Genomic DNA, 1,153,433 nt, shown 5'->3' with positions numbered 1-1,153,433 from the left:
TGGCAAGAGAGAGCCCCAGATGCCCACACCAATAACCTGCTCATTAATGAATCCTACATTGGCTTTCTTCTCTTCCCTGTCACTTTACTTCCCTGATAACTTACTAGTATTTCCTGGGATCATCGTTGACAAAAACTACTTGTCTTAGGATCTGTTTCTTCTCCCTTGGAGATTCACAACACACGCTAGCAATATTAAAGGTTATGTGAGGCCTTCGTTTTCTTTCAGGAAACAAATTCATTTTTAGAAACTTCATTTAATAAGTTTCTCAAACTTATTTGGCCACGGGAACCTTTTTAAGGGTCAGAGCTTTGACCACCCTATGAAACCAGTGTTCCTCTGATACACTTCGGGAAATGCTAAACTAAACATTAAAGACTGACAAATTAAAGTATCACCCCTCTCAGAGATATTAGTATCTTAACAGCTTCTTCTGCAGATCAGTACCTTCTGACTCCAAGAACTGGGTCTCTTAAGGTGAGAACTTCAGACCCTATGATAGGGATGATAGAAAATAATTTTGGAGAGATGTGTCTTGTCATACCCTTCAAATCAAATCATGTCTACTCTGCTATCAAAAAGCTAAAAGGAAATGATGGGTGGGTTTCATGGTTAAGGAGTACAGTTATGTGATTTGGAAGATGGTGTAGGAGATGTGTGGGAGGAAGACAGTTATTTCCTGAAATTGCCTTGGAGAAAAGAATTGCCTTTAGGAAGAAGGAGACCACCTTTCAGCGGTCTCAGACAAAAAACAGCAGATGTCTGGGACTGCAATATCCCTTACAGTATTTGAGGAATGATGGTCAATACTAACCAGAATTTTTAATACTTAAGCTTTGAACTACCCTGTGAAATAAAAGATTTTAGAAAACAGTAAAAACTTGGGTTCCATGATAGAGAATTTAGATTGGGAATATTTTAGGAAGCATTCTTGCTCTGCTTTTAACACAATCATTGGCAATAGCCATGTACTCTACTGTCCAACCTGGACCCCACTGGAAGGAAGTAGTAAGAAGTCTTGTAAATGGGCAGCACCTGGGAGGTAAGTGAGGGGGCATCTCCAGGACTTGACTTTTGCCACTTACAATTCTCTTCCCAGCTCTGAAGTTTACACTCCTCTCCCTTTGTGACCTCAGTTACACTATCCGTTCTCACATCAGTTTTTCAGATGTTGAGGTATTAAATAATTTTAAATGAATTGCCATGAATCGATGTTAAAAGATTCTACTTTTTTGTTAACATTGCTATTTTGAAAATCTTTGTCACTTGTAAAATATTAATAAATCAGATACAAATCCATAAAGAGAATTTTTAAATAACCTTAATTCTTTTGGGGGTCTATTCTCTGAATTAAAAACATCAAGAATAGGGACTTCCCTGGTGGTGCAGTGGTTAAGAATCTGCCTGCCAATGCAGGTGACACGGGTTCAAGCCATGGTCCAGGAAGATCCCACATGCCGCGGAGGAACTAAGCCCGTGCGCCACAACTACTGAGCCTGTGCTCTAGAGCCCGCAAGCCACAACTACTGAGGCCTCGTGCCACAACTACTGAAGCCTGAGTGCCTAGAGCCTATGCTCTGCAACAAAGAGAAGCCATTGCAATGAGAAGCCCACGCACCGCAACGAAGAGTAGCCCCCGCTCGCTGTAACTAGAGAAAGCCCGCGTGCAGCAAGGAAGACCCAAAGCAGCCAAAAAATAAATAAATAAGTAAATAAATGTATAAAAAAGAAAAATAATAAAAATGAAAATAAAAACATCAAGAATAGAAAACTACTAAGGAATGAGAAAATGTGAAAGAAGAGTACCGCGAATCAAACATGGCCATGAATTGGAGGTACCTGACATTTCCATCTTCATCAAGGGGGATTCTGTCAAGTAGCAACTCAAACTCTTCATCAGTAATCTCCACACCAAACGTGAAACAAATAGCAGTTAGCATCAGTCACCCCCAAGTTCACATTTGGGTCACCCATAACCACAATACCCTAAGCATATGGTTGCCATTAACGCTTTGTGACTGCTGCAGTCCTCAAGATCAAGAGCACCACGTGAATATCAGAGGTTAATCAGGGTTTTGATCGCTTCAGCTTTCTCAAAGAATGAGAGTCTACCACAGAATCCCTGCATTGGTGGTGCACAGAAATAGAAATACCGGCATGCTGAATTGTGTGTGATTGTCTTCTATAAAAAGTTATTCATTACACTAAAACACTGGTATTGCTTAAACAACTCTGAAAGGCCTTTCAACTGGACTGCTTAGCATGAAAGAAAAGGTAGGAAAAAAAAGTGCCTTTCGAAAAACAGCTTCCTAATGCTTTTGCAAAGCATTTCATAATGGCTTTAAAGACATTCTGCATACAAATATTTTAAAAGTGGCAGTGTTTATTCATCAGCAAGAAAGTGTTTTCATCTCTCAAGAACAATCAAAACATAATCCTTGAATTACTAGCATAAATAAGAATGACCTAAGCAATAATAATGAACAAGGCATTCATTCATCATTTTGCAAAGCTGATAAGACCCAGCTGACTTTTGGAAAAGAGAAGAATATATTTTCTTTCGGCAGAAACATGAAAAAGTTTTTTTTCCACTTTCCTTATTAATTCCTCAATAATTATAAAACAAAGCATATGTGTCATCAAGAATAATGCAACAAGCAAAAATGACTTTCTCATAGGCTGCAAAGAATTAAGTTATCACATATTTGTATTTCACAAGTATGTGAATTTGAACAGCATCTCAGGGACTTTGCAATTGGGTGTCCTTTTTTCACTCTCATAAAATTAGAAAAAAAGGATAGAATCAAGTATTTAATGATACATATAACACTTCTTATCTTAGTCTCTGTTATTCTCTTCTTTTTCGTTTCTTAACAGTGAAGTTACCAGTACTAATGAATAAACGTTTGGCACTTTGCCTGAGAAATTAAAATTAATTCTCAGGTTTTATTTGGACTTAAACTCAGTACTTAAACTCTTAAATTCAGTACTTAAAAAAGAAAATAAGTTTTTCATAGACATACTGGAAAAAATACCAGACTAAAAGTCAAGAGAACTGAATCTAGTCTATATCCACCATTACAGAGCTGTGTAATCATGGCAAAATCACTTAACTTTCGTATTTCAGTTTTCTCAACTCTCAAATGGTCTACAAGTTCTCTTTATCTTAATTAGTAGTGGTCACAGGATAATGAGATAATGAAAATAAAAGTGCCTTGAAAAAACAGCAAGTATCACATGAACATTATGTATTGTGCATTTTTATTATTGATATAGAGTACGGGTTTTTTTAAATCCTCAAAAAAATATTAGGATAGATTGCTTAAACCTAACAGTGACACAAGGAGCCCTTTTCCTCAAGAGGCCTTCTTTTTGGGTGGTAGTATGATGTGATGGAGACAGCATGGGTTTCAGATTAACTGGGCCAGCAGCTGAATCCCAGGTCTGCTACTTAGCAGCTATATGTGGCTTCAGTGGTTTACTTAATTCCCTGAACCTCGGTTTCTGTATCTATAAAAAGAAAGGTTACTTTTAAAATTGAACAAGCGAATATACATATATATAATATGCACATACTCTCTTTAATGGGAAATGTATTTTCTTAACAGTTAAACTACCTTCATTTTATTGATAGATTAAATGAGGCTTTCCCTAACCCTAAACTTCAATCCCACCTCTGTGTCCTAGTCACTGCCATATCACACTGTTTTTATTATTACTTTCTTTATCACTGCCTGAAATTATCGTATTGGTTTACTGACTACTTGGTTACTGACTGTCTTTTGTTTCCACTTCTCACATAAGCTACATGAAAAGAGGTACCTTATTTGTCTTGCTCACCACTGTATCCCTAGAACCTATAACAATGACTGGAAGGTGTTCAATAAATATTTAATAAATGAACAAATGAATAGCTCATGTCTCCTATAAGGGTATATGTACTTCTAAAAAGAGGAACTTTTTAAAGCTACCATTCTATTACCCAGTCTAACAAAAGGTATCTGGATGACCCATAACAGTGAAAAAAATTAAAGTCAGATAGGTTTGATTTGGAATACATTTTACACTTCTAATTAAGTATGGATATCTTATATTCACAAATTTAACCAGACTTCTAATAAAATAATAAAACCATATTTATTCATTCTTCTAGCTATTCAACAAATATTTGGGGACCACCTACTATATGTTAGACACATATTAAATGCTTGGAATACAGAGATAAGACACCTTACTCTGTAGCAAGGAAGACAGACAATAAACAAGAAACCCTTATTTAAGGAATGAACAGAGAACGAGGTGCTGGCAAGAGAATCTAAGAAGTAGTAGAATGAATGACAGAAAGGAAGCAAAGAGAAATGGTAATGGAAGCCAAGAACACAGAGGGAGTCTTTTTTTTTTTCCCCTTTAGATGAGTAGTACAAGCCCTGTTAAACTGTTAAATGTTGACAGGGGCAGTATCAAGGCAGAAGTTAAAAACAGAGAAGAAAGACAGGGAATTATTGATGGATTGGTGAAAGAAAGATCAGGAACACAGGGAGACAGAGGAAATGAAGAAACAATAGGTCTGTAATCTTTTAAATATCAGCTTCCCTTTTTACTGTGAAGATGCAAGGTTATTTACTGAGAGTGAGGCAGGGAAAGAAGGTAAGTGAGAGGGTATGTGTTTTGAAGAAATTGAAAAAGGTCTGAAATAAGCACGGTGGAGAATGGGATATAGAGCTGACTAAGAGAACACAGTAGGGAGGGACAGAAAATGTTGAGAGCACAGGTGAGGTTGGTGACACTGAATTTATAGTGATATAAATCTACCCCTCAGTAGTGTGATTTTCCCCAGCAACCTGAACACAGGTGATGATAAGATGGACAGTTGGGCTCATCTAGGTCTGGGAATCTGCCAGATAGATGTCAATGAAAGACAACAAAGCAAGAGAGTCTGTAATATTGACAAGAAAATGAATAACATGTGGGAGAATAAAATCTAAGTGGTGTTCCAGCTTAGAGAGGGAAGTGGGAACAGGTGCATAGTGACAGACTCGGGGAAAAGCAGAGGGGTCAAAGGCCTAGAACGGATAGAAGATATTAGCCAGGAATAGGCTGCAAGTATGATTCCATAGTTGTAGTTATTTTGGATGATGACACTCTGTTGGGAGAGGCAAACAGACATAAGAATAAAAACTAATATTTACTTAGAATTTAATATGTTCTTGGCACTGTGCTAAGCATTTTGCATGCACTGTCCCCATATAATCCCTACAACTATCAATTAAGTACTATTATTGTCCCCAACATTGTCCTGGTAGTGTCAGTGAGATCTGAGGTGCCTAAAGAGGTCTGGAATTGGCACTGAGGGGTGAGGGCAATGAGCAGCTTGCTACTGGAAGTCTTCTGGGGACCAGCTTTCGGTTAAACTAGACTATAACACTTACAAGAGGTTGAGGATGTAGCAAAGTTTATTCCTCGTGCACTGGGTGTTCTGACAGGCACAGTGGGAGGATTTTAGAAGGAAGGGAGGAGTCAGAGTTTGGAAGCGGGAACAAGAAGCGCAGATGATGGGATAGGATAGGAGAACACTGAGAGGGTATATAGGTAGGACAAGTGAGGGCGTTACATCACGGGTAGTGTGATAAGGAAAATGGGTGTATGGCCACATGGATTTAGACTTTAGAAGAAACCTTCAAACAGAACCATCCAGCCCCTATTTTTAGCTCATATCTCATTCTGTCTCTACAGGCAACACTTTAAATAAGTAACTTAAATTCTCAGACTGTAATAATAGCCAATATTTATTGACTGTTTACTACATGTCAAACACATTACATGTATTAATTTATTTAATCCATACAACACCACTATGAGGTATGTACTGTTATCATCTCCACTGTACAGTGAAATCTTAAATAGCTAGTATCTGGTAGAGCTTGAACTAGAGCCCTGCTCACTGACTCTGGAGCCCTAAAGCTTACCATGTTGTTATTCTTACTACTTGATCAGGGCTGTCATTTCTCTCCCTACAATTGTCTTTCCTATATTGTACACTCCCTCTAGCAGAAGAAGGTCTTTCCATACAGTAACATTTAAAAGAAACTTAATGACAGATTATGACAATATCAGTACATCTGAAACTAACCTTTAACAATATACTCTATAAGTGGATTTTGAAAAAAGGACGGTCATCTTGGACTTTATCCAAGAGAGCTTACATTCTTCAGTACCCAAAGATATCCCTTACTTAGAAGATAGTCTTAAGGCATATGGCCCAAACATAGTATTTTAGCACAGATCTAGTGTGTTTAAAAAAATCATCTGTAAAAAAAAAATAATAATAAATCATCTGTCACACAATAACTTTATTCTGTCCTCAGGGTGGAAACTAGCCTCTGCTACTTCTTGCTGAGGACAAAAAATAAGTTACTGTCAGGCTTGACATTTTAAATTCTGTAACAGACGATGTCTTGGGTTGTTGTTGTTTTTAGCTCCACACATTTTTATGTTTATAACAAAAAACACTATCAAAGTAGCTTTCATACTTATAAAATGAGCAGAAAACCCATTGTAGAAATCCCTCTTTTCTGTTAGTTAGCAGTTTTAAAATATCAAAGCACAGTAGTTTCCCCTTATCCAAGGGGGATATGTTCCAAGACCCCCAGTGGATGCCTGAAACCACAGAACCCTATATATGCTGTTTTTTCCTATCATACATACCTATGATAAAGTATAATTTATAAATTAGGCAGAATGAGAGATTAACAATAACTAATAATAAATAGAACAATTATAACAATATTCTGTAATAAAAGCTATGTGAATGTGATCTCTCTCTGAAAATACCTCATTGTACAAATTTAATACCTTTTCCATCTTAACTAAGCACTAATTGTGCTTTGTGGCTGTAACTTCTGCAGTCTGAGGTGCGCCTGCAAAACTAGCACAAATTTCTTTTTTCTTCTTCACAATTTCATGGATACAAGTTTCATTCTTACCGTAGATCTTAGCAACCTCAGCATACAATGTCTTTTCTTTCCTTATTAAGTCGAAAATTTTCACCTTTTCATTTAAAGGAAGCTCTTTACGGCTTCTCTTAGGCATATCAGAATTGCCAGCATCACTACTCTTCGTGCTTTGGGGTCATTATTAAGTAAAATAAGGGTTACTTAATAACACAAGCACTGTGATACCTTGACAGTCGACCTGATAACCAAGACAGCTACTAAGTGACTAATAAATGGATTACACTGGACAAAGGGGTGATTCACGTCTGCGCAGGACAGAGAAGGATGGCAAGAGATGCCATCACACCATTCAGAACTGAGCAACTTAAAATTTATTAATTGTTTATTTCTGAAATTTTCCATTTAATATGTTCAGACTGAGGTTGACTTCTGGTAACTGAAACTATGGAAAATGAAACTGTGGATAACGGGGGACTACAGTTGTCTGTGTATAGAATGCAAGAAGTAATAAAAAGTAGAGATTCAGAACTTCCCTGGAGGCGCAGTGGTTAAGAATCCACCTGCCAACGCAGGGGACACGGGCTCGAGCCCTGGTCCGGGAAGATCCCACATGCCACGGAGCAACTTACCCGTGGCACCACAACTACTGAAGCCTGTGCGCCTAGAGCCTGTGCTCCACAACAAGAGAAGCCACCGCAATGAGAAGCCCACACACCGCAACAAAGAGTAGCCCCTGCTCGCCACAACTAGAGAAAGCCTGTGCGCAGCAACAAAGACCCAACACAGCCATAAATTAATTAATTAATTAATTTAAAAAAGACGTTAATTAAAAAGTAGAGATTCAGCAAAGAAACAAACTGCATTTGGATTCTAACTATCTTAATGTTGATTTAGCAATCAGACTTTGCTTTAAGTGGGTGGCATTTCCAAGGAAACTAAAGGACTTAAATAGAAATGTGGTGTGAGGCTTCACACTTCATGAAGATCTTTTATTTACTCCAACAGGTTACTACAATAGGAAAGCTTAAAATTGAAGTATTTATATACCAATTACTTTTAAGCTCTTCAGTAAGGACTGTAATTTTTACTAAAAGACCTTCTTCAGAAACACAAAAGAGTAGAATCTGTATTAGCTAAATATATTTTGGAGTAGAGATAATATTATGTCTGCTATCATAAATTTAGGTTTGTTTCATTGTATTTTAGCATTTATTCTTCAACCAAATACCTGGGGATGGAACCATATATTTTCCTGATTAATCTAACTTTAACTGGATACTTAAATTATTTTAGTGTGATTAAATCACATTCAGTATTCAAAAAGTACTTAAGAATGATACTCTTTTCTTTAAAGCAGTATTTCTTTAAAGCAGTATACAACTTTAACTTCTTACATCAAGCTTTTTTCCAAATAGACCACTTTATCTTTAAAATACAGACAAGGATATACAGTGCAGGAAAAAAAGTGTTCTTCATCATCCCTGTTCCCTTCATTATTGTCAAAATCCTTAATACCATGTTCTCTCGGAAAACATCTGTGTACTATTATAAAATAAATTCTCTTAAGCCTTTACTTCAAAATGGAGAAATAATCTACGGTAATGTTCCAGGAATATATTTTGCCCACATTATTAGATGTTAAAAGCACAATATCAAAAAACACTGATCAAACCTAGGGTGACGGAAAACCCATTAACCCAGACCAAGTATGCCAAATCTCCTGGCACATGACATACCCGCCACCTGTACTGAGTAATATGTATTGTCTTTTCTCCATCCTGTATTCCAAAGTCAAGCTGAACTACCCTAGGAGATCCATGGGATTGAGCTTGAAGGGGTTGGGGGACCAGGCAGAACTGAGCCTAAGATGTGTGAATCACTACTGTGATGCTTGTATTATCAACCACAAGTGATCAGAGCCATTCCAAATCCCCAGAGGACCTTCCAGGTGCTTTTTGAGCCATATCACATAGACAGATAGATAGGCAGACAGATAGGCAGACAGATAGGCAGACAGACGGAGGTAAGAGATGTATATGTATCTGGGGGGGGGGGTTGCTGTTTTTATTTTTTTTTTACATCAGACTACCCTCAAAAAGAAAAAGATATTTGATATTGTAGGGTCGTCTTTTACTGATGTTAACCAAAATGAACACCAGTGAAGCACTTTGAATAATGGCTTTTTTTCTTTTAAGGAATTTCAGCATGGGTAGTAAAGTGGGAAGTCCTGGGTTTCAGTCCTCGGTTCTGCCACTTACTAGATGTGCGACTTTAGCAAGTCTCAATCTCTGACAGATTGCTTCTTCATTTGTGAAATGCGCAAGATAATCACACTTAACCTACCCACCTACAGGATTATTTCTAGGGTCAAACTGGTTAATAAACATGTAAAACTACTCTATAATTCCTAAAGCAGTGTCTTGATGTCCGACATTCATAATCTTAACAGTACCATTGGGTAAAGTCCGCATCCACTTCAACACTATAACTGAAAGTGCGTGACTAGTTTCCTCACACTCCCTTTGTATTCCCTGTTCCTCCACACAAAGTAAAACCTGGTTCCTGAAGAATATGATTTAATTTGAGTTACTGGGAAACAAAGCAATTAGACAATGAATAATAGCCCAGACAAGATACAGCTGAGGATCTGTGCAGAAGAATGAGGAGCTGTTTGATCCTGAGCAGGTGTTCTCCCTAGACTGTCTAACCTGAAGATGATTTAATTTGGAAAATAGGGCTTGTTCCCGGGTGGGTAAGCCTTGGGGCCTTGTCTTTTCGGGACTGGGACCGTCACAGGAAATCCTGTGGGAGGGGGTCAGGGAGATTTTCCAAGTATTAAGGGCCTGGGTGGAAATCCTACCTTGAAGAAGTCTTGTTACCACACACAAGCCCTTTTCCTGAAGTAGCGGCAGCAGGAAAACTCCAGTCTGCTGGACCTGCTCAGAGACTGCTGTGGAGAGACGCCCTTAAGCCCCTGAGAGAGAGTCTGCTGCAGCGGGACACGCGGGGAAGACGCGAGGAATGCCGGGAAGGTGCAGGGCATGACGGGAAGGTGCGGGGCCTACTGGGAAAGTTATGGGGCCTCCTGGGAAGTCGCCGTGCTGACCCTGAGGGAGGAAGAATGGAATGCAGGGCCCTGGGACCTTTACGGGACAGAGATGGCCCTGGAGCAGCATGTAAAAAAAAAGAAGCAGCATTTATCTCAGAAGTAAAATTGGCCTAGTAGTGTCCATTTTAGAGCTGTTCTCACAAGACAAGACAGCTTGGATTGTTTCCAACTAGCATCTCTTCTCCAAAGATGTCTCCCCCTTTGGGTTTCCCTAGTACCTCAGCTTGGTCCAGATGGCCCAAAGGGGACTGTTTCCTGTGGCCTCTTCCCACTGTTACGAATGTTAACGATCCCCACCCGTACTTACTTCCTCATCCTGGCTCGTTAAGCCTTCTCTACCTGGGCTCTAAGTTTTTACAACACTGTGGGGAGAAATGTCTCTGAAGTTTTACTTTTCCACCTGAAATGGATAGTCCAAGCCCTCAAAACTTTCCAAAATCATACTTTAAATCCCAGTGTAAGTTTTTTCATTTTAGAAAATTTCATTTTACACTTGCGTTAATTTGGGACAGAGCCCCAGCCCTATGTGAGTGGATTATAGATGAAATCCTATTAAATAGAACTCTATTGGACCTGACTGCAATATGAAAACAAATTGGAACACAGCTTCTGGGTCATTTTGAACACAACAAAGGATAAAGGATTTACACTTTTTCCTCTCTCTCCTACTTGCTCTCCCAGCATTTTTTTTTTTTTTTCTCTTTTTCTATATGACTGTGCCTGAGATTGACAATGCACTGGATAGATTCTTGGTCTGATTTCACACTGGAGGTTTTCCTAAGTAAGTGAAAGAATATCCTAACTCCCAGGTGGAATTATCGTCATTACTCTCTTTTTTATATGTAACCTATAAAATATAGGAAGAATAAAATATAGCAGAAGAGTTGAAGGAAATAATCCAAGTTAATCAGAAGAAAATATTCAATCATTGGGCTTCCCTGGTGGCGCAGTGGTTGAGAGTCCGCCTGCCGATGCAGGGGACACGGATTCGTGTCCCGGTCCGGGAGGATCCCACATGCCGCGGAGCGGCTGGGCCCGTGAGCCATGACCGCTGAGCCTGCGTGTCCGGAGCCTGTGCTCCGCAACGGGAGAGGCCATAGCAGTGAGAGGCCCGCGTATCGCAAAAAAAAAAAAAAAATCAATCATTGACAAAGTATTAAGTACATCAATAGGTAAGTTATGGATTATGTCTAATATTCTATTTTAGAGTGAATACAGTATAATACAGAACACATTTATAATCATCATCATCATCTATTAAAAGTCTATCACTTGTGTCATTTTAAACTAAAAAACAATTTTAAATGCAGTTAAAACTTTTACTTTGGGATCACCATTTCATGGATAAAAATACAGATGTGAGTATAGATATAGACACACCTCTGTATAAATTACTTCAATGTTAAGTTTTACTGCAATATATCTCTTCAACTTTACATGTACTGTTTCTTCTTTGCAATGTAACTTATTTCTATACTTGTTATTGATTTTTTTCCTAATATACAATGGAAATTATATGAATTTTATAAAAACTGTCTGGAAAAGCACAAAAATGTGTAATGTAAAACATAACACCCTTCCACAATAAAGGTTCCCTTCCTCACCCAGAAATAAGTATTGATACCTTTGGTTGCTTGATGCTTCATCCTCCAGACTTTTTAACATATATATACTAACATATATTATTATTTTAAAATCAAATTATACTTGACAAATTATTCTGTCATTTTATTTTTCCACTAATCAGTCTCCAGATACCTGTGTTAATATTTGTATACTTAATTCTCTTTAAAAGCCTATATAGTATTCCTTGTGTGGATGTACCATAATTTACAAAACCAACCCCTTTCTAATGTATATACTGGTTGTGTCTTTCTCCTTACATTTCATCCTCTTGAGCTGTGTCTTTTTTCCTTTCCATTGCAAATCACCACCACCCCAAATTTTGTGTTTTCTAGTGACCAGGACCACTTCATTCCTTTTTCATTTAGCCTGTTTTCTGAAATGTTTTTCTGACTTTCAGGTCTTGTCCTTTCGTTTTGAATCTTCTCTTTTTATTCTCCTATTTTTTTCCCCATTAAGTACAAAAAACCTCTTATAAAAAATCTCTCCTCTTTATTACCTGTGTCCTCTCTTCACACTCTTCCCAACCCCAGCAGTGAAGAAAAAGAGGTGCTTAATATCAGGTTTCTGATAAGAAACAAGGGGCTGCTACCAGCAGGGAGCCTTGTCAAGATCTCCCTCATTCTGAGCACTCCATTCCCACGTGAACCACAATGGATGGAGATTCCATCCACCCACCCCACATTGTTCAAGTTGTCCTTTGCCCTTTCTGTCAAATCTTGGCACCCAGGAGACAGCAGAACATGTTCTGAATTCAACCCTGGGGAGCTACCAATCAATATCACTTGACTCTTCTTACCCGTTAGTTCTCTTTCTATGCCTGATGTGGAGAGACGCCTATGCTATTCTTTGTCATGGCCCCTTCTCAGTTGGCCCAGCTAACCCCTATGGGGTAGGATGGCTCTGTCCATCCCCTAGGCAGAGTGCCACAGGCAGAGAGTAGAACAAGGGCAAAGTACAAGGCTGAGTCTTAGGACATAGGTTCTCTTACTGCTTCAGCTGCAGGCTCAGAGTCTGTGCAGAAAGTTAGTATATTTTATCTTTTCGTGATCTTAGTTATCAAATACCAGTTAAGAATATTACCTGTCCACTTAACTCACAGAACACTATAAGAATGGAAATCTATAAAACACTTTGAAAATAAAATTCCAAAGAAACAGTTTCTTATTTTATATGTCTCTTCTTTTTTGTACATATATTTTAACTGACTTCCTTTGTTTATATCTGCAACTCATTTCTGGTTTTTCCTGCTATACATACCTATTCCTTCCCATGAATTAGTTCTTATTTATGAAACACAACAGTATATTTATATTTATTTCCAATGAGACCTTCTGCCAATGAGACCAGCAGAGGTTTTGGTGGCTTTTTGTTGTTGTTGTTTGTTTTTGAGGGGAGAGGGGTGGATTCAGAGAGGGAGAAAGACACGGCTGTTGTCATTTTTTTTAATCTAAAATTTTTTTATGTTCCTCAAATTTCTTTTATACCTGAAACATTCTCTGGAATTTTTATATGATTATTAAGGCCTTAGTTTCAAGTGGCAACATTCAAATAAGCAAAAAAACTTTATAGGGAGACTAAACTCCTGTCTGATAGTAAGTTAGGTACTTAGAAGAAAATTTGAGTAATTCTTTTTTTTTTTTTGCAGCACGCGGGCCTCTCACTGCTGTGGCCTCTCCCGTTGCGGAGCACAGGCTCCAGAAGCGCAGGCTCAGCGGCCACGGCTCACGGGCCCAGCCGCTCCGCGGCATGTGGGATCTTCCCAGACCGGGGCATGAACCCGTGTTCTCTGCATCGTCAGGCGGACTCTCAACCACTGTGCCACCAGGGAAGCCCTAGAGTAATTCTTCTAAGCCATAGATAAGTTGGTCAAGAAAAACCAAAACCCTAAACCAACTAGGTGTTTGATTGACTCTGGGCCAACGTCTTAATCTCTCTGTATTTGAACCTTCCAACTTTTTTCTTTTTTTTTTTTTTGGCTGCATCGGGTCTTCGTTGTGGCATGTGGGATCTTCATTATGGCATGTGGGATCTTTGTTGCAGTACGGCAGGCTGTTCATTGCAGCGTGTGGGCTTCTCTCTAGTTGTGGCCTGCTGGTTTTCTCTCTCTAGTTGTGGCGTGCGGGCTCCAGGGTGTGTGGGGTCTGTAGTTTGCGCCACATGGGCTCTGTAGTTGAGGCGCGTGGGCTCAGTAGTTGTGGCATGCGGGCTTAGTTGCACTGCGGCATGCGGAATCTTAGTTCCCCGACCAGGGACTGAACCTGCGTCTCCTGCTTTGGAAGGCAGATTCTTTACCACTGGACCACCAGGGAATTCCCTGAACCTTCCAACTTTAACACTGGTGGAACTTTGATACCAAATGCCAATTGCCTTCTAATAATCAAATGACAGATTGTGGGATGGTTAGAACAAATCTAAATGACACTGAACTCCTTAGGAAAAAGGTGTTTTAATGCTTTTCAGGTTTAAAATAAAGAAACATTTTAGGAATTTAAAAGGGATAAAATTTCAGAAAGTTGCAGCTCTCATGGTAAAAGAAAAGGATGAGAAATTCTGTTTTAACTGTCATTAAATTTGTTTTTCAATTATAAAAAAGAGCCTTGGCTATGTGTAAGTGTTCTTTTTCTTTCCTTAGTTGAAAACAGCCCATTTCTAAGCATCCATTAGTATCACTTACTTTCTAATTTAGTTCTTCCTTCCCCAGTGATTTTTTTTTTTTTTTTCCGGTATGCAGGCCTCTCACTGTTGTGGCCTCTCCCGTTGCAGAGCGCAGGCTCCGGACGCGCAGGCTCAGCGGCCATGGCTCACGGGCCCAGCTGCTTCGCGGCATGTGGGATCTTCCCAGACCAGGGCACGAACCCGTGTCCCCTGCATCGGCGGGCAGACTCTCAACCACTGCGCCACCAGGGAAGCCCCCCAGTGAATTTTAATACCATATCAATAAATTCCAACAATACACTATTGTTTTGGCCTTTGATTCTTAAGGAAGGGGGAAAATGCAAATTTTTCTTTTATTAATAAGTGCATAACTTCTAATAGATTATACACAATCTCATAACTCATCTCAGTCTGAATAATCAACATCATTTGAATTTTCAAAGGTAACACTTCACTGTCATGAAAGAAAGCCCAGTGACTCAGCATTCAGTAGAACTATACAATAGTGGATATCATATTGCTGATTAAAGTGATTAAATTTAATGATCCCACCAAGCATTTCTTCTTTGCTGTGCAAACTACAGAGACTCAGGCCATCAAGTAGAAGGAAGGGCCTTAATAGAATTTGTGACAAGTAACATGAGACTGCCAATGGCCCAAACTTACAGCTCCAGTAAACCATAGAAACTTCATATCTGCCAAATTGGAAAACATTAGTGTATTAAAGACTTCAGAAGGGAGTTGAGCGTAAATAGTGTTAATCACTAGGATAAGTTTCCAAATAACTACATGGCTTTAATGAGGAGATCTGAAATAAGCGGTACCAACGAAAGAGTTGACTACAAGAGTTGATTACATGTAAGATTATAAATCAGGCCCTCACATAATAAAGGGTTGAGGCAGTCACTGCAGAATATTCTTTAACAAAAGGAAGACCTTATGAAGTGTTGGCAGAGGATGCGGTAAGCCAAATGGCCTGCTAACTGGTTAGATTAGCTGAGGCAGATATGCTCCTGGATTTGTATTTATATTGGTCTAATTTGGGTTAGTTACCCTGGACTCTCCGTGAAGTTACCCAGGCTATCTAGGGGATTAGGAACTGGAAGCATGAACAGCTCCCACCAAAATAAGTCCTGGACCTAATCTCTCTCCTCCCCTCCCCTCCCCCCAGCCCCTGCTTTCTCCACAACCTGCCAAAATCTATATTCAATGTATCTGAAATCAAATGAGTCCAGAACATGAACAGAGCATCCACGACGAGCGTGAGTTTGGGAGTTAGACAAACCTCCCTTGGGATCCCAGCTCAGCCACCTACTAGTTGTGGGATCTCAGTCAAGATATTTAATTTCTCTGAACCTCATTTTCCTCATCTGAATAAGGAGGACAAAAATATCTATCAATACTTCACAGAGTCACCATAAGGAGTATTTATTTTAGCCCAGTGCCTGGAATGTAGCAGCCAGAAGAATGTACCAGTAGTATTATTGTTAAGCTGCCTGATTGGTCTTTATATGTCTTCTCTCTCTCTCCCCACCCCATGCACACACACAAATAGAATAGAAGATAGAATTAATACCTAATTCCCAGAAAGTACTCACCCTTCCCACCAAAGAAGGACTTTGCTGATAATAACGTATGAGATACTGTGTAATTTTACTATTAACACCACCTTACTTCATCCCAAAAAAAGGCTTTGTAAGTAGATATGTCCTCATAATACATCAGTTGGATAACATTTGTAGAAGTTTTGGATGGCAGCAAAATAGCCTTAAAATAGTTGGAGTTCACAGCACTATTTTAAAACGTGTTCTTCTGTCTCATTAAAATTAACACTTCTACTCTTCAAAAGATATCATTAAGAAATGGAAAAAGCAAGCCACAAACATATGTTTGAAAAAGGACTTACATTAAAAAATAAATATATAAAGAGAAAACTGGACAGCTACATGTAAAAGAATGAAATTAGAACATTTTCTAACATCATATACAGAAACAAACTCAAAATGAATTAAAGACCTAAATGTAAGACAGGAAACCATAAAACTGCTAGAAGAAAACATAGGCAGAACACTTGACATAAATTGTAGCAACATTTTTTTTTGGATTTCCTAAGGCAAAGGAAACAAAAGCAAAAATAAACAAATGGGACCTAATTAAACTTAAAGGCTTTTGTACAGCAAAGGAAACCATTAACAATACGAAAAGGCAACCTACTGAATGGGAGAAAATATTTGCTAATGTATGACCAATAAGGCGTTAATCCAAAATATATAAACAGCTCATAAAACAAAACATCAAAGAAACAAATAACCTGATTACAAAATGGGCAGAAGAATTGAATAGACATTTTTGCAAGGAAGACACACAGATGACCACAGGCATATGAAAAGATGCTCAACAAAGTTAATTGTCAGGGAAATGCAAATCAAAACCACAATGAGCTATCACCTCACACTTGTCAGAATGTCTATCATCAAAAAGCCCACAAATAACAAGTGTTGGTGAGGATATGGAGAAAAGGGAACCCTTGTGCACTGCGAGAATGTAAATTGCTGCAGCCACTTGTAGGAAACAGTATGGAGTTTCCTTAAAAATGAAAAATAGAACTACAATATGATTCAGCAATTCCACTCTTGGGTATATACCCAAAGAAAAGGAAAACACTAATTCAAAAAGATATATGCACCCCAGTGTTCATAGCAGCATTATTTACAACAGACAAGATATGGAAGCAACTTGTGTTCACCAACAGATGAATGGATAAAGAAGATGTGAGATATACACACACACACACACACACACACACACAATGGAATACTACTCAGCCATAAAAAGAATGGAATTTGCAACAACATGGATGGACTTGGAGAGAATTATGCTTAGTAAATTAGTCAGACAGAGAAAGACAAATACTGTAAGATATCACCTATTTGTGGAATCTAAAAAATAAAACAAACTAGTGAATACAACAAAAAAAAAGGAACAGACTCACAGATATAGAGAACAAACTAGTGGTTTCCAGTGGGGAGAGCGAAGGGAGGGGGGGAGGTAGGTGTAGGGGATTAAAAGGTACAAACTACTATGTATAAAATAAAATAAATAAGCTACAAGGAAATATTGTACAGCCAGCAAATATAGCCAATATTTTATAATAACTAGAGATGGAGTATAACCTTTAAAAATGTGAATCACTGTATTGTACACCTGAAACTTACATAATATTGTAAATCAACTACACCTCAATAAAAAAAGAAGAAAATATAACGAACTTATAACTCAGTAATAAGAAGATAGACAATCCAATTAAAAATGGGCAAAAGATTTGACCGGATTCACAAAAGGAGATACATGAATGGCCAATAAACTCATGAGAAGATGCACAACATCCTAGTCATGAAGAAAACGCAAACTAAAACCACAATGAGTAACTACCCTATACAGCCATTTAAATGGCTAAAATTAGAAGGACTGACAATATCAAGTGTTGGAGGAACTGGATTCTCAAACATCGTTGTGGCAACATAAAGTATCACAATATTACATTTGGGAAAACTGTTTGGCCGTGTCTTATAAAGTAAACCAATGCTTATCATCCAACCCAACAATTCTACTCCTAAGTATTTACCCGAAGGAAAGTAAAATATATGTCTACACAGAGACCAGCAGCTTTGTCCGTAACGGCCTAAAACTGGAAACAACCCAAATGTTCAACAGATGAATGGATAGACAAATTGTTGCACATACAGGGAGTGGAATACTACCCAGCACCAACAAATTACTGCCGAACGATGGATGAATTTCAAAAACATGCTGAGTGGAAGAAGACAGACATCAAATAAAACATACTGTGATTCTCTCTCAGATAGGTACATAGATATAAATTTTAAAATATATGTCATAGGGGACTTCCCTGGTGGTCCAGTGGTTAAGACCCCATGCTTCCACTGCAAGGGGTGCCACGCTGCATGGCCAAATAAATAAAACACCTTTAAAAATAAATGAAATATATGTTATATATAAACACATATATATATATTTATATATATGATTTTTGCTGGGTCATCTTTGCCCTTTATTGGCCATAGTCCCTCCAGCCTTCAGTCTCATCAGCACACAAGTGGGGTGAGGGGTGCATGGGGCATGGGCAGGCTGCCCCTCACTGGGCGGGGCAGTGAGGAGAAGTGGCAGCCCCTCTGCCTGGATCCTTCCTGTCCCCTAGGCCTGGCTCCTTGCCTCCTTTCAGCTCTCTCATATATGTATGTACACACACACATACACACACACACACTTGCCACACAGGCAACCAGTCATGCCAGTGTAATGGAACTTGAGTAAGAACTCTGAACCACAAGGCTCAGGCAGGCTTCCCTAGTGGCAGTATTCCATGTGTTACACACACGTACCAGGAAAATAATGCATACAAGACTCCACGGAGAGAGGACCATGGGAGCTCTGTATTTAGTACTTTTCCTGGACTCTGCCCTGTGCTCTTCTTCCTTGGCTGATTTTAATCTGCATCTTTTCCCCAAAATAAGCTATAACTGTGAGTTTAAGAGCTTTCAGTTTGTTTTTTTGAGTCCTGCTAGCAAATTATCGAACCTGAGGGTAGTTTAGGGAATGCTCCCACTCCGCACGTGCAATTAGTGTCGGAAGTGAGAGTGGTCTATGGAGAACTGTATTCCCGTTAATTCTGCAGTTTCCAAAACTCCCAAAGAGTTAGCTCTAAATTTTAGCAATATCATAAAGGTGATTGTTTTTTAAAAGTGGTCGTTTTCCCTCATCTACTATGTATGCATGTGTGTGTATGCGTTTGCGCATCTGTGCATGTAATCAAGTATACACACGCACACCCACAATGGAACACTGTGCTTTTAATGCTGGGAAAGAGAGAATCTCTTAAAAAGGCAATTTTGGAAGCATCTCAATATTTTGTACTTCAAATTTTAAAGGTACAAGTAGATCTTTATAAACTTAGAAGAAATATGAATGAATGAGCAGCAACTAATTAACAGAAGGAATCTAGACAAAGTAGGGAGAGAGAAGATAACAGGGGTTGCCATATACTGTTCTCTAAAAATATCTAAGTGGTATGATTAAGGGCCATTTTTGTGTTCTTATGTTTTTCAGAATTTTTCAAATTAATGAAAGAATAAATGTATCCTGGACAAATTTAGAAATACATATATGTGTATATTAGAAATATATATTAGAAATTTAGAAATATAAGAATTTCACACATTATTTTATGGTCACAGGAAATATAAAACAATTTATTTTGTTTATACACATAAATGTTGTTCTCTTCTTGTTGCAGAGAAGAAAAATAGGGTGGTCAAATCTTTTAAGCATAAAACATTTTCTATTAATATAAAATTCTGTGAAGGAAATACAGTGAAAAATAAGATGCCAAGAAGAAAAAGGAGTGAAAAGACAAGCTCATTTTGGAATTTTTTAAAATAGATGATGATGGCTATCAAACCTCTACAATATTTTGTATTCAATTAGATTTATTTAAAGGAATGCCATAAATTTTATTTTTAAATTTCAGTATTTACAGTTTGCCAGAAGTTACCTCTCTTTAGTTATTTAACCTTTTGTTGAATACTTTTATACATAAACTTAAAATGTGTGGAGGGTGTATATGATTTAAAAAATATTTTAGGCATACATGAGTGAAAGATTTGTAGGCCACTCACGTTAGCTCTAAACTACACTTGGCGATCAGCGGAAAAATGCAATACTGTTTAATCTAAGCCAAGGATACTCTGCCACCTGGTGGCTTAGAAATTTTCATGGTCACTAGACATGAATAAAAACCTCTCCTCAGACCAGGCATGATGATGAACTGATTCATAGTATACAGAATCAGGGAGATGAATTCCTTGATTACAAAATGTATGGATACAGAGAAGGAAGCAAAATGATTGATTCTGAATATTATCACTGCAAATCCAGGGAAGTATCATTGGTAGTTTTTTACAGGGTAGGAAAATATCTAAAATCTCTCACCTAAGATCAACTAATTTCAGAAATGCTTAAAATGATAGTTAATACAATTTTATTCTGTGAACTTGAGTAAAAGCAAATTTCTGTCATTTTATTGTGGAGAAACAGAAAAAAAAGTTTTGATCCATTTCTGTGCACTGTAGAAAATTGAAATTACCAAAGGTTCCATACTTTATTGAAAAAGTATATATGTAAATTCTTACTACCTGCATTTTTTTTTTTTTTGGTTCCTTGCTTTACCTTGGTTAATTTTTCCATGGTTCAGATTTCATAATGAAAACAAGAACTCTCTTCTAGAAGTTGGTGGGGGATTTTTGGTTATTTATTTTGGGTTTTGCTTGTATTATGGATGATCCTTAAAAGAAAAAGCCCAATTTATTTAAACATATTATGTTAATAAAATAATATATTAATATATGTGTATATAGTGTTATATAGTGTGTGTGTGAATATAAACAAGTTTTGAAGGTATAGCTCAGCACTAAATGGGGCTAACATTACAAAAATACATCTGCAAAAATAACTGAGCAAGTTTTAAGGAAGAGTAGTGAAGATGACCAGCCCTACCAGATAGTAAAACATAAAGTTACTGTAATTAAGATGGTCATACTACACGTGACTAGACACCTTAGCATAGTAGAAAAGGACTGGAGTACATGTGGAAGTGAGTACATGATAATGCTGGCATTTCTGAGTGAAAACAGAGCGCAAAAAAATGTATCGGCACATATCCATTTGTGTATGTGTAGCCGTATAAAGGGAATAATATTTTAAAATTATTAGTGGACTCTCCTCTTTGTCTTTCTGAGTACAGGCCTAGGACACTTAAGGTATCTACCTGCCCAGGAGAAAGTCTGGCATCTGCTTCCTGTGGTAGATGCTATTGTGACTTAGCCAATTACACTTTATCTTCCCCTTCTTCCATGGGGACAGATAGTCCCACAATAGATCCTGTGGAAATGCCTGACATTTTCTTCCCCAGTCTTCCTTTCAGCTGTGGGTATCCATGTGACATGGTTATGGATAATATGAAATACAGAGAAGTCTTCTTCTCTGGAAGAAGACTGGAACTGCTTCTGGAAAGATTTTTCACCATGATAAAAAGTAGAGAGACATGGGGAGATGTTTCTCCACTATGAAAGCCCCCTTTCTCTTGCCTTTGAATGAGGCTGTCTGAAGTGATGTCCAGAGCAGCTGCAGCCATCCTGCGACCTTGAGGTGATAAACCTGAAGATGAGATATCAGCACGCTGAGGATGGCAGAGCACAAAGTCTGGGCCCTGAATGGCATTGTGGATTTGACAAACCAACTCTGGAAGCCCTTAACCCTCAGAGTTTTCGTTTTGTAAGATTATTAAATGTCTTCACAGTTTAAGCCACATTTAGTTGATGTCTTCATTGTTTAAGCCACATTTAGTTGGATATTGTCACTTGTAGCCAAAATCATTCTAACTTCTACATTACAGAGGAATGTCTAAAGACTGACAGAGGTAATGTGCCATTACTGATATATAAAAACAGAAATTTACCGAGAAAAGAATGTTCAAACTCCCTTATCTGTCCCTTGAGAATATCAGCATCCAAGGTCAGAAGACCCATGTTCACTCGGTTCCCCACATGGTGAAGAAGTTAGCACCTCTGTCAGGGACAATCAGACCATGTGTTTGTCTTTTAGTAAATGACCTCTGGTGCGGGGGGAGGTTAGACAAGCACGGGTGACAGTGAGGGCAGTGGGGGAAGCTGCACCCGCTCCACAATCCTCTGTCTGACTCTGGGAGGCGCCACCTCACGGGGTGTCCCATTCCAACCTGGTGCGGCCACAGCAGGACAAACATCATCGTGCCTGTGGTCAGGTGGAAGGTCTAACGCCAGGGTTAGCTTTGCTGAGCTGCCCTTGGGTCTCACGTGCTGACAGGCCCCAGAAGTAACTGAGAACCTGGCTGGGCCGCTGAGCCGAGGCAGCTGCCAGGCGAGAGCAAAATGCTGTGGGGAAGGCTGCAGAAGGGGGCATGTCAGCCCAACCCAGGAGGGCCACAGGGCCATCAGAAGCCAGGCTGCACTCAACTCAGCCCAGCGCAGCCACCAGGAGTGGTGCGCCAACAGCAGGCCACTGACCCTCCTCAAAGGTCTGCAGGGTAGCCCTGACCAGAGGGATAAAGCTCATGGCCCAGGGGCGGGAGCCAGAGGCCAGCGGACATACACCCAGTGGACTTGAGAATATTGGCTGCAGGTCACATAAGCTGCCCCACTCCCCCTGCCCCCCACCCCCGCCGCCTTCCTGAAAGGTGCAGGGTGAAAGACAGGCTATTGAGAGACTGACATTTTGCATCCAAGTAAGGCTGAACACCTCTCCTAAAGGAGCGGCTTAAACTATCAGGTAGACTAGGGTTTAAACGAAACTGGACACTGGGTTAGTTTTTCTGCCGTTAGCCCATGAGTAGGGGTGGTGGAATGGTGGAGCAAGGGCGGGAGCAGAAGCAAAGCCAGGTTCATTACAGGCAAAAATAAAGAGCAGGGCTTCCCTGGTAGCACAGTGGTTGGGAGTCCGCCTGCCGATGCAGGGGACACGGGTTCGTGCCCCGGTCCGGGAAGATCCCACACGCCGCGGAGCAGATGGACCCGTGAGCCATGGCCGCTGAGCCTGCACGTCCGGAGCCTGTGCTCCGCAACGGGAGAGGCCACAGCAGTGAGAGGCCCGCGTACCGCAAAATAAATAAATAAATAAAATAAAGACCATACATTTTATCAACACATCTAAATTGTAACGTGAGCTAAATGTATAACCTTGCTACACACTATATTTCATAAAAAAGACCTAGGAAAGTGACAGCAGTTGGCCCTGGGGGAGGGGCCGGGGAGGCTGGGGGTCTGGAAGAGGAGGCTTACTTTCCCCTGAACACTTTGTGCAGTCTGAATATCTTTCTGTGTATATATTACTTTTTCAATTAAAAAACAAAAGAGTACTTAGTAAAAACCAGTGAAAGTAAACGGTATGGCACTTCCCTGGCAGTCCAGTGGTTAAGACTCCACACTTGACTGCAGGGGGCACAGGTTTGATCCCAGGTTGGGGAACTAAGATCCCATGTGCCATGTGGTACGGCCAAAAAAAAAAAAAAAAAGTAAATGGTATGAAAATGGTAAATAAATAGAAAATAGATAACTAATCATTCTTTTTCATAGAAACATTGTTTTAAAAGCTAGGGGTAAGACAGGAATAAAGACACAGACCTACTAGAGAATGGACTTGAGGACACGGGGAGGGGGAAGGGTAAGCTGGGACAAAGTTAGAGAGTGGCATGGACATGTATACACTACCAAACGTAAAATAGATGGCTAGTGGGAATCAGCCGCATAGCACAGGGAGATCAGCTCGGTGCTTTGTGACCACCTAGAGGGGTGGGATAGGGAGGGTGGGAGGGAGGGAGACGCAAGAGGGAAGAAATATGGGGACATATGTATACGTAGAGCTGATTCACTTTGTTATAAAGCAGAAACTAACACACCATTGTAAAGCAATTATACTCCAATAAAGATGTTAAAAAAAAAAAAGCCATACTGGATCAGCCTAGAAATTATATAACTTGAAAACCACATCTAGCAAGTAAAACTAAACAGTGGTGAAGGAGGGCAGCACAAACGCTCATGGAGTCACCAGGGCACAGGGAAAGACTCTTGCCTGCCACACACTAAGGTGAATAGTCCCTAGCGGGAGTGAGTATGTCTAACTGCACAGGCCGTGTGGGGAGAGGCAGTGGGCCAGGTGGCTGCACCGATGGACTTAGACACCAGTCTCCTTTGGTTTGATCTGGGCTGCCACTTACTAGCTGATTACTCTGGGCGAGTTACTTAACCTCTCTTGCCTCAATTTCCTCATATGTCAATTGAGAATAATATTAATATAGTCATCATAGGGTTGCTTAAGGATTCAATGTAAAGCACTCAAAATTGTTCTTGGCACCATAGTAAGCACTCAGCTATCACAGCCATTTCTGGAATTGACTGAGGGGGGGAAAGGTGCTGAGTCTTCCACCTCCTAAGCTCAGAGAAGCGTCATGTCTTGGGGTCAGTCATCACCCCAAAGGGGCCAGTCAACAGAACTGGCGTCAACACCCTCCCCATCTCCTCAATCCAGCCCCGTCAATATGGCAGAGGACTTGGGTTAAGGAGAAAGCACAGTGTCCATCAAGAGAGGATAGCCCCATCACCTCATCTCACCTGCCCAAGGAGACGGGGCAGTTTTGTGCATGGGTGGCCAAGGAAATAGCATGTAGAACTGTGGAGGCCCAGGAGCAGGGGAATCCTGACATCTCATTTCCTGGCGAGGCTGCGGCTTGGCCATGGGACTTACAAGAGAAGGGAGGAGATGGCATGGTGTGAGAAGGGGGCAGTGAGTGCACCTGCTGGCTCTGAGAAGTGGAAGACGGATCCTGCTCCTGTCTCCAGGCCCCTGGAGCTATAGAAGGCAAGTAAAATTGGGGGCATAATCATCCTGTGCTCTAGATAAATATGCTCAATTAATTGGAAAAATTAAAGTAAAATTTGTAAATCCAATATAAATAGACCAAGCCAAAAATGAATTCAGTCTTTAAGGAGTTTGCAATTTAGACACAGTTATAATAGAGTATGTAATGAGTTTTATGAGAGAGTTACAGGAACATGGAGCAGGGTGTCTAAATCAGATGGAAGGATCCAAGAAGTCTTCCTGGAGGAGGTGACATTTAAACTGAATTTAAAGGATGAGAATGAGCTAACTAGAAAAAAGGGGAGGGAAGGGAGAGTATTTCAAGAACAGCACATGGAGAGAAGTGGAGGTAAGAAATCACACACTACATTTTAGAACTTACATCTGGTTTGGAGTGGCTAAGAGGGAGGGTGGATGTGGGAGTGAAAGGAGATGAGGCTAGCGAGGAACGTATATCCAGATAATGCAAGACCTGGCATGCTAAACCAAAAGGTTTTTAATTTCTTCTTAAATCAGTGGGGAGTGATTGATTTTGAACAGGGAAGCAACACGATTACATATGCAGTTTAGAAGCATCATACATCCAGCAGTGTGGAGGCCTCCAGGCTGAGGCAGGAAGGCCAGCTAGGAGGCTACTGCTGCCATCGAGGCAAGACGACACAGTGACAACACGGCGCCTGAGTGAAGGCAGAGATGAGGGAGACGATCAGGAAGCAGACTCTATCCTTGGTGACTTTAAATGTGAGATGAGGAAGAATGGGGAGTCTAGGATGCTTTCTAGTTACATGACTTGGACAGATGCCCAGAGAGGAAAAGCAGAAGGTGGAGCATGGTATTTTTTTCTTTTTCTTTTTTTTTTTTTGCGGTACGCGGGCCTCTCACTGCTGTGACCTCTCCCGTTGCGGAGCACAGGCTCCGGACGCGCAGGCTCAGCGGCCACGGCCTACGGACCCAGCCGCTCCGCGGCATGTGGGATCCTCCCGGACCGGGGCACGAACCTGCGTCCCCTGCATCGGCAGGCGGACTCTCAACAACTGCGCCACCAGGAAAGCCCTTCTTTTTAATTTATTTATTCATTTATTTATTTTTGGCTGCGTTGGGTCTTCGTTGCTGCGCGCGGGCTTTCTCTAGTTGCGGCGAGCGGGGGCTACTCTTCGTTGCAGTGCGTGGGCTTCTCTTCTTGCAGAGCACAGGCTCCAGGCGCGTGGGCTCAGTAGTTGTGGCGTATGGGCTTACTTGCTCCGTGGCATGTGGGATCTTCCCAGACCAGGGCTTGAAACCCGTGTCCCCTGCATTGGCAGGCGGATTCTTAGCCACTGTGCCACCAGGGAAGCCCGGTTTGGGGTACTTTTTGTCCAAAGAATATTATTTCGACTTTTGGAACTCTACAGAACAAGGTATTATAATGACATATTTTTTTCCTACATTTCTGAGAATTACGATAGTTTATTTGTACATATATCCACTAAGTTTCATATCAGTAGTATATACTTACAAAGTCGTAAAGTAGTACAAAGTCTGAAGCAGTCTTTACCAAAAAAATTCCTGAAGTCATTTTCACCGTGCTTTAGAGGATGCTGTGGGAGAATCACAGTAAAACATTGCAGAGGCTCCTCTCCCTCAAATCCTAACAGGTAAAATGTTGTGTTTCTGTTAGAAAGATTGCCAGAATGTACTGTAACCTCACACTTAGAGAAGAACTCCTACCTTCCAGTCATAAACAAAACTGAAAGCACCAAGCCAAAGGCCCCTCTCAGAGCCGATTTTAGTCATCCTTTGACATCAACCAAAGGACATGCATAATACCTCACAGGGCCCAGTCTCAGGTGAGGTTTGGAAGTTCCTTTCCTGGTTCTCTCTATTGGAGAGCAGAAAAAATAATCCCTCAGGGTTGGAACACACTGTCAAGCTTGACATCACTTGGGGCTGGAAATCTCCAGAGTTTTCTGCTCACGATTCAAAACCAGGGCAGGTATTAAGACTGAAAATCATGCTGACAAGTAAATTAGGGGGGAAAAAAGAGCAAACTGTTCATAAGAAGACAAGCTGAGTGAGATTCTCCGTGTTCCTCTTGAAACAAAGCCCACATATGATCCGGGATTGTATGACATCCTTCTTGGAGGTGCTGTGCTTGGGAGCACTGCCCAGAACCCCGGCCAGCAAGTCAGAAGCAGGCCTCTCAGTTCTAGAACATTACTAACTAGCTGTTTGACTCTGAGTCCCTCTCTGGGCTTCAGTTTCCCATAAATAAAACGTCAAAAAATTGACTATGTGATTGCTAACAGCCCTTAACCCTTAGCTCTAAAAATCACGGATTCTTTTTTTTTTTAATCATCTCAGGAAATATGTGTATTAAAGTGTCTCTAAATGACAATAGGGCACATGGTAAACTCATAATACGTGTTCCTTGAACTAATTAACTCATTTGGGCACCAAGAGCAAGAGGCTCTTCTGTGGCAATTATTTGATAAATTGTAACTACGGACATTTTTCTCTTTCAGAGGAGGAAGAGAGAATGCTACATAACAGCAAGCAGCTGAACTAAGATATCTCTGGTACTCTGCTGCTGACTCCACCCTGTTAGATTTGCGTGGCCCAGGAGTCAAATTCCCCCGTTAACCTAAAAAAGCCCGTTCATCCCGCCAACAGGAGTCCCATGCCCAGAATGGAACGTCTTGACCATGCGTGGAATGCGTTTTACAAACAAAACTGAAGAAGCACAATCCCTAACAAAGTGCTGGGTACTTTCTGAACAAAGAAATAACCTGGGCAGATGATTCTGTTTCAAAGATGAAATGGAATATTAGAAGACACAATTGTTTTTAAACAGCTAAATACAGAGTAGAAAATAAAAGCATTGAAAGGGCTGTAAATTGCGTGAAAGGACTAAACATTTACCTCTGTTATTTATTTTTATATTTGTTGGGCTCACTTTTGCCGTTATCTAACGTTTAACGTTGAACGAGTTACTTTTCTATTTCTGGGTCTCTTGTCTAGAAAAAGTAAAGTTAGGGGTTGGGGAAATTGGTCTAGATAAGTTCTAGAGTTATTCTAGCTTCTATGATTCTATGCAAAACTTCTTTTCTGGTTACAGAGGTAATAGAATTCATATCAAAAATTTGATTTACCATGGATGAACCTCGAGGACATTATGCTAAGCAAAATAAGACAATCGCAAAAGGACAAATACCATATGATTCCTCTCATATGAAGTTATCTAAAGCAGCCAAAATCATAGAAACTGAAAGTAGAAAAGTGCTGGCAGAAGAGGAGAGGAGGAATCAGCGTTCAGTGGGTATGGAGTTTCAGTTTTGTGAGATGAAGAAGTTCTAGAGATCTGTTGCACAACAGTGTGAATATAATTAACACTACTGAAACGTACACTTAAAAATGGCTGAGATGGTAAAATCAATATTATGTTTTTACCTCAATAAAAATTTTTGTTTTAGTATAAGAAGAAAGAGGAAATGTTAAACCATCCAATATTCAATCACTCAGCGAAAACTTCTATTAACCACGTGATACTTATCTGCCAGATATGGTCACGGTCTATTTTTCACCACTTAATGAGTGCCTACACTCTGGTACAGAACAAAATAGTGGACATGACAGACATAGACCCAGCTCTCATGGGTAAGGAAATCAGTAATTACACTAAAAAGCAATACGTTCTACCATAAGGGGGCATACAGAAGGCAGTGGAAGCACGGAGAAGGAGCTTTCCCAGGGAAATCTTTTTTTTTTTTTAATTAATTTATTTATTTTTGGCTGTGTTGGGTCTTCGCTGCTGTGCGTGGGCTTTCTCTAGTTGCGACGAGCGGGACCTACTCTTCCTTGTGGTGCGTATGCTTCTCATTGCGGTGGCTTCTCTTGTTGCGGAGCACGGGCTCTAGGCGTGTGGGCTTCAGCAGTTGTGGCATACGAGCTCAAAGTTGTAGCTCGCGGGCTCTAGACGCAGGCTCAGTAGTTGTGGCGCATGGGTTTAGTTGCTCCGCGTCATGTGGCATCTTCCCGGACCAGGGTTCGAACCCGTGCCCCTGGAATTGGCAGGTGGATTCTTAACCACTGCGCCACCAGGGAAGCCCAGGAAATAATTTTTAAAGGCTGCATGGTAGCTCATTGTATGGATATTCCATGATTTATTTAACTACTCTTCTATTTTTGAAGGGAAAAGCTTCTAAGTTTTTGTTATTCTAAAACAAGTGGGAAGCAGCCACATAGCACAGGGAGATCAGCTCGGTGCTTTGTGACCACCTAGAGGGTGGGATGGGGAGGGTGGGAGGGAGATGCAAGAGGGAGGGGATATGGGGATATATGTATACGTAGCGATGATTCACTTTGTTATACAGCAGAAACTAATACAACATTGTAAAGCAATTATACTCCAATAAAGATGTTAAAAAATAAAATAAAATAAACAAGTGGGATGCATATTTTTGTATAAGAGCCTTATCCACATTTTAAAAATATTTTCATGAATGTTAAGATTATACTAATCTCTTGCAGCAGATGGCAGAAGAGATGTAAAAGAAAAAACATTGTCTTACCAGACACGCAAGGCAATGTTTTTTGTTTTTTTTAAACTTTTTTGCCCCCCCACCCCTGCACCTCATGGCATGTAGGATCTTAGTTCCCCAACCAGGGATCAAACCCATGCCCCCTGCAGTGGAAGCGCACAGTCTTAACTACTGGACCACCAGGGAAGTCCCTAGACATGCAAGGCAATGTTACCATAGAGGTGTGCGTGCATGAGTATCTGTGTGTGTGTGAATATAAACCAATTTGCTTTGTCCTAAAAGACCATTCTGGATTGCAGAACTTCCAAAGAAGGCATATCTAACACATACATGCCCTACATTGCATGGGACAGGGAGGGTTATGGGTTTGAGCTCCACAGTACATTGCTCTATCCAGGCAAAAGGTCAAGTGCTGCAGAAGACCAAAGCTAAAAATAAAGTGTGGTGTCGGGAATATTACGGAGTGAGTCAGACCAGATTAGCACTTCTGTATCCTCCCATGCACTGTGGTAACCTCCTCAGCTAGCGAAGGCAGACTGATTCTTCCATGAAAGTCATTGTTATAACATTACTAATAATTTTAGTAACAACGCAGAGTAGTTTCATGTTAACACCTTTGTTCCTAAAAGCCAACTTCTCGTGGACCATCTATGGACCAGACTGCCACTTGTCCACAATTCAAGGTCTCCAGGAAGACATAGCACCACAAAGGTGAGGAACCTAAGGAGCTGAGTCTCCTTGAAAGTTTATCAATAGTCTGGTAGGACTTAGTGGATTAGAAGAAAGGAAATAACAATATGGAGCGTGTGGATGGGCTCAGGGAGGATTTTGTGTGTGATCCCTTCCTTCACCATTGTGATCCTGCACATTTCTCAGAAGATCCAAATAATTAATGCCATTGGGACTATTTACAAGGTCGTATCTCTACAGGAAATCGTCAGAATATTCCTCCTGCAGATGTAAGTCAAACTTTTTCAGGACTGAAATCTTTCTTTCCAACCTCCGAGAGAATGAGAGAGAGAGAGAGAGAGAGAGAGAGAGAGAGAGAGAGAACCACACACTGCTTCTTACAGAGTTGCCACATAAATCATAGGTCTGGGTTTTTAAATTTTTTCTTCCTGTTAAGAGTCATGGAGAGGATGGTGGGGAACAATTTGGGGACTGCATTTAGCATATTTTTTTTAGAGTATCTACTGTGTACGTATAAGACACAATAGGGCTGTAAAGTCATAGTGACTATCTTCTTGGGGTTTATATTACAACTGGAGAATTAAAACTCCATGTTAATAGTCATTTATACAAGATAACAACTACATATAAGGTGCTACAACAGTCCAGGGAGGGAGAGCTCATTCCCTGCTAAAACATCCAGAAATAGGAAGGCAGCTGCGAAATTTTTTAGTGAAAGGTTATGTCTTTCTAATTAGAACCTGTATATTTCAGACTAACTTAATTTAAAATTTTATAAAATTATGTCATTCATAAAATGATGAAAGAATATATACAAACAAATGCTCAACACTTAGATCAAGTATCTTTTCCAATTGATAACTTAATCTCTAGGTTCATTCTCAATCTTCATTTAACTCAACTGCTTCATACCTTTGGCAGAACTAAAAACCAAAGCAAATTAGGTTGACTTCGCATTTTGTTTACTGTGTCCCCACCTTGCCTAGACTTCTTGAGATTTCTAAAAATCAGGGAAATGCTTTTCAGAGACTCACAGTAAAAGAAGAAGAAAGCAGAGCTCCTTGATAAGATGCAAACTGGATAATCAAAATGGGGAATTATTTACATGAATGACAACTATGTACCTTATGAATCTTGAAATTAAAAAAAAAAACTTAAAAGAATTTAATAGAATTTTAAGAAATTAATAAAAACAACCTAGAAGAAAATAAGAATTCTAACCAGGCTAAGCCTGCAGAGCCTACTAGCTTCTTTGTCTTCAAGTTGATTTAAAAATGTAATTCAAATGGTAAGTATTTACTAAATGCCAAATTATGTGTTGCCCAGTGGGGTCACAAAGATCAGTAAGACAAAGGCCCTAGCTTCAAGAACTACTGTCTAGTATGGAAAATAGACATGTCAATGCAGGTTAAATGACACAATACCATTTACAACCATTAAACTGACTTTAGAAACTACTGAGATTGATAGAACCAACTATTGCAAGTGTTAGGGACTGAATTGTGTCCTTCCAAAATTCATATGATGATGTTGATGTTCTAGCCCTCAGTACCTCAGAATGTGTCTATTTGGAGATAGCATCTTCAAAGAGGTAATTTAGGTAAAATGAGGTTGTTAGGTTGGGCCCTAATCCAATAGGACTGGTGTCCTTAGAAGAAGAAATTAGGACACAGACTCTCACAGAAGGAAGACCAAATGACATCACAGGGAGGAGACAGCTATCTGCAAGCCAAGGAGAGAGGCCACAGAAGAAACCAACCTGAAGACACTTTGATCTTTGACTTCCAGCCTCCAGAATTAGGAGAAAATAAATATCTGTTGTTTAAGCTACCCAGACTGTGGTATTTTATTATGTCAGCCCTAGCAAACCAACACAGCAAGGATATAGTCAAAGCAGAAAATTTTATACATTGCTGTTGACTAAATTGCACAACGATTTTGGACAATGATTCCATTTGAGGTGTCTACTCTGGAGAAAGTCTTGAAAATGTGCTCAAGAAAATGTATAGAAAGCTGTTCAGTGTAGCATTACCTCTAATGTGAAGAAATTGAAACTAACCTTTCCTTATGAGAACATTGATACAAATAAGTAGAAATCAAAACACTGCAAATAGGGCTTCCCTGGTGGCGCAGTGGTTGAGGGTCCGCCTGCCGATGCGGGGGACGCGGGTTCGTGCCCTGGTGCGGGAGGATCCCACATGCCGCGGAGCGGCTGGGCCCGTGAGCCATGGCCACTGGGCCTGCGTGTCCGGAGCCTGTGCTCCACGGCGGGAGAGGCCACAGCAGTGAGAGGCCCGCGTACCGCAAAAAAAACCCCAAAAACACTGCAAATAACCTATAAGATAAACCATTATCTTTAAAATCTCTAATAAATAATACCCATGTGAATATGTCTTAAAGAAATAGGAAATGATTCGTTCACACCACAGAATACTACACAGTAGCCAAAATGACTGAACTAATGTATCTGCACGTATCCACTTATATAAATCTCAAAAACAATGTTCAGCGAAAAAAATTCAAAAATATTTGTACAATATGATATGTATGTATAATTTTAAAATAAAGTTGTATATATTATTTATGGATATATACATAGGTATAAAGTACAAATACATACATGGGCATGAGAAGCATATAAGACAAGACTAGTTAAGAGCATGGACTGCGGAGCTTCCTTACCAGTTACATAATCTTTGATAACGAACAAAAAAATCTGTGTCTCAGTTTCCTCATCTGTAAAATGGGATTAATAATAGTGCCTTCATTACTGGATTGTTGGGAAGACTGCATGAAAAAATGTACATAAAATGCTTAGTTCAGTGTCTGGCTAATTGTAAATGTTCAATAAACATTAGTTTACTAGATAAAATATTAACTTAGAAAAAAAAATGTGTTCAACTATACAGGTAATCAAATGTAAGCAAAGTAAAATAAAATTGAGTTGTTAGCTTTGGCAAAGCTTTATCAAAATGAAAATACCGTGATAGTCTCCAGATCTTGGTGTGCATGCCCTTGTATAATGCCCTCCCCTTGAACGTGGGCTGGAGTCAGTGACTTGCTGTAACAAACAGAATATGGCAACATCATGGAACATTACTTCCAAAATGAGGTTATAAGAAGACTGAGCCTTCGTTCTTGGGTACTTGCTCTGTCTTGCTTGCTTGTTCTGAGGGAGGCCAGCGGCTGTGTTGTGAGCTGCCCTGTGGAGTGGCCTACATCACAAGGAATGAATGTGTCTGGTTAATGGCCAGTGCCTGAACTTGGAAGTGGATCCTCCCTGGATTGAGGCTTCATTCAGCAGCTCTGGCTGACAGCTGAACTGTGTCTCATGAGAGCCTCTGAGCCAGAGACACCCAGCCCAGCTTCCTGACCAATTGAAACTCAGAGATAACAAATGCTTACTGTTTTCAGCTGACAAATTAGGGTGGGAGGGTTACTTGTTATACAGCAATAGATAACTAATACACCCAATGTAGGCCAGGGAAGCTAATGCTGGTGTGTGTATATAGTGTTAGTAAGAATGTGAATTGGAATTTCTAAAGAGCAATTTTGGCAATATTCCTAAAGATATTCACAATTTTTTTGTCCTAAAGAAATAAATACACAAAAATGGATGCATATTCATTGAACTATTAAATATAATAAATATAATAGTGAATAACTGGTAATAACTTACATGCCCAACACTAGTTGGAGAATTGTGATGTGATATAATAAGAAACACATATTTTGTCTTTATCCCTGGTTCCTGGCCAGAGCTCCCACAGTCTTTGTAATTTCCTAAGTGATAAAACTGCTAGGAGCATCTTTTGTTCTAATATATGGTCTTTGACCCCAGTTCCTGACCCAGAGCCCCTGATGAACCTAATCTTTGGAATGTCCTAAGTGATACGAATGTCTTCTGTTCTAATGAGGTAACTCTTGCTGGGCTCCTAGATGGGGGCTGGTCTCCAGAAAGACCAAGCCATGATTAGAAGCTTGGGCTGCTCAGCCCTGCCCCACCCCATCTTCGGTGGAGCGGGGGCTGGAGATTGAGTTAATAATCCATTATGCCCATGTGATGAAGCCTCCATAAAAATCCCTAAAGCACAGGGTTTGGAGAGCTTGTGGGCTGATGAACACATGGAGGTGCTGAGAGGGTGGCATACCCAGAGGGGCATGGAAGCTCCGAACCCCTACCCCATACATTATCTTCTGCATTTCTTCCATCTGCCTATTCCTGAGTTGTAGCCTTTTACAATAAAGTAGTAATCTAGTAAGTAACCTGTTTTTCTGAGGTCTGTTAGCCATTCTACCAAATTCTTGAACCTGAGGAGGGGTCATGGGAACCTCTGATTCATGACCAGTTTGTCCGAATCACAGGTGACAACCTGGACTTTGCACTTGGTGTCTGGAGTGGGGAAAGGCATTCTTGTGAGACTAAGCCTGTAACTCGAGAGCTCTGATGCTATCTCCAGGTAGCAGAATTGATTTAAATCATAGGACACCCAGTTGGTGACACCCACAGAGAACTGGAGAATTGGTTGGTGTGGAAAAAACCCACACACATTTGGTGACAAGAAGTGGAATATTGGAGTGTAGAGTGTTGAGAGTAAAGTAGAAAAAAGTAGGGTTTTTTATGGTCATTTGATAAAATCTTGAGCAGACTTTAAAATTCATGTGAAAATTCTAGTTAATGGTTTGTTGAAATGTTCACAATATAATAGTAACTATGTTCACAAATAAAAGTAATTGGGGCTGACCCTAATTTTTGTTTTATTTATTTGTTTACTTTTTAAAGGACTTGATAGAAATATACCAACATGGGGACTTCCCTGGTGGGGCAGTGGTTAAGAATCCGCCTGCCAATGCTGGGGACACGGGTTCGAGCCCTGGTCTGGGAAGAGCCCACATGCTGCAGAGCGACTGAGCCCGTGTGCCACAACTACTGAGCCCGCGTGCCACAACTACTGAAGCCCATGTGCCTAGAGCCCGTGCTCTGCAACAAGAGAAGCCACGGCAATGAGAAGCCTATGCACCGCAACGAAGAGTAGTCCCCGCTCGCCGCAATGAGAGAAAGCCCGCGTGCAGCAACGAAGACCCAACGCAGCCAAAAATAAATAAATAAATAAATAAATAAATTTTTTTTTTAAAAAAGAAAGAAATATACCAATATGATAATGGTGATGGTCACCAAGTAATGGAATTATTAGGTGATGTATATTTTCTTGGTCGTACTTTCCTGTAGGTTCTAATTTTTCCACAGTGAATATGTATTATTTTTAATCTGAACTATTCTTAAGTACAAAATAATTAAATGTGGACCTAGTATGATTCTTAAAACACATTTACCTTACCTATTTTTTCTGGGTCATATTTTTCAAATTCTTCTCTCAAGTTTCTGAATCCTTCCAGCCACTTCTCAGCATCAAGTAAATCTTCTTATTTTTCCTCTATTCTTGATATTTTCCAACATGGTCTCTAGATATGACTGAAAAGGAAAAACACCAAAGTAAATCTTGATTTTAAATTATATAAAATCTAGGGGTGCCCCGGTGGTCCAGTGGTTAGGACTCTGCACTTCCACTGTAGTGGGCGTGGGTTCAATCCCTGGCTGGGGAACTAAGATCCCACATGCCACGTGGCCAAAAATAAATAAATAAATAAAATAAAATAATATAAAATCTCAAAAAGGTAATTGGATTTGACCCTTTGCATAAAGTATGATTTTACTTCAGGAAATAAAGATTTAAATAAGTTTACATAAAAATCCAAAATGTATTTATATAAGTCCGGATTTCTTAACCCAGGCTCCATGAACATCTGGGGGTTCACAAGTGGGTTTCAGGTAGTTCATGAAACTTTACACAAAATATCAAGTGTTTTCGCCTCTTCCTTGGAAGAGAGTTCATAGTTTAAGTAGGTTCTCAGTCGGGGCTGTAATCAGAGTGACAGCTGTCCTGGTTCGATCAGCACTGTTGCTTTTAGGACAGAAAGTCCTGAGTTTAGGAACCTCTCAGTCCTAGGTAAACCAGGATGTTGGTTACTCTATCTGAAATCCAAGAAAGACCGATGAAAAATAACACAAAGATTTAATTAAACTCAATTGAATGTACAAGTAAAAATTAGAAGACTCCTTCTTAAATCAGAATACTGCCATTTCTTCTTATTTAACCTATGTCCTGAGAATTATTTTGTATATAAACCAAAGCTCCTGGTATCTTTCCTACTTAGTTTCTAGACTAACTGCAATTTGCAAATGACCCCCGCCTTGTTACTGTGAACTTTTACCTTTTGTCTTGTGTATTTGGCGGCTCCTGCATTACTAGGTTAAGGTAGGACTGCCCTGGCATGATCACCCCCAGAGTCAGTCCCGAAGGGAAATGCATGTCATCACATAAGAATCCAGATCTGTGGCAGGATGGGGAACTCAGGTGATCTCCGTTGGGTTAGGTGTCGGGGCACTCCCAAATGGTGTATATTAAGCTAATTTCTGCCCTCATTGGGGGTAGGCTAGAAATCAGTAGAAAGGACCCAGGAGAGGCCTTTCCATTTCTGCAGAATTCCATGTAAGGAAGGATGGGGTCCATGACCTCCGGAGATAAGCTCTCTCTGATTAGGAGTACTCAAATTATGGTATATCTTTTTATGGTAAAAAGATATATCTTTTTATGGTATAAAAAGAGATATGGTATATCTCTTTTGTAATCCATCGACCTTTGGTAAAGTCTTTTTGAACCATCAGCTATGTGTCAGCTGTGCCTCAGAGATAGGGGGACTTTAGGCCACAGCTGGGGAGAGCAGTTCTTATGGAGGGCACAGTGGCAGCAGCAGGAATTAATGAGACTTCGATGCAAAAGTGCATCTCAGGAACAGAGTCTCTGACTCAATCAAGGAGATTCTCTTTCCACTCTTCACCTTGGAAGTTCTCATTTTGTTCTACTAAGAAAAGTGACTTTTGGACTTCCCTGGTGGCACAGTGGTTAAGAATCCACTTGCCAATGCAGGGAACACAGGTTTGAGCCCTGGTCCAGGAAGATCCCACATGCTGCAGAGCAACTAAGCCCGTGTGCCACAACTACTGAGCCTGCTCTCTAGAGCCCACGAGCCACAACTACTGAGCCCACGTACTGCAACTACTGAAGCCCGTGCACCTAGAGCCCATGCTCAAGAGAAGCCACCGCCATGAGAAGCCTGCGCACCACAATGAAGAGTAGCCACCGCTCACTGCAACTAGAGAAAGCCCACGCACAGTAACGAAAACCCAATGCAGCCAAAAATAAATAAATTAAATAAATTTAAAACAAAAGAAAGGTGACTTTATTATATACTTTACAGTGTCAAAAAATCAACATAGGTAGTTTTCTTCCTCTGCTTAGTTTTTATACCGGAAACACTGGTGTTTTTGAATGATACATTGTGATCTTCAATCCCCATTTTTTTTGAGTTCCATCTCTTTTTTTTTTTTTTTTTGCGGTACGTGGGCCTCTCACCGTTGTGGCCTCTCCCGTTGCGGAGCACAGGTTCCGGACGCGCAGGCTCAGCGGCCATGGCTCACAGGCCCAGCTGCTCCACGGCATGTGGGATCTTCCCGGACCGGGGCACGAACTCATGTCCCCTGCATCGGCAGGCGGACTCTCAACCACTCCGCCACCAGGGAAGCCCCGAGGTCCATCTCTTTTGAGAACACCTATTCTGTTCTCATCATACCTGCCTGAGTAGAAATGATACATGTGATGTAACATATAAGCTTTATAAAACTGACAAGTACATGATCTTGAGATGGCAAATGTGAGCCATGTGGGCCACAGATTTCGCCTCCTGGGCCCAAACCAGCAACTCTATTAATCACAGTATTATTTCTGTTAAACCCAGACTCAACCTCAGAAATTTTCACAAGTCCTACCAGACACTTATTTATTTCTGTGTTCATGAAATATATTTATTTCTGTGTATATGTATATACATATATGCATACACACATATACATATACATAATGGATTCATCTATTCTTTCCATGTAAAAAATGAATAATTCTTTAAAAATTCTTTGGCAGGGATTTCCCTGGTAGCACAGTGGTTAAGACTCCACGCTTCCAATGCAGCAGGCCCGGGTTTGATCCCTGGTCGGGAACTAGATCCCACATGCATGCCACAACTAAGAGTTCACATGCCCGGGAGATTTTTCAGCAGAGGACTGAAGCTTCGGCCCTAGAGTTCTCACCTGCCCTTCCTGCCAGCCTGCACTACAGATTTCAGACTCTGTGAGAGCTCCTACATTCCTAGAAAGAGTCTACATTCAGGAGGAAGTAGTCCCAGAAAACGAAGAACAGGCAGATCAAGATGTGTAGCTCTGTGGCCGCCAAGTTGTGGTTTTTGACAGATCGTTGAATCAGGGAAGACTACCCTCAAAAAGAGATCTTACGAGCGTTCAAGGCCAAATGTTGTGAGGAGGAACTGGACTTTAGGGCTGTGGTGATGGATGAGGTGGTGCTGACAGCTGAGCAAGGAAACCTGGGTCTTCGTATCAAAGGAGAACTAATTACTGCTTACCCTCAGGTGGTGGTAGTGAGAGTACCAACCCCTTGGGTGCAAAGTGATAGTGACATCACTGTTTTGCGCCATCTAGAGAAGATGGGATGCAGGTGGATGAACCGACCTCAAGCCATCCTGAACTGTGGTAATAAGTTCCGGACGTTTCAAGAGTTGGCAGGTCATGGTATTCCTCTGCCAGATACCTTCTCTTATGGTGGTCATGAAAATTTTGCTAACATGATTGATGAAGCTGAAGTACTGGAGTTCCCAATGGTGGTGAGGAATACACGGGGCCATAGAGGCAAAGCAGTTTTCTTGGCTCGTGATAAGCACCATTTGGCTGATCTAAGCCATCTTATTCGCCATGAAGCTCCATACCTGTTTCAGAAGTGTGTTAAAGAGTCTCACGGAAGGGATGTACGTGTCATTGTTGTGGGAGGCCGTGCGGTTGGCACCATGTTACGCTGTTCAACAGATGGGAGGATGCAAAGCAACTGCTCACTGGGTGGTGTACGGATGATGTGCTCATTGAGTGAACACGGGAAACAGCTAGCTATCCAGGTGTCTAACATCCTGGGAATGAATGTGTGTGGCATTGACCTGTTGATGAAAGACAACGGCTCCTTCTGTGTCTGCGAGGCCAGTGCAAATGTAGGTTTGATAAGGCTTGTAATCTGGATGTAGCTGGTATCACAGCAGACTATGTCACCTCCCTTCTGCCCTCTGGCAGGCTCACCTGGCGTATGTCCCTGCTTTCCGCGGTGTCCATGGCCAGTGAGACTAGTGAGCCGGAGCTGGGCCCCCCAGCCAACACTGCTGTCGACAACCTGAGCAAAGTTCCAGCTCTGTTGACAGCGACCCCGAAACCACAGAGCGAGAGCTGCTCACCAAGCTCGCAGGGGGCCTATTCAACGGAAACCAACTGCTAGCCAATGAAATCAAACTCCTGGTGGAGTGATTCCATCAGTAAATAATTAACCAACAAAACCCTTGTAAAACTTCCTTTTTCCCTTTTTTTTTTTTAAACAAACTTGCAATGCTGTTCATGGAAAATGCTCAGGAAGATGAGAGGAAATTTGAGTAGGATTAGTTACGAGGGAAGGAGGGGGAGATAGACGAGACCTTTGCTACTAAGATGTTACTGACTTTGATTTACAAATCCTACAGACAGAGAGGCAGAAGAGGTGAGATACAGAAAAATGTCAGGCTCTCATAGTTACCCTTTTAAATTACTCAAAAATGTGTGGGCTCTCAGGCCACGAAGAACATAATTTTTCCATGGTCTCTTGCTTTTGTTTTTGTACAGTTGGTACAAATTTCAGAGTAGTGTAACTTCACATTGTGTTGTAATCCATGAGGAAGACATCTACCTAAATTATAATTTTTTTAATACAAATCTGAAAATTCAGCCTATACACTATTATCTAGGAGCTTTATGTTCATAGTTATGAAATCTTGAGGGGCTCTTTTATTGACTTTTTCCCCCTTAATTTGGGTAGGAGGGCAACATGGATGTGACCCAATAAAGGTTTTTTTAATGATAAAGTTGGCATGTTTGCACGATAAAAGGGAAATGAACAGTATTGCAATGTCTGGCACACAAAATAACATTTACTCCATTGTACATACAATTGCACTAGTTAAAAATATGTGCATTGACTTGTATTTGTTAGTGTTTTAGCCTTTTTTGAAAGATATATGCTATGTTTATGTTGCTTTTTTAAAAATACATGCTAGTCTTAACATTCCCTGATCTATGCCTGCATCTTTAACAATGCAAAGTGAAGAAAATGCTACCATTTTTGTTAACAAGGCACTGACTTGAAACAGATGCATTTAAAGCCTTTTATTTTTTTCCTTTTTTCTTTTGGTGGTTGGGCATTTAAAGAATAAGGACAAGGAAAAATATTTTGGGGGGCGAATCAAGGGTCTATAAGTTCCTAAGTATAAAGCTGAAGTGATTTCTAATACCAGAGTTATATATCTGCATTTTTCACATTTTAGGGGGGTGTGTGTGCGCGCGTGCGTGTGTGCGTGCGCGTGCACGCTTGCATGTTTATGTGCTTTGCTTTTTGTTTACACCAACCAACCAAAAAGATTCTAGAAAATGGAGCAGGATGGGAAACAGTTTTTTACTTTAAAAAGAAAAAACAACCGAGTTGTTTTCATAACTATAATCTACTGGGTAGAGGTACTCACCTAAAGACATGAGGGGAATAGCTGCTTCTTAGGCTTTTGTGTATATGTATGTTGTTTGCTTTTTTTCCTTTGGTTCTAGACTGTTCAGTGTGTGATTTATTCCACGCTACATGCTTTTCCTCTGCTTCTTGCTGTGCATTTTCTCCTATTACACATAGGTTTTGGGGTGGGGTGGACTGAACATTTTTTTTGGGGGACTTATTTAGCAGTATTGAGTCTTTTATAGCCCTACTCTGAATCCTTCAATATTCTACTCTTTATATTACTTTACTTCTGAATTTATAAAAGCCCCCAAACTGCATATAATATGAGCCTTTAACCATGGGTAAAACTATCCCAGTGAATGGTTTGGAAGGCGTGTTAAGAAATGGAGATGCTCCAGAGCTCAACGTAAGCAGCAAGTTCCATCTCCCTACAATCCTCTGAAGCTTTTTACCCGAGTCCTTTCTTGTCTCTCCAGCGCTTTTTTCCTTCAGATGGACCTTAAACATAATTTCTTGGACACTACTAGAGAGACTTCGAGGCAATAAGATCAGTATTAACCAGCTCTAACAGACGTTTGATCATGCTTACTTGCACAGTTTTCCCCCCATTTTAAAAAAGGAATGCAATAAAACTTGTTTTTTCCATAGAATTAAATAATATTAAAATGGAGTGAAAGGTTGATTGTTGACAAACAGAATAGCACCTCTGATCTGTGCAGTGTCTCATTTCACCTTAGAAAAAGATACATAAGAGGAGTTTCTAATTTATTTTAGGATATTCTCATCTCATCTAAAGAATTTGAGTTGTACAGGGTTATTGTGTGACATGTTGTGGAATATATAAGTACCTCTGGCTCACTTGGTACTTCTTTTACTAAATGACCATACTTTGGAAGATGCACACTATTTGGGATAGAGAAATAAACAAGGGAGAAGGCACCGCTTAATTAAATCATCATTCATATGTGTGTAGAGACCATCTGGTTGCCACATAGATGATGATACATATACTTTGAATAGTTACATATCACATGTATATAGATTAGTGAATTTTAAAACACAAATAGAACACCCTCTCTATTCGATGAAAAACTCAAGGTTTCTGTTGGGTGGGATAAGGCACCAGGAAAAATGTAGGTAGCCTTTTAAAAAAATTATCAAATTAACCAAGTACATTAGAAGAAATATCTGAGGTTATTTCACTGTTAGTTTTACTCACTATCCATCTTTTGTGCAGACACACTATGTTAAAACATAGCCTTACCAACTATTTCTGGATCGTCCACTGAATGGACAAGAATGGACATCTTAGAGTTTAAAAACATGAATATCCTCTTGAATTCCCTCAAAAAGTAAGGCAAAGAATATGAGCAAACCATACTGGAAGAACCCAAACAGCCCAGCTATTAAGTGAAAGTTAAATATATTTTCATATTGTTTAGTAACTTTCTTAAAATCTTTGCTATTATGAGAGGTAAAAATGTATATTTATCAAATATGCATAGTTATTTTACCATGCAAAAATCTGAATTATTGTAAAACTATTGTACATTGTTAAAATTGTAATTCTGAATTGTATTTAAAAGTAATTCTTTCTGCTACTGTTTTTATGTCACCCACGATGAAAAGCGGACTATGTATATACACAAACACCCTAATACGAACTATTCCATTTAAAATTTTTAATAGTTATTTTCTTTTGATTGGTCATTTCTGCTGGCTTTAACTCCACTGAACTTTGAAGTATTTCTGTATATGCTATCAAGTAAGAAAATACCCTGGAACATTAGAAAAATCCATCAAGAGACTTGCTTTCGTCAAGCGCTTTATCAGACTTTTGAAAAGGCATCGAAGGCGTTGAAAGAAGTAATTGACTTTCAAGATCATCCCCTCTTTTTCTCAAGAAGAAAACAAAGGAAAAAGAAATTCTCTTCATTCAGTGAGTCCCCAGTTTGGGGTCTGGGGCGCTTAGAGACATTGTGAAATCAAATCTCGCGCTACATTTTTCTCCTGGCTCACTCTTTTTTGAGAAGGTTTATGGGCTATATGACTGGTGAGACACCATCCCCTCCTAAGAAAATGTAGGTGCTCAGACAGGTAACCTCTGCTGCTACTGTTTTTATTTGTTTGTTTGTTTCATTTCTTTTATAATTTGTTTTTGTTGTACTAGGATATTTTTAAATGTAATATATTGCAGGATTTATAACCAGGTTCACTGCTTTCTTTCCTTTTTTTTCTTAACAAAAAAAATTTTATTTAAGATACATTTAGGTGCCTTTGAAGCTTGGATTTTGGAATGTTTCAGTAGTGGACAGAAATCTGCTGTTGGAATCTTCTAGTCTTCCAGGTTTAATTTGAAATGTTTTTAGTTTTGTTTTGGATTTTTGTGTAGTATTTTATTTCCTTTATACCAATGCCCTTTTGCCATGCTGTTTTGGGGTGGCTGCCTAACTCTAGTGAAAATTCTTTCTATATTAACGAAAATGTGGTGTTTTAAATTCCTTAATGTTTTGCATTTTTAAAATTGTTTTTAAAGAAATATTCTAACTTATTAAAAAAAAAAAGGAGTTTGCATGCCACAACTAAGGAGACTGACTGCTGCAACTAAAGAGTCCGCCTGCTGCAATTAAGGCCTGGTGCAACCAAATGAATGAATAAATAAATAAATAAATATTAAAAAAAAATTCTTTGGCAGATCATGTGTCCTGATTTGGGGCTTGAAAAAAACATATTATCATTGTATGCGGGACCACATATACTTTTACATACATAATTATGGAGAAGTACAACTAACTGTTCCTGCCTTGCCCTTAGAGGGTGACTAATAAACCTTTGGCTTGTTAGTGGGTTCATTCTGCCCTTCCTGATATCCAAAGTATATATATATATGTGAATCATTTTTGGCTTGAAGTCATGATCAGAAATGCAACATATGAAGACTCAGTACCAACACAGTGGTTGAATAGCACAAGCCCTGGAGTTTGACAATGACTAGGTTCTGAATCTCTGTCCTGACTCTGCAGTTTGTAACTTCTAATTCTCTCTCTCTGCGTCTCAGTCTCTTCACTTATGAAACGGAAGAAATAACACTCACCTCACAGGGTTGTTAAGAAGTAAACAGTATATTGTATAAAGAGCCTAGGACAGAGTGTGGCAATTAATAGGCCCTCAGCGAATGGCCTTCATGAACACTATGTTGGAACTAGACTAGAGCTGACCAGAGCTCGAAGCCGAATGTAACACAGGAGCAAAAGCTGAGAGAAAATTACAAAGTAAGGCTAGGATTCATCCGTTCAACCAGCATTCACTGAGGGTCCACCATATGCCAGGTACCACGCTGGGCGCTGGGGTCAGAAAAGAGAAGGGAGGAGTAAGAGCAGAGGGCAGAAGGCTCCCTACCCCTGACCCTCCCTGTTATTACCTATCTGGATGGGTATGTTCACACTCAAGTCACCTGCTCGGATTCCTTGTGACAATGACAGGGACCTGGACAGCCAAGGAACTGACAAGGAAGATAAAATTAGGAGCCAAGACCTCACTAGTGAATGCAGCGTGGATGAGAAAACGCGGACTTTAAAATCAGACAGACACAATTGTTTGCTTTTTAACAGTTTATCTGCTTACAGAAAAAATGTTAAATTTTTGGTAAAAATTCATTTTAATAAAACTAATTTTAATAAACGATTAAAATAAGAAAAGTAATAAATGTAATTTCATTGCCCAGAGATAACTGATGGTAACATTTTGGTGTTTAGCATTCCTGTTCTTTTTCTGTGCATATGTTTTAATGGTTGAGATTATTATGTATATTATCATAATTAATTATTAATAACTATCAATTCATTATTATAATTAATATAATAGATAAAAATATATCCTAACATCTTGTTCTTTTCACCTAACCTTATTACATGAACATTTTCTCACAGTTTTACAAACTTTGGGGGAAGGATTATTTTACCAGCTGTGTAATATTCCATCCCATAGAAGCTCCACAGTTTACTGTTTCCTTAGCCATTTCCCCAGTATTGGTTACTAGGTTCATTTCACATTCTACCTGTTATGAATAACTCTCTAATGAAGAATTTTATTCAATAAGCTGTTCTCTATATTTCAAACTATTTTCTTAGGATAACTTTACATTAGTAGAATAACTGAGTCAGAGAGACTGAATATTTAAGCCTCTTGATAACATTTCCTTCCAAAAATCTATAAATTGGTACTTTCTCCAACAATGTCTAGGAGTGCCAGGATATGAGTTTGAATCTAATTCTACTTCTTATTGACTGAATGATTTGAGGCAAGTTATTTACCTTCTCTGAGCCTCAGTTTTGTCATCTGTAAAATGGAGATGCCTACCTAACAGATTTATAAAATTTAAAAGATGTGACATGTGTAACTTGGCACAAGTTCTGGTACACAGTCTAAGTTCTCAACCGAAATATTAGCTCCCTTCTCACTTTCCCCTATTGATTTTTCCACTGTTGAGTAAAAAGGAAATACTAAACTTCACGTTTGTTCTATTTCCTATTAGCCAGTCATTTAGAACATAGTTGAAACTTCTTAACCACAAGGCATCTGAAGTAGTTAACTGTACAAATATAGGCACATTGTTTGTATCTGGTTTACAGAACCCACTAGATGCTGTGTCACTGAACTAGAAATAAATATTTGGTGCATCTGTTACTGTTACTGCATTTCTGAACAAGATTAGTGTTTTATATGTTTTTCTTTTTTTATTCTTATGCAAATTATTTACCATCTCTGTTCCCAGTTTCCCCATCGGAAAAATAAAGATAATACCTGTCCTATCTTATTTGTGTAATAAAAGCACTTCTTACTGACCACTGAGGTTTTCTCTCACAGATGGACTATATGCACACTGAGTAAGATATGGGTGGGATTCGCCACACATGTCAGAGAGACGTGGAAGGGAAGAGGAAGAAAGGAGCTGACCTTTAACCAGAGCCTGCATTTCACACACATTCAACACACACACACACACACACACACACACACACACACACACACCCCAATCATGACAGGTGCATCAGTTTCTCAAATGTTACAGGTAAAGAAACTGAAATGCAGCAAATTTAAGTAATTTCTTCAAGGTCCCAACCTACCATGAGGTGCAGACACAATTCAAATACTAAACTGTATCCTGAGAAGCAGAAGGGCATTCTTACGCTTTAGCAGCTAAGTCATTATTAACACCATTGTGGGACTGAATGAGAAAATCGTTTTTTTTAACTTCCACTTCATTGCTTAGAGAGAAAAACACAACAAGGTAAATTCACCTGCAAAATTAATTTTGTTAGCTCTGAATATAAAATATGTAAACAAACTCCATCTGGGAGACAGTTCTATTACTGTAGAAAGTACTGAGTATGACCTCTGTGAGGGCATCACGTGCCTGTGACCATGTGTAACCAACATGAGCTTCCTGCTAGGATGACAGTCATATGCAGCTCTTGGAAAGGAGAGGCACAGAAGGAAAAGGATTCTTATAGTACCCAGGGCTCCCGTCCCACACCCCAAAAGGAAGAAAGATGCAGGCCCAAACTGGCCAAGACTGTAAAATAAAATAACTAATATCACAGTAAGTTAAGCCATATGAAATTATGGTTTTGTAGGGCAAAATCAGTCAAATACCATCATTTTCATATGGTTCAACATATACATATGACATTGTTCCAGAAATCGAGAAAGGATTGTTTCTGGAACTGACTTCAAAAGTGACACTTGGTAGTTAGATTTTGATGAGCTATTCCCTCTAAATTATATCCATCGCTTTTATAATGGAACCATGAAATATTTTGATGGATATTTCAAACCACACAAAAGGAAAATAACTTCATTACAACAAAATCTCTTGTTTTCTAAGTCCTAAACTTCTTTAACTTCTGCACCTGAAAAAATTGCATGTATAACAGGTGGAATAGTATTTGTGTACATTGTGATGGCTGAAATGTGTGATACTTTATAGGAATGTCTATATTACTGCAGATATGGGGGCGGCATTAAATAAGGAACCAACTGCCTTATAGGTGTGTGACCTTGGGCAAAGCTGCTGACCCTCTCTGGGCTTCAGTTTACATCCATGTAAAACAAAGATAATCACCTGCTTCATGGAGCAACTTGTGATTATGACATGAACTGTAATAAAGTAAGGGAGAGGGGACTTCCCTGGCATTCCAGCGGTGAAGACTCTGAGCTTCCACTGCAGAGGGGTGCCCGCTGGATCCCTGGTTGGGGAACTAAGATCCCACATGCTGAGCTGTGGCCAAAAAAAAAAAAAAAAGAAAAGTAAGGGAGAGATCTTTACAATGATAAAGTGTTATTAAAAGTTGGTTATTATATGTCAATAAAGTGTAATGCTGTAGATGACTGATGCATTATATCTCTGGTTTGAAAGGAGCTTAAATAGATTGTTTCCAGTCCCCTCTTGCAGGGTAAGGAGAGAGCTACCTACAAAGACAGGCTTCTGCTAGATCCCAATTGCTGAATTGAACGAAATTCACCCTGAGGATGAATGGCGGGGCTTTTAACAGCTGCACTCTTGTGGAGGCTGAGACCAGGCCACGGCTGGAGGTGCTTCACATTTTTGCCCTGGCCTGGAGAGGTCATACAAGGCTAGGGCCTCTTCCCAGATTCGAGCACCTTAGTCTCAAAACAGAGGTAGCACCGCCTACCTGGGTTTGCTGAAAGAATTAAACGCGATGATGGATTAAGAGCCAAGTACGGTGCGGAGCACGAAGTCATCGGTGTCCTGCAGGGCGGTAGACTCGAAAACCGAATAAACGAACCTCTGGGGACGGGTGAGGGGCCGGTAGGGAGCTGGATTTAGAGAGTTCGTCATGCCGTTCGTGATGTGTCAGTGTCTCACGGATGCAGGACGACCCGCCCCGGAGGGACCGCGGAAGCTCGGCGGCGTTGACCCCGGGATGTCTCACGCCCGCACCTGTGGGCCGGGGCCACTGGGGGTCAGCCCGCGGAGGGCTGGGGCCACTGCGGGGCTCTCCGGGCAGCGTCTCTCCAGGTCGGTTACTGCGCAGGGTCCGGGCCGGGCGTCGCGGCGGGACTATGGGGGCGGGAGGGGACGCGCGCATCCCCGGCCCGCGTTCCAGGTTGACCCGGGCTCCCCCAGCGGCCGAGAGGCGCCGCCGAGAGTCCAGGCGCGCTGGGCTGCTTGGGCTGAAAACCAGGCACCGAGAACGCAGGGGGGGCTGGTCCCACCCGGCTTCCAGCCTCTCTTCGGCCCCCGTCGTGCCCCTAGTCCACACCCTGGCCGCGTCCCCGCAGCCGCGCGGCTCGGCTGCTTGCTCCCAGGAGTCCGCTCTCCTGTTCCTGAGGAGCCGAGAGGCGCTGGGCTTGGCGCCCTGGGCTCTGCTAGCCGCCGGGTACGGGTTGCCACGGCAACGGGCCCAGCCCCCAGCCCCCTCTTCCGCATCACTTCTCTAGAAGCCCGCGGCAGAGCCCTGGGGCTGAGAGGAGGGATGAACGCAGGAGGCCGACCCACCGCACCCAGGGCTGTGTGTCCGCCGCCCCCAGGCCCGACTTCCCCCCGGAGGCACCGGGGAGCGGACAGCAGAGCGGGCGCCAGCCTGGCCCTCCGCGACCTCATGGTCGCGCCCCTGCGCCTCGGGGTTGGTGGCCCGGGTTGGGGGACAGCGCTTGAGGCGCCTCCAAACGCAGGGATAGCGGGGTTGCCCGAACTCCAGAAAAAGGCCTAGCAAGAGAGGGTAACTGCAAGAAAGGGGTTAATCTAAACGTAGCTCCGTTCTTTCTACATTAAGCAAATAACCCCGCTGCTCTCTGGGTAAATCAGCCAACGTGGACCGAGTACTGTACCAGGTGCTGCTCGGAAACGCTAACGCCATCCTAGCCGTCTCTGCTTTCTCAAAACAAATTCTGGGGACTTACTGTGTCCCTCTCTACCCAGCTTTTCGGACGAAGAGGTTAGAATAGTTAAACAGATCTACTCTTTACCAGGCCATTCTATTAGCATTTCCCTGCGACGTTTTTTGTATTTTGTTTTGTTTCTCAGCGGAATGGTGGTCGGTGGAGTTAGCGCATACGTAGCGTTAGCGGGTACGATCAATTATTTTTCCAAAGTGGCTGTGTCGTTTTACATTTCCACAAGCAGTGTATGAGGATTCCAGTTGTTCTGCATTCCTGCTAACGTTTGGCAGTCTGTCTTTTTAAATTTTAGCCTTCTGAGATGTGTGGTGGCATCTCACTGTGGAGTTTTCTTTAGGTTGAACCATATGAAATTGCTGAAAATTGACTTACAGAAATGGCAATGTTATACAATTGAACCAAATTTGCATTTCCCTGGTGAGTAATGACGTCAAACGCCTTTTCATGTGCTTATTAAACTATGAATATAATCCCTTTAGCGAAGTCTATGTTTCTGTTCAAGTCTTCATCTATTTTTAAATTGGGCAAAGTCTTATTTTCTCTCTGATTTGTGGTTTGTCTTTTCACTCTTATTGGTGTCTTATGGACTGAACTGTATTCTTCCAAAATTCGTATGTTGAAGCCCTAACTCCCAGTACCTCAGATTGTGATCCTATTTGGAGATAGAGCCTTCAAAGAGGAAATTAAGTTAGAATAGGGTCATTGTGGTAGGCCCTAATCCAATATGACTGGTGTCCTTATATGAAGAGGAGATTGGAACACAGATACACATAAGAACAACCCCATCACAGAGGAGCGATGTGACCAGGACACAGGCAGCCATCTGCAAGCCAAAGAGAGAGGCCTCGGAAGAAACCAAACCTGCTGACATATTGATTTCGGACTTCTAACCTATAGAACTGTGAGAAAATTAATTTATTGTTTAAACCACCCAGTCTGTGGTATTGATACTCTGTTATGGCATCTTTCACAAACTGATACATGGTATAATAGCTACGTGTGATCCCCCCCTAGTGGCCACATTGAATAATATTATGAAATTCAAGCAATTCTTCCAGAGAGCATCTTATGCACAGCAAGCTGCACATATTTGACCACTGTGTCAGTTCCGAATTAATTTGACATCAGTGTTTTCTGCAGCAGCAAATAAATTGGCATCACAGTCCAGAGAGATACTCAGTGCCTAAATAGACCAAGAGAGAAAACTTGGCATTCTCAGAACCTGGCAAAACAGTAGCCACCTAAAATAATTAATAACCATTATAGTGTTATTAGCACCTTAATATGTAAGTCAGAAACATATATAATGGTTGACATAGGATATTCATGGTAGATAAATAATGTAAATGGTAACTTTCAAGGACATGAACAAGGAGGACAAATAGAAATTATAAAATAAAATGGCACAAGTAAAAATTTAAAATATGTGTAGTGATTCCCTGGCAACTTCCTGTGAATCTATAATTATTTAAAAATAAAAATTTTAAAATACCAATGGTCACAACAAATGGAAATGGGTCCAAACTCTCCAGCTAAAAGAATAAGAGTATCAACTTAGACTTTTTTAAAAAGGGGAAAAGAAAATATAAAAGTTTATGGAAAATATACCTCAAATATACAGAATGGTTGAGAGTAAAGGAGTAGAAAAAGATAAACTAGGCAAATACAAACCAAAGAAAAGCAGGTATTTCTCTGTTCATTTAGGGCGTTAAGAATTTAGGGCACAAATATCACTACAGATAAAGAGGACTAAAACTTAATGATAAAAGTTAAATTCACCAAGAAGGTATAACAATTCAAATTTTCTTCGCCTTTAAGAACAAAGCCTTAAAACATATAAAGGAACATTTGTCACAACTACAGGAGAAATTGACAAATCCACCACTGAAGTGGCTATGATTTTACATGGCGGGCACACATTAGAGACAATCATATTTCTGCTAGTATATTTACCTACTTTATATGATGAAATCCTATGTACCCACATTTCATAGTGCTACACCAAAGTTAAGGTGGGTTCCAGGTGCTCCATTATTGAAAAATTTAAGAACTAGCACACCAGACAGAAAGAGAAAGACAAATACCATATGATATCACTTATATGTGGAATCTAAAATAAGACACAAATGAACTCATCTACAAAACAGAAACAGACTCACAGACATAGAGAACAGACTTGTGGTTGCCAAGAGGGAGGGGAGATGGGGGAGGGATGGTTTGAGAGTTTGGGGTTAGGGTATGCAAACTATTGTATATAGAATGGATAAACAACCAGGTACTACTGTGTAGGACAGGGAACTATATTCAATATCCTGAGATAAACCATAATGGAATATAAAAAAGAATATATATATATATATCTGAATCACTTTGCTGTACAGCAGAAATTAACACAACATTGTAAATCAACTATACTTCAATAAAAATAAATAAATAAAACATCATATAGGTTCACTGTAAAAATAAAACTAGTGCACTAGAAATTGAAGCTTGATATTTCCCTACTCATTTAAAAAACATTTATTGAACAACTATTGTGTTTAATACATCATGGAGCTTGTAAACGAGTCAGTTACTGTGCCTATTTAGTTTAGCCATTTAATAGAAATGCAAAAGTTGGAGTCTCACAGAGATTTATAGAGTAAACTGCCCTGACGGCCCTCCCTCTCAACACTCCCTCCCTCTGTCTCTCCCTCTCAATTAAGTCTGCATCTCCTTCTTAAAGAAATGTGCTTGACTGACAGAATGAGCAACGGTGGTTTCCGAAACTGTGATATGCCTTTAGTATATTGGTTTTTTTAATTAAGAAAATACTACAGCAAGTACAAATACTGCCCCACAAACTCAACTGTGCAAAGCAATTTAATTTCTATGAAGAGGCTCCCTTTTGCCAAGTGGTAGAAACAGTTTGGGTCCCCTTTTTCTCTCCACTGCTTTCCGGTGGATTCCATCTACATTCCAGGGATGTCTGTAGCACTAAGTCTGGGGAGGAAGGGCACGTGGTCTGGATCACCTGCCAGGTCCTCCCTTATTCCCTTCTGGTCTTCAGTCATTGCCACGCCAAGGTCACGCCTGACACTTGCCTCATTTCCAGCCACAGGGCTCTTCAGGTCGGTTTTGCCCTCGGCTGACTTTGGTGTCCTTGGTTACAGAATGGTATTCTGGTGCTCTCACGCCACACAGGGGCAGGAGGAATGTAATGGGTTTTTCTAGGGTCCTTCACCTGAGCAGGCAGGTGCCTGGGATTTGTTCTGTTCCCTTTCATGCTGGATGAACTCTGCAAGGCTGTCTCTGACTGTGTCCTAAACCACCACCCAGCCATGTCTCCCTGGCTTCTCACAGCCTCCCTGGGCTTGGGAGAGTACAGGGCCCCGTCTCCTGAAGACCCAAACGAACATATCACTCCTTGCTTTCTCTCTAACTCTCTTCCTTTCACCGCAGGTTTGGGAAAACTTGAGGTAATCTTTGAAAGCGTGGGCTGGGCAGGAAGTTCTGCTTTCCCTCAGGTATTCTACCAAATCTCCTGTGTAGATGTGAATTCTTTCTCTTCCTTTGGAAATTCGAATGCCAAGAATAGACTGTTTATTTTCTTTGCTTTCTGAATGTTTTCTTTTTCTGAGGCCATGACACAGAATGTCTAGCTGACTGAAAAAGGAAGGGTCATGGGGTAAAAGCAAGCATACGGGGGAAAAGACTTCCTATATTAAAATAGCAACATATTGTTATTTAACAGTACAGATGAGCAAAAATGGACTCTTGGATAACATTTATTAAACACTGATTTAAATAATAACAGGAATAAAGCAAGTATTTAAAAAAAGCAATTCTAGGATAAAGAAACACTAAATACTGGGGAAGCCAGTTCGAAATGTACAACACTTACCAGTCAGGACAACTCCAGGTGAGTATTGGTTTTATTCATAGAGGCTGTAGTTCAGTGAAATCAGAAGCCCGTAAATCATGAAGGGTGGACGGTTATGATCAGAAGACATTATTACACATCCATAAAAATGAGCTTGACTGTATTACAGAAGACTGAAAATGCTTACTGGGGTCGTGGATGAAGTAAAGAGCAGGTACTAAGATTGGGTGGGAGAGAAGAGGTTATGGGTCTCTTTAGGAAGGGGGTGTCCAACTCTGTGAGTGGGGGACAGGCTGCAGAGGCTGAAAGCTTGCAGGCTCCTCCCACCAGCAACTGCTGAGCCCACTTCTCCAGGGAGGAGGGACTTCTGGGAGAAGAAATCCCTCTGACCATCTTTTTGATGATTCAGGGGCTCCTCTGCCCCAGAAATCACCTCCTTTAAATAATAATGCCTAAGATCCTTCTAACAAAACTTTTGTGTCCTAAGCGTTCCTAAAATAAAAATACAAGTTCTGACTCAGGTAGCACATTGAAAGTCACTCACCTGGAAGTACAACCACAGGCCTACTTGGACCCTTGTCGCACCACCTTGGAACACCCTTATAGACAGCACAAGTATGTCTGTTCCTGCCATGTGAGCTTCTCTAGGGCAGCACTCTTACCTTTCTGATTTTTGTATCACCAGTGCCCAACAGTGTTTGGTGTCTAGAGTAGGCATGCAATAATGCTTGTTGAAAGATGAAAAGGAAATGAATGAATGAATGGTGAGTGAATGGTTCAGATCATTTCTATTTTGATGGATAAAGGAAGGAGGAGAGTGGATACCCAAGGAGTTGATCACTAAAGGGTAAGCAGTTTCTACAATGAATAAATAGGTTAAAAAGAAGACAGATTTTGTAGTTGCATAATTTTCTTGGCATGAGCTAAGTAGGAGCTGGTAGTTGGAGTGTTTTGCATGAATACACATGATTTCTGAAGGCATGTGATGTGTGTGTGCCCTTTAAAAAGGACTTTACTATTAAGACACTTTCTTATAAAGAATTTGTTAATTAAGGTATCGTTCTAATTAATTAAGCTGCCCCAAGCGAGAACTGTGGAGAAATATAGCATTTGTTTTGTTTGGTCTTTTGGAAACGATGCATCAATGCATGAAAATGAATGCGTCTACTTCAATCTTTGACTGAAATTCAGCAATTCATGTATGGTCTTATATGATGAAAAAATAAATTTTCAGAATTCATTCCTCTTTGTTTAAGGCCGGAGTTTACCACATGAACAAATAGTAATAGTGTGTTCTACTTCGTTGCAGTTTTAGAGGTACACCTACACGCAGGCAGTGCATTAGCCCCACCATCACCAAGTCCTTAAGTGTTTTTTGTTTTTTGTTTAAATTTCTTGTGCCTTTTTCTCTTTAGCAGCTCCCGTTCTCTAGTCCCAATTTGGTAAAAAGAGACTAATTCTTTAAAAGCTGCCACTAAAATCCCAAAACCCACTCAATACACTACTCTCATTTCTACATAGCCCTCCCCCCATCCCACCCCAGTCTCCAGGACACCATGCCACATTTGAAAGCAGAGTTTTCTCTCTTATCTCAGATGCCTTGTCCATCCTCAGGCTGGCAGAAAGCCACCAAGTACTGGGATTGGCAGGCAGGCGCATGTTCTACTGAGCGCCATTTTCACCCCTGCCTGTGTAAGTGATACCCAGATCTTGTGATCACAGACAGCCCATGCTCCTGGGGGCATCTGAGGCCTCTCCTTTCTGAGAAAGCCCATGGGGGGAGAGGACAGTGTGCAGATGTCCACGGAAAACCTCTTGTCAAGGATTCCAGCTACAGCTCCTCTGACGTGACAGGATAATTGGACAGGAGCCAAGGAGAGATATGATATCTCCCACTTAGGAAATACTAAAAATTCTGATTGGCAAAATTAAGTGTAACAAAGATGATAAAACTTCCTGAATTAATATAAGTTAATATTTAACTTAAATGTCTGTTTAAAAAAACTTGTGATGTTTAAATAACTGAACAGCTCGACAGTAAAAATAAATCCAGGCATATAGGCAGACAAAACTTTTGTTTGTTTGTTTGGCCACATCTCACAGCTTGTGGGATCTTAGTTCCCCAACCAGGGATTGAACCTGGGCCCCAGCAGTGAAAGCACGGAGTCCTAACCACTGGACCACCAGGGAATTCCCAATTTTTTGAGTTTTAAGAGGTTGTGGACTTTTCTGTTTATGCTGAATCCTTGACCTTCTGCCTGCTCTGACCTCTCACCTGGATTTCTGGACTCTAGTCTTCTCCAACCTCAGATAAACGCGTACCCTTTGTGGTCCTGGCACCCAACTACGTGACCTCAGCTCTACTGAAGCCTCCAAACCCAGAGTGACACAAAGCTGCAGCTCACTCAATGCCTAACGTGATATCTGTCTGCACTCAACAGCAAGCTTGTGAAAAAAGTGAATAAACTTTGTCCAGTGTACAAACGAACATTAACAAACATGGCAAGAGAATTGGATAGTGTGAAGAGTTTAGAGCAATCATTCTAGGGGAAGGAACAGCTGTATTTGAAAACCTGTATGATCATATGAACTGTCTAGAAAAAATGTTAAGGAAAATCAAAGCTCATAGTAATATATTTTCTTAAAAAATACTCCACACATTAATTGCAATCCATTCCTAGGACTAGATAGCATATATCTCCCCCACCCCAGGTGTCTATTAAGAAGAGGCAAATACAGTCAAGGATTCGACCTTCTCTTACTTGACATCCCGGTCACCCAGCTACTCCAATGGGAAGGGTAACAGCACTGACCCTCAGAAAGCCGCCAGCTGCCTGAGAACATTCCGCCCAGAATATGTGCTGAGATTCCATTGAGAGCAGGGTGGAACATCAAGCCCTTAAGGGATTTAAAAAAAACAAAAAACAAAAAACAAAAAAACGTATCCTGTATCCTATAAGGTCCTTGGGGGTATGTATCATGGGGTTACAGGCTGACCCAATAGAAAAACAGCACACACACACACAACTTGCTAAAATATTGCTTAAAGTATTCACCTAGTGGCCCCCTGCACTCGGCCTGTCCTGGTGGCGCAGAGCCCCCGGCACAGAAACATTTGAGAGCAGAATGAAGGACTGAACGATTGAATGGTGAGAAGAGGGGAATCAGCGGGTTGCCAAATTAGATGAAGCAACCATAGCATCAAGTGACGTTAGTGTATTTATTTTGGCGGATCTTATCTGTGAACGCACACAACTCTTTAGAGGCCCACATCCAGGCAGGGAGCTCTGGTGAGGGACACAGTTACAAGGAAGAAGAAGAAAAAGTAGCATTTCAGGCCTTGGCCAGGGGCGGGTCGCGGGCAGGCCCGAGGCTAAAGCGAGTTGGGCTGGAGGCTGCAGGTCCTGTGTCTGAGTCCAGGTAAGGCCCGGGACTAAGCCTCCTTGTGCTATAAATACAGCGGCCCACATGCTGCACAGACACGGTGTTCCCTCTGCTCGTGGGACAGATAACATGAATTCGCCCTTTAAACGTCCCAAGTAAAGGCACAGTACCCGGCCCACCCCTGCCTCCCGGAAGCGCCTTCGCCCCCTTTGCCCTCTGCAGAGGAGGGGGCTGGCAGGGGTGGGGTGGGGTTCCGCGCACCTGTCCAGCCAATGCGCGGGGCGCGCACGGCCCCGGGGTCCCTACTCCTCTCGCGAGAGGCTGGGCGGGGCATATAAGGCCGGCTGCGGGGGGGCGGGGGCACGATCGGCCCCTTCGCGTCGCGCAGGGACAGAGCCGGGGACTCTGTGCCTGGCTAGGCGAAGAGAGCGAGAGAGCGGCTCCCGGAGGCGGTGTGCGCCCGGCTGTCACCATGAGCGACCAGGCTTTGAGCTTCTTGAAGGACTTCTTGGCTGGCGGCGTCGCCGCTGCCATCTCCAAGACCGCGGTTGCCCCCATCGAGAGGGTCAAACTGCTGCTGCAGGTGGAGACCGAGCGGGCGCGAGCGCGGCGAGCTGGGCGCGGGGCGGGGCGCGCGGAGCCCGGGCGAGCTGCGGGGCGAGGGGAAGCGGGGCGCCGCCGAAAATCCGCTGTAGGCCTGGGCCCGGCGCGCGGCCTGCGAGAAGGGGAAGGTGCCCTCTGCTCAGAGTCAGGTCCAGCGTCAGTCAGTAGCGGGTTCCCGGTGTCGGGTGGCGCCCCGCGTGCGGGTGTCTATATATGGAAACCCACCCGGAGTAGGTTGCAGCCAGCCAGATCCTGCTCGGGGACAGCGCGGACACTCAGGCTTCTTGGGTCGGCCTCACCTCTTGATTTTCAAAGCCCCTTGCATCCTCTTACCTGCATCCACCTTTTACAATAAAAACATCAAAATAATAATTATTACTCGAGATTATTACGATGTCCCATGCGCTGTGCTGTAGGCTGACATATCTATTATTCATTCATCTTTGTATGACCTCTGTAAGGTAGGTATTATTTTTCCCCATTTTGCACATAAAGAGATTTTGAGAGACTAAGAAACAATTTTCAGAATAAACTTAGATCGCTTTACTCATCCTTTCCCCAAATCCTTTCCTCCCCAGCCTGGTCTCTGAATGGTTTGTTCTCATCATCCCATGTATCCTTTTTTTTTTTCACTTGCCCAAAAGGCAAGGGTCCCTCCCATGAGGAATTGGGCGTTTTCAATTTGGGAGTCAAAATGATCAGTAACAAGAAAAACCCCAACAAATTGCCCACGGCAACAAACCCCTCAATAATTAATTACTTGGATAATCCTCTTGAAAAATTTCAGGCTTGAATGCCTAGTGGATTCCTTCTCCTGCTGTTAGAACATCTACTACTCAGAGATCCTGGTCTCCGGGGAGACTAGAGAGAGACTGAGGAATTCTCATCTCCTGCCGATCATGTCTGTCAAATCAGAGCAGGTGTCCTTTGGGGCAAGGATCTTTAATCATTTCTATCTCCCAGTAAGCCCCTAGTATAGTTCTGGCACCTACGGAAAAATGCAACAAATAAATGACTCCCTTTATGTAATCAAATCGTCCTTTCTGTTTATTTGGAGCAGAAACTTTTCTCCCAAATGCCCTGATAATTGAGGCAAAATTGGGTTTGGGGGGCGCATTATCCAAGTAGCTAACACATTTACTCAGTATTCATTTGATTTCCCCATACTTTTTAAACAAGGAAATCCAGGAAGTGCAAACCTTGTTCTCCTGTCGTCTTTCCTTCTCTTTGCCCTGCCTGTCCTCCACCACCCTCCTCCCCTCCACAGGTCCAGCATGCCAGCCAACAGATCAGTGCTGAGAAGCAATACAAAGGGATCATTGATTGCGTGGTGAGAATCCCCAAGGAGCAGGGCGTTCTCTCCTTCTGGAGGGGTAACCTGGCCAACGTGATCCGTTACTTCCCCACCCAAGCTCTCAACTTCGCCTTCAAGGACAAGTACAAGCAGATCTTCCTGGGGGGCGTGGACCGGCATAAGCAGTTCTGGCGCTACTTTGCCGGTAACCTGGCTTCCGGTGGGGCAGCTGGAGCCACCTCTCTCTGCTTTGTCTACCCGCTGGACTTTGCTAGGACCAGATTGGCCGCCGACGTGGGCAAGGGTGCTGCCCAGCGTGAGTTCACTGGTCTGGGCAACTGTCTCACCAAGATCTTCAAGTCTGATGGCCTGAGGGGTCTCTACCAGGGTTTCAATGTCTCTGTCCAGGGCATCATTATCTACAGAGCCGCCTACTTTGGAGTCTATGACACGGCCAAGGGTGAGAGAAGGGCATCAGGGGGTGCAGAGCGGGGAGGAGGGTGTGTGCAGAGAGGATCCTGAGAGATCTCTGATAAAGGACTTTGTATTTGTTAATCTTGTTTGTCCCTTGCCCTGGCCTAAACTGAGGCTTCTCAGTGAGGAGGTGTTGAGGCGTGGATCAATAGCTGGGGGATTCTCCTTGTCCTCTGCTGAAACAAACTGGCCTTGAGTTATTCGGCGGGGACGTATGAAGGGGGAGCCCAGCTCCCTCTATCAGTTGCCAAGTTTAACTTGGAGCCACTTCAACATGCCCTGTGCACTACTGCGCACAGCTCTGGCTTTGAGGATCCAGGGAGTGTGCCACCAACTTTTGTTGGCTGCCTGGTTACTCATGAGGCACCCCACGAAGGGCAGACTCTTCTGGAAGGGTAGGGCATGGAGTTGGAGGTGTGGTGGCCTGTTCTCCATCCCCACCTGCTTTTTGCTCAGCTGCTCAGAGGAATCATGTCATGGTCATTTGGTTTCTTGGCTCTTCCCACAGGGATGTTGCCTGACCCCAAGAATGTGCACATTATCGTGAGCTGGATGATTGCCCAGACTGTGACGGCAGTCGCAGGGCTGGTGTCCTACCCTTTTGACACTGTCCGCCGTAGGATGATGATGCAGTCTGGTCGGAAAGGGGGTAAGCCTGAGACCTATCAGAATCTTATTTTTCTGCTCAAGGAGAATACTAGTCAGTGCTCGTTTCAGCCTTCACTATTCTAAGTTGTTAAAATTGTGCTAAGAATTTAGGAAAGAAAGATGATAATGAATCCTCCCCAACATTCTCAACTATTCCTTTAAAAAAAGATTTTTTATTTTTATCAAAGAAATGATAACACCAAAAACGGGATATTTAGAAGTGAACTTAACTAGGTATCTAGCATCATAGAGGCCTTAGGCCCTTTTCCCTTAGAGCCTGGGTGCAGAAACAAGGGAAAGAATTGAAGTAGTCAGCTAATTTATTTAAAAATACTTCTTCTCTTATCTAGTTATTACAAGTATTATTGGGGAGGGTGATTTAACTGGGGGAGAGATGGCCTGAAGCAGTTTGTTGCGATAGGAAACGTTTTGGCTTCCATAGGTTGAAACATATGAAATTGCCATGTTTACAGTAAAAAAACATCGAATGTTGGCCGTTTCTTATGGTTCAACCTAATAATTGCATCTCTTATTTTAACCTTAGGCAGTACAATCTGAGATTAGGCCTCAGTTTTCTCATCCATAACAAAGGGGACCACCCAGCTTAATACTTCCGCTTCGCCCAGCTCCCTTCCTGTTTCTCTGTTTGACTTCTGTGAATTAGCTGGTTCATCACCCCAGTTCTTCAGTTGATCTTGAGTTGAGCTGAAGTAGGAATCACCAGAGACCCTCCCTCAGCAGTTATGCAGGGGGAGGGGACGTCCCGTTGAATGTGCATAGAGCTGGGCGGAAGGCTCAAAGTGACCTTTATAACACTGATGACTATGTGGGCAGATGTCTTTTGGAGGAAAAGTCTCTTTCCCCCAGACTTATGGAGCCCTTACCAACATTTGTTTCCACAGCGGATATTATGTACTCTGGGACAGTGGACTGCTGGAGGAAGATTGCAAAAGACGAAGGACCCAAGGCTTTCTTCAAAGGCGCCTGGTCCAATGTGTTGAGAGGCATGGGCGGTGCTTTTGTATTGGTATTGTATGATGAGATCAAAAAATATGTCTGATGTAATTAAAACTCAAGTTCATTGGTTCCAGATCCATTGTGTGGTTTAATAGACTCTTCCTAGGGGAAGTAAAAAGAAAGATCTGGGATGAAACCAGATTGAAAGGAATACCTCAGGAAAAAGAAAAAAAGGCTTCATTGAGTATTCATTAAACCACAAATGTATTTTGTATTTATTTTACATTTAAATTCCCACAGCAAATAGAAAAGAACTTATCATACTTATATAATTAACTGAAGACACAATAATGAATAACTGAAGGTGAAATGTCAGTAAAGACCACTTAATGCACGATATTTTACTGAATTCTTAACTGCCAAATGGATTAAAATCATAAGACCATCCATCTTATTTTCTAGCATGACTCATTTATAACTCCGTGGCCAAGCTTCTAAATGTCAGATATTATACTGTGTATCATGTGAGCACCTACAGGGCTTAAAGTTCTGGTTTTCAAACTGAAATAGGTTATGCCGTCTCTCTTCACCTTACCTCCTACGATGCTGCTGTAGACTCCTAGTGGTAACACGGATCGTAGCTTCTATAATCTTACCTTACTTTATGCACTTTCATACTGTCTTCAGGAACTCTGAGGTTCCACTAAAAGCTTTAAATCACAGTTTCAAGAGCTTTGCATAATTAGGAAGTGCTCTGTATTTGTGCCTTTAGAGAATTGTGATGCTTGGAATTTTATGACTGGTAGACAGTATTCACTGAAAATCAGTTAGCAAGCTGGTATTTAATGCCTGTTAGGTCCTGTGGAAGATACAAAAAGGCAGGAGCCTATTCTGAAAAAAGCTTAAGTGGGGTTAGGAGAGAGGAGTGACATGGCATTGTTCGATAATGTAATGTTCAATACAGTGAATCCTGGCTGAGTAGGGACTAGAAGCCGGGAGATGAACTGGTGGGGCGGGGGGGGGGGGGGTGGTGGTAGAAGGTGGACCTTGAAAGAAAATAACTAGATTTAAATACGTGAGTATAGAAAGTATATGCCAGCACTTCTTTTCAGCAACAATTTATCAAGACCTAGAGGAAAAGGCAGTTTTGGATTTGGCTCTCATAAACCTGTTTGCGAGAGGAAAGGAAGCATTACTGGTGCAGAAGAGCACGCGGTTCATATGGCCCTTGCTTGCTGGGAGTGACCTGGAGGAAACAAGTCCCTACCTGCTGGCGAAGCCTGGAGGGCAGGCACGTGTCTTTTGTGGTTCTCCTGACAGGTGGTTGAAGGGCATCTCGGTACCCTCTGTGTTTTTGTTTTTGGCTGCAGGACCTTAGTTCCCCGACAAGGGATTGAACCCAGGCCATGGCAGTGAAAGCGCAGCGTCCTGACCACTGGACCGCCAGGGAAGTCCCGGTACCCTCTGTTCTTTACCCTTCTTCCCAATCTCTTCTCCTTACTCCCGCCGTCCCCGGTAAAAAATCGGCTGCCTCATTTCACTGTAGTAACTAAGGTCTGTGTTTGGCCACCTCCAAGGTTACATCCTTCCTAATCTAGCAGTTGTCTCTGCCACTGGAAAAGGCCAGAGAGCTAAAAAGAAAGTCTCTTAAGGCCATCTCGAGGCCAGGCCACAAACGCTGGCTGTTAGGCGCCTTCTGGATACCTTGTCCTCATTGGCTTTCCAATGCTAAGGATGAAAGAAACGGCCCAAGTTCTGTTGCTGATGGAGAGAAAAGAAAAGCAGGGCAGGCTAGGAGGACAAATACTTTTGTGAAGTATATCTCAAAGTAAGGCCAGCCCTTTGAGTATTTTCAAGCCTAAGAGTTAGCCGGGGGTGCGGGATGTGGGGTATGAGAAGCAGGTGGGCCGTGTGAGCAGTGAGTGAACAGCGGGCCCTCCCTGGCAGGAGCGGAAGTGGAGAAGGGGACTGAACCTTTATTAGTGTCACTATCCCCCTTCTGCACGTGACCCAGACGTTGGCCTCCTCCATCCCTGTGAGTGTTATCCCTGAGGCATCGGGAGCGGAGATTTGTGTAAGGAGCCTGTGGAATCCGTCCTCAGCCCAGCTCCTGAGCACACCCAGAACCCCCAGACCCCTCAGCCTCTGACAGGCAGTATCTCTGCTTACTGTCCTAGCTCTGCAGTCTTCTCACCGTGCAGAGCTGTCAGGCTTGAAGGTCTGGAGGGTTGGGAAGTGTTTAAAGTAACAGCTGGGAATGGAGTGTCCCGCCCCCAGGGATTCCTGACTAGCCCTCTTTCCTGCAGAGCTCTCTCCCTAAATGCACCCCTTCTCTTACTAGCACCCCCAATAAGCCCTTTTCATTTTTTATGGATATTCTTCCTAAAAGCCTCACTTATGGGTTTCTTCTGTCTTTTTAGCCACCTTATTTTGTATTTTGAGTGTATGGGAAAAAGTATGGAGGCTGACAGAGAAGAAGGCAGCTCATAAGGGTAACTTTGACAGAAAGCTCGCCTCCATGGTTTGTGTTTAAACCTCAATTAACTGAATAATGGCTTCCATTCTGTTTTACTTTGTGTAGAATATGGACCATAAACTGTGCTGAGGCAAAATTTAAAAACACCTACAGCGTGCAACGCAAACTCAGGACAGTAATCATCTTTTTCACTGCCTTGTGCCTGGGACATGGGTGGTGTTTGATACGTATTTGTTGAATGCAAGAATGAATGAGGAAAAGGTGCATCTGAAAAAAACATAGAGAACCTGGGGAGTATTTGGGGAAAGTCGAGTCCTCCAGTTGGGTGGGATCTTTTTTTTTTTTTTTTTTTTTTGCGGTATGTGGGCCTCTCACTGTTGTGGCCTCTCCCATTGCGGAGCACAGGCTCCGGATGCGCAGGCTCAGCGGCCATGGCTCACAGGCCCAGCCGCTCCGTGGCATGTGGGATCTTCCCGGACCGGTCACGAACCCGCGTCTCCTGCATCGGCAGGCGGACTCTCAACCACTGTGCCACCAGGGAAGCCCCCAGTTGGGTGGGATCTTGAACACACAGAGGGTAGTAAGTGGACAACCACGTTGGGGTCATGTATTGACCCCAATATAATGTTATGGATGAAAATTTATGGCTGCCTTAAATTCAAATTTCAAGTCCTTAAATACAATTTTACAAAATCTATCATGCCATAAATTCCTTTCATTTTTCTGCTTCTCTTGAATATCAGTTTTTATCAGTGCATGAAAAAGTACACTTGTTCCTCATTTGCAGACTCCATATTTGCAAATTAGACTCCTCTCTAAAATTTATTTCTAACCCCTGTGTGTTCATTCTTGGACATGAACAGAGCAATGAAAAACTTGCCTGACACGTGTCTTCCCAGCTGAGGTCAAACTAGTCCATGACCTGCCTTCGTGATTCCGCTCTGCTCCCACTCCAAAAACGGGGCCTTTCGTGACCTATTCAGTGCCATGTTTTTCACCCTTTTTGTGCTTTCTGTTGGTGATTTCATTGTTTCAAATGGCCCCAAAGCGTAGTGATGAAGTGATGTCCAGGGTTTCTAAGTGCTGGAAGGCTGTGCTGTGCCTTATGGAGGAGATATGTGTGTTAGGTGAGCTTCCTTCAGGCCTGAGTGCTGTTGGCCATGAGTTTAATGTTAATGGATCAACCATATATATTAAGTATGTGGCTTTAAACACAAACACACGTAAAACAAGGTTATGTATTGGTTGGTTGACAAAAATGTGACCAGAAGCTCAAAGGAACCTAACCTGTATTTCCTTTAGGAGCAGTGAACCAGTATTTGCTAATTCAGTGTTCCTGCTAACACTGTAGGACATGATTACCACAAATAATGAGAATCTACTGTTTTATAATTGTTAAGGTACAGTGTATGTATTAAGGTTACCTATGTCTCATAAGACATTTTGTAGAATATAATTTTTCTGTATTCTATTCATTTTTAATTCTTGTAGCCCTTTACTAGAGCATCTTTAAACCTTTTATTGTAGCTCAGTTTCCCTATTTCTTGCAGTTTCTTGCAAATATGGATGAGCCAAACATTACTGAGTGACACTCTATGGTCTCACACGTGCCTGGATGCTGTGGCAGATCCAAAAGCATGATGGGGTTTCTGCCCTCAAGGATTGTCTTTTGCTTTATTTGGGATGTAAAACACGGACTAAAGTCAATACCTGAGACCATATGACTTAAGTACCAAACCACATGATATATAATCTAAAGTCAGTGCTTCCTAAGCTTTCTCTAAAGCCTATTTTAGTAATCCAAATACGATGTGATAAAGGTGTGGATTAGAGTGATGGCAGTGAAAATGAGGAATATGTTATATTTTGAAGAATGACAGGACATAATTCAGACACTGAAGAAAAATGTTAATAAGAATGCTGAGCTTTAATGTTTGAGAAAAAAATGACACTACCCTGATGGCAACAGAAGTTAGGAGGCAGCACTTGGGAAGGTCAGTGACTTCAGTTTTGGATATAAGGATTCTGAAGTAACTGAAAACATCTAAAAGGGACCCTAAAAGTAAAGGACTATGTAAAAGTAAAGGAAAGAAGACTAGATAGAAATTTGGAAACTATCTTAAATGTAGCATTTTTTTGTAAACAGTCCTTAAGAATCAATAAAATGAGTAAGTATAAAAACAACAGAGAAGGGACTTCCCTGCTGGCACAGTGGTTAAGAATCCGCCTGCCAATGCAGGGGACATGGGTTCGATCCCTGGTCCGGGAATATCCCACATGCCGCAGAGCAACTAAGCCCGTGTGCCACAAATACTGAGCCTGCACTCTACAGCCCGTGAGCCGCAACTACTGAGCCCGCGTGCTGCAACTACTGAAGTCTGCGTGCCTAGAGCTCGTGCTCCGCAACAAGGGAAACCACAGCAATAAGACCACGCACCACAATGAAGAGTGGCCCCCGCTCGCCGCAACTAGAGAAAGCCCGCACGCAGCAACAAAGACCCAACGCAGCCAAAAATCAATCAATAAAATTAAAAACAAAAAACAACAACAGAGAAGATGCCCGAGATGGCCTTAAAGAAGAGTCACCGCCATTAGGGGTTGGAGAGACAGGTGCTAGAACAAGTCATCAGGCAAAACCCAGGGAAAGAATTGAGGTAACCCATGTGGCATCAAAGTAAAGTAGAGGATTATTTCAAAGAGGGCCAATAATAGCCAGTGCCCCAGAGTGGTCAGAAAAGAAGGAGGTAGAGAGAAAGGTCTTGGGATTTGGCAAGGAGGGAGCCATCAGTGACCTGAACGGATTCAGTATGGTGCTGATGAGGTAAGACAGCCTTTTTAAGAGGTTATGGAGGGAGTGGGGAGTGGGGCAGAAGGGGGACAACACATATTCACCCCTCACACCTGAGCACACGCCAAGGCAGCAAGTCAGGCACTGGAGCCAAAGTTAATGCCAGACTGACCCAGTCCCTGTCACTGAGGAGGAGTCTTAACAGAGGAAAGAAGAATGTAAATAAGGAACTGCAGTAACTTAGAGACTCCAAGTCCCACAACAGAGGGTTGGTAAGAGAGAAAAACCAAGTGATGGGTTATTGGGTGAATGTGGCAGGCCTGCAGCGAGATGTCAGAGGATTCAGAGTACACACCCTTGGGCTTCTGGAACCCAGTGGACCAGGGGAGACAGGTGGCAGCCAAGGTGGAAGGACCCCTGTGTACAAAGAAAGAATTCTCACACAGCATTCTCAATTTAGTACAAAGAAATAAAAACAGGGTAGTAGCCAGAGGCTCGGTTAGACAAAGGGAATTTTTGCCCCCAAATCTGGAAGATGGGCTCATTTGAAGCCCAATGACTAAGAGGACAGAGAACGGTAAGAATAAAGGGAATGGTAAGCATGGACACAATTGTTTTAGCTTAACCACCAGTCCTTTCATACCAGCATGTGAATACCTACACTGTGCTAGAGCCAGAGAACATACAATTCCAGTAAAACGTGATGTCTGCCCTTAGGGAATTTATAGTCTGGGGGGAGGCTGAGCTTAAGGAAGGCTGAAAGGGTCTGTGGGCGTGATGAGAAGTGAGGCTAAATAATGAAGCGCTTAGTGGGCTCTTCTGAAGAACTTCCATTTTTCTACAACAGTCTCTCGAGAGCCGTTGAACTTTTAAAGCAAGGAAGTGACGTGATCAAGTTTCCGCTTCAGCACTTTGGCAGCAGCGTGGAGAAGGGATTGGGGGCAAGGAGACAGCAGTGGAGGTGAGAAACGATTACCTGGAATCAAAGCGATAACAGCAGGATGACGTGAGGACCTGCAGTGGGTTTACAAGGGGTAGAGAGTGAGCACGGGGGAAGAGGCTGGGGTTATTCCCGGGACTCAGTCACTGGTGGGAACCAGACGAATGGGGATCACGGCCACCACCACCCTCAACCCTGGGGGGGCTAAGGGGGGGATGAGAAAACGGGGCTGCTTCATCTGACAGCTGCCCAGACCCCTCCAGGCTCAAGACTAACGCGACTCATTGGGCAGTTTCACTGTAACATCGAAGAATCCTCTCTCAAAGGACAGTGTATTTATGATTCGTAAAGGATTTCCATACTGGCAGACCAGGTAATGCCAACCAGTGGTCTCTCTGCAAACGACTAGAAAAAGGGTTCAAACTATTTAAAAGAAAAATTTGCTTGAAGGCAGCGGGGAGCTAACAGGGCATGGGAAATTGGGGCCAAGATTTTGGGGAAGACATCCTGAGAAAAGAGTCTGGTGTTCGGGGTCCATTTCCCCAGGAGGTGGGAGGTGTCTGAAAGTCGTGGAAATATGGCTGGAAGGCTGAGAACTAGAAAGTGATTCTGAGAGCCTCTCAGGGAGGGAAGCGGGGCCTGCCCAGGGAGGGAAGCCCTGGGAGCCCTCCTGCAGCAGGAAGAGGGAACCGGAGACCCGCTGGCCCTGCAGTCGCTGATGCCGGCCTTCAGTCCATCTCGTCCCTTTAGCTGGATTAGGGAGGTTTGGGATTGTGAGCACCCCTGCTCCCTGCCAGAAGCAAAAGTAAATGTCGTCTGCAAGAAAATATCATCCAGAGCAAAGGGTCAACAAATGTTTTCTCTGAAGGACAAGGTAGTAAATATTTCAGGCTGTGGTGGTCAGATGGTCTTTGACACAGCACAGTTCTGCCCTATTGCAAAAGCAGCCCTGGGTAAGACAAATGAACCCAGTGTGGCTGGTCCATAAAACTTCATGTACAGACACTGAAATGTGAATTCCATATAATATTCACACATCACAAAATATTCTTTTGACTTAAAAAACCATTTAAAAAGGTAAAAGCCACAAACATGGGCTCTGGGCTGCTGAATTTGGCTAATGTGCTGTAAGTCGCTGAACCCTGATCTAGATAGAGCTTCTAGTTTTTCCTACAATTTTTCATATGAACTAAACCAAAACCACAAATATAACTTTAAAACATCCTATAAAAATATATTCTAAAGGGCCATGGTGTAAAAAGTGGAAATCAGAAGGGCAACTCAAAAATATTTTGAACTTGAAAATAAAAATACCATGTTATCAAAACTTGTGGGAAACAGCTAAAGCTATGCTAAGAAGAAATTTATAGCCTTTGATGCATCTATTGGAAAAGAAGGGCTGAAAATCAATGAACTATACATCCATTCCAAGAAGTTTAAAAAATAACAGCAAATTAAACCCAAAGAATAAAGCTGGAAGTAAATAACTAAAGTAATAGAATTAATGAAAAAAGAGACAATCAACAGTGCCAGGTGAACTGCATATTTAAGTGTGAAAGGCAAAACTTTTAGAAGATAACTGAGCAGCATTTTTTCATGTCCTCGGGTAAATGAAAATGTATAAAGCCCAACATTTTAAAAAGTACTAATCATGCAAGAAAAGACTGACAAACTGGACTAAACTAAAATTAAGAATTTCTGTTCAGAGACACGATTTATAGTGAAAAGGCAAGCCAGACTGGGAGAAATTTTTTGTAACATGACTCCACTGGGACTGATCATATCCAGAACACATAACTGCTCCTGTAACAAGAAAAAGACATCCAACCAACAGAAAAACAGGCCAAAAGCTTGAAAAGGTACCTTACAAAAGATATCCCAGGGCTTCCCTGGTGGCGCAGTGGTTGAGAGTCCGCCTGCCGATGCAGGGGACACGGGTTCGTGCCCCGGTTCAGGAAGATCCCACATGCCGTGGAGCGGCTGGGCCCGTGAGCCATGGCTGCTGAGCCTGCGCATCCGGAGCCTGTGCTCCGCAACAGGAGAGGCCATGGCAGTGAGAGGCCCGCGTACTGCAAAAAAAAAAAAAAACAAACATATCCCAGTGGCCAATGTTCAATCTTATTAGCCAGAGTAATGCAGTTAAAAAAAAAAAAAAAAAAAAAAATCACAAGATAGGGACTTCCCCAGCAGTCCAGTGGTTGACCCTGCCTTCCAATGCAGGGGGTGCGGGTTTGATCCCTGGTTGGGGAACTCAGATCCCACATGCCGAGGGGTGTGGCCAAAAATTAAAAAAAAAAAATTTACAAGATACCATTACATACACACCTAAATGGTTAAACCTTAAAAACAACCAACACTAAATATGAGTGAGGATATGGAACTACAGGAACTAATACACTTCTGCAAGAGCGTAAGCTGGTACATTCACTCTGGGAAACTCTGGCACTATCTATCGAATATGTAGACTGCACAGCAACTCCACTCCTAAGCATGGGCCCCACCAAAATGCACGCGCAGGTCAAGGCACATCTACCGAAATCTTTGTACTGGCATTACTTATAATAGTCAAAACCTGGAAACCACTTGAAATGTCCATCAGCCACAGGCTGGATAAATGGATCGTGGTATAGTCATACATTAGAATACTACACAGAAATGAGCACCGACGAATTACAGCCACAGGCGACGACGTGGAAGAATCTCACAAATGTAAGTACATTCAGCAAAAGCACTGAGACACAAAAGAATATAATTCCATTCGTATGACATTCAAAAACAGGCAAAACCACACAATGGTGTTAAAAGTTAAGCCGGTGGTTACCTTCTGGCAGGCAGAGAGGATTGTAACAGGGAGGGATCCCCACGGGATCTCATGAGTTCGCCCCACAGGCCCACTGAATTCGGGAGAAGGTGGTGAAAATCACAGCCCAAGAGGTGCAGACAAATGACTCGAGAAAAGTGGTCAATAAATTGATTCCAGACAGCACTGGACAAGACACAGAGAGGCTTGCCAGCCTATTTATCTGCTCCATGAAGACTTGTTAGAAAAGTAAAAATGCTGAAAAAGCCCACGTTTGAACTGGGAAAACTCATGGAGCTTCAAGGTGAAGGGAGCAATTCTGGACAAGCTTGGGGATGAGGGAGGTGAAAGAGCTGGTGGAGATGAACCACCAGTCCAAGAATCTGTTTAAAACTCAGATTCTGGGGCTTCCCTGGTGGCGCAGTGGTTGAGAATCTGCCTGCCAATGCAGGGGACACGGGTTCGAGCCCTGGTCTGGGAAGATCCCACATGCCGCGGAGCAACTGGGCCCGTGAGCCACAGCTACTGAACCTGCACGTCTGGAGCCTGTGCTCCGCAACAAGAGAGGCCGCGACAGTGAGTGGCCCCCGCTCTCCGCAACTAGAGAAAGCCCTCGCACAGAAATTAAGACCCAAGACAGCCAGCATAAATAAATAAGTAAATAAATAAATTTATTAAAAAAAAAACTCAGACTCTGAATGATGACAAATAAAAAATCTCATTTGTGAAAAAGAAGTCGGGGGGGCAGATCTTGTGAGTTCTTGGCAATATTCTAACTCTTGATCTGGTTAGTGGTGACCCAGCAGTTTGCTCTGTGACATGAGTTGTACATTTGTTTTGTGCCCCTTTCTGTATTTCTGTAATACTTAAACAGCTATCAACAAAATCTATGGAATGTCATTTTCTTGTGGATATTCACCTCAAAGACCACATTCCTCTCTCATTCCCCGAAATATAATTTAAAATGAAATCTTCTCAAATTAACAGTAGAATTAGGTTTTTCTAGTTTGTATACCTAACTACATGGGAAGCAGATATGTTTGCTTAATTCGGGATATTTTCTTCATGAAACATAAAGATTCTCATAATGAAATAAAGAAACCAAAGCATACTCAAAACTTGGAGATCAGCTATAATCCCCAAATATATGAAATAAATGTAACGTGATTTTTGGTGAAGACTATCTTTGTAACATACATACTCTAAGAATTTCAAACCTTAATTTTTAATCATTTTTTTCGTGACTAGCCAAATTCTTTTACTATAATGGTGGATACAAAATTAGGTTCATAGGAAAAAACCCCGTGTCTCATTAAATTATAGTAAAATAATGACATGTTACCTTGTAAATTTTACTTTGTAGAGCAGTAAAACCTTAAAAATATCTAGAACAAACAGTGCAATTTACCTGAACTTACAAACTGGATTCTGAAATAGAGACACAGAACATTAAGACTGTATTATGGTGGCTCCGGAAATATCTCTAAGTGGACTAAAAAACAGTCACCAGAATTTTAGAACCGAACAAAATTTTCTGCTGTAATGTAATCTTATTTGCTATAAGCATCCTTTAACTTCCTAGTTGAGAGCTCAAATACACTACAGCAGAACTACTCAGTGATTTACTCCAAAGGCATTGTTATTTAACCCTCATCAAAAAAATTCCTGTTTTAGCAGCAACTTTTAAAAAGAGTATTTCTTATCATTCATAATACATATATTACATATGAAATGTTGATGTGAACTTTTTAAAAAACACTGCTTCAAGCTATAAAAGAGTGTTGTAGCATCATAACAATTTTACAGGACAAATTAGATGATGTGGTTTGATGAGATGAGGATCAAGAATGTAATTTCTTTTTTAAAATTTATTTTATTTTTGGCTGCGTTGGGTCTTCGTTACTGTGCGTGGGCTTTCTCTAGCTGATGTAAGCGGGGGCTACTCTTCGTTGTGGTGCGCGGGCTTCTCATTGCGGTGGCTTCTCTCGTTGCGGAGCATGGGCTCTAGGCACGTGGGCTTCAGTAGTTGTGGCATGTGGGCTCAGCAGTTGTGGCTCACGGGCTCTAGAGCACAGGCTCAGTAGTTGTGGCACACGGGCTTAGCTGCTCTGCAGCATGTGGGATATTCCCGCACCAGGGCTCAAACCCGTGTCTCCTGCACTGGCAGGTGGATTTGTAACCACTGCACCACCAGGAAAGCCCAAGAATGTAATTTTAAGTAAACACTTTGCCACATAAATGTCATAGTTTCAAAGATATAAATATTAATATCCTCTTTCCAATTTCATTCTCGCTAATTCTTAGTCATGTAAGGCACATAAAAGTTATTCTGATTTTTAAAATGGAAATAAGAGAGTGCATTTGAGAGACAGACATAGGATCAAAACTCAGTTATCTTTCATTCTTTTGTTTCTTCACTGTGCCAAGCTAGTTCTTCATCCCTAAAACACATTACAGTGGACTGGAAAATTAAAAAAGGATGTTGATTTTTAATTTTCTTACTATCTTTATTCATAGAAATAAAGTATTCATGAGCATTAAGCACATTTTCTAGGATGGTTTACAATCATTTATAGGTTTAGACTTTGGCATTTAAGATATTAAACATTTTATGAATTTAATTATTAAAACAGAATAACTTAAACTTGTGTCTCCAACTTTATACTGGTCATAATCCTTTTCACACTGTGCAGTACTTGAATTTGAAGATGAGAAGTACACAGTCATGTCCATCCCAATGACCTCTTTTTAAAGTTATCTAGGTATCCATTTTGGCATTTGGGTTAACAAGCTGAAAACAACTGCATTACACTACGTTTATAAGCAAACAAGAAAAATTTTATTCGGAGTAGTAGCTAAGAAAGCAGCTTTTTATGGAGATTGAAAAAAGGAAGTAGGGGAAGTATGAGGTAATTGCTATCCCTTAGAAAATAACTTTAATAGTTCAAAATCTTTCATAGGTCTTCCCTGGTAGCGCAGTGGTTGAGAGTCCGCCTGCCGATGCAGGGGACACGGGTTCGTGCCCTGGTCCGGGAGGATCCCACATGCCGCGGAGCGGCTGGGCCCGTGAGCCATGGCCGCTGAGCCTGCACGTCTGGAGCCTGTGCTCTGCAATAGGAGAGGCTACAACAGTGGGAGGCCCGCGTACTGCAAAAAAAACAAAAAAACAAAAAAAACTTTCATAGAATCTTATTAAAAAGGATGTAACATCAGTTTAACATTAGAAAGATATGAAAATAACTCTCAATAAGAACCTTGCCTAGTAATTGTAGACCTTGGATTAGTATAATTTCTAGTTGCACGTGTAAATCTTCAAAATATATATCTTAGGTACAAGTGAACCAAATGTAAAGCAGTGCTAGAGGATCCTTCACTTTTTTTATCTTCTTGAAAATGAAAATAATATACTTATGATTCCTTCATAAAAACACCCCTTAAACTATGACATCTTAGAAGTACCTTGACTTATATCAGAAATATCACATTTTTCAACTCCTGTCCCTCTATTTATACTTAGCATATAAATGAATCATGACAACAGAATTGTAAATTCCACTTTGAAAAGATGAATATTGTTGCTCTTCCTGATTTTTACTTCAAGTTGAACCCCTGTTATCAGAAATACTTAGATGAACCTCCCCTTTAACGTAGTAAAAACTAAAGGCATTATATTAGTATCTAAAATCAAAATACAAAGAAAAAAAATTTAATGATCAAAAATAAAAGTACAGCCTTATCTATAAAATTATAATTGTATCCTGACATAGGGTAGCAAAGACCATACAAAATGTATTCAGAGACTAATGCTATTACATAAAAGGTTTCATACCTTTTTTTCTCTAACAACTTAAAAATCAATTTAAAAAAATTGGCTAACTCACTATTGAGCAGATATTCAAATGCTGAATTTTAAATTCAACATTATCATATCGCTCCTTAAAGATAGGTTGTTATACAAACATTAAAAGTGCAATACGTTAAAAAACAAAACAAAAACCGTGGTTTAGTATAGCTAAAATTTATATATAAAGCAGAGCACTAAGTGATGGAAAAATCTGTTCACCAGAACAGAATATCAAATAACAGCGAAGGAACATTATAAGCTCAAAGGAAGCAGCAGAAAAATCTCACAATCAGGTTGTGTTCACACAAATTTTTTAACCCCATTCTTCCCACGTTTCACAGGCCCTATCCGAAACAAAATCTATCAATACAAACTAAGACCAAGAAATTCTGAATTGATGTTCAGTAAAATGCAGTTTGGCTTACTGCCAAAGGTATTAAGAAAAGTAAGTTCGGCATGCACGCTACAGAGCTTGAGTTAACCCAGAAAAACAAAAAACAAATCTTACTGTGGTTACAGATAAAAAATCCACACTAAGAAAAAGAAAGATTTAGCATTTAATATAGAAACTTTCCAATACATTTTAAGGTATACAGAAAAGGCCAGTAATGAAAACAGTGATAATTAGGACAGCAGAAGCAACATGACCTAGATATACTTCGTTGTATAATATAAGAGCCTTTAGATTGACAGAAAAATATTCTAATTTTAAAAGTCAACTATATTACACCCTACTCGCCATTACTAATTCTGTTTAAGATTATTAGGACTTTAAAAGTGGGACTGATAAAAATGATACTTCCAGGATTCAACACAAATGCCCAAACCAAAACAAAGCAAGAAAGTTAGCTGACATTTAAAGTAGCCTCAACAAACGTGATTTTTTTCCCCTTTATCATCCACATTTTTAGTTTTCTTTTTCAGCCCTTAAAAACACTAGCTGGAATTTCTATAGCTGCGAGACAATGCATTTCTTTCTTTTCTTCTCACTTAAAACAATAAACTCTAAGGATAACACAACTCATTAACAGCATCACTTAAAACACTGTCCTGACACAACTCAGGATCTGCTTCTTGGCTCTTCAAACTGGTGGTGCTATTTTGCTGATTCAATAGATACTTGCTTTTGCTTATGATGATCTGGTCCTTGGACAAACTATTCACAATGCAGTAGCTCTAAAGAAACCTAATTTCTCAGAATCATTAACTACTTTCCCTGAATATATAAAAACATGAAAGAGGAGCTTCTAAGTTGAGCTTTCTAATACTCACAGTTTGAAATGGTTCAGAATGGTTGATAACGTGTTTGAGATCTAACTCAGTTCCCTTCTACGGAAGTAGTAGGCACCTCTGGTGAATCCCAAGGATTGCCCCAGTTCAAGCTTCACTCAATCTGCTCATCAAATCTAAATCAGCTCTACCAATGAAAACAAATTTCAAGATTTGTTTCATAATAACTATCTTACAATTAAGTTATAAGTCACACTGCCCAAGTTCTGAAGCAAAGACAAAACAAAGTCAGTCAGGAGCTATGCTCATGGTATAAAGCTTACAAGAAATGAAAAAAACAACAAACAAGAACTATATAGCTAAACATCTTGGGTCCAACATTCAGCGATGCTATCACAACTGTTTTGTCAGTCTGACAGCTGAACCGATTTCTATGTTGAGAAAATACACCGGCATACTACCATTTCTCTGTAAAATACATACAAGTCTCCTATAAACTCCTCCTCACAGGAAACAGATTTTATATTAAATTGTCTTTTTCAAAACAATTTTGCATCAAATTACAATAAATTACAAGTCACTGTTGTACACCTTAAATTGCTTTAAGAAGTATTTAGATGTTTATACAGAGAATGATAGTAATATACAAAAGCACTTCAATAAGAATTTGATGATCAATGTTTAAGAGTTTTTATAACCAAGCTGTACGGACATTAGGGGGCTTAGGTCTTAGCAACAGGCCACTGGATGTGTCAAAAGCTGATTGCTCACTCTTACAACTGAGACCACTGGTAGCACTGGATGTCCTGGAAGCTCCTCCTGAAAATATATAAAGAATAAGAAATGATTTGAATTATTTCAACTAAATCATCACCTAATAAACTTCTTCTCCTATCTTGAAGCCCAGAATAAAATTGTCTTCCCTATCTCACAGGTGTTTTTAAGTCTAATGTGATTCTCAACCAGGAATGTACTTCTGAATTCCCCGTGGAACTTAAAAATATAATAACAAACATGCCCAAACGCTGTATTAGGGCATTTTGATTCAATAGATTTGGAGTGGGAATAAATCTTTTTAAAAGCTTCTCAATGGATTCAAGTGGGAAAAAAATCTCTATGTATAACCATTTATACATTTATTCAACAAATAATTTACTGCTTTCAAGGCATAATACTAAGTGTGAGTAACTGGAATAAGACCTTTTCTTAGTCATGAACTCTGCCAAGGAAATGATGCTTGAAGGATGAGTGAATGGAATTACTAGTCATTTGAGTGTTTAAGATTACAAGCGGTTCCAACTTTCTCTTAGGATTAGCTTCTACATACTTTATAGTTTTTTTTTTTTTTTTTTTTGCAGTACGCGGGCCTCTCACTGCTGTGGCCTCTCCCGTTGCGGAGCACAGGCTCCGGAAGCGCAGGCTCAGCGGCCATGGCTCACGGGCCCAGCCGCTCCGCGGCATGTGGGATCTTCCCGGACCGGGGCACGAACCAGTGTCCCCTGCATCGGCAGGCAGACTCTCAACCACTGCGCCACCAGGGAAGCCCCAGACTTTATAGTTTTGAACACGTACATGAACTAACAGCACAGACTTCTGTAAAGAAAAAAGGTCTGGCCTTTCCATGCGTCACACACCCTAGCACTCAGTGGTCACTCCCACCTGCGTTCTCCGGGACACACTACCCCGGGACACACTACCGGCCAGAAATGTAACGGATCATATATTAAGTATTAAGAGGGATTAATCTGATGACTACAGATTTGCTAATTCTTCTTTTAGTTACCAATGAGGAAGAAAAAGCACATATTAGGGCTGGAAGATACTACTAAAAATTCTTAACTGGCTAAAGAGAATGTTACAGCGACTTTAAATAGCATATCTGTTCATTTCTTCCTTAAATAAACATATTGAAAGTAAAAGTGTCTCCTCCATTATCTAAGAGATAACTGGTATTTTCAATTGCTTTTTCTCCTGGTTTCCTTCCTATGCTGCCATTATACACTGTAAATGAAACCTGAAATTAATGAAGTAACACAAATAAAACAAAGCATGCCAGTGAAAAACAACAGACAGCATTCCAGAAGTCAGCATTTTAAAACTCTATCATAAGAACCGAAGTTATATGTTTTTAAAAGGACAAAAGACACGAACAAGTACAAAATAATTTTGAGTATGCTTACTTAACGGGCTGTACTGGCCAAGAGTGGACCTCACTCGTCTGGAGGTCGGGGATGAGCTGAAATAACCCATGTTGCGGTGATAGTCTGTCAGCTGTTCTGAGCGTTTCATACCAACTGTTGGTTTCACAGCTTCAAGCCGTTTCAATAAAGCCTTCATTTAAAGACAACCCATTTAAAAGCCAACGTTAGAAAAATAGCAATAGTTTTTTAAAAAGGCGAATACTTTCTAGAACCTGAAATTCACAAAATGAAGTAGAAAAGACTTTAAGTCACTGTGAAAAAATATTTCAAATAATGTACTTTCAGGAAAATCTAAGGGTTTTCACCTAACCTATGGCTAACCAAAACCGCTATGATTTTAACAACCGACTGTAGGCACATCTCTCTTCTTTGTCGGGTTACAATCTTAGAAAAGGTGCTGTAAGCTGAAATACATTAAACCTGATTTTCTCATAGAAATGACATAATGGGAGCAATAATGCTAAGAGCCCAGTGTTCAACCCTAGAAGTGACTGTGAACATATCTAAGCTACTATTATAAGTTCTATCTATATATGCGCACAGAGCAGTGACTGTCAACCTGTTTACTTTCCAGTGGTGCCTCAGGGCTCCTAGGACGTTGAGGAAAGGCCAGTGGGCCAGCCTCTCAGGTCTCCCACTCCTAATTTCTACCGGCCCAACCATGCTTTCTGTATTGTCTGTTTTATATATTGAAGATTCTGCATAAAATTGTTTGGGAAAAAAAAGTTTTTGCTCTTAAGAAGTTTGAAATCAACTACTACAGAACGTAAAGGTTTTTAAAGATTGTATAAACCAACTAGCCAAGGCAAGACAGTATCCAGTAGCGTGGTATGTGCATTAATACGATTTTGTAACAGAGGCTAATGTGTAATGTCCCTAATTTTATTCATAATCCTTCCTTCACAAATCAGAAGGTGAAAGAGTTTCTTTTGTTTGATTTTCACAGGCTTCGGTGAGAAAGGAATGTTTAAGTAGACCAAATGGATGGGGGAATTGATCCATGGTTGTGTTTTATTATTTTCTTTATTGACTTAAACTTCCTCTGTAGCAAGTTGATCTTTATTTGAAAAGAGAATGCTGTCCTGCACTAAGATTCACATTATAAAGTTAGCCTCATGAGTTTAGTCATAGGACAAGTTTTCTCTGGACAATCTTTTTTCCTTCTCCCTCAACTTAGTTTTATCTTTGTATTGTGGTATAATCCACATAAGATTTACCATTCTAACCATTTTTAAGCCTACAGTTCACCACCACCAACTGTCTCCAGAACTTGTTCTCAACTGTTATCAGCCCCCTCCCGCCCTGCTATTCTGAGGCTCCATTATCAGTGTGTTCCTGCGCGATTCCAGAGAAGCCAGAATATTGAGGGAAGAGCTATCGAGGAAAGGAGAGCAAGGGTTGTAGAATGAAAGGAGCTTGCAGACAAACGGCAGAGGCGCAGGACACAGGAAGAAGCAGCCGGACCCACCCAGAGGACTCAGCCTACCAGCTCATCTTCCTGCATGAAATGGCCTTCTTCAGTTCTGAGCCTTCAAAAGGTAGAAAAGAGTCAACTCCTCAGTGAAGTCTTACACAAGTAGAGTAACGGTTCTCTTTGCTGAGTTCAGAGTCAGGATTTATCTGTGGTTCCACCTGACTATAAAGTCTACGGTCTTTCCATAACAACATGCTGTCTTTCTCTCTTTGTAGACAGAGAACCTGTACAATTTAGGTGCCAAGACCTACCAACTAATATAGCTCCTCCACCTGCAGTTTATAACTGAGTAAGAAACTTGCTGAGTGTCACATCATCAATGTATTTTACTGGGTAGAGAACCATTCGCTGTTTTATCTGATTATCCTATTAACTACCCATTGAGCTGTGCACGGTGGAATGGACAGCACAGAAAACTTGGTATTTTCAGTTACCTACCAATTTTGTTTTCTTGCTGGTAGAAGTCTCAATGTTTTTTAGATAAACTGCTAATTCCCTAAATTTATTCATTTGGTTGTATGTATATTTTTCTTTTACAAACTTTAAGAAAATTGCAATGCTTATTTATCAGATATAAAACATATAAAGTAATGTGATCAAAATCAATTTGGAAATAAGTTAACAATAAGGCAAAAAGTAAACCCATTCTGTAATGCTGATATGTCACTTATCAAGTTTACATGCAGAAACCTGGGGAAATAAGAGAGCAATGATTTGGTTCAGCTATCCAAGTCACACGGAACCGTGCCATGTATCTGTGTGAGATATGAACACAACAAGCTCAGCAAAAGCTAAAGGAATGATTTCAGATACAAACAGCTCTTACTTGTAGAAACAATATATTGATAAAAATATGAAGGATTACAGTAGAAACCCTAACATCAAAAGTATATACATTTCAATCTAGTCATCAATTTGCAACTCCTGAGTAAGACTTAAAAATGATAGGTCAAAATACTGTAACACTTGTAATTGAGTGATAAAAAAATATAAGTTTTCTAGTCAGAAAGACCTGGATTTAAACCTTCGCTCTGCCATTGATTGTGTGACCTTGGTCAAATGACTTAATAGTGATATTAACAATGAAATAAAACTCAAAGAGTCAGTTTAGGGTACTAAATGAGATAATGCATTTAAAATGCTCAGAACAGTGCCTGGCATATAGTAAGGACTTATTAAATATTAATTGCTATCCTTAATACTGCTTTGATTATTTTCTAGTTGTTTGACACACTCTAGTATTATCTTCATAGCTAAGTTATATATTAAATGACAGGGCAGTATTTTATATTTTTTCTTATATCCATTCCAGTTTCTTACATAGCTCATAGCAGACATTAAACAAATATCTGTTTAATGGATTGAAAAATGTAAGAATGGTTACTTATATTCCCATTTATGGTTTACAAAATCTTAGAACTGCTACTCAAATCAGATTCTAATAATGAATTCGAACAGTTTGTTCAAATATCTCTGTTCTATCTAGGAAGTATCATTCTTTTTCGAAAGAAAATTAACCCAGCCTGAATCCTGTCTTCTGAGGTGGAAAGGTTAAAACAAATGAATGGACAAACAGTGAGTTAATGATTTCTGCAGCTGCCGGCAGAGGAGAGTTGATTTATTGTTTCTAAAGTGAAAAAGCAAAGACCCCGAAGGACATTAAAGAGTAACAAGTGTCCTACAGTCTGGGACAATCACGACTGTTCTACATATTTGTCTATAGCTGGAGTTGTATTCAGTTATCGTTAGCTTGCTTTCTTCTATGGAAGGAGATAATAGACAATAAGCAGAGGAGGAAAACCAAAGCGAGTGAACTGTAAATTATTTCAAGACCTTGGAACAAAGGTACTGACTAATCCACAGATAATACTCATACTTGGTATGAGATTTGCTTTAAAACTTCATCTTTGTGACAACATATCACTCTCTAATAGTTTCCACATCTATCTAACATTACCTCCCTAAACCAGCAGACAAAGAACAGAAGAGGGAGGAAGGATTTTATTGCTCATCTAATGTTTTTAAGACTGGTTTGAATTTTATAAATTTACATTGGGTTGGCCAAAAAGTTCGTTCGGGTTTTTCTGTAAGCTGTTACAAAAGCCCGAACTAATTTTTTGGCCAACTCCATACATGCGTTACTTTTACTTTAAAAATAATATTTTAACACAGTAACTCATGAGTGGAAAGATTATGGTTTACTTTATTAAATTACTCCTCTCCCCACCCCCTTTTCACAGCTCAGGAAACTGACGGACATACATTTAAGAGCATGAAATAGCCTCATTATTTTTAGAGTAAGGTGAAACTATAAAGTATCCTCACTGACCCCTTCTCCTTCTGCTAAGGTTATTCTTGCACTCTTTCATAAAAACAGAATTCATATTATGTCCAAATGAATATAAAGAGACATGGTTTAACAAGAATATTTCAAAATTCATGAATTAAAAAATTTGTTCCCTTTTGAAATAATGAAGTTCTAATATAATTGAGTCTATATGTAGCAAGCACGCCCTCTACTGGATAGAGGGCTCTCCTTTTCTACCTCTTCTGCACAGCACTACTTTGTCTCAAGTCTAACAGCCTCTGGATTACTAAGGAACTAATTTGAGAGTACTGGAACAGAACTGCTTTAGTCATCATGCCTGTTAGCCATCTGAACTGGCCTCTATCACTGGAGATGGCAAATGAAGAATTATAAATCATGAAAATTATAAAGTAATGGACCCTGCTTGTGCAGTACACCTGACACAAAAGTGCTGTATGAGCACGTCTGTACCCATGCATGTGTGTTTTGACTACGAACAGTTTAGCAAACAGGTTAAAAAGTATATCATCTCACCCTGAGGAACTATTAGAGCCAATGTGGCTCTAAATAAGGATTTGGTAGGTGGCTGCTTATATAATAAATACACAAAAAATGATGGTTTACAAAAGTAACCAATTAGAAAATGTAATGAAAAATTTCATGGCAATAGCATAAAAATATACAGTTTTAAAAAAAACTATAAAACCTTACTAAGGTAGAGTATAAGAAGGCTTGAGTAAATGGAAAGACATACCATATTTCTAGATAGGAAGGTAGTATTTTAAGAGTGCCAAACACTCTGCAATTAAAATGTAAAGTCAACACAATTCCAACAAAAATTTAATAAAAAAACTTTTTATAAAGAAAAAAGTCAGTCAGTATGAAGAATAAATGCAAAGGAATAGCCAAGAAAAAATTTTAAAAGGTATAGAATTAGTTTTATTTTGGTATAGACGGTGAAGAGTTAAGCATAAATCTGGAAGATTATTTTTCCTTACAATAACGTAACAATATTTTATAATAAATTATGTTTATTTTCCTGTTTAGCTTTAAGCTACTTTTTCCACTTCTTATGAATTAAGCTTTTGTTTCAGAGCTGCACTGCCCAAAGCCACAAGCCGTATGTAGCTACAGAGCATTTAAAATGTGGCGAGTCCAAATTGAGATGTGCTCTAAGTATAAAATATACAACAGATTTCAAAGACTTAGTACCAAAAAAAGGTAAAATCTCAATTTTTTATATTGCTTACATGTTAAAAAGAAATATTTTTGATTTAGTCAGTTAAAATATTATAGCAGAATAATTTCACCTGTTTCTTTGAACTTTCTAACGTGGCTACTAGAAAAATTTAAATTATACATGTGGTTCACACTATATTCTACTGTCCTAGAGTATAACAAATAAGACCTTACTATGAAATGGAGAAAAATATTGCTCACATATACATATTACTAAGCATACAAAGTAAAAAGAATAAAATAGTGGTAATTTTCCACTGTTTATTAAAACAGCTGAGATGTACCACTGATATGCGGGATGATAAAAGCTGTAAACAGAAGCTGCTTAACAGTTTTCATCCTGTTCATACCAGTAAAGCCTCTAGACAGTATGGCTTCAGCTTCTCAAAAGTAAACCCAAGTTCCTCAAAAAGATAAACACAGAATTACCATATGACCCAGCAATTCCACTCTTAGGTATGCACCCAAAGGAACTGAAAGCAGGGACCTGAACAGATACTTGTAGTCAGTGTTCCCGTGCAGCATTACTCACAGTAGCCAAAATGTAGAAACAACCCAAGTGTCCACCATCAGATGAATGGGGAATCAAAATGCGGCACATACATATATGGAATATTATTCAGCCACAAAAAGGAATGAAGTTCTGATACAGGATACAACATGGATAAACCTCAAAAACATGCTAAGGGAAATAAGCCAGACACAAAATGACAAATATTCCATTATTCCACTTATATGAAATATCTAGAATAGGCAGATTTATAGACAGAAGGTAGATTAGAGGTTACCAAGGGCTGAGGAGAAGGGAGAACGGAGTGTTATTGTTTGGTACAGAGTTTCTGTATGGAGTGATCAAAAAAGTTTTGGAAATAAGTAGTAGTGATGGTTGCCCAACATTGTGAATGTAATTAATGCCACTGAACCAATCACTTAAAAACAAAATGGCAAATTTTATGTTACGTATATTTTACTACAACTTATGAATTGTACACTTTAAATGAGTATGGCATGTGAATTATATCTCAAAAAAGCTGTTAAAAAAAAGTAACCCCAAAGCTAGGTAACCGGGACATGATTCTGCCACCTGCTAGCTGTTTAACCTTGAGGAAGTCCCTGCGCCCTACTCAGTGTCTCATTTTCTCCTCCACAACAACAGTAAGTGTGTCTTCAGGTTGCTACGAGGATTAAATGACCTAAAATTGTAAAACAGTATGCACTATGCAACTGCTTGTTAAATAAAACAAGACTCCAGAGCCATGTGGGAGAGTGAAAATAAGGTAAAACCAGATGTTCGTGACACACACTAATTCCAAATTTTTTAAAATCATGAATGAATCTTGAAACTGCCAGAGTGACGTGCAGGAAGTTATCATGTAGCTCACTACCCACCAACCTCACTTCAACTCGTTTTGCTGTTACCTACTTCCTGCCACATTCAGGGTGACTCTCCTAAAGGGCCCAAGAGTACTATTTTTGTAAATATACCAACCCAGCTCGCCAACTCCTGGTGCTAGTGACGGTAACAAAGAAATTCACAGGAGTTGTTACTCTTGCAAGTTCAGGTTAAGTACATAGTCAAATAGAACTGTACTGATGACGAAACATAATGAGGGTGAATTTTGCTAATTATTCTAGTAATTTTAATAATAGCTTTACCAATTATTTTAGCTCTGAATGTATGTGCTCATTAAGGGTCTAATTTTAGTTTAAGATGCTACGTGGGTTTAAAATCTTGGCTTAGCCACTTCCTTACCAGCTCCTTGTCCATGGATTAATTATTTAACCCTTTTAGGTCTCAATTATTCCATTTGTAAGATGTGGATAAAAATAAAGTACCTACCTAAAAGAATTATTGTCAGGATTCAATAAGCTAATATTTAGAAAACACTTAGAACAACGCCCAGCATTAAAGAGCTCAATAAATATCATCAATTACTATGAACTGCATTTTATAAAGAAAATGATATGCTATGAATAAATAGGTTTTAATGTGAAGATTTTCAACAGTTTCCATATATATTCCTTAGGACATCAAAGCGTACTTATATGGTTTTTAACAATCAATGTCTTTCATACATTCAAGCAGCAGGGCAACAAATTTGACCTCTCTGAGAATGTATTTATTATTTAAAATAAATGATATTTAAATTATTTTAGCTTTCGAGGATAAAATGAAGTGAAATAGATTTAGCTCTCCAGAAGAGACATGTATCTCACCCTTGGACACCATTTCCTGTACTACTATAGTGATTCCACAGATATAGTCAAATAAATAATGGAGCTTTCAGTATTTTCATTTAATATTCCCTTAAAATATAGTTTCCTGGATAAAAAAGCATATATTGTACCTTCCAGGCTCATAGCTCATCATGTATTTCAGGCCATACGTATCTATTCCTACTTTTATATAAGTAAGTTAGAAAATTTCGCTGTATTGGGTTTCCTGAAAGTTGGACTAACAAATCAGTACAAATGCATTTTCTTTGATGACTAAAAAAATCTCAGTTACTTACCAAGTTTTCTCTTTCAATCCTTTGTTGTTCCCTCTGTCTGTTGAGAGCACTATGATATAACCTAGGTGGAGGACCAGTCGATCTTCTTGGAATCGTACTTTTGCTTCCTGGTTTTTCAGCCTGTCTCGACAGTTCTTTCAAAAGCCTCTGATTTTCCCGATCAATCTGTCTCACCTCCTCTCTTGTGAAAGAGTAGTTTTTCCTAGGTGCTACTGAAGGCTGATCAAAGTGATGTTTTTGTGGTCCCTTTTTATCTAATTGCAGAAAAGCTACAGAAGTGAGCAAAAAAAGGGAAAATGGCTAAACAAAGTAGCACAGAAATATGATGGTATATGCTTTAGCTCCTATAAATGGAAACAATTACATTAAGTCATGAAAAGGGATGTATGAAATAATGCCAGTGACATCCAGACTACAATTGGGTAGAAAAAAACTCAGAGGCAGCTTAGAGTTTTCTGCTCGTTGGGTTCTTTGGGAATAAAATGCTAATATAAAACCATGAAGATATTTTAATGAGAAATGTTCATGGCACTGGTTGTACACTGCTGGTATAATTTATGGAAAATGCCTTTGTCACATTCGTTTTATGTTCTCCTAAGGCAGTTTAAAAGTTAGAAACCTCTGGTGGAGTGTACTGACGCAATACTTAGTTGAGATGGTTCTTACTGGTTGGAGGGTATACTTCAAAAAATAAAATGTCCTCAGCAATGCAAACAATGGCCAGAAAATGGCAAAAGCAAACCCATAATATTCTGAAACCTTCAACTTAACCTGAAAGTATTTTACTACACAAGATTTATGACCTTAATATTCGCATTAAAACAAATACTTGTATAAAAGTCAAACTTTTATTCCTGACTAAACAAAAGCCAAATAAATACATTATATAAAAGGAGTTTTTAACAAAGAAAAATATTTTCCATACTATGATTATCAAATGAAGCTTTTATCAACATGCTAAATTCTTAAATTTTCATTATTATAACAATTTTCAGTAAGTCACAATTATTACTAAACATTTGTCAGAAGTTTCCAAAAATATTAAGCTGGCTCAGTGTTTCGGCTTAAGTCTGTGCTAAAAATGAATACATTATATCAGATTAACAGAATGGTACATTTGTTTTGTTTTAACAATATTTTTTTAGAGTAACCATTATTTGTTTTTATTAGAGTGTAGCTTTATGTAAACTCTTTTACTTCCTTAGTATTTTACACTGTTAAAAGCACAGTGCTGTAAGGTAAAGAGGCATTTTAAACTCCATTTAAAAAATGTGACTGGTGCAAAAAAGTTAAATCCTTTGAGCAAAGTCACAAAAACTGTAAATCTACCTCCCAAAGCTTAAACTGAACACTATCAAAGATTACAGAAACTTTAAAAAAAATGAGTAACAGTGGCTTCCTGAGGGGAAAACTTAGGAAATTAGTGGTTGGTAGTTTGTTGAAAACCATACCACACTAATGACAAAACCTGAATAGGAACCCATTTAGAAAGATATATATGGGGTTCAAGATGGCGGAGTAGAAGGATGTGCGCTCACTCCCTCTTGCGAGAGCACCAGAATCACAACTGACTGCTGAACAGTCATCGACAGGAAGACACTGGAACTCAACAAAAAAGATACCCCACATCCAAAGACAAAGGAGAAGACCTAATGAGACGGTAGAGGGGCACAATCACAATCAAATCAAATCCCATAACCGCTGGGTGGGTGACTCACAAACTGGAGAACACTTATACCACAGAAGTCCACCCACTGGCGTGAAGGTTCTGAGCCCCACGTCAGGCTTCCCAATCTGGGGGATCTGGCAATAGGAGGAGGAATTCCCAGAGAATCAGACATGGAAGGCTAGCGGTATTTGACTGCAGGACTTCAACAGGACGGGGAAACAGAGACTCCACTCTTGGAGGGCACACACAAAGTAGTGTGCACATTAGGACCCAGGAGGAAGGAGCAGTGACCCCACAGCAGACTGAGCCAGACCTACCTGCTACTGTTGGAGGGTCTCCCGCAGAGGCGGGGGGTGGCTGTGGCTCACCGTGGGGACAAGGACACTGGCAGCAGAAGCTCTGGGAAGTATTCCTTGGCGTGAGCCCTCCCAGAGTCCAACATTAGACCCACCAAAGAGCACATAGGCTCCAGTGCTGGGTCGCCTCAGGCCAAACAACCAACAGGGAGGGAACCCAGCCCCACCCATCAGCAGACAAGCAGATTAAAGTTTTACTGAGCTCTGCCCACCAGAGCAACACCCAGCTCTACCCACCACCAGTCCCTCCCATCAGGAAACTTGCACAATCCTGTAAGATAGACTCATCCACCAGAGGGCAGACAGCAGAAGCAAGAAGAACTACAATCCTGCAGCCTGTGGAACGAAAACTACTTCACAGAAAGATAGACAAGATGAAAAGGCAGAGGGCTATGTACGAGATGAAGGAACAAGAGAAAATCCCAGACAATCAACTAAATGAAGTCGCGATAGGCAACTTTCCAGAAAAAGGATTCAGAATAATGATAGTGAAGATGATCCAGGACCTCAGAAAAAGAATGGAGGCAAAGATCAAGAAGATGCAAGAAATGTTTAACAAAGACCTAGAAGAATTAAAGAACAAACACCTAGAAGAATTAAAGAACGAACAAACAGAGATGAACAATACAATAACTGAAATGAAAAATACACTAGAAAAAATCAATAGCAGAATAACTGAGGCAGAAGAACAGACAAGTGACCTGGAAGACAGAATGGTGGAAATCACTGCTGTGGAACAGAATAGAGAAAAAAGAATTAAAAGAAATGAAGACAGCCTAAGAGACCTCTGGGACAACATTAAACACACCAACATTCTCACTAGAGGGGTCCCAGAGGGAGAAGAGACAGAGAAAGGACCTGAGAAAATATTTGAAGAGATTATAGTCAAAAAAATTTCCCTAACATGGGAAAGGAAATAGCCACCCAAGTCTGGGAAGCGCAGAGAGTCCCAGGCAGGATAAACCCAAGGAGAAACATGCCGAGACACATAGTAAGCAAACTGACAAAATTAAAGACAAAGCAAAATTATTAAAAGCAACAAGGGAAAAATGACAAATAACATACAAGGGAATCCCCATAAGGTTAACAGCTGATTTCTCAGCAGAAACTCTACAAGCCAGAAGGGAGTGGCATGATATTGGGAGATTGGGATTGAAATGTATACACTGATGTGTATAAAGTGGATGACTAATAAGAACCTGCTGTATAAAAAATATATAAAATAAAAAGATATATTTGTACTATATATAATTGAAGTATCTTCTTCCAAGAAATATCCATTTTGTAGAATTTAATAAGGTTTCTTGATTAATTTAGCCATTTATGAGAGGCTTTAAAATTAAATTCTAGAGGGAATTAAAAGTAAGCTATTTTCCTAATATCATTTTTAAAAAGGTTTTAAAAATAAAAGAAGGCAATAGCTAAAAAATAAAATAAAACAAGAATTTCAGTCTAATTCATTTAAAAAGATAGCATTCTAACTCTCCTTGATGGAGAAGTATATGTTGGATGTTATTTAGTGACACCAGGTATCACTAGCACATTTTTCTAAAGTGGCTGCTGTGTGCTTCAGCACGTGGCAACCTCCAATATATAATCCATTGTCTTTCCAATTAAGATCTAAAAAAAGTTAACTTGAATAAACTTTCAGGGATACAAACATATTTATATAAATATGTACATATTTAAAGTCACACATTTAAGAAATATTGCTTTTTCCTAATTTTCTTTAATGAAACAATTTTGCTCAAACTCTTTACAGTATTTCAATATGTCCATCATAGCTAGAGCCACTTCTTGATTCATCTAACTACTGGAAGTACCAGCTTAACTTGCACCTAAGCTAATTGAGATATGACAGCATTTAAATATGTTATGTGTAATGTTATTAATGGAAAATTTATCCCAAGCCATATTAAGTCCTTATTCACATAATATTAGTTCTTAAAAAAAATCCATCCTGTAGGCATATTCATGATCCCTATTTAAAAAAATCAATGATATTTGCTTTTTAAAATGATTTTTAAAGGTTTAAAAAAAATCCAACTCTTATAATTGAGAGGTGACAATTCAAGGAATAATAACTAAGTTTACTAAGCTTCTTTGTCTTCTTTATGAACATCTTGTCAGATGAGAACTTCTGTGACATTCTTCTGGTCTCCTTCCTTTGCATCTCGGCAGGCCTGTGATGGCGTGGACCAACACAATATAGCCCAAGGCTCAGCAAAAACGGAGACAGACACAGGCCACCCCCCCACCCCTTGTTGGCTGGCCCAGGGGCCCAAGCACAAGGATTCCAGCATCCTGGAAGTATCAATGGTTTATTTTACCACAATAATAAGACAGGATAGAAAGAGATGAACTAAAAAAAGGAATGGGGGGGGCTTCCCTAATGGCGCAGTGGTTAAGAATCCTCCTGCCAATGGAGGGGACACGGGTTCGAGCCCTGGTCCAGGAAGATCCCATATGCCATGGAGCAACTAAGCCCGTGCGCCACAACTACTGAGCCCGCGCTCTAGAGCCCGCGAGCCACAACTACTGAAGCCTGCGAGCCACAACTACTGAAGCCCGCGTGCCTAGAGCCTGTGCTCTGCAACAAGAGAAGCCACCGCAATGAGAAGCCCACGCACCGCAACAAAGAGTAGCCCCCGCCCGCCGCAACTAGAGAAAGCCCGCGCATAGCAACAAAGACCCAACGCTGCCAAAAATAAATACATAAATTAATTAATTTTCAAAAATGGAATTGGTCACCTTTCAAGCAAAATTTAGACAGAATATAAGAGTCAGGACTTTTGGGATTCAAAAGTATAATTACTACTTCAGCTTCCTAGTCTCTCCCGGCAGAAGATTTTCAAAGTACTCGAGCTATAACCGAGGAACCACGCCCGAGGAGCCACAGCCGCACCTGGACTCGATTTAAACCCTGGATCTCCAGGTTGGAGGATGTATTTGGAAAGGGGGAACATTTTTGCACTGGGGAGGAATGTAAATCAGTGTATGGCCAGAGGCTGGACTGAAGAGGTTTTGAAACATGTCCATGTTATTTGACACTCCTCCCATTAAGAAGGAGCGTCTATGCCCTGGGAAGGTTTATAACCATTTAAACCAATAGAACATGGAAGAAATGATGCTATGTGACTTCCAAGGCTAGGTCATAAAAGGTGATGAGGTTTGTGCCTTGTTTCCTGGAACACTGTCCTTGGAGCCCTGAGCCAGCTGCGCTGAGGCTGCGGTATGTGAAGAAGCCAGGCCACGAGGAGAGGCCACCCGTGGGTCCTCCACTCAGCAGCCCTGGTCTTCAAGTCACCCCAAGCCCAGATATCTGACGTGTGAGTAAACCAGCACTCAGATGATTCCAGACCCCCAGCTGTCAAGTCACTCCTGCCTTTGAGTCTCTCCATACCCTAAATGTTGGGGTGATTTGCTATGTAGCAACAGAAACCGATATTTCATCACTTAAAAATTTTTTCTGTGTGATAGACAAACAAAATACCCATGGCCAAGAGCAGTCTACAAGCAGGTAGTTTATGCTTTTTTTGTTTTTTTTTTTTTGGTCTAACTGATTTGGTCTAACCAATTTGATCATCTAGTTCTGCTTTGCTTTTATTATACATTTTAAATCAATGGCTATTAAATCTTTTTAGCATATTTGGTCAGTTTATTAATGTAAAACACTCTTATTTGTCCCTTTCAGTAATTTTCACATCCTGAATGCTATTCTGTGTACTACTAAGATTGATATTTCTATTTTCTCCTTGTTACCTGTTTGGCATATCAAAGCTCATTCCTCCTATACTTTTTAAAATATCTTTGCAGGTTGGATTTGATTAAAAAATTTTAACCCCCTCTGATATTATCTTCTGATAAAACCATTTACTTATATTGTTTGATCTCTTTTCTCACAATTTTATTTCTTTAAAAAATGCTTTTTTGGTTATTTCTTCTTTTTTCCCCATTTTTCCCCCTTTTGGAAGACTATGATAAATTTTTTTTTCTCTAATTGACTACAAATGCTATATTCTAATTCCATTCTTCTGGAATAGAAGTTCTTAAACTTCTTGGTCTCAGGACCCTTTCATTACATCTAAAGATTATTGGGGACCCCAAAGAATGTTTATGTGGATTACATCTATCAATATTTATCATGTTAGAAGTTAAAAGGGAAAATTTTAAGGTATTAATTCGTCTGAAAATAACAATAAACCAGTGATATGTGAACATCACATTTTTATAAAAAAGGTTAGTGAGAAGAGTAGCAGAGTTGAACATTTCTGCAAATATTTTAATGCCTGCCTTAATAGAAGACAGCTGGATTCTCATATCTGCTTCTGCACTCACTCTGTTGTGCTGTCATTGTCATGTAGCCCCTGGAAAGCTCCACACGTGACAGGAGAGAGTGAAAAGCAAATCATGCCTTCGCTTTACGAGTGAAAATAGTTCTGTCCTTGCAGATCCTCTCTAAAATCGTTGAGCTTGCTCCTTTAACACTGTTTCAGGCATTAGGTTCTTTACACGAGCATGGTGCCTCTGTTGATTTGAGCTTTTATCAAACCTTCGGTAGTATCTGGTGGTGGGCCGAGGGTATCTGAGATTTCCTGCCTGCCTATCTGAACCCTGTCTGCTGCAGCCTGCCAGCAAAGACAAACAACGTGCTGCCAAGGGATGTGCCAGCAGCCACTAGTCCCAGTGTGGGCATCCTCTTTCTTACCGAGGGTAACGGGGGCTGTATCTTCCCCTTGAATACCATACTGTTTCATTTCCTCCTATGTTGCTATCAGTTTAGCAATAGGTCTGACAGGTTTCTCTGCTCATCAATGCTTCCTTATCCCGTTTCTTTCTCTTATATTAGTTTTCTTTCTCTTATATTAGTTTTTCTTCCCAGGATACACCCTCTAATAATGAATCTAATTATTTCCTACAGAATCTAGGTGGTAAAATCGGAAGTGGTGCATTTCTAAACCATCTCTGTTTCGCCCTCCAGATTCTTCCTAAACTGACCTCATTTTACCGTTACAAAGGATGAAAGGTACTTTAAAATCTAGTCATGTCAACTTCACTGCTCTCCAAACAGGAGCCATTCATGCCATAAGCCAATGCCTAACTTTGGTTTCCTCCACTACTCCACTTTCCAATGCCCTCTCTGCCTATTCAGGGATAAACAGCCCAAGGCCAAAGAACTAATTCCAATCATACCCTTTCGACATTTGCACAGCAAAGGAAGGCTGGGGATGGGAGTGGGAAGTCCCCCCAAAGTAAGATGTCTAATAATTCTAGTCTCCACTGACTTTCCCTTCTCACATTCTCACAGAACCCCAGAATCCTGTATTTAGAATGGACCTTAGCAACCTATATCAACTACCCCCATCTTACAAATGAAGAAACTGGGGCACAGAAAAGTTACTGCTTGTCTATGGTCATGTGGATGACACCCAGAAGCCTAAAAGTTGCTCTTTTTAAGTCTTTATTGAATTTGTTACAATATTGCTTCTGTTTTATTTATTTTTAAAATTAATTGATTTTTGACTGCGGTTGGGTCTTTGTTGCTGTGTGCGAGCTTTCTCTAGTTGCAGCGAGCAGGGGCTACTCTTCGTTGCGGTGCGTGGGCCTCTCATTGCGGTGGCTTCTCTTGTGTGGAGCACGGGCTCTAGGCGCACAGGCTCAGTAGTTGTAGCACGTGGGCTCAGTAGTTGTGGCTCGTAGGCTCTAGAGCGCAGGTTCACTAGTTGTGGCACACGGGCTTAGCTGCTCCGCGGCATGTGGGATCTTCCAGGACCAGGGCTCGAACCCGTGCCCCTGGAATTGGCAGGTGGATTCTTAAACACTGCACCACCAGGAAAGTCCCTATGTTTTGGTGTTTTTGGCCCCGAGGCATGTGGGATCTTAGCTCCCTGACCAGGGATCAAACCCACACCCCCTGCATTGGAAGGAGAAGTCTTAACCACTGGACCACCAGGGAAGCCCCAGCCTAAAAGGTTCTGATTCCGCTTTCAGAATTTTCTTCACCCCTCTGTGTGAGTATTCAAGTTCAACACTGTTTCATTATCCCATGGCCTATAATTGGGACACTTGATTTTATGTTCTTTTATTATTAACTTTTCTTTCACAGGTTTAATATTTTTTCGTTTGAACTCACAAACTTATTAACAAAACATTTTTAAACCAATAAATAATGTTAACACTGTTAGCTAATAGAGGCATCCCTATCTAAAGTCTCGCCCAATATTTGCTGTAATAGCTTGCAAAATATTTACCTCAGAATTCACTATCTGAACGAATGAAGTGTTTTACTGTAGCTGTACTTGAGCTAGTGAGAATGTTTAAACTGAGAGGCTGCAGAGCATGCTGTGTTCCTACTCAGCTGTTCTCTGATGGGATCACAGGTCCTGCTCATACTTTTTAAAATGTGTTACCATTATCACTATCATCTTCCTCTCATTAAGTGAATTTAACTTCCCAGGAAGTGGAAAAGGCTGTGAAGAAATTAGGTGAGCCAAGGAGGCCTAAAAGGCCCACAGAGTGGGGTAAATGTTGGAAGTAATAAGGCTTATTGAGATATGAGTGCAGAGGGGCATAGCTTGGCCAGGCACACATCGCATCTGACATGTCCGTGGAAACTGGACATGTGAAAACTTAATGAAAGAAATGAAGAAAACTTAATGAAAATATTCTTGGATCTGAAAAGCTTCACTGGGTAAACCGAGAATGAAAAATAATTTGAAAAATCTAAAGAAATACCTTATGCAATAGACTGATCTCCATAATTAATATTTAAAATACTTTACTACTATAAAGAATCTTTGGTGGTTTATTACTGACTCCAATAACAGATGTATCAACGGGCAAAACGCTGCTTTGTCCCTGTGCCTGTAGAAGCCCTGAATACCGCCTACTGGCAGGTCACTGCGATCAGGGCTCCCTACGGTGCAGCAGTATGAATAAAGCTTTCCTTTTACATTTTAGCTCAGTTTCCGGGTTAAACCAGTGTTTCAGTGTTTCAATTATATTTGGGAAACGGATAAGGGATTTGGGGTGGATTATCATTTTTCCAACTTAAAACTTAAAAATATATAGGCTTTCTGTATCTAAAAAGTTTCAGAAATGGACTAGCTAAGAGTTTTAATTATTTTCAATGGGACCGGGTAGTTTTTTTAATGTCTTGATACTCAGACTAGGGTCCTTGAATCAGCAGCATTGGTATCACCATCGGGCTGGCTAGAAATGTAGCTCCTTGGATTCTACTCTAGATTAACTGAACCTGAATCTGCATTTTAACAGGATCCCCAAGTGATTTGTATGTATATTGAAGTTTGAGAAGCTCTGGCCTAGTGGATAAAGCTGGCTGCCCAATTAGCATATATTCCTACTGTTGGAGTTCTGGGCAGGTCACCCCCAAACATGCCAAAGTGCCATATTGATGATTTTGAATTAAAGTTACTTAAGAAAAAGCTGGTGCAGGAATGACACTTTGACCCTCCTGTCTCTCTGAAAACAAGAACTGAATCTCTCAATGTGAAAGGTGCCCTCCCTGTACCAGGAGGGAGAGAGCCAATCTTATCACCAGTGATAGGGAACCTAGGACCAAGAAGGCTGCATAAACAAGCCTTGTTCTTCTTTGCTGATTTACTACTCCAAGCCCAATCCCTGTTAAGATTCTTCACTAATTAAAAACCCAAACCTAAGTTTCTTTGTCCTGTCAATTCCTCACAAAATTTATTGTTTGTCTATAAAGTATGAAAGCTGCCTGCCTTGCTTACTTCTTAGCTCCTATTTCTCTGAGACCTCCGTAAGTACGATTTAAATTTATTTTTTTCCACTGTTAATGTTTTGTCTCAATTTAATTTTTAGGCCAGCCAAAAGAACTCAAGAAGAAGGGGAAAATTTTCTCCTCCCTGACACTACTTTCCCCTCCTTCTTACTTATTAACACATCCTGATTTTTAATTTTTTTTAATTTTTTTTAAGACAGCTAGCTCCTCCCCATGAAGCTATGTCCTTAAGAGGAAGTTGACCTCCCTCTCCGGACTCCCAACCCTGACTCCAGAGTGAGTTTACTGGCCTGGAATAATCCCATTCCCCTTGCCAGTCACTGTTTCAGGAATGGGAGTGTAACTCAGTTCTGAGCAATGAGACATAAGTGGAAGTCAGTTCAAGGTTCCTCCACTCTAAGAGAGCCAGACGTAGAGGCAGCTTCCATTTCTCTGGACACTGTCATGTCTGCATGTGGATCGTAAAAGTTGCTGCAGACATCTCTTGGTAGCCTAAGGATGAAGCCAACACTAGGGCTGGGGGAATACAGTGACAGAACCTGGGTCCCTGAGGACATTTTTAAGCCACTGAGTCAGTCAACCCTCAAGCTGGTCTATCTCTGGACTTTTTGTTATGTGAGAAACATTGTTTCATTAGGAATTTCTGTTTCTTACATCCAAAATCACCCTAAATAATACAAAGAGATAATCATTGATGGTACTGAACAAAAAGCTCAGATATCACAGACTATTTTCCATTAGATGGTTTTTTTTAAAACCTGACAATTCCAAAAGGGTCAAATGTTTTCTCCCTAAAGCAAGATAAGATTTTTATTGGCTGTGTCCTCTCTCATTCCTAGAATGGAGTGATGCTTATAATTTGTGGAATCAAACAGTACTTATAAGAATAAAAAAATGGAACAGTGAGCCCTTAAAATGAACCTACAAGTCATATTATACATTTTCATTTATATTCTGTAACGTTTATTTTCAATATACTTACTTTTCTAATCTAAGAAAATTTTGTAAGATACTTTATAATGCCAAACGTTTGGCTGCTACTTTTAAACACATATAAATCACAGTAGAAATTATTAAGAACAATGTAGCAATAGACATTTGACACAGAAGAAACAGCAAATATATTAAGATGCATATTATTAATACAAAACATTAGGAGCAGTCTGCATTATCACATCAGATAGATTTTTATGCTTTAATTTCTTTTTTAATTTTTATTTATTTATTTTTTTGCAGCACGTGGGCCTCTCACCGTTGTGGCCTCTCCCGTCGCGGAGCACAGGCTCCAGACGCGCAGGCTCAGCGGCCATGGCTCACGGGCCCAGCCGCTCCGCGGCATGTGGGATCTTCCCAGACCGGGGCACGAACCTGTGTCCCCTGCATCAGCAGGCGGAATCTCAATCACTGCGCCACCAGGGAAGCCCCTTTATGGTTTAATTTCAACTACCTTCCAATTTTTTGCATTACAAATATGATTTTAAGAAACCTGTCACTTCAAGAAAAACAACTGACAGTATCTGTTGGCAATCATAAAATCTGAGCATTTTAGCAAAAATTAGAATTTTTGATAAACCTGAGTTTGATAGCTTCCCAAGAGCTTTCTAGTGAGATTGGTAGTGATATTAACAACTGTGATTTCTGTATGGTGTACTATGAAATATGTCAACATTTACATGCTCAGTGAACCAACATTTTCCAAATAACCTGTATATCATGTTACAAAACCATGCAAGGGCAAACAATACGTTCAAAATGTAAGACGGAGCAATAAATTCTAATGTAATGGACTACAAATTAACATCAGTTTCAAATTGTACATTGCAACTAACATTTAAGAAACTACTACTTGTGGAGTCTTGGTGTGGTATCAAAAAAATATCTAAAATTAACGGAAAAGGCTATTAAAACGCTCCATTTCCAGTTATATATCCTTGTAAAGCCAGATTTTCTTCATATACTTCAACCAAAACAATATATCACAATAGCTGTATGCAGAGGCTGACATGAGAATCCAGCTATTGCCAGGCATTAGAAACTAGCAAAAATCACTAACTTTTCTGGAACTATAGTTATGTTGTATAGAACACGTTACTTATATTAATACATAATGGGTTTACTATTACTTTTTTTTTTTTTTTTCAGTACGCAGGCCTCTCACTGTTGCGGCCTCTTCCGTTGCGGAGCACAGGCTCCGGACGCGCAGGCTCAGCGGCCATGGCTCACGGGCCCAGCCGCTCCGCGGCATGTGGGATCGTCCCGGACCGGGGCACGAACCCGTGTCCCCTGCATCAGCAGGCAGACTCTCAACCACTGCGCCACCAGGCAAGCCCCCACTATTACTATTCTTAAATGAAGTAATAAATATTTTTTAAACTTCTGATTTAATTTCTAATATGGTAAGTATTTATATAGATATAACCCACTAAACAAAAGCTTCCTGGGGTCCTCAATAATCTCTAAAAGAGTGCTTTTAGTCTTAAGGTCAAAAAGTTTGAAAACTGTTACGCTAGAGCACTGGGACTGATGCTGTAGATCCGGAAGAGATGAAGACAGAGGCAGCCCTCAACCTGACGAATTATCAACCCAATTTGTCATACACCTGATCTTACAGACTGCAAAGTGGCCATTACAATTATTTTTTAAGTGAAAATTGTTACACTGAATGGCTTGATAAAAAATTAGAGATATTGGGGCTTCCCTGGTGGTGCAGTGGTTGAGGGTCCGCCTGCCGATGCAGGGGACACGGGTTCGTGCCCTGGTCCGGGAAGATCCCACATGCCGCGGAGCGGCTGGGCCCGTAAGACATGGCCGCTGGGCCTGCGCGTCCGGAGCCTGTGCTCCGCAACAGGAGAGGCCACAACAGTGAGAGGCCTGCATACCGCAAAATAAATAAATAAATAAATAAATACTGTCTATTATGTGCCAATACTTGCTAGATTTGGGGATTCCATCAAGAAATAGGATGCTGCCCTCATGTTGCTTACACTGATTCCAGAGTCTCATGGAAGGAAATATGTTTTTGTGACAGAGAGGCAGAGGTGGGGTACGCAGCTTCTACACAGAATGTTCAGAAAGAGTATCCCTGAGAAGGTGACATAGAAACTGAGACCCTAGAAACAGACTGAAGTAGCCTCTACAAAGAGAAAGGCCAATGGCAAGTGCAAAGTGCCTCATGAATGCAAAGTATTCTGAGAACAGTAAGGAAGGAGTGTGACTGGACCAAGAGGTAATGAGAGAGAGAGAGGAAAGGAGATGTAGGCAAGTATCCATATGACGGACAGCAATGAATCATTCATCACTCTTAACTGCATATTAGACCAAGTGCATCAGAATCTCATGGCAGAGCCTAGGCATCAGTATTTAACAGTTTGTTTTGATAATTTAACAGTTCTCCAGGTGATGCTAATATACTGCCTCGGGTGAAAATCACTGATGTAAAGTCTGTTAGCCTATGATGAGGAATTTGGATTTAAACTAAGAGTAAGCCCACTGAAGAGTTAAGAAGAAAACTAATAGGATTGATTTATTTTTTAAAAGATCACTCTTGGTTGTTAGGGGAAGAAGGAGAGGGGCAAGAATAGAAAACTCAATCCTGAAAGTTTTAAGAGACTGAATGAGCATTTATCAGGAAAGATATATTGAGTAGAGTCTTAACCACTAGATGGTAATAGCCAATGCCAAGAATCTGATTTTTCAGACACACTAAACAATCAATAGGTACGATCAGAGCAAAGAAAACCTATAAAAGAAGGAACATTCACAAGTGTAAACTGCTCCAAAATACACTTTATCAATCTATGCGACTCATTTGACTAAATAGGGGATTTACTTATGCCCTTACATTGCCACCATATGTAGCTGAAGATTTATTCTTTCAAATAACATTTCAAACAAACAAAGACAGTGAGTCCTATTTACAACTTAAAAATTTTATCTCCAACTGCCTCAAAACCTAACCAGCAAGCTCAGTATTTTTACAGTTTTATATTAACTAGTCAAAGATAAAGTTCAAAGTTGCTTTTATTTCACCTGGAATATTCTGTTCCTTTCAAACTAAATAATGGGTAATAATAAATTGAGACAAATACAGCAATCAGGATTATCCTAATTCTAAAATACTTCTATCTTAAAGTAACTACAACTTGAATTATGCTATTTTATCAACTTGGTAATTACTTTCAAGTAATGCTCTTCAGCCTTTCATTTAAAATCTGAAGAGTCTCCTACAGTTTACTTTAAGTTCTCTAATTTGCCAGCATTCTTGCCACTTTCCCTGAAACAGGTCAGGTTATTTTAACCTTAGTGCTTCTGCCTTTCTCAAAGAAGAAAGTGAAACATATCTTATGCCTGTGTCTCTACCAAAGGTGGGAGAACATCTGGCTCCCCTTCTCTTGTTTACTTTATCCATCTGGTCTCTCCAGGCATTTTGAGTTTGTAAGGCACTAAACAGAATCAGTATGAAGTAGTTTCTAGTCCTAGCTGAGTAGCTTTGCAGTAATATAAACAATGATATTCCAGATATTTTTAAATGGAATATTTGGTAAAGCTATGATAATATCAATGATTCCAAACAATACAATTTTTTTAAGTGAAAAATCAAGGCAAATTCATATCATTTAATATTTAAGCTCAATATAATATTAAGTTTAATATTTAAATTCAATACACAGTTTTTAAAATTACCTTGTAAAAGATGATTCAGGTCCATTGTGTCATGTAAGACTTTTTCCTTGTATCTGTGGTCTAAACTGGAATCCAACACTGCCGACACTGAGGCAAGACTGGGCTCATGTTTTTCTTTCCCTTTTTTGTCTGATTTCAAAGACTTTGAATTATTTTTAAAATCCTCAACATTTTCATATACTTCTTGACTCACGTTCTCTTGCCTTTTAACTTTCATTTTTTGATTGTTTGATGCAGCCAGTTCAAAAGACTGAACAGGGCTGATGTCCGGAGTTGATAAAGGACTGACATCTGTCACAGTATCTTCAGATTCCTCGGTGTAGTCACCGACTTTTGGCTTAGTACCTGAAGTTTGTGCTCCTGTTGATTTTTCTCTCCGTTTATATTTCTGTTTTGGTGGCAAGTGGGTTACACCAAAGAGACGCTTCTTTAATGATGGAGATGAATCAGATAAACAGACATCAGACCCGGTATTTGAACAGTCTGTATCAGAACTTGAAGACGAGGAGGACAGAGAGGAAGAGGAATTACTTCTGGAATCCTTTTTACTTACGCTTTTCTTGAAGTTATTAGATGGTTTAGCTGACTTTGACCTGACATGATGCTTTTTCTCATCATCACTGCTTTCCTCTCCATCTGTATAGTAATCACGTTCACCTTCTTTTACAATTTTGGGAATGCTACTTGGGATGGGCAAGTGTATTTTATGTTCTACTGTAGCATCACACAATTTTGATCGTGAAGAAGTGGTCAAGAACAAAGAGTCCCTAGCTTGTATATTATCATTTTCTATGGGGTGTTCTTCTGGAGAAATTTTCTCATTTCTTTCAGTTCCCTTCTCAGTAAGATCACTTTTCCTTCTCTGTATTCCAAATTTCAAGTTTACATTTTCCGTATCTTTATCTATTCTCTCTTCAGCGTCATCATTTTGCTTGTCAAAAACTGAGTTACTTTCACATTTCTTTGCTTCTTCAAAGTCACTGTCAAAGAAAGAATGGTCCACTTCACCTTCTGATATATCTCCAAACTGATCCATGATGGCAAACATATATCTGAAAAGAGGGAAAGTGTAACCATCAGACAAAAGAGTAATTTCCAAATACTTTTCATTTTTATACAGTAATTGCAAATTTTCCAAAACTGAGAAGTTTGGGTAATAGATAAAGAGAAACATGAAAAAAACAAAACAAAAAAACACTACCAAAAACCAATAACTTGGACTTCCCTGGTGGCACAGTGGTTAAGAATCCACCTGCCAATGCAGGGGACACGGGTTCGAGCCCTGGTCCAGGAAGATTCCACATGCCGCGGAGCAACTAAGCCTGTGTGCCACAACTACTGAGCCTGCGCTCTAGAGACCGTGAGCCACAACTACTGAAGCCCGCTTGCCACAAGTACTGAGCCTGCACTCTAGAGCCCACAAGCCACAACTACTGAAGCCCGCGCGCCTAGAGCCCGTGCTCCGCAACAAGAGAAGCCACAGCATTGAGAAGCCTGCGCACCACAATGAAGACTAGCCCCCATTCGCTGCAACTAGAGAAAGCCCGTGTGCAGCAATGAAGACCCAACGCAGCCAAAAATAAATAAATTTTTAAAAACACCAATAACTCAGTGAAATGATAATGGGGCTACAGGGATAATATCAAGTAGCACCAATGATCTGAACAGTAAGTAAGTCTAATAGTTTGGTTCACAAGAAAATAATAAGAGATCGTCAGGCATATCACAAACATGGATACCTAGACTGGCCTCCAAGGAAAACCTGAATACTATAAATTAAGTACAGTTAGAGTTTAGAATAAGAAAGGATGGTGTTAAAACCTCTTCAGATCAGCCTAGCCAGCCCAAACACACATCATTCTGGTAGAAATAGTTCAATGGGGATTAACAGACTTCCCTATTTCAGAACTTGTCTTTGTCCTATTCTGCTCCTCCACTGCCCTCACTGGGGGAGCAGCAGGAGATAAATCCTATTAAAAGTAAAAGTTCCCTCTGTCCCTTCTTAAAGAGGAACAAAACCTCTAAGACACATGTATACACAGTACAGGGAGCTTGGAGGAAAAACTTCCGAATATTTAATCACATATTGTTACATAACCACAATAAAAAGGGGGAAGTATGCATGTCTCATTGTGCTAAAGGGAGTCCAGCGTAAGAGAGATTTAGTATCTACTGAGATAGTAGACAGGCTTCTAAAATGGAAAAATTAAGGCATATTATTTAGACACGTGGAGTTAAATATTAGAAATGGATTAAAAAGTTCAAAGCAATTGCTGCTAACGTGGTGCCAGGACCACTATTTTGGCTATAAATCTTAAACTATTAGTTGACCTGTAAATTTATATGTGTACTACTAAGGTAAAAAATCAAAATTGATTTTAAAGTATTTTAATACTTCATGCAATTGGGATTAAACTGGAAATGTCAGTATAAAGTCATATTTTTCTTTCTCTCCTATTACAGGGGTCTACGCAGCAGTGTCACAGTATCTGTCACTAATAATCTAGAATTCAGAGTTTGACCTCTCTAATACTATTCTCCACTAAAACCACTCCCCAAAACCAAGATCCTTTGGAAGGCAGCTGATTCCATTTCTGGAGGTAAAGACAAACAATAAGCCCAGAGTAGTGGTAATAAAACAAAGGATTCAGTTTAAAGGGGCTTCCACTGTCCAAGCTGGACAATCCTGCACTGAAGAACAAAAAAACACAAAATACACTTAAAAATAAAAAAGTAATTCTGTGGAAAGCCATTAGTTGATAATGATATTCAAAAGAGGCAAATAACATGAGCTATGTCAAGGGAAAGGTATATACAAAATTCCAATAATAATAATAATATGTAGCCAACAATCCAATTATGGGTTCACTATATTCAAATCATGATTAATTCCATTACACCACATCAAGCAATAAAAGGCTATGTAATCTGTATCCTAAATCAGCCATGATACTCTGCAGCCTTTGTTTAAGTGACCCTGCAATCTATAAAAACAAGTAGGTAGAGACATGATTTAAAAAGCAACCAAACTTATACTATTAACACTAATGTGACAGATTAATATGATAGGTTAAGGTTTCTGCCGTTAAAGTTTTGAAAAACTTAAGAGATTCTGATATATTAAACTTGCAAAAATTTAACTGTAATCAACTTTTAAACACTTAAGGGAATCTGATTAAATCAGTAAGTTTAGACTTAGGTTTACAAAAAACATCTAAGTACTTAGGTTTCCTTTGTGAGATCTATAAGTGTGTCTTGTTAGCTGTTTGAGGTACTTAAGAAAATCAAATATACTAAAATTGTAATCGTGCCATTAATTAAGCAGGTTTGCAAATGGTATAAGTATTCAGGAAAATTTAAGCTAAATGAAGATAAATTAAGAGAGGATTAAGTACAAGTGAGTTTTAAAATTCTAACACATTATTATATTTAAACTGAAATAAGATGTAAGTAGATTTTAAAGATTTCAGAGAAATTAGACTAAAACTTATAATATTTATTGTATTTAATAAATATTAAATACAAGAAATATTATTTCCCGCAGCATGGATTAATGCCCTCTTTATGTTTTAAAATTCAAATCAACAGAAGGAAGCCTCCTCCCCAAAGGATTTACATATGTTAAAAAAAAGAAAAATTCAAACAAGTACATTTTAAAGATCTAATTGGCTTTATTGAACAATTCATGAATCAGGCAGCATCCCATCCAGAGAGTAGAGGGGAGCTCCAAAGGGCTACAGAAAGGGAAAGGTTTTTAAAGGCAAGACAAGGAACTCATATATAAAAAAGACTATTTCAGGCTTAGGTAACCTACCCATGGGGGACGAAAGGGGTCTGTGTGGCAGTTTACCTCATCTCCCTTTGGGGGATGGACAGGGTCCTGTGACAGATTACCTCACTGGTGCTGACCAGAACATTTCTGACTGACCGGTTAAGACTACATTTCTGGGGGAGGTTGAAGCTTCAAGTAGGTTAGGTATGAAGCCCCAGTTTGGTGGGGCGGCCCAGCAGACGTGACTCCATCTGGAGCCTGTAGTTTTCTTTTTAACAACTCCCCCGTTTTGATCAGACTCAGCTTAAATGAGAGATGTGATTAAAATCTAAGGCATTAGCACCACTCTCAGCTACTGCTCTGAAGTTCTCAAAGTTTGCTGTTCCTTTGTGTGGCATCCAGAGGTTATGATGCTTTTGCTTAACCCATGTGATATTCACAGGTCACAGCTTCAGGCTCAATCTTTAAGTCAGTCGTTTTCTTCTTTACTTTTCTGACGTTCAGTCTTAGGGAGATCATTTCCTTGATGGTTAGTGGCTGTGACTGTGCATTACAGCATTTCTTTTAATACAGAAAAAAACTTGAATATAGGAATATTATGAATCCATTAAAATAATTATTTAAATCAGGGGTCAGCAAACTACTGTGCCTGGGCTAAATGCAGCCCACCATTTGTTTCGTAAATAATGTTTTATTGGGATACAGCCCCACTTACAGGTTTAGGAACTGTCTCTGACAGCTTTCCCACTACACCTGCAGAGTTAAGTAGCTGTGACCAATACCATAGGGCCCACAAAGCCTAAAATATTTACCAACTGATCCCTTTAATGAAAAATTTTGTGGACACCTGATTTAGGTGCTATTATCAGCATGAAAAATGCATAATACAAAATTGTTATCCATCTTGGGTTAATAATACAATTTAGACATTTAAACAAAAACTAGGGGAAAAAAGAACAAAAATGAAGAGTTGAAAAATCAACAATCCCGCTGCATTTTTAATATTTCCATTACTGTTATTGTAATAGTGTTCATGCAATAAACTAAGCAAGTAAGTGATGACAGGGAGTCTGCACAGTGAAAGAGAACAAATTGAGCCAGACACTCAGGCTCAAAACTTGGTTCTGATGTTTCCCAGTTGTGTGTTCCTGGGCACAAGTACAAGGATGTTCATCACAGCCCTGTCTGTCACAGCACTGACTTAGAAAAAACTCAATGTCTAGTAAGAGGAAAATGGATAAGCAAAATGTTGTATATGATATATTATATATCAGTCAAAAAGGATAAGCTGAGATCTACAAAAGTTATGTTTACCAAGAGAAAAGAATTAAATGAATGACAATACAATTATGAAAAACAACACACACACACAAAACAAAACTAAATTCTCAAGGGCACAAACACATAAATAAAATTCTACAGCATGGGCTGGGAGGACATACACTAAACATCTAAGAGTATGAGCCTATAAGCGGAGGGAGGAATGAGGCTGGGAAAGTGGACAAAGGAGAAAAGTTAAGAACCTGGGCAGAGGCGCAGAGGCCTGTGATTACGGGTCATCACAGACCTAAAGAGTACGACTGATCGTTATCAATCCAATTCTGCCCACCTGAGTTCAAAAAGAAAAACAACAAATCAAATCAGCTGCTGAATGATGGGCAGCTCTTATTAACATTGTCATTAAATTCTCCCCAAAGTCAGCCTTTTTTGTAAGGTAATTCACCCTTTAATCCAAAATGTCAAGGGCTGGAATAAAAGAGCTGTGGTTAATGTTTTTCCCATGGTTAAGACTGCCTTTAGGACTCAAGAATTTTTTTTACAAGGTTCTTAAAATTTTAAAAGCGAATGGTTTCATAGCACAGCCCAGAGCACAAATTTCCTAGCCAGTTTAAAAAACAAATCTTTTAAAAAGCTAATCATCCAAATCATTCCAACTTCCATCCCTCTGCAAAACTTGTTTACATTTCTATGGAAATAAAATTACTAACATAACTAAGTCTCACTTGTACTAGTGCTGTTATTCTACTACTACTAATAGCCGGAAGTATTGAGTATTTACATGTTAGCATCATTCTAAGTGCATTACAAGTATTAACTCATTGAATCTCTACAATAACTGTAAGAGATTTCATCACTCCCATTTGGCAGAGAGGAAGCTGAAGCAGACCAAGAACTTGCCCGAAGCCATAGAGCTAAGAAGCGGCACAGCCAAGATTCTAAAGCAGGCTGTCTTGAGGACCATGCTACTAACCACTGTTCTACTCTGCTTCAAAATATGGTCCTTCCAAAAGGCTAGGAACTGAGACTTCCTTTTTTGAACTTTAAAACACATTGTTGTGATATCTATTATTTATTTGATGGTAAACAGTGGGCAAGATAAGAAGACCTTCCCCTCACAGGGATTTTTAAGGGAAATGGGACTTGTTTAGCAATAGAGCTTTAGAAACAGTTCTTTGCAAAAAAGGGTGGTCTGTACAGTTAAAATTAGATACATATGTCAGTGTTTGCCACACATTTTACTAGATATATTTGCTGTGTAGCAGTTTTCCTCTAACAAAGTAATCTGGAACAAATTTCATTGCCATTGCAAATTAAATAAACCAGTCACCTTAGGTAAATTGTTAACCTAGGTAATAAGAATTCAGAACTTTGAATCAACTTGTGACTCTCTATCCCAAGCTGAGCTTGGGACCCAACCCCCTTTCCAAAGAGAGTAATGAATTCCAAAGGTATTTCTGGCAAGGAGAGTGACATTTCTGGAAGTCATTAAACCTGGAGTAGCAACATACAGTGTAGGACAACTTGCATTACATTCTGCTTGGTCAAACCACTGGGTTAGCCAAAAAGCTCATTCAGGTTTTTCCGCAACATCTTTTTGAATGAAGCACTTAGCCCTGGGTGCGCTATGGTGAAGAGTCTAGAACTGAAGTTATGATTAATTGGTTATCAGACCAAGGGCTCATAGGAATAAAAGAAATGACTAAGAGAAAGGGTGTGTTCAGATACTTGAAGGACTGTGATATGAAACAGACTTGAGAGCTATTATTTGTAGCTCCAGAGGTAGAACTTGCATCAACAGATGGAGTGCATACGAAAGCTGTTCTGAGTTTAACATTAGAATTGCTGAAAAATGGAATGGGCTGCCTTCTAAAATTAGGAGCCGTAAGTCACTAGATAATGTTGGAGCGAAGACTGGATGGCCATTTGCTGGGATGTTGCAGAGGGAATTTATAAATTTGGAGGCTATGACCTTTCCCAGCCCTAACATGAACTAGGTCTAAATCCCAAAGTCTAACCGTAAGCCAAATGATTACAGATCCTTCTTTGAAATCCCTGTTTCTCAAAGTTGTTTCCTGCCTTTCCTGTCTTACCAGACTGGGAACTCCTGGTATCTTGCTCATCTTTATATCCTAGTGCCTAAAGTAGGACCTGACAAATACTAGACATTCAAAGAATGTTTATCTGATGAAGGAGTTTGGAGTTAGGAGATTTAAGGCTGGGCCCTAGTTCTGCTCTTTGCTAGCCAGTTATGTAAGCACAACAATCACCTCTTTCACCTGAGCTAGTTTCCTACAGCTGTCCCTCATTCCCCGCCCCTCACACACAAGGGAATCAACTATCCCCTTATCTGCATTTATAAGGTTCCTGTAGTCCCCAGTAGGTGTAAGCATCTGTCTCCCTAAGGGGTCACAGTTCACGAGAGGGGTGCATAGCCCATTGCCTGGGAGACTTTTCAGGTTTAAGTTTAGGTTCATAACATCCAACAGACCGGTTATTGTAAGGACTTAAACATTCAGGTGATTTAATTAACGGAAAAATTATCCAACTGTCCCGCTAAGCAATCCTTTTGATAACATTCACTTCAAAGTGAGATTCAAATCAAATGACAGTTCATCAGGCTGCAATAACCCTGCTCGTGCTCAATGAGGACAAATACTTGCCAAAGGTGCCCGGGAATCACTTGGACACACAATTTGTACAGCCCCTGCAGAACCAGCAATAGAAATACTGATGCTTTCACGTTCCATCAGGAAAACACACAAATAGGAATCTGGCATTTTTAACTGCCATTTTGATACTATGACATTACATTTCTGTAGTTTTGACATATGATTTGGTCCAAAGAAGGTAACCGATTGGGTACACGAAAATCTCGGGCCAAAGTAAACACCTGTATTCCAGGAACTCTGGTTCTTTACACGACCCCCTCCTGATCTCGCTAGGTAGCGGATAATAACTGACATCCCCCTCCCGCCTCAGGGGTCAGGGTCAAGTCCCCGGAGGTGGGCGGCTGTGCCCTGAGCCGGGATCCCGGTCACGACCACGTCTTCAATTCACGGCCGACCCCGATCCCCAAGCCACCCGCGAACGCGCCCCAGGGCAGGCCGGGCCGTCCCACCGCGGCCGGCTGGGGTTGCGGGCCCCGTGGTCCCGCCGGCCCAGACGCCTCCGCGGTGGTTACACCCGCCGTGCGAGGGTCTGCCCGTGCCGCAGAGGAGGCGGGGCGCAGGGCTCGGGGCCCGGCCGGCCCGCCTTCCTAACCTCCCGCGCCGGCTTCCGCATACCGACCCTGCGTGCTCGCCGAGGCCTGGGCTCCGGAGACGAAAAAGTATCCTGAACGGGGGGCGGGGGCTCTGCGAGGGGAGGAAGGGTCGCCCGCGCGCCGCTCACCTGGGAACCGCGACCACCGCAGCAGCCCAGCGCCGCCCGCGGCGTTCCGGCCTCGCGCACGCGCACGCGCTCCCGCAGCCCCGGCGGCGGCTCGAGCTTCCGGAGGCGGAGAGAGCGGAACTGGAAAAGAGGTCGCAAGGGTACGCGGCGAGTCCCGTGGGAACGGGGCGGTGCCAGAGGCCCCGCGCGGCGCCGTTCCTCGCGGCGGGCGTCGCAGAGTGCGGCGGGCCGGCCCCGCTCCGGCCGGCGGGGGGCGCGAGGCCTGCCCGACGACCCTCCTCTCGAATGGCAAGGGACGCGGGAAGAGAGTGATCTCCGCGCCCTCGGCTGCCCGGTGCCCCGCCAGGGTGTTACTGCTGCTGCCTCTCGGCTGTTAACCGCAGTGCGGGTGGACCTAGTTGTTGCAGTGGCTGATGTCATGGGGAAAGCTGCTTTAATTATCTTGTACCCGAACAGCAGCAATGATAATAAATACGAAGGCGGCTGTGCCTGTGATTATTTCTATCAGCAAAGTTCAGTTCAAAGAATTAGTTAGCTTTATGGGCCAGGGGCTGGTAACACATTAGAAAGTCCTCTGACTACTGGTAAATGAGATGGGTAGTTAAAACAATCTAGGAGGGGCTCCCCTGGTGGCACAGTAGTTGAGAATCTGCCTGCCAACGCAGGGGACACGGGTTAGAGCCCTGGTCTGGGAAGATTCCACATGCCACGGAGCAACTAGGCCCGTGAGCCACAACTGCTGAGCCTGCGCGTTTGGAGCCTGTGCTCCGCAACAACAAAGGCCCGCGCACTGTGATGAAGAGTGGCCCCCGGTCTCTGCAACTAGAGAAATCCCTGGCACGGAAACGAAGACCCAACACAGCCAAAAATAAATTAATTAAAAAAAATAACAACAATCTAAGAAAAATGATTTCTGTCCAATGTATTGAAGGCAGCAATTTTTCGCTTTTGAACTTGCAGGCACATAGTAGGTACGGTAGAACAATGGTGCCCCGTAGATGTCCACCTCCTATTCCCAAACCTGTGAATATGATGCTTTACATGGCAAAAGGGACTTTGTGATTAAGGATCTTCAGATAGGAAAATCAACCTAGGTTATCCCAGGTGAGCTCAATGTAATCATAAGTGTCCTTATAAGAGGGGAGGCAAGAAATTCGGGGTCAGTAATAAAAGACATGGCACTAGAAGCAAGAGGTTGTAATACACAGCATGGTGACTATAGTTAATACCCTCTTGTATATTTGATAGTAGCTGAAAAAATAGATCTTAAAAGGTTTCATCTTAAGGAAAAGAAATTTGTATATATGTGAGGTAATCAATGTTAACAAGACTTGCAGTGATCATTTCGTAATATGTACATAAATCATTTTGTTGTACACCTTAATGTTATATGTCAATTATACCTCAATAAAACTGGGTTAAAAATTTTTTGTTTTAAAAAAGAAGCAGCAAGAGGTTGGAGTAAGGGGCCGTGAGCCAAGAGTTGAAGGCACATCTGGAAGCTGACAAAAGGAAGAAAGGGGATTCTCCCCTTGAAGCCTCCAGAAGAAATGCAGCCCAGCCCATACCTTGATTTTAGATTTTGACCTCCAGAAAGGTAAGAGAATAAATTTGTGTTGTTTTAAACCGCTAAGTTTGTAGTAATTTGTTACGGCAGCAACAGGAAATTAATACAATAGGTACCCAATATTTTTTACATGAAAGTATAGGGAAAGGAACTGGTTAACCATATCCTAGGGAGTCTCATTAAGGAATTGGCTCTATTTTTGTTCTTCATTATGCATTTTGTACTTACTGGTCGTAACTACCAACAAGCACAGAGAATCATTTCTCTGTCGTTTTAGGAGGCTAAAAGGAAGGATTTCACTTAATTTTGCTTGAAAAAACTATGCTGACACCATTTTCCAGGGATGGTTGTCCACCCTGTGGTCAGAAGTTTATTATACAAAGGAGTTGAATAGCCATTTCTCCAAAGAAGATGGCCAATAAGCACATGGAAAGGTGTTCAATAGCATTAATCATTAGGGAAATGCAAATTAAAACCATGAGATATCACCTCACACACATTGGGATGGCTATTAAAACAAAACAAACAGAAAATAACAAGGGTTGGCAAAGATGGGGAGAGATAGGAACCCTTGTGCATTGTTCCTGGGAATTTAAAATGGTGTTGCTGCTGTGGAAAACTATGGCAGTTCCTCAAAAAATTGAACACAGAATTACCATCTGACCTAGCAATTTCACTTCTGGATATATACCCAGAAGAATTGAAAGCAGAGTCTCAAACAGATATTTATACACCCATATTCAGAGCAGCATTATTCACAATAATGCTTCCAAAGGATGGAAGCAACCCAAATGTCCATCAACAGATGACTGGATAAACAAATGTCCATCAACAGATGACTGGATAAATGTGGTATATACAAGTAATGAAATATTCAGCCATAAAAAGTAACGAAATTCTGACACATGCTACAATATGGATGAACCTTGAAAACGTTACACTAAATGAAAGAAGCTAGACATGAAAGGACAAATATTGTATGATTCCACTTACATGAGGTACCTAAAATAGGCAAGTCATAGCAACAGAAATTAGGGTCGAAATTCCCAAGGGAAGAAGGGAATGGGGGAGTTATTGTTTAATGGGTACAGAGTTTCAGTACGCAATGACAAAAATATTCTGGAGATGGATAGTGGTGATGTTGTGCAACAATGTGAAAGCATTAATGCCACTGAATTATATTAAAAATGACTAAAATTGTAAATTTTGTGTATATTTTACCATGATAAAAAATAAGATTATTACATCTCAAGCTTTAATTTTGGCTCTTTTCTGTGCTATGAATTTGTAAGTTTTGCCCTTTCCCTGATTTTCTTTTCCTGAAGGAGCATCTATATTGAATGAATGAACCAATGAACTATATTGTAAATAAGCTCCTTCATGACAGAGATTTTATTTGCTTTGTTCCTCTTCATAGTTCATATGAGGTCATCAACTCATAGGTGAAAAAAGGTCTTTCCCCAAATTCACTGAATCTGGACTCTTTTGTCAGAAAAGATGTAAATATTGTCCCTCCTGTCCTTTTTAAAAATTGTTCCTCACTTATTTGTAAACCTCCCGAAACAATTAAATAGAAGAAATTCAGAAAGCAAAATGACTTAGATTCCCAGGAAAGGTAACATTTGAAATTTCCTTAACTCCCACAAAGCAGAAATAGCTCGCCTCTTGTCACCCTAGAACTCGGTAATACCTTTCTTATAATATGTATTACATTACTTTATGCCTCCCTTCCCCACCCCCTTTTTCCTCCCCCCACCCCAATTAGACTGTGAGCTCTTCAAGGACAGAGACCGTATTTTATACCACTTTCTAGCAAAGCCCCTGGCTAATATTTTTGGACTGAGTGAGAGAATGACTAGAAGTCACGTACTGCCTTCCAGAAGTTTACAATCTATTTCCCTGGCAGTCCAATGCAAGGGGTGGGGTTTGGATCCCTGGTCAGGGAACTAAGATCCCACATGCCGTGTGGTGTGGCCAGGAAAAAAGCCAAATGAATACCATTATTATTGTATTAGTTTTGTAAGGACATTTTCATGTAATGTAGAAAGCAGTTTGTTTTGTCCTTTGACATTACTTTTAACTATTGTATTTGAAGGATAGCATAATGAAGGAGAATCCTATAATTTAGGTCCTACCACCAACTAGCTATGTGATTTTGGGCAAGTCATGTAACTTCTTTGAACCTCAGTTCCCTCATCTGCAAAATGGGATTTTAATATTTAACTCTATATTCCTTTATAGAGTTGTAGTGAGAAACATATGTTTTAAAAAGGATTTCTGAAAGTTAAAGTTCCTGTTCAAATATGAAATATTTTTATTACTGTTATTTTGTCTGTTCAATTATTCTAGATATATTTTCCTAGAAGGATAACATTTATTCATTGAAAAATATGTAAATTAAGGGCCTACTCTGTGCCAACCCCTGTTCTGAACTGTGATTAATTCTCTAATACTAATTTTTACTTCCCCAAAATATGTTCTCTTTCCTATAGCAAATAAATGACAAATCAGAGACACTGGCTTCTTTTAGGTAGTGTATAAAAGCTTTATATAGGGCTTCCCTGGTGGCGCAGTGGTTGAGAGTCCGCCTGCTGATGCAGGGGACGCGGGTTCATGCCCCAGTCTGGGAAGATCCCACATGCCGCGGAGCGGCTGGGCCTGTGGGCCATGGCCACTGAGCCTGCGCGTCCGGAGCCTGTGCTCCGCAGTGGGAGAGGCCACAACAGTGAGAGGCCTGTGTACCGCAAAAAAAAAAAAAAAAAAAAAAACTTTATATAATCTTAAATGCATAGCATTAATCTTAAACTATTCAAGATCCTTTCCTAACTTATGCAAGTACGTGTAATAATTGTGCACTGCCTACTTTATATTTTATTCTACTCATGACAAATATGAAACAGCATATAAGTCAGTTCAAAGTTTTTCAGCGTGCATATATTTTGGAGAAATTAGATAAAAAGTAAACAATTTATTTTCTTTCTCTATAATCTGCTGTCCAATAATACTGGATATCCAAATCTGAATGAGCTTAGAATTTTCTTTTATGCTTTGTGTTTCATAGCTTGAAAATGTTAGGGTAAAATAAGGCTAACGGCTACATCACCAAACTTCCAGCTGACATAGTTGTACACTGCCTCCTATGTCCCTATCCTTATCCAGGCTCTTTTCTCTATCTCATAGGTAGGTGGACGCAGATTATGAACAAGAACAGGAACAAGAAATGTGAACTTTAACATGTTTGAGGGATAAGTCCTTAGATGCTACTGATTTTGGTGACCAGCTGGATGATCCAACAAAAACTGATGAGTGTATTCTGTCAAAGTAAATTGTGGTGGGTTGTTAAAGTAATGGAACCAATGAATTACACTTCCCAACGTTTAACTCCACACGTAGGCCCCCTCTCCTATTTAACTCCTGGTTGGGCCATATGATTTGCTTTGGCCAATGGGATGTAAGCAAACATAACACAAGTGAAAGCTTAAAAAGAACTTGTAGTATATATCACATCTCTGAGATTGTCATGTGAAGAAGCCCAAGCTACCTCTTGGAGGATAAGAACACAGGGAGCAGAGACAAGCCATCTCAATGGAGGCTCCGTAGTCCAAGCAGCCCCAGCTTATGCACCAGGAGATCACAGTGTTGTTAGTGACCCAGGCAAGAAGAACAGAACTAACTGCCCAAAGACCCCAGCCCAATTGCTGACCTACAAAATCATAAGCAAATAAAATGGTTTTTATTTGGTGGTAGTTTGTTATACAACAGCAGATAATTGACATACTCTATTTCCCTAAATTTCAGGTCAAAACTTAAGTAAATTGAAATTATCCTTTTTTGTGTGTGATCTACCCTCGTCAATTCTTTATCTTGATACCAGCTAATTTAGTTTACAATACTTTCCTTTGTAATTCTCTTTCTCTTTGAAGATTAATACAAAGACACTTCTGCCTGAAAGTTTCCCAATATGAATAATTTTACTTACTAATAAGGAGCCTCACTCAGCATAATTTATATATCTGTGTTCTAAAATTTTGTTCAGATTCACCTTCCTCTTCGAAATGTTGTATATGTTTCCTTTAAGCTTTAACAGTCCACTATTTTTTTAATAAATTTATTTTAGTTATTTAATTTATTTTTTTGGCTGCATTGCATCTTCGTTGCTGCTCGCGGGCTTTCTCTAGTTGCTGTGAGCGGGGGCCACTCCTTGTTGCGGTGTGTGGGCTTCTCATTGCGGTGGCGTCTCTTGTTGCAGAGCATGGGCTCCAGGCGTGCAGGCTCAGTGGTTGTGGCTCGCGGGCCCTAGAGCGCAGGCTTGGTAGTTGTGGTGCACGGGCTTAGTTGCTCTGTGGCATGTGGGATCTTCCCGGACCAGGGCTCGAACCCGTGTCCCCTGCATTGGCAGGCAGATTCTTAACCACTGCACCACCAGGGAAGCCCTACTATTTGTTTTTAAAGTATTTTATAATTTTTTCACTTTTATTTTTTGAAGTTTGACCATACTTATATCTGTATTTTCTGTAAATCACACTCTGCTTGAAAGTTACAGAAAAGAGAGGTTAACGGACCTGTTAGGGTCTTGCACTGAATCAGTAGGAGAAACTATAATGATACCTAGGTCTTTTGATTCATGTTAATACCTATTCACAATTTTATCCAAAGTGGTCAAAGGCAAATACTGTGGTTTTCTCTCTAATCCTGTGGTTACCTTCAAGGAGAGCCAGGGGGTTTAAGGAGAAATATACTAAATAGTGAAGGGGAAGATGCATCACATATTTTGACAGAGATTGGGTGTTGTCTACCTATTTACACTATCTAATATTTTAAATGTCAAATTTTCACTTAATTTGTCCTTATAATATCCCAGTGAGTTCAGACAAACACCATTCCCATCTTACATAAGAGAATAATGAAGATAGCCTGTGGAGCATTTAATTATAACCTGTCAGAATATGCTGGCCATAAGGAATATAAATAAGGCATCTCTACTTAATTTGGTCTTTAACTTAGACCTGGTAGGACTCAACACCGACTTCTGGGAGGGAACACCGGATTCTAATTTAATACCTGACTTCTCCCTCAATACCTCCTGATCCCGGGCACTCCCTTGTATATCGTACCACCTCTCAGTGTTTCTCAGACCTTGCACAGTGTAGAAACCCAACTACTACTTGTTAAGTAAATTTTTTTTTTTTTAAGTAAATGTTTGAATTGTCAATGCTGACTTAGCAAATACGACATATACTTTAAGGAAGTTTTCTGACCACGAATGTACATTTCTCCAGATCTGCATTCCTGGCAACAATATACAGGTGTGTTGGAAAGATCATGGTCTTAAGAGTTACAGACCAGGGCTCTCAATAAAAGATAGTTTCCCCTTTACTGATTGTGGTTTTACTGACTTTAGTGATTATTATAAATCACTTTGCACTTGTCAGGGGGCTGGCTAAGATATGAGCCATACTCACAAAGCAACAAAACTAAACACTTTTAAAAGCATGGAATACAGGTACTAAGCTCATGGATTTAAACCCTGTTTTTTCTCCTTTGGAATAAGGGATGACGAAACGAGATAGAGTTTTTACGCCTGCGTGTCCGGAGCCTGTGCTCCGCAGCGAGAGAGGCCACAACAGTGAGAGGCCCGCGTACCACAAAAAAACATAAAAAAACAAAAAAACAAAAAAAAACCCAATAAACTTAAAAAAATGACAAATGTGAACATATTTATTTTTATATAGGTACATAAAATAATTCATTTCTATGCTGTTTTGTTAGGGCTTAATATTAGGGATAATTTTTTTTAGACCTCCTACTTCATCTCCCACTTGAAATCCATGCCATTCCAGGAAAATTTATTACAATGATGTGAATACATGGGTGGGCTGTTTATGTCTATGGACACTGGTATTTCTTCTTTTGATTAATAACCTCTTCGATAATACTTTGTTTTAAAAGAATAAATATCCACTAAATAGTTTACTTTGTATGAATGTTATATATTTTTTCCTCTGTTGAAACGACAGATATTGCTTATAGAAAAACCCAGTATAGTCACAGTATTTGAAAATATATTTTAATGCTTACTTTTCCTAACTATGTCTCCTGGGAAGCAGGATATAACTCAATTTATTAGGAAACAATAGCGCTTTTAAACTGTTGAAATTCTTCATGACTGCTGCATGGAGAGAGTTCTGGGCTTTTGCTTTTTAATGTTTCCCGTATCCTTCTCGGCTTCTCTCATCTGTTTACCTCTCTTTCCCTTTCTTCCCCTTTCTATTGTTGATTTGCCCTCTCTATCACCCCCTTTTAAATTATCATTAACGTCTTTAGAATTCCTTTATTCATTAAAGATACATCTGCTGCTTTGCTGGCGTTCATAATTTCTAGTATTTCGCATGTTGGCATCTTCTCAGTAAGCATTATCTGTATATTAACGCTGGGACCATGATAGGAGAAGAAAATATGTACTCTCAAAATTATCTGGACTACTTTCACTTGCGTGGGTAGTAGCATTTGTACTGAATCGTCGGCGACAAAAATACAGGGACTTGGAGCCAGTGACTATGGCAGCTGTGCACACCCTCTGGCACCAGGCAGACTTTTTTGGGCCTTTCCGTAAGTAAGAATTGCAGGCTTCATCTACTGCTCCACATTTGTCTGATTCCGTTCCTGAGGCGGCTGCGTGGGAAAGGGAAGGTTGTTAGGAGAACTGTGTTAAAAGTGAGGATCAGGAACGGTTGCCTATTTAAATAGCAGGTGCAAACGGCGCAGAAATTTTGCGGGCTGTAAGCATGCGAGGAGGTTACTTGTCAGTGATGCGCGGGGAGAGGATTAAGGGATCACCTGAGCTCGAGAATTACAAACGCTTCTAACACCTGCAGCAAAAATGTCCATCAACAGACGGTATGCTGGGGGAGGGGCGGGGAGGAGCGCAGGAAGGCAGTTTTCGCCGGGATTGGTGGCGCCCCTTCCCCGCTGGGCAGCGGCGAGTCGGACCCCGCCCCCGCACCGCGGGTGGGCGGCCGGGCGGGGCGGGGCCGGGCACCTCCCAGCAGTCGCTCAGCCGGCCGCTGTGGTTCTCCGCCCCCTTCTGACACGCACTCCACGGCCGCCCCCGCCCCCGTCCCCGCCCCCACCCGGCCGGCTCGAGTCCCAGCCGGGTCCGGCTACCTGGGCACGCCCGGCCGGGCTGCTGAGGGCCCGGCGCCGCGTGGCGGCGCTGAGGGGTCGCCGAGAAGAGCTCCGCGGCGTCTGTTGGAGCCGTTCCCTCGTTGGGCCGCCGGCGAGGGCATGAGCGCGGACTCCCTCTGCCTCCAGAGCGGCGGGAGCGGCGAGGGGAGGAGGCGCCGCTTGGAGGCCACCGTCCAGGGCAGCGCCGGGGGAGAGCAGGGCGGGAGATGTGCCTGTCCTTAGCGGCCCAGGAAGCAGCATGCACCCCGAGGCCACCGACAGCAGCGGCGCCGGCCTCACGGAAGCCCCGGGCGAGCGGCGGCCGGATTCCCGGGAGGACGCGGCAGCCCCCGGGGGCCCTGGCGGCGGGAGCTGGCGGGCGCCGGTGGCCGTGGCCGCCCTCGCCGCCGTGCCCCTCTGCTTCCTGGGGCCCGGCTGCTGGGAAGCGGGAAGCGCGGGGCCGGGCACCGTCCTGCTCAGGCTCAGCCTGTACCTGGGCTGCGCTGCGGCCGCCTTCTTGCTGGGGACCTTGTTCTCTCTGGTCTGCCGGAGCCCGCGAGCTCCGCCGCCCGACTTCGCTGCCGCCTGGAGACGGCTGGCCGCGGCCGCCCGCCGCCCGCCGGAGGTGAGTACGGGTCTCCCCGCCGCAGCCGCCGCCGCCGCCGCAGCCGCCGCGCGCGCCCGCCCGCAGCCTCGCCCGGCCCGCCCGCTTCCGGCGCCCGCCGCCAGCTCCGGGAGGGCCGGGGGTCGCGGCGGGCCCGTCTTCTCGGCCCGGCTCGGCGGACGCCCGAGGGAAACGGGGCTTGGGGTGGGCCGGCCCGGCGGGGAGACGCTCGCGTCCCCTCGGCCCCCGCGCGGGGCGGGCTCCGGGCTCCGTGGGTTTGCCGAGATGCACGTTAGTAGGCGATGTAGTTGCTCGACACCATCCTCATTTCCAGCCTCGGTAGTTGAACAATCCTTCCAGACCTTCGCTGGCTCTGCAGCTAGCGAGTGGGAGCGAGGGGAGCGCGGCGGTCGCTGTACGCAGGCGCTGCTCCCTGGGCTGGTCATTACCTTGGGTTCCGATAACCGTTCCCTGTCGGGATGACTTTATGCCCTGTTACAGACGAGGAAGCTTGACGCAGAGGGGCTGACTTGGCTTAGGTCACCCACCCGGTACCTCATGCCCAAGCCTGGGTACACTTTTTACCACGCTGTCCTGTCTTCCACCATGTTAAGTATCGCAGTTTCAGTGATTAGGAAGGGGATGCCCGAAATCACTGTACTTTGCGTCAAAAGGAAGGCTATCATCAGTGAGGTGTGGCGATATAGTAAAGAACGGTGGTTATATAGGGAATATAGGGAAGGACAGTATTTTAAATGAGCTTTTCGCTTCCTTAGTGCCAAACCACTGCTTCCCCTACCTCCCAGCATCCGTCTCACCGCCCTATAAAAGAAACTTTATTCTGTCGTAGCTTGACTCTTCCTGCTTGACTGAATGATACTGTCATTAAACTGAAATTGACCAAGAACTCTGGGGTAAGGGAAATAACAGTGGCTCAACTTCCTAAGAATATTTGTTGGAAGTGTCATTACCCCCTGAGTTTTGTGTTTGCTTATGATATGACCTGCTTACTTTTTTGTGAAAATCATCACACTCTTAACCAAAAGTACCGTTTCCTCAGTGTGTCAGTTCCGAATGCAGAGCTGAGATAATGGCTGAAGGGTTGTAGGTAAAAGAGTGGGGCATCCTCACTGTGTAAACTGAGCAGCAATTCAATATAGTAAGGAACAGGAACTTCTGTTTTCATAAGTAGTCTCAAATTACGTAGTTGTGTTTATTTCTCTTAAAAACCTTCACTCAGCTGTCCATTTTTTCATATCTAATTTAGCAAGACTTGGTGAGTAGGTGTATTTTTCCTCTTGCTTCTTCTCTACAATGATAAAAAAAATAAAGATCCCAAGATTTTACTAGTTGGTTTATCGATCTGTGAATGACGTTAGAATTCTTTAGAGTATTGTAAGACGTTGTAATTCATTCAGGACGTATTTATTGAGTATTTTATGCCAGCCAGGTATTATTTTGGAAGCTGGGGTTGAATCAACAAGGCAAAAGCCCTGCTTTCTGGAGACTGTATTCTTATGGGGGAATCAGGCAATAAATAAATGGAGTTACTTTTGGGTAGTGGTAAATGCTTATGAAACCAAAAGTAACTAAGAGTCAAAGTGATTAAGAGTGCCTGATATGTGAGGGCAGGAAGTTTAGATGGTGGGGTCAGGGTCAAAGCTGTAGGATTGCAGCTCACTCTGAGGGCTTGGAAGCCTCATGTTGTGGGTTACCTCCCCTTTTCCTGGAAAATACATCCCCTCAAACCTCCCAACTCACTTGTACCTCTGGTAAAACTTGGGTTATCATCCGGGAAGGTGCTTTAGTAGAGGAAGCAGAGAAAATACTACATTAAAGGTGACAGAAAATGAAGCAGCATATGTAATCTCTCATGTATACTACCCGAAGATTTCAGGCAGTAGAAGAGGTGAAGTATGATTTAAGGAAAGTAGATTATTGGTCATTTCTTTTTGAATTCAGATTTCTACAATGTTAAATAAGAAAATAAGTACACTAGGATGTTTACTTTCTAGGTTGTGTTACTTAGAATTGAAATGCATGTTATTCACATAAAATTATATATATATATTTATAGTACCAGTCAGTTTACTCAAGCCTTTTGTTGTGCTGTATTTCCAATAATTTATGCTTAAGATTTTAAAACAATGTTCTTTATGAATGGAAGCATAAGCATGTGGTGTAGTATAAACTGTCCTTTCTGTGGTGGTAGGAGCTGGACCACACCGGTCATCTAACACAGGTGGAGGGGAGGCTGTTTTGGAGTGAACCAAATGGTGCCTCTTACAATACAGTGACTACTTCACTACAGAAGTTTTGATTCAGCATTAAGAAAAGAATCCTCATTTGTTCTTACATATTTTGGGTTCTTCTAGTGTCAGCTAGACGTGTCAGACACGGGGATCTATCCTATCTGTCCATCTTTCCTTCCTTCTCTTTCCTTTTTTTTTTTTTCCCTTCTTGGCTTCCTTCTATAGAGGAAAAAAAATACATACACTATTGAAAGCAGGCAACCAGAGAAGCCTAAACTAAAAGGGAAAAGGTGTTTTCGTGTCTAGGAGTGTTCAAATGCTCCTGCATGCTTCACAAGGTAGTTATTGGCTGTCAACTCTATGCGGTTAGGACTCATGACTGACATCTTTTGTGAGTGTTTGCTGATGATAATGAAGAAAATTATGTCAGTGTGCGGTCACTAACTCTGTGCTTTCCCCCTTAAGTTAATATAATACTTACTGGGCGTCTCTTATGTGCAAGGATTTTGATTTTACTTGGCTGGGAATCACTATTGATTAAAGTGGTAAAACTAAATTTTCATCTCGGGTAGAAATAACATCCAGTGGTATATCCAGTGATCATTAACTCTGTGCTTTCCCCCTTCAGTCAATCTAATATTTACTGGGTGTCTCTTACGTGCAAGGATTTTGTTTTTACTTGGCTGGGAATCACTATTGATTAAAGTGGTAAAACTAAATTTCCATCTTGGGTAGAAATAACATCCAGTGGTATATTCAGATGGCAAAAACTTGTGTAAGGTCAGAAAGGTTGATGGTAAAGTCTTGACAGTTGCTACCTGGGCCCCACTTTAGAAACACTTGGGCTTTTTGTAGGCCAGCCGACTGGAGCTGTGATGCCATGGGGCTGGCTTGCTCCTGGGCAGCAGCTGCTAGCCCGCCTTTGCTGAGTACGCTGCCAGAGTGTGGTGTTCCGAGTCCAAGGTCGTAGTTTGGTCTTGTGCCAGGCCAGTTAACTCATGCGGACCAAGAGCCTTAGATTCACTAGCCACAGTTACTTGACCCTAGCACATGATCTAACCAAGGCAGCACCAAGAAGAATATGGGAATAGTGAATCAGTAGTTCAGAAAACTTACTTTCATTCCTGGACCAGCAGGATCTAAGTGCATCTTCATAGAATGGAAAAAAGGGAAATAATTTCTTACATTTTGGCGATAGGAATAAGAGGGAATAACTTCTTTAAATGTCAATCATGGGCTTCCCTGGTGGCGCAGTGGTTAAGAATCCGCCTGCCAATGCAGGAGACACGGGTTCGAGCCCTGGTCTGGGAAGAGCCCACATGCCGCGGAGCAACTAAGCCCGTGCGCCACGACTACTGAGCCTGCGCTCTGGAGCCCACGTGCCACAGCTACAGAAGCCCGCGTGCCTAGAGCCTGTGCTCCACAACAAGAGAAACTACCTCAATGAGAAGCCTGTGCATCTCAACAAAGAGTAACACCTGCTCACGGCAACTAGAGAAAGCCCGTGCGCAGCAATGAAGACCCAACCCAGCCAAAAATAAATAAGATAAATAAATTTTAAAAAGTCAATCATTCACATAATAATTATGGATTTTTCTCTTTTACATTGTAGTTTATTAGATACTTCTTGATTTACATCCCATTAAGTTAAAAAATAAGCAGTTAACTAATGAGGATTGGAGGGCTGATGCAAGAAAGTCCACAAGTCAGGCGATTAGTAGCATATGGGAAACTGCGGTCCATTGCTATGTGAAGAAAACATTAAAGACTTTTCTAAGTTTAGACAGATAGCAAAGTTCAAGAAGTTCATCAAATCTCTTACATTTACTGAAGATCTGGTGCATATCTGCTTTTCTGATCTCGTGAGATCAGTTTTGGCCTAGTTAGTTGCTGAGTGTCAGTGCCAGGCACATAAGTAAGTTCTCTGTAGATGGATTTTTGTCCTGAATGAATGGATTATTGTTTGAGATGAGAACAGACTTGAGAATCCAACTGACATTTTTAGATTTGAAGTTTCAACCACAGTTCCCTAGAGAAGGGATCATAGTCTTGCAGTAGGTGTCACTAAGAGCTTCGCTAATTGCTTTCTGTTAAGTGCATGGCAGTGTTTTTAGTGTTGGGGAGGAATCAAAGGTGAACAGACTCTCCCTGTTCCCATCCTCTCAGGCTGAGTAGATTAGACTGATAGGGAAGACTGGAGGGGAGAGCAGATGTTTATAGAGACAGTAAAAACATTCACACAGCAACCCATGGTGCCACTTGGCTTGGGTAGGACTTCTAGAATCCCTAAATGAGTTCTTTTACCAATACAAAAGTGCTTTTGAGTAAAACAAACTTGATTTAGTTACTCGAGGGAAAAAGGAAAAGAAACAAGACTTAGGGAGACTATACACAGCCTCTTTGTGACTTCCCTTTATTATGCTAATGTGATAAACTAATCCTCAGTAATTTGATAGTGGATAGTGGCATAATACACTTACTGTCTTCAGAATATTTGATTGTATTTTGACTGGGGGATTTAAGTCATGGTGGCTACTGGGAAAAATGTTTTTGAGGAAGTTGGCTTTTGAGACCCCCTTAAATCTACCTAACTCTGTAGTGTAAGGTTTGTTTGCCTTAAATTCATTCAAATCATAATTTTTAAATTTAACTTTTTATGCAGGTTATACAATCACATGGCTTTAATAAAAACACATATAACAAGATATGCAGTGGAAAAAAAATCTCCCTTCCTTATAGGCAGCCATTATTAACAGTTGATTATTCTTCCAAATGTATATTATGTATATACAAGCAAATACAAATATGTACTCAAAAACGGGAGCTTTTGATACCTATAATCTCTTGATATATAAACAGTGATTACACATAAAGGAAAATTATTTTCTGTATCTTTATTATGAAGGAACTATTTCTAAGGGTTAGTAAACGTAAGTTATATATGAATAGTGATAACTTCAAAGTAGGAAGCAACAATACACGATTAAACCTGAACATAAAAAAAATGCTCATCAAAACTAGCAAATGTATTCTAAGAAATGATGTGTGTGTTTTTGAATTTAGCAAAACTGTCTGAAGGCGGCAATATATACTTTCACAATTTGTACAAAACCAAAACAAACCCAGCAAATCGTTTTAGAGACGGAGTACATGTACTTTTTGGGTTTTGAGTTGCCGGCGAGTGTATGAGATGAATCCTCAGAGGTAGGATTGCAGAGGTAGTTTGGGCCAGGCTGTGGAAGTCCTCAGCTGGGAGAGTAGGGTTGGATTATAGTCTGTAGTTGGGGCAGGTACTCACACTTTCTGAGCTCTGGAGTGTAGCATCAGAGCTGGGCTTTAGAAATGTTAAATGGAAATGTGATTGGGAGGGACTCAGGAGAAACACTGATCAGTTGCATTGATAAAAAGTGAGAGTTAATGAAGTTGTGTGAATGGAGTCTGGAGGCGAAAAGTCAAGATTGAGTGAGACGGTTCTTTCATGTTAATTATCAGTAGTTATTACAGATTGGTTCAAGAATCTTTTCTAGAGTGTCTTAACATTCCCTCTAAATAATAAATTCAAGCCCCAAACCAAAGGGTCCTACTGTTTATTCACAAATGTGAAGACCAAAGTCTCCAAGCTTGAGTGGTCTGCTTGGAGCCTAAATTCTGGTCATTCCCAGGAAGCTTATTTCTAACTCCCTTGAATCTTAAGCTGCTTTTGCTTTGGCAACATGCTACGATGTCACTTTAGTAATTGAATGTTGCCTTCTTAAAAATATCTTAGGTTTCATTTCCTAACCTTATCATTTTGGGGGTAGGAAGTGCCCTAGATTCCTTAGAATGTATGAACCCTGTGCAGTCAGAATAGTGCACACAATTGTACTTAAAAAAAGGTGACTCAGCAAGTTTGGTGCTGAGGGCTTAGGCTTTAGAAAAGGAAGTGTCTGTAGAAGGCTGTTAGTATTAAAATGATGGCATACCAACTTGCCCTTTTTTTTTTTTGCAGCTTTGCTTTTGAAAGACTTGCAAACTTGGAACTTGTATTTTTACCAACTTCACTGTTAGGTCACTTTCTAAATGAGGGTTGGTTGTTTGGGTGGAGATGACATGACAGGGGTAGATAGGCAGCCCTTCTCAGGGGCTCTGCTGGGTACCCTGGGGGGCCAGGGCTTGGGTTCAGTTACTCACTCCTACACCCTCCTTTAGTCCTGGGGTGTGTTATTTAGTTTCTCTAAGCACAGTGGAGCTTTCCAGAAAGCCCAGTGGGGTTTGGTTGCATTTTGGTGGGCTTTTCAGCTCAGATGCTGCTTTGGGAGAATGCAGTTAGGAGAGTGAGCTCTGCCAGTCTGTCCCCAGGGCTGGCCCATGCTTATCAGTGACTCTAGGCACTGGCCAGTCCTGGTACATTTGTCAGTCAGCCTGGGGTTTCCATGTATGAACGCCATGAGCTGGATGTAGAGGAAAATGAATATGGTAACTCCAAGTAAAATGCCTCCGAGGCCAAAGGGGAAACCGGAATGAATAGTACATTTTTAGAATAAGACACTGGAACTTGTTTAGGTCACTAAGATCTGTTTAGTAAGCTTTCATTTTAGTGTAGAATACACTTCTTGGAAAGTTGGATGCATTTTTAACAAATACTCATTTCTAAAGTTACCTGAATTTCTGTAGTTCTCACCCACCTTGTATGTGTGAGTGAGTTTACATTAATAGCAGTAACTCAAATTGTCTAGGGTTTGCTCCTGTCGCCTCATGCAGGACCGCATCCCGCAGCTCTCCCCTCATTTCTGCCAGCCCACAGGCAGTATTTATGTGTTTATGAATATGTTCACTTACGTTCTTCCATTCCTGGTGCCTGAAAAACATTTGAGAGAGCCTTCTTTCTGTCACCCGTGCCAGTCTGTGAAAAAGCACATTTCTTCTTGGGCTACTGCTGTCTCAGTCCCCTAAAAGTGGATATCCAGGTGTGCTTGGTCCTTCTGTTTTGTTTTTGTTTTTCTCCTGAGCCAAAGCCGCTTTATGTGCTTTTTGGAAGTTGAGAATGTAGCCTTGTTTCTTTCACTCGGGTATACATAAAATTTTTTCTTTTTTACCGTGTAATAGAAGCTGAGGAGCTTACGTCTTTGTTTGCATCTCCTGTGAAGACAGCCCCATCCCTTTTGTCTGTCTCCTTTCTGTACCTGGCTCAGAGCAGCCCCTGGGGTCAAGCTCGGGCTCTCTCTCCTAGCTCCAGAGCTTTCTCTGTCTCCAACCTTGAGCGGCTACACGCAAGGCACCTCCCAAAGGCCTCTTCCTCGTATACAAATATACTCCAACAAATATACACCTGAGGGCCATGTGCAAAGCCTGCCAACTTGTTAGGCGTGGAATTAACACCTTAAACATCCCAGAAATTGTGACGTTTTTCCTGAGTCACAGTTGTTAATCTCATATTCCTTCTGATTTTTTTTTTCCCATTTCACTAAACCTTTCTGAGATTGCAACCCCTAGATTAGCTCAGGAGGTTGCTTTGTTTTCTAGATTTGAATTTTGATCATCCTTGAGATCCCATTTTTGGAAGTATCTCACTCTTAGGCGGGCTTCCCTGGGGACCCCTGCAATAACCATCTCTACACGGAGTCGAGATTTCCTCCTCAGGCTTAGACTCACTTATTCAACTGCTTAACTTGACCTTTCCACGTGGTACCCTCAGTGGTGCCTGAAACTCAACAGGTCCAAGGCCCCATCTGTCTTGTGATCAGTGTCTCCGTCCCTCTCCCATTGCTCCTTGCGTCAGTGACTAAGCACCTCCGAAAGTCCTGCAGCCAGAAGCCCGAGTCCTTCCTGACCTCTCCTTCTCCTTCCTCCCCACCTGTAGTCCATCCTCCAGACCTGTCTCCTTACCTCTTGAGTATCTTACGTCGATCCACTTGTTTCCATCTCTCCTGCTTGGTCCCAGCTGCCATCATGTGCCTCCTAGGTGACTGCAGTAGCCCCTCAGTTCATCTCTCTGCCTCCCTGTCGGCTCCTCCAATTCCTTCTCTTAAAAATGCACACCCAGTCCAATCCCTCTTCTGCAGCAGTTTTAATTAAGAGCCGTCAGCTTCCTGTTCTTGCCAGCTCTCCAGCCTGGTCTCCTGTCATAATTACCTTCACTTCTCATGCTCTATCCTCAGCCCTCAAAGTGCCAACCTTGCTCTTTGGATGGCAACATTGAACATCGCTTGCTCTGCCTGGAGCCCCGCTGCGCCCTTACCTGGCTAACTTCTCCTCAGTGCTCAGCCATCACTTTTGCAGAGAGGCTCATATATTCTTGTGGCACCGTAGACCTTTTCTTCATTGTACTTAGCACAGTTGTGATTTTATACTTGGACGTTTCCTTGTCCGTCTTTCTCATTAACCCTTGAACTCCATGAAGGCAGAAACTCCCCGCTGTGTCTTTAACATCTAGCATGATTAAGTAGGTAAGCAATAAATATGTCTTGAGTGACTGAATCCCTGGGGATCAGTAGAGCATAGGCATAAAGAGAATGGTTCTGGAGTCAGCCAGTTATTTGAATTTGAACCTGGCTCTGCTTTAATAACCCTGTGACAGTGGGCACTTAAGATTCCTAAGCCCCAGTCTCCTTATCTGAAAAGTGGAGATAGTAAATACCTTAAGAGGTTGTTTGGAACAATGTGATAGTATTTGAAAATATAAATACTAGTATTTGTAAAAGTGCTTTGAATTAGAAGGTGTTAAATGGTAGATGTTACACTTTCACCTTTTTAAAAAAACTTTTCTATAAGAATAAAGATGCAGCTTCAGAAAAATTACACAAAATAAACATATAGTTGGATGAGTGATTATAAAGACAATACCCTTGTAACTTCCAGAGGCCCCAGAAGCCCCCCTGTATCTCCACCCCAATGGCATTCCCTTCCCTTCCACCTAAGTAACGCCATCTTGACTCTATAATAATCACGTCCTTACGTGTTGTTACAGTTTTATCAGTCAACCGTGCATCTGTGGACATTATGGTTTAGTCTTGCCCATTTGAAAAAATTAAGTCTTCCCAGTATCCTTTTCTTTTCCCTATGGGTTATCTGTTGAAGAACCTGGAGCAGTTGTCCTGTAGTGTCCTATAGTCTGGATTTTGCTGGCTGCATATGAATGATACAGCTCAGCTTGTTCCTTCCTCCTTTGTATGTCCTGCAAATTGACACTGGACCCAGAGGCCTGATCAGACTTGTGTTTGACCCCTTTGGCAGGACTGTAGGTGGTGGTGTGACCTTTCATCGGGAGGCACATAATATCTGGCTGTCTTTCATTTTGTCATGTTAGTAGCTGTTGATCCTCAATACCTGGATCTATTAATTTTTGGGGGGTGGCAAATAGGGATGTTTTAATTCTGTCATTTGTCTTATTTATTGGTTTGAATATTTTTTTAAAAGAGACATTTTTCCATCATCTACTATTTGGTTGCACAGTGGTACAGTTCCTATAGAAAAGCAGGATAAATGCTAGATTCTTTCCCATTATCAGTTTTCCAAGATAATGAGTTGGTTCCCCATCATCCTCTGAAGGTGACCAATTAGTTATGTGTTTAAAAAAATATTGTGAACTCATGGATTTGAATGTATTTGGTGGGTTTCAATTAATTGTAATTGTTATCTTTTTTGAAGCTTAGGCAGTCCCATCTCTGCCCAGTGGGAACCTTTTCAAGTTGGCTCCTGAGTCCTTTTGATATGACCCTACTAAGTCTGAGAGTTTTCTTGCTATCTGGTGTAATAAGATATTTCAGGTTCATTTTGAGCATTTTCTGCTCACACCTGGAATTAGCCATTTCTCCACAAAGAGCCCTGATTTCTTTTAAGGGAAAATAGTATTTCATGAACTCATTCTGTTTCAGTTCTAAGCAGCACAGCCAGACTCAGAGCCAACTGTTGGGACTTCACCTGCTCATTTGTTTGTAGGGTGACCAGTTGTCCTGGTTTGCTCAGAACTGTCTTGGTTTTAGCACTGAAAGCCCTGTGCCCCTGAGAGAGTGGGGGACTCATTCTAGGTGTTAGGGAGGCTCATAGCTGTTGGTTTGGTCATTGTGTCTTGGCCTTCTCTGTGGAGAGGTTGGAAGAAATATGTATGAGATCTGTCTTTTGCAGAGAATAATCACTCAGTAGTTAGATTTATATACTCTATGTCTTCTTCAAGACAGGTAACGCTTAGTTTGAACAGTGCTTTGCAATCGTCTTTGCCATTCGCTTATGATAGCCTATAAATTGACATTGTTTATGGGTTCAGGAAAATGGTTTCTATGGCCTCAGTTTGATTCATTTTACTCTAACCCATGGCTGTGAATACAGTGGACCAATAAATGCACTACAAGAGTCATAATGTGAATGTCATAAAGTGAATGCCTTAGTAATTGCTATAGCTAAACTTAATATTTATTGCATTTACTGTATGCAGGTGCATATATGCATTACCCAGTTAAATTTTTATATCTTCCACGTGAGGTAGGGACTGTTAATCTCATTTTACAGATGGGAAAACTGAGGTTTAGAGAGGCTAAATCATGTGCCTGGAGCAAGTGGAAGAACTAAAACAAACCCAGGTCTTTCTTATTTTGGAGCCTCTGTAGTTAACCATTTTATTACCATTTTAATTATTAAACATTAGTTTGGTCTAATTTAAAACCTGATTCACGTTTTAAAAAACTTGGGAATCTTTGGGCTGGTTCTAGGATCTGTTTAGGAATTAGTGTCACGTTAGAGGTCTCAGAATGATGTCACAGCTGCCCTTTCTGTGCTCATGGCAGTCATTGCTAATCAGGTAAGGCAGCTTTTTCCCCCCCCCCCCCCACCCCGAGTCTGGATGAAGCCTCAGAATCCTTTTCAACATAGCATTCCAGGCAGCCACTAAAATTTTACTAGAGTTGAGATATAATGTGAGACCCACCTGCCATTCTGAGTGAGAACCTCGTAGAACGGCAGTGAAGCCTCTGGGGTCCCATGGCACTTTTTCTGTGCTACTCTGCTGTCACTATACTGTATCGTAACAGTCAGTCATACATTCTTTTCATCTGTTCTAGGAAAAATCAGTTTTCTACGCTATGATCCATAAACACTTAATTTCAGAGATGCTTTTAGGTATACTGCAAAAACAGAAGAGGCAGGATGAGAGGCTTGCGGGGGTTGGGGGGAGTCGCATAAATTTGAGAAACCAAGTTCTTGAAGCTTTACACTGTGTATTGCTATGCTAACGTTGTGAGAAATCCTAGTAAATGAACCTGTTTAGCTGTTTTTTAACCCAGTGTTTTCTAAACATGACTTATACCTGTATCCCTACTTTTTTTTTTTTTTAAGCAACAAGGAGTTTTATTACCTTAAGAAATGATACATAACCCAGAGGTAGGGCAGGCTCCACGTGGGAATATCCAGCCTCAGCACCATCTCTGTATCTTTCTTAGCTCTGCCCTCCCCGTGGGTGCGCCTGACGCCCTGGCTAGTGGCTAGATGGCTGCAGGCATTTCAGGCACCATAGCCACACAGGATGAGATCTAGATGGGGAAAGGCCCTTTTGGAACAAGGAAAGTGTTCTTAGAAATGAAGTGGCAGTGTTCCCTTCGTGTCTCTTTGGCAAGGTTTGGGCGGGTACCCGCCTGTATGGAATTGTTGGCTGCGGGAGGGGACCATGACGCTGTGACTGGCCTAGCCAGCCCTTTAAGGAGGAAGGAAGCAGTGGAGTCCAAACAATGAATGTTTCGCTTCATAGCCAAGGTTTTCAGGATAGGAGGATGCTCTCTTTTTAGCCTTTCACACCTTCACTTACTCCTCACTTTAACCAAGCTTCTCGCTGTTCCTGAGTTTACCTTTATGGGGTGTACGTGTTGCACCATGGGCCCCTGGGAAGACCTCTGCCCCCATTTCTGCACATTCAGTTCTTGTTGTTAAAGACCTAGTTCAAGCTCTTCCATCCGGTCAACTCTACCACGCTCTTCAGTTCTGCCCAATAAACATTTGTGGAGGGAGGAGAGGGAAAAGTCAGGTGAATTCCAGGTTTCTGACTTGGGTGGCTGAATGGACATGGTCCACGTGGGCAGGTTTGGGATGGTGGAAGGTGAGGAGGTAAGTTTTGACCATGCGGATTTTGAGATGCCTGTGGTTATGTTCAGCCTGCACGTAGGCTTGCAGCTCTGCTATTAGAGGGAGAGATCGGGGGAACAAGTCTGGTGGGGGTCAGTGTGCACGTGTAGTTAAAGCTACAGGTCCATGAGACTGCCGAGGGTGGCCTGCTGTGGTTGAGAAGCAGCAAGCTGAAGGGCAGGCAGAGGAGGGAGAAGGACGGTGCATAGGAGAGAGAAACCCAGAGAAGCCAAGAGAGCAACAGGGACCCAGTGGCCAGAGGTGCTGGGTGAGGTGGGGGGAGTCCAGAAAGAGGGCAGGGAAGTGTCCTTGCATTTGGCCCTGGACACCTGTGCGGGTGGTGTCTGGGGAGGGCAGGGTGGACGTGGGGCAGATGTGGTATTTATCCTCTCAGGTGAGGGGTGGGGGACAGGTGGGGAGGCTGAGGCGGGGTGCACGGTGCCCCCTGGGAGCTTGGACGAGAAGGAGAGAGGGCGGCGTTCACAGGTGCGTGTGGTGCTTGTGCTTTGGGAATTTTTGTTGTTGAGGAGAGATTTAATCACATCTTTGGGTTAAAGAGGAAGCTTGAAAAGTAGAGAGGGAAATCCCAGAGACAGGATGCTTGCTAGAGCAGCGCCCAGGCTGACGGGACCAGAGCACTGGTGGAGGGTTTAGTCTTGAGACTAATGGGAAAGAGGTAAAAGTGGGAGCAGAGAGAGAAGCTCGCAGGCAGCCGGCAGGGAGCTGAGATGTTTCAAACTGGGTTGCCTCAACTGTCTTGGTAACTGAGAGGCAAATTAATTGCCCACAGTGAGGAGGATGGCGTGTTGAGGTAATTTTTAAGACAGGTGGAAAGAGCTTCGGTGAATCCTTTGTGACTGCCCCAATTTATGTAAAATGATTGCTCTACTCCTGTCTTAAAATAAATCTTCCAAAGAATAAAAGAACTCAGCTTTTTTCAGGGGTCATAATCTTTTGTCGTCACGACCACTTAGTGGTGTTTCTCAAGATGGGGTCTAAGGATTTACAAATAACTTAGGAATTCTTGCTAAAAAATGCTGTATGTCAAAGACACACCTTATAAACTTTCTGAATTAAGAATCTTTGTGGGGGGAGGGAGGAATAGGATCTAGAAATCTGCATTAGAACAGATTCCCCAAGTGATTCTTGAAAATGAGTTAGTGTATTTTCAGGCAGCGGATGGGGGCCTCCGGATGTCAGCAAGGGCCGAGGAGACTTGGAACCGCGTGCGGTGTCCGTGTCTGACGGACCCACACATGAGAGTCAGCGTTGCTGCATTCTCTCTGCTCAGAGGTAGAGTGGCTGCCGCACTAAGGCTTGTCTTTAATACCATGTTTCTCATGAGGGAAGGTTTTATTCTTTGAATTTGAACACATTTATTTTAGATAGAAATGGAAGAAAGAATTTTTATGATCTAGACCTAGGCTGGGGCAGATGATTTTTACTCTCCAGTTAGGAGGGATGTAAAAATCGGCCTGTTTGAATTGTATTTTTGGTTTTTTTGCAACTAGTAGTTTTATGGTAGTAATCCATCTCACGCACCTCAATATCTTGTACATGTGTGTTATCCGGGCCACTGCCCAGAGCTCAGCTTTTCGCTTCAAGGGAACTATGAAAATAGAAATCCCGCTGGAATTGGAATCAAATTACCAATGTGATATTTTTCTAACCAGGTCCTAAATGTCTTATCACCAGTTTTCATTTAAAAGCCAATCAACAGATTTAATAAGAATGGTATTACGGTATCCAGGACAGTAACACAGTTTAAAAAAAAAGTGATTGCTTTCATTACTAAAGATCTCTGTGAAAAAAAGCAGTTCTGTGTGACTCATTGAGTTGTTGGGTTACATGATAGCTTTGAAGCAGGGGCAACCACTCTTCTACATTTATGTTCAGTGGTTTCAGTGCGAACTCTTATGAAATGAGAATAATTTTTGTAACTTCAGTACGTATGACCTTCAAAATTCTCATGAAATGATCTCATGGATTGGTTGTATATTTGAGTAGCTGTTCTCCTGTGACCTGGACCGGAGTGTGGAATGTAGAGGAGATACCAGAATGGGAAGAATGTTAGAATTCCTAAGCAGAGCCTGCCCCATTGTTAGAGCTCATCAGTTACTCGATTATGAGCTTCTGTTCCATCAAGGATAGATTAAGCCCCTTGAGCACAGAGAATGTCATGTATTTACCTTTGTCTCTGGTACCCAACTAAGTGGCAGATGCACAGAGTCCTTAGTATGTGTGAGATGATTGAATGAGTTGATGGAAATGTGATTTATATCTTGGAAACCTCTGATTTCCCTTATGAGCTCAAAATTACAATGGAAGCCAGTGATAAAATGGCTACAGAATTTTTATTCCTACAGACCTTTGCAGGAATGCAAAAAGCTAATGCCAGTTTTCAGTGATCTTTCCTAAGCCAATGTGCTTTTTCTTCATTCTTCTCCCCCAGCCCTAGTCTTTGTTCTATATTTGTCAGTTTAGACAAACTGCTGCTGCCTGTATACTTTCAAGTGCATGTTATAATTTCAGTTTCCAAATCTGTGTCTGGTTTGAAATATACTTAAATTTCCCTTGTAATCAAGTGGAGTGTGTTTTCTAAGGATCTTCAGACTTGAGTCCTTGACATTAGAAATGAAGCACATATTTTCTTCCCACGAGTCTTAATTCTTCCAACTGAATGGAAAAACAATCCTTAGTATATTAGCCTATCTCAAGAAATACCTCTATTGATCAGTTAATAGAGATTTTGCATTTGCATTAATAATCATTTTTCTCTTAGAAAGCGGATTAATCACCAAGAAACATTATTAAAGGAATCTGCTTGTGATACTAGTCAAATCTGAAAGTATGATAGGTCATAATACTAATCACGTGTAATATAACTATAATCACTCTTTGATTAACATCGTAAAAAATTTGGACTAAGACTTTTGGCACCATAATAACAATCTATATTTGAATACTGTTTTGTAATGTAAAAAAACCCCTTTTACGTGCATTATCCTTCTTGAGGTGCATAATAATCCTTTAGTATAAATAGGGCAGGCATTATTTAAACTGAATCTCAGAGAAATGGACATGTTCATTATAAGCAGCAAGAAAATGGCAAAGAATCAACTATCGCCTACTTTTACCTGGGTCTCAGTTAAGTGCTCTTGCCGCTATCGTGTGATGTCATATGCTTTTGCCATAGTAATAATAATGGGGTTATGCTCCATCCTGAAGCACATTTGAGTTTCAGGTTTGTTCAGAGAAAAGATGTAGCTGATTTCGTGCCCAGTCATAGGATCTAGTCTCAGGATCTATCCTGATTATCTTTCATTGTAGAAATGGAAACAGAACCTTGATTCCTACATCCGCATGCAGGCAGGGTTGGCCTTCAGCCTGAACGCAACAATACTTCGATAACTGGAGTAATAAGCTACAGAAGCTACTGATAATCTAATCTACCATTGATCTCTTGCCAAATTCATTTAGGTAAAATCATGATAGAGATTTATGCTTCCGGAGGCCACAGTGGTTTACTTTACTGTGTAAGTATCCCTGAGGGTAGAGAAGGCCCTGACCTGCCCGTGTGGCCATCACTCATCTCCCCACCTGGAAATAAATACCCTGCAGTGTTGGGCTTTCAAGGCACGTAGGTTAGTGTTGGTTGAAGAGTCTGGAAAGGGACTTTTCCTGTTCAGCTTTGCATAGTTTGTGCTTCAGTGTCCCCTACCCCCCACGCCCTGTTGCCCTTCAGTTTCTCGTTGGCTGATAGAAGACTCTGCTTGAAGCACATCAACATTCTCGAGGCGCACAGTCCTTTGCAGTCAGAGTCCAAATCCACTGTATGGTTCACAGACACTTTTAGTATTTTTTAGAACATTTTTGGTGGTACTACACTTAGATCAATAGCATGGAAAGGAATATGTTTTTCATTTAAAATGGGAAAAAATGGTGAGGCCAAAGTAAATACGCAGTAGTTATAGTTAAATTACAGTATAAGTCAGTCAAAATAATATATTCCAAATCTTTCATTACATAAAAGATGCTCATGATATAATATTGAGCATGAAAAACCAGGTGCAGAACTGTGTGAGTACTGTGATCCTAATTTCTTCAAAAGTGTATGAAAATAAGGGCTTCCCTGGTGGCGCAGTGGTTGAGAGTCCACCTGCCGATGCAGGGGACACGGGTTCGTGCCCTGGCCCGGGAGGATCCCACATGCCGCAGAGCGGCTAGGCCCGAGAGCCATGGCCGCTGAGCCTGCGTGTTCCGAGCCTGTGCTCCGCAACGGGAGAGGCTGCAGCAGTGAGAGGCCCGCATAACGCAAAAAAAAAAAAAAAAAAAAGTGTATGAAAATAAAAAAGTACCAATAGTAATTTTTATAATTAATAATGTGTTGTCAGGCATTGTTTAAGTGCTGCATGTGTGTTAACTCAGTTAATGCTCGTATCAACCCTAAGAGGTAGGTACTGCTGTTATCTTTGTTTTACAGATGAGGACATGAGGTACAGAAAAGTACGTTGTCCAAAGTAAGTAATAGTAAGGATTGGAGTCGCTAACTAGGAGGAAATAGACCAAAATATCAATAGTGATTATCTCTGGATAATGGTGTTATCAGTTGATTTAATTTTGAATTGCATCTATAATACAGAATGTGTCTCTGCACTTGATATAATTAGAAATAGTATTTTTAAAAGAAATTGAAGCATCTTTGGAATCTAGAAAAACCATATGAGAACATTTGTAGGTTTGAATTTCAAAGAATAGCTTCTCCTAATATCTAAAACAGAAATTATTCTTAAGAGGGGTAAAAACACACGAAACCACTACTTTCTGTCAATACAGTCTCCCTAAATGATAACCTCTCAGTATATGTTTGACAAATTTCTTTTAGCGATAAGGAGAACAAGACCTTTTCTAACTCATGGTTAAACATTATATGATTTCAATTTTCTTAAATTTACCAAGGCTTGATTTGTGACCCAAGATGGGATCTATCCTGGAGAATGTTCCATGTGCACTTGAGAAGAAAGTGTAATCTGTTTTTGGATGGAACATCCTATAAATATCAATTAAATCTGTCTGGTTTGTTGTGTCATTTAAAGCTTGTGTTTCCTTATTAATTTTCTGTCTAGATGATCCGTCCATTGGTATAAGTGGGGTGTTAAAGTCCCCCACTATTTTTGTGTTGCTGTCGATTTCCTGTTTTATAGCTGTTAGCATTTGCCTTATGTATTGAGGTGCTCCTGTGTTGGGTGCATATATATTTATAATTGTTATATCTTCTTCTTGGATTGATCCCTTGATCATTATGTAGTGTCCATCCTTGTCTCTTGTAACATTCTTTATTTTAAAGTCTATTTTATCTGATATGAGTATTGCTACTCCAGCTTTCTTTTGATTTCCACTTATATGGAATATCTTTTTCCGTCCCCTCACTTTCAGTCTGTATGTGTCCCTAGGTCTGAAGTGGGTCTCTTGTAGACAGCATATATACTGGTCTTGTTTTTGTATCCATTCAGTGAGCCTGTGTCTTTTGGTTGGAGCATTTAATCCATTCACATTTAAGGTAATTAATTATCGATATGTATGTTCCTGTTACCATTTTCTGAATTGTTTCGGGTTTGTTTTTGTAGGTCCTTTTCTCCTCTTGTGTTTCCCACTTAGAGAAGTTCCTTTAGCATTTGTTGTAGAGCTGGTTTGGTGGTGCTGAATTCTCTTAGCTTTTGCTTGTCTGTAAAGCTTTTGATTTCTCCATCGAATCTGAATGAGATCCTTGCCAGGTAGAGTATTGTTGGTTGTAGTTTCTTCCCTTTCATCTCTTTAAATATATCATGTCACTCCCTTCTGGCTTGTAGAGTTTCTGCTGAGAAATCAGCTGTTAACCTTATGGGGATTCCCTTGTATGTTATTTGTCATTTTTCCCTTGTTGCTTTTAATAATTTTTCTTTGTCTTTAATTTTTGTCAGTTTGCTTACTATGTGTCTCGGCATGTTTCTCCTTGAGTTCATACTGCCTGGGACTCTCTGTGCTTCCCAGACTTGGGTGGCTATTTCCTTTCCCATGTTAGGGAAGTTTTTGACTATAATCTCTTCAAATATTTTCTCAGGCCCTTTCTCTGTCTCTTCTCCCTCTGGGACCCCTCTAGTGAGAATGTTGGTGTGTTTAATGTTGTCCCAGAGGTCTCTTAGGCTGTCTTCATTTCTTTTAATTCTTTTTTCTCTATTCTGTTCCACAGCAGTGATTTCCACCATTCTGTCTTCCAGGTCACTTATCCGTTCTTCTGCCTCAGTTATTCTGCTATTGATTCTTTCTAGTGTATTTTTCATTTCAGTTATTGTATTGTTCATCTGTTTGTTCGTTCTTTAATTCTTCTAGGTCTTTGTTAAACATTTCTTGCATCTTCTCTATCTTTGCGTCCATTCTTTTTCTGAGGTCCTGGATCATCTTCACTATCATTATTCTGAATTCTTTTTCTAGAAGGTTGCCTATCTCCACTTCATTTAGTTGTTTTTCTGGGATTTTCTCTTGTTCCTTCATCTCGTACATAGTCCTCTGCCTTTTCATTTTGTCTATCTTTCTATGAATGTGGTTTTCATTCCACAGGCTGCAGGATTGTAGTTCTTCTTGCTTCTGCTGTCTGCCCTCTGGTGGATGAGGCTATCTAAGAGGCTTGTGCAAGTTTCCTGATGGGAGGGACTGGTGGTGGGTAGAGCTGGGTGTTGCTCTGGTGGGCAGAGCTCAGTAAAACTTTAATCTGTTTGTCTGCTGATGGGTGGGGCTGGGTTCCCTCCCTGTTGGTTGTTTGGCCTGAGGCAACCCAGCACTGGAGCCTATGTGCTCTTTGGTGGGTCTAATGTTGGACTCTGGGAGGGCTCACGCCAAGGAGTACTTCCCAGAGCTTCTGCTGCCAGTGTCCTTGTCCCCACGGTGAGCCACAGCCACCCCGCGCCTCTGCGGGAGACCCTCCAACACTAGCAGGTAGGTCTGGCTCAGTCTGCTGTGGGGTCACTGCTCCTTCCTCCTGGGTCCTAATGTGCACACTACTTTGTGTGTGCCCTCCAAGAGTGGAGTCTCTGTTTCCCCCAGTCCTGTTGAAGTCCTGCAGTCAAATCCCGCTAGCCTTCCATGTCTGATTCTCTGGGAATTCCTCCTCCTATTGCCAGATCCCCCAGATTGGGAAGCCTGACGTGGGGCTCAGAACCTTCACGCCAGTGGGTGGACTTCTGTGGTATAAGTGTTTTCCAGTTTGTGAGTCACCCACCCAGTGGTTATGGGATTTGATTTGATTGTGATTGTGCCCCTCTACCATCTCATTAGGTCTTCTCCTTTGTCTTTGCATGTGGGGTATCTTTTTTGTTGAGTTCCAGTGTCTTCCTGTCAATGACTGTTCAGCAGTTGTGGTTCTGGTGCTCTCGCAAGAGGGAGTGAGCGCACGTCCTTCTACTCCGCCATCTTGAACCAATCCATGGTTAAACATTATAAAGCACAATCCAGGAAACTGATTCTGATCAAACCAGGTTTCGTTTGAATACTTAAAAACTTCACCAGTGATAGAAAGTGTAGAGGCACATACGCAATAGAACATCTCCAGGACATGGACACTTTGCTCTCTGCAAAGTACAGCCTCAAAAGCAACAATGCTTTGGGAACACTGTTCTATTATGTAGTGTCTTAATTTTGGTGACTTAAGTTTCAGCCCTTCTCTCTTGCTTTTGTTTCCACTATACCTTTACCTTCAGAAAACCAAGAAATCTGCTGTTAAACCAACCAGCTGATTAGCCTCAACTTGTCGCAAGTTGATTCCATTTTGAGCTTTATTATCACTAATAGCTGTACTTTGCTATATGTGCCAGGAATACTGCTAAATTTTTTCCGTGAGCCAGCAATTACAGACCAGATGCCCAGCGTTCCAATGTGGCTCAGGATTTGGTCCAAACAGTGTAAGCCCACAGTGTTTGGAGTAAAATGAATTACTTGGAGATATGATATAAAATTCTTGATTTCCGTTTTTTGTTGGAAACAGTTGGGACCCCGAGCAACCCCCTTAACTCGTTTATTTTCCTGCCAGGCTCTTGCTGTCTTGTTTCTTTTTTGGACCCTTGCTATTATTTCCTTTAATTCTCTGAGGTGTTATAAGCCCACTTCAGCTAGAGAGGGAGTGGCTGGGACAAGGACTTACCATTAGTAAGAAGTCCTGTTGGACTTGGGAGCCCTCATAATTCCTCACGGTGGCCACTCGGCTTCCATTCTGACATGACTGCTGTCATTCATGTCACAGCCTTTCGTCAGGGTCTTCCTATCTTCCTCAGAAGGGATATGTGTGGGTCCTTTGTTTCTTTGGTTTTGATTAAATTATTTTTTGAGGAGGAGGCAGAATATGGTTGGTTTGAAAGGAGCCATGGTTTTGAGAATAACATAGTTTAAGAATGAGAATGTTAGTCATGAGATCCCGGTAGACTGTCAGATGCTGAAAATACTTGGAAACACTCGGCCACGTGACAACTCCACGTGGATAATGATGATTGGGGGTTTGTGTTTGTTTTCCTAACATAAGTCACTCTTTCAGTAGCTTTACAGGAAATTATACCCATCACTCCTTCAATTGCTTTTCCTTTTAAAATAAACCAAAATAAATAATTTTTTTTATTATTGTTGAAGTGTATAGCAAAGGAGAGAAACACTTGTTTATTTGAGTAGCTCAGGTAATAGGCATGAAAGGAATTACCAGTCATGGACTGGCTGTTCTAGCCCCAACTCTGCTCCCACAGCAAGGAACACAGTAAGCAATGTCATCCTTGTAAACAATGGAAAATGAGGTGTATGTCTCAGCTGGATTCCAGATCATTCCTGGTTGTCTAGTTGCTAATGGTGTCAGAGTACCCAGGTCTCTCCACGTGGATTCTCTCCGAATGTTGTTCCCTCAGGAGAGGGTGTCTTTACTCTGATACAAAGACAATTTGAGTGTATCATGGCTATAGACTAACAGCTGACGTTCAGGAGTAAACAGAAAGCTGATATGTACTCAGGAAAGGGTTTGTTGATATGGCATCTATTCCTTGTTGCTGAGAATCATATATCAGAGAAGAGCTTTCAGGTTTTGCCCTGTCTTTGGAAAACGTTTTCTTTGGTTTTTATTTATTTAGTTTTTGGCTGTGTTGGGTCTTCATTGCTGTGCGCGGGCTTTCTCTAGTTGTGGCGAGCGGTGGTGCGCGGGCTTCTCTTGTTGTGGACCATGGGCTCTAGGCACGCTAGATTCAGTAGTTGTGGCTCACGGCCTCAGTAGTTATGCCTGGCGGGCTCTAGAGCTCAGGCTCAGTAGTTGTGGTGCATGGGCTTAGTTGCTCCGCGCATGTGGAATCTTCCCGGACCAGGGCTCGAGCCCATGTCCCCTGCATTGGCAGGCGGATTCTTAACCACTGCGCCACCAGGGAAGCCTGGAAAACGTTTTCAAAATGAGCAATTATATGTTGAGGCTGCTCACTTTCTCTCCCCAGGGAACTCACTGAGTGATTAAAAGTGATCTTGACAAGTTGGTTCTAAGCTAGGTTTACATCTTAAAATGAAGACAGGTTTCATTTATTTTAATTAAGTAAAAAATAAGATGTATTTTTTACATGGCAGGGGTTCTGGTTCACCAAACTCCCATCTATCTTAATATTGGGATATGGAGGCCAAACATCAGATGAGGGTGGACTGCTCAGACTGTACTCGAAGTCCTCAGTTCTGGATCGAGTAGTGAAGACTTCTGTCACTTACCCTTTGTGACAGAGGGAGAAGGATGCCCATTTTTCTCTCACCTTTCCTAAAACCAGCATTCTTAGGAAAGTGGTTGTCAGGAAGAGGCAGGCTTTCCCTGAGGGATGGGAGGGACCTGCGTAGTGCAGAGAGAGGGAGGTTAGCATTTGCTGTAACACATCTTTTGGGGAAGTCTCTGTCGTGTGGAGTTCCTTTTTTCAAACCTATAAATGGAAGGAGAATGAAGACAGGTTTTGCTCCACTGCCCTCTGGGCCACAGGAATGCACATGTGCCTCTGTTTTAGTGCCGGCCTTCTCCCTTTCCTTCCCTTCCTCCCCTTCTTTCTCTCTTTCTCCACCTCGGGATAATGATTAATTAGTGAATTCCATCTCTGTGATCTGAAAGAAAAGGAGTATGTAGTGACTAATCTACACTCATGTAGTAGTTTAGTCACGAGGAGATTCTGGCTCCATAAATATTAAATCCTTAAAAAAGGAATTTCCATGCATGGTTACCCAGTTACTTTGGGCCCGTGATGCTTTCTTTTATCTTCCTGTTCTCCTTACTTACAGACTCGCCATCAGGCTGTGAGGATGGGACAGGGCTGAAGAACTGTTTTTTCTTTCTATTAAGGGCCAGTGACCCCCTGGGGGATGGGGTGCAGGGAAATCCAAAATCAGTTTGGAAAATGAGATGGAAAAAATAATAGCGCTTTTAGGTAAAGAGCCAACATAGAAAACGTTATTCTCATCTAAGCTTTTTAAATTAAAGAGAGTAAAGGTCTAATTCAGGTGCAGTGAGTAGTGACAAACATGTTTATTGTAGGTATTACATCTAAGTATGAAGCAGAGAGAGAAAAGAAATATGCAGACAGATGACAATAATTAGTAAAGCCATAACTAGGGAGAGAAAGAAAAGATAAAAAGTAAGAAACTGTTTTGAAGGAAGTTGTAACGATAGACACAGGAGCTCACAATATGCTTAGATATGCATGTGCTGTCGTATTCACACCCGCTTCTCTCCCAGCCCTTAAAGACAGTTTCCATTTTAAGAACCCAAATTCAGGAACTTCTCAATTAAGCGTTGTTTGGCTGTGGTTTCATCATCCGGTTAGTACTGTGCCTGAAAACTGCCATACCTATATTTGGGAAGCTATAACAGACTGCCGAAGACTTGAGAAGTTGTGATTAAAGTTATTTATCAGTATAGCGCTCTAAAAGTATTAACTCAATTAAAATTTTGTCCCCAGTTCATAAGTTGTTGAAATATCTGCCTGATGTTCTGAAAAGCACTAGAATTTAAAAATTCTTATCTCTTTAACTTTTTTCTTTCACAAACTAAAATTTTTTAAATTGCAGTAAAATGTACTGACCCCTTAATTTTATAACAAGCTACTCAAGAGACTAGAAAATGGTTTTAAACGCATGAGAGTATATTTCTTTTAGGAATAAAGTGGCTTTTGTCTATAGGATTATGTATGATTAAGGTTTTTTTCTAAAAATGATTCCTTGGGAAAGTGTTGAATGTTATATGTTAATTTGTAGCATAAAGGGATTCTTGAGGCTTTTAAAAGTGTTTCAGCTAAGGAATCTCAAGACTATGGCATTTGGGACTTCCCTGGTGGCACAGTGGTTAAGAATCCGCCTGCCAGGGGACAGAAGTTGGAGCCCTGGTCCGGGAAGATCCCACATGCTGCGGAGCAACTAAGCCCCTGCGCTACAACTACTGAGCCTGCACTCTAGAGCCCCTGAACCACAACTACTGAGCCCATGTGCCACCACTACTGAAGCCCGCGTGCCTAGAGGCCGTGCTCCACAACAAGAGAAGCCACCGCAATGAGAAGCCCCCGCACTGCAACGAAGAGTAGCCCCCGCTCACTGCAACTAGAGAAAGCCCGTGCGCAGCAACGAAGACCCAATGCAGCCAAAAATAAATAAATAAGTAAATTTATTGAAAAAGACTATGGCTTTTGTTTTTTAATAACAGTGATCACAAAAATGGTTGATACTCTTGGCATTTGACCCATGGGTAGTGTGAAACTAAGCCAAGGACTAGAAGTTCTCTGCTCATGGTCGGGTGGTCCAGGGCCATGGGGTTGTTTGCAGCTGTGTTGGGGTGGTCTGCCCAAGAACAAAGGGACTTCCTCATGCTCATTTACTGGATGAAGGTGATGTTAACATGAGCCATTTAGATCTCCTGAGTGACTGTGGTGGTGCTAGTAAAGCACTTGTAATATTTCACATGCCTAAAGAAGTGCTCTACGTTCCACTACTAGTAACTTTTTTTTATTGCTCTGATACCAATAAGTGGCCCAGTTACATTATACATGCTTTTGATCACTTTGGTATGTGATCAATTAAAAGTTTTCCTCTTTAATGTCATCTTACTAGCCAGATAGTGGGATTTAAATCTGATACATTGCCTCTCTCTGTTTTTGTTTTTTGTTTTTGCCAGCTAGTATCTTTTTATAATTAAAAACTTAAAATTTACTGTTACACAGACACATGTGGAGGATAAATCCTATGCCTCTGCCTATTAAAGGAAACCACTTTTAATAGTTTAGCATGTGTGCTTCCAAGCATTTTCCATCGTGGAAAACTTTCCATGAAGGCATATGTATCCCTAATTCATTCCTTTTAAGGGTTGCGTTATATTGTAAAATATGAGCATATCATAATTTAACTCTTTGGCTATTGATATGCACTTGGGCTATTTCCAGTTTTTTGCCCTTACAATCAACACAGCAGTGAAATTCTTGGTATATATACTTTTTTGCAACGTGGAGGTATTTTATGCTGGCTAGATCCCTAGGAGTGGAATTGCTGAGTGAAGGTAGTGCATTTAAAATAACTCTTATACTTTGTGTCTTATTTTAGAGAAATCTTCTCCATCCCAGGATTCAACACAGCATCTCCCTTGTTTCCTTTAAATGCTTTTTTAGTTGAAAAAAATATTTAGCGTTTTAATCACTTTGGAGTTATTTATATATGAAGTGTGAGATAAGACTCTAATCTTTTTTGCCACATGAATATCAGATTGTCCCAACACCACTTATTGAGTCGTCTGTTTTCCTCACAGATTTCAAATTCTTTCTCATTATGTTCTTAATTCTCACATATAGATATGTATCTATATATAGGTATTTTTGTACTTTCTACCATTCTGTTGATTTGTTTATTCCTACACTGATATCATACTGTTTTGATATCTGGTAGGGAAAATCCTTCCTTAATTCTTCTTTTTCAAAAATTTCTTAACCTTAAGCATTTATTTACTTTTCCAGAAGAACTTTATAGTCTGTTAAGCAATATTTTAGTGCCTGTTTAAATGGTTTTTCATACCTTTGGTTTTATTTTTATGTATGATTTATTCATTCAGTAATATGCATTTTTTATTCTTCTTCTTCCATTTCAGAGTCCTGTGTGTGGAAACTCACACGAGTCAGTTCAGTCTAGAAGGGTAGTCATTTCTCATAACATGGACAAGGCTCTGAAAGAAGGTAAGGATTAAGTTAGGATATATAATTACCATGGGAAGCAATTCATTATGTTCTAAAAGGAAAATAATCATTCCTAGCAAATTTATCTATCCTTGTCTACATGTTGCATTTGAATTTTTTCTTCATGAATTTTTACTTGAAGACTTAATAAATACATCCATATTTTAGTTAAATGGATGGGATCTAAACATTGATTAAGTAGGAATTTGCAGGTCACATGAAACTACCCAGCTAAGTGGAGCTAGTTCCAGGATAGGAAGCAAGGATCTGCTCTCTGTTACCTAAAGTAGGTATCAGGAAACTTTGTTTCTTTTAGATATAAACTAGAGAAGGTGCGTTGGGGATGAGTACACTCAGGCTCGCTCATGGACAAACCAGTTAACCAAATTTAGGGATATCAGTCAACCTTATAAAAGAATGAAGGACATTCACGTGAAACTTGTATTAAGGATGATTGGAAAGGGGATTGTGGCGGGTACAATATTATCTGTCTAGAAATGGGGACAAGTAAGTGTAATTACAAATATTAAAGTTTAAAAGAGAATAATATATTTTGATCAAATTAAAGTTTAAAAAGATATTTTAAAAATTAAATTTCTAAAAACTGATAATTTCAGTTATATGTACAGAAAAAAATGTCTGAGGTTTTTCAGATGAAAATACATGGTGTTAAATATGAAGTTAGGAGAGAACTGGCAGCTATACCAGACACCCTTAAAAGGTTTTCTCCTGAAGTTACATTTCCTAGAAAACTGACAGAAGATAGACTTTTTTGTTTGTTTGTTTTGTTTTTGCGGTATGCGGGCCTCACTGTTGTGGCCTCTCCCATTGCGGAGCGCAGGCTCAGCGGCCATGGCTCACGGGCCCAGCCGCTCCGCGGCATGTGGGATCTTCCCAGACCGGGGCACAAACCCGTGTCCCCTGCATAGGCAGGCGGACTCTCAACCACTGCACCACCAGGGAAGCCCAGAAGATAGACTTTTAAAAATCTTTTTCACTTGCTATTAAATCTCACTAGATCCATAGCCTAATTTTCACTAGGCTCCCCTGAATTATCTCACTAATGTGGGCCAGAGAATTTAATTCAGTAATTATCGCGTACCTGCTGTTTGTTTGCTCAGTAGACCTGGACTACTCGAAGTAGACAGACTGCTTATACTGTCCAAGGATTAGATGCTGACACAGCGGAAGCAGAGCTAGTACCTCAAAGAGCATGACTTCCCCCTCCCCATAGGCTCAACTTACCTTGTTCATGACCCACTCTTCCTCCCTCCCTCCCTCCCTTCCCCCCCTTCCCCTCTCTCTTTCTTTCTTGCTGTGTTGGGTCTTCGTAGCTGCACGCGGGCTTTCTGTAGTTGCGGCGAGCAGGGGCTACTCTTCGTTGTGGTGTGTGGGCTTCTCATTGCAGTGCCTTCTCTCATTGTGGAGCACAGGCTCTAGGCGCACGGGCTCAGTAGTTGTAGCACATGGGCTCAGTAGTTGTGGCTCGCGGGCTGTAGAGCGCAGGCTCAGTAATTGTGGTGCACGGGCTTAGTTGCTCCGCGCATGTGTGATCTTTCCGGACCAGGGCTCGAACCCGTGTCCCCTGCATTGGCAGGTGGATTCTTAACCACTGCGCCACCAGGGAAGTTCCTCATTCATGACTCTTTACCTAGTGGTATGAAATATCTGTCCATTTTTGTTGAATGAATAGATCAACCAGTGACATAACCTAATAACCTCAAAATCTTCCCAGAAGATGACTTTCGTTCTGCACACAGAGAGTAATTATTAATTGCATTTTTGAAAACTTTGTACACCGTAAAGGGCCATCTATATGATCAATGAAATTGTTGTTCTTATCATTATCGTTGGGGCAGTTCCTGGTGGAATGCGGACTGTTTCTTTGTGCCAAGAGACTCAGGTCATGGACATTTACCACCTGCGGGGCTCTACCTCTTGGGCATGGAAGATTGCACCCTGAGTTATCCTGGGGAGAAGGCAGAGATGGAAAATGGCTCTCTCGGAGCTTCTCTCTCATACTGTTTACTTAGGTTGAGTCATTCCTTGTTCTGAACATTTATAGATAGAGACTTAACCTAGCATCACATTTTCTAGACTACATGGTAGCTTTTTAACTGGTCTCTTCACCTCTAATAATTCTCTACTTTGTTACCCTAAATCCTCTTTTCAGGTTAATCTAACTAAAGCTGAAAAGTTCTAATCATGTTATTTCATTCTCTCTAATCTTCAGTGATTCCCTCTTACCTACTTAATTCTTTGAGAGCCGTCCTAGAAATTAGATGTATTTGAGTGATAATAGCATCTGAATTTTTGTTGGCTGTTATGCCTTTAGAAGAAAATCTCTTTGCTTGGCAGTGAGAATAAGTGTTCTTTCACTTCTCACTGTGGTTTGTTACATTTCTTACACTTATTTCTTAATGAAAACCATAAAATGATTTTATGATCACGAAGTTCTGTCTTCTTGAATTGACCTAGAAGGTATATTTAAAAACATTTTGTTCATATGTGTACTTGTGTAGGTGAGTGTATGTAGTTAGGTAATACATACTTAGAATCATGGCTTTGTTTTGTACTTTTTATATTTGTTATATTTTTATGATACTTAGTTTGAAGAGGGTTACTGATGAGCTATTGATGGAAGATATGCCTGTGGCTAACATATATCTCTATTACTGAGTACAGATTTTTGTCAGTATTTATTTTTATCCATTTCTCACCAAAACCTATTATCAGAGGAGTATTTTAGGTGTGTAATAATTAGAGTATGCAGTGTGGTTAACAAATGTAGTGAGACATTATGTAGGTGAATATGCCCTTCACATAAATCTTTTAGCTGAAAAGATCTTATTTTTAGAGATTAAGTCTCTTATAATTGCTCTTAATTTCCTGCTTTAATTTGAAATTAAATTTTAATGAAAGGAAAAATGCTTCTATTTTTCCAAACGTTTTGGTTTGCAGATTTATTTGCCACTAGCTAAAAATTCTTTGGCATGAAAACTTTGTTTGATACAAGAGTATGAGAGAAAGAATTGCAAATGAACGAATTAGCAGTGTTTTACTGGCAAGGTGTGTGTCATCATGCTCTTGTTGCTTGGCCTCGGGGTTCCCAGAAGGAGGGTAAAAGGCTATAAAAGCCTGGAGGTCATGTAATCCAGCCCCACCGTCTCAGGAAGTAATTTTTCCATGTCATCCTTGTCCATTAGATACTCAGCTTGTTTAAAAATTTCTTATGATGGAACATTCGTCATCTAATATGGCAGCCTCTCGAATAGCTTTAATGTTTTTATTCGGTTCTTCCTTATGTTGAACAGGAAAAACAACTTCCTGGTGATTTCCACCCATTGGTCCTATTTGTACTGTCTAGAGCAATTTAGAATTAAAAAAAAAAAAAATCAGAGGGTTTGGTACCAAGATAGAATATTTAAAGATTGGGCTATCTGAGAAAATCCAGTACCTATGGCCACCACACCCCCAAAATTCTAGTTAGATGAGAATCTCTCATTTTGAAAGGCTTCAGGGAAGAGTGTGTCTTCCCTTGTTTTGTTTTCTACTCTCTTTAAATTTTAAACAGTGAGGGACTTCCCTGGCTGTCCAGCGGTTAAGACTTTGCCTTCCAGTGCAGGGGGTGTGGGTTTGATACCTGGTTGGAGAGCTAAGATCCCACATGCCTCTCGGCCAAAACACCAGAACATAAAGCAGAAGCAATATTGTAACAAATTCAATAAAGACTTAAAAAAAAAAAAGGTCCACATATTTTTTTTTTTTTTTTTTTTGCGGTATGCGGACCTCTCACTGCTGTGGCCTCTCCCATTGTGGAGCACAGGCTCCGGACGCGCAGGTTCAGCGGCCATGGCTCACGGGCCCAGCCGCTTCGCGGTATGTGGGATCTTCCCGGACCGGGGCACGAACCCGTGTCCCGTGCATCGGCAGGCAGACCCTCAACCGCTGCGCCACCAGGGAAGCCCGGTCCACATATTTTAAAGTGACTACTAAATAGCAGGTGGCCAGCTTCCAGTAGAAAAGCCGTCTCGGTGTCTGTTGCTTTCACCCAAGTTTGACGCGTTGCTCTGTCTCTTCCTGGTAGTGTTTGACTACAGTTACAGAGACTACATCCTGTCCTGGTATGGAAGCCTCAGCAGAGACGAGGGGCAGCTCTACCACCTGCTTTCCGAGGACTTCTGGGAAGTTGTCAGACGGCTGCGCCACAGGCTGAGCCGCGTGGACATGGTCAGAGTTGTCTGCAGTGATGTCGTGAGAGCTTTACTCGCTCACTTCTGTGACCTGAAGGCGGCAGACGCCAGGTAACTGTTATAATGGGAACAACCTCCCCTTCACCTTTATTCACAGTAGAATATTTTCCTTATTGAGAGGGTCGTTGAAGTCAAGACAAAACTCGGGCACATTCATCCTGTTGCTGGCACTCGGCTGGAAATATAGACATACTGGAGGGGATAATTATAATGTTCTGATAGAGTAAATTTAAAAAATTTTTAACAGAAAACCACTTTGTGGACTTGTTTGCTTTTGTAAATAACTGAAACAGTGACGTGAATTTTATGGAGCCAGCAGCACTATCATGAATGTATTTAGACCGTATTAAGGGTGCCTAGAAACAACATTTAAATATAGCGCTTTACACTCGGAAGAGTGTCAGTGAGTTTTCAGTTTTCAGAAAAGTTTAAATGAAGTTCATTTTTTGTGTGCGTGTGAGTCCTGTGTTAAGAGCTCTGTTGCGTCACAATATCCTGAAAATTGATTTTTAAAAGGAACTCAGGGTTGGAGCATGTGGGCTGTGATTGGAGAAGGTCTTCCAATGTGAAAATTGCTAATATTTAGGCTTTAGTTAGCCTTTTGCTCTGTTACACGGGAAAGGTTTGTGTCTGTGAGTTGACTCTGCCTATGGAAGAAGACTGCAACAAGGCCTTTCTGTGCTCATAACAAATTCTTATTCTCTTAGGTTTGCGGATAGGATTTTAAGTGTTTGTCTTACTCTTGTGTGAGTGACAGCATGGTGACTCATAGCACCTCTAACTGGGACATAGAAAGCAGTCTTACTGCAATAAGTAGCCTTCTGCCTGTTTGCATCTGGACTCAGTTGGAGTAGCAACAGGCTCCCTACAGCTCCTGTGGCCTCTTCTCATTGACACTGCTCTGCCTCTGCCGTCGGGGACGAGAGAAAGTATTTGCAAAATACGTAAGGGGATGAGTAAGCAGAGGCATCCTCATCGGGCAGGTGGGAACTCACATTCTTCTAAGAAGCCCTGTCTTGCGGCTCTGTCAGAAAGTACTCCCTCTCCTGCCTGTGAGGTTGCTCTGGGGCCTGGCTGCCAAGGGCACTCGGTCGTGCAGCAGCAGCCCTCTGTCCTTGGCTGTGCCGCCTCTTCCCATGAGTTGTCCCCTCTCCCCATGTCCACGCAGCTCAGGTTCACGTGGCCAGAATCCACAGGGCCGCCATATGCCTGTTCTTCTCCAGCTTGCTGACCCCGGTGTGTTTTGCAAACTTTAAAAATAAAACCAGGAATACATTTTATATTGTGATGCAGTTTCATCAAATAATGCTCAGTACCTGTGAAAACTTTGATATTTTTTGTTCTTTACCATTTAAAAAAAAATGGCATTTGAGACTAAATTTTATTTTGTTCCTTGTGGGTCACAACCCACGGTTTGAAAAAATTACTGTAGAGCTACAGTTTTCAGATTTCGTGGTCTCAGAATCCCTCTACACTCATAAAAGTTATCAAGGACCTGAAAGAGCGTCTGTTTAAGCGGGTTAGAGCCGTGGTGTCCCAGGACCGGCTTGTGCTGGGTGCGGGAGCGGACGGTGCACATCTCTCAATTCTGAGGTCAGTGGTGATCACCTTGTCGGTTTGTAATTGGCCATGGCGTGGGTATTTACTCCTTGAAATCGGCAGATGCTACAAATCGGAGCTTTTTTTCCCCCTTGGAGAGCCAGTTGAACATTTACCAGCTCACCACTCATCCTATCGGTCAATATTTACCATATTAGATATTAAACTAAGACTTTTATTTATTTATTTTTTTTCCTGGTACGCAGGCCTCTCACTGCTGTGGCCTCTCCTGTTGCAGAGCACAGGCTCTGGACGCGCAGGCTCAGCGGCCCTGGCTCACGGGCCCAGCCGCTCCGCAGCATGTGGGATCTTCCCGGACCGGGGCACAAACCCGTGTCCCCTGCATCAGCAGGTGGACTCTCAACCACTGCGCCACCAGGGAAGCCCGAGAGTATATTTTTCACTGAGACGTTTATTTACCAGCTTCTGAAATTACTGCTTTTGTGGATAATATAAAGATATTGTGATGAGTAAGCATCACAATAATAGAAACAGAGAATTGATTCCATTTTAGAAGCTCCTTTCCTGTGGAATTCCAGTTTTCTCGTGCCAAGGGTACATTTAGGCTATGCCTAGAAGCTTCTAGTTGATGATTCTTATTAAAGGAAAAAAAATCTACCATTGTTCTCTGACATTATGGATATTTGAAAAAGTGCCAGTAGGTCACTGGTGTTTTGCATATAGATGATCGTGCCCTGGAGGTGAATGCTGGGGATCTAATATCTGATTGTGCATCACTTTCTACAAATCACACAGTGAGAGTGGCAGAAACCTAGGTTCGATGGTTATCTTGGTACTTGCCTGCCCCAGGTAAACAGTGCCCTCGCCCTGGAAATCACCCTTGGTGTACAGGTTTCCACTGGCTGCAAAATGACTATGGCAGCCAGGAAGCACCCAACTGAGTTGGCCACTATCAGGCAAGAGAATAATAAATTGCATTAATAAAAGCAACGCATCCTCTGGTTGACTGTTAGGCAGTTGTGTGAGGCAGTTTTCCGGTCAGCCTGTATTCATTTCCCAGCTGACGTTCTGTTGGCTGCTTTAAGCCAATCCAGATCATACTTAATTTTTGCCTCTGCTTCCTCTTCCTTTGCCCCATCTGTCTTGTCCAGCATGTTTCAGGAAAACCTAAAGATGATTGTTTTTATGCTGTTACATCAATGGCATCTTTAATTTCACAGCCTCCTTTTTACAATCTGTGCATTTTGTTTACTGGTCAAGCACAGGCATGTTGTTTAAGGCACAAAATAATGCTTGTTTTCACATATATTTCTTCTGTATCTCTGAAATTTTTTTTCCTTTTCACTTTAACAATCTCTGATTATGGTGTAGCGTTAAAGAGTCTGGACTTGAGAGTCAGAACAGGACCTGAGAGTTATTTCTACCATTTGTTACCTCTGTGACTTTGGACCGTTCACGTGATCATTCAGATCCTTAATACTCTCATCTATAAAACGGTGATGATGATACCTGCTTCTAGATGTAGGTGGGAAGATTAAATAATACTGCACGTATGAAGTGTATGGAAGGGTAATGTCCTTTTGCTCACTCACGGCATGAGAACCCAGAGGTAAGTACTAGTAGTTGGAATAAACAAGTAGCAGATCCACACTGACAGGAGGACGCTGCCGGGAGCTGGTGACTCTGGTTTAATGCTTTGTTAGATTTTTTATTTTTTATTTGGAGAAATGAAGCTATAGATCACATTTAGGGAGAGAGCTAGGAGACTTAAAAATAATCTAGTTAAAGAGCTGCTCACCCCTTTCTAGATTGTTGCTGTGACTTGGGAGTCGTGTATGAGGGTTGATGCTACTTAAGGTTGGAAATCCCAAAAGGCCATGCATTTGCATTTTTCCAGATTAGTCTGTGGTTGAGAAAATTACTGACTGTTGATATAGTGAAAGAGTGGACATAGTTATTAAAACTGTGGCGTTGCCCATTTGAAATTTTTTTTTACCTAATGGTACATAACCAAGCTGTTTCTAGAAACGTCTTTCCTTCCCTTTCCCTCTCTTCATGTATTTATTTTTTTCAGACATGAAGAACAGCCGAGGCCCTTTGTGTTGCATGCATTCTTGAGGAACTCAGATGATGAAGTAAGATTTCTACAAACGTGTTCTCGGGTTCTGGTGTTTTGTCTCCTTCCCTCAAAGGATGTCCAGTCTCTCAGCTTACGCATAATGCTTGCAGAAATTCTCACAGCAAAAGGTAGACCTTCATAACTAATTGATATTACTAATGCGATACTTGTGCAAGCTAATGTGCTACATACGAATGTGATAACACTTTATACGACACCTATGCAGACCTTGTATACTGTGGGACATACGGGAATTAAAGTATTTTCAAAAGGTCAGGTTTAAATGTCACTCAGAGAAGGCATCACTTGGCCCTACGTGATAAACAGATGTTTCATATAACATATTACCAAATACATAGTCCACTCTGCTGTTTATAATAGGCAACCAGTCCTTATGCCCACCACAGTGTAGCATCCACCTGGGATAGATTTTGAGTCACCCAGGCCAGTTATGTGCTTTATGAAAGACTGTCTATACTCAAACTCCAGTATGCGTTTGCTTAAAATACCTTTGCTTCAGGATTCATTGGCAATGCCTATATGTGACTTAGAATAAATAGAAGAGGGACTGTACCACAAAATAATGTGGTTGTTAGAAGAAAAGTGTATCCAGGGAAATGCTTAGCTAGGATAAGGAAAAATGGAAGAAGATATCGTCTGAGAGAAACTTTTCCTATCTCAGAATCTCAAACAAATAACGTTGTGTTTGATGTGCCGTGATTTAATATCTCATTTATTATCTCTGGGTTAGCCAGCTGTACCCATTAGCTGGTATAGCTAACCACAGAGAAAAGGGGAACTTTCTAACCTAAAGTTAGTGGGATGAATCTGTCATAGTGTCATTGACTTTTTTAACAACTTCCTCCCTGACGTCTGTTTCACCAGTTGGGAGAATGTTAACTTTCATCTTTTGGCAGACAAAACATATTGAGCCTTATAAAAGAAATCAAAGGGAAAAAAATGAATGTACTTAATTTTGATAGCTTTGTTAACAACTTGGGTTCCAGATGGCTTTCTTTCATTATTCTTTTACATGTAACTCATTTGTTAAAACGGCCACTTGGTTGTAGCCATAACTAGTAGCAAACCCAGAGGGATGGGTAGCTGTGTGTGGGGGTGTGTGTGTGTCTGTGGCCCATTTGGGTAGTTTTAAAATGTTTCCCAGATGTAGTTTCAATTATATAACATGAAAGCGGTTCCTTTAAAGGAGAATACCCTTTTTAAGTGGTGCTCTCTTCTCTGTCCCACAGTCTTAAAGCCAGTAGTGGAGTTACTTAGTAATCCAGATTACATTAACCAGATGTTGCTTGTCCAGTTGGAGCACAGAGAACAGGTGAATGAACATCACAAGAGAGCCTACACCTATGCTCCCTCCTATGAAGAGTTCATCAAGCTTATTAACAGCAACTCTGATGTTGAGTTCTTGAAGCAACTAAGGTATTTGGTCTTCAATTATAGTGTGACAGTGCTACTGACTATCCTCCTCTACCTAGTTAGGTAAAAAAAAAAAAACAAAAAACTGTGGTTGTCAGGGAAGAAGAAATAAAGGAAGTCCATAAAACGTACTAATCAGTAACAGCAAAATGTATCCAACTTCTCCCTTGGCAGCGGAATTCGTTCAAAGTATCATGTTTTTCAAATAATTAGGTTATAATAGAAAGCTGTTCAGTTGTTAGAACCTGCGTAGCTGCTCAGGTGCTTACCTTGGAAAAGAAGTGGAAGGAAATAGTGTTTTGGGGGGGGGCGTTTAAAGGATAATTTTTTTTTAAAAATTTATTTATTTATTTTTGGCTGCATTGGGTCTTCGTTGCTGCGCGCAGGCTTTCTCTAGTTGAGGCGAGCAGGGGCTACTCTTCGTTGCAGTGCGCGGGCTTCTTACTGCGGTGGCTTCTCTTGTTGCGGAGCATGGGTTCTAGGTGTGCGGGCTTCAGTAGTGATGGCACATGGGCCTCCGTAGTTGTGGCTTGCTGGCTCTAGGGCGCAGGCTCAGTAGTTGTGGTGCACGGGCTTAGTTGCTCCGCAGCATGTGGGATCTTCCTGGACCAGGGCTCAAATCCATGTCCCTTGCGTTGGCAGGTGGATTCTTAACCACTGCGCCACCAGGGAAGCCCAATGCTGTGTTTTTAAAATTACAGTGCAGACCATTTGTGTTGATTTTCATTTTTCTTAGGAAATACAGAGGCCCAGGTTTGGGAATAAAGGGTTCTTGACTAATTGTTTTGAGAAAACACATTTGAAATATACCCCAGGAATCTAATTTATAGGGGAATTTAGTCTCCTTTACGGTACTTGAGGTATTTTTAGGGGTGAGTGTGTGTTTATTTTTAATTTTTAAAATACAGGTTATGCATATACAGTATGATTATATAGTATTGTGTAGTTTGTGGATTTTCTAGGCTTCTGTTTCTCTAGTTACCCTTCTGTTTTAGTGTCCCCAAGTAAACATGCATGGAAAGAAAGGAAACTCTGGCCTGTCAGTTTTGCTTCTGATAGGTAATTTTTGTAAGTCTCTGGCGGAAAAGTAAAATATTGGCTGAAATTGGGTCTTTGAACTGTTTGAGGGCTTTGGACTTGCCACATTTATTTGCCCCTGAACCAGGGTCAACATTAAAGTGAGTTATGCTGCTACATTTTCTAATCTGAATAATACACCCTCTAAGAAGCACACACTGTGGATGCCTCTGTGTTCTCGTAAACTGTGCTGTGTCTTAATCTAGGTCCCACAAATGTATAATGATGGGTTCGATTGTATGACTTTGTTTATACGTAATTTAATTCTTGTGAGATATAGTCTCTGAAGATTTTAATCATGTTTCTCTTTCCAGTCATAATCTTGAATAGGCTATATGGTACTTATTTATTATAGATTTGTGATTATTTATGTCTGAATCTAGAAATTCCTTTTTCATAATTGTGGTACTTGAGCTGATAGAGAACCCAAGAGCCAGTATTCCAAGTTTGTCACCTGAGGCTTACAGGTCACATCTACTCAAAGAACATCCTTACTGTGGCTTCCTCTGACTCCTTTTGAAGTGTCATTCCACAGAAAGTGAAAGAGCCCACAGGTCAGACACCCTTGTTGCTTCCTCGTCACCTTAAAATTCTCAACACGACAACCCACACACACCAAGCTCTGGTTCTAGAGACGCTGTTCAAACTTATACTCTAATATTCCTCTCCCTGGTGCTTTTATAATATTGTTCCCAGATGTGCTGTGTGTGGCATGACCAAGGTAATGTGATGACCACCCTCCATGGAATTACAATTTCCTCCTAAGACTGTTTATGAGCAGGTGATACCTCATGTTGATAAATTGTGGGTGCACTGAATTCCTAAGCATTTTCCTCTGCCAGACAGTCTCTCCACAGTAAGGTCAGACATGGACCATTTGAAAACTCCAAGGAAGTTTAAGATAACAATCTAGAATCTAGTATTCATTCTTCTTCCAGACTTGTGCATGAGTGTTCTATTTTCTGAACCAAACAAAAAATTCCAGCACTGCACACATGGTGACATAGTTAATGGTGTAACAAAAAGGCACCAAAAGACATTTTTTGATCAATACTAATTATTTTGAATGATCAGCTATTGGTACTCTAGCACCATCTGTCATTTTGTATCTGAGCACAGTTCCTATATTATGAGTGGATCTTGGTAAGAACTGATGGCTTACCTTCTTTAAAATGTACTAGCGAAAGTCTCCAGACTATTTGAAATACTATGAATGTCTTAATGTTGGCAGTTTGTCATCGAGTAGGTAAAGAAGTAGCTCAGCAAGAGCTGCCTTTTAGAAAAACAGAAGCATGGTATCTACTGTCCCAGGATGACTGGACAGCCTGCTTTCGTCACGGTCGGAGTGTTATGGATTGCCCTCACCGTGTGGCAGAAGATTACACTAGAAGTGCTGCATAATCATTTCCCCCTTTCCCTCTCATACGTGATGGAACAAAAACAGTATAAGCACTTAAATCTTTTTTGACATCACTTCCTCTCGATCTCATAAATAGGGCAACACTGAAGGGTATCCCACTGGGGGGTCCCAGGAAGCAGGCCCTCTGTTGAGCGCTGGGAGACTTAAGGGGCCGTAGAAAAGCTGAACTAAAGCATGGCTTTTTCAAAAATTGAGATATAAGTCACATACCATAGAATTCAACAATTTTAAAGTGGACAGTTCCGTGGTTTTTAGTGTATTCAGAGGCCGTGCAACCATACCCACTAATTCCAGACTAGTTTCATCACCCTAAAAAGGAACCTTATACCCATTGGCAGTCATATCCCATCCTTCTCCTCCCCCCAGCCCTTGGGCACCACTTGTGTGCTTTCTGTCTCAGTAGATTTGCCTATTCTGGACATTTCATGTAAATGGAATCATACGATATGTGTCCTTTTGTGTCTGGCTTCTTTCACTCAGCATAATGTTTTCGCGGTTCATCCATGTTGCAGTATATATCAGTACTCCATTTTTTTGGCTGAATACTATTCCACTGTATGAATATACCATATTCTGTTTATCCATTTATCAGTTAGTGGAAGATTTAGGTTGTTGCACTTTGAAGAATGCCTTTTGAATGATCATTGAGCATCTTCAGCAGTACTATCAGTGACTGCTGATAAATGAGACTAAAATAAAGTGTTGCAGGTTCCTAACCTCTTCCTCTCACCACCTCCCCTCACTCTAAATACCTGCCACCAACAAGGAGTGTTGGAGTACAGACACCAGGAAGGGGTGTTCGTTTAGTGCATTATTCCTTTTCCACATATTGTCTTCTCTTTTGTGTCCTCCACCTTACTGTTAGAAACACCTTACTTTAGGTTTCAATGGGGAGAACACTTGGAGGTACTTTGGTGATTAGACAATCAGACTCTTAAAGTGCCTTGTCTATTAGAAGCACAAAGAATCCATTTTCAGATTTAATTAAGTGGACGTAATGACCTATTCTTCTGACCTCCATCCCTTTGTAAGCTTTCAGTTCCTCGTGTAAATCTTGGGAAGTATGTTGATAACTTCCTTTAGACAGGCTGCAAAATTCTCTTGTAACAAAGGGCATGAACTTCTTCAGAGAGTCAGATGCGCCTGACAACATCAGCTCTGGGATCGTAATCCTGAAGAATGTATAGTCTCCTCAACAAGCCTGGCAAAGAACCTTAGGAGAAAATACTGTGACAGGCATTTTTGTCAATGATAGATACACACATCCAGAGTTGCTCTCTGTATACTTGTGTAAATAGTGCATTGTCCTGGGGCATCTTTCCTGGACCTGTGACCACGAGACAGTTCCTTGGGCATTGCTTTATTGTGACATTTTAGGTAGTTCTCTTCCATGTGGCACTGGTATATCTTTCGTCCTTGGGGTGGGTGTCCCTTTTCCTTGTACCTGAGGCACAGATCTGAGGACTAATTTTTACTCCCTGCTTCTTGCCCTAGAGAGACTACCAGGAACAACTCTGTGATGGGAGAGATTGATCTTTTTGCTCAAAGAGTAGGTGATGCTGCATAAATTATCTTGTTACTTGGCTGCTTACTGTTCACCTGGTTAAAAAAAATTGCCCTCTATTTAAGGGTCAGTTCTGCTCACTCGTATTGACAGGCAGAATTGCTTTTTATCAGACTTCCGTCTACAACCCATGTTGATGAGGCCTATCGGCCACATAGCACGAGTGGAGCTGCTTTCTTCAGCCATAGTCTCAACTCTGTGTTGTTTTTCTGGTACAGTGAGAGTCCTCTGCCCTCTGACTTTATTAGGCTTTTAGGTCATTATCTTCAAATTGCTCTCAGTAAAATTTTGGGGTAGGCTGCATAAGCCACAGAATGCGTCTCATTTAGACTGAGTGAAACCATCCACTTTTATTTTATACATATTTGGGAGTTAGATGAATGTTTTCTAAAGGAAAGAGTCATTCAGCTCTGCCAGGCTGGAGTGCATTAAAAATAAACAAACAACAACAACAACAAACCCTTAAAGGTGCTATTTGTAATTCTGCAGTAGTTTGTTGTTTTCTCTGAGCGATCATGAGATCTTTTCACAGTAGGACTATAAAGCTAGAAATGTGTCCTTCACGTATACTAAGTTAGTGGGATTTTTGTTTGTTTTAACATCTTTATTGGAGTGTAATTGCTCTACATTGCTGTGTTAGTTTGTGCTGTATAGCAAAGTGAATCAGCTATACGTATACTTATATCCCCATATCCCCTCCCTCTTGCGTCTCCCTCCCACCCTCCATATCCCACCCCTCTAGGTGGTCACAAAGCAACGAGCTGATCTCCCTGTGCTATGCGGCTGCTTCCCAATAGCTATCTATTTTACATTTGGTAGTGTACATATGTCCATGCCACTCTCTCACTTTGTCCAGTTTACCCTTCCCCCCTCCCCATGTCCTCAAGTCCATTCTCTACATCTGTGTCTTTATTCTTGTCCTGCCCCTAGGTTCTTCAGAACCTTTTTTTTTTGTTTTTTTTTTTTTTAGATTCCATATATATGTGTTAGCATACGGTATTTGTTTTTCTCTTTCTGACTTACTTCACTCTGTATGACAGATTCTAGGTCCATCCACCTCACTACAAATAACTCAATTTCGTTTCTTTTTATGGCAGGGTAACATTCCACTGTATATATGTGCCACGTCTTCTTTATCCATTTGTCTGTCGATGGGCATTTAGGTTGATTCCATGACCTGGCTATTGGAAACAGTGCTGCAATGAACATTGGGGTGCATGACTCTTTTTGAATTATGGTTTTCTCAGGGTATATGCCCAGTAGTGGGATTGCTGGGTCGTATGGTAGTTCTATTTTTATTTTTTTAAGGGACCTCCATACTGTTCTCCATAGTGGCTGTATCAATTTACATTCCCACCAACAGTGTAGGAGAGTTCCCTTTTCTGCACACCCTCTCCAGCATTTATTATTTGTAGATTTTTTTTAAAAATAAATTTATTTTATTTATTTATTTACTTAGTTTTGGCTGCGTTGGGTCTTGGTTGCTGCGCGCGGGCTTTTCTCTGCTTCCAGTGAGTGGGGGCTCCTCTTCGTTGCGGTGCATGGGCTTCTCATTGCGGTGGCTTCTCTTGTTGCGGAGCACGGGCTCTAGGCGCGCGGGCTTCAGTAGTTGTAGCATGCGGGCTCAGGAGTTGTGGCTCACAGGCTCTAGAGCGCAGGCTCAGTAGTTGTGGCACGTGGGCTTTGTTGCTGCCGCGGCACGTGGGATCTTCCCGGACTAGGGCTCGAACCCGTGTCGCCTGCATTGGCAGGCGGATTCTTAACCACTGTGCTCCCGGGGAAGCCCTGTTTGTAGATTTTTTGATGATGGCCATTCTGACTGGTATGAGATGATATTGTAGTTTTGATTTGCATTTCTCTAATGATGGATGATGTTGAGCATCCCTTCATGGGTTTGTTGGCCATCTGTATATCTTCTTTGGAGAAATGTTGATTTAGGTCTTCTGCTCATTTTTGGATAGGGTTGTTTGTTTTTTTGAAATTGAGCTGCATGAGCTGCTTGTATATTTTGGAGATTAATTCTTTGTCAGTTGCTTCGTTTGCAAATATTTCCTCGCATTCTGAGGGTTGTCTTTTCATCTTGTTTATGGTCTCCTTTGCTGTGCAAAAGCTTTTAAGTTTCATTTGGTCCCATTTGTTTATTTTTGTTTTTATTTCCATTTCTCTAGGAGGTGGGTCAAAAAGGATCTTGCTGTGATTTATGTCATACAGTGTTCTGCCTATGTTTTCCTCTAAGAGTTTTACGGTGTCTAGCCTTACATTTAGGTCTTTAATCCATTTTGAGTTTATTTTTGTGTATGGTGTTAGGGAGTGTTCTAATTTCATTCTTTTACACGTAGCTGTCCAGTTTTCCCAGCACCACTTATTGAGGAGGCTGTCTTTTCTCCACTGTATATTCTTGCCTCCTTTATCAAAGATAAGGTGACCATGTGCGTGGGTTCATCTCTGGGCTTTCTTTACTGTTCCATTGATCTATATTTCTGTTTTTATGACAGTACCATACTGTCTTGATTACTGTTGCTTTGTAGTGTAGTCTGAAGTCAGGAAGCCTGATCCCTCAGCTCCGTTTTTCTTTCTCAGGATTGCTTTAGCTATTCGGGGTCTTTTGTGTTTCCATACAAATTGTGAAATTTTTTGTTCTAGTTTTGTGAAAAATGCCAGTGGTAGTTTGATAGGGATTACACTGAATCTGAAGGTTGCTTTGGGTAGTATCGTTGTTTTCATAATGTTGATTTTTCCAATCCAAGAACATGGTATATCTCTCCGTCTGTTTGTATCATCTTTAATTTCTTTCAATCAGTGTCTTGTAGTATTCTGCATACAGGTCTTCTGTCTCCATTGGTAGGTTTATTCCTAGGTCTTTTATTCTTTTTGTGGCAGTGGTAAATGGGAGTGTTTCCTTAATTTCTCTTTCAGATTCTTCATCATTAGTGTATAGGAATGCAAGAGATTTCTGTGCATTAATTTTGTAACTTGCTACTTTACCACATTCATTGATTAGCTCTAATAGTTTTATGGTAGCACCTTTCGGATTCTCTGTATAGTATCATGTCATCTGCAAACAGTGACAGTTTTTCTTCTTCTTCTCCAATTTGGGTTCCTTTCATTTCTTTTTCTTCTCTGATTGCTGTGGCTAAAACTTCGAAAACTATGTTGAATAATAGTGGTATGAGTGGGCAACCTTGTCTTGTTCCTGATCTTAGTGGAAATGGTTTCAGTTTTTCACCATTGAGAACAATGTTGGCTGTGGGTTTGTCATATATGGCCTTTATTATGTTGACGTAAGTTCCCTGTATGCCTACTTTCTGGAGGGTGTAGGCATATCATAAATGGGTGTTGAATTTTGTCAAAAGCTTTTTCTGCATCTGTTGAGATGATCATATGGTTTTTATCCTTCAGTTAGTATGGTGTGTCACATTGATTGATTTGCATATATTGAAGAAGCCTTGCATTCCCGGGATAAACCCCAGTTGATCATAGTGTATGATCCTTTTAATGTGCTGTTGGATTCTGTTTGCTAGTATTTTGTTGAGGATGTTTGCATCTATGTTCATCAGTGATATTGGCCTGTAGTTTTCTTTTTTTGTGACATCTTTGTCTGGTTTTGGTATCAGGGTGTTGGTGGCCTTGTAGAATGAGTTTGGGAGTGTTCCTTCCTCTGCTATATTTTGGAAGAGTTTGAGAAGGATAGGTGTTAGCTCTTCTCTAAATGTTTGGTAGAATTCACCTGTGAAGCCATCTGGTCCTGGGCTTTTGTTTGTTGGAAGATTTTTAATCACAGTTTCAATTTCAGTGCTTGTGATTGGTCTGTTTATATTTTCTATTTCTTCCTGGTTCAGTCTCGGAAGGTTGTGCTTTTCTAAGAATTTGTCCATTTCTTCCAGGTTGTCCATTTTATTGGCATAGAGTTGCTTATAGTAATCTCTCACGATCTTTTGTATCTCTGCAGTGTCCGTTGTTACTTCTCCTTTTTCATTTCTAATTCTATTGATTTGAGTCTTCTTCCTTATGTTTTTGATGAGTCTGACTAATGGTTTATCAATTTTGTTTATCTTCTCAAAGAACCAACTTTTAGTTTTATTGATCTTTGCTATCGTTTCCTTCATTTCTTTTTCATTTATTTCTGATCTGATCTCTATGATTTCTTTCCTTCTGCTAACTTTGGGGTTTTTTTGTTCTTCTTTCTCTAATTGCTTTAGGTGTAAGGTTAGGTTGTTTACTTGAGATGTTTCTTGTTTCTTGAGGTTAGATTTTATTGCTGTAAACTTCCCTCTTTTGCTGCATCCCACAGGTTTTGGGTCGTTGTGTTTTCATTGTCATTTGTGTCTAGTTTGTTTTTGATTTCCTCAGTGATCTCTTGGTTATTGAGTAGTGTATTGTTTAGCCTCCATGTGTTTGTAGTTTTTACAGATTTTTTTTTCTTGTAATTGATATCTAGTCTCATAGCATTGTGGTCAGAAAAGATACTTGATACAATCTCAATTTTCTTAAATTTACCAAGACTTGTCTTTCTGGTGGGCTGGACCACGTCTGGTGGTGTGTTTTGGGGTGTCTGTGAACTTATTATGATTTTAGGCAGCCTCTCTGCTCATGGGTGGGGTTGGGTTCCTGTCTTTCTAGTTGTTTGGCTTGGGGTGTCCAGCACTGGAACTTGCTGGTCATTGAGTGGAGCTGGGCCTTAGCGTTGAGATGGAGATCTCTGGGAGAGCTCACGCCGATTTATATTACATGGAGCCAGGAGGTCTCTGCTGGTCCAAAGTCCTGAACTCGGCTTTCCCACCTCAGAGGCTCAGGCCTGATAGTTGGCCGGAGCACCAAGACCCTGTCCGGTGCATAGCTTTGGGGAAGTCTGAGATCTTCTACCAGCGTTCAGTAGGTGTTCTGTCGGAGTTGTTCCACATGTAGATGTATTTTTGATGTATTTGTGGGGAGGAAGGTGATCTCCACGTCTTACTCCTCTGCCATCTTGAAGGTCCTCTCTCTTCACACCTCCTGTTTCTAGAGGATCCACATTTTATCGGGAAAGGACATAAATCTGGCAGTCCTAGCCCTTCCACCTTTTTTCCCTTTGTGCTTAGTCTGTTTCACTTGCTCATAGCGGGCCCCATGCAGAAGCCTTGCCCCCGGCCCTTCAGACCAGAGTTCCTCAAGAAACGGCTGAACCGACACCTCAGCTCGGGACGTTTTCTGAAGCTCCTCACAGGACACTCAACTCAAGATGGCCTAAATTAGTGGTTTTTAACCCTGTCTGTATGTTAGAATCAACCAGGCTTTAAAACATTACAGTTTGATATCCTGCTGTCCCTTTGAGATACTCCCTTTTCTAGCATCCAAGATGTCAAAATGAGGATATGAGAGCTAGACTGGTTTAATATTTTGAATTTTCTGGGTCTTCTAGTAGGAGCAGTGATCAACTCTGCTAACAAAAGAGGAGCCAGAAATCTGAGTGTCATGTTGATGCAGGATTTTAAAGGGCAGATGAATAGATTCCCACCTGGTGTGGCTGGGGTAGGGGGGTGATGGCCAACATCAAGGAAGGCAGAGCAGTGTTCAGGGTCCAGGTGCATCCATTTGTGAAACTCCACGTCACAGCCATACTAGAGAAGGGACTGTGTGTTCCTTTATTTTGAAGATAAAGCAGGAGTCAAAGTGAATGTTAAGCAAAGGAGCAGTGAAAGGTTTTGCCCCAATGGAACCTCTTGTAAAGAAGTAGGCAGACCGTGGTCCAGGAATCTGCCGCATCCAGGGCTGCCTGCATTCTGTACTTCTTCAGTGCATTTGTGAAAAGTACCCTGATGGAGATTATTTGGTCCTCCATGGAAGATACAGATGCCTGGGCTTCACCCCCAGGAACTTCTATGTAACTGGTCTAGAGTGGATCTTGGGCATCAGTTCCCCAGATGATTATAAAATGCAATTAATACACCGAGAATCTCTTTTAAACATCATGTGCTTTCACATGCTGCCAGTCTGAAGTCTCGGCTAGATGTCGTGTCATGTGATTCATTATGTTCTGATTCTTTGAAAACTGTTTATTACTGTTTGAGATATCTGGTAACTCTGTTGAGGAGAATACTGACTAATCAGGACACCTCATTCTTCTGCCATGATTATTGTAATGAACAGAGGGCATTTTATCACTGACCTTCCTGAGAGATGTGTTTAACCCGAGGTTTCTCAGCCTTGGCAAAACTGACACGTGGGGCTTGATAGCCCTTTGTTGTGGGAGTTGTTCTGTTAACTGCAGAATGTAAGCGGCATCCCTAGCGCCTGTACCCACTGAATGCCAGTAGCACCCGCACTGCTGTGTCAACCAGAAATGTCTCTGGACGTAGCCACATGTCTTCTGGGGGACAAAATTGTCCTTTCTTAAGAGCCACTGGTTTAACCCCGTGAACAGTTTGGAGGTACTGTACTTATATTAGTTAGGATTAGATTCAGCTGAAAATTATAGAAAACCCACAAAATAATGATGCCTTGTCAAAGTACAGAGGGTTTTTCTTCCTCCTTGCTTAAGGGAAGTCTGCAGTACCCAGTCCAGGGCTGGTGCGGGGCCCCGCCTTCCTCAAGGACCCAGGCTCCCCCTGGCTCACTGCTCTGCCATCCTGTGTTCCGGAGTCCTCCTGGCTCAGGATGTTCTCTAGGGTGCCATCCGTCATATCCAAATGCTAGCAAGTGGGATGGAGGCAGGGAAACATGGTGGCAAAGGTTCTGTACTGCTTGTCTTTTAAGGATATTTCTGGAAGCTGCTACATGACACTTTTGTTTATATTTCATTGGTCGAAACAATTGAGAAAAAGCAAGTAGTCTCATTCTGGGCACCCTTAGGCTTCGTTAAAAGTGGTGGATTCTATTACTGAGGAAGGAAAAAGAATGGGTATGGAAGAGGCAAATAGCTGTTTTTGCTACAGTACTTCATGTTTTATAGTTATAGTGAGGCAGGATAGCACTGTTTCCCACACAGGCATTGGAGAAATGGCTGCTTCCCTGGACTGGGCATTTGCCAGGGTTAAAGAGATGCCAAGCAAATGCTCAAGAAAGGAAAACTTTCTTTGTTTTTAAGCTACCATTTGTTGAATATCCAATATGTGTCAAGCACAGTGCTAGGTTCTTTATAATCACCATCTGATTGTTATAACCACCACGTGAAGTAGGTACTGTGATTCTCATTATTTGGTTGAGGAGAGGAAAGCGACTTGCCCCAGATTACAAAGCTAACAAGTAACAGAGCTGGGATTTGAATTCAGGTCTGTCAGACTTCAAACCCCATATGTAAAGCTGGGTAACTTGCTAGCCAGGTGGGCAGAGAACAGCAGTGACACATGGCCCCAGCCTTGTGGGATTTTCTGCAAGTGTGGAGATAACTCTCTACTGTTCGTGAGCCTTTGCAGGCACTAATCCTTATGTGGGGAGCAATACCATCAGAAGTACCATCATCTTTCTCTGCCAGAGAAACAAGTAGTAAGAAAGAAAATCAGAGCAGCCTGTCACTGCCATAATCTCATTTACCACCAGCCCAAATCTTTGTTAGATTTTTCAGTTCTATATTTGTTTACTTCTGACCCTCATTTAAACAGCAATGTGGAGAATCTAAAAATAGATAGGAGGGCTTCCCTGGTGGCACAGTGGTTGAGAGTCCGCCTGCCAATGCAGGGGACAGACACGGGTTCATGCCCCGGTCCGGGAGGATCCCACATGCCGCGGAGCGGCTGGGCCCGTGAGCCATGGCCACTGAGCCTGCGCGTCCGGAGCCTGTGCTCCACAACGGGAGAGGCCACAACAGTGAGAGGCCCGCGTACCGCAAAATATATATATATATAAATAAATAAAATAAAATAAAATAAAAATAGATAGGAAATTCTAATAATGAACGAAAGGTTTAAAATTAAAGAGATTAAGGATTATTTAGTTTGGAGAAGAGAAGGGGAACCGTTTATCTAGCACGTACTGAGATTGGTATGGTGTTTTTCAGTTTTACCATACTAAAGCAAGAGGCAATGGGCATAATGAATGGATTAACTTAAGAGATCATGACTAGCAATGGGTTACTGAGGGGTTGCGTAGTATTTTTTCTTTCGATATCATAAGGGAGTGGATTTTCAACTCTGAATCAGTTTAGGTGCATTTGTACATGAGGATAATATTAAAAGTATTAAAATTCTTAAAATTGCATGCTTCTGTGTAGAAGAATTTAAATTAGTTGAATGTGCAGTGTTTTGAACAGTGATTCTGAAAATGTGAATCTTGCAGTAAAATAGGATTACATTGTAGAGGAACAAGAAAAAAGAAATCAAGCATACCTAAGACAACCTGCTGCAGCGTGTAAGAAATCACTGAGCGTGTGTGAAATGCTGAGGAAGGCTCGTGTGGGTGGACAGGGAGATGGAAATTCATAAGTGTAAAACAGAAGCCTGGCAAATTTTTATGAAAAGAATAAATGAATATAAATTTAGTTTAAAAAAACACATTATAATGTGAGGCTGCCTATGAAAAGTGTTCTGAAATATCTTTCAGCTTTATGAAAAATAAAAGTACATTGACTTTAGAATATAACTGCTGCTAGTGTCTGAGAAATAGCAGAGGGCACAGAGGGGTGGGAGTTAAACATACCCGAGAACACAAATTATTTTCATTTAGGAGGAAAGACAATTAAGTGTTGGAAGCAATGTAAAATTTGGTATGAGAAGGGGAATCTTGGTATGAAGAAGTTTATGATGTCTCTGAAATTAAAGAATACATTATGCGCTTGTGTTTGGAACAGCACTGGTGCCGTGTTAGGTGTGGGTAGAGTGTTACCTGCTTTCTGAACGACATCTAGGACCACAGGTCAGTTCATGTAAAGCACTTGGCCCAGGACCTGCATGTTCCTAATTGTTAGCTGACACTATTATTGTTACTGTTTATGATCATTAGACTAAGGATCACAAATAGATTCAGTTTCTTTGGGAAGACTGGGCGGTTCCTAATGGCCCACTGGGATGCAGTGTTTCATCTTGGGGTTTGAGGAGGCCTAATGAATAGCAGTGGTCCTCTCTCCATCCTGAAGGCTGACCCATCTTAGGGCCAAGAAATAAGGCAAATGAAGACCACAGTGTCACTCTTATTACTGGAGATCCTGGACAATGTAGTTTATATATGCAGGCAGTGCGCTCTCTAAAACTGAGTTTCACGATTAGACATTCTTTCCCACCTGTCACTGCTGGGTCGGAATCCCTCTCCTTGTCCCCGCTGCTCCCTCCTTCCGTCTCCCTGGTAGGTGCAGTCTGCTTGCTGGCTGCCCTTTGGAGGCAGAGAACACACGCCCTTAAGAGGAAGGGGAACAGAAGGGCTGTGCTTCACAGGCCCAGTTCCTCCTCTGCGATCAGATTAAAAGCTTATTCCTCTCTGGGGAGGAGAGGAGAGGAATGAGTGAGAGGTGGAGGGAGGCCAGAGATGGTGCTTCTTGGACTTAAAACATGAAGAGTTGAGGGAGGGGGGAGGTCAATAGGTACTGCTTGTTTATTTAAAAAACAAAGACAAAAATTGTGCTGAGTGCCTCCTCAACAGAAAAGAACTTTATGGTTCACAAGTAGAGAAGGCTGGAGACTTCCCTGGCGGTCCAGTGGGTAAGTTTCCGCGCTCCCAATGCAGGGGGCCTGGATTAGATCCCTGCTCGGGGAACTAGATCCCACATGCGTGCTGCAACTAAGAATTTGCATGCCTCAGCTAAGGAGCCCGCATGCCTCACCTGTGAGCCCGCATGCCGCAACTGTGAGCCTGCATGCCTCAACAAAGATCCCGTGTGCTGCAACTAAGACCTGGTGCAGCCAAAAAAAAAGGTAATGAAGGCTGATGGAAGGGCGGTAGTGAAGGGTGGAGGAATGGATGTAAATAACCTCGAACATAGGTAATAGTAAAATGAATGAAATTATTAGGAAGCGATGAGTTCTGTTTTTGTTCTTTTTTTTTGTGGTACGCGGGCCTCTCACTGTTGTGGCCTCTCCCCTTGTGGAGCACAGGTTCTGGACGCGCAGGCTCAGCGGCCATGGCTCACGGGCCCAGCCGCTCTGTGGCATGTGGGATCCTCCCGGACTGGGGCATGAACCCGTGTCCCCTGCATGGGCAGGCGGACTCTCAACCACTGTGCCACCAGGGAAGCCCAACGATGAGTTTTGAGTACTTTTACTTTTAAAAAACAGTAGGTTTGTGTAATTTAATTTTAATAATGATGGGTTTAATTGCTGAAATGCAACAGCCAGCTCTCCTGAGCCGGCATAGGCCTCGCAGGCTGACTTCAGCCCAGCACTGAGTAGCAGCAACGTGCGCTCTGTCTTGCGATTCCCCAGCACTTGACAGAAATGCAGCTCTTCTAGAGGCCGAGGAGCATTCGCAGCACAAGAGGTCAACCTGTAGTGACCGGTCCAGCACCAAGGCAGACCCTGGCCACGAACACAGGCTCAAAGGTCCGGCAGGCCTGGATTTCACAGACCTGGTTTGCACTGTGGCTTCACTGCTTGCGGAGTGCATGGTCTGAGGCAAGTCATTTACACTCTGAGCCTCAGTTTTAACTGTGAAACAGAGAAAATAGCTCCTACTTCATAGGGTTGTTGTGATAATTAAATGAGATGATGCATGTAATGTGGGACATTCAGGCTCCCAGTAAGAGCTGAAAAAAGTTCCAGCTGTCAGGAGCAGGCTAGAACACGCTCAGGCCCCGACTTGAGCGGGGTTAATGGGTGAGGCGAGATGACAATATCTTCTTTCAGAAAAACTTTGTTCAAAATGTATAAGAAGGGCTTCCCAGGTGGCGCAGTGGTTGAGAGTCCGCCTGCCGATGCAGGGGACACGGGTTCGTGCCCCGGTCTGGGAGGATCCCACATGCCGTGGAGCGGCTGGGCCCGTGAGCCATGGCCACTGAGCCTGTGCGTCCAGAGCCTGTGCTTCACAACGGGAGAGGCCACAACAGTGAGAGGCCCGCGTACCGCAAAAAAAACAAAAGAAAATGTGTAAGAAGTCATTAGGACACTTTAGATATGGAGCTTAAAACTAGGCAACTGAAGATGATATTGAGTAGCCATTCTAAATGAAAATGCTTTAGGTAAGGGCTGGGAGTGGAAGATACTGCCGTGGTGCTAAACACACATCCGTAAATACTTTGTAACTATATTAATAGCTGATGTAAAAATATGAGGAACGCAAGTAGAAACTAGATACAGACAACAGAGAGAAAACTTGGGCTTTCCTGAGGTTAGCTAAAGGGCACCAGCTGGCCTGTGGTGACAAAGCTTCGGCCGCTTCTGTAACATGTAATTTCTGTAGGCTCTGGGAACTAGAAAATGAATATATGGTAGTTATTTTAGGAAGATAAAAAGATATAAACAAGATCAAGAAAATAGAAATCACTTATTGCAGACAGATAAAAACTGTGAATACTTGGTGTATATATATTTCCAGATTATTTTCTGTATATATAACATGAATCCTGTGTGTGTGTGTGTGTGTGTGTGTGTGTGTGTGTGTGTGTGTGTGTGTGTGTGTGTGTGTGTGTGTGTGTGTGTTGCATACACTCAGGATTCCTCAGGCTGCTCTGGTGCAGAACTTTTCTAGCTGGTATAACTCAAATACAGTGCATGGGTGTTCAGAGATGACTGGTCTCTTAAGCCCACGAGGTAGCTGGGTAGGGCCTGGGATGACTGTTCACCCCAGTGTCCTGATCAGATATTGTCACTTGCTATGTGTGCCACGAATGGAAAAAGGCTGGGAAACGTGCCTTAGACTCTCTGTGAAATCGGCTGCCCTCTGCACGCTAGAAAAGTGGAAAACAGGTTTAAAAGCCCCTTTAGCGGAAAGTGCCTCTTACTCCTCTGAGCCCTAACTGAAAATGTTTCCCCTGCTTGTGTTACAGCTCCGGCCACTTCCTGTTTAATACCATTAAATGTGCCTCCTGAAAAGATAGCTCAGGACCTTGCTGTTATCCTCAGTAGTACTCAGACATAAAAGCTAAAATGATACACTTTTCTTTGTTAATAATATTGGTGAAGTTTAAAAATTTAACACCTAGTGTTATCAAGAGTGTAGGAAGATAGGCAACTTCATGTCCTGCTGGTAGGAGTAGAAATTATGGCCTTTCTGTTGCAGTTTTTATAATCTGAACAAAGGTCACAAAGTGTGCATTTTGTGATACACTCTTGTGATACAAAGTGTGCACTTTTTGATACATTCATTATTCATAAGAATTTATCTTAAGAAAATAACCATGATTACATGGAAAGATTTTTCCAAGAATGTTTCTTGTAATTTTATTTAAAATAGAGAAAAGCTCTAAATAATTAAAATGTCTAACAATAAGGGTTTGGTTTAAAAGGTTTTGGCTCATCTATACAATGGATTGCCATGTAACAATGAGGTTGCATCAGAATATTTAATAATATTGGAAGATAGTAACTATACATTTATAAATTAAAAAGGCTCTAAGCCAGTATTTATTAACATAAATCCCATCTTATAAAACAAAAAAAAATTGTGTTTGCATAGAAAAAAGTTTATAAAGATATACCAAATGTTAATAGTAGTTAACTTTGAATGTTGTGCTTTGTGTATTTTCCCATTTTCTTGGAAGAGCATACGTTACTTTAGAGAAAGTAAAAATGGGCTCGGACTGAGAAAGTAAAATCTGCCAGTCTGTTTATCAGGCTGGGATAACAGACACTAAAACCAGCTACCCAGGTAACAGGAAACAATACTTCTTCCAAATATATTCAGTGGCTGTAAAATGTCATAATGATTCTCCTCGCTTAGTGACTACTGCTTTCTTATCCACTGAGAAGCATTGCTCTCTAAATTCTATCAGAAACTTTGCTGTGTGAAATTATATCAGTGGGAATGACACATCCTCTTCTTGCCTGGAGGATTTCAGTCACTTTGACACAGAGAAGCAGTCTCATTTTAATCCAGAGGCAAAACTGCAGATAAGGGGTTTCTGGACTCAGCATCCCACATTTATCCTAACTTTGTAGTTTCCAAGGCAGTGGAACCCTATATCCATCTGAAATTGACCCCTTTACAAGCCCCGCTTTGAGCCTGTCACAATGCTGCTTCCTTTAAATTTCATCCACACCCCACCCTTCCCCAGAATCCAGTAGTAACCTTATCTTTTGCTTTGTTTGGGGAGATGTCCCATGGTTCCTCTTGCTGATGGCAGTGGGTCAGTAAACCTGAGGCTGTTGGACTACAGTGACCCTGGTGGTCTTCGATTGATCAGGCTGAGACACTATTATAGTCCGGAAAAAAAGTAAGGTTGCTTAAAATGGCTTTTATATATATTTTACAAGCATACACACATACCATCTCCCTAAATTGCACGTATCTGAAGAGTCAGCAGCAGTGTTAAGGAACAGTAATTGTTAACGGTCATTAAACTCTCACTGAGGGCAGGTGCTGTTCCGGATATTGTAAAGGTGTTCTCTCATGTAGTCTTCATAGCAACCCTAGGAGGAAAAATGCTGTTATTCCGCTTTTTGCAGATGAGGACTCTTCAGTTTTGAAAAGCTTGAATAATTTTCCCAGGGTGACACAGTAAGTGTCGAAAGCAGCATTTGAACACAGGCCATCTGGTTCCAGAATTCACATTCTTAGCTACTCTGACCCACTCCCTAAATAACCCAGCAGACCTTGTCAGTAGTGCTGTGGATGTGGGAAGCAGCTCCAGCTTAGCTAGCGGAAGTCACCATGGTTTCATTTCTTAAACACTTTAATCGAAGTCTCTTTAATGAAAACATTATCCCTAGTAGCCTAGTACAAAGTAGCCTGTGGCAACTCTGAAACATTATTTTTAAATTCCTGATTTTTTCTTAAACATTTGTGTGTATATGGTATTCTGTTCCATAATAGATCCTTGCTAATTTTGATATAAAACGATATTTTAAACCATTTACCATATGGTACACTTAGACTAGGGTTTGTCCAGCCTTTGACTCCCCTGAGACATTCCAGCATGTGCACACCCAAGACAGCTCTAAAGTAACACTTAAAAGGTGTGCCTGATGAGATGGCGAGACTAATTTTTTTGGTTTGGCTTCTAAGTAACTTGGAAATCAGTTCTAATAGCATCCCAAAGCTGTTCTGAACATTTGACAGTAGAAGGTGTTGATTTCTAAGGTGATTACTTTGAAGGACTGTGTAGCATTCAGACGAGATTAACATTGTGGGAAGAGTTCATCAAAACAGTCTTCTTCCAAGTCTGTTAATTCAGCAAAGTGTATAAAACTAAAGAGAGGCGAGGTGGCAGCTCAGAGGGACATTTGGCAGCTAGCTGTGTGTGACGTTTTCGTTATCCAGAGACAGGGGGTGCTCTGGGTAGGATCTTGCCAGAATTGGAAAAGAGCTGAATTCTTGGTCCGCTGCTTCCTCCTAAAACTTGAGTTTACAACGTCATTTTGGAAAAACGTACTAACAGTCTCTGCTTTTCTGATCAAGAGCGTGTTGACAAATAGTAGTCCTCCTGATTGTAGAGCCTCCCTTGGCACCAGCTAGGCCATGTCCGCCTCTGGAGGAGGAAGGCCAGGTGAGTGCCGGGTGCCCCCGAATACCCCCCAGGTAACTAAAAAGCCTGTGCCGTCAAGGATGGCCAGCATTTGGATGTATGTGTTGCATGGTTTCGTGGAGAATGAGAAAGTCTCTCATTTCCTGCTTTGCCTCTTGGTATCAAGTGAAAGTGAATTCTACAGGTTCAGTAATCATCTCCAGACGCCTCCTGTGTGCAAAGCACCGTGTGAGGAGGGCCTGGTATTTGAAAAGATGAATCGCTTGCGGATCTTTGGATTCTTTCCCCGCCATCAAGGTGTTCCTTGTTCAGTGTAGGAGACCCCTGTGGGTGTAAATAGCTAAATATGAAGCAAGGTAGGCCAGAAGTAGAGTGTGAACAGCTGAAGAAGTGGGTAGGAGCAAATCTTTCATCCTGTAGCCGAGAGGAATCTACGAGGCCTGGGTGTTTGGGAGTGAACAGGATTTCAGCAGGTGAGGGGGGAGGCTGTGTGTGAGAGGGAGAAGAAGGGGAGCAAAGGCTGGGAGGCAGGAAAGAGCTGCGTTGCGTTTGTGGTGTTGCACATGGTCTGCTTTGGCCAGAAAATGGTATGTATCCAAGAGGGATATGGAAGGCAGTACGACTGGAAAGATGGTCTGGGCTTGGCCATGCTGATGTGCTTTGAAGGGCCTTAGACAAGATAAACACTAACTTATGTTGAATTTTAGGGCAGCCAGAAAATGGTTAAGAAGGTGAGCTTCAGAATCAAGCCCTAGGTTGTAATTTTGGCTGTTGTACTTAAAAGCAGTGAGACCTTGTATAGATTTCTTCATACACCTGCACTCTAATCTCTTCCTCTGTAATGTGGGGTTAATTACAGCACCTTGTGAGGATTAAATGAGATACTATAAATTGTTTAATCTGGTACCTGATGAAAGGACTCTGTTAGGTGGTGTTACTTTATAATTTTATGGATTTGTTTGAACATTTTACCTCTTTCTCAGACGGCGTGTATTTTCTTCAGTACCATTGATGACTTATTTGTCGCAGAGTGTGAATCACTAAGAATATCGAAAGAACAGATGGTTCAGAATGTTACGTGTGCCTGTTAAGTGTTACAGATGTTAACACTTATTAATGTAGCTCATTAATAAGTCAGTTTGGACTGCTATCACAAATATACCATAGAATGGGAGGCTCAAACAACAGTTATTTCTCCTAGTTCTGGAGGCTGGGGAATCCAAGATCAAGGTGCTGGTAGGCAAATTGGGTTTCTGGTGAGGGCTCGCTTCCTGGTTTATAGACAGCAGTCTTCTTGCTCTGGCCTCATGCGGTGGAGAGAGCTCTCTGGCAGGGGGTCTCTTTTGTAAGGGCGCATACCACCCTCGAGACCTAATGACCTTTCAAAGGTCCCACCTCCAACTACCATCACACTGGGCATTAGGCTTCACATATGAATTTTGCAGGGGACACAAACATTCTGTCCCTAGCACTCATTAATATTTACTGCCAAGCTAGGTTCGGTTGGAGAATCCAAGACTCAATCCCTATCTTCAAGAGGCTCATGATCTAGTTGGAGAGAAAAAAAAGGTAGCATATCTTTTTTTATAGACAAAACCACAATTTTGTCTTAGGCTCAGACGTGTGACCATTTTAAAAAGAAGGGCGAGGCCCTGAACACACTGGACACACCATTTTCTTTGTTCACAACACTCTTTGTGGAAATGTGACTCTTTAAAATAACAGTATAAAATAGTAGATAAATGGGTACTATTATAGAGCAGAAGTAATTTAGGGTTTCAGCGAGGAGAAATATTAATGTGAATTAGGGGGATTGGGAATGACTTGAGGGAAGAAGTAGCATCTGTAAGATCTAATTAGGTGGACAAGAAGGGAGATGGTTTTCAGAAGGAAAGAGCATGAGCGAAAGCCTGGAAAGTGACTACAGGCTGGGGAGAGCAGTGTGGAAACGGTCGGGGCTTCAGTCCAGGCTTATATGGGAGTCGCGTGAGGGGGCCAGTGCCAAGGTGCAGAGCGAGCGGGAGGCTTGAGTGGAGGCTTCCTCCTCTGGGGGCGTCCCTGGAGGGAGTGAGCGGGGGTCGAGGAGCTGAGAGTGGGCTTTGAGGAAGGTGTTTTGACAGGGGTGCTGGGTGGGAGATAGAAAGCTTGACATCAAGGAGACAGACCGTTTAGCTAATGCAGCTGACCCACGGGTGAGAATGCCTGAAATAGGGTGGTGACAAGAGGAAGAGGAGGAGAGGAACTTATTTAAAGATTCAAAGGACTTTGAGATTCATATTTATGGGAGGGCAGATATCGAAGATGATGAGATCGCAGTGTAAAGGACAGAAGGATGATTAGGCTGGTGTAAAGAAAGCTTCCTGTGCAGGCAAGAAGGTAAGTCTGTTTGAACTGGCTGAGATAGATAAGCAGTTTGGGAACAGTTTTAAGATGACTTATAATTCTACCATTTTAATAGGGATGCCCTTCATTTTTATCTCTGTTTTGCGTTGTAGCCCTGGTTCACATACCCACATGCTTACGTATCTGCCATCATAAGCGTACATGCCATTTTGCATTTTAGAATCAGTGTGTCATTAAAATCTATTTTTATGTAGTCTTTCAAATATTATAGGCTGAGCGTTTTCCCCTTAGTCTGATATATCCCCAGAGCTTTCTGAAAGCAGATACCGTATTGGTGTTGTTCATTTCAGTGTGTCTAGAAACTGATTTAAAAAGTGTTTGTTTAGTGAAAGCATATTGCCCACATAGATTATTCTCATGCTTTTCTTCGTAGAAGTTTCTGCAACAAGCATATGTTTGGAGTTGGGTGACATGTGTTGGAGTTGAGTGAAAAGTCAGTGCTTTCTGCTTAGAGAACCTAAGTCCAAGGTTAAATTAAAGACTTGGTTAAGGAGTGTTTGACTTTGATGATTCCAGGTTTGTGTATGCTTCTTATAAGCTGTTTCCTCATCTGTTCATAACTGGCAGGAAAAATCACGTGAAAAGCTACTTTTTTTTGAAAAGCTACTTTTGTGTTTTACCATTAATGGAGGAATGAAGGCAGTTCCATGAGACAACTTTATTGATCATTAATGTCCTAGCAAGGCCTCCTTTTGGAGAACATCACCTGAGTGTGTATTCAGCCTGGAGATAACTTCTCTATGGATGGAGACTTCAGAGAGCTGTCTCTCAGTCAGACAGCATTTGGCCATGAGACGTATCGACGCACAGTTACTTAAACAAGTTAGGGATTTATTCTCCTCAATAACAAGATGTCCTGAGATGGACAGGCTGGGGCTGTTTTCATGGCTCAGTGATGTCACTGGACACCTGAACTCCTCCTGTCTTCTCCCGTTGCCACGTGGCTTTCCTCCTCATGGCTTCTGTGCTTTCATCCAGCTGCATCCTTGTTCCATGGAGGAAAATTGAGGAAGGACAAGGACAGAAGACTGAAAGGGCTTTTCCATGGAGTCTGCCCCTTTAAAAAACCTTCCTGGAATCCCCTCCCGGCAAGTTCTGCTCATATCTCACAGGCTAGAACTATATCAGATGGCTGTCCCTAACTGCTAGGGAGAAGGTTAGCGTTTTGAGCTGGGTGCATTGCTTTCCCCTATAAATGTGGTCCAGTTAGCGGGGAAAAAGGAGAGGGAAGGGTGTTGGCAACCAGCAGTCTGCCAGAGTCTCCAGGTGACCGCCGGCAGTGCCCCTGACAGCCTGTTCTCTGAGGTGGTGAGAACGGGCATCGACATTCTTACCGCACAAGTGAAGAAACAAAAAGATGTAAAGTTGTGAGGTGTCCACGAATAGCTGTGACAGATGAATTCACGTCTGTCATCTGGGTTTTAGTTGAAAAGCAAAAGAACATATCTTGTGTTCTAAAAGCCAACCAAATGTAGCATTAAATCTTAGAATGCTGCAAAGTTTGTGTTCAGATAAAGAGTTAATGTTAAATAGCTTTATTATAGGCAGATTCTTAATCAGTCAACATAATTAAGGGCTAAGAAACACTCAGGACAGATAAGTTTGGTTAGGGCAATACTTAATAATAATTAAATAGCACTTAAGAACTTGGGGTCATAACTCACCTGACTTGAATATGCTCAAAATAGCCACAATTCTAGGGTTGTACTTGGCACTAAAAATGTAAGCTTTTCTTTTTCCTCACACAGAGGTGACCTCAGTCACATGTACATCTACCTGGTGTTCTGCTCTAGTGGCTGTCAACTCTCTCTGTGCGTGGGAATGACCTGGGGAGCTTAGACACTGTTGACACCAGAGTCCCACTGCAGATGCTTTGAATCTGTTGGTCTGGAATGCTCTTCTAAGTGAGGAGTAATGCAGGAAATCACGAAGATGGTGACAGTGGGACTGGAGGGGAGAGGACAGCTTTGAGAAGTGTGTAGGACAGTACCATCCAGTGGAACTTTCCGCAGTGATGGACGTGTTCTCTTTGCACCGTCCACTGTGGTCCATGAGGTCCATGAGGTGGCTGAGCACTTGAAATGCGGCTGGTGCAACTGAGGAACTACAATTGTGGTTTAACTTAAGTAGCCCACGTGGCTCGTGGCCACTTCATTGGACAGTGCAGGCCTAGGAGGTAGGCTCTGGTTACTGGTAGGCCTAGGCTCTGGCTCTGGTAGGCTTAGGAGGTAGGCTCGATAGGCTCTGGTTACTGGTAGCGGGGAGGAGAGCAGAGGTCGGGGTGGGGGAGAGGGAGCAGCTGATCATAACCTCAAGGTTTCCCTCTTCATTGGGGGGCCAGGTGGGAGTGCATCCGTACAGGGAATGGAGTGGGGGAAGTACGTTCTGGTCTCAGAAATGAGTAGCATATGGCCCAGCACCCGGACCAACGACTTCATCCATGTTGGGTGGTTTAATGATACTTGGGCAGGATTCACAGTGTTATAGTTGATTAGTACAAATACAGTCTAAACGCATCTCTGAAAATAGTACTTTTTTCCTATTCAATCTTTTCTTGTTTTCTCTTTTTAAAACTCAGGTATCAAATTGTAGTGGAAATAATCCAAGCAACTACAATTAGCAGCTTCCCCCAGCTGAAGAGGCACAAGGGTAAGAACCAGTTTGTTTTCTTCACGTAGACATACTAAAGGTTGTAGGTCTGTCTCCAGCCTTCTCTCTCCTGTCAGAGCTTTGACAAGTATGAGCATACATTTAAATATTTCAGATTTGTTTAAATAATGGTGTAACAACATAAGAGAAAGTAAGTGTAACTTCATCCTAATAAAAATCTTTGTTTGTAGTTCTGTGTTCCCTTATACACTTTATTCATCTGTAGTCATAATTTTTAGAATATTAGTCAGTACATATTGCTTCTCTTCTGTTTTTAAACTAAACATGGTTTCATAATTTTTTCTCATATTAAAATTTAATCTTAATATTCATTGATACTTCTATATTGGAACATAATCTTGATAGTGATTTGAATGACTTTCGTGAGTTGATGTTTCATAATTTACTTAACCTTTTCCTTTATATTTTTATTAATTTAAAAAAAATACTTATTTATTTATTTGGCTGCGTTGGGTCTTAGTGGCAGCATGCGGGGTCTTTCATTGCGGCACGCGGGCTTCTCTCTACTTGTGGTGCGTGGGCTCCAGAGCGCATGAGCTTAGTTGTCCCTCGGCACGTGGGATCTTAGTTCCCTAACCAGGGATTGAACCCGTGTCCCCTGCATTGGAAGGCAGATTCTTAACCGCTGGACCGCCAGTAAAGTCCCTCCTTTAGTTAAACATTTGTATTGTGAACATCTTTCCTCCTCTACTCTTGTAGATTTAAAAATATACATAAATATGTTCTATAATTTTTTCCTTTTTATTTCTCTTCAAATAAAGAGTTGGTTATCCAGGCTTTGATACTGAGGAATAATCAAGGTCTGAAGTTGGCTCCCACCTCCCTACAGTTTGCCCAGTGCTTCATTTATGAAGTTGCAGGACATGTCACTCTGTGGAGGGCAGAGAAGGTCAGGATTCCTAGCTGACAGGCACCAACACTACTACCTTGTAGGCTTGACTTCCCACGGAAATCTCCAGGCCCCCTCAAGTTCCTGTCTGGGAGTGGAGGGTCCCGAAAGGACAAGAAGACGTGGACCAGAGACTCTAACCTGTGCCCAGGTTTCTAATCAGCACACAGAGGCAAAGGGTGCTTGGGGACTTTTACTTGTCTTTCTGAGTCTCTGACAGAAGGTAGGAGCCATATTTTAAAAAAAAAAAAAAAAAAAAAGGGTATAGACTCTGAAGAGGCACTTACTCTTAACCTCAGCCCAGTGAGGAAGATTGTGCAAATGCATTCATTAAAAAATGTTTATTGAACGCTGACTAGGTAATTAGGATCCAGCAGTGGACACGGCGAAATCTCTGCATTCACTGAGTCCCTGAACTAGGCTGGGAGGCAGTCGGACAGTCAACAAGTAAAATGCACAGCATTTCAGACGGTGAGACGTGCCTTGGGGAAAAACAAGTTCTCCCTTCTTGTTGAACTGTGGCGAGGTGGGGGCCGGTGATAAGGAATGCTGGCTCAGCCAGAAGGGGAGGATTTTGCACTTGGATAGGGTGACCTGGGGAGACCTCGCCCAGGTGGGGACCTGTGAGCAAAGCCCTAGTGGCCCGAGGGGGTCTGGAGAAGGACAGGTGCAAAAGTCTGAGGCAGAAGCATGCAGACTTGCTTGAGGGGTGGGTGGGGGGAGAGAAAGCCAGAGATCAGAGGTGGCAGGAGACCCTGTCCTGAAGGGCCTGCCTTATGCTATAGGGGCTTCAGCTTTTACTCTGAATGAGGAAGTCTTGGGAGGCTTTTGAGCAAAGGAGATGTGATCTGATTAGTTCCTCCAAGAGTACAGGCTCTGCTCCTCTCCTTTTCCTCGTTGTTCCTGCAGAGAAGATAGTTTATTTTCAGACAGTTTGACAGACATTTTAAGGAGAACACTAGAGAGGGACTTCTTGTTGCCGCCACTGTCTGGCTCTTCTCAGTGCTTCCCCCTGTTGTGTGTTTAGTCAGAGACACCTTTCTTATCTTCGTTATTGTGTTAGTTTACTAAGGCTGTGTAACAGAGTGCCACAGGGTGAGTGGTTTAAATAACAGAAACATTTTCTCATAGTTCTGGAGTCTCAGAGTCTGAGATCCAGGTGTTGGCAGCGTTGGTTTCTTTTGAGGGCAGTGATGGAAGAATATGTTTCAGGTCTTGCTTCTTGGCTCTTAGATGAGAGTCAAGCAGTACATCTTTGGCAGGACATCTGCAAAGACCTGTTTCCAGGTAAGGTCACATTCACAGGTACCAGGGTTTAGGACTTAAGCGTATCTTTTGGGGGGACACAATTCAACCCGAAACATTATAACTGGTAAGTTCAAGATAGCATTGTAGGGACTTGCCTGGTGGGGCAGTGGTTAAGAATCCACCTGCTGATGCAGGGGACATGGGTTCGAGCCCTGGTCTGGGAAGATCCCACATGCCGCGGAGCAGCTAAGCCCGTGCGCCACAACTACTGAGCCCTTGTGCCACAACCACTGAAGCCTGTGCACCTAGAGCCCATGCTCTGCAACAAGAGAAGCCACTGCAATGAGAAGCCTGCACACAGCAACGAAGAGTAGTCCTGCTCGCCGCAACTAGAGAAAGTCTGTGTGCAGCAATGAAGACCCAACGCAGCCAAAAATAAATAAATAAATTTATTTAAAAAAAAAGATAGCATTGTAGTTCCTCTTTCGTGAAAATGCTAGAAGCATTTATTTTCAGTAAGGTCTATAACCACATTAAGATTTGCTACATTACTTTTCTTTTGGGTTAATTCTGTTACCAGTAGTTAGCTTTTCCTAGATTAGTCTCTTTTAAGTCTATAATAGGGTTTAGATTAAGAAGTAAAATCTCAGAAAAAAGTTGGGCAGCCAAAACCATATAGGCAATTTCAGCTACCGTGTGTCTTCATGTCCAGAACAAAGACAGGTTCCATGGAATCAGTATTCTAGCAAACTGTGTGGGTCTGTATAAGAATGAGGGGAAGTATAAGTGACCAAAAAAAGGTAAATTGGATTTCATCTAAAGTTAACAACTTGTGTCTTCCTCAAGAAAGTAAAAAGACAACCCTCAGAATAGGAGAAGGTATTTGCAAATCATGTATATGATATAGCGCTTGTATCCAGAATACATAAAGAACTCATACAACTCAGTAATCAAAAGACAACCCAATTGGATAACGGGCAAAGGATTTGTATAGGCACTTCTCCAGAGAAGATATACAAATGGCTAATGAACACTTGAAAACATGCCCTACGTCATTAGACGTTAGGAAAATGCAAATCAAACCTAATATGAGATACCACTTCACACCCACTAGAGTGGCTAAAATAAAAGACAGAGGGTGACACAGTGTCCAGGAATGACGTATAGCAATCAGGGTGTAGATAATGGTGGTGAAAAGGAAGGGATTGATAAGGAAGGTTATAAAGGAAAGACAGCCTAGTTGGCAACTAATTGGATGTGGGGAGGGATCAGATGGGGGGACATGATGGCGCTGGTACCACCTGCTGCCTTTACAGATGAGGACATGGCTGTCCAGAGCTTACGTCTGAGGTCCCAACTCCTAGTCTGCTGCTGTTCCTGTGAGGTCCTGCTGCTTCAGGTTGGTGAGATGAGGTTTGGGTGCAGAAGAAGAAGTGCGGGAGCTGGAGTTTAGGAGGGCTTGGTTCTCTTGCCAGCTTCCCAGTGAAACCTGGGCACGTCCTTCACTTCTCTAGGCCTCAGTTTCCTCAGTCTTTGGGTTGCCTGCTCTTGGTGATCATAAAGGGTTTCTCAGTGAAGACACTCAAAGAGTCAGGAGATGTGTAGGAGTCTGGGTCAGGGGTGAGAGAGCTCACCGGTCCTGGCGTTGTGGACCTGGGATGACAAGAGGGTGGAGAAGTGCCCATCCGGCGTTTCTAAGCTGGGATTCACGCTGTGGGGAGAGAGCAACTCTGAGGAGAAGTGCTTGGAAGTGACAACAAAGAGGTAATAGTTAATCGTCTCCTATTTATGTGTATCTTTACACAGCCCATTGTTAGGAGAGAATAATGTGTTAAGAGTCTGAAGTGACTTCCCTCATAAATAATACCATCTGCTGTCTCACTCTTGAAGTTCATGTGTAGGTGGTTTCAGTCTTAAAGAATTAGGTTGTTATAATTTAAGTGCAGGTTTTTTGTTTGTTTATTTGTTTTTTTTGAGGTACATGGGCCTCTCACTGCTGTGGCCTCTCCCGCTGCGGAGCACAGGCTCCGGACGCGCAGGCCCAGCAGCCATGGCTCACGGGCCCAGTCGCTCCGTGGCATGTGGGATCCTCCCGGACCGGGGCATGAACCCACGTCCCCTGCATCGGCAGGCGGACCCTCAACCACTGTGCCACTAGGGAAGCCCATTTATTTTTTTAATAAAATGGAAGGTCAAATTGAACATTCCCCATTGTCCTTTTTCTTTTAATAAAATGTCCAGTAACATATTATTATTGGAAACAGTTCTTATTTCTCTGTGACCTTTGATGTACAGCTGTCACATAAAAAGTTACTTTATCTCATTCTTTCTCAAATTAATCTGTAATTTATTTCCAGACAGATGTTTTTTGTGTGTGTTTTTTTCCCGCCCTGTAAAAGGCACTACAGAAACTTTGATTTTTTTACCATTAAAAGGCTCACCTCAAATAGAATCGTTTTGTTGTTTTTTGAGGATAGTGCGATCTAGTGAAAATATCATCGAGCGGAGAATCTGGGGAAAGCCTCAGTCTGTGTGTTAACCTCTCGTCACCAGCTGCACCTGTCTGCACTGTTTCCTTAAACCTGGAAAATCGGGCTGTGCTCAGAGTGACCGTGTAATGATGCTGCCGGGTTGTGTGTGAGGTTTTAAGCAGTTTCGTTTCCAGTGTTGTTTTTCCTTATTTCCATGTCCTGTTTGTGAGTGGGAAACTGAAGAAGTTTAAAAAAAAGAATGACCAGGTGGAAGATACTAAGAATACTTAGGATTCAAACTAGAGATGGGAACTTTATTTATGAAAATAGTATATATATGCTAAAGTATAATTTTGTTGCTACATATAAATATGTTTCAGGCAGGTCTTTTTCAACTATAATTGTTGATGATTAAGAAATGGTATGCAATTGTGAAAATAGTTTGAGGATTCAGCGGAAAAAATGCCGTATAACAAGTGGGGAGAAATTACCTGATTGTGTTTCCTCTGAAACCTTAAGGAATTAACCAGCTGACTCTGCATTGACTTTTTTCAGGATGATAGAGTAGGGTCGGGGGGACCGCTTTACTTTGTATACACAGGAAGGTTCAAATAAGGCTTCTGAGCGTCAACAGACTCCAGCAAATTCACACAAAACTCTGTACATGTTTCAGGTTCATAAGTAGATTAGTTTATCTTAAATGCAGAGCAAGTTCCTCTCTTTAACAATGTAGAAATTTCAGTTTGATTCTTTTCTTGATGGCTTTTTTCTTACGGTATTTTGATCTTTTTAAGAAATCAGGTATCGAATGATTTTAAAAGTCTTTACAGTGCCTCAGCTAGTTTAACTGCTGATACAATTCTAGGGAAAGTAAATAATCATAAAAATAAAAGTTTTGAGACCATCTAACTCAGATCCTTGTCCTATGGGCAAGAAAATTAGGTATGGTTAGAGAAGGAGGTTCTTAGAGCAAATTCATAGATATTAAACAATTTGAAGCACTTGGTCTCAGAAGTTAAGTCTGCTCACAAAATTTTCTTGCCTCTGACCGTATTTTACCATTCATGCTGGCCAAACGTATTGGCGGAGGCCTGAATTTTACCCGCTAACCACGTCAACTTCTTGTTGGTGATGGGATTTGGGAAGTTTAGTAAGTCCAGCTAGCTAGTTTCAGTGAACATTTTTCCGTCTTCATCTTTGACTGTTCGGCAGCATCTTTGAGACATTGGTGACTACTGTCTTCCTGGGCTTTCAGCCTGCCCTGGCTAACACTCTGTCATTCTAGTTGTTTGTTTGTTTTTCTGCTTGCTTATTTGTCTCTATTCAGCTTTTAGATGTTGGAGTTCCTCAGGATTTGTTTCTAACTCTCATTATTTTATACCTGTGCTGTCCAATATAGTAACCATTAGCATATGTGGCTATTTAATTTAACTGAAAGTAAATAAAAATGTAAAATTTTGTTTCTCAGTCACATCAGTTATGTTTCAAGTGTTCAGTAACCATGTGTGGCTACCGTATTGGGTAGCGTGGAACATATCCTTCATCACCACAGTTTCCTTGGGTGGCACTGCTCTGTGTTCTTTGTCTGGTTAGTCTTTCCTTTATCTATATGCTGATGACTTTACAAATTTCTATCTACAGAACCTCTATTCTCTGCTTTTCTACTTACCTACTGTTTACTGCACATTTTTATTTGGATATCAAAAGACACCTCCAAATGAAAAGGTAACTGGCCATCTTCTGTAGTTTCTTGTCTCTGTGAATGGCATTGCCATCCGTCCGAGTAAGTCAGAAACCTAGGAGTCCTCCTTGTTCATTCCTTCTCCGTCATGCGCTATATCTAGTCCATTATCGTCCCACAGACTGACCTCTAAATATATCTCAACTCGGCTCTTTCTCTGCATCACCATTTTCCACCACCCGTCTCTCTCGAACTAAGGCAGTAGCTTCCTAACTGGTTTCCTTGTATCCACTCCTGCCCCTATTCAATTTATTTTTCATACTGAAGCCAGAGTGATTTTTTAAAAATACAGATCTTAATCATGCCACCCCCATGCTTACCTTTCATTGTCTTCCCATTGTTCTTAGAATAACAATGCTTCGAAGCGAAACCTGCAAGGCCCTGCTTGCTCTGGCCCCATCTCCATCTTCAGCCTCATCTCCCGCCAGACCACCCCCTCCCTCTGAACTCCAGCCACACTCACTTTTCTCTTTCCTCAACTCACCCCAGTTCCTCCCGCCTCATATTCTTTGCACATTCTGTTTCTTCTTCTTGGAATGCTGCCCTACACTCAGTATCACTCTGCCTAGGTAACTCCTACGTATCCTTTATATTTTATCTCGAATTTCTCTGCTTTGTTCACAACACCTTCCCCCCCCGCCCCCCGCTGATCCTGGGTAGATGAAAGACCACCTGAGTTCATAGGACCCTTCACGTCCGTAGAGAAAGGACTCTGAAGGATATCTTCCTTCAGAGAAGGAATCGCCAGAAGTAGGTCTTCAGTCACTCAGCAAACATCTTGCGAGTGCCATTGTGTATGAGGCACAGCTGTGCAATGCATGAAACGGTCCCCGACCTTCAGGAGGAGACAGGTGGATACACAAACAAAATCACAGTACAATTTGATAAATTCAGTGAGTGTTGCAGGTTCAGGATTGAGTAGTGGCACAGATGTGTGGAGTGTCAGCTCTACCTGGGCCAGAGCTCAAGAAAGGCGTTTTCTTACGGGTAGCAGAGTTGAGTCCAAAAGATTGAGTGGCTCTCATCCCCTTTGGGCTTGTCGGGTGGCTGCGGCTGGGTGCTGCCCCGTGTGCGTTTGTATGTGGGTTATGTCAGCTGAGACACTGTGCAGGTGCTTGGGATGTAATGGAGAGGTGAGCCTTGATGGGAAGACGGGGGCCGATCCTAAAGGGCCTTGGGAGCTGTCCTGAGAAGTTTGGGCTTAATCCTGGAGACCAGTCATTCTCAAACTATAGTGTGTGTCAGAATCACCTGGAGGGCTTGTTAAGATGCAGGCTTCTGGACCCCAAAGTCTGTGATTCTGTGGCTCTGAGTGGGCCCTGAAAGTTCGCATTCCTCACAGGTTCCCCAGAGATGCTGATGTTGCTTATCCAGTAACCACACCGTGAGGACCGCTGCAGTAGAGCCAGTGATCTGTTCGCGTTTGCATTTTAGTGCCCAACTCTAGCTTTTTATTTACAATTAGAACAGCCCAGGTAGTTGAGAAGTGGTCTAGTAAAATTAGCTAGCTGCTAGGGTCTCAATAATCGTGTTCCCCCAGAATCCTTTCGTTGAAATCCTAACATCCGAACTTGATGGTATTAGGAGGTGAGGCCTTTGGGAGGTGCTTAAGTCGTGACAGTGGAGCCCTCATGAATGGACTTGGTGACTTATAAAAGAGGCTGCAGAGAGATCCCCAGCCTCTCCCATCGTGTGAGGACACAGCAAGAAGGTGGCAGTCTGCCACCGACAAGAGGGCCTTCACCAGGACTCAACTGTGGTGGCACCCTAATCTTGGATTCCCAGTCTCCAGACTGTGAGAAATACATTTCTGTTGTTTATAGCCAGCCAGTCTGTGGCATTTGGTTATAGTTGCCCGAACTAAGATACTGGCCAAGTGTAGGAATTCTAGTAGTAATGGAACATGTGCTACATTTTCCCTGCAGTTGGATGTGAATGAGCCCAGTATTTCAGCTCCCTTTAAAGCTTTCCCCCACCCCACTGCTGTTCTGGATCCTGAAATGTTATCAAGAATAGTTAAAGTGGGGCTTCCCTGGTGGCGCAGTGGTTCAGAGTCCACCTGCCGATGCAGGGGACGCGGGTTCGTGCCCCGGTCCGGGAAGATCCCACATGCCGCAGAGCGGCTGGGCCCATGAGCCGTGGCCGCTGAGCCTGCGTGTCTGGAGCCTGGGCTCCTCAGCGGGAGAGGCCACAACAGTGAGAGGCCCGCGTACCGCAAATAAACAAAAAAGAATAGTTAAAGTGATAACTAATTAAGAACCTGCTGTACAGCACAGGGAACTCTACTCAATACTCTGTAATGGCCTATATGGGAAAAGAATCTAAAAAAAAAGGGTGGATATATATATACATATGACTGATTCACTTTGCTATATACCTGAAACTAACACACAACGTTGTAAATCAACTATACTCCAATAAAAATTAAAAAGCAAAACAAAACAAAACACATAAGCTGTTTCCCCGGTAGGAAATAAAGTATCGTCTATGGACAAACAGACCCTGCAAATTAACAAGACTTCTGACTAATGATACTGAAACATTAAATGAATTGTTAAAGAAAAAAAAGAATAAAGTGATTCCAGAGTAGTATTTATTCAGCTGACTGCAAGGAGGGACATAATGTTGATTTGAGTCTGGTAGAAACTGCCGTATATAAATACTGCACTCTTCGGGGTGACGTGCTCATAGTGTAGATTGGGAGGTGTTGGCAACATTGTGTGTATCTCGTTTAGAGTGTAAATAAAGAGTTTTGGAACTGAATGTGTCAAGCAGAAGTGTAGAAGAACTTCAGACTATACTGAGTATGTACATACACACAGTTACTTGTTCATAAGAACCATAATGATTTCCATTAGGAATTATTTTTTTAATAATATTTCTCATCTGATTTGGGATGTAAAGGTGTCCCTGCCTGAACGAAGGAGCTACTCTGTAGACTCTAGCAGACTTCTCAGAGTCCCTTCTAATGCTCTGTGATCTAACTTCCTAGCATTGCAGTAATTTGACACAGTTTCTAATTTATGAATGACCTAAACTTAGAAAGCACCCCAGGCCATTGCTGCAGGGCACTTGCCAGGGTTTCCCTCTGCCCAGCCCTGATGCTCTGAGTGCGGCAGCGGCCAGAGCCTGCGGTTCCTTCCCCAACATCCAACACAGCCCCATCCCTTACCTGCCTTGAGGGACCGAGGACTCAGGGCACTTCCATTACACTCTCTACAGAGAGTGTAGTTTTATATAGTTACATATAAAATTACACATATATAATTTTACATCCAACTCTGCTCCCACCTCTCTTCTCCCAGAAAACTTTAGTCATCTTCCATTCTAAGACCTGCATTTATACGAATAAAGTTCAGGTCCAGAGATGTTAAACAGGTACCTGGTTAGTCACATGCTGATCTGGAACTTGAACCCACGTCTCCTGGACTTTAGTCCTGGACTCTTCCCACCGCACTGCTCACTCACACAGGCAGATGCTACGCGAGTCATGCTCCAAACTTAGAAATCGTACGCGTCAGAACTGCGTTCTAAGTGTCTGTCTTCTGTCTGTTCAAGTCACAGTTCTAATGTGGGAGAAGGGTTCTCCCGGCAATTTGATGTGTGGATTTAACTGATAGGACGCTATTATTTAAAAAATCTACAAGCATGCTGGAGGGCCTTAAGCCAAAGGAAGTACTGGAAGTTTCAGCCCTTGAGATGTTTAAAGGAAGGAGATAAAAGGTGCGCTGTAGGCACCCTGACTCGGCCTTGCCTGGCCCGTGAGGCCCCTGTATTCTTCTCCACTATAACATGAGAGGCTCCACCATCAGCTCCTGCTATAGGATCTCTGCTTATTCCTCAAATATACTTTCTACTAAAGTGGACTGACACACTCCAGACTTTGAAATTTCAGGTGTTTGGTGTGGTAAGAGAATCCCACTTGTAAAACAGAGAACATTCCGGCCTCAAGTTGAAAAGGAAGGTAAATATTGTTTTAGTTCCTGGGCAGCTTTTGAGGTGATTTTCAGATAACTCTGAAGAAGTTTGTGACGATCAGTAACTACTGAGAATTGCCATCAGCTTCACAGTAAGAAGGAAGCACCATTTCTCCTTTGGAAACTGGACTAGTCCCTGAGTGAATCCATACCTGTTTCTTGAACCCTCTTCTCAAGGGGGTTTATTGAAACTTGTATTTCAATGTCCAAGAAAGATTCAAAGACTTGTCAGCCTGTCGGTGACGCTTTCTAGCGAGGAACCCCCTAATCCGTTCCCTTGATTGCGTGGGGGGGGTGTGAGGAGACCTGTGCATCGTGGGGGACGGAACCCAATGCTGGGGAGTCGGGGTAGTGTAGCCTTGCCTTCTGCACTCTCACAGGAGCTGTGCCTCTGTATTAATACTTCTCAGTGGGGTGGGAGGACAGGGGCATTTGACAAGGTCTGCAGACATTTTTGGCTGTCACACAGGGGGAAAGGGATGCTACTGGCATCTAGTGGTAGAGGCCAGGGATGCTGCTAAACATCCCATGATACACAGGACAGCCCCACAGCAAAGATTTATCCACCCAGAATGTCGCTGGTGCCCAGGCTGAGATATCCTGCCGTGTGTCATCCATGGAATTCCTCAATCAACCTGCCGAGGCTGTTGCAGTTAGGCTATGCCTTGGAATTTGATAGCGCACTGTAAGAAAAGAAATAATCTGTTGTTGACACTTTTGAGTACTTGAAAACTACAGCGGTGCCATTTGAACCCAGTTATACTTGTGCTACTTCTGGAGCCCTTGGTTTGCACTGTAGGTTACTTTACCCTCCTTTGCCACATTGGAAATAGTATCTAACAGTTATCCCCTGGTGTTTTTGTTTTACTGCAAGTCACTTTACTCACTTGAGGAAGAACTATGTCATGGGCAGAAGGCTTACAGCAAAAAGCAGTTCTGTGATGTTGTTCATGGGTCCACTGAAATATCCTTATAGGGTTCGCCTAAGGTCTAATCCAAATGTCTTTTTCCGCAAATGACCCCCTTTCCTTTTGCTCTGACCTCAGTAGAATCTAGACTCTATAGGAAGGAAAACAGTAGACATTTATAATTAATTGTTGTAGAAGATTATATCACTCGTGTGTTCTTCTCGGCACCCGTGCAAAGAGCCACTGTCACCCAGTGTGTCACCTGGCACTGTTTGTGGTCTCGGCCTTTTTTTTTAAGCTGGATTAAACATCGTGTGGTTAACCGGTTTTTAACAGTGTGCAGCATTGCCTAGGTCTCTGCAGAGAGACAGCTGCAGGAGTCTCGCTTGAGCTGGGCAGCGCATCTTCCACCCTCTTGCCTGCGCTTCTCTTGGCGTGAAGATTTCTTGGATGGACGGGTTCTCAGGTCACCAAGAAGCGTATTCATCTGCATCGCTGGATTTACTGGGACTTTTGCACGGCAGTCGCGTGCGCTGCTGGAGTGCCCTGTTAGTCATTTAGCCCTGAACATGGCATTGGTTTTCTGAGGCAAAAATAAACAGAATTGTCTAAGCAGCAAGTTGCCGTAGCATTTGTTAGCAACAAGCTTTGTCATCAGACAATGGCTTTGTCTTGCCCTTGACAAACAGAATGCATTCACGTGAGCAGGGGACATTCAGGCAGGACTCCAGAATGTTTTCTCAGCTCTGCAGCTGGGTTTTAGGGGAAGGTTTATTCTCTTTCTTCCTTCCCTTTGGAATTTGCCTCAGTTTTTGTCCTTTTAGAAAGATTTTTAAGCCTTCTCAGGAGAAGAATTTGGTTGTTGTTAAATGTGTGTCCGTTTCTTTCTCTATATCTTTCTTTTTATTAGTCTATTTTAACCCAAAATTAAAATTGCAGTCTAGGTTTATTCTATAAAAGGCAACTTTTGTCACCCAATTTTAAAGTAGCTTAAATGTTATGTACAAAATTTAGAGTTTAAGGATGTATGTTTAGAATGTTTAAAGTAAATATAACCAATGCAAAATAGTTCAAGGATATGTGCTTTAAATCTATTTAAAATAACTGTAAACTGCAGAATAGTGGATTATAACTGTAGGAGTTTAAGCTCCTTAGAATCTAAGTATAATGGAACTAACATGAGCTTTGGAGGTAGAAAAATAAATGAAAACTTTTCTGAAAAATTCACTAGTCCCAGCACGTATTTCTTTAGGTATACACACGAATAGTTTTAGTTTGCAATAGGCTAATTTGGGGAAAGACTGCATTTACTTTTGTCTTCCCACTAAGGGGGCTCTGAAATATGCTTTTTTCCTCTCGAGATGAGTGCTGAGTTAAGTTCTTTGGTCAGGGCCTCTCTATCAGCCAAGAATAGGATATGCTGAGAACCATCACTGAAGTCAAATGAAAATGTCTCCTCAGCTCATGTATGGAAAACATCCTGTAATACCTGACAGACCCTCTTGAGCGAGGCTGACTGTTGACTTGAAGTCTGCCTGTGACCGTTGGTGATAAATGTCAGAAAAAGCTGCTCTGAAAGACACAGTGTTTTGTGGTCCTTGCCTGAGTTTTTCCAGTTGTTCAGCCTGCCCAGGCGCTATTGTAAGCATCTGCACGATTGACTCTGTGACACGAGGGCAGTGACGACCACCCTAGAGAATTGGATGTCTCCCTAGGTGTGTAAAACTTCACTTAGACTCCGTGTCCAGGGGCACCGAGAAACACAACACCAACCCTCTTTTATTGTCGCCAGTTCCAGTCTAAGTCATGTGTGTTCTGACTCACCTCCAGAGCTGTGCTCTGACCTGCCCAGGAAGGTTTATACCCATCCAGAGGTCGCCTCGGCCCTGGACACCACCTGAAACAATCCCGCCGTGTTTCTGAAGTGAGCTTGCTTTTCCGCTTTCCACAGTGGCTTTCACACTTTGCCCACTTTCCTCAGGCCTCTGTCCCCTCCCCCTTTTTACGCACCTCCCTGAGCAGATAACCTCCCTCCCCACTTCCAGAAACCAGAACCCAGGAAGGGAACTGCTCCAGCTCCCCATTTGCTTGTGTCTGCATCCATCGCTGTGCCTTGCGTGTTACCACAGTGGAGGAGGTGGCCTTTCCCAAAGCCAGCCTCCTCAGGTGTCTACTGGGTACCCATCTGTCACCTTTTTTTCTTTTAACTGGTTCCTGCTCATCAACATTAAAACCAGCTCATTTCTTGCCCATTTAAAAAAAAAGAAAGAAAAGAAAAATGCCTTCCCTCAACCCAGCCCTTCCCTGCCTTCAGGTGTGTATGCAAAGCCAGTCAGTTGTCCACAAGGAAATGCTCAGCGCTCATCGTTTTTAAAAATTAATTTCGTGTGAGTCTTTTGCTTTTTATGTTATATAATGTCAGCTTAAGAAAACAAACCATTGTATATGTTTTTGAGGTTATTTTCTTTTTTTTAAAGAAATTTATTTATTTGTTTTTGGCTGTGTTGGGTCTTCGCTGCTGCGCATGGGCTTTCTCTAGTTGCGGCGAGCGGGGGCTACTCTTTGTTGCAGTGCACGGGCTTCTCATTGTGATGGCTTCTCTTGTTGTGGAGCACGGGCCCTAGGCATGTGGGCTTCAGTAGTTGTGGCACACGAGCTTCAGTAGTTGTGGCTCACGGGCTCTAGGGCACAGGCTCAGTAGTTGTGGCGCACGGGCTTAGTTGCTCCGCGGCATGTGGGATCTTCCCAGACCAGGGCTCGAACCCGTGTCCCCTGCTTTGGCAGGTGGATTCTTAACCATGGTGCTACCAGGGAAGCCCATTGTAAATGTTTTTAAATTAAATTTTTAAAAAGTCTCGCTAAGACCATGTAGCTCATGGTGGCAGAGCCTGAATTCTAGTCTTATTCCAGACTCTGCTGACAACTGTCTACTGCATTTGATGTGGAGGTCCACTAGTGATCTTGGCCACAGCAGATTTGATGGAGGGGAGGGCTAGACACTGTAACAGAGTAAGCTGAAGAATGGGAGGTGAGGAGACTCACCCTGGTTCTCTCCTTCACAGCCAGAGTTCTAGAAAGAGCACAATACCTGATCCACAGCAAGCACTCAGCAAAATGTTAGCTATGTTGTGTTGATCTCTCGGTAACATTTGACACAGATCATACATCCACTCAACACATTTTATGAGTCCCTCGTGTGTTGCCAGGCGCTCTCGTAGGTGCTGATGGTACAGCAGTGTGTGAACAGACAAAACGCTACCTTTATGAGGACATACAGGATAACTAAGTCGAATATGCAGTATGGCAGTTGTGCTGTAGGGCAGGGGTCCCCCAACCCCCTGTCAGGAGCCGGGCTGCCCAGCAAGAGGTGAGCACCGAGCCAGTGGGGAAGCTTCATCAGCTGCCCCCCATCGCTCGCATCACTGCCTGAACCATCACCCCCCCCACCCCCCGTCCACGGAAGAGCTGTCTTCCACGAAACCCGCCCCTGGAGCCAAAAAGGTTGGGGACCGCTGCGCTAGAGAAGGAAAGACGGGAGAAGACTGGTGTTTTAGGGTGGAGGTTGCAGGTAGAAAGAGAGTGGCCAGGGAGGTCTTCCCTGAACCCTGAACTAGGGACCTGAAGGGGGCGGGGAACTGAGCCAGGCAGATTCCTGGGGGATGAAGGGGCCAGGCTGAGAGGATGGATAGTAAAGCCTGGAGCAGGGAGCTACCCAGTGTGTCCAAGAAACTGGTCACCGTAGACCACGTAGTGTGTGACTCCATTCATACGAAGTGTCCAGGATGGGTAGTCCAGAGACAGCCCTATAACGTAGTGATTCACTATTTTTATAGATTATACCCCATATAAAGTTGTTATAAAATATTGGCTATATTTCTTGTGCTGTATGCTATATCCTTGTAACTTATTTATTTTATACCTGGTAGTTTGTACCTCTTAATCCCCTTCACCTGTGTTGGCCCTCCCCATATACTCCTTCCCTCTGGTAGCCACTGGTTTATTATCTGTATCTGTGAGTCTGTGTCTGTTTTGTTACATTCATTCGTTTGTTTTAGTTTTTTTAGATTCCACATATAAGTGAAAACATATAATATTTGTCTTTTTCTGTCTGACTTATTTCACTAAATATAATAGCCCCCAGGTCGATCCACATTGCAAATGGCAACATTTCATTCTTTTCATGGCTGAGTAATATTCCATAATATATATTGGGTGGGTCAAAAAGTGCCTTTGGTTTTTTAAGTAAAAATAAAAGACACATTTTTCATTTTCACCAAGAACTTTACTGAACAGTGTATTCATCCTTTTGTTCTACTACCTTCTGCCATTTTCCAGGCAACTTCATAATTCCACCTTCCCAAAACTTATCTTTTTGAGCAAAGAACTGTTCCAGGTGCCTTTTACAGTCTTCCAGGGAATTGAAATTTTTTCCATTAAGAGAAGTTTGTAAAGACTGAAATAAATGGAAATCTGAAGGTGCAATGTCTGGTGAATACAGCGGATGAATCAGAACTTCCCAGCCGAACTGTAACAGTTTTTGCCTGGTCATCAAAGAAACATGCAGTCTTGCATTATCCTGATGGAAGATTATGTGTTTTCTCTTGACTTATTCTGGACGCTTTTTGTCGAGTGCTACTTTCAGTTGGTCTAGTCAGGGGTAGTGCTTGTTGGAATTAATTGTTTGGTTTTCCGGAAGGAGCTCATGATAGAGGAACTCCACTCCAATCCCAACATATACACAACATCATCTTCTCTGGGTGAAGACCGGCCTTTAGTGTGGTTGGTGATGGTTCATTTCGCTTGCCCCACAATCTCTTCTGTTCCACATTATTGTACAGTATCCACTTTTCATCGCCTGTCACAATCTGTTTTAAAAACGGAACGTTTTCATTACGTTTCAGTAGAGAATCGCATGTGGAAATATGGTCAAGAAGGGTTTTTTTTGCTTAACTTACATGGAACCCAAGCATCAAAGCAATTAACATAAAACCAAGCTGGTGCGAATGATTTTCAATGCTTGGTTTGGATATTTTGAGTATGTTGGCTATCTCCCGCGTGGTATAATTGATTGTTCTCATTTTTTTTTTTTTTTTTTTTTTTTTGGTACGCGGGCCTCTCACTGCTGTGGCCTCTCCCGTTGCGGAGCACAGGCTCTGGACGCGCAGGCCCAGCGGCCACGGCTCACGGGCCTGCCACTCCGTGGCACGCGGGATCCTCCCGGACCGGGCACAAACCCGTGTCCCCCGCATCGGCAGGCGGACTCCCAACCACTGCGCCACCGGGAAGCCCTGTTCTCAATTATTGTTTCGATTTAATTGTATCAACTTCAGCTGGTCTACCTGCCCGTGGAGCATCTTCCAGCAAGAAATCTCCAGCATGAAACCTCGAAAACCACTTTTGACACGTTCGATCAGTCACAGCATCTTCTCCATATACTGCACAAATCGTTTTTTGCATTTCAGTTGTGTTTTTACCTTTCTTGAAATGATAAAGAATAATATGCCAAAAATGTTGCTTTTTTCTTCCATTTTCAATATTAAAATGGCTACATAAAAATTCACCAATCTTGATAAGTCGTTTTTTAAATGCACGCTGATGTGACAGCTGACGCATACAATCTAACGAAATTGTTTCAAATGAAGTTAAAGACAACTAAGTGCTACTAGAGCCATCTCATGGAAACAAACAAACCTTTTGGCCAACCCAACAGATATGTGTATCACATCTCTATCTAGTCATCTGTGGATGGTCACTTAGGTTGCTTCTGTATCTTGGCTATTGTAAGTAGTGCTGCTATGAACATTGGGGTGCATATATATTTTTGAATTAGTGTTTTCATTTTCTTTGGATACATACTCAGGAGTGGAATTGCTGGATCATATGGTGGTTCTATTTTTAATTTTTTGAGGAACCTTCATATTGTTTTCCATAGTGGCTGTCCTTTAGTACCCACTGCGGCTCAGAATGTACCACATCAGACATTAATTTGGCCCACAGCCGCTGTGTTCCCTCTTTTGTACCTTGTCCTCTGAATGTGTACTATCCATCTATCTCATTCAAGGTAAAGAGACTGCTGCCATGAAGGCTGATCTCCTGAGGGCCAGGAACATGAAAAGGTACATTAACCAACTGACTGTGGCAAAGAAGCAGTGTGAGAAGAGGATCAGAATCCTGGGAGGCCCTGCCTACGACCAGCAAGAGGATGGGCCCTTGGATGAGGGGGAAGGGCCTCAAAGCCAGAAGGTGGAACTTTGTAGTTTCTTGTTTTGCCATTTCATATTTGTTACGAACACGGCTTTAATCACATAGACAATCTTTTCACTTCTTGGTATTTAACCTAAGACATATATTCCAGAACATAGACTCACCTCTTGTTCTTGTAGGGCTCTCAGTCTATCTTTCCTTCTTGACTTCCATACTGTTTTTAGTTTGCTAAATTTTTTGGCCTGAATACAAATCAGGTAATTTCTTAAAGAGAGTAAATATTTTATTATAGTTAAGAAGCTGTGCTACAGAGTCAGAAAGCCTGGCTTTTAATCCCAGGTCTGCTGGGGATTGACTTTGGGCAAGTTAGTTAGCCTCTCTGTACTCTATTTATAAAGTAGGGTTAACTGTACATACCCTACAGGGCATGATAATCATTAAATTAAATAATGCACATAAAATGGTAAGTATGGTACTTGGTGTATAATGAGCACTTAATAAACATTTGTTATTACTGGCAGTAATTATTCAGGGGTATGTTTAGTGATGTTATAAATGTAAGAGGAACCCAGCTGTGGTCTCTCCTTTTGGAATAAAACATTAGTCCCAAGATCCTAATTCTCCACATTCTCATTAGTACGCCGTAGATAGTCTCGTGAGTGTATCGTAGGTATTCGGCAGCTAGAGAATCTTGGGCCTGGGTCCCTCTTGGTAACATGTTGGGAGTATTAAGAGCACATTTACTTACTCTTCTAGGCCTTGTGGTCCTTTTGAGTGCTTAGGGGGTATATTTCCTAGAGAAAAATTAACCTGCTGGTCAAGGGGTAATACACACAAAACATAAAACTAAGTTAATAGAGTATGCATCATGAAACCAGATCCAGTGGGTTTGGGAGATAGTGAAAAAGGAGTAAATAAAAATCCCTGAGGGGAATAAAGAACAATCTGCCTTCATAGGCTACCTTCCAGCCTGAAATACTTCATGGCCTTCGGCATATGTGACATCCACCAGGACAATTTTTTGTCTTCTGCCCAGAGATTATTGATTGTGGCATCAGCCCTCCCAGAATTTACCAGAAGTCTTAGGACAGAAGGAAACGTGCTGATCCAACAGAAGGAAATTAATGCAAGAGCACAGTGTTTGCTATATGGAAGCCCTTAGTAAATGTTAATTGGTATTACATTGTCTCTCTCTCTCTAGATACATATATTTTTTAATCATATATTTAGCAGTAGTGTCAACGTGGACCTACCCAGTCTTTTCTTTCCACTTCCACACAACAGGCTCAGAATTACTGAGATTAGTTCATCTTACATTAACACAATGAGATTGAGTTCATCTCACGTTAACACATTTGACCCAGAAGTGTGCAGTCTCCTTATCCTGGTGACACAGACCCACACCGTTAGTGTAGGTGTGAATCAGTGAAAGGCTTATGCAGGCTTCAAGAGAAAACAGAAAACAAATGGAGTAGAGAACTTGGTTAGTTCACCAGCTAAGATATGAGATATATCAGATGTTCAGTTAGACTTGAGTTATATTTGCTGTCATTTATTTGCATATATTTGCACTTTTAGAACTAAACATAAGAGTGTTCATAAGACACAATAAAAGAATCTAAAAGTGGCTAATTTAGAAGATGTTTTGGACTTGATTTTGCAAATATGTGGATTTGTATCTAACTTGAAATTCATTTCAATCTATGAAATTATACTGGGAAGACTTCCTTAGAATTGTTGAGAGTCTTTCCTGCTCAGCTCCTCCCCATGTTAAAAATGGATTGCTGTCTGAGTGATCTGTCATTCCCAGCCAGAGTCGACATGGGAGCCTTCAGACTTCTTTGGAGCCTGTACAGTTAGGATTTGTACCGAAAAATGCTTCGCTGGTAGGTGTACATAAAGTGAGGATACATGCTACGGTCTCCCAAAGTTAGTAAACTAAATCCTAAATATTAATGGTCTGTAGCAAGGGATCACTTTTGATTACTTAGTTATCAAAAGTTATTAGAAAAATGCCTGCCCCTTTCTGTCCACAGAACAGATTGAGGACTTACTGTCAGTGGCAGAAAGAGTTGAACATGCATTGATCATATGCACCTGATTTTAGAAAGATCTTAACTGGTAACATTTCTGAAATTTTTCCAATTGCCACAATATTAATTTTAAAAATCTTAAATGTAAGTTTTCTTTTCGTTGCAGTATACATAGACATCATTTTTATTACTAATTAATAACTAAGGATATAGGAGTTAAACTCCTTCTAAATTAATTTGAGGCATTTCTCCTAGTTGAGTCATGAATTATGATGAAGCTCATCTGCTGTCCATACTCAAGATTGATCTCACTGTGTCTTCAGATAGTGGTTTTTCTTTTCTGTAAGCATTCAAAATAGTAAACAAAGGAGTAATTGTGATACATCTCTACAATAGTTTTATGGGCCAATTAAAATGCATACAAAAGATTTTTTTAAACGAATGTGATATTATAAACAAAAAGACAAGGTATGAAATCATTTGTAGATTTCCTCAGCTATATGAAAATAGGATGGAAAGCAAAAATGCCAAATTATTAGGCTCCAGCTTCCTGGTCTTTTATATATTTCTCTTCACTTTTTCTATTATTGGCACGATTGCTTTTAGCAATACATCCCATAAGGCAGGGATTTTTGTCTGTTTCATTTCCTAGAACTGTGCCTGATACAGAGTAGATGCCAAATAAAGCTTTTGCTGAATGAATGAATGATTAATAGAAAATTGGTATTTATTGAATATGTGCATTTTGAATATTCAGTAAACTTTTTAAATTTAAAATTTAGGAAGGTGAGAGAAGTACTCTATTACATTGACTATGAACTTAGAAAATGAGACATGTTTTCCTGAATGTAGAAAGTAATCCATTGGAAGTTAAAGCAAACTGATATTTAAAATTTGATTTTTAAAAACTTTCTCTTAAATTTCCTTCATAGATTCTTCAATTCGAAGATATCTTGGCCAATGCTTCCTACCGAGAGCACTTTCGAACGTACATGGAAAGGATGGACAAGAGAGCTCTGATTAGCTTTTGGGAGTCTGTGGAATATTTAAAGAACGCTCACAAGGTAGGATATATAGGCCCAAAGGAATATTAATCACTAGCTGATGAAAACTTGTATGTTAGGCAGTATGTCTGTTTCTTAATCAAGCTGTAAGATAAGATACATTAAAAGAATACTTTAAACCAAATATATCATCGGCATTATGTTCTAGCCCATAATGGTAAATAGAATTAGATTTCATTTTTACAAAAAGTGCTTTTGAATGTGTAGTCAAGGAAAAAAGATTTACAAATATTCCCAATTATTGAATTTAGTTTCAGGTAGTTATTTTTTAACCCATTATAAAAAAGGCATATACTTATTACCCACATGGCTGTTACAATAAATTTGGTCTTATCACCTATACTTCAATCTCATAACCTTGTTATTTTTAATATCATAATGTACACATTTTACACAACTGTCCTCCTTTAATTTAAAATATGATTGTGTTAAGCAATAAATAGACAAAAAATAATTTTTGGTCACAGATGCCTATTACAGCACAAAGCCCAACAATAAGCATTGTGTTTTGCACTTGGCAAGTTCTCGACATATATTTAAGAGTTAAATTGAAGAGTGTGAAATATATGTGTGTGTGTGTGTGTGTATATATATATATATATATATATGTCTAAAAACATAACAATATGTACAACATATATAATACATGCATTTTTAGAGGCTTATTTATTTTTAACATTTTTATTAGAGTGTAATTGCTTTACAACGGTGTGTTAGTTTCTGCTTTAAAACAAAGTGAATCAGGTATACATGTATATATATATCCCCATATCTCCTCCCTCTTGCGTCTCCCTCCCACCCTCCCTATCCCACCCCTCTAGGTGGTCACAAAGCACCGAGCTGATCTCCCTGTGCTATGTGGCTGCTTCCCACTAGCTAGCTATTTTACATTTGGTAGTGTATGTATGTCCATGCCACTCTTGAGAGGCTTATTAAAGTAAGCATAAACAGCACTGTGTACATTAAATTACTCATTTGCACTTCATATGAATGTTGCTAGGGCTGAATACCAACTTAAAATACATCATAAATTACAGACTACTTTGGTTAAGAAACTAAATCCAGTCTCATAGTATTTTTAAATCTTCTTAGGAATGTCTTTCATTGTTCATTTATAAGCCACAAATTACCTCATTTTACTCAATATTATATTTGCCAACTTTATTACATATTTTATTACCAGACTTGACTACAAGCTTGACTTTTGGCTGCTCTCAGAGGAATATTGAAAAGAGCAATCTAAAAAATTGTCCTAAACTACTGAAAACAAGTTGAAAAATGTCAATGCAATAAGAGGATATAGCTTCCTCAAATAGCTGTATTTTGACCTAGCAACACTGATTTGGATGTAAAACTTCCGGATTGTTTGTTGTATTCATAATATCCGTTAAGTCGTTTGTCTTCATTTTTTGCTACCGTCGAAGACTTTTCATAACATTTCTAGAGTTAATAAGTTGTCCATAGTGGCAATGTAAAGGTTATGTTAATGAGATGTTTGCACTTCCGAATTAGGCTTAGTACACTTAGGCGGAGACCTTAAGACCAAGCTGTGTAATACAAGCTTGATTACAATGTAGTAAGTCATCATTCTGAAGAATATTTCTCTTGCTTTCTTTAATTATACAATTATTATTTTTGTGGTACGCGGGCCTCTCACTGTTGTGGCCTCTCCCGTTGCGGAGCACAGGCTCCGGACGCGCAGGCTCAGCGGCCATGGCTCACAGGCCCAGCCGCTCCGCAGCATGTGGGATCTTCCCGGACCAGGGCACGAACCCGCGTCCCCTGCATCGGCAGGCGGACTCTCAACCACTGCGCCACCAGGGAAGCCCTAATTATACAATTATTATATTGACTTTCTTCTGGAGTGAGAAGTTGGCATTTCTAATTATTTTTACTGGATGAAAAAGTCATACTGAATTTAGCTGATCGATTGTATTCCTGTGGAACTGAGATTTATGAGAAGGAATCCACTGCAAGAAGAGAACTGTTCTCATTCTTATTTTTTTCCTTCCAGCATTAAAAAGAAATTACATTTGTTAACTGTTCAACGTCAAGTGTTCCTTTTAAGGAACCAGTTGTTTTTTCAGGGTCTGACACTCACCCCTTGGCCCTGAATGTGCCCACAAAAGCCTTTGCACACTCATCCTACCTTCTACATGTCTCCCTTCCACCTTTAAAATGCAGATAATTCAGAAGAAAATAGTTTTTCTCAGAGATGGTATTACTTTCTTCATCTTCTGTCTTTTCAGAACGAAATTCCACAATTAGTTGGTGAAATTTACCAGAATTTCTTCGTGGAGAGCAAAGAAATATCTGTGGAAAAATCACTTTACAAAGAAATCCAGCAGTGTCTTGTAGGAAATAAAGGAATCGAAGTGTTCTGCAAAATCCAGGGAGACGTTTATGAGACGCTGAAGGATAGGTATTACCCTTCATTTATTGTCAGTGATCTGTATGAGAAATTGATGATAAAAGAGGAAGAAAAGCATGTCTCCCAGTTGATTTCCAGCAAGGATGAAATGGTGAGTCATGTTTAACTTTCTGCTCCCTTTTGAGTGGATAAGCTTTGAATATGATTATGTGGGTGCAGACTTTGTGAGCCAGATTTGGTGTGCACCTTTATCTTTTGGCATACAGCACTTTTTTTTTTAAACATCTTTATTGGAGTATAATTGCTTTACAATGTTGTGTTAGTTTCTGCTGTACAACAAAGTGAATCAGCTATACATATACATATATCCCCATATCCCCTCCGTCTTGCGTCTCCCTCCCACCCGTCTAGGTGGTCACAAAGCACCGAGCTGTGCTATGCGGCTGCTTCCCACTAGCTGTCTGTTTTACGTTTGGTAGTGTATACATGTCCTTGCCATTCTCTCACTTTGTCGCAGCGTACCCTTTCCCCTCCCCGTGTCCTCAAGTCCATTCTCTGCATCTTAGCATACAGCACTTTAAGTGGAACTTTAAGTTGAATTTCCTTGTTGCTTCTCGTCCTCACTTCTGTCTTTGTCCTTCTGACCAGCTGGGTACCACCAGCCGCTGCTGAGTCAGAGACCGCCCCCTGCTCTGTCTGCCTGAGACACAGCTGGGTTTGACTCCTGAAAAGTGAGGGCAGAAAATCTGTGGGGTGGGACATTTGTGACCAAGTAAGAGAATCATTAGCACAACAGTCCCGCTGGAGAACAGACAAAAAGGACGGGGAAGAAATGAGGAGAGGTAGAGGATGCAGGAGGAGTCTGCAGGAAATATTTTGGAGTTTAAAAAAAATCAGATGAAATTAAGATGTTTTGAAAGAAACCTTGTCCAGCCATACCTGAAGTCTGATTTTCTTATAGTGTCCTGGGTCATTTTGGATAGCCCCAGTTGCCGTCTCCCTTTACTACTAATGACCTATATGAGTTTGAAGGTTTTGAAGGTACAAAGGAAAAGTGTTTTAGAATCACCTTATATAGAAAGATTGTAATTTATCTTGGATTCTTTCTTTCTGTCCAGTTCACTGTATCTCAAGCCCTGAGGAATCAGGTACTTGTTCATGATGGTATTAGAAGCAGATGTCTCTGAACTGTTGGTAAATTCATTCATTCAGACTTTTGAAAAAAAGTTTTGTTACTTGGTTCTTTACATTTTCAGTGTATAAAACCACTGAACTAATTGGTCCAAAACTCGTTACTCCTTGCATTTTATTTTTAGGATAGCCCAGCTAAAACAAACCAATCTCTCTACCTCAGAAATTAAAATGGTTAATATTCAAATGTTGTGAAAAGTTTGTCCAAATCAATACCCAACAGATAAACTGAATAAGGACTTGAACTGACAGTTAATATGAAAGGTAATAAATAGTAAACAAACGTGAAAAAATGTGCATCTTCACCCAGCATTCAGAGCAGGGTGGTGTGTATCACTGATCTTTTGAAAGCTCCTACTCTTTGTTGCAGTAGTCCCACTTCTAGAAATTTATCCTATGAAAAGAACTAAAATGTAGGAAAAAAGAAGTTTATGCACAGTGGAGTTTATTTTAGGTTTTGGGAAGGCAAAAAAGCAGAATCAACCCATAGCAATAGGGGTATGCCTCAGTATATTATCAATTCATAGAATACTATGCAGCCATAGCAGTTATAACTTGGAAGACTACAATACCCTCAAATATACAGCCTTGTATATTATGCGAAAAAGGCAGAATACCCTCTTGAATGTATACAAGGAGTAGGACGATGTCATAATATATATACTCATGGACAAGGATTAGAAAGAATATACAAAAATGCTTGGTGTTCTGGGATTATTAGTACTTTATTTTTCTTTGAAAAATTTCTTTTACTGTTTGTTACAATTAATAAAAATCAGACGAAAAAAATCTGGAAGGAAGTTAAGGAGTAAATGAACCAGAAGACAGTTCTCAGCAGTTCTTTCCATGCTGTTGCTGCTCATGAATCTAATGACTAATATGCTATTTGCTGGTAATCTGTTCAGGTTTTTCCAAACTCTGTGGTCCTTTATGAATCTTAAGTCACTTTCAATGCTAACCATTTTACTTGTAAAATAATCTACCTGTTGATTAGTAAAAATAAGGACTGAGCAAAGTGTATACTGAAAATACTTTCACTAGTGGGAATTTGGGAATTCTATTTTAATGTATTCGTAGGTTCTGAAGATTAAGACACGCACATCTTTTTTTAATTTATTTATTTTTATTTATTTATTATTTTTGGCTGTGTTGGGTCTTCATTGCTGTGCACGGGCTTTCTCTAGTTGCGGCAAGTGGGGGCTACTCTTCGTTGCGGTGCGGTGGCTTCTCTTGTTGCGGAGCACAGGCCCTAGAGCACGGGGGCATCAGTAGATGCAGTGCATGGGCTCAGTAGTTGTGGCTCGTGGGCTCTAGAGCGCAGGCTCAGTAGTGCACGGGCTTATTTGCTCCGGGGCATGTGGGATCTTCCCGGACCAGGGCTCGAATCCGTGTCCCTTGCATTGACAGGCAGATTCTCAACCACTGGGCCACCAGGGAAGCCCGGAAATTCTATTTTAAAGGGACACGCGTGAATTTTTCATAATATTCTTAGGAGCCCAAAAGGAAGCCAGGTCTTAGTGTTTTTTTGTCAAAATTTAGGCACAGAACATTTGGGTTGAGCTGGGAAGATAACTCAGTTGCCTTCCTTGTTCTGTGCAGGTTCCCTTGGGTATACCAATTGGGAAATAGTGGTGTGGCCTTTCGCTAGGCTATTAAATGTTTCTTTTTTTTCACTGCAATTCCAAATACCAGTTACTTTGATTCTAAATACTGGTCCTTTGCTTTTTCACTTAGCTGAGAAAAAACAGTCTACTTCTAGGCTTTCTACCATGGATTCGTAGTGGAATCCAGTGCTTTGGAGCAGTGTATTGTAATGATCTAGAACCTATACTATAGGTAATACTTAGGGAATATTCCACCACTATAAGATATGGTGGTTCATGTGACGTTTTCCCCCAGGACCCGGGAGGTGAGGCTGGTGAGGAATCTGTGGATGACGGCACCAGTCGGATTAATGAACAAACCAGTTTTGCTGTAAACAAACTACGAGAACTAAATGAGAAACTTGACTATAAGAGGCAAGCTCTAAATTCTATTCAAAATGCACCAAAACCTGACAAGAAGGTAACTCTTCTGCTTTCAAGGTTGTCTTTAAAAGTTTCCATTTTTCTAATTTGATAAATAGTAGTTTTCAGTTTATGTTGAGAAGTGTTTCTTTAAAAAGAATTTCAACTCTAAGATCCATTGGCTTTTTTTTGTTTTTTGTTTTTGTTTTTGCTTCTAGTATAGAATTAGCAAAGCATTTGTCTTTTATCTATTATGATTTGGGGTTCTTTCCCATCCTCAGCTGTAACTCTGTGTCTTTTGTCCGACTTGCCTACAGTGCCTTTGGGGAAGGGGCTGAGCTTCCCCTTGTGCCACAGTTGTTTCTGGAAGTGAGTTAACTCTGCAAGGACAGTCTTAATTTTTTTTCTTTTGAACACTGCAAGTACAACTTAGAGCACCTCACAGAATTATGCAAGAAATACATTGTTTCGCTAGAAACCAACAGAATTTGAAAGTTTAAAAAATGTAAACAGCATCTCACTGTGGTATTCCTCACACCCAAGGGGTGGTGTGGCTTTCTGCTTTGTGTTCATGCCTCTTTGGTGGAAAAAGGAGGCTTCCCTAATGTAGGGAGGAATGGCTGGCACTCCTTGCTTCCCCAAAGTGATCTCCTCTGGCCCTTTTCGAATGTGCGTTCAGAAGCCTGAGCGATGAGTAAGTGCAGGAGGCTGTGCTGGTCACCATGAAGAATCAGTGAAACAGAGTCTAACACCTGCCCTTGGGGAGCAAATGTGCTGACTGTGGAACTGAACATTACAGCCCTTACTGATGATAAAATGCAGGATGTGCTTCCTGCAGGCTTTCTGAGGAGGGTCCTTGTGGGCTGCATGTTTAGGAGAGTTGAACATGCAGCCATGAGGCAAAGTTGAGGCAAAGCTGCTGTCCTCAAACTACAGAGTTGCATAACCTTATGGGTTTTCTCATTAAAAGAGATCCAAGGAGACGGTGAGCACAGAATTTTTTAAAAATTATTTATTTTTTAAAATTGTAGCCAAGTATACATAACATAAAATTTACCTTGTGTACAGTTCACTGGCATTAAGTATGTTCACATTGTTATATAACCAGCACCATCCATCTCCCGAATTCCTTTTCATCTTGCAAAACTGAAACTCTATACCCAGTAAACAGTAATTCCCCATCCCTTACCCCCAGTCCCTGGCAACCACCATTCTCCCTTTGCCTCTTATGAATTTAACTACTCTAAGTACCTCCTGTGAGTAGAATCATTCAGTGTTTGTCCTTTTGTGACTGGTTTGTTTCCCTTAGCATAACGTACTCAAGATTCATCCATATGGTAGCATGTGTCAGAATTTCATTCCTTTTTAAGGCTAATATTCAATTGCATGTATATACAACATTTTGTTTATTCATTTATCCATTGATGGACACTTGGTTTGCTTCCACATTTTGGCTATGGTAAGAAATGCTGCCTTGAACATGGATGTACAAATATCTCAAGACCCTGCTTTCACTTCTTTGGGGTATTGCTGGGTCATATGGTAGTTCTGTTTTAATTGTTTAGGAATCTCTGTATTGTTTTCCATAGTGACTGCACCGTTTTACCTTCTCACCAGCAGCACATAAGGGTTCCAGTTTCTCAGTATCCTTACTGGCACTTGTTACTTTCTGGGGGTTTTTTTGTTTTTTTTTTTTTGTGGTATGCGGGCCTCTCACTGTTGCGGCCTCTCCCGTTGCGGAGCACAGGCTCTGGACGCGCAGGCTGAGCCTGCGTGCTCCACAGCATGTGGGATCTTCCCGGACCATGGCATGAACCCGTGTCCCCTGCATCGGCAGGCGGACTCTCAACCACTGTGCCACCAGGGAAGCCCACTTTCTGTTTTTTGATAGCATGTTCTAATGGGTGTGAGGTGGTATCTCATTGTGGTTTTGATTTGCATTTCCCTAATGATTAGTAATGTTGAGCATCTTTTTATGTGCTTTTTGGCTATTTGTTTTCTCTGGAGAAATGTCTATTCAAGTACGTTGCCCATTTTTGAATCAGGTTGTTTTTTGTTGTTGAGTTTTAGGAATTCTCTATATATTCTGGATATCAGCCCCCTATCAAATAAGTGATTTGCAAATATTTTCTCCCATTCTGTGAGCTGCCTTTTTACTGTGTTGATAGTGTTCTTTGCACAAAAGTTTTAAAAATTTATGCAGTCCATTTGGCCTGTATTTTCTCTTGTTGCCTGTACCTTTGGTGTCATAGCCAAGAACTGATTGCCAATCCCGTGTCATGAAACTCCTCCATATTTTCTTCTGAGAATTTAATAGTTTTAGCCTTACGAGTAGGTCTTTGATCTATTTTGAGTTAACCTTTGTATATGGTATTATGTAAGGGCCCAACTCCATTGTTTTGCATGTGGTGATGATCCAGTTTTCTCAACACCATTTGTGGAAAAGACTGTCCTTTCCCACTTATGGTCTTGGCACCCTTGTTGAAAATCATTTGACCATATATGCAAAGGTTTATTTCTTGGCTGTCTATTGTATTCCATTGGTATATGTCTGTCTTTATGCCAATGGCATACTGTTTTGATTAGTGTAGCTTTGCAGTAAATTTTGAAATCAGGAAGTGTAAGTCCTTCAACTTTGTGGTTCTTCTTCAAGATTGTTTTGGCTATTCAGTTTCCCTTGAGATTCCACATGAATTTTAGGATGGATTTTTCTATTTGTGCAAAAACATCATTGGAATTTTGATAGAGATTGTGTTGAAACTGTGGATTGCTTAGGGTAGCATTGAGTCTTAGCAATATTTAGTCTTCCAGTCCATGAACATGGGATGTCTTTCCATTTACTTATGTCTCCTTTAATTTCTTTCATCAGTGTTCTGTAGTTTTCATCATAGAAGTCTTTCACCTCCTTGCTTAAGTTCATTCCTAAGTATTTTATTATTTTTATGCTATTGTAAATGGAATTGTTTTCTTAATTTCCTTTTTGAATTGTTCATTGCTGGTGTATAGAAACACAGCTGATTTTTGTGTGTTGATTTTGTATCCTGCTACTTTGCTGAATTGCATAGCATTTTAGATGGTTTCATGACTCCCAGGATGTTTTTCCTGTGGCAGATTGTTTCTAAGTTGAAGGAGGAAATAATTCTAATAGAGAAAGAACGCACAGAACTTCAGCTGCACATGGCAAGAACAGATTGGTGGTGTGAGAACCTCGGTATGTGGAAAGCCTCCATCACCAGTGGAGAGGTAGGTTTGTCTGCTTTTCTTCCCAGTTTATTAGGTATTTATTTCCAAAGTTTAAGTTTGACTTTATCAGACAAGATTTTGTTCCAAATAATTAAGGTTGGGAATAGAAAACTTATATTCATTCTTCTAGACTGCATTGGTCTTGCCTTCCTCACCCCGTATTTTCACTCTGGTTCATGACTGGGAGCTGTTACTGGGTTGCCTGGTGTAGATCTGATCTCCCTCCACTTCAGACAGAAAGTTGTCCTTGTTCATTGGAATCATAAGCAACTTTCAGATAGGAACAATTAATGTCCTTGAATTACCAATTTACTTTTCCACTGAGGGTTGAAATAAAATGGAAAGCACTGCTTGAAATTTGGAGATGAAGAATTTTAAATGTGTTTCTGATTGATCCGTCCTGCTGACTTCAGTGGCTCAAATGTCAATAGCTCTCAGATCTTTAATAATGAATATGTTTTCCCTTGAAGTAGAAAATATTTTGCTATTCTCTGAGGGATATGGGACAACAGTTTTCAGAATACACTGTATCCCTTTTCTTTTGTCTGTAAAAATAATTTCATTTAAAGGAAAGATATTTGTATGCATTTACATTGTTAGTGTTGACAACTCCTTCCTTCCCACCTGCCCGACTGTCGAAACCTGGAGATGAAGGTCAGGTCCAGAGTACCTAGAGATGATGTTACTAAGTGAAGTAAGTCAGACAGAGAAAGACAAATATCATAATGATGTCAGTCATATGTAGAATCTAATTTTAAAAAATGATATAAATTAACTTATTTACAAAAGAAACAGACTCACAGATTTCTAAAAGAAACTTATGGTTACCGAAGGGGAAACATGGCGATGGGGCAGAGATAAAATAGGAGTTTGGGATGAACACACACACACTACTATATGTAAGATACATAACCAACAAAGACCTACTGTATAGCACAGGGAACTCTACTCAATATTCTGTGATAATCTATATGGGAAAACAGTCTGAAAAAGAATGAATATAGTATATGTATAGCTTTGCTGTACATCTGAAACTAACACAACATTGTAAATCAACTCTCCTCCAATAAAATTAATTTTAAAAAAAAGAGAAAGTCCGGTCCACCGTATAGCACACAAATGACAAGATCCTGAGTAAGTCATTGTGACTGTTTGGCCCCATCATTGCCTCAAATGGTTGGTCAAATACTCAGCTCCTGAGATTTGCAAGGGCCCACCTGCCCAACTTATGTGTCCATCCCTGCTTTTCCCGTCAACTCAGTGGCCTGACGCTCTTGCCGGGGGAAGGGCTTAGAATTCACAGTCTTAAATTCCCTTCTAGTTTAGGCAGCAACACCACGCATGTTCTCCAGGAGCCAGCCTGACAGCACACGTGTTGCGTGAGAGCTTACCAAGTGCCCTTAGTGTGTCTTTGGTGCTTGTTGAGCCTCCCTTTCAGGTGAGCTGCAGGGCCAGATACCTTTCTTGAGGGGAGGGGAGGGCAGTGGGGAGGGAAGGTTGCACAGAGCCTGGAATACCGTGTACAAACGCTTGGTCACCGCAGATGGAGTTGCCTCTGGGATGGACATCTAGGAAGGGGGGAGCTCAGGGGATGTGATGTCAAAAGGTAACAGGAGGCCCTTGGAGGGCAGAGAACACACATTCTGTCACCTTCTCACCTTTGCGTAGAGCTGCCTCTGACGTTTCACAGTTTATTATAACTATCTTCCAAAGGCAAATACTGAGGGAGGGAGGAGAGGAGGAAAAACCCTCACGAGGCCCTTTGCCCTGGTGATCAGCTATCGCTCAGGGGCTTGCCGCAACCTTGGTTCCCGAAAAGATAACGGAAATGGACCCAGAGGGGTCACCTGACTGCCGAGAGTTCACGAAGCAGCCCCGTGTGCGAACCTGTGGAGGATGTGTTTGCCTCGTGCCAGCCTCCCTGGAGCTCTGAGAGGGCTGAGCCGCCGTGAGCTGTGTGCTCGCCTCCACCCCCCGTCCTCACAGGGGCACGGTGATCCTACCTGGTGGGGCTCAGCCGGTGCTAGGCAAGTTCGCTGTCTCCTTCTCTTGCCTTTCTGTTGATTCTTCGTCTCTAATTTCGGTTCATGACACTAATTCAAGCTTAGATTCAATGTATTTCCTTTTTGTTTCTTCTCTCATCCATTTACATGAAGAGCAATGGTGGCTATTCTGAATTATGACAGGGTGTGTGTGTAAGTGTTTAAGAATTACCTTAAGTTGGGAGGTAGGGGAAATTAGGTCTCCCAATGTGAAATTTCTCGAAAATGGAAATCACAGCTTGTGGAATCCTGTATTAAACTGGGGAAACCCTCATCCTTCTCTGAGAGAGGTTTTGGTCTCTCACACCTGTTCGCTTCCTGTTAATTTGCTTTTTCAAGGAAACCCAGTTAGGATGTTAAGTCTGCTATGTTAGTTTTCTTTTGCTGCACAACAAATTACCACACATTTCATGGCTCAAAACATCACCCATTTATTAGCTCACAGTTGTGTAGGTTGAAAGCCCAGCGCTGTCTGACTGTGTTCTCTGCATCGTAAGGCTGAAATCAGGTTGTTGGCCAGACTGAGTTCTTGTCTGGAGAATCTGGGGACAATCCACTTCCAGGTCCATTCAGGTCATTGGCAGGATTCAGTTCCTGGTGGTTGTGGGACTGAGGACTCTGTTCTTTTGCCGTCAGCACGATGTTGCTCTCAGTTCCTGGCAGCACTCCCAGACCCTTTCCGCATGGCCCTCTCCATCTTTACAGTGGCACATGTCAGACTTTTCTCGTGCTTCCTCTGATTCCTCTTCTGCTACTCGCCAGAGAAATCCCTCTGCTTTGAAAGGGCCCACATGGTTAGGATTAGGCCCTAGTTTAAGGTTGCTTGTCCATGTGACATGCCCTAACTGCCAGAATAGAACCCATCATTTTCAAGTCCTGGGGACTGTGTGGGGCATACACGCCAGGGAGAGGGAGATCCTGGGGGACACTTAAACGTCTTGCCTACCGTATCGCTCACTGTGCTTTTCGTTGCTGTTGTGTTCGTCTGTTTTTTCCAAGGTTACAGAAGAGAATGGTGAACAAATGCCCTGTTACTTTGTCATGGTAAGCTTACAAGAAGTTGGAGGAGTTGAAACTAAGAACTGGACAGTCCCCAGAAGGCTCAGTGAGTTTCAGAATTTACACCGGAAACTTAGTGAGGTATGAATTCTTGTGAACACAGATTTAGAATAACTGAAGAAGAGATTTAAGAGCTCATTTCAATTTTTACACACAAAGAAACGGATTCATCTTTCTCCTTTGCTGTTGATACTGGCAAAGTGGCATTTTCAGCTTGACGTTTAGAAATTTACTTGAAGATCAACCATCTAGTCTAGTCTAAATCCTTCAGGATAGATAATTGTCTGACCTCCGTTGTATCCCCCAGAACCCCAGAGCTGGAGGAGAGCTGGGGAGCATCGATGGCCATTGGTTTCAGAGCTGCCAGTTGTGACCCACTGCGGGTAGTGAGATCAGTTCTGGGTTCCAGCAATAGAAAGAGGATAGAATATATTGCATTTCATCACATAAAGGAATTGAATCAGTAGAGTGCGATGGTTGAGAGCACAGACTCTGCAGTGTAGCTCCACCGTATAGCACACAAATGACAAGTTTGGATCCAGTTTTGATCCTCGCTTTACTATTTACCAGCTCTGTGACCTGGACCTGTCACTCTATCTCTTTATACCTCTTTTAATTAATATCTGTATTCTGATATTAATAATGCCTTCCTTACCTATCTCACAGAGCTGTTGTAAGAATGAAGGGAATAAGCGTGTACAGAGCATTTAGAAGAACGTGCTGCACATAGTAAACATTATTTGTTTTTATTAGTAGTAGTTACAGTAGTAGTAGTAATGAGCACTGTTTCATGGTACTTTTGCTTCGGTTTTATGGGTGTGTATATTATAAGTATGGGTGTGTATATTGCATATATGGATGTGTATATGTCTGGGTGTGTGTATTGTATGTCTGGGTGTGTATAAGTATGGGTGTGTATATTGCATAGATGGGTGTGTATACTGCGTGTATGGGTATGTGTATTGCATGTATGGATGTGTATACTTTTGGGTGTGTGTACTGTTATGTCTAGGTGTGTGTACTATATAATATATGGATGCATGTATCTGCATGTGCATTGTGGGTTGCAATGTGGTATGTATTTCCTACTGTGGATTTTAGTTTAAAATGTTTGAAAGCTACTAATCTAGGTCAGTTCTTTTATCTGATAGATGAGGGAACGTGATCCCAGAGAGTTTAACTGACTCGTAGTAGGATGTATACATAACAGCCAAACCAGGACTAGAATCCAGGTTGTCTTAGTTTCCATTCACGATTTTCCCATTTTTCTCAGGAGTTGCATCTTCTCTAACTCTCCATCTACTGGAGCTAATTGCCCTTTACCCCAGCAATTAAAGCGTTCTTCAGTTGTTTCTACCTTCATTTAAGTCCATTTTTCTCTTGCTCAGAATGAACTGATGCTGGTAAAACCCTATGGTCACCTCTCAGACCCTTCTTTTGCAAAGGAAATATGTCTGTTTCCTTTCAGCTTTTCTTCTAGGGTGATTTTTTAAAAACACTTTTAATCAGTAATTTCTATCAAGAACAATTGCTCTGAAGCGTTAGAGGAAACAAGCCTTATAAAATTTCACGTCTGTCCTTTTGTCTCATTATATTTCTTCCTCTGTGGCCTGATTCCTGGGTTCTTCTCTCACCTTTGGCATTTCGTATTGTGTGAGTTTTTTTCTTTTCTTACTTACTTTCTTTTTTTTGGAGTTTTCATTTTTTGAAAGAACTCTTCCTGTTGACAGCTGTGATAGGTCCCTGTCGGGGCTGCTGTGACCCTGAAAACAGTAGGAGGGAAGGCCGTTGCAGGCACTCTGTGCTCACTTACTTTTCAGCACCAGTGATCTAGTCAGCATATTCCAGTGGCCCCAGTGCCTTAGTGAAGAGGCAGCGTCTGGAGCATTTGGAACCCACTGTCCTCCCGGCGTCTGAGGGGCAGGCTGCAGAGTCCTGCGGGCACTGAGGCCAGACTTGATGGCCAAATGGATGTGGGTTTCAGCCCCGATCCTCAGTTGTCCCATATGTAAAGTAGGGGTGACTCAGAGCCGTTACACACACCCAGCCTCTAGCACAGTGCCTGGCAAAATGCAGGATTTAATCCACAGAGGGAAGTTTATTATCTGTTAACATACTTTATTATTATTAATATATTTACATTCTGCAGTTTGCCCTTGAAAGGCAGTGATAAAGCTACAACCTGAGTTATTCTTTCTCTCCATGGTCTTCTTTTGTCAACCCTGATAACTTTTTACAGAGATGTTGTAAACAGAGCACATTCTAAGAGAAAAGTTCTTGCTGGGAGCCACGTGTCCGTACCCCACACACTGTGCTCCGTGCCTGTGGTGCAGACCCACCTTCCCAGCCCAGCTCCACAATTTCCAGCTTCCAGGCGTTTGTAAGTCCAGGGACAGGCGTTAGCTTTTTTCGTCACATGTCCTGTTCCTCCGGATTCCTTGAGCCTGGTTAGAACAGGGAGGTTTTCAAGGTCTTCAGTCTCAGAGGAACCTAGTATAGGAAGAGGATACTCGGTTTGTTCTTATTAAAAATCTAAAATTTTTTTAAAGATTTAAATGTAATTTCAATATACTAACATTTAATTTTTTTCCCTCACAGTGTTTCCCTTCTTTAAAAAAAGTCCAGTTGCCTTCTCTTAGCAAGCTGCCTTTCAAATCTGTAGATCAAAAGTTTATGGAAAAGTCAAAGAATCAATTAAATAAGTTTTTACAGGTAAGCAAACTTTCTGGATATGGGAGGAAAATTAGTTATTTGGGGGTTATTGGGGGTTGAACCGTCATCATTCTCAGAGTTTGCCTGTTTGCTTCCTGTTCTCACAGGTCAGGACAGATCCTCAAAATATCTTTGGTTTTGGGTTCTGGGGTTTGTTTTTTGGTGATATATGTATGTATATATGTGTATATATATGTATACTCTACAGACAGAAAATGCAGATACCATGTGTACGGCTTTCTCCAGTTTCACAAACTGGACACACCCTCATAACTAGCACCTAGTCCCAGAGACAGAGTGTCACCAGTCCCGCCAGCGTCACCACAGGTGACCGTGGTCCCAACTCACGACCACGCGCTTACAGCTGGTTTTGAACTTCACATGAGTGGAGTCACAGGGCGTGGACCCCCTTCACTCAGGATCGTGGGCCTGAGGTCCTCCCATAGGGCTATTTTAGTTGCAGACCGTTCTTTGATTTCATTTTTGTTCTCGTTTTCATTGTTGAATGGGCTTCTCCTGGCGTGAAACCCCTGCAGTCTGTTCGTGCTCTTGTTGATGGGCATTGGGAGAGTTTCCAGGTGGAGGCTATTAATAAGCTGTCAGTGCTTGTCTTTCGGTGAATAGCTGCTGGGGAATCCCTAGGCATTTGGGGTTTTCAGTTTTTGTGAGTGGTCATAGCGGTTTGTACACTCTCACCAGCGGCATGCAGGCTTCTGTTCACTCCACACTGGACGGTTTCTTTTGTGAAGTTAAAGTTGTGTCTGCTCTTCTGTCGTGTTGCCTGTCTTTTCCATATCGCTTTGCAGGAGTTTCGTGTGTGTTTTGGATGTGCATCTCTTGTCAGAGCAGATGTGCTGTGGCTATCTTCTTTCTGTGGGTTGCCTTTTCAGTCTCTTAATGAGCATAAGTTCTCAATTTTAATTTAGTCCAATTTATCCATTTTTTTTCCTTTTGTGGTGAATGCCTTTTGTGCTTGTGGAGAAATCCTTGCCTACTGCAAGGTTCTAAAGATAGTTTCCTTATTTCCTCTAAACGCATAACTGGTTTCTTTCACTCTGTCTTTAGAACATAAGACCGAACAAAGGTATACTGTCTCCAGTAGCAAACCACTATTTATTTTTTCCTTAGGTGGGGCCTCTGTATTCAGGGTCTAGTTAAGTTGCTCACACCACGGCCCCCAAAGCCCGTATAGTTCTCAGGGGGCATGGACCTTTGCCTTGTGAAACACTTTTTGCCAGTGCAGTAGTAGCTAGAAGTCCTGAGACTTAATAACGGATGTTGCCAAATTCTTAGTAAAGGTTATGTTATATTCAGTTGGACCAGGGTGTGAATCATAGTAAAAGTAGGTACATTTTAGCTAGAGTTCCCTTGCAAGTGTTCCTAACTATTTTTCTCTCATATATTCATCTCTCTCTAAATATATATGTATTTTTTATAAATATATAAATGTGTGTGTGTGTGTGTGTGTATATATATATGTGTGTGTGTATATGTATATATTTCCCTCAGGAAATAAAATAATTGTACCTTTGAAAAACTTTCCGAGTTTAATTATGGCAGAACTGGGATAGAGAATCATTAATGTTTAAATGCTATTACAGGAGAGAATTTAAAACTGAAATATTACCATCTCGTTGCTGATTCAGAACATCTAGGAAATATTAAACCCACTCAAGCATTGTACCTGATTAAATTGTTCAGATGAACTAAAGGTCTTGTTTGTGAAACGAATATGTATTATTCAAAATCCAAGCTTGTGAAGCCCCACGTGTGTAGCTCTGGGATCTTGCAGCTGATGCTTCCGTTTCCTTCCAGCCTCTGCTGTTGGGGGAGGGAGGGTCTCGGGTTGTCTGGCGCTTCCAGCCCTTCAGCTGCCTTTCCAGTTGTGCTGCAGAGACCGGGGTGCCCCCTGCACTTTTGGGCATGCAGGGAGGGGTCACTCGTGCCCCTGTTGGGTTGCTGGTGATGGAAATGGGTTAGTGATTCCTGCCCTGGTGCCAAGAGAAGCATGTGCTCTGTGCTGCCAGTAGGTGGCGTGGGTGAGGCTGGGGGCGGGGACCATCTGCCTGAAGAGGTGGAAGGGGCATCTCAAGGGGCCATTTGTCTTTTGATCAAGAGGACTGTAAGTCAGAAAGTAATGGTTTAAATTGCTTTTCATTTCCTCAAAGACTTCATGTGAAAGTGCTCACTATTTAATAACTTTAGGTAGATTACACAGCAGACTGAAGTTTCAAAATATCATCCCACCAGCTGCAGACAGGAAAAGCAAGATGCAAAAGGTTTAGTCTGAAAGGCAGATATTATTAGGTCCACAGGACCTTCCAGAAAAGAGGATTCCATTGAGTGAGTGTTTGTGTGAGTATTTATATATGACACATGGTTCCCTTCGAGGTATAGTGATAATAATCCAGCCAGTCGTCCCTCACACACGGGCAGCTTACTCTAGCCGTCCCCGCAGTAGTGCGGCGCCCACTTCTGGGTGTGCACGTGCTGTTCGCTCTTCCTGGAATGCTTTACTCTCCTCATCTCACACTGACTAGTCCTCTTAGAGACTCCACCTGCGTAGGACAACGTGCTCTAAGCCTTTGGGGGGAAGGAGTGGGAATTAGGATTATATTCTCAGCCTGAAGATGTGATAATATCCCAATTACACCTTGCCCCATAGACATAATCTTTGAGAACATTTCTAAGTTCTCATACATGTTCAATTTGGTTACTTTCCCTCATGATAGAATATAACTTAGTCCAAAGACTTGTCATCCTTAATGATTTCCTTAGTTACGTTGATTGCATTATTTGAGACTTAGCATTGGTTATCATTTGCTACTATTTGATAAAAGAGTGCTGGAGTGGAGATTAGCTAAAGGAAGTCAAGGTGGAGGGAGGCTGTCTCACTCCTAACCCACCCTCCCGTGCAGCTGAGCATCTACTGCTCTACAAAAGGAATAAAGGCTCGGGGGCCTGCCTGGGAAGGCAGTAGTGACCCCAACTGCCTGTCCCCTAAATCTCCTTCCCCACGTCTGAGGCAGAACCTCCATCTTCAGGCCAGTCTTCCGCAGGACACAGGAAGCTGACAACCACTGGAAGGCGGTGGGGGGGGGGGTGGTGCCCGGGACCCCCGTCCCCAGTGTGGCACTATTGGGCATGCTCGGAGGTGCTTTTCTAGGGAGGGTCACAGGGTTTATGAGATTTCAAGCTTCGTCTGAGCAAACATAATGTGAACGTCATGGACCAACTCCTCTGGGACCAGAATGTAGCCTGTTCTCCCAGCAGAGAGGGTTCTGCCATCAGAACCCCAGTGTTCCAGCCCCCCAGGGAGTTACATCATCCATGGGGCAGGATTTCTCATTTGTTCATTTATTCCTAAACCCTGTATCTGTGAGCACCAGACATTTACACGTTCTTGTGGTCACATTGTTAATTTTCCTGTCTTATCAGTAGCACTTGCTTCATACGTCAACTTGATGCACGTTCTCCTTTCCTTTCTCCTAAGGCCAGAGAACTTGAGCACATTTCCAGTTTATGGGCCAATAAAAACAGTTATAAAATTATGTAAACATACGCTGCCTGGGGAAGGTGGAGCACAGGGACAGAAAACTACTGGCTGCCAGGCAGTTACCACCACGTGACAACCCAAAGCTCTTTTTTCAGCTCATGTACAAAGTCTGCACGCATGTAGCCATGAAAGGGTTGGGTGGGATCCTTGTGTAGTGTGCGGAAAACACCCGTGACTTTCGAAGGCGGCAGCCCCCGGATCTGCAGGCGGTTTGCGCAGTGAGACTTCACGTCGCCCTGAGCACGAGCAGGGCGCTCCAGTTAACCCACAGAGTGCAGTTTGCCATCAAGCTCGGTGAGAACTCATCTAATATATTTTATTTCAGGAGGAAAGGGAAGTGGTTTTAGGTTCAGAATTACGATGAAAGTAAATTTCCTGGGACAGTCAACTCTGCCTTCACTCCTCGTGGCTCCCAGCTCACAGACGAACCACACAGGAGGCATTAATCCTCTTTCTCCCACAGAATCTGCTTTCAGATGAAAGACTGTGTCAGAGTGAAGCACTTTATGCCTTTTTGAGCCCTTCTCCTGACTACCTCAAGGTTATTGACGTGCAGGGGAAAAAGTCCACGTTTTCATTATCCTCATTTCTGGAAAGACTCCCTCGCGACTTCTTCTCCCATCAGGAGGTGAGCTGTCTGAAGGTTGTATGTTTTTGAAGCATATTTAAGCACACGTCTTCTGGAGGCTGTTTGATGTGGCAGGTGTTTGTGGAAGGCCTGCTACAGATGGGGAGGAAGCAAATACCTTGAGTCACCATTGCTGTCATTTGGGGACAGGGTTGATCACAAGGTAGGTGAGTGGCATGTGGATGGAGGTTCTGTGGGAGGCCCTCTGCGGAAGGTGGCCTGGCTGGCGCCCGGGACGGGGGCCGGCACCGCAGAGGGCTTGGAGCTAACGTTGAGGTTCAGGAGCAGAGGGTGCGTGTGCGGAACAGTCAGCAGGTCTTTGGGCCGAGGGGGGGCTTCGGGAGCGTGCGCTGAAGGAAATGAGGCCGAGGGTAGGAGGAGGGGCAAGGCCGCTGCGCTGAGGAGTTTAGGTTTTATCTGAGGGAATGGAAAGCCGTGTCACGTCCTGAAGCAAGATGCACCTCGCAGTGATGCGGGTGGGTGAAGGAGTGAATAGACAGGCTGCAGACATTTGCCATCTCATACCTGGCCCTCGGGCTTCCCTCCAGGGGCCCCTGACTTGGCTGAGGCCTGCAGCCCCTCGTTTGGCTCTCCAACAAGCTACACGAGAGCATCTCCGAAATGTGGCGTCTCCTTAGTTCAATGCCAGACGCCACCGCCTCTTCACCAGAATTGGTTTAACGAGCTTGGACAGAAGGAAGTAACCGTGGAAAGCAGCGTCTGCTTTGCCGCGTCCTGAGCTGGAGCAGAGCCCGCGAACCACAGGGTTCCACCTGCCTGCCTGCCTGCCTCCCTCCCTCCTGGGCACCTCCCCGCCTCTTTCCTGCATGCCACACGTGTCACGTCTGGCCGTACTTGGCCCCTCCCCTCTGTCACCTCCCATTTATCCCTGCACCTCTTGGGATTCACCCTGTGGCCCAGTCACTCCGGGAAACTGCTCTCGGAAGGAGGAAGGCCAGTGGCCGACCGGCAGCCTCCTGCAACCTCTGATGCTGCTGGACGTGCAGTGAAGCCGTGAAGCTGGGGGTGCCCCTCCGGCCGCTGACTTCTCAGCCCTCTGCTCTGCTCTGCTCGTCACGCCCCCAAGGCCCTGTTGTTGGGCCGCTGCTTGTTCCCGCAGCCTCAGCTGCCCCCTCCGCACACATCCGAGTGAACTTCCTCAGCCGTCCTTCCACTGCCTAACGTCTGCACCCCTGTTGCAGCTCTTCACCCTGCTTGGAGAAGCAGCCACGTGCATGCTGGCCACCTCCCCGCAGAGCTAAGGGCCTCTCAAAGTCGGGATCCACGTCACACTCGTTGGCACTAGCCTGGTGCCTGGCATAAATGAGTTCTCAACGGAAATTTGCTGATACGCAGATCAAGAAGTGAGACTAGCTGAAGTACAGAATAAAAGCTTGAATCAGAGCTTTAAAAATAACTAAATTACTTTAAATTATACATGTCTTTAAAAAAACAGTGAATTTAAAATATTTCAAGTTAAAAAGCCTTCCTTTTAAAACTCAAAATGGTTAGAAAGCTGTTTTGTTATCTCCGAATTCACTCCTCATTAATACAGTGACAGAGGCTTTTCAAAATTATTTTAGACCTTGAATGAGGCTTTAGGATCAAGCTATGCCCTGAGTTTAGATACACTTTGGCCTCTTTGTGAAAATGCATAGGTTTCTGCATGTAGGGAAGTTGAAGGATTGTGTGAGGTTGAACTATAAGTGCATCATTTGGAATTGACCCTGGGAGGAGAACGTATCACCTTCCTTGGATGAGTGACCTGCTTCCTGTGACTTTACTGTTCCCCCAGGAGGAGGCAGAGGAGGACAGTGACCTGTCAGATAGTGGTGATGACGTGGATGGAAGGAAAGACTCTTTGGCTGAACCATGTTTCATGCTGATTGGGGAGATTTTTGAACTTCGAGGAAGTAAGCTTCTTTATTACTATTAAGTGGTTTTGCTGGTTAAGTGGTTACACACACACACAATGAATGCTTTGAATTTCTTTTTATGTGACTTAGCATCGCCTCATTGCTTCATCACCAAAAGGTATACAAAAGTTAATTTTGCATAGCAGAGGAAGAGCCCTGTTGTTAAAGGTGAATATGTGGCCAGGGACGCAGGGACGCCCGAGCCTGCTTTCAGCCTCCTTTCCTCCCTAGAGGACTGGTCATCCGTGGAGGCGTGGGGGCATTTTGTCCACAGGGGACACTGGCATGTCTGGAAACAGTTTTGGTTGTCACAGCTCGTGGGAGGGTGCCGCTGGCATCTCGTGGGGCGGAGGCCAAGGGCGCTGCTAAAGCATCCTCCAGTGCACAGGACAGCCCCACAGCAAAGAGTTATCCTGTCCCAAACGACAGCAGTGCCAAGGTGAGGAATCCTACCCCAGTAGTTCCTGAGGGGAGACGTACTTAGAAGAAACAAGAGCAAAAGGAGAATCAGAATACTCTTTTGTTAAGACCTGAGCAAGTGCCTCTCTCCCGAAGCAGTACCGGGGTGAAAGGTCAAACAGTACTTCTTGGCTTTAGTCTTGAGTCCTGAATAGGACTGTCTACCCGCCCTCACCTTCCACAGTCCCCAACCTGTAAATGGCGACGCCAGCATACTCGGTCACACCTGGAGCCTCGAGTCCTAGCTAGAGGTGTGCCAGGTGCTTAAAGGCACAGCTGAGCGCCTAGCAGAGGAAGCGCACAAGAGGAGCAGGGTTTCGCAAGGCACAGCAGTGCTCCAACCGGGAGCACGTTGCTCGGAGAACGTCCTGGGCTCTGCCCACTTGGATGAGCATCTTTTCCCTTTGGGCAAAGAAGGTGGGCTGGGAGTTGGTCCTATGCAGGAAGCCGGCTGTGCATTGGTTCTTATTTATATATCCCTTAACATGTCGCTTAAAGAATTCTTCGCAGATGAAGAAACTTCAAGTGCTTTTACAGGCTTGGGCGCGTCTTTTATGTCTTCTAATCCTTGGTATCTTTACAACGATTGATGCATAGTAGGTGATCAATGAAAATGCTTGGATGGATGGATGGATGAATGAATGAATAGGCAAGAAAATTTTCAGTGCCGGGATTGTTTTGGTCATTGAACTTTTTCTTCCTCTAAGCCAAATCTTAAAATAATCAGCAAACACTTTGGGAGCTTATGTTTTAGATATCGCTCCATAGGGGAAACAAAAATATCTCAGAGGTAGATTCTTTCTTCGGTGAATTTACAACATAATGGTTTCAAAAATGTAATTCACATTAAGCAATAGACACAAATTCTAAACTCCAGGCAGAGATTTATAGATAAGCATGTTCATTTGAGCATAATTACGGTAAGGAAAAATTGGAACTAAGCTAAATTCAGAAATGGGTGATAGTTAAATTAAGAAATATCCACATGATGGAATATCGTCCAACTATTAAGGATCCTTGCAGATGAAAAAGCTATAGCTGGTCCGACACTTTAAGATGTGTGCTGGTGTTGAACTTGGTTCAGTACAGGCCGGAAAAAACAGTTCTCCCCCAAACCCGGAGGCTGGCTCCTCCACAGTGAAGTCTGCCCATTAAATCATGAGTCCTCCCCATGTCCCACAGAGTCGGTAAGAACGAGGAAGCACCGTCTCGGCCTTGGGTCAGCGTGTTCTCTGCGACACAAAGAGACTGAGAAGCCTGGTGGACGTGTCAGAGGCAGTCAGGGCAGGAGTAGGGCTCCAAGTCCTCTCTGTGGTGTGCATCTCCTCCCTCATGTGCACCTGCTCAGAATATTTGGTTTTGCTAGTGACTTTCCAGAGGGGAGTAAACAGAACATCATTGATAATGAGATGTGATACATTTGCCATCAGCAAAATCCTAGTGTTGCCGCAGCTGCCTCCATGGCCTCGAACGAATGAGTCCTTGGAAAGAATAAGGGGGCTATTCTGTGTTGGAGTGGGGGACTAGGGAAGGGCAGGAAGATGTCGTAGAGTCAGGGGCATCAGTGATGGGAGAGAATCTGTAGCAGAGCCGTTTTGGGTTCCTGCTCTAGTTCAGTTTATGAAAATGGACCGGAAGTGTAGCTGTTTTAAACATTTATAACCAGTCACTCGGCTGTCCGGCACTCTTCCTGGAGTTGCTCGTGTCTCCAGACCCTCTGGGTCTGAGCTACCTGTCTGCTGCCTGAGAAAGGTGGAGGGAAGTTCTCATCCCTGCCAGACACACCCCTCCCAGCCGGGTCGCCAGCCTCAGATGGGCACGCCTGCAGCGCGCTCTGAATTCCATCAACACTTAGGGCACTTCTGAGGCGTGGTCCTGACCCCAGGACTTGACACTTACTTGAAGGATTACCACCACTGCACCTGGACACTTAGATCCATTTTTAAAGTTAGAAATGACTTGAGAATGTGTTAAAGTCTAGCACCAAGTGTGTGTTAACTGTTGATTTCTGTTTGGGTGCCTTCCCTCGTACAGAGGTGTTTGTGAATTTACTCCTTTTTTTCTTTGGTGCAGGAGCCCTGAATTCTTGGCCCCATCATAGCCAAGTCATGTGTCACTAGCTAAACATTGCAGTGGATGGAAGTGAATATATAAGCGGAATATTTGGTTTCGATTCCAATTTGCAGACCAAAAATATCCTCACAGCATTTCTTTGCCTTCTTTTGGTTTATATTCATATTCTACACTTATAACAATGTGTCTCCTAATCTAATGCTAATAGTAAAAGTTTAGATATGTAGGACCCTTCACAAAACTCTTTCACACAAAGTAGTGCCATGACTCTCCAGCAAAACGAAAGTACATGCTAACACTGTCCTTTTCCAGATGAGGAAACTGAGGCTCGGAGAAGGCGATGGTGGCCGCCTGCTCCGGGCGGTGGTGCAGGAGCGATGAGTCCATGGCTCACTCGGAATCCTGGGGCTTCCCAGTCCCCCTTTCTTCCCCCACGGGCATAAAATATATTAAAATGCATGATCTACAAACTACTATTCAAAAGGGAGCAGTTAGACCTATCAATTTCTTAATATTTCAAAATATTTGTCAACATCTGACTACAGATGCTTCTCGTTCAGAGCCGTGTATTAGAACACTGGGTTCAACAAGCCAGGCACAAATCTAAAAGGAATTGCACTGTCTGCTAGTGGAAAACAGACGTCAGTAGCCCGGGGACACATGAAGTGAAGTTTTAGTTCCACTTGCTAGCTCAGCTGTTGTTAGGCATTGAAAAGCTGTAAGAAGTCTTAAGTTTCCTCTCATCAGTTGCAAAGTAGAAAATGAAAGCTTATTCATTCGAGTATTCCTGGACAGAAGTTTGCTAACCTAGACCCAAATTCTGTGGATATCAAAGCCCCTTAGTGTCCAGACTTGGATTGAGTGACGTGGTTAAGATTTATGCTTTGTGCTGCTATGAAAATGTCACGATTGTGATAGCCTGTGGTAATGCTTTTCCTCTGATTTATATTTTAGTGTTTAAATGGGTGAGAAGAACATTAATTGCTCTCGTTCAGGTCACTTTCGGAAGAACCATCAACAAGTGAGTTGCACGAAACTAATGTTTGAATTCATGCCCTAGCCTTTGCCTTAACAGTCCAATTACATCCCCAACTAAAGGTTTTTTCGTTTCTCTATTTCTGATATGATTCTAAGATTGGATAGGGAAGCAGATTTCTACAAGACTGTCTCCTCCAGAATGCACGGTGCACCAGATAACAAGCTTGGGCTGGCTCTGGCAGGCTGGTTGGCGAGGGTCAGAAGATTGTTCTGGAAAGTTCTCTGTTGACCATGATGACTGGTTTTAATATCTTGGGTACAGCGTTTTTATGTCACATGATGTGGATCAGTTTAAGGCTTAGACTCTGAGCCAAAATGAAAGTAGGATGAGCATCGCACGGCAGGTATTTATTTGAAGGGAAATGCAAACCATATATTTTTTTAGAGTTGTGGTGATATTAAAATAGTAATTCCTCATTAGTTGATAGCTAGGTATCCATGAGGGGTGTGTGTACCCTATAACACTATTATAAGCCATACGTGTATTCTGAATTGTATCACGTTACCCATATTCCTAAGGGTTATACTCTATGCCCAGTACCCAGTGCTTACGAGGCTGTAGCATTATGACGTCCCCACACAAAAACTGGGAGTCAACTGCTAAAACTAAGGGGAAAAAAAAATCTAAACTAAACAAGCCCCATATTATATTTTTATTCAGTTGCAAATAGAATATATTTTCCTTGTGGTCATAAACCAAAATTTACTTCTGTTTATTTGTAAGTTCTTTTAAAAAATGGTGGGGCTTCCCTGGTGGCGCAGTGGTTGAGGGTACGCCTGCCGATGCAGGGGACACGGGTTCGTGCCCCGGTCCGGGAAGATCCCACATGCGGCGGAGCGGCTGGGCCCGTGAGCCATGGCTGCTGAGCCTGCGCGTCCGGAGCCTGTGCTCCGCGACAGGAGAGGCCACAACAGTGAAAGGCCCATGTGCCACAGGAAAAAAAAAAAAAAATGGTGTTAGTGGCTTGTTTAGTTGACTTTTAGTATCGTGGGCTTTTAAGCGGAAAAATGCCCTGTTTAACTTACAGTTTCAGTCTGAGGCAAACCTCTTAACCTTAGTACTGACAGGCCTTGGATAAAGAAGTTTTCAAAATGGCCCTATTTTTCTCAGAACTCCAGACTCGCTAACTTATTTCTTTTTCAGTTTCAGAAAATCATGCATACATTCCCTGCTCCTATTTATGATATTGGCTCTTAATTTTAAGACGAGCAGCTGTGGTCTGAGAGTGGTGAATACATTAGGCGGGGGAGGGGCACCACGTAGGGAATTTTCAGGCTGTGGGTTTCAGTGGGCTTTTTTATCAGGTAGAGAAATTACGGAGCATCTGGCCCTGTGCTCTTTTGCCTCAGGCAGACGAGGACACATCATAAAATTAAGTAGCAGCACAATATGTGCCTCTCGCCTTGTACCAACTGTAATTTCACATCCCAGAATTGCTGCAAAAGCTTCCTCCAGTTTTGGCTAATACAAAGTCAGACCTAAATTGATAGAAAATGCTTAGGTGATGGCCTTTGGTAAGTCACTCACCTAATTTTAAGTTGCAAACTGAAATTTTCCTTCCTCATTTCTTCACGCAGTGCTGGTGAGTAACCCAAAGACTACAGGCAAAACAAGCTGTGTTTTTATGTAGATTTTACTTAGGCAGGTCAGCAGGTTCTCAAAGCCAAAGCCCCATTGAATTAATAAAATTGTTTTACTTGATCTAGATATGAATTGCACAGTTCTAAGCAGTATCGGGAAGTATCTTAGGAGACATGCAGTTACAAACAGGATTACCGTGGTTCTGACTCACAGTGGAATTTAGACTTCATTGGTGACTAGTTACTGTGTGCAAAGTGCTGGGCTTGAAACATCTATTTCAGATATTATTTCTGAAAACCTCACATTGTCCCTTTAAAAATCTGGTTGGGAAGTCAGATTCTTAAAGGGCTTTCTGATTTATTATTCGTGAATTAAGTTTGAAACTTCAGGTCTTTCTTGCACTAATAGTCCAAGGTGATTCTGCTCCCATTTTCTGCAGAGAGACTTCGCTTCCCAACCTCAGCACCGCTCCTGGCTCTGTGAGCTGTGCTGCTCTCTGCAGCAGTCCAGTGGTTGGCTGGAATTTGATGAAGTTGGGTTTATGGAAGACCTGGGTAACCAGATAAAAGCCACTTATTTATAACCGTGCAGGTCAAGATCTGCCCGATTTTCACTCCTGTGGGAAGGTGACGTGGCTGGATAGCAGTGTATCTTTTCAAAGTCCCCCCCTTTGTGGTGAAAGGGGGGTGTCTTTTCCCCCTTTGCCCCGTGAGCATGTGAGATGTTTCCGGGGTCAGACAACTCTGCCCAGCATCCTCTGCCGTGGCCGCCCCAGGGGACAACTAGTGAAGAAGCTTCGTTCTCCCCAGGACTCCCAGAGCTCAGGGAGCTCTTCACAGTCTTTTAAAACGGATTGATGCTTTCAGTTTATACCACTTCATGGAGAAATTAGTATGTTGAGTACCGTGCACAGTTAAGAGTAGTTGCAAGCTTCAAACAAATCAGTCTCCTCTCAGTTCTTGCTTTTCCAGATTGAAAGACACCGTGCGGCAAACATTTAGAGAATTCAGTACCAGTGAAAATGTGAGCTCCAGGAATGAATGGCTGTCAGTGTTACCAAAATAAAAAAAAACTTTCCGAGTCAGAGTTTAAAAATCCAATTCCTAGTTTATTCATCAAACGCTTATCTTAACCTACTCATTGATAAATGCCTTGTGAGAATAGAGAATAAGATTTTTAAAAACCTCATCCAAGAAATATTTTGCTCTTGAAAGACAACTCCGGGACGCAGTGGACTGGGCTCTCAGCGAGCAAATGGTGGTCTACTACATCGGCGCTCTCCGGGATGCTTTGTGGCCCGGTGGGAATTTGGCACCTCCGAACACAATCCCAAGTGAAGAGCAAAGCCAGGAAACAAAGCGGAGAGCACAGCAGAAGCTGCTTGAAAACATTCCAGGTGAGGCCTGGGCTCTGACCCTGAAAGTCACATGAAAAGGGAGTGTTGATGGCCCTTCTCCTTTTTCACTTACAGTTTGTATAAATGCCTTATATTGAAAAATTCTAAATTTTCTCCTTAAACATTGGAAAGAGCTGATCACTCATGTTCCTCGCGTCTCCGTGCCTTTATGTGCTGTGTGTGCATATGTCGTAGCCCCTCGCTGAAGGTCCGTGCAGGGTGCACTTTATCAATAGCAGCATGGAATATAAACTTAATTTTTCAGATATGCTTCAGAGCCTTGTTGGACAGCAAAATGCCCGTCATGGTATAATAAAAATATTCAACGCACTGCAAGAAACGAGAGCCAATAAGCATCTGTTATATGTGAGTAACTTAAAGCCTCCCAGAGGATTCAGTTTCTTCAGTTCTACGTTTCTGTTCATATACGGGGGTAGATTTTAACTCTTTATACGCTTAATCATTCTTATTGCTTGTAACTCTGAACCCATTTTCTCTGCTTCATTTTTGTTCAATTTGGTTAAAAAAAATACCCCCCTCTGGGTGCAGCATCCCCCTCCTCGCCTGCTGGCTGTTTCTCTCAACTTGTGCTGTAACGTTTCTGCCTGAGTGCTTGGCTTGCTTCTTTCAGCAAAGCAAACTGTTTCCCAGTAGTCTGATAATACTGTTGGTGGTTATAACGGACCGTGAAATAAATCAATCTGATGCTAAATGGAGTTTATAGAATACTAATTCCTTTTAACCCTTAGAGAAAAAGACATTTTTTTTTTTCTTTCTTGGTTCAGGTGCTGATGGAACTGCTGCTAATTGAATTGTGTCCTGAGCTGAGAACTCATTTAGATGAACTTAAAGCTTGTCAGGTTTGAGACTCCACAAATAAACCACCAGAGAAATGTCTGTAATAATAGACATGAAACATTTTCCTCTTTTCCACAGAGGGCTTGACTGAGAACCATACCGATCTTTTAGTTACCTCCCTCTAGTTTTATGTGAATTAAGCAGAATTGGGGGGAAAACTTGATGCTGTATATTAGGCAACAGAAAAAAACACTTGTTAATTATTTTTATTTTAATATAAATCCTTTAAAGGTCAACATACTGATTGAAATATAAGTGTTAATACGTGATAAGAACCTAGGAAATATTTTAAATATTTATTGTTTTGTTTTTAAAAAGTTTGTTTTAAATGAATTATGAACATTGTACAGTTAATTTCCTCACTGAGGATTCTGAACATTCCTATATTCGTGTGTGTTGAATATTGTTGTGCAATGCTTTGTGTGAAGTTATTGTGAAAATTTTATTGTCTTTATTTTTACCAAAGATTTCCCATAGTTTGAAGCATCTGAAGCAATAAAATATAAAAATGAATCATAGCGCTCTGATGTTTAAGATGCTTATATCTCAAAAAAAGTTGAAGCACTTAAGATAGTTCAGATACTTATCAAGTGCCTTTTCTGTAGAAAACATTGCACATGTAAGTACTTCCGTAAGGAAGTATAAAGTTTGTTGCCTTTCTCCAGACACAGAATGAATGTGAAAAATATGATTTTTGGTGTGAATGAGAAGAGCCAAAATTGGTGCTTGAAGTGCTGTTATTAGGGAGGTGGGATGGATGGGCAGGAATGAGATGGGGAAACAAAGAGGAGGGAAGTTACTTCAGGCTGTTCAGGACTTGATTGTGTCATCAAGTCTTGGGGACCAGTAGGGGCATTAGGCGAAATCCAGGGTACAGATGTTGCTTTGTTTTTAGTAGTGGGACCATGGACAAGTCACTTAATTTTCCTGGGTTTTACCATTTATTATGCAGTGATAATGAAACACTTTCCCCTTTCTAACCCCCAGGAATATTGAAAGCAAGCCAATTAAGCAGAAATTCAGTTTGAAATCCATGAAAGAAACATACTATGTATATATAAAGTGGTATTAATTATATCATTGTTAGATCATACCTGCTGAGTTCCTGATATGCCTAGTTCTTGATATGAAACATAAGTGCTGAAAGACAAATGGTTAAAAATTAGTAAAGCAAATTTTATCTTTGATATTCTTTTAGCTACAGCTCTTTGATCCTTATTTCAAACCAAGATATTTGATACTTTCGAAAAAACTCAGTTGGCTATTTATATGGATAAGAATTATCCTTCATAGGGATGTAGAAAAGACATTCAGAGAAGAGAAGCAGTGTAAAGTCACCAAGCCCCAGGAACTCATAGCAGTTACTAAAAGTGACCATCTCCTGCATAATTAAACCACGGCTGTTATGACTCCTCAATCCTTAAGAAGTCGTCTTACTTTTTCATAAGTTATCAACTGTAAGGACTCTTACAGAAGTTTTGATTTTTTTTTGAAAAAAGTTAATGACCTTGAAGCTTCACCTCACTTAAAGGGTGACTCCAATCACAGATCAAGGTGTGCACCATGTTGGGAGTAGTGGTAGTTTGCAGGGGCTCACCTGGGCCAGGTTTGCCAGCTTTATGGTAACTAGAGTAAACTGAAATTTTAAATTCTGTGTTGGGTTCACTTAGGACATTTAAGCACAGCATATTACCAAATATGACCTGTCAAATTCCTACCTTTAGGATTTCTCAAACCGTGTTTTAATGGCAGTTAAAGTGGCCTTCACTTTGGGGATGTAGAGTGAGTGAGCTATGAAAGTGCTATTACAGTCCCCACACACTGCCTTATTACATTTCTATTTTAAGATTCTTAAAGGCTTAAGGAACTGGATTGAGTGTGGAGAAGAGAATACCGTTGGAAATTTGGATCTTCAAACCACTGAAGGAATGTTCTATGGATGTTATTAAGAAAACAAGAGCAAAAGCAAGTGGGCTTGTATTGTAGAACGATTTACGTTAGGTTTTATGAAATCTTTTAATGGGCTAGAGACATGGAAATGTTGTTACTGGGGAAGAAGAGCGTCTTCAGCAGAGATTTTAAAAGCAAAGGAATGGGTTTCAGGGATTATTTAAGTTTCTACTCTAAGATTTAAAGGAGAAGTATATGGCCTATGTTTGTCTTTAGATACAGGGAAGAAATTTCAACAAAGTTCAAATAATATAGACAAACCAGAACATAAAACAAGAGCAAGTAGTTTTGTGCCATATAATACTTCTTTAGTGACAGGCACCTACATATTAATTGCATTTTCCCAGTGCTAAGACTAGATCTTGTAAATCACTTTGGAAAGGATGGTTGTGATTTTTAAAATAAAGCCATAACATTTACAAAGAAGGTGTTGTTCAGGTATCTTAAATGTTATTTTCAATATCTGTTTCACAGATGTATATTTCTTTAGAATCTTTTGCATATGCATTCTATTTTTACTGTCGGATTTTGCCTCTGTAGATGTAATTGATAAGGAAAGCCTCTTGCTAATTTAACAATTTAGTTATAGTTATATTGGTAGATGATTTGAAATTTTATCTTGTTTTGAAATACATTAAGGGTTTTTAAAATGTAGAAAAGGACCTGAAGCACAGAGAAACATCTTGTTTCAATTGATTACCAGGAACATAGCAGTTTTACTCATTAAGATGTTTAGGGGAAGATATGGAAAGGCAAGATTGTAAGCAATTTCTTAAACGCACTTATTTTGAAATTTAGATTTTTAATTTTCAATTTGGAATTTCCTGTTTTAGAAGTCTTCAATGACTGAAATAAAATTAAAAGTTATTCAAAATTCACAACACTAAGGAGTAAAGAAATTTAAAGAATTAAACTTCAGATGTTTTAAAATAAGTTTGTAGCATTTATACTTCTGAAGTTATTAAAGCTAAGATGACACTAAGTCTTTCAGGACACTATTTAAGAAAGGAAAGAAATACTTGCTTTATGGAATGGTTTTCAATATTTGACATGGTCTTGGTCAGTCTCTAGCCTAAGAGCTGGATCTTTGAAGACTCTTCCTGCAGTTCGATCCTGTAGCTACGTTTCAAGTTGCAACATTTTACAAATTCAAGAGGGGTGGGATGGCGGGGTGGGATAGGGAGGGTGGGATGGGGGGGTGGGATAGGGAGGGTGGGATGGGGGGGTGGGATAGGGAGGGTGGGATGGGGGGTGGGATAGGGAGGGTCGGAGGGAGACACAAGAGGGAGGAGATATGGGGATATATGTATACGTATAGCTGATTCACTTTGTTATACAGCAGAAACTAACACACCATTGTAAAGCAATTATATTCCAATAAAGATGTTAAAAAAAAAAGAATGAAGGTAACCTGTCATCAGTAAAATACCCAGGATAATGTAACATGGGAGAGCGAAAACAAACATAGCTATTATAAAAAATTATAAAAATACACACATTCTAAGTTGTTAGGATCGATGATCTTTGTTGAAATACACTGTAGTCTAAATTCTCTGACGAATAAGTAAAGTGTGAAGTTCATCTGCCAATGAAGGATTCAGAAGACAAGCCTTAAAAATCAAAGAAAAAGTTATTTAGACATATTTTGAATTGTTGGATCTTTTGTTTTTAAGAAATAGAGTGCAATGATTTAAGGGAATTTCATAGTTATACATTTCTATTCTGATTTCTTAATTAGGGAGATTCAAGTTAACCTATACAAAGTATTAATAGATCATAACTAAAAATAACCATGCTATTATCCTTTGGGAGAGAAAATTCTCAGTGCTAAAAATAATGGATTTACACATTGATAGTATTCTAAGTTATGAATTATCAAAATAAGTAAAATAGAAAGCATTAACATTTGGTCTCAAACCTGTTATGTGAATAGTAGCATGCATAATTTTTTAAACATATGATCTTGTTATGCCTAAATTAGCAATAAGGTGCATAATTTCATAATATGCCAGGAATTTGAAAGACAGAAGTTACCTCATCCAGACCTTACTCCATGCAGAAACTGTCCCTTTTAGTACCCATGACAGTTGGTTACCAGATATTTGCTTGCTTGCTTCTAGTGGCAAGAAGTCAGCACCTTGGCTTCTGCACACGGCCCCCCAAGCTGAGGTGTTGGCACAGCCATTTCACACTAGGTTCAAGGCCTCTACATGTGGCACCCTATGAGCTAGTCAAACTAGAATAAGCACAAAAGGAAAAAGAATGGGACTTACGCCATTGGTTCTCCTGGTTCTCAGGCCTTCAGACTCAGACTGGAACTAAACCACCAGCTTTTCTGAGTCTCCCAGCTTGCAGATGACAGTCAGTCTTTGCAGTCCCCATAATCATGTACAAATTAGTATATATAGGGGATGAGGATAACATGGCAGACTAGAAGGACCTGAGCTCACCTTATCTCACAAAAACACCAAACTCACAAGTAACTGCTGAAAAGCACTGACAAAAAAAGGACTAGAACCTACCAAAAAAGATAGTCTACTTTGAAAAACAAAGAAGCCATAACAAGACGGTAGGAGGGTTGTATTCATGATACAATCAAATCCCATATCCACTGGGTAGGTGACTGACAAACTGGAAAATAATTATATTGTGAGGTTCTCCCATAGGACTGAGAGTTCTGAGCCCCCATGTCAGGCTCCAGTGGTCTGGCATCGGGAGGAGGAGCCCCCAGAGCATTTGGCTTTGAAGGCCAGCGGGACTTGATTGCAGGAGCTCCAGAGGACTGGGGGAAACAGAAACACCACTCTTGGAGGGTGCACACAAGGTCTCATGTGCACCAGGACCCAGGGGAAAAAGGCGTGACTTAATAGAAGCCTAGGCCAGACTTACCTGCTGGTCTTGGAGGGTCTCCTGGGGGAGGTGGAGGGCAGCTGTGGCTCACCATGGGGACAAGGACACTGGTGGCAGAGGTACTGGGGAGTACTCATCAGCGTGAGGTGTCCTGGAGGCTGCCGTTGCAACGCCAAGACCTGGCCCCACGCAACAGCCCAAGGCTGCAGTGCTGGGAAGCCTCAGGCCAAACTACCAACAGGGCAGGAGCACAGCCCCACCCATCAGCAGACAGGTTGCTTAAAGTCTTCCTGAGCCCACAGCCACCTCAATACACCCCTGCCCATCAAAGGAACAAGACCCAGCTCCACCCACCACTGAGGAGACATCAGTCCCTCCCACCAGGAAGCCTGCACAAGCCTGTTAGATCAGCGTCACTCACGAGGGGGGCAGACACTACAAGCAAGAGGAGCTACAATCCTGTAGCCTGCAGGACAGCAAACACAGAAAGTTCGATAAAATGAGATGGCAGAGGAATATGTTCCAGAGGAAGGAACAAGATAAAACCCCAGAAGAACTAAGTAAAGTGGAGATAGGCAACCTACCTGAAAAAGAATTCAGAGTAATGAAGTAAAGATGATCCAAGGTCTCAGAAAAAGAATGGAGGCACAGACCAAGAAGCTATGGACAATACAATAACTGAAATGAAAAATACACTAGAAGGAATAGCAGAATAACTGAGGCAGAAGAACAGATAAGTGAGCAGGAAGACAGAGTGGTGGAAATCACTGCCCCAGAACAGAATGAAGAAAAAAGAATAAAAAGAAAGCAGGACAGTCTAAGAGACCTCTGGGACAACATTAAACACACCAACATTTGCATTACAGGGGCCACAGAAGGATAAGAGAGAGAGAAAGGGCCTGAGGAAATATTTGAAGAGATAATAGCTGAAAACTTCCCTAACATGGGAAAGGAAACAGTCACCCAAGTCCAGGAAGTGCAGAGAGTCCCATACAGGATAAACCCAAGGAGGAAAATGCTGACACACATTAATCAAACTGACAAAAGGTAAAGACAAAATATTAAAAGCAACAAGGGAAAAGCAACAAATAACATACAAGGGAATCCCTATACAGTTATCAGCTGGTTTTTTAGCAGAAACTGCAGGCCAGAAGGGAGTGGCACAATATATTTAAAGTGATGAAAGGGAAAAACCTACAACCAAGAATACCCAGCAAGGCTCTTGTTGAGCTTTACAGACAAGCAAAAGCTAAGAGAATTTAGCACCACCAAACCAGCTTTACAGCAAATACTCCAGGAGCTTCTCGAGGTGGAAAAGAAAAGCCCACGACTAGAAACAAGAAAATTACAAATGGGAAGCCTCATCAGTAAAGGCAAACATACAGTAAACATGGGAAATTATCCACACACAAATATATCGAAACCAGCAATCATGAGGACAGTACAAATGCAGGGTATTGGAAATGCATTTGAAATTAAGAGACCAGCAACTTAAAACAATCTTGTATATATATAGCCTGCTATATCAAAACCTCATGGTAACTGCAAACCAAAAATGTACAATAGATAAACATGCAAAAAGAAAAAAATCCAAACACAACACTAAAGTAGTCATCAAATCACAAGAGAAGGGAACAAAAGAGGAACGGAAGAAAAAAGACCTACAGAAACAAATCCAAAACAATTAACAAAATGGCAATAAGAACATACATATCAGTCATTACCTTAAATGTAAATGGATTCAATGCTCCAACCAAAACACACAGACTGGCTGAATGGATACAAAAGACCCATATATATGCTCTCTACAAGAGACCCATTTCATATCTAGGGACACATACAAACTGAAAGTGAGGGGATGGAAAAAGATATTCCATGCAAATGGAAAGCAAAAGAAAGCTGGAGTAGCAATTCTCATCTCAGACAAAATCGATTTTAAAATAAAGAGACAAAGAAGGACACTACATAATGATCAAGGGATCAATCCAAGAAGACATAAAAATTATATATGCCCCCAACATAGGAGCACTTCAATATGTAAGGCAACTACTAACATCCATAAAAGGAGAAATTGATGGTAACAATAATACTGGGAGACCTTAACACGCCACTTACCTCAATGGACAGATCACCCAGACAGAAAATCAGTAAGGAAACACAGGCTTTAAATGATGCATTAAACCAGATGAACTTAGTTGATATTTACAGAACAATCCATCTGAAAGCAGCAGAACCCACATTATTTTCAAGTGCACATGGGAAATTATCCAGGATAGATCACATGCTGAGCCATAAAGCGAGCCTCAGTAAATTTAATTGAAATCATATCAAGAATCTTTTCTGACCACAATGCTATGAGATTAGAAATCAACTACATGAATTAAACTGTAAAAAGCACAAACACGTGGAGGCTAAACAATATGCTACTAAACAACCAATGAATCACTGAAGAAATCAAAAAGGAAATAAAAAAATACCTAGAGACAAATGAAAACAATGATTCAACCCTATGGGACTCAGCAAAAGCAGGTCTAAGAGGGAAGTTTATAGCAATATAGTCTTACCTCAGGAAACAAGAAAAATCCCCAATAAACAACCTAACCTTACACCTAAAGCAACTAGAGAAAAAAAAACAAACAAAACCCAAAGTTAGCAGAAGGAAAGAAATCATAAAGATCAGATCAAAACTAAACGAAGTAGAAATGAACAAGAGAAAAGATCAATGAAACTGAAAGCTGGTTCTTTGAAAAGATAAACACTGATAAGCCTTTTGCCAGACTCATCAAGGAAAAAAGAGAAAGGGCTCAAATCAATAAAATTAGAAATTAAAAAGGAGAAGTTACAACTGGCACCACAGAAATACATAGGATCATAAGAAACTACTTACTACAAGCAACTTTATGCCAATAAAATGGCAACCTAGAAGAAATGAACAATTTCTTAGGAAGATACAATCTCTCAAAACTAAACCAGGAAGAAATAAAAAATATGAACAGACCAATTACAAGTACTGAAATTGAAACTGATTAAAAAACCCCCAACAAATAAAAATCCAGGACCAGATGTTTTCACAGGCAAATACTATCAAACATTTAGAGAAGTTAACACCTATCCTTCTGAAACTATTTCAAAAAATTTGAGAGGAAGGAATACTCTCAAACTCATTCTATGAGGCCACCATCACCCTGATACCAAAACCAGACAAAGATACCACAAGATGAGAAAATTACGGGCCAATATCACCAATGAACATAGATGCAAAAATCCTCAACAAAATACTAGGAAACCAAATCCAACAACACATTAAAAGGATCATACATCATAGTCAAGTGGGATTTATCCCAGGGATGCAAGGATTTTTCAATATATGCAAATCAGTGTGATACACCATGTTAATAAATTGAATAAAAACCATATGATCATTTTAATAGATGCAGAAAAAGCTTTTGACAAAATTCAACACCCATTTATGATAAAACCTGTTCAGAAAGTGGGCATAGAGGGAAACTACCTCAACATAATGAAGGCCATATATGACAAACCCACAGCTAACATCTTAGTAGTGAAAAGCTGAAAGCATTCCCTCTAAGATCAAGAACAAGACAAGGATGTCCACTCTTGCCACTATTATTCAACAGTTTTGGAAGTCCTAGCCACAGCAATCAGAGAAGAAAAAGAAATAAAAGGAATCCAAATTGGAAAAGAAGTAAAACTGTCACTGTTTGCAGATGACATGATACTATACGTAGAAAATCCTAAAGATGCTACAAAAAAACTACTAGAGCTCATCAATGAATTTGGTAAAGTTGCAGGATACAAAATTAATACAGAGAAATCTCTTGCATTCCTACACACTAACAATGAAAGATCAGAAAGAGAAATTAAGGAAACAATCCCATTTACCATTGCATCAAAAAGAATAAAATACCCAGAAATAACCTAGCTAAGGAGGCAAAAGACCTATACTCCAAAAACTGTAAGACACTGATGAAAGAAATCGGATGACACAAACAGATGGAAAGATATATCATGTTTTTGGATTGAAAGAATATTGTCAAAATGATTATACTGCCCAAGCCAATCTACAGATTCAATGCAATCCCTATCAAATTACCAATGGCATTTTTCACAGAGCTAGAACAAAAAATTTTTAAATTTTTATGGAAACCCAAAAGACTCCAAAAAGCCAAAGCAATCTTGAGAAAGAAAAACGAAGCTGGAGGAATCAGTCTCCCTGACTTCAGACTATAGTATAAAGCTGCAGTATGGTACTGGCACAAAGACGGACTTGCAGATCAGTGGAACAGGATAGAAAGCCCAGAAGTAAACCCATGCACCTATGGTCAATTAATTTACAACAAAGAAGGTAAGAATATACAATAGAGAAAAGACAGTCTCTTCAATAAGTGGTACTGGGGAAACTGGACAGCTACGTGTAAAAGAATAAAATTAGAACATTCTCTAACATCATACACAAAAATAAACTCAAAATGGATTAAGGACCTAAATGTAAGACTAGATACTATAAAAGTCATAGAGGAAAACATAGGCAGAACACTCTTTGACATAAATCACAGTATCTTTTTGGTTCCACCTCCTACAGTAATGAAAATACAAACAAAAATAAATGGAACCCTAATTAAACTTAAAAGCTTTCGCACAGCAAAGGAAACCATAAACAAAATGGAAAGACAACCCACAGAAAGAATATTTAATCCCTTGTTGGTTGCATCATTTGTAAACTCCAAAATATATTGGGTTGGCAAAAAAGTTCATTTTGGTTTTTCCATAAGATGTTATGGGAAAACCCAAATGAACTTTTTGGCCAAGCCAATGCAAAATAATTGTGCTCATGCAGCTCAATATATTTTTAAAAACCCAATCAAAAAATGGGCAGAAAATCTAAGACAGATGGCCAAAAAGCACATGAAAAGATGCTCAATGTCGCTGATTAGAGAAATGCAAGTCAAAATTACAGTGAGGTATCACCTAACATCCGTCAGAATGGCCATCATTAAAAAGTCTACAAGAGGGGCTTCCCTGGTGGTGCAGTGGTTGAGAGTCCACCTGCCAATGCAGGGGACACGGGTTCGTGCCCCGGTCCGGGAAGATCCCACATGCCGCAGAGCGGCTAGGCCCGTGAGCCCTGGGCACTGAGCCTGCGCATCTGGAGCCTGTACTCCGCAACAGGAGAGGCCACAGCAGTGAGAAGCCAGCATACCGCCAAAAAAAAAAAAAAAATCTACAAGGGGAGGATGGGGGAAGATAGCGGAAGAGTAAGATGTGGAGATCACCTTTCTCCCCACAAATACATCTACACGTGGAACAACTCCTACAGAACACCTACTGAACGCTGGCAGAAGACCTCAGACCTCCCAAAACGCAAGAAAGTCCCCACGTACCTGGGTAGGGCAGAAGTAAAAAGAAAAAACGGAGACAAAGAATAGGGACGTGACCTGCACCTCTGGGAGGTAGCTGTGAAAGAGGAAAGGTTTCCACACACTAGAAGCCCCTTTGCAGGCAGAGACTGTGGGTGGCAGAGGGAGGAAACTTCGGAGCCACGGAGGAGAGCACAGCAACAGGGGTGCGGAGGGCAAAGCGGGGAGATTCCCTCACAGAGGATTGGGGCCGACCAGCACTCACCAGCCCGAGAGGCTTGTCTGCTCACCCGCTGTGGCGGGTGGGGGCTGGGAGCTGCAGTTCAGGCTTCGGTCGGATCCCAGGGAGACGACTGGGGTTGGCGGCGTGAACACGGCCTGCAGGGGATTAGTGCACCACGGCTGGCCGGGAGGAGTCCGGGGAAAAGTCTGGACCTGCCGAAGAGGCAAGAGACTTTTTCTTCCCTCTTTGTTTCCTGGTGCGCGAGGAGAGGGGATTAAGAGCCCTGCTTAAAGGAGCTCCAGAGACGGGTGCGAGCCGGGGCTAAAAGCACGGACCCCAGAGACAGACATGAGACGCTAAGGCCGCTGCTGCCGCCACCAAGAATCCTGTGTGCGAGCACAGGTCACTATCCACACCTCCCTTCCGGGGAGCCTGTGCAGCCCGCCACTGCCAGGGTCCCGTGATCCAGGGACAACTTCTCCAGGAAAATGCACAGCGCGCCTCAGGCTGGTGCAACGTCATGCTGGCTCCTGCCGCCGCAGGCTTCCCTGCATCCGTACCCCTCCCTCCCCCCGGCCTGAGTGAGCCAGAGCCCCCGAATCAGCAGTTCCTTTAACCCCGTCCTGTCTGAGCGAAGAACAGACGCCCTCCAGCAACCTACACGCAGTTGCGGGGCCAAATCCTAAACTGAACCCCCGGGAGCTGTGCGAACAAAGAAAAGAAAGGGAAATTTCTCCCAGCAGCCTCAGGAGCAGTGGATTAAATCTCCACAATCAACACGATGTACCTGCATCTGTGGAATACCTGAATAGACATCATCCCAAATTGAGGAGGTGGACTTTGAGAGCAAGAATTATTTTTCCCCCTTTTCCTCTTTTTGTGAGTGTGTATGTGTATGCTTCTGTGTGAGATTCTGTCTGTACAGCTTTGCTTTCACCATTTGTCCTAGGGTTGTGTCCGTCTTTTTTTTTTTACTTAAAATTTTTTTTCTTAATTATTTTTTTATCTTTTAATAACTTTATTTTATCATACTTTATTTTATTTTATCCTCTTTCTTTCTTTTTACTTTTTCTCCCTTTTATTCTGAGCCATGTGAATGAAAGGCTCTTGGTGCTACAGCCAGGAGTCAGTCCTGTGCCTCTGAGGTGGGAGAGCCAACTTCAGAACACTGGTCCACAAGAGACCTCCCAGCTCCACGTAATATCAAACAGCAAGAATCTCGCAGAGATCTCCATCTCAACACCAACACCCAGCTTCACTCAATGACCAGCAAGCTACAGTGCTGGACACCCTATGACAAACAACTAGCAAGACAGGAACACAGCCCCACCCATTAGCAGAAAGGCTGCCTAAAATCATAAGGCCACAGACACCCCAAAACACACCACCTGACGTGGACCTGCCCACCAGAAAGACAAGATCCAGCCTCATCCACCAGAAAACAGGCACTAGTCCCCTCCACCAGGAAGCCTACACAACCCACTGAACCAACTTTAACCACTGGGGACAGACACCAAAAACAACGGGAACTACGAACCTGCAGCCTGCAAAAAGGAGACCCCAAACACAGTAAGATAAGCAAAACGAGAAGACAGAAAAACACACTGCAGATGAAGGAGCAAGATCAAAACCCATCAGACCTAACAAATGAAGAGGAAATAGGCAGTCTACCTGAAAAACAATTCAGAATAATGATAGTAAAGATGATCCAAAATCTTGGAAATAGAATAGAGAAAATGCAAGAAACATTTAACAAGGACCTAGAAGAACTAAAGAGGAAAGAAGAAACGATGAACACCACAATAAATGAAATTAAAAATACTCTACAAGGGTTCAATAGCAGAATAACTGAGGCAGAAGAACGGATAAGTGACCTGGAAGATAAAATAGTGGAAATAACTACTGCAGAGCAGAATAAAGAAAAAAGAATGAAAAGAACTGAGGACAGTCTCAGAGACCTCTGGGACAACATTAAACACACCAACATTCAAATTATAGGGGTCCCAGAAGAAGAAGAGAAAAAGAAAGGGACTGAGAAAATATTTGAAGAGATTATTGTTGAAAACTTCCCTAATATGGGAAAGAAAATAGTTAATCAACTCCAGGAAGCACAGAGAGTCCCATACAGGATAAATCCAGGGAGAAACACGCCAAGACACATACTAATCAAACTGTTAAAAAATTAAATACAAAGAAAATGTATTAAAAGCAGCAAGGGAAAAACAAACAAATAACACACAAGGGAATCCCCATAAGGTTAACAGCTGATCTTTCAGCAGAAACTCTGCAAGCCAGAAGGGACTGGCAGGACATATTTAAAGTGATGATGGAGAAAAACCTACAACCAAGATTACTCTACCCAGCAAGGATCTCATTCAGATTTGATGGAGAAATTAAAACCTTTACAGACAAGCAAAAGCTGAGAGAGTTCAGCACCAGCAAACCAGCTCTACAACAAATGCTAAAGGAACTTCTCTAGGCAAGAAATACAAGACAAGGAAAAGACCTACAATAACAAACCCAAAACAATTAAGAAAATAGGAATAGGAACATATATCGATAATTACTTTAAATGTAAACGGATTAAATGCTCCCACCAAAAGACACAGACTGGCTGAATGGATACAAAAACAAGACCTATATATATGCTGTCTACAAGAGACCCACTTCAGACCTAGGGACACATACAGACGGAAAGTGAAGGGATGGAAAAAGATATTCCATGCAAATGGAAACCAAAAGAAAGCTGGAGTAGCAGTTCTCATATCAGACAAAATAGACTTTAAAATACGACTATTACCAGAGACAAAGGACACTACCTAATGATCAAGGGATCGATCCAAGAAGAAGATATAACAATTGTAAATATTTATGCACCCAACATCAGAGCACCTCAATACATAAGGCAAATACTAACAGCCATAAAAGGGGAAATCGACAGTAACACATTCATAGTAGGGGACTTTAACACCCTACTTTCACCAATGGACAGATCATCCAAAATGAAAAAAAATAAGGAAACACAAGCTTTAAATGATACATTAAACAAGATGGACTTAATTGGTATTTATAGGACATTCAATCCAAAATTAACAGAATACACATTTTTCTCAAGTGCTCATGGAACATTCTCCAGGATAGATCATATTCTGGGTCACAAATCAGGCCTTGGTAAATTTAAGAAAATTGAAATTGTATCAAGTATCTTCTGCGACCACGCTATGAGACTAGATATCAATTACAGGAAAAGATCTGTAAAAAATACAAACACGTGGAGGCTAAACAATACACTACTTAATAACGAAGTGATCACTGATGAATTCAAAGAGGAAATCAAAACATACCTAGAAACAAATGACAATGGAGACACGACGATCCAAAACCTATGGGATGCAGCAAATGCAGTTCTAAGAGGGAAGTTTATAGCAATACAATCACACCTTAAGAAAGAAGAAACATCTTGAACAAACAACCTAACCTTGCACACCTAAAGCAATTAGAGAAAGAACAAAAACCCCCCAAAGTTAGCAGAAGGAAAGATCAGATCAGAAATAAATGAAAAAGAAATGAAGGAAACAATAGCAAAGATCAATAAAACTAAAAGCTGGTTCTTTGAGGAAGATAAACAAGATTGATAAACTATTAGCCAGACTCATCAAGAAAAAAAGGGAGAAGACTCAAATCAACAGAATTAGAAATGAAAAAGGAGAAGTAACAACTGACACTGCAGAAATACAAAGGATCATGAGAGATTACTACAAGCAACTCTATGCCAATAAAATGGACAACCTGGAAGAAATGGTCAAATTCTTAGAAATGCACAACCTGCCAAGACTGAATCAGGAAGAAATAGAAAATATGAACAGACCAATCACAAGCACTGAAATTGAAACTGTGATTAAAAATCCTCCAACAAACTAAAGCCCAGGACCAGATGGCTTCACAGGTGAATTCTACCAAACATTTAGAGAAGAGCTAACACCTATCCTTCTCAAACTCTTCCAAAATATAGCAGAGGGAGGAACACTCTCAAACTCATTCTACGAGGCCACCATCACCCTGATACCAAAACCAGACAAGGATATCACAAAGAAAGAAAACTACAGGCCAATATCTCTGATGAACATAGATGCAAAAATCCTCAACAAAATACTAGCAAACAGAATCCAGCAGCACATTAAAAGGATCATGCACCATGAACAAGTGGGGTTTATTCTAGGAATGCAAGGATTCTTCAATATATGCAAATCAATCAACGTGATACACCATATTAACAAATTGAAGGAGAAAAAACATATGATCATCTCAATAGATGCAGAAAAAGCTTTTGACAAAATTCAACACCCATTTATGATAAAAACCCTGCAGAAGGTAGGCACAGAGGGAACTTTCCTCAACATAATAAAGGCCATATATGACAAACCCACAGCCAACATTGTCCTCAATGGTGAAAACTGAAAGCATTTTCACTAAGATCAGGAACAAGACAAGGTTGCGAACTCTCACCACTCTTATTCAACATAGTTTTAGAAGTTTTAGCCACAGCAATCAGAGAAGAAAAGGCAATAAAAGTAATCCAAAGCAGAAAAGAAGAAGTAAATGTCATTATTCGCAGATAACATGATTCTATACATAGAGAATCCTAAAGATGCTACCAGAAAACTACTAGAGCTAATCAATGAATTTGGTAAAGTAGCAGGATACAAAATTAATGCACAGAAATCTCTGGCATTCCTATACACTAATGATAAAAAATCTGAAAGTGAAATTAACACTCCCATTTACCATTGCAAGAAAAAGAATAAAATATCTAGGAATAAACCTACCTAAGGAGACAAAAGACCTGTATGCAGAAAATTATAAGACACTGATGAAAGAAATTAAAGATGATACAAATAGATGAAGAGATATAGCATGTTATTAGATTGGAAGAATCAACATTGTGAAAATGACTCTACTACCCAAAGCAATCTACAGACTCAATGCAATCCCTATCAAACTACCACTGGCATTTTTCACAGAACTAGAACAAAAAATTTCACAATTTGTATGGAAACACAAAAGACCCCGAATAGCCAAAGCAATCTTGAGAACGAAAAACGGAGTTGGAAGAATCAGGCTCCCTGACTTCAGACTATTCTACAAAGCTACAGTAATCAAGACAGTGTGGTCCTGGCACAAAAACAGAAATATAAATCAATGGAACAGGATAGAAAGCCCAGAGATAAGCCCACGCATATATGGTCACCTTATCTTTGATAAAGGAAGCAGGGATGTACAGTGGAGAAAGGACAGCCTCTTCAATAAATGGTGCTGGGAAAACCGGACAGGTACATGTAAAAGTATGAGATTAGAACACTCCCAAACACCACACACAAAAATAAGCTCAAAATGGATTAAAGACCTAAATGTAAGGCCAGACACTATAAAACTCTTAGAGGAAAACATAGGCAGAACACTCTATGACATACATCACAGCAAGATCCTTTTTGACCCACCTCCTAGAGAAATGGAAATAAAAACAAAAATAAACAAATGGGATCTAATGAAACTTCAAAGCTTTTGCACAGCAAAGGAAACCATAAACAAGACCAAAAGACAACACTCAGAATGGGATAAAATATTTGCAAATGAAGCAACTGAGAAAGGATTAATCTCCAAAATTTACAAGCAGCTCATGTAGCTCAATAACAAAAAAACAAAGAACCCAATCCAAAAATGGGCAGAAGCCCTATATAGACATTTCTCCAATAAGATGTACAGATTGCAGGGCTTCCCTGGTGGCACAGTGGGTGAGAGTCCGCCTGCCGAGGCCACAACAGTAAGAGGCCTGCGTACCGCCAAAAAAAAAAAAAAAAAAGATATACAGATTGCCAACAAACACATGAAAGAATACTCAACATCATTAATCGTTAGAGAAATGCAAATCAAAACTACAATGAGATATCATCTTACACCAGTCAGAATGGCCGTCATCAAAAAATCTAGAAACAATAAATGCTGGAGGAGGTGTGGAGAAAAGGGAACACTCCTGCACTGCTGGTGGGAATGTGAATTGGTACAGCCACTATGGAGAACAGTATGGAGGTTCCTTAAAAACTACAAATAGAACTACCATATGACAAGCAATCCCACTAGTGGGCATATACCCTGAGAAAACCATAATTCAAAAAGAGTCATGTACCAAAATGTTCATTGCAGCTCTATTTACAATAGCCAGGAGATGGAAGCAACCTAAATGTCCATCATCGGATGAATGGGTAAAGAAGATATGGCACATATATACAATGGAATATTACTCAGCCATAAAAAGAAACGAAATTGAGTTATTTGTAGTGAAGTGGATGGACCTAGAGTCTATCATACAGAGTGAAGTAAGTCAGAAAGAGAAAGACAAATACTGTATGCTAACACATATATATCGAATCTAAGAAAAAGAAAATGTCATGAAGAACCTAGGGGTAAGACAGGAATAAAGACACAGATCTACTAGAGAATGGACTTGAGGATATGGGGAGGGGGAAGGGTAAGCTGTGACAAAGCGAGAGAGAGGCATGGACATATATACACTACCAAACCTAAAATAGATAGCTAGTGGGAAGCAGCCGCACAGCACAGGGAGATCAGCTCGGTGCTTTGTGACCACCTAGAGGGGTGAGATAGGGAGGGAGACGCAAGAGGGAAGAGATATGGGAACACATGTATATATATAACTGATTCACTTTGTTATAAAGCAGAAACTAACACACCATTGTAAAGCAATTATACTCCAATAAAGATGTAAAAAAAAATTTCTACAAGTAACAAATGCTGGAGAGCATGTGGAGAAAAGGGAACCCTCCTACAAGGTTGGGGAGAATGTAATTGGTGCAGCCACTATGGAAAACAGTATGGAGTTTCCTCAAAAAGCTAAAAATAGAGCTGCGATGTGATCCTGCAATCCCACTTCTGGGCATATTTCCGGAGAAAACCATAATTCAAAAAGAACATGCCCCCCAGTGTTCATAGCAGCACTATTCACAATAGCCAAGACATGGAAACAGCCTAAATGTCCATTGACAGATGAATGGGTAAAGAAGACGTGGTACTTTAGTTGCAGCATGCCAGGTGTTCATTGCAGCATGCAGGATGCTGCAACTAAAGATCCCACACACCGCAACGAAGATCCCACGTGCTGCAACTAAGACCTGGAATAATGGAATAATTCCATCTGCAGCAACAATGGATGGACCTAGAGATTACCATACTAAGTGAGTAAGCCAAAGAAAGACAAGTATATGATATCACTTATATGTGGAGTCTAAAAATGTGGTACAAATTAACTTACTTACAAAACAGACTCAGACTTCAGAAACAAACATGGTTACCAAAAGGGAAAAGTGGGGCAGGAGGGATAAATTCAGAGGTTGGGATTAACATATACACACAACTATATATAAAATAGATAATCAATAAGGATCTACTGTATAATACAGGGAACTCTACTCAATACTCTGTAATAACCTATATGGGAAAGGTATCTGAAAAAGAATAGATACATGGGGCTTCCCTGGTGGCGCAGTGGTTGAGAGTCCGCCTGCCAATGCAGGGGACACGGGTTCGAGCCCTGGTCCGGGAGGATCCCGCATGCCACAGAGCAACTAAGCCTGTGCACCGCAGCTCCTAAGCCTGTGCTCTAGAACCTGCGAGCCACAACTGCTGAGCCCACGTGCTGTGACTGCTGAGGCCCACGCGCCTGGAGCCCGTGCTCTGCAACAAGAGAAGCCACCACAATGAGAGGCCCGCACACTGCAACAGAGTAGCCCCCAATCGCTGCAACTAGAGAAAGCCCACACGCAGCAACGAAGACCCAACACAGCCAAAAGTAAATAAATTTAAAAAAAACAAAAGATATATGTATAACTAAATCACTTTGCTGTCCACCTGAAACCAACAACATTGTAAATCAACTATACTCCAATATAAAAAAAACTTTTTTTAAGTCACCACCTTGGGTTTTCCTGGTGGTACAGTGGTTAAGAATGTGCCTACCAATGCAGGGGACACGGGTTCAAGCCCTGGTCTGGGAAGATTCCACATGCCACGGAGCAACAAAGCCCGTGCACTGCAACTACTGAGCCCATGTGCCACAACTACTGAAGTCTGTGCACCTAGAGCCCATGCTCAAGAGAAGCCATCACAATGAGAAGCCTGCGAACTACAATGAAGAGTAGCCCCCACTTGCCACAACTAGAGAAAGCCCACATGCAGCAACAAAGACCCAATAGAGCCAAAAATAAATAAATATTTAAAAAGTCACCACCTTTAGGAAATAAAAACTAAGGTTTTACCTATAAACAGTTATTTTAGAAGATTCTTTGTATTAAGCTAAAATCCCCTATCCCCAACCCTTTAGAATCGTTGACTGTTCCTAGGAGGACATACATTGCTGGTTTCCTGGAAACTGAGAGGGAAAGGAGTGGGTAGTCACCCAGTCTGAGGGTGGCAAAGCTGAGACCAGGCCTGGGGCTCCTGACTTTCAACCCAGGGTCTCTTCATCTGCGGCCTTATCTTTTCTGTAACATACTGCCATGGGCTGTCATTCTCCCTTCCCTACAATGCCTCTTTTGTAGGACAGCCTTTCAGTCTGATGAAGACTGCTATCAGAAGCCCCTCACGTCTTTTCTCTGAGTAAAATACTCAGAGTTTGTTATTGTGCCTCATCTGACATGATTCCAGGTCCTTCACTGGCTTACTTTTAAAATGGAGAAAACTTAGAGGAAGTATCTCCCATAAAATCCAGTGGCCAAAATTGAGTAACGGGGCTGTATTATCTCCCACTATAAGGAAAATAGTTTTAAAATTGTAATTTGTTTATTATGCTTTTATTTAGGCTGAACATATACCATATTTCAGGATATTTTCCACCCAGAGCTCTCTGCTATGTTTACTTGGAAAGGGTACCAAAGATAGCATAGAATCTGAAATTGACTTGGTTTGGAAATTGGTATAATATACAGAACACTTAGATTAAACAAAGACAGCTGTTATTCATACTAATGGTGTAATGGTAAATATCTCAAAGGTCAGTTGTATTTGTTTTTTTGGCTGTGCTGGGTCTTCGTTGCTGCGCATGGGCTTAGTCTAGTTGCGTCGAGCGGGGGCTGCTCTTCTTTCCAGTATGTGGGCTTCTCACTGTGGTGGCTTCTCTTGCGGGGCTCGGGCTCTAGGCCCGCGGGCTTCAGTAGTTGTGGCTCGCGGGCTCTACAGTGCAGGCTCTAGAGTGCAGGCTCAGTTGCTCCACGGCATGTGGGATCTTCCCAGACCGGAGCTCGAAGCCATGTCCCCTGCATTGGCAGGTGGATTCTTAACCCCTGTGCCACCAGGGAAGCCCCAGGTCAGTTGTATTTTTGTACTGTGTTCCTCTATTTGTGTTGGTATGGGTTTAATACTCTGGAAATTTTAAATTTCCAACAAAATAACTTAGATTCCAAACTTGCCTACACATTGGAACCCCCTGGGGAGCTTAAACAAATCTGCTTGTGTCCCATTCTGGAAGATGGTGATTTAATTTTTCTGAAATAAGGCCTGAACTTTAGGAATTATTAAGAGATTCCCCATGTGATTTTACTACGCAAATAATTTTGAGAACCACTGCTGTAACGTGATCAGATTTAGGCAAGGGACTTAGAAAATTGTTCCTTGCCTTGTTCCCTGGCTCCAGCTTGAACAGTTTGGCATTGCATGAAATTTTATGATCTAATTCTCATTTGGACTTATGGATGTCATGGACCTAAGTTGTGCAGTTTTTTGTTTTTTAAACTTGCAGTTACTATTCATGATTCCCTTTCACACTCCCTCTGCACTTTTTTTTTTTTTTTTTTTTGGTACGCAGGCCTCTCACTGTTGTGGCCTCTCCCGTTGCGGAGCACAGGCTCCAGACGCGCAGGCTCAGCGGCCATGGCTCACGGGCCCAGCTGCTCCGCGGCATGTGGGATCTTCCCGGACCGCGGCATAAACCCGTGTCTCCTGCATCGGCAGGCGGACTCTTAACCACTGCGCCACCAAGGAAGCCCCCTCTGCACTTATTAACAGTTGATTTTAGATGTGAAATCCATTCACTATCTAAATAAATTGATCACATGGATTAAAACATGAAAAGGCTTATTTTAACTGGTTAACTCAAATTCATCAATATCCACCTAAGTGTGGTAGATGTCATGCAAAAAGAAACCTTAATGAAATGTACTCTAATGTACTAGAATGAAATAGAGATTCACACTTTTTCTGGGTGAAAGAAGGCATGCACGTTCTGGGTTTAAGGTCTTGGTGCTGGGCTTTAGGCGGCAGACAGTGAAATAGAATAATTTGCATCTAAGATAGAAATTTTAGGGCTTCCCTGGTGGCGCAGTGGTTGAGAATCTGCCTGCTGATGCAGGGGACACGGGTTCGAGCCCTGGTCTGGGAGGATCCCACATGCCACAGAGTGGCTGGGCCCGTGAGCCACAACTACTGAGCCTTCGCGTCTGGAGCCTGTGCTCCGCAATAAGAAAGGCCGCGATAGTGAGAGGCCCGCACACTGCGATGAAGAGTGCCCCCGCTTGCCACAACTAGAGAAAGCCCTCGCACAGAAACGAAGACCCAACACAGCAAAAATAAATAAATTAATAAACTGAAGGTGTCTTGTAGGCACAGACTATTAAAAAAAAATAGAAGTTTTACCATCTGTGTTTAATTATTAAAAAGAATGACAGAATTGTTTGCAAACAAGCTGCATGTCTGACATCCTCTTGGTAGACAGAGGTTATGTGCACAATAAGTAGGAATAAAAACACTGATTTAAAAAGATGTCCAAGTCTCAACTAAAAACCCAGAAATTTCTATTGAGTCAATTTATATTTGTTGTCAGGCTTACTTTAGAATAATAGTGTTTAGCTGTTGCTTCATCCTTTGTGATACCCAAGCCAAGCTGCAGACACCGTGCGTGGTAGAAAGAGGCCATGGCCATGCCTCTGCTGATGAATTCTGGGAGACAGTCCGTGACCTGGGCTATCATGGGGATGTCATGAATCTCATCGTAGTCAGCAATCCTGTTACAACATCCAGTTGTGAAATTAAAAACGGTATCAGTTATAGTTTACATTTTTATAAACATGCCCAGAAACTGTCCATGTGCCCCAAGTGGTTTCTCTATTATTTCTACCAGTTTGAGAACAAAATTGTTTGCTCTGTGGTGAAGGGTAAATAGAACAGTCAACTAACACCAGAAGAATCGGAACTAACTACAGTGGTTACTATATGGCTTCCTAGGATTATACTGGTCAGGCTTAATAACCACTAAAAAAAATTAAGTTTAAAATATTACAAGAACTTGGGCTTCCCTGGTGGCGCAGGGGTTGAAAGTCTGCCTGCCGATGAAGGGGACACGGGTTCGTGCCCCGGTCCGGGAGGATCCCACATGCCACGGAGCGGCTGGGCCCGTGAGCCATGGCCGCTGAGCCTGCACATCCGGAGCCTGTGCTCCACAACGGGAGAGGCCACAACAGTGAGAGGCCCGTGTACCGCAAAAAGAAAAAAAAAAAAAAAAAAAAAAAAAAAATATATATATATATATATATATATATATATTACAAGAACTCATCACTTTGCAGATTTAAACAATGGGAAAAAAATATTTTTCTATCTCTTTGGGTATTTAAACATCAACCTTGAATTTGGACTTCAGTCACACAGGATCAGAAAACACATTAATAAACTTACACATCTATGATAACGGGCAATAAAAAGTCCTTCTCTATAACCCAGATACAGCAATGGAGAACTACATGAAAACAAGTCAACTCCACGTCAGCCATAATACTGTGGGAAATAGGAACATGGAAAGTTTCAAAATTTTTAAAAGAACTGTTCGAAGTCTTAGTTTTAACCATATGGGCAACTAGAGGATTTGAGACATCAGAGACCACACCTTTAAGTGGCCTGCTGCCTGGAGGCCATGATGTTGGGGAGGAGAGGGTAAAAGCAATTCCTTCATCCTTCAGTGTGGATGTCTGCCTCACACTGGGCTCGGGGAGAGGGGAACCTGTGGGCTCCGTGGGAAGGGCATTATTGGGAGGGAAAGGGCAGCATGGCCTTATAGCCATTTTAGAGGACACCCAGGTCTGTTGCATTTGTACATTGTGGGTAAATGCAGGAAAGTACATGGCCTCAGAGGAGAGAAATTTCCATATAATTTATGTTAGTGTTGGAGTCTTTTAACCATTCTCATTGTGCAGTCCTCATCAAGCTATATTGTAATTGTGCAATTATAGAACCTATGGCTAAGGGTGTAGGAAAAAAAGTTTAGTATTTCTCATGTGCCAAGCTGTGTTAAACACTTTATATTCACTATATTTTTTAAATCAAGAAGAAAATACTTCTGCAGGATTGCAAAAGAACTGATGCCCCCAAAGTTAAACTTGTGTAAGATTACTTAGCTGGTATACAGAGCAAATAGCACTGAAGTTCTGCAGACTAACAGATGTACTATCCAATATGGTAGCCAGGAGCTACGTGTGGCTATTAAAATTAAAATCCAATGAAAATTACAAGTTCAATCCTCAGTTGCACTGGCCACACTGCAAGTACCAACAGCCATCATTTCCAATACTGCAGCGAGTTCTATTAAACAGACCTGGCATAGAACATCTAGTAAGAGTTTTTGTAAATACTTTTATCCAGCTTACCTTTTGGAAAATGCAGCACACTTTGTAAAAAATTTCATCTTATAGTAATACTCCACGAGATTCCCTTGAGCATAGACATTTCCACGCTCTGCTGCTTCCCTCAAGCAATGCAGGGCAGCCTCGGTATCCTGGTGGATGCCTTGTCCATAAAAGTACATGAGCCCAAGCGCACCCTGGGATTCCAGGTTTCCATTGCCACAAGCTTCTGAATGCCAATAAAACGCCTAGGAGAAAGCACAATTCCCTAGTATTCACAAGGGGGATTATAAATGGAATATCTCTATAAGATAGTACTATTAATTCATCTCTAGGACACCGTTCTAACCCCCTGAATGTATGTCAGACTAGCACCAACTTCGCATGCCTGAGAGAGGGTGCTGAGGGGAGCCCGCCCGTTGTCTGCCCACAGTATAGGCGAGGTCACTGGCTCGAGCTCAGCTGCTCAAGTTTCAGGATTTTCAGATTTTCCAGAGGAAGGACCAAAAAAGTGGGAAATAGGAACCAAGCGTCTGAAAGGCTTTGTAATGAGGCACAGCAAGGAGAGGAGAGCAGCTGATGTGAGATTGCAGCTATCTCTCAGATCCTCTTGGAGCTCCAACGGGATCAAAGAAAACCAAGGATAAAAACCTGCATGTGGTCCAAGCACGTTTGCTCAATACTCAGCTACAGTGCATCTGAGTTAGTTCAAACCGATTTCCAAGTAGCTCCTCAGTTATCTGACAAGGATCTTGGGGGTTATGTGCCTCCTACAAGTTTGCCTTTAACGCCTCATTTCCTTCTCCTTGTAAGATTTCTTGGAAAGGGTTTTCCATCATTGGTGATTAAAGAGGTAGTACTGACTCTCCCTCCTCTTTTACCTTTTATGGTAGAATATTTTGTATGTGTGCTTTTTATAGCATACAAAGTGCTCACATCCGTGGTCTCCTTTGGTAGAGGCAGGGAAGGCAGCATTCATAGTTGAGGAAAGGTGAAATGAGTTTGGAGATCCTAAAACGTAAGCTTTCTTTACATTGAAAGAAATGTAAGAGATATTCAGACTACATACTTACTCCTCACCAAATATTAATCTACACAGGATGCTAGGATTTAAACAAATAAATCACTGTTACCTTCTCTAACTCTCTGGGTTCCTTTGTTGAGTAATACAATCCTAGGATACTTTGAGCCTTCACACTAGCTTTTGGATTTCCATTGTCTGCAGCAAAAAGCCACAGTCTAGAAGAGAAGGGCAAGGCAAGTTATTCTTTGTTTAAGGCATTTGATTAAAACAAAAATCTTGTTCTCAAGTCAGATTACCTTTCAGCTTCCTCGTCTGATTGTTTAACGCCTTTTCCTTCATAATAAGCTCTTCCAAGGTTGTAAGCTGCTGCAAATTGTAAGTGTCTTGCTTTGGGACATGGAGAATCAACGATTTTCTTCATATATTCCACTCCTTTTTCCTTCCACAAAGGAAAAGAACAAAACAGAAAGTCCTAGTTTAGTTTTACCCAAGTTAAGTTTTCTCCCAATAATGCTGTAAAGCGTTCACCCTCCGACATGAGGTAGAATGTCATGAGTCTATACCTAACAGGTATGGTTGTCCTGGACTCTGCAGGGCTAGAAATAAGTCAAAGTCCATCTCCTGGGTCAGCGTTCCCAGAAGCTCTGGGATATAAAGCATTCCCTTCATTTTATAGCTTCCACATTTGCATTACCTCTCAATATGGTTTCCTTCTTCTCTCCTCATAGCCCTTATTCTGAATCGGCACAGTTCTTAGAACTTATAGTGTAAGGATAGCCAGTAACTTCCACATTTTTAATCCTTACAGGACACGTGTAAGCCCCAAACTCTGTCTTCTCTCTTCAAGCACACATTCCCTAGCTGTGCTCAGTGATAAATTTACGTCTACTACACTCATCTTCATACGACATCTGCATAGTCACAGAACACAGAGGACGTTCTAACCACCAACAAAAGGCTTTCCTCCCTCCAAAAACCCAGACACAAATTGTTTACTAGACTATGTTCCTCTTGTCCAACGCACAGCAAGCCAAAATGCTGAGCCCACGAGGTTTGCAGCAGAGGGTTTACAAGGCAGCCAAGCAGGAGATGGGAGAACAAATCTCAAATCCGCCTCCCCAAAGGCAAGGAGCTCGGGGTATTTATAGGATAAAGTAGAAAGCAGCGGGCAGTTGGAGGTGTGGGGAGCCTGGAGAAAGACGATTGGAAAAAGGTGCGGGAATCTTTGCTCTGCACAGGTGTAACTAAGCTATAGCCCTCTGCACGTTCAAAAAGTCACTAAGCAACAGATACGCATGCCCAGTTGAAGGGTCGGTGGTTCTATCCAGTCTTAACCAGCTCAGCTCAAACTAGACACAGCTGACTCCAAGTTCCTAGAAAACAACTCGGGCAAACATCTTGTTTAGGCTACATGCTGCTTGGAGCACATGAGAGTCTTAAAAAACCACCTTGATTACTGAAGGCAGGTGAAGTGGATTTGACCCATGGTTTCAGTCCCCCCTTGCTTTTCGATCATTACTCAACTCTTGAGGAAAAAGGGTGAGGACAGCTCTGGCTAATTCCTGCTGATAAGGGGCATAGGCCTAACAGGGGCTTGAGGAATCAAACTATTTAGCACTCATTTGAGAATATTCTCTTGTTCCTGGTTTCAAGTTAACATTTTGATCCCAAACAAATACCACTTATGCACCAGCTGTCAAGGCATTCATAGGCCCAAGATTGGTAATAAAAACTGTAGGCAAATAGGTACGGGGTGGGGCAAATATGTACACTGTGAGGGCATACAGAACGCCAGACGTGCGAACACTTTGACTCATTTTTAGGGATTTTACCTAGGACACTGGCGAGCCAGGGATCGGGGTCTTACTTTTTTACGAATTGGAGTGTGTTGATCATTATCACCTTTGACTGAAACAGATAGTATCGAAGGAACACAGGCTGGGAGAATTAAGTGTGGTTTCTACAATATCCTCACCAAATAGAACCCTAACGAGGGTAGGTGCCAGGGATTTTTTTGTTGTTGTTTGTTTTTTGGTTGTTTTTTATTCTGAGGACACAAGGAGACCAAATTTTGGCTTATTCAAGAAAAAAACACGACAGGACATTTTGTTGATTAGCCTAATTTGATATGTGCACACCTGAAGTCACGGTGAAGTTAGGGAATGGTCAAAAATTAACGACAGGCACAACCCAGGGGTCAGCACGATCAATTACAGAAGGTTTTAGATGACATATCCAAAAGCTAGAGAAATTACCTACTTTTGCCAAAGATTGAAAAATCCTAATCACTGAATTGTCCAAGCCTGGGAGGTTCGAAACAAAGAGAAGGCAGAACAAAAGAAAATCAATCTGGTTACTAGCAAATTATTTAAATTGCTTTCTAAATTTTACTTTTCAAAGCCACCACTGCAGCAATCCCACTCACCCTAATTTCTTTCCCGTGGCTTTTTTCTGGGGGTTCACTTGCCCACTCGGGAAAGTCAGCCTCAGGGTTGGAACCACTGCGGTATTCCTCCCGCAATGTGCTTTCTCCCTTTTTCGGTGCATTCCTCATAAGGTCCCAACCCGCGAAGATGGAGCTGGTCTTCAGGGTTTATCCTCCATGATTTCAGTCTAGATGTTCATTGTCTCCTTTAAGAGCTTCCTAAATGGGTTTTGCTATGAGTCCAAAGTTGGGGACCCAAATACGGCAGAACCCAGCCATTCCCAGAAATTCCTGCAATTATCTCTTGGTGGGAGCTGCAGCCCTAGCTAGAGCTTCCCTTCCATTAGAGGGCAAGTCTCTCTGTCCTTGTGAGAGTTCAAAACCCAAATATTTAACAGAGGGATTGAGAACTCTGTGCTTTTTCTTGGATACTTGATAGACCTGTGCAACCAAAAAGGTTGAAATCAAAACCATATTCTGAAAAAAAAAAAAAAAAAACAACCATGTTCTGGTCTGTGTCCTTTGTTTTACTGGTAACCAGCATCAACCACGTCCTGGAGCAGGGCTCCCTCATTTAGTTGAGGGTCCCTCAAATCTTTTGCCAGGATTTCTCCAAACATCGCGGGTAAAGTTTTAAATCCCTGAGGAAGTACTGTCCAGCAGTACTGTTGTTTAATTCTTAGTACCAAGATCTTCCCATTTGAAAACAAACAACTCTTGGGATTTAAAACAAGGATATGCAAGAAAAGGCATCTTTCAACTCTAATACAGTAAACCAGCAATGTCTGGACAGATTAGTGAGCAGAGAATATGGGTTAGGGACTACTGGATTAGTCTCTTTTACAATCTAACTGTTCTTAAATCGTGTACAAGCTGACCTCAGGTGGTATCCTAAGCTGTATAGGCCTAGCTCTTTGCTATTCCCAGCCTCCCGTCTGCACAGGTCTTCGGACTCCCCTTTGCAAATCTCTTCTGGAACAGTTGCAGGCTGTTCTTTTGGGGACTGGAGTAATAAAGCCTGCAATGCGCAAGCCTGCTCTGGTGGTACTTTAATGTCTGTCCACTCAGGGGCAAAGGTAACCCTGATATTTAGTTAGTAAATCTCATCTCAGAAGGGGAATGGGGCATTCAGGCATGTATACAAAGGTATGCTTCAGATGCGTTTTCCCCAACTGACAGTTTAGCAGCTGGAAAAAAAGGCATTTTCTAGGTTTCTTTGGACACCCCAGTTACTAACATAGTTTTAGAAAGAAGCTTAGAAAGCCAGGTATTTAAAACTGAGTAAATGGTCCAATATCAAGCATAATCCAAGTTAACTTCCCACGGTCATCGTCATCCAGGGCTCTGCTTAGGAAATGATGGACTTCACAAGATTTAAAGGAACCCCTAGGGCCTGGCATTCTTGGTCACTGTCATTCTCAGCTCGGGCATCCGATGTGCCAGCTATTTACCTTCAAGAGGCTTACTTAGGACGGGACCCTCTTTTCCAGTGTCCCTCCTGTTTGCAATATGCACACTGGCGGAGTCCGGCTATTGGGTGCCCGTGTGAGCGGAAGCTTTTGCCGAGTCCCTCGTGAGAGTCCTTGATTCCATCCAGCTCTTCCCGGTGTTAAGGTAGCGGCCCGCAGAGCAGCCTCTTTCATTCTCCATTGTTCCCTCTTCTCCTGAACCTGGTCTCCGCCATTAGAAACTTTAAAGGCAGTTTCAACAGGTCAAGACATAGACATTCCTAAAGGCCCTTCCATCTTTTGCAGTTTCTTCTGTATACTGGGTGCGCTCTGACCAAAACTGGTCACTCTGACGTTTATAAGTTCTCTTTGTATGTTGCCTATAAGCTTTAAAGACCCTTTCTGGAAATTCTGAAGGATCCTCATTTGGTCTGTTTTACCTCCTGTACTTTATTAAGGCTTGTTTTGGCATCCCTCTTCGCAATCCTGCAAGAACGCAATCTCAGTAAAGTTCGGGCCTGTCTCCAGCATTCACATCCCCATCAGGATCTGCTTTTGTGTAGCCCCGCACACAGCAGCCCTCACCGGGTTGCCAGGGGTTTCTGCACGAAGCAGATCTGCCTCCTCTCGAGCTTTATCCAGCACCATCCTATGCTCTTCTGAAGTGAGGAGGGTATTTAATACATTTTGAACATCTGCTCAGGTTAGTTTGTGGGTTGCAAAAAAAAAAACCAAAAATCAATGAAGGTTTTCCATTCTCGAGTCATCTCTATAAGTTGGCATATTATTCTTCCAGTTAAATAAATCCAAAGCGGACAGGGAAGTGGACCCAGATCCATCCCAGCAGCTGCCCAGCCTCGGCATTCACAGACCCCATGGGGACCTGCCTTAAGGGATATTGCCCTATCCGCACTTGGGTCGCACCCATGGCCAAGCTGCACACCCTGGCAGGTAATGAGAGGGGAGGCCATTCCTGTTTCTCAACCCTCAGAGACTGGGGTGGAGGGCACAGGGGCCCGAGAGCCTGAGGCTCAAATGCTGACAGTGAAGGAGCGGCAGCGCCACCCTGTAAGGGTGGAGGGGAGCGTCCGAGCGGCCACTCAGCCCTCAAGTCACCCTCCTTCTCATTAGAATCCAGCAAAACAGATGTCTGTGCCTTTCCTTCCTGTTGGACCATTACCTTACATCTACTCTACACAGGTTAATTCTGATTCAAGAACATAAGAGACTGTACATAAGGTATTTCATCCCGTTTTTATTCCTGTTTACAAAATAAATCTACTTGCAAAGTTTTATTGTAATTTAAGGATCCATTTTCAGGCCATTGTGCTCCAGAGTCTAGAGAATATTATGGTCACTTAGTATTACAAAAAATAACCATCTTTTATTTCTCCATGGATTCATAACAGAAAGTCTCCCAATTTTGGAGAATGTAGCCTAGACGGCTGCAAGAGGGAACTGAATTAACATTGCCCATTTTGAAGGAGCTTTGTTCCCAGGTGGGTGCAGCAACAAAATCTTAGGGTCCTTGCTACAGTCGCCAAGAAGCTCAACCCCCTGTAGCCAATTCCTAACAATTAAGACAATCAGACATAGACAGACATGGACAAACAAAACAAAAACAAAACCAAAATCCAGAGCCCTGGGCCATAAACTCAGGTACAGAGTACCTCAGCAGCAGTAACCTTTTATATTGTCTACCAAAATCCCATCAGGTGGGCCTCTGACCCATGATCCTTCAGGGTTCCAAAGACAATCTAGGCACAAGTACATTTCTTTAACGAGGTTTACCCTAAAAACATGTTCCAAATCCAAAAGCCCAAAACCCCAAAAATGTTACTGAAAGACGGGTCTAGCTGCTCACCACTCAAAAACCAATATTCAAGAGGCAAGGCTACTGGAAAGTCTGCTTTATTTCTGAGGCCGGCAACGGGGAGAATGGTGGACTTATGTTCAGAGACTGATTCCTCACTGACAAGTCAGAGGGCAAGCACATTTTTTTTTTTTTTTTTGCGGTATGCAGGCCTGTCACTGTTGTGGCCTCTCCCTTTGCAGAGCACAGGCTCCGGACGCGCAGGCTCAGCAGCCATGGCTCACGGGCCCAGCCGCTCCGCGGCATGTGGGATCCTCCCGGACCGCCAGGGGCACAAACCCGTGTCCCCTGCATCGGCAGGCGGACTCTCAACCACTGCGCCACCAGGGAAGCCCTGGGCAAGCACTTTTAAAGGGGAGTTTCAGGGGTGTTTAGGCAGAGGGAGGGGGCTACATGCAGAAACAGCCCAGTCAGCTCCGACAGTCACCTTGAAATTGGGCACGTGGTGGTCTGGTCAGCGTCATCTTCATTGTTTTAAGTACAGTTAGTCTTCAGTTCCAGGGTCGGTTTGTTCCCATTTCTTTGAAGCCAGTTCTCAGAACTGTGGCAGCTTATGTCATGGCTACACAGCCTGCTCATCATGTAGTTAATTTCTTTCACCTAGTGTGGGTTTCAGTATCTATAAAACAGCTCAAAGGAGACGGCCCAGAATATTATCTATAGCCCTATGAGAAGGGACTAATGGTCCCCGACTTCATTCAGTGACTAAACTATTATTACTTGGTCTTGTTTTCCTTTGCTTCTGCACTTTCTCACTTCTCTGAATTTATTCTTTGACTAAAGTTTTTCTACAGACAGAAGACAGGCAGAGGGCATGGAGGGGAAGCACCATAGGGTCCTGCTCCATTTCCTCTCCTTGCTACAAGATGAAACTAAGCACGGAAGGTCAGCAGTGCCTCCCTGAAAACCCAGGGTCAGTCTGGGAACGGACACGCCAGGGAGCTGCTCGGGCTGGCCCACCGGACCTCAGTGCCTGCAAGGGGCCGACGAGCCGTGGGCCAAAGGTTCGCCTGGACTCACCTCTTGGCTGGCTCACCACGTGTGTTACCAAACCAGATCTGTCTTGCCAGACGCACAGCAAGCCAAACGCGGAGACACCGAGGTTTGCAGCAAAAAGAGGCAGCCAAACCGGAAGACGGCAGAACAAATCTCAAACCAGCCTCCAGCAAGCAGGCAGCTCGGGGTATTTATGGGATAAGGAATAAAAAACAGCAGGGCGGTCCGAGGCACGGGGAGCGTGCGGGGCGTGGCGAAAGGTGATTGGGAAAAGATGTGGGAATTGGCGGGTAATCGTCTCTCTGCGCAGGTGTAACTAAGATGCAGGCCTCTGCACATTCAAAACATCATGAAGCAATGGACGCCGGTGGATGCCCAGCTGGAGAGTCGACGGTCCTATCTAGTCTTAACCAGCTCAGCTCAAACTAGATGCCACTGGCTTCAAGTTCCCAGAAAACAACTCAGGCAAACATCTTGTTTATGCAAGTGCAGCTTGGAGGACACACGAGTCTTAAAACGACTTTGATTAGTGAAGGCAGGTGAAGTGGATTTAACCCAGTTTCAAAACCTTCAAAAATCACTCCAAAGAGGAAAATAATATTTGACGGTCAAGTACATTTGTATACACTGCATTCTAACTTTTACTCCTCACTAGTCTCTCAAAGTGCTATTGCTGGCTAAACAACACAGTAATAGATGAGAAAATAAAGGTGTTTTACCGAGTCCCAGATCATGTGGATTTACTTCTGTGAGTGTGTGAGGTAGGTGTCTACCATTTTTTCCCCCAACTGGTTAGTAAGAGAGAACTTACAGTATAATGGTAGTAGAGTGAAGTGTTCGTGTAAATCCTCCCACAGATAGCAGTGATTAAATCAGGACCAAACATAAAGAACAACTTTCTAAAGGCACTGGGAGGGACTTCCCTGATGGCACAGTGGTTAAGAATACGCCTGCCAAGGCAGGGAACACGGGTTCGAGCCCTGGTCTGGGAGGATCCCACGTGCCACGGAGCAACTAAGCCCATGCGCCACAACTACTGCGCCTGTGCTCAAGAGCCTGCGAGCCACAACTACCGAAGCCCATGCGCCTAGAGCCCATGCTCCGCAACAAGAGAAGCCACCGCAGTGAGAGGCCCGGGCACTGCACCAAAGGGTAGCCCCTGCTCTCCACAACGAGAGAAAGCCTACACGCAGCAACAAAGACCCAACGCAGCCAAAAATAAATTAATTAATTTAAAAAAAGTTATTAAAGGCACTGGGAAGTTTATCAAAGCAAACACAAACTGGAAGAGGAATGACTCTTGAGAACTGCAACTGAAAGGGATCATTGAAGTTCAATGAACCCCAGACAGGATAAACAAAAACCCTCTCCTAGGCATGCATCATAGTCAAACTGCTGAAATCCATAGAAATCCTGCAAGCAGCCAGAGAAAAAGGACACGTATACAGGGAACATAAGACAATCAGAGACTGACTTCTTGTCAGAAGCTAGAAGAGTTTACAAGGGCATTGTTTTGGGGGTTTTTTTTTGCGCACGGTTCGCGGGCCTCTCACTGTTGTGGCCTCTCCCATTGCGGAGCACAGGCTCCGGACGCGCAGGCTCAGAGGCCATAGCTCACGGGCCCAGCCGCTCCGCGCCATGTGGAATCTTCCCGGACCAGGGCACGAACCCCTGTCCCCTGCATCGGCAGGCGGACTCTCAACCAGTGCGCCACTAGGGAAGCACTACAATGGCATTTTTAAAGTGAGGAAAGGAGAAACTCAACCAGCAAAACAATTCATCAAAAATGAAGGCAGAGTGAAGACATTTTCAGGTAATTATAAAATTGGAGATAACTCATTACCTGCAGACTTACAAGAAATGCTCTTTAAAGGAAATTCTTCAGGTTGAACGGAAAAGGAATATGGTGCCAGATGGCAATGCAGATTGATAGGGAGGAATGTAAAGCCTCAGAAATGGTAAATATGTACAAATATAAAAGGATACCCAGGCACATATATACATACCTGTGTATGTTTTCTTTTCAATTTCTTTCAAAAGTTATATGACTAAAGCAAACATAATACAGTTTTGTATCAATATTTTGGGGTTTATAACACGTAAATTTCAAGACATTTCAAACCTACCACACAAAGCATATTTGTTTCCACCAGACTCTGGACCAAATTAGTGTCAAGAACTCGGTAAATTAATAAAATGATAAACATTAAAAGAATTTGCTCCTTGCCCCTTTACCTTGGGTTAACTGAACAGACCTACAGAGGCCATCTTCTTTTTTGCTCCACTGGCCTCCATATGTAATTAAATTTAAGCCACTCTATTTTGGAGTTGCCATATGCCAACCCGTCGAATCTACCAATTTTCCTGGTCTTTCTACACCTTCGTGTTCTTCCCACATCAGCTTATTCTGTATCTGTCACTGTACTCATTCCTTTGTCCCTCTTTCCCTCCATGACATTCACTCATGTGGCAGATATCTTATTTCTCCAGCTACTCTGCTGTACTTAAACCACTGAACATGGCTGGAGAAAAACATAACCATGCTGACAGGTCCTTCCTACAATTTGTGACTTCAAATTTCAGAGCGAGCTCTCCCCTCACAAGCAATACTATCAGTTTGTCTCATCAATGATCTCTCCCACTTATCTGGAAGGGAAGATACTACTTCAAACCTTTTCCTTTCTCTTCAGACTTCTGCTGTCCCCTCGCTCCCTCTCCTCAGTCTCAGCTCATGGCTTCAACTTTTTAAATATTTTTATAAAAAATATGGAACAGTTCCTGGAGTTGTGTGTCATCTTTGCACAGGGGCTATGCTTATTTTCTCTGAATTGTTAGAATTTTAGGATACATGCTGCCACAGCAAACACATGGCTTGTCTTTTATTTCACTGAGAAAACAGAAAGAATTGAAAGAAACACCAAATCTATCAGTTTACCTGATTCATCATCAATTTTTTCCTCTCTACCAGATCGTGTGTCAACTTACAAATAATAATGTAATATCTTTGATCTGGGAGAAAACTCTCCCTTGATCCCATGATCCCTCCCAGTTATTGCACATATATTTGGTCTACTTTATAACAAAGCTCAGTGCTTATCTCCACTTCCTTACATCCGTATGTCTTCTCCACCCACTCCAATCTTGGTCCCTTATGACCTTGGTCCCACTGAAATGGTTTTGTCAAGATCTCCAGTGAAATTCATCTTAGTATGTCTGATAGTAAGTGCTCAGTTTTCATTCTACTCACCTCTCAGCAGAATTTGATACAGATGATCACTCCCTTCTTCTTCTTTTTTTTTTTTTTTTTTGCGTTATGCAGGCCTCTCACTGTTGTGGCCTCTCCCATTGCGGAGCACAGGCTCCGGACGCGCAGGCTCAGTGGCCATGGCTCACGGGCCCAGCCGCTCCGCGGCATGTGGGATCTTCCCGGACCAGGGCACGAACCCATGTCCCCTGCATCGGCAGGCGGACTCTCAACCACTGCGCCACCAGGGAAGCCCCACTCCCCTCTTGAAACAATTTCATCGTTTGACTTTCAGATCACCACACAGTCCTCATTTTCCTCTGTCCTCCCTGTCCTCTCCTTCTCATTTCTCCTTTGCTGGCTAGCTATTCTTTCCGTTATGACCATGAAATACTGGAGGGCTTCCAGTCCCTGGCCTTGACCTGTGGCTCTCGTCTATGATACTCACTCATTCAGCAATCTTATCCAAGCTGGTGCTGTAACTCCCACTGCTCCACAGATAGCCCCCCACTGATTTCTCTAGTCCTGATGGCACCGTTGAGCTCCAGACTCTCTACCTGACATCTCTACTTAGGTGTCTTAACAGGTACTTCAAATGAAACATTCAAACATAACTGTTTCGCTTTTCCTCCTGTACGCCAAATGTGCTTCTCCCTCAGTCACCCCATTGTTATTAAATGGCAACATCATCCACTCAAGACAAAAAGTAGGAATCATCCTTGATTCCTCCCCTTATCTCTGCCCCTCTCCCAATCCATCAGAAAGTCCTGTATCCTCTTAAGAGCACATCCTAGATCTGTCCACTTTTCTCTATTCCCACCACTATAATTTCAGTTAAAGCTGTTCTTTTATCTGCACTGGCTTCCTCACTGGACTTCCTGCTTCTACTCCTGCCTCCATTCAATCCAATCTCCACACAACAGACAAAATGATCTTTAAAAATGTTAATCATATTAATTGCACTCCCTTTTGGTGTCTTCACACTGCATTGAGAATACAATCCATTTGGCCGTAGTTTGCCAAGTTCCACGTGGTTTGGTCCCTGTTTCACTGTTTTGACTGTACTCCAGCTGTACCATCCTTCCTCAGGCCTGAACACTAGCTATTTCCTCTGCCTGGAATGTGATTCATCTAGACCTATACGTTGCTCCTTCTTGCTGCTCAGTTCTTCATTCAAGTATCAGATAAAATGGTGGAATGACACAGGGAGGAAAATGTAATCCCAGAGCCAAAGTCTTCAGGTTAACATTAGAAAATTCCCAACAACCAGGAAATTGATAGAACTAGGAAAGCAAGGAGTTGGTATGAACTTCAAAGTAGGTACACTTTGTGCCTGAGGTGGAGGAGAAATAATAGCTAGAAAGTGAGTTGGGAAATGAAAATAATACCAGCTCTACCTTTGAGCACTATGGTACTTTGGGAGGTTGTAAGGAGAGGCCTCCTCTAAAGAGGGCTGCTTGTGGGACAACCAAGTTTCTGATAAGGCAAGGAAGTGAAGGAAGTAGTCTGAGAAAAAGGCTGAGAATACAGAAGGTCTAAGAATGGCATACAGAAAAGTAGAAAGAATATTACATAAAAATTTGCATAGGGCTTCTCTGGTGGCGCAGTGGTTGAGAGTCTGCCTGCCGATGCAGGGGACACGGCTTTGTGCCCCGGTCCGGGAAGATCCCACATGCCACGGAGCGGCTGGGCCCGTGAGCCATGGCTGCTGAGCCTGCATGTCCGGAGCCTGTGCTCCGCAGCGGGAGAGGCCACAGCAGTGAGAGGCCCGCGTACCGCAAAAAAAAAAAAAAAAAAAAAAAAATTTGCATAACTACCACATAGATTGTCAGTAATAACATTTTGCTATATTTGCTTCATCTGTCTTTTTTGGTGACTTGTTTCAAGTTATATGCCGATATGAAAATATCAGGACACTTCACCCCTAAATATTTCAGTATGAATTACAAAAGAAGACATTTTTCTGCATAAGTACCATATAAGTGTCACTTCTAATAAAGTCAGTATTATGAAAAAAGGCAGGAGAGAGAGTTAATCTAGATTAAAGAAACTTGTAGATATTACAACTCAATGCATTGGGTGGTCTCTGATTGAATGCTGGCTTGAAAGACTACTTTGGGACAATTTGAGAATTTTGAATATAAACTGGGTATTAAATGGTATTAGGGAATATGTGTTAGTTTTGGTAGATGTATTCAGTATAAATTCTATTTTTGGAAAGTAAAATTTTTAAAGATTTGTTTTCACAAGTTTAAGTTGTTTCATTGCAATTTGTTCCCCAGTCTCCTCATGTTTGATTGACAAAATGTGTTTTCTTAACTTTTTGAGACTAGAGTTCAATTGTCATCTAATTTCTATTGTATTTCTTCTGGTTAGGCCCTGTCAGAAATTAAGCATTTTATTGCTTTCCGCTTTATTTTTGTGCAGCCAATATTTTTCACTGGTATTATTATTATATCTTTGGTAAACTCAAATTGTTGATTCTTTTTGTTTATGTAAATTCTTTCTGGTTAGATTGTTTAAAAGTTTTAAAAAGATATAGTGATGAATATTATCCTACCGTTATTACCATTTTCCAAGGACCTATTTCTAAATTCCATGTTAAATAATCCTATAACTTGGGTGATGGTGCAGTCATGATACCATTTAAATAGAAATAGGGGACCATTGAGTTAGAAAGCACGAATAAGTATAAAAACCAATTTTTCAAAAAAATTCGCATTCTAGAGAGAGACTTAAGAAGTTTCATAGCAAGTGTGACTGTCTAATGAACACATTCTGGTTTCAGCTTATCTTTTTTTTTTTGCATAGGGCAATACATGGAAGAATATACTCTAATAACAAAGTTCATATTTGATAGTAAAATTTGGAGTGATCTTATTTTTGCTTATTTTCTAACTTTTCTCCATGTTCATGTAGCTTTGAAGTAACTTTTAAAAACAAAGGAAAACATTTTAAAGCAAAAATGTTATTGACGGCTAATAGTAGCAAGGAGAGGGGCAAAAAGAAATTTGTTTTTCACGTAAATGTAAAAATGACTACTGCTATCCTTTAAATGCTGAAATGATAGATAATTATTTAAATATAAGTAAGAAATATATCATTAAAATATAATTTTAAATATATCAAATAATCCATAAACAATGAAATCTTAAACACTGTGAACAAAACAATAACTTACAGCGTCTGCGGTTATCCCCAGACCATCATAATACATCAGTCCTAGCTGGTAAGTTGCCTGATGATCCTTTTCCTTGATTTCTTCAAACTGTTCTAATGCTTCTTTATACCATCCCTGTAAGCTCCCAGGAAATACTGAATTATTTTCATTATTACCTTAAAGTAATCCCAAATACTTAGTTCCCACCTAACTCTAGCTAGCAGCACCAAATAAAACAAGACAGCAACAAATTTATGGAATTTGCAAGTAAGCTATTGACAACAATCAACACACTATAAAATCAATAAAATAAACCTAAATATGGCAACTGAGGGAACTGACCAGGAGGAACCTAGGTCAGACTCTCTTTGGCTTTCACTCTTACTCTTGGCTATTGCCAAACCGCTGTCTAAATGATAGCCTAGCCCTCTGCTCATTCCAGCCTGCCATATCACCCGCTACTCCTGGAGTCTGAGAAACTTCAGAGATGGGGCCAAAGACTCTGAGAAAAGATAAACATCAGCATATCTGCTACTACTAAATATCCACTATGATATGGCTCTTCCAGTTTTGCCATTTTCTAGCTAGGGAGAAGACACAGAAAAACAAACATGTGATTCTCCAAAATTATCTTTCTCCCATACTTCCTATGAAAACCTACGTGTTATATGTCATTCATTTAAGGCTCCTCAGCGTTATAGGATATAATAACAAATACGCTGAAGTGTAAGGAACAAAAATGGGGCTTGGGCTTCCCTGGTGGCACTGTGGTGGAGAGTCCACCTGCCGATGCAAGGGACACGGGCTTGTGCCCCGGTCTGGGAAGATCCCACATGCCGCGGAGCGGCTGGGCCCGTGGGCCATGGCCGCTGAGCGTGCGCGTCTGGAGCCTGTGCTCTGCAACGGGAGAGGCCACAACAGTGAGAGGCCCGCGTACCTCATTAAAAAAAAAAAAAAAATGGGGCTTATGTCTTAATCCACCATGGAAAATGCCTTACGCTAAAGAATAAATCATTTGTAACAGTGGAAAGAGAGTCTCTGAGTTGGAAGGTCATTACTAGGAAGAGCAGGCCAGAGAAAAGCAACTTTTGGAAAACACAGAAACAATTGAATTTCTCTTTTCATAAACTGTAATTAATCAACAAACTGATAAAATTAATAAAAACTGTACCAAAATGCTAACAAATATTTATCTTAAAGAACATACAACAATGAGTAAATGACTGAGTTGTAAAGATTCATTCTCCTTTCTGGCTAGTGTTTGGCCAACATATAAGAGGGCTGGAAAACTTAGAATACTCTATACAGAGGAAGAGAAAGGAAGTCCTTTTAGTTTTTCATGATTTTAAATACCAGATACATGCTGGAAAATCTCAGATATATACTTTCAACTCAGACTTCTCCTTTGAGATCTAGAGTCTTACATGTAGTTTCTACTTTGAAACATGTATACTTGGATGACTGAGGGGAATCTCAAACATAAAATGTCCAAAAACTGACCTCCTGATGGTTCCCTCAAAACTCACTCCTCCCCACTTCTCTATTTTTCAGTCCATGATGCCATTACTTGTATCTCCAAAATAAATCCAGGACCCAGCTCCACCGCTGGGTCAAGATCACCATCCTCTCTTGACCCAACTAGTATAATTTTCCCCTAAACTGGTCTTGGTTCTATGCTTCCCTTCCAATCCATTCATCACAGTCTCAAAACACTTCAATGGCTTCTCACTACATTTTAAACAAGGCTTATCTAGAGTCATTCTCTGCCTCGCTGACCATGACATTGGTCTCTTAATTCCTAGAGCTCACCAAACTCTTCCTCATCTCAGAAACGTTGCATTTGTTCTCCCTTCTACCTGGAATGCACTTCCCTGTGGCTGTTTGCATTAAATGTTTCCTTTTCTTCAAGTTTTAGTTTCAACAACAGGTATTTCCGCCCTATCCCTAAGTTATTCTCTCTCAGAGTACCCAGTTAATTGCTTTCATAGTACTTTAACTTATTTTTAATTATATATTAATTTAATTTCTTCCTCTAGACTGTAAGCTCTATGAAATGGGGCCCATTCTAACCCCCTCATTACTGTATAGCTAGTACCTAGCATAATAGTAGCAAATACTTATAAAGCACTTACTAGGTGCCAGGCCCTGTTAGTATTTTTACAATTAATATACCCTCATAATAGCTCTATGAAATACATATTATTACCCTCTTTTATAGATGAGGAAACTGAGGCACCAAGAGGTTAAGCATTTGTGCCCAAGGATACAGTTAACAAGAAATAGAACCGTATTGGAACCTATGCCCAAAGCTGAAAGATCATTCTCTGAACCATTGTGCTATGTGATCCTCACAGTGACAGGTGCGTTATGAGTCCTCAACAAATATTTTTTGCCAGAATGAATGAAGGAGCCATCAAAAGATAAGTAAGTGGGATATAGTTGAACAGCTGCCCAAACATTCAATGGATAGTGAGGGGTTGGGGACAGCTGGTCCCTTTTCACATCTTCCCTTGGGGTTCAATGAACAACTGAAGCTATATTGCTGAAGTTGGAGTGATAGTTTGCATAGGTCCTCCTAGACCTACTTTGCAAACCTCAGCATAATGTGGATAAAGAGGGAAATTCCCTCCTTACTCCATATAGGAACATATAAAGCTGCCTTTAAGTACTAGATAAGAATCAGGATTTTTCATTGTTAATAAAATGAAAATATTTTATAAATGATGTTGAATATATCGGGCAAAATATAAAAATTAGATTTTTAATTTATCATGTGAAAATGGATTTCATACCAAAATGACTCCTATAAATGACATTAATTAGAATGATTTTTATGGAGAAAGGTTGAATATTCCGTAAGCTGGGACCAATTTATCATACTTAAATCCACAACAATAATCTATGGAATTTGACAGAATTTCCCTGGTTTAACAATGTAAGGAACTCTATAGGAAATTTTGCTATGAAGATCTAACAGCAGCTTTATATGAAAACAAATCAACAAAAAATGATACCTCTTCAAAATACAGTTGACCTCGTAGGAAATATGCCAGAGTATCCCCTCTTCTTATTCTTTCCTTCAAGAGGTGCAATGCCTTTTCCACCAAACTAGCATGGCTGTAATGATCTGATTTTTTAAAAAGTAAAGAATTCCATCTTTATCCATACAATATGAATTTTCTCTCTTAAAGTAATAAATTAAATAGAATTCATCTGACACTGTACTAGTTTCCCTCCTAGTTCTCATTCCTAAAACTGACCTCCTTAGTTCAAGGAAAAAGCACTACCTTAAAAAAAGAAAGCACTATCACAATACCTGACACTGTGCCTTATATAATTAAGAAATATATTGGCTGGTTGTCAAACTAACCCTCTTTTCTACTAGGCAGGAGCTCTAGCAATGCAGTCTACGTGGAATTCTTCAGACAAAGCTGGCCTCTGGGTGAGTGAAATTCTTAATTTGAGTCTTAATTAGAACTACTCTAACTAGATGAGCTAACCATCCCCAATTTAATTTTTTTAAGTCTATAGAAAAAAATGGTAGCTTTAAATGCTAATTTCAAGTAAAGCATGGTACTGTTCTCTTTAACAGAACTGACATCTGGCTTCTCTTTTCCAGAAGGGTGTCCTAAAGTCCTGAGAGTAAAACCAGGATCAGGATCTCATTATGAAACTTCTTCACTGATGATCTGCTACCAGGTAGCTTCAAGCAATTTCACAGATTCTTACAGAAAAGCTAGAAAAGACTGTAAACTTAACCGCTTGCTTGCCAGCAATAAGACTCATATTTCTTGTTTCTTTTGCTCTGGTGTACCTAATTAACTTTTAGTGAAAATATTATCAGGATTTGTACCAGTCTTTTCCTTTCTCCATTGGAAGAGTTTTTGTTTATTAGCAGCATAGTGGGATAGAGAAGTATAAAAGGGGTTCTTGGGCAACTTTTCACTGGTCAACTTCATCCTGTCTCCACAGTAGGTATTCTGTAAATTAAAAAATTATATTAAAAAATAATATGGTAGAATCTTCCCCCAGAAAATGCAAAGAGAGACTCCACTCCAACTTGGCAGTCATTATAAAAAGCATCTTCCTCTCATCACCTAGGGATAGGGCACCAAACTACCAGCTCTGGGATGTGAACATTCCTTCTTAGGAAACCAGGACCCTCTATAGCTATGAGAAGCACAGCACTCCTCCATGTCTGTTTCCACAGCATGGGATTAATGATCAGAGCTGTTTGCAAATCCTTTCTGGCTATGAGATCACACACTCCAGTGAGTCATGTCACCCACCACAGCTGCTGCCACTAGTAGGAATTGGTGACACTGCCCATAGATACAGTTCCTGTGCACTGGTACCTTCCTGTTGCCTTGTAACTGAAGCTCATCAAACTAATCCATTTTAAATGAAAGCATTTGTCTATTTTACCTGGGAATATACTTTATTTTAGCTGTGTTGTTCAGTTTTATCTTCCTGTCTGTATTGGATTGCCATGTTATAAGGTGGATCACAGTTGAAGGGAAAATCAGAGCCTTCATATAAAATGTAGAGGCCACCTCATCTGGGATGAAGGAGTCCAGGTTGGCCTAGGCTCAGGGTAGTGAGACAGCAAACTCAGTTGTTGCTATGCTTTTTTGTTTACTCCTTGGAATTCCACTGTTACAGCAGGCTTTCACCAATCAGGAACAAGCTTCCAGTAAAGGTTCCTGATTGGTGGTGAAGAGAACTCAATAGACCTTTAGTATTATTGGAAAGCAGCATTTATACAATTTTATGATACTATTTTCGACAATAAATTGCTTCATTAATGAGAATGAAGTTGCAGAAAAGGGAGATAATTCAGTATACCAGAGAGAAAAAATCACCGAAGTATCTGTGATTTTGGAAGAGTCATATAATCTTCTTAAGAGTCAATTTCCTCATCTGTAGTTTAGACTATAAGTAGTTTGAACTAGAGGATTTCAAAACGTCTGTCCCTAGATATGTAAAATTCTTTGATTATAGGACTCTAAAAATCTATGGTTGCACTAGTAAATGTAAAAGCTTCCAATGAACTTTAGGGTGAAGCAATATTAGGTGAAGTATTTAGAAGAAAGACAATCCAAATAGGATGATGTCTATAGAACCATCAGTTTACTCAGAAACTGGTTATAGAAGTTTTTATTTCACTGAAGACTTAAGCCCATGTGCTATTGTATCCAAAAAGGCTAAGAAAAAAGTTGACACATTCAGGAAGGTCATCAGAAAAGAAACAAATCAGAAAGCAAAATCCATTTAAACTCACGTTGCCTTCTGTGGTTACAATACTCCACAGGGTTTCTGTTGCTGAAGCTTAAAAGAATATTTGGGGAGGACCTAGAAAATATAAGCAAAGATTTATTGAGCTCTTACTATAGGCCAGGATTTGTTCTTTGTTCTAAGTGCTTTACAGGTACTAACTCCTACAAAACTTTATGAAATACTGGTGGTTATGAGGCCCACTTAATGTGGGAGGAAACTGAGGCACCAGTGAAGAAGTTAAGCAACTTGCCTCAGATCACAGGGCTGGCAGGTGGGACAGCTGGGCTGCCAGAATGCCTGTGTACTTCATCATTATTCCATACTGTTCTCCAAAAAGCAGAGCTAACATGATTGTTTAAAATGGCAGGACTCCCACAAGAGGGTAAGCTAAAATTCAGTACTTTTTAATTTCAGAAAATGAGAACTAAGAGAAGATTTTAAACAGCAAGAATATATGTTTATTTCTGCCAAATCTTGGGATAAGATATAAAATTATAATTTGAAACTTGACAAGTGTTTGCATAGCATGCAGTGAATTTAGAAAATGCTATAATAGAAATTATAGACCTTAATCGATGATGTAAAATCTGAAAGAAATATATGATTTTAAAAGGAAGGGCAGGTGTAGTAGAGACTGACGGTGACCTTCCCAGACCCTCTTTACTAGTTAGTGCCCTATCTCCAGTGCTGTGAATGTTAATTGCTTAAGGTTGTGCAACCACCACCAATATCTAATTCTGGAACATTTTAATCACTTCAAAAGAAACCCTGTAGAAATTAGCAGTCACTCCCCAATCTTTTCCTCCTTTCAGCCCCTAGCAATCACTAACCTACCTTCTGTCTCTACAGATTTGTCTATTCTGCATACTCCATATAAATGGAATCATACAGTATGTGGCCTTTTGTGTCTGGCTTCTTTTACATAATGTTTACAAGGTTCGTGCATGTTGTAGCATGTATCAGTACTTCGTTCCTATTTTTGGCTGAATAATATTTCATTATACGGATATAACACATTTAAAAAAATCTGTTCATCATCTGATGAACATGTGAGTTGTTTCTAGCTTTTGGCTATCCTGAATAATGCTGGTAGTTTTCACATACTTGTTTTTGTGTAGACATAGGTTTTTAATTCTTTTGGGTATAAACCTAGGAAGGGGATTGCTGGGTCACATAGTAATTCTATGTTTAAGATTTTGAGACATTGCCAAACTGTTTTCCAAAGTGGCTTTTTGCTTTTCCACCAGCAACGTGTGAGGGTTCCACATCCTCACCGACACTGGTGATTGTTCATCTTTCTGATAATAGCCATCCTAGTGAATGTGAAGTGTTATCTTGTGGCTCTGATTTGCATTTCCATAATGAAAAATGATGTTGAGACTCTTTTCATGTGCTTATTGGCCACCTGTGTATCTTATTTGGAGCGATGTTAATCCTTTGCCAATTTTGTAGTTGGGCTGTCCTTTTATTGCTGAGTTATAAACATTCTTTATATAGTCCAGATACTGGACTCTTATCAGGTATATAATGTGCAAATATTTTCTCCTATTCTATGGGGTCTTTTCACTTTCTTGTTTCTTTTGATCCCTCGATTTTTTAAAATTTGATTAAGTCCATTTAAAATAAATATTCCCAAATCTTTTCTTGTAATTTTTTTCTTTTTTAAAAATCACTTTGAGGTGTTTCTTCCCTCTTTGTTTCCTGGTGCGTGAGGAGAGGGGATTAAGAGCGCTGCTTAAAGGAGCTCCAGAGACAGGCAAGAGCCGCGGCTAAAAGCGCGGACCCCAGAGACGGGCCTGAGACGCTAAGGCTGCTGCCGCCGCCACCAAGAAGCCTGTGTGCGAGCACAGGTCACTATCCACACCTCCCCTCCCGGGAGCCTGTGCAGCCCGCCACTGCCAGGGTCCCGCGATCCAGGGAAAACTCCCCCGGGAGAACACACGGCGCGCCTCAGGCTGGTGCAACGTCACGCTGGCCTCTGCCGCCGAAGGCTCGCCCCGCATCTGCACCCCTCCCCCCCCCCCCCCCCCCCGGCCTGAGTGAGCCAGAGCCCCTGAGTCAGCTGCTCCTTTAACCCCTGTCCTGTCTGAGCGAAGAACAGACACCCTCCTGCGACCTACACGCAGAGGCGGGGCCAAATCCTAAACTGAACCCCTGTGAGCTCTTCGAACAAAGAAGACAAAGGGAAATCTCTCCCAGCAGCCTCGGGAGCAGTGGATTAAATCTCCACAATGAACTTGATGTACCCTGCATCTGTGGAATACCTGAATAGACAACGAATCATCCCAAATTGAGGAGGTGGACTTTGAGAGCAAGATTTATGATTTTTTCCCCTTTTCCTCTTTTTGTGAGTGTGTATGTGTATGCTTCTCTGTGAGATTTTGTCTGTATAGCTTTGCTTTCACCATTTGTCCTAGGGTTCTATCCGTCTGTTTTCCTTTTTTTTTTACTTAAAAATTTTTTTTCTTAATAATTATTTTTTACCTTAATAACTTTATTTTATTTTATCTTACTTTATTTTATTTTATCCTCTTTCTTTCTTTCTACTTTTTCTCCCTTTTATTCTGAGCCATGTGGATGAAAGGCTCTTGGTGCTGCAGCCAGGAGTCAGTGCTGTGCCTCTGAGGTGGGAGAGCCAACTTCAGGACACTGGTCCACAAGAGACCTCCCAGCTCCACGTAATATCAAACAGCGAAAATCTCCCAGAGATCTCTATCTCAACACCAACACCCAGCTTCACTCAACGACCAGCAAGCTACAGTGTTGGACACCGTATGCCAAACAACTAGCAAGAAAGGAACACAACCCCACCCATTAGCAGAGAGGCTGCCCAAAATCATAATAAGTCCACAGACACCCCAAAACACACCACCAGACGTGGACCTCCCCACCAGAAAGACAAGATCCAGCCTCATCCACCAGAACACAGGCACTAGTCCCTTCCACCAGGAAGCCTACACAACGCACTGAACCAACTTTAGCCACTGGGGACAGACACCAAAAACAACGGGGACTACAAACCTGCAGCCTGCAAAAAGGAGACCCCAAACACAGTAAGATAAGCAAAATGAGAAGACAGAAAAACACACCGCAGATGAAGGAGCAAAGTAAAAACCCACCAGACCTAACAAATGAAGAGGAAATAGTCAGTCTACCTGAAAAACAATTCAGAATAATGATAGTAAAGATGATCCAAAATCTTGGAACTAGAATAGAGAAAATGCAAGAAACATTTAACAAAGACCTAGAAGAACTAAAGAGGAAACAAGCAATGATGAACAACACAATAAATGATATTAAAAATACTCTAGAAGGGTTCAATAGCAGAATAACTGAGGCAGAAGAACGGATAAGTGACCTGGAAGATAAAATAGTGGAAATAACTACTGCAGAGCAGAATAAAGAAAAAAGAATGAAAAGAACTGAGGACAGTCTCAGAGACCTCTGGGACAACATTAAACGCACCAACATTCGAATTATAGGGGTTCCAGAAGAAGAAGAGAAAAAGAAAGGGACTGAGAAAATATTTGAAGAGATTATAGTTGAAAACTTCCCTAATATGGGAAAGGAAATAGTTAATGAAGTCCAGGAAGCACAGAGAGTCCCATACAGGATAAATCCAGGGAGAAACACGCCAAGACACATACTATCAAACTGTCAAAATTTAAATACAAAGAAAACATATTAAAAGCAGCAAGGGAAAAACAAACACATAACACACAAGGGAATCCCCATAAGGTTAACAGCTGATCTTTCAGCAGAAACTCTGCAAGCCAGAAGGGACTGGCAGGACATATTTAAAGTGATGATGGAGAAAAACCTACAACCAAGATTACTCTACCCAGCAAGGATCTCATTCAGATTTGATGGAGAAATTAAATCCTTTACAGACAAGCAAAAGCTGAGAGAGTTCAGCACCACCAAACCAGCTTTACAACAAATGCTAAAGGAACTTCTCTAGGCAAGAAACACAAGGAAAAGACCTACAATAACAAACCCAAAACAATTCAGAAAATGCTAACAGGAACATACATATTGATAATTAATGACCTTAAATGTGAATGGATTTAATGCTCCCACCAAAACACAGACTGGCTGAATGGATACAAAAACAAGACCTATATATATGCTGTCTACAAGAGACCTACTTCAGACCTAGGGACACATACAGACTGAAAGTGAGGGGATGGAAAAAAGATATTCCATGCAAATGGAAACCAAAAGAAAGCTGGAGTAGCAATTCTTGTATCAGACTAAATAGACTTTAAAATAAAGACTATTACCAGAGACAAAGAAAGACACTACATAACGATGAAGGGATCAATCCAAGAAGAAGATATAACAATTGTAAATATTTATGCACCCAACATAGAAGCACCTCAATACATAAGGCAAATGCTAACAGCCATAAAAGAGGAAATCAACAGTAACACAATAATAGTAGGGGACTTTAACACCCCAATTTCACCAATGGACAGATCATCCAAAAATGAAAATAAACAAGGAAACACAAGCTTTAAATGATACATTAAACAAGATGGACTTAATTGATATTAATAGGACATTCCATCCAAAAACAAAAGAATACACATTTTTCTCAAGGGCTCATGGAACACTCTCCAGGATAGATCATATTTTGGGTCACAAATCAAGCCTTGGTAAATTTAAGAAAATTGAAATTGTATCAAGTATCTTCACTGACCACAACGCTATGAGACTAGATATCAATTACAGGAAAAGATCTGTAAAAAATACAAACACATGGAGGCTAAACAATACACTACTTAATAACAAAGTGACCACCGAAGAAATCAAAGAGGAAATCAAAAAATACCTAGAAACAAATGACAAGGGAGACACGATAACCCAAAACCTATGGGATGCAACAAGAGCAGTTCTAAGAGGGAAGTTTATAGCAATACAACCCTACCTTAAGAAACAGGAAACATCTCAAATAAACAACCTAACCTTGCACCTAAAGCAATTACAGAAAGAAGAACAAAAAAATCTCCAAAGTTAGCAGAAGGAAAGAGATCATAAAGATCAGATCAGAAATAAATGAAAAAGAAATGAAGGAAACGATAGCAAAGATCAATAAAACTAAAAGCTGGTTCTTTGAGAAGATAAACAAAACTGATAAACTATTAGCCAGACTCATCAAGAAAAAAAGGGAGAAGACTCAAATCAACAGAATTAGAAATGAAAAAGGAGAAGTAACAACTAAAACTGCAGAAATACAAAAGATCATGAGAGATTACTACAAGCAACTCTATGCCAATGAAATAGACAACCTGGAAGAAATGGACAAATTCTTAGAAAGGCACAACCTGCCAAGACTGAACCAGGAAGAAATAGAAAATATGAATAGACCAATCACAAGCACTGAAATTGAAACAGTGATTAAAAATCTTCCAACAAAAAGCCCAGGACCAGATGGCTTCACAGGCGAATTCTATCAAACATTTAGAGAAGAGCTAACACCTATCCTTCTCAAACTCTTCCAAAATATAGCAGAGGGAGGAACACTCCCAAACTCATTCTATGAGGCTACCATCACCCTGATACCAAAACCAGACACGGATATCACAAAGAAAGAAAACTACAGGCCAATATCTCTGATGAACGTAGATGCAAAAATCCTCAACAAAATACTAGCAAACAGAATCCAACAGCACATTAAAAGGATCATACACATGATCAACTGGGGTTTACCCCAGGAATGCAAGGATTCTTCAATATACACAAATCAATCAACATGATACATCATATTAACAAATTGAAGGAGAAAAACCATATGACCATCTCAATCGATGCAGAGAAAGCTTTTGACAAAATTCAACACCTATTTATGATAAAAACCCTGCAGAAAGCAGGCATAGAGGGAACTTTCCTCAACATAATAAAGGCCATATATGACAAACCCACAGTCAACATCGTCCTCAATGGTGAAAAACTGAAAGCATTTCCACTAAGATTAGGAACAAGACAAGGTTGCCTACTCTCACCACTCTTATTCAACATAGTTTTGGAAGTTTTAGCCACAGCAATCAGAGAAGAAAAGGAAATAAAAGAAATCCAAATCGGAAAAGAAGAAGTAAAGCAGTCACTGTTTGCAGATGACATGATACTATAATTAGAGAATCCTAAAGATGCTACCAGAAAACTACTAGAGCTATTCAATGAATTTGGTAAAGTAGCAGGATACAAAATTAATGCACAGAAATCTCTGGCATTCCTATACACTAATGATGAAAAATCTGAAAGTGAAATCAAAAAAACACTCCCATTTACCATTGCAACAAAAAGAATAAAACATCTAGGAATAAACCTACCTAAGGAGACAAAAGACCTGTATGCAGAAAATTATAAGACACTGATGAAAGAAATTAAAGATGATACAAATAGATGGAGAGATATACTATGTTCTTGGATTGTAAGAATCAACATTGTGAAAATGACTCTATTACCTAAAGCAATCTACAGATTCAATGCAATCCCTATCAAACTACCACTGGCATTTTTCACAGAACTAGAACAAAAAAATTCACAATTTGTATGGAAACACAAAACACCCTGAATAGCCAAAGCAATCTTGAGAACGAAAAACGGAGCTGGAGGAATCAGGCTCCCTGACTTCAGACTACACTACAAAGCTACAGTAATCAAGACAGTATGGTACTGGCACAAAAACAGAAATATAAATCAATGGAACAGTATAGACAGCCCAGAGATAAGCCCACGCACATATGGTCACCTTATCTTTGATAAAGGAGGCAGGAAAGTACAGTGGAGAAAGGACAGCCTCTTCAATAAATGGTGCTGGGAAAACTGGACAGGTACATGTAAAAGTATGAGATTAGAACACTCCCTAACACCATACACAAAAATAAGCTCAAAATGGATTAAAGACCTAAATGTAAGGCCAGAAACTATCACACTCTTAGAGGAAAACATAGGCAGAACACTCTGTGACATAAATCACAGCAAGATCCTTTTTGACCCACCTGCCAGAGAAATGGAAATAAAAACAAAAATAAACAAATGGGATCTAATGAAACTTCAAAGCTTTTGCACAGCAAAGGAATCCATAAACAAGACCAAAAGACAACCCTCAGAATGGGAGAAAATATTTGCAAATGAAGCAACTGATAAAGGATTAATCTCCAAAATTTACAAGCAGCTCATGCAGCTCAATAACAAAAAAACAAACAACCCAATCCAAAAATGGGCAGAAGAACTAAATAGACATTTCTCCAAAGAAGATATACAGATTGCCAAGAAACACACGAAAGAATGCTCAACATCATTAATCATTAGAGAAATGCAAATCAAAACTACAATGAGATATCATCTCACACCCATCAGAATGGCCATCATCAAAAAATCTAGAAACAATAAATGCTGGAGAGGGTGTGGAGAAAAGGGAACACTCTTGCACTGCTGGTGGGAATGTGAATTGGTACACCCACTATGGAGAACAGTATGGAAGTTCCTTAAAAAACTACAAATAGAACTACCATATGACTCAGCAATCCCACTAGTGGGCATATACCCTGAGAAAAGCATAATTCAAAAAGTCATGTACCAAAATGATCATTGCAGCTCTATTTACAATAGCCAGGAGATGGAAACAACCTAAGTGTCCATCATTGGATGAATGGATAAAGAAGATGTGGCACATATATACAATGGAATATTACTCGGCCATAAAAAGAAACGAAATTGAGTTATTTGTAACGAGGTGGATGGACCTAGAGTCTGTCATACAGAGTGAAGTAAGTCAGAAAGAGCAAAACAAATACCGTATGCTAACACACACATATGGAATCTAAGAAAAAAAAAATGTCATGAAGAACCTAGGGGTAAGACAGGAATAAAGACACAGACCTACTAGAGAATGGACTTGGGGATATGGGGAGGGGGAGGGGTGAGCTCTGACGGGGTGAGAGAGTGGCATGGACATGTATACACTACCAAATGTAAGGTAGATAGCTAATGGGAAGCAGCCGCATAGCGCAGGGAGATCAGCTCGGTGCTTTGTGACCACCTAGAGGGGTGGGATAGGGAGGGTGGGAGTGAGGGAGACGCAAGAGGGAAGAGATATGGGAACATATGTATAACTGATTCACTTTGTTATAAAGCAGAAACTAACATACCATTGTAAAGCAATTATACTCCAATAAAGATGTAAAAAAAATCACTTTGATGTATGATTGACATATAAAAAGCTGTATATATTTAATGTATACAACTTGATGGCGTTGGACGTAAATATATACCCATGAAACCATCACCACAATCCATGCTAAGTATATTCATCATCTCCAAAAGTTTCTTCCCACCTAATTTATTTGAACACTAAAGCATAAGAGGTACCCTCTTAGCAAAATTTTAAGTATACAACACAATATTGTTAACTGTAGGCACTGGTCTGTACAGTAGATCTCTAGTACTTGCATAACTGAAACTTTATACCCTCTGCCCACCACCTCCTCATTCCGCACCCCCCCCAAACCCCTAGTAACAACCATTCTACTCTCTGCTTCTATGAGTCTATTTTAGATCCCTCGTATAAGTAGGATCATGTTATATTTGTTCTTCTGTGTCTGGCTTATTTCAGTTTGCATAATGTCCTCCAGGTTCTAAGGCTGAATAATATTCCATTTACATAGCTACCACATTATCTTCTCATTCAGTGACAGGCATTTAGGTTGCTTCCTTGTCTTGGCTATTGTGAATAATGCCACAGTGAATGTGGAGGGAAAAACCTCTCTTTGAGATTCTAATTTCAAATTCTTTGGCTATATGCCCAGAAGTGGGGCTGCTGAATCATATGGTAGTTCTATTTTGAATACTTTGAGGAAGAGTGATAGATACTGCTTTCCATAGTGAATGAAGCAATTTACAGACCTAATTTTCAAAGTATTTTGGTTACTTAGTTCTTAAAAAACATTAAGCATGTAAGAAATTTATCAATGGCACCTGCATAAAATAATTGGATAATAAAAATGATTTATTAGATAATTTGGGAAAATGTGTCAAAAGTTTGAAACTCAGCTGTTTTACTTCAAAATTACACATTATTTAAAGTAGCTGGAAAATGTAGAATATTAGATATATGCTTTGAGTAGAACTTATCTTGACATCATATATTACTGTTATTTAGTTGTTTTAATAATTACTTGATTAGTAAAACCAATATTTTATCTATATATTTTCTCCTCTTAGGGACAAAGATTAATTTGAGTAGGATGTTAACAAATTTTGACAAATCTGAGGTACTGTAGGAAAATGAGTTTCAACTTTCTACACTAGATAAATTATATATCAAATATATCAATTAGCTATGGCCTACACAAAAAATATAATGCATGCTTTTTCTGAAGGTATTCTATATATTCAGCTACTCTCTGTTTCCTAAATGAAAGAAATAGGTTGCACAATCAATGCAGTAAGAGCCCTCTTATCTGGTATTATTGGGACTTGTAGTTTATCAATTAAACAAGAATCAAGGTGGAAATTAATGTGAGTATACAAACATATGATATACATTTTAACTTAAAATATGTAAATATATAGTTACTTTCCCACCTTTTCACTTAGGGTCAGAAGCTATTGCTTTAAATAGAGGATGAATGTGAGAGTTCAGAACTGTCTTTCTTGCATAAACCATATGCATACAAATTCCAGATTATGTTTCTTTAAAATGGAATATGAATTGAAAAATGCCTGTGGAACAATTTGAGGGCAGAACTATTTCTCCCCATCCTTTACTGTTGATTTATCCTCACCTGCTTTGAAAGCATTTTTCTTAGCTACTTGAGGAATCTGAAAGCATTCAATTTAGTCTTCTTAAAAATTATATCTCTCACTTCTTACCCATATCTCACCAGTTATATAATATTTAATTATATTATATATTATAATAATCCTTATAGTGTGGAAAAAAATTCAAACTGCTGTGATCCCAAGTAAATGAGTATTCTACAGAACAGCCTGGTAAGATCTCCCAGTGACCAGTGCAACCGGCAGTGTGTTTTACAGAGGAACTAAAGTGTATTGGTTAATCAGAATAAAAAATTAAATAGTGATCAGAATAAAAAGTAATAAAGTTGTGAGAAATTGTGAGATTTTTCGTTCCTTGTTTTATTAAAACTAGTTTCATACTGGTTTAGGTATCTTCTGTCATTACTAAATCTAGAAAATTAACTAAGTGTAACTTTTGCAGTTTGAGGTGCGACAGCAAAACTAGCATAAATTTCTTTTTCCTTCTTCACAATTTCACAAACAGAAGAGTTGTTCTTACTGTAGATCTCAACAACCTCAGTGTTTGATTTCTTATCTTTCCTTATTACATCAAGAATTTTCACCTTTTTACTTAAAGGAAGGACTTTATAACTTCTTTGGCATATCTGAATTGCCAGCATCACTACTCTTGTGCTTTGGGGCCATTATTAAGTAAATAAGGGTTACTTGAACACAGTAACCCAGTAAATCTGATAACCCAGATGGCTACTAGGTGACTAACCTGGACAAACGGATGATTCCTCTCCCAGGAGGGACGGAGATGGAGATGGAGTGAGATTTCATCATGCTACTCAGGGTGGCATGATATTTAAAATTTATGAATTGTTTATTTCTGTAATTTTCCATTTAATATTTTCAGACCATGGTTGGTCTGAAACCACAGAAATTGAAAATGTGGATAACGGGGGACTACTGTAATTTTCTCTTTCTGTTCCAGGATCCCATCCAGGTTATCATGCTACATTTAGTCATCATGTCTCCTTAGCCTCCTCTGGTCTATGACAGATTCTCAGGTTTTCCTTGTTTTTTTTTTTTTTTATAACTTTGACAGTTTTGTACTGGCCAGATATCCTGTAGAATGTTTCCCAACCTGGGTTTACCTGGTATTTTACTCATGGTTAGACTTGGGTTATGGACTTTTGGGAAGATGCAGAGATGAAGTATCCTTCTCAACACATCATATCAGGGATGCATGCTATCATCATGACTTATCACTGATAATATTAACAAATACCTGGCCAGGGTAGTATTTCACAGGTTTCTCCACTGTAAAGTTACCTTCCCCTCTTCCTATACTCTTACTCTTCAGAAGCAAGGCATTATGTGTAGTCCACACTCAAAAGAACAGTGTGGGGAGAGGATTAATCTCTGTTTCCTGGAGTGGGGAGTGTCTACGTGAAGTATTTGGAATTCTTTTGTAAAGAAGAGTTGCCTTTTCACTCCTTCTCTTCCTTCCCTTCCCTTCCCTTCCCTCCCTCCCTCCCTTCCATCTACCTATCTGTCTATCTAAATATCTATCTATCCTTTGTGCCACAATATCCTGGAGCAGCAGTTGTTTATAATAACTATATAATTTATTACCTTCTCCAAGAAGTTTGAGTAAGCAAGGCTGGAAGGGTTTATATAATAAGGCACAAGAAGAATTTATTTGTGGGAAATCTTTTGCTTTTACAATCATACAAGGATCATACATGGATTTCCTGACTGCGCATGCCAGTGAAGACAGAATTACATTTGATTAGTTCAAGCACATCTAGCAGCAAATTAAACATAAGTAGAATCAGCAATGCTTGGAAGAATGACTGTTGAATATGCATCTTAGACCATTTTCCACTTTAGAAAATTGATCCCACTTGCTACATGTTCAGTAAAATCTCCAGTTACTTGCCAGTAAGATATTGTCCCCCAAATGTATTTATTCGGTATATTTTTGTACTCTACCAGCTTTGTTCAGTTTTTAGACGGCTTTTAGGCCCATTTTTAAGACTAAACCAAATACTTACCTGAGATATAAAGAATTTTTTGGAAACATGAGCAATGGACAAGTATGCAGTGATTAATGGGATAAAAGCTTTAACAAGTACTCACAACATTCCCTTTCCTTGTGAAATTTAAATATGTCACCGGAAGTTAACAATAATTACCAGATTTAATGCATGCTGAACAGAATCTTGTTTCCAAGAGAAAGGATGTAATGTGGAAGTGCATCCATTACACAAATATCCCACTGCATGATACGTTAACTGCAAAACCTATGTTTAGAACTCTAGGAACTTCTTTGATAATACCTTGTATTAGTTAGGAAATCCTGAAAATGAACATCTGTGCAAATTTGAAGCTTTGAAAAACAGTACTTACCTAATTGAAAAATATGAGAAAAGGAAAACTGGCAATATGGACATGTGTTCTCATGTATCTCTGATATTCTTTAGCATAAAAATGTACTGTGAATAGTTTAAATATTTAAAAAAAGAACACAAGTACGATTCTATATATGTGTTTGAACATAAATACATATACACGTTTATGTTCGAGTATGCATATAAACGAAGACGTTTAAAACTACCCCTTTGCAAATAAAAGAGCAAAGAGCATTTTGCTCACCATCCAAGTCTTCAAAGATTAACCCGCTGCAGCCGCTGAACAACAGGGCACTGGATGCTTCAGATGAAGAGATTAAGGTGATAACAGGATGGGCAATCTGTGCTTCAGAGGAAATTTAAAGATGAAAACGGGAGGCTCTGTGCTTTGGACAAACAGGCCCTTAGACACATGCATTTCACGAAGAGTTTTAATGAACCCCGCTTCCCATACATAGAAAAGCCCTATAATCATTAACTTGGGATATCTGTTCTTTGTGACGGGCAGTGATCTTTTACCAAGATACATTTGACTGCACGTGTTCCCTAACAACAACAACAAAATCACATATAAAGTAGCCTCCCCCCACCTCTCTGGAGCTATCCGAATGCTGTCTCTGGGGCTACAGTCCTCAGTAAGACCCTGAATAAACCTTAACTCACACCTCTCATGTTGTGTATTTTTCTCTCAGTTGACACCTTGGATCACTGCATAAGTCTAGTAATATGAATTACTGCAAAATTATTTTATGGCTCTTATTACAAAATAAACAATAAACCGTAACCAAAATTAGAACTAAAAGACCACCTATCTTCACAGGACAATGAGCTTGTCCTCTACAAGCATTATAACAAACTATCTTTCAGTCCTGCTCTCAAAGGTATCAGCAGATAGAAGGGAATCGCTGAAGATGTTAGGGAAAACACATATATGGCTGGAGCTTTAGCTTTTAGCTAGATTAACCCGAATAAAAAAGTGCTTAGGGAAAGAGTCCAGAGATTATCTGACAGGCGGTCAATGGCTACGGTTTGAAGTCAGGATGTCTGTCTGTTCCTAAAGCTTTACAAAAACGAATGACTCAAGCTAAAGGAATGGCTCAGCATAAAGAGCTCCGGAGAGCCTTCCTCCCGCCACCCCCCAGCGGTTCAGAGCTAGTCCGCCCTGCCCACGGGGAAGAGCCCCAAGGGTCCTCAGCGTCCACGGCCCGGGCCCTTCGTTTATCCCCTAACTCTCCACATGATGAGTGGGGGGCTCCCGCCTCGGCAAGTTCAGGGCTAAAAGCTGGGGACCCTCAACACTTCCCTAGGCGGCAAGGCCAGCACTGCGCCTAACCCACCTCCAAGAGGGGTCACATTACAGTGGTTGGCTCGTTTTACATCATTCCCAGAACGGACATGGTATCATGTTAAACCCGAAAGGGTGGGGTTTGATAAACCATTTAAACCAGATGTTCAGTCCCGGGAGGGCGTGAGCTTTGACAAAGGCGAGAGGGGTGCTGGAGCTGGGGGGGGGGGGGGGCGCAGTCCCTGCGGGAAAACCCATGCCCTTAGCTCACCTTAGCCGCCCCTCCTCCTGCCCCCCCCCATCGCCCCCTCAGCTTCCGCTTTCCTCCCTAAACGTCCAGGGCCTTGAGGGACAGAGCCAAGCCTGGGGCGATTTTGAACGTGAGACAAGAAGGAATTTTCATTCCTCAGGAGCCGGAGGCTGGGACCTCGGCGCCAGCACCAAGCGTAGCAGCTTCCAAAGGTCGTGTTGCAGCCGAGCTCCTTGTAGCTCCCTGGTTTCCTGGTTACGTGCGTCCCAGCAAAAACCGAAACCTCCGCCCGCGACTTCCGCTTCCCCAAAGGGCCTAAAGAGGTGAGCACGACAGCGTGAGACGTGCCGAACTCAGCGCGCCTCATGGCGGCCGCTGAAGCCCAACCGCCCGGAATCCTGTCCCTCACGACGCACGCGCACAGGGGCTGCGGGGGGAGAGGCTCGGGGCCCCGCCCCAAGGTGGGCGGGCCTGACGCCTCACGCTGGGCCAATCAGCTGGCAGACCCGCGCTGCCTCCTCCTCCTTTCTCCCCGCCAGCGTTTCTGGGTTCCCAGTTGCACGTGTCAGTGTTTGTGTACGTGCGGCTGCAGCTGGGCGGAGAAACGCCGGCAGCCCAGGGTTGGGCTGCTGGGGCGCAGCCAGAGCTGTGGCGCGGCGGGGAGGGGCCGGCCCGCTGGCCCTGGGGATCTTTAAATTCTCCTGCTCTTGGGCGGCTTGTGCTCTCTTACCTGTTTGTCTGCAGCGAGCGCCTCACCGCTCTGCTCTCCCAAGCACTCCAGTCCTCTACTTTAGGTGGGAGATGCTGTTGCTCGATTGCAACCCCGAGGTGAGACTCAGGCTGCTTTTGCCCTGCAGGCTTAAGTCTTCTAGGGAGGGCTAGCTAGGGTGATGGCTTACTGACCACTTGGCCTTGCCAAGCCAAGCTTCTTCAGAGTTGGAAGGTTTTTGGAGTGGAGGAAGATGTTCAATCCAGGGAGGGCATGAGCCTTGACAAAGGCGAGGCGGTGCTGGAGCTGTTCTTTTCTCGCAGGTGGATAGTCTGAGGCATCTGCTGGAGACCGGGGCCTCCGTCAACGCACCCCCGGATCCCTGCGAGCAGTCGCCTGTCCACTTGGCCGCAGGTGGCGGCCTTGCTTGCTTTCTTCTCTGGCAGCTGCAGACCGGCGCTGACCTCAACCAACAGGTAACTAGGTAACTGATTGTTGCCGTGTGCAACCCTCCCCCTCCACCCCAAATCCACACAAACACTTCTTAGACGCCGAGATTCAGTCGTTTCAATTATTAGAAACATGACTGTCGCAGCGATGTCCAATAGAAATATAATGTGAGACACGTATGTTAAGATTTTCTAGTAGCCACATTAATGAAGTAAAACGAAACATGAAAATTTTAGTAACCTAACCCAATTAATCCAAAATATTATCATTTCATATGTAATCAATATAAAACATTACTGATATTTTACATTTGCTTTTCATGTGTCGTCTCCATCTGCTGTGTAGTTTACATTTACAGCACATTTCAATTCAGACTAGCCACATTTCAGGTGCTCATTAGCTGGATATATGGTTGCTGGCTACTACGTGGGACAGCATTTCCAAGGTCTGCAGTTCATTTCCAAAGGAACAATTGCTCCATTACCAAATTAAAAGTCTCAGGATAGCAATACTTGTGAGGCATGCTCACAACCAATACAATTCCTTACAGAACTTTCTTAGGGTAGTTTTCATCTTCATTGAATATTAAAGTATGGTGAATTTTAAATTGTAATTTTTTTATTCTGTAGGATTGTAGTTTGCTTTTATTCACTTAAAACTTAATGTATGTTTGTAGCTGTGGCTGCACATATTTTTATTAATGACAACTTTGTATTTAATAGGGCACCAAGTGAATTTTATTTTAAAAAAAGAATTAAAAAATTCGGTCCAGTACAATGCATTTCTAACCCCGCTTCCTCAAATAGCTTCCTCAAACAATAGACTTCACCCACCAACTTACACTAGAGTGTTTCGGGGAGAGACTAAAATGTGCTGTTTTGTCTGTAAGGATGTTTTTGGAGAAGCTCCACTACACAAGGCAGCAAAAGTTGGAAGCATGGAATGCCTCAGCCTGCTTGTAGCCAGTGACGCCCAAATTGAGTAAGTATGAAATCAGTGGCTTCAGATTTTATATTTTCTTGGATTAAACTAATCAGACTCCTACAGCTTAATTACATGATGCTTGCCGTTGATAATGTTTAAATGTTAACTTAGGCTGTTAATGACATCTAATACTATGTATTGAATTTGAATAAATAAAAAATGGATCCTAAGCAATCAGAGATACAGTTCTATTCATCTGTCATGGCAGTGTTACATCTTAGTTTTGGTTTAGAAAAGCCATTCTATAGAAGTTCTCACTGACTTCCTTTGCATACTTAACTCATTGTAGTGAACAAAGAATACTCTTTCATTCGTGCAAAAATAAAATGCCCACTCTGTGCTGTACTCTGTGCTAGCCATTGAGGATAAATAGTGAGCAAAAATGGAATTCCTCTATGCTTCCTTTACCTCTTCTATTCTGCAACCAACATTTGTATGAGCCCAAAGCGCCTTTGTTAGGAAGATATAAAAAAAGGCTAAACTACTGTCAACTTTTACTTAACTAATTTTTTGTCTCAAATTCAGTTTATGTAATAAGAATGGGCAAACAGCTGAAGATCTTGCTTGGTCATGTGGATTTCCAGAATGTGGCAAGTTTCTTACAACAATTAAATGTATGCAGACAATAAAACCAAGTGAACAATCCAATAAAGATCATTGTGTTCCAGTGCTCAGACAGAAACGAAGTTTTGGAAGTAAAGAAGATACAAATGGGAAAAGGAAGTGTTGGTAAGGAATTCATAGTTTCTTCTTTCTTCCTCCCTCAAGGATCTCTTATTTAGCACAGAATTTATTGTTTCATTTAAATATTGGCAGTCTTATTTCTAGTATAACTTTTCATTCTCATTAACACATTTTAATACTGGTTGTAGTAACTACTACTAGATTCTAGAAACCAAAAATTGTCCTGCATGGTGGAAGATTGGGAAGGAAACCTTTTTTAAAAAAGTTTTTAATGTTAATATGTTTTTTAACAACAGATGTCGTATTGGTTATGAAGAGGTGTGGAGAAGGTCTTCACTTCCTGCAGATCTACTGCTCAGCTACAAGCTATGGCTTTTGGCTCACCAAGTGTGTCTAAACACCTTCTAAGAAGGAGGAAAACTTTCTTCTAAGTGAAGATAACATTCAAGATACATGTATTTATATGCCTGTAACATTCTGGTTGTGCATGCTTTGTCTTTTAATTTATTAAAGGAGTGTCTAAAGAATAAATTCTTTTCTTTGTGTAATATTTACAACCTTTACAAAAAAATCATAGAAACCATCAAACTACACCCAGGATTCAATTTGAAATTAAATTTATTCTTTATCAACAAATTTATAAAGTACAACTTTACTACAGTCTTTGAGTCCAAGATATTTTAAATAGTATTTGGTCGCTGAGGAAGACATAAGTTATAGTAAGCATCGCTGTTCCAAAAGTCTGGACCCTTCCATCCACACCAGCCCTAGATTTGGGAGAAGGGAAAGGAAAACCTTTTACAAAGTTATAGGGCTACATGATTGAAACTGTAACATTTTACAATCCTGCTCTGTCAGCAGGGTCTTGGAATAAGGCTCTAAATACCTATATAATTCAAATATTTGAGTTCCTGTAAAGCATAGAAAAGTAGCTTATTTGGTTCCATTTCAGACAATTCTATGATATTTAATCATAGGAATCATTAAAAATGAAAAGCTTCATTATGGTACTGTTACTCAGTACCACATTTTATTGATTTTAAGATGCATAGTTTTATAATTCTGGCAGTCGATGGCATGTGATAGTTTAACTGGCATCTGTCCATAACAAGACTACAGACAGTGAAAAAGACTGAACTAGAAAGTGGGGAGCCACCAAACTGGCCACTGCCTTGATCCCGATTTCCCAGCAGTGGCATCTCAGCAGTGATGCGTGGCAGCGAGAAATCTGAGACTGCCCTTGGAGTTGCATTCTATGCCCTTCGTTTTCCTCAGGCTGTAATCATGCCACTTTGCAATTTTATGTCAGTATTAATCCTTTTCCCCAGCAGAGAAAATTGCTTTCGAACAAAATCTCATTGTGAATAGAAGTTTATCAAATTTATTCTAAGGCCATTGATTTATCAATATTTTCTTAAAGACCCAGCTCACGACTTGTCTGTGTTACATCATTCTGAAATGAAATGCTTTGTTTGCAAATACTTGTGAGGGGACTAGTGAGGATTCAAAATGCCACCATGTGAGTGACAGGTAGTAGTTTTACCCCTTACCCTACCTAACTGGGAAGCTGCTGGGCATTCTGGCAGCGACCTGAAGTCAAAGGTCATAGTTCCTACAGGAGAAGATGGTGTGTTAGTCTGTTTTTCAGTGTGGAGGTGGGAGGGTTGAGTAGAGACGCTCTTTAGGTTTTTCTTTTTTTTTTCTTTTTTTAATAAATTTACTTGTTTTATTTTGGGCTGCATTGGGTCTTCGTTGCTGCACATGGGCTTTCGCTAGTTGTGGCGAGCAGGGGCTACTCTTTGTTGTGGTGCGCGGGCTTCTCATTGCGGTGGCTTCTCTTGTTGTGGAGCATGGGCTCTAGGCACGCGGGCTTCAGTAGTTGTGGCTCGTGGGCTCTAGAGCACGGGCTCGGTAGTTGTGGTACACGGGCTTAGTTGCTCCACGGCATGTGGGATCCTCCCTGACCAGGGCTTGAACCCGTGTCCCCTGCATTGGCAGGCAGATTCTTAACTGCTGTGCCACCAGGGAAGCACTAGGTTTTTCATTTTTATTCTTCTGATTGCAGAAATAAAGATACATATAAAGTTCAAATGAGGTGAAAAGTAAAAATAAAAAAAAATCCTCCACCAGTCCTGCCCCCCCTCCACAGGTAACCACCATTAAGTTTGGTTTATTATCGTTGAGAACTGTTTCTTTACATAAACAAACTTTTTTTTTATCATCTCATTTTTTTCAGCAAAACTTTCTCTAATGAATTTCATGTCCTAAAATCTGTTTTCTTAATAATAAATAGAAACAAGGCTTATACTTTCTCTGTTTTAATCTTTCTGTGGTCTTTTCACACATGTGGGCCATCTCCAGGTAACCAGACTCAAATTGTTCCCCAGAGAGGTAGGTAGAGAGGGTACCCAAACCAGAAACTGGGGGAGTCAGTAGGGGAGGCAGACTTCTTTCCTTTGAGGTGACTGGCTTGGGAACTTCAAACAGGAAAGCTCCCCAAGTGGGTAAACAGAGGTCAGGCAGAGGTGCAAATGGCCCTCTGGCCCCTGCCATAGACTGAACGTGTCCAAGATTCATATGTTGAACCCTAATCCCCAATGTGATGGTATTTGGAGGTGACTGGGTTATGAGGGTAGAGCCCTCACAAATGGGATTAGTGCCCTCATTAAAAGAGGGCCCAGAGAGCTCCCTCATCCCTTCCACCATGTGAGGACAGTGAAAAAAACTACCATCTTTGAACTAGAAAGTGGGCCTCACCACCCACCAAATTGGCCAGCACTTTGATCCTGGATTCCCCAGCCTCCGGAACTGTGAGAAATAAATTTGTTGTTATAAGCCACCCAGTCTATGGTATTCTGTTAGAGTAGCCGGGATGGACTAGTAAGACAGTGCCTTAGATTCTTGAGTCACGTGAGAGTCAACAGCACTTCTACTGATGGCCCGGCCTTGGCCTCAAGGTTTCTTGCATGTGTGAAGAGAGCAAAGGGTTTTTGCTATTATAAAGTTCTACAGAAATATAACTAGCGAAGGAGGGCTTCTCTGGTGGTGCAGTGATTAAGAATCTGCCTGCCAAGGCAGGGGACACAGGTTCGAGCCCTGGTCTGGGAAGATCCCACATGCCGCGGAACAACTAAGCCCGTGCGCCACAACTACTGAGCCTGCGCTCTAGAGCCCATGAGCCACAACTACTGAAGCCCACACACCTAGAGCCTGTGCTCCGCAACAAGAGAAGCCACTGCAATGAGAAGCCCGCCCACCGCAATGAAGAGTAGCCCTCGCTCACTGCAACTACAGAAAGCCTGCGTGTAACAACGAAGACCCAAGGCAGCCAAAAATAAAATAATTTAAAAAAAAAAGATTATTGCTAATCACAAAAAACAGACATCTCAAGTTAATGCTTAAAAAAAAAAAAAACTAGCAAAGGAGAGTGCAGTTCTCAGAGAAGGCAAGCAGGGACAATGCCTTACTCTATCTAATCGCATCAGAAAACCCTACCTAAATAATTCCATTTAGTCCAAAGTCCGTCAAGCCAGCCAAAAAGAAGTAATTTTCTTATCTGTATTATGCCTCTCATTAAAATCCTAAGGCGTCTCACTGCCTTTAAGATAAAATCTGAATGCCTGGCTCCTCTGCCTGGCTCCCGGCACCCATCCCCGATTCACCTCCTGCCTGTCCCTCCAGCTATCAGCCACACCGCTTCACCAACTCTAATCACGTTAAAACTGCCACAGCTCCTGGAACATGCCCTGCTTTCCTTTCACTGTCTGTAAGTGATGCCTCTGCAGGAGCAGCCTTGTGAGCTCCAAGACCCAACGCAGCCAAAAAAAAAAAACAGCAGAGAAACCTTTTTATGGGTACTAATGATATTGACTTAAGTGACAACATGACAAAAATGAAGGGTAGTGGATAGGATATATTCATTGGCTTATAGCTGGAAAGGCTGTATGCATTCTTTGTAATTTTAATATATTTGGCAAAGAATATAAAACTTATTTAAAACTCAGGTTAATTATGTCTTATAACACTTCCCTCCTAAAGATTTAGTACTGAGTTTCATGAAAATTTAGTACTAATTTCTCATGAAAACTCAGTACTAAGTCTGAATTAGTTGCCTATATATTAACTTAAATTTATACCTTCTTTAGCTGGTAGTTTAAGCATCAACAAATACTCTTAAATCTGTTTCAAATATAACTCCTTCATAGAGTGAGATGAAGTTATATGTAAATAAATTAAAGGCAGTCAAGCCTCCATAGTGTCCAGCATACTGCTTAACTAATTTCTGGTTAATTCTAAAATTATAAAGGTTATATACTCCACTCTATTTCAAGGCATTGATATATCTCACTATATTTATATTTATGCAAAGCTGTAAGTCTCCAGAGGAATATATTTATGAGTTTCGCATTCTATTAAGTTTAATAACTGAGAAAGTCTTGATAAATCTAAGCTAAATTTTGTCTTTCACAATTTACTTTAGTTCCCCCTTGTCCTCTGTATCTAGAGAGAGAGTTACTCATCACAGCCTTAGAATCCCTCCTTACAGTGAGGACCCCTGCCCTCAGTTCATAATCCATCTTTCTGTTAGCTGCCAGTTTTCTATCCTTTGGTTCTGGGTTCTTTGCCTTGTATCTAAATTTGTGTTAAACAGACACTTACCTTTTCTAAAATAACTTGTAGATCTTCAGCGCCTGTATAATGCGGATCTAAAATCAGAAATTTTATCTGTCCTGTAATCTCATTCCATGCAACTCCTAGTATTGTGTGGGCCAAAACTCCTCCCCCTATTGAAAAGGAAATATGAAATGAGAGGGCATATATTAATCTCAACTTCCCATTCAATTTCAATTTAAAAAGATTATTTTGCCTATTAATTGATCTAACAGCATTAAAATCAACTGGCGTACACTGTAAATGACACAATGTCAAATATACTCTGAAAAGATAAAATTACATCTTTAAGACAGAAAAGAAACAATTGTATCTATAATCATATTAGGTTTATATTTCACTGCAATATCCATGGAATTACCTAGACTGGATTTAAAAAGGGCCACAGAGGGTCTAAACTCCACCCAACGGAGTAACAATCACTGCTGTTGGTACCCCTCTCAGCAGCTGGGCAATGCTGCCTCTGCTCTGAGTACCTCCAATGGTGCTGCCCAGCTACTCTTTCAATACTCTCTGTATTTTGCTGAAATCTGCCTACCCGCATTTCTTACACACCAGTCTTACCTTGCCTTCTGTCATCACAGGACAAGTCTTATTTCTCACAGAATCGTGAATCTTTAGATTAGCTAATCCAATCCTCTTATTTTACAAATAAAGCCCGAGAGGTTAAGCAATTTGCATAATGTCACACAGCCAGCCAAGTTACTGCTAGCCATGACTTACAATGCTCAGCTCAGTGACCACTGCCTCTTTTCCATTCTGCTCTCAACTCTTCAAGTATTTGAACACAGTTATCATTTCTCTTCTTAGCCTTTACTACTTCTGGTTATTATCTTTTTTGTAACTTTCCTCCTGGCCTTGGAAATTTTAAAATAATATCCAGAGGAAGTATGCATGATGTAAAAGCTAATTTTAATGTGTTTAAAAATGACTGATTTTATATGCCATTACGTATTTTTATTAACCATAAGTTTCACATACTCTCCACTCTACCAAAAGAACCCGAGATATCCACCTTACCAATCATTACTGGCGTTCCTTCACTCTGGAAATGATTAACCAGTTCCCGTCCCTGAGAGGCCATTTCAGAACCTTGGCTAGAAAGAAACCATTTTCTATCAGATGAACTATTTCTAAGATAGTTGGGAATATTTGAATAATGTTTTGCTGTGCCAAAACTCACTTTTTAATCACCATACGCTTCACTACTTAATCTATCACTTATTTGTTAGCACTGATTTCCACAGCCAATCCAAACTGCAATTGTGAAATCAGAGATATTAAAGTACTTGGACAATAAAAATAATAACACTATAGTTAGCAAGGTTGTTGTAATAGAAAATGTATTGAAAACATAAGCTCATAAATAAGGAGTAAGCTAGTGATGGTCATAGATATCAATCTTATATTAATACTTGCTCATATTTTAATACTAGAATTGTGATTAAAATATATTGGAAAAGATAAAATGAATGTATTATTTGGACACATTATTAATTTATTAAAATCTTAGGAAGAAAAAGAGTAGGAGATAAACAAAAAGGTCAGTCATAGATCAACATTTGATTTTTTCCTTTCAAGACGTCTCTGCCTTAAGCATTAAAAAACTAGACTTTCTGGGGACTTCCCTGGTGGTGCAGTGGTTAAGAATCTGCCTGTCAATGCACGGGACATGGGTTCGATCCCTAGTCTGGGAAGATCCCACATGCCGCGGAGCAACTAAGCCTGTGTGCCACAACTACTGAGCCTGCGCTCCCTAGAGCCCACGCACTGCAACTACTGAGCCCACGTGCTGCAACTACTGAAGCCCGTGTGCCTAGAGCCCGTGCTCCACAACAAGAGAAGCCACCGCAATGAGAAGCCCACGCACTGCAATGAAGAGTAGCCCCTGCTTACCACGACTAGAGAAAGCCCAAGCACAGCAATGAAGACCCAACACAGCCAAAAAATAAAATAAAAAACTAAATAAAAAGAAGAACAAAACAAAAAAACTAGACTTTCTGTAACTCTACTCAAAACTGACATATTTGCAAGTTTTCCTCTTTCAGACTAAGATTAGGCCTAGAGCATATAAGCAGATACCACAAAGTTCACTCATAAACTCAAATATCTTCTAAAAAATAACAAAAAAATTTAGGGCTAGAAAAATGAGATTTATAAAGCAAGGAGGCAATGTGGAGGAAGAGAAAAGAGTGACAACAAATGTGGGGGAAAATGCGCTTTTTCTTTTAATAAAAATGACAAATTCTCTTTGAAATGATTTCTCAGATTTCTTAAAGTGTCCTTACCTGACAAAAAGTATTTTTGAAGTTATACCAATCAAATGGTTCAGTACCAGCTGCACCTCGATAGATCCAATCCACTGCCGTGATCCGACAAATGTTGCTGGTTTGTCCCCAGCATCAACAAGAGCCTTTGTGTATTTAAAAATACAAAAAGATCCATACACAAGACAGCTATTAAAAATTACGTTTAGGGCATTTTCCCTGATTACCAGTATTTATACTTTTTTTCTTCAAAACAGAAATAAGTCTGCACCATGAGGTAGGAATAATTATTAATGGTATATTAAGGGTTAATGAAACATCCAACTGATTACAATTCAAAATGGCATGTTCTGTACCTGCTGAATTTCTCTGTGTGTTGGAATGGATCTCTCTGTGTATCCCTGGTGTTTGAACCAAGAGCAGATAGTCTGCAGAGACCGATAAGCACAGCCCCAGCCATTGTCATCGATCCGATCCTGCATATAATGATGGTAACCATATATGCCCTGGACCACAGAAATCTATATAAAAAGAAGAAACATAGTAAAATATTAACTTAAGATAGATGTATATATTATATTACACATACACATACCGAGTCATTTTACTATTCCTGGAGCTAGACTTACTTTATTTAGTTCCTTATAAAAAATTTTTTAAAAAAGAGGAAATACTCCCCAACTCTTTCAATGAGCCAGTATACTACTGATACAAAAGTAAAGTAAGAACAGTATGAGAAAAGAAAATTATAAGACAATATCATTCATGAACACAGATGCAACAATCTTAATAAAATATTAGCAAACTAAATCCAGCAGAGAATAAAAAATAATAATCATAACCAAACTATCATGAATGCAAATCTAATATTGTTTGGAGATTTGCGCTGGAAGTATTTAGGAGTAAATAGCATGATGCCTGTAATTTTCTTTGAAATGGCTCAAGGGGAAAAAAGGAGAAATGAAGCAAATATAGCAAATTGTTGACATTGTTGCATATATGTAACAAGAGACATGTACAGTAACGTTCATAGCAGGGTTGTCTAAATAGCAAAACAACCTGGGGGAAAAAATGATACCAAGGTATATTATCCAGCAATAAAGATAACTGAACTACAGTTATACACAATACCATGGATAAATCTTAGCTACATGATACTGAGTGAAAAAGCAAGTTGCAGAAGACTATACACAGAATGACACCATTTTGGTAAAACTCAAAATCAAGCAAGACTAAAAGCAACACTGTTGAGAGAATATATACATATATGGTGAAACTATTAAAAGAAAGCGAAGTGAATGATGAACCCAAAACTCAGTATAATAGTTCCTCCTGGGTGTCGGGGAGGCAGAGGAGTGGATAGGAAGGAGAACACAGTCAGACTGGCCACATCCTAGTTCTTAAATGGGGCAGGGAGCTCTCCAATATTGATTTCTTTACTGTGCTTTATAACTTACATGTATGTTACATGCACACATTAAGTATCATATAATAAATATTAAGAAATATATAAATGCTTCTTGCATTTTTGCAATACAGATAACCAACCCATTTCATTGTCAAAAAACAATCAGTATTTATTCAGTACCTTCTGAGTGTCCCGCGCTTAGTAAAGAACTATTAGGAATGAAAAATGAATATATGATATAATACTTACCCTAGAAGAGTTCCAAATATACTCTGAGAGAGAAAACATTTATGTAATAATCTACGGGAAAACTATCAAGAGTTATGTTGCTTGTTAGAGACTCTAAATTTTGTATTTCCTATTCTATGATTCTATGACTGTGACAGAACAAGATTTTCAATCAGGAACAGTTCTCTCAAGATTTCCTCCCATATAAGCAAAATAAGTGAAATCATTCAATGTCACTGAAATGTTGACTAAAGTCTCATTTGTATGCATGTAACGGTGAGTGCCCAGCCAGAGCTGTTCTATGCGAAGCTGGTCTGCCCACAGCTCTCGCAGGTGAAGCTGCTGTCCCAAGTGCATGCTGATGGCCAGAACCGGAAGCAGGCCCCTAACTGCCCTAGGGTCAACGTTGTATCCCGTACTCATCTTTAATTCTTAAGATTTCCTTACAAAGCACCTGGAGGCTCAGCAGGTATTGAATAAATGCCATGACAAGATGGGCCAATCAAGTTTTCTCTTATGGGAATTTGAATTGAGAGGTGCAGAGTGAATCAGGCAGTAAGTGCAAGGAATGAAGCTGAAACAATGCATGCAATGAGCAGCTCTGAGGGAGAGTAGGAAAAGTTATGTCAGGCTGAAAAAATGAGGAAACAGAAGACGAGGCTGAGAAAAGTAGAGTAAAGGGAAGGAACAGGCCAGTTAGGATCAAAAGCACCCCCAAAGAAAGCTGAGGAATGCCATCAAGGAGTGAGAGTATGCCTTGAGACCGAGGCCAGCCACAGCGCTGCTTTGTTCTAAGAGGCCCAGCTGTACGATTCCTATTCTTGGTTGCCCATGAGATCCTCTCCTACTAGCCTGCATGCATCCTTAGAGGAACCCTTCCCCCACACTCCTTTTCTGAGCTACCTTTAGTGAAAAGATCTACCCCTTACAACTAGGTATGTGTGTACAGGAAACATGTAGTGCTTTATTAGCCTTTTCCTACAGTGTGAGTTGTGTAGAAATATGCCCTTAATTAGCATGATTTCTCAGGTTCAGAATGGAAATCAAATGGGACAAGGCTTTACAGAAATTAAGGAGTGGAATTTTAGTAAGAGAAATGTGCTACACACTATCTAGTCCTAACCTTTTTAGACCACTGTGAATTACTGCTGTCTTAAGCAATGATCATTAAAAGAAAAGGGTGGCAAAGTATGTTTTAGGGACGATGATACCTGTTATGAATTGATCCTTACAACTTCCACTGGGTACAGACAAAAAACAACTAATGACACTTATGATCAATTGACTCACATAAAGAATTACTAAACTCACCATACCAGTCTCTATGTTAGGTGGATTGAGACAAGTATGTGGATTTCTAATGTAACCATCTTTGTACGGTTCATCTGGAAAGTGATAAGCATTAGACCTTTTGAAATAAGGTCTGTCATGAGGCAGATTGAAGAGATTGTGTAACTCCTAAATGAAATCAGAATCAAGAGGAAAGAAGAGAAAAAAAGTTAAATGATTTAGACTCCTAGTCAATAAATAAACTCAAACTAGATACAAAACAGAAAATTTACTATATATTGGTTATAAATGTTATCAAACTCACTTATGATTTAATTCACTAAGGTCAAAGAAAGTGAGATTTAAACTAAAACCAAAAATGATTTATTTTTGTTTATCTATGTATATGGATAGAAACTGGAAGGGAATGTAGAAAAATGATAATAATTCGTTAGAGTCAGAGAACTGAGATTATTTAAAATTACTCATTATAACACACTCTGTTAAAATACATCCAGGCTAAAGACTGGTTTTGAAACAGCCTCATAAATGAGTAAATTATAATTAACAATGATATAATTATATCAAAATATTTTTTAAAAATCATGCTTAGAGTACTTAACAAATATAAGGGGTAGTGATTAAATTATAGAGATTGGTGGCATGAAACCAACCAATACGGCATCAGAATAAAAATACACATATATGTTTAAAAGGAAATATATTCCTGAATGTTAAAAACATGTTAATAGTTACTTTGAAAAGTCTGACATCTTCTTCTGCTATTTCCTATGTATTCTAGCAGTTTGAATGGGATCACTAGCTTATGTAACTGTTGCCTCTGCAAATCAATTCATCTGGCACTTACAGAGAGGTACAGAGGGTTACATTGTTATATCTCTTTTCAGGGACAGAAGAAACTGGGAAGATAGTCCCATGGTATAATTTGATGGATGCCAGGCAAGGCCACACATCAAAAATATGTACTCCCAAACCAGTCATTTTGCCAAGAAATCTCATTTCTTTGAATGCTGATCATGTTTTCTTCAAAATGCCTCTAATAAAACCCAAATAACCCTGGGACGTGGGGGATGGAGTAATACTATAAATCCTAATTAGAAACAGCATAAATCCTAATTTCCCTTCTCAGACTCTAATCTTGTCTCTTTCACAAATCTGGAAGTAACGGAAGAGAAAAGGAATAACACTCATCAGCTGCTCCAGGCATGTAAGCATCTTTTCAGTTCTAAATTTCATTACAGAAAAATAACATATGAACTACACTGAACATATGAAATTAAAATGTTACATATGGTTTAGCAAAGTATTTTATTATTAATAATACTTTAAAAAGTTATAGAACAGAAGTTAAATAAGGTGTAAAGCTAATAGCCTGCGTCCACACTTTAAAATTAAATCACAAAACAATGTCCATTTATTAGAAACACATAATTAAACACAAAATGAATGATAGCTGTATTTTTTTTTTAAGAAAAAATGAATTGGTTTCACCTTTCTATAGGCCTGCAGCTGATCATCTGGAATTCCTGATGGATATGAAATTGTTACAAGATTTTTTTCCCCTGGTAATAAAAAGTGCAGTGGTTCAGGGACCACGATAGATGTTCCTTTCATGTATTTCAAAATGCATTTTTCCATATCAGTTAGTTGATTATGAATTGCATCAACCAGACGTTTACGAACTCTGAGGGGGGGAAAAATATACAAGTGCCTTAAGAGAAGTTATAGTAGTTTATGATACATGAAAGTGTCGAGTGACTATATTCCTAATGTATCCTCGATTGGACCAGGTTTATTAAAGGAAGTCTAAAAAATGCAAAGTTAAATGTTAAATAAACTAAATTTCCTCTGTGTAGATAAAGGGAAAACCCTACAGGTTTTGCATATTACTCTACTTCCTCCAATAAACATCTAATTACTAGATGACTCTTAGTTTAATAATAAACAAAGAGTAAATCATAGTAAAAACAACAACAACCCTGAATATGCCTATATGATAATTTAAAATGAGCTCTGATTACTTTGGGAGAGGGTCCTCATTTAAACGTGGCAGTAGTATTAGAAAATACCTACTTTCCCCACGTTTCTTCTGGAGCAACAGGTACAACTGCATCGACTGGTAAAGTCATATTAACATAGTGGTGTCCTCCGCTTTCTCTTTCAATGATGGGTGTTACAGCTGCCAGAGGGGTTGACATTTCCAGCATAAGATCTATATTTACTATTTGATGCTATAAAGATAAACAGTAAAAGTTAACTTGTAGAACATCCAACAATAATATAAAAGGTAAGTAAAAGGACTTTTTAAGGACCATATAAGCTATATTACAGTAAATTATTGAAAAGCACAAATCTTAGCTTAAAGAAAAAATCTTCCCTGCTTCAAAATAATCTGAGGAGAAGGGGAGAGTGAGTGGGAAGTAAAGGTGAAATCAGATTGATCACTACTGGTAAACGTTAAAGTTAGGTTCACCAGGCTTCATTTAACTATTTTCTCTACTTTTGTATACATTTAAAAATTTCAAAACAAAACAAAACAAATCAAATGAACAAGATACAATAACCACACACTGAAGCAATTTTTAAACATATATTATGACTATATACCTGTGGTCTAAAGACATAAAAAACTATAAAAAAATATTGAACTCTATTAGTAGGTTTGATTTTGATAGTGGTATGGGAAAACAATTCTGAAAATGATTTCTGTATATTAAACAAATTTAGCAAAGTATTAAGAGTACTGGAAGCCAGGTTTCTCACTGGGAAAAGGTCAGGAATTGTGTGAGGCTGAAGTAGAACTGGAGGTATAATATGATTTACACAGATAAATATGGATGTATGTGTTATATATGTATAGTATGTATATATACATGTGTGTGTTCCTTGGGGAAATGGCTGATTCCTGAGCTAGAACAGGGCAAGTACAAGATGTGTCTGGAACATCCTGTGGAAGAAAGTAGCAAGTACTCAAAAATATGGTGTCAAGAGGACACTGGAGCCAGCATGAAGTTTCTATTGGCCAAATCTTAGAAAATGTGAGCATCAAAATAACTAAAGACAGTAACGGTAACAGATAACTCTTTGCATAAAATAGGAATCCATGCTTCCATGCAGTTAATAAACAAACAGGGAAATGGAAAATGTCCCCCTCACAGTATAATGTCGTCTAATAAATGTAAAAGGAAATGATAGACTTAGAAAAATCACTATTTTGCAACCATCAGATTAATGCTAGATTCTGGCAAAAATTATCAATTGATGTTAGAAGTGATGGGTGAAAACTTGATGAGGAACAGGATATATATATAAACTCAAGGTATCTTCCCACAAAATACTTACTAATTTTAAGGGCAAAAAATAGTACCCTCACCGTGGAGAACACTGGCAGATACCACATTAAATGATCAAAGTTAACATCACTAATACAAGAACAAACTGAGCATATGCTTCTTTCATATGACGTGCTGAGAAGGACACACATTACTTTGTTGTATTCCTACCAACAATGAACACATGAATCTATCACGAGGAAGCCTAAAACAAACCCAAACCAAAACTGAGGAACATCCTACAAAAGAACTGACCCGTATCCCTCAAAATGTCAAGCTCCAATGACTGGTAATTCTCAAATCCTTATCCACAGCCCACAGTTTTTTTGTACACACTCCACATTTATAAATCTAACAGCTCATGTGGACTCCTCACTGCTGTCAAAAACATAATGTGACCGAAACCGACCTCATGTCTTCCCCATCTTCCATCTTTACCCAAGCAAGAAGCTGGTCATCCCACATCCAATTAGTTTCCAGATATAACCTATTCAATCCCCTAAATAGTTCTTGTATCCATTCCCTCCTCTTTATTACCGTAGCTACGTTTTGGTTTGGCTTCTCCTGAGTGGTCCCTGCCCACATCTCCAACCTCACGTCCACTCTATTTTCCTTACTAGTCTGGAAAAACACTAAAGGTATACTAACTTTGTACAACTTCCTGCCTTGAAGCAGCAGCTCCATTTTTCATCTCCAATATCTGGCAAAGTTTGTGGCACGTGGCAGGTACTCAATAGTACTGGTTCAAAAATCAACAGAACCAAAACAGTGTGAAGAAAAGTAAATCATTTATTATTTACTACCTCATATAGCATAATGCGTCACTGTCATGTTTCAGAATGACGCCTTTTTATTTGTTTTAAAATAATTTGTAAGCGGACTCAAGCTGTTTTATTTCTGTGGGAGCAAACAAGGCATCCAAAAAACCCATTTAAGATATATATTATAATGGGACAAAAGTTTAGATATGTACACCAGAGATATAACCTCTGGCAAGACATTTAATTTTTCTGGAACTGAATAATCTGATCTGTAAAAAAATTAAGAAAGTTGGGTTAAGTAATTTCTAAGATCTCACTCAACTCCAAATTCAAGGATTGAACATTTTTATCACTAAGAAGACAGGTGATTTGCTTACCATGTCTGACAACTTTTTGTCTTTCTTCCTCATGAATTTTCGTTTTGTATCTTCTTCCTGTCCAAATCTAAATTTTTAATACACAAAGATGTTTACCATACGAAATGACGTTGTGAAAACACTTCTAGCCATCTTCAAGCATACTCACTGAATAAAGCGCATTATGTTCTTACAGGTGGAACTATCAGTCAGTTCTCCTGGAATGGTGTTCATGTCACTGTTAGGCCATATGTACACTGAACTGTGGCAGATTCTGAACACAAGTGCATTTGAAGAAAGCTTGGTTGATAGGTCACTCAACATATGTTTTAGTGCTTTCTTGACAAAAATTTCTAAATTAAAAGAACATAAATAGAATAAGAAAAATTGTAAACTTTTCAACATGAATGCTTCCAAGCGTACAAAAGTACAGCACAGTAAAACTGACCCCCAAATATCCATTCCCTGTATTCAATAATATAGAAACATTTTTTTTGCCTTTTTTTAAAAAAAATTGACAAAAAATTCATAGACCATAAAATTCACTGTTTCATGTTTACATTTCAGTTGCTTTTAGTATACGACAAGGTGTAAAATCATCACTATTTAATTCCAGAACATTTCATCACCCCCAAAGAAACCCTGGCCCGACCAGAGGTCATTTCCCATTCCATTGTGCGGACATACGTTTTTAATTCTCTTAGGTGATCACCTAGGAAGAATTGCTGGGTCATACGGTAACTGTCTTTTTGAGGAATTGCCAAACTGTTTTCCAAAGAAACTGCACCATTTTATATTCCCATCAGCAATGTATAAGGATTCCAATTACTCTCAAAATACCTTAGTACTTATAGCAATAAAACTACTGAATGAAATTTAAATTTCTTTATAGTTCCATTCTTCCTTGGACTATATCCCACTAAGAGTGTACAAAGTACTGTGCTGTGAAGTCACAGTTTTTTTCTCTGTGTGCTATGTCATCAACCTGATATTTGTCTGACTTCATTTTCAGGGATTTCCTTTTTACTTTATAGAATTTTTTTAATATGAAAAACATTTTCATGATTCCAAAGTCAAAACTATAAAATAGATATATCTGAAGAAGACAATATTTAAATACTTGTCCTAGCTTTATACTCCTAAATCCTAAACCTAGTTAACCTTGTGATTAAAATACTTATTTAACTATCACACTGATATCTTCATAAATAAACACCTTGAGATTGTGGTAGAGAAAAGATTACTTGTAACAAGTCAGATCAAAAGATATCCTGATATGTTTCAGAAAGCCAAATTTAAAGATTTTTAGCTGCACTACAAAAGACAAACATAATTCCTGGATTACCTTCTGTTTATCCCTGAAGGACCATAAGGTAAAGTACCTAAATAATTGTGATGTCTTTAAGTTAAGCACCTTCTTCCCCTCAATTTCCTCATTAATGATTCCCTTCATAGAGTGTTTCAAAGAGTTTGATACAGGAGGAGGAATACTATCAAGTCAGAAGAAAAGCTCAAATACATTAATCACTAGGTAAAAAGTATCTGTAGTCCTTATTTACATTGAAATTACATCATTATATCTGGTGACTAATATATTAGTTATACTTTGTGATAAGTTCATAGCAAAATATACCTTCAATTTATATTAAGTTGTAAAATGTAAGGCTTTATCCATACCAGTAACATATTAAGGAACAACAATACTTTACTGATAAGATAGGCCTAAAAGTGAGCTTTAGTCCTTGCAAAATGATTCTCATCTTGATGGTACATTAGAGAGTCACCTGAAAAGCTTACTGATGCCCGAGTCTCTGTCCTTAGAGACTTTAATTGGTCTGGAAGTGGGGATTCGAATGTGGACCAAGATTGAGAACAAGTGTCTAATATGAAGGGATGGGTCAAAAAGAACATTCAGCTTTCACTCCCTCTTTCCAAAGGGCCAGTAAATAATCGTCAGCTGGTGATCTCCTTCAAGGAACTCTGACACTGCTTATTCCTCATCTTTCTGAACTTCTTTGTGGCTCCTGACACCACTGATCACGCTTTTCTTGAGTGATTTCATTTAGTATCAAGGTATTAACTAGCATCCTTGAGAGATATTAAGTTCTCTTCTCTCCAGTTCTGACCACTCCCCGCTAAGTTTCAGGCTCAAATGACCAAATGCCTGTTGGGAGCTGGCACTTGGCTTACTGTGGCATCGCAAATGAAACACATCTCAAACACAGCTCTTCATCTTCTTCCTCTGTTATTCGTTGCCTCCGTTCGTGGCAGTAGTCAGAAACAGGAAGACATCCTAGAATTTGGTTTATACACACACTGCTGATTTTTCTCCCACAGAGCTTGCCTACCATTCCTAAACAACATGCCATTCAAGAGGGTGGGCTCTTGAGACTCAGGGTCATGTACAGTTGTAAGTCTACAACGTACAAGTCTGGGTGCCTCTTTATGTTGTGCTCATGGGGGATATTTATATTTACCGTGACAATTTTCTTTGAGAGGGCAGTAAAGTTTCTTAAGTAAGGGGACACCTTTTCCTAATGTGCACAGAGAGCCCCATGGGCTAGAGGTGGTGGGGAAAAGTGTCTAAGGTTAAATCCAATTTATATCACTTACTAACTATATGACCTTAGACAGTTTATTCATCCTATCTCTCAGTTTCATGTGCAAAATGGTAAGAATCTCACTATATTTCATAATCAACTTTATAATAAAAAAGCAGAGTATTTGGGCAGACCTACCATTAGGAGTAGCTAGCTGAAAAGCTAGATCAAGGCCACCTCTCATTCTGAAGAGTATATCCATAGTCTCTGAAATAACTTAAGACAAATGAAACCAAAATTTCATTGTAAAACAAAAACTCATCCTCATATAAATTAGAATCAAACTGAATTTAGGTTTAGGCATTAGTTAACCTTGATTTTTCAAGCTATTTCATGAGTTAATTCCTTGTTTTATGGAGAAAAACAAAACACCCTAAATTCTAAATTAGAGGTTCCTCAACCTTTGTTCCACATTGAAATCACCTGAGAAGTTTAAAATACTGATTCCTGGGCTACACCCCTCGAGATTCTGATTAATTGGTCTGGGGAGGGTCTAGGCACAAGGATATTTAAAACGTCCTCCATGTGAATGAGTCTAATGGGAAAAGGTTGAGGACCACAGCTCTAAGAAAGTATTTCTAAATTACAGTTTTAATAGATATAGGGTTTAACAATGACATGAAAAGATAAATGGAAAATAACTAGTTTAAGAATGGGACAAAAACACTGACCCTATTATGATAAGAAGTGATGGTCAAGACAATGAGAGGAAACTAATATATCACTGACAGTGGGAATATAAACTCTTAGAATTCTTCATAGGGTGATATGGCAATAAGAATCAAAAGCCTTACATTCACGAGCAGAAGCAAGAAGAACTACAGTCCTACAGTCTATGGAACAAAAACCACATTCACAGAAAGACAGACAAGATGAAAAAGCAGAGGGCTATGTACCAGATGAACGAACAAGATAAAACCCCAGAAAAAGAACTAAATGAAGTGGAGATAGGGAACCTTCCAGAAAAAGAATTCAGAATAATGATAGTGAAGATGATCCAGGACCTCGGAAAAAGAATGGAGGCAAAGATTGAGAAGATGCAAGAAATGTTTAACAAAGACACAGAAGAATTACAGAGATGAAACAAACAGAGATGAACAATACAATAACTGAAATGAAAACTACACTAAAAGGAATCAATAGCAGAATAACTGAGGCAGAAGAACGGATAAGTGACCTGGAGGACAGAATGGTGGAATTCACTGCTACGGAACAGAATAAAGAAAAAAGAAGGAAAAGAAATGAAGACAGACTAAGAGACCTCTGGGACAACATTAAACGCAACAACATTTGCATTATAGGAGTCCCAGAAGCAGAAGAGAGAGAGAAAGGACCTGAGAAAATATTTGAAGAGATTATAGTTGAAAACTTCGCTAACATGGGAAAGGAAATAGCCACCCAAGTCCTGGAAGCCCTGAGAGTCCCATACAGGATAAACCCAAAGAGAACCACACTAAGACACACAAGAATCAAATTGGCAAAAATTAAAGACAAAGAAAAATTATTGAAAGCAGCAAGGGAAAAACGACAAATAACATACAAGGGAACTCCCGTAAGGTTAACAGCTGATTTTTCAGCAGAAACTCTACAAGCCGGAAGGGAGTGGCATGATATACTTAAAGTGATGAAAGGGAAGAAACTACAACCAAGATTACTCTACCCGGCAAGGATCTCATTCAGATTCGATGGAGAAATCAAAACCTTTACAGACAAGCAAAAGCTAAGAGAATTCAGCATCACCAAACCAGCTCCAGAACAAATGTGAAAGAACATCTTTAAGTAGGAAACACAAGAGACAAAAACAAACCCAAAACAATTAAGAAAATGGTCATAGGAACATACATATCGATAATTACCTTAAATGTGAATGGATTAAATGCTCCAACCAAAAGAAACAGGCTCGCTGAATGGATACAAAAACAAGACCCATATATATGCTGTCTACAACAGACCCACTTCAGACCTAGGTACACATACAGACTGAAAGTGAGGGGATAGAAAAAGATATTCCACGCAAATGGAAATCAAAAGAAAGCTGGAGTAACAATACTCATATCAGATAAAATAGACTTTAAAATAAAGAATGTTACAAGAGACAAGGAAGAACACTACATAATGATCAAGGGATCAATCCAAGAAGAAGATATAACAATTATAAATATATATGCACCCAACATAGGAGCACCTCAATACATAAGGCAATTGCTAACAGCTATAATAGAGGAAACCAACAGTAACACAATAATAGTGGGGGACTTTAACACCTCCCTTACACAATAGACAGATCATCCACAATGAAAATAAATAAGAAAACAGAAGCTTTAAATGACACAATAGACCAGATAGATTTAATTGATATTTATAGGACATTCCATCCAAAAACAGCAGGTTACACTTTCTTCTCAAGTGCGCACAGAACATTCTCCAGGATAGATCACATCTTGGGTCACAAATCAAGCCTCAGTAAATTTAAGAAAATTGAAATCATAACAAGCATCTTTTCTGACCACAATGCTGTGAGATTAGAAATGAATTACAGGGAAAAAAACGTAAAAAACACAAACACATGGAGGCTAAACAATACGTTACTAAATAACCAAGAGATCACTGAAGAAATCAAAGAGGAAATCAAAAAATACCTAGAGACAAATGACAATGAAATCACGACCATCCAAAACCTATGGGATGCAGCAAAAGGAATTCTAAGAGACAAGTTTATAGCTATACAAGCCTACCTCAAGAAACAAGAAAAATCCCAAATAAACAATCTAACTTTACACCTAAAGGAACTAGAGAAAGAAGAACAAACAAAACCTAAAGTTAGCAGAAGGAAAGAAATCATAAAGATCAGAGCAGAAATAAATGAAATAGAAACAAAGAAAACAATAGCAAAGATCAATAAAACTAAAAGCTGGTTCTTTGAGAAGATAAACAAAATTGATAAACCATTAGACAGACTCATCAAGAAAAAGAGGGAGAGGACTCAAATCAATAAAATTAGAAATGAAAAAGGAGAAGTTACAACAGACACTGCAGAAATACAAAGCACCCTAAGAGACTACTACAAACAACTCTATGCCAATAAAATGGACAATCTGGAAGAAATGGAAAAATTCTTAGAGAGGTATAACCTTCCAAGACTGAACGAGGAAGAAATAGAAAATATGAACAGACCAATTACAAGTAATGAAATTGAAACTGTGATTTAAAATCTTCCAACAAACAAAAGCCCAGGACCAGATGGCTTCACAGGTGAATCCTATCAAACAGTTAGAGAAGAGCTAACACCCATCCTTCTCAAACTCTTCCAAAAAATTGCAGAGGAAGAAACACTCCCAAACTCATTCTATGAGGCCACCATCACCCTGATACCAAAACCAGACAAAGATACTATAAAAAAGAAAATTACAGACCAATATCACTGATGAATATAGATGCAAAAATCCTCAACAAAATATCAGCAAACAGAATCCAACAATACATTAAAAGGATCATACACCATGATCAAGTGGGATTTATCCCAGGGATGCAAGGATTCTTCAATGTATGCAAATCAATCAATGTGATACACCATATTAACAAACTGAAGACTAAAAACCATATGATCATCTCAACAGATGCAGAAAAAGCTTTTGACAAAATTCAACACCCATTTATGATAAAAACTCTCCAGAAAGTGGGCATAGAGGGAACCTACCTCAACATAATAAAGGCAATATACGACAAACCCACAGCAAACATCATTCTCAATGGTGAAAAACTGAAAGCATTTCTTCTAAGATCAGGAACAAGACAAGGATGTCCACTCTCACCACTGTTATTCAACATAGTTTTGGAAGTCGTAGCCATGGCAATCAGACAAGAAAAAAATAAAAGGAATACAAATTGGAAAAGAAGAAGTAAAACTGTCACTGTTTGCAGATGATATGATACTATACATAGAGAATCCTAAAGATACTACCAGAAAACTACTAGAGCTAATCAATGAATTTGGTAAAGTTGCAGGATACAAAATTAATGCACAGAAATCTCTTGCATTCTTATACACTAATGATGAAAAACCTGAAAGAGAAATTAAGGAAACACTCCCATTTACCACTGCAACAAAAAGAATAAAATACCTAGGTATAAACTTACCTAGGGAGACAAAAGACCTGTATGCAGAAAACTATAAGACACTGATGAAAGAAATTAAAGATGATACAAAGATATACCATGTTCTTGGACTGAAGAATCAATATTGTGAAAATGACTATACTACCCAAAGCAATCTACAGATTGAATGCAATCCCTATCAAATTACCAATGGCATTTTTTACAGAAGTAGAACAAAAAATCTTAAAATTTGTATGGAGACACAAAAGATCCTGAATAGCCAAAGCATTCTTGCGGGAAAAAAACGGAGCTGGAGGAACCAGACTCCCTGACTTCAGACTATACTACAAAGCTACAGTAATCAAGACAATATGGTACTGGCACAAAAACAGAAACACAGATCAATGGAACAAGATAGAAAGCCCAGAGATAAACCCACACACCTATGGTCAACTAATCTATAACAAAGGAGGCATGGATAGACAATGGAGAAAAGACAGTCTCTTCAATAAGTGGTGCTGGGAAAACTGGACAGCTACATGTAAAAGAATGAAATTAGAACACTCCTTAACACCATAACAAAAATAAACTCAAAATGGATTAGAGACCTAAATGTAAGACCGGACACTATAAATCTCTTAGAGGAAAACATAGGAAGAACACTCTTTGACATAAATCACAGCAAGATCTTTTTTGATCCACCTCCTAGAGTAATGGAAATAAAAACAAAAATAAACAAATGGGACCTAATGAAACTTCAAAGCTTTTGCACAGCAAAGGAAACCATAAACAAGACAAAAAGACAACACTCAGAATGGGAGAAAATATTTGCAAACGAATCAACGGACAAAGGATTAATCTCCAAAATATATAAACAGCTCATACAACTCAATATTAAAAAAACAAACAACCCAATCCAAAAATGGGCTGAAGACCTAAACAGACATTTCTCCAAAGAAGACATACAGATGGCCAAGAAGCAAATGAAAAGCTACTCAACATCACTAATTATTAGAGAAATGCAAATCAAAACTACAATGAGGTATCACCTCACAGCAGTTAGAATGGGCATCATCAGAAAATCTACAAACAACAAATGCTGGAGAGGGTGTGGAGAAAAGGGAACACCCTTGCACTGTTGGTGGGAATGTAAATTGATACAGCCACTATGGAGAACAGTATGGAGGTTCCTTAAAAAACTAAAAATAAAATTACCATGGGCTTCCCTGGTGACGCAGTGGTTGAGAGTCTGCTTGCCGATGCAGGGGACACAGGTTCGTGCCCCGGTCTGGGAAGATCCCACATGCCACAGAGCGGCTGGACCCGTGAGCCATGGCTGCTGAGCCTGCGCGTCCGGAGCCTGTGCTCCATGACGGGAGAGGCCACAGCAGTAAGAGGCCCGCATACAGCAAAATAAAAAAAAAAAAAAAAAAATTACCATATGATCCAGCCATGCCACTACTGGGCATATACCCAGAGAAAACCATAATTCAAAAAGACACATGCACCCCAATGTTCACTGCAGCACTATTTACGATAGCCAGGTGATGGAAGCAACCTAAATGCCCATCAACAGATGAATGGATAAAGAACATGTGGTACATATATATAATGGAATATTACTCAGTCATAAAAAGGAACGAACTGGGTCATTTGTTGAGACGTAGATGGATCTAGAGACTGTCATACAGAGTGAAGTAAGTCAGAAAGAGAAAAACAAGTATTGTATATTAACGCATGTATGTGGAACCTAGAAAAATGGTACAGATGAACCGGTTTGCAAGGCAGAAATTGAGACACAGATGTAGAGAACAAACGAATGCACACCAAGGGGGGAAAGCGGCAGGGAGGTGGGGATGGTGGTGGGATGAATTGGGCGATTGGGATTGACGTGTATACACTGATGTGTATAAAACTGATGACTAAGAAGAACCTGCTGTATAAAAAAATAAATAAAACAAAATGCAAAAAATTAAAAAAAAAGCCTTATATTCACATTCTTGGCCTAGTAATTCTGCATTTAGAAATTTAATTTCTAAGGAAATTTGCAAAACATACAAAGATTAGCATATACAGATGTTAACCTGTCAACAAGAGGAGACTCATTAAATAATTATGAATATTATACAGTAATGAAAAATAATGCTTTATAAGAATATTTAATGCCATAGGAAAATGCTTGCAACTTTTAAATGGGGAAAAAAGCACTTGTAAAGTGGAATCTATTAGCAGTTCTTAATTTGGGTCCATACATTGCAGGTAGTTGACATATGACAAAGACATGTATCATTTTGCTGGGGGAGAGGAGTGGGAAGGAGGAAGGGGTTTCAAAGATTTCATCAGATACTCAAAATATGTCCCAAACAGGCTGAAGAACCATACTACACAGTAAGAACCCTATTTTGAAATAAATGAGTAAGTATTAACATTTACTGAGCCCTTAAAATGTAAAAGGCACTATGCTAAATGATTGGACATATATTTACTTTGATCCTCAGAACATTACAAAGTAGGTACCATTATTATTTTTCTCATTTACAAATCCTTGTCACATTTTTTTTTTTTTTTAGCTGTGCCACGCGGCATGCGGGTTCTTCCCCAACCAGGGATCGAACCCGTGCCCCCTGCATTGGGCGAGGAGTCTTAACCACTGGACCGCCAGGGAAGCCCCCTTGTCACATTTCTTTAAGGGTGACTGCTTTTATTTTCCATAAATTGTAACTTGTTGAAAGGCCATGCTCTTTTCCCCAATTATACTTCTTGGAATTTATCCTAAAGAAATAATCAAGAAAGTTCAGACAAATTTAGCTTGAATGTTACCCACTTATCATACTGTTATTCATCATAGCAAAAAGCAAACAAACAAACAAAAAACCCCACTTAAATAGCTATCAATAACAAGTCTGTTAAGTAAATAAGTCAGTTAAATACTATGCACCTCTTTGAATAAAAAATATTTAATGGCACTGAAAAATACTGAAGATAAGAGTTATAAAGACAGGCAAGAGCAACATTTAACTGTTACTTTCTGTGTGACCTTGTAACTAATCACTCAAGTCTGTCTTCTCTTCTGTAAAACTGGAAAAATATACAACTTCACAGGGTTGTTGTGAAAGTTCCATAAGAGATCTTATGAGAATGCACTAGAATCTCCTCACACTTGTGAATTGAGATCCTTTCTGAAGAAATAATATTTAAACTGAGATCTGAGGGGTAAGTACGTAAGAGTATGAGCAATTCCAAAGGAAAGATGGGGGTGCAGGTGGACAAGCCCATTCCAGGCAAGGGCTCGGATTGGTGAAGGCCTGCTTAAAAGACCACTTGAGACCACAGCAGATGGTTAGATCTCATGGGGCCAAAGACAAGGATAGTCAGAGATAGTGACGACTGACAGCCATTTAGAAGTAGATTCCATAGCATTTGATTAGTGAACAGATGTTCAGGAGTTGAGAAAAGGGCGATGTCAAGGATGATTTCCAGGGTTTTGGCATGAACAACAGTGGGGTGGATGGTAGCCCAATGAACTAAGATGGGGATCACTGGAGGAAGAGCAGGTGTGGGACGAGGGGAGGTGGGAATGGTGAATCAGTTTTGAACTTGCTGAGTCTGAAATACATATGAGCCATCCAAGTGGAGGTACAGTCAGTAGATATGCGGATCTGGAGCTCAGAATACATCTCTAAGCTGGAGATACAAATTTTGGAGAAAGCACAGGGTGTAAAGAAAAGTACTGAACGCCACATCTAGGATACGGATTGGAGGACCTGCTTCAGCAATTAAGAGGGAAACCAGGGGAGTGTGACATCACAGCAGCTAAGGGAATACAGTATTTGCAAAGTCACTCATACCTTTCCCAGGTCCAATCCTCCCTCGAAACCTTCAAAAATGCCTCATAATTCCCTCGTTCTCAAAATGCATGCACAAGTAGAAGGTGCAGGGAGCGCGTATCCAAAGGCGGCTGCGCTGGGGCCAGGGGTTCAAGGTGTGTGGGGCAGTTTCCCTCTGGTCCTACCGGGAGAGGCCGATGACAGGACGGCCCAGACCACGGAGTTCGCAACTACCACCGTGGGCCCCGGCAGACCCAGTTATTTCAAGGGCCATAAAGGCTCGTAGCAGCTAGTGAAGTCTGAGGGGAAACGCTGGGGTGGGGGACGAGCACGGGTACTCACCATAGCGGGTACGTGGAGCTGATACGGGTGCCGACGACCGACCAAGCACAGGACGCTGGCCCGGAACTGGCGTCATCGGGGGCGGGGCTTGGGAAGACCGACTATAATTCCCAACATGCCCTGCAACGTACGTCACGGGGCGTACCAGCACGCCACATCTCGCGGATGGATAATGGGGCGGGAAGCAGAAGTCTCTATTTCGGTAAATTCTGTTGACTGCGTCATTCGTTTCCCGCAGACACTCTTAACGTCTTTCTTGGTGCGGATTCGAACCCTCCACGTATCCTTCCGTAGGGTTAGTTCTTGGAATGGACTCTTCCGTAGCTGGGGTAACGCGCCACAATAAACCCTGAGGCGAGCGGAGCGTGCGGAGCAGCCTCGTAGCGACGTCCAGGGCGGGAAGCGCTCTTGCGGGGCTGGCTCCTGACCTTCTCAGAGGTGACTTGGTCCTCGCAGACGTCAGGTGTTGTCCTTTAGATACCTACATACTCTGAACCTCCGTTTCCCTAATGGGACATCATTTTCCTCATCACCTCAGCCAGTTTTCTGCCCCTCCTTCACACCCCATCCTCCTCCCCACCCCCCCACCCCCACCCCCACCCCCACCCCCGGCTCTTTATCCCTACCTTTCGAAGGGAACTTGCACTGTTCCACTGTGTTATATTTAATTATGTCTTGTTTACTAGAGTGTAAGCTCCCTACGGGCAGGACCTATGCCTTTTAAAATCTCAGTTTTCCTAACTTCTACCAGCGAACCCTACTCAGAGGAGGGGTTTGCAAAACGTTAAATAAATGAATGAGTGGTTCTGTAAATGCTGCTCAAGAAGAGTTAAGTAGTGGAAAAATTCAAGGCAATAACTCCTTTCCTGGTCTCCCCCTCTTCTTATCTCCCCCTCCTTTTCGTTCCCTTTCCTTTCTTCCCTCTGTGGATCACTTTGTCGTGTGCCAAACACTGGTAAGGAAGTACCAGACTAACACCACGGTTCCTGCCTTCCCGGAGTCCCCAGTTTAGTGGGGGAAAACAGCTGTTAATTAAAGGATCCCTACACGGTGAATGTAAAATAGCCCACTAGATAACCATGATGAGGGCTTGGAAAGAGAAATGCATGGCGCTATGTTAGAAGTGAGGAATGAGCTAAACAGTCAGAAGGATCGGTATTAATTGGGCAACAAAAGGGGTCAGGGCAGTGAAATACCTGCCTAAAGTGAAACAGCATGTGTTAGGGTCCTGTGGTTGGAGAGAGCTGGACTTGAGAACTGAAAGAAGACAATTAGAGCTCGGGTGCCAGGGAGGGGGCCTTCCACTGGTGACAAATGAGGGTGATAGTGGCCTTGTGAGCCATTTAAAGGATTTGAGCCCCCTGTAGCAGCACAAGAAGCCTTTGAGGTTGGGCAGTGAAGATGGAGCTTTGAAATATGAAACAAATCGAATCAGCACACTCCAGCTAACTGACTTTTAGTTTTAAAGCATACCTGATCAGAGGAAGAGGTGGGATGTGGGGGAGGGAAGGATGAGCCACAGTTTCAAATAGGCAATCCTGTTTAGTGTCGCTGAAACAGCTTGCTCTAAATTCAAGGCAAAAGTTTCTTACCTTGGATTAAAAGCTGGGAAGCATAAGCCAATGTTTGTTTTGTTCACTAATGTATGTCCAGTGCCTAGATCTAGTTGGTGCTTCAAAAATATTACAGTGAAATGGAAGCCAGTATTCTTAGCTCTTTGGTCTTACTTTTTAGAATATGTCTAATTAAAAAAAAATCCAAATAAGTAGTTGCATATTTAGAGTGATATTTCAAAAGAAAACTCATAGTTGTAGTATCTGAATTCATTGTGGATTTTTGTTTTGCTGTTCTTTGTTTTTATCTTGCCTAGACAGTTGTCCTCTCTTCCCAACCCCTTTGTGAACTAATTTCACCAGGTGGCACATTTCTTATATACAGTTAAACTTGAAAGAATTCAAGAACTATAGGGTAATACCTATGTGTGTGGTGCATTCTGAAAAAGTAAGTTATAATTTTTAATACAAGGGACAATGCAATATGTTTACATAAAATGATTTAAACTGAAAATGACTGCCTTACGTAATTAAGATCTTTGAACTTCTCAAAAGAAGGATGTTGTTTACACAGTATTTATACCACACTGTACAGTAATAATTTTATTATCTACGACAGATGAATGGCAGTGCAACAGATACACATTTCTTTGTAATTTGTGGATACTTCACCTGGACAGTCAAGGGGAGGGTTTGTGGTGATAATTTTGAATCCCCATTATTCCCCCTCAGCCCCACAAAGTAGATTCTTTCCCCACATGGTTTGAGACTGTTGTTTTATGATGTAACGATATGCATGTTAACTCTCAGACTGCAAGTAACTTGGACTGAAATTTAGTAATCACCTTTTCCCTAAACTTTTCCCCTGTATTTTTCAGTGTAGAGTAGGATTTTGCTATAGAAGAAGTAGCCCTCAGCGACCCATTGAAGTTACCTATATAGAGCACACCACCACAAGAAGCAGCCATGCCTGTGGAAGGAGGGAAAACAGATATGGAGAGGATTGGGCTCTTCAGTGAGATGGGATATGTTACTGTTGGTGATAAATATGTGCCACAATTTAATCGTAAGTATATTTGGTTTCCTTTACAGCCTAAGAGTGATGTTTTCTGTATAAAATTTTGGCTTTAACGTTTGTTAAATGATATTTTTTAATGGTCTATATTTTATGGTCTTAATTTTATAAGAGCAGGAAGCTCATTTTATTGGGCTACGCTACCTTCATATATTCTCCTCATAGGTAATTTTATTTCTTTCCAAGGTGCATGGCAGTTTTCTCCCAGAATATTTTGTTTTTAGCTTTTTTTGTTCCCTTAGATGGGACACTCTGCTATGTAGACAGCATTAACATTTGCATCTGAAAAGGCCATCCATGATCACTTTCTTGAAAAATGAAATGCTAAATGAATAGCTGAGGGATTTTTAGAAGAGTCATAAATAAAACAATAAGAAAGAATACACTGATATGAAACATCTCCAAGATACACTATTCTGTACCTTGCCTTTTTATTTAATAATGTATGTGGTATGCTAAACATTGAAAATGGAAAAGGATAAATATGAAAATATTTACTGGAACATGCCTAAACATTCTCTGGAAAACAAAATTACTATCATGGGTGCCTGTGGGAAAGGAACTGGGTGACGGAATGTGGAAGGAAAATTTATTGTAAAAATATTTATACTATTGAATTTGGAACCATGTGAATATATTATCATTTCAAAAACCTAAGTTAAAGAAAAATCAGTGATACAAATTCACATTTAGATAACCAATTGAATTAATGGTTATTTGCACTTCAAAAAATTCTTTCACATTATGGAAGGACTTTACAAGTTGAGTTCTCCTAGATGCAAATTACAAAAGAAGTTTTAAATATTCATAAAACCAGCCTTTTAAAAATTATTGGGCTACTAGTACTTCACTGTATACCACAATTTATTTATCTGTTCCCCTGTTGATGGACATTTGAGTTGTTTGTGGTTTTTTTTGTTTTTTTTGCGGTACGCAGGCCTCTCACTGTTGTGGCCTCTCCCGTTGCGGAGCACAGGCTCCGGACGCGCAGGCCCAGTGGTCATGGCTCACGGGCCCAGCCGCTCCGCGGCATGTGGGATCCTCCCGGGCTGGGGCACGAACCCGCATCCCCTGCATCGGCAGGCAGACTCAACCACTGCGCCACCAAGGAAGCCCTGTTTGTGGTTTTTGATTGTTATGAATAAAGCTGCTGTGAACATTCTTGTTTACATCTTTTAGTGGATATAGGCACTCATGTGTCTAGAGTATATACCCAGGAGGGGAATTGTTTCAGTTTGAGTATGAAATACCCTTTCCCTCCAACCTAAAAATACACACTGACACACACACACACACACACACACACACACACACACACGCTTATTGACATCTGACACAAATAGTTTCCTAGCATATTCTTACACAGTGTTCCGTAGTGTATAGATGGGGAAGCATTGGATTCAGTGACCTAAGGTGTCTTCCAGCTCTCAGATTCAGAGTTTAACAGGACCTCAATCTAATTATTAAAATGTTTTAATGGAAGCCTCTTAGTTCTTATTGTCAGTATAGCCTTTGACACAGACCTTTCAGTAAATGTTTTGAAATAGTGTTTAAGAGCTCAAAACTCACTGGTCCAAATCACATTTTGAAACTTTTCAGTCATTTTTCATGTCCTTTAATTACTAGTGAGCTCAAAATTGTGATATTCCTAATTTATTTTTAAAGGACCGTTTAATGAAGCTGCAAGCAAAAATAGACAGATGCTACCTGGAGGATCCAAAGAGATGTCAAATCTCCAGGCAGGTTATTTTGATCCCCATTTTGTAAGGATTTTTGAAGGTGAAGGCTACGTAAACCTGAATCAAGTGAGGAGACGGCATATGATGGAAGAAGCCAAAAAAAATCTAGGCAAAGCGTTCCTTCCTAGTGATGGAGATAAGAAGCCGTAAGTATTTGGGGAAAAGTCTTAAATATTGATATATCTCCTGCATATCTCTCTCTCCTCCATCCTAAATTAAGTTTTGGTTTTTCCGTAGGACTTACTTATGTATGATTCATTTTTTAAAATATGATTCTTAGGTTAAGTTTGTCTTAGATGAAGACAATTATATTGGATGATTTAGGTTGACAGGTAATTTTGATTAAGTAGATTCTCATTATCACATTAAATTTTTGGTTATCTCTGTCACTATTCTCTATCAGTTTATACTAATGAAGTCAACTAAATAATGAAAATAAGTTTAGTTGAAAACCTTGCAATAGTCAGATTAGGAAGAAAATTGCCTTGGGTCATCATGTCTGTGCCCTTGACTATTTTATCTGCTTTTTAAAACTTTAAGAAAAGTGTAAATACAAAATGTGAAATTAGGAGAAATCTTTTTTGGATAAAGAGGATAATTTATCAAAGATACGTTATTTAAAAATCATGCATGAAAATACATGTATGGGGTTTAACAATATTTAAGTTGTGAAAATTGTCAACGTGAGATTCTTTTTTTCTTTAACCTTTAAATACTTAAGATCATGTAGTCTATGTGATATCATATAATATAGCTGAGCTTTATAATATGATGTTAATTCACACTCAATAACGTTGACTCTCAATCTAGAGTTTATGACAGACGAGGATTGGTTGAAAAATAATTTGGGGCTTATTTATGGTTTTGAGATTAGTAAAGCTGCGGTCTTCAAAGTTAAATTATTACGTTTTTGTTAAGAGTGGAGAATGTCTTCTGTTATTATAGTTTATCTTTTTCCACCTTTTCACACTTTTGAGAGGTTTGAATTATTTATTTTTAAACTTACTTTATTTATTTATTTTTGGCTGTGTTAGGTCTTTGTTGCTGCGCACAGGCTTTCTCTAGTTGTGGTGAGAGGGGGCTAGTCTTCACTGCGGTGCGCGGGCTTCTCATTGCGGTGGCTTCTCATTGTGGAGCGCGTGCTCTAGGCGTGTGGGCTTCAGTAGTTGTGGCACGTGGGCTCAGTAGTTGTGGCATGTGAGCTTCAGTAGTTGTGGCACGTGGGCTTCAGTAGTTGTGGCTCGCGGGCTCTAGAGCGCAGGCTCAGTAGCTGTGGTGCACAGGCTTAGTTGCTCTGTGTCATGTGGGATCTTTCCGGACCAGGGCTTGAACCTGTGTCCCCTGCATTGGCAGGAGGATTCTTAACCACTGCGCCAGGAGGGAAGCCCCTATTTATTTTTATTATTACTACTTTTTCTTGGGTTTCTTTGTTTTCTTCTTAGATATAAATTCAGATGTGCATTTTTTGGGTCACTACTTCACTTCTTTTTCATGTAATATATGTATTTTATCCTTTAAATAACTGTTTTGTATTTTTTAGCCTCTCCCACCCTCTGGAACTTATATAATATTGTAAATCAACTATACTTAAATAAAAAATAAATAATTTAAAAAAAACAAAGATTCTGTTTGTTGTTATAGTTAACTGAATTAATGTAAACTCTTCTACTTCTAACTTCCTAGAGATTATCAAGTTTTGTTTATGTAGAGCATTTAAAATAGGCATAAAAATTAAAAATATTATCTCAAAATCTGTGACTTTGAAAAATAGGGCAAATTAGATTACAAAATAAGAAAAAAAATTTTTTTCTTACCAAAGTTAGGCAAGTCAGTTCCACTGCATATATTTTGCTCCCCTTTTAATAATATTTTATAAATTATGGTAAAATATGTATAACACAAAATTTGCTATTTTAACTTGCTCCTTTTTGTTCTTGTGGTTAAACTGTATTTAAGATGTGGATTAGGAAGTTACTATGGAACAATAGGTAGACCAGTCCCATTTTTCAGTGCACAATCAAAACCCAAAGAAAAATATGAGCCACCTGGAAAGAATTTGTACACAAACCCAGGAAAGAAAGGAACTGGATATGGGTAAGATTTTTTTAATACTTTTGCATCATTTGTTTTGAATTAAAAAGAATTTAATTTCTGAACCCTGAAGTCATCATCATTATTGTTTTCCTTCTTTAGCTATGCAAATGTTACCATAGGTAAACAGTTTTCCCACTCTGCTGATTTCTATGATGCAGCAAAACTAAATGACAAGGTAAAAGAATCTATTTTAACTTTTTCCAACCTTTCTCTTATTTAGTTGACTTAGAGAATTCACTTGTGATCTAATTAGGGTTTGTTTCATTTTATCTATTTGTATTACTTGGGCAATGGCAGATTGATGTTTATGAATTGTGATAATTTTACCTTTCTGATATTAGATTCCCAGAATGAGCTTTAACCCCTGCTATAGTTTACCACGTCTATCCTGTATCTCTCCAAACCAGCTGTGAGACTTCTGTTAAGTTGGCCTGATCAACTATGCTCTATTTTGGTTAGAAGAGTCCTAAAAGTATCCTGGTCCTTAGCCGTGTTCCCACCACACCCTAATATATTGTGCCTAAAAAAGTAGTGGTAGTGGGCTTCCCTGGTGGCGCAGTGGTTGAGAATCTGCCTGCTAATGCAGGGGACATGGGTTCGAGCCCTGGTCTGGGAGGATCCCACATGCCGCGGAGCAACTAGGCCTGTGAGCGACAACTACTGAGCCTGCGCGTCTGGAGCCTGTGCTCCGCAACAAGAGAGGCCGCGACGGTGAGAGGCCTGCGCACTGCGTTGAAGAGTGGCCCCCGCTTGCCACAACTAGAGAAAGCCCTCGCACAGAAACGAAGACCCAGCACAGCCAAAAAATAAATTAATTAATTAAAAAAAATATCCTTACAATGGAGATATTATTAAAAAAAAAAAGTAGTGGTAGTACTTTTGGGCTGATCAGGCCATTATGGTGAATGAATGGGATGGAGGAGTGATGGGGAGAAGGGAGGAAGTGGAGAGTAGAGAATGAAAACCTACAGAAGAGAAAGTGAAAGGACGGGAGAAAACGACTCACTTTATTACATGGCAGAAATAAAAACTGAGATGTACTGGCATAAGCCTCTTACACTCACTTTCTACAATATTTGACTTACAGTGAAGCATATTCACATTTGTGGATACTTTTCTCTCTTTAGAGTTTTTACTTTTAGAACTTATTATTTATAAGTCAGAAATTTTATGTCCCTGGATTTCCTAAAATAATATTGTAATATAAAAATGTTGTAATGTAGAAAGTAAGTATTCCTTATTTTTAGAAGTAAAAGCTGACATTCTTTTGAAGACCTATCATATGCCAGGTACTTTGAACCCATAATCTCATTTAATCTTTAGAAGAGCATTAAGGGTGGGGGGAATAGTATCATCATTATTTACACTTAAAGAAAATGTGACACTAAAAAAGTAATTTTCCCAGTGTCCCTGAGAAATGCTAAAAAGCAGGAAGGAGTTAGGGTTTGAACTAGAGACTGACTTTTTTTTACTGCCTTATATCACCCAGATGGTTGATATAGATTTGTTCAAGTGATAAATAAATCTCTATACATCAAATAAATTTATATCCAAAATGAACAATCATAGCTGTGCTTGTTCACAAGTAAGCATGTCTTTTGTATCATAAAAATAGAACATAACAAAGGAATGTTTCAAAAAAGTGAACCCAGCGGTATATATTAAAAAATCTACATATTTATATTAAAATTTAAAGGTATATTAACTCTACATTACTTCCAGTTTGAGTAATTTTTGCTATATAATTTCAAATTCTTTAATTTACAGAAAGAGAATGAAGAACACCATCGTTTACTTAAAGGGACACCTTTCAAATTAAATCTTTACCCAAGGGAATATTTTGATACCAATCCTTATTTGTTTGAGAAACCTTTACCACCAATTAAAAAAGCAGAGAAGAAAGAAGCACTTGCACACCCTTTTAAGCCCTCTTCTCCTGGTAAAAAGGTAAGTTAAAAATTTTAGAATGAAAAAATATTAAGCATTATAAAGAAACGTTGCCTCTTGCTGTCATTTTATTACCCATGTAAATAATAAACTTGTTTATAATCATGCCATGAATCATGAAACTCGTTTTTATGAAATTATGAAAAGTCATAAAACTGGATAGCATAGGGCTTCCCGGGTGGCGCAGTGGTTGAGAGTCCACCTGCTGACGCAGGGGACACGGGTTCGTGCCCCGGTCCGGGAGGATCCCACATGCCGCAGAGCGGCTGGGTCCGTGAGCCATGGCCGCTGAGCCTGTGTGTCCAGCGCCTGTGCTCCGTAGCATAGGAAATAATGAAGCTCTTATAATGAAATAATTATTAACCATTTCAAAAGTATTTTACTTTACAATGAATTTTCTAAGTGCCTCTCTAGATTTAGGCATAGTTTTTCTCAAAAGCATAAAAAGTCAGATCATCTTTAGTTTTTGAAGTGGTGATTAAAATGAACTGTCTCCCTTCTGCTGAGGTTTACAACAAGTGTGAATAGAAATGAAAATGCTTCTAACAGTAAACCTTAGTTTATGCTTTTGTTTACCTTCTGTGAATTGCTTGTTAATTTTCCTTGCGAATGTTCTATTAGGACATTTGTCGTTTTGATACTGATTTGTAAGATCTTTTCATATATTAAGGATATTGTTTTATCATTTGTGTTGAAAATAATTTTTCTAGTCTGGTGAATCTTTGACTTTGGTTATATTATTTTGTGCTATTCAGAAATTTAATAATTTGATGTAGTCAAATTTATCAGTCCTTTGTGCTGAGTTTATGTCATTCTCAGAATGACTTTCCTTCCCAGCAGTATTAGAAAAATATGCATTCCTGATTTCTTTTACTGAAATGTATTTTGATGTAAAGAGCAAGGTAATGATCCAGCTTTTACCTTTTTCAAAATTCAGTTTTAAGGGCAGAAGGAAGCTTTGTGGGGAGGACACGTTCTGTGCCTTGACTGTTGTTGTGGTTTCAAGCGTGTATACATCTGTCAAAGCTCATAGAATTGTAAACTTAAAATGGGTGCAGTTTATTATACTTAAATTAGATTTATGTAAAACTGATTTTGAAAAAATTCAGTTGTTCCTGATCTCACCGATAGGATAATTAGCACCCCTGCTTTGAAATGCCACCCTTATCAAATCAAAATTCCCAGTTTTTAGGTATTTTTTTTCTGAATTTTCATGTAATTTGATTGATGTTTATTTCTACCAGTACCAAACTACTTTTAATTATTTTTGCATTTTAATATTGGGTGGGTCTAGTCTCTTCTTACTCTTTAAAAAAGTTGTATGGCTGTTTTCCAATATTTATTATTTAGAACTTTGGAATTATTTTGTAAAGTGCTGTGGAAAAAAAGACCTTTGGTATTTTGCTCTAAAATTAAATCTTTAGATTTTTGCTTGTATTAGCATATTTATATTTTGAATCTTCTGATCTAGAATTAAGATACTTACAAAAACCTTTGTCTTGTAGGTTTTAATATTTTACTTCACGTAGATTTATCTATCTTATATTTATTCCTACTTATTTTAAGGTCCTGGTCAATGCTTTTTTCTCCCATCAATCCTCTTATATTATTTGTTCTTATTAAAACATCTGATTTTTTAAAATAACTGGCCACTTAATTAAAGTTTCTTATGTTCTAATGGGTATTCTGTTGATTCTCTTTGGATCTTTAGATATATGATTATATATCTGCAAATAATTTTGGTCCTTCGTTTCTAATATTTATATCTCTTATGTCATGCTCATTCCAATATTTGGATATGTAATGGAGATCGTGGGAATTCCTCCAGTGTTCATTTTTATAGATGCCAAAAATAAGAATAAATCAAGAATGTATGTAGAATTATACTGAATGTTTTGGTGTAATCTGTTTAGACCATCTTTTTTTTCTCCATTGACTTGTTATGAGTAACAGTAATAGATTTCTTGGAATGATGCCCACTTGACTGTGTTGTATTAATCTTTAAGTGTAACACTGTGTTTTATTTTGTTAATATTAAGTATTTTCACATCAAAAATTTTAAGGGTTGTGACTGTCTGTACTTTTATTTTTATATGCCTTGTTCTATTTTGGTATAAGTAGATGCTAGCATCTTAAAACAATCGGGAGATTTCCTTCTTTTTCTATGTTCTGTGAGAGTTTAATAGCACCAGAAATATCTGTTCCTTGAAAGCTTGAAAGAATTCTCATAGGAAATGTTCTGGGCTTAATTTCTTGCATGATGCCCATCTGTTTTCCATAGGTGGTCTCTCTCTTTTTGAGTCACTTTTGACAATATTTTCTTTGAAAATCATTCATTTCATTCAGATTTTCAAATTTATTAACATAGAGGTGTAGAAAAATACTATCTTACAGTTTTTGATATTCCATATATGTACAGGTTTCTTCCACCCATTTCTCAATCTTAATTATAATATAGACTTACCTATTTATTTTTTAAGTATCATCTAGTGGGTTGGTTTATTTACCATATATATTTTTACATTTTCAATTCATCTGTTTTGCTTTTACATTAATTAATTAATTAATTTTATTTTCTTAAGATTCCTTATTATTTGTTGCTCTTAAAAATAATCCATGTGTCTCTATCTGGAAAACTTGAAAAATTACAACCATATATTTCAAACGAATCAAGTTTTCATGTATATCTGACTTAGACACTGTAAGAGAAAGGATGCCTAATTAAATGGGTTATTGTGATTGTATAGAGTTTTCTTGGTGACCATATATAATATAATGATAAAAATCCTGTTAGTCAGTCAGTTTAAAAGGTCAAAGCAAATGTTTGTTTGTTTTGTGTATAGCTCAAAAAATATTTTGATTGACTTCTCTTAATAGATTACAAGAAAAGTACAGTATATGGTACAGTATCCATGGGGAATTGGTTTCAGGACTCCCCCCGCCACTCTCAGGATACCAAAATTTGAGGATGCTCAGGTCCCTTATATAAAATGGCATAGTATTTGCATGTAACCTTTGTACATCCTCCTGTATATTTTAAATCATCTTTAGATCACTTATAATATCTAATACAATGTAAATGTTATGTAAAGCACATGTCAAGTTCAAGTTTTTCTCTTTGGAACTTTCTGGAGTTCTTTTTCTTTAAATATTTTCGATCTGAGGTTGGTTGAATCTGAGGATGCAGAACTTGTGGATACGGAGGACTGACTGTGGATTACATTTTCCTCTCTCTTTTTCTATGTGCTCTTCCTTTATTTTTATCAAAAAAAGTTTTTATTTCTAGTATCTTCCCCATCATTTACTGACATTTAGTGAACTCATGTCGTGCCAGGCTCCCTGTTGGACAAACCTTACCCTTGGCCTCTTCTGGTTCTGAGGCCTAACTCCTTTCTCTATCAGAATACATGTGACCTAGGTCTCATTCCCTCAGTAATGGGCTCACCTCCTATGTAGATGATAGCCTGATCTGATAAATTCTCACTAAAATATTAACTGTTGGCAACAGTTTAGAATATTACCTTCTTATAAATATTTGCATTTTAATAGAGAACTTTTGGAATTACAGTGTCTTAACCCCATAGAATTGGTGGTAGGGAGACGCTTTGGTGATATTTGAATTAAACAGTATAGACAATTTTCTTTAAATGTAAAACCAAACTCCATGTACAGTACACAAATATGTATGAACTTCTTCAAATCTAATTTTGTTAGAAGCATTTTTACAAAACCACATTAAATTGTCTCATTTTTATTTGTAGGCTGGTGGAATGAAGGCAGGAACATTTGATTCTTACCCTTCACATTCTGCTGACCCTTACGGGGTTAAATTGACAAGCCATATTTCCAGCAAAGGTGCTAAGGTTTTCCATCCACCAGGTGGACCAAAAAGCAGACCAACTGAAAGTATAATGACTTTGAATGTCAAAAGGTAGTAATGTTACATTTAGCCCATAAACCAGACAAATTATTTTCAGCTTTTAGATTTCTTCAAAATAATATCTTTTATTTATACATACTTTAAAAAATGACAAATTTGGGTGACTTTAGAAATCTCAGCTTCTTTCTTATACCTGCCCTCCCCCGTAGAAGTTCTTTCCCATCTTCTGAAATTCCCAATTCAAAAAGCTTAATTTATCTGTACCAAACTACTCTGTTCATAACTTTTAAAGCAAATCTATATAGCACCTTATTTCGAGTCATTTGAGACTTTAGATATATAGAGTTCAGTTAGCAGTACATGTTAACATTGTCTGTTTCTCAGTCTTTTGACCCTTGTTAAATTATTATCTCTCTGTGGGCCCCAGGCTCTCAGTAATTGTGTAGAATCCTAATGACACTTATTCTGTTCTTAACTTTCAAATAGCCTATGAAAGCAGGAAATATTCCGATTAATTAAAAATGCTTCGAGGAAAAGTATATATATATTATTAATGTATCATGGAACTTCAATTTTACCTAGATTTTGAGCACTCTCAAAACTGAAAAGAAGTTCTTACAAGTTCAGAGTGTAATTTAGAATGGAACAATCCATCATTCTTTTGGTGTGTGTGCAAGATCATAAATAACTGAAGAATTCATTTGATTACCTTTCCACCTATTCATTGGAAAACTTTTAATGCCAATTTAACTAACTTACATATTTCTAACTTCAGTGTAATCATACAATGGATTAGGTAAAGGACATCAAATTCACATTCTTTCCTTTTGTAAAAACAGTAGTACATCTTGATCACTTGCGGACAGTGATTGTAATACCAACATGATTATTATATCACAAAAGACCTGCCCTTCATTATTTATGTAATTTGACTGTTGTCTGTAGGAATAATATTCTTTGCAGGCTAGTTGGTAGACAGTCGGTCTGGGAAACAAAGGTATGAAGCCTTTTTTCCATGTGTTTGGACCTTTATCCTTTGGCAAGTTACCTATCAGTACTCTGGCCAACTTTAGTTATACAATAGAACTGACAGTAAGATTGGAATTTTCCTCACAACACTGACCCTCAAATAGATGGAATTTTTTTGGTGCAGGGTGGTTTCAGGTTTTCTGGCTATCCAGAGGACAGATCCAAGAAAGCTCTATGATGCCCTAGCATATATGTTTAGAGCAGAGTAAAGAAAAAAGTCGCTGATTGTTCTTTTGGAAAATCAGCAGTTTATCTTTTGTTGAGTAATTTTGAGTTTATTCAATCCCTCTTTTTTTTACATGATCACAAATATTATCCTAAATCAAGTTTTAGCTTCTTTTATCCTAATTTAAAAACTAATAAACCTTTGGGCAATAGCATTTAAAATTGGTATCATAAACCAGTTATTCCCTCTTAAATTACATTTTAAAAGTATATCTGACATATAAAGTGAAGCTTTTTATTTGGTGAGAAAATTTGGGTTTGGATTGGTAATTTTTATTGCAAAATGTTTTTACAAGAATAAACAGATGTATTACCTGCACCTATAAAATTAAATGTGCATTTATTTTTCAATTTTAGGGCACTAAATATGAAGAACTACAAGACTGCTTCAGTACAGTCCTATTAGCATCTGGAAGACAAGTAGCCTTATAAGTCCTGACTACCAAAAATTCATTATCAAGTGCTCATCACTTGAAAAAATATAAGATATTGTGGAACAAATAGCTCAAGCATTTAAAAGCAATTTAGGGCTGTGACTCTAATACTCTTCCATCTTTTAGTACTATTACATAATAAATAGTATTTGTTAATAATTTAACATGTGCTTGCTGATCTGTGTTTAGATCTGTGTTTCTGAGGAGATGTTTAGGAATGTTTAGAAATGTTATAAAATCTTGAAGTGTAGTCTGTCATTTGAAATATTTTGCTCCTAACGTTAAAAAATTGCAGGGTTGGAGGGTAGGGGTGGAAATGGGGGCTGGAGGGGTAGAACATGCACAGTGAATTCTTAATTTGCTGTTCCTTCTTGGAGGTATTTGAAGGTTGAGTTGATAGTTATCCTAGTGTCATAGCCCGTTAAAGCATTCTTAACATCAAAGAGAAGTATTGATCCAGTCATATTGCATAGATTCATGTATACACACATTATATAGTGAGGCAGATAGCTCAATTTATGTGGTATCGTGCCTTCTATTTGTGGCCTATGTAGAGCATCAGATCAGCCAATGGCAGCCTCAGGATGAGCAGGGGGAAGGGAGAGTGGGGATGTACTTTAAGTTCAGTGTCTTACAAGAAATGGCCAGGTTTCAAAAGATAGGTGCAGTTGGTCTGTGGTGTCCTCTCACGCTCCTCGGTAGCTGCTTAGAGCTGCCTCTCTCGTACCTGCCTCTCTAGGTCTTACCCTCTCCTTTCTCTTCACTCATCCTACCACTTAAAAAATATTTGTTCTTAAAAGATATGATTTAAATACATTACTGTAATTCATAGGTCTCTCTCAATAGTCCTCATTCTGTTGGGGCGGGGTGGCGGTGGTATTTAAAAAGAGAAATTTACAGTATCTATTAATATAATGTATTGCGGGAATTATTTTTGATCCGTGTTTTTTTCTTAGTACTTGTCTCTCTGCCATTCTAGACCTGTCAGAGCTGAAAACCAGAATATATAATATATAGGGGTGGCAGTAGTCTCCTTCTGGATCCACTTTTTTTTCAGTGGGGGGAAACCATGTCAATCCAGATCCACATCTGGCTTTTAAAGGGATTGCAGATGGTACAGAGAATTTTTAATGTTGTCAAAAATCTATTTTTATTTCCATGCCTCATAACGGTTTACTTTTTTCTAAAAGAAACTATTTTTTAAAAGATTTTTAAAGAAGACTTAAAAAATTTTCTAAAATATTTAAAAATTTTGTTTCCTATCCAAAGGACAGTATGGAATGAAGATCTTGAAGACATTGTCAGGGGTATAATGAGACTCAATGGAGAATACATTTGTCTTCAGAATAGCAAAGGTTTTGCCAGGTGGACAAAACTGAATAAAAACTCATTTAGTTGCATATTGATAAATGTTACCAAACAAGCCTTATAAGTATATGCATTATTTTGAGGAAGAGGTTTATATATTCAGATTTTATTAAAATCTAAATAATTGCTCATTTTCACCTCTGCCTTTTGTTAGCTATTTATTAATGTGCCTCTCATAACAATGCACACTTCATATAATTAATTCATAGATGCAAATACTCATCTAATGCCTCCTGAAGGGTGTAAGAAGCAGTGTGACAGTTGACAGAGCTTATCTAGAGTTTACATAAATATATTGTGTCAAATAGAGAAACCAGTAATAGGAATAGTGAAGCCTATAGAAAAGTTAAGATTTTTGAAATGATCAGAAATAGAGGAACACACACATACAAATTTGATTTGAGGGGCACAAACTATTTACGATGCCCATTGTTTTCTTACAACTAGTGTCTCTCTCCTTTTAGTTTTGAAAATATAACAATACAGTACAACATTAGGTGGTTTCCTGTGAAACAACCTTTTTCCCCAGAGTCAGATGTGAAGAGTTAACATTAATGGACACCGGTGTCCTGTCTCTTGACAACTCAGGCGTGTAGTTATCTACTGCCCATTAGGATGCCTGTATGACTTGAGTGGTTTTCTGCATCCACCTTCAGAGAATAATGGAAGCAATAACATGCTTGCTTAGTAGTTGTTAATCTCTGTTATGAACCATCCAACCACACCTATTTAAGGCTCAAAGTTGAAACAAAGATTAAGGATGTTAACCTGATCATGGAAGAAATGCTTAACTTTGAGAGAGACTTAGATCAATAAGAAGCTCCAACAGGAAGTGGAGGGAATGTTAAGCAGTAGCATAGTGTATTTTTGGAAACCTTACCCTGCTTCTTCAGAGATTGCTTGCTCCTCTTGTATGTTAATATTGTGGACTGTGTATTAATAATAAGCCAGGCTCAACCTATGACTAGCTGGGTAAATTGGAGCAATTTAATTAAGCTTTAAACCATATCTCCAGCTTACAACATTATCCTGAATCAGAGTTCTATTTATAACTGCCTACAAGACATCTTTTCTCTTTTTAAAATGATCTCCTAGAGAGCTCAAATGTAATGCTTCCAAAATGAAATCTATCATTTTTACCTCTTAAATTAGCTCCTCATTAATTATTCCCTCTTGGTAAATTGTGCTTCCAAATATCATATAACTTAAAACAAATCTTGAAATTATTCAGAAATCATCTCCCTTTACCATCCAATCACTACTTCACTAAGTTAAAAACTCTTTAGTGGATTCCCATTATCCTTAAGATAAAGGCAAAATCTATATCAGGGTTAAAAGGCTCTTCGAGACTTGACTCATTTCTTTTCCTTTATTTCTTGTTACTCTTCTTTGCTCTTTTCATTCTACCTAGGGTAGATTTATTTCACTTTTTATGATGACAGACATGCTGTCCCTTGCCTGGGAGGGATTTATCTACTTTCTATAGCTTGGAATTTTTCCCACCATCCATCATCTTCTTACTTTACTAACTCCAATTTGTAGACTTTCAGATCTCTTCTAAAAATGTTTCTTCCTTAAGTAAGGCCTTCCTGATCTTTGAGATGAGGTTAGGTCCCCTTGTTAAGTATTCAAATAACACCTTCTAACTTCACATTTATAATATTTATTAGCCTGCCATCTTCTGTGATATTATAAGTACTGTAAAACCGTATCTATTTTGTTTATGATTATTAGCACCTAGCATAGCGCTTGACACTTTTTGTAGGCACTCAGTAAATATTTGTTGATTGAATGAATAAATACTATCATGGCCATATTTAATCATATTTCCCCTTCACCTTGAATTATTTGTAATTCCTTGAAAGTGACATGTTGTTTTGAGCTATTATGATGGCTCACATGCTTTTCCTTTCCTGGAATACCCTATGCCTTTCATTGTTTTGCTAACTTCCCAATTATTACTCAAAACTGAGATCAATACATAATAAAAAACCAAAGCTACATAAACAAGATGAGAAGACAACCCTCAGAATGGGAGAAAATATTTGCAAATGAAGCAACTGACAGAGGATTCATCTCCAAAATTTACAAGCAGCTCATGCAGCTCAATATCAAAAAAACAAACAACCCAATCCAAAAATGGACAGAAGACCTAAATAGACATTTCTCCAAAGAAGATATACAGATTGCCAACAAACACATGAAAGAATGCTCAACATCATTAATCATTAGAGAAATGCAAATCAAAACTACAATGAGATATCATCTCACACTGGTCAGAATGGCCATCACCAAAAAATCTACAAACAATAAATGCTGGAGAGGGTGTGGAGAAAAGGGAACCCTCTTGCACTGTTGGTGGGAATGTAAACTGATACAGCCACTATGGAGAACAGTATGGAGGTTCCTTAAAAAACTAAAAATAGAACTACATACGACCCAGCAATCCCACTACTGGGCATATACCCTGAGAAAACCATAATTCAAAATGTGTCATGTACCAAAATGTTCATTGCAGTTCTAATTACAATAGCCAGGACATGGAAGTAACCTAAGTGTCCATCAACAGATGAATGGATAAAGAAGATGTGGCACATATATACAATGGAATATTACTCAGCCATAAAAAGAAACGAAACTGAGTTATTTGCAGTGAGGTGGATGGACCTAGAGTCTGTCATACAGAGTGAAGTAAGTCAGAAAGAGAAAGACAAATACCGTATGCTAACACATATATATGGAATCTAAAAAAAAAAAAATGGTCATGAAGAACCAAGGGGCAAGACGGGAATAAAGACACAGACCTACTAGAGAATGGACTTGAGGATACGAGGAGGGGGAAGGGTAAGCTGGGACAAAGTGAGAGAGTGGCACTGACATATATACACTACCAAACCTAAAATAGATAGCTAGTGGGAAGCAGCCGCATAGCATAGGGAGATCAGCTCGGTGCTTTGTGACCACCTAGAGGGGTGGGATAGGGAGGGTGGGAGGGAGGGAGACGCAAGAGGGAAGAGATATGGGGACATATGTATATGTATAACTGATTCACTTTGTTATAAAGCAGAAAACTAACACACCATTGTAAAGCAATTATACTCCAATAAAGATGTTTAAAAAAAAAAAAAACACCAAAGGTAAAGAATTAATCAGATGGAAAATTTACAGGCTTACACGCTGATGTTAATATTTGAAAGAGATTGAAAATCAAATAATTCAAAGAGAGAAAAACAACCAATTGAGAAGCAGATCTGAAAAACTTAAAATTGGTTTTTTAAAAAGCCCACCTAGAAAAAAAAGAGAGGTGAGAGAGAATACAAACTATCCTCTGAGTAAGGAGTAGATTTAACCACAGATGTAGCAACGGTTAAAACATGTACAATTCCATGTCAAATACATTTGAAAATGAAATGTTACCAGAAGTAATTCAACAAGAACTGAAAACATGAATGGACCAATAAGGGTAGAAAAAATGGAAATAATAGTTAAACTTAGTAGCCAAAAGGTACTGTGTCTAGATTTAAGGAGCTAAATCCTATCAAATCTTCAAAACAGAGAAATCTTTTGTTATTTAAATTGTTTTGATCATAGAAAAATATGAAAGAGTTTTGATTTATTTTATGAGGATAGCATCACTGGACAAGGATAACATAAATAGGAAAATAATATTTCTAACTCATTAAAAAAATCCTAAATCAAATACAAGCCAATGGAATCCACATTTTAAATGAACATAAAATGATTTATTATTCTATGACTGCTAAAATAGCTTGACATGAGTGAATCTATTATTATAATAAAGTTCTTTAATATATTAAAATGAAAAAAATACATGTTCCCCTAATAGATGCTAAAAAGCCATTTGATAAAATTAAATACTCTTTCCACTTAAAACCTGTTAGGATGTGACAATTAGGAAGAACCTTCCTTACTTTCTAAAGGATATCTATCACAATCATAACAGACATTAAGCTTGAGCCATAAACAAGACAAACACTTCCCTGGAAAACATATTAATATAAATATATTAATGCAGGAAGACAGGAAAAAATCCCAAGAGGAAATAAATGTTAGAAAAAGACAATATTATTGCTTGCAGGTGATATATAGTTATTTACCTACAATGTAAAAAGAATCTGTTGAAAGATATTTGAACTAATAAAATTGTACAATAAACAGATGTATATAATGACCTGCAGAAAAGACAGTTTTCCCCATATGTCCATTAGGAAATGTGAAAAGTATTCTATTTACAATAGGAAAAAAACTATGGAAACTTAGGATTAAAATGAAGATATAAAAGGAGGCCGAAAAGAAACAAAAAAAAAACCAAAAAACAAACAAACAAAAAAAAAGGGCTTCCCTGGTGGCGCAGTGGTTGAGAGTCCGCCTGCCGATGCAGGGGACTTGGGTTCGTGCCCCGGTCCGGGAGGGTCCCACATGCCGCGGAGCGGCTGGGCCCGTGGGCCATGGCCGCTGGGCCTGTGTGTCCGGAGCCTGTGCTCTGCAACGGGACAGGCCACAAACAGTGAGAGGCCTGCATAACGCAAAAAAAAAAAAAAAAAAAAAAAAGGAGGCCGGAGCAATAGACCATGTTCCAGGGAGACTAAATATTGTAAAGTTGCTGTTTATCTTTAATATATCAATAAATTTAATGCAATTTAATAAAAATCCCTACAGAATAAAAACAATAAAACTTGACTAGCTAATTTAAAATTTTATTTTGAAGACAAAACATGAAACTATGTCATGAAAATTTGAAAGAGGATGTTTGTTCTAAGCCAAAATATACTAAAAAGCTATTTATACCATAATCAAAAACACTAATGTATTGGGGCTTCCAATTAAAACTGGCAGGCAGAACACACATATTTGCTGGCTCTCCTCTGACCCTAATAACACAATAGTAAAATAATGAGTCCAGAAAAATGACTCATAAGGGGATCATCAGAGAATAAGGGGTTTCAAAAAAATTCTGTAGACAAAAGAAGTAAGAATAGAGCCAAAAATGTTTAATTAAAAGTGTGTTTAGGAAAGACTTTTTCAGTCAGTTTCTTTTTTTCCTCCTACCTCCTTCCCATCCTCAGTGCTTTCCCAGTTCAGGCAACCCGGAATTTTACCCCCAGATGAAAAACTAAGCATCTTGCCTCTGAACATTCTAAAGAGCTGCCTAAGGAGAATTGGGACTACAAGAGTAAGGTTCTTGTTCTGGCATTATTACTCCAAAAAGAATAATTCTGGTTCTCTTCTGGTCAATAGCCCTGTACACACATACTCATAGTTACAGGCATCTTCTTTATAGTTGGGTGAGATCTGGTGGAAGAACATACCTACATATACCAGCTACCTAGAAGAGTCAACACTGTGTTCTGTCTGTTCATAGGACTTGATTTTCCAAACTTCCCAAACTTGACTACCCAGAAATGGCTTCTAGCCAAGATAGAGTATCAGGAACCAGATTTACACTTCTTCTGTAGGCAATTAAAAACTGTACAAAACATGCATAACAACTCTTTTTAGATACTGGACACAGACAGTGCAGGATTGTGATCCGTGAGGAAAAGGAAACAATTGAGGTGAGCCCTGCAATTGCTTTTTGTCTGGAGGCACTTTTGGACTGGAGAGGATGGAGGACTTGGAATCTCAAAGTATAGTAGCCTTGCTGAATTGAGACAGAAATTGGAACCCAAGGAATCTAAAGTGGCTCGAATTTGTGGGGTTGAGTTCTAGAGAGGAAAGATCTACACAGGAAAAGAGTTCAGAAATCTGCATAGGGATCCCCTTAACCCTGCTGACATCTAAGACAGGCATGCGTAAGGTTACATTCCATGAGGCAGAACAAAGAACAACACGGACCTGTCATGGTTCCCACAGCTCACAGAAGGCCAGGAACCATTCAAGGCTGGGACATTCTCACCTCTCTGCATTCAGTGGTGGTTCCAGAGGATCTAGAGTAGACGAGAGGCTACTCTACACCCACCCTAATAAAAGTTTAAAAAACAAGCCTCAAAAGCATCAAATTGAAGCAGAAGTAATGTAATGCCTAACACAACCAATTCCAACAATCTGTAAAGGAAACAACAACATTCGGACAATCAACAATGTAAAATTCACAAAAACCCATCTTCCAGATGGATTTTTGGCATACTAGATATGCCAGGAAGCCAGAAAATATGACCCATAACTGGGAGAAAAATCAGTCCATAGAAATAAACCCCCAGACAGTAGAGAAGATGGAATTAGCAAATAAAGACATTAAAATAGCTACTTGAACTATGTTAATGCATTTAAAGGAAAATATGAACATATTGGAAAGAAAGTTATAAACAAGAACCAAATGGAAAATCTAGAGATGAAAAATAAGATAACTGAAATGAAAAACTTCAGTAAGTGGGAATAGTAGAAAATTAGGCATGGCAAAAGAAAAAACTAGTGAACTTGAAGATATAGTAATAGAAAGTATCCAAAGTGAAACACAGAAAAAAGACTGAAAAGCAAATGAAAATAATACCAGTGAGCTCTAGGACAATATCAAACAGTCTAACATATGTGTTATTGCATCTCAGAAGGGAGCAGAGAGAAAAAGATTTAAAGAAATAATGGCTAAAAATTTCCAAGTGTGATAAAAATTATAAATCCACATCCAAGATGCCCAAAGAATCACAAGAACCCCAAATTATCAATGTCAGAAGTGAAAGATGGGACATCATAGGTCCTCTAGACATTAAAAAGATAATAAGGAATATTATAAACAACTTTATGCCAAAACACTTGAGAACTTATGTAAAATTCTTCAGAACAACAAATGATCGAACCTGATTCAAGAAGAAATAGAAAATCTGAATAGTTCTATATCTATTAATGGGGTTGATTTTGCAGTGTAAAACCTTTCCATTTAGAAAACTCCAGGCTCTCTGGTGAATTATGTATTTAGAAAGGAATAATCAATAAGACCAATTCTACACTAATCCTTTCAGAAAATAGAGGAGGAGGGAACACTTTCCTCTTGGAAAACCTGACCTTATATTTTATGAGGCCAGGATTTTCCTGACACCAAAATCAGACAAAGACATAAAAAGAAAATAATATAGATACCAATATCCTGAACATAGAAGCAGAAATCTTTAACAAAATATTGTCAAATTGAATCCAGAAGTATGTTAAAAGGATAATACGTGATATCTGATGAAGTTTATCTCAGCAACTCAAGGTTGGTGTAATGTTTCAAAATTAATCAATGTAGTCACCATATTTACAGATTAAAGGGGGAAAACACAGGATCACCTCAATAAAATGCAGAAAAAACATTTGACAAAATTCAGTAAGTTTATTTGTATAACAAGCAGTCTTGGAAGCTAGAGATAGTGTCTCTGCTGGAGCAAGGGCAGGTATTCTAACTGTCCTGTATAATAAAGGTAATGTTTCCATCTAGAGCAAAGGGCAGGCATGCTTAGTGCACTCAGAAAAGTAATGGTTCCCTTAGCTTAGAGTTTTCTCTTGTAATGCAACCACTGTGTGACCCTTTTCATGTTGCCTATAGGAACTGGGGCTTGGAGAGCCCGTACAAAAGTGCTGTTACTCTGGCTCCTGCTATTGCTGTGAGCAACAAACTGTCCTTTATCTCTGACCCAGTAGTCTTATGTCTTCCACTAGAACCCATGAAACTGTCAGGCTAACATATTAGCTTACAAGTTGGATAAAGTCTCAGAATGTTTACAGTTCTTGACAACATAAAAATATATACCTAATTCCAATATCGAATTTAAAAAAACTAGTCTAATCAATTATAAGGTAATTGTAATCCCATGTAAAAGTGAATTTAAAATTTTTTGTTGAAAAAAGTACTTGGACAAAGGATTTTGAAACACTATTTCAGAAATTTATTTACATGGTTTGGATGGAAGCAATTGATACGGTTTACTTGGAATTCCTGGAAAAAAAGAAGAATTTTTTAGAAGGTTGGACTTCTAAGTGTATTGCAGAAAAATAATAATTAAAAAAAATCCCTGTTTGCTGCCAAAGTTGCTTTGGTCATATACAATGTATAGAAGTAGTATGATAAAATAATATGAATTTTATCAAAAGAGCAAAATCTCTAAATAATTCCACTATATAATAAATTGGATACAAATCTTACAAAACTGAATTGTACTCACCTTCTTATTACTGTCCTCTGGCTAATGCCCGATAGGCTAAAAGAATCTTAAACGTATTTCTGCTAATCCACCATGATATACATACCTTTCAAATCAGGGGCTAAAGGCCTACTTTTAGGACTAGAGGTGTCTTCATAAATATCATAGATGTCAAAATGGAATTTCTCTCTTCTTGAAATGTAACCCATTTTTGATAGGTCAATATGATGATTATAGATTTTTTCACTTAGATTTAAATATTCTTTTTGAAGATTCCGCATCTCAAATTCCAAGGTATCCCTTTCATTCTCTATACTTCTTACATAATTTTCTAAAAGTATTTTGTCTTCCTCAAGTCTACTGATGCTGTTTTCAAATTTCATACTTTATTGACTATGTTTTTTTAGTTCTTCTTTTAGAATCTGATTATCAGTTTTAATTTTCATTAACATTTTTGATAACATCTCACATTTGTTGCCTATTTCTGACAAACTATTCTTATAAATACTTGCTTCTGATTTTGCATTTTTTATTTCTTGCAGAAAATTCTCTTCGGCGGTAGATTGGTATGTTTGAATATCCTCAATTTCTCTTTCCATCATTTCTCTCGCAGCAGTAGATTCTTGTAAGGTTGTTTCAAGATTAAGCTTTTCATTTTTAACTGTTTCTATTATTTGAAGAAGTGTCTCTTGTTCAGTTTTTGCCAATCTTTCTTTCTCTTTTAGCTGCATTATCTCTAGCTGGTTTTCTTTTCGTTCATTTTCAAGTGAGCCTTTTTCCTTTAGAAGCTGGTATGTTTTTTCCTCTAATACTTCTTTTTCCTCTTGTATCAACAGAATATTTGTTTTCATTGATTCCATTTCTGTGATCAGTAGTTTATTTTCATTATTGACAATGGCCATGTCACTTTGAGTTTTGTGTTCCTTACTTTTTAGTTGTTCTAATGTTTCTATTATTTGTTGCTTCTCCAAAGAAAGTTGACTATTTTTTTCCTCTAGGATTTTATTTTGTCCTTGGAGAACATTTAGTTACTAATTATTTCTTTCAATTCTTTAACACATTCTTTGCCATCTTCTTCTGTTTTAATTAACTTGGGCTGAATAGTGTTCTTTTCTTCAGCCAATGTCTTAAGTTGTTTTTCATACATTTCAATTTTCTGTATCAGAGATTGTGTGGTAAAGACAAGAAGTTTAATTTTCGCTTTAAGGGTTAGGTTTTCATTCTCTAGTTTTAGTACTTTTTTCTGTATCTGCATAGATTCTTTCAGGTAATTCTGTAAGTACTGAATTTTTGCTACACACTGTTCAGTAACAGAATTGACTTTGGATGTCTTCTCACTTTCAAATATTATTGATCCTTGTTTTACTGCAAATGGTTGTCTTTCTTTGTCTTTCATTGCATATTTTGTTGGGTCACAGAATGCCAGTGTATGTTTTGGAACTGTGGAGTGGAGTTTTAAATCTGCAGTATTCTTGTCAGCGATAGGAATTTCTTTATTATTTTTCTCATTCTTTTCCCCCCTGTGTATTTCACTCTTAGATAGTTTTTTACATTTCCTACAAAAATTCACATGGAATTTTGACACTGTTTCCCTAAGTGCCTCTAATTCCAAAATTCTCTTTGATTTTATATCTTCATTTAAGTTACTTTCAATATTTTCTTCCTTAATAAAGTTAATTTTTTCCTTGTGAGTGGGGGGCAGGTCATAGTTACCATTCCTTGGAACAGCTTTTAAAGTTTGCAGTTCATTTGTAAGTGCCAGTTCCTTGTCATGTGACTTTTGAAGCTCTTCCTTCATTTGTTTTATAGAAGGGCAGATATCATCTAAATTTTCACAAAATCCATGCTTGAGGTAAGGCACAGTAACTCTGGACTTATCCAGAATTACCATATCAGCTTGAGACATCCCGTTTTGAGGTACATTAGGTAGGAAATTATAAAGGTTATTATAATTCTTCAAGTCAGAATTTTCTGAAGCTGAATTATCTGTCGAAGTTAATATGTCCTTGAAATGTATCTGGCATGGGATATTTATACCTTGAGAGAGCCTGTTAACACTGTCACTACTGAATATTTCTTCTACGGAATGAAGAGTCCTAGGATCCTCAAAAGGCTGAATTTTCTCCATAGAAAGGGTTTCTTCTTGATTCTCTACAGGCTAGTAACAATAAAAATCACACTATAAATGTACTATCATTTGCTACATGACCAACAAATTAAGATAATATTTTGTGGAGGAATTGCTTTTACTACAACCAGAATGAACATTTTATCCATTTCTGCAGCAAAGAGGCTGACAAGTATGATTCATTTTCTCCAGAAAATCTACCGTTATTTTGAGATCTGTAACTCTGGTCTTCACAATTTGCTTAGAAATTGCACTTACTTCCTTAGGGGGTGAGATAGAAGGGCCAATCCCTCAATTCCAGAAATATAAATTCGGCATTTCTAGAGACCATCATAGATAGGTGGGGAAGAGAGAAGCAATAGTTCAAAGGGAAGTTTAAGGAAAATGAAAATTTCTACTTCTGGGCTATTTGTCAACCTTAGCTTGTCTTCCTCATTTCAAATGGGTCTAGGGTTGTGACTCTTCACATAGAAAGTGTGAAGTTCTAATAAGTATAGACACAGTGACTCTAGTTTGGACCTGTTTTAGAGAACTCACTCTAGGTGTAAGTCAGTCCTAAAAGTAGAAAAACTCAAAGTGGACAGAAAAACTGCCGTGTATTTCAGTTTACTTGGGAATCTTTAGGTATATGGATTAAGTCAAATGCCCCTCACATGCTCTCCTGAGAGAAACAAGAAAATTGCAGAAGTACAGAGGTAAACGAACATCTTTTAGGGTTTTCAGGACAGGAGTTTCCTTATTTTCATCTTTGACAATCCAGTCACCCTGTGAAGAAGGGGAGAATGTAAAGGTGAAGGTAAACTGGTTGCAGTAACATTTCTGAAGTACCTAAATGTAGGAATGATTTTGTACTGAAACACATACCAAAGCTTTTTCATTGCGTGTGCTGAATACTAGATTTTTTTCTGAGCTAAATTGTGGGTTTTCTACTTCAATGATACTTTTGTTCAGTATTTCACTGATTTCAGACTGCACCTTTAAAAGAGAAATTAAGAATGTCAGGCTTTGATTTCACACTTATAAAGTTATGAACGCACAAGGATGATAGATATTATACTTGAAAGATACCTTTACATTTCCTGTGCATATTCTTTTCCATCATATAAATTAAAAATTAAATTTAATTTATTGTAATCTCTATCATTGAAGGAATCTTTAAGAAAAGGATGTCTTTACTACATGATTATAAAATCAGAAAGACTTAATTTAGGAAAACAATAAAATCTTATGAATTAAAATAATTTTAGATGTTTGATTTTTACATTGTTGAATAAATCAGAGGTCTTTGACCTCTGTCATCAGAATGGAATCTATTCCGTCAGCCTCAGGAGGATTTTATCTTCTCGTCCCATTTCCCTGCAGTTGCTTCAGGAATATCAGGATGAAGTTTATGTTGGGTCTTTGGCAACTATGCGTTGTGTTATGTACCCCCAGGATCCATGCCCTGTCCTTCTGTTAACACTACCCCTTACTTCTGGATAAAGTCCATGTGCCTTTGGTGATACAGATCCCTCCTCCAGCTCCAAGGGGTGGGCGTGTGACCCAGAGCTAACCAGTCAGAGCGTTGCCTCCCTCTGAACAGTGATTGCTTCAAGCACTGCATGTGGGGTTGTCAGAATCAGGCCAAGAACTCAGTACACACTGTTAAGAGAGAAAAGCACGGTCTCATCTCTGTCTAACTGGAATCTGGAAGGATAAGGGCCGGAACTTCTAGCAACCCTTTTGCTACCACATGGAGTCTGAGAATACATTACTGTCAAAAGCAGAACCAAGATAAGGAGTGAGGCTGGTTCCCTGACGACGTGAGTCCTGACCGTATGGATGAAGCCATCCCCAAGTGAACTATTCAGAGGGTTTGCATTACTAGAGCTAATAAAGTACACTTTTCTCTTAGTCAGTTTGACTTAGATTTTATTATCACTTATAATGAGAGTCCCTATTTGTAGACTATATATAGGTAGCACTTTAAACATGTTTTAAAAAAAAATCAGTGAGTGTTATTTCTTTGGGCTCATATCCAAATGCAAGTATAACAGAATATAGTTTCCTGCCAATTTCGTGTCTAGAATAGGTTGTGGCTTTATTACATTCAATACCAACTCATCAGTTGGCTATAGTGATCATCAGTTTAAAAGTGTGTGACAGTGCTCTAAGTTTGGATATTTTCTATGTAAATTAGAAGAAACATACCATGCTAACATTCTGCAAAGTCTGTATTCGGAGAGCCTGAAATGATTCCAGCTGATGCTGAAGGGCCTATAACAAAATTACACAAGGTATGAAATTGAACATTTTTAGGTGAACATACATTTTGTTACAATTAAAAAAAAAAATCCCCTGAAGTTGCCTATTACAAGGATCATGTGAGGGTCAGGTGACCCGCATTCTTCATCATTCTTGCCCACTCTCCAGTGCATTTTGATGAAGACTTTTGTGGAAAACCCGTATATATTTAGGAAGTATTCTGAGAAAGATCAGACTTTACACAGATTTTCTGAGAAAATGAAATATACTCACTTTCAGTGCTGAGTGTGGTTGTATTTGATTTTCTGATTCTGTTATGCAGCCGTATTCTAAAAAGTAAAATTGAAAAACGATGTGATTTAATCCTTAAGTGTTATTTTTAAACAATGTTAATGGAAAGCAGTCTCCTAGCTTTCCTGGATGGTGAGGCAAAGAGATTATGAGACGATTGATGTTCACATTAAGAAAAACCCGATGCTAGCTGCATAGTGAGTTTAAGAGAGAATTCTCATCTGACTTACAATACTGCACCTACTTAAGGTTGTAATAGTGGTTTTACTTTTATAATAAACCCTTAACTTGTAACACCAAACTGAGAACTCTCAGGAACTCAGATATCTTTGTTTGTTTCTGGGATATAAACCATATTTTTTGGTAAAAAAAATTAACAATTCTTATGTTAAGGGAGACCCTTGGCAAAGTCGTATATAGGTCTCAGTACCTATGCAACAGCCACGTGATGTTTTTCTTCCTTAACATGGAAAACAGTTTGGATTAATAGAACATAATTTTTGTTATGCTGTTAAGCAAAGTGCTATAAGGATCCATGTGTTCCTTCCTAGAAAATAGATTTTAGTTCTGCAGTAGGGGAGAGACTATATAACGTTTGCACATTTCCTGACATACATTACTTTTTTTCCCCAAATGTTAGGCTACTTGCTTTGTAAATTTTTATTGAAAAAATTAAAAAACATGTCCTGAATGAAATGAGAGTTATGTTAGAATTTGCCCCACGCTGACAATTTCTGCTGTAAGAGAAGGTTTTTAAAGAAGTCAGTGCATCTCTTTTGGAATGGCAGTCTGCCAGATGTTACAGAATCTGGTTGCAAAGTGTACTTCCTTCCACCCAGTCCCAGTGTGGCCCTCATCACTGAGAGAGCTGCTGTGGTTCAGAGCCTGGAGCCATTTGGCCAGTTGAAGAATCCCGCCTTCATCACAGGGCAGGGATGGACCATGTGTGGGGGCTGGGCAGGGGTGCATTAATGAGTTATCTTCAGGATTCTGGCTTTCTTTATCGCCTCTGAAAGTCAGAGGGAGTTACGAGCCATGCTATGGATAGCCTTGCCAGAATCATCTGTTTTTGTCTTTGGCCTCCACTCTCCAATTTTATGTCCTGAGGGGGTGCCCCCTTCCTTCTCCAGGTACTGCTGGTGAAGTTTTTGCTGGTGTTTGTTCATGTCCTTTTGTAGTGGGGGAGGAAGGTCTGGGGTCTTCTTTGGCTCTAAAGTCTCTACCTGAAAGTCTAGAATAATTTTGATAAGTTCATGATTTGGCCTTAAATACTGTTTCATGTTCAAGTGGTTCGTTCCTTCAATAATATCACACGTTCAGATTTTGAGTGTCTACCACGTGGTGTGCCCCACTGTAGTTACTATAGACAAAGCAATGAATAAATCAGCCGGAGCTCCTGTTCTCACTATGCCTACCTTCTAAAAAAAGTAAACAGAAAAAAAGCAAACAAAGATATAAACAAGATACTTCCAAATAGTGATAAATAACACAAAGAAAATAGGCTACTGTGACAGTGAGGGGGGGTGAGGACAGCATTGGGGAGGGCGGTTAGAAAAGGCCTATCTGGTATTTTGTGGCTTCAGCCAAGACTGCTACGTGATAAGAAGGGGCCAGCCGTGTGGACATCTGTAGGAAGAGATTCAGAGCAGAGGAAACCGCAAGGTCCTGAAGCAGAGCACGTGTTACCTGTGTTTGGAACAGAAAGAAAGCCCATGTGGATGCAGCTTCCTGAGCAGATGGGAGCACAGTGTGCTAAGAGTTCAGGGGGAGATGGGGGTGAGGTTAGAGAGAATCTGGCAGGCCATCCTGAGGGGTTTGGCTTTTATTTTAAGAGAAATGAGAAGCTTTGGGGGGTTTCGATCACGAGAATGATTTGATTTGACTAAAAACATTATAGGACACTCTCCTGCATGATAATGGATTAGAAGGTAGCAGTTGCAGGACTATTGGAATAATCCAAGGGAGAGACAAAGGTACCTTGGACTAGAATGGCAGTGCGGGAAATGGAGAAAAATAGGTGGATTCAAAATACGTTTTTGACATGAAGCATTGCTGGAGGATTAGATGTGGCCAGTGTCGAGGAAGGAAAGGTGACTCCTGGTTTTTAGTGAGAGCAGGTGGACGAATGATGATGCCATTTACTGAAATGGAAAAGAGTGGGGGAGGAACGTATTTTAGGGAAAACTCGTTTAGGTCTGTTAAAGTTTTCCGTTGGACATCAAAGTGGAGATGTCAACAGGCAGTTGGGTAGTCAGGCTCTGGGTCAGGGGAGTGGCTATGAGCACTGTATTGGGAAATATGGACCCTGCTGCTGGCCTAGACAGGGGCACTTTCTGTGCAGTGAGCAGCTCAGAACCCCAGATGAAGTGGCTCGAGGGGAGATGGAACGTGAAGGTTCGTGGGCAACGCTTTCTGGTTTTACTGTGGCAGGGGATAAGGTGCTGGTGGGGATAGGGGTTTTTGGAAGAGATGTGAAGGTTAAGAAGAACTTTTTTTTAACCATGAGCGAGTCTAATATGCCTGCTTACTGCGGGAATCATATAGTGGAAATGGAGGAGAAGAATAATTCTGGAGAATGAGGAAGGCTGATCGCCAAAGTTGAGTATTGAGAATTACAGGAGAGGTATGATCTGGAGGAAATGACCTGTGGTTGAGCAGGGACAGTCCTTCCACTGAAGTGGGGGGCAGCAGAGAATATGGAACACAGGCGGTAGGTTAGCAGAGTTTAAGGTTGAAGCTTAGGGATTTGGGGTCTGATTGCTTCTATTTTTTTCATATAGTTTGAGGCCATGTTACACGTTGGGAGGTAGCGGTGAGAGGTGTTGGAGATTTGAGGAAACCAGAAGAGTGGAATAGTTATCTTGGACAGGACTTGCAAAAGCATTTACTGGGGAAATAAATTAACTTTTCCAAATAGCATTGAGATCCATGGTATGACTCAGAAGTGAGTGTTTTTCTCCAGCAAAGTTCATATGATTCAGTGAAGATAGAGTAGGCAGAGAGTTGGATTCATCTATTTTTAAAAGCTACGAAAATAACTTTTTGTTTTTCTTATGAGTTTCAGAGACATTGGCTACTACTTATTCCCAAAGGGGAGATAATTTTAAAATTCATCAGTACTTAAAGAAGCACATAGGATTATGTGATTCTAGAATTGGAAGGGAAATTATCAGTGAAGCACAGGAGAGGGAACACAGTCACAGGTCACCATTTATTAAGTCCTTGCTAAATGTACTATATTGGGAAGTATTTAGACTAAGTAGAGGATATGGTGCCAGCCCTGAAGAAGCTTATACTCTATTCAGATTGCAAGAAATATTATTCAGATTATATTCACCTTAAGTTCTCTAGCTGTTTCATATTTAAGTGTCAAAATTTAAAAACAAGATAGTTATCAGCAGGATGACTTTTGAGGTCATTAAGGTAAAGATATAAGGAATTTATTCTGAAGTCTGCAGAAGATTATGTCATATTCAATGTATAGAGAAAGTTTTAAGGGCATACTTGTAGCTAATAGAGCAGGGAGAACAAATGAGTTTTAAAAATGCAACGTGGTAACAATTCTATATAGGATGTTAGACACTCTGTAGTCAACGCCTTTTAATCCTCAGGTTCAAATACTGAGTTTTGCCGTGACAATTCACACTCACTCCTAGAAGTAACTGTTTTATTGAAGCCTTGTGAGCTGTTCTACCCAAGCCTTCATTCATTCATCTAACAACTATTTTTAAGCACCTGCTATGTATCAAGTACTGTCCAAGGTGCTAGGGATCCTACAGTGAGCAAAATATGCAAAATCTCTGCCCATGTGAGGGGAACAAAGGATACTGTGTGTAAGATGGGAGTGAATCCTATGGAGAATAGTAAGGCACAGAGCAGGGGAGTGTGCATATCTGCACGAGGCTTTGTTATGGGAGCTATGGAGCCAGGCTGCCTGAGCTTGAATCCTGGCTTTGCCACACGCTCACTGTGAGGGATCAGTGTCTCGTTTGTAGGTAAAGCCTTACACAGTGCATGGCACACAGTAAATGCTCAAGGAAAATTTACTCTCTTACTGTAGCAGCAAGGGTGTTATCAATATGATGATGATTTGGTAAATTTAAAATTTCTAATAGAGATGGAAGGGAGGGATGACTGCTCAAATTCTCCAGTGCCTCCCATTTTGCTCAGAATAAAACCGCACATCCTTACATGGAATTACAAAGCCCAGTATCCTCTCTGAACCCTTCTCCTATCCTCCTCCATGCTTATTCTGCTCCCGTCACCAGCTGATCCTCAAGCATGCCAGGCATCCTCCCACCTAGGGACCTTTGCAGCTGCTGTTCTCTCTGCCTGGAATGTTCTTTCCCTGGAAATCTGCACTGACTACTCCTTTACCTCCTTCAGGTCTTTGCTCAGATGTCATCTGCTAAGTGAGGTCTCCTACCATCCTATTTGAAATAAAATTGCACACTCCCCACCCACCTCTGACACTCCATATATATACTTCACGCCATATACTAACTCCTTGTTCTTTTAAAATCAGAGACCTGAGAAATATATACGACCTTGTAATTCGGCATTATTTATGCAAATCATGTTAGTGTTCTGTTGGTCAGTACCCAGCGAATGGATCACTTGGTGACCATGACGTGTAGCTAAGAGAACAGAAAGTGGGGAGGGCACAAGGTCACATGTCCTAGTTTTGCCTTGAGCTGTAAGCAGGAAGTCCCTGCCATCCTTGGTGGCGCCTAGCTTAGAATATGTCTCACCCATTGAGTCCCTGCCCTTACACCCGCCACGCTCTAGCAAGAAAGACTTAACTCTCACACAAGCATATGTGCTATTTTGTATGTAATTTCATTTTCTGTGAACGCTGGCATTTTTCTCCAGAGCCTTCCATCTCACTCACATTAGAGAACACACGGTCTTGCCACATGAAGCTCCCTCAGTCTCTTCTGACCTTAAACACTCTCTCTTGGTATGGAGCTGTCTCCGTGTCTAGACTCTCTGTGAGGGCTTTCTGCCCTACTCAGGGCTTCCCGTCGCCCCTCCTGTTGCCCAGGGATGCCTGCCTGGCCTCATGCAGGCGGGCGGGGCGCAGAAGAGCAGAGAGGGGGCAGGTCAGTGCACTGCCCTGCGGCCTCTACTGAGGTGTGGCTTATCCTGGTGCTCTGGGCATCCAGTTGCCTTGTGTCTTTTGTCTGCCGGCTGTGGCTGTTCCAGCCTTTTTTTTTAAGAGCCCTTGACAAGGCCGTTGTGAAGGTCCCCGGTTTATGGAGGTGGACAAACCCCAACCTGACCTCAGGTCTCGGGCTCATCACTTGTCGCAGCACCTCTGCGTCTGGATTGCCCACGTGTCCCGCGTGGCTTATGGGTAACCATAGGATCCCAATGTGGCCCCTCAGTTTAGATACTGCCTTCTGCCCACAGCGCTCTGCTCCTTCCCTGGTGTCTCACATGAACACCAGGCCCCTCTGAGAGCTGTGTAGCCTCCTTCAGCTTCTCTCAAGGAAGCGAGACTCCAGCTTCAGTGTTCTCAGATCCTCCACACATCTTATTCATGGTTTATATGGAACTTGAAAACTGCAGCTTTTTAATGACTTCAAACATCCTCCCTATACAGTATCCTGTAGTCTACAAATATTTACTATAAAAGTATTTCTTTTGGAAAAAAGTAGGTACCTTTTTAGTGACTGTCCAAAAAATCAGCAATTCTTATCTGGTATTCAGAGAAGCAGTACAGTGTAGCATGGAGGTTAAGGCCTGGACGCTGGAGCTACCCCGCTGAATACTGGCTCTGTCAGTTGCTGCCTGTGTGACCTTGGGGAGTTAGTTAACCTCTCTGTGCCTCGGTTTCCTCACTTGTAATATGCGGAGAATGGTAGTACCTACTTCATAGGGTTGTTGTGAGGATTAAATGAGTTGACATATTTAAGTGCTCAGAACAACATCTAGCACAAAGTAAATGTCCCGTGTTAGTTATTATTAGTATCTTACGAGTAGTTACCGGAAGCACACCAGTTGGGCCGGTGGACTTAGGTAACGTACTGGTTGCCTATAGTAAAAGGCAGAAACATCACTGCCATCGGAGCCTTGGCCTGGGAGGTTTTACCTGTTTCACTGCCACTATTTTCCTTTACCCCCTCAGAGGAATTTAGGATCTTGGGTGCTGAAAGGAGAACGCAGTCAACCCCCTCCTCTTTGTCAGTACGCTTTTCTATAACACAACAGTACGCGGCTTTTGGTTTTGCTGGGAGAAAGGAGGCGAGGCGTGGGGATTCGGGACGCGGGCGCGTAGAGCGGCCACGGGAGGGCGCGCTGGGGCCACGCCGCGGCGGCGGGCCGTGCTGCTCCAAGGCTGGAAGCAGGGCAGGCGCGGGGACGCAGGCGGTGCTTTCCTCCTGGGGAGGGCGGAGGTGTGCGGCTCGTCTAGGAGATCCACACTCCAGACGGGACCCGCCCCGCGGGGGAAGGAGCCGAGGCGGGGGGAGGCGGCGCTCCCCACCACGCGTCCAATTCCCGGTAGCCCCCTCCCAGGGCAGCCCCCGACCCGGCTCTTACCCGGGCTCATTTCTGCTGCTCAAGCTCCCTTTGCAACCGCCTTCCCCTCTCCCAGTCACTAGGCTCGGTTGCTTCCCGCCTGGGCAGCTCGTTGCTTGGTAACGGGGTGGCCGGGACATAGCGAGCGGCAGTGGGGCACGCGCGAGGGTGGGGGTGGGGAGGAGGAAGGTGCGCGCTGGGGGCCGGGGTGCAGTACGTCCGCCCAGCCGGAGCGGCGCCCGCGACAGCTGCGTGCTACCTTTGCTGTGCCTCCCAGGCCCAGCGACAGTCTCACTAGGGTGTATCAACCCCCCACGCCCCACCCCCGCCGCTCCCCTGCTGACCCAGAACTTGATCTCGATCAGACTCTGATTTAACACAGCACCTGTTGGACCCAAGCTGTGTGGAGAAAGGGGAATGTGTGGAGACACGCAGACACCTAGGAACTTCCCTTCCCCCCCCTTTCTGATCGCCATTTCATTGTTTTATTCTGTTCTATTCCTCTTGTTTCAACCCATCGGTCGAATTAGTTTCAGCGTTTGGGGATTTGAACGGTCCTAGACCATTATTGTGAAAGGACGTCTGTTTGCTGTGGTTAAAAGAAGACCCCTGTTTCCGATAATGAACTTTCAATAACCGTGTATGGAAATGTACACATTACAGCAGTAGCAGAGGCGCCGGTCTTCATCTGTAGAGCATGCTCATTTCCTGTGCACCTGGGCAAACCGCTTGCAAAAGATGAATGTTGAGTTGGAAGCTGGGGCTTGTTCAACTGAGGACTGGTTGGCGTGGCCGCAGTCAATCCCTGTGCCCATCAGGAAATGGAGCTCTTTAAGTAAAAGTTTTAAATGAGCGTATATTATTATTTTGTGATAACAGCCGTTACAGGTGATAGAATATAAAATAATTGAAAATTCAAATTTTAAGTCACAATAAAGAATTTAAAGTCATGATGACATAACTTATATAATAATTATGTGGCTTGCTTTCATGGAAATGAAATTCTTTATCAGAGGTTCAATGTTTACTTGCTGTAATTTCTTAGCTGTAGTTTCTTAGCCTATAGAAATGGTCTCTAGAAGATTCGACAGTCTTGTGGTGTTGTAGACAATTTCAACAAATTGTAATTTTGAGAACTTAGGTTCTCCATTGATGATTGATATTGACAAAGTTAATTTTTTCCGAAGAGCTACGAAAGTTTTCATCAATGTGTCTGTTAAATTGCTATTCTGAATAAATGCAGTATTTTGAAGGGAGAATGTAGATAAAAAAGCATTACATTTTAGTAAGTTAACTTCCATACTAATGAAATTTCCATAACAAATAAGAAATTACTATAAAATATTCTATTTTATGTAACATTATATTTTAATATGTAATAACCTGATAATTAACGTATGTAATATTCTATAATAACTAATTTGGCCATGTAATATTTGTGGATTATGATGGCAAATGTATACAGAGAAGTTACTTGTGGATTTAAATTAGAGGATTTAGCCACACCATTTAGCACAGAATATAAAAAGCAGATGATAAGAGCTATAATATCAAAAACTCAAACTTAGCCAGTGTGCTAATTTCAATAGAGAACCTACTCTAATTTTAAGATATTTCCCAATCAGTTCATCAGTTAGGGAAGCAGTTCTTTACTTAGAAGTTCAGTTAATTTTAGATGTTAGGTCAACAAGATCATTTGATTATCAAACTCATTTCTCTTTAGTAAACTAAATCACATATGTGTATTCTCAGGATAGGAATAATTTATTTGTCAGAAAATTATTGTAATTAATATATAAAAAGCCCATCTTTGGAGCCAACAAACAATAAATTTTAAAAATATCTTCAGTAATTACAGTGTCTATGACATGAATGGCATCCCCTCAGAAAAGGCCCCATGTTAGGGCCTCACATCAACAATTGCACATGGAGACCCTGTTCTTTGGTGAGAGAGAACCTGGAAGTGTAAGAAGAGAACATGAACCCCCAGAATACGGGTGGATGGTGGACACATCATTTTGGGGGTGTTCATTGCATTTGTGAATGTATGTCGAGGGAAGTCTTTTCTGATTACTCATGGCCACTTAAAACCGTTGTCACAGCCTGCTTGAAACTCCCTCCATTTCTGAACTTTGCAGGTAATAGTGACTCGGTGACTTGCCGTCTCTGAGCATGAGTTTACTTATCTCCACAACAGGCCAGGATTGCTGTAAAGGGTCCTACTACAGTAGGTTCAGTAGTTACATAGGAGGCTGCCAGTGATGGCACCTCTAGACCCCAGAGTCTCAGGTGAGATTCCATTAAGAGTGCTGACATTTTTTCCTGTGATTCGTCCTTATTTTTTAAAAATTGACACTTCAATTGGGCTTCCCTAGTGGCACAGTGGTTGAGAGTCCGCCTGCTGATGCAGGGGACACGGGTTCGTGCCCCGGTCCGGGAGGATCCCACATGCCGCGGAGCGGCTAGGCCTGTGAGCCATGGCCGCTGGGCCTGTGCATCCGGAGCCTGTGCTCCACAACGGGAGAGGCCACAACAGTGAGAGGCCCGCGTACCGAAAAAAAAAAAAAAAAAAAAAAAAAAAAAAATTGACACTTCAGTTGAAAAAGATTCAACTACTTTAGCTCAAATACCGGAACACGTATATATTTTAAAGAGATAGTTTGTGTTGTCTAATTTGTATTGTGCATCCACTTTCTGATGAACTTGCCAAAATTCAAAAAATAAAAAATTTTATGTTTCTCAGTCAATGCACATTTATATGGCCTATAAAATGTAAAGTCCTCATTAAGTTTTATTTATTAAATTATTTTTTGAGAAATTTTAAAATGATGGAATATGCAAAGAAGGCTATAATTAACCCTTTGCTTCCATCTCCCAGAATTAACAGTTATAATTATACTGGCATATTTGATTTTTATTTAGAAAAATAAGAATCATATAGGATGGAACTCCCCACCACTTCCTTTTCTGTTCCTTCTTCCCTACACTCCTCCCATAAGAAACCATTGTCATGAATTTAGGGTACAATTTTACAGTTCATTCTTATATTTTTATACTAATTATAATGAGTAATAGAGATGATTGCCCTTGTTTGTTTTAAAGTTTTTCATAAATGGTATCATAGTTTACGTTTTATTCTGCAGCTTGCTCTTTTTCAGCAAATATGTTTTTTAGGTCTATGCATTTTTAAAGAATAGATCTTTAATTCAATTGTAAAACTGGACTTGAGATACCTTTCAGTTCCTCCAGTGTTTTTGCCCTTTTGGTCTCCACTATGTTTTAAATTTTGAAATGAGATCACCAACTTATAATAAGGTTGGAAGTATAGTCTGGTACATATTTCATTTTCTCCTGAGCCATTAAGAGTGAGTTGTTGACATGTTGTCCCGTCACTTCCGAATACTTTGATGTGTATCTTGTAAGGACACTCCAACATGAGTACAATACAGCCATTAAAGTCTGGAAATTAGCATTGATACATTACTGCCACCTAATCCTCAGACCCCACTAAAGTTTGACCAGTTCTTCCAATAATGTCCTTTACAGCAAAGGGATCCAGTCCAACATCTTGCTTTACATGTAGTTGTCATGACAGGTCTCTTTACTCAGAGTCTCATGGACCCAGAGTTGCCTGTTTTATTCAGTGGGTTAGAATGGATTATCTTCTGTTGCTGACATGATTTATATTGTTGCTTAAATTTCCCTAATTGGGTCAGTGCGAGTGTCTCCAGCTGGCCTCTGCATACTTTTGACACATCTCCTTCATTACTAGAGCACTTTTTAATTTGCTTGACGCACTCAGATGTTTCAGGCTTATCCTGAATTTTCCCTGCCCTAGCCCTGAAATCAGGCATTTCTCCGAGGAGACTTGGTTTCTTTTAGAGGAGAATGGTATTTAGAAGCCAGGATGTGAGTGCTAAGTTGCTATCTAGGTGTAGCTGCTCCCAGGCCATCTTAGTAGATAGAGCAAGGGAATGTCTGCCTGGGTATGTATGTACATATACACAAGCACACGTGCACATTCGCATCCACGTTTATTTATCTATATTGAGAACCCTGAGTTCACAATGCCTCCAGTTCCAATGCAACATCACAGTGCTCTTTCTAGTTTTCTCCCTTTCCAGATGAGAAAGTTGACTTCCATTATCCCTTATATATTTACTTATATGCGCTCTCATGCCAGTCTTTCACCATCACCCCCACGTGGATGCCCTCGTTATCCCACTTAGGTTCCAGTACTCTGTATCGCCCCTTCCCAACTCCACTGAGACCCTGAACCCTATGCTGGGCTCCCTCTCCACCTAGACACACTCCTCACCCCTTTGGGCTCTGTCACTGTAGGCTGGACCTCCTCTCTGTGGAGACGACCCTCACGGCCTCCCTGCCTCTGACACCATGCACCACCCAGTCCCATGCACGGCCACCCTCCCCACCTGCTTGAGCTCTGACCACTGATGCCAGTGTTCCCAACCATGCGGATGCTTCCTTTTCCCACCTTGGGATGGGACACCCAAAGCCTGCTTTTGCAAGGTCATGAGATGATTCTTCCATGCTTTTTTTTTTTTTTCTAAAAGCTTGATTGTTTTACCTTTCATTTTTGGACTTGCTATTCATCTGGAATTGATTTTTATAGAGAGTGTGAGGTAGGTGTCAGTATCCAGTTTTTATATGCCTATCCAATTGACCCATCATTTATTGTAAAGAATGTGATTTTCCATACCAGCTATATATTTTAATATATTTTACAATGTGTTTTTCTTTTGTGTGCTTATATTCTACTAATCTTGAACCTAAAGTTCCTCATTGCCAAGTTGCTAAAGTCAGGTAAAGTGATTATTTGCTTACCCAGCATATAGATGAGAATTAGATAAAAGGAATAGTATAGTGAAATTTCCTTTAGACTGCGGAAGTGGGGAAAACCCTATTCTCCTGAGTGAGACCCGGAGAACCCTGGGTCTCTGAGATTCTCTGTTGAGTACCCAGTGTTTTCTATAGCACTCAGGTTTTCAGTACACAGAAATGAAGGCTCAGTGATATTCAGAAGAATCTGGCAAAAATTTGCATTACACTTGCCCGGCCCTACCTATCATTGTTCCTGCTCCTGTGACACTGGATGGGTTCATTATTCCATTTGAAATCGGTAAACAAAGTTGAGAATTAAAACACTTAACTCTGGTGGATGTTCAATTTTTTCCCTCCCTAATGTAATTATCCTCCCCCACCAACCCCCAAATTAAGTTTTTGGTGACATATTCTTGCTTTTACTTAATGGTGTTGAGAATTGTGGAATTTTATGGAAAAAAGTTATTTTCCAGATTTGTGTGGGGAAAACTGAAACATGGGGAGGTTTAGGAACTTTTCAAAAACTTTCTTAAGTGGTCAGTGCTAGACTTCCTGATTCTGAAACCCTGGTTTTGCCCAAATCAGTTTATTTTGATGTTTTGTCCCCCATAACAAGTTATAATTTTATGAGATAGGACAACACTTCATCTAAATTTTCCAAAAGTATAAAGGAGGTATAAATATTAATGCTAGAAACTAAGAGTTCCTGTTTCCTGATACGGTGTCACACATCACCTGCACTACTTTCTCAGTGTGGTGAGATTGTTTCTATTTCATTCGACCTCATATCAGATAGACAGTGGAGCATTTTCTGTCACGGGGTATGCTTTCTCTGGTCACACGTGTCAGTCAGTCCAGCAACTGCCCTGAAAAAAATCTGATTTTTTTTTTTTATTGTGAAGTTCATTGCGAAAGGTTGGAATTAAAATCTGTACTGCCAATCTTTTTTAAAAAAACTATGAGTCACAATATTTCAGAGTCTTCAAAGAGTAGCTCTTCTTAGAGAATCCATTTTCACCTGTTGACTAACAGCTGCAGATTCAAGAATCTGGAACAAATTCAAGAGCTTGAACAAAAACAAGGTAGTCAAATCTATTCTTAGCAATTGATGACCAGACTAAAATACTTCTGGGTTTTTCAGCTTCAGGAGATCTTTTTTAAAACCTGAGATCACAAGGCTATCATTAATCATAGCTGAGATCTATAGTAGTGTGAAAAAGTGACCAAACCACTCCTAAAACATAACAAATTTGGGCAGTTGTCATAAGGCTGGTGCTTTGGTCAGACCTGTGTGCTGGTGACTTAGGACTCTTGGATGGGTAGTGGGCCTTCAACAGCTTAAAGGCTTTGTGCCACAGCAGCTTTAAGTTTCTTTTAGAGTTAATTTTAACCTGATTTCATCTATATAAGAGAATGAACCCCACAACTCACTAAGAATAACCACAAGCTTTGGCTCTTAGGAAGTTGGCTGCAGCCTTAAGGGGACTTATTAATATGATATACTGTAGTGGGGATACTAAGAAGGTGGAGTCCATCTACCTGTATGAAGTTTGGTGTGCTCAGGGGTAGGCAGAGGAACATCAAGGGAGCTTGAGAAGGAATAGATGTTAGGGAAAGAGAGATTTCCGGGCTGGTGTAGAGTACTTGAGCATGCTTGCAGGCTGAGAAGAGTCAGTGACACAGAAACACTGAGTGGGAAAAATAAGTTGGAAAGAGAACTTGAGGAATAGAGTGATGGAGATGAGTTGGACCAAGAAGAAAGAGGGACGAACAGCCTCCTTGAACATGGGAAGGTTTGGCCGTTCTATAGAGATGATAATATAGAGCTTTCCTCCCTCTGACCAAGGCAGAAGCGATGGGGAAGTACAGATAAGTGCTGTTTGTGAAGCTTATCGAGGCTACGTAGGTGCTTATTGGTTTGAATAAATATAGCTGTAGGAGTCTCTGTAGCTTCTTGTAGACATCAATTCAGCTCACAGTATGTGACCTTCTTCTTCCTAATGCTAAGCTGCTTTATGCTTTTTAGATACCGAAGGAGCTGCACTAACTCAGGTCACTTGATCACACATTAATAATAGGAGTTCGTTTCCCTTGCTATATATAGATACCTAGAATGTGTGCTTCCAATGGAGCTAATGAATTTGCAATGATAAATTCATATTCCTTGCTTGATTTCAACTGTGAGCTATGACATGAGTCAGAGGTGGTATCCGTGACCATGGAACAGAATGAAACTTCTAAATTGAACCAAGAGCCTGGTCACATTGACAGCATGCCTTCACTAAATTGAATGTCTAGCCAGTTAACACCAATAAAGACAATGTCAAGAACACATCAGTGACTTTTTGAGCTGGTAGAAGTCTCAGGGGTCATCCAGTCTGTTTCCCTCATTCTGCAGAAAAGGAGTCGAAGCCCAGTGAGTCCAGTCTTTATCCAGAGCTATTTTCATGACAGTCTTTTTACTTATGCCTTACTTAATCATATCATTACTTAATATTTTTATTATTCCACACTACCTTTTTCTAGCACTCATGGAAGAAATGATTTTTCTTATAAAGAGAACAAACACAGACAGTAAGTAAACGTCGATGTAAATAAAATAATACAATAGAGAATTATAACAATGTCTAGGACTTTTAGGTTTAAAGATTTCCAAGCCATATGACTTACTACTGGAGAATATTAGTGAGGTTAAATGCTGTTTTTTCCCTTACTTGTTTGGTCCTGTACCGAAGTTAAACTCTCTGAAACTTTTCCTCATCTATAAAATACTTAGTTGGCAAAGTTGTAAGGAAATAATTACATTTGAATGTGACCAATATTATGTCAAGAATTTTGTAAGCATTCAATTAAAAATATATATACTAAATAAAATAGATATAGGCAATTGAGGGACCTTAGTTTTCTTTCTAGCTATAAGATTATAATGTAGAATATTGCCAGTGAATCTTTGGTGGGGACAGGTTGCTTGTGAGCTCAGGCTTTTAAAATTGTCCTCCTCAAATGAAGAAAAGTTCCAGTGGACTTCCTGAACCTGATCTGTCTTAGTGTGAAATGTCAGTTCTTCTGGGATCACCAAGGATAGGAATCTAGTTCTGTGACTCTTCCAATTGGACACAGTTGTGCTCATTGTAATTGGACCCGGATTTCCAACACCAAAGAACAATTAGAAGGAATAAAGCCACCATTTTGAATCTAGGATTAAACAGTGAAAAGTGTACATAATAATCGTTAGGTGCTTACTTACGTATTACTTGCTAGGAAATTTGTTAGATCTTTTGATACGAATTATCTTGATTTAATCCGTATCACAAACCTGTAAAGTAGGGATTATTGTCCTCATTTTATGGTTGATGAAACTGAGGTCTGGAGAGATTTCATGATTTCCCTATACCTTACAGCTAGGAGATTGTAGAGCTTGGTTTCAACTCGGCTCTGCCCGTGTCCAAAGCTCATTTTTGTAACCACCAAGCTCTAATACCTGGAGTAAGTTATACTGAAATGGAACCTAGGTGATAATTTTTACAAAGCTTACTGAGGGCTTTGTTGTCCCATGAAAGCCTTATAATCATCTTAAACTAAAAGCTACTAAATCTCTTGTGCAGAGATAATGTGAGGTGGTCTAGAGCATGGATTTGGAAGCCAGGCCACCTGTGGTCAAATTCTGGCTCCGTCATTTACTACGGGAGAAACCTTGGATAACCTCTTAGTGTTTCAGTTTCCTCAACTATAAAATGGGAAGAAAAAGAGAACCCACCTCACAGGGCTGCTGTTAAGATTGGATGAATTAGTATCGTTAAAGCACTTAGGACCCTGCTTGGTACATAGTAAGAGCGATGTAAGTGCTGGCTATTTTTATTGTATCAGCAATGATCAAGCATTTTCCGCAAGAGGAAAATGAAGCATCTAAATAAGAACGAACATTCCTACCCATGTTGTTTCTTTTGCTCCTGTGCATTTCTAGCCTTAGGACTCTATCTAACAGATTAGTGACAAATACATATTTATGTTAATAGTGTTCTTTTAAAAAATAACAGCATTGTTGAGATATAATTCACATACCACATCATTCACTCATTTGAAGTGTGATTCTACGATATGTAGTATATTCACAGAATCGTGCAAACTGAGTTGAAGACTCTTCAGTCTGGAAGAGGCTACGAGACCCCCAGTGCTAAATTTACTCAAACCAGTAAACACCTATGCACCCTCAGTGAGATTCACAAACGCAGCACTTATCTGACCTGAGTGCCTTGTTTCAGAGAAACTGCATTCCCCATTGCTTTGGCCTTGGTCAGAGGGAGGAAAGCTCTAGATCACCTCTACAGATCGGCCAAACCTTCCCAAGGTCCAAGAGACTGTTAGTCCCTCTGTCTTCTTCTTGGTCCAGATCATGCCCATCACTCTATTCCTCAGGTTCTCTTTCTAACTTTTTTTTCTATATCTAGAATTCCTACCCTTGAAGGCATTCCTTTAGATTAAAGGGCTGTCTCCAGAACAAAACACAAGTATTAGACATAAAAGGGGCAGTAGAAAATTATTAGTACTTGTTAGCAGGAATTAGCCTTTTCCATTGGCTGGCAGAGCAAGCATTAATCTGAGGATTGGGATCAAGGACAGTATTCATGAGGAGGAATGAGAAGGTTTGCAGCATGAAGCAGTGTTCTGGAAGGGTCATGGTTGGGAGCTTTGGGAACTTGGACAGCAGCATCTGGAGCCCAGATGTGTGAAGGGGCAGGCAAGGCAGCATGTGCAGCTGTGTGTGGCATAATGGTACACAACGCAGGCTCTTGCATGTGACGTTGGTAGCATGAGCCTGGTGTTTTAGTGAACCACAGATATATGTGCACTTTGGCATTTATACACGTGATGAGTAATTCACACACCTGTGTTTTTCAACCCCCTCTACTTCAGAAAAGGAGATGGAATGGGAATTTGGTCTCATGAGAGGTAGTTCTGAAACTCACAACATAATTTTGCTCTTGGTACAGAAATAATGACTTGTATGTACTCCTTCGCCAGATGAATAGTTGAATAAATAAATGAATGGAGTAATTTTCAACTCAAACAAATATTTGGCATTTTATATCTTAATTTTAAATCTATATGCTTAATATTTATGATAGGGGTAGCAATTAGGTTTTAAGAGCAGCTCTTGTATTATTCTTTGGTTAATGGAATTGTGCTTTGGGTTTTTCATAAGTTGAGGTGTGCTGACATGCCTTATTCTTAGAGGTAGGAAAACATGTTGTTAGACATTCTCTGCATACTTGGACAAACTTTTGAGGTAATTCAGAAGATAATGTTAATATCTCATTTTATGTTCTTCTGATGTGAGCAGTGATGAATAATAGTACTACAGAATTTGAAAGAAAGAAATTATGATAAAGCACCCACTTCTTCTAGGTGCTTTGTTTTAAACTTAATTGCATGAAGCATTCTAATTAGCTTGAAAATGTCAATTTGTAAATATAGCCAACGCATTCAAAAATCCATTTTGTTGTTGTGCCTAGTATTCAACATCTCTTACTTGGTAGGTGCTCAACTAAATATTTATTGAGTACTCTACAACATGAATAGAAGCTTAAGACGATTATCTTGAAATAGTCATGTAGATCAGGTAAATGGTTTATTTACTTCAATTATCTGAATACCCTCAATCTGTCTCCAATTTTCTTTTTTTTATGCTTAAGTTTCAGATGGCACAGCATTTAAAAAGAAACATTAGGCCATGATAACAGGATAATACAGAATAATGGTTCTAAGTAGTAGTTTCCCAAGACTGAAATAAATCTGTTCAAAGGACAACTTGACAAACTTTTGCAACTCAAGTTGTTAGGAGAAGAACCCCAAAGCTCCATTCTGCCTATCTTGGGATATTCCTGTGAGGGACAAACTTTAGATTAGCTTATGTAGAGATAATCTAAACTGTTTGCGTGTCACATTAGCCATTAGCTTTACCTTTGCTTACACAGGTGCAAGTGTATGTGATAACTAGAACTGTTTTTCACTCAAACAGTCGTCCTATCGGTAGAGAGTGTAGCAACTCTATTCTGCATTTACTCTGAAAAAACAGCAGTTTAGTTAATCATGAGTGCAAAGTTTACAGATGCCCAGTTCTGTCATGGATCATTTCATTGCTCATTGCTAGCTTTAATAAGCTTATAAATATAAAAACAGTGACTACTCTGCTTTCTAAGAAGACGTGGTATGCTGAGAGCTAAATAAAAACTAGTTGGCATCCTTTGTTCATGGCATGAATTCCTATATAAGACCTGGTGTGAATTCATTTTTGAAGGACAAAATGCTAGTATGGGGGAAATACTGTTATTTGTTTGCTTTTTAAAGAAAGTTTTAACTCCTTTCCATTTTAACAACATTGCTATTTTCACCCTGTACGTTACATATTTTAAAACGATTTTTATATTGCATTCATTTCTATTGATTAATTCTGTCATAAATTCCTCTATATGTTTAAATTTCTAGATTTAATCGTCAAAAGAATAAAAATAATGAACGCGCAGTTTTAGAGTATGCTTCACAAGCCTTAGTCACAGAGACTGAATTATCAGCTTTAAGCCCTATCTTCCCTGAATTTCAGATTAGAACTATACTACTACTTTTTTTCCAACTGTACTACTTCCTTTTCTCATTATTGAACATCTGAACTTAAGAAGTTCATTATGTACTCTACTACATATAAAATGTGTAAAATATAATTTTAAGGGAAATATTGTCTGATATCCAACATCAAGTGTACACTAATGTACAATATAATATCTAATCTACACTTTCCTTCTCATGAGTCTTTCATTCTTATTTAACTTCTTTTTAGTGTGGTACACATACCTTCAGCGGCACTTCCTGACTCCAGAGATGCTGTTTGACCTTCTCCAGATAACACCAGGCAGACTTCCACTGACAAGTGCCTTGGGTGTGTGAGGGGGAGGGGCAGAGAGGGGGCACAGTGGGGATTAAGTGCTTTTCAAACAGCTTGTATGTGATCCTCCTTATCATAACTCTGCCTTTATCCCCTAGTCCAGAAATGCCTGGTGCTGTCAATTCCCGGGCTGTTTCCAGTGCTGGAGAGTAAATTGGGTTGGTTTTCAGTTTTCTCGGTTGCTGCTTTGGATTTTAACTTTCTCAGGTTTCCTAAGTCAGTTACCATGCATTTGCCCTCTAGCTTGCAAATTTTTAAGATTATATCCTTACCAGAAAAAATATTTTAAAATAACATCTGAACAAAAAAAGTAATGTATTTGAATACATTCATTTCTTTGATTGCAGAATTTTCTATTTTATTGGAATAGCTCTGTGAGTGAATTTGTGTTTTGGTTCAGGGGTTCCAGTTTTTTTGTTTTTTTTTGTTTTGGCTCACAGGCCCAGCCGCTCCGTGGCATGTGGGATCTTCCCGGACCGGGGCACGAACCCGTGTCCCCTGCATCGGCAGGCGGACTCTCAACCACTGCGCAACCAGGGAAGCCCAGGGGTTCCAGTTTCGATCTCAAATGCCCATAGGAGCCAGGCAGGTGTTCTGGCTCCTCTCACTGGTTCAAAACCTCAGACAGGTCAGGGTCAGAAATAATTAAGTTTGGGAGAACCCCAGAGCAGTACAACCCAGGCCCTATTTTCCATTTGGGACAATAGGAGAATCCTTGCTCCAGTAGGGTAGAGATGACTTTGTGACACAGTGGTGAGACTGAGGGCTTGAGACAGTCCCCACCTCCCCAGCCTGCTGGTTCCCATGTTTGTACTTGGAGAGGACAGTTTCATAAGCTCCCCTGGGTTCCCAGTGGGGTGCATGGGAAGTAGGTAAGACATGCAAGTAAGGGGGCATTGCCGTGGAGCCACCATAGTGAGAGGCAAGGTGACAAATCAGAGCCAGGGGCCAGATGGGGTTCATGTCTGAGATGCAAAGGATCCAAGAATCCAGGGAAGGCTGAGCTGAGACTTTTGGACGTGGTGGTAGAGGTGGGCTTGTTGCCTGGTCCCAACTATGTTGAGAAAACGGAGCACACGTGGAATCATGGGTTTCAGCAGAGAATACAAGCAGGACCCCAGGAGACCAGCAGCCCCTCCCTTCCTCAGGGGCGTCCCCTAAATGTCTCCTCTTGGAGGTGCCGTCTTGGGAAGGAGAAGGTGGTGGTGGTCAGCCTTGAGAATAAAGAACTAGCCTTGATAGTGTCTGAACCTTGACTTTGAATACTTATCTGAAAGAGACATTTAAAATGAAAGAGACTATTTCAAAGCAGCAGAAACTGTTTTAATCTGAAAGAGACTGCATCACCTTTAACTAGCACATTTAAAATTTCCCCTCCTATCAGCAGAAATTGTGGGCTCAGAAGAGTGAATGAGTTATGAAAACTAAAGAAGCCACATTTTTCTTAAAATACCTGAGTTGTTAGTGTACACGACGAGATATGACTGGGCCCTCTCATTGGAATGTTGATTTTATCTGAATTCATTGAGTGCCACTTCGTTAGGTATTTTAAAAATGTTTTATGTATTTATTATGTATGCTGCATCCAGTAGTATAACTGTTTGAATATGAAACTAGAGAGATCTAGGGAATTTCTCCCTGACATGCACTATTATAGTTAAAACAGATAACAGACACCTGCAGGGCTGTCTTAGAATACAAGATTGTCATTTGTCGTAAGTACTGCAATTGCAAAATCAACTGGTTAAGGAAGGGCAATTAGACTCCCCCTAAAATCTTGACGTTTACATGTTTGACGGTCATATTATAAATGTAAAATATAGAGTGTGACATAAAAATTATTGCTCTAAATTTCATTAAGTTATTGCTAGCCCCAAAGAGAAATACAGTTGAATGTATGTTTCTGTTAGAGCAGGCATCTGCCGCCCATTCCTTCTCCTGAGGATACAATGAGATAAGTGTCTAAAAGCTTGGTTCTAGATTTGGAGTCAGCCCTTTGCTCTACTTCTGCCCCAAGCCGTTAACGTCTGCCTGTGAGGGTGCGCCTGGGTGAGTGCATGTTCCATCTGCCGGAGACTTAAGCTTTGGGATAAAGAGTGACTGTGTCGTAGCCCTCTGGGGGCCTCATGCGGGCCCGTGCGTGGGTTTCGCAGTACAGCTCCCCCTCCACGAAGAAGTAGCCCTTTTGTTTGAGGTTGAGGTTACAGTCAGCACACACGAAGCACTCTGGATGCCGATGCTTGTCCCTCACCTTCACAACCGCACCACTGTTGGGGGAAAAGGAGGCCTCGTGAAAAAAACCCCACAAAGCCAGAAACATGATACAAAGGCAGACAGCACTACAGATAAGGCAGGTGTTATCTGTTTCACGTTCAGGAAACAATAGCTGCAAAGCTGGGCACAGCTGTGGAACTGATGTAGTTGCCAGGGAGAGCCAAGACCACCATAGTAAACCTTCACATGTGTCTCTCTGTTGTTGACGTGTGAATATTTTTCAGATCTTTTTCAAACAGGATTTTTTTTTTTTAGAAAAATGATAGGATCCTTACTTCATGATCATTCCCTGTGTTTCTTTGAAAGAGGGAGACATGATACAGATAAAACAGACACCTCTGCAAAGGATTCTGATTTTGGCCAAGGTTGTTGTCTACACAACCAAAAGTCCCTCTGCTTACTGTCTAGCTTGGTGATCCAGCCTCTATTCTGTGGAACACAGAGAGAACAGATCAAAGGGCAGAGATGGAATTTCCACTGGTGGGTGGACTTGGCCTCTACCGTCAAAGCAGTTTACTCCAACTTGGGGGCAATCATTGCTTCGTGTAACATCACAACCTGTCGTATGTTTTGAGGTCCTGTCTGCTCCCATCTCCCTGTCCTGCTTGTTTCTCTGTCTCACAGCCCCTTCTGTGCTGTAACCAGGCTTATCTCCCACTGCCCTCCTGGGATGAGTCCTGGGTAAGTGGACAGATGGTGCCTCAGTGTGTGAGCTAGTGACATAGGAACAGAAAAAAGGGATGGAAGAGGTGACCACATGGGGCATGAGGTGGAGAGACTGAAATGCTCTGGTTCACTTGAAGGTTTGAACTGGCAAGTGTGGCTATTCACACATGAAGTCCCTTGAAATGGAAGCTGACTCTATGTCTAAAAATCATATTTCAGTATTTGTGCAACTTAAGAAACCACGTAAAGATAATGTGTTTTAATTAATAACTGGGTGACCCCCATATTTGTTTTCCTGGGTTTATACAGAAAAGGAAGTGTTCAAAGACTATACAGAAAAGGAAGTGTTCAAAGACTATATACATTAACAAAGGGAGGGCTTTTTGAAGTGAAGTTATTCTTGGAAATGACTTTTAAAATATACTTCTAGGGTGGTTTCTTTTCACCAGAATATGTCTGAAATTATAAGTCAAGATATTCGACTCACATTCTATGCTAATTTGGGGGTACATCGAAGGAATTCTGGTCAAAATGTGCTAAATGTGTGGACATTATGTTTCAAGTCAATGAATAGAAATTTGTTTTTCATAAAACTTAAAACCTTTTCTATATACGGAGTCTTAAAGTACAAGAAATAGAGAACTGACAGCAAGATTTATGATGAATTTTGGGGTTGAAAATGAAACTTACACAACGCCACTCCCACATTTGTCACAGAGTGGCATCTTCTGTGTGCTGCCAGCACCGCATGGGACTTTTGTAACTGGAGCTCTCACACTTCGAGTTCCAGCAGGACGGTCATCTGAAAAACAGAGTGTTTCCATTTATGGCAAGGGAACAGCTGGCAACAGTTTATACTTTGCTTCTATTTTAAGGTGTGCACTTTAACCTGAGGAATTCTTAGTTGCGCCCACAATATCATTTAGGAAGAAGCAGGACTGGTTCAAGCATAATTTGTTCTGAAACGGGACCTTACAAAACAAAATTAGTTAAAAATTGTTGTAGTTGTTGTCATAGGGAGCTGTTACAAAATGCCCAGAGGGGCAGAGGGCATTTTGCATTCTTCTTTTTTTAATTGTGGTTAAAATATACATAAAATCGACCATCTTATCTATTTTTAAGTGTGTAATTCAGTAGCATTAAGTATATTCCCAATGTTGTGCAACCATCACCAATATCTATTTCGAGAACTTTTTCATCATCCAAAACAGAAACTCTGTACCCAGGAAACATTAATTCCATATTCCCCCCTCCTTCCTGACCTTGGTGACCTCTGTTCTGCTTTCTGTGTCTATGACTTGCCTATCTAGGGTCCTCATGTAAATGGAATCGCACAATATCTATCCTTATGTCTCTGGCTTATTTCACTTAGCAGAATGTTTTCAAGGTTCATCCATGTCGCAGCATGTATCCGAATTTTCATTCCTTTTTAAGGCTGAATAATACTCTACTTTATGGATATAGCACATTATGTATATCCATTCACGTGTGGATAGACGTTTAGGTTCTTTCCACCTTCTGGCTGTTGTGCATAATGCTTCTATGAACGCTGGTATACGAGTATTGGTTTGAGTCCCTGCTTGCAGTTCTCCTGAGTACACATGCAGCAGTGGGTTTCTGGATCCTATGGCAATTCTATGTGTAACTTTTTGAGGAACCACCTTACTGTTTCTCACAGTAGCTGCACCATGTTACATTCCCCATCAGCAATGCACAAGGGTCCCCATTTCTCCATACCGTTACCAACACTCATTTTCCATTTTTTTTTGATAGTGGCTATATTAATGGGGCATTTTGCGTTTTTGTGCAACTTCTGAAGGACAGTATATCTTTTGGAAGTGGAAAAATATAAGAGTAAGAGTAAGAACTGGTAAGAGTTGAACTCTTGGTAAGAGTTGAACTCATTGGTAAGAGTATGAACTCTGAAGACAGCAGGAGTGGGCTGGAGACCCAACTCTGTTTCTTACTTGCTGTGTGACTTTGTACACATCCACCCTCTCTATGCCTCATTTTCTCTTTTGTTAAATAGGGAAAATAATAGCTCCTACCTCACTGGGTTATTGTGCGGATTAAATGACCATGTGTGCAAAGCACTCAGCACAGAATTTGGAGCACAGTAAGGGTTCATTCCAGTGTTATTTTAAAATTTTGATGATCATGACACCCTGGAATATGGGGGAGGCTGAGAAAGTTTGCAACATTTTATGATCTATAAGCTGAGCCAGTCCTTGACTACTGTGGATGGGATTTGTCTTCAGCACCCTTTAATCACCAAGTTGGTGGCTACCTGGATATGTCTGGAAGCTCCTTTCCTTAACCAAGCACCACCCAAGTCCTTTTCAGCAAAGAATCATTTGATGACTGATTAAAATCGGGTTTTTTTTTTGTTGTTGTTTTGTTTTGTTTTGTTTTGCGGTACGCGGGCCTCTCACTGTTGTGGCCTCTCCCGTTGCGGAGCACAGGCTCCGGACGCGCAGGCTCAGAGGCCATGGCTCATGGGCCCAGCCGCTCCACGGCATGTGGGATCCTCCCGGACTGGGGCACGAACCCGTGTCCCCTGCATCGGCAGGCGGACTCTCAACCACTGCGCCACCAGGGAAGCCCTAAAATCTGTTTTTAGACTTTCATTCCCATTATGCTTGCTGCCCTCCCCCACCCTGATCCTTCCAATAGCCTCTATCAATAACGTTTCAGCAGATGTTCACGACTGCTCACCATCGTTCACTAGCTCCTGGAGCACCCTGAAGGAGCCTGACTGGCGAGGCTGAGTAGGTTCATTCCGATTGTCGTGGAGCATCCGGTACACATCCGACTGGGGGGGCACTGGGGAGGCCGTGGGTTCACTGAAACACAATATGGTTTGCGAAACAGCGTCAGGAGTGTGTGTATGTGCAAGAAGCCACAAGATATCAACAAGCAGTGATCACTATATTTACAGCAACTCCTGGACAGAGATTCAGTATTTTCAAGTTAATGTCTATTATATCAATAGCTAAAAATATAATGTGAATTCACACGGGTTGCCTTAAAAATATCAGTAATTAACCTGGGGGTCACATCAGCACTTCTCCATGTGGCAAAATCCTTTGGAGGGCAACTAAAATGTGATTGTTAGGAAATAGTAATTTAAAAAATAATGCTTACGTCTGATGGATATATAATTATAATGTGAACAGAATTAACCTTTCTCAGGAAAAAAAAGGACAACATACACATGATAGAAAGTGCACGAGTGAGCCTGGTTTGATTATTCTCAGTCATAAAGATGTCAGTAAAATTCAGATTCATTTCTGATGTTAAACCAACAGTGTATGGTTTAGTTTTGTTAACTCCTGTAGACAACAAAGGTATCATTTTGCTTGTAAACGGAAGAAATTCAACTTGTCAGTGTTTGAAAGTGCATAATGTAGCAACTTTCACATAGAAGTCAGCTTTGTTGGCTACTAAATAGCCACATTATAATTCATTTACAAAAATGATAGAAGCTTTATTTTAATAAACTTTCTACAGATATATTCATGATGAACAATTAAAAAAAGCCACAATAAAAATACATGTCAGGCACTGAGTTGCTTTATTATTTTATGTCATTTAATTGCATTATCTAGAAAAGGTAGTTGTTATTTGCACATATTTTTATGACCAGTGTCATATTTGGAAGTAATCATCTTATATATCTGAAACTCCTTGCAAATGGCTTTGAGATACATTATGGTATTATTATCACATTGTATTCATCCCACGAATTATCTCTGGGATATTGTTACCTAGCACTCATAAGCATTACCATACTTTATAATGGCCCTATAATATTGAAAGAAGTAATAAGATTTTATCTTACAGTAAATTTTTTTAATTGAAAATGCTTGATGGCAAAAGTACTTTGAACAAATATGCATAATAAAGAAGAAATTAGTCAAAATAGCGATCAATGGAAATTAAATGTCTATAGCAGTAGCTTGAGATATTCACTTATAAACCCTTATTCATGGCAAAAATTTTAAATGAAAAATAATTAACTCTCCACAAGATGCCATTAGAAGAGAAAAGAGGTATCATCTCTTTTAAAACTTCTCTGAACCTCCCATCCCTTTCCCAGTTTTTGACCCCCAAAGGAGAAACATAGATTATCCCAGATTATAAATCACTTTTGAAAAGTATTGTACCAGACATTCGTAAACTACACTGCAGTTTTTCAAAAGACATATACGTTTGGTCCTTCCATGATTTCAGTTTATTGCGATCTGTCACATAAAACTCTACTTGGTTAATTTTTCAAATCGCCCTTATCATTAGGCCTAGATATCTGCAATAAATCCTTAGTATTTTTTTTGAAAGCTTTTCACAAAGCTTTCTTTCAATGATAAGACAGTGTACAAGACACCAGTAAAGTTGACATTGCCCATGTTAATATGCCAATGGTTCAAAAAGACCCATATTACCTCATTGAGGGCGTTTCCCCTAGAGCTGTTGAAACCTGACCCTGAAGTGTTTCCATAATATTGCCATCTGAGTACAACTGCATAGGTGTATTAAACTGAGCATGTATAATCTTCACACCAGGAAGTTCCATTTCCAAAGGAATGTTAGGGGCCATCTTAGCAGCAACTTTCAAGTCACCTGGGCAAATAGTACTAAGAGTACTGACAGAAGAAGGGGTGCTACGTCCACTGCCACCGTCAATACCGGACGGAGTACTGCATCCACTGTGTTAATGACCACGTTACACAGAGATGACACAGGAACCAGAAAATCCAGACAGGAGAACACAGAGAACAAGTACAGAGAGGTTAAAAGTAAGAGGTGAATTAAATCAAATGAAAAAGAAATATTTATTTCTGGCTAGAAGTTATTTTCAAAAGGGAAGACATTTAAAAATTCATGATTGAAAAACGTTTAACAAAATTAAAAGGTACAGGTGATATTGCATTGTTTGGCTCTGTTCTACTAGACAATATGTTCTACGAGGCGAAGGCTTCATGTAAAAAGAGCTGTGCATAAAGGAAGTGGCTCAGGGAAGTTACATTAGCGGGACATCCTTTTACATTTCTGAGCTGCAGTTTTTAAAACTAAAATATTAATGAATGATCCTTCACAAATAGTAATATGAGTATGCAGCACGAAGATCCAATCAAATATTGAGGCTAAACGTTTCAAAAGAAGAAGTATTTTCAGAAATGCAGTTGGGCCTTAATTGAATAGTAATTGGCAACTTGTAGGTTATGTGATAGAATTATGTTTTAAGACTATTTTGTAAATATTTTATTGTTACTATTTTAATTTTTTCTACTTTCATTCATTCATTTTGTGAAGACTACACTTTAAAAAATTGTTCGGTGATTTGATATAGGCTCTAGAAACAGCCAATAAATGCCTGTCGCCTTGAAATGAATGATTAGAGGGGAAATAAGGTGATCTCAAACTCTGTGAATGCTACTTAGAGCTAAGATTTCTTTTATACATAGCTACTTCTTGTAAAATTTTGGAAGCACACATATATTTCCATGCATATTTCTCATTTCCTTTTAAAGACAATTTTAAGGCAACTCATTATTAAAACATCAGAAAGGCCAGTCATGCAACTTTAAGGACAACGACAGAAATTTCTTATTCGCTATGAATAGAATTTTCCATGGATAAGAGGTTAGTCATAACTGATGCCAACGACTAAAAAGTCATTTTTCTACATGCATTTTAAGTGCAGCATGAGAAATGCATTTTTTGAGAAAAGGAATATATTGGGTTTTTTTAAGTGCAGTCATTTAAGACAAAGCTAAAAGAAATAGTAATATTAGTGTGAACTTCAGTCACGCCTGCAGGTTAGTGTTGCTGTAAACTGAAGGCAGAGAAGAATTTATATGGTGTGTTTTCCTGAAAATGTCCTCTGAGGGCTCAAGTACGGCCGCATACCTGCATTTACTCTCTAGGGCCACTAATGCCAACCTCAGCCCCATTCAGAGAGCAAAAACCAAAAGCATATATTGGGCATTGATTTTACTGGCTTCATCAATGCTGCAGCCTGGATAGTCTGAGCAACCCATGTCACTAGATGAATTAAAATTTTTGTGTGTGTTGTGTTATCCAGTTCAACCACCTGCAAAGACTGAATCGGGCAGGTATATATGAACTTGCTCCTTCACTTCCCAACTACTGAGAACTTGTTTGAAACTCAATCAGTAAATTGGTTGATCACATACAAAAATGTCATATGGTTTATTCACCATTTTCATAGGCTCAACACTATGCTGAAATTGACTTCAGTTGGTAAAAGAATAGAAATAACATTTCAGTTATAGGTGCAGTTTAGTCAGGATCATATTGATTTGACCTCAGTATAATGAAGTTTATTAAATTGTAATTTAGGGATTTGAAACACTGAGTTTCAATATTGGGAGACTTGGGCTCAAAGTAGTGAACCTTTTCAACAAGCATTTATAACTACTCGACCTTACTGTGTGCCAGGCATGGTGCTAGATAGTGGAGAAGTAAACTATGGTCAGCTCAGAACTTACAGATATACCTTATTTTACAGTTGTAATTAGTATTACATTTTTTCTGTTATTAGTGTTCTTATATACATGCATGCTTGTGTATATAACTTTATTTAAGCAGAGACTGTGTCTTCTATTTCCTAGTTTCTTTATCATTCTATTTAGGGGCCCGTGTGTATTGAATAGATAGGAAATAAACCCTAAGCAAAAAACAATTATCTTTTTATAAATTTCTGGGACAATTTTAAAAGAGCTCTTGAACTGATGCTTTAAATAAAATAGTTTTCATGGACTCTAGTCACTGTGGAGATCATCATGGGTCACCATGACCTATTCCTGTGACCTGGAAAGGTAGATACCATTGAGATTTCTTGACATTGACTTACTGGCTTGGCAACCTGTAAGGTTGATGATACACTCAATTACTCTCATACACTTGGATAGATCATTAGACAGAGAACTAACTTCCCTGGTGTGTATATAGACTTGGGGACATGCTTCCAGAAGCGACTTGTCCAAAAACCACTCACCAGATTGTATTTTATCATTTGGATCTAGCCTTGTATGTATTTTTAATGATAGCTGTGGCTTTAAACATTTACATATTTTCATATGAAAATACTGGTCTTTTCATATGCTTCAATTATGATGAAACCATTGAAAGAACCCTAACTAATAGTAAGACCCAGGGAAATGAATATATTAGCATCTCCAACTTACTTCTGATTCAAAAGTTGTTTATTAATGGTGTAGTTATTGCTTGGTAAGTAGCCACTCAAAATTCCACCTTGGTGAACAATCATTTGGTAAGAACAAGAAATTCAGAAGCTAGAGCAAATAGTGAGGGGGCACAGGAAGAAAGGAAGGATAATAGAAGCATTTTTTATAATATTTTTAAGATTTGTGTACTGGTACCTGTTTTTTAAGCAGATCCTCTCATCTCTTTTTCCACTCCCCTCTTCCAAATTTAGCTAGATTGAAAGGCACCAGCTTACAATACAAAATTATGAGTGGCTTATTATTATCACCATGTTTGAATTAAAATGAAAATGTAAGAGAAGGGCATTACATACCTGAATCTCCTTGACTTTCCCTGAATTTTTATAAAATTAAATGTTATTGGTCTTCAGCAAAAGCAAGATCTGTGTTACTCTAATGTATCATTTTATCTGAGCCTCGCGGAGTCCTATAGCTCAAGTTAGTGAGCTTACCATTATGCTAAGCTCAAAAGAGTGCAAGTAGATCCATTTTACTCTGCTTCTCTGGGAAGATGCATATATTATGTATCTATTTATTCAATAGCAAAAGAGCATTTTAACTTTTAATCCAGTTTTTTTTAATATTATTTAGAGTGGTGTTGGGAAGCTGTTGAATGTGGAGAAATAGAGAAAAGATACAGAGGAAAATGGAATATGAAGGAGGCAAAAACTAAGAGAAGCAAAAAAAAGGATTGTTCAGAGTTGCCAGTATGAGGGAAGGGTAACAGCTCTTGATTCTTCTTGCTACTCAGGAGGTCTGATTAGGTACTCTTGGGCTTTTGTTCCTTTATCTCATGAACATTTGTTGAGCATGTACTCTGTCCCAGCCCCTTTTCTGGGTGCTGGGGATATAATATGTAGTGGGGGCAGATGTATTTGGTAGTCATTGCCTTTTTAGCATCTTTCTCCTGCTCTTTTACTCCACTCCTTCTTTCTGAGTCTGATATCACAAAATTGTCTGACTTATTTTGAGGTAATCCTCTAGCCCTGACTGTAGCTTATAGAAAGGTCTGCACACGGAAATCATGTATCAAGTGATGGCTGACCATCCACAGCAGGCATCATAAACTCAGATGTCTCCAGAGGCCAGGAGGGTCACACATATATGAAAATGGGCCAGGTATCATACGCTAAGGCATGATGGGCATTTTGGCAAGTTAGAGGGTAGATGTTCCATCTTAAACTTAAATTCAGTATTTTTAAAAACGGGAGGGTTAAATAAAACATTGTGAATTGACTCCACCTATGGACCCCTATTAGTGACACGTGATGTAGATCATTATTCAATGATCCTAACCTGTTAGGCTTGATCCAGCCTAACCCCCAACTTCCTTCCTCTGGGCTGATTGATGTAGCTGAGGTCAGAGGAATGGGTTTGAGGTTTCCCGAAGTCACTATTTCCTGATGTGGCAAGACAGAGCATTAATTTCTTTCCTCGTAGGTTGGAATTCAGTTTCTAGAGAAGATTTGAAAAGGATCATCTGAAGATGATCTGTTTCTCTGACAGACAAGCAGAGATATTGCTCATTTTTATTCCAGTGTGTGCACAGTTATCCATGAGGGTAATCCAGTAAATCTCTCTGCCTCCAACTCTTTCTTTCCTTATACTTATTTTCCCCAAGTGGAAAAGTTCCTTTTCAAGTGGCTTCTCTTCCTTTGCAAGTATCCATAAGAACACAAATTTATTTTTATTCAGGGCTAGAATGAGTGGGATTACCCACTGGGCTCTGATGGTGCAATGAGAATTAGGTGCTGAGATGGGATGATCAGAGACTGTCAAACATGGAAAGCTACACCAGCCTTTCCACGTTTGCCTCACCTGCTGCCTTACTCCTGACCAGGGGCTGGTTTTCATTTTTGTGACTGCTGCCTGGGCCTTCCTGCCAGCCTCAGAAGGTCACTGTGTTCTGGATGGGATCCTCAGAATGGCAGGGGTATCAGTTATAAATACACACAGGGATTGCATAATATTTCACAGCTCTATAATCTGGTCAATATTTACTCTCTTCTCTGCTAAGTGAATTTGTTTCTTTTGCTTTTGAAATAAGCTTCAAAATGAGAAAAGTCACTCCAAACACCTAAGAGTTATGTGTCTTGGTGATTAGTAGGATTTATTAAAGATGCATGCACTCCAAACTTCACAATCTTAAAGCTTTATGACCTGCTTCGGCCTGGAATTATGAAAGGTTTGGGCCGAATATTGTGCTTGTGTTCAAAGTAGTTCACATCCTGTGAAAACAAAGGGTTAAAAAAGTCCCTCAGTGGAAGACTAATATATATATGTATATATATTTAGATAAAATTAAATGAACAATAATCGTACAGAAAGGATTATTTACCACCAAATATTGACATGACTAAGAAGGGTGATGATGGAACCAGAGCGATTTCTTCCTTTTAACCATCTATTCACTAAATGTTCGGGAACTGGCAGATTGGACTCCAGAACATTAGAACCATGTTCTAGATGCTTGTCTTTAAGATAAAAATCTGATCGTGCCTTCAGGAAAGTAAAAATAAAACAGCAAGAGCTGGACTTTTGAAAGGAAGAGAAGTCATACTATCACCATTAAGAACATGGTGGCCAGAAACCAAGTGGAGTACTTACTTTTGAGGTGAGCTAGGAATGAGCCCCCGCAGCTGCCCGTGAAGCGCATCTTGTATATTGCTGGTTGAATAGAGCCCAATGGGTGAGTTATAGGAAGCGCTCACTACCTGTCTTTTGTCATCAATGTTTGCTGCTGCAACAAAAGGCTGGGCCCTTCTGTTGTACCCGGCACCAATGGGTTTGAACTCCTGTACAATGGCAGACAAAATACACAGAGCCACAGAATGCACAACAAAGCCGTTAACGCGCAAATCAACAGCATCGCTCTTGTTAATCAGGGTTTCTTTACCTCTACGAGATTGATGGCCAGGTTAAGGGAGGACCGCATTCGCCGTGAACTTTACATGTGCTGTAATCACCCACCAAATGTTCAGGTGCAAAGGAACTGACCTTATTTGAAATATTATAAAATAATTCGAATATTATACCTCTTGTCTGCTCCCTACTGACTTCTACATCTAGAGCTTTTAAGAAATTCTCATAAGACTCATTTGAATCCAGAAATTTTGTGTCAGAAGTGAGATTTTTGGCTTAGAAAAATTATTCTACTTAACATTTTCTTAAGTAGAACTTACATATGCTTTCTCTTCTAGTAATATCTTAAAATTTCCCCCATTTTAGAAGACGGGAGAATAAAACAATCAGAAAGGGAGTGAGCATTTATGAATAACTGTACTGAATCATTATAACTAATCCAAGTTTTTTTCTTAATTCCTACAACAACAAAATTCTTAATTTGCATTAAGATATAACCTTAAATTTAGAAAAAATAATAGGAATTAAAAGACTTTCCTTATGAAAGCAGGAATAACATTTATAGAAAACCCTCCCTTTCTATTGTGATGATTTCATGTTGTGCGTTCATGTTTACTCTAATCCCAGAAAGACTTAAGTCAGCAATTTAGAGAGAGCTAATTTATATGATTCACAAAAGGATTTTCACTTCATTGCTTTGGGAAAAGGACCAAACGTCACTCCTAAACCTGGGTGTGAAACATGCCTGAATGATCGGAAACTCTGTATTACTGTCTTCTAATGTAGGAATCACGTTTTCCAGTTTTTATACAGATTTATAATTTTGTAAAGTTCATTAAACTTTTTTTTCTTCTAAGCAACGGAAGAAAATCAAAAGGGAATGCTGAAATACACACAGCTGATTCTCTTTCCAAATCTTTTCATTTGGCAGAATTAGTAAGATCAGTTTTTACAGTATTTTTGCTCACACATTCACATCAACTTCCTTTGCTTTTGACTGTGCCACCAGTGTCTCACACGGATCTCAAACGGTACAAACATTTATGACTATTTGAAATGGTTAATGGAGACTGTTTTGATTAAAAGTATAAAAAGGTCTTGTAATATTCGTATCATTTTTTTTTTCTTGTCATTGTAGGTGAGTAAGGTGTGGGATGGTGCTTTTAAGAAAAGAGATTGTATTCCTTTCTTAGGGGTGGAACCACAGTTTTGCGTGGTGATTCCAGAGAACACCAATGACTTCCTTTAGAGACCCAAGCAGCACACCGCTTCCTTTTGGTTCTCCTGAGCAGGCAGTTGTCACACACACTCCCTATTCCCCCATCTAGGCCTGTTGGCAAAGCCCACTTGAAAAGTAGTTATGACAAGGCAAATGGGGTGCAGCTTCAAATACTAGCCCTGCAGCGTCTTTGACTCCAGCTGCCCCAACTCATGGTACCTGAAAATCTGTGATGTGGTAAAGAGGAGCTTTTCTCTCATCAAAATTGGGCAGCAAAATTTAACAGCCTCCTGAACTTGAAAAGAAGGTCTGAGTTGAATACAAAGCCTGTGATAGTATGATTGAATTGACTAATATCTTATTGATTCAGTTTTTTATCTCCAGAATAATGACTCACTGCCTAGAAGTTGGTTGGGTGACAATGTAGTTGCTGATATAAGATAGCAGAATGACTGAAACAGCCAAATATGGCTTTAGAAAAATGCTGAATCCCAGAACATGTGTGCAAACATTTATATACTGGTACAATCTGATTGCTTTGGCTGATTTAATAATGAATTTGGAGTGGCTGTGTTTTATGATTAACCATTATGATTAGCTGTTATTATGGCATGAAAAAAGTGAATGGCAAATAATCGTAAGTAATGACAATGGCCATGATTCAATCCTTTGCTCCTCTTTTGGATATGAAAGAAGACAGAAGGCTAATTGCCTAATTTAGTTACGGTGGACTATAAATCTCTCAGGTTCATTAAAAGAGTGAATCAGGAAGTACTGAAGGAATCAAGCTTTGTGGAATTTAGGTTTTTTTTTTAAACTGAGAGTGATATGCCTTAAAGATCTTGGTATATAGAATTGAATTTACAAAAATTAGGAAAAATAATGGGATGGCTTTATGGGGGAAAAAAATCTCTGCCCTTATTTCTTCTGTCTTAAAGTTATAAATAAACATGGTTGGCAACTGTCCTATAAATGAGGCATCTTCTCTGAAAATATTTGTGCAATAATAGTCTCTAGTAGTACTTCCAAAAAGCAGCACATAAGTTAATTAGCTCCAAGCTTTTTCTTTGCCATTTTCAGCTTTAGTTACATATTGCAAAAGTCACAAAAGTGTAATTTGTTAAAATAAAACAATAAAACTCTATTTTCCATTCAGATCATAAAAGGAAGTGTTTGTAATACAGGCTTCAAACATTTGTATTTAGCTTTTGCAAAGCATTAGTTTATGGGCTGCTGTAGTCATTCCAAAAAAAGCACAATGAAGTGTATACACTAAAGGTAAACAAAACATTTAAATATGGCACGGAGAGGCAACATTCTATCCAAGCCTTACATCATTGTTGATGGTCAAACAGAATCAAAAGACAAAACCAACGGGAAGTTTGCTATTCCACTTTAATTCCTTTTTATATTTTCCTGGAAAATCATTAGTAATGGAAAATACTAGTAAAAAAAATTATGTAGCAGTTAATAGAGTCCAGCTCTTGTGTTTATTCTACTCAGACAAAAGCATCTAATGATTCTTATGTCTTAAGAATTCAACAAATAATCATTGCAGTTAATTAGATCTTTAAATATTATTTTTAACTGTTATGAGCTCATATTAAGGAGTAATATTCTGAATTAATGGAATGCTAGAGCTGCCAGAATCAAAGCTAAGTAACTTGACAGAGATCCGCTGCCATTGGGAGAATATGCACCTCTTGACAGCAATCTCCCACGTCCTTGAAATGACCTCAGCAATGATGTCATTCTAAGACAGTTCACCTTTCAGTTTCTTACTTGGATAAACATTCGGTCTGAGAACTGAGACAAAAACCAGCTCCAACAGATACACCATGTTTGATACATGTGTGATAATATACAGATCTGTTTATTTATAAGAAAAAAATGCCTGTGAAATGAGGGAAACTATGTCAAGTGATCATATATTTGATCAAGCCACACTGAGTAAATGATGATATTTTATCGTGTTTGGAATTTAGGAACAATCTCTGCCCCCCTCCTCATGCTCACCCCTTAAATGAAAAATAAAGCCACCCTTATAATTATTTTTTCTTCAGTGATCTGTTTCAAGTGTTCCCCATATCTCACTGGGGAAGAGTTTGGGGAACTGGGGATTTTATGAAAATTTGTTTTGTGTAGGCTGCCGTCCAGTTATGAAAACATTGTAGAATAAAGTTATTTCATGAAAATATGACAATTTCAACCCATACCCCACTTGATTGTGCATATAGCATGTCTTTATTATCAGATCTTTTATGGAAAGGATGCAATCCTTTCTCATTTAGAGAACAGCATTTTTATTTCTGAAAAGCATCTTTCCTGCCTTGTGGTAACTGCATTATAATTTTGAATTGTTCAGCGAATATTAAACAAAGATGAGGGTAATGTTTTATTGGAGAATATAAGCTTTGAAGAAGGACAGAGAACTCTAGCACATACCTTTTCTCTAGAGCAATGCATTGTATAGAAAAATGCACCTGCTCATAGGCCGTGTTCAGGACTGTCTGGAAGGAGTTTATCCAATGGCCAGGGGTTGATCTAAACAACCTCTAAAGTTTCTTTTAAGCCTAAGATTCGAGTCTAAGTTCATAAAACCAAAATTTAGCTATTTAATAATAGCACAGAAACATGGAAAAATCTAGATATTAAAATTTTGTATCATTATTGCTATTACTGTGTCAGAAAAAGTCCCCAAAGCCTAAACCTATTCCTAGGGGAAAAAAACTGGAAAAAATACATTAACATTTTATTATTTGTGGCTGTACTCGGATGGTAGGATGTAATGGGTTTTTTTTTTTTCCCAATGACTATATATTGCTTTTAACATGAAAAATAGTATTTAAGTCCAATAGCAAAGATCGGATAACTTACAATAGAAGTTTGACTTGGGTTGAGAAACAAGAGCTCAAATATTGTATTGCTCAATGGCATTTTACTATTCGTATAAGACGGCATTTTATTTTATTTTACTTTATTTATTTTTTTGGCCGCACCACATGGCTTGTGGGGTCCTAGTTTCCCGACCAGGGATTGAACCCGGGCCCTTGGCTGTGAGAGCACGGAGTCCTAACCACTGGAGTGCCAGGGAATCCCCTCATATACGATGCCATTTTAAACATTCAACGGTATTTGTTTTTCGGACTGACACACCTTTGTTGTCCAGAAGGGGTTGCTTTATTTGTAGAAAGAAAAGACATCTCTTTGCATAGCTTTGTATTAATTTAAAAAAAAAAAAAACAAACATAACCACAGTTTAGCCTTTCTCCAATCTCAGTCTACAAGTTACATTCACTGTTTGATATTTATCAGTGCATTTTGTTCTAGTTTGTGCTATAGGATTTTCAGATAGGAGAGGTTATGCTGAAATTTAGCTATATTTTGTGGGGAATGTCCTGAAGTGCCAAGTCATGTGAACTGGTCATGCATAAATCTGGCCTGAGGTTCGTAGGGGTAGGAATATTTTGGTCCTTTAGGGGAAGAACTGAAATGGTCCTTATCTCTGAGCCCTTCAAACACCCACCTCTTGGAGAGGGTGCAAGTAAGAAATTAGTCATGACTCAAACTAATGGAATGTTCAAAAGCTCCATCTGACTGACTTCTGTAGCCCTTAACCCAATCTTCACCTTTTGGTTTTTTAAACCTATCTCATTCTTTATCTTTTCCCCCTTTGCAGTATCATAAATATCCATACTGTCTGACCCCAAAATTCAGGACACACGTGCTAATAAATGATTGACAAGAGGCCAGAGTATTTAAAATCTGGATTTTCTTTTAAAATTAATTCTCAGAATAACCATAGTCATAAATTAATACTCCTAGATCTGCAAAAGGGACCTCTTCTAGAGTAAAGCTCAGACAATTGCCTTGAAAACTCCAATTCTGGAGAGATGTTAGCAAAACACAGGCTCCAATCATGCATGCTCTAAGCTCACCCCGTGCTTAATAAAATACGTACTTGCTGAGTCACCCACATGCCAGAGTGGGTGCTGCAACATGATCAGGGATCACTGGAGATTTGGTACTTTGGTCAAATATGTGTAGTTGGTCCCATATCTTAGCATCTTGTATTGATGAAACCGGGTTTCAAAAATTAGGAGAAATTGTGAATGGAAATGTGAAAAAGGGTGCAGTACAATTTTGGATGTGTACTCTATATCAGGGGTCCCCAGTCCCCAGGCCGCTGACCAGTACCTGTTAGGAACCGGGCCACACAGCAGGAGGTGAGCGGCGGACGTGCGAGCGAAGCTTCATCTGCTGCTGCCCATCGCTCGCATTACCGCCTGAAGCACCCCCCCCCCCCGCCCCCGCCGTCCGTGGAAAAATTGTCTTCCACGAAACTGGTCCCTGGTGCCAAAAAGGTTGGGGACTGCTGCTCTATATGGAAAAAGGAAACTCAGAATTCTGTGCGGTTTGTCCTAGTGATGATGAGAGATTGGGGAGGTCAATATATGCGTGTACGTGAGCCTTAAATTTCCTTTTTCTGTCTTTTAAAGCACCACGTGATCTCTTTCTCGTGTGTTGCCTCTTAAATGATGAGTTGATGAGGGTTGCAGGAGGCAGGTAGGCTTGGGCATTCCTGCCAAGGGCTGTCTACAGGTGACAGCCTGTTCTCTGCCTGGAGAACTTTGTTCTTATTCTTCCTGCAGTCTTTCTTCTATCAGGAAGATGTCGATTAGAGACATTATTCGCCCACCCACCTTGGATGTTGGGGTGAGCACCATCAGCATGCAGAGCGCTTCTCACCACATTGATTACCTGTCTCACCCATTTTACCTTTTACTCACCTACCCTGAAGAGCGGCACTCTTACCTGACCTAAATATCCCCCTCAGCTTTCGTGATTTCTTTGCCGCGCGTGCAGCCCCTGGGGGTGGCAGTAGAACACCAGTCTGAGAGTTGGTTCCCAGGACTGCGGTGTCCGAATGAAGTTTATCTTTAGGGCCTCCAGTTCCTTTCATTCCCTTGTCAGCTATTTAGTGAGCACCTGCTGTGTGCCATGCCTGGGGGACTCAGAGTAAGGAGAACAGACACAGCAGTTCCGCCTTCATGAATATTCCATATATCCTGCTCACTCCCTTTGGGGCCTGTTTTCTCCTCCTTTTGCTTTTAGTGATTTTTAGGCTCAGGCTCTACCTTCCCTCCAATCAAAAGTCTAGGACAAGGATCTAACAAACTCATTCCCTCTAAAAGTTAAACTACTTAGTATGTTTTTTTCTCCTGGGGTTGGGGTGGGGTTTTTATTTTAACTGAAAATGAGGTTTTAATCCAAAGTAATTTGTAATGACCCTTGGATAGTGATGAGGAAGACATTACTGGTCTCCAGGAAGACCTGTGCCGCCGTCTATCTCACTGTCAAGAAAGGCCAGGAGGCCTTCTGATCACAGGCTGGTGGGAGGGGTGCCATGCCCAACGATAATGAGAGCACCCACTTAAGTGAGCAGCTCTGAGAGCACTTCACTGTGCCAAGTTCTTTTTCTATATTATTTTATTTAAATCTTTAGAAGCTCTATGAGACACATGTACATATGGACTCTCCATGTTTTTACCAAGAGTGAAATGAATGGGGGCTTATGGGGGTAAATGGAAAACTTGAAGGACAAATTCAGGAGTTGATGGTCCTGAAAGGGGAAATCTTGCTGAAGCATAGATTATAAATATACTTTCAGTTCGTTTTCATTAGATGTATAGAAAAACTACACTTTGGGAATATCTAATCAGTTTAGTAGGGATACTTGTTTAAAAAGGGATATTCGATTTATATATCTCTGTCTCATTAAACTTGGGGAGCTGCTGACCAAGCAGAGGTTCTAAAATCCTTTTCTTGATTACATTTCCCATATACCACAATTGAGGGTTGGTCTAATTGCAGTTTTTTGGAAGTTTTGAAAGTAGACATGGATAAGCATCAGATTATTAGATTAATTTAGCTCATTATATAGCATTGCCTGAAGGGAAAATCCTTTATCTTTTGTAATTCAGCAGCCCAGGCAGCATATCATCATGATTACATAATGCAAAACTCTTCTCCTAGAGTAAACTTAATTATAGAATGCCAGAACTGATAATTAAAGAAGGATGTAATATAAGAGCTGGGTGAAGACCTTGAGGAATTGAAGTTCACAATAACTATTAGATTAGAGACACCTGTTTCAAATGGTTGACCCTATTTTTGTTTTGCTTTGTGTTAACATCTTAAATTTCTTGGATTACCTCATGGTCATTTGGCAGATGTCCATCATAAAAAATGAAAAAGTAAGTGGACTATACATAGATATAGCTGACTTTTTCCTGATGAGAACATATTTGTCTTTTAACAAGGTGTTTGCCTAGGCATACTTCTCTTTCTTTCTTGATGTAAGAAGACACGGATAATATAAATTAATCTCGGAGAGTAAAGACAACCACTTCATCAGGTGGCTTATTCCATTTTTTTTTAATATTTGCCACTTTTCCCTCTTGGAAAGTATCCACATCATTTAAAAGGAAACATAATGTGAACATTATTTACTCCAAAATTCATACCTGTGGTTCTGATTCTAAGTTGATTTTGAAAGGATGAGCCTTTCCATCTTCAGTTACCTGTGGAGACCATAAGCGAGTTTCCGCCCTGTAAATAAAACATTTGTAAACCCCAAATTCTAATGGTACTTCCAGTTTTAGTATACTTTAATTTCCTATGTTTCTGAAGATACTAACAAACCCTTGATACTTTGAGCAAAAGCAATATTCCTTGCTCATTATCCTGTATTGTCTTATTGAATTAGTCTTATGTTTTTAGTGTACTTCTGGGAAGACTTGAATGGATCAAAATTGCTTGGAGGACCGCTATGGACTGAATGTTTGTGTCCTCGCCCCACACCCCAGGGTCAAATGTTGAAATCCTAATCCCCAGTGTGATGGCCTTTGGGAGGTAATTAGGGTTAGGTTAAATCATTAGAGTAGGGCTCTCATGGTGGGATTAATGACCTTATGAAAAGAAGAGGCATGAGATCTCTTCCCTCTCTGTGTGAATGCACCAAAGAAGGCCATGTGAGGACGTGACCAGGAAGCGGGCTCTCACCGAGAACCCGACCATGCTGGCTCCCTGACCTTGGACTTCCAGCCTCCATAACTACGAGAAGTAAATGTTTGTTGCTTAAGCCACCCAGCCTATGGGATTTGATTGTAGCAACCTGAACTAAGGCGAGGACATTGTACAGTGTCTGGAGAAAGTGGGTCTCCAGTGCTTGTGGGAAGCAGTACAGGACAGGGAGATTCTGGAGGCACACCCTGCAGATGACCACAGGACAAACTGGATCCCTAGATCTCCTCAACTTCCTTCCTGTCCTACCTGGGTCACCACAGGAGGCAGTGAATGACTTGTCAGGTGGATTTGCTGTTGGCATCAAGGAAATGTGCTTTGCCCAACGCTTCTCATGTATCTACTTGGGATCATGTGGCTCCTACAGGACTATGTGCTTGACAGGAACACAGGTTATGCATAGATAGGGAAAGAGTCAATTTCACCTCGTGAAATGGCAGATTGGCTGACTGATTGTGCCTTTGGATCACAGCAGGGACAATTGTGAATACAACAGCAAGAGGATGAACACACATGCTAACAGCCACTATAACAAATCATTATTTTCACAATTCAGTTTCAGATCACGAGTCTGATGGCAATAGATCAATTTCCTAATGTTGTTTTTGGTCAGAAATGTCTCATTGTCTAAAACCATCATGTACATGTACCCTCTCATACCTTGTGGGATTCTTCTGGGCTGAGTTCAGTACAAAACAGCCAATAGCATACAGGATATTAGCAACCAGATTTTAACATGATCACATCTTGGCAAGCACGAGATTCTTTTAGGAGCATCTCTAAATTCCACTCCATGTTCTCTACCGTGTTTAGAACAGCAGTATAACTGGACATGCTGTTCGGTGTTTATGTGGCCAATACCTTAAATGGTTCTATTTTCATGGTCAACTAACTGCGTTAGTACAGGAAAAAAGTTATTTTAGCCTCTTTCATTATTCTGACATTCCAGAGGATTCTTTTTAGAAATTCTTTGTTAACAGCTACTAGATTGACTGACTTCAGTGAAGAACAGACCAAAGTGGCTGATACATTAAAAAAAAAAGCCAGTCAAAATTCTGGGTCCTGTGACACTCCTTCTCACTGGGAAGATGAAATCATTTATACTTCTGGTTCAGGTTCTTCCGCAAAACAGATCAAATTTAACACCATTAATTAAAGAGCACCTGTCAATTTTGAGACACAGCTGGTGTGCTGCTGCTTTAATCCTGTCCTGTGCATCAGCATGAGTCATGGACTCAGTACCGAAGCCATCAATAGCCAGGATGACATCTCCGGGACACAGGTTGGCAGCTGCCGCCTTGCTTCCTGGAGTAATCTGGAAGAGATCATTTAAAATCACGTTTAAAATCAACACCCTGCACGTTTAAAATCAACACCCTGCAGCATCTTGAGTTTTGTGCCCAACGTTTATATTTCACCTTGGTAACATTTTAAATGCTTCACTGGGCAGGACATATTAAATCTCACTTAAAATAACTCTTAATTGATCAGTTGTGCTACCTCTATTTTCCCATTATGTGAAATAATTTTGTTTCTTACTAACCACATTTCCTCCATCATGACATCTCTGATTCTCCTTTAAAACATCTTCCATAACTCCCTGTTTGGATCATATTTTCTTTGCTTTAAAGAAAATCATTTGTTTCTTAGGATTTTTTGTCACCCAGAACTCTCTATTTGGGAATAGAACTTTACTACATCTGGGGAGCCTTAATATTTGAACTGAAACTACTTTAGCATCCCTATAATGCACCTGGGATATAGAAAGCTGGAAAGAGAATCACTCTTGTATTAACAAGAAGCAGCCAGATAATATGCAAAATTATGACTTTTCGTGGACTCTTCAGAGAGCCGAAGTTGCAGGGCAACCAACTAGCTTGGAATCTAAGGAAAGACGGGAGTCTCCGAGGAAAGACAAGCATGGGCTCACCTGTACCAGAGCATGGAGGAAGATGGGGCCAAATGTACTAGTTGTTAAGAAGAGTTTAGCTAAAATTATGAACAAATTGCTAAAGGCCAAGTATGAGTTAAGCATTGAGCATCTAGAACCCGTGGGAACCACAGATACAAGAGAAGTTTGTATCTACTCACAGTCTCTCCTCCATGAATGAAGAACAGATGGAACAAATAGAAAACAACTAACAAGATGGTAGCTTTGAATTAAACCATACCAATAATTACATTATATGTAAATGGCCTAAAAACACATCACGTTCTGTTTTTTAACAGAGTTTGTCAAACTAGGTAAAAAAAAAAAAAAACGCAAGATCTAATCTTATGCCGTCTACCAGAAATCCACGTGGGTTTCTTTTTTGGAGGGGAGGTGGGGAATGATATGAGAAATGATATGGGGGGAAATGATGTGAGAAATGATATGAGAAAAATATGGTTGTTAAATGTTTAGAAAGTGGCATATCTGAAATTATTTCAGATATTTCAACAAAAACATGTTGAGTATACAGTTAAAGGCGATGATTGTTTTGATGGCTATACCTACTCCCAGTTTTTCTGGGTAAATCCCAACTATTTACAACTGCCTAATAGTCCTCACCTGGTCTCACCCTGCCTGCTTCTCTAACATCATCTCACACCATTCTCACTCCCCCACCCCTCCCAATCCACTGCTCTACAGCTAGTCCGATTTCCTTTTAATTCCTCAAATAGGCCAAGCTTGCACCCTCTTCTGGGCTTTGTGCACACTGTTAACTTGCTCCTGAAATGCTTCCCCCGCCTTCACCCGGTTGCTTCTTCTCCTCCTTTTGGTTTAGGCTTAAATGTCATGTTCTCAGAGAGACCTCCCCAGACATCTGACGTAATTTCTCCAGCCCCCTCCCCACTGTTACACCCTATTGTCTTCTTTTATGAAGACAGTTTGTACTTTCATGTTTGTTTATTTACTTGTGTAGTGTCTGTTTTCCCGACTGGAAGTTCTTGAGGGTATCGATAATATTATGTATATTCCTAATGCTTCACAGTGTATACTCAGTGTTTGGAATTGATGAATAATTACTTGAAAACTGAATGAAATGGACATTTAACTCAGAACTTGTGAAACAAAAATAACTAGTCCTTATATACCCAAAGATTATGGCTATTAATGTCAACCTGTCATTGTTCCTTTTGCAAGTTCCCACTGTTTAGATCAGAATAATATGTAGAACTTGACTTAAACCTCAAACTGCTCCAGGAATAAACTAGATCGTTCCTAATGTTTAACTTGAGGATCAGTCATTAATTCATTTTTCGTCTCTTTGTTTAATCTAGTCATAAATTCGATTTAAGTGGCTCTAAGAGAGATCCAAGATTCATATAAATGAATAAAATTGCTAAAATGACAAATTCTCATGGGTCCTAGATCTTCAGTCTCATCACTAAAATGTTTATTGTACTCATTTCATGTCTGTGATCACCTCACTGTAGCAATCATGATAATTTCCAGAAGGGACAGATGATGGGGGCTGGGTGAGGACAACTGGAGATCATTATATCTCAGCTTTTAGGAGGCATTTCGTAGATGTTTTTCCATTTAGAAATTCTCCCACACTCAGAACTGTTAGAAGAATAAAAGTTTCCATCCCCAGTGTGACTTGTAGTGCTAAAAATAACCTCAAACTTTTAATTTTCTCTAGCTATAGTTCATCAAAATCAGTACCATCTATTTTTAAACTTCTAAGACCAAAATGCTTTTCTTTGAGTTGAAACATGAGAAAGCATGGCTCAATGTGTTTGGTTTTAAAGCCTCACCTAGCTTTTCTAATATACTTTAATTTGCTTTATATATAATACTCGATCTAGGTTTAGAAGAGCCTAACATTATTTCTTAGCTCTGGTTCAGATGAGTGGAAGGTAGGGTTGTATGTATCTGTCTATATAAATTTTAAACGGAGATATCTGGGGTGCTGAACTTAGATACTGAATATTACTAAATGTTATTAACAACGTTAATATGGAAGTTAATAACTATTTTATGTTTATGCAAAGTATTACATTTGCAAAGCTCTTTCTAATAACTCTCACCATTACAACTCTAAGACAGTTCAGACAAAGAAGGCTGCTTCTCTTTTTCAGAGAACCTGTGGCTTCTCACTAAGGTGGTTGCAATTGAACAGCTATGTCACCAGCGGTTTCATTAGCTAAATAGGAAAAGTGGTCGATAGTGATGCCAGAACCAACTTCTGACTTTGCGTTCAACCTGGCGATTGATGTCCTGGGACCTCCACATTAGGAGTTGGTAAGAAAGAAAAGAATCTGTAGAGAAATGGATGAGAGACAAGGAGAAAACACGATCCTTCACTTCTTAGTTCTCAAGTTCAGCTAGGGTAGTGATCAGCAAATGGCCACTAAACTGGCCTGGTTTTTGTAAGTTAAACTATCCGTTTAATCATAAGAATGCATTATTTTCCAGCATGACTTTATATTATTTCTTTGTAGTTTATTTATATTACTTTATATTATTGCTCACAGTTTATTTTTAACATTTTCCCAAATGATGAGGAGAGAGAGCTAAAATGAGGCAAAGAATTGTTCAGTGGATTCTTCATTTTTCAGTTTCATTAGGGTCTCAAATGTCAAAAGCATTCAAGAGATCATGGGAAATAGTACTGCTGTCAATCACTTAGCACATCTTTTCTAACTTATCTGATTAGAAGGATCACCGAGCGTCTTTGCTTAACATAAAGATTCCAGTCCAATCCAGATGCCTGGAATCATGAAACAGAAGCTGTAGCAGAGGAACTAGGGAATTTGTGTTTTTAACAAGTCCCTTAAGATGATTTCTGTTTTTCACATCAACCTATTACTTGGGTTTATTTGGAAAAAACTAACTTAAATCACAGGTAAAGCATCTATCAATGTCCTATTAACTGTGGGAAACATGAGGGAAGTCCAGAATATCGCCCTGGTGGGATTTCTATATTAAGAATAAAAATGGTTGAAATAGTTATGGAGAAAGACAAGTATATACGGAAGGGCTGTCCTGTGGGGCCTGGATCTAAGTAATAAGAAATCCCATTATTCAGTTGTTCTCCATTGCCTACAAATAAACTTCAGTACCTCGCCTGGCATCCAAAGCCCTCCAGCACCTGGCTGCAGTCTACATTTCTAGTCCAATCAGTATCTCTGCAAGTAGCGCCTGGGCATGGGTATGTTCAGCTTATCTGGGTGAGGCTCCTGTGCAGCCACAGGTGAGAACTATTATGGTGGTGTTATACTGTTGGTATCTTTTAAGATGAGAAAACTGTTGCTCAGAAAGTATAAGAAACTTGCTTAGGGTCACACATCCAGTGAAAATTTGAAATTCCTCGTGGGTCTGTCTAACTCTATAGCTCAAGCTCCTCCACTATCCCAAAATGCCACCCCTGCAGGTACTCTCTCTCCCTTGACTCCGCCCATCTCTTTGGCCATACTTTTTTCATGGAATCCTGGACAAGTTGTATCATGGTAGTTTGTGTTCATGTCTCTTCTGCTGACAACATGAACTTCTCAGGGGAGTAGAAACCCATTAAGTAATGACTGTATCCCGCACAGTGCCTTCCACATAAAATACCTTCTGCACTTAGTAGGTACTTGTGGGATGTATGAATGTTGGGAACAGATGAACCAGTGCTCCCGTGCAGACACGTCTTTGTCAAAACACAATTAAGTACAGTCACCCCTCTGAATCCGTGGGTTCCACATCCAGGATTCAACCAACCGAGGGTTGAAAATATTTGAAAAAAAATTCCAGGGAGTTCCAAAAAGCAAAACTTGAATTTGCCACATGTTGGCAACTATTTACATAGCATTTACATTGCGTTAGGTATTAGAAATAATCTAGAGATGATTTAAAGTATAGGGGAGGATGTACCTAGGTTATATGCAAATACCATTTTATATAAGAGACTTGAGCATCCTGGGGTTTTGGTGTCATTGCGGGGGGGGTTGGGGGCATAGAGGAGTGGGCGTCCTGGAACCAATCCCTCAAGGATACCGAGGGCTACCTGGAAAAAGACTGTATTCAACTGTAAACATTTCTTTCTAAAAGTTCAAATTTCAAATATAATTTATATTAAAGTACTGTTCAGTGTTAAAGCCTACAAAACTTAAGAATACACTAACATTTTCTATGTTGGCACCCAAGTCCATATATAGCATTCTCGGTTAACAGTGATCTTGATCCTGGGTGTGGTCTGTATAGAAAGGAGGGAAGAGGAACTGAGTGGGAAGGGACATGGTGGCATGAGATGTGTACAGTAGTTTTACATCGTGTACACAAAAGAAGCTTGTGCTTTATTCCAAATTGGACCATTTATGAAAACAAACCATCTGTAACTTGGCTGTGATAGTAGATCCACCTTCTGGGTGGTCCAAACATTTAAGATAGAAAGAGACTCCTTAGAACCTTCTTGCCAGAAAAAAAAACAGCTGCTCGCTTAGAGATGTGAACCTTAAACTTTATTCTGTGAAATGCCTAGGCCAGTTGTTTATGGTGTTTGCGGTAGCAACTCCCTGCTGCATGCTGAACAACTGAAACTTAAATTCATATTGCACGAAGTAGAGCACACCCTTGCCTAGAAACCGCTTTCCTACAAATCGTATCACAACCGTATCACAATGGCTCAAAAAAGTTTTTGAGATTGTCTGGTGTTTGATTTACCTTCTCATGTTTTTTATGATACAAAGTTTCACCCAGCTGATGCATTGGATGGTAAACAATTGTAGGGTGGGGACCCTTTGTCCTAATTTTGTGAATTGTAATTTCAGCTGATGGAGGGAATTACTTTGTAAATCCTGCCCCCAGCAGAGAGTGGAGCAGAGGACCACGGTCTAAGGAGCATTTCTATAATCTGCTTTTGTAGAGTGTGAGGAAGGGAGGGGAGGGCGTTGCTTGTAGGACAAAAATTGATTTAATTGACTCGAGGACTATATCTCATTCATGGGACTTTTTGTGGTGTTAAGTGCAGGCATTGGCATTTTCATTCTTTGTATGCTTAAGAACTTACGTAAAACAGACAAATCAATTAACAATAAAACAGTTCTCCTTTTTCTTTATTGTGGAATACTTCTGAGGACACAGTTTGCACCTATTATGAAAATAAATTTATGTCAAAAGTGAACAATTTATTCACTCATATTATGTCTGTTTGTATCCTGTGACCTGTATGAGGTACTAGACACTGTGCTTGGCACTGAACAGCCTCCAAATTTGCCAGTTGTTGCCCTGAAGGGGGAGCATTCCATCTGTGGGATACAGATGTACTCAACCATCTGTGGTACAAGGCATTTTATAAGGAGAGGTTGTAGGTCAAGAGCTACAGTAATTAAATGGATGGAATGATGACTGCTCGAAGAAGGCTGGAGAAGTGGTATTTGAATGGGTTTCCACAGGCACAGAGGACAGTGGAGTGGGTGGGGAAGAGAATTCTGGAGAAAAATGATAGCAGGGGCAAAGCCATGTTACAGAAATCATAAGTGGTCCAGAGTATGGGCACCACTACCTATTTATGGAGTGAGAGGAGGAAAGGAGAGAGGAAATGAACTTGAAAACGTGAGCTGGGAGAGAGGGTGAAAGCCATGAATTTCGTGCTACAGACCACACATTGTATTCTCTATAAACTGTGGATGCCACTGAAGGATTTTTAAGAATGGGGAAGATAGGAGCAACCAGCAACCATCTCAAAGATGCAGGGTGAATTGGAGAGGGGAGACAACAGCTAGGTGTGAAATTAGGAAACCTTGCCTGGGGACAGCGGTAGAAAAAAAGGAAAGTGGTAGATATGAAAGATGTAGCATCAGTAGGACCAGGGGATGAGTTGCATGGCACAAAACGCCTGTTTGGAAATATCTGTACAATAAGCAGCATCTTTCACGTGTGTGGGCTTCAGGATGCAGGCTTTGGAGGCAGGTCGACCTGCGTCAAATTCTGCCCTGCCGCTTGTGGTCATCGACAGGTTAATGAATCTCTTGAAGCCCCACTCTTTTCATCTGCAGAAAGGGATATTACTACTACTACTCTGATAGGATTCTTGTGAGATCTAAGTGAGTGCATATATAGGGCTTAGAAGAGTGCATAGCAGGCAACAGAGTATACTAACACACACACAGTCTCATTCACCACCTTTTAACACAGTATAAAAATATTAATAGAATTATTCTACTACCTAATTACAACACTGATAATTATGTTTGTGTAATATTTTTTAGTCTTTTTTCCAAATGAGTTTTAGTATTCTTATAATTTCAGTGGAAATACTCTCAATTAGGTGTTCACTAAGGCAAAAAAGTTCACCCGAATATGTTTTCATTTATTCAACAAGAATCTATTTATGTGAATGGCTTTGGATACACTTGGAATACAAAACAGTTTAGTTCACCCGCTCTCCTTGAGTTAAATTAAAGAGAAAAGCCATAGTCAAATGAAATTATCAGATGTGTTCGTGCACTGTTATTGAACCGAGTGTCAATATGAGTGATACAAATTAGTTATGAGTTAAAAATTCAAACGGAATTGGCTTCCCAAACAATAACTGTCATCAGATCAAATATATTTACCGATAGCTCCTGCAGTCAACTGCAAAATGTTAAGTTCTGCTTTGAAATAAACACTGTTTATAATGTCAACAACTCAACATTTCAAACATAAGATTAATCATATTGACATGTTCCACAGTAATAGTGAGATATTTCTTTTATAAATCACTGACAGGATTTCTGTGACAAAATTATTCCTTTAAGGTTTAATATAAATATGGTTTATCCTTTGTAAGGATTCAAGAGCTTATTTCATTTAATATAAACAAATGAACACTACACTTCAGAAACTTTAAAAATATTTCTTCGTAGAGATAATGCAAACTGTTTCCTTTGGTAAATCCATAAAAGGCATTGCTTGGCTCAGGTCACTGAACCATTTTCTGCCTAATTTACTTAGGAACATTTTTGGGGTATGTTAAGTTTTCATGTCTCATATGAAAACACATGTCAGATATGTTTATATGTTTTCAAAAAATGTAAAACAAAGCTTGAAATGTTCCATGGTATGCATCTGTTCCATGGATACATGTTTTGAGATATTTTTAAAAGCCATTCATTCTTAGAACTTGTAAGTAGAACAGAATTTAAAAAGTATTACCTTGTTCAAAGCCTATGTGAGGATATCAGATTATAAGGTATACATTTATAAAATATAGTATAAGCAGTAAGGAACAAAATAAAGCATAGTAAAGGTATAAATATTCTGAAAGTTTATGTTTTAAAATTAGGTTTAATAGGCTTTATATGTGATCATTGAAATAATAATACTTTTCTGTTAAGACAAACACGTGTTGGAAAAAAGGTCAACTAGACCAACTAGACATTTACTGACGACAGATCCTGAAGTATCCATTTTCTTTTTTCTTAATTAGACAATACTTTAGAGAATATTAAGTAAGGAAAGCTTGACTTGATGGTCAAGTATTCAGAGTTATTAGGCTGAGGATGGTTCTCCATCAGGTAAACGAAACTATCTGACACATTTTCTTTGTAGTTTGAGTTGTAGATGATGATTTCTAAGCCAAGTTCCAGCTTTGGAAAATATTTATTCAAAATGCCTGGAAACCTAGGAATACAGATTAGTGACATTGTCCCTGTCTGGGCTGACATGAGCGCTTCCAACTTGGCCAGCCGAGGTCTTGCCCTGCGAACAGCGCCCTGCTGAAGTTTTCCTCCAGGCAGGGAAAGCGCTCAGTTGCCTGTCTCTCTCCAACAAACAGCCACCACTGTCTCTCCTTCTCTGGACCCTATCTCATTTGTTATTGAAAGGAGACCCGGAGGGGAGGGCGAGAAGGCAGCCCACCTCGCAGCCTCGCCTTCTCTGAGCGCAGGGAAACCACGCCGTCCGTTCTTCTCTCCTCGGAAAGTTGCTGGAGGCCAACAGGTTGCAGACAGAGACCATTGGAACTGACTGGATTAATTCTCTAAGCTGCTCTGCATCCTCCAGACCTAGTTTGCCAAGGTGCTGCCCTCCCTCGAACCGTGAACCCGAAGCCGAGGCCCCACCCAGCGCACCCCAGTGCCTCGCTGGCCACTCTTCTCTCCAGGGGTGCCCGCGGCACGCCAGAGTCCCCGACTTGCAGCAGAAGAACGGAAAACACCTACCCTGGTGATGATCAAAGGCTGGTTGAAGTCTATGCCCCCCGAGAGTCTGAAGCCCCAGGGCGCAGGGCCCGGCAGGACCACGTTTTGGGGCATGGTGCCTCCTGGCACGGCCTTTCTGGGGCGGGGGCGCAACGAGTGTCCCCGAGCGGAAGAGCCCACTCTGCTCCTGGGGCAGTGTCCTCGCCGGACCGCGGCCGGGGAGCTTTATCCCCGCTCCCGAGTGACGTCACAGGCCTCCCCTCCTCCCCCCCTCCTCCCACCAAGGAGAGCTCCAACTTTGGAAGAAAGAGACGCGCCAGACCCGCGGGAGTTTACAGACGCGCACCGGGCCGGCGCAGCCTCCCAGACCTCTAAGGCGGACGCTGAAGGAGGCTTCGGGTTACAACTCCCACCACTCTCTCTCTTTTTAACATCTTTATTGGAGTATAATTGCTTTACAATGGTTAGTTTCTGCTTTATAAAAAAGTGAATCAGCTATACATAAACATATATCCCCATATCCCCTCCCTCTTGCGTCTCCCTCCCACCCTCCCTATCCCACCCCTCTAGGTGGTCACAAAGCACCGAGCTGATGTCCCTGTGCTATGTGGCTGCTTCCCACTAGCTATCTATTTTACATTTGGTAGTGTATGTATGTCCATGCCACTCTCTCACTTTGTCCCAGCTTACCCTTCCCCCTCCCCGTGTCCTCAAGTCCATACCCTACGTCTGCATCTCTATTCCTGTCCTGCCCCTAGGTTCTTCATAACCATTTTTTAATAGATTCCATATATATGTGTTAGCATACGGTATTTGTTTTTCTCTTTCTGACTTACTTCACTCTGTATGACAGACTCTAGGTCCATCCACCTCACTACAAATAACTCAGTTTCATTTCTTTTAATGGCTGAGTAATATTCCATTGTATATATGTGCCACATCTTCTTTATCCATTCATCTGTCGATGGACACTTAGGTTGCTTCCATGTCCTGGCTATTGTAAATAGTGCTGCAATGGACATTGTGGTACATGACTCTTTTTGAATGATGGTTTTCTCAGGGTATATGCCCAGTAGTGGGATTGCTGGGTCGTATGTAGTTCTATTTTTAGTTTTTTAAGGAACCTCTATACTGTTCTCCATAGTGGCTGTATCAATTTACATTCCCACCAACAGTGCAAGAGGGTTCCCTTTTCTCCACACCCTCTCCAGCATTTAGTGTTTGTAGATTTTTTGATGATGGCCATTCTGACTGGTGTGAGGTGATACCTCATTGTAGTTTGGACTTGCATTTCTCTAATGATTAGTGATGTTGAGCATCCTTTCATGTGTTTGTTGGCAATCTGTATATATTCTTTGGAGAAATGTCTATTTAGGTCTTCTGCCCATTTTTGGATTGGGTTGTTTGTTTTTTTGATATTGAGCTGCATGAGCTGCTTGTAAATTTTGGAGATGAATCCTTTGTCAGTTGCTTCATTTGCAAATATTTTCTCCCATTCTGAGGGTTGTCTTTTCATCTTGTTTATGTTTTCCTTTGCTGTGCAAAAGCTTTTACGTTTCATTAGGTCCCATTTGTTTATTTTTGTTTTTATTTCCATTTCTCTAGGAGGTGGGTCAAAAAGATCCTTTTGACCCATCACTCTCTCAAAGTAATGCCTGTCCTCCTGTTTATCTTCTGCTTGGAGCTCAGCAGTGAGCTTCATTCGAAGTTAGCACAGGGAACTCTACCTAATGCACTGCGGTAATCTAAATGGGAGGGAAGTCCAAAAGGGAGGGGATATCTGTATGTGCATGACTGACTCATTTTGTTGTGCGTTGGAGGCTAACACAACATTGTAAGGCAACCATACTCCAATAAAAATTTTTTTAAAAAGTCTATCTCCACCAGAAAAAAAAAAAAAGCAGTTAAACCATGGCCTCTATACTTTCAATTAAAATAAAACACAAGCATCAGGAATGCAATTGGTTATTTAGCAATTTTGAGTGTGCTAATGTTTACTTACTAGCTGTGTGGTTAAATTACTTAACATTCTTAAGCCTCAGTTTCCTCATCTGTAAAATAGGGGTAATAATGGTACTTCTCCGGTAGGGTCGCTCCGAGAATTAAATGAGCTATCTCTGCACAGTGCCTGGCACAGCACGAGTGCTCAGTAAATATTAAGCATTTCTGAAATTAAGTACATATAGTCATATATATTTGTGGGTATATGTAATATATGTGAATACAAACATATTAAAATTTTATTTTTTAAAAATGAAGAAATCTAAAAGTGAAAATGTCATGCAAAGGTACCCTATCCAATGAGCCATCTAAAAGTATATATGAGAAGACAATTCGTCAGTATACTCAAAGTATAGTTTAATTTTGATTGGAATAATTGTCACCTCCCTCAAATTCAGTCTCTAAACCTGTTTTTGACACGTGGGTGTCAAGTATTAACAGAAAACGAGGAGTTGAGACTGTCCTGTGTGGACGGTACAGGAGCAGCCCCAAACAGGATGGAACTGCATGGAGGAAAAGGAGGGAGGGTGGGTATTCACTGAGCATCTTCATGGTCCAGGGCAGTGGTGATTGCTTTACCCGTGTCGTCTTCATCCTCATGGCAAGACCATCAGATTGCTACTATTATTCCCTTTTTTTTTTTTTTAGTAAAGAAGTAATTTCTTAGAAGTTGAGTTATTTGCATAGAATCACGCAACTAATAAGTGATACAATTGTGATCACAAACCCAGGTCTGCCTGACTCCAATGTGTGCCTGGTATAGGTCTGAAGACCAGGAGAGTCTGGGGAGGGTCCTATCTTGGCTCAGTGTAGAATCAGGTATTTCTGGTGTTGTACTCCAGGATGTTCTGATTCCCAAGGAGAGGGGGAGGGATGAGGGATAAGAGTATGAAGTGCTTTAAAAGCCCAAGAATGAGAGTCATGGACTTCATGCCCAGTATGATAGGGCTGTGTCAGTCCAGGAGAGCAGAGCTGCAACACACTTTATTAACAGCATAGTCTGTTTGGATGTGGTTTTAAGACTGATAGAGAAGGGAGATTTAGGAAGCTGTAAGCAAAGTGGACTAGCCTGGTGATAGTGTAAATCACAAAACCTGGATTGGAACTCCTTTGTCCACTGTGGTAGATTATATAAAAGTCCCAGGGGATAGGTGTTTTCTAGTCCCAAACATTTTCCAGTGCCCCACCTATGTTGGGTTATCAAGGAAGTAATCATATATTCTTGTTGATTTTTGCCTATTTGGGCTGGCTGTATTGTCACAAAGCACATTTCCTCTGTCAGTCACTGGCTGTGTCTGCATGGTAGACACACACACACACACACACACACACACACACACACACACACAGAGGTCAATTCAGGAAAAAAATCAGATAAGTTATTTAGTATTGTGTAATTGTAACAATCAGTTGTTTATACCTTATCTCATGAGCTGGCTTATATAACAAGTTGATCGTATGTTTTTATTTTTTTGTCATTTTTGTTTTATTTTTCTGTCTTTTTACTGGTCGTTTTGGCATCATGTAGATGTAAGCAACATCTGTACAATATTAATATAATACCTGATGAGTTCGTAAGGCTTTGCAGAGAGCATGGAAATCAGGGACCTGAAATAGACAGTTTTCCTATATCCTGCTGTTCACTGATGTCACCAGAAAGGTGTTCAGAGGTGACTGTCAAGGTGGAGGTGAGAATAGCCGTGAGGCAGTGTTCTAAGGAAGAAACAGTGACCCAGTCCTAACTAGTCCTAGAGGTTCCTGCTTTTGGTTTGGGTACTGTCCTAAGAAGGAGTTCTTTCTGGATGAGCGTTTCATTTATTTTCTTTTTTATATTTGCCTTTTGAAAGGATTATGATAAACTATGGTTCCATTAAATATTACTTTTGTGATTATTATTTGAAACCATGTTTAGAAAGCCCTTTAAGGTTTTCCTTTTAGAATAAGTTTAATAAAATTGTTCATTCTACTCTTGTATAATTGGAAAACTTTTCTGTTAGTTATAATAATCATCTCATCTATTTTAATCCTCAAATCTATAATCTTAACCTTGAACTTTCATTTATTTTCTGATCCTGTTTTTCTAACCACCTCCTGGTACAAATACAGTTCAACCTGTGAAAAACCAAATCCATCCTTTTCTTTAATCACCTCAAACTGAATTCCTGGCCTCCATGCCTTTTAATTTTCTCGTTTCTGTTCATTTTTCTACTCCTGTTCCAGGTTTCTAGGATAGATGTTGTAAATTTTCCCTCTTCTTTATTTCTTATATATCAAATATCACTATGTATTGTGACTTCTTTTATTTCTTCATTCAACAAACATTTATTGAACATCTGTGACATACCAGGCACTGGGAATGCAAAGATAAGACGAACTTTCTGTCCTCTAGGAGCCAGTAATAAAATAAGGGAGATGGAGATGTAAAACGTGATCACATTATGTGTTAAGGCTGGGACAGGATTTTGTACAGTGATGCGACAAGAGTAAGTAATCAACTCTCCTTGAGGAAAGTATCCATGAAGGGGTGCTGGGTCGTGAGGGGTAAGAGTCTTCCAGGCGACTGGGGATTGGAAAGGGAACAGGAAGGAAGATGTTCAAGGCAGAAGGCGCTGTAGAGGATGTGTGGTGGCAGGGAGGCAAGAAACAGGTGGCAAATTAGGAAATAGTAAGTGATTGGTATGGACAGAGTTTAGCCCATTAGGTAGGAACAGGAGGCCAGGGTCATAGCGGTCAGAAGCCAGATCAGAGGGAATTTTGTGTGTTACGCTAGCATTTTGACTTTATTCTATTGGGAGCTTTGGAAGAGTTTTAAGCAACATGTATAATCATCAATTTTGCATTTTATTATCATCATTCTGGGAAGTGGGAGGATGAATCACAATTGCAGGAGATAGGAAGCAAGGAATCCAGTTAAAACTTAACGGCAATAATCCAGGAGAAGACGTCGATTTGGGTAGCGGGGATAAAGAAGTGTGGCAGCTATGAGGACCTTAAGTAGGTTCATTGACACAGTCTGGGGACAGTTCTCACATGGGGGATTAGGGAGAGGCTAGGCAATGGCTCCCAGACTTCGTTGCATGTTACATGAATGGTGGAATTATTAACAAGGAGAAAATATATAAGAAGGACAGAAAGGCATTTTTGTTTTAATGAGGGAGTGGTGGATTGAAGCACAGTTTTTGTCATGCTGGGTTTGAAATACCGGTAGAGTATGTGTGCTGTTTAGTGTACTGGTTATCAGACTACACTTTGGAGCCAGACTGCCTGAGTGGTATCTTAGTTCCATTGTACTTGCTATGTGAGCTTAGGCAAGATTAACATTTTTGTTAAAATGATGATAATAATAGTACTTGCCTCCTAGAGTTATTGTGAGGCTTATATGAGTTAATAAGTACAAAGTTCTCAGAACTGTGTCTGGTACATGCTATGTGTGTATAATCCTTTGCCATTATTAGTGGTAGTAGTATAGTAAGCAATTGGAGATATAAGTTTAGAGCAATTAGATATATTAATCTAGAGATCTCAACTTGAATAGTTTGGAACTATAGTAGAATCTGTATCTATGAGTGCTAGAGGTTTTTTTTAAAAAAAAATTGGTTGCAGTTTCTTTGACATTCCTCGTTTTGAGAGATGGAGTTGATGTTCCCTCCTCTTGAACTTGGGTAGTTGTATGTGACTCATGTTACCAGTAAAATGTGGTTGAAGTGACATTGTGTGACTTCTGAGGCTAGGTCAGAAAGGGTGATCTCACTGCTGCCTTGTTGATTGTAATACTTGTGCCTGAAGCCCTCAGCTGCCATGTAAGAGGTCTGAGGTTCCATGCTGTAAGGAAGCCCAAGTGCATGGAGAGGTCACATGTCAGTACTACTGTTCGTAGCCCCAAACCAGACCCCAGACATGTGAGTAAAGATTCCTCCTTCCAGTCCCCAGCCCTTAAGTCACTCAAGCTTCCAAGTCCCCTCAGCTCAGGCTTCAGACATCGTCAGCTGAGGAGAGTCCTCCAAGCTGTTGGAGGACTTGGAAAGTCCTTGGAAAGTACCCTTTCCAAGCTGTTGGCCTGCACAATCTGTGAACATAATAAAATGGTTGCTTTAAGCTTCTAAATTTTAAAATAATTTGTGACATAGCAATAGTAACAGGATGAAATCACCCAAGGGGATTAGATGATCAAGGCAACAAAAGAAGATGATTAATGATTACGCTCTGAGGAACAGCAGAAACAGGGGCATTTAACGGGCAGGAGAATAGGAGGATCACAGGAGAAGAAGATGCTCTTCCTCTTACAAAGTGTTTAAAAGAAGCTGTGAACGTGGTGGCATGGAAGACAAATGAGGAGAAGAATTCAAGGAGAGAAGGCAAATATTATTGGGAGGTGAAATCAAAGTTGTCAGAGTGCCTATTAGATTTGGTAATTGAGGCGTTCTAGGTCTGAGAACAGTGAATCACTTTGCTCTACACCTGAAGCTATAACACAGCACTGTTAATCAATTATACTCCAATATAAAATAAAAACAAAAAAAAATTTAAAAATGGTGAGGACAGAAGCAGACTGCTGTGGTTTGAAGAACAGTGGGAGGACAGGTGAAGATGGACTATCTTTTTAAGGAATTTGATAACGAAAGGAAAGGGGAGCCGGAGGATGGTCAGCGGGGGGGTGGTGCAGGTCAAGAGAAAGAACTTTTTTTTTAAAAGATGGGAAGCTTAGCAGTATTTGCTGAAGTCAGAGAAAAGTAGATGCTGGAGAACCATGTGGAATGTGGAGGAAGCAGCTTTGACACGAGAGGTGGAAGTAGAGGTCTTGAAGAGGACAGACCCTTTTCTTCTGAGGGTGGATGGACTTCCCCTAAATTGAGGTGTGTTAGCAATAAAATAGACTACCTAGTTCTCTTCATCTAAAATTCTCCCTGCCTCTTTCAGGCACTCAGTGGCTTCACCTTCTGACAGTGGCAAGTGTTCTGAGACTGCCTTCTTGCCAAAAAAATCTCTCCTTCTCTTTCTACCTCATGGTCTACTGCCAGATTGAAATCCTGTCTTTCTCTTGGATAGGAACCTACAATAGCACTTCCCTGCCCCTAGGACAGAGCCAAAGTCTGTTAACGAAGGCCTTTTATCATTTGACGCAAGCCATGGATGCTGTTCAGACTCGGTCTCCTGATCACACACAGTCACTGTCGCGCCTGCATGGTGGGCTCTGACTCCCCTTCCCAAGCTCTTTTCTATAGTTAAAAATGTTTTTCTCCCTCCCTCCCTTCCTACCTTCATCTCTTCTTCCTTCCCTACTTCCCTTCCTTTCTGTCTTTACAGGAGGAGTATGTGTTTGTTTAAGTCTGAGATCCCTTAGCCGGTGGTTCTGAATTTTGATGTGCATTAGGAGAGCCTAGGCGTTTATTAGAGATGCAGATTGCTGGGCTCCACTCTCCAGAGATCTGAATTCAGTTGCTGGGGCCAAAATCCGTTGTGGGTGGTCTGTGGACCACACATTAAGAAAAAGTAATTCAAATCAACACATAGGATTATAATTTCTTATACTGTGTCTTTATATGTGTGGTTCATCCTTTCTGGAATGTTCTCTTTTGTCTATCGCATCCCACTCTCTTTCCACATTTTCTGGGAAGACTCGATTGGCCACCAGTATCTACATCACACTTTTTCTCTACTTAACTCTTATTTCTTGTCAATATATCTCAAGTTTGAATTTAGCTGTTCTCCAGTATTTTGAGAGGCACATAATCTTACAAGGATGACTTTCATGAGAGCTGTTTTTGCGTTTCCAACCAGACAATAGGCTCCTCCAGGTAAGGGGTCTTATTTCTTTGGAATTTACCAGAACTACCATCCAGTGCTGGGCCCTGAGGAGGTGGTCAGTAATTACTGATAGGTTGAAACAGGTTTTGGTCTTGATTGGAGTTGGTTGGGTGGGGGAAGCTCATTCCTCCTTCTCAATTCTTCCTTCTACAATTGTCCTGCCAAGAAGCACCTTCATTGACAGTCGCTGTTATGCCCGTTGTTTACGGTTGCAGCTTCCCCAACTCTACCTTGCTGTTGCTGTATTTGCATGTCCTTGCTGGTCTGGCTGCACAAACCAACTTTTCCAGGGGCCCGGGCAGCCAGCCAGAGCTCCCAAGCCCTTCCATGCATTGTGCCCAACTTCCTCTTTGGTAAGAGCCTGTGTGATTTTCATGCTTTGGAGGATTTGGACTCTTGTGAAATGCCTTCTGGGGAATTAGCCACACTGAATTCCATGCTTTGTGTCTGCCCTCAGTGCTGTCAGGAGCCTATATTGTTTCATTCCCACGTCGTCACACTCCTTGGGACAATGCGACGGTTCAGCTCAAGTTCATTTGGTATTCCCCTCTGAACTGTCACTTTTTCCCACCGTTTTTACTGAATTAACTAATAACAATCAAGGAACTCATCAGTATGCTGGAAACATAAACTGAGGCCTTGTAGAATGTGCAGCAAATAGGGGTGTCTCCTCTGTTACTGCTGATGGCTGCCATTTTGGTGCTAGTGCCTTTGCAAATTGCAGGGTCAGAGAGAGAGAGAGAGTTGGTCAGAGTAGGGGAGATTTTAATATGTTTTCCCATTGAAGCAGCTTATCTGGGGCATTTCTATCCTTACTAGATTGTCTTCTGGGTGAACTTCAAGCTGAGTAAAGGCAGGTTGCTTCCTGTCACTGGCAGGTTGAGAAAGATGCTTCTTTCTTTGTGGACTACTTACCTGTTTCTGATTCTGCTAAAGTGATCTTGATCAGGAGAACTACTATGGGGTGTCAGGCATTGTGCTAAGCATTTAACAGGCTAGTTATTTCTAATTCTTAAGACAATCCTGCAGAATAGATATTACCTTCCTAGGATACAGGGCCTGTGAGAGGATAAGGAATGTGCCCGAGATCTTATACCTGGTAAGTGGCAGAGCTGGATTCAAACCTAGATCTGCCCCTTTCTGCCACTTCCTGATTCTTCCGCTATTTCATGTTGCCTCAGTGCACATTTGCTAAGGTTTATTGACCCCAGAGCACTTCTAACAACCTCTACAGACTGTTTGGTGCCATAGTTTGAGGTCTTCGAAGAGCCAGCAGGTCATTTTCCATGGGGACCAAGGTGGCGTCACAAATCCCAGTGGAAAAGGGCTCCTCAGAAAGTTGGAGTTGCCCTCACTCACTGCAGCCTGTTATTGCTGTTATCAGGATCCTAGAAATTCCTGCCTAAACGTGTCTTGGAAAATCAAAGACCTAATCTTCAGTCGAATGGTATTCTACTTGGTAGGGTTAATTGCCCTCAGATTCTATCTAGATGTACCTTCACATTTTTCACAACATTTGCAAGCGATCAGAAGAGCCAGGATGCATAGTTATAATAGAAACACATTGGAACCCATTCTTCGGTAACAGAGACCATGTGTTTTACGGCTTTTCTGTTTGGAGTCGGTTTATCATCACTATAAAAACATTTCAGATGAGAACGGAGTGTGTGGAAACCCAGGGGAAACGTACAGGGAGCTCTAGATTTAGATGGCTGGATGCCTGGCCTGGGTTTAGTCACTCAGAAGGTTTAAAGCGAAGCACTAATGCTAAAATTTAATCTATCACAGACGCCTTGGCCATGTCCCTGAGCGTTTCCACCTGCTTCACTGCTGGGCTCTATGGCTGGTAGCCTAATAAATAAAATGTGTGTGTTCTGTACTTAGTATATCAGTTTAGTCAAGAGAGCACTTGGTCCCATATATAGTCATCTTAGTGGGCCCTCGTTTTCTTTTTTTAAATTCTTTAAAACGTAAGATGAAAAATGGAGATAATAACTAATGAGTAATTACTTTATAGAGTCCGTGTTTATATTATCTGGAAAATGTTATTCCTGTTCTAGAATACTGGGCTCAGCCTCCTCTTGTGTGGGAGACACATTTAGGAGTGGAGGAAACTTAGTACTTCTGCCCTGTTTTTCCCAGTTTTCTGGTGACACTGGGAAGGAAATGAGCATTTTAGGTTCCAAGTCCTGGCAAGTGGTAGCGGTTGGAGGAAAGCCTTCTCTCTACTGGAAAGGCATCTGCAGAGAACATACGTTTGCTGCTCCCCTAGAATAATGAACTCACTAAGTTTTAGACATAGAATTGGATGCTCGAGGTACAAATTAAAACCAAACTCAGCAAAGGCTCTGGGCCGAGGCGTCCGGACCCTGTCATACCAGAATCTTCCGGATTTTTTCTGACATACATCACTGGAAGGCCCTTAGTACCTTCAAAGGCCTCTTCGATAATTGCCTCTTAAATTTCAATGATTCCCAGGCTCATCCCGTGTTCTGGAATTTCACTGGGTGGCTTCATGAAAACCCATGGCTTTTTTACTTAAAAATTAAAGCCTGTCTCCCCCAGTCCTTTTTTTTTTTTTTACTGGATGCAAGATCCATATATTGAAATATTGAAATGTCTGTTAACTTTTTCCCTCAGAGAAACTCAGGCTCGACTTTACCAAAATCCGAACCTTTTGCTTCTTTCCCTTCCTCTCCCCTCTGTTCTGGTGAAGAGCTCCCCCGGGATTGTTATTCAAGGCTCAGACCTGAGTGTTGTCGTCCCCTCCTGCCCTCAGCCACCCTGAATAATGAGCGCTCCCCACATGTTGTTTGATTCCATGGATATGAATATTCAGAATCGGCAAGTCCCTGGAGACAGAAAGCAGATTAGTTATTGCTGGGGCTGGAGAGTGTGGGAAATGGGGAGCGACTATTTGATGGGTGCAGGATTTCCTTTTGGGGGTGATGAAAAGATTCTGGAAGTAGACAGTGGTGATGGTTGTACAACATTGAGAATGCACTTAATGCCACTGAATTGCATACTTTGAAATGGTTCAAGTGTTAAGTTTTATGCTGTGTGTGTTAGCTTGGGCTGCCCTATCAGAATACCACAGACTGGGTGGTTTAAACAACAGAAATTCATTTTCTCATGATTCTGGAGGCTGGGAAATTTAAAATCAAGGTTCCAACAGGGTTGATGTCTGGTGCTCTCCCCTTGAGTTGCAGATGGCTGCCTTGCTACTGTGAGCTCGCGTGGCCTTTATGCCCTGCGCTTGGAGAGAGGGTGAACAGGCTGCTCTCTGGTGTTTCCTCTTATAAGGACGCTAATCCTATCAGATTAGGTTCCCACTCTTATGACCTCATTTAACCTTAATTACCCCCTCACTCCACATACAGCCACATTGGGGGTTAGAGTTTCAACGTATAAATTCTGGGGGGACACAATTCATTATGTGACACATAGCATTATGTGTATTTTACCACAATAAAAAATATTATTTGAGCTACTGTGTGGAGCATGGATTATAGTGAAAGGAGGGAGACTAGTTAAGACACTAATACAGTAATCTAAGTGAGAAATGATGGCAGTGGTAGAGAGGAGCATTTAGTTTCTACCCTTCTTATTTTCACTTGGAGAGATTCTCTACTTGGCTTATCACCCCACCCCTTCCTCTTCCTGTTTCCTAACTGGTATTTGAAAGCCATTGGTCCACATTTCTTAACTGGGTGGAGTTACTCTAAGGATGGGGGGTTCTGTGCCTTTTCTTCCCTCTGCTCTCCAGTGTGAGGTAGTAGTCCTGTTCTGCAGACCCCAAATTCCCCCTGGAGCACGGGCAGTGCCCAGAATGGGGTGGGATGGGGTGGGGGGTAGAGAGTGTCAACAGGCTCACTTGACTACAAACCAAATCTCTGACTCTAATCAGCTTCATCATGACGCAGGTGATATTTTGCTTTCCATCTTCATGACTCATTTAGCCTGCTCCACAGAGCCTTCAAATCGCAGCTCCAGTGTTACTTTCTCTGAGCGGTATTCCCTGGCCACCCTCCACCCCCAGTCTCCAGTATGGTTTCTGTGCATAGGCCCATGTGCATTCCCCTAGCTTAGCACATAACAAACCATACTGCAGTCACTTATTAGTGTCCTCTCTGGGAGAGATAAAGCCACTGAGTTCCACATACACATCATACTTCATACTATTGCAATGCAGGGGTCTAAAGACGTTAAGCTTCTTAAGGGTGAGGTCAGTCTTACTCACTTTCCATTTCCTGTGCCTGATATAATGTCTGACACAACGTAAGTGCTCAATAAATGTTTGTTGAATACACAGCTCCAATAGCACAGTTAGTGTTCCTACTTCACCTTTTTTAAATAACAGAGAGAACATAAGAAACCCTCTAAATCTTTATAACTTACTATCAGAAGTTGACTTACTATCAAATAGTTGGCTGTTACCAAAAAAACAAAAGATAACAAGCGTTGGAGAGAATGTGGAGAAATTGGAACCCTTGAACACTGTTGGTGGGAATGGAAAATGCTGCAGCCACTATGGAAAATAGGATGGTGGTTCCTCAAAAATTTTTAAATAGAATTAGCATGTGATCCAGCAATCCGACTTCTGGGTATATACCCCAATTAATTGAAATCCGGATCTTACAGAGATAGCTGAACTTCCATGATTACTGCAGCATTATTCACAATAGCCGAGATATGGAAACAACCTAAATGTCCATTGACAGATGAATGGATAAAGAAAATGTGGTATATACATACAGTAGAATATTATTCAGCCTTGAAAAATAAGGAAATCCTGCCATATGTGACAACCTGGATGAACTTGGAGGACATTATGTTAAGTGAAATGAGCCAGTCACAAAAGGACACATACTGCATAATGTCACTTAGATGAGGTATCTAAAATGCTCAAACTCATAGAAACTCAGAAACAGGGGCCTGAGGGGAGAAGGAAATGAGGAACTGCTGTTCAGTGGGTATAAAATTTCAGTTATGCAAGGTGAATAAGTTCTAGATCTGCTGTACAACACTGTGCCTGTAGCTAGCCGTACTGTACTGTACACTTAAAATTTTGCTAAGGGGGTAGATCTCATATTAGGTGTTCTTACCACACAAAAATGTTAACTTGAATCTTCGAAGAGACTGGATCCATAACTCACTTGTAAATTAGTCAGCTAACAAAAGATGGTCAGCGAGGCAACTGGAGTTCTTTCATGCTTTTGATAAACTCTCCACTGTGATACTCAGCTGGAGCTTGTAGTCTTCTTTGAAGGTTTTCTGAATCCCTACAGTTAAGGAGTGCTATTATCTTCTTGGAGCTGATTGCCTGAAAGTTAATCAGCACATGAAACTGGTTTATGTTTTCTGTTCTCAGGACAGTAAAAGGTAGCAATATTCTTGGGTCCATCTATATTCTCAGAAAATTGAAAGGTGTAGGTACAAATTATGCATTTCTTTAGGTGCAGAAATGAATTCCTTTCAAGAAGTCAGGGGCTTTGGGGAATTTTCTACCAACAGTTATGAGTTTTTGCTGTTCTGTACGTACGTTCTCATCTAATTTCCCTATAACTAGGGTCCTGCATACTTTAGTTGGTTGGCTGGGCTCATGGCTGTGGTCTGAGGGCATGACATGAGTTGAAGCCAGCTTGCTAATATGACAGCTGAATCCTTTGATTTGTATTTCCTTAAGTTCCATTCTCCAACTAGCAAATTGACCTACCACGGATTACAAACGTCCTGAAAATGAAACCATGAAATGATTTAAAAGCTATTTTGAGATGTGTCAAAAATTGAAAAATGTTAGTTGATTATGTATTTCTTAAGATAGTGTGCTGCCTAAAAATATCAGTGAAATACTTTGAACATTATGCTAGTCTGCAAGTGAAACATAAATAATGAATTGTACATTTACCTGGCATCATGGCACTTAAAAGAAGCCAACATGAAAATGAATAAGTTGCATCTGTGGGTTTCACAGAGAAACTACTGAAAGACTGCCTGCCATTCATATGCTACATGTTCATCTATTTAGTGGAGACATGCTCCTTTGTCCTAGGAAAATGCCCTGTTTTCTCTCTCACTCTTTCATGGCTTAAATGTAGCACACCCCCAGCCCCAGTTTTACAATGTACTTTTAAATAACACAGGGCCTCATTGGAAGCAATATATCCTTTTAGCTAAATATTTTTTGAAGGTGGATGGGATGGTGATTGACTTGAGAGGCTGGTAGGAGGCTTAGCAGGCATTCCTAGAATTGCAGGCACGTCTGATTACATTTTACAAAGCAGTTTAAAATAGATGACACAGAATTAGTCTGTCTGGGAGCTTTCATATTTCCTGGTCATCCAGCTGTGATGGGGAGGTCAGAGCAGTAGCAACCAGGGCATTCTCGGTCTTTCACTGGGGTCCTCAAGTTAGAAAAGCTCTCTTTATCACAGAGCTGTCAAAGGGAGTCTTAAGATCCTTACATTGTGATATCCAGTTATGAAATGCAAATTCAGTTGATTACTGCAGTTTTAAATGAATTGTCAGGAACTCGGAACTTCTTTTCTTGATATTAAGTATTTTACCATCTCCCGTTAACGTTTTGAGGGGTTCTCTTAGAATTAGGACACAGATTTTCACTTATTTAAAGAAGGTCATGAGGTTACTTCTAGAGACACAACAAAAGAAAACAAAGAAAACCAAAACTACCAAGTACTCAAAATTGAGCTGATAGCAACTTAAGTTTTGAACTTCTAGGTTTGTCCACCACTTGGTATAAACAAAGATGAGACCATTTCTTATTGTCTTTGACGTAAATACTCTCAATAAAAGAAAATACATATTTGCAGCAGGCAGGTGCTGGAATTCAAGATTATCTGGGCATATGTTAAGGACTTGTGAGCTGACCGGGTACTAAGTGGATTTTTAAATGAAGAGTAGTTGCATGAGTAACCCCTTCTGAAGAATCTGATCCCAGGGGAAGAGAGAATAAGAGGTTGATGAATACTCAGAGGTTGGTGCAAGTCCGTAGACTGGTTTAAAAGGGCAGGGGTGTTGTACCCAGTAGTTATCATTCCAGATGAGCCACATTACTGTGTTTCAAAGCCCTAAGGCAAGAAGTTATAAGAACGAGAGAGTGGTTCCATGAAAATATCGACATGATTTAAGCACACATACTGCCAGTTACACTAGTGCCACCAAACTGGTAGCTTCGGAGGTCAACTTCCTTAGCCAGTAGCACCCTCAGCACTGGGCATGGCCAGCTGCTGGGGATTGGTGGCCCAGGAACATAAGTAGACGTTAGCAGCAATATCATTGCCTCTGGGAGGAAGCACATTGCAGACTTGGTGCAGCCTTATTGCCCACTTTCCTTGGAAATGTTATGGGGATCAGTGACTTCAGTGGGCATAGGCAGGAGTGATGGCAGCTTCTCTGGGCACTGGCGATTTTGACTTCATCGTGTTACGGGAGCAGAGGCTGTCATTTTTGGTGTAAATGGTTCTAGGAACTAGACTGTGAAAGATGGCATCGTGGAGTATATGTGAGCTACTACTCCTGGGAAGAACAGGCAAATTGGCGTTACTACACAATCGTGGGGCCAGAGCCAGGTTGTGGTCCTCTGCCATTGATTGTGACCTTCTTTTCATCCCGGGTTAAAGCAACCTGAGAGCGAGATTTGACCAGTCTGGGCCAGATAATCAGTTTACATTTTGATGTTTTGAAGTTTTAGATATTTAGAGGGAACCAATGAATAATTGAGAAAGGAGAATTGTAAAGCATTCGTTTCCTTTCTGTTTTCTTTCCATCTTCCTTCTATTTATGTTAAAACTGTTTAAAATTTCCTTAATTCCAAGATTTTCAACTTAATTTTGTTAAAAGAAGCTTTTGTAAATATTCTGTTTACATTCTTTCCACAAAAGTAAAAAGAATATAAAGGAAGATAAGTTTTATTGAAGCCCTACAGGCCGGAGTCAACTAGATAGATCCTTTAAAAATACATTATGGCACTCACTCTGGAAATTGAACATCATTATTTTCCATTCTGTCATTTTCTCCTCAGTGGCTCGGCTCCATATTGATCGTTAGAATCAAGCGTCATCTCTGAGCTTGGCAAACAGCTGCCCTAACTTGGTTTAGGGCTAAAGCCTATTCTGGCAAAGAAGATGGGGCTGCTCATTCCAGATGAGATTTGGGTGGAAACGGTGTGGCTGTCTGCCAGAGCTTCAGGCATCAGAGTGAGGGCTGAAGTACACGTACGTTGTGAGCTGGACCCAGGAGTGCGGATCAAATCTACAGGCTCTGGAGCCTGTTTGCTAAAGGAGCAGACGTCGAGTCCTCCAACCAGCAAGATCCAACCATGGAACAACTGCGTAGTCTTGAATCTAGGTATGTTGCATCACATCACCTGAAAATACACGTGGCAAAGGTCAGTTATATTTCAGTTCTCGTAGCAGAGGAGAATTAGCCTGGTTCCTCATAAAATTCCCTGTCCATATATCATACCTAATGATAATAGAAATAATGATTTATTATTCCTACTAGAAATATTTTTGGATAGTATTGTGTTAGATTAGCCATTAAGTAGCCATTCTGAATCTACCAGCTTCTCGCTTATTCATTTATTTAAAAAACTTCTATATGTCTAGCATTGGGTAATGACAGAAAAAAATGTGACAAGAAATGACACTCCCTGGCTTTGAGAAGACAAATACGCTTGTATAAAATAACTTCAGGGTGATAAACGGGTTGAATGAGTGTTAGAGGTTTCAAAAGTTAAAGAAAATTCTGAAAAACAATCTCAGGGATGGGAAATAGGGAAGGATACCTGAATGTTTTGCACATTGTGAGGAAAATGTTTGATCTTAGTTGGCAGAGAAGAGAGGATTTGGCTTTGCAGGCTGGTAAAGATTAGCAAAACTATGTAGGTGGAAAAAAGCATCTTGTATGATTGAAGGTAAAGGAAGAGGCAGTGGGGAGCTTGGATAATGGTTAGAGTGGTAGGGGAAAGACTGAGTAACAAGAAGTCCAGCCTAAAATTTGTCTTGTTAAGGTTACTGGAAGGGGATATTGGATAGGATGAGTGGATCCATCAGATGGAGGTTCTTAAGTGTCTGGCAAGGGCCTTTGTGTTATCATTCATTTATGCATTTGTTCATTATTTATCAAATGTTTATGTGTTAGGCACTGGACTAGACATTGGAGATGAACAGACCTGTTGCTTGCTCTAAGGAATTCACATGAGGGAAAAGAGGCACATAGACAGTCATTACAGCATAATGATGGCTCTAAGAGAGGTCTGTAGGAAATAGCCTAGTAACAATGCAGAAGGTTCATTTTGCCTGGAATGGAGTCAAGGCTGAAAAATCTTTGGAAAATATATGTTCTCACACAGATGGAACTGATAAAGTAGCTCTAGAAGCTGTTGCAGAACGATCGAGACACAATGAGAGGAGTAAATGCTGTAACATGAATTGGGGTGGGGGCCAGCAGCCAAGGAGGACAGCAGAAATACCTTAAAGATGCGCGCAGCTTAGGTGTGAGTAGGCCTATGTTTGGGCTGCTGGGAAGAGGCAGTGACGCAGAGCAGTTTAGCACTTACAGTTAGAAACTGCTGATGTTGTAAGCAGGGATGAATTCCTGGATCACTGCAAGTAGCAACACGCTGTGTGGGATGACTGTTGGACTGTCACCCAAGTTCCCATTCACAGAGACAGCATCCTTGGTCATTTTCTTTGCTGGTCCTCCAATACTTCAGACGTGTTTTTGTGCCTCTCAATCTATGGATATTTTACTCCTTTCCCCTTCCACCCCCCAAATGCCCTCTTCTTCTGGAGAAACCTTATTCATCTTTCAAACGTCATTTCTCTGACACCCCAAGGAATTCCTCATTCCTCTAGGTAAATATCTCTACTTTGTATATATATATTCTTCAAGGACAGGGATTAATGTCTTATCTGTAGCAAAAGCAGGACTGAACCTAGTCTAGGCTTCGAATCCCTGTTTTACCACTTACAAACTCTGTGACCTTAAGAAACATGGTTAATCTCTCCTTACCTGTGTTCCTCACTTAAAAAACAGGGCAAATAATATCTACCTAATAAGGTTACTAATTAAAAACTAATTAGGATAATGTATGTGAAACACCTATCAGAGTGATTTATTCATAAGAACTCAATAAATATTAAATTTTTTCTTCTTCCTTTCTTGTCATTTGTATTCACAGTGCTCGGCACAGTGCCTGGTATGTAGTAGAAACTCAATCAATTTTGGTTGAATTTACAAACATTAAAGTTTACTGATAGTTTACCACATCCAGGCACTGTTCTAAACCCTACAGATATATACTAACTCATTTAATACTCTCCGTAACACCATGAAGAAAACATTTAATATCCTCCTTTTATTTATGAGGAATCCAAGACACAGAGAAGTTAACTACTTACTGAGGCAAGCCCAGAGAGTAAGTGGCAGAGGCAAGATTTGAATCCAGGTAGATGCCGCTCTGAAGCCCCTGCTCTTATCTTAACCTTTTTTTTTTTTTTTGCGGTACGCGGGTCTCTCACTGTTGTGGCCTCTCCCGTTGCGGAGCACAGACTCCGGACACACAGGCTCAGCGGCCACGGCTCACGGGCCCAGCCACTCTTTGGCATGTGGGATCTTCCTGGACCGGGGCATGAACCCGTGTCCCCTGCATCGGCAGGCGGACTCTCAACCACTGCGCCACCAGGGAAGCCCTTATCTTAACCTTAATTCTACAGGTTGATAGTTTACATATGATGTTGGACCTTTGGAAATTTTCTGATGGTGATGATCTGGCCCACTCAGAGAGTTCCAAAAGTAGGATTGCCCTGTGCCTTGAACAAATCTATTCCTAGTATACGTCTACAGGGACTTCTGACTGCTCTTATATTCTTGAGAAATTATTTCCCAAATAAAAAAGAGCCAATTCTTTCTTTCATGGGAACACCAGCTAGTACGGACATCCACAGAACTTACTCACGTGAGCCGTACTTAGAGGTTGCTTAATTGTTGTTAAGCCATAGAGGAATCAGACGTGGCAGTTGCCCTTGATGAATACCACCACCAACAGCAACAACTACCATTTCCTGACCTTCTACATGGGAACACTACAGAGTAAGTCTTGCTATAGCTTCATTTTGCAGCTGAGAAAGCCAAAGCTCTCACAGAGGTAACTAATTCGCCCATGGTCGTAGAGCCAACAAATGTTTATACCTAGGTCTTCCTGACTCAGGCACTATTGGGGAAGCAAGAGCAGCAAAATTAGAGAAGCTGAATGATGGCTCCATAGTGGCTTGTCCTTGGTTTGTCTCAAGAGGAAAGAATGCAATATATGTTATCAGTACTCTCCTGGGTAGAGTTTTCACTATCTGTGTGGCCTCCATGAGACTCTCCTGTTATTTTAAGTTAGTAGCAGCGCAGAAGAGGAGCAAAAGACATAATGCAGGACGTCTTGGGTTTGAGGCTGGTTCCCCACTTAAGTCACCTAATGCCTCGATTTCTTACAAAAATGAGAATAATAATGGTACTCGGACTTCCCTGGCCGTCCAGTGGTTAAGACTCCTTGCTTTCACTGCTGAGGGCCCGGGTTCTATCCCTGGTCAGGGAACTAAGATTCTGAAAGACGCTCGGCCTGGCCAAAAATTAAAAAAAATAAAATGGTACTCACCTCAAAGGGTTGTTGTGAGGATTAGTTGACATTACAAAGGTGCTTCAGTAAGGTAAGGCATTTTGAGGACATCTATTGTTTTGTCTGCCCAGCTTCTACGAGACAGAGAAAGACATTCACTTATGAGTGGGAGCATAAATAGAGAAGACACATAGGCAGAGAAGCAAGGATGTGGGCTGTTTATCACACACAGATTGGTAGCACTGTCACATGTATATCCCTGAGGGGCAAGAAGGTAACCCAGTTCATTAATTTTCTATTGCTGAATAACAGGTGACCACAAACTCAGAAGCTTAAGACATATAAATTTATTATACCACAATTTCTGTGGATCAGGAGTTCAGGCACAACTTAGCTGGGTCCTGTGCTCAGGCTCTCACAGGCTGAAATCAAGGTGTCAGTCAGGGCTGTGGTCAGATGAGGCTCAGGGTCTTCTTCCAAGCCCATTGATGGCAGAATTCAGTTCCTGTGGTTGTAGGACTGAGGCTCTCTGCTCCCAGAGGCTGCCTGTCATTCCCTGCTGAATGGCCCTCTCCACACATGGTAGTTTGCTTCTTCAAGGTCAACATGGGGATCTCACTCCAGTCTTTTGCTTAGGTGTCTTATGTAGCAATGTAATCAAGGAGGGACTATCTTACCATACTCACAGTTCTCTCCACATTCAAGAGGAGGGGGTTTTACAGGGTGTGTGCACCAGGGAGTGGGAATCTTTGCGGCCATCATAGAGTTCTGCCTACCACACCTAGTCTAGTCCCTAGAATCTTTCAGTTCTTCATCTGTATTCCAGCTTCCTGGCTTCCCACACAATTCCTGTGTCTCTCATTGCTAAATATTATAATTCCTTGAGTGAATCAAAAGACCCTATTTAACACATGTAAGAAGGAAGCATAAGAAAAACTTTCTCTCTTGTGATCTGAGAAATGAGCATTTCTAGTGAAAAAGGAAAAAGTACACATCAGACATTTTAATTACTCCTGATTTAAATATTAGTTTAATATGAATTTTGATTTCAGCAAAATAGTGATTACATGACCTAAAACTATAGTTCCTCTAAAGTCAGACTTTTTCGTCAAGAAAAATAGAATGCTTCAAAATCAATTAATTTTCTGACTATTTAGATGGAAGAATATTTTTCTATGATAAATTTCACTTTAAAATTAGCCAATGGGACTACAATAATTTTCTCTTTTTTCCTAACTCACTATGTAATTTTTCAATTTATGGGGAAGCCAGAAGATGAATTTCTTTGTAGGAAGTGAAACATAACATAAATATTTTCTCAGAAGAGGCCTGCACAGACAATACTAATTATAAGTGATGAAATGGTATAACCTTATGACATCTAATTTTGGCTGTGTTTTAGTGTATTGATTGATGGAATTCAATTTCCTTTTTACTTTATTTAAACGCATTTTATGGTTCCTGAGCAAAAGCCTGAAAGTGAGCAAACACGATAAGACTAACGTGCACAAAGTACACATTCCTTTCCAAACTGGAAAGTACGTACATTCCTTTTTTTTTTTTCCTTTGGTTACTTGGCCAAATAAGCACAGACTGTACTTGTGCATAAGTCAAGAATAAAGTCATAAACTTCAGGAGTGCAGTGTTGAAAATTAATTGATGTATGTGAATTTCCACGTAGATGAGATTCCATGGGAAGTCAGTACTGATGCAACAGCACAGAGTTGACTGTGCCTCTCACCCCTGGTTGGGGTCTCCTTGGGGCCTTTCCTTTCCTCCTGGCATTAGTGGGCTGCAGGAATCAGTGGATGGTGATGCCACCTCTGTCGCTGGGAGAACGTGGGGCAGACATGCTCCAAGTTTTCTAACGTTATTGTTTTTGCAGAGGATCTGGGTCTCTTTTCCTCAGATACTAACCCTCAACACAATAGGATCAATCTGCCCAATTTGCTCTTTCTTGTTCTCTTCCTTTCAGTATGAAGGCAGCCCAGATACAGGTGGTGAGCAAACACTTGCTTCTGTTTTGCTCCGAGTCGTACTGGCACTTAAGTGATGGTATCTGTATCACGGGTACACCCATGGGGTTCCTGGGAAGATGGAGCCTCTGAGCTGGATGCTAGCACTTCTGGCCCTGTAAGGCTGGCCCCCGCACCCTCAGGTCTCCCTGGTCACCAGCATCTCTGCTTCCCAAGGGGACTGAATGGACTTTTTACTTCTGGTGGTACCTCAAGCTTATGTTCAGCCAAGAATATCCCACCACAAACTCCTCGAGTCCCAAGCCTTACAGCTCTTGGTGACACATCTCTTTCCATTACCATGGGTAGCCATTTGCCTGTTAGCACATACACTGTGACAGCATGGCTGGTACATCAGCTGCACACTTGGCCCAGGATCCACAATTTTTCTACCTAGGCCCTGCTGTTGTGTCTGGATCCATCCTCCAGGCACCCTTCTCCCGTCGTTATGACAAATGTCTCTACAGTCCTTTGCTGTTCTTGGGACTCACATAAGGTTATGCTAGTTCATCAGGCATATTTTGAAATCTTCGGCTTTTCAACAGAAAAGATCAGGACACTATTCAGTTTTCTTCTAGGTCCTCTGCCCCTTAGTAAGCTCATGGTTGTAAAATGATACACAGGGAGAGGCAGCACCCAGGAACTTTAACAGCTGAAATGCAGATAGATATGTTGATGGGAGCTGACATCTATCTCCTCAGCCAGTGATGTCCAGGACTCAAGATCTTGCCATGCTCTACATGACGTGAGGGTAAGGAAGGGATTTGAGTTGGATCCATACGGTGATGACTGAGTGCTCACAACATTCTGGGTATAGTGCCACTTACTTGCAGGTAACAGTGTTTCTGCTCTCAGTAGTCCTCTCTGACTAGATTCCATTTATTTCTCTTTATGTGTTGAAAAATTCTGCAGTTGCCAAGAGGCCTTGTGTGACTTGTTTATCAAGTGGTGTGATGACAGAGGAATTTTTCTCCAAAGCACTGCCATTGTAGACAGGGTTCTGTCACTCTCTTGATTCCAGAGCAATACCTTCATGGTGAAGTGACATTTCTTCCTGGAGCATTTACTAATTGTCTCCTTAGGCGTGGACCTGTTCCTCTGAGTGATAAAATCCAGGTTTGGGGGCCTTAGCAACATTTTCTTCAATGTTTCTTTCCTGTATTCCTGAAGCAAACCCCTTCTGGTTCTGAGGGAACCACACATCTCTCTGCATGCCAGAGGGTGTTTGCCAGTGCCTGCTCCTTGGGACCAGAGATGAGCTTCTGAAAAAATATAACCATCCTGGGGCCAGAGAGGAGCTAAGTCAGAAGTTGCCAGATAGCTTGAGGAAGGAAAAGTACATTTCTCAAGGATAAAATAGTGTTAGCCTGTCAGTATCCCTGTCTCCCTCTTTTTTTTTTTTTTTCTGTCTCTATAGATTTACTTTTTCTGGACATTTTACACAAATGCAATCATACAATGATTGCATACAATGTATCATACAATACATGATCATGTGTTTTTCATCCTTTATTCATATTATTATATTAAAATGATTTTACATTGATTTTTAGATATTAAGTCAACTTGTATTCCTAGGGGAAATTCTACTTGGTCATGGTATATCATCCTTTCTATATGTTGTTGGATTCGTTTTGCTAACGTTTTGTTGAGAATTTTTGCATCTAGACTCCTGAAGAATATTGGTCTGTAGTTTTCTTTTCTTGTGATGTCTTTGTCTGGTTTTAGTAGTAGAGGAATACCAGCCTCATGAGATTAGTTGGGAAGTATTCCCTCTTATGTTTTGTGGAAGAGCTTTGAAGGAGTGGTGTTATTTGTCCTTTAAATATTTTATGGCATACACCTATGAAGACCTCTGGGCCTAGTCTTTCTTTGAAGAAAGGTTTTCAATTACTAATTCAAATTCTCTATTTGTTATGGGTCTATTCATGTTTATCATTTTCACTGAGTCAATTTCATTAATGTGCACATTTCTATGAATCTTCCTATTTCATTTAAATTGCCTAATTTGTCAGCGTAAAGTTATTCATAGCATGCCCTTATAATCCTTTTGCTTTCTGTAGGATTGGTAGTGATGTCTCTCTCATCTGTCACTCCTGATTTTAGTAATTTGGGTCATCTCTCTTTTCGGTTGGTCAGACAAGCTCAGGTTTCTCAACCTCAGCACTATTGATATTTGGGCCCAATAATTTTTATTACGGGGGGAGGCTTTCATGCTATGTAAGATGTTTAGCAGCATCCTTCCCTGGCCTTGGGCAACCACTCACCTGCTGTTTTGTCACTATGGACTTAGTTCACATTTTCTAGAATATAAATGGTATCATGCAGTATGGACTCTTTAGTGTCTGGCTTCTTTCATTCAGCATAATGATTTTAAGATTCACCTATGTTGTTGTGTCAGTTGTCCAACCCGCCTCCTCTCCTGGCTTTTTTTTTTTTCCTAAGTAGATTCTATAGGATGGATATTCCACAGTTTGTTTATCTTTACCTGTTGATGAAGAATTGAGCTGTTTCCAATTTTGGGTTATTATGAATAATGCTGCTTTGAACATTTATGTATAACTCTTTGTGTGGACTTATGGTTTCATTCCTTTTGGGTGAATTCCTAGGAGTGGACTGACTGGATCCTACGGAAGGTGTGTATTTAACTTTTTAAGAGACTGACAAATAGTTTTTCTATGTGGTTGTACCATTTTGCCTACCAGCAGTGTATGGGAATTCCAGTTACTCCACATCCTTGACAACATTTGGTATTTTCAGTATATATCAAATTTTCTTAAAGTGTAAATTCATGTAAATAAATGGTTGCAGATATAAACAATTATGTATATTACAGGTAATCCTGAAGAATTATTGTGTTTTAGTAACTGTAGTAGTTTTTAGATCTCCTCCTTCTTTTCTTCTCTTATGTTGTATTAAATTGGACACTTAGGAAAGAAAATTCATATTCTAGTCACTAGTGGACAATTTAACCCATTATAGCTGAAGTTAACAAAAGGCACAGCTGTTAGTATCCTGGCAGGAAAAAATTTATTTCTCAAATCTCAAAATTACAATTGGGGAAGAATGGAGAAGAAAAAAAAAGTGATTAAAAAATTGTATGTGGAGGAGAGGGACTAGGTTGGAATATGGTGATTTCCACAATAGTTCTAATCATATATGGTCACGTTGCTGTCCTCAGACCAGAGCTCCACCTTTAGATTTCAAAGGCTGGGCAGCCAAATTGTGCCAGACCACATCTATTAACCTTGAGTATGCTTTCCACTCAGTTTTCCATTTTCCACCATCACTCTCTGGCCATGTTAAGAGGGCCTCCTAGGAGATCAGAGGTCATGAGAAGTTGGCAGTAGCTGTGACTGATTCTCCAGTTTTCTCTGTAGGCCTTGATGCTGCCCATTGCTGCCTTTACTATTAAGTTATCAGCAAACAAAGAAGCTGGAGCCGGGCTGGGTGAGTTGGAGGATGTGGGTAGGGTGATCCCTACCGGCCATAGCGAGTACCCTGGGAAGTTGTGAGTTGACGCGAGCTCCCCTGTATATGGTGAAGGTGTAGAAGAGCACAGGGGGCGCCAATGTAAGATGAGTGTGTAAAAGTGGAGAGAAAAAGGAGAAAAGAGGAGGAGGTAGAGGAAGAGAAAATAGAAGGAAAGATTTTGTGACCAAAGAAAAGAGCTTCTAAAAAATACAAACAATATACAACAAAGTTTCCCATTTTTACAGTAAAAATACTCACTGTGATGTCTGCCTGCTCGTGCAACGGCATTTTTTTGGTGGTGGTGGGGGACCAGCACCATAGGAGGCACCTGTTATACCCACATGTGTCAATGCAGCCTTACCTAAATCATAGCACGTGCAGGATGGAGGCTGGATGAAGAGGAGAAGTGGTCCTGACTTAGATCGGAAGCCTGGCTCTGCTGCTTACCGACCGCAATTCCTCTGGGCCTCAGTTTCCTCATCTGTAATGCAGTGGAGATAATATCCTTATCAAAGGGCTATTGTGAAGATCAAAATGAGACAGCATGAAAGTTGGCACTTGATATAAAGGTTGTCTGTTTACCATATTTTTGCATTTTCCAGTTTTGAAACAGTATTCATGAGGGTTCAGTTTTGAATAATCTCTTAATTGTCATATATCTTCGAGGACATAGTGAGAAGATAGGATTAAAATAATTTCTTCTGGGTGTCTTTTACTTTAATTGCTTTGATTATTAGTAACCCTGATACTTGCAGACAGGCAGCACTTAAAGGATCATGGCTCACAAAGGTTTAATTCTTTCCACTCAATTACTGAAGCTTAGCATATTTTAGTCACCCTCATTTTAGATTTCATACTATCTGGCCTTGCAGAATTGCACCAAACTGTCCTTCCCTCTTGAGGATTCTCTACAGTTTTTCTCCATTAAACCCTGTAATGAGTTTTGTTACCAAGATGCCTGCTGTTTCCATGCCTACAAGTCCTGTTTTCCAAACTGGCTGTTCTCAGGCTGGCAAGAGTGAACCGATTTAACTCCGGAAACATTGTAAACTTCCTGAAAACTTCAGTAGCCAGGAGTGCTCCCACAGGTCCTCTACAGTGTTCTTTTTTAAAACATCTTTATTGGAGTATAATTGCTTTACAGTGTGTGTTAGTTTCTGCTTTATAACAAAGTGAATCAGCTATACATATACATATATGCCCCCATATCTCCTCCCTCTTGCATCTCCCTTCCACCCTCCCTATCCCACCCCTCTAGGTGGACACAAAGTACCGAGCTGATCTCCCTGTGCTATGCGGCTCCTTCCCACTAGCTATCTATTTTACATTTGGTAGTGTATATATGTCCATGCCACTCTCTCACTTGGTCCCAGCTTACCCTTCCCCCTCCCTGTGTCCTCAAGTCCATTCTCTACGCCCTGGTCTTTATTCCTGTCCTGCCCCTAGGTTCTTCAGAAACTTTTTTTTTTTATAGATTCCATATTATGTGTTAGCATACGGTATTTGTTTTTCTCTTTTTGACTTAGTTCATTCTGTATGACAGACTCTAGGTCCATCTACCTCACTACAAATAAGTCAATTTCATTTCTTTTTATGACTGAGTAATATTTCATTGTATATATGTGCCACATCTTCTTTATCCATTCATCTGTCGATGGACACTTAGGTTGCTTCCATGTCCTGGGGATTGTAAATAGAGTTGCAATGGACATTGTGGTACATAAGTTTTTGAATTATGGTTTTCTCAGGGTATATGCCCAGTAATGGGATTGCTGGGTCATACGGTAGTTCTATTTTTAGTTTTTAAGGAACCTCCATACTGTTCTCCATAGTGGCTGTATCAATTTACATTCCCACCAACAGTGCAAGAGGGTTGCCTTTTCTCCACACCCTCTCCAGCATTTATTGTTTGTAGATTTTTTGTTGATGGCCATTCTGACTGGTGTGGGATGATACCTCATTGTAGTTTTGATTTGCATTTCTCTAATGATTAGTGATGTTGAGCATCCTTTCATGTGTTTGTTGGCAATCTGTATATATTGTGTGGAGAAATGTCTATTTAGTTCTTCTGCCCATTTTTGGATTGGGTTGTTTGTTTTTTTGATATTGAGCTGCATGAGCTGCTTGTAAATTTTGGAGATGAATCCTTTGTCAATTGCTTCATTTGCAAATATTTTCTCCCATTCTGAGGGTTGTCTTTTCATCTTGTTTATGTTTTCCTTTGCTGTGCAAAAGCTTTTAAGTTTCATTAGGTCCGTATTCTTTTCTTTTTCAAAGTCAAATTTTCTGCTCTCTTTACAGATACGATGTTTTTCTGTCTATAATATAGCATCCATCCAGGCTGTTCTGCAGTTGTCAACAAAAAACCCTGTCTTCCCACCCCTCCTCCTTTCCAGAATCTCTTGAACGCTTTGATCTCCAGCTGCTTTTTTAGTGATTTTGGTTTCCAGAACTTTTACCTGTTCTGGATGAACATGTAATCCTTGAACTGCCTTGGTGATGACTTCCCATGGCGTCTGACACTGAAGACTAAAAATAGCAAGATGAAGCCCAAAGCATACTCCAAGGAAATAAGATCGAATAACGTAACTGGATTATTCTTGGTTATCTTGCAGATATCCGTGTGACCAGACGTCTGCAAATGGCAGTGAGATCATTTCTAGTCGCCTTTTAATCTGTTGGCAGCTGGCTTCTGAAAGCTTCTTGAGAGTTTTTTCCTTTATTTCCCCAAGCCAAAGGCAGCCAGCAGTTTTGAAAGTTTCCATACTGGCTTGTCATTTTGACTTTCACATGTAACTTTGTAAGGTTCCTTTTCCTTTCTTTCCTCATTTCAGGCTTGTTTTGGTGGCGGGGGGGGGGTGGGGGGGGTGGGGGGTGGGGGAGGGGAAGGTAGCATTCTACTTTTTCACAGTGGTTGCTAAGAAAGCATCTTCTCTTTTTATAGGTCCCTAACAAATAGTGACAGCTGAGAGACAAATATGGTGTGGTATTTGCAGGAGGATGGAAGGCGGCCAGCAATTAGCAGCCTCTGAGCACCAATGCTCACAATGAGGCTTTTGAGACCCGGGGCTGGCATCATGCTTCCACAGATTGCTTGCAATAATTTAAAAAGGTGCTTGCCTCATGCCTTCAATGACAAATGTATTTCCAGAAATCAGCCAGGGTTGTATAACTTGATAGGATTGTAAAATGACATAGTCTTTTCTTTTTCAAAGAAGGCTTTGCTTAGGAACAGGAGCCAGATCTCCATATGGTCTATATCTATTTTTAGAACAGCGTTCTAGGACCTTCGGGTCAGAGGCTGGAGTGTCACCAACCAATAAAGGGAAGCCAGGAGTAGTTTCATTCATGTTCACCCTTTGTTTGGGGGCCTTTAGTCCATTCTGGTGGTGTTGCCCTAGAGCAGGATGGTGTCGATTGGGCTAGAGTTTGGAAAAGCATTATGCAAAGAAAAGAGAAAATGAAGTTGTCTTTCTGTCTAATACTAATATCTCTGTGGTATTTGGATTCTTCATTTCCCAATTGCAGTATAAAAGAAATGGTTACCTGGGATAAAACAGAAGGCCCTGAAACGATGTTTATTGAAAAGGAGGCCTAGTGGAAGGGGGATGAGCATCTAGTCTTCTGTCAAGGAAAGCAGAGAGCGATGGGTGATGGCGGGGATTATGACAGTGAGGACCTCATCTAATGCCCTTCACACGTGTATCCACTCATTCAGTGCCCGCCACAGCCCTAACGGGTAGGCCCTGTAATGACTGCAGTTTACAAGGAAACAGAGGGCATATGTAACTTGTCCAAGATACGCAGTAAATGGTGGAACTGTGGTCTGAATCCAGGCAGCTTGATTCAGAACCAGTGCTCAGAACCATGGCACTCTGTTGCTTCTGTTGGGAGGCCTCAGTTCTCAAAACCTCAACTCGTGTTCTCCATCTTTTAGTTTGACCGACAGCACTTCTGGTTCGGGGGAGACTGCCCCGAAAAAACCTTTCCACTGATTTAGTGGGGAGAATGCCTTGCTTGCCTCTCTTTTTTTCCCTAACCCTCCTCTAAGGGGACACTGTGTGTGTAAAATCCTGAAATGACTGTGGAGGAAAAACATGAAACTTTGATATGCTAAGAATGGTAAAAGATTTAATGTTAATTTTTCCCCCAACTCTGTACACTGTACACAATGTGAGCTTCTCAGTTCAGTACCAGTATCTCCGGATTTTCTTGAACCCAGGAGTGCCTGGATTTATTTTTTCTGGCGTCTAAGTTATGTCAGAAACCATCCATAGGCACGTGGTATCAGGTCATCAGTGGAGAAAAATTCGAGTTCCTATTGGAGAGACTTCAATCCCACTGGAGAGCTGAGATACATATATGTCAATAGAAAGCTGATTAAGCAGGGTTTGTCCTTGGCTTCAGGATGAAATTCAAATTTCTAGTCATCAAGGTCCCTACTTGCCTTTTCATCCTCTTGTCAATGATTCTGCAAATGTGATTCTCTCTGCCTTTAATCCCTTCTTGTCATTCTTCGCTTCGGAACCTCTGGTGTCAATTTTCTCCTTTACTAGCTCAGATGATTATACAATACTTTAAATAGTTATTTAAAAATAAACCTGAAGAGCAAAATACTGGGAACAACATAAATTCCCATAGACAGGAGCCTACTTGAAACTGTTTGGGGCTGAACGGAGACTTCTTTTTATTTTATACTCATGTGATTATTTTGTAAAATTTGCATGTTATTTTTAAAAAGAAATCTAGCTAATTAAAAATGACCAGGCTTCAATTATTTTTAATGTTTATTGAGCATACCTTTTATGTGGCAAGGATATGAGGGAGGCCTTGGGAAGCTTCTCCCCTGGGCAGTGAGGGACAGGTGGGATTTATAACGTATGAGAGATGATACACATACAGTGGCTTATAATACAGCCTGAAAATGCTCCATTGACAGCAAGATTCACTTGTCATGGGAGCACAGAACAAGCAGTGGAGGGTAAGGAGGGGTGGGAGCATTAAAGAAAGGTTTACAGAGGAGATAATATTTTGGCTGAATTTTGAAGGATTTATTCACCCATTCAAAAAATATTGTTGAGTGCCTACTATATGCTAGACTCTATGACAGGCGCAGGGAGGACAGTGGGGAAAAAAAGGCCCAGGCCCACCGTCACTGTGGATGCAGAGGATCGTGAACTGGCAGAGGCCAGGAGCTGGCAAGAGGAGGCTGCCATGGGCAGTGGTCTGGGTGGCCGAAGGCAGTGTTGGGCTCAGATGTCAGCGGCAAGAGACGCCATCGTCTGCCAAGAGTCCAGTTGGGACCAGCCGTGCCGAGGGGCACAGATCCAGAGCCCAGTGTTGTCAGGCCATTACTGTGCAGAGGCCAGCAGAGGAGGCCAGCTCCCCTCCCACCAGTGCTAGGAGGACTCCTCAGGTTTCTGCTATACCCAGATCGACATGGGAAGGAAGAAGGAAGGGGAGAAGCAATCCGTTAGTGAGTGTGCTTTAAGCTTAATGAGTCTGTACCAAAATTAAGTTCTCTTAAACTGGAAACGTCTGAGATATTAATTGCTAAATTTGAGCGAAAGTAAATTTTTACTGCCACCCAATGGGGTAAGAGTTCATAGGGGCAGTTTGGTTGGTTACACAGTGTATGATCCAACTGGTACGAAATAGCTAAAATAGGCAAATGCATAGAGACAGAAAGTAGATTAGAGGTTACCAGGGACTCGGGGGAGGAGAGAGTGGGGAGTGACTGCTAATGAGTGAAGGTTTCACTTTTTTTAAATTAAATTAAATTAAATTTTTATTTTTTTAACATCTTTATTGGAGTATAATTGCTTTACAATGGTTAGTTTCTGCTTTATAAAAAAATGAATCAGCTATACATAAACATATATCCCCATATCCCCTCCCTCTTGCGTCTCCCTCCCACCCCTCTAGGTGGTCACAAAACACCGAGCTGATCTCCCTGTGCTATGTGGCTGCTTCCCACTAGCTATCTATTTTACATTTAGTAGTGTATATATGTCCATGCCACTCTCTCACTTGGTCACAGCCTACCCTTCCCTCTCCCCATATCCTCAAGTCCATTCTCTAGAGAAAACCATAATTCAAAAAGAGTCATGTACCAAAATGTTCATTGTAGCTCTGTTTACAATAGCCAGGACATGGAAGCAACCTAAATGCCCATCGACAGACGAATGGATAAAGAAAATGTGGCACATCTATACAATGGAATATTACTCAGCCATAAAAAGAAATAAAATTATTTGTAGTGAGGTGGATGGACCTAGAGTCTGTCATACAGAGTGAAGTAAGTCAGAAAAAGAAAAACAAATACCGTATGCTAACACATATATATGGAATCTAAGAAAAAAAAAAGGTCATGAAGAACCTAGGGGCAAGATGGGAATAAAGGTTTCATTTTGAAGTGACAAAAATGTTCTGGAATCAGACAGTGGTGATGGCTGCCTAACTTTGTGAATATACTAAAAACCACTCAGTTGGACACTTAAAAGGGACCCGGTATGTGAATTACGTCTCAATAAAAAAATACATGCAAAAGATTAGATCAGTTAAAGAACATAAGGAAGCTACGACTTTCTTTATACATCTGAGTAGTTATATGAGTAAAGTCCCCTCCAGATGATAATTGTTAATCAAACACTGATTTTCCAAACATCCTAGTCTGGTACCATGTTATCTATATGTAGATAACAGTCTACATATAGCTTTACATTATTTCTACCAAGAGAATAAACTTCAAGAAAACCCAAAAAACTCAACTAGTAATCAGAATTCAACTCAACTACCACTTGGAGCAAAAAGTACTTAGGTAACTATGCAAAAATAAAGCAATCCACAAGGTGTATAAACTCAATGTGAAATGACACTTGTAAATTCAAAAACTTTTGGTTAAGTCAGTGTTTTATCTTTCTGATTTCCTTTATCCTTTGAAGATAAGAAATGACAAACATGTTCTAAATTAGAGTGCTTCTTACTGCTATTAAATGTACTGATTCAAACAAATTTTTGAATTTTTAGAATTTTCCTTCTTTACTTTTACATCTATTGATATTGTTATCACAGAAAACTTGTATGTGGAAAATAAATTACCATCATTCTGTTTGAAGAGCAAGACTGGAAGTGGGCCATTTCTCATATTGTTTTTATCATTCCTGCAGTTGGCTTGGCTTGGAGCCCCATAGTTGTCATGGACCCCACCATTTCCTTCCATCCTTAATCTAATCATTGGCCAAGCCTTGCTTATTTTATTTTTGTAACCCCTCTCACGTGTATTCCACTGCTGCTGCCTTAATGTAGACTATCCTGGGGACTTCCCTCGTGGCGCAGTGGTTAAGAATCCTCCTGCCAATGCAGGGGACACGGGATTGATCCCTGGTCCGGGAAGATCCCACATGCCATGGAGCAACTAAGCCCGTGCGCCACAACTACTGAGCCTGCGCTCTAGAGCCCGCGAGCCACAACTACTCAGCCCACGCGCCCACTACTCAGCCCACTCGCCCACAACTACTGAAGCCCGCACGCATAGAGCCTGTGCTCCACAACAAGAGAAGCCACCTCAATGAGAAGCCTGTGCACCGCAATGAAGAGTAGCCCCCGCTCGCTACAACTAGAGAAAGCCCGCGCGCAGCAACGAAGACCCAACACAGCCAAAAAAAAAAAAAAAAGAAAAAAAAATGTAGACTATCTTTTCCCCCACCTGGGCCAGCATGGCTGCTGGCTTCTTGGCCTCCATCTTGCTCCCTCTAAAGCCTCCAGGGTCGTCTTCTTAAAGCTTTGTGCCACCCAGCTCACTTCCTACACACTCTTTTTTTTTGAATTGTTTTATTTTATTTTATTTTTTATTGAAGTAGGGTTGATTTACAATGTGTGCCAACCTCTGCTGTACAGGAAAGTGACTCAGTTTTACACACACATATATTCTTTTTTTAATATTGTTTTCCATTATGGTTTATCCCAGGTGATTGGATATAGTTCCCCGTGCTGTACAGTAGGACCTTGTTGTTTATCCATTCTAAATGTAATAGTTTGCATGTACCATCCCCAAATTTCCAGTCTATCCCTCTCCCTCCCCCCATCCCTTGGCAACCACAAGTCTGATCTCTATGTCTGTCCCATACACTCTTACACCACGCTTTCCTTGATTAAATCATCACTTTCTTCCATACCTCGGTTTATCTTCTTTACAAAGCTATATCATTTTCAACAGTTCTTTCCTTTCTTAATTCTTTTTCTGTGAGAACTAGAGAGTTTACACCTTTAAATGCTTCTAAAATGAAGAAACAGTCTTTTCTTTTTTGAAGCTCCTTAATCATATACCATTCATTTTTCCTGTAGGGTGAGAGTTATCCCTGTCAGCTGCTTGGAACCCTTTCTGGAACAAGGCGGTAGAGAAATAAACTACAGACATTCGTGTCTTGACTATTTATCTTGGTCTCCAGAAAGTTTTATGCCCATAGCCAGAAGGTTGTGTGTGTGTGTAGCATAATTATTTCTCTCTGAAGAAACTTGAGTATGTAGAGAAATATCATATTACAAGTACACAGGACATTTTAGTTCTTATCTCTCAAATTTTCTCTATATTTTGTACTTTTTTCTAATTACCTTCATTAGCTTTTAGTGTCCTCCAACTCTCAGTTCACCTTTTCCTGGTGTCTGTTTTATCTAGGTACGTACTTAGGCCGACTCTTTTTCTTAAGTAACTTTATAATGGAGATACAGTTTAAAAATATTTATTTTTTTCCTTTCTTGAGTCAAAAACCTTTGCCACTTCTGCCCTCAGTATTCATTTACATAATTTTTGTAGGAGAAATGCCAAGAGAAAGACCAAGGTAATATTCATTATTAATATTATATGATTGAAAAACAGAAGGATAGAAACTATTGTTTTTGCAAGCTATCTCTTGAGAAAGGCTTCCTACTTCCCATTATCAGATTAATAACTGAGCATAGATGCCTCTGTTCAGAGAGTTTTTTAATAGTGCAGAGAGAGAGCCCAGCATATTTAGCTGGAGTAGGTGGGGGGAGGGGCTGGGTATAGTGGAAGTAAAAGCAAAGCTGGGCCATATTCTGTCCTGGGAAATGGAGGAAAGATGGAGAAGGAGAGGAAGAATGGAGAGAGTCAGGTGTCTCTTGATTTTCCCCCCAGAGGCCTATGATTTCAGGTGAATTAACTTCAAGAGAGTCTGGACCTCAGGAACATCAAAGTAAGCTGGGCAAAGCAGTGTGACCAGGCAGACAGGGGGCCCTGGGGTTTAGTTTTGCCAAGCTACCGTCGTTCTTTGTCCGATGGGGATGCAGAATTGAGAAGTGAGGAATCTACAGTAGTGCACATGATGGTAAGGTGAGGTGACCCCACAGCAGAGGCTGGAGGAAGGGCACGACAGATGTTCAGGAGTCTGCAGCCTGCAGAAGCTAACATGAGGCTGACTCAGCCAAGAAGTGACCATCCTGAGCAAACCAAGGGTGATCAGGTCGCCAGTTACACCATCCTCAGATTTCAGCCCTGAAGGCCAGGAGACCCCCAGGGGACAAGGGACACAGCCCTGGAGACCAGAAGAGGTAGAGGACATCCTGTCCAAGACCCCAGGTCTTTCCCACTAACATGAGGACATTGAACCCTCCTTCTTCGCATTCATCTGGGAGCTATCTTGGGAAGGAAGCATAGGAGGGGAGGCTGTTCAGAAGGGCTAAGCATTTTCATCCTGCTGAGTGATTCTTTCCTAATATGAGTGCCTAAATCTTTGGAACAGATTGCATTCAAACAGGGTTAGGCATTTGATTAATTTTACATATGTATTTACATATTACAAAAATATATATTATTTTATAAATATATATACACAGATTATGTGTATGTATATATATATATATTTCTATTAACCAGAAGGTGGCGATTTGAAAGCCACAGTAGTTAAGAAATTACATATTTTAGGCTTTTTTAACTTGTGTGTAAATTAAGTCTTTGACTTCATTACAACTTTTTCCTTATATCAAAAGAAATACATCTTAATTATAAGAAGTTTAAAAAATAAAAGTATCTGTAATCACTGAAGATATGCCCATAGTCAACATTTTTGTGAATATTTTTCTAGTCTTATTTCAGTGTCTATACAGTCATGTGTTAGGTTGAACCCTATGAAATGACTGGTATTTGACTGTTTTTGTCTTATAAAATTGTTATTTCATAGGGCAAACCTAATACATTTGTTTAGGTACACACACACCCCTCTATTTTCTAGGCATATGTAAAAATATACATTCTTACAAAAATGGGATCACATTGTTTTGTAGCATTTTTTCACTTAACAATGAATTGTGAACATGTTTATACATCATTAAATATTGTTCCATGAGGCTTTTTAAAATGATTACATGGTATCCTATAGTAAAAAGTGCCACAATTTAACAATTCCCCTATTGTTAGATATTTAGGTTTTTTATAATTATTTGATGTCAGATATAACATGACAGTCATATTTGTAGCTAAAAATTTGAACTCATTCATAATTATTTGTGACGACTAAATATATATAGAATAAATCTATAGAAATAATAAAGATATATTAGAAATATATGTATTTATATTATTATTATTTATTATTAAATATATATATGTAGAATAAATACAGTGAAATGGCGTTATTAGCAATGAATATATAGTACTTACAAGTTTTTGTTATGAATTGTCAAATTGTCATTGAAAAATTTTATCTAAATTGGTAAAATGTAAATTTATTCCCACAAACATGATAAGGAAATGAACTTTTGCATGGTTGCCAATTTGCTAGATAAAAAATAATAACATTTTATTTTTGATTCCTGGGATTGAATAATTATTTATATGCTTAATACTTCCATGTTTATTTTGTCTTTATCTTTTAAAGAAAACTGTCTCCTCCTGCCCTTTGTTTTGTGCTGTATGAATCTGCCCAGAAAGGAGACTGAGCTCATTGTCTGGCCTCAAGTCACTAATTCCTGTTCCCTCCCCAAGGGCAGAATTTCTCGCCTCAGAACCAATGTCTTTGAATTTCCATTTCTTTGAGATCCGTATCCAGTTGCCACTCAGTCTGCTGTTATTTCAGGAAAACATTTCCCCTAAAGATTTCATGGACAGTTTAGAAATGGAAGGAACTTGATGATTCAATTGATTTTCTTCATTTTACCAATGAGGATATTGACCTTTTGGCCATTTCAGTAACTTTCAATGTCACAGATCAGATGAGGAGAATTCAGGGTCCTATAATGGCGCTCTAGGCTTCTAGTCTGGTTGTATAATATATCCATCACCACCAGTTGCACTATGGTTTCTGCAGATAGACTAGATCTCTGTGTTGGAACCGTCAAAATAGCTCATGGCTGGTAGCACTTTATCCACATTTCCTGCTGTGTTCTTTTTCTATTTCTAGCTTCTAACTCTGTTTTTATGTCACTTCCTTCTTAAGAACAATTAGCTTATATGAAAAATTACAGTACCTCCTGTTTTATAGGATACAATATATGCTTTAAAAATCTTATTAATTAAAAACATTTTTTTTATGCTCTATTCTGACTGTCCTCTTCAAACATCTAGACTCTAAAACTTGGTATTGCAGCCAAGAGGAGCATTTACAAGTAAATCCAAATGTTTGATGCTAATTAAATCAGTGAAAATGGTAACTTCAAAAGGAAAAGAAGGTCAGGGAACTAGCCTTTATTTAGTGCCAACTATGTGTTCAATTCTGCTTTTATATTTTTATCTCCTTTACTCCTCAAACATTATGTGGCTTTTAAAATTGTATCCATTTGCAAGCTAACTGAAGTTGTCACCAGTTCAGGGCCACTTCCTTAGAAACCTGAGTCTGAATTTGAACAATATGCTTTTCGTACTGTTTTACTGATTTGTGTTGGCAAAGCAAGGCATTCGTTCTATTATACTTTTTCTTTTGGTAAATTCTGAATTCCAGAGCGATCCTCAAATAATATGTCATTATCAGCACTCACACACAGTCAAAAAGGAGGCTTAGCTACATTTGGATTTGAAGTGTACACTGTGGTCTTCGTTGTTTCTTTAAATCTTTTCTTGCCGGGAAAAATAGCTCCTGAGGTAGGAATATTATTCACGACCCCATTTAGAAAATAGGTCATTTCATCTATGCATCATCAGTGTTGAGAAGTATGCTGTGGTTTTCAATACAGCTGTCTAGCAATTCATCTTTAATAGTGAAAGAAATACTAAGCCCATTAATCCCGGGGCAGATGTCTGCTAAGCATGTTGTCATATCATCTGACAGCTGACCAAAGGCATAGCTGTGTGTGTTGAGGGATGTTGGGTGGGTGGGAAGACTAGATAGCCCTAGCTCAGAGTTCATAAACATTTTGAGATTCTTTCATTAGAAGAGAGAAGGAGAGAAAGAGAATGAGGGAGAGGGAGAGAAGATTATATGTTAGGGGCCTCATTATAAATACTTTGAACAAGTAGGCACAGTGTTTTTCCTAGGGAGTAGGTCAAAGATCAGCTTGCTAATTCTAACTCATTTCTGTCTGCCAGTAACTATCTTTCTTAGCTGAAGAGTTGGGGAGAAAATGCCAGTAATTCTAGGCAGAAGCCTATACTATCAGCAACTCTGATAAGCTATCTAACAACTGCTTTGTTTGTATAGGAGCAGCCTTTGAAGGGGGTATTTTTACTAAAAAAGTAAGCCTACAGATGGCCAACAGACACATGCAAAGATGCTCACCATCTTTGAATTAAACATCTTCTCTCCATATTGAGTCACCAAAATGAGCTCAGTGGAATGATCAAAAAGAGTTGTGTCTTGCTGTGTCAGAGCTCTGTGTCTCAGGCCCCAGGGGTGCTTAGTTGAGAAGTCGGCAGCATTCAGTCAGGAATCTTCAAGCCAGGATGCCTTGAATGTGTGGTCTTGATATCCTATTCCTTGTATCAAAACTCATCTGCAGAAAAGCCCAGGGGTACTGGCTCAAATACAGGCTAGCGTTTTTTGAGCAACAAAAGTAAAAAAGTGCGACGGGTTGGCATTGCATTAGAGACCCAATAAAATCAATGTTTATGCCAATCTAATTCTGAGACCAATTTTAATTGGTATAGTTAAAGACTAGAGAGTGAGTTTTTAGAAAAGGTATGCTGATTCCTTGCCATTTTTTGTCCAAGGGAATTTTTCCAGCATAAGTATTATCTATAAATTCTTGAGCCTTATCATGACCTTATCAATACTTACACCCTTAGGAAAAACATTGATATTTCATGAGTACCCAGTCAACAACTTCTGATATCATTAGCTTTCATTGTCTACCTTTTTGTAGTTTAACTGTCCATATGTATCATAGTGCATATCTCTCTCTTTCTCTCTCTCTCTCTATATATATCTAAATGTCTATAGATAGATAGATATTTATAGATAGATAAATAGATATTTCTTCACTGGCAAACAGAGTTGATTGAGTGTTTCAATACTATCTTCTGTCCCTTGTGGGAAGAAAACTAGCAGGCTTCTGACACTTCCTTTGAAGGGTCTTTTCAGTGTGTATTTGAGATTACTTCTTGAAGAAGATCATTGAGAACATGGTGAAACAAAGTAGATCAAATAGTCTGGTCTTGTGGAATTAGGTGCCAACTAGAGATCTCAAAGGAGGCTGAGAGCCCGAGGCATCATCTGAAGAGACATCGGTATCTGTGTCCTTTCTCTTTTTTGTCTCCTCACCTCACCCTTTCCACACTGTACAATTATAATTTAGAAATGTTCTGTGCTTCTCATTGAGGGTGTAGCCATCATGGAAGCAGCATTTGCAAAACTTGGGAACCCAGGGTTTTGAAAGGTTAATAGAATAAAACAGAAATCCCTGGAGCCTATGGAGACCTAAAAGTCTTTGAATATCTTCTCAATAGACCCCATACAGAGAGCTTCAGCCACTAAGATGAGTTCAGCCAATTTGTCAGAAGGAGATGGTGTGTCAATACCTAGTCTTATCTTCTAAAGATTCAGCAAAATGTTGTTTAATGACTCCATAAAGTATTTTATTACTGAACTCACTGGAGGTACTGACTGGGCTCTGATTAATGTGCAGTCATGTAAAAGACAATGGAGAAAGTTAAGATCAGAGATAGTTTTGATTCAACACTTGTACACTTAGCTAACTCCCAGGATGGTTCAGATACTGTATCCAACTGCTCTGCAGTTTATACATTTCTCATTTTAATATCTCTCTTCCTTTAGCTACCCCTTAGCTATAAAAATGCCTAATGCATGTGATGGCTTATGGCAAGGAGATAATAAATACTATTTTCTTCTCTCTCTTTATCTTTTCTTTCCTTCCTCTACCAATTCCTCAGATTGCAACAGATTTTCTAGCCTAGTGGTAATTCTGTAGTTCTTGCCTCTTGGCTTTGTATTAATTGCATTTTCATGAATCCTGCGGATTAACTTTGGCTTTTTCTCACTATTTTTATAAACCTTGGTAATGTTGAAATGACTTGAAACATGATTTATTCACTTTATTTCAGAGTCCTGTTCAATGTTAAATGTAGGTTGTAAAATAATATGTTCAGTATGATTCTACTTTTGTTCACATACTAAACACACACACACACACACACACACACACACCACGCTAATACACATGTGTAGAAAACACTCTGGAGGTATATGTTCCAAATGGTAATCTTTACCCTAAATGAGACTCTTAGTGATTACATGTTTTTTCTTTTTGCTCATTTATATTTTCTAATTTTTCCTACAATATACATCTGTTGCTGGTGTAATTAAAAAAGACACAAATGCTTTACAAAGTCATTCTCAAGCTTTCTGTATGATCAGTGCAAGATTTGACACTCATCCACGTGTGTTGTTAATGGTAACAAGAGTTTTGTTTGAAATGGCACTTATTTTTGGAAGACACCAGGACAACTGAGTCACCCGTTGTATTTTAGGGAAAAGGATGAAACAAGAAACCCCAAAGGAACAGGTGAAGATTCACTAGGCAGATTTCTGTCTTGTACTGAAAGTTTTTTGGGTCAAGATAAATGTATGTGCATGAGCTCAGATGGAACTTTCCTGAGCTACGGAAGGGCTGAATTTAGCAGTGAGCTAAAGCTCTCAGTCACTTAGCGCATCATCCAGCAGAGAATAGCTAGTGTGTCCTGGGGCTTTGTATACTGAAAAGAGGTCCAGTAAGCACACCATGTTCTTAGAGCATGCTGGCCTTGCCTGTCTCCAAATGGCTCCATGATAGCAAGCATTTCCCAAAGCACCACCAGCTGCCAATGTGACTCACAGGCAACGGCCTCTAGGATCTTCATGAATCACAGCTCACGGGCAGGCTCCTGCTCAGCTGAGACATGTCAGTAATTGAAATTATATCCTCACTGGTTACTGTGTACTTTTAGAAACCCAAATTAGCTTTCCTCAGGGAAACACTGTTGTGCTGGGCAAGGCATACACCTGTTTCTCATCATCTTGTGCACAGCTCATGCTGTTGCAAGCGCCTGGCCATTCGTGATGGCAGAATTTGCGAGAGGGAAGTGGTGGAGAGGGAGGGAGGTGGATGGATGTAGTTGTTTGACTTGGAGTGCACAATCTGATCAAAAGTGTTTAGCACCGGGCTTGGCTGGCTTAGAAGAAAGAGTACAAGCTTGGTAAATAGATACCAGGTTTTGAATCCAATTTCCATCACATACTTTGTATTAACATCTTAGAGCCTCAGCTTCCTCATCTATAAAATGGGCACAGAGCAGATTTCTTCTTAGATTTGTTGTGAGGATAAAGACATGGAATACTTGTAAATAACACATATGGCAGACAGATATAGCAGACATTCAGTGTTCCTTTCCCTCTAGTCACTTTCTAGGTTTGTTGCTGACAATTGGAATAGACCAGGGGTTCACAGGTTTTTTTTTCTATAAAGGGACATATAGCAAGTGTTTTAGGTTTTGTGGGCCAGGAGGCAAGATTGAGGGCATTATGTACATACTTACGTTACAGAGAGAAAACTAATTTCCACCAATTTTTAATTGATGAAATTCAAAATATAATAATAATAGGTTAAAGTTTTTCTAATATAGACCGACCAGTGAAAAGAAAGGGATTCTTTTTCTGGGGACACAGGATTTCACTTAATTGGGGCTCAAAGTTATCATCAAATTTATTGCCCATGTTCATCTGTACAAACCATTCTTAACTTGCAGACCAAATAAAAGCAGGTAGCAGGCTGAATTTGGTCCACAGGCTATAGTTTGCCAATTCCTGGTGTAATCCGTTTACCACTAATGCCAGTCTCTGCTTGTGCTCTAAACCAGTCATCCATGATAGGTAAATAATTTGAAATCATAACTGCTACGTAAACAACTATCGGAGGGCTACCATCTGGAAAGGAAGACGAAATAATTCAACCTTTAAATAAACAGGCTTTTAGAAGCTGACCGAGTGCTTATTCTATTTGATCCATTTGTGGCTGCAATCTGGAAAACAGTGGGAAGAAATTACCTGGCCACACAAAGTGACCACGTATGCACAGAGATCAAGCAGTGGACCATCATGGAAATAGTTACTCACACAGGTTCTTTGTTTCCTGTCAAATAAGAAATGGACATGCCTGTTTGTAGTAATCCCTCTAAAGGGGGGATTAAAATTTGGCACATAAAATAATGAGTGTCCCTTCCTGCTGCCCTTCCGCTGACCTGGCTGGCAAGTTAGTGGACAGATGTGAGTCCACAGCAGATTGAGGCTGGTGAGTAGAGACGGCGCTTTACGGGGCTCGTTGTGTTGGATTCACAACGATGGATCCGACTCCACCTGCCAAGGTGGCCGTCAGTGGCACAAATGAGATGCACTTAGGAATTTTTGGTGTGTATTGATTTTATGCATTGACATAAAATCAAGTAAAACAGGTCACCAAGCATCAATTTTTGCAGCAAAAATAAATCCATTCTACCCAGAATCCTGGCATTCACAGTGAGGAAGCACGGCAGGAGGGTCGAACTGTGGCTGTAGCCGTTCTGGAACCTACAGCAGTGCCTGGCTGGCTGTGACAGAAGTCTAGGCACAATGAAAAGCTGTTCAGGGATTCTTGAGCCCGGGGCTTTGACAAAGTTTCTGCTGCATCTCAGCAGACTCTACAGAGGAGCAGATGATAAATTCTCAGGTGGGACAAGGGAATCCAGATTTTGATGCATGTGGTTTTAAAATCCCAGATTTATATTTCTAGCGTGCCGAACACTTGGCAACAGATTCTCTTGGAGAGAGTAATGACAAGCAACCTCTGAGTACACCAACAGCATCCTTCATTTGATCAGATTCAGATTCACCTAGTTAAATTACCCATAAATGTTCTCATGAAAACAGGGACGAAAGAATAATATGGGTCATATTCTTTCTACAAAGGGAACATATTTTGTGGAAAGCTAATACATAGTGGAAACTATGCAGTGGAACAGAGGGGATCAGGGTGGGTATTAGGATGAAGCAACATGATAAGACATTGTTGACAACTGAATGGGCAACAGAGGAACGTACGTGTTTCTGAATATGTGAGTGATAGATATGGAAGAGGGCTGAAGCACATAGAGCAGAAAGGACTACGCTTTATTAGAAAGGATCCAACTAGAAGAGCTAGTTACTTACTACCTATGTGAGATAAAGGAATGACACCCAATGGCAATACATAGTTTGAGATTCATTGAGATCTTGTGAGTATTAACAGTGTCTGCCATGCCAATGGTGATAAAGCTTTTTAGGGCAACTGAAGAAAGGTGAATTTGGAAAGTGCTTACAACTTCTTGTAACTAACTTCTTCTTAGAAAAATAGCTATTTTTGAGGCAGAAATATTTTAAAATGTGTTATTTTAGCTGAAGAGCAATGTTCAGCCAAGGAGTATTTAGCAAATGAGCTTTGGTAATGGGTTTAAAAAATATTTCTTCTCTGAGCTTATGCAAATGCATCTTTTCTCCATTTGTGTGTCAAGAGAACACAGAGCAAATGCATTTCCTCTGAGGTTTATCTAACCGATTGGGATAAAATACACAATTCATGTAAGGATAAATGTCAAGAAGAAAAACTGAAGTATACTTCCAAGCAAAATTTATTAGATGTCTATTCAAGAAAAACACAATGACCTTTGCTTGTAAGAATTCAAAGTCAATTACCTAAAAGCTAGGTATGAATATTTTTCCTTTTAAAATCAGATACAGAGAATAGAAACATTAATTTTTCTTAAATATGACAGGCAACAGATATTGAATTTTTTCTCATAAATGGCATCAAAGGTAATTATTCATTTATCAGCAAAGCTGCATGCAGTTGACCTAATTTCAAACCCAAAGCCTTTAAAATATAAAGCTGGCTGTGAACTTGACAGTAATCAAGGTAGTAATCAAGGCTACTCAAAGATGTTTCTTTACCTTCTTTCTAATGAAATTCCTCTCTAATCGGTAGTTATATACATTTCAGTTTGGCTGCTAAGATGTTTTATGTTCATAAACTTTTGCAGAAGTGCTGTCTTACAGAATTGCACTGTCAAGGCATAATGATGATTTGTGGGAGATGTAAAGGGTAATCTGTTGAAAGTGTTTTAGCTTAGTTTAAAGGAAGGATAAAGACCAAATTAGGAAATTCCCCTGTTTTCTCAACAACTAAATAGTCCATACAAAAAATGAGCAAACATATGTACAAAATTCTAGAGTCTACATGCATTGTGAAAAGATCAACCACTGTTCACAGAAGAAATGCCATAAAAAGTTTTGTCTATAAGGTGCTCAGGATCCAAATATGAATAGTTCTTATGCAAAGTCATAAGAAATACAAAGCTAGTTCTCGGGTATGTGTAATTCAGGCACTGTTAAGCACATTAAATCTTTCAGGTCCCAATATCATCTTCAAGGTTTCTACTGCAGGGCAGAAAATTTAACCTGAATGATTTAACATTGCTTCTAAAAAGTGCCTAATGTATTCTGAGGAAATATTTTACACACACTAGGAAAATCAGGCTCAACATATTCCTGTCCTCAAATGTAGCCAGGATTCTGAGTTCCAGAGAAGAAAAATAATTATCATAGTAAAAATAATTGTACTGATCATAATCCTTACTAAAACCAGCCTTAATACTTGTGATGCTTCTGAAGTACTCTATTTCTATAAAATAATATGTGAGATTCCTTTACATTTCTATAAATGTACAACATATCTTATGGATTGTCTGTTCTCATACAATCTCAAATGTGTATGTGTACACACAGTGAAATCTTACCTATGAATATTGCTTACAGATGCTTTCAAGTGTCTATGTTAGAATGATTCTTTGCACCTCTCACTAACACTGCTTTCATTTAACTTTTATCAGATAAATAAAACACTAAGAGCTCATTGTTCATGATGCTGATTATTACATTTTAATATAAAATAGCAATGCAACTTTACAACACAATCGTTTTCTGTAATCTAGCTAAACCTCTTATATTCTCCTGATTATTACCAAAGGCTCTTATTCACTTATTGTTTGCACTTCTAAAAAGTACAAAAAAAAAAAAAATCCTGCAGAAGACTCCTATTTGAAACTCACATTCAATTCAACAAAATCACACTCATTCGAATTAACTTTCCTACTCTCGCTTTAGATTCTGTAATCACTGTGCATATTACAACATATAAGTGCAGGCAAACAATAGCTGAAGTACAGTTGTCATATCGTGTAAACCAGGACACTAGGCAAACTCGTGAAAGGAAAATATACTGCCAAGCTAAGAAGGTGAAAATGCAAACCCCAGCAAGTAGTAATAAACAAGCTTCTGGTTGCCTGAGGGGAGAACATCTTTCAGAGTGGACAAGAGAGCCTCCTTGAGACACTTACTTTTTTGCCTCAACTACTCAACCGTTATTAAGTATAATGATTTTCTTTCTGCTGCCGCATATTGACTTTTCAAAGTTTAGAGCAGACGGCAGGAATATGCACTTTCACACCGAAGCAAATCCTCCAATCTCCCCACCGCAGCGGCAGTTCCATTGCTGGTGGTTTGGTGGCAGATGGAGATGGTGATGGTGGGTGACTTCTATTGGAAACCAGAAGGCATAACAGCAGGAGGCCTGTGGAGATCTTTCAGGCAAGGTTATGCAGATGTGGTGCTGAAATGCAGCATAAATAATGGGGAGAGTGATTCACAGCCTCTTGACATAGTTCCCGGGAAAAGTACCAAAGAATTTGGTTCTTCTTGAGGTTCCTGAAAATAGAAGTGATACATGAAAGAGGGGTAACAGCCATTAAATGTCAGTTCATCTATGTGGGCTTGAAAACTCACTAAGAGAGCAAGCCCTCAGGGTTTGGAAAAGAGAGAAAACTCACTTGAAGGGATAGGAAGACAAAGTAAGCAGTTTTATCTGTTTTGCCTGATGCCTCTGTTGCCTCTTGAGCTTAAATGCTGTGCTTCCATCACACCGGGCTGAACAGAAAGCTCAGCCTCTCAGTCTGAGGGGAGAGACAGTCTTGCTGAGGAGGTGGGCTTTTGTGGGTTTTTTTTGCGATACGCGGGCCTCTCACTGCTGTGGCCTCTCCCGTTGCGGAGCACAGGCTCCGGACGCGCAGGCTCAGCGGCCATGGCTCACTGGACCGGCCCCTCCGCGGCATGTGGGATCCTCCCGGACCGGGGCACGAATCGTGTCCCCTGCATCGGCAGGCGGACTCTCAACCACTGCGCCACCAGGGAAGCCCAGAGGTGGGCTTTTAAGTACAATGATACTCAAGTCTGATGAGGCTCCATTACCGAGGCTGCTAGACAGGAGTGAGGAGTGGAATAGGAAATGCAGCTGGGAAGTGACATTTTCAAATCCAATCTTCTCAGTTAGGATAAGGCTGGCCACGTGATAAGGTAGGCTGGAAAAGCACCACAGCAAGGCTTGGTTCTGGGAGCAGGACGTCTGTCACAGCTCCTCAGCACAGTGTAACGTGAAGGCTTTACTGGGGCTGCCATCACTCTCCAGTTTTATTATCTCATACAAGATCATGCTGAGCGCCACAGCATTCCTTTACAAATAGCGCTGCCAGGGTCCTTAATAAAATATAGAAAATTTGAACTATTTACCAAGTCACTAAAGAAAAGAAAGATAGACCACTACTAGTGGGCGGGGGTTCTATCACTGGGCATGTTTCTAATATGAGGAGTAAAACCAAATGCATAAGCGGCCATCATTATGATCGCCTTTGGATTAGAATAACATGATTTCTTTGAAACTGTTTGGAAGAGCTAGTGCACTAAATTCTTCCTTATGATTTCCAGCTCACATAAAGCGAACAGGGTCTCTACACTTCCCTTTTGCATTTACTGTCCTGGTTTGATGACTGATTTTCTTTATCCCTGTGTAGGTAAGCCATTTTACCTTCTTCTAAATGGGGGATTAATATAAACAGAGGCAGAGGCTTGTGGCTGCTAATGTGGCCTTTGCTCTTATATTTCCCCACTGTTGGCCTGTCTACAGAAAGCCCTTATTCCCTCATCTTTTGTCTCCTCCATCCTCCTATGCCTCTGATTCCTCTTTACCTCTTTCCTCTGTGACTTAGTATATGATACTCTTGTCTACAAAATTTTTCTCAGAAAACCTCTAGTTTTCTTTTAAGACGGTAAGAATGGGATTGTTTTTTAAGTGGTGAGAATGGAACTTCTATTTGGACCACACATTAAAGCGAAGGTGAATCACTGGTGTTTTAGGGCACCTACAGCAGACCTAGTCATGGGTGAGTTGTTCATTTCATCTTGTTTTCTCAAATTAGATCCTCACTGCTGACGACTAACATTTACCACTCAACAAGGGTATTGGTATTTTGCATCTAGGGAGCAGTTTCGTTGTTTTTGTTCTTAGATCTCGGTCTTTCCTGGTTGGTGCTATTTAAAGAAATTTTCTTCTCTCAGTTGAACTGGAAATAAAACCAGCAGAAAATCACGTATACCTGAAGCAGTAAATACTAAACTCTATTAAAAATGCAATTGCCGGGCTTCCCTGGTGGCGCAGTGGTTGAGAGTCCACCTGCCGATTCAGGGGACTTGGGTTCGTGCCCCGGTCTGGGAGGATCCCACATGCCGTGGAGCGGCTGGGCCCGTGAGCCATGGCCGCTGAGCCTGCGCGTCCGGAGCCTGTGGTCCGTAACGGAAGAGGCCACAACAGTGAGAGGCCTGCGTACCGCAAAAAAAAAAAGTCATTGCCTTGAGATTACATAGTGCATATGGATGTGTGAAAGATCAAAGGCATTATGAAATCAAAGAAAGCTTGACTATCGCATCCAACCGTGCAAGGGAGCAAACATAAGCAAATTACAAAATGGCCAATGTACACATACCCACAAACCATCCATCATCACATTTTTCCATCACGTCAATGACATCACTTTCTCTGAGCTCCAGCTCGTCTTCATTCCTAGGAGTATAGTTATACAGAGCCTGAAACCTTAAACAGGACAAATGGACGCGTTAAACAAAATCTTTATGCCTCTGTGAAATTACAGAAGAGAGTATAATATTTATTTTACTTTTAACATTTCTATTTTTATTAACATATTAATTAGGTAGTATAAGTCTTTGGTAAGCATGTAAAGTAAGTAGAAGTAGTTAGGCTTTCATGGGAATTAGACCACTCTAATAGCATTTCAAAACTCATAATGGGGAAAATTTATGGAAGATTCTAATATCCATAGTTGGATCAAAACATTTATAAATTGGACCTGCATTTCAATTGTCCAGTCATGGATAGCTATCATTCGGACATTAAATGATAGTACAGAATATAAAAGAAGTGATATGTGCATTATTCAGCTATATAAAAACAAGAAGGAATTACAGTTTTAATTAGCCATAATCAGAAGCAAGTAATTGCAGCTTGCAAGTGGAATTTTCAAAAGATTCTAAATTGAGATGCACAAAATGTCTCAGACACAACTTCTAAATCACTGTATGGGAATTACTATAACAGAGAAGTGTTCTTTGTTTTTGTTTTTTTTGTTTTTTTACCAGGAGGAATTCTTTAAAGCAGTTTAGTTTCATAGTTTGAATCAGTGTAAGTGGTGATCTCAAACAGTAGGTTAGGGACATACGTTCCTTTTTAAATGGGTCTCAGAGAAATTGTGTTCAATGTAAAAACTCTCAAAATAATCATATAAAAAAGAATTACTGATAGAATGCTGCCACTTTCTCTGTCTGAATTCTTTGAGAACACATATTTTGTTGACATTGATCAGTAGCAAACTCAGACATTGAATTTTTGGTAATAAAATAGCATGCATATTCATATGGACTGGCATTTTGGAAAGACACAAGTTCTAGCAGCTCGGGGTCAGGAAGCATTTGATATGCAGTGAACATGAAAACTTCATATTACCACTAAAATATTATCAGTATGTGAGGGGGATTTTTTTTAAAAGTTAGTGAATTTGTTTCTGCCGTTCTTCATAACAGTTAATGTAATTCTGCCAATGTAAGAAAATAAGAACCACATTTCAGGGCACTGTGAATTTTTTCAAGCCAACTTTAAAAGGTTGATAATATTGGATACTGCTCAGGAACAAGAATGATTTATTTTGATTACTTCATTCAGTCAGAAAATCATACTTCGGTAGAACAAAACTATTCTATCATGTCACCTGAACTCAAACATCATGTGATACACTGGGGCCTCGGCTGCATTGGCTTCTCTCCCTGTCCTTGAACTTTTCACATTGGGGGGTCTGGATAAAGTTGGATTGGGGGAGGGTGTATTGGGGAAAGAGCTGATAAGATGTGGTGCCTATCAGCCTCTCCTAGAAACATTATCTTCCCTGGCCTGAGAGCAAAGCCTGAAATTCCAACGTTAGAGATTTCTTCCCCTGTTAATATTTTGTCCTCCTAGTAAACCTTTTTAACCACTTGAGCTTCTGAGGTCTTCTATGGAAAAAGGATTCTCTGATTGTGGGGAAGGACAAAGAAAGGTAGCCTGAATCCCAGAGCCATGTGGAAAACAGACAGGAAGGTCTTGAATACTGACATTCCTTAATTTGGATGTTTGCATGGGCCAACCCTGGTTGGAACAAATTATTCTGCTGTTTGATTTGAAGATGCTCAGGTGAAGGAATGGTATCTCTTGTCTATCCCTGGGGAAAGTTAATTTCACCATAGTTCCTTTTACAATCTCACATCTGAGGGAGATAGGCATTCCTGGGCTGTTAATTCCATGGATATACATTGCATCTCTCACTTTGGGAAACACTGATTCTCTGAGCTTTTCAGGCTTCAGCCTTCACCCAGGCACATCTCCAGCCACTTACAGAGACAGACCTATTTAAGGCCACAAACCCCAGCTGCTTGAAGAATCTCAAGGTCCCAAGAGATTAAAAAAAAAAAAAATTGGCATGAACTCCTTCACTTTGATATGATGAAAGCCACTATGCTTATCAGAGTTTACTTACCATTCTGGTTTAATTAGACCACCAAAAAAAAAAAAAAAATTTGGAAGTTTCATGGAAACATAAACAAACCTTCTGGAAATCCTCCTGCCTCTGCTGGCTTTCAAAATCAGTATTGCACGACAGGAAATGCAGTCGAATTACAATAAAAAAAAATGCTGTTTTGAAAGATGTGTTGGTGAGATGAATGATGGTGGTGGGGTTAGGATGCCTCAAAAAGAAATCTGTCTTTTAAATAGGAAATGCTCAACCAAACTTGAAGCTCTCTCTATAACTTGCAACTTCTTCTATAACATATTTTACCATACTTCTGAATTGCAGTGACATTATAACATTATGTTCCTATTTTCACTCAAAACCTATTTCTTAAATGAAAGAGATTAAGTGACACCCATCTAATTGGCATTGTGATCAAATAGAAATTTAATAAAGAATGTTTTATGTCCAAAGCAGGACACTGAAAATGCCTTTTTCCACCTGTGAGCTCATAAACACGAGGAAGCATTAACTTTGTGACATGAAACAGTGTGACATCACCTACATCTTAATTCATAAATTCATTAAAAGCTGCTGATATAATGTGTTGATAATGCAGTAAACCTAGGCAGCCTTGGGATTTACTTTCTGTGATGTGATCCCTTCATCATTTGTGTAAATAAGGAAACACAAACCTTTCGAGTTACAAGTTATATTTAACATTTTTCCAAGTAAATGAAATTTTGAATTATTTGTACCTCCAAGCTATTTTTTCATAGTCTTTTCCTTAGCAAATAAAACCTTTCTGGCTGTACTCCGTGAGAGCCAGTTTCAGGTTAGAGATGGTTTCCGAGGAGCATGCTTTTAGCTGAGCACCAGGTCTGTGAGGAGTGAGGTCACCAGGCCCCCCTGGTTTGCTCTGCTCCGGGGGAGCAGAGCTTGGACAGTGGGCAGGAGGCACGCTGTGTGTGCTCAAGTCAGCCTGACATGGTTTAGTCCTGTAAATGTTCCTTCCCAGTGTCTAGCTCTGCACTCAGAGTAGGCAACAGCCAACAGGAAGTGGATAACCTCTGAATATCTCTCATGGGCAAAATGGGGCAGAAGGAGACCCTAAAAGACAATGTGTGACACCTTCAGATTGATTCGACTTAGAAAGGAGAGGGGATTTGAAAGAAAGTGTGAAAAGGCATTTTCCTGGTCCTCTGGGTAGTGAACATCGTGTAACTGAATGACAGTGCATGCTTTAATACTGCCATTTCCAAAAGAATGGAACTTTGGAATTACGCTACTAACGTATCACTGTAGGTCTACTTTGACATTCTCCTGCTCTTCAGATATGTGTAAAAACAATGTTAGAACATTTTCAGTGTATCTTTAAGGCTGTAGTTACTAGAATCTACGTGGTGAGTAGAAAAGAGCGGGAGACAGATTCATGAATCTTAGGAATCACTGCAGCATTGGAAGGGTTTTTTCTTAGTGCATAAATCAAAGTCTTCTCTGCAAAATCACGGATTTTTTTTTCTTAAATTAGCTTCTGTTCTCTGTTGTGAAAGATGGAGACTATTGCAATTTCTCTTAATCTGGGAGATGTCATCTCATGTTAGTTACTCTGATCTCTTTCATTTGCAAAGTTGTACCATCCTCGCTTGTGGTACATCAGTTGTCCATTTTGTGGGTCAAGGTTAGTCTCGAATTTAGAAGATAAGAAGAATACTTACGGTTCCCCCCCACCTTGAATGTTTTCATGAGTAAACACAGGACGCTGTGGCTGAAATGAAATGATTTTCAATGTAATCAATGCTTAAACTGGTACTAATTAAAAGATAATTTGGATAATGGCATGGCACTTTTCTTGACATTTAATATTTCCTGTTGTAAAAAACCAAGAGGAAGGGAAAAAAACCAAATAAAGGGTTTCTGCTGGATTAATAATTAAAATATTTTGAAAGGTGCTTTAAATTAAATTGAAATAACCAAGGTTCAAATGTTTTGAACATATCTGCAATCTTGTCTGCTCAAGCTTTAAGGAAGAGTCAGGGTTTAGTCCCATTGATTTTTCAAAGGCCAGGAACATGGCAAGAACATAGACACCAAATCACTAGACTGGGAAGTCTGGACACCTTCATACAACCTTATTCTTCAGCGTTTTCTCAAACAAGCAAAGAATAAACCACATTTAGTCTAACAGCAAAGTATCCACATTCATTCTAATATACTTTTCCTTCACAGACAACATTTTCACATACAGTACAGATAAACATGTCAAGAGGCAGACATGTCATGCTACATTTGAAGTTACACTCTCTGTTCTCAATGTGGAGGAAACACATGCATTTTTAAAAAGAGAAAACAGAGAGTATGAAATAGCATGTAACAAACAATATCCAGGTAACATGTAACATTTTACCTTAGAAGAGAAATATTGGTAGAAATTCCCAGTGCACTGAACTCTCAAAAGAGTTTCCTTTCTTTTTAAACTAAGCATCAAGACCAGTATCTGTAATAGATACTTATAATATTGGAAATGACAAGCCTTTGCGTCCCATATATCCACATAAAAATTGCAATGAATGAAAGTTCACACATTTCTTGAATATGTAAACACAATGTATTATACCGACTACCTAAATGTTTATACCGACTACCTAAATGTTACCTTTTAAGGGGGGAAAAAAAGAATTTCAGTTCATTCATAACACACTTCAAAAGCATTCTCTTCTAAATGATGGCTGCATGGTAAAATGAGATAAACCAGAGTTTGCATGGCAAATTGCATGGCAATTGTAAGTGATTCTTTATTGATGACTGCATTCATTTTTACATCCATGTCTTTAGACCTCAGGGCTAATTCCTGGATCCCGGAGTTAGGAATGGATTACTGAGAGGCTGGGAATTCCCCCTGCAGACTGTCCATAGAAACCCCATTGGTCCAAGAACGGAGGGGGACTCTGGGGCTCCTCTGAGTCTTCGAGTCTACAATCTGCTCCCTTCCTGCGTTCTTTATCTACTCCCTTCCCATCCAAGCTGTCTATCTAGCATAGTAGACTAGGTGCTTACTACTAAAACTTTAAGCTTTCAGTTAATAGTAATTGGAAATGTTTACGAACAGTATTCTTAGAAATTTCACTCAACAGTCTGTGCATGGAATATATAAGCATAAGATTAAAGAGTGGATAAAAATTATCAGACACATGTATGACTTAAGAGTATAATACTTACCCTATAAATCAACATAAAATAACTAACAATGTATCTATTATTAGAATTATAACATATACTATTTTAAGAATGATTAAGACTAAACCATTTTCCAGCCATTTTTAAGGTCATTTAATTCAACATATTATTGAAATCAGTTTAAATGTATGAAGAGGTAAAATAAGTCATTCATAAGCCTATATCCTATTACCTTTCTACAGGTTCTCATCCAGTCATATATATATGATGTATGTCATATATATCTTATATATATGTTTTATGCAGAAATAATATTTGTATATATCAATTGCTATTAATATTTTGTAATTATTTCCAGTCTCCTTTTCTCAGTCTTCCTTTTCATTTTAAATCACTGCAGAATATTATTCCCTTACATATCTGTCTATACCTTTTTTGGTTGTCTTAACCATTTCTCTCTCTCTTTTGTTTTTGAAGTTCAGATTGATCTCGCCCTTTTCACTATCATAAATAACAATACCATACAATTTTTATACAAAGAACTATTTTCTTGTTTTGAACTATCTCTTAGGACACATTTCCAGGAGTAAAATTTCGGGCCAAAGATTATGCATTGAAGCCACACGATATTAAAAATGCTGGTGTTAGTTACTCAAACACACTATATTTAAAAACGCAATTAAAAAAATCGAAAATGCCATGTTTTGAATCACATACAAAGATAGCAATGGTTCTCTCACAAAAACAATCATAGAGCAGTTTACAGTGCACAACAAAGTTATAAATAAGGAAATATTATTTGTTCTTGTCTTAAGAGAAAATCTTTTGTAAAATATATTTCATTGTGCTCTAAAAATGGCATGCCTATTTCCACATATTTAAGCCATTCTAATATTTTTGAGTTGAGTAGAAGTTTCACTTTGATATCACGGCATCCAGTGCTTGGTAAAACTGGCTGGTCTAATTTCATTGCTCCCTTACGTTAAAATGTGAATGCAACTTTCAGGATTAAACTGTTCATTAACGTAAAACAATCTACTTATAAAATCCGTATAGCACCTTTCCGTTATTGTGATTACAATTCCCCTGGTTTAATTCCTTTAATTCAACTCATCTCATAAATCATTTCAATGAACCATCTCTGTGGCAATTATGAAAATTGGGCTATTGCCAAAAGTATGTGGCTTCGTTAATTCTACAGGCCTCTAAGTCTTAAGAACTTGTGTTCCTGGGTGTGTCAGCCAGTAACATCCTTGTTTTTACTCATCTTTCTCAATACTTCCTTCATATCCTTTAAAAGGATCTACCCCCACTGTTTTGTTTTTTCTGAATCACTGGTTTTCTATACTGTTCACATACTGAGGCTAGGATTTATCACAGCTTTTATTAGCAGAGAAGTTGTGTATCTATTATAATGGTGACTTTTAGAACTTTTCTGAGGTTACTTTTGATAGGAGTCATCTCCATGTGAATATGGATAGCTAGGAGGCAGTTTTAAGGAAAGATGACCAGTTACAGCAACTGACATAATTTATTTTAAAAGTCTTTTGGGACTTCCCTAATGGTGCAGTGGTTAAGAATCCACCTGCCAATGCAGAGGACACGGGTTTGATCCCTGGTCCGGGAAGATCCCATATGCTGCGGAGCAACTAAGCCCGTGTGCCACAACTACTGAGCCTGCGCTCTAGAGCATGCGAGCCACAACTACTGAGCCCACGCGCCACAACTACTGAAGCCCGCGCGCCTAGAGCCCATGCTCCGCAACAAGAGGAGCCACTGCAATGAGAAGCCTGTGCACCGCAAGGAAGAGTAGCCCCCACTTGCCGCAACTAGAGAAAGCCCGTGCGCAGCAACGAAGACCCAACGCAGCCAAAAATAAATTAATTAATTAGATAAATAAATTTATATTAAAAAATAGTCTTTGGTCAATAGAGGAATAAGCAGCACAGATACTTATGAGGGCATGTTTGTGTCTTTCCAGTGTTGGCGATGACTAACTATATGACCTTGGATATGCACCTCAGCTTCCTTATCTCTAAAATCAAGGAGGTGGACAAGTTGATGGTTTAGATCTTGTCCCCCTCAGGGAATCCATAAAGGAATCCACGTTTCCACAGATATATTTCCTCTGATACTCATTCAGTTGTCAGAGAGCTATGACAACTGGTTTTGGTTAATTCCCAAGTGTCTCAGTCATGTAAAAACAATTAATTTTAAAACAATAATTAAACTTCATTTTTCAGATCAGTAAACCAAAACCCAAAGATAATTTCTTAATATCACAAATAAGCAAGAAGAAGGAACAGAACTACAATTCTGACTCTCACTCTTTATTGCATAAAAGCTCACTATGATGGAATAGATAGCGCAGGCTTTTTAAAATCAACACCTTAATTTTTTTCCTTTAGGCAAGTGTTATGTTCTGTATGGATACCCAAACAAATTGTCGTAGAAGGTTGTCTTTTGCCTTTCCCCTTCCTTATAACTGGGCAGAAACCCTGGGGCAAAGACCTGTGAGGTATCTGCACTCTTTTGCCACCTAATGGTGAGTAATGGCAGCAACATGTTAAAAGTTATTTTGCCTTTGGACAGCTCTCACCAAGTTGCTTCAGCCTGGATTCATTTTGAAAGGATATTTTAAAGACCACAGAGCGATGTGGAATAGATATTCATCTGTTTTTCTGACCATGTTCTTCCTATCCCACATTTTAAATTCTTGAGAAAGGATCAGTCTTTAGCCACCAGTATTTTTGGTCTGTGTTCATTTGTATTTTCACTATCTGCTCAGGCATTTCTATTACTCATAACTTCTTAGCGGTTTTGTGATAAATATAGAAGATACATGAGTGACATTCAAGAAGCTCATATGAGCTGTGAGTTTAAAAAGATGATTTTGAAGTTAACAGATTGCAGTCACTGTGCTGGAAATTTTAAGCGAGAATTATGTCATATTTATATTTCCTTAATGAGTCTTAAGAGCACAATAAAAATTAGAAAACCCAATGAAACATGCTGTTTTTATAGAATCCTAAATATTTAGCTTTTTCCTTGGCAATGCAACAATCTTTTTTTTCTCTTTTAGTGTAGCTGTTTTTTAGTGTTGTCAAAAGCAGATACAAATGAGACAGGTTTTAAACACATGCTAATTTTCAAAGCCAGAACCAATCACAAGCCACTGCTCATAAGAAAGTTGGTTTGAAATATCCTAGAACCTTAGGTATCAGTAAAATATATACTTTTCTAGCTGAGATAGTAAGGCACAGTCTATCCTAAACCTACCTTCTTACCTGTGCTTCTGCAGAGGCATCTGGAGGATTAGCTATATCTAGTACTAGGTAATTCTTAGGTAAGGATTGACCATTACTTTAAATACTAATGTGGGAAAATCTTTGAAAGAGCTATTAGCAGTTCTAGAGTTCTTATTTTTTTTTCCCAGAAAATGTTAGGTGTGGTACTTGCCAACCAGAATTAGATGAAATTCTCTTAATAACAAACAGTACCATGTTTATGTTTCTAGGCGTATTTTTCTTTCTTACCTTATACAATTATTTTAAATCTTTAAATTATTTTTTAAATTGTGGAAACACAACTTTGCCTAAATCTAGAGAATATAGAATATTTGTGTTCCACACAAACACATATAATAGAACATATAAGTACATAATGTAAAAATCTGACAAAGAAAAAAACTTATGGTGACCCAAAGCATACCATCTCATTGACCCATGGGAATTTATGGATGGGCCATATTAATTTTGGAAAAGTTTTCTTTTTTGGCTCTGGAAAGCCCTTCTGTGAGAATCTCTCCCAATCAACATTCCTCATTCTCTATGGCAACACAAATCTCTGCCTCAGAAACAAAATCAGGTCTTATTAGGCAAGGCAAAAAGCACAAAAATGGCCTAAATACAGAGAAGTATCTACATTTCTTAAAAACGGAAAAGGAAATCTGTCATCAAGTCCTTAAAAGCTTGCAGAACCATAATCATGTAATGGAGCATGTAAGATTAAACCAGCGGCCATCAAAATAGAAATGGGAAAGGACCGATTCAGGCAGAGATGAAAATTCTCAAACTCCTCGGCTGCCGTCCTCAGTATTAATGGTACCAATTAGAATCCATTCATTTTCCAGGGCTGTCGATGCCATAGAACTAAGTAGTCAAAGGGAAAGTAATCTGACCTTTAAGTTCAATCAGAGCTGTCAAGAGACTGGGAGCCCCTGGAGTCCAGAGAAGCAGAGTTGGCTTGAAAGGGTCATGGAGTAAATGCGGCACATGTCAGCAGAGCAACAAGATATTTTACAACAAGGGCCATGGGTTAAAAGAAATCCACATAAACTGAACGACACAGAAGCAAGCATCCCTGGAAGGGTGTGAGTTCAGTATATGATTGGCAGCAGCTTTATTCTTTGCACTAGAACTAGTGATGGGAAAGCAGTGATTTACACGAGATGGATGTGGAAGACAACATATACCACACCCTTATTTGTACAGAGGAGAATTGGGGCATGTCTTTGTCGCTTTTGGAAAGCTTACGCACACACATAAAGGAGAAGATCATTGCCCACAGACTCAGGATAGGATTTTCGTGTTGATCTGACTTCATAGCTGCTCATCATCATCAGAAAGGTCATTTCCTTTCAAGGGTACCTCCAGCCCTACTTCATTGGCAAAGCACAGCAATGACAACTAAGGAAGAGCCAGCCCACTGACGGCGGAGGGGTGGCCAGAGTGCCTGGCTCAAGGTGGGGCGTCTGATCCTACCCTGTGGGAACCGCTGAGCCCTCTGACTGGTGAACTGCAGGATCTCCAGGACATCACTGGGCTACGCGGAGGCTTACCCAAGACAAGTAGATCGCTTTTTAAATCAGCCTGGAAAAGCCGTAAGAAGTTAATTAGTTCTCATCTTCATTACCCAGCCTTCAGAGGAGCTTTCCTGTTTTTTTTTTTTTCCATGCACACACAGCATGCCAAACTCCCGAATGAGAGCAGAGCAGGAAGGGTTAAGACAGCTCTTCTGGCGGCCCAGAGTTTTCACAGCACAGGCATCAGTCGCTACTTTACTAGGGAACTCACAGGCAGAGCAGAGAGAGATTTATAGAGGGAAGTTGGTATAGGGAAGATGTTTGAATGCAGTGTAGATGGCTAAGAACACTTACAAGAAAATTTATGTCTTTAATAGAATGCTTAACAATTGGTTTCAAGATACTCTCAGATCTGACCTGTTTTCTTTGTGTTTATTTGAATAGATGCAAGGTAAGAGCCAGGGAAATCTTGCTTCATATCCATCAAATTTCATAGACAGTGTCAATCATTTGTCACAGGTAAATTTTCTAATAAAACACATACAAAGAAAATATGGGGAATTCCCTGGGGGTCCAGTGGTTAGGACTCTGCACTTTCACTGCCGAGGGCCCAAGTTCAGACCCTGGTTGGGGAACTAAGATCCCACAAGCCTTGCAGCATGGCCAAAAAAAAAAAAGGTTTTTCTGGGGGAAATTGTGAAATACTGTTTAATTAAATACAGAATATTGTTCTAACTCCAAGCACCTTGTGACTATTTTGGTGTTCTTTCAAAGTAAGACTTTTAATATGATAGTGAGTAAACTAACCTTTCTTGTGTGTATGTTTTATTTTCTGTCCATTCATGGACAAGACCTAGCAATGTACTGTCTGGTATTTGATTTGGCTTATGGGAACTTTAGCAGGACTAATGGACTTTTAAATAAAAGCATGTGCTTTTCTCAACTCTCATTTAGGAAAAAGTTCATAATAATTAGTAATGATTGACCTCATATCTTCAGTCTCTGGGGATGAAATGCATCAGGCATTTTTCTTTAAGGCTTGTGGCAGAGAATGCTTCATGTTCTCCAATATCCATTCTCTTCTTTGTCATCCCAGTAACAGAATCCCAAATGTTAGGTAGGCACACGGCCATTCTTAATAAGGTCTATTTTCCAAACTTCCTTGTATCTAGATGTACTTATGTGGTAAGTTCTGACAGATGGGATATGTGCGGTTTCTGGAAAATGCCCTTCAAGGAAGAAGACATAAGCTTCCCTCCCCTTTTTTCCTTCCTGCTGGCTGGAATGAGAAAGGGACTGCTGGAGCTGCTGCAGCCACTTTGGACCATGCAGTGGAAGCTTTTCATTGAGCATGGTGATGTGCCAAAATAAAATGGAATCTCCTGGGATCCCTGATGACTGTATAGCCACCTACCAACCCTGGATACCCTACATTTATGCATAAGAAATATATATTTCTACCTTGTTTAAGCTCTAATTATTTTGAGTCTTCTGGCACTGCAGCTGCCCCAATCTTGACTAATACAAGGGTTCTATAAACATCAAGACTCATAGAGAAAAAAAAGTAGCTGTTGGAATGACGTGGATAAACAACTGGAAAGATCATTTGAACATATTAGGAAGAATCAGGGCTTAATTTCATGTTGGAAACTGTGCTCAAGGGGATTACCTTCCAGTGGGATGGCTTTAGGATGAGGAGACTTCCTTCTGGGACCATAATAACTGAGTTCCTTGGAAGAAACCCAAGAAAGAGTCTTTCTCTCTGTTCACAAAGCGCTTGCACTGCAGCTTGAGTCCACATTGCTGCAAGACTCTTTTACAGAATATTCTTAGATGGAACTGGAAGCTCAGCTTACAGCAAAGCTGAGGATTATAATAATTTGTATTATGAAAAACCAATATTTAAAAGATGCTCAAAGACTAGAGAAAATATTGGATTCTGATTTATATATCAAACTCATAATTTATATGTACATTTCAGTCTTCCGTCATCTATAAAGTCGTGGTAACTTTTACTTCCATGGAAGATTTTGGATTGCATATGACAGACTTACATTATCTCAGAAAATACTTTAAAAGAACAAAATTGCGTTAAATTAACATGAGTTAAGTAAAACAATGGCTGATAGGGGTTGATAACATTGTTGTAATGATTTCATGCATACTATACTATGCCTATTAAAGCATTATTAAAATTTTATTTTCTCTTTGCTTTTAGTGCTAGGTTACTTTCCTTCTTTGTAATGAGCAAAATTTCTAACATTCTTGAAATGAGAGAAATAGGAAGCCTTCTTGAAGGATTCACATCAATTTGTTACTGTGTCAGATGTGGATTAAACTATAATAATGGCCTAAAATTTGTAGTTGATGCAATTTGTATGTATACTTACAAGCATAACTTCAGTGAACTTATATTCTTTCTATGAGTAAAAAATAGATTTATAAGGTTTTCAGAAAAAGTGGGGGATTAAAATGAACATTTGCTCTCAAATATGAGATAAAAAAGAGAAAAAACTTCATTTTTCTGGAGTTGGTTATTTGATGTGGTTATGAAAGTATTCTTTTAAAACATGGTTACTGTGAATATCTCCATTCTCTCATACCATTCTGGGAACAACTGAAACATACAGAATGTATGAGATGAGCTTGGTTCTTGCAGGAGAATCAACCTGTTGAAGTTCTGGTTTTGTCCTTGACACTACAGTGGTGTGTTCCATCTCTCTACATTTGAGAAGGCCGATTCTCAAGTTACTTGCCCACTTATTGACTGAGCTTAAAGGCTGAAGAACAAGTTAGGGAAAGGCAAGGAATAAATATTTTGGCCTTAAAAGAGAACCACAGAGAGGGAAAAAAAGGCAAATTCTTAGACTCAGACATTTTCTAAAGAATTATTATTATTTAAAAAATTTCCTAATTATTTCCTGCCAGCTAAGATAAAAATCTCAAAGGGCAAAGAGCAATATGTCTTTAAAATATACTACATTTTTTTCAAAGATTCCTTTTCTACGTAAGATAAAATTCACGTAGATGGACTATTTTGGTGAATAGATTTGGTGATGGGGGTTTGGAAGATTGCATAAATGGCATTTCTCAGGTGTTGGTGCTTCCTAGTTCAAAAACATGACTCTACCAGAGCCTTCGTTTTGTATTGTTTTTTGACTTATGTGCAGAGGCTCTCATTTCAGGTGGAGAAGATTGAGTGTGAGGTTGAGTCATTATTTGAAGTCCTTTTGTCTAAAGGAAAAGGTTTCAGGATCATTCTGGACATAGAAGTAAAACTTTTCTGAGATGGATTAATTTCATGCTGTGGTTGTCACTGCATCTCTTTCCAAGGCCAGTCATTAACTTTGTTAAAAATCTTTTATCATGGTATCCTAAGAGGGAGTTAAATACCAGCAGAGCTGCCAGCCAGCCAACAAGTCTCAGAGATGGATGCTTTGTTAACTGCTACAAAAGAAGCCTCCTTTCCACATCCTCATTAATTTACTTCAATTTTGTGGAAGAACAACGCTCAAGACATTGCCAAAGATCATCCAGCCCTTAGGCTCTGCTGAACCTGCTGATTGGTTGGGGAACTTGGGAGGCAATGAGCCCACTAAGAAGTGACAGAGGGTGACAGGCACAAAGCTGACCCCTTTGAATGGGATGGTTCTCCTGCTGACCCTCAACTTAAAAAAAAAAAAATCTAATAATCGCTTTTTATTCTTGTATGAAGTTTAGTTTGTTCTTCTCCTCAATCTAAGTCTAGCTGCTATGCAAATATATCTTTCAAATTTTTGGACAGAGGCCATGCTAATGATGTTAAAAGTTAGCAACCAATATCGAATGGCTTTTTAGATCTTGTGAGATGGCACCAACCTAAAGACGCACATCTAATTAATTAAGTTCATTGAAAGACATGCAATAAACCACACTCAAGATGCAGTTACCTTTAATTTTGGTGAGCTTATCTCCTGTTGATAAGAGTATTTAGGGAGGAGCGGAGATGAGTAGGGCTGGGTAGGCTGAGAAAGTGTGGGGACCAGGTCAGAGGCAGTGGCCAAGGAGGAATGAGAGGGAAGGGAGGAAAGCAGACAGCTGGGAAAGGATGTAGATGTTCTATCTCCCGAAGAAAGTGAAGATGGCTTAAATATTGAGGAAAGACAAGGTGCAATTATGCTTGTGTCCAGCATGAGGTCACATGCTTTTTAGAGAATACCCCCCACACCTAAATAATTTTAAAGTTACCAAATACCCTGGGGCGTGTGACATTTATGACAAATTCTTGCTTTGAAAGCACTAACTTTTTATTCTGCATTTGATTCAAAATTCCCAGTGGGTATGATTAGTTTCACTTTTTTCTGATATGAGCGGCTGGAGATAAGAACCCCCATAATCTACAGTTGTATAACGTAATTTGTGGGATGGGTCCTTCTAAACACTGAGGAAGAAAGCGTAAAACCCTGCAATGACTCTTTGTAACTTGCTTGTGAAGTAGATCACAGTTTATAGTCAGTTTGCTGCAAAGCTAGGGAAGTTACGACCTCTGTCTGTGCGTGTGCGTGCATGGTGGGAACTGGCTGTGAAACTCAGCCCCTGAGCACCACGCTGTGGGTGCTGCCTGCAGCCGGCAGTAGCAGTTCCTGGGAACCAAGCCACATGTCTAACCACATCTTAAACTTGATTAAATTGAAGGGGAAATTAGTTATTTAAGTAATTGACTTAGAAATCTGTTTGACTTACTGCAATGAATGAATGATCTCTATTACTAAGCAGTGTGTTTATTTTATACGAATGCAGACATGGCTCCCTTCTTTGTCCAGATGACATTTTCTCACCTGGTTAGGGGACGGCCAAGACTCAGGGTTTTGTGGGTGTCCGGTGGCCTAATGGGCACTCACCATGATTTAATCCCAAGAATACCCCATATAGACCAAATGCCTCTACATTTGTTATTGGTAAGATCTTAATTGGAAATTATGGGGTTTTAAAACTGATTTTCATTTTTAAAGATTTCTAAATAGAGGAGCCAGGGGGGAAAGTGACTTGCTTAGTGGCATAATATGAATCATGAATTTTGTTCCATAATTTCAATATTTGCCAGTAATCATATTTGCTTTTTAATTCACAGATTAAATATTTGAGACATCAAGTTTTTTTTTGTCTTTTTTGAAAGAGAGAAGCTTACAAGCTAAAGATTTAGAGCATTTCCCTCTTAACTGATTAAAATTATTGCCCAGGGTTCCTTGTTTGTAAGGTGAATATGTAGGACTCAACTCTTAGGTCGTCACCAACTTAAAGCAGTTACCTCTTCAGAAAGAGTGGAAAGGGAACTGCAGTATATTTTTCTTTTTTGTTTTCTTTTCTTTCTCTTTCTCTTTCTTTCTTCCCTTCTTTTTCAAACTGCTACTGCTACAAAGATATGGTGTATAGTTTTCTCACCCTGGAGGTGAACTAATCTCTCCGTGTAGCAATTTCCTCATCCCGAAAGTGGGAGTAATAATATAACCCACCCCACTGAGCTTTGAAAAGTAAAGATGTAGCATTCTTAGAAAGCTGCCTGACACTCAGTAAGAGCTCAACTATTAGCTATTATTATGAATATTAAAATTAGAAAGACTTTAAATTACAAAAATCTTTAAATATGGATTTATAGTAATAAATAAATAATGGAATAATATCACATATTTACATCATCTTGTTAAAATTTGGTGTGTTTCTATCCATCCCTCCATCCCTACCTCATATAGTGCTGTGTTTCTTGCATCGAAACCTTCCAAGACAGTGTCAAAATTGATGTTTATTAATATGGTTAACTGTACTAGCTAACCGTAGTAAGACTGGTTAGTTCTTCAGGAATTAGGCAAAATTAGAGTACCTCTTCACTGGGTTTTGCTGCATCGCTGTCTTCCTTAGGACTCCTAGGGTCTGTGGGCATTGCTATTGGAAATTTTAAGCGGTCAGCTTCCCTCTCTTCTTCCTCCTCTATGTGCAGGAGTGGTGTCACCTCTGTGCCATCGTGGCCACACCACAAGGCATCTGGTTCTTGAGATTCTGGCCCTCTTCGGATACCTGCCAAGACCCCCTCATAGATTTCCTCATCTTCTTCTCCAATGACGGGGAGGGTTTGGGGCAAGGGACCCACACTAGCGTGTGCAGAGGTCACGAACTTATCACCTAGGACCTCAGGTACTTTTTCAGGGCCTGCAGAACCCTTCCTCATTGTCAGATCTGCAAAATGGTTTTGAGGTGTCTTTCTGGAATCCTGAAGTGGCGCTGCCCCAGGGGGCTGGGCTGCAGCTGAGGTCGCACCCAGGCGGGGGAGAGGTAGCAGCGAGGAGGGTGGCTTGGCAGGTGCAGACGCTGGCGGCAATGGGAGGACAACAGAGGGGTCCTCCTTAATTTCAAGGGTGGTCTCCTCTGGGGTATTTGGTTTGGCTTGGTCAGCAGGTAAAACTAAAGCACCAAGCTTCTCTAATTCGTCCAAGAAGTTGTCCAGAAAAGGAGGTAGTGTTGGGGCCAAAGGCTTTACCAGTGGACACTTGGCTGTCAGGGACAGCCACCCCGGGGTGATTCCCTGGAGAGCTCCTTTATCTGGGCCACATGAAGCTTTGTGCAAGGGAGGGGGGACTGGTTCGCTGGAAGCCAACTTAGAAACGAGCAGGATATATGAAGTTAAAAAAACATGAAAATAATAATAATGCATTAAAACACAGAGACAGAGAAATGCAGAAAGGTATGATGGTGAATATAAAAAATATTTTATGCTATGGTCTATATTTGCTTATAGTTTTTGAATTTAAATACATAAAATAATTAGTATGTTAATTAAGGATTTATCTGAATACTTTATACTAGTATTTGGAAAAGGTCTATTAAATGTCAAATGACACGATAAAGCTGTCATAGAGATTATAAGAACAGACAGCAAAATCTTTAGAGATTTAATTTACTAGACTACTTCTTTCAAAGCAGGTTTCCAGATATTGATTAAATGTAAATGACTCTGAAATAATGTTAATGTAGAATGAAAACCAATAATGAAGCCTTTTTTATTCCCAGAATCTGGTTAGTGTTCTTTCTTCCTGTGCCAAATCTTTTGAACCTTCATCATTTTCTCACTTGGGTTTGTGAGGTGATTATAACATACGGCATAAAATATTTTTACATCATTATATGTTAACACATTTCTAAACGAATAAGTTCTGAGAGATATTTTTTAAGAACAGAAACCCATGATCAAAACGAGACTGAACTTACATAACTGCTATTTCAAAGTTTTAAAAAATCCAAAGTAACTGTTGACATAGAAAAGGAGCATATGATGCGAACAGGAATAAACTTCTGCTAGGACTTCCATTCTTTTTTTCAAAAGCTGGACATTTTATATAATCTAGTGGAGGTCTAATTTATGAAGCTTAATCTCCTGAAGTAAAAAAATACTTCTGTATATCAATATTATCACTATATTTTGGATACATTGAACAAAACAGAATTTTTTATGTAAATTCATTAAAAGTTGTTCTAGAAGTGTTGCCTAGAAACATTCTAATACATTTATGTATTGTTTTTGGACTAGGAAGAATGCTATATGCTACACATATGAAGGCCTTGAGAGAGGCTGGTGGAAGACATTTTACTTTGGTTCTTTCCAGGTCGATGATTTGGGTTTGGAAAGAAAAAATCTTCAAGAAAGACTGCACTTGCTGGTTGACTGTTTAGGCTGACACGTCACTGGTGCACTCAGTACTCTTGGTCCTTGGGCCTTAGTATGGATCAGTGCACAGTGCACTCTCCACTTAACTTTTGACTTCTGTCCTATGATAGGAATGGGGCTTTAATAGAATTTATTTAGAGTTTTTAAAAACAGAAATGTGATGCCGTGTCACCATGGGGTGGGATAAATGAGATTAAATGTCACAAAACATTTGTGAGCATCCTTACAGAAGATTCAAGACTAAAGGCTACATAACACCTTTAGTGCTAGGAACATTATGTGGCTGAGGAGGAAAGGTCTTTAAATTCCATTATCGTCATGGCTACTGCTATCCCATTACTACCTGCTGCTACTACTACTCCAGCTCCATGACCGCCACAGTCACGAATATACATGTTAATGGGTTCAAAGTGCTTAGCCTTACCGTGGACTTGCTTCTACTGAAAGTTAAATTAAGTATCCCGAGATACCTATATCACAAAAATATACCTATAATACAAACATCATATAATTATCTTTTCTTCCAAAAGCATTAGAATTGGATTCTACTATATTAAAGGCAGAAATATCAGAAATAACATCAACTTACATTTGAGTCCCTCCTAAAATAAAGATAGTATGTCAAGAAATGTGATTTGAGTATGTCCAAGAGTGATTCATAAATCACAATGAATTCCCTCCTCTATTTATAAATATCAGTCAGAAAATAGGATATTTAACGTTTAGTATATTTTGGGTATCATGGTTTAAAAGTACATTACAGTTCTTTTTCTGAAAATGATTCAGTTCAAAACTACTGAGAAGTTCCCTTCACTTAGCCAGTGACATCATAGTATACATTACCAGTTGGTAAAACCATTAAATATTTTTCAAAATTTATGAAAGTAAGCTTTTCAACGTATTTTTCCCCAGCAGTGAGAATAAAACAATAATTAGTTATTAGTGAAATTTGTACATTTCTCGATTTATAAAATGTAAAATCTGGTATTCTAAGAGAAAACTTAGGAAACTGAAAATACGTTTAAATCATATTCTCAGCAAAGATTAAAACATTGTGATCTAAAATATTACATTGCCAATATTATGACATCATGTAAGAATTTCTTATATTTTAAATAAGCCTTTGTAGATACACACTTATTCTTTCTTATAAACTTTTATTTGAAAGTACAGTCGCTTTGAAATTTATCTGGTAGTTCTTTTAAGATGACTGAATGGTGGATAAGACAAAGATATGGATGAAGATTCTTTTCTTACTAGCAGTAGGAACTACTGAAGGAAGGATGTTGCTCTAAATGCTGAGCTCTGCTAGTGAAGTAAATGTACTAAAGAAGATTCTGGAAAATTTTATAACCAATCAAACAAAATTGGAAAGTACCAGACTGTTCCATTATCCAATGATAAAGGATTGAGAGTAATTGCTCAGCAACCCAGTCTTCAAAGAAAAGTAGAATAAATAAAATGCCTAGCCTTAGCCCTTTAAAAGAAAATGCTTCTCTTAAGATAGTAGATTCTTTATGTAGTTTCCCTTTATGTAGCTTAAACCTTTATGCCAGCACCCATAGGAAAAATTAAATTATATTGATTTGACCTGGCACTTAGAAACATAACATGTAAATCTTTTGCTTTGCCATAGATATGATGTTGTAATCTAATGTCCTAAAATCATGTACCGAGTATGTTACTCTGAGCTCCCAAATATTATACTTAATATGCTAGAATGTTTTCTTACCTTATTTGAACTTAAGCTGTGGATTCTATCACTAGAATAGCTGTGGGGTATTGGAGGGTCAGGGTAATCCTCAGCACCTTTGGTTGTATTCTTCTTGATGACTTCTACATAGGAAACAGGGAAGATGCCTTGTCTGTTGGTTCCTGGAATTTTACCTTCATACCAGTTTTGATCAACTCTTTTAAGAAGAATAATTCTATCTCCCTGTAATGAATATTAGGAAAATGCATTAGAAATAGAGATGTGATAACATAAAAGTTATAATTGTCAGTGTTTTCTAATAAACAATAGTTTTCCATCTGGGAAAGCCTTATACTTCCAGTGTTTTGTTTTCGTTATGAGAATGCAACTAAAGCCTCAGAGCTTACTCCCAAATTATGGCTTATCAACATATATGCGGTTTAATCATCCATTCACAACATTAGAATCTTTCCTAAGGATATTTGGCCTTATACATGTTCATATTGGTACTGTGGGAAATGACATGTGTAAGTTATTTCAAAAAGCACAGTAGTTTAACCTGCAATGTGTCGATGACAGTACCGTCATCTGATCACTGACAGATTCAAGGGAATGACCTTATGTAGGAAGAGCTTCAGAAAGTGCACTATAGCTTGCTGTGATGGTGTATCTGAAATGGGTTCTAGAAGTCAACCCCTGGAAGGGATGAAGTTGGATAGCACAATGTTCTTCTTCTTTATCTACATGTTCTGAGTTGTAACAAAGAGTGAGGCTAACAGGACAGGGCAAAGCTAGCATCCTAGATTATGCATAGCTGTGGCCAGGGCTGACATCCACCCGGTCTGCATCAAGATGGTGTAGCACCAGCATCCATTCTGGTTGGTGGGTGGCCATGCCATAGTGGTCAATAATATATATATATATATTTTTTTTTTCGGTACGCGGGCCTCTCACTGTTGTGGCCTCTCCTGTTGCGGAGCACAGGCTCCGGACGCGCAGGCTCAGTGGCCATGGCTCACGGGCCCAGCCGCTCCGCGGCATGTGGGATCTTCCCGGACCGGGGCACGAACCCGCGTCCCCTGCATCGGCAGGCGGACTCTCAACCACTGCGCCACTAGGGAAGCCCAATAATATTTTTTATGAACCCCCTGGCTTTTGCAATGATAGAACTTTCTACAGTCACTATTCCTGCTGGCTGCAGGATCAAGCCAATGCCACAAGACCCAGTTTAAATTTTGAATTTGATATAATTTTTGAATAGTAAGGCACAGCAGAAGAACACGATTTTGAACTGTATTAAACTGCTATTTTCTTTTGATGTTTCCACATGTACAGCTCCTGATATTTAGCCCGAGGCACCCCTTGGAGACAGTTTGGAGCCTCCCAGGCTAAACCACAGAGGGAAAGTCTCTCTGAGAAGCTTTGCATCCCACAGGCACCTCATCTGGAAGGACATAGGAGTGGCAGGTAACAGTGACTCAGGGCAGCCTGATGGAGTTCTTTGCGGAAAATGAGGGAGACACAAAAATGTCTAAGGAAAAAGATGACCTAACTTAGTTGTGAAAATATACAGCCTTTCAAATGCACCAGTGAAGAAAGCAGGTTACCTTTCTCAGCGATAGCTCCACATTTGTGTCAGCGCTGAAATTGTATTTGGCTACAGCTTCTCCGATTTCTCCAGGCTGGGCAGGGGGAGGCGGTCTGGCAGGCTGTGCTTTTTCAGGAGGTGTGAGTTTCTATGAAGGAGAACAGTTACTTATGCTTGACCTGTGGTAATCCTGGAAACAGCAACCACGTAAGGAGGAAGGGGAAGGGACTTACCTCCACGTATGAGATTGGGAAAATGCCCACTCTCCCGTGGTGCTCTCCCTCATACCAGTTTTGATCAATTCTCCTGAGGATGTAGACAGTATCTCCTTTCTTAAATGACAGCTCCCTAGAAGAGATACATTTGAATGTTTTTTTTTTTTCCGGATGTATGGCGATTATTCTTAACATCAAGATTCTCGCTAGATCTGTATGTGGCTGGGAAATATACTTCCAATATTGAAAAAAATCTGTTGAGTCCAGTTAGATGAGGATTTTCCTTGAAAATTTTTAGAATTCCTTTGAAACATTGTAACTTTAGAAATGATTTCAAAAAGAACAAATGTAAACATCACATCTGATTTAAATCACAGGCAGATTAATATGAAATTTAAAGGCGGGGACAGACTTGCTGTCTAGTCATTGATTTAGAGTAGAGGAGTCCGGAAGCTTGCCATAAGGCTGGATTCATTCCGCAGCGATTTTTACTTGTCCTGAAGCTAGTTGGTTACTTACTTCTCTCTCTTTCTGTCTCCTTCTGATATGTTAAAGCTTACAATAAGGAAACCAGTATCATTTAGCCTTAGCACAGAAGTGCCAACATGAGAAAAAATTTTATTTGTGGATCCTTGAAGCTGCTTGACAGGCATTTAAGTAGAATATCTTGATAATGAATTTATTTTGTGAAACAGAAAAGATTTTATACTTTGATTTTTCAGTGAGGCACAAAGATAAACATTTTTAAAAAGTGGAGTATAATTGACCTTGTAACATTATATTAGTTTCAGGTGTACAACATAATGATTCAGTATTTGTATATATTGCAAAATGACCACCACCATAAGTTGAGCTAACAGCTGGTCACCACATATGTTACAATGGTTTTTTTTCTTCTGATGACAACCTTTCAGATTTACTCTCTTAGATACAGTACAGTATTATTAACTATAGTCACAAAGATAAACGTGTTTCAAGTGCAAAGACATGCACAGATGGCTTGTAACCGCCTTTATATCTTTTGTTTTTTAAATAGAAAAATATTTTCAAGAAACTAACTATGCTTTTCCATTTGGGCTGTTTCTAAGGAGACAGTACGTAAATTGGAGTATTTAATTTTAAGTTATAAATACATTAGTCATCATAAATAATTCACGCCTAAATTCTCACCCTCACTGCTTCAGGTTTTCATGGCTTCATCCCCCAGGTAATTGTGTCTCTGTGTAATTTTGCCTCCACAATTATGTCTCATTGGAGGGTACCTATTTCAGATCTTTTGCCAAGAGCCCCATTTTCACACACATCTGCCTTCCCACTCCCAAATCTTCTGCGTTGCTTTGTCCAGAATCTTGAGTTGGATCATTTATGTGTGCAGAGTACATAATGGAGAGAGGTTTATATCAGATGTAGAATATTTCGTGTTGATTAAAAGAATTAATTGAAAAAAAGTTGCATAGTAAAAAGAATTATTACCCATTTAGAAGTGCTAAAACTTTCACATTGAATCTGTGTTAAATTTTCAGTAACCCTAAAAGCAAACAAGATTCACAGGGCCTGACATTCAAATACAGTACTTCCCTCTTTTATGCAAGTGCCTAATGTAGAAAATAAAACCCCAAATGTTTACTGTTTACAAACCAACTGTTTTATTTATACCAGGTATGTTTTATTTCTGGAAATGAGAGTAGGAAGCTTAGCTTAAAAGAAAAATAATTAGTTGTCTCTTATTTACATTTTTTTAAGTGTGAAAAGATTTCTATGTGTAAAGACTTGTATTTAAATTTTTGAAGTCGTCTAGAAAAAACAGTGGTCTCACCCTCCAGTTTTCAAAATTATGTTCGTCTCATCTCAGAACTAGAGTTTCTTTCTAAGAGTCCCATTTTGACCAGTTTGCTCCAACCAGCGCCTACCACCTTTGAACAGTGGCCACTGACAACCTTTGGGAATAGCATTTTATCTCGTTTTCCTCCTTAACAGTTGAGACATTATGTTTGGTGAGTTACTTAGTTGTCTTTTTGAAAATTAAACTTTCTTGTGTTAGGTAAAGAAAAACAGCTTTTAAAACAGATAATTATTCAAAACAGAGATATCTGTCTCTTGTTTGTAAGATGTTAGGCACAAAAAGCACTCACATCTCTTGCAGGACATTTTGTCCTGCCCAAAATGTCCATGAGACATTTGGTCCACATGAAAAGGTCCTTGATATTTGGTCCTGTCCAGAACAATTTGGCATGAGCCAAATATGCTCATGGACATTTTGGATAGGACCAAATGTCTGCTAACCCTCACATCTAGCTAATGATTGAAATGACTTAAAAATGTGGCTGGTCCTCCTGAAACTTTCAGTGCTCTCTGGGTGTGTGAACCTTTTTTTTTTTTTTTTGAGGTACGTGGGCCTCTCACTGTTGTGGCCTCTCCCGTTTCGGAGCACAGGCTTCGGACGCGCAGGCTCAGCGGCCATGGCTCACGGGCCCAGCCGCTCCGCGGCATGTGGGATCCTCCCGGGGGCACGAGCCCATGTCCCCTGCATTGGCAGGCGGACTCTCAACCACTGCGCCACCAGGGAAGCCCTGTGAACCTTTTTTTAAAGCTGCATGAGTCATCCATAACCTTGATTTTTGTGTCAGGTACATAACTACATTGGGGGTGACAGACAACCGCTCTTCACATCTCCTGAGAACAGAACAAGAGGAATGTGATTAAGCTGCAATCAGATAAACTTATTGATGGTATGGGGGAAACAGTTTTTTTTCTTACTAAAATTATGGGATGGTTTCCATGGGTGATTGTTCAGTTCACTTCTCTGGAGGCTTATAATACAATTAGATTTCGTTGGTTGAGGAAGACCTTTGTGAAAGTGGGATGGTGCAAACAGCCCTTCAGAACAGCTGTGTCATTTACACTCCCACGGGCAGCGTGTGGGAGAGTGGGTTTCCGTGAACCTTTGCCAACGTCAGACGTTCACAGTGAGGATGTGGTCTTGGAGGAGGGTGAGGGGCTGGGCACTTGGAGCAAATGCAATCCAGTGACAGAGTCAACACCACAAACACCTCTCCTCTGCACTGTACCTCATCTTTCTTTCAATGCCTGCTTCTAATTAAGGTTTCTCAGAAAGCCTGTGAGCCCTGGGCATATTTTATATGCCCTGTTATTTCTCAGGGCTTCATACATCTAAGGACACTTTTGATTGATTTTCACAAAGAAGAAATGAAATTTACATGTTTTATGTCATTATTTTATAAAACTGACATGCCTTGTACAAATTATCACACCATATCCAAAGAACAGTAGCTAGGACCATAGTGTAGTAGAAACAGAGCAGATGTTACTTATCTCATCAAAAAAAGTTGTAAGCTTCCCTTCAGGATTTTTTTAACCCCAGATTTAAGCCATGTGTGACATCTTCACTTCTAAAGAGAATTTTCTTATTTAGTTAATTTAATTCCCAAATTCTGAGTGATTTTATTTTTTATGTCTTCTGTCAGAGACAGATTCTTTAACTATTAGTTCATATAATATGCATTTTTATGAATAAATGCTTTGCTTATTGTATATATATTCAGCTAAACAGCACGGTATAATTTAATGCCAATATCTTGAATTCTAATGGAGACCAAAGTTTCTTAAGTAAGGTCTGTGACATGGGCCATAACAGAGCTGGAAAACTCACTCCTATTTAAGCCTCCTCATGTGCTTAGTACTAGCCTTCCCCAACCCTATGCTCACCTGATGAACAAATTCCTAAAAAAAAGGTAAAAAAATTACGAGACAGGAGTATGAAAACACCAACATCAAAAGACCATAGGATAGAACTGTGCTCAAACTCTCTAAGCTCTGAGTATTGAGAAATGGAGATTTTACTGCAGGAATCTTCATAAACAATTCTAGTCTTTAACCACAAGCTATCCTTAATATAGTTGGATAAATAAATGATATAAAATTCTCCAGTTAAGTGTTACTCCCCCAACAATTTATTTTTACTTCATTCTCCACATGAAAATTGTAGAAACAAAGATCCTTAATTTCGTTTTTTTTTCCTATCCTTTTGAACTCATTGTGCTCTAACATGTTTGGTGTAATTTAAAACTCAATGTTTTTCAACTAAACTCAAAATGAAAATAAAATTACCCACATCCCAGTCAATTCAGAAGGAACCATTTAATTAGAGTAGATTGCTGAATTGGGAATTAGGTCTTATTTGTAACACATCCCAGTGCAATATTTGTCTTTCAAAGTACTATTAATGTATTTAAAGTCAACTTAAATCATATGATGAACACTTATCTTACTTACTTGGATGTCTGGGCCTTAAAATCGTAAACAGCTTTTGCAGGCAATTTCTGAAAATGAAGGAAATGGTTAGCGCTAACTTAAAGTTATGGATTTCCTATAAAAAAGCAGTTTCACGTGAATTAAAGAGAAATGAAACCTCAAGGAATGATTAAACATATACAGTTTAAATCATTTATGTAATTTATAAATAAATCAATTAGTTCTTTATTTAGATATTTAAACTACAACAGGAATGTAACAGATGACTTATTCACCCTAACTATTGAATATCATATTTCATCTTAGGAACTAAGGTAAATGAATGCCATAAAAGGGGACTAAAATTCCTGCAGAGGATTCAGTCCTAGGTATAATTTTGGCTTTTCCTGGGATAATTGTGGGAGGTCAATTGCTGTATGTCCTAAGTATTGACACAACTTCTGAATCATAATAAAAGGACTGGAAAAAGTCATGAGGGAAGTCATTACCCCTTTTACTAAATACTAATTGACATAGTAGCAAAGAAATATTAGCCCACTTATCACTGAGAGGCTTGTTAGTGGCCAAAAGTATAGGCTGGTCACTTTATATTCCCTGGAGAGTTCAGGAATTCTTCAGCACACAGTAAACCAGCTGCTCATCTTTGAGTCGTGATACGATGTGACTCGTGCCCACACTCAAGCTTCGGGGCCCACAGATCTGCCTGGGCCACCTGTAGCTACTTCCTCTCTGATTCCAATAATCCCCTCACCTCACTCTCTTTCCCTGTGACTCTGGTGAACTTTGGGCAACCTGCATCATTTCTGACTTCTTTGGGGGTCCATAGGCCCTGGACTATGTCAGACACCTGTAGAGAACTTTCTAGAGTGCCTGCCAGTCCAAGACCAGCCTTCAGTTTCTATCAAACCTTCATGGCTCCAAGGAAGTACAAGCTAGACCTCCAGCCCTGGCTCAGGACCATGGACAAGAGCCAGTAGGTAGGTGGTTCTCAGGGGCAGTGTGTTTTTTTTTTCAGGGATCCTCTCTAACAAAAGCAGGCCAGCAAAAATTGTTTCTATGGAATTTGTATTGATTGGCAGCACGGCTGACCTAGGGCTGTCCCCTACATCACTGGGCCAGAAATTTGTACAGGGGAAACCTTCTTCCTCCAAGGGGCGGCCCAGCTCAAGACTCTTTAATTTATGGGTGTCAGGTCAAGATTCAGAGAGACACTGTCAAACTGGATTACAACTGGGGGAGACCTGCCGCTAGGGTCAGAATGCAGCTAGCTTCAAGTCCTTTGCTCGGGCTCCAGGGAAAACTGTTTCTAGTTTCTCTGCCATCACTTTTGTGTTTTTAATCTGGGTTCTTTACTGGTTTTGGAGGTAACTTCGGCTGGCAAGTGCTTTATCAAGTATATTGGTGAAAAAGACTCAAATGATACTAAAAAGACTACCTCTTTTTCTGGAGTTCCTCTTCTTTCCCTTGGTACACTTCTCCCCAAATCGGTCAGCGTGGATGTGTAACTTCTAGGGGACTCACGGTCTATTGGAAAGGACAGGGCCAGAGTGAGTATCCACTTAATCAAAAGCAGACTTGTTTAGCCTTTTTTCCTGGTGGCAACTATTTACCCTTCACATTTGGAGAGACACTGCAATGGAACACATGGGTCTAAAACTCATGGGTAATTGTAAAGTTGTGATATAAGACAAAAACAGAGCATTTTAAGAGGAAAAATGGATATTTTCCCATTTTTTTCCTTTTTCTGCAATACAAGATTGCAGAAGTATTATAATCATAAATATAATTGTAACATTGCTGATATAATTATACTGTAGCACCTGGTATAGACAATTTGCAGTTACAGGGATTGTTCACTTCAAAGATTTAATACTTTCTATTTCTATTCTTTTTGCCACCAGTTTATAATTACTATGATAGGGCCTGGAGAAGGTAGCAACGACTTAATTTAAGAACATAGTAATGAAAAAGAGAGAAAAATAAAGTATGATGATGACAGAACTGTGTCATGGCCATTCTCTTCCCTCTTTCTCTCTGTTTTTATTTTTTTATTTTTTTGCGGTACGCGGGCCTCTCACTGCTGTGGCCTCTCCCGTTGCGGAGCACAGGCTCCGGACGCGCAGGCTCAGCGGCCATGGCTCACGGGCCCAGCTGCTCCGCGCCATGTGGGATCTTCCCGGACCGGGGCACGAACCCGTGTCCCCTGCATCGGCAGGCGGACTCTCAACCATCGCGCCACCAGGGAAGCCCTCTCTCTGTTTTTAATTACTTATTGAGTCTGAAGATGGCATCTTAAAGCTTAAGGCTTAAAAGGCTGTCACCTATTGCCTTTCTTTGTGCTCAACTATCTTATTAGAAAGTGAATATCTATTCCAATAAACAAAGGGATAAAAATTTTCTAAACAGAATGTGTTGCATTGGTTGCCAAATTACTTATGAACTATTGCATTGTTTTTGTTCACCTTAAAACAAAATATACATGGTTAATTACATTATAAAATAATGATTGCAAGTATCTATTGATGGTATCTTACATCGCATGCAATGTAACTGATATTGAATAACTGGAAAAGTAGCTAATTTACTAAAACATTAGGTTATGACATGTCTCAATCAGTGAAAATTTCAGATTGTTGGCATTGATTTAGAAAATTTGAATTTACTGTTTTTGAAGCATGTCGTGTAGTATAAATGAAAGCAAAGATAAATACTAATAAGATAAACAAATGTGTGCAATGGTAACTAACAATTGGGCTATATATAGTACATTAATATGACATCTGAATTATGTCTCTTTTTTGCCTATAGAGATTATATTCTATGCTACAAATTCTGAATTACATGAGTTTGAATCTTGTTTCTGCTACCTACTGTCTGTGTGACTTTGGTCAGATTTCTTGTCCTCTTTGGGTATTGATTTCCTCCACTGTAAAACAGTATTTACAGTAGTATCTATCACCTAGGTTTATGCCGTGTTAAGTAGATAATGTATGTAAAGCACTTTGCAGTGTCTGGTGCATAGAAAACTCTCTTGACAATCCAAGTTTCAGCCTGGAATACTCATTCCAGCTTCCTAAAATTTACACAGTAAGCAGATGCACTTTAAGCATTAATGAAAAGAATTGGATAAAAATATCAAAACATCCTGTGTTTTTCAGTAACGTAAACCTGAAAAAATGTCCTCTGTATTTGAATTGCTATTTGTCCTTGTGTTCCACTTTAAGGAATAATCCATTTATGAAAATGAAGTCGAGAGTCACTTTTATCCTAAATAGTCTAATTCAAATGTCAGTATAGGGTTGTTTTAGCAGAAATAGAAAATAAATTAATTAAATAATGGAAGGGAAGAGAAAATGAATACAATGAATGATGGAAGTGAGACATATATAGAGAGCTTAAAGATATATTCACAAAAATTTTATCCCAATTGTATCTTTTAAATGGAGAAAGTTATTAAACAAGTCCTATTCTCTTTTAATCGCCAATCAATTACTATATTACATATTTTGGTTTGCTTCCTGAGTGTTTTGATTTAGTATCTTCTATATAGAATGTCAGCAAATTATTTATTGAATGAATGACTATAAAGTTAATATAAGAATCAAGGAAAAGACTGTTAAACTATTGGTTTTGATTCATTTTCCAACAAAAAAAGAGCTAATGCAAAGTTGTCAGTTTCTTAAGGATACTGATACTCAATTATGATTTTTGCCTTGAAATTCTTTTAAATTGGTAAAATAAATTTAATTGGTTGTTTCTATGTAACAGTTGTTTCAACCCTAACATCAAGCTACAAAATGGTTTTCCCTTTCGATTCTGAATGAGTAAATTTTTGTGAATTGATGATTACTTTAAGCCACACATCAAGTCCAGATATCCCATGAGCAAATGAGAACTATTCAGTAAGGCAGGTTTGCACAACAAGCATTTGCTTCACAATGCATAATGAATCCAAGTGGTCTCACAGCTCAAGAATGATGAATGTAGGAATGGAAAATGAAAGAGCTGGAGGGTGGGCATCTGAACCACAAGGGAAAAGATAGAAAGGTTGATCCACCTTGGAGGCCCAGTGCACTGTCGTGGTCTTGGTGGTGGTAGTTGTTGTTGGTGTCGTCTTGGAAGGAGGCACTGTGAGGCATTCTCCCACAATCGTTCTGGTACAATGGACAATGAATAGCACCTTCTTGAGATGGTGGGTGGAAAGGCTGGTGCATGGGGCTCCTTTTTAGAGCTTTGAGTGATGAATTCCTTTCTGGAATATCTGGCAGCAGTTCACTGATAAGACGGTGCAGTATACTGTTGTCTGGCAAACTTCCCCTTCTCTTTTCAGCCTTAATTTGATCACAAATGTCTTTAAGGGCAGAGTCCAGAGCCTCAAATACAGATGTTTTACATTTTGCCTTTTCCATCTGTTTTTTGGGAGTTGAATTTTTTTTCCTCCGGAAAGGCACGGGACTGACTAGAAATGCCAGTTTAGAAAGGCCAGGGTCCATTTCTTGTCTTCTGGGCTCTTCAGTATTTTCGTGTTTAGCTCTTTCATGTTTTAACATTGTTGTAAATCGAGTATAGGAGGCAGGGCATCTGCCTTTGCAGGAGCTGATGAGGTGCCGGTGATGGTGGTGGTGATGGTGGTGGTGATGGTGGCTGGATCCATAAAAACTTTCAGAGGATGTGAAAGAAAAGTGATCAAAGTCACTCTCACTGCAAAAGGACGATCCTTCTACATGAAGGTAATCACTGTGGTCAGACACGACTCCATCCTGGTCACTATCAGAAAAGTCCAGATGGGTTCTGGGCTGCACATCACTGGTGACTTCAATGTGGATGGGCACCAGGGTTTTAGACTTGTAGCTTCGTTGTACCTGAGAAGGGTGTCTACTTTGATTTTCTTCCTCCAGCAAAGACTCAATGGAAAATCGCCTTTGGGGACATAAACCATTTTGTTGTGGTTCTAGGGTTACAGGAGATAACATTTCATCTCCTAAATTTGGCATGGATTTTGACTTCTGAATCAACTTTTCAAATTCAGAAATGCGGGTGGGGACCATGTCCCTGGGCACCTCCTCAGTGGAGGACTGGCTGCATCCATGGAGCAGAGCCCTGTGTTGCTGCTCCTTTTCGTACTGCATTATTCTTGACTTTACAGAGCAAATCACCTCTGAATTCATTAAATCCTTGCGGTTGATGCGGTGCATTTTCTTGTACAATTTTAGGAACCCTGGGGCATTGTGGGCTGACCTGTGTCGGAGCCTTGATCTGCTATTACTGCGGCCCTCCTGGATGTAGGGGGAAGCCCATGTTACGGGGCAGCTCTCCTTGGAGTCCTCTTCACATAACAGAGAACCCATACTTTCTGACTTGGCTTTCGGATCAGGAAAACTATCGCAGTCATCGTTTAAAAGGTCGTCACAGCTACGGGATTTGATTTTGGGGGAAACTGTTTCTTCAGTGCTGCTCCAGATCTCTGCGTTTTGCCGGGCCATTTGCCAGCCATTTTTGAAAGTAATGGCCCTCTGCGAGTCATGTGGGATGTCCAAATGCTGTCTGTAAGTGTTACAGTAATCTAACTCATGGGAGGGGTTGCCGTTGAGCCCTGAGTAACTGCAAAGGGATGGACATATTTTGCTATCGTCCCCACCTTTTATTCCAGGGCAGCGTGGTGGAAGAGAGACGTTGGAGAAGTTAAAAGGCTCATAAAGAGGAGAGCATGTCAGTTAGCATCAGATAGCACAGCAAAGAGAAAGCAGTTAGTGGAGTTTAATCTAGACATTGATCGTTATACGCGTAGCTTCAACTTTAGAGAAAAAAGCCTAATTCTAAAGCAAGGCAATGCTTTGGCAATAAATGTAGCTTTGCAGATGATAGTTAACAAAACCATGTATAAAAAGTAACTGGTGTTGCTAATACGCCTATTTCTATTGCATATTTCATCCATCTTTCTGCAAATATGGTATTCAAAAATCCAGTAGTGCCTTGTAAGCTAATAGCATGACCTGGTAGTGAATTAAAAGGTTTGTAATTAATACCAAAAATGCTATAGATTTAAACATCTTAATAGGGTCAGGATTTGAATCTTATTTGATTTATAATAATATTATTAATTATTAATAATATTATTAATTTATAACAATAAAGAGGTAAAGAGTAACTTATAAATTTACATTTAATTAATACTTCCATAACCGTATCAAATAATTTTTCATGGGCATTAGGTAGAAAAAGCTATAAGACAAAATACTTTCCCAAATTGCAAAATCAAGTTCAGTTGCTGTGAACTATTGCTGCTAATATTTTTCTAAGAAAAAACCCAACTAGCAACTCTTTAAACAAATGAATTTACCTCTTTAATTTCTCTAACTTCAACCTCTTATTAGGCAGTTTCCCATAAGGATAACTGGATATAATGTAAAACTTTCATCACAGTTAAATGCACTTGCTTTTTTCCAGGAAGGGTCTTTTTAAAAAATCATTTGCAATATAATAATGTAGAGCTAACCCTGACATCAATTTCGAATATCTATGGAAATAGTCTTTTCTTTTGTGTTGCTGAGTTAATTAATAAATGAGAGGCCAAATTACATCTGATGGGACATTTTCTTCTTAGAAACAAGCCTAGTGGAGGAAAACAGCTCTATTGACAGCTCCTGCCTTCTCCAAATTCTTCAAAAGTGATAAGCACATTAAGTAGCTGTGTAGTATTTGAGAAAGGAAGTTGACTTAACACCCCCTAGGATAAAAACAAATATCTAAATTAATCAGAACCCTTTTAACTTTTGGGTGGTATCCAAGCATAATGAGTCAATGGCATTTCATGACCTATTGGTTTCCTTGGGGTATTTGTTTATATAAATGGGTAGAATCTAATACGGGTACTTCTGTTAATTTGAGGAATGGTATAGTGAAAGGGGATCCCTCCCTGTGAATCTCCCAGTAAGTAGTCATAGCTTTACTAGGCCACAGACAAGAGCTAGCACCTCCTGCCTATCCAGAGCCCAATCATCAAATCTTTTGCACACAGACCAGCTAACTCTTAGCTTTAATTTCATGTGGCAACACTTTCAGTGCCTGCATTCAATATGCGTAGCTGAATCTCTGCTACTTTATGGAAACTTCAGTTACAACTCACTTTCTTCACACACTTCAAATTTCTTCTCTCTTATGTTTCAACCCCAGAGCATTGGAGGAGACCCCAGTACCTATGGATACTGGTTCATTCCTAGGTCTCTATTTTGGGAATATTCCTGTTACAGCTGCAGTAATGTGTAACTAAACAGAGACTTGAAGGAGTGACATCTTCCTTTCAACACAATTCACTAAATTTCAAGAGAGGAGACAGGCCATACAGAAAATTGGCTTGGTGATATCTAAACTTTACAATTATGGCCTGAAACCAGTTAGTTCTTACTAGTGGACTGTTTTGAATTGAACACTATGTTACATGCAGAACATGGATATTCTACTGTATGTATGGATATTGACCAAAATATAAAGCAAGTGATTAAAGAAACAACTTTCATAGGTTAGACAAACTTTTGTCTAGAATTAAATAATTTTAAAAATCCAAAACCAATTTACGTTTTAGGCAACAACATTCTCTGTTGCTACTTCTAGTTTCTATTCTATATATCTGATTAATTTTTCTAGTTGTAGTAACATTAGAAAATGTTGACAATATGCAAATGTTTGGAACTGTAATCTTTTAATAGCCTGACAATACAATATTTCATACTTTAAATTTGTTCCAGAAAACACACACAATATATTTGAAGAAAGAAAGCATTAACAGATGATAAGAGTCCTTTAAGCCACTCAAATGGTTCACCATCCTGATTTAGTCTGTGTATAAAGAAAGCTATTTTTCTGAAACTATATTTTATTTAAGACACTATTTACATGCTAACTATTTCTGGGTAGTTATCATTGGACCAGCTCTCCCATAGTTAAAACTTAAACTAGTAAATTGTTTATATGTCATTTATTGCTGCTCACCTTTTGCTCTTGATGGGGAAGAAGGAGAAGAACTAATGAAGGACTTTGTCAGGGTGGAGCTTGATCCTGGGAGGTCTGCTCGACCTGGGCTAGTTCTGCTTGCAGTTGGATCCCCCAAGCCCCTCGGCTGCCCCACCGCAGGCTCGCTCTTCCTCCTTTTCCTGAAGTCACTGGCCATGCTTGCAGAACTGAAAGAAGGAATCAGCTTCAGTTTGGTTGGTGTTGCAGGGGGTTCAACTTTGAATCAGAAAGACTAGTGGAAGGTGCTGGTGGCCATGGTATGCCTCTTATCTCCCATCCCCCAAACTGCATTCTTAGGAATTCATTCCTTGATATTAAAAACTATTTCTTTATAATCACCTCTTTGAAAATTAATAGACTCATCTGCAAACAGTGACAGTTTCCCATCTTCCTTTTCAATTTGTATTTCTTTTATTTCTTTTTCTTGTTTGATTGCTGTGGCTAGGACTTCCTAGACTTAATTTTTTTAGAGCAGTTTTTTTTTTAATCTTAAAATCTTTTAGAGCAGTTTTATGTTTACAGAAAAATTGATTGGAAAGTACAGAGAGTTCCCATATACTCCCTTTCCCTTGCACACATTTTCTCCTGTTATTGACATCTTCTATTAGTGTGGTACATTTCTTACAGTTGATGAATCATATCAATATATTATCATTAAATGTAATTAAAGTCCATTGTTCATATTAGGGTTCATGTTTTCTGTTGAACATCCTATGGGTTTGAAAAATGTATGATGACATGTGTCCCTCATTACTGTATCATATAGAGTGGTGTCATTGCCATAAAAGTCCCCTGTGCTCTACCTCTTCATCCCTCCCTCCCTGTGAACACCTGGTGATCACTGATCTTTTTACTGTCTCTAGTTTTACCTTTCCCAGAATGTCATATATTTGGAACCAACAGTATGTACCCTTCTTAGATTGGCTTCTTTCATTAGCAACGTGCTCTTAAGGTTCCTCCATGTCCTTTTGTCGCTGGATAGCACATTTCTTTTTATTGTTGAATAATATTCCATTATATGGATGTACCACAGTTTGTTTATCCATTCACCTATTGAAGGACACCTTGGTTTGCTTCCAAGTTTTGGCAGTTATGAATAAAGCTACTATAAAGCTACAGGTTTTTTGTATGAACATAATCACCTTTTAAAGTAAAAATTCTCCTGTTAGTGTGATATTTTGTTACTGACAATTCAGTGTTAGGATTTGTACCATACATCTTTTCTCTATACAGAACAGTTGCAACAACATGAATATATCTGGAGGAGGGATGCCAAAATGGAGGAAAGGATTGGAAAAAAGAAGAAGATCTGGTAAGACCAATTTTTCTTACCTCGAGCTTTCCCTATGGCTTTTCCTAATAATCTTAGCTTTAAAAAACTTACACTGCAATTCCAACGTTTTTCTGTTTAAATAATGAATGACCAATAATCTGATCATCAAATAAACTATTAGAGTCCTTTTACCTGGTTGTATTAAAAGGTGTCGACAGTTTGTAAGGGCAGGGACTTTATATCATGGTTCTGGATCTTAGTGTAATATCATTTAAGACAAACATTAGTGAACGAATATATACCTCACATAGCATGCTGTCTGTCAAATCATTAGATAAAATTCCACCACCACCAGCAGCAACAGCACACCAGCTCCTATGAACCAGAAGTATGCTATTTGCTTTACTGTCATTATTGTCTTACACAGCATGCACGGCAACTGCTGAGCTATGTGCTGTTATCACTGTTTTACAAATGAATAAATGTAACCTGCAAGCTTTGCAAGTATAGAGGTGGAGCCAGACCTCAGAATTGGTCTGCATTCTTCTAAAGAGGACACCCATGTTCGCCTAGACCTGTTTTTGCTGTCACTGTCCTGTCACATGAGTGTCTGTGTGTCTCTACGTAAATCCTTAGATCAGATTAGAACTAACTAAAATTCAAACATTTTAGGTGCATACATAATTGTAAAAGATATAAAAGAAGGGGTTCAGGGAGCTCCTTTCTCAGTGACATTAATGCTGTTGAATGGCACACATGAAACCAATGTACAAAGGACCCAGTTTACTTTTCCATTTATGTTGATAGAAATCTGTAGAAGGGCAAATTATTGTTATATAAATATTTGTTGTTGATGATATGATATGGCTGGGAGTTTGCATTATTCATTATTGTCATTCTACTGTGTCTGAACTTCTGTAATATTTTAAAGTAAGAGTGATATTTAAAGCCTACGAACAGAACTTGCCTTGTTAGACTCTTAGCACAGTTAGGACCTACAAGTTATTTTGCCAACTGTGTAAACTTCGTATGTTATGGAGCCCAAGTTTCAGTTTACTAGAGATAAAATCTTAGGGATTGAGTATGCTTCTGTACTTAGAATGCCTGGTATATAGTAAGTTCCCATTTATCAGTTGTAACAGCATTCCTGATTTGTGTGGTCAGAGTATAATGAACAAACATATGTAGAACATAATTTATAAAATTTTTTCTAACTTATTACAGTTTTTTCAAATATATCATCACATCATCTAACAATATTGAAAATTAGATGTTTATTATACTCATCTAAGGAGAAGAAAACTGGGTATGGAGGAGACAGGGAAGGCAAGAATTTCTCAGCCTGTAATGGAATCTAGAATTATTTTACTTAATTTTTATACATTCTTGAATATGGTCATATAAAATGATGCAGAAACAAGTTAAAACAACTTCATGAATTATGGTGCTTAAAATAAAGATGAGGGATACATAATTTTTCATTTCTATTTCACTGAAAAAGAAACCACTGATATAGAATATCCTGGTTGCATAATAATGAGACTCTTACCTAGTGGGTCTTTCCAGGCTCCTGTCTATAGAGGATTGATACAAGGAGGCCTGTTAAGATAGAAAGATAGTTCCATGAAAATTTTTACCGTAGCATAATTTTGTTTGTCCCTGGACATTATAGTAGGTATCCTAAAAAGAATACTGTCAAAATTGAGATTAAAAATACCATTTATTTTGGGCATAAAAATGTTTTCCCGAAGAAAAATCATGCAGCCTAATTTCTACTTTGTTCTTATCTACTTCCTCTTCTAATATACAGTCATCCCTTGTGGTATCTGATGGGAATTGGTTCCAGGACCTCCCCAAGGATATCAAAATCTGAGGATGCTCAAGTCCCTCATATACAATGGTGTACTATTTGCATATAACCTACCCACATCCTTGCGTAAATTATCTCTAGATTACTTATAATACCTAATACAATGTAAATGCTATGGAAATAGTTGCTGGCATGGAAAATTCAAGTTTTGCTTTTTGGAAATTTCTGGAATGTTTTGTGGGGGAATATTTTTGTCCCTAAGTTGGTTGAATCTGTGAATGTGGAACCCACAGATATGGAGGGTCGACTGTACAGCACCGCTCTTCTCTGTGTAACTCAAAATATTCATAAATCAAACATTGCCTGAGGGGGAAAAAGAAAAATCAATAACCACTCCTTCATGTAGAAATAGACTATAAATAGAAATTTCTTACATAAAGGAATGGTTTGATGTTTAAAGAAATATTTGTAGTCTTCAATCCTTATAAAACATAACCTTCTTTATAAATTTTTGTCATGTTGCCAGGTGTTATTTTTATGTAGACATAAAATGTAAACAGAACTTCTTTCATTGGTTAACATAGACATGACTTTTTAATAAAAACCACAGAATTTGGTTTGAAATTAAACTAGACTACCTGGTTCTTAAATCAGGTACAGATTTATATCTTTGAAATTAGTTATGTTCAGGGTTAGTTTAAAATAAATGATTTAATGAACCAAAATGTAACCTTTCTTTAGAAAAGTGTACTTTTAACATTTTAGTCAGAAAATCAGCTCTCAGTTATCCATGGTTTTAGGGACAAAGAAAAATAGATGATACAAATTGATAAATAATTCCAAATGCTTATTGTACACACCATTTTCATACTTCTTCATTCTGAACAATACAATGAAACAGATATTAAACAAAACTGTTAGATATGAATTTGAGATGAAAGTAGTTGTGGTATGATGTATGATGTCTAGGATGTATAGGGAAATGCCTACCAAGTATATATATATATATATATATATACACACACACACACACACACACACACACATACACACACACACACACAATCCCCCTTATGCATAACTCTAAAATTGCTTCTATTAACTAATATTTTATTTTTACTGAATGAGAATGGAATTGCCCAAAAAGAAACAAAAGCATCTCTCTGCAAGAGAATATTACCCTCTCTTTTCTCTAGACAGAGAAAAGCATATTATAATACTTTTAGTTCCTGTAAAACATTTAGATTCTGAATTTCTCAATAAATATAAAGATAGAAGGAAATTGGTCTGCTAATCGGATAAGTTTACATGACTATTTTAACTATTCAGCTACTCTGAATTGGACACTGGAAAGGTGGAAAGATAAATACTAAATAAGAAGGATGGCAAACAAGTAAATAAATAAAACCAGACAATTATATTCTGATTTTGAAATATTAATTCTACATGTTTGCAGAAGAGCAACACCAAAGAGCCTCAGAGCACTGCCACCTGTGTGGCTCACAGCTTTCATGGGACATCCAACCACAAACCACAGTTGGCCATCAAAAAGTATCCATTGTGGAACACTCTTAGAATACCCCTAGAGTGATCAGAAATTTTGAATCACCAGATAAATGATTTTGAATCATGAGCCTAAACAATACTGTAATATGAAATAAAACATAGTGTAAGAAGTGAAGGCTCTATACTGATAAATTAATTGTGTTTCAGACTTAGGCTAAGAAACTACAATTACTCCTCCTTGTGCTGGTTTCCACAACCTAAAATAAACTGAAACCAGTATTGTGATGTGTTCAAAGGAAAGGTTCAGTATTAAATTATAAGGAAACAATAAAAAGTCTAGATAGATGACTAAGAGAAAACCTTGTATGATAAGTATATGAATAGTACTCATTCTGAAATGGAAATTGTCTCCAGAAAGGAGGTAGCTATTTTGCCTATTATGATCTACTGAGTATTTACATATTACCATTATTTTAATACACCTAAATGAAGGTCATGTTAATAAAATACAGACACTGAATTGCTCTTTCTGCTATGTGATTAAACTTTGCTTAAAAGTCCTTAATTGTTCCTTATTAATGCCGGCTTCTCACTTATATTTATGGATTAAAAAGTATGTTATTCATGGCATATACTAGGCAATTGATAAATGGTAGCTAAGATAATGTCTAATCAATTACAAATTTTACCAGAAATGTTTTACATATGGTTATTAGAGAGAGAATCCAGTACCTTATCAGAGGCTTTTTTAACACTGAAAAACCATGATGTGAAGTTAATAATATAGTTAATATGCTATCAGAACATACAGCACCCCCTTCTCAATCCCTAAGAGATAATGCAAAATCAGTTTACCATCGGCAAAGTGCTTCTTTATGTGATTTTTTTTTGCCACTACTGTTAACATTACAGAATGCATAGAATTAAGTTTCTACTATTTTTATCCCAAGGATTATTGTGTAATGTTAATTATAGAAAAGTATTTCACAGAAATTAATGGTTAATAAGAAATAGTATTAAGTAAATAATTTGTTTCTAAAAGATTTGAGCTCTAAATATATCTTTTGGAATTGCTAAGAAGTATGGTATAAAGGAAATAGCACTGAAGTGAAGGTTAAGCGATCTGTTTTTTATTTTTAATTTGCCACCATATTATCATCTGATTTTGGACATATTTCTTAAAATAGTTGGACTATACTTTTCTTGACTGAAAAATGAGTGAGTTAGACATGGCGATCTCTAACTCCATTTCAGTTCTCAATGAACTAACTGTCTTAAAAATATCTTGGAAATATCTGACCAAGATGTCTGAGAGAAATATCTGACCAAATTGAATTCCAAAGTAAATTCTTTGGCTGTTCATGTGTTGAAATGATACCCTTTCTTCAGATCTAGAGGTAACATGACACACAGAATAGAACTGCTTGTTGTATTTGATTTTCTTCAGATTATACACCTATCTATAGCAAATAAGCCTTTAGAAATGATTGAATTCAATAACCCAGAATGTTTCTGGTTACTCTATTTTACTTTTTATTTAATATATAAATATTTCAACACTTCTCTGTTTTAACATACACTGTGATGCATACCTCAGGGGAAATAATTTGGAATTGCAAATTGGTCTAGAAAGTTGGGTATTTCCTCCTGAGACTGTGCCTGCAATTCCAGTTGTCACTATCGTGTGTCAGTAGCATATCCTGCAGCATAGGTATTCTACTAGCTTTGTTTTCTAGTTGCATGTATTTAACTGAGTTAAGACTTTTCAATGAAAATATTTATTTTTCATACTCTCTTTGACTAATTCAAATAACACTTTACATTGCCAGGCATAAATTTTTTTTTTTTTTTTTACCTATCAGATTGTCATGAGCATTCCTATACAGAGATGGAAAATGCATTTCATCTCATTTGCCAGTGATAATCTATTAGAGTGGCTGCCTGGATTATAGCATTGAGAAGGATTAGTAATGTCTGCCAAGGGTATCTGACTGGGAAGTTGTGACATGTGTGCCAGTTATTTGTCAGCCCTATTCTTGATTTTATCTGATGCTAAAGTCCACAAATTGTATTTAGGAAAATGAAAGAATTAAATTTTAGAAATATGTGAGACATAAAAATCCGATTATCTAAGAATATAAACCGTCATTCTACACCTCCAAGCATGATGATAAAACGGCTCTGAAGAGAGTTCTAGCAGTATTTTACTCAGTCTAATCAAATATATGCTCTAACACTACTACTTTTGCTTTTTGATTATCACACTCCTGGATACCAGGATGCATTGAATAGTTCACCTGCAAGTAATGATCGGAATGATTCTTCACCTATGTTTTACAAAGAGCCAACAATTTTGGTATAATTAATGTCCAGGCAGTGATACTGGATACAATCTAGTGATGCAAAGACAGATTTTCAAAAACAGCTTAGACACTTTAGCGAATTGTAAAACACGGATGTTCAGAATCACAGTAACAGGTCCTAAGAGAGAAATCTGAAAAAGAGAATAATTTGTTTTTACCTCATTGGAAACACCAGAAGAATGATCTTGAACATAGTCCAGAGCCTTTTTAGGAGGCTGGGTGTAGATGCACCACATAAGCAGAAGTGTAGAGATGGAATGGAGGAGAATCAATGGCAGCAAGGAATGAACATGTGGAAAAGGTGACAACAGTTAGAAATTGAGCGCTGACAGTATCAGATACACATATAGAGTGACACGAATGGAGCAAAATGGGTGTAGCCCAGGAGGAAGAGTGCGATGTTCGTAAATATTCTCAAGCACTGGGCAAAATTACTAGTGATTTGATTAGTATATTTATAAACTCATTTCATCAAATCAAAATTAGCACTCCTAGTCTCTAGCCACAGAGGAATGCAAGGTACATTAAAAAAACACCAAAGGAGCAGGTGGATAGCATGCTGGTGAGTTTCCACGTGTGGCCTGAAAATGATTGTAGAAAAACGCTGATAATTTAGGCTCAAAACAGAAATTGGTCCTATCCCTATAAACTGTCTAATCAACAATAACAACACATATAAATTAAAGCTAGGGAATTTTTTTTCTCTAAAGTAAAATGCATTTATGTGAGTACTTGGATTCAAATTAGGAAAAATATTCTTCCTATTAGTTATAGAAATTCTAAAAATATTATTAGGTTTATACTCATTTACAGTCACTTTTGATCCAGTTCAATAAGATACAATGAATCTAACCAAGTCTCCTTTGCATTTTAGGGGACAAAAGGGACTAACTACTATAACCACCTAGTATATAATATATGGTCAGTATATGACTGTATAAATCAGTCTATGACATGATAAAAGAAAGATTGTACTCTCTGATCTTTAATCAAACTTCTGTGCGGTGTATTCAGTATGTTCTTTAAGTGTTTAAAATTCAGAAACACCAGTGAGAGTATAAAAACTATGTAACTGACAGACATCAAATGCACTGCTGTCAGCGGCTGCAGTTCCCCAGTAAAACTCAAGTTAATAAAGGAAATTGCTATTTGAAGCTTGGGTTGATGCTTTATCCCAAACAGATTAAGCAGTTCTCGTAAGGTCCACCTTTGGTGGAGGTCTGGGGACTAGAGGAGTTGTGGTGGTTTTCAGTAGCAGGAGGAGAAAGCAGGGTCCACAGGGTTTCCTCGTTTTTCCTTTTCCTTATATCCCTAAGGGCAAATGAGACATTTTATAGTGGGGATATCCTGGCAGTATATTATAGTGGGGATTTGCCAGAAGTTTTTGTTTTTCTGATAGGTCTGAGTTTAACTTCTGACACTGCCACTTAACTCTCTTGGGCAAATTACTTAACCCCTCTGGCCTCCGGCTTCTTACTGGAGGGACACTGTGAAGACTCAGATCATTAGTATGGAACCCAGCCCTCTCCAGGTGCTTGGTGATTCCTCAGCAAATAGGAGCTATCATAATAGTAAGTTTGATTATTGTAAATTTCACAGTGCTTTTCTGATTGAGCTAGATCCAAATGGACTGTAAACAAATACAAATCTTCTATAAATCTGTAATAATTGTCTGACTGTTCTAGGACCGATACTATCTCAACATTTTGAATCTGTAATCAATCAGATATAAAATAATCTAATGCATGATTTGGTGGGAAAGAAAAACTATATACGAAGTGTCTGACATGTTTAAATGTTTGGTAGAGAAGTGAATGCGGGATAAGATGTACCAAATTTGTGTGTGTAGAATATACTTTTTTCAGAGTATTTTTGGTGTACATAGTATTCAGCTTTCGTTCTCTAAATGACACCTATCTCTTCTGATAACGATATGTTTTATAAATCAAACAACATTCTCCTAATCGTTTTATATTAACAGTCTAGCCTCACTTACCGGGCGTCCAAACTCCAGTTCTGAAAAGAATTTATACCAGGGCTCATTTTCTAAATCTATGTCATCTGGATTTATGCGATCAGTCTGGAGCAGATGTGAAGGAAAAGGGAAGGAAAAGTCACACTGAGCTAAGTGAGGGCAACGCTGTGAGGCATGAAAAACACACACATTCGCACACAAACATGCATCAACTCTCACCCAACAAATCTCAGCCAGAGAGAACAAAGGAAGTAAAGTAAAATGGGCAAAATTAGGATATGAAGGTGAGCTTTGATGGCATCACTTAGGCCCCTAGTTATTTTCTCCGCCATCATTTCTAGTTTTCTCCTTAGCTTGATGCATAAACTATGACAAACTCTCTGTGACAGTGAGATTGAGCATTGATAGCACAGCAGGATATTAAAACAGGCTCAACTCAGTCACCAAGTAGCTCTTCTGGGCGAGTCACTCCATCGCCCCTGCCCTCATTGGTCCCAGCGTGTAAGCCTGGAGTCAGCAGACAGTTCGCTCAGGTGCAGGCACTTGGAGAGCCTGGGGAAGGCAAGGGGTCACGTGGGAAGAGATACAAGGTGGGGGAGGAGTGAGAAGTGCTGGGAGACTGTTAGCGAGTTGTTTGGCATGAAGAACCCGGGGTCTCGGTGAGAAACAAAAGGGCAGCAAGGTGGGGGTGATGGTGAGTAGCCAGCCTCTGATTATCTTCTTAGCCTCTGGGGAGCAAGGGCTGCGTCTGAACTTCCCGACGGCATGAGATAAGTTAAAGAAGGAAGGAGCTCACCCAGATGGGAGAGAGAGCCGGGGTGCACGCGCTTGGTGTGGGAATGCTGGTCCTGGGCGGAGGGGAGGGGCTACCAGTTACTTCTCCATATGGTGACAGAGAAATAGGCTTCCGGCCAGGGTCCCTTGGAACAGGTGTCGGAGTGGTTGGGAGAGGGGGCTGTAAGAAAAAGGGGTGAAGGAAAAACTGCTTCATTAGATGGAGGTTCTCGACGGAACCAAGAGGTCACCAGCTAGCGGCACTTTGTGTCCTGCCTTAGGTAAGGCAGGAGGAAACGTTCAGGAAAGGTGAAATGTCCCCGGGGTCTCAGATAACTTAGGAATGGTCCGGATCACTGAAAAGGTGTGAAGACAGGAAACCTTCACAAAGTGAAGAAAGACCACGTTTTATGAGATACCCCAAGTATCACCTTCTACCGGTCCACCTTGAGCTAGAGAAATGGACCTGGGTGGAGTTAGGTTTTTCATATTACTGTGGTCGGTCAAGGTTGGGGAAGAGAGAGGGAGAAAATCCCACCCTGGTTTGGTTAACACTTTAGAGAAAAATTTAAAAAAAAAATTTTTTTTTTTGGTAATTAACTTACACCCCTCCATTGGTTTCTGAATGTCATATTTAAGATACAAAACCTAGGACTGTTAATATAAGCAGGTTGAGAAAATATATACATATTATATATATATGCTTTAATAATAGAAAAAAAGAGCATTTATTTTACCCAGTGATATCCTTAATCTTTTAAATAATACATGCCTGACCAGATTCATTCAGGCCATTGATTTTACATTAAAAAGGGATGCTTAAAGTACTACATATGGGTTATGACTTCTTTGAGAATTTATTACATGACCCTAATTAAGCATGGAACAACTGGACAGTAATATTTTAAGTCAGGGGAAAAATAAAAAAAACTCCAGTTCTCTAAAAGCCATTCACCTGGGCCAGGAGAGGACCTATTCCAGGAGATATATGATGTGCTCATGGCCTCAAAGCAGATCCATATCATTCCCTTCCAGTTCCTAAAGAACTCAAGGACCTCCATGGAGTAACTACATCTCAGCTCCAGAAGAAATGCTCTACAACCTTGTGATCTTGGGTGCTTTGAGGTATGCCATATTCAAACAAAAGCCATTATTAGACATTAGCTTGTCCGAGTGTTTTGTTGGCCTGTTGCATTCCCAATAATTTTGTTAATAACACACAGTCTGTATTTAATAATCAATTATATCCAAAGTCTTTTTAGAGATGTGCTTTTTATTTCAATATTTTATGAGATTATAATAGTAGTTACAGGCAGTGATAGAAAAGTTTGAGACATCATAACACAAGAGCGAAAGGGCCTATGGTATCGATATGTGGTGACCATAATGATAAAGGCCATGTAACAACCCTGTGACATGTTTACCGTGAAGCACTAGGGGATTAAAAACAGACTATGATAATAGTTGTGGTGGTGTCACAAAGCCTGTGTCTGGACAAGCACAGTATTGAGATTGTTCTGTTCTTTCTTTTAAAATATTATTATATTTTATAATGTTATGGGGAACATCGTATAATTACTATGAGAAATGTTGCAGAAATTTTGAGATATATTCTCTTACTTAGTCAACATTATATTTGGTTTTACGTTTCAGAAGTAACAGTGAAATTGATAGAAAATATTCTGGTAATTAATTTACCATTTTCTGTTTAATTAAAAAATTTGTTTCAATTTATCTCTGGTTCAATAGTGCAAAAGTAGTAATTGAGATTCTGATAGTACTGAAATACTGTTTTTCTCCAATCATCATTTAGATTATAGCTGCAGTATGTAGGTATTTTGTGGAATAGTTTGGCTGGAGCTGATATTTAAGGTAGTTGACACTAGAGAGAATTTTCCAGTAATTTTGTTCTGTCTGTAGAGACCCAGGACTGCTTCCACAGGAAAACTAATCTTTGGCTTTTTCAAATCTCACTGTTTCTAATGTTATATCCTTAATAATATTATTAATTCTTGATTTTATAATCTCTGTTTTCATGTACAGTACTTTATTTTGCTAAGGGGAGATAGAAACTTCTCTTAGAGGAGACATTTGTTTAAAAAACATTTTGAACAGTAGAGGGCAGCAAATGTAGAGGGCCAAACAAATAAGTATATTTGGTTACAACTTCACTTCGATTTCCACCTTAAAAAATAGATACAACAAACAAATATACTAAATCCTGATTTATAGAAATCTATTTCTATGATAGACTATGGAAAAGGGAGCAGAATATCTACCATCCTGCACCCTACCTTGGAATGGCAACTTCCCATGAATTACGACTTTGTAGATTAAAACTTCAATTTATCGTCTCAATGGGCAACTGTCTAGAATTCATGCCAATAGAAATTAGAAGAGAAAACCCCCGCAAGGATAATTGGTAATTATCCATAACTTTGGAACTTAATGAAAGGCACATGCTTGAGCAGAGCCTCGATGGTAAAGAAATGGTAAGTGGCAGAACTAGAATTTTCTATATGCTGTAGTTGACCTTTTGAATCCCTTTAGTCAGGAAACAATTAAATGTATTATGTAGCAAATCTTGAGTCACTCTAAGGTACACAGAGGGCTCACAAAAGTCAGTGATACACATTCAGATGGTCAGCCAACAGACAGACATACATACTAATGATCTCACTAAATCAGCACTTTCCATGAGTGACTTGAAAGTTTTTTAGTCGTTCAACATGAATGTTAACATTCAGAAACTCATTTAGGAAGCATGATCGTGCTCATAAAAGACAACAAAAGAGCAGAGATACTGCTGTCCCTCTTTCTACCCTCTTTTGATCTCTTTTCATTTTGAAAAACTCAGCACACCTGGGCTTAACAATGAACATGGGGTCATGAGCTCAAGGGGAAGTAAGAAAACCTAAAATTATAAATCACACACAATTCTTATTTAAAGGTAACCTATTTTTGAAGTTTCGTTTTCTACAGTTTAAAAGCATTTTGTTGCTTTTCAGGTTATAAAAATTCTACTGTTCTCAGAATTCTTATTGTGGGCATGGGATTTCTATGTGCTGTTCCGAACAGAAAAATTGCCAACGTCATTTGGTCCTTTATAACTTATGCTCATTAGATTTTTAAGCTTTAATGACATTGGCTACTATGTTTTATATCTATTGAGATACCACAGTAAATGCTCTATACATTGTTAGTTGGGATAATTTTTTATGGTTCAAACCAACAGATGAAAGTCTCAGAATTTTATAGCTTAAGCTTTAAGTGACAGTCTTCACTGCTAAAGAAGCTTAAGTTTACTGAGGGCTTAAATTGCATTTCAACTCTGCCCTGTGTTTTCAATGCTTTTTCTTTCACTTTTACCATTATGTGCAGGTTTAATTATTGTAGAGGAAGATAACATCTCCCCATTATTTTCTATTTTCAAGCATAAAGGTATCCTAAATAAGTGCTTAATTGAATTTATATTATTTTATTTTCATGTGGTTCACCTATAAACATATCCAGCCCAGATGGGATGTAGAATTTTTATTAATATAATCCAAGCAGAGAGTTTGCATGATTGTCTCATGGAATAAATTGCGGTTCAAATCAGTTTAAGATAAATTCCTGGTGATGGCAAAGTATTTTTCTAGATCAAACATTTGGCCCATTTAGTCATCATTTCTAAATTTATAGTCAAATGAGCATCTAGGCACTTCAAAAATTGTATTCAGGGGCTTCCCTGGTGGTGCAGTGGTTGAGAGTCCGCCTGCCGATGCAGGGGACATGGGTTCGTGCCCTGGTCCGGGAAGATCCCACATGCCGCGGAGCAGCTGGGCCCGTGAGCCATGGCCGCTGAGCCTGCGCGTCCGGAGCCTGTGCTCCGCAATGGGAGAGGCCACGACAGTGAGAGGCCCGCATACCGCAAAAAAAAAAAAAAAAAAAAAAAAAATTTATTCATTTTTACTTTCCTGTTAAAGAATATAAATGCATATTCCATTGATTTCTAAGGAAGAGGAGAATTCTTTTGGCCAGGGTCAGAGGAGGACTTCTCTTCCTCTACCCCCTTTGTATGCTAGGGAATCATGGAATTCGGGAACCACAGTTACTAATAGCAGTGTGTGGAATCCCCCGTGTGTGCTTTGATGGAGACCCATGGTGCCTTTTGTCACTAGAAATGTACAGACTTCATAGATAAGCAACAGAACAAGGATTAGGTCCCACCAACTTTACCCACTAACTGCAAGGGTAAAACCTATACTCATTCCCTTACTATTAATTCAGTGTATATTCACTGAACACCTACCATGTGCCAGGCATTGCGCTAGGTGCTGGGGATTTGACTGGTGCACCAGTCGGGGTCCCTGCCTTCAAGGAGCTTAAAGTCTAGTGAGGGACACAGACAAGTAAACAGGCCATTACAATTCAGGGTGGTGAGGTGTAATGCTGTGTGCTGTAGGGGGGCTCACAGCAGGGGAAGCTTGGCCCCAGTAGTGTCCATTAGTCAGGATGGTGCCCTGGGGGAAGTGAGACAGGCCGAGGGGGAGATGGGATTTTCCACAGGAAGAAAGAGGTGGTGGAGAGAGTATTCCTGGCAGAGAGACAGCCTGTGCAAAGGTCCATGGGGGGAAGATTGAGAGCTCTCTGTAGAGCTGGAACATGGTGAGTGAAGCAGGAAGGGCAGGAAGATACTTGAGGCCGGAGAGGTCAAAATGGGGGCCAAACCACAAGGTTTTTTGTATATTACATTAAGGAACTTGGATTTTGCTCTAAGGACACTTGAGAGCTGGGAGAAAGTTTTGAGCAGGAGGTTTTCTAAGATTGCCCTGGCTGTGGTGTGGAGACTAGATTGGAGAATTAGAGAAAAGAGTCAGTGGCTGTCATTCTAATATAGGCAATGGACAATTGTGGACCAGAAGAGAGGAGTGGCCGTGGCATGTCTCCTGGGAGGCAGGACTTCGAGATGGCTGGGGAGAGGGGAATCCGAGATGACACTTGGGAAAACTGGGCAGACGGTGGCATCATCTCGGAATTCAAAAGAGCAACAGAGCCAGTGCACCAGTTAACCCAGCGGCGGTGTATAATTTACAGACGTTAAAGATGAAAAGAGCAAAGGAATTCTCACAAACTGTCTTGGAGGAAAAAGACATGAAGGTGCCTAAATCTTGCAGTCCTTACATGTTGTACGTGTGCTGTTCCATCACTCTCATTTAGCAAACCTGTTCTCTATCCTCTCTCTCGTGTGTGTCCAAGACACTCTCAAATCTCACGTGAACTCTATCAAGATACAGCCACTCTCTGCAACAGCACCATGCCCTGAGCCCTTTGTTTTTGTTTTTCTGATTTAGAGAGGCAGCTGGAATGGATTCAGGGTTGATGAAAAGAAAAAGATAATAGTCGAGTCCTATAATAAAAACCTGGCCAAAATGATAAAGATGATTAGCTCAAATCATTTTGCGTAAGGCTGGCCTTCAGCAAAATTGTTTAGGAGGGATAAACATTTTGGTTCTTTCCATTTCTTCATAAGATACCCATTTTCATTTCCTTCCAAGTTTCTAGGTTCCTTCCACTGCTCCTTTCCTGTGGCAGCAGAGACCCATCCGTACCCAAATCTTCAGCCATACCCACATTCGAGATCTTTCCATTCTTCTTAGAGCTAGTTAAGTATACTGGTCTTCTGTCCTAACTACTCAGGGCCCAGGTTGCTGGTAAAATAAATCCAGTACACTAACGTATTATAAATGAACAAATAAACTAACTTATACTGCAAAATAATTAAATAATCAAATACTCTAATTAAGGTGATAATGACTAGCAGCTAAATGTGTTTTCGATTTAGCTAATCCTGGATGTGCAGCAGTATGGTGGTGATTAAGTGCACCAGGCATGAGTCTGCCTGGGCTCAACTTCCAGGTCCAGCACTCACCAGCCACGGGAACCTGAGCAAGGTTACTTAATATGTGCTCAGCCTCTCTATCTGTAAAACGGGAATTCCATACATCTACTTCATAGGGTTGTTGGGATCATTATATGATATAAGGCATAAATTACTAATTATAAGGCCTGACACATAAGTAAGTGCTCAATAAGGAGCTACAACTACTGCTATTGCTGCTGTTATTATTATTGCTATTTTTAAACCAGGAGCCTTCAAAGCTGTAACCCAAAGACATGAGTAAAGTGGAAATTTCAGTCACAATGACGGGCCTGTGAGTAAGGTCTTGATGGGGCGAATTCATTTGGTGTGTCTCCGTTTTAACCATACAGGAGATGGTCTACTTCTCACAAATGTGGCGCTACTCTGCATATTGATTAAATGATAGACTCCAAGTTCCTTGAGGTAAAGACTATGTTTTGCTCACTGCCGTGTCCGTCACACGTAGTACGATGCCTGGCACATAGGTGGGGCTTCACAGGTTTTGCTGCATGAGTAAATACTAGAAATATCCTGACGGGACTGCTTCCAAAATCAATCCTGTTTCCTGACATCACAGATACAAAAGCATTCCAGGACAGTGACATCCCCCAGCATCCCAAGAGTCTCAGACATTGTTAGAATGATCATTAATGTTTCGTTATTTACATTTAAATCTGAGACTCATTATTTTGCATGATTATTTTGTTATTTTAAACTTTATGCAATGGTGATATCATGGTTCACCCACTTCTCATCTTAGAAATTTCAAAGATCATGATATTCAGTCATATAACTTAGAGAATGGGTTATATGTTTGCAATGGAACCTGCAGTCCGGTGGTGTTCCTTTTTTTTCTTTCAGTTTTTCTGGTAAAGTCCTGTTACTCTAAAAGGTATGAGTTATCTGAAGAAAGGCAAAGAAGGCTTAGAAAAATATCCTGTATGAATTATGTGATTATAAGGTTTTTGAACATGTTTCTCAGGAACATAATCATAAATACAGGGTTTCAAAAACTAAATGAAGGACACTTATATTGGGTGTGGTGAGCAACGGTTTCTATCAAATTTCAGGGCTGGCCTTATGTTATATACAATAATGTGGTTTCTTGGATACTCTTAAAGGCACTAACAAAGAAAACTCTCTTTTTCCTGTTCACTGACACCTAAAATTCTTTTAAGACAAAGACAAGAGCAAATTGCAGCCAGGTTTTGATAGAGGGGATGCAGAGGAATTATAGAATTTCAAAGAGATCCTGAAGGCATTGATCTAGGAGGGAAAGCAAGGACTGGGGGAATCAAAGCAAAAGAGGGCCAAGGAACAGCCTATTTCTTCAGTTGTACTTTGAGGAGGCAAGTGGTTATTTTCAACTTTCTATGTCTTTTCCTTTGCATGTAATTAAAATATATAATTGGGAGAAACACTGCAAAGTTAAATATGGTCTTGATCCATTAGATTGACAATCAGTCAGGAAACTTGAGGCTTGGTAACCTGAGGGAGATTTAATAAGAATCAATTAAAACAACTTGTTATAACAAAGGACATTTGGAAAATTTCCCTTTAAGCCAAAGAAATATTAAGAAACCAAAATGGAAACCAAGGGATGGAACTGCCTGGCCCATTTGTATCAGAGAATGAATGATTGTTCTCATTAGCAATGTAGACTGGCAATTCAGTGTTGCATTTGAGAGTTGTTCTTTTCCTTTTTTTAAAAATTAAACTCAGGATCATGATTAGGCATATTTATAGTTACATGAGAATGAGTCCTATATTTGATGAGTAGGGACAATATATTAGAGACTGTATTTTTAATTCTGAGATAAGATACACAAATCATGATACAAAATAAACATGATTTCTAAATAATGCCAAATAAATAAATTACCTTTATGATTCAAAAACTGCTAAACGATATGAAATTCAGGTTTATTTGGGAACCCAGGAAACCTAGAGAACTGGCGTTCTGTTTAATGACAAGTGCTTACTGGTCTTTCATGCTGCAGAATGGATGACTTCCCAGGTTCATATTCAAAGATACTCCTTGGCTCAGAACGAAATCTCCTTGTGTCCACTTTTCTGTCTGGAGGGTCCCAGTCATGCCTAGAAATCAACAACAAATTACATATGAAAGTAATTCTCTGTGCTTAAAACTGTTGTATAAAACCACTGATTATCTGTTTTCAAAGCTAATTTTAGTATAGACATTTTTTAAAGCTTCTCAGGATAAAATGTTAATATGCAAAAAAATAGCACATTTGTGTTCTGTTTTTCATAAATGATTTAAAGAAAGCCATTTCTTTGATTTCCTATTATATTTTCCTCTACTTCTTTTCATACAAGGACTATTCTCCTGCTGGCTCAATAACTCACACGAGGGGTTTGTATTGATAGAAATGCAGCCAGTTAGCTGCTGGTGAACTCTGGGGATCACAAATGGCAGCTGTGTATTTTTGTGTTTAGAGGAAGTAGCAGTTATGCTCCATTAAGTTATGTGAGTTTATCCCATCACTCTGTGACCTGGCATCCTTGATCCGAAGTGACAAGGAGTAATGTACACGTCATGTTTATCTTGTTATCTTGTTTATCTTGCAAGTGGCATCATAGTTTGTCTATGAAAAGTGCAAAAGTATCACTTGGGTTGCCATCCATAAGAGCAAGTTGTATGGCAGTGGAGACCCTCCATGGCTTTACCCTTGAAAACCCAGAGGCTGGCATCTATTCCATCGCGTAGGAGACCCTGGAATCAGCTCTTTTTCCTGAACTAATATCCTTCAAGAGGCAGGCAAAGAGGGACTTCAAAAGTAAAGCTTTTCTAGGTAGCTGAGGCTGAAGAAGGCTTCCTTTGAGAGGATCACATTTGAGGAAGAAGGATTTTCTGACTGTAGATGGAGGCAATTCTTTTGTTTTTTTCCTTTTTTTAAAAAAATATATTTTAATTTATTTGGCTGCGTCGGGTCTTAGTTGTGGCATGCGGGATCTTTGTTACCTGTGAGGGATCTTTGTTGCAGCATGCGGGATCTTTAGTTGTGGCATGTGAACTTCTTAGCTGCGTATGTCGGATCTAGTTCCCCGACCAGGGACTGAACCCGGGCCCCCTGCATTGGGAGCTCAGAGTCTTAGCCACTGGACCACCAGGAAAGTCCCATGGTGGGGGCAGTTCTGACCCATAGAATGGGATGAAATTCTGACTCCATGCATGTTGGAAATAGAAGTTTCTACAAGACAGGAGAATTAGGGGCGGGCAGGTCCTGGCTTTCTAGTAAATTGATGAGCAATATTCAGCAGATGTACTTTGAGCATCACATAAGACAATGTATATGAAAACATTCTAGAAAATTTTAAGGGATTATTGTGTTTCTCAATGAAAGATTTATTTTTACTAGACATATAGGACAAAATACATTTAAATCTGAGTTCATTTTGGTTCTTTTTTATGGCAGAGATAGTATTTTGTGTCTAGACAATTATTTGTCAAATTTAAGATATAACACCTATAAACACATAATCATCATGAGGAGACGGGCATTAAAATGAGAACTCTTCACACATAATGTATGTCTATCTTTGTGGTATCTTATACCCTATATGATCAGTTACTTTTAATGGTACAACAGGGCGTTGAATATAATATTTCTGGGATGGGTATGACAGATGGATGCTTAATAACCATATTAATACTGAATAATTCTTATATTCTTATTTATTATTGCTGGTATAGCATGAGCTATGGCTTTAGTTAGAGCTGAGTGTGAATCCTGGCTTGGACATAGTAGCTGCATGAGCTGAGCAACTTACTTTAATTTCCAAAACCACAGCTTATTTTTTCTCTTTCTCTCTAAAATGGGTTTAAAATAGAACATATCTCATTGGGTTGTTCTCAGAATTAAGTAGTATAATACAGGAAAAGTGCTTAGATTAGTGGCTCATAGTGAGGTCTCAATGAAGGTTACCTATAAGTGGTACTATTAGTCATTATCCTAATAAAAATGGCCCAATAGAAGTGTGTTTATAAATGTTTATTTTTGTTTGAATAGTTTCTATAAAAATATTTCAGTGGGGAAATTAAAATTAGTGTGTGGAAATGAGTCACAGGTAGACACATTAATGCCTTACTTATGATTTATGAATAACCTTTTCTGTTTTTAAAAAGATACTTTTGTGATCAGAGGGGAAATTTTAAATCATTAATAGTCCTAACATTTCAAATCTGAGGAAACTGAAAATTAACTGCATAGTCTCTGACCTGCTATGCCAAAGGGAGTGTCAGTTATTTCTATTTATTTGTCTCATATGCATTTATTTTATTTTATTTTATTTATTTATTTATTTATTTATTTTTGCGGTACGCGGGCCTCTCACTGTTGTGGCCTCTCCCGCTGCGGAGCACAGGCTCCGGACGTGCAGGCTCAGCGGCCATGGCTCGCGGGCCCAGCCGCTCCACGGCATGTGGGGTCTTCCCGGACTGGGGCATGAACATGTGTCCCCTGCATCGGCAGGTGGACTCTCAACCACTGTGTCACCAGGGAAGCCCCATATGCATTTACTGATCAAAGAGTGGAGATGACGCTCAGTTACTTCAAGTCTAACTCAGGTGACCATGATATTATGAACCAATATTGTGAAAGTGTTTGCTACACTCTTGATAGAAGAGGTGAACATGGCACCTTTATAAGACTATACATATACTATCTCAGAAAGGTGAGCAGTGATTCTTCTGCTGAATGCCCTGTGGGCTTATTTTTATCCTAAGCTAAATACAAGACACTTCAGGGGAAAATGCCTTACTTTTCTGTTGAAGACCGATCTCTTGGTCGAAGTGGTGGGACTGGAGGAGGAATGTGCGGGGGAGGGACAGGAGAGGAAGCATCCTTAAAGGCGTCAGTGCCGTTGTCGGAGTGGCTTTTGGAGAGGGGTCTGTAGGTCTGGGTCTTGGCAGCAGGATGTGACTGAGCACGGTAGGGTGAGTTGTACAGGCCTATCACGAAACACAACACAGCAAAACAAAAACAGAACAGAAACAAATAACATTTTGAAAGTGCATTACATTATTTATACCCCACAAAAATATCCCATGATTTTACCAAGATTATTATCAGTAAACATATTCACAATGCATGCATTGGATGGTATGCTCTTGATTTATTAATATTATTAATTTATTAATCATTATTAATTCATTAATGGATTGCATGCACGAGCATTGGTTACAGTGAATCCTCATCAATTATTATGGAATTAGTAATAATTCCAACTGGTACTAGAAACAAACTTACAGATACTTAGCAAATTTTCTCGTGGATAGTGTAAACTAATATCGTAGTTAAGATTTTAGAAGAAGATTAAAAATACTTAATAGAACTGTTTCCAAATATCTTCTATTACTTTAAAAGCTCTGATTTGCATATGATAATTGACGTGTTAATTGCAATCAAACAAAATATTGAGCAAGTTAAATACATGTGGTGCAAGGCATAAGGAAACATCAACTCTCAATAAGCTTATAGCACATCTGGGGAAAAGAGACGTGATTAGAATTATGATTGAAAATAATTGGTAGCATATGATAAAGGCCACATGAGGAAAACATATTTTAGGCATTAAAGATTTTAGAAGATGGTGATTGGTCGGAGAATATATCACAGAACTGATGACACTAGAGTGAGCCCTGAAGGATTGGTTTGGGTGGGTCGGGGAAGAGGGCAGCGGAGATGGCAGAGGAAAAAAAGCAGCAGAAAGTGCAAGGCATAGAACCGCGCGATGTAAGGTTAGTAGGAGGGGAAGAGACTAATCAGAGTTGCTTTGTCTGCCGATTAAATGGTAAAACTCTAAAGGGCTCTGAAAGTTTATATGTAACTACCGTTCAATTGACTAATTCTAATGGATGCAAACTTCAATATGAAAAATAATTATAAAAATTCTGAATTTCCTGCCACCTCAATCTTTTGAGCTAAGCCTATTTTCATTCATCTGCTCCTCCTGAAGGTCCATGCAAATTGGCTATGACAAATGAGACAGTGTCTGCACTTCTGTTTTGCCTCAGTGCTACAGTCAGACTTCAACTTGAGCGCTTGTTCAGAACGAAACAGCAGACCCAAAATGGAGTTGCTTGTGCTAAGCCCCACAGCACCAAACCGAGACTTAACTTAGTTACAGTTCTGACTCTGCCAGAAATGGAATCTTAAAGCCGTCCATCAGGAATGGCCTGGCCAGCAGGAGTTAGATACTCTGCCTGACAGCCCCCTGCCCTCCCCTCAGGGAAAGTGACCTTGCAGTAACCCACCCGCTGTTTTTCTTAGTCTAACTTTCCTGTTCCTGCTCCCTTCTGCCTATTGAAAGCATTTCGTTTTGTTCAGCTCCTCGGAGCTCCTTTCTGTCTGCTAGATTGGATGCTGCCTGATTCATGAATCATTTTATAAAGCCAAGAAGATCTTTAAAATTTTCTCAGTTGAATTTTGCATTTTAACAAGAGAAACACAGGAGAGGAGTTAGGAGAACCTGAGACCGGGAATAAAAGTTGAGGGAATCTTAGCAGGCCACCTGCTGCCGTCTGGAAGAGCGAGGACTGAAAACCAGATTCTTGCAGCTTGCTGAGCCCGTTCTGCTTGTTTTTTTCCTTCTACTTGTCGTCGGACACTAGTAGCAGAATCCTCAACAGTGAAAAGGCCTGAGTGCTGGCCTTCAGGCCTCGTGGAGGGGACAACCTCATCCCGTTTGGGGGTGTGGCTGGCAAGGGGACCTCGATGGGAGGCTGCAGCTGCTGAATGGGATGTGGGCCTCGGAGACTGCTCTACAGAAGGCAATAACAGGCACTGTGCAATCGTCCTGAGCCTGGGGCCGGGAAGTGACAGGCGGCCCTGTGTGGGGTCCCCTGATGTGACATTCAGGAGAAAGCGATGATGGAAACATTTTTCAGGGGTCCCTCACTCCAGCCTGCAACCATTTCACAAGATACCAACTCACTCAAGTTCAAGTGGAAATGCCCAGAATTGAAGTCGTTCCATTATGACCGCTGGCAACTCTGAGTCAGAAAAGTGGTCCAGCAAACTGGGATGTTTAAAAATCCTTCAATAAATGATTGCATTTGGAGCAAAAGCATGGACAGGGTCACAAAATACCTTGCTTGACTTGTTTTTGGTGAAGTGTATCTGAAAGATCTTACGCAATTGTAATCATTCTCTCTACTGATAAAAGGAGATCTTTATCTTATTTTGTACCCCCTGTTACAGTATGTTCTTTCCTGCTGTCCTCACACTTTGGTTAAACATTCCTGAAGCCGAGAATAAACTAACAGTGGGGATGAAGGAGATAAAATAGTATTAGTTCTCATTTCCATGAGAAAAGATCAAATCTTTCGTTATACATGCTGAGAAAAGAAAAAAAAGCATCTTCCTAATTGTAGAGACTGAAATCGTGCACTCAGAGTGGTAAAAAAAAAATGACTGGGAAGTTCTTCCAAGCATGGGAGGACACAGTGTAGTCATGGCAAGCAAGGAAACCCATCCTACCTGCATTATATGTATAAGGAGTATTATACATGTCTGTGTCATCATCTAGAAAATGAAACATAAATATTATGGTAATACAGATTGGTCACCACATCCTAACAAGATAGCAGAACTTCAGAGAAACAACAGATTTGTTAGAAAACCAACACATTTTGCCTAGTTCATAAAACCATTTTTAAATTTTCAAATATTATGGGGGTTTTTTTTTCTGTTGTTTTTTGTTTTTTGTTTTGCTGGGACTTTGCAAATTGACTTCTCTGGGCTGTTAAACAGGTTTGCTCTGCTGCCCACTTCACAGCATACAGATATCAGTCCCTCTTCCTCCTTTCTGCCTGTCCTGGATCATGAATTTCCTTTAGTAAGTGCTTTAAAGATCCCTTGTCAACTCAGTGAGACCCAGCTACAGTCACTGTCTTGATATGGGGCAGATGCACGTGGACAGAGGAATAATGTGTCTCTTTAAGCAGATAATACGCCAGGCCAGTTTATACTGTGGATAGGGAAGGATGAAGGGTCACCTTCTAAGAGGCTTCCTGGCAGCTCAGGGGTGAAGCAGCAGTGCGGGTGTCTGGGTGTTGAGGGGTGACCTAAGAATAAGGAGGAGTGTTGAAAAGAAGGAAGGGCCATGAAGTTTGCTGGGGTCTTGACAGCTTGTGTGAACCAAAACTACACAAAAGAGTGTACATCCTTCAGCCCACAAGGACCTGATCAGAAAACAGAACTACATACCCGGCTTGTGCACCATGTGGATTTGCTTAAACATGGTCTTGTACCAGTCCTTTGGCCTGTCAACTGTCTGTAAAAGAAAATGTCCAACAGTTACAAAACTGGTTCCAAATAAACATTGTTCCTCTTTGTATATTATATCTTTTTAAATAGAAGATTTCTGTTCTGACTCTTTACTATGTCATGATGACATATCAGTAATTTATCCAGGGATACATGCCATTTGTAAATACATTACCCTTTGTTTGAGTGGAGGCTGAGTTGGAATGTTATACGCTATGGTTTTATTTCTTCCAGGTCACAGCTGTGCCCAGCCCTAGGTAGTTGATATTTGTGCAAGCTTATTTATATAAAATTAACTGAATAAAAGTTATAGTGTTATAATTATTTGCTTCGCTCCTTTTGGCGATAATTATCATTATCCATAATAACTTGTTAGTATACTGGCCAAGACATTATTTTAAAAATTAACTAGGGAATATTTTGGACTCGAATTGTATTCTGATCATCAGCTTAGAATTAGAGAAATAAAAATTTGGCATTTACTAGTCTAAGTTACTAAAATACTGACTATAGTAAACAATCTAGTGTCCTAGAGCAAGTCACAAAATATAGATATTGTTTCAAGATTTCTTTAACATGATAATAAAATGTTGGCAACATTTGCTGTGCTAAACTGTAAGTTCCTTAAAAGCAGAAGCTCCTTATCCACCCCGCTTTTGACATAATATAAACAGTAGGCTGCAGTGGAAAGCTGAGATTAATGTCAGATCAACCTAGATTCAAATCTTGGTTCCTTTCATTACTGTTTAATACTTCCAAGCAATAAGAATTTGAGCAAGTGAGGTAACCTTTTAGGGCCTCAGTTTTCTCTTCTCTAAGATGAAATAATTATATCCACATCGTAGAATTGTTATGGAAATTGAAAGAGACAGTGTATACAAAAAGACCTAGAACAATGCCTAGAATATAAGAAATGCTCAATAGATCATAACAGTAGGAAACCTCAGATATTTACAGAATAAAACAATGAATGAATCCAGGTTATTGGATGGAAGTCTACCTAATCGTATACCTGTGAAAGTGGACATATGCCTTTATAATCATAATTCAAGATTTTGCTTGGAGTGTCTTCATTTTAACTCTTCCAGGGTTATTCTGGTAGGAAACTTGACCATTCTGTGTATAGTGACTAAATATACAGATTTTTCGAGGCAGTTCTCTTCATAGAAAATATTCTGTTAGGAAGGCCACAAAAATATTCTTGTATTTGTTAGACTGAGCTTTGGTGTAGATTTTATGTCCTGATTTTTCTTTCCAATGTGGTCATCGTGTTTTCCATCTGGAAATTGAGGGTTTTGTGCTATATCTAGACTTATTTTGATCTCTAAGAATATATGATTCTGGTAATCACCACAAATACAGAGTAACATCAAGGGCTAATTGACTTTGTTGGGAATCACTTCTTCACTCATTCTAGGCTCTTTCTACTATGGAAATATTGAGTGGATCACTGGTGGACTTTATACTCAAATGGTGGCTGTTATTTGCTGGGCTAAACAAAGTAGATGAACATGTATCTTTAAGGGACACTTATTTTCATAAAAGATGGACTTGTTTTTCATTAAGCTTTAATTCCTTTGCAGTCTTTAGCAATAAAAAATAAGACATAACTTTGTGTAAAAATGTTTCCCAGCCATACCTGGACACAACCAATGGCAACGAGGAAGCTGAATAAGTGAGTTATATCGCTGTATATGGCAATGCATCCTGACAGACAGGAGTTTTTCCTTCACTTGCTGGAGGGCACATATCTGGCGGGATCTCTGTTGTGCCATCTGCTAGCTTTATATGGTGAGCACAGAGATGCCAGGAAATGCCCAAGTTGCTTGGCAAAGAGGAATGTGAAACTGGTAAATGGGAATACTAAAACTCTATGTCCCTTTCTAAAAGAAGTCCTCTAAGCATTTAAAGTCCCTTTTAGAAATGCCACCATGTAGGTTGTTATGGCAAACATTGAGATTAGGTAAACGGAAGTCTACTCAAATTTCCGGAAGTTTACTTGTGTATTTGTTCTTCAAAATGATTTTGCATGGGCAGTAACTACTAGTAAATCACTATTTGGTTGTTTTCTATAACTTGGCTGAATAAACCTGAAATTTTACACTCCTGTAGTTTACAAAACATCAGAACTCTACATTGATTTATCGTGCAGAGATTTCCAAAAAGGGAAAAGACACATTTTCTACAGTTTTGGTGATAATTATCATTATCCATAATAACTTGTTAGTGAGTATAGTGTTCAAGACATTATTTTAAAAGTTAACTAGGGAATATTTTGGACTCGAATTGTATTCTGATCATCAGCTTAGAATTAGAGAAATAAAAATTTGGCATTTACTAGTCTAAGTTACTAAAATACTGGCTATAGTAAACAATCTAGTGTCCTAGAGCAAGTCACAAAATATAGATATTGTTTCAAAATTTCTTTAACGTGATAATAAAATGTTGGCAACATTTGCTGTGCTAAACTGTAAGTTCCTTAAAAGCAGAAGCTCCTTATCCACCCCGCTTTTGACATAATATAAACAGTAGGCTGCAGTGGAAAGCTGAGATTAATGTCAGATCAACCTAGATTCAAATCTTGGTTCCTTTCATTACTGTTTAATACTTCCAAGCAATAAGAATGTACACCAGTATACATTATTCTATTCTATTTTTGCCCCTTTCCGGCTTGGAAAAGACTCAAACGGTGTTATATTTGAACTAGAAGGAAAGAATCTTACATTTCACTTAACTACTCGCCTTAATTACACAGTCTCGTGGGATCTGAACCCTAGCGGTTTTTGTTGTTGTTGTTTTTAAGGATGGCAGTAAAAGGCTAACATAGACGTCCCAGGTCGCATGAGAGAGGGCAGTCTGGGAGCTGCTTCCCTTTCTTCAGATAGCTCAAAGGTACATTTGGTTAATTCTTGGCTTTTTAGAGTTTCCATGTTACTTTTTGAAATTCTGTTTCCTTGGTCTATGCTGGTTGTCTAAAATGAGACCCTGAGATGATACACTGGGACAGTACTGCCTTTGGTGTGTACACTGAGCAGAAAGCCCCTGTGAAGCAATGTAAGTCTGATAATCATTACTTTCTATGCGGATGAGAAAGAAAAACAGCCTTGGAGATTCTTGGCCTGCCGTGGCTCAGACATGGCGAGACTCCACATTTATAAACACAGCTATACTTGGGGATGTGCTCTGTGGGGCTGACAGATAAGAAATGTGAATGACTCTTCAGACCTGTACCTTCTCTGCAAACTTTGAACAGTCTACATAAGAGCACAGCTGTACATAAAAATGCTGGTTCCTTATAAGGAACTTCTGAGTTGCTTATATTTTTATTTTCTCTTTTATAGAGGGGGAACTTGCATTGAATGTCTAGTATCTGCATTTGTTTATGCATATCTAAACATGCTTTTGATTTGGCAGTAGATTAAAAATATATAAATTTTTAATATTTCTTGATTTTTCACTAACCATCTATAACATCTCAGTTTTTTCCTTTTAAAATGTAAAAAGCAAGGTCTTGCTATTTAAGAAAATTATATCTTACGGATAAAGACAGTTCCAGCTTTGCATGTCCATTTGTGTCTATCATATATTGACTTAAAAACATACCTAGAGGTCTCAGATAAAATCAGACAATCTATAACTACACAGAATCAGGGATCTCCTAATTTGTCAAGGGTCAATTAAACAAAACCAGTGACATTATACCTGTCTGACACTGTATCCCTACGTTATTAGGAAAAGAAATTCAAATTAAACCATTTTGAGTCAGAAATCTTAAAACAGAAACAAACAACAGAGTGCCACCGCCGGAAACATGCAGCCACCATAAGATTAAGAATGTTAGTCACAATCCCTGAACTCTTCCTGTCACTTAAATGGGACAATCATTGGTTCCAACAGAGATGTTTAGGACTTTATAATTAGTCACATTCAGCATCCCCAGAATATAATGAGTCTAAAGCCCCAGCAACTGCTCTACAGATTTTCTTTCTGGCTTCCAATTCTAATACAGATGCTTGGAATAATCAAGTTTCAACTCTCCTCTCCGAACACAGGATCCCCATGTGATGAATGCAAATCCAAGGAGACAAGAGACCCTCAGTCTTTGTCTTTCGTTCTTTCTGAGCGATTCTAATCGTCCCTGATCTCTTTTTCTGATCTCTTGCCGGTTCTTTTCCTCTCTCCACCCTTGTCTTTGGCCCCCCAGGTTTGCCTTCCAGGCCAGTAGCTCTCGGCACCAGCCCAGCCGCATACGTGGGTGTTGCAGACCGAGTGTATGCAGTCGGCGCTCCCTTCTCTCACCACCCCCAGTTTCACCTGCAGAGGTGCTGCCGCTCTCATCCTGGCGCCCCCAGTATTCCTTCGCGCAGGCCAGCACAGACCTCCTCTCCAAGTGGACTGGATCAGCAAGCAGCTGCCTGCCCAAGCTCAGCCTCTGCTGCTGCTGAACTTTGCCAGAAGGGGCTGCCCTGAAACACCGAGCAATGTTCTGGCAGAGTTTAAAGACTTAAAAAAAAAAACCCAAACACTTTCACTTATCGCCCCGGAGAGCTCTCAGCAGGCACAGCTGACGAGGGACACTAAAACGTGATGTGTATTTTCCTCAGACAGTTTTTCCTTTCCACGACATGAACTCCCTTCCCTCCAATCATCTCGCTGCCCAACACCCAATTCACGGCTCCCAGTCTCCTGATGGTAACACATCCATCTCAAGGAACAAATCACCGGTTTATTCGCAATGCACATGGGAATTCAGTGCAGCCAAAGAATTCACATTTTCTTCTTCCTTCTCTTTTCTCTTTCTATTGCCCCAACACTCCATGGAAAAGGTAAAACCAGACAAAGCCTACTTTTAACAGAATCACAATTTTCGTGATTTTTTTTTCGTGATTTTTAATTGAAATGGAAAAACAGATTGGGTCATTATCTTCAATCGACAGTTCCCTTTCTCTGCCACACACAGCATAATATTCATGAGAACTCAGATGGCACGGAGGGCAATCCTCATTATATAAGAGCATAGGAATGCACAAAGCCATTGACAATCCATCCTTTGTGGAGCCTGTGCACAGCCCCGGAGCAAGGCGCGCTGGCATTTCCTACCGTTCTAATTGCCGTGGGGATTCCGGATTCATCCACCGGCCCGATCCCCGGGTAGTGCGGCGCTTTGATGACTGTCACTCTCTTCTCCTCCTCTGAGGATCTGTACAGTGGTATTGAGCTGCCCATGCTGCCGTCCAGAGACTGTGCATGCTGGGGGTATGCCTCTGAGGAATCTGTGGAGAAAATTTGGTGAAATATACTTGATGCACGAGGAATCAAATTAATGGAGCCTCAGGCCTACCGTAATATAATATATTTAATTACATGTAATTACGTATAATTACAGTTATATGTAAATATATAATACTATATTTATAAATAAATATAAAGTGTATTTCCATCACTATATCTTTTAACTCATTGACCTTAAATTTGAGCCACTCATTGTTAACATGTAGGTATATATTGAATAGACCTCTAACAACAAGATCATCATCATTCAGTGTTGAGGGGAAGGAGAATAATATTTGTTGAAAGACCATGCGGCCCCGTGGCAGCCACTGTGTTAAGAAAGCATTGTACATGCATTACTTCTTTTTTTTTTTTTTGCTGTACGCGGACCTCTCACTGTTGTGGCCTCTCCCGTTGCGGAGCACAGGCTCCGGACGCGCAGGCTCAGCGGCCATGGCTCACGGGCCCAGCCGCTCCGCGGCATGTGGGATCTTCCCAGACCAGGGCACGAATCCGTGTCCCCTGCATCGGCAGGCGGACTCTCAACCACTGTGCCACCAGGGAAGCCCGCATTACTTCATTTTATGCTTCTAGTAATCTTGGGTGAGGGATCCATTTTATAAATGAGGGGGCAGAAGCTGAGACAAGTTTAGTAATTTCCTTCAGCTCATCATTTACATTACTATTATTTTGGTGAAACTGCTGACTACCATTATCTTAAAGTACTAAAGTGTACTTTTAGGATGAAAAATATGACTATTGAGTCTATGACAGTGATTTTATAAAAATAAAGTGAAAACAAAAATCACATAAGGAAATCTTCACATCCAAACATATACTTGGATGTGAAGGCTTATGGGTAGAGAAATGATCGTAAGCTATTAATATTAACGTTTATTTAAGACTCCATGACGGCCACTAAAGTAAAGTAGCTTCGCTTTTACTTTAAAGTAGCAAAAACCATGACTTCTCACCCCTTGGATGTGAAAATTGCCCTAAGCATACATTGTGACTGAGATGTATCATGCTTTTCATGCCATCTTCGTTAATTTTTGGTATACTTTCATAAGAAACAGAGAGGACATAGGTGTACTCTGTATTCCAGTTAGAGTTTACAGGTATTTATGAAAATCTACATTATCATGTATTTAGTACAATTGATAATATGACCTCCTGTTTTTCTACAACAAAGTTCAAAATTTTGCTGACCAAGTATGACTCATGGTTTGTCAGATCTGTTAGTCAGGTCTCCTTTTATGTGCATATGGAAAAGTCCTTATGTCAGGGCAGCAGTCATTGATTACGTATAGGTATAGATATAAATATAGATATAGACATCTAAAAAGATATGACTGTGTTTTTGTAGCAAATTTATACAAAATTTCATAAGATTTTTAAAAAATTTAACTCATCATTATAAGGATAAGTAGAGATAAGACCTTTGTAGACTAATATCCGTTATAATATTTGTAACTGCTGTTACTATGACTGTGTTTTAGTTTGCAACAGAAAAGCATTTTCAATCCATTTCTGATGAAGAATGAATAAGGCTAGGAATACAACTGCTTTACATGCCATTGTATGTAAACGTAGTATCTCTTCCAAGCAACTCTGAATTAAGACGCAAAGTGATATTTGACTCTGATTTTCCATTTAATTACAGAAAGGATTTGAGTGGGCAACCGTGATGCTAGTATTTCTATCAAACACTTTTTAAGCACTGAGTATTTGCAAAGCCCTAGCCTAAACAAACAGTGTTAACTCTCTTCATATGTGGGTCATAAGATTCTATGAACTTACAGCTTACAAGTTAGCGTTTTATTTTATTATGCTCTTATATGGTCCACTAACTCTCAGTTTTGCAGCTTTGTCCTCAACTTTATAAAGTTCCTCTAGGGCAGAACAGATTTGTATATATTCCTCAGGACCTATCTCAGCACCGGCCAACTGGAATTTGTTCAGTATTTATCTACAGAATTTCTTTCTCTGTAGTACAGTTTATATGTAAAATCCACCCATTGATATGTTCTAATATAAAAGCCTGTCCATACTTAAGTATTTATATATTTTGTTTGTTGGGGTGGGAGGGACAAAACTGTGTTCATTAAGGCAGGCAAAGGGGACAGAGTCCAACTTTGCTAATAATTATTTGGAAAAATATTATGGCTAGGATAATTTGTAGAGTTTTACTATAGATGTGTAATCATGCATAGCTCCATAAAGAATCTAGATATAATGGACTCCTGTTATAATACTACACCAGGGACTGATTATATAAGGGCAGTATTTTGGCACAAAGATGTTCTACTCTCTTATACTGTAAAGGGACATCATTATAAGATTCACAGATGATCCCAGGAGCAGCCTTAGAGAAGGTGCGAGTATATTTAGACATTTCTTTGAGTCTCATGGCTACATGTAAGTCTTATAGTTAGAGAGGTTTTGTTGGCCATAGAAGTTGAATTCCACAATCCATAGGCTGGGTGTTCCTGGGTAAACTAATAGCCTCATCTTCTTTCCATACAGTGTCGGGGAAGAGAAGGCGCTGTCTGCTGTCAATGAGGACATGGGAGTTAAAGCCCTGTGTTCTAGTTTCTTTCTCTCTGCTGGTTGGTGGTGGCCAGAGGATCGGTCTCCTGCTTGTCTGAGAGGTATGTTGTGGTCACGTGGTCCTGCGCCGTCTTCACTGTTTCTTGCTGCCCTGCAATCCTTCTAGTTGCTCAACATGGAACGTTTCTCCGCTTGAATTCAGATGATCGTTCGATTTGGTCTGTTTTTCAATGTTTGTTTGGTTGGGTTTTTTTGCATTTTTAAAAACTAAGAAATATTTATTACATTATTTTCTAAATTGTCCCAATATATTTTGCTGCATAAAAATATTTCTAACATTATATAGCACAGCTTCTTTTCCAGGAAGCTTTAAAGAGTTCATAAGCGCCATGAAATCGTATGTTTAAAAATTTATACGAATGTTCTAATGTTCATTTTTCTGAGGGGGAGGAGAGCTCTGTCTTTCATTTAGTTCTTAATTCCCAAAGGATTAAGAACTATCTTTCTATAAAATTCTGCATCGTTATTTAAAGGAACTCACATCCCTGACTGGTGGTCTTCTGGTCTCAGTTTGAATAGTAGTTTACTACTTTGGGAGGCAGCCTATCCCCTTGTTAAACTGTTTTAACTGTTAAATAGTTCTTCTTTATATATATTAAAAGAATTTTCTACAATGAAAGCTTTTCCACAAAAGAAAGGGCTCTCTCGAACATGGGTGGTATTTGCCACCCATGGAAATTCACTACATGAATGTTCTCCTGGTATATATGCACACTCCTCTCCCCAACTGGCCATCTTTTTCTTTCTGCCCCATCACCCCAAATATCTAATAGCCTTCTCCAGACTCAGATATAGATGGCAGTCATCGTCTTGGAATAGCCGGGTCCCCATTTTCTCCAGTGTTAAATCCTCTGCCTTTAATTCCTCCCCTAGGAGAGGCTCATTAAATAGTGGAGTATTGAATGTTTCTACTTCCTGTTCCAAAAATTACTTGGATGCTTTATATTTTTCTTGTTTGGTTTGTACCTGTTATATTGTAATTGTCATGAAAATCATGATTATCCGATGACTTACCAAGTGACCGGCCATGCTGCATGATAATGCTTGAATTGAGTGAGCCTGGTAGCGAGTAGGCAGAAGGGGAAAATGGCCTTTGATAGTAACTTAGCGGACTCACAGTGCCTCCAGAGTTTCCATTCAGCGTTATCTGGCTCTGAGAAAAGTGCAAAGACATCCTGTTAAAGCACACGGACCCCTGTAAACATCACTCCTTTAGATGACAATAATTGCTTCCATTCACATGACAGTAATCAGCTGTCCAGTATTTATTTACTAACTGATGTCGAGAAGGGCATGGAACTTTTTTTTTCAGTGTCTTCACTATCTTCTTTACTCTGAAAATCACTCTCTTTATATGTCAGAGGGCACAGGAGGTGATTAGGAGAATGGAAGCAGCTGACCAGTGGGCACATTGCTCTGCCAACAGTGATGTCCAAAGATATCAGAGGAGCCAGTATAAAGTAAACGTGGAGGGTGAATCTGCTCTAATGTCGTGACTTAAATCACACTGCTCTGGGTGTAGGATTTTAAAAGAACATTCTTTGACAAGAGGAAAGTGATCGGTTCTCAGACTTAATCAGGGAATCCTGTAGTGAATCAAGGTTTCCAGGGCAAGGTGACTAACATAAGGAGGACAATTGTTTGGATTTATATATGTCATGAAGCAATCTATTCTGGAAGAATCAAATACCTGGTGAAGCATCAGAAAGTGGTGTTAACCCACCGGCTTCTTCCTACTCATGTTTCATTTAGCACGTTATAGGCCTCTTTTTGGTTCCTTAATAATTTATTGTTTTGATTGCTTTATATTTGAGTATTTTCATATCCCCAGTGGTATTTCAAGATTCTTGTTGAAGATGGTTATATATATGCTTTTTAAACATATTTTTCTGTATAACATGCAACCTGGTGCTAATAGGATAGTAGATATTCAATAGATACATATTCTCATTGAATTGAATCAGCTCAGTTAGAGAGGTGGAGCTCACTATTAAGCATGCCTGTCTGTCCACAACATAGCACTGAGCATTGTGGAGATTGTATAATGCATGCAAATAAGATAAAACATTAGTAAGAGCATTTAGTTCAAACACCTTACAGCTGAATACACACAAAACACACATATGAGCATAGATAAAGAACCATAATTTGTGACCTTTATCTGCTTATTTTAAAACAAATTAAACTTCTCTTGTATAGGCCTGAAACATAGGTAGTCAATTAATTGCACATTTCCATGATTTTTCACTTTAAAGCAGATGTTTTCAAATAATGTAGAATTAATCTAGTTTCATTACTTTATAGCCATACCACACCTGTCCTAAAGTCAGTAAGCATATCATTACAATGATTGTGCTTAATGATGAACTACTGCTCTGAGCTGTTACAGAAATCATTGTTAGTAACCCCATCTTGAGGGTCATCTACCCTAGAGCACTGGCCATTCAGAGAAGTGTCACGCACTGATCTACCCAAATGCTTCAGAGTGCTTATATATCTTCGATGAATTATTCGAGACTATTTTTGCCTCCTTGCCCAAATCCAGTTTGGTTGATCTTTGTAAATATAATTTAAATATTATTGTTATAATTAATGTTAAAGGCAGGAGAATTCTCCTTAGTAAAAACTATCATGTTACTATGTAACTAAACTTAGGAAAGTTGCCCTGCCTCCTATTTTGATGGTTTCAATAACATTGGTTATGGGTTAAACAAAATAAAAGCTGCAGATAGATTTAGCCTTTCATCATGTTAAATCAATTAGGATTTTACTAATGAAATAATACTATTAGAATTTTAGAAAATACTTTATTATTATAGTGAAATAATTATTAGGAAAACCATCTCATGGAGAAGGTACGTGCAATTTAAACTGTTACTTGAAACTAAGTTCAGTTACAGTTGGCTCCACAAAGCTATATGTATGCCTCTCAGGCTCCTGAAGAGTCTTAGAAACAGTACATTAAATAGGCTAGTACATAAATTAATACACTATCACTGCTTTGTATTTTTGAGTAAAGGCATTCCTTAGAGTTTTAAAAGTAAAGAACTATTGAAAGCATAGTAGAACATGGAGAGGCTCATGCCTGTTGCACTCCAGGTACTAGTGGCAGGGGAGGTATTAGCTGTGGAAAAGGAGGTTCCTTCTGTAGCTAGTCTCTGAATGCAACATTTCAGGGGAAAGTTTTATACCCAGCTGTTGAATTAATACTGAAGCCCATCTAAAGTATTATTAAGTATTTAGTAAAGATACTAAAAAGTATCTTTTGTCTTCTGTAATTGCAACGTCTTGAAAAACATATAGTTTATAATATTTCTCCAGGCATGAAATTCACAGATTTATGACCTTGATGCAACATAAAAATTATGTAGCACAGCTAAAATTTTCTCTATGACAGTGCATATTTAGAACTTCATTATGAAATCAATTTTAGAAAAAAATTCCCTTTATTTTGCCTAAAGTTATGTGCCTTTCAAATTGAAGCTATTATCTATACTTTATATGCAATAGAAAATCTGCGCCATAAAATTTTGAAACACTTTAGGCATTTATAAATCATTTATTAGGGACTGCTTGCCAAGTTGATATATTTAGATGAAATAAATATGTATGGGAAATATTTATATATTGTTCTAAATGGAAGACAAATTGTTGATATATAAAACAATAAATATTCATAAATTTCTATACTGGAGTGTCTTGGGAAAATAATTCCAACAAAATCATAGGGCTAAGTTTCTGCAATGTAGATTAAGGTTATTTGCATCTTTCACTCCTGTTGGATAGATGGGTTCAAAAGATGTAGCTGTTAATGAAAAGGGAGCAAGAAGAATTAACATCATACAGTGAGTAATCATGTATGTGACAAATAAGGAGATGTGAACTGTTCACACAGGGCACATTCATATGAATCTCTGAAGTAAACTGTTATCTACCAGGATTTAATACTGGATTAAAATTTTAGACTTTCTCTACTAGTCATCATCATACGTATACCTATCTAAATTTCTGAGAAAACTTCTTATTAAGGCAAATCACTGTACAACTCATTAGCTAGAGCAACACAGTGTAAACATAAGTGACTCTAAAATGAATGAAGAGAATATAATTGACCTTTTTAGCCCAAAATAGGTTTATGAGGATGAATGTAATGTATTTCCGTAACAGACTGTACGGGATCGGTTTAGATGGAATCAACATGTATGCAAATAAAAATGCTCGACTGCAAAATCAGATGGCAGACAAGAAATTGGTCCTTTCGGTCTTTGGAGATCTGTTTAAAAAATGATGGAGCATAGGAAAGAAGAATAATTACATGCATGATAGCAGGGATGGTTAAAGTGATGCCATCTGTCATGGCAGACTGCTGACCCAAGGCTGGGCAAGGTGTTTCAGAACAGTCAGAGTCAGCTATCTGCAGCTCATGTGGGGTGTCTGAGGAGTACTCCCTGGAGGAGCAGGAGGGGTGCTCGCCCTGGGAGGTCTGTAGTGAGAGAGCCTGTGGCGTTGCTGTGGATAAGGCAGGCAGGAGCAAGAAGAAGGGGTTTGTAAAAACAATGCAAAAACGTCGGGGGTCTTTGCAGGTGTGAAGGCCCCAAATCAGCAGGTGGTAGCAGGGTAAGTGATGCTGGGCTGGAGCCACCATCTGGTGAAAAAGTGGTTGGGTTAAAAGTTACCACAGAAGGAGGGCGTGAAGAAGAGGCTTCTGGTGGGGTTTGTCTGTGTGTTTGTGAAGCATTTACCTCCAGCACATTGGCGGTTAAGTTCTGGTTTCCGAGCTGAGTTTGAGGAAAAAATAATGAGAAGAGATATAAATGATCCAATTAATAAAAACACCTCTTTTTGCAATGTGGCAGAGAAGGCAAAGCATCGGTTTTATTTGCAAGCACTCTAAGGAAATATATTCAGAAGAATTAGGTGCCAACCACACAGTAGAGGAAAAGCATGAAAACATGCAGAAGAGGAATCCAGTAAATGTTTTTTGGAAATAAGACCAGTTTTCACACAGCTTTAGTTTGGGGTGAGGGCTTAAGAGTGTTGGCGTAATGGAATTTTTTTTTTCTCCAAAGTTTTGGTTTTTGCGCTTGTGACAACAAATTAATATCAAGTCATTCATTGGTTGGCAGAATTAGTTTTCCCTTCACCAGATTTCTCCCTACTGCCTCCTTGTTGGACAATGTCCCCCAAATATAAATCAGTTTGCCTCATGTTTTTCTGACTTTCAGATCTAGAGACTGATCAAATTAAAAACAACTAAATGGAGAGGGAATTTTGTTTCCTTTCCACTCATTGAATCTCTATTTTAACTTCACTATAAAATACTAAAGGAATTGAACTTTAAAATATCCTAGCAGTGCAAATAGTGGTACCTTTGTGTGAAAATGAAAAAAAAAAACAAAAAAACAGCCACTGATGATGTTAGAGTATACCCTAGCTGGTTAGAACTACTGTCGGCTTAAAATCTTAGGTAAAGGAGAAAGAAACTGAAGGAGAGAGAAAAGGTTTAATACCTCCAAGGCTAAACATGGCGGAGGGGTGGTCTGTAAAAGGAAGAGAGCAGATGCCCCATTAAAGGTGTCATAGCTATCCATTTTCACCTTCATGATAGCTGACCACACAGGGCAAATATGATGATAAGTGAATTCATTCAACATGAGTGAATAAAACTCTGAAGCAAATTTTGTTTCTTACTCCTCACCCCCACCTCCAAAATAAAGGTTTTTTGGGTGTTCAGTATGGGGCCAGTTGTAGCATAGATAGCCAAAGTATTATAGGATATTAATACAAGGATGGGGAATGTATTAAAGAAAACTGTATAAACTTAAAAATCTTGCCTAGTAAAGATTTAAGTGATTCTTGGCCAGCCATCATCTTCCTAACAGTTGATGTCATGCAGGCTGTTGATCTCATAAAAAGTTATAATTAATTTTTGTCCTCAGAATTTTAATTGGAGAGTTTTAAAAAATCCATTATATAAAAAGGTCTCTTGGCCACAGATACCTTAAAAATCTGAGAGCTATTGATCCTTCTCTTAGGAAAAATGCACAAATTCATGTATGCATAAAATTTGCATCAACTTTAGGGGTTCATGGATACTTGAAAGCACATCTTTAATCTAACAGGTTAAGAAACTCCAACCCTGGATAAAAAGACAGATTTTTCTATTCTATTCTTATCTAGTGAGGTTTTGTTGTTGTTGTTTAAAGACACACATTTTAAATGTGATACTTTTATACTCATATGTGGGCATTGCAAACTCAGGTGCTGACCCTGGGCCAGGAATGTATCCAGAACGTGCAAATCAGGCTAGGGGTTAGATAAGAGGGAATGACGGTCCAATCTCTACGTCTGCATCTTTATTGCTGTCCCGATACAGGGAGGGGGAAGGGTAAGCTGGGACGACGTGAGAGAGTGGCATGGACATATATACACTACCAAATGTAAAACAGATAGCTAGTGGGAAGCGGCCGCATAGCACAGGGAGATCAGCTCGGTGCTTTGTGACCACCTAGGGGGGGTGGGATAGGGAGGGTGGGAGGGAGACCCAAGAGGGAGGGGATATGGGGATATATGTATATGTATAGCTAATTCACTTTGTTATACAGCAGAAACTAACACACCATTGTAAAGCAATTATACTCCAATAAAGATGTTAGAAAATAAAAAAGAGGGAATGATGGAAACTGGCAGAAGGCAAAGGGCATGTTGCCCCAAGCCAGGCAAATTAAAAATTAACTCAGTGGCAACCAAACAAAGAATATCTATAGTTATAAACCCTTAGGCCATATGTTTTTTGGCTCAGTAAATGTAGAATCTGGAGGTGGAAGGGGAATAGTTGGATGTGGAGCTTGGGGTACAGAGAAAGGGAGCAGAGTCTGGCAGGGCCAGGCTGAGGGTGAGGTGAGCAAGGCACTTATCTTGGGTGCAGAATTTAACGGAGTGACAAAAACTCAGTCATGGAGATAAACACTATTTTAATGCAATCTTATGAAAAAAAAATCGAAGTCAATACAAAAAAAATCCAAACTGAACAAAATATCAAAAATTTAAATAATGAACAGTGCCATGCCAGGTCATATTGAAGACTGAGGAAAAAGGAAAAATTTGTATCCTGGATTTTTAATGGAAGCAATAATATTATAATAAAATAATAATATTTTCAAAATTTGTTTTTTCCCAATCTCATTTTCAGTTGAGACAATAGCCATGCCTGACAAATTTCCCTTGGCCAACGATGATCTTAAACAATTTTTAACTAATTTAAGATGAAGTTAAAATTGTAATAAATTCTGTTTTGGTCAAAATAAAATATTGAAACTTAAAATAATGTTCAGTTTTGATACACTTACTTCTCAACTTTTCAGTATCTTTTAAACTGCTGAAATGTCCTAGAAAAAAATGACATACATACATAAAAACATACGTATATGGGGGAAATATTTTTCTTTCTGTCTCAGACTCTAATTGGCTTGACATGGCACTGTAGTCTGGGATCTTAACACTTCCCTCTTGAATGTCTTTAGTGGTTGAACTTCTAGGCCTCATTTCTCAAGAAACGTATGAAATATGTCTTAAATATCAAGTGAAAGGATGTGACAGGTTTTGTTCTCTACTTTTCAATAGAGCTGATAGTAATTTACTTGAAAAGAATATCTAGGAGAGAGTTATACAAAAATCAATCTTTATATTAAGAAATTATTTGTATCTTATTAGGTGTCATAATGGTATTTTCATTATTTTTTTCTCTTCATCCATTAGATAGAGGTACTAAAATTTCTACAAACCTAAGGATACCATACCTTATATTGGATTTAAACTACTACCAGGCTAATTGAGGTTGACAGTTGAAAACAAGTGACAAAATAATGAAAATTGCTGAAGCCTTGTGATGGGCTACTTAAAATGGGTTTTATTTTATAATTATCCATATCACTGTTAAGATTTACAATTTCCATGGTAACTTTAAAAGAAACAATTTAAGACTTTCTCTGAAAAAACAAGTTCGCTTTTACATACCACCCCATCTCCTTCTGTGATAATCACCCCCCTCTCTCACAGCCCTCCTGAGGGAAAGAGGAGGAAGCCCCTGGCTGCCATGTTTGTACCAGGCAAGCCCATTTTATTGTTTAGGAGGGGGAATAACTGAACTAAACTGGGCCAACGAGGCACTGCCTCTTTCCAGGGAATTTGAATTAAATGATACTGAATGCCCCAGTCAGGTAATCGTGTACCCCACAGTCCCAGATGCAAGTTCACACATAATCAGAGCCAGAGAATGTCATGGAAATCCACAGGCAACTTGGAGAGCTGAGAGGGCAGAAGCTAAGAGAATGTGGCTGACTTGCAGGGAGGCGAGACAGGAACTGGGTGGCCTCTAAGATGGACAAAGAGAGTAGCTAACTGGTCATTCCCCAGGCCCCCTAAGACCTGGCTTTACTGCCTGCATTTCATGATACAAAACTGCCCGGTAGCCTCAGAATAAAAACCCTTTTTCCCAGAGGTCTTAGCCTATAGTCCCTACCCACAATCTGGGTGACAAGTGATCTAAGATGGTCACACAGATTTGGGCACATTGATGGAGTGTGTTGTCTGGATCAGGGGAGTGAATATTTCCACTGTGCTACTCAGATCAGGAATATGATTTTGACTCCAAGAAGGTGTCACATCTTAAGAACATTGCCAGAACATGGGGTTCAAGTGTCAGATTATATCAGAAACTAAAGGCACTTGAACCTCCTGGTTGAGCTGTGGGTCTAGAGTCAGACAGACGTGACAAGTTGTCTACCTTCCCTTGGCCTCAGTTTCCTCATGTGTAAAAATGCAGACATTAATAAAACCCAACTCCTAAAGCCTGTGAAAATTAAATGAGAAAATGTATGTAAAGTGCTAGTTCAGCATTTTGTGTGTTGCAATAGCTCTCAATAAATGAGAGCCATTTTTAAAAAATGAAAATGCTTGGAAGGCATAGGAATTCTTTGCCCAAAGCAAAGAGCAGGGTAGAGAGAAGAGTAATGTGAAAAGGGAGACAACTTCATCTCTTTTGCTTCCTGTTGATGAAGTACAGAAGTTAAGGAAGGCAGAGTGCCTCAGTAAGAGAAATACTTTCTAATACTTAGATCTGAGAATTGCCCAAGCCTTGACTAGCTGTTCCTACACTAACTGAGCTCTCCATACCTACGTGTATTCAAGAAGAGGCAGGCTGCTCTTCTATTTGGAGGTGTCATAGAGGGGCTCCTAGGTGATTTCTAAATTCATACTGGAATCCCAAATATTCTCTACTGTTCAATCATTTAAACACACACACACACACACACACACACACACACACGTACGTCAGGTGGAGGATTTGCCATAGACCTGATCAATTGATCTCATAACAAACCCATAAAAAAGAAGTCCTGAGATATTGGCTGGCCATCCTAATAGAACACGTGAGTGATCAGAGCTGGTGCTGCTGGGACTGGTCCAGAAGGCACACTCTGTATTCTACACCCTTTCTATCATCCCACACTGCTGACATTTATCATGATTCGGCCTTCCTTAAAACTTCTACATCTTGATCCCATGGAGCAAAAGAGATGAGTTTTCTCCTTTGTCTACATGACACTGAGACAAAGTCCCCTCTGAGTCCCCAGCATATGTGCAGGAGGAGTGTGAAAGTGAGGCTTTGGCAAATGCTTGATGACATTATTTCGTAGTAGAAGGGCCAAGTTTATCCTCCTGAAGCAAAGGGCACAACACTAACAAATGCCAGAGAAAATGTCTGGGGTGTAGACTTTGCTGTCTTTCGAAGCTTCTGGTTTAGGCATTCACTTATCTGACACTGAGAACAATGTGACATTTTTAGCAACAGGATGTCTGTTCACACAGTGACAGAGGGTAACATACCTCATTTTGTGTTCTCCCTCTATATAAATTTGTAGGAGGTAAATTAAAACATATGCAGCTTATAAAACAATATGTTGTATTATCAGATACAGAGAGAATTAAAATTCCTAATGGTAGGCTGCAGTTTTCTTCTTACACTAATGGTCAGACTTTAATGAAAACAGCAAAAGTATGTAAATGAAACTTCCAGAACACTAATGTTTCCTTTTCATCTCTCAGTGTAGAGCATTTTTGTTTCTTGGGACTGCTAATTTCTTGGGAGGATAATTCTTTATAACAGAGCATATATTTGGCTAATTCATGATGTGTAGCTGACAGCTCTTGGCATTTACTGAGACTTCTTGCAAGAATGTGGAATGTAAGTATTTAAAACGAAAAGGTCACCACCGTGAAAGGCCATTAGGTGGAAAATCAGACAAAAGTAAAGTGTATCACAATAGGCAAGATGTGCAAACATGTCTAGACACCGATCAGTAGATGAATGGATAAAGAAAATGTGGTATATACAGACAGTGGAAGATTATTCAGCTTTAGAGAAAGAAGGAAGTCCTGTCATATGAGACAACACGGGTGAACTTTGAGGGCATTATCCTAAGTGAAACAAGCCAGTCACAGAAGAAGAAATACTGCATGATTCCACATATATGAGGGCTCTCAAATAGTCAGGCTCATAGAAGCAGAGAGTGGAAAGGTGGTTGCCATGGGTGGGGGAGATGGGGAGATGGGAGTTGCCGTTCACAGGTGGAGTTTCAGTTACGCAAGAAGATGACATGATTACATTCTAGAGATCTGTGGTACAACACCACGCCCATAGTTAACAGGACTCCATTGTACACTTTAAAATGTGCTAAGTGGGTAGATCTCATGTTAAATATTCTGACACAATTAAAAAAACTCAGAACCGCAACAGTTTTATGCCACCTTTTGAGAAAGTGTTATGAAAGACTATACACTGTCATCTTGGAACCAACTGTTGGTTGGATGAAACAAACTTTTATCCACCCATTCAAAGAATGTACTATTGAAAATAATATATTTCCTTTTCCCAATCAGATGCATAGTTTGGAAAAAGGATATTATTTTAAAATAACAACAGTTACTCCATAGTGAGAGATTATTACGTAGCAGGCAGTGTCTTATTCAAATCCCACAGCAATAGTGTGAGATGAATGCTATTATTATCCCCATTTTATAGATGAAGGAAGTGAGGCTCAGGGAAGGGGAATAACTAGATGAAAGGTCTTACATTAATAACCCCTTAAGGAGCTGATTGTCCAATTGTTCTCCTCCCAGTCTCTCTTAAACTCACAAGAAAGTTCCCCTCCCCACTTCTAGGTCAGCGGTAGGTTAGCAGACCTCATCTTACACATGTACTGTCAGCAGCATTTATGCAGTTAATCATCTCTCCTCGATATACTTTCCTCACTTTCCTGGATTTCCTCCTCCCTTGAACCTCCTTAGCTGATTCCTCCTCTTACTGTTGGGATGCCCTTGGGCTCAGTCCTTGGGCCTCCTCTTTTCTCTGTAGTCATGTTCTGGTCATCTCATTCAGTCTCATGGCTGCAAAACCATCTATAAGCCGACGGCTTAGATCTCCAACCTGGACCTTTCACCTGAACTCCAGACTCATATATCCAACTACATAGTGGACCTCTCCATGTGGATGTCTCATAGACACCTCAAACTTACCATGTCCCAAATGGAACCTCTGATCTTCCCACAAAGCTGCTCTACTCACGGTTATCCAGTCTCAGTGCACAAAGCGTGGCAAATTCCATTTTTCCCCGTTGCAAAGATGCAAAACTTTGAAGTCAGTCTTGACTCTTCTCTTTCCCTTACCTCCAACATGCAATCTGTCAGGAAGTCCTATTTACTCTACTTTCAAAATACATTCAGAATTCGATTTCTCACCACCTCCACTGTTTCCACCCTGCTCGGAGCCACCGCCATTCACTTAAGTTGTTGCCATAGCCGCCTACCTACCTGGCCTGCCGACTCTCCTTCTTGCCCTACTATAGTTTGTTCTCCACTGAGCTGCCAGAATGATTCTGTTAGAATATAAGTCAAATGATGACAGCCATAGCCTTAAAATCCCCCAATGACTCCCACTTATATTGAGAGTAAAAGTTGAAATCCTTGCAATGGCTTCTAGGAGCATCTGGCCTCTGGCCTCTGTTACCTCTGACTTAACTTCCTCTTACCTACACCTCACATAATTCCTCTCCTTCCCTATGACTCCCTTGCTGGTCCATGAGCAGTCCCAGAGTGCTTCAGCCTTAAAGCCTTTACACTAGATATTCCCTCTGCCTGGAATGTTCTTCCCCCTTCAAAGCTGTTCTATCGACTGCATGAAGACTCTTTGACTCTCCTATTTAACATGGACTCTGCTCCCCACATCCCTGCTCAGTGCTGCTTAGTTTATTTACATAATCTCCTTCTAATGTATGTAGTAATCTACTTATCTAAGTTTTTATTAATATTTGTCCCCTCGACCCTCAACAAGACTTTAATTATCAATGGTTTCAAATGCAGCTCTGTGACTAGAACAGACGACACATGCCCAATAAATATTTGTTGAACGAATAAAAGTGACAGCATCTCAAATCTTAACTTGTGGCATGGTGATTCCCTGAGGATTGTATTATGAAACCAGCTGTCTCCGGTCAGCCTGGACGGTGACAAAGCCATAGGGAAGAAAGTTATCAACTTAAGTTTCCAAACATAATAAAATGATTTAGAAGAACCAAACTATGTCAGATGAGTGAACTGAGCTGTGAACGTGGTAGCATTTGCTCTGATTGCTCCTACACCTGCTTCCAGGGACACGTCCTGGGACACAAGTAAGTCTGTTGTCTGACACTAGCCCAGCCGTGTCTGTGGTGTCTCAGCTTGACTTTGCTCCCTACCTCATGGGATTGTGGAAGTTATTAATAAATGTGAATAAGTTGGAACAGCATCTGCATATAGTAAACTCTTAGTATTTGTTAGGTGCTATTGTTATTATTTCATAAGGGCTTTTAGAAAATACTACCTTTATTCAAAGAATTTACTCTAATGAATGAATTTTGCATATCATGATTAGCTGATGAAGGAAATGTTTTAGTAGAGGTATAGAAATACCCACTTGTCTTTTTAATCATCTAAGCTTAAGGTTTCTGCTTTATGGGTGTGGCAGGGAGGAGAGGATTTTGGTGTCAATCAGATGCCTGTTGAAGATTTTCTATAAAGCTTAAAAATATATCTCTTCAAGGATATGTCTTGAATGATCTTTAATAGCACAGCTACAGGAAATAGTATTATACGAATTATTTACTCAGGTATGAGTGTTTTCTAGACTCCCACTACTGCTGCAGTTGCTAGTGTATCTTTATAAATGGCTACCACTTACGCAGGGCTTGCTCTGTCCTAAGTAATTTACCTCTACTATCTCCCTACTCTTATCACAACCTAAGAATTAAGGATTAATTAATATTCTCATTTCTTTGTTCAGACTCATAGAGTAGTTAGGATGGTTGCCTCATCACATAGCCAGTGATAGAGCTTGGATTGAAATCTACAGTTTATCGTTAAAGCTTATTCTCTTAACATTACATCATTTTGTGGAAAAGCCAAGAAGACAAACACATTTCTCTTCTAACTAGATTAATAAATATCAGCAGAATGACACTATGGGAGAATTTTACGTATAAGCGAATAAAGATTTACTTCTTAATAGTCTGAGTACTAAAGATTGATTAATATACTTTCTGAAATTGTAAACTTAAAAAGGTAGAAATTGATCAAGTTTCAATGAAAATGATTATTGAACTACAAGAAAATAAACTCTGGTGGAATTAAGATGAATGTTTCTTGCCAAAGTGAATTATAATGGACAATTATTTTAAGAGTTTTTACACATGTAAATAAAGTACAACCGAGGTACTCAAAGGTCTGGCATGAAAAATATTTCTTTAAAACTTAAAAGTACTTTGCAGTCTTACGTGATAACCAATCATCAGTGATTTCTTATAAATACCTGAAAGGAAGAAACTGTTAAAACATTTTATTTCTGGATAAAAGATCTATAGATATATATTTCTTTTTATGTAGATATTTTTTAAATTAAAAATACCTAGAAACTTATCGATGAATTTACGGTTTTAAATAGGAAGATGGTTTCTTTCTCCTTTCCTGATTGCAAACTGGCAAAGCATCGGATTACATAAGAAGCCCAAACCAAAGGAGTTAGGGTCTCTACAGAATGCTCTAAGAAGAGATTGGAAAGTGTAAGGTACCACTTGGCAGTCTGAGGACTGAGAGGCCGCAGCAACTGCAGGTTTTTGTCTCTCTGGCTGAAGAGGTATCTTTGCAGTCTCTGGAGAAAGCTCAGATGGCTGTTTGTGGCTTTCAGGATCGTGTCCTGAAAGGGGAGCTATCTGAATGGAAAGAGATGCTGTGTGTATCTCAGGCACTGGGTTAGGGGGTGGTGAGCAAGGCCTTTTACGAAATGATGGTACTTCAACAGATTTGGAAAACTGTGGAGGATTAAAGGGGATGCTACTTCCTGGATCCTGGTTATGGATTAGTTTCAATGTAGAGATTCTCCGAGTCTGAGAATCTTGCGTGTAGTCCTCTTGTAGAAATGGGGTACTCATGTCAGCTTTTGGTGGGGAACCTGTGCTGGAAGGTGGTGGTAGTGGATTAGTGATTTTTTGTGTATATGAAACAGTTGTGTTAGATTCTTCAGAATATACAATTGTCTGGCTGGACTCATCATTAGAATACATAGTTCCCTGAAGAGGTGTTTTGTTAGTAAAGAACTCTGTACAGGAGGGAATTTGTGTGTTAGTTACTAATTGGTCTAAAATGTCACCCTTTGTGTGACTGGTTATCAAGGAGCTACAAAAGCTCTCTTTTCTGGGTGGTGGAAGGGGTGCCTGGATTATCAAAACATCCGGAGAAAGAAATAATGTTGAAGGAAAAACAGAGAGAAAGTCAAAGTTAATCATTAAACCAGTGTTAACTCTACCCTTAAAGTAAAGCAACGTGATACCTTCTTATTATGCTATACATTTTGATGGCCAGATTGAATGATCATTTTTCCTTTGTTTAGAATGTGTTTTAATTTATTATCAATAGTTGCCCTCTGGAGGAAAATAGTTTTATAGAGAATAGAGAATACATTATAAAGTTTGTCTCCATCTACATTCTGGGAAATTAGGTTAAAAGTGAACATATGTTCTCTTGGCATATTTTTAGACCTTGAGGTATATATATAGATATATATATAGATATATATATATATATATATATAGTATTTACTCACATTGTTTTGGTAACACTTTTCACGCCTGTAACACAATTTTACTAATCTCTCCAACACAGAGTTTCTTTAGTTAATATAATGAGCAGTTGTATAACTCATATTTATTGAGTAAATAATATATTGCTGACCTCATAACTTTGAAATCCAAATCATCAGCTGACAGTTTTTTAAGAATTAGAAAATATCCTAAAAATTATGTCAGAAACTGACCTGCTTTTATCAGCTGAATTAGAAAACATATTCAGAAACCTGTTTTGAACTTAAGACTTGTCTTCCATGTTGTAAATACAAGTCAATACGAATACAAAAGCAAAACCATATCAAAAATGAAACATATCAAAATATGCATGTTACTAGAAAAGAGGCTCTAGAGCAGTGGCCTAATAGCCATGCTATAAAAGAACACAGTAGACGACAGTGTGCAAGATTACCTGAACTGGTGATTTTTTTTCTTGTAGATTTGGTCGAACGCTTCTAAAACCTTTTGCTGCAAGAGAGGAATATGTAGCATCTCCATTCAGTGTCTCTTGATTTCGATCATTGTAACATCTCCAAGCTTTTATTAAGGGAAAGCAAATCGGATACAAAAATATCTACATTCACTTTTAACATTTTTTAAATAGAATTTATTTTTTATTTCCAAAATGGAAGTTTTCTTCTTTCTTTCTTAAAAGTTTAATATACATAAATGTATATGCAGTTTAAGTTTACGGTAGGATTAACAATGTGGCTATAAATATGTTTTTAAAAAAACTCACAACAAATGTAGTGGTTATTCAGAACAGTTTTTTTTTGTACCTGAGTCCGGTGACTGAGAATCACGCCCTAAAAGAAAAAGAAACGTTGAAATGAATACTCCGGTAAAAGAAACGAACAGTCGCGTAAAGATCATCTGGCCAAGAGCTACATGTATTTTTTGGCAAACGTTATCTCAGTTCTAAAACTCTGGGTACGTCAAATAAACTAATGGAAGTTTGTGCATTTATTTTTACTCCAATTAGAATGTAATTCATTAAATATCTATAATATATAATTAACACATAGATCAAACACTGATTTTTCCCTCAGTAATATTGCAGCCATTCAATTTTATCTTATTATTGCTTAAGCTGGATGAATTTCTAAATATCAAATTAAAGGGTCAAATGGTTTGTAAACAATGAATGCTTCTCCCAGCAGTGAATCAAACCACCAGATCCTTAGCTTTCAATGCCATTGATTTTTTGTAGTTTGCGGGGTTTTTTACCTTAAGAAAGTGTAAATACCCTACCATATTATGTGATATTTTCAAATTATTCTCTAGACTTTGAATTTTCTTTCTATTGCCATTTGAGTCATTTTATATTCAATTCTGAAAGAGCTGTTACAAGACATTCCATTGTCTTGCAGGAAGCATTTCAGTACTAATAAATTGCTTTTGATAATGCAGTTGGGAAGTGGCTCAATGACATGTTTACTCTCAGTTTTATTGGAATTATACATTCAAAGTATCTCCTATAACGTATGAACAATTTTAGGTAATCAATTTATGTTGCTTGGCTCTATTATAACACATGGCCAACTTCACCTAGAATCATAAAGCCTTAATTTTGGAAAGGATCTTAGGGGTCATTCAGCCTAACCTTCTGTCCAGGTCCTAGATTCCTTCTGCATGTTCCCTGAAACCATTATTAATTGCTGTTATTTCAATGCCTAATAGAACATGAAAGTTGCGTGTAAAAAGGACTCTCTGTTCTCTTTCTAATGCTTAAGGAATAGTTATTTTGAAATCTAAATACATAAATTTGGAATGATAAACATTAGTTGAGAAATACAAGACTTTGATTTTTAGATAAAATATTTATAATAGATTCTTTCCAAATCAAAAGAAGAAAAATAAGTGTGAATTGGTACAGAGTGCATTAGAATGACTCCAGCTTAGGTGAGTTAGAGGAGACTAATAAATCTTCATTCTTTATGATAGTTGCTAATTTAGTATGGACTTATCTCCAGTGAACTCAAAATCAGAGTTATAAAATGGGTACCATGAAGTAAAAATAACTTTGAAAAGTTATACATGAAATATTTATTAGACTTTACTTCTAGGATTTGATGGAAGCAGAAATGATTGAAATTCTCAAGCACTTAAATGATGCTGAGGACGCTCTATAAAGAAAGCAAACACAGTGTAGCAATACAGAGTGATCAGAGGTCTGCTTTGGGGCACCCAAGGAGAGTGATTTAATAACCACCTGGGTGCCACATACTGTTTGTGGACAAGGAACAAGTTTTGGGATTCGGGGATGTGGCAATGAAAAGAGAAACAGCATTAATAATTATTATTATTACTTATAGTGTAATTATTTGCTTGAGAATAGGGAGTTAATTTTACTCTTGGTTTGATAAAACTGAGCTTATAAACAAGGGTACGTGCTGGGGATAGATGTGATAGAAGCCAAATGCTTGGAGGTGTGAGAGGTGTAGACTTGGTGAGGAAGAGGAGGGTATATTGAGCAGACTTGAAGGACACTTGAAATAAACTTCCTGTAATTGACAGTTTGTAGAGGGCCAGTTTTGTTTCTTCTTACTGGCCACCATATTGGAGGTTATGGAACCTTCAGTGGGATAAACATTAGGTGCAAGAATCAGAGGATAGTCACCCTAGGCTCAACTAGGGTCTATCCCTTTCCCCTTACCAGGCCCAAGTATCTCCAAATGAAACTGTACCTATGCTACAGGAAATATGAGATATTAATGGTGAGCTCTATGGAAAAACCCTGCTTTACACTGTAGACACAAGTGTGTAGAATTATGAGAAGGGAGAAAGGATAAAAATGGCCATGGATCAAAACTTCAGGACAAAACCGTATTTTAATGAAGCTTACATTAATGATTAAGATCCTAGATCCATGTCAAGTAAAGAGAATAAAGTTTTTTTTTAAGGGTTGATAAATGACTTGGCAAATGCATGGAGAAAATGGTTTTGATCAATATCATGAACATTATTCATGACCATTCACTTGTGAAAAACACAGAACTAGAATTCTAGGGATCAGAGCCCTTAATTTCTAGTATTCTTTAGTGGGAAGTCATTGCTTCTTTGAAAATTTAAGAATGAGGAAATGGGACAGATTTATTGTTCCCTGGCTGCTCTGCATGTGAAAATCAAGAGTCTTTGAGAACTAAGGACTATAACTGCTCTTCACTCTTACAATGAGCACTCCCTGCGTCCTGGCAAAAGGTAGGGAACACCTGTCAGAGAAGTTGTCAAGGCCTTCCTGGCTTGGTGTCGGGCATTGGACTTGACGTCCTTAGAGGTCCTTTCCAACTTTATGATTCCAATACATGAATTGTCCATTGGGACTCTACTTCTTGTAAAAGCAAAAGAGAAAGACAGGCTGATTTACTGGACAAATAGTTGATGACTAGCAGCTCATGTTGACTCTCTCATCTGGGAGGAGAGATTGGGAAGGTTAGACTCTTTTGTGGAGGTAGTCTAACAGCCTCTACTTAAAGGCTGTTCTATTTTAACAATATTTAAAGCAGTAAATATTTATTAATCTTCCTTTGATTCACAAAAAGACTGTCAAATAAGTTCTTATTATGAAGGCTACCGTATAATGTGAGTGGGCATACAAAGAAGCTGATTTCTTTCTTCAAAATGTAATTAAAACTTCTTTGAAAAGGGGCTCATACCTTACATGTCTAATTAATACAGAAGAGATCTATTTTTAATGTAACAATTAAATCCAAAATTGAGGGGACCTCATTCTCTAGAACTCTTACTCCTATTTGATATAATGGGAGTGATACGAAATTTAAAATGGTCCAGAGCGACTACTAACTTTTATTACTGAAGATTATTTTATATTCCCAAAGTATTTAACATTTTCTAATATTTTGACTCTGAAGCATTAAATATATTATATTAAGTTGAGTGATATGAAATTACTAATCTTCTAGCTTTGACTCTCCAAAATGGCAGTCTCTAGCTCAACCTAATAGTATTCTTTCTGTGGTTACTTTTATAAATAACAACAGTATGGCATTTTTGAAGCATTGCCATGTTCCCTAGCATGTGCCTTAATGGTCCACATCTGAGTAGCTTGGGCTAGAATTTTACTTGGCTGAACTGTCAGTGATATTCATGGTATACACATTCCAACTACCTGATGTCCCTGGACTTCATTTTATTTACTTTCTTATTTCTCTTCATTCTCATTTCCCTCAGGTGTCCAATGTAAACACATTTGTAGTTTTTCTAACATTTTTCATGCTCACATACACATGAACAAACATGTACAAATACATATATAAAGAGAATTTTTTTCAAACCAAAATGAGATCATACTACATACATTGCAATGCAATTTACATTGCTTTAAAAAATGTAATATATTATGGAACCACCTGGCTTCGTATTTAAACTTAGACATTGAAATCTATTTATGGATTGGAGGTGGTGGGCAGGAGTGGGATTCTCCACATGGAAGTTTGTTTTTTTCCCTCAACGAAGCTGGGTAGTTTAGGATCAAGTGGCTTTAAAGCTAAGGACATCCTGACTATTTAATTAACGACTAAATGTATGTGTGTAAAAGATACTAATATGCACCGTGAGAATTAGAATTATTTAAACACTCTTCATCCCTTTCCCATTTCTGCTCCAAAAGCCATGAATATTATATAAAAAAAAAAAAAAAACAAGGAACCCTCAACTAACCAACCAACAATCAACTAACCAGTCACCAAAACATATGGGTGTATTTCAGGGTCTAGAGAGGCCAGGGTGGAAGTCATGAGAGATTATTTATTATAAAGAGACTCACTTTAGTGAATGCTGAAATATCACACCCCCAGTTACTTTCTAGAGTATATTTATACTTGTGGGTGCATGTTAGTCTTAATTGGACCAAGATGTTTAAAAATATATATTAGAAGGTTCTCTGCTTATTGGATTAAAGGAAGGTTTAAAGTCTCTTTCAAAACTAATATTCTATCATTATATTTGCAACCTTTGGTATAGAAGCAAATTAATAAAGATTAAGTTTCCTGCAAATCCCACTTCCTGACCCTCTGTGTCCCCAGCCCCCAACAATTTTTAGGTAAAAAACAACAAAAGCACCTGTGAGTTATCTTAATTAAATATTATGTTCCTTTAGTTCATGCGATGCAAAAACTTCAATAGTTATTAACACTTGCATTTACTTAACACATTTTTGGCAAGTGACTGTTGTTTTTAATTAGATTTTTAAAATGTTTTCTACAAGATATCAGTTTCCTTTGGCTTCTTTATTTTTAGAGCAAAACAGTCATAAGGGATAGGAGCTATTCTTGAGACAAGAAAAATAAGAACTTGTGGGGCATTAGAAAGGTATTTACAGCCACTTTCATCATCCAAACAGAATAATTCTGGAAAGAAAGAAAGGTCAGAGAAAGGCATTCAAGTATGACATTCTGTGAGTTAGTGGTATTATACCTGCAGCCAATAGGTTTGGAGAACTTTGAACTCTCTTCACAGATGTTAATGTAACAGACATGGCAGCACGTTTGCGAGCACACCCACCGCTATCTGGAAGCAAAAAAATGATATAGCAGAGGCCACAGCAAAGGATAAAGCACATGCAGTATCATGCATTTTCAGTGAAATGTGGCAGACATCCATGAGAAAGATGGTCAGAACTAGTAACCATGGAATACATCTGCAGAATTTTCACCCACCCCAAACTAAAACAAAACAAAACAGAAGAAAAAGCCAGGGGTCTGTCTTAGAAATAGATGCCAATGATTTAATAAAAAATCAGATTTTATACTTAACATTTTATGGGTTTTCTTTAAATAACACACAGCTATAGAATTCAACTTTGTTTACACCATTTAAATTCAACTATTAAATTTACAAGCAGTGTAACTAGCTTTTAGAGTTATGAATAACCTGTATTTCAGGATTAAGAGCTATGGTATAACATACTTTTGTATCCATCATATAGGTTTTACTGTATTCTAGCTATTATGATTCCTGCAAACAGCTTGAAGAACCTCTTGAAGTAAAAGTTGTTAGCTGTTATAGGTATAATATATTTGATACATAAGATTCATAAAGAAAAACAAATGGTGTTATGGCAATACTGTGTCTTCCCATGGTTATTATTAGTTACGGGAATAATTTGCCTAATTGAAATAAAAAACAATGTTGATATATACAGTACTGAAATGACCATGTTTTTAAAAATTAGTTTTTATACTGTTGAAACATATGTATATGATCTATATATTTTCACTTATGCAAATCACAACATGAAGCAAAATAAGTGAAAATTCATCAGCTATTTTAATATGATTTGAGAAGTTTAGCATAACAAGACTTCTAAAATTGGAAGGTTAATGTTCTATTTACGAACAGATTCCAATTCCATTCCCACATTCCTTTTTATTTGGAATGTGCAATAAATAGTTTTGCTCATTCCCCTGCAACCAAAAGAACTTAAATTTAATTCTCTTTGAAAGTTGTAACAAGAAGATGAATTCTTTAACCACCAATATTAAACATAATTAATATATACTGCTGCATGCTAGTCTTATATATTATTTTTCTTTATTTCTTAAGGAGTGTATCCACTTTGTTTATTGGATGTGAGAGAATTTAAGAGTGCTTGAAAGTATGATTTGGACTAATTGTTGGTAAAATCACAGGTAGTAAGGTCAGCAGACCTTAAAATTGATAGAATGATTCTCATGTCAAAATATAATTTCTTAAATATTGATATATGTTTAAAATAACAATTTTGTAATACAGATAATAATTAAAACAGAAAAGTGACTTGAAACAACATACAAAAGTAAATCAAAGACCAAATACAGAAAGACATAAATGGTAGAAACATACAACAAAATGTATCTTCAGGAGAGGCACCGATAGGATTTTAGCAATCTCTGCAAACTGAAAATAGCTACGAGGGATGAGTGTTTCTGATAAAATGCAGGTAATATAATTGAATATGCAGTATATAGCAGCTATCAATGTCTAAAAGGGTTAAGTAGTCCAGGGTGTTGAAGGTTAAGTAGTCCAGGGTGTTGAAAGTGTAAATGGAAAGCTCTCTAAGAGATTTAATTTTCTAGTTCTTTTAATTTTGAACATCTGAAAACAAGCAGAGATGCAAAGGGAAAATTTCAGAATGAGGAGACCCAAGGTCACTGGTTAAACCTTTGGTTTCCAAAACTCTGTGTTGAGCACCCACCTCAGTGGATTCACAAGGGTTTGGGGACACAGTTCACATTTTTGAGGAAAACACAGCGATATCTATCAGACAGACTGCATACACCACTGTCCTGAGGTAGTTCCCAGTTTCAACATGAGAGGTCGTGTTATCTTCCTGTAAATGATGTCACATCTTTGTAAAGCTGGGTTTTTGGTGATTGCTGTGATGGAAAGCAAGTGCCCTGTGAAAGTAACCTGGACCAGTAACTGGGAGTGGTGACGTACAATCTAATTCCAAGTCTGAGAAGTTTTGTAGCATCCAATACGCACAGGCATCCCAATAACAAGTAACTGTGGTTATAAAGAATGAGATAAAATGATTACTTTTCAGTTGAAGTATATTATTTTTTCAGATTGCTTCCGAGTTGATAGAACATGAGTACTTACTAAGTTGTTTGCACCTAACTACTTAATAAATACAACTGTTAGGTACTTCTTTTGGCTTGAGAGTGTGGTGGAAAATTACTGAACTATCTTGGCACCGTAAACCAAGAAAGTGTGGGAACCTCTGGGTTAAATAATTTTTGTATTCTAGGTAACTCTAAGAACTAGATAAAATGACGGGAGAATTTGTCTTTATTAACAGGTTAATAAAGAGCTTAATTTGAAAAGTTGAGGCATTTGTGAAATTGCTGGAACAGAGAAATCTATTATATTCTGTTTCTACTTATTGTGTCGATACTTTCTGCTAGTTATTGAAGATACCTTTAAGATCACAAAATGAGGGTGCTGTCTTACATACTTAGGTCATCCCAAAGAATCCTAATGCTACCGTTACCTTCACACTCATTAATGACCTGCACACTCTTCCAGGCAGCGGCAAGACTCTCAGTAGCTGTTTCTACTGCTGGAAAACACTCACAGGAGTAAACCACATACAGTGAATCATTTGATGTCTTATTCTCTTTCCTCCATAGCTAAGATTTTCCTTAGAAAATAGTGGATCGAAAATTCCAAGAGTACAAATATACAAAACATGCTGTTTTGTATATTTTTATACATTATTTAGATACTTTAGTATGAAAAATGTATCACAATTCCCTTGGCTCGTTTATTATGTATTTGACTAAAAACAAAGAGCTGCTTTAAAAGAATCTTTTTTTTAAACATTAGTGACTGAACATTGAAATAGTAATATATCCCTTTAATGATTGATAGGTATTTAAATAATGAAGACCCATTTTATTTATTGGATACTTAGGAACTAATTTCTACTTCATTTTGAGATACAGTGACAATGCTTTTTTCAACTTCCTACAGTATTATTTATATATATTTTCAAAATTGGTATTTTTTTATAGCAACATTATAGTATTTTAACATTTTAAACAAAGGGTTCCAGTCACTTCTAATTAATTATGTATGCATGTGTTTGAATATCATCTTTTATATGCATACATAGATGTATAAATTCAGTCATATAATCAAAATATCTATGCAAATTAGCATTCCATATAAAGCCCAGCTTATTCCTTTTAATGAGAGGATGTTTAGAGGGTTATATTCATGCTGCTGTAACAGTAACTTGGCTCAAGTACCCTAGAGAACTAAACAAATTTACAAATTTCTATTTGCCTACTTTGTTATTATGGACTGAATTCTATAAATGGGAAGGTTAATTACTAAATGCATTGTAATGAATATGGCATATTTAGTATAATCACATATTATACCTCTGTCATAATAGGGTTATAATAAATAGGAAAATCAGACTCCACAAAATGAAGGATATTGGGAAGTTATGTTCAACTTAGGTCTGCAGGAAAATGCTGTAGAACAATAAGTAAATATAACTTTCTCCTGTGCACGTCCTGCTGGAGTGATTTTGCAGTTTCACAGTATGACTTACCATAGCTCAGCTGTGGGCTCTCTATTCTATTTGCTTTCTTCAATCACTTTTCCCTAATAATATTTTCCTTTCATTTCCCATGTATAATTCTGTCATCTCCAGTTGTCCAAATGACTTTTCTTGGTTCATTTCCAGGGTTATAATTTCTCTTGATTTCTAAGCCTTCCTTGTATATTTCAACTGTTTCCAATATCCTCATCCAATATCCTCATCTTGCCAGGTGCTCTACACACCTACGGGCTGACCGCATCCTCAGGGGCCAGCCGACCTCGAATTATCTGAGGTCGGTATGGCAGGTTTCTGCTAAGGGGCAGCCGCAGAATCACGTTCAATAGTGCATGTCTCTACACTTGATCTAGGGATTAGATATTGGTTTTCACCAGTGGTTGTTAATCCTCCCTTGAGGCATTTTGATAACAAGAGACAGCAAAAAGGCAACCAGCTTGACATGAGAAAAATGTCTTCCACTATCCTTTCTTCTTTGCTGTGGAGTGACGGCACTAAAAGAACTTTCCAGTGATCACTTGTGGATAGGAAGAGCTATTTTTAAAATACAAATTACAAAATTTCAGTGAGACAGTTGTTTTCCAGAATTATTCAACCCTGAATATAAAAATTTCAGGGGTAGAGGAAGGTGAAAATATAAGCTAAAATGCTTATATTATGGAAAAAAAATCATATGTATCAAGCAAGTATCACAAACATTTTTACAGTTAATCTGTATACAGCACAAGAGTTCAGAGCATCCCTGTTATTAAGCTATTTGGAGATACTGTTCCCATATCAAAAAATATAATGCTTAAGACTTTAGGTGTATTGTGTCTGTGGATTAATTAAGCTGATTTCCTGTGAAGCTTTGGCACTCTATCTACGGTCGCTGTCAACATAAAATGTTTACAGAACGGGGGATTTTAAATATTTTCTACTAGAGCAACTTGCCTATGAATTTAACCTATTTTAAGTGAGAGATTTCAAATGTATGCATTGAATGGCATGCTACCTCTTGCTAGGGTATACAGGAGTTAATGTCATGATGTGATTACAGAGAAAGGGAGTAAGAATATACAGCAAAATGGAAAAGTCTACTTTTGATAGCTATAAGATTAAAACACAAAAACAAAGAAATCAAGTAATGAATTTAGACTATCTAAGAAACTCAGTATCACATTTAGGATCAGCAGAGGGCTAAACTAATGATTTAGGGCCAAGATGATATTTAGAGAGCAAGGCTGAAGAGTTTAGAACTAACAGAGACAGCATACCTGTGTTCATTTTGACCTTGGAGGGTTTGTTATTAAAGTCTTCAGTTTTCCTGTAGAAAAAAAATGATGTATTAATTTGTTCACTAGCATGGGGAACAAAATATCATGAAAGAGTGTTTTTGTTTTTGTTCTGTTTTGGTGTACCTGTGAGTTAATATCACATGATCATTAGTCTTATTTAAATTAGAGTTTAATAAGGTGGCCAGGGCTTCCCTGGTGGCGCAGTGGTTGAGAGTCCGCCTGCTGATGCAGGGGACGCGGGTTCGTGCCCCGGTCCGGGAAGATCCCACCTGCCGCGGAGCGGCTGGGCCTGTGAGCCATGGCCGCTGAGCCTGCATGTCCGGAGCCTGTGCTCCACAGCGGGAGGGGCCGCAGCGGTGAGAGGCCCACATACCGCAAAAATAAATAAATTAATTAATTTTTAAAAATTAAAAAAAAATAAGGTGGCCAGAATTTATAATTCTATTCAAGTTAAACTTCATTTATTATTGGTCTTATTATCCTAAGCATAAACTTATGGTTTTGTTTAATGGTGACCATTAATGGATGAAAATGGGGTTTTCATTGTTAAAAATTAAATTGCTTTCATAAATATTTATAATAACAGTTTTTGTTCTCTAAGCCAGAAAGGATCACTGGTTGTTAAGCGTCCTCTTCCAGAATTTTAATAAGCACTCTGGTACTTTGAAATCATTACCTTACATTATTCAATTTATTATATTCAATTTGTTATAGAGTTAATTTACTACCAGGGAGTGTTTAATGTATTTAATATGTATGTTGAGCAAATAGTCAAAGAAGATAAGATTCATATATTTTTACAAAGATGCAAGAAATAAATGATTACTACAAAACCCACTTCTGTTTCAGTATCAGATATGGTGGTTTTTCCCATTGAAGTGTTTGCTGTATAACAACTGAGATTAATTCATTAGAAATGGTTGGGAAAATGGTGCTTGTTGTAGAAAAACATTTTTTAATACTTGTATTATTTCTTGACGTGTGAGATGACTTAGTTCTTTCCCTGGCGTATTCTCTTAGCCCACTTTTAGAGTTTCTTATTTATCCATACCCTACAAACAAAGAGAAAGGATAGGCTCTTCAAGAAGCAGTTCTTTTAAGAGGAAGAGCTCTCTGAAAGATGTTTAACCCTGGCCACTTTGCCTTGGCTCCTGAGTAGGGCCTGTTGTTAATGAACGTGAACTTCCCCTGCACCACACATTCAGTTTCCATGTGCATTAGCACTCTAACATCCGATAGTTAAAACAATTTTTATCTATACCTCATGGATGAGTAGGGATAGGGTTGAAATGAAATCATCTGTCATGACCTGTCAAGAAAGACCTTCAGTAAATAAGTTTTTCTTCATTCTCTAAAAAGAGCACCAAATGAGCTTCCTGGCTTTCTTGTGTTTGCCTGTCGGGGTTCTGGCCCTGTCCTCTTTTCTGACCATTTCTCCGGTCCTCATATGTTCTACTCTAGCCATCATTCATCATTTTCTTTCAACATGGCCATCGAAGTTCACCTCTTATAGAAAGCCTGGTTCTATTTAGTACTAATGTGAAATTCTAATAATAAAATTAAAGTATTCAATTGGGAAGACTGGACAGCTACATCAAAAGAATCAAACTGGACTACTTGCTCACACCATGCACAACAATAAATTCAAAATGGATTAAAGACTTAAATGTAAGACCTGAAACCATAAAACTTCTAGAAGAAAATAGAGGCAGTATGCTCTTTGACACTGGCCTTCATAATATTTTTTTTGGATATGTCTCCTCAGGCAAGGGAAACAAAAGCAAAAATAAACAAATGGGACTACATCAAACTAAAAGCTTTTGCACAGCAAAGGAAACTATCAACAAAACATAAAGACCGCCTACCAAATGGGAGAAGATATTTGCAAACAATTTATCTGATAAGGGGTTAATATCCAAAATATACAAAGAATTCATACAACTTAACATCAAAAAAAAGCAAACAACCCAATTAAGAACGGGCAGAGGATTTGAATAGGCATTTTTCCAAAGAAGACATACAGATGGCCAACAGGCACGTGAAAAGATGCACAACATCACTAATCATCAGGCAAATGCAAATCAAAACCACAGTGAGATATCACCTCACACCTGTCAGAATAATTATTATCAAAAAGACAACAAATAACGAGTGTTGGCAAGGATGTGGAGAAAAGAGTATACCCTCCTGCAGTATTGGTGAGAATGTAAATTGTTGCAGCCGCTATGGAAAAGAGTATGGAGATTCCTCAGAAAATTAAAAATAGAACTACCGTAAGATCCAGCAATTCCACTCCAGGGTATTTATCCAAAGAAAACAAAAGCACTAATTAGTAAAGATATACACACTCCTACGTTCATTGCAGCATTATTTACAATAGCTAAGATATGGAAGCCAACCAAGCACCCATCCATACATTAATAGATAAAGAAGATGTGGTATATATGTACAATGCAATATTACTCAGCCATAAAAAAGAATGAAATCTTGCCATTTGTGACAATGTGGGTGGAACTAGAGGGTATAAGTGAAGTAAGTCAGGCAGAGAGACACAAATACTGTATGATTTCACTTATATGTGGAATCTAAAAAACAAAACAGGGAATTCCCTGGCGGTCCATGGTTAGGACTCTGCACTTTCACTGCCAAGGGCGTGGGTTCAGTCTCTGGTCAGGGAACTAAGATCCCACAAGCTGTGCAACATGGCCAAAAAAAATTTTTTTTTAATAATTTAAAAAACCAAAACAAATGAGCAAACATAACAAAACAGAAACAATCACAGATACAGAGAACAAACAGGTGGTTGTCAAAGGGGAGGGGGGGTTGGGGGAAGAGAGAAATAGGTGAGGAAGATTCAGAGGTACAGACTTCCAAGCTGCAAAGTAAAGATGTCACAGGTATGAAATGTACAGTGTGGGGAATATAGTTAATAATTATGTAATATCTTTGTATGGTGACAGATAGTAACTAGACTTAATGTCATGATCATTTAGAAATGTATAGAAATATCGAATCACTATGTTGTGTAACAGAAACTGACATAGTGTTGTAGGTCACCTATACCTCAAAAACAAACAAATGAACAAACAGACTGATAGAAAAAGAGATCAGATTTGTGGTTGCCAGAGGCAGGGAGTAGGGGGAGGGGGAACTGGATGAAGGAAGTCAAAAAGTACAAACTTCCAGTTACAAGATAAATAAGTACTAGGGATGTAATGTACAACATGATAAATATAATTAACACTGCTTTATGTTATATATGAAAGCTGTTGAGAGAAAATCCTAAGATTTATCATCACATTGAAAAATATATTATTTTCTGTTTCTTTAATTTTGTATCTCTATGAGATGATGGATGTTCACTAACTTATTTTGGTCATCATTTCACGATGTATGTAAGTCAAATCATTATGCTGTTTACCTTAAACTTATACAAGTGCTGTATGTCAATTATATCTCAATAAACTGGAAAAAAGTTATTTAAACCTACAAAAATTTTTAAATGTGAACACCAGCTAATTATAATGATACCTTCTACCCCAGGGTAGGGGGAGAAATGGGGAAATAAAATAGCATGGAAAAAAATACACATAAATGATATGAGATGTATATATGAACCAAGAAGAGAAGGATTTTATCTTTTTTACACCTAGATTGAATTACTAATACCTGGTACTCAATAAATACTAAAACAATGAGCATATAGAATGGATAAAATCACAGTACTGATGTTCATCCCAATTTATATTTTAGAGCTATAAACTGAAAACAAAACAGATGACATCCTCATTATGTAGTGTTTTGGTATCACCTGATTGTGTATAGTGTTACATTCTTGCCCATCCACCCTGGAAGGACACTGCAGCAGTGTAGGAGAAGCAGGGCAGGAGTAATGTGTACAGTTGCCACATCTAGGACTGAGAGAATTACCACAATGTTACACTGAATTTTACGGTAAAATTTCACAGGCCAATTGACATTAAATAGTGAATGAAGGTAACTTTATTATGATGAGTTTTATCTTTTATTTTTCAGCTGGTATAAATAAAGAGGCATATTTCTATTTTCTTTTTCAGAATACAAAAATAAATGTGGTACATAGCTAAGTATGTTGCCTTAATACCTAATGTAGCCTACTTGGTAGCCTTAATACCGCCTGGATTGAAGGGATGCCAATGAAGTCAGGGAAGAAGGCAGTGGTCAGTGCAGGAGCCTTGAGAAAACTCCATCAGATGTATTTATTTTAATGTCTCAGGAGCAAAACTCCTAATACGTTAACCTTAAATGGACAAAATAAATGGAAAAGTAAAGCCTCGGGGGATGTCTGTGACCACGGCTGAGGCAACTGCTAAAACAAGAAGGAATAAACAAGTCTCCAGAAAAATGAGGACTGTAAAGACATTTCCCAAATTCTATTTATCACTCCTTTTCAAAACACTTGATGTTTAAAACTGTTTTAAGTTTTAAAACTGAATGACAAAGACAGTGTTTGAGCTGGAACAATACTGATTGATAAAGAAAACATCAAACAGAAGGAAAGTTAACTCTCAGAACACAAAACCTGCTACTCTAATAATGTTTTTATACCAAGTTAGGGAACTAATAATCAGCATTTGTTGTTTGAATTCAAATGCCGATATTTACAAAATATCTGACACTGAAAAAAGTAAAATTGGATTAATGGGAACAAAGAAAGGCGCCACAAATCCTTGAGCTTTTCATCTTTAAAGTGATGTATCCTGTTACTTATAAATGTAACACGTGAGGTTTTTTAGCTTCGCATTGTTTTAGATGTCAAAATGTGAAATGACTAACTTCCTAATCAGGCAAGACATTTTCCAAGTTTTAAAAGAAAAGCCACAGTGATTGAGCTCTGCAGAAGAACCCGAAACCGAAGGCTTCTTGGGTGACTAATAAAAATGCATGATTCTATTTCCATTATTTGTACTAAAGCCATTAACAAGTCCACAACTGAGAACTCTCTTTAGACAGTTTGAACTAAAGCGAATCTAATCTCTTTTGTTCTGTTCTGAAAAAGTGTCTTTGATTGTACTTACATAACAAGCACAGATTATTCTGGAAAGCATCAAATTCCTGGAGTGTTTGCATGCTACTAGGAGAGACAGTATTTCAAGTATTCTCTTAAATTGGAATTGAACCAGGTCCAAGACTATGAAAACTGACCATAAAATGCAGACTACCTTGAACCTCAGCAGAGGATCCACAGAGCAAAAACTATCTGTGCATTAGAGTATCAAAATGGTATTCAACAGGTGGAGCAGAGATGTATTTACTTAAGTTCAGTTCTTGCTGAAGTTTTTATATAAAAGGCAACATTATATGTATCCAATTTGTGTATAGCAATGGATTTGTTTTTCTCATAGGTCAGAGTAGGGTTCTTTCCCAATATGCATTGGCAGTAGATTGTGCTGGTTGTTCATGCATGGATAAGACATGATTTGGTGGCTATGGTCTTTTAATTCTGCTTGAATTTCAGTGATCAGATATCTCTCTCTTTTTTTTTTTTATGGATCAGAGTCGGCTTTATTTCCAACATGCGTATGACAACAGGTTGGGTAATTTAAGTTTTGAATGAGGATCCCAAGATGTTTGATTGTTCATTCATGGGCACCAACATGACTTTGTGCCCATAATCTTGTAATTCTACTTGAAATCTTTTGCTTATGAGGCATCCCATTCTGAAGAGGACCAGAGGCAAATTTCCTCCTCAATTTTGGCCAAGAATTCTGTGTTAGTCATTTTGTTTTTGTAGACTTGATTTTAAGCACCAAGGCCAGCCATACAACTATAGGACTACATTTTAGCTCGGCTAATGTGAGGAGTTTAAGATTGGAGCCCAAAAGATTTTCCATGGAATAATTTTAATCCAGTAAATTGCTAGGTTATTTTAAAATTGTTCTATTCACAGTTCATATATAATTCAGAAAAAAGGACTCACAGATAGTCAAAGTGGTGGGAAAACATTGAGGATGTTAGATTTCTTAGAGATATTTTAAACACAAGAATAAAAGTACGGTGCATATTAATTTTATGCACCAGATTTTAGCCTGAATTTACTTTGAAATGGTATATGTACCACTCTTTCTGCATAAACTACCCTGAGTGGTCAAATCCTTTCTCTCTCTGTGGTAGGGTTAGCCGTATTCATAAATGCCCAATGATTTCACTTTTCAGTTATAGCCAAATGACTTAATTTAGGCTGTTGACATTTATCTTTAGTTATCTTTTATAATATATTAATGTGCTGCTTTGAAATGTTCACAGGAAATACCCTAAGTAGTTTATTATGTCCTTTACAGTCCCTGAGCTTAGAAAAATGAGAATCCACGTCTCCCCCTTTTCTGAATGGTTTCTCTGCGTTGACAGCCGGTATATGACGTCAACTCAGGGACTCCTTTGCCTCTGAGTGGGTGGTACAAATCATCTCAGTCACTAATGAGAGCAGCCTCCACATAAGAGCTTAAATCCCTCCCAACATTCCTGAGCTAATGGTGCCTGAAGATGGGTCCTTAGTATTCAGAAGCCAAATCATCCACAGCATCTATATGTGAGTGCTGGGATCAGAACACAAATAACATCATTTCTAGGAATAAGGCAGAATCATTACTGTGAATAGTGATGAGGGAAAGGACGCGAGGCCATTGACAATTTTCATAAAAAATGCAAAGTGTTCTTTTTAATTATACCAAATTTCATGATACCTGGAAAAATTTCCTCAAGAGCACCATATGTTTTTCAAGGAAACTAGCAATTTTCTTCCTGAGACTTTACAATGCAAGCTAATCAAAATGCGTGCAGATTTTCTGTAAAATGTATACTAGTTAGAAGTCAATCCTGGTAGATAAGTTTCTTTCTGATGCTATTTCAAAGGCTCAAAGTCTGTGATTTACTCTCTTTTTTAATTATAAAAGAATACTGGTTTCTTTTTGCACTAAATTGTCATGTGATTTAATATTGCTCTAGTATCCTGCTGTCATGGTATCTTTTACTTTTATACTGCAATACTTAAGGATGATTATAGGATACATCTAAGTACTTACAAATGCATTTTTTCTAAGACAAAATTATTGATCAACTTGATAGTACCGTACTAGAAAATTTCCATTGGTTTCTATTCTATAAGTCAAAAGCCGTGTATTCCTAATGAAAATAAACCAGAACCTTAATGTGGATCTGGTGTGTCAGGCACATCGTCAAAGAAACGTAGAAAGAATTAGACTATAGAAATACATGTTACAGGTGAACTGAATAGTGTTGGAAGGATAGGTCTTGAAGTCAAGTGCACCTGGATTCAAGTCCAGTTTTGCCCATTTCCAGCCATTTAAATGATTTATAGCAACATCATTATCATCTCCGGCAGTAGCAACAGCAGCAAGCTCAAACCCCTCCCCCCAATGCAGCAAACCATCCCCGAACTGGATAACTGGCGTCATGCCCAGTCACCAATATTTTGAATATTTTGAGACAGACTTTTATCTTTGATTGAGTCATAAGAGTATAATCTAGACTTTCCTGAAAACACACAGAGTATATTTTATTGCTTTAAATTAAACTAAGCCACCACAGTTCGTAAGGTTTATTTGTATGTATTTTCCCATTACTCAATTATTCCATGCCCAACTTAGCAACATACTGGAATTGAAAAGGAATTCTGCTTTCCAGGCAGCTTTTCTTTCCTCCTTAAACAGAGCCTTCTTTTAGCAAAGTTCTCCCCCTGCCCCACCACCACTGCAGTGAATAAGAGGAGACAGACCTAAAGAAATGGTTCAATCAAACACTTGCCTCCTATGCCAGCTACGTCATTGCTATTGAACCTAAGGGAAAGTGACACTTAAAGGTCGTGACAATTAGCCTTTAAAAAAAGACTTTCCATTACCTTTGACAGCTTATAACCCAAGGTGATGGGTGGAGGAAAGAGATGTCTGTAAAATGTCACATAAAGAATTGTGTGGCAGATTGCAGAGTGATAGCATCCTGATGACAGCCATTCCTGTTTAGTTCACTAAGTGAAAGTATCTCCCCTGCTTTCCACCATTGCAGAGAGTACCATAAATTTCTACTTTGAGGAGCAAATCTTTGATCTTTGAAAAAAAAAAGTGTACATCTTTCTTTCTGATTTGGAAGAAGTAAAACTGTCTCTATTTGCAGATGACATATTACATATAGAAAACCCTAAACATTCCACCAAAAAACTGTTAGAACTAATAAACGAATTAAGTAAAGTTGCAGGATACAAAATCAATGTGCAAAAATCAGTTGCTTTTCTATACACTAATAACAAAATATCAGAAAGAGAAATTAAGAAAATAATCCCATTTAAAAATGCATCAAAAAGAACAAAATACATAGGAATAAATGAAACCAAGGAGGTGAAAGATCCGTACACTAAAAACTGTAAGACATTGATGGAAGAAAAGGAAGAAGAAATGGAAGAAGAGATAAATAAATGGAAAGCTATTTCAGGCTCATGGATTGGAAGAATAGTGTTAAAATGTCCATACTACCCAAAACAATCTACAGATTCAGTGCAATCCCTACCAAAATTCCAATGGCATTTTTCACAGAAATAGAAAAAACAGTTCTAAAATTTGTGTGAAATCACAAAAAACCAAATGAATAGCCAAAGCAATCTTGAGAAAGAAGAATAAAACTAGAGGCATCACACTTCCTGATTTCAAACTATATTACAAAGCTATAGAAAAAAAAATATGGCATTGGCATAAAAACAGACACATAGACAAATGGAACAGAATAGAGAGCCCAGAAATAAACCCATGCAAATATGGTCAATTAATTTATGACAAAGGAGCCAAGAATATACAATGGGGAAAGGACAGTCTCTTCAGTGGTGCTGGGAAAACTGGCCAGCCACATGCAAAAGAATGAAACTGGACCGCTACCTTATACCATATACAAAAATCAACTCAAAGTGGACTAAAGACATGAATGTAAGACCTAAAACCATAAAACTCCCAGAAGAAAACATAAGGCATAAGCTTGACTTTGGTCTTGGCAATGATTTTTTTGTATTTGACAACAAAAGCAAGGCGACAAAAGCAAAAATAAGCCAGTAAGAGTAAATCAAACTGAAAACTTCTGCACAGCAAAGGATATCATCACAAAAGGAAAAGACAACCTGCAGAATGGGAGACAATATCTGTAAGTCGTATATCCGATAAAAGGTTGATATCCAAAATATTTAAAGAACTCATACAACTCAACTGCAAAAAGCCAAAAACCAAACTAAAATAAAACAAAACTCAAAAAACCGAATTGATTTAAAAACGGGCTGAGGAACTGAACAGACGTTTTTCTAAAGAAGGACATGCAGTGGCCAATAGGTACATGGAAAAGTGCGTAACATTACTAATCATCAGGGGAATGCAAATCAAAACCACAGTGAGATTTCACTTCACACCTGTTAGAATGGCTATTATCAAAAAGACAAGAGATAACAATTGCTGGTGGAAATGTGGGGAAAAGGAAACCCTTGTGCACTGTTGGTGGGAATAAATTGGTACAGGTACTATGGGAAAAAAATATGGAGGTTCCTCAGAAAATTAAAAATAGAACTATCATGTGATCCAGCAATCCCACTTCAGGGTATAAATCCAAAGGAAATGAAAACAGAATATTGAAGAGATATCTGCACTCCCATGTTCACTGCAGCATTATTCACAATAGTCAAGATATGGAAACAACTTATGTGTCCACCAACTGACGAATGGATAAAGATGCGGTATATTTACACAATAGAATATTTATTCAACCGTGAGAAAGAAGGAAATCTTGTCGTTTGTGACAACATGGATGAACCTTGAGGGTATTATGCTAAGCAAAATAAGTAAGACAGAGAAAGACAAATACTGTATGGTATCACTTGTGTGTGGAATCTAAAAAAGAAAAAAAGTCAAATTCATAGAAACAGAGAGTAGGAAAGTGGTTGCCAGGGGCTGGGGGCCAGGGGGAAATGGGGAGAGTTTGGTAAAAATGCACAAACTTTCAGCTATAAGATAAATAAGGTCTGAGGATCTAATGTAAAACATGATGACTATGATTGATAACACTGTATTATATAATTGAAATTTGCTAAGAGAGTAGAACTTAAATGTTCTCACCAAAAAAAAAAAAAAAAGGTTAATATGTGAAGTGATGGATGTGTTAACTAGATGGGGAGAATCCTTCCACAGTGTATACATATATCATCACTATGTACACTTTAAATATGTTACAACTGTATACGTCAATTATAACTTCCATAAAGTTGAAATTTAAAAATGTTAGTAACAGTTATGTTCAATGTAAAAAAATTGAAAATAAAAGAACCATTTTTTAAAAATTTGAGCTTTGCTAAATATCCTTTTTTTAAAAATTAAAAAACTTTTTGTATTGAAGTATAGTTGATTTACAATGCTGTATTAATTTCTGCTGTACAGCAAATTGACTGAGTTATATACATTTATAGATTTTTTAAAATATTCTTTTCCATATGGTTTATCCCAGGATATTGAATATAGTTCCGTGAGCTATACAGTAGGATCTTGTTGTTTATTTATAAATTTCCTCCTATTTTTAATTTTAAAACCTTTCATTTTGGGCTTCCCTGGTGGTGCAGTGGTTAAGAATCCACCTGCCAATGCAGGGGACACGGGTTCAAGCCCTGGTCCGGGAAGATCCCACATGCCACGGAGCAACTAAGCCCGTGCGCCACAACTACTGAGCCTGCGCTCTAGAGCCCGCGAGCCACAACTACTGAGCCCGCGTGCCACAACTACTGAAGCCCGCGCGCCTAGAGCCTGTGCTCCGCAACAAAAGAAGCCACTGCAAGGAGAAGCCCGCGCACCGCAACGAAGAGTAGCCCCCGCTCGCCGCAACTAGAGAAAGCCTGCGCCTGGTAACGAAGACCCAACGCAGCCAAAAATAAATTAATTAATTAAATTTTTTAAAAAACCTTTCATTTTAATTTTTATATATTGATATCACAAATCATCGGATATAAAAAGAAATTATGTAATCTAGTTTAGTTTTATATATATCATATTTAGACTTTAAGTGGAAACAAACATTAAATGCTGTGGCAGTAATAAAGACGTATCATTTTATGTGTGTTTTATTTCTTAAACCACAACTTCTGAAAAGGAACTTGGATCAATCATCTTGATTTTTAGATTAGGCTTTTGAGGATAAGAGAAATGACTGCTCCAAGATCAAACAGTAAAAAGCCGATCCTCAAAAATGACTTAGCTTTCCTGACTGTTAGTGAAAAAAAGGCTTCTCCTTTTAAGGCATCTTGAAATGTCAACTGAAATCAAGATAATTCCCCTCAACACATTACAGTTAATTATAATACATTACATTAGGCATAGTTGCCTAATCGAATGCTGATATGTTGGGGGTTCTAGGAGAGAAGGAGGTGTAGTACGAGGCAGGCCTGGCTAATGAATAAGTAAGGGCTGTTAGCAGAGGACCATAGGATTTATTCTTGTAGAACTAATATGGAAATAATGGTTGCTTATGACAAGGATTTCTTTTGCCCGACGACTGCACAAGCCCAAATACAAGGCTCTATTTAGACTTAAGCCTAGACCAATAGCTATTGCTATATTTTTTTTCAGAAAACGTCAGGACTTTAAGTTGAGAATGTTTATTTTAATGTATTTCCATGGCAATGTTATTTTATGAAATAACCGTTAAATAATCCTGCTTATTGTTAATTGACTATTAAAGAAACAGTCATACTTTTTCTTTTGATTGAACGAACACACCTGCTTCCTGAACACCTGAAATAACATTTACATAACTTAGCAAGGGCAAAAGCCTGCTGTATACCGCCAGTAGTGGTACAAACCTGTGTTTGTGTGTGCCTCAGATACGAAATGGTGAAACTCTGCTTGCTACGTGGAATTTGAATTTTGGGTGGGGGGGATGGTGATAAGAAATTTGCTCTAATTTAGTCATTTAACATTTAAAGAGTATTTCTCTTGCAAAGTTTATTTAGAATGAAAATGTATCTCAAGTCACTTCACATATACCTTAAGGTCACTGGACTAATTTGTGAAAAGCCAAGGAAGAAAATAAGGGACCACTGGGGGAAAATACTGTCTCTGAAGAAATTTTGAATCTATTAAAATTTGAACCTTTTGATATTTTTGTTGGCAAAAATATCAAAAAGTGGGCAGCTTATGATACTATTCATTCGGAGCCAATGAAAATAGATAATAAAGATAGATATCTTCCCTTTTCATTGTTAAAATTATGTATTTCTGTAATATTTGGAGTGCAAAAGTAGTTCACTAGATCTTTAGCGAGAAGTCTGGCAAAATTCTTCATGACATCTCTAGGTACTAACTGTAAAAGTGTTAGGTGGAATTAGAGGTGAATGAAAAATCATTTTCAGTAGTGCCTTTCCCTGCCTATGTATCTTCAACATTTTTATTTTGGGGAAGAATACCTGGCATGTTCTACAGAAGGCATACATGCGAGAGAGGATAGGTAATAAGTAGAAAGACAGATTATCTTGACAGTCTGAATTAAACTTCAACAGGGATAAATAAGTCTTGCAATTTAGCTAAACCAAATTATTTCATGATTAGGTTGAAAAGATTGATTTCTCAAAACTTTATCTGAAATACATCTAGGAGCTTCAGTGGGCTGTGAGCTCAGTGTGACATAGTGCTTTAAAATATAATTACATAAAAATGAACAGTGGTTGCAGAAATCAAGGAAGATTATGATCCTACTTTTATGGCCATGTTGGCACCTCCTCACCGCAATTTAAAAATGTCGTCTTTTTGCTGTTGTCCATGAACCAACTTGGTATGGATGTGAGTGTCTCACCAGGTTTTAGGGCCTGGCACTGAATGCTGAAGGGAGGTGGTGAGGCCACTGTGTGATTTGGTGGAAAGAGCTGCCACGAGAGTGTTAGCAGCAGTAGGAAAATTATTGACCGTACCCTGATTTGTTGTTGTTGTTACTGTTTTATCTCAGGGAAATCATCCAAGTGGCTTTTAGGATTAATGCTCTTAAATCATCCACACTTATGCTTTGCACTGACCGGGAGACAGGTAACAGTTGTAACTAGAAGCTTCAATATTCCCTTCAGATGTACCTGCATTTAAGAAACATGATATACAAATGGGACTGTTTCTCATTGCTGGGCTTTTAACAATCTGGTTTACAACTCTCATCAGAAAGGATGTAAATGACTCCATCCTAGAACTAAGTGCTTTAATAATTCTGAATTATACAACAAAACTGGGGTTGCTATCTATTGCTGTTTTGCTCAGCAAAATGCCAATCCAAATGACCTCACTTCTAGGTCTTACCCAATTCACATGTACCAGCATTCTTCATTTTTTATACCTAATATAGTCCTTTATACCCTGCCACTATTTAAAGCTAAAACTTTCACTCAATCCACCAAAAATAGGCAAAGAAAACAACCTACAAATTTATACTTAAATTATACTTTGGAGAACAGTGAAAATTATTTGAACAAAGATTTTGTCCTTTCCTAACACCTTTACCTGACACATTTGCTGCATCTAGAAATGGTTGGAATAGTCTTTTAGATGGTTGTTGAGCATATTTTAACATAGGTAGTTAAATCTTACTTGATCTGCTCCTTATTAGTCTTTTTTCCCCCTTTTATCTATGGGAACAAGCCTTCCACTTCCTTCCTTTTATTTTGGACTGCCACTGCTCTTTGAAAAGCAGAAAGACTTCATCTTGACATCACAACTGCATGAGGACAGGAACTCTTTCAGGGAACGCTGGGTTCCCCTGCAGGGTAAGCTGTGACATGAGGTCATGACCTTAAGGACCCACCCTGGGCTTTTTGTTCACACTGACTCTACTGTGTTCTACTTCAGGTTCACAGGTAGAGACTATCTGCCGTGAACATTCCCATGACAAAAGTCTGACACTCACTGACTTCAATATCATTTCTTCTCTGTTAATACAGAGCAGAGCATTCCCTCATTTCTCTCGCAACATTTGGAAACCTAGAAACAGTGTTGTGCCCATGTGCTATCACACCGATTCTAGCAAATATATTTGAGGAGAGCGATCCCTTTTCTATTCTCTAATGTGAACTCATCATTGTTGGAATGGTGCCTGTCTGCCCTTCCTGTGTCAGGGTAAGAAAACGGAGCTCATCATGTTACAGTTCATAAATGTATCAAATCAACAATTTGTACACCTTAAGCATACAAAATGTTGTATGTCAGTTACATCTCAATTAAAAAAAAAAAGAAAGTATAGCTCATATTGGGAGGGAGCAAAAGATAATGGGTGGGCCAGAATGTTAGCAACTTTCTTTTTTGTGGGAGGGGCGACTTCCGAAATATATATATACCATCACCAGCATCTAGTAAGTGGCAGAGTCAGGATTTAACAACCCATATTTTAGGGAACTTTCAGGTACATGCTCTTAACACTCCATTATATTCTTCACTGTATTAAAGTGGGTATCAGTATTTAGTCTTATGTGTGTATATGTGCTTGAGCAAATCTCTGTACTTCTTTGCCTGAGCGTTTTAATTTATAAAATGAAAAGCTTGTTTTAAAATTCAAAAGCATATAAGGTCCTTTTATGGTGTGAAATTTTCTTAAATCCAAGAAGGGTATATTTAGCTGACTTATATTTATTGCGAACCTTTACAGTGCAAACCAATATGCTTACTGATATGATTGTATATAATATAAAGCAGAATCTTACTGGAAGCCAATATTTTAATGACTCATTTACACATTAAAATTAGGAAGAAAGAGATTTTAAAAGATCTGTATTTCTAATAGCATCAGTATGAGATAGATGTGTATTAGTACAAGTCCAAGCCATCATCCAAGGATGTTATCCTCTTAGCTGCCTAGTTTACTTAAATCCAGAAATGAGATCTATAGACCTCTTTCTATATAACATGTCTTCCCATATCATCTCGCGTGTCCTTCGATGGAGATGATCCATTTTAGGATTTCATCTCACCTAAAATGATATCCATTTTATAAATGTACATCCAAAACTATTTGTCTAAAAATAAACTTCAGTCAATAAATTATTACCACCTTTTTAGAGCTTTTTTCATTATGGGTGGTGTGACAGTGCCAGGGATATTGGGAGTGACAAGAATCATTGATTTTTTTGGCTTTCTATTAGATTTTGCAGTGGAAAAAACAGATAAGTCAAGAATGCAGTTTCAAATTCCAAATGTTACATTATTTTGCATATCTCGTATTTCAAAGAGTAAAGTCTGTTGACCTTTGAGGAAACAAAAGCCTAAAAGATCTCAGCACATTGTGTTCCAAACTAGTATTTTCATTACATTTTCTTACTGGCTGAATTAGTCATGTCATCACTTGCTAAACTATAATAGCATGGGAAGTACAGTGGTATTTCACGTTAGTTTTCACGTGGATAATTGCTGCTGCATGCTTTGGTTAATGTTGAGGTTTGGTATCAGGCTCACAAACAAATTGCCAAAGTCTTATGACCCACGGAAATTTCAATCAGCCCGTTCCCCTTTCAGAATCTTTGGAATTTGAACGTTTACTCAGCATAAATTATGATTTAATATATTAGGTTATTTGTATGGTAACTATGTGAGAAATGTGTCATTAAGTTAAAGTGATTGAGAAAGACAGTCAAATTAAGGAGAAGTATGAATTAGCGAATGTTTGTGAAGAAACAATTTATTTTCCTTTAAAAACATGGATTAACTCTAGGTCCAGGAAATAATGCCAAAAATGGGTCCTTTGGGGTCCCAGTTTAATAAACACATAAGAATGATTAGTACATATGGCATCAAATTACATGTAGTGAGTGTTTCATAAAAGGTTTATTTTATGTAGTTTAGGTATTTATGCTAGCATTTTCTTTAAGAACTTAGCTTTTAATACCATCAAAAGTAAATGGCAGCCTAGACCCTCATCCGATGATCCTCATTTGTAAATTGATACATTTAAGTTACAATTCAAATATACTTCATATTTATTTCCCATTTCATGCTGGGTTCATGGTATTCCCCTCTCCCCAAACCTCACCCCATTTTCTAGCATGCCCTAACTCAGAGAATGGCACCATTCATTCATTATTTAATGCATTAATTCATAAATCAAAAAATTTGAAAGGCAGGCACTGTATAAGCAGAACATGGGGTTCACCCTTGACAACTCCCTCTCTGTCTCCCTCAACTCTGTATTAAACAAGAGACATTTAGCCCTGGAAGGGATACTATGTCTCTATCTCAGCCGCACAGCTCATTTGGCCAAGACATTTGAGTGTGAGAGGATATGCATTTTTAGCTCTCTGGTCTTTACAAGGGCCAGATACAGGTTAAGCATAATTTAACATCCAGAGTCAGGAGATGGGAGTGCATGAGGGTTAACAGTGATACAGGGACTAATATTATTGCTTCATGTTCCTACGACAGCAATGAACACTAAGTGGATATCTTCCAGTGGTATATAGGTAGGGGGCAGCAAGGCAGATAATATCAGCTCTTCATATCTAGCTTACCACTCCTTATCCCAACACGATGATTGCTGTTACTTTGTTGGGGGGGGGGGTGAGTGGGTCTCAAGTATACACAACTGGATGAATTGTAACCCTTGGCTCATGACAAGGTCTAATCATAATCCATGTACATCTCCTTCCCACCCTCCCTCTCTTACTTATCACTAAATGCCTACATACCCACCATCTAAAACAAAAGGTAGCCTTTGAAAGGAAGCTACATCTAACCGGATGGTCTTGGCCATTATTCTATCCTTTGCCTCCGGACACCTTAAATAACCATCATTCTGAATTCCATGTGGGTCATTCTCTTGCTTTCCTTATTATCTACTTTCATTGAAGATATATGTATATATATCTTCTACAAGTACACTCAATTTTTGTTGTTTTTATCTTTATAATGATGTCATTGTTCTGGATATAACCATATTCCTAAGATTTATCCATATTGCTCCCTGTTTCTGTAGTGTGTTCCTTTTGCCTTCCATATAATAGTCTATTGTGTGACTATACCACAGTTTATATATTTGCTTTCTTCTAAGTGAGCATTTGGGTGGCTTCTAGATGTTTGCCATTCTTGTATAGAGCTGCCGTGAATATTTATATACATGTTTCTTATTGCTTTGCTTATCAGTGAACTCCTTGCCAGAGAACTTAAATGATAATAATAGCTCCTATTTAAGTGCTGTCTATGTGCTGGGAACTATTCTAACAATATTACATACATAGTAATTCACTTGAGCCTCACAGTAACCAAACGAGGTAAATACTATTGTTATTTTACTGACTAAAGAAACAAAAACTCAGAGAAGTTAAGAAACTTGCCCAAAGTCACATAGCTATCAAGTAACAGAGTCAAGCTTGGGAACCTAGGCAGTTTGGCTTCAGTTTGTGTTCTTAAACGCTGCGCTGTAGTGTCTTTCTTAGATCTAAGAAGCTTTAGGATTACAACAGTTTATAATATATAGTTTGGCTATTGACCAAAATTTGAGTGTGGGACTGTCATAATTTGGATTGATCAATGTATAGTATACCTTGTAATGAGCAATACTGAAAATGCACAGGCCTATCGTAACTACTCTAAAACACATGTTCATGTAAACTTCCTTGTATATCTTTTATCATTGGCACAAGGCTCTTGGCAGATTTGTTTCAATGGGATGAGCCCTGGTTTTGACGCTGAAGGTATCATTGCTTGCCCCGCCAACCCAGTGGTGGCAGTTCTTTGATGCATCTGTCACATCTCTCTACATCTTTTCATCCCTCTACATCACAATCAGAGGGTGCTCATCTTTACAGTCACCCTGCCCATCTGCATCACTTTAAGGTGCCCAGGCTTCCTCTATGCCTTTGTGCTCAGGGCACAGTCTGGACCCTGGGTGGCTCTCAGGGAATCAGATAATGAGCTTAAAGCAGAGACGACTTGGACTCTTACTTCCTAGAGGAGAAGATGCTCCTACATTAGGAGCAAAAACTCTCACCCACCAGTAAAGCAGCATCTTCAAAAACGTATGGACATCCTGGCAAACGAAAGGTTGCATGTCTCTCCTTAAGTTTACATATGTTACTACACAATATAACCCATAATAAATAAATTTGGTCAAGAAACTCTATTGCCATAAATACACATAAAATATCAAAGCCAGGAAGCACAAACAGCAGTTGACTCCTTCGGCAGCACAAAAGCCATCATCAGAGCCACCGTGTATGGCTCCATCAAGCCCTTGTTCATCCTGATTCTGAAGGTTTAGTCTCAAGAGGAAGAATGAGCCATCAGATGGATGAGTCATATTTTGGTTAGAATCACAGGAACATTCAAAAATGAAATCACTTTATTCCACTGAACAAACCTTATAAAAAGTAAATTACTTCATATACGTTTGGCAAAAGACTAATTAGCTATTTTGAGTTCTCCCTGCAATTATCTCACCCATTCTTTCCACCCTCTGTGACACCTGCTTCCATCTCTCTCCTTTCCCAGTGCTTTCCTGGTCACGCCAATAAAACAGGAAAAAAGCAGGAAATGTGGTTTGGACAACCTTCACATCGTTAAGGCAAGAGGGAAAAGGTCCCACAATCAGTAATCTTTTAAAAGCAAACATCTTTCAAAGAAATAAATACTTTCAAGACAGTTTAATATTATCTTTATCATTGCTTTTACATATCTGAACCTTTAAAATCTTCATTTTTAAAATCTGAATTAGAACACTATTTCTGGATTTCCAAACTTCAGCTACATCCGTACCTATCTCTACATGTGTAAGAGTGTACAGCTGCCCAGCTCTCCTCTCCCTTTCTTCTCTTTCTCGCCATGCAGGTTTTTCAATATTTATCAATACTTAATACAAAAGGCTGAGCCGATTATGCTTAAACTTGAATTCCTCTTCTTTTGTTCATCAAATATTTCAATTCAGTCCTTCTTGTGAACCAAAGAGCTCTTCAGATTCTTTTTTTTTTTTTTTAATAAAATGAAACTAAATTTACAATAAAACAGCTTACATTTTGCTGAAACTAAATGGCAGGTTTCAAAGAAAGACTAATCTTTGGTATTAGGGTAGGGGTAATTATTGGTGACCTTCTTCTGCAATTTTCCAAGAGTTTGTGATGCATTTTTGTTACTTTTAAAATGAAATAAACATAAGCATAAAAGTAAATTATAGCACACCCACACACCTACATTTAAAAGAATATATCCCTGTGACCCGGCAGAAAAATGGACCTACTATTCCCTAACATAAACCTTCATGCGCCCTTTAACATCTTTGATGACCTCAAAATCCTGTCTTCCTTTATTGAAAGCATGCTCACTTGCTTTTCAAAGTTTGGTTCAAGCTCTTCATATCTCCCACTCTGGCCCAATCACCCACATCTTTGCATACTTCTAAAGGCTCACCACATGTGTCATTCTTCTGACACTGAATCATAAACTCTCTTGCAGCATTCTGATATGACTGCCGTTGTATTTAACTTTTTAACTTTTTACATGCATTGCCTTTCCAGCAAGTTGTAAGTTCCTTGAGAGGAGAGAGGAAGTCACTTAGAGTTTTTGGCCTCAGTTTCCTCATATGTAAAACGGGGGGGGGGGTGGATTTGACCTCTGATTTTCCTTACCTCTAGCATGCTGTGCCTCTTCTTCCCAGGACTGAAAGTCATCTTTATTATTTTAGCTTTGCTTTCACAAAACTTCCCCTAGCCCAGAGATCTTAAAGTCTAAACTAGAAGATACAAAATACTGCCTCAGTCTTGAGGCCTGCTGGCTGTGAATGCCTTTATTGTTCCTCATCTTGGGACATAAAATAACATCATGGACATAGTGGACAAAAAGTATGAAGTGTTTAAATTTATTACTTACATCATTTTTTTATTAAACAGGCAAAAGGGAATTTTTCTACTGCCGATTAAGTGTGTCTGAGTTTTGTTTTCGATTAGATCTACATTTACCCTCAAATTGTCAAGATGGATTAAATGTGTTTTGCCCAATATTTACCACTTAAGTTCCTCCCACATGATGGCATGATACCTGTATTTGTATTTTGGTCGTTAGTTTCCAGCACTTGAGTTGTTTTTGTTTCTGTCTTTGTTTTCTGTGTGAGATATACAGCTGCTTTTGTGCTGTGGGAGCCCCTGTATTATGAGTTATGGACCTTGTGTCGTACATTAGCAGGGGATGCTAATGGCAAAGTGAGCACTCACCAGTCTGTTGCCCACACTGTGTGGGAACAAGCGGGTCCACTGACAGTGGAGACGCAGAGAGACCATGTGCCTGATGGGGCTGGGAGGAACCAAGCTCTTTGGGTAAACGCTCATGGGCCATCAGAGATGCAAAACTGAGTCATAGCTCTATTCGTAAATTGCAAATAACTATATCCCAAACATAGCAAGGATCCTACTAATTAGATATTTGGCATTATTTTAAAACCAATGTAATGCCTTCTACAAAGAGATAGATTTATGCAACAGATCTCGACAACCTTTTATTACAGATATTTCATTTCTTGAGTTCAGCTAGAGCAATTTGCAGGAATTTACAGGTGTAACCAGTGTTTCCGTTCACGCAGTCTCTTGCTGTACAGTCTCATCCAAGTGAGCTCTAAGGGTCAAAGCACCTGCAAAAATGGCAGAGCAGGTGAAGCACATCTCTGGTGTCCTTCCACCCTTGGTCTGTGTTTTTACCTCCATCATGTTTTTGTATTATTTTTTTGTTTCATCATAATTGGGCCTACACTGAACCCAAGCAAAATTCCACAACTTATGTTGGGGTTTAGGCAATCATACTTGGAACTGTGGTAGAGTAAGATATGAATGTGTTTGAAAGAGGGACTATGTAACCTAAAATTACAACCATTTGGAGATTCCTAAGTTTACTTCTCAAGCCCCTGCCTGTCTTCAGCATGCCAGGCTTGGAACGTCACCTGCCTATTGACCGTGTCCACTTGGATGTCCACCAAGCACATCAACCTGACCTTTCATTTCACCTCACCACCCAGCCTCTCCCCCTGCAGCCTTTCACTTCTCCGTAAACAGCATCACCATTTCAGTTACTCTGACCAACAGCAGTGACGTGACAGTTGACTCATATTTTCCCTTCTATCCCTGACCCTCATTTATGAGCAGATCCTACTATCTCTGCCTTCAAAATATATCCAGAATCCAAATACTCCTCATCACCTTGTCCACTACCGCCTTTCACCTTAGTCTAAATCTGAACTATTTCAGTAGGCTTATGATTGGTCTCCTTTTACCTGCTTATATCACCTGCATCCTGCCGTTCCCAAAGTGCTCAGAATGATGTCTCCAAAACCTGAGAGCGGTCACTCAGTCCCCTGGTGGAAACCCTTCATGGCCTCTCACCTCCCATTCTTACCACAGCCTACAGGGTCCTCCATGTCCTGGGCCCTCACTAGGCCTCAGGCGTCATTCTGCCACTCCCTCCTTGCTTATTCTGCTCCAGGCTTGCCAACCTCCTCCCTGCTCCTTGAACATGCCAAGCTCAAATGGTCCCAGGGTCTCTGCCTCTGCCTGGAACACTCGCTCCTTATCACCGGCTCACTCCTTTAGCCCTTCAGGTCTAAGTTCAAATGGCACCTTATCAGAGAGATCTTTCCTAACCACCCCCTATAAAATCCCTCCTCCATATTTCTTTTACCCTTTACAAGTTTTTTTCTTCAGAACACTTCTTATCATCTCTCATCTTCCATGTTTGTTTATTTTCTCTTTCCCACCCTAAGAACGTAAGCTCAGAAGACCAGGGACTTTTATCAGGGGAAAGTGATTCAGAGGCAGGAAATTCAGTCATGGGGTGGAGCTTCCAGAGAGGTTCTGCCTACACACTGGCATCCTGTGGCTCCACACAGGGTAGTTAGGGGAAAAGGGAGGAGATTACAAATTCTTGAAATCAATCTTTTTTCCCCACTTTAGTAAATGCAAAGAGGTAGTCAACGTTGCCGCTTAGGCAGCAGTAGCAAATATTGCTGTTGTGGACCGGAGTGCAAGAGAAAGTCAAAGAGTAGACAACGTCGGTGTTTTAGAATTGGATCAACAGAAACTATAATCATTATTGTTTGCTACTTGCTCCGCCGTCATTATGCTCCAGCACTGCACAAATTAATACCGTTCATACTGAGCAGTATGGACGTGATTTGCCTTTGTTGTCTTCTCATGTGAAACTAGACAATCACCATCCAACTTTGGACTCTGATCACGGGCATTGATTCCAAACAACACTGACGCTGCAATTCAGTGAAATTTAGAATCACTACCACTACTTGTGATCTTAACTTTCAGTTCTATAAATGGGATAGATAGCTATCACCTATCCTAAGTATAATGAAAAAATGACTTTCTTGGTGGTAAGAACCTTCATTATTTAATTGGCTGGATGGCGGATGTCTTATCTTACATTATCAAAACATCGAGTTTTGTTAAGATTCTGAGTGGTGAGGTTTTGCCTTATAAAAATAACCCATTTAAATTTTAACAGGTTGTCTTCAATTTCTTTCCAAAGGAGTATCTCGAATAATGGGAGCAGCTAACAGGCTGGAGTGCAGTATATTTTTGAGCAAATGTCTCACAGTGAGCCTCGAAGCACCGCTGGTCCCCTCTGATTCTATACTCCGTCTATGCATGGCCATACCAGGTCTATACTGGAGTTTCGTGGATACACTGAGCTGGCATCATGTAGAATGATGGCAGATTACACAAACTTAATGTTTATTTAAATCTTTACTTAAATTTGCTTTAGGTCCTTTTCTACCTCATTACCACACAGAACTTGTATCCTAAAATTTGCGCAGAGATGTGTTTTACAATAGCAATAAGTAATACCATCTTGCTACCTGTGTATCTCGAATGATTTTACACTTTCACTTAAGTCAACTTCAGAACACATGATTCTATGACAAGATAAGAAATTGTGTTTTTGGACCACAAGTTAAAGCCTTGTAAATCATTGTCAAAAAAACAAAACAGGGGGCTTCCCTGGTGATGCAGTGGTTGAGAGTCCGCCTGCCGATGCAGGGGACACGGGTTCGTGCCCCCGTCCCGGAGGATCCCACATGCCGCAGAGCGGCTGGGCCCGTGAGCCATGGCCGCTGGGCCTGCGCGTCCGGAGCCTGTGCTCCGCAACGGGAGAGGCCGCAGCAGTGAGAGGCCCGCGTACCGCAAAAAAAAAAAAAAAAAACAAAAACAAAACAAAAAACAAACCTACTTTACAGTGGCATTTTTCAAGAAAGGTTTCAGGAAATATCAAGATTTTCTAGTAAATATACATGAATTCATTTGCAAATAAAAACAAATTTACTAATCATTAGCTTTATACTGCTTTTGGAAAGCATGTCTATATAATTTGCCTAAACAGAGAGAGCAGTGTTAAGAGTAAAAGGGGGTGTCATTCATACTTATGTTGACATAACAGGCGTAAAATGAAATTATCCCAGACAGTAAGGCAAAAAGCGTCTTAACAAAATTCATTCTATTTTAATATTAATTTAGTCTCCAACACTTTAAGCTTTTCTCTCCAAGAAATATTCCTGCATGCTAAAAAGAGATAACAAAGTTAAGAAAAGGCATATAGCAAGATCAAAGGGACAGATGTAAAACAAAATAAAATAACTTTTCAGATTAAAGAAGAAACATTTTAATTCAGCCCAGAATAATCAAGGCTGAATAAAAATGGGACTGAAATTTTAAAATCAGAAAAAGCACTGGTAAAATTAATTCTACTTTTCCCCTAAGTCCTAACTTAGCAGGATTAAGACACTCCTCGCAATTCAAAAGGTTTTTTTTTTTTGATAAATGTAGAGAAACACTGTTTTATGTAGTGAGCAGAACATTTCTGGGGCTCAATAATTTGAAATATAAAGACTGAAAATGTAGACGGAATTAGAATCCTCACAAGTATGCATGAGTGACAGCCCCATTCATGTTTCTCTCTTGAGTATAAATGGCTTAAAGACAGAGATCATAAATAATAAATGAAAAATACTAAATGCTCAAAAGATAAATAATAATGCTAACTGCTCAGTAAGTGTTTTTGGAATATCTAACAGAATATTTTTAAAAGGCTATTCATGCTCACTGCACAGTGTCCTATAATGCAACTCTGCTGGGGGGGGCACCGAGAAAACCTAAAGTTGATTACATCTTTTAGTCTGCTCAGAACAAGAATACTTTTCCATATACAAACCACAGCAAGAGACCTAAAAGAAAGCAGTCCTCTTCCTTTTCTTGAGAGAAAGAGACATAATTTCTGTATCAGAGGATTTCATAGAAAAAGTATTTCAGAACTAATATTTACTATCTGAATTATGAGCATTTTCAAGAACTGTAGCATCATTACCTTCTGCCCTCAGTTTCCAGACAGAGAGCTGGGGTCGGTGCAGGATAATGCCTGCTGCTGGGGGGGCGGGGGGGCTAGTGCGGTGATCAGGACTTTGGGGCCAAGCCAACTGGGTTAAAAGCCCATTCTACCATATCCCCGTGGATACCTTCTGGCAACCTACTTATCCTCTCTCTGAACCTGAGTTTTCCACGCTGTAAGTAGGAATAACAATGGTGCCAACCTCCTAGCGTTGTTAAAGATCCAATGATTAATATACATAAAGCATTTGAAAGTGGATCAATCTGGCACATCAAGCCAAAAATGTTACTTGTATCCCTTTTAAAAGTGAATGTTTCTTTGATGTTGATTCTTATGACTAGTGGCTGACTCATTTCAGATATGGGTCCCTTTCTTGCCACGGTCATTCATTCAAATGAATTCTCTAGTAGGGTTTTCTCTTTTTATAAACTAAACATTTTTAAGGAGTGTATTAACTCCTGGATTGATGAGATGACATGAATTCTCCTAGCGTCACACTTGCTTCTTTAGTGCACAGATGGCCGAATAAAACCTGCTCTGACTGCACCTTCATCTGGCACGTGAAGGATCCTAGAGCAGTGGCTTCGTCAGATGGACAAGGAGCCGATTTTGACTGACTGGTCTCATCAGCACACCAGACCATGCCGGCAGAGAAGGAAGCCCACTGGGAGGAAACATCAGGGAAGGCAAGGATGCCGTGACGCTGTCCAACCCTAGGCGACAGATGTCCCTTTATATGAGAGAGGCAGGGAACAGGCTTCGGCAAAGGGGAACCGCAGAGCAGCAAAATGATCTTGATGACTAGTGACACTGCACTGCAATTAGATTTTTAAAGACAACGAAAAAGATTATAAAACTCTTCAGTTCCTTTCACATAGAACTGCCCCTGCTTGGGACATTTTGGTGCCCGTTCTTCCCGCAACGTCATCAAAAACGGGTTCACTGTATCTGCAGGGTGCTGAAAAGAGTTAATGGCCAGAGCAGGAGCTCTGCTGGCTTCAAAGTTCAAAGTTACATGTGCTCAGACTCAGCCACACAAATTATTCCCTGGGAGTAATCTTCAGTGCGTTGCTAGGAGATGACCGGTTTATGTTTTCCTTTGATTATAGGGCATAACCACCCCACTGTCAGAATGCCAGAAGTTTAAAAAAAAAAAAAAAGGCAGTGATTGCTTAAGAATCATTTTTTCCTGTTACTTGCAGTGAAGTATTGAATCCTGGGCCGTTTTGCATGAAGGGAGGAGATTAAGGGAGCCACGAAGATAAATGTAGTAGAATTTTAAGAATTGTTATCTGAGCAGGGTCAGTATTTCTCCACATGCCAATGTGGTTGGCATGTTACCAGTGTTTAATACATATTATTTGTTTAATCAAATGGAAGCATAATTTTTAGTAATTGCTTCAAAAATAGTATACTAGTATCATGCATAGATACAGTGCGTGGCTTATGGCTTAAAAGAAGTGCTTACACGTACATGTAGGAGCCTAGCATGGGTCAAAAGAGATATGGGTCCACGCACTGAAGAGGATAATTAGCTCAATCCTCTGGATTGAAGTAAAAGAAAAGACTGTAACCCTTCTGGCCCCAAGACTAAGGCTCATTTCGTTATGCCATACCATCTTCTGTACATACTGTATATGTACAGCTGTACATACTGTGAGCTATAGAGTTCTTTTTCTATGAGAGCTAACATGTTGTAGTGACTGAAACTGACAACTTGGGTGTAAACAATAACGCTTACGACTTACTAGCTGCGGGACTTGGGGTGAATTACTTACATGCTCTGTGCCTCAGTTTCCACAACTATAAGATTGGGGAAATAACAGTACATACCTCACAGGATTAGTGTGAGGATGGAATGAAATAATATATGTAATATACTTAGAAAATAATATGCTTAGGAAAGTCCCTGGCGCTAAAAATGATTAAGGGGATATAAGCTATCATTTTCATTTTCACTATGATTATGAGCATTATTTGATTGCTCCCAGAATACAGCTCATCACCGCCCAAGAGTTAGAGGATCAGGTATATGAAACTTCAAAAGGTTGGAAAGCCACACATTTAGATAAAAAGAGCAGACTTGCCAAAGTAGGAAAAGCTCAAGGAAGCAAAGAGAAAGCTGAGGTTTACTTAAATATCCTGTCTTGGTAGCTTTTGACTATCACCTTACTCTCAGTGACGGTTATGAATTTGGTAGATATGTGCTCCAGGCTACCTAAGATTAGCTACATATTAATCAGATTCTGTGCACAAGGACATCTATGTTTATTCCACTTAAAAGTCATGTGGTCTCGAGTGTTAAGCAACAGACAGTGCACTTTTCTGGGATTTGGGAGAACCTGGAATCCAGGTTCTGTTTGCTAACTGGGTGGGATCTTTCTACCTTTGTGGACTTCCGTGTGTCCTCATTTGCAAATGAGAGAGTTGGACTTCTAGACGATGTTTCCTTGATCTCCACAATTTGTAATTTTCTGATTCCTCTTTGGAAGAGCAGTCCTGTGCTACAATTTCCTTTGCAGGTTAGTTCTAAGCAAACCTGCCCATGTGGAAATGCAGTTTGAAATCAGGAACTGTTAGATGATTTACTTTTGCTCTACAGATGAGTCATACTCTCTACAAATGTATTATCAAATTCCATTAAATAGCGAGTTTGCCCAATGACTCTAAAAGAGAACTGGTTTTCCAAAAATCAGCTTGTCTGTTGTCCATTGCATAAATAAGGGTGTGTCATAGAGCTCTTAAACGGTGCATTTTAAAAACTAGTCTGGCAAATCATTTCCTTAGAGAAAGGTGACAAAGAAAAAGAAAAGGAGGAAGGGAGGGAGGGAGGGAGGAAAGAAGGAAGGAAGGAAGGAAGGAAAGAAGAGAGGGAAGAAGGAAGGAAGAAAAGGAAAATTCAGTCTTTTCTGATTTGGAGAAGCAGCAGGTGCAAGTCACAGCTCTGGTACTAAATCGAGAAAGCTCCTTAGAGAATGACGTATACAGACTTGCCCGTAGTATTTTTATAAAGGCTCTCAAACCAGCATGAACCACACACCGTAATTAATTATTAAATGTGATCCAGGCTGGGCAGTCTATGCTAACACAATTCAGATACGATTTTCCCTCCAGCATTTGGTTATCAGTTATGTGATGTATAGAGTAACAGTTATAAGGATCACTTTCTGCAACTCCATCCCTCAACCTACTTTTATTGTAAATAAACCAGACAAGGGGGGAAAAAAAGGCAAAGGGAGAAAGTGCCATGTTTCAAGAACATTTGTCTTGATATTTTAGTGACAAGCTTAATCTAATTAATTGTATTTGGCTCTAACTAGCTTAGCATAAGGTGTTAGCTTTCAGCTGCAAGAGGGTAGCACTTGACGAAGTGAGAAATCCTCCTTTGATTGCTGAAATCATCCAGGATGCATTTCTCATCTGTTTCTGAAAATGAAAGCTCTAGTAATATGTGGCCAAAAAAGAAAAAGATCACTTTTCTCATCCATAGTAATGGGGTTCGGTAGGAGACTGTAGCACCGTTACTAGCCATGGCAGAGATACCTAGCTGCCCTCTCACGCCCACTCTCTCCAAGACTACATTTCTCAGTTTTCCTTCCTTTGTGATTAAAGTTTGGCTGGTGAGTGTGAAAAGAATTATGTGTGCACCCGCCAAGGGGCCAGGTTCTTACAGGGAAGGGGGTGCCTTCTGCTTTCCCTTTGTTTCCTCTCTGCTGGCTGGAATGCAGACCTGCAGCAGCCATCTTGACCATAAAAGGGAAGCCGTATGTTGAGTGTGGAGGAAAGAGACTGGGCCCCTGGTAATTACAGCAATACCAATCTGTGCTTTCATACGACTGGGCAATGAACATCTCCCTTATTTAAGCCTCTGTTATTTTGTATCTTTAACAGCACTGAGCTTTTATCCCAATGAGTGGACTACCATGGTTGGAATCCAGCAAAGCATAACTTCTCCTTCAATTTATATTCATGCATAGTTATAAGGAGAACGTCTCCAATTTTATAGTAAATTTTATTTTCCTTCTAATCGTCACAGATTGAGTGAAATGTTGGCTAGCAAATATATTCCTGGTGGCACTATAACCCCTGCATCTGTTTCAAAGATCTTATTTCCTTCCTTCCTTCTTACCTTCCTTCGTTTTTCCTCCCACGTTGAATGTCTTATCATCTCTATTGGACTATAGATTCCTTCAGGCCAAGACCTACATTCCATGTTCCAATGTTTACTATCCCATGTCTAAACACAATGTTCTGTACATAAAAAGTTCGGAGTGAGCCTTTGTTTGAAGAAATACTCCAAAGACATGCACAGAGCTGTATTAATTTTTAACATTACTATGCGTTAATTGAATTCCTGAAATGAACAATTTGAAAACAAGTGCCTAAATTAAATATAAAATTTAATTTCTAAGTTTCCAGACAGATATTATTAATCACTAGTGATAACACATTTAAAGAAGAATTTCAGTGGAGTTTGAAGTGATTCAATACCTCAAGAAACAGCCCTAGGCACAACAAACGGTAGCATGATATATTAAATAAGATGGAATTCTTAAATCCATAAAGCCTTTAAGTATAAAGCACTTCAAGCCCATTATTTATTCCCTTATTGATCATTTCCAGTAAAAATTATTTAAAGATTAAGAGGGCAAAAACCATAAAAGGCAAAATATCCATGGAATGTCTTCAGGGAAAAAAAATGATTTATCCTGAGGTTTAGAAAATAAGTTCTAAAAATGTCTTAAATTCCTTATTTTTTCCTGAATTCTTCCTTTTTCCTGAGTTGATATTATAACAGTAGATTCTGATTATTCACATATAATGTAAACATGCTTTACAAGTGAGAAGATTGCTACAACCAAATAATGAATCAAGTTGTATTTTACCTTGTGTGTACTGCATTGTGTATACAGTGTATTCTGTCTTTGCAGTGCAGGAACAGGGACAAAGTGAAAGTTTCTAGACATTTGGAAAATTTTTTCAGAACATTTCTCAGCCAAGAAAGGCATTACCTTTGCTGTGGGGATGATTCTAGAGTTCCTGGTCTGTCTCCCTCATGGGGTTGGTCAGAGGCTAAAGTGAGACAATCTAGGACAATGTACACTGTGAACAAAAAATCAGCTACAAAGAAAACTAACTTCCTAATTCCTTCTCCTCCCTCCAGCCCCACCCTACACTCTTTCAAGTATGATAGAAATGTTTGATCTATAATCTATTTGTAGACAAAAATCACCACGGTAATTGAATTGGTGCCCTAACTTTCTCAAAGGATAACAACAAGTAGCAGCTCTTTGAAGCTTATGTAAGCAAACTTTCTGGAGCAACCAGTGAAAGTCTTGCCCTCGTCCCTGTTTTGTCACTTTTAATTGGAATTTTGATCCAGATGTGAAATGCAAACAGGGTTGAGAACCAAACAATTATGGAGAAAGAATTTTGGGGGGTATAACCAGAAGATGAACCCGAGACCACAGTTGCAAATAAGCCAAGTACTTTACCGTAAAGTAGAAGAAAAAAATACCTAGATCTTTCTGGAGAGAAAAATGGTTTCTGTATTGACATGCACTGAAACAGATGAGGAAAACAAGAACTTTTTTAGGAGACTAAACCAATCACCTGAGGAAAAGCCCTGTTCCAGAGAACTGAGGTCTTCCTCTTAGAAATTATGGACTTTTATTCCTATGTTGCTCAACTTCCAAATAATTTAAAGAAAACTATCATGCGAGATTATAATTTTTCTCCAAAACAGCTTTCTTAATGGTAGTAGAATGTAGTAAGGGAGAAAAACGAGAAGTTGTTTGGATTTTAGCCAAAACAATAATTAAAGTCCCACATAATTATATAAATGGGCACCGTTGATACCTGTCAAAAGGTCATGAGTTCTGTAACAGCTGTTAGAACAAATCGTACTTCAGAATAATCTGCAAAAGATAAATAGAAAGGAGATCATGTTTTGTCACTGGCCCTAGACAGGGTGATGAAACAGCTATGACGTGTTGTCAGGGAAGAATGTGTTACTTTTTGAGTTTTTTTTGTCGTTGTTGTTGGGTTTTTTTCGCGGTACGCGGGCCTCTCACTGTTGTGGCCTCTCCTGTTGCGGAGCACAGGCTCCGGACGCGCAGGCTCAGCGGCCATGGCTCACGGCCCCAGCCGCTCCGCGGCATGTGGGATCTTCCCGGACCGGGGCACGAACCCGCATCCCCTGCATCGGCAGGCGGAGTCTCAACCACTGCGCCACGAGGGAAGCCCCCAAGTTTTGTTTTTTATTAAATGAAAAACATCCATGAAAGTTTAATGACATAGGAGAGTTCCTAATTCTTTGGATCTCAAAATGCTTCTTATATCCTAATCAGCTATGAACAATTAGATTTATTTTAAACTATTATTATTCATACAGTTATTTAATTAGAAAGTGGTATTATTTGGAAAAGTGTTTCTGGAACTTATTCTAATTGAGTTTAGCATGAAGCAGCTATGTTGCCTTTCTGGATATCTTTAGAAGTGTGGAAATCCTGAATATCACTTCAGCCTTGGCAGAATTGTGCTCTACAATTAGTCCGTTTGTGGCATGTGATTGGTGATAAAAAATAATCAGGCATAGATCATAAGTTATTCTGGGACAGAATTTTGAGAAAGCTGTTGAAAGAGTAGGACTTGAAAGAGAGCAGAGAGGTCCTATTCCTTCATCCCTGTGTTGGGCCTAAGAACTTCATCTCCTTTTTCCTTTAACTAATGGCTGAAGCATTGAGAATACTTGATATTAAGTGTCTACTCACCAGAAACACCTGAGCTTTTCTTAACCCTCCTTTACTGTTACCCAAAACTCTACCCAAAATGGGCACCCAAAGTGCCAGAAAAAGAGCCAGTTTTGTAAGACTCAGTATAATGTTATTTTGTGTAATAGCTGAAGTGGGCCAGAGCTGAATTTCACATCACCATGGAGGGAAGAAGGAAAATATCTGAGAAATTAATCAATCCCAGAGCCACTTAAAGGTGTATTGTATTTTGGGCACAACTTTGGCCATAAAGGTAAGCACCTGAAATAACACAGATGCTTCTTGCTGAAGCGTAGCAGCAACTTCACTGAAAACACGAAGAAAAGGATTCTTTTGCTCTGTCTCCCTTAAGAACTTTGAAAACAATCTTATGTTTTTGGAGAATAAGACCAATTTAGTTTGAATTACAGATCACATAGAACAGGGTATGTTCTAAATAATCTTAAACCTAGGTAATAGATGTTGCATATGTTCTAATAGTCTTAAACCTAGGTAGTAGATGTTGGGTATGATCTAATAATCTTAAACCTAGGTGATAGATGTTAACAGAGCAATCTGTTTCTACGAGGATGGTGAGAAAATAATTATGAAGCTTTACGGGAAGTTAGGAGGAAAAAAAAGATCCAGTGCACCAGTATAAGTGTGTTCAAATACCCAGAAGCAGCAGAGATGCTGATTTGCCTTAAGAACTACCAAGTCTTATTCCATTAATTTCCTTAGAATAATTTCCGGTGTTTGTTCAGGCGTACAGAATCTGGAGGCTCGAGGTGGGAATTGTGTCTTATTCACACTGGAAATTCTACAGCTTTGGGGAGTTCTGTAGTGCTTCCTTTTGAAGCATGCATCTTTCTAGTTCAGTGATCTCTGTAGAGCTGAGGAAGAAACAGAGTTCATAGTCACAGAGCAGGACGTGAACCTTGCTTCTGTGATGTAAAGGTCCTGGGTTTATAAGGAGCGAGGAGAAAGTGGCAGTATATTAATCCATAGACTAGAGGTGCACTGCAGCCTCATTTTATTTATTTATTTATTTTTTGCAGTACGCGGGCCTCCCAGTGCCGTGGCCTCTCCCATTGCGGAGCACAGGCTCTGGACGCGCAGGCTCAGCGGCCATGGCTCACAGGCCCAGCCGCTCCGTGGCATGTGGGATCTTCCCGAACCGGGGCACGAACCAGTGTCCCCTGCATCGGCAGGTGGACCCTCAACCACTGCGCCACCAGGGAAGCCCCCTAGCCTCATATTTTTAATCACTTTACTTACTTTAAACTTCTCTTGGCGTGCCATGTACACAAAGGGCAGATACCCAGGAAATAACAATTTTCAGTGTTTTTAAAAGCATTTCTGTGTTAGCAAATTACTTGAATACTCCAGGTAATTTCACTCCTCTATTCTGAAGGCCAATTTCTTTACAAGTGGACAGCAGGAAGCTGTTTCGGGGGTATAAATTACCTTTCATTGTTTCAACTTTCAAGTAAAGTTAACAATCCAAGAAGCTTAGTATTAAGAAAATCTTGGGAGAAAAAAAAAAAGATCTTGGGCTTCTTGACTTACATATAGCATTTTTGGCTTTTTTTGAGGATGCTTGGGTGTTTTAAGAAAAGAAAAAAAACACCATAAATTTAGATCTTAAGCTGTGCTGGGACCACTTTGGTGTGTTTTTATTGATTACTTGGGAGTATTTTTATGCACAGAGAGTGAAAGAAGACAAAGGAGTGAGCAGCTAGTTAATGGTCTTCATAGCTACCAGAAGGAGCTAGTTATCCTTCAACAGCAAATATTTTCTGGAGTGCTGTGGTATTTGCAGAATTGACCTAACAGTTTCCTAATGCAACATCCAATGATCAGATCCATACTTTGTCTCTGAGATCTCAGGTAGAAGTACCTAACCTAACTCTCCTACTTCCCCTCACCATCATTTACACTGTTGCCAGAGGGCTCTTCCTAAAACCTAGCCCAATTATGTCACTCTTTCCAAAACTTCTCAGGGCTCTCTGTTGTCCAAGGTCAACTTCTAACAATTTAGTGTGACTGTATGGCCATCCCCTGATCTGACGCCATCCTTCTTTTCCAATCTTATCTTCCACCATGCCCCTCATTTCAGCCATGTCTACCTGCTCTTCCTCAAAGCCACCATGGATGGTCATGCTGTTTTCCCAATCTGGGTATAGAATTTCCTTAACCTTTTGGTTTCCCTAAATCCCACCCATTCTTGAAGGCTTCCCTTTCCCTAATTAATTACTCTTTCTTTCTGTGCTTTTTAAAATGTTTTTAATCTGTTCAAATCCTGTAACATACAATTTATTTTCCCCCAGGCAAAAATAGTCTCTGAAATCATGCATGTATTCCTCATAACCTCAGACACAGAAAGAGACTCTAAAACTGGCTTGTTCATATGCCTGATGCATTGACTGTCATTATTCTTTCTATGTTCTCAAAACACTCTCCTTTGGCAATACTAGAATACTTATCTATTTCATGTCTGTCTGTTTCTCTCACTGTGATACATGTGAGACTAAGGCTAATTTCTTTTCACCGTTTATCTCACATTCCAGCTAGTTCAGCACCTTGCACACCTTACATGCTTAGTACATTTTTTAAAAAAGTGAATCACATATAACATTGTGTTGCCAGTTTATATTTTAATGGAGAGCTTTTTTAAAAAAAAACAATTACAGTAAATCTTTGACTAGTTCCATAAAAAGATTTAGACATCTATTTTCGAGCATTTCTCCTGTTAATATTTACAGTGAACTTCAGCCTTCTGTGGGTCAATAGCTATCAACCATCACAGCCTGCTCTCATCCCCTAGTTACAAAGGGGTGGGAATTATCCTGCAAAAAGCCCCATGCTGCAGAGATTCTAGTTTGGAATTATTACCACTGGTGCTGCCTACTCTAGCTAATTATTTGTATTCAAAAGAGAAGCTTCATTTGATAAAGCTTCTAAATGTAGGTTTCTGACACCTACCACACAGAATTCTATTCCAGAGGATGAGACAAAATGTGACATCCTAATACAGTTTCTAGAAGAGCTCCTATGAGGGAGTTACTTAATCTCTCCAAGTCTCAATGTCCTCACCTATAAACTTGTGAATTACAACTTTATAGTAAGAGTCCCAAAAGGTAGATTAATAGAAATTCTGACTCTGTGCCTGGGTATAGCATTGATCATTAAATATTAGCTATTGTATTTATCACTTTTTTGCTATTGTTCATAGAGTTCTTGTAACTACTATTATTAATTTCAGGGTCATCATCTCATTTTAATTCCATTTTATCAAACAAATTATCATCTTAATCTTTTTTTTTGGGGGGGGTGGCCTCTCACTGCTGTGGCCTCTCCCGTTGCGGAGCACAGCCTCCGGATGCGCAGGCTCAGCGGCCATGGCTCACGGGCCCAGCCACTCTGCGGCATGTGGGATCTTCCCGGACCGGGGCACGAACCTGCGTCCCCTGCATCGGCAGGCGGACTCTCAACCACTGCGCCACCAGGGAAGCCCCATCTTAATCTTTTGATTGGTTTTCCTGTCTCTAGTCTTCCCTCTCATCTCTCTCAATCCCTCTTTCCGTCTCTCTCTCTTTCTCGATTTGATGGTGCAATTGTTGCAAGGTTAATCTTTTGAAAAGGACCAGTGACTTCACATTATCTATTTATACATTCCAAATCAAGCCCAGCACAATATGTTCCCATCATAATTTCAAGATGTGATATTCCATTTCCCTTCTCATATTCTGTTCTTTAGCCAAACTGGACTTTTTGCTGCTCATTTTTATGCACATTTTATGTTTCAGCCTTCGAGTTAAATCGGCACATTTTAACTGGGCGCCTTACCATGTGTCTGACATAGTTCTGGGCCTCAGGGGTGCCCAGATCATCAAAACCAGTCCCTGTCTCCCAGGAACGCATGACTGGTGTGGTGAGGCAGATATGATTTTGAGTCACATCTTTTATTTGTTTCCTCCATTGGGATTACTCCTAATCACTCTTAAAATCACACCCATTCTTGGAGGTCCACGTCAAAGTTGCCTGCTGTATATATAACATAAATTGCCTGCTTTCATTTAAGTGAATATAATTCCTTGTCTTCACCACTTTATCTTGTCTTACTTTCTGTTATTTGTGTTTATGCTTTCTTGAGGGCAAGGACCATGCTTTATTCACTTTCGTGTTCTTCATTGTGCCTTATACATAGTAGACTTTCAGTTAATACTGGTTGAATATCAAAGGAACGTATTAGTAGAATTTTATTTTAAATAGAAAAAAACCCAAAGTTTTCATGGATCATCTTTAAAAGATCTATCCCCAAAGATACTTAATCTAACAAAGCTTACTTGATAGGAACTCTGTGCTGCTTAAGCTAAACAGATTATAGTTTTGGAAACCACATAGAGACATAAGTATGGAGAGATGTATATACACATATAACTTGACTTAGGTTGAGTGAATAAGGAGATTGATTGCCTATTTTCTTGATGTTCTTTTCTTGTCTGTTTGTCCTACAAGTATATATGTATTAATATATTAGAAAATCACGGAAACAGATGCAAGATAAATATTATAGAAAGACACAAACATAAAGATAAATATAGTATGGGAGCCTGGAGATTGACCAGGGATTTCAGAAATAGAAGTAGTAAAAATGTGTCTGGGAGGAGGTCTGTTTTTAGCACATTTGGACACACATCTTTAAATATGAGACTCATTTCTGGAAAGAACATAGGGTCCTGTGAGTGAAGTATTGGGTTGCCTTGTTTTATAATTACTTGGGGCTATTCTAGAGAAACAACAAAAGTGTGAAGGGAAAGCAAAACCAAATGAGTTTGGTTTTTTGAGACATTAAATGTGTTTCTAATCAGATTTGGATCCCTGAACAGATGCTGCCACAAAAGCAGCAGCATCTGGAAGCCTGCACACTTGTTCCCCACTTCATACTCCTCGGCGTTATTTCCATGGTTACTAAATGAGTCACTCACTTCAGTCAACACTGATGTGATATAAACAGCTTCATCAAAGCAAATTCTCTTCCCCTCTGAAAAGTCGACAGATTATTAAGGAATGTCCTCAGTTTGCATCAGTGGTGCTTTTACTTCGGTGCTCTCAATTACACAGTTACGGCTAGCTAAATAGGTGTGTCGGAGTCAACATATTGTGTTAATGACTTACTATCAAAGTAACAATACTCACATACAAGAGGAAGTTAGGAGGATTTTAATAAATTCAGTAATTAGCTTTTATTATACTCTTGGCATTTAAATGAGTCAATTTTATTTGTTTATTTCAATACTTTTGATTTTTTTCAAAGTTAGTGAAAAATTAATGATTTTTGTTACCAGATTACCAAATTAAGCCTTTTATGAGATCATACCTACATTAAGAAAGAAATGCCTGAAGAGATTCATTTCATTTCAATAAGCTTCTTTAACCAAATGTGTTCATTAGGACACAAGCCTTATTTATCAAGGTTATTAAACCATTATGCAACGATAAAACTTGATTTCCAATTAATGTCCCATGATTAGGCATATTTTGTTTTGATAAAACCAGGTTTGATATACATTTTAAGAGAAAGTAAGAGGAATAGCTTGTTCAGGAAAAATAATTAAACCAAAATAAAATCACCTCAATCACTGTTTTGAATTACTGATTAATGTTTGACCCTGAATCTGCTCCAGACAGGTTTTATGCTTTCTTTGATGACTAACTCACAGAAATATGATTTACTTTTAAGATTAAACACGCCCTGGTGGTACAATCCTTGACAAGGGGTCTGATGTTAAAAAAAAACCACTTGAAATATACATGGTCAATGCCTTAAAATTAATCTGAGTTTTAGTAAACCTATGGAGAATACTGTGGACATTTTTAGAAAGTTCAAAAAAAGATTTTTATTCCAAAAACAAAGTGTTTGTATTTTGGGTCTGTGGGTTTATCCAACCAGCCCAAGAATAGGACTCAGATAAGGTTCTGTCTTCCATTATGGGGACCAGAAGATCTACCATAGTGCCAGTGCCTGCGTTCCCTAAAAAAGCCCATTGCATGGTATATGGAAAAATGTGGCCACGAATTGATGATTGCCTGGCTCTACCATCTGTCACCTAGGCAAACGTTTTCACCTGCTGTGGTGAAAGCCCTTGGCTTGCCAAATAAAACTGTATTTGCGGATGGGGATCACTTGAAAATATTTTGCTAAGGTTCTGTCTTTGCCATTCTCTCTAATTCTGGTCATCGGGATGAATCTTGTGTTCTAGGTAAATACTGATGATATTTCTTTTAGTGTAAGCATTCTTGTCTCTTCCGTGGTGGTTGATAAGACTTTCTGGTGAAGCAGCAAAACTACAGGGCTTTATTTCTAAATCTGGTTATAACCAAATGAATCCTGTCTTCATCTCGTCATCACAGAATGATACACAATATCACCGGTTATTTTCATTCCAAGTTCTAAGGTTAATCATGGTGATTCTCAAATCAGGAAGAAAATAAATTAACATACAGTGCTACTTACTGGTCTCCTGTGAGACTGCACGAGTCTCTCTATTAAACAGGACAATTAGTGTTGGGTTCAGTGCCTTGGAGATGGACAGACAGATGCAAATCCCTGGCCGCTCGGGAAGGAGGCAGAGGGGATGGCTGTGTTCCCGGCCACGTTCCCCACATTCACACCATGGTAGCTACACATTAGGAGCTAAATGCATGTTTTCTGAGGGACTAAGTGGGACAGTAGATGAAGTCAGCCCCCCAGTCTTTCCTTCCTCAGCTGCGGAATACAATGATGATATCTATTTACCACTGACTGTGTGAGAATTAGATAATATATGGAAAGTGTTGAGTGCAGGGTAGAGAATATGATAAGAATTCTGTGACTGGGAATTGCTTATCTTGTACATCAAGGCCTTATCTCCGACTCATAGAAACTGCTTCTTTATTTCCTGTTCTCCTTTATTTTCTTATGTGGTAAAGTATAAGTTCTACCAGTATTAAACGAGTACACTCAGGATAAAGCTGCTAACACTTTAAAGTCTGTATACTTGAAAAACAAAAGGACTCTAGATGTTTCGTTGACTTTCTACCCAGCTCTCTCCGAGCCAGCCAAGCAAATCTCTACTCTTTCAGAGGACTGTCCTCTAAGGGGCTAGAGACAGGATTTCCTTCTGCATTTTCTCTAAGTAAAGAGTAGAGCTAGATGCTTAGTGCTTTCTCTGTGTGCCTTGTCCTTATGTTAAACTGCTTCGGAGAGAACACCCCTCACCCTCAGGTCAAATGATGGCCGCAGTTCTGTAGGCAAGTGGATCACAGATACACAGGGTCAGCTAATTCTAGAGAATCATCTGATCTAACGTTTGCCCAGATCGCACATTTCCAGCCTGTGAAATACAAGGAATAATGCAGATCTTCAGTTTCCTGGGAAGACACTTTATTGCTCTTTCTCTTTTTCTTCTTACTTAGTCTAATGACTCATATTCCAGGTGGTTCTGCCCAATTTTAGAATTATCATGATCTACTTTGTAGGAAAAAAAAAAAAAACCCGTACCGTTTCATGTACGGTATAACTTAACGCAGTTTTTTTGAGGGAATGAGCAAAATCCAACACTCAATGCAGAATTTCTGGCTCCTTTAGCATTAAGAGATAGAAAATTTTTAGTATTTATCATTGGGTTGTATTGTAATTTACTTATTTAGTGTAAACTCCCTGTGCAGCGAATTAATTTACATTTTCAAAGAATACTTAATGAATGGGAACAATATTCTCAAAACAGTGAAGTAAAATTGAAGATGCAAAGCAATGCAGTGTAATTCCAATTTTGTTCTTTAAAAAGGTTACTATGAAATTTTTTTAAGAGCAGGAGAAAAATATCTCCAAATGTTCATTTCATCATCTCTCGGGTGGGTTGAATTTTTGTAAAAGTCATCTTTTTCTTTTTTGTGAAGCATGCCTTCTTCCACTCAGGGGGACAGTCAGGATAGCCAAGAAACTTTAAGAAGTCATGTTTTAGCTCTTATGAATCTCCACAAATAAAGGCAATGTATGCATGTGATGAATTGTAATAGAACACTGATGACTCAGCATTTCTGACAAGCAGTCCTTGAGTGAGTCCCTTTTAAGTTCCTCCAAGAAGGACAGTCAGAGATTCCTCATGTGAACTGCTGCAGCCCAGCTTGCAGTAAGCGGTTTGCAGCTAGAACCCAGGAATAATAGCTCAGCTCAGGACCCTGCCCCAGAAGTCACAGGCTTGAGGAGGTCCAGGCTTTAAATGCTGTCCCACCTTTGGAGCCGGGCTTCCAGGCACCTGCCTTCCTGCTGGAACAGGTGAGCAAATATCAACCATCTTGAAACCTGGAAGGGGCTTTATCCTGACTTAGCTGCACATCAGTGTTCTACCCAAATTCCATTGTTACTGATATATTTTTTTTAAATTGATGTTATCTGCTTACTGGATATTTTTCCTATGAAAACCACTAAACAGGTCATTCCCTTCTATTAGGCAACAAATGACTCATGCCACTCACTATTTTGTATCTTTTTCTCATGGTCAAGTATCCATATTCTTTAACTGGCTGTTTTAAGAAACCAAGTCCCATTGGTTAATTTAAATCCTTCCTTCACCTAGGATATGTAAGACTTACTTTGATACACAGTGGCATCTGGACAGATTCGAATACAGAGGCTCCAATGCTGCCCACCTAATATGGGAGGAGCTGGAACTCAGAATAGAACTTTCCTCCAAATGGAAAACAGTTCAGATGGTTAATGCAAATGAGGAATTTCAGTTGTCTTTGAACATAGCATAATGCAAAATTACCATCTCACAAATCACTTTCGCTTGTACCTATGTATGAAAAATTTATAAAGTGTCTTGCCTTGTCATACCTAACTAAGCCTCTTGGTATTTACTGTTTCAGTAGGATTCTCTTTGTCTTTTTTTAAAATTATTAATTTATTTATTTATTTTTGGCTGTGTTGGGTCTTCGTTGTTGCGCACGGGCTTTTCTCTAGTTGCAGTGAGCGGGGGCTACTCCTCGTTGCGGTGCGCGGGCTTCTCATTGCGGTGGCTTCTCTTGTTGTGGAGCACGGGCTCTAGGCGCACAGGCTTCAGTACTTGTGGCATGCGGGCTCAGTAGTTGTGGCTCACGGGCTCTAGAGCGCAGGCTCAATAGTTGTGGCGTGCAGGCTTTGTTGCTCCGTAGCATGTGGGATCTTCCCGGACCAGGGATTGAACCCATGTCCCCTGCATTGGCAGGCAGATTCTTAACCACTGTGCCACCAGGGAAGTCCCATTCTCTTTGTCTTTACACAAAGTCTGATGCAATGACTAAGCACTGACTTTTAGAAAGTGGAATTTCTCTCTCTCTCATTCTGCCTCTGTCTCTGTCTGTTTCTGGATGTGCTTTCAAATCAGTGTGCAGATGGAGGACTAAAAGTGTCACACAGATTGTTACTGTGGATCATGGATAATAAATCCCACAGTGTGATATCTGTGCCCTGATATCTGACCTGCTTTCTTGAAAAATATGCACATTTAAAAGCCGATTTATAGTTGAGGAAGTCAACATTTTCCTTTTAAAAGTAATATAGGAGTAGAAAATGGAAAGTTCAGTGGAGATTGGTGGTCTTATAAGTTGTCTGCATAGGAATAAGTAACTCCAGGGTGTTCTGCAGCTCTCCAAATTCAGAACAATCAAGGGGACCCATGAAGTTTTAGGAAAACTCATTCCCTTGGAAGAAAATCTCAATATTGTGTGTGGATTGGAAGGGCGTCTAAGTATGACAGAAAGAATGTGAAAAAAGAATGATCTATTCCAAGGATGATCATAGTACTTAGAAAAAAGTAAGTTTCGGGCTTAAAGTTCAAAGTAGACCGAAGTGCATGAGTGATAGTGAGGGGTGGTTAGTCCTCCGGGCTCTGACCTCACTCAGAAATAGCCTGGACCAGGTGGGCCCGTCCTGCCAGTGAGACATTAGGCCACAGCCCTGCGTGGACCCCACAGAGCAGGTCAGTTGCAAGGATGTGGGAGAGGGTGAGTGCTGAGTCTGGGGACTGAGGGGTGTGTTTTGAGCTTGCGATACACTTAGGAGCTGCTTCTTGCTCGGAGACCCAGTGCCCAGGAGTGGCGATTGTATGGTGAACTGTGTCTCCAAAACAGTATGTTGAAGTCCTACTCCTGGTACCGATGAAAGAGACCTCGTCTGGAAATAGGGTCTTTGCAGATGTAATCATGTTAGGATGTGGTCAGAGAGGATTAGGGTGGGCCCTAAATGAAATGACTGGTGTCCTTTTAAGGAGAGAGAGATCTGGAGAGAGACAGACACACGAGAAAAAGGAACACCACTGTGTGACAATAAAAGCAGAGATGGGAATGATGCTGCCATCGGCCAAGGGATGCCAAGGGTTTCTGGCAACCACCAGCAGCAAGGAAAAGGTCACGAAGCGCTCTTCCCTAGAGCCTTTAGGGGCAGCACGACCCCACTGACACCTTGATTTTGGACTTCTAGCCTTCAAAACTGTGAGACAAGGTATTTCTTTAGTGTTAAGCCACTCAGTTTGTTGCACTTTGTTATGGCAGCCCTAGGAAACAAATACAGTGCCTAGGATATATCCTTTAGGCATCTCTTCTTTTGCAATTCAAGGCTGCAACAATTTGTCTGAAAGGGGTAAAGGAACTACTTAAGTTCGCCCTTTTCAGGGGATAGATTTGGGTAGATTCCTCCATGATGAGTTAGATGAACACCATATGGTAGAACCAAATCCAGACAGCATTTGGCCAGGGTGGTGTCAGAAACAGAGAGAGCCGGCATGCCTGGGCATCGGCAGGTGAAGCAACCTAACTAGACTGAAGAGGCAGGCAGGGACATCCGGAAGTGGGGCCACCATTGGAGCCCAGTTGCACCAGGGAAAATTCAACGTAAGTAGGTGGCTTGGAGGGCCTTAGAAGTCCTGCCATCAGGGATGCCTGTGGCGATCAGAGCATTCCCTGTGCTCCATGAAGTGTCAGTGAGCAAGAGACATCCAATCACTATAACGAGTAGGGACCACATGGGCGTGGCTGTAACTGAGAAGAGCAAGATGGGAGGAGTTTTAGGACAAGGATGGGGCCTGGTTATAGATTCCTCACAGTATTCCTAAGACCCCCAGCACAATATTCCACCGTGAAATAAGGCAGAGTCAAGAATTCCAAAACCATCGCTCTGGCCTCCCCGTCTCACTTCCTCTCATTTCCCCACTGGCCTGTACATCAATCAGCTTAAATCAAAGGTGTCTCTGCAGAATCTCAACAGAATTCTGCTGGGACATGATAGGAATGAATGGCAAGGAGAGGTCAGAGTAGCCTCATATTCTTTGGTACCCATCATTTTATTTCCTTAACTTCCCTGGTAAATCTTTTTGTTAAAATACATGCACAGATTTCCTCCTGGCCTTGTCAGCCCCAAGCCCAGGCAGCCGCCGTTCCCCGTGAGTACAGCATACCTTCTGAAGAAATGCACCCAGATCAGAATGGTATATGAGTCTGTCCTATTCTGGCTCTAGAAAAGAAACGTTACAGTAAATAGGTGGGTGGGATCGGCTCCACGATCACGAAACAACCAAAATAGCAATGAAATCAAACTCAGGAAAACTTCACTTTATCATTGTATATACACTTTCTTCTTGACCAAGTTTGATACCTTCTTCTCAAGAAACAGCTGCAAAAAAGAAACTGTGCAAATACTTGTCGTTAGTTTTAGTTTGTTACATACCACAGTTCGCCACCAGAATTACATAGAATAGGGTAGATGGGGCTTTTTTTTACCCAGGGTGGGTCTCAGGTGGGGCTGGAGCAGGCAGTGTGACTTTGGAAGCCCTGATTTGTTTTGCTGATTTATCTTCACTTTCCTTGCCCCTTTTGTTTAAAACAAACTTTCTCTTACAAAGCTTCATTACCACTGATGAGCGTTTTAATAGAATGGAAGTAGGCAGAATAGCAAAGACTATAGTGTTAGTATATTTTATACCCACCATTCCCATCTCCTCTTTGCTTTTCTAGTCCTTCCCAAATCTATGTGGAGATAGGGGAGGTGGGAGATATAAAGGGTAAGAGTGAGGCAACCTCATTTCTGCAGGATCCAGTCAGCTCTCTGGAGTGTTCTCCCTCTGCGCCCACTGCATGCTCTATCTTCTCTCTACCCACAGCCAACTCATCCTGCAAGGAGACCCCATTAGGTACCCCTCCTCAAAGGATCTTTCCTCGATGTTTCACCAGCTGTTGATCCTTTCTTTCTCTACAATTCAAATTTCCATTGCCCAGATGCTTTTCACAAATTGAAAATCACCTCTCGGGGACTGCTCTCTATACCTTGAAGGGGTGCAGTAGCTCATCTGACCATTTAAGGCTCTAAGAGGTGCTAACAGAAGTTGAACACACTCTCCTCTCTCAGGTAAATTCTATTTTAAGCAAGCTATCTGTATTTTTGAAACATAGGATTGATCCTGTGGGCAGGAATTTCAGACCAGCCAGGAAGCAAGGGTCATGGGATGTGGGGAGCTACTTGGGGGCTAGTGAGGACTTGTCAGGGGGCCTCAGATCTTGTCAGGAGGCATTGCCTAGTCAACCTGTTTCAAGGGAAGGCCTTGATTTTAGGGTGAGAAGCAATACCTGTTTCTGCAGATAAATCAATCTTCTCACAGCAATAAGTACTCCCTTTTGACATTCTAAGAGATTTGCTTCAAATGAATCATAGTAAGCTATTTTTTCCCTTCTGGGCAGAATACTATTTGCAGACATCTGCAAATTTGGGAAGAAAGCTTGTTTCCTAAATGGAACCATTCTGACAAGGGAAAAAGGCAAACAGCACGCGCGCACACACACACACACACACACGCGCACGCAACCCTCCCCCCAAATCTCTCCAAGTCTTCATTCTGTTTAAACTACCTGTTTATAAATAATATCTGGTGAAACTTCATTAAAAATGCATCTGCTTCTATGTTAAACTTTAGTTAAATCACCATTCCTGGACTATATCTTTAAAGTATTTGAGTGTGTGTGTGTGTGTGTAATTTTGTCCCCTTCATCTATCATGGATCAAAATAAATGGTTTACCTGCAGAAAACTAAAGTTTTGTGCACGTGCCTTGAAGTTCAGATTATTTAACAGTTGCAATGAACAAATATCTCAGAAAATATTTAGAATTTGATTTTTAATACAATACTAATGTTGCTGAGTTCCCAGCAACACAATTATAGTATCTATCGCAGCCAACACGTGTGTCAAGCTCTTTTCCAAACGTTATAGTAACTTAGGAAAAGTTACTATATCCCCGCCCCCCAATGGTAGGGCCATTGACAGGTGCCCAGTTACCCAGGTCCAGGCCGGGGAGGGGTGGGGCTGTGTCTCCCACACAGGCAGGGCTCAGATGTACTCTGCTACGGCTGCATTAAAACTGCCCCATCATAACGGTCGCAAAGGGTTTGCTCATCATGGCTTCTTGAGAGCTTGGATACTGAGTCGATCAAGAGCCATCTCAATAAACTTTGTAGTTGTGTCAGCCTCACCAATCACTAACCTTCATGCAGCTGCTGTAGTGCAAGTCTGGGTTTGTATGAAACTAAAAGGAAAAGTATGCTTTGCATCTAAGGCAGAGAAGTAGCATATTGGTGTTTTCATTCAAAAGTGAACACTAGCAGAATATACTACCCCAAGATATGCTGCTTTGGTATATTCATTATTTTGAGCTGTAGGCACTTGAAAAACAGCAAATGCAGGGAGAGGCTTTCTCTGAACTCCCTTATCTGCCTAAAGACAGATCCTCCAAAAGGAACTCAATGGTCACAGATCCCCTCTGAGAGTTTCATCAACCAGGAAAGTGGGACTCTTCTCACCGGAGAGGAGACTAGAAGTCAACACCACACCCAGACACATGTTGTCACAAACTATCACACCTCCTGTCTATTCTTCTAAGGGTCCATTCATCGTCCTAAATATCATTTACCGTCCCCTCAGAGGCCCACATCCCCCCTCCCCTTTCCCTGTGAAGATGGCATTTAAGCCTGAATTCTAAGCCACCTTGGAGAGTTTCTCATCTTTCCCTGTGTATCTCCCACATGTATGAGGTATACATGTTAATAAACTTCTGTTTGTTTTTCTCTTGTTTATCTGTCTTTTATTATAGGAGTCTTAGCTAAGAACTCAGAAGGATAGAGGGCAAATTATTGTTCCTCCCCTACAAAAGTCTACCCTTGTCTGCGAGTGCCCTGGGACTATTAAGGTCAAATTATATGGAAGTCTGTACATGAAGGAACTGGGTATTCTGGAGGTCATGGAGCAGACCTGGGACTCGGGAGAAATAGGAAGGGAGGGTGAGCTTTAAGGGGAGGTTGAAGCTAATGACATTCAGTGACCACAGCACTTGGTTCTGTTTGCTTTAACACAAACTCTGAAAATGAGGCTTCAGACAAAACGCCTTTTGCAAAGGAGCCAAGGCTGACTGGTCACAGCACAGGATTTGTACTGTGGGTGACTCTCAGCCCCCATGAGTTTTCCAGTTGTTTCTGATAATAACAGGGCCATTCTGACACAACCCGCTCAACCCAAGGGTCCTCCAGGACCGGGCTCAAGAGCTGTTCATTCAGAGATGGGTCATCCACACAGTGACCCACTCTCAGCAGTGACTTGGAATCGGGAACTGAGAGCCCATACTGAGGTAAACTGGAGGGTTCCCCAAATCCTCATCTGTTTTACCTAACAGTACATGCTTACCTAGCAATACTGTAATTTCTCCCTTTGCTCCCATCGCTAACATTTTTACTTCAAGTTACAAGTCGAGTAAAGCATAGTAAAAGCATCTGAGTCCTGGGTCGCTCTTCGCAACCTTCATGAGTCTGAGCTTCTCACCTTATTTACTAAAGGATAGTAACCAGGCTAAGAACTGGCAGCATTCGTTGCTATTGAGATTGCCCACGGTTTCTCCCTTTTCGGCAATTATTTAAGGGCTTTCAAAGCACTGCTTCTTTCACTGTTTTTCAGGGCGAAAGAGAAGGAGAGGTTCATTTTCCAATGATTGTTTTGACTTGGCATTTATACCTAGAATTTCCACTGCTTTCAAGTCCCAGGTTTGGGCCTTAAAGAAGTTTGGTAGGAAGGGCAGTAGCGGCTGACACCCACCCACCCAGGACCGGAGGAGAGAGGAGGTGGAGGGCCCGGGGGACCATCCAGCAGCCGGGTCTCCCTTCCCGCAATCAGCGCGATCAGCGTCAAGACTTTGCTCCTTTAGAACCTGCGCCTCCCCTAGAATGGCTGTACTGTTTAGGGAGATCTGTGCTGACAATAAGGTGCAATTCAAAAGAAACGAGGTTGTGTTTTTCTTGTTTTCTGTTTTAAAGTTAAGGGAGGGAGAATGGAGGTGAACTCTATCGTTGAAGAATAAAAAATAAGAAAAAACTTAAAACTATGTCTTCTCAAAGACTCTATAAGAGGGGCTCCCCTGGTGGCGCAGTGGTTGGGAGTCCGCCTGCCGATGCAGGGGACACGGGTTCGTGCCCCGGTCCGGGAAGGTCCCACGTGCCGCGGAGCGGCTGGGCCCGTGAGCCATGGCCGCTGAGCCTGCGCGTCCGGAGCCTGTGCTCCGCAACGGGAGAGGCCACAACAGTGAGAGGCCCGTGTACCGCACAAAAAGAAAAAAAAAAGAGAGACTCCATAAGACCCTTGACAGTTTGAAGGTTCTGATTCTGAAGCTTGGGTGGGAAGGTGAGGTACATATGGTATCTTCCCAGCATCGGAGAAAGTAAGGCATCTTTATGAGGATTTACGTTTTACATCGTGGGAGGAATGAAAGGACTTTCCCACAGATAAAGCCAAATCTCCACAAAATCAGGTTCTGTCTGCTGCCTAAAGACCCAGACCTCTTGTTGAACTCAGAGGTAAAATGGAAAAAAAAAAAAATACTGCGAAGTTTCCTTTCAATAAACAAACATTTCCACTCTCTAGTCAGCAGATAGAAACACTCTTTGTTGACTTTAAATACGAGACCAAAAGAGCACAAGGGCTTACTAGTTTAGAAGAGATCATTTTCTAGTTGCTTAATCATCTCAATGAAACTGCTTTAGGGAATACAACACACTAGGGGACAAAAAGCATTGGAGAGAGAAAAGCTATGGCGTTAAGAAGGAATGGTAATAGCACATTTTTTGTGATTTCCATGCCTTCTTCTCCAGCATCTGCCTACGCTTCTAATCCAATCAGAGCAGCTTGTTTGTGTGCAGCTTTTAGCAGACACAGATTCTCCGCCGACCCTGGAAGAACACATGATCCACATTGGAAGCAATTTTTGTGTAAATGACTGTGCTGTTAACCTCTGAAGGTCATTCCGATATTTTCTGAGAAACTGGCTGCTTTAACTTCTTTCTCAGAATGCCGTGTGTCTCATGTGGGGTCAGGGCAGATGACAGCTTAGGCATTCCAACAGGAGTGGACTTAATGGAACTAATCCCCGTCAGGGGATGGGAAGTGATGGGACTCATAAACCCATTGCAGACGAGGATTTTCCTTCTTCCCTAACAGAAAGGCAAAACACGCTGTGCGGTTTTGCAACTGGTCAAGCTGGGAAATATTTTTAAGCTTTCTGCTTTGCCAAGTGTTTCAGGAAAAAAAAAAACTATTTTCTTTCTCTTTCCTGCCAAAAAATGTCCCCCCTTAAATATTTTTTTCCCATATCTGGCTACATGTCCAAGATTTCTTCTTTTCTAAGAATAAATAGTTTTTCTGGGGTTTAAAAATGCCACTTGCTCTATCAGATTAAATGTCTCTTTGTATAGAAAAAGCATTTGAAACATTCCATCAGTGGGTCTAAGGAAAGATCCTTACTTAACTTGATTTTGTTAAATTAATTTTGATTAAATTTTTGGTCTTTTAATTCTTTTTGTGACCCTCAGTGGAATGTTCAGGCTTGTTTTATAACACTTCCAATTGTACTTTTTCTCTCACTGCCCTCATACTATTCCCTTTTACCAGAAAACAGTAAACATGAATTAATTTCTGTCTTTGACCAAAATAATACCTCGGAAACGATACCAATGCAAGGGCACCCTCTGGGTTCCATTCTCTATTTTCATACTTAGCTGGAGTTAGAAGGGTTCAGCTGTCAGGGTTTCAAGAACTCTAGCATTAAAAAAGTGCGAACTTGCAAATTAGCTGTCAAGTTTAATAGAAGGTGAATAATGCAGCCCAGAGCTGACTTGTTTCCATTCCTGGTGTCCTATTGATCTTGCTGTTAGGTAAAGCACAGACACACAGGAACACTGAAAAATAGCAATTCACATGGCTTAGTTTGGTATTTTCTTTTTTATCAGCTGAGAATGGTAGTTACATTCACAAAGTCAAAAAGTTGAATAGTGTTAGAGTTGAGAATATAGGACAAAGTAAAAACAAGCTTGAAAAAGCAATAATAGCTATATACCTGAAATGTGATAAATATTCATAGAGAAATAAAGAACATTAGCTTTCATAAAACCACAAACGACCTGATGAAATACACTACAGATTTAAAGCTTAACATTGGGCAACAAATATGGTCATTTGTTACTGACATTTAACGAATTATTCTGCATAAATCTACTGTAAGCAAAAAGCATTCTAGGTTGATATGTAATGTTATTGCTAGTTAGCTAGTTAATTTTTAAAATCTCTTTGTGTTTGTTAGTGTGTGAGGGTGTTTGAGAGTGTTTGGTATGGGGGAGGGGCTTTATGGTCCTTTGTAAATGGTTCTCTCTAAATTTCCTTGTTTGCAAATCTTTATCACTCTTTTTAAAGTCTAAAAATGCAAGCTTATTCTATTTGGAGACCATATAAAGATGAGGATATGCAAACATTTAAGAGAGAGCACATGACAATATGATTCTGAAAATCACAAAGCTGCTTCAGAATAAACTAAGATTCCCTCAGAGGTTAATGATATACTGAGAAACTGGAGGATGCAGCAATTTATTTCGCTCGTCTTCAAATCCACCGTCATCCTGCCACCAACTGTACCAAATAAAATTTCCATCCCTATTCCATCTTATCACATGGCCATTTCCCCTCATGCATGAGGAATTCGTTATTTACATTTTGAAAAAATCAGCCATCTCAAAACACTTACGTTTTGTTGAACTAGGTCTCCCATGGTAAAGGATAAAACCCAACTCAGCGAGCCTGCTTCTTAGGAACGGCAAATCAGCATGGTGATGCACCCAAGCCAGAAAGAATACCCTTCATTTGCTGCAGTTGGTTTAGTATCAGTGCTATAAAAAATAGATGATGGAAAACCGGAGCCCTTGACAGAAATACAAGTCTGCTGTGTGTGGCTTCTGCAGGACGAGCAGAGCACAGTGTCGGTCTTGCCTATACATCGAACTTGGACTTTGCCTGTGCTGGTCAGCAGACGCACGTGCACAGGGTACTCATCAGGGCATCAGCGTTGTGGGCATGGCAGCGCCTGCTTCATTTACATAAACAACAGAGAGCTATAAGCATAGGCGCCCCTGCAAGGAGTCAACGGGCACAGAAACTTCAACCTATGGAATATCACTGTGGGGTGTGCGGGCCAAGTTATTTATGGTGCTTGGGTTTTCCTCTTTGCTTTTGCAAAAAGGTACTTTCAAACACAAGAATGATCTGTGGCTTTGGCATAAGGAAAGCTGGAAGTCAGTGAAATAAAGTCCTGAAGGTCAACTCATCTGCGCTGCAGCATGGAGTGATGCTGAGAGGCCAGAAATGCAAAAGAAGCACCTCAGACCAGTTCTCACTGCAAGTACTGGTCATGTACTGGTCCCGTGGCACAGAAATGGAACCCAAAAATGTGTAGAGAAAGTCTAACTAAAAATTGCCAAATTAGGACCTGTGGTCTGTGCCTTGCCTGAATATGACAAGGTCTATGAGTATAAGACATGAAAGAGAAACGTGGTCTGAAAACTTTAACATTATTTAAGAGAGAACAAGAGGAGTCAACAAGGAAAAAGGCAGAGTGAGAAATAGAGAGAAAAGCATGAAAAATACCTTTCATTTCTCCAGTCCTGTCACTGCTTTAGAACCAGGCTCGCACCTGAGACCCACCCCGCTTCTTACCTTCATTATGCACCCTTGCTTTTGTGGCCCTGATTGGACACTGCACTAGATGCTACACAAAGCAAACTAAAAATACATTTTTGTTTTTGTTATCTGCTTTATTTCTGGTCCTTTACGTTGGACTAAGCCAGCCACAAATCATACAGTGGCCAGCATACAAGAGCAAACTTGAATGCTTGATTTTCGAGGTGATTATTAAGATGCTCACCACCTCCCACCCCACCCAGTCCTCCCTGCGCTGTGGTCTGTACCGGCTCGTCTTATCTCCTGCCTTGAAGAACCGCTCCAGTCTGATGCAGTCTCTAGTCCCTCCAACGTTGGCGGCCTTCCAGATGCCCCCCCTTGCCTTTCTCGGAAATTGGTATCCCAGCCCCCTTGCATTCTTTCTGATTTAACTTGCCCCACTGGCTTCTTTATTCTGCTCATTCTTGGGGAAGAAAACAATTTCTAGTTCTTGGGGGCCAGCCCTGGCTCCAAGAGTTTGGGTGTGGGATTCAAGCAACCCTTGAGAATCTTATCTTTCAAGCCTGCCAGCTGGCATTTTAGGGCAACTCAATTCCTAAAGCAAGCAGTGAATAAAAATAAAACAAAACCCACCTGATGTAAAGGTGGTGCCAGTACACATCAGGAAGACTGTCTGTGGAGACAGACTGCCTGGCTTTGTATCTTGTTCTCCCCATCGATTGGCCACTTAACTTTGCACGTCGCAAAATGGGAATAATAATAGTACCTGCTTTATAGTCTGCTCTTTCACTCACTCATCCATTTGTTCATTCCTTCAGTGAAGATGTATTGAGTACCTACTACCCCCCAGGCAAAAGGAATCCAGAAGACTCTAGAACAGCGTCCGTGCCCTCATGGAGTTTATATCCCAGTGCAATTTACTTCCCGGGTTGTATAAGATAACCCACCAAAACAGCTCACCATAGTGTCTTTGACACAGAAAATACTCAACAGTTGTTAGCTATTACGATAATAACAAACTTTTTAGCAAAGGTTTAAAATCGGAAATAGAGATATATCTGCTATAGTAAAAAGGAGAGAAGATATAGGGAAGTCAGGAAAGAGGAATGTTCACTAAAGGCATTCATGAATCCGGCATTAAGTAGATTCTGAGTGTTTCCTAATCCGTAAGCTGTGCTATGGGATAGGGTGTTACACAGCTGGGAACTTGTATTTATAAAGCCCCTACCTGTGCACACACCATATGACCCCGCACCCAGCCGCCTAGCCTGCAGCATGTGTTGGTGCCCCCTTAACTCTAAAGGGCCGTGGGCAGCATGGCAACAAGTAGCCATGAGCCCTCTGGGCATAGTTGGTACCAGCTGCATTTTTCTGAGGAGGGATCTCTTTTACACCCATCTACAAAATTGCACCCTAGATCTGAACCTCAGATCTCAAGATCATACGGTGGGTAAGACTGAGGTTTTGTACTGTTACTGTTTATTAGATACACTTTCTTTTTAAAGTGTATCTTAACCAGATTTTTACAATCACTTTCATTTATTATTGCTTTTTCGTAGCATCCTGGTGAGCAGGCTTGTTTCACAATCTGCTGCTTAGCGGAAATTTTCGATAAGTCATTTGACCTCCCTTAATTTCGGCACAGCGTGAAAACCTAGAGTGTTGAACTCACTCTGTCTCATGTACCCACTGGATTCCTGATATCACTGCTAATTTTGCGAAGGCTGCTCACCTTGCTCCCTGCCTGCTACCTAGGATGCTGAAGACCAGGACTGTGAGTCTTGTAATTGTTGCTTCCACATCGTCCTTCAGGCCTGAGGATGAAGTGAAGACATATATCTAAAAAGTGTGATATGCAATGATTTATTGCCTCCTTTCAGTATGTACCCCCAGTAGCTGAGAACTCTGTTTCTTTACTTCATAATCTACTCAGTTTCCTTGCCTTGCCCTCTCCCACTCCCACAAGTTCCATGTTAGAGAGGGTTCAGGTATCAAATGGGTGGTCAGACAAGGCAAACTTAAGATTCTTTGTATTATTTGTGGTATTTCTCTTCCACCTCCTAATTCTTCTTCCTCTTCCTCTCTTCCTCCTCTCCTTTTTATTTTTTTGTTTTTCTGTCTCCCACTTTTGCTTCCTATAGGTTCACGTGGCTGGATACTATCGTAACTATACAGTGACACTATGATCATGTCAGTGCAGGTGGTTTCCAAAGAGTATACCCCATCGTGTAAGTTACTGTATTCCTGTAGGATTTGGAAACCTAGTAGTTCCAGGCAGCCTTTTTTCCAGGATCCCCAAGAACACTTGGTGGGTATGGAGTCCAGTTTCTTGTATCAGTCAATCAGTGTCTTACCCTATCTAGAGTGTACTCTGATATATTTAGTAGAAAACCAGCTTAATACTTGAGGAGAATTTAAATATTATTTTCACAGGTAAAAAACAAAGTAGCATCAGACAGATGGCGTTTCTCTTTTCGGTTCTCTTCAGATGTATGTTTTATTTTTAGGCATAGACTGCCCCCAGCACCCACACACGGTTTGAAGACACCAGCTCAGGTGCCTCAAGAGTGCCTATGATGAAAACCTGTTTCATCCATCTCTTTGGTTTCTATCCCCTGGCCATGACTCTGACTGCCGCTTTGGCCTTCCTGAAAAGTGGGGCAGCCCCAGCTGTCACAAATAAGTCTTCCAGATCATATTTTTAGTTCTCTCCACTCATCAGAAAAACCTCAAGTCTATCTTCCTACATTATAAACTATGGGAAAGGCAGCAGAGGGAGGAATCACAGAAGGAATAACAAAATGACAGACACTCGGGGAAGAACAGCAAGTGACTTTTCATCAGGGTCACTTTTAGGTAAGATTTACAGGAGAGAATGTTTTCTCTACACTTAAGTGGCTTGAAAAGTTATAGAAAGATGATTCCCTAGTGACATAATTCAAACACATTTAGTTGTTTCTGAAAAGTCCTCCACTGACATCACCATCAGGCATGTTTTTAGGGATGTTTTTCAGAACTGTGATGGATCCACATGGCCTCTTTTACCTGATTCGAGTTGCTTAAGTGGGAATGGAAGCTGTGGTTACAGGCTGGGACAAACTGTGACAAGCTATGACAAGCTAAGTTCATCCTGGATTGATGTACGGTTAGGAATGCCTGGTAAAATATTCCTGCGTGGGGAGATTTTCTTTCCTCATCAACCAGACTGTCTCCTAAACTAGTTGCAGCCTGTAGGCTTTAAGCTAGAAGGAAGGGATGCACCTTTTTGTGTTGCAGTAATGTGAATTTATCGCATGTGTTTGGATGTGAGCTCAAACAGGCTTTCGATGATCTATCTGATAGGAAAGGCCTGGAGGGTGGTAGTTAATGGGCAGTGTGTTCAGTAAGAGCCCCGTAGAAGACAGAGCATTCTGTCCTCTCTCAGGGACAGCCAGAGGTACCAGACTGTGCCATTGCTGGTCCCTTGCTGGTCCCTACCTGGGCCCCAGACAGTGAGTTAGACTCAGGTGATCAGGGCAATGGCTTTCCCCTGTCCTCTCCTAGCATACACTGCTCCATGCCTGAAGGGGGAAAGTTGTGGTCTCTGCCACCTCCTGGACCAGGGATCCTTGCCTTTCTCCCCAGTTTGGTCTAAGATGTTGTAAGAGCTGGTAACAAAGTTTTCTTCTCTTCGAGGCACATTTTGTGAGTTCTGGGCGGTCCACTCTGCGGTAGAGAGGGCTGCTCTTGGTGACACTGTGGAACTGGGAAATTACACAACATCCAAGCATGTGGCCTTGGCCTCCTCAGTGATGACTGGGCTCCAACGAAGTGAACTGTGGCCCAGGGCCTCAGGGTGTGAAGCAGGGATACTGGGAATGACTGGCTAGGTTTTCAGGACCTCATACAAATCCTTCACGAATCCCACCCGAGGCCGCTTAGTCATTCAGGGAAGCTCTTTTTAATCATGCTGGCTTTGATTTTTAATCATGCTGGCTTTGATTTTTAATCATGCTAACAATTTGTTCTTGAACATATTTTCGGAGTTTAGCATTCATCAATATTACCCTTCTGTATTGACGTTTGCTTCTGGGGTTTGAAGTAAAGTGAGATGGGCAGCAGGGCGCTGAAACCGCTTAAGGACTGGTACAGTCTCCCTGCACACTAAAGCAAGAGCGCCCTCCACAGCCAGTCCAGGCTATCAAGGCAGGGCCCCAGGGGCAACTTTAAGGAGCTAATAACGGGTGGGAGAGACTTATCACGGATTTTGTATCCGCAGTTTTGATATTAGTGACATTTGAAGCATAAAGTCGATTTGTTCACCACCTCAAAGTAATTTTCTGATCCTATTAGATCTTGTTAGTGAATTGATTCATCAGTTTTTTGTAATCCAAGTAACATACTGAAAAATGAGAGGCAAACCTGGCTTATTATTAGAGCTGGTTCACCTTTTACCTTTGGCAACTATAGGATTTCCCTGGGCTGTTTCTGGAGCCTAATTTATTGATGAGCTCCTGTGCCCTACTGCAAGAAGCAGCACCTTTCCACCTGAAGAAATGAGGGGTGGAGCCCTCATTTCTTGGAAGAGAACCTGAGGAAGAATGAGAGAGAATTCCAAGCTAAGATGTTCTTTTCTCAGAGGGGAGCAAAGACCAAAAAGATGTTTAGAAATACGGCTCTGCTTGCTGTGGTTATGGCTTTAAAAAAAATGCATATTTAGGAAACTTTGAGCAAGACTTTTTAAATAAAACTGATCCTTGATAAAGCCATGGAATTCTACAGTCACCAGCAGGGATCAGCCACCACTGCCATTAATCAACCTCTGGTGGTGGTGCTGAGAGGAACACTGAAACAGTGCATTATGGGAGTGACCCTAGCGCCACAGCCAGGAGGCAAGACGGCATGATGTTGCCAAGAGCAAAGGGCTCCCAGGAATTGCCCCTGCTCTGAGCCACCTCTGGGAACAGAGGAGATTTAATTGCTCTGAGCTTCCTGCCTTGTTGATACCCCACCGAGAGTCAGCCTTGAGGGAGACAGAAACAGAGCCCTCACGTTGTATTAAGCAACAACAAGAAAGAAGAAAAAAGACATTTTGTTTTCAATCTGAAATCTTGATGGGATTGGATATCAGAGCTAATTATATACCAATGAATTAATCACATGGACCTCTGATTCCTCGCCATTCTGGGTCAGAATTACAGAGACAAACGTGTGAAGTTGTGTAACCTTAGGGTGAATGGACTTTTAGACCAGATGAATTTCAGGAAGGGCAGAAACTGGAAAGATAAGTTAGTTAACATATGCATTAAAATATAAGGAAATAATTTTGGAGATGTTGCCGAGGCAAAAGCAGGATGGGCCTGAGTGGACTCGTTTGCCAGGAGTTTACAGATCTAATGGAAGACTTCCTGTTGCCCGTGTAGACAAAACAAATACAGAAATGGAGATCAAAACCTTTGATGCAACCCAAAAAAGAAACTCCATATCTACCCAGAGTATACCCATTAGGCTCCTTATAAACAAAAAATGAGAAGCTATTTTGGGGCGATTGTTGCTCACCTGCTGCCCCAACTGGGTGCTATGGCTTCCTTTTCTGTCTACAAACACTGGTTGGGCTAGGTGCTAAGTGTATTCAATGGGGAACTAGTAAACTGTTCAAATGTAACCACTTATACGGCTACTTGCAAATACCTCCCTTTAATCCTACCACCATACTATTGAGAGATTCCCTGTCGCAGAGGACCAATCTCGATGCTGGAGTGTCACACAAACCCAGGTTAGAGTCCCTGCTCTGCCACTCACTAGCCTTGGGACTTTCAGAAAGTTTAACTCTTCTGAAGCTCTCCCTCATGTGTAAATGAAAAGCATGATACAAAGTATCACTCTAAGTGTCAACTGTGTATATCAAATATGTACAACTTATAAAATCCAGCTTCATTTCATCACCATCAAACTGTGGGTTTAAATTTCCCCATCATCCCAGCAATACTGTCTCTTTCCCACTGGAAAATATCAAGAACATAGAGCACATCTGCACTCAGGATCGAATCATATATTTGAAAAGGATCCCGAAAATTCAAAAGCAGCATATTACCTGTCATAACCTAATAGCTAAGATGACCAGCGCACACTGTCCCAATCATACGGCACAATCGAAAGCTGCAGAGTGGACCAGGGGCTGCCGTGGAGGCCCCAACATTTGATCTTTATTGGAGTTTACTGATAAAGTTGGTGCACTCTTTGCATAGTCATTTTGTACCATGTAGAAAATAAATGAACTAATTCCAAAGTAACAAACAAGCCCCACTTTCACCAACATTTCCTGAGTCACTCATTTGAGAATGAAATGCTCCCTCTTCATGGAGTGAGTAGTGCTAAAGAGTGATAGAGAACTTGAATGAGAAAGCGTGGCCCCTAACTTTGTCTTTTGGTTTTTATTTATATTTTGAAACTTGGGGGTAAACTATAAGCTACTTAGGAGCGCTTAACTTCTTTTTCTCTCTCTCTTTTTTTTCCTTTTGATAGCATTTCTCTCTCTTCTCCTTGACCTTACACGGGTGTTAAAATTCAAATCACAAGAGCAAATAGCAATCACTTTCCCAGTATATATGAGGCATTATATCAACACATAAGGCACATCAAGGGATGCAAAAAATTTACAACATGGTCTCAAAAAGTTTGTAGCCTTGTTTGGGGAAACAAAACATACCACATGAAAAGGTCGTGATGTAGGATGCAAACCAGTGCTCAAACACATCATGGATGGATTGTTATATCACATGGGCACTTAAATAAATTGCTTAAAGGAATGCCATTAGCTCTAACTGCTATATGAATTTGGAAAAGAGAGGAATCTGTGAGCTTTCCAGTCAAGACTGAGATAGAGGGCAGGGCAAAAAGGAACTATTTGAAAAGAATGTAGGTAGTACAGTCGATCTGGATGTAAGAACTAGTGCTGAGAACCAGGAGAGGAGGAAGACGAACAACAAACTGAAACAAGATAGGCCTGGCCTGAGAAAAAGTGAGATGAGCAGAAGGTCGGCCATCATCTTTGACCTTTTGCTAAATTAGGTGGCAAAGGGGCAAGAATAGTCATCCTTAGGCAAAGTCAATCTCTGACCAAGCTTGAGGAGGCTGGATTGAGGGCTGGGAGGGGCAGGAGAGGCAGCTGCCCAGATGTCCTCAGAAGATAGCTGAGACTTTCTGAATGCAGGAGATACATATTGACCACAACAGCGGCAAAGTGTGTGTGTCCACATGTACACATGCATGTAATAGGCTGGGACATCTAAAAGCAGCAGGAATACGGAGAGAAAGGAGGCCAAGGAAAGATGCCTGACATTCCCCAGAAGCTTAGGCACTGGAATGATTGGGACAAGTCCAAGTTGCTTTGGAGAAGGGTTTTTACTAGAGTCTGTGTCTACAAACAAGTGAAATCACCTTTACATGGAGGTGAAATGTAGGGATATTTTATTATCTAATGCAGCGGTTTTATTCTGTAAGGCCATGGTGATTTTGACATAGGCATATTGGACAATCTGGAGACATTTCTGGTTGTCACACTGGGCGATGGGGGAGGATGCTAACTGGCTTCTAGAAGGCAGGGATGCTGCTAAACATCCAACAGCATACAGGAGAGTCCATCACAACAAAGAATTATCTGCCCCCAAATATTCACAGTGCCAAGGTCGAGAAACCTACTCTAGAGGATCCCAGTGAAAACCAGAACACGATCTTAAAAATAAACGACTCTACTTAGCTGCAAATTAGTACTGCACAGTCGTAAACGTTAGCATTATGCATTTGCTAAACATGAATTTAAGCAACAATTATTATTGTGGCTAGAATTTAATATATACATTTACTGTAAGACTTTTGAAAGCATATATTCAATTTCATCACCCTTTTAAAAAAATAAACTGAAAATACTCTATCAAAATCACGCCAATGGAAAGCAATGGTATGCTGAACTTAGTCCTTTTCAGAAAGAATTCAGATACAATGAGTGGAAAATAGCCTTAAAGAAGAAATTGAAAGAAGTGACAACTTAATTAAACTCAGCTACTGGTCCCATTTTATATTTGTCTTTCCAAACTGCTAATGAATTCTGGCCCATTTAGTCATGAAAAAATGTATATCCTGAAGAATCTGTATCCCTTTTGAGGTAATTAATGGATATTTATTAGACAAAAAAATGCATGTCTATTATTCATAATATTTGATTTTTAAATTGGCATTAACATGCTACATTTGGACTAGTAGGGGAAACCCCAGCCAAATTATAGAAAGCAGCTACTGAGATGAAAGACCTTCCACAAAGGGGGACCCAATCTCAGAACCAGTTAACACAGCCATGAGTACTTTATGGGTTGCTACAACACATTAGCCACAAACAATTTCCAGCCTAGGAAATACACTCAGTGTAGCTACTGGTGCATAATATATATTTGATCCTAATTAGACCTAATGAATGAATTTTAATTCTTTATCCACTATATTTTGTAGGACACCGACCCACAAATACAAAAAAAAGGTTTTGGGGGAGTGGGTATAGAACTAGGGCCATTTTAACACCAGCACTAACATCTTCATTTTCCTAAGTCATTTAATGATGATGAAGGATTGTCTGGAATTCTTTTTCTAAAAATAGGTTGTGGTAAAAAACAAAACAGAACACATTATCAAGAGAACTATGAATTGCATAAAGATTCAATAAGATGTACAACTTCGTAATAAGAAAGTTTTAGATTTCCTTTGTTTATTTTAATACATTGAGGAGTTCAAGGTAATGTATGCTTTCTAAAAATCTAATCTGAAAAATTTTAATTGGGGTACTGATTTGGAACTTGACAGGTTCAAGTCTGTTTTTAAAGATTATTCATAAAAATTCTCCTTTCAGATAAAGTAGAAAGGATAACAGTTTCATTTGAGGGAATTAAAAAAATGAATGTCTTGTGGATTCTTCCTTATGATAGAATAACTCTTATCCTCTTAGAAGGCAGAAATATTTAATGAGCATTGTCCAAAAGACATAAATGTAACTAAAATATTTTCAAATGAAATTAATGATTTTAAAAATCAATGATTTTAAAAATTCTTTTAAAATCATGGCACCACTGCATTTGAGTTTCTGAAATTATTCACCTATCTTTTAAAAAAGACTTCCCTTGAGGAATATCTCTTCATATATAATCACAAAATCTATTAGGATATGTTGACATATTATACTATAGGGTTATGTAGCTCTATAGTTTCATCAGCACTGTAAGGTTGGCAGATGTCTGTAATTGACAGGCCCTAAATTTTAGTGGCTTAACACAAGAAGATTAAATATCCCGTGCAGGTCAGTGGAGGGTGGGAGGTGAGGTTGAGGTGGGAGGCCTCTGTTTCAGGCAGTCAGTTAGGATCAGACCTAGTCGGTTATCATGCCCAGGCCACCCTCTTGGTCTTCTAAGCAATAATGCTCCTTTCCTTCTGTGATTGACAGTCTTGCTTCCAATAGCAATCATGTCCAGTTCATGAGAAAGATTTGATTAGTGTCCCCTGCATCTTTGTCTTAACATGGGGAAGAGTCACTGTCACCCGGAATGGGACTATAGACTCTGCTATTCATAGACTATATCAAAATGATGCTCCTTGAAAGTATTTGAAGAGTCATGAGAAAATAGTAGGCACCAGAAATATCACAAATGTGAGGAGTCTGACATGAAAGACAGTTTTCCAGTCAAAAATACACAACTTGAAATTTGGTATAAATATTAGATCATGAATAATCCAGTCATATTTTGACTGGCAGACATTATCAGAGGAGACATTATGATGAAAATTGTCATAGAGTTGGAAGTAGCACAAAGTCTTGAAAAACCAGATTTGACTATCAAGGCGGGCTAAAGCATCCATTAACTTGGAACACAAGGGCTAAAGTTCTCATTTGGAACTTCTTATCATTCAGCAAACATCATTCTGTTCAGAAGCCACCATCAGTATAATTTTGGGCTAAGAGCAATCGTATTCATTCTTTTGAGACCTTTCCTTCTAATTATATATAAAGAAGGAAATGGCTTCTCATTCCTCATACCTCATGGGGTAAAAGTCTTTTATTTGTTCATCTCACTGATCCCAATCTCATATCCAGTTACATTTATTAAAAGAACAAATTTAACTTTGAATGTTAGAAAAAAGATCTGAAGTAAATATCAGTGTGTATATATCATATATCTATATCTATTTAAGCCATCCAAGAACTCAGGGCTTACTCATTGTTGAATGTGGCCTGAACCCTGCATAACTTTAACTACATGTGGTCAGCCGACAAAAATTTATCTGCTACATATGCTTATAGGTAATACAGGTAACACCCAGGGCTGGGTCCTGAAGAGGGTTTCCATTTCTCTACTTTTGTCATGGTTTCCTCATTGAACTGCATGGAAAAACAGGAGGTGCACTGCTCAGGGGGCTTGATCTTCTACTAGAAGACTTTAAGATATTGTCAAGTTTAGTTCATTTTTCTGGACTTCAGTGACTTCTATTACAACATAAGATATTTAGAGTATGCAAAGCCCCTTCAAGAAACATAATTTGACACAGAGTAGTATCTGATGGATTATGCTGTCATTTCATAATTAGCCTCAGAAATGAGACAGGAAATTCATCTAAGTGAAGAACACAGAGCAGGACAAAATACCCTTACTGCTTTTCAAATTTTGATTTCTGGGTAAGAAAAACACACAACTAAACCTCATATCAAATTTTAGTCTTTAATTTTATATTTAGACTAAATATAAACTTTTAGAGATTTTTGTTAATGTTCCTTTTCATTGTTAACTTGATATTCAAGAGAATTCAGAAGCCAATGTCTTTATAAAATAATTTCAAGATATGAAAATAGGGCTTCCCTGGTGGTGCAGTGGTTGAGAGTCCACCTGCCGATGCAGGGGACACGGGTTCGTGCCCCGGTCCGGGAAGATCCCACATGCCGCGGAGCGGCTAGGCCCGTGAGCCATGGCTGCTGAGCCTGCGCGTCCGGAGCCTGTGCTCCGCAACGGGAGAGGCCACAGCGGTGAGAGGCCCGTGTACCGCAAAAAAAAAAAAAGATATGAAAATAGCATTTATCTTTAATGTCATTTGCTTTGTACCAACATCACAATTCTATATTAACAATTATTCTGAGTCCTTAGAAATTAAACCACTGTATTAACTACAGAGACAAGAGTATAAATTAGTTCAGCTATTTCAAATCCTTAAAATATCTGCTTTCCTTCCAGTTAGATCTATACAACCAGATGGTAAAGGTCAGGCTTAGGTGTTTAAAAATGATCTTCCTAATGGTGGCTTTCTTATTTTACTCTTATTATAAGAGTTGTTTGCAAGCAAAGGTTATACGAATTGGTTGGTTCACTGATATGATTGAATGTAATAAATGGAAACTGCTATAGATTGTTAACATAGAGGTTGATAACCAGAATATCATGTAATTTTTCATACAATTAGTAAGAACTGGTGATGCAGAAACTCTCAGGCCCTAAACAACAATTCACAGATTGCCAGTAAGTCAGTATGAATTTGCTTGTGTTATGCTTCATTTTTGGAGTAAATACATTTATCAATACCCATTTTATATAGTTCAATGAAGTAATCTACAAATATAAAAGCATTTTGCTTTTGGGTATTGCCATGGTCCATGTAAATGCTCATCAGTCAGAATCGTCTGTAGGAAGCACTCCAAGTCGCATGGTTTGGTTTACAGACCTGAATATACATATTTCATTAAACACTGGCATTTATGTGCTCAAGTGGCGCAGTGGCTTTGGAATCTACGGTCAAGTGGAGTAAAAATAATGTGGAAGTTTAAATCAATCGAAAAGGTATCAACCACCAATAAAAGCACTTCAGGTTTTTTAACTTAAATATCATGCAAAAGACTTTCCAGAATTACACCATTCCACCAAATTGCTCTTGTCAGGGTCACTAATGATCTCCAAATTGTGAAATTCACTAGCCAAGTCTCAGTTGTCGTCTTACTTGATCATTCCCCCTCCTCTGATATAATTTCTTCTCTTGGCTTCCGGCACACTGCATCCTCTTGCTTTTCTTCCTATCTCCCCAGATATGTCTTCTCAGAGCTTCATTGATTTGTTTCTCCTCTTCCTCCTGACCTCTCAACCTTGGAATATCCCAGGGATCTAGATACCCAGGGAGAACCAGTCACTTCTTGTCACCTCCTCCATCCCCACCCTGTCCGAAGCCATCATCCTCTCTCACCTGATGATTGCACTAGCTTCCTACTTAGTCCCCCAGCTCCCACCCTCCCCTTCTTACAGACTCCTCTCAACACGGCAGCCAGGGTAAGCCTTTTATAGTGTAAGTGCCTCTCTGATCTCATCTTCCAGTTACTCTCCTTCTCTCTCGGCTGCAGCTGGACCAGCCTCCTTGCTGTACCTCGAATAGGGAAGCCCTGGCTGCCTTGGGGTCTTTGCAGGGGCAGTTCCTTCTGCCTAGAATATGTCTCCCTCAGAGAGCCATATGGATAACTCCACACCTTCAAGTTTTTTGCTCAACATTTAAAATTCTAAGCTGCACTGTCCTCAACACATTCTCCAGACCCTCTTTACTCTGCTATATTTTAAAAGCACTCTGTTACTTTCTTATCTGCTACGTAATTACTTATTATGTTTATCTTCTATTGTTTGTTTCTTTTCATGGGACTGTAAGCTTGTTGGGTTAGGAATTTTGATCAGTGTTGTTCATTGATGTGTCCCAAGAACTCAGAACAGTGCTTTGCTCTTAGAAGGTGCTCCAATTGCATCCGTGTGAGTGAATGGTGGTGCTATATCTAGAGCGATCAGAAGGTCAGTCTTTCTAAGTCTGGTATGCCAAAAGCCGGAGGAGAGAACAGTTCCTTGGTTAAATATATGAAGTATGAGTTAAAACTATTTTTGCCTAATATAAGGAAAGCACCTTTCAAGTAACAACCTCAAAGGGTTGATTGCTTTTTTCTCAGTAATTCTCACAATACCACACATTATCAGGTTCATAAATTAGGGTAAGGTTTTCCATTGATATATCTAGAAATCGAATAAGGTTTGGTGTGTGTGTGTGTGTGTGTGTGTGTGTGTGTGTGTGTGTGTGTGTTGGAAGGGAAGAGGGGATGTCCTTTTCTAAGGGATGAGCTACATGACTGTAAGATAGGAGAGATTTAATGACAGTGGGTAGAGAGAACATAGTTATAACAATTTACAATATCTCATAATAGTGAAGGAATCAAGTAGAGAAGACCTAAGAAATTTCTTTTTTTTTTTTACATCTTTATTGGAGTATAATTGCTTTACAATGGTGTGTTAGTTTCTGCTTTATAACAAAGTGAATCAGTTATACATATACATATGTTTTCATATCTCTTCCCTCTTGCATCTCCCTCCCTCCCACCCTCCCTATCTCGCCCCTCTAGGTGGTCACAAAGCACCGAGCTGATCTCCCTGTGCTATGCGGCTGCTTCCCACTAGCTATCTATTTTATATTTGGTAGTGTATATATGTCCATGCCACTCTCTCACTTTGTCACAGCTTACCCTTCCCCTCCCCATATCCTCAAGTCCATTCTCTAGTAGGTCTGTGTCTTTATTCCTGTCTTACCCCTAGGTTCTTCATGACATTTTGTTTTCTTAAATTCCATATATATGTGTTAGCGTACGGTATTTGTCTTTCTCTTTCTGACTTACTTCACTCTGTATGACAGACTCTAGGTCCATCCACCTCATTACAAATAACTCAATTTCGTTTCTTTTTATGGCTGAGTAATATTCCATTGTATATATGTGCCACATCTTCTTTACCCATTCATCCGATGATGGACACTTAGGTTGTTTCCATCTCTGGGCTATTGTAAATAGAGCTGCAATGAACATTTTGGTACATGACTCTTTTTGAATTATGGTTTTCTCAGGGTATATGCCCAGTAGTGGGATTGCTGGGTCATATGGTAGTTCTATTTGTAGTTTTTTAAGGAACCTCCATATTGTTCTCCATAGTGGCTGTACCAATTCACATTCCCACCAGCAGTGCAAGAGGGTTCCCTTTTCTCCACACCCTCTCCAGCATTTATTGTTTCTAGATTTTTTGATGATGGCCATTCTGAGTGGTGTGAGATGATATCTCATTGTAGTTTTGATTTGCATTTCTCTAATGATTAATGATGTTGAGCATTCTTTCATGTGTTTGTTGGCAGTCTGTATATCTTCTTTGGAGAGATGTCTATTTAGGTCTTCTCTGAAAGTTGAATTTCCTATGGGTTGAAAGATTTTCCTTCACAATTTTTAAGGAATGTGAAGAATGGAATAATTTGATAAAATATAGCTGTGATTTGCATGAGTGCTCTTAGAAGTTATGCTCTAAGATAAGTATTCAAAGATAGGTGATGATATTTCAGATGGTAAGTCAATAGAATAAATCTATATCCTATAGTAATAATTCTGTAATTGCTTTCATGGTCTTATGTTACTGTTGTATTAATTATTTCAAAGTTTATCACATTTTGCAAAAATCCTGTATTGTTATCAAAATTCTAAGTCAACTTCGGCAGTCACTTAAAGTTAGATCTTCAACTTCTATAAAACACTATGCCACAGCACTTTCATATTCCTATGGAGCAAATTTCTGTTTTCCACTGCAGGTCGGCTCATTGAAATGGCATATACTCAAGGATAGCTTAGGGCACTCCAACAAATGTTTTGATTCTACTTTATTCAACATATATTTATCACCCGGATTTCCCAGCTCTCGGGTTCAACTCTTACATCAGGAATATAATATTCATTGAATTGGAAGTGCTTTGTTTAATACTTTGTATAATACTCATTGAATTGGAATACTCATTGTTTATTACTCTCTTTCATTCCCTTTTGTTACCGTTCATGGTTAAGCCAAACATGAGGAAGGAATAATCTGAAAAATTAAAACGTATCTATACAGATACCCACTTTGTGATTTCAAACAGCATTTTCTAGGGCAATACTGATCCCTGGCAAAGAAATGTCAGAAAAGTGCTCAGCTACCTTTTACAAATCTAAGGTCATGAACATTTCCAGAAAAATAAAAACATGTAATGCATTAAAAGCCAAGTTTCTCTATTTTTAGTTGCATGCAGATATTTTTGTTTGAAATAACTGAAATTCTTAAAATAAATTAGCCATGTTGCTGCTTTCAAAAATGTGAATGAGGGTATAAGTAGCAGAAGAAAAAACTGTTATCAATCCTACTCTGAATCATACTATTAAAGCAGAAAATATTTTATTTTAAATAACTGCCATTTCAGATACATAATAAAAATAATAGGAATAACCCCAACCACAAGATCTAATTCACACACACATATTTGTGTTGGTCCATGGAGGAAATACATGTTTGATGCTGAAATTATATATTTCTTTGAAATGTAGTTCAAAGTAAGAAAGAACACTTTAAACATCTTCTTTCACTTTTAAGTCCTTACATGCCTCAAAGCAAACACCTGAACATATGTCAAAATACTCCATAGCTGCAAATCAGTAAGGTCTTTATTCATTGAGAAATTTCGTTTCCATATCCCTCTTGTTAGATTTTCCTTAGATGTTTATCTTGAAAATCCTACTCAGAGCTCAAATAAGTTTTTCTCAAAGTCACATTCATCTTTCATATATCATTTCAGAAATCATACTCCTTCAGTATTTAAATAGGAGCAAAGACAACACTATCTCCATAACCCATGGAAAATTTATATATACTAGCACAGCTAGCTATCATTCTAAAGATATTTTCCACAGGAGACAAAGTCCATCACATAAACTCACGTGCATTTAGAGGGTGGATATTCAGTGATGCCTGACATACCTGTTTTTGGAGGAATCACGTCCACATCTCTTTATTCTTTACCTTCAGTAATTGATAAAAGGGGCCATCATTCTTGGCACAGGAAATGCCTCTTTTGATTGCTACCCCAAGTAATTAACCTTCCTAATAATTTCACTAAATTCCAAATCTAGCAGTCTTTTTGTCATTGACCCTTGCTTCTCAGAACTGTAGATTCTGCTCTTCTAGCCTCCTTTATCTTTCTTTCATGGCTCTTATTACAATTTGAATTACATGACTATTTGGCCAATTACCTTTCAATAACTACCTCCAACTGCACCGAGGATGGGGGTGGGGGTGACTAGTCCACAGGGACCATCACAGAGGCCAGAACAGACTACCGAGTAGACTCTTTTTATTTTATTATTATTATTTTTTTATGAAGTGGATTTATTTAGAGAGAAACACACTCCACAGAATGTGGGCCATCTCAAAATGTGAGAAAAGGCCCCGAGTAGACTCTTAACAAATGATTATTGACTAGATGACATAAAGACCAATGGTGCCATAAATGTTAAAAGATCCAGACGTTTGGTATTTAGAATTTCACCCTTTATATTATGCTTTTCAGATAAAGTTACATTTACTGAAATTATGGCAATAATTCAAAGAGTGAGACCTTTATGCTGTTCCAGAATATAACTCCATACCTTGTTTTTATATTTTTTACTGAATATTAGAGCTCGGTACATTTAACCCTTGGCTGTGCTTATATTTAAGAAGAGTGTTCTCACGTATAAATCAGAAAGGAAGGAAATCAGGCATTTACTAGTAAAACCGATTAGTGTTTTAAGTGACCACGGATAATGACTTTGAATACCTTAAGCGATTTCATATTTATTGAGTGAAATATTGTCATAAGGATCTTTTTATATTTTCAGTCATTTCTTTTTTTTATATTTCGTTTTGAAGATACTCACATTTTTTAGAGTTGAATGGCTATCTATCATCAAAAAATAAGAAATAACAAGTCTTGTTGAGTGTGTGGAGAAAAGAAACACTTGTGTACTGTTGGTGGGAATGTAAATTGGTGCAGCCACTATGGAGAACAGTGTGGGGGTTCCTCAAAAAATTTATTTCTTAAAGACTTCTTTCACTGTCACATATGAATCATATGGAGTTTCTGGTTTAAAACTTTGTGTTCTTACTATGGTCTGATTTTTTTTAAAAACAAAACGTTTATCTTTTAGCATTTGCCTACAACCATCACATCAGTACATAATAAGTGGCAACCAAACAAGTGATTGGCGAATGTTGTTATTACTCTGTTAGAAGGAGAGTCTGAGGAAAAGGGCTCTTTGAGAGAAGTAACAGGACTGACACTGGATCTCCGTTCCATGGCTGGCACAGCGAGCCACACCCTTTCTACTAATGAGTCTGGAGGGGTTGCCAGCTCTGCCTTTTATCTGGGAAAACACAGGGCTATTTATGCCTGAACATCATGTACTGAATTTACTTCCATTGGTTAACATGGTCACCATTCCTGGTCTTTCAAGCCTGAAAAGAAAGCAAAGTGAATGTACTTGCTATATGATAGGGGAGTTTGGTAGTTGGGAAGTCTACATGCAAAGCTTGTTTATTTTGACAAAATGACTCTGGCTTCAAGGGATTAGACTGGAAGGCAGAGAAAATGGATGTCAAGAGTGATCGGGATAGTACTGAGAAATCCTAGCCAAGAATGTTGCAGCAGCCTCTAAGCTAGGGCAAGGGGGGGTATTGAAGTTGCAAGTGTAGATAGAATCAACAGTGACTAAGTTGGTATGAAGGAAAATTTGAAGGCTTGTTTAAGATTCTAATTCTGAGTAACTGGGTGACATGATTATATTAAAACATAGCCCTGGGGAAGAAGAGCAGGTTGAGAGTTGGAAGATGATGAGTTTTAGAAGTTTTGAGTTTGAAGGACACTGAAGATATTCATATGCGATGTTTACCAGTTACTTGGAAATGCGAGTCTGGAACTGATGAGAGAGATCAGGGATAGAGACATAGATTTTAAGATTTTCATAAAGGAGGAAAAGGTGAACTGAGCGGAGATTAAACAAGAGGGACAGAACCCAAGGGAATACCTTTAAGGTCAGGCAGAGAAAGAGGCACCTGTAAGTGAATTCAGGAGTGATCAGAGAGATTGAAGGAAAATCTTCCAGTGTCACAGAAGGCAAAGGAGAAGAGGTTTTAATGGTCAGGGAGCTGACAGTGCGTAGTGCCAGTAATCTGAAAGCCTTTTTCTCACATTTGTTTCCAAATATTACTTTTTGTTAATTATGTAGTAATTGGTTTCTCAGCTTTAGTAACAATGACATGAAGAAATTCAAAGTAGTTCTTTGTGTTATTAGAACTGCACAATTTCTTCAATGTGTTTATTGTTTACCATTCAAATATTTGACATACTTTACCTAGAAACCTAGAAAATATATTTTCTTTGAATTTTATGATTTAAAATAAGGAACTTTTGGCTTGTACTGAATTTTCAGACTACGTGTAAAATTACTTGTAATGAAAAAAAGGAAAAAAATTATTCAGTATAATCCATCATTTATCAAACCCCCTAAGAAAATAGTGATGTCTGCCAGCTTTTCCATTTTAGCATTTGGGATAACTCTATGAATAAAACAAACAAAAAACTCAGAATAAAAATTCTCAAAATTAAGCATTGATTCCTGTCAAATGATAATGAAAAATCACTAGGTTTCTTTCCCTGTGATATCAAAGAAGTGTTAAGTGTGAAAATTAAGGAACAGTTGTGTGTATGTAAATTTTTTGAATAAATTAAATTTTAAGAAATGTGCTATTAAGTTACAGAGTGAAGTCGTTATATTAAATATAGGTAGTCCTCACTGTGCACAGGATAACATTAACTGGAAACTCAGGCATAGCAACCACATTATTGCTTTCTGTGCTTATGGTCCCGGTCCCATGGCCACTGAGAGGATTGCCTATATGTTATAAAATCACTTTTCATACGTTTATTGCGTAGAGCATCTTGAAACAGAAATCCTTTCATCTCAATATATTATCCTAAAACCAATGTTAAAGAGGTAAGTTAAAATATACTTATTCACTGCCACATTCAAACGCCGTTGCAAATTCTCATAAAGCAAAATGACAAATTATTCACTGTTTTAAAGAGCAAATATCACATTTAATAGATTCTAAGAATTGTATGTAACAATGCCTTGTGGAACAATACACACTACAAAAGTGATCTTGAATGTAGGTTTACAATAGACATTTGCATGCAAAAGAACTAAATTCATTGTCTTTTCTAATTCACCATTTATAGAAGTTTTGGGCCCTAGGTAAAAATATAGACATATAGGCTAAACAACACACCACCTATTGTATTGCTTCTTTGTAAATTTTCAGAAAATCTGCTCTGCTTTAAAATTCTTTCAATATTATCGGCTGAGAAATATATTTAAAATTTTTTTGGTATATACAATGTATCTTAAATTTAAGGCATGGGAGATACGGGTCTTTACTCAGACATTCAAAAGATAAAAAGAATAATATAACAAATATCCATGTACCCACCATTCATCTTAAAATATAAGATATTATGAATTCAATAACTAATAAGAAGCTGCTGTATAAAAAAATAAAATAAAATACAGAGTCCTAAAAATATTTTTTAAAAGACATTATGGGGGCTTCCCTGGTGGCGCAGTGGTTGAGAGTCCGCCTGCTGATGCAGGGGACACGGGTTCATGCCCCAGTCTGGGAAGATCCCACATGCCGCGGAGCGGCTGGGTCCGTGAGCCATGGCCGCTGAGCCTGCGCGTCCGGAGCCTGTGCTCCGTAGCGGGAGAGGCCACAGCAGTGAGAGGCTCGCGTACCACAAAAAAAAAAAAAGACAATATGAATTCAATTAAGCCTATCACACACGCCTCTGATTGAAATATCTTCCCTAACTCCCCCGAGGTAACCAGTGTCTGAGTTTCATATTTTTCAGTGCACTTTTATGATATAGGTTTTTAATTGATGCTTTTTTTTTTTTTGTGGTATGCGGGCCTCTCACTGTTGTGGCCTCTCCCGTTGTGGAGCACAGGTTCCGGGCGCACAGGCTCAGTGGCCATGGCTCACGGGCCCAGCCGCTCCGTGGCATGTGGGATCTTCCCGGACCGGGGCACAAACCCATGGTCCCCTGCATCGGCAGGCGGACTCTCAACCACTGTGCCACCAGGGAAGCCCTGATGCTTTTTTTTTTTTTTTAAGGTTAAAGCGATTCTTTCCTGTGTCTGGTTGTGAATTTTTATTTTGAAAAGTTGTTTTGAGTTTTATCAATGTTTTCTGCATTGAGATTGATCTATAGTCTGTGTCAATTGTAAAGTTTTAAACCTCAAGTCTCATATGATTCATATATGGTGGTGAAGGGAGTCTAAGAAGTAAATGACTGAAGCAATAGAAAAAGATCCTTACGAAAATATTCACTCAGTAAATATGAAAATGCTTAGAGTATTAAAGGTAGTTATTTGTAGGGGGACTTCCCTGGCGGTCCAGTGGTTAAGACTTCGCCTTCCAATGCAGGGGGTGCGGGTTCGATCCCTGGTTGGGGAACTAAGATTCCACATGCCTTGCAGCCAAAAAACCAAAACATAAAACAGAAGCAGTATTGTAACAAATTCAATAAAGACTTTAAAAATGGTCCACATAAAAAAAAAAATCTTAAATAAAAAAGGAGTTATTTGTAATTACTTAAAACGCTATTTGGTTTTACTAATAACCTCCTAATTTTCTTCCTTTTTGATTTATATGTAAGATCATTCTTCTTAAATTAATAAGCACAGTCAAGTGTTAAATGTACAAAGCTATAATGTTCACCGAGAAATACAAACTGGTCTTCTGTCAAGTGTTTTTATTTGTATGCTCTATATAGTCATTCAGAACACTAATTAGGAAAAGGATGTAAGTGAATATATAAAATTATGATTTAGGCACAAGTGATTTTTAACCCTTAATGCTTTTTGTTTAATTTCAATATCCAAAATATGGTAAGGAGGATAAAAATCTCACTGCAATCAAATTTTCTCACCTTAGCATAACTATTATCACTTTATTTCCAGACAAGTTTTTACACAAACTTTGGCTATTAAGTCATGGATCTCACCACATGAGACAAAGCTCAAGTACCAACCTTATATTAATTTTGGAATATGAAATTCATCCATTGATTTTTAAAGTAAAGTAGCTCAAACACAAGCTAAAATGAAGCTATATTTTATATTGAAGACCAGTAGTCATCTTAAAAAAAAACAGTTTTTTTGTTTTTTACAAAATCAACTTTCATTATTCTTTCAACAAAAATCATCTAACTCTTACTGAATTTACCATTTTACTCAGCTTTTCAGCCTTTTACTTGGTTTTTATAAGTCTCTCATCAGGATTTTCCTGGTGGCGCAGTGGTTAAGAATCCTTCTGCCAATGCAGGGGGCATAGGTTTCAGCCCTGGCCCAGGAAGATCCCACATGCTGTGGAGCAACTAAGCCCGTGCGCCACAACTACTGAGCCTGCGCTCTAGAGCCTGCGAACCACAGCTACTGAAGCCCACATGCCTAGAGCCCGTGCTCTGCAACAAGAGAAGCCACTGCAATGAGAAGCCTACACACTGCAATGAAGAGTAGCCCCTGCTCACCGCAACTAGAGAAAGCCCGAGCGCAACAATGAAGACCGAACGCAGCCAAATAAATAAATAAATGAATAAATTTTTAAAAAAAGAAGTCTCATCATAAGCCACAGTCTTTTGTGATATCAGTATAAAGTTTAGAAACCTGTTTACATCTACTTTTGGTTTTATTCTGCCTTGAATGAAAATAATCATATTTGATATAAAAAGAAAATTTCAATGATTTAATTTTATGTCCAACAATAGTAAATTATTGATTTTTATAGTAAACAATTGTTTACATGTTATAAGAAAACAATTTATATTTCAAATTTTAACACAATTTATAAATAAATAAAATAGAATAAGATTTTATTTATTTAAAACTTTAAATAAATTAAAAATATTTTTAAAATTTATATTTCAAATTATAAAATGAATTTTATTGAAAGCAATTTGATTTTTTATTTAAACTCAACCACTAAGAAGTGATACTCTGTCAACTATTTACTTCTCCCCAAAGTTATCATTTTACTGCCCTGTACAGTCAGGGATAATGACCACTTCTTACTTCAGAATGAGGCCTGGGTCTCTTAGTTTGACATTTAACATCCTTCTTGAATTAGCACAAAACTTTATTCCTTTATCTCCAACACTCCCCTGCTGAATCCTTTAGTACAGGCCCAGCGTTCTGGACTATTCACACATGTGCACATGAAGGTCAACCAGATGCCAGATCATGCTTTCCAACACTTGGCTCTGCTGGTACCACAAGGATGCGGTTTCTATTCTAACTGCGTATTTACACAGCCATATTTGTTTCTGGATAGTTTTCCATTCTTTTTTTTCTTTTTCTTTTTTTTTTCAGGGATTTTTGTTTTGGCCATGCCCTGCAGCTTGCAGGCTCTTAGTTCCCTGACCAGGGATTGAACCCGGGCCCTCAGCAGTGAAAGTGCAGAGTCCTAAATACCGGACTGACAGGGAATTCCCAGTTTTCCATTCTTAACCATGATCTTTAATCTCAGTATAATAACAATTTTTTAAAAAGTGAATACTTTCATAGTAAAACAGCTAAATGTGGAATAGAAAATAGTTTTGATCTAGATCAAAACTGTATTGTTAACTATATTTGGTTGTTCATTAAATTTGCAGACAATGTACTTATGTATAACTTTTTCAGTGTTCTTAAGTGTTTTTAGCATTAAGAATTTGTTCTAAAGGTTGAGTGTTGTGTAGTTTTAAAATATTTAAATGGTCAGGTCAAACAAACACAAAACTTCTGAACACTGCTTGGAGCTAAATTTGAAACCAACCAAATTTCTTAGGTTTGCAAAATTGAACGAGAGAACTACCACTGAGCTGAATGCGTGTCAGGAGCAACGGCTCCACTAGAATTAAACCAATTCAAAGTTGTACTTGGACCAGGATTTGCAACGGGTCAAAGTAGCCAAAACACAACATTTAAAAACACATGCTATACATGTGTTTTTCCATTAAACTAAATTCAGTTTCTTTTTTCAAGCCCAAATGTATCTTCAGAACAAGAGATTAGTGTTTCTATTCTATCTTTTCTAATACTGAATTGACCTTTCATTAGAGAGCACATTATTATTTTAAGCTGTGTCATTACTAACCTGATTCTTTTTGCTGACCTGTATCTTCTGTTTCAATCAACCAAGTCATAACTTTTGGTTCATTATACCACTGGCACATGTGTGTCTTTCTCCGTAATCCTAATCCCTCTTTTGCTTACGTTTTTCTCTCAGTGAAGTATAGGAAGTCAGAAGTTGTTATGATTCGAAATAGCTCTTTCATTGCTTGGACCAGTCATTTTCTTCCTATCCTCTGGCTATTATTTTTAACTTGTTTTATATCTTTGTATTTTGCAATGGGGTGGAATAGTACACTTTGAAAGCTCTTGACATGAGAGCCAACCTGCCATTTGCTATTTACCAGGAATGTAAAGTGGATGACGCGGCAATTTTGGGGGTCAGTATCCTCACCTGTACATTGGGAACACAATGCCTGCATGACCAACCCCATATTAATAGTAATACCACCCTACCTTAAGATAGATGATCCAGGAAATCAAAGTAGTTATTGAATGTGAAACACCTATGCACTGGGTGAAATAAAAATACAATCTGTTATCTCTGATAATCCTGAGTATTAAATAAAATTACAGGTGTGGGTATTTTGCAGGTAGAGTTTTAGTTTCTAGGAGAAAGCCTAGTTAAAGAAGGCAGTATCAAACCATCCTGATGCTTCATCCTCTACTCCAGTCGGTCTCTTCTTATTTCCACTGCTCTCATCTTTGTCCCCTTCTTCTTCTCAGTTGTTTTTGGTTTAAATATAACATATTTGCTGAACAAAGCTTACAAATCCCCTCTTCCTTTCCAACCATTCAACACACACACACACACCCCTTCACAACCCAGCCCATTAGACTGTCACACAACAGCTCTAGGTAAAGCTTTTCTGAAGAAAATAGACTCTGCTGAGTACCCCTTTATCCTCAGTATACATTACATTACAAGTATCAGTACTGAACTTTTTAATGCTTACAATGTTCCCTAGGAGTATATCAGTTAAGCGGGCAAAAAAATATATATCTGGAAGTTTATTATTTTTCCACCAATACATTTGACACCACCTTTGGAGAGCGAACAAAAGGCATACTGTCAAGCAGATAGACCTGGACAAAATGTTACTCTTTGTTCCACACAAGCACAGAAGTATATTTAAGCAAAGAAAGACATTCCATGACTCTCCTGGGACTTCCTTCCTCAGCTGAATTATACCAACATGTTCACACCACTTGGTTCAGACTGTGTTGGAATTTAAAATGCAGACTTCTATTTGCCAATGCTTCAGTCCCACAGCTATAAAAATTCATATTAGGATTGAACCTGGCTTTAAAACATCATAGAACAAATGGAAGTTTATTGGGAAAATGTGTATACACATGAAATTAGTTGGAGATATGAAAATAAGGGGTGTCCTTGTTTGACAGATTCTATACTTCTACAGGACAGCCTCAAAGTCGCCAGAAGTCACCTGGTTTGGGATTATGTTTCAAATCCAGGCTCACTGACATTCACGAAACTTTTGGCAAAACATGGGCCAAGTTTCAAGCAAGGCTGGGTAGAATACTTCTTTCATGTGGAACCTATGTGAAACTCAGTGGTTTTGGCGAGGTTTCTCCTTGAGTTTCACATTCAAACAAGCCAAAGTTTCAGCGTAAAATTAAGGGGCAGAGGGAAACAAAGAAACAAAAAAACCCAACAAAACACACAAAAAATGGCTTGCCTAAGAATTTAATGGCCTCTATCATGTTCCAAACCCATTTCATCCTTTGGATTCTGCAACTGAACTTGTATTGCCTTTTAGCGATACATTTCTCCTCAGCAATGCCAAATCAAGCCTTCCTAGTATTAAGGAGGAGAGTATTCTAGAACCCCCCAAGGCAGGGAAGTGTATGCTCAAAATAACTGGAGGATTTCAAGTTTTGAATGTACATACATCACAGAAATGGGATGATTAAAAAGCTCCATATTATGCAGATCTGAAGGGAGAAAGTTAGCAATTAAATGTCCAGCTTTTGGAAATAAAAAATTAGACTGAATAGCTCTAGGTTCTCCTACTATCTCAGTCCCAGTTCTAGAGATCATACTGCATCTGCTCCTAACCTGGAGGGACGTCTCCCATAGCTGACTCCCTACTCCACCCCTCTGAACAGGAGTCCTGCAGCCACTGGCTTTCTTCCTTGTCAGCAAGGTGCAGAGCACGGAGCACAGTGTATCAGTCCCCACAGTTGGGGACTTATACAGAATCCTGACAGGATCAGGCTCATTCTACTCTTCACATTCACCAGGACACAGGGACAGCTTGCCAGGGAACATCAAACTCAGTATCTGGCTGAGGACTTAGAAAATATCCTTTGCTTGTGGTGAAGAAGAAAAGAGTGACAAACAAATGTAATATATACATGAATTTTCTCCAAAATAAAGAATTTGACTGAATGGCTAGAAAGTGCTACCCTCTGCCTATTTTAGGAAATACGTTTTTTTCATTCCTTAGCCCTCATTCAGCAGAAGTTTCACTACCAATACAGACTTCTGGCTACAGAGGATTTTTCTTTTCCTTTTTTTTTCTAGTTTTCCTTTTTTTAATTTTTTTTTCTGTTTATTTTCTCTTCTTCTTTTTCTTTCTTTTTTTAAAAAAAGTTACCCAGAAGATGTATGTTTAAAATGCATTTTTCTTTTGACATATGGTGTGACACCAATAAACTTCTTTGGAAACAAGAATCTCTAAATTCCAAGGACTTCAGTGTCCATGTTAAAAAGCAACAGTAAGTCCCCGAGGCACCTGGTAATTTGGAGGCACTCAAGTGAGGGGTTGATAGAATCTGGTCTGTGCACCGTCATTTGCTGCTTGATTTTAGACATCTGCTTGGAGGGGAACAGAGAGCTATCATAAAGTCTATAATGGTCAAAGAAACTTGCCATAAAATAGTCTTGGCCTCTCAGTTGGGGGTCCCTGTACTAATAAAACCTAACACATATCAGTGAGAGAAAACCAAAGCTCAATAGCTTATTCAAAGGAAATAATATAAAAGCGTTAAACCAAAAAAAAAAAAGAAAAGACTTTTTACTGAACATAGTAAATACTCATAACGAAAGTAAATGCTGTGTTTGAAGTTAAAGTCCACAGATCAAAGTCCTTTGCAGAATGTCAAGACCAAGCATAAGACAGGGAAGGGGAAGGCACAGAAAACTCTCTAAAATATTATATCGTCACATTGGAGAAACCTGCTAGCCGAAGACAGTCAGCTAGTTAAGGAATTCTCAAAACCGAGTCACCAAATTGTGCTAGGAGTATACAAAATAACAAAACAAACAAACAAACAAAAACTGTTCTCATTCTACGCAAGTAATAAACAGCACAGTGATGAAAGAAGGTACTAAGGTAGAGCTATCTCCTTGTCCTTAAAATAATTACTAATATATCTCCTTTCCTCAGGTAGTTGCATCTTTTTCCTTAAAAAAAAAAAAGGCCCTTAGAAAGTTAAAAATAAGTAAGCCGTCTAAACAGGAAAATTAGGATGTCTGCAAGGCTCTGGACGACTCTGGCAATGAGGCTTAATTAGCGTTCTGCTGCAGTTCAATCACAGGCGGGTCTGTACTGCAGGTCAACAGGACAGAGTGCGTTCAGCACAGTTTAAAATTACAGCCACGGAAATGCACAGATGCTACTGCTGTATCCTGGAACACCGTATTTACCTGGAAATCGTTCAGCACCCCCGTTTATTCTCCCGATTAACAAGTTATTTAAAAAACATCAGTCCTAAACATATCATAAACCAATAACATCACTCCAGAATTAAAGAAAAATCTTACCTACAGGCAGCCGGGTTCAACAGTTGCTCTGAAGAGAGGTAGGAGTCATTGGCCTTTTACACGTGGAGATTGTTTATTTAGCCCTTTTTAAAAGGTCTTGAACTCCAGAGGTTTAAGATTAAGTCCAACCCAAGTGTCTGAAGGGAAAAAAAAGGCAAGAGAGAAGGCAAATGAGAGACGGAAAGAATCCCAGCTGCTGGGTGGTGCTACTGTTCTGAGAGCGTTTGAGCTATTTTCAGCATTAACAGCAGCCGGGGTTGTCTGCAAGGGATGAAAAAACCTTGCCGAATCACCACAGCCCCCCTCCGGGGAAGGGGGGCGGGACAGAAACCAGGAAGCCCACAACAACTTGCTTCACTGTGCAAATATTCATTGACATTTTGAGGAAAAGTGCCAGCACGATTGAAAACAAACCACAATAAAACATTTCGACTGAAACCTTAAAGAAACACAGTGCTTTGCCATAATCCTCGCGTTTTCAAAATGATCCACCTGGTTTGTTGAAACTAAGATGTTCTATTTATGCCTCATTGAGAGGAAAGACTTTTCTTCTGATAGTTCCTTGCTTGCTCATACGGGTCTTAAAAAATATTTTAGATCTCTCTGGGAGGAATAGCTGTTATCATCCTACCCTTCTTAAGACCGAAGACAAATGGTTTATTTCTAGCCCACACCCAAATTTCCAGTTTCATCAACTATGCTATTTTTGACAGCTACTGGGTTAAGCTGTTGACATTTCTTATCTGTTGGCAGAGATTGGGGTCCATTCAGTGACAAGACGCAGACAGGCACCCATCCCCTGCCTCTCCCTCCAAGGGCCAACGAAGAAATATTTCAGATTGGGTCACCAACAATGACTGGCAAACTCTGAGCTTTCATTTTGTTTGTAGAATGATGAATTAAGATCTACAAATTGTATTCATTCATTCATTCAACAAATATTTTTGTGGCAAGTACTGAGTCTACTCTCTGCCAAGAACTCTGATGAGAATACAACAGTGGACAAAATTAACAATGTCTTTGCCTCAAAAGGCTTCCAGCACACAAACGCAGCAAGAATAAAGACAGAATTTGCTACAGACTTCTACAGCTTCTTTTCCACAGGCTATTCAAACCATAGCAACTGGAGATGGAGATCTCTTTCTACTCTGACTGAAGGAAGATATGCGTCATCAGACCGACTCCTGATTTCCATTGCTTCATTATACCTTTAGCAACACCCCTAAGAAGGAAAATTAGTTACTTCCTACCAAGGAAACACTTAAGTATTTTTTATAAAAGCCTTTATTCTACATAGATGAAATTCCTGAATCCTCTCAATTCCCTTTTCTTCATAACAAAGAGAAGTCTTGCGCAGTCAGAAAGTACTCCGGAGAGGTGTAAGAAGATTCTCTGATTTTAGTCCAGTATACAAACCACCTTGATATATTTTATAGTTAATATTATGAAGGTTGGTTACCAGAGGCTCAGATCAAATTCAACTCTTTCCTTGCAACTGATTAGAGAAACTACTGAGGAAAGAAATAGGTGAGGGAGAATAAGAGGTACGGACTTCCAGTTGCAAAATAAATGAGTCACAGGTATGAAATGTACAGTGTGGGGAATCTCTACAGTCAATAACTATGTCATATCTTGGTATGGTGATAGATGGCAACTAGACTTATTGTAGTGATCATTTTGAAATATATAGAAATGTGAAATCCTGTTACACTATGCCGTGTAACAGGAACTAACATCATGTTGTGGGTCAATTATACTCCAAAAACAAACAAACAAACAAACTCATAGAAAAAGAGGTCAGATTTGTGGTTACTAGAGACAGGGGTTGGAGGAAAGATAATGGAGTGAAGGCAGTCAAAAGGTACAAACTTCCAGTTAAAAGTAAGTACTAGGGATGTAATGTACAGCATGATAAATATAATTAACACTGCAGTATTTTATATATGAAAGTTGTTAAGAAAGTAAATCCTAAGAGTTCTCATATAAGAAAAACACTTTTTTCCCTATTTCTTTAATTTTGTATCTATATGAGATGATGGATGTTCACAAACTTACTGTGGTCGTCATAATGTACGTAAATCAAATGATTATGCTGTACACCTTGACTTATACAGTATTGTATGTCAATTATATCTCAATAAAACTGGAAGAAAAAACAAAGAAAATACTGAAGACTGTGCATGATATGTTTTTTTTTTTTTTTTTTTTTTGCTGTACACGGGCCTCTCACTGTTGTGGCCTCTCCCGTTGCGGAGCACAGGCTCCGGACACGCAGGCTCAGCGGCCATGGCTCACGGGCCTAGCCGCTCCGCGGCATGTGGGATCTTCCCGGACCAGGGCACAAACCCGTGTCCCCTGCATCGGCAGGCGGACTCTCAACCACTGCGCCACCAGGGAAGCCCGTGCATGATATGTTTTTTAAAAAATTTACACGACTGCTATTTCAACTACGACGGTAAAATAGTGAAATCTTTCAGCATGATACGCTCATGTTAAAACTATGCAGATATTTAAATTAAAAAAATAATAACTTACGTTTGAAATATGTAATCAAAATTTTAAAATAAGATTAACCTTATTTAAAAAATATGCAGCAGGGTTTTTAAAAAGATCTCTGTAGAATAATGCATTTTTCTGTTCATTTATTTTAAGCGGTCCCATTTTAATGTCTTAAATAACTGTCAGTTTAAAATCGGATATTTACTTTACTTGGTCAAAATGATAAATGGTAATTCTGGCAAAAAAAATGGAAGCCTAGCCTCAGAAAAAAAATTTTAATTGTTTTTACTTTTTCCTCCTTATAGTAGTTTATAATGAAGAGGAAAATACATTTTTAAATTGGCCTTCCTTGAGAAACTATGGAAGTTAAGGGAACAAATAAAGATTAACTCTTTGAGTACTAAGTCAACCATAATTTTTAAATTCCAAACTGCCTGCTTTTCACACCAATACTGAGAGAAGCCCATTGCCTCCTGTTTAACTATTATTAATCATTTTATGTCAATCTGCACTTGAATGAACAGGTTATGACCCTGCTAGCTCCCCATTTAGGATGAGTCCTACACTGCCAGGTGACTCACCCAGATCTCCTTTGTTCCCCAAAGATCCTGACTGTCCAGACAGCCTGTCCATAAGCACCTTTTGACAGATTTGATGTCACAGAAGAGTGCAGATTGAGGCATATTTCCAAAGGTTAGAAGACTAAATTTTGGACTTTTGCAACCACTATGTCTTTTATAAGTTATTAATGCCTTGGCAATTGTACCAGCTGTACTACTGTTAATGATTTTATTTATATTCTTTCTCTCTTTTTTTATTTTTACAAATAAGTTGATTTAAAATCATTGGAAAATGCTTATATTAGAGTTGGACTTCTTATATTGGTGTAGCACTAAATAGGGCTTTGGCATAACCCTTCTCCTGTATAAGATGGGGATAATAACAGTACCAATCCACAGAGTTGTGGGAGGGTTTACATGATGATGCACACAAAATGCTTAACTAAGCAATGCCTGATGCATAGAAAGCATAAAAGTTAATGCTATTATCACTGTAAGTCTAGAGCTTGGCTATCCAATATGATGGATACATACGGCTGTTGAGCACTTAACATGTGGTTCGTCAGAACTGAGATGTCACATAAGTGCAAAATGTACACCAGACTTTGAAGACTTAGTATGAAAAAGAGACTTGATCATATGTTGAAATGGTATTTCAGACATATTGGGTTAAATAAGATAATTTGTTAAAATTAATTTTACCTGTTTCTTTTTACTTTTTAAAATGCCAGAACCTTTTAAATGTACAAATGTGGCTTGCATTCTGTTTTTATTGGGCAGTGCCATCTAGGCCAATGGTTCTCAAACTGTAGCGAGCATCAGAGTCTCCTGGAAGGCTCGTCAAAACACAGAATGCTGGGTCCTACCCCTCGTTTCTGACTGAGTACGTCTGGGAAGGGGCCTGAAATTCTAATCTCTCACAAGTCCCCAGTGATTCTTGACCACACTTGGCGAACCACTGGTCTCGATCCATGCTACTTAAAAGAGGGGTCCATGGGTCAACAACTAATTCTTGGAGGAATTAGAACACTTGTCAAGTTTGCCGGCAGAGATGCAGGCTCCAAAGACTAAGATAAGGACCTAGTTACAAGAACCCTTGCGCGAGGCATGAGTGGGACCGGCCGCCATGTTCACTGAGGTTCTTAAACTCTCCAGAAGGACAGGATTGGTTTCAGAGGCTCGAGCAAGAATAATCTTTCTGAGATGAAGAGGGGGGAAAATGGATGGAAGTGTTGGAAGTCAGTCTAGCTGTACATTTCCTTCTCTCCCTCCACAGCACACAAGAAAAACTGAGATTGTTTTCGGCTAAGTATTTGTCTAATTAAAACAATGTAGCTAAGGCACAGTTGATGTAGAACAAACCATGCTAAAGGGTATTTATGTCTCAGGAAAGGATCTTATTAAATCAGATAACACTCCACTTGTTAGAACCATGAGGAAGATTGGTATTTTAGAGTAGAGAGTCTTCTGGATCCTCTGCCCCACCTTAAATAAGCGAGCACACTATTTTGAATGATCTCACCAGTTTGCCAAATGACTTCTCACGTTTTCAGGTGGCACCAAAGCCTTGTGGGCTCAAAGGGCTTCCTGAAAATAAAATCGTCCTTGTAAGAGAGAAAGCAGACCCACTGGTAATATTTAAAACTCCCAGTTCTGTATGCAGCGACCATTTGTAGCTTTATGTCTCACAGGTTGGTTGGTTGTTTCAGAAAACTTTAAAATATGTGTAATGCTTAACAGCAGAGAGTCTGGAGCCAGTGTGTCTGGGTTAGAATCCCGGTCAGTTACTTCACTTCCCTGTGCCTCTGTTTCCTCCTCTTTAAATAGGACCTATCTCAGTGGGCTGTTGTGAGGATTAGAATAGCTGTCATTTGAAAGGAATGTAGAAAAGTCTGGCACGTTGTAAATGCTATTATTGGTTAAATAATTAAAATATAGTCGAATCTAACTGTGCAGGTTAGCATATATGGCCAAATGTAGTAATTTGTTTTCAGATACCATGATGATTTCTAGGGACTTTTATATGCATGGGTTCTTGAGTACATGTATTTTGAGGGCTTCTTTGAGAGCTGTTTAAATTTTTTTCCCAAGAGAACTCCAAATTCTCATTTGATTCCTCATCACTTCCTATTAATTGAGAGGATCTCAGTAGGAAGGAAGTGAATGTAGTTTTCCCATGAATATTGTTTTCCAGGTTACATTTTTTTCCCCTCTGAAGTCCTTTGAAAAGTGAGTTGCAGTATAAATGTTGGAAGGTTTTCGTGGCCATGTCAGTTGGGTAGCATTGTCTAATATTCCAGGAGAACAATGCGTCATTCTCTTAGTCAAATATTTTAGTGCTTAGGGAGAGGCAGCACGACCGTCTGAAACAGTGGCATGAGTTTCAAAGATGTACCGAAAGGGCAGTCAGATTCTCATACTATAGAGACGATAGACATCAGATAACACTGATCAAAGGAAGGGATAGACCCCCAAAGTCTGACATGTTGAATGCAAAATGAAGGCTAGATTAAGTGTACTAACATCTTTTACACTTGTCTGCTTAGACCACATGAAACAGAGTGAAGCATGCTCAACAAAACTGGTGATGCTTGGCAGCATCACGCCCTTAGTAAGTGTCAGCAGGGCCATCTCCAGGAACCTCAGTGGTACACGTGTGGAACCGTCAATAACTGCACTGAGTGGGGAAACCCAAGCCCAAGAGGTGAGTGGTTTCAGACCAGTCACGCAAGCCCTCCGCACTCGTGCCCTGAAAGGGAGGGAGAAGAACTGAGCTATAAACCCCTTCCTAACTCTAACATCTCAACTTTTGCTTGGACTTAACAGAGATTCCATTTGGCCTTTCCCCCTCGCCCCCATAATCTACATCTAAAGTTGTCAAATCGTATGTCCACTTATTTCTGCTTGCTGGTTACCGATGTGAAGCGAATGTGTTTTAGGAGGTGATTTGCCATCTCATGTGCCATTATGCAATCTGGGACTGAATTTTACCAAATAATGTGAGAGTCTGAAGGAACGATTAAATAACCAGTATCAAATGCAAGAGGTTCTATAGAAATAACTTCTTAAAACCTTTATTCCAACTCACTTTTCTGGTTAAAACCTTATTGTTTTTAATCTTACTGTCTGAACTCTATGTGTATTTAGCAAGTGCCTCGCCGTTTTATATAACCATGACTAAGCTTTTCTTGATATTTATATGCCATTGAAATTGAGCATGTGCTGTAGTTGCCACATATGGTAGAAAAATCGTTAAGATAAACCTTCGTAAAGGGGCCTATTTAAGGCTCTGCACGACCTGCTATCTTCTCACATCTCCACCCACATCTCCTAGCCTCCTTCTAGCTCCATTTCTTCCAGGTTCTCTGGTTTTCTCTCAGTTCCTGGGATGGGCCGTGGTCAGGGCCTGTGCGTGCACTATTCCGTCTTGCCGGCCGCCTGCCCTGCTCAGCAGTGGATTCGTGCACCCTTCAGCCCTCAGCTGAAGTGCCTTTTCCTCAGGAAGGGTTTCCCTGCTCCAGCCAAGGTCAAGCTTTTTTGTTGTTGTTTTTTTTTTTTTTTTTTTGGAGTATTATTGCTTTACAATGTTGTGTTAGTTTCTGCTGTACAAGAAGTGAATCAGCTGTATGTGTACATATATCCCCTCCCTCTTGGACCTCCCTCCCACCTCCCCCCATCCCACCCATCTAGGTCGTCACAGAACACCAAGCTGAGCTTCCTGTGCTTTTATAGCATGTTCCCACTAGCTGTCTATTTTACTCACGGTAGTGTATGTCAATTCTAATCTCCCAATTCATCCCACCCTCCTCTTCCCCCAGCCCCCATGTCCACATGTCTGTTCACTACGTCTGCGTCTCTATTCCTGCCCTGAAAATAGGTTCATCTGTACCATTTTTCTAGATTCCACATATATGCATTAATAGAGGACCTAAAAAGATGGAGAAATATACCATGTTCTCGGATTAGAATAGTCAATACTGTGAAAATGACTATACTACCCAAAGCAATCTACAGATTCAATGCAATCCCTATCAAATTGCCAATGGCATTCTTCACAGATTTAGAACAACAACAAAAAATTTTTACAATTTGTATGGAAACACAAAAGACCCCAAATAGCCAAAGCAATCTTGAGAAAGAAAAACAGAGCTGGAGGAATCAGGCTCTCCAACTTCAAATTATACTGTTTTTAACTCTTGAAGAATCACATTCCTCACATTCCCTCCAATGTCAAACGTTGCATTTGTTTGAGTGATTGATTCATGTATTTCTCCTCTTATTTCCCCTTCTCATCGTACCCCTGACATGTGTGTTGTATTTGTGCCTTGCACAGAGGAAGGGCTCAGTGTGCATTTGATTAAGTAAGTCCTGCTCAAGGCATTAAGCAACACACGATGGCATTTTTGCTGTATATTAACGAGAATTTGTAAAATAAAAGTATCTTGTAAAAGGCAAAAACCCTGTATTCTAATTAAGCAGCTGTTTCCAACCAAGAAGATTCTCTGAACTGTATTGCTTTGTAGTTACGTATTTAATTTAAAAGCTTTTTGAAGTATCAGATAGCACTTGTTTTCCCCCTCAGGATATAATATATTCTATTATCTTAATAATTTGCATTTATCTTCTAAAATAGGCTTGAAATAAATCAAGTTACCTGCATTCTCGCATCAACTCTCCAGACCTTTTTCAGAACCATGTAATACACCATTAGGGTGTATTAATCACTCACTTGGGGGTCCCTGATCAAAATTTCTTTTGATTAGGGTTGTTGGAGAGAATGATATATTTGTCTGTATATTGCTAGACAGTTATAACCACCTGACTCCCTACAAGCCATACCTGATGTTGTTTATAGGTACCTGATAAGCAGAAGACAGACAGGCAGACAGACATGAAGTATCACACCAACAACACTGCCTGGTCAGGCCATTGTCATTCCTGTGACTTGAAACCCTTTCTCATGTCCATATAGTGCATTCATTATAAACACACAAGGAATGACTAGCCATTGAGAAACTGGGAGATTTGTGATCTTGTTCTCTGGCAAAGGAGAGGAAAGGAGAGCTTTGTGTGGCCTGGGCTACAGAGCAGAATCAGAAACTGGGGGCTGATCTTTGTCCTGTTGCCTGGGAAGAGGCTGTGTAACGCTTTCTGCTACCGTGGGCACAAGGACGCTGGTTATGGCCTAAGCATGTTTGAAGATGTACGGTTTTGTATATTATTTTCATACATTTGTAAAACACTTTGAAGTCATCAAAGCACAGCATGAAAAGTATCTTTTCTGAGGCATTTAAAAAACAAACTAATTAACCCAACAATCCTTGGCACATTTCCATCGTTACTGTGGCCACAAAAGTTAATTTTGCAAGGACAGTCATACATAAGTAATATACAAAATGTTAGGAAAGTTTTCTTGAAACTCACAGAGATGAAATATGAGTGAAGAATAAAAAGGAAGAGTTGACCAGCATTCAAGGGTTAGAAGGAACTACAGATTCGTTATATCAAGTGCATAAGAAAAACATCTTCCTAAAATGAATGCAGGTTAGAAATGGCAACCTTCAGATATTGAACATGTTAATATTTTCTGTGCTATCTGTCCTCTAATCCAGACCTTCCTACCTCTTTGTGTGACCTGTTGGTGTGTCCTAAGTGGGTTACAGATGTTGCTGCAATATTATCCCTTCAGTTGTCCCCTGACCAGGCTATACCTGGGGTGGCTGGAGCTTCTGGACCAGTTGCCTCTGGCTGTTAGCAACCTCATCTGTTTACCTCAGTGCCAGACATAGAAAAGTTTGGGTGGGAACCGTCTGACCAGCAAGGTCAACCTCCTAAAAATAGCAACAATAGTCTTATTAACAAAAAGGAAACACAAGAAATAAGATGGTATGGGAGAGGCATGTTAGAAATGTCAAGAAATGAGTAATGATATCTCAATTTTACAACAAAGGGAGAAAATCACTGTTCAGACTCCAGGCTGAGCCAGGACTGGCCTGGTCTCCAGAGGAAGGTGCTAGAGGGCCTCTCCTGCCTGCAGCAGTGGGTAGTTTGTGTTCAGGCAGAGGGGTGGGGAATGGACATCTGAGTCAAAGTAAATGCTCACATTTTTACCTTCTAGCGAGTTTCCTCTTTTTCTCAGCAAGGGTTTCTCTCAGGGTCATTTTCGAATGAAGTTTCCCTCTGATACATTTTATTTTGCTATTTCCAGACTCATTATTTCCAGAAATAAATAGTGTCACACAGTCCTAGCAGACACAGTTTTCTACCTGTGGAGGATCCATTTTTGCTTTCAACTTTGCTACAGACTCCTGGTACCATGTCTATTTAAAAACGTACCTTCTCAGATTCCCTTGCAGTTTGTTCAGGCTGATAAGCTGAAGGCAAGACATTTCACACGCGCGATAATAACACAGAACCTCCTGAGGAGAAGGCTGCTCTGCCCTTTGCCCTTTAACCTGGCATTGCTCCTCTAGGCTGATGGAAACACAGATGCCCTTCTGGGAGGCACCTGCTTAGGCAGAGTTGAACCCACCCTGGGCTTCTCGTTGTTTCAGGGAAACCAACCCCTCACCTGGTTAAAGGTAATCTGTCGCTTGAAGCTACAAACATACGTGACACAACCATCTAAGGACAACTTTCTCACATCAGGCTGGCTGAAAGATAGCAGAAGACAATTAGGCCGGCTATTAAGATGTCATGTACATGGGACTTCCCTGGTGGTCCAGTGGCTAAAACTCCACACTCCCAATGCAGGGGCCACGGTTCAATCCCTGGTCGGGGAAATAGATCCCACATGCCGCAACTAAAAGATCCCACACGTGGCAACTAAGACCTAGCACAGCCAAATAAATAAATAAATATTTTTTAAAAAAGATATCATGTACAAAATAGTTTCGGAAGTTCTGAAAGTACTTCTGGGTATCAACGATCAGCCCTCACAAGAGTTGCTGCGTTCAGTTTCAGGCCCCTTATCATTTCCTAATGGATTGAAAATTGCAGTGAAAAACAGAGCTGATATGTTTGAAGCCCTTGGACCTGCAGCATTTGAATCTTTTTGGCTTTAAATAAATATAGTCAAGCTCTTTTTTCTAAAACTAACATTTAATGATCAGTGATATCAAGAGAAATAAGAATATCATAACAATATACAGGAAATATAAAACAGGAACCCATTGTTTATCCTGTTCTCAGTGGACATTGCCAGAGCATTGTTTGGAAAACTTTAAACAGGGTCACTTCAATGTAGTTTACCAAGCTTTCAAAATCTCAATTGAATGATGGAGTTTGTCCTTTTTACAGAAAAAGTGATTTTGAGAAAATATTCAAGGCTAGGGATGTCTTGAGTTTGAGTATTAAATGACCTTAAAGATTTCGACTTATGATTTCTTAAAATGGTAAATGCTCTCCATCGTAATGGAGGCAAAAGCATATTGGATTAGGAAGCCAATAATTTTCCAGTTTTTAAATAAAACTGAAGATACACACACAATGTGGAAATTATTTTAAGCGTTCTTGTCTCATGGCTTCTGGTTACGTACCATAAATTGAGGAAATGAATATAAATTGCAATACATTCCATTTTATAACAAGCAGTCACGTATAAATATTTTCTCTTTCTATCCATATCTGTGAAGAACACAATGGCTGAGAGGAAGGTTCTGGAGGCTGTCTGCCACCATCGAATCTGACTCCACTGCTTCCCATAGCATGGTTACTCGAATCTCCTTGAGCTCCAGTTCTCGTGTTAAGAAAATAAGAGCTATTGCAGTACTTGACTCATCTGATTGGTATGAAGATTGAAGGAGTTAATATACGCACAGCTCTTAAGACAATGCCTCATACACAACAGGCATAAGTGTTGGTTGTTCCTGTTGTTATCATCATTTTTTCGATGGTGCATGACAGGTAGTTGAAAGCATGGGCTTTGAGGATAAATAGTCCTTAGTTAATTTTCTGGTTGTGCCCCTTATTCACTGCTTGGTTTGGGCATGATCTCTGAGTCTCACTTCCCTCAGCTGAAAAGTGGGGATATCATTAGTTACCATAGAGCATTATTAAGGGGATTGAAGAAGATACTGCATGGAAAATCACACCTGGCACACAGTAACAATCAGTTATTTTTTAAAATCAGGTAGAAAAAAATTATTTGCAAAAGTATTAATTGATCTTTGCAAACACATGTACTTTCACTTTGCTGATGGGGAAAATGAAATGGATAGGACACACTGAGATACTGAATTTAATTTCCTTAAATTTATTTCAGATAGCTCACGTTCAGACGTTTATGGGGTTTAAAAAATTTTTAATTTTAAATAAGCATTCATGGAATTGTCAAACAGCTAGATTAAGAAAACTCCCATCTTTGCTAATGACTTTGCTAATGACTTTCTCTATGGTTGATATTTTCCTCTTTAAAGCAACAGCATTTTATCATCATCTTATTCGGTGAGTAGAAGGTGGAAGAGGAAAAGATATTAGCATTAAAAGGAATAACGCAGAAGAAGCAAAAAAGAATTGACTTTGTAAGCCCCTGTAAGCATCTATCATTCCCTTAGCAGGTGGGAGGAACAGAGTTATAATTCTATCCATCTTTGCTAAAAACAAACATATACTAACTTATATCCATTGACTACAATTCTGATGAGTGATAAATGAAGTATAAGTACCTCTGTTATAGCAATAATTACATAGCAAGAAAAAAGAATCAAGGTTTGGAATCAGGCTTAGTTCGCCTAGTGACAAGCCCTGTCACTTTTAGCAAGTTACTCAATCTGTCTGAGCCTTGATTTTCTTATCTGTAAACTGCAGACAATATCCCCTACCTTTTGGGGAGCCTTTTGAGAGGATGAAATGAGACTGTGTGAAGACCAGTTAGTTAAGCACCTGTTGTGGAAGGATGTTTGATGTATTGTTGTTGCTTGCTGTCATTTTCCTACTAGACTGTAGGCTCCTTGAGAACAGGCTTCCCTTTAAAAACACAAGTATCGTCTGTTCCCAGCACAGTGTCCGGTCCCTAGAATGTACTGAGTGACTATCTAATGAAACCAGGCAGGGATACCCTGCCTGAGAAACTGAAACAACCACAATAATACATAGAAGGCTTGACTTGTTTAAGTGAAAGAGCTGAGAGAGACAGGCATTGACCAATCGAACTTCTGTTCTGGGGAAGAGATTTAAGTAAAAAGTAAATAAAAGACAACCTTTTCCTCACACATATGGAAGGGAAAGATAAGCTCTAAGGAACAGAGAAGTGTTGTCACAGTGATCATTACCTGAGGGGATTGTAAACAGCATCTTTAAATAAGGCTATTTCTATATATCACCTATATTTTCTTCCTTTGTAGAAAGATGGTAATGACCTTAGTCCATGATTTCTGTGAGTTGTTGTCTGATTTCTTCTTTGAGTCATAGGAGTTTTTATGTATAACTCAGATCTTCTGATTTCTCTTTGATTCCCCCCGCCCCATCCCACATTTTCTCTTCCCTACACTGAGTGTCTCCACCGTGGGGACTCAGAAGCTCGATGCCTACATCCAGTCACACTGATCCTGGAGAGGTGGGCTCTCTATGTATTGGCCTTATCCTAGGTCTCTGCTACAACACACATATCCTCGGAAACGGTATAGTCAGCAGATTTGGGGCACCGGTTTTGGCTTCCCATATTTCTTATCTTTCATTTAACCTTGAATCATAACTGGAAAGAACACTATAAAACCTACTTAATCATCCCCTTTATATTTTGAAAATTGGGATTCAGAGGATCACTTTATAGAAAATCACTAGGATCAGGGTCTGAGACACGCTATCCCAGTGGGGCTGAAAGGGCATAAAACAGCATCAGCAGCAGATTCTAGATCTAAGTTGGGATGAGAATTCCCCCTGGGTCCTGTCAGTCTGTACCACGAGCGCCAGGCCCACTCCATCACCGACTGCTACTTTCTTTTGCCTGGGAGCAGCTTTGATAGAAACTTGTGTTCAACCCCCGATGAACTAAATTAGAGGTGAATGCTACCCACAATAGTAGACTCATTAAAGTATCAGGTGATGGCTTCAACTGCAACCAAAAGAGGTTTTTAGAGATAAAAAGAAATAGACATCAACAGTAGAGAAGATGAGGTTTGCAATAACTCTAGTAAGAAGGGATTCAGTGGTGGAAAGAAATTAATAGACTATATCCTAAAGAGACAAGAAGAAAAATTTGGAGCTTCCAACTTCAGTATTAGGTATATTTTAATTGAGGTGTAGTCAGACACGCAAGTAGAATAAAGTGATCTTGGAATCAATAAATTATCAAAGGAGAATAATACCATTTAAGATAATTAGAAAAATGACTCAAAAGTGAGATAATTCTCAGTAAGAAATTATTTTTATTAATGCAGGGCTTGCTTAGTAAAACTCTTCTAAAAAATGGAACTCTTGAGTTCATTTTATAGCATTACATTAGGGTACACTTATTTGCCCAGTTTTGCAATTATACTCTGTAATGAATCCTACCTGCAAAGACAGATAAAGAGGGCTAAATTCAGGTTGCCTTTAGATTTGCATATATAACGTTGGGTAAGAGAAGAAGGAATTGGAAAGGCCTTAACAAACAGTGCCCATCACCTGTGGCCAAACCAAACCTGAGCTATAAATTGCAGTGGCTCTACCATTCTGTAACGTGAACTCTGTTTTCTTGTTCCTGATTAAGATCTATCCACTTGGCCTCTTTTCAAAAGACTTGCGCGTGACACGTATACACTGATGTGTATAAAATGGATGACTAATAAGAACCTGCTGTATAAAAAAATAAATAGAATTCAAAAAATAAAAATAAATAAAAGACTTGCGCACATTTGAACACACCTTTGAGACTCCAGACTGGACTGCTGCACCACGTTCTATTTGGGTAACCACAAAGGTGCTGGAAATTTCAAGTAGTGACAAACGCCATAGCCTACAAACTGAAGAACACTTGCTGGTGAATACCTGATTCCCGAGTGTCAGAGCACCCCCTGGCTGTGGGCTCCAATCATTCTTTGGGGTTAGGGTTGATGTACGGATTTAGACCAGGTTAAGTCATCTTTGTTGTGATGATTTTATTCTTCCAGTTAACGTAATATTGCTCTTTTTTTCCCCCATGAATCCTCAAAATTCAGTTTAAGGTCTTTTAAAAAATTTTTTTTTATTGGAGTATAGTTGATGTAAATGTTGTGTTAGTTTCAGGTATATAGCAAAGTGAATCAGCTGTACATATACATATATCCACTCTTTTTTTTAGATTCTTTTCCCATATAGGCCATTACAGAGTATTGAGTAGAGTCCCCTGTGCTATACAGCAGGTTCTTATTAGTTATCTATTTTATACATAGTAGTGTGTATATGTCAATCCCAATCTCCCAATTTATCCCTCCCCCCCTTATCCTCTGGTAACCATAAGTTTGTTTTCTACATCTGTGACATGCACCCCAATGTTCATTGCAGCACTATTTACAATAGTTAAGGTTCATTTTTAAAGCTCGCTTTTGTGCTGCCCTGAGATGATTATTAGGTACTTTCACTGTTCGTAGGAAATGGTACTGCCCACCTTCTACTAACCATCTCCATGGAGAACTCATTCTCATTCATAGTAGCTCATCTTGTCTGGATTTTAATTGAATACAGAGTTATCAGAGCCTTCATGTTTCATACAGAAATTATTCAAAATACAGTCATAATAATGTGACTATTTGTCAAAATATAATTTATCAAGTCAGTGATAAATTACATTTATAATTATAATTTATATATTATATAGTTATATAAATAGATCTATTTATAGAAGGATAAATTTGTGTTGTGCCTTCAGAATATATTAGTTTCTTACAACGGAATCATTCAAGACAGACATAACATTGAAATCGTCTTGATTTTTAATGCAATATTTCATAAATCTCCTTTCTAAATACTAAAGAATCTTTTAAACATACAAGGTGAGGAATGTTTATGTAACTTTGCTGCTATTCTTGCTTCTCAACCATCCTCTCACTGTCTTAGTATATTTAGAAGTTTTGAGTTTCAAGTTTCTTCATATACATATAAATTCATATAAATTCTTACACTGTTTCCAAATCAAAGTGAGCAGTGCCTCAAGGGCTGTGTTTGCCATTTCTGTTTCCATGATAAGCAATATCCGTACAGTGATTAAAAGGTTTATGAACGGTCCTTGCTAATTTCTAGGCTGATGAAACGTGGCTCTAGTTTCACACACTTCAGGAGGCAGGAGGTTCGAGGTCTTATTTCCTACTACTTATCTCCAGTCGCTGCTTCAGTGGTTTTGTTAACTTTGTTCTGAGAGGAACTAGCATTGGGCTAAGATATAAAACACAAGAACAATGAAGTGAGTAAATCAGTCTATTAACACGTACTGATTAGTGCCCACACTCGTACACAAAGACACATTTATACTAAAACATTCCTGATTCTCGCTTACATGATAATCACTGGCTCTACAAGTAAAATAAATGTATCTTTGTCATTTCATCTGTTGGATATGTACTAATGGCTTCCCCAAAATGGATAAGGACTATAAACTTCGGGAATTATAACAAGATACCTGAGTAGCTGCAGAGCTCTAAAATTGGAATGATCTCCACCTCAAAAGAGCCAAGATATCTGTGGACTCATATTTCACTCCATTTATCTGCATAGCCAGTCACACTGACAGGTGGCTCTTCATGTAAAAGAAACTTCAACATTTTTTAAAATTGAAGTATAGTTGATTACAGTATTGTGTTAGTTTCAGGTATACAGCAAAGTGATTCAGTTTTTTTATATATAAATATATATATATATATACAGATTCTTTTCTATCATAGGTTATTACAAGATATTGAATATAGTTCCTGTGCTATACAGGAAATCCTTGTTGTCTATTTTATACATGGTAGTGTGTATCTGTTGATCCCACCCTCCTGATTTATCCCTCCCTCCTCTCTTTCCCCTTTGGTAACCATAAGTTTGTTTTGTATGTCTGTGAGTCTGTTTCTGTTTTGTAAATAAATTCATTTGTATTATTTTTTAGATTCCACATATAAGTGATATCATATAATATCTGTCTTTCTCTGTCTTACTTCACTCAGGATGATAATCTCTAGGTCCATCCATGTTGCTGCAAATGGCAATATTTCACTCTTTTTTATGGCTGAGTAGTAATCCACTGTGTATATATGTACTACATCTTCTTTATCCGTTCATCTGTTGATGGACACTCAGGTTGCTTCTATGTCTTGGCTATTGTAATTAGTGCTGCTGTGAACATCAGGGTACATGTATCTTTTACAATGAGAGATTTTGTCTTTTCTGGATATATGTCCAGGAGTGGGATTGCTGGATCATATGGTAGCTCTATTTTTAGTTTTTTAAGGAACCTCTATACTGAGAAACTTTAACATTTTAAGGTCAAGAATGTTAACTTCCTTATTCTTACAATAGTCCCTTGGGCGGGTAGAAAGCATTTCTCATTTCACAGATAAATACTCTAAAGTGCTTTTATCACTTAACAACTGACTTTATTAATTTAGGGCAGAACTCAAGATTCCCTGATCACATTTTCCTGAAATGAACGACTTTTGTAACTCAGCATTGATTCTGTTTCATTGAAATTGCTTTCCTCTTTCACATCACACAAATGGAAAGAAGAGCTGATTTTGGTGCCTGGTTATAAATATTCCATAATGTCTGTCCTCTGAAAAAGTTTGAACATTGAGGTGAAAACCACGAGTGTGGGGAAAAGCAATAAACGGTGTCAATGTGATTTAAAAGCATAGCAATGTGCTGCTTTTAATGATGTTTATTAAAATGGTATTTTTCATAAACAACTTTAAAGATTTTTCTAAGTACTAATTCTGAAAAGTATGCTTATTTTCAATGCAACTTAAAAAAATGATATCTATTTAAATTAGAATGAATATAGTTTGCTAATGCCCCATTTAATTATCATCCAATGGTATGCATAAATTCACCACCTATATTAGAAAAAATTGGGAAATATATTTATGAATACAGTAAGTATTTAAGAAAAAACTTTTCCACATTTCATATCATCATATGTTTTGTTTGTACAGGCTCATACATTCATGAATTGAGCCATTCAGCCTCATATACAAAGTATAAATAGACCTCAAGCCTATAAGCTCCACAAGGGCAAGACCTTCTGTTTTCTTCATAGAGTACAGTGCCTAATTCATAGAAAAAGCTTACTTAATGCCAATGAAAAATGAATGATGGAATAATGGGAGAACCAAGTCAGGCAAGGCAGGTCATGTAATGTATATTGAACAATAAATGTTTCGGATATGATCTTTTGAATTGTTTTTTCCCCCTTATTTTTCTTATTTTAAATGCTCTGGATAATCTATTTCACCTAGTGTGTTAGGACCTACCTGTGAAATGTAATTTGTCATACAGGTTAGGACTCTTACACGCTATCTATCATACTAGGTACTATCTTAAAAATGTGAAGAAGACAAGATTGTTTTTCCCTCAAAGTACCTGCTCTCAAAGTGGCCACCTTCTTCTTTAGATCACAGTGCCATGGTTAACAAAGGGAAATTGTTCCGTGTGTACGTAGCCACATGTATGTGACAAAGGGAATTGTTCTTAATTCTTTTTGAACTCCAGTTGCACTGTATTTGGTTCCAAAGTAGAGCTAATTATTCTTAATCCAGAGGTAGAACCATCACTGCCAGTGAACAGGCCACTGACACTGAGCACAGAAAACCAAGATGGCAGTGATCAATTTTCCAGTGGGACGTATTCCAAATAACCTCCCAAATTAAAGTGGAGGCGAATTATGACAATAAAAGGGAATTGATAAAATATTTATATCCAGAGATTTGTTTCGTTTTGTTTTTCATTCCTATTGCTTAGCATTGTAGCATCAGAATTAGATGTCTAAACATCTAATTCTGATGTTTAGAACATCAGAATTGGTGCCCCACGAATTTCCTTTGGTCCTCACCTATATGCATCTCCTTATTTTGAAAGTTTCAAAACTTGAAGTTGATTTAGAAAATATGGACAAGCATAAGAAGAAAAGAAAAACCATCTGCAATCTCACCACAAAGAAATAATCATTATTGGCCTCATAGATTTTTTTTTTCCTCCATACCTCTATTGTTGCGTTGTTTCTGCTCTTTGGGAATAAAGACACTTGGTGTAGTCTTGTAAATAAATGTTTCCATAGCGTCCACAAAGAAAAACATAGAGAAGGATAACAGGCGAGTTATAACGTTTAGGGGGGTGGTGTTGCTAATCAGTAGTTCCCACAAAGAAGCAGAAAAATGTTAGAGCACAGGGCTTGGAATCTGGCCGACCCAAGTTTGATTTCTACCTTCCCCACAAGTGTGACCCAGTACAAGATGTTTAACTTCTCAGAGCCAGTTTCCTCTTCCGTAAAATGAGAATAATACCCTCATCAGAGTGTTTTTGTGTACAGTCAATGTGAGGTATTTAAGGAATTTGGCAAGCTGCCTGACACAGTATGCATTCAGGGAATGGTAGCTAATATTATTATTTATAAGAATACTTACGGTTATTTTACATTCCTAACTAACCTTGCAGATCACGAAGCTCAACACCACATGACATGAAGATTAATTTTAGATCAGCTCAAGAAAAACAAAATTAAGCAGGTAAATCTATTGGCAAACGACCGTATAATACATTCTGAAGCAAGTACTTTAGGATTGTAGGATTAATTAAAATTCTTCTCTGTTAGCTTAGTTAATGGCAGGATGGCTCTTCCTTGGAATTAGGATCTTTAGAAATGGTGATCTCCCTCGTTCTATCCTAGTATTGTGTTCGCAGTTAATACTCTGCATAGTCTGCCTTAGTGTGATATAATTCAGGCAAGACCAGAAGATACAGTAGTGTGTTGTTAGACTCTTCTAGAAGTTTCTTTGAGTTTTAAATTAAATTTCAGGTTTAAGAAATATGTGATCATTGCAAGTCTGGTGGGTTTTATATTTAGAAGTTTTAAATTATCTATTGTGGAAATTCATTGTTGTGTTATGTAATTTTTGTTCTGGGCCCAGTCGAACTTTATTATGTCAAGATCTCTGTTAGATCCCCATTACTCTCTCATCCCAGGAGAATTTTATTGACAGCATGGTTATCATTTATTGAGAGCCAGTTATGTGCTAGGCACTGCTGTGGGTACTTTGCATGAATTATTTCATGTACTAGAACTAATGGGCCTGTGATCTAGGCATAAGAGTCTCATTCTTCTGGTTCCAAACCTGTGGTTGAAAGATGTTAAGTCACATGCCAGCACATCCTCTTAAAGGGCAGGCCCACAACTGGACCTTACCCTACAGCTCCCCGCAGGCTTCTCCCTGCCTGCTCCCTCCTTTCCTGAAAAATCCCGAGAGACTTTCATGCAGAATTGGAGAAAACTTGTCCATACAAAAGGAAAAGCAGTTATGGGCTATCAAAACATAAAAACTACTTAATTCATACTGTTATTTACTGACCTTTAAAAATTCGCAACCAAGAATAAGTAACATAAAATTGTTTCCTAAATACAGCAAATGGCACTTCAAACTATAATTTGGATTTTTATAATAACCACATAGAGAAACAACACAGACAAGGAAAGGAGAATGGAGAGACACATGGAGGAGAAGGAAGGACAAGGCTGGGCTGGAGTCAGGGGGACCGCGGGGGAGGTGCACTCACATTCATGAGTGTCTGGGGTCCTCTTGGCACCTGGTGCTATTCAACGAGGCAGATCTCTACTTTCATATGTAACACACTACAGGGAAAGTCTGAAATTGATCATTATATTGACATTTTTAAGGTCGGGGGAGTTCCATTCACAGAAGGCCATAGATACAAAAATCCAAACGTGTCTTCAAGCATTGGCCTGGACCTAGAACTGCAGACACATCAGCCTACTTCAAACTCTCTAGCTATTGGGCTTATCAGAGGGAATTCCAGATTATGCCTCCTTGACCCCGTGCCCCTTCCCCCATCCTCTGAGGAGGCTTGATCTTCTGCTTGCATGTTGGAATGTGCTCTTACCATGGGAAGGGGTGGGGAAAGAGGGTTTTCTAGAAGGTAGAGGAAAATAAGGAGCTGCCAGATCCCTCCCACACTGGGGACTTCACAGGCCCCCTCGACATGATGCAGGGATCTGGGTGATGGTATTCTGATGACCGAAGTCCTGCCTGTGTGGGGTATAGGAAGGGTATGGCAGGACTCATGCCTCCCAAGGGCCCCAGCCTGGGGAGAAGCTGCGTTTCCTCCAGCCAGGAAGAGATAGTAGATACCAGTAGAGATACCCCACAGTAGCTCAGACTCATTAATCATCTTATTAAGTCCATTGCGGTTGGTGCACAAAAGGCAAGAGTGTTCACATACCATCGTTGTGTGCAGGGTTGGCTTTATGGGCCTGTGACCTGAGCATTTACATCTGACCCTGTGCTTAGAAAGGCCAGGTGCTGGGTTTAATACTCTGTTCATCATCTTGAAATTATCAAGGATTTTTGAATAAGGGGTCTAGCATTTTCACCTTGCACTGGGCTCTGCGTATTGTATGGCATTCCCTCTTGTATGAAATTTCAACACAGATAATCAAAGTCTCCTGAAATTTCCGAGACTCCAGTCTCATATCTCACATCCTTCAGAGATAAAAGAACAAGGTCAGGGGCAGTGTTCTTCCTGTAGTTTACACCATCCTCCTCTGTGAAACCCTTGCATTTAGTCTCACCCCCCTTCTCTGTTGTACTTTATACCAGAGTAGAGGTTTTAAAATGGAAATCTTATTATTTCACTTTCCTGCCTGAACTCTTTCAGTGCCTTCTCATCGACCTGACTGTGAAACAATGATGCCGCAATCTTGCTCTGGCCTGCTTGTCCGTTTTACTTTCTCTCTCTCCATATCAAGCACCCTGCATCCCAACCACACCCAACGACTTGACTTTCAGTCCTTAGAACATGTCCTTCTTGCTTCTGTGCTTTAGCACATGCTGTTCCTCGATCACGGGGGCTCAGCACGTTTCAAAGCAAGAACCCACATATTCTTTTCTTTTCTTTTTTTTTTTTTTTTTTGCTGTACACGGGCCTCTCACTGTTGTGGCCTCTCCCGTTGCGGAGCGCAGGCTCAGCGGCCACGGCTCATGGGCCCAGCCGCTCCGTGGCAGGTGGGATCCTCCCGGACTGGGACACGAGCCCGTGTCCCCTGCATCGACAGGCAGACTCCCAACCACTGCGCCACCAGGGAAGCCCCCACGTATTCTTTATACCCCAAACTCTTCCTCAGTGATGCCTGGGAGCTCCTGCACAAGCAAAGTAGATCCTGTGCGTGTCCTCCATCTCTATGAATGCAATACCGCAGTGAATTAGAATCACCTATTTTTAAGACTGTTGAGCAGTCACTGTTTGAGATGCGTTCCAAACACTTAGAAGAGTTGACTGTTATATAGTAATCTTGACTATAAAACCCTCACTTTTCTCCCTGACCCATCACTTTCATTTCATGCCTGTTGTTCTCTTGCCTCAGATGTTGAAACTCTCTATAACCACTTCTTGCTCTTTTCATTTAATTTGATAGACTCTTACCAGGTGTATCTTTTTTACACACAAACATAAGCATTACTTTTTCCCATTTAAACTCCAAGGGTGAGCTGGGACGAAGTGAGAGAGTGGCATGGACATATATACACTACCAAATGTAAAACAGATAGCTAGTGGGAAGCAGCCGCATAGCACAGGGAGCTCAGCTCGGTGCTTTGTGACCACCTAGAGGGGTGGGATAGGGAGGGTGGGAGGGAGACGCAAGAGGGAGGAGATATGGAGATATATGTATATGTATAGCTGATTCACTTTGTTATACAGTAGAAACTAACATACCCTTGTAAAGCAATTACACTCCAGTAAAATGTTAAGGAAAAAGAAAAAGGAACTCCAATGGTTCTCTTATCTAAAGATTTAATCCAAACTTTATCATAAGGCTGATCCTGAGGCTGGTGGTGTGGCTACCATTCCTCCGGTGTTTTTGATGTGTTAGGTGATATGCCAGTCATTTACAATAATCCCACTTAATCCCAATGTTAATCCTCAGAGGTGAGCGCTATTATCTCTGCTCTGAAGGTAGTAAAATAGGGATCTAGAGAGGCTGGGGGTCCTGTCCCCACATACTCAGCAGTCACAGGGCTGGAAAAGAAATCCAAGTCCGTGTGACTGCAAAGCCCATGTGCTTGCCCCACCCCACGCTAGGCTCAGTTCTCCCTATGGTTCCCTCATTCCAGACCCACTAACCCACCTCCAGCGTTCTCTCATGCCCATTCTTTTGTACATGGTGTTCTCTCCATCCAGAACCTTGCACACTTCTGAGATCATCCAGGGAGATCATTCACACCCTATTCTGAGTGCTTGCTCACCACTGTATGGGTATTTATGATGCTATTTGGTCATCATTAGCTTCCCCTCCCTCAACCCTGAAGACTATGAACAGCTCTCAAGAGCTAAGACTCTGGCTAGTCACCACTGAACTTGCACAGCCTGGAGAATCACAGCACATGCCTCTCTACTTAACTCATTTATATAAAAATGATTGCAGGGCTTCCCTGGTGGCGCAGTGGTTGACAGTCTGCCTGCCGATGCAGGGGACGCGGGTTCGAGCCCCAGTCCGGGAAGATCCCACAGCCCACGGAGTGGCTGGGCCCGTGAGCCATGGCCCCTGAGCCTGCGTGTCCAGAGCCTGTGCTCCGCAACGGGAGAGGCCACAACAGTGAGAGGCCCGCGTACCGCAAAAAAAAAAAAAAAAAAAAAAAAAAAAAGATTGCAGACTTCCCTGGTGGTGCAGTGGTTAAGAATCTGCCTGCCAATGCAGGGGACACAGGTTCGAGCCCTGGTCCGGGAAGATCCCACACGCCACGAAGCAACTAAGCCCGTGCACCGCAACTACTGAGCCTGTGCTCTAGAGCCCGCGAGCCACAACTACTGAGCCTGCGTGTGACAACTACTGAAGCCTGCGCACCTAGAGCCCGTGCTCCACAACAAGAGAAGCCACTGCAATGAGAAGCCCACTCACCACAACGAAGAGTAGCCCCCGCTCGCCGCAACTAGAGAAAACCTGCGCGCAGCACCGAAGACCCAACTCAGCCAAAAATAAATAAATAAATTTATTTTAAAAATGATTGCTAATAATACTTTCTAACACTTCTTGAGCATTTTCTACATGCTGGGCCCCCTTCTACACACTTAACATGCATAACCCAGTTAAGCCTCAAAAACTCTTTGAGATAATTTATCTTTTTTTTTTTTTTTTTTTTTTGCGGTACGCGGGCCTCTCACTGTTGTGGCCTCTCCCGTTGCGGAGTACAGGCCCCGGACGTGCAGGCTCAGCGGCCATGGCTCACGGGCCTAGTGGCTCCGCGGCATGTGGGATCCTCCCGGACCAGGGCACGAACCCGCGTCCCCTGCATCGGCAGGCGGACTCTCAACCACTGCGCCACCAGGGAAGCCCTCCACTGGCTTTTATTTCACCTTTTGTGCCTCCTTGTTCATTCGCCACTGTGAACTAGACAAGGCTGCCACTCCATCTCACGTACACACTGGACGTTACCCATACTGCAGTGTAATAAGACTGTCCTTTGAGATTTCCCTTCTAGCTGTCAGGAGTTGATCTCATTTCTCAATTCCCGCTCATGCTACCTAGGTCCCAGCCTCCCCGGCTCCCTTGAAGGCTGGACTATTCCTTGTCCTTGAGTCTTCTCTCTCTTTGCTGCCCCCTCTCTGAGGTCTTGCTCCTGGAGAAGCCCTACTTCCTCTAGCACCTTCCTTCTCTCCTGCTGGCGCTTTCTCCATGGCTGCAAACAGGCTAAGCTCTTTGCCAAAACAAACAAATTTCTTCATTTGTCTCCCTCCCTCTTTTATTTTTCTTTCTACTGTCGTATCTGGAGTCTTCTCCATTTATTTTCTAGTTGTACCTGTTGCTTCCACATCCTTAAAAACATTCTCACTTCTTAATCTTTGAATGTGCCTTTATCCCTGCCCTGGAATGAAATGCTTCTCAAAGTCAACAACTGACCTATATGAGTAAAATACGATAGGCCTTTCACCTATCGTATTGGTGAAAGGAAGAAATGAAGAAGCTCCATTTCTTCTTTTTTCATGTAAAATGGTGATGATAGTACCTACCTCACAGGATGCCTGTGCAGATTACATGACATGTGCAAGCAGTGAGGGGATGCTAAATAAATTAGTTAGTGGAGTAAAACAATTCAGGATGCCTACAAACCTTGCTTTTGCAAGCTATTATCAAAATCCCACCCCATTCAAGACCTAATTCAAATATCATTTTCTTTAAGTCATCTTCCCTGATCCTCTAAAACACCTCCCTTTCCTGAGCTAGTTATTACCATCTCCTAGAACTTTATCTCTTAAAACAGTTAAAGAACTTCTTTATCTACATCATATGACAGTTACTTTGGGGCATGTCTTTTGAAGAAATTATAATAATTAGTGTTTCTGTCATCTCTTTTACTAAATTGTAAACTTTCTTAATGGCTTTCTGTTTCATTTTCTTTTTTTTCATCTTTCTATCCATGCTAAACACATAGTAGGTCCTTGATGAGTGTGATGTACATGAAAAAAAATGAATGATATGAAAATTCAAAAATTATTTAAAAATATACAACTACAACTTTGATATCTGTATTTGGGTCTGGTCTCTCTTTACATTGTTCCCAGAACTTAGGATCTCTCTCATTCTCTGTTTTCCCTATCAAAGCTTCTTTTCAATATCATAGATAAAATCAGAAGCCAGCTAACTTATATTAACATACCAACAACTGAGACAACAATCTTCAAAAGTCTGGAAAAAAACAGAGTTAGAGAATCTTGTCAGTGTATGGTCAAGCCCAGCTGCAGGGACAGGTGACTCTAGATATTCTAGTCCACTTAGCAGTTATGAACTTGTGGTTCTGATGTGTTTGTTGGGCAAATATAGTTTGAGGATAGTTTTTAAATCATTTGTCCCTGGCATTATACTTGTCAGATGCAATTCTGATTTTATTTCCTTAAAGAACACACTGACCAGTTAGTAATCTGACCTTTTGGGAAGTGACATTTCTCAATGTCAGTCAACAACAGGCCATTCTGTTTTGTTGGCCAGATAAAATACTCTCACTCTGAGATGCATTACATAGTGTACAGATTTTTCAAAAAATGCTTTACTTTTGGTTAGAAATCAGAACATGTGACTTTTCCTAGTTTCTGCTGAACTTAAAACTCTTTTAGTTGAATGACCCTGTTGGAGGGGTCATTCTTGGAGGATTGGGGTCCTCCTGTTAAGCTCCTGTCCTCTCCACCCCACAGGCTTTATCTGGACCATGGAAGCCAGCACTTCTTCTAGGCCAGGTTAGAAAGCAGATGCAGTGAAATGACAGAGGAGTCTGGAGACGAGGCAGTTCATAAATGGAACATTCCCCAGGAAACTCAATTTTATCATCATAATCTTTTAGTTCTTGACAGCTGCAAAGATCAGTGCCAAAAAGAGTGAACCAGAGTTTCGGGGGTATGTTTTCCCAATTCATTCCAAAGGAAGTAAAAGTTTAGGGTTCCAAATGATCATGATGTGTTAATACACCACATAATAATATATAGAGCAAGTGAAATTATTTTACCAGAGAACTGTCCATACGAGGCCCTGAGAGGACATTTGGGACTTTGGGTCAAAAGGAAGGTGATTTTCAAATTAAGTTATGGCTGTGTCATTTACTTTTACTTATAAAATGAGATTATTTATGGCTTTCTCATTTACTTTTACTTATAAAATAAGATTATTTATGGCTTTGTCATTTACTTTTACTTACTAGAGTGATGACTCTCCTCTCTGCTGCCAATAAATCTAAAAATTAATTTAACGCGTATTAAAAGCACTTTGTGCACTTCCGAAAGAAGGTTTTTTTTTAACTCAAGAAGTCATATTAATTATATAAACTGGTTATGTTAGTCTTCTAAAATTAAATTTATGATGGGAAGGAAGTCAGTGATATAATCAGCTTTTAGACCACAAATCATATAAAAAAAATCATGTTTCTAAGTAAATTCATTGTCAAAGAATTCAGGATATATTATCAGTCATCTGAATTATTGATCTAAGAAAACCCTTTTCCCAAAACAGGTGTATTTTCAACAAATGAGTAAAAGTTTTTCTGGTAAAGGAGGTAACTGTGCTTTCCCACATTTTTATTGTTTCCTTGATTGTCAGAGATAACGAACATATAGTTAACTTGTTCAGGAGACTAAATTCTGGGGAAAAAGTCTGTAGTGGCTTAAATGAGCTGGATCATTTTTGGTTGTGTCATGATTTCCTCTGTTGAGGAAGGAAGTCTGATGTCTGAAAAAGGATTGCTCTGACATTTAGCTTCGTGTTTTATCAAAGCATACTAACCAAAAACAGAGTAAAACTATAACAAAACAAAACAACAAATGTTTAAGGATTTGTGGACTGACTTAATTTTCTCATGATGGTTACATGGAATTACATACAGTTTTTATTACCTTGACTCCATTTCTTTTCCTTGGTGTCAATTTTATTTATTAACATTTGATTCAGCAGCCTACTCGGGTTAATCACCCAGACTCATCTACTGTTGGCCATTCCCATGACAAGATGATGCAGGTAAAAATAGAAATAAAACACCATTGCTCCCTCATGGAGTTCACTTTCATATGGAAAGATTAGATACATATAGAAAAAACTTCACTAAAATGAGATTTAAAAAAAGAATATAATTTACAAAGTGATACGAGAGCATCTAAGAGCAACTAAATGTGCTATTCATTCAGTCCCTCTTTGGGAACTAATTTAAGATCACATTCTGGAAAATTCCAGTTCAAATACCTTTAAAAGCTTTGTAAATTCCCAGATCCTTCACTGAAAGGAAGCTTTAATATATGTAAAGCTCTTGGGATAGTAGCTAGGACAGAGTAAACTTCATGCAGAGTAGCCAGATACAGAAGCCCATCAAAAGATGAATGGATAAAGAAGATGTGGGGGGGGGGTGTGTGTGTGTGTGTGTGTGTGTGTGTGTGTGTGTGTCTGTAATGGAATATTACTCAGTCACAAAAAAAAGAATGAAATCTTGATGTTTGTGACACATATGAATGGACCTAGAGGGTATTATGATAAATGAAATAAATCAGACAGAGAAAGACTAATACTGTATGATTTCACTTACATGTAGAATCTACAAAACAAAAAAAAATGAGTAAACATCACAAAACAAAAACAGAGTCATAGATACAGAGAAACAATAGGTGGTTGCCAGAGGGGAGGAGCTGAGGGGAGGAAAAAAACAAGTGATGGAAATTAAGAGGTACTTGCAAAATAAATGAGTCACAGGTATGAGATGTACAGGATGGGAAATACAGTCCACAATTATGTAATATCTTTGTATGGGGACATAACAACAGCAAAATATTAATATCTGTAAGGCTCTTCAGATAGTAGCTAGTACAGAGTAAAGTATATAATTTTTTCTTATTAATATCTTTTGGATTGAAAAAATCAAATAATTTTTTTCTGTAGTTTATTGAAATCTTGTTATTCAGGTTTTCATTGTTTTCTTGAGTTTAATCAAAACAGATATTTTGATTGGCCTTGGAAGGTCTCCCAATTCTTACAGTTTTTAATTTGAAAAGATCTCCCAGATGGCTACCTTTTTCTACACTGAATTCTCTGTTTAACTATATTCTAAAGCCTTAAAGTAAACCTCTTAAATTTTGTAACTCTAGGTTTTAACTTTTCTCTCTTACACTTATCTAAAAAGGAAAAAATTACTCTTTAGTGTTGATCATATTGTTTGATGAATGTGATGATAACCTGAGACTTTAAGAAAGTTAAGAGTAGAAACCAAAATTTTTTGGTGTCTGAATTATTCACTAAATGATGTGTGTCCTTTGAGTTTTATCTAAGTTTCTGGTTGTATTTCTCTTTATATCATTGTTAGAAATATAGTGCTTCTCACCAGGAAGACTATATTTTATTTTTAAAAATAATAGTGTTTTCTAAAATCGTCATCCTTTTTTCCTTCTCCTCAGTTTCATGACTTCCAAAAAACAAAAATCAGAAAATCTTGTCAATTACCATTTGATCTTTAAATTCAAGCAACATCTTGTAATCAATGTGTTGCCATTAACACAACATCGAGGGGAAAACTGTGAGCCATTCATTCATTCCACAAATACTGACTGAATATTTAATAGAGTGACTTGTTTGCCATGTACCTACAAGGTTTCAGCTGCTATTGTAAAGCAAGCTGAGTTTTCCCTGTAACTTTAATTCTGCGCAAGCAATCTGTACCTTTTCCCGTACTTGCTACTCTCAGGATCTCCCTTTACTTAAACTGGTTCAAGCCAGTGCTCAAGGTATATCAGACAACACAAGTCTATTCACACTGTTCCAGAAGAACTCAGTGGTTATAAAATTTTTATCTTCACTACTAGTAATGCTACGCTATATACGTCTCCAAATCTAGATATTGATATTTAATATCAAATCTAGATATTAAAAGTTATTTATCCCCACAGGATATAATAAGATTTACTGTACTGCAATTATATATCTGACAGATTAAATGTACATGCTTCAGAAAGTGCTCAAACAGTTCACCAGATGACACAGTTAGCACCAGAACAGCTGAAACTGTTATCTAATATCTTTTCCTTTGTGAACTTTAGTTCAGAGAATTGAAATCATTAGATGTGAAGGCATCCTGACAATCTACGAAATAGCTCACTTTTAAACAACCAAGTGTTGCTTTCTTAAACTTTTTTGGTTAATAGCGTAAAGTGAAGGAAAACCTTATAAAACATTAAGATCTTATATTAATAGGATCCAAAGAGGCAGAAGTAGCTGATGTGTCCACAGGTGGAGGATGAGGCCCTCACAGTCAAAAGCTTAAGCATGTTTCTTTCCATCAATGAGGCTGCTGTCTCTACCAATGGTCACCTTCATGGAGGACTAAATGTCTCTGAAGAAGTTAACTACCCCTGACTAGAAGTAGGGACAGGGACTTTTTAGAGGAGGACAGAATGAACATTTATACTAATACATTTTCTCCAGTGTGGCCAATTATTCCTTAGAATGTCTCATTTGCATATTTTTTGTGTGTCTACATTTTAAAAGTTTCCCATTCTTCATGCCATTCCCTGCTTAGACTCTTAAGGATTTTTGTAACAAGTGCTCTTGGTTAGAAGCCTATTTTTGCTACAGTTGGTTTAGGAATCTAAAAAGGAGAAGTATTTCCACATTGATTGGACTAACTTTCCTACCTACAGCAGAAGATACAATTCATTATAAGAAAATATTTTTGACACGCAATTTACACCAACTGTTGAGGAAACATCTCAAAGGAAAGTTAGAAGAATTGAATGTCTAGGTTATACAAAAATTTAAAAAGTAGGCAACAGTGCAAATTAAAGAACCAAAATATCACTAAAATGTTCAAATAACATTCTTATGAAAAATAAAATTTCCTTAAATTCTAACATGGAGAGAAAAAATTTAGGAAATATAATGGGAATATGGCTAGATTTTTTTTTTTTTTTTTTTGAGGTAGGAAAATTTTCTTTGAAAGTGAGATCTTTGGTTAGAGGTAGGAAAAGAGAAAGTTTTCTGGATTTTTGTTCAAATAATGCGTTTCAAAGGTGCAGAATTAATGCTGGATCTATGCATACCAGACCTGTAAGGGGAAGAGGAAACTACTGTCTTTTTGGCTAAAATTCCTGGTTGGCAAAACTTCTGTTTTGAAGACTGGGGTAAAGTGTAATATAGATCTACGTGGATATATCACGTTGCTGAAACTCAAAATAAAACCTTCTCTGTGCTGGTTCTCTGTCATTTATTCAAATAAGATCATCTTAAGTGAGCTTAAGCTGGAATGAGGTTTCTTATCCATTAATATTTAGAACTCAATAGTTATAGAAGTGTTTCCTCATAGCTAAATGTATATGTCTTAACTTTTTCAGAAATGTGGTAAAGAGATCTTGAAAATCTCCATATAATTCTTTGCAGTGATAATTTAGAATTTAATAGGCATCTATGATTAAATTATTTGAGGAACTTTGAAAAAATTATCTAATACAATTATGTACTAGTATACTTCATTATAAAATGCCACAAGAGCTCACTCATTTCATTTGAATGTCAACATAGTTATATATAGTTTAGGCCTTCAAAATATTATAAATTACTTAAAATAGAAAATCTTAAAAATGATGCAGAAATACTATAGAATCATGTTTCCTGAAATCTAATTACTGTGTACAATTTAAAATAATTGATTAAACACGATTAGTCTTTAAGATGCATAGAACCAATTTCAACTTTAGCTATTATTAAATTAGCATGTTACACATTAAAATCAGCTGGAAGATAGTCAAAATAAACTAAAGGACAGCGTGACACTTAAGAGTTGCTATATATCTTACTTTGATTATAAAATTCAATGCTGGAATATAGTGTAAAAGTGTCCAGAAATATGAATTTAAGTGGTTTACCAAATATTTTGCTTTCTAATTCTTAACATCTGGATATTTAAAATTTCCTAATCTTTGCTACTTTATGTACAAGAATTCATACTATATTAAGTCCAACTTTTGCTTTTTAGATGGATATCTTAGAGATGAGGGATTATATAGTTATTAATTCTTAATGTAATTTTTGATACATTCTTACTTTTTATTACAACATTGTGATAAATTTTCCATAAAAAGGGTATAAAAATTTAGGCTTTAAAAAAATAATAATCGTGCCATCTAATATAGAAAAAAGAGTGGGAAGTCTCTACAACCAAAAGCATATCTGTATCAAGAATGATACTAACATACTATTCTATCCGTCACCCAGAAACTCAAGTTATGGGGAAGTATAATGTAGCCAGTTATTACCAATAACCTTTCAGGTTTATAAGGAAAATCAAAAGAAATTCTCCTATTGTAGACTTTATTTTAATCCTTTGGTCTCTTCCCAATTCATGACCTTTACTTTCCTCTGGCTTACGGAAAACAATTCCGTAAGTAACTTTTTTATAATCAACTGCTAATCAACATCAGTTCAACATTAATTTTAAATGACCTGATTTTAGAGCATACTTCTAATAGGGATACTTACTGTACTTATTTTCCCCTGCAAATTTTATAATAGCTATAAATAGAAAAACAATATCCTCTAGATATTAAAGCTTCTGGTTTTGTTTAAAACTTATATGCTGTAAATTTTTCTTTGAGAAAATTCTGATATATTATAGGACATTTATAGCTTTTATCCAATTGTGATCTTGAAACTATAATTTCATATCAAGGAAATTAAAGCTTCATCACTGTTTGTAAATGTTTTGAGTTTCTCTGATCAAATGCAGTATAATAGATAATAGGACTTCTTTTTCGAGATCAAGCCTATATTTACGGTAACTAATAGGAAAACAGTCAAGTCCGAGCTTACCAGTACAATGTCTGAATGCCAAGTTCTAGACACTGGACAAAGTACAGTCAGAGGTCAGTAAAACTCTGGAAGCCCATGAGCAGAGACAAATGCGCTACGGTGCAATAGCCAGAACTACAGACATAAGATTCAGATGTAGCCGAAGCAGAAGGCGAGGAAGTGTCTGGGGAGACATTCTAGTTGGATTTTGAAGGATGCATGGCAGGTGGCTGCCGCTGCGGGGGAGATTTGAAGAAAAAGTCTATACAGAGGAGACTGGCTTTGCAAAAGTTTGGTATGGTGCGTTTGGGAAATTACAAAGTATTTGCTATTGCCAGCAGCTGAGTTGGGAAGTGGCAGAAATTAAGAGTACCTAAATAGATAAAAGCCAAGGTGCAGAGTGTTGAAGGATAGGGATTATAGCTCTGCGTCTAGTTCTCAAAATTGTTGCGTTAATAACTACGTAGATGTGTGGTGCAGAAGTGCACTTACAATGCTAATCTTTCATAGCATATCACCTTAAAAGGTTACTAATGGAGGGAAAAAAAGTACAGGTATAAAGTTTGTGTGTCACTCTTCCCAGTGGGGCTGACTCCTGTCACATATGTTGCCACCACAAAGGCAACAGGGTACAGCCTTAGGTATTTCCACACCTGGTTCTTCTAAAATCTCCCCCAAGAAAAACTAAGGCAAAATCATTTTCTTGCTGCAGGACTTTTCACTGTGTTAATTCTAGAAATTCCTTTTGCCGTGTAAAGCTCTGACAGGAATTAAATTGAAGAGAGACTTTTTCCACCTTTCCTCCTGCTATAGCAGAATCACTTCCTTGGCTGATATCTTTATTTATAAAATTTGACCTAACACTAGGTCTATTAGTTAAACTTTCCTTTTAAAGTTAAACGTAAGTGAAGTACAATGCTATCGTTTCACTATTTTATCCTACCCAATGTCTCACACACACAAATAGACAATATTCCTAGTTAGAGCTCTTATTATTAAATGTTTGGAGATGATTTTCTGGACTGAGATTGCTTGTACCTTGAATTTTTTGAATATTTTTATACCTTGAATATTGGTGACATTTAGAAGAGAAGTTTTGAAAAATATTCTCCCTATGCTTTATAACTGTCTTATCTGAGGGCATAATGACATTGCTGTATTTGTGAAACAGGTGCTGTGTGCTCATATGTAGCAATGAAAATTATTATACTTAAAAGGTGACTCCTATGTCATCCACATATTGGGTAAAAGGATAGAAAATAAAAATATATTTCTTAGAAGTAGATCTCAGATCCTATTTATTTTATATTTCACACTAGATTTCATCTTTAGCACATAGAGGTTTTTATTCAAAGTTTTCAACAAAATATTTTTCCCTAAATATTTTCCATAGAATTCTAAATGATCTGACGTTTCTGGTAGACCAACAATAGAACTGATTTACGTAAAACTGAAATGTTGCTGAAACAATTTAATCATTATTCGGTCATTTCTTTACCAGGAATTTCGATTTGACTGACCAATTTCAATCCACAGTAACAGCTTTGTTCCTAAGAGACTATAAATCAAAGAAATACTCAGTAAGGAGCAATTCCTACTGCAGTTCAAAGTCTGTGCTATTATCACGTAGTGATGGACAGCAAACATCCATTGCAAATATTAGTACATTTGTTGGAGGAGGGTCGTGTTTTTGGTTTCACTCTCTATCTCTGAAACCTATCTGCTTGTGAGAAAAGTTGTGCAATAAAAGAAGTTTTACCGACACATACTATAGCTATGCTTGAACTCAATGCAGCGATTCACTTCCTTTCTTTGCCTGGATTCCAAGCCAGGGAACACAATGAGGGTGTTGTGCTCTGGGCTAGCGTGGCATGCATGATACTCGGAAAGGACGCGTGAGCAGCTTCCAGTACCTACACTATTTGCTTTACAACTACCCGCAACTAAATCAAACAGCACACCAGGACTCTGTGCTCAGAATACGCGAGGGTACAAGCCACTGGCTCTTATGACCTACATAGGGTACGGAATTCCTTAATTTAAACGTATATAGAGGTGTGTTAAGAGTTAAATACATCATTTCAGAGGCTTAAAAATAAATGCTTCACAATTTTCGAGCTGCTGATTTTCCACGTAATTCACTGAATGTATGTCAAAGTGCAGGTCGTAAAAGAATCTATTGTTTCTAAGGGAGAAAGATTGTTGCTGGTTATGAAGGCTGTCCAGAACGACAGGCCATCGTGGTTTGTTAAAACAGCAAATATTTATTTTAAACCCCAAGGCATATTAGTAATTTTTTAAAAAATCATTACAATTTCTAGAACCTGAACTTACCGAAACAATTCTAAGTCTCTGACACTATTTTGTGTATGTGTATGTATGTATGTGTGTGTGTTTGTGTTTGTGTGTATGTATTTCCTTGGTAAATCCAAAGAACACGATGATTGTAAATGTTTAGGTTAAGTTTTGCTCGGAGTTATTGTTATGCTGTGCTTGAAAAAGGACAAAAAAGCTTACCTCTGTCAGTCAAGTGGCTACACAGGGACCTCCTTCTCAGCCTCAGCTTCAGCATGCAGACAGATGCTCTCTGAGCCAACAATCTGTTAACAGGAAGCAGGTAAACCCGAGAGCGTCCGCCTGCGTTACAGTCCAGTGCCCATCCGAGCACACACCTGCTTTTTCAGACTTGCCACTCATATGCTACAGCCACGCACAGGACCTGTGTTTGCAGACGAAAACACCTCCTTTGGGGTCACTAGTTTTCAGGGTAAGCAGCTAGAGAGCTGCTGAGATAACATTGCAGGGAAGGCGAGCCTTCCCAAGACAAAAACCTTTTCTGCTGTCTGATAGCAGATATGCAGCATTATCTCTCTGCATTCCACGTTCTCAAATCAGCTACTAGGAAAGGCAGTCGACAGCTCGTCCAAATGGCAGCTGGCAGGCATGCTTGGCTGTACTAATTGTATACTAACATGCCCACTACTTCTCTCTTCCCTCAATAGATTTTTTTAAAAAATGCTTCTTCCAGGGTAAAGCTCGGCGGAATATGCCACACTGTTTTCCATAAGTAAAATGGCTGGTCCTCCCAGCACTGCTGCAGACAGCTCATTGGGTTCCACTGGCTTTTCGTAGTCATAGCAACAACCAACAGACAGACTTAGCAAGCATGGCTGATCACGTGCAGTGCACGACACAGCTTGTTAATTTCTTTTCATGAAACTCATCATTTTGGGAGGAGGGTAGCTTCTGTTATCGTTCTCAGTATTTCACCGATAGTGCAAGTGCTCTGAGTTTTCAGCTTTCAGGAGGAACTTTTGTTATATGAGCCAGTGCTTCATGTGAAATTGAGAAAGCGAAGCCCTTCTCAATAGATAGATTCGGGTCTATCCAGGTTAATAACATGCAAATCACTGTAGAGACAGTAATTGGAACCATTGTTAAAACAGCTTCCACCTTCGCGTCATAGCGTAAAGGAGACTGGCAAATGTGGACAGTTATACTTTCTGTTTTTCAGTGATAATCTTGTAGCCACTTAGCTGAAACAAAGCCCTATGGCTCATTATATGTGGCCAAAATAACCAAAGATGTTACCTGTGGATCCATGTATTTAATTATTTTAATACACTTTTTATGTACTACAGAATTTAAAATAAAATTCTAAAAATTCCTATTGTTTCCTACTGCAGAAAATGATTAACTCAATTATAATTTATGTGTAATATTAAAATACTTCAGGAAATCCAAACCAAAGTAAAACTGCTTTGCTTGGGCTTCCCTGGTGGCGCAGTGGTTGGGAGTCCGCCTGCCGATGCAGGGGACACGGGTTCGTGCCCCGGTCCGGGAAGATCCCACATGCCGCGGAGCGGCTGGGCCGGTGAGCCATGGCCACTGGGCCTGCGCCTCCGGAGCCTGTGCTCCGCAACGGGAGAGGCCACAACAGTGAGAGGCCCGCGTACCGCAAAAAAGGAAAAAAAAAAAAAAAAGCTTTGCTTTAAATCTCACCTTTCAAGCAGGAATAGTTGTGCTTCCTCAGTTAGATGGATCACATCCCACCCTTCCTCAAAATTTCACCTCTTCAGGGAATTTCTCATAATACATACCATTAACCATTTATACTTTCTGCAAAATCCCCACCCTTTAATACTGTCACCAGTCATATTGTTTGATATATTTTCAAGACGCCATCCCGTTTATTTTTGTTTCTAGCGACGTGACTGAAATAGTTGTATTAATACTTTGCACTTGTAAACATAGATACTTCCTTCATTTGCTGCTAGTCGTCGATTTCCTGTTTTGTGAGTGTTGCATTTCCCAGCCCGTGTTAGGACTCCTGCTCCAGTAGTAATTCCCTAACTTTACTAGGCATAAGAATCCTGTGCATGCAGATGTGGGGATCCCATTTTCCTTCTGTCTCCAAACAGATTCACAGTTGGAGGGTCTGAGCCTGCTCAGGTTAGCATATCTGAAGAAACGTGGGTGGGCCTTTCCCACTCCACATTGTTTGCAGCCTGCTCTGACTTCAGGTACTTTTTCCCTTAAGTTATTTTGAGTTTGCTATTCTTGAACTTGCCCCTGCCTTCAATGTCAGCCTCATATTCTACTCTTCATTCCCCAGGTTTCAACAATTTTGAATGACATCCCATTTCTGGCTTCCTTGCCTTGCAGATGTTCCTGCTTCCTAAAAGCTTCTCCGCCAGATCCCATCCCCCCACCCCCAGCACCTTTTGCCTCCATCCCAATCTGCCTCCGACTTTATCTTTCAACACGTTGCTCAAACAGACCACCTCGCTAAAGACAGCCACGGGCAGAGTTTGTAGGGGCTCCTGTGTGCCTCCAGTGTACCTGGAATCTACCTCTACTATTACACACTTGTCATGCACCGTAGGTTATTAGCAGTCTTCCTTTCTTGTCTGACTTCTCTACTGCTCAGTCTACTCCCCGAAAGCCAACCTGGTCCATGTCTTATTTGTCATACTTGGAATATTCTAAGTTTTCAGTACATTTTGAAGGAGAACCTAAAACACTGTCTGAACAGGTGCTGAATGACTGGATAGTGTGAGGTCTGGGTTTTAATTCATCTTTTCAATACCATGCATTATTGACTTACTATAACTTCAGAAGAATTTAAGTGATTTTGATTAAATGTTGGCATTTTAAAAAAGTTATGAAGAAACATCCTAAGTTCATCTGGTGTCTTAGGGTAGCTTTTCTTTTCATTGTATGTTTGAAAATGTCTTTATTCTACCCTTGTACGTGACTGTTTGGCTAGGTTTAAGAATCTTTGGAGTCATTTTCCTTTGGAATTTTGAAGGTCTTCTTTTATCTCGTGGCTTCTTGCCCCAGGGCACCATCAACTATCAACCACCGAAGAAGAGAACTAGAAACCGCCCAAAGCTGCTCAGGATTAGAAACTGGGAAGCTGGTAAGAACTGAGACAAATCTTTTTGCTCCCATGGTGTCCCTCATGGGACCTCTGTTCATCATTATAAATCACTCTGTGTGGCAGGGGGTGGGGATTGGGGAGGGATGGTTGAGTGTTCTGTGCGTGCTGTGGCTTCATCACCTACCCCAAGCCTCTCCTCTCATATGTAACTCTGGCTGCCATGACCCATCACTGTTGCTCTGGCCCTCTGGTTCTGCTCTACCGCATGTAGAGCAGACTTTTTTTCTCCCTTCTAACTTGTTCATTGCTAAATACGGATTCCCAAGAAACAAATATGATCGTCCCACCTCATCTTTCTGAGCCAGAGGAGATACCTCATAAGTTGCCAGCAGCTGTATACCTGGACTGCCCTAAGTCAGGTTCCAGTCCTTGATCCCATCAGCTATGGTAGGGACACTTGGCAGTATATAGTTTTCAAATATTTGCCACTACAGTAGGTGCAAAGTAGCAGCTCATTATCATCTTAATTTGCATTTCTTTAATTACTGATGAAATTGAACATCTCTTCATGTTCAATGGTCTTTTGCGTTACCTCTTCTATAAATTTCCTGTTCATACCTCTTGCCTGTTTTCTCTATTGAGGTTTGCTGTCTTAATGTAGAATTTTAAACAAAATGCCCATGGAAGGTATTTTCAAATGTTTTATATATTTAAACATTACAATTAAATTTGCTATATAATTAAAAGTTAGTAAGTTACCCATTGATATATAAAGGGGAACCAGTAATTCACTGCTAATTGTTTTGGTTTTTATTACACAGAATGTGGGTAAAAATCCCTGTTCAGAATTTTTTTTCAGTATGGAAGTGTATACTACCACAACCGTGATATAAGAATGATTTTCTAAGACAAAATCTAAAGTCATATAAATCACATCCCCCTAAAATGTTGTCAGCAAAAGTGCCTTTCCAAATTAAGATTACTTTTATTTTAAGAATAGCAAGTATCATGAAAGAAAAAGAAAGGCTGAGGAACGGATGTAGATAAAAGGAGACTCGAGAGAAACTGAAAACAGTGTGTGACCCTGGCTTGGGCACTAGATCTGAAAAAAAGATGCCATCAAGCCTGCCATGGAGACAGTAGGTGCGTGTGAATATGGACTGTATGGTATATAACAGTGATGTTTCCATTTCATACTATATTATGGTTTGAAAAATGTATGTTTTTGTTCTTAGGAAACACAAATTGAAGTATTTAGGGTAAAGGGCCAGGGGCTCTGCAACTTACTTTCAGATGGTTCAGCAGAAAGAATAATAATGTGTAATAATGTCTTATGTGTGTGTGTTTGCAGTATAATTTGGCTCTTATAACAAGAGATAGAAGATAGATTTATACCTATAACCTGTGTACATCTATATCTGTCATTCTACCTACCTACCTATCTCTCTATCTATCGAGGGCTAACACAAATGTGGCAAAATACTAACACCTGGTAAATCTTAGGTGAAGGATATTTCCAACTTAGTTTATTATTCTTTCCATCTTTCTGTAAGTTTGAAGTTCTTTGTTTTCAAGATAAAAAGTTTGGAAAATGGGGCTTCCCTGGTGGCACGGTGGTTAAGAATCCACCTGCCAATGCAGGGGACATGGGTTCGAGCCCTGGCCCAGGAAGATCCCACATGCCCCGAAGCAACTAAGCCTGTGCGCCACAACTACTGAGCCTGCACTCTAGAGCCTGCAAGCCACAACTACTGAAGCCCGTGCGCCTAGAGCCTGTGCTCCGGAACAAGAGACGCCACCGCAATGAGAAGCCCGCGCACAGCAGCAAAGAGTAGCCTCCGCTTGCTGCAACTAAAGAAAGCTCACGTGCAGCAACGAAGACCCAACGCAGCCAAAAATAAATAAATTTTTTAAAAAGTTTGAAAAATGAAATAAAATGAGAATAAAATAGTGTTCAAAACAAACACAGGTTTAAGATAAGATTACTTGATGAGAACGTTTATCAAAGTTAAAAGTAAAGTTGATAAATTATAGACTAAGATGACAATGATGATTGATATTATGAAGAGGCTACTTCGGTAGAGAGTATTAGAAACATTTTGTACTTTCTTATTTATTTATTTATTTATTTATTGGCTACGTTGGGTCTTTGTTGTTGTGCTCGGCCTTTCTCTAGTTGTGGCAAGCAGGGGCTACTCTTTGTTGCCGCACGTGGGCTTCTCATTGTGGTGGCTTCTCTTGTTGTGGAGCACGGGCTCTAGGCGCCGGGCTTCAGTAGTTGTGGCATGTGGGCTCAGTAGTTGTGGCTCACGGGCTCTAGAGTGCAGGCTCATTAGTTGTGGCACATGGGCTTAGGTGCTCCACGGCATGTGGGATCTTCCCGGACCAGGGCTCGAACCCGTGTCCCCTGGGCAGGAGGATTCTTAACCACTGCGCCACCAGGGAAGTCCCATTTTGCACTTTCTTGAAAGAAGTTTGATATTTCCCTACATTTACTGCTTATACTGATATAAGCCACTTATCCCTTGGTTCCCATATTGAAATCCTTCTTAATCCGGCTTCACTGCTATAAAAATTCAGCAGGATCACTGTTGACTGAAGCAATATATTCTCCAGTCACACCTATCCCTGCAGACTCCACAGCTGGGTGACAGTCTTCTAAGGGATCCTGTCCCTGATAGAGCAGAGAAGCTCTTTATACAACTTAAAGAACAGAACTTGAGCATGGTTTGTTTAATGGGGTAGCACAGACTGTTATAAAGCTTAGACTGAATTTTCTAATTCCTAGCAACACATAGAATATGCCAAAAGATCTTTCTAAATCTTGCATAATTAGATATGTTAGCAATAACATGAAAAATGTGCTTTTAAATGGGACCAAGATGGGAAGTGTGACAGCTACCTTGGATGGGATTAGAAAGAGGCTTGGAGGACCTCTGTGAAGCAAATGGGATTTATTTCTAAGATTCCATCTTCCAAGAAACATATGCTGGGAAGCCAACTTAGTCACAGGCTATTAATCAAATGCCTTCATATCCTTTGAGGAAGTCTGACCTTGATTAGGATCCAGAATGACCTTCATAAATGAGAGATACCTGAAACCAAAACAAACCCAGCAGAGTGAAGGCTTTATGGAAATCCACTTATTGAATGAATTACAAATGAGAAAATGATTACTGAAGAACAAAATATTGCCAGAGGGCAAGGGATAAGAATATAAATGTCTGATACATAAAACTGTTTTTAAAAGCCGAATGTGAAGTGAAATCTATTAACACAAAAATACCGTATGTGCACCACAGAAGTAAATTCCATTCGTAGTTACCAGAACCCACTAGAAATTCTGTATCCCCTCTAGATTAAGAGGAAGAGGAAACTGTAACAGAAGGTACAGAAAGAAGATTTGGCCAGGCTTAAATCCAGAGAACTTGGTCTTGCTGGCTAATAATAACAACATTGTTTTAAACATTTCAGGTTTATCAAGCTCTGGGCTTGCAGATGCCTATAACACCAGGAGCTTTCCAGAATGACTTTATCTGAAAATGTCCATTAATATGTGTCAGTACCAGGTGGCGGAAAAAATCTTAGTGTTAGCCAATAACAAAAGAAAAAGCTAACCTACAATGAACCTTCCACACCCCCCAGTCCCCCAGCCCTGGTAACCACCCCCCCCACAAACACACACACACACACACACACACACACACACACACACACACAAATACACAAATGCATCTTGCTTGCCCCCCCCTGCCCCCCAGAGAAAAGCACACTTGGCTTTTATTAAGCCCACAGGGTGAGAGATTCTTCGAGCCATATAGAAAAAGCTGCACTTGCTTCCAAGGAATTTGATTGTTTATACTTCATAATGATAAGCTAAAACAGCTACCTAGAAAGAGGAGGCTGATGGCTTTTACTGTCCTACAAGGGGCCGTGGTTTGTTCTCTGAGAGGCACTCCGACCAGATTAACGAAGTGTAACTCAAGGGACCTTTTCCACTCACTATTGTTTCCTATTGAAACAGTGGCTCCCAGGTACCTTGTGGCGACGTGGCGTAGTGCCTGACTCCACAGAAAGCCATCGGGCTCTGCCGTCACCGCATTATTGAATTAGTAAGGGAACACATCAGCCTCAGCAAACAACGCCTGGAGAGAAGCACTTTAAAACAAACGCTGTTGGTTTCACCTGAGCCACTGAAACAAATTATGATGCACAAGGTGAAACTTGGCAGCCTCTGGAAACTCTGAAGAGGCAGCTGCCAAAGCCCTCAGCAGGCAAACGCACAAATCTCAGAGGAATGAAAATTAGAGCGGGTCACCTTTGCCCTTTAGAAGTACTTCTGATGCAACCGTTCAGTGAGATTTATTCATCGAAATGAGCAAATAATGAGGTCTGTGTAATACATGATTTGGTACATGTTTTAGAATCCAAGTGTCTGATACCAAATGAGAAAAATGTCGAAAACAAACAAACAAAAAACCAAAGGCACAAAATGTACTGGACTTAGTAGATGCAGTTAAAAAGCCTCCCAGTGACACAGTGACAGCATACACAGCTAGAAAAAAATGAACGACCTGTGTGCCCTTGCAGAAAACTGGATGGGAGCTCCATTTTATCAGGGTAGAACTGTACCCCAGAATGGTAATTATTTTACCAAATCTATCCAAAGCAGAATGCATTTCCTATGCTATCAAAAGTAAGACTTAGGTCCTAATTGCTGCATAGTTTTCTTGAACTGATAGTTGGGTAGAATGTTCTCCTTTTGGACGTTTTCTGTATCAAAGGAAGAAGATTAACTTTGTAAACAGTCCTTGTGGGTTTAAATTGGCACAAAATATCATTTCACAAACCACTTTACGATGGGCACGAGAGGGGATAAAGAATTCTAAGAGTTGACACCTAAACTGTATGTTGGAAGACATGGAGGCCTTAATGAGGGAAAGACATAGAAAAAAGTCTGTAAACCAAGGGGATAACATGTGTAAGTGTAAGATGTGTGAGGGGCCTTGGTGGATTTTCTTTCATAAATTGGGTGAAATGAATGTATCCCCTGAGTGCCTCACAGGACTTTTATGAGGATCAAATGAGATAATATGAATCAGCTCGGGGTGGCCCCCTCAGGAAAGAGTCACATTTTTCTTCAAGGCTTCTACAGCTGGACTTTGAAAGCGGTGCTACTCACAGACAGGGCCCTGGGGCAGCCCAGTTCCTGCTGGATTATATACTTCATGAGAGCAGGAATCATGTCTGTTTAGTCTTCACCTTATTTCAGTTGCTTAGCATAGCACCCGGTATGCAGAAACAGGCACGATGAATGAACAAATGAATGAATGAACAGCCTGGGGAAGTCGCGGGTGAATTGTATCTTCCTCCATGGCCGCCCCTCCATTCAATCCAACAAACATTCCTTTAACCTGTACTACCTGCCAAGAACCTCATCCGGTGTCAGGTTACTAACTTACAGCTCTTGTTCTGAGTGCAGGAAAGTACAAGTGACCTAAGTCGTTACATTACAACGTGATTTGCTCTTCGGTACAAATCTACCCAGGGAGCCAGAGAAATATGACTAGTCCTGGAGCTTCTTGAAGGGGCTCTACTTGAAGAGGACCGAGAGGTTGACAAGGGGTTTGCCAGTCTGGGAGCTCAGGGAAAGGATTGCCAGGCTGAGGAAGCAGCACGTGTGACGGAGACAGGAAAGCAAGTTCAAAGTTCGTACAACCTACATTAAGTGTAGCTAAAGCACAGGCTGGGGCAGGCGTGAGAGGAGATGAGGCTGAAAAGGTAGACATGAGACAGTTTGTGAAATGTTTTCTTGTACATGTACAGGACTTTGGACTTTATCTTTCAGGAAATGGGAAGCCATCATAGGGCTTTAAAAAGAACAAAGATGTGACCATATTTGTACTTTAGGAAGATAGCTCTGGGACACGTTTACATAGGCAATACATTTTTTTAAAAATATGTTAGTAAATGCTTTTTATTTTTATTTATTTATTTATTTTTGGCTGCATTGGGTCTTTGTTGCTGCACGCGGGCTTTCTCTAGTTGCAGCGAGCGGGGGCTACTCTTCGTTGCGGTGCGCGGGCTTCTCATTGCGGTGGCTTCTCTTGTTGCAGAGCATGGGCTCTAGGCACACAGGCTTCAGCAGTTGTGGCTCATGGGCTCTAGAGCGCAAGCTCGGTAGTTGTGGCGCACGGGCTTAGTTGCGGCATGTGGGATCTTCCCGGACCAGGGCTTGAATTGGCAGGCGGATTCTTAACCACTGCGCCAGCAGGGAAGTCCCTAGGCAATATATTTTAATGGAGCAACTCATAGGGCTGTATGTTTTGATTACTTTTTATAACTCATCATTATCAGACATTTATTGAACATCTTTATGTGAGGTTATATTAGGTGCCAGAGACGTGCCAGCAAAATGAAGGACTCATAAATCATAAGACATATCAGTATTTTATGTTCCTCTAAAGAGAAAAAAAACTTGCCAGTAAAATTGTAACATTCCGTTTTATGTTCGAATTTTTATTATTTGTTGGAATAGCTCTTTTAAATATATGTGGATTAAATTTCATCATCTGTCACTCTGGGCATACAAAAAAGAAAGAAAGAAAAAGTTGGGAAAGTAGTTAAGTTGTTCTTAAAATTCCTCACGCTCAGTGTTAAACTCCTCTGAATGGCATTTAGATGCCCTCTCTCCCTCCCTGCAGCACACACAGTATTATCATCTATTTAGTAGTTTTCAAAATTTGGCATGTTTCAGAACCACTTAGAAAAGTGGTAAAAAATAGAGGCCCAGGCCCATGCTTTGCTCCAGCAAGCCTGGGCTTCTGTATTCTTTGCTGTGTTTCCAGGAGATTCTATGACGCCCAAAGTTTGAGAAGCACTGCTCTATGCCATCAGGAGAGCTGCTGGCACAGGTGCACTGCTTAAAGTGGGTGCACATCTTCTGTGTTCAGGACTCCCTGACACTCAGTGAGTTTCGACGTACGTGCACATGGCGAGGGTGGCATGACTGCCTCTGCCTAGCTGATAAGCGTATTGTTTCCTGGGATGTTTAAATGGCAGAAATGTGCATCTTAGGATTATTGAAAGATGATATTTTCTTTCAGAAATAGGACGGGAATTTTACAAAGTAGGCAGGGAGTACATTAAAGAGGATGATTACTTGATTTCTGTCATAGGGAAATGATTAAATAGATCACAGTTCCTCCACACCATGGGAGATGTTCAGTGTTTAAAAGTAATTATGTAGTATGATATTTCCAAAATGTGTTCTGTGAAAGGCTATTCAAAAAGGGCACCACAGGCCAAAAATGTGTGGGAAAACCTGCAAACCATGTCTCTTTATTAGTTTCATGGTGACCTCATACATCTTGAAAGCTCTGAGAAGGCCTGGAGTAAAGATCCTATTTGACTTTTTAAACAAAAAATGTTCCTATTTATAGCACAAAAGATGCTCATGTTATATTTAAAAAATCAGCAACAGCAATAAGCCCATAAAAATGTGCAGTAACACAATTCCATTTTTGTAAGTAAAATCTGGGACATAGTGTCAAGGAAGAAGGGCAGTCAGGATTTACACTAAACATTAACCATATTTAAAAATGAGTGATTGGATGATGTACAAAATTTCTTTACTTGTGTTTGATTGTATACTCTTCGATAAACTGACTATCTATAATAAAACAATTATTAAAAATAGTAATAATGATCATGAAAAACATCAAAGAAAGATTTGAGCTTTACTAATATATTCTCCAGGGGAAGCTTTGATGAATATAAAGATAATTTCAATGAGAAGGTGGGAATCTGTTTTATATGATTTTTTCAATTCACGTGAGACTGAGGGGAAAAAAATGTTAGCCATAAAGTATAGTAAGAGCAGAGAAGAACAGAATAAATGTAGGCATTGGGTGCTATTTTTATTTGGTCTTTTTTCAAGGTCATATATTTATGGAATCAAGATTTTTAAACGAGTGAGTCAGACTGTTTTGTCTATGGTTTGATATAAAGGCCAAGTAGAGAATTCAGTGTATTGGATCTCAAACTTTTGTTCAGCTGTTGAAGAGAAATGACCTGAAATGAACAGTCTACAGCCTATACCTCCTGTGAGATAAGGAGTAGCTCTAACTAGTTAGGTGATCTTGGGTAACTTGCTTAACCTTCATGGGACTTGTTTTGCACACCGAAATGGTTATGGTTATTGTATTCGTTTCTTAGGGCTTTGTAACGAAGTACCACAAACTGGGTAGCTTTCAACAACAGAACTATATCATCTCAGGGTTCTGGAGGCTGGAAGTCCTGAAGTCAAGATGTCAGCAGAGCCGTGCTCTCCCTGAAGTCTCCAAGGAAGGAGACTTACCGGCCTCTCTTTAGCCTCTAGTGGTCGCCAGAAATCCTTGGTGTTCCTTGGCTTGTGGCAGTATAATTCCAATTTCTACCTTGATCTTTATAGAATCATCTTGCCTCTGTGTGTCTGTGTCCAAATTTCTTTTTCTTATAAGGACACATCATTGGAGTAGGGCCCACCCCGGTGCTTTATGACCTCACCTTAATTTGATTACATCTGCAAATGCCCTATTTTCAAATAAGGTCACATTCACAGGTTCTGGGGCTTAGGACTTCAATATGTCTGTTTGGGGAACACAATTCAATCCATAACAGTTATGGTGTTATAATTATCATTTTTTTTGAGGAAAAAGTTGTTGCTCTCAATCCAGAGTTGGGGCTGTGAAGAACTAAAGCATGGACAATGTTACTGAACCGAATTAATAAATGAGTGAATTCCCAGGAAATTGATGGGAAATGTCAAACAAGATGTTTATTTAGATGCTTTTTTTTTCCTCTGCTGAACTGACTAGAAGATTCTTCTACTGGATATAGACTGAATCTACCATTATAAAGTTGAAACAGAATAACACAAAGGGATATATCTGATATGTTGAAGAGATCCTACCAGATCTCCTCCAGATTGATTGCTTTTTCCAGGAGAATCTTCCAAAGCAAAATTCTCCAAACCCACGTTCTCACTTCAAAATGCGTCCTCCCCCGTGTGTGGGCGGTGGGCAGTCTGATGCCCAGGCGTGGATTCTGAGATCCATCTGTGGACTTGCATGTTCTCTTCAGTCATCAATTTCTGAGAAAACATGTATGATTTCATTGTATCTACAAAGGCAGGCGTTGCTTCTTAATTCAGACTCTCCCAGGCTTTACACCATTGTCTGGTTATAGGTCAAGTATAGCAGCTTCAGACCAGCAGTCATCTACAGCAGTTATTGCAGCTTTCTAAAGTGCCTAAAATCTCAGGGAATTATTAGGCACATGGAGAACATCTTTTTTGTTGTTGTTCATTTTGTTCTGGGTGGTTTTTTTTTTTTAACTGTGTTGAAAATCATTTGTAATTTCAAAGCATAGTGTAATAGTCCCATCGCTGTGTCAATGTAATTTTTTGAGCAGATTACCATGTGCCAGGCACTATGCTACAAGTTTATAAATATTAAGTCTGTTCTTCATAGTAGACCTGCCAAGTAGGAATTATTTTCATTTGAGAGATGAGAGATTAGGCTTCAAAAAATCATAATTTCCGATGTCAGAGAATTACATGATCTTTCTACCGTACTAAATTTCTTATTGAAACACTTTGTAAATTAACTTTCTGTAAATGTAGAGACTCCTGTGCTTTGTTTGGGTCAGATTACTGGAAGTCAACTGTAAAGAAATCGTGATGTTTTCAGGGATTTTTTTTCTGCCATTTATCCAGGATAAATCATCTTGATCATTCTCATTATAATTTCTGCATCATAGAGTAAAGTATTATATTTTTTCATTGCTTTGAGGTACTGCACATAGGACTGTGGCAAGGGAGGAAGAATTTTTAGAATTTAAATTATTATACTAGCAACAGTTATCACTTCAGTATCAAACTACAGAGTTGCTCCTGACATGAATGATACAATTGCTGCTTCCAGCTGTTCTATACACTGGGTCTCAGTCCACTGTGAAGAAAGAAGAACAATGGTTTTGATTTTCTCTCAGTTGCAGTGACCTAGATTACTCAAGATTTCTTCTCTCTGCTATAGAAGATCTTCACTTAGAACTCCTAAAAAGTGAAGTATCTTAGGTCACCACAGGGAGTCTTTCTGCAGTTAATTAAACAAGTTAACCTGAAAGCATTTAAAGTCCATGGCTTAACAAGCCAAACAAGAACTTGATTCAAACAAAATCAAAGTAGGGGGAGCAGCGTTTTAGTCAGCAATATTTAAATCAGTGACACCTCGTCAAATGTGAACTCAAATCCTTGTAAATTCATTTGCCACATCAATGCATTTATAGCATAATAAACATTTCTTAGAGCTCAGATGCTCTGCACAACTAGGGGAACTTTCTCTAATGCTTTTCTTTACATTTAAGACTTGGTAGAAATATTTTTTGTCAGAGTGACCCATAGGTACACTCATCAAGCTGAGGTTTGTGCCCTTATTGACCATTAATACCTGTTATTCCAGTTATACTGGTCTATGATATACATCACCCCAGGCCCACAGCACAGTGAGTCAGCATGTCATGGAAATATTTCTTGAGTATCCATTTGAAAATTTTCTTTTTCTTTGCCTTGTGCATTAGGCTTATACAAGTCGTATTTTTGGAACAAAATAAGTTGGTCTTGTCAGCTGGTGAGTATAAGCAGATTTATTGAAAACAGAATTCAGAATATTTGAAACTATGATTATCTTGAAAAATCAGATAACATTCTATCTTTCCCTGATTTGCAGGGTCAGTGGGAGAAAAGGAAGGATAAAAGACCAATGAAATCACACTAATTTATCCCAACAGATATTTTTCTGAGTTCTGTGAAGTGTCAGGCACTATAATTAGGTGAAATAACTTTAAAATAAGAACCAGAAGGCAAGATTTACTGTAAAATTTATCCCTAATTATGTGATCATGAGCAAATCACAGACTTTATGTTTCTCAGTTCCCTTATTTATATATTGGGAATGGTTTGGGTTCCTGCCCACTCCCACGTTATTATGAAGATCAAATGAATTTTTTTTTTTTTGCGGTACACGGGCCTCTCACTGTTGTGGCCTCTCCCGTTGCGGAGCACAGGCTCCGGACGCGCAGGCTCAGTGGCCACGGCTCACGGGCCTAGTCGCTCCGCAGCATGTGGGATCTTCCCAGACTGGGGCACAAACCCGTGTCCCCTGCATCGGCAGGCGGATTCTAAACCACTGCGCCACCAGGGAAGCCCAAATGAATCTTTTTATTTGCTAGTATAAAGGACAATGCAAATGGAATGCAGTTGGTTTTCCTTCTCCACTGCTACGGCTACCTGCCCCCCAACCCCCATCAGCACCATCATTATTGTCATCATCATCATTAGTGCTGTGGTTAGTTCTCTAGAAACAGATGATAAGGAGGGGATTTATTCAAGAAGGTTTACTGGGGAGTTACCCTTAGTTATAATACCTGTAGGGGAGTGGGAGAGGGAACCTTGAACAAAGAGAGAAGGTGAACTCTCGTGAAGTTTCAATAGAGAACACAGAAGCTGTGGTGCTGAGGTAAGACTTCCAATTTGTCCCAAGTGAAGACACAGGGACTGGGCCTTTATACTCCCGCATCCATCCTGCAGGCTGCCTACATGAAGGGGGCATAACTGGCTGAAACCATTCTTGGAAAGAGACTCAGTTGTGAGCTTTCAGCAGTACATACTCCTGGGGGCTGGGTGGGTGAGCACTTGGTCCTGAAGGGCAGATAGGAGGGATTTTAGCATCCTCTAAAATTATCATCGTCATCATCATTGCCATCATTTGGGGCTTGAAATAGCCTTTAAGAAATCCTTGGGGGCCCAGTCTTTTCATTTCTCTTCTATAGCACAACAAAGAAAGAAAAGATAAAGCTGCCCTGATAGCAGTTAAGCACCACATTATAGCTGAACCTCAAGAGCATCCTAGAAAGGCATGAAACTTCGACCCACCCACAATCGTGGCAAGATCAGATACTACATGGTCCAAGAAGCAGACACATAACATAGTACATGAATTCCGTATCAAATATCTCTTGTCTCCACATTAATTGCCCTTTAATTTTCATTTCTTTAATTGGATGACAGATTCTCAGGGTGGGAGAGGGCTTTTTGCTGGTCAGTTGATTGAAGTGCTGCCTTGGGCTTGACCTCTTCTTAGAACCCTGGCAAACACTACCCAGCCTTTACTGGATGGACCAACTCCTGTGATGAGAGCTCCCTACATTCCCAAGCAGTCTATTCTGTTGTCAAGGGCTTCATATGTAAGTGGAGTCTGCTTTCCCAGTTGTTTACCAATGGTCCCGTTGCTGTGTTATGGAACAGCAGAACAGATTTAACCTATCCCCTACGTGTTCCATACACATTCTTTTTGAACTAATTGTGCCTAGTTCCCAAAACTTGTTCCCAGTTTTTTGTTGTTGTTGTTTTGTTTTGTTTTGTTTTGTTGGCCATGCTGTGAGGCATGTGGGATCTCAGCTCCCCAACCAGGGATCGAACCCACGACCCCTGCATTAGAAGCGTGGAGTCTTTAACCACTGGACCACCAGGGAAGTCCTGTTCCCAGTTTGTAATAATTTTAAAACCTGTATCTTGCCTCTATCTTTTGAATATCTTCTTTTTCCTCTTAAACTGTGAAGATTGCTCCAACTTTTCTCTAACCCATGCAAAGAATGAGACAATCTTCATTCTTGCTACCATGCCTCTCTATTCATGTGACCTAGTATTAAAATACTAGACTCTAAGCTCCATATGTGAACACTGTGATGTGGTTGCTAAATAAAGCTCTGTTTTAAAGCCATTTATCTCTTAGTCTTGTAGGACTCTGCATAGACCTCAGTAAAACTTAATTTTGTCTCTCATTCTAACTCTTGGAGATCTTGATGGATCCTAATTTTGTTCTGGAATTTTTTTCCAGTACAATTAAGGTGATGACACAAACAAATTAATAAAAATATTGGACAGAACAACATGGAATATTTAGAGAAAGAGAAAATGAATGAGAAAAAGTAATCCCTATTCCATCCTCATCCTCACTCCCACCAGACACACAGACAGACAAACCAAGAGATGACTTTGAAGGACTATATGAAGCAGATTTAACATCCCACTTTCCACAAGGTAGGGGAGTGAGTTTTCCTTTAAGTTTTGCTCCCAATTTCTGTCACATAGTCTTATAAAATGTTAACAACTACCCCGTACTTACACACTGGAATAAAACATCCATGAAAAAATTATTTCATAAAGAATGTCAAGATATTTTTTCATTGATTATTAATTCCATCCATCTGCTTTGTACAATTCATACTTACTTATTTCTCCACCCAACTTTTTGAGTGGTACCAAAGATGTATCTCTAAAGAAGATCAAATAAATCATTTGATTTTCTGATTTAAATTTTCAGTTGAAATGACTTTACTGAATTGGACTAAGAAAGGGAAGAGAAGTATATCTAACACTTTTGCAGTCTATATCTTTTAATTCGGTAGTTTTCACTATAATTTTCCCAAGGGTCCCAGGTCCATGTATGATATAATTTTAAGAGGCACAATTGTAATTGCATATCACTTGATTACACATTTATACTGGCAATTTTGCAAGTCAAGTTGTATTCTTTTCACTTCACATTTTTTCGTTATTTCTATCTCTGATTACTATTATTAACTTAGATGTAGCAAATTGAAAGAAAAATAGTGAGAAAATTCTCATTGGCCATCTAGATGCTGTCAGATCATAGTTTAAAGAATGAGACGCTGAGCTATTGGAGGTTTCCCAATTAATGAATCTGCAGGATAATCATATAGAGGCAGGAACTCCAGCACACATGTGAGGGACTATGAGATGATAAAGCACATTTTTGCTGAATTATTCTTTGAATTACCCAATATCTGATTTTGAGTCTGCAAACAGAAAACGGTTATGGGAGGAAACAGCTGAATAAACATCATCATAAACACTGAAGAAATAGGGGCATATCTTTAGTGTGTTGGAAAGACCTCCTTTTGATCTCTGAAGTGCAGCCTTGTCCAATTTAAGAAAGGGAGTGGCTTCTGCAGTAAAAGTAAAGAAGCTGAGGTCCAGAGGATAAAGGAAAACTTCTCAGGACGGAGTCTTGCTGGTACTAATGCTTCTTTTTTTGAGGCACAACCTGAATAGCTCAGATTACTGCTGTTTGTCGAAGTAACATGGTTAATTATTTACCTTTCTCACCATTGGTTCAGATTCTTTTCCTATCAGACTGCTATGCCCAAACCCAAAACAAACAACCTCCCTAGAACAGTTAGTGATCATGTTAAACTGGGTTTGTGTGATGGTGACAGAACATTTTTCTATTCTTTCCTTCATGGTTTCTCTTGCTTCCATTAACCATTCTGCTAGCAAAGGTTTCTCTTGCTTCCAGTAACCATTCTGCTAGCGAAGGTCAGGAATAATTTGTGCTTCTATGTTGATTGTACTTATGACTTGCTGTGACTTGGTTCTTTCTGATCTATTAAACCTGCTCTTTAGACTTCTTCCTTATTTTTTGAGCTATTCTAATTCCTCCATCCAGTAGGGTGTCTCAGATTTCACTAGAAAAAGAAGCCTGTTTTCCTACCCAAGGTTTTTCTGCTGTTTGGGTTTTTGATTATATGCTCTAAAACAGACCTAAGATGATCATCTAGAATTGGAATGATTTAATGATTGAAAATAATTAGACAGCAAAGCTGATATTTTGGGCCTTTCTCTTCTTTTCTCCAAGAATCCTTCCAGGAGCAGAACGCTCTGTCCAAATGTGGCAGAAGGAGATTTGGTAGGTGGGGTGGGTGCAAGCAGGTGCTCTTTTTCTGTAGCAACTTTCAGTCTCAATTCCATGCTCAAAGGAAGCAGCCATTCTTATCCTTGACTTGGGGTCTGGCTTTTCCTACTTAAAGTATATCACTCTTGATCTTTTATCCTTACTTTAAAGGTCTTATGCAGTTGCATCTTTTATTATGACACCTGAAATCGTTTCTGGAAGCAAGGAAGATATAAAATAGGAAAGAAATAAGAAAGGAGTGGAGCCCAAAGGGGTTAAACAACTTGGCCGAGATTATACACTGTTAGCAACCCATTCATTCATTCATTCATTCGTTCAGTCATTCTAAAAAGGCTCATTAAGTATTTATTATGTCACTCATATTAGGAGAGGTTTTGGGCATAGAATGGTAACCAAGACAGAGGACTCAGGGAGCTTACAGTCTAGAATAGAAGGCAGGTCTCTTGAGTCGCAAAGTTCTGCTCTTTCCACTGTACTCTGTCATGTTATTGGCGCTTAAAAAATGCATTCCCTGTGTGTCTACCTAGGGCTGAATGGAAACAAAGCTGTGAAGCTAGAAAGACCTCCATTTCCTCCTCTCTAAATTGGAACTAATAATAGTGTCTAACTAGCAGGGCTACAGATTAAATGAAATAATTCCTATGAAAGGCTCAGCACAGTGTCTAGCACATACTAACTGTGCAATAAATGTTAAATATTATTATTACTGTTATTGATGTTCTCTGGCTATAAATATAGTCAATCTTATAATCATCGTAACCCATTTTCAAAATCTAAGCTGGGACTCATTGCTGAACCAAATGAAATTCTCATCAATAATCATTAGTCTGAATTCAAGTGTAATGGTTGAGGTTTAGTATTTTCTGAAATTTGCTTCTTTGAAAAAATTCTTTTCCTCTCATAAGAGCAGAGTTTAGTGGGTTTGATATTTATAAGATCTCACCTTTCTAGCTGTTACGGAGTGTTAAAAGTATTACTGTACAAGCTGGAACATTTTTCTAAATTACGTTTTTCTCATACATGGTCTTAAAACGGCTAATTCCAAAGAACAAAGAATAAGTCATCCATGGAGAGTGAAGTCATAATTTTATTTTTATCTCTCCTGTCTGAGTATAACTACCACAGCACATCATGTCCAAGTAATGCGAACATGTCTGGTTGGCACAGCTACAATAGCAGGACTGATAAGTAACTGATCAGCTTATTCACAGAATTCTTTTCATGGGGAGGTCACTGTCCCCTTTGTTCTGAATGTTTCAACAAAGCTTAAACATTCCAGAAACTGGTCATTGAAATTAAGTAAATGGCTTCATGTACACTGCTCCTGGGATTATCTTCTCGTAATACTGTGGCTTCTGTGCTTTTAAGTTTGCCTAATTAAATCCTTTCAAATGTAAGAAGTTAAGCAATTAGCACTACTAAACCACATAATTAATATATGCCTTAAACACATTTTTAAAAATAAAATGGTTTGGGAAAGAAAAATTTTGAGTAATAGATTACTACTACATATGAGATACAAAAGGATTATCAGTGTCAACAACTATATGACTGTGGAATATTATCTTCATGTTTTTTTCATGTATAATATGGGAATTACAGCACCTATTTACAGGCTTTTACAAGGATTTTCACAGGGCGCTTAATTGAATTAATATTTAATTTTGATGTTTAATTTTCAATTAATATTTAACACTAATTCTCAACTAATTTTCCTTTCAATTAATACAAAGTTAAATGTAATAAAATTCAATAGTATAATTCTAATGGAAATAATTATTCTTAAATTTTGATTCAGAAGGCACTTGATGTTTTTGTGTCACATAGATAACGTCTAACTCCCTCACTGGACTAAAAGTTCCAGGAATGTAAGCCTGCACCAAGTAGCACAGTTCCTGGCACGTCACACACACTCAACAGGTAGTTCTAGAATTAATCAATGGGTAATAGGAATATAAATTACAACATTAGAAATGTCAATTAATAGATATTCAGGTGATAAAATAATGGGTATACCAGCTTCTACAATATAAGTAAACACAAAATATAAAAAGTATACACATGCGACCCTAATTAGATAAACACATATATTTTAGAGTGTGCTTTTAGCATCTGTACATTTCTATGATGTGTTTAGGAGCGAAATATGCCCCCTTGCTCTTGAAAAGTTTAGATTCATGAGGTGAAGAAACAAATATCCGCATATTATTCTCAAATCAGGCAGGATTCGATCAACACTAGATGTGTATGCCCCTCCGCCAGACGCATGCTGCTAGACCCTAAAACGAGAGTTACTCTTCCTGTTACCGAAATGGTGAATATAAATATTTCTATCTAAAATAATTTCAAGGTTGGGCCTTAAAACTGTTAACACCAAAAATGACTGAGTCTAGATATTATGGAATATCAGTATACATTTAATTTGATTTGCACATGAGAAAAAAGTAATCATTTTTTGCTAGCAACTGCACTACTGTTTTCAAACATATTCCCAAAGTAAAAATGTTTGTAAGTTATAAAGTAGCCTAACCATGGAAGTTATAAGAAACATCAAAAATAGCTCCAAAAATAATTTTCAAGAGTTTTATGGGAAAAAGTGGAATGAAATAAAGCAAGCAAGTTACTATAAAAATGTTCAAGGAAAATAAAAGAATATTTCAATTCCAGTGGAGCTTAAAATTTTATTGACTTATAGGGAAAGGAATGAAACCATAGCATCTTATATTCAGGTGATCCATTGACATTTTCCCCTGAGGAATCTAGACTACAGTAGAAAAAGAATTTCTCAACAGAGCATTAGAATGTGCTTACATAAGTTAAAATTTATATGGACATTGCTCAAAAAAGTGATAAAATGGAGAGATTTAAAATTTTGGTGTGTGTGTGCGTGTGTGTGTGCGTGTGTGTGTGTGCGTGTGTGTGTGCGTGTGCGTGCGTGCGTGTGTGCGTGTGTGCGTGTGCGTGTGTGTGTGTGTTTGCAGCAGTATTCAGCTAAGGGGCATTAAGTAATAGAAAAACACTTTGGTCAGTTCTCCTCCATCCAGAAACCAACATAATGGCAGGGGATTCCAACTTCAATTTTTTGAAAGCCCCCCTTGAAGGTGGGAGACTGGTTTTCTTCACAAGACGAAGAATCTCTGAAGAGACTCAGCCTGCCCTGTTGCCTTGAAGTTCCATAAACAATCTATTGTAGACTCAAGGTAAAATATGAAGTCTCTTGACATATTCATATGTCTCTTCCTATGATAGTGAAGCTTAATTCTGGGAAACCTAAGCAAGGATATAATAAACAATGACTCAGGTCTCCAGCATGATGCTGCTAAAAAGATTCAGGTGAAGAGCTATAGCTGCCTACCTGGAACTCTGATCATGAATCCATGTCTAAAAAAAAAGCATAGTTAAAAAGCATTAAAAGCATAATCCCAGAGCAATTTACTAAAATAGTTGGAAAATTAATGTGTTGAAATCCGTATTGACACAATGAAACTAACTGAACGATGACGCCCTGTAGGTTTCCCCGTTTTACAGTTCTCAACATCTCCTTCTACACAAGCTTTATTTTCTGCTTTGAAACAACAGCTACACTGCCAGGGTCTTTCCTGATCAGAGTAGATAAAAAGTCAGCTTATAAAAGAGGCCAGGTAATATACAGAGAAAAAATAGAGATTCTGAGGGTAAATATATTATAAAATTATCTCATAAGTTTATTAAAAGCAACTTCAACAATAATAATAATTTTAAAATCAATTATCTATTAAGTGCTTACTATGTACTCATCACTAAGTGCTTTATAGAAGTCACTCATTTAATCTTTACAGTGAACCTAAGAGGTAGGCGTGAAATTTATCCCCATTTTATAGGCCAGGACACTAAGCCTCAGAAAGTTAGAAAACTTGCCAAGGTCACACAACTAATAAGTGGCGGAGCCTTGATTCAAACCCAGGGAATGTAGCTCAGAGCCTGACACCATAATGTCAGTAGCACTCAAGGATCAAACTTCTCTTATCCAAATAACTCCATAGAAAAAAACCTTATTTTGAATTTTAATGCCTGAAAGTGCCAGAGATAAGAAGGAATTATGTGAGTAGTCAGAGTTTTGAGAAGATGCACTTTTGCCTAAAACTGGGCGTGTGATGTAAGGACAGTCACCCGGGATCTTTTGACTCTAGTGTACTTGGTTTACAAACGTGGCTAAGCTCCTACTTCTAAAACTGTATGGTGCTTATGTCCACAGAACACTCGGAATAACCACCACTTACCACTTCTTAGTAGTGGATATTTGATTGAGTCTATCTTACCCACAAAATGTTTTAAGAAAGAGATCTTACATATTCCTATTATATCTCTAGCCTATGCATACTGAGTTGTTGATGAATTCATATATACATATACACACACATCTGTAAGAAAAAAATACATAACTCTAATCTTGCTTATATGCAGAAATTGTTAAACTTACATGGATTTTTAAATTTTTACATAAAAGAAGAATTCATCAACTCTTCATGCCCAGAGAAATGCAGGCCCAAACACAGATGAAGGCCAAAGTATTTACTGGAGGTTGCAGTGCCGTTTACTCCTGAGCCAAGGTGAGCCAGGGCATCTAAACCGGAAAATGTTTTTGAAATTGATTTTGGGCTGTAGTGTTTTCCACGTTTTATAAACAGGGAGGCTATTGTTTTCAAAGGTCTTATAATAAATACCTTTATTTTCCCCTTAAGCATTTCAAAAACCTCAGAAGAAAAGCCAAGTATAAGGGAAATTCTCATACAATCCTTAATCAAATGTAACTAGGTTGAAAGAAGATATATGTGTCTTGCTTTGCTGAAGTGGCTTTCATTCTAATTAAGTTGAGGTAGATTATTCCTCTTTAGACTTACGAGCATAACCCCTAATATGATTGTAACATTCCTGCAGTCAGATCTTTCCATATAAATATAACTCTTCGAGACGTCTTGAGATATTGCTTTTGAAAAGCTTGTAAATCTCTAGGTAGTGAATCATCATAAAAGTATTAAAATATGCAACCATAAATATGAAAAAGATCTAAGAGAAAAATTACTCAGACTATCCCCAAAAGGTGTAGCTTTTTAAATAATAAAAAAACCAGCATTGCTTCGAGAATAGGAAGGATTCTGGATTCTTTTGCAGTCTGCATGGGCAAGTCATCTAACCGCTTCCATGTGAAGTGTTTTAATGTGGAGATGGTCTCTGACAGCTCCTCCACTTATCCAAGTCTAGGAGTCTGTATCCCTACGGAAATTCTGCATCTTCCTTTGTAATGTTTCCCATTTGATGCTAATTTCTGCCATGCCAGGAAGTGCACAGTACCCATATTATATGCACCCTGGGTCTGGTGGGCCCCTACTGTCCCATCAGCCTCAGCTGTCTTCCTGGCCTCCCAGCTGCAGTAGTCCAGCCGTAACTCGCGCCACCCCTGTGGTTGTAAAAGCACAGCTGCGGCCTCTGCCACCTCATTTCCTCACCCGCAGACTGCCTCCCGCTCCCACAGGCAAAACCGCCGTCATAACCAGTGGAGTTGGGGTCACAGCACATCACCGCCCAAGTCTGGCCCAACTCAACTCACTGACACAGTGGTTTCCCCAGGGGAGAACCTGGGGGAGTGGGTGGATTAACACTGACCAAGGGAGAAAAGAGAGCGAAGAGCCAGCAGAGCTAAGATGTAGTAGTGCACTCCACATGACCTAGCAACAGCCCATATTTCCTTGAGAAACTCTGGCCAGCTCAGTAATGTATCACCTCATCTTTGCTTTTCTTCTTTCCCTGCCTCACTTTCAGTTTTCCCTCACTCTTACGTCTTGGGATTGCAGAGCTCCATCCCTCCCCCATAGAGTATTAGCTTAGTACATAAGCTCTGCCGGGCTCTGGGTTCTAGAAAAACTGATTAAGACCTAGTAACAGTAACCGTACAGACTTCTCTGTCCTCACCTTGACACAGACCCTCTTATCACTAATAGCTCACCATGAGGGTCTGTGAATCCCTAGCATCTCATATATGCTCACAAACAGGTCTGCTCAGCTACCTCAGAGCATCTGGTGGTGGTGATTTACGTGATATACATTTGTCCTTCCAGCAGGTCCCACTGTCTTCCATGGGGCATCAACTGGGCATCCTTTTCTTGCCCTGGCTTTGAGGCACAAAATCTTCAAGGTCCCAATGCTACATGGTGGTATTTTGCAAGGAAGGAGAGAACATTTCTCTTTTTTATATTGTGCAGTCTGTCTTTAGAGAGATCCGGTAACAGTGGGGCCCATGCTCTGTTGTGAAAAAAATGTTTTTTAACTTTCAGAAGGGAACTGAGTCAGAAGACAAATTCAAGAGACAAATGCCCAGGATAACCCCGATACAACCCTCAGATTCAATTTCTGTCACTAGCTCTAGGCAGAGAAAGAGGGCACATAGACATGAATAACTTTCTGAGAATTTCCAAATGAGTCTCTCAACAAGGACCGAAGAAGATCTGGGAAAATCAGGCTATTTCACCCAAGATCCATGCGCTTAATGCAGTTCTGGGGACTCTGGCAGTGGCCCCAGGTATCAGGTGGGAGAGCGGCAAGAGACTGTTTTTTATTTTTATTTTTTGTTGATATTTACCACATCCATGTGTCCTGCAGTCATTATTCCAAAGCAAAAGCTCTAGAGCACTGGGTGTTCCCTAGGGAAGAGGCATGGGGGAGAGGCCAGGAGAAAAATGGAGCTTCCTCCCACGCATGGCAGTGCTTCATGTGCTCTTCTTTCTTTATAGTGTTGTTAAGAGTTGTTTTTTGATGGGATTGTCTTCTGAGTCTTGGACCATGAAGGGCACACTTATAAAACTCTAAGAAGCAAATTAAAAGCCAGTGCACCATAAAATAAAGGCAGTTTGTATGAATTAAAATGTGGTGTGCTTTAAGTCTGGAGAGGTGAAACAAGAAATCTTAAGTTACTACCTAGGATCATTAGGTATTTGGCTTGATCAAAGAAGGGCCTTCAGAGGGGCAGAGTCATAAAGGCAGGGGGCACTGGCACCAAAGAGAATGGAGAGCATCACTGAGCATCAGTGAGTGGGTGGAGAAATGAAGCACGGTGAAGCGTGTTTATTAGGTAGGATATAATCTGGTGCTCACCATGAGTCATTTCCCATGGAAGAAGTGGAAAGGGTAGAGAAGAGCAGCTGAGCAGAGTTTCACACCAGCGCTTCCCTGTGAGTATAGACATACTTGCTGACAGCAGCGGAGCGCAGGTGTGGCTCACCAGTTGTGAAGCTCCATAAGGAGGTTCTGTGCTGTTTAGCTTACTGGTAGAGTCAGGGTATTTTATGGATAAACAGGGCCTGTTCATTTTAAGCATATTGTTTAGGTAAACAGAGAAAAGTCAGATCTTCCTATATTACAGAAATGCTCTAAGAAGAAAAGGCAACTTCACATGAATGGGTCAAAGAGAATGCCAAAGTATTAAACACCTACTTGTTTGTAGACCCAAAAAAAGTCTCTCATTCAGGCTAGATGGAATCTGGCTGGCTTTTGGTGTGATTCTTTCATAAGCATCTCTCTTGTGTGGCCAACTGCTTGTACTCAGAAAAATAACAATGCTACTATCTTGCATATCTGATCCGCCACCCCTGCTATTAATTTCTTCTAAGCATGTCTGTACGTTATCTGAGCATACAAAACCCTTTTAGTTCCATTCCAATCTTCTTTTTTCATCAAATACAAGTAGGCAGGAGGAACGAAAATGTGTTACTCTTGGAAGAGAAATCAGAGATGGTGTGTCAGAAGTATGAAGTCCTGATCACTTTTTATGTACAACTGTGTTGCATTTCTCTGGGAATTCTTTCTTTGCATATACCCAGTATTTAAAAATAATTAAAGGGACCAGATGCATGTAGTACTTATGCATGCATGTATTCATTCATTCATTCGTTTATCAATGTTTGCTGTGTGCTCTGAATTGTCAGGCACTTGATGCCAAGACAAGGTGGCAGAATCCATCCTTTGAACATGATTGCACTCTTGCAGGGAAGACTGATTCATAAACTGACTTGACCACATGAATAGGAGCATCAAGAAGGTGCTTCTAGCTCAGACTGGGTGTGGGTGTAAGCAGAGGGGGAAGGGAGAGTGAAGGGAGAGGGGGTGAAGCAAGGCTTCCTGGGGGAGGTGACACCTGAGCTGTGTCTTAAAGGATAATCGGGCATTAAGTGGGAGGGCAGGAAGCATACCGGACAAAGTGGATGAGATGAAGAAAGGCCAAGCAGTGTTGCAGAAGAATAAAGGATGTCAAAAGGCCAGGCCTTCCTTCCGCTGTTATGGAACTTGAATTTACCTTGTAGGTGATGCAAAGCATTGAAGACACTTGAGCTAGGGAATAATACAGAGTTATATTTTAGACAGATTATTTTAAGAAACAGGCCGAAGAAAGGAACACCAGTTAGGCTGTTGCAAAAGATAATGAGGGTCTGAATGGAGGCAAGACATTTGAGATCTTTGAGGGAAGTGCAGCAGTGAAACCTCTAGCACTTGCTCGTGTATTGGAGGCGGGTGAGCCCGGGGACTGGATTGTTAGTGTTTCAACACCGTTCTTTCCTTCTATACTCTTCCCCTACATTGAAGGTGCGAGAGCACTGACATTTTTGTCACTCTTTATCCAACAGGGTCTCATGCTAGGTTCCCACAAGTCATACTCAGGAAAGATTTAGAAGGCAATAGAGAAGGAAAACGCATTATTATTCCAGCAGTGGTGAGCAGGAGCATGTGTTTTGGTGGATGGCAGAATGACGCTTTGTGAGTAGCTCTGAGGGTCACTCCCTTTGGTGTTGTAGACAGCTGAGATCTTTGGTGGAAGTTCTTTGAAATTCCTATAATTTGTTTTCTTAAAGACTAGCAGTGACTTCTCTGACCTTTGCTTCTTTAGTGCTTCTAATTGATTCTGTAATTTCCTAATTCCCTGTATTAAATTCTTTCCTGCTTAAAATACCTGGAGTGGTTTCTGTTTTACTGAGCAAACTCTGATGGATGATACCCAGGTTTCTGGCTGACATAACCAGGTGGATGGATGAATGAATTATAGAATTTATCCATCATTCATTTCTTCATTCCTTCAGTATTGAACATTTACTATCTGCCCAGGCATTGGTATACGTACTAGAGATACAGTCACTACTATCAAAATGATCAGTGAGCCTGCCCTCATGGAGCTTACCTTTTAGAGACAGAAAAAAAAGAGTACCAGAAACCAATAATTAGACAATGTCATTTCAGGTGGTAGTAACTGTTAGGAAGAAAATAAAATAGGACTGTAGGAAAGAGAATGTGTAGGCAGTAGAGTGACTAACTTAGACTGAATAGAGAAAAACGTCACTAAGGAGGTCACATTTCAGCCTGAATGACCTCAGTGACCAAAAAGCATTAGTCATGCAAAGATTTATTTCTGGCATAAGTAGCAGCAAACTTGATTGGCTCAAGGAAGAGAATGGAGGCCCATGTGGCTAGAGCATAATGGCAAGGAGGAAAGTGTGAGGAGATGACACCTGAGAATTAGGTAGGAGTCAGGTCGTGTAGGGCCTTGTAAGCCCTTGTGAAGAGTTTGGAACAAGGCTTTAAAAGGTTTAAGCAAAGGAGCAATACAGTCAGATTTGCATTTTAAAAATTACCACTAGAGAAAACAGCTTGTTGAGGCATATGGAGAAGGTTGGATGAATGGAGTAAATATTAGAAATATTAAATCTGACATGCCTCTGGGAAATGCAGTTGGCATGAAGCTGGATAAATAAGCCTGCTGGGAAAGGTCTGGTATTGAATATGGAATTAGGAGTCATCTGCACATAGGGGACATTGGATACCCCAAGACTGTATGAGGTAACACAGGGAGTGTATGTAGGAAGAACAGAGCATCTGGTTGGGGCAGACTCTTTGGAATCTATAAGGGTAGCTGGAGTAGGAAGTTCCTACAAAAGAGATGCAGGAAGAAGCTCCAAAAAGGTGTGGGATCACGGAAGTCAAGAGAGTTTCAGTAATGGAAGTGACTGCTTAGTGGTATGGGGTTTCCTTTGGGAGTGATGAAAATGTTTGGAACTAGATTGTAGTGATGGTTGCACAACATTGTGAGTTTACTAAACGTCACTGAATTGTATACTTAACATGGCTAAAATGGTACCTTTTATATTATATATAATTTACCAAAATAAAAAAAGCTAAAATAAAAAAATACATAAAGTGGAATGCTAGCAAGGATATATTAGAACAGGAACTCTCATTCACTTGTGGTGGGAATGCAGAACGGCGCAGCCGCTTTGGAAGACACTTTGGCAGTTTCAGATGTAGTGAAACATAAATTTCATGTAACCCACTAACCTACTCCTAGATATTTGTCTAAGAGAATGGAAAACATGTGTCCACACAAAAACCTGTACATGAATATTTCTAGGGGCATTGTTTATAATCAGTAAAACCTGGAACAACACACATATCCATCAGCTGGAGAATGCATAAATCAATTATGGTACATCATACAATAAAATGCTACTTGGCAATAGAAAGTAAAAACTACTGATGCATCCAAAAACATGGGCGAATCTCAAATGCACCATGCTAGTGGAAGAAGCCAGACACAGAAGGCTACATGTTGCATGTTTCCATTAATAGGACATTCTGGGAAAGGCAAAATTGTGGGGACAGAAAACAGATTAGGAGTTGCCAGGGGCTGGCGTGTGGGAAAGACACTGACTACACGAAGACACGAGGAACTTTTCTGGAGCGATGAATATTTTCTATATCTTGATGTGATGAGAGTTACACGACTGCATGCCTTTTTCAAAATTCATATCACTATACACCTAAAAAGGGTTAATTTTACTATAATAAATTATACTTTTATAAACCTGACTTTAAAAAAGGACTGAGAATACCAGTTGCTTAAGCCAAATGAAAGGGTATTGGCAACCCTATTCAGAGCAATTTCATTGGTAGAGCCCGAAGCAAGAATGAGATAATAGCACCCATTTATTCAACGAGGTAGAAAAGCAAGGCGTTCTGTGGGGAATGAGAGAGTGGGGCTCTGCTGAGTGCTACATTAATCAAATTAAACCGCAGTGTGTCTTTTCCTCTAGGATTGTAATTCAAAACCAGGAAAGTTTGGGGAGCAGGACAGAAGGAGGGGGACATGGGGTAATGATTCAGAATCTCCAAGGGCATTTGTGTTTGAAAAATCTTACTTATGATATTTAATTTGGAGAAAGAGCCCTATTTGTCAAATAAAAACTAGGGAAAGTAAAGCTTGACAAAACTTTTTATTTGGTGAGAATACCCGGGGGGGGCGGGGGAAGACTCACTGTGGGATCATGATGCCTGTGAGGATTCTTCCGTGTGGCAGGAGAGGCAATGGAGATGAGGTATTTTATGACAAAAGGGCGCATAGGCTAAGACAACTAGAGAAATTCTGCCCCATAAACTTACACTCATCTTGTAGTTAACAATAGGCACAATACTGATATTATTTTAATTCTTCTTACCAGCACATATTTGAGTCTTAACTAACAAGAAACAATTTGTTTTACGATAAGAAAAAAGGCTTACTTTTATTTCTACCTACTGAGTAAACGGTGAAGTAAGTCACTTTCTTTGGGGTTGGTTGGAAGAAGTGATCCGATTTGGTTTCCCTGTGAAAACACCCTCCGTATCTTTTGGACTGATGCACCAAATTCTCACCCTGCCCAGCGTGGAGGTGACTGCTGAGTGCTGAAATGCTGCTACCATAAGATCAAGCCAAATGAGTGAGTCATGGTGACCAATTATAGCTCAGAATCCATCCTTACAGGATCTGGGGTCCCCGTGTTTGATCGTCCAGACATATCTCCCCTACTGCCACAGACCTCGCAGAATGAGAAAGCAACACGTGGCACGTGTGAAATTCCCCTCCACTCTGTGGCCCTTCCCAGAGCTGCTGTAGTGACGATTATAGTAACCTTGACTCCATGAAGAATGTGACAACTTAAACCCCATAGACTACTTAGCAATGTGTTATTCCGGAGCAGTAAGTTGTACCCTAGGGCCCTGGAATGATGACTAAACTGCGGAAGCTCACATCTAAGGAGACTTGTTCATCAGGCTTAAGAGACAATGACTGAAATATCTAGAACAGGTGGTATCTCTTACACAATGGAAACGATTTCTTTACTATCATTTTTGACGGCTACTCTCATCAAAGAATAGTTAAGTCATCTTTCACATTAAAACTAGCTGGTTATTTATCATTCCACACACTTCTCACATTCATGCTGGATGCAGGGTGGACCTGGTCGATACTCTAGGATCTGAACCATCCAGAAATTTAAGAATGCCAACATTTGTCCCCAAGTCATGGCTTGGGATTGGGGCAGTCCAGAGAATTTGATCAACCTCAGAGGCCCCTGGGGACTATGCTTTAAACTCTAGCCTCAGATACCTCCAAATCATACAGGTACAGTAGAACGGAGGCAAAGAGGGTGTAGCTATGGCAGTTTTTTCATAAAGGCTCTAGGATTCAGGTCAAGTTTAATGGTCTCCATGGTGATTTCAGTACTTCAAGGGCATTCTAGGGAAGTCATGTGTCATGTGGATAACAATCAACCTGTGTTTCACCACAGATCCCCTAATATCATGAAATATAAATGGAAGTGGAAGTCAATGCACTGGGAGGTGACGGTGGGTGAGTTTCCAACCCACGAAATCCCACCGTGACACACAACCTTAAATATTGCTCTGGTAGTTTATTTGTTCATGTCGATGACTTCTGTGACTTTGTGATTTTGAAACCAGGAAATCAACCTAAAGGGAAATTCGAATGAACAGAATTTTATGAAAAGTAAACTTTAAAAAGTATTAGGAAAATTGTCACAGAAATGAATATTTTCATGGTTCATAATTAAACCCAAGCTTTTTGTTGTTGTTTTTTTGCGGTACTCGGGCCTCTCACTGTTGTGGCCTGTCCCATTGCGGAGCACAGGCTCCGGACGCGCAGGCTCAGCAGCCGTGGCTCACGGGCCCAGCCGCTCCGCGGCATGTGGGATCTTCCCGGACCGGTGCACGAATCCGCGTCCCCTGCATTGGCAGGCGGACTCTCAACCACTGCACCACCAAGGAAGCCCCTAAACCCAAGTTTTATATGTCCTTTATATAAGGACACCTATGTCTGTATCTGTATCTATAACCTTTTTACAAGGACTCTTCCTGACAAAGAGTTTGGGTCTCTCCTCTGACTATTAAATCCAACAGATACAGTTCCAGGCTTCATTCCTACAGATAATATATTCTAAACATTTTCAAGTTGCTTGAGATCATTAGATGAAGCAAAGTAAAACATCTACTGTGGCATTTCTACCACTGTGACTTATTTATATCAAAGAAGCAAATAACAGTGGCACACCCATGTCATAGTGACTTTGCCGCTAGCTGGTCTGGAAGAGTTTTGTTTTTGTTCTTTTGGATAATGCCCTTCAATCATGAGAGTGGTATCTGAACCTCCTCTTTAGTACAAGGACCACTGGTGTTCCATTTATCGGATCCACAGAGCAAGTTCTTCCTACGCAGGGTCAGTAAAGGTCCTTCCACCTTGGCACACGCTTCTTGGTCCTTTTGCCATTCCAGAGAGCAGGCACCATGTGATGGAGCCATGGGAGCTTCCCAAGTCCACTGTGAATTCTGGCTTGAGATCTTGCAAGACACCCTTTGTATTTTGGAGTAGGATTTTCCTTAATAGAAAAGTCTTCATTAGGTCTGTTCAGTTGACAAGTAAAGAATTCATGAATTCAAAGTGACACTCTGAATTGACTGCTCAAACTGGTGGTTAGGTTAGATTGTCACTTACAGGAACTTACAGTTCCTCCCCTCACCCCCTTTTTGTTGAGATTCTGGTAGTATTCCCTTGATAAAATAAGTTATCTCCAAGGCAAGGATAACTCTTCATTCATACACTCTGAAATTCTTGCTCCTAAGTAAGCCCTCTCCTGTCTCCACAATTATTCTTTTAGATGCAAATCTTTGATGCTTCAGCCCTCATTGAAGAATAAGACAGTAACGCAGCATGCCATGCTCTCCCAGTGCAGGCCTGGGTCTTTGCCTATAAAAATGGAAAATTAGCAGCCCATTATTTCAATTCCAATGAATGTGTCAGGACTATAAAAAGCCCTATTCCATCTGGTCCTCTTCACAGGAGACTGAAAGAAGACAGGCAGAATGTTGATGGCCAAAACCACTTAATTTCTATTGAGACGAAAAAAGAAATAAAGAGCAGATCTAGGTTGCCAGGAAACAGAAGACAAGCATACGTTCAGCAGCATCAGGGTTTCTACATTGCTTTTTGTTTGCTTGTTTGTTTGTTTGTTTTGCGGTACGCGGGCCTCTCACTGCCGCCGCCTCTCCCGTTGCGGAGCACAGGCTCCGGACGCGCAGGCTCAGCGGCCATGGCTCACGCGCCCAGCCGCTCCGCGGCATGTGGGACCTTCCCGGACCGGGGCACGAACCCGTGTCCCCTGTATCGGCAGGCGGACTCTCAACCACTGCGCCACCAGGGAAGCCCTCTACATTGCTTTTTGATCCACACATACACTGGCAATTACTGCACCGTGTAAGCCTTCAAATCTTCAAGATTGTATAGATACTAATTTAGCCTTGGTCTCTGGTTTGTTAAGAAGTGAAGCTCGTTCACAGCATAAGTGCAGAGTAGAAGAGAATCTGATTTGAAGATGCCTAGGAGAATTTTCTTCTCATCCTGCCTCTCAGGCGTGAGTCACCATTTCCTCTTAAAATAAGGAGAAGTACTAAATGTGGCTTTCATGTGGGTTGTACGATTGGTAATGAGTGAGCTGGGAAGAATGCACAGCTCCCTAACCATCCATGTGTCGTGGGTCCTCACAGCAATCTTGAGAGATGCTGAGCTATAAGAGGAAGTTTAAGATTCTGCTCCACTGGCATGTCCCATATGTCAAGTCTAACATCTTTGTGAAAAAGTTTCTAGAGGGAAATGGGACAGTTTATTCATGGTTGTCAGAGAAACACAAGCAAATGACAGTGTGTAGTTCTTTAATATCCTGGCATTGTTGGTTTTAGAAAACTCTTACCCCAAATGATAGCTGACTATAGTTGCCAAGTTCAAAACCAACCAAAAAATGGAGTTTTGGATAAATATATCAAAGCACCACAACCACCCATTTGGCGGGTGTTATACAGCTAATTTTATGGGTGAAGAAATTGAAGCTAAAATCAATAAAATCACTTCTCCAGAGTTTTATAGGATGAAGTATGTATCCTTTTCCAAATACATGATGTCGAACCAGAAAGTATGTTATCCTGGTATTCTTTGAGGCATGATCTTGGCTTCATTTGTTCATAGATAGGATTCCTACCACACCCCAAATGTGTGCATTGGGATTGCGGTCCAGTGGTGATGGATGAAAGCAGCTGTATAATTCTTTCTTTCTTGTGGGTATAATAAGGACAACATAAGGATACATTAATGAGATATATCTCCTTTCCACCTTTGGGGAGAAATATGCAAACATCTAATTTTTCAATGTGAGATATAAAATAACTGTCAGGATTTTTCCCTCTCTATTATACTTGTAAAAGTTCTCAAACATTCTCCTAGATATATGCATATGGTATTATCCCATCATCAGACAAGGAGTAGAACCACAGAGAGTGTGCCAGAAGATTTCTCGGCGATAGAGCTGAAACCTAGGAACTCTGAACAAGGTCTAAGAAGGAAATGGAAGGAAAATCATTTTTGTTTTTTCTATTTGGCGAAGACAAAACTATAGAGTATTTGGTTTGTGTCTTGGATTGTTTTTCATGCTCTCAATGACTTTATTATTTTTTTTAATTGAGGTATAATTGACATGTGTCTAGGACTTTTGGTAAGGCTTTTAATCAGCACCAAATAGGTAAAAAAAAAAAAAAAGAGACATAGATGTGTTATTCAGATGTTATTCTTAGGTTACTTGTAGAAGTCAGCCATCTGTACTACTAGGCTTATCTTAACATGAGAGTTTAAGAAAATAGTCTCTGAAATAAAATATTTAACACGTAAATCATCCATTACAGTCTTTAAACAGGTAATTATACTAAAGAGTGTGGCAAGTGCTTTTTTCAAGTATGAACAATTAGATGTTATTAAGTAAAGAGGGGAGGAGTTGAGGAAGGCGTCCCAGAGAGAGTAGAAACCTGAGCTGAGCTTTGAAGGTGAGCAGTAGCTGGTCAGCAAGAGTGTGAGGGAGGGGATGGCAGGCAGACACATTTGTGTCTGAATTTTCACAGGGAATATGAAAAAGATTAATGGTAATAATTTCTTGTTTTGAAGTTTAGCTACGAAACGCAGTGGTCCCATTTGAATTGAAATCTCTTTAATTATATAAGGTCACTGAGAGAGGCATATTGAATTTTCTTCACCTCATCCTCCTGGGCGGGGGTGCCTCTATACGCCTACTGTTATAACAGCAGTGCAGCATATTCATACCGCTGTGAACTTGAACGCCTGGCTACAGCTGACTGCTTCAGGGAACAGCAGCTGTCCCAAGCTAGGCAAGAACGCAATTGTTGCAGTAATGAACATCTGGGATACTACTTTAGCATTAAGATTTCTTTCAGTCACTTGAGATAAATTCGGCTCAACTGTCAAAAGATGACAAGGCACTGTCTTGGTTATCCATTTTGCGGAACAAATCACTATGTTTTAAAGAAACAAAATGTGTCTATTGTGAATCTAAATTTGGAGCTAAAAGAATCTATCCTCAAAATGATTCTCTTGATAAGAGAGAGGCACAACTGGAAATTCTTGTGGTGGCCAGAGGACTCCTGCACAGTATGGAAGAGGAATGAAGAAGCTGCTCAAAAAGAAAGAGATGCAGGGATAAGAGAGACAGAGACAGAGAGAATGAGAGAGAGAATTTGCTCATCTCTGATTCCAAAAGCATCCTTGCCCTTGGGTGCCATGAAACTTCTCCCACAACATTAAAATGCTTTCTGCTAGTTTCAAACTATATAGTACTATCAGATTCCTCATTCTTAAATTTAAAGCATTTTATATGCACACATTTGTATGAAGACATCTTAAAGACTATAATCTCTTTATATACTTAAAAGTGCATTTAAATGATGGCATAATAAAGACCACAGTCTAATAGTTTACTCACCCCTGCAAAAATCATCATAGATTACCAGTTTCTCCAAGAATTAACTACCTTATTTTATTTGGGGCATAATTTTTCCTCACATTACCTTCTTACATTCTCTCCCAGATTGTAGGAGCTAAAATGAAAACTTGTTAGCTGTTTTTAGGCTAACAAGGATGGCGTTTCCTCTCTGAAGTCCAAAGACTTATGAAGAGTTCATTTAGGCATGTGCACATGGTAAATTTAGCTTTATCTACACAGTCCAAGTGTGTGATGTTCATAAAGCTTTTGCTTCAATACTTATTGTGGACATGCAAATTCATCTATTTGATAGGGGGCCATCTTAATGTTTGTAGCAACTTTTGTGAAGTGTACCTCAGAACGCACAAAACAACAATGAGCACTTTACACAGAAAGCACTAGATTTTATTAACCACTTGAAATCCCTGGGGGGGAATGTCATTTCACTAGGAGGCTTCTTGGCGGCAAATCAAGGGCTTTTCACTACCTTAAGCACATTGATCTGGTAACAACTTTCCTTCTCTGAAAAACAAACCATTCGGGAAAGCACATTCTGAGAGCGAACTCAGAGAGGTCTGTTTGTGTTTGGTAAATATAAACACTGAGGAATCATCAGGAACCAAAGCAGAATAAAAACCCAGCATCTGTACCCAGATTAGATGTCAGTATTCATACTAAATCCTTCACCAGTCTCACTACCCACCACAATGCTACCCGTGATGTGTGCTGTTGTCATTTATACCTGCGCTCCTAGTTTAGCATTAAGATGCCATTTTCCATGGAAAGGAAAGCCAAGGAAGAGGGGATATAGGTATACGTGTAGCTCATTCACTTTGCTGTATGGCAGAAACTAACACAACATTTTAAAGCAACAATACTAAAAAAAGATTCCATTTTCTTCTAGTCCCTTGAAGTAAACTATGGTTGGTTGTCAAAAGATGATAAGGCACTGCCTTGGTCGTTGGGTTTGTGAAGTGAACCACTTTTTTCTAATGAAGAAGTATGCCACTGTGATTCCCAGCACATACTCAGCACTCAATAAATGTAAATCAAATATAGGTCTGCATTGTAGATTACAACACTAAATTTCCACTCAAATTGCCGTTTATTAAAAAGTATAAAATTCAAACAAATTAACAATAGGATACAAATCAGTGCATTTTTCACATTCCTTTGTTACTCATTTAGTCCAAAGTCTAACTTAAATCATGCATGTAAACTAGGATGTTCCTCATTTAGAATAAGAAGCAGTGTCATGAAGCAGAAAGATCATGGGCTTCTGGATCAGGCTAGATTCCAATCCCATCTCCCACACTTCTAGGTGACCAGCTCAGGTTACCGACTCCTTGAGTTTTAGCTTCCTTATAGGTAAAATCCCAATAGTACCATCCAACTGTGATTCAAAATCATGGGAAATAATAACTAGGATTATGCATTAATATGGCCAGGTCACTGCCTGGCAGGTAGAAGACACACAGCAGAAGTTACTTCCTCCTTCCTCCCATCTCCTCCCTTTTACACGTTATCTACAGCTAAGACCTTTGTGAGTTTCGTAATTCTGTAGATTTTTTCACTGGTGGCACCTCTAGCCACTCTTCCAGCATCACAAGTTAAAATACTCTGTTTTTCTTCACTACTTATTTTCATATTTCCTATTCTCACCTTTTCTCCACATTCTCCTTACACAGCAGAAATGAAAACGCTTTGGTAAAAGAAGGCACTGTGCATTTGTTGGGGGTTGCAGATCGCCATTTGACACCTTTTCTTTCCACCAGGTCCATAAATTGCTTTTTCGCTGAGGTTGCCATCAGCACTGGTTTCTCTTAGACAAGCCTGCATTTCAGAGCATGCCACTAAAGGGGAGGCACAGAAAGTGGAATGCGTTTTTATTCAAAGAATTAATTGGCTCCATGAACTTACTCTATGTAGTAATTGGATAAAATCCAAAACGTAGGGGCAAACATATGACAACTTGCCAATTTCTTTCCTTGTGACAACTGCATCTATTTTTACGATAAAAGTAAACAAGGCTAAGAACTGTCAAAAGGAGTCTAGATATTTACAATAGTCTCCAATGATGCCTTGAAATTACTAATTATTTATTAGTTACTGTAAAACCTTTCAGTTTTCTCAATATTGGGATTAGTCCATTTATGCATTGTAACACATGTGTACTAGGTTTGGGTGAACCCAAAAGTCTGGGGGAAGACAAAGACAGGAGAAAAATTGCAGGAGGTTGCAAACCAAACAACAGCTATCACCTTGCTTTATTTTGTTGTCTGAGAGGAGGTATCTCCCAAGTCTTTAAAAAATACAGTATTGGCCTTAACAAGACTTACTTTAGTCAAAAAGACTGAAGAAATAAAACTCATTCTGAAAATGGACTATGGTTTTTTCAGAATTTCTTGGGGTGGAAAATAAACACCATTTTATTTCCATTTCCATTTTTTTCCAAGGGATAAAACTCAAATATTTCTGCAGAGCACATCTCATCTTCCTCATGGCTCTGCTCCCTGCTTTCATCCACTCCCCTCATGCCCTACACGCCAGACTCTGTGTGGTTTTTCCAAGTGCTGGACTAGTTTACAGTTCCCACTTTTACTGGCCTTGCTTCCTTGCTAGGAATGCCTGTTTCCTCTGTGTAAGATCACTCTATGGTCACCTCGTCCCCAAAGCATTTCCCAACCCCCCTCATTGCTATGGAAAATCAGCCTCTCCCTCGTGTTTTCACCCCACTATTCCCTGCATATACTTATATTCTAGACCCTATGGCACCTATTGCTCTTGCTTGTTTCCATACCATTCTTCTCTAGTAGACTGTAAGCTTCCTGAGGCCAGGCCATTTTTAAGCCACCTTTGAATTCTCAGTGCCTAAGAGGTGACCAGTAAAAGATGGCGAATAAATGGAAAGAGAGTGGAGTGGATACGAACTTGAAGCAAGAGGTGTGTGGATAATGAGTAAAACCTAAGGCTCCAGCGGCTGTTATTTCCAAGAACAGCTGCTTGGAAAGAATGAACAGGTAAAGAAACCAATACTATGAGTCACTTAGATGAATGGCAGGTAAAAGTGACACTGAGCCTTTACCATTTTTACCATATGCAAAAGATTCTTCCATACTTTATTAGCTTTTTTTTTTTCCTGTTTAACTTTAGAGGTGGCTTGAAGGTGGCCCATAAATAAAAGGTCATTGGTAATTGCACAAGCAGCTGGGGTTCTGGGAAACTTTCCACTAGAGATGAAATAGAATGACACAGAATTATAATGGCAAATGAAAAAGGAGAAGAGTGAGAGAAAGAAGGTTCGCTCATTAAATCAGGAAACAGCTGTTAAATCTTTATAAATCACCATCACTGCCTCATATGAGGCACTGGATAAACAAGATGGTCAAGGTTCCGTTTCTTAAGGAGCTTGCATCCCAGTGCAGGGGGAGATGGACAAGTAAACAAACAAGTAAACAAATCAATGGCCAATAATTTTAGATAATGAGGAGAGTCAGGAAGATAATAAAGGGTGCCATGTGAGAAGAGCACAACTCAGTGGTCCCCAACGTTTTTGGCCTGAGGGGCTGGTTTTGTGGAAGACAATTTTTCCATGGAGTGGGGAGAGAGGGGGCAATGATTTCAGGATGATTCAAGCACATTGCATTTATTGTGCACTTTATTTCTATTATTATTACATTGTAATAGATGATGAAATAATTATACAACTCCCCATAATGCAGAATCAGTGGGAGCCCTGAGCTTGTTTTCACTTGCTACTCACTGATAGGGTTTTGATTTGAGTCTGCAAGCAATTGATTGATTACCGTCTCTGTGCAGTCAAACCTCTCTGCTGATGATAATCTGTATTTGCAGCCGCTCCCCAGCGCTAGCGTCACCACCTCAGCTCCTCCTCAGATCATCAGGCATTAGATTCTCATAAGGAGTGCGCAACCTAGATCCCTCGCATGCGCAGTTCACAGTAGGGTCCACACTCCTATGAGAATCTAATGCCGCCACTGACCTGACAGGAGGCGGAGCTCAGGCAGTAATGCGATCGATTGATAGCGAGCGGCTGTAAATACAGATGGAGCTTCGCTCGCCTGCCCGCTACTCACCTCCTGCTGTGCGACCTGGTTCCTAACAGGCCACAGACTGGTACCGGTCCATGGCCTGGCGGTTGGCGACCCCTGGCATAACTGAAGGACGACTTCTGTTTGGCAGATTAGAAAAGGTCTTGCTAAGGAGTTGACATTTTTGCTGAGACCTCAGTGAATAGAAAAGCCATGAGAACATCTGGGAGAAGAATGTTCCAGGCAGATGGGATGTGTGTGGATCCCTGAGCTCAGAGGGAGTTCAGAGTGCTTGAGAAATCAAGAGAAGGCTAGTGTGGGCAGAGCAAAGAGTCGGAGGAAAGCAGTGATTCATGTAAGGAGGCTGGAGAAGCGGAGAGGAGTCTGGATTTGATTGTGGCAGAATTTTAATTAAATAAGTGAAAAGAGCTCTGATTTCTATTTTATAAAGAGCACTCTGCCTGCTGTGTAGAGTCTTGATAATAGGGAAGCAATTGGAAGCAGGGCAATGACAGCAATCGTCCAGATGAGAGATGGCGGGTTGAGCAGGGTGGTGGTAGCAGAGAGAATATTGAAACCACAGGGATTTACTGGGTACAGAGGGTGGAGAGGAGCATGATTGCCAGAAATATTGTACAAGTAGAACAGAAAACCCTGTGTGTGTGTGTGTGTGTGTGAGGGGGGAGGGGAGAGAGAAAGAGGGAGAGAGAGAGGAATTAACATTAAGTGCAGTTGAAACCTGGAGATGCAGCAGGAGTTGGGTAGTGACTACAGTTTAGATTTGAAGAGGCCAGATTATGCAGAGCCTTGAGCCTTATAGGTCATGGTACAGAGTTTAACTTATCTGAAAAGCAGTGAAGGTTTTCGGCGGGAGAGTGACATGATAAATTTGACTTTGAGCGAACGTTGTATTTCTGTGACTCCAGTGAAGAGAGGGGACAGGAAGGCCATGAGATCCGGGCTCACCATGGTGGTGGGAGAGCTCTCTAAGCAGTTTTCCTCTTCTAAACACTAAGCCCATTGAGATCCCTCATGCGGCTGAGATCACTTGCTTGCCTTGGTGTGTGATTATTTACACATAGCCCTCACCTCCCGAACTAAATTCTTTGTGCATTAAGGGTAGCAGCTTATGTGACTCATTTCTAAAGCATTTAACAAGGTCCAAACAGTGTCTGACACATAATATGCAAGAAAACGTATTTCTTGAATGAATGTTCCAGTTTTAGGGTCATTTTTGCTCTGGGGTGAGGCTTGGAGACTAGGCCTCTTCTTCCTCTGTCCCTCATTCCCAGGTCCCTCTCGTGTTTCCCTTACTCTGGGGATGATGACGGGGTGTCCGCCCTTCTCACATACACCTGCCACCTTCTGGACAGGTGGTTAAGCCTGGACTTAATTGCAATTGGGCAGCTGGTAAAATTCCTCTGCGTACCTACCTACCCTGTAAGAACCCTTGCACCTTGCACCTCATCCCGTTCGGTGGTCCAGAGCTGTTTTCTGTACACCCTTTTGTCCCTGCCAGGGCCCACACCCTGCACCCCAGGCCAGTGGTGAGGTGGGCTGGGGACAGGGTGGTGAGAAGCTCTCAAATAGCTTAAATTATCTGTTATCCTAATATGTTCAATGCTGATTAGACTAAATGCACAATCCCCTCACCTCTCCACATGGCATTTGCATTTTTACAATAGGAGAAGCATGGTGCTAAAAATTTTTTTAAACAGTGGGCTAGGTTCAGAATTATAGGATCTGCCTTCTTTCAACACTGTGTGTAATCTGAATACCAGTAAACCTTTATCAAGTGCCTGTATGTGCCAGGCAATGTGCCAGATACTGAGGTTGAAAAAAAAAGAGATAAAAAACTATGCAGTCCTATGAGGATACTTTCATTTAGTTGGGGACACAGATAGGTGAAGAGACAATTGCAGTCCCGGGCAAAGTCCTGTCCTCATTTCATGAGGGAATTTATCACTATTTGTGATCCACCATCCTTACAGATTCAACTCATAAACAAAAGACCACATGTTAAATGTACTGCTTTCATATCCACTTGGGGTTAAGTCATTTCATAAATTAGTTTATAACTATCAGTGCTGTTGCATAAGATTATTATAATCACTCAGTCTCCAGGTTTCGTATTTTGTCAGGCGCCTTAATTTCATTTATTATTCTTCCTTTTGTTTGGGATTGAAACGCCAAACAGCTTTAATGGTATTTTTGTAATTTTTAAACAGAATAGGATCCCACAGGAAACGTGGAGATATGCGTCACCTCCAAAGAGAAAGATTAGCTTGTCAGCTGTCACATTTTTATTAACCTGTGGAAAGTTATGATTATGAATTAAATGTGACATCTTCATTAAATGTGACTTTTATTTTCTCTTCATTTTAGTGTTATTTAGAAAGGATACTGGGTTCTTTGTTTAACTTTTTAGCTGTGAAATAAAGCGTAAAAGGAAGATAAAAGTCTCCACAGGAACACAGATTATTATTTACAAAGACTTCAGAGCAAGTGTCACATGTTTTCCATCCTATTTAGTTTGCTCCACAAGATAAGGCGAGGCATGCAATGGCTAACTCTTGCGTTACAGTTAATTTTAACTCCCATATCAATAAGCAGATGCCTTTCAAGTTATAAAAAGTATGCCGTTATTATCAACTGGAGAGAATGAGATCATTGTTCTTATCATACTATAAAAAGCCAGAAGGGCGAAAACATACCTCAGGAAAAAAATCTCATCCAACCAACGAAATAGCTTTGAGGCAAAGAATATCACATTGAATTTTCCCCACGAGAAAGGGTTAGATGCAAAGAAAGAGATTAAAAGCCCCAAATGAGTCACAGGGATGTAATATACAGTTTAGGGAATACAGTAAATATTTTATAATAACTTTGTATGATGTTTAATCTATAAAAATATAGAATCATTATGTTGTACACCTGAAACTAATAAATAAACTATACTTCAATAAATAAAAAGTAAATAAAGGCCCCGAATGGAAGTGATCTCTCAGAAATGAAAGGATTGTTGTACATAAGTTTATTTCGTGATGCTGTTTGTTACCTGCATGGTAAGATTTTTTTTTTCCCTGTTGATTTGCAAACTCTTCTACAAAGCAGAAACATTAGGATAGAAATATCCAGTTGACATTTGGATTATTATCACATTTGAAGATTTGAAATCATCACTCCTAACTATCACTAGATTTGTTCAATTGACTAGGGATTTGGAAGGTGGAAGCGGGAAGGGAATTATTTAACAATTTACCAAAAGAAAGTAACTTGATGGGGGCAGAGCAGACATGCTGTAGAAAGTGGGTTGTATGTAATGAGAGCAGGAGTAAACATTAATAGAAGTTGGCACACAATAGGGGAAGTTTGGATGGGCACCTTAGGATAAACCTTCACCTTGCCCTGCCCAGTCCATGGTCTTATAGCCCTGCTATCTCCCCAAATAAATGCTTAGTTTAGACATTACCTAAGGCATTCTTTCTGTTCTGTATTTTCCTGTCTTTGATGTGGCTGCCAAGGTGGAATAATTTAGAATTGCCTTTAATAGTAAAAGAAAATAATTCACATAAGTTTAATTATCAACCTCCAACTCAAGTGACCACTACGTAAGCCACCGTAACAATGGCACACTGGCCCTTCCCCTGCCCGGGAGCAAAGAAGGCCACAACCCACATGACTGCAGGACTTCTGCAGCTTCTTTCCTGTTGTCCCCCCATCCCCTGCCCTTGCTTCTCCAGCCCTCACCAAGACCCACTAATTAGCTTAACTAGGTTGGAAATAATCCTCTTTGCTGGCGTGCCGTATACAAATCTCAGGCCTAAAATCAGCAGATTAACTATTTCCTGTCTCCCCTGAGACCCAGAAAAAAATAAAGCTCTGAGGGATTTAGGATATACGTGTATATGTATATATAGGCTTTGAAGGGTATTACAGTCTGGGGTGGGAGCATTGAAAATCACACCACACCACTTCCAAGATCATCCTTACTAAAGGAATTATTCACCCACCCAGGAAATATTCATCTTGTTCCTACCTTGACTCCTAGGAGTCTCGTTCCACTTCAAACACTTTGTATTTGTCTCTAGTTCTTTCTGATGTAACCTCTGGTTCTAGTCTCAAAGAAGCCTAGTCAAGCCGTAGCACCATCAGGTTTTAAATTCGACTCCCAATTTTTATGATACCTTATGCAAAAATTCTAGCTCTTTCTCCATAAACATAACTTAGTTTCTCTTGCCCATGGTGCTGAGATTTTTATTTTAGCAATGAAACAGGTTTGGCTCTGAAGTACAAACTGTTCACAAACTGGTCTCAAATGACATGATTTAACTAGGCCTTTGCCATGTGACTTCTTGAGCTCTCACCCAGGAAATGCAGATCATGCTTCGGACAAATTGCCAAGGGGAATTCCAGGTTTAGAAAGTCTCAAAAAGTAGTCATATTTGAGAGGGCTTTGATGTTTGCTAATCCCTGCGCTGGTTTCTGTAGTTACCAGCCATTCGGCATTGTAAGACACAGATAACTATTACTAAAGGGCGGCTGGGGGAAGTTGGTGTTGGGTGGGTACCAGTCAAGCCAAAACGGGCCAATGTTTCCAGCCTCACAGCAAACAACCAAGTGATCAAACAAGCCAAAAAGGAGGATTTGCTACAAATCACATTTTATTTCACTTCTAATTCAATTAATCCAATTATTAGTAACAACATTTCATTAAAATAAAACATCTTACATTGGAAATGAGTTTGAGTTATATAGAACTGCCCTTCTTGGATGCAAACGGTTAAACGCTCACACAAATATGTTACATTTAATGCACATTCAACTTTAAAAGGGCCATGAATGTGATTCAAGGGCATAATTTTTCTTCTGCCTGTTTCTTGTCCTATCATATATAGTGGAAGTAATAACAGATTCAGTGAGCCTGCCTTACATAAACTGAGGCTGCTCTGTTTTAATGCATTTAGCTCAAATCACTTAAAATTATTTCCTGGTGAGAGAGTCAGTTAGCTTTTTCTTATTTCCCCTTCTTTCTCCATCTTAAAATTCTTATTTCTAATCTGTACAACAAATCATATTTTATGACAAATTTATTTGTTTCCCATCTTGATGGTTGGCTAGAAACCTCAGTAGAAAGCACAGATTCCTGCCACCTCAGAATTTATTTTATCACTAGTACTACTCTCCCTGAATTGCCAGCTTCAATAAATGTACGTTTCTTAATCTGAATTGTATATTTCGGCTGGTTGCTAATTTCAATTTCACAATTTCAGAGTTGCCAGAATAAAGGCAGGATTCTGAGTTCTGAGAAAATGATACTGGCAGTGCTTTAATGAGAAGAGATCTCATTCAGGTGTCATGCAATGTACACTAAATATTGAAGTTTATTTTAAAGATTCAAATAGTACTTCCTATTAGCAAAGGGTTAAACAAATATTCTTAACTAATCCAGACTGTGAATGATGTCAAGATGATCCCTATTCATCTTGTGAGACACACAGGCCCCAACAGAGCTAAAAGCGTGCTTAGGGTCAGAGGGGACTTTACATCATGACTGCAAGATTTGTATTTGCTGATCTTTCATTTCCTCTAGAGATGATATAGTAGGTGAGAATCTCTGTCCAAGAAGACAGGCAAAGAGGAATGTTCACATTTCTCTTTGGTCTAAGTCAACTTAAATTTTATTTCAACCACTGGACTGGCAAGAGTTGGAACCTTAGTCATTACTAGAGTTTTGCCTTGAGCCCCATCCCTGCCGTGCAAAGATGCTGGTGTCTTTCTAGTTCCAGAATATGAGAGGCCCCAGTCCTGAGTACAGATGCGTCCATTATCTAGCCTTTCTGTGTCACCTTTAGGTCTGCACACTCTACTGCTTATTGCCACACTGGGCTCTGGATGTCCCCCGTGAAACTGGAGTCTCACTATGCCTTGAGGTCCCACTAACTCCTCAGGCTACTCACAGGACAAACACCACCCACCTCCATCTCATCTGTTGGGAAGTCTCTCCCTCTGGACGCCTTCAAAGGCCAAATCCTTTCTCCCCTCCCTTTGGGACACCTGCCTAATTTCAATTCATTTATGCTTCTACGAAAGACAGGAAGTGCCCCTAACATTCAACGGGAAGTCAGAGAAGTGGCATAGAGGAGAGTAGCATTGAGTAGTGGAGCAAAAATAAAACCCTTCCACTTTCTACAGAGCAAAACCCTCAAATCTCAGGAAAAACGGATTCGTGTTGGGGGGAGGGGCATGGAGGGAAAAAACATAGAGAACACAGAAACATGTAATATTTCAATAAATTACCCCGCCACTATTTAAGATCTTGATTGTTGGCTAAGGACCAACTTTTTTGTTCTGTTACCTGTTGTAATTTTTTCACATTGACCCCTTTCTCTAAAGCCTGCTTAGAGGAAGAGAGAAAAGCTAAGGGTATGGGGCAAAATTCAGAGGCAGGGAAATTGACTCCATAACTAGGAGCATGTCACGTTGTGTCCGATACCCACCAAAAAGCACTGGTTCTGAACCGGTGCGTAAAATCCTTTGTCTCAGGCAGTGGCTGGACAATTTTTCAGATAGAAATCTGAAGCTCATTCAATATAGGCCAGAAATGTTCTGCTATAAGTACACAGTGATAAGGACAAACGAAATCCTCTGGAGTTAAATCTAGAGGAGAAACAATGCTGATTTTATGGAGCATAAGACAAATACACAATCACCACGAAGTTCTGAATGCTCAGACTGTTGGGAAAGAATTTGCCTTTGGTGGTGAACAAGAGAAAACACAATGGACATGCATACTGGGGAAGGATGGGGACCACATCAAAGATCCAGGGACAGTGCTGGGCAGGTAGTTTTCTATTCCAAGCAGCAAAATCTACAAGCAAAGATGACATAAATAATTGATTGAAAAAATGCTATTTTTCTAATCTTTCTGATTTACTGAAGGACTGCATTGGGATATGCTTTTGGTTAGGATAGGCATTCAATTGATAGAAGAAACCTGAAAAACTGCAGCTTAAATAAATTAAGGTTTTGGTTTTTTCTATCAAAAATAATAAGTAGGGACTTCCCTGGAGATCCAGTGGTTAAGACTCCACACTTCCAATTCCAGGGGCGCAGGTTCGATCCCTGGTCGGGGAGCTAAGATCCCACATGCGGCGCGGCGGCCAAGAGAAAAAAAAATAATAAGTAAGCAAATCAAGACTTCTATGAAGAATCTGCTATATTATTACTATTGCAGTTTCCTTCTATCTTTGTGTTTTGACATCCTTAGTATATGGCCTCCTACTTGGCTCATACAGGATGGCTCCTGCACCCTCAGCTATCACGTTTACACAAGAAGAAGGAGAAAGAGGAAGGGCAATCAGGCACGTTACCAACATTTCATGAACCCCATGTAGTGACTGCAGCTCCCATTTCATTGACTCAAACTGGCTGCAGTAGATGCTGGGAAATGTAGTTTTCACTTGGGCATGTTTTTCACTTCAAATGCACCTGGGCTTCTCTTAGTAAGAAAGGAGATTTGATATTGGCTAGACAACTCGGAGTACATGCCATAGTCACCAGGCCCGGAATAGAGTCTCATGGACAGATCCACGAACTTGGAGATGGAGCCTCATTTCTGCTTTTGACTCTGCACGTTTAGCAAATTTCCCAGCTATAAAATGAAGGGGAATTTTTTTCTAGTTCTGAGAGAATGGGTTTCTTTGAGGAATCATTTAAATGTGTCAGTTACTTTATGAATATTTTCTTCAAATAAAAGATAACCATGAAATATAAAGGCCCTTAGTACCATTTTGTTTATAAGCCTCTGGGGAATACAAAGTTGAAAAGTCTTCCTTAGTTGTTTACTGAGAGAGTAACACTTTCAGTCAACTGTACTGTACATTAGATATGAACTAATTATAACACCTGGCCACTATAGTAATTTACAAGCAGTACATTTTCAAACTTGTTGGGCCATTGTCAGGTTTAAACTTCTGCCTTTATCTGCCTTTTAAGTGAGGAAAATATAATTGTTATATATAGTGCCCATAATGAAAAGTTGGATTCCCTGCTTATAGGAATTGCAAGATTTGTGCAATCTTTAAGAGATATAAGATGCCACAGTATAACATACCACCACCTGCCCTGGGGCTCTCACAGAAAACACTTTGCTCTCTGGATCCGGCCTCTCTTCTTTTCATGACCCGCCATGGGCTTCCCAACTCTTTATCCCAACAAAGGAGACTCATTTGAACTAATCAGAAGCCTCAACCACTCTTACAGTGTTATGTTTCAAATGGTTTGTCTCTGAACCCATTTGAACTCTGATCACAATAACTGTATCTCCAATGAGAGCAAACTGCTGGCAGCATCAGAAAACCCAGCCCAGGAAGTTTCTGGGGTCAGCGTAGTTAGACAAATGTTGTACTGATAGCTCAGAGAGGACCACAGTGGCCCCTGCTTTACTTTCTCAGGTGCCTTCTTATCACCACCTTTCAAAAAGGTTTTGGATCGCAGTTGTTGCCAGGTGAATCCGGGGATCAGGCCTTTTTGGAAAGTCTTAAGGTTCCACTTTGGTGAGGTGAAGCTATTCGTTGGAAGGAATACACTGTTGTCCTTTTTAAAAATAAAACTAGTGTTAATCAAGAATTTTTTTTCTAAATAATTCCATGAACATTAAGGAAATAAGTCTCATTCATTCGTTGAAACTTTCTGAACACCTGTTAAGTTCCCATTCTGTGTTAGGGTTTGAGGGAACACGGTTAAGTGACATTGGTCAGTCTCTTTCTTTAGCTTCTTTCCATGCACACGATGGTGAGTACCAGACCCTCTAGTACATTTTAGGGACTCAAAGGAAATAATTTCCCAAATGGAAAGTTAATGCAGCAAATCAAAACCAAAATGAGATATCACTTCACACCTGCAAGGATGGCAATTATGAAAAAGACAAGAAAAAAGTGTTGGAGAGCATATAGAGAAAAGGGAACCCTTGTGTTGTGCACTGTTGGTGGGAATGTAAGTGGGTGCAGCCACCATGGAAAACAATATGGAGGTTCCTTAAAAAAATTAAAAATAGAACCACCATATGATACAGCAATGCCACTTCTGGGTATACGTCCAAAGGAAGTGAAAACAGAATCTCAAAGAGATATCTGCTCACCCATGTTCACTGCATCATGTTCACAATTAGCCAAGATATGGAAACAACCTAAGTGTCCATTAATGGATGAATGGATAAACAATTGTGGCCTATAGAATGGAATATTATTCAGCCATAAGAAAGAAGGAAATCCTGCTACTTGTGTGAACATGGATGGACCTTGAGGGCATTATGCTAAGTGAAATAAGTCAGACGGAGAAAGACAAACATGGTATGATAACATTTATACATGGAATCTTCTCTTCATCTGAAATAGTAAAGAACTGATTGAATAAACCACAGTTCACATAGACATGATGATGCAGGAAAATAATGCTGTTGAGAAATAATAATGTGGAAAATGTGCCTACATTATTTTAAGTATAAAACACTCACATCATGGTTTCAATTTTGTGAAGAAATACACACATAAATGCAAAGAGAAAAGGTAAAAAAGCTATAGCCCAAACTATAAACTTTAGTTTTGTGTAAGTGGTGGAATTATGGAAAATCTGTTCATTAGAATGTAAGCCTCCTGAGGGCAAGGATTTGGGTCAGTTTTGTCTACTGTTTTGTTCAGCACCTGGGACAGGGCCTGGGACAGTGTAAGAGCCCGATAAATGCATGTTGAATGACTTTATATTTTTAGTTTTACATATTTATGATTTTTAAATTTCTGCTGCTTATTGTAATTGAAAAATGCATTTTAGGGGCCTGCTAAAGTTAGGCATAAGCTTTAGGGCCACATCATTCTCTAATAACATCTCCCTACACACATTCAACTCCCTATTGCTATTTTTATAGCTTTTATAAAGGACCTAATTATAAATGAATTCTGCTATATCATTAAGTATTCTAACAATTGTTTTCAGTTACTTGTTGACGTTAAACTTCCATTATTTGCCCTTCACTATAATTGTGTGAATGACCTTGCTACTAATATAGGGACAAGGCCATTTATTTGATTCTAAAGTTAAATAGTTATTATCACATTTTACCCTACTTTGTTTTTTGCATGTTACAGGATATTGTGTTTAGTGTAAGGCTTTGCATGTGCAAACATTCATATATTTTAAGATCCTGGATCTTTTTATTTTTATGACTAAATACCTAGTTGAATGGAATCAGATTTCATCATAAAAGTGTAGGGATGATTTAGAGAATATGCTAGGGAGATAGTGTTTTGGAGATCCCCTAAAAGTTCTCACACCAGAACTCAGTGCTGAGCCACTTGTTTTATAATCTGCCAAAATCTGAGGTTAAAACTCTCCTAGATAAAAACCAAACCAAACCAAACAGACGAGAACAGCAAAAAAACAAAAACCTATCTTGGAGCATTGAAAGTCCCCTTGTGGTCAATCCATGTTGCTGTAACTGAGTGAATCTTCATGTTAAGGACATTAGTTGATGGCCACAGTTAACAGAGTGGCTTTTCTTTATTCTGTGTTCAGTTTTTAAAAATCATAAACAAGAGATATGACTCTATTTTCTCTGTTAATGTCTCAAACAACATAGAAACAGAAAGAGTAAATATACAAGTCGCCCCCTTGGCGACTGCCTTCCCTCCCCCCCTTCTCTCTCCAGACACACTGTGAACAGTTGTGCCTGGCTCCTTCCAGGAGTTTATCAGGGAGATGCTTACATACACATAAAAACTACACACTGACACATGTATACAGTTGTTGCTTTATTTATCATAAATGTCATCCTAGAATCTGTATCGCTTTTATCCCTTGCTTTTTTTCATTTAATAACATGACTTGCAAGAGTTTTTTTCTTACTACAATATACACAAATCTAGTTGTTTTTAAGAGTTGCATAGTATGGCATGATATGGAACTGCTATACTTTAATAACCACCACCTAACCACTGGTGGTGGTTCATATTCTTTTCAGTTTTTCTCCATGAGAAACATTTCTCTGTATTTGTTCCTCTTCTCCATATACCTTTTGACCTGGGTGTAAGGTACTTGTGTCTGACAGAATTCTAGAAGAATTGCAATAACTTTTATTTTAAGGTTTAAACATTTTATGCATCTTAAACTTTGACCTTTACTGGCTAAATGCCCTCACACTCAAAAGGGGATTTACTCATTTATACTTCCACCAAAACTGGAAGGAATTAGCTGCCCTTGGCTGTCTCTGTCCCTGCTGCACTTCATTCTGTATTTGAAAGGAAGGGATTGGTCTTAATATGTCCAAAAGTTTTTCTAAAAGACAGAAGGGTTATCACTGGTCAGCTTTCAGATTTAGCCCCACTCTAAATGAACCCTCTTTTTCTGCTTGTATTATCTTACACACTAATAGACCAGACCATGGCAAACCTGGAAGAATAAAGTCTAAGGTGTAAGTACTACTGGCTTAGTTAAGTGCAAATGTGAATAACAAATGTTATTGCAATGCAGATATTAATACATTATGATGTTAACAACAACAAAAATAACAATTCAGTTAAAATGAAGATTCCAGGACAAATGCTAAATAAGATAGGATGCTGGAACAATAGGCATAAGTTTTGTTCTGGACAAATTGGAGTGTTATCAAACTATTCACGTCCCCCTAAAACCAAACTCTAAGAATCAGAAAATATGCTGATGACGTTAAAATAACATGGTAATTTTTTAGTTGATTAATTCTTTTTAGTCATGATTGTGTTTTAGAAGTTTTTTCAATTTTGAAATGCAATTTCTATTGGACAGTGAGACCCTAAGTCAGAGATCTGCTTCAATAAAAGAATAAAATTATCTGTAATAACCTCTGGATCATAAAGAATAGAAATATAATTAAATTTTCTTTAAAAATGGCTCCTGCGGGCACAAACAGCAGCCATAATAATGTCATATATGTAACTATCCGTGAAAGAGCCAGAAAGATAAAACCTATTATTACAATTTGCAATCTGTTAAACACATTAGCTCTAAAATTAAAGGCTGATTTAAAAAAAACTTAAAATTTATCTTTTATAAAAGAGCCGAGATAAGCAGAAAAAAAGAGATTTGTTTAATAAGTTCCTTTTTCAAGAAATTACTGCAGTTACATAACAATTCAAATGCATTTACAAACCACATTAAACATTAATGCTCTCTAACTAGTCAGTGTAAACCACGAATCAGTATCACATATAGTTGATTTGATCATTTTGAAAGTACAACTATCTCTCCTAAAAATCATACAATTTAAAAAAATTAGATAATCATTGAAAAGGCAGAATTCAGCAGTTAATGTTCATTAAAAATAGAAATAAACAGAGACAACCAAATACAGCAACTCTTTACCAAAAAAACAAAAATACATATTATCCAAAGGCATGACATTAAAGTATTTTCAACTAAAATAAAGAACTAGACAGGAATATTTCCTACTACTCTTACCACCTTTGAAGGTTGTAGTATATATCATTAAGGTATAAAGTAATTATATAAGCATTGAAAAAGAAAAGATCAAACTGTCTCTTATTTCTGGTGATATTTTTTATATTTAGAAAAATCAGGCGATTCTCCCTAAAAAGAAATGATAAGAATTTGCATGTATATCAGATAAATATTAAAAAATAGCATTTGCTCTACTTGAGCAATTAAGTAGAAGTGGGAATGTAAAAAAATTTATTAATGTAATTTGAAAAGCTATAAAATTTTCAGGAAATCCATATATGAAGATCACTATAAAATCTTATGAAAAGAACTGAAAACAAACAAAGCATTTGATCCAAGCCCACCCTCTTCCCACCCCACCCTGTCCCTTCCTCCTTCTCTTCCATCTTGGTAAATGACACCTCCATCTACCCAATTTCTTAGGCCAAGAATCCCAGAGCCATACCTGGTTCCTCCCTTTTTCTCATCCCCACATCCAAATCCTCAGCAAGTTTTACTGACATCATCTCTAACTACTTCCTGAATATAACTACTTCCCATCACCTCCAATGTCAAAACCTTAACTCCAGCCATTTTGGCCCCTCCAGGATCATGGGACCACCTCCTAGCCGGTGTATCTGCTGACACTCTTTGCTTTTTGCGTTATGTTTCCATCTAGCAGCCAAAGTAACCTACAGCTCAGATCTGATTCTATTGCTCCCCAGTGGAGACCCCTGTTGTTTTTCACTGTAGTGGAAGAAAATTCCATCTTCTTATCTTAGCCTACACCATCTGGCCTCTGCCTACCTCCTTGACATCATCTCTTACCCCTCCCACCTCATTCAAGCTGCTGAAGCAGCACCTGTCTTTCTGTCCCTTGACCAGGCCAAGTTTATGTCTATGTCAGGTCTTTCTACAACTGCAGCAGCTATTTTAATACCAACTCTCCAGTCACTTTTTGTTTTCTTCATGAGGACTTACAGCTATCTGAAATTATCCATTTATTTGTTCCTGGGTAAAATATCTACCATGAACACTAGAAAGTAAGCACCGCAAGCACAGGGTGTTCAAGTATCTGTCTTATGTCCTGCTTTACCCCATGCCTAGAGTTACTATGGCATATAGTGGGCTTTCAGTATATACCAGCTGTGTGACTGAAAGAATGAATCAAAGAAAACTGGAAGTGTTCCCACTTTACATTACAGATTGAAGATTTGAGGTTTGGCAAGATATGTAAATTGCCCATGATTAAATAGCTAAGATTTGGCCAAGTTCAGACTCAAGACCAGTTTTGTCTAATTCTTGTGCATTTCCCCTCTGCACGCTACCTCCCCACTCTATTTCATTGCTATCTGTAACTTGATTCTTCAAATTCCATCCCTCTAGGATAGGAAGAGGAGGCCTGTATATCTTGTCTTTTAGTGAACCCAGCTGCACTTAATGATTTTAGGACAGACTGTTTTAAGTGCACTTTGAATCTTCAAATCAAACGTGGGTTATGCTGACTACGCTGCGTAGTTGGGGAGCATGTAAAGTTTGATATGGTTTCAAATGCATTTGGATTGTTCTATAATTGCACTGATTTCTTGAGAAAAGCAATCTTATTAAAATAAAATGAGGAATATTATGCCCTGTCAAAACTGATCTATCATATTAAAACAATTATAAAGCAATGAATGGTGTCTTAAGGAAAAAATACTGTTTTATTATTTGGCAGTTATATGTATGTCTTGAAAACATTTTAAACAAAGAACTCAAACACAGAAAACAAACCTTCTACAAAAATAGCAATATGGTATTCATAAACAACTAGGATAAATGCAAATTTCTCATTGATATTTTCTAACAAACATTGTGCTTAGGGCCACTTGGCACCTTCCTTTCTTGCCAGACTCTCAAACTACAGGGAACTAAATAGAACAAAGTAGCCAATTTTCAACCGATAGCCTAGAGGCAAAGAGAACTTGAAAATAAGAACTGATAAGGGGTAACTGGTTCAGGATCCTTTCCCTCATTCTGTGATAGTGAGTGAAAGCTCTGGAAGGTATTGTCTGTGGTAAGCATAAGCATCATGAAAAATGGGATGATAGCTATACAAGTGCAGCACTGAGATGAAGGAGGAGGAGAAGGGGGGTGAGGAGATACAAGGGGGCAAAGGAAAAGGAAAGAAAGAAAGGAAGGAAGAAAAGAGGGAAGAAAGGTAAGGAAAGGGAAAGGAAAGAAAAAAGAAGGAATTCAGTGAGCACAAGTCTGAATTTATAAAACAGCAAAATTTAAACGGCGTTACACAATGATACCCCTTTCAGATTCTTAGCACTCTAGAAGGATCTAACATAACTTCAGTAAAACGAACTTTAGATGGTCAGATAACAAAACTATGATATAAAGAGGGATATTTCGAGTTAAGCAAATTGACAAACAAAATAATAAACCTTTACAGAACAGTGCATTAGAGGCAGCAATAAACAGATAATGAGAGTGAAAGCACAGGAAAAGAGATTAAAGCAAATGGAGAGAAGATAATAGCTTTGGAGACTAGACAACAATGATCCAAGTAAACAGTATTTTGGGAAAAAATATCAACCAACGTATCTTTCTATAAGAATTTTGTACCAAGGAAAATTCTCTGAAATTAGGGACAGAAACTGTGTTCCTGGGAAAATGCATATAGAACAATTGATACCAAAATACATCTTTTAAAATTATTTAACATCAAATATGAAAAAAAATTTTTCAGATATCCAGATAGAAAAAAGGAAGTCATCTATAAGTGATGAAAAATTTAGGCAAGTCACAGACCTCTTCAGAATTTAGGAAATATGGAACAAATGAATTCTTGAAAAAATGCCAATGACTTTTGACTATGATATCTGGCCAAATATGTTATTAATCAAAGCAAAAATGTCAGTAATAGAAAAGCAATTATGAGAGGATGGGTATGAGGATGTACTTTTTTCTTACTATAACACTAACGTTAAATTATGGTGGGAATTTTGGTTACAGAATTTAAGGTGTTATAAATCTTGGTAAAATGAAAATAACAATATAACCAAAGAGCAGCCCATAAGAAAAGGAAAAGAAAGTATAAAATTGTTAATTTCCTTAGTCTTTCATATGATTGAGTTCATCAATAATACCTAAGTTTAAAACAAACGTATAAAAAACTTAATGAACCTAACTGCTTAATGGTTTTCAAAACATTTTTTTCATCATCTTGATGTTATCTTTTAGACACTAATATATGATGTGACAAAGAAATATTTATCTGCATTTCTGCAATTCATTCAACTTTATATAATTTCTCCCTTCCATCAGTGCAAAATTACATTTAGTACCTTTTGAAAATTAAACTGGTGAAAAAGAAATGAAAACCATTCTTTCTTCCTGATTGGAAAGGAAGCAAAACCTGTCTTTATTCAAAAACAATATGATTGTGTGCATAAAAATTCCCAAAGAATCCACCAGAGACTACTATATTCATAGATAATGAGACGATATTAAGATGTCAGTTCTTCCCAAACTCATCTAGAGGTTGAATGCAATCTCAACAAAAATTTTAGTAGGATTTTTTGTAGATATCAACAAACCAATTCTAAAGTTTATATTGAAAAATACAGGACTGGAATAGTCAAAATGCATTTTTTCAAAAAAGAACAATGTTGGAGGACTCACACTACAGAATTTCAATACTTCCCGTAAGGCTTCAATAATCAAAATAGTGTGGTATTGACAAAGGGATATACACATGGGTCAATAGGATGGAATAGAGAGTTCGAGACTGCCCCCCACACGTATACACCAGTTAATTTTGACAAAAGTACAAAGGCAGTTCAATGGAGAAAAAGGATGGGTTTTTTTCAACAAATGGTGCTGGAGCTTTTGGTTACTCCTATTCCAAAACATGAACCTTGACCCGTACCTGGCATCTTATACAAAAATTAACTCAAATCGATCATAGACATATATATAAATCTTTAAAATATTTGAAGTAAGGCTCCTGATGGCTCAAGGAATTCAGCCCATTCCAGCGGAAGTGGCCCAGGTTCCTACAGGTCCTTGGAGCAGTCAGCATGGGACTTCTGCACCTCTGGGGTAGGCTAGGGTCTGCGGCCCCTGTCCAGCAGGAAGAAGTTTCAGAAGAAGAGACCTTCAGCCTCTTACCCCTTAAGAATGAGGGTGTAGAGTCTCTCAGGGGGGAATGAGACAGGCTGGGACCTGGGACCCTTTGCTGCAGTGCTGCAATACTTGCAGCTGGACACACCTCTCATCAAGCAACAAAATGCAAAGAAACTGTATGGGACTAAAAATAACTGTGTGCATGTGCAGTTGGGACAAATTCTGGACAAAAGATACAAAGAGACCAAAAAACCCAACTGCCACTTTTGAAGAGCCTGGAGCAAAAAAGCAGGGGGTCAGGAGCAAAAGCAGGGTAATGCGCATGCCCCCTGCACAAAACACCACCTAAGGTATGAGCAAAACACCTAAGCCACCCCTCTGGCCTGACCCCTAGACACACCCCTTCCCTCACCCTACATAAGGAACAAGCTTGCCCCTGCCTCAGGGAACGAGTAAGCAAGGGAACCTGTTGTTTGTTCTCGCTCCCCACTGCTGCAGCAGAGGCCCCAATAAAGCCTTGCCTGAAAAAAAAAAAAAAAAAGTATAGAAGAAAGTACAGAAGAATAATCTTTGTGATCTTGGATTAGGCAAAGCTTTCTTAGAAACGATAACAAAAGCACAATCCACAAGAAAAAAAAATGATAATTAAAAACTTCTTTACTGTGGAAGACAGTGCTGAGAAAATTTAAAAACAAGCCAGAGACAGGGAGGAAACACTAGCAAAACACTTACTGGGAAAAGAACTTATATCCATACTACAAAAAGGACTTTCAGAATTCACTAACAAGAAAACAAACAACTCAATTTGGAAAACGGGCAAAAGCTTCAAAGATATACTTCACCAAAAAAGACGTTAATAACAAATGAAGCACAGGAAAAAGATGCTTAATGTAAGTCATCAGGAAAATGCAAATTAAAACCATAATGAGATACCACTACGCACCATTAGATGGATCAGATTATTTTAAAACTTGACAGTACCAGTCCTGGTGGGGATGCAGAGGAACTCCAACACTCATACATTGCTGGTGAGATTGCAAAATGGTTCAGCCACTTAGGAAACAGTTTTCTAGTTTCTTGTGGCATAAAACATGTACTGACGATAACAATTCCACTTCTAGGTTGTTACCCAAGAGAAAGAAAGTTTATATCCAAAGTCCTGAGTACAAATGTTCAAAGCAGCTTTATTTATAATAGCCCAAACTCAAATGCCCTTCAACTGGTGAACACATAAACAAAATGTGCTACGTTGGTATAATGAAATACTATTCAGCAGTAAAAATAAAGAAACAAACTATTGTTAACATGCAACACCAAGTAAGAATCTCAAAAGCATTATGCTAAGTGAAAACTCAGACACAAAACTACATAGCTTGTGATTCCATTTATAAGACATTCTGGAAAAGCAAAACTATAGAGACAGAAATCAGATCAGTTTTTCCAGAAGCCGGGAGAGGGAGAAGGTGATTGGCTAGAAAGGGGCATGAGGGGATTTATGGGGTGATGGTGACATTCTATATTTTGACTGTGGTGGACCTTACAGGATTGTATCTGCCAAAACTCACAAAACTGTACACATAAAAAGAGTGAATTTTATTGAATGTAATTATTCCTCAATAAGCCTGACTTTAAAAACTAAGTTGACATGTTTATAGTTCCTATATATGGAAATTGTTCCCAATTTATCTTTTCTATCTGGATGTCCTTACAGAGAGCTAAATATTAATATTAACACTAAAGATAATTATATATCAAGGTGATGGGACTTTGGGTGACATTTTGCATTCTTTATACATTTCTGTACTGCTTGATTTTTAATATAAGTGCACACTATTTTTTAATAATAGTCATTAGTTTTTTGTTTAAAGTTCAAAATAAAGGCTCAAAAAATATAAAGGATCAATAAGATCTGAACAAAGGGAATCCAGACCATCACTGAGGTTCCTGAGAGGGAAGATACGATTTCACTGGGGAATCGAATCACACTTCTTTCTGGTTTTCAGGTCATGAGCTGAGCAGGTACTTTGTAGATGAGTCATCATCTAGATTGTGATTTCTTCAGAATAGGACCCAATTCCTACATGATCTCTCAACATTCTTTAGTTCCAAACACACTCTTGACTCATAATAAGTTTCTAACATTTAGTCTTTTATGAAGTCAGTGTATGCCTGGAATGCTCATATAATGGAGAGTTTCTTTAGTTATTTTATCTACACAATCTTTTCTCAGTCCTTGGAAGGAATGATTACATGTTATACATGTGCATTTTATTAAATATATAACAATAAATAAATATATATTATTATATATACAATAATTTTAGTAATAAAGTTATAGCCATGCTACTGATTTCCCTACAGAAAAGCCAGGCAACTAAACTGGTAGCACTGAATAAATTGATATATCAAATCCACCATCTGTTCTCAGTGTGTGCATCAGCTCTTCCACACCTGTCCTGCAATTATCTTGGGAATGACACCAATAGGAAGGGAAAAAAAAAAAAATCCCCAAATGTTCAAGCAATGTTGCTAGGAAAGAAGGTGCCATTTAGCAAAACTGAACTTAGAGATAATTGGACCCAGTTCACGGGCTTCTCCTTACAGCTCTGAAGGCTTGAGCGAGAAGTAAGTAGTTCTTCTGTGTCGCCTTCCGATGGGATGCTGGGGATGCTAAGATGCTGTTACGGGAGCTACATAACCTGAGAGTGAGGTCCAAGTCCACTCTTGCCCTTTCGCATTCCTGCCTGGGAAATAAGACGCAACCCTCTATGGCACGTGTTGCTTTGGCTTATGCTGCTGAGTAAACAAGCCTTCCGGCGGTGGGGAGGGGCGGGGCGCTGTTCACGACCATAATGAAGGCTTAGTTCAGAGTGCTGGAGTGTTCAGGGCCACCCACTAAGGCTTGGGGGCCAAATCGTACTCCAGATCCCTTCCAGACTCATAGACCCCACTCAGCTTATGAGATTACCTCCATTGCCAATTACACTTCAAAAGGCTAGCATTTCATAGTTTACTTTTCAAATTCTCTTTAGGCCTACCATCTACATCACCATATATAAACTCAAAAAAGAACTAACCGGTTATTTTTATAACTTCTCATCACGCTCTTCAAAATTTTTAGGAAAAGATAAAATATGTAATAATGTAGACATGAACTTGAACACTTGGCTCCTTGTTTAGAATTTCTCTAGAATATCCTTGGCATCTCTGTAGAGAAAAAAAGGGTAGCGCGATGAATGCCAAATCGTGCTTCACACACACCCACTCCATTTTCCATTACACTTTTCGGGGATATCTTTTTTAGAAAAAAAGTATTTGGTCTTATTCATATGAGTTTCCATAAAGCAAAGGATTCTTGATTTTAAAACTTTATATTTTTTTAAATTGAAGTATTTGTTTACAATATTGTGTTAGTTTCAGGTGTACAGAAAAATGGTTCAGCTGTATATATATATTTTTTCAGATTCTTTACTATTATAGGTTATTACAAGATATTAAATATAGTTCCCTGTGCTATACAGTAGGTCCTTGTTGCTTATCTATTTTATATATAGTAGTGTGTATCTGTTAATCCCATACTTCTAAATCCCTCCCGCCGCTTTCCCCTTTGGTAACCATAAGTTTGTTTTCTATGTCTGTAAGTCTGTTTCTGTTTTGTAAATAAATTCATTTGTATTATTTTTTAGATTACACATATAAGTGATATATAATTTTGTCTTTGTGTGACTTACTTCTCTTAGTATGATAATCTCTAGGTCCATCCATGTTGCTACAAATGCAATATTTCATTCTTTTTTATGGCTGAGTAATATTCCACTGCATATATGTACCACATCTTCTTTATCCATTCATCTGTCAATGGACATTTAGGTTGCTTCCATATCTTGGCTATTGTGAATAGTGCTGCTGTGAACATTAGGGTGCATGTATCTTTTTGAATTAGAGTTTTCCTCTTTTCCAGATAATATGCCCAGGAGTAGTATTGCTGGATCATATGGTAGGTTTATTTTTGGATTTTTAAGGAAACTCCATACTGTTTCCCATAGTGGTTGCACTAATTTACATTCCCACCAACAGTGTAGGGGGGCTCCCTTTTCTCCACACCCTCTCCGGCATTATTGTTTGTAGACCTTTTGATGATGGCCTTTCTGACCCTTGTGAGCTGATACCTCATTGTGATTTTGATTTGCATTTCTCTAATAATTAGTGATGTTGAGCATCTTTTCATGTGTCTCTTGGCCATCTGTATGTCTTCTTTGGAGAAATGTCTATTTAGATCTTCCACCCATTTTTTGATTGGGTTGTTTCTTTTTTTGATATTAAGCTGTATGAGCTGTTTGTATACTTTGGACATTAACCCCTTGCCGGTCACATCATTTGCAAATATTTTCTCCCAATCCATAGGCTGTCTTTTCATTTCGATCATGGTTTCCTTTTCTATGCAAAAGCTTTTAAGTTTGATTAGGTCCCATTTGTTTATTTTGGCTTTTATTTATTTTGCCTTGGGAGACTGATCTAAGAAAATACTGCTACAATTTATGTCAGATAAAACTTTCTATTTTAACGTATAAGTTCCAAAAGGCCACTCTCTCAACTTATCATTCCTATTTAAAAGTTCTGAGGAAATCCAGGGCATTAAACATTCCTTTTTTTTTATAAGTGACTGCGCTCCTTGGTAAACCACCTGACAAGCTGGTAAACACAACTATTTACAAGCAAATACAATGTGTTACAAGTGAACACAGCAAGTCCACGGGCAAAGATAGAAAATTATGAACTGAGAAAGCATTTAGGCTGACTAATGACTTGTTCCCTGACTATGCCCAAAGAGTTTTAAACCCCTGCTAGCAATTGTTTTGAAAGAAAAAGTGAGGAGGGCATCAAAAAGTCTAGAGTATTTTAAGCTGTATTGAGAGACATACTGTTAATGTGGCGTGGTCTGCTTCTGCTTCACATCCACTGCTCAGGCCAAATCTGGGACATGGGATTCAGTGTAGGGAAGCACACACTCAAAGGGCTTTAGGACATGTGTAGCAAGAAGAGGAAACAGCATGATGAGAGGACTGGGACTTATGAGGCACAAAGGATGATCGGCGCGATCTGGGTCATTCAGCCTGGAGCAAACTCATTGTGGCAGAAAGGGACGTTGTCACCGTCTTCAAATATTTCAAAGCTGTGCTTTGATGAGAGTTACATATTGTTCACTGTGCCCCAAATGGTATAACTTAGACCAAATGGTTGGAAACTGCAGAGAAACGGATTTCAACTCAAGAAATACTCAGGCAACTCAAGAAAAACTCAAGTGAGAGGAACCTTCCAGCCAGTCTAAAGATACAAAGCGATGCTTGGGAGGTGAGTGTTGACTTTGTAGGTGCACTTGGGTCATGTTAGCAAAGACCAGACAGCCAGTGGGAGCAGTAGACGGCATCCAAGGAGCAAAGGGATGGAGTCCATGGAACAAAGCGTGGTTGTTGAGTAAACGTGCGGATGTACTCACTTAAACACTCACAGTTCAAGTGATAAAAAAAACTAATACATTTCTTTCTGCTAGTAGAATGCTGTATGAGCTGGGGAGAAAAGAAGGTGCTCTGTGTACTGAGGAAGGTTTTGAGCAAGCCAAATTAGATAGAGTCTTTGAAGAAACACACTTCCCTCTTTTCCGCAGTTCCACAGCTGTTATAAAGATTTAGTTGTTTGAAGAGTTGAAAAACTACTGCTTAATTAACAACCAGTTTGGTTTCAGGAAGGGGAAATCACAACTTAGGGGCTATCCGAGACTGTGGTTTTTATTACTTAAGAGTTTGACACTGTAAATTCATACCAGGCCGTATGCACGCTTATGGACTAGAAACGTTGTGGTTTGTTAAAAATATTTTTCTTGCAAGTGATTTGAAAAATGTTATTTTTGATATTTCAGCAAAATGAGCTACTATAACCTCAGTAAAGCAGGTTAGCATCCTTAACACAGGGAACCGTAACCTAGCAAAGTTAGGAAAGCAGCAAAGAGACTGTCCCTCAAGCCCTCCTCCACAGATGCTCCCAAGGTGAGTCCCCCCCAAAAGCCTCACTCTCTCCTGCCTTCCTGTCCTGGTCACATTCCTCCCCAATTTTCTCATCTCTACCTATTCATCTACATCCTTTGAAGCCTGTGGACAGGTACTAGCTGTGTCCGGAAGTACATGTTTTCCCCTGATGGATGTGATCCCTAAAACCCTTTCAAGTCCTCACTGTGCCCCAAGGCCTCACCTGGGCCCTTTCTAACAGTGCAGAGTGTGTGCATCTTGTCCCACTGTTGGCTTGCACGCTCACCAGCTCTGGGTCTGCCTTCCTTCCCATTCTTGTATCCTCTTCAATTTGGGGCACACTGGCCTGAACATAGTAGTGACTCCATATTTGGTGAATTTCAATGCCTAGAGTGTCTTTCCTGCTAGAAGATAGGCTCTTTAAGGGTAGGAACAAAACCATAAGCAATTTGTGTATGTTTTATAGTTTGGGACACAGCGCATCATATATAGTTGACCATCAAATTTTTTTTTTGCGGTACGCGGGCCTCTCACTGTCGTGGCCTCTCCCGTTGCGGAGCACAGGCTCCAGATGCGCAGGCTCAGCGGCCATGGCTCACGGGCCCAGCCGCTCCACGGCACGTGGGATCTTCCCGGACTGGGGCACGAACCCGCGTCCCCTGCATCAGCAGGTGGACTCTCAACCACTGCACCACCAGGGAAGCCCTGACCCTCAAATATTGAATGAATGATGAATAAAAGAATAGAGTGAACAAAGAAATCACATAATCTTTCCGGGTTTGTTCAACTATGAAATAAAGGAATTGAGCTACGTTGTCTCTACAATTCCTTCCAGATCTCAAATGTTATGAGGTTAAGATTCTGTATATTCTAGTATTTCTCTTTTGCACCAGGCAACAAAAAAAGTGAATTTTTGTATCTCCTGAAATTTAATCTAAGAAACCCTTATAACTCTTTTTATACTTTATGTTAAATTTGATGCCAAGTTAATTTCTTTACTCTTGTTTATACCAGAAATCCTTAAGCATCAGGGTAAACTAGAATGTTGCAATTGCCTTAGAAATTAGCCTGAGTATACAGAAGAATAAAGATTTGAAAGAAAATATCCAGCAGTGAAAGAACTTTGAAGCTGTTAATGTTTTATTTTTTTTTAATTTTCTAACTTTTTTTTTTTTTTTTGTAAAATAGAGCCTCTTTATTGGTACCTGTAAGCTCAGGTACTAGGTATTCCCACAAGCTTGCGGGCTGGCAAGACCTCCTAGGCAAGAGGGCAGGCCCAGAGCCTGGGCGTCTTGGCACAGACACAGAAAAATGAATAAATTACGGTTCTAATACTCAGGGACAATATAGAAATTATGATGCAAAATTCAACATCTGCAAACAAAGGGCATGAAAGCCATAAGGAGCCACCCCTCGCCCCTGGCCAACTGGCCTTAGGGTACAGGCAGGTGGACCAGGCTGGAGTATGGTGCCTGGAAAGCCCTAAGAGGTCAGGGGCGTGCTACAGGCCCTGGGGCAGCCTCTTGCCCTCTCTGGGCTTCCTACTTCCCCCTCCTACATTGATGGGCTTGGAATAAAAGCTGCGTCCTTTGGGGACGGGGGAGATGGAGCAGAGGACAGGAAGGAGAGGGTTTTTTTTAACTTTTTATTTTGGTTTTTGTTTGTTTTTTAAATTAATTGTATTTATTTTGGCTGTGTTTGGTCTTCGTTGCTTTCTCTAGCTGCAGCGAGCGGGGGCTACTCTTCGTTGCGGTGCGTGGGCTTCTCATTGCTGTGGCTTCTCTTGTTTGGAGCACAGGCTCTAGGCACATGAGCTTTAGTAGTTGAGGCATGCGAGCTCAGTAGTTGTGGCTCACGTGGCATGTGGGCTTTTCTCAGACCAGGGCTCGAACCCGTGTCCCCTGCATTGTCAGGGGGATTCTTAACCACTGCACCACCGGGGAAGTCCTATTAATGTTTTAGAATTGTGTCACGTATCCTTAGGGGGCAAAGGGTAGACATAATCTGAAATATCCACTCAGGCAGCTCTACAACATTTCCTTTTCGCAAACACCAAGCAATCAGTGTTAGTTATTCCTCAGAACAGTGGCAGAATTCCAAATTATTTGTTTTATTAAGAAGGATTCTGATTGTAGAGCCGTGTTCATAGGAACATTATACACAACAGCCAAAAGGTGGAAGCAATCCAAACGTCCACGACTAGGTAAACAAAGTGTGGTGTATATTTACATACAATAGATTATTTTAAAAAGGAAGGAAATTCTGATGTATGCTACAATGTGGATGAACCTTGAAGACGTTTTGCTGAGTGAAATAAGTCAGTCACAAGGGACAAATATTGTATGATTCTACTCATATGAGATACCTAGAGTAGTCAAATTCATAGAGACAGACAGTAGCATAGTGGTTCCAGGGGGTAGGGTAAGGAAGAAAGAAGAGTTAGTATTTTATTGGAGGCAGAGTCTGTTTGGGAAGATGAAAAAGATCTGAAGATGAATGGTGGTGACGGCTGCATGGTAATGTGAACGTACTTAATGCCGCTGAAGAACTGTACACTTACAAATGGTTAAAATGGTGAATTTTATATTATTTATAGTTTACCACAAAAAAAAAGGAACAACAACTTGGAGCAGGTGAAAGGACAACTGTATCAAGACACAAGAATGAGGGAAGTGTAGAATACGTTCTTCTCTGGTCCAAATACTCTGACCGTTATTATCTAGACCAATGAAGTGACTGGCCTTGAATTTGCTAAGGATGCTGTACGTGGAGGAGAGCAATAAAGAGACAGCTGTGAATGAAATAGGGCAAGCTACAGTGATTTCTGTTGCATCGTGAGGAGGAAGGATGAAGAGATAGGTCCTGTTATGTTCAGTACTTAGGGAATGGGCTATCTTGTGCCGTCCTATTATGGACTGAATTGTGCCCCCATCTCCCACCCCAGCCATTCGTGTGTTGAAGCTTTAACCAACGATGAAATGGTATTTTGAGATGAGGCCTTTGGGAGGTAATTAGGGCTAGCTTAGATCGTGAGGAGGCCCTCATGATGGGATTCACTAATAAGTCCGTTCTTCCTCCCTGCCCCATCCCTGCATGCACACGCCAAGGAAAGGCCATGTGAAGAAATAGCCAGAAGGTGGCCTTCCATAAGCCAGGAAGAGAGCTCTCACCGAGAACCCAATGGAACAGCACCTTGATTTTGGATGTCTAACCTCCAGAATTGTGAGAAATAAAGTTCTATTGTTTAGGACAGCCACTCTATGGGATTTTGTTATGGCGGCTCCAGCTGGCTCATGCATGTACTAGAGACATGTATGGTAAGAAGGCTTGATATAGTGTCCTGACATGTGCACCCTTGTGGCTGGTTGAAGCAGGATGGACAGTTGAAATACGGCAGACACAGCTCCCGCTGTCACATCCAGGTCGAGGTGCCAGGGACTGATGGCTGGTGCTGGAACACACCCACTAAAAGGGCTTGAATTTGTAAAACTTCATCCTTTGCTGTGATCCTGAGGGATCTGGGCCACTCAGCACCTCATTCATAGATACTATGAAAGTCTGTGAGGGAAGGAATCATGGGAATACATGTGCATATTTTTAAAGAGTACAAATAGTATGGGAATATGTTAAAGGAGAAAAGATGAAAAAGAACAGAGCAAAAGGATCAAATGCAGAAGAAAATGTTGGCAGGAGATGTGGAGGGAAAGTGGGAGTAAAACTTGCCAAATGCTTCATGGCCCCCAGCAGCTTTGCATAACATTAAAATGTGACTTTGACTAATTTTCCAACATATTACTTGGCTGCAGAAGTAAGAAACATAAAGAGATAGTCATTTCTCCTCTTGGAAGCCTTCAAAAATAAAAATAGATTTGAAAATGTCAGTGTATCTTTCCAGTTCCACAGACATCGTCTCCAGCCCCTTTTGAGACTGGTCTTAACCCAGAGCAGTTCTGTCCGTTCCAATTAAGCCACATGTTCCATTGAAAACTTGGTCAAGGATATCACAGGCACACGGATGTCTTATCCACAAAGCACCAATTTCCCCCTTTAATTGTTTGCCTGTCAGAATCAATATCTCTCTGGGGTCTGCTTTTGGGGCCCAGCCAATCAGCTCCATTGTGCTGACACAGCTCAGCTTATGCCAAACGGAGCTGCTGCCTCAGTCCCCATTAAGGGAACAAAGCATGCCATCATCCCAGACATCACACCCCATTGCTATGGCAAACATCACTGTGACTTGAAAATCATAGACTGTCAGAAAATGAAGGGGGCCTGGAGACCGTCTCATCCTAGCCCAGCATTCTCCTGAGACAGAAGGGAGCCACCACACAGTGAGCTCCTGACAGAACCTGGACGCACCCGCACCTTCTGATTCTCAGGCCACTTCTATCAATATTTCTACCCTACCTAGTCCCGCCTTAGCATCAGTTTTTAAATGATCTCTCCATCTGATCACATTGCACATTTACCTTTAATTCTAGACCTAATAAAATGTGATTTACTAGTTGCATGCTTCCAAGAACCCAAGACACAGAAAAGAAAGAAGAATGGATTAGGGCTCACTGGAGACCAAAATTCTGACCGTAAACCAACCTCTTACGAGTGACAGGGCAAAAAAGTGATGTCATTGAAGCAAAGGCAACTGATTATATCAAGGTCATGGTGTAGTGGACATTGTTTTGGCAACACAGCAACTTCTGAACTCAATGCCTGTTTGAGCAATTCCCTTCTGTAGGAACACCTACTCTATTAAACCATTCCAGTAAAGAATCCAAAAAAAAAAAGCCAGGTACACACTTTCCCTGGCTCTTACCTAGCTCAGCCTATGCTCCAGCCTCAGACTTTGCTTAAGGGACAGATAACCCAGAGAGGTGAGGTCTGTGGAGGACAGTTCAGCAGTGGCATGAACATCCCTTCTCCAGGCCACAATGGTCCTGGTGCCAAGGGTGGCATCTGGTGTTCCATGGTGATAGCACCACACCTGTCAGGAGCCCTAGTAATGTGGTCCCAGAGCCTGGCTGCTTTCTTGCTCAGTGACCAGGTCTCAGTGTTCTTGGTCCCAGGTAGTCCTTTGACTGTGACTGGCCCAGACAAGGCAGCTGAGAATGAAGGACTAGGGTTCTTCTCCGAGAACTTGGCCATAACAATAAGAAACTTGAATATTATGACTTCAGCATACTGTAACATTAATAATTTTTTCAGAGATATAAAATATAGGCAAACTATAGTTTGTCTTTTCCTTTCAAAAGTATTATTAATGAAAAAGTTTGATCACTAATTTGTAGCACAAATCTTCACTCGGATTGTAAATAGTCAGTAAGGATTGATTAACAGAATGTATTAGAGTGATGTGAAATCTCAAAAAAGGTATGGCCATAATTATTCATCTCCGAAGAAGGATCAAATGATCATTAGCCCTCCCAAAAATGTTTTGGAATAGTCAAAGTGATCTCATTTAATGAAATTGGGTAAAATAAATACTCTAATGGATTCCACAGCAATTTTCTTGTGGAATTTGTTATGGGAAGCAAGTGGAAAAGATAGATTCCAGTGGATTCATGCATAAGGAAATACACTTAAAGAAAATGGGTAATTTTATGCATCGATGGATTCTGAGTTCAATACAATCTCCAAGAAGAGATTTAGACACATTTGCTGCTATTAGTATATTCAGCAGGTGTCAAGAACAACCAGGCTGTTGGATTAAAGGGAATAATAGTAGTTAATGATGATTGTATTAACACCCTCCCACAGAGCAGGGATTGTATCTTGAAGTAGTTTTCAAAGCAAGAACAGGCTGTAATGGGGGCTGACCTCCGTGGGGCTGGAAAAAAAGATCAGGGAAAAGGGAATGCCGATGGCCTTCTTTTTTCATTTAATCATGGGCACTAACATCGAAAGTCAATTTTGAAAGCGAAGCGAAAGTTGTGATAATGGGCTTTATACCTTCTCAAACAATTACAACAATGAAAACTCTAAAAAGGGAAGAATACCAGAGAAATATAAATATTTGAGATATTATTTATACTGAGATTAACTAGAACGTTAATATGATGATAAGGTAAAACTTCAAACAGTGGAACTTTCCTGAGCTAGCTTCTTTCAGAAATACAAGTAAAATTTAACTTGCAGGATAATATTTACGTCAGTTATACTGAGGTTACACATTACAGAATAATTTTCTTTAAACAGTTAATAACTGGTTTTTGAGATATGGAAATCCCTTACTTCTGACTTCAATTTACTGCTCTGTTTCTAAACACAGAAATACTGTGTGGTGTAATAAAATGATTGACAAGGGGTGTTCTGTGACTCCCCCCACACTGGGTGTTCTTTGTACTCTTTTCCTAGGCCCATGTGTCTGCAGTGTGTGCTCACTTACAAAACTTACAAAGAGCCATATCTTCTGCAAATGCTGCAGCCAGAGGGTTCTTAATTTGAAGGATGATTTCACTGGGAAGTAACATCAGTGTGTTGATGAATTTCACTCAACAGTTCCCAGCTACTCTGATGATACCTGTCCGCCATTACAAGTACTGCTTACGCGTTGGGGGGAAAAGTTACCACATGCCAGTGATCAGTATGTATTACTGAACCACTGGAAAAAGTGCAGTCATCTGTAGCAACCATAAATATGGACGGTTAAAAGGATATGCCCCACAATCTCCTCCATGTAGTAAATAAAGTCATGGAACACTGATGGATATGGGTTCAAGCCAAGATATGAGAGAATTCAAAGAGCTGAAGGGTTAACCTTCTACCAGAGGCTAACATTCTATCTAAGCACAATGACTATAATACATTGACTTTTTGACATATAAACTCTGTGTCTTTAATGAATGTTTTCTTATTAACGTCCCATTCCTGCAGGAAGGTAGAGCAAAGATGATAGGGCAGGAATCTGATAATACTTTTACTTGTGTGATATCCAGGAAACTCATTTGTATCCTAAGCCACTGAAAGTTTTAAAATTTATATTCTAAATAGATCATCCTAGCAACCGAACAGTGGGTAAATGAAAGGGGGGGCAATATAAGGGAGATTACAAAGGAAAATATTTCAATAGTCTATGTCAAAGATAAGAAAGACCTGAATGAGTACCATGTGTGTAAGGAAGGAGAGAAAGGGAGTTGTTGTTGTTATTTTAATTTAGGAGTTAAATCTGTCACACTCAATGATTCATTGAAGTATGGACTGGGTGAGAAAAATGAAAGAATCAAGAATAATCCTTGGGTGTTTCAGAGACAGTATTGCTTTGGGTTAGTCAGTGAATGGTGGCAAAATAGATATAAAACAAAGACTACGAAGCAATAATTAAACTAACTTATGACTACATCGATCTGCATGTTGGCCCTATTGCTTAGTCTTTATCTCTGGGAAAAAGTCAAAGATGAAGTAGGAATAAAATGGGGAGTGACATGGAAAAGGAGTCAGTTCCAAGTCTTCAGGAAAAGTGAAGAGAATATTATTTGGACGCCGTGAGCTTCACTATAGAGGCCAAGGCATCGTGTGACTTAATTGAGGTGCACTGAGCATAAATCTAAAAACCAATTGTCTAGGATGTCCCACACGATGTTGTGCTGATGTGATCAAATAGTAATATCCTGAGCAGCTCTTGCCTAGGGATGGTTTAATGGGGCCACATAAAGAGTACCAGGCTTTGGTTCAGTTTGCTGCAATATTCTATATATATGTGCAGGTGTGCATGTGTATGCTGAGAGAGAGAGAGAGAGAGAGAGAGAGAGAAGAAACATTGCAACATTTCAGACTAAGCATCTGATTCAGTAACTAAAAGCAAGGACTAAATTTAATCCAGAGCCCAAGGATAGTCCAATGAAAGCAGTGCAATGACCAAGTTGTCTAAGACACCATTTATGGACGTCTGTTTTTTCTGGGTCAAGGCTGACCTCACTTGGTGCAAATCCAGCATTCACAATCTCAACCAAATGAAACAAGATGATAAATTAGGTTGCATTTATTTATTTATTTATTTTGACTTCAGTAGTACTTTATTTATTTATTTTTTAACATCTTTATTGGGGTATAATTGCTTTACAATGGTGTGTTAGTTTCTGCTTTATAACAAAGTGAATCAGTTATACATATACATATGTTCCCATATCTCTTCCCTCTTGCGTCTCCCTCCCTCCCACCCTCCCTATCCCACCCCTCCAGGCAGTCACAAAGCACCGAGCTGATATCCCTGTGCTATGCAGCTGCTTCCCACTAGCTAGGTTGCATTTATTTATTTTCCTGAAGAATTAGCCCTGGAATTCCCTTAGTCAGTCTAAAATGATGAAGCCATTTATAAAATTTAATTCATATTCATCTTTTCAGATTACACGTGTTGTGCAAAATGTTTCCAAAACTAGATTTTTTTCCCTTGCCTTACCCAAAAATTTGAAGAGAAAAATTTACAGTAAAATAATTTATGGCAGAAATGTTTTTAAAATGTTGAGGGGTTATTTGTGGGTTATTATACATCCATACTAATCACTCAAATCCTCATGTCTATAGAGTTTTCTAGCAATGGTTATAGGATCTTTGGTTAGCATGCAAAGATAAATTTATATTTGCTAAATTATTCTTATTAAGGCAAATGTTATAACACTTATCAGGGTTTCAAACAATGAATTACAAGCTCCTTAGCATGTAAAGAAATGTCTTTACTGGACAATTCTTACGAGGCAAGCACTGAAACAAACAAAATCTCAAGGTTAAAGTTTAATTGGTCAGAAAATTCACGTAACCAGATCATTAGCAACCAGAATTTTGTGGTTAAAAGAGCTTCATGCTTTCTGCTTATTTTAACTTTTAAATCCTCAGTTTTACAAAATGTGAAATAGTAGCTCCTTAGTAAAAGTATAGGTATCGGGCTTCCCTGGTGGCGCAGTGGTTGAGAGTCCGCCTGCCGATGCAGGGGACACGGGTTCGTGCCCAGGTCCGGGAAGATCCCACATGCCGTGGAGTGGCTGGGCCTGTGAGCCATGGCCGCTGAGCCTGCGCGTCCGGAGCCTGTGCTCCGCAACGGGAGAGGCCACAACAGTGGGAGGCTCACGTATAGGTATCATAAGAAAGACCTATTGTAAAGAGAGCTGTTTTGTAGATTATCTGTCAATTAGAATTATTAGTAGTTTGCCCTCTTCTTTGTAAATTATGTCAGGAAATAATATTTTTCCTGCAAATAATATTTTCAATGAGCATATTATACTTCTATCCATTCTTCAAAATCTGGGTTAAAAGTATTACTTGAGGTAGAACTGTTGAAGAAAATGTCACTTCGAAATAATATTACTTTTTCAAAGCTCAATTTCTGAGTCTCTCTTTGAGGAAGGCAAAAAGATAAATTACTTTAAAATCCTTAACTTACATTTTTTCTACTATATTAAGGTAACAATGATAATATTAGAGGCTACAGTGTCTCAAACAGTTATTAAAGACAATATAAAAAGACCATCTTTGGCAAGGCTGAGATTAAAAAGGAAGAGCTTCTAACTTGGTAGTTGGAATTATATATATGTATACATAGAGGTAATTATTATATAAATAGCATATAAATTAATATTATATAATAATTTTTGTATATAAATCAATTATACATATGCATAATGCATATTCAATCCTAATTGCTTTCTGTAGCTTACTAAAGCTGCTATAATGCCTCCTAAGTTGTTGGTTTTGTATTCTGTAAATTACTTTAGTTCACCTCTGTTGAGAACAAATGGTTTAGCTGTTCTGGGCTTTATGCAACATTCCCAAATGGCATATTAATTCTATGACAAAGTAATTAAAAGCTCCTGCTCTGAAGCCGTAATTGCTGAGTTGGAATCTGGCTTTGCCATTAACTATTTGCACACCTTCAGAGAAGTTACTTAACCTCTCTAAGCCTCAGGTTCCTCATCTGTGACCTGACAATAGCAATAGCACTGATTCCATGGGGTGTTTTGAGCACCACATCCATGGAAGGTTCTCAGTGTGGTGACTGCCTGGTGCATAGTATGCATGCAATCAGTAGCAGCCATCGTCACTATTATTACTAAGAACTAAAGAGAATGTAACATAGCTTTATTTTTTGTAGTGATCTTCTGTGGGGTACGCCATAAAAAAATGATTTGGTAACTCTGGATCTAGAATTCAAAATCCTTAATCCTTAGAGAAAAAACCTAGGCTCTGAGAAGTTTAGAGGTAATCGATGTGAAGCATGTCACATACTGCCAGGTACTCAGTAAGGCGTAGGCGATGCTATTGCTATGGTTATCATCATGATTTTGTAAATTAACTTCTTGTCCATTTTGGCTTGACACATAGATGATTGAGGCCCATGGGCAGAAGTTACCCATGGCTGTTTGGGACAGTATTGTGAAGAAGGCTGAGGCTGTGGTTAGTAAAAGTCTTTCTTTAAATTCCTTTTCCCCTCAAAAGGAGTTACCCTTTAGCTACCTGCTTATCTAGACCTCTTCCTTCCCCCTCTGGCAAATATGTTCTTGGAAAAGCATTAGTTAATTAACTTAAATAATTGAGTTTCCTATATTCTTTTCAAGCTAAATGTTTACATGTTTTACACAATTCATTAAGCCAAGATAACAATAGAATGGCCTGCATGAAAACCTTTCTCAGAGCCTCTCAAATTGCACTATAACCTTGAATCTTTCAAAGCTGGCTCTGGTTATACAGGAATCATGTCCAAGGGACTTGCTCAATGCAAGATATCAAAAGTATTAAAATCTATAAGGCATGCAAAGAACTCTAGGATAATTTCAGTGACATATTGTCAAGATCATATTCGATTTCGAAAACTACTGGCCCATATGATTTTGTCTTATTTGCATTGAGAAATACTAGGAGTATTGAGCAAAAATTGCCCATCCTTCTAGAAATTGACTCCCTGGGCAACAGTATGATGTATTTTTTTAAATTAATTAATTAATTTTTGGCTGCATTGGGTTGCTGCTCACGGACTTTCTCTAGTTGCGGCGAGCGGGGGCTACTCTTCATTGCAGTGCATGGGCTTCTCATTGCAGTGGCTTCTCTTGTTGCAGAGCTCGAGGTCTAGGTGCATGGACTTCAGTAGTTGTGGCATGTGGGCTCAGTAGTTGTGGCTTGCGGGCTCTAGAGTGCAGGCTCAGTAGTTGTGGCACGTGGGCTCAGTAGTTGTGGCGCACGGGCTTAGTTGCTCCTCGGTATGTGGGATCTCCCCAGACTATGGATCGAACCCGTGTCCCCTGCAATGGCAGGCGGATTCTTAACTACTGCGCCACCAGGGAAGCCCCAGTATGATGTATTTTTTAAAACTCTAGAAACTATCGTGTATTCATTAAAAGCTGCATTGAGACTGGAATTTTATTTACCTGAGAACTGTGGCCTCCTATTGTGACCCCAATTTTATAAATTTAATTTGTAAGCATATAACTCATATATTTAATTTTTGAACATGACTTCCGAGGGAAAAAGACCTGCATACATATCTACCACCCGTACAATATAAGAGTAGCAGGATCTCTGTTTATATATAAGAAGGAATGCTCCCACATTGGGAGACTATATTTTTGTGCTTTAGAAGTGGAGACAGAGATTGAGAAGAACGTCTAAGTTTGTAGACACTGATGAAGTATGCGTGTCCACTTATTGCACTACAAGTACCACTGCAGTGGTACTGGACGGACTCCAGAGTGGAACAAAGGAAGAGGCTTCTTTGGTGACAGTAGCCTCATCAGCCTCAGGACTGTGGGGGGACACTGTCTCTCTGTGAGAAAGTCAAAAGCCTTCCTTGGGTGACTTTCTGCCTGCATGTGACACCAGAGGCAGGTGGGAATAAAAAAGAATGTTCTCTGACTCAGTATTTTCTCTGAAATTTTTGATTAAATAGATAACATTACATGCAGCCCAAAGACAGAAGTAACTTGTAAACATCCAGTGTTATGTGAGGCAACCTCAAATCTGACTTTGATGTTGTGGAGTGAACTTGATGTTTCATCAGACCAAGAAGATGAGAGAGCATAACAAGAAGCAGTTTCCCAGGGAGTTATGGCAAAGCTCAGGTCTTTAAACAGAGACATAACCACCTGAGGAGTGCAGCGTCTTCTAGGGACAAAGCAATAATGCCAGCCTACCGGGTGACCTAGCTGTGTCACTCCAGCAAATCAGCTGTCCCCAATCCACTGGCTTCAAACCCCTGGGGATAAAGGATAATTTCAAGGAGTTCATAAAACATATCTAAATTGAGCTTGTTTATAAATGATTGAATACATACACATATATACATATATATACACACAAAACATATATAATACATATGCATATGCATAATACTTTTATTGTGTGTAGAAGCTACTTAAATATATGGTCAACTTTAGAGTAGTGTTTTATTTTCTCAATCAAGAGATATTAAAAGTTATATTATTTTCATTACAGAGATCTGCCAAATGTTTTGGCTCAGAAAAATGACTCTCATGTGAAAATGCTGGAAGCCACAGCAAAACAGTATTCCATTACTAAAACATAACACTCTTCCATTTCTGAAGCATAGTGACATAAACCTTTTAAAATGGTTAACATTTGAGTGTGAATTAGGTTTTAATTGTCCTCTCTGTCTTTTTGTATGTATTCATGTGTACTAAATAATGACCTCATGTGAACTACCAAGTCAAAGACTTGGTTCTCTGCTGTCAGAAGAATAAACACAAGCTCTTCTGGGAGAAAGAGAACGACCCTCTGCTTCCTTCCCATATTCTGTCTGAGCCCAGGGTAATAGTGCAAGCGATTGCAGGACAGGGCTAATTTGGGACACGCCTCACTGTCCTTGCCACTCTCACATTTACTCAGGTAAAGACAGAGCAAAGTAAATATCAAAGTTATTTTAGGAAAAAACTGGGAGATTTTGATTAACAATGCTCAAACGTCTCAAGGTCAGGAAGGTGTGTAGAAAGGGGAGTGAAACCCTATTGTCTGCCCTGGAGATGGCTGAGTGTGGGCTGTGGGCATTATCCTCAAGCAAATGCTTTGGAGGAAATGATCGCTAAAGGGGAGATAGGAAAACACCAGCTTAGTTTACGCCCAGTGTTCACACGCAGAATATAAAAGCTGTCTCATCTGTATAGACGCAAGAAATTCTTGCTGTTTGCTCTTACAAGCAATGGCTTGTTTTATACCTCTCTAGATTTACTATGCCGCTCCATCCAAAAATGGAACAACTTTTGTTATTTATTTATCAATGCTTATTTGAATTAACCTTTTACAGACATTGGGAAGTTAATTATAATTATTTGTTAAGATATCTGAGTCCAAACCAGAAAATTTTAAATCATTTTTTAGCAAGACTGTTTTTGGGAAATGAAATAGATATTATTGAAGTTATTTGTAAAGTTTTCATTCATAAAGCATAGCTTAAGGAAATACCTACTGTAGCATGCTATAAAGAAATAACCATCAATAAATAAATGAACGAGGGCTTCCCTGGTGGCGCAGTGGTTGAGAGTCCGCCTGCCGATGCAGGGGACACGGGTTCGTGCCCTGGTCCGGGAGGATCCCGCATGCCGCGGAGCGGCTGGGCCCGTGAGCCATGGCCGCTGGGCCTGCGCGTCCGGAGCCTGTGCTCCGCAATGGGAGAGGCCCGCGTACCACAGAAAAATAAATAAATAAATAAATGAAATTTTCCCATTCTTCATATGATTCTACACGTATCTCGGATTATATGCAGGACTCTGATACATATGATAACATTATATCTATATCTATATGAAAAGGCAAAGATCTTCCTTCTAATAAATGGTTTTTAATTATTACACTCCAAATCCCCACTTGAGAGAAATATTCAGTATTTATGTGGAATTGTTGGGAAGATTCGTTGTCCATCCATTCCTTCAGACACTCACTGGTCATTGTTGGTTGAAGCCAGACCATGGGATAGTGGAGGTTCAGATTAAATTTCCTTGGTAGTCTGTTTCCCAGAGTTGCCTTTTGGTGTTATAATGTTAATTTTTATGGTGAGAATCTATAATAAGTATCATCTCAAATCCAGCGTGTGTGTACATACATATTTTTGGAAGTTTATAAACTTCATATGTAAAGATATAAGCTATATATAAACTATATATATATATAAATATGTAAAATATATACAGATGTCCACCGATGTATGACGATACCGATGTATACACACTATCTCATTTAGAGCTCTGTAGTCTAAAATTCCATATAAGAAACATATTTTATTGAATGAATGAAAGAGTAAAATATTGAGTGGCATCACACATAAGATTTTACTTGCTTAGAGTGTGGCTATATAACACAGCTGGTTTAGTACAGTCCCATCATATGTCTTAGCACTTAACTGACTTGGGAACAGGTTTAACAGCCCTCAGTGGAAGTTGGGAGACTAACACCCAATAGTACCACACTGTTTAATTTATTGTTGCTGTATAATACATGTTTTTAAATCTGATTGGGCTAATCCTCTTTCATTGTTTTTTCTCAATATATTTCCTATGATTTTATCTCACCCTTTAAGTTCTATCATGGCTAATATGATCTATTATCTCTATGGACAGTATCCTCAAGTCTGCTTTGCCCAGGGCAGTCTGGTTTATGCCTGTTGTCCCAGCATATTATTTCATTCTCAAAAGTGTCCAGATTCAGATGATAAAGTATATATTTCTCAATTCGGTCCATTTTATTCATTCCCACAGCCGTCACCATTGTCTGACTTCCTTCCTCCCAGGCGTCCATCCAGCTCCATTACTTACTCCATTCCATTCTCCTGCTTCCTTTCTCCCTCTGCTACCATCATTTCTACTTTGCAGTCCTAATGGATGCCCCTTTTCTTCTTTAGATATCCTAAAACATGCATACTGAGTAAGTTAACTGATCAGTTCACATCCGTTTTCCCCCAGATGTGTTACATTTACTGCGTCAAACTTCAAGAAAAATCTCTGTAGAGATTTTGTGCTTAATTGGTCTGGATATTAGTATACTTGGATATTATTCTCAATCATTTAACAATTCTTATTTTATTCATTGAAGGATTCTTTCCATCCATTTTCCCCAAAACTTAATCAAATTTTATCCAGAACTCAGAAGCCCGTACAATGGTAAGTCTATAGTGAGCTACACAATTTGTGAACCTTATTGTAAGGATACATTAAGAATAAAGAGCCTTTTTTTTTTTTTTTGTGATACGGGGGCCTCTCACTGTTGTGGCCTCTCCCGTTGCGGAGCACAGGCTCTGGACCCGCAGGCTCAGCGGCCATGGCTCACGGGCCCAGCCGCTCCGCGGCATGTGGGATCTTCCCAGACCGGGGCACGAACCCGTGTCCCCTGCATCGGCAGGCGGACTCTCAACCACTGCGCCACCAGGGAAGCCCAAGAGCTTTAATTAAAAATATATATATATATTTATTTATTTATTTTTTGGCTGTGTCGAATCCTAGTTGCGGCACGTGGGATCTTTGTTGAGGCGTGCGGGACCTTTCACTGTGGTGCCGGGCTTCTCTTCTCCAGTTGTGGCGCGCAGGCTTCAGGGCGTGTGGGCTCTGTAGTTTGCGACATGCAGGCTCTAGTTGAGCGGCGCGAGCTCAGTACTTGCGGCGCGTGGACTTAGTTGCCCCGCAGCATGATACCCCGCAGGGATCTTAGTTCCCTGACCAGGGGTCACATCTGCGTCCCCAGCATTGCAAGGCGGATTCTCTACCACTGGACCACCAGGGAAGTCCCAAGAGACTTAATTTTTAACCTTTAATTCTAGAACCAAGGATCGCTCACTGTGGCAAATAGTTGGTGAGCCCTTTACATATTTTATGATAAAACTAATATAGTATAATCCTTTTATTCTTAAAGCTTTCCACCTAAATTCATATTTTCATTCTCATACTGTATCTACTGGGCAGGTATTTTATTCTGAATAAACAGATGAGGAAAATGAAGAGCACTGGTTTTGATCAAACAATAAAAGTGCATGTAGAGCTGTCTGTCTTGATTGCTAGTCCTATTAATTACTTTCTGAGGCAAAATAAATTAATAAAGAAGTAAAATTTGATGTAATTAATGATATAAAGTTATCTCCTTAATTCTCAAAAAATCTCTTTGTTGTTTTTATGAAGAACTGATTTTGGTTCTACTTGGAGATTAAGTGTAGCAATTTATGAAAATTAGTAGTCAGTAATGTGGATATAAAAATACTTTGTATACTTTATCCTTTCTCAACTGGAGTAAGGAAGAAATTTATTTTAGTAGGACAAAGCCTCTAGGTTATTCTAGAGTGTTAAAATGTAAGTCCTATCCATATGTCTTAACAGGAAGGACAGTATGTATTGTTATAGAATGTAAATATTCTGCAATGCAGTCTAGTTGATATACTTTATAGGTACCTAAAGATGGGTACTTTCCATCTTTAAGAGTTTCTACTTGGTCAAAGTAGGAGAGGTTGGAGTGTGTCTAAAATGAGAAGCTTAACCTAGGTGGACAAAAACCATGATTACCACTGAGATCCTGGCGGCGGCTTCTTTTTTTTTTTTTTTTTTTTTTAATCTTCCATTTCACTATGTTGATTATAAAGGAAAATAAACTTAGATTTTTTTCCCCCCTCTGGAGAATAGTGAGAAACATACTTGACCCACTGACTAAGCACTTGATAGCATGAATACTTTGAAATGTTAGACAACACATGGAAGCACTAAGCACTAACCTTTCAGTATTGAATGCTACCAAATAAGCAGCCAGATACTGCTGACATTAACACCCATTATTGTGTCACATTAGTTTTATGGATACAATAAACCCTCCTGGATGATGAACATTTTGCAATTCAAAGAATGACTCATGAAAAATATAGTTTTCACTTACTAAAGTGCTGTAGGATTGAATTTAGAAATGTCTTTCTGTGTTGAAATTGATTCAATTTGAATGGCAATCCAGACGCTATAATAAACTTTAAAAATGTACAAGTATGTTTTGCTTCTTTCATCTATTTGGGAAAACAGAAGCAAACAAATATAATAATGTTCCTGGGACCCGCTGCACAGTTATATCTTATTACATAAACAAGCATTATATAAAACAGTCATGATTATCACTTTTGTTTATGGAACAAATAAATGAAATAAAGCCAGTTTCTAAAAGATGTTAAATGGCATCCAATAAAGCATTGTAACTGAAGTTCATTCTGACCAAAACTTTTTTGAATGTTTGTATACCTTGATTTAGATTGACCTAATGGGACAACATCTGGATTTCTTTTTTAAGTATCTGATAAAGCCATATCTAAGGATTCACCAAGTGATTCTTTTAAGACACATCTAAACCAATATAGTTAGGATAGAATTCAGTTTAAACTCGGAATCTGTACTCTGCTTTTATCTGATCTGAATAATTGAATTAAAAGCCTTAAGCAGTCACCTACCACTAATGATTTTCTCATTTCTTCTTGAGGATTTAATTAGATCAGACTCTAAAGAGCATGATGATTTGTTGGTCATCCCAGCAAGGCAGCAGTTAGAGGGAATGATTTCTTAACAGCAAGAAATGTCTTTCTTTGGGATCTTAAAACTAGAGTTGATTTCATCATTCTGGATTTTAGGATGTATGAACGACTTTTCAAAGACTCATTCATTGCAATGATTTACTTTGAATATATTCCCAGAAAAATATTTTTTTGAGCTTTGAAGGTTACATTTTTTAGAAAGTTCATGTAGCAAACATAACTTAATCTTTATAATACCCCCTGTGGGAGATGGTTAACTCTAAGTCACACTGAATTTAATTGTAGCAGCTCCTCATAAAACTATACACTTTACCCAAGGTTTTCAACACACATACCTTCAAATATGTACAACTATTTATATACAAACATTAACAAAAAAAAAGAAAGAAAGAAAGAAAAAGAAAATTTGGAGTACCAAAGTAGATACGTCTTAAAGTATTCCCTTTCTAGTCTGAAATTCCATGAGTCTGTAACTGGGTTGTTTTCACTGTGGACAATAACAGGCTTGACCTAGCTTTGCCAAAGTTGCAACATCCAGCTATAAGCAAGGAAACACACAAAACACAAAGATTAAAAAACCAAACTGAATGTCCATTTTTTTCTAGGCAACTTAGAAATGAGTATATTTTCTTTCCTTTTAACTTTGGAAAAAGAATAATCTTGTATCATTGCATTTAATTGTTTCACTAAATCTCAGTTGAAAACTTTGTTACAGTATCATTTTCCCATTCCAGTGTAATTTCTATATACAGAATGTCTTTATTATTTCACTCTTTCTTAAAAGTATGCTTTGATAATCTAGTCTACAGAGTTGCCATTCTAATATGTTATCTTAGAGAAGCCACACATAGCCTTGTTTTCTAACAAGTTATATAGGCACATACTGGAATGTTATTCAGCAGCTGGTTCAGAGATTGATGGTTTATAAATGTGCAAATATCTGAGATTTGGGGATGAAAGGTACTGTTATGTTATTACCATGAATGTACGATCACAGTAAATACTGTGGTAACCCAGGCCTGAAAGAATCTATTAAGTTAACATTATGCATTCTTTGGGTTTTGAGGTTTCTGAAACTCACCCATCATTCAGTGCCAATCGACATTTATAAATACCACGAAGCCTGACTATCAGGCGGCTTTGTTTCACTTCTCTGCCCCTCCCTTTCCCTCTTCCTGTCCCGCCATCTTTATCTGACCTCTTAACCAATCATAGCTTGTTTATAATCGTTTGAAAAATAGTGTTGAAATGTTTATACACAATCAATTTGTGATTAATAGGAAATGACTTTATAAGGCTGTTTGATGCCTGCTGGTAAAAGAAAGCCAGGCTTGTGTCTAATGGATTTCTTTCCATCTCCTTCAGCAACAAGGCGTGGCAAAAGGATTGTAAATGAAGATGGACTGTGTAATGAATCACAGCACTCGAGACGGACGTGAAGGACAGGGAAAACAAAGGGCGTTCGTCTGAAAGGATGTTCTGTAGAACAAGGTCCCAGGTATCACTTTTCAATTTTTCACATTATTTTGAAAGGTTTTTTTGGCCTTTATACTGCTTTCAACAAAATTTTTATGTAATCAAGTGAACCAAATGAACAGTGGCTTTAAGAGAGATCTGAAGGGAGCATTTGTTTTCGAAGCGAGTTTTGCTGTGTTCAATTTCATCTCCCATGAGTCTGTCTCTAAGGTCATTCACATACGCTCCATACATGTTTTATCTAACACCTTGCAAAGCATTTTCTTAAAATGTAAGTCTTGGGAACATTTTGCCTACTGACTAGAAGCTAAACGATAATCAACTCAAAAGATCATTATGATGGCATGGAAAAATCATTGTGCATTGAAAAAAAAATCATCTATTTAGTGAGACTGTGTAGGAACAGTAAAGACAAGCAGGTTGGATTACAGTCACATACTGACATTTGACATCTTTTTTTTTTTTGCTTTGCTTTTTAACATTTCTTCCCTTTCCCTTCCTTCCTCCCTCCATCTCTTTTGCTCCTTCTTTTCTTTTAGAAATATTTATTAAGAATTTCCTATGTGCTAGACTTACACCAGAGAGAAAACATTAATAGGTCTTGCCTGGAGAGACTTTAGGGTCTATTGGAGGAGAGACATTAATCAAATCATTGCTCCAGTGAATGTATAATTGCAGAGCAAAATAAATGTTCTGAATGAAAGGGACATAGCTCTATAGGAGGGTTAAACAAACAAACATGAAAACTAACACTGATAACTTGCCTGTGTGACATCTGGCCGTCTTGTATTAGGAGCAACATTTGAGCTGGAATACGAAGAGTGTGGAGTTAACTACATGAAAGGAGGTTGAGTAAGAAGTAGCACATGCAAAGGCCCCATGGGGGGAGGTTTATATGAACTTGTGTACCAAGGTAGCAGTGAGATGGCGGGTGGTTTAAAATGAGATTGGCTAAGGTGTGTGAAAAGGTACTCCATATTACTTGTCATAAAGAAAATGTAGATCAAAACCACAATGAGATATCACCTCATGCCTGTTACGATGGCTATTATAACAAAATTAGATCAGCGTTGGTGAGGATGTAGAGAAATTGCAGCACTTGTGTACAGTTGGGGGGAAGATAGAATAGTGCAGGCACTTTGGGAAACAGTATGGGGGTTCCTCAAAAATTAAAAATTGAACTACCGTATGAGCCAGCCGTCCCACTCCTGCATATAAATCCAAAAGAATTGAAATCAAGATCCCAGAGAGATATCTGCATACCCATGTTATTTGCAGCACTATTCACAATAGACAAGATATGGGAACAATCTAAATGTTCATTGATATATATGATGAAGGAAAGGGAGTATATATACTGGAATGTTCAGTCTTAAAAAAGAAGGAAATCCTACCATTTGCAACGACACGGGTGAACCTCGAGGACACTAGGCCAGGTGAAATGAGCCAGTCCCAGAAGGACAAATATTGCCTGATTTCATTTACACCAGTGATCTAAAATAGTCAAATTCATAGAAGCAGCGAATAGAATGGTGGTTACCAGGGACCTGGGCAGGGGTGGGAGGAGAAATGGGGAATAGTCGCTCAGTGGGTGTAAAGCTTCTCTGGTGCAAGATGAATACGCTCTGAAGACCTGCTGTACAACACAGTGCCTATAGTTAATACCCTACTGGGCACTTTAACATGTATTAAGAGGATAGAACTCATGTTAAGTGTACTTACCACACCAAAACAAAACACAAAAGAACACAAAGAAATTTTTAGAGGTGATGGATATATTTAGTATCTTGATTGGGGTGATGGTATCACAGATGCAGGCATATGTCCAAACTCATCAAAACATACACATTAAAAATGTGCAGATTTTTGTTTATCAATTTATACCGCAATAAAGCAAAAAACATGAATAAAATGAGGTTGGATAAATAAGGAGAGGCTAGATCACACAGGGTCTAATGGGTCAGAAAGCTGCTGAAGGGTTTCAAAACAGAGAATGACAAGACTCTATTTTTTTCATTGTAAAAGAGCCATTAAGTTGCAATATGAATAGTGGACTAGATGGAAACAAGGATGAATGCAGAGAGACTAAATTGGGAGGTTATTTCAGAGTCCAAGCAGAACGCGGTGGCCTTCTGTTCCAAATCATTGGAACTAAATTAGAAAAATAGGGTCATCACAATGTTATGTGGCCTGTTTCCGTCTAGGAAATGTTTGTATAGGTGTGGCTTCCCCTCTAGGCAGTGACCGGAAGTCATAGCTGGGAGAATGGCTTGCAGAGTTATCCTGAACACATCAGTCTCAGTGCCCATCATGCCCAAGGTCACCTTCGAGTTAAAGCCACCCAGTCACCTGCTCAGAGAAGCACAGTGAGGCAATTCTTTAATAACTATTATCAGAGTTGATCAAATTAGCCACCTAATTCAAGGAGGCTCTTTTTATAGGCTGATTCTTGAAGTGACCTGGCATGTGAATGGAGCATTTGATGCCCAAGATATGTCACTCCCAGTACATCTCCCTTTGATTAGTGGTTTTCAATGGGAGCAATTTTACTTCCCAGGAGATGTTTTCAGTGTGTGGAGACATTCCTGTTTGTCACAACCTAGGAGTTGTCCAGTATGTAAAGGACAGGGAAACTACTAAACATCCTGCAATATACAGGACGGCGCCACAGCAAAGAATCAAGAACAGAGCTGATCGAGACTTCCGTATATCATGAATATGGCAGACAAAAACCAGTTCCTAACTCAGTAATGGAAACTACATGAGGAATGTGATGATTAAGGAAAACAGCTGAGACATAATCTAACAGTGTAAGTTATCTGCAGTACCTTGGGTATTTATTCAACCTTGTAACTGATACACAAATGACATGTATAGCATGTCCAAATAAATTAGGATGAATCCACAGAGGCAGCATTTCATACATAAGACTCTAAATGAAATCAAAGCATAAGCCAGAAGAAAAACTTTGTAACTCTTTAGATGATTCCAGGTGTCAGTATAGCATTTGCGTCGCCCTCTTAAAACAAGGGACATTGGGGGGAATCTTGAAGAATGAATTCTTCCATGAACTTATTTAGCAAAGTCGAGTCCCTTCTCTTATGACCCAACATAGTCAACCTGTTTCCTAAAGCATGAGTTTATGATCATTTAGTTCAAGCTCAGGCTCCAGCTTCCCTGAAAAGTATCTCTTAGATATTTTTAGTGCATAAGCATTCTGCCTAGAAGTCTGTCTCAGGTCTTACTCTCTCCACTGTCCTAGGCTGTCCTGCTGAAAGCAGACGCTGGGCAGCTCCATGGGGTGAGATGGGCACAGGCTCTGCATTCAGATAAAGTTTGGTTCAACTCTCATCTCAGCCACTTATTAGATCTGTGGTTGTGAATACACTCCTTAATCTTTCTGAGCCTTGGTCTCATGATCTGCACAAAGTAGTTAATAACTCTTCCTAAGCATTTGATAATTAAATAAGATAATATAAAGTTCATGGGCCATTTGTCTGTAGAGTTTTTTTTTTAATTTATTCTAATTTCTGGTCTGGAAAATCAGTCAAAGTGAGAAAAGTAAAATACATACTATGCTAGAAGCAATTTGACACATGTAGGCTATTTAACCACTTCACAGAGACATGGTATTATATTGAGATAACTTGAAAGACATGGTACAGTGGGCTTGCTTCACTGCTTATTAGTAGCCTTTTTAGCTTCTGTTTAATTTTTATTTCAATGGTGTCTTCCTGTCATCTTTCCACACCATGCACCTCTGGGGAACCCAGCCCGAGGTGACACATATCTAATGCTGAAAATTACATGTTGAATTACATAAGTGAACTATTGGCTTTGCCTTTCCCATTTCTTACCTTTCTTACGTAGTCACAATGACATCTACCACTTTTATCATAATGTTTCTAGGCTCACTTGCAATGCCTTTTACATATATAATTTCCCATCAGCTTGATATTAACTCAGAAAATAGGGTAAATGATTTCTGACAGTATGAACATATATTTCAGATTCTACTAACATGCAAAAATATTCGACTACTATTCTGAACTGTTAGTCAAAGAAATGAATTAACTTCAGACGTCACCTTCCTTATTAATCTTCCTCAATAATACGGACAGTATTAGCATTTCCATTTAAGGAAATGCAAACCGTATGTCATTTGCATTGGCTTAAAAGCAATTCTAAGAGGAAATATTATAAAATTAGGTAAAAATTGATAAGCAAATTAGATTTTTATGTCACACTGTATAAAATATTAAAGTAGCAAAATCTTAGACTCATAGTTCTAAATTCAGGCTGTTTGGGATATTTAAATTGGTCTTCATACTTTCTATAAAAGAAAACTTTTAAATTCACTCCTTTTACAAATCTTGAATAGCCAGATAAAAATCAGAACTCAAACCAATTCCCACCATCTCTGATGTGAGCTCCCATTTTGTGAGCCGGATGACTTAATGGAAGCCTGGGGCAGATCAATTTACTGTAGCACAAGGTGTCTCTGTCCCAGGATTTGTGTCCCTGTATTAGTAGCAAGTCCAGTCATATATTACACACCTACTTTGGCTGTAACTGGAGATAGCTGATGTACAATAGTGCTGAAAGAAGGGTACTTTTTCAGCCGGGGAACTTGTAACAGATCCTGCTTAGTCTAGCGTTGCCACACAAAGTACACCCATTCCATCCTTCCTAAAAGTGCTCAAGTGGTTGAAAGGGAAAAAATAGAGCAGAATAGAGTGTGTATGTCTGAGAGAGTCTGGCCACTCAACATTCCAAGTGTGATGTAACTTAAATCTTGACTATTTTAATTTTATTTTTTAATTGGCAACTCAAAAGAAATTTACAAGAAAATAGTGTATTTGTGAATTTTCACTAGTTTCCCTCAAGAAGCTAGGCTGTTTCAGAGACTCAAGACATTAAATCTTGGAACTTAATCAAGTTAATTTTGAATTTTTGAATCAATTCAAAATGTTGAATTTTGAATCAATGCAACATTTTGAATTTTGAGTCAAAGCAACATTTTGAATTTTGAATCTTGATTGAAAGGAAAGGAGAGAATGTTACTGTTCTCTCTTTTTCTGATGAGAAAATTATAAGAAAAGTCACCAGCACAAATTCACAGAACATGATAGTTCTAAAGATGGGTCATCAGAATGCTTTTCAGTGATCCATTCAACGAGACTTGCTGTCATGGGGGTTTGAATATTAACATGAAAGAAAGCTGGGGGACTTCCACTTTTGGTAAGAGCCCCTCAGCCCATGAGAGGCAGAGGACTTGGAGGAAAATACTGACACCTTTCTTGTCAGTAGCCAGTCTGACTTCCCCTTCACTGAGGATGCAGAAGATCAGAGAGGCAGAAAGCAGGTAAACCAGATAGCTCTTGGCTTAAGTAGTATTTCTGTACTATTTGTGGGTTTCAGTTTTCCATGGTTCTCTTTCCCAGAGACATTAGACAGCTACCCTTTAATCTTTTCCTGGGCAGCTTTAATCTTTCTCCACTTAGCCATTTCTAAATTGGGGATAACACCAATACCATGAGGATTAGCTGAGCATATTTGTAGGTACTTAACAATCAGTGTAGGGTTTTGTTTTTTTTTACTTTTTAAAATGTCACTTGAAAATTGAATCTCATCTCTTATGGAGCTGATCAAGTTAACCATCTCCTAGTAATGAGTTGTCTACAGACGTGAAGATGAGAAACTTAAATCCTTGGGAATGGTGGCTTTGGAAAAAGATTTTATTAAATGTCTCCCTATTATCCTGGAAGAATATGTCTAACAACAAAGTCTGGAGAGAGAGGGAGAGAAGAAAGGAGTGGGATCTATTTTAATTGGCAGAGTAAGAAAAGAGAGAATATCCGTTGGAAGACACAGGTTTATAATGATCCTGAGCTCACAGGCTACCACAAAGCAAATGACATTTATTCTTTTATCAGCCTACCACCAACAGGTTGCTATCTTTAGCCAATTCTTTAATGCAAGAGCTACCATATGACACTGCAATCCCATTACTGGGCATGTACCCTGAGAAAACCATCATTCAAAAAGAGTCATGTACCAAAATGTTCATTGCAGCTCTATTTACAATAGCCAGGACATGGAAGCAACCTAAGTGTCCATCATCGGATGAATGGATAAAGAAGATGTGGCACATATATACAATAGAATATTACTCAGCCATAAAAAGAAACGAAATTGAGTAATTTGTAGTGAGGTGAATGGACCTAGAGTCTGTCATACACAGTGAAGTAAGTCAGAAAGAGAAAAACAAATACAGTATGCTAACACATATATATGGAATCTAAGAGAAAAAAAAAAAAGAAAGGTCATGAAGAACCTAGGGGTAAGATGGGAATAAAGACACAGACCTACTAGAGAATGGACTTGAGGATATGGGGAGGGGGAAGGGTAAGCTGGGACGAAGTGAGAGAGTGGCATGGACTTATATACACTACGAAATATAAAATAGATAGCTAGTGGGAAGCAGCCGCATAGCACAGGGAAATCAGCTTGGTGGTTTGTGACCACCTAGAGGGGTGGGATAGGGAGGGTGGGAGGGAGGGAGACGCAGGAGGGAAGAGATATGGGAACATATGTATACGTATAACTGATTCACTTTGTTATAAAGCAGAAACTAACACACCACTGTAAAGCAATTATACTCCAATAAAGAAAAAAAAGAAGTAGTCCTGCATTCCTTAGCACTTCGAGTAACAATATTCTTCAGAGCCTTTGCTCCTAGATACTAGCGTATTCAGACGCTCTACTTTTGGATCTGCCTGTTACAGGAACATCACCAATTGCACTAAGCCACTCTATAGCTCGAAACGCTAGTTAGCATTGGGAAAATAGGAGTTGTTCACGTCATGCAAAGCATTCTTCATCTTATAAACAGATTCAGTTAGCAACATAGTCCCTTAATAAATGAGCTCTGGGTGCAGCTACCAGTCACCACAGCCCTAATCAGGCACAAGATAGCTACCTACAGTGAAGTTTACCTACAGTGGTGGCTCCCTGGGGGGTCATGCACTTAGCTTTAAAGGTCATGGTTAACTCTACGGTGTGATTATTCTTCATTATAAAACAATTCTAAGACATCAATTTAATTTTCTTCTGTCAGGTTGTTGATAATGGTGGTCCTCAGTAATCCCTCTCACTGCCTCAGCCCCCATCACCGACCATTACTTGAAATGATTTATAATGTACTAGTGGCTGGGGGACCACACCAGGGCCTTGATTCTGCCTCCGGCTCTGAGCGAGTCATGGAACGCCCCCAGACCCCAGTTCCTTCTTCGAAGCTTCCTTCTAACTCTTACACCTTGAATTCCTAGGAATGAATCATATTCTGGTGATTTTCTAATTTTTTCTGGGACCTGTCGCAACCAAGATATCGCATTTCTGCTGCTTTCCTTCTTGTTTTATTATTTGTAATTAATGACAGCTATTGACCCCCTCCTTCCTCCATAAATGTAGTTGATTTTAATCTCCTCTCCATTTTTTCAGAAAACCTGTTAATTTAAAACTTTATAGACTTTCTGTATTTCTTAACGTGTAGTAACCGTTATAGTTCCCAGAGAATTATATGGGTTACAAAGTGATTTCACACAGCTTTTCCTTTAAAAATTGATATTCTCATATGAAATAGATATGATTATTCTCATTTATACATCAGGAAAGGAAGATCTAGGAAGTATAGTTACCTGCTTAAGGCTTCAAGGTCATAAATTGAGAGAAGTGAAATTTACAATTCACATTATCTTACTCCTAACTCAATGAGTTAGGACTTTGAAGTTAGATACAAACCCTGGCTGAAGCTTTCTAACTAAGTACAAGGAAAAGGGAAAGCTATTAATCTCTCTGAGCTTTAGTTTTCTCCTCTGTAAAATGGCAATAATAATGACAAACTCTCACTGAGGGCATAAGGATTAAAGGAAGTAAAGTCGAATGTCCATCCTGCATTCCTTCCATATTGTTCTGTTCTGGCCAGACTTAGATCTATGTGGCTCAAGTTAGAACAGTAAGCCCTGCATCCTTTCCTGAAGAACTTATTCTCTTGGATCAGTCATAATACATGTTTATATCAACCTTCTTATAAAACATTTATGAAACTCTGCTTGAGATCTGATAGTCAATGAATACTCATTTCCATGGTGATGATTACTCCGGAATGTAGGCTTAACAACATACGACATTTATAAGTAAAAAAGGCACAAAAGGAGACAAAAATCTCTCCTCTACCTACTTCCTTAGATATGGTATTAGGATTCTAAATTAGCTTCTTAAACTTAAAAAAAAAAAATCTAAATTTTATTTTTAAAAAACCAAGAAAGAAAAAATGTCTCTTATTTTCTTACTTTCCTAAATCCTTAAAGCATTTGATTCTCAGGACAAGAATTTCCTACAGAAGCTCAATCAAGAAAGTACCATAGATTAAGAGGTAGAAACTTCCAGTTATAAAATAAAGGAAGTTATGGGATATAATATATAGCATAGGGAATATAGATGACAATAACTTTAGTAATAACTTTGTGTGGGACTGATGGTAACTAGACTTTGCCTGGTGACCATTTCAAGATATATAACTATCAAATCACTAGGATGCACATCTTAAACTAATATGCTATTGTATATCAATTATATTTTGATAGAAATTTTTTTAAGAAAAAAGAAATTACCACATATTAATTCATTCCTCTGTAATATGTGTTACACCATTAGCATGGAAGCAGCACGAAAGCAGAGACCTGGTCTGTGCTGTCCTTTACTCTGGCTCCGTAGCCTAGGGCACAGCGGTGAACCTAGTCAGTGTCTATGTGTATTTGAGAAATGAGAAATGAATGAACAACGAAAATACAAAAACCCTCTATGTGTGTGAGGATAGATATACAGAGATATAGAAGATGTTCTTCTGCCCTCAAGGAGCTTGCTGTCTACTTCAGGAGACACAGCTGACAGAGAAGAGAGGAGTACGTACTACTGAGTGTAGGGGTGGTGTCAATGAGTGGCTAGAGAAGATACGTGACTTAGGAGTTCAGGGAAACAAAGGTTCACCGTAGGGATGGAAAAATCACAATAATCACGCTGACAAGGCTTTTAAATAGATACACGTGGCATTAAAACAATGACCATATTCATGCTCAAAAGATGCCACCGTTTAAGTTCAAATGACTGCTGAAATCAAAAAAACAAAGAAACTCGCCGTGATAGGAGAACGCGGCTCTGTTTGTCTCCATGACATTCACTTGTCTTATTCTTAGTTTAATTTCCTAGTACACAGTGGGATTTGTTGAGGCCACTTTGGACTTTGTCCCAAAAGCAGTCGTTCTGCTTTCTGAGAATTAACACATCTACTGATGTCACTGGTCCATAAATGTGTGTATGTACAATTGGCTGTGGATTGATAAACAGAACATCTTGGAGCCCTAGCCCTAGATATAGCATAGGATATGGCGGGTGGTCAGAATTCAGATTACAAGAAAGGGACACACGTTAAAAACATAGAACATTGTTTCTAATTTTAAAGATGAAAATACTCAATGGGTAATTGGAAAACAGAAATGTATTTTTATTTTATTATTATTATTTTTTTTGCGGTACGTGGGCCTCTCACTGTTGTGGCCTCTCCAGCTGCGTAGCACAGGCTCCGGACGCGCAGGCTCAGCAGCCATGGCTCACGGGCCCAGCCGCTCCGCGGCATGTGGGATCTTCCCGGACCGGGGCACGAACCCGTGTCCCCTGCATTGGCAGGCGGACTCTCAACCACTGCGCCACCAGGGAAGCCCCAGAGATGTATTTTTAAATGTATACTACTACTTAGAGATAACCATTGAAAGAACTTTTGCTTATGTTCTTAAAGTCACAGTCACATGTTCAAAATATATATAAATAGGTATATTTATTAATGTATATTTGAAAAGTACATTTTGTACTTTTGTACAAAATGTACAAAATATTTGTACAAAAAGTACAATATATTATATTTATTAAATGTCAAGTGTCATTTACCCATTCTACACATTTTACTGATTGACAGTTGTGTCAGGCTCTGACTGTATCTGTAGTTCCAGGGTACATGGGAGTGAATATGATTCCATCTTAATGGGGTTACAGTATAATGAGTGAAGCAGATCTTAATGTGATATCAAATGATATTTTAATTACAAAATGTGCAAGCAATATTGAGTCCAGATGCAGGGTTATAAGGTACTATAAGAAAGAACAAATTAGGACATAATCCATATTGCAGAGCATGGAAGTTTCCTCCGAGAAAGAAGGATTTAAGCTGGGAGGTCAAGGATAAGAAGTCACTCCCTTGATAGAAGGAGGAGTGGTATATGGGAGGGAAGGGTTCCAGGCACAGGGAACAGCGTACGCGAAGACTTTAAGGGAGAACCAACACTTGCTGGAGGGCAGGAAGTAAGATGGAGGGTAGGGTGAGATGGGATTGGAGAGCGAGGCAAAGACTTCGTCACCCAAGATTGCATGCCCTGTTTGGGATATTGTGTGAAGCAAATGGAGGATCATGGATGGATTTAAACACAGGAGTGGGTATGGTCTGACTTACATTTAAAAAATTATTATCCTGGGGCTTCCCTGGTGACGCAGTGGTTGAGGGTCCGCCTGCCAATGTAGTGGACACGGGTTCGTGCCCCGGTCCGGGAAGATCCCACATGCCGCGGAGCGGCTGGGCCCGTGAGCCACGGCCGCTGAGCCTGCACATCTGGAGCCTGTGCTCCGCAGCGGGAGAGGCCACGACAGTGAGAGGCCCGCGTACCGCAAAAAAAAAAAAAAAAAGATTATTATCCTGGCTGCAAGGCTATGAGGGTATTGGTAAGAGGCTCCATCATAGTTTCCAGGGAAGAAGCCACAGTGTCCTGACTAGGGTGATGGCAGTGGAGGAGATGGAGAGAAGTGGGTGAGTTCCTGATATGTCTTGGAGGTAGTGCCTTGGGGCCAACAGGATTTGCTGCAGTATTGGGCGTGGGAGGTGAAAAGCCAGGGAGGGAGAGTTATAGAGGGCAGTTCTTAAGTTGCTGGTATGATCATCTCAGGGGTGGTGGAAATACTGAATCACACAGATGTTGAAAGATTTGGTTGGAAAGAATTTAGTTTGGGACATGCTGAGTCTGAAATGTCCACGCTACATTTTTTTTTATAACCACACAGAATTCTATTGTATGAGTCAAATTTAAAAATCAAATCTACTAATTTTGGAATATACTTTGTTTCTATTTTAAACTAGTTTAGTTTAAACATTGCTCTGATAAACATCCTTATAGGTTTACCTTTGCCAATATCACTAGTTGTTTCCTTAGGAAACGTGATAGGTTAATTGGCACGTTTAAGGTTTTTGATGCATCACAAGACTTTTTCTTTACTTCTAAGTGAGTGACTTTGACAATCCATTTTGAGTACATCGTGGGCTCCCCTTGGACACTCACCCATTGTTGACCCTGACATTAACTCTTTCAATGAATCCTGATCACAAATTAAGTAGTCCTCAGCCAGTAGAGGAAATATGGAACTGCTCTCTGTAAGCTCAAAAACCAAGGAAAAGTCTCACAAAGAAGGTTATACCATTTCTTACTCTCCTTCTTATTGAATCTGTTACACTACTTTAAAGTCACGTTATTTTATTTTCACGTATCTATTTAGTTTATTATTTGTTTAGTTTTCTTAACTTATTCAAAATACATTTTTCAGCACTCAGTACTTGACTGAAGGCTCCTAATTAAGTAAAATATGGGTCAAAATCCCGTTAGGGGGACTTCCCTGGCCGTCCAGTGGTTAAGACTCCACGCTTCCACTGCAGGGGGCATGGGTTCAATCCCTGGTCGGGGAACTAAGATCCCACATGCCGCGTGGCATGGCCAAAAATAAAAATAAATAAAATTTAAAAATCCCATTAGGTCTTAATTTGAAAACTACATATATTTAGTTGGAAAATATAAGCCTAACTACTTCTCATTATTGATTGAATAAAGTTAAGGTTATATGTCATGTTTATTATTTTTTCATTAAGTTGTTTTAATTCATCAAGTAGGTCATCTTTTCCCCAAAAAAGTATCTTGATTAATTTCGATCTAGCTCTTCTTTCCAAAGCCATTATACCTACTGTTGTTATACTCTAACCACTTAAGGGGTACATAATTCCTATAATTTTTATCACCAAATGACACTGAAGTCTGGTCCATTCTACCTGCCATGATGTTTTCTCAGTTTAATGTAAATTTTGTTTCTCTTCCCCTAGTTTCTGAAAAATATACATATTTCTAGTGTATTCTTTCCCTTCTACTTTATCAGAAAGGGTTGAGCTCTCAAATAATATATGAGGATGCCCTTTGAGTCATTTGGGGAGGTAAGAAGAAACAAAGAAAATGTAAACATCCTTCCTTGTCTAATCCCACGAACAAAAAGAAAAACTACTATGGAGACAAGTCAAAAGCACTGTGGGAGAGCCAGGCATACAGGGCCCCAGAAGGGACGTCATTTACCCCAGCATCCCATGGATTCCATTTAAAAGGACGTTCTTCTTTCCAGCTATCTCCAGGGATTAGGCAGGAGTCTTAAAAGTACAACGTGCTAGGAAGTCGTGGGCAGTGTAGCTTAACAGGAGGTGCGCGCCCCACGTACAGGCATTTAAAGTCTCTTTAAGAGAAAACCACACACTCCTGACCCAGTCAAAAACTACTAGTTTGCAACTAGTTTGTAACTCCAGATATATCATAGTTTGCAACTCCAGATATATCATAGTTACAGTGACTTTTTTTTTTTAATATTTTTTTGATGTGGACCATTTAAAGTCTTTATTAAATTTGTTACAACATTGCTTCTGTTTTATGTTTTGGTTTTTTGGCCATGAGGTATGTGTGATCTTAGCTCCCCGACCAGGGATTGAACTCACACCCTCTGCTTTGGAAGGCAAAGTCTCAACCACTGGACCACCAGGGAAGTCCCTATAGTGATCTTCTTTAAACTTAAACATTTGAATGAAATATTTTCCTGCTTCTGAAGAGAAGGAAACCATACTTAAAACAGTGGCTTCTAAATTTTAGTTTATACAAGATTCCCAAGAGGAGCTTATTACCAATGTGGGTTGCCGGGTACCACAACCTTGCAAGATTTCTGATTCTGCAGGTCTGTGGACAGGGTATTTGTGGCAGGTGGCCCAGGCTTCCATGGGCACCTCATCGATCACTGTGTATCCATTTGATCCAATTCACACCAGTTGTGCAAGGACTGAATCTCACATGATGTAAAAAGGCTCCAACCTCTAAGTCATCGTTGCTCCAGCTTCCAAAGTCTTTCATAATTGAGTTTAAAATGAGTTTGAAGTAGCCTCCCATCAAACACCCCATTTTTATGTTCTATCAAAGGTCAACTTTTTTTTAAGACATCAAAGAGATTTTTAACTGCCTGACTTTTGGTGTTAGAGAAACGGGGGTTTGAGTCCCACGTTGTGCCATTTAAAGAAGAATGAACTTGGGGAGGTCATTTTACCTCTCAGCCTCAGTTTTGTCACCTGTAAAATGGAGCTAATAAGAGACCTGACCTCATGATGTGATTGTGAGGAGTAAATGAGATAATATAAGCAAAGCACTTAGCACTATACCTGGTGCACAGAATGCAAAATCAATGCTTGTTGTTATCATTATTCTTCTTCTTTAAGAATCAACACATTATGCTGATAACTTACGAGCGTGATAGTTTTGTGATTATTTACTGGAGTGTTTTACGTATCTACCTCCCTATTCTCCAAATATCACAAAATAACCTACAGTTGTAGTTTTTATTATTTCATGTCAGTGGGGAAGAAAAGTGTGTCTCTACTATAATACTAGGATTACAGTTTTAAATTGGAAGATTTCAAATCTCTTGAGCTTTCTGTTTCAGTAAAATATTTCTTCTTATCACTGTCATACATTATTCCGATCATACAACTTATGCAATATGATATTTCCGTAATTGTTATCCATTTGTTTCCAAACAATGTGAAAAATCATAGTGTCTATGTTCTTACTATAATATAAAAAAGGCAAAATTCTGTGATGGAAAAAGTAGCAATGATCTGCATAAGAAATTCTGTGAATTTCTGCCTCTCCCTTCCTTAATTAATGCATTAATGCAACATATTTTTATTAAAGTCCAAGTGCCTGTGAAATGTATGTCTCTAAAAACTCAGTGCATTGGGCTTCCCTGGTGGTGCAGTGGTTGAGAGTCCGCCTGCCAATGCAGGGGACACGGGTTCGTGCCCCTGTCCGGGAGGATCCCACATGCCGCGGAGCGGCTAGGCCCGTGAGCCATGGCCGCTGGGCCTGCGCGTCCGGAGCCTGTGCTCCGCGACGGAAGAGGCCACAGCAGTGAGAGGTCCGCGTACTGCACAAAAAAAAAAAAAAAAAAAAAGTATTATCATGATATTTCATTCTTATTCAAAATAGAGGAGGAAAAAGGAGGAAGGAAGGAAGGAGGACAGAGTGGGGAAAGTGGGAAAGGAGAAAAGAATCAATCTATCAACAAATGTTAGTTGAGCAACTACAATATACTTAATGCTATCTCAGGAGCTAGGAGAAAGTTTTTGTCCTGAAGAAGTTTATAGTCTGACTATGATAAAAAAGATTAGACAAAAAATAAAGAAAGGAAAGAAAGAAAAAGAGAGAGACAGAAAGAGAGAAGAAAATAATAAGGATATGTAAATAAATGGTCTGGCCTCAGTTTACAGGTGTTCAGAGTAAGGAGATAAAAATGGGAGAAAAGCAATTCCTTTATGAGCTTTTCCCAATGTACCTCTCAGGGAGGAAACCTCCTTCATATTAAAAACTCAACAAAAACAACTTAGGACACCAACTGGAGGATGGAGCCCCAAGGTCAAGAGGCAAAGAAATTACTTAGAAATAGCTGCACAACTCTGCTTAAGGGATGAGGAGGGATTTGTGTGATGCAGAGCAGAGAAGGCAGTGGATACAGGGCGAAAAGGGGACTTATCCCCTAAGAATGTGGAGAAATCGTGTTGAGGACATTCGAGGGTTCAGGAGACGGTGCTAAGTCATCTTGTCATAACCATAGTTTTTACAGTGTCGGCGGCCACTGCCAGCAAGAGGGAAGGGCTGTGCGTCTCTGCTCCTCTTAATTCTGTAGGCGAGGATGTACTTTGGCCAGTAACGACTGTTGCTATGAAAAAAAAAAAATTCCCCGCACATTAAGTGTTAGGTTGGCTAAATAGAGACCTATAAACCTTCACCAAACCAACGCCATTAAGGATCTAAGCCAACTACATGGCCTTTACTCTTTATCCAGAGCCAAGCTTTTATTAGAAAATGTAAGGAGAACGGAGAGTCTCCCGAAAGCACTGTCACTGCATTGCAGGGCTGCATTCACTGGGAGCGTCGGAGACCAGCGTCGGTGCAGGTGCAGACTCCCTGCACAGACGAGCCACCCTGTGTTCAGGTCTCGCCCTTCCTATGACTTATCCTCTGAAGGAAACACACCCTTTTACAACCACTCATGAAAAGTTTCTCAAAACTTTTATCATCCGGGCTTCCCTGGTGGCACAGTGGTTGAGAGTCCGCCTGCTGATGCAGGGGACACGGGTTCGTGCCCCGGTCCGGGAAGATCCCACATGCCGCAGAGCGGCTGGGCCTTGAGCCACGGCCGCTGAGCCTGCGCGTCCGGAGCCTGTGCTCCACAACGGGAGAGGCCACAACAGTGAGAGGCCCGCGTACCGCAAAAAAAATTCCAGCAAAAAAAAAAAAAAAATTCCAGCATGATCATTTTAAAATTTCTAAATTTCATTGAAATTCTGCTCACAATTATCTTCTTGAATAATAAGTTATTCTATTCCAACATGGCATTTGATTGATTTTAATTATGACAGAATTTCCTGTCTGCTTGTTTCTTTAATCCGATTTTAAGGAAAATTCACTAGTCTTACACTAGTGTGAGAGTGAGTGCTTTAAGAGATTTAGATGAAAATGCTTCTTATACCTTTGAGAAGTGCATTCCCTGTCCACCTTAATATCTTTTTGTAAAACGTATTATGTTCTGCAATTTACTAGCTGTCCATCTGTGGGTGAGTTAATGTCTCTGAACTTCTTTTTACTCAGTCATACAGTAGGACTGATAAAAAAAAATTAACAGAGATATTGTAAAAATTAACTACAATGGCAGCTTAACCATCTGCCTGAATTCAAATCTTTTGCTTTGGCAACACCATAATGTGTTAATCTCAAGGTCGATGGGCTTTTATGGTTATGATCATGACAAGCCCTTCAGAAGTGAGGAACCCCATCCATACCTCCTGGGCATAAGAACACACACTCTGCCTTTTTGAAAAATACCTCTAGGTCTGTCCTGCCCCAAAGTGGTAAGAGATATATTTAGCAGGACTCCACATTTTTGATTAAATCCTCCTACACTCTTCTCATTCAAGAGCTCGTCAAGTGATGCCTAATTAAAACCGTAAGACATAAACCAACACTTTGCTTTAGTAAGAAAAGGAAGAGAGTGGAAGTGATGATTACAATATGATGTGAAAGAGGGCTGCTGCCTCCGATGGCATTGGACGTCGGTCCCAGAGAGGTGTTCTGTACAGTCAGCTCCTGCATCTCCCGCTTACTGTGCAGTGTCAGTGGAGAATTACTTATCTCTTTTTACACAGAATATCTCCTCTTCTCTCTACCCTTTCAAACTCAGTCTCATTTTTCTAAATAGCACGTTTGTTGTACTGCTCAGATACTTTCAATGGCTGCTCTCTTCCTAGATTCTAGAGAAGTAGTTCTTAACATTTTGCAGTTCAGATATGGTTTTGATAATCTCAGAGAACCTAGGATCCTCTCCCCCAGAAAAATGTACACACACACACACACACACACACACACACACACACACACACTTTTATTTTGACTCAGTGCTCTAAAGCCTGTCCATAAACTCCAGGTTAAACCATTTGCTCAAGAAGATAAGAGCCCATATTTCTTACCCTAAAAGTCAAAGCTCTCTATCACCTACCATTCATTTCCAATGACTTGGCCATTGCTGAAATCTCAGTTGTAAAGTATCCACTCTGATAATTATCACTTATCATATTAGATGACTTGTTCTAGCACTGCTGCTCCGAGAATTAGTTATTTCTCGGAGAATTCTAGGGCACTGGCACTCCTAAGTTCTCACTGTTCGCAGCTCTGCTCCCCATGTGCCACGTTTCTATTCAACAGCATCGTTGTCATTACCCATTCATGCAATCATTCCCCTTGTTGTCTTCTTTAATTCCCTTGTCCTTTAATTTTCCCTTTGTATACTTGTCCAGCAATATACCCATCTGGTTAAACCCAGCTCTCTAACTACTTTATGTCTGCTTCAAATAGTGAATGCAGCTAAGGAAATGCGCACAAGCATGCCGATAGGTCTTACTTCACATACACGACGACACATTTCAAATAGGTCTTGGTATTGTCCGGCAGTTCTAACAAATTTCCCAATAAATGTTTTTGTTCACACTCCTAGAGGACTTTTAATCTTCTTTTTAAACTTCCAGCTTCCACCCTCCAGCCACACACTATCAGTTGATGATCTTGCTTTATACCTTTTTGAGAAAACAGAAGTATTCTGATGAGAATGACTTCATCTTCTACTCCAAATACACCACTTGACCTAGAATCTCTCTTCACTCCCACTTTATTGAACTATCTCTCCTTCTCTCTGTAAAAGACAAGCCATTCCATTGTGTACTGGAAGTTTTACCTCTTTCACTACTCAATAAATTCTGCCATGCAATTATTCCTAATGTCTCCCGGGACCATCAGTTTCTTCCTCTTCACTGGAATGGTTCCATCAGCATTCTAGTATGCGGTAATGTTTCCCATCTTATCAACAAGATGGTGCTTCCTTTGGCTCCCATTGCCCTCTAACTGCTGCTACTCATCTCTTTACTCCCTTTCCCAGCAGAAATAAGTACACTGTTTGTCTCAATTTTCTTACCTCCCATTCTCTTGATAATACACTCAACCCTTTCATCCCCATCATGTCAATGAAACCATTCCTGTCATAGTCACCAACTCTCTCCATCTTGTGAAATCCAAATGTGAAGTCAAAGCCCTCTTCTTCCTTGACCTCTCAGTAGCATTTGACCCAGATGACATGCTTTTTCTTGAAGCATTTCCTTCCTTATCTTCTAGGACACCACACACTCTCTGGGTTTCACTCCTACATCACTGACTGCTCCTTCATTCTCTACCTCTACCTCAGGGATGCTTCAGAACTTGGGCCTTGGTTTTCCACCTCTTCCCCTCCTTTGGTGATCTCACACGGTTTAAATGTCACTAAACACCGATGACTCCTAAGCATGTATCTCCAGCTCCAACCTCTCAGTTTATCTCCAGTAGAGTCAACAGCCCGGTTACCACTGGGATTACTAGTGGGAGTTCAAACTTTCAAAGGGCTGGACAGAATGACTGCTTTATTAAACACCTTCCCCACAAACCTCCTCCTTGCCCATCTACCCTTTAATCCTCAACCACTTAACCCGTCCTGTAGGTTCTTCCACAGAACATATCAGCATCCTATTACATCTCGCCGTGTCCACAACCAGGACCTCTAACGACCCCTGTCCAAGCCTCTCGCCTCTCATTGGACTCTGCATTCATCTCCTCGCTGGTCTCCCTGCTTCCACGGCTGCCCTTCTGCAGTCCAAGAATAAACTTATGAAACAGAAATCGACTCATTTCATTCTCCTGTTTAAAATTCTCTAACACCTTCTCAGCACATAGAGAATAAAATCCAGATTTATTACCATGATCTTTATCGACTTTTATACTGTGACGCAACCTACTTCTCTGACATTTCCTGCACCCGTCTCCAGCCAAGCTGGCCCCGCCAACTTGTTCCTGCGCGGGGCCTTTATCCTTGCTGAGTTTTCTACTGGAACACTGTCCCCCGGGGTTTTGCATGGCTGCTTCATTCCCATCATTCGGGGCTCTGTCCTTGTTCCTCTTCAAAGAGCTCTTCTAGATCACCCTACCTGAAAACACTACACCTGTTTATCCTCTAGACATGTAGTTCTTAACCGCGGGTGATTTTGCCACCCAGGGGCCCATTAACAATGTCTGAAGACAGTTTTGGTTGATGCCACTAGGAGGGTGCTACCGGCATCTCATGGGCAGAGGCCAGGGATGCTGCTAAACTTCCTACCAAGCACAGCACAGCCCCACAGCAAAGAGTTATCTGGCTCCAAATGTCAATAATGCTGGAGCTGAAACACCATGCCCTTGTTCTGCTTTATTATTATCACAGCACTTACTAGTATACTAACAATAGCTTACATTTGTTTTAGATTTACCATGTGCCAGACACTGTTCTGTAAATACAGTACAAATTATAAAGCTTGTCATGTATTTTTCTCATTGATCCTCACACCAACCCTACGAGGCAGGTACTATTATTATCTTCATTATATAGACAAGACACTGAGGCATGGAAAGCTTAAATATCTTGCTCGAGGTCAAACTGGGGAACTGGGATTTGAGTCCAGACTGTCTGGCTCCAAAGCCTACCCCTTTAGCCATTACATTATACGGCTGTGAGATTACATTTTTGACTATGTGTCTATTATCTGTCTTTTCCCACTAGTATATAATCTCCATGAGAACAGGGTCCTTGGCTGTCTTTTCATCCCTGGACCCTCTCTATCTAGACATATAGTAGGCACTCAAAAATCTTGAATGAGTGAAGGGTCCCACGTACCCTACCAGCATTACTTCCCATGATTTTCGCAAACAAACAGGGACAATTTCCCAGGTAATGACATCCTTCCTCTCTATCCTTGAGGCATTCCACTTTCTTTCCTTCTCTGTGACTCAGCCCACACTCTCTCCCAGGTCTGGTTTGTCCTCCTTACCCCTTTCCTCAATCCTTGCACAAATGGTACCCATTTCTCCAGCCTCGCCTCAAATCTTACATAACACATTTCAGTTCCCTATATACATATTGTCTTCTGGTGGAAAGAATTTTAGAGATCATAAAGTTCAAATGATTTATTTTACATTTGAGAAAAATAAAACTCAGAAAAACTAAATAAGATACTGACAAAAAGCCCCCTTTCTCTTCTGTTTGCAATTGGCATATAACTGAAATGCTGGTGGGAGGAGATAATTTGTAGAAGCTTCTGGGACAGCATGTCCCCTATAGCTTAGCAAAGTACTTTTCCTCAAGTACTGCCTTACTTAGCTGACTACATTTCCCCAGTTTCATATTTTCTTTACTCCTAACCTTCAGGACAATGTGTCCTCATGTTCTTATTTAGAATAATTTCCACCTGTGCCCTGATTTATTTTAAAAAAGATCAGAAGTATGGTTCTTGCCTTTAGGGAGTTTAGAATAGACAGGGAAGAGACAATGTATGTTTTTATCTGAGGTCTTCCTTTGTGATTCATGCTGGTTCATATTCTGAAGGAGTTACTGCAAGAACAGGTCATGGCTCTCCAAATTGTTCTGATTATTTCTGGGAGTGTAACAGAAGAAATGTGGTTTTGATTTACACCTAGATGATGAACGGATGCTGGCATACTTAATAATTAGGACAAGAGAAAAGAAATTCCCCAGTTAACCTGTATGATATCATCAATTTGTTCTATAATATACATGGTTTAATTCAACAATAACTTATAGAAGGCTTTTGGCACTTCTTCTGATGGAAAGGAATTGGATAAATGGTGTTTCTGGTGAGATACTCTCTTCTTAGGTCATTGAACACGTGCAGGAAAGATATACCTGGAAAAGACTCTTAGGTTGTTTAAGGCAATTTCAATGTGGACAAACCTAGTAGTTATTTGGAGAACAAGATATTCCACAGGATGACAAATTACCATCCTTCAGACTACCTGAGGATTCAAAGAGGAAAACCTTTCTGTATAATAGGAAGATCTGGCAGTCACCACCTTAACCAAAATATCCAGTGCAACATGACTGAAGTTGGACATCATTGAAGTGTGTGCCTCCAGATGTGATGCCTGTAAAGCATCACTTGGGACGTGGCCTTCCCCCAGACTGATAAACAGTTTCTACTCAAGCTGAAAGAACTAATTGCCAGTGTATAGGAAACAAAGGGAATGAGAAACAATGTAAACCTCATCGCAAAGAGACAGCCACACAAATACTGATTGTGGAACATTTTACAAGACAACTGGTTTGCTCTCTTCAAAGGTCAATGTCAGGGGGAAAAATAGTGGAGGGCAGTATACTAGATTAATAGAGACTAAATACATGAACCTCAAATATAACCTGGTTGAAGAACAAAAGAATAAAATCATTAATAAGGAATAATAGAAGAAGTTTGAAAATGAAATAGACATTAGATGATATTAGCAAACTATTTATTTTCTTAGTTGTCTTATAGAATTAACGCTGTGTAGAATAATGTCCTTATTCTCAGGGTATCAATATCTATGAGAGAAGTGTGTCATGATGTCTGCAACTTAATTTCAAATGCTTCTTCAAAATGCACACACATGGGGATGTAGCAATACGGCAAATGTTAATAATTAAATCTAGGTAGCAGATACCTTTCAACTTTTCTGTTTGTTTGAAGGTTGAATGTAAACGTGTTGAGATGAAGCTAATGGCGGTCTTCTGGAAAATTACCCACTAAAGCTATGTCCCACTCACATTTGTTAGCCTGTATTCTTTCTTAGGAACCATGTTATGAAAATTTCCTATCCTGTAAAATTACATAAATAGCCATCTACTTTCCTTTTCCAAATCTGCTGCAAATTCTAATTAGTGATTGGCAAAAAGTATTAGAGTGCCCCCAAAAGAGTTATTAGGTACAAAATCAAAGCCATTGTATAGATACTGGCTTGGGAGTATCACGATCTGGATTCCAGCACTTATACTTCCATTAACATGTGTATGACATTGGCCAAACCACTTAAATACCTACAAAGATTGAGCCTCAATTTCATTTTATTTCAAAGGATCTGGATTTCGTGGTCTTCCATTTCTAACCGATGATTCCAGACTATGAATTTGTATAATACAGTGAAATTAGATACTATAAAGACATGGCATGTGTAGAATTTGGATCTGCAATGCATAGTGCAGAAATAACACAGCGCTTTGATGCATTTATACTTTTCACACTGTAGAAAATTGAAATGTGGCACAGAGTCATAAATATTTAACAAGAAAAACTAGGCATATGAAAAGCATTCAGCAATTCATGTGTGTGAAGCTTTGCTGAAAGCAGTCATTGGACAGGCAGATCAAGTGACTTTATGTCCTGGAAAATGAAACAAGTATAAAGGAGTATGAGTCTGTGAATTTTTTGAAAGTCATTGGTAAGCCAATAAATATTATGAAGAACCTAGGGGCAGGACAGGAATAAAGACACAGACGTAGAGAATGGACTTGAGGACACAGGGAGGGTAATGGTAAGCTGGGATGAAGTGAGAGAGTGGCATGGACATATATACACTACCAAACGTAAAATAGATAGCTAGTGGGAAGCAGCCGCATAGCACAGGTGCTCTGTGACCACCTAGAGGGGTGGGATAGGGAGGGTGGGATGGAGATGCAAGAGGGAGGAGATATGGGGATATATGTATACATATAGCTGATTCACTTTGTTATACAGCAGCAACTAACACAACATTGTAAAGCAATAATACTCCAATAAGGATGTTTAAAAAATATTATGGTGTGTCTAGCAATCATAAAACGTGTTTTCCCATTACCTGTCCTATGACACAGGTAAGTGTAGGATTAGTACCACCATCAACAGCTGAGACATTTGATGTCAAATATCTGTTACAAATCACCGTCTTACTGAATTCTTCAAATGCAGCAACTAACAATTCATGGGGAAAAGGACCCTGATCTCAAGGCTTTCAAGGATGCTCTGAATATATGATCATTAGTGCTCTGGGGACCTTGGAGATTATGAATCACGTTGAACTACGTAGTCATACACACCAGTGTGTTCCACGTTGTACTCAAAAGTTAGTGTTGATTTGGAAAGGGCCCTGGACATTAAATAGAATATTGACCTTTAGCAATTATTAAGCTACGTGCTAGAGCAGCATTTGTTTGATTGCTTGGAGGTTTACTCCACCTATTTGACTCTGTCAATTAGTTGATACAGTGACGATTGCATTGAGTGGTTGACCGTTTTGAGAAGTTTATAAACCCCATCAGATCTCTTCTAACAGGATCACGTTGGATAAATGAGGAAGCCAGAACTATCCACACGTAAAAAGTATGCCATATTAATTAGCAAAAGTTTAAACTATCCCTTCAAAATTTTGACTCAGTTTAGGTCAAAAGGAAGCACATTTAATGAATGGCATTTTACATCACGAATGAAAAATGATGGTAATTCAAATCCCAAGTAATATCCTGATCATTGCACAATTCTGGCAAATCTCAAAGGATATTTGATTTCATGTACAGCTCCTCTTATGGCATTTCATTTATGACATTTTTATAGGAAATAGGTTTTGCTTTGCCACTTTCATTACAGAGGATTCTTGCTTTTCTCATCATTTATTCATTCAACAAACATTTTTGGAGAACCAGGAAAATATAAAAAAATAAACATGGTCCATGTGTTAGAAATATGAACAGGAGGCTAAATGAGATTGAGAAAGGACATCTAGCTCATGCTGGGTAAGCATGTAAGCTGTAAAAAGAATGAGCAGGGATTGCTGCAGGATGTGACACACCAAGACGGAGGTGTTAGTGGTAGGAGTAGGGAAGTGACATGATGGAGGGGGTGGGGGACAATGAACCAGGTAGAAGCAGCAGCGTTTCGAAAGGCTTGAGGTGATGTAACAACAAGATATGTTTGACAAATAGCTCAAAGTGCATGAAATACAGAGTGGGGTGTGCAGAGGCAATTAGGAGAAAATCTCACATATTGAGAGGTGATCAAGAAAGATTTTGTAATCCACAAGGGAAGCTGGACTTTATTCTGAGAACACAGAGCTATCTGGGAAGTTACTAGCATGAATAAAGTGTGCTTTAGAAGGAGAATGCTGGCTCTTATGTACAAGTTGAACAGGGTGGGTCTAGAGATCTGTACAAGGTTGTTGCCATAATCTGAACCAAAAAAATCTGAGAATGTGAATTAAGGGAGTGGTGAGGATGAAGGAAAAAAGAGGTAGTTTGAAAGAGCAATAAACCCACAAACATGTTTGTAAGTTTAGCTATCTGAAAAAATCTGAACTGTGTGAAGCCTAAAGTTATGGTGAGAGTTAGCTATAGATATGAATTCCAGAAAAAAATCAACGCATGACATTTATTGAACAGTCATGTTTCAAAATATTTTCCTTCGGTAGACAATGTTCTAATCAAAATGTCAGCAAAGGGAATACAAACCAAACCAAACTAAATGAAAAACAAAAAAAACTTCCATCTCCTCATCCACCTTATTTTCTCTCCTAAATAACGGCTTCATTCTTTAAAAAATACATCAATGGAAGAAGTTCAACGCAGTGTATGTGTGAGCCTGGTTTTGTGAACAGGACATACTTTACAGCACACATCTTTAATATGTAAAATGTAAAGGGCTGAATAAGACAATAAAACCTTCTCCAAAATGTCACTTAGCTTTTTATTTTATCAAACAGATAAAATATAATTCAGTAACATAAAATGCAAAATTATGACCTGCTGGACTGCTCTCTACTCCAGAACTTGTCCTTTGTCAGTGTGTCAGGGTGATAAAACCAGACACCTCTCCCTGGGCAGTAACCCAAAATGGGTCCCTGGGCTATAAATTAACACTATCACTCCCCCAATTTCTACCCCATCCTCCAACAGTCACACACCCAGAGTAAGGACGGGGTCAAAGGACAAAGGAGAATGTTTCCACAGTTCACAGTCCCGGTGTCTATAGCTTTCCCCTTCCAGTCTGCTTGAATTCCCTTCCCGTCCTCTCCCTACTCCCTCATCCAGAGGAATGCAGCCCCCATATGAAGTTAGTTTTCAGAGTCCACAGTCATGGGACTCTTAGGGGATGCTCTATAGATGGGGAAATCTCACAGCCCCACAGCCCTCGGTTACTTGAGCATGGAATGGAAGATTTTGTCTCCTCTAGTACCTAAGTCCCCTTTGCTTTCAATTTCTTAATTTTCCTCTAGTTCCAAACTTTGGGAATGATGTCATGTTTTTTCTTCTAAAGTAATTCACCTTTCCTCTAGCCTGAGCCATCTCCCACAGTTTACTGAAAGAGCCAGAACAGCAGAATAAAAAATGGTGTGAGCGCTAGAGTTAGGCAAACAAGTTCAACTCCAAGCCTTCTCACTTCCAGCTCTGTAGTCTTAAACAAGTCTGGCCACTCCTCTGTTGTCTCATCTGTAAAATAGGGATTACAAAATCCTTTTTCCCTTGGGGTGTTTTAAGCACATTTAAATGAATCAATTCATATAATGTACTGAGCATATGGTCTAGCGCTAAGGAAGCGCTCATGTGAATACATTATATTAATTCTGGAAGTGATTGGTTCTTTTTCTATCTATCTAGACCTTCTCTGGTTAGTTTCTTTGGGAACTGAAACTCATATTAATGCAGTCCTAGACTCCTTCCTCAGGAATTCCCTGATCTAGCTTCTCCTCTGTTCTTATATTTAATGTTTTCTGTCAGACCAACTCTACTTACCCGAACCTCTCCAGTCTCGATCAGCCCATTCTGGTTTAACTTTGTTTTACTTTGTTTATTTGTTTACATTGTATCTTCTCTGAAATCCCTGGGCTTCATTATAATTTTCTCCCTAAAATACTGGCCCATCTCGGAACAGTTTCACATCTTATAACACACATTAGTCTTCCCTATCTTCTACCTGTCTACCTTGCTGTTCATTCATTCATTCAAGCTATGCTAATCACTTTTCTCTACATTCAAGGAGTTCAAACTGTAATGGGGAAGATAGACAATATATTGTGATGAGTAGAATGATGAATTCCAATATTAATTAGATAACATGTGTAAAATGCTCACCTAAAAGAGCACCTGGCAGATAGTAACGATCATCAAATATTAGATATCTGATTATAAGGTATAAAGAATATCACTGAAATGAAGCACATGACTCCCGTGTTCAGTGATGAACAGGAGATTTCTGGGAAATGGGAGGAGGAAGAAATTCTGCATTCCTTGTCAAGGAAACAACACGTATAAAGGCAAACATGGTGGAATGCCGACTAAAACAGCACTTGGTGTTGGCAGACTCCAAGAATTTCTGGGGAATGAGGGAAGGAGGCAGTGGACTGGAGGGGCAGGAGGAGAGGCTGCTAAATTAGGCAGATGTCAGATAGTAAAAGTCCCCTTTATACTATGCCAAGTCATGCATTTGGACTTGACTCTGGAGCAGAAAGAATTATTTGCAAATTATTAAATGCCTACTCTGCAACAGATGGCATCATAGATACTTGACATTCTTTATCCTATTTAAACTTCAAGTGAAATACAAGGTAGATAGATATCAGTTTGGTTTCATTGTTATGGAAATCAAAGGGTCAACTGAGAAAATAGTACAGACAGGATTTGAATGAAGGTCCACTGGATTGAAATTTCGTGTTCTATTACACCACATTTTGGAAGAGATTGGACTAAGTTAGTGGGAGGTGAGGGGTAGCACCCGGATATGTTTTAAGAAAATGAATAATGTGAATAAATTTGATTTTTAAACTCATAACTTTGCAGCAGTGTGGAGAATAGATTGAGGAAGGAAGAGCGTAGAAGCAGAAAAGCCCATTAAAACCTGAAGCAGTAATATGGTGAGAGGTGTAGGAGTCTAAACAAAGAAAATGGGAAATTCAGAGAAAATGTTGAATCTAAGATCTGTTTGGTAAAAATAACCGACAGCATCAGCATTCTCAAAATGCTCACTGACATTTCATCACATGAAGCCCAAGTGATGGAGGCTTAACCATCTCACCGTAATGATCGGAGGACAAGAAGAGGGGAAGGAAAGACAAAGAGTTTTTGCTACAAGCGGTAACTGGCCCTGTTAAGAATATTTTGGGAGTTCCCTGGTAGCCTAGTCCTTAGGATTTCAGGCTTTCACTGCCATGGCCTGGGTTCAATCCCTGGTCGGGGAATTGAGATCCCACAAGCTGTGCGGTGCAGCAAAAAAAAGAATGAGGTTTTGAACATCCGGCTACCGTTCAAAATTCAACCTATTTTTTTAATAACAAATAAGGAAGCACTCCCAGAGCTGGTGAATCAAATGAAAGTAGAGGCAGGTAAAGGATAAATTCTTGGAGAGGCGCTGATCAAGGGAGAAAGTTATGGTTTTGCCACAGTTAGTAACAGGGGAGACCAGCATGGGCTGTAGCAGCTCTATATTAATGTGCAGGCTGAGGGTTTGGAGGCAGTTTTCACAGAGATTCTTTATTCAACTCAGATATTTACCTAGTGCTTCTGTGTGCCCAATAGCATGGCCGGGCAGTGATAAGCCCCCCTTCCAGGATCCCAGTAATGATTTTTTTTTAAATGCATTTTTGGAGCCTTAAGAAATATAAGACCATGCTGGGGACAATACTTTTAATTTTTAATACACATTTTGACTTGTCGAGAATTGTTTTTTTTTTTAAATTAGTGTTTCCTGTTTTTCCACTAAGAAGAGGCAGAGTGTGATTTAGAGAGAGACACTTCAGAACTTCACAGGGACCTCTACAAGGGGCGATCCCCTCCATAGCGCTGGGGAGAGGGAGCTTGAAAGTCCCTGTGAACAAAATATGAATGGACTAGAGTCTTCTTCAGAAGAAGAAGCTGAATGTCCACCAAATAAACATACAAATGTTTCCCTGTGTCTGTCAGTAGGATAATGTCTAATGGTACAGTTTAAATAGGAGAAAGAAGGGTGCTACCTTAGACTGATTGATTCCCAGGTCATAAACCCAGGCGCTCCCTTCAAATGATCCCATACTGACATCATACTAACACAAAACAAGGCGACCTTTTTTGGTAGTGCTCCAGCAGAATCACTCCCTTGTTTTCCATGACCTACATCAGAGGGATTTTGTAATAACACAGTCCTGGTTGTTCACAGGCAGGTACCATCACATTACCACTCGGGCATATTACAGAAAACTTACACTTGGCTTCCCTTCTCAGTCCATGACAAGGATTTTGAAAAGTCCTAAGAAGGGTTTACAAAATCATGAGGGATGGACCCGGACTGCTCATGCAATGTCTGGGATACGGCTTTATGTGTTCCCTAATGATGAGGGTGTGGCTTATCACCCAGCTCATTCTAGAGGCCCAGCTCGATGACAGGCTAGCGCTGTCCTATAGTCGCTGCCCTTCGTCCCTGTTAGAAACCAACCTCCACCTCCCAGTAGGTGGCAGGTACTCCTGGTGTCCTTTGATGGCTGTTCTCACCAGTCCTTCCTGACATGGCACATTCTGGAGTTGGCTCCTTCACGAATGAGAGGAAACTATTACTTTATCAGAGTGGACTTATCAGATTTGCTTGGGCAGTTCCCGGGTATCCGCAGTACCACGAGGGTGCCGGGACACATTGACCTGAGGCTTCAGAGAGATGCTGAACAAAAGGAAATTTTTCCTAATTCACAGATTTTATTGCAAGGTCAAATGGAGTCGATTAATTCAGCCACTTTACTCTTCACGGAACTTAGGTAGCTTGGTAGCTCAACGTGCATACATCGATCAGCTTCTTGGGAAATAAATTGTGTTAATAAGTTGAACAAACACTCGTGTAATATATTCTATGAGACAGGCCTTTTGCTAGGCAATGGTAAATTTGAAGTCAGACTCTAACTCCAATCTGGGAAAGGAAACAAACAAACGTCCCCAAAACTCTAAAAAGAAGACAGAGTATTAAAAGAGGTAAAAGCAAGAAGTTAAAAGAGCTTTTTATGATGTTACTTTATCCAGAGGTGTTTGCATTTCAGTGGTATCACAGGTGGAATTTAAGACGTTGGCCAGTGAGTGGGGGGTTTTTGACCTTGGGACAATCAGGACCCTCCCATTAGCCACACGGCCAGGGCAGCGCCCTAAACATTCAGTCCTCTCGTAGCAGGACAGCAGGTGCGGGAAAGCAGTGAATGGGAGTTCATTTTAAGTTCAAGAAAATCGAGGAGGTACAACTGAGTTACCTCAAATGGGGAGAGTTTGAAGGGCTTCGCAAATGTGAAGGTCACTCCTTTTCAGAGGCTGTTTTGATGTTCTTTGTTTAGATCTAAGCTGAGCATGCGGACAGCCAGAGTTAGTTTTCAACAAAGCCATCCTCCACGTTATCTCCTTACATGCATCCTGGCAAAAATAATCATCATAAAAATAAACATTTTGCTCTGTCCCTTAGTTTTTTGGTTTTTTTTTTTTTTTTTTTTTTGCAGTACGTGGGCCTCTCACTGTTGTGGCCTCTCCCGTTGCGGAGCACAGGCTCCGGACGCGCAGGCTCAGCGGCCATGGCTCACGGGCCCAGCCGCTCCGCGGCATGTGGGATCTTCCCGGACCGGGGCGGGGCACGAACCCGCGTCCCCTGCATCGGCAGGCGGACTCTCAACCACTGCGCCACCAGGGAAGCCCTGTCCCTTAGATTTTGTTTTCTGTCCCCTTGTTTATTCCCCTTCAAGCCAGTAGATAAGTTCTTCCTAAGAACAGCATGAGGTCACTGCTTGCAGCAAACATCCTCATAGATGACCAAGGAAAACAAAGTGTGTATGTATCATGTTTCTCACCAACATTGCTGCCTACCTAGGGTTTCTACTTTAATTTGGACCCAGAGACCAATTTTACGTTCCTAGTCCACCAGGTCTGTCTGTAGGCGTTAGTTAGTTATCTTGGTGCAATAAGGTGTTTTCCAGCCTCCAGTGACTGCTGCTTCTCTCAGTAGCATCCCTTTTGCCTGGACTCCCCACCTCCCCACTTTTTTTTGTAATCTCTCTCCTACTCAGCAGTCCCCTATCAGCATCTGCTCTTAGGTCCTGCCCAAAGACCAAGGTGTAATCATATCTTCAAGTAGTCTTGCCAAGGCTATTTGCATTTAAATGGGATTCAAAGCCTTACACTGAAGGCATTGCTCTCACAAGGCAGAAATTTAGACATTATTGGAGAGATGGAAGAGAATGCAGGGGATGGAGGACAGCGATGAACTAACAAGGGCCTTTCTCCTGCTTCTACAGTAGTCAATTCCCTCTTCTAAGTGTAAAGAGTAATCACATCTATACCCAGTCAACCCCAAGGAGGTCAGACTTGACTTTGACATCATATCTTTTCAATTACACCCTTCTCCTATTTACATAAACTACGTATAATTATGTGGATTCCTCTGACTCTCACAAGCCAGCCAGGTAGGGCTAATCTGCCCAGGTTCACAGGTAGGTGGCAATGCTGGGACTTAATAAGCCAGATCTGTCTGGAACCAAAGGCCAGTCCCCGTCTATTATTTTACCCCCATACAGCTTCCGAGGAAAATGCCCCTTCCTTGCTTTAATTCCATCCCTTTAACCTGTCTCTTGCTGACCTAAAATGCTTTATTGATTCCAACCTCATTTTCTAACATTACACTTCTATTCTTCCTTTAATAGAAATACGTGTTACATCATGTCAGGTGTAAGGACATTTCTTATAGTTCAAGTACAAGATGTCACCCTTCTATATTCTCTTCTGCAGAATAACACTAATTCCTATATTCCCATTACCATTCATCGAAGTTGCTACTGAATTCCCTATGGCCATCCAATTAATCGGCTAATTTTGCATTCTCCAAAGCCATGTCTTTTAAACATAGAAATAAAAAGGCAATAATTTCACATGTATAAAAAATATTCTTGTTTTTATTGTATAGTTGATTTTTAAATTTTAAGACTTAGAGTTTTAACTTTTATATTATTTTATTATGATGAACATATTATAACTAAATGGTGACTTTTCAAGTTTAAACAGTGATTTAAAAATATTAGCTATACATATTATTTTTATTGTTTATATGATATTCTATAAATAAAATCATGCATCTTATAAATATTTATAGAACCTGAAAGTCACAAAGTGTATCATAATACATAATTAATGATGTTACAGAGGCAAAGTGTATTTAGTGCCACAGACCATAATTAATAAATAAATGAATAAAAGCAAGGGTAAAAAAATACCTCTGGCCTAGAAATTTAGAAACTATAACCAATGCCTTAATATCCCCCCTCTTTTAAAAAATACACAAAGAATTTGCATTACTTAAGAGAGCTTTCAGAGACATAATATGGAAACATTAGTCCTGATAATTAGCTATAGAGGTTAAAATGTTAATGGGCCATGCTTTTCAGAGATAACTGGAAAATGAAGCAAAGCACTTCCTGCATTCATTTCTGCTCCCTGAGACAACAGTTTATCTCAACTTCATTCAGGCCACCATTGATAATCCACCAATGTGTAATTTCAAATGTCCCACAGAGGATAACATACAACTTGCCAGTGAAACCTTTCTATATGGCTAACAATTTAATGTCTCAGCCGTAAGTTAAATCTTGCCTAATGTATGGTAAATGATGGAAAGCCCCTGTTATATCCATTCCTTCCAACAGATAATTGATGCAGAGGAGAGACAAAAGAAGGGGCTCACTCTAAAAAATAAATGCCCCACAGAGCAATCTCATGCCTCACGTAATGCAGTGTGTTTTCATGGGTTTTTGTTACCCTGCAGCATATTAAATTATCCTCCCAATTACCTTGGCAACTAACACAAGAGCTCCTAATATGCTGATGACTTTTGGACAATTACACCAGCTGTCAGTAAGAAATGATAATTAAGGTATCTTAATTATTAAGCACGGTGAGAATATGCAAAGTGTTTGTTTTTTATAAAACTTGTGTCTAAAGCATAGAGGAATCCTCATACCGACAAAATTCTCTTTCTCTACCTGAGATCAGCATTGTGGTCCCTTTTCTCTCTGGGGCTGGGAGACAGCCAGATAAACTGCAGCGACCTTTGAGATATGTGGTCCCCCCACTCCCGTCCGCCCCCCCAGTTCTTTCCCTGGGTCTCTTTAGTTATAAAGGTAGCAGAATGTGATGATTTAAAGCCACATTTTTGGCCAGCTTACCTTCAGAACAATAGCAACAATAACAAAGAGTCAGTCCTAATAAAGGGTCTTTGAACAGTCAGCTTAAGCCACGTAAAAGTGTTCCTTTATTCTGCTTATTAACGTCTCCCCCAGAGGTTAACCGTCTTAAAACGGCTGGCATTTCGACTGAGACCAGGAACAAAGCATTACTAGAAAGCAAAGAGATCCTCCAGCGCCAGCATCTTGCTTCCCGTAATTCTCAAGAAATAGAACAACTCAATGAAAAAGAACCGATACCTTTGAACGAGAACATTCCAGCACAGGAATATCGTCTTGTTGGCTGCTGTGCAGAATGAGTTGCTTGGGTATATATCTCTCTCTTCTTAGCTACGGGGTCTGCTTGGTGACTGCTGCCAACATAGGGAGCGTTACAACATGTATGTGGTGTTCGTCCGCAATAAAAGGAGACTAACCAGCCCAGCTTGGCGCTGCTCGCCGGAGCCATCAGATCTTTAGACCCTCGCCATCCGATTGGCTGCTTGCTAGTCTCACTGTACTCGGCTGCCTTAACCTTCCACTGTGTTCAATATATTTTCCCCAGGGATATAGTCAGAGAATTGCTGGTTAGGGAATTGGAGGCAGGTTAAATTGAGCTGGTTTTAAAAAGCAGTGACATGATTTCCTATGAACATGTCTAATGTTTAACTTTCCAAAGTTCTACATAACCTACCCGGAAGAAACCTAATAAAATGGATATAATTTAACAACAGCAGTTTTGTGTTTCCTCTCTGAAAATACCTTGAGCTTACTGCACGCATAACACAGCACCGAAGTGATCAGGTGGCATCTTGCAGCGCAGCATGTCTGTATAATCAATATTAAATCAAAACAGATGGGGATGACAGAATATATTAAGAGGGTTATTCAAAATACCAGGCCATGCTGTTGAATGAGGCTGCTGAAGCCATCTCAAGAAAGTGTTATAAATCCTTACACAAAATGCTCTTACAGTATTTATGGTTGACTTTATATATATAGCTACGATAATGAAAACCTAAAGATCAATGACAAGCAGTAAATGCTTTGTTACCATCTCTAGAAGCAAAGTACCAGAAAGAAATATCAAATCCTGTATTCTATGAAAGCAGGCCAAATAAGGAAAGAATAAAATAGTACACCTTTATCATCTCCTATCCATATATTAGGTTCAATTTTATACTTAACTTTGGTTAAGGATTTAGAGCAGAGTATTTTAAAATACCCATTGGTATATATATATTTTTTTAATGAGAGGCTTCAAATTAAAGATGGTGAATTGACTGCATATATTTAACCTTCTGTCCCTCGCAAGACCTCACTAATATGACAATAAAGTTTTTATTTTAAAAACCATAAACCCACAAAGACAAAGAAACAGGGAAAATTTGCAACCAAATTTAGAGAATTGGAAAGCAGATGGATAGGTGGGAAGCGAACAGGGAAAGCTGAATCCCAAGATAGTAATGGAGAAAGTCGAGAAATGACACCAGCCCAAACGAGCTCTGGAATTAGACACATAATGAATATTTGGAAGTGGAGATAAGGTGGGGCTAAAAACAGCAGGTGGTCTGACCACCCATCCTTCATCTTAATAGAACACTGGAGGTGTATTCTCTGGAGAGACTAAAACAGTCTCTCTGAACTGGCATGGGTTTAAAAAAGGTACCAAAATGAAAATATGAGAGTTAATGGGAAATGGGTCTTTTTTCCTGCACTCAGCTCTGGGAGACAGGTAGCAGTGTGTAGACTCTTCAGAAAGGACATTTGAAGAGTGCGCTCTGGGGACTCTGACCAGCCCAAAAGATAAGACTCAAAGGAGCTAATATTGGACACTCCCTAACAAATGGCACAACCAGATGACCCAGCAGTGAAGCCACATTACTCAGCCCTACACAAGAGACTTTAGTGCCTCACTCTTATGTATGACAAATACCTAGTATCAAAGCAGAGACCAGAACAAACAAAAAAGAAGCAGGCAAAAAACAGGCAGACAAACAAACATGGAAAAAGTAAATTGGGGGAAACAATGGGTGTATAGGGAGAACAGTTAAATACTATCATTAATGCCCCTATCAAAATAAAAGATGCACAAGCAGCTCTCACTTTGCATGGTTCCAATATGCATGAATGTCAGTTACACAGTTTAGTTTATAGCACCATTCCCCTGGTAATACAGCTCAAATTTCGGTTACCATGGCGTATTAACTAAGGGTAATTGCATAGTGTACAAACTTTTCTGTTGGCTCTTCTGCCCACAGTCGCTAGTAGTAATAGGTGCACATCATGATCAGTGACCAATCACATCACTTCTTTCAAAGTCTGTTGGTGATTGTGACCAATCACAATCACTGAGCATCTGTTAGTTCACACACAGACTGCAGAGTATGTAGTTATATCACCACATTGTCTCCAACTGATAAACCCATGTGACATTTTCCAGAATGGATGATGGAAAGAAGAAGTTGGCCAACAGAGATGAAATGAAAAAATGATCACACAGGAAGTGAAATTCGATATGATTAGTAAATGGAGGTACCAAAGCAAAATAGGAATGGGTTGCATAAACTATATTGCAAAAGTCCAGTGAATATAAAAGCCAAGGTAAAGTTGCTTGAACATCTTTTAGTTTAAATTTTACTAGGAACAGAAAGCTGTTTACGGTTAAAGACTGTAATTTAAAAAAAAATTAATTTGGTTGGCAGTCAGGTCAAAGTGTTAATGGTAGTCGCCACATTAAAAGAAAATGATAATTACAAGAGAACGGAAGAAGAAACTTTTATCACCAGTAAAGGCTAGTTTCATTGTTTCAAAAGTTGGCATGAATTGATTAATATTAAACTATCTTGTGAAATTGCTAGAACAGAAAAGGATGTGGCTATAAAATATGCACCTAGATTCCAAAGATTGGTTAAGGCAACTGAGTATGATAAATTGGCAAATATTTTATATGGATAAAAGTGTTTGTGATGAAAAGGAGGAAGATGTTTGAGAGGAAAATAATTTACATTAAAGGCTCTTGGAAATATTTCATGACACTAAAAGTACAAAGGATAAATGGTTGGAAGCTAACACAAACTTAGAAAGGAGTATGACAATTCACCAAGACATGGAAAAAAATGCCCATTTAGTGGTTACACCATGAGAAGGAGGCAAGCACTGTTTTCAGAAAGAAAACACTTTGATGTTTAATCTTTTTCATGTTTTAAATTATAGTATACTAAGTAAATATTAGTTTTATCATTTTTAATTTTCTATACATTTTAAACTGTTAGCATGAGTTTTAATGTTCTGAAAATGTTGTCCCAGTTCACAGAACAATTGTTATTTTCCCCATAGATTGTTAAGATGGCTTTGCATGGTTTCTGCCTGAATGCTCATTTTTACAATTCTGCACTGCCATGCAAAATGAAGACTGACTTTATTTTATCTGAGATCCAAGAACAGGCAGTTACAAGAAAGAAATACATGGAACATAAAAAAAGCTCTTGGGAAATCTCAAGAAAAAATATTGGAAGATAAAGTTGAAGAAATATTCTTGAAAGTTGAGTAAAAAGGTAAAAGAAGGAAAATCATGAGAAAAAACGTAAGAAAATTAGAGGTTATAGTTGAGGAATCCAACATCTGGAAAACAAAAGATCTAGCAAGAGAGAGTGAGGAAAACAAAAGGAAGAAAACCATCAAAAAATAATTCAAGAGAAATTCCCATGAGTTTCCAGATTGGAATTACACCATTAAAGCACATGATTACCTCGTGATTGTGGAATTTCAGAAAACTGAGGACAAAGAAGATCCTATAGACTTTTGAAAAGAAAACCATGCATTTCATGTAAAGGATCAAGAATTAGGATGGTATTATTCTCCTCATTAGCAACACTAGAAGCTGGAAGACAATGGAAAAATGTCTTTAAAAGTCAGAGGGAAAATCATTTCCAACCTAGAATCCCATATCCAGCCAAATTATCTCTAAGAGTTCAAACAGAATAAGACATAATTTTTTGATATCTAAGGTTTTTAAAATTTCCATCTCAAAAATTTTTTTCTCAGGAGTTTAAGAGGATATGTCCCAGCAAACTAAGAGAATAAAACAAAAAAGAGGAGATGCAGAATCAAAAGAACTGGGATCTAACACGATAAAAAAGTCAAGGAGCCAGCCACCCATCCCCCAAGATAGTATAGGAGTAAGATTTTAAAATAAATGCTATGTAGCCAATCCAGGGAGCCCCCAGCCCAAATTAGAGCAGGCCAGAAATTTCCAGGAGAGATGCTGCTGGAACATAAAACTGATAAGATGTATAACCGATATTTTCAGAAAGATGAACAAGAAAATAATCCGTTGATGTTGGTTGCCTCTGGAGAGCAAAACTGGAGGGTCCAAAGTGGGGAGGGGAAAACATTTTTTCCTATATATTTTCTATACTGTTAAGTTTTCATCATAAAATTTTTAATGAAATTAAGTAATTTTAAAATGCTGTAACTTTTATCCAAGAAGAAAAAAAGTGCACTTTTGCCATTTAAGTGCTTGCACTTCTATAGTAACTTACTAATTTGATCTTCATATTGAACTTGTTTTCTAGTTTACAAAAAATAAGACTTTGATCAATATAAAAATTAGAGTAAAAAAAAAAAATTTAGAGTAATGTACCAGGCTAAATAAGCATGTATAGTGTTTGTTACACATATCATGTCACAAACATAATGTATTTCAATAATAGACATAAATTACTCCTTAAGATTTCCTTGAATAGTGAATACTGTATTTGTAAGCTATTCCTTGAAAACCCTCCGAGGCACTTACTATGGGTAGAACTCCTTGGGGGAGGGGAGGTGATGTGGCTGTTAGTCTCTGGAGGTGGAACTAGAGATAAAGAATTCAGGGATGGCTGCCAGTGAGATGGCTAACATCCCCTCACTAAATCAGTAACATTACTAAATTTATGTAATACTTTCTGGGAACAGAATTTTCATGAAGGGGTGAAGAGGTTGGGCTTCTGGTCATTATTATGGGACGAATAGAAGCAGGTCATATTGATATAGAATCTCGGAGGCAGAGAAAAGAAGTTACAGGGATTGAGAGAAATCGTGTGGAATGCTTTTTTAAAATTTATTTATTTATTTTTTATTTTTTGCTGTATGGGGGCCTCTCACTGTGGTGGCCTCTCCCGTTGCGGAGCACAGGCTCCGGACGCACAGGCCCAGCGGCCATGGCTCACGGGCCCAGCCGCTCCACGGCATGTGGGATCTTCCCGGACCGGGGCATGAACCCGGGTCCCCTGCATCGGCAGGCTGACTCACAACCACTGCACCACCAGGAATGCTTTTGATGGTAATTGCAGCGGAATTGTAGTTATGGTCAGGGCTGTTCAGGGTCTTCGTTGCTGCACGCGGGCTTTCTCTAGTTGTGGTGAGTGGGGGCTACTCTTAGTTGCAGTGCGTGGGCTTCTCATTGCGGTGGCTTCTCTTGTTGCTGAGCATGGGCTCTAGGCACACGGGCTTCAGTAGTTGTGGCATGTGGGCTCAGTAGTTGTGGCGCACGGGCTTAGTTGCTCCACAGCATGTGGGATATTCCCGGACCAGGGCTTGAACCCATGTCCCCTGCATTGGCAGGTGGATTTTTAACCATTGCGCCACCAGGGAAGCCCAGAAAATACTTTTCAAATCAACCTTTTTGGTTAGAAAATAAAATAAGCATTCCTTTAACATGTACCTTTACCTTCAGAATATAATCTGTAAGACTAACTTGTTATAAAAGATGGCTTTTCACAGCTGACATTTCTATTCAATCATATATTCATTTAGTTATTCATCAAACATCGTATATCTCCTTCATGTTGGTACCCGGATTTGTGTGGAACTGGATTTCAAGGTATAGAAAGGAAGACTGGAGGGAAGAGTATTAGAAAGAAGAGACTGATCCATCCTATAGTATAATCCACCCGGTCCATCCTGTACCCTCTACTTCATAGGATATACCCAAGGATATTACATACTCGGAGATGCCCTTTAAGTTTACCTCTTCCTATGCCTATGTAATCTATACAAGCAGATGCTAAGTGATCATGGACTTTTCCTTAAATCTTGGCTTTTAGAAATTAATTGAAAAATAAAGCAACTTCTGCTGTTATGGAAGTGAAATAGCTAACTTAAAATGGCAGACTGCCTATTTAACGAATTGAATTTATACATTTCTAACAGAAACTTTACTGTAAAGTAAGGGGATCTCTAAAGTTTTGAAATATAAATGTTAACTGACAGTTCCCAATCCAAAAACAAGGATACAGATAATTTTGATAATCAACAAATGGTATAAAAAGGCAGCCCCTTTCCTTCCTCAGCACACTCTGTTTACAGTAGTTTAGTTCTTTTGAGTCTGTCACTGCTTTTGTCTTCTCACTTCAAAGCCATATTCAGCTGCAGATTTCAAACACAATGCAAAAGGCTGGTGTCTGCTTACTAGAGCTGAAATGCTTTGTTTCAGAGTTGCCTTAACATCTAAACTTATTGGTCTAGATTTACCACCTTGACCTACTTCATTCATTTATTTTCATGAAAATTGAGACTTCTGGTGCTGATTCATTCACATGAAAGGCATCCTTTAGACCAGTGTGCAGATAAAACTAATTATTATTCTGGTAAATTGCTCCATTCATGTTAGCTCTTCTGGTCAATAACTAGAGGAAATAAAATACTTATATCTCTATAAGTTATTCTGGGGAGCACTGAGGTTTCTACTTTAAAACTTGTTTTAAAGCACCAGTATAATCCCTGATAAAAAATAAATCATCCCTCAGCTAAACTTCCTATTGTCTCCATCTCCTTCAGATACATTTAAATCATAACCACCTGCTGTTGACACTTGCCCCTACCCGCCCACCCCCAATAAAGCAAAGGAAGATAGGGAAACAGGTGGAAATTGAACTGAATGCATTTTATTCAAAGCATCTTCCTTTTTCTTCCTTCTACGCTGGCTCAAGAATAAGAGGGTAGAGAGAAGTTTAAGGAAGGCCAACTCAGATACTGAGAATCAGAGGAGAAATAACGAAAATTCATAGTGTGCACTTTCTAGGAGAAAGCTGGTAAAGATCAAAACACAACAAAGCTGTTATTGAGGGTCAGCGCTTCCTTCATACCCACAGAGGTCCCTTTCATGGTGTTATGGTTATGGTGTTATGATGAAAGCATTCATCATTGGTATTCAATACCAAATGAGTTGCATCTATTAGATAAAAATTCATTTGTCTTTAATGATCAAATATAAATATAACTAACCAGTAAAGCATAAATCAGCACGAGGTAAATGGAAACACTTTGGTTAGTTGATATGATTCCAGTCAAAAGCTAGAACTTTGAAAATTTTATGTCAGCTTTTGCTGCTCAGTCACGGGAAAATGACGATATCCATTGTATTTTTAACGCATTGAACACTTTTGTAGATTCCCATTCTTAATTTATCAGATTAGAATCCCAGAATGGAAATCAATCCCTGATGTAAACAAAGGATCTGGTTATGAAATTGAAAACTAAAGGTCAGTACTTGACAAACTAACTTTTTGCCAAAACTATTCAACTAGAATAGCTATGGTCGTATCTGTTTCATGAACAGGGGTTCCTGGTAAGATTTCATTTGAAGAAAGGAGTCTATTGCTAAAAAGAGGGTTGAAAATCACAACTCTAAAGTGGTAGCATTGGAATCTAAGTGGCAAAGTACCAATATGACATCAAGCATTATCTTTTCTTCCCTCTAAATGTACTCTTGTAGTTACTATATTTATCTATAAAATCAATTCATTTATACACTGTGCCACTCCAAAAAACATTTTCAGGCAGCTCACTTATTTCTACTTTGTAATTTAGTTGATTTGTTTGCACCTTCTCCACTAAGTTATGAGCACATTAACAATAGATACCTCCCGTGCTGAATAAGTCAATGGAATGTAATCTCTGAAGCCCAGCGAATAATTTCAGATTCACAGACTGAATTTAGACTTGGAAGCTTAGATTTGAGATCATTATACACAGCTTGATAGTACAACCTCATTTTTATTAAAAATAGTATGTTGATGCATGGAAATCCCTCTAAAGATATTTGAGTATATCACTTTTTTAAACCTTAAGAATTTGAATGGTATTAGGTGGATGTTCACTCATCTGTTCCCCAGTAGACACTGAAAGTCTTCTGCTTTAAGAGTTCTTGTGCTCTCCTTGACCCTTTGCATGTTCCAATACATTCTTTATTATTTTACTTTTTAAAATACTTTTTTGAGATATATTTTATATACAGTAAAATGCTCAGCTCTCTGTACAATTTGACTAGTTTTGAAAAATATATACACCCTGTAACCAATCACCAAAATCAAGGTACTGAACATTTCTATCCCCTGTCAAGCACTTTCATTCCTCTTTTCATTAAACTCTCCTTACCCCAAAGCAATCACTGTTCTATTTATATCACTAAGAACTAAAACTCATATAAATGGAATTGTATAGCATGCAGCTCGCGTATGGTTTCTTTTACTCAACATAATATTTTGGAGGTTCATCCATGTTGTTGCACATATCAGTAATCCATACCTTCTTTATTTCCATTAAGAAATATCAAAACCGATGATCTGTTTTCCTACTGATGTACATTTGCGTTGATTCCTGTTTGGGGAAATTATAAATAAAGCTGATAAGAACATTTTTGATTAAGTCTTTTTATAGCATATGTTTTCATTGCTCTTGGATTAATATCTAGGAGTGGAATTGTTAGGTCATAGGATGAGTGTATATTTAATAGGGATGTTTAGTTCTTCTCTTTTTTTACTGATTTTTTGCCTACTCCTTGTAAGAATTTTTGATAGATGGAAATTAAAATTTCCTACTATGGTTGTACGTTTTGCTATTTCTCCATTTCATTCTGTCAATTTTTGCTTACTGTATTTTGAAGTTCTATTATTTACAAATATATCTATAATTTTTATGTGGTAAATAGGCTCTTTTATAATTATGAAATGTCCCTCTTTTTCTTTTTTAACATCCCTCATCATGAGGTCTACTTTGTCTGATAATATAGCCACACTAATGTCTTTGTGATTAATGTTTGCATGGCATATTCTTTTTCATTCTTTTATTTTCAACCTATCTGTGTCTTTATAGTTGAAGTATCTCCCATGTAGTTGGATCTTGTATTGAGTCTTGAGTAGAGCCTCAGCTTAATCCTAAAGGGAGTTCTGCATCTTGAATAGCATCACAGAGTTGTCCTACCTTGAGGCAAAGGTGCTGAGGTTCTCAGTCCCAGAGCAGCCCGTCACCTTTGGGTGTGGGCTACCCTTGAGAGGGGAGGCATAACCTGTCAGACATTTCCTAGTGAGGTGCTTCCTGTCATCCAAGAGCAATTGTCCAGAGGAGGTACATCTGGGAGCCCTCGGGAGCTGACACTCACAACTACAGGAGGAGTGCACTGCCAGCAACGGCTGGTCTTCAAGAGCATCCACTGTAGAGGCGTGAGGAAATCATGGAAGATGAAACAAGCAGAAACAAAGATATGGGAACTTATGGACAAGAAGTCATAACACAAGGTGGATAAAAGGAGAATATCCAGCTTATACCTAATGGAAGTTCTAGACATAAATAGGTTAGCCAGAATGAGGGTCTACAGTAAGTAAAGATATATGCTTATTCTAACATGATGAACTGGGCTGATGTGGATACCTATTATAAAATATAATAAGTGCTGGATAAGAGAGGATTTTTTAGAAATAGAGGAAGACATGATTATTTATATGGAAGGCACACTGAATTCTGAGCAAGATGAATATATCCATACCTACACTCATATTAAAACTACATAAAGTCAAAAATAAAGATAAAGAGGGAGAAAAGACAGTTTACCTATGAAGGTGAAACAATTGTGTAAACAGCACACTGCTCATTAGAAAAAGAAATGTGGAAAGATTATAGAACAACATCTTCAAACTGATGAGAGGAAAAAAAAGAAACCACTTCTCAACTTAAAATTATAAATACAGCTAAAATGTTAATTAAAATAGAGGAGAGTGAGCAGAAATGAGGATAAACCCCAAAAAAAAGACATCCAGAGCTCAAAGCAGAAATTCATAGCCATGGTGCTAGTTGTTGAACACCTACCAAATTCTATGATCTGTATCATGAAAGGCAGTTAAGCCTTTGAGAAGCTTTTAATTTAACAGTCTTTTAATTTATCTGTATGGCTCTATGTCCAGAAATAGCCTTTGAAAAATGTAGTATACTAATTATACTTCATGCTCAAACCAACTATTTGTTATTTTAAGTACAATTTTATTGTAAAACCCTATAATGGAAGAGACCAGGGCTGTCTTATTCATCATTTTATTCCCAGTTACTAACACATTGCTTGGCACCTTGTAGGAGCTCAGTAAACAGTTATGGGCTAAATACATGAATTGTTTGTCTAAATTTTGACCTCTACAACTTTCCCCCCTCCCAGTCAATATTGTTCTTGAAGTTTAGAAAAAATAATCTTTTTCTTAATCTTCTACTCTTTTGCATATTATATGGAATTTGTTTTTTCTGAAAAACGTGAGAATTGCAATATCTTTTTCTGGAAAGAAGAAATTAAGAAACTGTGGAATTAAGAATTCCAGAATACATTTAAATAAGACATAAATGTATAACTCATCTTCCTGGGAGAGCGGGAGTCCCAAAGTCAAATTCCTTAAAGGGCTAGACAGATAATAGTTATAAATGTTTAAAAAGAATAGATAGAAAACAATAGAGAGGTTTGTGACCTTTGATAAATACAATTAAAATATATTGAGGGATTTCCCTGGTGCAGTGGTTGAGAATCTGCCTGCCAATGCAGGGGACACGGGTTCGAGACCTGGTCTGGGAAGATACCACATGCCACGGATCTAGCTAAGTCCCTGCGCCACAATTACTGAGCCTGCGCTCTAGAGCCCAAGAACTACAACTACTGAGCTCACGTGCCACAACTACTGAAGCCCGCGCACCTAGAGCCCGAGCTCTGCAACAAGAGAAGCCACAACAATGAGAACCCCATGCACTGCAATGAAGAGTAGCCCCCGCTCGCCGCAACTAGAGAAAGCCAGCATGCAGCAACGAAGACCCAGGAACGAAGACCCAATGCAGCCAAAAATAAATACGTTAATTAATAAATTTATTAAAAATAAAATAAAATATATTGAAATTTACTTCCCAAAATACTATAGATTAGGTATTCTGGAAAACACCTCTTAAAAAACTTTTTAAATACCAGAAAAAATGCAATAAATATTTAAATGCTTCATTGAACATTAACTGAAGGATCTGACTCTGTTACTAGGTGCTTAAACAGGGCCAATACAGTGAGGCCCTGGGATTGCTTGCTGACACCAGGAAGTTAGTTTTTAGTTCTAATGCAGGGAGGGATAAGAGGCGAGGCTTTATCTAGGTCAACACATGGTAGAGAGTTGGAACTGAGATTTCTTCATAAATCTAAAGTCCTTAAGATATTAGGCCTGGGCTTCCCTGGTGGCGCAGTGGTTGAGAGTCTGCCTGCCGATGCAGGGGACGCGGGTTCATGCCCCGGTCCGGGAAGATCCCACATGCCGTGGAGTGGCTGGGCCCGTGAGCCATGGCCGCTGAGCCTGCGCGTCCGCAGCCTGTGCTCCGCAAGGGAGAGGCCACAGCAGTGAGAGGCCCGCGTACCGGAAAAAAAAAAAAAAAAAAAAAGATATTAGGCCTTTCTTGATAAAAGAATGGGTTAGAAAAAAATCCTTCTGTTGTCAAAGGGAAAGACACTTCTTTCTTAGCATAAGATCTGAGTAAGGAAAAAAATATTGTACTTTTAGGCTTGGCCTCATAAGAGTTTGTGCCTCCCCCATGATCTTTCAAACCTCCAAATGAGAGATTAAGATATTGGCTCAGGATTGAGGATGCCCTCAGGCATATGGTAGAAGCGAGTTCTTTCTGGAGTAATGGTCCTTCAACTGAGGTCTCCTAGAGACTCACTAGATTGAAATTAGTCAAGTAGGCTAGAAATGGCTCTCTTCCTCTTAAAACTTTCTGGAGAGCCTATTCTATCAAATTTTGTTGGGCTAAACTATTTTTAAGGTCACTTCCAAATAGGGCTTTCTGTCTGTCCAGTGTGGCTTGTGCCAGAGATCTAAGACTTTTGCAAACTATGTTGGTGCTTGACACACTGAAATTAACATGATAGAAATATGAAAAAATATATTTATGACTTTTTTAAAGCCTTACTATTTATTTATTTTATATATATATGTATTTTGGCTGTGTCGGGTCTTAGTTGTGGCACGCGAGATATTCATTGAGGCATGTGGGATCTGTCATTGCAGCACGCGGGCTCTTCATCGCGGTGCACGGACTTCTCTCTAGTTACTGTGGTGCGCAGGCGTCTCTCTAGCTGTGACGTGCGAGTTTTTCTCTCTCTAGTTGTGGCGCACGGGCTTCAGGGCACGTGGGCTCTGTAGTTTGCAGCACGCGGGCTCTCTCATTGAGGCGCGCAAACTCAGTAGTTGTGGCATGTGGGCTTAGTTGCCCCACGGCATGTGGGATCATAGTTCCCTGACAAGGGATCAAACCCAGGTCCCCTGCATGGGAAGGCAGATTCTTTACCACTGGACCACTAGGGAAGTCCCTGAAAAAATATTTATATGGAGAATTCCAAACTAAATAAGCAGCTCTTGTCCATATTATTAGAAATCTTACCCTATTAAGAAGATGGGCAAAGTCTCAACTAAAGGATTAGCAACCAAATCAGCATTAAATTTTACTTGAAACATTTTATGTAAGCAATCTGGCTCTCAATTCTGCAGAAAATGAAAACAAACATGTTTTGGAGGTTGTTTTGAATTGAACAGAATGGCACTCACGCCTATATTTTCCAATCCTTGCCAAGCTGTGGAAACCACTCTAGTTAATGTGATTGAAACCCTCAGTGGTGGAGTTTCTTTTGCTTCAGTTTCACTAGAGCTTTACAGGCAGAAAATATTTCCAAATGGATGGAAATTTCAATTACCACTGACTACTTTCGGCCCTGCATTCCTGGAAAAATCCATATCAAATTGTCTAAGGCATTTCTGGCACTATTATCAGGCAAACTGTGAGCAAGTCGTTTATGCTCCCAAAATGAACTTGTAAGGTGAAGCTGGGCTGAAAGTAAATGAAAGGAACCAGAGACAATTTTTAAAAAATGAAAAACACACAAAGTTCAAATCATTTTATAAATTCAGTTGCACAGATATAACAATTGTTGCCATTTACTCTTGAAAAGACTGGAAGATAATTTTTCATTAATTGCTTTCAACTGGACAGGTCAATCGCTCCCTTGACTCATTTTAAAAAAACACTGACAGAACGTTTTTGCAATTCACTCCTGCTGGTCTGCTAAGGCATGCTGCTTTGCCACTTATGTCATTCTCTGAGCTCTTATAAGGTGGTGGAATGAAGTCAGGTCTAAAGCTTATTAGGGCCTTGGAAAGGAGAGTGAATGTTTAGGGCACAAAGAGAAAGAATCATTTCTTTCCACACTAATACAATCCTCAGAGAAGGTTTGTTATGTTTAATCGAATTGAATTGCGATGAGTTGAATCAAATTGAATTCAATCTAAATGAATCAATTGTAGGTATTACTGCTGGTTTTTAGAGTAAAATTATTTCTTTCTGAAAGAGTCCTTGAAGCCTGTCTTTCAACAAGGGCTAAGAATGTCTGTCTGTAATGTCTTCCTGGGAACAGTTAACAGATTTAATTTAGGAATGGTTCCTCAATATCTTTATTATGCAATATTAGTTATCTTTCATATCCTTTTTTTTTTTCAGTTCAAACCATGAACAAAATTATGTTTCTTGCTTTGCTTCTTGTTAGCATCTGACTCCACAACTCAACTATTAAGATCTGGGAGGACAGGGACTGTATCTGTTTTATTCACCTCTCTGTCCCAGGACTGGCTTAGTGCCTGGCATACAGTAGCTGCTTAATAACTACTTAATAATGGATTAATTAATGAATGAAAGTAACCAGAAAAATAAGCTATTCATAATTATGTAATTATCATGGCACCTGAAAAAATAACTTAAAGGAAAATGTTAGTTTTTACATTTATTCTTAATAACGTTGGGGTAGAAGTTGTTTCTCTCAATATTATCCTCTAGTTTTAGGTATGTAGAAGTAGTTGATGTCTTTGACGTTCACTAGTCATTGTTGACATTGATATTTACAACAGGAGCAAACTGATTTGAGAATTTGCCAAGGAGTTAGGGCATCCAATATATATACTGGAAAAAATGGAATAGAATTGAATTTATTTAGCCTTGACAGTGGACATATCCATTTTATAGGTGAAGAAACTAAAGCCCAGAGATGCTAAGAAGCTTGTCCAAGGTTAATGGCAAGGCTGACACATCTGTTCCACACTTTGGCCAGCAACTGTTCTGCCCATGCCATTACTGCCATTGAGACTTGGATGTTACCCTGATCATCAATAGAGTACAAACAAGAGTAAGTAGGACTCCAAAATCCCTGTTCTTTCCAATATTCTCTTTTGCCTCCCACCATATTTTGAATTAGGAAACCTGAATATAATCCAAGATCTCCTGTATATTAACCATATATTCCATAAGGCATTTCTCTCCTCTGAGCTTCAGTTTCTTTATAAGTAAAAATGGAAGCAACAAGTACTTACTTTATCAGATTATTGTGAGAGTTAAACAAAAACTCTCTGCGAAAGGTGATACAATGCCTGGCTCTCAGGAGACATCATTCAAATCCAAGCCTGTTGTGAATTCCATGTATTCATTGTTTGATCCATATTTTCCAAACATCACCCTGAAATACATTGTCTAACCCTTTCTTCAACATCAAAACAGTTGGGATCTATTAAGTCAGTTTTACCTTATTCACTGTCTCCCAAAGTGCCCATGGGATTGAGCCTCAGTTGCCCACAGTGGTAACGGCTGGACGGCGTCCACTTTATTGGCTTTTGACCCTTGCAATTCCCATTTCCCCACCTTCCTAGGCTGCGTCCCCAGATTCACCACATAAACTACTTGCATTTAAACTGCTTGTCTGGTTATGGTTAAGGGGAACCCAATTCAAACAGAGCATGTCTTCATAGACTACCTGACACTTCTCTCCCAGCAGGTTCAAGCTTCTCTCCACAGTAATATCACAACTTCCTGTGTCCTATAAGGTGGTACAACTACTTTAAGAGGGAGTATGTTAGAAGCCTCTGGTTGGGTCACAGTAGAGTCTCCACTGGTACCCGTGTTGCCATTTCTGAACTTTTACCTAATTGCCGTTCATCTCCGTATAAACGGATGTTTGCTCTGTGAATCACGTGTCCCTTGTCCTTTCTCTTGTGATTCTGTTGTCATTTTCAATGTTTTTACTCTCTTGTTTTTGTGGCCCTAGCCCCTGCCTAGAGATACCTAATTTGATGCCATCCAAAGTCAGGCAGTAGCTCAGAGGGTATTCAAGGGAGTCATGAAACTTTGTACCACAGCAGCCCTCCAGAGTTCAAAAAGCATCATGGCCAATTCAGACCATAGATGTGCCATGTAAAGAAGCACTAAATAGCTGCCTGGCCAGCAAATCCTGAGGGTGCCGAGAACCAGGCTGGACACAGGTGGGATCACGTTGTAGACAAAGTGAGACTCTAGAGGAGTGATTTCCCCAACTTACCTTATGACAGTGAGAATTTCAAAGAAGAGGCACCTAGTTTCTTGAGTAGTTTATTCAGCATTACTTACAAGACACCTATGATCGTAAAAGGTGAAACAAGAACCAACACTGACCAATTCTAATTATAAAAAGTGATATAATCTTCAGATTAGCACAATGCCAACATAAAGAAAACTGCCTTTTTCAGCTTTTCCCTCCATAAAGAAATTATAAACATGTGTAATAAGATTTTAAGTAACCAGATGGATGTTACCAAGATGAATCAAAGACTATTCCTTCTGAAGTATATTTTTCTTTAAAGTTATTAGTGCCTATTTCTTTTCAAAGTTTAACGTATGCTAAGATATGAAATGACACATTCTGCCCAGTATTCATTGTGGTCATGGAATCTTAAGAGTTCTAATACACTTGCCTAAAATATTGCTTTACTAAAAATTCAATTACACCTTGAAGTATATGGAAAATTCCCAGAACCTAAGGATATGAATTTAAATTGGGCATACTGTGCTTTTATTTATTTATATCAAAAAATCAAGTTATCAAATTATTGACAAAATAATTTTAACATCCAATAGGAAAGGCAAAATAAACGTGTCTGTGATTTTTTTTAAAAAAACACTTAACATTCCTGAGAGATTTTAGTATGCTCGAAAATTAGGTACAAAATTAAGCATCTGTAATTAGAAAGATAAACAATTCTAGAATCAGATGGTCCTGGATTCCATTTCCAGTTCCACCACTTATATATATTCTGTGTGATTTTCAGGCACTGGTATAGATGGGGAGATTGCAAGCTTGTCAAGAAGTCATGGATGCAGGGGAAGCCTCAGTGGTACTGTATCAATGACTGGCTTGTGGTCCAGGCAAGTGGGTCTAGGAGTCAGCTGGGCATCGACACCTAGTAGGTGGTCACTGCACACTGCTTTACCTGACAGACTGACAAACCTTTAAGTTTATTTCACTTTCATATAACAGCACTTAGTGAACAATGCAGCCCAGTGAGGAACAAGCTCCCTCCCATATTGTCTTCAGCATCCTCTCTCCACGACCAGGGGGGCTGGGGTTAGGTCACCCGCGGGCACCAGTGTGAGTGAAGGGAGAGAGAGAAGCACGTGCTCCATGTTTTAAAGACTGATCCAGAGGCAGATGTCACTTCTCCTCAAATTCCATGGGGAAACTTTGTCACGAGGCCACCACTATCTGCGAGGGAGGCTCAGAAATGTCATCTGTATAAGGGCAGCCACGAGCCAAGATGTTGCATAGTTTCTAAAGAAAATGTGGAATAAATCTTGGTGTATAACTAGCTGTGTTCCTCAGACTCTTCCAAGCATCACCCAAATATTTGGGTGTGATTTTCCATTCACAAGACACATCCCTCTGCTCTCCAAGGGGACTCCTAGAGTCCCACCAGTCCTGGACCCAGCTCGAGGTCTGGATTCAGATCTAGGTCAGGGGCAGTCTTTTTTATATGGTCCAGAGGTTGTCCAATGACCTATAAACTAAAAGGCCAGTTCTCTGTGTCCCCTTCACATATACATGCCCACACAGGGGTGGGGCAGGAATAGCATTCCCACAATGAAGACTTCAGTTTGGAAAAGGGAGGAACAAAATGCAGGTTCACTGATGGTCCTTAACTGGGCAGGAATTGTGTAGATTCTCTGCCCTGACCATCGACTGTGTCCTTGGCCAGTTCATCCTGTCACAGTGGGTTCTTCTCTCAGAGTAACTCTAGGTCATCATCCTCCTTAGCCCCTGGCCATGCCATTTGAGGAGGGTCTTCTGGTCTTCCTTGTTCATTGTTTCCATGTTGAATCTGAAGTGGGTATGGAGTGGATGCTTGCTTGGAGTTTAAATAGTCCCAGGCATTTCTGTAAGCCAGGTTTGTGATTTCAAAAATTAAGCAGGCTTCTACATCGTTTTCTTTCTTCCCATCAGCCCCAGGTTCCAGTCACCATACACAAAGCCCTTGTCTGCACATAATGCTTGGGCCGGCCTTATTTCCTGGATTTGGGACATACGTCTCTTCCTTATTGTAGAGAGACCTCTTTTGATGACGTTTGAAACAGCGAGTTTATGTGTAAAGGCAACACTCTTAATCTGATCTTTTTTTGCTTTTGCTTAACAGTAAGTCTTTGAGAAAGGTTCTGAGAAACAACAGCTATGAATCTACTGTTGCTTGAAGTATAGACAGGAGGTATTTCCAACCCCATCTGTTCTATTTCATCTCTGCTTTTAAACTTGCCAATTCTTGCCTGTGTTTATTTCTTTCTTTTAATACCTTACTAAATGCAGCAAAGACTAACCAGCACAGATTAACATTCTAGCACTCTGGCTACAGACTTGATAGGTACATGTGGTCTGTCTTTCAAGTTATCAAAAGGGTGTAATTTTACAAATATTTTACCAGAGTATATCCAGTCTCCTAACCTGGTATATACCTGCCCTCACCTCCCACCACATGACTGCTAATCACACCTATTTTAGGTCCTGTTATGTTAGCATCCAATTCCAAGTGCCAATTTCTATATTGGTTGTAGAGAAGCTGGGCTACTAATATAAAGAAGTAGCATGAAACATTGAACTAAAACAGGGTTACCATGTAATTTATTTTGATACAGTGAAAGAGAACGCCATTTATAATTATGCCAAGGCAACAGGCATAGGACAGGACTGTCCTAAGCAAATTAGGACTATATTCACGCTATTTAAAGTTTAAATGTTTAGAGTTGGAAAGTTTGTTTCCCCCTCTTGTGAGAGGATTGAGGTGTGTGGTCTGGACTGGCGGTGACTCCTCTCTAAAGCTCTAAGCAGGCCTTCAGGGAGCCAGGTTCGTTCCATTTTCGTTTACCTCCATTCCGTAGAATGCTTTCCTCATTAGTTCAGTAATTCCTCAGTGATTTAGCACAAGAGAAGAAGTATGGAAGTGTCCTTGCCCAATATTTTAAGACAAAGATCAAGTGGCAAGCAAGATCACTTCATCCATATTGTATTGATGAGAACTGAGCTCCACGGTCACACCTATATGCCAGGAAGACTTGGAAATGCGCTGTCTGATTGGGCAGTTTGGGGCCCAGCAACAACTCTAGTGCTATGGAAAAATGGAGGAGAGATTTTGTGCTATGGAATAATGGGAGAGAGATTTTGGTGGATTTTCAGCAGGCTCTACCAAAACAGCAATCTTCTTTATAAGGAATTATTTCCTCATGTGCAATTTAAAGGTAAAATTCCCAGTGTTCCTAGGCTTTCATGAGTTATCTGTGATGAAATCTACCTGTCTTTATAACCTCCAGTTCATTTACTAAATATCCTGATTTGAAAGCTCGGGGGCAGAAGACCTAAATAGACATTTCTCCAAAGAGGATATACAGATTGCCAACAAACACATGAAAGGATGCTCAACATCACTAATCATTAGAGAAATGCAACTCAAAACTACAATGAGGTATCACCTCACACCAGTCAGAATGGCCATCATCAAAAAATCTACAAACAATAAATGCTGGAGAGGGTGTGGAGAAAAGGGAACCCTCTTGCACTGTTGGTGGGAATATAAATTGATACAGCCACTATGGAGAACAGTATGGAGGTTCCTTAAAAAACTAAAAATAGAACTACCATACGACCCAGCAATCCCACTACTGGATATACCCTGAGAAAACCATAATTCAAAAAGAGTCATGTACCACAATGTTCATTGCAGCTCTATTTACAATAGCCAGCACATGGAAGCAACCTAAGTGTCCATCGACAGATGCATGGATAAAGAAGGTGTGATACATATATACAATGGAATATTACTCAGCCATAAAAAGAAACAAAATTGTGTAATTTTAGTGAGGTGGATGGACCTAGAGACTGTCATACAGAGTGAAGTACATCAGAAAGAGAAAAACAAATACTGTATGCTAACACATATATATGGAATCTAAAAAAAAAAAAAAAAAAAAAAGGTCCTGAAGAACCTAGGGGTGGGAGAGGAATAAAGATGCAGACGTAGAGAACAGACTTGAGGACACAGGGAGGCGGAAGGGTAAGCTGGGACAAAGTGAGAGAGTGGCATGGACTTATATACACTACCAAATGTAAAACAGATAGCTAGTGGGAAGCAGCCGCATAGCACAGGGAGCTCAGCTCAGTGCTTTGTGACCACCTAAAGGGGTGGGAGGGAGACACAAGAGGGAGGAGATATGGGGATATGTGTATATGTACAGCTGATTCACTTTGTTATAAAGCAGAAACTAACACACCATTGTAAAGCAATTATACTCCAATAAAGATGAAAAAAAAAAGAAAGCATCTCAGGGTGAAGCTTTAACCAAACTTATTGACATATGTGGTCTTCCACCATTATTTTTCATACTTACACTTAGTTTTGTGATAGTTTCATAGTGTACTATCTATCTTTTCTAGGTTATCTATCTTTGATAGGATATCTATCTTTGATCTCCTCTTTTCTGGGGGAGTTGACATTACTTTCAATTATTAAATACCAAAATCTTCATTGTTACATTAGTAAAAGAATCCTGGCTTTTCCTACTGAAGGAAAATCATTTTTTTATTCTTCTCTTTTCCCTAATACCTTAAACATATTTTTCCTTGTAGTGCATAAGAGTTGAGAGACTATTTTAAGAGGAATAAACATCCAGTGTCCTTTGCTGGCTTTTATTGCTTTCAAAAAGTTACTGAAACTTATCTAAGAGTAATAATCATTAAATCATCTTTATTCCATCTTAGTAGGAGCACAGACATTTCTTTCTGTGGTGGATTCTAATTCCTCTATGCACCCAGTAGGGCTAATGGCTGATCTGATTCTTCCTGTTCCCAGGAATGAGGATTTTCCAGCACTTTTCATTACCCTCATAATTAACTTTGGAGCTTAGGGATTTACTAATTGGAGTCTTGACAATCTCCTAGTGGTAGAGAGACTTGTTTTGGCAAAACCACTTAGAGGCAGTTTTCTCGGGATTGGGACGACTTAAAGATTTCACTGTATTCTGAGGGTGCCGAGGCTCAGTTCTTAGGACTTGTTAATCCTTCAACATTCCCTGTTTCATTTCTACTGTTAGGAACAAAAGAAGCTCCAACTGCCTCCTAAAATCTCCATGTCAGTGGAATAATAAGTGCAAAGTAATCAAGTACAGCAAGGTGCCTTTTCTCCTTTAGCTTCTCTGGGGCACATTATCCATTCTTGAACTCAGTTAACTCTTCAAGTGAGCCAGCCAGTGTAGCATTCAGACTAGGTTACTGCTGCAATAGCCTGAAAGAGCCGGTATACTTTGCAGAAGTTGGGACGTTTAGAAGTAGAAACAGCTGAGGGAGTCTGACTCACTGTTGTGCTGAGATAAAATCACTTTGCAAAAAAACAGCTTCAAGGTGAAAATGCCAGTTTATTAATGTATTGTACAAACATGAATTTATGAAATCACTAAGTGTGAAATGAATGATTAATGAATAAAGGCTGAAAGGCTCACACTTATACATCGATTATAGTCACAGTAAAGGTGACATCGGAGGGCACCCTTCTGATCCTGCTGTTTTATTTCCATAAAATATTATCAGAAGTATGATGGTGCCTTTTATTTCTTCTCTTTGGATTTCCCTAATACAATATAGAAAAATAAAGCCTTTCATGGGAATTAAAATGAAAGAGTCCTTTCAGAGTTCCAAAAATATTACCCAAACTCTGCCAAGATTAATATGGTCAAAGTTTCCATGAAAAGCATAATTTCATGGGAGTTATTCCTGTTCAGATGTGTACAAAAAATACCAACTTAGTACTCCTTTCTGATAGATATGCACCTGAAAAAAAGGTTAATTTGGTTCATCCTACTATTCATATTTCCACGGGTGCTGTTACTGCAGGTTCTGTCATTAGAAGGTTGAAGTTTAACGGTTTTTGATTTAACATTACACATAACAGTAACTTGCATTTTATAAGTCTTTATTGTTTATATGTTTACATAGTACTCCCACATGTTGGAGGCAACTCTGGCAGGTAGGATTATTATTTCTTTTCCAGTTTTTAACAACTAAGAAAGCAAAGTACAGAGGACTTCAGAGACTTAAGCAAAACCGTACAGCACGTAAATGGTAAATTAAAATTCAGGTCTCCAAGTTCAGTTGTTCAGCAGACAGAACATTTCTGTCTACCATATGCCAAAACTGTAATAAACTGCATAATAGGAAACAACGGGTTGCATTGAACATAGTTGGAGTTAGGAACCTCCACCTTTTTCTAATGTCGCACCTTAATTTCCAGAACCTGCACTGGCCACATCAAATGGTAAAGAAAAAAAAAAACCTCTTGAAAAACAAGGTCAAATCTAGACTTGGAGTCTCTGGGTCTGCCCAGGAGAGCTTGAAGAGGAGAAGTTGATTGGAGCATTTACGGTAACTATGCTGCCTTTGAGAGATACCATCGTTGTAACCAACACCGCGGTCTCATTAGCGCAAAGTCTCATCTGGCTTTGTGTGAGATTTTCCATCCAGTCCTTGGTTATTGTCCTTTGGTGGAGAGATCTGGCAAATGATATTTGAGTGACCTCATTCCCCTGAAACATGGGCTTAAGCCAGAAACTGAGTTCTGCAAAATGGACATGGCTTGGAGGGAAAGGAAAATATGGAGACGGTGCTATAAATGAGAGGTTGTCAAGTAAACAAATAAAAAACATCGCAACCTTAAATATGGCATCCCTTTTTAGGATCAATTAACAGGTGATGCAGTTCCAGGTGGACTGGTTAGAAAAAGAATTTACCAGATATAGAAGTGTTACATTTGGTCAGCTGTAAACCAGATTTGTTACCGAACCCAGGTCCGGCTGCTCGCTGCTCGAAAGCCAATCTTTGAGAGACAAGTGTTGGTAGGAAAGGACAGGTTGCTTTATTTCAGAGGCCGGCAACTGCGGTGGTGGGGAGTGCGGATGCCTGTCCAAAGGCCAACTCCCCCCACCCCCCGACAATCAGGGGGCAAGAGCTTTTATAGACGGAGGGAGGGGCTACGTGCAGAAACAGCACAGTCAGCTCTGACAGTCATCTTGAAATTGGTCATTGGTGGTCCAACCAGCATCATTTCCATTGTTTTAAGTACAGTTAATCTTTAGTTCCAGGGTCGGTTTGTTTCAGTTTCTTTGAGGCCGATTCTTGGAATTGTGGCAGCTTAGGTCATGGCTACAGTCTGGTCATCATGTAGTTAACTTCTTCCACCTGGTGTGGGTTTCTGTAGCTACAAGACAGCTCACAGGATACGGCTCAGGATATGATCTATAGCCCTTGAGGAGGAACTAGAGGTCCTTGACTTTGCTTAATGACTAAACTATTATTATTTGGTCTCCTTTGACGCTTTTCCTTCGTTTCTGCATTTTCTCACTTCTCTGATTAAACTTATTCTTTGGCTAAAGTTTTTCCACAGACAAAAGGCAGGTGGAGGACCTGGAGGGGGGGCGGGGGGAGGGCAAGGACCGTAGAGTCCTGCTCCGTTTCAAATTAACTCTAATGACAATCAGATTTCCCATAAAATGGTCATTTAAATGTGGCAGAACATACATAAGACTTGCATCATACTCTACTTGAATATATTTGCAATAAATTATCAATAATACCTGTAGGTAAATCAACTATACTCCAATAGAAATTAATTTTAAAAAGACCTGTAGGTAAAAGAAACTTCAAAACCATCACCAGTATATTGACTTAAGTAAAAGGCAAGAGTAAATTGTGTCTTGGAATATCCTACCAATAGAACTATAATGTCTCAATTGTGATAGGGCTTACCATGTTATGCCTTCTATAGAATTAGATCAGAATGGTAAAGACAGACACATACATACATACTCATACAAAAAGGTGTAACAACTGAGTCTAAAGTATTTGTGGAAATATATATATGGAAAAAGTAATACATCTGGAGTAAATTTAGGCAGTAATGAGTGTCAGCATACAGAAACCAGGTTTTCTCTTTGTAAAGAACAACACAAAAGTGGTGCTTAGGGCACCTTGGTGTGACATGGTATGGCAAAAAGGACAATCCAGCTAGACCTCTGTTCGTATTTCAGGTAAGTAAATTTTTATGTGACTTCAGACAATTTTCGTCATCTTCCTGATCCTTAATTTCCTCATCTGTGTAATGGGGTTGGTCATAAAATAAGAAGTGCTTGACATTCAGCAGGTATGTTCCCATTCTTACTCTTGGTATAGTTGTTGCATATGATGGAATAAGTTTTGGCACCTAATACCTGATTTACTAGCAGGGTAGAACTTTCTAAGATCAATGTCATAAATTAGTATCCTGTAATATTTTTAACAACCATAGTTTTTGCAATTTGAAAATTTTTATGGAATGTAAATTTACATGTTAAGTGTACAGCACTTTCTACCATATGTTCACAGATGGACTCATCTCAAACTACTGAATTTTCATGAGTCAGAAATTTAACATAGCTCTGCAAATAATATAGAAAAAAATACTATTCACAAATGGTATTGCTTGTCCCCTAAATTTTCAATACTTTCAACTAGCTCTTTTCTGTGTTCAGGTCATAAACCAACCCCCTATTCATGTGTCAAAGATGGATAGGAGGAATGAATGTACACTGGACTATACCTCAGCAGAGTAACTAACACGCTCTTGTTTGGTTAGAATGAGACCGTGACTATTGCTGATTTTAGGACGTTAGGAGCCACATTCTCTGAGTTGACAGCATAATTGCTTAAAGTCTGAAAAACAAGGATTCAGATAAAACCGATCACTCACAAACACAACATTTCATGCTCTGGACCTTTTTCCTCAGCTATAATAATGTTGTGGGAGCTGCCAGGTTTCAGATATGGGTCACTGGAAACTTTAGGGCTGAATTCCATTTAGCATCTTTTCATCAGCTCAGTCAAGCACTGGAGGCATGTCCTAGTGTCTAAGGTTCCTTGGAATGGCTTGTGTTTAAAAGTTACAAAGCTGTTTTATTTGCACTGATGTGTAAAACTCTAGGAGCCATTCCTTAACCACTTGTCTTCATGCCCATAAAAATCCTAAATATTTTTCCTTTATTTTCTAGGTCATTTAATATGTTCATATTTTCAATTAAATATATTGACTTTCAAGCTTCATTATTTTCAGCATTATACTATTGCCTTTGGCCTATAAAAATATGCTTTATATATAACTATAGAAAACAAAATATTATTTGGTAGTTTATAAGACATTTGGGTTTTCCTTTAAGTTTACCGTAGCAAATTAGCGTGATTAGTTGTGGGTGAGGTGAGCCCAAATCCAAACACCCTGTATGGAATAACTTTTCAATGATTGGAAAGAAGATACAAGTTAGCTTGAAAAGATCTTCTCTTTTTGCTGCTCATTCAATCACCTGCCTTTGATAATAGCGTCCTGATTTTCTTTTGGCAAAAGCCACAACTTTCCTCTTTACTCTCAGCCCTGTGGACTGGGGGTTCCTGATGCCATCCCCAAGCTCCAGGTTTGGGGGTTAATCCTGCTCTGGACCATGGGCATCTCCCATACTTCTGGCTACAGTGGTTGCATTAAGAATGGTCACATGACTTAAGCTGTTCTAAGGGGAGTTGATCTCAGGATTGTTATTGAAATATTAGGGGAAAAGGATCTTTCTTTCCTATGAGGCTGCTGAGCTGCTATCATAAGCCTGGGGAAATGAGAGACATCTTGCCATCACGCTGAGAGAATCTGCCCCAGAATGAGGCCTGCATCTTAAAAACCGGAGCTGAGATATAAAGTCAGGCTCCTTGCCACAGGATTTATTCTGGGTTCGCCTCAAATAATAAGACAAAATTTCTCCTGAGCCCCACTATTCCATCTATTTATTTTTGAAACGTTAAAACGATTCCGTAATAAAGAGATACAAGTATAAAATTTAGAAACTTTGAACCATCCTCAGTGTAGTCTCATTTTAACAATGTGATCATGTAAGCACTGCCATCTCTTCAATTTCCCAGTCTATAAAAAGAGGGAAGCCATATTGAGATTTATGCACAATAACAAGCCTATTTATCTGAATATTATCATTATGCTGAATGATAGAGGTAAGTGGTGGCTTTCATACCTCCAGTGTAGATGAGCCCACAGACTTTCCTGACAAATTATTGTATGCCTATATCATTCCAATACTTACCTATATACTTTCTTTTTTAAAAATTTTTTATTTATTTATTTATTTTTGGCTGTGTTGGATCTTCGTTGCTGCGCGCAAGTTGCAGTGAGCGGGGGCTACTCTTCATTGCGGTGTGCGGGCTTCTCATTGCGGTGGCTTCTCTTGCAGAGCACGGGCACTAGGCGCTCAGACTTCAGTAATTGTGGCACGTGGGCTCAGTAGTTGTGTCATGGGCTCTAGAGCTCAGGCTCAGTAGTTGTGGCGCATGGGCTTAGTTGCTCCGTGGCGTGTGGGATCTTCCTGGACCAGGGCTCGAACCCGTGTCCCCTGCATTGGCAGGTGGATTCTTAACCACTGTGCCACCAGGGAAGTCCCCCCTATATACTTTCTTTACTCTTTGTCACCCCTTCCCTTCCTCACAATGTAGTTCTTCTGACACTTGTAAGACACCTGTGACATAAGAACCTGTTCTGAGCATCTCTTGCAAAGTCCTCATAAAGATGACAGCTACTTTGGGGATGACATCCCCCACTTAATTCTTCTCCAAATGTTCTGAAGGGGTTTCTTCAAATAATTTAAAACTGTCTATATTTAGGAATAAAAACTCTGAAGATGACTTCTGAAGATTTTCTCCCTTCTGTTAAGAACAACTTTAAGAGATATATTTTCATTCTCGTACTGGATGCACCCCTACTTCTGGTTCCACTTCTGGGTGTGGGTGTGGGTGATCACGATCGACAGTTGACCTCCTATTGCATAGATGTTCATGTTTGTGACTAAAGAAATAATCAGAGACTAAGATGGCCACTCAGGTGGCAGTGATACGATCTGTGACATTCACCCAGGGGTGGTTTTTAGAGCTTTTAAAAAATACATCAAGTGAATAATAAGTTAGGTAGGGCCTCGCTTGGAAAAAACCTAATGGGAGCATAATCTAAGTAAATAAAAGTGACCAAGGAAATTTCTGGAAGAGAAGCTGGTTTCATGGATCATCACACTGCATCTACCAGAGTTGTAACTAATGGTCATGAGGAAACTACATGGTCCTGATGTATCACGTTCACAATATCTGGAAGAATCTTTAACCTTATTGCTTTATGAAGCCAATAGAAATACTTGAGAGGATGTTCAAAACCACGCCAAGGAGTAAGAACGATCTTCAATATGCTATACAGTTTACTTCAGTATGAGTCATCAAAAGCAACAAAAGCCAATACTGTAAGGTTTTAAAATTTCCAGTTCCTCCATATTGAGAAACTAGAAACAGTCTTTAGTCAAGTTTGATAAATAGATTACATCCTGATTGGGTCAGGATTCCTCATTATTTTTCCTTGCTCAAATTCTTATCATCAATTTATAGTCCAGGTTTGGCCCCATGTCCGTATATGGCAGGACGTGTCTTTGTTGATGTCATTTCCAGAGGGTCCTCATCCTCTACATTGGCCAGACCTTAACCCTATTTTAAGTACCATGTCTGCCACTCCTGAATAGGTTTGCTCTTTCTAAGACTGTCTTCAGAATGCTAGTTGGTGTATTGACAGGGAATGGAATTTTCCTGTGTTTTCAATCTTATAGCTCATTGTTTTCTGTAAGCAGCATTCTACCCTCCTATTTTCCTTGCACCTGTTTGACATTAAATACACTTCCAATAATTTTTATTCATTGGGAAATATATTACAAGCGTTCCTTCTGTGTTTTATTTATCGTATTATCTGGTCTTCTAATAGGACACTCTACTTCTTCTTTTTTTTTACTTTCTTCCTCGCTGGCAACTAACCTTGAACATATTCTCTGCGGTATGTGGAAGATAATGTTTACGCTCCCAATCTTGAAAGAACTTCTCCCTAATCACTTAATGAACTATAATTAACCAAATGCATCAATGTTGCAAGTGTAACATGTGACACTCACATAGAATGAAGACAGTAGAACTAAAAAAATTCACAGATATCCAGACTTTGCCATATACTTTTGCAATTGGTAACTTGGGTTGGAGGGCCAGCTTTACAAATGATTTCAATGTAGCCGGAGATGAGAACCACTAAAGGGAGTTTTGTTGAGGAGCACTTCTTCAAAAACTTCAGCACAGCTTAGCTTTCCATCATGGGCCCCGGACTGACTGCAGCGCCCTGGGTGCCCCGGTTCAGGAGTAGCTCGGGCCTGCGGGTCCAACACTGGTCTCATACTGAATCCCCCGAGTGCTCTCACAGAGCACGGCCCAGCCCAGAACCACACGCACATACCAGCGTTTCCGGGCCTTACTGTGCATCAGAATTGTCTGTGGATAGTGTAGGAACCATCTCACCTCCTCAGAGAGCCCATTTCAAGTGGTCATGGGTGGGGTCAGGTGACTAAATGTTTTAGAACTGGGTACGTGGTTCCAGTGAGCAGCCAGCATTCAGTAGCACTGGTGTGTGTTTGCCTGTGCACACGTGCACATGTACCATATACATACGTGTATTAACGTGGAACCTACTGGAGCCTCAACTGAGAGTGAATATGGATGTGTGGCTCCCTGCTGAGGCCTCCAGAGGTCTGTTTATCTGAGGAGCCAGTTTTAAGGGAAGAGGGACCCACGTAAGTTAGGCCTTCATCCCAGGGATGGACGGAGCGAGTCTGTGTGCAGCCTGATGTCCACTCTTCAGCTCTGGCCCTGCCCCAGTCCCACAGGCTGAGTCCCGGGACAGGGAGAGCTTTAAGGGGAAAACAAACAGCTATTTCAGGTTGCACCAGGCAACAGAACGAAACACAGGGCAGTCTCCCAACTTACAGATGACCTTTTGCTTGGCTTTTGCGCAAGGAGGCCGCCCGTGCACTGCAGCAGTGTCTGAGGTGGGGAATACGGGCACAGCTCATGGCACACGGCAGGATGTGCCTGGCGGAGGTCTCCAGGCACCCAATGGACAAGGAAACCCACTACTCCACCAGTGACCTGCACGTACACACCTAGTGCCTTTTACAGGTGCCTTGAAAGGACTTGGCAGGATGTTCCATGTGATCAGGTGTAACTAAGGAAGGGCTAGTGACACTGCTATTATTATTATTATTATTATTAATCCTTAGCGTGACCCTATCTATTTATTCAGGCTAGAAAGAACCGGAGCACACGCGTGCACACACATACGCATATATGTATACACGCATGTGCGCGCATATAATACACATGCATGCGCACATGTTCGCATGCATGTAACACGTATGTGTGCATGCCCGCGTGTGGTGCATATATGTGCGGGCGTGTGACATGTATGTACGTACACACACACACACACAAAGGGCCACCATTACATGGGAAGGTGACTGCAGGTTCACACTCCCAGGGAAGCAGGAGGCAGAAAGTCAATATGGAAGCTGCCCTCCAAGCAGAAGATGATGAGGCCCCTAAGACCTAGTGGACTTGGCCCTTCTACAACCATAAGAAGTCTTATGACATGAAAATGGACCAAGTCTGCAGCACCAACACTGGAGTCATATCTTGTATGGTGTGTAAAGACATACACGCATACACGCATACACACACACAACTACAGGTTATATGAGTTTGTTCTGGTATTGACCGAAATCCCTTCTCTCTTGGAAGGGATTAGTTCTCTTGGTTATAATTTTCAACAGTTCCAAGAGAGAAGGGATTTCGGTCAATACCAGAACAAACTCATATAACCTGTAGTTGTGTATATATATATATATATATATATATATATATATATATACATATATATTTTTCATTTTAAAATTCTTTGTCATTTCTAATCTGTCTACAATGGACTAGCTATTTTCTCGTTAAAGGGCATTTCTTACAGCTATTGAAAAATCTAGTAACTGTCTACAGCAAATAAGTCACACCTCAAGCACTGAACACCTACTTAGGAATTTGCCTCTGCCCACTTTCGTGTAATGCTGAGGCCAAAGTAGATCTGCCACCTTCCAGAGCATTCTACAAAATAAATGTCTCTCAAAGCTGCACATTAGTCAGAAATGTCTTCTCTCCATGTGAACTGTGACAGAGCATGACTGTATATAGATGGTCCTAAATTGGGGTGAGAAGGAAGTCACTTCACCGTTAAATACTTTCTGAAAATGTCTCTCCCACATTGCAGACAATGTTGATTATATGTTACTTCCTAAACGTCACTATCAGATACCCTGGTCTTTTCATCCAGGTTTTACTATTTAACTCTTCAGAGTTACACATGCAGAGAAAGGATTCAGAGTGCAATGAACATCTCCTCTGAGACGTTTTTAGGAGAATTAAATTCCATAAGAAGTTTTGAAATTTTGTAATTCAAAACATCAAGTCTATAAATTAATGACACATCTGGGATTAGCCACTCCGGATATGTGGGTCTGATGTTGGGCTTGTTTTCCAAGCTCTCTGGGGAGGACATTCCACAAACTCACATATTTTGTCATGAGATTTTCTTTATTAAGGAAAGAAGCTCAAGCATTTACAAAAAATCATTTCAAACAACACAGAAATTGGATTTACTTTGTTTCCTTATTAACTGACAACTCCCCCCTTTCCTGTTCCCACCAAAGAAATTGGTATCAATTGCATGCTGTGCTAAAAGAGATAAAAGATATTTTCATCAGGAAATTCCCTGGCAGTCCAGTGGTTAGGACTCCATGCTTTCACTGCCAAGGGCGTGGGTTCAATCCCTAGTCGGGGAACTAAGATCCCCCAGGCCGTGCAGCCAACAACAACAACAACAAAAAAGATGTTTTTATTAGAGTTCATGAAAATGACTAATTAGATGTTCAAGTTTTGAGGCCCAATAATATTTTCACCATCCACAAAATTTGTATGGATTCCACACAGACTTGTCAACACCTTCATTACTATTCCTTTCAAAGGTTACATGTGAATATTCCATGTGACGCCAACAGACTGGTAAAATATGAGAACTTGACGTTCTTGGATTTTTATTTGGTTTCCACAGATTCATTCTTTTGAGAATCTGGGGGCATAGAATATACAAGTTTGGATGGCTGTGGGTTAGATTAATTTAGAGTGGGGAAAAATCATCTCTTACTCTCTCTTTTATACTCATACACCTAAACACACACACACACACACACACACACACACTTTTAACTCCATTTTTTTCTTGTACATAAAGGTATAAGAAGTAGACCAAGTGATATCTAGACTCCTGGGACTGAGGGTCTATAATTTTATTAAATGTATCACTCATCACTGATCATGATCAGATGTACAATTCCGCCTTAATTGGGGATATAGAAGGTAGCACTCTATAATCAATAAAACATAATTTAACTGAGAGCACGTTATTAAATTTACCAAATACCTAGAATTTTTGCTCTTCATGTATTAACTTTAAAAAATCACGATAGGCAAATGACAAGCGGGATTTTAAAATGCATATTTTAAATCCACGATTTCCTGACTATGTGAGTTGATCAGCATGTAAAAATCCCTTCCTCTCACCTATTCTGTATCTAAACTATTGCAGCATAATAGCCTGTTAAAATCCGATGACTGTCAGATCACTTAGTCCTATACCCTTATTCAGAGGCAAAATAGTAAAGACTGAAATAAAGGGACTCAGTAAAGGTCACCTTCAGCTGGATCAGGTCAAATGAGGACTGGAACACAGACCTTCAAGACAGAGGCATTTGTTCAGCATTGGCTTACCCCAGCACAGTTAACCTTCAGGTTAATGCTAATGAAATACTACCATATTATCCAAATATAAATTAATCATACTCAGCATATTATGCTATTAAGGAAAGAAGTCTGTTTAAATACTTTAAAACTATTTTTAACAAGGGAGTCATTAAAAAGGATTTTCTGGCAAGCTTATGTTAAGTAGAGAAATCTATTAATCTGAACGTTTGCCTCCAAAGTATTCTTATTATTCAAATTTTGATTCATCGCAGGCAAGACCACAGGTATTAGCCTAGTACATCTAATCCATGCGTGTTTCAGATAAACAAACGGCTGGAAGCAGATTGCATTTTGTCTGCTTCTGTGTTTTTCCTCTCTCTAGCTCTTCAGCTTACCTGCATGCAATAACTGTCACACACCTGTGCTAAATGTTATCACCATTCCTCCTCCTGAGACTCACGCTAACTACCTCGGGCCCATGGAGCCGTATAATGGCCAACACAGGGAACCATGTGACTCACTGTCTCTGCCCTACCTCCTCTGTCCTCTGGGGAGATCACACATATTTCTACCATTGATTGGTAACAGTTCTGTTAATTCCACACCAGAATGTTCTTTCTCATAGATACTCATTCATTCAGTAAGGTTTATAGAGCCTCTCCTTGGTGCTGGGCACTCTCCTGTTCTGGTGTTACAGCAGCGAATCAATAGACAGGTATCCCTGCCCCTGTGCACTTGTATTCCAGAGAGAAGGACAGAAAAATACATCACTGGATATATAAAAGTGATTAGTACCATGGAGATAAATAAAACAAAGATAGATTATAGGTAACTCCTAGCAAAAGGGACACTTTCCAAAACAAGAAATGTAATCTCACTACATGATTATTTTCTGCAGTAAATCAAAGCTACAGAGTCACGCTCATGTAACTAGGTGTTAATACGATTAATATTGCAATGGTGGAATTGGTGATGCAAAGAGCATAGTAGAGCATTAGATAGCTGATCTAGCAGCTAAATCCTCATCTTCCATAACAGTGAGGTAATAGATATTGTCTAAAACATATTGCCTAATTGATTAATCAAAAATAACAGCATAAATAGATTAGTTTCTATTTGGGAGTATTAGTTAAGAAAGTAAAAATTGGTTGCCCCAGGAGAGTACATTGATGAGAGGTTAAGAGTAGGCTGGGGTCTGCTGTTTGCATTATAAGCCTTTAGGACATTTGACTTTTTTCACAAACTCTGTACATCTATTGCTTTAAACATTTTTAAAGATAAAAAGTAAAAAAATGAATAGAAAGAAAAAATAGACCTTGATGAAACTGACTTATGACCTACAGGATGAACTATTTTGCTACTGACTAGCAGAATCAGAATTGGAGGCCAGGCTACATGAATGCAGAGGCCACGTGCCGCATTTATGTGATGCACCGTTCTATGTGGTTGAACGACTACGATAAAATAGCATCATTGCACTATAGGAATCAACCAGTAAATGACAGCTCTTAGTATTATAATTCAATACCACTGATTTGATAATTGTGTGGTCTTAATCTTCTCAATCACATTTTTCTCATCTGTAAATTAATAACACCAACCTTAAAGAATTTTTGTGCGAATTAGGAAGATGTCTGAAGATCACCAAGTCCTAGAACTCCAGAGAGGAAGGAGGATAAAGATTTGCCTTCGTGTTGCTTACCCAAACCTGTCCATTACACACCTCACTCAGCTGAGCCCCGGGCAGGGGCAGGTGGGCGAGTGGGAAGTAGACTTCAGGAGGCTCCTTGTGAGTCTGACATCTTTCTTCTCATCTATGGCTCTGCTCTTTTCTTCTTATACGAATTACAGATTTTTCATTCTTCCAAACCCCATTTGTTATTAATGTAGTAGTTGTTTCTTATACTCCAGAACCACAGCTACAGAATCCCTCAAAAGCCAAGAATTAACTTATTTTGTTCTCTACTGTTTTAAGATACAGATTTTATAATTATTGAGGTATGGAAAAACCGAGGCATCAGGAAATGATTGCCAGTGAAAGATAGTTTGTTACAGGTCCCAGGAAGAGGGGGCACATCGCACCATGGGGGCTACCTACGGGGATATTCAAGTAGGTCAGGAGGCAGGGGGAGCAAATGAAAATGTGGGCAAGAACTTTTCCTGTGGCTTCCATGGGGAGAAGCAGGTAAGGAAAGGTGAGCTCTCTGCGGATTGTCTAGTTTGAATAATTTTCATGGGCTCTGGGGCACAGGGGTTGTCCTGAGTTGTCTGGTAATCTCTGGGGTAATTAGTGCAGGAATTAGGCCTGATTCTGAGAACCCAGTAGAGAAAGAGGTCAGGGCTATGGGCTCTGGAATGTTTGATTTGCATTTTGAAAGATGAGGCTTTTGAAAGGCTGAAGGCAAGTTGTTTATTATCTCTAGGAACTGGTTCACCCTGGAAGGGGGAGTCCCTCCTGGGTCAGCAAAGACCCAGACGCAAAACATCAAAATACAGACAATACAAAAGGTAAACACTTCCAATTATAGGATGAAAAGTCCTGGGGATCCAGTGTACAGCATGGCAACTATAGTCAACAATACTCTATGGTATCCTTGAAAGTTGCTAGGAGAGTAGGCTTTAAACGTTCTCACCACCACAACCGCAATAAAGAAATAGCAATTATGTGAGGTGAGAGATGTGTTAACTAGCCTTAACGTGGTATCATTTTTCAGTATATACACATGTCTAATCGCCACACTGTACACCCTAAACTTATACAGTGTTATATGTCAATTATATCTCCCTAAAGCTGAAAAAAATAAGAAAAAAAATAAGACATGGTTAGTACACCTACATTCTTCAGTGTCAAATAACACTTGGGGCAATGGAATATTCTTATCTTGTCTCCCCACTTGGAAGGAAAAAGGGAACTATTAGGGAGACTTTTAATATCGAAAAGTATTATCCCACTAAACACTCTGCACATTTTGTAACACGGAGCCTTGCTAATCAAGACCATCACGTTATCGATGGATATTTTATTGTTGTTGTTATGGAGTTTCCCTTATATGCGTCTCTGCATTTGTAAAGTATGAATGCTGTATATTTTATAAGTGGTTTGAATGCTTGGCTCTGTTGAAAGAGTCCTGCTGTGCAAATTGTTTTGAAATCCCTGAACTGATCAGCCTAGAAGCTTAGCTAGTTCCAGGGCCTTCCATGGTTCCAATCCCAAAGTCTTCATATCAAATCATCCTTTGCTTATTTTGCTACCAAAGAAAATTGCATTTAAACCATTTCTGGAAATTTTTAACAGGTGGCAAGTTTCTGCAGGCTCTTCCGGCACCATGTATAACTGACCCTTGACCTTCCGTTTTCTTAAACTAATGAAAACGTAGCTGTGTTCATACAGATAAACAAGTATTTCTTAACTGCCCACTCTGGGGAAATTCTGTGTTAAAAGCTTGATTTATTCAACACATATGTAATGTGTCAGACACTTTTGCAGGCATTGAGGCTATAGCAGTGAACAAGAGAGACAAAAGCTCCTTTATGGGGCTTATTCCTTATTAAGGGGGGGCTGGCAATAAACAAAGTAAAAAGTGATGGGGTGTCACAGGGCGCTAAGTGCCACGGGGTGAATGAAGCAGAGGGGAGGAGGCTTGGGGAGAAAAGGTCTCTGTAGAGGTAACATTTTAGCAAAGACTTGAAGGATGCATTGGAGAGGATTGTTGGAGATGGGAAAGGAGAGGGAGGGAGCTGGAAATATAAGAGGTGGCAGTTAGAACTTGGGATGCTTGAAATGGAGGTCATGGAGAGAGTATATAACAGCGGTAAAACCCATTCCCTGACCTGCCGAACTTTATGGTCTCATGAGAGAGATAAGGTTGATTAACACGAAATCACTGGAAATAGGTAATTAAAGATGGATTCGGCTGTATGGTTCACACTAGCAAGTGAATTCTGTGTTAAAACACTAAAGGATACTTATCTTAACATTTGCCAGAATAATCATTAACCAGATGACAGGCTTGGTAACCCCTAAAATTAGGGCACATTCCCACACTCATCATCACGACTCTCCAAACATTTCCTCAGTGTTCACTACATACAGTTTACTCTGCCAAGTATCAGGAACTGGCAAAGCCATGCGTGTGAGTTTCCTGAGGGAGGGTATCTTTTGTGATCCGTCCCTTGTGGGGGAATGTCCGGCATAAGGCTGTGATGGGATTTAGAGGTGTCTGAGACGACAGCTCAGGGGAGGTCTGTGGCTGAAGGAGAATGAGTCAGGAGTTGTCACAGATACGTGGTGATAAAGAGAGAAGGGGAGGAAAGTTTAGCTTTGATCGGTTGCTCCCTCAACCTGGTTGTATGGGGAGAGATTGTATATAGGGAGAGATTGTGGGAAAGGACAACTCCTGGTCTATTGAAGACCCCAAGGAGAGTCAACAGCTCGGGCTCCCAGGGACACAGCTCCCTTGTCACTGTCCTCTTCTGTAACACGGGCAGCAGCCATAGAAGGAAGCCTGGCTCTCATGGGGCTTTGAGGATAACAGACGTGAACAAGTGTGGGTGTGCAAGGCAGAAGCTAGGAGGGTGTTGCTGAAACAGCTCCAGGATTCCCAGCAGTAGCTGAGGGAAGCATTGGACGTCGTAAGCAGGGGGCTGCCTGGAGAGCGTGTGTCTGCAGGAAGCTGGACCAGCAAAACAGATCATTGCTGTCAATGGGCAGTCGGAAGAACTCACAGCCTGGTTAGCTCTGTAGAAGCCAGCGTCTTATATCAATATATTTCAGTTCATAGCTCAGCACTGTGTGAGTCATTTGTAGTCAATTTTTATTGAATTGAAACAAATTATCAATCTAGTCTCTCTGGAAATTGCCTTAACGCACAAGGTAGCAGAAGGGATACAGCCAGAGGGATACAGATACTCAGTTCCGAGGAAGGTGAAACCTTGAAACTCCAAATATGAGTGAAGACTTCACCTATGAGATAGAGAGTATGGCCATGCATGGCTTCGTCTTGCTGCAGAAGCTTCGTAGACCAGTAGTTATTATCGGCTGTCAGCATCAAAACCACAGCACCGGCCGTGCTGGCAGCGAAGCCAGGCAAAGTTAGGGATCATTACTTTCCACAGTAAAAACTTTTACAGGCTACTTCTATATCCTCCTGGAAACACTCAGCTGTTGTGCAGTCATCAGAAGCATCTTTCCACCTACACACCCGTAGAAGCATTTTGAACATCAGTTAAAATACATGATACTTGAGGTAGTGTGATATGTATTTTTACGTGGTAGTTTTTAAAATAGTATATTTTATGCAGTAGTTAATCACAGGAGCAAAGGTTTTTTTTTCTCTCTCCTTTTTTTTTTTCTTTTTAACATTTAGAATTTTTTTTTTACATCTTTATTGGATCTCTCTCTTCCTTTCCTACCCTTTATAATTTTTTTGATGCCCAATAGTGATCACAGCAATCCATTCACCATTTTCTTTTCTCTAGGAAATGAATCAGGCTGAAAATCTATGAGCCTGTGATAACAATTACTCATTGATAGCTTAACGAAGAAGACTAGGTTTTGTTTTTTTTTTACATCTTTATTGGAGTATAACTGCTCTACAATGGTGTGTTAGTTTCTGAATTATAACAAAGTGAATCAGCTATACATATACATATGTCCCCATATCTCTTCCCTCTTGCGTCTCCCTCCCTCCCACCCTCCCTATCCCACCCCTCCAGGCAGTCACAAAGCACCGAGCTGATCTCCTTATGCTATGTGGCTGCTTCCCACTAGCTATCTACCTTACGTTTGGTAGTGTACATATGTCCATGCCTCTCTCGAGACTTAGTTGGAACCCCAAATTAGAGACTGGTTAATGAAAGAGAGTCTCCTCCCTCACCCAAACCGTAGCACCTGATGTAGATCTGCTAGTGCTTGGGGCTGGCAAATGAGACACTGTCTAGAACTGGGGATTCCTGACATTTACCTCTTAGGTGCACCCTGTGAAGGGGTGGGATAATTTGATTGCCAGGTTCCAATCTTTTCTCTTAGAACGAGAGCCTGGCAAGACGTGCAGAGAACAATACTGCACTCTTGTGGTCAGAGGGAGAATTGGACATGAAGACACGTTTTTATTTTCCTGACTGATGCTGTCAGCAACTCCCAGAGCAATCTACTGCTACCAAAGTGAAGGAAACAAGTGATACAATTTATGGGATAAAATCCAGGCCCAAATAATCCTGGTTTTGTCTGACTTGTCTGGGTCATGTCTACTGCCTGGTCTGATTCAGCCTTTGGGACAGTGAGTCGTGTATCCATTTTATTCATAATTCAGATTTTCTAATGGCCAATTCAAGATGTTTCTCTCTCCATTAAGTATGTATGTAGCTTTTCATCAGTTAAATGAGGAAACAATGTCTCCTGTCCACCCGATGGGCTTACGATGAGGATCAAGTGCAAGTATATGAAAACAGTTTAAAAGTATAAAGCTCTGAACAAACATTATTATGGAGGAAAATACATGTTTATCTGTTATCATTGAAAACAATTCTCTAATTCAGTCCTGTGTTTTAGAATTTTCACCTATAATTACAACATAATAATGAAAAAATATATGTATATGTACACACACAAGTAATAAAAAAATTATATTCTATGCAATTACCTCCCTTCTAGACCTACTGATGAAAGTTTCTCCAGGAAGAAAATTCTTTATTGGTGATTTTTTTTTAATTTTTAAAATTTTTTAAATTTATATATTTTTGGCTGCGTTGGGTCTTCGTTGCTGCGCGCGGGCTTTCTCTAGTTCCGGCGAGCGGGGGCTACTCTTCGCTGCAGTGCGCGGGTTTGTCATTGCGGTGGCTTCTCTTGTTGTGGAGCACAGGCTCTAGGCACATGGGCTTCAGTAGTTGTGACACATGGGCTCAGTAATTGTGGCTCGCGGGGTCTAGAGCGCAGGCTCAGTAGCTGTGGCGCACGGGCTTAGTTACTCCGTGGCATGTGGGACCTTCCAGGCCAGGGGTCGAACCCGTGTCCCCTGCATTGGCAGGCGGATTCTTAACCACTGCACCACCAGGGAAGCCCCTTTATTGATGATTTTAAACTTTGAAAGATATACGTCCTTACTCTTTTCTGATTCACCCAAAGGGATTTTCTTTAAGGACTGTATAACCCACACTTTCAGAGCATCCTCACGGTATGGTGCAACCATTATTATAAGCACGCACATACTCGGTATGGAAGGAAATGGACAGTGGAGAGAGTTAGCCCTAAGACAGTGACATAGTTTCCTACTAAGTATCACCACCAGCTGATCTTTCTTTAAATCACTCCCAGGTTATTAAAATACAAGGAAGGGAATGATCATAAATAACAGCTTGGATTACTGAATTTTTCACTACAGTAGGGTTAAAAATTGGGTGGTGACACTTAGGTTAAAATTATTTAACGTGGTAATTTTTTTTTTTTTTTTGCCTTCACTGGAAAAATATTCTCAGTAAAATCTCACATTCAGAAACAAAACAAGAGGAAACCTATTCTCCTATGCTGTGCTGGGAAGATGGAATATGAAGGAACATTTCCAACCAGGAAAACAATGACTTAAAGTAACTTGGGGTGGGTTCCTTTATAATATGATCCTCGAGATATTGAAGGTCAGTCATGTCAGGCAGATGTTCACAACTATTTTACTTCATGCTTATTTGAAAGTTCAAACTAACAGCCAAAGAGGTCAAAGCGTTGCTGAGACAACCAAGAAAGAAGCAGCTGTTAATGTGCAAGTGGAATTAATTTTCACTGTGCAGGGCTCAGCCCACCCAGCCCTGCCCAGGTGGAACCTTAAATACCAAGGAATGAGGACATTGGTGTGCCAGCGTTTAAGTGCCAAACTGGGGGATTTTCTACGGCATCATTTTTTCATCCCCTTCTATAGTCTGATACTTTCTCTCTTCACCAGCTTGATTCTTTTTTTTTTTTTTTTTTTGCGATACGCGGGCCTCTCACTGTTGTGGCCTCTCCCGCTGCGGAGCACAGGCTGCGGATGCGCAGGCTCAGCGGCCACGGCGCACGGGCCCAGCCGCTCCGCGGCATGTGGGATCCTCCCGGACCGGGGCACAAACCCGCATCCCCTGCATCGGCAGGCGGACTCTCAACCACTGCGCCACCAGGGAAGCCCACCAGCTTGATTCTTTAGTCAGTAAAGAAAAGGGAAATTTTTCAGACGCTGAAATATTTTTCTCTATTTTTAGAATAAAACGTTTGTGCCTTTATAAAATTTATAAAATTATATAAATTTTATATAGTTCAAAAGTTACTCTTCAGCGTGTATTGCCATGAAGTTGAATTTTTTTTTTAAGTATAAACCAGATTATTTATTTATTTATTTATTATTTATTTATTTATTTTTGGCTGTGTTGGGTCTTCGTTTATGTGCGAGGGCTTTCTCCAGTTGCGGCGAGCGGGGGCCACTCTTCATCGCGGTGCGCGGGCCTCTCACTGTCACGGCCTCTGCCGTTGCGGAGCACAGGCTCAGTAGTTGTGGCTCACGGGCTTAGTTGCTCCACGGCATGTGGGATCTTCCCAGACCAGGGCTCGACCCCGTGTCCCCTGCATTGGCAGGCAGATTCTTAACCGCTGCGCCACCAGGGAAGCCCGCGAGTTGAATATTTTAGAGTACGTCCTACAGCTTCCCGAGCACACAGACTCACACACATCGGCTGTGCTTTTCTTGCTCTGTATTGTTCTGCTCTGGAACTTGTGGCCTGTGTGTTTTTGTGTGTATACTGTGCATGGCTTTCAGAAATGCTATGCAGATGCCAGTGGAGACCGAGCAACGGGGCTGAGTCTGGAGGCCTCCAGACAGGCTCTGCCGCTGGCTCACCCACTTCATGAGACCCCCTGGGCAGCCTAGCTTCCCGTCCGGCCTCCTGTTCCTGTCCTTGTCTGTGTCACCAGCTTCTGATCTTGGGTTTGTCCATGGACTGATGGATCACTGTGCTCACACGCCTGGGAGTTGACATCTTCTGCTCTGCTGATATTCTGACTACTGGTGGCCTAGGGCCCATGCTCTCACTCGGGCATCTGACTCTGGCCAGCCTCTGTGTGGCTCCACTGGTCCTGTCTTGGCACTGACATATCATACTGGGCTGAAAGGGGCCCCAAAAGGAGAGCTTTGACAACTGCATAGCATCACCTTTCTTTTCAGAGCAATACTGCCATCTCCTCCCAGTGGCCTGGGAAACCGTTAGCCAGACACCCAACCACTTGGGGTACAACAAATCTAGAGGTTCAGAAGAATATAGAGGGCAAGCGTGAATGATATCCTCCTAGATATGGGTTTCAAACTTCTGTTTTTTTAGAAAAAAATACTGATTTTAATCATATACAATCTACTAGATTCCCTTTTCCTCGTCTGGTCGACCTAGAACCTGCCGACCTTGCAGAAGTGCTGAGCTCAGTCGCAGCTGAGCGTGACTAAGATGGGTTTGACCCACTAGACCTCAAGAAGAGAATTCTGATCCGGGCTAACCCTGGAGTAAGAATAAGAGTAAGAATTCCATTTCCTTATTTGTGAATGAGGAATGGAAGGAACACTGTTCTGTGTCTGTCTCCTCACCGTTTCTGTCAGGAAAACCCTTGCTCAAAATTTCAGAAATAACTCAGATAATTACACGTCGTCGGTGCCCATAAGTCCTACTTACTCAGGTCCGTGTTCCCACCGTGTTTGGTTCCACTCCTATTATGGTCTTCACCCCTCGGCTTCATAACGCTTGTTTATGTGCCTTTGCTCCGTCTGGATTGTGAGTAACTGCAGGGCAAAGACTGTGCCTTATTCCTTTTGTATCCTCAGCTCTTTACATGGTGATGTGCAAATAGTAGACGCTTAATAAATGCTCGGTGGGGATTCCCTGGTGGCTCAGTGGCTGAGAGTCCGCCTGCCGATACAGGGGACGCGGGTTCGTGCCCCGCCCCGGTCCGGGAAGATCCCACATGCCGCGGAGCGGCTGGGCCCGTGAGCCATGGCCGCTGAGCCTGGGCGTCCGGAGCCTGTGCTCCGCAACGGGAGAGGCCACAACAGTGAGAGGCCCGCGTACAGCAAGGAAAATAAGAATAAAAAATAAATTAATTAATTAAAAATAAAAAAAATAATAAATGCTCGGTGAATTAACAGATGTTTCACATCGGAAGCTTTTAGCAGTGCAGGTGCTTTGATCTCTTGCCAGGGAGAGGAGCACACTCCAGACCCCAGGGCTGGCTCTCTAAACAGAAACAGAGAATTCTGCTTCCACTTAGGATGTGGAGAGCTTCAAGAAGTTGTCTCCCCCCACTTCAGCCGTGAGAAGAGGCTAATCTACAAAATCATTAACATTTGGGGGCACATCAGAAAGCAACCGAATGGACTCAATTCTGAAGAGCGACAAACCCATTGAGGGGAAATGGGTGGCAAGACTCACCTTGACAGAGCACGGGAGGAGGATGGAGCCGCCATAAAAGCAGGTTGGAAGAAAACAGCTAAAATGTTCACAAATTCTTAAAGCCCAAGGACAGGCTAGAGAGATAATTTGGAATGTCTGGGAGCCTGAGCCACAGGGAGCAAGTGCCCTCACATCTTTTCTCCACTTGTCCTCCCCTGTGGGCGTGTGAGAAGGATGGGGGTGCAGAGCAGGAAGCAGGCCCTGACACCATGATCTGCTTCTGAGGGAGCAGCAGAGGCAGATCTGCTGCCCTTGGGGAGGGGCCAGAAGATGCTCAGGGGCAGGGTCCTGCACTGGGCACAAAAGGAAGGAATGTACTTTTTATGGCTGAGTAATATTCCACGTTTTCTTTATCCATTCATCTGTTGATGGGCTCTTGGGTTGCTTCCTATCTTGGTTACTGTGAATAATGCTGCAGTGAACGTTGGGGTGCAAGCATCTTTTCGAACTAGTGTTTTTGTTTTCTTCGAATACATACCCGGGAGTGGAATTGCTGGATCATATGGTAGTTCTATTTTTAGTTTTTTGAGGAACCTCCATACTGTTTTCCATAGGGGCTGTATCAGTTTACATTCCTACCAAGAGTGCACGAGGGTTCCCTTTTCTCCACATCCTTGCCAACACTTGATATTATCTTTCTGATGATATCCATTCTAACAAGTGTGAGGGGGTATCTCACTGTAGTTTTGATTTGCGTTTCCCTGGTGATGAGTGATTTTGAGCCCCTTCTCATGCACCTGTCGGCCATCTGTATCTCATCTTTGGAAAAAAAGTCTGTTCAGGTCCTCTGCCCATTTTTTATTTGGGGGGTTTTTTTGACATTGAGTTGTAAATCTTACCATTTGCAGCAACATGAATGGACCCGGAGATACGCTAAGTGAAATAAGTCACACAGAGAAAAACAAATGCTGTATGATTTCACTCACATGTGGGATCAAAAAGACAAGACAAATAAATGCACAGACCTATAGATACAGAGAACAAATGGGTGGTTGCCAGAGGGGAGGATACGGCTGGGGCGATGGACGAAATAGGTGAAGGGGATTAACAGATTCAAACTTCCAACTGTAACATAATTAAGTCATGGGGATGTAATGTACAGCACAGAGAAAATAGTCTGTAATATTGGAACAACTTTGCGTGGTGACAGATGGTAACTAGAATTATTGTGGTGAGCACTACATAATGTTATAAAACTATCAAATCACTATGTTGTATACCTGAAACTAATATAATATTGTGTGTTAATTATAACTCAATTTAAGAAAGGAAAGGAATTACCTTGGGGTCATTACCTTGGGGTAGTTTCCATGGGGAAAGGGGCAGGGGTGTCTCTCGTGCCAAGGCTGTCAGAAGCTTTGCCATCAGGAGCAGCAGCTGAGAGAAGCAACACAGCACAGGTGTGTCCCTGGTTAATCTTGCTGCCACCACCTGCCTCTCAGTATCCACAGTGTGGAGATCGGACAAAGAGCTTCTGGCCAAGCGATCTGGATGCATCTAATGCTTCTGCCCCCGGACTGGCTGCAGAGCCCCTCTCCTCACTGCCTGGCGTTGCTCCTTGCTTCCATGGGACCACCGTCAGGCCTTAGCTACGAGGGAGTCTGGGGAGTGTCATTTGAATTTTTTCTTTTTTGGCTTTTCTGCTCCTGCAGTTCAAAGAGGCATTGTAGCTAGAGTTCAGGAAGGGATTCTGTAAGTGGGTTGGAATAGGAGTCAGAAAAGCCAGTCCATAATATGTACTGCCCCTACCATCCAACTAGATGGATTTCCATCGCGCTGTTTATTTCCTCAAAACGGAATAAAACGCTCATGGCTGTTTGTTGATTTTTATTTGCCCCATGCCTCCCTCTACCTCATTCATTTGTAATTTCCACTCATGCAGGGACCCTGTCCCCCTTGTCCTTCAGTGGATGCTCAACTATAAACCACAGTGCCTACCATATAGCGGGCCCTCAGTAAATACTGGAGAAAAGTCAGCAGACCCTTTGAGAATTAGATAAAAGCAAGCGATGGCCCTTTCCACGGAAAAATACTTATAGGCACGACATTTACATTGCACTTTCTGAGATTCCCCAGGAAGAAAGTATAGTGAGGAGATGAAGATGAGGTGTGCCCTTATTACTTTGCTATAAATGTAGCGATTTTGCTCTTAGAATGATTACATTGAATGTGACACCAAGAGTAGAAAGACCAGAGTAGAAATGTTTCAGGCCTCGGTGCAGGTGGGAGAGGCCAACGTGTCACTGGCAGGTCACTGCCCTAAAAGTGCAGGCCAGCAGCTAACACCATGTTTGGAAAAGCCTGACTGCGGGCAGAAACTGCAGTGTAGCTCCATCTGGCATTGACACAAATTCCTGGAACCCGGGCCAGCTCGTTTTTCAGGCTGATTGGCTGGCAACAGAAAAGGAAGAAAAAGAAGTCTTAGGTCTCAGGGTGCATTTTTTTCCTTCCCCTTCTGCAGCTTAAAGGAGGCTCAAAGCCTAAGAAGGGATTCGCAGTCCTTGAATAATAGCCAGAAAAGGAGATTAATAAGAAACGAAGGTGTGTGAGTTTCAGAGCACTGGGGGATTTTCCTGAGTTTTAGTATTAGAAGAATTTAGGGCTCTGCCTGGCATGCAACTTCCTAGTTCTACTGGTATCGCCCACCGCGTAGCTCAGGAGCCCCCATTTGCCTTCCCTTTTCTTTCACCAGAAAGGAGCTGAAGTCTAGGTCAGTCACAGTGTCACAGTGAGGTGGTCTCCCAGCCCCGCCCGGGAGGGGTTAGGGCAGGGACCCTGGCCCAGGCTGTCACCTCAGGCTGCTGGTGGGAGAATAGAGAGGGGTGCTTTGCTCCATCTGGCTACCCAGGGGCAGGGGGGAAAGTTCTGGTGCCTTTGAGAAACCTGGACTTGGCCCGGAGACATACTCCTTTCAAATGATGAATTTGTCAGACTTCCATATTTCAAAGGAGAGTCAGCAGTGAACAAGCAAACAAGTGTTTGGCAAGTTAATCAAATGGTTCCAAACTCCTTGATAACAGTTGGCTTTCTGCATCAGTTCTCTTTTTCCAATGGGGATTCTTCTTTATGATCTGCCCTCCTAAAGCTGTGTCATTTGGCCAATTTATCAACCCTTATAGACTCGTTTTTCTCCATATGAAATATGGTAACATTCTTGAAAAGAAAGTTCCTCATCCTCATCTCCCTTCATATGAGGCATGGTTCAAAATGAGTATGATGTTTTCTGAAATGTATTTTCTGAGCTACTTCCTTTCAGACATCGTTTCCATTTCTGGTAAATCTCAATGGCTGGGCACCCCAGCCTTTGGGGTGGTAGGTTTCAGTGCTTCAAGGGTAAAGTGGATTCCTGCTTGCAGCAATATGCTTTAACAGTGGAATTGGAATTTTGTTGCTGTGGGCTGCAAGACAATAAGAGCAAAGGCTAGACTTTGGAGAGAAGAGAATGAGAAAGAAAAAAGAGCGAGCCATAGAGAGTGAGAGAGACAAGGAGATGGAGACAGATGAAGAAAGCTGGGAAAAGAGAGAGAATGAATTTCATGAATCTCTTAAGTATGTAGAGATGCTGGGCTCACAGAGCTTCTGTCCTGATGGTAGAGAAGTTACCTTGTGCCAAGCAAGGCGTGGTCAGGAGACCTCTCCCACTTTACTAGGAGGATGTGGTGGGCGCAGGGAGTTTTGAGGGGAGGGAGCGAACAGCTGTGTCTCTCCCCTTGGTGTTGGGAGAGGGTGGTAAGAAGAAGAGAGACGCAATCTGGGAAACTGAGCCTCGACTGAAGGGGGATTTTAAATTAAAAAGTCAGGTTGAACTAAATCTGGATTCACCATCCTGTCCCATCATCACCACCCCCAGCAGACTGACACTCCTGAGTGAGATGTATCCGTTATAGAGAAATTGAGAAGCCACATTTTCTTTAGCCACCTGAGTGCAATGTGGATAATTTTGCTGCCCAGTCACACAGTTCAGCTTAGCCAGTGACTGCATGTCTACTTTGTTGATGAAGAGTCCTGTGAGAGGCAAAAGGAGACCATGAAATGATATCCGAAATCATCTTGATGATCAAGTCCTTTCTTTTTACTACAAGGCACTGAGGCAGAAAACTTAAAAAAAAAAAAAAAAAAAAAAAAGGAAAATTGGGCACATCAGTTTCTTCCTAACGCATAATCCCCCACAGAAGGGCAAAGTTTTCATCCATCTGAACTCCAGTCAAGCCCAGGTCAGGTCAGTTCAACATCTTGAGTGAATTTCAGCCATGATGGGTGTTGAAATTAATTTCCAGGCCCACGATGCAGCCACTCCTGCCCGGGTGACACATCAGTAAACCAAGACGTAGATCACTTTTGTGTCCCTGTAGATGCTCCTGTTGACCAGAAACGCAGTCTATGCAGGCAGCCAACTCCCAAAAGCCAAGGTGACTCTGGGCTCTCTACTTACTTCCTATTCCTTACTCATTTTCTGTTTTCTCTTCCATGTTCCTTATTCTTTAACCTATAAAAGCGTCCTGCCTTCCGCCACATTTTACAGTTCTGTGGACACTTGGGAACGGAGACTTCCCGTTTCATGAAGTGTTAAAGTTTGCTTCTATTACCTAAATTGTCTTCCTTAATCATTTTTAGCATCTAAAAGGACTTTACTTTGGAAGAGCAGCTCATCAACTTTTGTTTCTATTTTTTGAGAATCCCCAGATTTATATTAACCAGTAGAACAATCAGCCCTCATCTCATAACTGACTTCTTTGCTGTGACTTGCAGACTGCTGTAAAGACTAGAAGATACTCAAGAAAACAAGAGCAGGAAACCCAAAAAGGCGACTAACGCACTCTGGGGGAAATTAAACCAACTACCTAAAGCAGATTCTAGTACCCTCCAAAGAACATAAATATGTGGTGAAGAAAGCAGAGGAAATTGTCTGTACTTGAAACAGGCAAAAGCCAACCAACCAACCAACCAAACAAACCCCAAACCTATCATTTCTTTTAAATAAAAGTTAGTTCATTCATTAAAACAGTACCTATGTGCATGAAGATTGCTACATGCATATGTTGGGCTGCACTCTGCAGGCCTGCAAACTCTGTACTTGCCCAGCTCAAGACCAAAGAAAGAGTCCAGAGTCACTGACAGAGGCATGAATGGTTCACTAGATGCAGGGGTAGGGATGGGGTTAGGGAGGTTACCAGTGATAGAGGGAATTGACAACTGAAACCAGCAGAGGAGCACAGCCCTCACTGCCCCTTGGATAAACTATCATAGTGGAGATAGCTCTGATCCAAAGATTAGAGCAGTCGCTAGCTGGGGTCGGGGGCAAGTATGTAGGCAGCTTCTTCTCTTGTTGTGGAGCACGACTTACTCATAGAGCCTAAGTTAGGCTCTATGAGTAAGAGGGAAGGTCAGTCAAGTGAATAGGGTGTAGGTGAGGCAGGGACTGGTCGGGCAGGGGATGTACAGGGAGCAAGAGAGCAGCCATCTTGAGTGACCTGACCAGACAACCTACAAGTGTTATTATTTATTCAGTGTACACATTATTTTTTTTTTTAAGAGTCTGGGGGTATTTTTAAGATTTTTTTTTTTTTTGGTATGTGGACCATTTTTTTTCTTTACGTCTTTATTGAATTTGTTACAATATTGCTTCTGTTTTATGTTTTGGTTTTTTGGCCACGAGGCATGTGTGATCTTAGCTCCCCGACCAGGGTTCGAACCCGCACCCTCTGCATTAGAAGATGAAGTCTTAACCGCGGGACCGCCAGAGAAGTCCCCATAATGCTTGATTCACATATAGATTCTCAGTCCCCTGCTGTAGCATTGTGGTTCATCCCATTCTCACTTCCCGCCCCGCCCCCCAGAAGTAGGGAAATACTTCTAAAGATTTATGATGATTCTTAAAAAAAAAAAAAAAAAAAACAAACACAACATTTCTGGCTATTTTCCTAATTAACATCTAAACGTATACCCATTTACATTATTACAAGTAGAATTAAATTGTTATGACACACTTTACGGTGTGAAAAAAAAACGTTATTTTTACACGTATCAACTTTTTGATAAATAATTCTTAAATATATAATTACCTATCAAGAACTTGGTCATTCTTAGTTTTAAATATAAAGAAGTAATATGGGGACTTTCCTGGTGGCGCAGTGGTTAAGAATCCACCCACCAATTCAGGGGACATGGGTTCGATCCCTGGTCCCTGGTCCGGAAAGATCCCACAGGCCGTGGAGCAACTAAGCCCGTGTGCCACAACTACTGAGCCCACGTGCCAGGGCCCGTGCTCCACAACAAGAGAAGCCACCGCAATGAGAAGCCTGCTCACCGCAACGAAGAGTAGCCCCTGCTCGCCGCAACTAGAGAAAGTCCGTGCGTAACAACGAAGACCCAACACAGCCAAAAATATAAATAATTAAATATATAAAATAAAAAAAAGTAAATATGCTTTTGTACATACTCGATGGCTATTTTAATGGACTGGCACATGATGGGAGAAAATTTTCTCCCGACATTTAATGTAAATAGTGGGAAACAGGTAGAGAAATTATTTCTCTACATTGCAGAACATCAGTTATCTGTTGGTAAAGGCTGGGTGGAGGTGACCAGCAGACTCAACTCTGTAATGTTTTTATTTGCATCTAAGACTGTTGACCCATGGACTATCCTCCGAAGAATTAAAGCCACTTCATTTCCTATGTTTCCCTGATACTCCCCAACGATCCAAGTTACCAGTTCAGTTTTATTTTTACAAACTCACTACTCAGATTCAAATTTCATTTGCAAGCTGAGATGAATCCAAATCTGCCATTTCAATAAGTATTGCAGTTAATCTATTTTAGTGAGCAGAAATGTAAGGCATGTAAGCCAGAGATAAATGTGGAAAACAAAATACAGAAACACTAGCAATTAACATGACACAGCAGGGAAGCAATGGGAGAGCAACAGGAAAGATTACACGAATGAATTAATTTGAAAGAGAGGAATTTGAATGAGGGCCCTACATTCAATTACTGGCAAAGGATGATTAAATGATCAGGACAAGAAAATAGAATGGGAGGTAGGGGGTCGGGTGGGGGGAGAACCGGAAAGTAAGTAAGTGTTCGAGGTGGGAGAGGTCAAGGGAGCTAGTCCTTCATCCACTGAGAAATTCCTTCATTGACTGAACAAGTGCTTATTTAGAATAAACTTTGTAGAAGGTTATGTGAGAGATGAAATACAGGGAACAGAAGGGAGGAAGAACAAAGGGATACACTGGTCTTGACCAAGAGTTATGGGCTCTTTAAATTGGGAAAGTGAGGGTAGAATAATCTGATTCAATTCGTCTGTCACAGGAGGGAACTAATGAAAAGCTGTGTTCTTCTAGGCAAGGATGTAGATAAGAGAGATGAAGTTGTAGAAAAAGGGAGCAATGTACAGGGAAGGCTGGGAAAAAATGGGAGGCAGCGACACCTGTGATACAGACAGGCAGGCTCACTGTTGAGCTTGACCCAGTGAAGGGGAAGGGAAGGATGCTGAAGACAGAGCTTGGCCACAAGCACAACATACCAGCCTTCCAGAATTTAGAAGAGAAGCAGCCCAGCATGTGGATGTAAAGCTAATGTAGACATCAGTCCCTGGAGTTTCCATAGACATGGGAATATCGGCCCTATGCACGTTTCACTTACACCTGGACAACCAGTGGGAAAGCCCTCTCTTTTCTACCACTGTAAGGGAGCCCAAATCTCTACGCTGCTGCAGGTCCAAACAAGGAAAACAAGAAAACAGAGAAGAGGAAAGAGGGCAACAAAGAGCAAACTCAAGGGTCTAAGTACTCTAATCTCTGAGTAGCTTATTCAGTCACTGAATTTTAAAAAGAAATTTAATGTTGCCAGTGTTTAGAATTTTCACGTAAATGAAAAAAAAAAATTGATCTCTTTGCTCCATCTAGCGTTGCAGCTTGAAATGACATGCTCCTCGCCGCCTCTCACAACCCGAAGGAACTGCAGTGATTCACAACCACAGAACCGGAAGTTGAATGAGGGACACGGTCGGATGAGCGTCTTCTGTTGCGTAACCCTGAGAAGTGCTCCAAAGCAGATCGTGCATTCCACGCACCAGGTGAGTTTTCTCCTTGGTATCCAAGGATATCCCCAAATCTGAGGCAAGGCAGTAACTGTGATCCAATTACTGACTTGGAAGTTCAGATATCGGACACGACTCTAGCTCCCAGTGCAATGAGAATAAACATAGCCTACAGGTTAACTTGAACATCAGCAACTACATCGTAGACTATAGAGAATTATGTGTAATTCTAGAAGGAAGGAAGAAAGGGAGGAGATAGGGCATATCATACCTATGTATATAACCATATTTGGTAAAAACAAACGAATACATTGAGTAAAATACAGAGTCATAAGGCTATTTAATTGTAATAAGCATATTGCTAAAAAGTATTAAATAGGAAAGTAAAATTATCACCAAGAGATGCTAATAATAGTAATGACCATTCATTGAATATTTACTATATGCCAGATGTGTACATACACTATTTTATTTAATCCTTACAATAGTCCTCTAAAGTAGGCATCACTGGGCTTCCCTGGTGGTGCAGTGGTTGAGAGTCCGCCTGCTGATGCAGGGGACATGGGTTCGTGCCCCGGTCCGGGAAGATCCCACATGCCGCGGAGCGGCTGGGCCCGTGAGCCATGGCCGCTGAGCCTGCGCGTCCGGAGCCTGTGCTCCACAACAGGAGAGGCCAGTACCGCAAAAAAACAAAAACAAAAAACAAAAAAAAACAGGACCTTCAAGGATTGAGACTTATTATGTAAGACCTAACTGGTGAATGGGTGATTGTCCCCACTGCTTCTACATTTTTTAAAAATGTTCTTAAACCTGGAAAGAATAAACGATGCCTCAGGGTGGGTTACGACAACCTTAATGCTGTAGTCCATCTATGCAGTCTCCCATACCGAGTACCCAATATTAAATTACTAATTCCATCCATCCCATCAACAACCGAGGAACACTTCCTATTATAGATGTGGCTGCCGTGTTCTACTCAGCGCCTATTTCAAGTCTCTCAGCTGTAGTCTGCCTTCATCTCCAGAGGGACGCTGTGCACGTTTTCCTGGCCACCAGTGGGGTACCTCCATAGTTTCACCACCATGTACCATCTTTGAGGACAAGACCTTACTTGTATCCATCTTTCCCCAGGAGCACAAGTATGACATTACATTGATGACAACCTCCTCAGAAGAGATTCATTTGACATGCTCTTCAGAGCATACAAGTCCACAAGTCCAATATCTTGTAGTAGTTTTTGGGTTCTGGAATCAGCATATTCCTTTTTTACCGATTTTACTCAGTCTCACTGACGCACTGCTGCCTATTAGCATACCTCAGATGAAGCCACTCCAACAGAAGTCTCTAGAATCTGTTCAAATTAAAGTCAACCAGCCTTCCTGTTCATGCCCTCAGAGACTCCTTCACTGTAGTGGCTTTAGCAATCTCTTCCCGTGCTTCCTGGAATCTCTAGACCACATATGATGGCCAAGAAACTGCCCTTCTTGGCCCCATGCTATAGGTCATTAGAGCAAAAATTGTTGGCCATGTACCGGGTTCCCCTGTAAATAGGATTTGTCACAGACTCCGAGCCTATGACCCTCCATACTCAGCTTCCCATTACATCTTGGTTCAGAATCCCACAGGCTCAACTTGGATACCAAGACCTCTTTAATACAGGTTCGGATGGAGCCATACCTGGGCTCTCTGGCATATTCTACCTGCAGGGGAAGTGGCGTCACCCCTCCTCTGTCCTTTGCCAGATACCATGGTGTGGAGGAGGCCACCATTCCCCCAGACCCCTTGGTTACTTGGAGAGTCCCTTGGGATTAAATGAGTGAATAGCAATGGGAGTTTTTATGTTGTACAGGTGGAACTGCCACCATCATATGGGATGGAGCTCAGTTGAATGTGGGTGCTTTCCATCTCAACCAGGATGTCCCCCCGTAATGGATGGGACCCAAGGGTCAGCACAGTTGGCCAAGATTCAGGCAGTAATCTTAGCACAGTATACCCTGGTCAGCAAGTGGTTCCATCTGCACATTTTTACAAACTCCTGGGTCACTGCCTAAGTTGTACCTTTCAGAGCAGAGAACTCTTGGCTCCTAGATACCAAAACTATGAGTCAAAGTCACGTCTCTCTCCATATACAAGATCACAGCATAAGGCCTTACCAGGACACTCCTTACCTCCTTCAGTGCTCCAGACATTACTGGTCATAACCAAAGCACACATTTCACTTCTCAAAACAAAGTGTTGTGCTATAATGCCTTCTGTAAAGGGCACTGAACAGAACTTACAGGCCCCTCCTAACAGGTTAAATTGAGAAGACTAATGGGCTCCTCAAGAACTTCTGTTTAAGTTACAGAATTACAAATAAACCATTAAATAGGTCTCCACCCTTCCCTAGGCCTTAATCTCTCTTAACTCAAAGCCCCTCGGTTGACTCACATTTCACGCTAACTTTAAAAAACTTTCCCGTCACCCTTTCCTGTATTTAAAGGACGATGTGTCTCTCCTCCAAGTATACAGACTTATATATGAGGCCCTTTAATAATGTTTCACCCTATTTTTACAGATTTTCTATCCTGCTCCCAGCCCATGTGGGCTGAGGCCAGATCAAGGGTGCATACTCTCCTGGGATCCATTATACCGTAGATTGTTCCCTGGGCCAAGACACCTGTCCATCTGATATGAGAGCCACTAGAGCCTAAACTTCCACCACCTAAAACCTTCCTCTATATTCAGGTTATAAGAGGTAGATCATTAATCTGGCTCTCCCTGTGATCCTCGCTAGGAAATTAAAATCAGTCTTCCAGGGCCAGGCCCTCAATAGAGTGAACTACCCAGAAGGGAGATAGGAAACTCCACTTAGTAAATGAAAATCACTTTCAGAGATAATAATGGAATCCACATCATATCCATAATAATACAAATAGAAAAGCCCTCTTTGGTAAGAACATTTGCCAGGGGAAATCCACCAGGCAACAGAAGACTGTCGAGTGCAGCTGCACACCACCCGGTTGGCTGTTGGTCTTGTAACAACTGGTCTCAGAGTTTTCATTAGTTTGCGATCTGGAGGCGTAAGCCTTCCAAGTAAGCCCTTGTTTCAACCATACATGATGAATTCTGATGGCCCCTTGCCATCCAGTTTAGCCCAAAGACCTCACTAGCTTGCCCATCACCAACCGAACTGACAACGGAGGCAGAGGGCACCTCGTCTTTGGCTACATTAGAGCACCTGCCAACACACGAATGCTGAAGCTCCAGCATCAGACAAGGATACTTCAGTTGCCGAACACCTGACACCCTGTTGACCACATGCATCCAAATCAGGCCGTTGGATTTAAGTCCTATTTGCAGTAAAGTCTCTCATCATCTGTCTGGGCAAAACCTTGGATTATTGGGAGCTTTTAGATCCAGCCACCCTTAATTAGGATAGTAATCGTGCAATTGCCAGTTGGGTTCCAAAGCTTTGGTCCAATTACAAAAGATCACCAATACTGGCATCACTTTTGCTAGCTGTGATGCACCCAGAGAGCCCCCTTGATTTAAAAGATATCTACAAGCTCCCAGGCCCAACAATGCCTTCAGATTCTATGAGGGGCTCAACCTTGTTATGATACCATACGGTCACAAAGACATGACCTACATCAACCCAAGTGGGTGTCCATGTGGGAAGGATATCCTGGTCCCACATCCAAGACAGCATTGCCCTGGCCCAGGAGCCTGCTGCTAAAAATAACATTGCTCTCTACGACAGATATAACTTCATCCCGGGCTCTCAGATCATTGCCATGGCTAAGGTGCCCACAAATTGGACATGGGACATGGATTGCTTTCTTCCTCTGATACTAGCGATCCTATTACAGTTCCTGAGCTCACTGTCTGCTCACTGCATGATCCTCGTACACACCTTGCTCGCTGCCAAAACCCCTACACTCCCATGCCTAAAGGGAAAACTTATCAAGGTTACTACTAACTGTGCCATTCTAAATATAAATGAAAATTATTAGTCCAACCCTCGACTTCCTGGGGAGAGGCCTCCCACTTTCCAGTGCCTTCTCTTACTCCCTCCCCCAGCTTTCCACCATGACCCCCCACTCTGCATTCTGAACACCCCTTCCCTTTGGTTATAAACAAATACATTAACCTTTACATATACCTTCCTAAATGATTAATTTATACCCTCTAGCAATGTAACTGCCAGACCTCCCACCTTGACCAAAGAAATACACCAAGATATTATTGTCACAAAAATTACAACTCATATTTTAACACACTCTTTAACTCCACCAAGATATTTTTAGAGACTCCAGAAATTGCAGTTCTGTTTTCTTGGCTGATACCATATAAATGAGGAACTTGCTGATGGGCTGGCCACCAAGACTCTTTGTACTTCTTTTCTTTTTTTTTCTTTTATTTTTGTTAACATCTTTATTGGAGTATAATTGCTTTACAATGTTGTGTTAGTTGCTGCTGTATAACAAAGTGAATCAGCTATATATATATACATGTATCCCCATATCTCCTCCCTCTTGCGTCTCCCTCCCTCCCACCCTCCCTATCCCAGCCCTCTAGGTGGTCACAAAGCACTGAGCTGATCTCCCTGTGCTATGCGGCTGCTTCCCACTAGCTATCTATTTTGGTAGTATAAGTCCATGCCACTCTATCTCTTCATCCCAGCTTACACTTCCCCCTCCCAGTATTCTCAAGTCCATTCTCTACATTTACATCTTTATTGCTGTCCTGCCCCTAGGTTCTTCGTAACCATTTTTTTTCTTTAGATTCCATATATATGTGTTAACATACGGTATTTGTTTTTCTCTTTCTGTCTTACTTCACTCTGTATGACAGACTCTAGGTCCATCCACCTCACTACAAGTAACTCAATTTCGTTTCTTTTTACGGCTGAGTAATATTCCATTATATATATGTGCCACATCTTCTTTATCCATTCATCTGTCGATGGACACTTGGGTTGCTTCCATGTCCTGGCTGTCATAAATAGAGCTGCAATGAACATTGTGGTACATGACTCTTTTTGAATGATGGTTTTCTCAGGGTATATGCCCAGTAGTGGGATTGCTGGGTCGTATGGTAGTCCTATTTTTAGTTTTTTAAGGAACCTCCATACTGTTCTCCATAGTGGCTATATCAATTTACATTCCCACCAACAGTGCAAGAGAGTCCCCTTTTCTCCACACCCTCTCCAGCATTTATTGTTTATAGATTTTTTGATGATGGCCATTCTGACTGGTGTGAGGGCATATCTCATTGTAGTTTTGATTTGCATTTCTCTAATGATTAGTGATGTTGAGCATCCTTTCATGTGTTTGTTGGCACTCTGTATATCTTCTTTGGAGAAATGTCTATTTAGTTCTTCTGCCCATTTTTCGATTGGGTTGTTTGGTGTTTTTGATATTGAGCTGCATGAGCTGCTTGTAAATTTTGGAGATTAGTCCTTTGCCAGTTGCTTCATTTGCAAATATTTTCTCCCATTCTGAGGGTTGTCTTTTCGTCTTGTTTATGGTTTCCTTTTCTGTGCAAAAGCTTTTAAGTTTCATTAGGTCCCATTTGTTTATTTTTGTTTCTATTTCCATTTCTCTAGGAGGTGGGTCAAAAAGGATCTTGCTGTGATTTATGCCATAGAGTGTTCTGCCTATGTTTTCCTCTAAGAGGTTTTTTGTTTTTTGTTTTTTTTTTTCTGGTACGCGGGCCTCTCACTCTTGTGGCCTCTCCCGTTGTGGAGCACCGGCTCCAGACGCGCAGGCTCAGCGGCCATGGCTCATGGGCCTAGCTGCCCCGCGGCATGTGGGATCTTCCCGGACCGGGGCACGAACCTGTGTCCCCTGCATCAGCAGGCGGACTCTCAACCACTGCACCACCAGGGAAGCCGTCCTCTAAGAGTTTTATAGTGTCTGGCCTTACATTTAGTTCTTTAATCCATTTGGAGTTTATTTTTGTGTATGGTGTTAGGGAGTGTTCTAATTTCATTCTTTTACATGTAGCTGTCCAATTTTCCCAGCACCACTTACTGAAGAGGCTGTCTTTTCTCCATTGTATATTCTTGCCTCCTTTATCAAAAATAAGGTGACCATATGTGCGTGGATTTAGCTCTGGGCTTCTATCCTGTTCCATTGATCTATATTTCTGTTTTTGTGCCAGTACCATATTGTCTTGATTACTGTAGCATTGCAGTATAGTCTGAAGTCCGGGACCCTGATTCCTCCAGCTCTGTTTTTCTTTCTCAAGATTGCTTTGGCTCTTCGGGGTCTTTTGTGTTTCCATACAATTTGTGAAATTCTTGTTCTAGTTCTGTGAAAAATGCCATTGGTAGTTTGATAGGAATTGCATTGAATCTGTAGATTGCTTTGGGTAGTATAGTCATTTTCACGATGTTGATTCTTCCAATCCAAGAACATGGTATATCTCTCCATCTGTTTGTATCACCTTTAATTTCTTTCATCAGTGTATTATAGCTTTATGCATACAGGTCTTTTGTCTCCTTAGGTAGGTTTATTCCTAGGTATTTTATTCTTTTTGTTGCAATAGTGAATGGGAATGTTTCCTTAATTTCTCTTTCAGATTTTTCATCATCAGTGTATAGGAATGCAAGAGATTTCTGTGCATTAATTTTGTATCCTGCTACTTTACCAAATTCATTGATTAGTTCTAGTAGTTTTCTGGTAGAGTCTTTAGGATTCTCTATGTATAGTATCATGTCATCTGCAAACAGTGACAGCTTTTCTTCTTCTTTTCTGATTTGTATTCCTTTTATTTCTTTTTCTTCTCTGATTGCTGTGGGTAAAACTTCCCAAACTATGTTGAATAATAATGGTGAGAGTGGGCAACCTTGTCTTGTTCCTGATCTTAGTGGAAATGGTTTCAGTTGTTCACCACTGAGAATGATGTTGGCTGTGGGTTTGTCATATATGGCCCTTATTATGTTGAGGTAAGTTCCCTCTATGCCTACTGTCTGGAGGGTTTTTATTATAAATGGGTATTGAATTTTGTGGAAAGCTTTTTCTGCATCTATTGAGTTGATCATATGGTTTTTCTCCTTCAACTTGTTAACATGGTGTATCACATCAATTGATTTGCGTACATTGAAGAATCCTTGCATTCCTGGGATAAACCCCACTTGATCATGGTGTATGATCCTTTTAATGAGCTGCTGGATTCTGTTTGCTAGTATTTTGTTGAGGATTTTTGCATCTATGTTCATCAGTGATATTGGCCTATAGTTTTCTTTCTTTGTGACATCCTTGTCTGGTTTTGGTATCAGGGTGATGGTGGCCTCATAGAATGAGTTGGGGAGTGTTCCTCCCTCTGCTATATTTTGGAAGAGTTTGAGAAGGATAGGTGTTAGCTCTTCTCTAAATGTTTGATAGAATTTGCCTGAGAAGCCATCTGGTCCTGGGCTTTTGTTTTTTGGAAGATTTTTAACCACAGTTTCAATTTCAGTGCTTGTGATTGGTCTGTTTACATTTTCTATTTCTTCCTGGTTCAGTCTTGGAAGGTTGTGCTTTTCTAAGAATGTGTCCATTTTTTCCAGGTTGTCCATTTTATTGGCATAGAGTTGCTTGTAGTAATCTCTCATGATCCTTTGTATTTCTGCAGTGTCAGTTGTTACTTCTCCTTTTGGATTTCTAATTCTGTTGATTTGAGTCTTCTCCCTTTTTTTCTTGATGAGTCTGGCTAATGGTTTATCAATTTTGTTTATCTTCTCAAAGAACCAGCTTTTTGTTTTATTGATCTTTGCTATTGTTTCCTTCATTTCTTTTTCCTTTATTTCTGATCTGATCTTTATGATCTCTTTCCTTCTGCTAACTTTGGGGGGGGTTTGTTCTTCTTTCTCTAATTGCTTTAGGTGTAAGGTTAGGTTGTTTATTTGAGATGTTTCTTGTTTCTTAAGGTGGGCTTGTATTGCTATAAACTTCCCTCTTAGAACTGCTTTTGCTGAATCCCATAGGTTTTGGGTTGTCGTGTTTTCATTGTCATTTGTTTCTAGGTATTTTTTTATTTCCTCTTTGATTTCTTTCTTGTACTTCTTTTCTTCCTTTCTACTCTCATGATAAATTGTTTTCTATTCAGTTTAGGGCAAATTATGCCCAATCTCTAGAAGTCTCCTCTATTATTGTATTTAGGGCCCTCAAATATCCCCCAAAAACTGAACTCAAAACTAATGTCAAGACATCAAGGGGTCAATTGTAATATAGCTTTAAAAAATGCTCTCTTGACTCAGTTTCGAGGCCCTGGCCAGGGGTCAGTCAGCTCCTCTTCTTAAAGAACTTACTCATTTCCCTTGTGGGCATTTCACACTCCAGGCCACTGTACCACAGGTAATTTAAACAGAAAGAAATGTTACCATTTCTTTTGAAATGGTATTGATGTTAAAGTGTACATTCAACTCTTATATAGGCCAATTTCTAGGTAAAGTAAAGAATAAGATTAACATTTTATATAGGCTGTAAACTCTAGCTTACAGCTTTCTGAATTTCACTAGGTTTATGTACTTTTTCTCCAAATTTTTAGCCTAGTAAACCTCCCCCTCCCCACCTTCCTGCCACTTTTACTTCTCATTTTTTAAGGACCAGTTCTCATATTCTTATTATAAATCATCCCAGATACAGATACAGCTTCCTGTTAGGAGAAACGCAAGAAGCATGTTCAAAAGCAACTGCCTATCCTTTTCAACACTGGACACTCTCTTTAATTTTCTGTGTTGATTCAAAATTTGCATTATAAAATGGAGATCGACCTGCATGAGCATTAAACTGTCACCAATGACCAGTTTAATCTGATTACAGTAAGTTATTAGTTGCTTTTGTGTGTGTATGTGTGGTACGTGGGCCTCTCACTGTTGCGGCCTCTCCCGTGGCGGAGCACAGGCTCCGGACGTGCAGGCTCAGCGGCCATGGCTCACGGGCCTAGCCGCTCCGCGGCATGTGGGATCTTCCCGGACTGGGGCACAAACCCGTGTCCCCTGCATCGGCAGGCAGACTCTCAACCACTGCGCCACCAGGGAAGCCCTATTAGTTGCTTTTGATACTTTGAACTTCTTTGTGTTAAGTGTGATTGTTAATGGCTTTGTTTGACATTTATGATTCCATTCACTGGATGCCCAGTAGGCATCAGTTCATTCAAATTTAATTAGGATATTTAAAGTGTAGGATGATATCATACTGTATATCAACTATACTCTAATTTAAAAGAAAGGGGAAAAAGTAAGAATAACAAGGGCAAATGGTCTTAGCAGCAGATTTTGATTTGAAATCAAGCTGCTCCTCACATAGACAGGGGTATCACCACAGGGTTATTTATTTAATCATGACTCTGTAGAACAATTCCAGGAGGCCAATTTACTCATAATAAATACTGGGAAAATGTCCAAATTGAAAGTAAATAAATAAATAGAAAGAAAGTAGGATGCTAGTGAAGTTTGGTCTGGAATTTTATTTTATTCTATTTTGTTTATTTTTTGTCGTGCCACACGGCATGCAGGATCTTAGCTCCCTGACCGGCGATCGAACCCATGCTTCCTGCAGTGGAAGTGTGGAGTGTTAACCACTGGACCTGGAATTTTATTTTTCATATTAATAAATGAATATCAAATTTAAGGCATAGAGTTTGAAGAGACCTTCACCATATCCTGAGACTGTCAGTGAAGGAGAGTGAGACCCATTCACACGAACCCACCTCCCAGATTTACAAGAGAGAGGAAGATATCACCACTTTTCATCTACCACATAAAATTACAAAAAAATAAAAAAATAAGGAAAAGCTCAAATTAAGCTAGAAGCTCTGTGTGTCAAATGTTGGTTTCTTTTTCAGAGGGGAAGTTCAAGTTCAGTCCTGCTCAGTGGACATGAGTGAGGGTAACAGGAGGGTCACAGTGTTACTTCTTCTCATTAAAGTTCTTGCTGAGTTTGTTGTCTGGTTGACAACGACCTTAATTTAAACCAGCTGAAGCTCAGTGAGCAGAAATGGAAATGACACTGGCAAGAGGAACTGCACCTTTACTTTAGAGAAAGAGTTCACAAAGAAAAAAGAAAAAGAGATGGCTTCTGGAATTTCAGACAGTTCAGAGCAGAACCATGTCCTTTCTGAACGGTGGCTGTGAAGGGAGACGGGTCAGCACAGTTCAAAATGACGGTCTATCTGATGCTCTGAGGGAAATGTAACTGTTTATCTAGGTCCATAATATACTCATCACATTGTAAACCCATGGGAAGTTTTTGTTTGTCTGTTTTGGAATCACAGTTAACATACAGTATTATATTAGTTTCAGGTGTACAACATAGTGATTCGATATTTTTATACATTATGATCACCACAATAAGTCTAGTTACCATCTGTCACCATGCAAACTTGTTCCAAGATTATTGACTATATTCTTTATGCTGTACATTACACACCGGTGACTTATTTATTTTGTAGCTGGAAGTTTGTACTTCTTCATCCGCTTCACCTACTTCATCTGTTCTCCCGCCTTCCCCCGTCTGGCAACCACCAGTTTGTTCTCTGTATCTATGAGTCTGTTTCTGTTTTGTTTGTTTGTTTCTTTCTTTCTTTCTTTGTTCTTGTTGTTTCGAGTTCACTTATGGACATATATCATAGTTTTGATTTAATTCTCTTAAAAAGGGAAAAATAAACTTTTTCACTGTAGCACCTACCACCATAATAGCTAAATAAGTTAATGCATAATTAAGAAATATACACTGGAGAGAAACTGACCTGTGTTGTATTTAGAGCCAACATGAATTGAGGACTATTAATATCTGGATGAGAACTGGTATTATGCCTAAACTGATTATTGCATTATGAGACTACCAATAAAAATTATTTTTTGGAAGCCATTCTTTAGTTCAACCAACATTATGGAAAACCTGATATTTACAAGAAGTCCTAAGGCATAAGAGATGGGTGTGTAGGGTTGTGGGGGGAATGAATTTCATTTATCTGATGATACCTAACACATCACTCCAAAATTTTTTGGTTTAAAACTTGAGTCATTTTTTTGTTTACTCCTCTGGAATTTCGGCAGGACTTGTGGGGACAGCTCATCTCTGCTCCATGGGATATCAGCTGGGGTGACTCAACTGGGATTGGAAAATCCACTCCCAATATGGCTTACTCAATGGCTGTCTTCTGGGTGCTCAGTTGGAGCTATTGGCTAGACCCTCGGTTCTCCTCCGTGTTGCCTTGCACAAGTCTAGGCTGGGCATCTCACCACACAGCGGCTGGGTTCTGAGAGGAAGAGGGACAGTTCTAATATGCAAATACTTATCCAGCCTTGGCTTGCTGCATGCTACTAATATCCCGTTGGCCAAAGCTAGTCACGTGGTCAAGTCCAGGGTCAATGTGGAGACCACACAAGGGTCTGAATACTGAAGAGCAGCCTGGTTCATTGGAGCCCAAAGTGACAGCCTACCGTGGAAGACTGGCCGGAGAGTCACACACAAAGAGCACACCCTGTCCTGCCTTCAGGTACTCACAGAGAAGAAACCTTTTGAATAGTAGTAACGTTTTACTGCACATCCCAGTGGGTAGATGTGGGGGACAGTCGTTTGCCTGCTTATGCCATTATGTCATAGATGTGACGGCAGAATCAGAAAAGGGTAATCACAATGTGGTCCAGCTAAGGCTGGAGCCCAGGAAAGGGCATTTTGCACCCTGATACCAGCTAACTTCTTGCTCTCAATTCTGCAGTCAAGTCAAGCTACTGACATGTTTCAACTGTTCCAGGCTGTTTTCTTACTTGACTTGTATAAAGCATTAAGGCAACTTGCGGTATGTCCTCAGGCAAATCCCTCGCCTAGCTCTGTTTCGTTTTCCTCACTTCTCAAACAAGGGAGCTGGATTCAGTGATCTCTGCAGTTCCTGCCAATTGTTATATTTTACTGTATAACATTATAGTTATCCTATGATGTTATATCAACAATGAAAACGTGTTACTTTTTTGACAAGCATGTTCCTTACACTAGTTGAAGTCAGTAAAGCTAATTGATAACTAAATAGTGAATCTGAACTTTCTCCAGGCTTATCAATTTGTTCCCTAACAGATTCTGACCATGTAAAGTGGAGCAGCATGTGTTAGGACCGGCTCCTGGCTGGCTCCAAGGCCAGCTCCTTCTCTGCTGTGAAACTTGGTCTCTTTGATCAAAAGGTTAATTTCTGCATTATTTGTCTTACAAAGTTGCTAAGAAGATAAAGTGAGATAAGAGAAGTGAAAGTGCTTAGCTTTGATTAGGGACTGAGTTTTTTTTCTGTCCCTCTAACCGATTCTGACACCCATGAATCAGGCTTTGGTTTTAAAAAAAAAAATAGAGGAATTCGCTCTCTGTTAGATATTCATTAACCTCTAGAGCCCTGCCTACATCAATGGGCGAGGTCTTAATTCTTTCAACTTTCTCTGTTGCTAAATCTGTGACCCTCTTAATAAAACCCAATGGACTGTACAGAAGAAGAAAAAACAAGACATTTTTAAGAAACAATTTAAAATACCTCTTGCTGAGATTGTGATTTTTTTCATTTGCCCTTCTTAGAATGTACCAAGGAGAAAAGAAGGTTTTTTTTTTTTAAACTTTAGTTTCACTTTCCAGATTGCAGCAAACTTCCTCACTTCCCAGATGAAAACGACTGGATTTGAACTAATGAAAAAAGGAACGGTCAGCTGCCATCAGAGTAAGTGAAGGTGTGTATTTTAAATTCTTCCTGGGATAGGATCTCTCATGTTGGGTACAGCTAGAACGCTTGTTGGCTTTAGCATTCTTTGATCTTTCTTGGGTCTGGTGCTTGAGATCCAGTCGGAATCATTCAACATGGAGAGTAGAAAAAGAGGAGAGAATATAGGTGTGAGGAGACTTGTATCACAACTCAGAAGACAAGGAACAGCAACAGTTTCTCATTAGCATGATAAAACGTTTTATGCAGTATTTTTTTTTCCTTTGTAGTGTTCTGTAACTGGGAAAGCACATTAGGGAAGCGATGGAAATCATCGGGCAACAGCCTTTTTTTAAAATCACGTCTTTGTCTTAAGGATGCAGAGCCCTGTGAGCTTTAAAGAGTTTATCTCCTCTCAGTTTTCTTGGCTGGAGAGGAGACAGGGGCTGGCATTTTATAACGGGCTTGACAAGGAGAAAACACTTCAGGTATTCCTAGGAGTAAGAAAATGGCTTTCTCTGGCCACATAAAGGAAAACGGAAGCAGATGAGGCATGGAAAGATCTTCAGATGTGTAGGAAGGTCAGAAATGAGCAAACATGGGCTGGTCAGCCTCGGGCGGTACTGGTTTCAGGAAGTTGGCTCCCAACTTTACAGTAGGATTATGTGTTAGTGTGTGTCTGCAGGTAGATGCGCCTGCATAAATTTAGGGGAAAAAATATTGTGAATTTACAAACCAAACTGTACAAGCCAGACTGCAAATAATGATTAAGCACCCTGGCGGCAGACGCCAGGTCCCAAACATGATGCAATATTGTCTTTTACTTGGACAAAGAAATGTGTAGTCCTTGGTTTTCCAAAATTGCAAGGCCCAGTGAATCTACTTTTCATCTCTTTTTAACTTTGTTTCTGTTACGTCTCATGAAACATCAACTCTTCACTCTAATTTCATTCTCTCGCTTTTTTTGTTTGTTTTACTGTAGCACATTCTAGAATAACTTTTTCATGCCGATTGTCTACTTATAAACTTACTGAGTCTGTGCACATCTCAAAACGCTTCTTCCCCTTATCTTTAATTGTTCAGCCTCATATGAAATGTGGGGTTCAAAATTATTCCCCCTGCACGTTTTGAAAGCTTAGCACTATTGTTTTCTAGTGGCTTATGTTGCTGATGGAAAGTTTTGTGGAATCAGGATCTCTTTCCCCTGGAAGTAATTGAGCATATGTTCTCCTTAAAAGGTTTTAGGATTTTTCTGGTGGATGATCACTATTCTGACGTTTCAAAAGAGTCTGTGTCTTTTTCCTTTTTCACTCATCCTGCCTGGCATTTGGTGAGTCTCTTCCATCAGGTGAAGTGTATCTCATATCTGGGAATGTCTTTCAGTCCTTACATGTTTTGTAAATGGCTTAATCCTTCTCAGTAATTCATACCTCTAGCTACAGCCCTTCCAGAAGAGTTAAATGTCACCTAGGCAAAGGAGGGGAATATATTTCGGGGACTATGCCTGTGAGTTGGTAAATAGAGGTAGTGCCCTTATGGTACTGGAAAGAGTTTTCAGAATGGGCTTTAGAACTATAAAGAACAATAGATTAACAATAGGTTGTAACAATAGATTGTTACAATCTAATTGTAACAGTAGATGAAATGAAATTTTAAAATAACTAAGGAAAAACGTGAAGAGGATGAGGAAATAGTATAATTAAGTTCCTCATCTTTTCGGTAGGAAGAATCTACTTAAGGTCCAGAAATGAAGAAGTAGAAACACAAGCATATTATTTAGGTTTGTGGAAGTGACCATGAGAATTAAAAGTAGAAACAGTCAAGAGGTTTACCTTGGAACGTTGCAGCTGGGGTGGAGGTGAAAAGCGAGAAGCGAGTTTGTGTTTTGATCCTTTTTTGTGCTGATTGAATTATTTCCATTTGATGTATTACTTGTATAATACGTACTTGTATATCATAAATGTTACGAGTAATGAGATCACATTTGTTACATATATTACATATATAGTCACATTTGTTACATATATTGCAAGTAATAAACCAATGTATATGGAAGCGCATGTTATTAATGCTGCCCATTACTTTGCTGTTTTTCTTTTATAAGGCAGAATCATGAGCAGGGATTTGCTTTATTGTATCTACTCCTTTTTGGGACTGTTGCCCTTCTGGATACTGTGTACATCTTCTACCAACAAATGTACTGTTAGACATGAAATAGCTGACTGCAGTCATCTGAAGTTGACTCAAATACCTGATGACCTCCCAACAAACATAACAGTGTTGAATCTTACCCATAATCAACTCAGAAGATTACCACCTGCCAATTTTACAAGATATAGCCAACTTACTATCTTGGATGGAGGATTTAACACCATCTCAAAGCTGGAGCCAGAACTGTGCCAAAGTCTCCCTTTGTTGGAAATTTTGAACCTCCAACACAATGAGCTATCTCAGCTTTCTGATAAAACCTTTATCTTCTGCATGAATTTGACTGAACTCCATCTAATGTCCAACTCAATCCAGAAAATTCAAAGTAATCCCTTTAAAAGCCTGAAGGTAAGATGGAAATGAATATTTCCATGTAAGAAATGAAAAATATGTTATTGAATATTGTTTTCAAGTCATTTGTGCATCTTTAGACTTCATGTCTAAATATCAAGGTGAAGAATAAGAAATCTGATCTACCCAAATGGGTAGGAGGGCTCCACACACAAATACGGCCATTATGATTGGAAATATTTTCAAGAGAGCAAATACTGTAATTTTAAAGAACTCTCCTCTCTTGCATCCTTCCACTAGAAATAGAACTTAGATTCAAGAGGTAGAGACCAGAGAGGAATCAGCATATCCCATGAAGAATGGCAAATAAACTCTCCACACTGCTGATTTAGTACCTGCAATAATGAAAACATATGTCGAGTCCAAATTCTAATTTAAATAAAATTAACAATTTGAGGCATGATAAAGCCAACTGTTCAGCTAAAAATTACATACTTTTGATTTAAGAAATCTTCTACAGTATTGCTTTTCAGTAGCTACCACCTTTTTCTTGTCAGTACTTTGCTTGAATTTAAATCTGTGAAAAAATATGCTAGTGTCTTTAAATCTGAGGCAATTATTAAGTGCTTTTCTTATATCAAAGCTATTTTCAGAACTCTGTTTTCTTCATTTTGTGGGCTTATAAAAAACTGAGCATTCCTTGACCTCAAATACCAAGAATAATATATAAATTTAAATATTCTTAGAGACATTTATAAAATGATTTGCTTGCTAGCTAGGGATTTGGAATTCTTTCTTGTGCCCTCTTAGATTCTGATGTAGATGAAATGATGTCTTTGGGCACAAAGACCTCAAAATCCGGTTAATTGCCGGCAAAATGTTATTCTTATTTTTAAAACATAAATAGAAGTCTTAAGCTCTTTGATAGACATTACATAAGATATTGCCCTAACATGTATCAGTTTTTCCTTACATTTTACCTGAGTGGAAGTTTACATGTTCAAAGGTAGCACAAAGTGACAAAACATCCTACAGCACAGACAAAACAAAATAATAATATTCTGTACTAGTCATGACGCAAAATTTACATAACTACCGATCTTTCTCAACATGAAAATCTTTTAAAAATTTCATGAACAGCAACATTCTCCTCATGCTTCTTAAGAAAATATTTCTTCATCATTTTTTTTGTTGTTTAGTTTCAAGGTTGATGCATGACACTATGTTTGATAAGCCACATGAATATTTCTTACATCATAAAGAAATGCTTATTATAAATAAATAAGTAAATAAAAATGCTTATTATGAATATTCCTTACATCACGAATAAGTAAGCTGAAGTCATTTTATTTTGGTAAGAGAAATAAAGTGATTCTTTGAATTAAGAAATTAGTCTTTGGGGCTTCCCTGGTGGCGCAGTGGTTGAGAATCCGCTTGCCGATGCAGGGGACACGGGTTCGTGCCCCGGTCCGGGAAGATCCCACATGCCGCAGAGCGGCTGGGCCCGTGAACCATGGCCGCTGAGCCTACGCATCCGGAGCCTGTGCCCCACAACGGGAGAGGCCACAAGAGTGAGAGGCCCGCGTACTGCAAAAAAAAAAAAAAAAAAAAAGAAATTAGTCTTTGTAGCAATGGTATTTTCGATCACAACCAAGATTTTTTTATTACTCCTACCGTCAGTTTTCTATAGAATAATAAAGATGTGACATTTTGCTGTCCAGTTATTTCTAAGATTCATGTACATTTAAAATAACTATTTTTTCATGGCAAGACTGTAACTTATATACATATTTTTTCCCCTCAGAATTTAATCAAATTAGACCTAGCTCATAATGGTTTATCATCTACTAAATTAGGAACTCAGCTGCAACTGGAAAACCTCCAAGAGCTTCTACTATCAAATAATAAAATTTCTGCACTAAGACGTGAAGAACTTGATTTCCTTGGCAACTCTTCTTTAAAAAGATTAGAGTTGTCATCAAATCAAATAAAAGAGGTAAGATAAAAAATTTTGTGTTGTACTTTTAAGTGTGGGCAGTCCCTAATTGTGTCACGTGGGTAAGAATCTAAAGGTAGAGATGGAGAAAGAGGTGATAACCTTTGTCACATCTTCTAGAAATCCTTCACACTTACTGCTTAGGGCCATTGATGTCATCCTCGCAAGAAAGGGAGTTTGGTAGCAATTTGGAGCTGGAGCTCTGCTGTCAAACAGAAGTGGGTTAAAATCCATGATCCATTACAGACCAGGACTTTGGCCTTGGGGACTTAACCTCTCTGGGTCTAGTTTCCTTGCCTGTAAAGTGGAAATAATACTATCTCTTGTGCAAAATCCCTGGAAGAATTAAAATAGTATGATGGTTAAGAGCACAGGCTTTAGAGTTGGGTTAGCTGACTCCCTATGTGGCCTTTGTCTGTTAATAACTGTGCAATCGGGCAAGTTATTCAAGTTCTCTCTGCTCCAGTTCTCTAGTTTTAAAATTGGTATGATAATAACACTTCCCCATAGGCTTATGTGGCAAAGAATTTAGCACAGTGCCTGGCATTATAGGTAATGCTCGATAAACAATAACTAGCATTATATTTTTACAAGCACCTTCCTATATAATGGAGTAAACCTAACCTTCTCTTTTTGGGTCTGTGATCTTCAATTTATTCATTAGTTTTGCATACAGGTGTGTCTGTATTTTATTCCTTTACAAGCCAAGAATAAGAATGTTTGGAATCCTAAACAAAACCAGATTTTTAAAGCTATATTAATTTTCAGATTAAAAAATAGACTGTGAATGAAATTATCCTGAAATAATAATTAAATATTTTATGCAAGCTACTCAGGTTCATTTTTGAACAGCATTTTTTTGTTGTTTAGAACATTTATTGTAGAAATATATAAATAAATGTAAAATATATAAGTAATGAGGAGAAAAATAAAAATTATCCAAAAGCTCATAGTCTCAGGACAACCAATGTTAACATTTGGGTATGTTTGTCTCCAGCTTTTCTCCGTGTAATAAAAGAAAAAACAACAGCACCTGAAATTCATAAGAGTACTTAACTGTGTGGCCAACACTGTGACAAGTTCTTTTTTAATACCATTTTGTCTAGTCCTGTAACCAACTTACGCTTATCATCGTTTTACACAAGAGTAAATTGAGATGAAGAAAGATTAAGGAACCTGTCCATAGCCTCACAGGTGATGGACTGGTGACAGAGCTGGGTTTCTGGCAGTGTTAGACCAGGGCCCCACGCTCTTAGCAGCTGTGCTGTGCTGCCTCTCTGAGAATGATGGTGTATCCTGCCTTTTAAAAGTAATATCATAACATGAATATCCTCCACGTCATTAAGAATTATTCACAAGCTTAATTTTAGTGACTGCAAAATAATCCTATCCTATAGATTTACCATAATTAATCTAATCATTTCCTGCTTTGTATATTGACTCATTTTCTTCCACATTTCTCTCATGTCATCCATTGGCCCTAACATCTCACAAGTGACACAGTAGAAATCAGAGCCTCTTTGCTCTCCCAGGAGACTTGACCTCTATCCTCTTTGGATCCCCTCCCTCCTGCCTCTTGCTCTCTTGCTCCAGCGCTGAGTCTCATAGCAGCCAAGGCTTCTAGTGAGGGACTGGGGGGCAGAGCGGAAGGGAGCTGGAAACACGGTAATGAAATAGTCAGGAGAAAACCTTGGTGGGAAGACAGAGAGGATCGCTGGAGCTCAGAGTCATAGAAAGGAAAGTGCATGTCAATGTTTCATAGTAAAATCCACCCATTCGCTCCAGAATGTTCACTGAGAGCAGTGGTCACGAAGAGGGAAACAGGATCTGCCCCAGAGGTGACTTTACAAATAGGTTATTAATTACAGTAATACTCACTGTGATGTAATTACAGTAACTCAGTGTGTTAGTAATTACAGTAACTCAGTGTGATGAAGTAAAAGTACCAGGAGACTTAACTCAGCCTGGGAGATCAGGGAAGACCCTCTGAAGAAGTGGCAGCTAAGCTGATACATGGATGCTGAGTTACCAGTGAGCAGGGGAGGCAAGGGCTGGAGCAGGAGGTGGGTGATGGTACAGAGGAAGGAGCTGGGAGACAGAGGGATGGAGAGAAAACCCGGAGAAGGCGGTGAAAGAGGAAAGGGGATTGAGTAGAGAATATGCCTGCTTTTCAAGGGTCACACAGACTCGTTGTGTTTTGGTTATTAACCTCTTTTTCCGTCCCACTCTTAGTTCTCTCCAGGGTGTTTTCATGCAATTGGAAAATTATTTGGCTTCTCTCTGAACAATGCCAAACTGAGCCCCAGTCTCATAGAAGAGCTCTGCTTGGAATTATCAAACACAAGCATTCAGAATCTGTCCCTGAGCAACAACCAGCTGTACACAACCAGCAACACGACTTTTGCTGGGCTGAAGCAGACAAATCTCACAATGCTCGACCTTTCCCATAACAGCCTAAGTGTGATTGGCAATGATTCCTTTGCATGGCTTCCACATCTAGAATACCTCTTTCTGGAGTATAATAATATACAACATCTGTCTTCTCGCTCTTTTTATGGGCTTTCCAACGTGAGATACCTGAATTTGAGACGATCTTTTACTAAACAAAGCATTCCCCTGGCTTCACTTCCCAAGATTGATGATTTTTCCTTTCAGTGGCTAAAATTTTTGGAGTATCTCAATATGGAAGATAACACCTTTCCAGGCATAAAAAGCAATACTTTCACGGGATTGACAAGGCTGAGATGTTTAAGTCTATCCAACTCCTTCTCAAGTTTGGGAACTTTAACAAATGAAACGTTTTTATCACTTGCTGGTTCTCCTCTGCTCATACTCAACCTAACCAAAAATAAAATCTCAAAAATAGAGAGTGGTGCTTTTTCTTGGTTGGGCCACCTAAATGTACTTGACCTTGGCCTTAATGAAATTGGGCAGGAACTCACAGGCCAGGAATGGAGAGGTCTAGAAAATATTGTTGAAATCTACCTTTCCTACAACAAATACCTAGAGCTGACTAGCAACTCTTTTGCCTTGGTTCCAAGCCTTCAACGACTGATGCTCCGAAGGGTGGCCCTTAAAAATGTGAATAGCTCCCCTTCACCTTTTCACCCTCTTCCTAACCTGACCATTCTGGATCTAAGCAACAACAACATAGCCAACATAAATGATGAACTGTTGAAGGGTCTTGAGAAACTAGAAATTCTGGATTTGCAGCATAACAACTTAGCTCGCCTCTGGAAGCATGCAAACCCTGGCGGTCCTATTCATTTTCTGAAGGGTCTTTCTCACCTCCACATCCTTAACTTAGAGTCTAATGGCTTTGATGAGGTCCCAGCAGAAGTCTTCAAGGACTTACGTGAATTGAAGAGCATCGATTTAGGATGGAATAATTTAAATATCCTTCCGCCATCTGTCTTTGATAATCAAGTGTCGCTAAAGTCATTAAGCCTTCAGAAGAATCTCATAACATCTGTTGAAAAGAACGTTTTTGGGCCAGCATTCAAGAACCTGAGTAATTTAGATATGAGCTTTAATCCATTCGATTGTACATGTGAAAGCATTGCCTGGTTTGTTACTTGGATTAATAATACCCATACCAACATCTCTGAACTATCAAGCCGTTACCTCTGCAACACTCCACCTCAATATCATGGTTTCCCAGTGATGCTTTTTGATATATCACCCTGCAAAGACAGTGCCCCATTTGAACTCCTTTTCATGATAAATACCAGTATCCTATTGATTTTTATCCTTATTGTACTCCTCATCCATTTTGAAGGCTGGAAGATATCTTTTTATTGGAATGTTTCAGTGCATCGAGTTCTTGGTTTCAAAGAAATAGACAGACAGCCAGAACAGTTTGAATATGCGGCATATATAATTCATGCCTATAAGGATAGGGATTGGGTCTGGGAACACTTCTCCCCAATGGAAGAAGAAGATCATACACTCAGATTTTGTCTGGAAGAAAGGGATTTTGACGCAGGTGTCCTTGAACTTGAAGCAATTGTTAATAGCATCAGAAGGAGCAGAAAAATTATTTTTGTTATAACACAGAATCTACTGAAAGATCCATTATGCAAAAGGTAGGTGAACACTCTGAAATGTATTCTCGTTTTTAAATTGAGCTTTTAAATATTACTAACATTATTACTCACAACTCAAAGTATTTTAAAAATAAAATTAAGAAGAAACGTAACCTGATTTTTAGTGACAGATTAAAGTTAATTACAAGGGAAATGTTAATTTTAGAGCTTTGGGCTGTTAAAAACTGTATATTGATATATACCTTAATTCAGTTATTTTTTTTAACTTAGATTCAAGGTGCACCACGCAGTTCAGCAAGCTATTGAACAAAATCTGGATTCCATTATATTGATCTTTCTTGAGGATATTCCGGATTATAAACTGAATCATGCGCTCTGTTTGCGAAGAGGGATGTTTAAATCTCACTGCATCTTGAACTGGCCGGTTCAGAAAGAACGGGTAAATGCCTTTCATCATAAATTGCAAGTAGCACTTGGTTCCAGAAATTCAGTACATTAAATTTATTTAAAGACTAAATTAAAGGAGTAACTTTCCTAATTTAAACAAGGCCCATGGTAAACTTACATTTTACTTGACAAGAATGCAAATCTGTTCATTCATGTTTATAAATAAGAATACCACAAGTGTCTCTCTTCTATGGAGATATATCTCCCTATTTCAGGCCCTTCATTACCAATCGAGTTAATTTTACCCAAAATGAACAGGTAAGAATATCCTTTACTAACGAATACACGGTTGGGTTACTGAGGCCTATCAAACAAAGTTTTCAAGTATTCCTCATTTAAAGAAAAGTTAGAGGCATATGAGTGTCTGTGATCATTATATTTGGGTTTTTTTTTCTGGATGCACTCAGAATAAAATATAACTTTTATGGGTACCATGCTGCTTCGATGGTGAAAGAGTAAAATATACAGCCATATTTTTAAAAGCTGAATTACAGCAGTTTTTCAACTGAAAAGCATTGTATTTTAGTGGCGCCTGTCACAGTGTTGGTTTTGTTAAATGTTAAATACCATTTCAATATACATACTCAGGACAGAAAACGTTTGTTTTCTGCAACTTCTTTTCGATTACTTAATAAATAAATACTTTAATAAATACTTATGTTTCCTGATATTTGGAATTCTGCTATATGAGGCATCAGAAGACACTATTCTTTTACTTAGAAGTATTGCAGGAAGGCTTATTTCCTAAAGGTTAATTCGTAGATTGGCTTTGTGGAAACAAAATACTGTCTTCCCCTGGTCACAGACTCAGGACATGGCCCTGGCCAAATCACGTGGTTCCACTGGGATTTTTTCGACTGCTTGATCTTGAAAATTACAGTGATAAACAAAATCTTAACTATTCCCAAATCATTACTGATGACGATCCTGGTATAATACCTTCCCATAGAGTATATTATTATACCATAAAAAAGTATGCTGTGTGTAAATTAGTCCTTATGATTATTTTAAGTTTTATTTTCATTTTACAATAAAAAGAGTCTGATTATTGGAAATAGACATGAATAGCTTTTTAAAACCTTTATAGTTCTGGTATTCAAATATAAAGGAGAGTTGAAATGATCATGTTGAGATAATTTCTATACTTGAAGCACGCATTTGTCTGCTGAATTTAGGGAGCATTTGAGATGTCACACTTTGGAACTTTGATTTAAATAATTCCGTATTCTCAAGGCTAAGTTCACATAATCCTAAAAAAACGTAATACCCGCTGTACTGCTGGTTCTGAAGGACTCTACAACAACATGAATATACGGAGAACTCATTTGCAGTCTCTCATCATACACCACCCTCACGCTTGAGACATGTGTTTTATAGTTTTTTTGGTTAAGATTTGTTTTCTAACTGTGAAATAATCCTGTTTTATTTTGGCATCATAAAATAAAAATCACAACTAGTTTTTTCTTGATGCACTTTGTATGTTATCTATCAATATTCTCAACCTCACTGAAATATTTCTAAATCTATTATTATTATTATGAATTTATCAATATATTGTCGGTTCGTGGAAAGCAGAGCAGGAAGTAATTTTGCTTTCTTTCTCTGGTTTATTTGTTTATGAGGTAGTTGATTACATGCGCACAATTTAAATTGAGCTCAAATGTCATTTTTTTAGAAGTTGCTTAATGTTTATGAGGTTAGGCTATACAAGGGGTGGCCTGTTTACCTGAATATAATTAAAACTAGTAAAAGGCATAAGCCTTGACTTGTGTTTGACCCACACAGGAAGCAGCATCCTAAACTCTGCAGGCTATCCTCTCTAATTGTTCTCAGGAGAAGTCCATCTCCCTTGGGTTCAAGACAAAGGGAGTGCAGAAAATGATGTTTATCTGACCTATTTGATTTACACACGTGAACTGACTTGTCTGAATTCTCTCAGGATGTCATCATGTAATCGGTTCACCCCAACTCCTTCCCGTTTTCACTTTTAAAACAAAATCCAGCTGAATCAACAACATGGAGTTTGAAATAAATCTAGGAATTTAGATTTTACCTAAAAATGACACCTTTTAGGCTGTAATAAGAAGTAGATGCAATCAATCTGTTAGTGAGTAGGGGGGTTTTCAATGCCATTTATTTAACAATGTTTACTTTTCCCAATGTCTACCTTAGATTATTTGTAGAAGGGTCTCAGTAGTAAGTGATGGTGATCATGAGAAATTGTAAAGATTTCCAACTCGAGAGCTCAAAATACATTTCTTACGATCTATAGAGACAGTGGGCATCAGAGATCTTTTGGGGGTGATGAAAATGTTATAAAATTGGATTATGGTAATGATTTCACAGCTATGTAAATTTACTAAAAATCGTTGAATCATACACTTAAAACAGGTGAATTTTTGGTACAAAATTATATATTAATAAAGCTGTCAAAAAATTGTATTCATTGAGGAGCTAGCTACATGTGCCTAGCCTTGTGCTAACTAAGCAGTACGGAGTATGATTTGATATGAAATGTATTGTAGGAAATGGGGCAGTAGGAGCTAGGGTGGGAAGGAATTCTTGGGGATAGACCTGGACAAGGAAGGCTCCGTGGAAGAAGGTCAGACCTTTCAAAGGCGGGTAGGATTTTGGTGAGGGAGAAGGAAGATGGAAAGGAGGGAGGGAGACATGAGTCGGTGTTGGGAGACAGTGGAGATACTGTGGAGGATGGAACCAGAGAGCGTGGCAGAGGAGTTTAGATTCAACGGGTTAGGTAGTTTGAAATTGTAACGTTATAGGTTTCTATTGGCAAAACCAGAAATTATAATAAAATTCCCTCTTGGGGTCTGTTACTTAGATTTATGTGACACCTGGTTGAATAGAGGAGCATAACTTATAATTTCACAGTCCAAACAGCCAGGCTTACTTTCACATAATAGAAGGGGATTTGAAGTGTTTTTTTCCCCAATAAATATATAAATCTATATTAAAATAGCAAAGCATGACAATCGATTGATCATTAGTTACTAATTACACCAGGTGATATGTTAGCCATTCTTAGCTTTGCAACTAAGCTTTGATCCATCTTCCTGTCCAAGGAAGAAACTGGTTCTGTTATGTGACTTCCCCCACCCCACCCCACCCCCAGTTTAACAAACAATCATGAGGGAGGAGTCATGGCACTGTTCATGGTGGAACTTTTCCAGTTCTGTGTGAGAATTTCTGGGAAACCTGTTTTGAATTCTTAGCTTGCTTTTATCTTAAGTCAGTTCCCCAGGAAACAGACTCCAAGATGGAGATTAACTGAAGCAGGTTAGGGGAGGGCTCTGATTTACAAGGGAGTGAAATAAGTTGGATTGGGAAGAGAGAGAATGATGAGCTTTGAGTCAATTGCAATTGCAGCTGAGGCCTTAGTGGACCCCATGGGGAGCTCTGGAGTGGGAATGGCCCTACAGAGTTGACGCAAATCTAGGCATAGGGGCTAGACTGCTATACCCTCACGTCAACCAGTCATTGGATGCAGACAGCCCCAGGAAGGAAGTATGACTTGAGCAAAAAGATTTGCTACAAAGCAGTTCCAAAGTAGGGGCTCAGTTGTGAAACATCAGAAGGCAACACTCTGGGCACCTGGAAGAATAGATGCCCGAGCCCTTGACGGGGAGAGCTTGGTGGTTCACTACAGCATCCACTACACCTTCTAGGGTATTTATCGCTCCACTGGTTTCTTTAAGCACTTCTGCAAGGTTGCAGCCATTTTGTTTTTAAAAAATAAAGTCTCTTCCAGAAATTCTCAATCTGCCCTGATCTATGGATTTTGAAAAGGCAGAAAAAAGGGAACCAACTCAAGCTCTGGAGCTCACAGAGGATAATATTAAAGAAGATAGCATTGTCCCACTTCCTTAAGTTAAGTTTCATAATGTAATCAGTGTCACTTTATTGGTTCAGTCAATCAAGGTGATGAAGAAACAGCAAGAATTTCAGTTTACTTTTATTGGTACTCTAGTCCAGACAACTCTTGTGGGAATCCTTCTTTGATATACCACCCGCTGCCCTACACACCATGCAGAACGAATCACTTCACTACTTAGGCATCCGTAGTACTTTATTCATACCCTTCGTCCAACTGCACGTCGGGTTCTGCACACTGTTTAGATCTGACTCTATCCCGAACCCCCAGAACATAAGCATCTTGAATACAGGGAGCCTTGTCTTATTCATCTTACTTGCCTTGATATCTAGATGAATGACTGGAACATAGTAATTTTTCAAACAAGAGTCTGGGCTGAAAAGTAAATGTTAGATTGGTGGTGTGGCAGTGGAAATAGACACGTTAGCTTTTTTAGAAATATATTTTTACCATCAGGAAATTTTGTATTTGGTAGTTCTGTTTCCGGGAGAGAAAATAAACAAAGAGAATCAGGATGCTCCAAAATTCCCTCCAGCCTCCTGCAACTCTGCAATACCTATTCCAGAAACGTGCCAGTGTGCCACGTAGGAATGGTCCAGGGAGTTCCAGGTCCCCACTTAAATAAAACCTTAGTTTACGTTCTAAGTTTTCTTGGGATCAGGTTATTAGGGATTTTTTGCTATTGAATTGTAGTTCCTTATATATTTTGGAAATTAATTCCCCCAAGTTTCTAGAACCAATTTCAACGTGCGCTGGTGGGTGGGCTGTGGCAGGGGGAGGCAGTTCCCACGCACCCAAGCAATCTCTGACACCAGCTGGGTGTCCTACAATTCAGCTCAGTTCTGACACCATCTACCTGGAGAGAGCATCAGATCCCACAGGTTGAGGGCTCAGTCCTCCAAGACTGCCCGCCCCCCCAATTCAGACACCAATCACAAGTCTGAGTTGTCACCTGATTGGATGAGAGTTCCAAGGACCCACTCCTTGGGTTCCATTAACTTGCTAAAGTGGCTCACAGAACTCAGAGAAACATTTTACTTACTAGATTACTGGTTTATTATAAAAGGATATAACCCAGGAACAGCCAGACGGAAGAGAGGCCTAGGGCAAGGTATGCGGAAAGGGTGTGGAGTTTCTGCCCTCCTGGAGCTTGGCCACTATCCCTGAATCTACAGGTGTTCACCAACCCAGAAGCTCTCCAACCCTCATACTTTTGGGGTTTTATGGAGGTTTCCTTATATAAGCATTGTTGATGAAATCATTGACCACTGGTGACTGAATTCAGTCTCAATCCCCTATCTCCTCCCCAGAAGCTGGGGGTGGGACTGAAATTTCCAGCCCTCTGATCACATGCTTCACTCCCCTGGCAACTAGCCCCAATCATGAGGTTCTTTCCAAGTCACCTCATTAACCTAAACCCAGCTGTGGTGGAAAGGGCTTGTTAGGAATAAGAAAACACCAACTTCACTTTTATGGCTCTGAAGTGATTTCAGGAACTGAGAACAAGAAACTAAACATTATAACAAAAGGTGCTCCCATTACTCTTATCACTAAGAAAATTTCAAGGACTTTAGCTCTGTGCCAGAAACGAACAAAGGCCAAATATATATTTCTTATTATACCTCACAATATCACAACCCGTTATCAGATACATGGTTTTCAAATGTTTTCTCGCATTCTGTAGGTTACTTTTTACTCTGGTGATTGTATTCTTTCCTGTGCAGAAGCTTTTTAGTTTGATGTAGCTCCACGTGTCTATTTTTGCTTGTGTTGCTTGTGCTTTTGGTGTCGGATCTGTGCAATCATTGCCAATACCAGGGTCATGAAGTTTTTCCCTTGTATTTTCTTCTAGTAGGCTTACAGTTTATAAGTTTTTCATCCATTTGAGTTGACTTCTGTGTATGGTGTAAGATAAGGTCAACGGGTATATGAAAAGATTCTCAACATCTGGGACATGCAAATCAAAGCCACAATGAGGTATCACCTCACATCTGTTGAAATGGATATTGTTGAAAAACCAAAGGACAGCACGTGTTGGTGAGGCTGTGGAGAAACTGGAACGCTTGCACACCGTCGGTGGGAATGCAAAATGGCGCCGTTGCTATGGCAAATAATATGGAGGTTCCTCAAAAAATTACAAATAGAAATACCAAATGATCCAGCAACCGCACTCCTGGGTATTTAGCCTGTAAAAAATTAATAAACAAAGACCAGAAGAGGGAGCTCTCATACCCAGTGAGGATAGCTGAGCGCAGCAGGAAGAAGAAAGATTCCTCTTCTTTCCTGGCAAGGACTCAGCCGATGAAAAGCCATGGACTATTCTTACTACAGCACTCCCGACTTCCTTTTCCACCCTAGAAGGATGGTCTCCTTTCCTTGCTGTGTGGGGACTTGCACGCAGCTCACCATGGTTACAGACCCCAACTGCAATCCTATGCTGATCCCAAATAAGTGCATTTTTGCTGGAGAAATATCTGGCAGTCTATTTGTTTCAGGTCAACAATCCAAAAGCCTTAAAATCAGGATCTCAAAGGGATATTAGCACTCCCAGGTTCGTTACAGCACAATAGCCAAAATGTGTAAATAATCTACTATATATTATAATAATCTAATATATATGTGTATATATAATATATATATTATATCTAATATATATAATCTAATTATATATATTTATATATAAAAATATATATTTATATATATTAAATATATATTAATTAAAATAAATAAATAAATATATATATTTATATACAATATAATATTATATATTAAATATATATTTATATTAGATTATATATAATCTAATATATATAATCTAATATATATATATATATTTATGGGCCTCTTAAAGGTAAATTTATTTACATGCACCCTGGACAGTAATAACACACTATGACATTTTGTCCATGCTATATAAGAAATTACTTTTTAAAAAGGAGGTATTCAAACTGTCCTTGAACTCACATTTCTTTGACTCCCTTCTTAAGCCTCCTCCTTTCCTTTGTGTTCATTGACCCCAAGGCTTTAAGCAGCTAGGGAATGTTTCTTGCCAATTACCATAACACCAAAGAAATGACCACTAGAGGAGCGCAAAGAAAGAAGATTCTTGATTGGCTTCCTGGCAAATTGATGAGTCATTCCCCAACAGTGCTGTAATTTTAAAAAACTGTTTAAATTTATCATATTATCACTGTGCTTTTTAAAACTTGTTTTCCTCACAGTGACCTTTTCTTGCTACACCTTAAAACTCTAAGCATCATATCATTTATAATCTGTTGATACACTGAACTTGAAACAATCGAAGTGTTAGAAGTCAGTATAAGGTAAGAATATTTTATGCCTGTGATGCACTGTATACCACTCCAAAATGTGTGACTCTGGCCTAAGGATTATTTTGAGCTGAAGACAATTGAGGAAAAGCAGACCCAGGATGAGCAATCTGCACCCCACTCCCCATCTGTATGAGAGCAGAGCGGACATTCCCCTTGTGAAGGTCAGCCCCGTGCCTCCCACGCCAGGAGCGGGGAGAGGGGAGATGGTGCCACAGAAAGGTCTACATTGACAAACCTTACTAAGCAGCCGCGTCTTCCATCACTTTCCACCTATATATCCCGACCCCCAGTTTGCTGTCCCTAGAAACTTCAAGTCCTCTTCCTCTGTCTCGTTGATCTCGAGTGGCCTCAGCCTGCAGCAGCTTGAAGCAGGATTTCAGTTGCCAGCCAGAGACTGATGTCAGGCTGCGGCAGTGAGAGCCCTGACCTGTGGCCGGTGACAAGGCCCCTGGCCCGTCAGCTTTGTAGAAATGAATTCCCACAAAGAAACGGAAAGTAGTGAAACAAGTAAAGTGTTTATTAGGAGGAAAAAGAGTACTTGTGAATAGGCACACACGGGCGAACTCAGAGAGAGAGTCGCACCCTCGTGGTAGTTTGACTCACTCACATGGGGCATTTCTTCCGGGTTTCCTTTGGCCAGTCATCTTGCTTTGCCTGGTTCTGAGTCTGTATTTGGTTTAGCTCAGGGTCCTCCCATGTGTGCGTGCATCTCTTAGCCAAAATGGATTCTAGCCAAGAGGCCTATGGGTAGGTTGACATCACTCCCTTTCTGACCTCCAAGGAGCCTTTCTGCACATGTATAGTCAAGAAGCTCTCCTTGACCTTGAGAATGAGAAATATGTGGTCTCTATCTTTTATCTGGGCAGGTCTCGCCTCTCCTATTATCCTCCTGCTATAATCTTCACCTTGGATTATCTGTCCACAGGGGACAAACTCCAGCTGCTCAGCCGGGGGCCCATCTATCTCCGGCCTCATTGTCACTTCTCTTTCAACTTATTTTTCTTTCGTTAAGATGTTCTATAAGCCCGATTTCTAACCACCCTTTTGAGTTCCTCATCACTGAGTTCTCCTGTGTGTATGTGAAAGAATCTTAAATTGGGCACACCCCATGCCATGGCTGTTCCTTCAGCTGGGCGCTGCACACAAAGGGCTCCGTCTGTGAGAGAAATCCCGGTGCTTGGTGTCCTCATGACATGGAGTTTTGCATGCCTATCAACTTAAAATGTACCTCTTGTTTACATAATTTGCATAATTTAAAAGCATAATGTTGCCAAACTTTGGAAATGTTAATGTTCAAACTGAAAATCTCCACTACCTGTAACTTCCCCTCTGGATCAGTATGTGGTTTATAATCCCAGCCAGTGGTTTGATCTGTTCCAGTGTAATTTCCATGAGCTCTGCCTCAACTGGAGAACTAGTATTTGTGAATTTTTTGTACATAAGTGTCTGTTACAAATATTTTAGCAAACACTTTCTATTTCTCTGGCTTGTGCATATCTTGGCTGGCATTACAGAAAAATAGTGCAAACATTATTCCCTTACTGGGAAACTTTTTAATTTTTCTCTCGTTAATCTATCTTTTGTCAGTCTTTTTCGGGGCCCAGCCAATGAACCTAAATTTTCTTCCTCTCTTACAATTGCAAAAATTTTTTAGAACTCTTAACCCGTTATGAAGTTTTCCTCTCTGTCCCTCTTTTGGAGCATCTTAGTTTGTGAAATGTTTTTCATGAAGAGTCAAGGATTTTTACTCTTTTTCTCCCCAGCAATTACCTTGCTTCTGTGAATTTTTTCAGATTTCAATTTACTGGTTTTTCATAAGACTGACACGTATTGTGGAACACCAGTTCATGTGCCCGATGCAGAGTAAGGCCAAACAATCTGCAGCGTTGGAGTCTGGAACAGAGAAAGGTTTACTGCAAGGTCAAGCAAGGAGAACAGGTGAGTCATGCTCAAGAAACCCGAACTCCCCAATGGTTTTCAGGAAAAAATAGGCAAAATTTAGGGTGAGGGCTGCAGGGTGTGCAACTTTCTTCTGATTGGTTGGTGGTGAGGTAACAGGGCGGTCTTCCAAGACTCAGCCAGAAGTTACCATCCTCCACGTGGATGGGGGCCTTAGTTCCTGCAGAAGAACTCAAAGATATTGTTCCGTGTATCCCTTGAGGAGGAGCCAGGACCCTGCTTTAATGGCTGCACTATTGTTTCTTGATTGTTCCTCCTTTGTTTCTGCACTCCCTCACTTCCCACATTAGTAACTGTCTGAATCAGCCTTTTGGAACCCAGGGAAGGTCTAGGAGGCTGAAGAAACCTTTTCCTACAAACAAGAAACAGGGGACATGGAAGGATTTGTACCCAGGAGGACCCCACAGGGTCCTGTTCTGTTTCATAAGTCTTGCACGCCAGTTATTATGTGCTAAAACTGATGCTTTATTCTGAATCAAACTCTCAAGCACAAGGCTGCTGTGTACCTCCAAGTTCTCTTTAAGCACAAACTTGGACGTGCAGACCCTTGAAGTGGACAGAGATCTGCTGATGAGACCTAATGCCATTGAGCTCGGTAGCCCTATTGCACGCACGGATTTCCTGTGCTTGGCTGGAGGGCGACGCAGCCCAGGAAGGGTCAGGGCACAGCTTCAGGTGGCTGCTGCCTGAGCCCTGGGCTTCATTTGTGCTGTGATAAAGAGCATCCTTTCCATGTAACCTGGTGTCAAACGTGATGAAAACTAACATCTACTGAGAGCTTACCCTGTGCTAGGCTCTGTTCCAGTTCCCAAGCATGTATCAATTAATGTAACTATCAAAGTCCCATTTTATTTGAGATAGGAACCGTTATCACCCCTGGATTACAGGTGAGGAAACTAAGGAACACAGAGAGACTTGGTTGTTGGCCAGTAGCAGAGATAATATGAACCTAGGAAGTCCAGCTCCAGAGGCTTCCATACCCTACCGTCTTCGTCAAGGTGCTTAGTAAATATTTGTTGAATCAGCAAATACCTCTCCTTGTCCAGAAGTTTAGTGTTTTATTTTAATAATAAAATTTGATAGTACTTTTCTATATAGAATATTGGCCTTGGTGTCATGCTCAGTGAGACAATTTAAATCCCTAAACAGATTAATTCCTCAGGTTATTTGTTTTAACTTTCAGGTTTTCAAAACATAACATTTCTTCATAGCAACATGGCCATCACTTCCTAATACTTTCTCAATGATGTAGCCAAGCATTATTATACACATCAGAAAACCAGTTCATTAAATTGTTAATTGATCAATGTAAGCATGAGAGTTTTATCACATAAAACATGGCTGAGACATTTCTAATAATGTCCGTCTAAAATCAACGCTGCCAAAGTTAGAAACAATGCTTTACTGCATTTACTTTCATTTCCTTACTCTGCCTGAGCCAGACCATTGTGGTACATCACCTGGGGCTCATGTTTTGAGAATGGTGTGCTACAGGTAATTAACAGAAAAGCCTGGTAGCATCTAACATCTGTCTGAAAGCCTGTTGATGGATGAACAATGGGTATAAAAGACCTAGCATCTTGTGAAGAATTGTTTATCATGTTTGCAATTATTGGTCATTTTCAAAGGACCCTTAAACAAAAGGATCAATCATTCATCCGCTGTGCATTCTTCATGAAGCTGGCTGGCCAGACGTTTACATCCCCTGTTTAACCCACAATGATATTGTTCCCCATCCTTTTTATATTTTCTGTCATCCTCCCTGTAGATTTTTTTTTCTGCCACACAGCGTGGCACACGGGATCTTAGTTGTCCAACCAGGGATCGAAACCTTACCCCCTTCAGTGGAAGCACGGAGTCTTTTTTTTTTTTTTAACATCTTTATTGGAGTATAATTGCTTTACAATGGTGTGTTAGTTGCTGCTGTATAGCAAAGTGAATCAGCTATATGTATACATATATCCCCATTTCCCCTCCCTCTTGCGTCTCCCTCCCACCTTCCCTATCCCACCCCTCTAGGTGGTCACAAAGCACCAAGCTGATCTCCCTGTGCTATGCGGCTGCTTCCCACTAGCTAGCTATTTTACATTTGGTAGTGTATATATGTCCATGCCACTCTCTCACTTCGTCCCAGCTGACCCCTCCCCCTCCCTGTGTCCTCAAGTCCATTCTCTGCGTCTGCGTCTTTATTCCTGTACTGCCCCTAGGCTCTTCAGAACCACTTTTTTTTTTTTTTTTAGATTCCATATATATGTGTTAGCATACAGTATTTTTCTCTTTCTGACTTACTTCATTCTGTATGACAGACTCTAGGTCCATCCACCTCACTACAAATAACTCAGTTTCGTTTCTTTTTATGGCTGAGTAATATTCCATTGTATGTATGTGCCACATCTTCTTTATCCATTCATCTGTCGATGGACACTTAGGTTGCTTCCATGTCCTGGCTATTGTAAATAGAGCTGTAATGAACATTGTGGTGCATGACTCTTTTTGAATGATGGTTTTCTCAGGGTATGTGTCCAGTAGGGGGATTGCTGGGTCATATGGTAGTTCTATTTTTATTTTTTTAAGGAACCTCCATACTGTTCTCCATAGTGGCTGTATCAGTTTACATTCCCACCAACAGTGCAAGAGGGTTCCCTTTTCTCCACACCCTCTGCAGCATTTATTGTTTGTGGATTTTTTGATATGGCCATTCTGACCAATGGAAGCATGGAGTCTTAACCCTTGGACAGCCCAGGGAGTTCCCCTCCCTGCAGATATTTTTAGACAATTATGGTAATTATTTTAATTTGTAGCCAGCTTTTTACAGCCAAATATACCCACTGAAGACTTTCATAGAGGTACCAGGAAGATTCTATGATCATGAAGCACCCCAAATATTAATTACTACCCCAATAGTGTATTTGTTTTCTAGGGCTGCTATAACAAAGTGTCACAAACTGGGTGGCTTAAAACAACAGAAATGTATTTGTCATAGTTTTGGAAACTGTAAGTCCGATATCAGATGCCCGCAGAGCCACACTCCCTCTGAAATCTGTAGGGAAGGCTCTTCCTTACGTCTTCCTGACTTCGGGCGGTGGCCTTCAAAGATTGACATGCCTCGGCCTACAGCTGCATCACTCCAACCTCTGCCTCTGTCATTATGTGGTGTTCTCCCTGGGTGTCTGCATTCAAATTTCTCTCTTCTTAAGGGTATTGGATTAGGGCCCATGCTAATGACCCTGTCTTATGTTGATTTTATCTGTAAAGATCCTATTTCCAAATAAGGTTACATTCACACAGACTGGGAGTTAGGATTTCATCATATCTTTATGGGCAACACAATTCAGCCCGTAACAGATAGGATACATGCAAACACACCTCAGAGACAGACTGCTTTCAAGGCTGGGATTTGCAAGAGGAGGAGCTTTTCTGTAAGCCTTCTTGACAGTATCTGCCTACTTAAAGAAAATCCTGTGCATAGAGGGAAGTGGTTAGTAATGAAAGCATAGAAATATCTGAAGTTAGAGAGCTGAAGACAGGTGGGTGAATCCCGCACTGTTCATGTAGGGTTGCTCTTCCAAGGTGGAGGAGGGTGCTTTGCTCCTCTGGTTACTGCCCTCTGTATATGGAATATATATCATATATATGACTCACTCCCCTTGCTTTGATTCTGTGCTCACCTAACAATCTTCCAACTTAATTTGACCTCAACAGGAATTCCTCCCCTAGGGAAAGAGCAGAGGACAACACTGCAGTTATTAGTTACCACATTTGAGTTGGGGCTTACGCATCAGTATTTTTGAGTCATGTTGGTGGGGCTCCATCCTAAGAGGCTGGTCAGCTATGAAGGTCCTGGGCCTGTAAAATCAGGAACCCTGAGACATGGCAGCAGACAAGGGCTGCTCCCAAGGAACTGGGTGAGCTGAACCAAGCTTCACTCAGCAATGACCCTTTTTGCTGCCTGTCCATTCAAGTTAAATTACATATGTTCGGAATCAATCAGTTGATTAGCAGCTTAAACCTGAACTCTCATACTCCAGAAATGATCTGAATACATGTTTTTATTAACCTTCCCTTCTATCAGAGAGCTGGCCATGGTTCCTTTGGTCTTGTCAGATTGGGTAAGTCCCAGATCTTTTGGAATCAGGGTTATCGTTCCCAGGTTTATGGTCAAATTCCTCACCATCAGGACAGAGTTCTGCGAATCTGGTGAAGCTCTAAGGGTGATGGAGAAATTGGAGAGTGTTCCTTTAAGGCACGGATCAAGGAGGGGACCAGGTGTCCGTTGTAGACGCAGCCCCAGGCTGCAGTCTAGGGCCCAATTAGCAGTGAGCTAAGCAGGGTTTTTGTTTAGCTTAGCAACGGCCTGCGCGGTCCCGGGGGCCCGTCGGGGTATCTGCGGCGGGCGGAGGCCCGGGCCTCTATCCTCAGCTCGCGGTGGCGCTGGCAGCTGCAGAAGTCGCCTCCGTGGGCTCCCGGACCCCTGGCCCTCGGGGTCTCGCAGCACTAGGGCAGAGAAGGGACTGCTCCCCGCGTCGGGGAAGGTCCGGCCGAGCAGGGCCGAGCGCCCGGCGGGGATCCTCCGCGTGGAGAGAGCACCAGAGGCTCCCGGGGTGCGCGGCTTGAGGGGACCCCACGACCCCCGTCCCCGCCCCGGGCCGCCTCGTCGCCATCCCTACGGGCGGCGGTGGATGGAGCCCCGCAGCCCGGCTCCCCGCGGCTTTGAGGTTCGGGCAGCAGCCAGGACAGCATTTCCAAGGCCAGGACATGAAGGTCGCTGTGTTGGACCTTGGGTCTCTCTTTGCCAAAATCTTCAAGACCTCTACGGCGCCCGCGGCGGTTCCCTCGCCGGTCGCCTCCTCCAGCCACTCGCGAGGCGCAGCCACCGCAGGGCCGGCGGGCATCGGGGCGGGCACCTGGCTTGGCACGGCCCCGCCCTTGACCCTCTTTCCAGCCCTGGCGCCCGACTCCCGCTCCGGTTCGCGGGGGGCACCAGCCCTGCAGCAGCCGACACCCGCCCCGCTCCGTCCTCTGCTCGCCGCCTCCCACCCCCGGGTCTCGGTCGCGAGCCGCACGGCAGAAGCGGGAGGGACGCCCCTCTGGCTGCCCAGTAGCCCGAGAGCAGCCAAAGTCCGGTCCTCGCCCCCGCCCCTGCCCGCGGCCCCCTCCAGCGGCGTCTGCGGCGCAGCCGGCTCCCCAGCCCCCCAGGTGGCCGTGGCGCGGCCGCCCCCAGGCCCTGGCGGGGTCTTGGCGACGCTGCCGTCCATCGGGGGCTCCGCGGGCAGCGGCAGTGTGACCGCGAGCGCACGGAACCGTCACCCGCCCGGCCCCGGGGAGCGAGAGCCCGGCGCTCGGGTGCCCCCCGGGCCTGGCCCCAAGACCCTGTTCTTCACCCTGCCAGACCTCGGCGAAGAGTGGGCCTCGGACAGCGACTCGGAGGACGGCCGAGAAGCGTGAGTAACGGCTGGGACCAGGCAGGTCCTTCTTGGGTTGGGACCCCTGCGCCTCCACCTGTCACACCCACCTTGCCAGGCGCCCGTTACAAAACTGCACTATTTGCAGTAACTTCCACTAAGTGCCCTGGGTACGTCCCTGCACTTTTCTTGGATCCTTATTCCTCGGCTTTCTTTTCTTTTCAAACAGAGGCTGTGACAGGCTTTTGATCAACTTTCTCGGAGGTAATCCTCTGCTGTTCACTAGCAGAGAGGGAGGGAAGATGAAGCGGGACTTGAAGGAGAGGAGGACAAAGTTTTGTTTCTTTTCTAGCTGAAGTTTTGACTCAGGTCATTTGATAGCCAGGTTTCCTTAAGGACTTTGAAAGGAGCCTTTCTCTAATGCAGGATACGGCGGACGTGCAGGGTACCCAATACCTACACTGGCGGCTATAATTTTAAGAAATGGTGAGACACACGGCGCCTCCCTCCTTTTCAAGGATCAGCCCCAATTCTCATCCTAAGTGGGATTTTTTGTGTGTGAGACATCGAGTTGATTTACATATGTATAACATCATCTGACTCAATGGATTTGTATCATATAGCCTAGAGCTCCTGTGTTGCTGCCACGGGGCCCTGAGGTACTCCGGAAACGCTGACTGACTTCGTGAGAGCCATCTCAATGGGAATTAGGGGACACGTCCCTCAACCGACATACACACACACACACTCACACACTACCCTTTCACCACCAGGAGCAGTGATGAAAACATCCCTCTTGTAAAATGTGGATTTTAGAACAAAGGCAAATTTTATTTTTTTAATGAGAAGATATAGCTCCTCTTAGTGGGTATAAAAATGTTCAGCCTTCTTGAATTTCACAAAAGGATAGTGAAATGTTCAAAGGCAAACCAGAAAGTCCCGTTCACAGATGGAGATTTCTGTATTGTAATCTAGCAAAGGAAGAATGGTCAGGGAAGAATGGTCAGGCCTGTTAGCAGAGAAGCTCTCTTCTCCCCCCAAAAATGGACAGGAAAACTTTTGCATTAAGACTGATTCTAACTCAGTCAAAATTTAAATAACTATTTTCACAAAACTGCGTGACGTTCATCTCAGTGCTAAAATAAGTTAAAGAGTAAGTTGTTCCTTTTCATTTAAAATATTATATTATGAAATAGATGAATCAACTGATTTTTTTTTCCCCTAAAGAAAATCAGTTGCATTTGGATAAGTGGCTAGAATACATATGTCTAAGGAATTAGGCCTTTGTTATTGGCTACTGGTCCTTAACATTTATGCAGTTAATGTTTTATGAGCAAATAGATATACACACTGACCTTAAACTCTAAGTGTTTTTTTCCAACAGGCACTGAAACATTCAGCATGGCCAGTGGAAAGCACTGGTGTTGATTTCCGTTCTTAAACATCTTAAACCATGTTTGCATTGTCCAAAAATGCTTAATGGATACTTTTTGAATAACACTGTATTTGGCACTATTTACAGTATGCTAATCTACATTAGCAAAGATATCCAATTGTACCGAAAGGGCAGACATTGAATTTTACACAATTGCTTTGAGGAATAATAGGTACAGATACGTGTGTTCAAGGATCTTCCTAATTATGTGCCTTTGTTCTCTCCATGGGATGTCTGACAGCCCTTCAAGTACATTAGTTTTGTATTTTTTTTACATATGCAAATAGTCGTGTTCCCTTCCTTCCATACCTCCTTTCTTTTTTTAATCATGAAGTTAACAAACGGATAAGGGAAAAGAAGAAAGAAAGGAATTTTTCCTTCAGTCTTATAGACCTTTTGCATCTTGAAGTATATTTTTTTCACTCCCGGATTTCTGGGGTGGCTATCTATAACACTGAATAAACAAACATGCTTCAGCACTGGATTTAAATTTTACAACTACTACCTTATCTGTCAGTTTGCAGCTGCTAGTTATTAGCCTGCCGCTAAACTAGCAGTTAGCGGCTGCTAGTTATTAGCCTGCCTGATTAATAACAAAATCGTGTACTTGGTTTTCTCAAGCCCAGGGATGCAGAGAGTGGAAGATGGTTAAAGTAAGAATAAGAGAGGGAGGGGGGAAAAGCACAGCTAGAGAGAATGTGGATAGGTGTAAAACAAGTGCAAGCAAATCTTGAGAAACATGAATCTAATTTGAAGACCACCACACTCATTTACAAAGAAAAGTCCTCATTCACAGTTTCTATTTTTTGGAAGAAAACCCATGTATTTTACCTTTGACCTGATTCTGTCCTTGGGCTTTGTTAAAACGAAAAATAGTGAAATTACTTTGAGTGGGGACATAGGCACACTTTCAATTCAGAGCCTTTTCATTTTTCACCAAGGTGCTATGTAATAGCATGAGTTTTGATTTCTGATTCATGGATTAAATAAATGACTGGCCCACAGAAGAGGGGTTTGCCCTTTTCAGTCCACAAGACATACTGGTGGCCACATTTGAACCAGAGGCCGAGATACTGAGTGGCCTTATTTACCTCTCTACTGCACCCCCCAGATGTGCGATTCAGCACTTTCATCCTCACCTTCACCTCCCTGTGTCTTTCACATATAACGCCGTCCCTCATTCACACTGGTTTCTGGTCTCCCCAGCCCTCTTTCCTACCTCCTTTTGCATTTCCGGTTTGAACTACACAGTTATCACCTTGTAAAAGGGCTTTTCGTTTGTTCTGCAAATAGAAGAATTTCTAACAGTAGATAAGGCAGATAGATGGAGAATTGCTGTGTATGAAGGTTGGTAGAGTTAAACTTCACATGGTCAGGAAGTATTTCTATCTTTTTTAAATTATCGCTGATAACAGAGAGTCATTGCTCTTTTGAGTGACTGAGTTTTCTTGTTAAAGTCACATAAGTGTGGAAATATCATAGTTGGTGCCTGCAGGACTTGTTAACTTGACTGCCAATGAAATGAATGCAGGGACTTCTCTGAGAATAACCAGTAGCATCACAAATCAAATCGTACATAGCCAGTACTTTGTATAGCTCTTGCGCATTCCTACCCAGTGATCGTATTATATATATGCACAGCATATCTTTTTTTAAATGATAAACTCTTTGTCCTGTGACACTTAACACACACCCACAAAAGGCATTTAATAAATACTTATTAAAAGAATAAATGAAAATATTTTCATCACAAAATCCACTTTCATGGGTTCCTAACCTTATAAAAATCAAGAGGAAATTTAAATGTCCTTCTTTAAGAAATTGTCTTGGGCCTTTCTGTTTCATTGTCTTGGAGTTTTCCCAGAGTTAGTGATGCTTCCTGCTGGGAGTTTGCATTTCCACAGGGATGAATGGTGAGCTCAGTAGACAATTGTCATATGACTGTTACTTTCTATTACAGTCATATGACCATCAATTTCGTTAAAAATAGTAATGAACTTGACTTGGTCGTTCATGTCTAGCATTTGCTTAAACCCAAGAAAAGAATTTTGTTCTTAATGTCATACAGTAGGTTTTTAAGCTTTAAATTATCTTCTTTACTTTGTTATTACATTTGAAGTCTCAAAAATTGAATTTGAGCTATCATGTTCTGCTGTGTATTTAAAAAACACATTCTGAATTTTTTCTAATGTGATAGGTAACGTGTGTACTTGATATGTTAGCAGTTACCAGTTAGTTACCTGTTACCAATCCGTGATAAGTACAGAAAGTGAGGATAAGTCTTTAGAAAAGTTTATAGCAATTGACAGAGTAACTTTATGTCTGTTGACTGATAACAAACTTTTGGATTTGTATTTTGTGTATCTTTTTTTCCATTTTACTTCCTAGTAATTTATTTTCATTACACTTTAAAAATTATAACATCCACAATTTATAGGAAATTTTTTTTTTTTTTTTTTGAGGTATGCGGGCCTTTCACTGTTGTGGCCTCTCCCCGTTGCTCCGGACGCGCAGGCTCAGCGGCCATGGCTCACAGGCCCAGCCGCTCCACGTCATGTGGAATCTTCCCGGACTGGGGCATGATCCCGTGTCCCCTGCATCGGCAGGTGGACTCTCAACCACTGCGCCACCAGGGAAGCCCCATAATATTATTCTTTACTTTTTTTTTTTCCTGTCATGTCTCCTTTCATATAAATAGTATTAGCAGGTATGTGTTTATTTTAGGTACCATCAGTTTTCCTGATTCACACACACACATACACACCCTACATATATATACATATGTATGTATCATTAATTTCAGAATTTATAACCACTTACCACTTTAAAGCTGATGATTTGTAAACATGGTGAGGACCCTAGTATCCGTAGTTCAAGAAATGGATCATTGTTTTGCTGTTGGTAGTTGGTTTCTTATTATCCTCTTAAGGTTGTCCATTAAGAGTCAGATTCAAAATAAATAAACTGGATTTTTCACTATTAAATGTAATAGGCATGGTTTACCTCTGTAAATGCTGAGCTGGAGGAATAGGTGGGCTTCTTTGTACCTATTCAGATTTAGAAGGCCTTAGATCTCAAAGGAGAATGGATGCCCACAGCAGGCTGGACTGTGTTCCAGCGTCCCCTTTATTCATTGTAATTATTAAGAATCTCTTACTGGGAAAAGGCACGCGACAGGTGGTGTCTGCCCTTGGACATGTTACTTTGAAAATGTGTATTACTTCAGCCAACTCACCCGTATTTCTCTCAGTTTATGAAAATGGTGGCTTGGCCATTTTGCTATCTCACGGCATAGAATCTGGTGACTCTAGTCCTGGTATTATTGTATGACTTCAAGATTGAAACAAGCACATATTAATAAACCAAAACACAGGTGTACTCTCCGGTTTGTAGAAAAGTTATTGGACTGTATGAGATAAAGCATCTGTTTGAAGATGGGAGAGACAGGACGGCATCGGGAGCAAATCTTCGGTGCCTAAGTAGACCTAGAGTTCCTGTTAATCAGATTAGCATCTTGCATTTAACAGGCTGAGACTTGAATTTTTTTTAAACCTCCCTCTACTTCCCTGCCCTCCCCCCCCGCCACGCCCAACTAGGAATCCTTCGATGGGAGGGTGGGGGTAGGTGAAATTGTCTGTATTTCTCAGGTTCATTCAAATTCTATTTAAAAGGATTAAGGACAGCAAACACCTGTCTGGGTAGCCCCGGGGAAGGGGTAGGAAGGCCAGACCGGTGCGCACTGGAGGCCCAGAGAGGGCAGTGGGGCCGGCGGGTGCCCAGAGGCCTAGTGGCCCGTGGTCAAAGCTCAGGACACTGGGTTATAAAATTTGGCCCCTGGCAGCGGGAAGGGGGCACGGCGTGCTTTTCCGGAGGTCGGTATCCGGGGAGAGTGGGACGCGGACCGAGGGCAGAGGGCGGCGGGTGGGAGTGGGGGGCGCCGGCAGGCTCCGGAAGAGGGGACGCCGCGGGGAACCGCCGACTGGCCCAGCCCGACCCCAGCGAGGGGCGCGGCGGCCAGCGGAGGAGGAGGAGGGAAGGGCGTGGGCCGGGAGGCGTGGCGTCGCCGCGCCGCGCCGCGCCGCGCCGGAATCTGGCGCTTTCGGGGCCGAGGGAGCCGGGGCGGGGGTAGCAGCGCCAGGCGAGCGGAGAACACCACGCCCATGGACCGCGCAGCCCGGGCTGGGAGCGCCCCTGGCCGCGCCGCTCGAGACTCGCCGTTCCCGGCGGTGCCGCGGCCGCACGTGCAGGGCTAGCGGGCGGGGGCGCAGGGCTGGGCGGCCGGGGAGCCCGGGCCCCGGGGGCGCGGGGGCGTCGCCTGCAGGGGGCCGGCTCGGGGTGGCAGCGCCGGGCGGCGCTCAGGCCTAGGGGCTCTGGGCCTGGCCCGCAGGACGCGAGCCCAGACCTGGGGCTGATGGTGATTGGGTGAGTCCTGATCTGGGAAGGGCGGGGGGGGGGGGGGGGGATGAGCTTGCCTTCGTGTCACCTTTTTGTGCTACAAGCGTGATTTTTATCTGCTTGCAAAGTCAGAGTCCATCTGGTCTGTTTCCCTGCATCCATTCCTGAAATCTCGTGCTGACGCCATCAGGCCCTCCAAAGCGTTCGTGGCGTCTGAGATGACATCTCTTCAGTCCCAAGAGCTGGGAGCCTCGGTTGCTTCTAGAATGAGCTTGTATAAGTCAGGGCTTACCATCCTGCGTTCCAACCCATTCAGAATGCAGTACTCATTTCAGACAATCTTTTTAAGCAGAAATATAAATTTTGAAAGCTGCCATCACTTTAATAATTGAATTTCGTTTTTAAAGTAAATTTATTTATCTACTTATTTTTGGATGCGTTGGGTTTTCATTGCTGCGCAGGCTTTCTCTAGTTGCTTCGGGGCTGTGCAGTGTGCAAGCTTCTCATTGCGGTGGCTTCTCGTTATGGAGCGCAGGCTCTAGGCACGTGGGCTTCAGTAGTTGTGTCATGCGGGCTCAGGAGTTGTGGTGCACGGGCTTAGTTGCTCCGCGGCATGTGGGCTATTCCCAGACCAGGGCTCGAACCTTTGTCTCCTGTACTGGCAGGTGGATTCTTAACCACTGCGCCACCAGGGAAGTCCCTAATAATTGAGTTTCTATAGGGCAAAGTGGCAGAGGTTTGTGGGTTATCAAGAGGCAACTTTTAAAAAGTAAAAGTAGATAATCTAGTAATTTCTTTGACAACTGGAATGGAGTGACTCGGGGAGATTGAGACTGAGCTTTAATTTAACTTTGATGCACCAACAAATTAGTGCAATATAGTTTGGTGGCTGCACTTCAGTCTACCCTAAAACCCAGAGCCTGTTCTGAAATGAACAGCCTTTAACCTTCCGACTACCAGCATTTTATCATCTCTAAAATGTAAGCCGTATGGACAGGAACTAGTGTAAAACTGTTATGTCTACGTATTATGTAATAAAAGCTTATTAGACATCCCAGCACTTTCAAGTTTTAAGATATTTATAAGACACATACTGTAAATTGTGTATACTTTCCTAGACTCTATAGATTACATGAGTTGATAGTTACAGGGAATTAAAGATGTTCAATATTATGCCTGAAATAGCTCTACAATGCATGGTTAGAGGACAGAGAAACCACAAGATTCAAAACAAAACGTAAAAAGAAAAAAGGCAAGTTCTATACATTCTGTTCTTCATTCACAATGTCAGTAATGTGGTTCCTGGAGAGACATGGAGATCAGATGGCCTGGGTCCTGGAACCAGCTGCAGCCCTATCTGCTTTGCGACCTTGGAGAGTCATTGAGTTTACTGGGCTCAAATTCCTCTTCAGAATTCCTCTGAACTTTGTGGTCAAACGTATATGTTATTAAGCTGAACTCTGACGTTTAAGACATTACACAGAAGTATAGGGACTTCGAAGGAGAGGAGGCAGGGAAAAGCCCAGGAGAAAAGAGCTGGAGAAACGGTGTGGAGGCAGCTGGTGTTTTCAGGCATCTGTTTTATGGTAATCCATCCCCTACCCAGCATCATCCCTGAGTCTTGAAGACCTCCTGTCCTCAGCTACACCTTGAAGTGCGTAGGAATGCTGATCTGCGCAAGGATATGCTACAATGTCAAGAGAGGAATTCCTTCTTCCATTTTGTAAACAGCTTTCTTCTTAGTTTGAAAAGTCACCCCTTTTCCCCCTTAGAAAATGGCGAATTTTCTGAAGGAAGAAATTATTGTTCATTGAAAACAAAACAAACTGGCCTGAGTCTGATTAGTGAATTTAGCTTTCAAGTTGCACAAAAGGCAGAGGAGAAGCTCAAAGAAAGAAAGGTGGATGTGAGTGGATTAGACACTCCATAAAAAGTCATTTGGGGAGATATCTGCTACGCTAAGAGCTGTGGATCTTCTTTCTTCATAAAGGATGAAAAATTCTCCGGCAATATCTTGGATGTGGAGGATATTTTCATGTCCAGTCACAATGTCATCTTTTGTATTAAGCAGAAACATTCTGAGTAATTAGAGGGCCAAAGCACGCTCTTTGTTTGAGGTATTAATTTAGTCTTTGCCTAGTGATTCTTCCAATAAACAGAGAGCATCTCTAGGTGTCAGGCAGTATTTTAAGTGCTACAGATAGAAGACATTAATAAAGTATCAGGAACATCCCAATAAAAAACTAAAGTCCCAAGAGAGATAGGAAATGCCGGGAGAGGTGAAAAAAACCCAAGAAAATGGTGTTTTCATCGTGTGGCGTATGCCAGCAATAATAGCAGTGAAAGCAACCTGATTTACCCGGCTTGATTATGTAAACACTTTACAGACTTCATCTAATTTAAGTCTCACAACAACTGGAGAAGTAACTTCTCAAGCACACAGCCTGTCAGTGGCAGAGCAAGATTCTAATCCATGTTATTATTCTATGGATATTACAAAAGAACAGTATTTTATCTAATTCACCACCCTGAGGTTTAAAATTCTTTCTCAATAACAAGCAAATTAACTCATATACCAGTATATATTTTGTAACATTCAAAGCAGATCTATTTGATGTAATTTTTTGTTGATTGCCTCTTTTATGTCATAAGCATTTTTATGTTTATCTAGAGTTATAGAGTCACGTGGAAATGACTGAATAGGGCTAGAGGTAAAGCAATTTATTGTCCTGTGTTCTTTTCTCTGCTACCCTTTCTTTAACAGCTTTATTCTCAGGATTGCTTGGTGTACTTATGACTGTTGAGCAATAAAGAGAGGAAAAATATCCTATAATTCTGTTATTCTCTCTTGTAAAGATATCTATATGATCGCTCACCTCTGTTTATAGTAATTAATTTGTTTTAAAAATTCTCTTTTTTGTAGAGTACTGTAGGTATACAACTAAGGACGGAACTGATTCTCTGATTAATATTTTTTTTAAACTCTATTTACATACAGAAATATAAATGATGAAAATTAGGTACCATTTAATTGAAAGCAAAAGCAAACTTTTTAAATGAGTGGTGTCCCTGTTAGAAATATTGAAAGTTGACATTTTTTCCCCAAATGACTATCATATCTTAAGTTATAAGTTATTTGTATGGGAAAATATTATTTCTATAAAAGAACAGAAGTTGTTTACTGTTAAACGTTAGGAAGGTATTTAACTAGAGGGAAGTAAATGTTTTAAAAGGTTCAATGAAAGGACATTTTAATGATTAACACTAACTGGGCTATACAAGCCAGGTTTAATGCCTTATTTAAAATTGAGAGATTTCTTCTGTTTTAGTTTTCCATTACTCTTAATATTTTAAAACGCTCTACAAATCAGGCTACAAACCAAGCTAGAATGCCAAACTAAAGTGAGTTATTGTTTGTGTGTTTCAGTCATTTCTTTTATTTCTTTATGTGTTTAGTGATTCAAACGAAGTTGATATATTTCGGAATTAATAAGGAATTATCGAGTTTTTTTCGTGCAAGGCTGGTTGGCTTTTGCAAGCTCCAGGGCACCTGGTCAAGGGGTACGAGGGACCTGAAATCTAGCTCATGTTTCCATTGCCGAGTTTTGGAGTGAGGCTCCACCTAGGTTTGGAGCAACTTTTATCAGTCTGGCTGAGTCACAAGAAGTAGTTTTTTTCCCAGTTTACATAACAGTTCATGTAGGTTAATAACAACCTTGATTCTAAGAAAAATAAAAACGGTAGGGAACTAGGCTCAGTGTCTTGAGGTGTGTGTGGGGTGTGTGTGCACACACATGTGTGTTTAGGGGGACATGGTAGGAGGAGAGGGGCAACTTTCTACAAAAGGAAATTTTAAATGTCTTAATGAATACACTTATTACATTACAGATACTCTTCATATTTTATTTTATTTTTTCAGAAGAGGACTGCCAGAAGGATCTGGAAAGCAGAGTTTTGCTGTGAAAAGCAAAGATCCTTTACCTACACATTTTACAAGAAATGTACAGAAAGCCATTGATAAATATACCCGGTAAGAATTAGTCTGTTAAATGTGTCTGATTGCAGAATGAAAATGTGCCCACAGTGAATATGGGAAACAAAGTCACTGATGGGCCATGAATTTCCACAAGTAAAATTAGCAGTTTTATTTTTAGCCAACTGCAATGTTGCACTGTATAAATCTTTTAAAGTCAGTGTACTGTGAAAATTAACCAATATATTTAAATAAAGAAAGAGGAAGTAGGCACAAGGTCAAGCCACTTCCCAGTATGACCTCTTCTCAGTAAATGTTATTTATGTTACATTTCTTCCTACAGTGAATCCGTGTCATCATTTTCATCAAATGGAAACCCCATGCCCACAGAAGCTCCCAACTCCTGGTCTGGGTCTGGGACACAGAGTTCAACCACAGGCTTATCAACCGAGAGGAGCTCCATTTACTCTTGGAGAGATGATGTATGTCTCACAAAATTTTGGATAATCCCATGGTTATAACTTATAATGATGACTTGCTTTCTTATTTTAAAAAAAATCTTTTTACCAATTTTAAAAGCATTACCTAGTCCACACATACATATACATAAATATAAAAGCACTTACATGTCACACATGAAAAGTGAAATTACAGAAACTGTAAGTAAAAATTGCCCATAATCGCATAGTCCAGAGTCTTAGATGTTGTTAATTTTGTTTTTTCCACCTCCCAACCCTCCCCCTCAGGTTGTTATATATGATTTCTTGTATAATACCTATGGCTGGAGATTCAGGAGAGACTGACAATTAGGGGCTTGAGTAAGAGAAAAATTGGGGGAAAATAAAAGCCGTAAAGAAGAAGAATCACCATGATTAGGGAATTTCCCCTGAATATTCTAGCATATTCTAAGCCAGATGTTTTACTTTGAACGCTAGCTGGAAGATGTTAACCGTAACCCTTTAGGGCGACTCCGCTGGGTGGGACTTGACGTCTGTAGCCCAGGCTCATGTTCAGATCTCTGTGATTGCGCGGTGGCCGACCTCTTATACCCTCAAGAGTCGGTGAGAATTCGCAGACACAGGCTTTGGTGAGGCCCCTGTGGCTGTGGACGAGTCCCCAGGGGAGCTCCTTGGATGTTCTAAGTCCTGCCCCTTTCTTGTTTGTGTTCTGGTTTTCATTTACTTCTTTAAAGGCCACTCTTGCCCGCATGGCGCGCGGGGGTCTGCTCCCAGGGATGGTTTTGTAGCAGCGATTGTGCAAGGGGCCAGAGGGAGAGGGCCGTGCTGCGGGGGGAGACTGAAGGGGAGCCAGCTGTGAGTCAGGCCCTTTCAGACAGGATGGGACTCTGTCACTTGGGATGAACAGCCCGCACCCTCACGCCCCCGCCCTGCCGCCCTGGCTCTTCGGTCAAAAGTGTGCCGACGGGAAGATGGCTGAGGACCATTGCTTTATGAAGCAATACGGTCCAAATTCTGGGATTCCTTTGGTACAAATTTTCAGGTAATTATCCATAGAGAGTCTTATGCCTTCCATGTGTAGAATTTATTCCAGCCCCTAGACAGTAAATTTTGCTTTGAATCTAAAAACACTCATTTACTTTTTGATAGGTAACATTTGCAAAAGCAACAAAATACAAAAGACCGAAAAATGAAAATAAGCCCTCTTCCACACTCCAGCCACCCAGTCCCCTCGTAGGAGGCAAATATTCTTCTGAGTTTTCTCCTTATTTTCATTTTAAAAGGGGTAATTCAACTCCCCTACAGTCTGGGAATCTAGTTTGTTATCAATTGGGGGGAAGTAACATGGAAAATATAGAATTTTTGCTGTGGAAATCTATGAAAAGTCTGTGAAAATCAACCTAAATTGACCATTTTGCATCAGGTATGTCAGGCTGAATACGCACTTGGTCGCTCTGAGTTGTGGGTTAGATTTCAGGTTCACCTGCCACCCCCCAACCCCCGGGGAGAAAACTGAACAGGGCTCTCGCCCTGCAGCCCCCGGTACAGTGTTGGTTCTTCCAATTGTAGTTATGTTCATTTTTTCCTCACTGGCTGTGGAGACGATAGGTCTGTTACTTCTCCATCATGGAGAATATATGGAAAGGCTGGAGGGTTTTCTCACTGACCGTTCACTGTGGCCATAGCCCAAGAACCTCTTAAGGCCACACAAGAAAAACGAATGCTCTGGCCCCGCCCTAATAACCACATCTCTTAGGACACCTAAGGTGGGTTTCTTTTTCTGTTTCCTTGATTAAAAGAAAGTGAATGGCCCTTTCTACGAAATAATTTTCCTTTTCATTAGAAAAAAAAGTTTGTAATTTGCAGATGTACTGAGGTGTCTCATGCCCAGCTACATGAGGGACACATGTCTGTGTGCATATATGTGTGCATGTGTAAGTGCTTAGATATATAGTGTGTGTGTCTGTCATTATCCATGTCTGTGTCAATATGTATGTTCATACCTGAAACTATGTCTATGTACAGTCTTGAATAGGTCTCATAACTCTAGTTATGAGAATTTCTAGTACTAGAAATTATCTCTATTTAACAGTTAAGGAAACTGAGTCTCAAAGTGGGATGTAATTTTTCAGAAGAGTAAAAATTGGAGCCCTGGTATGTCTGGGAGGGCTCCCTCCTATATAAATTTGTAAGTATCATTGATTCTGAAGCCCGTATTTACAACTTCTGGTCTTGTAACTAAATGTGCGTTTCTATTTTAGGAGTTTGACAAAGCCAATGCACAGAAAGTACAGCAGTTATTCTGGGAGGTCGAGGAAATGTTATTTGAAGGGAAAGTAAGCCCTCACACCCAGAATCTACAGGCTGAATGCAGTGAGTGGGCAAGAAGGTCCCTCCATCTGAGGTAAGGGGATTGTTCATAGTAATTCTCCAGAATGTGTTTGGGAACCGCTCACTCTTGACCTGTTCAATAAGTTGGGTATATTTTGAGTAAAAGCACTTGTCAAAATATGTATCTGGAACACATGTCCTTTACTGAGAAATCACGCCTTTGCAATGGTGTCTGTGGAAATCTGGAGACATTGCGATACTCAAGTGCATTTTAATTTGTGAGAAGCAAATGTAGCTCATCCCCAGAAAGGCACTGCATGCGTCACAAATGCGAGAATGGAAGAAGGGCAGGAGTTATCCTTTACCTTCACACTCACTAGTCTGTGAGCAACATGTATCTGCCCTTGAGAGCAGTGCACAGGGCGGGGTTGGGCAGGGGAGGTGAACAGAGTGATTATTTGCTGAGTGATTGGATAGGTGAATCTGACCATCTCACCAAGATTCCTTATGTAGGAAGGATCATCTATTTTTTTTATATCAAAGATGAAAGATGTAGATGAGTAAAAAGGGAAGATGTTCTTCCTTCAGTTACTCAGCCAAACCTACTTAGAGGGAAAAAAAATAATCCACGTCAGTTATCTGAAGTTCCTCTATATTATATCTGGGGAGAATAAATTAGAACACTTGTACAAATGTTGATAGGTTTTCTGGTTACCTCAACTAAGTAACTTTTTAAAAATCTTGACTAAATAGGTTTTTATTTTTCCTCTCCAGTCCTTTGTAAGCCCCTGCCTTAGTGTGCACTAGATATTAATGATGGATACGGACTTTTCTAGGCATCATGGTGCACTTGCCTGAAATCCAGGAGCTCAGATCTGTTTCTTTCAGTGTTGTCTTACATAAGATAAAAATGAAGGAGGAGAGGGTAGAAAAAAGAAAAGATGACAAGGACTGTAAGCCTAGTGTATATATTTACATATTTTTCTGCATTATGTATATATCAGTTAACATTTGTAGAGAGCTTCTGTGTGCCCAGCATTACCCTAGTTGTCTGAATCTGGTTACATTATCTATCAGCTACTCGTTAGTCCTACAAGGGCACTATTATTCTACTTTGCATACAAAATCGAACTGATGAAATCAGTGGCTCAGGGAGCCTGAAAACTTTGCCTCAGTTCCCTTCATCAATGGCAAGAACTGTCTGTCCTCTTCCCTCAAAGCCTGTGGTTTTCCTGTGATCCCGTTACACTGCTCATGTACTAATATCTACCTTATCACTTCATACACGCTCCTTCAAAATACTATAGGGAAGTCCATTACCCAACTTTTAAAATTGCAAAACATCTTTCCCTTTCCAATCAAAAATATTAGTTTCCTTTTTTTTCACTTGCAGAGTATTAGGAAGACAGCTTGTCCTGCCCACTGATGAAGGGGTCCAGCATTTTCAGGGCAGCAAACCTGCTTCTGCCGTCCACAGACCCTTCTCTGACGACTGTGAACCCAGCAGCAACATCAGAGAGTATGTTGCTAGAAGTTACTTTTGAAAAGTATTTTAAATTGCATTTTAGTTATACTTTTTCATGTCTATCTGAGCCATGAGCCTTGGCTCCAACAATTTGGAAGATTGTTGATTTCAATGAAGGGCAGGTACAGAGCATTTTTTTTTTTTTACCCAAGATGCTTCTGATTTGCAGTTGATGATGGTGATGGTATGTGTGTGTGTAATACAAATATCAAGGGAGTTAACTTTTAAACTGTTTCAAAGACTCTGAAAGGCAGCCTAGATGCAAAATCAAAAACTGCTTTATTGTGATGGATCCTAAGCCACAGGGCAGTAACAGAATAAATAAAGCTCTATTCGTTTTCTTTTGCTCACTAACAGATTTTGGTAAATCCCTCTATGCCATTCACACATATTCGGGACTGTGCCATGATATCCCTTCATTACAGCAAAGAGGATACAAGCTTGTAGAATAATTTAGACTTTTAAGAAGCCCTTAAAAATTTGAATGATGTCTGAGCCAAAATGTTGCTTTTAAGTGTATGACTTTTGTCAAATGTAATATTTAGTGATTTTTAAAATTTGGGACTCTGTGGCTTTATGGATAATTTAAAGACCCACCACGATCATGTAGACATTGTATTGTTGACGTTCTGCAAACCCTCACGGAGAATCTGATTTTCCCCATAGGCTGTGCATCTCTGGCTCTCAAATAGTCCCGGCGGCACTCTCAGCCCTCACCCTGCCTGGTCCTGTTGGCACAGGGATTGCGGACCTCACGGCATGTTCATCCCTGGAAGAAGAGGTTTATGATGTGGATGGGAAGATTGAAGAGTATTTCGCTTTTGACAGAAAAGAAGAGTAAATAGAATTTTATTTGATATTGACTTAGTACAATAATATTTATTGGGCATGTATTTTGATTATATGCTCATTTAGTGTTTTGTGCATTTTTCACTTATCCAAAAGATTTTCCATCCTTTTGAGAGTAACGTGCTCCCCAAAGCTTTTAGATTCCTGGCAGGATGTAGATATGCTAGAGCAGCGTTTCCCTTTCTTACTGACAACGTGGCTCAGACAGAAAACAAGAATCGTGTTCAGCATGTTGTAGAAAGTGGAAAGGCAACTAGCGGCCTTTGTCCCCCGGGGCTCCAGGTGCCCTATACCTGGCCACCCATGGGGGCAAAGGGGAAAGTCCAGTCTTTGCACTAAATGCCTATTTGGTTCTTAGACAAAAGCTATCAGTATTGCATAATAAACATTTGCCTCCTGATTGAAAGCTGATACATTAAAAAATAGCAAAGTGCTGTTTAAAAAAGAATGTTGGGTTTATTTATATATGTACGATGTATATATATGCGTGCATGTTGGATAGATAGACAGGTGGCATTATTTGAACTTCAACCTTTGATACTTTAGCGATGAAAATGGGTTTTGTCCTTAGTGACGAGGACTGTCTTGAACAAAACCCAGCTCAGCACCACAGGACGTGGCATAAGCACGGACTTCCTCCTGTTTCCCCACATGACTGTGTCAGAGACGCGGTGGCTGCAGAAGTGTTTGATCACATCTGGACAGCTGTGGTGGAAATACTGGAAAAGCTGACTAGAAAAAACTGGGAAGTTACACTCACAGGTACTTAATTTGTACTTAATAAGTTGACCTAATGAAAAGAAAAAATAATTCCTGTTCCTCAGCTTTCTGCCCCACGAGTTTGGCCAAATCTAGGACCTGACTGGGGTGAGAAGGGAAGTTGGGTTTTCTGCCTTTATTCACAAGTGAGCTTTAATCACTTCATAAAGGACATTCTCGTTTTTTGAGCTATAAAAATGAGGTAGAGGCATTCCCGAAAAAAACACAGAAATACACAAGAAAGAAGCTACAAGTCACTTTTTAAATTCTGGCTTAAAAAAATTACCTAACTGGGGCTTCCCTGGTGACGCAGTGGTTGAGAGTCCGCCTGCCGATGCAGGGGACACAGGTTCGTGCCCCGGCCCGGGAAGATCCCACATGCCGTGGAGTGGCTGGGCCCGTGCGCCATGGCTGCTAAGCCTGCGCATCTGGAGCCTGTGCTCCGCAACGGGAGAGGCCACAACAGTGAGAGGCCCGCGTACCGCAAAAAAAAAAAAAAAAAAAAAAAAAAAATTACCTAACTAATCTCTAATAATGGGATATTGTTTTTTAACTATAGATGACATTATTTATAAAATAAAATGTAAACAAAGCTAATTTATTAATCACTTCATTTACCTGTATAAAATGTTCTCTAAACTACTTGAAACTGAGCAGAAACAAATTATGGAAATTTCAGTGGTGGACAGTAGTGACTAGTGTTAACCAATTTGTATAATAGGGAAATAATCATTAAATATTAATAATTAAATTTTACTTAATTAAATTTACTTAATTAAATGTTACTTCTTCCAATCAAGGGGATTAATTGGGATATTATAAAGTACCAGGAATCCTCCTTGCCCCAGTGTATAATCCCGATTTTTCTATGTACCACTGCAATGACAGTCATTTCATTAGATGCTCTTGGAAAGTGTGAGCCCATTGCTCTGTGGGGTCTGTCCTCTCTATAGGAAGGTTCAGCAGCCACAGCAGACTCATGGTATCTCAAGAACAGATATTCTCTTTGAACAGGGGATTTTAAGTACATGTATTTGATAGTATTTTTCTTAATAATATTGATTTTTCCTTGGCACAGAAGGAAAAAAACAGAAAGAAAAATCAAAAGTAGCTGAGAATAAATCTCCACCTATGGTCGTTTCCTGTATTAATGCTGATGTGTCCAGTGTTCCCCCGTCCAGAAGTTCTGAAACTCGAAGTGTATCCCTGGCTTCTCATCTTAACCCACCTCAGGTAGATGCTTTTCCACTCTCTCTTTCCTTCAATCTTTATATCTCTGGCCTCAGTTTGTCAAGAGTGCCATTCTATTAAATTCTGTTATCAAGATATTTGGGTCTGTTGGCCAATAAGACTAAAATTTAAAAATAATTATTTCATGGGGTTGAATAGAATCACCAGATTCTTTGATAGAGTAGGGACACTCAGATTTGAGACTTTCCACCTGCTTTGAACTGTAGAGCTGTTTCCATATTTTTCAAGAAAAAAAATGCTTTCCCCCAATCGTTCTAACCAATTTGAAGGTTACAGATGTTCTCCTGTCCTCCCACGAAAGTGATAAAAGACTCAATCAATGAGTATACGTTGGGTTCATTCAACATTAATTGAGTTTGTATTAAGTGAACTGTTTAGGTGTTTTAAGGAGATGTAGAGATGAACACAGCATATTCCCTGACCTAGTAAAGTGAAGAGTATGATACAGGTCAGATGCAAAGTCTTCTGTGAGCGTTGTGCAAAAGAGTTGTAGGAGAAGCAGGGAGAAAATGATTTATTCTGCCTGGAGTGAGGCTTTATCTTTTTTGGTTGGAGGTGAAATTTGAACAGAAACATGAAGAAATGGGTAGGCTTTCCTGGATAGGAATTCTGAGTGGGTCAGTTCAGACCCACATGGAGGAGTGAGGGAGAGGAACAGTGATTGGACTGAGGCTTAGAGGATGAGATACTGGGACAAGCAGAGTCACTGTGGCAAGACCAGGGCGTTTGGAATCAAGAGACCTATGAGGGGAATTATCTTGGACATGTTGTTTAACTTGTCTAAACTTCAGTTTCTTTATCTATAGAACGAGGGTAACAATATGTTGTGAAACGGATTGTTGTGAGGATAAAGCCATATAAACATGTGAGAGCTCCTAACACAGGTATATGCTGGGAGCTCAGTAAATTCTTCTTGAATTGTGTCCCTATTCAAAGATCTAGTGGAGGGGCTTCCTTGGTGGCGCAGTGGTTAAGAACCCGCCTGCCAATGCAGGGGACACGGGTTCGAGCCCTGGTCCGGGAGGATCCCACACACCATGGAGCAACTAAGCCCATGCGCCACAACTACTGAGCCTGTGCTCTAGAGCTCGTGAGCTACAACTACTGAGCCTGTGAGCCACAACTACTGAAGCCCGTGCTCCTAGAGCCTGTGCTCCGCAACAAGAGAAGCCACCACAATGGGAAGGCCATGCACCACAACGAAGAGTAGCCCCCCTCACTGCAACTAGAGAAAGCCCATGTGCAGCAACGAATACCCAACGCAGGCAAACATAAAATAAATAAATAAAATAATTAAAAAGAAAAAAAATGATCTTGTGGAAGGTGAGGCTGGAAAGGATGAGCTTGCTTATGGGAGCCCTTCAGGAGTGCTAAGGAGTTTGGACTTTATGTTTGCACAGCCCGTCTGCTGTGGGGAAGCAGAAAAAAGATAAGACAGGATTCCTGGTCCGTACAAGTTAGTTGGAGGGAGTCAAGCCATACCAAACAATACTACACACACACACACAATACTACACACACACACACACACACACACACACACACACACACACACACACACACACACACACACACACACACACAAGATATGTTTAGAGTGGATGAGAGTTTGAGCTTTGGATATAGACTACAACTTTGGAGTCCAATGTCACAAGCTATTGACTCTGTGATCTTGAATCTGCCCCTTTCTTTCAAAGCCTGTTCCATTATCTACGGGATCTATGAAATAGGAAGCCATGAGAATTAAAGGAGATAAGACATTTAGTACAGTGTGTGGCACAGAGCAGACTGTTAGCTTTGATTATTATAATCAGATGCTAATTATAGATCATATCATATTTTATTGTATTATAATTAGATGTCTTTTAGCTCATTAATGCTGTGGGGCTCAGAGGGAAAGTAGCATACCCTCACAAAGTAGAGTAATACGTGAACTAAATCCTAAATGACAGGCAAGATTTATTAAGCTGAAAAAGAAAAGGGAGGATGACAAGGCAGAGACAAAAATATGCACCCAGCATAGGAGCAATAGGGCCCAAGGTTCACGGAGCAGTGGATTGAAACAGAAATATCTCATAGGGTTGTTTTACCCTCTAGTTTAAGGGCTTACAGTTAGTCTTTGTTCGTGCTGTTCAAAAGAAACTTTTGGAATTGCTACCAGTTTAATGAACTTTTTGGTCTCTTTAAACTGCTCTGACAGGCTCAACAGTATTGCTCACTTTTCATATTGAAGTATGAATCACATAAAGGAACAGCTGATGACAACCTAGAAGAGAACATTTAACTATCAGGCAATATAAATACACTTGAAAAATACGGAGATTTTAAAACCTAAGGATTTATTTTAACAGATATTTTGTTGTGTTTACAGTTTTTTATAGTTTTTTAAAATGCTTTTTACGGCTATTTTGTTGTTTGCATTTGGATAAAAGTTAAAAGAAAGTGAATGGGCAACAAAGTTTAAAGTAAAAGTAAAGTACTAGTAGAGTTTATTTTGAAATAGTCAAAGCATTTTAGTGATAATCACAATAGGTCTTACTTTATTCCTCTAACATTTACTTTTATATATATTCAATATGAGGAAAATGTGATTGGGGTGCCACATTTTTCTTGAACTATAATTCTAGTTTGCCTGAAGCTATGTATTTTTTTAAATCCTGTTTGCCTGAAGCTATATATTATTTTAAATCCTAGTTGGTCATATTATGGGATGGAATAGGAAATTAATAATTACTTAGCCCTGACTTCATGCTTTCACCAAGGTTATTGAATTGAATTCTCCTAATAACTCTATGAAGTAGGAATCATTATCCCCCAGAGTAAAGATTAGGAAGTTAAAAATCATTCCAAGATGACCAAGCAGGGGGCATTAAGAACTGGGATTCAAATGCAAGCCTGTCAGACTCTGGTCTCAGGTTTTCCCAGGCTCTGGAGCTGGTCCGGGAAGCTCACTGGGGTGAGCTGTGAAGGGTTGGGTCGGAGGAGAGGTGCCAGACAAGCTGACCAGTGGGAGCTGGGACACCTTTTCTTTGCTTCTCCAGACTCTCTGTCCACCCTTTTCACTCTGGTGAAGGTGAACACACAGCAAATGAACAGAGGGCTCCCTGCCCTGCAGCTTTTGGGAGCCAGAGCACGGAGGAGAACGAGGCCTGGCTTGTTTCCTCCTGGCCCTTCTACCAGGTCACAGTGGGTTGGTGGCATTTCTCCATCAGCTACCCGGTCCAGATTCCAGAAGCCTCTCCCTCACTTCTTGCTGCTCCGAGCCTAGGTGTGGTAATGTGTCCCTACTGTTAACAAGCCTTGGGGAATTGCTCATTCCTTATTCATTTCTCTTCACACGTCTTTAGAAAGTATGGTCCCTTTATTAAATGCACCTCAAGTTAGCCAGTTTGAGGCTGCCCTTTGTTTCCTGTGGGCTCCTGACAGGCATCCGTAATTGCAATGGCTCTGGGTGCTGTTTAATTTTTATTCTGTTCACTTTCCTCAGATTCATCGCTTCTCCAATAATTTTTATAGTGACTTGAATGGTGTGATGACAATTCAAGCAAAACCACTTCAGCAGAGACCTACTTATTTTGCAGATAGAACACAGTACGTATAAAAAATAATCACCCAGCCTCTTTCCTGCGCTGGACACACTCGACCACTAAAGACCACTGAGGACGAGATGATAAGAATTGCATTTAATCCCATGCTCCAGGTGTGTCTGAGCACATAACAGCCAATGCGTAAGAATGAAAACAGCCTGTTCTAATGACAACCACAGAACAATTCCTGTTAGGTTGGGGCCGATAAGAAAAGGGGACTGTAGCTGTGAATTCTTAATCTTGTGGGCTATACGGTTTGATTACAAACAGTGAGAGACTTAAAACAATGAGATCTCTTCCCCCTGTCGATGATCCTTCACTGAAATTAAAATTGAACTGGAAATGCTGGTCTGTCCATTCATTCAACAAATAGGACTAAATTCTACATGCCAGGCTGTGTTCTAGACAAAGCCTAGTAATGAGCAAATGCATAGAGCTTACGTGTGAGTAATGAACTTGACTTCCCTCCCCCAGGAGTGAGCAAGAGGACAGATCACTGGGTTCAGGGGCCGGTGCTCTTGCCTCGGCCCAGCACCGTCTGGCAAGGATCTTGGAGGCTCGCAGACTACAGACTTCTGCAAAGAAAACACCGGCATACAGGAGGCTGCCTTCTCTTACCTCAGAATCACAGAGAATAAAAATCCCCAGCGTGTACACTGATGAAGTTCTTAGGGGAACGAAACTGTAAGTCTTGTTTCTCTGGTGGTAAAACAAAGGTCACGGAGGACAGAGATGCTTGTCAATTAGGGTTTATGGTTTATTCTGGACAAAGCATCCCCTGTCAAATCTTACGTGGACAGTTTTCTAAGTAGCTCATTATTTGGATATTTAACATGAATTTGTTCCAGTAGTATACTTACTACTAGATACTAGCTATTAGCTAGATACTAGAATATAAAGTCAGGCCGTGTACCTACAGCACAGGCAGCTAAGCGCAATGAAACTCCTGATGGAGAGGGTCTTAGATGGGCTTCAATGGCTGAATCTGTAAAACTAATCATTAGCTAATGCTTTTATATATACACAATTAATACTTTCATTGTGAGGTGTAAAAACTGATGTACATAAGATGCGGTTAAAATAAAAGGGACATATACCCATTAGTTTTTATTTATCTTGAAGGGCGAGTTTCATTCTGTGTAGGGAATTTCAGAAAATCTTTTGACCTTAGGAATCAACATCAAATCATTACCTTATTAGAAAGGAATTTGTCTCTTCCTTTATTGTAGAATTACGAAGGAGCTTTCCAGTTTTCTCACTCACTCAAGTGTGAGGCAATACTTGTGTTAACAACAGCCAGTGTTTGTTGACTGCTTTCATGTTCCCAGCACTAGCTAAATGAATCACATTTATCTTATTTGTGACCTACCACAAACCTTTGAGTTGGTACTCACATTATCCCAAATCTAAGATGAGGAAACAGAGGCTGAAAGGAGTCGAATAACTGGCCAAAGATCACTCCCCCACAGTGCTGCCTGGCTTTGGAGACCAGCCCCTGGACCACCGGGCCACCAGGCTTCCTGCAGCACGGGAGGGAGTTATTACAGGGACCGCATCTAGGTCCCCCTGCGGGGGGGATGTGTAAGCAGCTGCCAGTGCTTAACGAGTGACTAGACTCCTTCGAGATGCACTCCACAGCACCCTTTACAGCTTTATGATAAGTCAGCGTTTCTTTCACTAGTCGGAAGTGCTCTTTCCAGCTTTATTGAGTCTGCTCTGTTAATTCTTTCAAGATCTCACTCCCTCCTCCATGTCACTTTGGGCACCTGGGACCCTCTTCGTCATCCTCTGCCGTGTCAACAGCACATTACTGGCTCTTTCCTCTTCCTCCCAGCCCACCCAGCCTCCACTGTCAGGCTTTCATCAAAAACCTTTTCTATTTTTTACTGAAATAAATTCAGACACCTCCAACTGTACATTCCCTTCCTGTTTTGTCCTGGCCTCTCCCTATTTGTAGATCCATGTCTTTCAACATTTTTAAAATTATTGCCATGCTAAAAAGCCCTTTTAGCGTATCTTTTCTAATTCCTCCCCCACCTGTGAAAGTTTAATATAGTGTAGAGTTTTGTACTTTTTTTTTTTTTTTTGTGGTACATGGACCTGTCACTGTTGTGGCCTCTCCCGTTGCAGAGCAACACGCTCCAGATGCGCAGGCTCAGTGGCCATGGCTCACGGGCCTAGCCACTCCACGGCATGTGGGATCTTCCTGGACTGGGGCACGAACCCGTGTCCCCTGCATTGGCAGGCAGATTCTCAACCACTGCACCACCAGGGAAGCCCTATCAGACATTTTTGAAAGCATGATTTTAATGACTAAAATATAATTATGTGGGTATATAATAATTTACTGTGTTGCCCTATTACTGAAAATTTTCATTTCTTCTATATTTTCACTATTATATTATACAATGAACGCTATCTTACATAAATTTTAGTAAGGATGTCTTTAAACTCTTTCCTGGTGGTAAGTTCTAGAAGTAAAGCTACCAGGTCAAAGGTTATGGATATTTTTAAGGCTCTTGAAATATTTTTCCAAAGTTCTTCTAAGAATGGTTCTACCAATTTATAGACCCACTAGCAATCCACAAGCCTATTTCCTTGCAGCCTGTAAGCTTTAGTTAGTATGTATATTTTAAAACTTGATGAATCAAAAATTGTCATATTTTAATTTTCATGAATTTATTATTAATAAATAAATGAATTAGAATCTGTTTCTAGAATATCCATCTCTATTGTGCACAAATTAGACAATTTAATTTTTCAGTGTTAATATGTGGTAGGGAAGGTCTTTTATCATCATTACTCTTCCTTTGTTGAACTTACTCACCCATGTTGACAAATAAATTTTACAATCTGGTTGTCAAATTTAAAAAAAAAGTATCACATTGGACCTCATAGCATTAAATCTATTAAAAATGTAGGAATAACTGACACGTAGTTTTCCCATCAGAGAACATATTCTGCCTTTTATGGCCTCACATAAAGTTCTGTGGTTTTCCTCATCTAGGCCCTGCACATTGAGAATTAATTTTATCCTTCATGGATTGCTCTATTCCCTAAATTTCTACAGTGCCTGTATTCAGAACCAGACACCGTAGCACTATATTATATCAACTGCATTGCATTGTAATCTAATGACTTGATTTGTTTTCAGTACTTTGTAATCTTCTTAAGGAGAGAAACTAGATATTCAAAAACTTCCGTGTTCTGCGCAGGGGCTAGCACAGCTGAGCACTCAGTAAATACAGGCTCACAGTCCTCACTAAACACAGAGGTGACTGGGGCTGGGACTCAGTCCCCTGCCCATCTTGTAGAAACTCAGCTCATCCTACTTGGCGTTTCCTTTGGGAGGCAGGTTGTGATTAATAGCTTCGCGGTAAGGTCTGTTTGTCTCTGTACCTGGGTGCTCAGGTCATGTTGTTGTGTTTACAGGCAAACTGGCGTGGACCGCACGGCCTCCCCACCAGTTCAGACCTCAAGGAGCAGGTTGCCACCAATAGGCTCAGAGACTGGGGAGCAGAATATGGCAGTTCCCGGATGGCGTCCTGTTTCTGTAAGACAGATTTCTTAATATTTAAGTGCACCATTTACATTGTTTGTTGGAAAACAAACAAACATAATTTGGACACTTCCACATGAACACAGTAGCATAAAATGTCTCCATGATCTGTTTCTTGAAAGTAACTGGCTTTTGAGAATTTATAGGAGGTGGGAGGATTAATTCAATATTTTGTGAAATAAAAACACGGCCCGAACTAAATCAGAAAGTCCAGGTGTCAAGGCCATATCTGATGGTCAGGATGGTGTAGCGAAGAAAATAGCATGAAGATTACGTCAGGGGACAGGCTGATCTGTGTTTGAATCCTGCCACACAAACTCTTCATATGATTTGCTTCCAATTAGTCTCCCTGAGCCTTAATTTTCTCACTTATAAAAGGGCAATAATGATTCCTACCTCAAAGAATTGTTATAAGGATTAAATGAATTTATAGATGTTAAATAATGCCTGGCATAGATTAAGAACACAGTAACATACCCTGCCATTTTTCCCAGCTCCCATTTTTACAGTTAATCTTTGCCATGTTCACTGGAATGTAGGCATAATGTCTTCTTCACCCAAGCTCAACTGAGCCAAGCGACCACAGAAAGTCTGGGGAAGGGTATGCTGCTGGTAGAAAGCCTAACCAGGTTTCCCCCAGATTTATAATGACTGCTCACTTCACTCCAATACAAGTAACTTGTGTCTATTTTATAAAACACAGAAGACCCCCAAGTGTGAGAACATAAAGCCTAGGGAGAGAAAAACCAGCTGAGGCAGGGCTTTCTCTCGCATTCCTTTGCCTCCCTGAATATAACAGTAAAACTCATTCTCAGAAGGCAAGAGTTGCAAAGCTTTAATATTTAACTTTAGAATATTGTGGCTTAGAGTGGAATCCTAAAAGCAGTCAAATATCACATTTAAAAAAAGTCAGATGCTTCACAAATGCAGAAGAACATTTCTATCATAGTTTAATATTAAGAATTTTATGCAGTTAAGGTTTTTAATCCATATTTACTTATTAAGGCCCTACCACTTTACCAGGTTAAAAACTACAATTACATAATTAAATTGATAGGTGTGTTTAGTGGACCTTATACTTAGCAATATCTAAATAAAAATTTTCAAATAAGCGAGTGAATGAATGATAAACGAGGGACTGATTGAAGCATATATAGATTTTCTTTTGTCTTTTTAATGATTGCATTTATTTTAAACAAGAGCATATCATCCTTCATTTAGCTCAGAGGAAGGCATCCACAAAAACATGTGTTGAGCACAGTACCTGTCCGTGTAGAAAGATCACCCCTTCAAGAAAGATCTCTGGCCACGGAACAGTTTTCAAGCCCAGCACATCCCATACATTTTGGGTCGGTTCTCTGTTAACCATAACTTTTGTTTTTAAAAATATTTGAAACGATAAAACTCATCCCTCATTTTATTTTTCTTCTAACAGTCAGATACACCCCGAAAAGGTTCATTGACACTGAGGGAATTTGCTGGTCACACATGGACAGGTCAAGGTTTTTTGACAGGTCGGTGTTCTCCATATACAAATAAAATGATGTAATACGTGAAGTTTCAAGTTTTGGAAAGAGAAATTGGAGATTATCGACCTTGAGTGGACAGTTTTGACCAAGAGTTTGTCATCTATGGCTATATCTCAGGAATCTCCATAAAGAGCAAAACTGCAAAGACAAGCACTTCTCTGCTGTTGGTTAAAAAAACAAAAAGTAACTGAGTAAATCTGAAGATCGAAGTGGTTTTGGTAAGCAATTCATGAATCAATTGGGCAGCATCTCATGTGGCAAACAGAGATATTCTGAGGAGCTGCGGGGCATGGAAGGCTTTTATAAAAGGAAGGCAGGACAGGGAAAGGAGATCATCAGCAAGGAAAAAAGGAAAGTTCATTGGAGGAAGGTAAAAGCTCAAGTGATGATAGCTTGTCTTTGGCTGACCTGCTGGGTTTTCCATTGGCTGGGCTTGTTGCTGGGCAAGAAGGAAGTCTTCCTCCTGCTGGAGCAGGAATGTAGCTGCGCTTCCTGTTTGGGAGAGCAAGGTGGTCTCTTCCTATTGGGGTCAGTCAGTTACTGATGTCTTCCTGGTGGGGTAAAGGTGAGTGGTGGGCAGGGCATGAGAGCTCCCACTACTGGCTTTCCAACCCCAACTTTGGCTGCGGTTTCCTTTTATTAATTTGCACAATCTTAAAGGAGAAAACGCCCAAAGTTTCCTAATTTAGGGCCTCACCCTCATAAAAAAGAAAATGCTGTCTTGAGTCTTACGAGAAATCAATGTCTCTCTCTGCTGTAGAGTTTCCATGTTTGTTTTTCTTCTGAATGAAACTCTATTTTCAGATTCTCTTTGAAGATCTCATTATAAAAATGCTTCACAAAATTAATACAAATCTTCTAGTTATTTTATGATGTAGAGTTTTACAGATAAATACTTATCCTCAGGTAGTATGCCATTTAAAGAATCAAGTTTCTAGACTGAATTCAGGCCTATGATGTTTTAATTTTCAAAACCGTTACCAACATTTTTGTTCAAGGAGGCAACGTAGCATCGTCATGAGGTGTGCCACTCTGGAATCAAATGCCTCGTTTCCATCCTGACTCGAGCACCTACTAGCTGAGCACTTTAGGAGAGCCTCAACTGCTCCAGGCCTCAGTTCTTTTATAACAGACTAGATGGAGAAAACAATTATTGGAAAAATGTATGGAAAGGACCTAGCTAGATGCCAAGCATACACTGTTTGCTCAAAAAATATGAATCATTTGTATTATAGATAATCTCAAATGTAGAGGATAATTTGCTGTTTTAAGGGAAATAATAATATAACTTTAAAATAAATCTAGTATAATTCAAGCACTGGGACAACTCAGGTTTATCACTGTTATGTCACCCCTTCTATAGTTCTATAGCATAGTGATGTCAAAATTTCTCTATTCTTTTGAGATTTTTCTCCTATGCTCATAGCTCTAAGCTGCTGTGTCTTTTTGTTGCTTTTTGCCTTGTGCATTCCCCAGGAGTATTCTCTGTCATTTTCAATGACAATAGTTCTTTCTCTAAAAGGCAGCCATGGTATGTGAGAGAGAGAACAGTGACGGTTGATAAATATGATTCTGCGGATGGCAATAGACAGTGGCTAAGGAGTTTCGGAGATGTTGACTGCAGCGTGCTAAGTGGAGATGCCCAATAGTTTGTTGGGCGTACAGTACTAGAGGTTAGGAGAGGAAACTGGGCTCTGAATTTGTTTAAAATCTGCACTCTTAATTTTTCACCAAATACTAAGTCACTGTATTCTCTTATCAATAACTTTGTGACAACTGTCATTATTGCTGGTTGGAGGCCTTTTTTATGTCTATAGAAGTGATTGAGGGTACATAAGAGAGATGTTCCTATATTTCTAAAGATTTATTTTCTTCTTCTCTGACAGGCTTGTGGTCTCTTGCTTACCTTTGCTTCCAGGTCCAAAAGCGCAGGGGCTATTAACTTATCAGCATTATTCCTGTAGCAGAAAAAAAAAAAAGGAAAGGAGAAGCTGAGGGACCAAGAGTGGGAAGGACTTCTTAAGGTAGCTGACAGAGTTCTCTGGGGGAACTCACGGCCAGGACCAAGGCCCAGTGGAGGGGAAGCACCCCTCTTTCTTCTCAGCACCCAGCGTGGCAGTTTTTCCAGATGACTATTTCCTGATTTGTGTACAAGTGACATTGAGTTTTTTTTTTTTTTCGTTTTAAAAAATATCATCTGCATGGAACATATAACACGATCTTTTTGGGACCTGGGATTTGTAACATTTTAATGAGAATTTTGCTTGGTGTTTCAGGGTCACAATTTCCACCTAAATCTTTTCAGAGGACAACTTTGACTTTCAGAAAGAGATTCCAAGTGGCGTGTTGATGTGACTTCACCAGGACTGCAACACCTGCTGAAGCATTCAAAGCCTTGGTACACCATTTATCACTTGAAAACTAGAAGAAGTATTGTTATATATCTGTCTGACAGTCTGAGATGTTCGACTGCCTGAGAGAAATGCAAACAAATAAACAACTTAATTTTGAACACTTTTTGCTGTAAAGAGAATACAAGTCAAACCCACCAACCTTCTTCATTATCGGAAGCATTCCAGTAAAGGTTCTTTAGGCTTTGCTCAGAAGAATCTAATATGTGTTTATAATTCATCCTTTTATTAATTATACACAGACACACACATGCTTAGTGCGTGTATTCACACACTACTTCGTATATGAAAGTATATTATCTAGGAATATGCCATTTTATCTAGGAGTATGTAACTTTATGTCTTTTGAAATTTTTTGTCTCATTCTATTATTAATTCCATCAAAGTCCTAGTCACTAATAGATATTACTCCCTCCTTTAGAAAACAGCAAAGTCACCTTTGGTACAATATGACAGGTTGACTAATGTTCAGATTGTTCTAGTCATTGTGCTGACTTTCTTATACCTTTTTAAAAAAGCACTTTAGGGGCTTCCCTGGTGGCTGGTGCAGTGGTTGGGAGTCCGCCTGCCGATGCAGGGGACGCGGGTTCGTGCCCCGGTCCGGGAAGATCCCACATGCCGCGGAGTGGCAGGGCCCGTGAGCCATGGCCGCTGAGCCTGCGCGTCCGGAGGTACGGGATGTGAAGAGAAACTAGCAAAGCAAACAGAAAGAATAACTGGTGAGGGAGAAAAAAATCAAGATAATATGGAGTCAAAGTCAAATGGGGGCGGCGGGGTTCAAGGAAGTGATAAGGACTCAAACATGTTGAATGCTGTTGATAAGTCAATTTAGATAAGGTCTGAGAAATGACTTAAAGATTTAGCTACATGGGAGATACTGGTGATCTTGACAAGATATGTGCTAGAAGAATGGACAACACAAAAGTCTGAAGAGCCTTCAGGAGAGAATAAGAGGAGGAATTGAAGACAGTAGGAATTTACACTGATCATTTGATGTGTGTGAGTATATAGATAACATAGTTCTATATCCAGTGAGAATTAATTTTTTTAATCTAAATTAGGTATCTTTTTCATACTGGGAATCATTCCAAGTGAGATAAAATTTAAGGAAATCAGTGTTAACATGTACAAAGGCCTTCTGTAGTTTATAACACATTCTGGCCCACGACTTTAACTTTCAGAAGCACTTATTTGAAGCTGGGGAGAGTAGCAAACAAAGACCTTCCAAGTGGGAAGGGATTCGTCCTTTACTGTAGAATGAATCTTCAGGAGAGAAAGGAAGTTCACACCTTCCTACTCAGTTGGATTAGTTCCATGAAGCTGACAATGAATGTGGTTACAAAGGCAGACAGATTGTCTTCACCCTGGCACAGTACTGTTTCCTACACAGAGCATCCTTACCTTTTACGGTGGACCTTCTAAGATGCAGCACTGTGTACGTTGCTACCAGGAGAGAAGGATGGTGCTGTGCATTTCTTGCAGGCCTGGCCATCTGACTGGTTTCCTCTGAAATGTAAATATTCCAAGGCAGTATGAGAAGGGTCCCATCTGGTAACAAGAAAACCACAGGAAAGATGAAAGGGAACAAAGGGACAAGGCTTTTCTTTTGTTGACCCTTAAAAAAAAACTTCAGTGTCCTGTTCCTCACCCACAAATTGCCTTCAAAATAAAACTAAACCGTGTATGCCTGGCAGTCAAGGTTTATTTCAGCTCGCTCCATGCCACCCATCAACATCATCTCGCTCTAGGCACTCTGAGCTACCTTGTGCTCCAAGCAGGGGCCCCTACACTGTCTCCTGAACCCCTCATACCCTTCCCTGACCTGGAGCACTTCTCTCGTGCTGCCTGGAGCATTCACTCCCCCCACCCCACCCCATCCCTCCCTCTTTCTCGACTTCCTGAGGTCTGCAGTTGTAGGTTATATTCCTTGTTTTGTCCACAGGGATTAGCAGAGTCAGATATAGACAAATCTTGTACTTTTATAGCTTTAATTGGCCTTGTGGTTCAGCCTCAGTCCTTTAGAGAGAAGGAAATGAGAGCCCAGAAGATATACTGAAAGATACTACACAGATATATTTTTTAAAGTGTTAAAGTAATTCAACAATATGGAAGTGAATAACATAAAAAGTGTAAGTTCTTCTCCATTCCCACGCAGTCGAGTTGATCATTATTTTTCTTTCCAGGTATTAGTCTAGCTGCAGAGAAAAAAAATTCTCCCAAAGAGGGCATTACATTATATACTTTGTTCTGCAACTTGTTTATTATTTTTTTCCACTTAATATTTCATGAACGTCTTTCTGTGTCGGTATAGATAGATGACTTGAAGAAATTCAGTTGGAGGAAAGTCTTAGGTATGTTTTTCTCTACATCAAAGAGGCTCTGCAGGTGGCTGCAAGTAAAGCTAATCCAATTAAGCAAAATAAAAATACAGGGTATTCTCAATATTCCAGCTTCCTTGGCACTTTTCCTATAGCTTAGGGACGTGCTGCTAGGAGCGGGACCCTCCATCCCAGCGCCTTTGTGAAGAAGGATCAAGTGTACACAAGGGAACCAGAGTCAGGATTGGGTACCTGGAGAAAAGAGAGAATTTGGTAGTTAGGGAAACCAGCCCCTGGGCAGAAGTGGAGCATCCTCCTCACTGTCCTTACCTTTTCCCTCCGCAGGCTCAGAGTTTTGTCTCCTTTCCCTTTTGAGAGCACTCCATAACTACTGTCTCCTTATCGAAACCTCCCCTCCCAGCATCACTTACCTCCACCGCTTTCAGAGAACGCGACCTCCATCCTCTCCCACCCGCCCTTGCCTTGTTCTCTTGGGGTGCTACCTTTTCTTGTTCCCGAAAATATTCTGAAAAATATTTGGATCACAACAACCTTACTCAACTCCCCTGTGTCGCAATCAGCTATCCGATGCAGACTGATAACTGGTGCCCCTAAGGTCGTGTCCCTAAGGCTACTCTGGATCAAAGTAGGTAGCTGCCCGAATGACCCCGATGCGGATGCCAGGATGCAACCCACCCCCGGGCGGGTAGGCAGCCAGTCCCAGCGGACTGGACCACTGGCAGATGTGCAAGGAAATGAGCTTAGGTACCCAGCCGGGAAAAAAACGAGCTCCAGAGGCTGAGTTTCAAACCAGATACGTCTTTATTTCCATTTAAAAATATCCTGCGCACTCTAGCCTGAGTCGTCCCGACCCCAGCAGAGGGGGGCCTATAAGCCAAAGCTCAGCCCCCTCTGGCCCCGGAGCGCCTCTCCGTCACTAAGCTGCCTTCCATTTCACCTTCAGCATCCTCCCCGCTCCACCCACTAACGTGCCACCATTTACATCAGCGCAGCCCACAATGCTCGTTTCCCGGACTTTCGTTTTCTGCTCGAAGCAAACAAAGAGGCCGGTTACGTCGGCTTGGGCCCCCGCGGTGCCTGATCGAGGAGCCTCGGAGACTCCAACCTTGTCGCGAGAAGCAGGGCTGCCCCCGCTTCAGGGCGGCCAGGCCTGTGCCCACCTCCGGCCGGACGGGGAAGTGAGCGGGGCCGGCGACGCCCCCTTCTGCTCCCGGAGCGCCCCGCACCCTGTGGGCACCGCCCGACTTTCCAGAGGCCAGGAAACTCCGCCCGGGGCCGGCGCCCTTGACCTCCCGGGGCTGCACCGCGCCCGCCGCCCCGAGCATCCCGCCCCGCGGTCCCCGCAGCCTCAGTCCAGCTGCAGAGCGGCCCGCAGGCGCGATGCTGGCGCTGTGGCTGCTGAGCTTCGGGCAGAGGTTGCTGCTCTGGGGCGGGTTGTGCGCGGTCTCCCTGGCGGGCGCCATCCTCACCCTACACCTCCTGCGGATGGTGGCGAGCTACGCGTGGACATGGCAGCAGATGCGTGCGGTCCCAACCTTGGAGGGCGCCTACCCCTTCCTGGGACACGCGCTGATGTTAAAGCCGGACGCGAGAGGTAAGGGACCGCGCCCAGGCCGGCCAAGTCCCCGTCCCAGGGATGGGGGCTCCCGACCTGCGCCGCGCCGCCGGCCTTCTTACAGCCTGGACACCAGGGCTTGAGGTGCTGACGCTGGGAGAGAGGATTTGTCACCCGCTGGAGGATGGAGTTCCAGTTCTATCCAGTTTCCCTATGTCACCTGGCAAAATTGCTAGTGCCCTCCGTTCCCAACTAACTTTTTCTTTGTGTACAGCGTAGGTTGCAGCATCTCTGAGCTTTTGTCCTGAATTCTTGCTTCTTCTCTTCCCACCTCCTACCTGCTCCTACCTCAGAGCACTGCAATCTTTGCTTCTGTCTTGGCTGTTAAAGCCTTAAAGGCAGAAACTTCCCTGAACAAGGCAAATCCTTAGAACTTAGAAATCTCCCTCTCTCTCTCTCTCTCTCTTCCTCTCTCTCTCTCTTTCTCTCTCTCTCCCTCTCTCCCTCTCTCTCCCTCTCTCTCCCTCCCTCTCTCTCTCTCTCCCTCCCTCTCTCTCCCTCTCTCTCTCTCCCTCTCTCTCCCCCCCTCCCCCCTCTCTCTCCCCCCTCTCTTCCTCTCTCTCTCCCTCTCTCTCTCTCCCTCTCTCTCTCTCCCTCCCTCTCTCTCTTTCCCTCTCTCTCTCTCTCTCTCCCCCCCCTCTCTCCCCCTCTCTCCCTCTCCCTCTCTCTCTCTCTCCCCCTCTCTCTCTCTCTCCCTCTCTCTCCCCCTCTCACATTTATTTATATGAAAACCACATTTGTAAAATCATCTTGGATAATACTTAAAGCAGAGCTAACCTCCCCTTCGATCCTAAGGCTTTATAGTATTAAAAAATAATTATGTAGAAATATGAACCCTCCCCTCCCCACAAAAGAAACAATATACTAGAGGAGTCTCATCATATTCTTTTTGGGAATTTTTCTAAGAATTGAAATCTCTATTGAATAAGACCTGTTTCAAAACAAACTGTGAGTTGACTGGAATATTTAACATAATTCTCTTTGGAATTACTTTCTGAGTGAAGAGAATGACAGTGTATTGTCTTTTATAAAGGGACTTTTTGATCCGTCATACAAGTACTGGATTTTGGCAACAGGTAAACTTTTGCTCCATTTCCAGCTTTGCAACCAAGTTGACGGATTTGGGGAAGTTGTTTGAAACTCTCTAAGTTAGAGGGGTTTTGTTTGTTTGTTTACCATTTACTTGTAAATGTATTACAGAGTAATTTTAAGGATGAAATTTAATGCATGTGGTATCTAGATCACTGTCTAGAACTTGGTTAGACTAAGTTAGTTAAAGTTGTCAATCAACCATTTATTGAAGCCCTGCTTTGTGCCCAGCATTGAGCTCAGCAAAATTGGGGATATCAGAATATTCTGAGAAATATTCCCTGTTCTCAGCACCTTTGTCTCTTATACAGGAGGCTGTGCCTTTCATTTTGTGGCTACTGTCCAAATTCTGCCCTCAGTAATTCCACCTGGAGTATTGCAGTTGCTTTCCCATGAGCCCTTTGAACTCTAATCTCTTGCTTTTGCATCTATGTCAGCACCCGTCTTCCTCAGCTGCCACCTGCTATTGGACCTGATATCTTCAAACCACAAATTCAGACTTCCCTGTCTCCTCTGTCAGACCAGACCAAGGCAGGCAGTATATTAGCACGAAGCCAGATATTTTGATACTGTTGACCTGACCCAGCTCTTTTCATGGCAATGTTACCAACTGTCTTGACCAGAAGACATTTTGAAGAAGTGCGGTAATATGGTTAAGGTGGTGCATTCTGGGGTCTGACTGCCTTGGGTACAAAGCCAGATTCCACCATTTACCAGCTCGGTGATATATTGGGCAAGTTGCTTAACTGTGCACAACGTCCTCAATTGTTTAATGACAGTAATAACAGCGTCCCTCCCCATATAACTGTGGTGAGGCACAAAAGACATAATACACCTGAAACCCTGAGCACTAGATCTGACATACAATAACCTGCCATAACAAGTAAATATGACATAATGAATGTTAATTATTTTAAGATGATTATTATTAGGTTTGGCGTGCGAACACTTAAAAAAATCAAGACTATTGATTTAATTTTATATGCAGTGGACATCCCCAGCCTTAGCCCTTCTCCAGCTTTGAACAACTTGCCCTGAAGCTCAGGGGTGGGTGAAGCTTAAGGATGGAAGAGGACCAGGGATGGACTGAGCACGAGCACATTTTTTGACATGGAAAAAGAGCTGAAGAGCTTAATGGTTCTGTTTTTTATGCCATAGCAGTTTTTCCCCTTGCCCAAATTCCCACGTTAAAAAAAAAAAAAAAACCCTGTCAAAATCTCAAGCATCATATTAGTAGCCTCACAGTGAGTTTGGGATGAATCCCACTGTTGTCAATCAGGCATTCCCATTGCCCAGGAGAAGCCCTGGATACCCATATGCCTCCCAACTAGCCTTCCCCTCCACAAAATTGGAAAGGAAGAAGTAAAACTGTTACTCTTTGCAGATAACATGAAATTGTAGAAAACCCTAAAGATTCCAGCAAAAAAAAATTATTAGAGCTAATAAACTACTTCAGTAAAGTTGCAGGATACAAAATCAATATATAAAAATCAGTTGTGTTTCTATACACTAATAATGAACTATAAGAGAAATTAAGAAAACAATCCCATTTACAATTGCATCAAAAAGAATAAAATACCTAGGAATAAATTTAACTAAGGAAGTAAAAAAGGTGTACACTGAAAACTATGAGACACTGCTGAAATAAATTGAATAAGACACAAATAAATGGAAAGATATTCCATGTTCATGGATTGGAAGAATTAATATTGTTAAAATTTCCATACTATCCAGAGCAATTCTCAGATTCAATGCAATCCCTATCAAGCTCTCAATGACATTTGCCACAGAAATAGAATAGTACCAAATTTTGTATGGAATACAAATGACCTCAAATAGCTAAAGCAATTTTGAGAAAGAAGAACAAAACTGAAGGCATCACACTTCCTGATTTCAAGATATATTACAAAGCCATGGTAATCAAAACAGTATGGTACTGGCATAAATGCAGACACATAGATCAATGGAACAGAATAGAAACCCAGAAATAAACAGATGGTGGTCAATTAATTTAGCACAAAGAATCCAAGAACACATAATGGGGAAAGGACAGACTCTCAATAAATGCTGTTGGGAAAACTAGACAGACACTTGCAAAAGAATAAAACTGGACCACTATCTTACACCATGCATGATAATAACTCAAAATTGATTAAAGACTTAAGTGTAAGACCTGAAGCCGTATACCTCATAGAAGAAAACATAAGTGGTAAGCTCCTTGATTTTTTGGATTTGACACCAAAAGCAAAGGCAACAAAAGCAAAAATAAACAATTGAGACTACATCAAATTAAAAAGCTTCTGCACAGCAAATAAAACCATTAAGAAAATGAAAAGGAAACCTACAAAATGGGATATATGATTTGCAAATCATATATCTAATAAGGGGTTAATATCCAAAATATATAAAGAACTCATACAAGTCAACAGCAAAAAACCCTGAACAATCTCATTTAAAAATGGGCAGAGGGTCTGAATAGACATTTTCCCAAAGAAGGCATACAGATGACCAACAGATACATGAAAATGTGCTCAACATCACTACCCGTCAGGGAAATGCAAATAAAAACCACAATAGGACTTCACCCCACACTTTTTAGAATGGCTATAATCAAAAAGACAAGAAGTAACACATTTTGGCAAGAGAGAAGGGAACTCTTGAGCACTGTTGGTGAAAATGTAAATTGCTGCGGCCACTGTGGAAAACAGTATGGGGATTCCTCAAAACATTAAAACATTAAAAACTGAACTACCGTATGATCCCTCAGTTTCACTTCCAGGTATATATACGAAGAAAATGAAAACATTAACTTGAAAAGATATATGCACGCCATGTACACTACAGTATTATTTACAGTAGCAAAGACATGGAAGCAACCTAAGTGTCCATCACTGGACGAATGGATAAAGAAAATGTGGTACACACACACACACACACACACACACACACACACACACACACAGAGGAATATTATTCAGTCATAAAAAAGAAGGAAATATTGCCATTTGTGAAAACGTGGATGAACCTTGAGGGCATAATGCTCAATGAAATAAGTCAGACAAAGCAAGGCAAGTATTTTGTGATCTCACTTCTGTGTGGAATCTAAAACAACAACAACAAATATCTCTCTGGGAGATATTAAGTGACTTGTCTTGGATTAAGTGACTTGTCCAAAGTAAAACAAAAACAAAAACCCCAAGGAACCAAAAGACACAATAAGGAACTTATTACAAAATTTTTGTCTTTTAAAAACTTTTTATTGGAGTATAGTTGATTTACAATGTTGTGCTAATTTCATGTGTACAGCAAAGTGGATAAGTTATACATATACATATACCTACTCTTTTTTAGATTCTTTTCCCATATAGGCCATTGCAGAGTACTAAGTAGAGTTCCCTGTGCTGTATCCTTATTAGACAAAATTCTTGTCTTGATTAAATTTAAGATTAAATATTTTCTCCCAGATTTTTTTCAGCAGATGATTCAGTACACTGAAGAATACCGACACCTGCCACTGGTGAAACTCTGGCTCGGGCCCGTACCTCTGGTGTTCCTTTATAACGCAGAAAATGTGGAGGTGAGTATGTGGCAGATGTGATCAATATTCCACTGTCTGTCTGATGGTGTGGGAATCTAATTAGATGTGGTCATCCTCCGGATTCACCTGCCTCTCCCCTCTCCCCTCAAGAAATGACTCTGCTTGGTTCCTAGTTTGTGGGAGGAACCAGGAATCATCTTGGACATTTTCCTTCCTTTCAACTCCATTTAGTCCTCAATACTGAATGACAATTATACGTTCAAAACTCTAATTACATTTCTTTGAGGCACAGGAATGAAAATGAATCACAGAGAAATAACAATTATGAAATCTTGCTTTAAAAATTAGTTGTGTTCTAGCCAGGTGTTCTTATAACTGAAATTGTTTTGATGTCTATATCCCTCAATTTTTTTTTCTCTTTTAAAGGTAATTTTAACTAGTTCAAAGCACATTGACAAATCCTATATGTACAAGTTCCTAGAACCGTGGCTTGGCCTAGGACTTCTTACAAGGTACCTCAGTGGAAATTTGTAAAGCTGTCTTGTAGAAACAGTTATTTCTATGGGTAATTTGTTATTTCAGGAACTGACACAAGGTATTCTTCCAATAGCAAGATTGAGGTATTGGGAATTATGGGAGAAGCTGGAAGGAAAGGTCCAGCTAACAATGGGCCTTTGATAGATAGGGTGTATGGTAATCTCCAGCCACTATATTCAATAATGATAATCACTAGTGTTCCAAGAAAAATGAGGAGGTACTGATATATAAATGGAGTAAAGCTAAGGATAGTTTGCAGAAGGGAAATCTTGAAAATATAATGAAAAAGGCAGTCACCCTCAGAGAAGTGTATCGAACACAGTAGCCTCACTTCTTGAGTTGGCACCCAGAAACAGGACTCCATCCTCTGAGAAAGGGCCTAGCAAGAGAAAGGCAGGACCCTGGTGGGGACTTTGGAGAATTCAAAGATAGTAGAGATGAAAGAAAATCATGGAGCAGTGGATCATCTGAGGACTAAGATGTTGATAGAGGGAAGAAAAATTCTAGTTTTTAGGAACTCAGAGCTTAGAAATTTAGAACAATTCTTAAATGTTTCCATTTTTAATGAATACTCTTCTAAACATTAGTAATATAGAACAGTATTCAAAATATTCACTCTGTAACTATACATGAGTCTTTGTCATTCTGACCAAAGCATTTGAGAATCCGTAGATTAAGCTGTTTCAAGAGAACTTGATGATGACTATATTTATATCTTATTTGTTTCAGGTGTTGCTTCTTTTTTCTTTGTAACCATGTATTTTATTTCTAGTACTGGAAACAGGTGGCGCTCTAGGAGAAAAATGTTAACACCCACTTTCCATTTTACAATTCTGGAAGATTTCTTAGATGTCATGAATGAACAAGCAAATATATTGGTTAATAAGCTTGAAAAACATGTTGACCAAGAAGCATTTAACTGCTTTTTTTACATCACTCTTTGTGCCTTAGATATAATCTGTGGTAAGTCTCACTGATTTATTTTTAAAGTTAGGATGTAATGATAAAATGGCACAAATAGAAAATAACAGTCCATAGGGCGGGGCGGGGCAGGGGAGAAAGGACATTGGGTTCTTCTGGAAGGTCCTATTGCTAAATTAGCCACCTGCGAAGCAGCAGCCATTCACAGGACTTCGGACAAATGGTCACTGAGCCAACATGACCAGAAGGTTCGAGGGAAGGAAGGGCAGGAACTGGGAGTAAGAGAAGCAGTAAGAGAAGCAGGAACTGGGAGTAAGAGAAGTGGGAAAAGAACAATTCTACAATATATATGGACAGAACAGGACATAATGTCTTTTTTCAAGTGTCCGCCACTGGAAAATGTAGCCAAGATATGTGCATTAATTGAATGGTTGCTTCTCACTATATTTTACAGAAACAGCTATGGGGAAGAACATTGGTGCTCAACGCAACGATGATTCCGAGTATGTTCAAGCAGTTTATAGGTAAATGAAGTCCTAATTATTTCTAAAATTGTTATCGGGAATTCCCTGGCAGTCCAGTGGTTAGGACTCTGCGCTTTCACTGTTGAGGGCCCAGGTTCTATCCCTGGCCAGGGAACTAAGGTCCCGCAAGCTGCGTGGTGTGGCCCAAAAAAATAAAATAAAATTGTTATTGATCAGGGCTTTAAAAAATTCTTGCTAATAATTTCTGTCTGTACTGTAGCTTTTTCATCGTTTCAAAGTGAAACATTATACTAACAGTTAACCTAACCATTTAAGCATGTCTTTCAACAGTACAGGAATGCTTATGGCACATCCAGATTATGCAGTAATTTTAAATGACTATTTTATAATATATCGAGAGATTACATTATGATGCTAAGTGATAAAAGAAAGACATAAATTTTTTGGTAGTTTGATAACCACTAGGTATAAAAAAATTATTCATAGAAAAAGCTAGGAGATACTATACCAAAATGTTAGCTGCGGTTATTATTGTGTGTGTGCTCTCTCTTATTGTGTTTTGGTTTTGTTGTGATTCATTCTCCTTTCCTATATTTTCTGCACTGAGTATGTATTATTTTTTAATTGAAATAATCAACTTTACTTTTAAAATTGCTTGTGATTATTCAGCTAATAAGAGGCAGGGCCAGGATTTGATTCAATGTATCCTATCTTTAAGTCCACGGCTCATTTCACTTCATCTTAACAACTACTTGTTGAGCATCTATAATCTGCCATTCACTGCACAAGGTACTGACTAGTTTTATATGGGCACATGAAACAGAACAGCAGGAGAGACAGGCATTGAAGCAAATGAATATAAACTTATAAATTATAATAATTGCTTAGAAAGAAAAGATCAAGTTGATATGAGAGAGGAAAACAGGGATGTGTTTTACAGATTGCGTGGTCAGGAAAGGTCTTCTCTGAGGAATTGACATCTAAGCTGGTCATGAAGGAGGAAGATCGTGTAGAGGTCTTTCTGCTTCTCACTGGGAATAATGAGGGTGGTGCTCGTGACAGCTATGTGACGGATGGGCATTTAACGAGCACTTTTCTGTGGAAGAGGGCAACCCATAGTTTACTGGCACTACGGAGGAGTGAGAAAGCAAATGAGTGGACACTACAGAGAGGCAGATTTCATATCAGCTTGTGCTACAAGAGCCACAGGCAGCCTGGGGTGGTCAAGAACTCTCCCTGGAGAAAAAGAAGCAGAGATCAGATGACCATTTAGTAAGGATGTTTTATAACAGATTCTTCATTCCTCTAAAGGACCCATTAAATGTTTAAGTTTCACTGGATGTGTAATACCCCATGCCTTCATTGTTGAGTGTAAAGCCTGGATCTTAGTAGCCTCTAAGACGAATCATTATCATCCCTACATATTACCCTCATTGAGAGCGGGCATCAATTAGGTGCTCATTTTCAGTGTATCAGCTGATGTGTTTTTATCCTATTTATAGGATGAGTGATTCAATACATCAAAGAATGAAGATGCCCTGGCTCTGGCTTGACCTTTTGTTCTTTATATTTAGAGATGGATGGGAACACAAAAGGAGCCTAAAAATCCTACATAATTTTACCAAAAATGTAAGCCCTTGATTTTTTTAAATTGTGATAAAGTATACACAACATAAAATTTACCATTAACTGCACTCCCAGTGTTCTGAAACCATCACCACTCTCCATTTCTAGATCTTTTATACGTCCAAGATTTTTATCCTGTGTTAACATACCCTGGAGCCTGTGTCTCATAAAATAAAAGTTGAATAATAATGGAAAGAAGGAGACAGTGTGATTACATTTTTATTATGTACTCACCAAATATTAATTAAACACCTGTTAGGTGCCAAACACTGTACCAAGTGTTAAAAACATAGTAATAAGATATGTATGTCCCCTGAAAGAGGTTAGTCTAGTAGAGCAGGTTGTCTATTAAAAAAATTACAAAATGTGATATGAACTATAAATATTTATTAACAACCAGGGTGCTATGTTGAATGAATAAAGAGGAGGGGATCCATGTCATGAGAGTCTTAGGGAAAATGTTTGGATTAGGCAGTAGCTTTCAAAGGCAAAGGGCATTTATAGCAGTATCTCAACTTGGAAAAGATTAAAATTAAGTAGATGTCACTATTTTACTTCCAATTAAAAAATAACAAGGAGATAGTGGTATTGTTTCAGATATAAGATGTCAGTCTTGTGTTAAACATGTGCTTTTGACAAAGCAATATTTAATTGAAAATATACACCAAATTATGATTTAAATGTACTGATAGAAGTACCAACTTAAATATATTCTCTCTTTGCTGTCAGTTTCGGTTTAAACTATATTGGCATTTCTTCCTTACAGTGAGGTACAGCCTGTCACCAACAGATTATGTGGTTCCCAGTCAGGAAACGTTGGATGAATGAGGTGTTGGATTGAGGTGGCCACAGTGGAGGACAGAGTTATCTCCATTACTGGGCAGTAGGAGAATGACCACATTTTTCCTCAAATTACATGCATTACTATCAATATCAATAATTAATGAATTCCAAATTGGATGGACAATATTATTTATTTAATAAATATTGAAAGTTGCATACGGAGTGCCAGGCCCTAGGGGGTTCCCCCAAGAATGAAAGGAGATACGGTGTTTTGTCCTCAAAGCACTTAGGATCTATTCATTCAAATCACTTAGTAGTAGGTTTGGTCAATTGCCTGATAGGAGAAGAAAGTTGAAATGTATAGCCAAATTAAGTTTATGGGCTTTAATTCTTTTATTCATTCAGCAAAGATCTAAGGAACATCCTTAAAATGCCAGACAGTGTTCTAAGGGTTGGAATTATATCAATGAACAAAGACAAATTTGCTGCCACATGGATGGTACATTCATGCATTATATTATATAGCAAGTATACTATAATGTCAGGTGGTAAGTGAAATGGAAAAAAAATAAAGTAAGGCTAGGAAGATAGTGAGTGCTAGGGACCAGGTTAGCAGTGATCCGGGAAGGTCTTTCTGATGCTGTGAGAAGGGGTCAAGACCTTAAAAGGAGGGAGGGAGTCAGCCACACTGGCACCTGAAGAAAGAGAAATCTAGGCAGCAGGAACAGTGAGCACACAGGCTGAACTGACTGCTCAACCTGCTGTTTCTTGTCCCCGATGCAAGCTGTAATGAGAGCAATCCATTATTAGTCTATTATATAATGATTGCATTCTCTCCATCACCTAAACTTTTTCTCATTAGCTCATCCAAATCTCTAGGGCACCACCTAGGGGACTACTAACTCTATTCCCGTGTTAGAAAGATGGCAGAAATAGCCCTTGAATATTCTGAATTTGTCTGACATTAAATTTGTTTTTAAAAGTCTTATCAAATAATGCCCTAAAATGTTAACAGGAAGCTTTACTATATTTTCCACGAGAGCCTAAGTTATTGTTGAGTTAGAACAGGAAAGGTTTCATGGAAAAAAAATCCATGAAAGAAGCTAGTATATTTTCATAAGAAAATATATTATGAGGCTACATCAAATTCCAAACAAGAGCATATGATTGTTTAACTCATACAGGTCATCACCGAACGGGCCAATGAAATGAAGAGACATGAACAAGGTAGAAGTAATGACAAGGACTCTCCTCCACGCAATAATAAACGCAGGGGTTTTCTCGACTTGCTTTTAAATGTGACTGATGACCAAGGGAACAAGCTGAGTTACGAAGAGATTCGAGAAGAAGTTGACACCTTTATGTTTGAGGTATTTTATCTCATCACATTATTTTCGGGTATCATTAAACAAATTGCAGTTATTTTCTAGAATCTTTAGCATCATTTTTAAAAGTTTATTCAAGTTTTAAAGTAGCTTCATATAACTGAGGATGAGTCGCTACATTATAATTAGAAATTACAAAATGTAAGAACTGATTAAGTACCAGATCAGCTTTCTTCTTCAGAAAAAGCCTTTGACTCGTGGTGAGTATAGCGCTAGACACATTGTTTTCTCAGGAAAACCTAAAACCCACTGGATTTTTCCAAGTAGAAAAGAAGTCAGAAATTGCTTTCCCTATATTGCTTCATGCTTTTTAAAAATTTCTGAAACCCACAAGTCTGTCTTTTCTCTACCTCCTTTTTGAAGTTCTAGCAAATGAGTGCTTAGCTCTTGCTTTGAGCTGCCCAAACTAGAGAAGATAGCAAGAGCCCTCCGACAGAGAATTTAACTAGATTGTGATTCTAAAGGGATTTCTGACCTTCAAATAATGAAAAGAAAGATGCAGTTTTTACAAAAGGTAATTCTAGCATTATTAAATATTACAAAGAGTGAATCTCTCAGTGTGTGGATTGCCAAATAAAGATGAAGAAATGGTTTTAAAAAGCTCCCTGTGGTAATATCCTGGAAGTGGAGGAAAGTGAAGGGCATGGGTGGCTTTGGATGGCTCAGTACATGCCAGCCATGGACGGTGTGAGCAGCCCTGCTTGCAGGCACCTGGGTACAGTGTGCCTCTGGGTACAGTGTGCCTCTGGGTACAGTGTACCTATGGGTACAGTGTGCCTCTGGGTATACTGCCAGATCGCACACCCTCCCGGGGGCACAGTATAGGAAAGCAAGCTGTGTCAAGGGTCCCTAGACCCGAGTTCTCATTCTGGCTCCATGCTGACTAGCCTTATGAGATGGTGCCAATCATCTCAGATTTCTGTCACAGCTTCCCTGTGTATAAAATAGAGAGATGGATTAGATCAGTGGTTTTAAACTTCTTTTTTAAGCAGAGCGCTTCATTGAAAAGAAGTTTTATGCAGAAAATGGACATCTAAATTAGCTAAAAAGTGGAGCAGTGTTAAGCTGGGGTCTCTGGGGCCAAATCCCACCTCTAACCTGTACTAGAGGTGGGACCTTGGGTAACTCATGGAGCCTCTCTGGGCTTTGGTGTCCTCACTGTTATAGCACGGGCCTCGCAGGATCATTATAAGGATTAGATGAATGATTTTTTAAAGCGCACGAAGAATCTTGCCCGGCACATGGGGAGGGTGTGGTGGATATTGGCTATTATCATTTGAAGTTAAAGTGGAGAGACCATCTCACATCTCCGCCCTGCATACACACGCACACACACACGCCCACATACATACACTCTCACGCACACGTGCACACACACATCCTTCTCCTACCAAAAACCTCTCACTTTCATGAAAACAACCAGAATAATGATCCGTTTCTTCCAGCTCTAACACTGTTTGAAATTCTAAGTTCTTTCTTCTTTGCATCAAATAGGAGACACACCTCGTATGATTATAATATGGTGACCTCCTCCATAGAGAGGTTGCAGGTTATTACGACCACACCTTTCCGGCCCCAGGTGCTGGCCACTGGATACTAAGGTTCCTGCCCCTGCCCTGTCCCACCAGCCTGCTTCTATAAACTGTGTGCTTTGTGCTTTGCTTAATCCTGCTTTCCTCGGGTAGCAGACGCGTGGAAGCAGGAAGTTCAGCCGACATCTCTTACACATTGGGATCAGGCTTCCGCCTATAAATTCAAGCGAAGTTATTAAGAATTCTTTAGCAAGAGCACTTCCTCCTGTGACTCTGGTAAACAACTGAGTGAAATGGGCCAGATCTGGTCCGCAGCTCAGGGTAGTCTCTGTGAAGGAACAGCAAGCCTGAGAAGAGGCAATGGCACCAATATCAGAGACTCGGAAAATATGTATTTTATAAAATTGCAGAATAAACCTCAAACAATTCAACTTCGAAGCTGTTTTATGAAGCAAGTGCTTTGGAGATTTCTGCCCAGAGAAAGAAAAATTATAACCATCACTTGTGTTGCATGGGGAAAATGGAAAAGTAAGAACTTCCATAGAGGAAACAATTTGTTTTTGGTTTAGTTCCCCTAAAAGTCTTATTCATAGGGTTATAATATTATTATTGATTTTCCAAACTTTTTTTTTTCTGCAGAACTCATGTAAAAAAAATTCTTCGTCTGTTCTTAATCTCTAAAATGTAAATACCTGTATCAGGTATTTCACAGAGTTTTTCTGAAGGATAATTGAATTAGTTTCTGCAAAGTACTTAGTATTTTGCCTGAAGCTCAGCAAGTATTACGGGAGGCTATTTATCAACTTCCTGACATGCAGGATGTTACTCAGAACCACACACAGACACCCTGGTGTCCAGGGCTGACAGGTAAAGCCTACCTTACAAATGCTAGAAGGTGGAGGAGTACAGATCTGGTAAACTGGCTCATAAAAGTCAGGCTTTTTCCCCTTAAAAACAGTCAAGAGCACCTAGTTCCCTTGGAAGGCCCCCTTATTAGCACAGCCTAGCCACTTCTCACCACACATGCATAATTCTTCTCAATTATGAGAAGAATAACCATTATGATACTTTTCAGATTTAATCATCTACAGCAGATCATTTATAAGTTGACTCAGAGGTTCTCTTCCTATTTCCCTTTGGACGGTGTACTTACAGCCTTCCTTTCATTCCTCAGAGCATCACAATTACCTTTTTATATCATGTATTACTGGAAAAGATTCCTCTTGGTAATCTCCCGTCCCTCACAGTGATTCAGGGAGTTGATTGATGGCTTTTGGAGCTCGAAGGACCTTAGAGTGTTGAAATATCTATCTAAGCATGAACCTTCCCTTTGAAGGGATTGTTTTATTTGTTTGTTTCTCACCAAGGTGAAATACTGTACCGAATTAATTTATTCTGTTTGGAATCGCAGTGCAGCTGTCAAATCCAGAGACAATTCCAAATAGAGTTCTCTCTTCTGATCTTCGCAATACTACTCCACTAAGTTATTTTTTCCTTACATTTGTAGGGTCACGATACGACCGCAGCTGCAATAAACTTGTCCTTATATCTATTGGGTTCATATCCAGAAGTCCAGCAAAAAGTGGACAACGAACTGGAGGAAGTGTTTGGTATGTTTTGTCCCTTCACTGGTTACACTGTGGGTACCATGTCCATGGAAGCAAGTGCCGTTCCTGCTCATGAAGCATAAACAGCAGGACCTGTTCTAAAGATACAGCAATAAGCAGGAAGGCTCCCCTATGGGATCCCTTCCAGTCCCAGTCTTCTTAGCAAAGCCTTATTCATCACTTACAGAACACAGGCATTTGCTAATTGCATGGCATGTGACTGCACTGGGCTAGATGCTGGGGATGCACAGATAAATGTTACTGTCCTCAAGCATCTCACTGCTTAATAGATGAAGCAGACATATCTACATAAAGCACTGAGTCATGGGGTCAAGGAAAACTTTCATACAGCATTGCGTCTGGCCACGAATGAGAGAAAAGATGCATTAAGCCGGTAGGACAAACTTTTCTATGACACAACCAGCAGTCCGCAGGTAAGCTGTCCTAGGCTGATGCCAGCAGTGATGTCACTGGAGTCCCAGCACCCCAAAAGGAAACTCTGTCCCATTAATCAGCCACTCTCCTCTCTTCCCCCAGCCCCTGGCAACTGCTAAGTTACTGTCTGTCTCTGTGGATTTACTACCTGTTCTGAATACTCCCTATAAATGGAATCCCACAACATGTGACCGTTGGTGTCTGGTTTCTTTTACTGAGCATATCTCATTTTATTTTGATTATGGGTAATACTAGAAACTCTACTTTAGCTGTAGGTATTTAACATGTTTTGATGCATGTATTCTTCAATGTCCCATCCTCCAAGCTCAAATAATCCTTTCCTTGTTATCTCATGTATTTACTTACAACCAGGGAGATCTGATCGTCCTCCTACCTTAGATGACCTGAAGAAACTTAAATATCTGGAATGTGTTGTTAAAGAGAGCCTTCGCCTTTTTCCTTCTGTTCCTTTCTTTGCCCGTAATCTTAATGAAGACTGTGAAGTTGGTAAGAATTCTATAATTTGAATAGGAGGGAGAGTGGATTATTTTAATGTCTGTCTTGCTCCATACTCATGGCCTATTGACTACTTCTTGACAGCGGGTTACAAAATCGTGAAAGGCTCTCAAGTAATCATCATGCCCTATGCACTGCACAGAGATCCAAGGTACTTCCCCAATCCTGAGGAGTTCAAGCCAGAACGGTTCTTTCCCGAGAATTCGAAAGGACGTCATTCATACGCATATGTGCCCTTCTCTGCTGGACCCCGAAACTGTATAGGTTTGTATCCGTCAGAACTTGTTTGACCTTTCAGGCCTGCAGAGTAGGGGGTTTCACACAAAAATTTCTTGAGATGTAGCAGCCCACAGGCAACTGTCTTTTTAAAAAACTGGCTTCCTCTTCCCTCCACTTTACTATACATTACTGTTTTAAAATATGACTGTCATAAAGTGTATTAGTTTGCTAGGGCAGCCATAACATGGTACCACACTGGGTGGCTTAAACACAGGAATTTATTTTCTCCCAAATCTGAAGCTAGAAGTCCAAGATCAAGGTATCAGCAGGATTGGTAATAAATACCTGCTTAGCTTGTAAGTGATCTACTTCTCCCTGTCTCCCCACATGGTCTTTCCTCTGTGTGTGTCTGTGTCCTAATCTCTTCTTTTTATAGGGACTGCCAGTCAGATTGGATTAGGGTCCACCCATCTGATTATTTTATTTTTGACCATTTTAATTTAATTACTTCTTTAAAGTTCCTATCTCCAAAGTCATATTCTGAGATACTGAGGTTTAGGACTTCAACCTATGAATTTGGGGGGACACAATTTAGCCCATAACATAAAGCATAAATAGTTTCATGGTAGAGTTTGAAAATGTTGTAGCTTTTAGATTAAAATAGAACACACTTCATATGGTACAAAACCTATTTATAACAATTAGTTATATTTAGCTTAATTTCTGTGTTTGTTGATTTTAAGAACTGCATTTTGCAAAACCAAAACACAAAATGCTTACCACAAGGCCAGATGAAGTGCTTAAGCAAAGAGAATGCACGTCACCATGCATTATAAACACTTTCAGCTTCAGAATCTCTAGCATTTTATCGTTTATGTAAATGCAGACATTTGTAAATTAAGGCCAGATTTAAATGGATGAATCTGACGCTTATTTAGTACCTCTCGAGTAAATTAAATTTAAGTTAAAGGCCCAAATAAGAAATCAGTCGAGAGTGGTGATTCTCGTGCTTAAACGAGCCCAGGATTCATCTCAGTTTTGCTAAAATACAAATACCTGGCCCACTTCAGCTGTTCAGATGCACTGGGTGGGAACAGGAAGGGCACTCAGGAATCTTCATGTTTTACAAGCATCCCAAGTGATTCTGATTCTCCCAGGGCCCACTGCGAAAATATAAAATTGCTTGCTTCCTCTAATTGGACTTGTGATTTCTCACATTTGAGATACATCTATCGTTAAAGTGTTGCTATTTACATTAATTTGAAGGTCAAAAGTTTGCCATGATGGAAGAAAAGACCATTCTTTCCTGCATCCTGAGGCATTTTTGGGTAGAATCCACCCAAAAAAGAGAAGAACTTGGTCTGGCAGGAGAACTGATTCTTCGTCCAAGTAACGGCATCTGGATCAAGTTGAAGAGGAGAAACACAAATGAATCCTAACTATACTACTGGGCTGCTTTCTTACCACAAAAAGGTCTTTCTTTAAAGGAAGCTTTGCATTTACAATTTGTAGATCATGAACTCAATATTCTTAATCCCTAAACCTAATTTTTTTCTTGTTCCCATTTACCTTGGGGTCAAGTCTACCAAAGCGTGAGTTTTCATATCTCCATCACCATCATAGCTCTGACCTCTGGTCTTGATCCCAAAAGTAAACTGATGACTGTACCCAAATAAACACATAAAAGCTTCTCAGCAGAGGGATCCACAGGCCAATCCAATTTCAATCAATGGACCCAAAGGATATAATTTAATTGAAGTTCCAGAATATTTTTAAGGTATTCTTGTAGACTCAGGAACATATACATGCATGTATACATATACATTTGTTTGAAAAGGGTGAGTAATTAAGTACTTAGACATAAGGAGCTTAAGTTTCAAGAATTATATCAGTGGCATCAATTATGAGAAGAATAACCATTATGATACTTTTCAGATTTAATCATCTACAGCAAATCACTCATAAATTGACTCAGAGGTTCTGTTCCTATTTCCCTTTGGACGGTGTACTTATACCCTTCCTTTCATTCCTCAGAGCATCACAATTACCTTTTTATATCATGTATTATTGGAAAAGATTCCTCTTGGTAATCTCCCGTCCCTCACAGTGATTCAGGGAGTTGATTTATGGCTTTTGGAACTCGAAGGACCTTAGAGTTTATCAAGTTATGCCGGGGGCTCTCCCTATCCATGAATTCTGAATCCATGGATTTAACAAATGGCTGATCGAAAATATTTGAAAAAAAATTCCAGAAAGTTCCAAAAAGCAAAGCTATTTACATAGCATTTACATTGTATTAAGTATTATAAGTAATCTAGAGATGATTTAAAGTATACAGTTGGAGGTTCAAGATGGTGGAGTAGAAGGATGTGCGCTCACTCCCTCTTGCGAGAGCACCGGAATCACAACTAATTGCTGAACGGTCATTGACAGGAAGACGCTGGAACTCACCAAAAAAGATACCCCACATGCAAAGACAAAGGAGAAGCCCCAGTGAGAGGGTAGGAGGGGCACAATCACAATAAAATCAAATCCCATAACCGCTGGGTGGGTGACTCACAAACTGGAGAACAATTATACCACAGAAGTCCACCCACTGCAGTGAAGGTTCTGAGACCTGCACCAGGCTTCCCAATCTGGGGGTACAGCAACGGGAGGAGGAATTCCCAGATAATCAGACCTTGAAGGCTAGTGGGATTTGATTGCAGGACTTCAACAGGAGTGGGGGAAACAGAGACTCCACTCTTGGAGGGCACACACAAAGTAGTGTGCACATTAGGACCCAGGGGAAGGAGCAGTGACCCCATAGGAGACTGAACCAGATCTACCTGCTAGTGTTGGAGGGTCTCCTGCAGAGGTGGGCGGTGGCTGTGGCTCACCAAGGGACAAGGACACTGGCAGCAGAAGTTCTGGGAAGTACTCCTTGGCATGAGCCCCCCAGAGTCCACCATTAGCCCCACCAAAGGGCCTGCAGGCTCGAGTGCTGGGTCACCTCAGGCCAAACAAACAACAGGGAGAGAACTCAGCCCCACCCAACAGATTAAAGTTTTACTGAGCTCTGCCCACCAGAGCAGCACCCAGCTCTACCCACCACCAGTCCCTCCCACCAGGAAGCTTGCACAAGCCTCTTAGATAGTCTTATCCACCAGAGGGCAGACAACAGAAGCAAGAAGAACTACAATCCTGCAGCCTGTGGAACAAAAACCACATTCACAGAAATACAGACAAAATGAAAAGGCAGAGGGCTATGTACGAGATGAAGGAACAAGATAAAACCCCAGAAAAACAATTAAATGAAGTGGAGACAGGGAACCTTCCAGAAAAATAATTCAGAATAATGATAGTGAAGATGATCCAGGACCTCGGAAAAAGAATGGAGGCAAAGATCCAGAAGATGCAAGAAATATTTAACAAACACCTAGAAGAATTAAAGAACAAACAAACATGAACAATATAATAACCGAAATGAAAAATACACTACAAGGAATCAATAGCAGAATAACTGAGGCAGAAGAACAGAGAAGTGACCTGGAAGACAGAATGGTGGAATTCACTGCCATGGAACAGAATAAAGAAAAAAGACTGAAAAGAAATGAAGACAGCCTAAGAGATCTCTGGGACAACATTAAATGCACCAACATTTGCATTATAGGGGTCCCAGAAGGAGAAGAGGGAGAGAAAGGACCCAAGAAAATATTTGAAGAGACTATAGTCAAAAACTATAACCACCCAAGAGATAACCATCCAAGTCCAGGAAGCACAGAGAGTCCCAGGAAGGATAAACTCAAGGAGAAATATGGTGAGACACATAGTAATCAAACTGACAAGAATTAAAGACAAAGAAAAATGATTGAAAGCAACAAGAGAAAAATGACAAATAAAATAGAAGGGAACTCCCGTAAGGTTAACAGCTGATTTCTCAGCAGAAACCCTACAAGCCAGAAGGGAGTGGCCTGATATATTTAAAATGACATACAATGGAGAAAAGACATTCTCTTCAATAAGTGTTGCTGGGAAAACTGGACAGCTACATCTAAAAGAATGAAATTAGAATGCTCCCTAACACCATACACCAAAATAAACTCAAAATGGATTAAAGACCTAAATGTAAGACCGGACACTATAAAACTCCTAGAGGAAAACATAGGAGAACACTCTCTGACATAAATCACAGCAAAATCTTTTTTGACCCACCTCCTAGAGTAATAGAAATAAAACCAAAAATAAACAAGTAGGGGGTTTCCCTGGTGGCACAGTGGTTAAGAATCCACCTGCCAATGCAGGGAACACAGGTTCGAGCCCTGGTCTGGGAAGACCCCACATGCCGTGGAGCAACTAAGCCCGCATGCCATAACTACTGAAGCCTGTGCACCTAGAGCCCATGCTCCTCAACAAGAGAAGCCACTGTAATGAGAAGCCCGTACACCACAATGAAGAGTAAGCCCCGCTCGCTGCAACTAGAGAAAGCCCACACACAGCAACAAAGACCCAACGCAGCCAAAAATAAATTAATTAAATTTATTAAAAACAAACAAAAAAAAAACCAGATGGGACCTAATGAAACAAAAGCTTTTGCACAGCAAAGGAAACTATAAACAAGACGAAAAGACAACCCTCAGAATGGAAGAAAATACTTGCAAATGAATTAACGGACAATGGATTAATCTCCAGAATAGATAGACACCTCATGCAGCTCAATATTGAAAAAACTAACAACCCAATCCAAAAATGGGCAGAAGACCTAAATAGACATTTCTCCAAAGAGGACATACAGATGGCCAAGAAGCACATGAAAAGCGCTCAAAAGCACTAATCACTAGAGAAATGCAAATCAAAACTACAATGAGGTATCACCTCACACCAGTTAGAATGGGCATCATCAGAAAATCTACAAACAACAAATGCTGGAGAGGGAGGGTGTGGAGAAAAGGGAACACTCTTGCACTGCTGGTGGGAATGTAAATTGATACAGCCACTATGGAGAACAATATGGAGGTTCCTTAAAAAACTAAAAATAGAATTACCATATGACCCAGCAATCCCACTACTGGGCATATACCCAGAGAAAACCATAATTCAAAAAGACACATGCACCCCAATGTTCATTGCAGCACTATTTACAATAGCCAGGTCATGGAAGCAACCTAAATGCCCACCAACAGATGAATGGATAAAGAAGATGTGGCACATATATACAATGGAATATTACTCAGCCATAAAAAGGAATGAAATTCAGTCATTTGTAGTGATGTGGGTGGATCTAGAGACTATCATACAGAGTGAAGTTAGTGAGAGAAAAACAAATATCGTATATTAACACATGTATGTGGAACCTAGAAAAATGGTACAGATGAACCAGTTTGCAGGGCAGAAATTGAGACACAGATGTAGAGAACAAACGTATGGACACCAAGGGGGGAAAGTGGTGGGTGGCGGTGGGGGTGGTGTGATGAATTGGGATTAACATGTATACACTGATGTGTATAAAATGGATAACTAATGAGAACCTGCTGTATAATAAAATAAAATAAAATTCAAAAAAGAGTAAACTCATTCAAAAACAAACAAAAAAAGGATATTGACAAATACAGCTCTGATTCTAAGGACCCTGTATTTTCAGTTTATTCTGATGTGAAATCCTCCGTTGTTTTCTTATTTCTTTAAGAAAATATTATCTCCTAATAAAAAGAAAATATGTTCATTATGTAAGATTTATTTGGAAATTAGAGATGAAAAAATAGAAATCACCCTATGGAGATAGTAGTAATATCTCGGTATATCTATTTCTAGTGTTGTCCTGTACCTAAATATAAATACATATTTACAAAATTAAGAAAAAAAATAAAGTATACAGTTGGATGTGTGTATCCATATGCAAATACTACACCGTTTTATATAAGGGACTTAAGCATCCATGGATTGGTGTCTGCGGGAGGTCCTGGAACCAATCACTTGCGGATACCCAGGGATGACTACACTCCCTTTTATTAGAAGGGAATGAATTTAGTGGAAATGTACGTTTCTTCCCAAATTTAGGCCACTAGTGGGTGATAAGGTTGGCAACAGAGGTCTTTAAATCTCTCCACTCCCATTATGATGACACTTCTACAATATGCTCTTGCTTTATGGAACTCATGTCTCGATATGTCATTAGAACACAGATGTTCTGCCTCTGATTTTGGCATATTTCTTCTAGAATTCTTTCATGGTTAAAGGAAAAGAGAAGCCATTCATCTATATTAGGTAACCCAGTCATGTCTCACTTAGTATTGGACTTTCAGTAGATTCAATCCTCCAGAACATACCTGTCAAGCTGATAACTGACGCCCACTCCCTGAATTTTAATGCCATGGACAATGTCTCTAGTCCCTCACTCAGTGACTTTTTAAAACTTCATTTAATAAGTAATTTTAATAAAATTGTTTTTTCAGTTTTTCCAAGGCCATAGCTGATAGAAATGACAAATTAAGAGGATGGAAGATGTATTCTTCAATGGATATCAAATAAAAAGCTTACAAAAGCAAAGCCACCTGGGAAACACCATAGGCTGCAGCCCACTTTAATATCCAAAAGACGCCAGTGTAGACCACCCAGCCCCTAAGCTGGTCGGAAAAGTTAGGAACATATGTGATGCAAGTAGAAAAGAGTCCCATCCTATGGTTAACCTTCTTATCTAGAAAGTGGATATATGTAGAAAATCTTGTTCCCAGATGACCTTGGATAATTGGAGTTTTATTTGTGGAAATCAGTCTTATTTATCAATTTTATGCACTTATGTTTAAACCTTTGTGTTTGTTTGTTTGTTTGAAGTGACCCTACATTAAATGTGAAATTCAATGTAAAGTAAAATATTGCTACATGTTACCTTTTGGACTAAAATCTTCATTTAGCCCCAGAATAATCTGTTACTCATATTTTAATTGGAAATTCTCCAAAACCGTGTCAGAGTTGGAAATGAGAAATTATATCATCTTCTGTAGTATGGAAATGCAGATGCTGATTTTTTTTAATTAAAGGATGATCAAATATCCATTTATATCCCCATTACCTGTCTTACTTCTACTCAAAAGAGGTATCTCAAGAAAAATAAATTTTGAACATGGGGGCTACATTTTATTCTAAGCATTGATGTCAGTTTGAAATATGAATGATTTTAAAGGATAAGTTAGTGGATGACTGATTCATAATGTATTTAAAGTAAAAGCACTTTTGAGTTGATGTCATTAGTGTCACTCAGGCTTTCTAACAAAATGATCCTCACGCTGTTATCACAGACTGATTTAGAGTTTCCCATACTCTGAAGAATAAACTAGAGGAGAAGCAGAAATACCAGAACGTTTTGCTTAGCTGATAGCAAAAAGTAAAATCTCTTAGGGCTACCTGGGAGTCAGCAAAAACCATAAGCATCATTGGGTCGCAGGGATTTACAGCTTAGAAATCTCTCCAGGTGGTGGACTGTTGAATTGATGTTCTAGTCCTTGTCATAGACAACCAAAGAATGTCAGCTTTGAACCAACAGACCTTTCTCACAAAGAAATACTGGGCACAGAAGGGTCAGTTTTTACCCTGGAAGGTATCTGGATCAAATGCATTTATTTCCAGCATCTAATGAGATGCTGATAGAAACATTTAACTTTGACCCCCTTTTGCTAGGAACAGCACCTTCTTTATTTTTGGAGTTATCGTGGGATATCCCCACCTTCTGTTCTCCTCATCCTTTTGCTTCCCCAAACCACACCCGCTGTAAACATGTGGTTCTAGAGGAAGCAATGGAGAGCCTCCCTCCTGCCCAGTCGCTCTCAAACTTTGAGTCTCTAGGACTTCTTTTATACTAACAGCAGAAGGAAACTCTGTTTTTAAAGGGGTCATGTGATGAGATTAGGCACACCCAGATAAGCCCCATTTTGATTAGCTCAAAGTTGACTGTTTAGTAACCTTAATTACATCTGCAGAATTGCTTTTGTCCTGTAACATAGTATAATCATGGACAGACACGGTACCCCAGCTTCTTCAGTCCCTGGGATCTGAGTGGGAAATCTTGGGAGACATTTCAGAATTCTGCCTACCACTGCCTCTTTCCAACTTCATTCTGATTTGGTTCTTCTGAATCTACAAAGAAATTTTTAGTTTTAATGTATTATGAGAACATATGTTTCACTGTAAGAAAAATTCAAAAGAAACACAGAAGTATATTTAAATAGGTTAAAATTGGTAATTGCACTTTTTAGGGAAACAACCTCTGAGGGTTTCTGCTGTGATTCGGAGAGAGGGTAGTTTTTCTCCCAGTCACCTTTTTTTCCTGATGAGGCCAGTAGCAGATGAAATCTCCAATTTAAATTCTTTAACATTGCACAAGCCAGAGGATTCCCTTTTGTCGTTTGCTGGTGTACCAGTTGATACCCTGAATTTAAATGGCGGTACAGCATGAATATTTGAAATATGCTACTTCACTACAGCCAGAAACTATTTTATTGGCAACATTATCCTACATTTTTAATAAACACTGTTCTGCATTGCAGTAACATGCATTAAATATTTATTTAAGAACTAACTCCCTAAAAATCTAATTTACTAGTCAGAAAGATGTATTGCATTTTTGAAGACTAGTTAGAAAACAAAGGGGATTTAGTGGGCAAGGGATTATAGTCTTTAAATATTTTTAAAAGCACAAAAAAGAGAATAAATCATTTTGTATGGATCTAGTAGGTTAATCTAGGAATGATGGATAGAAGTGGCAAGGAGGTATACTTCAGTATATAGGGAGACTTTTTCTTAAAAATGAAAATAAAATAGAATTCCCTGAACAGGAACAGGCTCCTAGGAAAACCAGTATGTTCCTCTCAGGTCTAGGTGTCCTGACAGAGAAGTCTAAACTCTATGCTAGGAGTGCTAACTTTGTCTGACAAGGGGCAGATAGTAAGTCTTTTCAGCTTTGCAGGCCGTACGTACTGCTTCTGTCACAATTACTTAACCCTGTAGGGTGAAAGCAACCATGGATAATACAGGAATGAATGAGCATGACTGTGGTCCAATAAAACTTTATTTACAAAAACAGTCTGTGCACAGTGGTTTGTCAATCCCTGCTATGTCTTATTTCCTGAACTGGATGGCAGGAAGACCTAAAAATTGACCAATTCCCTTCCATCCTTAAAACTTCAGTGTTACAGGATTCCTTCACTAGGATATAGGAAGGCATGGATACCATTTGCCAAAAGGGTCTTCGTGCCTTCCAGGATGATCTATCCATTCCCACCCCTTATTCAGTTGTGTATCCAGGTTATTATATTGGAAAAGTCTAGTTAAGATTTATTATGACCCCAAATAACTAGGAATGTTATTATGGATCTTTAAAAAAATGGAAGCCCCTACATGAATTCTGTGGTCTTATGAAATAGTTAATGTATTTAATAGCTGAACACAGGAATGGGATGTTCATAGAATATGTTGACAGGACGAAAAGTTGAAACTGTTGGCAGAAAACCAAAGTCAATATCGGAGCCAAGCAAATACTGCCTACCTAGAGCCCCATAGGGAAAGCTCAAAGACTGGCCATTTTTAAGTGGCGAGAGACACCCTCACCTCCAGAACCACGAAGCAATTGTGTTTTCAGGTAGAGAATTTCTGTTATTCTGATTGCTTCCAAATAGTTTTTTTTTCTTCTTTAAGCATGAAGAAACTACTAGTTGATGTTCTAATTCCCTGTGTATCTAGAGAATGTAGAAGGAATTAATGTTCTTATATGTGGAAATATTTAAGTGGAAGATATTTTTAAATCAAAGAGAATACTGAATGATTTAAAAATTTAAAACGGGCTTGAAGATTTTGAATATCGTTCCTTAGGGACTCTGGACCGATACTATTGCTGTGGTTTACAATAATTTTCTTTTTGTTCAAATCAAGAGGCTTCACAAGTGTTTAATTGCCGTAATTACTAAGAACATAGGTGCCAAATGAACAATAAACACAACAGTAGTCTAGAGGTCTCAATTTGTATCTTGTGCCAAGTCCTTGGGTACAAAATGTACAGAAAACCCTTGCTTTCTATACTGGTAATTGTGTGCTTAGATTTGCTATTCAGACATTTACAAGAAAATCTGTAACAGTTTAAATTAAGGTTCATGTTGAATATGATCTACAACCACTAGAGTTATGTGTGTGTTGCCTTCTCTTTTAGGATGATTTCATTCAGACAAGCAGCTTACTTCATTTGCTTGTTTGCTACAGTTTCCTGTGGTGAGTGGATTGTCTATAAGACAAAGTTAAGGGTGAATGTTTCTCTTCCACTGCTCATTGATAATTCCAGCATGAAATATTACCTGTATTGCTGCACAGACCTTGCAGTCTGGGAAGTAAACTAACCCCTTTTTCATGCTAGCACTCCAAAACATATTGGAATGTGTTTATTTCAAGTAGAGTTTGATAGTTTAGTGATGTAATAAAAATTCTAAATCCCCTAATTAATGGGGCAGTTGCCAAAAGTGGAATATTATCCTTCAGAACTACCCAGCCCAGACTTCGAAAACAAACTTATGGTTACCAAAGGGGAAACATGGAGGGGAGGGATATATTAGGAGTTTGGGATTAACATATACACACAACTGTATATAAAACAGGTAACCAACAAGGACCTACTGTTCAGCACAGAGAGCTCTACTCAATATTCTGTAATAACCTATATGGAAAAGAATCTGAAAAAGAATGGATATATGTATAACTGACTCACTTTGCTGTACACCTGAAACTAACACAACATTGTAAATCAACTATGCTCCACTATGAAATAAAAAATAAACCACTACCCGGCCCAAATTGATGATTTACTTCCAGAAGGGAAACTGATTGAATTTGCTCTATGCGTTTTATTTGGACAGCTTGCCACCGAAACATTTATAAAGGAATTGATATGAGAGGAGTCAATTTCAATGTAGCTAAGGTGAGCAATGTTGAAGAATGCCAAGCAAGGTGCACCGACAACGTCCACTGCCCATTTTTCACATACACCACGCAAACCTTCTTCAGTGCAGGGCACCCGTGAGTAAAATTCAGTGTCTGTTCTCTCTCACGGTGTTTTTAGGATTTAATTGTATTCTTTATAACCTTTTTTTTTTTTCCCAGCTGAAAACCGGACAGGGCTTTTAGATCTAACCACTCTTCTTATTTACTCAATTTTGGCGCCATTTCTCCTGAAAAGAGTAATTTCCATTTGGTCTGCAAATTTCCATTTGTGCTTGCAGAATGAGGGTTCGGCAAATAATGCAGAAGAATGGCTCCCACTGCATCCTCACCTTAACCCTCCCTCTACAGAGGGGGGATGTCTATTTGATGAATAACACAGAACCCTAACCCAGTCACCACCAAGGTCTTGCTTTGTTTATTTTCCACTGACCATGGATCATTTTCAACTGGAAATGGACTTCTGCAGGTACCTGGAAGTTTAGGAAGCAAAGTAACCTCTGCTCTTCACATTCAGGAACAACTGCCTATTAAAGTACAGTCCACGAGGGACACCTACTAGTATAAAGGTGCTGGCTAACGTGGAATCTGGATTCTCGCTGAAGCCCTGTGCAGACTCGGAAATTGGTAATTGTATGGCTCCTACTTCACTCTGTGATTGTAGTAGGCAGAAAAAGAGCCCCCCAAAGACATCCACATCCTAATACCTGGAATCTGTTACCTTACAGGGCAAAAGAGGCTTATTAAATATGTGATTACGTTAAAGACTTTGAGATGGGAGATTATTCTGGATTATATGGATGGGCCCGATGTAGTCACAAGCGTCCTTATAAAAGAAAGAGATACCAGAAGGGACAGAGTCAGAGAGAGAGAGAGAGAGAGAGAGAAAGAGATTTGAAGAGGTTACACTTCTGGCTTTGAAGATGGAGGAAGAGTCCATAAGCCAAGGAATGCAGGTGGCCTCTAGAATCTGGAAAAGGTAAGGAGCCCTGTCGGCCTCTTGATTAAAAAGCCCAGTAAGACCCACTTCAGACTTCTCGACTGCTGATCTCCAGAACTGTGAGATAATACATCCGTGTTGTTTTAAGCCACTACATTTGGGATAATTTGTTACAGCAGCCATAGGAAACTAGTACAGTGACACTGTAGAGAAAACCATAAGGTCATTTCTTGGTGGTGTCTGTTATCTAGTGAAATGACTCTAGCATAATGAATCAATGAAACCATGTAGTCTCAGACACAGAGGTAATTTTAACTGAATTATCCAGAAACTTTGCTATGACATTCTACCTTATTTAGCATATCAGCATGTCAATGATAACATGTTATTGAAGCCAAATAGCCAACAGTCACTTCTACACAGTCATCAAGTGCCGACCCTGTGCCAGGCCCTGAATGGGGAGCTCCTGGGAAGACTGGGAAGTTGGTAACTATGCACACCTTTCCCAATCTGTTCCCATCCTCCCCAGACACACCTCCTCCACAGTGTGTTCCAGATTCATTGCTTCGAATTAACTGATTATTTAATTTTTTAATATTCAGATTTGTTTTTTTTTTAAAATATAATTTCTATTTATTGATATTCTCTATTTGGCGAGACATTGTTTTCATACTTCTCTTCAGTTCTTTAGACGTGGTTTTCTTTCGTTCTTTGAACATATTTAAAATAGCTGATGTAAAGTCTTGGTATAGTAAATCCAATGTTTGTGCTTCCTCAGCAATGGTTTATACTGACCTTTAATTCTGTGCAGGGGCCATAGCTCCTTGTTTCTTTACATGTCTCATAATTTTTTGTAAAAAAAAAAAAAATCAGACTTTTTAAACACTAGCATGTGACAACTCTGGAAATCAAATTCCCTCCTTCCTCAGAGATTTTTGTTGTTACCATTTTGTGTTGTTGTTACTGTTTGGTGATTTTCCTGAACTAACTGTGTAAAATGTTTAGTCTTCGTTATACATGGCCACGGATGTCTCTGTTTGGTTTTCTTCATAGTTAGCTAATGATGGGACAGAAGTTTCCTTCAGTGCCTGGAACCAGTGAGTTTCCCAGCCTTGAACAAGGGGCTTTTTGTGAGAGTTAGGGCATGCCTACATTGCCTCCGCAGGCATTTTGCAACTTTGCCCTGGTCTCCACTTTCTGCTGACACAGAGCTCACAAAGGTCAATGTCAGCCAGCTCAGGGCTTCCTCAGATCTCTCACAGGCTTGTGCACAGCCTCGGTCATGCACACAGTCAGCTCTATACATGCTCGTGGCCTTCTAGATGCCCAGGAATATGTCAGAGATTTTCAGGCTTTCCCTGGTTTTCCTTTTAAGATTTTTATTGGCTTGTGGTTTGTCCCAGCTGTTATTGCTGTCTTAGGCAGCTACAATGTTGTGTAATGCCCATACTTGTTTTTTGTGACAAATACTTCCAAGGAAAACGCTGTTAACACTGAGGAAGCTCTGAGTCAGGTGAAAGAAACTCAATCCTTGGGAGTGGGGTTTTCCTGAGAACTTCCACACAGTCAAATAATGACAATGATCTGGGGAGCGAGCTTTGGGGCAGCTCCAGCTCCGATCTGCCCCCTCCTGGGGCTGTTAGGCTGCTGGATTTCCCCGTAGTTGAGGGTGTTTTCAAGGCTTCTGTGGAGCTGGGAAGAGGGGCTGGGAACAGGGCAAGTTAAAACCCCACAAAACTTGCTGTTCTTATTGAGATTCGGCTGGTTTTCTTGAATAAACTCTCCCTGGACTTTTATAAACCTTTGGTTAATTCCTAGAGTTCTGAAACAACGTTGATTTTGACAATTCTGCCAGCGCTCTCGTTACTTTTATGGAGGAGAGGATTTTGGGAGGTCCTTACTCTGTCATTCCCACTAACATCCTGTAGTGCTTTCGGTAAACGAAACAAATGAAAAACAAACTAGCTTTAAAAGAGAACATGGTCTTTGGAACAAGACAGCCCTTGTCCTTCTGTCATCTGGACAGGTCAGACTGTGACTGCACTTCCTACTCAGCTCTGTGCTCCACATTTTGTGTGGAGCAACAGACAAGTGGAACACTTCACAGGAGAGTAACCCGAATGGTGAGATATCTAGGAATCATGGAAAATAAGATATAGTTAAAGAAGCAGGTTCTTTAAACCTGAAAAAGAGTCAGGATGACTGTTTTAAATTTTTGTTTTTGAAGGACTGTCACTGGGAAAAGGATTAGATTAATCTGTGTAGTTTTATAAGGCAGATACTACTATGATAAAAATAAGAAAAAAATTCCAACACCTGCAATGATCCACAAGTGAGCCTTGTCATGAGGTAGTCAGCTCCTGTCACTATAAATGTCTTAAATAAATGTTGAACAACTTGTCAAGGGTATCCTTGAGAGGATGCAGTTGTAGGTAAGTATCGATGACCCATAAGTTCTCTTCCAGCTTCAAGAGTCTGGTGTTTTTTGGGTTTTTTTTGAAAAATATAAAAAACGATTTAATTAGTTGAGTTCTAATTTCCTAAACTGCCCATCTGAAGATATTATGTTATGGTGAACACTCCCAAAATATGTCCAAGGGGAGCCTGGACACTGGTGGAAATTAAACTATTTGTAAATAAATTGTTCTTTGTGAAAAATGCTCACTTACATTTCCTCAAAGAACAAAATATTCTTCTATTGTCAAAGGTTTGTTTTTTTTCAAAAATTATATATGTATACTTTTTCCAGTTTTATTGAGATATAACTGACATACAATTATAAACTTATACATGCATAAGTTTAAAGTGTACAGCATAGTGTTTCGACTTATGTGTGTTGTGAAATGATCACTGCTATAAATCTGGTTGGCATCCATCATCTCATACAGATACACACACCAAAAAAAAAAAAAGAAAGAAAAAGAAAAAAAAAAAATTTTCCCCCTAATGGTGAGAACTTAGGATCAACTCTCTTAACAACTTTCAAATATACCATACAGAAGTGTTTTTTATGGGTGAATAATATTCCATCATATATATATATATACACACACATATATATATGCCTATATATGATGGAATATTTTATATATATATATATATATATATATATATATATCAATCACAGTATCTTTATCCCTTCATCTGTCAGAGGAAACATCTTAGGTTTCCATGTCTTGGCTATTGTAAATAATGCTGCTGTAAACATGGGGGTGCAAATAGCTCTTGGACACAGTGTTATTTCCTTCCAATATATTCCCAGAAGTGGAATTTCTGGATCATATGATAGTTCTGTTTTTAATTTTTTGAGGATTTTTCATACTGTCTTCCATAGTGGCATTTGTTATCTCATATCTTTTTTTTTTTTTTCCTACGGTATGCAGGCCTCTCACTGTCGTGGCCTCTCCCGTTGTGGAGCACAGTCTCCGGACGCGCAGGCTCAGCGGCCATGGCTCACGGGCCCAGCCACTCTGTGGCATGTGGGATCCTCCCGGACCGAGGCATGAACCCGTGTCCCCTGCATCGGCAGGTGGACTCTCAACCACTGCGCCACCAGGGAAGCCCTCTCATATCTTTTTGATAATCATCATTCTAACATGTGTGAGGTAATATCTCATTATGGTTTTAATTTGCATTTCCATGATGATTACTGAGGTTGAGCACCTTTTCATATACCTTTTGGCCAGTCATTCTCTTCTTTGAAAAAATGTCTATTCGAGTCCTTTGCCCATTTGACGATTAGATTATTTGGTTTCTTTTCCTTTCTTTTCTTTTTTTTTCTTGGCTTTTGAATTGTGTGAATTCTTTAAGTATTTTGGATATTCACCCCTTATTAGATAAATGTTTGCAAATATGTTTTCCCATTCTGTAGGTTGTCTTTTCACTTTGTTGATAAAAATACTAATTTTAAAATTATTTTGAATATGTAAAACAAAAACTGAAAGATAAGAGTGTCTAGGCTTTCAGAACATAGGCAATAAGAGGGAATTTGAGAGATTTTTATGGAGATGAGAGGATAGCAGAGAAAAAGAAAGTTCTTTGGTCAACCTAAGGCTCTAGGGTGGTCCCAACGCTGCATCAGAGCCCAATACAGGGCTCTCTCTCTCTCTCCTTCTCTCTCTCCTCTCTCTTCATTTGTGTGTGTAACTCTACCTTCTCACCTTTACTATTTTTATCCAAAGAAATGACCTTAATGTAAAAGTCATCATTCTCATTTGTTTTAAGACTGTAGTCTTACTCCTCTATTTATTTGATTGCCTCCTTCTGAAGTTGTACGTTGTTTACCTCATAGGGAAAATCCAAAATACCCTACAAAAGACAAATGTTCCTTTGGTATCAAATGAAGAATGCCAGAAAAGTTAGAGATTATAAAATAACCAAACAGATGATCTGTGCTGGCTATAAAGAAGGAGAGAAAGATGCTTGGAAGGTAAGGCATTGGATTATGAAAACACGTAATAGGCCACTTGAGAAAAATCATTTCAAAATATATTTTTTCCAAGAGTACTTCACTATAGTTTTCCAAATAATTCAGAACCAAACAATCTGAAAACTTCACAAGAAGTCTTTAACAAATTGAATATACACATATAATTTGTATATATTATACATCTCACAATCTTTGCAGGAGCATGCCATATCTAAGGGAAGACAATTGTAATACAACAATTGTGCTAAAATATAAGAGCATTAGATTTCTCTCACCTTGGGTGAGGATGTCAAAATTTCTTTGTTGGAATGAACAGAAATTGCAGCCATACGCTACTGACTTAAGTCACTTTCACCCCATTCAACAGCTGAGGCACAGGAGTATCTGAAGAACTGAGAAATTTTTTGTGTGGTGTGACTACAGAATTTTAAAGGCACATCTGTCATAACCTATCATTTTATTTTTTCTACTCACTGTGACACAGGGTGATTCAGGTGGTCCCTTGGTTTGTAAACACAATGGAATATGGCATTTGGTGGGCATCACCAGATGGGGCAAAGGCTGTGACCGCAGGGAACAACCAGGAGTCTACACCAAAGTTGCTGAGAACATGGACTGGATTTTAGAGTAAACACAGGATGGCGATGGTCAGTCTTTGATGAAGTAGCCAGCTTAGAGCATTCGTTTTACAACCTGCGTTCAATTCAAGCACTGAGCCTTGGGGTCCTCATCTGCAAAAACGTGGGGAGTGGTGTCTACCTCCTGTCCTTGTCATAGGGTAAAAAGGGTCGAAGCATAACGCTTTCAACTTTCAGTAATAATGCTGTAATGGGAGAGAAAACAACTGAGGATCTCCACGACTGTTTGTTGTGAAATAAAATGGCAAAAGAGTGTGATTAAAAAGTGTTTTCTTCTGATAGTGAAACAGACTGGAAGATATGTGACTCCAGATTCTAGCACAGTGCCTGGGATCATTCTAATCTCACCATCTCCTCTGGGTCTCAGTCTATCTCAGAGATACTAAATTCTTCTCTCGACCTCACCTGCGTGGTTGTTCATACCTACTACTGCCTGCCTCACTTGGGGTGAAAAGCCGGTAAGCTTGGATTTTGTTCTGCCGGGTGGAATCGAAGAAACCTGTGTAACATGCACTTTTGCAAGGAAGAGGTGGGTTATCTGAACCTAGAAGAATAGTATAGTGCACCTTTTTACGTTGGCCTCCTACCTTGGGGCTAAGCTTCAAATTTACCTTTTCCTTACTGTCTCCTTCAGTAAGTTCTATTTCCCCCATACATCCCTTCCTGTAAGAGCTTTGACAGGACCTGCCAGTGTTCCCGATCTGGGGTCATCTTTCTACATAGGCATTTGGCCACCAGGCACTGGCTATTCCACACCTTCAGACACTGTTCAGATAACGGCAACATTGTTATGATAGACATAAAATGAGATTGTCTCTCTCTGTCTCCAAATATTGAAATAAGCCAAGTAAACTGGCAACACTTTCTAGATTTGGAAGATCACACTCATATCAGCAATACTGTCCCTGAACAAAACACAATATTTCCTCTGTTACCTATAACTTCAGCAAGCTCTGAAATGGGGACTGACTTGTCGTTTTATTCTTCTCTTTGTCTTCAGAATATTTTTTAAAAATCATGACTCCATTTATAAACCTAAGATCTTGTTTTGCTTTTCTCTGGAAAATATGAAGTCTTCTCTGAACCGTAACATCTTTCTCTAAAATTTATTTAAATCAAACGTATTTTAAAAGGTTTTAAATTTTTTATTTCTTTTAGGTTTTCAGGGGACCACATAGAGATCCTTAGAGCTAGTTAGTGTTTAATGTTCTAAGCGAGGACCTGAAGTTTGGAGAGAGAAAGCAGCTTGGCCAGGGAAGCACGGGTAGCTAGTGTAAGTGCAAGAGTCTGGTTTCTGCTTAAGTTACATGACCAATAAACTAATGAAAGATCTGGGTAACAGAGGACATGCACCATCCTGATTTCCATAGAGCTTCTAGCCCTTCTTCAAGGTCCATGGGAAGGCTCTGAACAGAAACATAATTAAGTGAAACCCCACAAAGTATTTCATAAGCTTTCCTCTCTATGAACTGCAACAAGTCCTACCACTAGGAGGTGCCCTTATGGACAAAGGGAACTGACCTGCTGTTCTGGGATTGCTTGTCACTCAACAGCTAGACAGTCACTTCTTAGCTCTCCATTGGTGTCTTAGTGCACTGAGATCTAAAGAAAGTTATGTGGACTTCCCTGGTGGCACAGTGTTTAAGAATCTGCCTGCCAGGGCTTCCCTGGTGGCGCAGTGGTTGAGAGTCCACCTGCTGATGTAGGGGACACGGGTTCGTGCCCCGGTCCGGGAAGATCCCACATGCCACGGAGCAGCTGGGCCCGTGATCCATGGCCGCTGAGCCTGCGCGTCCAGAGCCTGTGCTCCACAACTGAAGAGGCCACAGCAGTGAGAGGCCCGCGTACAGCAAAAAAACCCAAAAGAATCTGCCTGCCAATGCAGGAGACATGGGTTTGATCCCTGGTCCGGGAATATCCCACATGCTGTGGAGCAACTAAGCCCGTATGCCACAACTACTGAGCCCACAGGCCGCAACTACTGAAGCCCACGCACTCTAGGGCCCGCATGCGGCAACTACTGAGTCCATGTGCTACAACTACTGAAGCCCACACGCCTAGAGGTCATGGTCTGCAACAAGAGAAGCCACCGCAATGAGAAGCACACGCACCGCAACAAAGAGTAGCCCCCGCCCACCGCAACTAGAGAAGCCCGTGTGAAGAACCAACGCACCCAAAAATTTAAAAAAAGAAAGCTATGAAAGTCACATATTTTTCCATTTTTCAAAAGAATTTTAAAGTCTAAAGGCATTCAGTGTTTGCAAGTGGGATAAAAGAGAGCTGGGCTCATTAGAATGAATCCTACCTTCCTAGGCCTCTGAGGAGGTAACACTATATAAATGGAAACTGTGACTGCAGAAGAGCAGGGCATCTACAATCGGCCCCTTACTTTCTACCCACTCTGTAACCCCCGAACAGCTGAGTTTCATTTCTCTGCTATTCTGAGCATCAGCAAGTCCATCAGACTTCCCTTGTTTTCTTTTTAAATGGTGAGACTCGAGTTAGCCTGGAATTAATGATTAACAGTTGCTATTTGAAATTGCGGTTAAGTGCAGCTTTGGCCAGCAGGCATCCTAATTGTGAGTTTGACCAACTGCTAAGGCACACGGGCAAATTCAAGTTCTCTAAGCTTCTCTGTATGTCACTTGTTTGAATGCATAGTAAAATGAGAGAGAAAAAAATTAATGTATTGAAAAAGCAAGCACCTCTACCAAGGTATGTGTTTGATATGCAAAGATTTTAAGGACTTTCACAGGCATGCTGTACAAAGAGACGATGTTACATCACACTGGGAACCAGTAAAAGTAAATATTAAAGTTAAGTGAACATTACCTGCAAAATCTCATTTAGAGGAGGATGAAAACCATTTTGGAAAAACAAAGACATTCTTATTAAGAATTGCAGCAAACAAGGAGTTTCAGGTATGATTTCAAAAATTATTATTTAAGATTTCCCTCAAGCAATTATTCCTTGAAGTGCCTTTTTCTATTGTACCATGGGGTTTTTTAATTTTTTTACAATAGACAATGATTGATTTTTAAAATGTGTCTGATTTAACATTTTGGAGGTTTTTAGTTAATAACCGTAAGCCATGTGGGAGGAGATGGGAGATGCAGAACGGAAGAAGAGTAATAGTTTGTACTCAATAGCAAGTATTTTACAAATTAAAAAGATTTTCAAGAGCAATATGAACAAATCAGAAGACTTGATTTGTCTCATAGCAGGTTTTTCATAGAGCTGTCAGTTCAGGGCTTTGTGGGGATAAGTACATGTATGAGTGACCAAGACAACCTAGGAATAGATTTGTAACATAATTTTTAAATTAGAAAATTTTGTTACTAAAAAATCATTTATAGCTTCTTTGACAGATTTAGAAAAGAAACTTCAAAGATGGAAAGAAAGGAAATGAATTGAAAGAGAAGAAAGAAATGGAAAAATTGGGATGGGGAGAGAGTCAGATGATGGCAGTGAGAAATGTCTGATTAATAGTGAGCTGGAGGCCGAGGAGAGGGAGGGAAGGGAGGAAAGTGAGAGGACCCTTCCCTTTTAGCCGTTGGTCCTTCGCAACCATGAACGTGTTGACCACTGCACATACGACCATGCTGAGGAACGCTCTAGGGCTGGGGAAGGATAAAGTTCAGCTTACGATAGGAGCTCTGTGAACACTACTGAATTAACTACTCCTTTCCCTCCGTATTTCTTGTAAACTCTGATATCAGTAAGTTAATTATAAATTCACATTTTGTGTTCTAAACACATGTACATTTTTCTTTTTGTAGGATGACTTTATTATATCAAATGGTACATTTCATTTTATTTGCCTCAGTTTCTGGTGGTAAGTAGAGCTTTATCTTTAGTATGGACTGGGAATAGCTTGGTTCCCTGACTTGTGATGAGAAAACAGAAGGGTATAAGCCCAGAGAGGAAAATCACACTATTGTTCAAAGCAGGGAAGGAAACTGAGGTAAAGGAATTGTTCATGATACTAAGAATCTATGTCTATATCTATATCCATATCTATACTATGTTTATGTCTAAATCTATATCAAACATTTAAATGATATTTAAGACCAATATTAAAAAGCAGAAATCTTGACTTGCCTCACTGATTAGTCAATTTTCCATAAAGCAGTCAGTTCAACGCAACACAAACACACACACAGAGGCAATTTTGGACTGAAAAATGTCCCCCAAAATGCAAATATTCCTACATAGTTTATGCATCTCAATAATTTAATCACTGCTGTGAATTCTCCACTCTATGTCATGTCCACTAAGTTTGTTTATAAATTACTTAACCAATATTCAGAAGGACATATCAGTTCAAGTATTTTTAGCCCTTAGATTTATTCTTTATTTAAAATGAAAGTTTAAGCATTCCTTTTAAAAAAAGCCTTACATATATTACATTTAATTTCTGCTACTGTTGCTAGCATTTAATGCACAGTAAACTTTTTTCTGGCATATGTGGAAAATGGTAAACCTAGGTAAAGAGATTTAAAATAAAACACTACAGTTCATAATTTCATTTTTCTTTGTGACAAGATTCTTATCCAGGTTATTATACTCCTTCATTGTCATCATTATGAAATGGTATTGTTATTTAATTGATAGGTCAGTAGTAACTCAATGGACATATTTTGAACATTGGACCCAAGAACTGCATCTCTACATATATACATTCTTTACATATGCGTATGGAACATTTACAAAAATTGACCACATAAAAGGCCCTAAAGCAAGTCTCAACGAATTTTAAAGGATTAAAACTCTACAGAGCATGTTATCCAATCACAATAGAATTGAGATAAAATGTAAGAAAAGACAACTGGAAAATCACAAATGTTTCAAAATTAAATAATACCCTTTTAAATAAATATCAGTCAAAGAAGAGATCACAATGGAGATTAGAAAATGTATTGAATTGAATAATAATGAAAATATGGCTTATCAAAACTTTGGGACATAGCTAAATTGGTCCTGAAATCAAGTGTGTACACTTACATGTATATATTAGAATAGGGAAACTGTAAAAATTAATGATGTAAGAATCCAGTTTAAGACGATGGAAAGAGAATAGCAAATTAAATGCAAAAAAACTAGAAAGAAGAAAAAAATAAAACAGCAGAAATTAAGTAATTGAAAAACAAACATATATTAGGGAAGCTTAACTTAGTCACAGTCTCCAAAGCATTTTGTAAGGCCAGTGTGATCTTGATACCAAAACATGACAAGGACATTGAGACAGGGATATTACGACATTTTGACAAATCATAGGCCTTTTTTCCTTGTGAATGTAGGTGCAATTATCAGAAACAAAAAAAATTACCAAACGTCACCCAGCAGTATGTTAAAAGAAACCCAAAAAGGATGATTACATTGTGACAAGTTTGGGTTTATTCCAGGAACGAAAACTTAGTTTAGTGTTCAAAAATCAGTGGATGAACCACTTCTGGGTATACACCCAAAAGAAATGAAAGCAGAGTCTCAAAAAGATATATTCATAGCAGCATTATTCACAATAGCCAAACAGTGGAAGCAACCCAAGTATCCGTCAACAAATGAATAAACAAAATGTGGTATGCACGCATTAATAATGAAATATTATTCAGCCTTAAAAAGGAAGGAAATTCTGACACATGCCACAAAATGGATGAACTCTGAGGATATTATGCTAAATGAAATAAGCCAGTCACAAAACAACAAATACTGGATGATTCTACTTATGTAAGTTATCTAGAGTAGTCAATTTCATAGAGAGAGAAAGTAGAATGGTGGTTGCCAGGGTCTGAGGGGAGGAGTAATGGGCAGTGTTTAATGGATATAGACTTTCAGTTGGAAGGGATGAAAAAGTTCTGGAGACATATATGTTACTATAATAAAAAATAATAATTTAAAATACATGCAGAAAAAATATATGATAAAATTCCACTTATGCTAAAAATTCTTAGCAAACTGGAATTAAAAGGGAACTTCCCTCTTCTGTTAAAGGATATCTTTAAAGAAACAAACAGACAAAAGTCTAAACCAAAAATCTTCACGAAAGCTAGTAATAGTGAAATACTGAAAGTTTTTCCTAGGAATTGATAATAAGACAAGAATACTCACTATTAATTACCTTAAACATTATACTGGCCTAGTCACTGCAATAAGAAAAGAAAAGAAGTAAAAGGTAAAGGACGAGAAACAAACTCTCATTGTTCATGGATGATATGATTGTGTCCCTCAAAAAGTCCAAAATAACCAACACATAAATTAGTTGAGCCAATAAATTATATGAGCAAGAATTCTGGAATACAAAGTCCATATACAAAAACAGGCACTTTCTAGTTCACCAAAAACAGATTAACCAGTTTTTACTGGCACTAAGAAGCTGTGTTTGGATTTTGAAAATCAATCTGCCTTGTAAATTTAAATGATCCAATTAGTAGGTGGTATACTTTAAGAAATACAGCACCTATATTAAACATGTAAAATCTGTTTAATTTACCAAATAAGTAATAAGCTTCTTAAAAGTAACATTTTAATATAGCATGCTTGCTTTGCACTAAGAGGTGGGATTTCCTTGGTCAACGGGACTATTTCGAGGTGCGAATAGACCCTCTATTAATGGAGGCTGCCGTACAGCTTCCTTAGAAGCAACACAGAGCCTGGGGAGAGGAGGAAGATTCTGTTCACCCTCAGGTCATTCTCAGGGAGCTGCCAATTTTGGAGAAAATCATGTTATATACAGAGGTTATTATAGATGGGTAATACAGAAGGCATATGGGGTGGATTTTTGAGGAGAGCTGTGGCAGGATCCTTGACTCTCTTCTCCCATGTATCCCTTGGCAGTTTAGTGAACTGGACTCCATCCTCAGAATAATGTTTTAAAGAAATAGTGAAAATACATAGGATTACCAAACAAATAAACTATATTTAAATATAGTTAGTTAAACTGTAAAAAAAAATTATATAGAAATAGATGTGCTTCTTATTAACACTTCATGTAGTAAGATTTAGTGGTGGGTCTAAAACTGCATAGTAATTACCATCAAACTAGTAATGAGTGATAATGATATTTTGAGATATCTGCAACTATAGTGTTTTTAAATCTGCGATTTTTATTATGACAAAGGCACAGATACTGTGAACCCTAATGCATTTTTTTCTTACATTAATAATGGAAAGCTATGCCATATTTTAGTTAGAAGCTAGGGAAAATAAAGATGAAATTTGCCCCCATTTAAGTCCATGGACTGTATAATCCTAAAAGCCTTAGTGATAATTTCTACTGTTTTTTACCTATATACTTTCCCACATATTTATTGGTATGTTGGTTATTACTACAATAGAAATTAGTTATTTTTAATTTTATTTATTTTTGCTACAATAAATTTAAGTGATATTTTATTCTGTCCAAATATTTTATTTTTTTATATATATTTATATATTTGTTTTTATATTAAGAAAACTAAGGGTTATATTGTAGTATTTGTCAATAAAAATATACCAAAATTAAAAACTACAACACTTTTATTCAGTGACTAAGTAATAATGACCTAAAACTCCACAATCTGGAATATTCAATATCTCTTTCTAGAAACAGAAGCAAATTTTAATTTTATGCAATTTAGCTTTGTTTGTATTTTTAACTTACTTATGGTTTCAGTGGAAGGGGATTCAATAATTTTTCCAAGAGTCTTTTTCCTGTTCCTGCCTATTTATTTATTTGTTTGGTTTTTATTTTTGTTCCAGTTTTATTAAGGTATAGTAGATATACAGCACTGTATAAGTTTAAGGTGTACAGCATGATGATTTGACTTACATACATTGTGAAATGATGACCACAGTAAGTTCAGTGAACGTCCATCACCTCATAGAGATACATTAAAGAAACTGAAAAAAATGTTTTCTTATGATGCAAACTCTTAGGATTTCCTCTCTTAACAACTTTCATATGTAACGTACAGCAGTGGTAATTATACTTATGCTGTACATTATGTCCCTAGTACTTATTTATCTTATAACTTGAAGTTTGTACCTTTTGACTTTCTTTATCCAATTCCCCCCTTCTCCAATGTCTGCCTCTGGTAACCACAAATCTGATCTCTTTCTAAATGAATTTGTTTGTTTGTTTTTGAAGTATAATTGACCCACAAGACCATATTAGTTCTTAAAAAAGAAAACAAATGAACAAACATAACGAAACAGAAACAGTCATAGAAAAACAGAATAAACAGGTGGTTGCCAGAGGGGAGGGGGATAGGGGGAGGAGAGAAACAGGTGAGGGAGATTAAGAGATGCAAACTTCCAGTTGCAAAATAAATGAGTCACAGGTATGAAATGTACAGTGTGGGGAATACAGCCAATAACTATGTAATATCTTTGTATGCTGACAGATGGTAACTAGACTTGTCATGATGATTACTTTGAAATGTACAGAAATATCCAATCATTATGTTGTGGGACAGGAACTAACAGTGTTGTAGGTCAATTAAACTGGTCCATTTAGGAAATAAAACAAAAATAAACAAATGGGACCTAATGAAACTTAAAAGCTTTTGCACAGAAAAGGAAACCATAAACAAGACGAAAAGACAACCCTCAGAATGGGAGAAAATATTTGCAAATGAAGCAACTGACAAAGGATTAATCTCCAAAATTTACAGGCAGCTCATGCAGCTCAATATCAAAAAAACAAACAACCCAGTCCAAAAATGGGCAGAAGAAAAAAAAAAATGGGCAAAACACCTAAATAGACATTTCTCCAAAGAAGATATACAGAGTGCCAACAAACACATGAAAGAATGCTCAGCATCACTAATCATTAGAGAAATGCAACTCAAAACTACAATGAGGTATCACCTCACACCAGTCAGAATGGCCATCATCAAAAAATCTACAAACAATAAATGCTGGAGAGGGTGTGGAGAAAAGGGAACCCTCTTGCACTGTTGGTGGGAATGTAAATTGATACAGCCACTATGGAGAACAGTATGGAGGTTCCTTAAGAAACTAAACATAGAGCTACCATATGACCTAGCAATCCCACTACTGGGCATATACCCTGAGAAAACCATAATTCAAAAAGACACATGCACCCCAATGTTCACTGCAGCTCTATTTACAATAGCCAGGACATGGAAGCAACCTAATTGTCCATCGACAGATGAATGGTAAAGAAGATGTGGCACATATATACAATGGAATATTACTCAGCCGTAAAAATAAATGAAATTGAGTTATTTGTAGTGAGATGGGTGGACCTAGAGCTTGAGTTATTTGTAGTGAGGTGGGTGGACCTAGAGCCTGTCATACAGAGTGAAGTAAGTCAGAAAGAGAAAAACAAACACCATATGGTAACACATATATATGGAATCTAAAAAAAAGAAAGGTTATGAAGAACCTAGGGGCAGGACGGGAATAAAGACGCAGACCTACTAGAGAATGGACTTGAGGACACAGGGAGGGGGAAGGGTAAGCTGGGACAAAGTGAGAGAGTGGCATGGACATATATACACTACCAAATGTAAAAGAGACAGCTAGTGGGAAGCAGCCGCATAGCACAGGGAGATCAGCTCAGTGCTTTGTGACCATCTAGAGGGGTGGGATAGGGAGGGTGGGAGGGAGGGAGATGCAAGAGGGAGGAGATATGGGGATATATGTATATGTATAGCTGATTCACTTTGTTATAAAGCAGAAACTAACGCACAAAAACAACAACAAGAACAAAACACACACACACAAAACAAACCAAAAAAACGGGTCCATTTAATATAGTGAGGTGATGTAGTACATTATCACATCCAGGGCCATCGGATGCCACCCGAAGATGATCAGTGTGGAGCCTCTGTTTCATATAAACATGGAGTTTAGACATGGAGCGGCGCTGGGGAAAGGGAAAAGCAGAGGTCATTCTAGACCTGTGAGCATTTTTGCCAGTGAAGATCTGAGAAACGAATCAATTGCTCACAAGGCACCCACGTCTCCAAGACAATCATTCAGAAGCACCATTCCACTGAGGCACACATGCCATTTAGTGATTTTCTTTTCTATCTGGGGCTGCTTATCCAATAAACTAAAAGCTTTTATTGCCCTGATTTCCATGTTCAGGCATATTTCCTGTTAAGTAGCCCTACTTCACTTGCCTTTGTGAGATTATTACCTGATTGGGTACGTGCGCACTAAAATCCCAAATAACACGTGTCGTGTATTATAACACAGAGTGTGTGACCAAGCTGTTCCAAGATGCCTACTTTAAAGGAGGAGACATTACTGTTGTTTTCACACCAAATGCCAAGCACTGCCAAATAGTCTGCACCCACCATCCAAGGTGTTTGCTCTTCACTTTTATGGCTGAATCATCATCTGAAGATCCTACCAAGTGGTAAATGTTTGCTTTTCTACATAGAAGAAATAGATTTTATACGACAGACGGACAGATAGACAATTACCAACAATAAGTTGCCGTCTACCATTTTATAAAATTTAATGTTAACAATTGGAAAATGTATTTTCCTTCCATTGAAATATTAAATATTACAGAAAAAACGGTAGTGTTTAGGCAGGTCAGGAGGAACAGACATGCCCCTCAGTGTGGTTTCTTGTGGTCTCAATATTAATGATACTTTCTCTCTGATTTCTTTCTACTTTAATGCCAATTAATCATTTTGTTCTTTGCTCTTCAACTGATTATTGATATTTGATATGACTTAAACTGGTACTTTTCCCTCAATTATTTTATTAGAAAAAAATTCATTATTTATAAAGGTAATTTGAAAGAATAGTACAATGATTTCCTATCGCCCCCAAGACTTTTTGCCATTTTTGTCTTCCCTATTATGTATGTGTAGATGTCCAACCATTTGAAATAATTTGAAACCATCATAACACTTCACCCCTAAATATTTCAACATACATTATCTTACACAAAAAACATTAAAAATGAATAAGAATCCCTTTATATCATCTCAACTGTCCCCCAAGTGTAATTTATAGCAATTAACCAGAATCTTATTAAGATTTGCAAATAGCATCTGGTGGTTTTGTCTCTATAGTCATATTCTTAAAATTTTTAGGACATTCCATCCACTATATTTGTTTCCATATTGAGCTTGAAAATTTAATGATAAAGCTTTACGGCAGAATGAAGTTATTAACATCTTTGTGCATTATTACTGCATTCATAGTATCTACATAGTGCCCTGAACTTATAAAATTTACTATTTTAGAATCTACAACAGAGATTGGCAAACTTCTTCTTAACAGGCAGAGAGTAAATATTTCAGGCTTTGTGGGTCCAGGGGCAAGATCAAGGATATTATATAAATACACAATGATTTCAAATGTAATCATTAAAAAGCATAGAAACCCTTCTTAGCTCATTAACGGTACAGAAACAGGCAGAGAGCTGCATTTAACCAACAGGCCATAGTTCACCCACTCCTGTTTCCAGTTAGGAAGGAGCATTACATGTGATCTTTTCAATGTCCGGAAGTTGGAATGGAAAACAAGCTCACAGTCTTGCTAAGAATATATTTGTTTTGGCATGAGACAGAGAAGTTTGTTTCCTTCTCTTTGACTCTCTGTGTGCTAACTTTTAAGACCCATTATTTTAAAACATAGATTTTCACCCAGTAATGTTATTTTTTTAAAAAACAGGTTTACTTGCATCCTGAAAGACAGTGTTGCAGAAACACTGCCGATGGTCAATATGACGGGAGCAATTTCTGGATATTCTTCTAAGCAATGCTCAGACCAAATAAGTGGTAAGATGTCTTGCTAGAATTGATATATACTAGTTATTGTGATGTGTACGTGCAATTACATCAGGTATGGTTTTGTGGTTATGAAATAAAACCCTGCTATATGGAAACGAGGTCTCCTAATGAAGTTCTTTCCTCATAGAGGAAAAACTAGCATACATGCATGTCCCCCCTACCCCATTATAGTTCATTAAAATTTATCTCATAGGACGTATCTAACTACACCAGTTCATCATTCACTTATTTTATTTCTCCTTCCCAGCTTAAAGTTTTATATGAAAGTCCTTATTAAATATATTAATTCAAATCAAAGGAAGCAACCATAAAGGTTAAGATGACCCTTGTCTTAATAGTGAGATATTCCAGATACTTGAATAGGTTAATTAGTGAATCAATCCATCAGTGGAGTTAAGGAGACAAGAGACGTCAGTTCATAGAGTGAAGCAGAAATGTACAAGTCTAATATTGCTGCAGTGCAAAAAGGACACTGACATTCTCTTACTGTTTCCACGTGAGAGTAGGAGTTGAGCAGATTAAAATAAAACTAGACGCCTTCTGAGGAAAAGTCAGGGAAAGAATTGAAATAGCAAGTCCGGAGGGACGGTTGCTAAGATAGAATTATCAGATGCCCCCAGAGACTGGAAGATAACCTTATTTTCTGATTTTATTTCCAGCTTGCAACAAAGATATTTATGTGGACCTACATATGAAGGGCCTGAACCATAACAGCTCTATTACCAAGAGTGCTCAGGAATGCCAAGAGAGGTGTACGAATGACAGGCACTGTCACTTTTTTACATTCGCCACAGAGCACTTTCCAAGCATAAAGTATCGGTGAGTGAGCTGTGGACTGAGCCCAAGGACCTTAGATTATCTGACAGAAAACAGAATGGGATTCTTTTTTTTTTTTCCTTCAACTTGTAGGGGTCAAAAATTTATTTTTGACCCCTACAAGACAATTCTATAAGTACTCCCAGTTTTCTTGATGGAAAATGCATTTAAAGTCCAACTTGGATGCATTTCATTTTGTAGTACGGAGTCTGTCTTTCAATGACGCTTTAAAAAAATGTTTAATGCATCTCCTAGCTAATTTGAAGAGCACTACATTTTTAAAGTGGCAATTCTGAAACAATTACAGTGGTCTGACAGTTCCATTCTCAGCCTAAAGGATGCTACAGTATGAAGCTATAGAATCAAAATGAAAAAGCTACTCAGCTATCCTTCCAAACAACAGTTCCCCACCTGAGACAAAGTAACTGAAACCCATGTGAAGTATTTCAAAACTTGCCCCCTACTGGATTTAGAAATATTCCAGGTATAAACCTCCTGTGTAAGAATATAAAAGGATCTGATCTGTAATTGATTGATCTCTTTTCTCTTAAAAAATATTTTTAGGGAAAAATATCATTAACTTTTTTATTTAGAAATATTTGAGATGTTCTGGATTCATACGGGAAGCTACACTTATCTGAAATCCAACAATGAAAGAAAAGTTCAAATGACTGGTATTTGGATTTTAACATTCTGCTCTAGACATTCACAAAAAGGAGATGAGTGGCAATAAAGCGTCAAAGATTTGTTTGAAGAAAAGCAATGATAACACAGCATGAAACCCTCAAATTAATAATTAAGTTTTCAGGGCTTTTCTTTAGCTCAGCTCAAACTACACCTTTTTACATATTTTACGTCTAAGATTCAATGCAGCATGAACAGCGAGCCAGGAAGTTGTGAGTTGTACGTATTATAAAAAAGTTAAAATGCTAAAATTGAGCAGAGCTTGAGAAGTCATCAATTCCTACACCCCTACTCTTCATGTCACCACCCATCTAAAGCTGCCATCTTACTGATGAAAATACAAAGCTGACAAAACTCACAGGACCACCAGCTCTTGGCAGAGTTGGGACTCAAACCAGCTGTCCAATCTCTCAAATCAATACCTTTCAGAGCAATTCTTTAGCTGTCATGCCCAGGCTGTCTCTAAATGTGCGTTTCTTCTTATCTTCTGTTTTTCCGTATTTGCATTTGGAGGGATAAAATGTTTGTCCACTTTGGTCTTTATTTAGTAACATTTGTCTGCTGAAGTACACCCAAACGGGGATGCCGACCAACATAACAAAGCTCAGTGAAGTGGTGTCTGGATTCTCACTGAAGCCCTGTGCGCTTTCTAATCTGGGTAACTATTATTTTCTTAATGAGGTAGTTTAGCCATTAAATAGTAGGTGCTGATTATGTGTACGATGGGCATAACTTAGGATACCAATTTGTGCTTACTGATGAAATGGACCCAATGATCTTTCATCTTCTTCTTGAGAAAAAATTCATTATGTTCTATATGATTAAAGCTTATATTTGAATTTAAAGTTTAAAACAATCACTTCAGTTATCCTAATTTTAAAAAATGTAAAAGATCTTAGGATAAACTAACTTTAAAAAATTACTAAGACCTTGTTTCTTTAGTACAATTTTAGGTTCGCAGCAAAATTGAGGGGAAGGGATAGAGATTTCCCACATACCCCCTGCCCAGACACATGCACAGCGTCCCCTATTACCAACGACCCTCGCCGGATGGTACATTGGTTACGACTGACGAACCTACACTGACACACGTATAGTCACCCGAAGTCCACAGTTTACATTACGATTCACTCTTGGAGTTGTACATTGTATGGGTTTGAACAAATATGTAATGGCATGTTTCTATCATTAGAGTATCATTCAGAGTATTTTTCACTGCCTTAAAATTCCTCTGTGTTCTGCCTATTCATCCCTCCCTCATCCCCCAACAAACTTTTTATATGGAATTTACGAACACCATGAGTGGGGTTTTACCTTTGCCAATGCTGCTGGTGAACTGACTTTCTAAATACGGTTTCTTCTGTTGCACAGCTTGTATCAGGGACATTTTCCCTAGAACAATGTTTGCAGACAATAACATTGACAGTGTCATGGCTCCAGATGCTTTTGTCTGTCGCAGCATTTGTACTCACCATCCCACTTGTTTGTTCTTTACCTTCTTTTCTCAAGAATGGCCAACAATATCTGAAAGGTAAGGAGTTAAGATTGTGTCATGTGTTATCTTTTCAAACAGTTGATCAAAAGCCACCATTAAAAACTCTGAGCAGGGGCTTCCCCGGTGGTGCAGTGGTTAAGAGTCCACCTGCTGATGCAGGGGACGCGGGTTCGTGCCCCGGTCTGGGAAGATCCCACATGCCGCGGAGCGGCTGGGCCCATGAGCCATGGCCGCTGAGCCTGCGCGTCCGGAGCCTGTGCTCCGCCACGGGAGAGGCCACAACAGTGAGAGGCCCGTGTACAGCAAAAAAAAAAAAAAAAAACAACTCTGAGCAACTACAAATTTTATCTAAATGTCTGTCAAGGATACATAAAAGGTGCAAAGAAGAATTCCTAGTTCCTCTTTCTTTCCATTCCCCACCTATTGACTGCAAATCTGGTGTTACCCAGGACTCTCGCCTTTCCTTATGTTAGGGAGGTCTCTGCCTTCAGAGAGTTGCTAGTTCTGAAAGGAATGAAGAAAATAAAGGTGGTCATCTTAGTTCAGTGCCTGGTTAAAATAACTGAACCTGGAGCAGAAAGAAAGAATTGGAAATATCAGTGACTTGTCAAATCCAAAGTGGAGAGGGGTGGAGCGATGGCCTTCATCAACAGAAGTGTGGGTAACGGTGCAGGGAGATTTGAGAATTTAGACCCTGCTTCCCTACCGATGGGTATTAACATTGGAAAGCGCAGGAAATTGCTATGATCATCAAAGGGATGTTTGCTGGGGTTGCTGCTCCTCATTAACAAAATTCGCTAAAAAAAAGAAGAAGAAATCTTAAGATTATTTGCTTAAAAATCTAGATTGTATGTATTATCTTAATCTGAATTCTCAGAGCCCTTGTTATTTGCTTGACATTGCTGCTCATTGCTGGGGAGAGTGTCCCCCAAAGCCGTCCAGCCACAGTAAGCCCCTGAGTTCCTGTTTATCAAGCAAGACTGGTTTTTTATCAAGTGAGGATATAATTCCGGAAGTATAATGCTAGGTTTGTCACATGAGAATATATCTGTTACTTTCATTTTCTCAACATGGTTCTAAATGCAGGGATACCATTAGTCAACTCAATAGATTAAAAACCCTGCACTACTTGGACCAGAGTGGAAGTAAAAGAGAAGTGATTAGATTGGGATATATGGTCAATGTAGAGCCAGTAAGGTTTGCTGACGGACTGAATGCCAGCTGTGAAGTAAAGAGTCAATGATAGCTCCAAGATTTTTGGCCCAAGAAAATTGGAAGGATGGCAATGCCAATGAAGAGATGGGGGAAGATTTCTTACAGAGATGATTTCAAGAGGCAAGAGGTGCCTGGTAGCCATCCAGAGAGAAATATTGAATTGGTGGTTAGAAAGGGAAGCCTGGGATTTAACAAGGGAGGTTTATGCCCTAGATCTGTGTTAGGTGTCACCAGGATACAGCTGGTAATTAATGCCATTGAAACTGATGAGGTCACCAAAAAATTGAGTGCAGTCAGAGAAAGAGACAAGGTCAAAGACTGAGCCTTGAGGCATTATAAGCTTCAGAACTTAGAAAGATGCTTTTGTAATGTGTTATTTTGTCTTAATCACTGCTCCTTTTTTTATTCCTTGTATGAAATTCCCAATCAATACCCATAAGAAGAGCAACACATTTAATCCGCATTACAAGGGGAGAGAGGAACATGGGTGCTACAAGCCAAGACTTGGCGTCTTAAATTTACGTTAATGAATATTAAATAAAACGAAATATCCATTTCCTCAGCTGTATTAGCCACATTTCAAGGACGCAGCATATGGCTGGCTAGTGGCTATTGTACTGGCTGGCACAGATGTGGAATATTTACGTCACTGCAGAAAATTCTGTTGGACAGCACAGCTCCAGACTGTGATTTTGTGCTAATTAGGAAAAGCTACTTCCTCCCAGAAAGATGCTGCCTGGGTAATGGAGTCTGTGGTGGATTTTGCTTATCCCTGTCTATGCCTACAGCAACTCTGGGTAGCAGATTTGTAGGTAGCATGAAAATTCTTGAATCGTTGAGATAGTCAAGGAGAGTTGAGAGAAAGGAAATAAAAAAGGAAGGTACTAGGAACAGTGCTGTTGAATAGAGCAAGCTTAGAAAATTTAGAGGCAGTTTGGTAAATTTGTCTACAACCTATGGATCATGGAGTCTGAGTCAGTGATTTATGAATAGTACTTTCAAAATGGGAACAACTTCCCTATTAAATGCCAACAGGAGCTGACTTCTGTATGTGCTGTGAAAATGTCTTCTTCTTTGATATGTTTTACATGATAGCTCTGTATTTCCCTTTTTTACTGTTAGAAATCTGTGTCTACTTAAAACGTCTACAAGTGGGTTGCCAAGCGCACGCATTAGAAAGAACAAAGCTCTTTCTGGTTTTAGTCTACAAAACTGCCGGCACAGTGTCCCAGGTAAACAATGAAAGCTCTTCCTTCTGATTGACAATCAACAAATGTGCGCTAGGGTTTCACGTCTCATATCTGATATGTGTTTTGCTGTCTAGTGTTTTGCCATTCTTCATTCTACCGTGACACTGATTTCTTGGGAGAAGAACTGGACATTGTTGACGTGGACGGGCACGAAGCCTGCCAGAAAACATGTACCAACAGCATCCGCTGTCAATTTTTTACCTATTCTCCATCTCAAGAACCTTGCAACGGAGGGAAGTAAGACGTATGATGAGTTCCACAGATGCTCCTGCCCCATCTAGCTGCAGGGAGGAATTATGTTTATACCATTTTGTTTCCAACCTGCAGGGGTAAATGCTACTTAAAACTTTCTGCAAATGGATCTCCAACTAAAATACTTCATGGGAGAGGAAACATCTCTGGATATACGTTAAGGTTATGTAAAATGGATAATGGTGAGTTTAATGTCACTTGAAAAAATACATCCCCTGTATACTGAGTATGTCATGACTAAGAGAGTCAGTAGTAGCTACAGAGGGGAGAAAATTAGTAAAGTAATGAACTTAGATGCAATTTTCTGTTATTTTCACTGCTATCACTCAGGCTGACCTGTTTTAAAGGTAAATATTGGGCTTTGACTAAACTCTGTGTTGCGTGGCATTAACTGAATATGTGTTATAATTTGATACATTTGTATAACCAGTATTTCCTGGTGAGACTCAGGCTCAGCCCAAATTTTGATGTCTGATTGTTGTTATCAAGGTCAATAATCTTTCTTATTACCCTTTATAATAGAAATATCAACCAGCATCTTGGTTAATCAGATTAGTCATTTTCTTTCTATTGGCTATTACTTGATCTTTAATTCCAACATAGTCATCATATGTTTGGAAAATTATGTATCTGTGCAAGAAATACTCAAGTGGCTCCTTCTCCAGGGCCTTTAGATTTCCTGCAAGTGTTCTGCATATTTATGAATATTAGCAAGAGTTACAATAAAACCTTATTAATTTGTAACAATGAGTATAGCAGGGTGGAAATAGAAAGACTGTCTATATTAAACAAGACCTATAATAACATAAAAATTATAGTACACATCAGATCAGCAGTGCTTCCATTCCAGTGGCCAATTTCTGAGCATAGAAACAAAAGATGGTTTGTAGGCAAACAACACTGTGTAAGGGATGAAACAGGAAAGAGCCTAATACACACATTCCTCTCTAAATTATTGTAATAACCTATTATGACTTTAATGTTCATTGACTTACGTACACTACATGTTTTTAGACTTTTACTGCTTACTGCCCAATATTATAATACAGTATAAATTAAGTTGCAACTGAGATTTAATGAGTGAAATGGAAGTGATAATTATGCTTTGTCGTAGATTTCAAAGTATGAAAATCTTCCGTGTCAGAAATATTGGCTCTACTGAGAGGTGAATAAATCCTTAACTTCTGAGAACTTGTTTTGTATAATAGAACATACAATATGACTGTATACTGTGTCCAATGCTAGCATCCTAGCTGGGAAATTCTGCCTTTCTAGGGCTTAGAGGGGCTCTGATGGGAATCTGGATGGCTCTAGCTTCTTTAAAAAGACAGTAAATTGAGTTGTATCTCATACATTCTCTGTTTTTCTTACAATAAACTTACCTAAGACAAGAAGGAGTATTTACAATCATTCTGTTGTCTTGGTTCTACCAAGCAATAGAAAGGATGCAGCAAATTTTGCTGTTAGTGATGTTGACATAGTTTAAAAAAGGGAACCAGCACTTTACCTTTAATTGCAGAATTCATTCTCTACCCTCCTTCCTGCTCTTTTCTAATGAATCTAGGGACTCTGGTCTCTAGAGGTTACAGAATAAATCAGGGGTAGATTGATAGCTAAAGCAGAAAATATAAGATAAAGGAAAATAAAATCTGATGTCTTTTTAGTGCATCTTCTGAAATAAGTGAAACTAGATAATTAGGTTTTGCTGCATTATATTAGATGAAATAATACCCTAAAATGAGAGGGAATATCTAACTGAGATGTTTATCATATCTTGTACTGTCATTTGTCTACGCTATAACTTAACTTTGTGAAGATACAGAGCAATTGCCATTCAAAGAAACATCTCTTAACACAAAATGTAAGGCTAAAAACAAATATTTAAAGCATTTTTTTGAACTGAGAAACCAAATAGAATGAACACCAAGACCTATAACTCATCTTAATAAGGTCTTTATTTAGTTGTTCTTAATATATTTTAGTTACTGATCTATTAATTTTCTAAGGCAAGAAAGAAAACAGAAGGGTGAGTTTGAATCAAAGTCCTTGGAAACATCAAAGGTTGAGCAGAAAACCCCAGTCTGTCAACAAGACCAAAGGGCAGGCGCAGCTCACAAACAGAAGAGCAGCCAGGTCTGGGTGTGGGTAGAGCAGGAGTGACTGGGACCAAAGGGCAGCTGGAATGGAAGGGGATGGGGAGGAACTGGACAAAGGCCACAAACTGAGTGGAAGGTGCTGAACTTTTCTTTGTTAAAGTAGTTCTTAAACGTTAGTGAGGCTGATTAAAACTCAGATGACTAGGGTCCACTGTCAGAGTTTCTGATTCACTACGTCTGAGGTGGCTCTCACGAATTTGCACTTCTAACAAATTCTCAGGTGATGCCATTGGTCGGGGGCCACACTTGACAACCATTGCTTTAAGAGAACCATTGAGGTTAGCATTTGATGGAGGGTAAGACTGCCTTGCCGCCCCAGATGAGGCATTACCTGGGGGCATGCGATTACAAGGTGACTCATCATTCAGTTTTTATGTGCATGTTGTGCTTTGCCAACTTGATTCTAAAGTGTCTTCAAGTCAAGGTCATGGTAAATAATTGAATCCAGGGAAGGTTTTTTTCCCTGTGTGCCTGAAGGAACATAACTACTGTTGGAAAATGAAGATGTAGGAACCAACTCACTGCAATCCTTCTGTTGTAGCGTGTACAACGAAAATCAAGCCCAGAATTGTTGGAGGAACCAAGTCTGTTCTTGGAGAGTGGCCATGGCAGATAACTTTGTACATCACATCACCCACCCAGAGACACCTGTGCGGAGGCTCCATCATCGGAAACCAGTGGATATTAACAGCTGCTCATTGTTTCAGCGAGTCAGTACCACTGCTGTTTTTACTTGTTCACCATACTCACACATATATTAAATGTATCCCTAGTATTTTAGTACAATTTTAAAGATGTAATTATCCTATTTGCCAAATTAATTTTCTGTCTTTAGTGATAAAAAGCAAAAAGGAAGAGCCACTCATGATCTACCAGCATCAGAACAGGTGCAGGAACATGGCTGTTTGACTTCATAATATTCCACTTTTCCAGTTAAATGTACACACATCCCCAGGGGAGCTCTGGTTATTTCCTATTAAGAGCGTATCATCTTCTGTGCACTGTCTGGGCATTGGGTCCAGAACTAAACTCGGAGACAATTTCCTGCTCCCTGAATCTAATTTCCCATTTATTCCCCCACTTCTTCTCCCTCCCCCTCCCCCTCCCCCCTCCGTCTTCTCCCTTGTCCTCAATCTCTCCCTTCCTTCTTCTCCTTCTTCTTCTTCTCCTTCTTCTCCTTCTCCTACTTAAGTCAATTTCAATACTGGTAAACTTAGCAGCTCCATCGGGAGAGCATTCAGAGTATATGTAACCCAGGGAATTTTAGCTGGCCAAACTTCCTCTTTGCACCTCAGTATCTTCTGGGTTGTTTCCAGACACAGTTTTGTGTTTTTGTTTATCAGTATGCAACTTACTCATATTATTACTCAAAGATTCATTTGAGGTTAATAGTCTCTTTTACCCTTTACATATGGGAAAATGGAGTACCAGAAAGTCCAAGAGAATTTCTCAGGGTCACAGCCAACGACCCCAGCAATGAAAGTAAAACCCAGAACTTTTTTTCTTTTATGTGTGTGTGTGTGTGTGTGTGTGAGTGTGTGTTGAAAGGCAGAAAAAGTATTCATTGATTTTTGTGTCTTTAACATAAGGCAAATGACAGCCCAGGACATTCCATATAGGAGGACTATGTGACTGAAAAATCTTAGCATAAAATCACTTCTTTCCACTTAAAAGCCCACCGTTGGCAGAAAATATTACCTAGTTAGTAACAGTCAGTCAAATAGCACTGTACCTCAAATGCTTGGGAATTAGTCGGTAAAGGAACTTCCTTTTCCTCGACTGCTTACTCCTTAGGGTAGAGTCACCTAAAGCGCTGCGTGTCTATAGCGGCATCTTAAACCAAGAAGAAATAAAAGAGGATACATCTTTCTTTGGGGTTCAAGAAATAATAATTCATGATCAGTATGAAATGGCAGAAAGTGGATATGATATCGCCTTGTTGAAACTGGAAATGACAATGAATTACACAGGTATGGAAAATTTTAAACAAAAAGCTGTCTACAGTGACTACATGGAGACGATGTTTCACACTCCCAGATTCACGGCCAGACCCTGGCAATCTCTCCATGTGTTATTACCATGAAAGGGGGAGGGGTAACGACTTAGTCTTAAGACTGTTGGGGGGAGGGGTGCCGAGCTAGTCTTAAGACTGTTGGGGGGAGGGGGTGCCGGGCTAGTCTTAAGACTGTTGTGCTTTCCTGACGGCTGCATCTTATTTTGGGGTGTGGGTGAAATGGTAGGTTGTCCCCAGGCTTCTTCAGATGCACAGAATGACATAACTTGATAATATACTGGAATATGAAAGAGGATTTTTATCTGCTTTTTAAGGAAGAAAGGATTGTGGGTCAGAATGATGAAGCAATTTCTACAGGGCCACAGGCCTCGCGAGAGTGACGGAGTTAGTGGAGAGGGCTGTGGCTTGTCTCTCTCGTTCCCTCATCCTGGGATGTGTGACAGATAACGCTGAACACGAGGGATGAAAATGTATGACGAGGAGACAAAAAAAAAGAATATAATAAATAGGGAACACACGAAATAATGGAACATGAAGGAAGTTTTTCCTGGGAAAGAAGATGTATTTTGTTTCTGATCATTAAACTGTGATTTTTAAAATTTAGATTCTCAACGACCCATCTGCCTACCTTCCAAAGGAGATAGAAATGTGACATATACTGAGTGCTGGGTGACTGGATGGGGGTACAAAAAATTAAGAGGTAAGAAATGATGTTTCTCTGTGTGCTCCAGCTCGAGATACAGAACACAATTTAGTCGTAAGCTTTTCTGCTATATCAATTCATACAGCTAAAATGAGAGTAAAATAATAATATTATTCAATTGCAGAAAACATATTAATAAAGATGGAAAGACAAAAATCACTCAAGTGAAGACGGCACCTCGTCTGTTTGACTGGAAATTTATATATGACAATTTCTTTAAAGACATTGTTTTTAATGCAGTTTAATTCAAAACCTAGCACTTTTCAGTAAATGTCTTAGCCTGTTATCCAATTATTTTCTCTGGGAAGTAATTCCAGTTAGAGCCGTAATTAATTTTGGACTTAATTAACATTAACAAAACGGTACTCACAATAGTGAGAATAACATCTTCTCTATACTCTGTAATTATAAAAGATCTATGAAGTAAACCTAATATTTTTTTTCCTTCTAGATTTTTAGATAGGTATGGTTTTGATTTTAAATACATATATTTAAATTTGTATATATATTATATATAAGTAGTTGTTCCATTAACAAACTAAAAATTTTTTTCAGACAAAATACTCAATACTCTCCAGAAAGCCCGGGTACCCTTGGTGACAAATGAAGAATGCCAGGCAGGATACAGAGGGCATAAAATAACTAATAAGATGGTCTGCGCAGGCTACAAAGAAGGAGGGAAGGATGCCTGCAAGGTAACAGTGTTCTCAGCCAACTGAATACACTCACATTAGAATGTTTCATGCATTTTTAAAGCAGTCTTCTGCCAATGAGCGGGGAACACAGTGGATTTGTTTTCCTAACCCTGAAATCTGATAGACTGAGGGAAAAACAAGAAATCCGGTTCTTTGAAGTTTATTAAAGGGCCAAGACAGAATTCTAGGTGAAATCACACTGATGAAAGTGTATTTAAGATGAGAAGTGTCTGAACTGATCTGCGTGCCTTTTCTTTCCTCCATTTGTCATAGGGAGATTCGGGGGGCCCCCTGTCTTGTAAGCACAACGAGGTCTGGCACTTGGTAGGCATCACGAGCTGGGGCGAAGGCTGTGGCCAAAGGGAGCGGCCAGGTGTTTACACCAACGTGGTCGAGTACGTGGACTGGATTTTGGAGAAAACGCAAAGCAGCTTGAAAGAGTCCCCAGATGCCATTTGACTCCCTGAAGGGTAAGCCAGGTTATTCCCTGGAAGAGGGTTTGGATTTCACCCAAGAAGACACTGCACCGTCATCTTCCTCCACAGGCTACAATTCTGAGACTGTAACAGATTGAAGGGGCTTGGTTTTGGTAAGAACACACCAAACCTGTCATTTGCAATGCCCCCAGTTTCGCCATTAGCAGAGGGCGATCAGCACCCAGTCTCTTGCTCGCTGGTTGCACCTTTCCTGAGCCAAACGAATACTATAAGATTAAGATATTTGAGGATGAAAACATACCCAGATAGACCAGAAAAGAATCAGGTAGTGGCACCAAAGGATCAGGTAGAACTGCTCAAAGAAACCACTGTAAAAAGATTTGTTAAATGAAAATGGGAACTGGAGAAAATGGAAACAAGGGCAGTCACCATCAAATCGCGAGACTCTGGGCTCTGCGTACATGCACACATCTCTTTTGTAAAGAAAGAACTTGACTGAATTTGATGGCAGGTTTTCAGAATAATCAAGAATTCTTGTCACGTCATTTTTTAATATTTTTAAAATTAGTTTGGGTAGAGACGAGCTATGAGTGAGTGTGAATGTGGGTTCCAGAATTTCTGTATGGGAAAGGATTAAAAGCGGCAATTCACCTGGAAGTGGGACGTTAGGGGACGAATCTTAAAGGTGTTCTTGCCTAGAAAACTATTTGTGCGTGGATTTCATATTTATTTGCATAGTTTTGGGTAGGGGAGGGCTGATGAAGATGAGGGGCTAAGCTAAAGACCTCCTAAAATAAGCTGCCTCTGTGAGTGTGGGTTTACAAATCTACGTTTATAGATGATAAATGTATTGACAGAAATCAAAATAAAATACATCCATACTACGGGGAAAACGATTTGGGAATAAATGGATGGTTACAGTAACGTCTTCAGCATCTTGAAAGTATTCTCAGTACTGGGGTGTTCTCTGTAAATATTTACCTGGTTATATAGTGCAAATATTCACCTGGTTATTGTTGCTGATATAGTTTCATAATCTAGAATTTTCGTTGTCTCCACCAGTTTTCAATCCGTGTCAACCACTTATGCCAATATTCAATCCAATATGTGCAGTATTTCTTGAACAGACTGAGCTGGTGGGATACAGTAGTGAGCCAATAAATAGATCCCTACCTTCCTGAACCTTCCGGTCTAGCTAGCAGGAGCCACAAAAATAAAATAATTACACATGTATAAAATATATGATATAATTGTAAATGGAAATGAGAGGGAAGCACAGGGTTCTACGAGAAGTTAAGGAAGAAGAGAGTTTAGGGAAGGTTCAAAGACTGGGATAAAAAGGAATTTGTCTGAAGAAGAAACAATAAAAACAAAAGCAAACAAACAAACAAAACCCCCAGAATCAAACAACTGGAATGGCAATAAGGCCTGAGCTACTGTCCTACCTCATCAAAGACTCAGGGAAACTCTGATCCATTCTGATAAAGAGGCATGTCCCCAACTGGTCCTGTTCAGACCCACTTCTCCCTTTACCTTGTGGGTCCTGCCTTGTCCTCTAATATTCCTTTCTTATGGGCTTTTCCCACATCCTCCATCAACCTGAGTCAGAATGGGCCTTTCCCTGTCCTTGTACGAGAGAATTTTCTACATTCTGGTTAATGTCTTTAAAATTCACATTTAGAGAATTTACCTACTGCCCTGAGGCTCCAGCAGCAGTGAATGGTAGTCCTGTGCTGAGGCAATGGTTTCCTTTCTTAGCCTGCCTCTCCATGAGACGTTCTGAGGCCGCCAGGTACCCTGAGGAAGGCTTCTCTGGGGGCCTCTCCCTACATCCAACCCATTTCCCTCACGGGGTATGTACGCGGTGCTCATTCATCAGAGCAGGGCAAGCTTCTATCTTTCTTTCTGTCCTTCCCAAAGCCATCGACAAACTGAAACTAACTCTTCTGAGCAATTTTTCAATTAGGAATGTGACTGTGTGTGTGTGTGTGTGTGTGTGTGTGTGTGTGTGTGTGTGTGTCTGTCTGTCTGTCTGTCTGTCGGAGGGCGGGGGGAGAAGAGCTGGGGAGAGAGATGGAGAGAATGAAAAGGAATATTTCCAGTAACCACAATACTTAACACACACTCAGCCTCACTGCCTCTCTTGATGATCCCTCATCTTCAGATATAGTTTTAATTTCCTAGGGTTTCAGTAACAATTTGCCACTAACTGAATGCTTTAAAACAACAGAAATTCTTTCTTTCCCAGTTCTGAAGGCTAGAAGCCTGAAATCCCTCTGAAGGCTAGAAGCCCCCTCTGAGGCCCGCAGGGGAGGGTCCTTCCTGGCCTCTTCCAGCTCTGGTAGCCCTAGGCCTTCCTTGGCTTGTGACAGCACCACTCTGATCTCTGCCTCTGTCTTTACATGGCCTTGTCTCCTGGGTCTCTCCGCCTCTTCTCATAAGGACACCAGTCACATTGGATCAAGTGCTCACCCAACTGTGTAGAAGTATGTGCTACATGAAGTACAGAAATTATTGTCATTATCCATTTAGTTCAGACTTTCCGAGAAGAGACTATATTTAAAATACCCGCTGCAGCAACTGGCACAAAACAGATATTCAATGAACAGTTGTCTCTCTTTTGCCCTTGAGCATCAGACAGTTTTATTATAAACGTCGTAGTATGTGGTGGGATTCCCAGGTGGAGATTATGATTGTGCATGTATGTGTTTGCTTTACTTGCTCTTTCTAAAGAAGTGTCAACATTTATCTTTTATCTACTGAGGCAGCTTCCCCACTGCACCCAACACCCCCGGGGAACGTGTGCACACTTTGTAACTCCAAGAAACTTTCAAAGGACACTGTGCTGTACCCAGGCAGAAACTTCCATATCCTGTGAGGGTCTGTGTTAATGCTCAGACACTGTGAAATAAACAGTCAACGGGCACTCGCGACCTTGGTTGGGAAGGTACCTTAAAAAAGAATACGGGGGGCCTTCAAGATGGCGGAGGAGTAAGACGCAGAGATCACCTTCCTCCCCACAAATACATCAGAAATACATCCACACGTGGAACAACTCCTACAGAACACCTACTGGACGCTGGCAGAAGACCTCAGACCTCCCAAAAGGCAAGAAACTCCCCACGTACCTGGGTAGGGCAAAAGGAAAAAGAAAAAACAGAGGCAAAAGAATAGGGCCAGGACCTGCACCAGTGGGAGGGAGCTGTGAAGGAGGAAAGCTTTCCACACACTAGGAAGCCCCTTCGCGGGCGGAGACTGTGGGTGGTGGTGGGGGGGAAGCTTCGGAGCCGCGGAGGAGAGCGCAGCTACGGGGGTGCGGAGGGCAAAGCGGAGAGATTCCCACACAGAGGATCGGTGCCGACGAGCACTCACCAGCCCGAGAGGCTTGTCTGCTCACCCGCCGGGGCGGGCGGGGCTGGGAGCTGAGGATCGGGCTTCGGTATGAGCGCAGGGAGATGACTGGGGTTGGTGGCGTGAACACAGCCTGCAGAGGGCTAGTGCGCCACGGCTAGGCTAGCCGGGAGGGAGTCTGGGAAAAAGTCTGGACCTGCCAAAGAGGCAGGAGACTTTTTCTTCCCTCTTTGTTTCCTGGTGTGCGAGGAGAGGGGAGGAGAGGGGATTAAGAGCGCTGCTTAAAGGAGTTCTAGAGGCGGGCGCGAGCCGCAGCTAGAGCCGGGCAGGAGACGCTAAGGCTGCTGCTGCCACCAAGAAGCCTGTGAGCAAGCACAGGTCACTATCCACAACCACCTTCCGGGGAGCCTGTGCAGCCCGCCACTGCCAGGGTGCCGGGATCCAGGGACAACTTCCCCGGGAGAACGCATGGCGCGCCTCAGGCTGGTGCAACGTCACGCCGGCCTCTGCCGCTGCAGGTTCGCCCCGCATCCGTACCCCTCCCTCTCCGCGGCCTGAGTGAGCCAGAGCCCCCGAATTAGCGGCTCCTTTAACCCCGTCCTGTCTGAGCGAAGAACAGACGCCCTCCGCTGACGTACATGCAGAGGCGGGGCCAAATCCAAAGCTGAACCCCTGGAGCTGTGAGAACAAAGAAGAGAAAGGGAAATCTCTCCCAGCAGCCTCGGAGCAGTGGATTAAATCTCCACCATCAACTTGATGTACCTGCATCTGTGGAATACCTGAATAGACAACGAATCACCCCAAAATTGAGGCTGTGGAATCTGGATGCAACTGTAGACTTGGGGTTTGCTTTCTGCATCTAATTTGTTTCTGGTTTTATGTTTATCTTAGTTTGGTATTTAGAGTTTATTATCATTGGTATATTTGTTTATTGATTTGGCTCTCTTCCTTTCTTTATATATAGATAAATGTGTCTTTTACTCTTTTTGTGAGTGTATATGTCTATGCTTCTTTGTGTGATTTTGTCTGTATAGCTTTGCTTTTACCATTTGTCCTAGGGTTCTGTCTGTCCTTTTTTTTTTTTTTTCTAGTATAGTTTTTAGCACTTGTTATCATTGGTGGATTAGTTTTTTGGTTTGATTGCTCTCTTCTTTCTTGCTTGCTTTTTTGTTTTTTCTTTTTTTATTACTTTTTTCTTTTTAATAATAATTAATTATTTTCATTTTCATAACTTCCTTCCTTCCTTCCTTTCTTTCTCTCTTTTTTCCTCCCTTTTCTTCTGAGCCATGTGGCTGACAGGGTCTTGGTGCTCCAACCGGGAGTCAGGTCTGAGCCTCTGATGTGGAAGAGCTGAGTTTAGGACACTGGTCCACCAGAGACCTCCCAACCCCATGTAATATCAAATGGTGAAAGCTCTCCCAGAGATCTCCATCTCAACGCTAAGACCCAGCTCCACTCAATGACTAGCAAGGTACAGTGCTGGACACCCTATGCCAAACAACTAGCAAGACAGGAACACAACCCCACCCATTAGCAGAGAGGCTGCCTAAAATCATAATAAGTTCACAGACAACCCAAAACACACCACCAGACTCGTTCCTGCCCACCAGAAAGACAAGATCCAGCCTCATCCACCAGAACACAAGCACCAGTCCCCTCCACCAGGAAGCCTACACAGCCCACTGAAGCAACCTTACCCACTAGGGGCAGACACCAAAAACAATGGGAACTACGAACCTGAAGCCTGCAAAACGGAGACCCCAAACACAGTAAGTTAATCAAAACGAGAAGACAGAGAAATACACAGCAGATGAAGGACCAAGATAAAAACCCACCAGACCAAACAAATGAAGAGGAAATAGGCAGTCTACCTGAAAAAGAATTCAGAGTAATAATAGTAAAGATGATCAAAAATCTTGGAAATAGAATGGAGAAAATACAAGAAACGTTTAACAAGGACATAGAAGGACAAAAGAGCAAACAAACAATGATGAACAACACAATAAATTAAAAATTCTCTAGAAGAAATCAATAGCAGAATAACTGAGGCAGAAGAACGGATAAGTGACCTGGAAGATAAAATAGTGGAAATAACTACCGCAGAGCAGAATAAAGAAAAAAGAATGAAAAGAATTGAGGACAGTCTCAGAGACCTCTGGGACATTAAATGCAACAACATTTGAATTATAGGGGTCCTGGAAGAGGAAGAGATTAAAAAAGGGACTGAGAAAATATTTGAAGAGATTATACTTGAAAACTTCCCTAATATGGGAAAGGAAATAGTTAATCAAGTCCAGGAAGCACAGAGTCCTACACAAGATAAAACCAAGGAGAAACACGCCAAGATACATATTAATTAAACTATAAAAAATTAAATACAAAGAAAAAATATTAAAAGCAGCAAGGGAAAAACAACAAATAACATACAAGGGAATCCCCATAAGGTTAACAGCTGATCTTCTGGCAGAAACTCTGCAAGCCAGAAGGGAGTGGCAGGACATATTTAAAGTGATGAAAGGGAAAAACCTACAACCAAGAGTACTCTACCCAGCAAGGATCTCATTCAGATTTGACAGAGAAACTAAAACCTTTACAGACAAGCAAAAGCTAAGAGAATTCAGCACCATCAAACCAGCTTTACAACAAATGCTAAAGGAACTTCTCTAGGCAGAAAACACAGAGAAGGAAAAGACCTACAAAAACAAACCCAAAACAATTAAGAAAATGGTAATAAGAACATACATATCGATAACTACCTTAAATGTAAATGGATTAAATGCTCCAACCAAAAGACACAGACTGGCTGAATGGAGACAAAAACAAGACCCACATATATGCTGTCTACAAGAGACTCACTTCAGAACTAGGGACACATACAGACTGAAAGTGAGGGGATGGAAAAAGATATTCCATGCAAATGGAAATCAAAAGAAAGCTGGAATAGCAATCCTCATATCAGACAAAATGGACTTTAAAATAAAGACTATTACAAGAGACAAAGAAGGACACTACATAATGATCAAGGGATCGATCCAAGATGAGATAGCAATTGTAAATATTTATGCACCCAACATAGGAGCACCTCAATACATAAGGCAAATGCTAACAGCCATAAAACGGGAAATCGACAGTAACACAATCATAGTAGGGGACTTTAACACCCCACTTTCACCAATGGACAGATCATTCAAAATGAAAATAAATAAGGAAACACAAGTTTTAAATGATACATTAAACAAGATGTACTTAATTGATATTTATGGGACCTTCCATCCAAAAACAACAGAATACACTTTCTTCTCAAGTGCTCATGGAACATTCTCCAGGACAGATCATATCTTGGGTCACAAATCAAGCCTTGGTAAATTTTATTTATTTATTTATTTTATTTTTTGCGGTACACGGGCCTCTCACTGTTGTGGCCTCTCCCATTGCGGAGCACAGGCTCCGCACGCGCAGGCTCAACGGCCATGGCTCATGGGCCCAGCCGCTCCGCGGCATGTGGGATCTTCCCGGACCGGGACACGAACCCGTGTCCCCTGCGTCGGCAGGCAGACTCTCAACCACTGCGCCACCAGGGAAGCCCGCCTTGGTAAATTTAAGAAACTTGAAATCGTTTCAAATATCTTTTCCGACCACAACACTATGAGACTACATATCAATTACAGGGAAAAAATTTGTAAAAAGTACAAACACATGGAGGCTAAACAATACAGTACTAAATAACCAAGAGATCACTGAAGAAGTCAAAGAGGAAATTAAAAAAAAAAAGTGAACAGCTTGTTAAGTGGATATCTTAGACTTAAAATTCAGTGGGCCCAGCAATTAGTATCATTAATAAATATAGTAACACCATTTTGACTAACAAGAATAAGAAAAGAATGCAAGTAAGAATATTACAATATGGGACTTCCTTGGTGGCGCAGTGGTTAAGAATCTGCCTGTCAATGCAGGGGACATGGGTTCCAGCCCTGGTCCGGGAAGATCCCACATGCCGTGGAGCAACTAAGCCCGTGTGCCACAACTACTGAGCCCGCATGCCACAACTACTGAAGCCCCCGTGCTCCCCAACAAGAGAAACTACCACAATGAGAAGCCTGTGCACCACAACAAAGAGGAGCCCCCGCTCGCAGCAACTAGAGAAAGCCCGCGCGCAGAAACAAAGACCCAATGCAGCCAAAAATAAATAAATAAGTTAATTAATTTAAAAAAAAAGAATATTACAATATGTCCCTCTTGTGGAGTGCCTGCTGTGTGTTTTACTCCTTGTACCACCATGCAAGATAAGGTATTATTATTATCATTATAACATAATATCATGTTGTTGCTTCTACAGGGGGAAAAAGAAAGAAAAGACAAGAAGTTTTTCAAGTATTTTCTGCTCAATTCTCCACTTTCCCTCTAGATGGCACTTTGATACCTCCTTTTGCCACATTTTAAACCATAGCATCTGGACAGAATGCATTTAATTTATAAGTAAACAAATTCTATGTATATGTAGTATCTGGAAACATTAGATCAAATCAACTGCTTCCAATTCAAAGTCGCTTGACTTTTCAAATATAATTGTTGTAAATATCGAGTCCCTAGACAGTAGTTTGTCTTTTAAACCACGTGCTCCAGAGCCCCCACCCCCCTTTGGGGACCCCTCACTTCCCCTTAGTGACTAACTACAGGAATCCTCAGCAGCGGGTGACACTGGGTCCTGGGTACCAAGGTGTGCTCCTAAAGACCTCTAGGACTGCAGAGGGAGTGATCAACTGTCTTCCACCAAGCCATTCCCGTTGTCACTTGCCACCTTGCTGAGTCACAAGCCTCAGGACTTCTTGCCATCTCTCTGTGGCTTCCCTTCAGCTGTTGCAGCACTTTCTACCACCCCGCAACCGTCTGGTCATTTCCAGTCTCTTCCCCACCTTTGCTTTGCTCCACATGGGAACGGAATCCCCTCCCTTAATTACTCAGTATCGTAAAGATCACGATGCAATATTTAAAACAAACAAGCAAAAACCTTTGAGTTCTGAGGGCTTGGTGATAGGGAAAAAAAAAAGAAAAATACACCTCCCCTCAACACACACACACACACACACACACACACACACACACACACACACACACACATCCCACGTTTGGAAGTGGATGGAGATACAACCACTCCAAGACTCCGTGAGTCAAGTTCCTCCTCAAGGTTTCCTTTCCGGCTGTGTTTCCCTGGCCCCCCAGCTTGCAGAGACCAGCTGGCTTGGGGCTGAAGCTTATACTATTTCACAACTTTGACAAAGAAACCCTCTTAGGGACAGAATGTGCATCAGTATTTGGGTTTGTCCACTATCTGTGGACAGAGAAAAGGCCTGGACTACAAATCTTCCCTGACTTGTGGACAGTGTCTAGTAAGTCGGCCAGCTGGCTAGTGACTTCAAAAAAATTTAAAAACTGGTGGGAAGAAAATCTAGGGAAGAGTGATGTAGGTGCAAGTCGTGGAAAGGGCAGTGTGAAATCGTCAGAGCTTCCACGTGTGCCCACCAGAGGGCGCAGCAGTTAGTCTGTGAACGGAAGACTAATTCTAGACTCTAGAGTCTAGAATTGAGAAATTTCTTGACGCCTTAAATGTCATTCCCCTCGCTGTTCTACCTTAGCGTGTCTTCAATTTGTAGCCCTCGAGTTTTCAAAAATTACTGGAGTCCAGTGTTAGTTCGAGCACCCTATAAAAAATTGTTATTCCTACTAACCAGAGATACTTAAGTATTGTCAAGGGCAAGTTGTGCAGAGCCCATGAAAAGTGACAGGTACTACCTACCCGTCTTTATCTGGCTCCCACAAAGCTCTTTAGAAACTTCTACCCGCAAGCTGTGCCTGGACATCGCAGGGATGGGCTCGAAACGCCTCGGCCACTACACCGTTAAACTAGAATCACCATCTGTGGAAGAAAAAAGATAGGTCCCTTCGTAAAGTGAGTCTAGATGGTGGCCCTCTGCTAAGAGGTGCCTGTTGGGCAGATATTTATTTGAGTGCCACATACTTCGGGGGGAAATGAGGCCTTAGGAAGTCATATTTTATTCCAACATTGCCATTAAATTGTATATCTAAGGAAGAGAGTATAGTCTTAGAGTACACAGCAAACTTTCACATAAAAGTATTATTTCAGAGTGAATTTCAGCTCAAGATCTGACTTCTAAAGTTACCCCAGGCAACAACAGCCACAAAGCAGAGGACTCAAAGATGCTAATGCCAAAAATATTCGACTCTTAGCAACAAACTAACAAAATGAACTGTGTTGCCAACTAGCCAGTTCAGCCAAGAATAATCATTCCAATAGATTCTGAGGCCTGTAACTGTCATTTTATTCCTGAGCGTAAGAGACTGGGAAAGAAACTTTTAAAACGCAGTTGTTAATTATATGAATGGGACATGTTAAATGATGTTTCATTGGGAGAACTTATGAAAATGATATTATAGTTCAGATATTTTAATTTTTTTCTTTCAAAAACAATGAGTGAATCTAAAATATAATTAATGAATTTTAAAATAATGCCAACTTCTTTTTTTTAACATCTTTATTGGAGTATAATTGCTTTACAATGGTGTGTTAGTTTCTGCTGTATAAAAAAGTGAATCAGCTATACATATACATGTATCCCCATATCCCCTCCCTCTTGAGCCTCCCTCCCACCCTCCCTATCCCACCCCTCTAGGTGGTCACAAAGCACTGAGCTGATCTCCCTGTGCTATGCGGCTGCTTCCCACTAGCTATCTATTTTACATTTGGTAGTGTATATATGTCCATGCCACTCTCTCACTTCGTCCCAGCTTACCCTTCCCTGTCTCCGCGTCCTCAAGTCTCTAGAGAAAGCCCACGTGCAGCAACAAAGACCCAATGCAGCCAAAAATAAAAAATGAATAAATAAATTTTTAAAAAATGAGATGAATACAGAATTGATAAGCCGGGACAGGAGCTCCAGCACCACCCGTGCCCCTGGAACAGAGACTGAGAAACCCCTGGGGCACTTTGGAAATAAGTTTCAAACCAAGAATAATCAATACTTGTAAGAAAACAAATCCAGAAAGCTTCCAGGGTCAGCTAGTGGCAGAGCCTGGTGGTCCCTCCACTGCACCCAAGGCTCCAGCACTGCAGTGAGATGTCCTGCCATTATATATATTATGTATAATATATATATATATATAATGCATAAATATATACAATGGAATATTATTTAGCCATAAAAAAAGAAAATCCTATAATTTGTGGAAACTTGGATGAACCTTGAAAGTATTACCGTAAGTGAAATACGTCAAAGCAGCACAATTACTGAATGATCTCAATTACATGTGAAATCAAAAAGCCAAAGTGACCGACACAGAGAGCAGAATGGTGGTTGCTAGCAAGTGGGGGAAATGAGGAGTTGCTGGTCAAAGGGTACAAACTTCCAGTTACAAGATGAATAAGTTCTGGGGACCTAATTCACAGCATGGGGATTATTGTTAAGAACACTGTATTGGGGCTTCCCTGGTGGCGCAGTGGTTGAGAGTCCGCCTGCTGATGCAGGGGACACGGGTTCGTGCCCCGGTCCGGGAAGATCCCACATGCCGCGGAGCGGCTGGGCCCGTGAGCCATGGCCGCTGAGCCTGCGCATCCGGAGCCTGTGCTCCGCAACGGGAGAGGCCACAACAGTAAGAGGCCCGCGTACCGCAAAAAAAAACCCACTGTATTGTATCCTTGAAAGTTGCTAAGAGAGTAGTTAGGGAAAACATCAACGCTCATAAATCAGCTACATTTTACAGATGCAGAATATGAGGCTCAAGAGATTAAGTGATTTCCCCATAATCACAAAGCTAATTAGTGATAAATCTGAGTTTAAACAATGGATCTAAACTTCAGTTTGGAGCTCATTTTATTATACATGCTGCCATCGTAATCGCCAGTTATGGTAAGATTTTCAAAATCCTAAAGACCACACACTTAACATTAGAACAAAGAGAACTCTGTTCTTTCTTTTTGGAGCGTCTCCTCAAATCATCACCTTTTTATGGGAGAGCATTTCTAGCTGTTACTCTGTGCAGACGATGCTCAGATTTGCTGTTCCTTCTATGTTACAGCAAATACTTAATGAAAACACTTGCTTCAGTGTCTTTGTTTAGCTGAAGAAATAATGTCTTAATACTAACTCTTCAAAGATATTGTAAAATGTTTGCTGAAGACAAAAACTATATGTTACCTACAATGAAGCATAATAACAAAAGGAACACCTGTGGACTCCTCTCCTCCCCCAAATACCTTTAATCAACCTGTGTGAATTTTCTTCATTTTATTACTTCCTCTTCCCCCAAGATAATGCTTAGCATTACCTCTTTTAAAAACTTTTTTAAAAATTTAGTCACAAAATGGAAAAAATTATATTAAATTTCGTTTGTTTTTAAGTTACATAAATTTTTTTTCCTAGACTGTATGCAGTTTTCAGAAAATTGCCATTTCATTCAATATTATGTTTCCAAGATTTTTTCAAGTTATTTCAGGTAACAGGAGCTAACTGATTTTCTGCCAAATCATGTTCTAGCAGGCAAAATACATTTATTCATTTTTTTATCAGTGGATATCAGGTCATTGACAATTTCTATTGTGAACAATGATATCATGACACTTTTATGCTAGGCTACTAGGCAAGTATTCAAATTTATGAGGTACTGCCATATTGACTGTTATAATAATTTATTATGTAAGTTGCTATAGCAATTTGAATAATCAGATCTTTATTTTTCCAAACTAATGTTTATAAAATTGTGCTTCATTGAGATCTCAAGACATATTTCCTGAAAAGTTAGTGAGGGTAAATATCTTGTAGTTATTTGTAATTTGGCTTCCTTCTCTTTGAAATAACTCTTCATGTCTTTTGCCTGTTATTCTACTTGTTTGGGGGTTTTTCTTTTTGACAGGTAGCAGTCTTAAATATGATTCTTTTCTCAGTTATATGTATTGCATGTATCTCCTCCCAGCTTACGAGTTGTCCTTTTTTATTTTATTTAATTTTTTGGCCGTATTACGCAGCTTGCGGGATCTCGGTTCCCCAACCAGGGATTGAACCTGTGCCACTTGCTTTCATGGCAGTGAAAGTGAGTCCTAACCACTGGACCGCCAGGGAATTCCCAATGGGTTGTCCTTTTAACGTTCTTTATAAAGTCTTCTGATGTACTTTAAGTAAAGAATCTGATATAGTTATCCGTCTTTTATTAGTAGTAGTTTTAGGTCTTATTGAAAGCCCTTCTTCACTATTAAGTTTATAAAATGATTTTCCTAATTTTCTTCTAGAAGATCTGAAGTTTTTTTGTACTGCATTTAAGTCTTTCATCCATCAGGAACTTATTTTGGGATATGGTGTGTAGAAGGGGGTCAATTTTCCCCACATGGATAACCAATTGTCCCAGGGCTGTTTTGGAAGCTTGATCCTTTTTTCAGTTATCTGCAATGCCACCACTGCTTTCTTACTTCGGTTTTGCGTATACGTGTTAGTCTAGTTCTCCGCTCTTTATTGCGTTCCTCTTCTCAGTCTGTTGATTTTAGCGTCAGCACCACATTTTCTTAATTGACCATGTTTTGCAATATGTCTTCCTCTGTGGTAGAAAATGATTTCTCCAATTCTTTGTCTTCAGCATCTTGTCTATTCTTAGGTGTTTGCTACTCCATCTTAATTTTAGAACCATATTGTCAAGTTTGTCAAAAAAAAAAAAGAAGAGAAAGAAAAAACAGAAACTATAGGGGTTTGACTGGAATTGGGTTGAACCTAGATTAATTTGGAGAGTGAATACTATTGAGTACACTGCTTGGAGCTTTATGATACTGAGTTTTCCTACCCAGGAACATAGACTTTCTCCGTGGCTTTTGTCTTTGTTATTGTCTTTCAGCACAGTTTTCTAGTGTTCTCCATGCTATTTTTAAACATCTCTCGCTAGATGTATTTCTGAGCATCTGGCTTTTGTTGAAGATTTTACTTGTAAAGCCATCTGGGCCTGTAATTTCTCTGTGCAAAAAATTTTGATTACAGAGTCAGTCACTTTAATGCAAAAATATTTGGTTTAATTTAATACTTGAAAAGCCTGAGTGGTCGCAATGTTTTTCTCTAGAGAGGAAATGCATCTTCTCTTGCCAAGATCCAGGGAGCACTTCTGACTCAGAAGCACTTCAGCTTCATGGAGGCGGGGGTGGGAGGGGAGTGTAGTCCGGGGTACCACTCACCTTTCTGGTCCTGACTGCTGTACCTTACAGGGACTTTGGTTTTATGTGAATAAAACTTAGTACTTACAGCTCTGAAAGATGTTTAATGCAGGACGTAGGTGTTTTCCAGTGAAAGGGCCCCTCAGAATATCTAGTCCGACATTCTGCCAAAAGCAAACATCTCAAGGCTGACTCTTGGGAGGCCACTTAGCATCATTCATGGCTCCCAATTGCTACAAAAAATAATGTAGGAATGTTGATTCTGATGGAAGGTGGCTGAAGGGCCTTCTCTTCTATTTAGAGGGTATGCTTATTTGAGGTGGGCATTGATGAAGGCATCCCTTGACACTGCTGCTCCCCTCTCTGGTTTTCCACACATCTACGAATCGGGGAGTGGTGAAACGAGGCCATTTCAACCTGACAGTGATGCTTGTGGGAGTGCTTAATGCATTTAGGCACCATATGAAGTCACGTGATTCCTAGTTTTGCTTATCAATGTACTCACTTTTGCTGAAAGAATAACCCTGTACATGGTTATTGAACTCCAGTGAGGTCTGCATGTCACAGCCTTGACCTTGGAATGAGCAGCGATGCTATTATTTGTGATTAGGCTCCAATCTTTCCTCTGCTCTCCTTTGTTTATGTGGACCTGCACTTGAGCATTGCTCTCGAACATTTTTTCTGAGAGTTCCTGTCACCCACCACCCTTGAAATGAACAAATATGCCTTATTCATCTCTATGTCAACCACTTAGGCTGGCAAACGTTTGGTGTACTGAACTCTTCAAAGAGTGGGGGAGTGAAGAGTACAACTTGTCCCCTTTCTACACAGTCTTGGTTATACATACTGTTTAAAATCAGATGCAACATGATCCTACCTACTCATTTGTAACTTGGTTTATATATAACCTTTTACTGAGTACAACAAATAAGTTGAAGCACAAATATCTTTGGGAGCATCACCCACAGGAATAATAAACTTGGCAAGTAGATGAATTGCAGCTCATTCTAAATGTCAGAAACCTATCTGGAAATTACTCATCAGCCTCATTTGAGAGGCGAGCTCCACCTACACAATGCCGCCCAATTAGCACTCATGCTTGTGTTCTCTCTGATTTTACACTACATGCATATACAGTCTGGATTCTATCTTAGCTAATTCGTGAAATAGTTTTCACCATTTATTCTTTCAAATAACAAACATATAGTGATTTTACTAAGTGTACACTATGCTGGATATTAGGAATACAATAAAATGAGAGAGACCAAGTAAAAGAGAGACCAATAAAATGAGAGAGACCAAGACCCTACGGGATCTCAGAGTCTCCAGGAAGAGACAGATACACAGTTGTAGGAGCGTAAAAAGTACTTTGAAAGAGGTACATACGCAATACCCAGGACAATCACTGAGAGTAATGAATTCTGCCTGACAGTCAAGAAAGGCTCAACAGAAGAAATTATATTTGAGTCAGATGGCAAAAAAAATATGCAGAAATTTTCCGGGATGAGCACAAGAGGAACATCTCAGGTGGAGGCACAATTATGATGTGGTGGCTATGAGGACAGTGGATTGGAAAGAGAAAAGCATGAGCTCACATCTGGCCCATTGCTCCTCGCGCTTCCATTGAAAATCATTTTCCTCTGAGAGAATAATTTCTTTTTTGCAAATTAGACATAATTACCTATCACACAAGGCTGTTGTAGGTTTGATTGAGATAAATTAAAAAGTGCTTAGCATAGTACACTGGTTTATAAAAATCAGTCAGAAAGTGGTAGCTTTAACTCACAAAGACAAATAAGTCATGATAAATCATTGTCAAGAAAGGAATTGCAGGTCAATCATTGTTTTTAATATTTTCCAAAGAAGTCCAAAGTGTTCAGAGACCCATCTCTCATTGCTAATTTACCACTGCTTTTTAATCTGATTCTAAAAAGATTCTAAAAAGGAGGAGACAGGAGAGTTTTTTCTTCCCCCACACTTAAATTTATCTTAGTTCTGATTCACTGTGATATCAAGCAATGGTGATTTTAACACTCTGCAGCATTCAGGTTAAAACAGACTGGAACGTAAGTGGTTGACACTTGATAGCACTTGATGTTCTGATAATAACAGCTGGCTGCTTTGTATTTCAAACGTCTTTGAACTTCCAGCTCACTTCTCCTCCTTCTTAGGAAGGAAAGGGTTATTAGCAGGTCTGTAAACAATTTCTCCCTCCTAATGAACACCAGAAGCAAACCTGGCCATGAGCAGAACCCTGTGCAAAGGCGAACCGTTAAATCGGGGTCTCTCAGGGTTGCCATACATGGATTACTCATCTAGTAACGCTTTTAGCATGATATGCCGTGTCTGTCTAGAATAGATCACATACTGTCAATAAACTTGCAATGTGTGGGCTGCAGCTGTGTTGAAGAATAAACACTGGAACCAGAAGAAGCTACATGATATGGAAGATAAGTAAGCTGAGAGACCCCTACACGCAGCTTTGTATTACCTATTCTCCACAGACTTCTCTCTCAGACACCAAGCCTCATCCTGGCAGAAATGGGGACTCGGGAAGCTCTATGTCATGGGTCTGGGCACTCCTGGGTGCCGATGTTGCACATACTATTACTTTTGTTATATATTTTACTAATCATCAGTAACAGTCTGTGCTGGGTATGAAATGTATTTTGTGTGAGTCTGATTGACAGGTAAGGGCTTCGTGTTCATTTGATTTAAAAAATCATAGAGAAATTCAACCTGAAATTGTCTTCACACAAAGGATTGACTCTAACCACACCTCAGACTGAAAAAAATGTAACATTAGGTTAATATACTCTTACTGTTGTTTGGACCCAGAAGTTCTGGAGCTGCGTCTCTGCTCTGCTGTTACCTGCTTCTTCTGTAGTGTTATGAAGCGTGTAAGAAGTTCTACTGAAACAAATACTTTACATTTACTAGTAAAGATAGCTGCTCAGGCTGAACTTTTCTGATAACAGTAATGATCTCATCAGTTATTTAAATAGTTTAAATAGTGCCTTGGAGAGTAAGAAGATCTGCCATTAAGAGAAGAAAAGGCACAGCTGAGTTGTCTCAATGAGTTGAGATGCTCATGAGCTAATCTCCAAAGTCTCCAATGATGTCCTGTTTAATGGCCACTAGAAACACAGAAGCATTTTAGTAGAGGGCTCTCAATCTAAAACCTTTTTAGCTGTAACATCGATTACTTTGTACATAATAATAGTAACACACATAAGAGCAGCCAACTTTTACTGAGAGCTTACTATATGCCAGATACACATGGGAATAGAGAATCCCGGAAAAGACATCCTGCATTAGTTCATTTGGCTAGCCACTGGATGTCTAACTCAAGTTATGTGTACATTTATTAATTTGGGTCAATTGACATAACTGACCAACTGTTCAAAATTGTGCAGATGGCAAGTACAGGCAGGTCCCAAAGGATCATGATTTATGAGAAGATACATATTGCATCCTGCCTCGATAGAGAAGAGAACTGCTTTCTCCCAGGCAGCATTAAGTCTTCATCCTGGGGTAGTAAAGGAGAAGGTTCTGTTGTTGCTCCAATCATTTTTATCCTTAATCTTCCTAACTTGGATTTCAACAATCCAAAATGAACAATGAATATTCACTGACTGAGTGTAATGCTGTACAGTTGGGTGGTATGGAAAAAAGAGAGTTTCAGAGTCCTTCAGTAAAATCTCCAACAAACCCAGCGGTTGATTCAGATCATCTAATTCTCATCAAATTCTAAGCAGGACAGAGTTGGTCAGAGGATTTAACCCCTAGTGGAATCTGGTAGCACGGGTGTGGACAGTCGGAAAGAAAGCCTGCCCTCCAATCCCACCTCTGCTTGTGTGACTTTGCCTAACTTACCAAATCTTTCAATATTTCACTTTCCTCACCTCTAAGAGTGGAGACGCTAGTAACTACCACATTGGGTTGTTGTAAAAATTGAATCCAAATGAGATGATATACATAATGTGCCAGGACACACCAAGCGTCCACTAGGTGGTGGCTGTTATTATTTTTATGGTTATTGTTAACAAGGACCACTTGGGCCAGTTCATCGCAGTGATATTAGGCCTCCATTTCCTCTGCCTAAGATTTCAGTACCCTTCCTGCCAACTTTGACTGGAACCTTGCCCCAAATCTCTATTCATCTGCCTTAAGCTTCCGTAGCAGACCCTGCTTCCTTTATACCTGTCGCACCAATACCATACATACCTCCTCCCTCCCCCACGGGCTGGCTGTATTTCTGCCACGGAGTAAATAGTCAAAATGATGCCAGTGCCCGCTTGGTGTTTTAGTATGAGCTGACACAGTAAGTTTCTTCTCTATCGCTGCCTTACTTAACAGCTGGACATCCTTAGGTCTCAGAAATAGCCTCCACCAGGGCTAAGCTTGCCTTTTGTACAATGAGTTACTTGGGGGCTATACTTGCTATAGTTGGTGGCATGAATTGGATCAGGTTGTGCTTCCCAGGCTCCTTGCTTAGCTTCGGTCTCCTCTCTGTCTGCTTAGATCCTGGCATGCGACACGTGTGAGCATTTTATATATAAGGACACGCAAAGGAAAAAAATCACGGCAACTTCAGCAAAGAAACTTACAATTTACTTTTCAACACAATCTTATCATTTACTCCAAAAATACTTGAGTAATTGACACAAAACCTATTATTATTTTACTACTATTTCTGTATAGGTAGAGTTCTATTAATAAATACCAGCATAGCATCCCATGCAAACCTGTGTTTTATCCTACCTTATATTGGTGTGCTAGTGTGGATATACAAAGTGCAGTTAAGTCAAAAATAGAGGTGTATCGCAAAATCCTTATCCATTTCTCTCAGTGTATAGGAAAAGTATAGCAAAAACTGTATTTTAATACCACTATAACGTGTCATTAATAATATTCAGCATTAGCAGAAGGAGTTCTGGGTGTTTTTCTGAGATAAAAAAAGTGCTTCTAAGTAGAAATCATAATGTTTCCCCCCACCAACTCATCCTCTAGATTCTTCGTTTCCCAATAGGTTTTATTTTTGTCCTAGTCATGCAAGCTTATAGCCTTGGAGGCATTCAAATACTGTTTTAGCAGAAGATACAAATATATAACTGGCTGTATCTTTTAGATAGCATTGTACTGAAACTAGCCAAACATGATATCTCATATAAACATCTTCTTTGTGTGTTATTCCTCATAAAAAACTTTTTAAAATATTTATTTATTTACTTTGGTTGTGCCAGATCTTAGTTGCGGCTCGAGGGCTCCTTAGTTGTGGCGTGCAAACTCTTAATTGCGGCATGCATGTGGGATCTAGTTCCCTGACCAGGGATCAAACCCCAGCCCCCTGCATTGGGAGCGCGGAGTCTTATCCACTGCGCCACCAGGGAAGTCCCTAAAAACTTCTATTGAGAGCTTCCCTGGTGGCACAGTGGTTGAGAGTCTGCCTGCCGATGCAGGGGACACGGGTTCGTGTCCCGATCCGGGAGGATCCCACATGCTGCGGAGCGGCTGGGCCCATGAGCCATGGCCACTGAGCCTGCGCGTCCGGAGCCTGTGCTCCGCAACGGGAGAGGCCACAACAGTGAAAGGCCCGCGTACCGCAAAAACAAACAAACAAACAAACAAAAACTTCTATTGAGACAATTTTCAGAGCAATTTTAGGTTCACTGCAAAGCTGAGGGGAAGATGCAGTGCTTTCCTGTGTACCCACCTGCCCCCACATATGCACCGCCTCCCCCATTGTCAACATCCCCCCACCAAAGTGGTACATGTGTTTTAACGGATGAACCTGCACTGACGCATCATAATCACCCAGAGTCCACAGTTTACGTTAGGGTTGGCTCTTGGTGTTGTACGTTCTTTAGGTTTGGACAAATGTATAACGATGTGTATCCACCATTATGGTATCATACAGAGTGTTTTCACTGCCCTAAAAATCCTCTGTGCTCTGCCTATTCATCCCTCCCTCCACCTCCTACCCTCGGCAACCACTGAACTGTTTACTGACTCCACAGTTTTGCCTTTTCCAGAATGTCACACTGTTGGAATCGTACAGTATATCGCCAGTTCAGATTGGCTTTCTTTACTTAGTAACATGCCTTTTTGTTTCCTGCACGTCTTTTCATGGTTTCGTAGCTCATTTCTTTTTGGTGCTGAATAATATTCCATTGTCTGCATGTACTACGGTTTATCCCTTCTCCTCCTGAAGGACTTCTTGGTTGCACAAAGGCTTTTTGGACTGTATTTAGTGCTAGACAAATGATATTCCATAATCAAAGCAGTACCCCCACTTCTCCGTACACTGTAACATTAGTATCCCTTTATTGAGGCTTAGATTTACTCTAATAATGTCAATATGACAGACAGACACAGGCGTGAATTAGGCAATGTTTTACTGTACAAACTCTATGAGAGTAGTGTGTGGTTTTTTACACTTCTGAAATATCCTACATAAAACCACGCATGCTTGTAAAAGGCCTCTATGAAAATGGAATTCCCCCCACCCCGAGTGGGTATAATTTTGACCACTGCAGGACGAGGGAACTTTCTGAAGCAATTGTTGACATGGAAATAAACAAAAAGGCTTTGTGCACCGGTGACCAAAAAGAAAAATCCAAACTTTAGGAAGAGACGCGATGGCTTCCCAGTTGCAGTCACACTGAACACACATTCTACCAACTACTGGCATGTTTTGTTTTTCTGTAACAAAAAGCTTCTTTATATAATATAGGTAATTAGCCATACTCAGTTGGGGGTTCAGCTCAGCTTCTGTCTCAGTAAACAGAACCAGGGAGGGATTAGCTCTGGTGCAGGATGCCTGCCAAGTGCTAACCCCTACTGGACGGATGAAAATAAAACATTGTTAAAAAGTCTTGTTCTGGCCTTAAACACTTCCCTACGTTTTCGCTATACTGCCGCAGCTAACACACGTGGTTCCTCAAACTGCGTCATCCTAGGGGGCGCTGTTCTCCTGGGACAAACTTGTTTCCCACACTGTATTTGTATGTGGGAAACCTTTCGGTTGCTAAGTGTGTTTAGTCATTCCAGAATGGTCTTTTCATAAAGAAAACCTGAATACGTAATCACCTTGCTTAAAACACTTTGAATGGTCCTCAGTGCTTCTAGGATAAAGATCCCAATCCCTCCTGTAGCCTCTGGAGCCTAACATCATCTGGCCTCTGATGGTCCCTGCAGCCTCCACTCATATCACGTGCCCTCGCCCCTTGCCTTCTGCTCTCAGCATCCACCACCTGCTGTCACCTCTCTCCACAGCCCCTTCCCATCTCTCCCAGGAGTCTGTTCTTCTCTCTAGTTGTAGCTCAACTGTTACTTCCCCAGGAAGCCTGTTCTGACCATTCAGAGTACGTGATAATTCCTGGTGCAGGCTTTCTTGGGGATGTACCACTTCTCTGCACCTCTTTTCATCACATTTCATATGTACATGTGTCACATAGAGATATATGTCACACATAGAGATTTGGCATAGAAGGTAGTGACTAGGGTGGAGTCTGACTTTTTTCCTAGACATTTCTCTGAAAAATGCAAGGGCTACTGGTGAGAGCAGACTTGCGGTGGTGACCGTTGGCCTCTGCTCTACAGAGATTTTGTAACTCCTTGGAAAGAAGAGAATCAATCATCCTCCCTTTCAGTAGCTAGAAATTTAGAGTAGTTGAAATATGTGGGAATGAACCTCTGAGGGCCGAAAATGAGACATATTTGGGAACAATTCTTAAACTCTGTTTACCTACATGGAATATAGTTTTGTGAACTCACTGCACTGATGCTGTAAAAACTAGACGTTGTGGTCTATCTGTCTCTAAATAAGTGTTTTCTCTCCTTCAATATTGCTGTAAACAGTGGCATCCATGTAGCATATGTTTGATTTTTTTAATGTTTCATATACAAACTACCTTCCTGCAAATAAGCTTACCTTCCTATCCAGACATTTTTGCTGTATACGTGTTCTACCAGTTAAATACTTTTGCAGGTTTAATCCTGTATTATTTCTCCTGTTTTGTTTTGAGTAAAAGGGGGAAAAATTAAAAAGCTGGAATCCCCCTCCACAAATGTGATGTTAAAAAGACATATACCAGTTACGCATATCTGTATGGTTGATATTTGTCTCATGTCCCAAACTCCAAGCTTCACAAAGCAGGAGACTATGTGGATTTTGCTCTTCATGGCGTTTCCAGGGCAAGCCTAGTTCCTGGGATGTAGCTGGCCTCCAGTCACACATTTCACTGAGGACAGGGAAGGATTGGAAGTTAATCGGCATTTTCTGTAGAGAGAGCACGGTCATTCCAGTCAGCACCTCCCAGGTCAGGTTCTAGCGCTAGTTCTACAACTTTCTGCAGCTGTGCCCTGCTGTTGGCTACTCACTCTACTCACTACCCTCATTTCTCCTGCCAGTTTTGCTTGCATCTTTCTCACTTCTATTTATTGTCTTGCCTGGTAACCTGCAAGTCATTGATCCCTTATTCAGCCAGGCTCTAGTCCAGGTCGCCTTCTGTACGTGCTGAGCTTGACACTTCATATTGTTACCAGGAAGCGCTGATGAGGCCATGCACGAACCCAGGTGACGGCAGAGGCGAGGTCAATTGTCCTATGAAGGCCTCCTGCACCTCAGTTGTTTCACGCCAGGGAGTGCTATGCTTTTAGGTTTTTACCTCAGGCAGTGATTCACGCCTTTCAGGGCATAACCTGTACCAACTATTCTGACAATCTTTGCACACTTGCATTAATTAAAAAGGACTCTAGGTTTGTCGAGAAAAAGAAATCCATGAACTTCAGAGGTATTTGGATTGCTCAGAGATGTAAACTGCTTCCTCAAAGCTTTGACAGGCAAAAACACAATAGTATTTACACGTAGACAGATTCTTTGGGAAGGTCAAGGGTACATAATTTCAAACTAAATGTTCTAAGATGTTAACTGCCTTTTTTTTTTTTAACCCTTGGTATCATAGGACTCACCAGTGATGCCCCAAACAGTATCTATTTATAGAGATGTATTGATAGTCCTGGTTTATTAAAGTGTAACTCAAATTCAGTCTGAACTTGACCTAAATTCTAAGTGAATTCTGCACCCTCTGCATAACAAGTCATTGGCCTTTGGGAGTGAGGGGAATGGGCAGTCCTAAGTCACTTGATTGTTATGAAAGTCATTCACAGCCAAGTCAACAAGCTGGTCAAGTTGCCAGCATTATGACTACATCAGAAGAAAGCTAGGAAAAGACTTCATTGTTCTTGAGATTCAACCCAATCAAGATCTGAACCTTAAAATTTAAGTAATAATTCAAAATAAATGTTCCTGAAGTAAAAACAAGACCAAAATCTATGAAGTTGAACCACATTAAGTTGCCAATATTCAAGAATAATTTACCTTTACCAATGGCAATTTCATCTTACTGAATATATACTCATTTAAAGAGCCCACTAGGATCTGGGCAAAAAAGGACCCATAATTCTCAACCTAAAAACATATGCCAGTAAAATTACTAATGTTTATAGATCAAGAAAAACATATTTCTGTGCCTCTAAAAAACAAACACAAAAACAAAGCCATTTACAACGGAAAGAAATCTTGATTCACATCAGATTTCTCCCTGGCATAAACAAAGCAAAAGAACACTGAAATAACATTTTCAAGAAATGCAAGGAAAGAAAGTATGACTCAATTACCTTCTATCCAGCGAAGTTTTTTTTTTTCCCCCCAACTTCCAAGGCTTTGGAAAATAGTTTAAAACATACGTATGCATCTGGAATATTGCAACCATAATTTTTTTCTGAGGAATGAACTACAAGACAAGCTTCATCAGAACATGTGGTTATAGGCGGAGCTTTGAACGAAGTACTGAGCATTAAGTGTATTTACATGTAAATCTAAGATTAAAACAGGATTAGGATAAAGATGGAAGAATAATGTGCAGACGTTAAACACTCCAAGAAAGTGAAAACGATTCCACTTTAAAATGAGAGAAGGAGGGAGAAAATAGACTAAACTCATTGACTGCTGCATGGAGAAGAGATTATAGAAGCTAGTGAACCAAACAGTAAACTCCTAAGTCAGGAAAAAGGAAACTAAGGGCTTTATAAGAGATATTGATGTGAAAGTTACCACCAGGAGAAAAAAAAGCAAACCTTTCTAGAATCCCATAGAAATACAAAACCCAAGTATAATTTTATTTTTTAAAAAATATGAGCAAAGGAGTGGTTGCCAGAGGTTATGGATGAGGCGAGAACTTAAATATAAAGGGTTAGCACAGGGAGTGTTTGGGGCTGACGGAACTGTTAACGCATCTTGACTGTGGTGGGTGTTATACAAATCAATGCGTGTGTTAACATTTACGGAGAGAAAGTGTCTACGTTACTGTTTAGTTGATTGATTCATTTTTTATTTAAAAATATAACAAAAGCATGTTTGTCAACTTACTGGATAAATAAATGAATAGCCACCTTTCCCACTATTCCCGCAAAATGAGCCAAGAAAATAGACGGTATGGTGAAAGACACATTATAAACATAACATAATTCATACAGTAAGTATAACTTAAAATAATGACATAGAGAGAGAGCAAACACATCAGTCCTATCAATATGTGTAAACTGGCTTTACTCCCCTGTGGTAGGCTTGTGAAACGTAATCTACAAAACACTGTTCCACACTGTAATTTGAACGCAGCCTCCATCTTCTTGCATTGTTATAACCTCTCCAGCAGTCAGCAGCAACCCACTTACTCATTTTCTTTCAAAGCTCCATCTTTTTGTGGATCATCTCGTTACTTTGCTATTTCTGGTCTGAGGAACCTACCTGGTTATCAGTCCATTTATTCATTAGTTCATTCTTTTGCATAAAAGTAGCTGGTGGAAAACATCAGGATTTCATCTTACTAATTCTTTTTCAATTTTAAAATAATTACTGTATTAATATGTTAGGACTGCCACAATAGAATACCACAGGCTGGGCGGCTTAACAGAAATTTGTTTTGTCACAGTTCTGGGAGCTAGAATTCCAAGATCAAGACGCCATCAGCGTTGGTGTCCAGAGAGACTTCTACTCCTGGATGGCAGACGGCGGCCTTCTTGCTGTGTCCTCCCACGAACTTTCCTTAGTGTGTGCACCTTGAGACCTCTGGTATCTCTCCTTAAGAGGAGGAATCCTACCTCCCTACAGGCCCTATCAGTACCAGTGCCCTTTCATCTTTTCACTTTAAGTGCCTGACTAAACCCCATCTAAAGGTAAATCTAATCCTCTGCCTTCTCTGCCCTTGTACCTGGACAACTGAACGTGATTGTCACAGATTAGATTCATGTCCATGTACCTCAAGGGGACCATTAGGGGGCCAGACAACTCTTCTGCACTTCCTGAGTCCATTTGATCTTTCATTGCCCTAGATAATTATTTTATACCTTTATTTTCCTCAAATCTCTCAAATGTTACTTCTCATCTTTGATTCTTATTTCAGTGAGAAAACAAAAGCTATCAAAACATACCGTAAAACTCACCTGTTTAAAGTGTACAATTCAATGGTTTCTATTATATTTAGAGTTGAGCAACCATCATGTAATCTAATTTTAGAACACTGTCATCACCCCAAAAGTAATATATGCTATTTTCTCTTTTATTCTAAAAATATATTTACCTATTTATTTAGTTTTGTTTTTTTAATCTGCTCATTAAAAGCAAAAAAAAAAAAAGACATTAAGGGGAAAGTGAAATTCCTAGAATTACTAAGCATGCCAAGAAGTTATAACCCACAAAGTGTTTCACTTAACTGCCATGCATGGCTGAAATCATTTAATTAGCCAGGCCAAAATGCACACTTTGTTGTGGTGTATTCTCTTGAGTGCACGTCCAGGGCCACATCTTTGAACGTTTTCCAGTTTGTTGTGTCTTTCTCTAATGCCACTGGGCTCTTCCGTGGGCTTGGCAGAGATAATATAGCAAATTCCAGATCGCTAATTCCCACAAGGCAGCCATTCTGTCATGTGCTTGGGATGGCACCACATGCACATGTGTATTTAATACACGTTTTCTTTTTGCCGTGACGGAAACCCTTTAATTTTTATTAGCTCAATTTGCTGCAGGAAGGAATGACATCAATTCCTGCGTGAGGTGATGACATCAATTCCCGCGTGAGGTGACTGCAGCCACAGGGAAGCTCTGGGCTCCTGAAGCTCAGCCCCCGTGGCCCACAGGCAACATGCTGCGAGGCAAGCTGAGGGCTCTGAGCCTCTCGCTGGCTGACTCAGTGATGTGCTGAAACCGCAGCCCTTAATCTGGCTGCACAGGAACTTTAAAAACATCCCTGTGCCCGCCCCCATCCTCACACATTTGAATTTAATTGTCTTAGGGGGCGGTCCTAGCAAGGGTCGTTTTAAAAAGCTCTCAGCTTATTCTAATTTGCAACCCAGGCTGAGAACCACTGTTCTACTAGTGACTAGGTCAGGATCATGTTAATCAGTCGAACCATGTGAAATTGCCGTCTTCAGGGGGCAAAACCAGTTCAATACTGGCAATTTCACACAATTCAGTCTAATTTATGGGCAACTGGTTTTTGTTTTTGAGGGGGAGGTGAGATTGTCCTTCCAAAGTCATTCTACAGAAAACCCCCGTCCGGTGACAGGGAAGCCAATGATCTATTCTGTCAAGACGCTGCCCCTTGATGGACCAGACCCCCTGCATCTCCCCTTCCAGTGGAGCTTAAACATTCAGAAGCCCGAAGCTGCCAGGAGTAAAGGGAAATGAGCAAAGCAGGCCAAGGGTGAGACAACCAGAGGTTTCCAGGGAACATGACAAAGAGAGAAGCTTCGTGCCTTCTTCAAAGGCATTTACATTTAAGAATATATATATTTTAGGGGTTTCCCTGGTGGCGCAGTGGTTGAGAATCTGCCTGCTAATGCAGGGGACACGGGTTCGAGCCCTGGTCTGAGAGGATCCCACGTGCTGCGGAGCAACTAAGCCCGTGAGCCACAACTACTGAGCCTGCAGGTCTGGAGCCTGTGCTCTGCAACGAGAGGCCGCGACGGTGAGAGGCCCCCGCACCGCAATGAAGAGTGGCCCCCGCTTGCTGCAACTAGAGAAAGCCCTCACGCAGAAACGAAGACCCAACACAGCAAAAAATAAATAAATAAACTCCTACCCCCCCAACATCTTCACAAAAAAATATATATATATATATTTTAAATACAGGGCAGGCCAAATAAAACACATGGATGGGGGAAATCTGGTGCTCAGGCCTGCAGTTTGTGACCTTGTCCTGAAAGGTAGATGTTTATGGAAGAGGGAGGTGGCCCAGAACAGGGGAGGACAGGATACTCGACACAGCGGGCCTAGGAGCCCAGGGAGAAAGCAGCTAACAGCTCACTGCCATGCCTGGTGTGCCCCGGGGGACCCTGTGAGAGAAACAGGGAGGCAAGACACCTTGGCACGGGGCCCTTTGGGGAAGGGAGTGCAGGGGACCCACGAGGGGGTGTGCAAGCGTTTTGAGAGAGGCTAGCACATCCCCGGCAGAAATGGTACTACCAGGATAGCATTTCCTCCGTGACAATGCATGGGAAAAGAAAAACAGTTTAAGACAATGCCCAGACACCCGCTGACCTGTTTCGCCTCTGGCATTCTGGTTTTCATTCACTGTGGCGAGCACTCACCCAAACCCGAAACACTGGGTGTCCTAGACGCACTGTCCTCACCCCCCTCCAATCAGCACCAACTTCCACCACCCCTGGCTCCTGAAGACTCCTCGAATCCAGCTCCTTCCCTCCAGCTTTACCACCACTGCTCCTGTTCAGGCTCCCTTTTCTCCCCCTGGATTATGGCAGTGATCCCTTCTCCAGCCTCTCTGTCTCCAATCTTTCCACCCTGACTCCTTGCAATCCGTTCCAGAATATCCTTATAGGCAACTCCAGCTGGAAAGATCTTTCCAAAAGGAAATCTGAACCACATTATCTGCCTGCTTATAACCTTTCAGTGACCCAAAGAATAAAGCCGAAGGTTCTCAGCAGAGCATATAAAAGCCCCAGGGTTGGGACCCACTTGCCCCTATAGCCTTCTCGGTCTTCTTTGCCACACACTTTACATTCTGGAAATACTGAACTGTAAAGCTTTCCTGCACACCCCATGCTAGTTCATGCCTGTGTGCTTTCGCTCAAGTTGTTCTCTGTTTGGAATTCCCTCCCCACATTCCTCCAGCCTTTCTCATCCTTTAAAACGTCATCGTTATGGAAAAGTAAGTACCCCATCTCTCAGCTCCCCTAAGCCTCTGCATATCCCTCTATCTTATAGTGATTTAAGATCTTTCTTCTGTTTAAAATATAGGCATTTACTATATGTTTCCCTCTAAACTTTAGATACGTCCTATAAATTTTGGTAGCTTGTATTTTGTTTTCATTTTCTAATTTCCCTTGTGATTACTTCTTTGATCCATTGTTTTTTTAGGAGTATGTTGTTTAATTTCCACATGTTTGTGAATTTCCCAAATTTCCTTCTGTTATTGATTACTAATTTCATTCCATCATGGTTATAAAACATACTTTGTATGACTTTAGTCTTTTTAAATCTATTGAGCCCTGTATTACAGCCTAACACATGAGCTATCCTGGAATGTTTCTACTACACTTAAGAAGAATGCACATCCTGTTTTATTGGGTGGCGTGTTCTGTACCTCTCTAGGTCTAGTTGGTTTATAGCGTTGTTCAAGTCTCCTATTTCCTTGTTGATACTCGGTATAGTTTTTCTTTCCATTACTGAAAGTGGGTATGTATTAAAGTCACTAACTATTATTGTTGAATTGTCTATTTTCCCTTCAATTCTGTCAGTTTTTGCTTCATGTATCTTGTGGCACCATTATTAGGTGCGTATGTGTTTATAATAGTTATGTCTTCTGGATGGATCCTGACCCTTTATAGTTATAAAATGTCCTTCTTTGGGACTTCTCTGGTGGTCCAGTGGTTAAGACTCCGCATTTCCATTGCAGGAAGCGTGGGTTCGATCCCTGGTCGGGGAACTAAGATCCCACATGCTGCACAGTGCAGCCAAATTAAAAAAAATTAAAAAAATAAAATGTCCTTCAATCAAGTCAGAGAATAAAAGAATGTAGTTTGAAAGAGAAGGAATGAACATAGTACACTCACCTGCCATCGTCCTCATTATTTGGAAACAGAACATTTGATTAAACAAATAATGAAGTGTCAGTTCATCTTTAACAAACTACGGTTCCATTAAAATATGACGTCTAAAGAAACAAATGAATGTCTGATGTGCTTCTACTTATGACATTTTTATGTTATGTGATTCTTGATCACTGCAAGAACACTGCAGCTTGTAGACTTTGTTTAATGACCCCGAATTGTGTGGTTGGCTATTCTAATTTTAAAAGCCAAAAACTATTGCAGCAAGAACAGGAGTTCTTTCTACGAGGGTGTCTTCATAGGAGGAATTCAGGGGTGCTTTTTTTTTTTTATTACTGTTAGTGAATTGAGATAAATATTTCTATATGAAAAAAATGGAGTTAGTGGGAAACAAGGTAGATGGGAAACGACTTCATTGAAGTAAAAAAACAAAAAAGTTTGTGAAAAATGATCGAATCCCTATTGTTCACGTCTTGAAGTGCTGGACACCGGCCATGCTTCTGACCAGTTCTTCTGAAGGGCTGCGGCTGCCCCTGCCCGTCCCTGCTCCTCTCTTCAGCTCTCCCCGCACAAAGTGCTCTCTCCTCTCAGCCAATGCCTTAGTCAGCGTTCTCCAGAGAAATAGAACCAATATGTGCCTGGCATACACTGGGTGATCAATAAACATGTGAATGAATGACACACATTTCTTTTATGCATCTATTCCCCGCGTGAGTGTTTTGTATCGTTCACTTCATTCTAGCTTTATTTTTTTCCAATTTTTATTTCCCTGGGTCAAACTTCTCACACTTTACCAAGATGTTATCTATACAAAAAATTGTCCTTATGACTATTATGTAATGATTCAACACTGCACATGTATAAACATTGCTAAAAACCAGTCTCCTTAAGAGCTGTTTCCTATAGCTGATTTGATCTATAACACTCAAGACTACGCTTTCACTTACTTAAATTCAGTGGTTATCTCAGACAGATGGTCTTTACCAATAACAGGAACCAAGTTATCATAAACAACATCTAATTGCAAAAACAATTTTTGCTCTTTCACTACATTTTCTTTTATATCTTTTAGTTATCCATTTTTCATAACTACAGTGGAAAATCATATGGTTCAAGTACCTTATTTTATGTGCCCAAGTTATTTAAGGTGAGAAAGAAGATATTTTAGATTCCCATTTTGAGTATGTACTAGTTATTGGAAACATAGCTGTAGAATAGGTACAAGGTGTATTTTAGGAAAGTACAAGATGAAGCTGGAATCTAGTACCAGAAGATGAAGAAGTGCTCAAAAACGATGGGACAGATCAAAAAAAAAAAAACAAACCCAACCAAAACAAAACAAACAGAGAAGACAACTTTGATGGGCTCCTATATGCCAGACTGGGGGCGAGTGGAGCACTGAAATAAATAACAGCAGTAACAAACTCTATCCATTGAACTAAATAGAAAAACATGAGTTCATCCAAATATAAATACATGAATATTTTGAAAATTTGGTGAGGAATAGGGTATTTATATAATCTCAAAGTACTTCCTCACAAAAATACAAATTATAAAGAGTAATTCATCAAGTGTTCAAACGGACATCATTAGTTTTGGGACAAAGTGAAATCCTGTGACACCTAATAGGACGAAACGAAATAGGATTATCACATCCAGGATAATCCTGCCAGAAAGCATACCCTGAACCTAGTCGTGAAGAGATCATGGAAACCCCCCAAATGAGGGACACAACAAAATAACTGAAATCTTCAAAAGTGTTTAAGTTATGAAGTCAAGGAAAGACTGGGGTATTATCCCAAACTTACAGACTTAAGAGACATGAAGCATAATTCTGTACTGGATCATTTGGCTAAAAAAGAGAGGCATAGATGAGAGTAATGTTTCAGAGTCAACTTCCCACTTGTCATGGTCCTATTGCAGTAACACAGGAGAATATCCTTGTTTGTAGGAAATACAGACTGAAGTATTCAGGGGCATTAGGTCAGCAATTTTCTCCCAAACTCTTCAGGAAAAAATTTTCTTGTACTGTATTCACAACCACAGTTTAGTTATCCAATTCGCCTACTGAAGGACATCTTTGTTGCTTACAAGTTTTGGCAATTGTGAATAAAACTGCCCAATTGTCACAAGAACTGTACGTGTGCTTTTAGCAGTAAACTTAGAGTGAGCAGTGATACACAACATAAGTAATCATACTCTGTGATAACTTCCCTAGACAATTTTTTCCATCCTGAACATTGGGGTCAAAAATAGTTTGAAAACAAAAAATAGCTTTCCATTAGAATTCTTTAAATTTCTTACCCAATTCAGCAGTATGATCTGAAAGTTATCAAATGTTTTCCATATGATTTGTCCCTTCCCCAGAAGCAACCAACCCTAGGACAAAATTACTATCAACATTTTTCCTCAACAAAAATATTTCCATTCTTTATACCTTCTCTTGCTGACAACACATATCCTACTTGCTTTACACACTGAAATGCTTCCCTTATCATTTTTAGTAGCTTTAATTACTAAAATGTTATAATTTTTAACCCTTAAAAGCCTTAACCAAACCAAGAAGCAAGTAATTGAACTGTTATACCAGGATTTACTTATTGGCAAACTTAAGCACATATTCCATAACCTCTAAAACCTTACATTTTTCTCATAGCATAATTTCTCTTTAATGTGGTTGGTACAAGATGCGTATTTAATAAACCCAAACATCTTTTGAAGTTCTACTAATTAACCCAAGACCAAAGTCGAAGGCAAAGTGGGCTGTGTTTGTATTTTAAGGACATGATAAGAATTAACTTCAGGCTTTCTCTTAGGCATATTTTTGTTCTCTTCGGGTCAGAATTTTGAAAACAGTATTTTATCAAGCTAGCTCTCTTTAACTGCATATGCAAAAAGAACCAGTTTTGGAATTTCAAAAGAGTTTAATCTCAACCATTTTTTCCGGAGTCTAAAGAATACTGTCGTCATATATTGTTAAAAAAAAATTATCTTTCTTTTTCTTTAGTCATAATCTCACAGCTAAAATTTTTCTAATGAAGTTAACCTGAATTTCCCACTTTACAAAAAACAATAAAGATACCAATCACACAAATGGAATATACACTCACCCACCAGAAGACAGAACTGTCACAAATCTCAGGAAAAGGAAGAGGAAGACCCATACGGAGTCCCAAACAAATACCTCCCAGACACAAACGGTCCTCGACATCAGAACCAACTGACACAATGCCCAGAGAGTGCTTCGTGGGCTTCCCTGGTGGCGCAGTGGTTGAGAGTCCGCCTGCCGATGCAGGGGACCCGGGTTCATGCCCTGGTCCGGGAAGATTCCACGTGCCGCGCGGCTGGGCCCGTGAGCCATGGCCGCTGGGCCTGCGCGTCCGGAGCCTGTGCTCCGCAACGGGAGAGGCCACAACAGTGAGAGGCCCGCGTCCCACCAAAAAAAAAAAAAAAAAAAAAAAAAAAGGGTGCTTCGTGCTCAGAGCAGAAGTTAGCCTGGGTGCACACCAGTGGACTTACTTGGTCTTGGAGCTCATCAGCTTGTCCAGACGCATGTCTCCGTTCCACCAAGGAAAGGCGTACATTGGCAGCCAGTGCCCAGCAGGGGAGAAACAGGGAGGATCCCCCGAAACAAATGTTTTTGGCAGCTGCTAGGAACGTCCCCTCAAATCCCCTTCTCAGGGCCAGCGCGAGCCACAGGTAGCGGGCTCCCTGCAGCCGTCGTGGCGTGTCGTCACGGCCTCTGCGGCTCGGCTGGGGCTGGGGGTTGGAAATCCCGGGAGCCAGATGTCGCGAGAGCGCAGCCCCACGGTGGGTGCCAAAAACTGACTACAGGTGGGGTCTGGCTGCCCACTGCGCAAAAGCCAATAAAGAGAGAAGGCTGATGGGAAGGGAAGTGCGCTTTATCTCAGAGGCCAGAGACCCGGGGCGGGGGCGGGGCGGCAAACTCCCGTCCAAAGGCCAGCTGCCCCCACTAGCAATCAGCGGACAAGAGTTTATCGAGACGGAGGGAGGGGCTACGTGCAGGAACAGCAGAGCCGGCTCTCACAGTCATCTTGAAACTGGTCCTTGGTGGTCTGACCAGCGCCGTCTTGCTTTAAGTATAGTTTAGTCTTCAGTTCCAGTTCAGTCCCAGGGTCGGTTTGTTCCCATTTCTCTGAGGCCAGCTCTCGGAATTGTGGCAGCTTACGTCAAGGCTACAGCCTGGTCATCATGGAGTTAACTCCTTCCGCCTGGTGGGCGTTTCAGTATCTCCAAAACAGCTCAAAGAATAGAGTTCCTTGAGGAACTAAAGGCCCTTGACTTTGCTTAATGTCTAAACTATTATTATTTTGCCTTGTTGGACTGTTTTCCTTTGTTTCTGTATTTTCTCACTGAAATCTGATTAAACTTATTCTTTGGCTAAAGTTTTTCCATGGACGAAAGGCAGGCTGAGGACCTGGGGGGTGGGGGCGGGGGCTGAAGGACCGACCATAGGGTCCTGCTCTGTTTCAACATCAATTTGAATGTCGCCTAATGTACTTGAATACAGTGACAAAGTGGAGTGCAAACACGTACGTACACACACACACGCACACACGCAAAAATCCCCATGGCCGATAGTCATCAAGAATTTTCCTACAGCTTTAAGCAACAGACAGTTGTCAAGAATTCAGTCAGCTTGGTCTTCCTCATTGTAATATTGAATACAAGCCAATACAAGCCCTGAGTTCTGCTCTAGCAAGGCTAAGACCTCATCTTAAACCCCTACTTAGAGATTTCAGTCCATTTGATCCAAATAGGAATCATGTTTCTCCAGGGGGGGCTCCACCAGCTTGTATTGGGCCCCCGGGCCTACATTCCAAGAGTGATTTCATGGTAATATTTACCAAGCACTTCTGAAATTTTTCATTAAGTCAGAACCTTAACAACTCAGGAAGTACGTTTGTGTAAATAAGAGGTTTTACCACACACAGAGAGATGAAACAGCAGTGTGTGCATGCATGTGTGTGTGTGTGTGTGTGTGTGTTCTGGGGAAGGACACTCATTAAATGGGGCTCACCCCATGCAAACGCTATAACAGATTACAATGCTTTCACAGTGACACAGGCAGAGTTCCCGAAGTAAACCATTTCCCTTCCCACCTCTTTGGCTGCGTTAACGTTCCAAGCCAGGGGTGCATCAGCCTTGTCCCCATTATACATGTTGACAGCGGATAAGTGGTTTCACTCTGTGTTCATGTCTCCTTTTGTGAAGGAATCAGAGCATCTGAAACCCACGAGGGGAGAAGTTGTGTTTGCAATTACATCTAATTGCAAATTACTTACAAATAATCCCTGTGCCCCATCGTGGTTACTGCCGAGGTCCTCCAGATACACAGGACTGAATCAGAATCGCACTGCTTGAATTTCAAGTTAACATATAGGAAACTCGTAAGTCATGAGGAGACGGTTCTGATTTTAATCTACTCTCTGTTACTCCAAGCATATAACTATTATTTCAGCATTAACATGTACTACAGCTTTTGAGGAGTGGGGAGAAAAGAGCGCTAAAGCATCACAATTCAGTTTTTATTAAATATGTTACTTCCTAGCATGCAACCCTGGACCACCCTGAAATATTTGTTTCTCGGTCAAAGGCCATGACTACTCATAAGCAAGCTTTGTTCACTTTTATGTGCAAAGGGTAGAGATTAAATTAATATATGTTAATGAAACCCACAAGATAAATTGAGCTGAGTGAATCAAAGAATGAGTGGATGTATGAATGAAAGAATGAATGAATAAACCAGACAAGGGGCAGAGTGAGAAGGGGCACCTGAGCCTCAGAAGCACCAGTACTTGGGCCAAGATTAAATGGAGAGTATTATTTTCATTTTGTTAAATGGAGCAGATGGGAGAATGAGAGGGCACAGGATAGGAGACTGTGAACTTGACCTTGAACATTCTCATCTTATTCTTCCTGAAGAGGAGGGACTTGATCGTGTTCATTCTTCACCAAATGGCAAACATAATGCTTCTGGCCTTCATTGACTGGAGTAGATACTCAGAAACAACTTGGCTAATGAACAGCAAAAGTGGCATCTTGAGACTTCGTTGCACCCACATCCTGTAGAATCTCCAGGGTTCAATGCACTGAGTTGGTGGAAAACAACAAGCATTCAAATGACCAAAGCTCTTCTGCGTTAGTCGATCAGTTCAATGATCTAAACTAGTGGTTCAGGAAACTTCTTTGAATTATAGCATATCCCATAAGGGCATGTTTAAAAATGTAAGAGATACATTTTAAAAATAATAAACTATTAAAACGCGTATTTGAAAATTGGGGTGGGAGTGAGGGAGGAAACAGTAACAACCATAATAAAGCATCTATTGAACATCTATTTTGTGCCAAAACTGCTGGCGGGAGGGGCTTTGCCCTTTTGCTGTTGGATTCACTTCCGGAGATGCTGTTCAGAAAGGTGGTCCGTGGGAAGATTTGAGGCCAGAGTAAGGGCTTTGAACTTTAGCCTTAACACTGACCTCTGGGAAGTTACCTTGTCTGTGTCTTGGTTTCCTGAAATGTGGATAATAAAGAGGGTCACAGGATGGGTTCAGAGAGTTACTAAGTGCAGAAGCCTTGGGATGTGAGAAGCTCTCTCTCAGGCTGTTTGTATGGATTCCACACCACACCTGTGGGGGATTAGCCACCCCCCCCCCCCACCTCCTTCTCAGCTGAGGAAACTAAGTTAAGTAAAAGTTAAGTAGTTGGTTCAACATCATATAGCACCAGTGACAGGGCACGATTCTGAACTCAGGTCTGTGGCTCAAAGCCATTGATGCCTTGAAAGTGTGGGTGTTTGAGAATATGCCCCGAGGGTCCTTGATTTAAAAAGCAGCCCTCCTTTAAAAAGCAGAGTGAGAAGGACGGAACTTTGAGCTATGAAATTAACTGATCCTGAAGGTTGCACAGCTCCCCAGGCAAGGGTGTGGACGACTGTCCAATCCAGTCATGGAACGGCCCGCCTGAGTGAAGAGGGCTTCTGCCAGGTGCAGCAGGAGGTCTTGGTAAGGAGGATGGGCTCCCAAGGTTGAAGGGGGCATTCCCATGTGCCAGCTTTGTCATCATGGACAAATGTCTCAGCTTTTCTTATATAAAAGGGGGAGGATGATAATAGATACTCCCCATACCAGAGTTGTAAGGCTTATATGGCTAAGCTCATAGAAGAAAGCCTGGTGCATAGACTCAGCACGGTTTGTTGTTATTATTCTGGTAAAGAACAAACCTAGCCTTGTCATTCAGTGTGAGGGGGCCTCCTGAAGCATGGATCATTGAAAACCACGGCACAGGCATTATATGGGAGAAGCATGACCTGGGGGTAGTTTTAAATTTTGTGAAGCTCCCCCTTAGAAGTAAAAATGCAGCATTTTTATTATTAAAATAAAAGCTCAGAATTTATTATTAATAAAAACTATCTCAGTCCAATAAGTGCTTTTGGTCGGAGAACCTTTTTGCATTTTGAACATTCAATTTAATTAAAGGAATTCACGTTTTTAATAAGATTTACAAATAAAGCTTTATTTTGTCTGTCCTAACTTAAAACATCTATTTGAAAGTATGCTTATTTTTGAAAGAAGGGGAAAATACTCATTTAAAGTAAAAATTTAAATCACATCATTTAAAAATGTCTGTTTGTAATCCTAATTTGCAGGTGGGTTAACGTTTCAAACTTGGCAAAGAAATGGAGCCGTGCTTCTAAGTCTTGACAGACATGAGGGGGTTAACATGTCCTCTGGGTAGACTATTCGTTCCTTTTCTTATATTCTCCCCTCATCCTAAAACCGTTAGGTAATTTCCATAAGCATCAAAATGAATGGAAACAATAGTTATGAGACATTTTGAGAATTTCATTTTACCCTTGAAGATCATTGGATAATGGCTCTGGTTTAGAATCTTGAGTTCATACTTCTCATCTCTTCCTTGTAGACCCTGCACAAGGTCTTAGCTCTGTCCAAGATATATTTAGTCCCATGACATTTTCATTCGAATGCTATGCATTTTCTTTCTCCTCTATGTCCAGCCTCATCTGAAAATGGAGGCCCTTCTATGGTCACACTTTCCAACAGCACAGTGACAAGTGCATTAATTTCCTAAGTGTTTACAGAAGCAGAGGTTTTTCTTGGGGAAAAAAAAATTACTGTCATTCTTTTCAAGTGTCTCATTCTGTTTGCAGTAGAGGCAGTAAAACGCTGGTGAGGAAATTAAATTCTGACAAACAACTCTGTCTCTCATCTGGTGTACTAACTGAAATTGAACCAAACAACTCTGTCTCTCATCTGGTGCACTAGTTGAAATTGAACCTTGTGCCTTAGATGAAGAGCAATCAGAAACTTCACAGAATGAATGCGAGTCTGCAAAAGACAAAGAACAGCCCACATTGACCTTCAAAAAGTTGCTGACCAGACTCAGTAGGGTGGTGAAAGTAGGGAATGACAGCTAAAGGGGAACCCATCAACTGAAAAAAGGCTGGGGGCGCTGGGTAGGGGGTTAGGATATTTTTCCAGATCTGATAGCTTATAAACCTAAATGTTACATTTATATGGAGTCCCTGAAAACTGAATGGAAATCAAGGCTAATTCTATGAAGATGATTGGTTCTCATCTAGACTTTTTCATAGAAATAAATTCACAGGAAGAGAAAAAAGAGCAGGATTATCCAGAATTCCCTAGATCAGGGCTTTCTTGTACCAAGATGCTGACCCTCCAGCCCTCTGGACAATTGGGAGGAGCCCGGGGCATCATAATACACAGCTGGAACTCCTGGTTTAGAGCAGCTTAGTCCCTCACGCCACTGAGCCATAAAAGCATCATCTTCTACGTGTGCCATGACATGGAAGAGGCAGGGGAAAAGCAGTGTCACAGAAATATCACAGCAGAGCACTAGATTGATTGTTAAGGAAATGTAAGAATGCCCATAGAAGTTCTACCAGTTTTGTTGTCTTAGGTCTAGAATTTTGTTATATGCAATACTTGGAAAATAAGTAATCCACATATCTAAAAATCTGTCCTGAAGAGGAACAAAAATGAATATACAAAGACATTAATGTTGGATAAAAAAAGACATTAGTGTTGGGATTGCTGTGAAAAAATCATAAACATCTTAAAAGTAGCAAAATAGATAGGTTATAAATCCATACTATGAAACATTATGCATCTCTTTAGAAAGGCATTTTCTAAAAAGGATCCTTTACACTGTAAAGTGGGAAAAGCAGGGGGCAAAACTGGATACAAAGTACCAAGTTTGTAAATCAATCTTAGGCAGCACACTCAGAAAATAAAATCAGACTATACACACAAAATGATAATGGATTTGTTTCTGCGAGATAGGATTTGTTTCTGGGAGATAGGAATCTAGTAGTAGATTCTCATCTACTTTTTTCAAAAACTTTTTACTTTTTTTAAACCAAAAAATATAAATAAATACCTAAGATTTATAGAATGGCAGATTTTAAATGTTGGATTGATTGCATTCCAGAAATCTTAAGAAAATGTGTCTGGAGTGATCATTGCATTTCTACTCTATGTGCCTATGAACTACACGATTGGGAACACCATGTAGATGTTTTTAATTTTTTTTAAATTAAAAGATATAAAACATTTCAAAATACTCCTTTTATGCAGGCGAATGACAAAATGAAGAGAACAACAGCCCCGTCCAATGTCGTCTGGTGATGATTTGAATAGAAATAAACTGTGCATAACCAGAGTGTCCCCATGAAAAGACCTAGAAAGGGCACTGTGTTGAAATTCTGTGCTTGTTAGGATGGCCCACTAGTAGAGTAGAGCTGGTTCTGCATCATCCCCAAAAGCAGAAATGCTAAAAGGCAGCAGAGAAGGGAAGCAGGTGTTTTCCCTAGTCTTGGAGTTTATTAATCAAGTGCAATAAGCACGTTTCAATCGCCTATAATTCTTATATTTAAATGTTTTAAAACATTAAAAACTTTGAACGATTCTGCTTAGTAAGAAATCATCCCAGAATCATTAGAGGAAACCAAGAAAAGAGACACCAGGGAGTATCTTTAGAGCCTGGCAGCGTCTGGCAGGAGGCAAAAGTTCAGTGACTGTTAGATGGCAGCGTGGATGAACACAGCCAGAAACCCTCGGTTTACACACAAATAGGTTCCATGAGAGGAACTCTCCTGCAGCAACGTTCTTCAAGGAAGAGAAGTGAAAGAGTGAAAGCTTCTAATCCCTGCTGATAACCTGGTTACTAATTTGTTTTAATTATCAATAAATAACATTAGGTAAAATTCTATAACAGGTCATTTTGGCAACTCAAAGCACTGATTTCCTACAGCTTTATCTAGTATTTTCATCAGAAAGAGTAAACAACAGCTTTTGAATTCATATCACTCATTAACAGAGTGTGTCCTGGGTGTACCTTTCCTTCTTCCATCACCATGCTTTTAGAGTCAATCCCCCACTTCCTAGGCTCATGCTTTTTTCTTGGGAAGGTACGTGAGAACTTAGGCGGCCAGTTTTTTGCTTTCGCAAATTAAAAGCAATCCAAAAAGCTTAACTCAGCTTCTCAGCACCTGGAAAGCATCTCTCTCACTTTGCAGCAGATTAGTATGACAGCTCCACACACTGTATGATAAAAACGAATGTGGGGCTTCCCTGGTGGCGCAGTGGTTGAGAGTCCACCTGCCGATGCAGGGGACACGGGTTCGTACCCTGGTCCGGGAAGATCCCACATGCCGCGGAGCGGCTGGGCCCACGAGCCATGGCCGCTGAGCCTGCGCGTCCGGAGCCTGTGCTCCGCAACGGGATAGGCCACAACAGTGAGAGGCCGGCGTACCGCCAAAAATCAAACAAACAAACAAAACGAATGTGACAAGCACAATTACCTAAAGTAAATTTACTCTTCCTGCCACACATACACACAAATCTAAATTTTAGAGATAGAATTGAAAAAAATAAGTCCGAAATCAAAATTTAAAAGTTCAAATGTTTTTAACTAGCATTTTTTTTCTAATGGATATTTAGCCTGTAAAACTCTTTCCTTTTAAACTAAACCAGTTTCCAAGGGTAGCAGATAAAGAATGTGACAAATAACAAGTGGCCTTCAAATAGAAATATACTACCAAAAAATATACAAAACACGGAATCCAGGTGAAAAGGACATTTAGCAGTGTCCAGAAATACTGAAAAAGTGGTGGAATTTTCTGAGGCATCTGAATTTTGCAAGGGAATTTTAAATGAGTAACAAGCAAACAGTCAAAATGAAATCTAGTTGGGGAAAGTGACAGACCCTGGCTTCTACCTATCAAGATTTATGGAAGTAAAGGGTCTTTAGGAAAAAAAAATGGACAAGCATATGCTAGTTATACTATGTGGCTGCTTGGATTCTTCTGTAACAAGTGTTCAATTCATATAGTTTGTGTTATGTTAAAGTAATCATTTTCATTTGAGATCTTGGGTCAGTTGTTTATTCATTTCCAATGAGCCCAAGATGATGCCTTTTCTTAAAAAAAATAAAATGCAAATAGTCTTCAGTTTAAAATATGGTCTGTATAATATTTTAGAAGGTCAAAGTATTGTAAAAATAAAAAATAACAAAGAGTGCCAATGGTGGCCAGCAGACTTCCAGGATGGTCCACAAGAACCCTGCCCTGGGGAGTACATAGTGTAATTCCCGACTTGAGTGTGGACATGAATACAGTGGGAATTTCCATGATTAGGTTACACATCAGTTGACTTTTAATTAATCAAATGGCAGATTATCCTGGGTGGGCCTGACCCAATCAGGTGAGTCCTCAGAAGAGGGATTGGGCCCCTCCTGAGGTCCGTTGGCTTTGAAGATGTAAGCTACTATGTTATCAGAGGGTCACAGAGCTAGAACCTGAGTCAGACGCTGCCAATAAAGTGGGCACTGTCAGTGAGAAAGCAGGAAACTCGGCTGTACAGCAAGAAAATGGGGACCTCAGTTCGATGACCCCAAGGAACTGGATTCTGCCCACACCATGTGAACCTGGATGAGGACTCCAGGCCTCAAAAGAGACCCCAGCCCAGCTGAAAACTTGGTTTCAGCCTAGCAAGATCTGAGCAGAGAACCTGGCCATGCCATGCTGGGCTTTTGACCTGCAGAACTGGGGTAACAAACGGGAGCTATTTTAAGCCACCACATTTCTGGTAATTTGTGGCGCAATATGAAACTAACATACTAACGTTCTAGACACTGGGAATCAGTGGTTAAGAGCGTATTCCAGACTTCCAGTTTAAGGTGGCAGAACATTCTATTTCTTCTCTTGAAAATCCAAAACAGGGAAAGGGTGAAAAAGTTAAAAAGCAGCCCCATTTTCAATGCAAGTAAAAAGGTATTAACTATAAACCACACTACCGTGTATGAAGATGGACGGTGCGGGGAGCGATAAATCATGCCTCAGCAGAGGAGGAATCAGACCTCACAGCCTGGAGAGCTCGTGCAGCCTACAATGACTTCTCACTGGAAAGTGGGTGACAACGGGGTACCAGGGGTGCTGGCTGTTTCAGTTGTACACAGACCTGTCTTTCAGCTCCGTCCTGAACAGACTCGGTGACAAGAGGCAAAGAGGAGGGAGGAGGAATGTTCCCAGAAATGACAGCTGGGGGACTACGTGCATGATAAAACCGCCAGTCTTCCCATCCAGCCAACTTCAAAATAAGAGCAACGGTATTTCTCAAGCTGGAAGTGCGAAGTCCCTCCTCTGGAGAAATAGATCCTTGAAGTAAAAGACCTATAGATATCAGCAATGGTCATCTACTAGTTTTGACCACGTCCTAAGAGGCACTTTATAAATCCATGAGAGGCCACACTTGTTTCCCCTCTTTTCTTCGACCTTCTTAACCTTGGGGCCTTTATACTAGCTCTTCTGCCAGGAATGCTGGTGCACCAGGTGGCCCTGTGGCCTCATTCTCCCTTATCAACTGCAGGTGTTTATTCAAACGCCAGCTTGCCATTGAGGTCTTCAGCTTTCACCTCCCATCCCCCATCCACCCCACCACTTTCCTTCCCCAATAGCAATTTTTCTCCTCAGCACTCATCACTCCATACTCTGCTATGAAATATCTTATTGATTCATCATCTCCCCTTGCCACCTACCCTCCCCCCATGTAAAATCCAAGGAGACAGAGAATTTTTGTCCATACAGAACAATACTCAGTAAGTGAACAAAAGATTTTTTGAATAAATTAATAAAATAGTCACAAATTCTAAAAAATAAGTAAAAGAAAAATTAAGGCAATTAAGAAAATGAGAACGTTACAAAGTAAATGGAAATAAACATCACATGTTACTTAGCTCTGTGGTGAATGTTTACATCATCAAAACAATGAAAACACTATGTGTGAATTAAACCAAAAAGGAAGGTGTAACTAAGGCGAGGATAACAAGAGCAATGGAGGTTTACAGGTTACATGATCTGCAATTCCTAAAATTAGTGACTCAAGAAGCGACAATACATACACTTAAAAATTTGAAAGGAAAAATGAGAAAACAGCTTAAAGGGTTGTAAGTGGTTATAGCAGAGTGCCTGAGTTTGCTGGTTTTGGTTATATGTATTTTAGCTCTCTTTGATGTTTAAACTCTGTATATATATCGTTTAATAAAATAACAAAGGCATTTTACCTAAAGGGAAACTGTGTCTTTGCAAAGTTCTAAGAACGCTTGATTCTGTATAATTCGTATCACAGTGGCTGGCACATGGTCTGTACTGAACAAATATTTGTGGGACGGAGAGATGATTTTGACTATCAATACACATGGAAGATGGCTTCTGAGTTTCACGTTAAATCCTATAGAAGTATGATGTGTTCTTTGACAACAGAAAGATAAAATACTTCATAAAATGCTTTGTTTTTGATATAAATCATAGGATAAAACCATAGATGCGTTTCAATTATGGCCAAGAAATAGCAATAAAATTAAAAATGCATAAGAAAAGTTTTCTTGACGTTTTAGTTAGAAAACACTTATTACATAAGAGTGCCGTTTGCCTCTATACCTATAGTTTTGAGCAGTAGCACGTAGCTATATACTGCCACCTAGTGGCAACATCTGTAAGTACAGTCTGGTTTTGGCAACTGCAAAGAAACTCTTCGTATTTAAGCCAAAAAAAGCTATATCCATCCTTCTATCCATCCGTCCGTCCAGCCCTTCTTTCTCAATTCATTAACTGAATCCTGAACAGGAGTATAAATACGGAGGAATAACAGGCAGTAAAGCTAAAGTATTTTATTAATAATTTATTGTCAGTAAGAAAGACTGGCTAATGGTAGTTTTCAGTAAAAACCTTTACAAGACCATTGCATCACAAATATACAGACACTATAAAAACTGTGTCATGGTGGTTTTGGTTCTAAACAGTCTGCAGAAGGTCCCCATTACACTTTCCAATAATGAAAAATCTTTATAATTCTAAAATACAGCAACCCATTTAAGACATGTCCATGTATGGGATCTGTCCTCATCCTATGTACAGATAGAAATGAATGACTATACTGAAATGTATTAACGAAACGTCATACTTCAGTTGAAAAGGATACAGAGTGAAACCCTGGTTATATTAAAAAATCAGGGTGCTAGGTAATGACACTAACACCACCAAAATTCGGTCAAAAACAAATGCACAAAGTATCTTGAAATTCTAGTTAAAACTGAAAAAAATCAAATCTGTACATAAAATTTACAAAAAAAGACAGGAAAATTAAAATAATCAAATCTATATAAATACATGAATCATGCTAACAAGATAGTAGGACTGATTTTCATTTTATTATTTTAACACAGACAAATGTAAATACAAAAAAGATGCTCAGAAATGGCACAGCCGACGTAAACCTCACCCAAAGACAGAAGGTTAGGACGCTGGAAATGGCTAACAGGTCACAAGGTGCGGGATTCAGTGCAGCCATGCCCGTTTCAGCTCACCGAAAAAAGCGCTTAAGCACTGCTGCAAAGATCAATGCAGGAGATCACTGACAGAATCTCTAGGTTCATTACGGTTCAGGCACTTTGCGGGGAGTCTGAGCGTCAGACCTCTGTATGCTGTTGAGAATCGAGTGGAGGGATCGTCACCTCTTCGAAGTGGCCATCATCTCCACTCTCGTAGTCACTCATCATGACCTCAGACTCGACTTCACAGCACGCAGACACATCAGAGCAGGAAGCTGTGGAGGCGTACATGGACACGGGCATGTTCTCTACAGTGGAGGCTTCAAAGCTCCTTTGATACCCTGGAGGGTAAGGGGCGTAGGGTTCTCTGCGAGCACTGTTCTCACCAGGGCCTCCTTTCTGAGGTTCAGACATATCGGCAGGATAGAAACTGGGCAGATACTGATTCAAGTTGAACCTCTGCCGGCTTCTCGATGAAGAGCCCAGGCTCCCTGCAGCGGGCATGTCTCTGGGAGGGTGTATGGATTCAAACTGGTCACTGAATTCTGGAGGTAAGGGTGGCAGCTCGTCAGGCACGGGGAAGTCCTCTGGCGGGGGTGGAAAGTCACTCTCAATGTCGTAGCCTCCAGGGTAATAGTCTGTATCGATGGCGTTTGGATCTGCTGAGTACAGGGGCGTCTGCTCATCAATCACCTCATAATTGGGGAACTCTTGTATATCTGGCAGAGGAACACTTGGCATCCAATCTGATGTATCCCAGTGATACCCTTGGTAGAAAAGAAAACAGACTTCAACGTGTTTTCCTCCCAAGAGTGCGTACCACGGAAAAAGGGCTCAGTGTATGCAACACACACAGGTGCAAAGGCATTCCCACGCACAGAGGATCAACATTCTGGAAACCCTTGGTCTCTGCTTTGAAGACGTCCTCCCATCCCGAACCACTTTTGAGAACCTCTATGAATGAGGCTCTGGCTCCTAAAATGTGGACTTACAGTTTTATGTAAGCTCCTAACACTCAAGTGTCAGGTGCTTACAGAAAGAAATGGAAGTTTTAACAGGAGCAGTATGCTAGCATCTAGATACATGCACTTTTCTTCAAATGATTCCAATCATCCTTTCAGCTTTCCTCTTGTAATTTAGAACCCACTGCTCTTTAGAAAGAAGAGTATTAGTTCAGTCTTAGGACATTGGTAAAGAAATTTTGTCCTTTCAGAAAGAAGTCTCTATTTAGTAAAATATTAAATGTCACTTGATCTGCACTACTTGTCGTTAAAAAAAAAAACAGTAATTAATGTGAGTCTTTAAATATAAGCAATCTTTAGCATGCTAAAATTTAAAAAATAAATTTCCTTTATAACATTACAAGTTTAATATTAAAAATTGTACTACTTTTCATTAGCCCTAAGAAAAACAATGAACTGTATTAATACAGTGACATATCAAAGCATGCCTCCAAATCAAAAATGCAATCAAACATTGAAAACTGTAACGCAATCTTTGATAAACTACAATTTTTGTTACTTTAGAAAGGACTAAGGATCATTTTCAACTATATATTATAAAAGTATAATTATTAAAAAAAACCCTCCCCCCACCCCGGGATTTTTGAAACCCTTTGGCAGACGGGCGAAGGTGAGGCAGTCGCGTTTAGAATGCAGGGCACGAACAACTATGCACTAGTTACTGCGCAAACACATGAAGCAAGTCAGCACTGGGTAGAACCTCCGCCAATTTGTTTTAGTGAATTATCAGTGAACAACTGGCATGCATAAGTCACCTCTTGATTTGCTGAGGTCAGGAGCAGCAAAAGACTCTTTTGGTTGCAGAGTAGAGAGAAAAGAAAACATTTGTAATTAAAAGAGAAGGACGGCTGAAAAGGCAATAAAGATAAGTACATAACACAATATAAACTGTTTATAAAGGCCCAGTCAGCCATGTACTATGCCTCTAAGCCATTATCTACGAAAATTCCAAATGGTGAGAAATTTGTGTAGCACAAATAAAACGGGACGTGGGAGTGCAGGGAAAAGATGAGTGATGATGAAGTAGGGACTGTGCCTGGAAACTCAGGATTTTACTTTCTTTTCCTTGTTTCTGGCAAGCTAATCCTGAAAACAAAATTTTGTTAGGAGTAACTGAAAGTCTATAGGCTCTAATAAAATGTAAACTGGTAAGGAATTTAAATGACACCCTCATGTTACTGAGAAATATTATGAAAGGCTCGGTCACATCAGGTCCCTTAGGTGATAACCCAAATACAAAAGCCACAGTGACACAAGAGACACATACTTTCCAGCACAGCAAGGCCTGCACATGGCCATTAAATTCAGAGAAACCATGAATGCACTTAGACACTTATGAACAGCCAAGAGAAAATCTCTCCAAACCTTGCCCGGTTTGAATACGATTTTATACCTACGTTGTCCACCTTTCCTTGGAGACACCATTAGCTGCCTGTAGCCCAGAGCCCACCCATCCACTTGCTCTTTCAGGGTCCTCGTTTTGCATGTGGAACTCCAGCATGGAGCAGAGACAGTCAGTGTGAATCACATGACCCTGGGCAGGTTGCTTACCCTGGCTAAGCTTCAGGCTCTTATCTTTGAAATGGGGGTGGAAATCCCTTAGTTATTTGGAGGATTAAATCAGATAATGTAGGTCAAGCACTAACTGTTGGCGACCATCATGATTCTTATTATTGTGGAAGTAAGAATCATGGTGATTAGTGACTTTTCTCAACAAGGCCAATGCCTTCTGTGCATTCAATGATGTTCTTGAAAATCCTTGTGATGAAATAATTTGGAACAAAGAAGATTTGACGGTTCTCTTCTAGGAATTTAAATCAAAAACTGTGGTGATTCTAAAACATGAATAAGCCAGTATTTAGCTAACTGTATCTATAGAATTATTCTAAAAAGCCTGCTAAAAATGTGGTAGTTTCTTTTTAAAAAGAGGATTGACAATTTTTGTTACTAAATAGGCACTCAATAATTCTTAAATTTAAACTAGCTTTCAATTTTAAACTCAATAAATATTTAATATGCCGAAAATATTTTTCAATGAAAGAGACTGCAATGAAAGAACCACTCAAATTTTGCTTCTTTAAACTCTGTCAATATTTAAAATATTAGAATTTCATCACGGGAAAACTAAAATTCAGTCGACAAAATATAGATCACCTTCTGACTCACCAAGCAAAGACATGGTACTTCTTAGGAAAGTAAGTGTAAGGCTCATTGGTAACTGTAATTAGTAAACACGGAAACCTCACCCCTGCCCCATCCCATCAAACTTGGCCTGAAACCATCCTTCTCTCACCTAAATCTTGGTGACACATATGTCCTAGCAAAAAGGATCCCCTAAGCTTTATGTACTCTTGGTGGTCTACGCCAGTAGTTCTGAAAGTGCGATCCTTAGACCAGTAACACCAGAATTAACTGGGGGCTGGTTGGGAATGCAAATTCTCAGGGCCCCATCCAGACCTCCTCAATCCTTGAAACCTTGGTGCTGGGGCCTAACAATTAGGGTGTTCACAAGCTCTACGGTGATCTGACTTACAGTTTGAAAATGCCTGTGCAGTCTGCATGGGATTACTTGAATTTCAGTGTATAATAAAGGGCTAATTTAATTTAAGGCAGGTATTTCCTATAATTTTGACCAGATAAACCTTCCTATTCAATGATTTTCACTCAACCAAATATAAAAATATACCTTATCATGTTCTATAATTTTCCTTGACCATACCTCAGGGAAAATCCAAAAAGGAAGAGTCAGTTAGAGTTAATTATAAAAGCTGTGTGTTATTTAGTTTTACTCCTATTCATATGAAGATAATTTTTTATATTAAAATTTTTTTAGATAGAATTACTTCTAACTTCTTACTATTGTGCCATGTAAAGGCAGCTGTCAAGACCCTATAGGTGACTTCTGGCGTCTGTGTAAATTCACTGTGAACGGCAAAAAGTAACAGAGACTACAGACACACGTATATAACAATATTCTGCAATGTATCTGGATTATTAATGTACACGCCTGCACAAAATAAAAGTATTCAACCTCCTCAGAACCATAACATAAGGACTTTGTACAACACTACAGTAGGCAAAAGCACACAACTCCAGGGACAGTCACTGTGAACACAAACACAGAGCACAGGCATGACTATACCTTCTTTAGTCACCGTGTCAACTACAGCATTGACATGGTGTATTACAGTCACTATGGAAGCTTGTAAAAAGGTACAAAAGGAGTAAATTAGGAAAATCTTCAGTTAGTCAGGAGACAGTGCATTAAACAGCATTTCTTTATATAACTTCTACCTCATAATTTTAAAAACGTGACTACTTTAACATAGCTATATAATTATGTATGACCCTTGCACTCTCTTCCTTATATGTCTCAGAGATTTTTCTAATCAAGCTATATATTTGCATTATTAATCAAAGGAACAGAGTAACCACATGATACTGTAATTTAGGAAAAAAATTTTTAGCCATAAATTTGTGTCACAATGACAATTATGAATCAAGTCATGACGAAACAATCCTCATTTTAACATCCCATGGGCAAAAGATTTCATATTCAAAGAGTCAAATACTTGCTAAGCCAATTTTCTGGGACCATTTAATAAACTCATTCTTCCCAGGAAAAAAAATTAAGAGCTATATAATAAGGTAAACTATGCAACATAAAAATAAAAATGGCTTTGTCGCTGTTCTATGCACTCCCACCCCAATTTTCTTGTCTTTCTGCAGATGAGTTAACAGCTGGTGAGCTAACATCCAGCAGAGAAATGCAGACTGTCTGCCTGGCTGTTTCCTGTGTAAATTCCCTTTCATTTGTTTTCCCTTTCAGTTGTTTTAAAGCATCTATGCCAAAATAAATAAGTATGCATGTAATAGGCAGAAGGATGGCCCTCAAAGATGTACACAACCTAATCCTGGGAACCTGTGAATATGTTACTATCCTCGTCAAAAGGGACTTTGCTAATATGATTAAGTTAAAGGTCCTGAGATGAAGGGATTTTCCGCTATTATCTGTGCAGGCCCAATGTAATCACAAGGGTTCTTAAACGGGGAGCAACTTTCCCAGCCTTGGCTGGAGGGAGCTGTGACTAGAGCAGAATGGCCAGGAGGTGCACTGTTGCTGTCTTTGAGGGATGGAAGAGTAAGCCATGAGCCAAGGAGCGGGGCAGCCTCTAGAAGCTGGAAAAGGTGCAGGAAAGGGATTCTCCCCTGGAGTCTCCAGAAACAACCTTACTGACATCTTAAATTTAGCCTCCTGAGACAAGCATCAAATTTCTAAACTACAGAACTGTCACAAATTTATCTTGTCTCAAGCCACTATGTAATCTATTATAACAGCCTTAGAAAACTAAAAAATATAATTTAAATACACTCTTAATACAGACTTTATGACTGATAATGATTAAAATTATGATAAAGATTAAAATAGACACTCCTGGAAAATGTATTTTTTCTCACATTGTATTATCTGGCAATTAATTTTCATAACTAATTTGACCATAGCTTATTAAAGCTATTTAAGAGTATTACGAATGATGTTTCAGTGAAAAAAACTAGGAAAAGAAAGAAAATGCTGACAAAATTCTGTGGTTTACGAAGAGCATTTAAGGACAAAGATATAAATTATTACATAAATCAGCAACTCTAATGTTTTAGAATTAAACCTACTGAAAGAAAAGAATTCTATTTTGTTGTTGGTTTAATAAGCAGTTATGTCCATATACTTCATCACTAGATAATAAACACAGGTGTACCTTGATATCATACAAAAACATGCTTAAAGTGATTCAGGAATGAATGGAACGTACTTATGGCCATCCTTAGTTTAGAAAGGTCTCTTCAGTGTATTATGGGCTATTTACTCTGGATTCACAAACAATTCAGTTTACACATGGCATTTTTATGCAAAAAAATTACTAATTCTGACATTCAAAAATTTCCATTAAAAACTCACTTTTTTGTATTTCTGAATATTGACAGTTTTCTCTACTGGTATGTGCTAATGTGGTAAAGCTGGTTATCAATGCGATTTACCCTCAGATAAACAAAACTGGCATCAATGATCCCACCGTCAAACCTTCTTCATTAGAAATATAATCAAACTTACTAGCAATCTCTTAAACTGTGCTCTCAGTCAGTATGCTCTGATCCAAATGGGAGCTGAGGCCGCAGGGGAGTTGGGGGAAGAGACAAATAAAACCTTGTAATACCGCAGGTGCCGCTGAGGTTGCATGTTTCAGACTATGGCTCCTCCTCTTAGGGCTGTGAGGGTGTAAGTGTGTGTGCGCGGGGTATGCTCAAGGAAGCTGTTACAAGGGTTTTTAAAAAATTCATGTAACTTCTATAATATTCACTGTTGTAGAAAAAAGGTCAAAGTGAAATTAACCAATCAGACAGACATTACCTTTCAATTAATTATATTTTCTTCCTTATTACTGACCAGTTGCTACAGTTCCAATACCTAAGCACTAAGAACATTTTAAACATTTTCCCTCGTTGGAAGTTCATGCAAGGCTGTCCAAGGTATTGTCTAACTGTGGTCCGAAGTGAAACGTGAAGACCATGTGAAACCAAACCAGGGGCACCGGGCGCGTCTACCTGACTGCGCTGCATCACGTGCGCAGGGCTGTGGACAGCCAGCAGGGGACCAGGGCATTTCAGGTGTGCGTTTACTCACCGTTGTCGTCACACGGCTCCGACTGGAAGGAGCTCAGGGACTGCACTTCACACAGGCTCTCCCGGGCACTGTACGGCTGAGAAGGCTTTTCCTCCAGTGGCTTTTTGGAGAGACAAGGATCAAGATCCACTACTTTAGCTAAAAGGAGGAGATGACAGACAAACCAGTTACACTCCATGAAGGCAGAGACTCTGTTTTCTTCCCTGCTGTATCCTGACGCAGGGCAAGCGTGACCCACAGACTGCCTGGCATTTGTTTAGTGAAAGAACATCAAAGAAAAAAACCAGAAACACCTGAAAAACAAAACCAAAAACCTACAAATATGGCTTGCAGACTCACACAGAATAGAAATTCGCAATAAACCTGCCTGTGGACACCATTAGACAACCTGGGGAATTAATTTGAAAATGGTACCTATAGCTTTTTTCAAAGCATCAAATATATGTCAGGCCACTTAAATACCGCCACTTTCTCTGGCCACGTTAGGAAAAAAATCCTATTACGCAAATGCCCTCCCAACTGTTTTGTCATAAAAGTCCCTCCACATTATAGTTGAGAACCCACATCAATTACAAAGATAAAATGATCTTTCCAGATTAACTGGAACACGACTGGATTCAATTCGTAAATTAAAATAACATCGCAGCCACAGTGCTCAGACAGGGCTGGGGCATCAGGAAAAGCTTTCCAGTCGTCCCAGAGCTCTACAGGGTCTGAGCACATTCACCACTCACAAAGACTCCACAGTTTGATCTGAACCACCAGAAGCTCTGGCAGAACTTGTCACCTCACTGTCCATTGCTCAGCGACATTGTATCAAGATTTAGAAAGTTGTTCTTACTATCATAGTCGAAGTCCCAGTTCGGCTTCTGGATTGAGTCACTGTCAGAAGGAGAGTTTGAAGGAGGCGGCGGAGGCAGGTTTGGGGCCACGCTGCAGACGGCCACGGCCTTCCGGTGTCCGTGCACAGACTCGGGGTTAAAGGTGCTGAATTCGGGGTGCTCGGGTATAGCCGATCCTTCGAAGGAGTTTCGGTCAAGGTTGTTTCTAGAGTCGCTTGGAATGCTTGGAGTGTAGGAGATAGGACGGACAGGCACCTGGGGTGGTACGTCGGAGTACATGTTCTTATTTAGCTTTGAGTCAAAATACGGTCTTTGCAAGAAAGCTGCGCTGGGTCCCAAGTGTTTGTCCTCAGCTTTGGGCTGGTGTTTCTTCTTTCGACTAATCATCTTGCGGCAGAAGATGAACAGCAGCACCAGTAGAAAGATGCCCGTTATGAAAACCACGATGCCGATGCCCTCAGCCAGGCCGATGTCCCAGGGGGTCGACACGTATTGGTTTGGGGTGACGTCCTCACAGTGTCTTCCTCTGTACTCATGGCTGCAGTTACAGTGGTAGGAGCCGTGTGTGTTCTCGCAAAGGGCTCCATTTCGGCAGGGGTTGCCAGCACATTCGTCAATGTCACTCTGACACCTGCCAAGACAGCCCAGATTGAGAAGAGAGGCCTTTGCAACATGAGCCAGAACGTGCCAGGCCTATGACTCTTAGAAACTAACGGCTAAGTCCTCCTGAATAAGATCCACCCGAAAATACACTACTGACAACAATAACTACAAAAAACCTTCCGTGGAGTAATGAATCATTTGATTCCATACTCTGTACATTTGGGAGATAAACATTATGCCAAGTCAATCTTTAACTGCCACTTTTCTAAGGATTCAACAGATTACTAAATCAAACTCATAGGCTAAACCTCAGTTTGTCTTGATTTCTGATCCAGAAATTTAGAATGTGCATGATAAATGTACTTCAAGAGACTAGGTTAAATTTCTCAGAAAATGTTCCTGTTTGGAAAAATGACAGTTCCATAAAGCATGTAAAAAGGCTAGAAAACTCTGTCTTCCGTTTTTATATGCTTCTCCCTGTTGAAAATCTCCCTCAGACCCTCACCCTTACGGACTCGTCCGCATGCGATCTCCTCACCCCCGCCGCCCAGCCTCCCGCCTTCCCAAATGGGCATATTTTGCACCTGCGCAGATCCACCTGACACTTGGAACCCTTCCTCCTTTAACAAAATGTATCTGCTTAACATCCCCTATACTCACCTAGCATTACAATTTTGATTACTGAGACATTTTTGTTAAATACATTGAGTATTGTCTAGAATTAAAGTAGACTCACAAATGAAAACCATGTGACTGATGACAAAGTTCAAGACCACAACCACTACTTAGAGCAAAACCTTACGTGAATCTCTGCAGGCAGGTCGCGCTTCAAGCCTTCTAACAAGACTGATATGATGGTGAAGGCTTTTCTAGATGTACAGCACTAGGCACTTACAAGTAACAAGCACCGAGTAAGACTTCACCTATTTGGTTTAAAAACTAAGGTGAAATGGCATCTGGAACTAAAAGCCACTTCTTTCAAGGTCAACAACAGGCACCTTAGTGCCTCATTTTCTTCACCTGGAAAATAATTATCACCTCTCAGGATTATGGAAGGCTCACAGAAGATACTGAGAGAGTGGAAAAAGATTTTAGATGCTACATAAATGATGAAAAAATGTCATCACTCTCACAGACAGGTAACAACTCCTTGGGAGTCTGCTTTAAAAAACACAATCTTACTCTTCCTTTAACAGTTACTTCCTGCAAGCACCCATACATTCTTTGTTCATAAATAATGTTTTTAAAGTATAGAAGCATTATATATTGAAAGCATATAATATTTCAAGCACTATAATATTACATTCATTTGGCTCAGTATTTTTTTATTTTAAAGAATGAAAAGATAAATTATGCAAGGAGCCATTATGAGCTCGGAATTCCAATCCTGAAGCAACACAGTCCAAATTAATGAAGTTTTGTTGCATCTGCTGATCACTGTGAAACTATAGAGAGGTGCAGATACAAATCTTGAAAGAAGCCAGTTACCTTTCTCCCCTAAAACCCGAGTCACACTGACAGACAGCACCATCCAAACTGTCAAAACATGTTCCACCATTTTTACAGGGTTCATCTTTGCAGTAGGGACTAAGCTGGCACCTAAAGAACAGGGAAAAAATAAACATAAACCGAATACTTAAATGGTAACAAGTGAATGTAGTTTACAAACATGATGACATTAGAAACGCTAATGTTAAAATTAACTATGAAAGCTAAGAAAACTCTACATACCTCTGACCAGTATATAATCCTCTACATTGACAAAGGAAGTCTCCATTGTCCAAAATGCAGGTGCCACCGTACAGGCAGGGGTTGGAGGAACACGGATTGATGCCCACCTCACAATAGGTCCCTATGTACAAGGCACTGCATTTGCAGTAATAACCTATATCAGCAAAAGGGAACAAAAAGTCCTATCATTCAGTAGCTCAAAAAGTAAGTCTCAGTATATTCGTTTTTACTTTTAAGTTCAGGTGAAGATTTAGCTCTCCAAGACCTGTAAAAAACCTAGTAAAATTCCCATTCCCTCTGAGTAAAAAGTTGTCTAGTGCTGGTATCACCAAAACACAAAGAACTGAAGAGAAAACTCATAACCAGCTCTAGTTCACCATAATTTACGAGGGGTCCAAGGCCTTCTGGAAAACCACTTCTACTCCCACCTAGAGCGAGCAAGGCTAGCAGTCCCCTTGCTGGGCCACTGGATAAAAGGAGGCCTCAAGAAGAGCTACGTGGAACCAGTTCTAACCCCCAGGTCAGTGTCCGTGTGGCCGGAGAGGAGTTCAGGGTCAGCTGTGGTTTCCTGTGGCTGCTGGTGCAGAATGAGACGTGTTTGGAAACACGAAGCAGCGCGGCCGCAGCTCAGCGGGAGAGAAACTGTCCCCTCCAGCCTCTGCTGGGATGCATTCAAAATCTCACTCCGCTAGAGCATCATGTATGCTACTCAGATCCCATGCTGGCTGCAGGATCTGACAAAACTGATTGAATAAAAAGAGGAAGAGCAGAAATACAGGGGGAACTTCCCCTCAGGCGCATATGCGGGTAACGTTTAAAGAAGGCTCACGTGTGAAGCTTACCTCCAGTGGGTGAGGGGTGGCAGGCGCCTCCGTTCTGGCATGGGCTGCTCGAGCAGTCTTCCGTAGCTGTTAACAAGCACCCAGGAGACACGTCCACCGATTCTTCAATGTGTGCGTAGCTCCTTGGTTTGTTATTTAAAGGGAGTTCCTGCCCATTCAGATAAATGGAGTCCATACAACCCCTGAAACCACTGCCGATCTGGGGGCTTCTTCCATGCCGTGAGCCCTGCTGACGGATGTGGCCACCAAAAAACACATGGCTATCCAGGTTGAGGGTTTTCAGTGTCCCCGGGGCTGTGCCTGATGCGGTGTGGACTTGGTCTAGAACCAACCTGGCATAGTTTCCATTCACTTCAAGAGACACCGCGTGCCACAGCCCATCGTTGACCTGGATGCTCTGGACAGAGACGATGCCTGGGCCGCTTCCACAGTCGAATTTGTACTGCAGCCTTCCGTTGTGGATCTATGACAGAAACAATCACTGTTCACGTTACTCTCATGGAGTCTTCATGCACAGTCTCAGATCATGTTTGGTGACGGAAGGAAGAAAGTAAGCCCTCGCGTTTAAGTACTACAGAACACACGCTCATTCATCGTACAGATAATAAAAATGGACCTTTCAGGGATATCAAATTTCAACCACGTATCCTAAAGGCATCGTGTAATAATGAACTGTACCAAACAACAACCAAAAATAGCATCAGGTTTTATCAGAAGTCAAAAATGAATCATGCTAAAAAAAAAAAAGTAGGCAAGCTAATTATCACTTCAAGCATATGTACGACCTTTCTATAAACTCCCTATAATATTACTAAGGTGTAATATCACTTAGAGTTTGAATGTTAACAGTCACAGGTACCTAAATATGTTTGTAAAAAACAGAAGTAAATGTCTATGTCACCGCAGAGCAAAAAGAGCTTTTCATTCTACAAAACTTATGTGTAAGTATCAATGAACCATTTAAATGAATAACTCAACCATTTCATTTTGCTTATCTTATTCTTTTAAAAAAAATGGACAATCTGAACATAATATGGAATTTATATTTTTAAAGTCTCCCACAATCTGAGGTACAAATATGCAAAAACGCTCACCTCCAAGATGCTGTAGTCAGTCCCGCGAGCATACATGACAACCGCGTGGGTAGAGTATGTTCGCAGCCTCATGGTCAGTTTCATCTCTAACTTGTTTTCATTTTCCATTAGACGATATTTCACAAAGCTGTTTCCAGTAAATGTTACGGATGAACTCCCTGTGAATCACAAAGAGGAAAAAATAAATCAGAATCAAGTTTAAATATTTTTATAAGTGTGTCCCCACACTCCCGCCCTGACTAATTCAAGTTTTGGATCTATGATTATAACATTATAAAATGCAATGCAATGGGAAATGTCTACTTGTTTAATAAACAGCACAGCATAACTGGATTTCTATTTGGAGAGAATAAGTTAGACTACTGTATCACAGAGAAATGAATTCTAAGATAATAAAAGACCTAAATATGAAATGTCCATTATAAAATTATTAGAAAGCAGTTTAGGAAAATAGCCTGAAGGTGGTTTGGGAAACCTTCTCAAGCAAGACATAAAACAATTCCCATTCTACAAAAATGATGAAAATAGTATCAATCCAGAGATGAAAATTGTTTTGTAAAATTATGCAGAAGTGACAAAATAAAAATTAGACAAATCAAAAGATCAATAACATACAGACAGCGTTATGCAGATGTTTTCTGATCAAAATACACAAAGAGCTCCAGAGCTCCAGACATGAAAGATAAGAAACAGACAAATAATCCAGATAATCACGCACATAATAGGAACGGGCCAGTCACAGAAGAGGAAGCGCTAACAGGCAATGAACAAATGAAAAGACTGCTTTCACAAGTAGCCAGAGAAATGGCAATTAAAATAATTAGATACCATTTCATGCTTATTAGATGGGGGCGATTTGTTTTTTAATTGAAAACCTTCAATATTAGCAAAAGAACGGGGAATGAGACCTTCACACATGACTGGAAGAAATAGGCACTGGCACAACTTTTGGGAAACTAACATAATGGTATACCTAAAAATTAAAAGTGTAGTTCACCTTTGACAGAGGTAAGTCCCAGTTTTACAATCTACTGTACAGAAATGAAAGCACCAATATGTAAGGATACACGTTTAAGGATTCTTCTTGTAACACAGGAGAACATAAACTGAATCTCTACACGTAAGCACCGTGTTGCATAAATGATGGTACAGCCGTGCTACAAAATGCTGTACAACTATTAACAAGCATTAGGACTTGGCAAGATGCTCATCACAGAGGAAAAGAGGACTGTGTTAGATGTAACCACTCCTCAGTTTCTTTAAAAAAAAAAGATGTGAAAGGAAAAGGAAAATAAATCTGTACGTATGGGACTGTACGTTCATATGAGCTCTGATGAGAGAGGAAGAGCATCCTTCCTCCTCAGGAGGAGTTCAAGAGGAAGGAAAAGCTACTACTTTATTCGCCTCTATGTCTGACCTGTTATAATAAACATACTTTACAATACTTTTCAACTCCAACAAAGAAGAAAATAAGAAACTCTGAAAGTTACTTTTTTAAATACAAGTACTCTTAATTATTGAACCTCTCACCTGGGCACTGGCCAAACTTGCCACCTGGACAGACGCAGCTGTATGTCTCCTCTCTGGGATCAGTGACACATTCAGATCCTTCAGGGCACGGACTGTCTTCACATCCATGATGGACAAGTGGGCATTTTCCCCCTTTGTTTAAAAAAAAAAAAAAAAGGGCAGGGGGGACAGCTAATTAATAGGAATTTCAAGAGAACGATCTTTAACGTATAGCCTTCAAAGGTCGTACATGAAATGACCTGCACTGCCTACTTCCACGTGCGTATGTGTGTTACCTGTGCAGAGACACACAGCTGTCCTACGGTGGCGCGGGGTCACAAAGCTCAGTCTGGCCGTGCTATGCGTTGACATTGCACTTTCATCCACGGACACCTTTTCATCGCAGAATCTCCAGGGGCAATCCAGCCCTGCACAGAGCTTCTGGAACACATCCAATATCCTCACACCACTGATCTCCTCAATATCCGTCATGGAAGAATTAATCTTGTGCAGAAGTTGTTTTGGTGAGACCTGGGCACTACCTGATCTCTCTACAAAAAGCAAGATGTCCAGGTGCGGATGAGGCTCCGAGGGCTGCAAGCTAACGATCTGAATGTCACTCCTCCTCACACCCAGGATGTTCCGCAAAGCTCGCTGGAAGTTGCGCCAATAGTCCCCAACGAACTCTTCCGGGGTGAGGTTGGCAAAGCGGACGGCCACGGTCTGGTTCAACATCTCCTGCGTCACTTGTCTGATGTGCACCGTGACATCAGCCGCGGTGGTAAATTTCCCATCCGTTACGCTGACGTTGAGGAGGTACTGCCCTACGTCCAGCTTCTTGTGGGCTATCAGCTTGCCCCCTGTGCTGGAGACAGAGAAGAGGCTGCCCATTTGGGGATCGAGGCTGTAGGTTAACGTGTCATACACGTCTTGGTCCGTCGCGTGGATCTTCCCGATGACACCACCTGAGTACTCCTCTCCAAAAGCAGTAATGAAAATCTCTAGCGGCAAAATTGCAGGAGGATAGATGCTCTCTTCAATGACTCTGATGTCAATGTATGTCAAAGATGACAACTGAGGCTTTCCGTTATCTGCCACCTACGAGAAAAGGGAAAAAAAAAAAAATCACCTTCATCTATGTCGTCGTTTACAACTTAATAAAAATATATTTACATTGTTCAAGTTCTAAAATATTACCGATTGTTAGATATTAGTTCTCCACATGAGAAGTATTATCAAGGGACAGGATAAATACTTCTTTCTAGCCCTTTCACTAATTTACGTTGAAATTTAGCTCTACCAACGTCTATGACAAAGTAACCAAATGAATAAACAAGCCCCCACGAAGTGCCATGGGATAAAAATGAAATAAAAATTAAATAAATAATTTAAATAAATAAATAAAATAAAATAAATAAATAAATAAATAAAATAAATTAGATAAATAAAATAATAAATTAAATAAAATTTATTTAATAAATTAAATAAATAAAATTAAAATTAAATAAATAAATAATAAAAATGAAATAAAAATTCTAATTCAGTTTTGTCTTCTCATGCAATGTAAGCTGTTTACACAGGACAAGATAACCACCAAAGCAGCCCTTCTCCATGAGTCCACAACAAAATCAGAAAGACAGACTTCAATACCTTAATGTGCAGTAAGTAATGATCGTTCACTTTCCTATTTATGGCAGCTGCCGTCAGGAGGGCTCCCTGCTGGTTGACTTCAAATGCCCCCTCCTTGTTTCCACTCACAATGCTGAAGAAGAAGGGAGGGCCATTGTGGGAGGAGTCCCTGTCTGTCACTGCCAGCTGCAGCACGCTGAACCCCACGGGCTTATTTTCCTGCAAGAGTAAGAGAACCACACAACTTTCAACAAAACCCCGTATCATATGCATGTTTTCTATAATATGAAATTTACAGAAAAGAGAGACACTGCCGCTCCATTTGGAAGGAGGAGAGAGGAGGGGTGGTGGTGATGGGAAGGAGGGGGCTGGAGGGGAGGGGCACGTGAGGAGAAAGGTGTGGGGGGAGTGAGGGAGGGGTGCCGGGAGGGGTGAGGGAGGGGAGGCGTTTGGAGGAGGAGTGGCAGGGAGGAGGGAGTATAAGGGGCAAGGAGGAAACGCAAGGGCAGAAGGTAAGGTTAACAATCAAGCTAGCGAGAATATCTTAAAAATCAAAGCACAGGAAGAGATGACAGCATCTTGGAAATGCTCATCTTTTAGTATTGGTGGAGACCCCTGTAATGTCACTGTTCCCATTTTTCTCAAAAGTAGTCTTTGGAAAAGGAAGATATTTCAAACGAATCACTGAGGCCAGAAAAGAGCTTATTTCAACAGGGGTGCGTTCAGTGAGGCTTGGGCCCGGGATCACCTGGATGATCAGGCTGTAGTTTCCCCTGGAGAAGACGGGAGCGTTGTCGTTGACATCAGACACGTCTATGTTCACAGTGGTCGTGGTGACTCTGGGTGGACTGCCGTTGTCCGAGGCCTGCACGGTGAGCGTGTAACCCGAAATCTTTTCGGGGAAAAGATAAAGAGAATCATGTCCATTTCCACAAGGCCCAAGCGCAGGGTTCAGCCTGAAGCGTACTTCTGATTACTGGAGGGGCGGATCCGAGGGCCTGCCATTCCCCGTGTCCTGCAGGCGGGCAGTTCCCTAGCTTACAAATAACTGATCTGAAAAATGTAATGTATCTGCTCGACAGAAAAAGTTACTAATAGGGATGAGAATCTCCAACGCTTCTCAGAAACGTACTTGTTCCGTTAAACTGTTCTAACTTTGAAAACCTGCAGATCTATTAACAGAAATTAAGACAGAAAAGTAATACAAATGATGAGAGAAAACATCACATATGTCGAAGGCTGTTGCTTTACTAGTGGCGGGGAAGGCAACTTTCCCTCCGGCCCCAGTGTGACTCTGAGCCAGAAGCAGGCAGACAGCAAGCTGCCTCCCACCCTCGAGGGCTCACTCGTTCTCAACACTCCGCTCACCCTCCCCGCATCCATGTCACTCTTGGATTGTAGTCAACTGTCTAAATCTCCCAAGATCCTCTCTTCGGGAACTTCCTACAAAAGAAGGTGAATTAAGTGAGGTGGCCTCCCTTCCAGGACAGTTTCTTTAAAGCTCTCTCTTCTAGAATGAGCAGTGAAGAGGCCAAGAAGCTGGCTAACCCCAGAGGACGTGCTGCAGAGTGTCAGTCCTGAAAGACGCTCCAACAAAAAGAGGACGACGTAGCTTGGGAGACTCTCTTTTGCCATCTCCCAATGGACATGAGTACACTAAAGGATCTGAGAAGTGTTTCAGTCAAAAATACTAAGTTTTGTTCTGCCCAGCAGTACTGCAATCCTAAGCATAACAGTCATGCTTCCTAAACTCTGGGAAAGTCCCCGCTCAAAAATAACAGGTCAGAAAAGGAATTAAAGAATGGACTTTGATGAAATATCTCAGCACTATCTCCCCAAATTCCTCTAATCTTGGATTTACCCACTACTCTTCTGAAACTGCAGTCTTTATTATCATCGATGCCCTTCCAATTCCCCAAACCAAGGCTCTTTCACTTCTCCTTCACTTCATTACCTCTGAGGCAGCTCCCCTCCTGTCTGTGAGAGCACATGACTAAGTGGATGGATGGATGGATGGACGGATGGATGAAGGGAGGGAGGGCTTGCCTCTCTCCTTATTCACTCACTTTTATCTCAATACCTCAGATCACTTCCATAATCATCTTCAGAGGCATGTACCATAGCTGTATTTCCAGCTTTCAAGTCTCTTAAGTTTGACTAAAATCTCTAAATGCTGGCTGAATAATTTTACTTGAATACGCCACTTTCCTCTACAAATCAGCATCTTGAAAACCACGTTCAAGCACCTCTCCCAGTGCTGAGTTTACGCCCTGTGACCTCCTACTCGCCTTTAATGGCACCACCCAGTCACAGCAAGACTGAAACGCATCGAGTCCTCTGCCACCTCTGCTTTCTCTGGAGGGCCATAGCTGAGCTCCGTGGACCCTAATTTTTCCTCTACAAAGTTTCTGCACTTGTCTCGTCATTGCTACTTTCCCAGTTTGGGCTCTTGTTGTTTCATAACTGATGAACTGTCACTGTCCCTCCCACCTCTGGGATAACACTTAGACCAGCTGTAGGACTGGTCTTCAGCAACCACCTCCTGTGCTGTTACACCTGCGCTCACAACATCGGTAACCACCTAATGCCTGCAGTGCCAGCCTGAACCTACGATCCTGGTTTTGTCTGTGGCCTGTCATCTGTTCCTAAAACTCTTCATCTATCTCTCCTCCCTCACCTGTTTGTACGATCACTCTACTCCAACACAACTAAACAGAATCACCTAAAGACACCCCACGTCTCTTCCTTCCTCCATCCTTATTCCCCCCGGTTCCTCACAGGGAATTCCCTCCTCTCAACACTATGTTTTCCTGAATCTCTGCTATTATTTAAAACCCAGCTTCTAGCTCCATGAAGCGTCTCAAAACACTGGTGCCAACAGTAACTTGGTCCTGAATACAAACTCTTATTATCCAACCTTCACATTACTACGAAACACATCACATATTCTGGAGATCTTCATACCACAACTGCTTTTCAAGTATTTATATCTTGCTTGTCACTTACTGAGAACAAGGCTGGTTCTACCCTTTTAACACTTCCCAAAATGTCGGCAGAGGCGAACACAAGGCACTTCCATCTACCGATCTGATAATCTGTAAACAATCTACATCAGATTTTTCCACTTACTGTTTCCCGGTCTAGAAGTTTGGTCACTTTCACTTCTCCCCTGGCAGGGTCGATTGTAAATGGACTTCCCTGATTGCCGTCTATAATTGAATAGCGGATGTGGCTGTTTGAAGGTCCGTCGGCATCATCTGCCATAACCTAGAAAATATCACACTCCGGTTTAGGAGACAGATGAGGGAGGGACAGAAGTCGACTAAGCAAATGTCTGATATCAACAGCTAGTTTGTGTTAAGGCAATCACTTATAATAGAGTCAGTAACTAAAGAGGCTAGCAAAAGACATTTCCCTATCTTCAAATTATCAATATTTTCAAGTAAGGCCACTACAAAAACTGGATCAATCTCACTAAAAATTCTTGCACAGACCCAGAAGAAGGCTGTAGGGGAAGAGGTACGCACTGTAATGACAGACTGTTCAAGAACAGCATCTTCACTGATCACTGCCGTGTAGGTGTCTTGGCTGAACACTGGGGTGTTGTCATTGATGTCTGTTACGTTGATGTTCACAGTGGCAACATCACTCAGTGAAGGTGTGCCCCCATCAGTGGCTTCTACCGTCAGGTAATACTCATGAGAGCTTTCATAGTCCAGATTCTCAATGATAAATATGGCCCCTGAACAGAAAATCAAAATTACTTTCCAGTGCTTTAAAATGCCACCACATTCTCCTCCTATGGCTAAAATTTTCAGTTCAATAGTTTACTTACCATTTATGTATGGTTTCTAATTTCTTAATTCAACAATTGAAACATGAATTTGCCCATCCTTGGAACCTTATTTATTTCTCTTAATTACTTTCCTGACACTCTTTGTGATATGTGGATTGCTTTCCTAGTCAGTACTCCTTATGTCTCCCTGCTATAAAAATGATAACATTTCTTATCTCTTTTCAATGATAGTTTACTACAGACTTTAATGAAACAGAAAACACAAAAATTCTGTTCTTTGGCTTTTCATTTCCTTTTCTTTCTCATATTTTTTCTTTTACAGAAATGTACATCCTTTTAAAAAATCTCCAGAATAACTATTTATATCCCGTCACTTTTTGATTTAATAATTCCTTTAACGTCTTTCCTTTTAACTTCCTTATAGTCTACCCTACATAAAGAACCCTAAAAATAACAATTTTATGATATGCTGAAATTTTATGTATGCTAAAAATACATTTTAAAACAGCATCATCACACACCTACCCTTCAGTTGAAAGCCACATACAATTAAATACAGTTGGAATGGAGCAATTTTTTACAGAGCAATTTACTTACACCTATTTTAGATGACAGATTAACAAGACTACAAAAAGTATTTATGCAGCCAGAGTCAATAGCGCCAATGACTTCTGACCTTGTCGGCGGTCACTCAGTAAGTGACTCGGTCCAAGTACTTCGACGGTTGTCTGTAACTAGCGTAATGAAGAGATCAATTTAATGAATTATCAGATGTCCCCTACTGAAACTAAGGTCAAAGAGGTCGAAACTGCTGTTTCACCTGGGAAGCTACTTCGCATGAGATCTACGTGGGCCATAAAAAGGAGTCGTTCTGCAAAATCTTCTACCATCTTCAATTCTTTACCTTTACTGATTTATGACACCTTATATTTTTACTAAATTACTAGAGTATGATGTTTTAATTTTCTATTTAAAGTTAATTTGCTTATAGTTATAATGGATAAGCCAGAAATGTATTTTATTATGTAGAACTATAGTTTAAAGTCTTCTAAACCACTCTGAATCCCACTTATGATAACAATACAAAGAAAACTTGGGTCTTCTCTTTTAGAGTATCTATTGACAAGGTATGACCTGTTTTTGTACCAGGTGAAGTGCTGAGCAATCTAGCCGTTTTTTGCAGAATAAAGGGCTTCCTCTCATTTGCATGGTAGGTTACCTGATTTAGAATCTATGCTGAATTTCCCATGTTCGTTTCCACTTATTATCGAGTAGGTGATTTCTGCATTTGCTTCAATGTCCCTACTTGCTGCATACACTTGAAGAACTTCTGTTCCAATGAGAACATCCTCAGACACTGTGGCACCATATTCACGGTATTCAAACACGGGTGGGTTGTCATTTATATCCAAAACGGATACAACAACAGTGCCGGTAGCTGTCAACCTTCTTGGCAAACCATGATCTACAGCTTTCAAAGTTAGAGTGTATACTGCCTGTAGTTCTCTATCCAAAGGCTTTTCTAACTGAATGATTCCAGATAATTCATTAATGGAGAACTGTCCATCAGCAGAGTTAATCAGTGAGTAGGATACCTTCCGATTCAGTCCTGTCAAGACATGACATCACGTCAGAATGTTTTACTTCAAGAAACGTAAACAAATTATTTTTTTTTAAATCCAGCACACATATGAAAAAGGGAAAATGCCAATATACAGTATTTAAAAATTCTTATGACTATGACCTTAAAAATGTAAACTTTAAAATGAGCAATTTGTTGAGTTAAAACAAATATAATTTCATAGTCATCTGGCTTTTTCAGACTACGTTATACAGGAACTTATGCTCTAACAGCCAGCAGATCTTTAAAAATAAAGCCTATTTGTTATTTAGCTTCAGTAACAAAAATTTATTTGAAAAGTAACATTTTTGGTATTCTTCTGATTCTTCAGTGTTAGAATGACTGAAGAAGTTATTTTTATTCTCTGCTATCAAAATGCTATGAATATATACCTTAGAGTCTTATTTTCTCTATAAAAAATTGGAAAGGTCTGTAAAACTATAACAATATATCGTTTTCTTCTGTTATGTTCCTATGATACTAAATCTCTTTGTCACTAATGCTTTATTCACAAAAAATAACACTTCACTAATTAATTCAATGGGACATAAAGATCAGTTTATCTCATCACTAAGCAGAATTTTAGGGGTACCACAGATACTTTACAACAGTAAGTTCACTGGGCACAATTTTGAGACTTCAAATATTCATTAAAAATGAGTTCATTGGGCTTCCCTGGTGGCGCGGTGGTTGAGAGTCCGCCTGCCAATGCAGGGGACATGGGTTCGTGCCCCGGTCCGGGAGGATCCCACATGCCGCGGAGCGGCTGGGCCCGTGAGTCATGGCCGCTGGGCCTGCGCTCCGCAACGGGAGAGGCCACATCAGTGAAAGGCCCGCGTATCGCCAAAAAAAAAAAAAAAAAAAAAAGAGTTTCTTATTCTGAAGATTTCATTCCATTTTTAATGCTAACACGATTTTTAACGGTAGCATGACAATGGTGAGTTATTCAACATGCATGAGGTAGGGGTCATCAGAGGGGCTGAATGTGGAACAGTGCTCTAAAATAGGCTCCTCCTCAGGTAACAGTGCACAGTTTGAAGGCAAAAGCATCACTTGGGCGATACCTGCATCCACATCCGTGGCCTGTACCCTTGTCAGGAGCGTGCCAGGCTCTGTGTTTTCAAACACGGTGATGGTGTAAGGATCGGCAGAGAATTCGGGGGCGTTATCATTCACATCCTCTAACGTGAGCACAATATCAGCTTGACAGAATCTTCCCCCTCCATCCGTGGCCTTGACCAGCAGATTATAGGTTGCCTGGTCCTCGCGGTCAAGGGGGGCTAATGTTTTCAGTTCACCTAAAGACAAAAATAAATGGGCTCACTTGAAATTTAAGATGTGACTGCAAGAGCACATCTTTCTTCCCCTTTTCTCTTACATTGAGAAAATCTGAATAACAGCCTTCCTCTGGAGAACAATTTTATTAGTGACAGAGTCAGCAGCTGTGGGAGCCCTCAGAGCTGGAGGGTTTCAAACCCTGCCAGGTGCTAGCTCTAAGCCTTAAAGCTCTCCAGGTCAGGACCTCTCGCATTACATACGATGCCCAAAAGCAAAAGAGCTGCCAATTTACCAAATTGAAAACATTTTTAAATTGACTCAAAAATTAGATTCACATGTTTATCATTAATTTGGGGGGAGCTTAATAGAAAACTGTTACTTGACCCCCAATTTTAACAAAATACAAATTGAAAGAGAAAGTCCTAGAGGTTTAAAGTAAAACACCACTCATCATTTTAATGAATACACTAAATTATAAATGTATGGTCACAAATTCAAGCAAACAAACTATATGTAAAATGGATAAAGCAGAAAGTTTGAGATATACTTTAACTTCTGAGTTTTTTTTTTTAAAAAAGGTGATATAAAAAAACATAAATTTTAAATCCTCGGTTCAAGTAGGTGATTGTTGCTGTTTTTTATCTCACCCCAAATTTTACACATTGAATTGCTGTTTGCATTTCTAAAAGATGCCATTTTTGTAGCAGGAGAGTAAATTTTACAAGAACAAACTGTCATTTCAAATTTTCCGTGTGATCCAAAACCACCCACGTGTGACTTTGCTGGAACACAATTAGTTTTGCCCCAAACTCTACCTTTACCTGTGTCTGGATTTAGTTTGAATTTTTCTGCACCTGGACCAAATAATGTGTAAGTAATTTCGGCATTGGAACGGATATCTGCATCTGTAGCAGAGACCTGCGTGATCAATTTCCCAGGAAAGGCATCTTCTGGAATCGTGTCGGAATATAAAGTCTACAAAGATTTTAAACAATACTGTTAACATAAAACATTAAAAGGTAACATGACTGCCAAGGGAGTAACAGAAATCATTTACCTTTGGTCACAGAACACATGGGAAATGACTAAAACTAAAATCCAAGGAGCTTTCAAAACTATTTTTCTTACAAAACATTTAAAACAGAGATGATTCATATAACAGTTAACAACCCCATACGCTGAAAGAGTCTGACCTGACATTTAACCTACAGAATTCTGAATACTTTGCCTTTGAATTGGTTTCATATTTAATTTAATTTAAATTCTTATGAGAAAATACACATAACACTCCATTTTTACCTAAAAATTAGAGAGAATACAAGCCTGATACATTACGTCTAATTTCCAACACAGGAATTTATTGTTTGCAATCACTGTTAAAACACCACCAAGTAACTGCATTTGGGAGAGAAGTGAGCCTCATGACACGGGAGAAAACAAAGGTTATCCAAGGCCTCCTGGGAGGGGGGCAAGTGATGCTCAGGCCAGGGCTCTCTTCTGCCCTGCTCCACCCCGTCTCTCTTCAAATCTGACCTGATTCTCAAACACAGTGAACGGTTGTTTTCCAGTTCCAAATATTTAGAAATCCATGTCGTACACCAAAACATAAGACAAACAGATAAGACGTTGTTAAATATATTTTCTTAATATGAGCTCAATTTTAGGTGAACTATGACTCATGAAACAGGATATTTTGTAATACTGATGATTCCGAATGATCTAGTGTCCTAATTAATACCAAAGGTGAAAGGAAAAGTGTTGAAAAACACACACATTTAGTTTCTATAAGATACATACACACGCACGCACACACAGAATCCTCCTTCCATAAACCACTGTCACCAAAACCATGGATTGGAATGAACTCCTCACCCCTCAGAAGTCCCGCTCTCCCCCCAGCTGAATTATTCGTATCCATTTCCCGGAGAGCTCTGCCCCTCTGCCCGTCCAGCTACACACAGCTCATGCCCACTGCGGCGCTCTCCACCTCCCCGCCCCCTTCCAAGTCACCTGCTCCCTGACCCAGCCTTCCCTTTACCTACCACACTCTTCTTCCTACTTTTTACTCCCAACTTTCGTCACTGGCCAGATCTATCTCCTTGTTAACACCCTTTAATCTCCTGAAACCAGGCGTCCACCCACATCACTGCACTGGGACCACCATCTCCACGCCAGTCACAGAACCCAATGGTCTGTTTCACTCAGTCCGCTTTTTATCTCTGTCACACCTCTGCTGGCCATCCCGCCTCCTAAAAGTTCTCCCCTCCTTTGCTCTCAACTACACTGTGCTGGTATCTGCGCTCTCTTCCTTCCGCCTTCTTTCTCTCTAGGGGGATACCTGTCTCTACTCTTTCCCTCCTTGCTATTATCCTCTCAAGCGAATGCAGTCAGCAGTTATCCACCCAAGCTGCCAAGTTCACACACCCATCCTCCATCTCGCTAACTCTAAATGACTATAAAAACACATTCAACTGAACGTCCCGTGATCTTAAACTGAACAAATCTAAAGTGGAATTCAGCATGCTTCCTCTAAAACCAATTCCCGCTCCAGGCTCATCTGTGGTCTTTCTCCCAAACACTCCTGTAGGAAACCTAAAATCAACCTTGACTTAACTAACATGCTTGTCGCGATGTCACGGCCAGGCAGGACCAAGTGCCACTGCTTTTCCCGTCACAGCATCTTTCATCCTTCCGTTCCCTGTGCCTCAGTCCACTGCCTGTTATCCCCACTTTCACACTTCCTCAGCTAAATGGAAACAATGCTACCAGACTCAGTTTCTCTCAGGAACTCCTGGAGTACGCCATCTCCACCTTTCACGTAAGGAAGGATTCGTGGAGTCCCAGCTCCCTGGAACGCCCTCCATAGCCCCTCTCACCCAGTTTACCCTCCGGCCCCATTGCCCTTCCGTTTCCACTCTTGGTGATCTCATCACCACCTCCCAAAGGCTGAGCTTTTCCTCATCCTCCAGTTCCGGGGACAACTCCCGCCCTCACTGAGCAACCTCAGGTGGCGCAGCTCTTCCTTGGCGTGCATTTTGTCCTCCTGTTAAACGGTGGGCTCCACAGGGGCAGAAGTCACACGCTTCACCTCTGGGTTCCCCTAGCGTGTACAAGAGCAAGGGCCCAAAATACGGTCTCTTGGTGCAGAACAGAGCTACCTCACCCCCAAATGAAGGGAATCTTTTCATGAAAACGTAACAGAGCAACGCTTATATACAACTGTAATCCTGTCAGCAATTCACAGTATTTTGAACTAGGTTTTTAAGCTATTTAGCATCCCCCAAAAGTAGTTCTGAAGCTAATGCAACTCTTGCCCCATTTAACCCTCACCTCGACTTAAACATTAAGAGATTACAACATGAAACACATTTGAACTACTCTACAGCACCACGTGACAGTCCTTCTGAAAGGTTTAAGAAAGAAATCTGAATTCATAATATATAGACTTAAAGAGCATCCTACCTTTTCACAAATGGGACTGTTGTCATTTGCATCAAGGACTTTGACTTCAACTATAGCTTTTGATGAGAAGGTCCCATCAGTTGCTGTGATAGTCAGAAGATAATTGTCCCTTTTTTCCCTATCTAGAGGTTTCTTCACATAGACCTTCCATTCATTCTGTATATTTTCAATAGCAAACTGCCCCAAAGGATCCCCTCCTATTAAATCAATGGAAGGAGATGACAGTCAAATTTGTTGAAATAATAAAAGGAATAACAGGAGAAATAAATTGTACAAAAGATATATAATACTATGATTCAAAAGAATTAAGTTTTAAAGAAAGTAATTACACTTAAATTAATTTTATTAGCTTTCCCATTCACTAACCCCTCCCACCCAAAACCCTCAAAAAACCCAAAAACCAAAGAAAGCAGCACTAAAATGTGTATTTAAACGCAGCATTAAGCCAAATAAAATTTCAAGACGATCAGTAAACATTTTAGCCTATACTGAAACTATAGATTTTTAAAATTATAATATCTTTTTTATACAGTGTATAAAGATCAACAGAATGAATCATCAAAATCAGCCTAATGAAACAACTACTGGCTTTGCTCAGGCAAAAAACTTGAAACATAGCTTAAGAGATGTTATTTCTACTTATTTTAGATATACTAAAATCGTCCCTTCAACTCTCAATTTCCATAAAATACATATCTCAGAATTTATACTTCTAATACAACTTAATTTTAAATTAAACCATTCACTTTAAACACGTTACCTGTTATGTAATATGTAACTTGTCTGTTGATCTCTTCAGAATCAGCATCCGTGGTACTCAGGATGGCAATTACGCCCCCTGGTGGATCATCTTCACTCACAGTCCCTTTATAAATCTCTGCTGTGAACCGTGGGGGACTATCGTTGACATCGGCGACAGTAACATCCACAATGGCTGTGGAGGAGAGCTGAACCTTTTCACCATGGTCTGATGCAACCACCTTAATCTGATAACTGTCTCTCTCTTCGTGGTCAAGTTCCTTTAGGGTTGTAATCCATCCTGTTTCCATGTTAATGGTGAAAGATTCGATGACTTCTACACTTTGTGACTGATCTAGACTATACATAACTTGGCCATTGGTTCCTGAATCTAGATCAGACGCCCTGATCTGGATGACTCTGCTTCCCCCTGGCAGGTTTTCAACAGTAAATGCCTCATATGGACTAGACTCCAAGACAGGGCTGTTATCATTTGCATCTTTCACTTGGATACTAACATCTACAGAAGCCACCACCTCATAGTCATCGTGAGTGCACCTGGCAAGTACGGAAAACTGGTACCACTTAGTTGTCTCATGGTCCAGACCCTTCTCCAGTTTCAGTCTCCCACTCTGTCTGTCGATCACAAAGAACTCATCTCTGTTGCTCTCTGGAGTATTCCCTTTGACTAGGCTGTAAAGGACAGTCTCGCTATGCTCTGCTCGAATGAGATCTATTTCTGTTCCAATAGGAACGTCTTCTGAAACTGTATAGGTGTAAAATGGTTCTGAAAACCTTGGAAGCCGCATTTCTGGTGGAAGTACTTTAACGTAGACGGGAACAACAGATTCTTTGGGTGGAGACCCATTATCCACAGCTCTGACAAAGAAAGTGAAGACCTCGTTTTCTAAGCCAATTAAGCTTTCTTTTGTAGTTATTATGCCAGACAGTCTGTTAATTTCCAAATTCTCTTTAACGCCTTCAGAATCTGCTTCAATGGCATAGGTGATGTCGGCATTGGATCCCTCATCAGCGTCACTGGCAAGGACTTTGATGACCGACGTCCCTTTGGGAGCATTGGATCCAATATTCACCTCAAACTTGGTTGCTCGAAACTGTGGTGCATTGTCGTTGTCATCTGTAAGGATGACGTTAATGGTGCAGAAAGCAACTTTTCCACCAGTGTCCTTGGCCATGAAACGGACTGGGATTACTTTTTCCACTGGGGTTTCTCGATCAAGTTTTTCTAAAGTAAAGATCTGTCCTCTCTCATTTGTGTAAAACCTGTCTTTGGCAAAGTCATTTACAATATGGTAGGTAACGTGACCGTAAATACCCGAATCCCCATCAGTTGCTTTAACCTCGGTCACCAGGGTGTGCAAGGGAGCATTTTCAGCAAGCTCCACTTCATATTCGTTCTGAAGAAAAATGGGACTGTGCAAATTGCCTCCAATCACACTCACATGAACCTGAGCTGAACTCCTAAAAACTCCGTCAGACACAGAAACCTGAAGGGTGTACGATGGCTTCAGGGCGTGCCGGCGCAAGTTGGAGAGCGTGATGATCCCCGTCCTGCTGTCAATGACAAAATTCTTATGATCATTGCCAGACAGAATGGAATATTCCAACTTGTCTATGTCTGAACTGTCCGCATCATAGGCTTTGACACAGCTCACAAAATGCCCATGGGCAGCGTGCTCGCTAATTCTGGCTTCATAAATCTGTTGGTCAAATAGGGGTGGGTGATCGTTGAGGTCGGTGACATCCACTGTGACAACCACTTCGCTGCTCAGAGGAGGCATGCCGCCATCAACAGCCCTTACAAAAATCTTGTGCTGCTGGAACTGCTCAAAATCCAAAGTCCTAACCAGGGAAATGAGGCCAGTGCTGCTGTCTATGTGAAAATGATCATGACTCTTGCTATGATTCCCAAACATATGGTATGAAATCCCTCTGTTTGGTTCTGAGTCAGAATCTGTTGCTCTGACTTGAACCACGGATGTGCCAATTACAGATGCCTCGGACAGGGTGGTGGCATAGGACTGCTGGGCAAACACGGGAGGGTTGTCGTTGACGTCTTCCACGATTACGTCCACAAAGACCTCGGCGTGAGCACCGGTCAAGGAGTCAGTCGCTCGGATGCTCAGTTTATATGCTGGGTGGGACTCAAAGTCCAGAGGCGCTATGACATTGATAACTCCGGTGTTGAAGTTAATAGTAAACTGGCTGAAAGGATCGCCATCTGTGATGCTATAGAACACTTTCAAGCCCTCTGGACTGTTGGCTTGTACGTGGACAACGGGGCTGTGCATCTGGACGTTCTCTGGAATCTCGGTGCTGTAGAAAGGCTTTTCAAACACAGGCATGGCTTTGTTCATAACGGTGATGGGAACCATGACTTCAGCCGAAAAAGCCGGGTTTCCTCCATCTTTTGCAACCACTGTGACAAGATATTCTTTATTTAAGGTGTCAGGTTCAAACTGTTTTTTCAGTGAAATTTCCCCTGAGGCTCCAATTTGGAAGTGTTCGTGGTGTTCCTTGAGGTAGTAGTGCACTTCCCCGTTCCTGCCGCCATCTCTGTCGATGGCTGTCACGTAGCGAATAACATGGCCCACGGCGGTATCCACTTTAACGACGGCGTAGTAAGGCAGGTTGACAAACACCGGTGCATTATCATTCTGGTCTTCGACGATGACCTTTACAATGACACGGGCCACTGCTGAAGGCTTGCGTTCTTGTGTCACTTCCACTACCACATCAAAGCTCTCCTGCTGTTCCCGATCAAACGGTATGCCAGTGGTCGACAGAACTCCGGACGTGCGGCTGATTTTGAATCTGCGATCTGGGTTGAGGATATGATAAAACAGGGGCTCGTTGATTGGATTACCGATAGCAGTTATGACAGCTAATCTTCTGGCTTCAGTAGAATTCTCTTTCACTACCACAGAGTAGAAATCTTGGGTAAACTTCAGCTGACTTTCTTTGCTTTCTTTCACGTTAATTTTCACAGAGGTTAAGCTTGCAAATCTGCCATCAGAGGCCCTGACAGTTAACTCATAGCGGCTCCTCAACTGAGTTGTGTTTTGTACAGTTATAGTACCAGTCTTGTGGTCCATTAAGAACTTCTCCCCGATGTTGCCTTCGGTGATGGAGTACATTAACTGTGACAGTGCGCTTGAATCAGCATCTGTAGCATTTACTGTAATGACCTTGACTCCTTTGTATGTTGGCAACAAAAGAGATGCTTCATACAATGATGTGGAGAACACAGGAGGGCAGTCATTAATGTCAATAACATGGATAGTCACGTTGGCTGCATATTCAGCAAATAAACATGGTGTTCCCATGTCATGAACTTGTACAGTGAAGTGAAAAGTACTTGTTTGTTCATAGTCCAAACTTAGTACTGTGTGAATAGCACCAGTGCTGGAATCAACAGTAAAATATTTGTGTATAGCTGGTTCAACAATGTGATAAACAAGCAAAGCATTTGATTCTTTATCAGCATCAGTGGCTCGAATAACTAATGGGACATTCCTGTCTGTTAGGACCACACTGTGAATTGAAGCTGATTCGCTAATGAGCCCCGTATATTCTGCCTGCGTAAAAACTGGCAAGTTGTCATTTTCATCCTGCAGATGCACTAGAACGGTTGTATTCGTAGACAAACCAGCCATGTTAGTTCCTTGTATTGTCAATGTATAAATGGGCAAAGTTTCAAAATCCAAAGCTTTCTGAGTGATGATACTTCCGGAATGTGGATTAATATCAAAGGCATCAGCTATATTTCCATCTTTTATTTCATATACCACTGATGACTGACTATGGGCTGTAACCATTCCGACGAAACTCCCAATGCTGATAGTTTCACTAATTTCAACAGAATACTCTTTTGATGTAAACTTGGGAGAGGCGTTGTCAGCGATGGTGACAAAGATACACACAGAAGTGATTTCACTCATTGGTGGGTTGCCTTTATCTATAGCTTTTACCATTAAGTCATATTCCACTTGGTTACTTCGATCTAATTCTTTGGCAGTTTTTATAGAGCCCAAGATGGGATCAATTGTAAAAGAATTTCCAATGTTTCCTGGGAGGAGAGAAAAAAGCATGTTAGAGAAAAATACAAGGGCCTATCAATATTCGAATGGAACTTGTTTTATTCAATTTGTCTCATTTTTTCGATTTGTTTCATTTTTATCTACTCTAAGGGCAAACTTTTCTGTTTTGTCTATAGATTATGAAAAGAAACAGAAGTAATATCACTCTGTACCTAAAGCCAAACGTCACTCTCTCTGGTTGAATCAGGAATGTGTTGTGGAAGGATCTGGTTATCCTTCCATAAAAGAGTTTAGTTAATCATCTCCAAGAGTCCCTCAAAACCCCTTTGGAATATATTTATTTATCACTTGCAAACTCTCAAGAATCTTACCCACTATGAAAAGGGAAGACTTCAATTAAATTTAACAATCTTAAATAGAGTTGGCCCTTATTTTACGCATTCGGGGACTTGATGAGTAAGCCTGTGTGTACTCTGCCCCACTTTATGGGTTTTTTCCAAGATTTCAGTAATATCCCCTGAATTTTTTCAGGTCAATTTAATTTCTAGGTGAGTGGTTCTCAACTGGAGGTGCTTTCACCCAGAGGGACATTCAACCGTGTCTGGACCCCTTTTTGGTGACCACTACTTGTGGGGAGAGGGTGCTCCTAACCTCTAGTGAGTAGAGGCCAGGGATGCTGCTAAACATACTACACTGCACAGGACAGCCCCACAGCAAAGAACTTTCTGGTGCAAAATGTCAATATTGCTGAGGCTGAAAACTCTTAAGATTGTTTTACTTGCTTTTCTTTAGACATTTTCCAGCTACGTTATGTACATGTATTTAGCTGCAAATGCAACTCCACAATATTCCATAGTTTTGTGCCACTTGAGCTCTTCCTGAAACCAGGAGTTTTCTACAGTTCTGCAGTTTACTCTCTTTCTGGGTAGATCAAGGCAGTGTGAGGGTCCTCAGATTCGATCCAACCACGAACCCTTCATCCCTTTTCTGTTTTATAAACAAAGAGTCCAGAATCATTTATTCTAGTCATAGAACTGAATTGATCTAGTCTGAGGAGCTGCCGCAGAACTTGCTGAGGCAGAAGATCATGAAGCTCCCCATGCCTGAGTCTTTAAAAGCTTACTTGACATATTTTAGGGGAAAACAACTTCGAACAAGAAAGAATGCCTACTGATAATTCCTTTAATCTTGAAAATGTAGCATCTGTTAGGAGTTAAAAATTCTTTCTTTCATCAGAGGGAATTTATAGTGGAAAAACGTATAACTTGTTTCTTAGTAATAAAAATGATGTATTCAGTGATTAAAAAGAATCCCTTTTATAAAATATACTTTTCTTTAAATCTTGGAAAATTTGAACTATTACACTTTACCCAAAACAAAGTCCACTGGCCACTTAACCGCCTTCTCAAATTCTGTGTTCCTCGAGGTCTGCAGTCGAGCACGGCCCTTCATAGACCAGAATTACTTGCTGTGACTTGCAAACCAGGGGTTCAACCAAGCACTCCTTCCTCCACATCATTGCTAGTAAACACTTCCTCTACAGCTTTCATTTCCTTCCTTTAATACATTTTCCAAAAATCCATGATAGTTCTTTCTGAGGCCAGACCCAGTCTGGTTTTCATTAAGTCTGCCTGGCTCTGCGTCCAGGCCCCAAGGCCGTGCCTCAACCTGCAACAGGACAGAGGTCCAGAATGTCTCCAGGCCACGAAGCTCTGAGCCGAACCCTGGCCCACGAACGAGGTCATGCTGCCTCTGCCAGGCCTCGCAGACACTAATTTCCGGCCTGTGTGTACCTACGAGCGCCAGTGACCCCAGTTCTCCCCCACTGTGTTTTAGTTGGTTATTGGGATTCCAAGGTCCTTTCTCAGCTACCTTTGCATCATCCCCACTTCCAAAGCTGTGACTGGTTGACTGCTTGGGGGGCTGTGAAAACCTCTGGACAACTGTCTTCATCCCCACTCTTTACTACCCTATGTCTGTACTAATAAAGTAGCTGACCTACCGTATTTTATATTCAGTCATCTAGATGCATTTCTCTTTTACTTTGTACAGTGAAAATCTTAAAGCTTCAAATACACAAGGCCTCACATGGAGGAATAAATGGATTTTATCTGCAATGAGAAGGCTCCTCAATCAAGTGAGCACATCCTCATCTCGGAACCACTGGGCTTGGTGGGTCCCTGCCTGGAACAGTCTTCCGCCAGCTATTCTCACTGCCTCTCCATGCACGCGTTCATTCATTCAGGTTTTGCCCAAATGCCTCCTTCTTAGAGAATGTGGTGGTGAGGCCTTCCTTGACCTCCCCATTCAGCATGGCTGTTTCTGTCCCATTACCCTGTTTTTTCTTTACAGCACGTATTGTCACTTGTTCTCATCTGTTCTCCCACTAGGATGTAAGCTCCACTTAAGCATGGCTTGTTTGATTCATTATATTATCATCTCTGCCTAGAAAAATGCCTGACACATAGGAGACACTCAGCAAATGTTTGTTGAATGAAACAACTTTTACACATGTATGGAAAGAAAACAAATTAAATACCAAACAGGTTGATCAGCAGCTTGAAAAAAATTAATACATTCATTAAAGGACCATATTTATATTTCTACTTGGTTTTGTTTCCCTGCATTTATGCTATACTTCAATCACTACCAACAACCACTTGTTAGATGCGGCACTTCATTTAAAAGTATTAGCAAAAGGAACGTGTCATGACTATTTGGAAATCTCTGATAAAAAATTTTTATTAGCAATGTGACATTCAAAACGTTCTTTATTACTTGCAGTATCTCGACTTTGATAAAGACAGCTCTGAGCTTGTCAACGGTAACAAGAAGGTTACACAGGAACACAGCTAGTTAATCAGTGTATGGATCCTACCTGTATCAATACATATACTACGGCAGAAACCATCCGATTTGCAGATGGAAAGCAACACCATATTTATGTGGCAACACTGAGGGCTGCTGAGTGGCTTGAATGTGTCCTTGTCTGATCTAGTAATAGCCACATTCACCAAATATTGAAATATACATATGGCATTTGTGAACAAACTAATAGGGCAGTGACAGAAGTCTGTACTAGGTTGGGGCCTTAGTCATTCACTGTAGGAGAGATACTGGTTATTTCTAAATAGTTTTAAATTGTTCTTTCCATATGAACAAGGCAGTTATCTGGACAAACATGCAAATGTGTGCTCGTCAGCTATGACTGTATTACACATGTACACCCCAAAGGGCACGTCAGAAAGCTGTGCGCAGGACCTGCCTCTTCCCACGGTGGACATGCCGTGGATGCTGACTGCCCCACAGAATGGCAACCTCTGTAAAGCTTCAACTGCAATTACATTTTACATAAGTTTGGGGAAGAAAACCAATTCTAATCAATAAGTATATTTACGGAGTGTCTTCTATTTCCAGAGGTTATGACAGTTTTGAATTAACAATCATCTACTTTAAAAAAATAAATAAAACGCTACAGCCCAGAGTATGGCACCGATGTGTCTCTTAACCCCTAACTCAATTATTACTGAAAATATTCTTTAATTACTTCCTTTTTTCCCTAAAGACTCCTCATCAGACCAAACCTTTTGCTCCATAAATTGCTGCTAATTAATCATGCAGTGTTATAGCCTGAATTTGTAACTACTCTTTTGAACTTTATTAGATGCAATCTGACACAAGTCAGAAGCAGGTGACTATGAATACACTGTTGAATGAAGGCTGTGTGACCATTTTATAGTGCCTACTATTCAACAGATTTACACACATACAATTCTACTGCATTTTAATGGTAGCTGTTTCCTATAAAGTAACCTGTATAGCATGATTTTTACATTACCAAATCTATCCAATTATCTTCTTTGAAGCCCAGAGTTTATATCAGAATAGGCCCTTGGTATTATCTATTCTTTGAGTGGAGACACAGTTCCATTCTTGGAATACCGAATTACTAATCCCATCAGTCATTACAAGCATTTAAAGAATGTGCATGCCTTCAGTCAGGCACCAACAATCATATTTTAAACGCCCAATTGCTGAAAACTATGTGAAAGCTAAGGGAAAGTTTAACATTTTCTCCTACACAAATCCAGTAAGTTTGTCTCAGGGGGGAAAACTATTTTACTGAAGTGCTCAGGCATGTACAAATGGAATGCGCTTTTTTAATGGTTAAATTTCTGAACCAGTGGAAAAATCAGTTTTATTCAGGGCACTAACTACACTATAACACATTTTAACACTGCAACCTCGGGCAGTATATGAGGTCTTATTTGTGAGGGATGGCTTAAGCTTGGTCATTTTCAGGGAAATAAATGAAACTTCCAATATATTAAGATGAAAATAGTTTAACCACATAAAACACATTGATAAAGCAAAGAAGTACTCTCCACTTGCTCAGTTTTGGATTATATGATCTTCAGTTAATTGTACCTCTATCAATTCTAATGCCTAGAAAAGATACATAATTTCTAAATATGCAGCGGTATGGACTTACAGAAAAAAAGTTAAGTGTATGATCTCAATATTCTAAAATCACTATAGAGAAAGAATGAAAGAGTCTAACCTTTGTACTGACAATGGCACTGAGAAAGATGGAAAACTGGAAGCTGCCTTCTTGATATTTAATCACTTACTCACAGTATTTGGCACGAGTCGGGCAAGTCCCAAAGCTAGATGATTTCTGACTGAATAAATCACATGCTCTAAAGCAGATCCCTGTTTCAATCAGGGGCAGAATTCTTTTGTAAGCACATACATTTGTGGACCGATAGTAACCCCTACCTATCAAGCACAAGTACAAATGCTCCTAGCAGGGCACCGGGCATATAAAATGAGAGTCCACGGAATAAAGAAATGAATGAGTGAATAGCAGCATCAAACAGAAAACAGAACAACATTTCACTTTGTCACCACCGTTTCCTGGTGATCCTCCTTCTTGGAATCACCAGCAAGGCTCTGGACCTCTTGCCCTATCACACCCAGAGCTGTCCAGGCCCACAGTTCCAGCTGGTCTCCCTGCTTTGCTGTCTCCTGCCCAACTCCAGCAAGCCCCTTAGCCTTTTCAACATTTCTTCAAGCCCTCGTCCCAACCCTGGGACCTACTGTACCAACCCAATTCCACGAACGAAATGCAACTGTGAAAGATGCATGGGGGTGAAAGTGGCAGAAAAGCAAAGCCTGGAAGGGGTAGGAGAGGCATGGACACCCTTTATGAGACGTGACCCAATTAGAACTGGATGAGTTGGCACTCTGTCACAGAGTTTCCTGCTCTGCCCAAGAGAAGATATGCTCTGACTAAAAGAAAAATGTTAAATCACTAGGCCAGCCTTACCCTAAGAGTACTTCATAGTTTATGGAGGAAAACGATTGTGTGGTTAAAACCATTTTGGAAATCCTGAATTGGTCAAATAAAGTTTTCTTTACTGCAGGACTTCTCAGAGCCTTGAATTATGCTAATATTATGAATCTCCAAGAACATTACCCAAACATAGTTAGGACTCTCTAGCTTTGCTTTCCAATGAATTAAAAGTAAATTTTTTTTCTTTCTCCTAACATGTAAAATGGTAGCTATCAATTTAAGCAGGTTTGATACACAGAAATGTTTCAACGTCTAGAACTAATTTTAGAAAAAACATACTTTCTAACAAGTGCAAAGTTATAAACCTATAAAAAAAGTACAGTTATAAAAAAAAAAGCAGTTATAAAAGCAGTGCTCCAAAAATACCTGATTCGATAGAGTACAGCACTTCAGCATTTTTCCCTTTGTCCTTGTCCAGAGCTGTAACCTGCAACACAACTGAGCCGACAGCTGCTGATTCATAAACCCGCCCTTTGTAGGAGGAGCTCGTGAACCAGGGGGCGTGGTCATTGGTGTCGCTGACATTGACAACAATCCGTGCAAAGTTGCGCTTTACAGGGACATCTTGATCTCGTACCTAAAAGAATCAGCATATTATTGATCCTGTTAAAGCTTTCCTTAAAATTGATTAAAGATCACTCTCAATCACATGGAACCCTGCAGGAACCACACAGTGTGTCAGAAGGATGAGCAGAAAGCCCTACCATGACTGTGAGAACATGCTGCTGAATGGCTTCATGATCAAGTTTTTCTGCCGTATAGAGAGAGCCAGTTGCAGGATCAAGGCGAAATTTCTTGAGACTCAAAGGATCGATACTGCTCTGCAGAGTGTAGATTAGTTTGTTTTTTTCATCTTTATCCACAGCACTGATTTGCAAAATTTCTGTTTCTGGTGCTGTGTCTTCAGGAATAACAACTTCATATTTTGATGTAGAAAACTGAGGACGATGGTCATTTGTGTCTATTACTTTGATGAATACCTGTGATGACAAAATTACTCACATAACAATAATATTCCTAATCATGATGTTTTAGTATTTAAAGAATCAGGGGAAAAAAAATCAAATGCACACTGAAAAAAAAAACCCTAATTTTTGAGCAAAATGAAATTCGAACATGAGAAATAAAAGCAACCAAAATCCAGAATAAAAAACATCTTTCAAATTTTTCATTGACATATTACCTATATAAATATGACTAAGATAATAAAAACGTTTCTAAATTCCTGAGACTAATTTTCGAGAGAAAAATGTAACACACACACAAATGTAACACACATTTCTTTCTGAAATGCAGGCTTAATTTCTCTTAGGTCTCCACAGAAATTTCTAGATTGCTCATGTAAAGATAAAGAATTTACTTAACAGGATTCACAGAAGACTGACTTCCTATATCAGATTTGCACCTGTAACTACCGAGCTACTGAGGTGAGTGTGCTGCTTAATGGTCACAGTATCTGAAGTTCTTGTTCTAATCTTTGAGATTCCAAATCCCTACCAATATTATGAATAAAAAGGAAAATGAGAAATGTGCTTTAAAATCCTTATATTTTTGTGATCACAAAACTGCACAGATAGTAAATACATTTATTTCTTAAAAGCAATTTAAATACACTCAAGAGAGAGAATTCTCTTAAGTAGGTCATAAAATAAATATTAAATAAAAACCTTAAAGGAAAAAAAAAGATATTTAAAAACTCAGTCCCAAGTTAAATTAAAAAAAAAATTTAACTTGACAGTAAGAAGATTAATTTTCAGATTGAAAAGACACATGTGGATAAGGCATAATGGAAATCACTACAATTGTAAAAGATGGTCACAGTTATAAACAAGAAACATGAGCTTCACTAGCTCATATGGAACAAACCTCACTAGTCCGAATGGCACAGGAGGCCAAAGTCCTAGTACCGCATGGGGGAGGGTGGTGTGTTAACCACACGGGGCCAAGAACACGGACTAGAGGCCTTTCCATGAAGACAATACCACCGTTCTCCTAGAATACTGAGACCTCAGCGGTGGATCTGTAACATTAAACTATATGAACACTAAATGTATCCACCAAACCACAGAAAGGGTTTATGTGAAAGTTATGTAAACATTTAAAACTACAGATGCCTCACTTTGAAAGGTCAATGATGATCCAGAAGCAAAGGCTATAAAGATAATTTCTATAAATTAAATCACTACATATTCATTTCCACTACACAATTTTGTTTTTTTTAAATTTTTGTCTGCGTTTGGTCTCCATTGAGGTGCATGGGCTTCTCATTGCAGCGGCCTCCCCTGCTGCAGAGCACGGGCTCTAGGCGTGCGGGCTTCAGCAGTTGTGGCACGTGGGCTTCGCAGTTGTGGTGCACAGGCTCAGTTGCTCCGCAGCATGTGGGATCTTCCCAGACCAGGGCTCGAACACACGTCCCCTGCGTCGGCAGACGGACTCCCAACCACTGTGCCACCAGGAAAGTCCCTCCACTACACATTTAAAATTTATTTTCTCATGGAAGGAGTGTTGGGCAAACGCAGTTTAATCCTGCTCCAAGATCAACTGACCCCACCTAAATGTGAACAGCTGAAGTAAGAACAACCCTCTTTGATAAAGCAGTTCAACTGACACATATTTCCCGGGCACGTCCATGCTCGGCACTTGCTGCATTTAAGGAGGGTGTAAAGAAGTATGGAGCACCCCTGCCCCCTGAAGCTTTCAACCTCACTGGGCAATGCCTTGTACATACAGGTTTCCTATGTTATCAAGGAAGTTTTCAGGAGTCCAGAGGTGGTGCAGGCCATTTAGGAAGCTTTCGAGGAGGAGACAAGCTCTGCTTGCACAGGTTTTAGGTTGGCAGATGAACGTATACTGGGGTAGGAGGAAAAGCTCAGTCAGAGATGTGAAGGCGAGGGTGGAAGGGAACATCCTGTCTCTCAGACACCTCAGAGGAGGACCCTAAACCGGGGGTGACAAAGAAAAGGAACAGGGAGAAGGTGGGGTCCGAGAGCAGAGCCTGGCTCCCAAGCAGAGGCTGAGAACTGTGTGGCCTGTGTGCTCTGAACTGTCTGATGGGAGCAAATCACCTTCCGTCCTCCTCCCAGTCAGGAAGACCGTGCTAGTTGGCAGGCAGGATGAATCGCAGAGACAGAGAATGGAGACAGGAAGGTGACTCAGTGCCAAGCAGGGGGACAGGAGCCCAAACCAGTGCTGATGTGCAACGGGGAGCACGCAGGGAGCGCTCACGGGGGACGGGCCTGAGGGCCTGAGGGGCCAGCACCCGAGTGTCGTCTCACTTTGTCCTATGAGGGCAAAGTCGCTGTGCCCATTTTCCAGAGGAGAAATGGAAGCACAGAGGGCCATGGCCACCTGCCCATGCATAGGAGTAAGAGGCAGAGCCCCGATTCAAACAAAGTGGCCTGCTCCAGAGTATGCAATGCTGATGTTCCAGAGAAACTGAAAGAAAACAGGAAAGCAACGCTGTTTCAAAGAAAGGGAAAAAATGTGAACTGGATTTGGTAAGTTACCTTGAGATAACAGATAAAGCAAAGTGACGTGATTTAATATTGGGCAACATCCTCAGCGGAAACAGCAGGACAACAAAGCAAGGAAAGCTGCTTCAACAGAGCACTGGCAGTTACATCACCATCCTCCGCTACTACTCCCCTCTGGGAGGATGCTCTCTGGCTTAACGGAAAACACTCTCCAAACCTCAGATCTGACAACTGCTGCTACCGACCGTGATGCGGCAAAACCTGTTCCGTTGGTTCCTGAGTTTCACCTACAAACAGGAATCTACCTGCTGTGTTCCAGTGCCTTGTCAGCTGGGTTCTGATCTCTGTGTCCCTCTTCAGCTGGTATTTGCTGCTCTCCTCCCACTCAGATTCCTATCTCCCTGTTCTCAGCCCCAGACTGGAAATCAAAACCTAATTACTGGTCATTGTTCCCTAATGACCCACACCTGGACAGGTCAGCCTGGGATCTGGACCGCTCTCTGATACTCTACCTCTCCCTGCCAGCAATTCACTAGGATATTATCAAGACCCTCTGAAAATGACTCAAACTAAGTTACAGAAGTATGCCCGAAGCATTGAAATTGAAGAAATTCTGTGTCCCTGAGAGAATATATTTACTGGGTTTTATGGGAATTTTAGTCACCGTATTTCATACTAAGCTCTTAACTATACTAATGAAAACTACACTTACTGTGAGTTATGTAGTAAGTGATAAATGCTACAGGTAGATATATCATCTTTAGTAATGAGAAGGCTTGGCACAGAGGGTCATTTCTACTGGTTATTAAGTTTCCTTTGCTAGACTTCTGGTTAGTCAATTACTTGAACTGATCTACATACAGTTACACTCTTTAACCTTTCAGAATTACCCTGTTCAATTTATTACAATTCTTGATGCTTTTCTTCTCATTTTCATGCTCTAAAGTCTAGTTTCTACAATGAGAACAGTTACTGACAAGGCTGAAATTTTAATACTGTGCTGGTACTTTTACGTGACAACCTCAAAATGACCCCAAAGCATGATTCATATTATCAATTTTAAATACATTAAAAATCACAAGCATTTGGACAAAGAAATAAGGTCATTTCACAACTGACTTTAAATTATCTATTCATTTATTAATTGAAAAGGCATCACAGACTAATTTTTATTCTTCAATGCAACTAAATGATTTAGTAAATGATCTGTCTTAAGATTTAAAATAGTATAATCTAAAGATAGGAAATTGGAATTCAGAAGCATTTTATCCTCTAACATTTAATTTCTTCCTTTTACTTTTCACACACAGCCCATTAAACACAAGGCTTTGGCTTTATCATTGTAATGTAAACTCCAAGAGGGCAGGATTTTGTTTCTTACTACTCAGCTTCTAGAACAATACCTGGCACACAGCAAGTATTTAAGAAGTTCTCAAACAGCCCCCACTCTGAATCAGAGAAGCTGATAAGAAAGAACAGAACTTAAATGTAATTTATAGGGTTCTGACATTTCAATTTGAAATGCCAGTAATCGGACCATGTCTTAATCATCAGATAGGAATAAAGATATTTAAAGGAATAGAACAGTTTTATCAGTTATTTTACACAGCCTAAGGCAGTCAAGGGGGGAAAAAACCTAAAAAAGTGTTTTAAAAGATAATTAATCACTTTAACCAGTTTTAATGCAAATGACTTGGACAAGTCACCCTTGACAGTGATATACTTTATACTAGTACAATTCAAAATGAGCGTAAAAATAAAAGATTTTGATGGCATAACGTGTTTTTTTTTTGTCTTCTTTCAAAGTTTTCAAAACTGGTTAATTACATTCAAAACCTAAAACAGGATTTGCAGTGATATTTCATTCCCTAAATAAAAATCCTTGCTGTGTACATGTGCATAAACTATATCAAAATAGTAACTTCTGATCTGAGAACCTCAGAGGGCAGAATCAATTGCTCATATTGCCTGTGGACACTTAGATCAGAACACTGTATCATCAGCAATTTGCCTACCTGAGTCAGTATAGTGGTGGTTCCATCTGTAGCCTCGACTGTGAGATTGTAGTTTGATTTTTGTTCTGCATCAAGAGGTTTGGCAATAATGATGGTTCCAGTGCCCTTGTCCACATCAAAGTGACTATCATAGTTGCCACCTAGTTTAAGTTAGGACAAACGTTAAAGTAAAAACAGGTCACGGGATGAAAATTTGTCATTTATTTTGTGGCTTTCTAGTTTTTAATGGCAGTTTTAAAAATAAACGAAGAAAGAAAGAAAAATTTCTGATATATTGGTCAAAGTGATTCCAAAGAGCTTTCATTTTGAAAGACCGGAAAAGAAGGACCAACTGGAAAGACAATGCTGGCTTACTAGAAAGAAAAAAAAGCTGAGCCATAACTGCCGAGGAAGCTACTAAATGAGAGGAAGCAAGGAAGCAACTCTGCAAACAACAACAAAAACGTTTCTAATACTACCAATGAATTACTTTCAGTTTGTTTTTTCAAGGGTTCTGAATACCTCTTTAACTTATATCTCAGTAGCTACATTTCATATCATTTAGTAACCAAAAAGTTGGCCATTTAAAAATTTACTAAAAAAAAAATTGTGTGACGATTTGAGCATATTGCTCTAATGAAATAACTATTAAAAACAAATGTTAACTCTGGAAAAAAAAAATTGTGGTAGTTATCACTGGTTAGTCCGGACTCTTACTAGTTGAGAATTTTCACTATTTGAAAATTTTTCCCATTGCTGTCATACACAAAGCTTAATGAAAAAAGGTTTCTGTGCTACTAACGTTATCCAAATGCATTCCCCATCATATTCCAGATAAACTCTCTTCAAAGCCACTGAATGTGAGATACTTATATCAATGAAATGGAATGGAATGAAAATAAAGTCTAAACATCATGATGAAGTTCTATTACTAAATCCAACCAAAAAGCAAAACAGCACACACACAAAACAGTCTTCAGTTAAATCTAAAAATAAGGATCTAGGGATATATGGAAAGTCAGAATGTTTGCAGTTGGAACAGACGACCATGGGCCCACTATGAAAAGAAAAAGCAATGAAAGATGGTCACTGGAAAGAAAAAAGTTTGAAAAATGGATGCTTTTCTTTAGATCTCATAATCTGAGGCAAATTATGTGATCTCAGCAGATACCTTCTGCTGTACAGTTCAGGTCACAAGTCATCTGAAAGACGTAAAACACTTCTCTAGCAAATGTGTCTCCTGGCACAGCCAAAAAGAAGCAAGCATGGAAGGCAAGCACAGAACAAGGAGAGCAATCAATCAAAGTGGTTCCAAAGGCAGTCAGTTTACACGTGAGGTTAGATGCTGCGCAGCCGCAGTCTGCCCATCTGGAAATGCGATAGGAGTTACTGGACAGCAAGCAAACTATTCTGACTGCAGTTAACTATGAAAAGAATCTTTTTTTGTTCATTTAAAACTAAACTGTAATGGTTTCGTAGGTGTTTATAACATAAACAATTTCATACAAAGACCAAAGTAGGGAAAACAGCCCAGCTGTCTACAAAGTTCAAGAGGTAGAGCCCGAAACCCTGCGCCCTGTGGTCCCTGCGGCTTCAACCCGCTGAGACAGCAACTGGGGCAGGAGGGCTCCGGGGTGAAGAGGGAAAAGGGATATTGGGTTCCAACCAAAGATAACCCGAACACGTACTTTTGATTTTAAATATACTTGTAATTAAAATACTGTGAAGAAATAAGAATTAAAAAACTAAGACGCCAAAGTCTAATGTGAAATTGTTTTAAGTACGTTGTATTACATTCAATATCTAGCTAAATTCAATGACAGAAAAAAAAGAATTGGCTTAGGCATATAATTTTTATCACAGGGTGATTTAATCTAGTGAAGCTTGCTTTCTACTGAAAATGAGGTAAATCAAACTTAAAAAGCCACAGTTGACACTATCCTTTATAACTTATAAATTTTAAGCATATTCCCTATAAAATACTGACATGCGACAATCACGTAGGCATAGTTATTTTAAACATTCAAATCATAATCACTAAAAATAGTTATGTGCTATATGTTATGTATCAAGAGGAAAAATTAAGAAGCTGTGCTTTTAGACCAAACATTCAGATTTCTCTGTATCTCTTTGGTACACTTTTAAAAACTTTATTTTTATATTAATAAGGTACATACAGAGCACCTATTTTAAACAAGTTTAATATATGTTGGATATAGTGAAAAATTATGCAAGCAAAATACTGCAGTTTAAAACAAATTCTCCACTTATAGGTCTTACTCCCAATTTTAAATTCTGAGATATGCCCCCAAATCAGAAAACCAGAGGCGGGTTCCCCTCAGTGTGATCTATACAAGGATGATGAAAACCGTCATGCAGCTTACCAATGATGTCAAACCAAAGAGGTATGCCTGGAGGCTCAACAGCTATTACTCCAATCATGTGAGCAACTGGATCGCTTTCCATTACAGTAAAGGTAAAAAATGATTCTTCAAATGAAATTGGCTCCGGGGACGGTTTTGGTTTGGAGATCCATTCAATATGGAGTCGAGTGGTTGATGACTTTTGGGGGCGACCATTATCAACTGCCTTAATCTATAAAATATGGGCAGAGGGGATAAAAAACAGCAAATGAAAAGTTGCATCCCATAAATGAAGCATTGATTGGTTTGGTCTGAAACTGAACCAATTTCAAACATTTAATATCTGTGCGGTATATATTCCATGTTAATTCCATATTCCATTTAATGCCTGATAAAAAGGGCAATGTTTTTATGCCATACTCAACATAGATAACGAGAATGACAACTAAAAAAGGGAAAAGCAAACCCATACTTCCCATTGTCAGGTACAGCACTGAGGCCATTTTACTGAATAGAGAGAAAGTTATGAGAGACATAAGACTAGATTAACGGTCAAATTATGGAAGAAATTCAAAGACTAGATCTTCACTCACTGAAAGAATATCATATTCTCCAGCTCCAGAAAACTTCTTGGACAAAACCACTCCAGTTTTTGGCTCAATAAAAAATTTGCCATGTTCATCTCCCTCTTCAATGCTATAGGAGATTTCTGCATTGGGACCTTCATCTTTGTCTGTAGCTATAACACGATATAAAGGCTCGCGCTTGGTATTTCTTTCTCGTTCTGGTTTTTCCCGCTCTGGGAGTCTGATTTTGTAGAACTTCTGCAGGAACTGAGGCTTGTTGTCATTTTCATCAAGGATCTTCACAATTACTCTTGCAATGGTTGACTTGGGGGGACTACCATTGTCTGTCACTGTAACCTGTTTTTTTTTTAAAAAAAAAAAAACAACATCAAGAAATGTTTTTAAAATATACTGTATAAAAAGTGAATGTCTTCTTCCTAATGACAATCACCTTTTCTATAAATCTCTGCAATTCACACAGCACTATGGACACGTACCGATTCCTCACTCCGACCACAGCCCTGTGAGGGGGCAGGGCAACCTCTCCATTTTCACAAAGGGACTGGGGGCAGGCCGGGGGGAGGCCAGGGGCTAGGAAAGCACCGGCTCTGAGCCCTCGCTCTCTCCTTACCCGTCACCCCTCTTCCTCACACGCCCTAACTGTAAACGTTAAGCTCTCAAAAACTCAGTATTTTTAAGCGAAGGAAGAGATACATGAAGATTTTGCTTTTAAATATTTAGAGTCCTCTTGTACATGCTTAAAAATAAAATCTTCACATACTGCATTTAAAAACTGTCATTTTTAAGCTTCGTCAATAAAATAAGTTAAATCATCCGATTAAAATACATGCTAAGTAGCAGGCCTTTTAATACTAGCAATTATCATTTTATTTTGCCTGGCTCTCTCTTTTCTTGTACAGAAGATTCCCATGTTTGGTAGGGTGAACATAAACATTTAAATTTAAGACCAACTTATTAAATGAGATTTTCAGTAAAAGAAATGTAAAGTAACTTTTATTCTAAGTAGATTATTCATGTATTCATTTTAGGAATGAAGATCTGAGATTCTTGAGGGTTATGCTGGTGAATGCTTCTGAATGCATGAGAAACCATTTCACCCTCAGATCCAATGTTCATTTTCAGTTCAGTGTGCACATTAAAAGGGACGGCCGTAGTTACTCCCCTCACCACGTCATCCCAAGTGAATTAATGAAATGCTAAAAACATTAAAGTAGACTTAAGTTTTCTGTGGAACTATGTTCTTTCTGAAGCTTGGCAGGTGCAAATTCTGTTGTTTATAAAAGTGGGAATGAATGTATCTTCATGGTACTTGTCAAGAGTACTTAAGTAAAGTAGCCGCTTTAATTAAAGCACGTGATTTGCCTTCCCAAACTCTCAAAATGAAACAAAATTATAATTACTATTTTAATTTTAACCTCTCAAAACATTTCCTTTTGATCAGTTTTCATGTGATCGTTAGAAAAAAGAAAAATTAAAGAGAAATACAACCAAGTACTACGCTTTGTAGCATTCGTCAAATCGTTTCCTCCGTTTGGGTTCCATAAGTAGCAGCCGGGCGACAGAGCTTTTAACATTATACTAAAAATACTCTCTTCTTTAAGACAGTCAAATCAATGCCAACACGGGCCCTCAAATAAATTACCACAAAAGGGCTACAGAGAAACATACATGATATGTAAACGAATCTTATTTCCTATCAATATCTTAATATCATCTTCCAAGTCCTAAGTATCTTATACCTGCTCCCACCCAGCCTTTGATATTCATTGAGAAGAGAGGGCTCCGGAGTGAGGCGGACAATTAGCAGGTGTGTAGTGCAGTTCTAATCAGGGTGAGGGAGCCGCAGCAGGAGGCCACTGTTCATAACCTGCTGCCTTGGATATTTTGGCATCTGTTTATCTTCTGGGGGTTGACAGGGGTGTAAAGCAGACCTGAACTACAGTCACAACGTTTTCTTTATTTTCCTTTTTATTAATGACCATAAGGTGATATAACAAAATAGCAGCAGCTCTGAATTACTAGATAATATGAGTAAGATTGCTCTTTCCCAAATTATTTATGATTACGAGATTTTTAAAATTATCAAAAATTAAGAAATGCTTACTTCTAATATGTGTTCACCTTGCTGCTCGCGGTCTAGTTTCCTGGATGTAGTCGTGATGAGACCTATAAAATGATAGCAGTTCATGAATCCTCAAAAAATAAAGGTAATTACAAACTACTGTAACTGAAACCACACACTGAGTGTAGAAGTTTGAGCAAATGCCTAACTTATTCTGAAGAGGAAAAAATTATTAATCCAGGTAGGGTTAATTATACCTTCTCATTTTAATGATGCTTAAAAACATTAGATAAATGACAGAAGTATTAAGAAAACAGAAAAACTCAAATCAGTTACATTTAAAAAATTTGTTTAGTAGTTTCAACATACATTTTGTCAGAAAAGATTTTTAAAAAGTGGGATGAAGTTATCCAAGATTTCAACCTCATCCATATCCGCTGTGACTGCTGCAGAGATGATTAAGAATTTTCAGAAAAAACTTCTGTAACTGTATTAAAAAGGACCACTGGAAAATATAATGTTGACTATGATTTATTATCTTTGGGTCGTCTACCCTCAAAAATAAAGAACTGTTATAAAAAGTATTGTGATTTTCCAGGTAATACTGCTCAAATAACAATCATTTAATTTCCCCAAAAAGGAAGAAATGATCCTCAAAGAAACCCCATATTCTTTATTTCCTTGATTTTTCTATCAAACTAGAATAGCTATAGTTTAAATCTCTCTCTAGAGCTTCAACAACTGCTAAACTACCAACATATGTTGGAACCTAGAAGGCCATTAAAACTGATGAAATATATTCTTGTACTTCACAGAAATTAAAAACAAAATTCCCCCAACCACTAAAATAACCTCTGCAACCTGTGTTGATAACGGACAGGTGCAAACTGAGTGATTCTGAGGCCTTTATGTGGCAAATCACCGCTAGGACTAATCCTTCTCCTGCCCAGCTTTCTGTGGTTTTCCACAGAGAAATACCTCAAATAACTCATATTTAAGAACAGATTTTATCATTCTAATTGATTTTCTATTAGCCTAACTAATTTCACAAAACTACCAATTAAAGGCTATTCAAAATGTTTCCCTAAATTTGGACATGAAAGACTTATGTTTTCATTTAATTCAAAGTTTTTCTTTTCTTAAATAGTCACTAAGAATCTACATTAACATTATCTTCCCCACCATTCAATGAAGCAACACTCTCTTTGTAATAAGGACAACAGAAGACTATATTGTAAGCTAGAATCTGGGGTTTTTCCAAAACCGTACTTATAGATTAAAAGAGGTTCAAGGAAAATGCTTCACAATGCTTAATGGTGTGAAAATGTGGCTTACTGTGGCACAAGCTTGATTTTCATTAGTCGAAAACCTTTTAAAGTTAATCTCTTTTTTTTTTTTCCTGTCAAAAGTTTACCACCCTTTCTGATTGTCGTTTTAAGCAGTTCAAGAATGACAGGAAATTGCTGTGATTAGTCCCATCTAATTGTCCTCATGTACCCATCAAAAACTTGCTGTTAGGCCACAGCTTGGCATGTTCACAGCAAGATAGGGTTCTGCTCTGCAGAACATAATCATTCATTGCAGGGATATCTGTTAGCAAATAAGTATCTGTAGCAAATAAATAAATACCCGTTAGCAAATACAATTTCCTCACTTTACAGTTTCCTTATAGCACACCAGACTGCTAAAAAGGATGGACTTACATCTGTATTATCAATTCAATATAAAGACAAAAAGCAAACCTGACCATCTCCTAGGTTTGGAGTTATTTGCATGCTCTCTATACTTAAAATTAATTCTCTCTTAACTCAAATGGAATATTAATTCCATTCAAATGCAATGAATCCTAATGTTCCTTTTTATCCATTTTTTTTTTGTGCCCAGCTACTCCTACACACTCCTCCACCTCTCAGCTTAAACATCACTTCTGAGGGTTCCCATGACAGGCCTAGCCTGGGGTTCTGCTGCGGGGCCTCCCAAGCTCTTTCATTTGCTTTATCATAACATCACCCCACAGCACTCCTTTAAAAGTCTTTTTTTGTATCCTTCAAAGTCCATGAGACTCTGCCTTTCCTGTATATCTTGGTTATATTGTTATATCTCTGTTATCCTAAAGAAACACTTAAATGTGTGAACACATGAATTTCTTAAAACCATAAAAGAACAGAATTTTAAATATGCATTGGAGGAAGAGAGGCACGTAAACTACACTGAACTTGGAAATGATACAAATTTATAGCTTATATAGGAGCTAACAGAAAACCATTTAACATATATTTACAGGTAAGATGTGTCAAGCACTGTGACAGATGGTCCAGGTGATGGTGACGTCCAACAGACATTTAGAGGCACAGATGTGACGTGCAGGGAAGTCAACAGAGGCAGAGACAGACTTAGTTATACCCCAAGTACAGAAGAGAGTATGAAGAATGGTGAATGGTGGGCCTACCAAAAAATAAAGGGTGGGCCAATCTTATCAAAGTAGGGGCCATGAGTGTTTAGAAAGCCATGAGGAAGCCTAAGGAGCAAAGGCTGGAAGGGAAGCAGGTGTCCCAGAGGCCACAGGCAGAGAAATTTAAGGAGAAAGTCTCTCCTCCAAGTACTTCAGAGAAGCTTGGAAGAGAAGATCAAGTGAGAGCCAGGGGGGGCAGGAAGCAGACCAGGAAAGGAATTTCTTTTACGAGGAGGAGACCATTCCGCAGGCTAACAGGGTGTATGTAATGAGTGACTGTAACCACGAGGGAAGATAAAGATCCAGATGTGAACTAACCAGTACAGCAGCCACGAGCCTCACGTGGCTACTGCAATTTAAGTTACAGGTAAGATCTCATGAACATGAAAGATAATTCAGACTGAAAAAAAAAAAAGACCTTTCTTCCTAGATTCACACACTTGTACCAAAAGGAATCCTGTCACAAGTGTCACAGTTTTCTGGTCCTGAACACCATCACCAGGGAGGGGCAGTGCACGTATGTCCTATGGGGATGGCGTGAGGTGGTACAGCTCCTAAGAGAAGGGGAAAACAAGTGCTTCCTGTGGAATTTCCATACAAAATGAACCCCAAAGAGAAAACAAAATGTCCTAATGAAGCAGGCACATACTAGGAAAACCGTGGATGCGCTCTGGAGGTACAGTCAACTGCACCGGGAGGGGAACACAGTGGAAATGCTACCCAAGTACCGCATAGTACAAGCTCTAGAATTCATGATGCATTTCACAGCCACTTTCACCTCTGTAATTTCTGCACATCTCCATCCTGCTAATCCTTCCACCGCGCCTGCCTCACAAACACCTATTTTCAAAAATGAATCCAAAGGGTACCTTTTCTATATACATGTTATTGACCCTGTAGGTACTGAATATCTAATTAGTGTATCCACTTCTTTCATTTTAAACACTGGTGCTCACCTGTAATGTTTATTACTAAGTTCCAGAAGGAGCTATACTTAACTGAAACAGCACAGTATTTCAGAAATGGAGAGAAACCTTTAAGATTACCAAACTCAGCTACCTGAGCCAAAGATAAATTAACTTGTTCCAATTCACCAGTAAGTCACTGTCCGAGCCAGGATTCGAATTTAGTTTTCCTGAGGCCCAGATGAGAGGACTGGGGAATTCTTCCCCACTCCCCATCACACCACACTGCATAATTTACTGCATCATGATATTTCAACTCTCCAAAAACTCTCCACTGTGACTTACACGAAGTTTAAGAAAAAAGAAAGCTGGCAATGTTCATCATTAGTCATTTAATAGGTCCAAAAAAGCAAGTTAGAGAGTAAAATAGAGTGGGCGAAGGCAGAAAAAAGCATATGCAAGTGCTGCCTCTTGTAACAACTTTATCTTTCTTTTCTCCTGAGCTCTGTTAAATTAAAAACAGAAATGAAGACAAAAAACTTCCTTGCCCTAAAAAAACAATCCTTTCTGTAGACCAATACCATTATAAATGTAAGTGGACTGAGTGAGCAAATACGGCTTCTTCTCACCAATTCACAATTACCAGTTTGCCCCATAAATGTATGTAGAACTAAGAAATCAAACTTTCTTGTTTTTATGAACATCATTAAAAAACTATTTACAGCTTTTCAATGCCACTATAGCACTTAGAGAAGACTCCATTTAAGACAGAATGTTAGATTAACTATAAAGCTTTAATGTAAGATTTTAATATTCGACATTTCTTATAAATCAATACCAAAAACCACCTCCAAACTTCCCAAAGTTCAAGAGATCAAATGGACTTCACGAGGTAGGCGGCACGTAAAGGTGAACTTACGGGATTAGTAGGTGAAGATAACGAAATAGTCCACATCGGCAAAACTGTATTTACGCATTCATTCAACTATTTTGTGCTGTCCACTCAGAACGCAGAGATGATTAAGACTGACTCTTGTTTTCAAGAAACAAGGTCCAGAAGGCAAAGACTACATTCAAGAAACAGTGAGGTAGATGAGAATGTAGGGCACATATAGAAAAGAGCACAGGTCCTTGCTGAGGGCTCTGGATTCCAAGAAGTTTGAACTTGCTTGGATGATGTCCGGTCATCTCTGTTGTTCCAAGAGACAACCAACCCACCAGCCAATATGTGAGTGGGGCCATCCGGGACCAGCCAACCTCAAGCCAACCAGCCAAATGAGACCAGCACTACATGAAAGAGCAGCCAAGCCTGGCCAAGATCAGAACTGCCCAGCAGAATCTTCAACTAAATCATGGTGGTTGCTTTAAGCCGCTGAGTATTAGGATGGTTTGCTCTAAAGCAAAAGTCAACTAATGCCTCAGATGAGCTCATCTCTAATTGTTGTTTGGCTTACTAAATGCTCAGGTATTGTGCTATGAGATTTAAATGTATTATCTCATTCAATCCACATGTGTATATATATGGCAATATCTGTACCATAATAAATGAATTAATATTTTTACAGGCTCAGAGATTAAGTTGCTTACTCAACGTCATCGAGCAAAGGGGTGAGACGGGAGTTCAGTAAACACAGAGCACCGGAGCCTGAAAGCCACATGAAGAATGAGAGAAGCCAAGGAGGGACGGAAGGCTTTGGTTCTGGAAGAAAGGGTTTGAAACGTCAGCACTATGAATGAAACTAGATGGCAGCTGGAGAAGAAAAAAAAAAAGGATTTCTGAGTAGGATTAAGGTCCAACTGCACTGAGAGAGAAAATAACTTGCAATCTGCAGTTTTTGAAGAACCAAAACTGTGAAAGAAAAGGTCCTGGCTCTAAAAAAAAAAAAAAGTTGCGCGGTCATGTGTTCACCTTGCTTGGCAGGAAATTTACTTTGAATCATTTTCCAACTATTCTACTTGAAAATAAGCAGAGGAAGGGGAAAGATCAAGGAAGAAAACAAAAGTTTGCTCACATAATTAACATTTCCCATTACTCTGATTATTTTTGTCTAACCCCTGCAACAACTTTGGCCTTCTTATCCTTTTGCTTATTTTATAGTAATGCATGAACTATAGCATCATATGTGCCAGAGAAGCACCATCCCACAGAACTTTCTGCAATGATGGACAAGTTCTACAATCGGCACTGTCTGATATGGTAGCCCCCAGCATCCGTGGCCACCGAGCACTGGAAATGTAGCTAGTGTGTCCGAAAGGCTGAATTTTTAAATTAATTTAAATAATTCAAATTGTCACAAATCATCTCTACTCCTTTGGAGAGTCTCCAATTTCAAATTATATATGTCAAAACCCCAAACTTTAACATCACAATAGTCAGAATCTTTTCCTGTGGTTAAAATTTGAAGCAGTATTTCAACAGCAAATGTATTTGTTACCAAAATCCAAATTTTGTAAGCATCTAACAATGAAAAAAGCAAAAATTTCCAAGATTTTGACACACTGATACTGCTCCAACAAAGCCCCCTTCCTCCTGCCCCCTCCCTCTTACTAGTCTCCTCACTGGGCTCAGCTGGTGATGAGGAAGCCTGGTTTGCTTTTATCAGTTTACAGATGCATGTGAACACCTAAAAATCAAGAGTCTCTGTGTTTAACAATGACTTTTCAAGAATCATGATTTTACCAATGTACATTTTTGCTTTTGGTGAACTCTTGCTAAAACCAAAAATTAATGAAATGTATGTTTATAAGCAATAATGATGTCATAAAGTTCGCTAGCTCAAAATCACCCACTTGTTCAGTCTGTACTATGCTATTCAACTTATTTTATAGAATGTCTTCCCCAAATATGTCCTTCTGAGACACACATATAAAAGCCAAGACAAGGCCCTTGTCCTCAAAAGCATACAATTTCCTTAAGGAAACAGCCCTTGTACCTCTGTATCTTTTTCACAATGTTTTATTAATCACAGCCCTATTCTGACTAAGCCTTGACTGTAAGCATGCACTTTGGGTGTATTATTTTCAACTGTTTTCCCCACTGATTTTTCTGAAACACTTGAATCTATTCTGTTCTTCACTAAGTTTAAGAACTTTCAATGGTGGCACAGTTGGTGGTAAAGGGAGTATTTAAAGTCTTAGGTGTTTTCAGTGTGGACAGCGTAATTTCTTCAATAGTTGTTACTACCGTGATCTGGAAATTCCATTTCCATCTTTCTACATTCAAGCCTTACTTTAGCAGGGCTTGTCCCCAGGACATTGAGTGTGCTTTAGTAATCAGCAACATCAAAGACCTTACAATAAAACACCTGTAACATCCCAGTGAGGACACTGTGAAACATATTGCTCAAGCAACTTTTAGACAAGTACTATAAAACCCCCAAAGACTATACATACATACACATATATGATGTGTAATATGCGTACACACCTTCATAAAAGGTTAAACCCCAAATTATTACCTGTAGTTACTCCTGGGAACAGGTGGGCCAAAGAAGAAAGGTAAAGAGGAGGGCACCTTCACTTTTTATGTCATACAATTCTATATTAACAAGTATATTATTTAAAGAAATTTAAACATTAAAATATTTTAAAGGTCAGCGTGAAAGGATACAGAAACATTTACTGGTTGAACACTAATCTCAAGCTGGAAAGTCTCAAATGATTTTCTAAAAACTCTGAAGCATCCGGCCGTGTATGTAAAAAATAAAACTTCTTAGAAACGTTACAGTGGCATACCTCTTACAATTTTTTCTAAAATGTTTTTGAAACTAAATTTTAATGAAATGTACCATACATTCTAAAGTGTCCTCTCACTGTAAAAACGAAGTTTGCTAGAGCCAGAAGGTCTTTTAAAATCTTCTAACCCAAATCCTGAACTTTAAAAAACAAGGGGGGTTTCCTTGGTGGCGCAGTGGTTAAGAATCCACCTGCCAGTGCAGGGGACACGGGTTCACTTGGTCTGGGAAGATCCCACATGCCACGAAGCAACTAAGCCCGTGCACCACAACTACTGAGCCTGTGCTCTAGAGCCCATGAGCCACAACTACTGAGCCCACGTGCCACAACTACTGAAGCCCGCATGCCTAGAGCCCATGCTCCGCAACAAGAGAAGCCCATGCACCGCAACGAAGAGTAGCCCCTCTTGCCACAACTAGAGAAAGCCCGCATGCAGCAACGAAGACCCAGCGCAGCCATACATACATACATACATAAATATTTTTTTAAAAACAAGGAAATATGGTCCAGGAATGTTAAATTAATTCCTGAAGGTCAGAGTCAGCCGCACAATTGGAACTAGAGTTGAATTCTTACCAAAGAAAGTGTTCAGAAGTCTCTGTGGCTGCAGCCATTTACAACCAGAAGTGAGCACCAGAATCACGAGGAATGATAGCTAAACCCACGTTCCCACCCCCACATCAGAGCCACTGCATCAGGACCTCCATCCGTGAGGACCCAGCTTACACAATTTCAGAGGTTCCCAGGTGATGTGGCAATCCATCCCACGCCCACCACCTTGGGCCAAGAGCTCACAAAAATAGAAGAAAAAAAAAAAATCCATGCCCAATTAATTAATTAAATTTTAATTTAATTTAAATTACTAAATATTTTAATAATTTCCTAAACACAGAATTGCTTTTAGTCACTGTAATTATCACCACTGGCCATATTCTGGAACAAAGTATATTATTCATTTCTCAAAAACACCACTTGAGATACAGAAAAACGTTAATAAGACTAGGGATTTAGGAGAGAGAAACAGTACTTAAGAACCATAATTAACGTTGCAGAAATGCTACTTCAAAGAAATGGCCATGAGAGTCCACGTGAAGATTCCAACTGCTCTGAAGTTACTTAAGCCTAAAACATCTCCCAGAATTTTCCTGACAAATCTGCAACTACTGACCCAAATCATTAAATCCCCCTAGACCGGAAGTGAAATGTAGCCTTTCCAACGTAAAACAAAATGATCTAAACGGCAGTTTCCATTTAACAGCGTATTTCCCTTCTTTTTGGAAATGCCTTTTGTAGTATGTTGAATGGTGGCCTCTCTCCAAAAGATACGTCCAACCTGAAACCTGTGACTAGGACCTTATTTGGAAAAACAGCCTCTCAAGATCTCAAGATGAGATCACCCTAAATTTATGATGGGCCCTAAAATCAATAAGTATCCTTTTAAGAGAAAAACACAGAGAGAGGTTTGAAATACCCAGAAGTAGGGAAGGTGGAGGCAGAGACTGGAGCAATGCTGCCACAAGCCAAGAAATGCCAGGAGGCACCAGAAGGATTCTTCATTAGAGACTCTAAAGGGATTGTGATTTTGAACGTACGGTCTTTAGAACAGTGAGAGAATAAATTTCTTTTCTTTTTTTTAAGCCACCCAATGTGTGGAAATTTGTTACAATAGCCTTAGAAAATTAATACACCTTTTTATTGGAATAGCAAACAAAAGTACTGAAAAAATACCAAAAAAAGAAGAATTAGGTAAGAATGGCAAATAATTGCATAATCTAAAGATAACCACTCATCTTATTTTCTATGTTTTATTACTGTCTTCATTTGAAATGTCTTATGACTTTATATAGGGTATCATTCTATATACAAGACAAATTAAAAGGCAGAGGATTAAAAAAATGTCTGCCCAAAGATAATTTGGGGTAGGAAAGTGCCAAATGCTCCAGATTATCCAAGTTCATTATATGCTTTTCCTCAAAAGGAAGGAGAAACAGGCTGTCTCACCTCTGGGAGGACCTCTTGAACATCTCCGGCTGAGAACCACAAATGAACTAAATCTTATTTTTATATAATACATAAAATATGCCCCAAATTGTACCTCAGTTGTATTTTTAAATATATTATCTCTCATACTCTTTCCTCTTCCATAATAGAATGAAGTAAGAAAAAATATTTTTTAGTAATCTGATGAACAATAAGTATAAATACTAGTTTAATGCCTATAAAATACAAAGTCACAATTAATCACAAGTTGTTTCAACTAATGACCATGATAGAAAAGACCCTTCTATTCTGAACAAACCTAAACAATTTCTCTCTGTTCTTTTAAGAGTTTATTCAACAAGCAACATGGGCCTCAGGGTACAATAACAATAATTAAAAAAATAGTTTTCAAGAAATAATTTACTCAATAAAATATTCTCTTTAGTCAGAATAATTTACCTGTGTTCACCCTACATTGGCCAAAACAATCCTTTCTATTTTAGCCATGATGACCTCTCATTCCTCTTACATACAAGCTTAAAACAAAAAATAAACCAAAAAAAAGCAAAATGCCTACTATCAAAAATTAACAAACTATATAAAATAAATATAGAAGCTATAAGAGGCCAGAAGTTAAAAATGTTTTAGAGGGCTTCCCTGGTGGCGCAGTGGTTGAGAGTCCGCCTACCGATGCAGGGGACACAGGTTCGTGCCCCGGTCCGGGAAGATCCCACATGCCGCGGAGCGGCTGGGCCCGTGAGCCATGGCCGCTGAGCCTGCGCGTCCAGAGCCTGTGCTCCGCAACGGGAGAGGCCACAACACTGAGAGGCCCGCATACCGCAAAAAAAAAGTTTTAGAAATTTATGGGATATGTATTCTAAACTTCAGACTCCTAATTTTTTTTTAAATTTCCATGATGCATTATTGAAATACAGCCTGCTTTGAGTTGGTGAAGCTATCACAGAACTACAGAGACTCATCAAATGTATGGAAAATAAAGGAGGCAATATATTAGTAATTATTAGTAGTAACTGTTAATTATTCTAATTTTTAAAATAAAGTATTAAAGCAAGCAAAAGACAGTGAGACAGGAAAGCAGGAGACATTAACTGTAGAATTCCATGTAGCACATGACAAATACTTTTTCATGGGACATTCTATTCTACAGGTCTGTACCTAACCGGCTTTAATAAAGTGAAAATGTTCTCAGAACAAGCCTGTTTACTGTAATTTACAAAGAGCACAGCTGAAGTCCTGAGGTCTGGACAGTGGCTAGATAGAGGATACCACAGGAGGAGGAGGGACAGAAACTAAACCAAGGACATTGTTTTCCTGTTCAAACTTCTAAGACTCCTCTTACAACAGGTGAAACGGAAATCATGAATTTCGCTAATTTTTAAAATCAGTCAACTGGAGAATACATATTAAGCAGTAATCACATACTCCGTATCATGCTTGGTTCTGTCCTGACCCTCCAGGACCTGAGCCAGGATTGAGCCAGGACTGAATGTCCACAGAACAGGCAAGACGAGCGCCGCAGTGAAAAGGCAGAGCAGACCTGGAAAGACAGGCAGGGAGGTGGGCCCTGCTACCCACCGGCTCGCATCTAAAAATACAGATTGCCTTGTAGGCCAAGAGCAAACTTCCAATTTTTCCTGTAGTTATCACTCAACGGCCATCCCCTTGGAGCTTTAGACCATGAGCTCAGCGATCCTCTGCAGTACTGCGCTGTCTTTATTTAGGTGGTGTTCCAAGACTGCATTTAACTACAGCCTGTCTGGAGTTCTCTGGGCAGCTGCCGCCATTTGAACAGCTATTGTTTGTCACTGCAGTCCTGGTGCCGGCAGGATTAGGCTTGGAGCCAAAAATGGAATTCTATTCATACACTGTCAAGGCTGGAAGGGCGCTCAGAACTCATTTAGTTCAAACTTTCAGAGTCCCACGGAAAACCCTAAAAGAATGAATCAAATGACCAGTCTAAAGTCACACAAGCAGTGGCTGAGAAAGAATCTGCACCCTGAAATCTCCAGACTTCTCTTCTGGTTTTAATTCTGTCTTAACTAGCTGTTTCTCATTGAAAATGGATGGCACTGAAACATAAGATAAACGTAAGAGCAAAAGCCAAATGCAATTTACCAGGAATTGCCTTCAACATTCCTATAAATGTCAGATATAGCAGAGATAGGGAGGGGAAGAAACCCAACCCATTTTATAAAGTTAACATCATGTTGACAAAAAAGGCTAATCTCACTTCGGCACTTAAATGCAAAATCTTAAAATACTGGTACTTAAAATAATTTTAGCAAATGATATTCAGCAACATTAAAAAAAACAGAATACCCCTTGAAAGAATTTAACCTAAGGATTCAAGGTTAACAGATTTTCGGAGAAAAAGCATATCATCTATTTTAACGTGTGCAGAAAAAGCAGTGCATAAAACTTGACTTCTTTTAGACTTTAAGGATAACATACTTCACGGTAAAATAAAAAATAAGCAGGAGGAACAGGTAGAAAGATCTATAGAGTCTTCCTTAATATTTGCATATATTTGGGAAAAGACTACAAATGAGTAAACTTTTTTTTTTTAAAATGAATTCCTGCCATTGTAAAGCGACTGGCCCTTCATTTCCTTCCTGTGCAGCTATCAAATGTTACCGGAAACCCTTGGAAGTTGTTTGCAGCTATAGCTATTTCCTATTGCACTTTGTTCAGCCTCCGTTCCAGCCACAATAAAATGCCATTTACTTTGATTGAGAAAAAAGTAGTTGTAATGTGATAGTGGACTAGAAGATGGATGGTTACCCAGTATACCTATTAGCTACTACAGCATTTTATGACTTTCCCATGCTTTAGGGATTACTACATATATATGTATATGTATGTATGTATATATTTTATATATATATACATATATATCACTCTATCTGCAATTAAAAAACATTTCTTATGCTGAACATAAAATAATCCTACATGTAAACAAATGAAAGAAAATAAATCTTTTCTCATATTTCAACCTTGGTAACTAATGTTCTACTACTATTCTTTAAAGAATAATTTTAATAACCTGGAGAAGCAAAACACAGCTCTCATCTTTTTTAAGTATTCACTGCTTAGAGCAATGGGAAATAAATTTAATTTTTACTTCAGGAATATTAAATAGTCTACCACCTCAGAAATAAATCAACAATTGAACCAGCCCAACTAGTAAAGACATCACTATATCAGGGGTGAGAAAACTACTGCCAACCTGATTTTGTATGGCTTACAAGCTAAGAACAGCTTTTATATTCTTAAATGACCAGAAAAAAAACAAAAGAATATATTGTGACACATGAAAAGTGTATGAAATTCAAATTACAACGTCCATAAATAAAGTTTTATTGGCACACAGCCATACTCATTCATTTCCATGTTGTCTAGGGCTGCTTTCGCTCTACAGTGACAGAGCTGAGTGGCTGTGACAGAGGCTGTATGACCTGCAAAGGCTAAAATATTTCATACCTGGCCCTTCACAGAAAACGTTTAATGATCCTTGCAGTACACGGTTAATAAGACTAAGTTTAAACACTTAGTGTTACTTACAAGCTTCGTGCTTTTTGGTCTGAAAATATCACTAGAAATAAGATTAGCCTAAAAAGCAACCATCATATAATTCAGAAATTCCTTAACACAAAAAACAGAGAAGGTAAGAAAAACCAGATCCCAAACCACATTTACATCACAAACCCAAAAGCAAATCAAGTGAATGTGGGATCCTGCACCCAGAGGTAGCAGTTATGAAACCCGCGTCCTTCTGGCTCTGACCTCGGGTGGCCTTCACCTCTCTCTGAAGTCATATAATTACTTGAAAAATGGGGAAGACAGCAGACTCTTGGCATTTGTAATCTCTACTCGTCTCACAGGGTTTCTTGTAAAGACTAAGTATGTGAGGTTGCTTTAATACATAAAGTGCAACGTGCATAATAAGCTACATGTGTCACTGCCCTTCTGGCTCTGGGAGAAAGTTTTATTCCAACCTGATCTAAAAGTGAGGTCAAGACTGGAAGAGTGGTAAAAGAAAGACCAGAAATAGCACAGAAGAGTAGCAAAAGAGGGAAAGCCAAGGTTTGCTGGTTCCCTCTTTGGCTGTCTCCTTCAAACTCAACTCTCAAAGGTGACAGGCATGAGACAGCCTTTGGAAATCAGCCCAAAGAGAGAGAACCAGTGTGGCTCACAAGATTCCAACAGTGCAACATGCTCCAGATCCGATAATGAGAAGAGATTTAGAGTAAAGATCAGCCTCCAAAATATATGAAATTTTAACTCTACAGAATTGATAAAGGAAAAGCTAAGAAAACAGTAAGCTGAAACAGCCTCAATAAAGTTTTTAAACCATTTAAAATTTCAAGTAGATGGAAACAGATTCAACAGTTGTCGAAAGAAGCTAAACCCTTTGAAGATGCTCACGCAGACACACGGAAATCACATCCACAAACATACTCATATATTCAAAAAGCATGCCTCTACTTAATACACATTTCTGATGAATTTATTTTTACCCATAAAAATTTCTCAGAGTATTTGTTCCCACACAGGAAGATCTACCTCAATGAATGAGAAGATAAAAAAAAAAATTTACTAGACAATATAAAATCAGTGGATCGGTGAAATGGGTGGTGACAGGTACATGGATATGTACCTATATTCTTATAATAATGTGGTAATTTTTCTAAGGCACAGCCTCTAATACTAATAATACTGTTAAGGGAAAAACCCAAGATGTTTATCACTGTATACAGTATGCTACTACCCATGTAAAAAGAAAAAATAATGTATTCTTGTTTGGATATGAGTAAAAGAAATGACAAATAGTAGTTTCCCCAAAGTGTTTTAAAATGTAGGTTTTATTATTAAAGAATGGTGAGGCCACCAGATCAGGAGACCACTGTCACTGAAAAGACAGTTTCTTATTCACAACACCCGAGATAAGAGGGCATGCCATGCGCACCGCACAGGGCCACACGAGCCTGCACTGGGGTCGGTCAGGAGGCTGAAGGAGCAAGGAGAAAGCATGCACCAGAGCCTTTCCTGTGGTTTCCACAGAAAGGACAAGGTGACTCAGCACGAGCAGGTTTAGAATTGGCTGGTATGAATTATTTCAATGGGCTCTGGTACTCACTTCGTACATGAATCTCAGAGTAAATATGCTGAGTGTAAAAATCTTTACCAAAAAAAAAAAAAAAATAGTATACACTCTGTGAGTCTAATTGTAGAAAATTTTAGGGAGCACAAACTAATACACAGTGACCGAAAGCAGATGCGTGGTTGCCTGGGGGTGGGAGCAGAGAGCAGTATCGGGGAGGGGATACAGAGAGGCATGGCAAAACTTTGGGGAGCAACAGGTAGGTTCACTGCTTGACTGTGGTGATGGTTTCAGTGTTGGATAGCTATGTGAAAACTCATTAAATTGCAGCCTTTAACTATGTGCAATTTATTATATGTCAATTACACTTCAATAAAACTTTTAAAATAAAGAGCAATACTTGCTTTGTGTCCAAAACCTGGAAAATACCAACACAGAGGTAAGGGAATAAAAGTGTGGTCTTTTCTAAAGCACATACAAGCCCCAAGTGAACACTTGAAAATTATATGCCAGTTTTAAGTTACATATCAGGCCTCAAAAGTTCGAATTGATAACAATGACTAAAAAGACACTTTGCTGAGGTTGCTCCACTTTGCTGAGGTTACTCGTGGAGAATGAAGCCTGTGAGTGCACACTGGTCCCCATTGTGTGGGGCCCTCCTTCTTCTCTGTCCTTGACACTCTGCAAAGGAAGCTGCGACGTATGTGTCTGCAGGAGCTGGGCAGTCAGGGCTCGGACAGCCCAACACTCTAGGCTCTTGTCTCTCTCCCACCTCGAGCAACCGCACAATTTTTGTTAAAAGAAGCAAATTTACCCTGATACTGAACATAATCAAACAAACGATGTTATAAGAATTTCTGGTGTCAACAAAAGTGTGTGTGTCAGGAAAGGAAAATGAATCAAGTCTCTTTTGCTTGTACCCTCTGTAAAAGGAAACACCCTGCCACCCACCACCCCTTAGAAACAACACCGGAGGAACCATCTGAGATGCAGACAGAAAGGCAGTTCCAGGCACAAAAACTTTGATCAGAACACAAAATACATTTAAAAATGTTCATCCAAACTTGTCGTTGAGAATCCCCCATTCAGATTATCAAACCCAGTCCTAGCAAGGTTTTCTGTTCTGTTTTTTAAATTACGCGTCATACTATGACAAAAGGAGAGAAAGGTCGGGAGGGATGTTTCCTCCTCTCCAAAAGGACTTAGTGAGGTCATCTGATTTAAGTTTATACAAAACATGCCAAGGGACTGTATGCAGACTCTCCAAATTAGGTCATTATTTATAAAAATAGCGTAAATATTATCCTTTAACCCTTCTTCTGGTATTTATGCTTTTCCACCAAGCATAGCCCTTCTCTCACACACTCATCTAACTCGATCTCTTGGCCTCACCACTCCTTCAAACTGTCCCAACTTGAAGAACATCCCCTACCCTCTTGTCCACCCATCCACTTTACTACTTTCAGAATCAGCACACTAACTTTTCCAGGGGGCCTCATCCTCCTAACTACACCACCACATGAGTCATCATCAGTTCCACAGTTCCTCCAGAGGCATTGATTAGCACCTGGGCACACATCTCACACCCACCTGTCTCTCTTTGCTATTTCACTTACGTAGACTACATACTCTCAAAGCATCTCTTAACATGCTGCATACACAGGAGAAGCTCAATAAACGCTCGAGTGTAAACAAACAATTTGAATGGCAATGAATTCCGGCTTTCTCCAGTCTGCTGGATGTTGTGATCATCACCAGGGTCCTAAATTTCTCTTTACCACTAAGGGGCAGGCAGACGCATTTTACCTTGTCAAATTTGTTTATCCAAAGGAGAGGCACAGATTTGTCAATCTACTAAGACCTTGGTTATCTCATGTAGAGTTAACAGAGCAAAGGTAACTAACACCTGCAACTGGGAGAGGCCGTGGCATCCTTCCTGGAAGTGACGCTGAGCACGCATGCACGCACTTCCCTTAACAGGCCTGCAGAAATGCTCAGCGCTAGTCACAAGATGTGAGGACCTGGGAGCCAGTTTTCTCCAAGATCCCAGAGGTAAAGCCTCACTACTGTCCACATCTCCTGATTTCCAGCCCAGTGATTTTCTCGCTCCGCCATTAATAATCAAGTAACATGATTTAGGGTCCGCAGGTGGTCTGATGGGTCAGCGCATCACAGGAACTTTCTTCCACCAGGCTGTCTTTCACCAGCTTTCACAGTCTGGCCCCCAATAATACTGAGGCTGTATTTACTATATTCTTTTATAATGCCCATGCTAAAATATGGTTATTTCTCAGTCTTTAGAGACTTCAGGTGACTTGTGGAATGATCAAATTTCTCTATTAAACACACAGTTTATTACATACTTCATAACAAATATTCCTGAGTGCTAACTATGGTTATTTTCCACTACTATCTGCCTTCAACTCATATAAAAATAAAACCTCTCTGTAGTCTCATGGCTTTTCCCCTGCTATCCTATCAGCAGGATGCATATGCTACCCACCCAGGGGTCTGGGAGCTAGCTATGGACTCCTGAAAGGGATTTCTACTCCCTGAAGATAAGGAAGAGCTTAGAAGTCTCGGCAGACATCTCTTTTAAAGAGTTGTCAGAATAGGGCTTCCCTGGTGGTGCAGTGGTTGAGAGTCCACCTGCCGATGCAGGGGACACAGGTTCGTGCCCCGGTCAGGGAAGATCCCACATGCTGCGGAACAGCTGGGCCCGTGAGCTATGGCCGCTGAGCCTGCGCGTCCGGAGCCTGTGCTCCGCAATGGGAGAGGCCACAACAGTGAGAGGCCCACGTACCGCAAAAAAAAAAAAAAAAAAAAAGAGTTGTCAGAATAGACATGAAGAGAGTAGCAATGCCACATTAATCCCATTTCTACAAGACATAACACAACAGCAGTGTCATCATCATTTCAGAGGCCTGAGATGACCAGGGTATCAAGGCTCCCACAGTAGCTCTAACTTATATAATTATAATGGCATAATTATCTCAAGGAAAAAGTAAAGCCTAATACAGTCAAAATAAATCTTGTTGACTTGTAGCAATCAAGAAAGACAGTCTATATGATAGGTTGGAATATGGTGACAAGAGGTTTAAAAACTAACATTTTAATGTACTTTTTAAGACACAAAATATTACATACACACATGTTCCCTTATCAGGTTATCTTTCTACAGGCATTTTGGTACAGATATTGAACTCAAGCTTCCTTCCACCTCAAGAACTGCTTCCTCTTAAGTTCAACAAAGGAAATTATGAAATAAGAATTGCACCAAAAAAAAAAAAAAAAACTGGCAAGGAAGCTGAGAATGCCTCCTTAACTTTGGTTTTTGTATATTATTTCTTTGACATATCAAAAAGACAACCCAGTAACTGAACAGGCCAGCTCCCTCAGAATAAGACATAATGAGCAAAGACATGATAGAGGCATGCAAATTATAAATCTACCACTTTAGAATCTGTAACTGGATCCTATGAAAAAGTACTGAATCACCGAAAATCTGGGTTCAAAGGCCAGTGATCTACTTCATGAGAAGTTTTATGTTCCTACAAATAAATTGTCCTCTCAGTGTCATGCGGTGGTTCTTGGTTTAACTCTGATCAAGAAATCAGAGTGCAACCCTCCACTTGTAAAGTTTTCGTGTATAAATGATAGCTAACTTTTCACTACACAAATGATAGCTATGTTGAACCTTTGTGTGTGTGTGTGTGTGTGTGTGTGTGTGTGTGTGTGTGAAATAGTAAAAAAGAGAACCAAGACTTCAGAAAAAAGTTGATGCATTATCAAATGTAAAAAAATAAATATTTGAAGTTTATAAGGATTTTGGAAGAGGATTTTGGAGTCAAGGAGCTACCTACTTAGAAAAAGGGTTCAGACACTGAGAGGAGAAAACAGTTAGAAGGAAAATTTGAGGTATGAGTTCAAGAAAGTAACTGCTCCCAAACTGAAAATTATTTAATCCGGATCCTCTACTGCCTAAAGAGACATAGCACTGCTCTAAGGAAAAATTCCAAAACAACATTAAAAAAAAAAAAAAAAAAAAAACTACTGTGAATTGTGAAATAAACTCTTGCTGTTTTTCATAAAAAGTAGAGTTTGGAAAATTTAGCAGCAGTAGAATTTGCGGTTAAGTTTAAAATGTATCACTAATTTAGGAACTATTAATGAAACTACAATATTTGCTTTTTAACCTGCAAGTGAAACTCTACTAATGAGAAAAATAGTTTTATAAAAGCAAATTCAAAGGAAAAAAAAACTGGGGATAAAATTTTCATAAGGGAATAAAGGCTTGTCTTGAGTAACTCAAAAGGGAAACGATTTATCAAAAACTAAATAAAAGTGGCAAATAAAGAAACAATTCTTAAATTTCCCCATATCAAGAGCATATAAGCATGAATATTTCATACATAATATTAACACATACCTGTCTTAGGATTTATTGAAAAAAATCCTTGTGGATTTCCGCTTGTAATTTTGTATGTCAGCTTGTCATCAGAGCTAGAATCTGGATCAAATGCCTCAATCTGGACCACAGACACATCCTTGGGAGAGTTTTCCATTATTTCCGGATAATAAACAGGCTCTGAAGTCTGCGGCGCATTGTCGTTCACATCCTCCAGCTCTATATAGACCTCTACAAAGGAGGAAAGGGGCACGACGCCCTGATCAGATGCGTAGACCGTTAGCCAGTAATGGGAGGTGGATTCGCGGTCCAGTCGACCTGATGTCTCTATAACACCTAGAGGAGGAAGAAGAGAAGCATGAAGTAGCCTGTCAACCATCACCGCCAACAGTCACTCTGAGAAAGCATCAGCCTAAATGACAACTCTTATGCCTTAAGCCTTATGGAAGGCTTCTGTGTCACAGCGGTGCGATCTTAAGCCAATTGTCTAATCTCTCTGTGCCTCAGTTTCCTTTCCTATAAAATGGAATAATAAGAGTAGTGTGTTCCTAGGTTGATGAAATGAACACATATAATGATTAGAATATAGCACTTGGCACGTAATATTGGTTATAAAATATTTGTCATTATTAGTATTAGGTGCCAGGCACTATGTGGGGCACTTTACAACTATTATCTTATTTAAGTCTCAAAACAACCCAAAGAAATGAATGGGCAAATATGGTCTCTTGTGTCCTGAAACCTGTCAGTTTCTTTTAATCACCTTAAGCTAATGGCAAGACAACCAGGATGCAAAAAATATAAATTTTCCTACCACATTATAAGCTCCACAGGAGCAGAGACCACATCCTTCTAAATGCCCGTTTACCCAGCACATTACCCAAAGCCCAATAATTATTTATTAAATGAATGAACAAAAATGAATGGATATATTAACTGGAGTTGATACAGAAAAGTCCTCAAATGGGATCCAAACTAGGACACCTTTCTCATTAAGTCAACTAGTAAGAGATGGAATTATAAAATTACAAAAAAAGTTAGAATGTCTGTAATGTTTTGGCCCAGCCACTGAAACCACGCGAAATCTTATTTAATCTCAAGATTAACGTATTCTTAGGATGATTAACAGTGGAAATATCCATTTCTCTTGGGCAAATCCCACCTTTTTATTCAATGGTGTAAACCTGTCCTTTGGCTTTCCCAAAATACATCACTGGATTTTTTTCTTGTGCAATAATCATTCTGAATTAACGCTATTTTTAGGGTTCAACATGATCCAGGTTGAACTATGGAAATCCTACAACTTTAAAATCACTGAAGCTTCCCATTTAACGCAAAATACTATGGGAAAAATAACAAATATCAATTTAACCTGTGCTCAAAAATGAAACAGTATTTATCTCAACTAAATATATACATCTATATTTCTTGATCATGTAAATTTAAATATTTGCTTATTTGAGGTTAATATCACAGAAAAACCTCATTTATTTTGAATGTTAGATAATTATATCTAACACTCCCCAAAAGGTTTACAACTTACAAACAGCAAACCTAAATATTATAATGTGAAATAGATTATCATAAAATGAATGTGTATTGCTATTCAGAAGCATTATAACTACTGCTTCACTATTTCTTTGCAAACCCTCAAAATGGATCTCCTCCTAGAAATATGGAACAAAGCCTCAGAACTCTTAAATAAAAAAGGAGCTAGCTGGTCTCTCTATGCAGCAGACAACTCAAACACGTTTTCCTTTTTCTCTGGTCCGAACATAAGTCTATGCATACTCAATCTGTTCACCAAATTATATTTGTTTTAGCCTGAAAGAAGAGTGTGCCCTTAGTAACCAAGTGAAAATAATCTTTTCCAGTTTTTCTTTGTCTCACTCCCATCAACCGATACAAAGGACGCCAGGGAACAGTTCTAAGAGGATTACATATTAATAAATGAATGTACATATGCTTCTCTTGTTTCTGCCATGTCATTAAAATGTAACATAATTCATCTGGCAGGTGAAGTATTATTAGAAAATTTAAAGACAGGTACGTGGTACTTGTATTCACCTCTTTTGAGTTCTAATCCTCCAACAGTTCATGCTGCTATCCACTTTTAAAAACTGTGTCCCTCTCAACATCACTTGTAGGCATTTAATAACAATAATTAGGAAAAATTTTGTCAGTCTTTATGATACGTCAGGTACTATAACTGTCTTACATGCATTATTTTATTCATTCCTTATATCCAACCTGCCCACATATGTGGTGTTATTATCCCCATTTCATGAATGAAAAACTCAGATTAAGAGTCACGAGGAACTTTCCCAGGGCCATAGTAAATGGCGGAGCTGGAGCTCAAACACTAGGAATCTCTGACTGCAGGGCCACCAAAATTCCATCTGTCTTACTGTTAGTATGACAAAAGTTCAGTCAACAAAATTTAACATGAAAACTCTGAAAAGACAAGTCAAAGCTCATACTTTGTCCATTTTTTTGCATGTCAGTATTCAGAAGGAGTTTATTAAGTGAACATTCACATACAATAGCTTCTTTTAGTGTCAGGATGGAAGGAAAGAAAGAGGTAGAAAATGCAAATACATAATAAGAATTAAATCACAGACAAAAACAGTTATTTATTTTACATCAAGTTCCACTTGGAGTCTGGTCTGTGTCCTGACTAGCGTACAGTTATGGGCTGGATGTTTCTGCTGGGAAGAGCCCCTCTCCCCCAATCAACCTAGCAACTGAGGGGGTAGCCACACCCTTCTGTGCATGACCTCTGAGCCACAGTCAGGAGGGAAAGTTTCCAAGTCCCAGGTAATCTCCAGATACTACCAACAGTTCAAAGTGAGACTCCAAAGTAGCTCTACTCAAATATGGAAGAAACTAGAACTGTATTAATTAGTAATTAAATATACATAAGTGATGTTCATATTTCATGAATTCTTAAACTGTATATTTTTATATATATTTCATATAGTGATTGCTAAGATGTTCATGTTTTGATGTACTTTAATTATTACGTTCTTATAAAAAGAACAAAATTACTACAGCTTATAGATAACTAAGAAATAAAGTGAATTTTTAACTGCCAAAGGGAAAGGAGGACATACTGAATAACTTCTTCTAACCAAAATGCTCAAATAATAATACAAATAAATTTACTGTATTTATATATAATAATTTAATAATACAAGGACTTACTGTATGTCAAGGACTTCACTAGGTGCTTTACATGCATTAAATCGTTTAAAGAACACTGGAATCACATGATTTTCATCGTGGCTTCACAAATGAGGAGACAGAAGCTTAGATAAAGTCAGCGAACAGCCCAAGCCTTACAGTGATGAGGAAGCACAGCTATGGTCAGTCAACAATAAAGTGGTGGAATCGAGATTTGAATCAGACAGTCTGACTCTAGAACTTAGGCTCTTCACCATCAGGCTACACTGTCATCATTAGCAACAGAATCATCGTCACACACTCCACAGCAGCAAGGATGCTGGAGACCAAGGAGCGGGGTGGGGGGCTGCCATGATGAGAGGCTACAAGCAGTTTTCCACTACTGAGATAAGGGTCTTCCCCACATTTAAAGGACAATAAAGAAGAAACGATTCCAGGGCTCTACTTCATAGTGGTTCAGGGGCTAGTGCCTAAGCACTATTTTAATTGCGGATTCTAATTCTAAGCACTATTCTAAAAGCATAAAGTAGGTGGGAAAAGACCATACTTATGCAAAGGGATTTTGTGTTCTGCTTTTTAATCTGTCTGCTCAGTCACAAGATACATCCCTGCGAGACCCCCAGGCAGAAACTTTTGCAACAGGCAGAACTGAGCTCCCATTTTGAATCTAGGAAGAACTGACCACAGGTCCAGGAACAGCTAGAAACAGTCTAGATAATCTGGGAAGACAGACTAGTAGATCTAAGCCTTAGCCATTTCAAAACCAAGAATTGGAGACTGACAACCCTTTAGAAATCCTCAAGTACAACTCACTTGTTTTTAAGAAGAGCTGAAATGATTTGCTCAACTTTAAGAAGCTAAACAGGCAGAACGTTGAGAATCTAGAGCAAGGCACCTCCTTAACCAAGGGCTCATCAGAATCCCGATAGTTCCTTACGGGGGGTCCCAGTTTCTGAGATGGCCAACATACCAACTACCTAGAAGCCTGGCCAGAGCAGTGTCTATTCTTTCAGTCCTTATTCCTACACCTGTCACTCTTCTTTTCCCAGTCCTTCCTAGAGCCACAACTAGCATGTACAGATGGATTTCTTCTGTACATTCCGTTACCTTAATTCATTAAAAAGAAACAAATTTTCAAAATTCCATTATGAAGACTTCTAACTAGTACCTTTAACACAGGAAAACAACAACTAAGGACCCCTAGGCATCACTGGAAGTGAATCGACCTACTGTGTTCACTCGCAAAACTGCATCCCACTCCCATTTCTCTCAATCCATGATCTTCTACCAACCAACTTTCAGTAACTCCGACTTTTTTGCACACTTGTTATAAATTCACTTTTCCTGAAACAATTCTCTAAGGAACCAAACAAAACTATAAATACTTAAACTCCAGTTTTAAAGCTATTTCTCTTTAATACATACCCACAATAATACTGCATCTTATTCGGCACATATACACATCCATACGCTAACTTCCTGTGGTTCTCCTCCTGTCTTCAAATAGCTCCCCCTCTCTCAGCTCCCTTTCTTTCTCTGCCATCTCTGCTCCCATTTTTTATTTCCTCTTCCACTTTCTGGGAGAGCAACAATAGCATGCAAGCAACTAGATGATCCGTAAGCCCAGGCTGTGAGGGAGAAACAAGTGATAGCCCAGGGCTACCACGGTTCCCTCCAGCCAGATGAAAAGAGTCTCAATCAATGCTGTACAAGAAAAAGCCAGTGAGATGGCTAAAGCAGAAATAACACCTTTCTTGTCAAGAGGTTTTAGCGCACAAGCAGCAGACAAGGTAAGAATGCTGCTGTGTGATTCTACGCTGTATATTTTGAACACAGAAGACAAGTTTAGACAAGTCTGTTATATATGCACCACCCAGCAATGTTATAAGAGATCATTTCTTGGCTTTAATGAAACATGACGGAAGCGAAAAATGCCTAGCTTTCCAATCTCAGGAATACAATGAAGACATTTTCAGGAAAAGTTGTTAATAGAGCTGAAAAATTTGAAAGAAGCTAGAAATCTGGAGCTATTAAGTAAAAATATTTATCATTCCAAACATACTCTCTAGGATTTCAAAACTACCACCAGATGTCACTATGGAAACTGATTTTAAATGTGCATACTGTGGAAAAACTGGACTGAAAAAAATAATGCAATGTAATTGTTAAAAGAGCTTGACCAATGTGGCTGAAAATACAGCTCACAGCAAAATTTCTTTCTAGAAGGATTCATTACTGTCCGTATAATTAAACAGGTACTGATGGTGTCTTCCTGTACACGCTGATTATTCAAAGGTTGTAGGATACAGTATTAGTTGCTCAAGTAGACCGTCCAAAAGTAAATAAAGGTTTCCAAGCATAACTAATTTCTACTATGTATCCCTGCTCGCTAATGGCCTGTTAACTTGAACACTGGCCTTGGACAGGAACAGCCAGCAGTCCCTCCAACTGCCACTGGCGGGGCAAGATGCTTTCAACAGAGTAATCTTTAAGGCAGAAATAAAAGTTTTATGTAGCCACTATACTGCCAGTGTAGTCACTATACTGCCAAAAATAATTCAACTGACTCAAATTTCCATGGTCACAGAACACCTTTCTTCCTGGAATTTTCCTGTTTTCTTTGTTTAACAGGTCTTGGCCCTCTATCAAGTCCTGGTACCAAAGCTTTCAACAAAACCTTGCTCTTTCAGATTCTTCAGCTACTCCAACTCAAAAATACTTACAATCAGCAACAATCTGGCACCATAAATTTGCAAACCCTACCCTCCTTTCTGATATACCATGTCACATACACTTTTTACTTTTCTGGAACCAAGCTTAAGGCAGCAACTGTATGAAAAGCTTCTTAGTCAATCATAAGAAAAACTAGCATATTGCACAGTTCAACACGTACCTCTCTGCCCTCTCACAGCTAAACACAGAGTAAGTCATATTGTAAAACTATCCCTCCAGGTTAAAGACATGGTACTGATGTCACCAACATCCAATCTTTCAAAAGCAATAACTTGCCATGAGTGTTATTTTGTGAGAAGCCATTTGTGGTTGGGAACACGGCAAACTCAAGTGAAATGGTAATGATGATGGTGATAATATAAAACAAGAGATACATATATAGAGCTCATGATACACCAGCTGCTATTTTAAATATGTCTCAAATCTTTTAATCTTTACAGAAATCCTAAGAAATGGGTAATATGATCATCCCTATTTCAGATGAGGAAACGATGGCAACAACCTGCCCAAAGTCACACAGTTAGTTCATTACTGGTGGAACTTGGATTCAATCCCAAAGAGACTGGCTCCAGACAGTCATGCTGTAACACTTCTGAGTCTCTGGCTGTGTCCTCTGATTGGAGAGAAGCATGAGAGCAACTGAACACAGCCTGCAGTTTCCAGAGAAAGTCCTGGCTTCAAAAGAATGTAAAAATGGAGTGACCAGATGGGAAAAATTGGTTTTGTTGTTTTCCCAACATTTGGGGATCTGGGTAAAGAATCTGATGATGCAAAAACCTTGCTGTTCTGTGCCATTAAAACATTAAAAACATTCCACAGCGTCAGGATAAAAGGGGGACTTGGTTAATTTATAATGGTACATATGACACAGCTTTAAAAAATGATATGTTTAGGGCTTCCCTGGTGGCGCAGTGGTTGAGAGTCCGCCTGCCGATGCAGGGGATTAAAAAAAAAATGATATGTTTATTAATTACAAGGAACAATGTCAACAATATACAAATTGATCAAAAATATAAATCTTTATAAAACTGTACAGAGTACAGCCTTGTTTTTGTTTAGTTCTGTTTCAAAATTAAAAACCACACAAACACACAATTACATGCCCAGCGGGGAAAAAGAAAGGTCTAGAATAAACAAAGTGATGGAGGGACAATAAAGAAAATCAACCAACCTAGTGAACTAAAATTTTTTTTTTTTTTTTTTTTGCGGTACGCGGGCCTCTCACTGTCGTGGCCTCTCCCGTTGAGGAACACAGGCTCCGGACGCGCAGGCTCAGCAGCCATGGCTCACGGGCCCAGCCGCTCCGCGGCATGTGGGATCTTCCCGGACCGGGGCACGAACCCGTGTCCCCTGCATCGGCAGGCGGACTCTCAACCACTGCGCCACCAGGGAAGCCCTAAAATATTTTTTAACTGTAAATTTCTATAAACATGAATTTTAAGTCATATTTAAAATGCATAAGTAAAAAGCCAAATGAAATTTAAGTACCAACAGTCTTTTAAAAGTTTTGCTAGTATAACCTTCTTGCCTCATTTTCCCTTTATATCTTAGATAACACTTTCATCTGTTTCATTTAATCTGAGTCAATGGATAACAATGGATAGCCTGACAGCTTCAACAATTTAATATTCAAAATTATTTATATATGAAACTACTTATAGTGCCAGACCAAAGTTCACCTTTATGAAATAAATTACAATGAGAGCTTAAAAAAAAGAATAAAGAAACTACTTACAAAGTTTTAGGTCTAGGAAATTCTATAATTATATTGTATAGAGTTAGGTCATAAGTTAATAATTAAAGGGAAAGCTTCTTATGTAGTAACTGTCAATCTGTTTTTTCATTATTTAGACTGTCTATTTAAATCACTTTAATTAAAATGTATATCTATCAACTCTTTCAATTAAAATTGCTGCAATGACTTTAAAATCAGCTGAGGAAGCTTTCTGACTTGCAAACTTACCAAAACATATTAATTAAGTTCATAATCAGATTTTAAGCATCATGTTTCAAGTCCAGGGATTTCTTTAGCTTTGCAAAGAGCCATTCCCACGTCAAGCTCTGCTAAACCATGTTTTTACGCTTTGTGGAGAACGATTCCAAGTTCAGATTTCCATGTCAGAATCATTAATACTGTTAATGAGGGCTTTCATGGATAAGCTCTCTTAAAAAGGATCATCCTTGGGTATCAAAAATATCATCTGAACACATATTAATTGGATAAAACTATGTACACCAGACAGCCTGTGGAGGCATTAAAATCCAAAGGATACATTTCACATACCAATGGCAATGCTTCTAGCAGTTTGTTTCATATTTTAAAAGCTATTCAAATTCAATGTAGATTACTTTTCTCACCTTACGTTTACTGGATGCAACTCAGCATATGCTTTATATATGCCATTTTTTTGAATCCTCACAATTATTCTGTAAGCTCCATGGTCTCTCCTCAATTTCCATATGCGGATGTAGAGGTTTAGAGTTGAAAAGTCACTGGTCTAAGGTCATTTATTCATCATCATCATAGGAACAGATTAATCAATGAATTAATTAATGAATTCCCTTACCAGTTAGCCATCTAAGCACTTACATTTACTAACTTGTGTAAGCCTCAAAAGTTAAGTAAGTTGCCTTAAGTTACCCAACTAGTTGCAGAGAAGCAAGAATCCAAACCTGGCTGACTAGTCCACAGGCAAAACTCATAACCACCAGGGTGTTCTCTTCTGCTTTTCCTGTTCTTATGGGGTGGCAGAGTTGTGATTCAAAAGACACATCTAACTCAAGCTCTGGCTCTTTCCTTATAAGCCTGGGTAGGCGATCTTCATAAATCTATCACTACTGATGGGGGGGGGGAAAAAATCAACACATCAACAAGTTTACCAGCACTTGCCCTGGTGGGAGGAATGACATAAATTCAAGTATAAGCCCAACTAAATGTGGGCCAAACAGATCTCTATATAAAGTTCAAGAATCCCATGTGACTAAGTTTAGGATAAAAAAAAGGAAAAAAGGATATAAAAAAGAAGCCACACTGTTCTATATTCAGGAAGCTAGTATATTTATCCTATCATCTTGTTAGGTAAAAATGCAGACTAAGTTTATATTAAATGAAGCATAACAGTTATAAGGCATTATAGAATACTGAATATCACTGTGAGAATATCATAACCAAGTTGTGAATGTGCTTCCCGTTACTAACTTTAAAATATTGAGTGGTAGGATCCAGAGTTCTAAGTCTTAAAAATCAGTTGTAAAAGTTTTGTGTCAGATAAAAACTGATGTTTTAAGGAAAACCCCCCTTTGGAAAAGAAATCTTGGTAACTTTAATCTAATCTCCAATACTTAAATAAAGATAATAAATACAGATTTTAAAAAACTGTACCCTACAGTATCTGCTTCATCAAAAAGGAGTTAATGTTTATAGTGGCCTGGATCTTGCTAGAAATTAATCTGGAACCTGGTATTATTGATTTATACTTTCTTTCATTCACTCAACAAACACGTGGTTCCCACTATTTGCCAGGCCTGGTATGAAGTGCTAAAGAAACCAAGAAAAGTAAAACAACATATTACAGGAAAGACAGTTAAATAAAATAGTAATTTATTCCCTCGAACTGCTTTTTGAGAAGGGCAACATAGTATTTTAATGACTAGTTACTTGAATATTATTTTCCATTATTTTATTTCTTGCACAAAAGTCAAAGAAATCCTTTTATAGGTTATGAGTCCCTGACTGAATTTTAGGATGCAACATGTAATTATGCAATTTTTAAAACTATTATAACATTAATTCTATTTTGTGAGAAAAGATAGAGGGAAGATGTGTATATACACTAAAAATGGTGGATTATAGGGATAAGTGAATTTCTCCTTCTTTGTGTTCACATTTTCTAATTTTTCCACAAGAAGTACATATGTGTTGCATAAAAATATTTCTTTAAACCCTCATGTATAAAGGATTAATCCAAAGTATATCAACAGAACTTGAGAAATTTCAGAAATGTACAAACAACCTTTAAAAGTTAAGAGTGACTTCTAGGTTTCCATAAGCCGAGTAACAACTGCCTGAAACACTTGTATTGCAAAGTGTGCTCCAGCACAGAGAAGACAAGGCACTATTCAACGATTCAAATGTCAGTTGAAACAACTATGCCTCAAGCCAAACTCCTTAACGCACTCCCTTGCTAAAGAAGGAATGGAATGAGATTCCTCTGCTACAGTCAAGTATTACACTGGTCACTGTATAAACACAGCTCTTTCCGAAAGAGACAGTTGTCTCCAGAGTCCTAGAAGGCACCAGGCTGGGAAAAGAGCAAGTTTTCCTTCTTCTAAGGTCTGTTCAAGCTTCTGTAAAACAGATTCTAAACATAGAAAAGCGCAACTATTTATTTTTCTTAAAACCTAAGACCCACATGCAATTCAGCTATGCAGAAGGAAGGTTTGGTTTACATGAACTGAACACCAGTTGAAGCAAATAAAAATCCCTGTATAAATTCCCCCCTTTCCTATCTACTCCCAAGCAGCATTTTTCTTTACTTTTGATCAAATGAATGAAGCAAACCTGTTTCTCTATTAAATTCTATTTTAACCATAAAGCAGTTTTTAACTTAAAAAAATTCATATTAGTTTACAAATTGGTATAATTTAGAGGCAATATTCAGCTACTTTTAATATCCAATTTGCTGCCAAAGCCCAGTCTCTAAAAGAACTCAGTAACTCAGGTGAAGCTAACCTAGTTATGACCTGACCCACTGACACCGATAACTTAGGATAAACTTTGGGTAAACCATGTTTTATGCTAACAAATACTTCAAATTAAATCAAACACCTATAAATAGTGATCTAAATGTATTGCAAGACTTAATTAAACCTTACTAAAATCTTTATTAGGACAAAACATCAACTTGTAAATACATATAATCCCCTAGCTTCACCTGTTTTCTAAATTCAGATTTTTTTTTTTTTTATGAAGAAAGGTATGAGGGACAGACTTGAATGTACCAGAAGATGCCTAATTTGATATATTTTTAAAAATCACCAAGACAGGGCACACCTGTCTTTACCAGTGGTTTCTAAAACTGGAGGGGAACAACCAAGACTCAACAAATCTAGAATACGTAGTACACACTCACAAAGGGAACAACTGTGACCAAGATCTCTCAGTGGTAACCGTGAGGCATAGAGGAATTATACAATCTGCCCTATGCTAAGCAAACAGGAAGCAAACTTCATGAAGTACTCCAAAATACCGAGTGAACGTTAATTCATCATCTCAGAGATGGTGGAGACATAATTCTTAATTGAGACAATAAGAGACTATATAAGAGTAGATTGGTGGGTCTCAAATAGCTGTCATGTGTCTACATTTAAAAAACTAAAGCAGAGAACTGAATTTGAGAAAAATTAACTGTACAGAATAAATAACCACAGTAGTTCTTATATCATCCTGATTCTTAATTCCCTCTGAGGTCAAAGTTGTTCTTTAAAAAAGTAATAAACACTTCATTGAAATATTTTCTTCTCTAATTCTCCTAACCATTAATAAGATGAAGTGATAACAGAAGACACAGACTATGAAAATAGAGACATCATGAAGCCACAGATATTAGAAAAGTGTATATAATCAAAATTAATCATTAGAAGAAATATATTCAAAAGTGCATAACAGTTAATTACAGGATACTAGTTGTAATTAACTAGTAAAACAGTTACTGAAATGTCTCAGAGATGATATAAAAATATAAATAAAAATAAAACCTTCTTAATTAAAGGTATAACTGACCAAAAGTACAAAACACTAAAAATGTATCTTCCTTAATAGTTAAGTAAATGGCAATTTAATAAAACGGAAGTTTTGGAAATTATCTGTACTTTCCAAAATACTTTTTTTTCATAAAGCTAAATACAAAGAAAAAAAAAAGCATGAGACTTAAACATTACTGGCATTTCTAAAGAAGCTCAAATATTTCTAGCTCATGACAGGCTATTAGATGGATAAGGTCAAAGGAAAGAGGCCAGATGTTCTCTTATCAACTCTTACTGTGTTTTTAAAAATGATTTTTAAGAAACGATTCAATCCTAAACTCCTGGATAGATCTGCCTCTTCATCCAACCATTTATGAAAGAGATGGTGAAGCAATCATATTTTTTCTAGTTATTTTACTTTGGTTGGTTTGCTGTAACAGGCTATTTGTTAAAATCTGAAAAAAAGTCATCTAAATGATCACTTTATAATCTGGTAACTTCTCAACCGTAACTTACAGATCCAGTAAGCTAATCCATTTACTGCTAAATCTACCCATTGATGGAAATAATACATACATATTTCCCAAACGATCTCAGTACCAAATCAGGAAAACGAAACAATTATGTTTGTAAATTTAGTCTCAATTTAACCAAATATTGAATGAATTTTAAAAATGTTCACTTTACTAGCATATTTTGAAATAATGCTGGCATAGCCATGGCTTTAATTATTGTCTTTAAAAGAGAAATTTAACCCAACAGACTAACCCAATCTATTCAAAAGAAATTTGCAAGGGGTCAGAAGTAATAAGAGGAAAAGACTGAGATACCTTTAGCAGAACTGATGTTTTCTAATAGGGAAAACTAACTAATTCAAAAATTCAAAGACGAGAATACATAAAATCTGGAATACATGAAATCTGAAAATGACTGGACTTGTATTTGTGATTATTGATACCACCATAAAACACTTAACATGCTTCTATAATGCACTGTCATTTCTGCAATGTTTCTCTCCTTATCCACCACTTTCCCCCCACCCGCCCCTCAACCCCTAACCCTCTGGAAGAAAACATAATGGGGATCCACTCTCCCAAATATCTTTACCAAGACACAGGGAGGCAGCTGACCTCCTCCGCAAACAGCATTTTATGAGGTTCCAAACTCAAGAGAAGTAAAGCATGAGACTTAGTTATTTTAAATGATCAAACCAAAGAAATAGATAAAATTAAGAATGAAAAGAGTGATAAAAATCATCTAGTCCAGCCTCTAACTTTACAGATGAGGAAGCCAAGGTCTAGACAGTAAAGACTTGTCATTAGGCCACAGAGCTGGAGTCAAAGCCATAAAAGGAACCCCACGCATCCCCTGAAACCCCAACCTACCTTCAAGTGCAGTACCTGGAAGGAAAGTGAAGAGGCTGCCTTAAACCAAATTCCAGTAGGAGTGAAATATGGTTTCTGATTTGTGGGAGAGATGACTGATACCAGGAATAGCAAGAGTCAGAGTTAACCATTTGCCATAAATTCTAAGAAAGCTTAAAAAGTACTCCTGGCCCTACCTTACCTTGCTCTCCATGACTCTGACTTAATCACACATCCCAATCACTGATGAAGAATACTACTCATTTCAGAATTAGAGAGGGAAACAGGATTTCCAGACAATGTAGGTTCTATTCTCCAAATCTGTCACTTATAAGTACTAGTCTTCAAGCAATATAATCCATCATTCTTACAGTGTTTTTGTTAACTGTCCCAAGTCTGCATTTTAATAAATGTGTAACTGCTGGTGATTTATTATTGTCAATGCCTCAGTTTCCTTCTGTATAAAATGGGGAGGATAGATGTGTCGTAAGGATTAAGTGATTAGTATTAAAAATAAAGGTAATTACTACTACTAAGTCTATTTTGATGCTTGAGAAGCTAAAGCAAAGCCAAGATTTAGAAAGATTCTTAAAGAGGTATGACACCTGGGCTTCCCTGGTGGTGCAGTGGTTGAGAGTCCGCCTGCTGATGCAGGGGATGTGGGTTCCTGCCCCGGTCCGGGAAGATCCCACATGCCGCGGAGCGGCTGGGCCCGTGAGCCATGGCTGCTGGGCCTGCGCGTCCGGAGCCTGTGCTCCGCAACGGGTGAGGTCACAACAGTGAGAGGTCCACATACCGTTAAAAAAAAAAAAAAAAAAAGAGGTATGACACCTTAATCCTTAACCTTGTACTTTACAAGGAAGTTACTACTACTCCAAAGAGAAAACTAGCTAACAGAAACCACATTATGATGAAGTAGTGTTTGAAGCAGAATTATTAGAGTCACTTAAAGACCAGGTGACTGACTAAACTAACCTAAGTGCTCTGAATGGAATGCTGCAGAGCAAAAAAAACGTAGACACTTTCCACTGTGGCCACACTTTCCAAAGGGGCACATAAATAAGCTGTTTCGACTAACAGTATAAAAAATATGTTAAAATGTGCACAGCATGCATCCAGACTGCTGAAGTGGTCACTGAGGTCTAAGCTATAAAGTCTCATTTCAAACATGACATGATAATCAAAACTAGGAAAAAATCAAATTAGAAATGTCTGGAGCAAAGACAGAAAACATTGTGTCCATCGCTGCCCCTGATATTAGCTCCTTCCCCATTTATGTGCATCAAATTTTGATCAAGTTTCATCAAATTTCCAAGAGTCATTACAGATTTACAAGTTAAAGCTAACCAAGTTCAATCGAAGTCATTCCTAGAATATACCATACTTACTAAAAAAAATTTAAAGACTAAACTATACCTATATTACAGTTAATCCCTTTGTCTCCAAAGGTACAAAATTATCAGTATCATATGGAAATAAGGAACATTAGAGATTTCCTTATCTTAGACCTGGGTACAGGAAAATGAAGCATATACCTCCCAAGATTCTTTTCAAAATATCATTAATTTACCTTCTAAACTGCTAAAAATTGTAACTGTCTCTAATTCAAGACTTTTTATGATGTGCAAGTACAAAGAAAAACTTTTTTGAAATAAAAAACTTGCTTCTCAGAGAAAACAACTTACTTTTAATGATTTTTTAAAAGCAGTTAAAAGAGCAACCTTATTTCAAGGGTTTATATCTAAAAGAAAGTCTATTACCAAAGAGGAAAATTGGGGTGGCAAACCATCAAAACAGAAAGAGCATTTTCCTTCTTTTTCTCCTTGTCACCAGTGATGACCTGCTATCACAGAGGTCCCCAAGGAGCTGGGCATAAAGCCTGGACTGGGATAAAAATTCACAGTGGGACTTTCGGGAGAGTAGGGCAGTCAGCAGCAGGGAAAAAGGAGCACCTGCACGGAACTGGGAGGGCAGGCAAGCTAGACCTCTCCTTGGGTAAGACAGGGCTACACCCTTCCCTGGGTCTGACTGTCCTGCATCCCCACCAGTCGCTTCTGGTCACCGACCACAAGCCTCCAGGTGACCTGGCCCCTGCTCTCTACCCCCTTCATCGCAGACGTCCAGCCACAAAGCCTGTTCGTATTTCGGAGCTGCTATTCCCTCTGACCAAAAGTTGCCTTCAAATGGCTGGCTCTGCTTTCCTGTCATTCAAGTCCCCGCTCACATCTCCTCAGAAGTCCTCCCCTGCCCACTCCATCTAAAGAAGACCATCTACACCCTGCAGAAAACCACCGACGCACTGCACTGTTTATTTTCTCTACAGCACTGCTAAGCAGAAAGTATGTGTTTATCTTCTTCTCGACTTGTCAACGGTCTTCTCTCTTCAGAAAGAGAGCTCCGGGAAGACCACAGCACTGTGTATCTCATACAATGCAGAATCCAGAGCACCAGGAATGGGTTCCGGTAGGTAGGGGGCTGTCAATAAATAGTAATTAGCGAATCAAAGAAGGAAGGAAGGAAGGAAGGAAGGAACTCTCCATGGAGGCCTTTTTTCATCTTCTGAATCGTGCCTCAGAGAAATTCTCCCAAGGATTCACCTTCAAAGGACACGGATGATTTCTCCAAAGTCCTCATCCTTCAGGGACCCACGCAGGATTTGAGAGCGCTGAAGTGCTTTCCACCTCCTTCCCCCTCCCCACATTCTCATTTCTCCACAACCTCCTTGAAGGGTTCTTTCTAGGATGGTCCAAGCAACTGGTTCTTCTCCTTAAGGTCAAAGATCCTTCAAGGGTCAGCAGGGCTTACTGTTCGATTTTTATTCCCTTCACTCATCTTCTGGACTTAACCTTCTAGGGATCAGAGATCCCTCTGAAAATATGAAAATGGTTCAATTCCCACAGGGACTTCCAAAGCCTTCACAGAAAATTTAAAAAATAAAATCACAAGATATTGCATATAAAATTTAATAAAACTGAGTTTTCCAGTTGTTTTCAAGGGTTACAGCACAGTAAGATTACTACTTCATTAACTCCACTGAGCCAACACATATCATATACTTATGTGACTTATGTAACTAACTGAATATGCAAATTAACAGTTTACATGGAACTTTAATAGATGCTTACCTACTTAAGAAAATAAGCTAGAACTTCTAATGTTTACCATATTTAAGAATGTATTAATCTGTAAGAAATTCTTTATTCCACAGGAGCCTCATCTACCCAATTAGGTCATTATGAATTATGTGTATCTGGCGATAATAAACTTTTCAAAGAGTTTTAAGATTATACATTTTTTTTAAAGAGCTAGACTGAACCTTCCTTGCAGACGTACTATATCCAATCCCAGACCGAGGATCCACTGCACAGCGCAGTTAGTGCTTCTGTGCTTAACACCATGAAATGAGTGCTTTAGGAAGGCCAGGCCTGTGGCTGTGAGAGGGAGAAAAAGTGCTTTTGTAAATCTCCTGTTGGCTCCCATACAGGACTCAGGAGCTACTGCAAACTGTGCTTCCCACCTAGAAGAATGTGCCTGCCTTCCACACCTGAACATTCTGAGGCACAGAAAGTGGAACTGACGCTTGGCCCACTTTCAATAGAATGAAATCACTAAGAAACTTCTGTAGGAAACTTTAAATAATTACCAAGCATTTTCCAAAGCAATCAACATTCTTTCACAAGTGAATGACCATATGTTAATCATTAACTTGGGTGTGTGGGGGGGTGAAACTGGAAAAGAAAAAAAAAAATCACAGGTCCCTTCACCCCATTAGTATTAATGGCAGCAGAGTGAAACACTTTCAGACAAATAATGTGTACACGGTAATAAAGCTAAACAAAAACTTAACAAATTAAAAAGGGTAACCTTTGGATAGAGTACCATATTTAATAAAAGAGGCGTGGTTTTCATTTACTATTCTGAGTTCAGTTTTGACTAAGCTGAAAACGTCAATCTCTTAGTATTTTTGGCAACTTCTTTTATGTCCAAAGTCAAGTCATGAATTTTGGGAAATCAGCAGGCGAGCCCCATTTGTGCGTGAAACACTGTATCTAAGAGGATGAAAGTCAACCAGTGCCCTAATCCCTTGGGCAAGAAAGGTAAGTATAGACCCGGAGTCTCAAAGCCAGAAATGATGGAGAAATCACCAAGAAGCACATTCCTGTCTTATCTGGCTTGACTTTGATTCACCTCACCTTACTTTCATCACAGGAAGGACAGTCCAAGGGCATTACTCTCAGATCAAACAAAGCAATCCAAACAGGCAGAGGCAGACACATGAACTCTTCTCACAGGGAAAAGATGAACAAGCCTGACATTTCATGAATGAATAAGCTGTAATGAAGCATTTCATTCTGTGTCCTTAAATAAAATTTCAAAAAGCTGCTAGAATATGGGACTGCAATAGAGAGCGTTAACCACTGCAAGAGAGGGAATCAACCGCGAAGCCAAACATCCATATTTTTTAGTAAGAACATGAGATGCATGAAGGCCTACAATTTCCTATTTCAAAGGAAAAATCTGCATTCAAAGATTTTCTTAAAATCACAGCAGATTTGCAACCAGCAAATAGTGGCCTGGGATTGCTTTAGTGCCCTCAGCTATTCCTTAGGTAAGGATTACGCAGTCAACATTTTTTTTCACTCCAGTTAACTTTTCATTTGAACACAACTCAGGTGTTCCTTTCTTTAACTTTTTGAGGCGTTTAGCTAGCATTTAGCTAGCAACTTTCAACTTTCAAGCCAGTAACGTTAGCCTGTATAACACTGGATTCTGCGATTGTAACAGAAGTCTGCTTTTCATAAAGCCAACACATATTTGGTTACTTAAAAAGCAGTGAAGACTTCTTTGTTAACTTTTACCACAGACTATTTTATTTCCTTCAAATTAGGTAAGAAACATTCTCTCTAATAAAAAAAAGAAAACACTGGCAGACCCTGAATTCTCTGGTCCATTTGGTAGGTTTCTTGGTAACATCCAAGTTTTGCTTCTGTATTTGTAAATAAGGGTCCATTTCGAAGCACCCAGATTGTGGGAATCTGCTATAAGGAAATCTACTTCCCCTAGTGAAACAGCCAAATTTTAATGTTAAAAAAAACCCACTATTCTAAATTCTTTGACTTTCTGACTCACTTATGACAATCCCTGAAGTTAGAATTCAAATGTGTACGGGAAGTTAGCGTTGGGAAATAAAGTCCCAAAGAGCTGTAATCAACCAACTATTCCACTAAAACAGACTACTGTCTGGTTTAGAAAAATAATGGAATTTTTACTTCCAGGTGATCAAAGATGCATCCATTCAGTACCGTCGCCTTTAGAATGAGTCCCCCACGGTGCACATGGCAGAAAGTTTGTGTACTATAATTATTTGTGAATTTTCTTCTCCACCCGAATTCTAAAGAAGCCATGTAGAGATTTTCTTTCTTGCATGCCTCCTCCCATCTTTATCATTTTATTGGTAAATTAGACTTTAAAATGCACTTTTTCAGTTAATGCAATTATAAGTATGCAATAGGAAGCTAACAAAAAATAAAATACTTGTGGATTTCCAAATGAGTGTTCTTTTTTCCAAGGGCTCAATAAAATCACCTCAGCACATTTAAATCAATATTAATCTCCTAACATCTGGGTCTAATCTGTTTAAATGCAGCACATCACTCTGTCTCAATTGCAAATCTAATTTTAATATTTAATTCCTAGATCTACTGCCTAAGTCATTATCTTAAAACTTCGGATTTTTAAAAAACTGTTCTTCACGCAATTCTCTTTGAATAGAAACCTATGTCTTTTATCAGCTTCACAGTCTCTCCCAGGTACTTAATTTGAGTTAATAGCTGTGAAGGAATTGCTTATTGCCTGATAACAGATCTTGCATAATCTGTTCTCAAATCATCCCATGAATAAGATAATTTGTTTTAATTCAATCACTATGCCCCTCAGTATATATAAACTATGGACGTGGGACTATGGATGTGGGATAGTGAATTAATCTACAAGGACCACTTAGGGAAGGAAGAGAGAAGAATTTGTATTCTTGGTTTTAACAGTAATATCACACTATTTGAAAAGCCTCACAGCAGCTAACCTTAGAAATTCATACTAAACATATGCTTTTATAGAGTAAACAGTATTTAACCAAGTGAAATAAAAAGTAAACTCCCATTTTAGAGTTATTTTTTTCCACAGGACCTTTAGCACATAAGAGATATCATACATTAAAAAAAAAAACAAAGAAGCATTAAGATGCCACTGGGGACAAAGATTAAAAAAGCTAAATTAAATCAAAGAGTACAGTCTCAAAAAGTTTGTTTACAAAAATTAGAATTTTCAAACACATAACCAGAAGTACAGCCACAAAATTAACAATCACCATTTCAATTATGATAGTTCCCTGATTGAAGTTTTTTCACTAACAATATTGGTACCTTTTTGGGTTTTGTTTTTAAATCCAGATAGTCAGTGGCAGCAAGAATGCAGAGAGATGAACTTTCTTAAACTGCTGATGAGGCTTTTATTTATGGGTAAAAATGTGGCAATTTGTTTTGTAGCAAAAACTTTAAAAATTTTTATTTCCTCTGACCTAGTAATTCCACTTCCTGGAATTTATGCTAGGGCAACAGAGAAGCAGTACACGTACAAGGAAATAATTTAAGTGTTCAAAAACTTGGTATTGTTATACATATTACAATTAATCTCTGTGATGGCATACTATATTACCAAGAATCATGTTCTCTAAGAATATTTTAAAAATCACAAAAGGTCCTGGATGTGTATATTGAAAGGAAGTCAACAAAGCAATACGCACAGTGTTAAGTTTACTTTTTAAAAAATCCAGCACTTGGAGCTGTATGGGTGTGTGTGTGTGTGTGTGTGTGTGGGTGGGTGGGTGTGGGTGTGGGTGTGGGTGTGTGTGTTGTGTGTACACAAGTTAGGAAAAAATTTCAGTGGTGCTCTAGGCAGTAGAACTTTAAGAAGTTTTTTTTTTCCTTCTTCATAATAGTCTACATTTTCCCAGAGCTCTACAATGGTTATATAGTGTTTTTTTAATTGGAAAATAAAGTTCATTTTACAAATGCAAGTGGTTCCCTGCCAACTTTGCCCAAATGCTATGGAGAGTCAACTCTTCAAAGAAAAGAATCATTATTATGTAATCATTTTCAAACTCCCCTTTTAAGACCTTAAAAGGGGACTTCTAAAGCTAACAGAAGCCCCAAGCAGGAAATAAATTTGCAACTGAACAGATGCACTCCCAGAGAGGGGTGCGATGCACCTTCGGTGGCTTTGGCAACAATTTCCTTTTATTATTCCTTCGATTCCAAGTGCTTTTCAATCCAAGAAGCCTGAAAAAGTTAATAGGTCCTTAATAGGGACTCTGCTCCCTGAACTGATTCCTGTTCATAAGGTAATCTGGAGACCCCATGTGGCCCTTTCACACCGGCTTTAGCAAATTCCCTGCAGTGAGGTGGCCCCAAGGCAACTCTGTTTTCCGAAGACCAGGCTGTGACCTAATCAATAGGGCTCAGAGCAAGACAATTCCTACATTCTACAGTCCTGAAGGGGGGAGGGGCGGGCGGGAGGAGAGTTCAAGCTTTATTGAGGAATGCTATTTACCTGTCACCGTGATGGTTCACCCGGCAGGGGTTAAAAAAAAAATCTCCAGCTGCTTTAGCAGACTCCCCGGCCAGCAGCCAGCACAAAATAAACATATTTACTTAAGCTTCATTCACAAGTTCTGATGTAAAACTGTTAAAGCCCCAAAGCAGGTAGATCTGTGAGATACCAGGGCAGCAGTGGCAGCTTGCATGGTATAGCAAGTTTTAACCGCCTGTCCATTCAAATGCCATGAAGAGTGTCATTACCAGAACATGACAGGAAAAAAATCATCCCAGTGTGCACATCCCAAAATTTACACAGAGGAGTCCCAAAATATGAACTTTTTAACTCTGAAAAGAATTAAAACTGAAGCAACACAACGGCAAGTTTACAGAAGGACTACTTTTCATCATTGCCCTTAATCCCAAAGAGAAGTATGAAAAATATAGGTTTTGGGTTACAAAGGTTAACAATTTCCCAAGCCCATAGGAACTTGTCTTTTAATTACTACAGATTTTGCTTCATTTGGAAATGGAAGACCTGGTCTAATCACATCTTTTGGAAAAATCACTTGGTAAAAACTGTCTTAAGACAACAGATACATTTACATAAAGAAGATTTAGCCCTCTAAGGTCAAATCAAATTAGAATTATGCTACCAACCCCAAATACATACCCAAAAGGCAATGTGAATGGGACTAGTTTAAAAAGAGATGTTTATTCTGAAAAAAAAGACACTTGATTCACTCAGAATTTTACAAAAGCTATCACTAGACAATTTTTAATTGAAAACAAAGCTCTAATTTGAAATTAACTATTAGGTTGCTTTCCTACATCCACTAACACAAAGCAAGAGACAGCCCAGGTCAAATGACTGCAAAATGAGTCTCCATCCAGCTTTAACACTAGCTTAACATCACAAGAATTGCTTCACTGTAATATTTTCACACACCAGGATCTAAGCCAGCAGCACCTTTGACAAAGAAATTTTCTGCAACACCAGCATAGTGAGTTTTTAACATCCTCACCGAATACCATCCCAAGAAGGTATCTGCTCCTAACAATACTAAAATCGTCACGCAGAACTACTTAACTCTTCCCACCACCCCTTCCCAGCAAGGGTGCACCAACCAATCATGGAAGAACAGACATGGGGCCATCACCTCACTGGGTGACTGAGCCTTGCTTTGAATTGACAAATATTCCTCAGAGTCGTTGAGCTCCACACAATTCTCTCAACCTGTGCTGCGCTGGAAGTGGGGCTAGTCCACACAGAGATGTGCTGTAAGTGCAAAATACACGTCAATTCAAGACTTCATGTGAACCCCAAAACATAAAAGGTCTCATTAACACTCTTTTATGTTGATTACATGCTGAAATGTATGTTAAATATATTGCCAAAACTAATTTCACTTATTTAATGTGTGTGTGTGTGTGTGTGTGTGTGTGTGGCATTTAGAATATTTAAAATTATATACATGGACGGTCCTACTGAGTAATGCTGCCTTAACTTGTAAACTAACTCTTCTTTGAAGATTCGAAGAATAAAAAATAAAAGTAAACACTGGCAGAATTTATACAATTCTGCAAATATAAGTTGTGAATATAGGCTCACTTTTTTCATAGGGGCAATTGCATCAGAATAAAATGCTTAAACAATAGGGTACTTCTAATATAGTTTACTCTGGGGCACAAATTGTTTTGTTGTGCTTTGTTTTGGTTACACAGATTGTACTGATTAGGTGTCTATCATAATGCAGATTCACCTCTAATCCCAAAATAGAGAATTTAAGACTGCTATTCTCTTAGATAAAATGATGGTCCATATACTCTATTCAAGATTCATTATCTATTAAAATATCAAATTTTAGGTCAGCATCTCTAGACTAGGTTTCTAATGAAACCTAAATTAAACTTCTGTTATAGAATCTTAATTTCATCCTATGAAAGAATTTTATTAGAAACAAGAACATTCATTTTGATATTTAATGATCACTGTACAGCAATAAACAATGAACAAACATTTATTCTTTACTAAGGTCACTTATTCTTTTCTTCTCTAAGGAGGATTATTTTTCATTGCTTGTTTTTCTAATCTCTTTGAGGAAAATAATACTAACCAGGGTTTAATTATATTTTCTTTAAAAAAAAAAAAAAGATAGCCACAAGTTTCCTTTTCCACAGATAAGTCAATGTGTTCAAAGACATTAACTCCCCAAATTTCCATTAACTCCCCCAAATTACAGAAACATCACAAGGCTTAGTCAGTCAGTACATTTATGAGTTTGTTTCAAATTCTGAGATTTGAAATGTCATAGGGCATTTTCCTATTTATTCTGTTGCATATTTGTCACGTAACTCTAATACAAGCTAACTTTAATACAATACTAAGTGGCATTAAAATACATCTTTAAACTATTTTTAATATGTTTCCATTTAAGCTGAAACGTGAGCAGAGGTATAAGGAACGTGTACGAAGCCAAGAGATAGCAAAGCACCCTCCTATGTTCCCTCCCTCTTTCGATGTCCCCTAAATTGTCCCTGTACTTCCCATTCCATTTCCCCCAAGTCTTCCTCTAAGAAAAAGCAATAAATGAAATAATTTGTGACAAATTAATTAGCAAGAAAAGTGGTGTAAAAAACACCATCCAGAAACCAAAGGCTGTTGTGAAGACCTCCTGGCTACCTTTACCAGACACTCAGTATCTCTGCCTTTGGCATTAAAATGCTGTTCAAAAATTGGGATCCTCAAGTTCCCTGGGGACAAGCCATTTCAGAAATCTTTGTGATAAAAACTGAGAAGGAGTAAAGACTATGATTTTGGTGTCTTTACTCTTCATGCATACTCCTGGTATCTTTGATCAAGTTCTAGCTTACACGGAAATATATTTTAAATAACTTGAAGAAGTATTTTAAAACCATGAAATGTTTTAACAGCATTAAAAACCTTATGTATAGCTGAATATGTAAGGTAGAAATTTTTCAAGAAACTATAGATATTTTTTACAGACAATTTTCAAATGCCTTTAAATTCTTATGTACATTTACTATTCAAATGGAATTTCCTCGAAGGGAAAAAACCAGCTAAAGTGGCTGTGGTAGACTGAAAAATGAACACAATACTTTGCAACGCCTCCCGAGAGGTGGAGTCTATTTTTCTACCCACTGAGTCACCCTGCTCAGCCAGGAATGTGGGAGAAGTGACAACATAAGAGTTCTGAGTACAGGCCTCAAGAAGTCTTGCTGCTTCTGTTCTCTAGCTCTTAGAACCCTGAGACTATTATGAACAAATTCAAGCTGGTCTGCTGGATGATGACACATGTAGGGCTGTACTCCCGGCCCGCAACCAAAATCTAGCCAACTCCCAGAGGCTGAGCCATCATGCTGACAGCAAATGACCCAACACATGAGCGAGCCCAGCTGAAACTAGCAAAGGAAAAACCCAGCTGAATCCAGCCACAACTACCAACCCACAGGATTGTAACCTAAATAAACTTAGGTGGTTGTTTGAAGCCACTAAGTTTAAGGTGGTTTATTTCCCAACAAAAGGCTAAATAACATGGTTCTCTGTGACTTGCTTCACGGTATTTCACGTCGGCCAAAGATAATGAAAGTTTCAATTTGGCTTTGGATTTCTCTGCATTTACTCCACTAAATCTTCTAATCGTTCTCATTAAACCTAACTTAAGCTAGACATCATCTCTCCATTTCTCGTAACTCTCAACTGGTTCTCAGGCACCAAAATGTGCCTCTCCGAACAGATCTCTACCCAAATACACAGAGAATAACTTCCACAAAGGTTTCCTGCCCTTCCTTTAATCATCCTAAAGCGTTAGGTATAAATTAGAAAAACGAAGTGAACTGAATTAGCTACTGCTAACCGTCTATTCATATGTATGAAAGGTTTAGAATTAGATGCCCTAAGCAAGAAAAGTAGACAAAGAGCAAATAAGAATTGTTTTTAAAATTTAGATGCAGTAACTTGGATGAGGAAAATATTTTTAGTTTTTACATATATTACTCTCCTTAACATAGTCAGTCTGCTCATTGAATTTCTCCTTAATTCTACTAGGCTTTAAAAGAAGGGTTTGCTATAAGTAAATAGCACCCCATTAACAGAAATAACCAAGAGATTTACAATAAACAACAAATGGCTTTTTAGAAGAGTACATCTATATGTGCTCAATTTATCGCAGAAAACTGACAGTTTCAAAAATACTCTAGGACTCTAGAAATAATTACTTCTTTTAAGCTTTAGGAAATTCATCAATAATGATACTAGCAAGTAAAAACAGGCTCTACTAATCTGGAAGTCTTTCAAGAGTTAAATGTTTGCAAAATAACATACAATATAAATGGATGTTCATCTTCTAGTACTTAAAACAGAAGAAATATGTTTCCCAGAGAATGACACAGGCTATTCTACAGCCCAAGAAAACAACAATCCCTAAGGCAGGTATACTCACCTAGAAAGCCACAGAATTTAGGATTTCTCATTCTAGGTGTTGGTAAACCCAATCTGACAACTGAAGTTGCTTCTCGAGCCGGCAAAGTATAAACAAAAGGAATCGGCAGTGCCACTGAAGTTTTGTTGTGGCTATTACTCTAATTCTTTTGTTTTGAGCTATTTCAGAAGTATGGGAAAAAGGGCATTTTAAATGGAAGATCAGTTTTAACTGCATTAAAAGAATAGGTGGACCTATAGCACATATGACACCTTTCTACCCCTTTATCATTTTCTCTATATATTCCCAGTAGAATAAATTTAAAAGGTCTTTCCCAATGATGGTTACTTAGATATGTGTTTCCTTTTATTATTTGGTAACAATCTATTTCAAGTTCAAACTGTACCGATCCACCAAGTGTTTGCTGTGTGCCTACGACGTTCCAGGCATAGTTCTAGGCACCAGCAATACAGGCAGGAACAACACAAAGGTCCCTGCCCTCATACAGCTCCTATTGTGAGACATAAAATGACAAAAGCAGATTTTTTTAAATGTTAGAATAGTTCTTAATATACACTATGCAAAACACAGTATTTGAAAAATCATGGGCCTTAAATTATAAAGCTTTATATTCTGTAGATGTGATACTTAGTTTGACTTCTTTCTAAAACCAACAACACTGAGCTAATTAAAAACAAACATGGATATTATTCATGTTCATGCTTTCCTAATCAGCTTTCATCTTCTACATGAAGTCATCACGCTGTTAAGAAAAAAATACTTTAAAAAATTGTTTTAGATCTATCCTTTAAAAGTAACGGGTTTCCATTCTGATGCCTCAACCAGCGAACTAACTTGGTTTTTACATGGCAAACTCGTCTTTTTTCATTTAAAAATGTACACACCTTCAGCTGAGGAAAAAATCAAAAGAAGAATAGCGTCATGTGACAAACATTTATTGGCTTTATCAAAAGATGACCATCACTGAACAAGTATTTACTGACTACCAGCTGTGTGCCAAGAACTGCAACAAGATAAAGATATTTGAGACAGCTTGATGTCAACCAGTTTTAAGACTAAACAGGCAAGTAAAACAGTTAACGATGACAAGCTAAAAGCAGGGAGCTCCCTGGTGGCCTAGTGATTAGGATTCGGTGCTTTCACTGCGCTGCCAGTGCCAGGCTCAGTGCCAGGTTCAATCGCTGCTCAGGGAAACTAGCCATGAGAGGTGTGGCCAAGATTTAAAAAACAAACAAACAAACAAACAAAAACTAAAAATAAATGGATCTTAGAGAATCTTTTAACTAAGAATTTATGGTTGAACTGTTTTAAAACACTTTAAAAGTTAATTCAAATGTAAAGTCCTTTTCCAAAAAGCTGTTTTAAACTAACAAAATGTCTTCAACTTGTGATAAAGAAAACATATTACTTCACGAAAGAGTCCAAAATCACTGTTTACAAAAACTGACATAACACACTGACTGCAACTGATATGAATATCAATACCTGTAAATCACAAATCAGAAAATGTTGCCACACACAGATTAATTTCATCTTTCACTGTAAAATTATTTAATGCTCCTTTTATAATAAACAGTAGCCTTAAAAATAAGCATTACTCATCAAATTTTTTCTTTTGTACTGAATAAGGGACTATTTACAGAACTAAAACAGTATATTAAATCCCAAATGCTCTGATTTTTAAGACCATTTAAATAAAAATCCAGTCTGTCAAGAAAGTTAAGTTCAGTATTAGAAGTCTGCATTATCTCACATTATTTTACCTTAATAAAGGCATACTAGTAGTTTGAGCTATGGAGGATTTCCACGGTAAGCTGGCAATACTAAAGATCAAATCCTGGCCCAGACAGCTGCCTACCTTAAAAACGGATATATTTTTTATTATTTTATTATAATTGTTTGTCTTTTACACCTTAATGGGGAGACAGGTTTATCTGAAGATACAGGTTTGCAAAGAACTATAGGTTATTACTTCACTTGGAAATAGCCTTGGATGACAGATTCTCTTGAATCTGTACATTTTACCCACATGTACAAATATATAGAAAAGTGACTTCTATTTGTCCATTGTAAAGGTTTACCTTCTTCATTTATAAAGTAGAAATAAAACCCACTGTATAAGCACATATTAAACTAAGTGCCGTGTAATGTACGTAGAAATACTTGCAGGCTGTGGAGCATTATAAAAATGCCTGTCATCAACCACTGTCACCATCGTTATCACTGTTCTCCTTGCCCTCTGGTCCTCCCTTATGAGAGCTTGTGAGGATTGGCCACCCTGAAACCTCTAGAACAGAGGGACTTAAAACCAGAGGTCCAAGGACACTGAGGGTCCATGAACAGAGTTAGCATTTCATGAGCCCCTGGTATTATAACCAAACTGCTGAATCTCTGAAGAGAGAATATACAGCTTTCAACAGATTCTCAAAAGTTTCTGTGGTTCTGAAAACATGAAGAACCACTGTTTTGAAGATCTGGATGCAGGTATCTGGGAGGGCAGTAGAAGAAAGGCCTGACACCCCTTTCATGACTACCATTATTATACGTTGCAATCTGTTTGTGGAACAAAGGCTATGCAGCGCTATGTCAGCCACCGTGCTTAGGAGCGGGCAGAAAAATAAGCAAGACTGTGCTCTGTCTTTGAGTTCTGGGTGACACACATGAAAAAGACCAATAAACCAAAAGACTCTGAGTCAGACATATACCAAAAGGGGAACAAAGAGAAGCAGGCTAACGACCTGGTCTCAGGAAAGGCTTCTCAGAAGAGGCAACACTGGCTCTTTAGGCCAACCTAACAAATATTTACAGAGTGCCTATTACATGAACCCAGTAGTAAAAGATTTAGAATCTACCCACACAAGGAGCTGACAGTTGAGAAAAGGACTGTAAATAAACAATTACACTAGAGTGATACTTGAAGTGAAAAAAAAAAATACAAGAAAAGAATTAGCTCCATATGAAGGAGAAAGCTTGTCAAGAAAGATTTATTAAAGCAGAGTTAGAGAAAATAAGAGCCGATCAAGTGGTCAGTGTGTTACCCAAAGGCAGGGAGATAGGAAACAATGGGGCCCAGAGGCGTGAGAGGGTGACAGGGAAGGGACTGGCCCCAACTGGCTAAAGCACCTGGATGAACAGGAGCTGATGAGGGCAGCACAGGCAAAGGACATTGGAAAAGGGAGGCAAGTTTACTAGGGCATCACAGGCTATGCTGAAGAGCTGGGACTTCATGTAATAGGGACACTAAAAAGCTTTAAGGAGGAGTCCGTGGAGATGGAACGCCCCTGCTTAAGAACCATCTCTGTATTACCAGAACACCCTCAGTGTGTCACACCTTAAACCACATCAATTCCTATGACACTACTTAATTTAAAAATATGTATGTATGGGGACTTCCCTGGTGGTGCACTGGTTAAGACTCCGCCTTAGCTCCAGGGGACGCAGGTTCCCCGACCAGGGGAACTAAGATCCCACATGCTGCGGGGCAACTAAGCCCGCACGCTGCAATGAAGAGCCCATGCAGCCAAGTAAATAAATATTAAAATATATACGCATACAAATATTTCAAAATTCAATGAACAGAGTATATTACCATCTAATTCTACTCAAGAATTACTGTGATGATCTAATGAGACAATCAAAGAGCTTAAAATAGGGTTAGTACACAGTAAGCATTCAATAAATGTTAACTATAATTATATACTGATGGTGATAAATATGAAGAAAGTAAGATAAGCGCACAATATGGCTAAACCAGCGCAAATTAGAAAGAAGTCTTAAGAAACTACAGAAATAGCTGGGTAACTTTTAACAAAAAAAAAGGAAAAATCAACTGGACTAAATTAAAAAGACCATATTTGGTAGACTTTCTCCAGCATAAAATAAATAGACACGTCTAAAGGTTCTCTTTCAACAGGTCAGTTTACTCAGCTACTTGGAGGACTAGCAATGAAACAGGTTCAATATGATAGCAGATATTCTGAGGGGAGAAAGAGTACTTCAATTGCCAAGGCAAGTTAGTTGATAAGACTGGCCCTTGAAGTATATATGTGAATAGTTTTGACTTTTATCACTGCCGTTAAACTGGATGACTGCCAATTCAACACGTTCAGCCATGTGCCCTTGAACAGCAATCTTCCCAAGTCCATTTATTCCCAGTAACGAACGAAGACATGAAAGACCGTGCTTTGTGGCACTGTGTCCTGTACGGTGAGAATGCACTATTTACAGCAACATGGTTTGGTTTTTTAAAAACTACGTACCATGAAGGTAGCTGCAAATAAAGGAGTACACAAAATACAAACTAACAGATAATAAATACTTGACAAACCCAGACTTATGAACTAAAACAATCCAGAGTCAAAACAACAGGAACTAAATGGTTAAGAAAAAAATCCAACATGGACAAACAACTAAAGTTTAAGATCTACTCAATTTTCATAATTGGGCAAGGCAGGCAATACAGAAAGAACAGACTAGAGGTTAATGGGGTATTAAATCTCTATACACATATGCCTCTCATCAAGGTATGAACACTCAACTCTTCAACACTCTTAGAACATAAAGATGGTTCCCTGCCAAGAGGGTTGAGAAGGAGAACAGGTTCACTAAGGCTTTCATGCCACACACCACATGGTGGCGAGGACAATGGCTGAGGCCAAGGCATCGAGGACGACAATGCAAGACAACAGCTACGAGGAACTCCATGCAAAGAAGAAGTGCGGGTTAAGCCAGCTTCAGCTACTGTGTGCATTAAATTGGTTTCAAAGGTTAGCCAGGACCCTAACAACCACCTAAAACAAGGTTTCCAGGACAAGAGGCTTCAACTAACATCCAGTACAGTTCACACAGGCAGCATTTTTATTCATGAGAGGGTCATACTTTCACAACTGAAAACACAGGTGAGACACCTGTCCATCTCCACTAGACATGGAAGCTCACCATATTACTCAACACGATTCACCCGCTACTAATCAGTTCAGTGCAATAATCTTAAATTGTTTAAGTGCTACCACTCTGTAACGCTAACATCCTGTTCTACTAAATGTGCCAAAGAGCAATCCATCGTTCTGAGGAAAAAATGAAGGAGGAAGATTCTCAGAGTCAATACTCCTTCAAGACCAAGCCTCGAATTTAGGATTGAAGGGTCCAGCCCAGCCCAGCCCAGCCCACCCCCATTCAGCCCAGAATCCCACTCAACTTTAAATGGGCTCCCTTGGGGCATCTCAAGACCACTCACTCTTGAGTAAGAGGCAGTCCCATGCAGTGTCTGCATGCACACGCTCCCTAGTTCTGCCACTTAGTACTCAAGTGGTTTTAGGCAACTTATTTAACCTGTGAACGTTTCCTCATCGGTAACATAGGGACAACAGTAACTATCTGGTACTTGTGAGGATTAAGTAAACTAATACATATAGAGTGCTTAGACCAGCACTGGTTGTGACACTCAATAAGTCTCTGTGGTTTGTTATTACAGTGACGCCCCTCATCGTTACTGTCATTATCGCCGAAAGCATGCAGCCAGAGAGCATACTTCAAGTTGTTTCCACCGCATCCCCCCCCAGGTTCTGGCCCTCACACATCATTTAGGATTGTATCGGGGCACTGCACGCCTTCACCACATGCTGCTAAACAACGTAACACCACCTGGAATCACAGGGCTTTATATCCCCACCCCTCTTCCAGCCACACTCACTCGGTACTTTAAGCATCAACTCATTAAATATCATACAAATAACTAAAGAGAAGCTGATCCTCTGTTTCCTCTTAAAACAAAATGGAATTTCCTTAGGATTTCTAATAAGATCCTATTTTCACCTTAAAATCCTCCTGCTTCAAAGGAGGGTCCCTTCCCCAGTGGGATTATTACCACGCCCTCCCTGCCCTGACTCAGATTCACAGATTCTTTACTTCCAGACACAGCAACAGCACACTATCATCACATAATTTCTGCCAAAGCCAGATTTTTCAATCTCACTGTTGGCTAGGAAATCAGTTTCTTTTCTCTTCAACTTTCTGAGGAGGAGAACAAAAAGAAAAGAACAGGACAGCAGCTGTGGCCACTTAAGGGAGGAGATGGCAACACAAAAGCTCTTTCATCAGCAAATTTCTTCACTCCCTAACGGGCCTCCCACCAGTATCTATTTAAGTTCCTGCTGCCCGGAATTCTAGACCCAGCTCCTGGTCCCACCACACTAGACCACACTTCTAGCGGCCACCCAGCTCTCAGCCACTCTTACAGACTTTTGGGTCATGATGCTTGAGCCCATTAAGAGCCTTTCTCTACATTCTACTTTCTGTCATGAGAGAAGTGGCCCTAGGAAAAAACATAGGTCCCTGGCTGTATGCAGAATATCCTACTTTAAGTTGGGAAAAGGTTTTTTAAACTTGAGTGAATAACCAAAATAATAATTAAATACTCAGAGTTTGGCCAAACCAGACAGAATCCCCAGAAACATTTTCCCTCTCACTGAAGTCAACAATAAGGTTAGTCTGGACTGGAATTCCCTTCTGTTCCCATTAAACAGACTCATTCCTCCTGCATCCCATAAGGCAGGCCAGGAGCCAGTCTCCAAACGGGTGATCCAGGAATGGTGCAATAATGCTCCCCTGTTATGAGAATGTAGCCAGGTTCTCTCAAGAAAAATGTAGTCCTTATTCTCCCTCCCATATTTCATGAACAGTGACTTATCTTGTTGCAACAGCTGTACTTCCATATTAATTCATTCCAAGTCTTTTCATCAAAATGTAAATTTCAATCCTGAAAGCAGGATTGGGAGTCTAAGAGTAACACAGCACTAATAAGTTCAGAAATTTGCTTTTATCTTAGTGAAATACTTGGTCTCCCCGAATATGTAGAGTCACAACGGGGGAACACTCCAGCTTGGCTGCACTACACTACAACAGCCAAACTGAACCAAAGTACTCCACGCAGAAGGGAAAACATACCTAAAAGACATCCCGTTACAATACAGACATGGGTGCAACAGAGCTCAACTAATAAACACTGCTTCAATACAAGGTCCTATTAACAAATGAAAAGAAACTTTTGGCCAAGCATTTTGCTGGGTTGTTTTTTTTTTTTTTTTGCGGTACACGGGCCTCTCCCATTGTGGAGCGCAGGCTCAGTGGCCATGGTTCACGTGCACAGCCGCTCCGCGGCATGTGGGATCTTCCCGGACCGGGGCACGAACCCATGTCCCCTGCATCGGCAGGCGGACTCTCAACCACTGAGCCACCAGGGAAGCCCAGCATTTTGCTAGTTTTAAAGATTATTTAGTTTTAAAAATTAGCAAAAACCCGCAACATTTTACTTGGTGCTCAAGTAATAATTAACTTGGATGGGTCCTCATCATTATTCCACAGTTCTCCAGGAGGAAGCCCCAAGATTCCACTCTGCTCAACTCTGAAGCTTACAACAAGGCAACCAGGAATGTATTGGAAGTGAGAATGGGGTGAACGCTGAGAAGTATAAAGTCAGGAAAATAAAAACCTAAATGTGAAATTACACATGCTTCCAAGATACGTACTCCACTAACATTTCTGTTAAACCTGCTTTACAACCCTCACTGTAGATTTTAAGGAGACAAAAAGGGAAGAAGATTTAATTAGAGCACTGGACATTGGCTCTCTAACAAGACTGACTTTCCAAATAGTGTTTCACCTAACACTCAACCTTTCCAAACCTCAAATGGACAAGCAATCGTGTGGGCTTGGATTTATCAGAACAGTTAACTAACAGCCAGCAGCCTCTCCAGGAAAAGCATATGACACAGTGAGAGATTATCTGATGAGTCAAATGACTGTCACCCCCATACTGCAAGTACGTGTGGCCTCCCTGCAAAGCCAATTAGCAAAAGATGCACAGAATTCAGTTGACAGGGCTGTTCATCCAACTACATATTTTAGGTAGTCCATAGAATTTCCATTTCCAAAGAAAACAACTTGTCAGGGGGTGTTTCAAATTTAAGTAGGCTTTTTTTTTTTTTAAAGAAAAAGGAGGATCTTAAAAATAATAAGAACTAAATTCAGATAGCTGAATATATCCTCTGTTCTATGAGAAGCATACAAATGATATGCGTATGTGACAATGTTGAAATAGGTAAAACACCACAAAAACTCGGTTATATTATTCAACCAACACTACAGAGTTTAAAGTTAAGTCAAAGGCAGGAAGCAAACAGACCATGAGATGGGCAGGTTCGTGGGCTCCACACCCACAGCAGCGCTGTACAGGCCCACAGACATCAACCCCATACGAAACGTATCCCTAGAGAAAGGAGGCTCAGCAGAAACGGGCAAGGAGCAGAGACTGAAGTTCTTGAAAGGTGCTAGTGAACCCAAACTGGGCCAGGCCAACTCCAATTCACCCCGGAGTTTTACTGCTGTGTCCTACGGCGTGCCCAATGGTGTCCCTGAACTGCCCCTACGTTTCTTCATCTGACAGGAACCTCTCCACACTTCCCACCTGCCTTCAAAATCAGTGAGACAAACCCCACGTGAAAAATTAGCACATCTAATTTTAGTATTTCTGCTGCACAAACATACCGACTTTTCATGAAAGAATTCTATACTATGATACCAAGTGCCTTGCCAGGGGTCTCTGGAAAATAACTTGGGCTGATAATTCTACTGCCAAAAAGAAAATATCTTGCAATGTATAAATATTATTACATCACCTTCATTCAATTTCAAAAAGCACACAAACATAAATCTGCTGCGTGCTATGTATTTTCCTCTGTAAAGCAAGGACTGCGCAATAGATGACACCTAGAAATTGCCAATTTTTCTCTCACCTTTAAATCTCAATCTTTATACCAATGCGTAACAGTTCCTACCCCACTGCCCATAATCCCAACTCATCCCCTGGCCTCTCACTAAGTTACCACTGGAAAAGTCTGGCACTGCCGTTCAGCTTGAAAACTACTATAAATTATATATTTCAGAATAAATACTGCCTTGTTCAGTTGGTTGGTTACCCCACCTCCCTTGATAGTAAGAATATCCCAGTCTCTTAAATTTATAGACGAAAAGTATTAGTTTCTAAATAGGTCTTTAAAAAGCAACAATAAAAATACTCTTCTCACTTGAAAGAAAAAAACCCAAAAGGCTGTGCTCATATAATTTAAGACATCAAGGAAATGTAAATTAAGATTTTGTTTCTATTTTCTGTCTGAACTTTAACTTCCAACAGTTCTCTTCACAGGCTTTCAAAGCCCACCTTGGAAAAGAAAAAAACAGGAAAAATTGTCCTTATGAAATTCACAAAAACACTTCATAGTTTCAGCTTCAGTTACTAAATCCTGGGTATTTTTCTATGTTGCCATTGTACCTGAAAACTAATTCATATCAGAGAGTATGAAAAGAAAAAAGATCCATTCTACTCTTCAGATGGGTGATTACTAACTGCTGCTGGTGATGCTATTTTCTCTTGAATTGAACCATTACAGGTATTTCAGATTAGTAGCATGTAATCTGCAGATCTGTACCACATGCTAGTGGTATAAAATTCACTAGAAAAAGAACCCCCTGAATAAACAAAAACACATTAAAAATTGTATAGTCTCTAAAATCACTTATTTCTAGGACAATAATTATTTTTCATGTGCTATACACCTATTAGATACGGGAGTATTGACTGAAGAACTTATTTGTGGTTATTACTGAATAAAAACTTAAAGGTTTAATGTAATTAGAAAAATACCCCTTTTAGAATGCACATATTCATAAAGGAAACATCAATGAGATTAATAAACAAACTGAACCCCACCTATGGCTGATTACTGCTGCGATTACCCAGTTTCCTTCTATTTCCACTAGCATTCTCAGAAAGCAGAACATTCAAAGCGAAAATAATCATTAATTTACTCATTCAGCCTTTAACCATTTAATGAGCAGCTTCTACACGCCAGGCACTTTTTGCTAGGTGCTGAGGACAGAAAATACATGAGCTAAAAGCCCATCCTTAAAGGTGGTTCTGGGCTGAACTGTGTACCCCAAGATTCATGTGCTGAAGTTCTAAATTCCCAGTACCTCAAAACATGACCGTACTTGGAGACAGGGCCTTAAAAGAGATAAAGCAGTTAAAATGAGGTCATTAGGGAATGGTCCCCTATGACTGGTATCCTTACAAGAAGAGATGAGGACACAAACATACAGAGGGAAGATCATGTGATGTCACAGGGGGAAGATGGCCAACTACAAGCCAAGGAGAGAGGACTCAGAAGAAACCTGCTCTGCCTTGATCTTTGACTTCTAACCTCCAGAAATGGGAGAAAATAAATTTCTCTTGTTTAAGCCACCCAGTCTGTGGCAGACCTTTGTTACAGCTGCCCCAGCAAACTAATACCACAGCTCACGCCCCATCAAAGGAGACTGATATATAACTATAAACTCTGTGAAAGGCAGCTAACTTTGAGATATGTACAAAATGTAAAAAAAAAAATACACACTCTAGCATAAATTGGCTATCCTGGATGTTCTGGTTTTTAGGACCTTATTCTAGGGGAAAGAATATCGTAACAGAGCATTGTTACCATTTCCAAGAGACATTAAATAGACTCTAACACATGTTATTTCACTTTATGCCCACATAAATCTTACAGTAATTTTGAGTGTCCCCATCTTAAAGATGGAGAAAGTCAGTTTTAAAAAGGTAATCAACTTGTCCAGACCACCAAATTAACAACTGAAAAAGCCACAATTCAAAGCCAGGTCCCCTCAGTTTGACATTCTACAGCCTACATCTGCCTTTCAAACAAAACCCCAAGAAGGTACTAAGTCAAGCAGATCACAGCATGAAGTTTTAGAACAGAGTCTTCTCTCTGTGCACTGCCTAATTTGCAGGTGTGCACGAATGTCTGAATAGCATGCTAGGTAGTGGAGTAGTCTTTTAAGTCTTCAACCTTACTAGCTGGAAAAACTCTGGAAGGGCCTCTCAAAGTTACAGCAAAACCATAAGCATGCTTCTGATAATATACAGAACAAACCTGTATATTATCAGTGGTAATGATTTCAATTTTTCTGATTTTTTTCCTACTCATTTTATGCCAACTCATTCAGGTTCCTCTAGTTCCATCCTCATGGCTTACTATACAAAGACATGTGCAACAGGACAAAAAGTATGGACATGCACTGCGCCCTACCAGAAGCCAACGGGGAATTGTGAAGGAGCCAGCACAGGGCATATTTACTTTAGAAAAAAATGAAAGGGAAGAGCAAACCACAGTAATAAAAACACACCTACCTGTTTCTTCATCTATTTTGAAAACACCAACACCAGAACCATCTCGAATGGAATAGTGGATCTCCCCATCTCTTCCTGTGTCCTCATCATGAGCTGATACCTTCATCACTGATGAACCAACAGGGACATTTTCTTTCACTACACCCTTTTCCACAAAGCTAGGAAACACTGGTGGGTGTAAGTTCTCATTCACATCGATGACTTCAACTTCAATGTAGCAAGTGGAAGACAGAGAAATGGGCTTCCCTTTGTCTTTGGCCCTCACAGTGAGATTATACACTTGCTTCTTCTCAAAGTCCAACTGCTGTACGATTCTAACTGCTCCACTGAGCTTATCCACATCAAAGTTTCCTTCTCCGTGGTCCATAAGACTGTATCTCACCTGACTAGACTGACTTAAATCAGGATCATAGGTCTCTAACCACATGATTATGGTTCCTTCTGGAAGGTCCTCTCGAACTTTCACACGGTAATTAGGGGGAATAAACTTGGGTGGGTTGTCATTAACATCCTCTAATGACACCTTCAGAAGCACCGTGGAAAGCAGCTGCGGTTCTTCTCTGGCTTGATCCCTGGCTTCAATCTTTACGTAATGCACATGCTGTTCTTCACGATCCAAGGGGTTCACGATTTTAACCACTCCAGTCATGCTGTCAATTGAAAATTTATCTGTGTCTGTAAGAATAGAGTACGTCACATGTCCATTGGGCCCCAGATCTTTATCTGTGGCTTCAACCTGGATGATTTCACTATTTATCTCTTTGTCTTCACTCACTTCAACGAAATAGTTCTCCTGTAAAAACTCAGGTGGGTTATCATTGGCATCCAGAACTCTGATCTCCAGAAGACGCCAAGCAGCCTTCTGTGGCAGACCGAGGTCAGACACCGTAACATTCAGGGTATATCTGTCTGTTGTTTCACGGTCAAGCGGAGATAAAATTTTGAGCATTCCTGTTTCCATGTCAATAATGAAGCAACTATCCTCATTTCCTCCAGAAATAGCATAGACCAGTTTTCCGTTGAAGCCAGTGTCCAGGTCAGTAGCATTCATGAAAATTATGCTGGAACCCACAGGATGATTTTCCTTCACCTCAATACCAGCTGGAAGAGTACTTCTAAACTGTGGTGTGTGAGCATTGACAGAGTGAGAATCAAAGAAGACATCCTCAACCTCTCCCTGACTGTGTAACTTATTGGCCTGCAGGAGTTTCTCCGCCAGCATCCTGGCCACACCAGTCTCCTCGCAGTGCAAGTTTACTGGCTTGCGAAGGGCAGCCACAGTTATGTTGATATATAATGGTGTGGCAAAATTCTCTCCATCTGTAGCTGTAATTCTCAGACTGTGAAATGACACCTTTGCCCCTAAACCATTCATGAGCGACTGCTTTAATGACAATACCCCGGAGCTGGGGTTTAAGCTGAACAAATCCAGTTCATTCCCAGCTTCAGTCTGATACCGCACCAACTGCAGTTCATCTGCGTCAATGGCAGAAACAGTGGTTATCTGCTCCCCTACACCTAGGTCCCTGGGAATTGTTCCTTCACAGTTTATCTTCTCAAACAGGGGTGTGTTGTCATTCAAGTTATTGAGAGTGAGGGTAGCAAGGATTTCAACCTCCCGGCGGTACGGCAAGCCCCAGTCTGATGCCCGAATCCTTAGAGTATAAACCCGTGGCATCAGCTCGTAGTCCAAGTTCTCTGAAGTACTCACAGCACCGGTGAAATGGTTAATCACAAACGGCACGTGATTCAAATTTGCAATGCTGTAAGTCACATACCCGTTCTCACCCTCATCAGGGTCCACAGCACTCACACTCATCACCGTAGTACCAATGGGCACGTTCTCGTCAAAAGATGCTTTGTAGGCTGTCTGGGTAAATTCAGGGGGATGGCTATTTGCACTCAAGACTTTAACCAAGACTTTGGTCGAGGCTTTTCTGTCACTTGTTGTTACTTCAAGTTCAAAATGGGAGGCTTGCTGTCTTTTAATTGGTTCTAAAATGGAAATGAGACCAGTGTTGTGATTTAAACTGAATTTAGCTTTTCCAGGTGTACTTTTAAAAACATACTTCAAATGAGAATAGCTAGGTGTGGCTTTCACCATGACCACGGGTGTGCTGGGAGGAGCAAATTCACTTATTTCTGCTCTGTAAACCTCCTTTTCAAACTTGACTGGCCCAGCTTTGAACCGTGGTGAAGTCACCTGAATTACTTTTACAGAAGAGAACTGGGGAGGACTTCCTTTATCTTTCGCCTGTAGTGTCAGGTTGTAGCCGAAAGGATGACTGTCCCAATCAATGTCACCGACTGCTTTGAGTTTATACTCTTTGCTCCCTGGAGAGGTCCTCACTGTTCTAAACTGCTGAAGGAGGTCTCCTGCCACAATGCTTAAAGAAGCGACTTCCCCATTGGCACCCTGATCGCAGTCATCCACGGTTATGATGGCATACGTTGGGTCCTTCTCCAATTCCGATGGTGATAACGTCACTGCTGTTATCACAGGAGCACACTCGTTGGCCTGCTCTACGTGAACTGTCAGCTTAGCCATGCTGCTGATACCACTGCTCCCGTACAATTTCATGCCACGGTCCACAGCAAGAATTTCCATCTCATAGAACTTGGTCTCTGTGTAGTCAAGTCTACCAGTTAAAACTATGGTGCCACTGGTGGGGTGGATAGCAAACATGTCTGTTCGATCTTTAAAACTGTAGTAAAATTCTCCATTGGTGCCTATGTCTGCATCCGTGGCACTGACTCTTGCAATACTGGTCCTCAGGGCTGTGTTTTCAGGTAAAGAAACACTGTACGAGGTGGGTGAGAATAATGGCCTCAAGTCATTTGTATCCAGCACTTGTACCCTGACCTTTGTTCGTGCTTCCACATTAGTATTTTTTTCAACTGCTTTGACTATCAATGTGTAATGGTCTTTCACTTCTCTATTAAGAATAGCTGTATTTCCTCCTTTGGTCCTTATTCTCAGAAAGCAAAAGTCTCCAAGAATGTACTCTTCAGCTTTGAATAGGTTTTCATTGTCTCCTGAGACAATTTTGTACCTTAACTCCCACAATGGATTTGTAATGTAAATACCCATCTTTACGGGATGCCCAACATAGGTCTTCGCTGCAGAATTTTCATGCACTGTGACATTGTACTGGAAATGTGTGAACTGTACAGGAGTTTGTTCAAGTGCTTGGCTTCCATCACTGTCTCCAAAATGCTGGAGGAGGAGCAAAAGCAGAAGCGAGGCCAAATGCCTCCCCATCGCTTAACTCCCAGGAACCTGCAACGGAAGAAAATAAGAATCATTGCTTCAGGGAAATAAACAAAAAGTGTACTTTTCTTAAGGTTTTAGACCTTTTTTTTTTTTTTTGCGGTACGCGGGCCTCTCACTGCTGTGGCCTCTCCCATTGCGGAGCACAGGCTCCGGACGCGCAGGCTCAGCGGCCATGGCTCATGGGCCCAGCCAATCCACGGCATGTGGGATCTTCCCGGACCGGGGCACGAACCTGTGTCCCCTGCATCGGCACGCGGACTCTCAACCACTGTGCCACCAGGGAAGCCCAGACCTCACATTTTAATAAAGTATTTTCCATCTATACAGAATATGAATAAATGCAATAGTTTTCCAATATAAGTATCAATACTGCTAATATTTCTAGAATTACTAAGTTTAAGAACAATTTTTTTTATTTTAATGACTCAAAGAATCTTAAAGAGCATCAGATGAAGGTCTTCCAGCTGCAACAACGACACTGTATTCCTGCACTTCAATCTTCAAGGCAAGTATAAGCCACTGCTAAAAAAGGGAGTGAACATTGTTTCCATTTACTTGTATATAATAAATGAAGTGCTCAAAAGCTCACAGACTTGATGCTACTACAGTATCCTGACCATGGGACGCTTCGGACAGCTAACAACCAAAAAAACTCTCAACAGTGGTTTTATATAACCTCTCATAATGATAGCTTGTAATCTCATCTAGAAATTTATCCTGAAATTATATTATTTCTTTATAAGAATGATTAAGTTGACTCCCTACATAATATAAGGGTTTACTGTCTCATTTAGCACTGTATTAACTATTTAAAGGTATTAAAATAAATGTATCACCAAGTTTAATACTGAAGTCATTTCTGAACCAACAATCTGAGCCCCAAACAGTCAGTTTACAAAAGGCAAGAGCTTGATGTCAAACAGAACTTGCCCTCCCTAAACCAGGGACACAAATCTTGGCAACATCACTGCTGCATCACCACTGCTGCCAACAGCCAGTGCACAGAGGGTCGGCACAAAGCTAAATCATCTAAGCAAACATGCGTAGAGGGGCCCAATCAACGCAGCAAGGTGGAAGGCACTGCAGGGAGGTCCAAGGGTGAGGTGGGCGGAAAGAGGACATGTGAGAAAGGGGTACCCTGAACCAGTGGGAAGGCAGGCAGTTCACTGGGCTGAGGCCTGGCGGGGGAGGACAATCGCTTTCAGAGCAGCTGTTCCCCTAAATGCCAACGTAATTCACCTCGTAAATGAACGGAGCTTCACAAACGTCCAAGAATGGTCAGAAGAGGACAGCGCTGCAGCCCTGGCAAAGGACCCCTCAGATGAATATTCGGGAAACGGGACTGCTCCCCAAGGTAAGAGAAACAGCAGACTGAAGGGCTGGCCAAACAGCCAGGGGAAATTAGCACGGCAACTTTAATTTACAGTATCTTAACTCAGCCAACTGCCAACTTTGCCCCATTAATCATTTCATTAAGGAAAAAAAGAAAAAACCTGATATGCTGAAGGCAATGAGAAGCTTAATTGGTACTGAATCCTGTCCAAGTCGGGCACCCTAACTTGTGCTTTAGCAACCATGATTTCTCAGCAGATAAAGTCAGAAAATGAGACAGAATTTTTGGCCTCTAGAACAACAATTAAGATTTAAACAGAATAAGAAGACAATCTTCTCCCAAAACTATCTCTTAATTTGGTCAACAGTTTTAATACTCAGGGAAATTTGAGGATTATGTAACAAACCGATAATTTTATCAAAACAAGTGAAAACTCTGATTCATGACTGAATTCAACCTACAGGTATTAAGAACCTGCTAGCAGACAGACTGTGCTAGGTACATGGAGTTAAAGACTATTTTAAAAGGCAAAGATCCTGGTACTGAAGCATTTACAAACCAGGGATAAAACGTAAAGAAAATGTCTTAAAGAAGCATTGAAAAGATGATGTTGCACAAGCACTTTCTGTTTTAGGAAACATAATGTTACTAGTATCCAGTTTATAACAAAGTATTAAACCAGGATTCTATTGCAAGCAATTAAAATATTTTTGCTTAATTCTACATATAAAATATTACGCAGTAATTAAAAAAATAAGACAGCACTCTATACACTGACATGTAAAGATGTCCAGATACATTAAGTGGAAAAACTAAACTGATTCCATTTATGTTTGCAAAAAGGGAGGGGAGATAAATTATATGCATAGTTCATGGATGTGCTTAAAAATGAACCAAAAAATTCTGGACAGATAAGAAGTAAACTGTTAATGGTGGTAACTTCTGAAGGACAGGCAGCTGGGGGAATGTTCACATTTTCACTTTTCTCTACTATTTGAATTTTTAGTATATATATATATATATATATATGTTATCTTTATCATTAATTCACTTCTTTGGTCATTTGATTCATTCATCACCCATTTAATGAGAGCTTACCACAGGTCAGGAACAGTTCTACATGCTGGGAATACGAAAGTGAACCAAACTACTAACAAATCCTCACGGAAGATACATTTCCTGGTGAGAGACAAGGAAACAAAGAGTCTATCAGATGCTGATGATTAGTGCTAAGGAGAAAAATAAAGCAGAAAGAAATGAAGACTGCAGCCAGAAACATGGAGGGAAAGAGAGGCCCCGAAAAAGGACAAGAGTTTCTCAACGTCAAAACTATTGACATTTGGGGCAGATGATTCTTGGCCGGGGGACGGGGTGTGTAGGCTGGAGAGCTGTCCTAGGCATCATTTAGAATTATTCCTGGTCTCCACCCAACTAAAGGCCTGCAGCCTCTCTTCCCTCCAACCCCAACTAAAAATGTCTCCAGACAGTACAAATGGCCCCTGAAGCTCAGTCATCTCCAGTAGAGAAGTACTAGTTAGACGCGCCACAAGGAGAAAGACCGTGGTGGCCTGGCACTGTGGGTGAGCGGAGAGCAATAAAGGAGATCCTTTTTTAGATAAGCTTTTCATTTTAAAATTATTCTAGAGTTTCAGAAAAATTACAAAGACAGTTTCCCCTACTGTTAACATCTCACCTTACTATGGTACATGTGTCACAACTAATGAAATAATATAGATACACTGTAATTCACTAAGTCCCAATGCCCTTTTCCCGTCCCAGGATACCAGCCAAGACAACCGCATTACATTCAGTCATCATATTCTCTTAGGCTCCTCTGGACTGTAACAGTTTCTCTGATTTGTCTTGTTTTCAATAACCCTGACAGTTTTGAGAAGTACTGATCAGGTATTTTGCAGAATGTCCCTCCACTGGAATTTGTCTGATGTTTTTCCGCATGATTAGACTGGGGCTATGCGTTGAGGGGAGGAAGAGAACAGGGTAAAGTGCCATTTTCATCACATCACATCGATGCTGATGCTGACCCTGTTCACTGGGTTGAAGCAGCGCTTGTCGGGTTTCTCCGCAGCGGGGTACTTGCTGCCCCCTTCCCCTACTGTGCCCTTTGGAAGGAAGTCGCTACGTGCAGTCCACACTTAGGGGTGGAGAGTTATGTTACATAAATCGTTTAGAGTTCTTCTGTAAGGGAGATTTGTCTATTCTCTCCTAATGTCTTTATCATTTGTTTTCATCAGTATGGCCTCATGGATGAAGGGTGCAGGACGTCGGATGTTCCTACAAATAAAACAAGAACAGGGGAGTGACATGCTCGAACCTAAAGTGAAAGAGCTGCTCTGGTACCTGGGTGGACAAGAGAAGGGAGGGCAGCCAGGGCAAAAGCTGGAGGGAGACCAGTTAGAAGGTACTGCAACAGCACGGGTGGGAGACTGTGGTGGCTCAGCCTCAATGGTCCTCGTGGGGGTAGGGAGAAGGGTGACATTTTGGATCTACTCCAGGACCAGCTGATGAACTGGAGGGCAGAGGCGGAAGGAGAGAAAGAGAGAGGCATCAAAGAAGATTCCAGAGGTCATGTACTGAGCAAGAACTGAGCAGTCAGGTACAAGAGAGGGAAGCCTGCACTGAGGGAGGAACGGATTTTAGGGAGTATGATCGAGGGTTCAGCTTTAGACATGTTAAGGTAGAAATGCCAAGTAATGACTTCAAGCGAGCAGTTAGATGTGTGGGAAAGGTTCACCGTGGAGTGAGAAACTTGAGAGTTGTGAGAATATGGAAGACGCTACATTTAAAACCACAGAACTAAATGATCACCCACAGAGAGAGCACAGAGACAAGAAACAAAAACCAAGGACAGAGACGTGCTACTCCCCAAGATCTAGAAGACAGAAGACGAGAGGAACCAGCAAGGGAGACAAAGCAGCCACTGGAGCAGAAGCAAGTAACAGTGGTGTGACAATGACAATGGTAAGCAAACCAATCTTTCTGAACATTTGAAGCCTAACATGAGACCTTGAAAATGACCCATTAATACTGGCTGGTGCCATGCTACTCCCACCACCGCTGGTGCCCTGGGCATGCCCTTCACCCCCAGGGCACAAGGAGAAGGCTCAACATGCCAAACCACTGCAGCTGTTCCCTCCCCACGGCATCTCAAGGATCCCTCAGCAGCACCTGCAGCCTTTGCCACCACCCACTTCTCTCTCACAGCTGGATTCCCAAACACCTGGCTCACCCTTCACAACTCACCCACCACGCACGGTTCTTCTCACGGGACACATCACAGCTGGAATAAACTTTTTCGACCACGTTCATAACTGAGACCTCTTAAAACCCTGAATTTACTCTGCAAACTTGGCTAACAGAATGCCGTTGTAATTAAATTATTAAATGCAAGTCTTTTGATCAGAAAAAAATTCCACTTTCTAGGAGATCCTGTTAACTTTACAGTAATTTACCCGAGAACTGTGAACTCACGTTTCACCTTAGAATGCCAGAAAAATTATGGCTGTTACTCTATGCAAAACAAACAGTAAAGCAGGGGGAAACACACACACACACACACACACACACACACACACACACACACACACACACAAATCCTAAAAAGGTACTAATACCATTTCATCTAAAAAAGTACATTATTACCTAGTGCTCACGCTTATGAAAACTAAACTCTAAAAAACATTTTACCCAAAGGCTACACTTTGATATTTAGAGGGTGATCACACTACTTGAACTTACAGTAATCCAGGATTTCTTCTGTGCATTTTCCAAAGTGAAAACAAAGAATGTTTACTTAGTTCAGTCTTTAGGGAAAAGGGCTTCAGGTCCAAAGCTTAAATATCTTTAGTACAGATTTCTGAAACTCCATAAATAAGAGAGAAAGATCATTTTTCTGGTAGAAGTCAGATATTAATATGCTCATGTTTCTTCATTTGCGAGACTTTCATGTAAAGTGTTCCAATCTGTGACCGCACAGGCTTCACACAACAGAACACAGCCCCGTGCTGAGAACACAGCTGCATAAGTTCAAACATTTAGATCTAAAGCTGAAGGTTCGGATGTTTCAGATGCTTGAGACAGGGCGTTAGGTGGGACACTGCGTTACACAATGCATACATTCTGTTAAATGTATGTTTATTATTTAGAGTCACAACTCTTACACACGCCATTAGTCATTCCAGCTCTCTACCCAAGAGGGAAACAGTATCAGACTCTCCATGCCACATATGATAATAAAAATACACAAAAATATTCAAGTATTTTGTATTTTCCCTCACCATACTCCCATTTTGTATCCACATCAGTGAGAGCGTCACTAGAATTGAACTTATTACTGAAATTTAGAGCTTAATGTTCGGTTTGAATAGCGTCACATTTTAAAAGTACTTTCTAGAGATGTCTAAATCGTGAGGGAGATGACTATGTTTCCAAAGAGAATTGTCACAAAGTTGTTAAAAGACAATATGAAATGTAAATGGCTCCTGCTTTTTAAAAATATTGTATATTAAATAAACGTTTAATGACCTCTAAAATCACTTAACAGGAGTCAAAAAAGAGTACTGTGTCTGTCTTAGAAAGCCTGCTTGTTACTCAGCTATAACCAATTCACAGCTTCCAGGTGACATTTACAACAGAAAAAACCCCTGCATTTCTCTAATAAATTATAATAGCCATAGACAGTACTTTTAAAAGCGTTCATTCTTAACACTGAAAAATTAATGGGTAGATCTTGTTTATTTCTGGGTACATACTAAATCTCTTTAAGCCATCTTAATACATTTTTTCAGTAAAAATGGGGGTGGGTGGCACTATGAACCCAGAATTGAACAGCAGGCTCAGGCTTGGTATCTATCACTTAACTGCTTCTGCTAACTCTGTATGTTGTTAGCTTTGATTGGAGCTGCAGTAAGTCTGATTACTCCAGCAATGACTTAATTTAAATACTGCCTTCAAATGATCAACAACTGATTCCAATTTAACTGAGAACAGTCTTCAAGCTATTCATACTGACAGTACACACTGCAAATCCCTCTCCTCGGCACATAATTCTTTTCCAGAACCTAAAAGCTTCAGCATTAACATGATTTAATCAATTCGAAATAATTTTTTGGAAGTTTTCTTGCCCTTAACTTAAACAGACTTCCTAATTTTTAAATAGCCTCCGTATAAACTCTAGTATGTAATTTACCTACTCAATGAACCTATATAATTTACCTACTTCAGTGGGTAGTCTGAAGAGGACTGTTTCTAGTTGTTGTTTTATTGTGACATAAAAGACAAGACCAACAAACAAGGGCTATGTGTACATTTCTGGCTAGACTAGGCATCCCTGTGCTAGTCTCTCCTCTTTCAGCGCTCCAAAACATGACCACTCTCCGTTATTACCCATCCCGCCAACCACTTTCTCCTCACCCACACTCCAGGGCAAACTTTGCCCACAGAGAAGCTCAATAAACAGACTGTTTACCCTCTTGTGATATAAGAGCATTTCACCTAATATATTTTTCTCTGCAAATAGAAATCATTTAAATGATGTTTTGGCAGTCATTAATACTGGCCACTCTTCCACTCCCAAAGTAGTACAGTTTTCATTACGGATCAAATTATGATGCTCCCTTTTGTATTTAGGTACAAACCTCGGCCTTTCACTAAATACGGGATCAGGCAAGTGAACGTTCCATGTATAGTAAGTACGTGGAAGTCGTGGTAGAGACTCCCCCCACTTCCTCTCCTTAAAATGTTCTCTTCCCCTCCTCTCTCTTCCTCCCACATCTCCGAGGAGATGCGAACCACCCAAGCTACAAATAAAGACATCCTTGATGCCATAAAACTGTGCCTCTCCTGCAGCTCTTCCCTAAATTGTCCCTCACACTCAAGTGCCCCGCCGCTGCCGCCACTGCAGCTGCCTTCAGCACTCCACAAATACACACAGGTTCTTTCCCCCTGAAAATAGCTTTCATTCAAACCTGCACTTCCTTCAAGCCAAGAGCCTATTTCTCACCTTCTTATGTTTGCAGAGAGTAGTTTCTCAGTGCTACCTTGACTTCCTTAGAACTCCCTCCACTAAAGACATTGTTGTTTCTACCCTCAACTGTTCCACGTGACCTCAGATCCACCCAGGCAACAGAAGCAGCTTCTTCTGGTGTCAAAGGCTAACGTCAAAATTAATGCCCTTTTCTCAGTACTCATCCTCCCTGACAATCTCCGATTTGACACTACTCACCCTCCTCCCCCGTATGTGTCCTTCATACTGTCACAAACTGCCTAAAACAAAGAGGTGATCCATACAGAACGCGTAAAGGATGGACAGCACTAAACTTTCCTGATTCTCTCCAATACCCTTTTATAAGCTACACCAACCCTTTCACTTTTCAGTTCGTCACTACAAATTTCTTTCAACTCTTTTCACACACACACATATTGTTACCCTTAAAGACATCATCCCCTCTGCCCTTATCACAAAGGATCACCGCAGAAGCCTGCATTCCACCCTAACCTCCAACAAGTGCCATGGAACAACTTCCCCCACCCCGGGGATACCTTCAGACTTAAGTTATACAGTGTCTTCAGCCACTTCCCACTGCAAAATAATAGCTATTCCACTGAAAATAGAGTAATTTCCTACGTCCTTGAAGAGTTTCACCACTTTCCAAATCACCAAGTTTGCAATCTAAGAAATCAAATTAAAAAAAGCAGCTGGAAGTCGTAAAACCTGTGATCTAGCCCAGGCTTTGTCACTAATCATCTGTGTGACTTCAAGGGAGTTAATTAATCCTTGGATTCCATTTCTTTATTTGAAAAACTAGAGACTGGACTAAAATCTTTACAGCTTTCTACCCTCCACAGGTACACATTCTTTCCCCACCTCCTTTTTCTCTCTTTGTACACACACACACACACACTCCAGAAATTCAGGATTTCTATGACTTTTTATCTTAACTGTCAAACCTCCATATCTTAAGTCATCTAGACTTGACATTTTTTTATTTCTCAATTTCTCAAAACTGTGCTTCTTCCATTTCTGCTGCTGCCACTTGGTTCATATTTGTATTTGTTCAGGCACAGCATGTGAATCGCCTTTTGGTATTCCTGCTTTCTTGCCCCCATACTATTTAGCCCACATACTGCAATGAAATTAGTCTCATTAAAACTTCTTTGTAATGTCACTCCATAGTTTGAAATATTCAGTGTTTCCCCTTATCCTTCGGATTAAGTACATCCTTCTTAATCTTGTATTAAAGATCTCTGACAATCTGACCTCTACCTACTTTCCCAATTTAATCTCCCATACTACTTGTTTCAAACCAAAAAGGTGTCCTTCCCACAGTCTTGAAACCACCAAGCTGTCCTGAGCCCATGACACCACCTAGTGGCGGAGGCTCTAAACTTGCAGCATCGCCACCTTTCTCTTCGAAAAGACAACGCAAACATGGCAATTTTATTTTTTCCTGCCCTTTACTCATCACACACAGTTTCGTTATTTCCACCTTTCTCTTCAACATTTCTTTCTTTCCTCTCTTCTTAACCTCCATAAAAGTTATCTTCTCTATCTTTATAAGCCAAGGTGAGCCCAGGTCATAGATTTTCTGTTTTCCCTACGCAAAGAAAAAAAGGCAAGCCATAAGAAACATGAAAGAAGGATTAAAGAAACACTGATGATAAACCAACCAACCCTTTTCCGAAAGATAACATGGTGTGCTCAGGTCTTTTTTCTCACCATTCATCAAACCACAAATCAAGTCACAACACCAAGGGTTTCTACAACTTGCTTTACGTGTATTTCCTCTCCGTGAATCACTGCCTCCAGATTCACTCTTCCCCCAGACCTCACCCTATCCTAATATCCACCTAGCTCACTGAGGTGCTATGATGAACTACCCTGACCCAGATGGGTCTCTCTTACCACACTGGAGATAATTGTTTATTTGTCCTTCTCCCCTGCTGGACTGTAAGCTTCTTGAGAGCAGGAAGCCTGCTTTGTTCACCACTGTTTATTGCATCTGACCCAGTGTTTGGCACAGAGGAGATCCACAGTTGTTGGGTGCATGAATGGACAGATAGATGAGGATTAGCAATGGAGAACGGAAGGCAGGACTGATGGGTGGGAGGGAGTGGGGGATAAGGAGGGATAACATGGGAAAACAATACATCCATCGTTGTAAACTTAACAAAAAATCCAGGCGCAACCACTAGGCCAGTAACAACACTGCCGATGGGTGCCCTGCAGAAGGCTCTAATTTCCAGCAGCTCAAAAAGAGGTCATCAACCACCTCAAAATACTTCCAAAGTGGCTACAGGCGATGCCAGATCAGCGTCCCTACTACAGAGCTTACTATGAAGCTTTATGCTTGAATATTCTACAAAGATAAGAATTAAATAATTACCGATTTTCCTAAGTGGTCTATAGAAGACATTTAATTATAGATTTATCTCCACATAAATAATAAACCTTTGGAATTAAGCAAGAATTTTGGCAATATATTTAAATCTGGGACTTAAGGAAAAGAAAGATCATTTTTTAAAAAAACTTTATTATGTGAAATATACAGATTCCTCATCTGACTGAATACATTTTTGAAATAAAAAGTTCCTCCCAGACCTGAGGAGAGAAAAAAATGCAACTTTCTGATCTTGGTTAAATGAATTGCCTGCATCGCTCATTTCAAAAACTCCTTACCAGTGCCTAAGGACAAACTAACACTTGCAAATTAAACAATTAGGTGAGACAAAAAGACACAGTTTGGCTTCATCAACTATATAATTTGGTCAAAAGAAAGCTTACCTGCTGCAGTTTCCCACTCATAAAGATTAAACAGACACCTGGCCTTATGGCTTCCTGCTATTAAATCAAGTCCTTTAGGCCACAAATTAGGCCATGGAGACAACATTTAATGCAACAATAATGCATTGAATTTGATTTAGTTTACTGAGTCTATGTAAAATCTGCAAAACTTGGGTGGAAAACAGGTGGCAGTAGACTTGTTAAAGGAGTTAAAATAATCTGTAACATCCCTTTCACTTCTAGCGTTCAAAGAAATGACTACTTCGGAGACAACTTGAGAGCTAAGCCTAAAGACATACACTAGGAAGGCATGGGATCAGGGGGAAGAAAACAGTAGTAGTTTGCATATAAGTTTTAGATTCCTCTTTTGGCACCTGACCATAACATGGATTTAAATGGTCTACTAACATTGTGCAAAACCACTAGGTGTACTTCTAGTGACTAATTAAAAGATACAAATGAATAGATATGCAGGTGGCCTGAAAGATTTTTATGAAGTCCTCTAAGAATTTCACTTCCTTTCAGAGTGACAAAGAATTTAGTTCATTTAAGATATTCATTTTTCAAGTAATGGGTACACAAATGCACACTTTATTCAAATCAAACCCTACTATGAACGTGTTAAATGCCATGTTTGACATAATTGAGTTATATTCATCGTTGTTTTTAAAAATTATGTAATGTTTTAAGCACTTTTACACCCATCTTAAAGCTTAAGTATATAGAAAAGAAAGGGGGATAATAATTCCACTTGTGGAACCAGAGAGCTGTCCTAAAACACAAAGCCAAACATCAGAATTAACCTATATACCTGGAGAAACACACTCTGAGTAACTGCAGTAACTCGATGTGCTGGATAACCACAACGCTAAGAGTAATATGAAAAAAACATCACCATCACCTAGTTTTAACACGTGCAGCTATCTTAAACTATTGAAACCTATCTCTGAATGTATGACGCCTCAAGAATCTGCTTTTGTGAAAGATACATAAATAACTGAAGATCATTTGCCTTTTAAATCTTCCGATTTCAGTCACTGTAAATAGGAGTTGCTTAACAAAAGCTATTTAATGAAATCATAGTTCAGACACATGAAGGAAAAAAAAAACCTCTAACTGCACAGAAAATATTTATGAGTTTACTTTCCTAACGCATACAATTGCGTCCTTGTTTTCAAAGTCCCGCAATTCACATCAGTGGGAACAAAAAAATTCTTAGAGACAACAGAAAGTTAACTTCCTAGAGGAAAGCACTTAGAGAAAGAAAAAGCACTGAAGAACCAGAATCTCTTAAAAAAAAAAAAGATCTTAGAAGTTTCTCTTCCAAAAAAGAAACAAACGGATAGCACAGTTGCAAGTGTTTAGCCCCGATATTTATCACTCACCTATGCTTAACTACATTCAACCAGTTACAACTCAAACCTCAGGACAGCACTCCTTCAGGGTACAAAACATCTAAAAGAACTCGGTGACTCCATTTCAAAGATCCCATCCCTTAGCAGCTGGCCTCTCCTTTCATCACACCAACGCTGTGAATATCTCACAAATCGCAAGAAATTAGCCGCGGAGCGAGATCAGATAAGTCTTTAACAGGCACGCGTGTTACCGGAGAGAAGAAAGTGGAACGCGCGTGTGAAGTTTCCGAGCTCCGGGCGAGGCGGAAGTTCTCGCCCAGAGGCCGCCGGGAACCCCGCGCCGCGGCTGCCGCTTTGATTTCCAGCAATGGCTCCGGGGCCAGAGCCGGTGCAGCCGGGGCCGCTGCCAGCTCGCAGCAGCAGTCGGGTAGGTAATTACCATTCGGGTCACGTCGCGCCTTAACCGCTCCCGCCCATCCGCCTCCGCCCACCCACCCGAATCCAGGGCCTGCCCTGAACTTTCCAAGTGGGCAGGGGCCTCGGCACCACCACCGTCCGGCGGGTCTCTTTCTTTCCATCCCGTCCCCAGAGCGCCGGGGGGCGCTCGGTCCTGGGCTGGACAGTGAGGGGCAAGCTCCCAACGAGCCGGAAGCCCGCCACCCGGCAGCAGCAAGTTGCTCGTCCCGCGGGCACATACGGCTTCGGCTCGGCCGCGCAATGGCACCGAGTGCGCCGCTGCGCCCCTCGCCCACCGCCCTCAAGCCCCAACTGGTTTCCTTCAAACTTACAGCAAAGTTAGCCCGAAGCGGCGGCGGCGGCGGCGGCGGCGGCGCTCTCGGGGGCGCGCACCTCGCCGCCTCAGCGCGCCCCCGAGCGGGGTCCGGGTCGGTCCGGGGCCTCACTGGCTCCGCAGGGCCGCATGGTATCTGCGGCCCGCCCTCGCTTTCCTTGCGCCCCGCTCTGAGGCAGAGCCCCGCCACCCGCGAGCCCCACTCCGAGCCCGGCCGGTGCAACCCCGGCGTCTCACGCACCCGGCGCTTCACGCACCCGGCGCGGGACATATCCCTCCGCTCGCAGCCACGCCCGCTCGCGCCGGCGCTCTTTTCTCCCGCGCAGAAACTCGACCCGACTTTTCCTGGCAGCCGGAATCCCAGTCCGCGGGGCCGGGTTACGACGCCCCGCCAAGGGTCAGGGATCTCCCAGCAGCTACAGCAGCCAACTCCTTTCTAGGAGACCAGCGAGTGCCCAGGATGACCTAGCGACACCGCGAGGAACAGATTGGGGCTCGCTCTAGTGCCGAGGTTAGTTATGGCCAGCACACAGATTTGTGCAGGTAATTAACAGGGAATGCTCCCTACTAGGAAAGGGGGAACATTAACTTAGCTTAAAAAAAAAAAGAAAAAAAAGAGCGAAGGACTAAAGAAAAAGCTTCCCACGCCTCCTACTTTAGATTCACGGGAACCTTCAGGGAATTCCTAAATCTGAATTTGAATGCCTTGGCTGTAGGTCTGCAATTGCTTGGTGGAATAAAATCTTCCAAAAGGTCTCAAAAGGAATGCAGTTAGATCGGAACCTACTTCCTTTTTCAATCTACAGTACACTAAAATCCCGGGAAAGTGAAAACGCTTCCTTCGCGACCTCTTTGCGCAGAGCTGGTTAGACCCCGGAACCTCTCCAGCCGTGGTTACGAACCCCAACGCCGGCCTCCGCCGGCGGACACCCCCGACTCCCAGGTCTGCGGGACAAAAGGCAGCGGTGCCGTCTCGTGCGCTTTCCCACGCGGTAAGTACACCCCGCAGGCTGTGAACGCAGTCTGACGTGAAACTACAAGTTCCGCAGGGAGAAGGGGAAACCCCGGGCGTCCAGACGGCCCATTCGGGGAACTCCCCCCACACCGGAGCGCGCAGTCCGGGCATCGCGGGGCTGTGAGCCGGTCCTCAGCGCGGGCAGAGCTCCAGGCGCCGGCTCAGCGCAGCCCGGAGTGCTCCCGGGCGCTGGGAAACAGCCGGGAGAAGAGGGCGGCCTTGACCTCGGAAAGTTTGTGCAGCTCGAATACGTTAACGCTGTGAGGACAAAGAGAGATGATTTCCCTGGAACCGGTGGAGGGGGCTGCTGGAAGAACTACGAGGCAAATGGGGGTAAGGGAGTCTAGGGTTAAGGAGAGAATTTCTCTATTTCAAAGTTAATGCAGTCTCCTCTTATGCCATCTCAAAGAAGGTGATGGGGGGGGAATGTGTCTAGAAGGTCATGGCTGGGAAGGAAAAATAATGCCTGCAGAATGAGTGTGCTGATTCGTAGCACTAAGAGTATGTGGTGTATTCCCTGCGCGTTATTTAGAATACACAGAAATTCACACACCCAGCAAACATCATCATTTAAACACTTGGCCACGGCAAAGCGCTCCTGGAGTTACAGGTCAGTTTCATACATGGAACACCTCGAAAGTAGGTTACCTGGTCTCCAAGCTCAACTCGTTTGTGCCCGTTTTCGAATTCTAACTCTAAACAAAACACAACACACACGAACGCCAACAGTTTGTTGGGGCGGGATGCGGGGGGCGGGGGAGGAGAAGAACAGTAAAAGGTAAAAAGACACCATCCCATAACGTAAAATCACAAGATTTTTAAAATGACACAAAAGAATTCCTGGAGAAAATTACCATTCACTAATAACTAATAACCCTTACTTGGACTAAAACATCTGTTTGGGAATCCCGGTTTGCCAGGTCCACTGAAAACCTAATTGCCTGAAAGAAGTTGCACTTCGTCGCCAGAGGAACAGCCGAGAGCCAGAGATCGAGATTTCAGAGTCCGGTGCTGCCACGTTTTTACTGATCCTTTAGCCTCAACGGAACGAAACAGAGGTGCCTTTTTGCTACCAGCTAATTACCTTCACATGAACAAGAAATGTAGTACAAGCTCCACGTTTGTCCTCTCAATAGTCGATCCTCCCTAACCCAGTACCCAAAGGCTCTAGAAAATGAGGGGGATGGGTTCCCGAAAACAAAAAAAGCTTTCCGCCAGCACTGCCTCTGCATCCAGTCCACCCAAGCTGGTATTTGTATATTAGCTATAGAATGGGCCGGAGTGGGTGGTAAGTGAAGGCTAGGGTGACGGCGACGGACCTCACGTCCACGTCCCAAGAGCGCCCGGCAGGTCCAAGTTCGCGGTCCGTGCGGAGAGCGCGCGCTTTGCCGGGTGCCCGGACTAGAGGGCGCTGCGCCACTGCAGATCACGCGGCACCCAATGCGCCCTCCCTGGGCACCATTTCTATAATAAGTTACATTTGAAATAATGCACAAACAGCATAGCTTTTCAAGTTCTTTTGAACAGTGCTTTGTAAGTATTTTATGAATTCCAAAACCTATGCATACTGATCTTTCATTCCCGAGTCAAGCACAGCCAGGGCGGGTGTGCAGCTCGCCGAGCGGAAAGCCGGTAGGATGCACACGCTTCCCTGTACTAGTCAAACACCCCACGCAATTTCATTAACGTTTAAACTTAAATACGGAAAGACTTGCACTCAAGAAAGAACTCACCCGTCCAGCCGAGTCCTCGATGTTCTGCTTTAAAGTCCCGGCAGGTCCGTAATCGCCACGCGATTTGGATATTTGTTACAAGCCGTGTATGAAGTACCAACTTTGCTTCCCTCGGATCTTCAGCATGTCGCCAACGAGAGTGCGATCCGCCCGCGCCGCCCAGGTGGCCGCATCTCCGGAGGCTTCCGTCCTGGGGGAAACTTGAGCAGCAAAAGGAGGCGAAATGAGAGTGCGCGAGGGCTAGAGAGAGGGCCGAAGAGAAACCAAGTTTGTCAGGACATGTCCGGGCAGCGAGCCGCCGAGTTTAGGAGTTGCGGCCGGGAGCTGCGGCGGATCACTGCCTCTTTCCCCACTCCCTCCCGCCTGGAGGAGGTGGGGGAGGGGAGGTGACGTCAGCGCCCCGCCTAGCCCCCAGCCCCGCCGCCTGGACGGGATTCTCCCGCGGGGTCCGCCTCCTGGACAGTAGCGGCCGCGAGCTCGGAAGCTCGGCCGGCTCTCCTGCCGCAGCGGTCTCTGCGGCCGCTGCGGTCCCGACAGTGAAGCGTCTGCCCCTCTCCACCCCGCCGCGTCTCCCGGGCTCCGCCAAGCGCCGGCGTTCCTCGCACTCGGCGCCGGGGCGGCCCCGCGGCGCGCACCTCTCCGGCTGGCTTTCTCGCAAGCCCCCCTCCGGCCGCGTTTCCCACGCCTCGAACTGCAGGTGATGCTCTTCCTCTTCTGCAGCTGAAATTCGTCGCGACGTGTCGCCTGCCGGGTTGTTGCAGGGCGGAAGCACGAACAGTCTCTGCGGACTAGCCTGGACGACTTGTACTTTGTAGCCCTCCAACTTTAGGATGTGATCTATTTTAAATACTTCTCGTGCTCTAGCGCTGTTTGCGGTCTTTGTGTTGAAAATCACGGAGCCATATTTTAATGTTCAAATCCTCTCCAAAAGCGCCTACGTTTTTAGACCGTACTCTGAAGCGTACAAGGATCCAAGGGGTGGAGGGAGAGGTGGAGGAGGAGCCAGTTTCTAATGTTTCCTACAAGTCATCCGTAGTGATGGGGGCCAGTACACAAATCAGTCGGCTACTCGTGCTGTAGACTAAGACAGATGCAAACGCTGTTGAAGTGGAATTTGTAAGTGAATACGTCCTTTCTACGTAAGCGTCCGGACTCCAGGAAAAAATCTGCTCTGGAATATGTATATATTTTTAACGCCGCTAAAATACCAAAATAAAATCTCCTCAACAGCGTGAAATTCCCAGGGAGCCATTTCTGTGAGTTGACACTGTCCCCAGAAGGTTAGCATTAAAATTCCCTGGAAAAGGGCAGGGGGCTGGAGCGGGTTCTGTTAATACCTTTGCAGCCGTTGATGTAAATCTAGCGGTCAGTTTAGCTGGCTGTTATCTCTGGAAGGCAAAGAGCAAAACCCCTAGGACGCAGGAAACATGGCAAGGAGTTAAACAGTTAAGAGAAAAGAAGATTGTGTTGGAGCATTGGATGTGCTTAGCCTTAAGGAAGTCATATAACTTCTCTAAATTTCAGTTTCCTCGTCTGTTTCACCTTGTAAAAATGTGTGTGTATTTCCATTCAAAAATATTTATTTGCCAGGGAGGCAATGCTCAAGGAGACACTTTTCCCCAGCATCATATACAGTGTCTAGTAAGCACATAGGAGTTCATCAATAGTCCTTGTCTTACCCTCCCTGGTTCTTTGCAGTGTCTGTTTTCTCATCTATACAATTAGGAAGAGTTACAAGGAGGTTATCCCAAATAATTTTGTTATGGAAAGGAGAGGAGGGCACCCAGAAGGTGCCAGATTCCTGAGGGAGGAGGAAATAAAAGGACAGACTGACTTGAAAGGCCAGCCTGTTAGTGCAGAGGACAGACCTCTCATGCTTCACTATCTCATCTACACAGGCTCGCTCCTTTTATGTCAATAGTTGAAATTAGAAATTGACTGCAGATTGTAAGTTTTTTATAAATAATACACATAAGTTCCCCCAGATGCTGCCGTGCAAGTCAGTCTGGTTTGCTGTACTCACCTTTAGCGTTATCATAGGTAAGTCAAATTATTTCCAATAGAAAAAGAAAAAAATACAAACAAGAGGAACTTATATATAATAATTGATGGTATTAATAGAAATAGCTGCTTTAAAAAAAAACAAAGTGAAAGGGGCAGAACATTTTTAATAAAACCTCTAGACCTGCACCGTCCAATACCATAGGTAGCCACTAGCCACAAGTGGCTAAGTAAATTAAAAGCCAGTTCCTTGGTCTCACTAGCTACATTTGAAGTACTCGGTATCCACTTGTGACTAGTGGCTGCTATATTGTTCAGGGCCGATGAAAGAACATTTTTATCATGACAGAGTTCTGTAGGACAATGCTGTTACAGACTTTGCTATTGTTTTTGGAAGGCTACATCAAGCATTATATTACAATTTCCATGCATCCAACACTGAGTCAATTCCAAAGTTAAAAAAAAAAAACAGAATCACAGAAGGATTCACTCATTTCACAAATATTTATCAAGTACCAACAACAATATGCCAAGTGAAACTATAAAGGACTCAAAATTTAATGAGTTAGGTGTGTTTGGTGATTAAGAAATATTAACATGGCTTAACATGGCCTTTCCGTTGTTTTCAATCATTGCTGACTACGAAAACCAGGGGGAATCACTCAATTTAAAGCAGAAGAGATTTCTAAAACATTTTTAAGAATAGTCCTAGGACTAAATAATTCTAAGTAGGCTGACTGACTTCTGTCATCCCACCCTCTCTGTTCCTTTTAACTGCTTTCTCATCTCCTACATCCCCTTTTCCCCTACACTTCCTGAAGATGAGGCACTGTTCAGCTGTCTCCACTTCTCCATACTTTGGAATTATTTTATCCTTTGCATTTAAATACAGCTCTCCTTCGGGATTGCTTGTACTCACCAAGAGAGCCATTAGAACAGACAACTAGTCAATCTGGTAAGAATCAGTAGTTGTTAACTATGGGTATGAATATGTTCATTTCCCTGGTCCCTTCCAAGTGCATTGTAACAAGGGCTTTCTTAAGGCTAAACCTTAATCATAAAATTTTATTCTAATGGTGAAATTTCAGATGCCAGTGCCAATCGGGAAAATATTTGGAGGCATTATGCGGAATGGCTAACTACTAAAAAAATAAATAAATAAAAAATAAAGTTTACCTTCATTTCTGGCATACATACATAGTGAAAAAGGCTGGTTTGGACCTTCTGTCCCTACAAATGTAACATCAACATCCCCATGTGGTTTGGAAACAGATTCTGCTGGATAAGTATCATGCTTGTGATGCATTCCCAGCTCGGGGATTGAAGGATTCCACGTCTACCTTTCTGAGCAGTAAGCGATGAATCATGCAGAATCTGTTGAAATACTTTTTCAATAAAGGCAGTAAAAAGAACATTAGACTCAAGGTCAATAAATCTGGTTTGACTCTTTGCCACATAAAATCTAATGTACTTGGATATTACTGAATTTTGGGAGTCTCACTTTCCTTTATAAATGTGCATTTCTAAAGTGATCTCAAACAAACAAGCAAACAAACTGCCTCACCTGTTGTGAGAGATATAGTAAAGAATGAAGATAACAAATACGGTATCATTATGCTCCTCAAATTTACTCACTATTTCTCACCCTACCACTCCCTCTCAGTTATGAGGCTTTGTAGAACCAACAGTAATAAATAACATGGGTTTAATGCCAATTATAACCTAGCCTCAGTTCCAACTTCTTTATATGCATCATCTCATGGATTTCTTACTAAATTCTACAGGGTATTAGCAATTATACCCTACCTCCATGTTCTAGATGAAACAGTGAGGTTGAGGTAGATTAGATAACTCATGTTGGGTCACATTTTGGACTGAAACTCAGGGCTGACTGTCTTCATAGCCAACATGCTTGTCAATATAATACACCAGCTCCTTATACCCTATACCTCATTTGCACCCTTTATGAACCAAGGCCTTTGTCAGCAGTATTGTGGTTTAAGAAGCAACCTAAGAGGAGTAAGGTATCAAAAACTATCAAATGATGGCTGGAGAAAGATGGTCCTTTCTAGCAGCTTCACCAAATATGGATAAAAAATTGTTTAAAAGTGGGTCCTTTAATCACAGAGGGAGAACACCACTGATTGTGTCTTGTAATAGATATGTAATACATTCATTACTTGTTTGGCTTACCTATTTTCCTAGGTAGATATGCGTACTCCGAAACACATTTCTTTTCAATTTGAAATCATTGTCTGACTTTTAACTTGTTTAGTCTGAACAGCAGAAAAATACACACCAATGATTCTCACTGTATTCTGACAAGGACTATCTCATAGGATTTCATGATCAGCATTTCAATTTATACTCTGTTTCCTTTTCCTGGTCTGGAACCACTAGGGTTGCTTTATCTCTCCAATTCTCCTTTCTCTCTTTAATTTATACTTTTCCATATGACGAGATGGGAAATTCCCTCTATCTATACTTTTTTTACTGTTAAGATACTATCCCTTTTCCTGGTAGAATTTTTTTGGTCATAAAAACTAATCTGATATAGAGTCTAAGAGGACCCCATTCGGGAAACAAGAATTATGATAGTCCCCCAGCCTCCTTTCTCTAACAGATGATCTATTTAAGCCCATCATGGTAGTTCTGTACCCATTTGTCATGAACATGTGGGCCAATTGTAGCCAATGAGATATTAGAGGATGTTTACTGGAGGCCTCTGGAAAAAAATTTCCTGCCTCCTAAGGAAGATCCACAAGAGACATTATGTCTCCCTATGGACACTGTCAGGTCAGGAGGTCATGCCTGGGACTGTTACCACCATCTTACTTGCGGAGGATGAGGCCTAAACCTGGGAAGGCAGGTGAGGGTTCTCAATGAGGTTGAATCAACTATCTCTGAAGGCCATCCCAACGCAACCCTTCTTTTAATGGGAGAGCATAAGTTTTCATCTTACTTAAGCTGGATCGTGTCAGGATTTGGCTTATTTGTACCTGACATCATCTCCCACAGCTAGGTCATCCTTCTTTAAATGTACAAGGAATTATTTGAAAGAAAAGATAAATGGATGTACCTCCTCAACTTATTGGTCAATAGGAATTGAGACTGACTCTACTGACAAAATGGAAGGACTCTTGGAGTTTTCCTTTAATGGTGAAAAAGAAGTTTTTAGATGCAAAATGATTCAGTCTTGCAAACTGCCCATTTGTCTACCATAATGAAGACAAAAATAAAAATTTGAAATTTTATCTGTTCAACTAAAAGATTCTTCTTCATTCCTACTGTTCTTTCCTCTCCAGTGTCCAAAAATATTTCTAGATATTGAAACTTAAAATCTTTTGCACAGCAAAGGAAAACATAAACAAGATGAAAAGGCAACCCTCAGAATGGGAAAAAATATTTGCAAATGAAGCAACTGACAGAGGATTAATCTCCAAAATTTACAACCGGCTCATGCAGCTCAATATCAAAAAAAACAAACAACCCAATGCAAAAATGGGCAGAAGACCTAAATAGACATTTCTCCAAAGAAGGTATACAGATTGCCAACAAACACTTTAAAGGATGCTCAACATCACTAATCATTAGAGAAATGCAGATCAAAACTACAATGAGGTATCACCTCACAACAGTCAGAATGGCCATCATCAAAAAATCTACAAACAATAAAAGCTGCAGATGGTGTGGAGAAAAGGGAGCCCTCTTGCACTGTTGGTAGGAATGTAAATTGATACAGCCACCATGGAGAACAATATGGATGTTCCTTAAAAAACTAAAAATAGAACTACCATACGACCCAGCAATCCCACTACTCGGCACATACCCTGAGAAAACCGTAATTCAAAAAGAGTCATGTACCACAATGTTCATTGCAGCTCTATTTACAACAGCCAGGACATGGAAGCAACCTAAGTGTCCATTGACAGATGAATCAATAAAGAAGATGTGGCACATATACACAATGGAATATTACTCAGCCATAAAAAGAAACGAAATTGAGTTATTTGTAGTGAGGTGGATGGACCTAGAGTCTGTCATACAGAGTGAAGTAAGTCAGAAAGAGAAAAACAAATACCGTATGCTAACACATATATATGGAATCTAAAAAAAAAAAAAAAGAGATGGTTCTGAAGAACCTAGGGGCAGGACAGGAATAAAGACGCAGATGTAGAGAATAGATTTGAGGGCACAGGGAGGGGGAAGGATAAGCTGGGACGAAGTGAGAGAGTGGCATGGACATATATACACTACCAAATGTAAAACCGATAGCTAGAGGGAAGCAGCCACATAGCACAGGGAGATCAGCTCGGTGCTTTGTGACCACCTAGAGGGGTGGGATAGGGAGGGTGGGAGGGAGACACAAGAGGGAGGAGATATAGGGATATATGTACATGTATAGCTGATTCACTTTGTTATACAGCAGAAACTAACACAACATTGTAAAGCAATTATACTGCAAAAAAGATGTTAAAAAAAGTGAGGATGGATCTGTAAAAAAACAAAACCAAAAACGGATGTGCTATGGTTGAAGATAAGGTGCTGTATAAGTCAGCTTTGTTGTTTTGTATGTTTAGGAAGGAAGATAGTTTGCCCCTGGCGCTTTCCTGAGCAACAATTTGTAAAGTCTCTTCTGTGTGGTTAGGTGTAGGAGAGACAAAGAACGAAGGAATCTTCCTCTTATTTCTTCCCCTCCACTTGATGTTTATTCTGGAGTAGCATTGAAAAAAATTATTCATGACACTTGTTAAACACTAAGGCAGACTTTAATCAGGACCATTATGATAGGTGTAGGGTCTGCAGAGGTGGCATTTTTGCAGCAGGAAAGAGAGACAACTTCGAATGCAGCAAGGAACAGTGAGGATTTATACAAGGAGCAAGGTGAGCGTCAATGGATAGAAAAGTACTAAGAGGAGAACATCAGGGGCAAAAGGGGAATCTGGCTAAGCCGACCTGACGGGATTCTTGCTGAAGGCAGGCCAGGGTGATCAGATGTTACCTGGGGGATGCTGAGAGAAAAGGCATTTTGTCAGATATCCAGGGTGGGGAATCCTGGTGAAACCAGCTGAACAGGGTTCTTGCTACAATTGGGCGATGAGGCCCGACAAGGATGGACACCAAGATCAAGGTCAAGGGGCTTCAAGGAGCCTGTCTAGAGTTTGGTCAAGGAGAGAGTGCTTGTCAGTAGCAGGCTCCTGTTCTTTCTACTCTTCTGTAATTGTTTTTTTTTTTTTTTTCCCTGAGAAAGCAAAGAAAAGAAGAGGAGCAAGTGTTAGTATTAATCAAGCATCTGAGACCCTCTGAATCTCAGCTGTTAACGTTAGTCGTCATCATTAGTCTGTGTCATTGGTTTATAAAAAAGCCGAACTGTTTAAGGAGGTTGAGGTGACACATAGATGGGTGAAGGCAGGGTACTGTGGAAGAAAGGAGTTAAAAGTCAGAGGGTTTAGACGAGCTTTCTACCTCTAATGTTCTCTAATGTTTACTGACTGTGTGAGCTTGACGAGTTACTGAGCTTCTTAAACAGCAGTGTGATTGGCTGAATTCTAAGATGGGCCCAGTGATGGCCAACTCCTGCCATTCACACCTTTGTGTTATCTCCTCCCATAGCTTAAACCAACCAGTGTCAGTTTAACAGTAGGACGAGCCAGAAGTGGTGGTATGTCACCTCTGAGATTAGGTTATACAAGACAGTGATCTCCCTTCCTGACCTCCCCCTCTCTCTCCGTCTCTGTCTCTGTCTTTCCCATTACTTGCTCTGGGACAAGTCAAAAGCCCACATGAAGAAGGAACTGAAGGCTTCTTCCAACAGCCACCTGAGTGAGGCCTCCACAAGCCTTCAGCTGACTGCAGCCCCAGCACGCATCTCATTGCAGCCTCCTGAGGGACCCTGAGCCAGATCGACCAGCTAAGCTGCTTCTAGATTCCCCACCCTCAGAAACTCTTTGAGATAATTAATGTTATTTTAAGCTGCTAAGTTTTGGGGGGAATTGTTAACAGTAGATAAAGACCCTCTGAATAATGCCTTTCTACCAATAATACAGTGAGGACTCAGTAAAAGCATGGATCAGAAAACACTTGGTAAACCTTAAAGTACGACATTTAGAGCCAAATGAATAGAGTGGAAGAAAGTGTCTAGAAAAGCACTATCTAGAAGAACTTTATGTGCAGATGGAAGTGTTCTCTCCGCGCTCTCCTGTGTGGTGCTGTTGAGTGCTTGGCATGTAGCTAGTGCAAAATGAGGACCGGAATTTTATTTTAATTCATTTAAATGTATATAGTCATAGGTGGCTAATGGTACCGTTTTGGACACAACGGGTGTCCAAACGGGTGTCTAAACCCACAACGGGTGTCCAAACGGGTGTCTAAACCCACAAATGACTATTTCAAAACAGAGTCAAAAAGAGCGCAGTGCATAAATATCAGGATCATGTTTTCTTCTCCAATTGTGACTTTTTTAAAGGAAGACTTGTGTTATTTATGTGATGTGGAGATGATGGATTGAGTTAAATTAAGCAGTTATTTCCTTCCTTGTGTGAAAAAAGGGCAATACATTTTGTGAAACTGGGTTTTCTGAGACCTCAGGGAGATTTACTTTTGTGTGTACCTGTGAAATTTATTAGACATGAAATTACGGATTCAATTGACTGTCCCACACAGTTGGCTGATTTGTATGATTAATTGAAGGGGCATGCAATGAACCAACTGTGCCTGCGGTTACCCAGACTACACAGGGCACTGCTGATTCATCCACCTGGCGGGTGAGAGAGAGTTAATAACCTGGGTGTTTCTTGACACCACTTTATTCAGTGATGTCATTTGGTAAATATGTAACCCCAAATGCAAAGCAACTACTCTTAATTACTTGCAGTGACAGTTAAACCTGACTAAAGATATACTGCAGTGTATATACAATTGTATCAGTTAAGGTTTGTAGGATGTCATGTATATTACCCTGTTAAAGTAGGAATGTTGAACTGGATTTTCTTATTCTTTCTAAATGATATCCGTTGAATTGTGCTTTGCAATATAGCTGATTGTCACTTAAATGTTGGCAATATCATAAGTTCCTATGTCATGTCAGATTATGTCTTTCATCCACAATCTTGCAGTCACGTTATTGTAAGATAAATGTTGCGGCTGCGGATCAAAACAGGATGAAGGAGAGCTGGCTATCCCCCGGTCATGGAAAAAAGTAAAAGTGGATCCTTATCTCATACTAGACACAAAAAGTTTCTCTTGATGAATGAAAGATGTAAGGCTGTAAGGCCAATGGTTTTTTTTTGTTTTTTGGTTATTTTTGGCCTTGCCACGTGACATATGGGAGCTTAGTTCCCTGACCGGGGATCGAACCTGTGCCCCCTGCAGTGGGAGCTTGGAGTCTTAACCACTGGACTGCCAGGGAAGTCCCCCAGTGGTTAAAATATTTAGAAGAAAATATAATAAAATAATTTATCTGGGGCTATGGGAGGGTTTACTACATAAGACAAAATGTTCTAGCCATGAAAGAAAAGATTGACAAATTTAATTACATAAAAATTAAGAACCTCTGCTTATCAAAAGACACCATGTTGAGAAGTAAAAATGTAAGCCACAGACTGGGAGAATACTTATGTAACAAATATAATTGACAAAAAATGAGTATCTTTAATGTAAAGAAGTTCTACAAATCAATAAGGAAAAGGCTCAATAGAAAAATAGGAAACTTTCAATAAAAAAATGGAATAAAAGAAACCCATGCACCTGTGTTTCAGGCAAAGGAAGTATGAATGGTGATTATTTTTGTAATGGGTTAAATTGTGCCCCACCCCATGTCCTAATCCTTAAATGTCCATGTCCTAATCTTTAAAACCTGTGAATTTGACGTTTTTGGAAAAAAGGGTCTTTGCAGATGTAATTAAATTAAGAATCTCGAAATACGATCATCCTGGATTATTCAGGTAGGCCCTAAATCCAACGACAAGCATACTTGTGAGAGTCATTCAGGTGAGAGACCCGCAGAGCTAAAAGGCTATATGAAGGCAAAGGTAGAGATTGGAGTCATGCAGCCACAAGCCAAGGAATGCTTGTGCCACCAGAAATCAGAAGATGCACAGAAGGATTCTTCCTGAGGGCTTTCAGAAGGAGCACAGCTCTGCCAACACTTCGATTTGGGACTTCTGGCTTCCAGAACTGTGAGACAAAACATTTTTGCGGTTTCAAGCCACCCAGTGTGTGGTAATTTGTTACAGCAGCCGTAAGAAACTGATACAGTATATAAGAAGAGATACTTTCATTCGTTATTAGACAAACAAAAGTTAAAACCCCAATGTAACACCCGATACACAAACCATATTGGCAAAAATGAACATGTCCGATCATATGAGATGTGGTAAAGATATGGCTCAACAAGAACTCATACCATACTGGTAAGGCTGTAAATTGGTGCAACTACTTTGGAAAACAGTTAGGTATTACCTTGCGAAGATGGATCTGTACGTACTCAGCAATTCTACGACTAGGTTTCACATGCCCAAGAGGGAAACGTGTAGACCAGGAGATATGTATAAGAAAATTCACACCCACTTTGTTCATTGAAAACAAAACCTAGAAAACACACAAATGTCCAGCAAGAAGGGAATGAATAAATAAATTGCATCATCTTCACACTATAAATTTACACAGGGCCAGTGAATGTACCATTGTTACATGTAACAACATGAATGATCCCATGCAGCACAGCATGTGGGATCTTAGTTCCCCTACCAAGGATGGAACCTGGGCCCACTTCAGTGGAAGTGTGGAGTCCTAAGCACTGGACCACTCGGGTATTCCCCTGAGTGATTTTTAGAAATATAATATGGAGTAAGAAATAGAAATTGCAGAAAGTTTGCTCAAAGTCCAGCAACACTAAACAGTATGTTACTTATGGAAATATACATAAGATGTAGCATATTCATTTTTTAAAAAGGGATAGTGGTTACTTGGAGAGAGGAGGCTGGTGATGGGATAGGGAGATGTATGCTGGTACAAGAATATTCTGGTCCTGAGATGGGGAATTGGTCCCTAGTTGGTTGTATTCATTCGTGCTTATTAATTAAAAATATGTTACAGAAGTTCTTTTTTAATATACTACTATTAAAAATATTTAATATCAAAACAAAACTAAAAGTAAAAAGAATGCTATAATAATTAGGGCTACGCAGAGATCACCCATAACCTCAAGCTGTCAGCCTGTCTGTTGAATATCCTTGCGACAGGTATCTGAAGAGATGGAGGGTAGCAAGAATGGATATAACCTCACACACAGGAATAGAAAGAAATAAAATAACCCTCTGCATAGATGTGGAAGTGAGAATAGCTGTTATAGCAGGCAAAAGGGAAATGGGCCATAGAGGAGAGGAAGGGAGATAAGACTGCTCGGATGAAAGTCTGATGCATCACCAAAGCTTTCCCAGATACTTAAAGTCCTGAGAGTCATGCTTTGAGTAAGGATGACTTAGTGGGATGAGCACGGCAAGGCAGCCAGGTGCTCTTAGAGAAAAAAAAAAAAAATCGAAGTTTCAGAGTGTACACTAGGATACCTCCCCGGGCCTCAACACTAGTGTGCAACCTGAGCTTGTGTCAGCTGTTCTAAATGAGTGTGTGTGAATGTGGGCAGAGTTCAATCTTGTACATGTAGGCTTAGGTCTTCACTGCAAAACCCCAGGGCCTAATAAGGTTTGCACAGTCGCTTCTTGGCTGTGGGGAATTATCCTATTTTAAGCGTGCCATCTGTTTCCATCTGGGACCCTAACTGATACAAGCAGGCCTATTAATTATCTCTCTCAAACCAGCTGTTGGCAATCCTAGGCGTGGTTTCCTGGCAGCTATTACCCTACACTACTTGCCTATATTCCCTGTAAACAAAGGTGTCAGTATAGAGCAGTGATTCTCAAAGTGCCGTCTCAGACCAGCAGCTCCAGCCTTACCTGGGAACTTGTTAGAAATGCAAAGATCACCCACCCAAGGCCTACTGAGTCCAAAACTCTGGAGGTGGGCGGAGTAACCTGTTTCAAGAAGCCCTTCAGGTGATTCTATATGTGTTAAAGCATGAGAACCGTTAGCAAAAGGAACTCACAATGCAGCATCTTGAAGATCATATTTATGCTCCAAATAAAAATTTTAGCTCCTTAAGGTGTATAACGTGATGCTTTGATATACATATATGTAGTAAAATGATTACTACGATCAAGCTAATTAACATCTCCATGTCTTCACAGAGTAATTATCTTTTCTTGTGTCTGGTGAGAGCACCTCCCAGGATCTAGGTTCTTAGCAAATTTCCAGTATTACAGTATTATTCGCTGTAGACACCATGCTGTACATAAGTTCTCTAGAACTTATTCATCCTACATAACTGAAACTTTGACCTTTATCTCCTTTGACAAATATCTCCCCATTTCCCCCACCTCCCCACTCCTGAGAGCCATCATTCTATTCTCTGCTTCCATAATTTTGACTTTTCTAGACTCCACATACAAGTGAGATCATGCAGTATTTTACTTTCTGTGCCAGGCTTATTTTGCTTACCATAATGTCCTCCAGGTTCATCCATTACAAATGGCAGGGTCTCTTTCTTGCTAAAGGCTGAGTAATATTCCATTATATGTACCACAATTTCTTTATCTGCTGAATTTGTTTTCATACCCTGGCTATGGTGAATAATGCTGTAATGAACATAGCTAAGGTACTGATTTCATTTCCCTTGAATATATACCCAGAAGAAGGATGACTGGATCATATGGTCATTCTATTTTTAATTTTTTGAGCAACCTCCATACTGTTTTTCATAATGACTGTACCAATTTACATTCCCACCAACAGTGCACACGGATTCCCTTTTCTCCACACCCTCTTCAGCATTTGTTATCGTTTGTCTTTTTGGTAATAACGCTCCTAACAAGTGTGAGGTGATATTTCATTGCAGTTTTGACTTGCATTTCCCTGGTGATTAGTGGTGCTGAGCATATTTTCATCTGTTGGCCATCTGTACGTCTTCTTTGGGAAAAAATGTCTGTTCAAGTCCTCTGTCCATTTTTTTCATCAGATTATTATTATTATTATGCTATTGAGTTTTATGAGTTCCTTATATGCCTTAGGTATTAACCCCTTATCAGATATACAGCTTGCAAATATTTTCTCCTATTCTGTAGGTTGCCTTTTCATTTTGTTGATTATTTTCCTTGATGAGCAGAAGCTTTTTAGTTTGATATAGTCTTTGTTCATTTTCACTTTTGTTGCCTATGCTTTTGGTGTCATAGCCAAAAAAATCATTGCCCTGATCAATGTCAAGGAACTTTTCCCTGTGTTTTCTTCTAGGAGTTTTACCTGTTTTAGTAAGAACTTATGTTTAAGACTTTACTCCATTTTGAGTTGATTTTTGTATATAGCGTAAGGTAAGGGTTCAATTTCTTTCTTTGTATGTGTTTATCTAGTTTTCACAGCACCATTTATTGGAGAGACTCTCTTTTATCTATCATATATGCCTGGTGCTCTTGTTGAAAATTAGTTGACCCTATATCCTTGGGTTTATTTCTGGGCTCTCTATTCTCTTCTGTTGGCCTATGTGTCTGTTTTTATGGTAGTGCCATACTGTTTCGACTACTATAGCTTTGTAATAAAACACAGCCTGAAGGGAGGAAGGAAGGGGTTATTAGAACCCAGAAAGAAAGAGTCAGGTTTGACCACCTTGAGACCACTACATGTCAGTGAAGAACACAGCCAGTCCAAGGTAAATGTACAGGGAGGGAAACGGGAGAATAAATGTCCTGACCTCAGTAGCCTCCCTCCCTCTATCTTCCACCTGAGCACCCAATGAGAACAAGAGAGCAAGGGAGGCCTTGACGCCATCCCCACAATTCCATCTCTGGGGCACAGAGCAGAGTGTAAAAGGGTAGAGAGGCAAGTGAAAGGTATTAGGCATCTTCCAATCCATGTCTTTTATTTAGCAGCCCTAACTGCAAATGCAAGTTGAGGGAGAGGTGATGGTACCAGAGACAGGTAACACACATTTCAAGTTCTTGTCTCATTTTCTGAAATCTTGTTTAGGACATAGCACAATCTGAGTTAAGATGACTGAGACTTATGGAATTCTCCCACACTGTAGAGTGGAAGAATTTAGGAGGGAAGCTTAAAAAGTAGGGGGGAAAGTTTTCCTCTAGATGAATTTAATGTGGGGCCAGTCTCAGGGGGTCATTATACCATTACGTTAAGTGACTCAAGGCTATATCAACAATGCCCTAAATAGATTCCTTTATTGGAGATTAATGAACTGAGTGATCCTATTGAAGAAATTTTTGTTTGTGATCATCATCTAACTCTACAAGCCATACCCTTTCTAAATTTGGTAGTGAGAGAAAAAAACAAAAAAGGAAGAAACAATTTCAGCGTGTGATAATTACTCTAGTTGCAGTAACAGGGCAAAGGTAGACCAGGGTCTAGTAGCTTGAGTCCAAGAAAGAATTTGGTAGGTTACTGGGGAAATAGGGTTTACTATGTTAATTTTGTGGATTGGTTACCAAACCTAACTCTGTGACAGTGGGCAGAGAAATGCTAGTTATCTTCCAGCAGGATTTACTGTTTGAGGGGGTCCTTGAGAGGATCTCAGCTACTCCTACTACTTTCAGTGCTTTGTTGAGACCTGATAAGCCAACGTTGCAAGTGGATGACGTAACCGTGTTTGGGAGAATGTTAGAGCTCAAGGAACGGTTCTCTAAAATTCTCTACATCGCAGATAAGGACTAAAAATGATCCTATGAAAAACTACAGCTTTGTCATGACCTCGTAAATTATTTATAGCATTATATTCCAAGACTGCTACCACTACCACCTGGTCAGCTCCCAGGAATTAAGGTCTTCTTAGGCTTCAATATTTAATGCTTATTGCACAGAACATAGCACTTATCAAAAACTCATTGCTTAGTCTTTAGTTTAATAAAAATTACTATTTGTTCACTTTTAACATTTCTTGATTTTTTTTTTTTTGGAAAGCCTCCTTTATCCAGTCTCTTAATGACTCTCTGAGGTAAAGTGCGCTTTGATTAAATAGTCAGCCATTAAATGCATTTACACGTGCTTCATTTAGCACTGACTCCCTGGTATCATATTTGCTTGGATATGAAATGAAAGGTTCTGGAAATGAGTTGAATACTTTGACTACAGAAGCCTAAATAACTGGTTTATACCTCTGTTTTTTGGGTTTTCCTTTTTTGAACTTGTACTCGGTCATCTCTGCTCTGTTTATATTCACTCTGAAGAGGCAACAAAGAGATAAGCCTCTAAATTTTGTCTGAAATATAGGATAGATAGCTGAACATCCATTTCCCTAGAAATGTGCTAGTTCTGAGATGTCCTGGTGAAGTAAAATTATACATAATTTGCCTTTAGACTGTGTATATGTATTTTGAACAGGTTTAGCAATGGGAATATATTCTGGATTCCCTTTAAGTCCAGATACTTCCAGTTGAATAGTTATTTATGAATAGTGGTTTTATTTTAGTGCGTGTTTTAAATACAATAAGTGATTCTGTGAAGAGGGCTAACTTTTCAGTAGATTTTACCAATTCGAGTCAACCCATTTCTGAAAATCTTCAGGATGCACTAAATTCTTTCTTTTTTAAGTTTAATGTTCTTCAGAGATGGATTAAAAAGTTAGCTTTTGAATTCTACTATATAGGCAACTTCTATTTGATATTGCATTCTATTTTAAATCTTGATTCTGTAAAGGTTAAGCAGCTTCACATCTAGCTCTGAGAAGGTTTCAAAGAGGAGCAAAAGTCTTATTAATATCAGAGTGTTTAGACCACTGAGTATCACCTTTACTTTGCTGCCCCACACAGGCTGCATACCTAGGACGCAGTGACTCAGATCCTGACGCTTCTTGAGAAGGAAGAAAGCAGGCACGGCCTCCAGGACAGCGACCACAAATACTTGCTGTGTTCATGAAGCAGCTTTTTCCCAGCTAATCATGCCACTCTGACCATTATCTTGGCATGCGGCACTAATTCATTTTGGGATGAGATTACATAGTCGAATGTAGAAAGCTAATTTGAAATACCCACTTTAAAATGTGGTGAATGTTTCATGCATTCTATGAAATTACCTGCCAGTTGACTTTACTTTAGGCGCAGATATGCCCCCTTTGCACGTGCAGAGACTTCTTTTTCAATGCATCTACCCAGTATTCACGTGTAGAAAGTTTATGGAAAGATTGTTTTGCTGAAGCATACAAGTGATACAATGAAAAGCTCATGGGGTTTGCAGCCAGACAGACCTAGATAAGGCTGCTATTTTTGATGAGGGACAAACTTCTTAAGAGCTCAGAGCCTGAGTTTTCTTATCTAAAAATGTACATAATAATATTTCCCCAATAGGTTATTGAAATAACCTGTATAAGAATCTAACAAAGTCTGAAACTTAGCAAGTCCTAAAGTATAGGTTTCAACTTTTAAAAAATATATTTATCTATTAACTGAGGTAAAACATATTCAAATTCTATTTATTTGAGCAATAATCTAAAAGTCTGCTTTATATCTTTAAAAGGCATATATTAAAAAATTGTTATATAGGAAATTCGATCTCCTAGCATAATACAACTCTTCGAGCCGAACTCTAATAAGCTTTCTTCCAAAGATTTGGGTCTTTAAACTATCTTTAGCCCCATTATCAGTGTTTCAGATGGGGCCATTTGGATGCAAATTAGCCAGAAAATGAACTCCGATAGAAGTATTTATTTAGAGACCAATGTTGTAGTACTCTGACCCAAAGAACTTCCTCACAAAATGGGATCGCACAAAGGTCAGTGATAATAAAACAAAAACATGAATCAAAGTAGAATCTTCCAGTAAATTAACAGCAATATATTCAGTTATTACATCAGTCAGGATTATTTATAAATATGTCAATAAATAGTGTAGCATCTCGTGGTTTCTCTTCATGTTCCTCAGTTTATACAATTTGCAGTACTTTATAATCTACCTCTGTAATGTAAAAGAAACCCATTGTTTAAGAAATATCCAATTACCTAGCCTAAGAAGCACCTGTGTCCTCCCTTTACTTATCCTGGGATGTTTATTGCTGTAAACCCGTTATTCTTCTGTGCTGGTGGATCTCAAACTTTATCAGGTGTCGGAACCGCTAAGAGCTGGACCCTACCCTCAGAGTGTTGGATTCAGTAGATCTGGGTTGAGGCCTGAGAATCTGCATGTCTAACAAGTCCCCAGGTGACATGATGCTGTTCTTGCTTTGGCTGGAAGAGCAGGAAAGGAAATGCATAATGCTCAAGGCAATACAGACCCCCCACTGTTTTTCCCTCTGCTCTCTCATGCTCCAGTCTTAGAATAGAGCTGTAGCCAAACCACAGTCCCACTGAGAGAAAATTGTTGTGTGCTGTAAGCCTTTGAGATTTGGGGGTTGTTTGTTATCCCAGCAAAAGCTGACTAATGCATATCCGTTCACTGTGACATTATTTAAATAGTAACGATCTAAATATTTGAAAATGATCTAAATATTTGGAAATGATCTAAATATTCATTAAAAAGATTGAATGAATAAATTGTGGAATCTTCAGATAGTGGGATAAAATATAACAGTTAAATTGAGTGAACAAATGCCGTCTATGTCGATAAATAAATCTTAAAAACAATGATGAGGGTAAAAATACTGCAGCAGGCTACCTGCAGTCTAATGCAATTTACATAAATTTTAGAAAATGCCAAATACTCTCCTGTATTACTTATGGACATATACATAGTGAAATTGTTAAAATATGAATGAAATAATAAATTCTAAATTCAGAAGAGTGGTAACCTGTCAGAGGGGAGTGAAAAGAATGATTATGGTGAGGAATGAAGAACCTGTATCTGTAAAGTTTTGTTTCTTCATGGAATGAGGAATAGATGTCAAGATTGGACAAAGCCAGATGATGGGGACACAGAAGTACTAGTCTGTATACTTTCCTTTATGCTTGGAGTAGATCACAACACAATAAAGCCTATCTTTTAAAGGAAGGAGCTTCCATTAGTAATGGGTTTTGACAACTCATGGGGTCCAGCAGCTTTAGGTGTGTGGCCGATGAGTGAAGCTGGCATTTTGAGATTCTCACAGGTTCAAAGAACAAAACAACAGAAATAAGTGGCTCAAAATATTTGTGGTTCAGTCTTATATTTTAAACATGGACACAGATATCAAGCCGTGTAGTGTCAGTAAGCATGCATACCAGGTATTTCCTTTTTCCTGAATGCGGATTCACTTACTTGGCTGGAAAATTCGATTTGATTTGAATTCAGTAAAAATGCTTGGATAGGCTTTCAGAGGTTACACACAAAGCCCAATTTCCTCTTATTTTTTTTTGTTTTGTTTTGTTTACTGGAGACAAGAAAAGAGGATAATTGAGGGTGGGTGTAATTGTCTCAAAACTTTACCCACTTCCTTCCTTTCCCTTCAGGAGGAAGGCGAAAATATAGTGTTGTTTCAAAACCTCTACAGCACATCGGAATAATCTGGAGAGCTTTCGAAAAGCACAATTTTCCAGGCCTCGCCTCACATCCTAGTAAATCTGGAGTTTCCACATATGAGGCAGAGAATCTATTTATTTATTCATTCATTCATTTATTTAAAATCTTTCTACAGTTACTGTTATCTTCATGAGACCGCAGCCCCCCCAAAGCCCCACCAGCTGAGAGTTTCTCTTGTAAATTTGCTGCTCACTGCGGGATATTGTCCGTTATGTCTATCTTATAAAGCAGTCAGCAAGTGCTAAAAACACAGCAAACCAATAAATAAATTAGGAACATTGTATATAAATTGATTTATAAAATTAGGTGGGTCCCTTAAAAGGAGAGCAGCCCAATTATAGTGTTACCCTACTGAGCCCTGGACGTTGAGCTTCATTTAGAAGTTTGCGTGTATAGAAGGTTATCTTGTAGCTATGCTAAGCGTATTAGGGTTCCCTGGGAGTGTGAGCCTTCTGTTAAAAATATTGTTAGCTCTTCTATTCAAGGTGTAGGGTATGCAAACGCAAAGGTTGGGAGGACGCTGACTTTGAAACTGGTGTCTTTCAAACTGAAATTGTGGTAGTGATGACCTTTTGTAGGTTTTCTTTTAAAGAATATCTGTGTGTTCTTGAAAATTAATGTTTATTAAAATATTAATATATTTTTATGATTAAAACTTAAATGCTAACTTTTTATTGGTGTGTGTGTGTGTGTGTGTGTGTGTGTGTGTGTGTTGTAACCCAGGGAAGCAAGAATGAAGATAAAAGGGAAGAGAAGCAGAAAAGGAAAAAAGCAAATACAAGACAGAGTATCACCAGTTGCTGCCATTCTACTGGGAAATACAGCCGGTTGCCTGGGCGTGAGGGGTTTCTTCTGAGAGGCTACACGGAGCCATTGCCTCTTGGAACCGTGTCAGCGAGAAGGTAGGGTAAAGAATCTGCCGGCCCCTTCCCTGCTTCCGTCTCTCATTGGTCAGAGTCGGCCTGGGTTGCCGGCTCTCTCACTGAGGCCCGTCAGGCAGCCTGGGTAACAGAGGCCCTGCGCGTGGAGCGCACTGGTGGGCAGAGGCAAGCTCTGGCGGCTCTGTCTGCAGCCCGCAGCCTGGAGGCTCACTAGCTGAGCAGCTGCCCTTTAGGGATGACCTCAGAAGTCCAGGTGGGATGGTGGACACGTGCAGTCTGAGGCGTGAGGTGAGGTGCCCGGGGGTCGTGCCAGCGGTGGCTCAGAGGGCAGGGAGCACCTGTGCAGGGAGCCCAGCGAGGGAGGGCACTACAGCGGCTGGCCTCCACCCCGAGGTGGTGATGCAGCGTAATGAGCCTTTCTTCACTGAAGTCTCTCTGTGTCTGTGCTTGGTGCCAGTCTGGCCTTCTTGCAGGGTCTTCAATAGCACTAAGCCAGAAACTGTAGCCAAGCAAATCCTGGGAGGCACATAACTGGGGCCGCTGCACCAAGTCTGCAGTACAGGCAACATAGAACATGGTCTGAGGCCTCTTGCTGTGCCAGAAAGTAAGGCGGCTGCCAATCTTGGGTTGTGTCAAAAGGACACACGTGCCAATTGGAGAGCACCTATCGCTCAAAACCATGACAATTTCAGGGGCAAAAAGAATAATGAGTGCAATGGGTGGCCACACAAGGACTCTATAGAATAAAAATTCGTGGATGAATAGTGGTGGTCCGAAAGTGAATTGTGGCTGCCAGAGGCAGGGGTGGAGGCTGGGGAATTTGGGTGAAGGGGTCAAAGGACAAACTTCCAGTTATAAGACCAATAAGGCCCAGGGATGCCACGTCCAGCGTGGCGACTATAGTTAACACGGCTATATGGTACATTTAAGAGCTGCTTAGAGAGTAGATCCTAAAAGTTCTCGTCACAAGGAAAAAAAATCTTTTTTGTAACTCTATGAGGAAATGCATGTTAACTAAACTGATTGTGGTGATTATTTCATAATATGTGTAGGTCAAGTCATTATGTAGCACATTTTAAGGGTAGACAGTGTTGTATGTCAATTATATCTCAATGAACTGAAAATAAATAAATAAAATGCAGAAGGAAGGACAGAATTTGAGAATTTGCTTTTTGCAAACTTTAATGAAATAGTGTGTCTGGGCAGTGATAAACAGAGGCTCTTAAAACCATTAGATTAAAAAAAACAAAAACCGTTAGATAAAAAGTTAAGGGGAAAACTTTAACTGGAATGGAGCAGCCTGACGATGCCAGAAACCATTGATCAATATTATCACTAAAAGTGGAACAGGCAACCAGACACTAAGTACCTACTGTGAAGTACTCATGCCTCGAAAATTGAACCTGAATCTAATTCAGGTTGATCTACGAGTTCACAGGAAATATGAGGGACAGAAGAACATAGAAATTGATACCTTGAGGATGCAATCTGCCAAACTCAGAATAAGGAAATCTCAAAAGACAAAAGAACCCATTTTTCAGCAAATGGCATAGAAAAACTGAGAGTGAGGCACAAAAACAGTAAATGTTTAAACAGGGCTTGGAAAACATGTCAGCGAAATACAGTTCTAGGATCTTGTTTGGATTGTGATTCAAACAAACCAACTTTGAAATGCATTTTACAGAAAATCTGGTAAAATTGAACATAAACTGGGTGTTAGATGGTATTACAGATTTGTTGCGAATTTTGTCAAGTGTGATAATGTCATTGTGACTATGTTTTTTCTTTTAAAGTCCTTATCTGTTAGATATACTGAAGTATTTATGGGTGAAACCATGTGATGACCGGGATTTGCTTTTACAAATCCAGAAGAGGGTGAAAAAGTGGGGATGATTAGATGAGAAAGCAGGGACAAAATGTTGCCAGCTTGTTGAAGTTGGATGGGAATACGTGGCTTTCATTGTACTGTTATCGCTACCTTTGAGTATGTTTGAAAATCTATAGTAGAAGGTTAGAAAATGAAAATACATGACCAAGTTCTTCTTAAACAAACACACAACCTCCCAATGGGTTCTGATGAATCAGCCAGCTTTGGGAATCATTTAGGTAGAGAGGACCTTGGAATGAAGGAGGGGTAAGTGTAGAGAGGCTGGAACAACCCTTCCCCCCAACCCTTCCCCCATCTCAACCCCCACTGTTCCCAGTTGCTTTCCCACCCCCAGTGGCTGCACTCTCAGCATTGGTTACTGGATTATGCTCAAGAGTTCACAATCTCGATGATAAACAGACAGTGCAGAAGAACTCAGGATGCAGGAGTACCTGCTTGATGTTATAGCTGGTAGTTCTATTAAAATTCCTTCTCTGATCTAAGAAAAAGATTAATGGGTATTAATATTTAGCTTGTATTTCCATGAAAAAGCTTGTGGAAAAGCATTTTGCAAAGCACCTATGGTAACTAATTCAGAAAATAAATCAAATTAGTCACTGTTGAGGGCTTGCATTACAAACCAAAATAAGATACGTTTTTTGATGAGTGGCTAGCTTGAGGGTAGAACTTCATGGTTTTATGACACAACATTTACTATTAATTATTTCCCAGTTAGTTCAGCTCATAAGGTGCTATGGAAATAACACTGAGCTGGATATCCTGAGACCAGGTTTTGATTTTGGATCTTTCAATGGCAAGCCGTGTGACTTTCTTCGAGTTACTCCCTCTGAGGTTCAATTTTTTCATTTCTAAACAGAAAAAAGAATAGGTGTCTGAGGTCCTTCCAGCTGTAAAATTCTATTTGTCTCTGAATTTAAAAAATGTTCTCATTCCTTTGCCTGCACAATTTCATTTATTCCTAATAACAACCTTATGACATAGGAAGTTTTATTATTCACACATTGACAGTTGCAGAAACTGAGACCAGACAATAAATAATCTGATGAAGTCAATTCTCGATAGTTGTTGAACAGTGAAAGTTCAGGTGTGACCCAATTTTCATTCTCATAGAAATATCCAGTCACTGAGTTTTCCTATGTGTGCTGGTATTTACTATTAGTAGTTGAGGCTCCATGGATTTAGACATTTGCAATCATTGGAAACTCTGAAATATGAGAGAAGTTTGATATGTCTAACAATTATAAAAATTTTGCATCTCAATACAAACTATCATTTTTAAAATACAATGGTATTTCTGTAAAATAGGTTCCTTTCCAATTGGATTTGTGTGTGTACATGTGTGAAAGTAAGTTTCCTAAAATTTCAAGAGAATTAAAGAATCGATAGTATATATTATGTCTAAGATGTCTTGTAAAATAAACAAAAGGTCTCTAAATTTTAAAAGACAAAATGTATTCATCTAATAAGTATTTAGTGAGCATTCGCTATGGACCTCTTTGTTCTGAATGAATTTGAATCTTTAGTGTGGTTCAAAAACTACCTGGATGAGATTAGGGTCAGTTCCTGTCTAGGTTCCCTGGAATAGAGCCTGTTACCTACCTGATTTCCAGGGTCATTGCCCTGTTAGACCACACCAACGGTATTTTGGCCCTGTAATCAACATTCTGGCATCCATGAGAAAGTTCAAAATGCCACTACTTATGCTACATAACGGAACCTTGCATATAATCGAGGTACTCAGCGAGTAAATATTGAATTAAACCTAACATGAAGACATGTTCCTTTAGGAAAAAAAGTAGCCGTGGTTAAGGCCATTTGAGCATGTGAGATTTCAGGTGGCAATAAATCAGGTTACTATTTTAAGGGCAATAGATATTTGGTTCTTTGTGGATTTGCTTGTGCAAAACTAGATCTGTGTTGTTCTAAAGATTTGATATCCACTGTGACAATGAGAGTAAAGATACCTGTTTTTTCACTTTATACTTTTCAAAGCACTTTGATTATGTTACCTCATTTAATTTTTAGTATCAATTCTTGATGACACTTTCATGTAAACACTGGCTTTAATTTTACGTGGAAAACGGACAAACCTAGTCTTGTGAGGGGATAGTGTCCTCCTGCTAAAAATAATGTAATGAAAGAAATAGAAGTGTACTTTGGAGGCAACACTCTTGGCTAAAAATCTCCAACATCACTGGGGAAAACTTTCATGTTAATGCTACCTCTTTAGGTCTGAATGTTCTGGTGAAATGAAGGGGAAATATGAGGATAGGTAAATTAAAAGTCATGCTGCCCTGTTTTAAATTATATGACCATGAAAATTATGTCTTTACAAAACTTTTTTTCTAATTTATAGTGCATTTTAATAAACATAATTCAATTATTTAATTCCCAGTAGCAATGAACAGAAAGCAACACTGTAGGTGGCTGATTAATATTTTATGTTTATCTTTAGTAACTAACCATGTCAATATGTGAAGATGTTCTGAAAGCAACAACATATTCAAAACAAACTTCCTTTGCTATGTGATCTCCTTGAGATATTTCATTTTTAAAAGTGTTTATATTAAAGTTTTTCAAATGTACAGCATAGCCAAATAGTATTTGTACTATACATTTAATAAAATTTAAATAAAAGTTTAAGGGTAGAAAATTTTTGGCTTAACAACAGTTTAAGGAAAATTTCTTTCCTATTATCACCTGCTATATATAAATCTTTATACCTTCATATGCTTTGGAATAAACAATTTAAGTTCAGGTTGTTTCCTTTTAAACTTCTCAGAGTTTGTCCAGATTTTCCTTTATATTATCAATAAGTGTGCTATTATCTCTGTCTTGTACCATCATGTACCACTAATTTATATTTTCCAACCCTTCACAAAGGGCTTATTGTATCAATTCTTCATTTTTCAGGTGCTACATAATATTTAGTAAAAGGCATGATCTTTCTTAAAGGAAATAATTTCAGTTAATATCATCATTGAGATGATTCAGGTAAACTTATGGACAAGAGAGACCATATTTTATAAATATTCATAAAACATTCCAAATATTTAACAACTGATAAGGCTAGGGCACTGGCCAATCAGAACAGACAGGAGCCATAAAGTTGAACAAAGTCCTGCAGGCCCCTTTGGGGCCAGATATTAACCCTTTAGCTGCTGGATCCTGAGAAGGGAGGAAGAAGGGGACAAACCAGGAGAGAGGCAGAGAAGGGATGAGGAAGCTCCTGGGGGCTCATGACAGTGACTATATATAAATACCAGGGTGTCTCAACCTTGGCACTACTGGCGTTTTGGGACCAATAATTCTTTGTCATTGGGACCTGTCCTTCGCATTGTAGGATACTCAGGTGTATCTCTAGCTTCTACTCACTGGGTTCCATTATCACTGCCCCCTTAGTTATGACAACTAGAAACGTCTCCAGATATTGTCAAATGTCTCCTGGGAGGCTGAGAACCACTGTTCTATATCATCTGGTACTGAAATATTTCAATATCCTAACAGCTGTTACATTCATGCCCCCGCTCACAGTGTCTTAAACTGTTACCTGCCTTGGAGAGCTTAATAAAGATTTGATGAATGAATGGATGACTTATGCAGTCAGTCAATACACTGGGAATAACCTTTCAGGAAAGGTTGATGCATACGTCATCTATTGTATTTGAGTGTAGGTACATCTTGATTTACGGCTAAACAGGTGTTTAGTGAGTCCCTTCACCATGTTGACCACAGTATTTGACACTGTGGAGGCCGCTGGGGCATGAGGTCTAGGGTTCATTGTCTGCAACTCTTCTCACTTCATGTACACACTCTTTTTGGATCATTTCTTCCATTCTCAAGGTTTTCACTTATACGCAGATATATTCTACATTTGCATCTCTATCCCTCTTTCTGCACTTAAGCTGCATTTCCACTGGCCATGCATGTATTATACTTTAAATAGGAAATGTAGAAAACTGAACTAGCTTTTGCCTCCCCTCTCTGCATTAAGACAAACTCTTTGTCCTATTTTACCTAAATTAATTAGATCATTATCACCTCATTCATGGTGGTAATCTAGATAACTCTCTTGCAATTCCTACATGGAATCAACAATCATGTCCAGTTTTAACCTAGCCACCAAATAGTTTGGATTTCATTCTCTTCTCTTTGTCTTCACTCCACTGAACTAATTCTAGTCTCCTGACTGGTCTTCCAGACTCTGGTGTGTTCTCTCAAATCCAAACTTCACACTGCTTCCTGCACCATCTAGCTAAATGGCAACTCAATGCCATGCTAACGTGCTTATGTTTTCTAAAGGATAAAATCTAAGCTCTTTAGCACAGCTTTCTAGGTTCTCCCTAACCTGGCCTCTACTGAGTCTTAGAATCTCCAACGTAGCATTTTCTGTTCCAGCAATTCAGAACAGCTGTCAGTTACCTGTTACCCTATGATCAACTTGTCCCTTCGACCTAGAATACGCTCTTGACCCTTTGTTACCTAACCAACTCCTCATCCTTCAGTTCAGGTGACACCTCTTCTAGGAAGTCTTCCCTGAGTTGTTTACCCTGGGCTCAGTAGCTCTGTCATTTGTGGTACTCTGGGCCTTCCTTAACTGTAGCGTTGTCACCCTGGGCTGAAATGGTCTATTTAACTCTTGTGTGGTTCACCACTAGGACTGAGACTATGTCTTAGTCATCTTTATATCCTCAGTTCCTTGCATAGGTGCTTAATAAATTCTTTCACTATGATCTCAATTATGGGAAAAAAATCCCCAAAACCTAGATTTACAGATATTGCGGAAAAAAAAAGACCAGAAGGATAGCCATGTAACATAGATTCTGTACTTTTGACATTTTATTGGTACTTTCTCTCACCTTGGCCACAAGAAGTATCGGTGTAAAGCTTATCCACATTACTACATTACATAAGGAAAATAAAGTTGCTTTGCAAATTTTGGGGAAGGCTGGAAAGGAATGGGGTGAGGGGGAGAAAGGGAAGAAGAGGCAACAGCAACAACAAAAATATAAACTTTGCTAATTGTATCCCATTAAACCAGTGCTCTCCAAACCTATAACCCTGCTTCTACCTGGAAAAATGGAAAAGCAGACTAGAAGTCCAATGATAATAGTTCCTCTTACTTCCTTTGTTAATTGTGAACAATGCCCAGCCCTCCTTCCTCACCACCCAGATACCCTAAAAAAAACTTTTTGAAAACAATTATGTTTTATGATTTTTTTTTTCTGCAGCTTTCAGGACTCAAGCTCAACTGAGAACATAAGGCTAGCAGATGAGCATAGTTTTAAAGAAGTTATAATATTTGGGTTGAAATTCCCTACTCTGTTAATTATGGCCCTGAAGACTTCTTGTCATAATAGCAAAATTTCACAACCCCTTGACATTAGAATGTTGATACTCAGGCCCTAGTGCAGCTGCCCACGCATGAGGCCAACAGATGGGCATAGTGTTTAAAAAAAAGAGCTGCGTTGCTAAGCTTCAAATTCTCTAATCCCGTCACCAAGGCTCTGAAAGCTCAGTGCTTGAAAAGGAGGCTGTCTGCTTCCTCATCTCAAGAACCTGGCAGTCCTTTGGTGCCCTTCCTGTCCCAGCTCAGCTCCACACTTGGAGTTGCAGAGAGAAGGGTGTCAAGAAACCATGGCTAACTCAGCTAAAGTGTCATGAAAGATATTCCTGTGGTTGACTTATAATCATGATTCTAACCCTCACCTGGTGCTCTTCTGGAAGAACACTTAGGAATAGGGATAAAGACGACAAGGCGGAAAAACAAAAAATAATCATATTTTCATATTTTTTCTAGAACATGGCATTACATTCGCAAAAAATTTTTGCAAATCAATGAAGCTCTATTTATAGTTGGTCAGCAAACAAGATAAGCACTACAGACCCTTTTATTTACAACAGTCAATTAAAAAAACTTCCCTTGCAATCCATGTGCAAATTTACTAAACTTATTGAATATCATAAAATATGGGCTGAAGAATATATAAATGGAATGTCTGCAACATAAAGGAAGCTGAATTTAATCACCAGAGAAGCCACATCTTACGTTCAGTAACGTGGTATGTTGGAAAGAATATGACTTTTTCAGACAGTCAGGCCTAAGCTCAGATCTCATTTCCTGTACTTCCCATCTATGTGACTTTAAGTAAATCACTCTACCTCCCGACTCCCAGTTTATTAACATGTAAAACTGAAGATATAGTAACTATCGACAGTTAGATCTCACTGAGGTTAGAAATTTGAGTTTAAGGTCTTGTTGCTCGTTAACTGGTACTTCTTCCTAGTGCAGATTCAATCCGTTCATCAAAGGTTCACCCTCTGTCTTTCAAAGGCCCTACTCTCTGCCCTTAGGCCTTGCCAGGCCTCTTGTTCCACATCTTCTTTTTTGTGGGATGGAATCAGAAGTGGTAGTCATCTTCTGGTTCTGGATCACCCCTGATTCTGTAGGTTGGGGTATGCTCTTCTTTACTACATGGGTGTTTTTAGATGTGTATCATTTATTTTTATTTTCTGCTTTGAAGGAAGTAACATACAAATACCTACGACTTGAATTCACTTATTTACATGTAAATCAATTTCCTTCTCCAACACACTGATACTAAATTTTTATAGGGATGAAAAATTTTTATAGATGATGAAAGTCTGAAGCTATTAGAAACCAAAGGTATTCTTGGGATTAGTACCAGAATATTGATTGAACATTGCATGGATGTTAATTGGGTCTCTAAAATGTATTGACAAAAGAACTTCCTCATGACACATATACTAATGTTGGACAATCTGCCACGCAGTTCCAACATTTGTGGGTGGCTAAATGCAGTTTGCTTTAGTTAATGAGGAATTTAGTACAGTGAAGGGGGGAAAAAGACGTCTAAGTAAATCCTTTGTTCTTATGAACTGATTCTAGAAGCACAAGCTGCAGCAAGCCCCGCCTGTCCTTTCCAAGCCTGGGTTTACACTGCACCAGGGCAGAGAGAATCAATTCCTCACTTCCTATTAGTCACCCACACAGCAGGGCTGTGGGATTGGCTCATGGGACTTTGTTGAAGGAAACGTGTTCAGAAGCCCTTATTTCTGTTGACTCTTGTGGACTGATTACCGCAAATCTGCCCTCTGGACACAGCTGCCCTCTCCCTGAGGAAGTAATGGAACTGATTGATGCCTCTTCTGCCCATTTCATCCCTAGAGAACTGACGACCAAAGAAGACTCTCTATATTATACAAAGCCTTAATTTAATCCTGGTTTTATACCTCAGCACCTGTTCACTCCTGTTCAGGTCTAATGTTTGAACACCTTGGAAGATTACAAACTTGTCTATGGGCCCCTAGCCTTTACTATGATTTTTTTTTTTTTTTTTTTGGCTGTGCTGAACGGCATGCAGGATCTTAGCTCCCCGATCAGTGGTGGAACCCATGCCCCCTGCAGTGGAAGCACAGGATCTTAACCACTGGACCTCCAGGGAAGTTCCTTACTATGATTTTTTTATTCTCCCATTACCCTCTCACTATTCCCACTCCATCACCCCTTAAGCCCAGCGTGTCAGTTCTCTGCTGCTATTAAACTGTGGTTCCTAGAAACACTCTGAACTCAGCAATGTATAATTTAACTTGAATTTTAAAGTCAAAGGGAATCAGAGGTACTCAAGTGTCATTCATGAAGCCTGATTATGAAATGGAAGGTTCGCCCATATGCTGGTATGGAAAAGTTATTTTGTATTTGGGTGTTGGGAAAGAGTGGGTGGGAAAATGGGATCCCCTGACTAATGAAATGACTGAATATAGATTTAGTAACATTGGACTATGTGCTTTGATGAATGGAGTTATTTTGGGAGAATAGTGGCATTGAGTTTAGAATTTAGGCATGATTTTCTCGGCAAATTCAGAATGAATGGTGAATGAATGGAATGTGATATGCCCAGCTCTGTACTGTCAAAAAGACCACAAGTTATGTAAATTCCTTCTTCCTCAGATTTACATCTGTTTTCTTACTCCCCATCTTCCGTTCTTCTCTACAACTTCCTTTATCTGCTTTGGCCACACACTCATTCAGAACTAAAAACAACACCAGCCCTGAAACAGAGAAAAGTTTGTTTTGATTCCGACACAGTGACCTCTGTATGTGCTACATTTATGCAATCATATATATTGTGTTATGAAAGTTTTCCTCTGAGATCTCCACATGAAGTCGATTGTAAAAATATCAAGTATTCTGTTTAAGTGCCTTCCCCTTGGGTGTGCCCATGCCATACAGGACCTCATCAGTTTCGGCAAGTGCCAAAGATATATAAAGATTTATTCTCCTAATTGTCCTTTCATGGGTTGAGGCAATGACAGCAGCAACAACAATATTAACCAAATAATCACTCTCATTGGCTGAATGCGTCCCAGGTGCCCGGCACTGTTCTAAGCACTGTCTATGAACGAACTCATTTAATCTGCGTGACATTTACTCGGCATGACAATCCTACTGGGAAGGTAATAATTGTTTACTCTTGAGGGATGTGCACGAGGCCTGTGTTAATCTTAAACTTGCCTAAGAAGGTGCCAGATTATGTGCTGTGCCTTTGGTGGAATCCAAGAACAGTTCCCTGGCAACCAAGTGCCAACATCAGTCCCTTTAGGGATCCCTACCGACGTGTGACCCAGGGGCCCAAGGCCAACATAGATTTGCAGGAAAGTTAATTTAATCCTATTCGTGGGCACTGAACACATTTTTTTCTCTTACTAAGAACAATGGATTAAAGTAACTAAACAGAGAAGTTAAATCAAATCCAAAAGTCTCATAAAATAAATAGCAAACATGACCTCCTGAAGGCCAAATATATCATAATTAGTACTAATTGAATGCTTGCAGCATATTTCTGAAGTGTGCTTTGTTTTAGTATCCACTGTAATTGGATCCAATTCAGTATTTCACTTGACTTTTTTTTAAGGGAATTGATGTGCTGAGGTCTTGTTCTAATGACTACTTTCATTTAGCCTTTTGCCATGAAAACCAAGCCATTGAACAAAATATTTAGTAGAGAGCATGCACTGCAGATTTTATCCTATACTGCCCTGAGTCCACGACCTTACACACTCATATGCTGCACTGCTGCTGTCCAGATCACGAGTTTTAAGCTTGGAAAATCTGGTCTCCACTTGCACAGTTTTGCTCCGTAAGGGGATTCCGCTTTGGTTAGTGACGGTTTAAGTAACTGCACACATACTGCCTCAGAGGAGTGAGTAGTTGCGGGTGGAATTCAGAACTATGGGTTGAAGCGAGCAGGGATTTGTTCAAGACTTGAAAGCTTTGAAGCTGAAGATTTGGCTTTCTCTCATTATGGCGGAAGAATGAAATTCTCCTTAGCAAAAACGTATATTGAGGAAGAACATAATTTAGGTTGATTTTTACCACCAGCCTCACCTTCTACCTATACGAAAGTCCTTTGAAGTCTGCAAAGTAAGAAAGTGAAGGAACACTGGCCAATCGTGAGTCATTACTTAATTATTCATGAGGTGTATGGTGTGTGTCAAAGAAAGGGATTAAAAAGGTTTGATGCCTGCTGCCTGAGAGAGGAATGTTATCCCGGGGTATAGACACCGTCAGGTAGAGAATTTAAAGCATGTAGCAGTCAGATGTTCCAGGCCAGGAGAACCAAAAGAGATAAGTTTCGTCTCTTATGACTGAGCAGTGCTTTGAGGCAGACATTTGCACATCTTTAACGAACAGAGGGCTACCAAATGCTGCATGAAACCTAAAGATCATGGTGGGTCACTACCATTTGCCCTTTCTGAATACTCCCTGACATTTGGAACATTTGCCAAAGTGTGGCTTCTACTTATAGGTGAAATTGAAGTTCACTGTTTAAGTTCAGGGCATTAGAGATAGAACAGAGACTATAATACTTTAAAGAGAATAAGAATATGGTACAAAATGCTACATGTCAGCCTGGATATTGACTATCAGATTAGTGGTCAGGTTGCCCTGCCCAGTGCCTCAGGGTAGGGGCCCTCTCAGAGAGACATGGGAACAGGCCCCCTGGAGCCCAGGGAACAAGGCACCTCATCCCAAGCTGCCTCAGTGTCATTATGGGGGTGACACTGCCACTGCAGTGGGCCCAGAGAGTAAAGCATGGAACCAAAGGGGATTATTCTTGAGCCTTAAGAGGTAATGGAATTTGCTAAGTTTTGGATTGTTCCTATTTCCCACTTTGGGAATGGGAATGTCTATCCTATGCCCAGCCCGTCATTGTATTTTGGAAGCACATCCGGTTTTACAGGTTCACAGCTGGAGAGGAATTTTGCCTCAGGATCAGTCATATTTCAGGATTCACCCATAGGTGATTCAGATGATATTTAAATGAGATCGTGGACCTTAGACTTTAGAATTGATGCTGGTTAAGTTGAGGCTTTTGGGGCTGTTGAGATAGAATAAATGTATTTTGCATATGAGAAAGATATGAATTTAGGGGGTCAGGAGGTGAATGCTATTAACTGAATTATGGCCACCCCCCCATTCATGTGAAGCTGAGTGTGAAGCTTCAGCTATGAATATGGCCTAACCCCCAATGTGAAGCTGTTTGGAGATGGAGCCTTTGGAAGGTAATTAGGTTTAGATGAGGTCATGAGGGTGGGGCCTTCACGATGGGAATAGTGCCCTTATAAGAAGAGACACCAGAGAACCTCCTTCCTCTTGCTCTCTCTTCCCACCTTGTGAGGACACAGTGAGAAGGTGGCCATCTACAAGCCAGAAAAGGGATCCTTGGCAGGAACTGAATCTGCCAGCACTTTGATCTTGGACTTCTCAGCCTCCAGAACCATAAGAAATAAATGTCTGTTGTTTAAGCCCTTCAGTCTACAGTATTTTGTTATGGAAGCCCAAGCTGGCTAAGACAGCAAGCTTCCTAGCTTTGGGCCTGAAAGAAATGGGATAGTATCTGGATTTTAATCATTATAATTATAATAGTAATGGCCAACACTAATTGGGTGCTTACTATATTCCAGGTGGGGGTGTAGCAATGGGAAAGTCTATAGACCTAAACTTGGTGGAGCTTTCCTATAAGGCGTCAGGGAGACGCAGAAATAGTGTGGACTCCTTTGGCTATCTCTAGGAAGTGAGATGTCTGACTGTGATTTCAACTGCTTCACAAATTTTCATATGGTGGTTACAGATTGTAATGCATTTCCAAAGAAAAGAAAAAAGTTTTGAAATTCAAAATAATTACATGTTGACTGAATCACTAATCTTGATGAAAATTTCATTTAAACTAGGTGATTTCCATTTCAGGTATGGTAAAAATGAAGTACTCTCTCTGCAGACTTGTGAATAACAATCTCCTGAGTACCAATAATCTGACAGCAATGGGCTGAACAAAATAAGCATTTTGATGTCTAATCAGAGAAATGAACACCTGTGAGAAGAAGAATGGAAAGAAATTGTAGGACTCACATTTCCAGAGAATATAACTGTTTAGGAGAAAAAAAAGCCCAAAGATAATTGCTACAAATCAATGTGTGTCTGGAAGGTTTAGAATTGTTTTTGAATCATAATCTTTAGTTTTCTATCTGAATGAGAGTTCTTTTTAAAGCAAACAATGGAAAAAAGAGTTTGAAATTTTTCAACCTGGGCAGAGGGGGAGGATCCTCCATTTAGTTGTGATGTTTTCAGACAGGCTACATGTATTCTCCAAATAAAGCAGAAGGAGAAAAGGTGATGCTAGAAAAAGATAAATCAACATTGAGATCTGTAATTACTATGAAATATGACCCTCCCTTAAAACTTTGCAGAAAAATATAATAACCACTTCTAAATTATTTATGCTTTCCTAATATGCTCTGATTCCCCACTTCTGCTTTCAGAAACTCTGATTTTACAATCTGTTTACTTTTATTTACTGAATTGTGGAATAATGAACAATATCATTATTGCACCCGCGACTTAAACAATATCAGCTCTCCTTTGACTACTGCGGCACACGTCAGGATTTTAAAGAAAGGCTCAATGGCTAAAGCTGTAAGTGCGGAATGTCCTCTTATTACCCAGTATTCCAACCATCCTGAGTGTGCCGAGCTGCCAGCACACGTGGATTCCCCAGGGGTTCTCAGCAGTGGTTGGTGGTAGTTGCTGCATCGGAACACTCTGTGAATTCAGGGGCTGCAAAGATGAGCTCGGGTTGCCAGTGTTTATGTGTGGTCTGTGCTCCGTCCCGTGTCAACACGTGTTAAGTCGAAAGGAGTAGCCATTTTCCCCTCTCTTGTAAGCTTTTTTTTTTTTTTTTCCTTTTAGAAAGAAAATATTTTTGAGCTTTCATGTAGCTGGTGCAGACTTTTTTTTTTTTAATGTAGCACACAAGATGCAATCATTTTATCCTGTTGTTAATGATTAGTATGAATGGCTACATGAACTGCCTGGTTTGTTTATTCATCCTGAAGACTGTCAGGGCTAAAACGGACTAATCATGTTTGTTTTCGGAAGCATCACGGTCTGGTTAGCGCTTTGTCTCCCTCAAGGTCCGTCTTCCTTTTGATGTCGAGGCGCGCTTCTGGCAGCTGTGAGGCTCCAGGACTGCTGCGCCTTCCCCACGTCCTCGGCATCCCTGCTCCCAGGGAATGACAGGCCTTCATCTGGGCCCTCTCCTTGCCCTTGCGCTCTGCCCTGCCAGGAGTCCTAATGGGAAATGGCCTCAAAACCCTGCCTCCGAGTTCATTAAAAACCCTGTTTCTCTTACATCATCAAAGCGTTCAGTCTCGCATTGCTCAATTCACAGACAAACCAAGCAACTGAGAAGAAATTCATCTTTATCCCCAAAGGTTCACACTGTGTGGAAATTATTGAACAGGTGGTAGATATTTTCTCTGTTTACATTAACAAAAGGCAGAGCACTGGCGGGGGGTGGGGGGGGGGGGATGGAAAAGGATCTGTTAGGTAACTCCGCCGCCCGAGGCGACCTCCCTAGCTGTCTCGAAAAGCACACACACCTCTGATAAGTAAATGACTAGCATTTATCTTCTCAGAGCCCAGATCGTGTTCCCGAGCACTTGGCAAGATCCCTTCTTACATGTTCCTTTCTTAACTGGCCACTGCCTGGATTCTCATCCCTGCTCCGACCCTGGTGGGGAGAGATGCTGGGTGGGTTAACAGATATGATCTAAAAGATCCATTTACCTAGATGGGAAGAGGCTATGAAAACACATCTGTAGAAGCATAAATGTGTTTCAGACAAATCGGGGATTAGTCCACCCTGTGGTCCATGACATTTTAACCTTGGAAAGTCTCTCCTTAAGCTAATTCTTTGGGATATTTAAGATGCTAACTCCTTTTGTGCATTGACTTCAATCATGGAAGGGCAGCACCAGAACTAGAAAACTCCAGATAATTCAATACCATTAGCTTTGTCTCCTCACCAGGAAAATTACTTATTTGCCCGGTGATTTGCATCGTAGTTTTGCTGTAGGTTTTGTTGAGTAGTCTGTGGTCAGGATATCACACAGCTTATCTCATTTAATCCCTCATAATATTATTATGAGGTGGATATTATTTATCACCATTTTCCAACGTGGAACCTGAGAAAAGAACTTTCTTTTCTGTCTCTTGTGTAAAGGTTCACGCTTCTTCCATTACTGTGAAGGCTCCTGTCTTGAATGAGGGCATGGGCCAAGAAACAAATATATAGACATTTCATTTTTTCCTTAAGCTTATCCTGATATTTATTTCAGTCCTGTTCCATCTACAGAAAATTATGCTCCGCTACCCCTATTATCTTCTCATTTCTACCCCAGAATCACTGTTCAGAACTTGTCCCAGCGCTAAGAATGCCTCAGTTGTATTAATATTACTATTTTCAATCTCATATTTGCACCATTTTAATGGATGTTTGTCAGGAAAACCCAACCCCTAAAATGAATTACTATGTTTTTTAAAAGATACACGTGAAATGAGCTAAAATGAATATGTAGGAAGCTAATTATATGCCAACTTGAACAATACGTTTGATGGGATTCATGTAGCAGAAACTTCCTTGTCTCCTCAATGGTGTTCTCCCGTTAACAGTGGTCCAGTTTTCGCTAAACACAAGGTTGCTTAGCTGGAGGCCACATTTCCCATCATCCCCAGCAGCCCAGGTTGGTCACGGGACTAAGTCCCCACTAATGGAATGTGAATAGAAGCAACGTGCATCACCACCGTCACTTCTCTGAGAAGAAGTCACTTGCCCCCGACTTCTGCTCTTCCTTCCTGAAAGCTGGATTGTGGATGTGGCATTGATTCAGAGGCAGGCAAAGATAATGCCCTAAGGCAGTTGTTCTGAATCTGCTGTCCCCAGACCCCCAGGGATCCCAGAGATATTTTCAGTGGGTCTGCATTGTCTAAACTATTTCAGTAATAATACTAAGGTTTTTTTTGCCTTATTCGCTGAGTTGACATTGGCACTGATGGTGCTAAAGCAATGACGGGTTGAAATGACAGCGCCTTCGTGTGAATTAAAGTGGTAGTAAAACAAGTGGCACTTGTATTCTTCCTGCCACACGCTCACAGAAGAAAAATGCCAGGTTCATATAAAAATACCCTTGATGAAGCAGGAACGATGCTCAATATTGTTAAATGGCTTTTTAATAACATGTGTAAAGAACCAAGAAATATGCATATAACACGTGCACACTGAGGTATAACCCTTGTCCTGAAGAGAAGCCCTTGTGCAACTGTTTGAGTTGAGAATTGGACTATTCACTTATAATTTTTAAATGTCACGCCATTTTTACTTGAAGAAGCAACTGACAGACAAACCGTGGTTATTCAGACTTGGGAACTTGGTAGATATTTTCTTGAAAACGAACAAAGGAAGCCTGTTGCTTCAAGGAAAACAACTGGCAGTGTTTGTTGCCAGAGATAAAATTCAAGATTTAAAGAAAAAATTAGAATTGGAAAACTTGTGTCTTCCACCGGGAGCTTAATAGCTTCCCAAGGTTTAAAGACTTTTTGAATGAGATAAGTGGTGATATAATAAATGTTTTTAGGGACTTCCCTGGTGGTCCAGTGGTTAAGACTTCGCATTCTAGTGCACGGGGTGCAGGTTCAATCCATGGTTGGGGAGCTAAGATTCCACATGCCTCACGGGCAAAAAACCAAAACATAAAAAACAGAAGCAATATTGTCACAAATTCAATAAAGACTTTAAAAATAAATAAATGTTTTAAAATATTGTATCATAAAATATTCTAATCGTCAAAGCATAGGCACAATCTAGTGGATCAGTATTTTCCAAATAATGAAGATATGATATTACAAGATCATTAAGTGTCACATGGGTTTTCACGTGACAGGATACGAAAACTTCATTAAAATTGCTTCAGATTCTACACTACAACCAACCTTTAAAAAACTACCACTTGTCAAGTTGTGGTGGAGTGTGAGATAAGCATATCCACAATTATCTGAAAAGTCATTTAAAATACTCCTTTTTACAAATATATGACTGCGTGAAGATGAATTTTCTTCTAATACTTCAACCGAAATAACACATCAGAACAGATTGAATGCAGAAGCAGATATGAGAATCCAGCTGTCTTCTAGTTATCAAGTCACTGAAGAGATTTGCAAAATATAAAACCATGTCACTCTTCTGGCTCAAGTTTAGTTTGAGTTTTGGAAAATATAGTTATTGATGTTAAAATTAATAACTTTATTTTTTTGTGGTAGGCTGAATAATTGCCCCCCCCCCAAAGATAGCCACATCCTAGTGGCCAGAATCTATAAATATGTTACTTTATTTGGCCAAAAGGACTTTGCAGATATTGAGTTAAGAATCTTGAGATGGGAAGATGTTGGGGGTTAAATGGATGGGCACGATGCAATCACCAGGTCCTTACAAGAGGGAGGCAGAAGTGTCAGAAGCAGAACAAAGAGATGCATTGAAGGAACTGGAGACTGGAGTGATCATCTTTGAAGGGCGAGGAAGAGGCCATAATCCAAGTAATGCAGGCAGCCTCTGGAAGCTGCAAAAGGTAAGAAAATGGATTCTTTTCTGAAGAAGTAATGCTGCCCTGCCAAGACCTTGATTTTAGACGTCTGACTTCCAGAATCATAAGAAAATAATGTTGTGTTGTCCTAAGCCTCTACATTTGTGGTAATTTACTATAGTGGAAATTGGGAACTAATATCATGTAATTTTTAAAAGAACTAAACATTTCTTAGTTAATGAGAAATTAATGAGTTAATTAAACTTGTTTCTCAGTTTTCATTTCAAATATGATAAATGCTGATAGAGATATACAAACAAAAGCTCTTTGGAGTCCTTAGTAATTTTCAAAAATGTAAAACAATTCTGAGACCAAAAAGTTTGAGAATTGCTGCCCTAAGGGATGGTAGAGCAACAAGATGGAAGATAAAATGGAAGATACATAAATCCCTGAATGAGTTTATAAGCTCAGCTGTCTTGCCAGGCTGGACTGTCTGCCCATCTTTGGACGATTATTTGTGTAAGCAATAAACTGTCTTATTTAAAATACTGTATCCGGGGTCTCTTTGTTATAGCAAAACAGCCTGTACCTAACTAACAAATAACTAATGTTGTCCTTATATTGTCTTCTTAGTGTAGCATTCCATTTCAAAATCAATTTTAATTGATTAAAGGAAGATTTTAAATCGTATCTGATTGTTAATGAAAAAAGGTCAAAATAAAATTAGTGATAGTTTTCGAAAAATTTATTGTTTTCCCATTGAATCCTGTTTCTTGCTAATATTGAGATATTCTGTTCTCTGCCTTAGAGGGGAAATAATGTCTTAATATGATTTTCCTAACCCTTAGATTGAAATGAGAATTTTTACCAGCAATTATTGATGTGATCTCTTGGTGTTAACTCTTTTGCTAATTCTTGCTACTCTTTAGATCTAGCAACAAACTGAAATCATTTTGAGGAATAACGATGCTTATGATTTCGCCTTTGAAATTACCTTGCTTTTTTTTTTTTTTTTTAAATTTCTAACTACCCGATAAGGCAGGTTGGGAAGGCACTATTTCCATTTGTTAAGATGTACCAGGAATTCAGAAAAAGTAAGAGACGACTCAAATGATACAATTATCTCATGGTAGGGCCAGACCAAAACTCAATTTTATGCAGAAGTACTAAAAGAGCACGGTTTTGTTGACAACTCGCAACTGGTTATTTTCAGAACGTTTGATAGGTTATTAACTGTTTGGTAGGCAACTGTTTGAATTAGAAATAACTTGTTTCCAAATACCCAATAATATGTCCTAATAGCTTTTTTTTTTAACGTTTTTATTGGAGTATAATTGTTTTACAATGGTGTGTTAGTTTCTGCTTTATAACGAAGTGAATCAGTTATACATATATCCCCATATCTCCTCCCTCTTGCACCTCCCTCCCTCCCACCTAAATAGCTTTTTAAATGTGTAACCTCATTGTATGAAAATTCCAAGACATGATATAGGCAGTGAACATAGGTAATAACCATTAGGATTGCAATTTAAGCACATTAACAAATATTACCACCATATCCTTAACCGCGCTATCTACCTAAGAATAGACTCAAGATCTGAGAGCTTTAAGTGAACTTTGCATATCTGGAAAAGTTATGTCAGTAAAGTAAAAATAAGCCAGAACGCATAAGTAGTTAGAAAGACCACCAAGTCTGTGTATAAAAGGAAGTAGTGGGAATAGACAAGATGTCACATCACAGTACATATTCTTCAGGAGGAAAAGCTAAGAAATTCAAAACAACAACGTCAGAAAAATCTTGCGTATGTTTACATGGCACATGACATTGTGATTATTTTCTTCTGACAGAAATAAATTATATAAATAGGACATCAAAGGGAATATGTAGCTTTGATCTCATTTTTAATTAACTGCACCCAGAGAATTTTCAGATCACATAAATGAGGGATAGTAAGTGTTACTTATGTAAATAATTAATAAGCATCTATAATCTATTGAGCTTTTATCTGTCCTTCCAAACAGGGGTGAGTTATCTAGAGTTCAACAAGTAAGAAATAAACTTATCATTTAATTCTCTTCTCTAGGCTTATTTCTTTACAACTGGGAGAAATTTCCTCAAGAGTAAAGCCATTTCTATAATCTTGTTTAGAAGAGTGTGTTCTAGAGCACAAGCCATAATTAAGAGTTTCTTTTTAAAGACCAAAATGTTTAGTCCAAACATTGTGGCCTAAATGTTTAGTTCACCACCAACATCTGTTCTCATCTTCTTCCTTAGAAATAGAATTGTAGCTGGGTTGTAACTGTTCAGCAAGGAATTACTTTTTCCAAGCCCCTAGCAAGGAAGTGTGTCCACAGGACACATCAAAGCAATGTGAATGGAAGTGAGGTCTTTAGTCCCACCTAACTTCCCTAAGAGGAGGTTTTTGTCTCTGGGCCACTGGTGATGCCCAGAGCAACCCTGAAAGCCATGTGTTAAAGATGGCTTTGAATATATTTTAAGCTTTTTAGAAATAGGAATAATGTGTTATATATTTTTTTCTTTTCTCCTGAAATAATTAACAGAGCAAACTTGAGCACAGCACTTGCTTAATAAGTATTTATTGAACAACAAAAAAACCCTAGAATTAAAATGATAACTGTAAATTTAGGTAAAACATTCAAATAGTCTGTCTATATAATATTAAACAACTGATTTTAATGGAACAGAGTTATAAGAAATTTTATTTTTTATTTGATGGTTCATGTTATTTATGCTGGTTAAGATTCAAAATGAGTACACATTAATCTTCAGAATAAGGGAGAACAAAGTGGACACAAGTGTGCTATTTTTCAAATATTAAAGTACCTAAAATACTTTAGGTACACACATAGAATGAAATAATTTTCCTCGTCTTTAAAAAAGAACAAAGTTGAAATGCAGGTGGAAATGCCACAACATGACACGTCAATTCCTTTGGAACATTAGGTAGATGGTATTTATTATTTCCAGGCAAATTTGTGCAAGCCAAGTCATCAGCCAAGCATTGACTGACATTGCACAGTGATTTGTGTGAATCGAAACAGGAGCACCTCTGTTCAGGCAATAAATTCCTCCAGAGGTTGATTAGAATAAGAGAATTTTTAAAGAGGATTAGAAGACAATTTTCAGCAGGAGGCAAATTGGCATATAAAAATATAGTCATTAACATTCCCTAGGGATGAATAAGAGTTAGACAAACTAGAAGAAAAGGCATCTGATCTCTGCTAAGAGGCTTCAGAATTAAATGCCAGAACCATCTCATCAAAGACTGAGTGCTTCATCTATAATTGTTTCTCTAAAAGGTTTATTTCAAACAAAACAATTTATAAATTCATATATCCCCAAATGAGAAAAAGATGTATTTTTGTCCAAATGGACATATATTATTATAAGAAACTTAGGGTTTTGACTATTTTTCTAACAAAATGAACTGTATTTAACACTTGAAACTCAGGCTAGACGAATGACTATTGACTTGTAGTTAAATCCCTCCAAAGGCGTGGGTTCAGGAATCGCCCACACCCCTTGTTCACCTCCTACCCCATCTCAATCTTTCTTCCCTGATAAACACAAGGGAAATTGAAGGAGACACCCATAGACTGTTTTTCATGCACGCATTAGGACTGTTGCTTAGAAATACCCCACATGTGGGGCCACCTCTTCTCCGTAAGTGTTCTAGTTTTCTCCACCAGGCTTGGAATTCTCTGGAATCTCCTCTGTGAATTGCTATTAGGAAGGCCGCTGCATTACTACCCTCTGCTGCTCTATAATTTCTTCTTCAGATTAGCAGCACCAAAAGCACAGCTGGGAAAGAGCAGGTGGATGTTTGCTTTCCTTCCCCAACGGCTCCAAAAGAGGTGACTTTGCAGCAGATTATAAAGGTAAAATGTTGATGTATGTTGACATAACAGTCATGAAAATTAAAATGAGAGGAGGTTAGAGGAAACAATATGAATGCGATTCTGCAATCCACTTAGAAGGGAGTTTTGGGTCTCGCCTTTGTATATGTCTGGACCACTATGCAAGCATCACACCCACCGGTCGCTGGACACTGAGAGCCCATCCCTCTTCAGGCTCAGTCTTCCCACCCCTCCCCCAGCCCAGCTTAGGCTCATTTCCCTGATGTTGGATTCTGGCTTCTCCTCTGAGCAACACCACTTTTCTGTCATGTTTCTCTAAGTCCCAATTCCCTAGATGGGAGTTTATACCTGATTTCGGAAGGGTCGAGGTGGGAAGCAGCAGTTTCATTAAGCAGTGCTGCAAGTATAATGCTCCCATTTCCAAGAAAAGTGACAAAGCAAAACACTCAGGCACCCACTTCCCTGCAGGAGCATGATTTAGCCTTAAACCACCTGTGAGTCCCTCTTCTTTCATTTATTAGACTTGAGGACTTTCCTTTTTTGCTGGCTTGTTTGTTTGTTTGTTTGCTCCCTAACTGCACTTAGTGCATCCTGGATCTCAGATGCAATGTTTGCTCCTGGTTTGGACCTGCCTTTACGTACACGTGTCGCAGTGTATTAATATGCTCAAATATTCAGTGGGAAGTTATTTCACAAACAGAAGTATAATATTTCATTCTGTTCAGAAGAATGCTATTGGCATATTTAGACTCAAAATAACAGTATACCTGGAGGAAAATGCATACGTAGGTGCACACATGCCCATGAAATGCTCCATATTTTTTAATACAAGTTCCTTTATTTTCTGACTTTGAAGTTAATATATTTCAATACTTGGGGACGAAAAGGTGGCAGGGTCATTTTTGATATGCTATATGGAAACTTTTCTCCCTTTACTGTGTTGGCTCAGATCTGCTAGTTGTTCATTTATTTGTTCAACAAGTGAATGTTTTTTGACTGCCCAGTAAGTGCCAGACAAGTGCTAGACACTTGCAGGTTTGGGAACAGAGGGACAGAGGGATGGGCTGGGAGAGAGGAGACATGACCTATAAGACATTAGCTGCTCTGTGGAGGACTCATAATTTAACAGCCCATAGGGCAGTGAAGAGATGGACATATAAATAAATCATTTTACTTCAACTCATTAAGTGTTGCAATAAAAGTAGATATAAAGTCCTGAGGGAGTAATTATCAGGGAATGAACAACTGTGGCTCAGGAAGCAGGAAATGCCTCATAGACTAGCCTAAAAATTACGATGCCTCTGCTGTATTTTGCACCATGTTTAGGATTTATACCCAACCTAAAACCCCATGACCTAATCTTTTCACTTGCCTGTGGCTCTCCTGGGAGAAGATGATGAAGGGAAGGAAGGAGAAAGGACTTCAGCCACCCTTCTACCCCAGGACTGCTGCACTGCCATGTTTTTTTACCTTTCTGACCACACTTACGGTCAAAGAGAAAGTTTATGCCTGGGGTGGCGATTGGAGATGAGGCTTAGTTCCCAATAAGGGCATCCTGGATCCCTCCCTTTGTGCCAAGTATAGACCTGGGGAAAAGTTTGAGGAGGTGGAGAAAACAACATTCATCTGGTCAATGCTTCTTTTTAATTCCCTACAGTGCCTGATGTGTGTACAATGCTTATCTGAGGTGACTGACTCAGAGTGAGAACAGGGGAGCCTGTACTCTCTTGCTAGAATCAGAAACTTGCAGTACATGCATCAGCAATCCTTTGCTGGAGTTTATGTAAAGAAAAAAAAAAAAGCATTTCTTAGGCTGTGATGTTTCCTGAATTAGTCTTTTCAAAATATTGTGCCCATCCAGATAAATCTTACACTGGGCTGAAGACATTGCAATGCATATGAAGGCAATTTATCAGTTGCTAAATCATGAATAACTCAATCAATCAGTATTATCTTTGGCTGTAGACATCCTCCTTTGAAGTCAATGTAAACCATGCATATTTAGGGTGGTAAGACAGAAATATCATTTTGCAAACAAATTTTAGAGAGACTTTTTCTTCTCTTGTTTTTCTTGTGAGAAAGAGATGAGAATGTGGTCACACATCTGCTAGCCAGGCCCCAGGGCTTTTTACTCTCTTCAAGCATTTTCAGGGGCAAAACACGGGAGGTTTTTCCTGGCATTTGCTTTTCAGCAATTTTTAACACCTACGGTGGCTTGCTGGGGCTAGATTTTGAGCTGCATTTTCCCCCATGGAAGATAAAAAGTTTGTCTCCCCAAAGAAAGGACAAGTGTTTATCACATTTTTATTTGGTCTTCCATTTGTCTTTCAATACATTTTCAATTTCTTTCTTTAATCAATCCAAATTGTTTATTTTCCTACAAAAGGAAGATAAATGCCGTACCTAGCTTGTCTTGTCTAAACCTGTCTCTTTTCCTACTAACAGTACTTCGATTGTTAAGAGAGGTTTACATTTCCACATGTCTCTTTTTGAGTCACAGACCACAGTGTTTAACATGGTAAGATAACTGCTGTAGCTCTTCAGGGAATGAAGAACATTAGTGAAATTTCTTTCATTAAAAAGAGCAAATAAAAAAAGAAACAGCCTATCATTTTAATTTAATTATCTGAATACAGAGATTCTTCATTTATTAAAGCCAAACAGAAGAACTTTCAAAAATTGTAATCCCAATTAACCTATATTTTATTTGCTTTGGCTTACGTATAACACCGAAAGTGACAATGTGTCAACTGTCAGCATTCTGACTCAGTTTTCATTATATTGTACTTTTGAGCCATTGGCAAAAATATTCTTTACATACTTAGAATTTTTAAAAAGTAGATTCAGCATCCAAGGGCTAGAAAACTCGCTACCTGTTTCTCTTCTCTCTGTATCCTGTCTCCTTGTTACTTGTCTACCTTTTCAGTGACATGTGTTTCAAAGGAAATTCAATAAGCATTCAATTTCTTTCCTTAGATGCTAAGAATTAACTTGGTGATAATTTCAGTCTTTTCTTAACTAAAGTCACATGCTAAGTAACAGCCTCCAGAAGACACTATTTTACTATTTTTACCTTTCCTGCCCTATACTTACTATTATACATGTTAAGCGTGGTATAAATGAACTGCTCTATGGCAGTCTGTTACTGTTATTTCCATGGATAGTACCCTATATTGTCAACTGCAACAAAAGTAATATTTTCATTCCCATCAACACTTCCAACCACAACTCAGAATCACTATCCTATAGCCATTTTAAATGTAGTTATATAGCTCTCTCTCAGTGGGTAAAAATGGTATCATTCCTCTGGTGACTGTGCCAGTGGAACAAATGTTTCAAATGTAAAGGAGTTAAAAGATTATACGCGGTGATCCTTGGAGAGCTGTCCTGTACGAAGTAAGAAAACATCTTTATTTTTGGACAACACAGATATTGGTACAGGAGTCAGACTGTGTTTTGACACCCCCTTCTCATTATCTCCAAGTTGCTTCCTTTTTCCCGTGAACATTTATCTCGGGTCCTGGTCCTATTCTCCACAGGTACAATGAAGCAAATTATAAATAGATGACCTGATAAACTAATTTGAGCATTCATATTAATGACTTACTTCCCTACCCATATAAAGTCTGAATTTTAATTAAGGTTTCAGGGTTTCAAATCAGATGAATGATCAGTGAGAGAATACTTGACACCCATATCCAGGTATTTACACTTAAGTTTCCACAGAAGCTTGAAAATTTAAAGCCTTTAAAAGGACTGAAGAGATTTAGTCTAGGAGGAGCTCATATCCACTGCCCCCAGGAACTGCTGCATCCTCTTTTTCTTCTCAATTACTTATTCATTCCATCGTTATTGTTCCTACATTGTGTCTGTGGCATTGTATGAGGTAGATAGTAATGAACAAGACAGGAGGCTTAAAAAAGTAAGAGGTTTTCCACCCTGATATATCAGAGTCTAGAGAGATCATAAAGTATTCACGTTCCATTTATTTTCCTGTCCCACCATCATAATGTGAGTTTTTTCCTCATGGTCCTAAAATGTTGGTTTTACCTCGTACCGTGACATCACCCATGAGTCCAAGCAGAAAGGAGAGGGAAAGATCCATGCAAAGTGCAAAAGGCAAAGACACCTGTCAACGGAGTTTCTTTTAAACAAAGCTTTTTGTAAGCCTCCCTAGGAGACTTCTGATGAACTCTTCATGGTCAGAACTGGGTCACATGACCACTTCTAAACAGAAGGTATTTTAGCTGGTCACATTGCTGCACAGAACACAATCCAGGTTGTGTTATTATGAAAGATGAATTGAGTGAATTCATCATAGGAAATTAGCCATGTCTGCCACAGGGATCTAACTAGCTTGAAAGCTGGGGAAGGCCAATCTTTTTTTTTTTTAAAACCATTAAAAAAAAATTGAAGTATAGGTAATTTACAATGTAGTGTTAGCTTCAAGTGTACAGCAAAGTGATTCAGATATATATATATATTTAGTTATATATATATATATATATTCTTTTTCAGATTCTTTTCCATTATAGGTTATTACAAGATATTGAATATAGTTCCAGGCCAATCTTAAGAAGTAACATTATTACTAGTACTAAGAAGAAGTGGCAAGGCCAAAGCAAGGGTTGGGGTGAAGTCAAGTTCAAGCTGAAAGGAAAACCTGGAATGAAGGTCAGCATTGAGACGAGTGGGAGCTTGAGACTTTAAAGCATGTAACGAAGAATAAGTTGAAACTAATGCTGGCAGAAAGAGAGGAGTATAATTCTTTATCAAGTCGAGAAAGAAAAGCAGACTTTCATGCAACATTTAGACTTTTAGATTTGAATCCATGAACCCTGAAAATTATTAACATACTTTAATGGTGAATTGGCTTCATGAGTTTTGCAGCTTTAGAACACTCTGGATTTTTCCCATGGGAGCTGAAGAGGATGGAAGGGAATATGGAGACATCATTTTTCCCCAACAGAGGAAAGAGGTGATGTTAGCCTGGACTAGGCTGGAAGCAGGGGAATGAAGAGTCGTAGAATCCTTTGCGATGACTGAACTAAGGGATTGTTTTGATGTGATGTATGGGAGGGAGAGGGGACTTGTGTGAAAAAAAATGAAACGCCCACTGTGGTCCCCAGGTTGCTGATCCAGGAGAATATTTATGGTGCCGTGTGCTGAGATGGGGAGGGTAAACAATAATGAGTTATGTCTGGATATTCAAGAGAGGTTGTCTAGTGCACAGTTCAATATTAAGGTCTAGAACCCAGGAGGGAGCTCCAAGAAGGAGACTTAGGTCAGGATGCTTTGGATAGAAAGATCATAATGGAAGCCATGGGAAGGGATGAGATGGTCTCAGAAGAATGGGCAAAGTGAGAAGCCCAAGACGGAACTCTTGTTTTGAGACTGAGGAAATATTCAATAGTAAAGTAATATTTACTAATAATATTTACTAATATTCAATAGTAAAGTTGGTGGCTGGAGGAAAGGAGGTAAGTTGAGAAGGCGACTTCAAAGGGAGACTAGAGATGTGAGATAGAGTTTCCAAATGAATAATGTAATAGCGTCTTGTTCTATGTGCAGAAATGCGAATGTTGTTGCAGATTTCATGAATTTGTAGGCAGTACTGAGCCAGCAGGGTAGAGGAATCTGCCACTCCCAGGCAAAGCCGGGCAGAGTGCAGGCGGACACACTTGGTTCCCACCCATGTAGAATATTAGATACCGAAAGTGATTGTACGTATCTTCAATTCCATCAATAGAGAGATAGGCGAGTCCTCGGGAAAACTATGAAGTAGCTGAGTGGAGACTGTGTCAGGTGCCTGTGGCCTGCCCCTTCTATTTCCTTACCTCCAGTGGCTTCCTGGCTCCTATTTCAGCTCCTATTTTATGCTTAGTTACCGAAATTTCTCTCAATTAAAATAAGACAAGCTCTAATTAGTTATTTGCTCCTTGTAAAAAAATGAGTTTTTGCCAAAGTGTGATTTTCTAGGCTTTAAAAACACCTTAAATTTCAAATTGAACAATAGATTCATTTAATTTTAAATTTTCAAATATGAACTGCAGGTTACTGAGACAGTAGTGACTTTGAAAACAACTTTTCAAAGAATGCTGGGAAGACTGGGTAAGAAAGTATGATAAAGTTCCCGCCCCAGCCTCCCCACTTGCCTAAAGAGGATGGTCTCTGGATACACGTGCTGGGGGTTTAGTGCTAAGGGTTCTGGACATGTCTGCCAGCTTTGGCTATTATTTTTAAGCTATCCCTATAGGCTGTCCTCTCCTTTCTTCTCCAATCCAGCTTTCCCACCCCCATCTCTATGCCTCAAGAGTCCCAAATGCCAGGAGAACACTCTCCTGGTGTTCTTCTCCTCTTTCTATCTCCTTGACCCCTGACCAGGATTTCTCACTCTTCCATGCTCCAAAGATGCCTCTGTTGTGTGATAGGCAGGCAGACACTGGGTAGAGAACTTATAGCCCTTTAAAAAGCACAAGGAATCTCAGCCTTGGGGCATCTAGATATGACACCTTATAGTGGAGAGAAGAAATCTCAGTTGCTGAGAAATTATATCGGAAGACTTTGCCTTTTTATGAGTGGAGGATTTGTGTATGTATGTGTGTGAGTGGGGAAAATGGGAGATAGTTTGGCATGGGTGGGACTGGTTGGTACCAGGTAGACCAAGATAAATAAAAAATACATGGTTTCAGATTTTACATATTAGACTCAGATTTTGGATATTGGAATACAGAAAAAAAAAACCCTAAAACTCCCATTTGCATTAAAGTAAATTTTTATTTTTGTCCCTAATACAAATCTCTCTTAACATATATGCCTAATAATTATATAGTATAATATGTATGCATATGCTACTGTATAGACAAAGATATGCACATATATTTAACATATATGAACTGAATATACATAGACATACATAAATCTTTGGCCAATTAAGAAATTTCATATCAGTTGGAACTGCTACCTCCTTTTCTTTCATCCGTCAGTCATTTCCTTTAACCATTGTCATCTTACACCCTGATTTCCATGACATTATATGTGGAAATCTCCAAAGCAAAAGGGCTACCTCATGTTAATAGGTCCATAACCATAGAATCTAGGTTACTAGGATGTTGATCTTTTTTTTTCAAGTGAATTACTTGAAATGATTGTATAAAAGTTAAAAATGACTGATCAAATTCTTTATTGTCATCTCAAGCAACCTAAACGAGAAACAATCTACAATGTAGAAAGAATGCAGAGGGAATTCCTTCTGCTCTATAGAAGGTTGCCATAGAGTGGACCATATTTGCCTTTTGAAAGCCAGTCTTTCAACTGCATTCATCTGTGACAATAAATTTAAGGCTTACATCAACGAAGAGAGCAGAGAGAGAAAAATAAAACCCTTTGCCAGAGCTTGGCTGGACAGCTGTTATTTTTTGTTAGGGATATAAGAGTTTATAAGAAAGTGCCCCTCAAAGGATGGAATGCTTATATGTACATTCTTTACAGATGAAACTTTTAAAGAAAAACCCATCGATAGAATCCTGTAAATGTACAGAAACATATGTGAGCACAAATGGCAATATTTAAAATGATCTGAAGTCAGAAAAGTGCAATAAAAACTGTATTTTTCCATTTTCCTTTAAAAAGTCATTTATTTCTATGTTTGTCTTTTCAAATAATGCCCTGACAGGAGGCGACCTTGAATCTTTCAACTGGAGAAGATCCATAATCCCTCTCCTAGATAGGTTGGTGCTCTGCCTCTCCAAGGGGACTGGGACCAAAGCTTCAGCCTGTTTAACCTCCGGGTGCTCTTAAAATGTGCGGATTTCCAAGCCCCTGTCCAGGCTTCTGATTTAGCAGGCTAGGATGGACACAGGAATCTGCATGTTTATCAAACAAACCAGTGGATTTTAATGCAGGGGGTTTAGGGAATCATACGAAGTAAACACTGCCCTGGAGCTAATCTTGTTATTAATTAGCTATTGTCAGCTAAAAGCATTTCTTCACTGGAAATGAGAAAAAAAAAAAAAACCCAAACTTAAAGCTTCAGGGAAACTTTCAAACTGAAGATTATTTTCTCAGTTTTTTCCCCTAAGTTTCAAGACTGCTATTTCAGATAGAATCATTCTCATACAATAATCAAAAATTTTAATTCTTCATTTCACTTTGAAAGAACCATAAAAAGGTTAATTATCAGCAGATAAGAGCTGGAGTCACTATAGACTCAGTTTGTACCTTCTTGCTCTAGTTTCAAGACTCAACACACACATACAACTGATGCTGAGATTTATGACTCGAATTCTGAGAGATCCTGGCAACTAAAACATTGTGGGTGGCCTTGATGATTTCCTTAGACTGAGTTCCAAAAAGTGGAATTTCACAATCAGAAGCTAATGTTTAATCTAAAGGCTTTGTTTGTATTGCCAAATCTCAGTATTAAGAAGTAATAATCATAATGAAATCAAACACATAGATGCTTACAGTGTGCTAGGCACTGTATCTCAATCTTCACTACAACATGACTAATTTAATTTTATCATTATACCCATTTTAAAGGTGGTAAAAAAAATGAGGCTTAAAGGACTTGCCAAAAAATTGGCCAAGGTCACACAACCAGTAAGTAAGAAAAGCGTAACTGGGATTTAGGTCTTCCTGACTCCACACTCTTGCTGCTAACCACTAGGTATGCTGCCTTTTGAAGGGTTGTACCAATTGACACTTTCATCAGAGGTATATAAGAATTCCTGCACCCTAGCCAACCTGGGGTATTCTTTTTAAATTACCAGTTCAGTGGGAGCAATCACTATTTTAAAGAGTGAACTGTTTTTTTTTTTTTTTTTTTTTTTTTGCGGTACGTGGGCCTCTCACTGCTGTGGCCTCTCCCGTTGCGGAGCACAGGCTCCGGACGCGCAGGCTCAGCGGCCATGGCTCACGGGCCCAGCCGCTCCGCGGCATGTGGGATCTTCCCGGACCGGGGCACGAACCCGTGTTCCCTGCATCGGCAGGCAGACTCTCAACCACTGCGCCACCAGGGAAGCCCATCTAAAATCAGGGATATCAAATAAATCAACGGACTATGCCTTTACAGTACAGAGTTGCAAGCAGAAATAGTCTTCAAATGAATTTTTTTAATATTTGATAGTAAATATACTTTTAAGAAGGCAATTTTGTGTGTTTTGTTCCTTCCTGTGTCCCCAGTTTCAAACGTGCCCATTATGCTTATATGTGCACTCAGTAAATACTTGTGAGATGAATATATATTTAGTCATTTGTTAACTAATTTTTTAAAAAATGTCTTCATTGTTAGAGATTCCCAAGATAACTTTTTGGCAGTTTGTGTGTGTGTGTGTGTGTGTGTGTGTGTGTGTGTTTGGCCTCACTGCACAGCTTGTAGGATTTTAGCTACCTGATCAGGGATCGAACCCAGCCCTGGGTAATGAGAGCTTGGAGTCCTAACCACTGGACCACCAGGGAATTCCCTTAACTAATTTTTGTTCAGCTAAATTTAAATAGATGTCTGGCATTTTTCTAAGTACTTTAAATGTATTAACCCTTTTAATTTTCACAACAGCACCATAAAATACTTATAATTATTATAATATCTTTATTTAGGACAGTGAAGACAGTAAGAAACAGGAAGATAAAAAACATGTTTGGGGCTACATGGCAGCAAGAGTTTCAGCTAGCATTTGAACCCATGCATTTTATTTCCAGTGTCCATGTTCTTAACAACTGGTAGTTTGAAAGAATGGAGAACTGTATTCTAGTCGTTTAACTTGGTTTGTTGGTTGGACTGTAAAATATTCCTCCTTGATAGAATTATCAGAAGATTCCTTCTCTATGTCCAAGATATAATGAAGGACCAGAGGATAATTTTTAAAAGTTGAGTTTAATGGCAGAAACGATTTGAAATAATACGTTAATATAATCTATATTTACCTCTTTCACAACTGCCTGGGTGTAAAGACAAGGTTCCTAGAGCAGAAACAAGACAGAGTTTCCCTGACACCCTAGCCTTCCTCTATGATTATCCCAACCAGCTCATATTCTACCCCCAAAGAGTTTTGAGATTCCTTTGGGGATGCTCTATGGGGAAATAAAATGGGCTGTTTTAACTTTTTTCTTCCTCTTTGTTGTGATTAATTCTGCTAAGGGGAACTGCCGGCGGGGCCCTGCCTAAGAGGTCTCTGCCTGAAAGACTCTCCTGGACTTCTTGGCAGTGGTGGTCCAGCTCCCACTGGACCAGGTCTCAGTTCCCTGAGTTCATAATTCTGACACTCCAAATTGAGCTACACTCTTGCCGAAATGATAAAGTAGTACTGTCTAGTAGTGCTTTTATTCTTAAAGGGATTGTAATAAATGGGTCTTTTGGGTTTTGTTCACTGTTTTATTGCAGCTCCTTTTCCTAGAACTTAGTATGGTTGAACTTATACCAAAGAACATGTAAGTGACAGAAACTACCTTGTGCTCAGAATCACCTCTGCAATGCACTCTGCTATTTTTTCACTAAAAGTGTGTATTTTGAATATGTCTTCCCTTAAGATGAGTATATTTCAAGGAACCTTCCCACCTGTCATTTAAATAGACCCCTGCTAGGTTGACCCGACTAGTCTTCCGAATATGTCCAGACATGTCAAATCCTAGGTTTAACCTAACTTAGGTTTAAACTGGGTTTCATACTTCACTGATATCAAAAATGTGAAAAGTGAAAATGACCGTATTTTGTAGATATTCATGTTTGAGTATTCTTGGTGGCGTACCCCTTTCAACTTGAAATGGAGAAAAAGCTTGCCTTCTAGGAAGTTAAGCTAAGATCAGTTCCTTAATTGATCATCTCTTATTACAGGGAGAAAGGAGAATGACTTTTGGGCCTGTGAGACTGTAACTCCGTTAAGGGTGTTAGCATATTTAGGGAAGAGTAGCAAGGATATTGGAGGCCTAGAAAAATGGAAGCAAAAGAAGCAAGTGATGGCAGAGCCAGCTAATCACTCTCGAAGGGAGAAGAGGCTTTGGTCAGCTGACTTCAGCTATTCCTATCCTATTAGTAAGGGCATCCCTAATGAGGATGGGTTGCAAGATGTCTTTCTGCACATGTGAATTTGATAGCATTCAAATACGTTATCTCATTTAATCTTCAGATCAATTCTGTGAAGTGAGGATCATTGTTCTAATTATTTGGGTGAAGAAGCTGAGGTTCAGAGATGTGAGTCCAGATTTGCCTGACTAAATTCAATCTTTAACTCATGGTATGACTTCAACATATGGTTTGTCTGTAGAAAAATAAGGGAGGACTGTAAGGTCGGATCTTCGGATCTTAACAAACGGCACCGCGAAACAGAGGAAAGCTTCAAGTGAGTTTTATTAGGGAGCGCTCCCGGGCGAGGTTCACTGGTCCGAGAGAAAGGGGGCCAGAGAAGTCGCACCCGGGCGAGGGTTGGGCAAGATTTTATAGGGGAAGAAGGGAAAGGGGTGTGGTGAATCTGGGAGGGCGCAGGGTATTCCTTATTTGGTGGTCTTTTCGGGTATCCTGGGGGACCGTTAGTCCCGCCCCTGGAAAGGCGGGAAGGCTGGGCCGGGTTCAAAGTCCCCAGGTCAGTTCCTGGAACTGGGTGGTCCGGAATGTCTCCAGGGCAGTTTCTGGAACTGGGTGGTCCGGAGAATTTCGTTCTGATGCAACCTGTGAATCTGATTGTGTTCCCCTGCCTCGGGCCAGTTGGCCTTACAAGGACCAATGGAACATTAATTTCTCATAAAATAACTAAATTCTTCTTTGAAGACTATGTGACTTGCAAGCATCAAACACTGTAATTTCATTTGGGCCAAATAATTGCCTGCATTTTCAAAATAACAAGATTTCTTCTCTTAATAAAATTGAATATTTTTTAGACAAAAAGTTTTGCTTCTCTTCTTGGATGTTATTTATTGTTTTAATAATGGTAGAAAAGTACATAGAGTATAAAATAATCAAAAGCTGATTTACGATTGAAATTGGACCAATGTATCCAGGATTTATTGGTTTTACCCTCTAAAGTCCACATTTTTCTATTCTTTGGCTTATGGTCCCTTTTTGTCTCCACACACTTCATGATTATTTTGCTTTTAGTTCCTGTACAAGGTTAAAATTGATTTTTCAGAACTTCCAATAACAATTTATAAAGGATATAACTCCAAAGATGGCATTTCCAACTGAAGTGCTTAGCTTATATCTGTTAATTTAATATCTCAACCTCCTTTCTTTAGCACAATAATTTATTTCTTAACAGAGGATGTGTGAAGGACAAAAAGTGTGCTAAGTACATTTGAATGGTACTATTTCTGCCAAAGTGTTCTCGAGAGAGTCACATTATATATGGAATGTAATAGCTACCATTAACTCAGAAGTGTTTTAATGTGAAGGCAGATCTCTTATTAACACGTACTTAACATTTATACATGATGGTTCTCCAAAATTCAAGAATTATTTATTGAATTAGCTATCAATAATTTACTAACAATAGTGTATAGGATTTGCTCTTTCATATACAATATATGACTACGTGTATATGACCTGTAAATTTTTAGTGGCACTTTGGTCATATTATTCTTTGAGGCCATTTGGCTGTGTTCACAGTCCTTATTTTGACATCTTGATGTCTCCATATAGATCATACTACTCCCCTAAACTGTACATTGCTAAAAACTGGCATAACAAGAGAGGGAAACTTTCAAAATTTAGAAAAACACAGTACAAGAAGAGCATTATCTAAATATTCCAAAGATTTTTTTAAAAATATATTTATTTATTTTTGGCTGCGTTGGGTCTTCGTTGCTGCACATGGGCTTTCTCTAGTTGCAGTGAGTGGGCTTCTCATTGCAATGGTTTCTCTTTGTTGCGGAGCATGGGCTCTATGCGCGCGAGCTTCAGTAGTTGTGGCTCACGGGCTCTAGAGCGCAGGTTCAGTAGTTGTGGCTCTCGGGCTCTAGAGCACATGCTCAGTAGTTGTGTCGCACGGGCTTAGTTGCTCCGCGGCATGTGGGATCTTCCCGGACCAGGGCTCGAACCTGTGTTCCCTGCATTGTCAGGCAGATTCCTAACCACTGTGCCACCAGGGAAGTCCCTCCAAAGATTTTTTAATCATGCTATACCATCAACATTTCTTCCCTTGGGTTATTGTTTTTCATACAGGGTAACAATTGTTACTGTTCTTATTATCAACTAATAAGATGATTTAGGGACCCTGCAGTAACAATCAACATTAAAATAGTCTGGGGACTAAAATCCTAAGGGTAAGCTTCTGTACTACTTTGCAGTATTATTAAGGAATACCCATAATCAAGCTTTTGTGTTTTTCACTCTGAGTCTCTATGACTCCAGTGTACCTACCTGGCTTTGAGTTACCTATAGATCAGGACTCATCTTGGTATCAGCAGTGCCTAGGACCTGGCACTTGCTTCTTATGTGACATTGTAGGTGCTGAAAGAACATCAGCTGGGTAGACCTAGGAGAAGAAGATTCCTGATTCTCTTCAGTCAAGTGGTACATAAAGTCAGCAGTTTTCTTCTCAATATATCTTAGGAAGGCCATTTAAAAAGTCTTTCCTAGGAGCCCTTCAAAGAAAGCAATAGCATTATTAAGCCCCAAATATCTTAGGTCCTGTTTTACTATTTGCCAAGAAAATGAGCAACACTTTAGCATAAATACTACAATATACTCAGCAATTTCTACAGTTCCTTTAAGACTTGAAATGTGAGCGTTTCATTAGAGTCCAGTGAGCTGGTTGTACTACCTACCTAGCTCTGTACCCGTGGGGAGACCTGTGAATAAGAAAGTAGCTCTTAATTCTAGAGAATAAGTGTTTTCAAAAATAAGATATTATTGGCCCACTTTTGTACTCTGTTAAATTCCTTGAATGCTTTTGGTCTTTCCTCCCTTCCTTTGGTGGTTTCTAACTACCCCAACTTATGATGGTTCATCTTACAATTTTTGACTTTACGATGGTGTGAAAGTAATACACGCAGTAGAAACTTTACTTCAAATTTTGAATTTTGATCTTTCCCCCAACGAGCAATATGCAGTACCATCCTCTGTCGTGATGCTGGGTGACTGCAGCAGCCACTTGATCACCAGGGTAAACAACTGACACACTTACAACCATTTTGTACAGACAACCAGTCTGTTTTTCACTTTCAGTACAGTATTTAATAAATTACATGAGATATTCGGTACTTTATTATAAAATAGGCTTTGTGTTCAATGATTTTGCTCAACAGAGGGTCATGGAAGTCTTCTGCAGCACACTAATCCAGGCTAAACTAAGCCATGATGTTCAGTAGATTAGGTGTGTTAAATGATTTTCGACTTACGATATTTTCAACTTACAATGGACGATGGATCTGTTGGGCTGTAACCCCACTGTAAGTCAAGGAAGATCTGTACTTAATGAGTTGAGGACTTCACCAGTCTTTCCTGAAGTGGGAAAAATTGGTATAATATAGTAGATTTTAAATCAAGTTATTATTTTTTATCTTGAAAGATTTTTCTTTATTCTGATATTGTGCCCTTCCTACCATTTTGGTTAGAAGTTTCTTTTTTTGTTTTTTGAGATATGATTCTCATCATAATGATTTTTCCTGTTCCTTTAAAAAAATGTTCTTACCTGACAAAAGTTTTTAATGGTTGTTAACTCTACATTAATCCTCACATTCATATTTGAAATTTTATTGATCTATGAAATTCAAAGCCTGGCAAGCACAACTGTAGACAAAACCTATAACTGAATCGTGATATTTAGTTCCAGATTTCTCTGAAAGGGAACACACGTGGCAACAGAAATTAGAAATGCTTACAAGAATATGACAGATGATTTTTCAGGTCAAATAGGTGATAAGGCATCACTTGTCAAGTTTCTACTTGACCCTTATCTTTTATCCAACATTTACCCTCGATACACCTGGTCATGCATCATGGCTGTAGTACTTTCAGACTCACCCTGCAGAGAGTCACCACTTGGGTCAGACTCCAAGGGAAGAAGCCTATCTGATTTGTTTTGTCTTGTAGTTCTCATTTCACCTCATATCATCTCAAGGTGTGATTTATAAACGCTTTTGCTTGAGCTTGGATGTGACCAAGCTTGAGAGATGTTTTTAACACCTTCCAATTTTTAAATAATTATCTGAATAGAAGTTGAAGGACTGTATCACAAGGTTTGAGTTGTGGTTTATGATGAATTGAGGATATATTTTTCTCTACAGTTTTCATCAGACGATCACTTGGTAAATCCAACCATCTGCAGAAAGATAAATGGTGATTTTTTGTCCCAGACGTTCCATTAAGGTGTTGTTAGATCTTTTCTCCACCTAGATGTTTAGTGTAATGCACAATAAAACAGATACAATACACAGTTTTGTCAAATGCTAGTTATGGGAAAAGACTTTGATATGAACAAAATAGAATCAATTTATAAAGTCTGGGTAAAGAATGTTGTTTTCAAATATAAAATGTAACTCTTAAATATGACAGGCAGAAGAGGGCTATCTAATCTCAATTCTTGCATAGGTATTAAAAGATAAAAAGATTATTTTGTTTATATATCCCTATGCCATAAACAGGAAAGGCACTAAATAATATCTTTGAATCATTGAAAACATTTTGTTTATATCAGTTTTATTTACCAGTACAAACTATACAAAGTTGTATTGTATAAAATCATACATTATTTTCTGTCAATATGAGACTATAATTTGCCAAATGCTTAAAAGTCCATAAAGAAACAAGTAAAACATCACATATTATCCACACTTAAAATAGTTATTTTATTGTAGGAGTTGTCATATATAATTTGGCATTCATTTTAATTTTTATCTATAAATAATACTTAAAAGATAGCAATACAGGGCTTCCCTGGTGGCGCAGTGGTTGAGAGTCCGCCTGCCCATGCAGGGGACACGGGTTCGTGCCCCGGTCTGGGAGGATCCCACATGCCGCGGAGCAGCTGGGCCCGTGAGCCATGGCCGCTGAGCCTGCGCGTCCGGAGCCTGTGCTCCGCAACGGGAGAGGCCACAGCAGTGAGAGGCTCGCGTACCGCAAAAAAAAAAAAAAAAAAAAAAAGATAGCAATACAGAGAAGCAAATTTTGAAATGAATGTAAAATAATTCTCTATACTCCTAGATAGAGGAAAATTTTGTCTTTCATTTTTTTTCTATCACATTTTAGGGTCTGTGTCTTGAGTTACCACAAATCAAATAGCAAAATATATAGAAGAGACTTTTAAAATTCAGGACAGTTTATCATTGTGGAAAGAGTTGCAGAATAGAAGAAACAAGCCCTGAGATCTAGTTCTACTTTTTTTTCCTTATAAAATAAGGCAATTAGGCTACAACATCTTTATGATATTTTAAGCTTTATATTGAGTATTTCTAAGCTACAAGAAAGATGTTTTTGAACATTAGCTAAAAAGGTAGTAAAAAGTAGTAAAAAGTTCATTAAAAATATGAACATTATTCAAGTACGTTTGAACAATTAATTTGATTAAATCTTTGCCATCTCACTAAAGAGTTTGGGGCTTTCCTGGTGGCACAGTGGTTAAGAATACACCTGCCAATGCAGGGCACACGGGTTTGAGCCCTGATCTGGGTAGATTCCACATGCTGCAGAGCAACTAAGCCCGTGCGCCACAACTACTGAGCCTGTGCCCTAGAGCCCACGAGCCACAACTACTGAGCCCGCGTGCCTAGAACCTGTGCTCTGCAACAAGAGAAGCTGCCGTGATGAGAAGCCTGCACACCGCAACGAAGAGTAACCCCACTCGCCGCAACTAGAGAAAGCCCACGCACAGCAACGAAGACCCAACGTAGCCAAAAATTTGAAAAAAAATTTTAAAATAATAAAAATAAACTCATTAATTAAAAAAAAGAGTTGAACCTCCTTGCCATTCCTCCACTAATTTGCAGCAAAAAGTGCTTATTTTTTAATAAAAATAAATATTCTGTTTTGAATGAGTGACATGCGTACATCTTCTGTCCCAAAGCACAGGAACTTGACTATACTTCATTCAGTTTTGTAACCTGCAACAGTGTCTGGCATGGTGTCTTACACAAAATGCTAAACATCTATCAAATAACTGACTGAATTATTACAGAAGATATTAGCCAGAGATTTACTAGCTAGACCACAGCATTCAAATTATTCGTTTGTTCATTCAATAAACACTTGCTGAAGGTTTACTGTGTACCACACGCCAGACTAGGGGCTTGAGATATAAAAGTAAATACAGTTGCTAGAGTTAAAGGAGCTTATAAAATAGCAGGCTGACATTTAACAAATAAATTACCATGTAGTGTGATGTATCACCAGTGTAGGAAGTGATGGTGTGTGGATGACAGTAAAGATTTCCTGGAGTAGAGGATATTATTTCTAAGCTAGGAATTAAAGGATTACTATGTGTTTGTGAAGCCGACCCTGTGTGCTTGCAGTGTGTGTGTGTGTGTGTGTGTGTGTGTGTGTGTGTGTGTGTCTTGTATTCCAGGGAGAGAGAGTGATCTGGGCCTTCCGGGAGGTGAGAAACAGTGTGGCATACTTGAGGCAGGCTTGGTGGAAGAGAGGATACATAGCAAGAAGAGTCTGGAAGAGGGATGATGAGAGATGAGGCTGAGTAGCTGTGAGCAGAGGTACCACTGTAAGTGATGGAGAGACAATGACAGATCCTAAACTGGGAAAATTATCAATCACTGCAGTAGCACTGGGGAGGATGGCTCAGGGTCGACAATTACCACAGGTAGAAGACCTACTTCAGAAGCCATTGTGAACATCTAGGCAAGAGATAATAAGGGCTGAGACTCCGCTGGTGTCAGAGGTGATGGAGAGCAGCAGATGGCTACCCAGCTGCTTATTGCTCTGACACAGAAATTTCAGATTTTTGTTTATTAACTCATGTGGTTTTATTTTCTAGAAAAACATTTAAAACTTAAACCATAAAAGTTATGGCCAAGAAGATTAGTAGAAAAGTCCAAAAGTTATGCTTGCAGGGGGAAAACAAAATTTGAAGAAGAAAGGCACTAGAACTCTATCCTTGCTAATTAGGTTTTAGAACATGGGAAAAAGACTTGTGTTCACTCTCATATGTGTCAAATCTGTCATAATACAAATGGTCTGAAAGAATTAAAAAGCCTATCTCTTCAGTCTAGTTGACTTTATTAGATCTGAACTGAATTATCGACGCCAACATATTTCTTATAATGAGTGTGTGTGTGTGTGCCTTACCGATTTAGCTCAGCCTGCAGGTGTATGCGGTAGCATTCCCCGAAACATTTCCTGGGGGAGAGGGCAGTGAGCTTCACATAGGAGGTGAGATTTAACGAGCAGCCTGAAAGAGGAGTGGGGATACAAGTTTGGTAGGTTTGAGAATAAACGGAAGTGTTTAAGCATAGAACTACACGAGTGTTCTCTGAGGGTGTTTCCTGAATCAGTCTCTGGCGGAGAAATCCTACTTCTCTTCTGAAAGAAACGGAGAAGGAAGACACGGAACTCGGTGCCACTGAACTTAAGCTAAACTGCCTAAACATATGGTAGACCCGGAATAAGTGTTATCTGAATCAGATTTATGTAGCATAGTGTGAAGGATTTTGAGTTTTAAGAACAAAACATAAATCATACTGAACAAACAGGTAAACACAAATCCTATACTTCTCAAACTTCATTTAACAAAGCTATTCAGGTTTGTTTTTTAAAAAACATCTATTTTTTACCCCTAATCAGACGTGAATCATATTTTGTGTAAGCTGGTACCAGAATTAATCCTATACCTAAATAAGTTACTTGTATCTTTTACTTTTATTTATCACCAAAATTAGTAAAATTAGTCATAAAGAGGCATCTTATTTTATATTGTATCCTACATATATTTTTAACTTTTTAGTGTGGGAATTTTAAATATATACAAAAGTAGACACATAATAAACCCCAATGTACCCATCATCCAGTATCAACATTTATTATCTCATCACAATTTTGTTTCATTTACCCTTTTTCTTATTATTTTTAAATTAAAAATTTTTAATTAATATTTCTCTTATTTATTTATTTTTTAATTTATTTATTTTATTTATTTTTGGCTGTGTTGGGTCTTCATTGCTGCATGCGGGCTTTCTCTAGGTGCGGCGAGCGGGGGCTACTGTTCGTTGCAGTGCGTGGGCTTCTCATTGCAGTGCCTTCTCTTGTTGTGGAGCACGGGTTCTAGGCACGCGGGCTTCAGTAGTCGTGGCTCGCAGGCTCTAGAGCTCAGGCTCAGTAGTTGTGGCTCACGGGCTTAGTTACTCCGTGGCATGTGGGCTCTTCCCAGACCAGGGCTCGAACCCGTGTCCCCTGCATCGGCAGGTGGATTCTTAACCACTGCGCCACCAGGGAAGACCTCTCTTTATTTAAAAAAATTTTTTTATTATTTATTATCATTTTGAAGCAAATCCTAAACATCGTATCTATTTCATCCTCCAAATTTCAGCATGTGTCTCTAAAAATGAGGATTATTTGGAAAAAAAACCATAACCACCATACTGCTATAGCACTTACAAATTAACAATAATTCTTTCATTATATATCTAGCCAAGCCTCAAATTTGTAATTATTTCTTCAATGTCAAAAATAGATTTTTAATTGTTTGTTTGAGCCTGGACCCAAATAAGTTAAATACATTGCAATTGCCTAATATGATCGGCCTTATTAGTCTGTAGTTTCCACGTCACCTCACTATTTATCCTTGAAATTTATTTGGTTAGCCTACAGAGTTTCCTGCAATCTAGATTTTGGGAGTTGCAGCCCCATAGTGTGATTTAATACGTTCCTTTACTCTTTGCATTTCCAGTAAATTGGTTAATTGGATCTAGAGGCTAGATCAGATCCAGGTTAAATATTTTTTTTTTTTGGCAAGACTTCTTCATAGATGAAGTTGTGTTTTTCATTAGGGGAGTCATAACTTCTGGTGTGTTGTCTTATTATGATGTAACAGCTGTTGCTGCACAATGCCTAGATTTTCATACACATATTTTAATTTCAAAAGTTCTGACATAAAAGTTATTGAAATGGATTTTCTGAGCAACTAGAATTTGTTGAGAGAGTATGCCACCTGAGATTAGCAACAACAAAAAACACTTTAAAAAAAAAACCCTGAATGCAAATAATTCCTAATGACACCATCAAAAGTTTGCATTGTTTATCTAAATTATATGCCATGGATCAGTAAGCATTTGACAAGGAAACGTTTTACGTGTGATATAAATCACCAATTGCTTCCTTATTTAAAAACTGGATGATGATCACAGGTCTGTGACTCCATAAATTTGAGTTTCTAATATTATGCAGAAGAACATAAAACCTGTTTATGCATTATAATACAGCAATAATGTATCTTTTTGCAATCATTGGCATAACTAAATCTGTTAACTTGAATATAGCATGCATAGTGACAAGTTTGCAAAATGATCAGAATTTTAAATTTTAATTCACCTCAATTCAAATCCCTGCAGCAATTATAAAGAAAACCCACACTATCAAACCAACAAATGCCTTTAACTGAGTAAGATGCAATTTACAGGGAGAATGTTTTCATATGCTCTCTGAGGCTATAGCAAAACTGGAGTCCAATAGATATTTCTGCATATTAAAATAAGTCCTGATTGAAATGCTTTGCTTCTGTATCTTAAAATAGTCACAGAAATTCAACAGAAACCATGCTATTTTGGGCTGTCCAAAAGGTTGTTTTCCCATGTTTTTAGCTACTCCTATGGAAGTAAAAATGAAGTAAAAAAAAAAAAATCGAGATACTTGGATCGGGAGTTAGCAAACTTTTTCTGTAAAAGTCCAAATAGTAAATATTTTAGGCTTTGCAAACCATTTGGTCTCTGTCACAACTACTCAACTATGCCATTGTATAAGGAAAGCAGACTTGGGCAATATGTAAATGAATGAACATGCCTGTGTTCCAATAAAACTTTATTTATAAAAACAAGCAGTTGGCCTTATTTGGCCTGTGAGTCATAGTTTGCTGACCCCTAAGTTAACTCAAGTCAAATCTTACCGTCTACTGAAGAAAATATGTTTTATTTTCTTTTTCTGCATAATCAAGGTTGGCTGCCCACACTAATTGAGTTCAACAAAAGGTAGCTTCAGTCTTTGCTTCATTTGATATGTGTTGACACAAGTTTTGTTATATTTTTAAAGCAAGTCCTTTGAAAAGGCCAGCCACCTGTCTGAGTTTATTAGAATTAATGAAGGATAAGAATAGATTGTCCTGTGTAGAACAAAAGAAATCTGCCAGAAGGAGGGTCAATACTTGAAGGATGCCTTGTGCATTTTTACTTAGTTTTGTAAAGCAAACACTTCAAAGTTGAAAACCAAAGAAAAATTGAACACCAGAGAAAAGACAGAGAGAGAAAAAAAGATTTCATGTCAGGGTAAGAAATCAATCATTAACTGTAACATTAAACATGGACTTTGTATTCCTGTTACTTCAAACCACAACAATAACAGTGAAAAAGCTCACCATTCATTTACAGTTGGCAACTCACTTTAAAGAAGCAGTATAAATTGTTCCATTGTCTGAAATTAAAAATAAATATGTTCAATATATCTTATATTTGCTTACTATTAACTTTTGTTATAACAGATTATTAAGTTGTATAATCATTCCTTGCAAAGATAGTCCTGCAGTCTTAAGGATTTTAAAATACTACGTTAAATATGATTTATAAGCCCAAATGAATGTGTTCCAAAGAGAAAAGACAATTTATTTCAGTCTGATATTTCAAAAAATTTGTCTTAAATTTTCTGATTAATTTTTGTCACTGGATGAATCAGGCAGAACATAAATCAAGATAACTTTTTATTGTATTTTAAAATTTATAGAAGAGCCCGATGCAAACTCAATGGTGTACATAAAGGAAAGTACATTTTCAGTTGTGATCAGTTGAGGTGAACTGAAACCTAGAGATCTATATGGAACTTTCTTTCCCTGTTAGGGTGAAGTAAGTTTTCTTTGCTGGTAGCAAAAAATATATCTTTAAGCTTAGACTTGTTTCCAAAGGACATTTCCTGGAAGGTGGTCCAACGTGTTTTTCAAATGTTAAAAAGATTACTCACAAATAGTCAACAAATGATCTAACCCTTGCCATTTGCATTTTCCCCAGTTCTATGAAGTGTCAAGTGTTGAAGATTGCTCTAGAGTCCATAGGAATTTTTTTCCGGCTCAAAGGAAAATTAAACTTTTGAAACATAAGGAAAGATTTTACAATATGTCTTTTCTTTTCAAATGAGGCTTGACTTTTAGGCTTGACATTTGAAAACTTTAATACTGAGGACACAGATAAATGATCTTTATATATACAGAGGAAAAAAAGGAATTGGTAAACAAGCCTACAACTGCTATTTATAAAATCTGCTAATGACCCTGCTAATAAGAGACAGATTAAGGAATGTATTTTCCACAGATTTGTCCCTGTAGTAGCTACAGTGAAACACTATGATTTTGACATTCAGTTCCTAAACGACAGGGAGGAAAAAAGAAGCACCACAGATTACACAGTGATGCGCTATGGTGTGTTTGTAAATTATATTTACATATTTACAGAGATGGTCTTCAACACAAACTTGAATTTGGATGGAAAGAAAGTATTTTTATTTAATGATGAAACTGTAAACATGGAACATGTCCTCAGTACTTGTTCTTGCTTGCGTGCTTCTGATCTCATCACAGAAATGCTTGTTTTGAGGGAATTTCTGGCTCTTCTCTGCTCATTTGCACAGTCTTAGATCTGATGACCTTTAAATTTATGACCTAGTAAATAATCTTTCTCAGTTTTGGAAGAAAAAGGGATGGGTCAATAGAGTTTTAATTACAAAAATCCTGGTAGTGACTCTGCTAATAGAATACAGATTCCACAATACTAGCTGCAGTCTAGTCAACTCTCCATTTATTTACATTTTGTTCTACCCTAGAGTGTTACCAGCTTAAAAAATATGGTTTTTAGAGCAGTGTAATGAAAAATGGCTCATATACTCATTAAGTCTGAGGAGATTCTTAGGTATCTGTTTTTGTGGAAGCACAGACACATTTTCAATTAAAGATACAGTCCAGGGCTTCCCTGGTGGCGCAGTGGTTGAGAGTCCGCCTGCCGATGCAGGGGATACAGGTTCGTGCCCAGGTCTGGGAAGATCCCACATGCCGCGGAGCGGCTGGGCCCGTGAGCCGTGGCCGCTGAGCCTGCGCGTCCGGAGCCTGTGCTCCGCAACGGGAGAGGCCACAACAGTGAGAGGCCCGCGTACCACAAAGAAAAAAAAAGATGCAGTCCAGCTTTCTGAAATGTATAAAGCGTTTTCTGGAAAAACAAGTGCACGGTAATATCTATAGGACAGCTGTCACTCCCATATGATTTTTTGTTTATATCTTTTTCGTGGATTATCTATCTAATAAAATTGATTTCAATTGCTGCAGTTTGCAAGCACTGCAGGTTTAACTACATTGTTATATACAAGGGAATAAGTAAGTTTTGAACCCGTAAAGGGTTATATGTCCCTGATACAAGGAATTTCTGACATACTGGCAACAAGTTCTTGCAGATCCAGATCAAGCCGACAACAAGTGGGATAACAGAAGCCTTTCATGATGTTGTGAATGGATGATGTTCAGTCAGAGGCTTTTAGTTGAGGATTACTGTGCCAGGCTAAATGACTAAGTTAAAATACTTGGGAGAAAAATTCAGCTCTGTGTTGCCATTTACCTTCTAAATCTTCTGCAACACAGTTGGCCGTGGGCTGGTGTATCCTTTAAAACTGTAAGCGTTTTAGAGGAGTGTCTTACTCTACACACTCAATGCCCTGGCACAAGAAAACATTTTGGGGAAAGGAAGAATTGAGAGTTTTTTTTTTTTTAATCAAATAATAAAGAAGTAAGAGGAAGCCATGGCAATGTGGTTTGGAGAAATGGCTGGTTTGGGCAGATAAAGACCTCTAATATTGCCTTTGGTGTTGTTTCTGATGCATTTGTTTTACATAGCATAGTTAGGCTTTAAGTAAATTCTCCGAGTAATTAGGCTGTGTCTACATATTCAGTTTGGGAACTTTTGTAGAACGTAATAAGTAAATTGACTTATGTATTTTTCAGTCTTAAAAAATTCTTTACTATCGTGCATAGAGAAAAGTGCACATATTCTGAGTACATGCAGCTTGACGCATTTTCAGAGTTTTCACTGTAGTATCCAGTCCCTACGTCAAGAAATATAACATTACCAGCATCTGAGGAGCTAAGGAAGCCACTATCTCCTTATTTCTCAATTATAGATTAATTTTCAGTTTTTAACTTTATATAAATCAAGTCATAGAGAATGGATTCTTCTGGGTTGGACTTCTTTTGCTTGACATTGATTCATCTATATTATTATGGGGAGTTTTAGATTGTTCACTTTCATTGCTGTATGTGTTCTATTATGTGAGGATGCCACGATTTATTTATCCATTCTACTATTTCTTGGGTGGTTCCCAGTTTTAATGATTATGAACAATGCTGCTGTAAACATCAACGTGCCTGCTTTTCAGTCAATATGTCTACACATTTCTACCGTGTACATCGCTACCTTGAAAAACAAGTTTATCACAGTTATTTAAAAGTATTTGCCAACTCTAATATTGAAATAATCTGTGAGTCTCCATCTATTGTTTTATTTTTTCCTGTTGATAATTGGTCATATGTTCTTGGCTCTTATATATCCAGTAATTTTTAATTTTATGCTGTACATTATAATTAAAAGAACCAGAGGAGCTCAGATGGCTTTGTCTTCCACTAAATTGCAGGCAGATAGATGTAGAGTAAGGGGAGCATCACTTTAATCAGTCAGAGGTTGAACTGGGCTGGGGCTGGGTGGGTTACAGTGTTAGTAAAATTCAGTTGATGTCTTGCTTGCTCTTGTTCTTCAAATATGGTCCTATATTTTGATTGAAAGCCTGTCAATTATTTCTCTCTTCAGTCAGTTCTAAAAGACTGCAAGAGACCCAGCTCTGTGCTTTCAAAGTTCCCAGCCCAGTTCCCAAGCCACCTTTCCCAGGCAACTTCAAGAAATTGCAAAAGTCTTAAGGGAAAGACTGATCATGTGCTGTAGACAGTTCTCTCCCCTGGCATGTGTGCTCCCTAAGCTCTAAGAAACTGCAGGAAATCTCATCTGCCTCTTCAGTGTTTACGCCTAGCTCCACAGCAGTCTGCATAGCCTCAGAGCTCAACAAATGTCCTGGGAGGTAAAACTTCAGTGTATCTGTGTCTCCTCAAGTTTCCAATTTGTCATCTAGCATTGTCCAGCTACTAAATGCTTTTCTGGTTTCTATTTTCCATGATAATGATCTCTAATTGGGACTGATCCTATCCTATACTTAGCCTGAACTTAGAACAGCAAATACCAGACTATCACAAGATACTTTTATGATATTTCGGTCTTCCTGGAATTTTAGTTGATTTACTCTTTGTTGTTTTCACAGCTCTCTGACATTGTTATGAGCATTAAAAACAATACATCTCTCTTTTTCTACTTTTGCAGTAGAAGCATTGGCCTCTCCAACCTACTACATCTCAGAACCAGAGGTCAAGTAAATTAATTTTAATTACATGTTGCATTAAATAATTCTCTATATTTTACAAAGGAAATATGGTACCTCAATTTGTATTCTCACAGCAAGTCTATGAATTAAGCAAGATGTGCGTCAATCTATTTTGTGGATTAGATAACTAGTGTCCAATAAATAAAGTCTTTGGCAAAAGGTCAGTCTGCCAAGGGGCAGAGAAGGGCCTTGTCTCTTTTAATTCCCTAAAGTCCAGAGTTATTATAATACTCCACAACTGTTTTTAACTAATAAGTACAAAATTAGTCACAGATACTTTGGCAGATACTTACATCTTAATCAAAGGCTTGAGACCAGCAGGACAATTTTATGTCTCATTTTTTAATTTGGTATCAATTTTAAAAACCTGGAAAACCACATACTCAGTGGGGTTTACAGGACACTGAAACCCTTCCCCCCAAACATTCATCCCGCTGTTATGGGTCTTGCCTGGATTATCATGATTCTGACTTTATACCTTTGTGTTAAGTGGAGTCTTCCTAGGACTCCTTGTCAAAACACAGATATTCTTGGAGAAGCAGGAATGTTTTTTATATGATAGTGGGAATGAACTTCTAGAAGGTGGGAATAACATGCCCTTAGAAGTGAGTCAGAGTGGTGAATGCACAGAAGCAAAAAAGAGCAGATAAGATACAAATTTCACCATGCCTCCGAAAGCCAGCACAAGTGCAGGTAAACGGCAAACAGTAGGATGCTCAGAGAAGACCAGTATTGTGAGGGGTCAGTTAACTGTAAAACTGTAGAGGTTATAAGTGGAAGGAACTTGATAACTGGGTTGAAGAGTCCTCCAGTTCAAGGGAGAAAACTAGCAGGCTGAGAGCCAGATGGTGTAGATGTATCTACTTGGGCTCTCAGTAGGATGATTTTTAAACTGAATATGAATGTCATTAGAGGGGCAGTATTTTGAAGTTCAACACAGTCCCCAAATCTTCCTATTATGTATTGTTCATTGATGTTTCCTCTCTTGATAGCGTTTGAGCTCATAACCCTTGACGAGTTAAATCATTTTATTTTATAGGTGAGATCCTGAGCCCAGAAAGTGGCACATCCAGCTTAATGAAACATATCCTTCTTGTCATTATTCTCAGAAAGCACCTTCTCAAATTAGTGCATAACCTATTAATCATTAGTTTACCCAGTGGTTATTTCACTGCACAACACGCTCTTTTTTTATACTTTTCTTTCTCCTAGACTGCCTTTTCCTTCCTCCACCTATAAAAGAACAGACATTTTAGCTTCAGATGATTGATCTAAGGCTAATAGATAGAAAATATGAAGCAGCTTTTAACCTAACTATAAATGATTAACTTTCTATAAATTTCAGTTGTCCCACAAAGGAACAGTCATTTTGATATATACACGCTCTGTCATTGGATGTGTTCAAGCCAAAGTGAGGGATATGAAGCAGGAATTCCTACTTTCTATGGAAAGTTGACTTTGAGATCTCAAAATTTCCTTCCAGTGTAAGGAACAAATATAAATTGTGATCTGTATCTGTAACATCTGTACATTTAGCATCTGTAGTGGTAGCTGTATTCATGTTTACATCTGAATCCATCATCTTCCAGAACTATATCTATACTCTTCCAGCTCTGTGTTTATCTCTATCTACATGTATCACAAAATATATTAACTTGTTTGTGCACTCACATGTTTATTTAATATAAATGTATCCAGTATTTATTATGAGCAATGCAGTATTTTCGGTGCTACTGAGACTATAACAGTAGACCAATGGCCAGAGATAGCCCTGTCCAGCAAGGTTGTTTAGGATTAAAAGAGTTTTGGAAGAAACTAAATGTGAAAGAGATTGAGGATTCTGTTAGACATCTTTGATTTAATCTGTGAGTTGATAAGACATCCTCATGGAATGTTTTCTAGGGTTTAGTTCTCTATCCAAAGCAGTCAGAGGCCTTGTATTCCAGGAGGTTGTGATAATGTAAGTAAAATATTGCTGGGTCTGGACAGAGATTGTAACCATAGAATTGGATGGGAAAGAAGCTGTCTTTAAAAAGATTTTGTATCTACTTAAGAACTCTAAAAAGTGGTAATTAAAGATTTTGTTTTCATTCTCTCTCTTTTTTTCTTTTTCCTTGTGAAATAGACAAACAAAACAATTTTTGTTCCTTTGTAAAATTCTCAACTAACGAAAAGTTTGGAGATCCATAAGGACAGACAATATGGCAAGGCTACTTGAGTTTTAGAAAATTTCATTTAATTTCAGTTTGAATAAACTGCAAACACAGTTTGCAAACACATGGGGTGGTTTGCAAACTTCCTATAATTTGGAAACAACTACTTGCTTGACTCAACATTTCAACAGTTTGTTTTTCTACAACTGATGTGGCAGATTGCGAGAAGAGGGAGGTGTGAATCTTCTAGTTTGAAACCTTCAGCGACTCAAAGGTCATGGAATATAGTACAAAGTTCTGAATTGTTTTACTAATTTTTTACAGGAAAAGTATGTTTTGGGAAAGAAAAAAAAAACTCTTTTGCTTCATAAGAGAGCTGTTTCTTTACCAAATAGCTATAAATATCAGCAAATTTCTTTCTAGCACCTTGTTACATGTAGGACGTTTAGATTGTGATAAATATTTCTACAAAGTAGACTTGAGATTGTGTCATATCTAAGAATCCATTGCCAAGTCTAAATTCATGTATAGTTACATCTAAGTTTTCTATTAAGGATCTTACAGTTTTAACTCTTATATTTAGGTTAGGTCCATTTTGAGTTAATTTATATATATGGTATGAGGTAGGGGTCCAACTCATTCTTTTGCACATGGATATCCAGTTGTGTTTTACTAGTTATTATCTTATAAGGAAAGAAAATTAACTTGTTGCCTCATAAGAAAGCCATCCCTTTCTAAATAGCTATAATTTTTTAAGCAATTTTAGAATTTATTTCTAATATACTGCTAAATGTAAGATTTTATGTCATGATAAATTTCCAAGAAGTATGCTTGAGTTATAAATATTGAAATTTGAAATTGTCTTCTATCAGTTGAGAGGCTAGAATATTTCAGGATGTGTAGTAAATTAATATTATTTAATAATTGTTTATTAAGAGAGACTTGTTGGTGAGGCAAAGTGTTTTGAGAGAGTAGTATCCTTACCTTTTGAGTTCAAAATCAAATTGCTACCACACAGCTACTAGACAATGGGTGATGTTGGCAGTGGGGGAAACTATGTGTTCTATTCTGTTCCATTGGTCTCTTTATCTACCTTGATGCCAGTAACACAGTATCTTGGTAACTATCGTTTCTAATAAGTCTTGATATTAAGGTAATGTAAACCCTCCAATTTTCTTTTTTTTTTCAAAGTTGTTTTCATTATTCTAGGTCTTCTGAATTCTATATAAAGTTTTGCATCAGTTTGTAAGTGTCTACAAAAATGCCTACTGGGATTTTTTTTCAGATTATATTAAATCTATAGCTTTATTTGGGGATACTTCAAATCTTAACAATATTGAGTCTTTTATAACCCATAAAATAGTACATTTGTCTTATTACTTAGGTTTTCTTTAATTTCTCTCAGCAGTGTTTTCTAGTTTTTTGTAGTATAGGTATTTGTCCCTATGTATTTCATCTTTTTGATGCTATTATTAATAGCATTGCTTGTTAAACTTCAGTTTCCAATTGTCCATCACTAGTGTACAGAAATAAAGTTGATTTTTCTATATTGATCTTGTATCCTGCAACCTTGCTAAAATCATTTATTAGCTCTGGTAGCTTTTTTGTAGATTCTTTTTAATTTTCTACATAGATAATTTTGTCAGTTGTGAATGTGGACAGTTTTGCTTCTTCCTTTCCAATCTGGATGCATTTTATTTCTGTTTCTTGTATTATTGCACTGGGTAGAACTCCTAGTTCAATGTTGA

General features: G+C 39.9%; 17 protein-coding genes, 1 long non-coding RNA gene and 1 pseudogene across 59 annotated transcripts in view; 11 read left to right on the top strand and 8 right to left on the bottom strand.

Moving 5' to 3' along the window:
• ACSL1 (acyl-CoA synthetase long chain family member 1) overlaps positions 1-9,939 on the bottom strand; it is a 277,457-nt gene extending 267,518 nt beyond the window's left edge. The window contains exon 1 of one of the 2 annotated variants that reach the window (XM_079909245.1): positions 9,814-9,939. The gene's annotated coding sequence lies outside the window, so the exon portion shown is untranslated. The remainder of the gene's footprint in view (positions 1-9,813) is intronic. The other variant, XM_079909247.1, reaches the window with a different exon arrangement.
• A 28,403-nt stretch (positions 9,940-38,342) lies between these two features.
• On the top strand, positions 38,343-39,492 carry LOC307179708 (beta-citrylglutamate synthase B-like; annotated as a pseudogene). Its single transcript has one exon. The product of its transcript is annotated as a beta-citrylglutamate synthase B-like (transcript).
• Positions 39,493-56,245: 16,753 nt separating this feature from the next.
• On the top strand, positions 56,246-59,989 carry SLC25A4 (solute carrier family 25 member 4). Its single transcript, XM_079909252.1, has 4 exons — positions 56,246-56,469; positions 57,757-58,243; positions 58,766-58,906; positions 59,808-59,989. The coding sequence occupies exons 1-4, from the start codon at positions 56,359-56,361 to the stop codon at positions 59,963-59,965; spliced, it is 897 nt and encodes a 298-aa protein (XP_079765378.1). The 5' UTR covers positions 56,246-56,358; the 3' UTR covers positions 59,966-59,989.
• Positions 59,990-70,789: 10,800 nt separating this feature from the next.
• On the bottom strand, positions 70,790-107,033 carry CFAP97 (cilia and flagella associated protein 97). Of its 3 annotated transcripts, none has more exons than XM_079909373.1 (5): positions 106,490-107,033; positions 98,149-99,200; positions 83,676-83,944; positions 76,121-76,271; positions 70,790-74,759 (listed from the first exon to the last, which is right to left on the bottom strand). In XM_079909373.1, exons 2-5 carry the CDS (start codon positions 99,194-99,196, stop codon positions 74,632-74,634), a joined length of 1,596 nt encoding a protein of 531 aa, XP_079765499.1. In that variant the 5' UTR covers positions 99,197-99,200; positions 106,490-107,033; the 3' UTR covers positions 70,790-74,631. The 3 variants fall into 3 exon arrangements, with proteins under 3 accessions (XP_079765499.1, XP_079765500.1, XP_079765498.1); XM_079909374.1 differs by having other exon boundaries at positions 106,592-107,033; XM_079909372.1 differs by lacking the exon at positions 106,490-107,033 and having other exon boundaries at positions 98,149-99,355.
• SNX25 (sorting nexin 25) lies at positions 106,712-223,660 on the top strand. 6 transcript variants are annotated; one of them, XM_079909370.1, is made up of 22 exons: positions 106,712-106,731; positions 107,552-107,695; positions 108,035-108,188; positions 141,409-141,493; positions 145,581-145,797; positions 149,381-149,553; positions 150,676-150,862; positions 174,423-174,493; positions 191,810-191,991; positions 194,918-195,049; positions 197,299-197,571; positions 200,511-200,675; positions 203,729-203,860; positions 205,182-205,298; positions 206,902-207,042; positions 209,560-209,673; positions 213,693-213,857; positions 215,653-215,770; positions 219,260-219,326; positions 222,140-222,321; positions 222,587-222,687; positions 223,107-223,660. In XM_079909370.1, the coding sequence occupies exons 4-22, from the start codon at positions 141,472-141,474 to the stop codon at positions 223,185-223,187; spliced, it is 2,640 nt and encodes an 879-aa protein (XP_079765496.1). In that variant the 5' UTR covers positions 106,712-106,731; positions 107,552-107,695; positions 108,035-108,188; positions 141,409-141,471; the 3' UTR covers positions 223,188-223,660. The 6 variants fall into 6 exon arrangements, 5 of the variants coding, with proteins under 5 accessions (XP_079765496.1, XP_079765493.1, XP_079765497.1 ...); XM_079909367.1 differs by lacking the exons at positions 106,712-106,731; positions 107,552-107,695; positions 108,035-108,188 and adding an exon at positions 114,933-115,947; XM_079909371.1 differs by lacking the exons at positions 106,712-106,731; positions 107,552-107,695; positions 108,035-108,188; positions 205,182-205,298 and adding exons at positions 114,933-115,947; positions 169,395-169,473 and having other exon boundaries at positions 150,676-150,882.
• A 20,724-nt stretch (positions 223,661-244,384) lies between these two features.
• Positions 244,385-278,223, bottom strand: LRP2BP (LRP2 binding protein). 3 transcript variants are annotated; one of them, XM_079909264.1, is made up of 8 exons: positions 278,119-278,223; positions 264,284-264,410; positions 263,445-263,557; positions 260,452-260,565; positions 247,581-247,723; positions 247,394-247,499; positions 246,285-246,508; positions 244,385-244,649 (listed from the first exon to the last, which is right to left on the bottom strand). In XM_079909264.1, the coding sequence occupies exons 1-8, from the start codon at positions 278,119-278,121 to the stop codon at positions 244,448-244,450; spliced, it is 1,032 nt and encodes a 343-aa protein (XP_079765390.1). In that variant the 5' UTR covers positions 278,122-278,223; the 3' UTR covers positions 244,385-244,447. The 3 variants fall into 3 exon arrangements, with proteins under 3 accessions (XP_079765390.1, XP_079765391.1, XP_079765392.1); XM_079909265.1 differs by lacking the exon at positions 278,119-278,223 and adding an exon at positions 265,712-265,782; XM_079909266.1 differs by lacking the exon at positions 264,284-264,410 and having other exon boundaries at positions 278,119-278,135.
• Positions 278,224-279,138: 915 nt separating this feature from the next.
• On the top strand, positions 279,139-282,782 carry ANKRD37 (ankyrin repeat domain 37). Of its 2 annotated transcripts, XM_079909181.1 has the most exons (5): positions 279,139-280,237; positions 280,442-280,594; positions 281,458-281,549; positions 282,078-282,281; positions 282,533-282,782. In XM_079909181.1, coding segments are annotated over exons 1-5 (477 nt in total). In that variant the 5' UTR covers positions 279,139-280,210; the 3' UTR covers positions 282,534-282,782. The 2 variants fall into 2 exon arrangements, with proteins under 2 accessions (XP_079765307.1, XP_079765306.1); XM_079909180.1 differs by lacking the exon at positions 282,533-282,782 and having other exon boundaries at positions 282,078-282,464.
• Positions 282,783-282,836: 54 nt separating this feature from the next.
• On the bottom strand, positions 282,837-307,546 carry UFSP2 (UFM1 specific peptidase 2). The gene is made up of 12 exons (XM_079909168.1): positions 307,404-307,546; positions 299,288-299,356; positions 296,719-296,902; positions 296,571-296,637; positions 294,174-294,331; positions 293,592-293,784; positions 292,122-292,268; positions 289,531-289,695; positions 289,196-289,320; positions 287,928-288,004; positions 286,896-287,020; positions 282,837-283,003 (listed from the first exon to the last, which is right to left on the bottom strand). Exons 1-12 carry the CDS (start codon positions 307,414-307,416, stop codon positions 282,917-282,919), a joined length of 1,410 nt encoding a protein of 469 aa, XP_079765294.1. The 5' UTR covers positions 307,417-307,546; the 3' UTR covers positions 282,837-282,916.
• On the top strand, positions 307,541-463,387 carry CFAP96 (cilia and flagella associated protein 96). 9 transcript variants are annotated; one of them, XR_013825499.1, is made up of 9 exons: positions 307,541-307,615; positions 309,845-310,032; positions 311,707-311,926; positions 313,737-313,874; positions 313,974-314,049; positions 315,642-315,821; positions 401,159-401,484; positions 453,332-453,463; positions 463,285-463,387. XR_013825499.1 is itself a non-coding variant. In XM_079909175.1 (8 exons), exons 2-8 carry the CDS (start codon positions 309,933-309,935, stop codon positions 321,359-321,361), a joined length of 879 nt encoding a protein of 292 aa, XP_079765301.1. In that variant the 5' UTR covers positions 307,541-307,615; positions 309,845-309,932; the 3' UTR covers positions 321,362-322,121. The 9 variants fall into 9 exon arrangements, 7 of the variants coding, with proteins under 7 accessions (XP_079765301.1, XP_079765298.1, XP_079765304.1 ...); XR_013825500.1 differs by lacking the exons at positions 453,332-453,463; positions 463,285-463,387 and adding an exon at positions 379,285-379,447 and having other exon boundaries at positions 401,159-401,231; XM_079909175.1 differs by lacking the exons at positions 401,159-401,484; positions 453,332-453,463; positions 463,285-463,387 and adding exons at positions 319,583-319,752; positions 321,313-322,121 and having other exon boundaries at positions 313,791-313,874.
• Positions 330,467-345,931, bottom strand: CCDC110 (coiled-coil domain containing 110; the record flags this gene model as incomplete). Its single annotated transcript, XM_079909471.1, is given in 11 exon segments — positions 330,467-330,687; positions 330,999-331,278; positions 331,282-331,919; positions 331,922-333,050; positions 333,726-333,785; positions 333,885-333,995; positions 335,211-335,276; positions 335,538-335,593; positions 341,650-341,938; positions 342,739-342,882; positions 345,824-345,931. Coding segments are annotated over 11 exon segments (2,931 nt in total). The 3' UTR covers positions 330,467-330,637.
• PDLIM3 (PDZ and LIM domain 3) lies at positions 355,174-385,491 on the bottom strand. Of its 3 annotated transcripts, none has more exons than XM_079909171.1 (8): positions 385,333-385,491; positions 376,380-376,531; positions 374,658-374,742; positions 366,657-366,844; positions 361,242-361,505; positions 359,515-359,642; positions 357,490-357,601; positions 355,174-356,126 (listed from the first exon to the last, which is right to left on the bottom strand). In XM_079909171.1, exons 1-8 carry the CDS (start codon positions 385,423-385,425, stop codon positions 355,937-355,939), a joined length of 1,212 nt encoding a protein of 403 aa, XP_079765297.1. In that variant the 5' UTR covers positions 385,426-385,491; the 3' UTR covers positions 355,174-355,936. The 3 variants fall into 3 exon arrangements, with proteins under 3 accessions (XP_079765297.1, XP_079765295.1, XP_079765296.1); XM_079909169.1 differs by lacking the exon at positions 366,657-366,844 and adding an exon at positions 366,210-366,277; XM_079909170.1 differs by lacking the exon at positions 361,242-361,505.
• SORBS2 (sorbin and SH3 domain containing 2) lies at positions 428,300-635,234 on the bottom strand. 18 transcript variants are annotated; one of them, XM_079909161.1, is made up of 25 exons: positions 634,506-635,234; positions 600,474-600,610; positions 566,043-566,098; positions 523,398-523,447; positions 518,508-518,600; positions 513,851-513,877; positions 513,484-513,608; positions 498,874-499,012; positions 495,079-495,251; positions 489,919-489,985; positions 489,190-489,234; positions 486,470-486,659; positions 483,670-483,784; positions 475,030-475,113; positions 473,192-473,248; positions 468,904-468,953; positions 466,061-466,248; positions 459,507-459,595; positions 458,093-458,139; positions 453,818-453,932; positions 453,604-453,732; positions 452,036-452,239; positions 436,345-436,394; positions 432,557-432,663; positions 428,300-430,448 (listed from the first exon to the last, which is right to left on the bottom strand). In XM_079909161.1, exons 4-25 carry the CDS (start codon positions 523,405-523,407, stop codon positions 430,387-430,389), a joined length of 2,166 nt encoding a protein of 721 aa, XP_079765287.1. In that variant the 5' UTR covers positions 523,408-523,447; positions 566,043-566,098; positions 600,474-600,610; positions 634,506-635,234; the 3' UTR covers positions 428,300-430,386. The 18 variants fall into 18 exon arrangements, with proteins under 18 accessions (XP_079765287.1, XP_079765285.1, XP_079765281.1 ...); XM_079909159.1 differs by lacking the exon at positions 566,043-566,098 and adding an exon at positions 462,129-463,709; XM_079909155.1 differs by lacking the exon at positions 518,508-518,600 and having other exon boundaries at positions 513,484-513,539.
• Positions 463,481-819,998, top strand: TLR3 (toll like receptor 3). The gene is made up of 12 exons (XM_079909147.1): positions 463,481-463,617; positions 467,315-467,393; positions 497,776-497,900; positions 714,853-714,985; positions 761,358-761,517; positions 768,959-769,089; positions 796,796-796,965; positions 809,517-809,598; positions 811,682-812,133; positions 813,881-814,072; positions 816,305-818,157; positions 818,389-819,998. The coding sequence occupies exons 7-12, from the start codon at positions 796,810-796,812 to the stop codon at positions 818,615-818,617; spliced, it is 2,964 nt and encodes a 987-aa protein (XP_079765273.1). The 5' UTR covers positions 463,481-463,617; positions 467,315-467,393; positions 497,776-497,900; positions 714,853-714,985; positions 761,358-761,517; positions 768,959-769,089; positions 796,796-796,809; the 3' UTR covers positions 818,618-819,998.
• Positions 819,999-832,500: 12,502 nt separating this feature from the next.
• FAM149A (family with sequence similarity 149 member A) lies at positions 832,501-861,720 on the top strand (the record flags this gene model as incomplete). 2 transcript variants are annotated; one of them, XM_079909148.1, is made up of 13 exons in its annotated part: positions 832,501-833,186; positions 842,897-843,007; positions 843,294-843,432; positions 845,670-845,812; positions 847,133-847,258; positions 847,931-848,101; positions 848,685-848,875; positions 849,951-850,105; positions 853,611-853,714; positions 854,185-854,394; positions 857,143-857,263; positions 858,705-858,783; positions 861,075-861,720. In XM_079909148.1, the coding sequence occupies 13 exons, from the start codon at positions 832,501-832,503 to the stop codon at positions 861,146-861,148; spliced, it is 2,310 nt and encodes a 769-aa protein (XP_079765274.1). In that variant the 3' UTR covers positions 861,149-861,720. The 2 variants fall into 2 exon arrangements, with proteins under 2 accessions (XP_079765274.1, XP_079765275.1); XM_079909149.1 differs by lacking the exon at positions 858,705-858,783.
• Positions 861,721-864,545: 2,825 nt separating this feature from the next.
• On the top strand, positions 864,546-884,744 carry CYP4V2 (cytochrome P450 family 4 subfamily V member 2). Its single transcript, XM_079909146.1, has 11 exons — positions 864,546-865,142; positions 869,717-869,829; positions 870,217-870,302; positions 871,100-871,290; positions 871,703-871,772; positions 873,236-873,362; positions 875,327-875,512; positions 878,567-878,669; positions 879,474-879,608; positions 879,702-879,881; positions 881,103-884,744. The coding sequence occupies exons 1-11, from the start codon at positions 864,929-864,931 to the stop codon at positions 881,273-881,275; spliced, it is 1,578 nt and encodes a 525-aa protein (XP_079765272.1). The 5' UTR covers positions 864,546-864,928; the 3' UTR covers positions 881,276-884,744.
• Positions 884,745-900,468: 15,724 nt separating this feature from the next.
• Positions 900,469-909,692, top strand: LOC307179666 (coagulation factor XI-like). The gene is made up of 4 exons (XM_079909182.1): positions 900,469-900,631; positions 907,003-907,165; positions 908,440-908,546; positions 909,218-909,692. Exons 1-4 carry the CDS (start codon positions 900,577-900,579, stop codon positions 909,379-909,381), a joined length of 489 nt encoding a protein of 162 aa, XP_079765308.1. The 5' UTR covers positions 900,469-900,576; the 3' UTR covers positions 909,382-909,692.
• A 948-nt stretch (positions 909,693-910,640) lies between these two features.
• On the top strand, positions 910,641-952,787 carry LOC307179833 (coagulation factor XI-like; the record flags this gene model as incomplete). Its single annotated transcript, XM_079909489.1, is given in 12 exon segments — positions 910,641-910,716; positions 911,430-911,589; positions 913,891-914,000; positions 914,093-914,255; positions 914,346-914,452; positions 916,968-917,136; positions 918,221-918,396; positions 919,045-919,140; positions 919,699-919,838; positions 920,112-920,139; positions 920,142-920,233; positions 952,641-952,787. Coding segments are annotated over 12 exon segments (1,464 nt in total).
• A 10,383-nt stretch (positions 952,788-963,170) lies between these two features.
• Positions 963,171-1,080,564, bottom strand: FAT1 (FAT atypical cadherin 1). 2 transcript variants are annotated; one of them, XM_079909288.1, is made up of 28 exons: positions 1,080,063-1,080,564; positions 1,064,513-1,067,792; positions 1,028,212-1,028,526; positions 1,009,631-1,009,692; positions 1,007,533-1,007,862; positions 1,006,961-1,007,171; positions 1,004,598-1,004,737; positions 999,814-1,000,089; positions 999,476-999,686; positions 989,715-993,782; positions 988,955-989,151; positions 986,314-986,467; positions 985,279-985,512; positions 983,813-984,202; positions 982,325-982,539; positions 981,927-982,064; positions 979,546-979,689; positions 978,819-979,016; positions 977,465-978,266; positions 977,190-977,321; positions 975,660-975,817; positions 974,566-975,028; positions 973,724-973,877; positions 973,481-973,591; positions 971,389-972,020; positions 970,548-970,685; positions 965,626-965,661; positions 963,171-964,615 (listed from the first exon to the last, which is right to left on the bottom strand). In XM_079909288.1, exons 2-28 carry the CDS (start codon positions 1,067,772-1,067,774, stop codon positions 963,987-963,989), a joined length of 13,800 nt encoding a protein of 4,599 aa, XP_079765414.1. In that variant the 5' UTR covers positions 1,067,775-1,067,792; positions 1,080,063-1,080,564; the 3' UTR covers positions 963,171-963,986. The 2 variants fall into 2 exon arrangements, with proteins under 2 accessions (XP_079765414.1, XP_079765415.1); XM_079909289.1 differs by lacking the exon at positions 965,626-965,661.
• Positions 1,079,093-1,102,326, top strand: LOC307179741. Its single transcript, XR_013825535.1, has 3 exons — positions 1,079,093-1,079,701; positions 1,080,871-1,081,056; positions 1,102,075-1,102,326. It is a non-coding gene; the product is annotated as an uncharacterized lncRNA (long non-coding RNA).
• The last annotated feature ends 51,107 nt before the right edge of the window (positions 1,102,327-1,153,433 follow it).

The sequence above is a fragment of the Stenella coeruleoalba genome (genome assembly GCF_951394435.1).
Source record: "Stenella coeruleoalba genome assembly, chromosome: 21".
Taxonomy (NCBI): Eukaryota; Metazoa; Chordata; class Mammalia; order Artiodactyla; family Delphinidae; genus Stenella; species Stenella coeruleoalba.
This window is presented reverse-complemented; position numbering and strand designations above follow the sequence as displayed.

Excerpts from the sequence above, each read along its gene's own strand:
- CYP4V2 (XM_079909146.1), top strand. The coding sequence starts at position 864,929 with ATGCTGGCGCTGTGGCTGCTGAGCTTCGGGCAGAGGTTGCTGCTCTGG. Across the intron at positions 871,773-873,235 it reads TATGTTCAAGCAGTTTATAG|GATGAGTGATTCAATACATC; the intron begins GTAAATGAAGTC and ends TCCTATTTATAG. Across the intron at positions 875,513-878,566 it reads TTGACACCTTTATGTTTGAG|GGTCACGATACGACCGCAGC; the intron begins GTATTTTATCTC and ends TTACATTTGTAG.
- FAT1 (XM_079909288.1), bottom strand. The coding sequence starts at position 1,067,774 with ATGGGGAGGCATTTGGCCTCGCTTCTGCTTTTGCTCCTCCTCCAGCAT. Across the intron at positions 982,540-983,812 it reads CAGCATAGATTCTAAATCAG|GGGCCATATTTATCATTGAG; the intron begins GTAACCTACCAT and ends TTTTCTGTTCAG. Across the intron at positions 982,065-982,324 it reads TTGAACAGTCTGTCATTACA|GTTATGGCAGATGATGCCGA; the intron begins GTGCGTACCTCT and ends GATATTTTCTAG.
- CFAP97 (XM_079909372.1), bottom strand. The coding sequence starts at position 99,322 with ATGTTTCTCTTTATCTATTACCCAAACTTCTCAGTTTTGGAAAATTTG. Across the intron at positions 76,272-83,675 it reads GGATTGAAAGAGAAAACTTG|GCTTTATTGAAACGGCTTGA; the intron begins GTAAGTAACTGA and ends CTTTAAATGAAG. Across the intron at positions 74,760-76,120 it reads TGGCCAGTACAGCCCGTTAA|GAGGAGCTTCCAGGACATCC; the intron begins GTAAGCATACTC and ends ATATATTTTCAG.
- PDLIM3 (XM_079909171.1), bottom strand. The coding sequence starts at position 385,425 with ATGCCCCAAAACGTGGTCCTGCCGGGCCCTGCGCCCTGGGGCTTCAGA. Across the intron at positions 374,743-376,379 it reads CTGTGTCTCAAAATTGACAG|GGCGGAAACTCGCTTATGGT; the intron begins GTGCTCTTTAAT and ends TTTTATTTACAG. Across the intron at positions 356,127-357,489 it reads AAATGTGGGAGTGGCGTTGT|TGGTGCGGTTGTGAAGGTGA; the intron begins GTAAGTTTCATT and ends TTCCCCCAACAG.
- LOC307179666 (XM_079909182.1), top strand. The coding sequence starts at position 900,577 with ATGACTTTATTATATCAAATGGTACATTTCATTTTATTTGCCTCAGTT. Across the intron at positions 900,632-907,002 it reads ATTTGCCTCAGTTTCTGGTG|AGTGTGTGACCAAGCTGTTC; the intron begins GTAAGTAGAGCT and ends ATTATAACACAG. Across the intron at positions 907,166-908,439 it reads TCTGAAGATCCTACCAAGTG|GTTTACTTGCATCCTGAAAG; the intron begins GTAAATGTTTGC and ends TTTAAAAAACAG.
- UFSP2 (XM_079909168.1), bottom strand. Across the intron at positions 293,785-294,173 it reads CCAGAAGAAACGTGGGGAAA|AGTTCGTAAACGTCTGGTTG; the intron begins GTAGGTATTTTC and ends TCCCCCCCTCAG. Across the intron at positions 287,021-287,927 it reads AGGAACGCCAGTAATGATTG|GGGGAGGAGTTTTGGCCCAC; the intron begins GTAAGGTGGATA and ends CCTTTTCAATAG.
- ANKRD37 (XM_079909180.1), top strand. The coding sequence starts at position 280,211 with ATGCTGTTGCTCGATTGCAACCCCGAG. Across the intron at positions 280,238-280,441 it reads TGCTCGATTGCAACCCCGAG|GTGGATAGTCTGAGGCATCT; the intron begins GTGAGACTCAGG and ends CTTTTCTCGCAG. Across the intron at positions 281,550-282,077 it reads GCCAGTGACGCCCAAATTGA|TTTATGTAATAAGAATGGGC; the intron begins GTAAGTATGAAA and ends TCTCAAATTCAG.
- LRP2BP (XM_079909264.1), bottom strand. Across the intron at positions 263,558-264,283 it reads ATGGAGAAAGGAAAAGACTG|ATCATTACAGCCATGCTAGT; the intron begins GTACAAATCCTG and ends TTAAAAAATCAG. Across the intron at positions 246,509-247,393 it reads AACCCAGAGAGTTAGAGAAG|GCGTTTTATTGGCATTCAGA; the intron begins GTAACAGTGATT and ends GCTTTCTCCTAG.
- SLC25A4 (XM_079909252.1), top strand. The coding sequence starts at position 56,359 with ATGAGCGACCAGGCTTTGAGCTTCTTGAAGGACTTCTTGGCTGGCGGC. Across the intron at positions 56,470-57,756 it reads GGGTCAAACTGCTGCTGCAG|GTCCAGCATGCCAGCCAACA; the intron begins GTGGAGACCGAG and ends TCCCCTCCACAG. Across the intron at positions 58,244-58,765 it reads AGTCTATGACACGGCCAAGG|GGATGTTGCCTGACCCCAAG; the intron begins GTGAGAGAAGGG and ends CTCTTCCCACAG.
- SNX25 (XM_079909367.1), top strand. The coding sequence starts at position 115,582 with ATGCACCCCGAGGCCACCGACAGCAGCGGCGCCGGCCTCACGGAAGCC. Across the intron at positions 213,858-215,652 it reads ACTTCTTCTCCCATCAGGAG|GAGGAGGCAGAGGAGGACAG; the intron begins GTGAGCTGTCTG and ends CTGTTCCCCCAG. Across the intron at positions 222,322-222,586 it reads GCTGCTTGAAAACATTCCAG|ATATGCTTCAGAGCCTTGTT; the intron begins GTGAGGCCTGGG and ends TTAATTTTTCAG.
- CFAP96 (XM_079909172.1), top strand. The coding sequence starts at position 309,933 with ATGCCTGTGGAAGGAGGGAAAACAGATATGGAGAGGATTGGGCTCTTC. Across the intron at positions 315,822-319,582 it reads CCTCTTCTCCTGGTAAAAAG|GCTGGTGGAATGAAGGCAGG; the intron begins GTAAGTTAAAAA and ends TTTTATTTGTAG. Across the intron at positions 319,753-321,312 it reads ATGACTTTGAATGTCAAAAG|GGCACTAAATATGAAGAACT; the intron begins GTAGTAATGTTA and ends TTTCAATTTTAG.
- SORBS2 (XM_079909159.1), bottom strand. Across the intron at positions 489,235-489,918 it reads CCACATGGTGCACAAGCCGG|ATGATGACACAGACATGTAT; the intron begins GTATGTAGTTCT and ends TTCATTTTCTAG. Across the intron at positions 458,140-459,506 it reads GAGGAACTCCAGAAAAAGAG|AAATTGCCTGCAAAAGCTGT; the intron begins GTAGTCTTTTTA and ends CTTCATTTTCAG.
- TLR3 (XM_079909147.1), top strand. The coding sequence starts at position 796,810 with ATGACATGCTCCTCGCCGCCTCTCACAACCCGAAGGAACTGCAGTGAT. Across the intron at positions 796,966-809,516 it reads TCGTGCATTCCACGCACCAG|ATTGCAGCAAACTTCCTCAC; the intron begins GTGAGTTTTCTC and ends TTCACTTTCCAG. Across the intron at positions 814,073-816,304 it reads CATCAAATCAAATAAAAGAG|TTCTCTCCAGGGTGTTTTCA; the intron begins GTAAGATAAAAA and ends TCCCACTCTTAG.